This window comes from Lissotriton helveticus, chromosome 2_1 (genome assembly GCF_964261635.1).
Source record: "Lissotriton helveticus chromosome 2_1, aLisHel1.1, whole genome shotgun sequence".
NCBI classification, from domain to species: Eukaryota; Metazoa; Chordata; class Amphibia; order Caudata; family Salamandridae; genus Lissotriton; species Lissotriton helveticus.
Genome location: NC_136059.1, coordinates 348,096,776 through 349,070,289, shown reverse-complemented (window position 1 = coordinate 349,070,289; position 973,514 = coordinate 348,096,776). Strand labels below are relative to the sequence as shown.

General features: G+C 44.6%; 2 protein-coding genes across 2 annotated transcripts in view; both read right to left on the bottom strand.

Annotated features, from left to right (window-relative positions):
* Positions 1 to 87,157: 87,157 nt before the first annotated feature.
* LOC144817970 (UDP-glucuronosyltransferase 3A1-like) lies at positions 87,158 to 691,293 on the bottom strand. Its single transcript, XM_078674946.1, has 7 exons — positions 691,163 to 691,293; positions 596,077 to 596,178; positions 546,458 to 546,584; positions 308,271 to 308,805; positions 216,655 to 216,886; positions 162,650 to 162,869; positions 87,158 to 89,124 (listed from the first exon to the last, which is right to left on the bottom strand). Exons 1-7 carry the CDS (start codon positions 691,254 to 691,256, stop codon positions 88,848 to 88,850), a joined length of 1,587 nt encoding a protein of 528 aa, XP_078531072.1. The 5' UTR covers positions 691,257 to 691,293; the 3' UTR covers positions 87,158 to 88,847.
* Positions 691,294 to 918,948: 227,655 nt separating this feature from the next.
* Positions 918,949 to 973,514, bottom strand: part of LOC144819348 (UDP-glucuronosyltransferase 3A1-like) — a 744,338-nt gene continuing 689,772 nt past the window's right edge. Inside the window, exon 7 of the mRNA XM_078677286.1 lies at positions 918,949 to 920,069. Coding sequence (XP_078533412.1) covers positions 919,793 to 920,069 — 277 coding nt within the window. The 3' untranslated portion in view covers positions 918,949 to 919,792. The remainder of the gene's footprint in view (positions 920,070 to 973,514) is intronic.

Below are 973,514 nucleotides of genomic sequence, written 5' to 3'. Positions count from 1 at the left end.
AATCTCATAAACAGCTGTAACACTGCCTGAAATTCTAACCTTACCTGAGCCACTCACAACGCTGCAAGCAGCGTTGTGAATTGTCGGGACGCCGCCCAGCAGGGGCGTATGGAGAGGCTGCTTTCTCCATGCAGGCTGTGCAGAGTGCGCATGACTGGTTTGGGCAGCCCCGGGGGCTGACCAAAACAGTCTTTGCAAACTCTGGAGTGGGCAGGAACATCACTACTCCCCTGCCCTGCTCACACTGCAAACCCGACCACCCGCAACCAAACATAAAATGGTAATAACCAAAAGTTATTACAATTTTATTTTCTTGCTTCTCGCACTGCGGGAAAGCAGTGTGGCGACGCTCCTCCGCCCTAGTGGAGGAGCCGCACCATGGTAAAGATAATCCTATGCTTATAGACTTTGCTGTAGAAATGGTAAAATACTTTGGGCCTCATTTATGTGGTTTTGCCGTAGGGAAGCGCGGCAGGCCATCCTGCTGCGCTTTCCTACGGCAGAAGAAAAAGGCAGGAATGCGCCATATCTATAAGATACAGCGCATTCCTGTCCTTTCCCCCTGCGCCGGCGCACAATGTGCTGCCTGCGCCAACGCAGGCACCTTTTCACAATGGTGCAAGGGTGCCTGCGTTGCGGGGATGATTATTTTTGTACAGGATGGGAAACCTTTCTGTACAAAAATAATCACGAGAGGCTTTTCCTCTTTCTATGTGTGCTGCAGAACAGCAACACCCATTGCACGCCCCTTTAAACACGCCCCTTTAATGCAGAACACTGCGTTAAAGGGACTGATATTTATCAGGCAGCATTAAGCCACAAAAAGTGGCTTAGTGCTGCCTGATAAATATCACGCAGGCTTCTGCGCCACAGAACATCACAAAAAGTGACGTTGCGATGGCGCAAGGGGCCTCATAAATGAAGGTCTCAGTTCTTTTCTAGCTCGGTATGGATGGCACTGTGCTAATCCCATGGTTAAAAACGTTGCCTCAAAAGCAGACATTTGAGGTGAGCAGATTCAGAGTGTTTCTGGTGTTGTAGGTGCTCTATATAGGATCTGCTCTCCACCTAAACTTGGAAACTACCTAGTGTTTGCTGCTTCCTTTGTTTGCATTACTTATGCAGCACTCTTGATATAATGTACATCAGGGCCTGCACTGAGTAATCATTTTAGTTTCACGTCTTCACTAGACACATTTTTCTAATGGTGACATTTTATGTGTTTTGCACTAACACGATAATGTACTAAGAAGTTAGCTTCTTTTCTAGTAAGCATTGCTATCATGTTGTGCGTACACTCTGTCAAAGGCGTGGCACATTGGGCCTCATTTACAATATTTTGCCACAGGGCAGTGCTGCAAGCCTTCCTGCTGCACTGCACTATGGCAAAAGAAAAGGGAAGGAATGTGCCTTATCTGTCAGATATGGTGCATACCTGTCCGCTTTCCTCGCGCCGTATCTCATTTGGCTACCATGCGTCAATGGAAGCACCCTTGTACCATGGTGCAAGAATGTCTGTGTTGTAGGGATGATTGCTTTTGGGAGGGAGGGAAACCTTCCAGCACAAAAACAATCAATGGATGCAATTTCCTCTTTCTATGTGTGCTGCAGAATGCACTACACGTTGCAAGAGGAAAAAAATAACAGACATTTCTATTTTTTCTCGTTGCTCCTGCCGCATGGCACCCCTGGGACGGCATAGGCTTTTGACGCTTTTACAGGGTTACAGCTTGGTGTAAATCTGGGAATGTGTCAAATGCCATGAGTGGTACATGGGAAAACCCACAGTAACATCCATGGGATGCCTCCCCATCATAGTGAGAGGCAACCTAGCAACTTGTACTGCATTGCCTCACCCCATATCTACAAGGCCATGAAAAGTTATGCATGGTGGCTTTACGTGGTCTTGTGGATATGGCTTAGCCCTGTAGGCTGCCGGAACATCACAAAAGTGACGTTCCGGCAGTGCACAGGGATTGTAAATGAGCTCCATTGAATGCAATGCCCCTGCATCTGTTTCTCCGGTTGGAGTCAATTCTAAAGCTCCAGACAAACCATTGCATCAGCTCTGCACCTTTGAAACAGTGCAATATGAATGGTGCTTTCATTATAAAAACAGCTTCTGCTCTACATTTGGCAGAGGAGAACTTCTGCTGGGATTATCCTGGAATGTGGTGCACTGTTATGTTATGTTATACGAATTTATAGAGCGCATGCACACCAAAACGGTTTCTTGGCGCTAAAGCAGCAAGAGTTAGCAACTAGCAAGAAAAGTTAGCCAAAAGCTTGTCTAAACAGCCATGTTTTTTAAAGTATCCGGAACCTCAGATATCCGGCTGTAGATCAAATGTCAGGGGGGAGTGTGTTCCATGTGTGGGTGCCATCACTGAGAATCTGGCACCACCCAGTCTCTTCCTTTAAACTCTTGGGACAGTTAATGGGTTCATGTGGGCTGATCTGAGATGACGATTTGGGGTGTAGCACTGAATTCTAGAGGACATAAAGGCCAGACTTTTATTGTGGAGGGATTTGAAGATGTTACAGCCTACTTTAAAGATAGTCCTATGTGCCACAAGGAGCCAATATAGCTTTTTCATCCAAGGTTTAGCATGGCAACATCTATCCTGACGAAAGATCAGCTGGGCTGCCTGATTTTGTGCTTTTTGCAACCTACGGTTAAGGCCAATTCAGAGTCCCGGACATAGGGCGTTTAAAGAGTCAATCCTGGACATAACTAAGACAATTATGATTCAGATGGCGGCTTCAAAAGGAAGGTATTTCCTGATTTTCCTAATCCTCTTAAGTTAGAGAAAGCATGAGTAGAAGTTTTAAGAAAATAGAAAGAGTGCTCAGCAGGAAGCTTTGCACTCAGGAAATCCGAGCAGAGAGATCTGTTCCCTCTCAAAGTCAGGATGAAGTCCACAGAACTGAATATGAAACCCCAATTAAAAGTGCACCCAACAGCATTCTAGGTACACCGTGTGAGCCGACTCCGGTAATAGGTCTTCTCGGCTAGGTTAAAGACACCAAGGCTGCACACCGTAAATTACACGCATTGCTGCTCCTCATAGCTAAATGCAGGGTATCTATATACTGGGAAGAAAGGAGAGCCACCATTAAAGCTTGGATTTCAGAAGTCACATTTAGTCATACCCAATTATCGTCCTTTTGGGAGCTAATGCCTGTATTCTTCTGGGCCCCAAAAGATATGGGAGACATTTTTGGAAGGGTTAAAGTCAATGCAGGAGGATGTATCTGATCACCCTGACCCTGGGGAGGCTACCACATTAATGAAATCAGGGGCACATACTGTGAGTTATCCAGTCTAATTGGGGTGCCCGAGACTGACAGATATATATTACAACATGATATTCTTTGGATGATAGATTTTATTGATGCACTTGATATATCCTCTGCTGTTAATTGCTTGGGGGGGGGGAGGAACAGACTGCTGCCTCTTGTGCATAATGGGATGCTGAGCGTTGCATAGTTACACAATATTTGATATCATGATTGTAGATTGCTGCTTTCTTTCTTTTGTGTTTAATTTTTTTTGGATTTAGGTTTGCTTTACTCACAAGCCCAGTGTTATAAGCTTTCTCTGCTATATTTTCTCTTCAATGTGAGATGTTTGTATTTTATAAATTGTTAATAAACAAAGTAAAAAAGTACAGACTACCCAAGCTACACCAAAATTAATATTTTCACATAGGAGGGCGTATAGATGTTGTTACACACAGATCAATGATTTTTCAATGCCCTGTGTCCAAAAAAGACTGTAGGAAATAGAGTCAATTAAATAGTCCAATCAAAGCTTCTGTCTTGAAGTCTGTTATTTAATTTCCACAAGTTCACGAAAATCCAAGTAACAGCCGACGCGCGTTTCGCCCACAGGGCTTTCTCAAGGCTGCAAGGAAGATATACATACATGTCCATCAGACACTGTGTATGTTTCAATCTCATTGAAACATTTAACCACATAATGGCATGCAAAATCCCTTGTGAAAGTAACAAATCAGCTAAGTTGTTACTCATAAGACAAAATATTTTTTGTTTATAAATATACAGGACACCCTTGTGAACAGTGTCTCCCAGAGACCGGCTGTTTGTGTTGGAGGAAAGAACAAAGGTAGAGATAGAGGAGCCTGATAGGTAGTTTACAAAATAAGAAGAGAAAAGAAAGGCAATATTTAAAATCTATACAGTGACTCATTGTGTTAGACTTTGTGACCTACGTATAAAAGACACCATGTCCATCACCCCGTGCAGTTTATATGCGCGCAGTCTAGTAATGTTTCTCACTTTAGTTTTATATCTTACGACCTGGAAATAGTTCCCTTGGTTATTGTGTCCCTTGATATTATGGAATAATCCAATTTCACGCAAGTGTTGGGGCACATTTGTAGTTCAGTATATAACTGTTCAGGCTTCAAAATAGTATTCTGTAAGAGATGGTGATACCATATTATTTATCCTATTGGATCAGTAATGATCATGGATGTATTCAATGTTGTTTTTCCATTGGGCTGTCTCTTTATTTACTTAATGCTGATCCCTAGGTTCCTGAAAAGTATTACGTATTCTAAGCCACGAGACACTGTTGTACCATATTAGTAGTCTATGGAAAGTCCATAATCGAGTAGCCGAGCAGTGACTTTTGTTATATACAATGAGATTAAATCATTAACTTAAAAGCATTAATAAAATTGCAAAAATGAAAAGAGAACTGTTCTTTATACTTGCAACATGTTGGCAATAATAACCTATTTGATTTAAGACGGTCCTTACCGAAAAAACATTTGTAGTGGTCTCGAAAGATAAAGTCCAATCAGGCTTGTTGGCCAAACTTCCTCATCGTAATGGCAACAAATTTGGCGGGATTATGATAGATCCCAAAGTCTGCCGACCGTTATTCAGAATGCAACCAACAGGTTTTATTCACGGATAGGGAGAAAGAGTGGAGAAATATGCGTTAGCTCAATTAAAGCCTATTTGCACCTGAAAATACCCTTATGAGTCAGATGGAGTTACAGCGAATATATGCTGTCTCACATATTATGAAAACATAGTGTTGAGTCACCCTTCGGTGAACTCGGGATTTCTTAGCTTCATAACAATCTCACCTTAAACCTATAAGTTGTTATCCATGGTCTGTCCTCGAGTAGTTCGTTCGCGTATTACAATCGGGCCTCGCGTTTCCCGGCGGTTTGTTTTAAAGTCACGATGCCCTTGTTTGTTTTAAAAACAAAGAGCGGACTTGCAGTGAGTGTTTATTTGCTGCGCGTCTATATGCCATGAAGTGAAGTGGCCATTTGTAAATGTGTTGATACCCATTACACCTGGGGTACAATTGTCATATACTGCTCGATATTCACAAAGTCCCTACTTTTTGCGAGGAATTAAAGACAGTTTGAGTGAATCGTTTTAAGACCAGTCGGATGCCGAAAAAAAAAACACAATAAAAATGTGTTTTACTACATAGTACTTTCTAAGTTGTCATAGAGTTTCCAAGACTCATATCCTTTATTGAATTAAAAAACGAAATATCCCTACCCTATGTTGTCCATATTCATATATGTAGAGAATGGAAAAGAGAAATTTATTTATATGTTATGTCCATAATAGGACCGACTGAATAAAAAGTGGTCGATTTTACAACTATTCCACCAACATAACTCGCGGATCCATAGGATCCCTTGTCCACTGACCCACAGTCTAAGTAGGAGAGGATTATTCTCCAAGTTACAGAGATTGAGGGGAAAAATAAGAAAAAGAAAACTTTTTACAAGCAGTGTCAAATTTACCTTTGTGCATAATTTAGATTTTTATCAACGTTTCATATATACACTCCGGATCACATACTATTACAGCCAGTTATACATTCTAGCCCATGCCACTGAGTACATGAAGGTCTTATCTTTTACCGCTATGCATCCACTTTTAACCAATGATGACTCACATTTGTTGACTTAACATTGTAAGTCTGTGGCAGTTATAAAAATTCATGGAGGTCCTTTGTGATGTTAATGCCATGTTCCACTGCACGTAACCTGATAATCCAAAGGCTTTCTGTCTTGCGTAAACATGATGCTTGGTCCCCACCTCTTGGCCCCATATTGATGCTTTCTATACCGTGCATTCCAAGCTTATCTAAATCATTAGGATTATGCATTTGATTTAAATGTTTTGCCAGTGGGTATCGTGCATTGTTGTTTTTGATGGCTCGTATGTGTTCCTGAATTCTATCTTTGAGGGGTCTGATGGTGCTCCCTATGTAAATCTTTCCGCACATGCACACAATACAGTAAATTACAAACTTCGTGTTGCAGTTTATGAAGCTATTGATGTAGTATGTCTTTTCTGTGTTGTACTTGAACTCAGTTTTTTTGTGTAGCCCATAGCAACATATGTTGCAATTTCCACAGCGGTAGAAACCCTTTTGTGTTCCTCGTAGCCAGTTCTCTTTCCTTAATGGTGGTACAAAACTCGGGCACAGATGTTGTCTAAGTGTTTTGCCTCTAGCATGTGTAATAATTGGTTTTTTGCCAACTACAGTGTTGAGATCTGGGTCATGGGTCAGAAGATGCCAATGCTTCTTCAGTATTTTAAATACATCCGTACTGGCACAGGAATATGGTGCAATAAAATTCAATTTACTGAATTTTTTTCTTTTTGTTTTACCATTTTGACTGGTCAGTAGAGTGGATCTTTTAATTAGATTAACTTTTTGTCTGGCTCCTTTAATGCTGGATGGAGAGTAGCCTCTCTTCATAAATCTGTGTTCTACATTATCAAGTTCTCCATCTAGAGCTGACTCCACACTACAATTACTTTTAATGCGTAGCATCTCGCCAAAAGGTATCGCATTAATTTGTGATGGTGGATGTGCACTCTTAGCGTGCAATGTAGCATTGCATGCTGTTTGTTTCCTCTATGGTAAAGTCATCAACCTGTTTTTATCCACCATAATTGTGAGATCTAAAAAGTTGACCTTTTTGGTGCTTGACTCCATGGTAAAGACTAGGTTATAACTGTTGGCATTGACAAATGTATGGAATAGGTCTAATTCCTGTTTGGATCCTGCCCAAAAGAGCAGAATGTCGTCAATATATCTTCCGAAATACAGAATATGTTCCAATAGATGTTCCGGGCAGTTACGCCAAACGTGTATCAGTTCAAATAGTCCCATGTACAAATTGGCATAGGATGGGGAAAATTTGGCCCCCATCGCCACGCCCCTTTTTTGGCGAAACCACTGACCATTATGTACGAAGATATTATTGTCAAGGACCAGATTTATCAAGTCGAGTAGCATGACTGTGTGCTCATAGCATTCAATTGGACGACTATCCAGAAAGTGTTCAATTGCATTGAGACCCATTTCCCCTGGTATGCAAGTGTATAGAGAACACACGTCCATTGTAACCAATAGATGACCTTCTGTCCATTTAACATCGGATATCTTACTTAATACATCACAAGTGTCCTTTATGTATGAGGGTAGATTCACTACGTGTGGTTGCAGATACATATCTATGTATTCCGATATTTGTTCTGTTGGTGAATTTATTCCAGAAATTATTGGTCTTCCGGGAGGGAATCTGCCCTGCTTGTGTACTTTGGGAAGTGCATATATACATGGATTGGTAGGTGTATCATTAAATAGGTATCTAAATTCTGTTTCTGAAATAAGTCCTTTCCCTTTCCAATGCTTTAGTCGTGTCTCGATTAATGTGATTGTTGGCCTTATTGGGTTACCAGGTAATGGTGTGTATGTAGTTTGGTCAGCTAATTGCCTATCTATCTCTTGGATATAGTCCACCTTATTCATGAGAACTATATTACCTCCCTTGTCAGCCTCACGTATGACAAGGGAGGTATTACTGACTAGTTTTTTCAAGGCACCACACTCATCTTGGGAAAGGTTGTACTTGTCTCTATGGTATGTGATTTTAAATTTGTCTTCCAAATGATATAATTCCTCATGTACTAATTCCTGAAAAAGATCTATGGAGTTATTGCTGGGTAGTTGTGGTGTAAATCTGGACTTAGGCCGTAGCCCACTATCTGTCCCATCAAATGTATCAAGATTGAGTTCAGATGCGAGGCTTTCCAATGACAAAGATGTATCTTGATCCCCCATAGTCATCAGTAAATGTACAGCTTTGATGTCTTTGATTGAATGGGTTTGTCCTAGTGTGTCTAATTCTGTGATGTTCAAACATATCTGTTTTTTTCCCCTAAAAAATGTATGCAATTTTAATTTTCTTGTAAATTTAAAACAACTCACATGAAATGATGTAAAGTTGGGATAAGCATATAGACAAAACCCAAGGCCTCTGCTTAGAAGGTTTATTTCAGTTCTAGACAAATCATAGTCAGATAAATTGATCACATTGACATTATCTTGGTCATTATCAACATAAGTACAGTCTATGGTTGCTGGTTGCGTGTTGCTGATCTTGTTGTCATTCCCACCTTTGTGTTTGGGTCCCTTTCTACATTTGCCCCTCCTTGTTTTTTTGTGAATCGCTCCTTTTGTAAAGCTTGCTTGTTCCCTTTGTGGAACCTCTGTAGCTCTAAAAAAAATGGATCCGTACTAGTGCTTGGAGTTGGTTCTGATAGACCCAAGGACTCTGCACTTGTTATGCTACTCATACTTGATGCCTCTGATATACTTGGGGTCTTGGTGGTCATTGATCTTGCATCTTTGTTCCCATGTCCTGTCGTCTTAACATTATCAAATTTTCGAGCAAAGGTATAGACCCTGCCATTCTGGTAGTCCCTCTCATCTCTACGTATTTTTTGTAACTTTTTCTCTTTGAGATAGAGCTGATGTTTTTGAATCTCATATTTTAGTATAGTCAGATTTTTCTGTACTGCCTCTGGAAGATTCATTTCCTCAATTTCTTTTTCTAATGCAGAGATATCTATTAGTAGTTTTTCTCTCTTTAGCTCCGCATCCCATTATCAAAATGTCTATCATACCTACAGATGAGTTGAACAATAATTTCTCCCATTCTTTGAGGTGACCCTTATCCAGGTCCTCAAAAGAGGGAAAAATTAGGATGCGCAGCCCTCTGGGTATTTGTTCCTTAGTTATATATTTGCGAAGGACAGTGGCATCCCACCATCGGGAGAGCTCCTGCTTCTTTAACCTCTCCAGACGTATACATTTTTGTTTTAGTCCTTCTTTCCCTTAGTTGGTAGCAGTATTGTTAGTGTTAATGGGATTTGTATTAAACAAATCATCCATAAACGCATTTCTGTTGTCATCAAAAGCAGCCATAATAGAGATTAATTTGTATCAAAGAAAGAGTTTTTCTGTCCCTGATTGACTGGACTGAGATTTGTATTCTGATTCAATAATCCTAGCTATGTGCTCCGCAATTTTTGTAAACACGAGATTCACAGTTTATCCATCTCTTATGATTTTTGTATAGAACAATACCAATATCACAGTTTAAGGCAAGTGACAGAGTGCAGGTTCAGCAAAATTAGAATTGTATACACAAAAATTATGGGTTTGCTTACAGACGAACCGCACTTCTTCAGAGTAATGCCAGTTATGGTCTGATAATCTAATAGTATCCACGGCAACCAAGGCCAGGGTGCTTAAAGGGTATGTGACACCTACCCACCAAGGTTTCAATAAGTCCTTAGATTCAGCCGAATCCAGGTCACATATGAAAGTACAGAATACCCAAGCTACACCAAAATTAATATTTTCACATAGGAGGGCGTATAGATGTTTTTACACACAGATCAATGATTTTTCAACGCCCTGTATCCAAAAAAGACTGTAGGAAATAGAGTCAATTAAATAGTCCAATCAAAGCTTCTGTCTTGAAGTCTGTTATTTAATTTCCACAAGTTCACGAAAATCCAAGTAACAGCCGACGCGCGTTTCGCCCACAGGGCTTTCTCAAGGCTGCAAGGAAGATATACATACATGTCCATCAGACACTGTGTATGTTTCGATCTCATTGAAACATTTAACCGCATAATGGCATGCAAAATCCCTTGTGAAAGTAACAAATCAGCTAAGTAGTTACTCATAAGACAAAATATTTTTTGTTTATAAATATACAGGACACCCTTGTGGACAGTGTCTCCCAGAGACCGGCTGTTTGTGTTGGTGGAAAGAACAAAGGTAGAGATAGAGGAGCCTGATAGGTAGTTTACAAAATAAGAAGAGAAAAGAAAGGCAATATTTAAAATCTATACAGTGACTCATTGTGTTAGACTTTGTGACCTACGTATAAAAGACACCATGTCTATCACCCCGTGCAGTTTATATGCGGGCAGTCTAGTGATGTTTCTCACCTTAGTTTTATATCTTACAACCTGGAAATAGTTCCCTTGGTTATTGTGTCCCTTGATATTATGGAATAATCCAATTTCACGCAAGTGTTGGGGCACATTTGTAGTTCAGTATATAACTGTTCAGGCTTCAAAATAGTATTCTGTAAGAGATGGTGATACCATATTATTTATCCTATTGGATCAGTAATGATCATGGATGTATTCAATGTCGTTTTTCTATTGGGCTGTCTCTTTATTTACTTAATGCTGATCCCTAGGTTCCTGAAATGTATTACGTATTCTAAGCCACGAGACACTGTTGTACCATATATTAGTAGTCTATGGAAAGTCCATAATTGAGTTGCCGAGCAGTGACTTTTGTTATATACAATGAGATTAAATCATTAACTTAAAAGCATTAATAAAATTGCCAAAATGAAAAGAGAACTGTTCTTTATACTTGCAACATGTTGGCAATAATAACCTATTTGATTTAAGACGGTCCTTACCGAAAAAACATTTGTAGTGGTCTCGAAAGATAAAGTCCAATCAGGCTTGTTGGCCAAACTTCCTCATCGTAATGGCAACGAATTTGGCAGGATTATGATAGATCCCAAAGTCCGCCGACCGTTATTCAGAATGCAACCAACAGGTTTTATTCACGGATAGGGAGAAAGAGTGGAGAAATATGCGTTAGCTCAATTAAAGCCTATTTGCACCTGAAAATACCCTTATGAGTCAGATGGAGTTACAGCGAATATATGCTGTCTCACATATTATGAAAACATAGTGTTGAGTCACCCTTCGGTGAACTCGTGATTTCTTAGCTTCATAACAATCTCACCTTAAACCTATAAGTTGTTATCCATGGTCTGTCCTCGAGTAGTTCGTTCGCGTATTACAATCGGGCCTCGCGTTTCCCGGCGGTTTGTTTTAAAGTCACGATGCCCTTGTTTGTTTTAAAAACAAAGAGCGGACTTGCAGTGAGTGTTTATTTGCTGCGCGTCTATATGCCATGAAGTGAAGTGGCCATTTGTAAATGTGTTGTTACCCATTACACCTGGGGTACAATTGTCATATACTGCTCGATATTCACAAAATCCCTACTTTTTGCGAGGAATTAAAGACAGTTTGAGTGAATCGTTTTAAGACCAGTCGGATGCCGAAAAAAAATAAACGATAAAAATTTGTTTTACTACATAGTACTTTCTAAGTTGTCATAGAGTTTCCAAGACTCATATCCTTTATTGAATTAAAAAACGAAATATCCCTACCCTATGTTGTCCATATTCATATATGTAGAGAATGGAAAAGAGAAATTTATTTATATGTTATGTCCATAATAGGACCGACTGAATAGAAAGTGGTCGATTTTACAACTATTCCACCAACATAACTCGCGGATCCATAGAATCCCTTGTCCACTGATACAGTCTAAGTAGGAGAGGATTATTCTCCAAGTTACAGAGATTGAGGGGAAAAATAAGAAAAAGAAAACTTTTTACAAGCAGTGTCAAATTTACCTTTGTGCATAATTTAGATTTTTATTAACGTTTCATATATACACTCCAGATCACATACTATTACAGCCAGTTATACATTCTAGCCCATGCCACTGAGTACATGAATGTCTTATCTGTTACAGCTATGCATCCACTTTTAACCAATGACGACTCACATTTGTTGACTTAACATTGTAAGTCTGTGCCAGTTATAAAAATTCATGGAGGTCCTTTGTGATGTTAATGCCATGTTCCACCGCACATAACCTGATAATCCAAAGGCTTTCTGTCTTGCGTAAACATGATGCTTGGTCCCCACCTCTTGGCCCCATATTGATGCTTTCTATACCGTGCATTCCAAGCTTATGTAAATCATTAGGATTATGCATTTGATTGAAATGTTTTGCCAGTGGGTATCGTGCATTTTTGTTTTTGATGGCGCGCATGTGTTCCTGAATTCTATCTTTGAGGGGTCTGATGGTGCTCCCTATGTAAATCTTTTCGCACATGCACACAATACAGTAATTTACAAACTTCGTGTTGCAATTTATGAAGCTATTGATGTAGTATGTCTTTTCTGTGTTGTACTTGAACTCAGTTTTTTTGTGTAGCCCATAGCAACATATGTTGCAATTTCCACAGCGGTAGAAACCCTTTTGTGTTCCTCGTAGCCAGTTCTCTTTCCTTAATGGTGGCACAAAACTCAGGCACAGATGTTGTCTAAGTGTTTTGCCTCTAGCATGTGTAATAATTGGTTTTTTGCCAACTACAGTGTTGAGATCTGGGTCATGGGTCAGAAGATGCCAATGCTTCTTCAGTATTTTAAATACATCCGTACTGGCACAGGAATATGGTGAAATAAAATTCAATTTACTGAATTTTTTTCTTTTTGTTTTACCATTTTGACTGGTCAGTAGAGTGGATCTTTTAATTAGATTCACTTTTTGTCTGGCTCCTTTAATGCTGGCTGGAGAGTAGCCTCTCTTCATAAATCTGTGTTCTACATTATCAAGTTCTCCATCTAGAGCTGACTCCACACTACAATTACGTTTAATGCGTAGCATCTCGCCAAAAGGTATCGCATTTATTTGTGATGGTGGATGTGCACTCTTAGCGTGCAATGTAGCATTGCATGCTGTTTGTTTCCTGTATGGTAAAGTCATCAACCTGTTTTTATCCACCATAATTGTGAGATCTAAAAAGTTGACCTTTTTGGTGCTTGACTCCATGGTAAAGACTAGGTTATAACTGTTGGCATTGACAAATGTATGGAATAGGTCTAATTCCTGTTTGGATCCTGCCCAAAAGAGCAGAATGTCGTCAATATACTTTGTGAATATCGAGCAGTATATTACAATTGTACCCCAGGTGTAATGGGTAACAACACATTTACAAATGGCCACTTCACTTCATGGCATATAGACGCGTAGCAAATAAACACTCACTGCAAGTCCGCTGTTTGTTTTTAAAACAAACAAGGGCATCATGACTTTAAAACAAACCGCCGGGAAACGCGAGGCCCGATTGTAATACGCGAACGAACTACTCGAGGACAGACCATGGATAACAACTTATAGGTTTAAGGTGAGATTGTTATGAAGCTAAGAAATCACAAGTTCACCGAAGGGTGACTCAACACTATGTTTTCATAATATGTGAGACAGCATATATTCGCTGTAACTCCATCTGACTCATAAGGGTATTTTCAGGTGCAAATAGGCTTTAATTGAGCTAACGCATATTTCTCCACTCTTTCTCCCTATCCGTGAATAAAACCTGTTGGTTGCATTCTGAATAACGGTCAGCAGACTTTGGGATCTATCATAATCCCGCCAAATTCGTTGCCATTACGATGAGGAAGTTTGGCCAACAAGCCTGATTGGACTTTATCTTTCGAGACCACTACAAATGTTTTTTCGGTAAGGACCGTCTTAAATCAAATAGGTTATTATTGCCAACACGTTGCAAGTATAAAGAACAGTTCTCTTTTCATTTTGGCAATTTTATTAATGCTTTTAAGTTAATGATTTAATCTCATCGTATATAACAAAAGTCACTGCTCGGCAACTCGATTATGGACTTTCCATAGACTACTAATATATGGTACAACAGTGTCTCGTGGCTTAGAATACGTAATACTTTTCAGGAACCTAGGGATCAGCATTAACTAAATAAAGAGACAGCCCAATGGAAAAACGACATTGAATACATCCATGATCATTACTGATCCAATAGGATAAATAATATGGTATCACCATCTCTTACAGAATACTATTTTGAAGCCTGAACAGTTATATACTGAACTAAAAATGTGCCCCAACACTTGCGTGAAATTGGATTATTCCATAATATCAAGGGACACAATAACCAAGGGAACTATTTCCAGGTTGTAAGATATAAAACTAAGGTGAGAAACATCACTAGACTGCGCGCATATAAACTGCACGGGGTGATGTACATGGTGTCTTTTATACGTAGGTCACAAAGTCTAACACAATGAGTCACTGTATACATTTTAAATATTGCCTTTCTTTTCTCTTCTTATTTTGTAAACTACCTATCAGGCTCCTCTATCTCTACCTTTGTTCTTTACACAAACAGCCGGTCTCTGGGAGACACTGTCCACAAGGGTGTCCTGTATATTCATAAACAAAAAATATTTTGTCTTATGAGTAACAACTTAGCTGATTTGTTTCTTTCACAAGGGATTTTGCATGCCATTATGCGGTTAAATGTTTCAATGAGATCGAAACATACACAGTGTCTGATGGACATGTATGTATATCTTCCTTGCAGCCTTGAGAAAGCCCTGTGGGCTGTTACTTGGATTTTCGTGAACTTGTGGAAATTAAATAACAGACTTCAAGACAGAAGCTTTGATTGGACTATTTAATTGACTCTATTTCCTACAGTCTTTTTTGGATACAGGGCGTTGAAAAATCATTGATCTGTGTGTAACAACATCTATACGCCCTCCTATGTGAAAATATTAATTTTGGTGTAGCTTGGGTATTCTGTACTTTCATATGTGACCTGGATTCGGCTGAATCTAAGGACGTATTGACACCTTGGTGGGTAGGTGTCACATACCCTTTAAGCACCCTGGCCTTGGTTGCCGTGGATACTATTAGATTATCAGAGCATAACTGGCATTACTCTGAAGAAGTGCGGTTCGTCTGTAAGCAAACCCATAATTTTTGTGTATACAATTCTAATTTTGCTGAACCTGCACTCTGTCACTTGCCTTAAACTGTGATATTGGTATTGTTCTATACAAAAATCATAAGAGATGGATAAACTGTGAATCTCGTGTTTACAAAAATTGCGGAGCACATAGCTAGGATTATTGAATCAGAATACAAATCTCAGTCCAGTCAATCAGGGACAGAAAAACTCTTTCTTTGATACAAATTAATCTCTATTATGGCTGCTTTTGATGACAACAGAAATGCGTTTATGGATGATTTGTTTAATACAAATCCCATTAACACTAACAATACTGCTACCAACTCAGGGAAAGAAGGACTAAAACAAAAATGTATACATCTGGAGAGGTTAGAGAAGCAGGAGCTCTCCCGATGGTGGGATGCCACTGTCCTTCGCAAATATATAACTAAGGAACAAATACCCAGAGGACTGCGCATCCTAATTTTTCCCTCTTTTGAGGACCTGGATAAGGGTCACCTCAAAGAATGGGAGAAATTATTGTTCAACTCATCTGTAGGTATGATAGACATTTTGATAAGGGATGCGGAGCTAAAGAGAGAAAAACTACTAATAGATATCTCTGCATTAGAAAAAGAAATTGAGGAAATGAATCTTCCAGAGGCAGTACAGAAAAATCTGACTATACTAAAAGATGAGATACAAAAACATCAGCTCTATCTCAAAGAGAAAAAGTTACAAAAAATACGTAGAGATGAGAGGGACTACCAGAATGGCAGGGTCTATACCTTTGCTCGAAAATTTGATAATGTTAAGACGACAGGACATGGGAACAAAGATGCAAGATCAATGACCACCAAGACCCCAAGTATATCAGAGGCATCAAGTATGAGTAGCATAACAAGTGCAGAGTCCTTGGGTCTATCAGAACCAACTCCAAGCGCTAGTACGGATCAATTTTTTTTAGAGCTACAGAGGTTCCACAAAGGGAACAAGCAAGCTTTACAAAAGAAGCGATTCACAAAAAAACAAGGAGGGGCAAATGTAGAAAGGGACCCAAACACAAAGGTGGGAATGACAACAAGATCAGCAACACGCAACCAGCAACCATATACTGTACTTATGTTGATAATGACCAAGATAATGTCAATGTGATCAATTTGTCTGACTATGATTTGTCTAGAACTGAAATAAACCTTCTAAGCAGAGGCCTTGGGTTTTGTCCATATGCTTATCCCGACTTTACATCAATTCATGTGAGTTGTTTTAAATTTACAAGAAAACTAAAATTGCATAAATTTTTTAGGGAAAAAACAGATATGTTTGAACATCACAGAATTAGACACACTAGGACAAACCCATTCAATCAAAGACATCAAAGCTGTACATTTACTGATGACTATGGGGGATCAAGATACATCTTTGTCATTGGAAAGCCTCGCATCTGAACTCAATCTTGATACATTTGATGGGACAGATAGTGGGCTACGGCCTAAGTCCAGATTTACACCACAACTACCCAGCAATAACTCCATAGATCTTTTTCAGGAATTAGTACATGAAGACTTATATCATTTGGAAGACAAATTTAAAATCACATACCATAGAGACAAGTACAACCTTTCCCAAGATGAGTGTGGTGCCTTGAAAAAACTAGTCAGTAATACCTCCCTTGTCATACGTGAGGCTGACAAGGGAGGTAATATAGTTCTCACGAATAAGGTGGACTATATCCAAGAGATAGATAGGCAATTAGCTGACCAAACTACATACACACCATTACCTGGTAACCCAATGAGGCCAACAATCACATTAATCGAGACACGACTAAAGCATTGGAAAGGGAAAGGAATTATTTCAGAAACAGAATTTAGATACCTATTTAATGATACACCTACCAATCCATGTATATATGTACTTCCCAAAGTACACAAGCAGGGCAGATTCCCTCCCGGAAGACCAATAATTTCTGGAATAAATTCACCAACAGAACAAATATCGGAATACATAGATATGTATCTGCAACCACACGTAGTGAATCTACCCTCATACATAAAGGACACTTGTGATGTATTAAGTAAGATATCCGATGTTGAATGGACAGAAGGTCATCTATTGGTTACAATGGACGTGTGTTCTCTATACACTTGCATACCAGGGGAAATGGGTCTCAATGCAATTGAACACTTTCTGGATAGTCGTCCAATTGAATGCTATGAGCACACAGTCATGCTACTCGACTTGATAAATCTGGTCCTTGACAATAATATCTTCTTACATAATGGTCAGTGGTTTCGCCAAAAAAGGGGCGTGGCGATGGGGGCCAAATTTTCCCCATCCTATGCCAATTTGTACATGGGACTATTTGAACTGATACTTGTTTGGCAGAACTGCCCGGAATATCTATTGGAACATATTCTGTATTTCGGAAGATATATTGACGACATTCTGCTCTTTTGGGCAGTATCCAAAGAGGAATTAGACCTATTCCATACATTTGTCAATGCCAACAGTTATAACCTAGTCTTTACCATGGAGTCAAGCACCAAAAAGGTCAACTTTTTAGATCTCACAATTATGGTGGATAAAAACAGGTTGATGACCTTACCATACAGGAAACAAACAGCATGCAATGCTACATTGCACGCGAAGAGTGCACATCCACCATCACAAATAAATGCGATACCTTTTGGCGAGATGCTACGCATTAAACGTAATTGTAGTGTGGAGTCAGCTCTAGATGGAGAACTTGATAATGTAGAACACAGATTTATGAAGAGAGGCTACTCTCCAGCCAGCATTAAAGGAGCCAGACAAAAAGTGAATCTAATTAAAAGATCCACTCTACTGACCAGTCAAAATGGTAAAACAAAAAGAAAAAAATTCAGTAAATTTAAATTTATTGCACCATATTCCTGTGCCAGTATGGATGTATTTAAAATACTGAAGAAGCATTGGCATCTTCTGACCCATGACCCAGATCTCAACACTGTAGTTGGCAAAAAAATAATTATTACACATGCTAGAGGCAAAACACTTAGACAACATCTGTGCCCGAGTTTTGTGCCACCATTAAGGAAAGAGAGCTGGCTACGAGGAACACAGAAGGGTTTCTACCGCTGTGGAAATTGCAACACATGTTGCTATGGGCTACACAAAAAAACTGAGTTCAAGTACAACACAGAAAAGACATACTACATCAATAGCTTCATAAATTGCAACACGAAGTTTGTAATTTACTGTATTGTGTGCATTTGCGGAAAGATTTACATAGGGAGCACCATCAGACCCCTCAAAGATAGAATTCAGGAACACATACGCGCCATCAAAAACAACAATGCACGATACCCACTGGCAAAACATTTCAATCAAATACATAATCCTAATGATTTACATAAACTTGGAATGCACGGTATAGAAAGCATCAATATGGGGCCAAGAGGTGGGGACCAAGCATCATGTTTACGCAAGACAGAAAGCCTTTGGATTATCAGGTTACGTGCGGTGGAACATGGCATTAACATCACAAAGGACCTCCATGAATTTTTATAACTGGCACAGACTTACAATGTTAAGTCAACAAATGTGAGTCGTCATTGGTTAAAAGTGGATGCATAGCTGTAAAAGATAAGACCTTCATGTACTCAGTGGCATGGGCTAGAATGTATAACTGGCTGTAAAAGTATGTGATCCGGAGTGTATATATGAAACGTTGATAAAAATCTAAATTATGCACAAAGGTAAATTTGACACTGCTTGTAAAAAGTTTTCTTTTTCTTATTTTTCCCCTCAATCTCTGTAACTTGGAGAATAATCCTCTCCTACTTAGACTGTATCAGTGGACAAGGGATCCTATGGATCCGCGAGTTATGTTGTTGGAATAGTTGTAAAATCGACCACTTTTTATTCAGTCGGTCCTATTATGGACATAACATATAAATACATTTCTCTTTTCCATTCTCTACATATATGAATATGGACAACATAGGGTAGGGATATTTCGTTTTTTAATTCAATAAAGGATATGAGTCTTGGAAACTCTATGACAACTTAGAAAGTACTATGTAGTAAAACTAATTTTTATCGGGTTTTTTTTTTCGGCATCCGACTGGTCTTAAAACGATTCACTCAAACTGTCTTTAATTCCTCGCAAAAAGTAGGGACTTTGTGAATATCGAGCAGTATATGACAATTGTACCCCAGGTGTAATGGGTAACAACACATTTACAAATGGCCACTTCACTTCATGGCATATAGACGCGCAGCAAATAAACACTCACTGCAAGTCCGCTCTTTGTTTTTAAAACAAACAAGGGCATCGTGACTTTAAAACAAACCGCCGGGAAACGCGAGGCCCGATTGTAATACGCGAACGAACTACTCGAGGACAGACCATGGATAACAATTTATAGGTTTAAGGTGAGATTGTTATGAAGCTAAGAAATCACGAGTTCACCGCAGGGTGACTCAACACTATGTTTTCATAATATGTGAGACAGCATATATTCGCTGTAACTCCATCTGACTCATAAGGGTATTTTCAGGTGCAAATAGGCTTTAATTGAGCTAACGCATATTTCTCCACTCTTTCTCCCTATCCGTGAATAAAACCTGTTGGTTGCATTCTGAATAACGGTCGGCAGACTTTGGGATCTATCATAATCCCGCCAAATTCGTTGCCATTACGATGAGGAAGTTTGGCCAACAAGCCTGATTGGACTTTATCTTTCGAGACCACTACAAATGTTTTTTCGGTAAGGACCGTCTTAAATCAAATAGGTTATTATTGCCAACACGTTGCAAGTATAAAGAACAGTTCTCTTTTCATTTTGGCAATTTTATTAATGCTTTTAAGTTAATGATTTAATCTCATTGTATATAACAAAAGTTACTTCTCGGCAACTCGATTATGGACTTTCCATAGACTACTAATATATGGTACAACAGTGTCTCGTGGCTTAGAATACGTAATACTTTTCAGGAACCTAGGGATCAACATTAAGTAAATAAAGAGACAGCCCAATGGAAAAACGACATTGAATACATCCATGATCATTACTGATCCAATAGGATAAATATTATGGTATCACCATCTCTTACAGAATACTATTTTGAAGCCTGAACAGTTATATACTGAACTACAAATGTGCCCCAACAATTGCGTGAAATTTGATTATTCCATAATATCAAGGGACACAATAACCACGGGAACTATTTCCAGGTTGTAAGATATAACCTAAGGTGAGAAACATCACTAGACTGCGCGCATATAAACTGCACGGGGTGATGGACATGGTGTCTTTTATACATAGGTCACAAAGTCTAACACAATGAGTCACTGTATAGATTTTAAATATTGCCTTTCTTTTCTCTTCTTATTTTGTAAACTACCTATCAGGCTCCTCTATCTCTACCTTTGTTCTTTCCACCAACACAAACAGCCGGTCTCTGGGAGACACTGTCCACAAGGGTGTCCTGTATATTTATAAACAAAAAATATTTTGTCTTATGAGTAACAACTTAGCTGATTTGTTACTTTCACAAGCGATTTTGCATGCCATTATGCGGTTAAATGTTTCAATGAGATCGAAACATACATAGTGTCTGATGGACATGTATGTATATCTTCCTTGCAGCCTTGAGAAAGCCCTGTGGGCGAAACGTGCGTCGGCTGTTACTTGGATTTTCGTGAACTTGTGGAAATTAAATAACAGACTTCAAGACAGAAGCTTTGATTGGACTATTTAATTGACTCTATTTCCTACAGTCTTTTTTGATACAGGGCGTTGAAAAATCATTGATCTGTGTGTAACAACATCTATACGCCCTCCTATGTGAAAATGTTAATTTTGGTGTAGCTTGGGTATTCTGTACTTTCATATGTGACCTGGATTCGGCTGAATCTAAGGACGTATTGACACCTTGGTGGGTAGGTGTCACATACCCTTTAAGCACCCTGGCCTTGGTTGCCGTGGATACTATTAGATTATCAGAGCATAACTGGCATTACTCTGAAGAAGTGCAGTTCATCTGTAAGCAAACCCATAATTTTTGTGTATACAAACAAAGTAAAAAATAAGGAAACCAACAGAACATCCATATCACATTCCCACCACTGAGAGACAATCAGGTAAACACATTCGAGGGACGTCAATGTACTCCCTAAGTTCTCATCTGCACACAGTTAGGTGAACATTTGTTGGCATTGACTTGCATCGTTCTGGTACACCGTGAGAAGGAGGCTTTCTCACCACCATCATCCGGGTCCAATAAGTCAGCCACAGCTGTCTTGCTGTCTGTCACATGCCCAAGGTGGGAAGAACCTAGTCAATGTTGCATCAGCCACACCATATAAACCTCCACTCTTCTGTGTGTTTGATGATGGTTTCCCACTAGTTGTCCTGCCATACTCCAAATAAACTGCACTAGGAGTAGACATTAGGGCATACACACAAATTGGAAAAGAGGTTCCTAACCAATCACCCCTAGGCTCTCTATTTTAACATGTGCAATTGCTTTCAAAGAAATACCTAGCCTTAGTCCTTATCACCACCACATAGGTACAGGAAGATAAAGTACTGTAAAAAAGAATTGGCCCCACCACCGCTTCAGTAATAGTCAAAACTCAAGAACAGCAAGTCACCAATAATGTGACTGTCAATGAAGTATGCGTTAGATAATGTAGCTGAAAATCCAACTAGAGGGCGGAATGAGACTATTGATAAAATCGATGCCAATGTTTATAATGATACACTCATGTGTAAGATTGAAATCGCATCTCTATTATCGAATTCACCTGTCATGAACTCTCCATCAACTCTGACTCACAAATACGTGGTCAGGCAGGCGCTAAGACCTAGACTTAAGGTTACTGAAGGTTACTGATTGACAGGTCACAGGTGGGCTGGCACGTAATCAGCAGACATACGCGTGAATCGGAAACTCAGGTCAATCCCTCAGATAAGCGCAGCAACACCACAATAGTCCAGGGAGATTGGCCACAAAAAAGCACATTTGGCCAAAGGGAATGCGCGCATTCTCAAAAACAGCATAAAGTCAGATGAAGTTAGGAAGACACAGCCAATCAGGACACAGCACACACAGTGATCATGCACCCCTCATACCGGACATCTGGACATGTTACCCACTGGCCCCCATTGTGTCCAAGCATGGTCAAGGCCCACATGCATTTGTAATCAGAGGCCTTATTCATAACTCCAAAAACAAGACCCACGTTTGTTACCAAAAAAAAGCATTGACAGAAGCACTTTACAATACCCAAAGATATATATATATAAAACCTTATTCATATCGTTTGAACTTTGAGACAGTGCTCAGATCCGCTTCTGTAACTGTGCCCCCGGCCGAAGTGTTTGATTAAACCAACTGTTCCTGTTTTGTCAAACGCTTGTCTTTTGTTTTTCAAAAGGTAAATATATATTTGAGCAACAGAGTATCCCCAACAGAAAGTCACAGTCAGGGGAATCAAAGGCTTTCTCAATGGTAATCAATGTTGTTACACCAGCACCGCCTACACCTTCAAGATGCAGTGCTGCATACTGTGGTTGGGAATGAATCCACATTGCTTAGTTTAGGGAAGACCGTGAGGAGTCTATTTGCTAGTATTTTGGCATACAGTTCAATTTGGAATTGATCAGGGAGATGGGGTGATAGGAGAAGCAGTTTTCAGGTAGTGTCCTTCCATTATGAAGGGTTAAAAATGTGGTCAAGTCAAGGTACAGCTCCCTTATGGACTGCTCCTCAGACAGTGAAAGCAGGGGCCCGGGATATGTTTATGCAGTTTCTGACAATACTCCATGGGGAAACCATTGAGGCCCAGAGACTTGCCTGGATTTATAGCCTTAACAACCTTCTCCAGCTCCTCAAGCTCTATGGGGCTGTCTTGGCTTAGTCTGGCAGTACTGGAGAGATTCGGCAGGGGTATATCTGCCATAAAGGGTTGAGCAGCAAATTCTCTCTCAAGAGTGGGGCCTTTTGGTGTACAGGGTCCTATCATATTCCACGAAAAAATAGGCAATGGATGAAACCTGCATGGTGAGCTTGCTATCCGCCATGATCAGGGCTTCATTAGTCGCCAGCCTGTAATGCAACTTGCCAGATTGATTGCCCAGTTTGTAGACTCATTTATTTGAGGCCCTCCAGCATCTTTTAGCTTCATCCATGCAGAGGCGTCAAAGAGATGCTCTGTGAGTGGCCAGTTGATGGCCATCGGAATCTAGGCTTCCTACTCTTTTGAGCCAGAGGAGCTAGTCCTCCAGTTCAGTAATCACTTTTGTCTTCTCACGTTCTCGCCTCTGAGGAAGGATCTTGCATCCCCTCCCATGTAGGCCCTCCTGATGCCCATAGTATGCCCTGATTCAAGGCATGATTATATATCCTGTGCCAGAAAGCTTAAGCACTCATGTCATCTAGATTCCAGGTGTTAAGTCAATAATTTGGACAGTTCCCTTCCCTTGTGGGTTCTAGGCTAAACATCACTGGGGAGTGGTTAGAAATGCCCCACAGAAGAATATGTGCCCCTGTCGTGAGGAGCAGAACTGTGGCAAGTAAAAAAAGAAATAAAAACAGGTTGATACATGATAGCCACCCACTGGAACCACTTGTGTAGCCTACATGAAACACACTGTCATAGTCGAAGCAGGCCAGTCATAGACATTTTGTGCCCAACAGGTGTGTTTCCTGCAGCTGCAGAACAGCTGTTCTGTCTTTTAGTGAACCCAAGTATTGCCTCTCTTTTAATGCAGTCGTTCGTCCCATGTCAGTACCTTAAAGTCATGCATAATGCGGCCCGTGTCTGTCCAGGGTAGTGGGCCTTCGGATGCAGATCCTAGTCCCCTCCTTGTATGGTACAGCCGTGTGTGGATTAACTGGACAGTGTTAGAAAGGAAATGCTTACATAGGGAAAACAAATGAGGCCAAAAGGACCAGAATCATTCCCCTAAATCCCCCCAACGCCCTCACCACACTACACTTCCACCCCAGAAGCATCTGTCGCCCCAAAAAAAGAATAAAACAAAGGTGAAAGAAAGCAATGGAAAAAGACCCTACCTCTTTAACAGTCCTAAGGGTGAGAAGACAGTACTGTAGGAAGGCCGGCTGCATCACGGCACCCAGAATATTTCATGCACTTAAAGGATATTATGTTGCTGGCTAACATAGACTTAAAGCTGGTTGCTGCTGGTGACATAAAACTGGAGAAGGCAGCTCGGCCACCACGAGCTGCAGTCATCCAGGCCACACAAGTTTCAAATCTGTCCCGGTAACCGGGTGCTTGGTATGTAAAGTGAAAGCAATGATTGACTACACATGTTCTCCTTCATCCCGTTGGTGCGGGGGTCTGCCGGCATCTATGTCTGACCTCGAGGAATCCTATATTCTCCTGGTCAGCCCCCATTGCTTTTGAGATCTCTTGCACTAATTCCATCTCAGGTTATGCCTGTGTGGGTTCCAGTTTCTCGTCGCCTGTCCCTCCTCGTGAGGGGACTGATTTCTCCTGAGAAGTCATTGCACCATGAGCAAGTCCCAGGTGTTTTGAAAAAGAAGGATTTCAAGTCATGCAGAACCATGAGGTTGGCAGTCGCGGCCGGCATGAATCGCGGGTGGGTGGGATTTGTCGTGCGGGCGAGGGGTAGCGCGGAGGGGGGGAATATAGAAAAAATAATGTAAACTTACTTACGCCTCCGGTTCCATGTCGCATTGAGTCTCCTCTCCCTACTCCTTACAGGAAGCAGGCAGCCTCCCTCTCCTCCCTAAGTGGATCACAACGCTGCATGACTGGGACGTCGACCAGACAGGCGTCTATGGGGAAGCCGTTTTCTCCATGTATGTAGCCTAGAGGGAGAAAACGGGAGAGTGCTATGACTGGTTTGGTCGGCCCCGGGGCTGACCAAATAGTCAGCGCCCACAACAGGGGGCAAGCCACTCCTCCCCTGTCTGGAGCAAGACCGCCGGCCCCGTACCAAACCTTTCTGCTTTCTCGCAGTGCGATAAGTAGAAACATAAAATGGTATTCATAATACCATTTTATGTTTCTGCTTCTCACACTGTGAGCAAGCAGTGCGGCGACGCTCCGACGCCCACGTGGAGGAGCCGCCCCTGGAGTTTAATAGGAAACATCAACATATATTAAAGTGTCATGGCCCGCAAGCTTTGTTGGACGACCTCAAAGGATTTACCTTGTGCCTGTACTTGCTTAGTGTATTCTGGGAGATCCAAATTTTTGTCAAACCATGCATAATTGAGTTTAGGCCTCTGGCTTTCCATAGTATCATGTCCCTGCCCCTGTAGTTGAGTACCTGCTCAATCATGGGGTGCTGAGGATCAACCAATGGCGTAAGGTGCCACTAGCAACCTGTGAGCGCCCTCATGATAAAACAGACAGACAATACCAACAGCGCCACCCATGAAGTGAGCCACTGCTCCAAAAATCTCTCAAGTTTTGTGCTCTCAACCCCCTCAAGCAAGCTTACAAATCGTAGATTGCTCTGCCAATAACAGATTCAGGTATCCTCCAGCTGTTCCTACAGGACCAAGGCTGTAGGCAGCAGAATTTTCACCGTAGTCTCAAGCCTGTGTACAGTTTTTTCCAGATCTGAGATGCGTTCCTCCGCTCCAGAGACTTGTCCACCACATTGTAGCGGTCCTGATGGAGGAGGGCAACATTGACCCCCCCCCACTTCACCAATCTTAGTCTCTGATGCTGACCACAAAGTCTTGATTGCCTGACGTGAGAGACGGGGGCTTTGTTGCGACCAATCTGTGTGGGCACGTGGTGTGTGTCCTCAAAGCCTCCTAATCAAGCAACTAGAGGCACTCCCCTGGTAAAGACCTGGCCTTGCGCAGTTGCCTGTTTGAAGGCCATTGGGTTGAGCCCCTCTCTCATCAAGCCCCAGTACCCCCTGAGTCAGCATGCCAGGTGCAATGTTCTCTCCTCTGAACAAGCCTGCATTCGAGTTGTGCTCTGGGCCTCCAGGTCCCGCGCTGCACTGCCCTCCAAGGCTGCACATTCCACTCACCGGTCCGCTGCACATTGGTCCCTAGCTTTGTTCCTGGAATGCCGCTGCCGAAACCCAGACAGTAATGCCTGGCTTTCACAGGCCCAGGGCTTCTCTCCATGGTCCCATCACTGGTGTGTGCCCAGCCAGGCCCAGTCACTGGTCTCAGTAGGTGTTGCCCCTGGGCCTCTGTCGGCACAGCCATCATCCGGGCTACTGCCTCTAGCTCTACCAGTCACTGGCATTTTGCAGGTCCCGTGCAGTCAAGGGACTCCACCACAGCCAAGCCCCGGTCCAGGTAGCTGTGCACAGTTCTGGTGGCCCAGGTCCAGCTGCAAGGGCATTGCTATTTACCCTTCTTCTGCAGGCCCCACACAGGTAGGGCTATTCCTAAGGGTGATCGCCCTCAAGGCCTCTGTTGGGCTGCCAGCACCTGTGACAAGCTCTCCCCTTGGCGGCGGTAGGTTCTAGGACTGCTCTAGAGTCCCTTCGATCCACATACGTGGTTCTGGCCTCAGCCAGGCCACGCTCTGCCATAAGGCTACGCCAGGGCTACTGCCTCAGCCCCTACTGCAATCCCCAGTGTCTCCAGAACTTGCCGCCAGGTCCCAAGCATTAGTGCTTCCTCTGTGAGCCTGTCACAGACTAACACAGGTCCGCATGAGTGGAAGTCTAGGCCTCACCCTAGCAGTTCTGTGATCCAGCAGTCTTCTTGGTGGTAAAGGATGTCTTAGGCATTTCTAATAGTTCCTTTGCCCCTCCAAAAATGACTTCTGAGGGTGTGCTGCCCTTTCACCAGCCCTTCTTGGTGATTGTGGATTTAAAGTATATGGGGCCAGCAACATGCCATTCAGGTGCCAGGCGCCAGCCCCTCAGACAGGGACATCCGCAATCCTGATCGCCCAGGCTATGCTCCTGTTCTGGTCTCCTTTCACTTTATTAAAATGTACTTTATTTTTCTAACTTTGTTTGAAATGTTTCTGGTGTTGTGGTTTCACTTTAATACTATTTGTGGGCTGCGTACATACCTGACATAGTACCTCCAAGTTAAGCCTCATTGTCTTTGTGCCAAGCTACCAGACAGTTAAGCACAGGCTAATTTTATGACTTTTGTGGTCCAACCTGACAAGGACCGTCGTTGCCTTTGTAGGCTTTTCACCCCACTCAATCAAAAACCCTGTTTCTAACTCCCTTTCTCTCTGCATCCCCCGCTCAACAGTTAAAACAGGACCTGCTGTGGACCCTGTTGCTGGCCTCTGCTTGAGTGAGTCCTGACCTCAATGGGCTATCACCAAATTCATGGACTCTTTTATAGTTTGAGGGTGTACTCCTCCTGGAAAACCTGGAACATTCTGCATGCATTTTACCTAGAGAACCATTGGGTAACATCTGTCCAGCCAGTCCGATTGATCCTGGTCTCCAGTGGTTGTGGGCCTGAGTTCACTGTTAAAAAATACCTCAGATGGATTATCTAGAGAAATGGCTATGAATAGCAAAATTAATGTATATCAATTCCCTACACTGTGCTATGGGGTTCTCACCTTTCTTTTGTATGTATGATCATCATCCTTACATTAGGCCAGAAGAATTATCTTGCATCCCCTCCCATGTAGGCCTTCCTGATGTCCATAGTAGGCCCTGATTCAAGGCATGTTTATATATCCTGTGCCAGAAAGCTTAAGCACTCATGTCATCTAGATGCCAGGTGTTAAGTCACCAATTCGGACAGGTCCCTTCCCTTGTGGGTTCTATCACTGGGGAGTGGTTAGAAATGCCCCACAGAAGAATATGTGCCCCTGTCGTGAGGAGCAGAACTGTGGCAAGTAAAAAAAGAAATAAAAACAGGTTGATACATGATAGCCACCCACTGGAACCACTTGTGTAGCCTACATGAAATACACTGTCATAGTCGAAGCAGGCCAGGCATAGACATTTTGTGCCCCACAGGTGCGTTTCCTGCAGCTGCAGAACAGCGGTTGTGTCTTTTAGTGAACCCAAGTATTGCCTCTCTTTTAATGCAGTCGTTCGTCCCATGTCAGTACCTTAAAGTCATGCATAATGCGGCCCGTGTCTGTCCAGGGTAGTGGGCCTTCGGATGCAGATCCTAGTCCCCTCCTTGTATGGTACAGCCGTGTGTGGATTAACTGGACAGTGTTAGAAAGGAAATGCTTCCATAGGGAAAAACAAATGAGGCCAAAAGGACCAGAATCATTCCCCTAAATCCCCCCAACTCCCTCACCACACTACACTTCCACCCCAGAAGCATCTGTCGCTGTGGTATCGGTCTAGTGGTTGTAACTAAGACCGGAACCGGAAGTCCTGGGCAGGAACCGGAAGGTGGCCATTTTGTGTGGCGCCGGACGGCTCCGAGCAGAGTCACGAATTCCCGGCGCTCCGGGGAAATAAATAACTACGTACAGATAACCCTTTGTCCTAGCATCATTGTGCCAGAATAGCATTCTTACAATGGCGACGAGGCAGGATCAAGACTGAAGCAGGCACAAGAAAAAAAAACGAACTTGGTGCAGCAGGAACAAGGGCACATCCACAAGGAAGAAAAAAAAAAAAAAAAAAAAGAGGGCGCCGAGCTGCAGGTATACTCCGGCCAGGTATTGCCCGATTCCCGGAGCGCGGCAGAGGACACTAGACAACGGCCCCGACGCGGAGGCCACTGCGACGCCCCACGGTTCCAAAGCGGAACGACCTATGCAACCAGGCCACCCAACGCTGCTCCACGTGGAGGAAGAAATCGCCGACATTGGCGGAAAGCGACAGACGAGGGAGCACAGCGACAGGTCCCTCGTCATAGGCAGTGGCAGAGGTGAGCACAGACACGCACACGCGCGCCACTGAGCCACGACACGCTGGCGGAACTGCAGAAGCGAGGAGAGGGGCCAAGCAGAGTAGAAAGGGGCAGACCACAGATGAACATAATCACAGACGGGGCCACAGGAGGCGTGAGCAGCAGAGAGGAGAGCGAGGTAGACACCGACACCAGGCGAGCTCCGGGCAGCCCACCCAACAACTTGGTCACCGCCCAAGCAGGCCCAAGGGGCGCACGCAAGATGGCGACTCCGTCCGCTTCTCTCGCCCACATGGTACCTTTTCTTCCCAAAAGAGGCGAACCCTCAATGCCGTGGGAGGATTGGAAAGGATATTTCAAAAACTACTTGGAGGCCTTAGAAGAAGAAAGTGAAGCAGCTTATACGGAACAGAGAAGGAGGAAAATATTGTTACACAATCTAGGTCCGGAGGGCCTGAGGGTATATGACACCATCGTCAAGGAACCAAGAGATGCCAACGACACTGAGGTGTTCAAACATGCCATAGAGGACCTAGATGCGCATTTTCAGACCCGTGGTGTGTGTAGCTATCGACAGGTACAATTTTTTCCAGAGGAAGCAGGAGAGCGGAGAGACGGTCGATGAGTATGTGGCTGCATTGCAGAAATTAGCGCTTACGTGCAAGTTCGGCGTTATCCACGGCGATTTAATAAAAGATCAAATTATAATGGCCACGACGAGCACACACGTCCAGGAAAAACTCTGGGTCAATGGTGACGCCACCCTGAAGGAGGTGTGGGCCCTGGTGAAGAAAGCAGAGATGTCCAAAAGATGCGCACAAGCGGCCAGGAAGGACAGTGGAAGCGCACCGACGGTATGTCGAGTCATGCTACACAACAAAGGAGACAATTCTAGACAACGGGATAACCCCAGAGTTCAAGACACAAGAAAGAACCAGCAGCAGGGCGGAGCAAACCCGAAGTCTGGAAGAGGGGGGAGACCAAGCTGTTACAGATGCGGGAACTCATCGCACTTAGGCAACAACAAAGCATGTCCAGCATTCAGAGCTAAATGCGCTTTCTGTGGAGTGTTTGGGCATTATGAGAAGGTGTGCCGTCGGAAACCCAGAGGAACCACTGTCCAATACATAGACCAAGGACAGCGAGAAGAGGAAGAGTCTCGAACAGAGGATGAAGACGTTGAGGAACTCCTCTACATTGATGCCCAAGTCCTAGAAGTCGGAGGCAAGGAATCGGACAAACCTAAGCTCAAGATGCACATAGGAGGAGTACCAATTGAAATGATAGCGGACTCAGGAGCACCCATAACGATAGTCCAACGACAGATATGGGAAGACAATTGTAAGTCGAAAGTGAAGGAGGAGCTATGTCCCATGGATGTGAGACCAGTCACATACACCAGACAGAGGATACCAATGTTGGGATATTGCCCGTTGCTTTTTTAATTCAAAGGACGCCAAGCCCACTGCAAACTCTATGTGGTGGAGAAGGGTCCCTCAGTGCTCAGCTGGAGAGATCAGGGGGCATTAGGGATCATGCTGAATCCAGGAGGCATCAAGAAAGTGTTGCTAATGGAGGCGAAGGAGGATCAAGAGGAGGAAGCCTGGCGCAGAGAATACCCTGAGGTGTTCTGCGGACAGATAGGTGAATTGGCCAAGTTCAAACACATTATAAGGCTGAAGGAAGGGGCGCAACCGGTCATCCACAAGGTCCGAAACATTCCATTTCGCTGCAGAGAAGCGGTACAGGAAGAGCTCGACCGATTGCAGAAATGCGGAGTGATCCAGGCCATAGAGAGTGCCAAATGGTTGTCGCCTTTAGTGGTCGCTCAAAAACCTAACGGGAAAGTGAGGTTGTGTGTGGACCTCAGAGAACTAAATAAAAACATCCTCATCGACAAATTTCCACTTTCCCGCATAAGTGAGATGCTGGCTTAGGGAGCCAAGTGGTTCTCGACAGTGGACCTATCATCAGCCTACCATCAGGTCAAGCTCCATCCTTCCAGCAGCCACCTTACCTCCTTCATAACACCGTTCGGGTGTTACAAGTTCCTCAGGATGCCCTTCGGCCTGGCTTCGGCGGCCGCTGTATTCCAGAACCTGATGCACAGACTCTTTCGCAAGGTGGAAGGAGTACAGTTTTTTCAAGACGACATCCTCGGGATGGGGAAGTCCAAGCAAGAACACAACGAGAAATTACACGTAGTGCTACGCACGTTGCAAGAGAGTGGACTTACCGCAGAATGGTCCAAGTGCAAGTTCGGTATGTCATCAGTCACCTACCTGGGCCATGAAGTTAGCAAAAGGGGAATAGAACCGAAGAGGACCAACATGGAGGCAATACAGAACGCCCCTTCCCCAGAAAAAAAGGAACATGTACGATCATTCTTGGGCATGGCCGAATTTTATGGTAAGTTCATCCCCAATTTTGCCACCAAGACGCACTGTTTAAGGCAACTGCTGAAAGAGAAGAATGGATTCAAGTGGAGTAAGGAAGAGCAGGAGGAGTTTGAGGCCTTGAAACAAGAGATGAGTAGTGCCATTCCACTCAAGGGCTTCGACACTCAGGCTGAATCCATACTTACCACCGATGCCAGTGACAAGGGCCTCGGGGCAGTACTAATGCAACGAGCCGACAGCGGTGAACTATCCACGATCTGTTTCGAATCCAGAGCCTTGGCTCCCACTGAAGAACGATTTAGTGTCATCAAGAAGGAGATGCTAGCGGTGGTATGGGTGATGGAACGCTTCAGACAATACCTGTGGGGGGCCAAGTTTTTGGTCCGTACCGACCACAAACCCCTGATAAAAGTCTTGACATCCAATGGCCACGCGAATGCAACACCCAGAATAGCCAAAATGACGCTAAGGCTCTTAGACTTCGTGTACGAGGTGGAGTACATACCGGGTCCCCAGAACAAAGTGGCTGACTTCCTGAGCAGAGCGGCAGCCATGGAAGGGCCGCACGAGCAGGAGGCACCTGGATGGGATGGCTATATGGTGGCGATGATACAGGACATGGAGAAGGTGATCAGCGCGCAAGAGGGGGCGGTGCCTACAAGCTGGATGAGGACTTGGAGGTAGTCAAAGGATATGTCCTGCACGGATGGCCGGAGAAGAGGCACCTCAAAGAGGCGTTGAGAAGATATTGGGAAGTGAGAGACGAACTGTCTCTAGGAGAAGACCCCCTGTTTCTACTCAGGGGCGACAAGAAAATTCCTCCGCAGGGACTTCTTGAACACCTGATGGCGCTGTTGCACGAAGGACACCAGGGGATCACTAAGACCAAAGCCCTAGCACGACAGGCGTACTGGTGGCCAGCTATCGACGCTCAGGTGGAGAGATATGTGAGGCAGTGTGAGTCGTGTTCCAAAGCGGACAAATCCCAGACTATGCTAAGGCCACAGTTAGGGAAATTTCCTGTGCCAGGAGGACCATGGGAGATGGTGTCCATCGACATCATAGGCCCCATCCTGAACAAGGAAGGTATGCAGAAATATGCAGTGGTTTTGGTAGACAGGTACTCCAAGTGGCCAGAGGTGGAAGTAACGGACACGGTGGACACCGAGGCGGTGATATCTTTCCTGAACTCAGTCTTCACAAAGGAAGGCATCCCCAAGGTCATAACGTGTGACAATGGTCCACAGTTTGTCTCCACCAAATGGGAGGCCTACACATCCAGGAATGGGATAGAGGTCAAGCACACTCCCATATACCACCCTGCAGGGAATGGTCAAGTGGAACGTTTTAATCGGGTGATCATGGGGACAATCCAAGCGGCCATAAACGATGGGCAAGATTGGGAGAAAGAGTTACCCAAGATGTTGTGGGCCTACCGAATCACTCCAGGGAGCACCGGCTACAGCCCCTTTAAGATACTGAGAGGCAGAGAGCCGTTCACCAAAGACAATGTCGCGTGGAGACAGATGGTTATACAGAGTAAGTGGTCACCAGCAGTGGTAAGAAGGAGCTTGGAAAGAGCGCAAGAGACATACACAGAACATTTCAACAAGAGACGGAATGTCCAAGGAGTGTCGCTAGAGAAAGGTGACTGGGTGAGAGTGAAGGTAGCGACCATGAGGAGAAAGGGTGAGAGCAAGTTCACACCTCCTCTGCAAGTTTTAGAGCCATTCGCCAGATCAGCGTTACTCAGCGACGGCAAGGTATGGTCGCAGGATAGGATGGCTAAATGCAGCAAAATCCTGCAATGGGGAAAGGAAAATGACGTGAGCGAGGGAAGGAACGTCGAGACAGTGGAAGAGGAATGTCGAGGAGAGAGACAAGAGCAGGTTGAAGATGGGGCACGGCAAGTGGAAGAGCAAGAGAGAGAAAGTGAATGGAGCGACAGAAAGAGTGGCACAGGATGGTTCTCAGGCGGGAAGAGAAGCGTGGACGAAAGACTGGAAAAGAAGAGTAGTGGAACTGAGACACGAGGAGAGAGCGTCAGGCTTGGCGCACCAGAGGGTGAACAGGTCGAGGGAATCGTGAGAACAAGAGCAGGAAGAATCGTGAGAACTCCTAAGAGGTTCCAGGACTTCGATATGGACTATAAGTAAGACTGTTTAACCTGTGTGATTGTGAGTGCATAAAGGGGGGAGATATGTGGTATCGGTCTAGTGGTTGTAACTAAGACCGGAACCAGAAGTCCTGGGCAGGAACTGGAAGGCGGCCATTTTGTGTGGCGCCGGACGGCTCCGAGCAGAGTCACGAATTCCCGGCGCTCCGGGGAAATAAATAACTAAATACAGATAACCCTTTGTCCTAGCATCATTGTGCCAGAATAGCATTCTTACAGTCGCCCCAAAAAAAGAAGAAAACAAAGATGAAAGAAAGCAATGGAAAAAGACCCTCCCTCTTTAACAGTCCTAAGGGTGAGAAGACAGTACTGTAGGAAGGCCGGCTGCATCACGGCACCCAGAATATTTCTTGCACTTAAAGGATATTATGTTGCTGGCTAACATAGACTTAAAGCTGGTTGCTGCTGGTGACATAAAACTGGAGAAGGCAGCTCGGCCACCACGAGCTGCAGTCATCCAGGCCACACAAGTTTCAAATCTGTCCCGGTAACAGGGTGCTTGGTATGTAAAGTGAAAGCAATGATTGACTACACATGTTCTCCTTCATCCCGTTGGTGCGGGGGTCTGCCGGCATCTATGTCTCACCTCGAGGAATCCTATATTCTCCTGGTCAGCCCCCATTGCTTTTGAGATCTCTTGCACTTATTCCATCTCAGGTTATGCCTGTGTGGGTTCCAGTTTCTCGTCGCCTGTCCCTCCTCGTGAGGGGACTAATTTCTCCTGAGAAGTCATTGCACCATGAGCAAGTCCCAGGTGTTTTGAAAAAGAAGGATTTCAAGTCATGCAGAACCATGAGGTTGGCAGTCGCGGCCGGCATGAATCGCGGGTGGGTGGGATTTGTCGTGCGGGCGAGGGGTAGCGCAGAGGGGGGAATATAGAAAAAATAATGTAAACTTACTTACGCCTCCGGTTCCATGTCGCATCGAGTCTCCTCTCCCTACTCCTTACAGGAAGCAGGCAGCCTCCCTCTCCTCCCTAAGCGGATCACAACGCTGCAATGGCAGCATTGTGATTGACTGGGACGCCGACCAGACAGGCGTCTATGGGGAGGCCGTTTTCTCCATGCAGGCTGTATGTAGCCTACAGGGAGAAAACGGGAGAGTGCTATGACTGGTTTGGTCGGCCCCGGGGCTGACCAAATAGTCCGCGCCCACAACAGGGGGCAAGCCACTCCTCCCCTGTCTGGAGCAGGACCGCTGGCCCCGTACCAAACCTTTCTGCTTCCTCGCAGTGCGATAAGTAGAAACATAAAATGGTATTCATAATACCATTTTATGTTTCTGCTTCTCACACTGTGAGCAAGCAGTGCGGCGATGCTCCGACGCCCACGTGGAGGAGCCGCCCCTGGAGTTTAATAGGAAACATCAACATATATTAAAGTGTCATGGCCCGCAAGCTTTGTTGGACGACCTCAAAGGATTTACCTTGTGCCTGTACTTGCTTAGTGTATTCTGGGAGATCCACATTTTTGTCAACCATGCATACTTGAGTTTAGGCCTCTGGCTTTCCATAGTATCATGTCCCTGCCCCTGTAGTTGAGTACCTGCTCAATCATGGGGTGCTGAGGGTCAACCAATGGCGTAAGGTGCCACTAGCAACCTGTGAGCGCCCTCATGATAAAACAGACAGACGATACAAACAGCGCCACCCATGAAGTGAGCCACTGCTCCAAAAATCTCTCAAGTTTTGTGCTCTCAACCCCCTCAAGCAAGCTTACAAATCGTAGATTGCCCTGCCAATAACAGATTCGGGCATCCTCCAGCTGTTCCTACAGGACCAAGGCTGTAGGCAGCTGAATTGTCACCTTAGTCTTAAGCCTGTGTACAGTTTTTTCCAGATCTGAGATGCGTTCCTCCGCTCAAGAGACTTGTCCACCACATTGTAGAGGTCCTGATGGATGAGGGCAACATTGACCCCCCCACTTCACCGATCTTAGTTTCTAATGCTGACCACAAAGTCTTGATTGCCTGACGTGAGAGACAGGGGCTTTGTTGCGACCAATCTGTGTGGGCACGTGGTGTGTGTCCTCAAAGCCTCCTAATCAAGCAACTAGAGGCACTCTCCTGGTAAAGACCTGGCCTTGCCCAGTTGCCTGTTTGAAGGCCATTGGGTTGAGCCCCTCTCTCATCAAGCCCCAGTACCCCCTGAGTCAGCATGCCAGGTGCAATGCTCTCTCCTCTGAACAAGCCTGCATTCGAGTTGTGCTCTGGGCCTCCAGGTCCCGCGCTGCACTGTCCTCCAAGACTGCACATTCCACTCACCGGTCCGCGACACATTGGTCCCTAGCTTTGTTCCTGGAATGCCGCTGCAGAAACCCAGACAGTAATGCCTGGCTTTCACAGGCCCAGGGCTTCTCTCCATGGTCCCATCACTGGTGTGTGCCCAGCCAGGCCCAGTCACTGGTCTCAGTATGTGTTGCCCCTGGGCCTCTGTCGGCACAGCCATCATCCGGGCTACTGCCTCTAGCTCTACCAGTCACTGGCATTGTGCAGGTCCCGTGCAGTCAAGGGAATCCACCACAGCCAAGCCCCGGTCCAGGCAGCTGTGCACAGTTCTGGTGGCCCAGGTCCAGCTGCAAGCGCATTGCTATTTACCCTTCTTCTGCAGGCCCCGCACAGGTAGGGCTAGGCCTAAGGGTGATCACCCTCAAGGCCTCTGTTGGGCTGCCAGCACCTGTGACAAGCTCTCCCCTTGGCGGCGGTAGGTTCTAGGACTGCTCTAGAGTCCCTTCGATCCACATACGTGGTTCTGGCCTCAGCCAGGCCACGCTCTGCCATAAGGCTACGCCAGGGCTACTGCCTCAGCCCCTACTGCAATCCCCAGTGTCTCCAGAACTTGCCGCCAAGTCCCAAGCATTAGTGCTTCCTCTGCGGGCCTGTCACAGACTAACACAGGTCCGCATGAGTGGAAGTCTAGGCCTCACCCTAGCCAACGCAGTTCTGTGATCCAGCAGTCTTCTTGGTGGTAAAGGATGTCTCAGGTGGTTCTAATAGGTCCTTTGCCCCTCCAAAAATGACTTCTAAGGGTGTGCTGCCCTTTCATCAGCCCTTCTTGGTGATTGTGGCTGTAAAGTATATGGGGCCAACAACATGCCATTCAGGTGCCAGGCGCCAGCCCCTCAGACAGGGACATCCGCCATCTTGATCGCCCAGGCTATGCTCCTGTTCTGGTCTCCTTTCACTTTAGTAAAATGTACTTTATTTTTCTAACTTTGTTTGAAATGTTTCTGGTGTTGTGGTTTCACTTTATTACTATTTGTGGGCTGCGTACATACCTGACATAGTACCTCCAAGTTAAGCCTCATTGTCTTTGTGCCAAGCTACCAGACAGTCAAGCACAGGCAAATTTTATGACTTTTGTGGTCCACCCTGACAAGGACCGTCGTTGTTGCCTGTGTAGGGTTTTCAACCCGTCAATCAAAAACCCTGTTTCTAACTCCCTTTCTCTCTGCATCCCCCGCTCAACAGTTAAAACAGGACCTCCTGTGGACCCTGTTGCTGGCCTCTGCTTGAGTGAGTCCTGACCTCAATGGGCTATCACCAAATTCCTGGACCCTTTTATAGTTTGAGGGTGTACTCCTCCTGGAAAACCTGGAATTTTAGAAACATTCTGCATGCATTTTACCTAGAGAACCATTGGGTAACATCTGTCCAGCCAGTCCGATTGATCCTGGTCTCCAGTGGTTGTGGGCCTGAGTTCACTGTATCTTCTACCCTCAAAGCTGGAATCTGTTGATGGAAATTCCTTGCTGACTTCGACCCACAATGCCATTGGTGCTGCTGTTGAAAGGGTTCTGATTGACACTGATGACACCCTAGGAGTGAAAACGTGAACTTTTCCTGCTGGAGCTTTTCCCACCTAAGTCCAACAGTTTTGTCTAGATCCATTCTGATGCCAAAATATGTTTTTTCAGAGCCTGCCTTCTCAATGCCAGCCCAGTACTTGCTCCCTGAAGGCTGTCAAGGCCAGAAGATAACGCTTAAAATGCTATGCACCTGGTCCTTGTATTCAGCCCACACTCCATTGCGGTCGGCCTGTAAATGTACTCTTTTTTTAGTGAAGTAAAACCAGGCCACGGTGGTTGGTCCTTAGTGCCTTTTGGACCTATTTCTTTATTAAAAATCATAAAAATTCATAACTGCAGTTCTGCATATTGAAGTTTTGTCATTTTGTGTCATTCCATTTATTAAAAAGTACTCTATTATCTAAATTGGTTTGGGATTCTTGTGCTATGCTTTGACTTTAATACTGTTTGAGCACGGCATAAGCACTTTACACATTGCCTCTAAGTTAAGACTATCTTCGCTGTGCAGTAACTACCAGGGTGTAGAGCTCAGGTTGATTAAGTGATTTTAGTTGTTCACCGACAGGCATTATGGTTATTATTTTAGGTGGGTACTCAACACATACCCCAATTTCTTACGAAACCAACATACTGATGATTTGAGATTTACTATATCTGGGAAACTACATTGGCAGTGAAAGGTAACCCTAACATAGTACAAAGCAGAGCTTGCACTAATCTGCATTGCTTTGTGTCAAGAGGGCATAACATGGTTGGTACATAGGCGTTCCATGCAACCTTCCATCATTTCTGAAGTAAAGTCCTGTCTACCAACATTTGTAGACAGGGCCTTTTGCAAGAGAATACTATCTCTTTGATGTTGGTGTTAACTTGGAGACATGTTTTGATGTCTCCAAACATCTGCAACTTTGCAAGTGTGTTGCACAGTGCAGCACACAGACAAAGTGGGGAAAGTGCAAACTATGGGGTCCATTAGGATGTCGGGCGGTGGCACCACCGCGGCGATGGCGGGGTGGAAAAACAGCTTTTTCCGCCCGCGAGCAGCGGAACTCACGTCCGCCACATTAGGATGGGTAAACACAGGTCATTTCCCGTCCGCCGCGGAGCGCCGCGCTCCGCCATCAAGGTGCGCCCGCCACCGCGGCGGCTGGAGCCAATCGAGACCCTCCGCCGCGCCCGATGACGTCCGCCCCGCTCGACAAATTAGGATGGCCCAAACAAGCAGACGCACGGCAGCGGAGACACCGCACAGCTGAAGCAGGCGGAAAGTCGACAGCGGAGCACGAACGCCGAGACCCGACATGAACCCCATGGACCCAGCCCTCCACATGCATCCGGTCATGTACCTGCTGCAATACTATCGCCAGATGGGCCGCCGCGGACGCCGCCGCAGGTAAGCCACTACACATATGCACCACACATCTCGCATGCCGACACAGGGCCCAAACTAAACACTGGCATCCTGCTGGGGGACACAACACATCCACATGGGCACCCACCTCACAACAAGGCACCCCACGGCATCCGGAACACACAACGTCCGCCAACCTGCAGCAACGTCACGGTCACGGACACGTCACCGCCGCGGTCAACACATGCGCACTATGCAGAAGGCAGGGCAACACCAAGGCATGGCCAGGTCCCAAACATCACAGTGACACACCACCCCGACCAACACTGCACCCCACCCGAGCTAGTCACAGGCCAGGTGCCTATCCCGTGCACCCCCATGCACACCAACAAGCACTGTAACAACAAGCACAATACACACACACTGCGACACACAACCAGGGACACAGGCACTGCAGGATTGGCTGACAACGAACACACAACACCAGTGCACTCCCCACAGCCCACACAATTGCATACAATCATCCACACAGGGCAAGACAAAACAAACAACAGGCATACAACTCCAGGCTGACACATGTGTGTCTCACACCATACAGGGGCACACATACATACACTACAAACTAACGCCCTTCACACTGCACACCTCTGCCACACCCAACACCACACATGCCATGTAAGCCATGCCACCAGGACTAAGGGCCAACACAAGACGACCATACACATACACGCCTGGGCACACAGAAAGGAAAACACACACACCTCATCACATCATAGACATCGACTAAACCACAGCACAGCTGCACACCCTGTGCTGCCTGTGTCCCCCAAGGTGACCTGTGAACAGTGTATGCAGCAATAGCAATTCACCAACACGAAAACTGCATGGCCTGTAAAATAGCCATCACAGAGTAGAACATCAGCAGGGCCAGAATGGACTGAAGACCCTGTCCCCCCTGTCTAAAAATCATATGGCCACATAGAGCCTTGCAATGGTGATTTACAAAATAGAGCATGGTACTCAGTCAAGCATATGCAAACAAGAAAAGTACTTTAATCAGAAAGGAGACTGAGAAAACACACCATAAGTAACTGTATTTATTCACATATTGCACAGATGTAGCTACACAACATAAGTAGACACCAGCAAGTCACAAAATCATGTACAAATGGCACAGACTATGCACTGGTCAAACACAATCGGGAAGTGCAGAGTCCTTGGCAGGGCAGGGTACAGCACATCAGAGCAACAGGCCCAGAGTCCTTGGCAGAGCAGGGGAGAGTACATCAGAGCAACAGGCCCAGAGTCCTTGGCAGAGCATGGGAGAGTACATCAGAGCAACAGGCTCAGAGTCCTTGGCAGGGCAGGGGAGAGTACATCAGAGCAACAGGCCCAGAGTCCTTGGCAGAGCAGGGGAGAGTACATCAGAGCAACAGGCTCAGAGTCCTTGGCAGGGCAGGGGAGAGAACATCAGAGCAACATGCCCAGAGTCCTTGGCAGGGCAGGGTACAGCACATCAGAGCAACAGGCCCAGAGTCCTTGGCAGGGCAGGGTACAGCACATCAGAGCAACAGGCCCAGAGTCCTTGGCAGGGCAGGGTACAGCACATCAGAGCAACAGGCCCAGAGTCCTTGGCAGGGCAGGGTACAGCACATCAGAGCAACAGGCCCAGAGTCCTTGGCAGGGCAGGGTACAGCACATCAGAGCAACAGGCCCAGAGTCCTTGGCAGGGCAAGGTACAGCACATCAGAGCAACAGGCTCAGAGTCCTTGGCAGAGCAGGGGAGAGTACATCAGAGCAACAGGCCCAGAGTCCTTGGCAGGGCAGGGTACAGTACATCAGAGCAACAGGCCCAGAGTCCTTGGCAGGGCAGGGTACAGCACATCAGAGCAACAGGCCCAGAGTCCTTGGCAGGGCAGGGTACAGCACATCAGAGCAACAGGCCCAGAGTCCTTGGCAGGGCAGGGTACAGCACATCAGAGCAACAGGCCCAGAGTCCTTGGCAGGGCAGGGTACAGCACATCAGAGCAACAGGCCCAGAGTCCTTGGCAGGGCAGGGTACAGCATATCAGAGCAACAGGCCCAGAGTCCTTGGCAGGGCAGGGTACAGCACATCAGAGCAACAGGCCCAGAGTCCTTGGCAGGGCAAGGTACAGCACATCAGAGCAACAGGCTCAGAGTCCTTGGCAGGGCAGGGGAGAGTACATCAGAGCAACAGGCTCAGAGTCCTTGGCAGGGCAGGGTACAGCACATCAGAGCAACAGGCTCAGAGTCCTTGGCAGAGCAGGGGAGAGTACATCAGAGCAACAGGCTCAAAGTCCTTGGCAGGGCAGGGGAGAGTACATCAGAGCAACAGGCCCAGAGTCCTTGGCAGGGCAGGGTACAGCACATCAGAGCAACAGGCCCAGAGTCCTTGGCAGGGCAGGGTACAGCACATCAGAGCAACAGGCCCAGAGTCCTTGGCAGGGCAGGGGAGAGTACATCAGAGCAACAGGCCCAGGAACACACCCAGATCACTAACAATGGTCTAGAGTAGCACACCTCTGTGTGGCACAGGCGTCTGAGGGTGTTGACAACTCACTCCTGGCTGTCATGTGGAGTGGGACCTGGCTGTGTGTCAGGGACTGCAGGTCCACTTGACTGGTGTGACAGAGGGACATGTGATGTGGCTATAACAGAGGGCCTGCAAGGTGGAGGGCTGTGCGGACCAGGTGGCACCGTGGCACGTGGAGGTGGAGTCATGCACGCCCTTGACACAGTGTGGGTGGGAGAGGTTGGAGGGGTGCCCTTCCACTTCTTTGGAATATGAATGTGCTTCCCTGTCATGGGGTTGATGGGGAGTGGCGTTGACACCACCGGCACACCCCCCAACTGTCCCACATCAGGGGCAGACACTGGCACTCCCTCTGGAGAAGTGCTTGATCCTGCAGTACGCTTGGGCTGGCTACGCCTCCGGACCACCTTACCCTCTCTGGAAGGTGTACCCCCCACAGTGACCACCTTCCCACTTACCCCAGGGGTGGTGTCTACAGTGCCCTCCTGTCCCTTCTTGCCAGGGATGGCCACAACACTGCCCTCCTTAGCCACAATGACTGGGCTGGTCACAACAGGGCTTCCCTCCACCTGCCTCGATGTACTTTGTCCTGGGGTTGATGTGGTAGGTGGTTGTGTCCCTGTGCTCTCCCCAGGTGTAGCCATGACATCCCACACATCCTCTGTGGGCATAGCTGAGTCAATTTCTGGTGATGCCTCTGCAGCATGTGAGCCTGGTGTCTGACACAATGCTCTTCTGGCCTTGCTCTTCTGTGACTTCACCTTGTCTGTGCATATTGGGGGTGCCCTGCTCTTCTTTGGGGATGGAGTCTGTGGATGGGATTGTTTGCTTTATGTCTGACCTGTGCTCCTAGTGTTGCATCGTTTAGTTGATGTATGTCCCAAGTGCTCACTGTCATCTGATGTGGCCACTGACTGGGTGGACGTCACAGGCACCTGAGCTGCAAAGGGGGCATGTGCTTGTTGGAGGGCTGACGTCACTGTACCTGACAATGACAGGAGTGTACGATGTAGGCCACCCACGTCAGAGTGTATGCCCTCCATGAATGCCAGAACCTGGCCTAATTTGTTATCGTGTGCACTGAAGGCATTGAGCAGGGCGGTCTGGCCCACGCAAAGTTGCCGCAGGAGCTCTACGCACTCTGCACTGAGGGCAGCAGGGGGGACAGGTGCAGGTGCAGCGGTGCCATGTGTGAATGTCACACGTCCCCTCTTAGTGACACGGATAGGGGCGCATCCCCCCTGCCCTCAGATGAAGTGGTACTCTGTGTCTCAGCCACAGATTCCTCATGCATACTCCTGTCACCCTCAGTAGCGCTGGTGTGGTCAGTGTCACTTGGCTCCGTCTCACTTTGCTCTGCTGCCGCTGTCGTGCTGGTGTCGCCACCACTTTCAGGATCATGTTCCGCCGTGGTGTCTTGCAAATCTGCATTAGTGACAGAAACATAGTTGTATACGTGTCATTGTCTGGTCACACGATATCAGATCAATGCAGCACATGAGAGGCCTAGAGCTACATGGTAATCACCACACCCTCCAATCACTGTGCAGCTACACACCATATAGACCACAACAGTGCCTGTCGTGCGGACGAACAGGCAGGAGTGGACCAATGTCGATGACACACAGCACTACACCCTGCCCATGGATGGTGTTCCCCCAGCCCACATTGACCTGCCCCATGGACATGATGTAGCCACAACAAACATCACCACTTACAGACCAAAAGGGATCCAGAGGGGAATACCCACACCTGTATTGTCTACACATGCCACTTTGTCAAATAGGCCATTACAATCACCATGTGCCAATCTGGGTTCACATTGTTGTCAGATGTGTGGGCCACTACCATGAAGGTGCATGTAAAGTAGACAGACATGGTGTCACACTCATTAAGTGGACACAGCTGTACGGCATAATAGGGACTCCACCCACCATCACAAAGAAGAGTGACCATTTGGACAACAAAATATCTGTCAAGGACTGAAAACTGCAGGCAGGAGCTGCACAGTAAGGCCATGGTGGGCCAATGCCTCATACAGACACACATCACAGTTGCCACTCACATCACATATCACAGCATGGCAGCACACGCACATCACATGTGTCATCGCTGCCACAGGCACTCTACACATGCATCCACTCCCAGACAAACTCTCCCTCCCCGGATACTCGCCATCTCTGTCTTGCTGCTGAAGCCCCTTCAGACGTGCATCCAGGTCTGGATAGGTCACTGCCAGTATGCATCCCATCAGCGGAGTCATGGTGCGCCGTGCCACACGCCCTGTGCCACACGCCCTGTGCGTGGTACCATCCCCAAGGTCATCTCTGCCACTTGCTTAGCCAGCCGGCTGATGTCGTCCCACCTCTTGTGACAGTGTGTGTGTCATCTGTTTGATACCCCCAGGGCTCGCACCTTTGCTGCTATGGCCCTCCAGACAGCCTTACGTTGGTGTACCTTGAGCTGCAGGAATGAGAGTAAAGAAGGCCAAATGAACATTTACACAATGTCATATGTCAGCATCTATCAGTACAGCAGCCAGAGACTGAATAGGGACTCACAGTGACCTCCCTCCCTCCAGAACTGGGGGTACCCTCACAAGGCCACTCTGCATGGCATAAACATTAGTGAATGCATGCCCACATTGAGGGTCGTAGTCTCCATGATAATCACACTAAAGAATGATGCTTCAACACAAATGCATCGACAGCACTGTGTAATTCAGAAATAGTACAGGGCATTGATGGGGCATATCCACTAATCAGTGTGAAGCAACTGTAGCATGTAAGTTGGCTGATGGACAACGTTTGGCTGTGCAGCCACTGAACCTACTCTGTGGGGCACACTGACTATGACTACAGGGGCACCCTGAAATTACATCACAAGCGGACACTGTCCAGGCAGCTACAAGGCAAACAACCGTAGGTTATGTCTGCCCGAAAAAGTAGCAAATCCCACTCACACATACAAGTATAGGCCTAGGACAGAGTCACAATACAAAACACACACTCCCACCACCTGGAAACATCTTGTCTGTCAGTGTTTGTCTGCACCCCACATCAAATCAAATCAAATCAAATCAAAATAAGCTTTATTCGATATTACCAAAGAATATCATATAAGCATACAGTAACAGGAAAAATAATACAATACATTTAGACAATTTCATTCAAATAAAAAGATAAAGAAAAAGACGATCATCATTTAAAAAGAAAAATCAAAATAACCAGTGTCAACTTAAATAAAAGAAAAAAGGTTAAAAAGTCTAAAAAGAGGAGTAAATTTAGGTAGGACCTTGCAAAGTTCAACAACACTCCATGATTGCCAAGTCCAATCTAATCCAAAAACAGTAGGAGAAGGTCCCAAACATAATTAGTTCCCATCCACCCCCGGGTTGAGATGGTGAAAATGGGGGTTAGGATTAGTTATTACCACTCCCAGTATTTCCCGAAAAGATCATGATGTAGAGCGATCATGTAGGGTATGATTTCGAAAAAGGGGGAACACCAGGGATTGAGGGATAAAAGTCATATAAGTCCCATATAGATATTGGGCCGTCTGTCTCTTGTGGCGGCCAGGTTTTGAAGTAAGGGACAATGTTTGTATCTCTGAATCTCACGAGTACCAGGTCCCCAGGAAGATCCTTATGAAGGGAACCCAGCCAGTCCACCCTCCTGACGCTCCTTATTGCTCCATATAGGTGACGAGGGAGTGGCCTATTTTTTGACAGCCAGAATTTGGTTTTGTTAAGTAAGTCATGTTGACTCTCCATTTTTCCAGGGGGAAGAGCAGGGACGCCAGCAAGTATGCACACGAATGGGGCTGCTTCTGGTGGTAGATGGATTGTTTTAATCTTATCTTGAAGTGCTCTAGGTGCGGTCAACTGGGGAAAGGGGACACTTGGAGAGTGTTTGGTTACTTTTTGCCCCACTGTACTAGGTCCAGTTAATTGTATTTGACAGCTTTTATCCCGTTTAATGCCTTCGTGAGTAGGAGGTGACTTTGGACGGTTAAATGTGTCACAGTGTTTGTCAGCCGACAAATTTGACTTGATTGCTGACTCTAGTCCAGTAAGCCTATCCCCTAACATGTTAATTTTTTCCAACAATGGGGCTATCAGAGAGCTAAGCAATTTTTCAATGAGCGGTAATATATCTGGTTGTATAAGGTGGCTTAAGGGATATTGGGCCTCAGCAGTCGATGGAATCGTTGGAGAATTAACAATGCGTGAGCCTGGAGGCGGTGTTTGAGACCTTTTCACCGATGAACCCTGGGGGGGTGCGATATGAGGACTACAAGTTTTTTTAAATAATGTGGGCTGCTCCGAAAGAATGGAATTAACTGATAGTATGACGTCGCTTTGGGGCGAAAGGGGGGTTTCTGATGGTGCATAGGTGGTTTGACATAAGAGGTTTAGCTCGTCTAGCCATGAAAACTTTTGCCCAGTTCCTGCAACACTAGCTGGGTAATCCACTTTAGAAGTCATGATAATAAGGGAATACCAACAGATGCATAGGAAATAGTCTTTACCTTCGTGATGTAATGTCAGGTGTGAAAACCAAAGGGGGGTGGCCCGCCCCGTCCTCCTCAGGTCCTCTGAGGGCCACAGAGGGCCCGCCCTTTGCCCGGGCTTAGCCCGGCGTCCCGCTCGCGTCCCGCGAGGGAGGGCTGTCGCAGTTTTAAAGCGCCTCCTGGCGCTTGTGGCAGGTCACGTGGTTTTCCCTGGGCTGCTGGGGATTGCAGTCCCTTAACCTGCCCTCCTCGCTATGGCCGGCGCTTCCCCAGATGGTCGTGGGGGTGGGCAGCGGGAGGCAGGCAGCAACCCCAGCAGTTGAGGGGTCAAAAGGATTCAGCAGCCCTCCGCCCGGGCTCCCCTACGGCGATATCAGGCAGTTCCCGGTAATGCTGGCAGGTTCGTTTTTGTTTCCCCCCGCTCTGCAGGGCTGTCGCAGTTTTAAAGCGCCTCCTGGCGCTTGTGGCAGGTCACGTGGTTTTCCCTGGGCTGCTGGGGATTGCAGTCCCTTAACCTGCCCTCCTCGCTATGGCCGGCGCTTCCCCAGATGGTCGTGGGGGCGGGCAGCGGGAGGCAGGCAGCAACCCCAGCAGTTGAGGGGTCAAAAGGATTCAGCAGCCCTCCGCCCGGGCTCCCCTACGGCGATATCAGGCAGTTCCCGGTAATGCTGGCAGGTTCGTTTTTGTTTCCCCCACATCAAAAAGCACATACTGCAGCATCATGAATACACGTCTGACACCACCCTGCCCTACTGCTCCCTTCATGTTGACTTACCACGACATTGGGGCCACCAAACAGGCATGGGTACTGTGCCAGCACCTCGTTCACAAGGACATCCAGCTCCTCACTCGTGAATGGACTGGCACGGATCATATCTGTTCTTGACATCCCTGTGGATATGGCAGACCTGTGGCGGAAGTGAGTTGTGAGGTGTCCCAGGCAGCAGGCTCTGTGAGCAGCAGGAGAGGGTCCCAGGCAGCAGCAGGAGAGGGTCTCAGGCAGCAGCAGGAGAGGGTCCCAGGCAGCAGCAGGAGAGGGTCCCAGGCAGCAGCAGGAGAGGGTCCCAGGCAGCAGGCTCTGCGAGCAGTGGGAATGTGTGGCTCACTCCCACAGATTTATAGCCCCCTGGGGTAGTTAGGAAGCTAATAAGCTGCTACAATTGGTTGTCTGGGTGTGCCTTATTCAAAAGCATCCAATGACCGGCTCCGCGGCGGCGGAGCACAGCTTCCGCTATTTTCAAATATGCATCATGCCACAGCGACCACCCATGCCATTGGCTGTATGCAATGCGCCATGGTGGTGACGCACCGCGGGTGTCCGGGGTGCGCTACCGCGATGGTGCATCATTCAAAAGCATCCAATGACCGGCTCCGCGGCGGCTGAGCACAGCTTCCGCTATTTTCAAATATGCATCATGCCACAGCGACCACCCATGCCATTGGCTGTATGCAATGCGCCATGGCGGTGATGCACCGCGGGTGCCCGGCGGTAGGTACGCGACTCATGCGGCGGAGCATAGCCACCGGCATGTACACAAGTCCATGTACCAATGGCTACCTTGGCTGGGTAGATGGTGGTGCGGGGCTCACAACACCGGGGACCGGCGGTAGGTACCGCGACTCATGCGGCGGAGCATAGCCACCGGCATGTACACAAGTCCATGTGCCAATGGCTACCGTGGCTGGGTAGATGGTGGTGCGGGGCTCACAACGCCGGGGACCGGCGGTAGGTACCGCGACTCATGCGGCGGAGCATAGCCACCGGCATGTACACAAGTCCATGTGCCAATGGCTACCTTGGCTGGGTATATGGTGGTGCGGGGCTCACAACGCCGGGGACCGGCGGTAGGTACCGCGACTCATGCGGCGGAGCATAGCCACCGGCATGTACACAAGTCCATGTGCCAATGGCTACCTTGGCTGGGTAGATGGTGGTGCGGGGCTCACAACGCCGGGGACCGGCGGTAGGTACCGCGACTCATGCGGCGGAGCATAGCCACCGGCATGTACACAAGTCCATGTGCCAATGGCTACCTTGGCTGGGTAGATGGTGGTGCGGGGCTCCCAACGCCGGGGACCGGCGGTAGGTACCGCGACTCATGCGGCGGAGCATAGCCACCGGCATGTATACAAGTCCATGTGCCAATGGCTACCTTGGCTGGGTAGATGGTGGTGCTGGGGACACACCGCTGGGGACCGGCGGTAGGTTCTGGCATTTTCGTACACATTGCTGTGTATGTCAATCCTGGACAATGTATAAGTACCCTGCAGCTACACGGTGTAGGGCACATCATTGTACACACGATGCCACACAGCCATTGCATCCACAGGAGGATGCACGTTCAGTGTGAGCCACTTTAGCATGTGTTTGTGCCATTTTAGTAAGGGTTTTGATGGGTGATGATGATTGACAGACGTCAGGTGCTCTACATAGATGTCGTGAGGTTTAATGTGTTGTTGGTCAGTGCAGACCTTGACCGGGCTGGTGGCACTGCATTGTATCGTACCTGACTTGTGCATTCACAACTGATCATGCACACAACCAGAAGTGTCCCTGCTACTGTGATCATTGTGTTAATGAATGGTTGCAGAATGTACATGATGCATTGAGGTGTGGCAGGTACGGCAGATGGGTATGACAGACATGTTAAGTCACATTACATTTGTGGCTCTAGTAGCTCCATGTGTGCGCATGTCAAAAGTTCAATCATTATATCCACTTTCACATTACCCGATGTGTTACTGTCACTTGGGTATTGTCACTGGAGAGGCCTGCCCTCTGTGTGTAGCTATTGGCCAGCCATGTAACCAGATGTGCCATGCATCTCTCTGGCCTTTGTTGTTTTCCCATCACATCATTGATGCTTTGTGCTATGGCCATCTCATGATGCTTGTCATTGACCTATTCTTTTAAATCCTAAACTAGGAGTAGGCCAAATCTCCTACGTCAGTTGATTGTGCTTGAGGACATGGAGAATGAGGCAATCATCAGGAAATTCAGACTGGACAGACCGACATTGAAGATCGTGTGTGATCTATTGGAGCCCCACCTGCAGCCTCGCTGTCACTATCCTACGGCATTCACACCCACCTACAAGGTAATGGCAGCACTACACTTCTTTGCGACTAGTTCCTTCCAAGAGACCGTGGCTAACGCTGGGGGGATGTCGCAGCCCATGTTCAGCATGGTGCTGAGGGATGTACTTGAGGCCATGATGATATATCGCAATCGCTACATACATTTCCCCAGGGGACGTGAATTGGCTGCCGTTAAGGGGGACTTCTATCCACTTGGGCGCATCCCACATGTAGTCGGTGCCATAGATTGCACCCATGTGGCTCTGGTGGCACCGCAGGCGACGGAGCACATTTATCGGAACCGCAAACACTACCACTCCATGAATGTGCAGGTGGTGTGCCTTGCGGACATGACAATATCACATGTGTGTGCAAAGTATCCCGGTTCGGCCCATGACTCTTTCATTATGAGGAACAGCATGGTGCCACGGATGATGGAGAATCTGCATCCCGAACGTGCCTGGATTGTGGGTGAGTTACACTACTGCTACCACGTGCTATGTGTCACTGGCTTTACTGTGGCCGTACAACATTGCTATGGGTGTTTTTCATTCACAGGGGACTCTGCATATCCCAGTAGGCCATGGCTGTTGAGCCCACTCCGGAATCCCCAGAGACCAGCAGACATCCGCTACAATGAAGCCCATGGCAGGACACGACGGGTAATTGAACGGACTTTTGGCCTGCTGAAGTCAAGGTTCCGGTGCCTTGACAGGACTGGAGGCGCACTCGCATACTCGCCTGGGAAGGTGTGCAAGATCGTTGTGGCATGCTGTATGCTACACAACCTGGCCATCCACAAGGGGGTCCCCCTGCTCCTGGACGATGGTGAGGAACCAAGGCCACAACCTGCTCAGGGACCTGAATCCAGTGATGAGGACAGTGGAGAGGAGGAAGGAGTTGACCAACGCCAGCAGCTAATCCAACGCTACTTCACTTGAAGGTGTGTGACGAGTTACAACGTCTACATAGTCTAGTGTGGTAGCTTTTGTTGTGAATGGATATGCGCAGATGTTCCCAATAGCCACATGTTCTGTCACCTATGTATGGTATTGTTGGAATGGACGTTACGTACGGAGATGTATTCTGGACCGTATTTGTGCATATCAGCTAGACAATGTGTAGTGTATCTGTGATAATTTGGATATTTGTGGAGCAGTGATCTGTGTGTGTGAGTCCATGTGCCGGAGGTGGAGACTGGCTCTGCTGGTCGTTGGTGTTGTCCCCAGCAGTGAGTTCTTCATCACCTGTGGAGTAGATGGGGAGTGGTCAGTGTTTGTGTCATCTGCGTATTATCAGCTGTCTGTACACTAGTGCAATTTGCTGTCATCAGTGTACAAATCATGGCAACACCGTGTTACATTACATAGTGCAGAGTTACATCATGGAGTCATAAAGGTTGATTGTCTATGCATTGCGTACAATACTTATGTGATTTCTACACACACACACTTCATGAAGATATACGGTAGTTACATACCTGTAAGGTGAGTGTGCAGGGTGCAATGGCTGACACTTTCTCCTGGCTGGGGGAGGCCTCCATGCTGCTGGGCTGTGGGACAGGGGGGCATGCTGGGAGTAGTGAGACAGGCCTCCCTCCCTCCCTCACCCCCACAAACAGCCTCCAAGTGAAGATGGCTACCAACCTGTAGGTCTGTTTGTGAAACAGTGCAATGGCTGACACTTGCTCCTGGGTGGGGGAGGCCTCCATGCTGCTGGGCTGTGGGCCAGGGGAAATGTGGGTACAGTGAAACAGGCCTCCCTCCCTGCCTCCCATCACACACCCTCCCAGTGAAGATGGCTACCAACCTGTAAGTTTGTTTGTTAAACAGTGCAATGGCTGACACTTGCTCCTGGGTGGGGGAGGCCTCCATGCTGCTGGGCTGTGGGCCAGGGGGCATGCTGGGAGTAGTGGTACAGGCCTCCCACCCACAAACACCCTCCAAGTGAAGATGGCTACCAACCTGTAAGTTTGTTTGTTAAACAGTGCAATGGCTGACACTTGCTCCTGGGTGGGGGAGGCCTCCATGCTGCTGGGCTGTGGGACAGGGGGGCATGCTGGGAGTAGTGAGACAGGCCTCCCTCCCTCCCTCACCCCCACAAACAGCCTCCAAGTGAAGATGGCTACCAACCTGTATGTCTGTTTGTTAAACAGTGCAATGGCTGACACTTGCTCCTGGGTGGGGGAGGCCTCCATGCTGCTGGGCTGTGGGCCAGGGGAAATGTGGGTACAGTGAAACAGGCCTCCCTCCCTGCCTCCCATCACACACCCTCCCAGTGAAGATGGCTACCAACCTGTAAGTTTGTTTGTTAAACAGTGCAATGGCTGACACTTGCTCCTGGGTGGGGGAGGCCTCCATGCTGCTGGGCTGTGGGCCAGGGGGCATGCTGGGAGTAGTGGTACAGGCCTCCCACCCGCAAACACCCTCTAAGTGAAGATGGCTACCTACCTGTAAGTTTGTTTGTTAAACAGTGCAATGGCTGACACTTGCTCCTGGGTGGGGGAGGCCTCCATGCTGCTGGGCTGTGGGCCAGGGGAAATGTGGGTACAGTGAAACAGGCCTCCCTCCCTGCCTCCCATCACACACCCTCCCAGTGAAGATGGCTACCAACCTGTAAGTTTGTTTGTTAAACAGTGCAATGGCTGACACTTGCTCCTGGGTGGGGGAGGCCTCCATGCTGCTGGGCTGTGGGCCAGGGGCATGCTGGGAGTAGTGGTACAGGCCTCCGACCCACAAACACCCTCCAAGTGAAGATGGCTACCTACCTGTAAGTTTGTTTGTTAAACAGTGCAATGGCTGACACTTGCTCCTGGGTGGGGGAGGCCTCCATGCTGCTGGGCTGTGGGCCAGGGGAAATGTGGGTACAGTGAAACAGGCCTCCCTCCCTGCCTCCCATCACACACCCTCCCAGTGAAGATGGCTACCAACCTGTAAGTTTGTTTGTTAAACAGTGCAATGGCTGACACTTGCTCCTGGGTGGGGGTGGCCTCCATACTTCTGGGCTGTGGGACAGGGGGGCATGCTGGGAGTAGTGAGACAGGCCTCCCTCCCTCCCTCACCCCCACAAACAGCCTCCAAGTGAAGATGGCTACCAACCTGTATGTCTGTTTGTTAAACAGTGCAATGGCTGACACTTGCTCCTGGGTGGGGGAGGCCTCCATGTTGCTGGGCTGTGGGCCAGGGGCCATGCTGGGAGTAGTGAGACAGGCCTCCCACCCACAAACAGGCTCCAAGTGAAGATGGCTACCAACCTGTAAGTATATTTGTTAAACAGTGCAATGGCTGACACTTGCTCCTGGGTGGGGGAGGCCTCCATGCTGCTGGGCTGTGGGACAGGGGCTATGGTGGGAGTTGTTGTACTGACATTCCGGCCCCATACAGGCATCCTCAACAGAATGGCTGGCTACATGTTGGTTAGGGATGGACAGTGTATTGGTGGTTGGGTATTGCAAGGAGGTAAAAGTCAATGTGGTCTTAAACATTTGTCTGTACTTACCAGCCTCCGCTCCCCCGGCTACTCCTGTGAAACTCTCAGGTAGCAGGATAGCAAGCACCTTCTCCTCCCATGGTGTGAATGTCTTCAGTGGGATGGGAGGGCCACTGCCAGTCACGTTTGCCAGATTCCAGTTCTTGCTCCTCTTCTCCTTGACAACCCTCTTGAGATCATGCCACCGCTTCATTATCTCCTTCTTGGATCTTGGGGTGGCCCCAACTGCATTCACCCTTTGGACAATCCTTTCCCACATTTGTGTCCTGGTGGCTAATGGTGTCTGTTGGACTAGGTTCCCAAATAGTTGTGGGTCTACTCTCACAATCTCGTTGACCATGACTGTCAACTCACTCTCTGTGAATTTTGGCATTTTTTGTGATGTCATGGTGGGGGGGTGAGGTGTTTGTGGGTGCAGGGGTGTGTGGGTGCAGGGGTGTGGTGATGAGGTGTGTTATGTGCTGGGGGTTTGATTGTGATGGTGTGATGGTGGTGTTGATGATGGTGGTGGGTGGGTGGGTGTGGTGTGCGATTTTGCCTCTCCTCTCAGATGTGGTGTGATGCCTTCTGTTCTGGAAAGATGCAAAGGATTGTGGTGAGTGGAGGGGGTGGCTTTGTACTCAGCTGTGTGGGTGTGTCCACTTGGATTGTGGTTGTCAGGTGTGTTGTGGGTGTGGTTATGTTGTTTTGTATATTTGTTTGTCATTTCTGTATCTGTGTGTGTGTGTTGTATCTATTGGGGGCAGGGCTACTTTGTTTATGCAGTATTTGGCATCACTGCGGTGCTTTGACATCGACCGCCATGTATTTCATGTTCGTCCGCTGCGTTGACTTTGCTGGTGCATGGCCGCCATTTCTCCCATGCAATCCTGCCTTCGACCGCGGCGGTCGGTGCCTGCGGTTCCGCCCGCGCCACCCTCGGGGATATCGTCATTTCCCGTGCGGTGTCTCCGCTTTCCCTGTGGGCGGTTTTGTATTTTCCGCTGCTTTTCCGACCGCCGCGGTCGGAGTTTTGGCATCACCGCACACGTCGGGCGGTTTCATTTTCACCGCTACCGCCGCGGTCGGTCTGTACTGGCGGTCGATCCTAATTTGTCTGCCGGTTGAACCGCCTCCATGGCGGGCGGTTGTTTTCCGCCTCCATGGCGGGCGGGGTGGGTTTCCGCCCGCTATCCTAATGGGGCCCTATGTCTATGCATAGTATTTTGTACTGGAAGGGTGCCCTTCCAGCAAAAAGCATATGCTTTACATCTGAACACACCCTCGCACTATGGTCCAAGGGTGTGTATGTTGGAGCATGAGAGCCTGAACAGTGCAGTGAAAAGAGAGAGAGGATAATGGTGCCATATCTGAATAGGCATGGTCCTGTTCTACTCTTTTCCTTTTTTTGTAATACAGCACAGCAATTTTGGTTGCTGCGGTGAATTGCATAAAATATTAGTAAATCTGCCCCTAAGTGTTGAAAAACGTCCTTGAGGACAAACTATGGAAAAGACCTTATACATCATTACAAAGGGAGCGCCTATATTCTTTGTTTCAAAATGAGGACAATGCCGACCATGCACTGACTAGCAAGTAATGATTCAGATCACAATATGGATAAGACATTAACTACCCTTGATTTCAGTCCTACATCAACTAATGGGCGATTTTTGCTACACTAGAATTGCTTAGTGCCTACAATTTGGTTCATATTATTCAGGGTGAACAATGGAAAACTGCCTTAAACAACCAATTCAGCCATTTGGAGGACATGGTAACAACGCCTGGAATATTAATATTCCATTTGTGACATTTCTAGTGACCTCAGCACCTTTCTAGTCATCTACCTTAATGGCATTCTGATATTCCCTACCACTTTTGAAGAACATTGCTAAGTGAGAAAGGCTTTGCTAAGACTCAGAGAACACTTGCATGCTAAAGCAGAGAAAAGCCTATATGCGGTACCAGATGTTAATTTACAAAGATTCAAGATTAATATTTAGGGCGTTCAATAAATCCGACTAAAGAAACCGCAGCTAGGAAATGGACTACTCCCCACATTGTGAAGGAAATACAATAATTCTTGAGATGTGCTGTTACAGACATTTTATTACATCCTTCTCTGTGACAGCAATTCCAGAAGAAAGAGGTTCCCTTCTCATCAGGACTTCTCCACGAAAAAGCCTTCCTGGTCCTTAAAGATGCCTTCCCATCTCGTGTTTGGCAGCATCAGAATCGTAGCTGACATTGCCACTTTCTATTTGGCTGGTGTAGCCATTCTATCACTGGGCAATCCTGGCCATTTTCCATCTTCTTGTATAGCATTCACACACGCTGAACTCAGCAGAAAAGAATTATGCAGAATATGACCGGAAAGTGCTGACTAAAAGGAAGGCTTTTTCATGTGGCAACATAACTTCGATGGACCTGAGCACACAATGACTGGAAAGATCAGAAAAACCTTGGGTACCAGATATTCATGAAATATAGAATCCAAGGCACACCTGTTAGCCCCAGTTAACTTCTTGTTTCCACTACCAAATTACTTATTATCCTGTAACTCAGCAAAGTAATGCCTTTGCACCGTCGAGTGAAACTGTAATTTCTCCTCCATTGCTCGCACAGATCTTAGGTATGTGCCATTATTCCCCGAATGAGTCAACCGATTTCTTGGACAAAGGCAACTTCAAGGCCCAAAAAGTCACATATAATGGCATAGAATGGATTCTTAATCATCACAAAATAATTTGCAAATGTATAGGTTAGTTATGCCATGCTGACAAGCTATACATTCCAGTCGGAGCTCTACAAAGACAACTTCTATTCTAGTGATGTCTTGCAGAAATATGGAAAACTTGTGATTTTTTTAAGGCAATAATTGCTAAATGTATCATTTGTGCTCAAGCAAAGGTCATAATTAGTACACTGATAGTATTGCTGCAAACACTATCCATGCCAAAGATACCCTGAATCCACCTGTCTATGGTCTTTATTGTATTTTACCAAATCTGATGAACACTCCCCCATCCTGGTGATGAACTGCCTAGCAAAAGCTGCACATTTTATTTCTCACACAAAACTCCTGAATGGTCCTGAACTGGTCCTAAACTGGTCCTAAACTTCTTGGAAAACAAATTCTGGTTGCATGATCTTCCTGATGTTATCAAAGCAGACAGAGACGCACAGTTCATTTCTCACTTCTGGAAGGAGCTTTTTAGAAATATTGGTACCATCCACTTCAATCAGTTCTCATCAACATACTGATGGCCAAACAAGAAAGGGCAATCATTCCCTTAAAAAATACCTCAGATGGATTATCTAGAGAAATGGCTATGAATAGCAAAATTAATGTATATCAATTCCCTACACTGTGCTATGGGGTTCTCACCTTTTTTTTGTATGTATGACCATCATCCTTGCATTAGGCCAGAAGAATTACCTCTGTCCACTGCACCAGCAGTACACCCTGTTCTGCAGACACTACATCAGAGACAAAGAGATCCTCTCCAAAACCGAATGAAAGCTAAAGCTTACTACAAGATGTATGCAGACAGGCACAGACTGCTTAGTCCCCTGTATAAGGCAAAGATAAGTTTGGTTTTCATCAAATAATCTGTCCATCTATGGCCCATGTACTAAGTACACATGGTTTATGCGTCATTTAAACATGAATTAAGTCATGGAGTTTGCCATGTTCTTCTAGGCACTTCGCAAAAACACCCAATGGCACATAACCCACATTTATGGTCTGGTCAAATCTGAAAGGTTGGGCGGGATCTTTGGGGATATAGGGTAGGGTACTATCAGGATTAGCAAAGCTGACACACATTACAGTCCTACACACTCACCTGTAAGAATAGGTACACCACATACTAGGGAATCGTCATAAAACAAAGTTAGTACATGACAGCATCATTATTAGTTCTGGCAGACATGGTTTTGGGGGTTGGGTCAACGAGTCAGTGCAGGACTAAGCCATAGTAAGAAGAAGCACTGCTGGGAACTAACCAATGAGAAACAAGCATGAAATAGCCTTGGCAGGACTATAGGCAGCAGCATAAAACAGTACATTCTCAGTAGATTGTGCTCGGGATCATTGGTTGGAGGTCTACACTTTGCATCCCTTGTGGTTATTCACTTCAGCTTAGGGGCTTTCTGTACTGCCTTTGCCTTCTTGCAGCTCTTCAGTAATTTTCTTTTATGACCAATTAGACCTACTATTTCACACTTGTTAGCAGGTAACTGGGAGCCGATTCCTGGTAGCAGGGTGACTTGTTACAGTACTCCCTCTTCGAACACTCAGGGTCTGATGGTTGAGAGATTTCTATTGCTAATCATGCATATGGTTATGATACCTTATACTGTTCACTTTGCAGTCTTTCAGAAATGTCATTCACCTTGACCAGCTGTGGATAATTTGTAGATGTAAGACACAAATCCAAGCCTATGCACCACACCAAGCTGTGTTCTTTTTTTTATCCCTTCCATTTTTCCAAAGATAGCCACACCTAGGCTTTTTCACTCATTAAGCTTAAAGGTGGTCTTGACCATGAAGGAGAGGGGTTGACATCAGAGTCCTGTGGAACACTCAACAAACTGTTGAGGACTTGACACTGTCCTCCTCTTCTCCTACTACTGGTCCTTCTCTTTCACTCAGTCCTTCTCCTCCTCTTATGTTTGCTAATGGTTCTGTGCTGGGCCATGGCCTTGTCCTTGTTGTGGTGTTGGTCCTCCATGCCCTAGTTATATTGCCAGTACACACCTGGACCCTACTCATTCTGGTCTGAGCTCCCAGTGTGGAAACTAGCAGAGATCGCTATTAGCATGAGCTGAAGCCATTTTGTTTGTGGCAGCCATTTTAGTTAGCCATGTGCTTGCCAGGTGCTTCTCCCGTCTTCACTGTTGCCTGCCATTGTATTTCGTCTGAGTCATCAGTATAGTTAACTCCTTGAGTACTGAGCCAGAGCACTGTGCATGCTCAGAAAGGCCTGTGGCTGCTGTAATACACCTGTTACAAACTTAACTGTCAGGCTATTTTTTACTGATGTCAGCAACTATGTAATTCCTCCCACTCTGTTGACCAAGTGATTCTCATGTACCCTTAAATGTGAAAAGCTATTTGTGTGTACACTTGTATTGCCTCTTTTTGAACCTCCATGCTTACACTGCAATTATCACAGTATATAAGCACCATGGTTTCTGTACACCATGTACTGCCTTATACATTGTCTGAGAGTTATGTATGGATGCAGTTCCACTCATGAGTGTTAATAAACTATCTCTTTAATATTACAGCTTCCGTGCCAATCTCTATTTTGTCAGTCTAAAGGACCTGTGCGCAAAGAAGGGCGAACCCCTGCACCAGTGGGCCCCTGAAAAGGCTCACCCCCACAATTTGGCGCCCGTCACATGGGGCTCATCGGCGACTCGGATGCCCGAAGGAGTGGTCTCGACGGAGGTTTGGAATCCAGATAAGGATGTATACTGTATGAGGAGAACCTTGACTTTGCAGACCGAAGTTCTTTTCCGATTTTCCCGATTTGACCCTACAGGTGGTGCAGGTCTCTGACTGAGATGCCTTTTGGTGTTCGTCTTGCAGTGACCATTAGGTCGATTGAGAACTTGGCAGTTGGAGGCTGGAAACTTTTGTTTGGTAAGGTCATTATATGCAACACTTCTTGATTTGTTTGGCCAAAGATTCTGGGTTATTTTGGGTACATATAAATTGCAATTTATATAGGCAGGCAATGTGGAGATTTTTCTCTAAATTGTGAATTCTTGAATTGTACAGTATTTGCGATAAGTACTATTTTTGTTATGATATTATATTTATTATAATATTTTTAACATGCCTGTTTCAAGCACGCTTCGAAGGATGTGTTGCTTTCTTGGAGGTACCATTATGGATTTAGAACTAAATCAGCTGGCTCCCCCTGTGGGGACACCAAATAGGTATATGTACATTAAAAACTGTATTTCTTCCATAATGTATAGTGCACTATGGAATAAATACACTAGGAAGGATCCTGATTTACGATGGCCAATACATCGGTCATTTGATATTAGAAAAATTCAGTATGTGGAACAATGTGTGTTTAAGCGCTAAAGTAGACAAGATATGTTTGACTGTGTACAAATGTGGGAGAAAGAAGCGCATTAAGGAGTGAGGAAAGAACAAGCACTAGTAGAAAAAGAACAGCGCAAAATTATTTATGTGAAAGCGCTGGAGATGAAAAATAAAGAAATGAAGGAAATAAAAGAGAAAGAGAATAGGGAGCGTCGTCTACAGGTAAATGGCCAATACCTTGTCCGGCGCTCCCTTTATCCTCTGCTTAATCAACCTCCTGATGATTCAATTCTATTAGATCGATCTCCGCCTCCATATACTTTTCCCTCTGCCCCCGAGGATGATTCTGATGATGACCAATCTCCCCCAGGTCAGAAAGGGACAGAATTAGACGCTAAGCGACAGACTCGCTCCATTTTGACTGCTGACCGTGCAGCCACTCTTAGATCTGCTGCTGGTAAAGCAGCTCGTAGTGACACCTCTGCTCCAGAAATTATAGCAAATGTTCAGCAATTGCCGGAACCAGATCAGTTATAATTTGCAGAGTCGTTTACTGGAGAAGTAATAGCAAATTTCAGGAAGCATTCCAAAGACTTAGAGCCTGTTGATATAAAACAATTGAGTGACAGTCTTTTTCTCCCTTCCCAGGTGGCCGATTTAATTAGACGTGTGGTTAAACTACGAACTGATGCATTCCGTTTGCGAGAGGAGAAAAGGTCAGCTGCTGCAGCTGACCAAACAGCTCAGACCCCCGTGCCGCAGGAGGAAGATCCAGGGACAGATAATGATATTGTAGTGAAGCTGCACCTTTCTATGTCCCTCCTAAAGGTGCGGGAACGAGTGACAATAAAGATTCAACTGATGCAAAGGGATATTTTGTTTATAATCGGGTCTATACTCCTTGGAGTAGAGCGGATGTCATAGCCCTTAAAGCTGCTTTGCCTGACCCGCGAAAAAACTACAGCTGTTTTTTATGAAGAAGTTGAAGGAGCTATTAGTTCTTGCACTATGACTGCCTGATAGTGACATGTTTTTGGGCTTATCTTACCCCCTGACATGTGGAGATCTATTCGCAGAGTAGACGATCATGCCGCTTTTGGAGATATTTGGAAGGAAATAGAGAGAAAAGATGAGGAAAGAGAGCCTGCGCAGAAACTGCAACAAGTGATATTAGACTTTCTAAAGGCTATCATAACTAAATTAAAAACCCTTTTATCTCCTAAAAAGATAGATTGAACTATGTTAGCATCCTGTAAGCAAAAGGTGGATGAGTCAGTTTCTGATTTCTCTACACGTTTTGAAGAGACATTCCATGACTTTAGTGGGCAGTCATTGACAGATGACACAGGCAAGCATCTGTTCGTTGACAAATTTTTTGCGAACATGTTGCCAGGAATAGCCGGTCACCTAAAGGCCAGCTAGAGTTCATCGACTACGTCTTCCCCCTTTCCCTTTTGACTATGGCCCAGTACTATGAACGTCAGGAATTGGAAGAAAAAGACAAGGAGGATAAAAAGGCTAAGGATTTTAAAACAAAAGTTATGTGTGTTCAGGTTTATGGTCCATCTTATAGAGGTGTGGTAGAGGCAGACGTGTGATGTTTCGTCCTTACCCTCGAGCTGCTTTGTCTTCTGATCAATGTGCTTATTGTAAGGAGATTGGACATTGGTGTGTTGACTGCCCACTTTTGCGAGGTCAGCAGTATCAGCGTGTTAGAGGACAAATGAGAAGCCGCCCGGGACCTCAGGAAATAGGGGAGATATGGATTTGCGGCAGTAGAGCATACTCAAAATTCTTCTAATACTTTTGACAGACGAAATCAGTATCAGATGTCTGATTATTCGCCCGATGATTTGAAGGATTCTAATTATACATAGGAATGCCTAGGATGGGGTAAGGAATCAGTTGAAATCCCAGTAGATCTGAAGGGTCCCTATGTTAATGCATACTGTTTGGGTTCTACTGATCGGTTTTTGGTTGACACTGGAGCTACTCGTACTGCCCTGTCTAAACAATTGGTTCCTAGGGCTCCCCTGTCTGGCTTAACAATAACATCGAAAGGATTCGATGGGACATCTTCCCTTAGCCACTGTCACAACCACTTGCATTTCATGTTGATAAATTCTCTGCTGTATGTCCATTCTTGCTTTCTCCTAACACACCAGATAATATTGTGGGTCTCGATATGATCAAACATTTTCGTTCCACGATACGATGTTGCCCAGAAGGTGTGTGTGTTATTTTAAATGACAACCTATTCTATGGCTGAGAGGTCTTGCCTTCTTAAAGACATATTGCTTTGGCATCACAACCTAGTACTTTGTGGGCTACATCAGATACTGATGTAGGGCAAATGGTTATCCCACCAGTAAAATATACAGGTTTATCATTGAATTGCGAGAGGTTAATAAGATTGTAGTTCCCCAATATCTAGCAGTCTCTGACATCACAACAATTCTTACTATGGTTCCTCCGACTGCAACTACATTCAGTGTGATCGGTTTGAAGAATGCTTTCATCTCTATACCTATTTATCCTGACAGCTATTATTTTTTCGGCTTCACTTTGAATAATCGATCATTCAGATTTTGTAGAGCTCCACAGGGGTATACAGAGAGTCCTAGTATTTATAGCCAGGCATTGAAAAAACAGCTTGATTCTTGCCCTGTGCCAAAAGGGGTGGCTCTCATACAAAATGTCGATGACAGCTTGTTGGCTGCAGATACCCCTGAACAGTGTGAAGAAGGAACACTGTCATTGCTCTCCTTTCTTGCATCTCACCATCACAAGGTTTCTAGGAAGAAATTGCAATATTGTAGACAGCAGGTTACCTATTTAGGTCACCTCCTGTCTAAAGAGGGACGTGCACTCACACCAGACCGCAAGCTATTTTAGACACGCCAGTGCCCCGTACTCAGAAGGATGTTTGTGCACTGATTAGCCTTACCTCCTTTTGTAGGCAGTTAGGGCCGGATGTAGGTCGGTCGGTAACGGCCGAAAATCGGTATTTTCGGCCGTTACCGACCGGTAAATCAGATTTGGTATGTAGGGCCCAGTATTTTACAGAATCGGTAAATTTACCGATCGGTAAATTTACCGATTCTGTAAAATACCGAATCGGTATTTTTACCGATTCGGTAATAATGAGATGTAGGTGGGACTCTTCTGAATCCCACATCCCTTACCGAATCTGTATTTTACCATCAAATATATTTGATGGTAAAATACCGATTCAGGTGTGCATGCACATGTGTGCATGCACACCTGTGCCATATGACAGGCAGACCTGCCCTTAGGGCAGGTATGCCTGCCACATGGCCCCCGAACCTTTTTTGGGGGTGCTAGAGGGTGTCAAAGTGACACCCCCTGCACCCTTGTCAAAATCTGTATTTACCAAATCGGTAAATACCGACCGGTAATGCCCCATTTATTCCTATGGGCTTCAAAGCCCATAGGAATGAATGGAGCATTACCGGTCGGTATTTACCGATTCGGTAAATACAGATATTTACCGAATTGGTAAAAAACACATCTGGATGGACCTACATGTCCACCCCTTAGATTTACAGATTCTTAATTACCGAATCGGTAAAATTCGGTAATTAAAAATCGGTAAATCTATTTTACCTACATCGGGGCCTAGATCTCTAGCTTTTCACATATTGTTAAACCCTTGTTGGCCCTTTTGACTAATGACACTCCAATGCCCCTCCCATGAACTACTGAATGCCAGAATGCTTTTCAACAATTGCGTCAACGTCAAGCTCTATGTTCTGCACCAGTATTAGGCAGTCTAGTCTACACTAAGACCTTCACATTCTATGTACGCGAGAGGGATAGTTGCGCTCTCTCAGTTTTAACATAGACACACTGTGATAAGCAGCGTCCTTGTGCATATTTCTCCGCTGTACTAGATCCTGTCGCTTGTGCATTGCTTGGGTGTTTTCACTCTGTGGCAGCGGCAGCTGTGTCCATACGTCAGAGTGAGGGGATAGTTTTGTCACATAGATTGCTTGTGTTAGTACCCCATGCAGTTGATGCCCTTTTGAACCAAACCAAAACGCAGCACTTAACTAGTGTTTATTTCACAGGATATGAACTGACACTTGTGGCCCCCCATATCACCTTGAAAAGATATTCAACTCATAATCCGGCTAATCTATTGCCATTCCCAGCTACTCAGTCCCAGTTATAAGAGTCCCATGACCGTATATTCCTTACTGAGGAACAGACAAAGGGTCGTGTTGACCTGCAACATATGCCCCTTTCAAATGTTGATGGGGAATTATGGGTTGATGGATCCTGTTTGAAACTGCCAGATGGCACGACATCAGCTGCATATGCAATTACAACACTTCAGACAGTAGTTGAGACAACTTGCATCCCGCAGAAGTCAGCTCAGGCAGCTGAGTTGATAGCATTAACGAGGGTGTGTGAGCTTAGCACTGACTTATCTGTTAACATCTACACGGATAGCCAATATGCCTTTGGAGTGGCTCACGATTTTGGGCTAATCTGGAAGGAAAGAGGCTTTCTTACATTACATGGGACACAAATAGTGCAAGCAGAATAAGTGCATAATCTCCTTACAGCTTTGACATATCCTAAGAAGATAGCGATTGTTAAATGTAGTGCACACAAGAAAGTGACTGATAAAACAGGACAGGGCAATGCCTTCTCAGATCACACAGCCCTTGAAACTGCAATGCAGCGAAGCACTACATCTATGTATGTGGTGAAGTCACAGGCTGAACAATGGCATGATACCAGACAAGAAGTGCTGGACATACAGCGATCTGCCTCTCAATGGGCTAAGGAGAGAACATTGGATGATGAGAGCTGCTGGAGAAATAAAGACATGACCAAATGGACATTGGCCACAGCCTATTTATACTCTATGATTTACATGGCACATGGGCCGGCACATGTTGGAGCATCCTCAATAGCGGAGTTGCTTACGCAAGTTTGGGATCATCCTGAAATTGCTGGCACAGCTAAAAAGATAGTCCAGTCTTGTCTGATTTGTCCTCAGTATAATCCTGGGAAGGGAACACGAACTCCAACAGGAGGGTTTGCAACACCAACTGCACCTTTTGAGGTTCTGCAAATGGATTACATCCAGCTTGAATGCTGTAATAACTTAATGTATGTCCTAGTAGTGGTATGTGCCTTCAGTAAGTGGATAGAAGCGTACCTTACGAAAGATAATACAGCTCTTACTACAGCAAAGGTGCTTCTAAAGGAGTTTTTCCCTAGATTTGGCATTTGCCGACTTTTGTAGAGTGACAACAGACCCCATTTCATTGGGCGAGTTGTTGAGTATGTCTTGAAAGGATTGGGAATCATGCAGAAGTTTCATGCTGCCTTCCACCCACAATCAGCGGGGCTAGTGGAACGATACAATTCCACCCTCAAACTTAAGTTGGCAAAAATCCAGGCTTCCACATCTCTGAAATGGCCTGATGCACTACCCTTGGCATTGCTATCCTTTAGATCGGTGCCACATACATGATCTGGCTTCACACCGTATGAGGTGGTATTTGGAAGGCCATGAATATTTGGGGGATTTTTAAGCCACGCCCTATACATGATGTACTTTGTTTCTAGATGAGTGACTACCTGTCACAGTTGACTGACAGCTTACTTTCTATTCATCAACAGGTTCGAGAAGGTCGCAAGGTGATGGCCATGATCTCCGGCCTGGCGACCACGTGATGGTCAAAGCCTTCCAGAGGTCAAATAGCCTGGAACCGAGGTGGCGCGGCCCAGAGCAGGTGCTCTTGGTGACTAGAACTGCAGTCCGAGTGACCAATAGGAAGAATTGGGTTCACTCCACCCACTGTAAGAGAGTGCCATCTGCCCTGGTGGAAGTCGCTGCACTCACTGACCATCGAGACATCCTGGACACTGAGAGAGGCAAAGCCATATCACCCGAAGAACCTGAGGATGTCTTCCTGGACCACACAATCTCTGGTGCATCTCAATATCAGCTGCGACCCCGGAGAGAAACTGCATTGCCGAAAAAGACTGGTTGAGCAACCATCCTGGGTTACTGAAAGACTGAGCCGAAGAGGGGGGGGGGGATCTTTTTCTTAGTGACACCTGTCTTAACTCCCAGTGAAGAAACCAACGGCTGCCCAGGACTTTAAAGCTCCATCTGCTTTGTTATTTCAACGTCAAGATAAACATGCCTACGGAAAAGACATCGACTGCTATGAGAATCTCTGACAAGAAGACTAAAGGGCATATTAGCAAGGGCCATATCGTCGCTTTATCTGGACTTTTTCCCGCTAAAGCGGCGATCACTTTATAGCCCTATTAGCAAGCTGTCGCTAACAGCAGTTAGCGACAGCTTGTAGGCGATAGTTACAGGTTTGGGGCCCGCTTTGCATGTCAGCGCTATTTATCGCTAATGACATTCAAAGTGCGTGTACCCAAACTGTTAGCGACTGAAAACAGCTGCTAACACAGCTATGGCCTATTAGCAAGCCAGGCCAAGCGATAAAAATAATCGCGCTAAGCGTGATTATCGCTAGAATCTAACGCCTAAAAAGTTGACTTACCTGCATAGTCAATGGGGGGTGGATTATCACATTAAGCCCCCATTGGTTTAATGCGAGAATATCGCTGGATTTCCAGCGATATTCTTGCATTGAGCCGCTATCGCCGGATATTTTATCGCATTGGAGATAAACGTTGCTAATAGCACGTTATCTCTGCGATAATATCCGGCGATAGGCAGCGATAAAAAAAACTGAACTAAGCGCATTTAGTGATAAATATTGCTACTCCTTGCTAATATGCCCCTCTGTTCATTGTTGGGTTTACCTTCATTGTGATTATTATGGCAATAATAACTTGGGTTGTAGAGGAAGTAGCTCCTGCTCGACAAACACTGACTACCACTACTCCAGCACCCATTGAGCACCATTATTTCTCCCTTCCCCGTCATGAGCAGCAGCACAGAATGTTCTATCTCAATAATATGTTTATTCAGATGTTGCACCACACCCATGAGGCTACGAACGTCACCAACTGTTGGGTGTGTGGATGATGCCAGCTCATCAGAAAAAGGGAGGAACACCTTTCATTCATCTGCTGTTTTTACACAGTGGTTCTTGTCAAGCCTGGTTCACATTGCTGTGGGCTTCTGAAGTTGCTAATATTACTGATGGTGGTGTAAGGAGACTAAATTTTCATCTTAAGAAAGTGTGTTATCCTGATGAGGAAGGAGATCCACAGGCTAAAGGAGCTGTATGGAAAATTGAGGAGTATCGCCGAGAAAACTCCTCCATGCGCTATGTTTTCCCAAACACACGAACAACCAAGGGTAATGGACCTCCTGTTCTAGCTGTTACTAAAGCCTGAGCAGACTTGTGTGTGAAAAGTGTTGGAAGAATTCCTGTGGGGAAAAGTGACTGTACTTTGGTGTTGAATATTACTGGGGTAAATAACAGCAGTTTTATGTCATCACATAATACCAACTTTATATGTGGGAATAAAGGATACTACCATCTACCCATTGGATGTTCAGGAACTTGCTATGTGTCCTTTTTGTTACCACCGGTGTTTTGGCTCCTACATCCTACTATGAAGACTATAAATTGTATAATGACATTTTCAAGAACCGATATAAGAGGACAATAAATCATGATGAGGTGGATCAGACTGACACTGCACTGCAGCAATATGCTGACTTTAATTTGGGATTCCAGGTAAGTACCTGTGACCAATAGGGAACCTTGCATCTAGTCAGGGTAAGGGGGTAGACTCCTAAAATAACCCCTGCTCACCCCCATGGTAGCTTGGCACGAGCAGACGGGCTTATCTCAGAGGCAGTGTGTAAAGCATTTGTGAACACATACAGTAACCCAGTAACAACACTACCGATGGACACCACACAGCTTGTAGTATAAAAAATAAGTATTTTTATATAGACTTAACACATGACCACAAGCAACAAAAATCCACAATACTGTACTTTAAAAATGGTAGAAACAGCTTAGTTCTCTTAAGATGGTAAATGCAACACTTTGAGTTCAATGTACCTTTGGATGCGTAACGCTATACAACAAAAGTGTTGCAGGGAAGGTGATGCATCGGTTCCTGACATGCAGGAATGGTGATGCGTCGGTTTCTTACTGCGCTTCCATGGTGATGCGGCTCGTAGCGCCGTGATGCGATGAAGATCCGGTGGGATGAAAACAAAGATGGCATCTTATCCTTGATGCGACACAATGCATGCACGCCCAACGGCAGGGCGGTGACTCAACGATTCTTCTGAGCAGTGAGTGGCCCTGTGACACGCAACACCAGAGAAGCGTGTCGCCGCCGCAGCCGCTGTCATCGCATCACTGAACAAGTGTGTCACCGCTGTCGCTGTCGCATTGCATCGCAGAAGCGTCTTGCATCACCGGAGAAGAGTGTCACCACCACAGCCGCTGTCGTCGCATCACTGAACAAGGGTGTTGCCGTGCAGTTGTCGCATTGCCTCGCCGAAGCGTCTCGCTTCACTGGAAAAGTGTGTCGCAGGGTCTGTTGCGGCTCAGAAGAATTGTTGAATCACCGCATGGCTGTCAGGCGTGCCTGCATCGTGTCGCATCAAGGAGAAGATGCCATCTTTGTTTTCATCGCACGGATCTTCATCGCATCACGGCGCTGCAAACCGCATCGCCACGGAAGCGCGGTAAGAAACCGACGCATCACCGTTCCTACAGTTCCATGAACTGGTCCCAGCTGGTGTATACAAGGAGGGCACCCCTTCAAAGCAGTCTTGTTGAAAGGTAGGGCCGATGTCGACCAAGAACCTTCAGTGTTTGCCCGGCGTTAGCCGCCTCTCATACCATTCAATATTACCAAACAAAGAGGCAGGCGCTGGAGACAGGAAGGCAGGAAACAGGAGTTTATTCCGACGGAGCAGAACACGTCAAATCAGACAACAGGGTATCTTCTCGAGGTGCTCTAAACGCATCCTTGAGGCCTGGCCTCTTATACACAGGTTTATTGCTTTATTACATGAAACACATTCTTGTCAATACTTTGATGTACAGAAAGACATCCTCGGAATCCTCACTTTGGGCCTGTTCCCACACACATTTACAGTAGAAGTCCCCACCCCGGTCCCAGTAGGTGATGACTATCGCACACCAGGACATTCCGTCGATTCCCGGAATGTGTGTCTGATCGGATCTCATGGGGTGGGGGGGGCTTTGATCAGTCAAGATCCTTTGAATCGGGGCAGCTGCTTACTGTAAGGGGGCCAATAAATGGTATCCGCAGGGCTAGGTGATGGCCTGAGATCGGGCCGGACAATCGGGCACAGAGGAAGGGGGTTCATCAAAGGATGTGAGATCATCAAAGGGACGGAGGGAGGTGTTAGCTGGGTACGGGATGTGGCTCCGAGGCAGGGCTGCGCTGAAGGGGTGGTTTATGGCCCAAGCATGTGAGAGCGCGGGCTGTCAGCGCGCGGGGGATGCTTGCGGGGTCAGGGAGAGAGAGAGAGAGAGAGAGAGAGAGAGAGAGAGACGCTGGCTATCGGCAGTGGGCAGAGAGACCATGGCATTCAAAATGGCTGCTACTGACGCACACATATGAGCCTAAAAGGGGACAAGATGGCGCCGATAATGTTTACGTCGCAATCTAGATGTTAACAGTCCTCCCTTTTCAACATATCTAGCCAGCTTGTCAATCTATGTCTATCCCCATCATATTACGGATTTCTACATCATACAAAGCTTTCATGCGTTCAGCTTCAAAGTTCGGAGTCTTAGGGCAAACACAGTTAGCAAATAGTGAACACAGAGGTGGCAAGCATTGAATACCCAGGCAGAGTCCACATATTACGACGATTGGTATCAGTACAATCATGAGCAACCTCCATCCCCAGTCCTTTACAGCACTCCAGAACCAACTCCCAAGCGACCATCCTTCTTGTTCCTGATGAACTTCCGAGGAGAGTCTGTGGAGGTGTTCAATGGCCTTGTAGACAGAGGGTGAATTGTCTGGTATGTAGGTACAACAGCTGGACCCGATGATACGACATGCTCCTCCACGGTCTGCCAGAACCACATCTAGAGCAAGGCGGTTTTGAAGAGCCACCAGACGGACCGCCTGAAGCTCGGCTGTATTGTTTGTGAGGATACCAGCTGTAATGTTCATCGTTGTCTCGACTGCCTGGGATAAATGTCGGATGGCACGACTGTTTGCCATCGGACCCCAAAGTGGAACAAGTCCTTTCATTGCATACCAGGTAATGTTCTTTCATGGTGGTAGGCCGTGCAGTCGTTAGAAAGGTCTTATGAGCCGGTGCGTTTTCTTCCACGATCCAGAAGGTAGTCATGAGGAGGAGGCAAAAGAGAAGAGTGATAAGAAGAGCAATAGTCTTTGAGCTGTGCAACCTGTCAGTTTTCGGGTTTCTGTAGTGGGTCTTTGGATGTCCGGTTGCTTCCATCATCTTCGTATCGGACGCTTCCATCATCTTCAAGGTGCTCGGTAGTGGGCAGAACCACAGACTTTGTTTGGTTTCTCTCCTGGCAGCCTTTGTAGTGTCAGGCCGCCACTCTGAGAATGGTAACTTTAGTCAGTGGTCTACTTAGCCGAAACTCCCTCCTTTCGTCGCAGGTTATACCCTTCTCTGGATGGCACAGTGGGATCAGGGAATTTCGCCAATTCGAGTGTCTCTGTTTCAGGGTAGCAGCTCAGGGATGGTCGGTCTTTGTGCAGGAGCTCTTCTTGGGTGGTTACATCTTCGGTCGACGTCAGGGTCGGAGAGATTTTCTTGCAGTGATGTGCATGCAGCCAATTTCGTTTCCCCTCCACTCGAAGAGCTGTTCGGGTGGTGATCAAGACTTGCCAGGGGCCCGTCCAGCGGGGTTCCAGACTCTTCTCCCGCTGGAAGTTCCGAATCAGGACGAAATCTCCAGGCTGGATGGTATGTCCGGGGCCCCTGGAAGCATCGGGGATGGCCTGCAGCACCTGATGATGATTAACAGACAGTGTTTTAGTTAGGTTATACAGATAGTCAGACATTAGGACGTCCGGGACGTCGTGAATAGATGTCGGTTTGGGTGCGGACCAGCGTCTGGCCATTTTAGTCCTGTGGTAGCCACTATTTTCGCCAGTTTTAGTTTCAATGTGGCATTGTGTCGCTCGACCAGTCCAGCAGATTGGGGGTGAAAAACTGCGTGGAATTTCTGTCGTACCCCCAGTCCTTTCAGGATGAGCTGGATAACCTCGGCTACAAAATGGGGGCCATTGTCACTCCATAAAATACGGCAAAGGCCGTAGCGAGGGAAGAACTCTTTCAGTAGTACTTTTGCAGTGGCAATAGCAGTGTTGTCACGCGTCGGGTAGGCTTCCACCCATTTGCTAAAAGCGCACACAACAACAAGTACATACTTCAGTCCTTGACATTCTCTAACTGGATATAGTCCATCTGTAGGACTTCAAATGGATGGTTGGGGACCCCAAACCCTCCCCGGGGTACGACAGTTCCTTTCCCAGGGTTGTGTTGCAGGCAGACTAGACATTGCTTGACTAATCGTTTGGCTGAGTCTGCAATTCTATCGTTATGCCAAACTCGGGAGACAAGTTCGGCCATAGGGGCAGATCCTATGTGTGCAGGGGAATGGGCCATCGTCAGTATGGGGATCAGGTACGAGTTTGGTAGCAACCATTTGTTTGTGTCTTTTGTCCGCCAGCAGCCTTCATCGTCCTTTAATCCCACCCGTGCCCATTCAGTCAATTCTTGTGGTGAGCTGGCCATTTGGATGTCCCTAATAGTTTCCCTAGCGTCCGTCCATTTTTCTGCTTGTGACCTAGTCACGTACATGCGAGTCGTCGTCCTGTTCTCAGCTGTGGTTCGGGCAGTGATGTCAGCCAGTGCATTTCCCTGTCCAATGATGTCTGTCACCTTTTTGTGTGCTTGGCATTTGATTACGGCAAGTCGTTTGGGGAGGAGAACCGCTTCAGTCAGAGCGGAGACTAGATCTCCGTGCAGGATGGGTGTGCCATGAGATGTCAAAAATCCCCTCTCCTTCCATAAGAGCCCAAAATGATGAACCACCCCGAAGGCATACTGGCTGTCCGTGTAAATGTTTGCTGTCGTCCCCTTTGCTTGGATACATGCTCGTGTGAGGGCAATCAGTTCTGCCGCCTGGGCGGATCGTTGCGTGATGCGGGCGGTTTCAACTACAGTTCGGGCTGTGGTAACTGCATAGGCAGCTGAGGTGGTGCCGTCGGGGAGTTTAATGCAAGAGCCATCTACCCATAGCTCTCCGTCAGGGTTTGGGAAGGCAGTGTCTCGGAGGTCAACTCTACTCCTAGTCTGTTCGTCCGTGAGGGTCACACAGTCAGGTATTGGGGGCACATCGGGATCGTTTTCAGGCAGAGGCAGCAAGGTGGCTGGGTTCAGTGTGGTGCATCGTTTCAACGTGATGTGAGGTGCGAGCAGTGTCAGTTCATACCCAGTCAGTCGTGCGCTGGTCAGGTGTTGTGTCTTGGTCTGGTTTAGGAGGGTGTCAACAGCATGAGGCACTAGTACCGTGAGGGAATTCGAGAGTACGATTCCCTCACTTTGTCGGATAGAGACAGCAGCAGCGGCTACTGCTCGAAGGCAGGCAGGCAAAGCTCTTGCTACGGGGTCAAGAGTGGCAGAGAAATAGGCACATGGTCGTTGTTTGGGGCCAATGGTCTGAGTCAGGACAGACAAAGCGCATCCCTCCCTTTCGTGAGTGTAGAGAGAGAAGGGCTTTGTATAATCAGGGGTTCCTAGGACGGGTGCTGAACAAAGGGCGTCTCGTAGTTCCTTGAAGGAGGATTGACATTCAGGGGTCGAAGGGAGCGGGAAGGGGACATCTTTGGCTAGTAGGGAAAGTAGTGGCTTTACAATGAGGCTGAAATTTGGCAACCACTGCCGGCAGAAGGAGGTGAGACCTACCAGGGAGTGGACTTGTTTCTGGGTCTTTGGGACAGGGGTTTCTAGAATGGCCTGAATTCGATCGGGTGTAAGCTTTCTCCCGTCTTTGGACAAGAGGTGGCCTAGGTAGGTGACCTGGGGTTGGCAGAATTGCAACTTTTTCTTGGAGACCTTGTGGCCTTTTTCCGCAAGGAAGTGCAAGAGTTGGATGGTGGCTGTGACTGCAAGTGGAGTGGTGTCGGCCGCCAAAAGGATGTCATCGACGTACTGTATCAACACCACTCCCTCTGGTAGCTGAACGGCGTCCAGTTGTCGCTTGAGGGCCTGGCTATAGATGCTGGGACTTTCTGTGTAACCTTGGGGAGCTCTACAAAATCTATATGAGCAGGATTTTAACGTGAAGCCGAAAAGGTAGCGGCTGTCTGGGTGGATGTGGATGGAGAAGAAAGCGTTCTTGAGGTCTATTACAGTGAAGGTGGTGGCTGTGGAAGGAATCAGGGTCAGAATGGTGGTGATATCTGAGACTACGGGGTACTGAGGTACAACTACTTTGTTGACTTCTCGTAGGTCGATGATGAAGCGGTACGCTTTTTCATCTCCCTCACCCTGCTTCTTCACAATGGGTAGGATAGGGCTGTTGCAAACATTGCTAACTACTTCTTCTACCACTCCTATCAGGGACTGGATGATTTTTACCAATGCCTTCTCGCCTTCGGGCGATATCCGATACTGTGGGAGTTTTGGGAGCACTGCGTCCTGTCGAACAGTTATGTGTACAGGGTCTATCATCATGCGTCCTACGTCCGAGTCAGTCTTTGCCCATAGGTACAGAGGTAGAGTGTCGAGTAGGGACAAGTCAGCGTCAGTGATGGAAAACATGCGTGGAGTGCGACAAGATCTGAGCAGTGTTGGGTTGTCGTACAGAATGACTCGAACTCCGTCTTGTGAACACCTAATAGTAGCTCGAAAATGTTTCAATAAGTCAAGTCCCATAATGGCGTCGGGGGTGTTGGAGGAGAGCAAAAACGTCGTGTCAGTGGTGTTATTGTCCAAGTTAAAAGAGATCGGTGTGGACAAAGGATTAGTGGAGGGCGTTCCATCAAAACCTATTGATGTCACATGTGAGCTAGACAAGGGTGCCCTGAGAATCAATCGTTTAGACAACGCACTACGTGTTGCACCAGTATCTACCAGAAATGGAGACTTCGTACCTAGGACCTTAGCGGTGACATAAGGACCTTGCTGGTCAACATAGAGCTCGACTGGATCCCTTCCTTGCCCTTGGCAGTCCTATGCAAAGTCGTGGGCATTGTCGTAGTCAGACTGTTGGCACTGATTCTGTCGGGGACGGTCAAACGTGTTCGGTCTGCCAGGCCTGTCATTGTTGGTGTCGTTTGTGTGCCCTCGTCCCTGTCCTCTATTTCTCGGCCCGCCCGCTACGTCTCTCGTGTCTTTATTTCTAAGTGCTTCTTGCAGAACTGGACATTGAGACTTCCAGTGGCCAAATCCTTGGCAAAACGCACACTGGTCCTCATCGAGGTCTGTTCGTGGAGCACCGGGTGCGGGTGTGCGGTCTCTAGGGGGTGGATTTCTAGGAGCATTCGACTGGTAGTTTCCTCTATGCTGTTCCCTTCCTATAGTCACCCCTTGCAACTGAGCAATCATCACCCTCTCTTTCAAGTCCTTTTTCTTCTTCTCAGTCGCTTGATCTTTCTCGTTCTTTTGTCGCTCAGAGTATTGAGCCATCTGAAGGATAGCTGCGGGCTTGGAGGCCGCCCAACTACTCTCGCTAGTCTGTAGTTTCTGCGAGACTTCTGGTGTCAGGCCTTTCACATAGTTCTGGACAAACAAGTGATGTCCGGTCGCAGTGGTCATGTCCTAGCCGCTGTAATCGGAGAACACCGTTTCAAACCGGGAGAAATATTCTGATACGTCTTCCTGGGGTTTCTGGCGACAGGCCGTTACTATCGACCAGTCCACCTTCCTTTCTGGAACTAGGGTTTTTAATTTCTGCACAATCTTATCTGGTAGGTCTAGAATGGCCTTCAAAGGTTTCTGTCCCGGTTCCCGTTGTTTGTCAACATTACCGAGTTGTATCCAGGTATGTCCGAACAGCTCAAGGTGGTCGACTTTCCGGATTTGCTTCCACACATCAGCTGGCAGACATAACCCGAAAAACAAATCGATATCCGCTAGGGTCATAATCGTTGAACCCAAAGCGGTGGCTAATTCTGTATAGAAGGCTGTGGGGTTCTTTCGCAGATCAGGCAAGGACTTTCGGAAAGTCAGGATGTCTTGCCGATCCCATGGTTGGTAAACCCAGTTGTAAACTACCCTCCCTCTCGCATCTTGGTGGTTAATATCGTCGTGTGTTCCCTGTCCTCGTGGGGGAACCCAATAGGGAGCGGCCTCCTTTATGGGCATCATCGTGTCAATTTTTTCTACTCCGGCTTCAGTTGCTGCAGGAGTCGTGGTGTTAGTCTCTAGTTTCTGTTCCGTGAGGTGGCGGAAAACTTCAAGCGTACGCGTGAAGAGGTTCGTCACATCACACTCGTCCCCATCTCCGACATCAACTTTTCTATACAGAGTCGTTAGGTTTTCAGGGCCTTTTCCTTGGTAGCGGTCTTCATAGGCATTAAGGTTATGGTAACAAAGGCGTACGACAAAGTTTCGCCTGTGGCTATTGGCATATGTATTGTACATATCCGTTATATAATCCTCACTTTCCTTTCGCACCACCAGTGTCTTTACAATCTTATCGATCCCAGCTCGTTCATCCTTACTTAATCTATTCGATCTAGCAGGGTCTTTCCTCCCAGCTTCGGGATCATCTGAAGTCGCTGCTCGTGTTACGCTGGGTACGAGGGGTTCGGTCGGCGCAGAGGCCATGAGGACCGAGGCTCCGGCACTACTCTCGCCTGTCGGTGGGGGTTGCGGGTGCTGCGCTAAGGGTTGGGAAGGGGCGTATGGAGGGGGCATGTAGATGATCGGGGGACCTAATAGTAAATCATCGTTCGTTCGTTGTTTCGAAGGTAGCTCGGGGTAAAGTGTAGAGGGTGTCCTGACGGGACACTGGCCTGATGATTCGGAATCTTGTTTTAGCTTGGTTTAATCTCTTTCTTTTATTTCTTCCTTTAATTTGTTAGTGGCCAGGTGAGCTGCTTTGCCTAATTCCTTTTCTAACCTGACCTCATTTCTCTTCTTCCGCTGTTCTGTTTCTTTGCGCCACATGCCGAAGCTATCGAGCATAGTGGGTGTTGTCTTATTGTTATAAAGGGCTGTTTCCAGCGCGTTTATTTTGTCGTTATCAAAGGACCCTATCAGTGGCCACTGACTTTCCCGATCCTTTCTCGTGTATTTATGCCACAGCTTACTATAAGCCACGGTGACTAGTCCATATTTAGTAAACATGTCCTTATTAGGGGTGCCCTCCAGTGGAGCCGGATGGTTCACCTCTAATAAGCGGTCCGGGCTGAACCAACTACCAACAAACGGGGCAAAAATAGGCATGACGGGTTACAAAGGGGACAAAAGTCTGCACTACCTATCCTTCACTATTCACAAGGACTAAACAGAGTATTGCGACTCTGTGCTTATTTGTAAATAGAGAATAACCCAGAGAGAACCTATTCCGAACGATCAATGTTCGGGCAAACAATCAATCAAATGAGGGATAAAAATAGGCACGACGGATTACAACGGGGGCAAAAGCCTGCGTTACCTATCCTTCACTATTCACAAGGACTAAACAGAGTATTGCGACTCTGTGCTTATTTGTAAATAGAGAATGATCCAAAGAGAACCAATTCCAAAACAGCAAATGCTTGGATAACAGTCAATCAAATGGAGAGGGAAGTAGGCACGACGGATTACAACGGGGGGCAAAAGCCTGCGTTACCTACCCTTCACTATCTGCAAAGACTAAACAGAGTATTGCGACTCTGTGCTTGTTTGCAAATAGAGAATCTCTCAGAAACAATCAAATGAGTAATACTAGTATTTTCAAACAATCAAACAATCAATTCGCAATTCGTCGTGTTACACGACCTTACCCGGACCGCATGGACGGTTTCTCGTCTTCCGCTTCCAGCGCCCGATCGTCCTCTATTCTCCGTAATTGCTGTGGCACTCCTGATGGTTCCCAGTCAGGACCGTAGATCACTCGAGAGAGGTCTGCTCGGAACCGGTGAAGTTCGGATGATCGGCTGCCAGACGAGGGTCTATCGGGCAGGAGCTCTTCCCGATCGTTGCAGTCGTTCACTCTGTCGTTGGGACCTCTCCCACTGGATCCACGCGTCGCTGATGGGCCCCACGTTTGGGACGCCAATTGTTGAAAGGTAGGGCAGATGTCGACCAAGAACCTTCAGTGTTTGCCCGGCGTTAGCCGCCTCTCATACCATTCAATATTACCAAACAAAGAGGCAGGCGCTGGAGACAGGAAGGCAGGAAACAGGAGTTTATTCCGACGGAGCAGAACACGTCAAATCAGACAACAGGGTATCTTCTCGAGGTGCTCTAAACGCATCCTTGAGGCCTGGCCTCTTATACACAGGTTTATTGCTTTATTACATGAAACACATTCTTGTCAATACTTTGATGTACGGAAAGACATCCTCGGAATCCTCACTTTGGGCCTGTTCCCACACACATTTACAGTAGAAGTCCCCACCCCGGTCACAGTAGGTGATGACTATCGCACACCAGGACATTCCGTCGATTCCCGGAATGTGTGTCTGATCGGATCTCATGGGGTGGGGGGGGCTTTGATCAGTCAGAGATCCTTTGAATCGGGGCAGCTGCTTACTGTAAGGGGGCCAATAAATGGTATCCGCAGGGCTAGGTGATGGCCTGGGATCGGGCCGGACAATCGGGCACAGAGAAAGGGGGTTCATCAAAGGATGTGAGATCATCAAAGGGACGGAGGGAGGTGTTAGCCGGGTACGGGATGTGGCTCCGAGGCAGGGCCACGCTGAAGGGGTGGTTTATGGCCCAAGCATGTGAGAGCACGGGCTGTCAGCGCGTGGGGGATGCTTGCGGGGTCAGAGAGAGAGAGAGAGAGAGAGAGAGAGAAGCTGGCTATCGGCAGTGGGCAGAGAGGCCATGACATTCAAAATGGCTGCTACTGACGCGCACATATGAGCCTAAAAGGGGACAAGATGGCGCCGATAATGTTTACGTCGCAATCTAGATTTTAACAGTCTATTGGGACTTGGAAGTGCCCCCACCCCAGCCCAATACACTAAGGGCCAGATGTATCAATAATCGGTTTTGAGATTTCGTTACTGCACATCCTTGCAATTCGCAATCAGGAAATCGCAAAACAGCATGCATGAAAGTGTTTTGAACACTTTCTGCGATTCCTAATGGGTCGCAAATGAGCCACCTCATGAATATTAATGAGGCAGGTTGTAATTTGTGACCCATTAGGATTCACAAAAATCACAGGGATGGTGGCCTGCTGAGATCAGCAGACCACCATGTCTGTGATTGCTTTTAAATAAAGCAATCTTTTTTTTGTAAAGCAGCCCGTTTTCCTTAAAGGAAAATGAAATGCTTCACAAAAAGAAAAATGAAAACTTTTCTTTTCATTTTTAGAAGAGCAGGTAGTGGTCCGTGGAACCACTGCCTGCTCTTATAAAATTCTTTTACAAGCATTCACAAAGAGGAAGGGGTTCCTTAGGGACCCCTTCACATTTGTGAATGGGTAATCACCTACTTGAAGTAGGTGGTAAAATGTGAATGTTTTGCAACCGCATTCACAGTCACAAAACATTCATACATACCATTTTGTGACTCGGTAACAGGTTTCCGAACCACAAATAAGAGTTTACTACATCTAAAAAGCATTTGCAAACGGCCGATGTGGAGACAAAAATGCTTGATGCATCTGGCCCTAAGTCCTGTCTGGGAGGGGGTCACACCTCCCTGTGACAGGAAACCTATTGTTCTACCTTCCCCTGCTCGAACCTGGCTCAGCAGCAGGTGGACAGAATTGTGTCAGTGGTTGGCAACAGCACTAGCTTGCTATTAGACCCGGACAGGCTGGTACCGGGAATACAGGGGGCGCTCCCTGGGGAGCCCCCTAGTACATGGGATCCTACATCCAACACTGGAATCGATGTTGGGGAAGGATTCCAACATATTTGATAGCAAACATGATCGGTTTAATTATTTATTTATTTTTGTCCTCATTAGCCTTTACGCCACCCATTTCTAACCAAACGATACCGCCCATGGGTTTTTTATCTCATATACTGAGACCGTTGACAACCACACTAGTAGTGCCACTCAATGACCACCTCTCTATATATGCCACCCTTTGTAAGAGATTGGTGCATAGGTGAACTCCACCGTCACATTGAAAACACCACCGGCGAGAAAGGCCAAGACCTTAATCATTGGACTGAATTATTTACAAATCCACCTATCCCCTACCCTAAAAAAAAAAACAACAAAAAAAACCAAAACATTCTTCACCCAAAATGTGTCAGAAATAGTGTCCAAAAATTACATTTAGCTTTTGTCGGCCCCAAAGTATCCATTTTAGCTGTGAATCTCATAGCTCGCAACCAGTCTGAGATCCCTGGAGATAGCGGGGATACCCATAGTTTACATATCTCTTTACGAGCCAAAAGTATCCCGTAAAATACAAGTTTAACTTTATCATCCATGCTACTTATCTGCAAATTCAACCTACCAGTTATAATAAGTTCAGGGCTTACCTTAATAGTATGGTCAATAGCTTGGGATAAACAGCTACTTACTTCCTCCCAAAACACTTAAATATTTGGACACTCCACGAACATGTGTATATCCTTCTCATTGGGACTTCTACACTTTGGGCATTCCACCAGCCCTCCAGGCTTGAACTTTGAAAGTCTATGTGGAGACCAGTATGCTCTGTGGAGTGTAAAAAGATGATTTCGCCTTAAATTTGCGGGTTTGACAACTTTATACAACATATCCATAGTTACTTGCCATTGAATGTCAGATGCGCTGTCCGGCAAGCAATCCCTCCACAGAGTTTCTGGCAGTGAGAACTGGCCGTCCGCCATCTCCAACATTGACGAGTACCAAAGTCCTACTTCCTTTTTGTACATTTGACTTGAGTAGATCTTCTCTTCCAGTTCATTCTGAAGTCCCACGATGATTTCAGCTTTACCGGCCCAACTATGCATTTGCAGATATTTAAATTTCGATATAGCCTGCCCCCAAATGGCCGCTCCCTGACTCTACCCAACCAACTTTCCATCCGGAAAAAGATGCCCCCATATTTCTACCCCTGCTGATCTTAGAGGAATAGCCAGGGCATCTTTGGTCCATGCAGGAGATCCTGGGCTGTCCCAAATGGAAGTATAATATCCATAATACGGGATTTTTAGTAGCCTCCTAATCCAGTACCAGAGTTCCGCTGCTTCCCGCAATACCTTAAGGCACACTTTTTTGAAGTACTTTGGATCCGCAAATTTATAAAGAAAACCAGATTCCTTATGTTGGCAGCTTTTTAACATTGCTGCCAACAATATACCAATACCCGAAGTCGGTGGATTGTTCAAAAGAATTCTGAGATTTTTTTACTGAAAAGCCCAACAGTATAACTGAAAATCCGGGGCTGACAACCCCCCTTTAAGCAGTTTTCGCCTTATCTTAGTCCATGAGAGACGAGATCCTTTTGCGGCCCATATAAATGTACTAACCTCACTCTGAAGCTTCTTAAACCATTCTCCTTTAAATGCAAGAGGGATTGTCTCAAATAAAAAAGTTAGTTTTGGAAGAACCATCATTTTTATCAGATTTGTGCGGCCATATAGATGAAGAGACAAATGACTCCATCCTCGGAGCATTCCTCCTATTTCTCTTTTAATTCTTCCAAAATTAATTTTTGCTAGGTCATCCAAGTTCTGAGTAATCCTAACCCCCAGATATCTCATTTCTAATTTGCATTTTATAGGGCCAGGATCCAAATTCCAGCTCATAATTTCCGTTTTATCTTCGTTAATTTTGTACCCTGAGACAGCTCCGAATTCTTTAGTTATTACTGATATATTTTCCAGTGTCTGCTGGAGATTGGAAGTATAAATTATAATGTCGTCAGCGTATAGACCTATTTTCTTGGACCAGGCTTCTACCGAGAAAGGGAGGATCTTATCAGAACCCCTAATCCTACAGGCCAAAGGCTCTATATAAAGGTCAAACAATAAAGGGGATAAGGGACATCCCTGCCTGGTACCCCGCATTACTTTGATCGAATTAGTTAGGATCCCATTAATCAATACTCTAGAGGAGGGAGAATTATACAGTGATAGAAGTGTGTTAGTAAAATATGAACCCAGGTCTAAATGTGTCAAAAGTGCCTTTAAAAAGGTCCAGTTTACTCGGTCGAACGCCTTAGCGGCGTCCAGTGCTATTACTGCTAGTGGGAGTTTATATGTCGAGGCCAAATCTATTGTACCTATTAGAGAAAAAGTGAGTTCCTTAAGAAACCTACCTTTAATGAAGCCTTTCTGATCTTCCTGCACTAGTTTAGGAATAACCAAACTAAGCCTATCCGCCATTATCTTTGCAAATACTTTATAATCGCAATTTAACAGTGAGATAGGCCTATACGAATTAGGATCACTTGGTGGTTTCCCAGTTTTTGCAAATAAAACAATAGTTGCCTCATTCCACGAGTCCGGCAGCCCCGCCTTTCCTCGAAAAATGTCATTAAATAACTGAACCAATAAAGGCAAGATGCTTTCCATAAATACTTTATAGACCTCAACTGGTAGACCATCAGGCCCAGGAGCCTTCCCTCTCTTAGCTGATCTTATAGCCTTTTCTACCTCAGTTGGGAGTATCTCTCCGTTCAATACCTGTTTTAACTCAGTTGGAAGCGGATCCACCAGCCTCAACCATTTCGCTATTTCCAAAGTACCAGGATTCAAATCATCCTTATACACGTTTGAAAAGTACTTAAAGAATGCATCCGCAATACCCTTGCTCTCAGTAATAGTCTCACTCATATCTGGCAATTCAATTCCTTAATAAAATTACGTACTGAATCTTTCTTGGCCTTCCAAGCCAGTAGGTTTCCGCAGCCTTCACTATAACTAAAATGGGCCAACTGACTGGATTCCCATTTCTCTCTAATTCTGTGGTTAATAATTGCTATTAGATCCAGTTGAGGCTTCGGAGATTGAAGAGTGACTCGGTGGAGTCGGCGTTCACCGCAGGTGAGGGAAAACGCGTAGCCACGGAATTGCGGGGCGGCAGGAGAGATTGCAGGTTACGGGAGCTGAGGTTCTTTTCAGTGGTTTCAGTGGTTACAGCGGCGGTATCAAGGATATAGAGGTGAGGTGGACGAGGTGCAGCGGAGTTGCAGCGGAGTTGCATGGCGGCAGAGGGTGCAGATAGCCCTCGGTGTGAGGACAGACTGAATGAGCTGGTGGAAGCAGTGGGAACGGAGGTGCGTGGTCTGGGTTCAGCCGAGCCCACAAAGGTAGCTGGTTGTTGGGGGAGAGCGGCACTTGAACTTGGGAGGGGGCGCCGAGCAGCAGCAAGAGTAGGTTATAAAGGGAGAGGTGGTATTGGTAGAGGTATTGAGTTAGGGACTGCTTTAGGCAAGTGTGATTCATTGACTAACAAACCTAATAATAAAACCAGCAATGGAGGCTCTTTAGACTTCAATGAGGAGCATGGGGTTTTGTTAGAGCATAAGCAAGCAGCAGACCTAGCGGGATTTGTGGTGTCTGGATATAAATTGAGAAGCGCAGCAAAAATTACTGCAGTTCCGGTTACTGTTAGGGCGCAAGGGGAGGATAAGACTCTCACCCCCAGCAAGGGAAAAAATAAAAACTCACGCGAGGCTAATTCCAAGAAAACTATAAAGAAAAAAACAGCTAAATATAATGTTAAATGTTAAATGTTAAATGTCGTATACTTGTAAAGCGCACAGCTGCCCCAGCAAAGGGGCGTCCCGGTGCTGTATACCGCTGGAGAACCCGTCCTGGCTTTCCCTGTGGGATGGTCCCTACTGGGAATCCCCATGGTGGAGCCAGGCATCCCTGGCGTTGATGGGGCCGTTGTGGAGATTAGGCAAGCTAATGCCCAGAGTTGCCGAGTGGGACCCCAGGTTAGAGTAGGCACCGAGGCGAGAATTGTTGAGTCCGCTGACCCTGGTCCAGGACCCTGCCGCGTCAGGCATTGAACCCTGGTCCCGGGCCGACTTCTGCTCCCGGGTCTGCCGCCTCTAACCAGTGAGCCACACCACTCCAATAGCAAGAAAACTAATATTTTGGAGAAAAAAATCAAGACAACGCCCTCACTTAACTCTTTTTTTTAAGGTTATCCCTAAAACTTTAATATTGAAGCCCAACTTGGTAAACTCTGCTGAAAGTGTGACACCGGCATCAGAGGACGAGGGAGCCAGTGCTTCACCGATAGAAACCACTGCTATAGATTGGGCTGGTGTTTTAAGTCCTAATCGATATCAGCTCCTCACGGCCGATATGGAGGGGGAAGACCTGGTGGATACGCGCAATGTGCCGGCAGTGCTAGGACTTGAGGAAATAGATGAGATCATTTTGTCGGATTCGAATCCGGGGGCAGTGAATGAGCTGATCTCCTCAGACCTGAATAGAGGGGAAAATTCTGATATGGCAATAATTGCCCTTTTGAAGAAACTGGACTTGGATATGCATAAAGGGTTTGAGGAGTCTAAGGCAAATCAGGAGAATATACGTGCTTCATGTAACTAGCCTGGAGACTAAATTTAGTGAGCTGAGCTCACGTTTGGTAGTTTTAGAGGTTGAGGCAAAGAAGCTCCGGGATTCTGTTGCAGACAACTATAGAGAGATCAAGGAAATTAAGTTCAGAGAAAGGGCGCAGGAAGAGCGAATGGAGAGACTTGAAAATATGCAGAGGCGTAACAACTTAAAGATATTGAAATTGCCGGAAGGAAAAGAAGGGGCTGACATTAAAAAATTTGTAGCCCATCTTTTAAAATCTGAGCTGGAACTGGAAGAGGACGAAGAGACGATCTATGCAGATATACAGAGGGTCCACTGAGATCCTTTTAGATTAAATGCTAACCGCACCAAGCCAAGAAAAGGTTTGATAAATTTTCTGACATTTAGTTTAAAAGAAAAATTTTTGTCAGTCGCCTTGAAGAAAAAGAATGTCTTGGTTGACGGGGTAAAAATTGAGGTGAGGTCTGATCTGTCACCAGTCACAGCTAACAGGCAGTGGGAGCTAGGCAAACGCATAGAACCACTTACGGCTTTGGGGGCTACAGTTCAATTAAAATCCCCAGCCTTTTTAAAAGTAATGTGGCGGAACAAGATGCACAATTTCCGGGTAGTAGAGGAGGTTGATGCATTTATTGAGCAATGTGAAGATATGACCCGGCAAGCTGCCGTATAAGATAAATTTTTGACACAATGTTTATTATTAAGCCTGTGCTTATTGGTACAAAGTGTTATAATAAAATATGATGCACCGCCACGGTAAAGCACCCACATGGCCTCGGCCAAAGGGAGGATGGTAGTGTTTTCCACGGGAGAGGTGGGTAGGAGTAGTTGGGGGGGTAGGGATGTTAGGGGGGGGAAGGGGTGGGAAAAGGGGGAAAAAAGTCCTAAGAAGCTTAGCGACCACCAAAATGTGTGTTATGTTTTTTAGAGATCAACATGAGTGGGGCTAGTACAGGTGATTTAAAATTTTTGTCATGGAATGTTAACGGATTACGCACAAAATCTAGGAGACGAGTAATATTAAAATATTTAGAGGATTCAAAGGCCCATATCATAATTTTGCAAGAGACGCATTTGACCTCAATAGAGTGTAAGGAGGTCATGCAGGGTCAAAGGTGGGTTGCACATGGGTTTTGCACTCCGCAGACTATAGTTACAAAGGGTGTTGCTGTTTTTGTTAGACATGGGGTTCATTTTTGTTTAGAATTTTTTTTAGCAGACCCAAAAGGTAGATGGCTCATTTTAAGTGCAAGAATTGATTCTGAGTTACTAACCATAGTTGGATATTATGGCCCAAATCTTGATGAAGTAGATTCTCTGGACACTTTGGCAAGGGAACTGCTAGGATCTGCTGGTAAAATTATAATGGCCGGGGATTTCAATGCAGTTCTGGATTATAAATTAGATAGATCTGTCAACTCACGTGGGCTTATGAATCCCAAAATGTCCAACAGAATAAGGTTGCTGATGACTCAGTTTGGGTTGTGTGATATTTGGAGGTTTAATTACGGACAACAGTTAGGATTTACATATTATAATAAGAAATATAAGCATAAATCTCGGATCGATTATGTGTTGTTGGATTTAAGGTTAAAAGACTCAGTTACAGCAGTGGGGCATGTAGGCGTTAATATCTCTGACCACTCGGCCATTACACTTAATATTAAAATTAAAGCATCTGAAGCAGAAACAACTTGGAGGCTGGATCGCACAGTACTTTTAGATCAAGAGTGCTTGCAAATTATTAGTTCAGAGTTAAGAGGTTTTTTTGGATGCAAATTTAGGCACTGCAAAGATAGAGACAGTATGGGAGACCTGTAAAGCCTTTTTGAGGGGCAGACTGGGTGCCCAGGGAGTAAAAAAACGAAGAACCTACTTTAATAAAATTACTGATTTGGAAAAGAATATTCGAGAATTAGAGGTTAGCATCAATTCCTGTGAAGGCATAGTGGAAGAGCAGATGCTGAAAGATCTAGAGATGTTAAAACATGATCGGTTTAATTTTGGTGCAGCCAATATATAGTTATGCATCTCGTAATTGACTTGATGTCCACTATATGTATAAAATGGCTGACACACTTACAAAGCCTGCAGAATCGACTCCTGTGTTTGTAAGGGGTGTCCTGCTCATGCATGGCACCCTCACACTTAGAAACAAGCACCCTGCCTTCAGGATTGAAAGGCCTACCTTAGGATTGATAGGTTTTAAGTGCAGTGACCTCAGAAATAAGGAAACATATATCTGTGGTGAGGGGTGCTAGCACCAGCTCACACAGGCTGTAATGGCAGGCATGTAGTCACAGTTTGAGTGGTCTCCCATGGGTGGCATAATGCATGCTGCATCCCATTGGAGACCCCAGGTGTACCTATGCCCTGGGTACCTTAGTACCATATACTAGGGACTTAGAAGGTGCAGTGTCAATACCTGGAGGGTCCAATGTTTTTACTGAAAGTTCACGTAATCACATATTATTCCAGATTATTCAAACATATGAATTCTTCTAATAGAATCAATATAATGCAGGAGCCATGATATGATTTTCCCAAAAAGATTTTCATATATGGTATGAGAAGGCTTGCATGGATGGGATGCTGCGACTTACTGCTTAACCTGGCAGGTCCCACTTGGGATAAAGATATTCAGCCTTCCCCCTTCTCTGGTTTACAGTTATCCAGGAAGAATCAATACGGAATTCCTAATCCCTGATGAAGTCCCTTGTCGGGTCAAAATGTGTTGGCTGGGCTGCAGTTTGATGTTGTAAAGAATATAGAAATCCATATTTGGAATATCATATTATGGCTCCAGCGGTATATTGGATCTATAAGAAGAATTCATATGTTTGAAAAATCTGGATTAATATGTGATTAAGTGAACTTTCAGTAAAAATATTAAACTTCCTAAGCACTCCCTTTTGTATATTGTTTTGCACTTTTGTTTGTGGTTTCGGAGCAGTAGGACCATTAGAAGGTGGGTGCTATTGCATACATATTAACACTACAAAATGCATGTGCGGTCAGTTAGAGCCAACACTGCTCTTTTTTGGCATTACCTCTGTAAAGTAGGCATTATATTATACAATGTTTTGAACAATGTTTACTGCTTACATAAATGTAGTTTACCACTTAGTTTGAACCAGCTCATCCTGGATATGATCACGAAGCTCCCGACCCACTCATGTGCACAACAGCACAAGGACATTACATAAAACGTGCCCTTCCACACCACACTCTAGCAATGCTGGTTAAACCCCTACTAGATGTATCCCCTATGGCATAAATTATTAGGTCTTCTAGTTCTTTTGCCCTGCTACATACCAGGGGCACAACTAGAGCCAAATTTCGGAGGGGCTAATACTTCCGGTAATATAGAACCAAATTTCGGGGAGGCTAATACTTCGAGCAATGTAGAGTCAAATTTAGAGGGGGCTAATATGATACGTCCAGCAATATGTCATTGTATAATGTAACTGGTGCTCATGCTAAGTGCCTCAATACCTTCAAGTGGAGTTTCGAGCTGTATAAAACTACAAAAACACAAAACCTAAGGTTGCCTTTCAGGAAAAAGATTCTCACACTGTGGCAGCAAAAGTAATTTGCAACTTTAAGAACTAGGCAGATTGGAGGTGCAGAGGCTCTAGAACAGGTGAAAAACTATAACAAAGCCTTGTTATCAAGTCACTGGTCTTTTAAAGATTGTGAAGTACTCAGGTGCGGCTGTGATAAAACGCCAGACCAGACAGCCCGCAGCAGCTCAAGAACTGTCTGTGTGTGTTTGTTGGGAAGCTGTCTCAGCCCGGGCTGACACTCATAATGGGGTGGGTGGGGTGAGGGGGGAGAGGTGGCTGTGAAGCCCTTTGAGCTCTATGGAGGTTGCACGCCTGCCAAATACTAATGGTGCTCAGCTATTCATCCTCCTAGATCAGGGTATTCCAAGCTCAGTAACTTTTTTGTCTGCAATTTAGCATTGGATGAGTGGAATTTGTATATACGTCTTGTATATACAAAGTAGGACAAACTACATTTTCTAACACTTTCCATACAAGAATGCTCAAATTATCTTGTGTGTGAATGACTTATTTTTCTGTCCTAAAGAAAAGTCATCATTTAAAATGGGCTATTTCATTAAGACAAATAGGGCAGCCAACCACAGGGGGGCAGCATCAGTCTGCCTACAAGAGTCGCTGGGCATCCTGGTTCGATCCTTTGAAAAGCCATTTGGTGCACTCTTTCAGTGTAGGTGCAAACGTGCTTAATTAGAGCTGGTGCATTCTGGTGCTCAGCACCTGCACTTAATTGGTTACCGGTGCCCGGCACCGGCACCTAAGTGTCGACACCACATTTAGAACAGTCTACCACATGGTGGTGCTGCTTATCTAATTTAGAGTTGAGCAGAACAACGATAGTTTAGGAATACAATGTACATTAAAATTAATAATACCGGCCTCCCCAGCCATCCCTTTAGCTTTGGGGACCTGGAATAATCTGAACTGTCGCATTAACATGCAAGAGAGATGGATAGTAGTTGTTTTGGCAGGGATGGCAAGGGCTATGGGTGGTGCAAGCCTCAGTGGCCTCCTGGTCCGAGCCCTTGCACTTAATATTTTACAAATTAAGCCACACCGAAATTACAGAGGTCTCTATTTTGCCCCAAATACACCACTGCGCCAAGGCTGCCAATTCGTATGAAACAGAGCTGGTTCCACAGCACAAACAGTAGCTTTTGATTTCATTACCAATGAAATTTGAATTAGGTCATTACATTCGCAGGACTCTGAAAATCCTGTTTTGAGCGAGCTGGTTGTTGTGTGTGCCAAACATAACATAAAACGGGAAAGGATTTCTGTTATCATTTCCTCGCGATCCCCTCCCATTGTAGGAGGTTAACTTTACACTGACAAGACACGGTGAAAAAACACACAGAGCCCATTTTGCTGTGGCATACTTTAATAACCATTCCGAAACAAGAAAAGACCTTATTGTATCCTCTATCCCGCGAACATTTTAAAGACAGTGCAATAAATGACCGTCTCGTGCAATGACATTACAATTGAAAACGTCCTAAAACATGAATAGCTATTTAACAACCGGATGAGGGGGGAAATTCTGTGTTCTATCTAAATTGCTTTGATTTGACAGGACGTGGTGTTACTGGTGTGTGACGGGAAGTCTATTCATGAGCCCGGACAACTGCGCTTTTCTGTATACAAAATACATACATTATGCTTGTGTGAGAAGACGGCCAGTCATTGGGAATTACCGAAGACAATCAAGGGTGCTTCCAATTAAGGCCCTTCAGAAGAACTCGTGGTTCATTGAGCAGGGACTCAGGTCACTGGATTCACTGGAATGTATGTCTAAAAACTCCACTAGACGCCAAGGGATTGCTTTCCTACCCTACAGAGCAAGACTTTGGGAGTTCTAATGACAGCAAATTACTTCTCTCGGTTATCAAATCGAACCTCAAACCGAACGAAAAGCTCTTAATTTGACCATCAACAATGCAGCGTAGTAAGTACAATCAAGATATCAAACTCCTCAATGTAGCTAAAAAGAGGAAGTTATTGTGATTCTTGAAACATAGGTCATTTCTTCCTTGCTGGCCTGGTTTTCTACATCTGGCACACTTTCCCACCACTGCCGAACAAAATGCATGCCGCTCAGGCTCAAAATGAGGGGCATATTTATCAATATGTCACACAGTGCAGCGCTGCAAGCCACCATGCTGCGCTGCGTTACAGCGAAAGGGCACGAATGCACTGGATCTAAAATATTATGGTGCATTCCTGCCTTTTTCCAGCGCTGATGCACAATGTGCTGCTTTGCGCCACGCAGGCACTCTTGCACCATGGACACCTTCCTACACAAAACAATTCCCTGATGTTTTTTCCTCTTTCCATGTGTGCTGCAGAATGCAACACACATAGAAAGAGGAGAAATAAAACTTGTAAAGCCTCCCCCGGGAAGGAGGTGCATTTTGGCGCATTTGCAGGTCTACCAGGGTGGCAAATCGGGGAATGCGTCAAAATCCATGGCTGTCGCGTGGGAACACCCACACATCACCCATGGGAGTCCTACCTGGGTAAAATAATGGAAAGCATCGATTTTTCGCTGCAGTGTGTTACTCCAAATTTATTAAGCCTCTCAGGGCCACATAAGATGGCCTTGAATGGCTTAATAAATTGCACTTAAGAGTTGCTTTGCGCTTGCACCCCGTTGCGTGGTGCAAAAGCAACGCGACCCTTTGATACATATGGACCTACATATATTAAAACTAAAGGACGGATTAAAAGAAAGATGAAGTAGGAGAATGCTTGGAAATCTACACAAACCACAGATGTCTTGGCGTCCTATCACTTCATGATGCATGTTCAGCAGACTGTACAATACACTGGTTCACATAGAGTCAAACACTTTATTGCATTTTTTCTCCTTCAGCAATGCATTTTGCCCATGGAGGAAGCCTTTACTCTACACTGCCATAAGTCTGAGGGTGCACACTTTTCTTATCTACTCTGAACGGAGCCACTTAACTCCACCCATGGCCATTAGTAAATGTGTATATTATAGAGGCAGGCGTCTATGTGGAAACTCTTTCAGAATACCCACAAATCTACGAGCACCTACATTTTTTAAGTCTGTCCTCGTCCATCCTTGTTTGATTGACCATTATCTCACCCCTGTCTCAGGCGGAGGCTGTACAGACGGACTGTCTGCACTTGACTAAACTGGGAACGGAAATGTGTCATAATGTAGTGTACCATAATCAAGGACTTTTGCCCAGAGAATTGATTTTTATGCAAGTAAATACCACATGAGCAAAAATCTTTACAATTCCAGCCTAAAGAAGTCAAATAAGAAAGTAAAAGCAGTACATATCTAACTGTTCAATTATCCTCTGTATATCTGTGTCTATTCCATACAATTCACATTTTACATTGATCTACTGTAAACTGACAGCATCATTCCGAAAAATAGCCTCGCATTTAAAAACAACATATCAGGGCTTTTTTAGCTTATCTCGTTGAAGCAACTTTGAAAGAACAGTTCTCAGCAGCTTAACACAAATGTAGATAACCACAGCAACAGATGTAAATATGAAGGCCACAACATCCAACAAGTACGGCTGGTACCACGGTTGTTGGGAGCTGTACGGGCGTAGGTGAGCGCCTCCCTTTGACGCAATGATGTGTTCTATCCATCGGACTAACTTCTGGCCAGGTGGAAGGGGCTCAGATCGGTGGATTTTACTCTGGGCAGTGGCCGCTAACTTGTAACTGAAAGAAAAAATACACAGTTTACACTCCACTATTTGAAATACTTGCTTTCAGTACATCATTATTTATTGTACCATCTAAAAACGTTAACTCATGTTTTCAGACCAGCAATAACGGATTTTGGCTTATTTACTTCCGTTTGCGATGCAGAACATGTGGAAGCAGGCCCGGCTCCAGGAATTTTTATTTGGGTGGGCCAAGGGCGCATTTGGGTGGGCCACTGGGGGCTCGATTTGTCGCATATATGTCTAGGCAGGCCTGCGTCAGAGCCCTCCTTTATCTCTTCCAAGTCTTACAAGGCCCAGTAAAACGCACTCTTTTCCAAGTCTCTTTCTAAATATTATCACTCAAAAAGTGTTTTTTTCCATGTAATGTTCCTTTGATGGGAAAAGGAGGTTTCTGAGGTGGGAGTATCAGGCAAGTGACATTTCTCGGGCTCCTTCTGTGCGAGCCTTCAGGGAGAATCCCTCTTCAATACTACCTCCACATGACCCCGGAATCTGCAAACGCACTCCCTTACAGGCTTGATTATCCACTACTCCTCTCCAGTGCACCTTATCTCACAGCTGACCTTGGGCCCCAGCCCCATATCAGGCACAATCGGGCTCCACTTTAATTTTTCCGGTAAAAACATTAGTAAAATCACCTTCAAACTTCAAACATTGACGCTAGCAGTTAATATAATTAGCACACACTTTTAAAGTATGTTCCACAGTAGCCGTTATGACCCGACTGCTAATTAAATAAACAAATACAGAAAGGCCATGACAGGGCCGGCTTTAGCGCTGATGCGAAAGTATTTTTTGGCGCCACACCAATAACCTCTTTCTCCGTTAATACCTTTACTACCACCCTCCCCCAGTGCCCCTTATCTCTCCCTAGCTCCCCCCTCCACCCCTTGACCTCTTCCTCTGATTCCCTCACTGCCACCCTCCACCAGTGCCCCTCATCCCTCCATGCCCCCCCTATTGACCTCCTCATTGGATTCCCTCACTACTACCCTCCAACAGTGCCCCTCATTGCTCCATAGCCCCTCCCCCTATTGACCTCCTCCTCGGACTCCCTCACTGCCACCCTCCACCAGTGCCCCTCATCTCTCTGTAGCCCCTCCCACCATGACCTCCTCCTCAGACTCCCTCACTACCAACCTCTACCAGTGCCCCTTATCTCTCCCTAGCACCCCTCCACCCCATGACCTCTTCCTCGGATTCCCTCACTGCCACCCTCCAACAGTGTCCCTCATCGCTCCATAGCCCCTCCCACTACCTCCTCCTCGGATTCACTCACTGCCACCCTCAACCAGTGCCCCTCATCTTTACATAGCCCCTCTCTCATATGCATTTCATTTGTTGTATAGCACTACTCATATCAGTGTAGTTTGTGTCAGTACTTTACACCACGCACACATTATACAGAGACAATGAATCATACAAGTATGTAAATCTGTCTCTAGGGAATGTCACAGAAGCCAATGAGGATTACAAGGTGTATGAATCACATGTCATCCATACTGGTAGGCAGTATATTTTAAGAGGGTTTGGTCTGTGGAAACACAAACTTAGGATTTAAAGAATATTCCATGGGGGGTCAGCTTTACTGATAAAAATGTATATCTGCCCCAAAATACTAATTTTAGCAACATTAGAATAATAAAAGTCAAAGGAAGTTCTACCTATATCACAAAACAAAAAAAAGCGAAGTTCTAAGTATACCATTCATGTTTGTATGCAGTCTTTGGTGACAGTTCATTGGTCACTGTCCTATGTTAGGATTGTAAATTCGGAACTGCAAGTAACACAAGGATCTCAGTGACAAAGGCAGTAACCCACTGAGCTATCCACAAAAAATACAGTTCATCTGCATTTAAAAACTACTAACAGACAAATTATTACTCTCCAGCAGGGTCATTAATCGCCAGATTTATTTGGGCATTTTGTATTGTCTTATTGTCCTGCATCAGCCATGATAAATAAAAACTGTTCAAATGAAGCACACAAGAAGTATGTGCAGATTTAAAAAAGAAAAACAAATATTAACACATCCTCTTACCCACTACTCCATTAGTCAAACTTTGTGTCACAGCCTGATGTGATAAGCAGCTGCAGGGGTCAGGAAAGGTGAATAAAAATAAACAAACTTCTTTTCTCCTGCACTGCACCGAAAGAGGAATCTCCACACAGCAGAACAAGAGGCAAAGGTGGCCGTTGTCGCCTTTCGCCAGTGGAGATGAAGGGGTGAAAAAAATAAACAAAGCCTCACTAACATGTATATGGTCTTTTAACGACCTGTAAAGTACTCGGGTGCGGCTGCGATAATCTTTAAAACTGTGTGTGGGTGTGTGTTCGCCCGGGAACTGTCTCAGCCCGGGCGCACGGACAGCCCTTTGAACCCAATGCCGTTGTGCGCCTGCCTTCAAGCCCTCACTGTGAGGGCCAAGACTTCTGTTTGGGTGGGCCAGGCTCATGTTTGGGTGGGCCTGGCCCACCCGGCCCACCCGCTAGAACCGGGCCTGTGTGGAAGTAGCCGCTTTGTCTTGGAAAATGTCTTAGCAAATTGTTTGATAGTTGCCACAGGCAACACAAAAATGAGCCTGCTAGAACTCTAAGAAAATTCGTCAAGAAGGCTCTTGTACGCATTAGTAATGTCCCCACATGCTCAAAGCTAAATATTAATCTATGTTTCTTGATGTTTATAAAAACTGTGCTGTGGGGCGTACGAGCATATAGTGTAAGGCTGTAAGATAACTACTTGAAATATTATTTTTTACTTTAATTTAAGGAATCATAAATAGGTTTTGGCACATCATTTCCTCACAGATTTTTTAGATTTCACAGCATTGATGGAGTAGACTAGACTCATGGTCCAAACACTGAGAACCTACTTGCCACATGGGTTCAACTTGAGAAGTCGTCTCCATTTCTGTATGGTGTCTTTCCGAAAAGGACTCCTGCTTGCTGCAATAAAGGCCAAGGTACTTATTTACTTACTTATGCCTACTACCCCTCCTGGTGTATAGGCCATCAACCAGGACTTTCCAGCCATCTCTGCCCTGGGCTTTTTTGATTCTTACTCCAGGGGAAACCCATCATCTTGCAGTCAGCCTCAAGGCCTCAGCAATAGGTGTTTCTTGGCCTTCCTCTTTTGCTTTTCCCTTTAGTGTTCCAGGTCAGGGCTTGTTTGGCAGGGTTTGGTGCTGGCTTGAGGAGGGTGTGACCTAGCCATCAATAGGTCTTTGTTGCTGATGGTGTTTGGCCAGTGAATTGTCAGGATTTTCCTCAGACAGTTGTTAATAAAGGTCAGGACTGTTTTTGGTGGTGGTCACTGTTGTTCCCCAAGTTTCTGCTTCATACAGAAGGACTCATTTTATGTTGGTGTTAAAAAACCTGATCTTGGTTTGCAGTATTACGTCCTTTGACCTCCAGATCTTCTTTAGCTGAATGAATGCATCCCTTGCTTTTCCTATTCTTGCCTTTACGTCAGCGTCTGTGGTGCCCTGCTTGTCCATGACACTGCCTAGTTAGGTGAAGGTGTTGTGTATCGATTTAGATTCCATATGCATTTTCCCGATTAATGCCCTTATATAGGTACAATTCACATTGCCCTTAAATAGGCATAGAAATCCAGTCCCTATTTAGGCATAGCCCATGCTACCCAAATACAGGCATGGCTACTTCCATCTGTTTATCTACGTCACAACGATTTCTTGGAAAATCAGAGTCTTAAGCTGAAGGGACTTCCCCTAGCCTGGATATTGATTTCTCCAAGAACTCATTTAATATGCATGAACATCTATTCCTCAGGGGTTCATTCATGATGTTCATATGCCAGACTTTTACATCAATACTGGCATTCCTAAGCACCTTCAAGGTATAAATATACCTCAACTTGCTATAGCAAAGCACGGTGTGGTTCAGTGCAGTTCGACTACCTACTTGCACGACGCAGCTTGCTACAGCAAGTGCCGAAGGAAGCCAATTCTCCAGCTGATGCACTGACTAGACGCTGTCATCCTCCTGGCGAGAATCCAGCTCCAGTGTTTCTGACTTCCCTTGTGGGGTGTTGGGAAATTGAGTCCCGAGAAAGAGATACCAACCTCTCTCATTCTAAGGTATGGAGCTGATTAGAACCTATAGAACCGTTGGCAATTCTTGGCAGAACTAAAACTATAGCTAAACAGCACCTACGTCTTCCCTGGTACTAGACCTAGGTTAGGTACGTTGGGGTAGGCTTATTTTAGAAGCACCAGTTGAGTATTTTAGCCTGTGTTATTTATGTATGTATTTTTATATATGTCATAGCAACAGACAATGCTATTACAGTATTATTTTATATTACTGTTCACGCTGTACGCATTATACTTCGCATTCTGTCCAACGATTGTAGCAGTTCATATCTTTTGAATAAGAAATAAGACTGTTCAATAAACATCTTTTTAATGAAACGCCCGTCTCTCTATTTCTATGCAAATCTGTAGAAACGAAGCATGCACGATTGACTGAGTGAAATAGTTTTCTTTTGTTTCCACGACTCTGAAGATCTTGTTCCGGTCCTAGAGGAAACAAAGTTGTCCTGTTTTTGCGGTTGTCAGAGACTAATCCCTTCTTGTTTATTCGAGAAAGTTTCTAGTGACCTCCTAGTTAGCTGGCACACGCACAATTAAGTATAGTATACTCGATAGAGACATACTGACCACAGTCCTATGTCAAATCTATAGTGTATATTATTCCAATGCACAGAGCCTATTGGGAATATAGGAACTACACTACATATACACAATATAGGAACTACTCAACAACTTCCAGTGCATTCCATGCAAGAGTAACTGCAGTTGTGCTGTCGGTGCTAGCCTTCAGGATCTTGGTTTTCCCCCTGTGGATGTTGAGGGCAAGCTGTGCTGATGTGGCTGCCTTATTGTTGGTATTCTCTCGCATCTGCATCTGCAGATGGGTATAGGAGAGTAGGACCAGGTCATCTGCAAAGTCCAAGTTGTCGAGCTTTGTCCAAGGTGCTGTTACCATTCAGTTGCTGCTGAAGGCACTGACAATACAAAGGGATGGAGGCAGCACTCGGACCGCTCTATGACTGGACCAGCAGTGCCTTTGGAAATCTATATGTCTGACAAACGAGGGTAAATGCACTACATTTAGGGTATCCAGAAAAAGACATAAAAAGTCAGTAAATTTACGTTTTCTATAGGTTTTTACTATTTTGAAGAGGTCTAGCTTCTTAATTATTAGTATGGATCAAACGTACATAATGGAGTAAAGAGTTGCCAACTTGCCATGCATATTTAATGATCACTCAGGTATTTCTTCCTTTGTAATGTGTGAATCACATTGTGTCAGATGGGCCTGTATTTACTACCTAATAATAATAATTAAGCATGCTTTAACCATTGCGAACACCTTACTTTAGTTTTTTCAGCCTGGCATTCTATGGCCGTTCTGCTACGTTGTACAGTTGTTCAATATTTAACATATTGGCTCATAGCAATGAAGTGTTAAGTTCAAGAACTGGTTTCTACATATAGATTCCTTGATTCTGTAGTGTTTCTTGCCAAGAGAGCCATTGTTAAGACATGGAAAACGCCAGTGGACAATTCCACTTCCGCCGCTTCAACACGGTCTAGTGGTTGAGGACTACACTTCTGCTGCTTGGCAGGGCTGATTGGCAGCAGGGAGGGGCGAGAAATGAGAGAGGACATAACTAACACGATGGAGCCGACGCGTAGCATTTGAGAGACGCGCTTAACCACTATAGCGAAACACGCGCGATAAAACGGTCATTGGTTTTAAAACTGCCCATAATATTCTTTTAATCTGTTTACCATCTTAAATATGTTTTCAGTTGTTTTAAAAGTACTGGTATTCTAACTGTTTGAATTTGAATTTGAAACACATACCTGGTGGGATCCCGCTCGAGGCACCATTCCACACCACTTCCGCCACTTCAATGCGGTATATTGGTTTAGGGCTACACAGTTTCTGCTCGGCAGGGCTGATTGGCAGCAGGGAGGTGCAAGGGACACGGGAGGACTTAACTAAAGCAATGGAGCGGATGCGCTGGCACGCCTAAGGCAAGCACATCTGCGCCTGTCTGCGCCCGAATGGGACCTGGGCCAGGACCCCATGTCAAATCCAGTTCTACTCGTTGGAGGAGCTGCTGGCCCGAGAGCACAGAGTTGCCCCCTGGAGGAACAGACATAAGACACACTCATAGCTGAGAATTTGCTTACCATGCAGTGGTGAGAAGAGAGTAGGGCTGCACAGCCATATATCTCTAATGACACAGGGTCAGTAAGCCCCAGGGATTTAAAGACAGCAGTACTCAACACTCACTCCCTCCAGAAGCACAATCTAGAGATCTTCACCCTCCTTCAGGAGGAAACCCCTGACATCCTAGCAATTACAGAAACCTGGCTTGATGACGGCTCAGGTCCAGACATTGTAGCAACACTACCCTTGGAGCATGATGCCCTTTGGCACAACAGGCAGGATGGGAAAAGAGGGTGAGGGGTATACAAACAGCTAGTTGTAGAAAAGCTCACCGGAGAGAATCTAGAGGGCGCAGAAACTTAATTGACAAGAGGAGGAGAGTGAATTCCTCACTAACCAGCTGAGAGCAGCCATCAACAGGGTGGCACCTGCCCACAGAGAAAGAGTGCGGAATAAGGGCAAGGGAGCCTCCTGGTTCATGGAGGAACTAAGGGGACAGAAACGGACCCCCGACAACACGAAAGGCAATGGCATAGTCATATGACCCTGAGGCGCTCAAGGATTTCAGGGCCAAGCTCGCCACATAGAAAAAGCCATTTTGATAAGAAAGGCCGCGTATTATGAGGCCAGGATCTTGGAAGCAGATAACAAGCAAAAAGAAACGTTCAAAATTCTGAAGGAACTCAGGCAAAAGCAGGTGCAGGAAACAGTCGCTAGCCCGGAACACTGTAACAGGTCCTGACCTTTTTCTTACATAAAGTGAAGGACATCCTTACTGATATAGACATCACCCTTACTAGCCAGAACCCTTTGAGTATGGATGAGGTACAATGTGACAGTAGGTAGCCTCTCGCCTCCTTTCCAAGGCTAGACTCAAATTAAATAAGGTTCACCAGCGGACCCATGCCCAACAAGGATATTTAAAATGACTCTACCAGCGATAGAGGGAGAGATCCTTGCTCTGATCAATCGATTGCTGGGAAAGGGCAGTTTCCCCAGTAACTTCAAGGAAGCCAGAGTAACACCCCTATTGAAAAAGGCGGGGCAGACGTTACACACCTAAAACATTATAGGCCCATATCCTAACTTCCTTTCCAGACCAAAATACTGGAACTGCACGTCCTTAAAACCCTGTCCTTATATATCCAGAAACATCAGCTACTCGAGGATTGTCAGGCAGGATTTAGGGCCCATCACAGCACAGAGCTGGTGATGCTATCAGTGCTGGAAGAACTCAGGCTCACGGCCGGCAGCAAGAAGCTGTATGCCCTGATACTAGTAGACCTCACGGCGGTGTTCGATACAGTCAACCCCAGCCAACTCCTGGCACGAATCAGGGACATGGGCATTAGTGTGATGGTTTATCAATGGATCACCTCCTTCCTGACAGCCCAGACTCAAATGATCCAGATGAGGACTGCATCTCCAATAAAGGGACATTAACATGTGCAGTCCCTCCAGGGTCTGCACTCACTCCGCTACTGTTCAATATCTATCTCAGATCATTGGTGGAGGCCCTAGCCCGTATGGACTGCCAGGTGTTCAACTATGCCGATGACACTCAATTTATTCTTCAAATTGACAACACGCCTCAAGCCCACTCAGGTGTGCAAAATATCCTTAGATACATGGTCAACACGATGACAGCTAATTCACTCAAAGTTAATCCGGACAAAACTGAGGTCCTAGCCATCATCACAGATAGAACCCCATGGTCTGACCTCTTCTGGCCACCGGAAATGGGTGCCACACCTACTCCAGACCCAGTCGTTAAAAGCTTAGGCAATAAAGTAGACAACAAACTCACATTGTCTAACCAAGTGTCCTCCGTGGTTGGGACCTGCGTAGGCCTACTGAGACAGCTGAGGAAATTATCAACCCTCCTCTCTTTCTCCACCCTGCGGACGGTGGTGACCAAATTAATCGTGTACCGCCTAGACTATAGCAATGCACTAAACATTGGACTTACCAAAAAGCTATTAGGCAAGCTACACATAGCAATGAATGATGCAGCCAGGTTGATCTTCATGCTCCCTAGACTGGCCCGGGCCACACCTCTTTTGCAACTGCTTCACTGCCCCCCCCCCCCTCAAGCAGCGAGCCAGGTTTAAAGGCCCTTGCATCGCACACAAAGCCTTTTATGGACAGGGACCAGTTTGCATCAAGGAGCACCTGGAGAGTTACGTCCTTGGACGTACCCTCCGGTCATCAGAGGCAGGTCGGCTGGCCTGTCCACGTTTCAACACAACGACCAAAGGGGGGCAAGCATTCTCGGTCTTGAACTCACAGTTTTGGAATAAGCTGCCAGGAAACCTTTGTAAGGAAAAAACCCTTTTCCCTTTTAGAAAAAAACTGACGACCCTCTTCTTTACAGAAGACTGGGAATAATCACACACATTGACCGGAGACCAATAGTCACATACTGGGATGGACCATAGCTACTCTCTCTTTAGCGCATAGAGACCTCCCGGTGATTATGCGCTCTACAAATCTCAATTAACAATAACATTAACAATTGTGTAAAACAGTTGAGAAGTGGGTTTGGAGTGAGAGAATGGAATCTGGAACTGAACCTCTGCCTGAAGGACTGCTAGTGCTGCTTAAGAAAGTCATCAGGACTGCTTTTCTGCTTGTTGCCCTGATGCCTGCTAACTGCTGTGCTGCTTAAAGGACTCAGCTGGACAGCTTTGCTGCTTGTTGCCCTACTGCCTGCTGCTCCCTGACCCTGGTTTAACCAGACACTGTATGGAACTTGTAACAAAATGCAGCTGGCTCTCCAACTGCACATTGCCAAAGGACTGCTCTGATGCAAGAAGACCACCATTTGACTGACTGCTGTGCTGTGTTGGCCTGCTGCCTGCTGACGGCTGGACCACAGGAGGGACTACCACTTTGCAATCTGCCTTTATGTACTGGCCTGCTGCTTGCCGCAGTCTGCTGTGCCCTACTATTGCTCTCCAAGGGCTTGTTGGCTTGCCCTCTGCTTCCCCAGATTTTCAGGGCCAGAAAAGACTGTGCCTTTTCATCTCCCTGCCTTATTGGTGTGTGGCACTCGTGTTTGGCCTCAGCGCATGTTGAGTGCTTTAGAAGAGCAACACATGCCTAGTTATTTGCTCTGTCCCTGAACTGTGCCCCTCTGGAGTAGGACCAGTGTGTCCATTTAGCGAGTCTCATCGCACTGGGAGTGCAGGAAGGATCCCTTTCTCTTGGAATCAGTGTGGCCATCCCTGACCTACACCCCAAAACCTTGGGGACACTGGTCCGCTGTAGTCTGCTGAGGTGAGACCTCAGGGGAGGCCCCCACTTTGTTGATTTAGGGACTTTACAGTGACTTACAGTATTGCCACAACTAGGCTGGAAGGTGCTTCAATGCCCTGTATGGGGATGCTTAATCAGCATATAAAGTTTAACAGGAGTGTAGGTGCGCTGCACCCTATGTGTTTCTGGGGAGATTTTGATTATCAAAGTATTTATGTTGATATTTGATAATTCATGTGTGTTTACCTAACTTAAACTGGCATTACATGCATTGGTGTTATGATGTTTGTCGTTTTGGTTCGTGCATTGTCCAGGATAACTAATACTATCTTTGTATCTGCATAATATGCACAGTATTTATGATTCATTTCATTTTGGTCTGATTTGATGTACAATATACTATATATTTTTTATATAATCCAGTTTGGAGTCTCTTTATGTGGTTTACTCATTATGTTTCTGTGACTGTGTTGGGCAAACACTTTACATATTGCTGCTGATGATAAGCCCGCTAGCTCTGCGCCAAGCTACCAGAGGGTGAGCACAGGTTATCTTTGGTGTCCAACTTACTTGCCATGACTAAAGTAGTGGGCTCCTTCTGGCTTAGGTGCACTCCCTAGCCAACCTGAAAGCCCATTTCTAACACCAGGCACAAGGGAATTAGATCAATATGACATAGCCCATGTCGCTGCTACGTGGGAACTCACAAACCCACAAGTACAAACATACCAACTCATAACAGTGGAATTAACCCCTTCCCCCAAGTTGTCACCTGTCCTACATATGTCAGGGCTTACCCTGAGAATCATTTCCACCATCTGACAACCAACTAATCCACAATGGTTTCAGTGTTGGGTTATATTATACTGCAAGCAACTAGCTGCCTAGATTATCATTGATTTGTCAAACTACACAACAACATATAGTAGAAGCAATATATGCCATGATTCTGTAATTACAAAATCTGAGAAGACTATTCAAATTTATCAATGTTTGAATGAATACAAATGTTTTTTTTTTTTACGTGGCACAGTGGAGGGCTTTCGTGGCTGTGGCACCTGACAGCCATTAAAATGACTGTACTGCCTAGGTTCCTATATGTAGTCCAAACATTCCCACTACTCCATCTTGCTTCAGCTCAAATACAAAAACGGCTTAATAACTGTGTCTGGGCGTGCAAGAAGCCAGATGTGCCAACCAGTGGAGGTAGAGGTATTTGGTCTACCAAACGTCCTAAAATACAACCAAGAAGCTCAAATATGTTGCATAGTAGAGCGGCACTGCGAAGAGAGCAATAACTCTGGTGCTTCCTGGATCAGGCGGTCACTGGGGTGCAATTGTGGAGGACCCCCAGCCAGGCAGCAAACACCATGTGGCCTACTTTGGTGACAGTGGTGGCCCTAGAAGCATGGAATGCAGCGATAATAAAGACATGCCTTTTCTACATGCCCCTTCTCATTTACTCCCTCTGTGGGCATTCTGGACTTTGGACTGGCAGAGTTCTCGATGTGGCAAACACAGATTTGTTCGATGTGGAGGCCCTCAACATGTTTGATTAAAGTAGACTAAAGCATACCAGAACAAGAGAGGCTTAGGTTTCTTCAAACCTGGCATCAGGTGTCTCATGGAGTCCTTAAAAAAAGGCAAGCTGAACTCTAACACCCTGCGAGAAAAAACAGGGACAAACACTATCAGAAATATACTAATACTTGTGAGGGAGAGATGGAGGGGGAGGGAGAGATGGTCTCCCTTGCCAGACTAGATGGCAGAGAGAACAAGGCCATGCTTCTACACCAAAGGAATGGTCCTCCATCTATCAGAGGGTGAGTGTTAGACCTGGCATCCTTAGGGTGGTCCTCCCTCAACTTTTTGCCTGCTTACCTCCACTTTTTTATGTATCTTTTTGTTGGCCTTAGGAGTCTGAGTGCTTTACCACTGCTGGCCAGTGCAAAAGTGTATGTGTTTTTCCCCTAAACATTAGTGTATGCCTGATTGGCATTTTTAGTTTACCTGTAAGCCCCTTATTAAGTGGTATACCACATGCCCAGGGCCTGTAATCTAAATGCTACTAGTGGGCCTGCAGCACTGATTGCACCACTCACACAAGTAGCATTCAAACTTGTCTCAGGTCTGCCATTGCAGGGTCTGTGTGTGCAGTTTACTGCCACTTCGAATTGGCATTTAAAACCACTTGTCAAACCTTAAACTCACCTTTTATTACACATAGGTCACCTCTAAGGTAGGCACTAGGTAGCCCTATGGGCAGGGTGCTGTGTAACAAAAAGGCAGGACCTGTACTTGTAAGTTTTACATGTTGTGGTAATGACAACCAGCTAATTTCATGTTTTACTACTGTGAGGCCTCCTCCTCTCATATGGCTTGATCATGTTTCATATCTTTAGAATGGTGGTGATAAATCCTCTTTAATGGAAAGGTTGGATTTGACATTACCATTTTCGAAATGCCACATTTAGAAAGTGGAACATTTCTCAGCTCTTAACTTTGCTCTGTGTGCCTGCTGCCTTTCTCCAATACGCATCTAGGCTGGGTGACAGCTACAGTTTGTCCATCTCCTCTAGACAGCCACAAACACTGGAAGGGCTGGGTGTGACAGAGGACTTATCTGCATTCATCTGCATTCCGAAAGCCTTCCTCGGTGGGAAGGGGGAGAGAACGTTCACACCTACATCTGAATAAGTTGTGTACTGTTCTCACACAAAGGGCTGATTACCCCTCACAGATGACAGAGAAGGACTAGGTTGAAAGGGATCCTTGTACACTTTAGAGAGCTCTTTTGAAGTCACCCCTACATCAAATGCACAAAATCAGTACACTGCTAGACCTGGAAAGAACTCTGCTGGAGTAAATCCTGCTGTGCTGAAAGTATTGCCACTTTGCTGTGACTGACTGTTCATAGGAACTGCTTGCCTGCTTTGCTGAGCTGCCCTACTGCCTACTGGTCTGTGCCCTGCTGAGGACAAGGACTGGACTCTCCCACTTGAACCCAGAGTGACTCTAAGGGTTTGCTGGCTTGCTTCCTGTTTTCTCAAGTCTTAGGGACACAAAACACTTCCTGCAATCCTGCTGGCGCTTCTGGACTCTACCATCTGTAAGTCTTACCCTAGCCTGAGGTGCCCGCTCCAGTCCTGGGCTTCAGAGGTGGGTTTCTGCCACTTTTTCCTACATTGACATTGAGGCAGCAGTGACTTTGCGCTGACCGGAACAGACACATCACCTTAAAAGCCAAAGAAGCGGCTGCCCAACGACAGAGATTCTACAGCAGGCGCTGCTCGACACCTACAGGCAGTGCAGCTTGACATTGATGCAGCACCTGCACTGCTAAAGGGTTTGACACTGAAGCTTCTATCAATAGGATGGATAAGCACCAACGCTTGTCTTGATCCACTGATTGATGACAACGCAGCGCCTTCCACGACTCTTTGAGTCTTCGACACCAACACTTTTCTCCCTACTAGGTACTCTGTTAGTGGGACCTATGTGAGTCCTGTCGCCGGCCTGCCCTCAATCGCGGTCAGCCTAAACTTTTGATTTACCCCAGTCTAATGCAACCTATACTAACTTTTTAGCGCCATTGACTTCTAAGCACTGTTTTCACATTTAATCTTTAAAAATTCATATCTCAACTTCTAGTGATTAGATTCATTTTGGTCCTGTTTTAATCAGTTAAATATTCTTTATTGTTCTAAACACATTGCCTCTTAAGACAAGCCTGCCTGTGCTACTATAGGGCGAGCACAGTTTACTTATAAGTATGAATCTAGCTTACCCTGATTAGGATTGTGGTCACTACGTGGACAGGGTGCGAACTTCTGCCAACTAGAGACCCAATTTCTAACAGCGAGGATCTTCTTGATGAGTGCCTCCATCAAAGAAACACTTATCAAACTTGCACTCTATTGTTTCTACAACACAGAGAGGCTTAATTTATGGGATAACACCAGATCAAAGGAATGCTAGCGGTGCTGCAATGGTACATAAATGCTCCTTCACTTTCTATGAGACTGCCCGAAACTTACTGGGTCGAGGTTCTGGATAATATCAACTCCATGTCATAAACTAAGCTGTTGAAATTCCCCACGTGGATAGTCCCAGGGGGGCCAAATCTCCTCACCTACCCTCCTAAGTCACATAGGAGGAAGATCATTTCAGTTCCCTTGATTGCTGCAAGGCAGAACATAGGGGAAAGCTCAAGTGACTGACCATAAATCTAGGATCTGGGATGTTCTGCTGATAGAAAAAAATCACAAAGATCCTGTTTGGCATTGCAGACAGTCCTTGCTGGAACTTTGCGTTGGCAGTCAGCATGGTCTGGTGTTAGTGTAGTGCAAAGTGCAGATCTCGCATTACCAGTGGTCGCTGGAGGTTGCTGTAGCATGAAGAGTTGGGTTCAACGGAGCTTCGAGATGGTGATAACTGACATGAATAATGGGTTTGAGGTTCCTATTGTTATACCTGGTGCCAGCTTTGAAGTGGACGAATCTTCTAGAATGTTCCACCGACAGATGGTTTTGGAATTTCTTTCCTCCCTGCCCAGGCTCCAATTTGTGAAAGGTTACAAAAGACTCTTCTTTGTTAGTGTGCTGAGGCAGCTCCTTTGAAATGTAAATGGCGCAGGGTACAGCTCCGCCCCTCCCATCTTGAGAGGCTTCATGCCCGTGTACTAAAGGTTAATGTTCAGGAATATGAACATTAAGCAGTGATTTTTTTGTTTTGTTACCCTTAGTCGTTTGTGTTCTGTGTGAAAACCTCCTTCATCGATATAAGCTCCCACACAGCTGCAGTCAGATGGCGGTTCTCGGTACCATGTGGTAAGTGGTATTTACGCCTCTCTGCAATCGGACTCGTTGCTTGGCTTAGTGAATTCCTGCTGATGTTCTGGACCACGCCCCGGATTTCCCTTCCTTGGACATTTCCGCATTTGAATATTGGCTATTCCTGTGCGGTCTAGTTGTTTGCTACTGCCGCAGTTGTTCCGGTTTCCTGTTTATCAGTCTGCGTCTGGAGATGGCTGGAGAGAATGCGTTTTTGCACCTTTCCGCATTTCCCCTCGAAACTCTCCCCCTTACTTGTTTTCCAAGGGTTGAAAAAACTACCCTGGAGTAGCATGGACTACCTATGCGAATTCTGAGTGCCTGAAGGTCAGTGACCTGACGAAGATTGTCGTGGTGGTTATTGTTGTTCTTTTGTTCGTTAAAGGCAAAGAGAAGACAAATTGATACTGGATAATGCTCCCTTTTAAAAAGTAACTTCTTGAGACTGCTGAGTGACGTTGAAATCATACAATTCTGTAGAGTGTGATTATTGCTTATTTTTGGTGAGTAACCTCTTGGATGCTTACACAGAACGCATTAATAGAAATCGGGGAGGGGGCCTCCCTATTAGAACAGTCTACTAATATGTTCCTTTTTTTTGGTTTGTTGTTTCTCTCTCTGTATTTTAGAATAATCCCTGACAAGAATTATTGGCAGTGAATACATTTTCCGAGTGAGAGATACCCAGCCCTTTTGGGATCACAATAAGTGGTCCTGTCACTATACTTCCTTCTGCCTTCTGGGGAATATAACCTGTCATGGTGTGTGATATTTTCTAGTCACACAAATGTTGTGTTTCTTAGACGGTAGGAGGAATATCGTTACTCTTGTGGGTACCTGTGAAGAGGTTAGTGACACGTATATGTCTGGGTGCGACAGATGGCCCATCCTTCCAATACCTAGTCTCCCTTTGTCTCACTGTCTGGGAGGAATACACTAACGCTAACTGCCATTCTAATCCCAGTAGTGACTCAGAACACAGGCTGCAGGAACGAAACTGGTTAGGACAAGAAAATGCTGAACTTTCTAAAAGTTTGAGAACAGGGGAGTTAGGTCCTGGGACGTGCAGTCGGCTGGACCATATGTTATACTAAGAAAAAACCAAAAGGCCAACTGCACACTTATTTTGAGTCCTCTATTTTGAGGAAAAACCAAGTGCAACTCCTAGGTTTATTTGGGTATACGAAAATAAACCTAGGAGTTGCACTTGGTTTTTCCTCAAAATAGAGGACTCAAAATAAGTGTGCAGTTGGCCTTTTGGTTTTTTCTTAGTAGAACTTTCTAAAAGTAGTATTTTCAAAATTGTGATCTGAAATCCGACTTTGCCATTAAAGAGGATTTTAAATTACAATTCTTTAGAGACCAAACATGACATTTCTAGCTATTCGCAAACAAAAGTTATCACTTATTGAATGTAATAAGGTAATCTAAAGTTATCCTAAGGGAGAGGTAGTCTTTGTCGTAGTGAAAAAAGAATTTTAGAGGCTTTCATTACTAGTTATGTAATGTTACGTTAATTCTTTTTATATAGCGCACAGCTGCCTCAGCGAAGAGGCGTCCCGCCGCAAGTAGCAGTGTCAATAAGGAAACACGGGACTAAGCCACAGGAAAAAGATAGGTTTTGGCAGCCTTACGAAAGGACAGCAGGCTATCCAGACAGCGAATCTGCATTGGCAGGGAATTCCACAACTTAGCCGCCAAGCAGCGAAAAGAACGTCCTCCAGCTCGGAGACACTTCACTTGAGGGACCGTAGCCAGATATTGCCCAGCTGATCGTAGCTGGCACGTGGGTACGTAGGGTACCAACAAATTGGACAGGATCTCAGGGGAAGAAAGTTTTAAGATTTTAAAAGTCAGGCACAGGGTTTTAAATTCGATCCCTTTGGTCATAGGCAGCCAATGTAGGCGACAAATCGCCCCGTCACAGAGCAGGTTCTGGGAAGCCTCAGCAGTATTCGGGCTGCTGCGTTCTGAACACACTGCAGACGAGTCGTTTCTACCTTATTTGCCCCTAGCAGGAGCGAATTAGCATAGTCCAATCTGGACAGGATGGCCGCCTGTACTATCATCTGCTGGGTAGATGGATCAAAAAACCCCAACAAGGGCCTCAACCCCTGAGAAGGCCAAAGCAGGTACCAGCTATTTTCTTGGTGTGCTCCTGAAATCTGAGCGTGTCATCCAGCCAAACCCCAAGATTTGTTACTGCCAACTTGGGGATGGGAGTGCAACCCAAGGTCTTGGGCTACCAATGCTCACTCCATAGTCCCTGATCTCTCCCCACCAACAACACCTCAGACTTATTACTTAGCATCGCATGGGCCACCTGCCCCAGGACCAAACGGGTCGGCCTCTCCTGATCATAGCCTGCTTCCTCCAGCACTAACAAGTGCAACAGCTTCTAACCGTGGCCGACTTGAAATCCACAGGGGGCAAGAAATCTGTATAGCTACAGATTTCTCAGGGGAGATCAACGACCACCGAAATACATTTCTGGCCCTCCTGACCCCATCTCCGTCAAATGGACATCAAGTATAGACTTTTCGAACCAGCCCGAATATGGATAACGAAAGACAGCAGGTTCAAATACTTTTTTGACCCGGAAGCTCTGCGCCTTTTCCTGGAAGGGCTCACCACCCATGCTATGGACACTGCCCACTTGGATGCACAGCCCAGCCCCCTGCCATGCTGCCTCCTGCTGTGTCTGGTGGCTGCTGATTCAACAGCTGGAAATGAGACCGGGGGCCTTGGGGTCCCTGGATGAGGCTGACCCAGAGCGGTCAGCCTCTTCCAAGGACGACAGTGATCTGGCCCTTAAAGCAGTGGCTGCCATCATGCAGGATCAGGGCCCGAACATCCCGGTCATCGCTGAAGCCATCCCACCCTGATGGCTCAGACATTCTGTGGTCTTCATTGTTCGTCGCTCTCCTGCCTTGGACGATGAAGACTGAGGGCCAAGACCTTCCAGCAGAAGATGGATGAGTCTGCTGTTGCATCCCTGTACTTCTTCGTAGTACTGTTTACATTGCTCTGCTAACGGATGATTGTTCCTGAGCGGCTGAGCTATTTTCCGTTTTTTGTTGCTTTTCTTTGCTTGTTGTGCACATGCATGCTCCTGTACCACTCTAAGCCATGTTTTTTTAAATGTATTATGATGTTTTACGTTATTCAGCCTATTACCCTGTTGATGACTGCTGAGCCCCTGGTGGAGGGGAGTCTTCGAGCTGCCGGCTTGCAACTACAGGTCTCACCTAACCCAAACCCTCCCTTAGGGCCATCTTACATTTAACTGCGCGCTGAGCCCGCCTGCTTACATCCCCCTACCAGCCCTCCTACTGACAGCAGCTTCTGATCCCCAAGTTTTACTTATCCCGGGATGCGCCCTTGACCATTGAGGGGACATTAAGGGGTGCCCCAGCCTGCCGCAACCCGTCTTCCCTCTGCGGCCCTGCTCCCATCCTGGTTTTCTCCCAACTACTTTCTGACCAGCCCCTCCCTGTGGGGCCTCCACTGGCGTACTGGTGCACTGTCCTTTTCAGGAAATGTGGCATACGGTTCTCTTCCATATGTTGCTGCCAGTCACTGTCATCAAGTCCTGGTCTGACCGCGTGGCCGGTATGTTTTTGCCAAGCTGAAGCTCGATGAGGGAACGTTCTGCGTAGGCTCAATCAATCAATCGATCAATCAATCAGGAATTTGTAGAGCGCACTACTCACCCGATGCTGCTACTGCTCGAATAGCCAGGTCTTGAGTAGCCTCCTGAAAGTTAGCAGGTCTAGGATCTGCTGTAGGAGGATGGGGAGGTTGTTCCAGGTCTTGGCGGTGAGGTAGGAGAATGATCTACTGCCGGCGGTCGCTCTTCGGATGTGGGGGACGGTAGTGAGGGCACGGTCGGCAGAGAGGAGCTGGCAGTTCGGGGTATAGAAGGTGAATCGTCTGTTGAGGTATGCTGGTCCGGTGTCGTGCAGTGCCTAGTGTGCGTGGGTGAGGAGCTTGAACGTGATCCTCTTGTTGACGGGCAGCCAGTGCAGGTCTCTCAGGAGGGGTGTGATGTGGCTGTGTCGAGGGATGTCGAGGCTCATGCGGGCAGAGGCGTTCTGTATGCGTTGCAGTTGTTTGAGCAGTTTGGCTGGGGCTCCCGCATAGAGGGCATTTCCATAGTCCAGTCTGCTGCTGACGAGGGCCTGGGTCACCATTCTTCTTGTGTCGGTGGGGATCCACCTGTAGATCTTGCTGAGCATGCAGAGGGTGTTGAAGCAGGAGGATGAGACGGATTTGACTTGCTTGGTATTGGAGAGCTTTGAGTCGAGGATGAACCCCAGGCTGCGTGCACGGTTGGTGGGTGTTGGTGCTGCTCCCAGGGCGGTCGGCCACCAGGAGTCGTCCCATGCTGAGGGGTTGAAGCCGAGAATGAGGACATCCGTCTTGTCTGAGTTCAGTTTCAGATGACTGTTCTTCATCCATTCAGCGACGGCTTTCATTCCTTCATGGAGGTTGGTTTTGGCGGTGAGGGGGTCTTTGGGTCCTTGAGGAGGTCCTTTTGTTGGATCTGATGAGGTGATGCTGTTGGCGCATAGCATTCTTGTGGGCTGCGTGGTTCTCCGGTGTCTGTTCGCAGTGCCATTTCTTCTCTAGTTTTCAGCAGGTTTATTTGGAGGTCAGGAGGTCCGCGGAGAACCAGCTGGCATTCTTGTTGGTGCGTCTGTTGGAGGGTTTCTTGATCGGGGAGAGAGTTTTGGTGCAGTCGTCGATCCAACACCTTAGGTTGCTGGTGGCGTCCTCGGGGTTGGTGGGGTCGGCTTGGTGGGCTTCGAGTGAGAGCGGTGTTTAGCTGGTCTTCAGTGATTTTGCTCCAGCTGCGGCAGGGGATCTGTTGGGTGCGGTTGTGAGTGGTGGGTTTTTGGAAGGTGAAGTGGGTGCAGCGATGGTCGGTCCAGGGGAGTTCGGTGGTGTGGCTGAAGGAGACGTGGGAGCTTGTGGAGAAGATGTAGTCGAGCGTGTGTCCGGCGGAGTGGGTGGGTGTTGTGACGAGCTGTCTGAGTCTGAGGTTGGCGAGGTTGTCGATCAGGGTGGTGCAGTTGTGTTGTTGTTGTTCTCGAAGGTGGAAGTTCAGGTCTCCGAGGAGGATGTAGTCCATGGAGGCATGGGGATACACGCTGACGAAGTCGGTGATGGAGTCGCTGAACTGAGGCCGAGGTCTGGGGGGTCTGTAGACGAGAGTTCCTCTGAGGGTGGTGTTGGGATCAGTGTGGATCTGGAAGTCCAGGGGATTGGCGGTGCTGAGGATGTCCTCAGAGTTGGTCGAGAACTTGAGGGTGGACTTGTGGATGATGGCGATTCCACCTCCTACTCCGTTGGTGCGGTCTCTGTGGGTGATCTTGTAGCTGTCCGGGATAGCTATGGCGATGTCGGGTGCCGAGGAGTTGTTCATCCAGGTCTTTGTTAGGAAGGCGATGTCCAGGGAGGATGTGTCGAGCAGGTCTCAGAGTTCGACGGCGTGTTTGCGTGCGGAGTGGGTGTTCAGGAGTGTGCATCTGAGGTGGTTTCATCCTCTCCAGGTGGGCGGGTTGGTGGCTCGGAAACTGGTGAAGCTGCAGCTCCGGCAGGATAAGGGTCCTTTGGTGCGCTTCGGGGTGGCCAGGAAGCAGGCGTGCGGTCATCTGGTGTTGAGTGCGTGGAGGGTGTTGGCGTCGTAGCGGCGTCGGGTGTCCCGGCGTTTGCGGGGACCAGGGGTCGGGCGCTGGGCACGGACGGGCACAGACGGGCTTGTCTTAGGCACGCCATATAAGGGGAGGTGGGAGGGAGGAGCTCAGTGTATGCCCCTCCTGGCACTAAGCGTCACGGAAATTGGGGCCTCTCACTACTTAATCGTAGGTGACTAAAAACTAGTGAGAGATGCAGTGTTGGACCGCACTGGCCTGCTGGATGTGGGAAACAACACAGACACGCCCTCCTGGGGTGACGTGCTTTCTGACCATGGCTCGGTGGACCACTGGCATCTCTCCTACCAAGCAGACAGGGAGTATACCTTCTTATCGCCTGTATATAGCACCCAATCTAGACTGGACTACTTTCTGGTCTCCCACAGGGTGGTGACCATCACTCAGGAAACCCGGATCATTGAAGCTGCACTCTTCGGTCATGCACCAGTTTTGCTTTCCCTGCACCTAGGCCTCGCATTTCCCGGTTTGCAAGCCATGCCAACTGATCATCACACGCTATCGTACCCCTTAGGGCAAGTCCCATCTGTGCTCAAATGTCTCCACACACCTGGAAGATAACTGGGGATTGGTCTGTTCCCACAGGGTCTTGTGGGCAGCCACAAAGATGACTATTCAAGGCCACCTCTTGAAGGACTCAGCTCTGGACAATGGACAGAGAATGGCTCGTCAGAGGGAACTGGAGGGTGAGATTACAACCCTTATGCACCTCTACACAGCAAAGGCCTTATCTCTCATACACCATCGACTGGAGAAGTCCTGTATGGACCTTAATGTACTATTTACATCCAATGCTGAATATATATTGCAGAGGCTTAAAGGTTGCCACTATGAACAGGGCAAAAAAGTGGGCTGCATCTTGGCTGCTTAACTGCGCCAACAGGAGGCTGCACTGCCCATCCACATATTCCACTCAGTAGGCAAGGAAGTTCTCCCACGCCCACATATTTATGGGTCATTTTCGAGGCTTGAGGGGCCCCCAAAGGAAGACAAAAAGAAATGCATTTTCGAGAGCTGCAGCCACAACCTTTGACTTTACTTAAAGGTTGGGGCTTAACCGTTGCAGGCACTCATTAAAGTATATCAAGGTACATCTATTACAATTACCAGCTATGGTAGTGATATTCGGGGCTACTTAGACATGAGGGATCTCCAGATTGTGAAAAATATTGTTTTAAGTAGATTGTGGGAGGGGAACACCCATCGCATCGCATGCGTCGCATCGCATGCGTATATGTCGCGTGCTGTCACAACGCAAGCGACGTTACGATGCGTGCATTCACTGCGTACGACGTTACATCGCGGGCGCCATCACATTGCGGGGGATTTTAGAACGCAGGGTCGGCGGATCACCGCGAGAGACAGGTACGGTGAACTTTAGTGGAGGGGAGGGTTTTAGGCTTTAGGGTTAGGGCTTAGGGTTAAAAGTCGAAAATGGGGGTGTTTTAGGCTTTAGGGCTAGGGCTTAGAGTTAGGAGTCGAATATTGGTGTGTTTTAGGCTTTAGGGCTAGGGCTTAGGGTTAGGGGGTGAATATGGGGGTGTTTTAGGCTTTAGGGCTAGAGCTTAGGGTTAGGAGTCGAATATGGGGGTGTGTTAGGCTTTAGGGCTAGGGCTTAGGGTTAATGTTACTATATGGTACTGTTTTGCCTTTACCGTTTACACTTTAGGGTTGTTAGTGTATGGTACTGTTTTGCGTGTACTGTTTCCACCGTAGGGTTGAGGAGAAGTGTCAGGGTGTTGTACTGTGTTTGGCGGGGCCATAAGGGAGATTTTTGCGGTGTGATTGAATGCGTGTTCGTAGTGTGCGATCAAAAAGTATTTTGCATGCGTGTGAATGCGGAGTCCGATGTAATGGTTTGCGTGGTGAATGCGTGTAATGTAATGGTGTGTGTTATGTGAGGAATGCAATGTAATGGTGTGCGTTGTGCTTGTTTGCGTTGAATCGTCTTACATCCATTGTGGGATGCCCCACAGTTAGTAATCACATATTTAATACACACAGATTGGGACTTAGGTACATTGGCGATCAATTGGCACTTTCAACTTTGCTTAGATGTATCATGGTATGGTGTAACCCGGTGTTAGCCCTCACCCATGTAATCATAAAAAATTGCCTAACTCTAGACAGGCACTACACATCCCATGGATCAAATACATCAAGGATGTTAAGCGCAAATTGGGTTGCCCTGATTTATTTGAAACCCCGCTTGGTACTTCATTTGGGCAAAGGTCAACTTTATCCACATGATGGACTCTAAAACGGAGGCTCAGGAATTCATTAAACCTACAGTATGGTCCTTCATCATGTTAAAAACCTGTCCCCTGGTGGACCCATACTTAATCACAGTCACGCTATCCCAATACCGATAGCTGTTGACCAAATTTAGACTTAATCTTCTACATTGGTCTCTGGCGGTTCCAAAAGGTAGACATAAGGTGGAAGAGAGAGGTCCTTGCTCATGTGATGATTTTTCTCTGCAAGACACTTTGCACTTTATCTTTTTCTGTGTGATTTACAGACCCTTGCAGCTTCATTACATACTGCTTTTATTTAAGGATTAACCTCTTGAGCAAGTGAGACCAGCTTTGGTGTACTAACAAATGCTTACCAGCCCTTTTATATGTTTTAATGTAGTAAGTTTCTTCATAGAGGCTCTTCGGACCAGAAAGTGGTTGCGTGGCTGATATGCTGATTTTTTGGCTTATACATGTCATAAATTTGATTCAGTTTTTAATGCAATTTTATCTGTTTTTAACTCGTGCGATAATGTCTTTTTATGATCTTGTATTTGTCATATGTTTGCTTTTATGACTTTTATTAGCAGAAATAGCTTATTGACTTGACATGATTCTGTATCAACTGCCTCTTTCTTCTTTTTCTTATCCTTTCGCTTACCTTTCCCTTCTTTCTCACTAGTAAATGCATGATATAATCTAGTTCCCTCGATCACACCAGTTCTCCAAGTTTTCTGCTCTGCATCCATCTAGCATCCGCACAAGTGTGTATGGCTTTCTTGATCCTTCCTTGAAATCTCTTTCTCTACCTAAGATGAGCTGTATGATCCAAGGCATTTGGTCTAGAAGGCAGTTTCATGTCATACATCGTCCTCCTTAAATGTTCAGTGATTCTCAAATTAAATGTGCCACAATGAGGAAATGTCAAAGGACTATCCTTCTCAGTGATCTTATGCCAGTGTTTGAGCCAAAAGAACATATGATTGCCTTAATATGACCGGACTTACCCCCGGGCAGTGCCTCGTCCCCTTTCTAACAGGTACAGTAACATCTCCCTTCATTAGACAATGCTTTAAAGAATGTGATTAAAATATTGCAAAATTCATGAATTACTTTTTGTTTATACTAGAAAATGTTTTTTCAACCTCAATTCTTAGTTCGGCGATCACAACCCATTCCAGCATGGCTCTACATGATATTCCTGACCAATACCAGTGCAGCTTTACAACAACCGCAGCACACTATGAAGCCAACCTCACTGCTTGCAGCAGTACACCCTCTTTTACAATTCTCCACATACGCGTTCTCTTAACAATTTACACACAAAACAAACACAAGCAATTTCAGCACCTAACTTTGTCTGATCTTCTAACGATATTAAAGATAGTTATACACACAAAACAAATGCAATACATTTCAGCAACTAACTTTGTCTGATCCTCTAATGAAATTAAAGATATTCCTAAACACAAGGACTAATTCGGAGCAACACTTTCTGACCTACTCTGACATTCACTTAACATTAAACCTTGACCAGTGGGATCTCACTTGGATTGATACAGTTCCTCCCTGTGCAACTGAAATTCACTATAACAACCATACCTCACAATCACAAAAAGATAAAATCCCTATCTCAATAATGCTGTCAACAATGCCTCATGACCAGCACCACAACAAAGCAGATGTCATAAGCCACCTATGTGGATCCCAGATGATTGGAATGGGGCAGTGACGCTAGTTCACAATTCTTCCCAAGACTTGCCCTCGGTTTATAGGAGCACACACTGCTCAGGTGGCAAATCCCAGAGGGAAGGAGGTTGGGATGGAGAGAGTGTGTAGAGTCAAAGATGCTGTGGCTTGTATACTCAACAGCAACACTGCAGTAGGGATTCACACCAGTCTGATGAATGGTACCGGCAGATATGGTACTTATAAACAAACAGATAATAAAGCTTTAGTCTAGTATTAACTCTCTCTCTTAAGGTATCACCTCACAAAAGCTTTTCTAATCTCAACCAACCTTTAGTTTTGTTTCCATTTGATTGTCCGTAGAGGTCCATTCATCAAAGTTCTTGAAACTGTAGTGAGTATGATTTCAGCATCAAACCCAAATCAAAGTTGGACAGGGTTAGCTTCACCCAAATCCTCTCTGGCAGAACCCTGCTAACAGTATGTACAAGATGAACAAAAACACTGCTTAACTTTGTTGGCAGGACGATGTTGCAACTGATCTCAGCACGTGGTAAAATAAAGTCTGTTAATGCACCTCTTCTTGATCTTTTTAACAACCAGGTGCAAGACTAAAGTGAGATGTCCTTGAGTGAGTTTGAAGCTGGAGGATCAAGGGAGCTGGCAAGACAGAGTCCAGGAAGCTGGGAAACAGGTCAGTGGCAGGCAATGAAGCTAAGCGAAATGGAGGAGTGTGGACAGTCTTTGAAAAAGACTGCTTTAGAACATTCATAAAAGTCACATTCTAATTGTGCGTAACAAGGAACAGGTGCAGATAATAAGCTTGATTAGGCTGCCTTCTATGAGGTGCTTTAGAATATTCACAATGGTCACGTTCTAATTGCTTATAGCAAGGAACAGGGGCTGAGGATTAATTTGAGGAGGCTGCTTTCCAGAAGGTGTTTTAAAATGTCCAACAAGTTTGCAATCTAATTGCTTAAAGCAAGGAACAGGTGTAGGGGATTAATTTAATGGGGACTGTCTTCCGGAAGGTTCACGTTGAGGCCATGTATGTCGGTTGCTTGATGCTTATTCAGGTGGATTTTCTGGATGTTTCTGTGGCGCCTGAAACCTGATCTTGCATGGTAAAAGATTTGTAAAAGTTATCAAGTCTTTTCAGACAAACCGGGGAACACTAGCTGCAGCTAGCTATAACCAACAGCATGTAATATGGTCAAAAGTCAGGGTACAAGCCTTTGTTCATTCATAACATCATGGCTTTGGCACTGCTGATTGATGCAGCCAAAGAGGCAAAGCAACCGCTATTCCTAAGTTTTATAGATAGTAGCGCAACATTGGATCATGTTGACCGTGCCAGACCATGGCAGACACTGGAATAATGGGGGAAACCGATGGCCCTCCTAAACCAGCTTATCTAATTACACAAAGACACCTGGATCAAAATCAAGCTGGAAGCCGGGACACACCTATCTAGGCGAATAAACACCTCCAAAGGGCTAAAGCAAGGGTGTCTTAACACCCTTGCTCTTTAACCTCTTTATGGCAGACCTCTCGGTCGAGCTGAATAAAAGAATATCACATGCCCCAAAACTAGGAAAAATGCTCCTTTACAAACTTTTATATGTGGACGACCTGGTGCTAATAAGCAGAATGCCAATTGGCCTATAGCATCTCATGAACACCACTAACAACTTCTCGCAAGCCAATAAACTAAGCATTAACCTAAACAAGACAAAAGTCATGGCAGTGTATTACTCCAGGAAGAAAAAGCTGAACTGGTATCTGGATGGACGCTGCTTAGATTTGGCCACTGAATATAAATATCTAGGAGTTTTCTTGGGTAGCAGAGGCTCGTACAAAACTCAGCTGGAAGCCCTACGCCGGAAAGGCATTATTTTCAACTTCCTTTACAACGAGGCCTCTAAAGAAAGCCCTACCGCATCTAACCCAAGAGCCTCTGTTACAGGTCATCCGGGATAAGTTACAATCAATGCTAACATACGGTAGTGAAGTGATGCAAGGGAGAGATGCAATCGCACTGGACAAAATAATCACCAACGCTTATAGAGTGCTTTTTCTAGTCCCGACTTATGTGTCCCCTGCCCAAATTTGCCTAGAATTTGGATTACAGAAGCAGTCAAGACAAGTCAAGTCAAGAGTTCTTTATTCGGTGATTAAAAAACACCATAAAAGCACATATATACAAATGATAAAAATACAATTAAATCATTATCAGAACCCCGCTTGTAGTACAAACTATTTTTTTAAAAAAGGTAAGCAATATAAATTCATTGGGGTCGTATGAATCAATCCTCCCCTCTAGTTACCCTCAATCGGACCGCTACTTTAATAAAATTCATAATCCAACATAATGTCAGTGGGACAATCGCTTGTTGCAGAAAAAGTAAAGCAGCTTTAGCTTGTGTCAATTTAGCTTGTATTAGGATTCCTAACAAGAATCTACGCCTAGGCATTGAATAAAAAGAACACAGTAGTACAAAATGAAGGGAGTCCTGCGGAGACCTATTGTCGCAGCCGCAGGCTCCCTTCTGCTCAATTGAAGATAAAAAATCAGGTGGAGACGCCAATAAATATGGTAATAAATTGAGCCTAAAACGACACATTAAAAACCTATCCTGGGCATTATACATAAGGTATAGGTATGGTTCCATTCCCACGGTACTTTTGACAAGACTATGGGCACTCACAGTACATTTGGACCCTTCAGCCTCAGCTCTGCGTGTTATTCTCTGGGCCAAAAAAGCTCTCTTTATAATCGCTTTATCCTGAGATACAATTGCTGCAGGATCAGTAAATAGATTCTTATAGCCGAGGTTTTCCAAACTGGCCTTTACATAAATGAGCCATGGAATACTCATACTTTTGTCCCTTCCTAGGCAATCATTTAGAATTTGCCTACATTGGGACGCCTCGGGGTTTGTCCAGATTTTCAACCAGGCCAAGATGGGTCAAAGCTTCACCAAATCTTCAAGGTATGGCCTCCCTAATTCTCTATGTGCTATAACAGCTGGGGTACTCAATGGGATTTTCAAAATTGATCGTAAATATTTGTTTTCCTCCCGCTGTAGTTGGCTAATATTCACAAAGCCCCATACCTCTGCCCCGTACGTGACTTTGGAACAACACATTGAGCCATAAAGGTTCATTACTTGTTCGGGACACCATCTGCCCACCCTCCGCCCATAACTCGCAATAGCACCATTACTGGCAATCATTTTACAGCAACGTTCCTCCACCAGGGAATTACATTTTAAAAACCCATCAAATAGTAAGCCTAAGTATGAAAAGGATTTAACCCTTTCTATTATGTGGCTTCCTATTATATAAGTTGATTTGGTGCAAGGTTTGTTGCCTGCCAGCAATACATATGATTTGCCCAGGTTGACGGTCAGGTCTAAAGATTCCATGAATTTAACAAATCCGTCTATTAAAATCTGTAGACTCTTTGGCATGCGCGCGAGCAGGACCGCGTCATCCGCGTATAGCAATACCGGGATGCAGAGTGACCCTACTCTTGGGCAATCTGTCTTTAAATTAATCAAAAACTGCTCTAAGTTATTAATATAAAGTGAGAATAAAAAAGGGGCAAGAATACAGCCTTGCCGTACCCCGCTCCTACATGAAAACGATTCAGACAACCCCCCCCCTCCATGTTGTACCGTACTTTGGCAGAAGTATCCCTGTGCAACTCCATTAAGAAGTTAATTAAGCCAAGATCAAGCCCCATGTGAATCATCATAGCCCAAAGCTTATCCCTATTCACATGGTCGAAAGCGGCTGCCAAATCCATGAACCCCAAGTAGATGGCTTCATTGCTGGCTTTGGTGTATTTAGCAGTCAGCATGGAGAGGTTCAGGCATTGGTCGCCAGTAGATCTCCCTATCCTAAAACCATACTGGGTGTCCGAGATAATGTTGTTTTCCTCGGTCCACTCCGTAAGACGGTTAAGGATTCCCCGGCCCAATAGCTTAGCAGACACATCTATCAGTGAAATTGGTCGATAGCAATGGGGATTGTCCCTGTTGCCCTTTTTAAAAATAGGGACAATTATGGCCATAGACCACGAGCGGGGGAAACCAGAGCTGATAGCCGCATTTATTACTCTTGTCATTATTGGGGCCCACAACTCCACACAGCTCAAGAACAGGTCGGGCGGAATCCCATCTGGGCCTGGGGCTTTATTTTTAGTCAAACCCTCAATTCCCACAATAATCTCGTTGAGGGTAAAAGCTACTAACTGGCCCTGCTGCACAATCCCCTCCTCCTCTGTGACCGTTCCTACTTCGTGGTTGTACAACCCCTTGAAATGTGTGACCCACTGTTCCGGCAAGATATTTGTCCCGATTTTGGGGGCATTACCATCCTGAAAGCATGGTCTGTTGACAATTCTCCAGAATTCAGTGATGGCCCGTTTTTCTGCTGCCTCTCTTAAGTCTGCCCATGCTTCCCCTTGTAGGGCTAATTTCCTCCTCTTGGTCTCCTTATTATATATTTGTCTGCACAATGCTATTTTATGGGGATCCCTAGGCCTAGTTTTAAGGCTACATTTAAGCTCCCTTAGGGCATGGGAACAATCCCTATCAAACCATCTTGGGTGATTGTTTTTCCTTGTCGGCACACCTGTTTTTAACAGCCCCTCTACCAGGCTAGCAATCTGTCCAAATGCGTGGAGTAGTGGGAGCCCTTCTACTGTCGTATCTAGGCATTCCTCAATGGCGGTTTTTCCTGTGTCCATTAAGGTTTTTAGAAAGTTTCCCCATCTATTTTGGACCCCCTCAACCGTCTACCCTGGTCCGCTACCTTCTCGAGAGTGGCACCAGGCTGTCTCGTCCTGTGTCGAGCCAGGTATAAGAGTTCTAATACCCAGGGATTGTGGTCGCTAAATGGACTCCATTCAATCCCCACGGTAATAATCCGTTTTTTTAAGGCTCTAGATACTAAAATATAGTCAATAAATGAGGAACACCCGCTTCCCTTAAATGTCGGAGGTAGAGTACCATCCCTCTCCAAGTCCATCATGTTAATAGTATGCTCCAGGGGGCGTGGCTTAGCAAGCCACGATGGCGGCTGTGTTCTGCTGAGGCTCCGCGATTGGGCTGGCATCCTGCCCTGTCCCAGTGATCGCCGGGAACCTCAACTTCTGAAAATCGGCGCACAGAGTGCCCCCACATCCAGCGGCACCCTCCTGAAGTGTTGCGGACTGCGCTGCCACGCGGAATCCCCAAAGACGCCTCCCGCCGGAACCGCGCGCCAAGCTGTAAAATGGCGGCCGCGGCTCGGCTCTGATAAGGCCAGCGCCACTGCGAGCCTGATCCCCCTGATAAGGGGACCTGAAAGACAGGACCGACCGGCCGTTGAGGAGACCCGGGTCGGGAGACGTGGCCGACCTGGTACGGCGTGGACCCGACCTAGCTTCATACCGGAGCTCCCCGAGCGCACCCAAGATGGCGACTGCCGCTCCGAGACCCTGCATTGCCTGCGCCTGGTCCTGGAAGGGGGTTTGACCCAGCCTCCACGTCGACCCCGTCTGTCTCCACGACTCGACTGTGCCGGTTCCGTGGCGTCGGACCCGGCGAACCACCGCGAAGTCTACAGGGCAGTGAGTGCCCGCCCCTGACCCCCAACCGGAGGCATTGATTCCGGCGCCCCAGCGGCCCCCTGCATCTGCCGAGACCCGTCGGGGGGTGCCTGCCCTTTCATCCCCCGGGCGGTGGGACCGAAGCATCCCTGGGTCTGGAGGCAACCCTCGAACCACGATGCCTGACCTCAAGATGGCGTCCGTGGGGACCTCAGCACCGGGCTCGGTGTGTGTGTGATGCCAAGCCCCCACTGTAGGAGCGGCGGCTCCCCCAGCTCAGCAGCGACCGCCCGCCGCGCCGAGGACAACCCTCCAATACGCTGGGACCCCTGGAACCTTGCCGCTTCACCCCGGGCCCGACGCCGGCTCTGTGCACCAGACAGAGGGGCGAGGCTCTGCCGCCCACCCGCACTACATTGCTGTGATTGACGAGGGGGGGGCCCACTAACTCGGAAGAGGCCTGCTGGAAGAATACGCCCCTCGATCCTTCTGGGCCCACGGACGGACAAGCGGTTACCCCTTACCACCCCTCCTCCATCACCAGTCGCTGCGGACCGCCAGCCCACTCCGAATCTGGGCCCTCCTGGTCCTCATTCCCCCTGGGCATCTGGTCCACTGGATATGCGGAGCTGCTAGACCTCAGTTAGACACCAGTTGTCTTCTCTCTTGACACTTATCTGCTGCTCGACGCCCCACTGTGGAGGAACCACTACACAAGTGGATCTCCTAACCGCCCCCGCACCAACACCGGCCACATAACCAACCCCTACTGGGTTATCGTCTGCCCCAGCAAACTGATATCCGACGGCCCGCTATTCCCCTAATTCACGGAGCTACAAAACCCATACCAACGGCCCCATGGGGAAACCGAGAGGCCAGCAGGCGACCATCGTCCCCGAAACGGCCCCTGAGAACATGCCGCAAACGCGGGCCTGGACGCAAGTCAACCCCCCACACACGGACCCCACACTGTCGGCGAAGCTGGACCAGGTGCTGGCAGCTATTGAACTGTCCCGACTTTCGATGGAGGAGCGACTGGGTGTTCTGACGACAGACATCAGCCTGATTCCTGATGACCACCGTAAACTGGCGGATAGAGTGAAGGAGGGGGAGCAGGCCGTGGCCGCGCTACAACCCAAGGTGAAAGCTCAGGCTGCGGACATACAGGACGTCTTACGCCGCGTGGCGGCCCTTGAGGAGCGGGCGGTTGATTTGGAGGGGCGCTCGAGAAGATGCAACATCCGCGTCCTTGGACTGCCGGAAGGTATTGAGAACTCGGACCCCTGACCTACATGGAGTCATGGACCAGCTCTTTCACCCCTGAATCGGAACGCTCGGCATTCTTCTCTATCGAGAGGGCCCACAGGGTCCCCACCCGGACACCAAAGCCAGGTCTCCCTCCTCGTCCCATGTTGGCCAAGTTCCTGCACTTCCGAGACCGCGATGCGGTGCTTCGGGCGGCCCGGGCAGCGGGCCCCCTGCAAGTAGAAGACCAACAAGTCATGGTGTTCCCAGACTATGCCCGTGAAGTCCAACAGCAGAGGTCCACGTTTCTGGATATCAAAAGACGCCTTCACGCGAACGATATCCAATACTCCCTACTGTTCCCGGCTCGCCTCAAGGTACTACACAAAGGAAAGGCCATATTCTTCACCAACGCGGATGAGGCACAGGATTGGGCTGAGTTCCATTGCCCGCTGATCCCAAAAGCCAGACCCCAACGGGAACACACTAGCAACTCGCATCGATCCCGGAGACGAGGCATGAAACGTGCCCAGACAGGCTCGTCCAAAAGCCCAGCTTCCTCCCCCGCGGGCTCACCTGACCTCACGCAAATCATGCGAGAGAGACGAGACTCGTTGGACGCCTTGAAAGCGGTGACCTCTCCCCCCTAGCACCGGACCTTGAACGCCAACCGCATCTGTTTACTCCAGAGAAAGACCGAGACAGCGATGGCACGATGTCGGGGTTTGGCCCGATTTCTTCCCCTCTCATTGTCACACACATGGAGGACGCTACCCTGGCTGGACAACCTGGCGCCCCCTCTTGAAGGGCGGATTGACTACTATTGTATCCTCTTTTCTTGATCGCTCTATGTGCTACTTGTGGACCAACACTGTATAATTGATTAACTATGTGCGCTCGCGCGCGATACACACATCTCCTACAAAAGCCCGATCCGCGCACAAGCCCAGCGGTAACACATGCTGCCACCCCCGCAAAATCTTGTTATATTTCTCCCCTAGTTGGATATTGGTTTGGATATGCCACCCCCCGGTGATATATCCCTTGTATTGGGACTGTTTCCCACCCTTAGTTCTACCTGTTTTGGCTCCCAACAGTTCCCCCACCAAATCTCTGGAAGGATGGCGCGCAGGAGCACACACGAGACACACAACCGCACCCACGGGGTTTACTCCAGGGGGGCTCCGCTCGCAAGCACAATCCCTTAGTAATGACGGCCCGCGTTCGGACGTTAATGTCCTCACACTTAATGTACGGGGCCTCCACACGCCCAGTAAACGTTACTCTGTCTACTCCTACATAAAGCGAATGTCAGCTAATGTTGCTCTTTTACAAGAGACACATATCAATGCTACTGAACTAGGCAGGCTACAGGCCAAATGGCGAGGGACCTTCTGTGCCACAACATACTCAGCATATGCGCGCGGCGCCTTAATATGGGTTAGGCCGGGAACCCCTTTCAGAACACTTAGACGGGTGGTGGACAAGGAAGGCAGATATGCGCTACTGGAGGGGCTCTTGGACGGACAGGGGATCCTCCTGGGAAGCATTTACGCCCCTAACACTGAACAAGATAAATTTTGGGATCACCTCACAGGAGTATTGGCCCAGTTCACTACAGTCCCGTGGGTCTTGGGAGGCGATTACAACTGCACGCTGGACCCTTGTTTGGACCGTTCCCACCCCCCTCCTGCGCGTTCCCCAATCCCCAGGCAGGCGGAGCTATTCAGAGCATGGACCACACACTGGGCGCTTACCGACGCTTGGCGGCACTTATATCCCCACGCCCGCATTTACTCATTCCACTCGATACCCCACAACCTCCGGGTCCGCCTGGACAGATTCCTATGCTCTGCACCGATCCTCTCCAAACTACTCTCCTCAGACTACCTGGGTCGGATCATCTCGGACCATGATGCCCACATACTGCGCCTGACCTGGCGGCCCCCACACCGCCCGTCCCCACTTGGCGACTCCCTACAGACTGTTTGACAGATCCGGTGTTCAGGGACTCACACAAAAATAGCATACAGGAATACTTCTCACACAATACGAACACGGCAACATCGGCATTAGTAGAATGGGATGCGTTCAAGGTTGTGGCCCGAGGGGAATGCATCAAACAGATCGAAGGGGTTCGCCGCACATTGGAACAGACACTTTCAACCACAGAACAGCGTCTAGCTGCACTCACTAAACAAACCGATGACTCGGGGGAGCACGCCGTGCTCACAGCTGAGGCGAAATCAACATATCAGGCAGCTTGTGCTGATCTCAGGAAATATAACTTCAGGGCCTACGCCGCCAGAGTCCACAAAGACAGGGACAAAACTGGAGCATTGCTAGCCTGGATGGCGAGGCAAGATACTGAGATCAAACCGATTACGGACATCATCAACTTAGAGGGTGTGCTGGTGCGTTCTCAAGCAGAGATCCTTCTGGCGTTCCAACGCTATTATGCACAGGTGTACGGGGCCCAGACACAGCTCCCTCCGTCGTCTGTGGACCACTTCCTCGATCCACTATCGCTGCCCACGATATCGGACGCGGACAAGCGTACGCTCGACGCTAAAATAGCACCCTCAGATATCACCCGCGCCTTGCGGGCACTGTCCCGCAATAAAGCCCCAGGCCTAGATGGCTTCCCGCTAGAATACTACTTGACATTCTCCCCCCTGGTGGTCCCCCGCCTGACCCAGGTGTTTGCAACAGCCCCTGACCTAGGAGTACTCCCCTGTTCCCTGCGAGAGTCAGTGATCGTTACCTTCCCTAAACCTCACAGGGACCCACGCCACATGGGTTCGTATCGCCCCATTACGCTCCTATCAGCGGACTGTAAGGTCCTCGGGAAGATATTAGCGGACAGATACGCACAAGTCGTATGTCCACTGATCCACCCTGACCAATGCGGCTTCGTTCCTGGGAGAAACACCTCACAGAACATCCGCCGGGTCTTCCATGTCCAGGATCAGGTGCGGGATAGATTCCCTCGGGCCGCCTGCCTCATTTTAGACTTAGAGAAGGCATTCGACACCCTCACCTGGCCGTACCTTTTTTCGGTCCTACGCCGTCTCAACGTTGGCCCGATACTCACAGCATACACGTGCCTCCTCTATACCGATCTGAAGACACGTGTCAGGATTGGGAAACACATTTCCGCTGCATTTGAAGTTCGACGGGGCACCAGACAGGGGTGCCCCCTGTCACCTCTTCTTTTCGCCCTGGCGGTCGAACCGCTAGCGATTAGACTGCGTCAGGAGGGAATACATTGGGGCATCCCGCTTGCGGACGTCACACACTGCGTCTCGATGTACGCAGATGACCTCCTCATCTATGTCCAGGACATCAAAATGGATCGTACCCCCATAGGAGTGGCGCTCGCTGAATTCGCAGATGCATCGGGGCTCCGAGTAAATTGGCTCGAATCTACGATCTACCCCTTCCACACGGAATTGCCACCCCGGGACGTTGCCCTGGGGACCCATAGCCTCGCATGGTCCGCGGAGGCCCCCCGTTACCTCGGTGTCCGTCTGTATCACTCCCCAGCCGACATCTTCGATGGTAATCATCGTAGAACACTAGCTAGCCTCCGGCCGACTGTTGCCTTCTGGACCAAGCTCCCGCTCGCCCCGATAGGGCGGATAGCCCTGGAAAAAATGATAATGCTACCCCGGCTCCTCTATCATTTTACCAACCTACCAGTTGTGCCACCTGGGTCCTTCTTCCGGGACCTCAACTCACTCTTGGGCACCCTTGTTTGGGGCTCGGGTCGACACAGAGTGGCCTTGAAAACCCTCCAACTCCCCACGACACAAGGTGGGCTGGGAGCTCCCTCCTTTGAGTCCTATTTCCTGGCGGCACAGCTCCAATGGCTGTCGTACTGGACGGCGGACCGATATACCCAGGAGACTGGCACCCCGACCGGTAGAATTACGACCCCGGAGCTGCTCCGTCTCCTCCTCCCGGGCACCCAGCCTCGCCGTACGTATCCCCTCCAAGTCACGATGGCGCGTCGATGCATGATGCGGATCCACCGGATTTCCCCCGGGAGGATTCCGTACTCCCCGGCACTACCGCTGGTCGGCTGCCCCAGACGGGAACTCTATTTCTCGGCTCCTATGCTAGCGGAATGGACGCACTGCAACGTCACGGACATGGAGTCACTCTGTTAGGAGGGTCAACTGAAGTCGTTCGACCGCCTGGTCGCTGAATTCGAACTCCCCCCAGGTCAATTCCTCAGATACCGACAGCTGCTCGAGGGGTTCCGCCCTTACCATAATCTTCAGGCCGGCGAACCAGACACGCATCCAGTTATTCACGCTATCTTGCGCATGGGTGTGGGACGCCACTTAGTCACCTGGCTCTACAAATCGATCAGAGAACTCTTGTATGCCCCCCTGATGGCCCTACGCGCCACATGGGAGGAGGACATCGGACGCGCATTACACGACTCGGAATGGACCAAGGCGCTCGAGGCCCCGAAACAAGTCTCCAGAAACGCCCGTTTCAAAAACATCCAATATTACATACTACACAGGGCTTACCTCACACCAGCGCGACTGCAACGATTTTACCCCACATCACAATTCCTGTACCCCAGATGTCATTCCCCCGATGCAGACTTCCGCCACATGTTTTGGGACTGCCCTGGCCTCCAACCCCTGTGGCGGACGGTACACGACACGCTGACAGATCTCACAGGCCTCACGACTCTAACCTCTTGGGAATCCAGCGCACTAGGTATTTTTCACATATCTAAACGGGCCCCTACGCACAAACGCTTTGTGTCCTTGGAGCTGCTACTGGCGAAAAGATGTATAGCTATGCACTGGCGATCTCCGGAGGGTCCCCCCATAGCGGCATGGACAGGGGCAGTCCGTAAATGGGCGGCGGCCGAAGAAGACGCCATCCGGGAAGAGGAGGCCAAGGGAGCGCGTAAACACCCCATTTCTATGGAATGGGCCATGCTCCTACATGGCTTCCGGCAGGCCACACGCGCTGATGTCCCGCCTACGCCTACCCCCCCCTCCTCCCCCCTCCCGCCCGCCCGAGTGAGCCCATAATCTCTGACTGCCACTGTTACCATCTTTACCTGTGCCGAGCCCGGTACCCCACGCACCCCATCAACTCAGGCCCCCCCCATGCCGACCGCCCCGCTACCCCCATACATGAGCCGATTCCACCCTCCGACCGCTCTACCCCATTGTGAATGAATATTGCGGACCCCCCCCCGCCACCCACTGCCCGACATCGGTCTCCTCCTGTTACGCTCTTGCTACCGCCTACATGCTCCCCCCATCAGTTCTGTCCCCCCAGTTACCTGGCACCACCACTTTGCGAACTGCACAGACCCCGATCAGACATCCCCCATAGCAGGGACCCGCATGTCTATTGTTCATCTCCGTCCCCTATGCGGAGTTTAGTTCCTGTGTACTAACCTGAATATTTGTTTGAACGGTCTGTGATGTTCAGTGGATGAAATGTCATATTGACTAGGTTTTATTGCAGAAAAGTTGCACGAATTGCTGACCGCGGCTGAATGTTGACGCCACGTCAGCTGATGATTCTTTCTCTTTTCATGCTTGCTGATGCAACAATAAAAACATGTTTTAAAAAAAAAATGTTAATAGTATGCTCCAGGTCATGGGTGTGCAAAAGTTTACTAAGGGCCAGACCTTCTTGTGTATGGTCAAAATGCGGCCCGTTCTCCACAGGGCAATGTGACCATTCAGCGTCTATAGGAAACAGAGAGGGGCATAGGTGGCAGTTAAAGTCGCCCATGACAAGAATAGTTGGGGCAAAAACCCCCTTCCTGGCTATGGTTTCTTGGCTCAGTCTATAATCCAGTTCCCGTGGAAGTGTGTTATTTTCTCCACTAGCCCATTTATTATAAACATTAAAAATGGTCAGCCTTAACCCTTTGCCCCCGAACCGCAAAGCCTGTAGATCATTAGAGCACCAGTCCGTGTTAGACCATGTGCCCTGGAGGTTTAGAGCTACATATATAGACAGTCCTCCCATGGCTCTGCCTGATCGTGATTTCTGAGCCGGGACGAAAAATCATTTGTACCCTGGAATGTGGAAAAAGCTATTATCGACCACCCATGTCTCCTGGAGGCTGATTATCTGGTACCGGCTGATATATTGATGCCACTCACAGTTGTTGAATTTACGTGCCAAACCAGCTATATTCCAGGAGATAACTCTTACTCCTTCCCCTACTTCCCCTGTTTCATAGGTGACAGAGTTTACATCGGGAGTTCCTGGGGGCCCTGGATCCCACCCTCCACCCCCTGTTGTTTGATCATTACCAATGGCCCTTGCCTCCCTTGTGTCTGGGCCTCTTCCCCCATTAGATGTAGTTAGATGTACTGGGGGGGTTAGCTGGGTTCTCCCCCCAAGGTTTATGTTGTGTGTCTATAACCTTTAAGGACCGAGGGACCTCGATAACAGCATTAGGGAATGCTGCTATTCCTGCCTTTTGTAGGTCATTGTAGCTAGTGTTTCCATTTCCCTCCTCACTTGTTTTCAGTAGGACTACAGGCGACATGGAACTGGTTAGTCAATCGTTCTCATCTAGCCTCGCCAAAGGGCAGAACCTGTTTCTCCAACTTGCTAAACCTGGATTATTCGTCCTTTGCCCACATGGGGGTAACCTAAAGTCCCATGTGGGTTAAACCCATCCATGCAGCTACCTGTTTGGTTGGAAGCATCTAAGGGAACAGAGTATCTGGGATAGAAATATCCTAATGGCAGGGGTTTAATGCAGTCAGCATAATTGCTCATCCCACTTGTTATACTGTGCTCCACTACTCTCTTGTCCCTAAAATTAACAATGATGCAGTTTCCTGCAATATCTTTATGTCTATTGCCCAACCAATTGACCCTCCTGACGTGTAGTATTTCCCCATTTTCATTCCCTCTCAAGCGTTTGTTTTGGTTCAACCAGTGTATTGTCTTATTTTTTAAATCCTGGTGTGTCTCGTTCTGCTCACCCTTCAGTTCTGGTGCCCCTGCCAAGACTACTACGTAAGGGCAGGCATCCGGTGGTAGGTTGATAGTGGGCAATACGTTGGTAGTTACTTTAATGGACACCTGGTCTGGCTGGTTTGGTGTTTGTTCCCAGGGGGTAACAAGCTGCTTTGTTACTTGTGCAGGTACTAGTTGTTCCAATAAATCCTGGTTTAGCTGTGGACCCCGCCCATCTACAGTCATGGCTCTGTCCTGCTGCACCAGTTGGCCTGATGATTTTGGGATCTGCGGCCCTACGGCTTGACCATCATTTGGTCCATTTGGCTGCAAGACCATCTGTTGTCCCTGTGCAACCTCGGGATAGTTATATGATTGTTTGCGGTCTCTATTGTTCCCAGTATTTTACTTCGATTTTTTACCTCACTCAGGATTTTGTCTAGTCTACTAGCTAGAGGCTTTATTTGATTTACTATAAATAGTTCCAAGTGAGCTTGCATATCCATCACTATCTGCGCCATCCAGGTTGGCGGGACAGATACCTGGGAAACATTTTCTGCCCTATCCTCCTCTACTATGCCTCGTGTTCTCCTTTGGGTGTTACTAACTCTGCTTTTCTTCTCTCTTATTTTTTTTAAACAGGCTCTTTGTTTCCTATTTGTTAGTGGTGGGTTACTAGGGCCCGATACCCCCTTGTCAGCCTCGCTATCCGGCTGGGCACAGGGAAGATGACATTCCAGGGTGTCTATCGAGCACGGCGGGGAAATTACCATGACCTCTCTTACTAACACTTGTGTTGGCACCGGTGGCTCCATTTGAGGTGTTAGAGACAGCCGCCTCTCAGTGCGCTCGATTTCGCTTGCTACTGCCCCTAACGCTTTTCGTAACATACGGTCAATTACCGTTGGCTGTGAAAGGGGAGATGTGAATGTGCTATTATATGCAGATTGCGCCAATTGCAGCAAGGGGGATTTAATCTTTCCTTTAGTTGAGCGAGTTTTAACCTTGCTAGCCATGCTGCCGGCACACTGGGTGGACCTTAGGAGTGTTTCAGTTTCACCTTTCACCTCTAGTTCCCCCCCTGGATTCCACTACTCACGCCTAATGTCCGTGCTATTTTACACACACAAATTGGCTTATGTTTTTTTTTTTTGAGTCCCAATGTCACAAGTCGCACTTCCAAATCAGTCCGCTCGGGTCCTGCCTCGATATCCAAGTCTGTCCCGCTATGTGGCTGGCTCAGCCAAGAGGTGTGGCCCGACCCGGCCTCCCTCGGCCCCGGACGGCCACAGACGGTCCCGCCCTTGTCCCGGGCTTAACCCGGCGCGACCCGCACGCGATTCCGCGACGCGGGGAGGTGACCTTTAATTTATGCACCTCCTGGCGCGGATTTCACGGTGGCGGCTTGCGGCCGCAAGGGCTCTTGGACATCGTAGTCCCTCGCACTCGCGGTCTTCTCCCCACTGCGGCCGCGCTCTGATGGAAAAGAGGTGCGGCGGCGGGGGAGACCGGCTGTGACAATGCTGGGCAACGGGACAGGCGGGGAAACAACAGGCTCCGCAGAAATGCCCCCTGCAGCTCAGGAACACAAGCGGGGAAATAGCGGGCTCAGCAGAAGTGTCCCCAGCAGCTCCGGAACACGGCCAGTGGATGCAGGTAAGATTAACGCCCCCCGCTCCACCGGGAGGTGACCTTTAATTTATGCGCCTTCTGGCGCGGACTTCACGGTGGCGGCTTCCGGCCGCTGGACCTCATAGTCCCTGCACTCGTGGTCTCCTCCCAACTGCGGCCGCGCTCTGATGGAAAAGAGCTGCGGCGGCGGGGGAGACCGGCTGTGACGATGCTGGGCGACGGGACAGGAGGGGAAACAACAGGCTCCGCAGAAATGCCCCCTGCAGCTCAGGATCACAAGCGGGGAAATAGCGGGCTCAGCAGAAGTGTCCCCAGCAGCTCCGGAACACGGCCAGTGGATGCAGGTAAGATTAAGCAGTCAGTGGAAAGGAGGGGGAGATACATAAAAACACGATTAGAGGAGCCGAGCCAGGATCATTAGACTCACATATTTGGATCAAATTGACACAACACGAAACTTCACCTGCTAGAGAGTACCTGCTCGATTCACACATGGGACATATATTGCTAGTGAACATGATCTACGACATTTACAATTTCTGGTGATGGTAGTGGCAATGGAAAGCTAGGAACGTGGACTCGTTTTGTTACTTATGGTGATTTGTTAATGTTCAGACATGTATGGTTGTTTTACTCTTTGTCTTCCAATAGACTGTTACGTGAATATCATTTTCAACTTCAAATTTATGTTTTTTTCCTATGGCTTACAGTGTGAGGAGCACAGCTTTTAGGTTGTTTTCAAAAGGCACCTGGGTAATGGTTTTACAAATAAGTGTAATCTGTTAATATAACCTTAGAGAATCCCTGTTAATTCAATATACCAGCCCTGAGGAAGTCGTAGGGTGACTCACCTGGAGACGAAACACGTGTTGGCTGGTGTGAAGGTGCTAGTCGATTAAAAGACAAGACTTGATGAACCTGAAGACTGCTTGAGTACTTTGTTATGGACTACAGACTGCATGTGCTCAGTGTTCTTGACTACCTTTGTGTACCTGGGGATGTGGGTTGACACACCTACACTTTGGAGCACTGCATTGATTGTTAACATTCAAATTACTATGATTATAATGTTCCAGTGACCCTAACTTCCCTTTTCACCCATATCAATTTAATAAAAACTAAAAAGGCACTTGTAAAGCCAATCCAATCCAAAAATTCTTTATTTCGGCCATATAGACCATAAAAGATGCATACAGACATAACATACATTTAAAATACATTTTAAAATACATAGTATACAAAAGCTCTCTCATCCAGCGAGGAAGAAATTATAATAACGTTAAAAAATTCAGGGGGCTTTTTTCTTTCTGATCAGCCACATTGCCATTAGAAATTTGGATACAGCAAACACAATGTGGCCCAAGGTGCTGGTTTTCATGATTCTGTATGCCTGCGCATACTCTCTGAACCCTAGGTTCCTACAAAGCGGCGCTATCCAATAATTTCTGGGCCTTTGGTATGCAGGGCACACAAACAAGATGTGGAGGTCATCTTCCTCATGAATGTTACAACAGGGACATATTTTACCACCCCCATTGGTCCACTTGCAGATAAATGAGTTGATGGGAAGTGTGATAAGCCTCCATTGGACAAACAATTTCCTCGCCAGGATGGGGAAAATAAAATCCATAAAAGGTTCAAAGACATAAGAATTTTTGGATTCCAAGAATCGTTTGGTTAAGGTGCCGCTGTTTTGACCCATCAAGTTTGCGAGGGAGCTGTCTTTGTAGATTTGGGACAGGGCTCTGCGTGAGATCGTTTGACAACCACGCGCAGGGTCATCCCATAGCTCACGGAGATTCATGGCAAACAGTTCATTTTTCAAAAAGGTGAGCCAGGGGATTTTGCCCATACAGTTCAAGCTCATGACATGGGCAAGATCCTCCCTATAGTGGTGAAGTTCATTTGTGGACCAGAGCCTGTGCCAGAACTTCACTGGCTTTGACACAAGCTCCTCTGCAATAGGAGGGAGACCCATGTCCATCCTTAATGGCTGAAGTGGCGTAGCTTGTGGGAGAGCTAATAAGCGCCTTAAAAAACTATTTTCAACTATTGGAAGGTCCCTACCAGCTTTGTACCCCCATAACTCACTGCCATACATGGCCGCTGCCTTGGCCTGGGTCCTGTAAGTTTCAAGGGCCGGTCTTATGGGCTTGAAAGAGGAAGTATTAGCCACCTTCAGGATTGCGCCTGACAATTGGGACAATTTAACCCTTGATCGTACTATCTGGCGGTCCCAAGATAGGTTTTCCTCCAATGTTACCCCCAGATATATGAAGGTGGAGACCCTCTCAAGGCTAACAGTACCCAGGGTGGGATTAGGCCTGGTTTTAATTGGTGGATTAAAAATCATGTACTTAGTCTTCTCTGTGTTCACCTCCAGACCGTGCTGGCGACAGAAAAGACCAAACCCATCCAGGATCCTCTGAATCCCCATGGGGGATTTGGAAAGCAGGAGGGTGTCATCGGCAAACATAATTGCCGGAACCCTCCTGCCTGCCAGGTGTGGGGAGTCGTTGTCCTTGACGTTTTCCAGATGTGAAATGACATTGTTAATGTATAAACAAAACAGGGTCAGTGCCAGGACACAACCCTGCCTCACCCCCCGACGGACAGGGAACCTGGACGAAAGATTGCCGTCTCTCCCACACCTGACCTGCGCATAGTTGTTCTGATGCAGCCTGGCTATGATGTTAAGTAACTGGGGGGGTACTCCTAGCTTTTCCAACACCTCCCATAGTTTCCTGCGCGGGACTAGGTCAAAGGCTGACCTCAGGTCCACGAAGACCATGTACAATCTACCCCCCTCGATCCTCACCGTCTTCCAGTAGAGGAGTACGAGACGGAAGATCTGGTCCATGGTCGACGTGTTTTTCCTGAAGCCAGCTTGCAAGGGGCTCATGATGTCATTGTCCTCTACCCAGTCCAATAGAAGGTTCAGGATAAGGTGCGCAAATAGCTTTTGGGGGACATCTATAAGGCTAATTGGCCTATAGTTGGCCGGGCTCAGCGGAGACCCTTTCTTATATATCGGCACTATTTCAGCCCCTAACCAAGAGGAAGGGACCGCCATACCTCCTAGTATAGCGTTAAAAAGAATAAGAAGGTACGGACCCCAGATATCAGGATGGTGTCTGAAGAGATCCCCGGGTAGCTTGTCCAGCCCTGGTGCCTTCCCCAGCGCTAAGCGCTCCAGTGCAATCACCACCTCGCCTAAAGTAAATTCCAGGGCCATGTCCTGGGGGCAGGGGGACTCCACCGCCGACCCTTCGGGCCATAAAGTGGTTTCTTGATAGAGAGCTCCAAAGTGGGCCTCCCAAACAGAGGGGGCGATGTTAGGTTCCACTGCAGGTATGAGGTCCCCCGTTCCGTTATTTACCAGGGCCCAGAATTTTCTAGAGTCTTTAGTTTTGAGGGCTTCAGTCAGATCATGCCAGTGGTTCCAATCCCACTCTGCCCTAGCATTGGCCAGTGCTGACTTATACTCCCTCCTAAGAACTGCTACCCTCGCCTTACCGCTACCCTCTTTAATAGCGGAGATTAGCTCAGTTTTAATTTTCCTGCAGGCAGAAGTGTACCAAGATGGGGTACAAGTCTTCTTCCTTCTTGACTGTGCCACCGGATTGAAGACCTCTGCAAGGACCCTCACTAGGTCCTGGTGAATGCCGGATAGTCTCTCATTAAAATCAAAGGGTCTTGGTTGGTTTATGAGAGTGCCCACCTCCTGGAACCATGGGAGTGCTAAGCCATATAACTTGTTTATGGCATCATCTTTATCAATCAGCTTCCCCCATTTCACCCGACGCCTATTTGTAGTGAGGAGAATATCCCCCTGGTCAACTCCAAAGTCAGTGGTTGGCAACCCTGCTGCAGGGGCTGGGTGCTGGATCTCCAATAACAGAGAATTGTGGTCACTGTCTGTCCTCGGGAGGACTCTAAAATCTTGGACTTTAGACCACAGGGAAATGTCTATTAATATGTAGTCCAACCTTGACTCGTGGCCCTTTTTGTTAAATGTGCACTGCGAGGGAGTGTCAGAGGGGGTACGTCCATTGCACGCCCTCAGTGCAAAGTTCAGGGTGAGGGACGTAAGTTGTACTGCCAGCGGGGACCAAGCTTTGGGGTGAGGTGAGGATGAAGGTGGAACTCCCCAATGGTCATCCTCAGCAGTGAAAGCACCCTCCATTAGGCCTTCCAGGGGTTCAAAATGGCAGTTAAAGTCCCCTCCCACCACTAGTTTGAGATCGCCTGACAATTGGCCTAAAAAGGAGGACAATTCATCTAGGGTGGGGGATTCTTTGCCCACAGCAACTGGACGTGAATAGACGTTGACAATTGCCCATGTTCTTCTGCCGGGCCATCTAAGCATCACACACTGGATGTCCTGTGAGAGTGTAACCATACTTTCCACCTGACACCCAATGTGACTCGCCACCCAGATTGCTAGACCTCCCGAGGGTCTCCCCCTCCCATTCCACTTTGCTGGGATTTCAAAGATGTCAAAGCCCCTCCTAGTCTGTGGTTCCCTTGCCCACGTCTCCTGGAAAAGGAGGATATCACTACCATTTACCAGGAGATCCCACTCCGGTGTTCCTGCCTTGCTTGTGATGCCTGCCACATTCCAGGAGAGAATTCTCAGCCCTAGGCCTTGTGGTTGCAAGTCTACCCCACTTGAAACGGGCGGGGTAGCAACTGTAGGATCGTCAGAATCACACAGGCCACTTCTAGTGGTCGGGATGGATAGTACAGCCAGCTCCACTGGTTGCGTATTAGAGGCAATCAGTGTGCTTGATGATACTTCTGCTTGACCCAAGATACTTCCCAAGGAGGTCCCTCCCCCTTTGTCAATGACCTGAATCCTTTTACCAGTTGCGTGAGCAGAAGTGACTTCCCCCCTGACTGGAACCACAAGGGCAGATTTTTCTGAATGCTGTAAAGTGTCTCCCATTTGTGGTCAATCTACTTGGTCCAGGCAAGAGAATCTATTCTGATGGATGAAATTGCCATGAGCGGGAAGTGTATTATGCTTGGGCCTGTAACGTGAACCATCTACTGCAAAGCCCACTCTAGTCCAGCACTGATCCCTCCCCACAACTGGATTACAAACATTTGGATAAAAGTGTGAGAGGGACACTAGTTCGATGTTGGACTTGTCAGGCCTTACCAGCCAGTTGCAAATGTATGGGGCAACTAATGGACTTTTAAAGCTGACTACAATACAGTCCCCTGCCCTGTTCTTGGGGGTAACTCCAATCCATGGGATCCTTCTGACCATCAATACATCACCTTTAATATTGGGAGGGAGGGGCCTATTAATGTTAAGCCAGTTAATTACCTTATTCCGAAGTGAGTCCTGTGGCTCTCTAGTGTCGCCAGTGAGCTCAGGAACTCCCACCATAATTGCTGTGTATGGCACTGCCTCAGGGGGCAGATTGATCGCCCTTCGCCTGATGTTAGGGTTAGTGGGCCGACCAATCTGTCCGTTGGCAGCACTCCCCTCACCCGTTGGTAGGGGTGGAGCGTGTTGCTTGGATCTTCTTGGAGCGGGTACAGGGGGCCTGGACATTTGTGCGGAGGGCTTTAGAGGGGCAGGGCTACCTGTGCTACTGTGTTGTAATCCAGACTGGGCCTGGGTGCTTATTCCAACAGTAGGAAGTCTGTTTCCCACTGATTCCCGGGGAACCGTCTGTACTTTTGAACCCAATCCCAGACTAGGGCTACTTCTATTATGTGAGGTTTCTAGAGCCATGAGTCTAGCTTCTATGGAGTCCAATTTAACAGACACTTGTAAAGCTATTAGGCCTGCACCTCGGTGTCAAAGGCAAGATCTACTGGCTAAGTCAATGCTCGTCAGTATTCGAATTAGGAGCCAGGCCTTTCTTTCTTCAGTCCTTAATTTCATTACTGTGGTCTAGGGATGCAGTGGTTTGTCCAGGACAAAGTAAGACAGTAAAAGTGCACTACTGCGTATGTCATTCAGTAGCCTATGCTAGATGACTAGGCCATAAAATGCTCCACTGTATGTCCTGCTACTCCCAGCTGTACACTATCAACCTCAATCGATACCTAGATTTCTCAATTGACTAAGCATGTACTATGCTGTGATTATTATATTACTCTTCCAGGTGGATAGCAGGCCACCAGCAAAGCTTTATATTTCATGGCAAATGGTGCCAAGATAACTGCATCATTTTTCAATATGTGCTCTATAGTTTCGTTTGAACCCAGCTTTTTGGATGCTTTTCCTAGTGTGTTACTGATGCACAAGATAAATATATCTTAAATCTGCGTAGATGCTTTTCAGCCAATACACAGTACATGGTAGATGCCCAGAGAGACTAGTTAACTCTGCCAAAGGAAAAGCTAGCACAGATGGACACAGCAGATAAAGTATAGAGGAGAACCTGCGTTTACAGATGAGGCAATGCGCTGTCTTTTTACAAAGACTTTTAACGTCAGATCTTAAGGCGGTGTGGAATACTGTTAGATGGTATGAGAGAATGTGAACATAACTGGGTGGATAAATGGGAATGAGGTGGCCATTTTTTTAAATATGCTGAATTGGTTGTTGCAGAGCAATTGCTGCCTGCAGCGTTGTCCTGCACCACTGTGTGGTAGATAATACATTTGCGGACCTAAAGAAGTAAGCTAGAGCAGATGACTGGGAATTAGAGGGCAGAATATCGCGAGGCTTCAAGAGTAACGCACAAATAAATTTGATAAGTATTCCAGGCAGGAAGGCCCAATCACCTCCAGGTTCTATGCTAAGGTGAGGGTAGCTCTTTCATGCCCATGGTAATTATTACTAGTCACAGGCTAGAAGAAGGTTGACAAGAAATGTCTACATTCCATTCCAGATTTCAGGCGGTGCTAGGAGAAAATGGATGTGAGGAGACTGCTCTAGTCTCACTGGGAGGGATAGAGCTAGACACACAGAGGGCAGCAGCTGTCCTTTAACTGAGTAGAATTTATAGATTACCGATTAGTATTTATTAACCGATTAGTATTTACAGAAGGTAACAAGGAACAGCAGATTGAAAGACTATGGTAGGCATACTAATGGTTTGTGCGGCCAAGACTTTACAAGATGTGTATACCATGTGGGGTTTTTATAGGGACATAACCTAGATTACCGATGGCAAATGTGTGCATCAAGTTAAACCAATCAAAAAGAGAAGGGTGATCCCCTCAAGTTAATCAACACTAGTGCCCGTAATTCAATTTGCAGGTGGTAGAACATGTTTGAATGCTTCAAAGGATAGTTTATGTAACAAGAGAATACACAGAGAGAATAGCGAAGGTGATCGCTTTCTCTGAGTTCCAAAATAATCCATCCTTGGGAATGACATGCTAGCTTCAGGGGTGGGAGCCAGATGTGACTAAGTTGCAGACTGATACAATTTACAATGAAGAGACGATACCCTAAAAATCGAAAGTTCACATCTGATTGCCCTAATTAGAGGCCTCAAATAGTGTATTTCCAGGGGATATACGAGAAAATACAGGTGGTTGTGAAGTGTTTATGGCACAGAGAAAATGACTTCCCAAGACGTCTTCATCAACAGGATGCGGATCAGGCAAAGGAGAGCCCTTGTACCTGGTTTTTACAAGGCTTAATGAATATAAGTACCCCACCCCACGGCTACAAATGAGTTATAAGTGCCACAGGGCAACCAAGAGTACAAGCTATAGTTGGCACACAGGAGTTGCTTGTGGTATGAGGAATGAGGAAATAAGGAATAAGGTGGACACACTTTTAGAGTTTCAGATGTGGTTGAATAAAACAATAACGCTGTAGTTGTCACAAGCTCTAGGCTTGTAGCAATTCAGAGAAAAGGCAAACACATCCACAGTGCCACAGTTTGTGGGGTGTTTTCTTCTAAGTATTGGGGAAAGATATGGTACCTTCAACAAAATGGATTCTCAAATAACAGGCCTATCTTGCTACACAACAATCAAGCTATAATAATACCACTGGGGTCTCATAGTGCATACATTGTAGCCACAACCAACACGGAAACAACAAGGGTAAATTTCCTTATGTCTCTGATCAAGGATTAGAGCGAAATCTCACAACTCATTTTGAAAAAGGAAAGGACTATAAGCTAGGTTTAAAGAGTAAGGCACCTGTTTTTGTGGGAAAAAAAGAGAAACATTTAAACCAGCAAAGCACCGGCAAAGCACTTGTATGGCCCGAAAAGCCTGACAGGGTTAAATTAAATGCCTTGCTAATGTAGTCATCACCAGATTGCAGACTAAAATATGACACAGGTGTCCAGATATAATTTCAGTATATTATTCCCTCACCTCTAAATTCGTGTTTGCTAAATCCCAAGTTAGGACCACACAGGAATCTAATCAACCCAGCTGGGAAGTTGTGAAATGTTTCAGAAAGAGTAGCAGGGCTTTTTCTAAGTTGAACACACAGCACCCTGCACCCAAGTAGAAAAAAGAAAACAAGCTGCCTTCTAAACAAAGCGGGCATATGGATTCAACACCAAAAATAAACATAGCAGAGGGTGTCCATCTTGCATAGGTATTGTAAATAGTCTATCACTGTATTAAAGTCAAGCAAGGCTGTCACATTTAGAACCAACGTTTTGGCCATCTTAGAATGATAAAAAAAAGTATACACTGTGTACAACAACCTTCCATAATGATGTCCTTGTTTTGAGGAAGTGGTCAAGTGGAATGCAGCACACTGCAGATAAAATCAGCAGCAAGCAAGCAACCTGTTGGGGGTGGGTGGGCGTGGCTAGCCGGGCCAAGATGGCAGACGTGCACTGAGGAAGCTCCGCACAGCTGCCCCTTAGCAGTCTTTTTTTCCTGCCTGCAGCTAAACAATCGACACTGCCAGTGGGTCGCATCCCGCTCCTAGATCTGCGGCTGTTAGGGTCCTTATCTGTGCCGCTGGATGACTGGGAGCACGCCGTTGCTTGGACCTGGACATTCCTCACCGAATTCAGGAGAGGCTGCTAGACCTGGCTATTTAATTAGCCCCAATCATGCAGCGCCTGGATACCCCTCAGGGTGATTAGCTCTACAAATGTGAGTTGGACAGAGAAGGCCAGGACCTTGACTGCGCCCTCAGTTCCCCACTTGGGGTCTCACGCGGCCTACCTTGGGTCTGGCCATTTTGGAGGGCTGGATCTAATACCTGCACATCGCCTGTCTCCTGAACTACCATTATCTCTGTGTAATCGCTGTGCCTTTTCTCTGTTGGGGAACATGATCAGCCTTGAGGGGGATCAGTTGGAGGCGTGCGTGCTGTGGGCCCTGGAGGCACTAGGCCCCGAAGTTGCTGATGGGCCAACCCTGATACCCCTGCTGCCTGGGTAACACGTGGGGATCCTCTGAGTGCCGAAGCGGAGGGCCTACTTTTTGTAGGCCCCTTAACCACACTAAAGGGTCTGGACGGCCAGCTGAAACATGGGAGCGAGACCAGGAAAACACAGGTGGAAAAGCCAGGGGGAATCACTCTGGGAGAGTCGCCCGGAGCACCTACCTAATGCAAAGTGGGTCCCCGGGGCCTCTGGCATGCAGGGATGCCTCATCGGAGGGACAGGGCTGCTTGTTCTGCGACACCATCGAGAGGCCTGGTGTCTGCAAGTGGGCCTTAAAGTCTGCAATCCCTCCACGGGACTCTTGACAACAGAACCTTCTCTTGACCACCTCTGGGATGCATGTGCTGTGACGCCTGCCCCTTCCGTCCCATCTTGATGAGGATGCTCCGGCCCCTTTACACGGCAGTGGACACAAAAGGAGGACATTGAGCTGATGCTAGGCCTGGCTCGATGTGGGTGACCTACAGTCCTTATGGACCCACTCAAATAGGTCAAAGGGACGAGATCCCAGGCGTGCGCTGATTGTGTAGGGTCTCCCAAATGCACAATGCCTGTCACCACAGCATGGGGTGCCTACATTCAAGAACTCACCAGGAATCACCGTAACAGTCATCCACAATAGGGCGTCAGACAGCAGAACATCCAGCAGTAGGAAATCCAGACCAAAGAGACAACCTAGGCACCAAACTCGACACAGTGTGGTAAGCTGTAGAAAAGATTGGAACAGCACTTGAACAGAACAGACATGCACGTCACTGGAAAGCAGAATAGACAAAGTCACAATGGATTTTAATCTGTTACACGCTGACCACTGCAAAATAACACACTAGGTGCATACTATTGAACAAATGCTGGCTGAACTGCAAGTGACAACATCTGAAACAGCTATCCTGGTACAGGCTCTAGTGGACCACGTGCACCTGCTGAAATAAAGGGCGGGGACATGGAGGGATGCTCCAAAAGAAAAGAAACAACATCTATATAGTGGGCTTCCAGAAGGCGTGGAGCGCTCGAACACGGTGGCACATACTGAGTCCTGGATCTGCGCTCTGCTACTGGATGCAGCACTCTCTCTCTCTGCTCTCTCTGCTTCCTTTGTAGTTGAGTGAGCCCACTGAGTGCCGGCCCATCGCCCACCACCTGGAGCCTACTGAGGTTACGTGGTTTTCGGGTTCGCTTCGTATCTAGCCGCCATTTTGTGCTTAGCCGCCATTTTGTGTTGCCTCACTCAGGTAGCACGACGAACGCGGTCTTTTTGCTTTTTCAGCTGCTACGTGTCCCTCTGTTAAGGAGTAACCCCTGTCCTTGTTTACGAAACTGATGTCAGGGCCTGGCCGAGTTTGCTAAATCCATGTCTAGACTCATTAATCCTTACTATACTCCACTGTTTCGGTCCCACCATTCTTCCTGACTTTATCTTATTTGACTGACCTTCGCTATTCTCTCTGTGTATTCTCTTGTTACATAAACTATCCTTTGAAGCATTCAAACATGTTCTACCACCTGCAAATTGAATTACGGGCACTAGTGTTGATTAACTTGAGGGGAGGAGAGCACACGGGTCTGAAAGGAAGGTGTGTTTTGGACATCCGATAGCTTGTTTTCGAACTATTCCTATTTGTCAGTTTTGTATGTTTTGGGAGTGGGTATTGTAAGTGTATATACTATATAAGATTGGGCGCCTCGGATTGAAGGGGCAGTCTCCTGAGAATCTACCCTTAGGGTACTTCGTGGACAACTGTGCTTAGCTGCAGCTAATAAATCTGTTTTCTACGCCCAACAGAGTGTCTCGTGTCTCTGTTCGACAAGGCAGGTGAACCCGGAGATTATAGGCGTGCCCTGCGCCGCTTGGCCCATTAGGTCAGGTTCTCCGATTGACGGCCCAACGTTTGGGCGACTTCAGTGGTAGTGGTTCAGCCCGAGGGTCGTGAGGAGCTTTGCAAGAAAATTCTGGAGGATTTGCGCACCACGTGAGCGACCCCTGTATGTCGAAGTGGACCGAAAGTCTTTTGAAGCGCGGCTACTCCTTTCCGACGGCTGCTGACGACTGCTGCCCTGACTGTCGCCCTGCCTTGCCCCTCTGGTGATGATTGGTATCGCGAGACGTCAGACGGACATCTGTTGGCGTGTGAAAACATCTAGTTAAATATTCGTGGGTAGCGCCCACTCTTTGTTTTGGTTTTTGTTATTCGATTAGTGCACTTATCGAAACCGAGGGGTAAGTACGTTTGTGCTGTGACTATATTGTCCTAAAACCTCTCGACGTTTGAAGAATCCAGTTTGTTACGAAATGCCTGGATTTAGTAAGTTTAGGAAATTCTGTTGCTTTGGTTGCTCGAGGGATTCCCGGCTAGAGGATTCTTGTCCGATTCCTCCGGTTGGAACTCCCACTTACGAGCTCTATTCGAAACATGGTCTTGGCCCTATTATTTTTAACGAAACATGGATCCGATATACTAAAAAAGATGGTGTTTTGCAGTGGCCACAAAATGGTAGCTTTGAGCCTGATATATTGAATAACGATTCTTTTTTAAAAGAAAAGTCCGTCCGGCAATGTTGGACTCTTTTCGCCTATGGCGTAAGGAAGCCAAAAAGAAAGAAATTAAGCAAATGAAGAAAGATAAAAAGGAGCAAAGTATGACAATTCTACAGGCTGCCCAACAGTTTAAAAATGATGAGACTAATCAGATAATAGAAGTTTCAGAGAGACAGCATCGTATGGCAATAGATAGATGTTATCCTGTGTTGCCTACTTTCTCAAAGAGTAAGGGTCCTGATGAAGATCCTTTCATGTCCCATCTATTGACATTACCGCCACCCTATGTATTAGGTGCTAACGCACCCCTATTACAACCTGCTGCTAATCCAGTTATTCCAGTCCCTGCACATTTGCCTCTTCCAGTAATTCCACCTCCGCCTCCTTTGCCACCGAATGCTGTACCTCAACCTTCTGTGCTTCAGTTTCCTTTATCTTCAGTCTCTTTGGCTACTAGTTCTTCTCCTGTTTTACAGAATACATTGTCTCCTGTTCTAGTGTCAGATTCCCCTACAGCTCGACAACGATTAGTTAACACTGTTTCCGGTCTCTTGTCACCTTTTCTTGGACCTCTTTCTTTTTCTCCTGCTTCGTCTCGACGGCAATCTCGCAGTCAGATTCCAGATTTAGAAGAGCGGATTAAATTAGATTCTCTCGCTCATAAGTGGATCATGAGAAAATTACAGTATAGTGTGCGTGATATTTTAGACACTTTTCTTTAATGGAATGCGCCGACGCAGAGGTACGTTTTTAATGTTATGTGTAACACTCTTATCAAGGGGTGGGGATATATGGATTTGGATTTACCTCTTCAGGGTTTGTTCGAGAAACAGGATCGATTTGACAAGGGACTTATTGTTTGTCCTGATGTAGAGCATGCTGTTCAAAAGCTTGTTGCTTTCCGGTCTTCCTTTTTCTCTCAATTTTCTCTTGAACCTGATCCTGTGGTTCGTCGTAAAACAGCACAATATCCTATGCGAGAAGTTCCTCCAATATGGAGAGATGAAGTTCCTCAAGCAGGCGCTAATCCGCCTATTCCAGCTCATTTTCAGCGTATATGGGTACATGATCCTTGGAAAAGATCGGAAGTGTTGGCACTTAAACAGTCCTTACCGGACCCTCGCAAGAATCCTGCTGGGTATTATAAAGAGTTGTCCCAGACTGTTGATGCATGTATCATGAATTTGGCTGACATTGATTTATTGATGGGAAATGTAGTCCCACAAGCTTTATGGGCAAAAATTCATAAGGTAGATCATGATCAAGCTTTAGGTGGAAATTTGGCTGCTATAACAGCCGCAGATGAAGGACAAATAGGTGGTGCTAAACCCGATGATTTGATCACAGAATTACCTGGTAGAATAATAGATCTTATGAAAACAATGATGCCTGCTGTACGCGTTAACTGGGATAAGTTAGCGGCGTGCAAACAAAAGACAGATGAAAGTGCCTCCGACTTCTTTACTCGTTTCGAAGAAACTTTCATCGACCATAGTGGTCAAGGTCTGAGTACTGAAGGTGGACAGCGATTATTTGTAGACAAATTCGTTTTTAATTTACTTCCAGAGCTATCGCATAAATTGAAACAATCAGAAAGTTCGTGGGCCGTTTCCTCAACTGCCCAGATATTAGCCACTGCTCAATATTATGAGAATAGGGATAAGGAGGAAAAAAAAAAGAAAAGGCGGAGAAGAAGACTAAAGAATTGAAAACAAAAATTATTTTGCAACAGGGTTATTCCCCTCGTTCTGACCAGTCCCAATCGCAACAGCCGCCACAGTTCCAACGATTGTTGCAGAAACCTACATCTTTTGTTCCACGAGCTCAGTTAGGTCCTAACCAATGCGCCTATTGTAAAGAAGAAGGTCATTTTAAGATTAATTGTCCGATTTTATTACACAACGCACTGATGGACAATCCGTGCCACGAGGTCGTGGTGGTGTTCAGTCCGCACCTAGGGGTAGAGGGCGAGGTGCGTTGTCTCAAGGACAGCGTTCCTTACCACCGCAGAATACTATGAACTATTTTGATCAACAGAATTCTAATTCTAATTCTGCGCAATATTATAATGACGATTACTATGCAGAGAGTGAAATTCCCGATTTTCACACCAGCTAGGACAGCCATAGACAAAGTAAGGGAGTTGAATCAGTTCCAGTGGATCAAATGGACCTTATGCTGATGTTGTAGCATTGGGTGTTACAGAACCATTTCTTTTGGATACTGGTGCAATGAGAAGTTCTATTATGCACTCCAAACTCCCTGGGGCACCTTTGTCTTGCTTAACAAATGTTTCTGCAGGATTCTCTGGCGCCCCAGTTAGTAACCCTATTTGCTGTCCTCTGCCTATTTCCATTGGTCCGTATGATTTGGAAGCTCCACTTCTTTTGACGACAGGTTGCGGAGAGAACTTGTTGGGTTTGGATCTGTTGAAACACTTGCATGCCACATTGTATTGTTCCCCCTCTGGTGTACATCTTACTTTGGGTGATAAATTGACTTCTCCGATGTATGTGTCGCAAGACCAACTGCCACTTGAACTGCGTTCACTTCCTGCCACACTTTGGGCTACGGGTCCGAATGATGTTGGTTTGCTTCAAATTCCACCTTACGTGATTACTGTTAAACCTAATGTTAAGTTGCCACGCATTCCCCAATACAATATTTCTAATGATGGTGAGAGAGCTTTGTTAGCTATTGTTTACGACTTGTTTCAAAAGGGTGTTGTCGAAGAGACCAGAGGTAATGTTTGCAATGGCCCTGTTCTGCCTGTTCTTAAGCGTACTGATCCTTCCAAGCCTCCTGTGTATCGTTTTGTGATTGATCTCCGAGACGTCAACAAAATGGTTGTCCCTCAGTTTCCTGTTGTCCCGGATATCACTGCTCTACTTACTATGGTTACTGCTTCGGCAGCTTGGTTTTCGGTCATGGATCTCAAAAATGCTTTCTTTAGCATTCCTATTGCTAAAGAGAGTAGGGATCTCTTTGGTTTCTCTCTCGGAGGCCGAAGCTTCCGATTTAAACGTGCACCCCAAGGCTATTGTGAGAGTCCCTCCATCTATAGTCAGGCTTTGAAATCTCAGCTTGATACTTTCTCTTTGCCTTCAGGTGCTAATCTCATTCAATATGTGGATGATTTGCTAGTGGCTGCCGAGTCGGAAAATGTTTGTAAAAATTCGACTGTGTGTGCAATATTTGTCTGATTTACATCATAAGGTATCACCTTCTAAATTACAGTATTGCCGCCAGGAGGTTACCTATTTAGGTCATCTCTTGTCGAAGGAGGGAAGGCGATTGACCCCAGAACATATCCATGCGATTGCACGAATGTCTGTACCATCCACACAAAGAGAGGTGCGTGCCTTTTTAGGCATTACCTCTTATTGTAGACAATGGATCCCAAATGTTTCCCTTTTGGACAAACCTTTGTTGGTGCTCACTCTGAAAGATACACCCCAACCTCTTCCTTGGACTGATGAATGTCAGAATAGTTTTTCTGATTTACGCACTGCTTTGTGTTCTGCTCCTGTGTCGGGTACTCCAGATTATAGTAAGCCTTTCACACTCTATGTTCATGAGAGAGAAGGTTGTGCGTTGTCAGTCTTGACACAACAATTCGGAGACAAACAGAGGCCATGCACCTATTTTTCGGCTACACTGGATCCAGTAGCCAAGGCATTACCTAGTTGTCTCAGAGCAACAGCAGCAGCGGCGATCTCTGTTCGTCAATCTGCTGGATTGGTGTTAGATCATCCTCTTAATGTCATGGTCAACATGCAGTAGATATCCTTTTGAACAAAACAAAGACGCAGCATTTAACAAGTGCTCGTTTGTCTGGATATGAGTTGACGCTTTTAGCTAGTCACATACATATCAATAGATGTAATGTTCTGAATCCAGCAACATTGTTACCTGTTTTAGACGAGAACAATGTACAAGACCAGCATGATTGTTTTCTTCGCACAGAAGAAGAAACTAAAGGTCGAATAGATTTAAAAGATACGCCACTTGCGGATCCGGATGGAATCCTGTGGGTGGATGGGTCTTGCTTTAAGCTTCCTAATGGCGAGACAACAGCAGCCTAAACTGTTACTACTCTGCACACAGTAGTAGAAACTGCACGCATTGCACAGAATTCAGCTCAAGCTGCAGAGCTAATTGCATTAACAAGAGCATGTGTGTTGGCAAAAGGAAAGAGAGTGACAGTTTATACAGATAGCCAATATGCTTTTGGCGTCGCCCATAGTTTTGGCCGTTTGTGGAAGGAAAGAGGATTCTTTACCTCCCACGGCACTAAAATACAGCATGGTCAGTTGGTAACTGACCTTCTCGAATCACTTGCTTTGCCTGCTCAAGTAGCGATTGTGAAGTGCAGCGTGCATAAAAAGGTCACTGATGATGTGGGTCGAGGGAATGCATTTGCAGATGAAGTAGCGAGGGAAACAGCGAAGGATGTTGAAAGTCACATGTATGTCGCAGGCCCTGCGAGATGGGTCGCAGAAGGACAATACTGCCTTGTCCACTGCTAAGGTCCTTTTGAAGGAATTTTTCCCAAGGTTTGGTTTGCTGCGCATTGTCTGGAGTGACAATGGGAGTGAATTCGAAGGCCAAATTATGCAGAAGGTGTGTGTGGGTCTTGGTATTAGACAGAAATTCCATGAGGCAAACCATCCTCAGTCAGCAGGTCTGGTAGAATGCTATAATGGCACTCTCAAACTTAAGTTAGCAAAGATTCAGGCCAGCACATGCCTTTCTTGGCCTGATGCCTTGCCTTTGGCACTTCTCTCAACAAGAACGACTGTTCATTCTCGTTTGGTTCTTAGACCATACGAGATTGTTTTTGGACGCCCAGCTAATGTTTGGGGAGTCCCCAGACCCAAGAAATATTCGGACATTCCGTATCCATTGTTGGTTGACTATTTGCATGACCTCACCACTAAATTGCGTGTTATTCGTCAACAGGTCCAAAACGCTTTGCCGGAGGCCTCCTCAGACCCAGGACACTCCATCCAACCTAGGGATTGGGTGTGTCTGAAGAATTTTCAGAGGAAAAAGAACCTGGAACCTCGCTGGGGGCCGCCGAGACAAGTTTTGCTGGTCACTCGTACAGCGGTGAAGGCCGTTGGGAAAAAGAACTGGATCCACGGCGTGCACTGTAAAAGGGTACCATTGCCTTTACCTTATGAACAATGGGTCCGAGAAGGTGTTGGTGACAGTGAATGCGAGAGAGTACCCAGATTTGTACCATTCTGTAGTGCACGCCTGGATTGGACAAGTTCCGAGAAAGAGGACAACGACGTTTTACAGGAAGCTGTACCTTCACGCTTGTGACTAAATACATCGGATCCAGAACTTTTGTTTAAGGACCAAACTATATCTGGCAAAACGCGGTACAACCTACGACCAAGGTTGACCAAGGACATTTGAGACTTGACATTTTATAAATTTTGTTTTTTTTCCCTTTTCCACTATCCATCAAGTTGCAGGGTCACGGTAGGAGTCTTAGGCTGTGACCTGAATAGTGACTAGGTCAACAGGACTTGTAGTGTCATAGGACGGCTAACAATCACAGCCAAGTGATTAAGGAAGATTATCGTGAGCAACGCCTTTAGAGTAATGGATAAAGTAATGGAAGAGGGCGATATTAAAATGATGAAAAGAAACCATTATAAAAAACTAATGTTTAGTCGTTGTGGCGTAGCGTTATGCATTTTAGTTTGTTTATGTACTTTGTTAGCATGTTTAGGCTGGGTTGTACACAGCCAAAACCCGCTCCTACTTCTGTCTTCTTGATTCCTTCTACTACTACTTCTCCGCACAAATTCTATGCACTTCCAGACCATGAACAGATGAGGAGAACGGAATATCTCAATAATTTATTTATCCAATTGTTACATCAACATCAACTGGTAGTGAATACCACTGACTGTTGGGTTTGTGGGCTCATGCCCCACAATACATAGAGAGGGATGCCGTATTTAGTTCTCCCATTTTCGTATGAAGATTCTGCTTGGGCTTATCTGGCTATGTTTTCTAATGCATACCAGAATCAACTTCGATACCCTCCGGGTGGGTCCTATAATGGTGGAGTAGATTTTAGTCACAGTCCTTTGATAAAGTAATAATATAATAAATAATAATCCACATTTGTAAAGCGCACAATCACCCGTAAGGGTCTCTAGGCGCTGGGGGCCGTCGGGAAGATTAAGCAAGCTATTGCCCAGAGTCACATGGTGCTGGGCTAACCTGCCGCCGGAGCCGGGGATCGAACCGTGATCCCCAGATTCCACCGTCAGCCCGCCCTGGCCGCGGCGCCACACCTCCTCCTTAAAGGGAATAGTGACGATGGCAAAAATTGCGGACATTAGTAAAATTCCCAAAGATGAGAAGCAAGCATATGATGGGTGGAATGGGACTCGTTATATCACTAGCCTCACTGACAAGGTTAAACAGAGATCTCCACCAATTTGGACTATACCTCACAAAGGCAATTTGTGTTTACAAATCAGTGGACAGAACACTAAGATTAAACAGGAAAAGAGTAATTGTTCCCATACATACGTTTACACACCATTGGTTTCTTCACCGTTAGTACCATACCACGGTACATATTTTATTTGCCATGATAGAGCCTATACATGGCTTCCTACATATTTCTCGGGAACATGTTATATAGTTTTTCTTCTTCCTCCAACATATACTGCTCCTGCAGATCACCATAGGAAGAGATGTGGTAGAGGGGTTATTGATTCAGAAGACACAGCTGGACAAGAGGGAGGAGATTTCTTGAAAGGGTTTCTTCCCTTCTGGGGTCCAATAGTTAACAGCCGGAACATCAGACGTCTGGTCCGAGTAGTCGATGCTACCATAAATGTGACTTCTGGAGCATTGAATAATTTGACAGCTGAACTTCAGGTGGTGGAGAAGTGTAGCTCAATGGTTAGAGCAGGCAGACCTCGATGCAGAGCTCTGGCCAGGGACCAGGGTTCGATTCCCGCCTCGGCGTGTCTCGGGATCATTAATTCCCCTGACCGGATATTATGGCCTCAGTGCCTATTCTGATCATGGGTCCCGCGCTGCAACTCTGGGCAATAGCTTGCTTAGTCTCCACAACGGCCCCCACAACGCGAGGGATGCCTGGTCTGCACCATGGGGGTGCCCAGGAGTGGACACTTCACAGGGAAACCAGGAAGGGTTCCCTTGCGGTATTCGTACAAGCGCCGGGAAACCCACTGCGGGTAGCTGTGCGCTATACAAGTACAAAAAAACAAAAACATCGTCTTATGACTTTACAAAACCGAATGGTTTTGGATATTGTCCTTGCAGATAGAGGAGGAGTCTGTAAACTGATTGGGTCTAGTTGCTGTGTTTACGTTCCTGATAACGCCCCTACAGTATACCAAGCCATCTCTAAGCTACATGTCATTTCCGAGTCCATTCACCAGGACACCGGAGATTGGTCTGTGATGGGATGGTTTTGGGGACTACTGTCCACATGGGGATGGAAAGTGTTAACTTTCCTTGGAGCAGTTCGGTACTAGCAATTATCTTTTCTTGTTGCCTCTGTTTGCAGTGTGGCCCAGCCATCTGTGGACTTTGTGCCACTGTATGCGTTCCAAAACCAGTGTCACAGAAAACGGAGAATATTAGAATGTTGTTGCAGCAACAACTCAATGACCTCATGACCATTGACATCAACTCAGACTAGCATGAGTCTTTTTGTGCTTTGCCTGAGTATGGCAAAAGGAGGGTCTGAGGTTACGTGGTTTTCGGCTTCGCTTCGTATCTAGCCGCCATTTTGTGTTTAGCCGCCATTTTGTTTTGCCTCACTCAGGCAGCACGGCGAACGCGGTCTTTTTGCTTTTTCAGCTGCTACGTGTCCCTCTGTTAAGGAGTAACCCCTGTCCTTGTTTACGAAACCGATGTCAGGGCCTGGCCGAGTTTGCTAAATCCATGTCTAGACTCATTAATCCTTTCTATACTCCACTGTTTGGGTCCCACCATTCTTCCTGACTTTATCTTATTTGACTGACCTTCGCTATTCTCTCTGTGTATTCTCTTGTTACATAAACTATCCTTTGAAGCATTCAAACATGTTCTACCACCTGCAAATTGAAATACGGGCACTAGTGTTGATTAACTTGAGGGGAGGAGAGCACACGGGGTCTGAAAGGAAGGTGTGTTTTGGACATCCGATAGCTTGTTTTCGAACTATTCCTGTTTGTCAGTTTTGTATGTTTTGGTAGTGGGTATTGTAAATGTATATACTATATAAGATTGTGCGCCACGGATTGAAGGGGCAGTCTTCTGAGAATCTACCCTTAGGGTACTTTGTGGACAACTGTGCTTAGCTGTAGCTAATAAATCTGTTTTCTATGCCCAACAGAGTGTCTCGTGTCTCTGTTCCACAAGGCAGGTGAACCCAGAGATTATAGGCGTGCCCTGCGCCGCTTGGCCCATAAGGTCAGGTTCTCCACTACCCAGGTCTCTGTTACTCTAACTGCTCAACTACAGAGACCACAATATTATTGTGCACGAGGCATGTAAACAGCCAGAGATTAAATTAGAAAAAGCTGCCGTCATGCTTTTTCCCGTTTATACCGTTGCAGTTCAGCAGCAGAGAAACTCCTTTCTCTCGGCCAAGATGCGCCTCCATGCACTTGACTTAGACGATACTTCCTCCTCTTCCCCGAGGACTTCGAGCAATAGCAGAGGGGACTGCACATGTTTTCAACTCAGCTGAAGATGCCTGGGATTGGATGGAGTCTGCTGGTCCCGCTGCGGAACGTCCTGCACCTGCTGATCTGGTGGGGCGGGGATGCCACCGCCGAGGACAGGAGCATCATACCCCAGGGCCTGGCTCTATGCCAAATTTAGAACAGGTGATCAAAGAGAGGCATCAGGCCATACAGATGGGGTCCACCATGAGTGGGCACACCCAGGGCTCAGACCCTGATGCCACCTCCGTGAAGTCCTTTGGTGTCAATTGCACCTATGCCACATAGCCTCATATGCGGAGTTAGTAGCACCAACCGAGGTGACTCCCCAAACAGCTGACAACTTGATAAGATACACTACTTGTTGTCATGCATGTGCCTTTAACTGTTCCTACTTCCTTCATTCCAGAAATATTGTTTGTGCATGTACTAATCTCTTTAGCCCCAGCTGTCATTATTTATAGTATTTAAGTATTGGGCCCCTGGGCCCAATACTTGCCTTGCGGTGCTGGGGTCCACGCAGGGCTAAGCTTTGCTCATCTTTTATTTATTTATAAAGTTTTATATAGCGCGACCGTGATCCTGAAGGATATCAGAGCGCTTTACAATTTGAGGGAGAGGAAGGTAATAGTTGCAGTACAATCATCAAAAGGAATACCAACACAAACAAATCAAATATGCATATCAAACAAAAAGGTTACGAACAAAAGGGACAACAAAGGGTAAGATAATAATTGGACCATAGAGAACTGGGAGGGGAGCAAGGGACTAGTAAAGCAGAATAACACCAAAGGCAGGACTTTGGGTGTAAATCCAGAGCATTGGAGCAGACGATCCAAGACCATTTTAAGGTAAGAAGTTGTTCATGAGGAATCTTTTTACTTCCGATTTGAAGACAACCTTGGAGGAGATTCTGCGTATTTCCAGTGGGAGAGAGTTCCAGATCTCGGCACAGAGCCGGAGAAAGCTTGTTGACACGTTCTCTTTTTGTAAAAGATCTGTGGTTTCAGGAGGAGAGAGTTAGCACTCTGAGAAGGTCTACCTCCTCAGGATAATTGTAGCTTTTGCGCTAGATAACTGGGGATTTTGAAATGGAGGGCTTTGAGAGACAGACAGGCAATCTTTAGCTGAATTCTTGCTTCATAGGGCAACCAATTTAGGGATTTTAAGACTGGGGAGTTGGCCCTCTTTCTTTTGGTACCCGTGACTAATCTGGCTGCCGCATTCAGTGAAGCCCTTAGTGGGGCCAAGGTATATTTGAGGAGGCCACAGAGCGTAGCACTGCCATAGTCTTGCCTCGGCAAAACAAGCGCTTGGACCACTTGTTTGAAGTCCGCTTGTGGGAGGAAAGGTTTGAGATTCCTGAGTATCCTCATTAGGTGATTAGCTCCCTTGCACACATTGCTGATATGATTTTTCATGTTCAGATGCGTGTATTGGGTGAGTCCGAGAGATGTGGCTTAGCCAACAATGATGGGGGAACAGTTGAAGGCAGTGAGGTGGTTCATCCAAAGGTCTATCTTGGGGATGTGATTCGGGGGAGAAATGAGAAGGAATTCTGTTTTGGAGGTGTTGAACAAGAGGTGGTTCTCAGTTAACCAGTTTTGAGTATTTATTAGGGTAGAGTTGAGTGATATGAGGTTATTCGGGGAGGAGATTTTCAGATAGAGTTGCGCATCATCCCCATACATATGGAAGAGAATGTCTGCGGAAGTTAGTGCATTAGCTAAGGGTTCCAAGAACAGATTGAAGAGTATGGGGCATAGAGCGGACCCCCATGGATACTGGTAATGGCTGGGAAAGAGAGTGGTTCACCTTAACTCTTTGGGATCTGTGGTGGAGGAAGGACGAGAGCCACTGCAGCACTGCACCAGAAAGGCCCATCCTGTGCTTCAAAATGGATAGGAGCTTGTCGTGGTTAACAATGTCAAACGCTGAGGAAAGGTCAAGGAGGATAAGGAGGCAGGATTAATTTTGGTCGAGCATTTTTAAAATGTTACCCATAACGTGAGTGTGAGCCGATTCAGTGCTGTGCTCACTCCGGAAGCTAGATTGCTGTTGGTTCAGGAGGTTGAAATTCTCGATGTGGGCAGAGTTGGGATTGGACGCATTTTTCTAGGAGTTTGGCTAGGGTGGGGATGTTAGAGATAGAGCAGAAGTTGTTAAGGTCCGTACTATCTGCTGTAGGCTTCTTTAGGATAGGTGTTACCTGAGCAGCTTTTAGGCAATCCGGGATCGTACCTTGTGAGAGAGACGCATTAACAATCTTTGTCCAGATGGGGTGACGACCTCCTTCAGTTCGTTGAAGATGGACGGTGGTAATGGGTTGTTAAAATGATTAGATGGGTTGATGCTCTGAAGAATCTTGTTAGTGTCTCTTTCACTGAGGGAAGTGAAAGTGCCCCATGAGGCATTGTTCTTGGTGTTCAAGCTAGTGGGTTCGGTTTTCTCTGATAGGGCCAAGGGGGGGCGCAGACCTCCCGGATAGCAATAGCTTTCCTGGAGTCAAGATCAATATTGATGAGTCTGGATTTCCTAGCAAAGATGGCAGCCAATTCATCGCATAAAGGTGGGCTGACTCCAGAGAGCGAGCGGTTTGGTGTTTCCACCGATTGTTGTTTCACCAGCTCAAAAAGTTTCTTGGGGCGATTAACGGCTTGATTGAGTTGGAATCTGAAGAAGTCAGCCTTAGTGATCTTGGTTTGTTTGTTATAGGAGCTCCTTACCGTTCTAAGGATCGTTTGATTGCCCTAAGGGTTGAGGCGCTCCATGTTTAAGTTGTCGTTGAACCACGGTTTGGAAATTTTAGTTGGGACATTTTTTTTGTTGGAGTGGGCAATGGAATTCATGATGTTAGTGATAGTAGAGTTGTAGAAGTTAGTGAGTGCATGTACCTCAGTTATGACAACTTGTGGAGTGAGGGCAAATATACAGTGAGTTGTGAGATCTGCTGTATTGATATTTCTGAGGTCCCTTTTACAAATCTATTTTGTTGGTTGAGCCTTTCTCAGGGAGAGTTCCATGTTGATTAAAAAGAGGATGCTGTGATGATCAGACCAATCGCATGGGGTAATGGTGTCCTGAGTGATGGTGTGACCTTTGGTGATGATGAGGTCCAGAACTCTCCTTTATTATGGGTTGGCTGGTCACAATGTTGAATCAGATAGTGATCAATTAGGAAGGATTTGAGGTATGTTACAGCTTGGTCATTTATCTTCATAACTGGCATATAAGTACTTTGACACACGGGGCACTGGACCCCCTTTCTCACCATCACCCCTTACAACCTTGGTGGGCAGCCCCTGCAGCCGATGGAGGCCACTAACCAGTTGATAGTTTGGGCAGACACCTGTTGACCCTTAACTCTCATAATGCTTCCGGTTCGTATTTCCCCTTTTTCCCCAGTTTACATGAACTGAAGGATACCTTCCTCCTTCCCTCCCTTTCGTACCACCACTAATATATATCATACGGGCCTCCGTATAGCTCAACACAGTCGCGGGCGGAACACCAATTCATTTGTCTCATGTCATGTACTTCCATTATTACCTGGAACATGAGGGGAATACACACACCCTTGCATCGCTCAGTTGTATACTCCTACCTTAAATGCAGGTCCATTAATATTGCGCTATTACAGGAGAAACATTTGACATTGGTCGAATCCCGCAAGCTTCACCGACGCTGGAGGGGGCAAGTATGTGCCACTGACTACTTTTCCTATGACAGATGGGTGCTGATTTGGGTGCACCCATAGATTCTATTTGCAGCAGATGAGACAGAGCCAGATGTAGAAGGTCAATTTACATGCTGCTTTCTGCTGGGAATGATATATGCTCCCAACACTGACCAAGCTCTGTGCTTACACACACGGTCTAGCATGTTTTCGAGGTGGAGTGGGATGCCATGGCTCATAGGGGGAGACTTTAAATCCATACTGGACATGGCCTTGGACCAGTCCTACCCTCCTCTAACCTGTATGACACAAATCTCCAACGCCCAAGCACTAATCAACTGGTTGCTTCACTGGCAGTTGTAGATATCTGACACATCAGCAAAACCCAAAAACCCACATAGACTCCTTCTGTTCCTCACCACACACCCTACATGTCTGGCTAGATCGAATAGTGGGATTGTTGTGCTACTTGGGGAGTGCACACTCAGATCATAACCCCCAATGTTACCACTGGCATGGAGCATTACCACGCCTACCATACCCACCTGGCATCTGCAGCCTGTAGCACTGGAAGATCCGCCCTTCTGCACCTCTCTGGGCACTGCCATAACCGACTACTTTGATCTCCACACCAACACTGCTACAGACAAAGAGACTGAATGGGACGCCTAAGTAACTATTAGGGGGCACTGCCCTGGGCTCACTTGGAACATCCGCAAATAGCTAGATGGGAACATCATGCATATTGAGAATAAACTCCTACATTTGGAGGTATGTTCAGTGACTGACCCAACATACGCTGTTGACTTGCAGAGGCACAGCAAGAACACACTGCTCTATTGGAACGACTTAGATGCCTAAATTATACTGCACGCTCCTCCTGCATGCACACAGCCGCAGACTGATTTGACCAGCTATTGGCATTGCTGGTATGCCAGGAACAACCATAGCACACCATTATTTCACTACAATCCTCTGCAAGAAACCTTCTGCATATTGGGTGCTGCATTAGTGCAGGTCGCGCTGCCAGTGCGCTGTGTTTTTAAAATTACCAGTTTTGTATTTTCGTTATTTTGCTTGGATTCTCCCTTGTTTTTACTACTATTCTGCCTGGGTACTCGTCCCCTTACCTGCACTTAATTTCTGGAAAGCGCACCGCCGTTTGGCGGGTCGGGGTCCCGGGGTTGGACTCTTGTGGGCGCCATTTTGGCTTGGGTTAGTGGAAATTTAGGTGGGCGCCATCTTGGAGCGTCCCGACGCTCGAGCTCTTCATTGCGACGCCTACTTAACCCCTTCGATGCTCATGACGGAACGGTTCCGTCATGAGCATCGGTTGAGCTGTGCTCATGACGGAACCGTTCCGTCATGACCACACCCATTAACATTGGGGCCCAGCACAGGTTGTAAATCTGCGCAGCATGGAAGGTGTTAAAGTCGTCCTCTCCCGCGCAGCGGGACCGCGCAGGGGGACGCCGTCGCTTAGCCGGAGTCGTGCCAGAGTCCTGCCCGTCTGCGCTCGTCCGCGTCGAGGAAGCGTGAGCGGGGCCTAGACTCTGGCATCTAGTCATCATACCATCATGCAGAATACCTTGACGCTCAGGTACAATCGCGCCGCTCTGCTTTCTATTAGAGAGAGGCTCACGGTGTGTGTTCATGATTCTGTGCACCCGCTGTCGGGTCCTTATGATTGCGCCTGTGGCAGTTTGTCACTTGATACCCCGTCTGGGGTGCGCTCTGTGGAAAGGAATGCCCCATATACACTTACTAATATCTCTGATCGTGTACTCAGCATCTGGAGTCTGAACGTGAGATCATTGGTCAAGCACCATCAGTCCTTACGTGACATGATCGAAAAGGACTCTCCTGACCTCCTTTTCCTCACTGAGACTTGGCTTCAGGATGCGGACACTGCAATAATCAATCTGGCATTCCCTTCCAACTATACAGTGTTCACTCTTAACCGCACTTCTAGAGGGGGTGGCGTAGCTATGGTGATAAAATCCTGCTTCCCGGCTGAATGGAAAGCTCTTGACTTACCAGCATGTGAGAGCGCTTCTTTTAAGGTAGCCTTCAGTCATCAGTTTACACTTAGCGGTATGCTTATCTACCGCCCGCCAGGGAACGACACTGTCTTCAAGGCCGCTCTTGCTGACGTGGTCAGCTCTTTAGCTCCGAGATGTGCTAATTTTAACATCGTAGGCGATCTCAATATCCATTTTGATATGGGGTCATTAGCACCTATTAATACCTTGCTAGCGGACCTTGAAGCCATGCAAATGGTCCAACTAGTTACCTCCCCTACCCACACAGGAGGTCATATCCTTGACCCCTTCTTTACCGCACTGGAGCGGGCTAGGGTCTCTGACCCGATGGTGGTAGGCTGGACTGATCATCTGCTGGTTAAAGTGTCATGTCCTATAGATGACCCACAATTTAAACCTGTGGACAGACTGATCCTTAAAAGAAATTGGCATAAGCTCAAACTGGAGGAGTTTTATAAGATCTTGGAGGCGCAGCCCCTGGGCAATCTGCTGAATGTGGAACTAAGATACGAGCAGTTTTGTAACTGGGTCCTAGCCGCCCTTGACTCTCTTATACCGATGCGCTGGTCGAAATGCCATGCTAAAGTTCCCAGCCCATGGTATAATGATACTCTTGCCGAGCTTAAGAGAACGTGCCGGCAAGCTGAGAGGGCGTGGAGGAAATCCTTTGATCCCACCTTGAAATCTTTGTATTTTGCCCAGCTTAAGATCTATCACAGGACAATCTGTCAAACCCGGGCCGCACACTATGCCTTCGAGTTTCAGAATAGCCCCAACCCGTCTAAATTAATCTTTAAGGTTCTCAAAGACCTTATGGGGAAACGGGCCACCTCGGTGGAAATCTGCACGGACTCTCACTGTGAAAGTCTGGCATCCTTTTTCGTGGAGAAAGTGCAGGCGATCTACCGAGGATTTACGTCAGCTGTGCCCGATGCTGAGCAAACTGGTGTGATAGCTACGGTTCATGAAACTCTGTCCTCCCTGCCAGTAATGTCTGACGAGGTCTTCGATACTCTGAGCCTCAAAATTAAATCTGGTTCTCCATTAGATCCGCTGAAGCCAGAGTTATTTAGACTTCTCCCTCCCCTATGTCGTGAGCCTATACTGGATCTGATCAATCTATCGCTCACATCGGGTGTGGTCCCTTCTTCCTGGAAGCAGGCAGTGGTCAGCCCAATTTTAAAGAAGCCTAACCTTGACCCCCTACTACCAGAAAACTATCGTCCTATCTCCCTCCTGCCCTGGACCGCCAAGGTCACTGAGACACACGTGAACTCCATCTTGTCTGCCCACCTTTCTCGAAATAACATTCTAGACCAAAGCCAGAATGGTTTTCGTGCACAACACAGCACCGAAACTGCACTGCTCTTTATGACCGAGCACTTGCGAACGGTGCTGGATGCTGGGCAGACAGCGGCGCTCCTCCTGTTAGATTTGAGCGCCGCGTTTGACACGGTGTCTCACGACATTTTGATCCGTCGCTTGGAGGGAGTGGGAATTGAGGGGACTGCTCTCCAATGGTTTCGCTCTTTCCTCTCGGACCGGTTTTTTAAAGTGGCTATTCCACCGTGTCAGTCCTCTTTCCATCCACTGGGGCTGGGGGTTCCGCAGGGCTCTGCGTTGAGCCCCACCTTGTTCAACCTATATGTGAAACCGCTGGCTGCAGTCGTCAGACAATGTGGCCTAACCATGACATCGTATGCCGACGACACGCAGCTGGCGGTGACACTCAGTGGTGATCCCGAGGTGAACGCTCCCAGATTCCGTGCAGGACTCATTGCCGTGGCAAATTGGATGCGAACTAACTGTCTGCAGTTAAATGCCAAAAAAACCGAGGTCTTGATCTTAGGAAAGCAGGCGGAGCTCTGGGGAGACCAGTGGTGGCCTCCAGAATTGGGGGTGACTCCCATCCCAGCTGCCGAAGTTAAGAACCTGGGGGTCTGGCTGGATCCTACACTCTCCTTCACCAGCCATACGAAGAAGGTTGCAGCTACCTGTTATGGTATTCTGCGAGGGCTGAGACCGGTCCTCAAATTCTTCGACCCCCCTACTCGGCAACTGGTGGTCCAAGCCTCCATTCTTTCTCGGCTGGACTATGGGAGTGCGCTGATGCTCGGAGTGAATCAGGCGGAGGCCACTAGATTGCAAAGGGTGCAGAATGCCGCGGCGCGAGCCATCGTTGGCCTTCCTAGACAGTGTTCTGTTTCTGCAGTTTTGACTTCTCTCCACTGGCTGCCGGTCAGACAGAGAATTAAATTTAAGGCTCTCTGCCTGACATTTAAAATCTTGAAGTTTTCCTCTCCTCCAGCCCTCGCTAAGCTTGTTTCCTCCTATGTTCCTACGCGGTCTCTTAGATCGGAATTTCTCCATCTGGCGGTCAATACACGGTTTAGACTAAGTAGGATGGGAGGTCGCTCCTTTCGAGTATTAGCGGCAGGATTATGGAATTCTCTCCCTGTCCATATTCGAGTCTTGAATAGCCTTACTTCCTTTAGGCGCGCCATAAAAACTTTTCTGTTCCCAATCGCTGACTGATTCCTTCCTCTCCTTCCCAGCATCGATTTGTTGTGTTGTGGTACCTGATCAGGCGCCGGGACGCCCCTTGGCTGGGGCAGCTGCGCGCCTTATAAAAACTACTAACATAACATAACATAACATATTCAACACAAAATACATTCGGAACTGATGAAACACTACACCTCCCTCTATAACTCAACTGCAGTCACAGTTCCGGACCCCTTTGAAGCCTTTTTTTACACACTCAGGCTCCCCAACATTACCCCTGATCAGCATATGAAGCTATCTATCAGACTCCATGAAATACGCAAAGCTATCAGAACCCTAGCCACGGGCAAATCCCCAGTTCTGGACTGTTTGCCGGATGAATACTATGAAGCCTGCACCCCTGTATTGGCTCCTCAACTACTTGCCCTGTATGAGCCTCACTTTCAGCCTCGTCCCTCCACTATTGCCAGCAAGAAGTCCTACTCATATCCTTACAAAATCTGGCACATACCCCACTGCCCTCGGATCCTATAGACTGCTGCTTTTACTTAACACAAACTATAAAATTACAATTGGGGGTGGGGTCGCACACTACTCACACACCAGCGGTATCGCCCCTAAGGACTATGGTAAATGTAGTTTACGTGTTCCGCGATGCATCATCTTTCGATTCTCTGCTATCTTCGCTGTCTTCGCCATCCCTGGACACGTGTTTCGGGGTATCACCCCTCGTCAGCAGGGATAGGCCGTGTTCTGGGGTTGCCGGTGGCTGCCAAATATCTGCCAGGTTTAGTACCACTCAGGCGCGTAGGTGCGGGGTCCCAGGCTCGTCAGCCAACTGCTCGAGGGAGCTTTAACATTACAATTGGTGGTGGGGTCGCACACTACTCACACACCAGCGGTATCGCCCCTAAGGACTATGGTAAATGTAGTTACGTGTTCCGCGATGCATCTTCTTTCGATTCTCTGCTATCTTCGCTGTCTTCGCCATCCCTGGACACGTGTTTCGGGGTATCACCCCTCGTCAGCAGGGATAGGCCGTGTTCTGGGGTTGCCGGTGGCTGCCAAATATTGCCAGGTTTAGTACCACTCAGGCGCGCAGGTGCGTGGTCCCAGGCTCGTCAGCCAACTGCTCGAGGGAGCTTTAACATTACGATTGGGGGTGGGGTCGCACACTACTCACACACCAGCGGGATCGCCCCTAAGGACTGTGGTAAGTGTAGTTCGTGAGTATGGGACTCTACAGACTACTCCCAATATAGAGCCATAACGGTCTTGGGTGGATTCCACTTCGGGTAGAGATCTATTAACTAGATTTAGACTTGGAATTATAAGGTGGCATTTGAGTTTTCCTTTGGGCCAGTTTGAACCCAATAAAGTGTAAATTTGTCCTTGTGACTAGTCCTCACCCCTGAGTTTGCTTTATCTTATTTTTTTTTGTAAATACTATTTGGTAGTCTCGAAGACATTTCTAATACCCCTAATTCGAGCCTGTGGTATCAGAAGATGGGCTGAGGCTTTACTTTATCTGTAAGGGCTAAATTCCCCTGCACTGTGTGCCCCTATTTGTTCCTTCTTAAAGGGCGATATTTTCAGGAGAAAAAAGATGTTGTTTTAAGAGCTTAATCCTACTCGTTTATTCAATGATGATTGGGCACAGTATCCTTTGGCAGGTTTTCCTTTTAACCTGTTTGTGGGGGGTTTTGTTTGTGGTTCTATTTATTTTATAAGTTATTATGAGATTTGTTTTATTAAGGTGATCATGAGATGTGTTTTTAACAAATAATTTTATCTTTGTAATGTGCTTATCTAAGCTAAGCGAAAGGTTGCGGATCATTGCGCCAACACACGGCAACCCCACTCACATCCCTGGGACAACTCTCGGAAATTTACTTAAATCACCCATATATGGACAAGGAATAGGCAGCCATAGTGGAAAGTTCAGTACATGTCCCTAGGAATGCCTGTTTCAACCTTATCCAATACTACATCACTCAGAGGGCCTCCATAACCCCAGCCAAGATAAATATATCAATCGTGCGGACACCCACTGCCCCAGATGTCACCCTCAGTATGCTGACCTCCATCATATGCTATGGTCTTGCCCAACTCTCACAACATATTGGCGGCATGTCCAAACCCAACTATACACATGTACAGGACACATAATCTCACACATATAGAAGGTATGTATCCTGGGCCTATTCTGGGGCTATGTAACTCCCCAGTTTTTGTCCTCCCCACAACACCCTCCCCCCTGATTTTCCATTTTCCCCCACTCCCTTTGGTACCCCCTTTGCCAATAGTACACTACGAATGTTATGCACACCAACTACCAATGCACAGGGCCCATATTGGATGCTGTCCGAGGTGCAGGTATCAATGTGTATGCCTTATGACCTGCATCCTCAGGGCACATGTGCATTTTTCCTTACCTGCTTGTTATGATCCATGATACCTCTGGACTTAACCCCTTCAGGGCTGATGACGAGCTCAGCTCGTCATGGGCATTACCTGCGCTACGCGTATGACGAGCTGAGCTCGTCACATAACGCGTTTTTTTAAAAAAATGCAGCGCGCAGTGGGAAAACCGCTAGCGCGCATGCGGTTAATATAATAACACCATTTTGACAACCTAATATGTATGATTATTGGTATTACAAGCATTGTTTTCCTCTGCACAGTTATGAACTGATATGTAAACTCTTCACAGTATGTAAATACCTGTTTGTTCTTCATTAAAAACCAATAAACAGTCAAACATGAGAAAAGGCAAGCAACCTTTTAGCACAGCTTAGATAGCTATAATATCCTCTTGAGAAACATTGAAATAAATGGGGAGAAGCAAATAATTGAAATGTTAACCTTAAAGGAGAAAATCAAAAACTAAAGGATTGGCCAACCTACATAGCTACTGAAGCACGCCTTTTTTTCAGGTGGATATGCACACATGATAAGAAAATGCAATCATTCACAGAGCAAAAGAGACAATGACTGATGCAGACTGAACCACTACCCTCTGCAGTTCATTATCACGGATGGAAGTAAGAATGTAAATGAAACTCAGACTGACTACTGGCAGAACAGAGTGGATGCAAAGGCCCTCTAAGTATCTCTATGTATATATATGGATGTATTTAGCATTAAATGATTTTTGCATTATGAGATCCTGGCAGACATCCAAGAAGAGATTCTAGCAAGAATGATTACCGTTCAAATCTTCTCCTCCTACGGTTTGTCATAGGCAGTAACCAACACCAAATTCATTCCCTACAAAGGTAATCTGATATTTTGAATACCAGAATGCCTGTCTATAGGCTTTAAAACAGAGAAGTAACAATCCACCCAATCCAACAATCCAAAACAATAGCAAATGCTTGCTGCCTTTAACATATGCTTTTCACAATCAATATGTCAAGCCTAATGTGTGTTATCATACCTTTTATAATAAACAGCTCTGACATATAGTAACAGAAATATTTTCCTAGCGAACCAATTAGACCTGCAGCTGTTATCAATCGCTTATCACCATAACCAAATTAGGTCTTCTGTACTGAGCCAACGTTTTCCAGCAAGGGAACCATTAGGCATAGTCATAAAATTAATAGTATGCAAAATTAGATAAGGCAAAGCAAAATACTATCTGTCCTAAAAGTCAATACCAAGGATTCTGACAGTACAAATCTTGTATACCCATGCTTTGCCAATATCAAAATGTGAGATTCCATGTAATAAATATCTATCTGTAAGCTTTAGTCCAAAGTAATAACAATCTACTCTTAAAGGCCTATTTCCTAAATCACAACCTTTCGTTTTAAATAATAAAGACTATAAACTCTATCATTGGCTTGTCTCCATAAGCAACTTGGACCTACTATGTTGGATCATAAACCAAGGCAACCATCGGTATACCCTAATAAAGATACAAATATGTACAAAGTACAGTTGTCAAAACAATGCCAAATCCCTACTGTTAGAGTCTGATAAGGATTACCATTGTTCACATCATCTGTCCCTGTGGTTTATTTTGGTGGGTCACCAGCACCAAACCCTTGCTTACTACAGGAATCTGCAAGGTTCTATGAAACAAAATGCCTGCCTACTGGTTTTAGCACAGTGTAACAACAAACTATAATTAAAAGCAGTCTGCTTCAACACATACTTTTCCCAGTAAGTACGTAACACCTACTTGCTTTGTAATAACTTTTCATTATGCATACATCTCACCTAAGGATCTTGGTGGCTTGCTTTTTAACACTTGCATCTTCCATCATTTCTACTCAAGATTCACTGAGATTGCCATTGAAGATCTTTTACCCTTTTAAAGAGTCACTTGGCACCTTTTTTGTGTATATCTTAAAAGCAGGGTGGCACCGTGTTACCAGGGAAGTGCCAACCACCTCTGAGCAATAAATATTGAAACTTGATCTTCAAAGCACCTAGCCATAGACACATCTAGGGAGCTTGTTATTTGCACACCAAGGTTTCAGACAGGAAACGTACAGGATGCCCATAAACAAAGTGAGTCCTTGTAGGAAATAAACTGCATTGTGTCATGTTTCAGCTGTGCAACAAATAGGATGCATCTATAACGTTGACAGACCTTTCAGTGAAAATGATTATGAGCCAGGACTCAGCAGGAAGGGGATTAAGAGATCTCAACATGTTGTATGCTTGTATGTTATTTACTCTTTGCTAATTTACAATCATCACAATGCTTTCACTATCTGTGTAATATTTTTTATATACTCTCCACTTGAATGATTTCTATGAAAACCACGTAAAATGCTGCTTTGCATTTGTTTGTGTGCTCTCACAAGAGAAAGGGTAAATTGAACTCATTTGAACACCTGTCTCTGTCAGTTAATTTTGTTAACCGTATATGAAATCCCTCTGTGTAAGTTCACAGGAGTTTTGTGATACACAACATGCCTGTTTTTTCCACTGTGAGTGGTAAGTTGGTATATCCGTGTTTTCTCAGGGCCCAGGGAGATGAAATAGGTGTGGTCAGGATAGACAATCCCCAAAAAGGCATTTCCAAGCTCACAGCCACATTGATGCTCATCTACAAATTCATCTCAGCTAGGTAATATTCCTAGTAATCTGTGTCAAAATGACAGAAATAAAGATAATATCTCTGCATCCGTTCTAAATGAGCTATATATCTGACTTGAGTAAAATATGGATTTATTACTGATAAATTATATTATCTACTATTATTTTTTTTGGGTGGACAAACTGTTGAATGCACACTGAATTATCAAATAGCAATTTAAGTCTGAGCACTACAATCTGTAACACATTTGACATACCTTGGATCTTCAATGAGCTGCTTCATTGACATCGCAAATCTCTTCATGGTAAGCTCCACAGCAGGAATTGCAATGCCCGTTTTTTTTGCCACGGCTCGAACCATATTGTCAAACTGATCGCCAAAAAGTGGAATCCCCAAAACAGGAATGCCGTGATAAATGGATTCCATCAAACTGTTCATTCCACCATGGGTAACCATAAGCCGGACCTTAGGGTGCCCTATACGATCAATTCAAAGATGCCACATTTACTATTTTTATTTGAAATTATCCTGTGCAATACAGCAGATTTAAATGCTCGCTCATTGTAGGATCAATCAGGGGTACAGTAGAAAGCATTGTGTTCTTTTCATGATTTGTTTCACATAGATAATATCAGATGGAAAACTGCCCATCAGGAAGCTGTTCAATGTTATCTTTCTGGTGCCATAGTGAAATACCATGTTCCTCACAAGAGCTCTACACGGGCTCCAGGGGTTTCACATTTTTATAAGGAAATACACTTCTGGACTTTGCAAGCGTAGAAAAATATGGAAAACATAATACAAGTGGACTAACTTTGGGCCGCATTTATTGAGAATCCTTCAGCAGGACTAGCTCTCCTGCTGGGGAGGTAATGGCTCTTTCAGTTGGCACCCAACTCTAAGACTGTCCCTTTGTTTGCTAGACCATATAATAAAGTGTTCAGAGGTAGCAACACCATGAAAATGGGATGGGAGAAACAAGAATCAGAATAAAAAATGCCCTGAAAGTAGTTCTACTCCACTCAATTACACGTGGAATGGTGTTTCCAAACACACCTGTTCCGAGTACAACGGTGGCCAGTAATGAAGCTAGGATACAGATCACTACCTAACCCCTACTTACCTTACCACCTACCTCTTACTACCCGAGGAGTAATGAAAATGGGGCCCCATACCAATTAGTCTGGTTTCCATCTTCAGTAACATTTCTGCATTTTTCTGTGAACCCAATAGGAAGACCCCATTTAAGCTCTGATAGGGTGAAACTCTGAGTCGTATGCTGGAGCTTTGAAAGTGGCTGACACTCACCACAGCAGCAGCACTACATGGTGCTTACCTTGTCCAAGAAAGGGGGATACTGTCAGGTCTCTCAGGAGGAAAACATTCAACTCTATGCTTAGGACAGTGGAAAGACCTTGTAGCACAGTGTTGGTCTGCCAGAGGTAAGCACAACTCCTCCCAGTAGCCATAATGCAGCTGACACTTAAAAGCGCCTAATCAGATAGTGCCTTCCAAAAGTAGCCCTAAGGGATGATAAAGTTTGAAGGCAAAAAACCTCCAACAATGTTAACGTGGCTCCAGGATGACAGGGTGGCATGAAGAGAATTGCAGGAGACTGGAGAAGGCAGCGAAGAAAATTACTGAAACCACTGGACAAGCAAGACAGGAATCTACGAGTAGGCAGGAGCAAGGAAACACACCAACAGAAGAGAAGAAGTGTTGTGATGCAAGGAGGAAGAAGAATCTAACCCTTTATTCCCTTAAAACAGGAAATTACCTTAATAAGTTGTATGGCCATAACAGATAGTGAATATCATAAAGAAAAACATTAGCAAGGTAGACATCTTGGTTTGGGCTTCTCTAAATTCTAGGAATTCTGCCTAGAGGAATCTTGGAAGTTTGGGGAGAAGAAAGAAGATGCCAATGACATCCCCAAATCAGGCCCTAAGGAGAGGGCTGCAGGCGACTATACCTGCAAGCATGTTACATCGCATGCTATTACATCGCGTTCCATTACAACATGGTCATTACAACGACAGCATTGTTAGAACGCAATACCTTTACAAAGCAAGTCATTAGATCGACTTGCTGTAGGGGGCGCACTGGATTTAGGGATAGTATCATTTAATATTCCAACTCCAGCCTGCGCAACAGTAGGGAAGATGTTGGAATAATAAATCATACTATTTCTTATGTTAGAACGCCTCCTACATCAAGTCGATCTAATGGCTTGCGTTGGAAAGGTATCGCGTTCTAACAACGCGGTTGTTGTAATAACCGCATTGTAAAGGAACTGCGATGTAATGGCTGCGTTGTAAACACTGTCTCGCCCCTGCAAGCCGGCCGCCTCAAGGTAGGGCTATTGGGAGTGCACAGTGGCCGGCTGGTGTCAGCTCTGCCCTGCTGGCAGCCTTACTACATGTCCTGCTTTTCTGAGCAGGAGGTGGAAGAAACTCTTGGGCAGTACAACAAAAAAGAAAGCAAACCAACAACAAATCAGGAACAAATCCATGCAGCAGACTCTCTGCCACTCTCAGGGCATCAGGGAAAGATCGTGGACAGCCTGACAGAGCAGGAAGGAGATGGTGGAGTTAGCTTTTAAATATGTGGTGGTGAATTTCTTTTCCCTTACTTTATTCCCTTAGTGTGCTTATACAGGGACCAGTATGCATTTTATTGTGCTTTTCTTCGTATGTGGATACATTGTTATTGCCAGGCACTCCATCCATTGACTCTTACCTATTAGGGACCTTAGGGGGAAAAAAGGGTTTATACAGGCCGCCCCCCACTCAAGACATATAGAACAACATTGGCCATCCCAAGTACACCATGGAATCAGTGATCCCTGTTTTAAGTATTTGTGCCTCTTAGACAGAGTGTATTCTGCCACTTCATGTCTATGTGTGCTCAATAAAGTCGCAACTTTCAAAAGCTAAAACTGTGTGCGTGACACCCGTGTAACTAAACCATGTGCTCCCGGTGCCTTTCTGAACTGATGTAACATTCAAAAAAGGGGGGAGGGGAGTTGGCAGAGCCTCACGGGAGCAACACCCTGGGAGGAGTTAACAGGCTGGTACTCGCCTGTATCCTCACGTCTCATCATCAGCATCTGCCAACTATCAACATAAGAGGGACAAAAAACAGTGCAGAAAAAGAAAACTGTACGTGTTGTGCGTAGAAGACCCAATGTGGTATGCCAAACTCACACGTTGAGATCTGGTCCCACCACCTGTTAAAAAGAGCTAGGCTACACTGGCTCGACTAGTTTTATTCAATGCTGTGTGCCCACTCTGTTTAAAAAGCCAACATGTTTCATTGCCTAGTTTTATTTACCAGCAATTTCATCAGGGCTATGGGTCAGCGTGATCTCTGCAAGTCTTGATTCTCCATATATTGTACCTGTGGTTGTACACGGAAATAAAAGCACACACAGAAATTTACTCTCTGTGTCTTGTTGGGGTCTGTCTAGCGGCAACTGCAACTACACTGTCTAGTGTACCAAAGAATACATTACCAGGTGACTATTGAACTCACGCCTACGACTGCCCCCGTAGAAGAATCAGGGTTGCCGGATCCTATGATTCACATTAGGTACCGAGAACCGCCCTTGGTCAGTTTCTAAAAGGGGAAACATACATTCAATTAAAAAACATTCGAAACAGTCATATCCCTTCATCACTGTCACTCGTTGCTGGCTCCTCCATGTCTAGATATTTATGTTGCTTGCTAGTATCGCTGCGCCCTTATATGTTTTGACGCTAGTCTACTAGGGGTATCTCCGATTCTATGCATCAACCCCCCGTTAGAATAACATTTACTTAAAAAGACGACGCCCTGCCGCCCAATTCAAAGTTTCTTCAAAGAGGAGGCTTAGGCGTCAAGAAAGCCAAAGTGCGCTCGGCTACACCCCTTTCTCGTCTTCCTACCTGCTGTGGTCAAGCCAAGTTTAAACAGCGTGATTATGCTGATGCAGTAGGAAATATGTTAACCTTACCGAGATTCATGCAGGAATGGCCTCCGATCACCCGCCTGTGTGGACTGCTCGCTGGTGATTGATTATTAAGCACGCCGAGCCAGCCCACGTGATTCAGGCGTCCGTGGTTACGCCCTGACAGCCCAGTGCGTGGGTGTCGGAGCCGACGTAGGCTGTGCACATCGTGGCCATCTTGGAACGGGATGTTCAATCTGAGTTTAATCAGAACGCTGCTATATCTACTACCCAGCGCTACCTCGATGTTAATTCCGGTTTTGAATATAAATTCGAATGTGTGTCAATTTACTAATTACCAGTACTTTTAGTCATTTCAAGTGGCCCACTCATCCTTCAAGTCAGGGCTTTTTTAGGACAACATCCACCAGACCTGAGACGGGCAAACGCCAGAGGCAGAGGCAGGGGTCGGGGACGCCACACCTCCAATGCGACCTGGCAAGCATTCGCCCCCAGAATCACCCGGAGCAGGGGGTGAGCGCCAATATAGACCCCAGAAACAATATTGTGGTCAATCTATCAAATTATACACTCACCAAAAGCGAAAACGCAGTCCTGAATAAAGACTTGGGGTACGTCCCTACTACGAAACATGACAGTTTTCAATTCAGGGGTGAATTTAATGGATTAATGCAGAAGATAAAACAAAAAAAAATTCTTGAAGGTAAAGAGATGACACCCACGACTTCATTTTGCACTAACTTACGGCGACCCTCAAACTTCACGCCCCTTAACCATCAAGTGGGCCCGGAAGTGATGGTCTTTGAGTAAAAGGTCCTCAAAGACATCAGTGACTTAGAACAACAACAGATGATGACACACAGCAACATGTCTAAAGCAGATTGGATGGCTATTAAATCCCTCCAGGACAACAACTCCATCACCATCAAAACCGCCGACAAAGGCGGGGCGGTGGTGGTGATGAATACCACAGATTATGAGAGCGAAATTAACAGACTCCTTGGAGTTAGAGAACATTACAGATCACTGGCCGAGGACCCTACCGAAGAGCTACAAACCATCATACGTCGCATGGTAGCGGAAGCTAAGGAGAATAAATGGCTCACAACCACAGAAGCTGAATTCCTGGTCAATCCATCACCCAGGATACCAGCTTTTTACATCGTGCCGAAAATACATAAAGCGCAGCCGCCCCCTCCCCAGGGCGGCCGATTGTTTCTGGTATTAATTCAGTACTTGAACCTCTGTCCCAGGTTCTCTGATTTCTTCCTCAGAGAATGTGTGATATCGCAATTGTCCTATGTGCAGGACACTACTGACATATTTAGACACCTACAGACAGTGACATATGATCCTGCAGAACAATTTCTAGTGACGAAAAACATCGAGTCACTTTATACAAACATCCCCCAGGAAGCAACACTGGTGGCAGCAGCACGCTCCTTGGGGGAGTGTGAATGGTTTTACGACACGGCACCCACATTTGTATTGCAATGCATTGAGATGGCACTGACGCTCAATTTCTTTGCGTACAAAGACCAGCTTTACCTCCAAACATCCGGGACCTCGATGGGGGCAACTTTTGCCCCCAGCTTGGCGTGTATTTATGTGGGACAGTTCGAAACCAACTGCATTTACCATGCATCTAATCTCTTCCAGGGGAACATTTTCCTCTGGAAGAGATATATCGATGACATCCTGTGCATCTGGAAGGGGTCTGAAACTGAACTGCAGACATTTTTGTCTTGGCTCAATAGCCTGGACAGATGTCTTCGATTCACATGGCATGTGGATCGGTATAATGCCACGTACCAGGACCTTGACATACAGGCTCTAAACAACACATTAATAACAACGGTCCATCAGAAACCGACCAATAAAAACTCGTTATTACATTACAGGTCCTTCCATCCAAGGGCGCTCAGGGACAACCTCCCAGTGGGACAATTTTTGAGATACCGCAGAAATTGTTCGTCCACGGAGAACTATTTAGAACAAACTGAGGAGACTGGCCAGTAAACTCACCGCGAGAGCCTACCCTTGGAAAGTCATGAAACAGGCACTTAAGCGGGCACTCACCACCCCTAGAGAGGCCTTAATGGAAAAACACACCAGGGAACAGAAGGAATGTATTCCGGTGGTTACCACTTTTGGTCCCTGCTCTACAAAAATACGCCAGATAATCAGGAAACACTGGCACCTACTGAGCACTACTACTACGATGCAAATGCCCCAACCCAGATTTGCCTTCAAACGGTCCTCAAGCCTTAGGGACCGACTGGTTCACACGCGCCCTGTGCCGCAGACGAAGGAATCTGGTATTCCACCTGGACACTATCCATGTGGGGGCTGTACAGTCTGTGCACTAACGAGCAAAGCTAAAATGATCACAAGGACTAATGGGAAGACCTGATATCTCAACAATTTCAGTAACTGTAACTCCAATAACGTTATCTACAGACTTACATGTCCTTGCGGGATGCACTATATAGGGCTTACAACAAGAAAAATTAAAATAAGAATCCAAGAACATCTGAGCACACTTAAAGCAGCCAAATTGACCACCAAACTTGTACAACATTTCATCACACATAAACATCAACCCAGGGATCTGCGGTGGCTTGTGATTGAAAAAGTGTTGGGAAACCAATTTAACATGGAGAATAGACTCTTCAGGAAAGAGGCTCGTTGGATTTTTGAAGAAGGCACACACCGACATGGCCTGATTGATGTTATTGAGTGGAACAGAATATCCACCACTTAGTTCATACAACACTGTAATTACACAGAGATCACGATAATCAGCATCAGGTCGCACCATTAACTGGTGGTCTGCCAGCCCATAATGATCAACACAGAGCACAATGCCCTAACTAGGGCCCAGGATATTACATCCACCCATACCCAGCAACTCACCATATGTATGGATGATGATATACATGAATAGTTCCGTGAGGGAGTGGTGACTGACTGGGCATTCTTGCCCTGTGCTTATACACAGTAACCGTTGATAGGATACTGGAGTGGCACTTTGAGTAAAATATATAGCATTAGCCACTGACGTGTATATACGTAAAGGCACACTTACAGTGAACTCTCAAAATAGCTCCCGGGGCTCAGAGGCCAACGAGGGGTAGTAGTCACTCACTTAGAGTGTAGCGACTAGCCTATGTGCTATAACAATATATATGCACTATTAATCAGCAACACCCACCTCTGTGTAGAAATCATGACGGTATCCCCGACTTGAAGGATGAGTGGGCCACTTGAAATGACAAAAAGTACTGGTAATTAGTAAATTGACACTCATTCGATTTTATATTCAAAACCGGAATTAACATCGAGGTAGCGCTGGGTAGTAGATATAGCAGCGTTCTGATTAAACTCAGATTGAACATCACGTTCCAAGATGGCCGCGATGTGCAAAGCCTACGTCGGCTCCGACATCCACGCACTGGGCCGTCAGGGCGTAACCACGGACGTCTGAATCACGTGGGCTGGCTCGGCATGCTTAATAAACAATCACCAGCGAGCAGTCCACACAGGCGGGTGAGCGGAGGCCATTCCTGCACGAATCTCGGTAAAGCTAACATATTTCCTACTGCATCAGCAGAATCACGCTGTTTAAACTTGGCTTGAGCACAGTAGGTAGGAAGATGAGAAAGGGGTGTAGCCGAGCGCACTTCGGCTTTCTTGACGCCTAAGCCTCCTCTTCGAAGAAACTTTGAATTGGGTGGCAGGGCGTCATCTTTTTAAGTAAATGTTATTCTAACGGGGGATGATGCATATAATCGGAGATACCCCTAGTAGACTAGCGTCAAAACATATAAGGGCGCAGCGATACTAGCAAGCAACATAAATATCTAGACATGGAGGAGCCAGCAACGAGTGACAGTGATGAAGGGATATGACTGTTTCGAATGTTTTTTAATTGAATGTATGTTTCCCCTTTTAGAAACTGACCAAGGGCGGTTCTCGGTACCTAATGTGAATCATAGGATCCGGCTTATTTACAACAAGGGGTGGTGATGGATAGAGTCTCTGAATTAAGCAGAGTACTCTCACCCAGTCAAAAGATCAGGGCTAGATCCAACACCGTTTTTTAGCTCATTGCACCATCCCAGTTTCAGAACCTGGCTGTATGCAAATTAGTCTGTCCCTGGCCCAGTGCATCATGGGAACAGGGCAGACCAGACTACAAAAGCCAATTCTTACACTGGGAAGGAAACAAGCTTCCGGGAACCGGTTTCTGGCATTACAGCCGTCTTCGGCCCGGCTTGCTTGAATCCTGATGGTGCAATGAGCAAGGGACTCACATCTGAGTATACCCTTCCACACTTAGGGTGGACAAAATTATTTACAACAAGGGGTGGTGATGGACAGAGTCTCTGAATTAAGCAGAGTACTCTCACCCAGTCAAAAGATCAGGGCTAGATCCAACACCGTTTTTTAGCTCATTGCACCATCCCAGTTTCAGAACCTGGCTGTATGCAAATTAGTCTGTCCCTGGCCCAGTGCATCATGGGAACAGGGCAGACCAGACTACAAAAGCCAATTCTTACACTGGGAAGGAAACAAGCTTCCGGGGACCGGTTTCTGGCATTACAGCCGTCTTCGGCCCGGCTTGCTTGAATCCTGATGGTGCAATGAGCAAGGGACTCACATCTGAGTATACCCTTCCACGCTTAGGGTGGACAAAATTATTTACAACAAGGGGTGGTGATGGACAGAGTCTCTGAATTAAGCAGAGTACTCTCACCCAGTCAAAAGATCAGGGCTAGATCCAACACCGTTTTTTAGCTCATTGCACCATCCCAGTTTCAGAATCTGGCTGTATGCAAATTAGTCTGTCCCTGGCCCAGTGCATCATGGGAACAGGACAGACCAGACTACAAAAGCCAATTCTTACACTGGGAAGGAAACAAGCTTCCGGGGACCGGTTTCTGGCATTACAGCCGTCTTCGGCCCGGCTTGCTTGAATCCTGATGGTGCAATGAGCAAGGGACTCACATCTGAGTATACCCTTCCACGCTTAGGGTGGACAAAATTATTTACAACAAGGGGTGGTGATGGACAGAGTCTCTGAATTGAGCAGAGTACTCTCACCCAGTCAAAAGATCAGGGCTAGATCCAACACCGTTTTTTAGCTCATGGCACCATCCCAGTTTCAGAACCTGGCTGTATGCAAATTAGTCTGTCCCTGGCCCAGTGCATCATGGGAACAGGGCAGACCAGACTACAAAAGCCAATTCTTACACTGGGAAGGAAACAAGCTTCCGGGGACCGGTTTCTGGCATTACAGCCGTCTTCGGCCCGGCTTGCTTGAATCCTGATGGTGCAATGAGCAAGGGACTCACATCTGAGTATACCCTTCCACGCTTAGGGTGGACAAAATTATTTACAACAAGGGGTGGTGATGGACAGAGTCTCTGAATTAAGCAGAGTACTCTCACCCAGTCAAAAGATCAGGGCTAGATCCAACACCGTTTTTTAGCTCATTGCACCATCCCAGTTTCAGAACCTGGCTGTATGCAAATTAGTCTGTCCCTGGCCCAGTGCATCATGGGAACAGGGCAGACCAGACTACAAAAGCCAATTCTTACACTGGGAAGGAAACAAGCTTCCGGGGACCGGTTTCTGGCATTACAGCCGTCTTCGGCCCGGCTTGCTTGAATCCTGATGGTGCAATGAGCAAGGGACTCACATCTGAGTATACCCTTCCACGCTTAGGGTGGACAAAATTATTTACAACAAGGGGTGGTGATGGACAGAGTCTCTGAATTAAGCAGAGTACTCTCACCCAGTCAAAAGATCAGGGCTAGATCCAACACCGTTTTTTAGCTCATTGCACCATCCGAGTCTCAGAACCTGGCTGTATGCAAATTAGTCTGTCCCTGGCCCAGTGCATCATGGGAACAGGGCAGACCAGACTACAAAAGCCAATTCTTACACTGGGAAGGAAACAAGCTTCCGGGGACCGGTTTCTGGCATTACAGCCGTCTTCGGCCCGGCTTGCTTGAATCCTGATGGTGCAATGAGCAAGGGACTCACATCTGAGTATACCCTTCCACGCTTAGGGTGGACAAAATTATTTACAACAAGGGGTGGTGATGGACAGAGTCTCTGAATTAAGCAGAGTACTCTCACCCAGTCAAAAGATCAGGGCTAGATCCAACACCGTTTTTTAGCTCATTGCACCATCCCAGTTTCAGAACCTGGCTGTATGCAAATTAGTCTGTCCCTGGCCCAGTGCATCATGGGAACAGGGCAGACCAGACTACAAAAGCCAATTCTTACACTGGGAAGGAAACAAGCTTCCGGGGACCGGTTTCTGGCATTACAGCCGTCTTCGGCCCGGCTTGCTTGAATCCTGATGGTGCAATGAGCAAGGGACTCACATCTGAGTATACCCTTCCACGCTTAGGGTGGACAAAATTATTTACAACAAGGGGTGGTGATGGACAGAGTCACCACCCCCTTTTCTGAATCATAGGATCCGGCAACCCTGATTCTTCTACGGGGGCAGTGGTAGGCGTGAGTTCAATAGCCACCTGGTAATGTATTCTTTGGTACACTAGACAGTGTAGTTGCAGTTGCTGCTGGACAGACTCCAACAAGACACAGTGAGTAAATGTCTGTTAGTGCTTTTATTTCCGTGTACAACCACAGGTACAATATATGGTGAATCAAGACTTGCAGAGATCACGCTGACCCATAGCCCTGATGAAATTGCTGGTAAATAAAACTAGGCAATGAAACATGTTGGCTTTTTAAACAGAGTGGGCACACAACATTGAATAAAACTAGTCGAGCCAGTGTAGCCTAGCTCTTTTTAACAGGTGGTGGGACCAGATCTCAACGTGTGAGTTTGGCATACCACATTGGGTCTTCTATGCACAACACGTACAGGTTTTCTTTTTCTGCACTGGTTTTTGTCCCTCTTATGTTGATAGTTGGCAGATGCTGATGATGAGAACGTGAGGATACAGGCGAGTACCAGCCTGTTAACTCCTCCCCGGGTGTTGCTCCCGTGAGGCTCTGCCAACTCCCCATCTCCCTTTTTTGAATGTTACATCAGTTCAGAAAGGCACCGGGAGCACATGGTTTAGTTACACGGGTGTCACGCACACAGTTTTAGCTTTTGAAAGTTGCGACTTTATTGAGCACACATACACTCTGTCTAATAGGCACAAATACTTAAAACAGGAATCACTGATTCCATGGTGTACTTGGGCAGGCCAATGTTGTTCTATACTCCATCTACTGAAACTGCAACTAAGCAGCATGAAACAAAGTACCAAAGGACATGGAACAAGGCGGTAAGCCATGACAAAGTGTTTGCAAGTCAATAAAATTACTTTTTAACCACTTTACAATGGTAAAGGACAATAGAACTGAAGGAAGAGTATGTTAATTAACTATCTTATAAAAGAATTAAACAGGCTTGTTCCGTGACTGGTGGCACTGAGGAGGAGATGCAACTACAACTGATTTACTAAATAACTGATTAAGCAGATCCTCCTTACCTAGCATTGGCAATGCAGGCTTATTTAGACATATACTATTAGCAATTTGGAAGTATAAGTGGTTAAGACCAGCTCAAACCCTGGTTGACGTAAGAGCCATAACTAAAAATATCAACAGTCGTTTGAGCATGTTGCTCCTGCTACAGCTTTTTGTGTTTCTACGTATGTCTTGTTTCTCAAAATTATATCATGGATGCAAAATCAAAAAAAGAGATGATCAGTAAATCACTAGCTAAATGCCTTAGGGCATCTCATGAAGCTCTAAATGGAGCTAGAGTGGGAGGAGGACATGTCAGGGGCCAACTGGAACACATTAGTAATCTACCAGGAGGACACGTTAAAAACATCCCTTCAGTCACCCCAAATAGCATGGACCTGACCTAGGAAAGCTTCGACATAATAGACACTTAAGAAATCACACTGGGCAGAAGACACATTAAGAAGGCCGAGAACGATCCCACACAGCCAGCTAGAAAAGCAGACTGTACAGGAAGGCACATTATCTTGTTGAATACTGAGAAGAAAGGAATGAGTAACAAAGTAAAAACAATCCCTTTCTGAAGTAGACAAGATGCAAATATCTTGCAGGGTTTTTTTCCATCATTCTTCATCAATGCAACTCACTACATAGGTCGCTGAAGCACCAGAGAATACTGCAAATTCGGGAGGGGAATTAAATAAAAAAGCAATTGCAAGTACAAGAGCAAATGATGGAGGATTGCCCTAAAGCTTACCTAGAAACGCTAGTGCCTAAGGAACATCACCTCTCAGATCCCCTACAAAACAAGAAGATAATCCCCTCAGGCAATCAACAGCATACCTATAAAAATAATTTACAGGGTTGACTATCCCTGCTCAGTTTCAATATATGCAATCTAATCGGAAGGCTTAAGAGTAAATTGTGTTCAAGATAAACCAGTTCATTGTCCTAATAGATATAGCAGCCTCAATCCATCTCTCAATTGTAAAGCGCAAGTCTCAGTTGGTTTTGCGTCCAGCCAGACGCTGTGCGAGCAGAGCAGAGGAGAGGAGGCTACGGGTGCAGTCGGGCGTGAGCGCTGATCAAAGCGCTGTGAGAACAACGCCGCCGTCCCCCCCCACCCCCCCCACCCCGCCGCCGCCAGAGAAGCCGGAGTTCAGGTGAACAGGGTCCGATTTCGGACCGAGCGACCCGAACGAACTGCGAGGCCGGAACTGAGAGGCAAAACTGCGTTGGCACAGGTGAGCCCCAGGCACGTCGAGTAAAGGGAGGTGGGAGACCCCTGGTGCGGCGGGAGCTTTCTCAGCAGGAGCGGCTGAGTGCTTTCTTCCGCGAACAGCGGGGTCCCCACAGGATCCGTCTCTCTTGCCGTCACCTTAGCCTCGGCAAAGTTCCATCTCGTCGCGGCCCCATGGGGGCTTGACTAACCTCAAGGAGAGGAGCCACGATCCTCAAGTATCCTTTCAGCCCCTTGCCTTTCTCTCCTGTGCGGATGGGACTGTGAGCAGCTGCGAGTCTGCTCACCTGGGTTCCTGTACGGAGGGCGGAGTGGACCAAGTGGAGGTCTCGACCCCCCAAGTGCAGCAGGGGTGCAAAGCTCTGAGTGCAGTAGGGGCTGCAAAGCACCGAGTCTGTAGAGTAAAAAAAAAAAAAAAAAAGTTAATAATAACAGCGAATAACAGTGAGTGCTCACAGGGCTGTTCGGTGCTCGTCCAGCGAGGAGTCAGTGAGCCCAGCCCGCGGTTTTTATATCAATGGTACTGCTTGAGTGACTCGTGCTCCAAGGATTTGAGCAGAGACAGCAGAGACAGGTGGAGAGGAGCAGAGGGAGAAGAAATTTGCTCCCATGAGCTGCAAGAGACAGAGCAGCAAGCGAGCAGCAAGTATCGCTAGACCAGCCAGGGGTCACAGGAGCCCCCCAGTACGGCAGGGAGTCACTACTTGCTTACCTGAGCGGAGAGAGCTGGGAGCTGGGGGTGGGCAGTTAGTGATCTTCTTATCACTCGGTCTACAGTTTGAGGAATTTACCTGCAGCCTTACTGTTGCCTAATCGTTGCCCTAGTATATCATTGTCGAAAGAGGGAGTCATAGGACAGGCTACAAGGAGGGGACAAGAGTAATTAGGGCTTTGGCAACGAGGAGTAGCGGCAGTAGCAGGACCTTGGGAGTGACTACCAAATCACTGAAATGAGATCAGGAAGAGTTAGACAGACCCCTGCCCAGAAAACTAGGAGCGAAAAACAAATTAATAAGAAAAAATAGTCCACTCTTATTGCCTCTTTTAACAATGTTTAGAAGCATAGAGGAAGGTACTAAAAGAAAGCCAGCTCGGAGTGACAGACTGCTACTACTCAAGGATCCTGGAGCTGCCATTAACTCCACATCAGCGGAGATTCCCGGCCTAATGACTCCTTTAGCACCTCAGATAGCCTTATCTGCCCAGCCTGAAAATAACAAGGAAAAAAAAAATCAGCGCCAAACCTAAACCTAAATAGTACAATTGAACAATGGCTGTGGCAAAAACCAAGCCAGAGTGTGGGAAAGCCTGGCACAAATCTGACAGACATGGATCAGGTTCAAGCGGACAGAAAAAAAAGTGATGACATTATACATAACATTAATGGAGAAAGTTTACATTATTCGAACCAAATAGAAGGCCAGCTAAACTCTAGACATAAGAACCCTAGCCACAGGAAAAAATCTAATTCTCCAACAGCAATCTTTAAAACACCTCAAGGGGAGCACACATGCTCTACCCCCAAGCCAGCCACCAACATCGTAAGAACATCAAGGCTCCAGATAGCCGCTCAGGTGCACCAGGCGGATCAAAGCGAACAGGAAGGTACAAAAAACGATGGGCAAAAAGAAGCAATGTCGGCGTTAGCAAAGGACATCATGCAAACACCAACCTTGGAAACTATTTTCCAAGCGGGAAGTAAGAGCAATTTCAACTATCAAGGAGCAAAAAATACAAAAACAAGCAATAACAACAATCCCTTTAGGAAGACTAACGACACCAGGCATCAAGATAATCAAGACCAAAAGGATAACGACACCAGGCATCAAGATAATCAAGACCAAAATCACAACCAAGAATTTAAATCACAGGCTCAACAAGGAGAGATAGTCATCGATCAAAATGTGCTCTCGGAGATCTCTAAATCTTTATTGAACACATTACAGAAAACAATATGCATTTAATATACATTTAATATGCAAAATGATAAAATGGACATACAAATTGACCTCATGAATATAATTGCATCACAAATAGCAGGGATTAACACCAAACTGGAAAACATGAACAACTTCATTTCAAGAGTTCAGGCAAAGTACTCTGCTCAGTGCGCTTGTATACCAATAATAGACAAATTAAATCTTCTGCCTACACTTCTTGAACAGATAATATTAATAAATAAATCAAGCTTGGGAGATTATAAAAACAAGGAAGAACAAATAAACGATAAGGGAGAAAACATCAAAGTTCTCGTAAATACGGAATCTAACAAGAATGAAACTGGTAACCAGTCATCCGGAAATACTGACATTCCCAACCAGGAGGAAAAAAGTAATATAGGACTAAAGCTATCAAGGAAACAAAAAAAACGTAATAGAAAAGCACGGAACAAACAGTCTCCAACTACAGAACAGAAAAAAACTAAGATCTATCCAATGCTATTTAGTGCAAAAATAAGTAATGCAACTACGGACTCGGACAGCCTAATAGAGGAAGACTTGTTAGGCAACATGAACTCAGATTTTGTAGATAAGGATAAACCTGTAGAAGTTAATCAGACAAAAGATTGTGGTGGAGAGTCAACCCGGGAACCATGCATAGACACCGGGGACAAAAAGAACATCACGAAAAGAAAAGCAGATAATAACCACGGGCTAAAGAAAAAACCCACTCAGGCGGGGAATACATCTGGAAATTCTCAAACGACGACGTTAAAGGAGACTAAAGATTCCCAGAGCAAAAGTGGTCGAAGTACTGACTGCATCAAAGAGGATCAGATAAACCATGAACAACCCTGACTCAGGGTGACCAACATACCATCTCATAACGCCAGGCTCGAAATAGAACTGGGAGATAAAGCAGTAAATACACAAGATCAACACAAAACCCACACAAAAAACAGAGAACAAAACATCACAGGAATCTGTGAGGTTGGAAGGCGTGAGAATAAAAGTCTTGACAAACAAGAAAACCCGAACCTGGAGATCCAAAAGCGGAGATAACATGATCGATGGTAAAAAAATAGATATCTTCAAAGTGTCAAGTCATGTAGAAACACAGACATGGGTTGAAAATCAAACAATTCTTCTACCCAAAAAGAATGGTGATAACACCCGAACAAATTTGCACCAGGAATCGGTAACTCCCGATCATTCCAGATGCGGACTTGATGACATCGATGCCTTGCATTCTGAGTTGGGAGACAATAACCAACACGTAAACATAAAAGTAGAAATTAAAGACTATATAAAGCAAATTAAAATGGCTCATGACCGCAACATTTCATCAAAATGGCAATTATTGCTAACTCCAGAATATGAGTCAAAAAGTTTGCATGACATTCTGAATAGGAGGAATATACTGAAATTAACAGCAAACATACCAGCCTTATACTATTTGACCACTGCAAATCTATTGGCAGTAGAATTCATTGCAATGACAGACCAGAAAAATAAGGAACAAACACTGGCAACCTGGCAGACTGAAATGGACGTTCAGCACATCATGAACGCTAAGGCACAATTTGAAGCATGGGGAATGAAACTATCAAGACCAATAAAACCTCGCTACCCAGGACCTCTAAACAGCAATTTAAACATCAATTATATCGGTCAAAGGCAAAAAGGAACCTCGTCGAATAATCAAACACTACTCAGAGGAGCAATTGGCAGCAGCCTTCCTACAGCACTGAATAGAGCCCGACAGAATGACCTGGCACCCAGAACGGAGGGGTCTAAGGATAACTGGGGCTGGCTGCCAGGAGCGCTAAATACGAACTCTTGCAAGTGACCGATTGAAAATGAACTAGCCGTTCAAGACTCAAGAAACATACAAATACTCTCATGGAACATTGCGGGAGCCAAAAAATGGTTAGAAAGCGGGTCCCGAATAGACAAGTGGGAAAAATACGATATAATCGCATTGCAAGAAACCTGGGCACTAGAAGACCTACCTCTAACAAATTACATACACTATACGATACCAGCAACCAAAACTAAATCTTATGGTCGGCCGAAAGGGGGCCTGGCGGTCTACATATCCACAGAGCTACAAATTGATTCCGAACAGATTGACTCAGTAGGACCAAACATCCAACTGATCAAGCTAACCTCAGGGTCTGTGCAGAGATTAAAAACTGTCCTGTTGATAAAAACATATGCTCATCCGTCGACCAAGCAAAAAGCAGAGCACAATATGCAGCTAATTACGACTATTACAAACATCAGGAGTACTTTTCCCTCATGGGACCTGATACTTACAGGAGATTTTAACTCAGACTTAATTCATACCCCGGTTAAGGATGACCTATTAGCATCGGATAACATATGCTGGAATGTGCCACAACAATATCAGCCTACAATGTTAAAAAAGGATCACGCAGGACAAGGCTTGGTAAATGCTCTTGAGTTTCTAGGATTAAGAGTAATAAATGGCAGAACTCCAGATGACTTCCCACCTAAACATACATTTCACGGGGGAAAGATAAGATCAAGACTAGACTACACAGTCATTTCAGTATCATTGATGCCATTCCACTCCCACTTTTCTATTGAGTACACAACCAAGAGTGATCACTCATTTCAACTCATACACTTCAGGCTAAAAATCACTAAACATCAGGCAAATACAATAGTTGAAGGAGACATACAAACGGTTGACCTAAAACGCCTCAAATGGTCAATTGAAACAATGGAAACACTTCAGCAACAACTAAAAAAGAAGATAAGTGCCTGTAAAGCAGAAGCCCAGACTATCACCCAAGCCTGGGAAAAATTTACAGCAGACCTATCTTCTCTAATGTCTACTGGACAAAGGCAGACAAGATATCATGGCCAAAAAAAGTACCCCGTAAAAACAACAACTGCAGGACTACGAGCCTTAAAACGTAACCTCCCAAAAAAAATAAGGAGGCTAAAAAGAACAGTAACTGACACAGCAGCCTGGGACAGTGTACGGCAGCTAAGGAAACGATATAAAAAAGAACTCTGGGAAGAAAAAAGAAAAATGAATGACAAATTCTGGGCAGAACTGCTTTGTATCTCCAAGAAATCAAATTCAAAGCAGTTTTGGCTTACCATAAATAAACTGCAGAGACCAGTGAACGTATTATCGTCAAATATTCAAGAAGGCGAGTGGGCGGAATTCTTGACCTCAAGGTTTTTCGAAATAAATACCCAAGATACAGCAGAAAGAAACTGCCAGATTTTAGCCGAGGGAAATGACAAACCCATCGGAATCAAAGGAATCACCAGCTCAGAAGAAGATAAAACCTCACATAAAGAAAATAAATCGATTGATGGGTTAAAGTGCACAGAGGATAACGGCCTATTGATACTAGCAACAAGTCACTCGTTCCTTTCAAGCGAAGGACTTAGACGCACAATCAAGAAAGCTCGAAATGAAGGCGCTCCTGGCCCCAACGGAATTCCCCAAGCAATTTTTAAACATGATACATCATTTTGGAGTAACTATCTACTTGGTCTATATCAAGAGGTAGAGCTCTTGAACTACATACCAACAAATTGGCAAGGCTCGATACTGACTCTATATTTAAAGGAGGAGACAGATCGAATCCAGCAAACTACAGGTTGATAGCTCTCCTGGATGTTGAAGCCAAATTCTATGCTTCTCTGGTGTTAGAAGAGCTTAAGGCTTGGTCTGATACTCTCAATCTTATCCCGGCCAACCAGACAGGCTTCAGGCAAGGTATAGGGACGACTACAAACATTTTAGGTCTATCAATTATGGCAAACAAATGTAAGCAGAGGAAACAACATCTCTACCTCTGCTTTATAGACCTAAAAGCTGCTTTTGATAGTGTTGATCATCACCTCCTGTGGAAAAAGCTTCAAGCATGGGCCATTCCTGAAAGGCTATTAAAGGGGAAATTGTTATTCTATTCCAATGCGTGGCTAAGAATCAAGATAGGTGATGGATCTAGGCTATCAAGGAAACTAACAACAACCAGAGGCCTTAAACAAGGGTGTATCCTGGCCCCTCACCTTTTTAATTTGTTTTTGTCGGATCTTTCACAAAGGCTGGACCGTATCAACTCCCATCCACCAAAACTCGGAAAATTGAGACTTTCTCATCTCTCATATGCCGATGACGTCGTGCTAATGAGCAACACAAAAGTTGGTCTTCAAAGAAGTGTGTATGAAATGTCAGCTTACATTTCAGAGAACAAACTTGAAATAAACACATCGAAGACCAAAACAATGGTGATTGGGAGCCAACTGAGACGTAAACAGACAATCTGGCTTAACGGTAACCAACTCGAGGAGGTAAAAAAATACAAGTACCTGGGTTTTTATATCGATAACTCAAGAAATCACACAGAGCAAAAAGGGTATATGGCACAGAGAACAACTGCCCTTACATTTGCCTTCAGTCTATTGGCGAAGAAGCTGAAGGGTCCTTCATATAAACCTCTGCTTGCCGTAATGAAGGCAAAAATTCTACCAACAATAACGTATGCCAGCGTTGCTTTCCATGGAGAAGACAGAGAGGTTTTAAACCAACTGGTAGCTTCCATCTATAAAAAAACATTTCAGATACAAAGGTCAGCCTCCCCAGCCCAGGTGCGCCTGGAATTCGGCATACTAAACGAAGATTTGGGCAGAATGTATGCGACAGTCAAAACTTGGTATAGTTTGAAACTAAACGCAGCTACTTCGCAAATCAATGAAGCTCTTTGGGCGGAAGTAAATGAGGACAAAACTTCCCCTTTTCATCAATTTCTGTTCAAATCTCTCTCTATTACATGTACAACAGAATTATGGAATAAAAATCTGCCATACCAATCATTTAAACAATCAATAAATAAAGCTTCAAAAATTCATTCATCACTGCTGGACTAAAACATCTTCAGAACACGGTCACACGCCTGGATGGTGATAAATAACTATAAGTCCCTTGTTCCGGCACCTTATTTGAGCATGCCGTTCTCAATGTCTGTTAAACAACAATTAATGACATTACGCTTTGGTAAACTACCATCTTTGGCAGACCAGCCAGATTGGGTGTATACAGGTTCTAAACTATGCCGGCTGTGTAACTGCCAGAAAGAAGATTTCATTCATATAATCTGTATATGCAACAAACTGTACAATGAACGAGTTATGCTCCTAAAATCAAGTTTTAATGTAAGAGGTATTAGGTCATGCAGAGCGGCAATAACAGCGTGCCTAAATCCGGAAGATCCCCCTCTGAACGGCAGACTTATTAAATTCCTTAAAGCATTTACTAAGCTCTGTTAAAAAGACCGTAAACTCGGTTAAAGAGGAAGACGGTTGATCTTACTGTACTGCATTTTTTATAATTAATTTTAGAGCAACCAGAAGAGATGAAATGAATGTATGTAAATCCGGAAGATCCCACCCTCTGAAGGGCAGACTGATTAATTCCTTAAAGTATCTACTTAACCCTGTAAAAAGACTGAAAACTTGGTTAAAGAGGAAGACGGTTGATCTTACTGTACTGTATTTTTTTATAATGAATTTTAGAACAACCAGAAGAGACGAAATTAATGTATGGTTATTTTTCTTGTACGACAATGATTTGTTTTTAATTTTTCTGTTTTTGAAATACTGGTTTTAAATTGTTATGGTTTTAACTAACTAAACAATAAAATTTGATTTGATTTGATTTGATTTACCTCAGTTGGTTAGGTATAGACTACAAAGTCCAAGCCACTGTGAAGGCAGATTATTCCAACTGCCAACAGCAGTATTGTCTAGACTAAGTTTAAAAGTCTCTTGATAGAAACCAAAGCCTTTAAAAAGATGAAAGTAGAACAATGTCCCAAGATGGAAGCACTGGCATAAATAGTGGATGCCTAAGACTTACAGCTGGGGGCATTCATGGAAAACCACAAGGCAATGGTTACTAGAGTATCCCGACTAGAAAAGCAAGGAAAAGCAACAGCAGCCAGCTCTGACTTTCAGATCAGTATCTTAACTTGCAAATGTGAAGACCTCAAGAATAGATCAGATGTTCCAACATAAGGATAATCTAGCTAGCGGGAAGGTGCGGAGGCAGGAGGGGTAGATACGACAACCGGGATTGCCGAACTATTGATGGAAAATATGGGTGAATACCTATATGGAGTAAAATTAGGTAGAAATAGCAATTGCAAGAGAACAAGGAGTTCCTACAGATCAGCTTGAAATAGGCAGCAACCCCGGGAGGATGTATGACATTACAACGCATGCTTTTACCACGCATGCTTTTACATCGCATAGCTCTTTGGGGTGCTGGATAGTGAATAGTTTAATTTACTATTCCAACTCCAGTCCCCGTGGATAGTAGGGAAGGTGTTGGATAGTAAATTAAATCCATTCCCTATCCTAGAGCACCCCCCAGCGCAATGCGTTGTAATGGTTTGCGTTGTAAAAGTTGCGATGTAAAAGCACTGCGTGGTAAAAGATGCGTTGTAAAGGATGTTTCCCACCCTGGGATCATGTTTGTTTACTTTCAGATCTGTGCAGTTAAAGAACTGGTCCTCAGTATTGACAGAAAGAAAAGATGGTCCATATCCAAGCATGAATGTACTTTTACAGTATTTCTCGATCCCGCATGGGAGACAACCGTCATCTCTCTCTAACAATGAACGGATCAAATCTTAGAAGTAATTGGCAAAGATCATATGTGTAAACCTGCTATGTGCTGTGTCAAGGTGGTGAGTGAGGAGGGAGAAACTTTGGGGCATATTTATGAGCCCCTTGCACTGCCGGAGCATCGCTTTTTGTGACGCTTCAGCAGAGCAAACTACAAAATTATATCTATGCGGTCACGCAAAGCCACTTTGCGTGGCTTTGAATGGCACAAATAGCTGCTTTGCCTTACTCTGCGCTCGCGACGCATTCCATGGGCATTGCAGTGGGTGTTTCCGTGCAACACCCATGGATTTTGACACTTCCCCAGATTTACAAGACCATGTAAACCTTGGGAAGCTCCTGAGGTGATCCATAATGAGGATAAATTACTTTATTTATCATAGTTTATTCCTCATTCCATGTGTGCTACATTCTGCAGCACACATATAAAGAGGGAAACGCATCTCACAATTGTTTTTGTGCAGGTAGGTGTTCCTTCCTGCACAAAAACAATCCAGCCGACAACAGAGGCATGGGGGCCTGTGCTGGTACTAGGCTGTCGAAATGGTGCCAGCGCTGGGGGAAAGTACAGGAATTTACCATATTCAATAAATATGGGCCATTCATACCCTTTCACTTCAAAGTAGGGCAGTTTCACATCCCAATAAATGAGAGGCTTTGTTTTCTGCATGGAGTTCCATGCATTCAATAGGATGGAGCGAGAAATGCCTTTCTACCGGCTAGACCAAGGGGCATAATGTAAGAGATAGCAAATAGCTTCCAGGTGGAGAAGGGAAAGCAAATTTATAGGCAGGGGATCACAGAACCAAGATGCAAGACCTGTATATCCTGAAATTATTCAAACCCGGATAATTACCTTAAATGTTAAGGGGCTGCATTTTAGAGTGCAACAAAAGAGAATTAAACAAGAATTGGGTAATTTGAAGCCCAATATCTCTTGCTCCCTAGAAGCAAGATTAGCAAAGAACAGACTTCTTTATAGGAGGCCAGGAGCTAGAGAATTCTGAGGTAGTGTCAGATCAGTGGGAAAACACCTCACAAAAGAGTTAGGAAATTTTGCACATGGAGAAAGTGGAGACTTCAATCCAATCACAGAGGACTGCCCCTGCCATTACAGGACTGATATTTGATTTCCGGGTCATATGAGAAAGTACCCTATAAAGTTTCATGTGACCCATAGGCTACTGTCTGGCAGTATCGTTTGTTTCCACCAACCCACTTTTTGTACCAGCTCGCATCTGTATACAATCCTTCACCTTTGCTTTTTTTGTTGTCCTTGTCAGTCTCTCCTTTTACCTCTGTTTTCCCTTCCTTGATTGTTCTCATGTGTCCCTTTTAGATGACCAGTGAATTACCTTTTGTTTTGAACTTCCTTCTGTTTATTTAAGCGCAACTTTGCTTCCCTGTTCTATAAAGTGCCTCTCTCTTCAGTTCTCAGACAATATCCCATGTTAACCTGGTGGCTAGTTTGTCATCAGATACTTACAGTTTTTTGTATTTCTAATTTGACACATAAGTTGTGCTCTGTACCTCGCATCTCTGATGCTATGTCATTCCTTAACTCAGAGAGTATAGAGCAAGTTTTCATCACCCAGTCTGCTGGAACAAGTGTCTCTCTCTAGCTCTCGCTCTTTTATACTCCATTTTCCCTTTCAAGCAGGTTTTTTGCTTACGTTTTTCTGGAGTTACATACAGGACATATTTAGCCTGAAAATGGTATACAGTAGAACATATATTCTCCCCGTATAATCCTTATGAGGAGGAATCAATCATTAACAATGAGATTCAAAAGGTACTCCGATTACTACCTGGGTATTAATTAATCACAGGCGACTCTAATCGTATTCAGTGCCTAGTCAAGGACATTACCAATATCATGGGGTGCACATGCATGCCTAAAGTTAGAAAGGCTACCTCATCATTAAGCAATAGCTTAAATCTGCTTAAACCATAATGATGGTGTAATCTGGAAGCAAAGAGTATATACTTTTTTTTCCATAGTACATACTCCATATTCTAGAAAAGATTTTTTCCTGATTAGTAATGTTGGTTAAAGATATGACAGTTATGGACTTATTAAGATGTTGGCGGTCTTCCTATAGGATTGCCAGCGTGGCAGTCCCAGGAAGACGCCAAGCTCATTTTGATCCCACCTGCCAGATTATGAGTAGAATACAAGGCAGACAGGTGGTGCGGCGGAGGTGTCACTGCAGCGATATGTTAGGCTCATAGGAGAGCCTAAACAGCATACAGCTGCTGTGACAGCACCGAATGCTTGTCCATGCACAGTGTGGCATGTACCATGTCGTGCATGCCACACAGTGCACACAGGAACATGCATTTGTGGGGGAGAGAACAGTGTTTTGTACCCGGTTGTTGGATTTGTAGTGTTATAGAGTGGGACGTTAATTAAATTAATATTATTTTACTTTAAATGGAAGTTATTTATTTACTGCATATTCATTATTACATTGATTAATGATGTTATTATTTAATTGTTCAATTATTGTTTAAATGTATTTTGTTAATTTAAATGTACACTTTAGTTTTTACTTTATCATTTTTTGTCTTAGATTCTTATTATTTATTACAGTGTTAATATTTTCTATGTAGTTTAACAAAACAGTTTTAATACATATTTGAACTATTATTGTTATATGTAATTCTTTAAATGTCTTACACTTTCCTTACTGTTGGTTACACAGAAGTGGGAATAGTAAATCTAAACCCTCCAAAGATCAACAATTCCCTACAGTTTCTTACAGTAGAGTAGGAGTAGTAAATCTGACTGCTCTGAAGTCTAACGCTTTCCCTGTTGTTGCTTAGACCGGAGTGAGAATAGTAGATCTAACCTCTCCAAAGTCCAATACGTTCCCTATTGTTGCCCACTCTCGAGAGGGAATAGTACATCTAAACCCTCTAAACCTAGTTCAACACCTTCCCTACTGTTACTGAGACCATAGTGGGAATAGTAAATATAATCTCTCTAAAGCCCAAATTGTTCCCTACTCTTGCTTAGACTGGGGTGAGAAAAGTAAATCTAACATCTTTAAAGTCCAACACTTTCCCTACTGTTGCTTTAACTGGAGAGGGAATAGTAAATCGAATCCTTCCAAAATCCAATGTTGTTTGTTATTTGTAGAGAAATTATTTTACTATATTTTTTAGTTATTAAATATTATATGTTTTACTTTATTTGATTAATAATATTTATACAAAATGCATAATTAGTAACATATTAATAATGTATCTTAAATACATTGGTTTTGTTTTTACATTTTGTGTACATTATAAGAAAATATATATTTTTTATTTACCCCATTTTATTCATATATATACATGTTAATTGTGAAAAATATAATATGGTACAACTTCTGTATTGTTTGTGTATTATTGAATCATTTTTGGCCACGATATTCCGTCAGTGATCCAAAGAGGCAAAGTAAAATTCAGGAGGAGGGACACATGTTATATACTAAATTTGCGGCTGTAGGAGTAGGTCTTCCAGCGCAGTAACACTGAGTTAAGGACACACTATCTAGAGGTGTCACAGCCCCGCCAGAAACTGTTGAGGCGGAGTTACTAGAGCCTTAGGATTCTCTTCAACACATGCAGGTACTTTACCTCTTTACGTGGTAGACAGTTTGGTCACATACTACCATGGTGTGTAGATAGTTTGCACATGGTCCTGATGAATTGCCATATGATACTTCTGGACGTGTGAGGCAAGAAAAATGTTGACCCCAGGAGAGTAGAGCGCTAGGATCTTGAACCGTTATTTTTAAGATAAGTCGCCACTCTACCTCCTTTTAATTAGGTGGGAGCCATTCTATTAAAATTGTTCTTTGGACTACCCAACCTGTTTTCCTTTCACCAATCTCATAACACATCTTCACTTATCTAGGCCCCCCACCCACACCTCCCCAAACGGCAAGGAACAAAAGATCTCTGTCAAAGAGCCCCTTGGATATTGCAGCGCCGACCCGAAGAGGAGCAGACCCAATGATGAAGCATGACACCTAGCTGGCTGGGTGTGTGAGGGCCTTAGTTCTGAAGGGAGGAATCCCCCCTACCCTTCTCTGACCTCTTGTTGACCCACTTAGGAACTGCATACCATTTTTTGTTTAAAATATTTGGGCATGTATGCTGGGCCTTATCAAAAGCCCTGTTGAGTCCCTTCTCTTAGATCAAATTTACATATGTTTGGACATTTTAATTTATTTTTACTGTTAATTGTAAAAAATCAAATATGGTAAAACTTCTGTATTGTTTGTGTATTGTTGAATCATTTTTGGCCACGCTATTCCGTCAGTGATCCAAAGAGGCAAAGTAAAATTCAGGAGGAGGGACAAACGTTATATACTAAAGTTGCAGAATAAGAGCAGATGCATCTTTAATTTGTAGGGAATGCAAATTATCATAAGCAGCCTATCCGGCGGGGGATATTGATAATCAAAGCTCAGATTGAAGCATTACATATTAGAGACAATGCTGAACAGATTCATTATTCAGTATGGGTATAGAATAGGCTATGTACTAGCTGCTCACACCAGCTCACACTTGGCAACTCAAAGGGTGCTTGAGTTAAATACTAATGAAAGGAATAAGATCAGTACCAAAACTGAGATAGTGAATACATTTTGTAAATGCTAAAAACAGGTATACGCCTTTTCTATCATAATTAACATAAGTATTACGCTAAGTATTATAGCAGCATTATTGATATGGTTTTACAACAGAGAAACGTACCAACACTTTTGCCCCAACAGCAGGAGGAAACTACTGTACATATTCCACGAAAAGAATTTACAGATACAATTATGAGCACCTAGCAGCAAATGCCACTGTCACAGACGTTATAAAAGGGAAAATCTATAAAGCAATAATTCTAGAGCTCACTCCACTTTTTCTTCAAATAATTGAAGAAATCCTTGGAGGCCATTCTCCATTTCATCTACATTCTTTTTTTTTATTTAAAAAAATAATAATATTAAGGTATTTTCCCCATTTTATGTACAGGGCACAGCATTTCATTGATAGAATACAGAATTAATAAAGAACACAAAATATAAACAACAACATAGAAAATAAGACAGTAGTGTTTTTACCGAAGTAAATATCTGTACATGTATCTTAACATACATAAACCGAGGCAATTTATAACAACAACAAAGAAAAAGAAAAAAAACAACAAAAAAAGAAAAAAAAAGGAAAAAGAATCCCTTTTCTAAAAATCTTAGCCACACATATTGTTCCATTTTGCATTCAACTGAAACACTACCTAGGATCTTCTTCCTTCCATCTTCTTATGGGTTCCCATATTTGTAGACCTAGTTTCCTTCCCCTTTTTCCCCTCCTAGCATAAATTGCTTTCCCTAGCTTAAAAGTCGATAATAGTTTAGCTAGCCATTGGTGAAAGGTCGGTGGAAGACGATCAAGCCATGCCGATGCCATGCATAGCCGCAAAACTGCCATAGCTACAAAGATGAAGTAGCCGTATTTTGCCTGTCTATCAACATCATTCACTCTAATCATGATTATTGATGGTGTTAAAGTGATTTCTATTCTTAATGACCTTTGGAAAAATAACTCAATATCATCTTGTGTTGTTTGTAAATGAGTGCATGTAGTAAAGATGTGTACTATATCAGCCTCAAGACTGTGACATCTGGGGCAGTTAATACCAGTTGTCCCTCCCCATTGCGCAATCTTTGCAGGCATGGTATATTGAGTATAGTGTCTTATAGTGTTGTACCTGGAGGGCTGCTGAGCACAGAATTTTCTGCCCCAGATCTAGTGACAGACGGAAGCCTTCCTTCCCTATACCTAACTTATGTGCCCATTTATCTTCATATTTCTCCAGGTCATCTTGCTTATATTCTATCAATTCGGCATAAAGTCTTTTTATTGTAGTCTACTCCACCATGAATAATTTCCAAAATTGACTTCTTTCCAAACCCCGCCGGCCCTCCCTTTTTTGCCACCATGAAGCTTCTAATTTGTAAAAATTTTAAAAAATGCCTTGAGTCTAAACCATATACTGTCCGAATATCAGAAAATTGCATCATTCCCTGTGCCCCCATCATGTCTCCGAGCTTTATTATTCCCTGTCTCCCCCATTCTGCAAACACAGCATCAGAAAATATATATGCATTGTATCTCCCTAGGCCAAACTTTTTCGTAAAGGCCTTCCAAATATTATGCGCTGCAATCACCGTTTTGAATTTAGTCCTTTTGAAGTAGCTAGGATTGATATATTTCAAAAAGGCATTCTCCGCCTCAGCACCCAGGACCAGTGCATAAATGGCTATTGTTCCTAACTCATCCTGCCCTTCCACTTCCGCTCCTCCCAGTAAGCCTGTCATATATTGTAGGGCAGCTACCCAATACTACAGTTTTAAGTTAGGTAAAGCCCAACCTCCTCTCTCCCTTGGAAGTGCCATGAACCTCAGTGCTCTTCTAGTCTTACCATGTGCCCATACAAACCTATTTATCATGTGGTTTAAGATATTAAACCACTTTGCTTCGAAGAACAACGGGATTGCCCTAAAAAAGTAAAGAACATTTGGGAGGAGAATCATCTTAACAATATTGGTGCGCCCTACTATGGAGAGGTGTAGATTGTGGAGTCTGTCCAGGTTCTTCTTGGCTTTGGTGATTATTGGTGTTATATTTACTTCAACTAAGCTATCTAACTCTGCGGTGATCGTTACCCCCAGATATACTCCTGATTGAGCCACACGAGAGTCGAAGCATTCCACATTCCCATTCTTAATGATTTGTGTCTTGGAGGTGTTCAAGGCATATCCTGAGACCTGACCAAAATGCAGGGCTTCTATCTCCACCTGTCTTATAGCCTCTGTGGGATCTGGGGTGACGATCGCCACGTCATCAGCATATGCCAAAATTGTGCAATGCCCCCTATGAGTATCTAATGGGGGAATACTGTCATTCATCTCCATTCTACGTATCAGTGGGTCCATATACATGGCAAATAGAAGTAGAGAGCACGGACATCCCTGCCTTGTTCCCCACTTAATCTGAAGTGGCAATGTGTATCCTGCATTTACTCGTATACGAGCTATCGGGGCTGTATACAATACTTGTATTGCTTTGACAAACCCCTCCCCAAAGCCGGCTCTTCTTAAAATAAACCACAGATAGTCCCAGGAGACCCGATCGAAAGCCTTCTCAGCGTCTAGCAGCATCACTGCCATCGGATCTCCTGAGACTTCTGAAGCATCAAATAGGGTGATAACCTTCCGTGTGTGGTGCCTCTACCTGGGATAAAACCGTGATGATTGATGCTCACCAGTGTATCTATTATGTTAGCAAACCTAAGTGCCAGTGCCTTGGAAAAAATCTTTGTGTCCGCATTCATAAATGTGATTGGCCTGTATGAGCCGGGTTCTCTGGATGGCTTACCCTTCTTTAAAATGATCACAATATCTGTCCCTGCCCAGGAGCTTGGTATAGATGCCCCTGACTTTGCCTGCTGCATTGTGGTAATCAAATCCTGAGTAAATATATCACAGAAGGTTTTAAAAAATTAAATTGGAATTTGATCTGGCCCTGCAGCCTTACCAGAGGGAAGACTCAGTAAGGCGGCCATAATCTCTTCTGGCTCCAGGGGTGCGTCTAGTCTCTTGCCTTCCTCCTCAGGTAGAATAGACACTGGTATATCCTGCAAGTATGCACATATTTCAGAGGGGTCTTTTGCTTGCGCCTCATCATATAATGCGATGTAGAACTGCCTAAAGACTTCACGTATCCCTTCAGTATCTGTGAAGAGTCTCCCAGCTGCATCCTTAATTTCCCTCACTTGCCCTGTTGCTACCTTCTGTCTAGTACGGACCGCTAGGGTACGACCCACAGATTTGCTAAACTCGTAGCACCGCTCTCTGTTTGCTAGGAAGATTTTAGCAGCTTTATTGGCTCTGTTTTCCTCTGCCTCCATCTTTGTCTTAGCTACTTTAATAAGTACCTGATCCAGCGGTGCCCCCGCTATCACACAGTGAGACAACTCCTCTTTGGCATTCAATACCGCCTTAGTTAGTTCTGCCATTTTTACCCGTTCTTGCTTCTGTTTGAAAGTGCTAAAACTTACAGTCTCCCCTCGAACACCTGCCTTAAAGGCATCCCACACGATTCGTGATGCAGTGCTATCCTGTTAATCTCCAAAAAGCTTTTAATCCATTGTGTCATATGCTGGATGTAGTTATCATCTTTCAGCAACCCTCTCTCGAAGATCCACGCCCGCTCCAGTCTGGGTCTTGTTACTGTGCTCAAAGTTAAGATCAGAGGGTTATGGTCAGAAAGTATCCGGGGGAGCCTTTCAATTTTTAATTAATTTGGACAATAAAGAATTTGATGAATAAAAATATAATCCAGCCTTACACATACCTTATGGGGAGCCGAGTAGAAAGTAAACCCATGATCGCTAGGTTTTAAGCTTCCCCAGACATCTACCAGCACGTTATACCTTGCAAGACTGAGGATTTCTCGTCAAACTCTTTTTTTCCTGCCCTGATATCTCCCTCTGGAGTCCAAGCCCAATCCCCCGCCCCATTAATGTTAAAATCCCCAGCCAAAATAATACATGGGGACCGAGTAGCCAATTCCAAATCCAGAAAATCAAAAATTTCCAGGTCATCTTCCGTTGAGCCATTGATTGAGCCTAGAGTAACCCACTCACCATCAATTATGCATTCTACAAACAACCATGTGCCCCATTGATCTTCAAGTTTCTTTCTTATTATAATATCCTTATGTTTTGATAATATAGCCACTCCTCTGTTCCTAGCTCCCTGTTTTGTATATGCAAGCAAGTGAAATCCTAACTGTTCTAACAGATACCCTTTTGACCCCTCAACATGTGTTTCCTGAAGTCACGCAAAGTCTACCCTCATAGTTCTCAATAAGGTCGCCACCCGCTGTCTTTTGTGGCGATCATTCAGTTCACACACATTCCACGTGACTACTTGAGTACCCATGTAAAAAACATCCGGTGACTGTCCTAACCAGTTATCCATGCAAAATTTATTGATGTTTTTCCCTTCCTTACATGCTTCAATCAAGTGCAGGTCAGCACTATATGTGCTCTGTGAACTCAAGTTTGTGCCTCTTCCCTGTATACCCAAGTGCTGTTCCGTTGTGCCGTGCCCTGTACCCATCCCCTCCCCTGACCCCCCCGAAACCCCTCCCTTGCGAGCCCCCCCTTACAGGCAAATAGGTCAATCCTGACCTATATGTGACAGCTATAGCCCCAGGTAGTCCCCCCCTCCCTACTACATCCTAGTAGTATGCTGGTACTGCTGCTGGTGCCTGACCTAATACCAGAACAATCATACTTGCTTATTTTAGTTCACATCTCCTTATTGCTACTGGTGAGCCTTTTGGTTTGTCAGCCTCAAGGCAACCGTCATGCTGTTTTGGCCCCTTTTTTCCTTTAACTCAGTTAAGTATGCCTGGGCCTTTATTTCAGAGTGAAAAACCCTAAACTGCCAAATTACCACCACTTTGAGGCGACATGGAAACATCAAGAAGGCCTCGCAACCCAAGTTCTGAAAAGGGGATAATAATTGCCTCATTCGCCACCTTCTCTCGACTGTGGCGTGGCAAAAGTATGGGTGGGCAAAGAATGTTGTACTGTTATAAGAGCGTCTAGCCTCAGGTTTAGCCTTGTCCATGATCTCTTGTCTCAGTAAATAATTCCCCACGTAAACCAAAATAGCACTAGACTTGTCCGCTGTATATCCTTTTTTCTGAACAAGAGGGAACCGATGGGCGCGCTGTACTTCACTCTCCCAATTCCATACTGTTATCTCAGGGAAAGCCCCCCTGAGCAAGGCGATAACATATGCCCGCACATCGTGCCCTTCCTTCCCCTCTGCGACACCAAGTAGTCTAATGTTGTTGCGTCTTTGGCGGTTCTCAAAATCCTCGAGTTTCCACTGAACGTCAGCCGACATTTTCTCCTGGTCCTGTCTGAATTCCTGCCACTTTGACACTTCATCTTCCAGTTTCCCTGTCCTTTCTTCTGCCTCCGTGACTCTGCCTGCCATATCTGCATACAGTTTATTTACTTTTCTCAATGACCCCTGTATTTTCTTATTCGCCTGCTTGGCACTACGGCTTTCGGATCTGGCCTCCCCTTGCAACTGTTTTAGGGTAGTATATAGCAAATCAATAGTAGTGGTCTGTGTTGGACTGTGAGAGTGAGGGTGCTGTCGATTGCTTCCTGTCCCCTCCTGATACAGCTGGTAGGTAGCGGAATAGTCCCAATCCAGTTTTTTTGCCACCTCAGGTTGCGACAGGCTTTCTGTCATTTTTGACTTATTGCGAGATCTATTATTAGTATTCTTAGATTTCCGGTGAGCACAGGCCCTGTGAACTGTATTACCTTCTACATCAGAAGTATCAGGCTCCAGCTCCAGCTCTGAGTCTCCAGTGTAGCTCTCTTCTGCTGTTGAGAGCGAGCCTGAGTCCTCGTCCTCACCCTCATCGTCATTTACTGAGAAGAAGCATTCATCACTAGGAGACCCTGGTATTGAAGTAACAGGATCAGGCGTTTGCACGGTGGCTGTATAATTAATGGGTACCATCTTGGTTTTACCAACAATCGTATTTTCCTTTGGTCGCGTTATTTGCTCTCCTGGAAATCCTCTGTAGCCACAGTTCCGCCATTGTTAACCATCTCCCCAGCCTGGGCGCGTGCTCCTGTATCACTAGCAACAGACAGCATGTTCGAATCAGCCCTATTTGTACAGGTATTCTGACCTATGAAACCCCCACTGTCTCCGCCAGTGTTCTCATTACCGCCCGTATTGATATTAACGGGGAGGGGTGATTGCCAGTCTGGGCCCGAGTTGTCTTTACCCCGAACCTGTGAGTCCTACGGGGCCTGCTGCATCCGCTGATCCCGCTGATCTGTCAGAGGGTCTGCAAATCCCTTGAGTTGTGATACCGATTGTTCCATGGCAAGAACCGCGGTCTCCACGGCTGTCATCCGTACATCGGCATCGGCATCCACACCGGCATCCACATCCGCGGCCTGCGTCTCTCTCTGATCATCCGCGCAGTAGTCACTCGGCTCTCCTTGCCTGTGCGTGGCGCAGGCTCTCCCAGGGAGAGACACCTCTGGATTTGGCGAGGGCGCAGGAGGAAACGACTCATACAAGGTAGGCTGCCGCAGATTATTTTCCTTTGATACATTTTCTCCATTCTGGCGCGCCTTGGTACCTCTTGTTCCGTGTGGCGCCCTTATTTTTTTTTCCTTTGATTTCTCGCTGGTCATGCCTCGTCGGGATTTTTCCCAATGTACCTCCGGGTTTGTACCATTGCTCTTAGGTGGGATGCCGGGACACTGAGGATCGCTTTATCCTTGTCCTTATCTTTATCTTTATCTTTCTGATCTTTCTGAGCCTTCGGTCCTCTTGGTGCCATTGCTTGCATCAGGTTCCTCTGACCAAGACGGCAGTAATGTTTCTTTATTCCACAGGAAAAAGTTGTGAGTTGCGGACATGGCAGCTTAATTTCACTCGTAGACAGCCAATTCAAAAGGCGCTGAGCCAAGTTAGTTATATACAGCATACTCCCGGATCAAACTTCAGAGGCAAGCAGCAGCATTCCACAGCAGCATTCAAAAGACCGAGGGAGAGGGGAGAAAGTGAGACTGCTCCCTACGACCTGTCAGCAGCCATCTGTAAGGTGGTTATGGATCAATCAGTCAAACAGCATTTGCATAGTGCACCACTGTCACCCCTAGGGGTATCTGGGCATTGCGAGTGTCAGTGGAGGCTCCTGAGGTGAGGGCTGATGTGGGTCTGTTTAGGGGGTCCTGGATGAGTCTAGCTGCAGCATTCTGTATTATCTGGAGTCTTCTGAGGAGGTGGGTGTAGATGGCGGCGTAAAGAGTGTTGCCATAGTTGTGGAGGCTGGTGACGAGGGCCTGGGTGATGGTCTTTCGACGGGTTGACTGGGATACATCCGAAGATTCTGCAGAGCAGGCAAAGGGTGTGGAAGTGGGAGGATGCAACTGCATTGACTTGTCGTTTCATTGTCAGTTTTCTAGTGAGGATGATGCCTAAGGTGCGTATGTGGTTTGTAGGTGTGGGTGTTCGATAAAGTTTTGCTGGCCATCAGCTGTGGTCCCATATGGAGGCGTTCTTCCCAAAGATCAGTAACTCAGTCTTGTCAGAGTTGAGTTTGAGGCAGTTGTCTCTCAACCAGTTGGCTATGTTGGTCATAGCATCACAGAAGTTAGTTATGGGGGTGGATGGGTGTTTGGTGATTAAGGGGATAAGTTGAGTGTCATCTGCATAGGAAGTTATGTTTTGGCCGTGGGATCTGACGATGTCTGTGAGGGGGTCATGTAGGTAAAGAACATGGTGGGGCTGAGGGATGATCCTTGTGGTATGCCATATATGATGTCCTTGTGTTCAGAGGTGAAGGGAGGCAGCCAGATGCTCTGTGTGCATCCTGTCAGGAAGGAGGCGATCCACTAGAGGGAGTTTTGCTGTATTCTAATGTTGTAGAGTCTGTTGATGAGGGTGTGGTGGGATACGGTGTGGAATGCAGTAAAGAGATTGAGGAGGATCAGGGGCTAAGTTTCTCCTTGGTCGAGGAGGGTTCGGATGTCATCTACAGCGGCGATAAGCGTGGTCTCAGTGCTGTGGTTGGCAAGGAATCCTGATTGGGAGGGTTCCAGCAGGTGAATTTGTTCCAGTTACTGGGTAAGCTATTGGTTGATGGCCTTCTCGAGCACTATGGCAGGGTAAGGGAGCAGAGAGATCGGTCATTACATTTTGAGTTCGCTAGGATCGGCGGAGAGTTTAATTAGTAGGCTTTTGAACTCTGCTAATTTCTATCTGTCAGGAAGGCTGCTGTGGTGATGGAGGTGTTAATGATGCTGGTGACTTTCTTTCTCAGAGGGTTGGTTCTGAGGGTGAAAAGATGGCGTGGGCATGGTTCGATGGGTGCCCCAGAGCGAATGGAAACCATGATGGCCAAGGTGGTCTGTGTGATACGTGGAGACCAAGTGGTGATTGTTCGGCTGGTGCGCGCTGGTTGGTCGAGGTTTCTGAGGTAAAGAGCTGTGGGTTGGAGATCGAAGTTGTTGTAGATCAGAGGTTTTCAAACTGGGGTGGGGGAGGGCATAATTGATTCTAGGGGGGCATTAGCCTCTGACCAGGAGAAGCATCATGCTGATAAAAGTGCTTTGTTTCAAGTGGAAAAAATGTGTGCCAGTAAGCCAATCTGTAATGGGCCATCACTAACACCTTTTGTCTTTTATTGACTGAGAGTAGGTGTCAAAAAGTAAGGGGCTCCAAATATTCCTTAAACCCACCCTTAGCACCACTACTGATAATCACACTATGGATACTTTTACACTTTATTAGGGCATGGTTGACAAGAGTAGAATGTTTGACAATTGTGTACTTGATTGCATTATTAAAAAGGGTTACAGAACTTAACTGCAATATTTAAATATGTTAGAGACCTTTAAACATTGCAAAACTATTAGAATAATTGAAACCAGCTCTTTGCTCTTTGTTGCCATAAAGGGGAAAAGGGAGAGGACTCCTAAGACCAGAATCCCCTGCACTACCGTCACTACACTGCTGCACCCGGAGGTGCATAAATCAATAGCACACCTCCGGCGGCGCGGGACATGCCTGGGCAAAGCCCGGGCCAAGGGCAGGCCTGTCCTGCACCTGTATGCAACTGGAAGAGGCAGGGCAGGACCACCACCCTTGGCTCTTTGGCTCCAACACCAACCGTAAGTACTGCACTCTGTGCACCTCTAGAACAGAGGCCGAATCGGTTTGTTGCTTTTGCTATGACAAAACACCTCACCCTGTCAAATACACTGCCTGCATTGTATTGCAGTTTCTCATGGATTGTTCAAAAAGATGAGCTACTCTCTTTATGTATCAAATGTCTTGCAGTCTTTAATGTATCCTATCTGTTTTTCATGAATTAATTTGTCAGTTTTGTTGTGAGGATGTTCATGTATTTTTTGTAATCCATATTGAGGAGGGCTTATGGTCTTTCTGCCATGTACTGGTGGTGATCTCTGCCCAGCTTGGGTAGCACTACCACATTTGCCACTTTCATAGATGGCATTATTCCACCTGATTCCACCAAAGATCGGGACATCTTTGTGAAGGTAAATGTCAAGCAGTTACCAAGTGTCTTCTAGAATTCTCCTGTGAAGTCATCAGGCCCAAGGGCCTTAAATTACTTCATTGATTTGGTACCTGCTAGGGCTTCTGATTCCGTTATGAAGGATTCTAGCACCTCCCTTAGAAGAGCTGTTAAGTTTGGGAAATTAATTTGCTTAGGATCAGTTTCTGCTTGTCTAGTGTCTCAAAAGTGTTTCTGTAATATTCCCTGAATCAGTGCGCATTGGTCTGTCCACATTTTGAAAAGTGCCTTGGCCAACTTTTATCCCAGAAATTCTACATTGGTACTTTTTCCCTTTGGCGTGTATGTTTTGCTGCTTGTCTCATAAACCCAACATTTGCTGGCCAGCAGGACTCTCTCTGACTTGTTTATTAACATCACCCTTTATTGCATTAAGTAAACAAGGTCTTTTCTAGCCCCTCTATGTTTGTGTTTCCTCTACCTCTTTCTGTTCTTGCTTTGGATCGGTTCTATATTATTTTTGGCTAGCATTGATATGGCAAAAGAATTCCTGCTCACAAATGCTTTAAGTGCATTGCAGAGCATCTCAATGAAAGTTTCCTTAGTCTCAGTGAGGTGTCAGTGGTCTATGACTGAGTCCTTGATTTTGGCCCTGTTGGTTACATCTTACAGGATATGTCTCTCCACATTCCATCTCCAGTCTCTTGGGACACTGGGCCACACATGTCAAGTGTGACTGGCAGGAGGTTCAATGTCGAGGTGAAATCTTTACTAATATCATCTACGAGTCAGAGTGCCTTGAGGAGAATAGATTGTGTCTAACCTGGAGTTGGATTGGTGCACATGTGAATATTAGGTGTAGTATTGCTCATTATGATGGAGGGTCTTACTTAGTAAAGAGAGGAATAAACTCCTTAGCCTCAAGAAAAAAAGCAAAAAGAATGGAATTTCATTCCATAGTCATGCTAGAATATCTACGAACAGGCATTATCCCAATAAGCATCAGAATGAAAAAACAACCTGGGCGATTGGTAGAGATGAAAAAATTATTTGAGAAGTGGTCTATTATCTCTAATTGATATTTAAGAGAATGAATGATAGTAATAGTAGACACAGCAAAGGAACTAGTAATCATCCTCAATAAAGAAATAGAATAATGTTGTGATGTAATGTTTAATAAAGTTATTTTACTTACCTTGTAATCTCATGTTGGAATTATCCTGATTGTACATTCTTTAGAATGTAAGGCAGACGACACTCGATCGGTGGCAGCTGCAGTTTGACCGTCGAGGTTCTCGGATGCCAGGTTGCCTTCCTAATAAAACCATCTTTGAATTTCCTCTGGTGTACATGGATTTCTTCTAAAGTCCATCTTAACAATTTAGGCGACGATTACTGTTCCCTCGACGGTTCCGGTTTTCCATCGACACCTGTGGAGTTTACCTGGTGATCCTTTTGGTTTCCTTCTCTTCCTGTGCTTCCTGTTCGCCCGTCTGTCTTCGGATTTGAAATTGGAGCCTCTGCCGAGGCTATCGTCTATTAAGGTATTTTTTTCCTTTGGAAATTGTACTGAGAGATGTGGTAGCAGGAAGATTGGGGCTCGAGAGGATGTCGGCTTGAGAGAGCTTGGGGCGCGCTGCTCCATTCAACAGACTTGCTTTCGTCACCCTTCAGTGGAACGCAAATCCGGCTCATCGTGAAACGCGCAGCGCATGCCACTCAAAGCACGCTATGCGTGACGCTGCACGTAATTGATGTGCCTCCATTTTGGTTTCATCGGAAACCCAGAGTCAAGTTCACATTCTTTTGGGAAGCACTTTCTCCATTTCAGCACCACTTTGGAGCGTTTTAAGCGCTTAATCGGGATACTGTGTACTGGGTTTTTCTCCGGATCTTTCTTTCCCTGCGATTGGTGAGTTTTGCGAGCTTCTCAGCAACCGAGTCTGTGCAGTTTGCTGCAGTCACAATATTTTATTCAGTCATCTGCACACCTATTTCTTCACTGACTTTCACACATTGGAGCTCTATTATTTTCTTCACATATATGTTATATTTGACTCTGAAGTTTTACAGCATTGTGTAGTACACATTATTTATTGTCATTTTAATGTTGCACTTTAATTTCTTCAACTTCTGTTTTTGTTTAGCCATGTGTGACCCTCATTCCAATTTTATTGTGCCACCTCTATTTTTGCCTTAAGGAGGTACTCCCAGTATTATATGGGAGGATTGGTTAGGAATGTTAGAGAATTATATTATTGCCCTAGATGGTCTTCAATTCTCTCCTACAAGAAATACGGCTTTATTATCAAGTGCTTTTGGAAATGAGGGTCAACGTGTTTTTAAATACCTTCCGGTGGCTATGGGTCCTAATGGTCAACCAATGGATGATGAATATAAAGAAGCTATTAAACGCTTAGAAACAAGGTTTGCAAAAGAAGTGAATTTAGTTATGGCTAGGTACAAATTTTATACCCAATCTCAATCTGAGGGTGAGAGTATTGATTACTTTGTGGCTAGGTTACGTGAACTTTCATTGAAGTGCAGTTTTGGAACAATGTGTGAAGAATTAATTTGTGACCAACTTATTGTACAATGTCGAGATAAGAAGATACAAGAGAGACTTTAGGCAGCCAAAAATTCATCACTCAAAGAAGCAATTGATTTAGCAAAGGTAATTGAAGAGTTACAGAAATGCATAAAAGAGATAAGCAAAAGAGATAAACCTTCTAATGACGTTGCGAACATTGAAACTAGCAAGGAAGATGAAGTTTATATTAATGCACTCTCTAAAAAAAGTGGAAAAAATTTAAATAATTTTGGTAATATTTCCAAGCAAAAGAATAGAGAATGCTTAAGGTGTGGTAGTCAATATCATTTGGCTGATTACAAGAAATGTTTTGCTGTAGACCAAAATTTTAGGAAATGTGGCCGTAAAGGTAATTATTCATGTCTGTGTAGGTCGTCTGAGGGCATAGTTAAGTTTAAATCTAAAGTCAATGTGGTTCAAACTGATCTTGATTTCAAACAAACACTCAATCGAGTTTTGGTTTTGGGTGAAAATTCTGACACCAACTTGGTGGGTGATGGCATTCAAGATTTAAGGAGTATAACGAGACCTACTGCTGAATTTAATGTATGTGGTAAGAATGTATTCCTCACGGTTGATTCAGGATCAATGTTTACTATTATTCCTGAAAGTCTTTTTAACACATATTATGGGGGTGTTCCTCTTTTAAACAATTATATAAATCGGGTCAGCTACCGAGGTGAACCAATTGATATTTTGGGATTTATGCATGGTTCAATTAAATTTGGGTCGAGATCTACTAATGGCAAAGTGTGCGTTGCGAAAGATGGTCCACCAATCATTGGCTGGATGCATCAGTATGAACTACATATTATAATTAATCCAAGGTCTCCCAATCAGATTATGGTTGTGGAGGATGACATACAAATTAATAATATCTTGTAAGATGCCCACAAAGTTTTTGAGGATGAATTAGGTTGTGTAAAAGATTATTTACAAAAAATAATTCTTAAACCTAATGCTTGTCCAGTGCAGCACAAGTTAAGAAAAGTACCATTGTCAGTTAGGAAAGGACTTAAAGATCTTCTTCAGGAGTTGTTAAGCTCAGGTGTTATAGAGCCTGTGGAGGCGTCACCATGGGTTTCGCCAGTGGTTTTGACTCCTAAATCTGATGGCCATCTGAGATTCTGCATCAATTTAAGATCTCTTAACCGTTTTCGTTTGCCCAATATCAGTGAGTTATTACTGTCTGTTGGTGGTGGTAAGTATTTCTCAGAAATTGATTTGCGAAGTGCTTATCACCAAATTAAACTTCACCCAGATTCAAAACCTCTCACAGCTTTAATTACCATGAGGGGACTTTCCAGTTCACGCGCATGCCGTTCGGCTTGGCGTCGGCTGCGAGTGTCTTCCAGAGAATAATGAATAATTTGTTTAAAGATTTGGAGGGAGTAGTTTATTTCCAAGACAACATTTTAGTTATGGAAAAACAATTGAAGAGCACAATGCCACAGTGAGACAGGTTCTTTGGAAACTTGAACATTTTGGCCTTACTGTCAATGAGGACAAGTGCAAATTTCTTACTGAGCAAATTGAGTATTTGGGGTATACCATTTCCAGCGGTGGTCTAACTGCCAAACGCAGCTTACTAGAGGCCATAAAAGATGCACCCCATCCTAAAGATAAAGATCAGCTTAGGTCTTTTTTAGGCCTGCTCGAGTACTATGCCAAATTTGTTAGAACTTTTGCTGACATTACAGAACCGTTGAGATGTTTGTTGCGTAAAGGGACCAGATTTGTGTGGTGCAGAGAAGAGCAGGAAGCCTTTACTAACATCAAAGATAAAATTTGCAATGCTGGTATTTTATCTCCTTCCATCTCTGAGTGCAAATCGATTGCCACTGTAGATGCTGTCTTAAAGGAATTGACGTGGTTCTCTCCCAAATACAACGAGGTGTAGTGAGAACGATTGCTTTTGCATCTAGAACTTTAACACAAGCAAAAAGAAATTATTCAGTCATCGAAAAAGAGTCATTGGCTGCAGCATGGGGTGTTGAACACTTCAGAGTATATATGTAGGGTTCTAGATTTGTTCTGAAAACAGACCACAAACCTCTTATTAAACTTTTGTCTGCAGGAGGTGCTGGTAAGGGGTCTGCTCGGTTGGCTATATTCGCTGCTAGATTGCAGGAATATTTGTATGATATTGAATTTGTTCAGGGATGGAGGAACTCGCAAGCTGACTGCCTATCTCGTATGTCTTTAGATTGGGAAGTTGTTGATAAAGATGTTGTCAAGAAATTAGAATCTGAAGAAGCGGTAGCTTTGATATGTGAAGTTTCTGATTGTAGTTTGGGTGCGTTTTCTAAGGCACAGTGGGTACAAGAGATGAAATCTATTTCCATTTTGAAGGAAGTTATATCCTTGATTAAGAATGGAGCACCGCGTGAATATATGAGGTCCATTGGTATTAGACCATATTGGAAACTTTTGGATGAGTTGTCTGTGTGCAATCATGATGTCATTATGAGAGGTGACAGGTTTGTACCTCCAAGTGGTCTTCGTTTACATATTTTTTAACTAGCCCATGAAGGCCATCTGGGCCAAGGTATGACTATTAAGAGGATTAAACAAGAATTCTGGTGGCCGGGAATGGATGATCAGATTCGCAAATGGGTTGAAAACTGTGTTTTGTGCAAGGAAAGCGAGAAGAGACTTAAAGTAGGAGATCAAAAGACTATGGGACATATCACTGATCCTGGTAAGGCTTGGCACACTATTTGTTTAGACTTTATTGGTCCACTTTCTGAACTTCCTTTTGATATGCGGTTTGCGGTGGTCATCGTTGATGTTCATTCAAGGTGGTTAGTTGTCAAATTTGTGGATGACATTATCACAAAATCTACCATTGATGTGTTGGAAAAATTGTTTCTTGATGAATGTGTTTCACATATTTTGTTAACTGATAATGGTACACAGTTGACTTCAGGTGAAATGCGTTGTTTTTTTAAAAAGTGTGGTATTACACAGTCTTGTACATTTCTGAACAATCCCATGGGTAATGGTATAGTGGAGAGAGCTAACAGACTAGTGAAGGGTACCTTACAGTTAGCGTTGGTAAACGGACAATCGCCAAGACGTTTGATTGAGGAAATGCTTTGGGCATTTCGTTCCACTTGAGCATAGCGTTACTCATTTGTCTCCCTTTCAAGTTATGAGAGGGCGCTTGCTTGGTTCTAGGTTAGTTCCAGCATGGCTTAAGGATTGGGTTTTATCTGAGGGGGGGTCTCCTGAAGATTTTTCTAATTCCAAATATAGGGTTGGTGATTGGATTAAACTGAAAAGTGGAAGAGTAAAAACTGGTCTTAGCAAATTCTTGGGTCCACATCAGATCATTAGTGTTGCTAAGCATTTTGTGGTGGTTGGAGGTGGTCAAAAATGGAATCTACGTAGAGTTGTGCTTTACCAAAGGAGAGGTTCTGTGGTCAAGCAATCTTGTGACAATTAAGGGTGTTCTGGTGCTATGTTTATTCCTGATTAACATCTTAATTCTGAAACAGAGAAGATGGGTCAGGTGGTTGTTGAACATAATGTATGTGAGTGATGAACACAACTCTACTTGTGGTAATGCTGCAAGTTTGGGAGCTCGTTCGGACACCTGTGATAATTCAGGTCCTAGAGTTTGCAGACCTCCTGTTTACATGCAAGACTATGTAACTGTTTGATTTCTAAGTAGTTCAATGCCATCGCTGTCATCTTTGTATTCTTTAGGTTCATTGTTTCATCGTTTTCTTCTTATCTTTCTTTTTCTTCTCCTTCTTTCTGTTTCTTTTGAAGAGGAAGGTTGTGTTGTGATGTAAGGTTTAATAAAGTTATTTTACTTACCTTGTGATCTCTCGTTGGAATTATCCTGATTGTACATTCTTTAGAATGTAAGACAGACGACACTCGATCAGTGGCAGTTGCTGTTTGAAAGTCGAGGTTGTCGGATGCCAGGTTGCCTTCTTAATAAAACCATCTTCGAATTTCTTCTGGTGTACATGGATTTCTTCTAAAGTCCATCTTAACAAAGAACCAGAGTAAAAATAAAGAACCAAATGTGGTGGATGAAACTATGAAAAAACTGAAGAGACTAATACTGGAAATAGAAAAATGTGATGCTTATTTGATTAAAATATTACTTAAAGATAGCTACTATTTTTCTCAGGAGTAGGTATGTCTGTATGTTCAGCGGGTTATTGACAGCCATATGAAACAAAAGGCATAAGTTTTAAGTACATATAACAATATACAAGAAAAGTAGTCACTTTCTCCGAAACATTTTCGTGTGAGTCAGAAGAATAGGGGACATCCAATCAAGGAGGGTAAAGAGAGTCAATGAGACAAATGAAAAGTTCAACGTATAAGTTGATACAATTATCTGACCAGTGGTATCTCTTTTGCCTCTTCAACAGAAAACCCCACAGAGGAGCATGAGGTGAGAGACACTTTATCCAAGGATAAGGGCAGATTATGAGCCAAGATGTACAACCATAAAAGCAATATTAGAGATCATATTAGAAAGTAAAGAGCCTACTACTAACAATGTTGTCCAAGTGCCAAAATAAGTAGAACATAGGCATAGTACCACCAATTTCAAATCATGCTCTAAACCAATAGACCAAAGGGCATATTTATAAGCCCCTTGCGCGAACTTTGGATCACTCTTTGTGAGGCAATGGCAGCGCATGTGACCAACTCATATTTATGTGGCCTGAAAAGACACTTTGAATGGCCTCATAGATATTGTTGGAAAGTGGATTGATTATTAGTAGTAGTGGAAGTGACCTACCACTATTAATAAGCCCATAATAATAATAATAATAATAATAATAATATTTAGCCCAAAAAAATACTAAAAGGTTCAGTCAAGGTCTCAATAAATTATTCCGATGCTCAACCCTTGGTAGCTGGTAATGAGCAGGCAGGCGTAACTTAGGACACAGGTGTGTAAAGCTTTTAACTGCTTTACCGCGGCGGAAATTCTGCCACTGTGTGGAAGTACTATTAGGTGGGCGGGGCCACGTCGGACAACGGACGTGCGTAGCACTACCGACGGCCGTTGGCCAGCGCATGCGCGCAAGGGGTTAAAAACACCAAAACATTAAATATGTAAGATCCAACACACAATAAAAATCGAACTCCAATTTGTAACAATAGGTTATATTTGTTTGAACAAATAGACATCAAAATGACAAAAATCCAATGTAGGGAACTGGAGATATGAATTTGTAAATCATAAACGCGTTGTACTGCTTAAAAACATATAGTGACAAATTGTGATATCTGGTCAAATTTAACTTGGACAAAGTCAAAGTTTGAAGCTGACCGTGTTGGAGCCCTGGATGGATACATCCAGCGGGAGACCGGGTCAACATTTTACCTTTGCACTCAGTCATTTTTCTGGAGTTTTTCTCTGGACATCAAGCAAGGCTCCTCTTCAGGCACGATTCGCATCAACATCATTGGCTTGATTTTCTGTGAGGCCCGGCCAAATCCTGGAGGTCTGGGGCTCTGGAGCTTCATTCGGACAAATCTGAAATTCAGGCTGGGTCGAGGTTGAAGGTAGCTGGCTTGATTCTCGACATCAAGTCGGTCACCTTATGAATATTTTCTACCAAAAAGTTTCTAAACTTCACCAAACTTCTGAATCGTCTTCCAGAAGGTCTCCTTGAGGGTTCAAAGTGTCCACAACACCAATTCAGATGATCCTTAGGATGTTGGGGCTACAATTCATAAAATGCACCTGGCCAAATCCTTAGAAGTCCACCGCCCACCACTCCAGGATGGGGATTTCCTAGTGAAGATGATGTAGGCGGGCTCAGTTTGCTTGCAGGGCGTCCACTCCTTAACACCCTACCTCAAATAGCGTTAGACGCTAAGAAATTGTTCAAACAATTAACTGCAGAAAAGGACCTATGTTCAGAAACCTGGTCTGACTTCCTGGAAAGGCTACCAAGGTCCAATAGTAATGCAAAAAAGAAGACCTATCTGAAGACCGATATAAAACTCAGAAAAACAGCACTCTCTATGTGGAAACAACTTCAGAAGCTCTTAAGACGGGCACAAGGACTTAGGCAAAACCCAAGTATCTGGCAAGAAGTCCGATCGACAAGGAGGCAATACAAGAAGCTGGTTTGGATAGAAAAAAGGAACAAAGCTAACGACTTCTGGGTCAAATTGCTGCACAACATAAAAAAATCAGACTCTAGGGCGTTCTGGATGCAAGTCAACTCCATTAATAGAGCAGTTCAACCTACAAATATGACATGCATCACCGAAAGTGATTGGGCCAAACACATAGTCGACACATTCTCAATAAACCTAACGGCAAACCAGATTTCAATGTCAACAACCGAATCAGAAACGGCAAGAGCTATGAACCAGGAAAGAACGACTGCTACCAACACTAATGGCTCGATTATCGGGCAGGAAGACATGGATCAATCAATATGGACAGACGACGATTGCCGAATACTAAAAATATTCAAGAAAGGCAAACAAGAGAGTGCGCCGGGGCCGAATGGCATTCCGCAGGCAATCTATAAAGAGGACCCCAAGTTCTGGGCATGCAAATTCAACATCCTGTTTCGGTCAATTAGCAACTCAGGTCGGGTCCCGGAAAGCTGGAGGGGCGCCATCATCAACCCCATCTACAAAGGCGGAGACCGCAAAAATCCAACTAACTACCGCTTAATAGCCCTGATCGATGCGGAAGCCAAATACTACGCATCTCTGGTGCTAGCAGATCTAGCCCAATGGTCCGATATGAACAGCAAAATCCCGTTAAACCAAACAGGGTTCCGTTGCGAAACAGGCACAATGGCAAACGCAATGGCGTTATGCTTGATTGGTGAAAAAAGCCTACAAAACCACCAGGAACTTTACACCTGCTTCGTTGACTTTAAGGCGGCCTTCGACCGTGTCAACAGGAACTTACTATGGGCCAAATTGAAGCAGCAGGGCCTGCCAGACTCAATCCTAACGCCGATTATTGACCTGTATAGTAACACCTGGATGCAGGTAAAGATCGACAACGGACAGAGGTTAACCCGGAAGATCAATACCTTTGATGGATTAAAGCAAGGCTGTGTCCTGGCCCCTCACCTTTTTAATTTATTCATGGCGGATCTAACAGTAAGCCTTGATCAGATTAACGCTCATCCACCGCGGCTAGGTAATCTCTGTATAACACACCTATCCTACGCCGACGATGTGGTCCTACTAAGCCAGACAAGAATAGGCCTGCAACGCCTACTACAGGAATTGACCTGCTATACCAAACAGAATTTGCTAGTAATAAACAGTACTAAAACTAAGACTATGGTCATAACCAGATGCCACAAAGTGAAACCAACCTTCACTAAAGACAATGTCAAACTAGAAGCGGTTGAAAGTTATAAGTATCTCGGGATACTACTGGACAAGCGTCTTAACTTTGCTACGCATCTAAACAGCATGGAAAATAGGAGCATGGTCCTATTACACGCTTTCAGTAGCTTGGCGACCGAACTTAGAGGCCCCCTGGTCTCCCCCCTCCTAACAATAATGAAAGCCAAGCTACTTCCAACAATAGCTTATGGGAGCGTATTACATCATGGCAAGAGTGCACAACTCTTGGACAAACTTCAAATGAAAACCTACAAGCGCGTATTTGTGTTACCTACGAATGCATCACCAGCACAAGTCAGACTGGAATTCGGTTTGCAATTTCAAGTCATGCTGAAAAAGTACGAGACCATAAAATTCTGGTACGATGTGTGGATGAACCAAGAAATTGCGCTGTACCGTGCCATGTGAGAAATAATCATTAAAAGTCCCAACTCGCATTATGCCAAGTACCTCAATTCATCACTAGAATCAACCAACCTGGCTGCACTTTGGGAATCCAAGCTTCCGGTGCTTTCCTTTAAACAGTTGATAAAACAGGCTGCCACAGGCATTCGTTGCTCAATGATAAAATAACTTTTAGTCATCGGTCCCACGCCTGGATGACAATTCAATCTTATAAAAAATTAGCACCAGCAGCCTACCTAGACCTTGCTTTCTCGCCATTCATCAAACGGAAATACCTCAATTTAAGGCTGGGTACCAACAAATGCTGAGTCACCAAAATGGAAGCCCCAAGAACGTGACGGATGTTGCTTATGTGGCGCAGGAAGACAAGACTTTATCCATCTGATCTGTATTTGCCCGGCCCTGATCCAGGAACGTCGGAGTTGGTTAAAGACCAAGTTTAAGGAATATGGAACACGTACCTGCCGGTCTGCGATCATGCTAATCCTGTGCTCAGTAGATCCGCAACTCATTTGCAGGGCAGTCAAATTCATTGACAATTTCGATAAAAAACAAAAAACACTGGTAAAGTCTTGAACCCTGAACACTTTTACCTTCCTAACCTGAAAGGCGTTCTCCTTTTATAACATTTTTTATTCACTCAGCAGTGTACATTTTCGTGTGTTTTAATATTGCCGTATTCACTATTTGTAATGGTTTTTACTAACTATACAATAAATATTGTTATTGTTATTATTATTATTATTATCACTCCTTAATCTTTCTTGAAGCAAGGTAAAGTCCTTAGGGCTGTATTCCTAGAATGTGCAGCAAGTGCAGTCCTTCAGAGTGCAGACCTTTGGGGTGCAGGGTTTCCAGCAGTGCAGTTTTTTTCTCCATGTAGTTTCAGGCAGCAGATGTGTTCCTGGGTGTCAAGCAGGGGGCTCAACTGACCTAAGGGATGCTGGTTGCCACCCAGGTGTATGACCACTTCCTCCAAAGTTTGGCATATTCTTGGCCCAGAAAGCACTAATCTCTCAAAATCCAACTTGAAGAAATTCTCTTCTTGGAAGTTAGATCAGGCTAAGCCAATCCATTGGCGTGGCTAAGATTACCTATAATCCCCCTTCCTGCCCCTTCCCTAATCTAATTACAGGGGCTCCTGTGTTGCTGGGGTTGCAGGATGGGGAGGTGAGTCTGTGCTGTCCCAAAGTGTCATTTTCGGGGTGTGCCAGTAGGGGTATCCCTCTATACCCAAGGGAGGCTCAAAGAGTTGCAGCCACCACCTTCCCCATTCAGGCCACGCCCTCTGCAATAGTTCTAAGCAACTACACAAATAAAGATGATCTTGAACTAGTATGATTTCAGAAAATCATAGCGAAAATATTGTTTGTATATTAGATATCATTAACAAAAAAAATGGCCCCTCTGGAATTGATAGTCGAAAATGTACTGCCAAAGAGGCAACATTTTGTAAGCAATATTTAAGTCATGATATTCCTATTAAACTAAATGTTTGCCAACAATATTTATGCAATATATATTTTTCTCATGAAATACAGCTTGTTTTTTGTTTCTGCGACTAAACTAATTGCATGGAGGATGCGATAACACGAAGGGCCGCCAGTCATTACAAGGCTCCAAGTAAGTCGGAAGAAGAACGTTTTTAAGCATACCCCATTAAAGTGCTGGGGAATTCTTAAAAAGGCTTTAAGCTTCTATGGGGTAGAAAATGATTAACCAAGAGATTGTCCTAAAATCTTCCTCATTCCTATTTGCTTAGATAATCTCAAGAATGCCAATTAGCCCCAAATCATATCAGAAATATTTTTGTATTTACTGAATAGTTACTACTTTTTTGTGACTTCTGTGCACAGACTTAAATAGTTTCTTCTAATAGCTGAACTTTGTAAAGTTGACCACTCCACATTGCTATGTATGATCACGCTCTGTTTTTGTTGTAATTGCAGCCTTGAGAAAGCTCAACATAGTGCGAAAAACGTCAGCCACTTGTATTGACTTGTCCATAAAATAAAGGACTGATGGCCTACTAATCAACTTCAGTGGTACAAAAGGGGGTGGTGATGGACGGAGCATCTGAACCAATCAAACACTCACACCCAGTCAAAAGATCTGGGATTGATCCATCACCGTTCTTTAGCCCACTCTGCCACCCCAGTTCAGACATGGCTATATGCAAATCAGTCCGACCCTGTGCCTCATGGGAACAGTCCAGCCCGAACTGCCAAGCCATGCCTTCCCTGGACCGGAAACAAGCTTCCGAGGACCGGTTTCTGGCATTCCAGCCGTCTTCAGCCCGGCTTGCTTGAATCCAGTGGCAAAGTGAGAAAGGGACTCATGTCTGAGCATACCCTGCCACACTTATGGCGGCCAAAGCGGTACAAAAGGGGGTGGTGATGGACGGAGCATCTGAACCAATCAAACACTCACACTCAGTCAAAAGATCTGGGTTTGATCCATCACTGTTCTTTAGCCCACTCTGCCACCCCAGTTCAGACCTGGCTACTAATCAACTTCAAGCATGTGTGAGCTACCATCCAGTGGTTAAAATGTATCGTTTCATCTCTCTGTGGCATAAGAACGAACAGGTAAAGACTTTTTAAAGTAACAAATGCATGCAGGGTCAGTCACAGAAACAGCTGTGACCACTTCTGTAAACCCATTGAGCCCAGGTCCATAGAGGCAAGTGTAAACACCCCTTGACCTCATCACACACCTAGTAAAGCCTCCCCTTATTCTGATCTTCTGTACATCCATAATACACATTCTTCCATAGAAGACCCAGGAGAATTTGCTGAGGCAAAGGGGTTTTGCTTACCCAGGTACAGGAAGGTTCCATCAGAGAGTGGGGAGACGCCTATTAGTTTTTGAAGGAGTGGGAACCTTTTTATTCAAGTTAAACATGATACAGCCTTCATAACTTGCGAAAAGTTCTTACTCACAGAATTGGAACTTACACAGCCATTAGTAGAGAAGTATGAGTGCTTTCAACTTTTAAGTAAGCAGCCAGTAGGTACTCTGAAGACTGTAAAAAGATGCACTTCTTGGCAATAGGAGGGTGGTTCATTCACAAAGGATTTCTAAAGTGAACTCTCCATTGGAAAAATATCAAATATGAAAATGGCTTGTGGTTGTATTATATGGTATTATAATCACATTTATATTGCGCTTAATAGCCCCGAGGGGCACCAAGTCAGTTACAGTGCCTGTGCTGCACGCGACTCCTTATGTTTTGAAGCATGAGTGAGAGCTCACTAAAATGAGCATGGACTTTGATTCTCTGCCCCAATAGTCAAAAGTTGTGTCTGGAGTGGGGGTGAGTGCAGGGGTTACTATGCAACATGACCAGTGCCGAATGGGTCTCTTGGCAGGAGGCAACGTATACCATAACAAAACCAAAGAAAATCCTTGAAAACTGTTTCTTAATGACATTATGCATCTTTTTCTCACATCACAAAATAACGTGGGCTGGATAGACATTATGGTTCTGATCCAAAAACTGAAAGCCACTAACATTCACCAACTATGATGAGCTACCAAGTATAACTACCCCCATTGGTAGTGCTAAAGATTATATACATGATGTCACCAATTACATGACAAATGAAATCATAAATGACATCACAAGTGACATCATATTTCTGAGTACCACTGACTTTTTCACTGACGTTACTAATGAAGTAACAAATCGAAGGACACCCATATATAGAAAGGGGGGCTGCAACCTGCTAATAACAACCAATAACTATGAGGATAAGTGTTTCTAGTGGTGACTACATCAGCCTTTCCTCTCTCTATCATCTTTACAAAAGAATATCGAGTTGCTGACAGTTGTACCCCACCCATGGAACACTTAAAGGCAAAAAACCTTGCAAGCTCAGTGAGAAGGGGTGTTAAGCAGAAGGCCACCCAAGGGTCAGGCACCCTGGGCACATTGGTCAGGGCTAAGGGCGGTGCCCGGTAGCTCTAGCAACATGTTTGCTGGGCACAGCACCTAGCCGAAGACCAAACCTGGCACCAGAGATTTCTGGGTGCAGCCGAAGGCCATGCCCAGTGGTGCTTCAGTTCAGGAGGGCAGGATCTGTCCGAAGGGAGGTGCTGTGTAGCATCACTAATGTCATTGATGAGGCAAAGGTGATGTGTTGTGTAATGTCAACAGTGAAATTAATTACATCATTTATCATCTATTTTACTATGTGTCAGGCCGTGAGATTTTATTTGGATGAGTCGCATTTACCTAGCTCACAATAAGTTGTGAACAGTGGCGGTGCGTCCATTGGGGCGCTGGGGCAAGCCCCACAAGCTGCCCGCGCCCGCAGCTCCCTCTGCGCCTCTGAACTTAAGTAAACTCCCAGTTTACTTAAGTTCAGAGACGCTGAGGCAGAACTGACAATCATGTCAGTCAGCATGACGCCGGACCGCCAACCCCCTTCAGAGTCTGAAGGGGGTGGGCGGCCAGGCGGGTGGCGAGTAACCCTGCTCTAAGTTAATCCTGGCGCTGCTGAAGCATCACCAGGATTGGCTGAGAGGGGTTGCCACTTCCCAGCAGTGATGCAGCTGTTCCCGTAGGCGCCAGCGGTCCTGAGGCGGCGCGGACCTGGTCAGGTAGGATTTTTATTTTATTTTAAAACTCCCCCCCGGCCACCACCCCGCACGACCCTCCGTGACGCCCCTTTCCTGTAAAACAACCCCCCCCCCGCAAGCTGCGACTGAAAAAGAATCTAACATTCCGCAAAATATGTAAATATTTTCCAAATATCTTACCCACAAGGCATTTCTTTTGCTGCTTGTATTTTCTTTTCTTTTGAGATTTGAAGTGGCAGGGTGGCTTCTATGCTGTTTACCGTCCCCCTGCTTCTCGACTTTTGGCTTCCTTGTTGTATTCAGACACCCATTTTGCACAGTGGTGGGACCCACGTGGGAGTCCGGCGCTGTTTGGTTGAGACCATCTATGTAAAGTGCATCACTTGACTTGCATGTCTGGAAAGCGGCTGTGAGGTAGAGTACAAACGAGGGCCGAAAGTACCGCCAGGTGATAGGTGTGATAAAGACTGCGGGGCTCCCCATTAGTTCACATGTTTTATATGGCCTTCATGTGTGCATATGTAACATGCCAGAGTCTGGCCTTTTTTTATATATGCATTGTTCAGTGTACAAAGGGCACATTTTATTGTACCAACATGGTCTCTTAATATGCAATGGGAGGTCGGTGCACCCAGGCTCATCCAATCACAGAAGTTCTGCAAGTTCCTTATAGACTGGCCCATAAACGTTTAAAAAATATATATATAATGCAGCAATTTGTTCATGATCAAACTATATACTTTAAACATTAAACCAACAATAACAGACCCAAGCGCTTTGAGACAGAGGTGCTACAACAATATCCTCTTGTTCCAGCTACCCTGGAGTTTAGCCACTTTCTAAATTCTGATTTTGAGAGAAAAGGGGTCCCAGGTATTTGGAGATACAGTGATTTGTCCAATAAAACCCAATGCCCTCAAACAGGGGCACTCATTCTCCTGTTGCCACAGCTGTGTATATTTTGGTCTATAGCTGTCGTGTGCGGTGTACATAGTGTGTTGAAGCACATTAGTGTATGTATTACGTGTATGTAGGATTCATTTATTTGTATAAATAATGTTTTAGCGAGCAGTAAACATCAGGAACCTTTCCACTTCTGACCGCTTGCCTTCAAACTACAGAAAATACACACCTCAGAAGTTCAGGAATTCAATCTTTTCTAAAGAACATCACCATCACCACCAGGAGTATCGAGGTGCTGTGAATTAGTAGGACATGTGAGGTAATAAGAAGCTCTTCAGAGTTGCTCTTGTGAGAGATGTAGAATGTAATTTTTATATTTTCCTGGCAGGGCCCCCCTTTTTGAGTTGGGTTGTGAGGAATTATGTGGGAGGGGGGAAAATAACCACTTCCTGAGAAGACTGACCTGACTCCAGGCGTCGACTTGTTGAGTCTGGAGTCTTGAGTGAGTCAATAGGGAGGCTCAGGGACTTGACACAAGGAGATGGTGAATCATATGTACGCGCCATGTTGGTGGCCATGTCTTAATCCTCGGTCTATGGTTGCGTTTCCTCATGAGACATCTAACATCTGAAAGTGGATTGTATGTGAAGGTGAGTCAGTAGAGGACATCGCTAAGTTATATCAATGCAGTGGTGTATTGAATTTCCTTCATTGCCTAGCTGGAACGCTGGAGCACGAGGCACATATTGGGTGTATATTTCTGCAGGTAGTAATGTGTTGTAAAATTGTTTTGACATTATTTTCAACTTCTCTATTAGCCCTTGTATGAAGCCCTTCCACTTGCCCAACAATTTTAGAGAGCTCTGTCCATAGTCCAACCTTGAAACACAATTACCTGTGCTCTGGCCTAGAATACATTTGTATGTGTTGCCAGAGTCAAGCACTAGTAAATTGTTAGTGAATACCACAAACTTATGACTTTGTGGCCATGCATCAGCATTTCCCTCTGGACGCACCAAAAAACAAGCATTGGCAGAGCTAATAGTTCCTGTGTTTGACCACAAGTTTTTGGTTTTGAGCTTTGTTTGTTTTAATCATGGTTTTTGCAAAAATGTATTCTTGGGAAACCTGCCTGGCATCAGCATCATCATTCTACAAAAAAAGCCTTCAAGCAATAATATTTTGGTCTCAAAAAGCACACATTGCCATACCAGTCACTTGAGGGAAATGCTTTGTGTGTGTATGTTGCCCTTGTACAAGGACAGAATGTTATCACTCACAGTGAAGTTAGCCAATGGCTGAGGTAGGCTGACCTATTGCCTTATGCTGTATGCTGTAGTGAGTGGAAGGAAAATGGGAATGACACAATAACAAGTCAATGGATGAAGATGGCTAGCTGAAAGCCCCTACATACAAGTATACTTTACATATAATTGTGGCAAAAACCAAAGGTTAAGAACTAACTCCAAATCGAGCAAGCAAGCATTTGCAAAGCCATTGGGTATTACCTTTGAGAACTGTTGGCTTTGGCAATGGTTCTAGGCATGCTACTGAGCAGCCATGCTTTGCAGCATCCTTTTTTTATTTTTCATTGCTTGCAGATATGAGTTGGATTGGTAATAAAAGTAGTGCTAGTGGAGGGAAGCAACACAGTGCGTGGGAAGTGATGCAGAGAAAGCAACATGAAGCGGTAAAGAAATAAGAGAGGTGAGTGAAGAGGGAGAGAGAAGCGATGGATTGTTAGAGAGAACGAGAGAGAGGGGTGAAACAGAGAGAGATGGAGCTAGGCAGAGCCAGAATGAGAGAGTGTGGCAGAAAGAGAGAGGGGTATAACGAGTATGTTGAGCTAGAGAGAGAAAAAGAGGCGCATAGGAAGTAAGACAGTTATAGGTATGAGCATACGCACACAGTTATCTCTACTATAATCAGATACTGGAACAGACCATTAAATGTTGGAATGTAAAATCTTGTCCCGCTTTGGGGTAACTTAAAATGCTGTCTGCTACATTAATTTTTAAATATGAGAGAATGTTAATTTGCTTTGGCAAGTCAAGCATTGTAGACTTCACTTAGCCCACATGAAATGACACGTGGGAGACCTGCTTTGGCAGTGAATTGGATCTGGAATTTCTGAGTTTGAGTTGCATGGTCAATATTTATGTGTCACTTTCATAGTTATTTAGACTGTGTTTATGTTTTATACTGTTTCTGGCAATATGTAACCTTGAGCCACAGTTGTGGTTGATTTTGATTGCAGTGGCTCAGTTTATTTGGTGATTCACAATTCCAATCATGGATAAAACATGGCTTGTTGAACATAGATGAGATGTACTTGCAAATTGTTGGATTGCGTATTGCATTTCAGCATTTCAGGTTTTCAATTTGACCAATCTTTTGACTTCTCACCAACGAAATATTAGTGTCTACCTGGTCGAGGACCACACTGCTTTTTCTCTTATCTGTCTTGTATAAAGGCCCAGCTGGACTATGGGGTGAAAGAAAGCTTGAATAAGCAGCTACCTATGTTGTATGACATCTCTCTATTAATGAAATAACTGCACTTTCACAATTGCCTTATTAACCGTCCTGCTTTCTCAGATTTGCTTAAAAATGCACCATTTGTCCACTCTTTTTTCAAAATTTTCTCGGGGTGAGAAGCCCCTCGAACCCCTTTAGGTTGTTCAGGCTCGCTCGCTTGCTCGCTGCGGTACAGTATGACAATCATTTTACGCCTCACCACTTTCAAATGTCACCAGCCGCCACTGCTTGTGAATGCGAATAGGTATTGGGTTTTGGAACGTAACTATAACATTCTGATGATTTTTAGGGGAATTATACAACGTGGTTACTTTTATGGGTATTTTTTCTAAAGAGAGCTTATGAAAGTAATGTAACAAAAATCTGTCTGTGTATACTGTTAATTATGCTCCTTAAGTCAGGGTTGTCTTACCTAATAGGTCATTCTGGGGCAGCCAGTCGAATATTTTAGCATTCTGAGCCAATTTAAGCTCGGTAGGCCATTTGGACTGCTGGTACCTCCAGATCACTTTTTGGGGCATAAGAGCAAATCCTGCGTTCATCTCTTCCAGCAGTTTAGATCTTCTGACATATGATACCATTGATCCCAGTGTAACTACGATAAAACCAGCGTCTCCTGAAGTTGCAATGAATTCTTCCAGCTCCTGCATAACACAGAAAATAAAAGATTGTGAAATGGTGGTGTTATTGCCACCTAAAATCATCTCTCGGAATAAAAAGATTTACATCAGTCTATGACACTCTATTTCGATTACTATTAACTCTTTGCTCTTTCACTCTTTCATAAGCAAATGAGGACAAAACATCATAAAAAATGTATAAAAGGTCCACCATTTCTTCGTTGGTCAAAATATCCGTGTATTGATTTTTTTACACCTCTGAGAAAGATGTTTATGCTATCCAAGTGTTTTCTCCCGATGCGTTAGTGCTAAAATGCGAGCAAAGATCGCTGTTGCCTGTTTAGCATTACCCTTCATTATACTGCTAAATCCTGGGCGTGGACATCTATTACATAGTGCTAATTACTCACAAACGTGCATGTTACCCCGCGGTGATTTACACAGTCCAGTGCAAATGATGTTTGAACTGTGATATATTCGGATGCACTTTTTATAGGCATGTTCAGTCAAATGAGGGGCCTATACTAAGAAACACGGACATGATTCAAGAAAGCATACAAAAGAAGACTCGATATTCAGCTGTCTAACAGATTGCACATAATAGGTGCACTCGGACTATGACAACTGAATCCGAGTCTCTATAACAAATCTTTTCAAAGGAAGGTTGGAAGTAATTTCTCCCCTCCCACTCATTACACTTTAGATGTACCTTCTATGTATGGTACACTGCCCACTTTTTATCTTACAGTAAATCTCCCAAGTTGAAACCCATGCCTTATAAGCACCACCTTATTACATAAAGGAAAGCATTAAAAGCCCCATAAAGCACTCCTTGTCTTCCCCTTTCTACAGTCTTTAACTAATAGAGTCAATAGAAAACGTGAAAAGCCCCTGTGCCCAACAGAAGTTGTTCTGTATGATACAGATGCTGCACCTTTATTGCTGCTTGTAGGATATCCCAGATGGCATGGTTGTAGCATGGGATTTCATGTCTCCTATGCACACTATGGGGTTAGCTTCAGAGGATATCTTTCTAGCCCCCCTAGGCAACTATACTCTGTATTGTTAATGGTGCAAGTGTAGGGTTATCAGGTTTCTTTCATGCCACGGTGTTGGCAATTTTCTATGACCTTTCCTACAGATAATTGTAGTCGGGAATGTCAGCCCACTTGATTCAATTAAATTGAAACAGAATGGCAAATCCCAGCATGCAGTGATCTGTTCAATACAATCACAGGACTGGTGTTGGATTTGACCCTCTCTGCTGGGTCACCCACAAACGTTTTGCCTTCTCCCCTCCTGTTTTACAGAATTCATTTTTGTTGGATTTAACACTCTGTGCACTTTACCACTGCTAACCAGTGCCAAAGCGCTTGTGTCGCTCCCTAAAACATGGTAACATCGGTTTACACCTGATTGGCACATTTAATTCACTCATAAGACCCTAGAAAAGTGGTATACCATAGACCCAGGGGTGGTAAATTAAAATGCTCCATTAAGGAGCACCTTAACATGTCTCAGGTCTGCCATTGCAGCCTGCGTGCAGTTTTAAACTTCCAATTTGACTTGTAACAAAAAAAAACTCGCCATGCCCAAAACTCCCTTTTTAATACATATGAGTCACCCCTAAGGAAATCCCATAGGGCAGGGTGCAGTGTACTTTAAAAGTGGGACATAGTTTCAAGTTTTACATGTCCTAGAAGTGAAAAACTCTCATATTCAGATTTCACTAGAATGGGCTTTACTTCTGCCATAGGCAAGGCCAGACTATCCATACCGGGCATAGGACGATTTCCCAGGAGGCTGGTAGGGTGGGGGGCCGATTATGTTACCAGAGGAACCTTTTTGTAAGCAGTGCAGCAATTTTTAAAGCACCTGCTGCAGAGTTCCATGTATATTCAGTAGTTTTCAGGCAACAATAAAACTATTAAGATAACTTAGGGGAGAGAATGTGGCCTAATTTCGAAGGATGGGAACAACTCGAGTCTCGGCAGGGACGCTCAACATCCTGCGATTCAACGCAAATCATTAAATCTCCCTGTGCCTACCAAAAATGAATGTGTCCAACTGTAACATTGCAGCTCGTGGGAATCACAGTTCCTCTAAGATAGAAGTATAATAGCAAGTTGAGGGCTGGAGTCGTTCTCAAACTGTAGTGTCTGGGGACAGTGTGTCCTTGTCTTGGTGCCCTCATACACCCCAAAGGATGTCATGCTTCATCATTGGGTGTGGCTCCTCGTCGTGCCAGGCTGTATGGATGACATGTGAATCCTACATTTCCATTAGTAAAATTTTCAATACACTGATTTATACAAGTATTATTCATTATCTATATTTGTGTGTGATATGAAGTGTTCTGACACCCAACACTGATATGAGACGTGCTATAAATCAAATACAATTTATGAGAGAGAAGGGCTATGGAGACATGAGAGACTGATGTAGAGTGGTAGTGAGGAAGTCACTGAAGACACCAACAAAGATTGTTGAATTGTGGTGCACTCTAAGGTCATCATTTACTATGCTGTACAAGCTAGTACAATTGAATATATAATGAACAATGTGTTGTAGAATGTGCCATTTCTACCCAAAATTTTTTGGGGGGGAGAACCCCCCCAAACCCTCCTTGTAGTGGTCAGGCTCACTCACCGCACTGACTATGCACCGTACGGAGGCTGGTCTGAAAGAATTTGCCAGGGCTGCTTTCGGTTCCCAATACAGCCCTGCCCGTAGGATAACATTGAGCTACCTTATTAAATTTAATAAAAGATACGTTTTGTTTGGGAACTGGTAGAAATGTCATCTTTGGTGTCTAAGGACTTGTAATTCAAAACCCTCTTTAGTGGAAAGTTCGATTTTAAGTCACAATTCTACAAGACCCACTTTTAGAAAGTTGCCATTTTCTTGTCCTAGCCATTTGCTTCCTGCAGCCTCTTTCTGGGTCACAGGACTAGATGAAGTTAGCCTTTATGTATTCCTCCCATATAGCAACACAATAGAGGTACTGGACGTTGGCAGGATGGGGTGGGAGGGTGGAGCTGTACACAGCCCCAATTGCACTTCAGAAATGCTGCCTTGCCTCAGCACACGCACAAAGAACTTTACACTAGCCTATTGTGCCCACAGACATTCTGGGATGAGGGCAGGGAGGCAAGAAATTCTGGAATCTTCTGGGGGGGGGGAGGAAGTGGGGGGTGTGGGAGGGTACACAAGTTTCTTCCACTTCAAAGCTGGTAACAGGTATAAAATTAGGACCCTCAGAACCACTCTTCAGTTCCCTTTTGGACCTATGAAAGGACTCTCAGAGGACTTTCCTACTGCCTGTGGCCTGCTGTGGACCACCCTACTACACCAAGAGGACTGCCCTGCTGGCTGAGGCCTGCTTTCTGCCCTCTGAAGACTACCCTGGTGCTTGAGAGTCGCTTCTCTGCTTGAACCCAAGACTTCCAGAATGACAGTTAGGGCTAGTTGGCTGACCTACTGATCAGAACCTCAGGAACAGAAAAGGCTCCATCCATCTCAAACAAGTACCTGGACAAAGCCTGAGTGAGTCATAGACACTTGGAAGTGGTGCTAAAGGTGGCCGGATAGCGTACATCCAAACGTTAGAACTCTGAGAATGAGAGGAGACTGGGACCTACCTGCTCACCGATCCGCCCAAGGTGCATTGCCAATAAGCATGATTTTGCATTAACTCCTGCTATTTTCTTTTTTCCACAGCAGCAAACTCTGTTCATCGGCTCCTCACAGAAGGGGTATCCGGTCTAGTGGAGCACTCGTTGTCTACAGCCTGCAGCTACATCCCGCTGGAGATTTTTGATTTCAATAAAAGATACTAAGTCCCAACGAAGAAATCTTCACTGCAACTTACACTGAGCGGATTGGTAAGGCAGACTGCTCTGCTAAGGAACTCTTCCTAGTCTACAAAGAAATATCATCTTTGGCGTCTATAGGAGAACAGGATGTGGTTTCAGTACAATCCTGCAATCAGATAGCTGAATTTTTCCATAAAAAGGTGCTTGATATCTACTCTACCTTTCCCGCTGAGGCTAGGACGGGCTCCATAGGCAGGGAGCCATCCGGGGAGGTTTTCTTGGAAGAACACAGTTTGAGTGCATTTTCCGTTCCTGGGGGGGAGCTAATAATCAAAGTAGCCAGAGGGGTTAAATCTGGCTCCCCACATGACCCGGCCCCAGCTAAAATTCTAAGTGGAAATATTGAGGTGTTACTCCCGTATATCAGACACCTTTTAACAACATCATTTGAATCTGGCAGGGTGCCGATAACTTGGAAACAAGCTGTGGTCCTTCCTCTTAAGAAAAAATCCCATATCAGTATGTCCCAGCTAAGCAACCTACGACCGATCTTTCTTCTCCTGTTTTTTGCTAAGATAGCTGAAAAGCTGGTCAATCAGCAACTATCGGCACACATTGAGGCTCGCAGGCTTTTACATCCCACACAGGCAGCCACTCTACAGAATCTGCGCTCCTATTTTCCAGGGCAGCCTTGCGCAAACACGTGGATGAGGGTCAGAAAGTGGCACTGATTCTTCTGGATCTCAGTGCCGCGTTTGACACTGTGGCGCATCACACCCTGCTACAGTGTCTGAGGCAGGGGGGAGTGGCGGGGATGGCATGGAAATGGCTGGAATCCTTCCTCCATGAGCGCAGCTTCTGTGTTGAGCAGGGGCCCCACAGGTCAGAGGCTTTTGACCTGAATCAAGGGGTCCCACAGGGCTTGAGCCTCAGCAAAACCCTTTTTAATCTGTACGTGGCTCCGGTAGCATCTATCGCGGAACAGTATGGAGTGGAGGTTGTAACCTACGCCGATGATACTCAGCTGGTTGTGGCTTTGACGCAGCTGGCTGAGCATGCGGCGGGTAGATTTGCGGCTTGCCTGCAGGATTTGGCTAGCTGGATGGCCAAGAATTGCCTCAGACTTAACGGGGATAAAACTGAGGTGCTCATAGTGGGAAAATCCCAATCGATCTGGACCTCTGCGTGGTGGCCGCAGGACCTAGGGCCCCTGCCGGCTCCTAGGGATCAAGTTAAAAACCTTGGCATGTGGATCGACTCTAAAATCTCGTTCGACTATCATGCTAGGCGTGTGGCAGGCACCTGCTTTGGCATTCTTCGCAGTCTGAGGAAAACACTCGACATGCTCCCGATGTCAGCTAGGAGGGCCGTGGTCCATGCCTTGGTTACCTCCAGGCTGGACTATGGGAATGCCCACTATCTGGGAGCAAGTGCGAGGTGTCTCCAGAGACTACAGTATATACAGAATGCTGCCGCACGCCTGATACTGATGATCCCTAGGAGAAGCTCTGCCAAACAGGCACTGGGGGCACTGCATTGGCTGCCTATTAAAGAGCGGTCCAGTTTAAGGTCCTGTGTATCAGTCACAAAATTGTTCAGGGAACCGGACCCAGTTTCCTGCACAGCTTGTTAACACCGTATGAGCCTACTAGGCTACTGAGGTCGCAGGGTGCCGTTCTGCTACAGGTCCCCAAGATCAGAAGGGCGAGAATGGGAGGCAGATCATTCCGCTATTTGGCGGCGCGGAGATGGAATACTCTTCCCCTCAGGCTCCGTATGGAGCCTGTGGAGTCAGCCTTCCGGAGGGAGCTTAAAACCCTCCTACTTCCGAGGGTTTAGTTTGTTCAGGGGTCAGTAGTCTGGTTGGGTAGTACTTGGGCCATTGGAAGCGCGGGGACACAGTGGCTAGTGTAACCTGGCGCTATATAAGCTCAGTATTATTATTATTATTTCGTCCAGTTGCTCCCGGACAACATCTCTTCCTTAAACACCGCTGGCTTTCATGCCCCTCTGAACTTTACCCTCTCAGGCACTTTTTTCTAAAAATTCTTCTAAGTATGAAGGTAAAGGTAGTCCAAGCCCAATCCACTTTGTGCGTCTGAACCACGCTCCATCACGGTCAGCTATCATAACTATTGACTTTGCTCTGATCTCGAGTGACTAGATGTTCACAGTTGGCAGTTTGGTCACCTGATTAAGACCTTGATGGTAAAAAAGTGTCAGTTTTATGCTAGTTATGATGTATAGTTGAATGTATCCAATCAGAAATAACTGGAGTGCAGTGTTAACTACTTTAGTGATGGAAAAATAGTTCTAGACACACAGGGGGGAACATTTTTATGTACATTAGGGGTGCTATTTACCCATGATCTAGATGCACTCTTCTTGACTGAGACCTGGACTACACCGACCAGCGCGGTAGAATTGGGTATAGCCTGCCCCCCAGTTTTCAAAATAATACACAACCCTAGAGTAGGGGCTTGAGGAGGTGGCATCGGATTGATCTACAGGGAGACACTCAATTTCTCTCAACTGACCATTAAGGCCATTGACGGCTGTGAGGTACTTGGCTTTTCCATCAAGGGCACAGGAGGTGTGTTATACATGGGACTGCTATGCTACAGACCCCCGGCAGGGACGATATCAGCTGTGTCTGAGCTTATAGACTTAATCTATGATCTGTCCCACTCTCACACCAGGCTGATGGTCCTAGGGGACTTTAATCTTTGGCCTGATGGACCGACAAACTCTGCTTTCTTAGAACTGGTCCAAGCCTGTAGTAACATCGAGCTCCCACAGCTGGTGCTCTCGCCAACCCATTCCAAGGGCCATATCCTTGACCTGATTTTTGCGGATGCAGGTCAAGTGGTATTGCGGGGGGTTATTTCTCAAGGATGGACTGACCATTCTCTCGTCCTTTTCTCCCTTTCCTGTCCTGCTGGCAAGGCGGCTAGGGGCAATGTGGGAGGCGCCAGAATGGGTAGACAATGGTCTAGACTTCTTGCGTTGCCTGCACCCCCTAGGTTGCTGTTGGAGGGTTTTGCACTGGGAGAGACGGTGGACGGGAGCTATGAGAAACTCGGCCAACAGATCTCGGCCTCTCTGGAATCTTTGGCGCCAATGCGTAAAATTAGAGCCAAGTCGAATCTGGCAATGCCATGGTATTCAGAGGAACTCCGGCAGCTCAAGCTTCAGTGTAGACAGGCGGAGCGTGCCTGGAGAAAACAGTATCTGGAACCATGCAGAACCCGTTTCAAACAAGCGCTGGCGACCTATAAAGCCCAGATCAAGGTGGCCAAGGCCAGACATTTGGAAGAACTTTTGTTGGCCGCGGCAAATAAGTCTCAGACCCTATTTAAGGTCGTAAAATATCTGGCCCACCCAGCCTGTACAAAAAACATTGTACCTGCCTCTCAAGCTCTCTGCGATTTGCTGGCACAGGCATTTGAGGACAAGATTGTTACCATCCTAAATAAGCTTGCTTTGCCATCGGTTCAGACTGGGTATCCTTCAAACTGCGCCAAGATGGTGGAGGAGGACGCTAAGCTAGCGGAATTGAATATCTTGCCCTTACCTTCGTATGACGACTTCTGTGCACTGGCCGATGGCATATCCTCGGGCTCACCGTCCGACCCGTTGCCACCAAAATTCTGGAAGCTGTGCCGGGAAGAACTGTTTCCACCTCTTTATTCCATCTGCTGCCAATCCCTCAGCTCGGCGCAAGTCCCAGATAGCTGGAAACTGGCGGTTGTCTGTCCCCTCCTCAAGAAGGAAAACTTGGATCCTGCTTGCCCAGCCAACTACAGACCGATCTCTCTGTTGCCATTTCCTATTAAGATCCTTGAGAAATGGGCCACAAAACATCTTTCCAACTTTCTTGAGGTCAACAACTGTTTGGATGTGGCCCAGTTTGGCTTCAGACCAGCGCATGGGACTGAGGCAGCATTGGTGACCGTCCTTGACGATCTGCGAACGCGGGCCGATCAGGGCCGAGCGACCTTTTTGGTGCTGCTCGACATGTCGGCCGCGTTCGACACGGTCAGCCATACAATACTGATCAGGAGACTGGCGGAGGTGGGAGTATCCGGGCTGGCCCTTGAATGGCTGAAGTCTTATCTCGATCATAGACATCAGCAAGTGGCCATCCCACCCTTTAAATCAAACATCAGAAGGGTTGGCCAGGGCGTACCTCAAGGGTCAGCCATAAGTCCCATCCTCTTCAATCTCTACCTCCGCCCCCTGATCAAGCTGATCAAATCTTTTGGCATCACGGTCACCAACTATGCTGATGACACCCAGCTCATCTTTTCCCTTGAGGGTAAGGATGGAGTGTCTCTGGAGGCATTTCATTGCTGTATGAACACCACGGCAGAGTGGCTGGGTAACAACTCCCTGCAGTTTAACTGTGCAAAAACGGAGGTGTTGCACTGTTCTCTGGACCGCGTCCCCAGACCTCTGCCGCCAGATTTCTGGCCTTTGGATTTTCAGGGTGCTACTGCGCCCGTAGAGTCAGTCTGCAATCTGGGAGTAGTGTTCAGTACTAATCTGCAGCTTGATGCTTCTGTGAATCGCACAGTGTCCACCTGTATGGCACTGCTCTGCTCGCTGCGTAAGATCTTGCCCCTACTCCCGCCCCAGGTAAGACCAGAGGTAGTGCGGAGCATAATTTTAAGTCGAATTGACTACTGCAACGCACTACTCCTGGGAGCTCCGGCCAATTTAGTCGGAAAATTACAGCGGTTGCAGAACTTTGCTGCTAAATTGGCCCTTTCACGCCGCCGCGCGGATTCCTCCACCAAGGCACTAAGAGACCTCCACTGGTTGCCAGTCTCGCGGCGCATTGAGTTCAAGGCACTATGCTTGGTGTTTAGGGCCCTACATGGGCAGGGTCCGCCCCCTTTGCGGGACCTCTTCTCCTGGTACACCCCATCTAGACTGCTTCGGTCAGCTTCCTCCCACCTGGTGGTTGTGCCTAGGATTTTGAGGTCCCGGACGGGTGGCAGATCCTTTAGATTCGTGGCTGCAAAACTGTGGAACTCTCTTCACCTGGGATTGAGAGGTTTGGAAAACTTCATTTCTTTTAAAAAAACTTTGAAAACTCACCTGTTTCCCAGGGTAATGTAACCATGTATTGTATGTGTATTGCATCAGGATAGTCTAAGCGCCAGGATGCCCGTCGGGTGACAGATACGCGCTATATAAGAATACCTATACATACATACATACATTTAAATCCAGGCACGTACTGAGATGTACCTTATCACCTCTCCCTTTTGCGACAGTGAGGTCTACATGTGAATAGAGACAAATCTTGTATATTGTCTATTATGTAACATGTATCCCCTGAAAAAAATGGTCCCCAGCTGACAGCAGTACTAAAGTGGAACCAGGAATGATGAGAGACCTAGACATCTACGTCAACCTTAGAGACTCTGGTACCATATCAGAAACTATGAGATCCACTGTATCAGTACTAATGCACATTGTCTTCCATCAGAAACTCCATCTTTTGCTGAGGTAGCCCTATCAAACATTGTGATGCTGCCATTATTGCTTTATAAACTTAAAGATGATTGTACAGGACAGGGAGCATAAAGTGCAATGAGCACTCCCTGGTTGTCAACCAAAAGAGTGAAGGTTAAAGGTGACAGACTTTAAACTCTATTCTCTGGAAGCCCCACTCCAGTGGATATCCAGATGCACTGTAAAGCATGAGATTGCAGATATGGAATCCACGAAGCACCCACTAGCCGTGAAAACATTATAAAATTCAATATGGGGATAAAAAAGACTAGCAATGATTACCTTCCTTCAAATAGACTATTACTATTGGGACATGTGCAAGAAAATATTGCCAACTACAGTGGTTTATGCCCCTAAACTACCTATGTGGTGCATGCCAAAGTTAAAAATGATAGTAAAGCTCAAGGATCATCTGTGGATATGAAGGTAGGAATAATGAAACTGTGAGACCTACATGAGAACCGAAGATTTAATTACATCTGATCTGAGTTTGATATACATGCAAAGAAATTCCAATCATATAGTTCTTTTGCAAGAGTGGTACAAGAGAGATAGATCGGTGAATCGATAGGGCCTCCAAGACGCAAGGTACTTGGGACCAGAGATGAGAGAATATTGATAACATTGTTATACAGAGCATTGGAGAATGTCTCAAAGGTGGTTTTGTTATAAGAGACATGGTCTAGAGGCTTGATAACAGAATTCTCAGACACAGAGTCAAATTAATTGACAGGCTACCTGAAGAATTTTTGCAAGAGTGTGAGAATATCTAGCACCCCTGCGCAAAATAATATGATGCTGGTTTTATGCAAATTCCTTGGCATTGACTCTTCATCAAAAAATTAAGGACTGAGATTACAATCATTGTTTTTGAACTCACTGGGAATGCAGAGCTACAGAAACAAGAAATCTACATACGAGGATTGATCAAATGTCACAAAAAATGAAATCCATAGGTAAATTGACTGATCAAGCCAAATTACCGGCTAAACCTCTAATTGCAATGCACTGGAAATGTACTTGGACCCCAGGAATTATCACGGGGTCTCATTGATTTAGAAAACGTGAATACTGCATGCACAACCTGAAAAGATAAAGAGGGAGTAATGCCATGAGAGACACACTGACATTGGACAAACTAAGGCTAAGTTGGCCAACAAGAAAGCAGACCACCGTAGGAAGACTAGGCCAATTATATACATTGATAGATCAGGCCCACATGGATACCAGGGCGCATATATACATAATCTCCCCGACTGGAAAGAAATTGAGCCGCACACGGAACTTTGTCTTGGTCATTTTAATTGATGGGTGACAACAGGATAAGGCATAGTCCTGACGCGTTTCGTTTCCCCATGGAAACTTTTTCAAAGGTGAGTCTTGCACCAAAAACATCTCGTGTGTTTCACAGCCCGATGTTTTGCATTAATTTCACTTCCTCCGATGGCACTTCTTTTTTGGAATCACTTCCTTTCAATGTTGCATTATGGGGCCTGTGGTTCAAACGGCTGTTCGTATTTACAACCCTCCAGTGGGCGGTGCATTGGTTTCCTGTTGTGATAAAAATCATTATTAGCACAATTGTCCATCATTGCCGGCAAAAAGTTGCCCCATGTCAGCCTACTTTCAAAGCTGACTCGGGACCAATAACGAGGTCCAGTCCTCTGCGGCACCGCTCTCCTGAATCGGTTTACCGAATCACACATTGGTTCAAGTTTGGAGGGCAATGGCGCTCTTGTGGTGGTTCGTCGCTCTTCGGCGGAACCAAGCCGATATTTATGTCCACATAATCTCCCCGACTGGAAAGAAATTGAGCCGCACACGGAACTTTGTCTTGGCCGTTTTAATTGATGGGTGACAACAGGATAAGGCATAGTCCTGGCGCGTTTCGTTTCCCCATGGAAACTGTTTCGAAGGTGAGCCTTGCACCAAAAAACATCCCTTGTGTTTCACAGCCCGATGTTTTGCATTGATTTCACTTCCTCCAATGGCACTTCTTTTTTGGAATCACTTCCTTTCAATGTTGCATTATGGGGCCTGTGGTTCAAACGGCTGTTCGTATTTACAACCCTCCAGTGGGCGGTGCATTGGTTTCCTGTTGTGATAAAAATCATTATTAGCACAATTGTCCATCATTGCCGGCAAAATATATACTCCAGCACATAGGAGCGATCAACACCAATGACGCCACGAACCCGGTTGCCAGACATTTTAAGGAGTGCCACAACAACAACAGTGGACTCCATAGATATTATGCCATTGACACAGTGGGTCCTCTGAGAAGAGGTGGTGACAGAGAGGGCATACTAAGAGCACTAGAAACTAGATACATTCTAGAAATGGACAGCAAGACTCCGCGGGGTCTTAACTCTACAGAAGTTTTCCATACTTGCCTGTAATAATTGGTACCTCAATATTCTTGTCCAATGTGCCTGGGGCATCTAGACTTTATCTAATGGTTGCCTACACCTTTTTCACTAGACCAACTTAAAATGTACTTCCAGCTTGGTTGGTCAGTGTAAATATATTGTCGTCCGGTTCATACACCTTGTGTGTCACCTCAAGTATTTTGCCGTAGGTTAGGAGTAACCTACACGAAACATCTTGCATTACTTGATTTGAATTATTTTTGCTTTTTACACATTCACATATAGTTGGTTGTCCTTAGAAAAACTGTACGTTCTATTTGAAGACGTTGCACAAATGGGGCCGGTGGTAGGGTGGTGACCTATTAGACAGCATAGAATAAAATCTCTAAAGGGAAAGTGTGGTCTGAATTTAAAATATCCAGCCAAACACGAACATCACTTAACATTTATGTTAACACCAACAGACTACTGTAAGGAGGTGATTAATCCATTAGTGTTTTTAATCCGTATGTTTTACAACTATTTATCTTGTAAATACTATAATGCATTGCTTATTTAAGTATTTTACATTTATTGTTGTATGTAGGAAAGAATATCGTTCTTATCGGATTCAATTATTTATTAATTAATGAATTTTACAAGTGATTGTTATGTATTCCTGGGGATTATCCCATTATGTATGTTTTCCATGTATGTTCTTACATACCCCGCCTCTTTGTTAGGTCAACCAATGTAATGCACTGATTTTCTGGCACTTGCACTTTAAAAACTGTCCGCTTCTCTCATGGCGTCATGTGACCAAGGCCTCTGTGAAGGCCAAAACGTTATGCTGACAAGGTGCGATCAATAAAAAGACTCACCTGCATCCTGGGTCTTCCGTTTCTTCTTTCTGCCGCGTTCCGGAGCTGAGGAACGTGCTTTTTCAGGTTGGAATAAGCAGATATCTACACAGCCGGTTGAGTGCTTCTCCGGTGTTGGAAGACCCCTTCCTCGCACGCGGCGGAGCAGCAGGAAGCCGTGACCTCTGGTTACCCAGAAGTCGTTTATTTCTCCCGTTGGAGAGAGACTGCTCCAGCCCCTGGACGCCGAACACAGTTGCCGCTTCTGAGACCGGGTTTGGTACGGTGGGACGGCTGTCCCAGACCGTGCCTAGAGCCCGCTGCAGTTTTGCGGCGCAAGGATTGTTCCGGTGAGGAAGTTTTGCAAGTTTTGGAGATTGAAGGCAATTGGTGCCGGCATCCCATAAACAGTGAGTACGTATCAGCATTGTTAATCCTACAATTAAGCACTATGTCAGCAGACGCACGAAGAGGGAGGGAGGCGGCAGCCCTCGAAGCATTTGACGACTCCCCGGCTGGGGGGTCGAAGTTGACCACTACCGAGGAACCGGGTACGAGTTGTGGCCCCAGCGTCCGTGACAAGTTTAAACTGCTCGAGAAGCTTCTTAAACGTGAGCAGTCTAAATGGTGGGAACACCGATCCCTGAGTAGATATCTGGAAGTAAATCGCATTCCTCGGGGGCTGAGAGTCATGCTGGCCCCCAGTTACGAACAGCCGGATCCAGAAATGCTCAGGGAGTGGGCAGAGTGGAACTTGAACTCATCCCGGGGACTGGTTGAAATCCTGGTACGTTATGCAGAGAGTGATCGGATTAAAATTCAAGAACAAATTGACGCAGTAAATGCAGAAATAGACATCATGAGCACAGACAATGCTATTGAGTGCAAAAAGTACAGAGAGGAAATGCTAGTGAGAGTACAGAAGGAGGAAGATGTAATCAGAAAAAGGAAAACTTATAAATTCCAACGAGATGATAAGACAGATTACATGGAGGGGCGTATTTTTACATTTGCTCGAAAATACGACGCCATTAAAGCCTCAAGACCGCATGTTGCTCCCAACATTTCGTCCATGGCTGCAGCGTCCAATGCAAAATCACCCGATAACTCTTCTATCACTGACCTCAGTTCAAACATGGACAGTGGCTCTGAGTCTGATGCATCTAGAGGGGAGCCACGATTGGGGTTTACCCGGTATACCCTGGCTCAGGAACTAGACTGCATACGCCAGGACAGACGGGATACATTGCGCCCCAGAGTGCCACCGCAAGTAAGAACAAAAGTAACACCACCAAGCGACGAGAACGGCGGAAAGCCAATGCAGGGCGCAAAACCGAAGAAAAAGAATTACAACAAAAGGTGGAACAACAACAAAAACAAATAGGTAATGTGTTGAATATACCTGATATTGGGCTCTCTGTGATTAACCTTACTTCCACTGTATTTACTGAACCTGAGATACGCATTTTGTCGATGGGCCTATCCTTTTGCCCGTCGAGTGACTTTAACTATGCCAATACGAGAATAGATCTTTTTAAATTTACTCGGAAATTAAAGTTGCAGAAACATTTCTCTAACAGTAAACTACCTGCGACAGTGGGGCGACCAGAGGTCATGCCAACAGAGTTGGGGCTTGCTGTGAATGATGTTCCATTAATGCAGGACATGGAGGCTTTGAGATTGGAACAGTCTGTCTCTCAAAGTACACAGGAGGAGCCAATTACCAACATCAGCAGATTGACCAAATTTAAACCAGGTTTCAAATTCACACCCCTTATGGCATATGACAATATTGACATTTTCCATGATGCAACCATTAAGGAAGTTAAGACATTATATGCAAAGACAGTGAAGAATAAGCAGTACAATTACAGGCATAACAATGTGTATGACAAACTTGTCAAAAAAATTCAAAATGATGGCAATATGATAGTCCGACAATCTGACAAGGGCGGCAATGTCTTGCTCTGGCCTAGAAACTTGTATATGGAGGAAGCCCTCCTACAATTGAACGATCATAACTGCTACAAGCACTGTGACGTGGGGGTGGTCAAAAAAGCACAATCAGACTTTTATTCAATGCTGATGGGTTGGCGTTCATCTGGACTAATCAGTATGGATGAGTTTAAATTTTTGAAAAATGATCACCCCTGTGCTATATCTCATCCCCAAAGTCCACAAAAATGCCGTCAAACCCCCGGGAAGACCAATTATCTCTGCATGTGGGGGGTTGTTGGAAAATACTGCGACCTATGTGGATTCATTCTAACAGGAGTATGATTGTGGACTTCCATCATACATCCAAGATTCAAGTGACTTTTTAAGAAAGATCAAGGATGTTGAGTGGGACAATGATTACTGGTTAATGACACTTGACGTTACATCGTTGTACACTAGTATTGTGCATTCACATGGGATGCGAGCCATCCAATTTTATTTGGGTCAGCGACCGATTGAAATGTTGCAACATAACAAAATGTTGTTATCAATGACTAGTTTTTGTCTAAATCATAACTACTTCATGTTTCTCAACCAGTATTACCAGCAGGTCAGGGGGGTCGCCATTGGGGCCTATTTTTCTCCCAGTTATGCCTGTCTGCACATGGGCTACTGGGAGAGACAGGTCCTCTTTGGTGACCACCGTGACATCTGCAACAGCCACATCATACGATGGTATAGATACATCGATGATGTGTTCTTGATTTAGCGAGGGACTCATGCTGAGTCCGTTGAATTTGTTGAGATCCTGAATTGTAATGCCTTTAATCTAGCATTCACATCAGACATCAGCCAGTCCCAGGCACATTTCTTGGACATTATGATTGAAATCAAAGAGGACAAGTTGGAAACAAAGTTGTACAGGAAGCCCACTGCGGGCAACACAGTACTCCACGCCAATAGCCACCACCCACTGCACTTGATTAGGAGCATTCCCTATGGGGAAATGCTCCGGATCAGGCGGGTTTGTAGCACAAATGATCGGTGCATGTTAGCTCAGGAAGCCAGCAAACAGAGGTTTCTAGCTAGGGGTTACAAAGAAGCTATAATAGACACAGCTATTGTTAAGGTGAATACACTGTCCCGTGATGCCGCATTAGTCCACAAGAAAGCTCAGAGACCCATTGAAACTAAGGCACATCAACCCACCAGACTTATCTGGACTTGCAATAGGCAACATAGGGCACTAAGGAAAATAGTGAACAAACACTGGAACCTAATTCGGTTTGATCCAGTGATTGGTGAACATATGCCAAGCAAACCTGCAATTACATTCAGAAAGGCATATTCTATGCAGGATGCCTTAGTAAAATCTAGTCCTGAGGTGATTCCCCCTAAAAACTGTTTGGCAACCAGCAAGGCATTCAGGAAGTGTGCGAGTTGCAAGGCGTGCTTACATGGTATCAGTAAGACTGAATTCAGAACAGCTTTCTCCCCGGTGCCCCACAAAACCAATAAACAACTGACCTGTAAGAGCGAGTACGTGGTGTATGTGCTGGAGTGTCCGTGTGGCCTGCAATATGTTGGTAGCACCAAGTTGCAGGTCCACAAAAGGATACTCCAGCACATAAGGGCGATCAACACCAATGACGCCACGTACTCGGTTGCCAGACATTTTAAGGAGTGCCACAACAACAACAGTGGACTCCTTAGGTATTATGCCATTGACACAGTGGGTCCTCTGAGAAGAGGTGGTGACAGAGAGGGCATACTAAGAGCACTAGAAACTAGATACATTCTAGAAATGGACAGCAAGACCCCGCGGGGTCTTAACTCTACAGAAGATTTCCATACTTGCCTTTAATAATTGGGACCTCAATATTCTTGTCCAATGTGCCTGGGGCATCTAGACTTTATCTAATGGTTGTCTACACCTTTTTCACTAGACCACATTAAAATGTACTTCCAGCTTGGTTGGTCAGTGTAAATATATTGTCGTCCGGTTCATACACCTTGTGTGTCACCTCAAGTATTTGCCGTAGGTTAGGAGTAACCTACACAAAACATCTTGCATTACTTGATTTTAATTATTTTAGCTTTTTACACATTCACATATAGTTGGTTGTCCTTAGAAAAACTGTACGTTCTATTTTAAGACGTTGCACAAATGGGGCCGGTGGTAGGGTGGTGACCCATTAGACAGCATAGAATAAAATCTCTAAAGGGAAAGTGTGGTCTGAATTTAAAATATCCAGCCAAACACGAACATCACTTAACATTTATGTTAACACCAACAGACTACTGTAAGGAGGTGATTAATTCATTAGTGTTTTTAATCCGTATGTTTAACAACTATTTATCTTGTAAATACTATAATGCATTGCTTATTTAAGTATTTTACATTTATTGTTGTATGTAGGAAAGAATATCATTCTTATCGGATTAAATTATTTATTAATTAATTAATTTTACAAGTGATTGTTATGTATTCCCGGGGATTATCCCATTATGTATGTTTTCCATGTCTGTTCTTACATACCCCGCCTCTTTGTTAGGTCAACCAATGTAATGCACTGATTTTCTTGCACTTGCACTACTGTCTGCTTCTCTCATGGCGTCATGTGACCAAGGCCTCTGTGAAGGCCGAAACGTTATGCTGACGAGGTGCGATCAATAAAAAAACTCACCTGCATCCTGGGTCTTCCGTTCCTTCTTTCTGCCGCGTTCCGGAGCTGAGGGACGTGCTTTGTCAGGTTGGAATAAGCGGATATATATATATATATATATATATATATATATATATATATACAATAACCCTACAGATGCTCAGAAATGAGACACAAACCAGCTGTACTATATATGAAAGTAATACTGCCACCAAGAACATGTGAGTTGGAAACATCAACTACAGGCACACAAGAGTTAAAGTTTCATTAAAAACTGATCTGGATTTTGGCAAATGCTGTATTGACTTACCTAGAGCTCGCACTTTTGATCAATGTTCCATTTCTACACTCTCAATAATGCATGGCAGAACTGACCGTTAAACATGCTCTAGTTTTTCCTGTGTGAAACCTCAATAAAATAATTTTAAAAAGTAAAACGGGTATTTTAGAGCGTGTTCATTAGAGATGGAGATTGAGGGGAATACATAAGTTCTCCAATAGAAGAAGGTGCAAGGAGGGTGGAGCTCCAATATTTTACAGGACGTTGCTGCTTCCTTTTTTGACTCTCTATTTCCTTCTTTTCTTCCTTGCATGCTCATTACGTAGGCAGGGGAGTTTCTTGAAATAAATATGTGCAGTGTGCAATCTATACTAATATTATAAAGAGAGAGCCCAAACCTTTGAGGCGGGTAATCTGAGGAACCACAGCACCAATCACAACACCCAAAACAGCATTGGAAAGGGCAGTTGCAGCAGAAGGACATAGGCTATACAGATGCCCATCATATACATTTGAAAGGTAAAAGAACCTTACCAGCAAAGTAGTCCCTTGTGGGCGTGGGCGTGGGCGGGGCGCAGCATGACGACAAAAAAAAGCGTTCCTTAAACGTGTGCGTTGTGCTGGGGCGTGAACACGGCCAATGGGCGCGGCAATTGTAATTGCGCGGCAGCAAGGGGTGTGGCCAATGAGCGCGACAACCAGCAAGAATCGCGCGGCACATCCCCCCCAAAAAAAGTGTGCCTTGGGGCCTGGCCAATGGGCACGGCAATTGCCGGGGCTTAGGCGGGGGCAGACACGACTGATCGTGCCTGCGGGGATAATAACTGCACAGTATCCTGCGCGCTGTCAGTCAGTCAACTCTCTGCATAAAGGACCGTGCCTGCGGGGACACTAACTGCAGCGTCTCCTGCGCGCTATCACACACTCCACTCTCTGCATAAACAAATTGACACCAGGCGCACAACATCAACCAGGTCTGGAGCCGGGATCAGGCGGCGGATGACTAAGCGCGCCTGCTGGGACACTAACCTTTGAACTGACTGCACTTTCCAACACGCGCAGCGTCTCCAGCGCGCGCTGTCACCCACTCAACTCTCTGCATCAACGATTTTACACCAAAAGCACAACATCAAACAAAACTGTATCCGGGCCTCAAGTGGGCGATTCAGCGTGCCTGCGGGGACACGAAATTTACAACTGAATGCACTTTCACACACGCTTACCTACGGAAGTGGAGTACATACACACTAGAGACATCTGCTAATACTTCTTACTCTGAGGTACACACAGTATCTGCACACACATGCCTAACTATTGTGACACTTCATGCTAAAAATGTTCTCTACCGCGAGATTTTAAAATACATTTCCCTTGCCTATTACACATATTGCACACATTCTGTTTCATACCCGGACAATGTCGGGACGGGCTGCTAGTTAGAAATAAATGTATTTCCAGGGCAGGCTTTTGGGGGTAAGGTTGGGGGGGGGTAATGCTTGTTTGTTGAAGCCAACTTTATTGTCTAATGAGCAGATTAAAATTGTCAATGTAAAGGTCTTTGCTTCAAGGAGAAGGGCTCTTCGCCAGAGGTTGCTGGGCCGAGTCAGAGACCATGTGCTATGTATTCACGGGGCATGGGCGAAGTGGGGATAGGGTGTGGCATGCGCTGGTCTCGTAGCACATGATGAATCCTGAGTACAGCAGTTTATTCAGATGGGGACAGATGCAGGGCATGTCCAAAAGCAGCCCTCAATTGGTTCTGGCGGCTTTGGGAATTGGCGCAAAGCAAGTCTGTACTCCTGATGACCATGCAAAGAGTGTTTTTTGTTTGGCCTTGAGCCAACCAGTACACTTAATAAACCCCAAAGGTTTACACAAAACTTTATAGGAGGAAAGTTATGGCTCTTTACTTTGAAGATAAAACATGATAAAAAAGATAACAGAACTATAATTCCTCTTCAAAGCACTGCTCATGACCTCAGCCATAATAAACCACCTGTTTGCACAGGTATTGCAATCACAAGTGGTGCAATGGCTACTGAGTATCATTGAGTTGGGTAACAATAAACATCTTATTCAGTGCCAAGATACCCTTCTGGGTGAATGTGCACTTTACAAATACACATATTATGTTATGTTACTACACTTGGTAATAGCATAAACGGTAAAGATCACACACCCTTTGCTAATTTTTGCCAGATCAAACCTACTGGAATTTAACAAGGGGAATAGTTCCATATTTTCCAAGACATTGAGAGTTTGGTGCAATAAGCACCGAAACCTGAATGTTATTCCCCATATGCTAAGAATATACAATAATTAGCACATATGATCAATTTTGAACAATTCAGTGTCCGATTTTTCATGCATATGATATTTTTCATATCTAATAAATATAAGAAAAGTGGTTATTATTTGAGTGATGGATGACCCACTCAAATATTAAACACAGTCGCTGTCAGGGTGAACCATAAAAGTCACTAAACAAACTTGTGTTTAACCCTCTGGTAGCTTGGCACAAAAACAGCATTTAAACAGTAATAAAGTGAAAAGACAACACCAGCAAAATCCTAAACACATTTAAAAAAAAAAAAAATACATAAAAAAAAAAAATGTCATAAAAACAACAAGAATCTAATCAGTAGAACCGGAGATGTGAGTTTTTAAAATTTTAGGTGAAAATAGCACCAAAAAGCACAGAGTTCCACTCGTGCTTATGTGGTCTAGCTAGACTGTTGGGCCAATCAATCAATCAATCAGAGTACTTGTATAGTGCGCTACTTACCCGCGAGGGTCTCAAGGTGCTGAGGGGAGAGGTTTGCTGGGTGAGTCACAAGTTCAGGCCGACTGTGATGGAGCATGGGGGGATACTGGGAACAGGTCAATTCCACTGAAATGTAACCTTCTCAAGTCCTTTGAGTGCTGTTCATGTTGGCAGGGGCCTGAGGAGGAGATTGCCTGCATGAGAATCATGAGAAGCAGGTCAAGCATTGCAGACGGTCGCTGTTGTAGCATACAGAGCAAGTCGTTGCTGAAGATTTGCCTTAGCAGTTGACACAGGCTATCACTGTCAGCGCGAAGAGCAGGTCTCACTAGATCTTTGTGTTGTTGTCTGTTGCAGATGGTCCCTGTCGGCATGAAGAGCAGATCCCACTACAGCTTTGCATTGGCGGTCTTGCAGTGGTCAATTCTACCTGTGAAAAGGTCACTACGCAATCATGAGGAGCATAACACTTCTGTATCTTCAGCTTTTCTTCAGAAGGAGTTCACACTGATGCCAGCCAGGGTCCAGGCTGTGGAGGCATCTCTTGGGGATCAGGACCCACTTCAGCAGTAACCAGTAGCAGGGTCTAGGCATGTCCAGTTGGGACTGGTCAGCTGGGTCGCTGCTGGGAGGCCTATGGGAGCTTGTTGTGTCCCTGTAGCTCAAACAAGAGATCAGCCAACTGACCCTTGGAGTCACTCTGGAGAGCATGGTTGCAAGGCAAGCAGGCCCACGCTTCCTTCTTCAGACAGAGAGGGCAGTCTTCATTGTGAATATTCCACAGGTTTAGGAGTGTTCTGATGAGAGGTTCTAAAGGACACATTTTGTGTGTGAGTATTCCCTGGAATGTCCCCCACACTAGATCACATTGGTTCTTTCCCTTCTCCTGCTACTGGTTTCAAACTGTCTACAGGGACAAAGCCAATGGCAGGTCTGATTCTAGATTCTTTTGTGTATACTGCATGGACGGTCCTTTGAAATGTAATCAGAGCAGGGGACAGCTACTCCCTAGTCATCCTGTTAGAAAGACCCACCTACTCACACCTAGGCCTTCTTTTTTCTCACGCCTAGAAAGAATACATCACCCAAAACAGGGGAGCCGTTTACTGTCATGGGACCCAGAATGCTATCAGAAGGGCACAATTGGTTTGGGCATAAAAATTGCAACTTTCTAAAAGTGGATTTTTTTAATTTCTGAAATTGTAACTTAAAATCTGACATTACAACCCACGAGGATTTTAAATTACAATTCATTTGAGTGTAAGCATAATTTCTGTATCTGTTCCCAATCTGAACCCAGTATTAGTCTATGGGAGAGATAGCCTTTCTACGGTGAAAAACAGCTTTAGAAGGTTTCATAACCAGCACATGTAAAAAGTAAACTCACATGTCCTACTTTTGAAATACCATGCATCCTGCCATCTCTGGAATAGGATGTTTAGTAAGAAAATCAAGGTTACCAGGACCTGGTCTCTGATGCCGGGCCACTTGCCTATTTACCGTAGGGCAGAAAGAAGGCTTTGACCAAGTGCTGGTGAAGGTATTGGTGAGGGCATCATTAAAGATGAACAAGCGCTAAAACAAGGCTGGCCCAGGCTACAAAATTTCCGTAAGGACATTTGTTTGGGTCTCAACTAAAGGCAGAAGCAGTACCAGGACTTCAACTGCCTGGCAGATGACTATTGAAAACTATGCACTCCCTTCAATTGGTGGCCCATGTGGGCGAGTCAAACTGTGTCTCAAGGGGAGTATTAAGTCCGCTGGCCTCTTCTGAATTCATGTTAAAGTTGTCATCTGTTCAGTAAGAGAGGTCCCCCCAGCACCACCACCATTGTCATGTCCATTTTGATCTGTACCTTGTTCAGAGGCAGAGTAAAAAAAATAATGAAGCCTCTGCTGGTGCGTCTTCTGTGTTAAAGACACTGGTTTATAGTCAGGCTACATAATGAAAAGTTGTGATTTTATCATTTTGTAATCCTTATAATCTTCTACTGCGACATCGGTTGAGATCAGGCTGAAGTTGATACGGTGTCAGACATCGAAATCATAACCAGATCCTCTTCTGGCACTGGTGGCCTTTGTACCTGTGTCGATGTAAAGTGCCTGCACAGGAGCCAAAGTGGAAGTCTGTCCCTTAGTTGGTGCTGGCTAAAACCAGGTCTGCAGGGGTCAGAGGGTGCTGAGGGCACATCCACCAGGGGAAATCTGACAAGAGGCCAGAAGTAGGCCAAAGATCTGCAGCATAGCCTGTTTGAAACCTTCAATCAGTTCTGGCATTGCCAATGACCAGGAAATTTGGGGTGCACCAGGACCATTTCAGTAATCACCTCCATGACTAGAGGGAGTCTGACTCACATCATTATGCCCCAGTGTCATCTCTTTTGATGCAAAATGGCAAGAAAGGGTTGAGCTGCTTCAACTTCACTTGTTTGTGTTTGGACTTTGATTTAGACTTACCAGAGAACTTCAACCACAAAGTTGACACCTTGTGGAATGGCCTAGGGAGAGGGAGAGAGTCAGTGCCTCGGACTTGGAGTGGAAGTGGGATTTAAAAGAGGGTTGTAACTTCTTATGTTAGACAAAGTACAACTTTGCTTTTAAGTCCTGGATCGCCTTCAAATGTGTGATGGAACTTTCTTTGCATGACTTCGAGTCATGTCCTGAGCCCAGATAACAAAGACACACCTCAAATGAATCCATGACTTACATGTGCTTTCACTGCATGGTTTGAAACTAGTCGGTGAGAAAATCAGGAGGAAAGCTAGAAGCTGATTCGAAATTCTTTTTTAGCGTATCCTTCCTTTTGACCTACAGATGGTCAGAATAGTGTACCATACATAAGGAAGGTAACACTAGTGATAGGTGTGGCTCATACTGCCCCATTTCCTTATTGAACACTGACGTCAAAATATTAGTGACTCTTACGCAACATAACAACCCCGGTACACTGTGACTAGTCTGGGTTTATGCCCGGATGGGCAAACTGATGGAATCTCCACAGAACACATAACTGGCTCATGGCGGTCAAGGACCGCAACACCCCGCATGTCTTCCTGTTTTTGGATGCAGAAAAAGCATTTAACGTGGTTCATTGGCCCTTTTTAGAACCCACTCTGGTCAAATTTGGATTTGGTCGTAACTTTAGAAAATGGGTGGCATTATTATACAATTCCCTCAGTGTGGCTGTACGGGTGAATGGCAGACTCTCCCAGGGTGTCCCCATTGGTTGCAGGACTGGACAGGGGTGCCTCTGTCCCCACTCCTGTTTGCATTGATAGTAGAACCTTTAGAGTGCATGATTAGACAGAAGCCGGGGGTACAAGGCTTTAGGGCTACTCCTGTCAACTATGAGGAGGAGATGATATCCCTGTACGCGGATGACATTCTCCTATTTGTAACGGAACCCAACACCACGATTCCAACCCTGTTCCAAATAATTGACAACTATAGTCGGTTTCAAACTATAAGAGCAACTGCCACACATCAGAGTGTATAGCCCTAGACTGATAGTGGAGTGGCCTCTCCTACCAGTGGATCTACAAGTGGCTACAGAGGGCTTCAAATACCTTGGTATATTTCTTACACCCCATACTGACGTCTGCCACAGACAAAACATCCAGCTAAACTAAATTTAAAGAGGAGGCAGACAGATGGAGAGACTTGCCCCTCACAATAATCGGCCACACTCTCCCCAGAACAATATTTTGGGAAATTCTCAGAATTTCGATCACTATTATGACTAGTGAGGCAACCAAGGATCACCCTAAGGACATTTTAATGTAATCCATACAATGGTGGTTGGCATTGCCGAATACTGAGGCCTATTATTGGTCATCGCATCTGACCCCCATCAACTACTGGATACACGTAGCATGGGATTACCCCACATACAAACTAGAAAGGCAGACATTGACACCCCACATGTTCATTCATTATTTATACAGAGGAAAAGGAACACATGGGCTGCTCTCCATGACACAAGTCACACTGGAAGTGTGGGAAAGAGCATGTAGAACACTGGGGTGGGTCCATAAGATTACCAGTGCAACACAACTGTGGAAAGGGAACTGTCTCAAGGAACTGGGTAAGCTACGTGGCTTTGGAACTTGGGATATGTTGGAGATCCCTAATGTTGGGGAAGTCATTGACAATGGTGAATCCAACTCTTTCTCTACCTTCGGCACCGAATTCGAGCTTTAATTCTTGAAATATGCTCAGCTGGGCCACGCATGGCTGGCGGAAGGACTGGTGGGGGTGGACCTACCAGAAAATGCACCACTCGAGGGGCGACTACTACAGGAAGAGATCATGACCAAAGCAGTGTCACTCACTTACAAAACATTGAAGAACAACCTGCCCGATAAGCTTGGCAAAATCAGGGAGACATGGGAGGGTGAGTTGGGTACTATGGAGAAAGTGGATTTGGAGGCGGCCATGATGCACCCTAAATAGGTGGCAATCAAAGATAGGCTGCGCCTCATTCAGTATAAAATCCTTTACAGGGTATTTTACGATAGAGCCAGGCTACACAAAATGGGTCGTGCTGAAACCCCGAGCTTCCAGACCGCAGTGGATGACTTTTTTAACATGCTACGGGGCTGCCCTAATATACTGTCATATTGGGATGTGATACTTAGTGAACTTAATGTTGTACTGAAATTATCTTTCCCAGCGGACCCAAAGATCATCCTTCTTGGCATCCCATGTGATGTTGATGTGGCCAGACTGCAATTGCTCTGTAGCGCCCAGGGCCTAGTGGTAGGGAAGCGGGACGTGGCAAGACATTGGGGTACACAAGAAACTCCGACACTCCATGAATGGAAAAAGGGGATGGACTTATACATGGTAGCTGAAAGATTCATATATAAGAGTAGAGGGTGCCCAAGAAAATTCCATAAGTTATGGGGTAGCTAGCTGAACCATTACAGTTTTGCTCAACAGGATGGGGCTTCACAGATCCCATATTCCCAGATGACGGGTAAGAGAACTAGCTGCGGTCCCCTGAAACTCATGGAGAACTGCCATGATGGTGCCACGTGGGAACTGTGTTACTGTTTGTAAACCAGGGGGAGAATCTATTACTGTAATATTCGATGTTCACTTATGATGTGTGTAATCATGGAGACTGTGATGACTAATTTTCTAATGATTGACCCATGTGCAACCTTTTGTTATTGTTTTGTAGGTTTTTATGTTTCTCATGAAACTTGAAGCAAAATAAAAATAGTTATTAAAAAAAAATCTTTTTAAATCTTCCACAAGAAGACTACACAGGAGCTTTCCTTTAATCAATTTCCTTTTTGAAACACTCTCTCACCATTGTCTCTCGTAGATAAATCACCTTTATAATTACTCCTAAAACACTTAAGCCACCTGGGAGTCGATTTTGTACCTTATCAATTCTAGTTCACTGATGGACTAGCAGCAGTGGTGTGTTGAGCCCACAATATTTCATTCAATGCTAATTCTATATCATTCAATGCTACTTCTAAATTGAGGCCTTAATTTAATGCTAATTCTATGCTTCCTTGTATCATCATATTCATTCTCTCCACCTGTATATTCCTGTGGGAGCTGTATAGAGTGGTGCAAATGTGTTTTATTTCACAACTTCCAAGGAACCTCTCTGTTTTATATGATGTAAGTTGTGTACCATTGTCAGTAAGGAGAAAGCTTCCAAAATCTATTTCAACATTTTCATGGTCGACATAGTGGTATCATTTCTCATGAAGGCTATCTCCATTCACACTGAATAAACAACAACACAAACAATGAGATATCCTTGACATTCAAAGAGAAAATCAAATGTCCCAATCAAAATAAGACAAATTGAATCCTAAGGTAAATCATTATCCAAGATCTGTTGTTCTTCATCTAGCAATCCTAACCTTAGTTTTAGCTGTTTCTCTGCTTATGCTCACACTCTACACTCAGAAACCCATTTCTGTGCCTGGTTATCGATGCCAGGCCACCTACGTGTCTCTCCTCCAATTTCTTCCAAGTTAATGACTGCTCTAATGTCCTTCATTAGCTAGTGTTAAAGGTGTTTACCTAAGTCCTGCAGGAGGGACACATTTCTCCCTCTCATAATAACCATGTAATTATATGTGGATTTATTATCTGACACATTGTGATATGGTCTGACACCTTGAGGAAGGGTACAACATTGCATATTTCTTAATTGAATCCCTTTTTTTTTATTTTTTTTTATTGTTTGCAGGCGTACAAGGAATAAGTACAATAAAGCATGAATAATTAGATTTAACATACATAGATTATTTCCATATAAAGCATAAACAAATGCAACTAAATCATGAAGAGTTACTAGGAAGTAGATTAAAAGAAAAGAGGGCAAAGAAAAGGAAAGGAAGAAAATAGATGAGCAAGAAGATAATATCAGTTTCTTTTCAACACTAGTGCAAATTGTATAATTCGACCCATTTTCTGCACCCCTCCCCTATGTCACAAAAAAAAAAAAAAAAAGAGGGGAAGGAGAAAAATAGGGTGAAACATTATCGATCTATAAAGGTACCCCACATTTTTTCGTGCTTTTTCAATGTTTGTAAGCCCCTGATCTTTGCTAAAGCTAATTCCATTGAGTGTATCTCGGTTACCAGGGCCCACCAGTCCCAAACCTTAGGTGTTTCTGAGCTGATCCAAGCTCTGGCCAGCATTAGCTTAGCACAGGACATTAATATCGTGACTAAAGCGGCTTGTGGAAAAGATACTGAGTATGTGTCTAACAAAACAGAAGTGGCCGTAAGTGTAGGCAGCTGGATATATTTCAGTTTAAGGATTTTTTCAATGTCATGCCAAAAAGTCTTAAGATTCGGACAGGAAAATAAGATATGTGCTAAGTCAGCTGCTTCGGTAGAGCATTTGGGGCATTTTGTACGATCGCTGTGGGTGTTATTAGGTGACCATTTAGAGATTCTTTCCGGGGTGTAATATAGCATACAGGTTGTTCTAAATTGTTGTAATCTAAGACTTGATGATCGTACTCGTTTGTTGATGTTTATTAAAGAATTCTCTATCTGTTTCGGTGTTATATTTGAGCCCAGCATTCTGCTCCATTTATCAGCCAGTTTAATACAATCATTTGGTTTAAATCCAGCAAGAAGCCTGTATGCTTTGCTTATTGTGGATTTATTTTTGGATGAGTATAGACATGTCCAGATATCGCATTCAGTAACCTCCAATATTTGTTTTTTATTAATCAAGTAGTTGTGTATCTGTAGATGTTTATATCTCATATTTTCCGATAGATTATATAATAGTTTGAGGGTGTTGAAATCTAGAAAACCTTGTGTACCATATAAATCCCCTAGAACCGTGATACCTGATCTTAGCCAACAGCTAGTATTGCTGTCGGTAAAAATATTTGGTAGGCCCGGGTTGCCCCAAAGCGGGAGCTTGGGGTGAAAAATGCTGGTGTTGCAAAAAGAAAGTATGTTACCCCAGATCTTTGTTAGGTCTCTTACAGTTTTAAATCTAACCCTTTTGTAGTAGTTGGGGTCGTTAGTTCGGAACAAAAACATATTCGAGTCGGATTTTAGCATAAAAGAGTGAAAAAACAAAGTCCTTTTTTCATTTAATAAGGAACGAAGGCGGATAACAAAAGCAGACCAGAAGTATAGTTTAAAATCAGGGAAATTAAGTCCGCCATGGTTCGTATTATTTTTCATAAGAGCCAGTGATCTTCTTGCCTTTTTATACCCCCAAATGAAACTGCTAAGTAATCCGTCAAGTTTTTAAAAAAATTGATTATTTAGCACTAGGGGTATAGACCGAAATAAGTATACGAATTTGGGCAAAACCTTCATCTTGATTAGGTTAATTCTGCCAGTTAAGTTCAGAGGTAATCTGTGCCATTTTTTTAACAATAGGCTAGTTGATTTAATTAATTCATTATAGTTTAAATTATTGATTTCTTGTAGTTTAGCCGTAATTTTAACCCCAAGATATGTGGCAGTGTGGCAGATCTCCGGCACAACCACTGCTGGTGTATAATTAGCTATTACTTGTGTTTTTAGTAAATTGAGTTTATAACCCACCACCTTGGCATATTTCCCGGCTTCTAATGCTATTCCCTTTAGTGCTTCTACGACATCTTCAGTATAAATCGCGATGTCATCTGCGTATGCCGTTATTTTTAGTTCTTGTGTTCCTGATCTAAAGGGTACAATTTGATTTTGGATTTGAAGGGCTGACAAAAAAGGCTCCAATGAAAGGGCAAATAAAAGAGGAAATAGGGGGCAGCCCTGACGGGTACCTCGTAAGATTGAAAAGTCTGATGATATCAGTCCCCCATAACTAGTATATGCTGATGGTTTATCATACAGTGCTTGTATGCTCCGCAGAAATTGTCCTTTAAACCCTATCTTAGACAATATGCACCAGAGAAAGTCCCACCCCACTCGATCAAAAGCTTTTTCAGCATCTAATAAGATCATGCCAAGTGGGGTGGATTCTGTCTCTGCTACATCAAATGCAGTTATTGCCATATTAACATGTATAGTAGTATCCCTGCCAGTTATGAAACCATGTTGTTGTGGGTTAATGATTTGGGGCATAATAGGAGCCAATCTTAATGCTAAAATTTTAGCAAACATTTTTGCATCTGTATTTATTAAGGAGATGGGGCGATATGACCCTCTCTGTTCCTTTGGTTTATCTTTTTTCAAAAAGAATATTATTTTTGCCCTATTCCATGACTTAGGTGTCTTTCCTTCTAGGCCTACAAATCGTATGGCTTTCAGCAATAATAGTTCAAGCTCTTCTAGGCAAAGTTTATATATTTCTATGGGTATGGTATCCTCACCCGCCGCTTTTCCTGCGGGAAATAAAGCTATCGCTAGATGTAATTCAGCCATTGTTATGTCTTCAGAGAGTAAGTCTATCTCTGGGCAATTCTGAGTATTCCCAGTATGCTCTTCCACATATTTATATATGTCGTCTAAGTTATGGTCCACTTCTGGGGTATATAGATTTCTATAGAAGTCGGCGAATTGTTCTAGAATGTCTTGAGGTTGGGTATAAATTTTATTGCCAGCCCCTCGTATGCTTGTAATAGTAGAGTTAGCTCTGTCCTCAGTGACTTTATAGGCCAAAATTTTCCCAATTTTATTGGCCCCCTCATATTGTGTTATTCTAAATTTATGCAAGCTATTTGTGCTTTTCTCAATAAATTTTGATTTCATTTTATTTTTAATTGAGCAGAGTTCAAGTCCAATTTCTATGCTTTTTGTTACATTATGCCGGAGTGCTGATGATAGTTGTTCTTCTAAAGCAGTTATTTTCGCCAACAATTGGTCGTTATTTTTTCTGTTTTCAAAATTTTGCCTGATTATATAAGCCTGAGTGAAGCCCCTAATACTTGCCTTACAGGCGTCCCATACCATATCGGGTGAAGCTGAATTGATGTTTATGCCTATAAATTCAATAAGGTGTGATTTTAATTGCGTCATAAAGGATGTATCTGAAATCAAATGTCTCGGAAAGGAGAATGGTCTGGGGATAGTTCTAGTATTTATTGTTTTGATTATCAATAATATTGCATTATGGTCAGATGATATTCGGGGACATAAAGCCATAGAGCTGTTTTTCAATAGGTTTTCGCTTGCTAATGCCATGTCGAGCCTAGAGCATATTTTATGAGGGGCAGAATAGTAAGTATATCCAGGATTATTAGCATATAGATGTCGCCAAACGTCTTTAATATTGTGTACGCGGCATAAGTCGTGGATAGACGATCTAGTTTTGTGCATCCTTTGATATCGCCCAGAGCTGGTTGTATCAATTCTATAATCCATGACGCAATTAAAATCCCCCATGATGATAAGTTTTCCCTCCAAACCCAAAAGTTTAACATTCAAATGGTCAAAGAGGCTAGGCTCATCTATATTGCAACCATAAACCACACATAACACGTATTTAACATTTTCGTAGCTTATCTGCGCTATTGCCCATCTGCCATCTTTGCCACAAAAAGTCTGTATTGTCTCGGCCCTGAATCGTATATCTTTGAGTATAGCAACCCCTCTTGTAGATTGTCCAAAAGCAGAGCAAACTATAATGTCATACCCCAGATGTTTAAGAAGTTTTTTATCCTTCCCCGCAATGTGTGTTTCAAATAATAAAATAATATGGGGGTTATGCATTTTCAATTCCTCTTTAACCAGGCATCTTTTGTTCTTACTATTAAGCCCGGCTACGTTCCAGGCTAAGCATTTTATTTCATACATCTAAAAAATGAAAAGATTAATTCCTTAGATTTTAAGCATATCTTGAATTGTCCAAAGTAAATTTCATAATATCCACATAGCCCCATATATGGCATATTCTTAATGTTGTTGATGTACAAAAAAATTCTGACTTCATAGTATGTAACCATCCCATCATCCCCCTCAGCCTGCAAACAAGTTTTTATAGTTTTTCCCCTCCCACCCTCAACCCCCCATGGTGCGGAGACTCCCACCTTCCCACCCCCCACCCCCCTAGTTCTTACCCCAGCCGGGGAAGAACCATCCCTCTGCATCTGCTGCCGCTGTAAGGGCAGCTTACGTGGCAAGTCGCCCAGAGAGGTCTCTACCATCCCCTACTTGTACTGTTAAGAATTTGTCATCGGGTATATACAGAAGATAACCTGGGCATTTGACATTTGACTACTTAAGAGTTACAAAAAAGTTACAAAAAAAAAAAGAAGGAAAAATAAGCAAAATTAGACGATTTGAGCAAATTGAGTCATCCCCCCTACAGCCCAAGTACTAAATATTGGCAATTTCTAATAATTGTTAGGCTACAAAAAGAAAGTAGATGAAGTGAGTAAATTGCACTAGGCTAATTCTTAGTCTTATTCTTATTCTTGTTCTTGCCCATGTCAATGTTGGCTAGATAAGCCTCTGCCTCTTTGACTTCAAGAAAGAAGTGTGTGTGGCCGTCTTTAATAACTTTGAGCCGTGCTGGTTCTTGGAGAAATGCCTGACCTCCGCAAGATTTTATCGGATCTATTAACTTTCGAAGCATCCATCGTCTGTCCATTGTTTCTTTACTGAGGTCGGAGCGGGCAAAGATTGAAAACTCTCCAATGACTACAGGAGTATTAGGGCGGGCTCTCTGCCATATAGCCTGGCGTAATAGGAAATTTCCAAAGAAGATTAGAAAGGGGCGTGGGAATCGGCTCTCCCTATTTCTCTGTATCAGAGGAAGGCGATGGGCTCGCTGGATTTGTGAATCCCAATCCCAATCTACTAAGTCAGGGAAGGCATTCTGGAATAGACCTACTAGATACGCCCTCGGATCAGAGCCTTCTGCGCCCTCCGGCACTCCAAAAAGTTTAAGATTAGAGCGTCTCTGGCGATTCTTCAAATCCTCAACCTTTTGTTGAAGTGTAGCTTCTTAATTGAATCCCTTCAGTCTTCCACCATATTCACAAAACACGCTACCGCTGCCTCTATCTCCAACTAACCATTACCCCACGGCAATCTGGCAAACAGGCAGACAAACAGCAATTCTTTTTTTTCATCTGGTAACATACTCTGCTAAGTAGTTAAACAATTGGATTTTGTAGACCATCTGTTCAGTCTAGCTGAACAGTTACAAGCGCCGCCCGTTTAACACCTTGAGTAAAGGTTTATGATTCATCTGTAATGAATTTGGTGCCTTAAATATACATTCAAAATGACTGGCAGTCCATGCAGCAGCCAACACATTCCATTCAATCGCAGCAATGATGGCCACAGATGACAACCTAAAAGGAATCCAGCTATTTCCAAGTCACCCCAATATTTGTGATCCATCCTTGGCAACATAAACCTTTCCTGATGTGTTAGAAATTGTATTTGTGCCCACATATATCCTGCCACATAAATTGAGGATCTTGGGTAGTCTTTGGACTAATGTATTTTGGGTTTAATTCAACATTAGGCCATGTGGATTTAAAAAAGATTCATTTGAATTATTGTGCAAAGTGAACCAGAGTTCATGATCAGCTTCACATTTGTATCCTCTGCTATTGAATTGAGCCAATTACCTATGTTTAAATACATCATCTGCTGTTTCAAGGACACACAATACATTATTGTGAGGATATGCCTTCTTTTTGCATGGTCACCCTTCCCTTTTGAATGATGCTGATGGTTTTTCGACTCTCAAAGTGCCCTATGCTCTGGACCCCTAAAGCTGTACAGAATGGGCATGACTAAACTTATATATCCCTAGTATATGGCATTGTGTGTACCTAGGGCCTGTAAGGTAAGTGTGGCCAGCGGACTGCAGCACTAATTGTGCCACTACGATTGTGACCAAGTCAAGCCTGACACAGACTGCCATTGCAGCCTGAAGGAAAGTTTTTAACTGCCAAATCAACTTTGCCATTAAAATCAATGGCAAAGGCCAAGCCTTCCCTTACACTACCTAAACGTCACCCAAAAGGGAGGACAGTAATGCCCAGAAAGCAGACTTTATACTCATACAGATAATTCTCATAAATCACTTTGTGAATAGCAAACATTTGTAAACCTACATGAAAATGTAAGCTTACTTTTGTGAATCAGGCTCCTAGGGCCAGATGTAGGTAGCCCAATACTGGTCGGAAACGGCCGAAAATACAGATTTTCGGACGTTTTGACCGGTATTGTGCTTTTGGGATGTAGGGGACTGAAAATCGTCTGAATCGGTAAATTTACCGATTCGGTAAAGTTACCGAATCGGTAAACATTCCGAATCGGTAAATTTACCGAATCGGTAATTTTACCGAATCGCAACAGTTTGCGAATCGGTAAATTTACCGATTCGGTAAATTTACCGATTCGGTAACTTTACCGAATCGGTAAATATACAGAATCGGTAAATAAGAAGTGGCAAAATTGAATATTGAGATGTAGGTAAGCTCTTAAATACCGAATTTGCTTCAAATTCGGTATTTAAGAGTCTGTATTTACCATGGATTGAAATCAGGTGGTAACCAGGTGCAGCCTATAAAAATGGACCCAAAATGCAATACTTTTTTCACAATGGCGGCATTCTATGTCATTGCGAGGCGGCTACGGCTACAGGAGGAAGGAGAGAGGGAATGGCTGAGACAGGAGCAGGTCTACAGACAGAGGATCACCTTGTTTCTTGCTCACAGAGCCAGAGATTCTCCAGAGGTACAGGTTGGACTCAGAAACCATCTTGGTCCTCATCAGGGACCTCCACTCACTGTTGGAGCACACTACCCCAAGGGCGCACACCATTCCACCCCACGTGCAGGTGCTGTGCAGCCTACACCTGCTTGCGTCTGGGAGTTACCAGAGTGTGGTTGCTGCGGTGGGTGGGGTGACCCAGAGCAGCCTGTCACGCTTTTTCAACAAATTCCTTGACGCCATGGTACAGAGGATGGACCAGTATATAACTTTCCCTGAAACCCATGCTGAACTGCTCCAAAGTCCACCCACACCATCAATGTGCAGGTGATCTGCAATGCCAAGTGCGCCATCACTGACCTTGTGGCAAAATTTCCTGGGAGTACCCACGACTCCTACATATTTCAAAACAGCGGTATCTATGCACGGCTGACAGCAGGGGAATTTGGTGAAGGATACCTGCTAGGTAAGACACAGTGTGTGACCCCATTAACACCTATTGCACAAAGAAGTACATGTATGCATGTGAGTAATGTACTCCCATTTCCTTTTAGGGGACAGTGCATATGCTCTCCGCTCCTTCATCCTCACCCCCTACCTCAACCCCTCAACACCCAGCCAAAGGAGATATAACAGGGCCCACAAGATCACAAGAAATATTGTGGAGCGTACCTTTGGTATATGGAAGAGCAGGTTCAGGTGCCTGCATAAGAGTGGAGGTGCCCGGCAGTATACCCCCATCACCTGCTGTAAAATCATTGCTGCCTGTGCCATGTTGCACAACCTTGCCGTGAAGAAGGGCACAGAGGTGGAGTTGTCAGACTTTGAGGATCATGACGACGAGGTTGCTGTGCCTGAACCACAACCTGCTGGAGTGTCAACACCAAGTGATGGCAGATACAGACGTGAGGAGATTACACGCAACTATTTCTGAGTAAGTAATGAGACACAGACAGGTTGTGTATGGGACCAACGTATTTTAATGTTGCCACAACGTTTAAGCACGTAAGTACAACATAAGAAAATATACACGTGGGGACTGTATGTCCCGGGTTACTTCACCCATGAACGGTAATGTCACTTGCGCCCGCGCTTCCCTGAGCCACTTGGATGTTGTTCGCTTTGTTTAGCGCGCCCTGCAGCCTCAGCTTGGCGCCTGGTACTCCTCCGTGTCTCCACATTAGAGCTTGCTATGCTGCTCCGGCTACTTGTGTCTTCACCCTCTGCCACGTCCAGGGCAGGATTCTGTGCTGTGTGGGATATCAACATTGCCTCTAGAGCACTGGTAATTCTGGCCATGCTCCTGGTGACCTCAGTTGTATTCTGCGTCAATGCCTCCTGCATATTTATGCCTCTCCTGCATAGCAGGGATGTGGCAGTGGCCAAGCGATTGATGGCCTTATTCTGGGCACGGGCTTCCCTGCGCCATGTGTGTGACACACTGTCAAGTTTAGTGCATAGCTGCGTTACTGATTGGCTCATCTGCTGCATCCCTGCTGCAATGTCCTTATTTGTTTGGGCTACTCCTTTATTCGCCTCCACCATATCTCTCATGCCCTTCCCCATGTCTCCTAAATGCACATTCAGGGCTCTGATTTGGCGTTGGCAGGCTTTCATTGATTTGCCCTGCATCCTTTGAATGCACACCATGCTTCCCTCCAGCCCACGGAACACGGTGCCCTCACCACGTCCACCTGCACTGCTGAGTCTGCATTGTCTTCTGAAAGAAGGGCCCATCTCATTTGTGGACTGCAGTGCTGCTGGACTCTCATCCACGGTGTCTTCAGCCTCCCCCTCATCCTCTGCAGCCTCCATTGATGATAGCGGGGCCACGACACGCCTCCTGTCTGGTGGGATTACAGGAGTGGGCTGGAGCTGAGATGGTGCAATTTCTGGTGAGAATTGCAAGTGAGGGGATTGGGAAAGCTGTGGGGAGTGCAGCAACTCTGAGGTCGGTACAGTGTCATGTTCCAGGTACATGCCAGTTGTGTCACCTTCGTCCTGCGAGACTTGCACTCGGCTTGGACCAGCTTCCTCACTCTCCTCCCTCTCTGGTGCAGTCCCTTCTGTGTCAGTGGGTCGACTGCGTGATTTGGCCCCTAGGTATAAATGAGCGTATTTTAACTGAGTGCTACTGTGTCATGGTCACTACAATAAATTATTTACACATTTCACTTTCATTTATCAACAATCATTTCACTAACTTGCTGATGTCTGCGCTGTTACACATGGTCTTACATTTGCTTACTACATTTCCCATAATGCATTGCTCCTGTATAGTGCTAGCAGTACTGGACTGGGGTTTGCTTGTCCACAAAGGGTAAAGGGAAGCAGGTTGGTATGGGGGTTATGCTGCGCATGCGTCTTACCTCTGGCTGAGCTGTCCACATCTCCCAGTCCGCAGACGCTGTCTGCCTCAATGGTTGAGGCCACCAACTCCTCCAGGTCAGTCAGGGGGGGGGGCTGTGTTCATGCCTCCACCGGTTAGGCCTGCCTGCTTGTGGATTTCAGCCATTTTCTTCTTGGTGAGGCTCCTGGATCATGGAATCTTTTTTTAAGGTCCTCAGTGTTCCTGGTTGTGACTCCCACAGCATTCACTTTCTCAACAATTGCCTGCCAGATTTTTCTTTTGGCAGACTCGGCAACAGTGAGGGATTGCCTGCCAAAACGTTTGTTGTGCACCCTCACTACCTCCTCCACAAGTACCTGCAGCTCCATGCTGCTGAACTTTATTTTCCTCTTCCTGTCTTGCTTTTGGCTTTCACTGCTGCTTGCCATTTTTCAGTTTGTAAAGTTACAAAACAACTCTCCCTGCTGCTCTGTGTCTCTGCTCAGCTCTGACTGCCTCTCCAGAACCTTCTAATTAGTTGCAGCTGCCTGGGTGGCCACTTCCTGGTAGGGAGGGGGAGTGTGTTTGCACCTAATTGGCTGCCTTCATAGGTTTCACTTTTTTTTTTCCGATTCGGTATTTACCGATTCGGTATTTACTGAATCGGTATTTCCCATTCAATCCTATGGCCAAAAAGGCCCATAGGAATGAATGGGGAATACCGATTCGGTCAATACCAATTCGGTAAATACCGATTCGGTAAATACCGAGTCTCCGATACCTAATTTTACCGATTCGGTAACTTTTACCGATTTTTTCCTACATTCCATTTACCGATTCTAAAATACCGATTCGGTAAAATTCGGTATTTTAGAATCGGTAAATACTATTTACCTACATCTGGCCCTTAGTCTCTAAACGCATAAGCACCTCTTTGAACATATCCTGCACAACATTTCCTTGATCATCTAATACTGGGGAGGGGGAGGTGCTGTCCCTCCCTCCTTCCCCAGTGCAGTTGAAAAAAGTAGTGTTTTTTTGTGGATGATGAAAAGTCTGTGGCATTGAGTGCTTCTAGGTAATTACTTAATGTGAGAAATGAGGTTGTTGGTTGAGTGGGGTGTTCAAGCACCAGTCACAATCCCTGTCAGGGTGAGCCTCTAAAGTCACTAATCTAACCTGTGCATAACCCTCTGATGAGGGATGCTACCCCGAAACCGGTCCCAGGATGCTTATTTCCGGTCCACAGAGGACCTGGCCTGGCAGTTTGGGCTGGACTGTCTCCATGGGGAGCAGGGTCAAAACTGATTTGCATATGGCTGGAATGGCAAACTGGAATGGCATGGTAAAAAAACTATTGGTGAATTTAGGCCCAGATCTCTGCACTGGGGGTGAATGTTTGACACTGATCAGCATTCTGTCCATCAATTGTTCTTTTTGGAACTTTATAAAAGTGGCATTTCCATAACTGTAACATTTATAGAAAACCGGGGGTCTTATCCAAAGGCCAAATGTACTAAACTATAAAGCAGGCGCAACTGTTACCAAATCAGTCAAGAATGAAAAATTCCTATAAAGCCTATATACGGAGAACATAACAGTGAACAGTAATCAAGAACACAAGTGATTATTAGTGAGACTCGAAAGAAATATCTATATAAATAAAGGATTCCCATCAAATGCAATGCGATGATCAATATTCTCATTGGGTCATCCAAGGTCTTGGGGCGGTCATTGAGACCATTTCCAAACCCAATCTATAAGATATTCAATGAGTCCAGCCCATATTCACTGTGCTGACCATGAGGAAGATAGAGTCATATAGGAATCCGTGCAGTGCAATAACGCAACAAGCATTTGCAATGCAATAGGTCTCGCATTAGGAGAGTTTGAGCTATTGGTATTGTAAATGACACATTTTTTATTTATGTGTTGGTTTTGAAAATAGCAAAATTAATAGCTTTGTCATTTACAATGCCAATAGTTTTAACTTTCGCAAACGTGACACCTATAGCATTTGTAATGCAATATGTCTTGTATTTACATGACTTAGATGTATTAATATTACAAATAACAATGCTTTTATTTTTTCTAATAATTAATACTTAAATAAAAGTTAGTGTAATTTATAATGGCAATAGCTTAAACTTTTGTAAATAACTTTTGGGAAGATTATGTTCAGTGTATTTTATTGTGATGAAAATCCAAGAACAAAAGTGAAATATTAACATATTTTTGTGACATTTGTAATAAAGCTTGAAACATTGAGGGAATATATTGAACCAGTTGTTGTTGAATTGTTGCACAGAGTGATGCTGTGGCCTTCAGTGGTGTTGAGTGATGCTGTGGCGTTCAGTGGTGCTGAGTGATGCTGTGGCATTCAGTGGTGCTGAGTGATGCTGTGGCGTTCAGTGGTGCAGTGGCGTTGAGTGGTGCTGAGTGATGCTGTGGCGTTGAGTGATGCTGTGGCGTTGAGTGATGCTGTGACATTGAGTGATGCTGTGGCATTGAGTGATTCTGTGGCGTTGAGTGATGCTGTTGCGTTGAGGAATACTGTGGCGTTGAGGGATGCTGTGCGCTGAGTGGTGCTGTGGCGCGTTGAGTGGTGCTGTGGCATTGAGTGGTGCTGTGGCATTGAGTGGTGCTGAGTGATTCTGTGGCGATGAGTGATGCTGTGGCGTTGAGTGATGCTGTGGTGTTGAGTGATGCTGTGGCATTAAGTGATGCTGTTGCGTTGAGTGATGCTGTGGCATTGAGGGGTGCTGTGGCATTCAGTGGTGCTGAGTGATTCTGTGGCGTTGAGTGATGCTGTGGCATTGAGTGATGCTGTGGCGTTGAGTGATGCTGTGGCGTTGAGTGGTGCTGTGGTGTTGAGTGGCGCTGTGGTGTTGAGTGGTTCTGTAGCGATGAGTGGTGCTGTGGCATTGAGTGGTGCTGAGTGATGCTGTGGCGTTGAGGATGAGAGAGGATGACAGGGACAACCCTACATGAAGCAAATGGAAGAGGCATGTTTGCACATTAAGTCAAGGTTTCAGCGTCACAGCACTATAGGTGGGTTGTGTGCAGGGATGCAGGTCTCGAGACGAACGAGGGCTGGTTGTGACTTGCAGGGAGAACTGCGAGCCTGACTAAACACGGATATTCATTGACAAGAAAGGGCCTGGCTGTGCCTCATCAGTGTAGTTGCTTTCTTTTACGTCATCAGCTTCTTTATCTCGTCGCACTCTTTATTGCCTTGACCCTGCGTTTTCACCGTTGGGTTAGGCGCAGTGATGGCCAGTGTGCTGTGACTAGGGCTGCGCATGAATTCCTTATCAGTGGCCTTTAACTTATACTACAGACCATCCATGCGTTGGTATTCTTAGCGGACCAGCACAGGCCATGCCCAGGCAGCTGCAATAGCTCAGTCCATTGGCCCAGGCTAAATTCAGTCCTTCCACAGGGACAGGACTATGCGGTGTTTAGGGAGAGCAGGCCTGGTGCATTCAGATGGGGCCCTGGCGAGCGAGAGTCAAAGAAAGACATGCTGCAGCTTTTAATTTACATTGGTAAATAGAAGTGTGTGTAGTGGGTTCCTTGAATAGGCATCTTTCTGTAATGTGTGTATACCCGATCCTACGCGCGGTCTCCTTCCATTATCGACTGGTTAAGCCATTTCAGATCCAGTCCTACTTGACGTTAGTTTAGAAAGCAAGCCACACTCCTTGGCGAGTGGTGTAAGACTTTACATATTAATCTTCAGCAGTTTGACTTTAGCTTTTCGGTAGCTCCCCTTGATGCTCACAAGATGGCGATATCCTCACACCTTCTAAGTGGACTAACGACAGCCGATGATGCAACACTTTCTTCACTTGTGCAGGCTTGGTAGATAGTAGGCAGGGCCGGTGCTAGGCATGGGCAGTGTGGGCGGCTGCACAGGGCCTCGCACTCAGCCCACCAGCATGGGGCCACGCACTGGTGATGTGTCCTGTTGTTTCCCTGGCAATCTATTTCAAAGAAAGGTGTCGCCTGCAATTAAGGGCCTCTCAGGGATGGTGTCTGGAGACATAGGGGAGGGAGACGGAGACGCTCCCTCAATTGCAAGGAGACCATTCACAGACACTGTGGGGGGCCCATTGTCCAGCATTTTGGCGCCCCCACAGTTTTAACTTTTAGACCACAATCAATTCTCACACCTATCGGACTGAAGGTGTGAGAAATGCTTGTGGAGTAAAAGTTAAAACTGTGGGGGCGCAAAAATGCTGGACAATGGGCCTCCCACAGTGTCTCTGAATGGTCAACCCTACATGAAGCAAATGGAAGAGGCATGTTTGCACTTTAAGTCAAGGTGTCAGCGTCACAGCATTAAAGGTGGGTTGTGTGCAGGGATGCAGGTCTCGAGACGAACGAGGGCTGGTTGTGACTTGCAGGGAGAACTGCGAGCCTGACTAAATATGGATATTCATTGACAAGAAAGGGCCTCTTTAAACGAGTGGGAGGGAAGCGCTGGCGAAGCGTCGCGCTTCAAGAGCCTGGTGGGGGGCGAGGGAGCCAGCGAGTGGGAGGGAGGGAAGGAGCATATGGGGATGGGGTGTGAGTGAGGGGGAACAGAAGCCTTTGATGTGGTGATGTGGTGTGCGAGGCCAAGCGCACGCTGGAGAAGCGTCACGGTTGAAAAGTTAACATGCATTGTAGGAAATCCGGCTGGTTCAAGAGACTTTGGTTCGGATGTAATAGGTTTCGAGTAATTAAAATTACTTGACCTAAAAATGAGTTATAAATAAATTTACCAAAATAATTACACTTACCTTCAATCCTGGCATAGCGTCCTCCCTGCTTGGGTCTTCTCCAGACAGGCAGGCTCTAGTGAGTCCAGGAAACTGCAGTAACCAGTCCTGGTGCTGCTTTCATGCTGCATGAAAGAAGTGCCAGGATTGGAGGGAGCAGCCTCGTTCGGCACTCCCATGGACACTGGATCCCTTTGTGGTCTCAAACCCAGCTGTCTTAGACAACTGGTTTAAAGAGGTTTAAACTGCACATGTCTGGCTGGCCGTCGCAAGATGGCCGGCCAAAGAGTCCTGCAAGCTTTAAACCTAAGTGCCCTGCTCATCACTGCTTTCTGATGCTGCCTGAGTGGCAGCGGCGGAAACCAGAATGCTTCGCCCACTGTCCTGACACTTGGCTCGGGACAGGGTTTAGAAATATAAAATGGTAATAAAGTTCATTTACTACCATTTTATTTTTCCATATCTGGGGGCAATTTGGTTAGTGGGGCAACGCTCCTCCGTATCTAAGTTTTGAGGTTCGATACCTACTGACGGATGAGGCAAGTGCACCTTTGACATATCTTAGGGGAAATGTGGGTGTGTGGAAGGTTGGCGGTAGCACACATCTTAGGTCCTTGGCCATTGACTTACCCCCAGGTTCTTTTCCCTTCACTCTCTTGCAAGCTTTCTCACTGCATTGTATACAGTCATTTCTTGAGTGCATAAACATACAATTCGATATATTAAAATAATGCCCTTGTACTGTAATTTAACAGAGAAGTTGAATAAATCAATACAACTAGAACAATATGCAGCTAATTGTCCTAGAAAAGCAAATGTACCTTTTCCATGAAAGCATTTCTGGCAGATAACCTCTGCAACAAGGCGAGTTATTCTATTCCTGCCTCGAGAGTGGAACGAACAACACTGAATCTATGGAATGACATACAGCTGTGTCTGACCTTTAGAACTGCACACGTTCATTCGAGGCCAGTGGTAGAGACTGAGTCCACTGAAAACGACAACAGAGCCGAAGCCAGAGTGCCCCTGAGGGGGTCTGAACTTGCACGTGCTTTGCTTCTGTAAAAAGCTAAATGCATCCTTTTAATAATGTATAGCCAGAGTCTGATGGCAATCAAAATGCTCTCCCTGGCACGCGCCGTAGAGACGAGTTGAGTTTTGAGTCTGTGGCATTGGTTTCTGTTGTCTTCTGTCAATCCCTGAATACCAAAAATCGTTGCATTATTGATGCTTGCAGTGTTTGAGCATTTTTACAAAATGCGGAATTTCTTCACGAATGTGACGGAAAGCCATGGTTGTAAGAGACATGTAAATGTCAAAGGTCAATGTCAAAGGTACTTGTAGAGCGCGAACAATCATCCTAGATAGGATATCACGGCGCTATCATGACAGAAGTGGGTGGTTGGCAAATAACAGGGTCACAATTATAATTTAATCAGATTTAGGGAAAAGAAATGTTTTTAATTGCCTTCTAAAGGACAAATAGCAGTCAGTTAATCTAAGCTCCATAGGCAACTCATTCCAGCTATTTGCCGCAAGGTGGGAGAACGCTCGTCCACCCATCCTAGCTGTTTTCACACGAGTATTTCTTGCTCTAGCTGCCGTGCGGGATCGCAGGTTCCTGGAAGGAGCATAAAATCTGATTTTATTTTTTAGGATGTGAGGGCCAGTATTGTGTAAAGCTCTATGCGTTATGCACAGCAGCTTAAACGTGGCTCTCTGCCTCATTGGTAGCCAGTGAAGCTCACGCAGGCAGCTTTTGGCTGGATCATACTTTTTTTTATTACAGATTGCCTTCGCCGCAGCGTTCTGTACAATTTGTAGTTTAGAAAAGAGGTAGTCAGCCATTCCCACGAACAGAGAGTTCCCATAATCCAGCCTGCTCATTAACAAGGATTGGACCAGAATTTTCCTACACTCAATAGGGATCCATGGGAAAACTCGCCGGAGCATCTTGAGTATAGCAAAGCCTTTGCCACAGATTGTTGATACATGGGCCTTCATGCTCAAGGTGTTATCTAAAGTCACGCCTAAATTCTTGGCCGTTGTTGTTGGACTGGGAGCAGTGCCCAGAGCCGTGGGCCACCAGCTGTCGTCCCATAGTTGTGCATGTCTACCAAACAACAGAACTTCAGATTTATCTGCGTTTAGCTTAAGGCAATGATTGTGCATCCAGTTGGCTAGTTCAGTTAAACAGTTCAATAACCTATCCTTAGGGTCATCTTCTTCGTCCAATGTGATCATCAGCTGGGTGTCGTCTGCGTAAGAACAGATCTCGACACCCCACTTTCTCCCTATCTCAGCAAGTGAAGAGACAAACACATTGAATAGGGTTGGACTCAGTGAGGCCCCCTGTGGGACCCCATACTTGATATTCCGGGGAGGAGAAACAAAATCACCCATCCGTACTGACTGTGTTCTGTCTTGCAGAAAAGACTGCAGCCACCCTGGTGCATTTTCCCGGATACCCTTGGCTGCAAGAATTTCTAGGAGTCGATGGTGTGGAACGGTATCAAATGCCGCCGAGAGATCCAGTAAAATCAAGGCGACTGTTTTTCCCTGATCTATCTTGGTTCTTATGTTGTCCATCACTGCCAGGAGTGTTGTCTCGGTGCAGTTATTAGCCCGAAACCCTGTTTGGGAAGTATCCAATAAGTCGTTGGTTTCTAAGAAATTGGACAGCTGCCTGATGACTAATTTCTCCATCACTTTAGATAGATATGGTAATTGAGAAATAGGCCGATAGTTTGCTGGATTGTTAATATCAGACCCTGCTTTTTTTAGTAGGGGCGTGACTATGGAGCTTTTCCATGTCTTCGGGATTACAGTAGAATTCAGCGAAGAATTAAAAACTTTGGTTACAGCCGGGCAAATTATTGGTATTAATTGTGAGAAAATATGGTGCGGGCATGGGTCCAATGGAGAGCCTGATTTTACTTCCAACATAGCATTGGCCACCTCCTCCTCTGAGAATGGGCCAAATCTAGGACAGCTAGCCTGTGCTAGGGGTGATACAAGGGTGTGTGGTTGTTTCGATTCAGTGTTGGAAAAGGAGGCATAGATCGTATCTATTTTTTCACAGAAGTATTCATTAATTTTATTACAGCCCTCTTGTGAGGAATAAGATCCAGTGAAAGACTGGCAGGGCTGCAAAGCTCCTTGACTATTTTAAATAGTTCTTTTGATGAATTTTTACTTTCTGTTATCCTCCGTGAGAAATATTCTTTCTTTGCTTTCCTGATAGCTTTATTGTAAAGCGCAAGTTCTTTTTTGTATATGGCTCTCGTTTCTTGGGTTTTAGTAAGTCTCCATTTATGTTCACAAGATGTACATCTCCTTTTTAGAGATTTTAATTCCGGTCCATACCATTTCTCTGAGACTCTGCCTCTACGTTTGTGTTTAGAATGTGGAGCTGAGCAATGTTCCAGTGCGCTCCTGATGTTATTCTGTAGCTGTTCTATTTCATCATGAATGTTAGTTTTCCCTGCTGGTGCATAAGTAAAATATTGCTGGAATTTTTCTACCGAAATGTTTTTCCAGCTCCTTGTGGGAGCTGCTGCTGAAACCAAAGGTTTGGAATGTTTGGTAGACATATTGATGGTGAACGCGATCATAGAATGGTCAGTCCATATCATAGGTTTAATCTCATCAATATCGATAGTTCCTATATTGGAAAACAGATCCAAAATGTGTCCTGCCCTATGTGTTGGCTGATTAATTCTCTGTTTCAGCTGTCGAATTTCCATGTCCTCCACTAGCTGTTTAGTTAAGGGGTTATTACTACTATCAAAATGTACATTGAAGTCCCCTATCAGCAGAATATTCTTATTTTTAAGACAGACCGGCAAAATTTTGGAAAAAAGTTGGGCGCTGAAGTCTAATGTGCTGGCAGGGGGATTATAAATTATCACTCCACCAAATAAGATTTTCTTCTGCCCACTCGCTCTCTGCAGCATTATTTCATTAGCGTATTTTTAAAACCCAGATTTTTACATTCAATTGATTTAATAATTGTGATGTATGTTTTATAATTAACTGTACCGTTTTAACACCCTCTGTGCTGATTCCCGGTTCCTCTGCGCCCTGTTCCACCGCGGCTTGCTCGTGCCGATTGCTGTGGAGGGCCAGGTCGGGCGCAATCTTTGGTGAGTCCCGGTCCCTGGCTGGTCTGGAGTTAGCGGTCCAGCTCGGGGAGGGGCTTGGGCCTTAAATAGCGATGCCCCACAGAGCGCGCAGCGAAGGAGCGCCAAAGGAGGGCCCGTCTGTGCCCGTCCATGCCTCGGACGGGCCCAGGGCCAGCCATCATGTCCGCCCTCTCTCTGGTCGGGCTGTGCATGGTAGGATGAAGTATTCACGGAGTGACCTTTTGGAGCTAAATATCACAGCTAGAGAGGGTACATGTTTGCGGGCGGGGCTGGACTGTGAGATTGTGAAGTGCTCCAACTGTGGTTTTCTCCCCCAGCCCTTATTACCTCCTACACCAGGCAGTGCACCCGGCCCTATGCCAATTAGGGCAGGGTTAATCAATGCCAGGTCTATGGTGAAACACGCAGCGGATATCTTTGAAATACTTGCGGATGGACAGCTTGAGCTCCTTTTCGTCACGGAGACGTGGCTTACCAACACGTGTGCTCCGATTTTGGAACTCGCTGTTCCCAGAGGTTTTAAGATTGCTAGAGTGGACAGGACCACAGGTAGAGGGGGCGGTTTAGCTGTTATATTCAAGGAGGGGTGGCACTTTTCCATCGAGCAGTCTCATTTGGTAGCTGATGGAGAGGTCCTTCACTTCTCCCTTGTTATTAATCCTCATTTCACCTTGGGTGGTTCACTGATCTATAGGCCTCCAGGTAATGCCCGCCACTTTATTGATTCTTTGGAGGAGTGTATAGTGGCGCGGGCTCTGAGCTTCCCGAAATTTCTGCTGGTTGGTGACCTCAATATCCATCTAGATGTTTCTTTCTCAACGGAGGCTCGCCGTCTGGAGGAAGTCTTCGAGCTAGCTCAGCTAAAACAGTGGGTGGTTTCTCCGACTCATGTTGGAGGCCACCTTCTGGACCTGGTCTGTTCCAATTTTCCCATCAAGGAATTAAATCTACAGAAAGTGACGTGGTCTGACCACGATCTTATTAGGTTTGCTTGGGAGGTGGAGGGTGTAGGCAGATTTGCTGCTGCTCCTCCCAGGAGCTATCCCCAGAAGATCAACCTGGATACGTTTGGTCAGCTTCTGTCTGGAGCTCACCCAACGCTCCCATCTGAACTAGGGGAAGCGGTAAAAGACTTTAATCAGTGGGTGCTGCGGGTGGCCAATGTCTCTACGAAACATACTATTCTGTCCAGGCTCCGTCGTACCCCGTCTCAACCCTGGTTCTCTCCCGAGTTAAGGGAGCTGAAATTGGGATGTAAAAAGCTGGAACGGGTTTGGAGACGCGAGTATAGCCCGGAGACAAAATCCGCCCTATGCACTGCCCAAAAGAACTATTATGCCGCTATCAGGACAGCCAAGGGGAACTACTACGCAGGGAGAATTACTAAAGCGGATAATAACAGTAGGGACATTTTCTCTATTGTAAAAAGCTTCCTATCCCCGGCAGCTAACTCAACCACACTTCCTTCCTCCATGCAATGGTGTGAGGAACTGTCTAATTTTTTCACTAACAAAATAGCTAAAATTCAGAAGGACTTGCTTTCCGCATTGCCAACAGCCAGCCTAGAGGATAATCCCTCCCCTCTGCCATACCATCATGACACCCAACAGTTTACGGACTTTTTCCTAGTTGCAGACGGTGACATACTGCCCCTTCTTCAGTCCCTCAAATCGGGCTCTCCTTCAGATCCATGCCCGGCTCGGGTACTTGCAGAAGTGGCTAGTATTATCTGCAGTGAGGTCACTCAGCTGGTAAATCTTTCCCTATCCTCAGCAGAGGTTCCTACAGGCTGGAAACAGGCAAAGCTTCTGCCGCTCTTAAAAAAACCAGGGCTGGATGTGGCTGTGCCTGGGAATTATCGTCCCATATCCCTTTTGCCAGCATTGGCCAAAATCTGTGAAAAAGTGGTTTTTCGTGAACTTGAGAGCTTTGATGAGACCTCTAAGGCTTTACATCCAGCTCAATCAGGTTTCAGGGCAGCCTACAGTACGGAGACAGCCTTGGTTGAAATGGCAGAATCTATCCGGGAGTGCTTGGACGGTGGCGGCACAGCAGTCCTGATTTTGTTGGACCTCTCTGCCGCATTTGACACCGTTCCGCACGCCCTCCTCCTCACCAGGCTGTCTGCAATAGGTATTGGGGGCGTGCCCTGACCTGGTTGTCTTCGTTTTTAACGGACAGGTCTCAACAGGTTTGGTTACCGACTTTTGCCTCGGAGCTTAAACCACTTCTCACTGGGGTTCCCCAGGGATCCACGCTTAGTCCCCTACTGTTCAATATTTACATCACCCCCTTGGTATATCTGGCGGAACAGTACGGGGCTAAGATTATTGGATATGCTGACGATACCCAGCTGTTGTTTACCTGGCCAGACGACCATTTAGACACCTCAGCAGTCCAACTTTGTCTGTCCTCTGTTTTCCGCTGGCTGACTATGGCCCAGTTGAAATGCAATGAGGACAAGTCTGAGGTTCTCTTCTATAGTTCCTTTACCCCCTGCTTCAAAGATTCACTGTGGCCACCCAACACTCCCTAGCCCCAAGGTGATGGGAGGTCCTGCGAAGAATCTTGGCATTTGGTTTGGTGAGGACCTAAGATTTGAGGACCATATTAAAAAGCTATCTGGGACTTGCTTTGCCACCCTGAGAATGCTACGTAGAGTTTTTCCGTTGCTTCCCAGGGAGGCAAAAGAGACTGTTGCTCAAGCTCTCATCCTAGCAAGGCTTAATTATGCCAACGCTCTGTTTAGTGGCATTCCTGCTTATCTGGTCAACCGCTTGCAGGTTATCCAGAATGCCGCTGTCCGACTTTTGTTTAATGTCCCGAGATGGAAGAGCGTTCGCTCTCAAATGAATTGTCTTCACTGGCTTCCGGTGTCCCTGCGCATCCTGTTTAAATCCCTGGTGCTCTTGTTTAGAGCAATTCACGATCAAGGACCTGTCTATCTGAAGAAACGATTCATTCTCTATGTCCCCACTCGAGCCCTTAGATCATCCTCTCAGTTTAAGATGACTCTCCCCCGCTTTAGGCGATCTAGGCTAGGGGGCCAGTTCATATCTGTGGTGGCTGCCCGAGCCTGGAACGCCCTTCCCCTCCAGCTGCGCTCCACTCAGGGTGTAGCCCAGTTTAAGAAAAACTTAAAAACGTATTTCTTCACTAGGCTGGTTTAAGTTGGTCTCTGCTATGTCTTTCTCTGCTTTTTCCCATCGCGTCAGGACACTCCCAAGTATCAGAGCGCGTTATAAAACGGTTTATACATACATACATACATATTGGTGTTTATGGATACAGAAAAGGCCATTGCTTCATGACTGTTAGCCTGTGTGATCACTTCTTGTCTGCAGGTGAGGGATTCCCTAAATAGCAAAGCTACTCCTCCGCCTCTTTTCTTCATTCTATTCAAATTAAGTATTTTGTACTCCGCTGGAAGGGCTATCGTGATATCTGGGGTACTGTGGGTGTCAAGCCAGGTCTCAGCTATAAAAGCCAGATCAGGTTTGTCGTTGGTCAAAATGTCCCATAGCTCCGTCGAGTGTTTGGGTAGGGATCTAGCATTGAGGTAAATGCATTTAAGAGCCAGGTTTGGGGTATCTGTCGGACTGATTTCTGTCCCTGTGTCACTTTCCCATCGGCAATTCCGACAACAAAAAGGGCCCATAGTATTAAGTGGTCCCATTCGGGCCCATTCTGAGATATTTCTTACCCCTAAGCAGTTGAGACTCCTGAGCTCGCTGCTGGAGTACGAGGTAATGCGGCTAGTATCCACTGTAGGTAATAGGACAGGGGGAGTCCCGCCGGCGCCCCCGCTGCGCCCGTCCGCTGCGCCTCCTGTATAAGGGTGCCATTTTATCCTACCGAGGGCGGGAGTGCGGGAGGGGCTTAGCGCTAGTATGCTAGCCCTCCAACCTTCTCCTCACCCAAAATGGCGGCCCCGAGTAGCCCTTACTCGGCTACAATCGGGTTAGTGACAAAGTGCAAATGCCTTTAAAACCCTGATATCGTTTTAAAATGTGCTAACAATGTTTAAGTGCAGGTCCCGGCTTTCCACCTCAGGACACTGTGTAATTTATGAAACGACAATTTTTTCAAAGTGCGCTGGATTTCTGTGCAAATACAATTGTACAAATTCAGAGGACAGAGTTTAAAAACAATTAAAATGTAATTAAAATGCCTTCAAGGGCTCGGTTTCGCCATCCACACACACTCGCAATGCTTTATTTACATTACTGGTTGTCTAGCATCAGTGGTGGCTGCCACTTACCGAGGGTGTGGGGTGGGGAGGGAGCAAACAAATAATAAAATAAATAATAAAACTTACCTTGAGGCGTGACGCAACGTCCTCCTCCACAGGTCGTTTCCCTTCCAGACAGGCTCCAACGCGGGACCAGGAAACTGCATTGATCAATCCTGGCGCGTCTCACAACATGGTAGGCACATCGGGATTGGAGGGAGCGGCCTAATGCAGCGCTCCTGAGAGCATGCAGCTGTCCAAAACAGCTGGGTTAGAAAGCTTTAAAATGCGTATGTCTGTCTGGCCGGCCCAAGACGGACGGCCAAAGGGACATGCACTTTTTAAAGCTCACTGTCACAGGTCCCTGCTGCTGCCACTCGGCAGCACTGCCCGCACCGTCCTGTCAGTCCGATAATCACTGTACCAGCATCTACTTCCAACACCATCTGTGCTCTTAAAAACATTAGACCAGGAATTAGCGCTGAGTCAAATCTTTTTCGTTGTCTGTCTAGACTAGCTCCTGCTTGGAGTAATTTTATTTTAGAAGCATCACTGAGAGCTAAAGCCATACCTTCTTATCACATACTTGCCACCCAGCACCTGCATGAGAAAGGTTACCTCCACAACATGCTAATGGCCGTTATCTAATTTTGCTTTCTGGTTACAATGACTTTCTGACAGCCATGTGAGCTCCCGCCAAAACTAGCTGAGTTTTAATGGTTTGAACTGCTACAAACATTCACTATCACCTACGGGGTTACTTACAGTTCAGCAGAGTGGGGGCTCTATTATAAATGGATAAAGCTCCCGCCCATCAATCTTGTGGTTCCACCCCCTCATTTAGAGGCGGGAAAATTGCTAGGTTTACAAAAGGAGACCATTCAGCTGGCTCCAGTGTAGGAAGCCCTTCTACTTGTGGCCTGTTCGCTGCATTGCAGCTGGTTCCCAGTGACAGTCACAGCTTCCTATTTAGAGCAGAGAGACGGTCAATTACTTTTTCTACCTGAGAGTGCTATACGAGTCATGGTGGCCTGAGAAAGGAAAATAGTAAGATGCCCATGAGGTGCAGGGAGAAAACTCCCTGTGGGTCAGACACATTATTATTTTGATATGTTGAAAAAAATCCCTGTTTTTGGAGGTTTCCATTCTGTGGGCTATGTCAACATTATGTTTTGGGTATTACTGGGTTGTTTCTAAATGCTTCCTAGTTTGTATGATTAGTTTACTTATCCACATTTGGAATTCCTTATCTCTTGAGCTGATACATAGTATGCTAATTGCGTGTTACTGTGTTTTGCAACAACATCCTCAGCGATGGTGATAAATGGCATGCAAAGATAACTTTGGAAACTTTTGTCTCATCTCATCTGTGAGTAACGGTGTCTGAAAGAAGGAGCTGGAGTACTGTACACTAAGCTTGTAATACATTAACATGATATACACCTTTCTTCCTCAACCACGTCAGCAACGTCTTCACACAATCTAGTTAACCACTTACTGCAGGACTATTTCTGCCAAAGAAAGTAAGAAAAGGCCAAGCGATTTCTGGAGGCCACACTTGAATGCAGCATTTATTTTATTTTATTTATTTTAAACGTTTTATATAGCGCTGGTTAGACCCAGAGGTATCAGAGTGCTTTACATGAGCATCAGATCATAGTTACAGGTTACATCGTTACAAAGGTTACACAGTTATTAGAGCATGGCAACATAGTTGCTTGTATGGTCGAGATGAACAATAAGCACAAATACGTAAGGGGAAAAGCAGGCAGGGGGAAAGATTCAGGGGAGGGGGAAGGAGCTAGGGAAGTAGACAGGTAATGAAGGCGGGAAAGAGGAGGGGAGGGTGAAGGATACCACATGGAAAGAGGAGGGGAAGGGAGACGGGGGAACACAAACCGGTAGACGAGTCAAAGCAACGTCCAGTATGCTGTGATCCCAGGGGAAGTGGTATCACTTCCCTATCTGAGTTACGGGAGGCTCCCTTTACGCAGTGAACTCTCTCAGAGGGGTCTCTAGTGTTTCATATATTCTACAATGGGGGCTTTACAATTGTTGGAAGAGGAACAGCTTTTTTCCTCTTTCTTTCTAGTCATTGATTATTTAAGTACTCCTCATCTTTGTTACAAAGTATTTAAGATGTACTTAAAAAAATTATAACACACCACTGTATTTGGAAAACTCCTTGAAGCTATATGTGGGTATTGCTTCTATACTCTGGTTTCATTTTTTGATGTTTTATTTGTAATCTACCACCTGACTTTTTTTCATAACAAAAAATATACATTAGAAAAACCAGCTCAGTTAAAAACACTTCTGTGGTGATACTGGAAAAAGGATAGGAGGCAGAAAGTGGGTAAAGAGAACGTAGGAATCTCTTTTTCTTTATATTTGGCTGCTACTGTGGTGCCCTCTCCAGAGGTTGGATAGTCCTTTATTACTACTCTTTCTTCATAGTTTATCTTTAGTATCCTGTAATGTTTGCTCTCCTTATGCATCGGATCTCATATTTAGGTTTTGAAGCTTGCGAGTTCCACACGATTATCATTGTCCAACCATTTCTTGGACATGACCACATTGGGGGTTGTTGTATTCAGATGGTGCCTAACCAGACCACCTCTTGTCGAAAGTGTCTGAGGCTCTGTGATGCTCCCTAACTTCTTAAAATGACTTCAAGCCTGTGAGTCAGGATATGTGTTTTTGCTCAAATGGGACACTTCTATAATGTACTCAACTGAAGCACAGCAGAGGGGAAGCTCTTGCTAATTTTTCCGTCTTTCTTTCCCCACCCAACCTGCTACCCCATTTCGACTCTTTTTCCTCTCTACCCTCCCCTTTTACCATTATCTCCTCTCCCCACCGGCCTGCGGTAGTAGGTTGGCATATGTGCTAAAATTGGTTCTCGAATAAACAGATCTGACCCATAGAAATCTTCTTACAAACTATGTCCAAGGACCGCAGCAGGAGTGCCATCGATTTAACCTGTCGGTCACTATATTGCCAGATGCTGGGTGGATTCTTGTTTCTTCTTGCCGTGATCTCAGTGCTCGCTAACAAGTTGAACCTAGCACGTGTGGTCTACTTTCTTTCTGCTCTATTTTCTACTGTAGCCAGATAGTTCATCAGGGCTGGGCAAGTTTTACCGGGCTACTTAAGTGGGTGGCAGAATAATTGCTGTAGGCCCACTAATAGCACATAATGTACAGTCCCTGGGTATATTGTATAGCACATTACTAGGGACTTATATGTAAATTAAATAAGCCAATCAGGTGTAAGAAAATGTTATCATGTTTTAGGGAATGAGCACAAGCACTTTACCACTGGTTAGTCCTAGGACCAACAAAAAGGAATTCAGCAAAATAGGGTGAAGGCAAAATGTTTGGGGCAGGTCCACCCATAAGGCTGACATGTCTAACACTGAATATGTTCTTTCAATATTTTCTTTGCATGAGAGGAACACTAGGTGAGGGTAGAAAGTATTAGGGGATAATTATCACTTGTGAAGAATCCATGTTATGGGGTTATATATTGAATATACAATGTGGCTTTTATAAAATGCTATTCTAAAATTTTATTTTATTTGTTCAACTACTGGCACAGCAACGACATGAAAGTATTTGGAATAGAGGGAGTATCACTTAAAAGGCAACATTTGAATCCAATACGATCCCGGGATGTGAGTGTCAACGGTTTTTGTTGGAACTTTCACCCACCTCCACTTTCTCAGGCCTCCTTATATATCATCCACCAGGCCCTGCTACCCAATTCACAAAAGCCTTCCTTGAAACGACTGCAGCTCTTCACCTTAAATGTGCACATTTTTCTATCCTGGGTGACCTAAACTAACATTAAGAGAATAAGAATAATGATACAGTCAACATATTTTTCCATATCTATAAGCCATTCAGCTCACTCTTTGGCTGGAAAACCGACTCATATTTATGGCCATGTATTAGACCCTAGAATCTACAATTCCCAACAATTAACAGTAGGAAGTCTGATTGAAATGTTATGGTCAGATCACAAGCTAATACTGTTTGAACTCACCAAACCTGCTGCCGAAACGGCCAAATTGTATATGGTCAATACAAGGCACAACTGGGCCAAGTTTATTCTGAGAGATAGGGAAACATTGCTAGAAAACACTCACTCTGATTTAACAGGAGACCTAGAAAACAGATACAGCACCTTTGTAAAATGGCTTCCTAATGCCCTCAGTGTGGTGCTGCCTTCTCAGTTATGAAAGACACCTTGTATAGGAAGTAAATGTCCCTGGTTCACTCCCAAACTCTTGGAATTAAAAAAAGGAAACTAAGAGACTAGAAAGAGACTGGAGCAAAAATATGATGGAACTTATAAAGGCATAAATGAAATATTATTACGCCATATTGGCTGCCAGAATTAGCTATATTACAACAAAAATTGAGACTGCTTCAAATTCCTCCAAAGAGTTATATCAAATAGTCAATAATCTTATGACAGTCCCCAAGAATGCAAATAAGTATTTACCCTCAGAAGATCATTGTAATGGTTTAGCAAACTGTTTCAGGGAAAAGGCAGAACACATCAGACACACTTTTGGTGGAATTATAGAAACCATATCCTCAGATAACTTAATTAATGGAAAATTGAATACTTTTTCAGAGATGACGATTGAGAAAACTACTGAAATTCTCTCCTCCCTTAGGTAAGAATCCAATTCTGATCCAGCCCCCCTCGATATTCTATTAAAAGGAGGTGATATACTCCTACATAGCCTAACCAACATATTTAATCTTTCTCTTGACTCAGGTACAGTACCAGCAGCATGGCAATATGCTATAATGAAGATACCATTCAAAAAGGCCTATGCCAACCCATTGATAAAAGACAACTACCGCCCAATTTCTTGGTTGCCACGACCCTGTAAAGTCCTGGAAAAATATATAAATTCCATCCTGACCTCCTACCTTGAGGAAAATATTATTTTGCACCCATCCAAACTGGTATTAGAACAGAGACAGCCCTCTTTTCCGCCACAGAAGAGCTCAAAGCCACGCTACATAATGGAGGAACAGAAGCCCTTATCCTCCTCAACCTAAGCGCCACTTTTGAAATGGTCTCTCACCAAATCCTTATCAATAGATTAGGACAAATACGTATATCTGGAGCTGTGCTGAAGTGGTCAGAGGCCTTTCTTAAAAAATAGAACACTTTTTATTATATATGTAAATCCGTTAGCTGGGATTATAAAAGAACGTGGCCTTACTGCCATTTCTTATGCGGATGATACTCAAATAATCATAAGCCTTTCAAATTAAACAAAATTCACCCCCGCACTTCTGGACAAACGCAGAAATCAGGTTGTGATCTGTATGGCAGCTAGTAGCCTTCAGGTCAACTGAAACAAAACCACAGTACAGCGAAGTCTCATCGATTTTCGGGAGAATTGAATTGGCCAGTATCTATGGGAACCAAACCGTCCCCCAAGGAAGAAGTTAAATGTCATGAGGTCCGATTCACAGAAATAACTTAAGACAAAATCCTAAACTTACTACCATTTTAGTATTCACAGAAGGCACTTACTCATTTTGGTATTCACAGAAGGCCCTTACTCTTTTTAGTATTCACAGAAGGCATTTAGGAGTCCTAAAGTTAGGAGTCCTAAATGTACTACTCCTAAACTGAGAAAAATCCTCCTAACTTTATGTTATGTTATGTTATGTTATGTTATGTTATGTTATAATTGTTTTATATAGCGCACGGCTACTCAAAGAGTGTCCCGGCGCTTTTTCACTTCATACCTGAAAACACAACACAACTAATAGAAAAAACAGGGCCAAAACAGAAGAACAGGGGGATACAGACTCGCCTAAAAACTACAGCTAAGTGGAGAAAAGCCAGGTTTTGAGGCCCTTCCTGAACATCAGTAAGTTGGAAGTGCTGCGCAAAGTCAGTGGCAAGGTGTTCCAGAGCTGGGGCGCCAGAAGTCTAAAAGAGCGGCCTCCTATGCGAGCCCTCTTAATCCGAGGGACCGCCGCAAGAAACAAAGATCCAGACCTCAAAGGTCTTGTGGGGTGGTAAAAAACTACCCTTTTTCGGAGGTATTTGGATCCAGACACATACAGAGCTTTATGAGCCATGGTCAGGGCCTTAAAAATTATCCGCATCCGGATCGGGAGCCAGTGGAGAGCCTGCAGGAGACCAGAAGTTCGGGCCCGACCTGACAGGCCAAAGATGGCCCGGGCTGCCGAATTCTGGACCACCTGCAAACGTTGTAGCAGGTACTCCGGTAGACCAAGATACAGAACGTTGGAAAAATCTAGCCTCGAGCCGATTATCGCCTGTACCGTTACCTTCCTATGGTCTTCCGATAGAATGGGCAGAAACTTGCGGAGCATCCGGAGCAGGCCGAAACAGGTGCCAGTGAGCCCGATTACCTGAGACCGCAAAGACAGGTCCTTATCGATCTTGATACCCAGGTTCTTGGCCACCTGGGATGAACCTGCCGGTGGAAACATGTTCTCCGGCCACCATTTCTGCCACTCTGGGTCCGAGCTGCATCCGAAGAAGAGTACCTCCGATTTGTCCGAGTTGCACTTGAGGCCGTTGAGATGGAACCAGTTAAAAACGGCCCCAAGGCAACCCTTGATACTCTCTCCGTCAAACTCCACACCCTTAGGGCATGTAAAGAGGAGCTGGGTGTCATCGGCGTAGGACACGGTCTGAGCCCCGAAAGACTCCGCCAGTGCCGCCAGAGGAGTCATGAAGATGTTAAAGAGCGTCGGGCTCAATACTGAGCCCTGAGGAACTCCGACACCCAATGGCGGCATCTCAGCGGAGCCAGAGGAGGCCCAGACCGTTTGTCGGCGGCCCGCAAGAAAAGATCGAAACCAGCTGAACACCGTCCCCCTCAGACCGATCTCATAAAGTCTGGCTAAAAGACCCTCGTGAGGGACGGTGTCAAAGGCCGCCGACAGGTCGAGCATCACTAGCATCGCCCTACCGCCTGAGTCCAGCACCTCCTTAATAGCCTCCGAGACTTCCAAAAGCGCTGTCTCAGTGCTTAGGTTCGTACGGAAGCCGGATTGTGTAGGGTGGAGTAGATCATGCGATTCCAGGTACTCAGAGAGCACCTTATGCACATGCTTCTCGAGAATCTTGGTAAAAGCAGGCAGAAGCGAGATTGGCCTGTAGTTGGCCAGAACCTCCGTGTCCAAACTAGGCTTTTTGAGCAGAGGTATAATCATTGCCTGCTTCCAAAGCTGGGGGACTACACCCTCACTAAGGGAGCGGTTCAGAAGAGGGTTGACAATGGGATTAATAACTCCTGCCATTTTAGCCAAAAATTTGGCCGGGCATGCATCACAGGGGGAACCCGATTTGAGACCAGCCATCAGGTCTAATGATGCAGAGGCAGAAAGTGGTGGAAAATCTGTCAGCACCAGATCTGCGCTGAGAGACGAAACCGGGGCAGCCTCCATGGGATCAAAAACAGCCGGCCCTGGCACGGAAAAGGAGTCCTGAATCCGCCTGATCTTAGTAGTGAAGAAATCAGCGAGAGCACTCACCCAGGCCTCCGTGGGGGGTGCCATGGTCAGAGGGACACGTGGGGCAGTGAATTCCCTCACGACAGCAAACAACTCCTTACAAGAATTAGCGGCACTCTCGATTTTCCTAGAGAAATAGCCTCTCTTCTCAGAGAGGATATCTCGATGATAGGCATTGACAGCCGCTCTATAGACGAGTTTGGCCTCAGGATCGTACTGCGCGCGCCACGCTCTTTCTGCCACCTTACACTGCCGTCGTGAGACCGCCAGTGCTTCGGTCAACCAGGGGGCGGACGCCCGTTTTACGGCATTGCGAGGAGACTTTTGGTATTCACAGAAGGAATTTAGGAGTCCTAACATTAGGACTTTAGGACTTGTTGTAAGCAGATATGAATGTTCAGTTGGGAAGGAAGATTAAATTGATCACAGTAGATCTGTGTAACTGTTGGTGGAGATAAGTTGAGTGAGGTTGAAAAGAGTGTAAAGAAAGACATTTTCAGGTGTGGGCATACTGTCAGACAGATAATCAATACTCTGCAGACAAGTAGTGCTATATAGTTTGCCAGGTCCTCCCTGAACCGGAACATAAGGAACCTAGGACCGAGTTTCTCCTAGTTAGGGCTTTTCAGCCAGGTATTGCGTGGTTCCAGTAGCACAGTGAAGCCGGGATCCATGTCTGGGCATATCGGGCTACCTTTACATTAAAGCTATATGCAAATTTGACTTTGGAAATATTGGTACTTCAAAGTTTAAAACAACCTTATTTTTACATATAAGTCACCCTTCGTGCCCCAGGGGATATCATAAAAATATGTTTTGTATGCCCTGGTGAGGGAAAAACTGCCAATTTCATTTTCCCCCATTGTAGCACAATTGCTCCATAGAGTAAGATGAGAATACTTTAATGTATAACAACTTGCCACTATTAGATTTATTATAACTATCCCAGAAAATACGTCATGGAACTTTCTTTTCTGTAAGCCAAAAGTCAGCCTTCCAGAAGCATTTTACTGATTGTCCAGCCTCTACCAGGCTGAGCCAAGCTGTCTTAATGAGACAAATGATTTGCTAGGGGAGGAGAAATGGAAGCTGCAGAGCAAAAGGTAGGTTGAGGTGCAGTAGCCAAACTGGTCTTCGAAGGGAGATTGACAGTTTAGGGAAGCATAGGTTCCCCCCCCATGCACCCACACCCAGATAGGAGCCCCAGTAATTAGATTAGTGAAGGGGCTGGAAGGGCAGTGTTCAGGAAACTTAGCCACATCAATGGTGTGTCTTAGCCAGATCTAACCCTCCAGGAGAGAGTTGCTCCATTTTTTATTTTGGAAGAATAGTACTTTCTGGGTCAAGACTATGCCACACTTTGGAGGAAGTGGTCATACACCTACCTGGGTGGCACCCTGCATTCCATTGATCAGGTGGTTCTCCCTGCTTGACGCCCAGAAACACTGAATAAATATGGGAGATCTGCATGGCAACTCAGATCCCCTGTCTAAAACAACAAGGAGTTGGACTGCCCTGCTGGAACCCTGGTCTACACCCAAAGGATTGCAGTCTGAATGACTGCACCTGCTGCACAATCTGGAACTACAGCCCTAAGGACTTTGCCTGCCTGCACAAGGATTAAGGAATGGACTCTCTGACAGAAATAGCTAAACAGAGCTCACCTGCACCATCTCCACCAAGAATCCGCGAGCCTGAATGCGTCCGGTGGACTTTTAAGGATTTGGCCAGGTGCATTCAGGGAATTGTAGTCCCAGCATCCCAAGGACCCTCTCAGAGATTCTAGATCCCTGGATTGGTATTGTGGAAACTTTGAACCCTCAAGGAGACCTTCTGGAAGAAGATACAGACATTTAGAGCAACTTTTGTGAAAAGCTCCAGAGGGTGACCAACCCATCGTTAAGAGCCGGCTTGAAATCCAGATTTGGCCCACTGAGAGAGCCCAGAGCCCTTCTTCATTGCCAAAACTAACAGGAGTTCGACTGAGATATTGCGCGAGGCCAAGTCAACATCGTCGACTACCAACCTGGCCTGCTGATGCGACCTGCTGATTTCGAAAGAAAAAGCTTTAAAAAAGTTTTAAAGTGCTAATGTAAAATATTGACTGAAGACTCCCACTTAGTGCATCCGACCCACGCTCCATTGTTGTTGGCCTCAAACTTTGACTTTGATCCAGTCAAGTGCAACCCAGTTGGTGGTTTTTGGTTTTTGGTCACTAAAAAGTGATTATTCATCTCTGGTTCCCAACATTAGATTTTGGTTGTTTGGTGTCTATTTGTTAAAAAAAAAAAAAAAAACTATAACCTATATTTAATAAATTGGTGTTGAATTTTTCTTGTGTGGTTTGTCTTACATATTTAATGTATTGGTGCGTTTGAATGCTTTAAATACCTGTCTCCTAAGTTAAGCCTACCTGCTCGCAGCCAACCACCAAGGATTGAGCAAGGGAATAACTTATTGAGACCTTAACTGAAACTTTATTGTGTTTGTGGTCTTATCACTAGTGATAGGTCCCTACTTATCGCTACTAATGAACCACTTTCCAACAGTATACTTTAGTGTGCTGCTATAAGCAAGACAGGTATGACAAGATGTGGGTCCTGTGCATACTGTGTCACTGGAACCAAACAATTACCTGGCTGATGAGCCCATAACTAGGGCATAACTGGTCCTGGGCTGCTTGTGTTCCGATTCAGAAAGGACCTAGCTTGGCAGTTCGATTGTAGCAGGGTCAAGACCGATTTGCATACTGCTGGGTCCAAACTGAGGTGGCATAATGTGCAAAACAACAATGGATTGGGATAAGGCCTGAGTAATTAGACTTGCTGAGATTCATTCAAGCATTCTATCTATAACTTTTTTGCATGCATTAGTGAAGTAAGAGGCATGTCAGGAGTCCAATGTACTCTATATGTGGGCTACATTTATACTATAAATGGAGCAAATGTTTAGTCTAGTAAATCAAACAAAAGAGTTTTTTGTACAGCAGACTCATATTTGGAAGTGCTATTGTATGTGATAATGAAGAAAAAGGTGATTGTGAAATAAAATATTTTTCGAGGATCATAGTAGTTGAGAAATATTTATAGGTCAAGTACATCTTAGGTAGGTCGAGAATACTATTCAAGTCACTTGACTTGCAGGTCTGATAACATTTTTCAGATTTTTCGAGGACTGATATACATTTGGTCTTAAACTGCTGCTAAAACCTACATATGTAAAACCTATATAAAGTAATAAATGAAAGAAAAAAATGAGATAGGAAAAGGGTTTTGACAAGGCAATACATAAAACTTTAATTATGATGACTTAATCATTTTCTTTGTGTTTTAAAAACTGTGAAAGGAGTTACCAGTAAATAGGAAATGTAGAGCGAACAAAGCAAGAATCAGAGGTTGGAGTCCACATTCATGTGTCTAGGGGCTCGGTGACAACTGATTTGCATATGGCTGGTTCCAAACTAAGGAGACATGGTGGGCAAAAGAATGATGGGTTGGGATGCTACCCGAGCAATTGCCAGTGGTTAAATAAATTGCAAAAAATTCTTCCCATCACCATTTGTGTGTTTAATTCAAGGTTTATGTCAGTGGCAGGGATGGAGTAGTCTACATGTTCAAAGTTACTACGAGTAAACCTCCTTTTACACTCTTGAGTAACTTTATTACTCTGGGCTATTCACAAAATCCAAGTGCAAGGTCACTCAAAAGAGTGTGCCAGAAAGGCCTACAGGGGACTACAAGTCCCACGGATAAGCTAGGGAAGCTCTAGGGGTTTTCGCATAAGAGTGTGCTAAAGAAAAATGCTGTCCCGTTGGTGAGATGTTTTTCATCTAATAACAGAACCACTGAAGAAATAGCTAGACACGTTGCTGGAGTAGGGAATAATAGATTTGATAGAATCCTCAGAATGGCTAACACCAATAGTACTAGCTCCTAAGGAGGGAGGGAAAATTTGGCAATGCATAGAGCTGCGAGACCTTAATAAAAAAAATGGGTAAACAAGCAGCCCCTCCCCAACATCTCAGAGATGTTGACAGCGATGGGGAGGAAATGTTTTCAGTGTAATCAATATGTCTGCCAAGCACCACCTGATAGACCTTCATAAGGACTCTAAACATCTTACAACATTTTTGTCAGCATAGGGAGCGTACAGGTATTGGAGGATGCCTTCTGGGCTTGTGTCAGCCTCAGCGGTATTTCAAAGGATCATGCACCAGGTTCTGGGAAGCCTTAAACAATCCTATGTTTCTGGACAACATCTTGATCGTCGGGAAAAAATGAGGAAGAGCATAATCATTTGATGGAAGAAGTGTTATTGCGACTAAAGGAATGTGGGTTGACAATAAAGAAAGAAAAATGATAATTGAGGAGAACCAATGTTATGTACCCAGGGCATGAAATATCTAGAAATGGCATTAAACTGAAGAAGAACATTGTCAGGGCAGCGAACGAAGCTGTCAAACCAGTGACTAAAGATCAGCTAAAGTCTTTCGTAGGACTGGCAGAATATTGCGCCAAGGTTGTGCCGAATTTTACTGAGATTATATAACCATAGCCATTGAGTGGGACAAAGAATGTGCCAAAGCGTTTGCTAATGTAATAGACGGTATATTAAGTTCACTAATCTTGGGTAATTTCGATTCCACTGCCAGAATGTACATAACGATTGATGCGAGTAATGTAGGAATTGGTACTGTCCTAATGCAAGTGACAGATGGTCGATAGAATAATAGGGTTTGCTTCTAGATGCCTTTAGAAGGCCGAATTCAATTATTCGGTCATTGAAAGAGAGGCCCTAAGATGCTGTTGGGGAATCAAAATTTTAGATACTTTATGTGGGGATTACTGTTTAAAGTGAAGACAGATCACAAGCCCTTGACTCACCTTTTCAAGGGGCGGGGGGTAAGGGGCTTGGGGGAACATGACCCAGTAAATATTTATCTAGGTGAATGTTATCTGTCATAGATTACAATTTTATGGTTGAGTATCTCAAGGGTTTACAAAAGTGATGGCTGACTGCCTATCTAGATTGCCTATGGAAAGTCTGAACATAGAAGATAAGGATGATGATGATGATGTGGGTGAACTAATGGAAGGGAGTAAGGAGTCAACTATCAATAGAGAAGAATGGGAAATGGCAATGAATGATGATGTTACTCTACAGGAATTACAAAAATGTGTGACTGAAGGTTGGAACTCTGAAGGTTGGAACTCTGAAGGGACGTCCAATACCCAGTTTAAGATTTATTACCTCGTGAGGGATGAATTGAGTGTGAGTGATGAAAAACTGATGAGGAGGAACTGGATTTTTCCATCCAAAAATTTCAGAAGACAAGTAATTCATATTGCACATGAGGGGCACCTGGGCCGAAACATGATGAAAAGACGGGTCTGCCAGTCTTTTTGGTGGCCAAGGATGTATAGTGCCATTGAGGATGCATTTCAAGAGTGTCATGCTTGTGCCAATAGTGACAAGTCCAGAATTCTCAGACAAGCTCCATTTAACTGAGTGGAACTACCCAATAGACCATCGGAGAAGGTGGCTATCGACTTCTTGGAACTTAATGCCAGCTTAGGTAAGAGAAAAAGATACATAATTGCTTTCATTGATTACCACACCAAATGGTTCATCATTGAATCTACAGGATCCATAAACACTGAAAGTGTAATTGGTTTCCTCGAGTGGGTGTTCATGGATGAGGGAATACCCAGAATTTTAGTATCTAATAACACTGTGCAGTTTACATACAATTGTATGTGGGAGTTATCGAGCAAACTGGGGATTAAACACGAAAGGGTGAATTGGTCAAAAGGATCAATTGCTTGATCATGGAGAATATTCAGTTGTCCTCAGCGATTGGTTTTCCTTGGAGGAAGGACCTGAATAAGTTAATTTGGGTGTACAGGGTCACTCCTCACTCAGTGACTAGCGTTTCACCTTTCATTTCCCTAAAGGGCAGGGAGCTGGGAATGAAAGAGATTCTGGGGTGATTAAAGAACAGGGAATTTGTGTGCCAGGGTAGAGATGTGGTAAGGAGAAGTGTGGTTGAGAAACAAATCAAAACCAAGAGTTACTATTATGTTAAAAAAGATGTAAAGGAAATGTATATGAAGGAAAGAGAATGGATGGTGGGTAAAGAAAATTGGTATTGTTAGAAAGGGGGAAAGTGCGTTCTCCAAACCAGTTAAAGTGAGGAAAGCACAAAAGAGTGTCGTGGTTTTGCAGGATGGATCTGACTGGAGTCAAGGGTCTATTAGTAAATGCTCACATGGACATATAATGGAAAATGAGGTTGAATAACCACCATCGTTGATATAAGTCTTGCAGATATTTTCTTCAGTACAATAATAGACATTTTGTTCTTTAAATTTAAATCTATACCTATCATTGTGTAAATGCCATATATTATATTTTTGTATGTGCATATATTCCTAAAAGTGGGAGTTGGATCTAGAGAGAGAAGTAGGAGGTGTCTGTGCGTATCAATAAACATCTGGATACTCTAGGAACCATGGCTGTATCATCTTACAGTCACCCTATCACAGCGCAGCATCCTGTCTGGCAGCCAATCCCTGCACTGCACCTTGATGACTTAACACTTCATACTGCTTCTAAGTTACTGTTTGCCTACTTCAAATACACAAACGTTTCTTTAACAATAAGAATGCTACCTAGTTCCGTGCGATAGTGAACCCTCGACCTGCGAAAGTCACCGCCCAGCAAGTGAATTTCCCGTGCACTAGGAGCAAACTGTCACTGAGCTCGGTTAGCACGTTCATACAAGAAAAAATTACGTTACTAGTAAGTAAAATTATATTCGATCAATTGTGTGACCATAGCAGAATAAAAACAATTAAAAAGAAATGTCACAGTTAATGGATATGATCAATTACATTGTAAAATAGTTAAAAAGAGGAAAGTAGCAGCACATACATTTAACACCTGTTAAAACACCGTCCCTATAATGTATTTACAAGCAAAAGTGCATTGATTGACATGGTAATGATCACAATTGATTTACCTGCCACTCGTAGTCGCGGACTTTGAGGGTCAGAGGAGGATTTTGGAAACCTTCCCTGCTCACCTGCCCATCTGGAACTGAAGCTGACATTGGGGCTGAATTGTTACCGGGATCTTGACGGAGCGGGACTGCGAGGCCCAGCAGTCTTTGCGGCGCTCCATCGGCCGCACCTGGTGCCTCTTCCCGCCCCGCCTCCCTGGTCCTTATCACGACTCGCGGCCCCCGCTTCACGGGAGCCGCTCGTAGTCGCGGACTTTGAGGGTCAGAGGAGCCTGTTTGCACGCCTGGGGATTTTGGAATCCTTCCCTGCTCACCTGCCCATCTGGAACTGAAGCTGACATTGGGGCTGAAGTGTTACCGGGATCTTGACGGAGCGGGACTGCGAGGCCCAGCAGTCTTTTATGCGCTCCATCGGCCGCACCTGGTGCCTCTTCCTGCCCCCGCCTCCTCCTACTTAACCACGCCCATACCCACGATACGCGGGACGCACGTGGGCTGCGCCGGGTGAAGCCCGGGCAAAGGGCGGGCCGTCTAAGGCCGTCCAAGGTCCTGTAAGGCCGGGCTGGGCCCCTTCTCTTTCACTGGTAACTCTTTCAAGCCCTGTAGATATTTGCTCTTCTAGTGATCTTGAGTGCAGAACCGGTACGACATTTGTAGTATAGCACTCAGGTAGATTGTGGTTGGGATTTTTACGGTCCGGAAAGAATCGTCACATTACACTTGCTACCTCTGGTGGGGTGGCTACAGGTACACTGGACCACTTTTTTAAGAGAGCGTCAACAATACTAGAAAAGGAGATCGCGTTTGCTGAGAAGCGTTTGTCTTTGGATCTTATAACGGGGAAACGATCGTCCCTAGGTCACATAGGGTCGGCGGTCTCCCCGGTACCTACACAGGCTACAGGGGATGAAATTAGGTTGGTGGATATTAGTGAAGATCTAGATAGTTCTAGCATAATTTTGTCCCCCTTGAGTCAGAATTCTAGTGGTAATTCTGGTTTATATATCTCTCCGAGGATATCTACCTTATCCCCCCTCACCCAAACGCAGGGGTCTCTAGTTAAGAATAAACCCAACAGTAAGAAAAGAGGGGGTAGCCGTTTGAAGGGGAGTCAAGCTGAGTTACAAAAAAAGTCCTCTAATGTGGTCTCCTTAGCTGCTGCCCAGCCTTCTATTCCGTCCAGGGCTCCCATAGTAGCTACCCATACCCCTAATTGTCCTATTGATGTGGATGGTTTTCTGGGAAAAATTGAAATCTTGGTGAAATCTTTGATGCTGCCTCTCTTAGAGAGAACCAGGATGATCAATTCTAAACTAGACCAGATTGAGAAGCAGGTCGGAGGTAACACACTTTTACTGGCCGACCTGGTAAAAAGTATGGCTAGCCCTAAAACTACGGATACTACTATAGGGACCGGGTCCTAGTACTATTGTTAGGGCACCCTCTGAGGTATTAGGCAAAAAATCAAATCGTCCAATGATACAATCATGCACGAAGATTCAACCAATAGGTTCTTCTGGATCTGGTGGGAGGGTGACGGAGTCGGTGCCCATACCGAAACCTGCATCTAGTTATTTACCTGTTGGTAGAAGGCCTATTAGGCAACCGCATCAGAATAATGAAGTCTGTAAAGATCACCTCCCTAGATTAGACCTTCCCCCCGAGTCAGCTCCCTATTCAATTGTACTGGTGGGTGTACGAGCCCTCGAGGCAGGAAAACCGGAATCTAATAGCGAGCTGAAAAATAAGGTGATTTTTTGGTTAAATAGGAATAGGACCCTTCCCCCTTCTTCGAACACTGTTATTCTGGGAGCTAGGAGGGTGCACTGGGTGGGTAAAAATCCTAAAGATCTAGAGGAGGATTGTATTGTAGTGAATTTTAGGGACCCCTGGGTGGTAGATTACATTCGGAGAGATGCTAGGTTTGGTAGGGAAGGGGACATTCAATCTTTGGGCCTTGATTATTTTTATCCAGGTACAAATGTTGGGCGTTATACTCCCCATCCTAACTCTCGTCAGAGAGGTTTAATGGGCCCAAATCTGCATCAGAGGATTGCGTATCCCCTCCCAGTGTTTAATAGGTTTGACCCCCTCACAGATCTGGAGGGTGTAGATTGACTCCCTAATGAAGCTGGTGCTAATCAAGATGATAATGATTTGTTAGAACGTCCGGGTAGCACATATCTAGAGACTGAAAGCCAGGGAGAGTTACTTATAGCAGGCGGTAATAATATGGTGCGGTCTGGTAGTGGTATCTTGAAGTATGTTGTTAGTAACAGAGATTACAATGAAGTCTCTTCCCAGTTGACCAATCAGGTCGCCCCTCTCAAAATAGTCTCATGGAATATCGCAGGGTTGAACAGTAGGTTGGATATTGCTGCGTGGGCTGACTTCGTGGATTTACACGATATTGTCTTATTTCAGGAGACCTGGGCGATAAAACCCCTATTTCGCCCAGGCTATCTGAATTTTTTTAAACCTGCTATCCGGATGAGAAAAGGAAGGGCCTCAGACGGTCTTACCATTTGGGTAAAGCAGTCAGTTAGTTACAAACCCACTGAAGTGATTGTGCACAGCCCTGATATCATTGGGTTAAAACTTACTAAATCAAACCACAGAGATATTTTTATTATTAATGTTTATGCCCGTGGGCTACCAGGGGGGCAGTCCCCGACGATCATCTTAAAGGAGCTCGATTCCCTTCTTAGTGCAATAGGGAGGGAAAAGTTTGTTATTGTGGCGGGAGATCTCAACTGTACCATTGAACCATATGTGAGTGGCGGGATTGTCTTATCTTCGGATGACGATAAGCTCTGGAATATTCCTCCCCTAGAATAGTCGCCAATCAAAAAAGGGACAGAAGCTTCCTTACATTGGTTGGGATTTTGCCTAGAATGGGGGTTGAGAGCTGTAAATGGCCGATCGCTCTCAAATAAAACCGGTAGAGTTACTTTCAACAACAATATTAGATCGAGTCGAATTGACTATATTCTACTAAAGGTTGAGTGTTGGTCATCCCTGGTGGACATGTCTGTTCATACCCTCCCCAGAGAGTGACCACAACCCCCTGGTGCTCACTCTGGAGCTTGAAAGCGATCCAGTCCACACATATGACTCCGAGTGTGTTACAGCGGAATCCCTTCTTACTAATGACATGAGACGGGTGAGATGGAGTAGGATACTGGAAGACCACGCAGTCTTGGGCAAGATATCTCAGTTAGTCTTAAATACCTTGCACGTCATGCAAACTTTGGTTGCTTCTGTGGATAATTTAGAGCAACTAAGTTCATTGCATGATCAACTCTTTAGCTCCCTGAAAGCCCTTTTTACAAAAAAAGTCACACCTATAAATTCCTCAATAGCAAAACCAGGCCACAAATGGTACACAAAACAGTGCAGCCAGGCACACAGAGTCCTGATTTCAGCACTAAAAAACCGTGTTAGCCTAGATATTAGGAAGGCAAGGACAGACTCTAAAAAGTCACTGCTTTAGGCAAAAAGAGAGTGGGACGACCGCCATTGGCAGGATCTATATGAGGCTAGTTTGTCTACTGACCAGATCAAGTTTTGGCAGATTGTTAAATGGGGGAGTGGTTTAGAAATTCAGGCCCCCTCTAACCATGTGGCTGCAGATGTATGGGTAGACTACTTTCAGTCGCAGTTCAGGGCCCCTGATATTGCTGCCATTGAAGGTCCGGAGAATTTTGCCTTATTGTCTAGAGTTCTGGGTCATCCCGTTGTTGTTTTTGAGCACAAGGATGTTGAGATTGCTCTGGGGTTAACTAAAGGTGGTAAAGCCCCAGGTATGGACTGTATCCCGGCAGATTTATTTAAGCATGCTCCTGGGATATGGGTGCCATACATAACCCTTCTTGCGAATGCAATAGCAGAGGGGGCACGGATCCCGGATTCTTGGCAAGGGGCGGAAATTCTTCCTATATTTAAAAAGGGGGACCGATCAAACCCAGGGAACTACCGTCCTATTAGTTTGATAGACGCCATCCCAAAAATTATATCTAGGATGGTGCTGGCTAAAATCCAGGCCTAGATGGACAGCGAGAACATTCTATCCCCTATGCAGGCCGGTTTTAGAACCTGTGTCAGTACTATCGACCCGGTGCTAAGATTTATCCTCATCTATTGGAAGGTGGTCACCCTGGGAGGGGGAACTATTTATGCGGCATTTGTAGACCTAAAGTCTGCATTCGATCTTGTCCCCCGTGCCAAGCTATGGGAGGCTTTGGGCAACATGGGTATGCCAAGTGATCTTTTAAATCTGGTCATAAGGTTGCATGGAGAGAACTTTGCATAAATCAGATTGGGTAGACAGGGACAGGTTACCCAGAGATTTCCAGTGACCCGCAGTGTCCGCCAGGGGTGTGTCCTGGCACCCACTCTCTTTCTATTATTCATCAATAGAGTGGTGTAGTTTTTTGAGGACACCCCGACGGATGCCCCGGTGTTAGGAGGTACAAAGTTCCCTCTTCTAATTTTTGCCGATGACATCCTCATCCTGTCCAAAACCCAAAAAGGCTTACAACTAGCATTGGATAAATTTGAGTTATTTTGCAAGAATAATGATCTTCAGATTAACGTAAGCAAAACCAAATTTATGGTGCTATTTAAAAATAGACACAAGGGGGGTTGTGTTAGCCTGAATGGGACAGGGCTTGAGCAGGTGGAATCAATGACTTATTTGGGGGTTGTACTTGAAAACAGAGCTAGCTGGAAAGCCCAGATTGAGGTACTCTCCCTGAGGTTTGCCCACTTGACCGGCTGTCTTGTTAAGGAACAGAGAGCATCTTTAACAAAACGAATTGGTCCAGCACTTAACATTTATAAGGGCGAAAATAAAGTCTGCAATTCTGTATGGTGCGGACCTTTGGGGCCACTCTGACTTGACCCATCTAGTCAGAGTGCAAAACAAATTTTTACGTTGTTTGGTTGGCTTGCCCCAATCTGTCCCATTGAGACCTCTGTTATTAGACCTTGGCTGTGAATCAATTGAGGATGTGGCACGCTTTAGGATTGTTGCACTCTGGAGGAGGATTTGGACAACTCCAGAACTTGCTTCCTTTGCACAGGAAATTCAGGATGTGAGATCAATATTGGGTTCTGGAAATATATCGTGGTTCAAATGTCTTAAATCTACTTTGGAGTCCATGGGTCTAAGTGAGCTGTGGATGAACCCCGGAAAAAATGTTTTTCCTCCTAAAAAGGCATTTAAGGACCTCTACTGGGCGGCTCTAAAAAAACAGCTAGTAGTCCAGTCAGATACCGCTTCACTGACTGGTCGGTTTTTATCACACAAGCTCGACCCCCTGTTGGAAATGTATTGGGATACTATTACCAAGAGTTTAGATAGGAAACTGTATCACCAATTTAGAGTCAGGGCATTACCTCGAAGATCATTTACATATAAACGGGGGGGTGAGTCTTTGGTCACTTGCCCGTGGTGTTGTGATCAGAAAGAATCTACGGGCCATGTCTTTTTTGTTTGCCCAGCATACCTGGCCCCAAGGAGAAAATGGTTAAAACCAATCTGTAAGAACTTGAATACACGGGTGGGCCAGGAAGCGCTGTGGAAGCTGAGGTCTATAACATCTATTCCGGTGGCTGTAGCGGTTGCCAAATTTTTGGGTTGGGCCTGGGTTATTAGAGCTAGGTACCACATTATTACTTGAGGTCTAATTAACTTTGTGATGTTATTAATTGCACTGTATTTTTTAGAACGTCTAAATATGCCAATTTAATACTGTTTTATGTATTTATATTAATGTGTGTTTTAAACCTGTATTTTTCGGATGACTATCTTTTCTAGGTTGTAAAGAAGGATGTTGCATGTAGTCTTTTATGATGAATTTTATCGAAATAAAGACGTATGAACCTGATTTACCTTTTTGCAAATGCCTAAAGTGCCACAGTTCATTATCACAATTTACCAACTCAGCAGTTTTTCATAGCCTTCGCTCTCCTCCACCACACATATAACAAGAATCTTGAGAGTGCAAAAACAAGCCATCTGGTCGACTCCGAATTAAAAATTCTCATTGCATCTGCTGGGCTTCGACATGATAACAGACGACAAATTGGTGCGATCCAGATCCTACGCAAATCTGCGTAGGCTGTGCAATAGAGAATAAGGTGGCTACTAGTCTCTATAGCAGAGTGACACATAGGACATGTCGAGAGGAGTGAGCTATGACCCCATTTACTCTTAACTCAATTTAAAGGCAGAGTGCCGTATCTAAATTGCAAAAACAGCATTCTCGCCTGGGGTGGTTCTACCTCATCAAGGAACATTTCAAAGCTATGTGTAGGTTTTATTTCGAGAAAGGTAGCAGTCAGCGTGCCATAGGTGTTACAGTATAAAGTGCACTGGTCTTGGTAATCCCAGAACCTCTTTTTCAGTGTGGACACCATCTCTTTCTTGATGCCTTCTGGGCAATCCCAGATAAAACCCAAATTAAGTTTATGGAACCAATCTCTGATCCCTCCTAGCCATTTAACACGACCACTCATTTTGTGGAGTGTAATTAGCTCCGTTAAACAGCTTTGAAGAGGGACTTGAGAATTATTAACCCAGATCCTAATCCAAAAGTTTAATACCTTCAAGATGGCAAAGTGGGCAATGGATCTAAGGCCAAGGTCCAATCTCAGGGGTAAAAGGGGTGTGTTCATGGTTAAATTTAGGATTATCCTAATGAATCTATTTCCCGCAAGAACTAGACCTTTTAAGTTTTCGAAGCCCCAAAGTTCTGCTCCATAGAACACTGCACCCAGCCCTTTTGCTCTATGGAGTTCTATCAATGGGGATAGTGGTCTGTATGGGGAAACGTTGACGCTTTTGTTTATTGCACTATCTATATGTTGGAGTGTTAAAGTGCTCTTTTCTATTTGGTCCGACCAAGCTAAATTTTCATTTATTCTAACCCCAAGATAGTCAAAGGATTTTACCCTCTCCAGGCTTTGGGAGTTGAGAAGCAACATTCCCATGTGGTGTTTATAGGGATTGAACACCATGTTTTTGGTCTTTCTACAGTTGATTACAAGCCCCCTCGAGTTACAGGCTCCCTCAAATCTATTGAGGAGGTTCTGGATTTCTCTTGGCGTTTTTGCAATCAATAGGGTGTCGTCCGCAAATAGCAAGCAGGAGGCCGTTCTACCTGCCATTTTAGGAGGGTCTCCATCACAATTAAAGAGCTCATCAATGATTCCATTCACAAAAAGTGTGAATAGAGTAGAGGCCAGGACACATCCCTTGTGGACACCTTTTTGGATATCTATGTTGCCCATGAGTCCACCATCATTCGTATTACATCTAACCTTTGCAAAGTTGTTTTCATGCAAGCGAACCAAGATGTTAAGCAAGTATGGTGGTAGACCCATATCTCTCAAGACGACCACAATTGGGTTCTATTGATGGAGTCGAAAGCTGTTTTTAAGTCCACGAACACAACGTACAGGTGACCTCTATTGATGGCCACTTCCTTCCAGATTATCATGAGGAATCTGAGGACCTGATCCATTGTGCTCGTGGACTCCCTGAAGCCCGCCTGAAGCCATGTTGGATTCTGACTAGTATAACCTTCCCAAAGATTTTTTGGGAAACATTAATGCGACTGTAATAAGTTATGTTTATTTTGTACATGATTAATTAAAATCTTTACAAAAATATAAAACTCCAGTAGGAACATTAAAAACAGTTTGTAATTAAACGTAAAAAGTACAAGTTTACTGGGATCAATTTAAGGTTGTCCTCAGGGCCTAATAAGGACTTTAAACACTATTAAGTCTTTTTCTTATTGAGTCAAAGAACTTCACAACCTGGAAGTTCAGTGTGATATTACTGGCGTTAAAGCATAGTTTGACTGCGTGTCTGCAGGTCCGAACAGCATGTGATTTAAAAGATGGTAGCAAAAGGTTAGACCTCAAATCCTCTCGTCTGGGGCATATACAAATCACATGAACAATGTCCTCCTTACCGGACTTACACAGGCGACACTGTTGCGAAGAGTGTGTTCTCTCCCATGGGGGGAGGTGTGGCAGTATCGGGATTACCCCAAGGCGTAGTTTTAGAAACTTTTCTTTGGCTGTTATTTTCATCCCGGTATTGAGGTATGCTTGTGGCTGTATTTTACCATAATCGCCCAGGGTTGTCCATCCATGCGCTCTGTTTGCTAAGTCCTTCTTGTCTTCAATCACTGAGATAATACATGCTGATTTTTTTGCTATTTTTTTCAAGGACAGGAGGTCTATAGCCGTTTCCCAAGTGTCAGTCAAACCTAGAACTTTGATTGATTCGAATAAGTAGTCTCTAGGCAACGACTTACGATGCCGGAGTAACTCTTCCCAAACGTTGGCATTTAGGGAGTCGGCTTCTGCATTACGAATCTTGCACCAACTGGCTACGCACGCACACGTACGCTGCTATTTTAAAAAACAATTGATTGTATATTGTATTGTATATTGTGATTTTAAACAACATACTTGCACTCTCCCCTGGGCACCACCGCGTTGCAGATCTAAACGCTGCCGTGGGACATTTGACTGTGTTGCCGCCATCCTCGGGACACTTGAGGCCACGCCCACTAACATTTAGGCCACGCCCCCTTTTCCACCTGGGTATTTAGAGCGCGCTGATTCGCTAGCGCGACCCTAGAACTCCAGATCTCCTGAGGCGGAAGCCGGGAGAGACGCTACGCTGCTATTTTTTAAAAATTGATTGAATATTGTATTGTATATTGTGATTTTAAACAACATACTTGCACTCTCCCCTGGGCACCACCGCGTTGCAGATCTAAACGGTGCCATGGGACATTTGACTGTGTTGCCGCCATCCTCGGGACACTTGAGGCCACGCCCACTAACATTTAGGCCACGCCCCCTTTCCCTCTACTCACGCCCTACTTAACATGTGCCTCTTCCGGAAGCGCAGCGGACGAGCGCAGCGGGCGTGCCGTTTGCGCGCCGAAGGCGCGCTTAAGGCAAGCTCGTCTGCGCTTCGTCCGCGCCAAGGTAGCGCCATGGGCCACCTACGCTGCCGGTTTTGACCCCATACACCAGGAGCATCTCCCTCCCGGGCCACCCTACTCTAGAGAGCAGCTCATTCAACTGGGTCAGCTATATGCAAATAAAGGAATACTTTCCCTAGCACCTACGTCACATCCTCGAACTGACGTATTATGTGACGACTTTTTGAATTGTGGCCTACTAAACGTTAGGTCCCTGCCTAAACACTGCACGGAGATCCAACTTATAGTGGAATCTCATGAACTTGATATTCTGTTCATGACAGAAACTTGGACTCGTCCAGATTGTTTGGTCGACCCTGGCTTTGCCTGTCCTGCCGGGTTTAAATTTTTCCACTCCCCTAGGCCTACTGGCAAAGGCGGGGGTGTGGGAGTGATCTTCAGATCCTCCTGCAACATTAAGGTCCTTAATCTAGACCCAACTCTGGGCCCTGAGATGTTGGGGCTCTCTATCCAGACTCGCCCTGGGACAATTGTCACTGGGCTAGTTTGTTATCGCCCGCCAGGATCGTTTAACCTGTTACAGCAACAAGCGCTAATCACCACCCTGACCAATATCGCCTTATCTCACCATAAGCTACTTATCATCGGTGACTTTAATCTTTGGCGTAATGGTACACTTGATTCAGCTCTCGGGAACCTTCTTCAAGCCTGTGACAGTTTCGGCCTCTCCCAATTGGTTTTTAAAGCCACCCACAAAGCAGGCCACCTTTTGGACCTGGTCTTTGCGGGACCAGATCTGGTGGTTATGGGGGACACCCTGCCAATGGACTGGACAGACCACTCCTTAGTTAAATTCTTTCTTTATAAGAAATTGGACCCACACAAGGCACCGGTCCCAACTAGAGAAATTAAATGTAGAGATTGGAAGGCTCTCTCACGATTACACCCTTCTGGTGAACTGTTCCATCTGGACTCGCTCTTTGATGTGAACAAAGGTGCTGATGAAAACTACAATTCCTTTCACACCAGCATTTCATTGGTCGTCGACTCGCTTGCTCCTCTAAAAACTCGGTTCTTTAGAGGTAAAGACTCTGCTCCTTGGTTTAACGACGATCTTAAAATTTTAAAACTGGGTGGTAAACAAGCAGAGAGAAAATGGAGACGCGACTACAATGAAATCTCTAAAGAAATATGGAAAACTAAGATTCTTGCATATAAAAATCTCATTAAAAAATCTATAGCTGACTACTACTCCTCTTTGATCTGTAACACCGCCAATAACTCTAGGAGTATTTTTAATATTCTAAATAGCGTCACTAACCCGGATTCTTGCAAGAATGTGATTGTCCTGTCCCAAGATCTTTGCGACAATCTTGCCATACTCTTTAAAGAGAAAATAGATCTGATTCTTAAAGATTTGGACATCCCTTTTGACACTGACTCTCCTCCTGACCATGGACCTGTCCCACCGGTTAATCCACCACCTGATTCGGGCTTGGCTCTGGAAAAGTCATTGCTCAGGTTCCTGCCGCTTACATTTGAAAATTTCTCCAAGGTGGCTAGAGGGATTGTTTCCGGCTCTCCTCTGGACCTGGTGCCCCCCAAAATTTGGAAGGAATTTGCAGATGAGTTTTTCCCTCCACTCTATCTTATCTGCAATCAATCCTTGGTGACTGGCACCGTCCCTGCTCACTGGAAACGGGCGTTAGTCTCCCCCTTGCTAAAAAACCCTCCTTGGATCCTGAGTGCTCAAAAAACTACCGGCCCATCTCACTGCTGCCGTTCCCCGCCAAGATAGTTGAGCGGGTGGTCAGTATTACTCTCTCCACCCACTTGGAACAACTTCTATTACTTGACGAGGATCAATTCGTCTTTCGGCCTGCACATGGAACCGAAACAGCCCTCATCACCGCTATGGATGAACTTCAAAGGCGTGCAGACAGAGGTCAGGCATCATTTTTGATCCTGCTCGATATGTCTGCCGCCTTTGATACAGTAAATCATAAGATCTTACTGAGGAGGTTGTTTGAGGCAGGAGTGAGAGACTCGGCATTGCGCTGGTTCCATTCTTTTTTGCAGGATAGGCAGCAGGCAGTTTCAGTGCCTCCTTTTCAATCATCCTTTTCTCCGGTATTGCACGGAGTGCCTCAGGGCTCTGCCATCACCCCTATTCTTTTTAATGTATACCTCAGGCCACTAATCTCGCTCATTAAAGGATTCGGCATCAGAATTGTTAATTATGCCGATGACACGCAGATGATCCTCTCCTTGGAAGGAGAGGATTCCATCTCTGTGGAGGTCCTACACAACTGCCTACGGAATACATCAAGTTGGTTAAAGGCAAACTCGCTTCAGTTTAATGCCGGAAAAACCGAAGTGCTTTTCAGCGCTGGAACGAGGATCCCTCGACCATTTCCTAACAATTTCTGGCCCCCGGAATCTGGCGCCAACGTACGGCCTGCGGACTCTGTCCGCAACCTAGGGGTCATGCTGAATCATGGGCTCAGCATGGACACCCATGTACAGAAAACATCGGCTTGTTGCTTTGCCATCCTTCGCTCACTTAGGAAGGTTCTGTCCCTCTTGCCCCTCCATGCTCGCGCCCAAGTGGTTAGATGTACCATCTTGAGCAGGTTGGACTACTGTAATGCCCTCCTGCTCGGGTCCCCTGAGTATCTACTGGATAGACTCCAAAGGGTCCAATCTGCGGCTGCTAAATTGGCCTTGGGGCTGCCGAGAAGATCTCATGGACCATCTGCCCTGGCAAAACTACATTGGCTACCTCTTAGACAGAGGATCCAATTTAAGGCCCTCTGTATAGTTTTTAGGGCTCTCCACGGGTGCGGTCCAGCCCCTCTAAGATCCAAGTTTGTTTGGTATGCCCCTACCAGACAGCTTCGCTCATCTGATGCTAAACTGGTAGTTGTTCCCAGATTTAGGAAGGTCAGATCTGGTGGTAGATCCTTCGAGGTGACTGCCGCCAGACTCTGGAACACTCTCCCCATCGAGATTAGGGCCACTAATGAACTCTTGCAGTTTAGGAAAAAGGTGAAAACCTGGCTTTTCCCTGGCTAGCCTTCTCCCCCGGTATTTCTTCTTTCTCGTTTCTCTTTGGGTTCTGTTAGCGCCAGGATGCCTGCAATGGTGACAGCGCGCTTTATAAATGCTTAAAATAATAAAATAAATAAATAATAGTGTTTGTTTGAGGAGGCCAAATTCTAAACGAATCTGAGCAGGAGAGACATATTTAGGAAGATTAAAAATAGCCCTATAGGAGTTGGCTATGACTGTGTCCAGCAGTGCGGCGTCCTTCCCGTGAAGAGATTCCCTCCCGTATGTGAACGTTGGTTGTAATTTCGCACGCAGGACTTCAAGGAAGGGTTTGAGAGTGAGATCGGGGAGTTTGGCCTTTAATGATTTTAATGGCAGATAAGTCATTGTGGCCTTCCCTCGAATGGAATGAAATTGTGCCCTAAACTTATTATATGAGTCCAGGAGAACACCCAGATACTTGTATGTGGCTACACGGTCAAGCTTTTCCCCATTCACGTGCCAGCTGGGATTCCTTTTTTTCCTGTAATTCACCGTCATGACCTTTGACTTGTTGAAATTTATTTGAAGGGAATTCTTTGCTGAGAAGGCGTAGGCTGCGTTCAAGAGGTGCTGAAGACCTATTGGCGAGCGACTTATCAGCACCAGGTCGTCCGCGTATAGCAGGTTTGAGAGGGTGATTTTCCCTAGCTTGGGTGCATGGTTGCGCCATTTATCTAGTTCTGCGGGTAAATCCGCTAAAAAAAGGTTGAATAGGATGGGCGCTAATAAGCACCCCTGCTTTAGTCCTTTTGTCGTCCTTATCTGCTTCGAAAGATGTGTACCTGCCCCAAGTTTAATTTTAATCCAAGTATTGGAGTGGAGCAGTATTAGGACGTCTAGGAGACGTTTCGGAATACCCCAATGGTATAGTTTCTGCCAAAGTCTGTTGCGGTCCACATGGTCGAAGGCAGCAGTATGGTCAATGAACGTGAGGAATAGAGATGATTTGGTTGCTTTTCATTCAGCGAGATTTGCAGAACTGGATATGTTCTTCGCACTCTCCACCTCCTGCTTGACCGCGGAGAGGACGAGACAGATCCGCGGTCAAGCAGGAGGTGGAGAGTGCGAAGAACATATCCAGTCTGCAAATCTCGCTGAATGATTGAAAATCGACATCCCAGGTGTTTCCGCGGTGAATGAAACAAATTTATTAATAACAGAACCCTGCATCAAAATCCATGACATCAGTAACTATCAGAGTCTTGAAGAAACGAGTATAGTATATAAGAACTGAAAGGAAACGGTTACATAGAACAAAAGCTCCAAATGGATAGCCTCCCAATTGCTCCGAGTGAGGTGATGGGGATGGTTCCCCAAGTCTGAGAGAGATTGCAGACTTTCCCACCAAGTGTGCCGAAAGTTCAAGATCTACAATAGAAAAGGATATCGCCATCGAGATACTGACGACCCCAATTTAATTTGTCCTGAAGAAGGTGTAACCATATCCACGGCTAAAACACAGAAACGCGTCGACGCACTACGCTGTATAGAATCCAAATAAAGCCGGGGGGTCTCCATAAATACCCCAATTTTGGACATTGGAAGCCTCATAAAAGTGGCACAAAGGCTATTGGATCTGATTAACGTGTAACAACATCAGTTGATTTATTGAAAATAGGGTTTTTTTTTGTCTGTTATTTGCATAAGTCCGGTGTGATTAGGTTGTGATCAATGTTTCTCATGCATACTGTATAATTTTTACCATATGAATGAATGTTCTATTAATTTTCATTGTAAACTATGAGATGTTTTTATGTTTTTACATTCACTGGTTTTCAGTAGAAAAATTCCTTTTTTTTTTCCTGAAATTTTAACTGTGTGTTTGTCTCTTTACGCGAAGGACAATACTATGTAAAGTAAGAGAACTTTTAATAAAGAAAGAGTGTAAACCTTACATTGTAGTTTGTGGCCTAATTCTCAAAGAATATAATTAATGTTACTGTGAAGTGTGCATGAGTTTAGATAGTTTACTCTCAATAGTTGATCCAGGGAAACCTCTTTTCGACTTTGATCATTTAATTCCCTAAAGACTTGTGTCAGCCTTGTTCTCATTTATTGGGGCTAGTTCCACTAAAGCTCACTCTACCCTTTTATAAATTTCTGGAAGGGCTGTTTGGTCTAAGAGAACCATCTGTAATTTAACACTTCTCTCGTTGTTGCTTGTAATCACTGGGGCATTGTTTTTTAATGTCAGAGCATGGTAGTCCAACATGTTATGCATTGTTAAAAATAGGGCGTTATGGTCACTGTCATTCCTATCAATAACCATCATATCCCCAGAGTTCTATATCGACTAAGAAATAGTCGATTCTGGAGTTAGATACCCCTCTCTTAAAAGTAAACTCAGCTCTCTTATCTGAGTCAGTTCTTCCATTACATGATCGTAACCCGTGGTCTATAATCAGAGAGTTTACTTGCTGGGCTGCCCTGGTACACTTTATTATTGGTGGAATTTTCCGTTTCGGGATTCCTTATACTTCTTCCCCCTCTTCAGTGAGTTCCTGGATATAATCCACAGGCTCAAAGGTGATGTTTAAGTCACTGGCAATTATTAGTCGATGCCTCCCTCTTGCTAAATCAAGATGATTCCCCAGAAGTGTCAGTGTTTCAGAGGGCCTATGTGGGGAGCTCAACCGGTTGTATACATTTATGATCTTCAGGGAGACACCCCCATTTGGGAGAGATATTTCCATCCCAAGTATGTCTTCACACCCAACCAAGGTTAAAGCTTTTGCGAGTTTTTCACCCATATCAATAAGCCTCCTGCTGGGCGGCCCATTGGTCTCTTCTTTGCCTCTATACTAAAGGTAGTAAAGGTAGTAAAGGTAGTAAAGTCTAACTTATACACTTTATCTATGGCCCAAGTCTCCTGAAGTAAACATATATGATACTTATCAATGAAATCACACCATTCAGAATCGTTGAGCTTAGAGTTTATGCCCGCCACATTCCAAGACAGGATTGTTAAGTCACTGGAGTCTACATTATTTATCTTGGGATTTCTATTATTCAGATATTTTTCCCCATCTTCGGGAAGCATATTAGGCTGGGCCATTATACCAGGACAGTGTAAATTATCTTTTACCCTTTTGTTTGGCTGTACCCCATTTATTACAGTGATTCCCTTATCTTCACTTGGCAACTCTCTAGGAACTCCACTGAGTCAATCTAGATCGTCCAGGTCTGCGAGTGGCTGGTACCTATTTCTGGCTTCTAAGGCCACATGCCCTCTATTAGTGACTTCATACAAGGGGCGATTCCTCCTCATCATCGGTGCCCCTCATAGGGTACTAGGTTCCTGTAAAAGTGGGCCAATGGGAGTAATTTGGGACCTTGCCCTGGGCTTCAATTTGCTAATGTCAAGCCCCGGTCAGACAGCCAGTATGCTAGCGATCGAGATCTGCAATTAATTACAATACAATCTCCCTTATTGTTTTTTTGCATAGGACCAACCCACCCAACCCTTCTTACAAATAGAATAGCTCTAAAATGAGCATTTGATAAGTCCACCTTTTGGGCCAGTCAATGGCACACCTTGTTCTTGAGCCCCGCATAGGATTCCCTTTGATTTTCTCTGAGTGACGGGATGTCAGCTAGCACTAGTGCATACGGGGAACATTCAGGTGGGAGGTGGAGTGTAATTTTATCATCGCCTCGAGCTAAACTAGATTTCAGGTTGGCTGGTAGGGGTTTCCCTGCTGGTGGATTTGTTTCCTCCCTCTCTCCTAGAGAAGTGGGTAAAGCGTTATTTCCCCTATCCCCTATTGGGTATTCTAACCTATTACCCGTTTCTAGGGTTTTCTTTAGTACAGGTGCTTTTTCCGTTCCAGTCCCAACACCATTGTGCATTTACAAATGACTGTTATTTTGATCCCTGGTTTCCATTCTCTGATTGAGAAGGTCATGATGTTTTCATAGAGTATCTTCTACACCCGCATTCCTATTGAGACCGACCCTCCATTCCCCGTCCACTCCCACTCTTATCCCTTTTACTGCATTTAGCAATAGTTTAATGTCAGCCTCTAATTTGTCCAGTCTCAATATTAAAGGGAAGAGAGTTCTTGCCAGGGATTCTTCTAAGAGGCTAATTAGCGTCTCAGGTGTGTTGGGAAGGAGACTCAGAGTCCTTTGCATTGTCATTGCGCTTGCTCCGGGTTTGAGGCCCTTCTCCGGAGGCCACACTTGGTCCTTTACTGTTTTTCTTTGACTTTGTATTGGTAGAGGAGGATGGTTCAGGGTGTTTAGCCTTTCTTCTTTTTTTCGGGTCCATAGGATTCTCTGGATGAGCAGACACTAGTTCTGGGGACCCCTGGCTATGTGATGACTCCTGAACCAATATAGAAAGTGGTGGGGATTTGTTCACAAACTCGATACCAATAGTGACCTCTATAGTGTTAAAAGTACCTCTTTCCACTGGGGTAGTATCAATTGCTCTGCCACCTTCTATTGATAATCTTCTTTCCGCCGTTAGTATTTCCTTCTCTATTGCCTTCGTTGCTCGTACCAAGTGTCCATAAAGCGTCGATGTCCCCTGTATTTTTGGTGCTATGAACTTTGTGCCCCATGGGCCCTGATTTACCACCATTTGACGTCTCAAGCTGCAAATGTGAAGCCAAAGCCCAGAACCCTGTGGTGTGGCCCCTCCCACCTCTTCCTGGCTCTTACGGGTGCGGACGGGCCCACCCTTGACCCGGGCAGCGCCCGGGCACGCCCGTGCACGTCCCGCGCTGCGGGAGCCCTACAGGGGATTTGTAGCGCCTCCTGGCGCAGAAGGATGACACTGCTAGTGTCCAGAACCATCGAATGATATTGTTATGGGGCACCAGGGCATAAAGGGTCAAGTCCAATATGTATAGCAAGAAATGCCTTGTGTCACGACTGTTAGAGAAAAAGTCATTTCGCCAAGGTCTATAGGTCAAGGAATCGTGTAACCAAGGTTAGAGAAGTCGATGATGTCTGTGACAATGTACAGTAACTGGTGCGTGTTGTGGATGACATATGTGAGAGAAAGCAGATAGCGTCACAGGCTGGTGGAGTAAATTGAGAAAGTATGAAAACATTGGAGAAGCCTCATTGTAATTTGTATATTGAAAACCATGAAGTGAGGATGTTAGAATATTCAGGGAGCCTATATACTCTGTTATCTCAAGATACCTTTTACAAGCATTAGAAGAGAAATGATAAATTGAATGAATCCGACATAAAAGCAGTGAGCTACAGAGGAAAGACCATTGACATCATGGGGATGAGGTGGATGATAATACATTTTGAAGGAGAACTGGTGCATGGAGGAATGCATATAACCACACAAGGTTCAGACCTGTTAAGGTGGCACCATCAAGAGATCTGAATATTACCCTCAATCCTAATGCTGAAAAGCCAGTTAAAATGACTGGGGTGCACTGTGTGGAACAGACAAGAAATGTTAGGCGGTTTATGGGAAAAAAGGGGATGGAGAGATACCCAGAGGTATTCACGGATAAGCTAGGGAAGCTCGAGGGGTATTCGCATAAGAATGTGCTAAAGAAAAATGCTGTCCCGTTGGTGAGATGTTTCTCATCTAATAACAGAACCACTGAAGAAATAGCTGGACACGTTGCTGGAGCAGGGAATAATAGATTTGATAGAATCCTCAGAATGGCTAACACCAATAGTACTAGCGCCTCAGGAGGGAGGGAACATTTGGCAATGCATAGAGCTGCGAGACCTTAATAAAAAAAATGGGTAAACAAGCAGCCCCTCCCCAACATCTCAGAGATGTTGACAGCGATGGGGAGGAAATGTTTTCAGTGTAATCAATATGTCTGCCACGCACCACCTGATAGACCTTCATAAGGACTCTAAACATCTTACAACATTTTTGTCACCATAGGGAGCGTACAGGTATTGGAGGATGCCTTTTGGGCTTGTGTCAGCCTCAGCGGTATTTCAAAGGATCATGCACCAGGTTCTGGGAAGCCTTAGACAAAGCCTATGTTTCTGGACAACATCTTGATCGTGGGGAAAAAATGAGGAAGAGCATAATCATTTGATGGAAGAAGTGTTATTGCGACTAAAGGAATGTGGGTTGACTATAAAGAAAGAAAAATGATAATTGAGGAGAACCAATGTTATGTACCCAGGGCATGACATATCTAGAAATGGCATTAAACTGAAGAAGAACATTGTCAGGGCAGCGAACTAAGCTGCCAAACCAGTGACTAAAGATCAGCTAACGTCTTTCGTAGGACTGGCAGAATATTGCGCCAAGGTTGTGCTGAATTTTACTGAGATTATATAACCATAGCCATTGAGTGGAACAAAGAATGTGCCAAAGCGTTTACTAGTGTAAAAGACGGTATATTATGTGCACCAATCTTGGGTACTTTCGATTCCACTGCCAGAATGTACATAATGATTGATGCCAGTAATGTAGGAATTGGTACTGTCCTAATGCAAGTGACAGATGGTCGATAGAATAATTGGGTTTGCTTCTAGATGCCTTTAGAAGGCCGAATTCAATTATTCGGTCATTGAAAGAGAGGCCCTAAGATGCTGTTGGGGAATCAACATTTTAGATACTTTGTGTGGGGATTACTGTTTAAAGTGAAGACAGATCACAAGCCCTTGACTCACCTTTCCAAGGGGGGGGGGGAGGTAAGGGGCTTGGGGGAACATGACCCAGTAAATATCTATCTAGGTGAATGTTATCTGTCATAGATTACAATTTTATGGTTGAGTATCTCAAGGGTTTAAAAAAGTGATGGCTGACTGCCTTCTAGATTGCCTATGGAAAGTCTGAACATAGAAGATATGGATGATGATGATGATGTAGGTGAACTAATGGAAGGGAGTAAGGAGTCAACTATCAATAGAGAAGAATAGGAAATGGCAATGAATGATGATGTTACACTACAGGAATTACAAAAATGTGTGACTGAAGGTTGGAACTCTGAAGGTTGGAACTCTGAAGGGACGTCCAATACCCAGTTTAAGATTTATTACCTCGTGAGGGATGAATTGAGTGTGAGTGATGAAAAACTGATGAGGAGGAACTAGATTTTTCCATCCAAAAATCTCAGAAGACAAGTAATTCATATTGCACATGAGGGGCACCTGGGCCGAAACATGATGAAAAGACGGGTCTGCCAGTCTTTTTGGTGGCCAAGGATGTATAGTGCCATTGAGGATGCATGAGTGTTATGCTTGTGCCAATAGTGACAAGTCCAGAATTCTCAGACAAGCTCCATTTAACTGAGTGGGACTACCCAATAGACCATTGGAGAAGGTGGCTATCGACTTCTTGGAACTTATAGGCAGGTTAGATGAGAGAAAAAGATACATAATTGCTTTCATTGATTACCACACCAAATGGTTCATCATTGAATCTACAGGGTCCATAAACACTGAAAGTGTAATTGGTTTCCTCGATTGGGTGTTCATGGATGAGGGAATACCCAGAATTTTAGTATCTAATAACACGGTGCAGTTTACATACAATTGTATGTGGGACTTATCGAGCAAAATGGTGATTAAACACGAAAGTGTGGATTGGTCAAAAGGATCAATTGCTTGATCATGGACAATATTCAGTTGTCCTCAGTGATTGGTTTTCCTTGGAGGAAGGACCTGAATAAGTTAATTTGGGTGTACAGGGTTACTCCTCACTCAGTGACTAGAGTTTCACCTTTCATTTCCCTAAAGGGCAGGGAGCTGGGAATGAAAGAGATTCTGGGGTGATTAAAGAACAGGGTATTTGTGTGCCTGGGTAGAGATGTGGTAAGGAGAAGTGTGGTTGAGAAACAAATCAAAACCAAGAGTTACTATTATGTTAAAAAAGATGTAAAGGAAATGTATATGAAGGAAGGAGAATGGATGGTGGTAAAGAAAATTGGTTTTGTTAGAAAGGGGGAAAGTGCGTTCTCCAAACCAGTTAAAGTGAGGAAAGCACAAAAGAGTGTCATAGTTTTGCAGGATGGATCTGACTGGAGTCAAGGGTGTATTAGTAAATGCTCACATGGACATATAATGGAGAATGAGGTTGAATAACCACCATCGTTGATATAAGTCTTGCAGATATTTTTTTCAGTACAATAATAGACATTTGTTCTTTAAATTTAATCATTGTGTAAATGCCATATATTATATTTTTTTATGTGCATATATTCCTAAAAGTGGGAGTTGGATCTAGAGAGAGAAGTAGGAGGTGTCTGTGCGTATCAATAAACATCTGGATACTCTAGGAACCATGGCTGTATGATCTTACAGTCACCCTATCACAGCGCAGCATCCTGTCTGGCAGCCAATCCCTGCACTGCACCTTCATGACGTAACACTTCATACTGCTTCTCAGTTACTGTTTGCCTACTTCAAATACACAAACGTTTCTTTAACAATAAGAATGCTACCTAGTTCCGTGCGATAGTGAACCCTCGACCTGCGAAAGTCACTGCTCAGTAAGTCCATTTCCTGTGCACTAGGAGCAAACTGTCACTGAGCTCGGTTAGCACGTTCATACAAGAAAAAATTAAGTTACTAGTAAGTAAAATTTTATTCGATCAATTGTGTGACCATAGCAGAATAAAAACAATTAAAAAGAAATGTCACAGTTAATGGATATGATCAATTACATTGTAAAATAGTTAAAAAGAGGAAAGTAGCAGCACATACATTTAAAACCTGTTAAAACACAGTCCCTATAATGTATTTACAAGCAAAAGTGCATTGATTGACATGGTAATGATCACAATTGATTTACCTTTTTGTAAATGCCTAAAGTGCCACAGTTCATTATCACAATTTACCAACTCAGCAGTTTTTCATAGCCTTCGCTCTCCTCCACCACACATATAACAAGAATCTTGAGAGTGCAAAAACAAGCCATCTGGTCGACTCCGAATTAAAAATTCTCATTGCATCTGCTTGGCTTCGACATGATAACAGACGACAAATTGGTGCGATCCAGATCCTACGCAAATCTGCGCAGGCTGTGCAATAGAGAATAAGGTGGCTACTCGTCTCTATAGCAGAGTGACACATAGGACATGTCGAGAGGAGTGAGCTATGACCCCATTTACTCTTAACTCAATTTAAAGGCAGAGTGCCTTATCTAAATTGCAAAAACAGCATTCTCGCCTGGGGTGGTTCTACCTCATCAAGGAACATTTCAAAGCTATGTGTAGGTTTTATTTCGAGAAAGGTAGAGGTCAGCGTGCCATAGGTATTACAGTATAAAGTGCACTGGTCTTGGTAATCCCAGAACCTCTTTTTCAGTGTGGACACCATCTCTTTCTTGATGCCTTCTGGGCAATCCCAGATAAAACCCAAACTAAGTTTATGGAACCAATCTCTGATCCCTCCTAGCCATTTAACACGCCCACTCATTTTGTGGAGTGCAATTAGCTCCGTTAAACAGCTTTGAAGAGGGATTTGAGAATTATTAACCCAGATCCTAATCCAAAAGGTTAATACCTTCAAGATGGCAAAGTGGGCAATGGATCTAAGGCCAAGGTCCAATCTCAGGGGTAAAAGGGGTGTGTTCATGGTTAAATTTAGGATTATCCTAATGAATCTATTTTCCGCAAGAACTAGACCTTTTAAGTTTTCAAAGCCCCAAAGTTCTGCTCCATAGAGCACTGCACCCAGCCCTTTTGCTCTATGGAGTTCTATCAATGGGGATAGTGGTCTGTATGGGGAAACTTTGACGCTTTTGTTTATTGCACTATCTATATGTTGGAGTGTTAAAGTGCTCTTTTCTATTTGGTCCGACCAAGCTAAATTTTCATTTATTCTAACCCAAAGATAGTCAAAGGATTTTACCCGCTCCAGGCTTTGGGAGTTGAGAAGCAACGTTCCCTTGTGGTGTTTATAGGGATTGAACACCATGTATTTGGTCTTACACAGTTGATTACAAGCCCCCTCGAGTTACAGGCCCCCTCAAATCTATTGAGGAGGTTCTGGATTTCTCTTGGCGTTTTTGCAATCAATAGGGTGTCGTCCGCAAATAGCAAGCAGGGGGCAGTTCTACCTGCCATTTTAGGAGGGTATCCATCACAATTAAAGAGCTCATCAATGATTCCATTCACAAAAAGTGTGAATAGAGTAGGGGGCAGGACACATCCCTTGCGGACACCTTTTTGGATATCTATGTTGCCCGTGAGTCCACCATCATTCGTATTACATCTAACCTTTGCAAAGTTGTTTTCATGCAAGCGAACCAAGATGTTAAGCAAGTATGGTGGTAGACCCATATCTCTCAAGACGGACCACAATTGGGTTCTATTGATTGAGTCGAAAGCTGTTTTTAAGTCCACAAACACAACGTACAGGCGACCTCTATTGATGACCACTTCCTTCCAGATTATCATGAGGAATCTGAGGACCTGATCCATTGTGCTCGTGGACTCCCTGAATCCCGCCTGAAGGTCAGAAAGTACATAGTTGTTCTCCATCCAATGTTGGATTCTGACTAGTATAACCTTCCCAAACATTTTTTGGGAAACATCAATGAGACTGATGGGTCTGTAGTTTTCAGGGGAGCCCTTTTCTCCATTTTTAAAGATGGGGATGATTTCAGCGCCCTTCCAGGAGGGTGGGACCTCTCCCCCCTCTAAGATGTCGTTGAAAGTTCTAGTTAATAATACCCCCCATATTTCAGGCTCTGATCTATACATGTCTCCGGGCAGTTTATCCAAACCAGGGGCCTTCTCTTTCTGGATTGAATTTATAGCCAAAGTGGTTTCCTCAATAGTAATGGATATATCCTCCATTAAGGACAGGGGGAACAGGACTTCCAATGGATCTATTTTCGCTCCTCCCCCAGGGCTGCATAGAGACTCCCAAAGTATTCCTCCCAGATTTGGGTCTGCAAGTGGAAACTATTTTTTGTTTTCAGGCTACTAGAGCCTTCAGCCATTAGATGCCAGAATTTTTGAATATTCCTCATCTGTGAGGCTTCCACAAGGTCTCTCCATTTGTCGGCCTCCCAATCTTTTCTGGCATTTTTCTGATTAGAGATGTAATTTTTCCTGCATGCTTTTATATTGTCTGGGGATTTGGTCTTTACCGCCTTCATGAGAATTTCCTTAGCCCGTCTGCATGATTGGTTATACCATGGCTTAGTGTGTTTGCGAGGGAGAATATAATCATTTATTTTACAAAAGACGGGGTTTATGGCATCATTTAATTCCCTAAAGACTTGTGTCAGCCCTGTTCTCATTTATTGGGGCTAGTTCCACTAAAGCTCACTATACCCTTTTATAAATTTCTGGAAGGGCTGTTTGGTCTAAGAGACCCATCTGCCATTTAACACTTCTCTCGTTGTTGCTTGTAATCACTGGGGCATTCTTTTTTAATGTCAGAGCATGGTAGTCCAACATGTTATGCATTGTTAAAAATAGGGCGATGTGGTCACTGTCATTCCTATCAATAACCATCATATCTTAGATTTTTCCCCAGAGTTCTATGTCGATTATGAAATAGTCGATTCTGGATTTAGATACCCCGCTCTTAAAAGTAAACTCGGCTCTCTTATCTGAGTCAGTCCATCCATTATGTGATCGTAACCCGTGGTCTATAATCAGAGAGTTTACTTGCTGGGCTGCCCTGGTACACATTTTTATTGGTGGAATTTCCAGTTTCGGGATTCCTTGTACTTCGTCCCCCTCTTCAGTGAGTTCCTGGATATGTTCCACAAGCTCAAAGGTGATGTTTAAGTCACCGGCAATTATTAGTCGGTGCCTCCCTCTTGCTAAATCAAAATGAATCCCCAGAAGTGTCAGTGTTTCAGAGGGCCTATGTGGGGAGCTCAACCGGTTTTATACATTTATGATCTTCAGGGAGACACCCCCAATTGGGAGAGATATTTCCATCCCAAGTATGTCTTCACAACCAAGGTTAAAGCTTTTGCGAGTTTTTCACCCATATCAATAAGCCCCCTGCTGGGCGGCCCATTGGTCCCTTCTTTGCCTCTATACTAAAGGTAGTAAAGGTAGTAAAGTCTAACTTATACACTTTCTCTAAGGCCCAAGTCTCCTGAAGTAAACATACATGATACTTATCAATGAAAGCACCCCATTCAGAATTGTTGAGCTTAGAGTTTATGCCCGCCACATTCCAAGACAGGATTGTTAATCACCGAAGTCTACATTATTTATCTTGGGATTTCTATTATTCAGATATTTTTCCCCACCTTCGGGAAGCATATTAGGCTGGGCCATTATACTAGGACAGTGTAAATTATCTTTTACCCTATCGTTTGGTTGTACCCCATTTATTACAGTGATTCCCTCATCTTCACTTGGCAACTCTCTAGGAACTCCACTGAGTCAATCTAGATCGTCTAGGTCTGCGAGTGGCTGGTACCTACTTCTGACTTCTAAGGCCACATGCCCTCTATTAGTGACTTCATACAAGGGGCGATTCCTCCTCATCATCGGTGCCCCTCATAGGGTACTAGGTTCCTGTAAAAGTGGGCCAATGGGAGTAATTTGAGACCTTGCCCTGGGCTTCAATTTGCTAATGTCAAGCCCCGGTCAGACAGCCAGTATGCTAGCGATCGAGCTCTGCAATTAATTACAATACAATCTCCCTTATGTTTTTTTTGCATAGAACCAACTCACCCAACCCTTCTTACAAATAGAATATCTCTAAAATGAGCATTTGATAAGTCCACATTTTGGGCCAGTCAATGGCACACCTTGTTCTTGAGCCCCGCATAGGATTCCCTTTGATTTTCTCTGAGTGACGGGATGTCAGCTAGCACTAGTGCGTATGGGGAACATTCAGGTGGGAGGTGGAGTGTAATTTTATCATCGCCTCTAGCTAAACTAGATTCCAGGTTGGCTGGTAGGGGTTTCCCTGCTGGTGGATTGGTTTCCTCCCTCTCTCCTAGGGCAGTGGGTAAAACGTTATTTCCCCTATCCCCTATTGGATATTCTAACGTATTACCCGTTTCTAGGGTTTTCTTTAGTACAGTTGCTTTTTCCGTTCCAGTACCAACACCATTGTGCATTTCCAAATGACTGTTATTTTGATCCCTGGTTTCCATTCTCTGATTGAGAAGGTCATGATGTTTTCATAGAGTATCTTCTACACCCGCATTCCTATTGAGACCGACCCTCCCTTCCCCGTCCACTCCCACTCTTATCCCTTTTCCTGCATTTAGCAATACTTTAATGTCAGCCTCTAATTTGTCCAGTCTCAATATTAAAGGGAAGAGAGTTCTTGCCAGGGATTCTTCTAAGATGCTAATTAGCGTCTCAGGTGTGTTGGGAAGGGGAGACTCAGAGTCCTTTGCATTGTCATTGCGCTTGCTCCGGGTTTGAGGCCCTTCCCCGGAGGCCACACTTGGGCCTTTACTGTTTTTCTTTGACTTTGTATGGGTAGAGGAGGATGGTTCAGGGTGTTTAGCCTTTCTTCTTTTTTTCGGGTCCATAGGATTCTCTGGATGAGCAGACACTAGTTCTGGGGACCCCTGGCTATGTGATGACTCCTGAACCAATACAGAAAGTGGTGGGGATTTGTTCACAAATTCGATACCAATAGTGACCTCTATAGTGTTAAAAGTACCTCTTTCCACTGGGGTAGTATCAATTGCTCGGCCACCTTCTATTGATAATCTTCTTTCCGCCGTTAGTATCTCCTTCTCTATTGCCTTTGTTGCTCGTATCAAGTGTTCATAAAGCGTCGATGTCCCCCGTATTTTTGGTGCTATGAACTTTGTGCCCCATGGGCCCTGATTTACCGCCATTTGACATCTCAGGCTGCAAATGTGAGGCCAAAGCCCAGAACCATGTGGTGTGGCCCCTCCCCACCTCTTCCTGGCTCTGACGGGTGCGGACGGGCCCACCCTTGAACCGGGCAGCGCCCGGGCACGCCCGCGCGTGTCCTGCGCTGCGGGAGGCCTACAGGGGATTTGTAGCGCCTCCTGGCGCAGAAGGATGACGCTGCAAGTGTGCGCCCCCGGGGGACTCTGGGAAATGGAGTCCTGGGCCTCTCACTCAGCGTGGCATGGTAGCGTAGCAGCCCCCCGTGGGCTGTTCCGGTAAGCTGGAGCTAGCGTGGCAGGGCAGAAGCAGTCATTCAGGGACCCGCTCTGCGGGAGCCCTACAGGGGATTTGTAGCGCCTCCTGGCGCAGAAGGATGACACCTAAAGTCCACCTTGCTCCACTTAAATCTGTGCTCAACCTAGCTGTTAGACTCATCTCTGACTACAAACATTTCAACCACATCTCCCCTTCCCTGAAAACTCTCAAATGGCTACCCATTGAAGGCAGATCTTTTATCTGCTTTGTTAAATTAGATCTTGTTTTATTCAAATGTTTTTTGAACACTGTACCTCCTCAAATTCCTGTAAAGCGCTCTGATACCACTGGGTCTAGCCAGCTCTATAGCAAACCTTTAAAATAAATACAAATACATTGGTATATTGTGATGTTGAGGCAAGATGGAGGACAATGTAAACACAATCTAATGTTAGCATAAGCTCAGTTCTTAATGCTCTTTATTGACAGAAAATCAACTCCCACAGCATCTTGCATCCATGATTGACTCAGAAACTCCAGAACTCGAATATTTAGCAAATTCAACAACCAGAAAAGCCAAGACATGCCAGCCACATCAATCCACTCTGTTATCTTTTAATCTCGGATCACAAGGTGTTAGTTCGTCCTGGCTCACTAGACTCTGGATGAATGACAATCCTGTTGTGCAAAGTAGATTGGCTGAGTTTCATCACACCTGATTTCCTGACTTACATCATTCTCACTTTGCAAAGCTCCTAACCTCTGTGCCACTGCAGTGTTTAAACTGAAAGGGGTGCAACAACAGCTCAGGTCTACCACAGCACTTTAAGCAATCGTTTTCCCAGCCCACGTCTTCATCTTGGCTTTAATACTTCTTTTTCTGTCAACCTCATGGAACTATGCTATGAGAATATGAGTGGTTACCACACTGTATTCTAAATGTAGTGTTTGAGTTTTTTTGTACAAACTAAGGTAAATCTGCTTATAAATCTGTACTACAGAACTTACATGTAAGTCATGATACAAAATGCATATTTATTACGGAAGGTTGTTAGTGAGGCTGTTTTATGTTGTGAGAACTGATTTATTTTCACCCGAGGATCCCTTTAAATTTGGAAGCAAATTAAAAGACTATGGGCCAGATGTAGGTGGCCCAATACCGGTCGGTAACGGCCGAAATTACCGAATTTCGGCCGTTACCGACCGTTATTGGGCATTTGAGATGTAGGGGCCACATTTCGGATTCGGTAAGTTACCGAATCGTTAATTTAAGGAATCGATAAATTAACGAATTCTTAAAATACCGATTCGGTAAATTACCGAATCCGAAATGTAGGGGGAGCACTCAAGTGAGTGCTTTTTACATTTAAGGATTCGTTATTTACCACCAACTACAAGTTGGTGGAAAATATCCAAAACCTTAGGGCATGTATGTGTGCCACATGTGCACCCATGCACTATTCAGGGGTGCAACAGGGTGTAAATACCGATTCTTAATTACCGAATCTTACCGATTCGGTAATTTTTACCGAAAAATTATCTACATCCCATTTACCTATTTTTAAATACCGAATCGGTAAAATGCGGTATTTACGAATAGGTAAATTGAGATTACCTACATCTGGCCCTATCTGTTTTAATAATATCACCAAATATTTAGTCTTCATAGCGTTACAGAAACCCATAGATGAATTTTTAAAATACGGTATAAAAATTGAATAAATAAAGAAATAAGGATATATTGTTTGTACTGTAGTCCGCTGAGCAATTGGTTCATAATAAAACTTTAATGGTTAGAGATAAAAGAGTCATTAATTATTTTACAAACAGTTACCCTCATAGAAATTACCTTATATAAAATAAGAAAGAAATAGAATGGCATCATAATGCATACTATCTTTAATCGGAAAATGCAATTGTTGACTAATTGGTGTTGGTATATCTGCTGAATTTTATAAGGAAAAGTACACACTAAAAGAAATATGCAAGTGCACTCACCTGAGAAACTGGTTTTGCAGGTCTTGCCAGTATCCCTCCAATATAAATGGTGTTTGGAAGAAGAGGGCGTGCAAATTCAATGGAAAAATCAATGTTATAGATCCAGAGTTCTGTTTTTTGGTAGAGCTCAGAAAGAACTGGCCTAACTCCTTCAGGGAAATGGTCTTCTATTGCTTTGTCAAATTTTCTGTGTACTTGATGATCAACTATTTTTGAGGTAACATACATGAAGACGTTCTTGATACGCTCCCAGAAATCCATGTGATCTGTTAAACGCGACTGGTAAACAGGAACATAGGATGGGGGACTTGGGATGCCCATTTTTGGGGCGTCCGCAAATATTGAAGGAAAGAAAGAAACAAAAGGTAATCCTAGTTTTTCAACAAACAGGAAACAGCAAGGGTTAAAGCTGTCAACTACTACAAGGTCATATTTCTCAGTCTGCAGAGAGTGGAAGACTTCTGATTGGTTGAGCAGGATGTTGCACTCGCTTGCAAAGTGACCAATAAGCTCCAGAAAATCACTCAGACAAGATCTAGGGGGAATACAAATTAAGAAATATATCACACACATTCTCCAGATACTCACTTTGGGTCAAGATACTCAATCTTCTTATAAGTGTTAAGCTGGCATGCAAATACACTATACATCTTTCGATAAAAGCAATGAAACACACTTTTTAATTTTATTTAGGTATTTTGATAGTGTTGACTTAAACCCAGTATTCACTGGAAAGCTTTACTATGCAAAGTGATTCACATAAGGGCCAGCGTGCATACATACTGTTATGACCCAATAGGAGTAATCTGGATTTAGGCCCCAATGTAGTGTACAAAGTTCCTTACAGGGCATTCAAGTAATATGTATTATAGGGGTCGATGGGTGGTCAGGGAGTCCAGCGACAGTACAGAGACAGTAGTTGGCTTAGGGAAGGTGCAGAGGAGAAGTTGGGAGGTTGGGTAAATGTAATGCCCTACTATCTCAAAACAAATACTTATAACTTCAAAGTACAGTGTAGATAATGTTGTTGTTTAATTCTGGTGGAACAGTGAAATGATGAGAGATTAAAGTAGGAGCAGCTTTCAAATCGATTGCTTCACAAGTATCAACATAACAAGTTTTAAAATAATCCAAAGCACACTTATATGCGCAAAGGGACAACAGGCATTGTTATCTAAAAACTATGTAACATGCAGTACCACAAATACTGTAAGAACAACATGCAAGGTATTTCATTCAATAGAGTATCCCGAAGTGTATTTAGGCATGTTTCCCTATATGCTAATGTTTTCCTCACTTCGGGTAGTCTTGGAGCTCATCTGTGCAGCACAGAACCCACATTCCTGTTCCACTATATGCTTGTAAACCCCATTTACTAAGTTTTCTTACATAGGAACACCATGTACTCAAGGGGCTGCATACTAAAATGTAATAGGTGTTTACACATGTGCTCCTGTCACCATTCAGTATAAGCATGTAGAAATGATTGTAGGCAAGAATTTGAAATTAACATGCTACCAATAAAAATAATCTAATACAACAATTAAATTAAATGATTATAAAAATTATAGTATTTTTTTATTTTTTATTAATTTTTATTTTGAAAAGGATTCAAACTCAAAGTATTCATACAATAACGATAACCTGTTTGTTAGAAATCCACATGAACAGGTTATGATTAAAGTTGATTAAATATGCAGCACAGCAATATAGGAAGCAGCTTCTAGGTCAACAGGAACAGTGCAACTGACCTGAAGTCCAGAAGTCAGTGGTGTTCTAAAGAACACTTAAAGAAACACAACATGGATTTAAAGGTACAGTGTGAATACATGAAAGGAAAATGTAACATATCTCCCATCAATGAAAAGAAAGAATACAATTGGGTTATGAAACATAATCATCAAATTTAACAGGTAACGATCTAGAACGAACAGAAGACTTGACTCTTGAGGCAATGGAACTACTAGTTGCTTTTTGAGTACCAGGAAAAGAAGATTGTTGAACAATGGGGCATTTAGCAACACGCTTCATATTCCACAGTCTGCCATCTTGGGTAATAACACTATTGCTAAACACCTTCACAAGTTTCATAGGTTTACCAAACTTATCAGAGCATTTTGTAACAAGACCTGTTTTTTTAATCCTAACAAAATCTCCCACAGCAAAATTTGGAGATTTGACATTCCACTTATTATCATACCACAATTTGGTTTTAGTTTGCTTACTCTCAACCTTCTGAGCAGCTTGTTCAACCAATTCCTTTGAAAACGATTTGCTGGAACATTTATCCCTGAACCACCAAGGACAAATGGTAGAAGCAGGATCACGTCCCTTGAGCAAACGGAATGGACTAACTTCTGTAGTTGAATGGGGAGTAATCCTATAGAGCCAAGGTTTCTCTCTCAAAAGGGTTTTCCAATCTGAACCAGATTTGGAAACATCAGAAATGAACCCTTTCAAAACTCTATTAAAACGTTCTACTAATCCATTTTCATGTGGTTCATAAAAAGAAACAGTATGATATTTAATATAATGTAATTTAAGAAAATTCTCCATTTCTAATGAGGTAAGTTGAACCCCATTATCAGTTACCATGACAGAAGGACAACCCTCTCTGGAAAAAACTTCTTTAAAAAATTCTATCACCATGTTGGTAGAAGCAGATGAAACAAACTTAACTTCAGGCCATTTAGAGTGGTAGTCTACCAGCACAAATGCATAATGAGAGTCAGATGGAAGACACATAAATGGACCAGATATATCAAAGGTAATTTTTTTCCAAGGAGAAGTAGGCCAAGAGGTTGTCTTTAAAGGAGTTACATTGACTTTCAACATTTTATCATTTCCCATACAAACAGAACACTCTCTTACTTTGTGTTCAACTGAACGATCCAAGGCCGGCCACCAGAAATAGTTCCTAATTAACCTTTTCATGGCCGACATTCCTGGATGAGATTTATGTGCTACATCCAAAATCAAATTCTGGATGGTAAATGGTGGAACACACTTACCAGACTTGACCACCAAATTATTCTCCAATTCCAGTTCAGTTGAAATATTGAAAAATGGCATAAAATCCTCTTTCAAAAGTTTTTTTTCAGGCCATCCTTCTACAATATACTTCTAGATAGATTGTAAAGTAAGATCTTGGCTATCAGAGGTTACCCACATATCTTCAGAGATCTCACCAAAAGAAGTAGATAAAACCTCCTGTAAACAAGTAACAACTTCAGTGTCATTCATTTTTTTGCAATCATAAACTAAACATGGGTGACGAGACATAAAATCTGCAACAACATTTTTTTTTCCTGGGACGTACTCTGGAGTGAAAGAATATTCCTGAAGTCTTGAAGTTAACCTGGAAATGCGAGCTGTGGAATTCCACACACCACCAGGAGAAAGAATATTTACTAACAGCTTGTGATCTGTCCTCAGCACAAATTTACTTCCCCAAATGAAATTCCTGAAGTGTTCAATCGCCCACACACAAGCCAAAAGTTCCTTCTCTATGACGGCATATCTTCGCTCTGTTTCATTAAGTGTGCGAGATGCAAAACAAACATTCCACTCTTCTTGGCCTGATCTTTGAGACAAAACTGAACCAACACCATACATGCTTGCATCAACAGTGATGATGCACATTTTATTCAAACAGAAAGGTCTAATGATGGGAGCATGCAAAATATCAGATTTGATGAGATCAAATGCCACTTGTTGCTCTTTATACCAAACAAAAGAATTTCCATGTCTCAACAGCTTTCTTCGAGGCTCCATCTTAGTGGCAAAGTTATTGACAAACTTACTATAATATTCACACATACCTGCAAAGGACAGTAATTGGTCTCTATTAACAGGAGGGGGAGCTTTACTAATGCCATCTACATTCGATCTTTTACGTACCACACCATCCCCTGATAATATGTGACCTAGATACTCAACTGAAGATTGAAACAACTTGCACTTGCTAGCCTTCAAAGTCAGACCAGTTTCTCTCAACTTCTCACAAACACAACGAAGATGAACAAGGTGTTCTTCATCAGTACTAGAAAAAATTAAAATGTCGGCCTGGAAACACTTCACAAAGTGATCTACATCTCTAAAAATATTGTACATTACTCTTTGAAATACAGAGGCTGCTGAAGCCAAACCGAACGGCATTCTGTTATACTGAAAAAGACCCTGGGGAGTGATAAATGCTGTGAGGCACTTAGAATCATCGGTAAGAGGAATTTGTTGATAAGCCGATCTTAAATTGAGAGTGGGAAAAACCTTAGCACCTTTTAGCATAGATACAACTTCATTAATATTGGGAAGAGGATGACAGTCCACAATTATAGCTAAATTAAGCGCCCTGAGGTCCACACACATTCTCAAAGATTTGTCCGGTTTCCTAACTAAAACAATCGGAGAAACCCATTCCGCAGAGTCAATGGGTTCAACTATCTTCTCCAAAACCAGATCATCTAAGATTTTTTACAGATCTGCCCTAACATTGATGGGAACACCTCTCAATCTTTGTTTAACAGGAACAACTCCAGATTTGAGTTTGATTTCATGGGAAAAATTCCGAAGCATACCCAACTTGTCAGAGAAAACATCCTTAAATTCTGATTTTATTAACTCAGTTCCTTTTTCATGGGCAACAGAAGAAATATTCTCATCCTCAAAGAATTCACCAAGCATAACAGGATCTTTTGCACGGGGATTAAGTATTATGCCAAATCTCCACTGATCCATCCAATCAATCACATTCACACCTTTAACCGCAACATACAATTTAACTTCTACACACCTGGATTTGAAAGTAATCTTGACCACAAAATAACCTAACATCTCTACTCTTGAACCATTGAAACTAACTGCACAAATTTCTGAAGGAAGAATGTCTGAAAAGTTTAACACACCTTTTAAACGCTCATCAAAATACTCCCTAGTAATAATAGTCCAAGGTGAGCCGGAATCAGCCATTAAGTTAAGACTTACTCCCAAACAAACATTTCACAAATGGGTTTCTTAATGACCTGACAATCAGCATCAATCAAAGAAATCTCTTCAGCGAGATAAACAACAAAACCTTGATTGGATGTTGCACAATACTGTGTACTTCCACAAACACAACTGCAAGTTTTAGATAGCTCCTCTGTAACAACAGCTACTTTACCTTTAGGATTTTGAACAACTTTCCTAAAATCTCTACAAACAGTAGAAAAATGTCCTAACCTCCCACACTTCCTGCATTCTTTATTTATGGCCGGACACCCAGCATATGAAGCAACATGCATTCTACTACCACATTTATAACATATCACAGATTTATCAAACCTCTTAAAATTCCCCAGATTACTAAATTTGTTGGAATTAAAATTTGAATGTGGAATATCAAGTTCAAGTTCAAAAGACCTTTATTCGAATTTCTTAAAATTCATAAAAGTACCGATCATAGTAACAACACACAATAATAATATATATACATACAAATGATAAATATAACATATAACATTGAATTCCATACAGTGACAATACAATGTGCATCAAATCATTATACTACGTTTCCATTATGACACAAATAAAACTGATTACTATATTCAGGGATTTTCCATCGTTTTGCGTGCTTGTATAGCCAATCTTAAGAAAGAACTGGTACGGAAAGTTAATTCATCACTGTCCAGAGCAATTAACATACTATATGAGTCTTTAAGTGTCAGTGGTCTGGATTTTTTAAAATACGGAGTTAAAAACCATTTAATAAGTTTGAGATAAAATTTACAGAAAAATAAAAAGTGCAAATCATGCTGTATGCTCACACCATCACATGGACATAAAGTAGAATCAGCACTATGGCAATATCCCAATGGAAAAGACAACATCAATTTTACAGTGCCTGCCCTTAGACGGAACAGTAATGATCGCTCCCAGCCAGTCATGGGCAGGGAGAGGTAGGGCGGCAGAGTTTGACTACACAATCCGTTTCCTATATATTTCCTGACACTTGATTTTTGTGATTCGCTTCTTAGCCTTTCACTATTATAAAGTGCATATAGTGCATGTTTGACCTCAACTTTGTCCTTTGATTCTATTGTCGTGGGATCGGTAAACAAAGTACCTCTGTCAACTTCATTGAGTGATTTAGATACTTCCGAGAGCCATGGAATCTTCATTCCGTGTACACAACTTAAGCAATCTTTTATAATATTTTGTGTAAGAGCAGCAGCATCATTCCTCCAGATTCTAATCCAGAAAAGTGCTGGTCTTGCTCTAATAAAATCACTTATGTGTGGAAGATTTAATTCATTGTGACAAATAAAATTAGGTGAGGAGATCGGTACGCCCAACACTTTCCTGCAAAAGCGATTTTCCTCCCTTTGAATGCAGAGGCTGTTTCCTGATCCCCATACCTCTGCTCCATATGTGGCAACAGGTGAGCACTGTAATTTAAAAATCTTTAAAATAGCCTTAGTGGCACCTATTCTCTTTTTGGGCGAGGGAGACTCAAAACAGAGTTGTTGGCTTTCGAGAACTTGCTCGTGGCGTGGGCCAAATGCTCACTCCACGAGCCGTTCGCAGCGAAAACCAACCCTAAATAACTAAATTTAGGGACAGATTCCAATTTATCTGTGCCTAACTGGATGGTATTGAGTTTCCTTTTGCCTGGGCCACAGGACATAATAAAAGATTTTTTTTAATTTACCCTCAGGTCCAAATCCCCCATAAAATTTACAAAACTGTTTACAAGCAGACGAAGAGCATTAGGAGTGCGGGCCATAAGCACCGCATCGTCTGCGTATAAAAGCACTGGAAGTGGTTTCCCTAAAATAACTGGAACATCTGTAGTGACTTTTTTCAGGCAGGTGGATAAGCCATTAATATAGATGATGAACAGCAGGGGTGCTAAAACGCACCCCTGTCTCACCCCCTTCCTATATCAATGGCTCCTGATACCTCTCCACCCATCCCAATACGTACCCGTGCTTTCAGGTCAGTATGGAGATAGGCTAAAAAACTTACAAGGGTATTATCAAGACCATTGATTGAAAGGATAGACCAAAGCTTCGATCTATTCACAAGATCGAAAGCGGATGAGAGATCCATAAACGCGAGATAGGTGGGGGAGGAGCGGGCAACACTATATTTATCAATTATCAATTTTAAATTTAAGCATTGCTCCACTGTTCCTACCCCACTACGGAACCCCATCTGACAAGGGTCTAAAAAGTCAGTGTCAATTGCCCATTCCAGTACTCTGTGGTATATTATGCGACCCAACACTTTTAACGTGTTATCCAAAAGGGAGATAGGGGCGATATTTTGCAGGGTCAGACCTGTCTCCCTTTTTATAGATTGGAACAATAATGCTGGTTGCCCATGTGGTCGGCATGCCTGTTTTTGGGAGGCTGTTGAAAATATTAAGAAATATGGGTGTCCACAGATCAACGTCATATTTAATAATATCAATGGGCAGGCCATCGGGTCCGGGCGCCTTATTTCCCAGACTTTCTTTTATAGCTAATTTAACTTCATGTTCCAAAATTTGTAAACCACCTAATTGACCAAAAATAAGAGGAGAATGCTCCTCTGGGGGGGCAGCATAAATTCTGGAAAAATGGGTCTCCCAAGCTGCGCTTGTTATATTACAACTGATTTGGGTGAGCTTCTTTCCCATTTCCCTCGTTTTTCTAACAGCTGACCAAAACGGGCCACTGCCGCCCAAGTTTGCGCTGGTTACCAGAGAGTCCCATTGTTCAGTAAGCAAATTAGACTTCCGTTCAAATATTTTAGCTTTGTAATTTTTCCTAGCTAATTGAACGGTGGCTTTACACCTTGGTTTTATAGAGAGAGCCTTTCTTAATTCTCTATTTGCCAAGGAGCAAGATGAATCAAACCAACTTGGCTCTTTACCTTCCTTGGGTAATGGAACTGACAAAAGAGTTTTAATGGTTGAGCACAAAACTTCAAAATCAGCAATTAGTTGGTCATGATTGTCGCTTGGGAACAAACAAGAATCAATCAAATGTGGATGTAGCGTTTGTATGCTATCTAGAATAGCCCCGCAATCCACTCCCCTCCATTTTAAACGAAGGCCATCAATTGATGGAGTAATGTCCCTTGCACCATTTAGATTCGCAAAAATCGGACTTGGAGCAAGATCCAAAATTACAACCAATGGATTATGGTTGCTAAGGGGTGTTTGTACCACAGAAGTTTTAACTATACAATCTGTTAACAGTGGTGACGTAAATACATAATCAATGGTGGAGCTACTGTCCCTACTAATAAACGTTGGAACATAAGGGGAATCAGGATTATGTCCTATTCTCAAAGCATCGGCTAGGTCAAATTCAGTGAGTAATTTGGACAATTCTGAACCCCTGCGTTCCGCTGGATCGGAAAAGATCTGATTTTCAGATCCAACACTCACTGCTAATTTTGCATTGAAATCACCCCCTATTAAAATACCTGATTTGGAATATCATTAACTTGCCCTTCTCTATGTTTGACCAAACAGACTTCATCGTGAGAATCTGACTTATTAACAGTATGTTTTTGAACAGTGAGAATCCATTTTTCAGACTGTTCTAGAGATTTAGCGATGGCAATCGCCTCAGATAATTTAGGATCTCCTAGTTCCCATAAACGTTCTTGTGTTTTTTTGTTCTTTACATGAACAATAATCTGATCTCTCAACATCTCATCACAGATGGTGCCAAAATTACAGTGAATAGATAAGGATCTTAAAGCAGTCATAAATTCATCAAACGATTCTGACTCTTGTTGTGCACGAGTGTAGAACCTATATCTATTGAGGGCTATATTTGAAACAGGTTTAAACCTTTTCTCAATCCTAATAAGTGCTTCTTTATAAACATTAGTACCTTCACCTTCACCCAACTTAGGTGGAATAGGGGGTAAAGCTCTAAAAACCATTTGTCCCTCAGAGTCTAAGCAGTGTAAAAGAATACTTTTCTTCCTCTCAGCACCCATGCGTTCGCCATCTATGGCTTTCATGTAATTGAAAAATTCTTCTTTCCAGCGTGTCCAAGGAATAGGAGGATCACCTTTAGTCTGTAAGAATTTTTCAGGTGGATCAAACTGCATGTCTTGAATTTTAGAACCGTAACAGTGTTAAAATAGTCAAACCTTTACAAAGTATTAAAACCCTAAAAGGATAACTTTTAAAATAAGGAGTATATTGCTGTTGACAAGCGAAAGAAGAAAAAACAAACTTCTTAATATTTAAAATAAATGCCAAAATTGTATCTTAAAATAACTCAAGAAAAGAGTTCCAAAAAAATTGTATCTTAAAATAACTCAAGAAAAGAGTTCTAAATGATCTCCAGGTAATGTACACGAATTCCGATATCAAGAAAAATAATGATGCCTACTTTTGTTATATTCTTTTGTTCCACTTCAGAAATGTTCCCAAAAGCTTTGAAAAGTGGAATCGCCGAATCGCAGAGATGCACCAAATGCTTTGAAAAGAGAAATCACCAGTTCGCGGTGAATGGTTACTATGGCAATCAAAATAACAAACTCAAAATGGCCGCCACGCGATTGTACGTTACGTACGCAAGCGATTGCATCATCGCGCATCACGTGGTCTTCGCGCTGTTTCTCTCCGTGACGCTTCGTGACGCTTGAGTAACAACAAAGCAGGTCAACAGAGGCGTCGGTCTCGTGTAGGTCTCGCTTGTTGGTCATGGTCCAAACGGGTCTCGCGTCTTGGTCACGATCCACAAGCCAGAGCCAAAAATTCAAAGGTAAACAATTTGAAAATACCTCAAATTTGTAGAAATTCATTTACTTCCTGTTGGTAGGAGTCATCAAAGCGGGAATTTCCTTCCTTGAAACGATACTTCGCAAGTCTTATTAAAACAATTGTAAATAGCACCGTTTTGAAATTCAAATGACTCCACACCTGTGCTGCAATGTTCAATAAGGATAAGGTCACCCTCGTCGCCAAATTTTGTTAGAGATCCACAGGAACAGGATATGATTAAAGTTGATTTAATATGCAGCACAGCAATATAGGAAGCAGCTTCTTGGTCAACAGGAACAGTGCAACTGACCTGAAGACCAGAAGTCAGTGGTGTGCTAAAGAACACTTAAAGAAACACAACATGGATTTAAAGGTACAGTGTGAATACATGAAAGGAAAATGTAACACTGTTACATATTTTTTCTTTTACATTTCATTTGTCCGGAGGAATAGTAGCCGTACAACAGTACTTCATCAGCCAGATAACAAAAAATAAACTAAATAATAAGCAGTGAAGAGGCAGACCATAAAGAACTTTTTTAGCACCTTATTTCCAAATCATACCATGCCAAATAGCCTTAAATTTCCGTAGTGCCTTAAGACCTCTGATCCTAGCCAGTACTTTTTCGTGCAAAAAAATTTCCGTAAAGATACCCCACCACTCCATTACATTACATGGCTTCGGAAAAATCCATGCCCGGGCTATAGCTAATCTTGCAGAGACTATAACGATAGTTAACAGAGCTCCCTTAGCTCTGTCAGCATTTTCTCTGTAGCCCAAAATTATCTTGGTTGTAGTAAAGACCACTTCCAGCCCAAGTTGATTTCTTAGTACATTCAGAACCTTTTGCCAAAAGGCCGCTAGCATAGGGCACTCCACAAACATATGAACAATATTTTCTCCATATTCCCCACATTTAGGGCACCCGTCCTATTGCTTAAATGATAAGTGGTAATTTGTCCCCACCTGGCTACCTTATCCGGTGTATAATACGGCATCGTTATAGTTTAAAATTGTTGAAGCCTTAAATTACCAGACCATACTGCCTCTTTTGCAGTAGATAATGCTGTCTCAAGGGTTGTACCAGATATCTCCTCCGCAAGAGTTGTACTCCATTTCTCAGATAGAAGATCCATAGGATCCTATCTTCCTTGGCTGTATATTTGATACACAGAACTAATTAATTTCCCCTGAACAGGTTCATGTAAAAAGATCAGTAATTGATGAGGTGCCACCTCCTTAAGTCCTTGTGATCTCATAAAATAATCCCTAAATTGAAGATATTTAAAGTGATGCTGGCGTGGTATAGAAAAGGAATCTTGCAAGTCTTGAAAAGTACGAAAACCGCTATGAACAGAGGAACTGGGGATTGGGGTTTAAGCACAATTGCACCTATCCTAAGTGTTGCTTTGTATAGTTTTATAGGTGCCACGGACCGGAGATTCAAAATCCCCTAAATCTCCTAGGACAAGAATTGTCCTTACATTTTAACAATTTTAACACAATTTGGTTCAGCACACAAAAATCTCTTTTAAAGTCATTCAAAAGTAACCATAATTATCATGCACAGTAGTAAATCATTTGATGGAAGAATCAGCAATGTTGTTTGAAGTTCATTCTTTTATTTAATCTTCATAAAAACACTGTAGCCATAGCCAACGCATTTCGTCCTCCACGGACTTCTTTAGGGCTACAAATGACACATATACATACAATCAATTATTATACAAAAATACACATTATTTACAATTAAAACCAGTTTCTATATATCCATTGCTATACACCTTATACAATTTAGTACAATATATACAGCAGCCTCGTAATTGCACCAGTCACTGAACGATTAGCCATTATTAAGCTGTTCTACTCAATCAATCAATCAACCACAGAAATTTATATAGCGCGCTACTCACCCGTGAGGGTCTCAAGGCGCTGAGGGGGGGGGTCACTACTGCTCGAAAAGCCAGGTCTTGAGTTGTTTCCTGAAGGAGAGATGGTCCTGTGTCAGCCGTAGGTGAGTGGGGAGGGAGTTCCATGTCTTGGCTGCCAGGTAGGAGAAGGATCTTCCTCCGACGGTGGATTTCCGAAATCGTGGGACGGATGCGAGGGCGAGGCTGGAGGATCGGAGCTGGCGGGTGGGTGTGTAGAATGTGAGGCAGCTGTTGAGGTACTTTGGGTCCATGTCGTGGAGAGCTTTGTGTGCGTGGGTGAGGAGTCTGAACGTGATCCTCTTGTTGACGGGGAGCCAGTGAAGGTCTTTCAGGTGGGCAGAGATGTGGTTGCGGCGAGGGATGTCCAGGATGAGTTGTGCTGAGGCGTTTGGAATGCGCTGGAGTCTTTTCTGGATTTTGGCTGTGGTTCCAGCGTAGAGGGTGTTTCCGTAGTCCAGACGGCTGGTGACGAGGGCCTGGGTGACCGTTTTCCTAGTTCCGGTGGGGATCCATCGGAAGATCTTTCGGAGCATGCGCAGGGTGTTGAAACAGGATGATGAGACGGCGTTCAATTGTTTGGTCATTGTGAGGGAGGAGTCCAGGATGAAGCCCAGGTTGCGTGCGTGGTCCGTAGGTTTGGGTGCGCTGCCCAGGGCAGGGGGCCACCAGGAGTCGTCCCAGGCGGAGGGAGAAGGTCCGAGGATGAGGATTTCCGTCTTGTCTGAGTTCAGTTTCAGACGGCTGATCTTCATCCATTCTGCGAGGTCTCTCATTCCTTCCTGGAGGTTGCCTTTGGCGGCGGCGGGGTCGTTGGTGAGGGAGAGGATCAGCTGGGTGTCGTCGGCGTAAGAGATGATGTTGAGGTTGTGCTGGTGTGCGATGGCAGCGAGAGGGCTCATTTAGATGTTGAAGAGGGTGGGGCTGAGTGAGGATTCTTGCAGAATGCCGCAGATGACTTCGGTGGTCGCGGATTGGAACGGAGGGAGGCGGACTCTCTGGGTTCTTCCGGCGAGGAACGAGATGATCTACTCCAGTGCCGCTCCTTGAATTCCGGTGTTGCTGAGGCATTGTATCAGGGAGCGGTGGCATACGATGTCGAAGGCTGCTGAGAGGTCCAGGAGGATGAGGGCAGCTGTTTCCCCGTTATCGAGCAGAGTCCTGATCTCGTCAGTGGCAGCGATGAGGGCGGTCTCGTTGCTGTGGTTTGCTTGGAAACCGAACTGTGAGGGGTCAAGGGATCCGTTGGCCTCGAGGAAGGCGGAGAGTTGTCTGTTGACGGTCTTCTCGATGACTTTGGCTGGAAAGGGGAGGAGCGAGATGGGGCGGAAGTTCTTGAGGTCTGTGGGGTCCACGGTGGGTTTCTTCAGGAGGGCGCTCCGCTCGGCATGTTTCCAGCTACCCGGGAAGGTGGCGGATGCAAAGGAGCTGTTGATGATGTTCCGGAGTTGGGGTGCGATGATGGAGTCGGCTTTGTTGAAGATGTGGTGTGGGCAGGGGTCGGTAGGGGAGCCGGAGTGGATGGTGTTCATCATGCGGGTGGTGTCTTCGGTGCTGACAGGGGTCCAGGTGCAGAGGGTGGTGGTGGGGGGCGCTGGTTCGGTGGTTGGTTGCGTGGTCAGCGCGCCAAAGCTGTTGTGTATGTCGGCGATCTTGCGGTGGAAGAACGAGGCGAGAGAGTCGCTGAGGTCTTGCGAGGGGCTGATGTCGGTGTTGCAGGCGCTGGGGTTGGAGAGCTCTTTAACGATGCTGAAAAGCTCCTTGCTGTTGTGGGTGTTGTTGTCCAGTCGTTCTTTGAATGCTGTCTTCTTGGTGGTGCGGATCAGCTGGTGGTGTTTACGGGTGGCGTTCTTGAGGGCGGTCATGTGCTCGGCTGTCTGGTCGTGGCACTAGGCTTTCTCGAGGGTGCGGCAGGTTTTCTTGGAGTTTTTGAGGTCGTTGGTAAACCACGAGGCTTTCCTGCTGCCGGGTCTGTTGGGAGGGTTCTTCAGTGGTGCGAGTTTGTCGGCGCAGTCGGTGATTCTGCATTCATTCCAAATTGCGCAACCATATTACATTATGATGGGTCAATAGTTTAAGACAAAACACACTGGGGCCTTCATTAAATTCTGTTTTTTATGCGGTTTTGTGGTTGGGTTTCTTAACATTATTCTAATTAAATTACTATTTATTTAAGGAAATGTTACCTTACCAAACAACAGAACTCTTCTTCTAGCTTTATCATACGTCAATGTATCTTCTGTCCAATCCAATATGTGCCTAAGTATCTAATCGGGGAAGTATGTCCTCTTTTTAGATCTTTGTTGATTATGGCACATCAGAGGTAATGTAAAATCAAATGATTGCTTATTTTTTCATTTTTAAACATACCTTAACAGTATTCTTTTTTCTCTTTCTCCTTAGTTTTATTTTTATTCAGTGCAGAATGAGCTGCTCTTATAATTATCATCCGCTCCTGTTGGATGTCTATGCATTAGATAGTGCACTATATAAAGGAAGAAAAGAGAAGCTGTTTTTATTTAGAGTGCTTGTAGAGACAACCTTCGTTAATCTATTTATTTAGGCAGTGTTTCCCTATTTATCTTTCTTTCAAAGTAGTTCCATCTACTTGTAAGGCCACTTCTTTAAAGAATAAAAGTGACCTAAATATACATAATCATATCATAGGTATCTGGGCTATAACAATTTTTTCTAAATGCCGCTTTTCATATTTATCTTATATTAATGTAAAACATCTTCGTTTTAGCAGTGTCGCCGAAATGCCACATCTTCTTGTTAGTGCAAACCAAGTTATCTGGTGACGTTTTGTTAGCAATCAAAATTGGGACATCATTGTGAAGTTAGGTTTTAGTACTGTGCAGGCCCTTTATTCTGTCGCAGCGCCATCTTGTACTGTTACTTCCCCAACTCACTTGCATATTAAGACTTGGAATCTATCCTAATCAAACGGTGTGCATATAGATCTTTTCTAAAAAAGGGATGTTCCTCAATGCTACCTTTTGTCAAAATGTATGCAGCGCGTTAAAAGTTTAGGAGCCAAAGTCCCTCAATTTTGCTCCAACAAAATTACCATTATCTGTAAAACGGACATTTGGGCAGCGTACCGATGGTACTTACTTAAAAGAGGGTTTCAGCCGGCTCCATCGCGTGGCGTCTTCCATAGCGGCATACAATTGGGAAAGTAAAGTCGCTTTTTATATCCTCGCTAATTGTTTAATGCCTTTCACCTGAGTCTAGTTTATCATAATAAAGTATCTAACCAGGTTTAGGAGGCCGCCATTTTGTAAGTCCTCTTTCACAATCATTCTATTAGAACGATCTTTATTTTCAAGTTCTAAAATAGCTATATTATACTTAGAAGTGAAAAAACAAAATGCCGAACAGCCACAGAGTATTATCTCTATTTGGAAAATTATATTTCATTTTATTTTTGTTTTGTCAATATCCAAAGCATATTACTGCTTTATAGACTTCATGGTCAGATTGCGTTTTAAAATAGTTTTTGTTCATATTTATTGTAGTATTAGCGGTTTCTCACTTTCTCTTAACATAGTCGTTCCGATCTATTTTCAAATTACGATCGCGCCATTTTGGATCGGTCTATTTCTCTAAATGTTAAGAAAAAAGCTCCCTAAGGTCAGTGCCATTTTGGAGCAGTCTCTTTATGCGTACCCACTTCCCACAAGGATATATATTGATAAAAGTTGAGTGTCTCGTTATATATTTTATTGCCAATATTAACAATTTTCCTGGCAACTCGGCTCTATTATGTTCACATTTTTGTTTATCACAACTTAATTAGTAAAAAGGAGTTTGCGGTACCAGACGTCCCTATATCGGCTCTATTTTGAAATATCCAAAAGCTTACAGAACAAGGGCATTATTTATTGTTAGCTCTATATACCTTGCTTTCACATATTTAGAAAGTATGATATTCTATTTAGCATTAATTTCTGTGCAAATCATCAAAAGAGGAAGCATATGATGTTTAGTCGTCACCAAGTTAATTATCATAAAATAGAGAATTAGCATTATAAAGGAGCACAGTATAGCTAATTACAGCTTGCCAAAACTAAATCTTATTTTTTTACAGACCATCGATTTGAACGGACAGTTGATCATTCTAATGCAGAGACTGTACAGGGAAATGCATCTCATTTTTCAATTAACCATTGTATGGAGCACAGTTGGTCATCCTGACTTAATAATTATAAGGGAGGATAGATCAAATTTTTAGCAAAACATATAATCAAAGACAGTTAGTCATTCTGACATACTGACTATACATGGATTATTTAGTCATTCTGACATAGTGGCTATACATGGCGCAAAAACGGTGGCATCAAGCGTGATAGTTCTAATGTACATCATTATCACCTACTATACATTTTTACAGAAAATGATGCAACTCATTATTAGTGTTCAACCCTAGAGCAGTAGTCCTCAATCTACAGATCCGTCCTGCCTCTGCCTTTCTTAGCGCCAATTCTCTATCCCTACCCCTTATCGGGGTCTGTATATGTTCTAGGGCATGGAACCAAACGGTCCTTTCTGTGGGATGATGTTCCTGTATATGAACAGCCACCTGGTATCTTTCATCTTTATTTTTAATGGCCCTGATGTGCTCTTGTATTCTGATTTTCAAACACCTAATACTGCTGCCTATATATACTTTGTTGCAGGCACATCCTAAAGCATATACAGTGTATGTGGTGTTGCAATTGATAAAAGTACGGATGACATATTCTCTATGAGTATTATATTTAAATGTTGTCTTTTTGTTTAAACCAGTTTGACAAGTAACGCATGAGCCACAGATATAGAATCCGGCTGGCTTGTTAGGCAACCAGGAAGTATTGCTCACCTCCTTTTTTTTCTATTTCACATAGCTGCGATACAGCATTTTTTCAGATTTTCTCCCCTCTTGTACACAACTTTTGGTTTTTCAGAGATTGTACCTAGGGGCATCTGACCTGAAGCAATCATGTGCCAGTTCTTGCGTAAAATGTTGTACACATGATCACTATGTACGTTGTACTCTGTTATGAACATGATTTCGTCCCTTTTAATATCTTTGTGCTTGTTCTTTTTGATACTGGTCTTCAAAGTGGTCTTACGTTTCACCATTTTGACCCTTGATTCTGCCTTTTCCAGGCACTCATGTTTGTATCCTCGCTCTCTAAAGCCATTTTTAATTGACTGAATATGTTTTTGGAAGTTTTTTTCTTCGCTGCAATTGCGGCGGGCTCTTATCATTTCTCCAAAGGGTATAGCATTGATTGTACCCTTCGGATGTGCACTTTCCACGTGTAAAATACTGTTGCATGCTGTTACTTTTTTGAAAATATCACTTTCAATCTTGCTTCCCTTAACATATAGTCTTAGGTCCAAGAAATTAATGGTTTCATTAGAGTAGTTCATGGTCAACTTTACGTTGAATCTATTCTGGTTCAAGTAGTCAAAGTAGGCCATCAGTTCTGTTGTCCCACCATTCCAAATCATTAGAATGTCATCTATGTATCTACCATAGAAGATGATGTTATTGCTCCATCGCTGTGACCCTGATCCCCAGGCTTGCTCTGTCTCATACAAGCCTATAAAGAGGTTTGCATAAGATCGAGCAAACCTGGATCCCATTGCCGTACCCTGTTTTTGCAGGAACCAGTCCCCAGTGTGCAAAAAGGTGTTCATGTCAAGGATCATGTGTCATTTCCAGCAGCATGAGAGTATGTTCTAAGTTGCTCGCACGGCGTTTGTATAGGAAATGTTTTATTGCATGTATACCACACTCGGTTTTTATACACGTATATAAACTTTCTACATAGAATGTTACAAGGAGTAAATCTGGACTGGCCCAAGCAAAATCTTCTAGTTTGCACAGTACGTCCCTACTGTCCTTAAGGTAGGAGGGCACATTTTTTAACAAAGGGCTGGAGATATCCATCCACAAACTGTGAGAGACGCTCAGTAGGTCCAGCATTCCCGGATATTATAGGCCTACCTGGTGGAAAGCCCTCCCCCCCCTTGTGAATCTTCGGGAGGATGTAACTGCATGGATGTCGGGAGTTTTAACGCGCTGCATACATTTTGACAAAAGGTAGCATTGAGGAACATCCCTCTTTTAGAAAAGATCTATATGCACACCGTTTGATTTGGATAGATTCCAAGTCTTAATATGCAAGTGAGTTGGGGAAGTAACAGTACGAGATGGCGCTGCAACAGAATAAAGGGCCTGCACAGTACTAAAACCTGACTTCACAATGATGTCCCAATTTTGATTGCTAACAAGACGTCACCAGATAACTTGGTTTGCACTAACAAGAACATGTGGCATTTCGGCGACACTGATAAAACGAAGATGTTTTACATTAATATAAGATAAATATGAAAAGCGGCATTTAGTAAAAATAGTTATAGCCCAGATACCTATGATATGATTATGTATAATTAGGTCCCTTTTTTCTTTAAAGAAGTGGCCTTACAAGTAGATGGAACTACTTTGAAAGAAAGATAAATAGGGAAACGCTGCTTAAATAAATAGATTAACGAAGGGTGTCTCTACAAGCACTCTAAATAAAAACAGCTTCTCTTTTCTTCCTTTATATAGTGCACTTTCTAATGCATAGACATCCAACGGGAGTGGATGATAATTATAAGAGCAGCTCATTCTGCACTGAATAAGAATAAAACTATGGAGAAAGAAAAAAAAGAATAATGTTAAGGTGTAGTGTTTTATCTAGGAACCTGAATCGATATTCCTATTTTTATGCCCTTGTCCGGTTATAATCAATAATGTCCATACAACGGCATAATAATCATATCCATAATTCAGTCGTAGCACATGCTGTCACATTAAGCAAGGCTACTTCTCCGGCCCCCTAGTAAGCACACCGAGTTCTCTAAACAAAACCAAGCCTCCAGCAACCTGGGAAATCCCCCTTGCTTTTGTTTTGATTTCGTCCTAGAACTCCTGTAAAACACTGTAAGAACGGCCAGTTCTTAGTGACATCTTTATTGACGTCTTATGTCCAACCTTACGTCAAACCCAGGCACCTTTCAGGTATAAATATACCAACGTTGCCTTAAGTAAACACACGGTGGTGATTCTGGAGCAGAGCAGCTATCTACTTGCCCGAGAGCCCAGCTGATGCGAGAGCCCACGGAAGCTGCCCCTCCTCCTTGACGCACTGAGAGAGACGCTGTCTTTTCTCCTGCCGAGAAATCCAGCTCCTGTGTTTCCAGATACCTTCGCGGGTTACTGGGATATCGAGTCCTGAGAAAGAGATACAAGACCTCCTGCTTTCTATTACCCAGGTACGGAACTGACTAAACCCTTACAGAGAATTCTTGAGTCAGATTCTTGGCAAAACAAACTTAACTTAAACTGCTACTTACTTACTCCTTCCCACGTATTAGGCTTAGGTCAGGTACACCGGGTTAGGCGTAATTAGAAGCACCAGTTGAGTACGATTAGTCAATATATATATGTATGTAAATATTCTATCTATTTTAAAGTATCATATGGTTTAGAAACCATATCAATGCTTTTACAGTATTATTTTATAATCCTCCTTTTACTGTACGCACTTTACTTTACCATGAGTATTACAATCGTGGCAATTCATTTCTCTTGTATGAGGAAGAAGACTGCTCAATAAATAACACCTTTTATTGAAAACGCCGTCTCTCTTTTCTCTGCATTCTGGTGAAACTAAGTACGCACATTTGACTGAGTGAAATAGCTGTCTATTGTTTTCACACGACTCTAGAGATACATTCTTATTCAGGGAGAGCAAAGTTGTCATGTTTTATGGTTGTCAGAAGCTAATCCCTTCTTGTCTATCCAGGGAGGTTAAACTCCTCCTCGTTTATTCGAGAAAGTTTCTAGTGATCTCTGAGCTAGCTGGCAAACCTTAAGTCTAATATAGTCAGTAAAGACCTAGATAACCTCAGTCCTACGTCTACACTGCTGAGTATATTATTCCAATGCGCTTATTGGGAATATAGGAACTACACTACATGGCACCCAACGTTTGGTAAGGCGATAAATCTAACGCAAGACGTTAGAGTAACTCAGTCGTGCTTTTTCACACAGACCCTTTTTCCCGTAAATACTCCAAAAGACGTCTGGAGTGGGTAAAAGGTTAAAATCCGCCGGAACTTAGTAGGAAGAGATTTCTATGTATAGTTTTTGGTTTAGTCAACGTTGAAGGATACAGTGTTCCAAAAATATTGTGCACCTAATCTTTGTTTCCTTGAAACCTGATCTGCAACAAAAACCTTTCTGTCAGCAAAAATGTCGGAAAGTGAAGAAGAGAGGGAGGCAGCTAGAATAGCAGCTCGACTCCTAGCGGATGACACTAGTCTCCTGCAGACCGACCCGAATGCAATACTCATTCCGGTCAACATAAGAAAAACTATAACTCTTAAACTTATAGTGAATGGACTAACATCGAGAGGTGGTATAGTCGTATTCGTAATTGAGGCACATGAATATCGGCAGACAGAGGTATTCTATTCATGGATAAACTTTCCAGCAGCGAATGCTGTCACACACAAATTCCACTATTACAAAATAGAGGAACCTCCGGATGAATACACTCCTTTCGAGGAGGTGGAAATCCCATTAAAATACCAAGAGCACCTGCTCTGGTTTAAAGGCGCCCTAAAACATAATAATCAAATCACCAGGCTCGGTCCACTAGGTAGACCAGGAGCAACATGGCCGGTTCTAGCCAGCTACACACCACATCCAGACATTGAAAAAATGTCAAGTGAAGAACTCTTAGTTAAAATAAAAGAATTAACAAAGGCATATAGAGAGTTGGTTCAATTGGCAACGGAGGATATAACATTCCGCCAGAAATTGAAAGAAACAGATATAGCAGAACAACCATTTGAACTTGCCAGAATCATAGAAAAATCCTATGAAGAACTAGGAAGAGATAGTTTGGGTGGGAAACCCGTAAAACCCCAACTAACTGAAAATCCTGAAAAAATATTTATTAAAAATAATCTAAACACTCCAAAAAAGAGCTGGGATGGAAATAAACAATCCACTCCCAAAGAAAAAAGATTCCAGTCCAGAGGAAGGTCTCCTCGGCGGAGAGAAAGATCTCCGGACCAAGGACACAAGTCTCCCCAGAGGGAGCCCTCTGAGAAAAGATACAACCTTAGAAATAGGGATAATCTAAAGAAACCTGATAGATATCAAGATATTGATACACGTCCCTCTCGATCTTTTCAGGCTTCCTCGCAGAAATCGGAAAGAAGAGGACGGTCAGAACAAAGGGAAGAGCACGTCAAGTCCAAAGACAAAGAACCTGCTCATCAAAGTAAAAAATTACAATTTCCAAGAAAGAAGGTAGCCAGCATTAAAATAATCAAACATGCCGAGGATACTGAGGACGCAGCTGAAAAACGGAGAGTGGGCCCAGACAGTGCTAGACAGCGCAGCAGAAGTGACCATAGCTTGCAAGATCCTGATGAATCATCTGGAGACAGTGGACACGAATGAATACATTCAAGTGGAAACTGCAGACAGCAGAGTTAGCAAACCTCATAAAATATACGAGATAACATTACGTATAGAGGGAGATAAGACTAGGAAAGTAAGGGGTCTATTTTGGGATAACCTTTCCAAAGGCTATGATATCCTTTTAGCCGAAAAGGACTGGCCACCAGAGTTTGTCAGGGAGTGCCCTCATGGCGAAGAAAGGATTATGCCTGCCTTCTCAAATCACATTCCAATTCACAAAAAATATACACTTGCAAGAAAGTGGGCAGTAGCCCAAGCTCCTGCATTATATAAAAATCATGTAGGAAGGGATGAGGACTCTGCTCGCAAAATCCAATTAAATGTCAACCAACTGCACAAAGGCAGTACCCAATTAAGCAAGAAGCTAAGGTCAGGGAGATCTTAGATCAACTTGAATACCAGTGGGTGATTGAAACATGCACCTCACAAATGAACAATCCTTTGTTTCCTGTCTCCAAGCCAGACGATTCATATCGTCTAGTTTTGGACTACAGACACCTTAACTCATGTTGCAAGACATTTGCAGTACAAAACTCACACAGTGCAGCACTAATGAATAACATCGTGCGCAAAAAATACAAAACAACATTAGACATCTCTAATGGATTCTTTTGTCAAAACATTGCACCTGAAAGCAGGTATTTGACCGCTTTCTCAATAATGGGCTCCCAGATAAATTTCTGTCGACTCCCACAGGGGTTCAAGAATAGCCCAGGATTATTCTCAGCAAGAGTAACAGAGTTACTACAAATGTATGATGATGAGGCATTATCTTATGTCGATGACATCTATCTGACAGATGATGTCTTGGATACTCACTTGAAAAGAGCGAACACCATAATACTTGGGTTCGCAGCAGAGGGTTACAAAATTCAACTTTAAAAAGTCATGAATTGCCCATCTAACTGTCCTGTTTTTAGGATATGAATTATCAAGTGAAGGCAAGAGCCTAGCAGACAATTTCTTAGAGAAGTGTGCTGTACTCCAAGCACCAAAAACGCTGAAGAACTTACAATCAATACTAGGTTTCCTGAATTTCGGAAGAACATACATTCTAAATTATGCAGAGAGGGTTAAACATCTCTATGAATTAATAAAACCTGATTTTAAACCAATCAATTGGACTCAAAAACACACAGAAATTTTGAGATCATTGCAAACAGACATGTTAGCAAAAACAAAATTGCAAACTCGCGATAACACACGCAACCTTGTAATCCGAGTCATCCCAGGAAGATGCGGATACACGTACCTGACCTCTAATGAGGGAGAAAAGGTACCAATAGCATACAAATCACATTTGTACACAAAAGCTGAAATGAAATTTAGTTCAACGGAAAAATTCTAACTGCGGTTCAGACTGCTGTGGCAACAGAAAGAACTCTAGCACAAGGTAAACGAATAATAATGGTTACACCAGTACCAGCCCTAGAAGCGGTAACAAAGGCAAGCATTCCGAATGCTAAAGCGCTACATCCGAGATGGATCCAATGGGTTAATTATCTTGTTGCAACAGACTTAGTTTACGAATTTGATCCTAATTTGAAAACACAAGAATTTCTACAATATGAATATGAATGTCCTCTGCCGACCGAAATCCTGCCTCTAGAACACTACGGCTGTATAATATATACAGACGGATCAGCACAACCCACAGTTGGGGGTAAGCAGCCTTACAGTGCTGCGTGCGCGATTGTAAAAGGTCGTTGGCACAAAGGAAATTAGGCTACTTGTCCCTAAAACACAATCTCTAGGAGATTGTACAGCTCAGCGAGCTGAACTACTAGCATTTAAGATGGCGCTTGAAAATACCGATCGCGAATTCCCCACACTAATAGTGTGCGATTCATATTACTGCATCCAGTATTATAATGAATACTTGCAGAACTGGGTTCAAAACGGGTTCAAAGATGCGAAAGGTGGCACAGTCAAGCATAAAACACTTTGGGAACAAGTAGTTCTTTTACAGAAAGAACTACAAAACACTCACGTGATACATACACTGAGTCATCAACGTGATGGCGTCCACGTTGCGGGGAATTCATTGGCTGATGAGGCCGCGAAGGCAGCTGTGCAAATGGCTTCCGTAGCTGCTATCACCCGGTCAAAAACAAAAATAGACAGCGATATAATGCAAGCTGTCAGTGCTACGGTAAAAGATGATATAATATCACTCCCGAAAGGCTTTCCAGTAAAGTACTCATACATAACTGATGCAAATAATGTTCCATTTGCTCGAATCCCTGGAGTGGGGGATAGGGCAGTTCCAAACATGGAACACAGGTTAGGACTAATTAAAGCGGCACATGAAGGGCTTGCTTCTGCACACGCTGGTGTTTCCGCCACAGTATCGTTATTAAAACAGAGATATTGGTGGCCACGCATGAGAAAACAAACTAGGAAGTATGTTTTAGAATGTGAAATATGCCAAAGAATGAAAGTATCAACAGTGAAACGACCAGAACAGACGCGCCTTCTAATCTCAGATAAACCCTTAGCATGTGTTTACCTGGACCACTGTGGTCCCTTACAAAGGGATGGCAACTATAAATATATCATGGTTGCAGTGGATTCCTGCACGGGATTCATTTGGATGTGGCCCTAGCGCTCGGCTGACGCCAGTACTGTTATAAAAGATTTGCGAGTCTATATCGGCACATACGCAATTGGCATGCTACATTCTGACCAGGGTCCTGTTTTTAGCTCTCGAGCTTATAAGGAGGCCATGACCAGCATGGGCATTGCATTGCGGTACTCTTGTCCCTTCCATCCTGAGGGAAACGGGATTGTGGAAAGAAAAAACCGAGACCTAAAGCAATCTATAACGGCGAGGGTATTAGGTACGGGTACTGGGTGGGTCCAACATTTAACAAGTGTCCAACGTAGTCTTAACAATCTGCCAAGAAATTCTCTAAAAGGTTTCAGTCCGTATGAACTATTGTTCGGGACTAGAATGCACATTCAGGACCTCGATACTCAGACTTCAGTGGTAGAAGAAAAATGCTTTGATATCAAGGATCGTTTGGCTATTTTACAGGATTTAAATGAAACAAGAAAAGACCTGAGCAACGTAAAGCTAAAATAGCAGCCAACAGCCACTGAAGAGAAACCACCTGTCCCAGCAAGGCCTGTCTGGATTCCAAAGATTGGGGATCTGGTCAGAGAGAAGATCGCGGTGAAGAAGAAATTTGGGCCTTCCTACAGAAAAGCAGTACCTGTCTTTGCTGTCAACGGAACAAGATCAGTTGTACTACCGGCCCTTGCTGGTAAAAAGGAGAACCGAGTTGTGTCAATCGACCTGGTAAAACCACAATCATGTGGCCGATAATAAATAGTAGGCCCTGTGGACTCCCAAGAAATAGCAGAAGACCAAATCTTGCTACAATCCAAGAGGTTCAAACTGAGAGACTAATCACATTTGATAAACCTGCAGTGATTAAAAAGGGACTATGCAATAATGCCATGGAACTTGTGCCTCTTGAAGCCCAAATTGAAACAATTCATCAAGAAACACCTGTCTACAACGATGTAGCCACAGACTATGATAATGAAACAAAGAAAATTCCAAAAGCAAATAAAAATCCGGAAGCGATTCCAATAATTGATAGAACTGCATCTGGCTACTTCATCAATTTCGATGACTTTTCTGAGGATCCAAGCGAGCCTGAGGAACAGCCAACAACTAAATCTTTTAAAAACAAAGTAACAGAACTCTTTCATCAACTCAAAGAAACCTATTTGATTTCTCCATGGATTGAATTTTGGATTGTGTTAGGTGTACTTTTTCTCCTGCTTTGGCTCATCATGGTTCTTTGTTTGGGAAAATTCATTGAGGGAAAATATAGTACAATGGACACAGCAAGTCAGAACATCAACTTGGTCCTAAAGCCACACAAGTCATCTCACATCGAGAAAAGAGAACTATCATCCGTGAATGTCACAGCCAATCCAATACCCGGTGGGGTAGCTTGGGACAAAACAGATTACGAAATTTATGGCCCGGTCGAGCTCTTGAAGTATCCACACCAGTTTAAGATTTCATTGAGTGACTTTGTAAAACCGAGCACATTCTCTGATGATTGGGACTTTGAAAGTATTAATGATATGATGTCAGATTTAGTAATGTCAGCAAAATTTACAGAACATGATTACTTGCAGGGTTCATCTAATTATGAAGAATTGTACTGCTACAACCACTTTGCACATCACTATTTGCATAAATCTACTCAACCTAGAAATGTTTTAAATTATAATCAATGGGAACATTGTGCAACTCCACCAAAAGGCAGTTCTAAAACATTTTATGAGAAATTCCCATACTTCTCAGGGTTTAACACAAGTGAAGCAGAAGCCTTTTATTTCAAAATGTTAAATAAGACAGGAATGAAAACAATGCTGACAAACACTAAATTATTCTATTCAGAAACATTTTATGAACAAATAACTACATTTGGTTTTGATTTTTGGAAAAACAATATTGAAACAAAAACCATCTGGGGTACCAAAGATTGGCAGGTCCAAGGTATAGAATCATTATTTAGAGCCTGCATGATCCCAGAACAAATTATATTCTTGAATGATACCATTCAACAGACAACCTGTCTTGGCCTAGCGAAAATTAAAGACTTAAACAAACCGTCTATTCCAAAGCCAACACCTGACAATAATAGCACTACAGATGTTGAGATAGACGTATACCATATTTTTAACCAAAATAGAACACATCCTGATTGGAAAAAATGGTTGATCTGGCCCACAGACACAAATAACTGTCAAGATAGATTCCTGAACAAAATACAGGGGTTCAAATTGACCAGGCCAGACCCTAGATACTCCCAGAGACAACATCCAGGGATAGTTACAACATACAGTGTAGGAAAACTCTGCCTCGAATGGCTACAGAAATCCACACTGGCAGAAATTAAGCAACACTTGACTTTACTTAAAGACAGTGCTGACTTGCGTGATTTCATAATGGGGCCACGCAAACAGCATCAAAAACGTTTCATAGCGGCCAGTATATATGCAGCTTACACCGAAGCTTGGAAAGAAACGCAAATTGAAACAGCAGAAAAAATACGGGAAATTGACCGTATTAATTTGGAAAAATCACTTTCTGTTGTGGACAATGGGTTAATGACTCTGTCTTCCAGAATATATTCACTGGACAGTATTGTATCATCTGCTATAGATATAATAGAGCAGGACTTGCTAATGTTACAACATGGTCAGTCCCAATTACGTTCTATTGTACAGCTAGGCTGGACGTTACAAAATCTGCGTTCAGGCTACGTGCCTTGGCGTTTAATCAACACAACGTCATTATTCTCTATCTTTAACCTTACTGATACACAAATTAGCTTGGCACAGAAAGGAGCAGAATATACAATTCTGAGCATTGAAAAACTTGAGAGATTACCATTGACAATGTCAGAACGACCTGTCATTGAATGGGTAATACACGGAATAATAACTATTCCGATAACAACTTTCCAATTTAAATTCTGTCAAGAGTATATACCAGCAGGCCAGTATGAAAGGTTGGGTAAAGGGTACATTAAGTCATCATGGAAATTACACACACACATGTTATAGTGAAAAGGAACAGAATGTATTTCTTAGTGGTAATAATTGTAAAAGGTCACTAAGTGGTATACTTCTGTGTCAAGGTGTTAACCTGCATGGGACATGTGAGGGGACTTCAAATAACGTTTCATGTCACCAGCATGGCACACCTGCAACTCGGATAGAGCGATTCTTTAGACGGCTTTCTAACGAGAGCTATATTCTAATAGTGGACCACAGATGTTGTGGCATGGTACCAGGAAAAGCTTATCTCGTTAGCGTTAGTTCCATGGTCACTTGCTGTATGCAAGTATTGTTTCCAAACAGCACTCCAGACAGGGAGGTAAAAATTTGGCCATTTTTGAATATCTCTTCTATTCGAATTGATACTTTAAGCAGAATGAAGTCTGTCCTTTTGCAGACAACTGTGCCCTTGATGTCATCAAAAGAAATGTATGATCTGCAAGTCGCAAGGACAACGGCAGAGATACATAGCCTTTTATCAACAAACTGCCCCCTACATTTCGCAGAAATGTTAAGCCAAATCCTAAATATGTCTGATACTGGCGGTATCCCACATGTATTTAGGACAATTTTTTCGGGACTGTTAACACCCTTCACAACAGTTCTGGGCATTTTTCCTAATTTTGTCCATTCTGTCTTTGGCGGCCTACCACTCCTGTTGGGACTTGTAGCAGGCATTTTATTTTTGATCCTCCTGCTTCGTTATGGCAAACCAAAACGCAGACAAGACTCCAGCCACGATGGAAGAAACGATCCTAGCTATACGCTATCGGGACCGCATAACTAAAGTCCTTGGATTAGCCCGGCTAAGAGATCTGAATATGACCTGGTTTCTTTCATTCAGACCCATCTGGCAGAATTGTATCTTACCTGTGCTTCGATGTATGCTATGCAGAGAAGAATGCGTGTTGGACGTCTGTCTTACACTACAATCAGCAGTACCATTGGATACAGATACTTTGCTAAGTCCTGTAACGGCTCATGCATCGTGTTGTCCCCAGCGGTTACCAATCCTGATGCCGGCATTCGTTGAGACTTCACCACTGCGATTAAAGGGTAGTGAAGTACGATATGAGAGCAACATCACCCAGGTAAGACCTTCTGTGAGCACTGCTGATCCTGACATCGATGATAGCAATCATGCTCACGACTGCACAGTTGCGGCATTTTCCAACTTGGTCGAACTTTCACCTGAAGCGGTAAACCACCTTTTTGAAAGTCTGTCTGAAATGATGTTTTCCCCCGAACAAAAAGAATAACTTTTAAGCAAACTAGTACACAGCGTTCCCTGAACTCTGAATTCGGCCTTCGTCTTTGATAAACAAAAGCTACTGAACATATTTGGAACTATATTTTTTCTCTCTCCCCTAAAAGCGAAATAATTTTTTTTCTCTTCCCCGATTCCAAAATATTTACTTTTTTTTCTGGCACACGTACTCTGCTTGAAGTAGAACTATTCTTAGAGAACAGAGCTTCTATTTTCGGAACTCTAAAGACAATATATCACGTCAGCCTCTAGCATATTTACAGCAACTGTATTTATATGTGATGGAATGGTCTCGATCTACTTGTAGGACACCCCCGCGCCGCACGGCCACCAGCTGCCGCGTGTGCCCCCGCCTGCCGCTCTCTCAGCCTCGCTGAGCCTTCCCGCCCTCTGGCCACGCCCCCCGCTCATTGTTTTGCCGCATTTGTGCCATTGCTTGTTTTTTTACTGTATCTCTGTGCCTTTCATTGTTACTGTATCCTGTGCTGTTACTTTGTCCCCTGTGCTAGTATCCCCCCCCCTGTGCTGCTGTCCCCTGCACCCACCCACCCCGCTCCCCGCTGCCGCTTCCCACCGCCGGGAGTGTAGACACGCCCCCTTCCTCCCCGCTCCTGCCTTCCAGCTGCCCCTCCCTCCCTGCACTTGGCCATAAATGGCGACCGTGCGGCACAGGTGAGTGTGACCTACTTGTAGGACACCCCCGCGCCGCACGGCCACCAGCTGCCGCGTGTGCCCCCGCCTGCCACTCTCTCAGCCTCGCTGAGCCTTCCCGCCCTCTGGCCACGCCCCCGCTCGTTGTTTTGCCGCATTTGTGCCATTGCTCGTTTTTTTACTGTATCTCTGTGCCTTTCATTGTTTATTTATTTATTTATTTATTTATTTTTAGTATTTATAGAGCGCTACATTTACCCGTGGGCGTCTTGGCGCTGATAAACCATTTATTTAAGTACAAAAGTGCGGTCAGAACCAGTTAGTTAATACGGACTGTAAGGAAGAAATGATTATTGAGTGAACAGCCAAGTTTTCAGAAGTTTACGGAACTGGAGGAGCGTGGCACTTTGTCTAATGTTAGAAGGCAGGGTGTTCCAGAGTCTGGGGGCCGCCACCAGGAAACGTCGGTCACCCCAGGTGACTGTTTTGGTGCGGGGGACGACCAGTTGATTGAGAGTGGCTGATCGTAAAGCTCTGGTGGGTTTGTAGTATTGCAGTTGATGTTTTAAGAAATGTGGTCCTTGATTGTTAACTGCTTTAAACACAATACAGAGGGATTTGAAATGAATTCTTTTTTGTACAGTGAGCCAATGAAAATCCTTTATATTTTTGGAAATGGATTCAAACTTTGTCTTGCCAGCGAGCAAACGGGCCGCCGCATTTTGTACCGATTGGAGTTTTGTAATTACTCTAGTTTGAGCATTAAGGAATAGCCCGTTGCAATAGTCCAAAGATGAAAGGACAAGGGCAGTGACAAGTGTCTTGATGGCAGAGTCAGGGAGAAAAGGACGAATTTTCCTGATCATTTTTAATTTCAGGTGTGCCGTAGACACTGTTTTATTGGCGTGGTCCATGAATATTAGACCATCGTCGAAGGTGACTCCGAGGTTCCTAACCTTCGTGGAGGGAGTAGGAGGGGTATTAAAGGTCTCTGGCCACCAACTAGATGGCCAGGCTGGTAGGAGTGATCCAAAAATGAGTACCTCGGTTTTTTCTGAATTTAACTTTAGGCAGTTGGTGGCCATCCATTCTCCTATATCTAGGAGCCCTTTCTTAAATTTTTCGGCTACTTGCTCTCCATCCCCTTTAACTGCCAACACTAGTTGGGTGTCGTCGGCGTAGGAGGTTAGGCTCATCCCATGTGCTTTGATGGTCTTAGCAAGGTCCGACACATAAATGTTGAAAAGTGTCGGACTCAGGGATGAGCCTTGAGGAACTCCACAAGGAGCAGAGAGTTGGGCCGATTGAAAGGGTCCTAGAATGACAGCCTGCGTTCTTTTGGCAAGGAAGGACGCAATTAAGTCCTTGGCAGTGTGACAAATGCCAAATCCCTGGACACGATCGACTAAGGTGTTGTGGTCGACCGTTTCGAAAGCCTCCGATAAATCTAGCAGAACCAGGATGGCAGTGCCACCCTGGTCCCTGATGACCCTGATATCATCGGCGGCTTTGATCAGGGCTGTCTCAGTCCCATGATTTTTCCTGAACCCAAACTGGGTGTTGTCAAGGAGCTGATGTTTTTCTATAAACTCAGAAATCTGGATGTTCATAATTTTTTCAGTCACCTTCGCCATGAAGGGGAGGCTAGCGATAGGGCGATAGTTTTTTAGCTCACTTTTATCCAGGGAGGGTTTTTTTAACAAGGGTTTTAATAAAGTATTTTTGAGGGGATCCGGGTAGTTGCCTGACAAGAGAATTGAATTGCAAACCTGCGTGAGTGCCGGTAGGATAGAATCCATTATCGGTCGGAGTACGGAGAGAGGGCAGGGATCCAGAAGTGATCCTGATTTAATAGTGGATAGTATACTTTTTATTTGGTCAGGGGTGACCGGTTGGAAGCTGGGGAACATATTGGCTGGCAAAGAAGTAGTAGGAGTGATTGTATTTAGAGGTGATTTGGAGGAGAAGGCCTGGTAGATATCGTCTACTTTGGTGAAAAAAAAGGTGGCGAGAGAATCACACAAAGATTGCGACGGAGGGGGGGTGAGGTCGGGAGAATGACCTGATAGCGTTTTAGTGATTTGAAATAGTTGTTTGCTCGAGTTCTTGGCTTTCTCGATTTGATCAGTATAGTATTCTTTTTTTGCTATCGCTATCATGGCTTTGTAAAGTGCCAGGGCTTCCTTGTAGACTACTTTACTGGCTGTGTCATAGTCTTTTCGCCAAGTTCTTTCCTTGCTACGATTGGTCTGTTTTTGTGCCCTTAGTTTTTCATTGTACCAGGGGGCAGTAGGTTTGGATCTGTTTCTGGAATGTTCCTTGGAAGGGGCTGATTGGTTTGTAGCCTGGCCCAGCCAGTCGTAAAATTGTTGTAGCGCTAGGTTGGGATCTGAGGCGAACGTAGGACTGGTGTGTTCCAGTATAAGTTGCAGGTCATCGTGATTTATGTTTTTCCAGTCTTTAAAAGATTGTTTGGGCATGGGACGTGGATTGGTACTGCAATGATTATTACTGACTATATTTGCAAAATGTTGGTAATTTGCAGGCCTTCTAGGTTAGAAAAGATGGGGTCCAGGATGTGGCCTGCTTGATGAGTGGAGGACGTAACGAGTTGTTTTAGCCCTAGGGTTTCTAGATCAGAATTGAGGGTAGCGGTGTCAGTGAGGTGACCTAGATCTATGTGAAAGTTTAGGTCACCTAGGACCGTAAAGGTACTTTCCGTGGCTACTGATTCCATCATGGTATTAATGCTTGATAAGAAGGCCGTCTTAGATCCTGGGGGGCGATATATTAGTATTCCCTTGAAATTAAACAAAGGGGAGACGTTGATAGCAAATTGCATGGCCTCACAGGAAGTTGATGGAATGGAGTTCGTTCTTACGGGATACGAGTCTCTGGCGATTATGGCTAGCCCGCCTCCTCTTTGTTTGGGCCTATCCTGACAATAAGCCTTAAATCCCTCTGGAACAGCGATAACTAGATCTGGCTGTGAAGTATCGTCAGTCCAAGTTTCGGTGATGAACAGTACATCTAATTTGAAATCAGTAATAAGATCAAAGATTTCCTGCCTGTGCTTCCCAAATTAGCGCGCATTTATAAGGGCTATAGAAATGGCAGCTCCCACATCCTGTTTTATGAAAGTACCACTGCTTTTGGGAAGTATAAGTGGAATAGTGCCATTACAATGAGGGCACAGGGTGGCGGAATCCTTGTGGATCTCTGAAGGTTTGATGTTTAAGCAATTGGCCGTGATAGATGGCCGAAGCGCAAGTAGGCTTTGGCTGGAGTACTCTTTATAGGTTCCTGACAGGTTTTGGGCAGGGGTTACGGCCCTGGGCACGGTCGCGGCGCAGACGGGCGCAGACGGGCGCAGACGGGCTTGCCTCTGGCGCGCCTCTGGCGCGCCGCCGGCGCGCCCGCTGCGCCCGCCCGCTGCGCGGACGGGAAGATATGATGTATTTATGCATGGGGAAAGAGAGGAAGGCGGGAGGTTTCCAAGCACTGCACCGCCACCCTTCCCTCACTCAAGATGTCTGCTGAGGTGGGTGGGGTGATGTGTCAGCGCGTGAGAGCGAGCGCTGTGGTCCTGTGAAGCCTGTCTGCAGCCTCGGGGCGACGCTGATCTCGCACCGAGGTGAGGGCTGTGCTAATAAAATCGGGCTGGTTAAAATATGTACAAAGTTTTTAAAACGCTAATAGTTTCAGTAGCGCGTAGATTTGACCAAAGGGTAAAGCAAGAAGCCCCCGGCTTTCCGCCTCAGGGGAGAGTGTGAAATAAATGGTTTTACCTGCAGGGGTGATCTCCGACCCTTAAGTAATCTAGGGGGCGGGAGGTTTCCAAGCACTGCACCGCCACCCTTCCCTCACTCAAGATGTCTGCTGAGGTGGGTGGGGTGATGTGTCAGCGCGTGAGAGCGAGCGCTGTGGTCCTGTGAAGCCTGTCTGCAGCCTCGGGGCGACGCTGATCTTGCACCGAGGTGAGGGCTGTGCTAATAAAATCGGGCTGGTTAAAATATGTACAAAGTTTTTAAAACGCTAATAGTTTCAGTAGCGCGTATTGTTACTGTATCCTGTGCTGTTACTTTGTCCCCTGTGCTAGTATCCCCCCCCTGTGCTGCTGTCCCCTGCACCCACCCGCCCCGCTCCCCGCTGCCGCCTACCGCCGCTGGGAGTGTAGACATGCCCCCTTCCTCCCTGCTCCCGCCTCCCAGCTGCCCCTCCCTCCCTGCACTACGCCATAAATGGCGACCGTGCGCACGCGCAGCGTTGACGCGCAGCGGGAGCGCCGATTGTGCGCCAAAGGCGCACCAAAGGTAAGACCGTCTGCGCCCGTCCGCGCCTGGACCGCGCCCAGGGCCCGGACCCCTGGCCCCCACCGACGGAAGACGACCCGACTGTCCTACGGCGCCTCTGAACTCATCGCACTCAACGCCGGCAGACTCCCGGGATGCTACCGAGCTGCCCTGAAACGCACCCACGGACCCTTCTGCTGCAACTCCTGCAAGTTCACCTGCATCCGGACCTGCACCACCCCAGCAGTGCTCGAGACCTCGACGAGCAACAGCAGCAGCCACCTGAAATGCCTCCTGCTCAACACCCGCTCAGGCCACAGACACGCCGTCGAGCTCTGGAACCTGATCGACACCACAACCCCAGACGTCGCCTTCCTCACGGAAACCTGGATGAACGCCTCCTCAGCGCCCGACATCGCCATCGCCATCCCGGACGGCTACAAGATCATCCGGAGGGACCGCGTCAACCAGACCGGAGGAGGCATCGCCATCATCCACAGGAACTCCATCCGCATCACGACCAACACCGACGACACCCTCGCACCCGCCGAGCACCTGCACTTCCAGATCCACATCAACCCCAAGACCACCCTCAGAGGCACGCTCATCTACCGACCCCCGGGACCACGCACACAATTCAGCGAAGACATCGCCGACTTCGTCAGCCCGCATGCCCTCCCCTCCGTGGACTACATCCTCCTCGGGGACCTCAACTTCCACCTGGAGAACAACAACGACCGCAACAATATGAAAAACAAGAAAGGGTACCCTGAACCTAATAAAAGGATAAAGGGGAACAACCCACCAGGGAGTTCAATCGCAAAAAGAACATGAAAGGGAGGTTCCCATAATTCTAATGGACTAAGGAGTTCAAAGACATTTAGACAATTGCCCACAGAAACGTTTTGATTATCAGATCATTTTATTTTATTTTCATATATTTCTTTTAATAAAAAAGCATTCATAGAAAAACATTCATTTGTTCAATTAGATTTTTTCATGGTCATAGAATACATATACAATAGCAGTATTGGCCCAGCTAAGGAAGCAATAAAACATTCAATATAAAAACCACTCAGACTCTCAGGCATACACACATTCAGCCTTCATCATATACATCAAAACAGAAAACAGTGAACACATTTAGGACCAACAACCAGAAGAGTGCGCCGACGCGCGTTTCGGAAAAAGTGCCAATATTAAGGATTCCTTCATCAGGGCGCAGGTAGAGAATGATTACATTTAGATTTTGCTGGGCACAAGACTGCAAAACGTGACGTTTCTCTCGACGAAACCCACTAGCAAATAAAGTGGGCGAGCTGGAATAGGAAGTCTCTAGAGCATGTAGATAAACCGGAAAACGATTTGCTCTAAAGTTTCAAAAAGAGCATGTATAATTCCAGGTACAGCCAGTCGATAGTCTAAAGACCCTCTCGGAGGTCTCATGGAGAATTACAATCCGTGCTAACAGAAGTTTCGAATAGGCTGTAAAAAGTCACGAGTGATGTTTAAGCATGTAAAACAGCAACGATGGGCTGATTAAGGAGAATAAACTGTCTTCTGCTCTGACAGGCTATTGGGATAGGCTGTAATAAGTCACGAGTGATGTTTAAGCATGTAAAACAGCAACGGATGGGCTGATTAAAGAGAATAAACTGTCTTCTGCTCTGACAGGCTATTAAAGAGCTGTCGAGCGGGAGATCCCAACGGTCTACTGCCTTCTTCGTCCTGGTGTGAAATATATGAAAATAAAATAAAATGATCTGATAATCAAAACGTTTCTGTGGGCAATTGTCTAAATGTCTTTGAACTCCTTAGTCCATTAGAATTATGGGAACCTCCCTTTCATGTTCTTTTTGCAACAACGACCGCAACACCACCACCCTGCTGGACAACCTCGCTAACCTCGGACTCAAGCAACTGGTGACCACCCCCACCCACTACGCCGGACACACACTCGACCCCGTCTTCTCCTCCAGCAAGGACATCGCCTTCAACCACGCCACCGGACTCCACTGGACGGACCACAGCTGCGTCCACTTCAGCTTCAAAAGGACCACGATCCACCACCAACAGCAACAGGTTGCACGCAGAAGCTGGAACAAGATCACAGCCGACCAGCTCGCAACTTCCCTGAGCAAGAACCCACCCACCAGCGCTACGAACCCCAGCCAGGCGGCCACCAACCTCACGAAGTGGATCAGCGACTGCGCAGACGACCTCGCCCCCCTGAGGACCCCACCTAGCAGACCCGGTAGCAAGAAAGCCCCATGGTTCACCGACGAACTCAAGAACTCTAAGAAGAACTGCAGAACCCTTGAGAAAACCTGGCGCAGAGACCCAACACCGGACAACATGACCGCCCTCAAGCTCGCCACCCGAAAACACCACCAACTGATCCACACCACCAAGAAAACTTAATTCAAGGAACGACTGGATAACAACGCACACAACAGCAAGGAACTCTGCAACATCGTTAGAGAGCTCTCCAACCCCAACGCCGGAAACAACGACATCACCCCGTCGCAAGACCTCTGCAACTCCCTCGCCTCCTACTTCCACAACAAGATCGCGGACATACACAACAGCTTCAGCACCCTACCGACGCACGCCACGACCGAACCACCGCCCCCCACCACCACCCTCCGCGCCTGGACCCCGATCAGCACCGAAGACACCATCCGCACGATGAACTCCATCCACTCCGGATCTCCGACCGACCCCTGCCCTCACCACGTCTTCAACAAGGCCAACGCTGTCATCGCACCCCACCTGCGGGACATCATCAACACCTCCTTTGACACCGCCACCTTCCCGGAGTACTGGAAGCATGCCGAACTCAGCGCCCTACTAAAGAAGCCATCAGCCGACCCCACCGACCTCAAGAACTACCGACCCGTCTCTCTGCTCCCGTTCCCCGCTAAAGTTATCGAGAAGACCGTCAACAAGCAGCTGGCCGCCTTCCTCGAGACGAATGGATCCCTCGACCTCTCGCAGTCTGGCTTCCGGGCCAACCACAGCACCGAGACCGCCCTAATCGCAGCCACCGACGACATCCGAGCTCTGCTCGACAACGGAGAAACAGCGGCCCTCATCCTCCTAGACCTCTCCGCGGCCTTCGACACTGTCTGCCACCGTACCCTAGTACAGCGCCTCAGCAACGTCGGAATCCAGGAGAAGGCACTGGAGTGGACCATCTCTTTCCTCGCCGGAAGGACACAGAGAATCCGCCTCCCCCTTCAGATCAGAAGCCACCGAAGTCATCTGCGGCGTTCCTCAAGGCTCCTCACTCAGCCCGACCCTCTTCAACGTCTACATGAGTCCCCTCGCAGCCATCGCACGCCAGCACAACCTCAACATCATCTCCTACGCCGACGACACCCAGCTGATCCTCTCCCTCACCAACGATACCGCCACCGCCAGAGCCAACCTACACGAAGGGATGAAAGAGGTAGCCGAATGGATGAAGAACAGCCGCCTGAAACTGAACTCGGACAAGACGGAAGTCCTCATCCTGGGACCCTCACCCTCCGCCTGGGACGCCTCCTGGTGGCCCCCCGCCCTAGGCAGCGCCCCCAAACCAACAGACCACGCACGCAACCTGGGCTTCATCCTGGACTCCTCCCTCTCCATGACCAGACAAGTCAACGCCGTCTCCTCATCGTGCTTCAACATCCTACGCATGCTACGCAAGATCTTCCGGTGGATCCCCACCGAGACCAGGAAGACGGTCACCCAGGCCCTCGTCACCAGCCGACTGGACTACGGCAGCTCCCTCTACGCCGGAACCACTGCCAAACTCCAGAAGAGACTCCTGCGGATCCAGAACGCCTCAGCACGACTCATCCTGGACATCCCCCGCCGCAACCACATCTCTGGACACCTGAGAGACCTGCACTGGCTCCCGGTCAACAAGAGAATCACCTTCCGCCTCCTCACCCACGCACACAAAGCCCTTCACAACCAAGGCCCAGGATACCTCAACAGCCGCCTCAACTTCTACGTTCCCCACCGCCAGCTTCGATCAACCGGCCACGCCCTCGCCGCCGTCCCCCGCATCCGAAGAGCTACCACAGGGGGAAGGTCCTTCTCCTACCTCGCCGCCAAGACCTGGAACTCCCTCCCGACCCACCTCTGCCTGATTCAGGACCACCTCACCTTCAGGAAGCAGCTCAAGACCTGGCTGTTCGAGCAGTAGCGGACTCCCCCCTCCCCAAGCGCCTTGAGACCCTCCGGGTGAGTAGCGCGCTATACAAATGCTTTGATTGATTGATTGATTGATTGATTGACCTTTTTTTCTGTATTAAGAGCCATTTCATATGTAAATTTCGCAAATCATTCATGCCGATATATGTATGCATCCTTTTTAATGAATGATTACACTGCTTGAAAAGCGTACAGTACCTATAATCATTTTCATGTATTTCGCATACAACATTTCAAATGCAAAAATGTATTTTGGGGTGGGTTGGTATACACATGCACCTTTTTATGTTTACTATTACTTAAGTTTTAGTAATGATGGACATTAATTCGTGGAGTGGGTGTAGTGTTTTATCTAGGAACCTGAATCGATATTCCTATTTTTATGGCCTTGTCCGGTTATAATCAATAATGTCCATACAACAGCATAATAATTATATCCATAATTTAGTCGTAGCACATGCTGTCACATTAAGCAAGGCTACTTCTCTGGCCCCCTAGTAAGCACACCGAGTTCTCTAAACAAAACCAAGCCTCCAGCAACCTGGGAAATCCCCCTTGCTTTTGTTTTGATTTCGTCCTAGTACTCCTGTAAAGCACTGTAAGAACGGCCAGTTCTTAGTGACATCTTTATTGACGTCTTATGTCCAACCTTACGTCAAACCCAGGCACCTTTCAGGTATAAATATACCAACGTTGCCTTAAGCAAACACACGGTGGTGATTCTGGAGCAGAGCAGCTATCTACTTGCCCGAGAGCCCAGCTGATGCGAGAGCCCACGGAAGCTGCCCCTCTTCCTTGACGCACTGAGAGAGACGCTGTCTTTTCTCCTGCCGAGAAATCCAGCTCCTGTGTTTCCAGATACCTTCACGGGTTACTGGGATATCGAGTCCTGAGAAAGAGATACAAGACCTCCTGCTTTCTATTACCCAGGTACGGAACTGACTAAACCCTTACAGAGAATTCTTGAGTCAGATTCTTGGCAAAACAAACTAAACTTAAACTGCTACTTACTTACTCCTTCCCAGGTATTAGGCTTAGGTCAGGTACACCGGGGTAGGCGTATTTAGAAGCACCAGTTGAGTACAATTAGTCAATATATATATGTATGTATATATTTTATCTATTTTAAAGTATCATATGGCTAAGAAACCAAATCAATGCTTTTACAGTATTAATTTATAATCCTCCTTTTACTGTACGCACTTCACTTTACCATGAGTATTACAATCGTGGCAATTCATTTCTCTTGTATGAGGAAGAAAACTGCTCAATAAATAACACCTTTTATTGAAAACGCCCGTCTCTCTTTTCTCTGCATTCTGGTGAAACTAAGTACGCACATTTGACTGAGTGAAATAGCTGTCTATTGTTTTCACACGACTCTAGAGATACACTCTTATTCAGGGAGAGCAAAGTTGTCATGTTTTATGGTTGTCAGAAGCTAATCCCTTCTTGTCTATCCAGGGAGGTTAAACTCCTCCTCATTTATTCGAGAAAGTTTCTAGTGACCTCTGAGCTAGCTGGCAAACCTTAAGTCTAATATAGTCAGTAGAGACCTAGATAACCTCAGTCCTACGTCTACACTGCTGAGTATATTATTCCAATGCGCAGAGCCTATTGGGAATATAGGAACTACACCACAAAGGTATGTTTAAAAATTGAAAAATAAGCAATCATTTGATTTTACATTACCTCTGATGTGCCGTAATCAACAAAGATCTAAAAAGAGGACATACTTCCCTGATTAGATACTTAGTCTATTGGATTGGACAGAAGATACATTGACGTATGATAAAGCTAGAAGAAGAGGTCTGTTGTTTGGTAAGCTAACTTTTCCTTAAATAAATAGAAATTTTATTAGATTAATGTTAAGAAACCCACCCAAAAAACACCATAAAAAACTGAATTTAATGAAGGCCCCAGTGTGTTTTATCTTAAACTATTGACCCATCATAATGAGATATGGTTGCGCAATTTGGAATGAATGCAGAATCAGTAGAACGGCTTAATAATGGCTAATCGTTCGGTGACAAGTGCAATTACGAGGCTGCTGTATATATTGTTTAAAATTGTATAAGGTGTTTAGCAATGGATATAATAGAAACTGGTTTTAATTGTAAATAATGTGTATGTTTGTTTTAATAATTGATTGTATGTATATGTGTCATTTGTAGCCCTGAAGAAGTCAGTGGAGGACGAACCGCGTTGGCTATGGCTACAGTGTTTTTATGAAGATGAAATAAAAGAATGAACTTCAAACAACGTTGCTAGGTCTGCCATCAAATGATTTACTACTGTGCATGATAATTATGGATACTTTTGAATGACTTTAAAAGAGACTTTTGTGTGCTGGACCAAAAAGTACGAAAACCCTCTAGATCATATAGATCTTCCAGTTCATGCATCCCCAAACTGACCCTAAGTTTAGCTATTCTGTCTCTAGATATATCTGGAAGAAATGGATTATCCCAAAGCGGGAACTTAGTGAAATATGTCGGCACAGAATACATAGTAGAAATGTCTCGCCAGATCATAGCTATGCTCCTCAGGGTCTTAAATCGTACCCTCTTAAAATAATTGGGGTCCTGTATTCGATAGAGAAATCTACTAGAGTCTTGATTTAGCAAAAGCCAATGGCTGAAATCTTGGTCCTTATGGGAAAAAAGGCTACAGAATTGGCTCGTAAATGAAGCCCAGTAATATAACTTAAAGTCAGGAAGTGCTAAACCCCCTTGGCTGAATGGATATTTCAAAAATGTTATAGCCCGTCTTGCCCGCCTGTACCCCCCAATAAAACTACCAACTATACCATCTATTCTCTTGAAAAACAAATTAGGAAGTTTCAAAGGGATAGATCTAAATAAGTAAAGAAACTTTGGAAGAATCGTCATTTTGACAATTTTGCATCGTCCAATAATACTAATTGGAAGCTTTCTGCCATTTTTTTAGCTTCTTAGCCGTATCATTCAATAACGCTTCGTAATTTAATTTAATGATACTTTGCATCTGAGAAGTAACATGAACATCAAGTTAAGTAGTTTCTAAACAATATCCCGTTATGGGGGTTTCTGGTGTATCATTTAACAAAATCTGAGTCTTATCAATATTCAATTTGTATCCCGAGAAGGCACCCGAGCTATTAGTCTCTTGATTAATTTATTCGACAGAACGGGCTGGGTCTGTCGAAAAGATTGCGATGTCATCCGCATAGGCATTAAGTTTTAGCTCATTAAGTCCATAAGATAGTGGCCGGATACCACAAGTATGAGTATTCAGATAAAAGGTTCAAGATACAAGGCAAACAACAGGGGGGATAAAGGGCACCCCTGTCTGGTACCCCTATTTATACGAAAAACCCTAGACTGTAAACCCTCATAGCTTACTTTAGTCTGGGGTGTGCGATAAAACGCTCTTACCCATGTAAAATATCGATCAGGGATTCCCATTGCTGCAAGGGTAAGCCATAAATAAGTCCATGTCACCTGGTCGAACACTTTTTCTGGATCCAAAAGTATAATTCCTACTTTAACGTTAGTTTGCTCCGCTAAAACGAATACCATGATGGCTGTCTAAATAGGAGTAGTCATGTCCCTTCCCCTAATAAAGCTGTGTTGCTGCTCCAAGACCAACTTTTCCATAAAGGGAGAAAGGCGGCTAGCCAGGATCTTCGCAAACCATTTAGCATCAGTATTCATAAGTGAGATCGGGCGGTACGAACCGCAAGATGCAGATGGCTTGTTTTTCTTTAAGAAAAAAAACATGTTTGTATTATCCCAAGAAAGAGGCACTGTACCTGTTTCTCCTATTTCTTTAATAACTCTGACAAACATTGGAGTTAGAATGTTTTTAAAGACTTTATAAAATTCAATCGGGATTTGATCATCCCCTGTAGCCTTTCCCATCGGAAGAGACGCCAAAGCAGACCATATATCCTATACCAATATCTCCTGTTCTAATTGGGCAGCCTCCTGGGCTGTTAATGATGCCATTTGAGCTTTATCTAGAGAGCCAGAGATCTCACCTTGATCAACCACGTTTGAAGGAGCCTATTAATCTTCATAAAAGATAGCGATTGTTCCAAGATCACCGCGGATACCTTGTGAATCGCATTATCCACCTCCTTAATGTCAGCAATCGTACTTTTGGCTTTTTTATCAGCAATTGTAAAGGCTAGAACTCTCCCGACTTGTTCACTATATTCATTTTGCTCAGATCAGAGTTTATTAAAAAATAACTGCTGCCTTTTCCTTGATAATCCCTAAAGCCTTTTCCTTTGTTTCTACTAATTTCAAATAGATTAAGCCTTGATCCTCATCCGTCTTCTAACAGCTTGAGCATGAGATAGTTCCAAGACAGTTAAGGTAACCAGGGCCCCCTTGACGGCAGCCTCTTTAGCTTTGTTTTGAGCTAGTATAAATTGCTGAGTGATACCTCTGGCCTTCATAGAATCCCAGATCATATAAAAAGAGGTCGTACCAAGATTAAAACTCAAAAATTCAGCCAAGAGTTTCCCCATATATAGGATATATTAATCTTCAGATAGTAAATAGCGTGGAAAAGAAACGGGACGGCCTATCTAAGCAACCATTAGCGCTTGGGCTGTTAATAGTATTGGGTTATGATCTGAAGTAATTTTGGGGCAAATCTGCATCTTTGTCGTATTCAAAACCACATTACTAACCCAGGCCATATCAAACCTCGAATATTGCCTATGCGGGCAAGAATAAAATGTAAAATCCGGGGAATTTAAGTAAAGAATTTTCCAAACGTCTTGTAAATCATGAAGCCTTGCCAATTTTAAAATTTAATTCCGCACTTTCGGCCTCCTAGCAACTAATCGTCGAGAGGTTGTGTCTAACCTCTGATCTATTATACAATTAAAATCTCCAATAACTATTAATGTTCCCTGAAATTCAAGTAGATTATGCATAAGCATATTTGAAACATGGGGTATTGAGATGATAAGTGATGATAAGAGAAAAGGAGGAACCCCACAGTTTCTAAAACCGAAGGGTGGAGACAAACAGTTTAAGAGGGTCAATGAAGAAGGTGATAGGGGAAGACAGAAACTAACGAAAAGTCCACAAATGGGTAATAAAAATAAGCAATTGGGTACAATGACGATCTTGAAAGGGGCAAGGAGTTGCTCAATTACCCCTTTAGGGGACAATATTACCCTTCAGGCTGATAACTACACTGGTCAAGGAGAGCAGAACTCTTTACTCAAAATCGGACTGGTCCTGGCTACCGAGTGCCTTGAATGTCAGGACAGAAAAAGGTGTAGGAAAATGACAGGATATAAACCATCTCGTTGACCACAAAAATAAAGGTGACACCCGTGGATGGAATTTGGAGGGTCTGGCAGTAAAGGTAGACATCTGCTCATGGAACATAGAGGGTTTGGCAGCAAAAGTGGACGATCATGAATTCCTAGCATACATTGGAAGATATCAGATAATCCTCTTTCAAGAAACATGGGTACAGGAGGAAATTAAGTTACCAGCCTACTAATGCTATAGTAAACCAGCAATTAAAACAAAATTGAAGGGGCGAGCAGCAGGAGGTTTGGCCATATATGTTTCAGTGGCCTTAAAAATAAAGATCGAAGAAGTGGAAATCAACCATTCAAACATTCAAGCAATTAAGGTCTGGCCAGTTAGCACAGGAAATAATATCCCTTCTTTGATGATAATAAATGTGTACATTCATCCTCTTGGCAGCAAAAAAAAATAAACAATAGAGATAATACTGAGCCTATTAATAACACTAAGCACGATGAATTCAGTCCCTTGGATAATCTTGAAAGGGGATTTCAATATGAATTTTTTCCATGGGGCGCCTAGGGATCAAATATTGAAAGAGATTGATCAATTTTGGCATATCCGGGCAATCGATGCAACTAAACAACGATTAGACAAAATGGGTAAAGATACAGTGATAAACCTGGAGCATCAGGGCCTTCAGTTTGAATGGCCGAGTGGATCCGGACATCCCAGCTCAGGCGACCCATTTTACGGCACAATCCAAAGCTGTTATTGATTACACTTTAGTGCCTCTCCCATTATACCAATCAATAATAAGCTATAATCTGGGAAATAGACTGGAAAGTGATCATCACCAACCACAAATGATCAGCCTCAATCTTCATATTACCCGACACAAACAAAGCGCCCCTGAGTTAAGGGAACCTATGGGTCTGACCTATAGAAGGATAAACTGGACTGTAAATAATATACAAAAGATCAAACAGCAAGCAAGAGACCAGTGGGAGGAAGAGTTAAATAGAATAGATCAAAATCCATTGACCCTCTGGGAGCATTTCATAACTAATCTAGTGGAGAAAAATGCTGTGTGTTCAAAAGGCATGGTAACATCGGCTACATCTTTTCCCAAAACAATGACTGTTCAACTTAATATAGCGAAAAGGAAATTGAACAAGGTGCTGAGGGTCCTGAGAAATCAACCATCCTCTAATGTCAGGAGGTAGATATTACCAAAACTGAATTCAAACAAAAACTGAGCTTGATCTCTTCTGGGGTAAAATTAATTATGCAGCAAAACGTAAAGATGCACGTGAATTTTGGAGACTGGTCAATCAAGCCAATGGTGGGAAACAACAACAACTGATTAGAAATATATCGGAAGAAGTCTGGGAGAAGCATTTGGGATCAATGACAGGTTACACCAGAAATATAAATAACAGAAGTAAATTCAGTAGAAAGTACAAGGGTCAATGATAATGAAAGGAAAACCGCCCAGCAAATGATCCAGCGGACAACAGTGGAAAAAATTATAAGTTCTAGCAGATGGAGTAGTGCTGCAGGGCCAATGGGCCTCTCTCAAGCACTATTTAAAGAAAATCCACAATATTGAGCAAAGAACTTGTCAAACTTGTTCAATCATGTTTTATGGAAGGAAGAAGTCCCAGACAAATGGAGGGGTTCAATTTTTGCTCCGATTTACAAAGCTGGTCAAGTCTTGGATCCTGCTAACTATAGACTTATAGCTTTAATGGATTGCGAAGCAAATTTTTTTGCTAAGTGTCTGCTAACAGAACTCACGGCTTGGGTTGCTGCCAGTAATTTACTCCCCAAAAATCAAACAGGGTTTATTAAAGGCAGGGGGACGATTATTAATATTCAAATGCTAGTTCTTATAATAGAAATGGCCGTAAGCCGTAAGATGAACCTTCACTTATGTTTTATTGATTTTAGCTCCGCTTTTGACACAGTGCACAGAAATATTCTTTGGAACAAATTAATGAAAATGAGAATCTCACCGAGTTTGTTGAGAGCGATACAATTGCTATATACTAATACTTGGACGAGAGTAAGGTTGGGCGAAGGCACAGTTTTGACAAAAGAAATGGTGATAAGGGGCGGGCTGAATCAGGGGTGTGTTTTAGCCCCAACCTTATTTAACTTGTATTTAGCTGGGATTTCATCAAGGCTTAGTGAAATTAATTCTCACTCTCCGACGGTTGTAGGTTTTGATGTTTCACATTTACTTTATGCCGACGATATTGTTTTCATAAGCTATACCAAGGTGGGTCGGCAGAGATTAATTAATGAAAGTGCACAATCCGCCTCCACTCATTGCCTAAAGATTAACTTAAAAAAGACAAAAACAATGCTGGTGCCTAGAGGGTTGGCTGTAAGACCAAAATTGAGAATGGAAGGTACTGTATTAGAATCGGTCACTGAATATAGATATCTGGGTGTTATAATAGATGCCTGGGGCACGGGTAAAAACCAGTGCACTGCACTACTGAGAAGAAACAACTCATTAATTGCTGCATTTTTCATACTTCAGAATAACTTAAAAGGGCTTCCCCTTAACCAACTATTACAAATTATGTCAGTTAAACATGTGCCAACTCTTGCATATGGAGTAGAGACCGTAAGAGCTTGTGTTGACAACACCATAGATAAGCTAGTGACAGGGACCTACCGACGCCTGTTTAATCTGCCGTGACATTCTTCACCGGCACAAATCTGACTTGCGTTCGGACTTAAACAACAGAACCTAAATAGCTTAGGACCTTATTTAAAATTTTGCCACAAAATTAGAAGGGATAATAATTCCTTGCTTATGACAGTGGTCTGGGAGGCAATATGCGATAATAAACATAAGCAGGCACATGAATATTTCAAACTGGCGATAGATACGTTCAATGCGGAACAACTATGGGCCTTACCTCTTTCACAGGTGGCTTTTAATAAAGTTATAAATAGGATGCAGGAAAAAATTGTCGTCTTTATGGGATAAAGCAGTACTGGCAAAGAGATCCCATGCATGGACAGTTATTGCTTCGTATAGTATGCTAAAACCCCAAAGATTTTTAAGAGACTCAAATAGCCAAAGGGCAAAGCTGAAGCTGATGAACCTCCGATTTGGAAATAGCCAATTTCTTGGAGACGCCCCTACATGGAAATTGATGAGTAGTGAGAGGGTGTGTTGCCTCTGTTATTACAAGAGGGAAGACATTTGTCACATCATCTGTAGCTGCCCTGCACTAATAGAGATACGTAGCAGGCTGCTAAGGTCGGACTTTAATAGCCAAATTATACGAAGATACCTACAAGCAGTCATAGCCAGTTTACAAGGAGAAAGCTTGCAATTTACGGGTAGACTTCTGAAGTTTATAGAAATAGTGGAGAAGAAATTGCTTAACTGTGGACAATGAGGATGGTTTTATTTATACTTGGTTTTATACATTGATGAAAAGTTTCTTTTAATTATGTGGTCTTAATAATGTATGAAATGTAGGAAGAATTGTACAATGTTGTTTTAATTGTAAGTTTTTAGTAACTGAACAATAAATCTTTCATTCACTCATTCATAAGCATATTGAAAACCGCAGGGTCGTCTATATTAGGCCCAAATTTCACTACTAAAACATATTTAATCCCATAAACCACTAGTTGAGCAATATCCCACCTTCCCCTCACATCGGCCATAACCCGCTCACTTTTATCCTTCAAAAATGTGCTAGCCAAGATAGCCACCCCTCTTATTGACACTGTTTGAGATGAGCAAACAACAATATTGTACCCTAATTGGTTAAGCAGTGTCTGGTTCTTAAATGCAATATGAGTTTCCGTTAGTTTCTGTTAGAAGAACAAAGTAAGGGCGGTACATTTTTAACGCTTCGCGAACAAGTTGACGCTTATGAGTAGCATTCAGCCCAGATACATTCCAACTTAAGAATTTAATCACTGCAATTTTGTAACAACACATTCAATATGTGCAGATTTCTGTAAATCCCTTCAGAAAATCACTCCCACTAAGAAGAAAAATGTCCTACTTAAATCCCTTGCTTTTTCCCTATGGCCAACAAACCAGTACCCCAACCCACCCTTCTCAACCACCCCGTGTCTTAAGAAAGGAATCACCCCCCTCATTTCTGTCTAGAACACAGCATTTTAGGAAGAACAGCTGCAGAGTGTCCCAATAAAAAGATAGAGAGAGGCAATGTAGACATGTGGAATAGCAATAGTATGCAAAATAAACATTACCATCTCCAATCAGTTATGCCAAAGAAAAAATAAAAAATAAACACATACACGTTCCAGCTATTTCCCCGGTTTCCTATTGCCAAGACTTCAGGACTTCCTGAGCCTCTTTCTCTGAGAACACCAGCTTAGTGTGGCCATTCTTTATTATTTTTTAGAAGACTAGGCTCCTGAAGATAGTCCTGCGCCCCTGCTGCTTTCAAAGGGTCTATGAGCTGTTGAAGTCTCCAAAGGCGATCCATTGTATCTAACAAACATTGAGAAACCCTCCGTACGTACTGGGGTAGTAGGTCTGGCTTTGATTGATATTGCTTGTCATAATAGAAAGTTAACTAAATATATGAGAATAGGTCTAGGAAAATGGCCAGGAGGTCTGTTAGTAACGAGTGGAAGTCTATGGGCCCGTTGGATTCGACTATCCCAGTCCCAATCAGCCAGATCTGGAAATGACTTCTGGAACAGATCGACAACATATAGTCGGCAGTCTGTCCCTTTCGTTCCTTCTGGTACCCCAAAAACTTATTGCGCCGTTGTCGATTTTCTAAATCTTTAACCATCATCTGCATTGATCTTATTTGAGTCTTGTGTACATCCGTACGTTTCAATGTTTGGTTCATATGATCTTCAGTGCCAGATACCCTCTGTTGAAGCTCTGTGATATCAGAAGTAACAGAAGCTATCTGATCTTTCACCTCTGTCAGAGCGGATCTAATAGCGGAGCTAACAGCTCTGGCTTCAGCATAGTACGCCTGAGCTTCTGCCCTTTGTGTTTGCAGTATCTTAAGAATTTCTTGCAGCGAGGTATGTTCAACTGCCTGGCTGGAGCCATCAATCTGGTCACTTGACTCTTCTAAATTGTTTTGAGTAATTAACGCATTTGAGGAAAATGTTGAAGGGGAGAGCATCGTTGATAGTTTCTGGTTATTAATATCCCTAGGATCCTTATTCCTTACAACCAGTAGCAGCCCTATTGTTACTCTTCCCTGTCATTGAGGGAACTAGAAAAGCCTGAGTAGTTGGAGGGAGCAGTTCGGGACTTGACCCAGATAATCGCGAGATCATTTTATTCACCTCCCCCCTCTTTATAACCCACTTTCGAAGTGGGCCACTAGTTGTCGCAGATTTGGCAGATTTAAGGGCAGTATCCCCTTGCTTATCCAGAATCTTCTTTTTATTCTGTCTCTGAACCCTTGGCTTAATAGACCCTTTATTCTGTTTGTTTAGCAAAGTTCCCTTCGCGCCATGCTCAGTGATAGATTCGTCACATCTAACAGATATCCATTCATTAATAGTAGGAGTTGAGTCTTGCTGCTCTTTATGAGTCCCAGAGTTAGTTATTAGAACGTCCGCCCCTCTAACATATGAGCAGCTAGAACTTTATTTCAAAGTCTGAGAAGCTAATTTCTTATACTTCTCCCTTGCACTTATAGTGCCATGATCCACGTCCTCAGACATTTCTTCTTGATTTTCAGAGTCCCTGCCATGGCTATCATTACAGAGAGATATCGACCTAGGTTGAATATCCTCCAAAGTCTAGAGAGATTGTGGCAACTGAGCAGCACCAGAAGTCTCTGAATTTAAAGTAGGGAATTGGAAGGGGGCAAATGCAGATGCAGGCGCAGTTGACATCTCCCCATAGACTCTTAGTACTGTTAATCTTTTCTCTTCCATTTTTTTAGATTCCCTTGTATCCATATGTATCTTTTGGCTCATAGGTGGTGACACTGCCTTAATGAATGCCCTCACCATATCCACCTCTGGAGGATAGATAGCTGCGCCCCCTGGATTAATCACAGGCAAAGCCTTCCCAGATTGTAATACTTTTAGAACAGACCGACCTACTGGTGAAGCAGATTGTGTTAAATCAGCCTTATCTACTTTCTCTTCTCCTTCCTCATTTACGTTTTCAGCAGCCCTTGCACTTGCCAATACTGCTGCCGCTCGAGCGCCGGCACGCCCTCCCTTCACAGGATTAGATTTAGGTGGTCCCATAATCCAAACTTTGCAGGAGAGAAGGCTAGTCGGCACTTTAAAATCCAGCTGGGGAAGGAGTCGGTTAGACTGCCCAGGACATCCAGTAGCAATCATCAGAACCTGGAGTGGAATCCAGTCAGCGAGAAGGATCATACAAACAATTTGTAATATCGTCAAATACCAAATAAATATCAGGTACCAGCCCCCTTCATGTTTTCTTCTTTTACATTTTCTTTTTTTATATTCGCCCACCAGTTCTACGATATTCCGGTTAGCCAGCATTCCACTAAACTAAAACCCCTGAAACAGCGCTTAGCCTTTCCCTTGACTCTCGAGAAAGAATTCAGCACCAAGCGGAGCAAGCTGAAGCAGACGTCAGTAAAGTTCCTTATTCTTTGACAGTCAAGTTATAAATTGTAAGCTCCTCGCACGTTCCTACTCAATTCTCTTATTGTTGAGCTTAATCGTATTTGTCATTTCCACCGCCTGACAGTGGCGTAACGAAAGTTGAGGGTGCCCCCCTGCAAAGCATATTGAGGGGGCCCCCTCTGGACCCACTCAGGGGCAGACAGGCCTGGGGACTGTGCTGAGAGGGCCCCCTGGGGCTCAGGTGCCTCAACGCACGGCGGGATCTGCAGAGGCCTTTGTTACGCCACTGCTACATGCAGAGCATCAAAGCACCCAATCTTTTAGGACAGATACAAAGAGTCCAAAGACAGATGCTAGACAAGTCTAGCACAACCATTCTTTGTATCAAAACGTTGCAGGCTTTGTTGTGATGAGGTACATTATGACACACATTCAACATAATTAAAACACAATGAGTTTTTTAAAAGGAGGTTGATTACTGTATCTTGCAGTTGAAGTACCAGTACTTTTGAGACATAGGCTCCCTATGTTTAGGTTTTACCAGCATGGACTACATGAGAAAATGGGGTAGGCAATCGCTCTAAACAGACTACTTACTTGCCAGGTTTTATTTTGTATCCCAGGTACTGATATCCCAATCATTTGGAAATACCTTTACACAGGCGGACAGCTCAGAACTGGACATTTTGGCTCAAGATTTCTGGAGCTGTGAGCCTTGTTCAGAATTATTGCCAACACGCTACATTTAAAGAGCTATATATCCTAGCTGTAAACTTTAGCTAGGGGTTCCCTACTCGGGACAAAAGAGGAAGGAGTGATAGTTCCTAGGGAATAGTGTTCCAAGTGTGATACACAGGCTACTCTTCCTCAACGCTATTGAGGGATGAGAAGCACAGACCAGACACTGGCTATTCTGTGTTATCTGTATATTTTTGGATTTTTCTTGTCCACCGGACCAGCTTCTCCATCGTGGATAGAATGGTCTTACCTTAAAAAGGCATCACAAGTCTGTTGGTCAGAACAATGATCTGTGGGATGATGCCAACATTCTCTAAAAGCTCAGGCAACTTGTGGTGCCATGGCTAGCAAACCAGCAGACACTGAAATCAGGTCGGAGCCCAACTGTTCTATGCCACTCTACATTCATGTGAAGGGAATTGCACTACATAAGAGTGGACTAAAGGGACGAGAATTCATTTAAGTACCTGCTCACAGGTCCAGCTACAATCAACAAAAAACCTTCATTCAAAATTCAAGTGGCAAGTCAACCAGCAAAGGGCGTCTTGCAAGAATTAAAGCATGCAAACAGGTGGACCTGATGTGAGAGGGAGTTCATATGATCTTCAAGTAAACATCTATTAAAGAATATCCATTCGACAACATCTGTCTCAAAATATGCAGTTTACAGTGACAACACAACTTCTTCTAGTAGGGGACAGAGACATACACTCGCAGCTTTATCCCACAAACCTGGATAATAAAGGCGGCACTATAGAAGAACGTTAGTCATTCTTGTAGTCTTGTGTTTATTTCAGAAATAAAATCAATCCAACCAGTATAATGCCATAAATAAGATTCACAACAGCGCTAAAACATCCAACTCTTGAAAAAAAAAGTCTCTTGTTAAAAAAAAACCACAAAGACACCCTTACAGGTATTTGCACATGTTATAACGGTTAAGTCAAGCAGCTGTAATTTCAGTTGTACACTGCCATCCGGACTGAAGAGCCCCTTAGGTACACTTCCCTCTAAGATACAGGGATTTAAAAAAATAACTTGCAGGAAGTTAAAGTGCGAATTCTGTGGAGCACAACTGTATACAGTATAATTATGAAAGTGCAGTTACATTCCATAGCAGATAAACCTGTAAGAACCACCTCACAGGAAGGTAATATTACAGGCCACTCCAGCCAGAAGAGAAGGTATGCTGCAAAATATGGTTCTAAGGTAATGAAATATCAACCTGCAACCTTCTATAACCCCAAAAATTCTTTACTGCTTAACCAACAGATCTCCCACAGATTTAAAATGCCAAAATGCATATTATCATGTCCTGTACAAAGCCACATCCCATTTCTGTGATCTTATTCCATAATCCTTAAAAAAAAAGTCTATACCAACAAATCTCGTAAGTTCTGAAAGCGTGTGGAGGGTGAAGAGAAAAACTGAACTCACTTTTATTTCCAACTGCTTATTTTTATCAGGTTGAATTATACCATGAACCTTTGCAAAGGGGGAATACCAGGATCAAGTATAAACAAGATGCTAATGCTCAGTGAGCCAATCCACACAGGGTTCCATTACCCTCAGCACTTTGTTCAAGTAAGCTGCTTCAAAAACTGTTAATATTTCGGCTTGATTAACTAATAACAAGTTGCCAAAAATCTTTTTATATTAGTGTTATTATAAGTATACTTTCAGGTTCTATTCCAATGGAGTTTAGACTGATGCCCTGAAAAACATAGGCTGCAATGTATTACAGAGAGGAATGACTGCTTACAGTTTATATCAATAATCTCCCCGATTATTCGATTCACCCACAGTTACAACCGGATGAGAAATGGCTGGAAAGCTGCTTTGTAGTCAATAGACCTGACGACCCACTAGTTGCTCAGAGGTAGTAGAGGAATTTACTGAGCTAAACTACAGATACATCACAAACATTAATTCCACTAATGGAAGACGTTTTTCTTTAAATGATCCACCATATAATGGCACGGATTTCTTTTTTTTATGCTCGACAGGTGATCAGAGAGTATGACACCCAAACAGCACCACGCAAATACATAGCACCAGTAGTGGTCAGCGTTAACTATTACAACATTGGTGAAGGCTTTGAGCAACGCTCATGGGTAATTTAAGACAACACACAAAGCAAATGTTGAACCTTGTCTTTCACTTTTAAAATAGTATTTATTTATTTTAACAGTCGGTGTAGCTAGTAGACCCAACACGTAGTCTCTACTAATGCAGCAATCGTCTACTTGTCATAATCTGTAGGTTATTCAATGGAGATGAAAAGAATGGACTATTCTGATGCTTTTCAGGCACACCGTCAAGATCTCTGCCTATCAGAACTCCATTATTTCACTGCAGATAACCAGGAGATCTCTGGTGGAAAGGCAAACAAAATAACATGGAACGTTGGGTGGGGTGTGGAGGTTGGAACAGAAGTAAACATGCTTGACTGTTGCATTTACAATTAACCCAACAGAAAAACTTTGAGAAAAAGAATAAGGCAGGCAATTCAACAAGGCCTAGTTTGTTAATCCACTCTTTCTACATCCCATCTCCAAATTTGTCTATGGGCAACTCTGGAAATCAATCTAAGTTGGCAGAAAGTAATCTGCTGCAAAGGCACTTGAACGCTCGGAGAACAAGACCAAAAACCCAACACTGAGGGAAACAAGACATATAAAGGCTGCATGACAAGGGGAAAAACACAGCGAGGTAAGAAACATTCTTAAATCTCCCACACCAAAGTGAATAGTGCAACACAAAGATAATGGAAGCACCTAAGACTCAGACAGACTCGGACTCACCTGAAGAGCTGACGCCTGGCCTTCAGCTTCAGAGGCAGGCACGAGACAGGGTAGGGCAAGGCTAGCCAGGCAGGCAGGGGCTCTAGAAATAATATAAATTATGGGCTGTGAGTGACAGACGGTCCTACTCAGTCTCCGTCGTGGCTGGGTCTTGGGATGCCCCACCTCACAAGTCACGCGCACTTTAATTGCATGACAAATTCAATCGAGAGACAACTGCGCACCACGCACCAACCCGTCATCATAGCTGCCAAGGTTTCAAATCTCTATTGATTGACATGTTCATAATTTTAGTGTCATTATGAGTGACATTACAACACTTTGTCACAAGCAAAAGTAAGCAATAAAGACCAGGGAAACACATACATATCAGAAAATACACCCAATTGAGTAACAAGAAACACTAAGAAGAACTTACAACTTCTGCAAAGCACTTGAAATGGAAGGGCAGAAAAGGCACGCTCACAGCCTAGGGGACACAGCCTGGCCCCAGGCTGTAATTTATTTTACAAAAGACACACAAATAAAAGAGCACAGCCTTACTAGTCCTATAAGCAATTAACACATAATTTGTGGCACAAACAATGTTTACTTAGTTTAATTAGGATAAAATCAAAATACACTTTACCTGCACTCACTCTCTCAGGCACTTGTAATGCAGAATGCAGACTCCTCCTCACAGCAGCTGCTGAGATGGCGTTGCGGGCAGTGGGATGGGGTCAGGTGACAGTTAGTTCCTCCTGCTCGAATGTGCAGTTAAACAGATGTGACCTATAGTTCCTGCACTTACTTCACTTACTGACTGTAGTAACAATGGCCTGCCTCATACTGAGTTACTCTCAGTTAGCAGGCCTGCGATTGAGTTTCCGCATTATTTACAGCTTATCGGCGATTTATTACCGGCCGGGGCGGCAGTGAGCAGCTGCTGGCAGGATGTACCTTCATGGCGCCCAGCATGCAGGGCCTGGCGGGCAGTGATCTTTTAGTTCAAAATGGAGGTCAAAGAATGAGAAACACCTTTAAAGAGGTAGAGGACTGACTGTGAGGGGCGGCTGAAATGATGTGTCCAGGTAGCATTTCCCCGGCAGGATTACTGGGTGTGGGGGGGCTGACAGTGACTAGGGCTCCGGTCATTAGCGTACATGAGGCTTTAGGTGCCTCTGTCAGCCGAGAATTGTTCTGCAGTCGCTACTTCCAGTAGAACTCTGCAGTGTCTGAGGGAGCCGACACTACCCCAGGCGTTGTAGTAACTGGCGTAAACCGCGTTAGAATTACCCGTCATTTGCACAACGCTGGGAAAATCCATATATGTACATTTTGCATGCAAAAAAAAACGTTTTAGGAGGAACCGAGTTTTAGGAGAAATCCGGCCCAGACTGGCACGTAACCTCAGCTGTAGCAAACTCTCGCACACCCTCCTCCTGATTGTGAGGCATGACACTGCGCCACACTATGAATACGTTACTGAAAACTAAGGTGCTTCTATACACATTTTCATATTTTGACATTTAAGGGGACTGGTATAGAAGGAAAATAGATCTTCCTCCGAGCACACCTACGGGTCACTTAATCTCTGAATCCCTGTGCCTGAATGTGTAAGTTACCGGTGCTCATGTAAAGCGCTCCAATACCTTCGGGTCAAGTTCGCGCTGTAAAAATATTGTATTGCATTGTATTGTAATTGCATTTGTATAGCGCGTAGTAAGCGAGGCGTTGAAGTGCTATTTTCAGGGAGTAGCACGCTACTCCGGGACCCATAGAGGATTAGTGTTGAATTAGTATAGTGAAACATGCAAGTACATTTTAAGTGGTGGATAGGTTAGTCAGTTATTTGGATTCAGAAGAATAGCAGAAGGATAGAAGAGGAAAAAAGGTTTGTATGTATATAGCGTTTGTTACCCCTGATGAGGTGTTGTAGCACACTGCTCCGGAAACCCATATAGGATTAGTGCTGAATTAGTATGGTGAAATATGAAAGTAATTTGAGTGGTGGATATTATTTGGAGTGAGAAGGATAGCGGAGGGATACAAGGGGAAGAAAGGTTTGCATTCATGTAGCACAGGGGATTTAGGTTCCCTGCTTTAGATGTGCAAATTAACAGAGCCCTCCTTGCAGCTCAGGTCTGGTGGTTCAGTAGACCAATGAGTCTACAGCAGGGGCCTGTGTTCGACCTCATGGTCACAGGTTAAAATCCTGGCGGGTCCACTCAGCCTTTCATCGGTATACACCTGTTACAACGCATTTTTTACTCCGCACTACCATTACAACGCAACTTTTACTCCGCATACCATTACAACGCATTGCGCTGGGGGGCGCTGTAGGATAGGGAATACGTTTAATTTTCTATCCAACACCTTCCCTAGTGTCCACGGGGACTGGTGTTGGAATAGAAAATTATACTTACCACTATCCAGCGCCCCAAGGCGCTATGCGTTGTAACGGTATGCGGAGTAAAAGTCGCGTTGTAATGGTATGCGGAGTAATAGTATGCGTTATAACGTCATACATCCCCTTTCATCCATCTGAGGTCGATAAATGAATAACATTGAGTTGGGTAAGAAGAAACATCTGTTATACGTGCCCTTTCCAAATACACGTTATTATGTTAGTGCACCTGCTCTATTTTTCTTGCACTTGAATAGATCCCAAAATCACTGGCCAACTACAGTTCTAGCACGGACATGCTTTTAAAGAGAAATCAGAAAAAATGATAGTCAACATATGTCAATAGACTGCTATTTGTATTTTAGAAGACTTTCTGGTCAGAGGACAACAGTATCCCATGGTCTTTAGTCCAATTCCATGTTTATTTCTTCAGAAGCAGGTCACATGTGCTCTCACTTTGAGCAAGTGCTCATCAAGTGCAGTAGTAATCTAAAGTGCCAACCCCTGTCATTCTTTGAGGCGAGTAATAGATTCCTTGTGACTACACTACAAAATCAGGCCTGTGACATTGAAAGAAAATTTCTTGATCTCTTAAATACTATTATGAGCTAGACATTCATAATTAAGGAAATGTGTATTCTGTGGCATCAGCAAGGATGGTTTACCATCCGTGCCCCTCGTATCTGCTGCTACTATTAATAGCTACAGATTCCCAGCAGACCTCGTGTATGAGCACCAGTAAGGGGGGCAGGAGTAACTGTGCTGCTTGGCAGAACCCTATATTTCAATGTCTGACATTCTGGTACAAATCAGAAGACTGATGCAAAGTTTGCCATCCTTGAGAAACGCAGAGAGTAGTGCCTTCCACAACCGGAGTCCTCCATTTAGCCTGGGAAAATGACAAGGCCTTGATGGGTGCTTTGCTATCTAAAATCAACCAGTGGGAGTGAAAGCAAGTACCCCTTGCTCCCCTGAATAGGTGGGAGGAGGAAGGGAAGAAGAGGGCTTGTGTGAAAGACATCAATAAGGACAGTGAGGATTCACGCCTTCATGGTATGCAAGCCTCTATTTTCCAGTCTGCACCAAAAGGACGCGTTTGGATAGCAGCTCAAGAGCCTCAGCGCCCTCGCCAGCTTTGGAAGTAATCTGCACTCACTAGGACATGACAACCAGTGCACTTCGAATGCTGGGAGTAAATCACGAAGAGGATCTTCCTGTCTTGACATGGAAAGACCAGACCTCGGACTTTGCTACTCTCATCTAGTGAGCACATTTTCCTAAATCTAATTGCATTAGATGGAAAATGCTCCTTTAGGATATCTGGAAAGTGTGTGTGGCCTGAGCTCGTAAGCAGCAAACTGCTTGGCGAGTCACAAATTACACACAGGCCTGCCCTCAACCATAGTCATGACTCACGAGGCAAGAGCAAGCCATGGCACAGGCACCAAAATAAGCGTGCACTTCTTGGAGTTCCTTACTGCAGTGGCGTAGATAGTTTCAGTCACCATACTTGTCCTCGCGCTGTGAGCCTGATGGTGGTGTCTGTAGGGTCAAATAATGCATGTGACGCTCTCGCGCGACTTGTATCAGTGTAACAAGAGAAAGGCTCTGCAAAATTCTCACTCGGGACGGCGTGTGAACCAGGAAGGTGTCTTCACTCAAATTGAGACTCTGAGCCTCGAAACCGTCCGCACTTGCCCTCCCTTCTCCCCCAACCTTAAGTGTGACTCTTCGGGGTCTCCATGTAGTTCATCAGTGGTGGTCAATTAATGAAGAGCTCTGCCTCAGAAGCCCGGCTGAGGCCCGGGCATGCTTAGCACACCATTTAATTATTGAAGAGCCTCTGAAAGACCCAGTCGGGGCCCCGGCCCGGGTGTGCGGCTGCACACCATTTAATTTATTAAGAGGCTGCACTTGCTGGCTCCCGCTGAGTGAGGGGCCCCTGGAGTGTGGGCCCCCCCGCAACACGGGTGCTGCGGGGGCCTGTGTTACACCCCTGGCTTGCTTTGCCAGTCAGTTTCACCAAAGAGCTCCGCAGCGTCTTCCCGGTGGCGGCGGGAAAGGATTCAGCTCAGAGCATGTAGCGGAGGAAGCTGAAGGCAGATGCCGGTAAAGTCCCTTATTCTTTAGCAGGAGCTCGCTGAAGACAGGCCCAGGAGCTGTTGGGGAGCCTGCTATGTCCCCGAGGCTTAGATGAGGAAGCCAGCAAAATAGCCCTTTGAATCACTCTGGGGTCAGGATGGAGTTGCAGGTCCAGCTCTTCTTCCCCAGGCAAGAGGACAGCAGTTACTGTAGAGCAGCAGTCCAGCAGAGTGGCAGTCCTTGTACCAGAACGGCTGTCCTTCTGCCTGGCAGAGTATCCACAGGTCCAAAAGTGTTCGGATGAGTGGGTCTGAAAGTCCTATTTTTTTATACCAGGGTGTCCTTTTTCTGGAAGGTGGGAGAAGTTTCTGGAAAGGTTCCATGAAGTGCATGGAATTCCCTGACTCCCAGCCCTGGCTCCATGCTAGCTTTAGTGACAATGAAGGGTTGTAAGGCCTTTCGTGTGGAGACAGTACATAGCCTATTCAGGTGCAAGTGGGGCTGTGCTCAGCTTCGCCCCCACCCTGCCATTTGATGGCCCAATGAGGCACACTTAATCACTCTATTTTCTGACTGGGAGTATTTCACAAAGTCTGTGAGCTACACCCAGCCATGTGACCCAAGACAGGCTGCAGGCACAAAGGGCAGGAAAATGTCAGCTTTCTAAAAGTCAAAAAGTAATAGGGTGCGCACACTGTAGATAAAGCTCAACTTGTGGGTTTTTTGCGTGCCCCTGGGGTATCACCCCCTGACTGGGGTGTCAAGAGAGAACTGTCAATAGAGCAGAGACACTTGATTAAGTGCCGGCCCCCTGGGCACAGCAATGTACACAACGCGTGTGTATTTAGTTATGATTCACAAAAATGTGTGACCAATATTTTCTAAAGAAGCATCAATCAATAACTTTCAGGTTCTTTATTGATTGTGTTCATTCAATTGATTACGATGTAAAGTAAATTGTTCCAATAGATGACGATGTTAACAGCACAACATGATGTCAATCATTCAAAATCCCAATGCATTTCGGGCTGGGGCCCTTCATCAGGGGAACAATCTGAAAATAATAAAATGCGAATGAAGCCTGGGGCGAACTCACACAATAAAAAGTCAAATGATAGCGAGTTACTGAGTGCATAGAGTCAAACACCTAATCATGGAAAAGGAGGCCAACAGTGTAGAAAGTGTATCACTATTAAACGTGTCATAACTACCGAAATTATCCCCATGTTGTGTGCAGGTTAAAAGAAAAAACATGAATCAGGAAAGTAAAAGGTGGCCAAAGGATAATTGTCTACAAGAACGTGATAAAACAGATATAAACATAACAGTGTGTAACTCGGATGAACATGCATAAAATAGACGTGCTGGTAGCAATCATTACTGAAAAAACGATAAAAAAGAACACCCGTAGTGTCAACTGGTTGTGTGACTCAACGATGTGAAATGGCACATCGCAAGCACACGGTGCGTAAACGATTGAAGAATTAAAAAACGAACGTACTTGAACATGCAGTTAAGCAGTCGCAACGCTGTTCAGTTAGAATGTGTGTAAAGTGCGTATGACGGGATACGGAAATAAAAGAAGCGAGGTGAAGTGTGGGTATAGAAAACGGACTTCCAAAAACAATGGGCGCCATGTTGTAATGGGGTAGTTAAACACAAAACATACAAACAGGATAAAAGCAACATGAGAAATCGGGAAAGAATAAACACAATAAAAGCGAATAGGGAAAGAGATGGAAACAACATGTAAATGAAAATAAACACAAAACATACAAACAGGATGAAAGCAACATGAGAAATCGGAGAAGAATAAACACAATCAAAGCGGATAGGGAAAGAGATGGGAACAACATGCAAATGAAAATAAACAAGAATAAACAAGGCTCTATCGAAAATATGGAAATTAAGTATATGTGCCAAAAAGGTGCGGAACAAATGAGTGAAAATTGAGGAAAAAAAACACAATGTGTGAAATGTATAAAGATAAGTCAACCAGATGAAAAGATGAATAGAGGAAAAAATAAGTTAATATTCAAAGTGTGCAACTGAATGTGAAGAGACAGACAGATGTATGAAGCAAAGATATAAAGAAAGGATAAGCAGAGTTACAGATAACAAAGGAACTCAATGCGATCATTGAGCCCATGAGGTTTCATGGAATGCAAGAATTTGATCCAGTAATTCTCTCGTTGCAACAAATGGTTGTTATTGTTCCGGCCTTCTCGTCTCTCCACCACTGCGATCACAGCAAACTGCAGTTGACTGATGTTATGTCGATATTCAGTGACGTGAAGTGAAATTACGGATTTGGTGTTACCAGTTCGAATGTTACTCTTGTGCTCGTTAATTTGAGTTTTTATTTTCCTCTCAGTCTTCCCAGTGTAAACAAGACCACACGGACATTTCAGAATGTAAATGACATTGCTCGTGTCACAAGTAGCGTTAAATCTGAGATTGATATTACTTCCTTTCACAGGATGTTTGATGGTGGGTCCTTTTATCATGTAGTTACAATTCTTGCAATTGTGACATGGAAGGTTGCCTTTATTTTTTTTTGTTGGGATGAGGGTGGGTTTGGTAATGATCTCTTTGATATTGCGACCACGGTTTAACGTGAAGACAGGTGGGCCTTCAAATATGTTCTTAAAATCAGGTTCCAGGGCTATGATGGGCCAATGTTTTATTATGGATTTTCTGTAAGCACCACTAGAGGTAGAGAATTTGGACACAACTACAGGAACTTTGGATAAAATCTTATGTTTGGAAATAAGTACATCAGAACGTGTGAATTTCTCACATTTAGTCTTGGCAGATTCGAGAATGTCTGCAGGGTATCCTCTTTGCTCAAATCTCTTCAGCATATTGGCGGACTGTTGTTCGTATCTGGTAGGATCAGATATGATTCTTTTAACACGTAACAGTTGTGAAAATGGCAGATGTTTTTTCAACGTGGTCTGATGGAAGCTTTGGTAGTGTAATAAGTTGTTGCGGGCTGTCGGTTTTCTGAATAAATTGGATTCAAGAAAAGTGTCATGGCGAGTAATTTGGACATCAAGAAAAGTGATGGAGTCAGCATGGTATTCATGAGTGAATTGAATGCGATCATTGATGCTGTTGAGACCAGTTAAAGCATCCACTAATGATTCAGTTGAACCTCTTCATACAACAAAAATGTCTTCAATATATCTCAAGAAGGTGGTGGCATGTGACATCCAAGATGATTGGTTCAAGATATTATTCTCTTCAAAGAATTTCATAAAAATGTTCGCGTAGACAGGCGTGGCACAATTGCCCGTAGATGTATCAGACATCTGTAAGTAATGTTGATTTTCCCACTGAAAGTAGCTCTGATAAAGAGTGATATGAATTAGCTGCATCAAGAATACTTGGAATTCATTGTCTAAATCAGAGTGCATCAAAGTGTACTCAATGGCCTCCCATCCCATGATCGATCCTCCATGATCTTGGGATGGAGGCCATTGAGGCAGTTCATTCATTTTACCCTTTATCAGAGCTACTTTCAATGAGAAAATAAACATTACTTACAGATGTCTGGAACCTCTATGGGCAATTGTTCCGCGCCTGTCTACGCGAACATTTTTATGAAATTCTTTTTCTCTACAGCGCTCCGGTGCTCATGACGAGCTGAGCTCATCATGGTCACACCGGTTCCCATGGAACGTTCAGCACAGCAGGGGAATCAGTCCAGCGTGCGAGCGTACCACGGAACGGGCGAGGTCATGACGAGCTCAGCTCGTCATGAGCACCGGAGCGCCGCAGCGCCGCAGCTCATGACGAGCTGGGCTCGGCATGAGCACCCAAGGGGTTAACATAAACGTCAGTAAAGTAGTAGCATACCAAAAGATAGTGCATAAACTGTTTCTTTCAGGTATCAAAAATGTAAATGATCATTCTTTACCCATTCTTGGGTGACATGACTTAATAGGCCATTGCTGAAACTGTGCCATTACTAAATGTGATTTCCACAAATAGGATCAGGCAAGTCTTAGGTTAAGAAAAAAGCACAAGCATGGATAATAAGCAGCCTCATTGTAAAGCACGTATATTCCCACTCTTATATCTCCCTTCACTTTTGTGAGGCTTTTTCATCAACAATTTGATACAATTTGTAATAACTTGTAATATACTGTAAAGGCCCATGGACACATTTTGATCAGGCCAACATAATTCAAATACATACTTCAAATAATAGTATTATAATGTGTCTTTTTTAAGGTCAAGCCTGCAATAGCATGTGTTAGCGCATATGTCTCACTTACAAGACACTCTTGTTTACCGAAAACTACTTGGAGCCTGCCAGTTGCTTACTATTTGTGGGCTTGCGCAGCAATTTTCTTTACAGCCTCGTAATTCATCAAGCCAGGCTTAGCATAATTGCGTTCCTCTCTGTGGAGCAGGGACCACGAACTGATTGATTCAATTTAATAAGTGCATGCCCGCTGCTCGCGATTTGATTGAGGTACTATTTTGTTCTCTTTAACTTTTAGTGCCCTGCAAACAGAAGGCATGCGAATGGCAAAAACATGGCCAGCAGGACAAACAAAAATGCAAAGATATATTTTCTATAAGGAACTTTCTTTTATTTTGGCAAGTCTTTTCTCATTTTTTCTTTTGTATCTGATGGTGGGCACTGTTCTCAAAAGATGAGGATAATGTTATTGCAAAGCAACATTGTTTCTTTCTGATGGGTAATTTCTGAAATAATGCTTTAACACATAATCTTGAAGTAAACATCAATCCACCCCACCTCACCCCACACCAATCTGTCCAACTCAATCCAATCCACCTCAGATCAATCCAAACCAATCACCCTAATCCAATCCACTCCAAACCACCACACTCCAATCCTTTCAAACCACCCCACTCTAATCTGCCCCTCTACAATTCATCTCACTCCAATCCAAAACAATCTACCCCACTCCAATCCAAAACAATCTGCCCCACAACGGTCTTCCACAATCCAATGTGCCCCACTCCAATCCAAAATAATCTGCCACACTTAATTTCAAAACAATCCGCCTTACTCTAATGCAAAATAATCTCCTCCACTCTAATCCAAAACGATTTGCCCCACTTCAAACCAAACCAATCTACCCCACTCCAGTCTAAAACAATCTGCTCCATTCGAATTCAAAACAGTATTCCCAACTCTAATCTGCCTCACTTAAATCCAAAACAATCTGCCCCACTACATTCCAAAATAATCTACCCCACTCCAATCCAAAACAATCTCACCCAGTCCAATCCAAAACAATCAGCTCCACTCCAATCCATCCCACCCCAGTCCACCCCACACCAATCCAAAACAATCTATTCCACTGTAATCAACCCCACTCCGATCCAAAACAATCTCCTCCACTCCAATTTACCCCACTCCAAACCAAAACAATCTGCTTCACTTCAATCTGCCCCCTTAAAGCCAAATAAAAGTGCCCCACTCCAATCCAAAACAATCTGCCCCATTCCAATCTGTCCAACTCCAATCCAAAACAATCTGCCCTACTCCAAGCCAAAAACATCCACCCCACTGCAATCCAATGTATTCCACTCCAATCTACCCCATGCCAATCCAGTCTACTCCACTCTATTCCACCCCAATCCACCCACCCTTTTTCAATCTACCCCACTCCAATCAAATCCACCCCATCCAACTTCACTGCAGTCCATCCACCCACTCTACTCCAACCCAACCGTCTTCCCTAATCCCATCCACCTCAATACAGTTCAGTCCACCCCACTCAGTTGAATACATCCAGCCCACCACACCCCAATCCACCACACTCGAGTCCAATCTACCCCACTCCAGTCCAACCTACTCCAATCCAATCCACCCCATTTCAATGCAATCCACCCCTCCACTCCACTTTAATTCACCCCACTCCAAACCATTTCACTCTAATCCAATCCAATCCAATTCACCCCACCCCAATCTAATCCACCCCACTACAATCCACCCAATCCAATCCACCTTACCCCATTTCAATCCACCAACTCCAATCCAATCCATCCCATCCAATCCACCCACTCCAAGTTACCCAACCCAATCCAACCCACTCTACCCAAATCCAACACACTACCCCAATCGAATCAAACCCCTCCACCCTATTGCCCCTCATTTCACTCTATGCCACTCCACACTATGCACTCTATGATACCACTCAACAACACTTTCTGCCACTGAACCACTAAAATCTACTCCTCTCTATGACACTCTACTCCCCCTACTCCGCTCTACTACACTCTACTCCAATAAATTCAGTCTTCTGCACACTACTCACCCCACTCTAGGACACTCCACGCCACTACCTTTTAGCCATGCTGAACAGCAGCCACACTAGTGTACAATATGGTAAAACCACATTGCAAAAGCCAATAGTTCTTGTATAGGCGAGTCCTATTGGCTTTGCCAATGTTTGTTACGTTGCTACTGGTGCACGAGGTTTCCTGTTCTGGTGTTTTAATACATATTCCCTGTGTGGCTTGTCGTGTGTGTGTGTGCCCTGTCTTATACTGCAGCCTTTGTCCGTCCTTGCGGGTCTTTAATATTAGGGCATGTCTGAATTGTTTAGTTATCGGGACACGTTGGTGGCAGGCATTGGCAGCTGCTGAGGGCTCGTATTAAAGTTATTATTCTTTAGCCTGACTCCAGAAATTCTTTTCAAGATTTAGCTCTTACTCACTGAACTTAGCACTATACCTGCCTAAAACAGAAAACAGCAGAATAAACGAGCCTCCCCTTCTGAATTTCAATGCACTGTTCACTTTTCTCGAGTGTGAATGATGTCTCCCCTTAGAGCAAAGTAATTCACTTCAAAAACACCCAGACAATAATCCGCACTGAAATATAACACCAATCAACAACATCCTTCATATAAACATCCCCTATTCAAATTAGTTTTTGGATGAAGACCCTTTCATATTAAACAGAAACTAATTATTGCAAAATTCCCATACATTTCTCTGATGCTTTCAATAGAGGGTTTGGCCTATAATCTCTTTCCATCTCCCTGAATGACCACTATTTCCACCACTCTACAGGACTACCATCAGTCTGTCATTTTTTTTTACCACTGTCCAACATGTTCTTTTCCCAAGAGTAGCATAGTTACCGATCAGCTGTCTGCAGACACCTCACTTGAGGAGGGCCTGTGTAAATTGCAAAACAGTTATCTTTTTGCAGCTGAGTAATTCTTTCCTCTGCTCACCTCAGATGACACAATCCAACTCTGCTTACAGGAATTTGTCCAATAACCCGTCTACCTGTATCAATATCTCCAATGGGTTAATTACAGAAACATTAAAATAAACACATCTCTTGCGCTCTATTGACGGGTCGGACATAATAAATAATGGATAAGAACAAAGTTAAAACTCATCACACAAATGAGATTGTGCACAATTTGGAATAGAAAAACCAAAAATCATTCAAATAAAATGCTATAACATCCATAAACACATCTCACATAACAGTACAAACATGAACCTTCATTCATGTTAATTACTATCTTGCACCGTAGTCACAAAACAATGGGGTAACCCAAAATTAACCCGAAGGACCTGGGTAACTTATTAAAAAAAAAACAATAGTCCAATCGGAAAAAGGAACATGAGGCAAAGGAGAACTGAATATATCAAAAGATCTCCTACCACTATATGGAAAAGAAGAAAAATAGTCTATTAGATTCGATCATTAGTTACAAGGTTAGAGCAGCAGACAAGGTTTCAAAAACATTTGCCTTTCTGAAAGTTTAGTTACATATAAGACAGTCTCAAACAACATTCTTATTTACACATTATATCGAAAACTCTTACCTCCACAAATGAATTATCCATTTGTGGAGCTAAGAGTTTTCGATATAATGTGTCAAATTTATTGTCTTTTCTATTCCAAGCCAGCTGGTTCTGACCTTCATGACTTCCTTCATGGAGGTTTTTAGTTACCACACACAATCGTATCCCTTTTAACAAGATACAAGTCACAACCCTTCTAGTGGTCACTTGAATTGTACTCCAGGTCTGTTCACCTAAACATTTAGTTTTGTAGGTCGAGCTAGAGAGCGCATGTGCTGTCTCTTCAAGACCTGCTGTAATCGGTTTGTGTTGTGCATCAAAGTCCTTAAAAAACCCTTACTTGCTACTCATCAGTCCTGTCTCCTCCCAGAGAGCGGAGGCTAAGTACTTTTATCATTCTGCTATGGTTCTTTTTTTTTTTTTTTTTTTTCCAAAAACCTTTATTTGAGCAAGCATAGAAAAATACAAGAATGGGCCTACAACCTAACGGGCTGGCCGCTAATAATAAGGCACGAGGCATGAATTAGAAATGTACACCCGTGGTCAGGTACAAATCCAGCACAAAGCATTACTCCTCACATGTCACAGAGCATTTTGAATTTTATTTTATACAAAAAGCAAAACAAACACTAAAAAGGCGAATGCATGGTAATTAAGGTCAGCCCAAAGAACGGAGGGGATGGTCCACGAACAGGAGAACATACCCAGAGCCCTGAGGCTCCAACAAGGTCGGGGGGGAAGGGGAGCAGCGGGGAGAATCGAAAATGCAAAAAACAGCATGAAAGGGTTCCGGGAACGCTCGCCTAGGGAGATAAGATAACCTCAGCAGTGCCTACAAGGGGAGGGGTACAGATATCCCCACGATATTCATTCCACTGGCCCCAAATCTTCGTCCACGTCCTGGGTCTGCCCCTGGCCACATAAACAGTCTTCTCACGAAACATGGACCAGTCCATGTTATCCTCCCATTTCGAGACCTCAGGGGGCCTAGAAGTGCCCCAGAGTTGCGCAACATCCCGTTTCGCAATCATGTAACCCAAGGTAGCCCATCTGGTCTGGGCCACAGAGTAGTCAGTGGGCTCACACACATTCAACAGACATCGTCGAGGCTCCGGCCGCAGGGCCACACCAGTCACGTCAGTCATCACCCCAAGCACAGCAGTCCAGTAAGCCGCCACAACCGGGCACTCCTAAAGAATGTGTAAAAAGGTAGCACTCGACCCACAACCACGCTTACATAACCCATCCAAGGAAAAGCCCATCGTCACCAGACGCGGACCAGTGACATACACTCGATGAAGGATCTTAAGTTGAACCAAACGGAGACGGGCAGGAATGGCTACCTCCTTGGGAGAAGAGAGTGCGATTGCCAATCTTCGTCGTCCAGTTCCAACCCATCGCTAACCCAAGCCTCCCGAAGTCGGGCCAATAAGTCCGCCCGATTATTGATCAGCTTCTTATAGATCAGGGAAATAGTGCTATCAGGCAGGTGCCCATCAAGGACACGATCTTCGAGGGGGGAAGACTCGGGCAGGGCCTCATCAGGAGTCAAAACTGAGGCGAGAGCGTGCCGGACCTGCAGATAACGAAAAAATTCCCTACCATTCAAACCATATTCCGCCTGGAGGGCCTGGAACGACTTCACACTACCTTTCGAGCATACATCACCCACCTTACAAATCCCAATCATATCCCAGCGGTCGAAACCCTTGGTAGACCAGAGACAGCCCAAACGTTCCGAGGCATAAAGCGGCGTCGCCAGCGTCAGTCGATCCTCCCATCCCAAACTCACATTCGCGGCTCGCCATACAGTTACTGCAATCCTGGATGGACCCACAAGATGGCGCCCGGCTGATCGAGAATAAAGCGCTCTATTAAAGTCCCCACCCGGCAGCTGAAGTCTATCCATCTCGAACGCAGGATTCCGACCCGGTGAAAACATCACGTGATTAATAGCAGACAACTGGGAAGCCCAGTAATATCGCTTGATATCGGGGAGCGCCATGCCCCCGTCGTACCAAGGGATGGTGAGTTTCGCGAGGGCAATACGTGGACGCCCGTCCCAAATCAATTGCCTTTGAAGACTCTCGATCTCTCGGAAATAGGTCTTGGGGATTGCGTCATAGGAGTTCTGGAGCGCGTAAAGGAACCGCGGCAAGGACATCATTTTAAACAGGGCCGCCCTGCCCAGAGGAGACAAAGGAAGCTTACGCCAATGGGCCACATCCAGTCGCAATCCAAGCAACGGGGGGAGGAGATTACGCTCAAAGCGGAGCGAGGAGTCCAACGTAATAAAGATCCCTAAATATTTGAAGCCAGACTGGACCACCTGGATAGGAAGTCTGCTCGGCAACGGGGGCAAAACACCCGAAAGAACATACACGCAGGACTTGGCCCAGTTAATAACGAGGCCTGAGTTGGCACCAAAGGAAGCAAGAACGTCAAATAAAACAGACAGAGATTTGCGCGGGGAGGTGAGATATAAAAGAATGTCGTCCGCGTAAAGTGAAACGCGGTCCTCAAAGTCCGGAGACCAGCGAATCCCCTTGAGCGAAGGTTCCCACCGAAGCCAAGCAGCCAATGGTTCCAGGGCGAGTGCAAAAAGCAACGGAGACAAGGGGCATCCCTGACGGGTACCTCTACCAAGGGTGAAAGGAGCCGAAACCCTACCATTGACCACTACTTGTGCCAGAGGTTCCGCATATAATAACTTGATCCAACCAATAAACTCAGGCCCGAAACCAAATTTCTCAAGAGCCGCCCAAAGATAAGGCCATTCCACCGTGTCAAAAGCCATTGAGGCATCCAAAGATGCCAAAATGGCCGGCTCCGTCAGAAGCCCCGCCCTCGCAATCGCGCCGTGAAGACGACGTAGGTTCAGAGCCGTGTTGCGATGCGGGATAAATCCGGATTGATCTGGATGGACCAAGCCACTAATGACCGTCAGGAGGCGGGACGCCAGGAGTTTCGCCAATACCTTGGGTTCAACATTTAGCAGGGATATGGGCCTGTAGGAGGAACAAAGATCTCGCGGTTTACCATCCTTGGGGATGACAACTATTGTGGCCAGTCGCTGATCATAAGGGAGAATACCCCGTTCCCGGGACTCTAGAAACATGGCGCGAAGATACGGAGCCACCCTGTCGGGACGCAATTTGTACAGTTCAATTGGCAACCCGTTCGGGCCCAATGCTTTGCCCGAACGGAGTGAACGGATGGCAGTAGCTATCTCATCAACAGTAAAGGGGGAGTCCAACGCCACACGATCCAAATCGGAAACACTGGGCAGAGCTATATCACGCAATAGAAGGCGAGAGTCAGCCACATCTCTCACAGACACAGGGGTATACACCACACGGAAATACTCAGCAAAACGGTCAACTATTCCAATCGGGTCCGTCACACTCTCACCACTCAAAGACTGAATCACGGGTACCACACGATTAGCCCTCTCCTTCTTATCCAGCCATGCCAGCAATTTACCCGCTTTGTCACCCACATCATACAAACGTCCCTGTTGCTCCCGAAACATCACTTTAGCAGCATCTGTGACCATGGACTTATAGGCAAATTGTTTCAGACCCAGGGCATGGAGTTTCGCAGACGTGACACCAGATTCCAAAGCATCCTCCAATGCAGAAATCTCTCCCTCAAGATCCACCACCTCTCTATTCCTCGCCCTCTTAGCTTCAACAATAAGGGAGAGGGCCTGCCCACGAATCACCGTCTTAAAGGCCTCCCATAGGGACACAGCTGAGGAAACAGACCCCGCGTTATCCAGAAAATACGCGTCCAAAGATTTAAGCAAAAGGCTGCGGGTCTCGGGGGAGGTAAGGTACCACGGATTGATGGGAGCCACCCGGCCCACTGCCTCCACTCCAACCTCAAAACGAAGCCAGAGCGGAGAGTGGTCAGAGATACCCCTGGGTAGGTGTACAATCTCACGCACCGCTGGCGACTGAGCCGCAGGCATCAGGAAATAATCCAGCCGAGACAGACTCCCATGGGCCCCAGAATGAAAGGTGTACTGAAGCTGAGTGGGGTGCAAAAGCCTTCAGCAATCCACCAAGCCAAAGGTATCCAAAAATCCACCCAACCACTGTTGGGCCGCAGGAGTATCTCTAGGGGGGTGGCGATCGTGGAGACCAGAGAACACCGAATTAAAATCACCAGCCAGAAAGAGAGTACTATCAGGGAGGTCCAACAAGACACGGCCCAAATCTGAAAAGGTAGAAGTCTGTAAGCCGGGGGGCACATAAACAGTGAATAAGGAGAGGGCACGACCCTCATAGCGACCCACAAGGACAGCATACCGCCCCCGGTCATCCTGAATCACATCATCAATAGCTAGGGGGAGGGAAGCCCGAACAAGGATACCCATGCCCCTAGAACCCGAGGTAAACCCCGAATGTGCCACGAGGCGATAGCCCCACCTATTCATTGCATGACAAACATTGCCTACCAAATGAGTCTCCTGCAGGAAAACAATATCAGGAGATAAACGTCGTATACATTTCAACACCACACTTCGTTTGATACGATCTCCCAGACCGTTAACGTTCCACGAAACAAATCTCAACCCGCTACCCCCCATCCCATCCGACAAAGCCAAAACCCCCCACCAATGAGCATGACACCAAAAACATTTTCAAATACAGGATAAAGTCGCCTTGAAAACAGAACACACAAACAACCAACTTCCCTACCACCCTCCCCCCAAATAATAAGAAAACACCCCCCACCCTGCACCCCTGCAAAAAGCTAAAAAGCCACCCCAACCTGCAGTGTGCCTGTCGCCCAAGAACCCCTATTCTACACAAAGACCCCGGAGGAGGAAAGGCTCCGTCCCACCCGCCCCCCGATCAAGACCCATGACGAGAAAAAGAACATACATCAAACACATAAGCAGTAGAGGAACATAGGCGTACACCCCTGGAAAAGTTATTCAAAACAAGGCACCAGGTATAGACGAAATGTTCAGCTCTCTACACCACCTTCAGCACCGCCCGGGTGGGCATCGGACTCAGTCTCAGGAGGTCGGCTAGGCAGGGAGTCCAGCCAGTCATTCACAGCATCCGGCCGATCAAAGAAGAAAGTTCGGTCATTATACTCAACCCGCAGCCTGGTCGGAAAGAGCATAGAGTAACGCATCCCCATGTCCCTAAGACGCTTCTTGGCACCACGAAATCCCATCCGCTGCTTCTGGACCTGTTGGGAAAAGTCCGGATAAAAATTCACCGTGGCATTCTCAAAGGCCACCGGGCCCTTCACCCGCGAAGCCTGCAGGATAGCGTCCCGATCTCTATAGTGGAAAAGCTTCGCAACAATAGGTCTCGGCGGGGCGCCTGGCTTACCCTGGCCCCCCGGAACACGATGTGCACGCTCCACTGTGAAAAATTTACTAAGGCCAGATGGAGATAGGTGGTTCTGGATCAGGTCTTCAACCAGGAGATCAACCGAGTGGGGTTCTGGGTTCTCCGGCACACCAACCACGCGAACATTACAGCGACGTGCCCTGTTCTCAAAGTCCTCCAAGCGCCGGGTCATGAAATCGTTCACCCTACGGAGATTGCCAATCTCCGTCTGTATCTCAGAGACGTCCGTCGTGAGGCTGGATGATTTGATATCCAAGGACTTCACCTTTTCGTTCGTTTTGGAGAGATCGGCACGAATCAGATTCACCTCGATTGCCACAGTGTCAAGTTTGTGGGCCAAGGTTTCGTACTGTTGGCCTATTGACTCCCTCATGCCAGAAATGGCGCCCATGATGTCCTGCAAGGAGGGCTCCGTTGACGCATCCACTACGTGGTCAGACGCACTGGGACCGGGCAGGACAGCTCCGGGGGACCCCTTAGAGTGGGTATAACGGTCCATAACATTAGATTGGACCGGACCCCCGCGCAGAGGTGTCTTCGTCTTGCGCGTCTCCCGGTCCCCTCTGCCCGCCATTTTGAAGATGCGTCACAAGAAGATTCAGCAGGGTCAACGGACCGGGCACCAGAAATGGAGACCCCGGGACCAAAGGACCGCCAGAGGGGTATCACTAGGAAAGAGGCAGCAAACGAGGAAAATAGTCCAGCCAAAGGCCCGACAGCCGACGTGTGTCCTGGCACCAGTTCTGGCCCGACCCTCTCACCAATGTCCCAGTCTGAGGCAGAATCGAAACCGAAACTTAAGAAGGGGACCATCCAGTCAAATCCCCCTGCCGTTGTTGTTCAACTCCAAGACGGCCACCGAACCTCACCCAGTCCCGGGCGCACCTCAAGGGCGGAGCCCAAAAGTTCAATTCATCATAACTCAGGCACCCGGTGTCCAAATCAATTTCTGAAAGGTCCAGGTAGAGCAGCCCAACGTCCTCCATGTAAATCCTCGCGAAAAATCAGGATTCATACAGGATATTATGCCGGGAGCGGCGGGGGTCCGGGGAGCGCTGTGCTCACGCGGCCATCTCGGATGCCCGCCAAGCTCCTCCCTCTGCTATGGTTCTTTATGTGTTCTTTGGGGTCTATTTCTTCCTTGGTGTTCTGCTCTGTTACTGTTTGTCTGTGTTTAGCTTCAGCTTTCATTCAAACATAGCATTCTTTCTCCACCTCTTCTTAATGCCATAGTTGTGCTACCAATGCCTCTTTTTACTACTGCCTCCGTTGGGCTTTTTCTAGTAGGATATTAGCTTGGTTTCGGCTTCCTTTAAAAGGCTTGTTTTTAGTTATGGCCTGCAAAGGGTTTCTATCCTGCCCCCTCTCTTTCCTTGCTCGTGCTCCAATCCATACCCAGTGTTGCCAGACTGGCCTATTTCCCGCACAAATGGGTGACATTTTTCCCATTTGTGAGGGGAAAACCCAAATCCTGCATTGTGCAGCACACAGAAGTTGTGAACTGTCATTTTTTAAATGATTGTTTATCTGCAGGAAGGGACACCTTACTGCACATTAAAAACCAATCACGGCGATTTGCTGTTTCTATGTGTGCTGCACAATGCAGAACACATAGAAACAGCAAAAACTAGATGAAATTAAGCATTTCTCCATGTTTCGCAATTTTAAGATCAGGTTTTCTATGGTCTTAATTTTGGCGCTGCTTCCTACTTGCAGCACTCTTGTAAATAGGCGGCAGCACTAAACTCAGAGGGTTTTGTGGTGGAACAAAGGCCAGCCTGACAGGCACTCTTTTTGTTCATGTTAGGCAGACAGGATCTGGACATGAGCTGAAATGCGTAGGCACCCGGCTGCCTGAGCGAAACTTTAACAGGCTGAGGATTTCACAGCCTTGTGGGCGTGACCTCCTCAGTTTGGCAAAAGTGCCTCAAGCACCTCCACCTTGAGATGAAGGGGAGTGCCACTGACTGCCTTGGATCTGGCCGCTTTAGTTTTAAGCCCTGGAGTGACCAGGGCAGAGTGTCAGTCAGTGGCACCTAGTCAGAGTGGGATGGTGTCAGCAGTCTCACTGACTCCATCCAACTTTTTGACGAGGTTGGGACTGCAGCGTTCCAATTAGCCAATGAGGAAAGGCAGCAGTCTCAGCCCTCCTGGGACCTCCGGAGCTTCCCTCTCAGAGAGCTGCAGTTAAGTGTGTATGTATTAATGTTTGTGTACCTAGCTAGTGCTCTATAAAAATCTCAAATAAATTAATAAATTTGTTGGTGTTGTGAATGGGTGTGTGTGTGTGCGTGTGTGAGTGCACAGGTGTGAGGTGTATGTGTGAATGTGCAGCCACCACCCCCGCCATGGTAAAATTACCGCCAGCCACTGCTTTTAATACAGAGATCATTTTGTTATTTGCAGCTAATATATCACAATCCTTCTAATATAGCACAGTGATGTATGGCCCGACATCAAGGAACTGCATGCAAACTGAAAATCATTACTTTAGAACCTAGTTTTTATCCTCAATCTTTTGTAATTCCAAGGTTGTTTAAAGGGTTACTTTGGATAATAAAGACTTATTAGCACACTCAACTGCATAGCATTTAAATCCTCAATGTGTGTTTATGAAGACCAAATGCTCTTAATGTTTAATGCCTACCAGTGTGGATGATATGACTCCTACACATTGTAGCCCTCATTGTGCACATGCATAGTAGTGCTTTCATTTACGAGTGGCATTAATATAACCATCACGTTATGCACTCTCCTAAGTGGATAAGGACTGGAACTGCATTTAGTTTGAACACCATAATGACCCAGTGGCAGAGATTGCGAGAAAGCAGTACTGCCTTCAGCCTCGGGACTCCCAATCGTGCCCATCATAAATGTCTACTTGCAATCTAAACTCACCCAGACCTGAAGGCAACTCATTTCACAATTTGTAATATAAAAGTAGGTTTTGTGAAAATAAAACTAGAGAAACACATCATCCGGATAAAAGAAATACAATGAGGGAAGACTCGATAAAGTAAAACACATGAAATGCAAGCAACGACTGCTTTTCTGGCATGGATTACCTTAGGGTGTTTAGAGTAATTTCTGAGAACTTAAAGTTAAGAGCATGAATAATTACAGCCCTGGCTGGGTGATAGGAGTAAAGAAGCCTCATAAGAGGTCCCAGGCCAATGGGGGTATGGGAGTGGGACAGTGCTAATGATAAACGGGAATGGAGTGGAATGGAACACAAACAGTATCAGTACAGTTGAGGAAGTGTCAGTGTTGATGGTGTCGCCAAAGGTTCTGGAAAATTAGGTAATTTTTCTTTCTACTCCAACAGCGTTCCATTCATCTGTACCCCAAACAAATCCATCTGCTGCTTGCCAAGATTAGGTGCTTTAGTCGAGAACTTGCTGCAACACTATGGGAACGACAATGTCCTCTATACCTTTTAGTGCCACAGTAAGTGGGCACTTTTAAGGACTTTGGAACGGAGGACAGGGAACCGGTCAGAGTGGGTGACTATCTTTTTTCTGGTTTCTCCTTCCATTTTAACTGGAAAAGTTTGGAACTCTTGTCTTACTGTAGCAACCCTCCATTTTCACACTGTTGCTTCACGTTTACGTACACTTGTTTTGCATGAAAAGCGTGTTTCAGATTTGCCTGCTGCAATGTTTATTTTTGCTATTGTCCATACTGCCATTGTGAAGGAGGTATTTTGCTGAATATCTTACGACAAGTACATAGAATGTAAGCCGTGCCAATCAAGTTGTGTCGCAATTACTTTAATACAAGGGGATGATTCTGAATATGTAGATTATTTTGTGGTGTTAATTCTGCATTTTGGAGCCACATTGTTGAAATAGCATTGATATTCCTATTCATAGACATACATTCGTTTATAATCTGATTTTGCAGAGGAAATCAGGTTCAGGTTTGGTTCTGTGGTGATAGAACTACAAGATGATAAGTCAAAGTGGGCCTGGTCTTGAAAATGAGTAGTTATTAGCACAGGTGCCCAGTTAGCCCCTCCCACTATCTGTATATTGAACAGAACTTAGATTCCTCCTTAAAATGTTTGAGAATTTCAACTTTGGGCTGGTTTTTGGGCTGACACTGGTCTGCGTTGGGCTAAATCTGGGCTTATACTTGAGCGTCTTTAGACTTGGGACGGGTTTCAAAATCTGTCAGCACTGCCGATCCCTCACCCCTCCTGCCATGTTCCGTGAGCTGCAGCCTCGTGGAAGCCACCTGCCAGGCTTCATTGCTTCAAGCTTTCATACAAGGTCAGAGGTTATGCTGATAGTAATCACAACCAAGCCTCCGACCTTTCAGTGATTTGTTATTACTATTTATTATTGTCCACAAGGAAAGCTGCTGCTAGGTTATCATTGTAGTACTTAGCCAGCTAGTGCCTCCTTCCCTGGGAGTGCTATTAACACTTTCACTCACGTGTCAGTGAGACCCCGTCTGAGAAATCTTTCCTCTGTAAAACGGCTGGGTGGAGCAGGCCTATGAGTTGAAGGAAGGAGTGGGTGTTGCCTGCTTAGTGAGGGCTCCACCTCCTCCAGCATCAGCCACTGCTTGCTTACTTCTCCAAGCTAAAGGGTTGGCTGCACAAAGAGACAATGGCATTCTGACTTTCGGTTTCTATCGCACATCATTGAAGAGCAAGCACGTTGTCTGTTATGCTCAGAAACTTACTGTTCCTCTTTCTCCAGCTCAGCTGTCCCTAGTGGGTGATTTTATTATAATGCTATTTCCTTTTAAAACTGTCTCCACTGAACAGGCTGAACAGGCTTTGACTTTGTCATGAGCTAATAAAAAATAAGCCGCCTGTGACTTCAGCAACAACCGCCACCAGCTGATTGATGTTTTATTGTTGCTGCGTCCCGCACTTTAAATGAAAAAAACATGCACACAGCTCACATTGATGGCTGAAAAATAGGGTGAATCTATTTTTACCAAGTTTACTTTAGTCACCAAGTTAGGCAGATAAGGAAACGTCAAACCAAAAGTGCAGCTGCACTGATTTTTTCAGTACTTAATGAGATATCCGAGCACAGATGTAAACAGTATCTGTAAAGATATGCTGTTTGTTTTCCATTTATAGTACATCTCGAAGTTCTTCCCCATCACTTTCAAATTGCACCAGCCGCCCCTAAATTTGGATGGCAATATCCTGTAATAATGGCCGGTGTTAAAATATAGTGAATCACGAAGAGTTAACAGCAGACAACATAATATTGAAGTCAGCCTGCTTTAGAGGGTTCGTGATTCCAGAGTGTTCACTATTTTCCCATTTTAATAACACCTCGTTGCAATATTGTTAGTTTTTGTTAACTATTTTTGCCTTTGACTATGTATTTGTTTTTTGGTATGAGGCCCACAGCCCCCGAGACGCTTACTTAAGATTGCGTTCCTTTGTCATCTAGATAGCAAACAGCAGCTGTGTCTTCACATAGATAGTATTGTAGCCACCACTTTGGAGCAAGTAGAAGCAGTGGCTTGAAATACTAGTTCTGTGATTACATGTTTGAATCCCAGCAGAGGTGTCTGCCAGTTTTTATTATGTACATTGTGTTTTCATTTTCTAATGATTAGTTCCTCCTTCTCCATGTTTGAAAGAGAATTGTGCAACAATTGTGCAATAAAAACGAAAAAGTGTTTTATTTTTGTAAGAGGCACGGCAGCTCCCAACATGCTGCTACTGGCTGGTCGATTCAATTCTTTTGCACTCTCTCATTTGTTCCCCTAAATAGCAGGAAGCGTTTTCTCTTTATTTAGATGGTGGTGTTCTAACCTCATTATAACAAGGAAGAGGTAGTTATAGTGCAGCAGATAATATTTTGCCTTGCAAAATTTCTGGGTGGTGTGGCTTTTTTTGAGGGGAAGGGATTTCAAATCACAGCAGGGAAGTTTCACATAAGAGATCGATTTTTTTATGACTTTAAAAAACGTTTAATTCTGAAATAATTTTGTTACTTGGGAATATTTGCGTGCTTTGGAAAGCACATTGGAAACAAAACTGCCAAAACTAGAAAAAAACTCATAGACCCTCATCTCCTTCATGTTTTGTTGATGAACACTGATCCACTGGTTTCCCCTCCAGTGGCCTTGGATCTGCGAGTGCTGTAAAATCACACAGCTGCCCTTTAACCAGGTGGCCAATCTGCATGTGTGACTAATTCTAAAATATAATTGCTGGTACCTGACTACATCAGAGTCTGACGCATATCGTTCATATATTTATAGATGTGCAGACCAAACCTGACAGACGTGACCCTTTCATGAACGTTTCTCCTCACACATGGCATGGCAGTGCTTCTACTTTTATGTAGTAGCCCGTACCAAAGTGTAGACATTTATCTGAATTAGCGCGGGAAAAGTAACCAGTGATTTCTATTAATTAATGTCTGCACCACTACCGTGAAAAAATTCGAATTAAATGTATGCTCTTTAGATGGTGCAGTCACATAAATGCAGCTATGGCCAGTGTGATCACAGGTTTAAGATGTGCTGTCTGTGAAACCAGCCTTAGCAAAGCCAGTAGATCTGGCGTTGGCTGACAGTCTTTTGTCTTTGTCAATGCTTGTTTTTATTGTAATGGTATTTGGCAACACATTATTGTTGAGGAAGCTGCTGGGAACTCATCAATCTAAAAAACAGACAACTTAAAAGCAAAAATAGTTTTGTTCTCAAAAAGCACATTTTGCCATAGTAGTCCCTGAGTATTAAGCAAAGACTTTGTGTGTGGACGTGCAACTTGTGAAAGGGCAGAATGCTGTCACTCGCAGTAAAGTTAGCCAGTGGCTGAAGTGGGCTAAGCCATTACCCTATGGGGTAATATAGTCTGTCCTGGTTGGAAGAAAAATGTTAATGACATAATAACAGGCCATACAAGTAAATATATTATACATAGAATTTCAGTGAAATCAAAAGGTCTTGGTTAACACCAGACTTGACCACAAACTACGGCCACACACAATTCAGTTGGCTTGTTGTGGAACACCTAGAATAAATTAATTGATAGAAAGCAAGGCAGACAATTAAATTGTAACATATATCAAGTGCCCATATTCCTGTAAAAACTAAGGTGATGATGAAATCTGTATAATTTAATGTAAGGTAGACAAATTAATGAGAAATATCGTTATAGTATATCAATGTAATTAAAACATTTATAATACTAACCTTAGGCCAATATTATTACGATTTTGGTTTCTGTCAATACGAGGTGATGAGAAAGTGGAATATTGATTCAGACAGCTTATATTTAAGGATTTGCTGATGGTCATTTCCTAAATGTACTTCTTGCATACCATCATTATCATGATAACATTTATGTAGCACTTACGAAATGGGCATGCATTTGAGCCCTGTGGAGCTGATAATTTTTTTGGTCTGGCCCAGAGAAATCCTTAGGTGTCTCAACAGCCTTCAGTAATAAAAAGAATTTAAACAAGCATTTCCAATGCAGTAGGTCTTGCATTACTGAAAGTTGAGATATTGGCGTAGCAAAGAATAATGCAATGCCAATAGCTCAAACTTTCAGTCAAGCAAGACTTATTACATTGCAAATGCTTGTTTACATTGTTTCTGCACAGAGGCAAACATACTGATGTCCTTAGCGTGGGGGTAAATGACATTAGATGTGCCTCTCTTTGCTGTAAATGATTCTCTACTGGCATACCAGCAGCTATGATCTGCTGATGTGCCTGCATCCTCTGCACTTTGGGACAGTCCTATTGAAAACATACCTACTATTCAATTATTCATTACTAAATACTTGAGAGCTCCCTACCCGCTAGCCATACGGTATTCTGGGAGAAATGCCTTAAACTCAATAACTTCATAAAGGAAGTATTCATGTACATAATATGTATTTATGACACATTATATTACATAAATATGAGGTTATTTTTATACCTTCCTTTGGGTTAATATCTGGGGCTGGTAGTTGGGTAGTGAAGCAGGATCCCACTCTGTTTCCTATTAATACCCACTAGGATTGGAAGCCCTCACAGTGGGGACCCATCCCACGCTGCCAACTTACTGCTAATACAGGATTCAGCACATCCGTATTCATATGACTCCTACACATCCTCTGGCCTCTCGGGGATGGACTGCGACATGGATAGTCCTGGTTTATTGCCAGACTCTTTAGCTCATGGATCTCTGTGGTTCGGGTCCATTTTCCAGAATAGGCCCCACTCCTACCAATGGTCATCCAAGAGAAAGATCTTCGGTTCCTACTGCTGCACATGCTGGACTTGGCGCGGACCATGCTCCACAGGGCTGCTCAGCAGGAGTGTGCCTGCGAGCTCCTCACTCTTGTGTATGGAAAAACTAAATGTGATACAGGAGAAGCCGCCCTAACTGAGTTGTGTGAAAAGATGGCTTAATTCCGCACAATATAAAAATGTAGAGCTTCACACATCACTATTATACAACGTGTTCCACCTTTCCCTTCAGTTTAATTAACATAAATCCTTCCATGAAAGTCCAGTTTTAGTCACTGACTTAATTCCAATAAGTAGTTGGCCTTTCTAATTACAGCACAGTTTTCTAGTAGAAGTCTTTCAACATTTGTGGCCCAATATATATCTTGACGGATACATCTGTTCCATCGAACATTGACGTTCCAGCCATCCTCTGCGTTCCAGCCATCTTCTGTTGGAACTGTTGGCCCACCTGATGTATATATTGGGGGTATAAAAGACAAATCTCTGTCAACCCCCTGCCACTGCCATCGCATGCAGAGTCCTCTGTCAATGGAGTAATAGCCGAAAAGAGGCTGACAGATGCATTTTAGCCACAGCTCATCGTGGCCAATGACAACGTTGCTTACTGTCAGTGTAACCATGGTGGTTAAGCCGCAACACCCGACCTGGTGGATACAAACATAAATAAAAAAGGACTGAAGTCCCTTAGCTACCTTTCCAACTAGTCTTCTTGCTATGAACCTTATTTTGCAAGGTACAGTTTGCCTGCTGTTCAATATTGATGAAGTCCCATCACGTTACAGCCGTAAAAGCAGATTTGTGTACTTAAAATTGTGTTATAGAGGTGGGGCGTAGCGAGTGCGCATAGCGTGCAAGCCTGAACAACCTAAGGGGGCTTCGGGGGGATTTTCCCCCCGACAAAATTTTGAAAAAATAGTGGGAAAATGGTGCATTTTCAAGCAAATTTCAGAAAACAGGAAGATTAATAAAGCAATTGTGAAAGTGCAGGTATTACATTATTAAAGAGATGTCATATAACATTCTGTAACACAGGAACTGACTTACACTACTGCTTAGCAAGTTATCTTGATACGCTTCGCATCCAGACTACACAGGGCGCTGGGGGATAAAACATCCCGCTATGAAACAGATCACTGTGGAAATTAATTCCCCTGGAAAAAAATAAACCGCCTGCATTTACGAACGTAGTCCCGGTCTGGCACCAACGATAAAACCTTTGAGTACAGTCCTGCCAGGTGCCCAGCCTCCACCACCGACCCAGTACTAGCAAGGGGCACCAGGAGGATACTCCATGCCTGGCCACAGCGGGATGCCACCCATGAACCCACATTACCAGGGCTACTCCCCGCTCTACGGCGACGACCAGAGGGCCCCCATCGACGTCACGGTCACCCGCACCACCGCCATCGCCCCGGTGGTGTTCGCCAATTAGCCAGACTATCTCTGTTTCTCCATCTTCCACCTTCTGTGCTGCTGCCTCCCGCTGGGCATTGTGGTGCTCATCTACTCGCTGAAGGTGAGTCCTGCGGGCATCTGGGCACAGCAGTCTCAATTAATGAGGGAACACACCTGTCCTCATGCCAGAGGGCACGACGCCTGAACAAGCCTCCCCCCAAAGAGAGGCCAGCTGGCAGCTGCGACTGCCTCACTCGCTGGGTTATGGCGACAGAGTGACATACCACAGTACCCTCCATTTCTTCGTGGGCATATTATCCATCATTCTTTGATTGGTGGTCTTCGATGGTATGGTGTATGGTAATACATGATTAAAGATAGTGTCCCACCCCTCCCGCAACCCACATATGCAAATCAGCCATCTTCCGTGGGACTCGTAGAAGGGCACGGCATCATATCAGGAGGGAATGTTCCCTCCCCACATTGATACCGGTCGCCCCCGGCCCTGGTGCTGTTAGAGGCAGTGAGTACATACCACCGCATCCATGACCACTGCAAACGGAGAGTTTGCAGGCAGTGGGGCCATTGGAGGGGTTTGAGCTGCGCTTAGGAAAAGTGAGATTTTACGCTGCACCTGTTTGATCTCAGGATGGGACCATCCTTTTGTTGCTTCACATTATCTGATGTGGGGTTTATGAGGCACAGAAGATGCCCACGGCATTGGTCCATGCCCACTGTAACGCTTGAGCCATGATGAGAACACTGCGATGCACTTTTTTGCATAGTGTAGTACAGCAAGATTGGAGGGGCCTAGTAACATTTGAAAACACCCTCCATTTATAGACAGCCAGTCAGCCTGGAAGCCACATTCGTCGTAAGTCACAAACATGCATCTTCTTACTAAGTTAGTTACACCATGAAATGGATTGGTTTGGTCAACCTCCAGTTTAACTTACGTGTACGCGGTCACGCTACTCGATGTCTTCCGACCGACGCAGCAGTCAGACTCACTCAGTGCACACAAAGCAAAGCAGGTCCAGGCAGGCGGTCCTAGGCGCACACACACAACGACTGGTCACGACGAGTCACGACGATGACTAGTCACACGGTCCACTCTAGACTGAATCTCACTATGACTGATCCTCGACTACTTCTACTTTCACTTACTTCAGTGGTTGTTGTGGCACTGGCAGCACTGGTGCTCCACACGCGGTGACATCCTGACAGCGTAGGGAAATGGCCAATCACCGACGACATGCTGGATATAGCCATAAGTGATTGGCCATACTGTGCCTCCCTCAGCAGAGCAGCCAACACCCACGCGCGGCACCATCCTGCTGCAGCAGCCAATCCTGGCGCAGCGTTAACAGCGCCACTGCACCAGGATTGGCTACGAGCAGGATACTATCTGCCCATAATGAGACCGGGGCCCCGGGTCCCTGCCTGTGTCTCTGAGTGATAGAAGGGGGGGAGGGAAGGTCTACACTGTACGCATGCGTGGGCCAGTCAAAATATTGAGTACTCCGGAATTTTACATGCGCAGTCACCCCGCTGCCTGTGCGCTGCCTGCCTGTCACTCTCTGCCACAGCCCTGACCCACAAGGCCCACTTTCTTATGGATGCCCGATTCTGTCGGGCTTGTCCCGGGGCCGGTAGCGCGCAGTGCTCGGGTGCCTGAGTCAGTGCGCTCGGCTCAGATTAAAAAAAAAAAAGTTATTATAATGCATCATGTTGGCAGTGCGGTCGTCCATGGCTAGTGGGGCAACGCCTCAACACCCCTAATGGACGCACCGCCACTGTGTTTGTTTGCATTTAACTTACCAATTACGATTTGTTACGTAGTCTGTTAATTTTTCTTAAGCTCGGTTTTTTTAAAAATTCTCATCACTTACCAAATCTAATGTGTGCTAAAGTGTAATTGTGTCCTGTACCCTTTCAATGTTTAAATAATGTATTTACATATGTCTTAACAACCTCCAGTTCAGCCTTATCAAGGTACCAACAATAATTTCAGATTTATTTCCACTTCAAGATGAAAAAACACTTCTTCTAGAAACTGTCAGTACCAAACTGCTTTAGCGCTAATAACTGCTTATTGAAACCCCACGGGGTTAGATCATGTATGACAATGTCAACCGCATAAAGCAACAGGGCAGATGCCGGACAAAAATTCTTGGTGATTCGCTTTTTTAACCACCTAAGTGAGAAGGTAATTCAGAAGTGTATACAGAGAATCGTATAGAGGGAGGCATGCAGCGCAGTTTCAATCTATTATTTGTGGGGAAAACGGATGCTAGTCCTTGCTCTCCCCCCAGGAAAACCTGACAACAGGTTGAGGTATGCAATGTAATCAGAAGAAGTAACAGAGCGTCTGGAATACATAAGCTCTGTAGTTATTTTCCACAGGGATGGTGGATCAACTCTATTGAACGCTGTGGAAATAGCTGCATAGACTGGGAGGCCTAAAATATGTAAAACCACAAAATCCAGACCAAATCTGGGGTGAGGGAACAGAGGCACAGGGTGCTGGGAGTCGGCAGCCTTCAACATAAACTATGTACCACAATGTAGCCGCTCCCAGTGTAGTGTCGCTAGTGCTAGTGCAGTTTTAGTTTGTGAGTGCAGGCATCTCACAAAAAGTGAAGGACTGGTCTCAGACACCAACTGGTGTCATGTTTCAGCATAGACGAGTCCTCGCCCTCTAAATACTTAGTTTGATAGAGGGCGGGCATACACCTGACGACAGGGATGCACTTCTAAACTAAGTGGGGGCCCATGGGAGAAAATAGGGAGTTAAAAGGCCATTAAAGGTGTCAGCTTAAATTTAATAGTGCTGGCATCTATATGGTAATTTAAAATAAGGTGATCAGTATAATGGGGATATTATTGTCCCCCCACCACTATCAATGAGGTCAACATGTTTCTGCCTGTAGGCCCAGTTGGGTCCGCGGCATCCAGGACTGTGATAACCAAAAAGTAGGGGCTCCACTCTTACCACACTATGGTGAGAGGATTTCCACTTAGTGGGGTGATGAAGATCACACTCCACAGTGATATGGCTAAAATCTTAAGCCTGAAAAATAAAACAAATTTACAAACAAACTGTCAAATAGCATTTAGACCCATACAGCAAAACAGAATCAGCCACAACCACCATGATTCTATTGTGAGTGGCTATAAGTGCAACAGTTTTGTGACAACAATCTATGCACCAGTCTAGGAGACAGTATCTCCAAAATGCTTACCCTTAAATGAGGTCAAATGTGCCCCATAGGAGAGTGAGGGCAGAAGACCCTTTAGGTCAATTGCTGAAAATGTAGAAAAGGAGAAAACACAGAAATAGAAGATGTTAAAACCACTTGGGGTACTGCCAAAAAAGCACATGAGGTTCTGTAGTGCAATAATGGCATAAAACCTGTAAAAGAAAGCCTCTCAAACCAGCAGTCATACTCTTACTGTGACTTGACGTGATCTCCTCCTCTATGCCTAGATCTGTGCACCTCCGCTCCTCACCGTGAAGTGGGTGTGCCGGCATCCGGATTTATGGTGTAAGCGTGAGGAGTTAATAGCTAATTATCACTGAATGGGGAGCTGCTGTGCGGGATCCGGTGTCTCGAAGGCATGGTATGTTAGAGGTCCGGAGGATTGCCTGGCCTTCCAAATAAGGTTTGCGGAAGTGGTAGATGACGGAATGAAATACGTGTGGAAGGTCTTCCCCCTTCCCCTTTCTCCATATGTACGGGCTACCCTTCGCTTTGACATATATTTTAATTCATCTTCAGCGAAATCTTTATATTCAGGTATTATAGTTCTTATCTCACCCAGTATAGCCGTGTCTTGTGTATGTTCAAAGGCTTTCTCTAGGTCAGGTAATTTAGTTTCCCATTGGGTTAATTGTTGACAAATGTCTTTTAAAAAACCTGCATTCATACTGATATAGACCCCTTGTATAGTTGCCTTAAATGCTTCCCAGAGTAAACTGGGGTCTTGTACTGAAGGTTGGTTAAATTCGAAATATTCCTCTATTGCTTTACGGATGGATGTATTATATACAGTGTCTAATAGCGCTGTGGCATTGAACCGCCATATATATGGTGGTGGTACGTGTATGTCCTTTGTCCATGTGGCCACTTGCTCAGTTGCAAGCCAGTAGTCGATGCGCGACCAACTGCCATGCTGTGTAGAGCGGTGTGTCTCTTCCAGTTGTTTTGGGTGTCTCAGCCGCCAGAGATCTAACATATTAAATTCCGTCATACCATCAGCCATTACTTTCATTGCACGCTTAGGAGGTTCTGTAGTGACGTTTGATCTATCAAGATCGTCGTTTAATGCTAAATTCAGGTCGCCACCCCATATTAATTCAAATTCAGGCAAATCTCTGATTTGTTGCCAAATATCCTGAAATAACACAGGATCATCTATGTTTGGGCCATAGGTATTGATTAATTCTACATGGTGTCCTCTAAGATGCCCAGTAACAATAACATATCGGCCCATATCATCTGACATGGTCCGATCAACGAAAAATTGCACTCCCTTATTTACCAGCAGTAGCACACCTCTAGAGTAATTGGAATACAAGGACTTTATCACCAATTCAGGCCATTTGCTACCTAGAATGCCTTTGGTCGTTCTGGCAAGGTAGGATTCCTGCAACATTACTATGTCAATGTGATGTCGATCTAAATAAGCGAACACTTGTCGAATATTTTTTGTGGTTATTCAGACCTCTAATGTTCCAGGATAATAATCTAATATATGATGGTATCAATGTACCCGCAATACACTATATCCGACTTCCGAAATTATTATATCATATCGTCCTACTTTGTACCCACAGAATGCGATACATGTCCATTCTATAATTATATATGTGTTTCTTTACTTACGCAGCCGTATATATTATACTCTGCACAAGCCTGTAAAATAAAACAATACCAAATAATTCCCACAGCTGCAAGCCCCCGCCCCAATCATGCCAAAGACTTACCCTTAGAAACAGCAGTACCAGTGTATTGACTTTTACGGGGAACACCCACTGGGGGGTCGTTAAGTGCACACATCAATACCGATGACTACGAGTGTGGTCGGGGGAATCTGAGTATACGGTATATCATATGCAATAGTTGAACATTGAAATAAATAATACTATAATTGTTCATTCCTGGCCCACAGGCCTATTCTAATGTAATATCCTAGAACTTCTACATCCTAAAGTCTCTTAACATTAACTCAGGCATAGGTACCCTGGAATTAGTTTCGCACAGATCTATTTACATGGAATTTGGACACACTAGCCTGTCACCATCCAAGAGAATAGCAATTATCACATGTCTCACATAGAATATAGGAGCAGTATTGAGGAGTGAGCTCCATAATCATACCTCCAGTGTAGCACATGTAAGTTTTACATCTAACATATTACATGAGGCAAGTTCATGCCTTTCTATAGGCAGTTCTGGAAAAGCACAAAAACCAGTCCTGTTTACCTAGCATATAGATACATTACCACCATGCCCGTGGTCATCCGACTGAATCTGGATCAGAGTTCCCATTTATTTATAATTTACGTTGAGGCATTGTCTTGTTGATGAAATCTTGCGCATCTTTTGGTGTCGGAAGAATTTTAACATGCCCATCATAAACTACTCGCAGTTGTGTGGGATATAACATTGCATACTCGATGCCCATATCTCTTAATTGCTTCTTGACCGGACCAAATTCTTTGCGTGCAGCTTGAACTGTTACTGTGAAGACCGGATAAAAGGACACAGTATTTCCTTGGTATATGATGTGCAGCTTTTCCCTTGCAATGCGCAACACCGCATCCCTGTCTCTGTAGTTGAGTATGCGGCAAATGATGGGTATCGTTGGCTTTCCAGGTGGTGGTGGTGGCGGTGGTGCCAGTGAACGGTGGGCTCTTTTGATAATGAGCACCGAGGAGAAGTTCTCCGCCTGAAGACGTCTCTCAGCATGGTTTCAACGTAGAGGTCCGGTCGTCCCGTGTTCATGCTCTCCGGAACCCCCATGATGCACACATTGTTGTGTCTAGAGCGCGCTTCTAAATCTTCATTCTTTTGTTTGATTACTTCCAGGATTTTTCTATCTCGTTGCATTTGCGTGTCGTCTTGTGGGACTCGTCTTCAACTTCAGATAAGCGCACCTCCGCTGCCTTCAATCGCTCGACCTGCTTATCAAGTTTGGCAGCCATGTTGTCCATTCTCTGCGTGGGCAAGTCGATTTGTCCATCAATTGCTTGTAGGCTTGCTTGTATGGCTTGCAATGTAGTGTTCATATTGAAAGTCAACGCTTGATCCGAGTTTAGTTCAGAGTCCGAATGTGCCATCTGTGTTTTGTTGGAACACAGATTTTCAAAAGAGATTTTTGGTTGCTGCTTGTCAGGCTTGCCCATGTCTTTGGCACTGATGTGCGTACAACATACGTCGTTGTGCGTTAATTCTTTGCATTGATGTTTTTATGGTCTGTATCTGATGTCTTGACTTAATGTGCAAGTAGTGCTATGTCTACCACTTCCACAGCAGTATAGTATTTACTAGGGGTGTGACTCCAGCAGTGCATCCCAGACAGTACCAGGATCGTGGTGGCTGACAGCAATGGCTATAACATGAGGGGGCAGTACGTTTAATGTTATTGTGGTTAGTGATGTAGGATACAATCGGCCTGTGTCACTTCAACTCTATCTCCCAGTGAGTCCAGTATTATGGTTGCAATACTCACAGCGCACCCTCTGTATCACGGAGGAAACATATTCTTCAGTCTTTTATGGCTTATAGTGCAGTATAATGACTCTTGGGCAGCTAGCCGCAAATGCGCAATGCTGGCGTATCAGCTCCTGGAAAACAATGAACAAGGGCACACCTATGGAATTATGGCTACACAAGTGACGTTGTTTTTAGGGCCAAATGGAGCCAACCAACTCCCTGTCTGCATTCATACGTCATTAGAACCAGTCTCTCCTCCAGCACATTTATAGCAGACTGTTGCCGTTCAAGTTATACTCCACACCGTTGATACCGGAGAACGAGGCAAACGCCACAACACTCCACAGGGCTTCAATGTTATATACAAGTTCCTTTCAGGCGACGCGGAGGATTGCAGTACATGCATCCACTATTGCATGATGAATGCCATTCAAGCACCGCATGAGATCACCAGCACACGGATCCCCGGGGATCTGTGGAAATAGCTGCATAGACTGGGAGGCCTAAAATATGTAAAACCACAAAATCCAGACCAAATCTGGGGTGAGGGAACAGAGGCACAGGGTGCTGGGAGTCGGCAGCCTTCAACATAAACTATGTACCACAATGTAGCCGCTCCCAGTGTAGTGTCGCTAGTGCTAGTGCAGTTTTAGTTTGTGAGTGCAGGCATCTCACAAAAAGTGAAGGACTGGTCTCAGACACCAACTGGTGTCATGTTTCAGCATAGACGAGTCCTCGCCCTCTAAATACTTAGTTTGATAGAGGGCGGGCATACACCTGACGACAGGGATGCACTTCTAAACTAAGTGGGGGCCCATGGGAGAAAATAGGGAGTTAAAAGGCCATTAAAGGTGTCAGCTTAAATTTAATAGTGCTGGCATCTATATGGTAGTTTAAAATAAGGTGATCAGTATAATGGGGATATTATTGTCCCCCCACCACTATCAATGAGGTCAACATGTTTCTGCCTGTAGGCCCAGTTGGGTCCGCGGCATCCAGGACTGTGATAACCAAAAAGTAGGGGCTCCACTCTTACCACACTATGGTGAGAGGATTTCCACTTAGTGGGGTGATGAAGATCACACTCCACAGTGATATGGCTAAAATCTTAAGCCTGAAAAATAAAACAAATTTACAAACAAACTGTCAAATAGCATTTAGACCCATACAGCAAAACAGAATCAGCCACAACCACCATGATTCTATTGTGAGTGGCTATAAGTGCAACAGTTTTGTGACAACAATCTATGCACCAGTCTAGGAGACAGTATCTCCAAAATGCTTACCCTTAAATGAGGTCAAATGTGCCCCATAGGAGAGTGAGGGCAGAAGACCCTTTAGGTCAATTGCTGAAAATGTAGAAAAGGAGAAAACACAGAAATAGAAGATGTTAAAACCACTTGGGGTACTGCCAAAAAAGCACATGAGGTTCTGTAGTGCAATAATGGCATAAAACCTGTAAAAGAAAGCCTCTCAAACCAGCAGTCATACTCTTACTGTGACTTGACGTGATCTCCTCCTCTATGCCTAGATCTGTGCACCTCCGCTCCTCACCGTGAAGTGGGTGTGCCGGCATCCGGATTTATGGTGTAAGCGTGAGGAGTTAATAGCTAATTATCACTGAATGGGGAGCTGCTGTGCGGGATCCGGTGTCTCGAAGGCATGGTATGTTAGAGGTCCGGAGGATTGCCTGGCCTTCCAAATAAGGTTTGCGGAAGTGGTAGATGACGGAATGAAATACGTGTGGAAGGTCTTCCCCCTTCCCCTTTCTCCATATGTACGGGCTACCCTTCGCTTTGACATATATTTTAATTCATCTTCAGCGAAATCTTTATATTCAGGTATTATAGTTCTTATCTCACCCAGTATAGCCGTGTCTTGTGTATGTTCAAAGGCTTTCTCTAGGTCAGGTAATTTAGTTTCCCATTGGGTTAATTGTTGACAAATGTCTTTTAAAAAACCTGCATTCATACTGATATAGACCCCTTGTATAGTTGCCTTAAATGCTTCCCAGAGTAAACTGGGGTCTTGTACTGAAGGTTGGTTAAATTCGAAATATTCCTCTATTGCTTTACGGATGGATGTATTATATACAGTGTCTAATAGCGCTGTGGCATTGAACCGCCATATATATGGTGGTGGTACGTGTATGTCCTTTGTCCATGTGGCCACTTGCTCAGTTGCAAGCCAGTAGTCGATGCGCGACCAACTGCCATGCTGTGTAGAGCGGTGTGTCTCTTCCAGTTGTTTTGGGTGTCTCAGCCGCCAGAGATCTAACATATTAAATTCCGTCATACCATCAGCCATTACTTTCATTGCACGCTTAGGAGGTTCTGTAGTGACGTTTGATCTATCAAGATCGTCGTTTAATGCTAAATTCAGGTCGCCACCCCATATTAATTCAAATTCAGGCAAATCTCTGATTTGTTGCCAAATATCCTGAAATAACACAGGATCATCTATGTTTGGGCCATAGGTATTGATTAATTCTACATGGTGTCCTCTAAGATGCCCAGTAACAATAACATATCGGCCCATATCATCTGACATGGTCCGATCAACGAAAAATTGCACTCCCTTATTTACCAGCAGTAGCACACCTCTAGAGTAATTGGAATACAAGGACTTTATCACCAATTCAGGCCATTTGCTACCTAGAATGCCTTTGGTCGTTCTGGCAAGGTAGGATTCCTGCAACATTACTATGTCAATGTGATGTCGATCTAAATAAGCGAACACTTGTCGAATATTTTTTGTGGTTATTCAGACCTCTAATGTTCCAGGATAATAATCTAATATATGATGGTATCAATGTACCCGCAATACACTATATCCGACTTCCGAAATTATTATATCATATCGTCCTACTTTGTACCCACAGAATGCGATACATGTCCATTCTATAATTATATATGTGTTTCTTTACTTACGCAGCCGTATATATTATACTCTGCACAAGCCTGTAAAATAAAACAATACCAAATAATTCCCACAGCTGCAAGCCCCCGCCCCAATCATGCCAAAGACTTACCCTTAGAAACAGCAGTACCAGTGTATTGACTTTTACGGGGAACACCCACTGGGGGGTCGTTAAGTGCACACATCAATACCGATGACTACGAGTGTGGTCGGGGGAATCTGAGTATACGGTATATCATATGCAATAGTTGAACATTGAAATAAATAATACTATAATTGTTCATTCCTGGCCCACAGGCCTATTCTAATGTAATATCCTAGAACTTCTACATCCTAAAGTCTCTTAACATTAACTCAGGCATAGGTACCCTGGAATTAGTTTCGCACAGATCTATTTACATGGAATTTGGACACACTAGCCTGTCACCATCCAAGAGAATAGCAATTATCACATGTCTCACATAGAATATAGGAGCAGTATTGAGGAGTGAGCTCCATAATCATACCTCCAGTGTAGCACATGTAAGTTTTACATCTAACATATTACATGAGGCAAGTTCATGCCTTTCTATAGGCAGTTCTGGAAAAGCACAAAAACCAGTCCTGTTTACCTAGCATATAGATACATTACCACCATGCCCGTGGTCATCCGACTGAATCTGGATCAGAGTTCCCATTTATTTATAATTTACGTTGAGGCATTGTCTTGTTGATGAAATCTTGCGCATCTTTTGGTGTCGGAAGAATTTTAACATGCCCATCATAAACTACTCGCAGTTGTGTGGGATATAACATTGCATACTCGATGCCCATATCTCTTAATTGCTTCTTGACCGGACCAAATTCTTTGCGTGCAGCTTGAACTGTTACTGTGAAGACCGGATAAAAGGACACAGTATTTCCTTGGTATATGATGTGCAGCTTTTCCCTTGCAATGCGCAACACCGCATCCCTGTCTCTGTAGTTGAGTATGCGGCAAATGATGGGTATCGTTGGCTTTCCAGGTGGTGGTGGTGGCGGTGGTGCCAGTGAACGGTGGGCTCTTTTGATAATGAGCACCGAGGAGAAGTTCTCCGCCTGAAGACGTCTCTCAGCATGGTTTCAACGTAGAGGTCCGGTCGTCCCGTGTTCATGCTCTCCGGAACCCCCATGATGCACACATTGTTGTGTCTAGAGCGCGCTTCTAAATCTTCATTCTTTTGTTTGATTACTTCCAGGATTTTTCTATCTCGTTGCATTTGCGTGTCGTCTTGTGGGACTCGTCTTCAACTTCAGATAAGCGCACCTCCGCTGCCTTCAATCGCTCGACCTGCTTATCAAGTTTGGCAGCCATGTTGTCCATTCTCTGCGTGGGCAAGTCGATTTGTCCATCAATTGCTTGTAGGCTTGCTTGTATGGCTTGCAATGTAGTGTTCATATTGAAAGTCAACGCTTGATCCGAGTTTAGTTCAGAGTCCGAATGTGCCATCTGTGTTTTGTTGGAACACAGATTTTCAAAAGAGATTTTTGGTTGCTGCTTGTCAGGCTTGCCCATGTCTTTGGCACTGATGTGCGTACAACATACGTCGTTGTGCGTTAATTCTTTGCATTGATGTTTTTATGGTCTGTATCTGATGTCTTGACTTAATGTGCAAGTAGTGCTATGTCTACCACTTCCACAGCAGTATAGTATTTACTAGGGGTGTGACTCCAGCAGTGCATCCCAGACAGTACCAGGATCGTGGTGGCTGACAGCAATGGCTATAACATGAGGGGGCAGTACGTTTAATATTATTGTGGTTAGTGATGTAGGATACAATCGGCCTGTGTCACTTCAACTCTATCTCCCAGTGAGTCCAGTATTATGGTTGCAATACTCACAGCGCACCCTCTGTATCACGGAGGAAACATATTCTTCAGTCTTTTATGGCTTATAGTGCAGTATAATGACTCTTGGGCAGCTAGCCGCAAATGCGCAATGCTGGCGTATCAGCTCCTGGAAAACAATGAACAAGGGCACACCTATGGAATTATGGCTACACAAGTGACGTTGTTTTTAGGGCCAAATGGAGCCAACCAACTCCCTGTCTGCATTCATACGTCATTAGAACCAGTCTCTCCTCCAGCACATTTATAGCAGACTGTTGCCGTTCAAGTTATACTCCACACCGTTGATACCAGAGAACGAGGCAAACGCCACAACACTCCACAGGGCTTCAATGTTATATACAAGTTCCTTTCAGGCGACGCGGAGGATTGCAGTACATGCATCCACTATTGCATGATGAATGCCATTCAAGCACCGCATGAGATCACCAGCACACGGATCCCCGGGGATCGCACACAACGCCACATCATTCCGCTCAGCACATCCAGGAGTTGGCGACGGCACAGTCCTGCATCACACAATATTGAATTAAGCGGTTACACAGTACCAGCAAAACGGAAAGCTCCAGACACTAAGCCGCCATAATCCAGTGCCGCATCGCAACTTCTCCGCTTCGCTCACCTTACATGTCACATGTCTGTAGGCTGGCAACGTGCGATTCTTTCCTCCACCTTCCCAACACAGCGAGGTAATCCCCAGCCGAACCGTACACAAACCGTATATAAACGGACGGATGCAGCCGCCCGGATAACAGTCTAGTTTTGCTTTCTCTATATCTCCCAGGTCGTTGCCGCCATTTTACAACAGCCGGCAGTGGTAGGGGGGTATACCTTCAGACAGAGATTGCACAGGGGCATTACGGATTTGTGCACCTTTAATAGCCGTATTCCAGAGCACAGAGGTTCTGATTCTAGTTTCTGTGCTTTGTTCTTATCGGGAAGTGCCTTTAGCGGAGATTGTTGCAGGATTCTGGCGCTGACCGGCGGAGCAGCACTAACGTACAGCCATTCCGCAGTGCGCCCTCTAGCGCCCCCAACATTTTGGCATTTGTTGGGGTAGCATGAATAGAGATTTAACTTTAGCTACAAATGACTTTACGTACTGACCATATTGAAAAAGAATGTGTTGGTTCCCAGGTTCCCATGTCATTATTATAGCTTCTATAGACAATATTAAGTTAGGAGACATAGCAGGCCTCCGATGACTTCTTCCGGTAGCCTTATCAAATGTTACTGTGTTCCCAATTAAAGTTCCATGGTGACACTTCTGCCAAACAAAACTCTAACTAGAATGTAATAACCTTGTGATCGCTGTGATAATTATCTGTAACTTTCATTTCGGAGCTTAAATTAAATGTCTGATATGAGATGATCAGGTAATCAATAATGTAGCCCCTGGAAATAGCTTTATGGGTACATTGAGTTGGGGAATCTTAATCTATCTTACTATTTACCATCAAATATTCATATTTTCATAATAAGCCTTTCATCTGATTTTATTTTTATATGGAAACATTGCTGTAGGAATTTTTAATGCAATTTCCCGATCTGAGTTAGCAAATATAAGACTTGACACTTTGCAGTTTAAATCTCAAACAAGTGTTACCTGCTTGCCATCCACCTGGTCAAGGTGCTATATATATATATACAGTTGTATAGGAGAACAATGCATTGAGAAGATGAGTGTAAGATGCATCAAGCGGGATATATGCATTTACTAGGACTGAATCTCTCAAGACTGGGCCATTCATCTAGGAAATCTTTTTAGCCAGAAGAGTAAAGGCATATGTGGACTTACTAGTAGTCAATCTACAGATGTTACTTAAGATTATCGCTATCCACACTTGTATGACCCCTCATAGTGGAGGACGCTCTGAAACTAAACACAACGTACTGATCGAACTCAAAATCCTTAGGTTGACAGGTTTCCCAGCTGCAGATTAGACCAGCTTCCAAACTATTAAATATTTTATCGGGGTCACTCAATAGACCAACTTCCTTTTAAACTATTACAAACTACTCTTGTTTGCTAGTTCCAATGGACCTTTGGAATTAGGAGTACCTGCTAGGGAGCTCCAACTTCCCACTTCATCCTCACTATTGGCGCAGGTCCATTCACCTATTGTATCAAACAGAAAATCTCTCTGCCCCCATCACCCAGAGATACGGGCAGGTTTTTTTTCATTCTCAGGGGACACCTATTTTCCTGGTACTGTGGACATAAAATTTACAGAACAACATCCTTATTTGGATGATAACTTTTCCTTTCTTTACCTGGAATAACTGGAATTACATCACTCCCCCTTTAAACAAAAGAATCACAGTTTTGCAAAATCAAATTTCACACTACCCAGGAATTAAATACAACTCTGGACTTGTTTATCAAACATGAATTTAAGATTTTCACTAAGTGAATGCCACTACTTTGCACCATCTTCAAGGACTCAATGTCTGAGAAACACGTTAACAAAAAGGATGTATTCAATCAATCTTTTTGATCAAAGATAGCTACAAAATCCAAAGTAGACAACACATTCAAGGCATTGATGGATACAGCATTTCCTATCTTTTCCAGACTGTGCGTAGTGTGTTAAGTAAATGTCTTGGTGCACTGGTTAAGGCTACCATTGTTTGTGCCTTCTTTAGAAATAAAATGTCCTCAACTTTCTAGGCTGTGTGCTCCGTGCTAGCTGACAAGCGGGATGTAAGGAAAAGGCCTTGGCCTGCAAATTAAGGGGCCGATTAGGATGGAGGATTTTCCGCCTCCTCCGGGCCGGCGGAAGCCACCTCCGGCCCGGAGGAGGCGGAAAATCCTCTGCGGAGTCACCAAAGACCCACCGCCGCATTACGATGGCTGGTGGGTCTTGGTTTCTGTCCGCTGCTTTTCCGCCGCGGTCGGATTACAACCACGGCGGAAAAGCTCTCATTTGGCTGGCAGTGTCTATCAGACACCGCCAGCCAAATTAGGATGCATTTGTAAACATGCTTTTCCGCGGCGGTTTTTCCGCCGTGGAAAAGCATGTGTACTTTTGATTTTGGGGGCCCGTTGCGAGCCCCCAGGGTGTAGGCGGGTGGGGGGTGCACATGGGGGGTACCTATGGTACCCCCCAGTATTTACATGCACAAAGCGGCAGGCACCGCGCGGTGCCTGCCGCTTTGTGCATGTAAATGTGAAACATGCACTTTTAACATTGCAGCGGGTGCTGCTTGAAGCAGCACCCGCCGCGATGTTAAATATCCAGGATGTGACCGCCAGGGTGGCGGTCACATCCTAATTTGCACGGAGGGACCGCCGCAGCCCATGCGGACGGTCCCTCCACCTCTGGGATGGCGGACGGACGCAAGTCCGTCCGCCATCCTAATCGGCCCCTAAGATTGCCTGTACCAGTAACTGTACTATTGCCAGGGGTGGTGCCTCCATCGACGCATATGCAACCAGAGCAAATAGAGGCTTCAAGGCACCCTCCAGGGAATTTAGGGCCAGTTGTACGAAGCATTTTACCGCATCTACCCATCTGGCTGTTTGCATCTGGTGAAATGCATTTTGCCATGTTCAAAAGGCAAAATGCCAATCAGTAATATGTTACCAAATCGCATTTTGCTTTTGCAATTCAGTATTAGGAAGGGGTGTGTGTAGGGTGTCCCTTCCTAATAACAAATAGCACTGATATGTATGAATGTTTTGCAACCAGTATGCGGTCGCAAAACATTCATAATTTACCAACTCCGCAGAGGAGTCAGGAAACCCATTAGTAAACTGGAAGAGGTCCTCAAGGGACCCATTCTTCTTTGTGAATGTGGGTGAAAACATTTTAAAGAGCAGGCAGTGATCCCACAGACCAGTGCCTACTCTTACAAAATGAAAAGAAAACGTTATATTTTTATTTTTGTAGTGCACCCCTTTTTCCTTTAAGGGAAATAGGCTGCATCACAAAAATAATACTGCTTTATTTAAAAAGAAATCACAGAGATGGGGGTCTACTGACCCCAGCAGGCCACTTTTCCTGTGATTGTAGCTATTCCCAACGGGTCGTAAATTGCAATCTACCTCATTATTTTGATGACGCAGGCCCCTTTGCGACCCATTTTGGAATTGGGAAATGTGTCCCAGACATATTAGTAAATTTGATTTTGAGAGTCTCTAATTGAGAGAGAACTTCCTTTCTGGAACAGATTCCTTTGATGTCTGGAAACAGAGCTTTCTTGGCCATTTTTTTCGGAATTCGGCGTTGTTTCTTCTTTTTTGCCCAGTCTTTCCTAATCCTAATTTTGCAAAAAGGGTACATTTAGGTGGAAATCAATCCAAATTTTTAATGAAAATCCCTCAGAATTTGTGCTTTTCCAGACCAAAGACTCTTAAACTATACTACCTACCAGTATGGATGACATGTGACTTCTACACCCTTTAGGACTGTATATTATGTAACATTTCCTTTACACTAATTTACACACATATGATTGTCTCCTTGCAACGTATGTGTGATGTAAAGTGTTCTGACACCTTAAACTGGTATGAGTGGTGCTATAAAGCTAAATTAATCTAAGAGACAGTGGTTATGAAGACTTGGGGGGCATTGTCAAATGGTGATAGTGAGGTAATCCATGGCGAGGTGGTCATATGGAGGCGGAGGATCCAACAAACATTGTCGCGCAGGGTGCCACCAGTCTAAGCCGGCCCTGCATTTGGGAATCAGTAAATGTGTCCCAGACACATTAGTACATTAGATTTTTTTGTCTCTAATTGGAACAGACTCCTCTGATGTCTGGAAACATAGTTTCTTGGCCGTTTTTTCTGAATTCGACGTGTTTCTTATTTTTTTGTGAGCTGCATTTGCTCATTTTTCCCCCACTTTTAGCCGATGATACATTCGAGTTGCCTGACTTCTTCCTTAAAAGATTGTGACAGAGCACCCTTTGGGCAAATGACTGACACAGATGGGAGTGGTTCAGAAACCTTCAAAAAGGGAGGGCCAAACATATTTTTTAGGCAATAGACCTGTATGCTCTCATTCTTATTTTTCCCTTGCATTTTCTCAGCTGGGGAATACCAGCCTGTGTACCAGTATCTCTACAAGAGGATAAGGGCTGAGAGCACTGGGTCTGATTTTTAGGGTAAGGGACAGATAAACTTGCCCCACTTATTGTGAAAGATTCGTAAAATCTTATTTCTTGCAATGCCCACCCGCTACTGTTTTTGCAGTTTTTTATAGCGGGCTCGACCCGAAGGTGTCAGAACGCTTTCCATAAGCACCAGTTGCCTTACTGAGGGATACATTCATTTCTAGGCACAAGGAGATTAAGGGATTCACCCAGAATCACATGATATTTGAACCTTCTGCCAGACTGGTTCTCCAACTTCAAGGTTGGCCGCACTAGCCGTTAAGCCATATCTGACCTTTTAAGGATTGCAAAGGGGAAATCTTGAGTTTGATCTGAATTTTTCAACGGCTTTTCCAACAAAAAAAGAAAGGAGGACAAAATGTTTCCTGGGATTTTAAGGAAGAGTATTGAACTAATGACCCTGGTTGTAGGAAAGTAGGATCTGCTTCTTATGGTTACCCCCACTTTTTGCTTGATGTTTTACTGTTTTTGACTAGTCTGAAAGGGATCCTGCTAATCAGGACCCCAGCCTATCTACTTTCTCCCTAAAATGTTATGTCATGTACTTAGGTACACTCCAGATTGGAGTACACAAGGTACCCTTATCAGTCCCTAGTACATGGTACATATATACCCAGGGTATAGGTACCCCAGAAGTCTCCTATGGGCTGAAGCATGTATTATGCCACCCATGAGAGGCCATGCAAAATAGAACTACAGGCCTGCCATTGCAGCCTGTGTAAGATGGTGCATGCACCACTTACTTTAGATATAGGTTTACATAATCTATAGGTCACTACACCTAAAACCTATAATTCACCCCTACAGAAGGCCTTGACAAACCTGAAGGCAGGGTGCTGGGTTTTACTTGAGAGGAACATACAGGTAGAGATGCTATATATGCTCGGGTAACATGCTGTCTCGAAAACGGCTCCAACAAACCATGTCATGTTTGGTATCAAACACCTTGGATGTTACCTTTCTGAAGCAAGCTTTGTGGTGTCCCTGGTCTTACTGCTACCAGCCTTCTCGACCAGGACAGCACAAAATGGTTGCTGCCGACCAGAGAAACAGTTCTGCCCTCCTGCTGCTGAGCCAAGTTCGAGCAGAGGAAGGCAGCACAATAGGCATCCTGTCACAGGGAGGTTTGACCACCTCCCAGACAGCATTTAGTGTATTGGGCTGGCTGGGTGCACTTCAAAGTGCCTGAAAGTCTGCACGAGGGGCATATGTGGTGTCCCTGTGCATAGTTCAGTTGAAACCAGTCCTGGGAGCCGTTGGCTCCTGCTCTGGCGCATAACTGGAAGAAGGACATGGGAGTAACCTCCCCACTGTCCTGACCCTCCCCTGGGAGGTTCCCCTGAATCTGTCTCTCCCTTGGGTACAAAAGGGCTACCCTGGCTGTAGGACTTTAGATTCGACATGGACAAGATTCTGATCGAGAAACTACTGAACTTTGACCATCTGGACACTCTGGACCTCGCTGGACTTCGACCGGCCCGACTTCGTGCCCCTCGCCGTCCAAAGCATTGTCTGTGTCAGTGCACCATACAGGCTCATGCAGGACCTGTGGAGCATCAAGGATATCTGAAGTATCTCCCTTGGGGTGAACGAGTCACTTCCCTGCATTCACAGGCACCGTAATGCAACTGACTGGTCTGCTGATCCTGAGCTACCGAAGACTCCGAAGGCTGCAGCAACACAGGAGGTGGGTTCTTAGGCTCCCCTGGTTGCTCCAGGCCTGCCCTGACACCCCTTGCTGTGGTGAGTCTCCTAGTCCTTGCTGGAACAGACCGTGATCTTCCTTGACCGTGTACGTGGGATGCTGCTAAGGCTTGTTGGTGCTCCCGCCGGACACCTTCGTGGGACAGCTCGTATCCACCTCCTGGTCATCCTCAACATCGCCTGGTCCCTGTGGCTGAAGCACCCGAAATCAGTGGGCATTCATCTACCAAGCCCTTGGTCACTCTTGCGTGATCCAGATTCTGTCCCCTCTGCTTTCAGGTTCCTTCCTTCAAGAATCCACCTGTGGGTTCAAACTGACACTTTTCTTCTTTCCAGCAGTGGCTTTTCTTTGAAGACTCCCACTGAGAACTATGCTGGTTTCCGACGCCACTACAGCCCTATGCACCCGGCTTCCCTGGGATAGGTAACTCTGGTACTTTGGTATCCACTAGTGGGGTGGCTCTCCACCCTTCGATGTTCTAAAGGGTTTCTTTGTAATCCACTAGGAAGGGTCCTTAAACACTAAAATTGCAACTGCGACGCTCTCGTTAAATTGTACACAGCACACTGTTGGGTTCTCACACCGCAACTGTCCTCCGTGGGGTCCCTGCTTACAAAACTTGGGTGCTTCTTGGGGTCCCATAGATTCTACTGTTGTGTATTGATTTAGATTCCGTATGAATTTTCCGATTCATGACTGTGAGAAGTTTGCCTGATATATGATGTTCACTAGTTCTAGTGACCACCTTGTATCAGTCCAAACAACCCTTATGGTGATTGGTTGTAAGTCAACCTTATAGACCAGCTATCCTAATGGTAGCATGGACAAAGCAGTCTTAGGCTAAACTCTTTTGGCATGTGAAGCCAGCTGTTTTACCACAATATAACCCCTTGAATACCAAGTGAAAGGACACCACACAGGTTGTTATGAAAATAAACAGTATATTTATTAATAACAACACCTCTGAACTCTTTATGAGGTCAGAGGGCTAAGCACATGACAATCTCTTACGAAAAAGACTATAAGTCGCACAAAATTACAATGGTGCCCTAGGGGCACGACAAACCATATACTAAGTAAGTGGAATGTGAAAGTCGATGAGAGGAATGGAGCTGTCCAGAGGCTGTAGGATCGATGGGACCAAGCTATACTAACTTCAGGTAAGTAATAGGAGGCCCACGGAACGCGTGTGCAGAGTGTGAACTCACACGCGAGATGCGTAACAACGTCTATGGACAGTACAGTTCAAGTTAAAGGTGAGTACGGACAATCCTGACTAGGTTGGACTAAAACGACTGTGGAACTGGACACTAGGACAGTTAAACTACCCTTGAGCACCAAAATGCTCTTGTTACCTCACCCACGGGCCGCGGGTGCATAGGTGTCAAAGTGCGTCGGGTTCTCGCGTTGAAGTCTATGGAGCCTGAAAGAAAAGATGCTGCAGGCGACCAGGAGGAAGATGTCCGGTGCAATCCAAGGGTGGATTGTTGAAGAAGGAGACCTGAAAGCAGAGGGGACAATGTTCACAGTCACTAGCCAGTGACTGGAGTGGAACCAGGAAGGAACCAGATGTCGTCGTCGCGATCAGGTGAAGAGTGGACGCTTGACTCTGCAGCCACGTGGACCAGGAGGTGTCTTCGACGACCAGGATGGAGGCACGAGCTGTCCCACGCAGGCTCTCGCTGTCGGCAGTGTCAGATCCGGGATTGGACTCAACAGGCCTTGGCAAAGGCAACCCACGCGGTGAGTGAAGAAAGCGTCTGGTGCGGACTAGGAGAGTCCGGGGTGCCCCTCTTTTGGAAGGGAGCAAGGGCCAATCTGGAGCAACCAGACCAGCAGCAAAGATTCAAAGGTTCATCGTCTGTGAGGCCACTAGCCAGCCGGCAAGTGACCAGACAACGCGTCGAACAGCAACAAAGCAGAAGGGCCCCACGCAAATCTCGTGGATGCTGGAGGGCTGATCTTCGGTGCAGGGGCTGCTCGGGGTTGGGGCTTCTCAGTCCCCAAAGCACTTGGTTGAGTTTACCTCGGGAGTCGTGCTGGAAGCGAAGTGCAGGTTCTTTCAAGATGGCCGGTCCCACGTGTCTCGTTGCACCCACGGGTCTCAGCTTTGCTGCAGATGTAGGTAGAGGTCGGAGAGGTCTGGGAATCCGGGTCTCGTCGGGCTCTGAAGTCTGGATCCTCGAGGGAAGACGACAAAGTGAAGCCGCTGGACGCTTGATGGTGCCTGCAGTTGCAGGGTGGCCACACCTTGTCCACAAGGGAGATTCTTCAGTCTTCTGGGCAGCAGAACGTCGAAGGCCAGAGTTTCTTCTTGATGAATAGTTCAGGATAATCTAATTTGAAATGGGACCAGCTCCTACCTTTATTCTCCTAAAGGGGGCTGCACTACTGACTAGGTCCCTCCCCTGGGTGGGACCAGGAAGGGGGGTGGTTACACCCCCTATCCTTTGTCCGGTTTCCCACCAGAGCTGGGGCTGGGATGCCCCAGCAACTGGTTTGAACCGGTGCATGCACAGGGCACCTTGTGTGCCCCAGGCATGTCTCATTCCTTTCAGGCCTCCCTACCTCAATACACAAAATCCTGTCTGGGGTGGTGCTAGCACCTCCCAAGGCAGGAAACCCTTTGTCCAAGCCATCCTCGCTGGAAGGACTCCCAGCAGCAGGAGGTCAGACTTGTGTCTGTGGTGGCAGCATCCGTTTTGTGATGCTGAGGCTCGAGTTAACTTTAACCGGGGTTCACAGTTACATACATGTCGTGTCCCTCTAGAAGGGTGGAATGCTACCCCCGTCGCCAGAATTGGCGAGGGGGTAGTATTCCAAATCATATGACACCTTACGCGACATGTTTTGATAATGTTATACCAGAGTTGGCATTTAACCGCGAGGTTGATAATGCACTTAAGAGTATATGGTATAGCGTTATCATGGAACAGCTATTAGGACTTGGTTCCGCAAGCTGCAAACGGGCTCAGCTCATGCCAGAGCACCATCTCACATAATTCCAAGCACTCTGCCTTCAGGATTGATAAGGCCTTCCATAGGAGTGACTGATAGGAATATATGTGTCCATTTTAGGGTTAGATATAGGTATACTATATCTACAGCAAAGGGTGTTTACACCACCTTGCCCCAGCTGTCATGCAGCCAGTTGTGTCAGATTTAGATGGCAAGCCAAGAGTGGCATAATACATGCTTCAGCCCCTGGTAGGCCCTGGGTACACCTATGCCCTGGGTACAGGGACTGATAAGGTGGCCCAGTACCAATTGGTAAATGCACCTAAAGTACATGGTTGTCAATTTAGAGAGAGAACAGCTAGGCTGTGGGTCTGATTAGCAGGCCCACAGCCAGGGAAAGTCATAAACTAGTGAAGCAAAAAGCAAAAATCTGGGGTGACCATAGGATTGCAGACCCCACTCTCCTACATAACCCCCCACCCCCCAAACTTAGGGACATTAAACTAACCTTGACCAGGTGAATCTTCCTGTTCTAAGTGGAAATACCTGGAGAGACCATCTGCATTGCCATGGTCAGTCCCTGGTCTGTGCTCCACTGTAAAGTCCATCCCCTGTAGGGAAATGGACCACCTAAGAAGTTTGGGGTTTTCACCCTTCATCTGATTTAGCCATAAGAGGGGCTTATGGTCGGTCTGAATCTTGAAGTGAGTTCCAAACAAGTATGGCCTCAACTTCTTCAGGGCCAAAACCACAGCAAAGGCCTCCCTCTCAATAGCTGACCAACGTTTCTCTCTAGGGGTCAGCCTTCTGCTTATAAAAGCAATGGGCTGGTCATGACCATCAATATTCAGTTGAGAAAGAACAGCTCCCACACCCAACTCAGATGCGGCTGGAGAAGTGTGGCTCACTGGTTAGAGGAGGCAGACCCGGACGCTGAGATCAGACCCGGGACCAGGGTTCAATTCCCGACGCGGCAGGGTCTTGAGCCCAAAATGTCCACGGACTCGGTAATTCTCGCTTCGGTGCCTACTCGAATCACAGGTTCACACTCTGCAACTCTGGGCAATAGCTTGCTTAATCTCCACTACGGCCCCCCGCGGCGGGATGCCTGGCTTTCACCTTGGGGATGCCCAGTAGGGGCTATCTCACAGGGAAAAACCAGGACGGGTTCCCAATGCAAAGCGCTTTGAGACCTGGCGGTGATATTGCGCTATATAAAAACCCATCCATTCATCCATCCATGCATCTGTTTGGACAATGAAGGTTTTGGAGTAGTCAGGACTCTTGAGTCGTGTCCCTCTAGAAGGGTGGAATGCTATCCCCGTCGCCAGAATTGGCGAGGGGGTAGTATTCCAAATCATATGACACCTTACGCGACATGTTTTGATAATGTTATACCAGAGTTGGCATTTAACCGCGAGGTTGATAATGCACTTAAGAGTATATGGTATAGCGTTATCATGGAACAGCTATTAGGATTTGGTTCCGCAAGCTGCAAACGGGCTCAGCTCATGCCAGAGCACCATCTCACATAATTCCAAGCACTCTGCCTTCAGGATTGATAAGGCCTTCCATAGGAGTGACTGATAGGAATATATGTGTCCATTTTAGGGTTAGATATAGGTATACTATATCTACAGCAAAGGGTGTTTACACCACCTTGCCCCAGCTGTCATGCAGCCAGTTGTGTCAGATTTAGATGGCAAGCCAGGGGTGGCATAATACATGCTTCAGCCCCTGGTAGGCCCTGGGTACACCTATGCCCTGGGTACAGGGACTGATAAGGTGGCCCAGTACCAATTGGTAAATGCACCTAAAGTACATGGTTGTCAATTTAGAGAGAGAACAGCTAGGCTGTGGGTCTGATTAGCAGGCCCACAGCCAGGGAAAGTCGTAAACTAGTGAAGCAAAAAGCAAAAATCTGGGGTGACCATAGGATTGCAGACTCCACTCTCCTACATAACCCCCCCCCAAACTTAGGGACATTAAACTAACCTTGACCAGGTGAGTCTTCCTGTTCTAAGTGGAAATACCTGGAGAGACCATCTGCATTGCCATGGTCAGTCCCTGGTCTGTGCTCTACTGTAAAGTCCATCCCCTGTAGGGAAATGGACCACCTAAGAAGTTTGGGGTTTTCACCCTTCATCTGATTTAGCCATAAGAGGGGCTTATGGTCGGTCTGAATCTTGAAGTGAGTTCCAAACAAGTATGGCCTCAACTTCTTCAGGGCCACAACCACAGCAAAGGCCTCCCTCTCAATAGCTGACCAACGTTTCTCTCTAGGGGTCAGCCTTCTGCTTATAAAAGCAATGGGCTGGTCATGACCATCAATATTCAGTTGAGAAAGAACAGCTCCCACACCCAACTCAGATGCATCTGTTTGGACAATGACGGTTTTGGAGTAGTCAGGACTCTTGAGAATAGGTGCAGTACACATGGCCTGCTTTAGGTCATCAAATGCCTGCTGACAGCTAACTGTCCACTGAACTTTCTTTGGCATTTTCTTGCTTGTCAAGTCATTAAGTGGTGTCACAATGGACCCATAATTTTTGACAAACTTCCTATAGTAACCAGACAGGCACAAGAAAGCTCTGATCTGTGTCTGAGTGGTTGGAGGAGCCCAGTCCTTTATGGCCTGTATCTTGCTCTCCAATGGTTGAACCTGGCCTCCACCCACAAGGTGGCCCAGGTATACAACCTGACTCTGCCCTATCTGGCACTTAGTAGCCTTGATAGTGAGGCCTGCCTTTTGCAGGGCCTCCAAAACTTTCCTCAGGTGGATCAGGTGATCCTCCCAGGTGGAGCTAAAGACAGCAATATCATCTAGATATGCTGCACAGAAGTCATCCAACCCAGTGAGAACTTGGTTCACCAACCTTTGAAAAGTGGCAGGTGCATTTTTCAAACCAAAGGGCATCACCACAAATTGGTAATGACCTCCTGGGGTAGAAAATGCTGTTTTGGCCTTGGCATCCTCAGCTAACCTGATCTGCCAATAACCAGCTGTTAGGTCAAATGTACTTAAGAAAGTTGCAGAAGCCAACATGTCTATCAGTTCATCTGCCCTAGGTATTGGATGGGCATCTGTCTTAGTGACAGCATTGAGACCCCTGTAGTCTACACAAAACCTCATCTCTCTCTTACCATCCTGGGTGTGAGGTTTAGGCACTAGAACTACAGGACTAGCCCAAGGGCTCTCTGAGGGTTCAATGACTCCCAATTCCAACATCTTTTGGACTTCTTTCTTTATGCAGTCCCTGACGTGGTCAGGTTGCCTGTAGATTTTACTCTTGACAGGCAGACTGTCACCAGTGTCCACCTCATGGGTGCACCAGTTTGTCTGACTGGGGGTCAGTGAAAACATTTGCCTAAAGGATTGAAGAACCTGTTTACAATCCTCTTGTTGATGGGCAGAGAGGCTGTCAGAAAAGACTACACCATCTACTGACCCATCATCAGGGTTCTGAGTGAGCAGGTCTGGGAGAGGGTCACTCTCTTCCTCCTGCCCCTCATCTGTGGCCATGAGCAAGCCCATGTCCTCCCTGTTGACAAATGCTTTGAGCCTGTTTACATGAAGCACCCTGTGGGGGCTCCTGGGAGTTCCCATGTCTAACAAGTAGGTGACTTCTCCCTTTTGCTCAATGATGGTATGGGGTCCAGACCATTTGTCTTGGAGAGCTGCTGGGGCCACTGGCTCCAACACCCACACCTTCTGTCCTGCATGATACACAGTTAGGACAGCCTTTTGGTCATGCCAAGCTTTTTGAAGTTCCTGGCTGGCCTCAAGGTTTTTAGATGCCTTCTCCATGTACTCTGCCATCCTGTAGCGGAGACCAAGTACATAGTCCACTATGTCAAGTTTAGGCTTTTTGAGAGGTAACTCCCATCCTTCCTTCACCAGACATAGGGGTCCTCTTACAGGATGCCTAAACAGAAGCTCAAAAGGGCTGTAACCAACCCCCTTCTGTGGGACCTCTCTGTAAGCAAACAGGAGGCAGGGTAAAAGGATGTCCCATCTTCGCCTAAGCTTTTCTGGTAACCCTTTTATCATCCCTTTGAGGGTCTTGTTGAATCTCTCAACAAGCCCATTGCACTGTGGGTGATAGGGTGTGGTGAATTTATAATTGACACCACATTCCTTCCACATTGCAGTCAAGTATCCTGACATGAAGTTTGCACCTCTGTCAGAGACAACCTCCTTAGGAAACCCCACTCTGGAGAAAACTCCAAGCAGGGCCCTGGCCACAACAGGAGCTGTAGTGGTCCTAAGGGGAATAGCTTCTGGATACCTGGTGGCATTATCCACTACCACCAGTATAAATCTGTGCCCAGATGCTGTTGGGGGGTCCATTGGTCCAACAATGTCAATCCCCACTCTTTCAAAGGGAACCCCCACCACAGGTAGTGGTATAAGGGGGGCCTTTGTTGTGCCACCTGATTTGCCACTGGCTTGGCAGGTGACACATGAGCGACAAAACTCTTTAGTGTCTTCAGACATATGAGGCCAGTGAAAGTGTGGGGCAAGCCTGTCCCAAGTCTTGTTCTGGTCTAAGTGACCTGCAAGGGGAATCTCATGGGCTAAGGTGAGAAGGAAACCTCTAAGAGACAAGGGGATGACCAGCCTCCTGGTAGCACCAGGCTTGGGGTCTCTTGCCTCAGAGTATAGGAGTCCATCTTCCCAATAAACTTTATGGGCACCTGTAGCATTCCCTGCAGCCTCAGCAGCAGCCTGCTGTCTGAGGGGTTCAAGAGAGGAGCAGTCTAATTGGGACTGCCTCAAGTCTGCCCTGGAAGGTCCCTCTGTCCCAAGAAACTCAACCTGATCAGGTTCAAGCTCTTCTAGGACAGTTCCTTCTGGGGTCTCTGGGTCAGCCTCCTGAGAGGGCTGATCCTCAACCTGAGGCAGGGGGGAAGGCTCTGCCTTAACCCTACCATTCCTTCTCTTGGGTAGTGTCTGGTCCATTCTTCCAGGATCCAGCACTTGTTCAGCTGGGCATTTCTTGGCCTGTGACTTAGTCACAGCAAGGACATGTGAGGAGAGACCTAGCATTTCTACATGAGTCCTGTACTCCACATCTGACCACAGTGAGGATTCCAAATCATTGCCCAAAAGACAATCTACTGGGAGGTCTGAACTAACTACAACCCTTTTGAGGCCAGTTACCCCTCCCCAGGAGAAATTAACAATTGCCATACTGTGATTGGTAGTGACATTGCTAGAATTGGTCACTAGGTAATCTGAACCTAGCATGATCTGGTCAGGGTCCACAAATGTTGGTGTCACCATGGTGATACTGGCACATGTGTCCCTGTAGGCCTGAGCCATTTTTCCATTGATTAAAGGCGTTTGTCTGTATTTGCCCAGAGTACTAGGACTTACAGTAGGGGTCATATCCATGTCCCCAGTATAAACAAGAACTGCCTGGGTAGGAATTCTGACTAAGTCAGAACCCACCTCAGTTCCCAGGGTTAACCCAACTATAGCCTTGGGAGGTACACTACCACTACTAACTGTACTAGGGGGTGCAGGTGTCTTAGGGACAGTAGTGGTAGGAGTTTGGCCTTTCTTGGTGCACTAACTAAACCAGTGAGTCTTACTTTTACAGTATTGGCACCATGGTTTCCTAGGACCATCATTCTTCTTCTTTTGGGAAGTTTGGGACCCACCCTCCTTGGGTTGTTGGGGCCCTGTTGAAGACTTCTGGTCATTTTGCTTAGTCTCATTACCCTTCTGGTCTGCTTTCTTCTGGCCACCACTCTGTTTCTGGTTCTGCTGCTTGACCCTTGTCCTGACCCATCTGTCTGCCTTCTTTCCCAATTCTTGGGGAGAGGTCAGATCTGAGTCAATCAAGTGCTGATGCAACAACTGGTTCTGACAATTATTTAAGATTTGCTCTCTCATAATTAGATTATACAATCCTGTGTAATCAGTAACTTTACTTCCCAGTAACCAGCCCTCCAGAGCCTTAGTGGCACAATCAAAAAGGCAGTCCAATCTTGAGCCTGAGTTTTCTGGGTATCCCTGAACATCAACCTGTACTGTTCAGTGGTTAAGCCAAACCTATCAATCAGAGCAAGTTTCAAGACTTGGTAATCATTAACATCCTCATCTCTAACAGTGAGGAGCTTGTCTCTACCTTTACCTTCAAAGGAGAGCCACAATATAGCTGCCCACTGACTCTGGGGTACCTGCTGTACTTGGCAGGCTCTCTCCAAAGCAGTCATCCACTTGTGGATATCATCCCCTGTCTTATAGGGGGGCACTATTTTACTCAGGTGTCTATTATCAAAACTCCTGTCTCTATCCCTAGGGATAGTGCTACCACCAGTGGGGACTACCCCACTTAACTGTTGCTCTCTAGCAAAGGCAAGCTTCTCTTTGGCAAGGGCAAGTTCTTCCCTCTGGATCCTCAGATTATCCTGTCTCATCCTTGCTTTATGCTCTCTCCTCTGAGGGGAAGTCATTCTCCTCTGGGGAGAAGTCATTCTCCTCTGAGCAGATGCATGAGAGTGCACAGATCTATTGGAGTCCCTAGAATGAGACCTATCTCTTCTAACTCCAAAGTTAGGCCTGCTCAGGGTCAGTACTGGGCGTCCCCCAGATACTTCCCTATGTAGGTCTAAGTTGGCCCTGGTTAGTCTGCTGACTACCTCAAGACCTTTGTCTGCCTCATCCACAGAGGTGTCCTCTTCTTCCTCCTCCTCTTCTACATTCTCTGTTTCAGGGAGGTCTGGATCTCCAAGGGTACCCTCTAAGGCTGGCATGCTCCCATCTGTGTTAGAAGCCTTTCTAGCATCATATGTCTCTAAGAGACCTAACTGAAAGGGAGTGGTAGGGTTAGAACCCTGTTTCAATTTCCTGGAGGTACACAGTTGTCTCATCTCCTGGAAACTGAGAGCTGCATATCTGGAAAGGACCTGTGGAGGGTCACTAACCACTAGGGGAGTCTCTGAAGACTCTCCATGGGTAGACATGCTTCTAGTGAGGTGTAAATGATGCACCTACCTACACTATGGGTTTTCCTACTGATCCCTTGCTAAGAGTTGTAGTCAGGGTGTGCTAGGCCCTTTCTACTACAACAGCTGGTTCAGTAGAACTCAGAGTATTTCTAAGCTTGTTATATGTACCTAGGTACCTTATGTGATCTTTCAAATGATATTTCAAGATTATACGTGGTAAAAACAACAGCAAGCTCAAATACCAACCGCTGCACACCAATGTGAGAAGTTGGCCTGATATATGATGTTCACTAGTTCTAGTGACCACCTTGTATCAGTCCAAACAACCCTTATGGTAATTGGTTGTAAGTCAATCTTATAGACCAGCTATCCTAATGGTAGCATGGACAAAGCAGTCTTAGGCTAAACTCTTTTGGCATGTGAAGCCAGCTGTTTTACCACAATATAACCCCTTGAATACCAAGTGAAAGGACACCACACAGGTTGTTATGAAAATAAATAGTATATTTATTAATAACAACACCTTTGAACTCTTTATGAGGTCAGAGGGCTAAGCACATGACAATCTCTTACGAAAAATACTATAAGTCGCACAAAATTACAATGGTGCCCTAAGGGCACGACAAACCATATACTAAGTAAGTGGAATGTGAAAGTCGATGAGAGGAATGGAGCTGTCCAGAGGCTGTAGAATCGATGGGACCACGCTATACTAACTTCAGGTAAGTAATAGGAGGCCCACGGAACGCGTGTGCAGAGTGTGAACTCACACGCGAGATACGTAACAACGTCTATGGACAGTACAGTTCAAGTTAAAGGTGAGTACGGACAATCCTGACTAGGTAGGACTAAAACGACTGTGGAACTGGACACTAGGACAGTTAAACTACCCTTGAGCACCGAAATGCTCTTGTTACCTCACCCACGGGCCGCGGGTGCATAGGTGTCAAAGTGCGTCGGGTTCTCGCGTTGAAGTCTATGGAGCCTGAAAGAAAAGATGCTGCAGGCAACCAGGAGGAAGATGTCCGGTGCAATCCAAGGGTGGATTGTTGAAGAAGGAGACCTGAAAGCAGAGGGGACAATGTTCACAGTCACTAGCCAGTGACTGGAGTGGAACCAGGAAGGAACCAGATGTCGTCGTCGCGATCAGGTGAAGAGTGGACGCTTGACTCTGCAGCCACGTGGACCAGGAGGTGTCTTCGACTACCAGGATGGAGGCACGAGCTGTACCACACAGGCTCTCGCTGTCGGCAGTGCCGGATCTGGGATTGGACTCAACAGGCCTTGGCAAAGGCAACCCACGCGGTGAGTGAAGAAAGCATCTGGTGCGGACTAGGAGAGTCCGGGGTGCCCCTCTTTTGGAAGGGAGCAAGGGCCAGTCTGGAGCAACCAGACCAGCAGCAAAGATTCAAAGGTTTGTCATCTGGGAGGCCACTAGCCAGACGGCAAGTGACCAGACAACGCGTCAAACAGCAACAAAGCAGAAGGGCCCCACGCAGATCTCGTGGATGCTGGAGGGCTGATCTTCGGTGCAGGGGCTGCTCGGGGTTGGGGCTTCTCAGTCCCCAAAGCACTTGGTCGAGGTTACCTCGGGAGTCATGCTGGAAGCGAAGTGCAGGTTCTTTCAAGATGGCCGGTCCCACGTGTCTCGTTGCACCCACGGGTCTCAGCTTTGCTGCAGATGTAGGTAGAGGTCGGAGAGGTCTGGGAATCCGGGTCTCGTCGGGCTCTGAAGTCTGGATCCTCAAAGGAAGACGACAAAGTGAAGCCACTGGACGCTTGATGGTGCCTGCAGTTGCAGGGTGGACACTCCTTGTCCACAAGGGAGATTCTTCAGTCTTCTGGGGAGCAGAACGTCGAAGGCCAGAGTTTCTTCTTGATGAATAGTTCAGGATAATCTAATTTGGAATGGGACCAGCTCCTACCTTTATTCTCCTAATGGGGGCTGCACTACTGACTAGGTCCCTCCCCTGGGTGGGACCAGGAAGGGGGGTGGTTACACCCCCTATCCTTTTTCCGGTTTCCCACCAGAGCTGGGGCTGGGATGCCCCAGCAACTGGTTTGAACCGGTGTATGCACAGGGCATCTTGTGTGCCCCAGGCATGTCTCATTCCTTTCAGGCCTCCCTACCTCAATACACAAAATCCTGTCTGGGGTGGTGCTAGCACCTCCCAAGGCAGGAAACCCTTTGTCCAAGCCATCCTCGCTGGAAGGACTCCCAGCAGCAGGAGGTCAGACTTGTGTCTGTGGTGGCAGCATCCATTTTGTGATGCTGAGGCTCGAGTTAACTTTAACCGGGGTTCACAGTTACATACATGTCGTGTCCCTCTAGAAGGGTGGAATGCTACACCGTCACCAGAATTGGCGAGGGGGTAGTATTCCAAATCATATGATACCTTACTCGACATGTTTTGATAATGTTATACCAGAGTTGGCATTTAACCGCGAGGTTGATAATGCACTTAAGAGTATATGGTATAGCGTTATCATGGAACAGCTATTGGACTTGGTTCCGCAAGCTGCAAACAGGCTCAGCCCATGCGAGAGCACCATCTCACATAATTCCAAGCACTCTGCCTTCAGGATTGATAAGGCCTTCCATAGGAGTGACTGATAGGAATATATGTGTCCATTTTAGGGTTAGATATAGGTATACTATAGCTACAGCAAAGGGTGTTTACACCACCTTGCCCCAGCTGTCATGCAGCCAGTTGTGTCAGATTTAGATGGCCAGCCAGGGGTGGCAAAATACATGCTTCAGCCCCTGGTAGGCCCTGGGTACACCTATGCCCTGGGTACAGGGACTGATAAGGTGGCCCAGTACCAATTGGTAAATGCACCTAAAGTACATGGTTGTCAATTTAGAGAGAGAACAGCTAGGCTGTGGGTCTGATTAGCAGGCCCACAGCCAGGGAAAGTCGTAAACCAGTGAAGCAAAAAGCAAAAATCTGGGGTGACCATAGGATTGCAGACCCCACTCTCCTACAATGACCTTATATAGGTACAATTCACATTGCCCTTATTTAGGCATAGAAATCCAGCCCTTATTAAGGCATAGTCCATGCTACCCAAATACAGGCTTGGCTACTTACATCCCTTCATCTACGTCACAAAGAGTTCCTGGAAAACCAGACTCTTAAGCCTTTAGGACTTCCCCTTGCTTGAATATTGATTTCTCCAAGAACTCATTTATTATGCATGAACATCTATTCCTCAGGGGTTCATTCATGACGTTCTTATGCCCGACTTTTACGTTAATACTGGCACTCCTAAACACCTTCAAGGTATAAATGTACCTTCACTTGGTATGGCAAGGCTCGGTGCGGTTCGGCTACCTACTTGCACGACGCGGCTCACCACAGCAAGTCCCGAAGGAAGTCAACTCCCCAACTGAGCCACTGACCAGACGCTGTCATCCTCCTCACCGAGAATCCAGCTCCAGTCTTTCTGACTCCCCTAGCGGGGTGTAAGAGATTGAGTCCCGGGAAAGAGATACCAACCTCTCTCATTCTAAGGTATGGAGCTGATTAGAACCTAGAGAAACCTTTGGCAATTCTTGGCACAACTAAACTAAACTAAACTATAGCTAAAACACCACCTACTTATTCCCTCGTACTAGCCTTAGGTTAGGTACACTGGGGTAGGATTATCTTAGAAGCACCAGTTGAGTATTTTAGCCTGTGTTATTTATGTATGTATTTTTATATATGTCATAGCTACAGACTATGCTATTACAGTATTATTTTATATTACTGTTAACGCTGTACGAATTATACTTCGCATTCTGTCTTACGATTGTAGCAGTACATATCTCTCGCATGAGAAAGAAGACTGTTCAATAAACCCTTTTTATTGAAACACCGTCTCTCTATTTCTGTGCAACAACTCTGTAGAAATGAAGCAGGTACGATTGACTGAGTGAAACGGTTATCTATTGTTTCCACAACTGAAGATATTAGTCTGACTCTAAGGGAAACAAATTTGTCATGTTTATGCGGTTGTCAGAACCTAATCCCTTCTTGTTCATTCGAGAAGGTTTCTAGTGACCGCTGAGTTAGCTGGCACACTCATGTAATTAAGTTTAATGTACTCGATAGAGACATACTGAACTCAGTCCTATGTTAAAATTATAGTGTTTATTATTCCAATGCGCAGAGCCTATCAGGGATATAGGAACTACACTACACTACAACATCTAGACACTGTCTTGGCTCGAGTCGGGGTTCTAATACCACTATTTTAGTATATAGTTTGGTATCCCCCTGGAGCCCACTGTGTATTAGTGCTGTTTACGATTGTTTATGTGCTACAGTATTGTGTTTATGTGTGTGTAGCAGATGCTGTGAGGTATTTAAGGTGTGCTATAATAATAAATACATATTTTTATAACTACTGTGTGGTTCTCCTTTCATTTAACCAATACAATAAGGTTGCATTCTGGTAAAACAAGCTGCTTAACATTCCTATAAGACTAAGCCTGAAAGTTGCTCTCCACAGCTACCACTTGGATAGCTTTTTTTGGCAAACTTGTGTTTATTGAAATTTTTTCAAAGTACACCATAGGGTATTACCATCATTTCACACATCACAGTCAGCATTGTAGATATCGACAAAACGGAGGATGTACATAGTAATACATTACCTAGATAATGACCCAGCCCCAAACTCATAGTGAATGCTGAAATTAAGGGTACAGTTTCTGGCGACGGTGGGGCTTGCGCCAACCTCTCGTGATCCTTATTTAAAAACAAACAGTTGTTAGGTGTTCCATCTTTCTTTTGTGATGGTATTTTTCCAAATCCCTCCAACCGGAAGGTGCCATATGAAGTACTGTAAAGGCATACAAAAACAACACCCAACTAAGGAGTAACCAGGAACCCAACACCCCTCCCCCTCCCAACAGTGGTGGCGGCAAAATCAAGTTGGCATATTCAACCTGGGATAGTAACAGGTAACTCAAAATTGAAAGAGATGAAGCGCTCTGACAGAAGGAGGACAGACAGCCGATGGTAGCCCCCGTGAGAGGAAGGTAACTAACGGGCCCCATTGGAATGCAAAATTCTTGTAATTATCTTTAAAAATATCAGACATTCTTTCTAGGCTGAGTAACTTCCATAATCTAGAATGCCAAAGGGAAATTGCCGGGGCTTCCCTTCGCTTCCAGGCGGCTGCTAGGATCACTTTAGCCACACCTCTACAGAGCCACATGATTGTCTTGTCTGCTCGGGTCTGGTGCTCCAGGGTAGGGTCGCAAAGCCCCAGAAGAATCCCTGCCCTGTTGTTTGGGATGGGGTCCTTAATGTGTGCAAGTATTTCTTCCCAGAAGGGGCGTATAGTCGGGCAGTCCCACCAAATGTGCTGAAAGTCGCCCAGAAGCCTGCAACCCTTCCAGCATCTATCAGAAGTGTTGGGAAAGATCTGTTTGAGCCTGGACGGATGGAGATACCAGTCCATCATGGTCTTAAGGTTAGCTTCCCGAAGTTCTACGGAGTGGCTGAATCTTGTGATATCGGTCCATAAATGCGCCCACTCGGGCCTCTGAAATACAGCGCTGTAAAATTCCTTCCCACATCGACATATATCGCGGGCGTGGAGAGAGTGTGGTAGTGAGAAGGAAGTTATATATAAGTATGGGCGAAATGTGTAAATTCGCGTTCCGCGAATTAGTGCGAAATCGAATTCGCAATCCGCAAAATCCGCGTATTCGTGCGAATTTTTGTTTTTTGCGTGTTCGCGGGGTTTTTTGTGTGTTCGCGGGTTTTATTGCGTGTTCGCGTGGCTTTTTACGTGTTCGCGGGCCGCTTGCATGGCAAAGTTACCCATGCGGTCGTGTATGGGCAGAGCACCCTCTGGTTCACCACTGCCACCCTCTGGTTCATCACTGCCACCCTCTGGTTCACCACTGCCACCCTCTGGTTCACCCCTGCCACCCTCTGATTCACCCCTGCCACCCTCTGGTTCACCACTGCCACCCTCTGGTTCAGCACTGCCACTCTCTGGTTCACTCCTGTCACCCTCTGGTTCCGCACTGTCACCCTCTGGTTCACCACTGCCACCCTCTGGTTCACGACTGCCACCCTCTGGTTCATCACAGCACCTCTGGTTCACCACTGCCACCCTCTGGTTAACCACTGTCACCCTCCGGTTCAGCACTGCCACCCTCTGGTTCACCACTGCCACCATCTGGTTCACCCCTGTAACCCTCTGGTTCACCACTGCCACCCTCTGGTTCATCACAGCACCCTCTGGTTCACCCCTGCCACACTCTGGTTCAGCACTGTCACCCTCTGGTTCACCACTGCCACCCTCTGGTTCACGACTGCCACCCTCTGGTTCATCACAACACCTCTGGTTCACCACTGCCACCCTCTGGTTAACCACTGTCACCCTCTGGTTCAGCACTGCCACCCTCTGGTTGACCACTGCCACTCTCTGGTTCACAACTGCCACCCTCTGGTTGACCCATGCCACCCTCTGGTTCACCACTGCCACCCTCTGGTTCACCCCTGCCACCATCTGGTTCATCACTGACACCCTCTGGTTCACCCCTGACACCCTCTAGTTCACCCCTGCCACCCTCTGGTTCAGCACTGCCACCCTCTGGTTCAGCACTGTCACCCTCTGGTTCACCCCTGCCACCCTCTGGTTCAACACTGTCACCCTCTGGTTCATCACTGCCACCCTCTGGTTCACCACTGCCACCCTCTACCGAGACCTTTTGTGACACAGCGGCAGCACAAAAGATGCGCCATCACCATGGTGCTGGGTATTAACAACGTGACACATCTGAGAGATGCGTCATGTTCTAAAGCCCTGCGCCATAAGGAGGCTTTCCGGCGCATGGGAGGGCGTTCCTGCACAGGAACGCCTCCTAAAAGTGGCTGAGTGAAATCTACAAGGTTTCACTCAGTCACTTTTAGGCCAATGCTGCGTCAAAACCCTGTGCCTGCTTGACGCAGGCGCAAGGCTTGATGCAGCATTGGGGAGATAGGGCCCCCCAGAGCATTGCTGGAGCTGCATCGCAAGCGCGACGCAGCTCCAGCAATGCACTGCTTTTACGGCACAGATGCGTGACGCATCTGTGCCGTTTTTGCCACATGGTGCGCCGCATTATAAATGCGGCGCACCATGTGTGGCGGAGCTGCGGCGCACAATAACTGGCCAGTTATTGTAAATCTGCCCCTATACATTTAGCCAACGAGGGAGCACTTACTGATTTGACAGTAGAAAGTACTCCAGGTGAGTAGCGGTATTGCACAAAAAGGTGGCATCTTCGTGGACAAACACGCAGGGCTGGATTCATTCTGCCCCCTGTTAGACTCGTTTTTTGTGCCCTTCTGCCCTCTGTCAGACTCGTTTTTCCCTTGTTTTTGTGCCCTTCTGCCCTCTGTTAGACTCGTCTTTCCCTTGTTTTTCTGCCTTTCTGCCCCCTGTTAGACTCGTTTTTTGTGCCCTTGTGCCCTCTGTTAGACTCATTTTTCCCTTGTTTTTCTGCCCTTCTGCCCTCTGTTAGACTCGTTTTTTGTGCCCTTCTGCCCTCTGTTATTCCCTTGTTTTTGTGCCCTTCTGCCATCTGTTAGACTCGTTTTTTGTGCCCTTCTGCCCTCTGTTAAACTCGTTTTTGTGCCTTTCTGCCCCGTTAGACTCGTTTTTTGTGCCCTTCTGCCCTCTGTTAGACTCGTTTTTCCCTTGTTTTTCTGCCCTTCTGTCCTCTGTAAGAATGTTTTTTTGTGCCCTTCTGCCCTCTGTTAGACTTGTTTTTCCCTTGTTTTTCTGCCCTTCTGCCCTTTGTTAGACTGATTCTTGTGCCTTTCTGCGCTCTGCATCACCACATCATCACTCAGCGCTACCCCAACATCACTCAGAACCACCACATTATCACTCAGCACCACCGCATTATCACTCAGCACCACCACAGCACCACTCAGCACCACCACAGCATCACTCAGCACCACCACAGCATCACTCAGCACCACCACAGTACCACTCAGCACCAGTCAGTGCCACCACAGCATCACTCAGCACCACCACAGCATCATTCAGCACCACCACATTATCACTCAGCACCACCACAGCACCACTCAGCACCACTCAGCACCACCACAGCATCACTCAGCACCACCACAGCATCACTCAGCACCACCACAGCACCACTCAGCACCACCACAGCATCACTCAGCACCACCACAGCACCACTCAGCACCACCACAGCACCACTCAGCGCCACAACAGCATCACTCAGTGCCACCACAGCATCACTCAGCGCCACCACATTATCACTCAGCACCACCACAGCACCACTCAGCACCACCACAGCATCACTCAGCACCACCACAGCATCACTCAGCACCACCACAGCACCAATCAGCACCACCACAGCACCACTCAGCGCTACCACAGCATCACTCAGCACCACCACAGCATCACATGGGACCACCACATTATCACTCAGCACCACCACAGCACCACTCAGCACCACCACAGCATCACTCAGCACCACCACAGCACCACTCAGCACCACCCCAGCATCACTCAGCACCATCCCAGTATCACTCAGCACCACCACAGCACCACTCAGCATCACCACAGCACCACTCAGCACCACCACAGCACCACTCAGCGCCACCCCAGCATCAATCTGCGCAACCATTCAACAACAACTGGTTCAAATATGTTCTCTCAATGTTTCAAACTTTATTACAAATGTCACAAAAAGATGTTAATATTTCACTTCTGTTCTTGGATTTTCGTCACAGTTATTTACAAAAGTTTAAGCTATTGCCATTATAAATTAAAATCACTTTTATTTATGTATTAATTATTTAAAAAATTTAAAAGCCATTGTAATTTGTAATATCAATACAGCTAAGTCACTTAAATACAAAACCTGTTGCATTACAAATGCTATAGGTGTCACATTTGCGAAAGTTATAACTATTGGCATTATAAATGACAAAGCTATTAATTTAGTTATTTTCAAAACCAACACATAAATAATTGTCATTTACAAGACCAATAGCTCAAACTTTCCTAATGCGAGACCTATTGCATTGCAAATGCTTGTTTTTATATCTGTCAGTGCTTCCTGTTGAGGTTTAATTTTCGTGACAGGCGCCTCATTGCCTACTTGTAACTATTCTCTGACCCTGCTTCAAGGGTCAGAGCAGGGTCAGAGAATAGTTGCAAGTAGGCAACGAGGCGCCCGGAAGCACTTACAGGCTTACAGCAGCAGGTGCCCAAGTTGAAGTTAATTTCTTTGTAACCCTTTTGTAAAAGGTTACAAAAAATTAGCTTCAACTATTGCACCTGCTGCTGTAACCCTGTAAGTGCTTGGCTGCAAATTCGTCCCCGCTGATTCACGGATTTTACCGCGATTTTGCGAGATTCGCGGATCGCGAAATTGCGGAAAATCCACAAATTCCGCGAGCGGAACGAATTTCAGCCCATGCTTATGATATATAAACGAAATCACCCCTTTCATAGTAGTGGCTTTGGCGAGGAAGGACTCAAATCGTGTAGGAGGACGGGTGGCTGCTTCTCGCACCTGTGGGGTGAGGACCCAGTGCATTAGCTGAGTGTAGTGGTATCGTTCTGTGTTCTCTAGGCCATAGTCCCGCTTGCAGTTATCAAAGGTGAGGGGATCAGCATTATGAAAAAGGTGTGTCAAAGCAAGGCATCCTCCCTCCCTCCCTCCAAGCTTCAAAGGGTCCCTCTTGTAAGCCTGGGGGAAATGTGGGGTTAAAATGGAGTGGTGTAAATGGTGAGGGAAAAGAAGCCCATCTGTCGTCTCCCGCGACCGAGTCCCACACTTTCAAGGTAGTGCGTGTAGGAGTACAATGGTATGCATTCTGGGGCCTGTACTTTTTGGGCCGCCAAGCCAAATCCCAGATAGTCCTCCCTGCCACGATCCATATGTAACCAGTGCTTATCGGATTCCTGTTTAGACCACTGCTTTATATTATAGTGTTATGTCTGGGAGTCCCACTCCACCCTCCGCTCGGGAGCAAGGCAGTAAGGAGAAAGAAAAGAGGCCGCGCCCCCCTTGCCAAATGAAGTGCAGAATCATGGTTTTAACTCACCAAAAGAAGTCCCTTTCTAGTTCAATGGGCAGGGCCTGAAATAAATAGAGAAGTTTAGGAAGGAGTGGCATTTTGACGGTGTGTATCCGGCCAAGCCAAGAAAGAAAGAGAGGTTTCCATTTCGGGAGATCTGTTTGAACACGAGTAAGAATGGGGGGAAGTTAGCAGTGTAGAGTCCCTCCACCATAGGTGTTAATTGGATCCCCAGGTATTATATGGAGGAAGCAGTCCATTGAAGGGGAGTGAGGGGTTGGAGCCTGCGGATTTCCGCTTGTGGAAGAGTGACATTGAGGATGTACGATTTGCCAAGATTTATTTTAAAGCCCGCCACTGCTTCAAATTGCTCAAGTTCTAATTGTAAAGGTGGAAGAGACTTAGCAGGATCGGAGAGTGACAAGAGAACATCGTCCGCAAAAAGGGAAATTTTGTGTAAGTCCCCACTGAATGGTATTCCTTGAATGTCAGGATTGGCTCTAATCGCCATCGCTAATGGCTCAATGCTAAGGGCAAAGAGTAGGGGTGAGAGAGGGCACCCCAGTCGGGTGCCTCTAGAGTGAGAGAAGGAGGATGAGTGTACTCCATTGACTAGGACTTTAGATCGGGGTTGGAGGTAATTAGCTCCGATCATAGTAAGAAATTGAGGTGCAAACCCGAAGCTCATGAGGGTATTAAATAAGAATGCCCAATCTACCCTTTCGAAAGCTTTCTCAGCGTCTAGTCCTACCAATACAGCGGGAATTTGGCGTCTGTTGGCCTTCTCTATTAGATGTACAATTCGTCAGATATTATCATGTTTGTCGACCCTTAATGAACCCTGATTGGTCCGGGTGTATAAGATTGGGCATGAGATCATTCAGTCGCTTAGCTAGGATGGAGGAATAAAGCTTTGCATCGAGATTCAACAGAGCGATGGGCCGATACGAGCCGCATAGATGGGGATCCTTCCCTGGTTTGGGTATAACAGAGATCATGGCCTCAGACATTGACCCGGTGGTCTCACCATCCTCCCCCATTTTGTTAAAAAGCCGTGTGAGATGTGGAGTGATGTCAGGGGCAAAAGCTTTATAAAATAGGGCAGTATAACCTTCTGGTCCCAGGGCCTTGCGGGGCTTAAGAGCTTTAATGCCAGCGTTGACTTCTTTGGAAGCAATAGGGGCAGTGAGTAGGTCATTCCATTCAGGGGAGACCTGTGGAAAGTGTAATGTCCAGAGATAATCTCATTGGGTGTCTGAGTCGAATTGGCCCCCAGTGTAAAGGGCTTTATAGAATGAGCCAAAGATCTCGGATTTTTACTTGTCTTTATGCGTGAGCTCCCCAGTGGACCTCTGTATACCTCCTATGTACTCTCTTTCTCGTTTATCTTTTAGCTATCTAGCTAGGTGTTTGCCAATCTTATTGCCTTGTGAGTAGGATAGGTGTCGGAGTTTGAGGAGTGTGAATTCTGCCCTGTTGTTATAAATAGCTCGAAGCTTGCCCCTCATAGCAGTCAAGTTGCGAAGAGTTTCCCTTGTGGGATTCAATTTATGGGCTTGTTCAACAGAAGTCACTTCTTTCTCCAAGGCTTCCCTCTCTCTGGTGCAGTGTGCATTTAGGGCTGAGTTAAGGGCAATGAGTTTCCCTCGAAAAACCGCTTTAAACGTGTCCCAGGTGGTATACTCCGAGGTATCCTCCGGTTTATTAATGTCAAAAAATTCAGTGATGATTTCTCTCAGCCTAGTGCAGGATTCTTTATCCCGCGTAAAAGAGGTTGGAAAATACCATCTGGGTGTAGTCGAGGCAACGCTATTCCAGGTCAAGCACATTGAGAGTAGACTATGATCCGACACTGAGAGAGGATTGCTTCTTGCAAGATGCCCAACAAGGATTGGCTGATGAAAATATATGAGAATATGTACGATGAACATGACAGTAAAAGGTGTAATCTCTGGAATGGGGATAGAGAGCACACCAAGCGTCCAGAAGGCCCATGTCATTGAAGTGTTGCTGAGTGTCAGTGGAAAAGGAGCCCATTTGAGAGCGGTGTGGATGTGTTCTATCTATTTCCTTCTGCCAGGTCAAGTGGAAGTCACCCATGAGTATCATTGGTCCCTCCACAAAGTCCAGAACCCTCCCCATTAGTGTTTTTAAAAAGACTGTTTGCCCAGTGTAGGGGGCTTATACTGCTATGAAGGTACAGATTTTGCCCATCAAACGACCCTTGACCATAACCCAGCGGCTGTCTTTATCATTCTGGATATCCAGTGGCTGAAATTTTGTGGAGGAATGGAATAGTATCGCCACCCCTCTATGTTTCGTAGGTGCAGAGGATCTGTATATTAGCGGATAGTGCTTGTGTCGGAGGCGTGTGCCCTCAGCTCTGGCTAACTGTGTCTCTTGCAGGGCCACTATATCGAGATGGTGATCAATAATATATTTCCATACCTTTTGGCGTATTTGAGGGGAGTTAAGCCCTTTAACGTTCCAGGTTCCAATGGTAATCGTCATTGTGTTAAAGGGAAAGACGTTGTCTCCTTGATAATCTTAGCTGACCCAACGCATTCTGAGCCCCAGTGCGTTCCCAGAAGTAAATGTTCCACAATCTAGTGTTAACTGTAGGATATATGAATGCAAGAAAACCCATAGAAAAATATTAAAAAGCTGACACCATTTCCCTCCCATCCTCTCGCCTCAAACCCCAGAAAAATTAAAACAACCTTTAACAGAAAATGCGATAGAAAAATCGCTGCCAGATCCCTCTCCAGGGGTACAAAGCCCCTCAGGGACTAGTGGGAACGGTACGTCCAAGGACCCCGTCCACGCCCATCCCGGTTACAGCACAAATAGACATCTTCGTGCGGCTAGAGTAAAGCCAGCAGGACAGGTCCATACATGATAGGGATAAGAAGACACTTCTTCTGCGTAGAGAGGCAAAGTATGTTGCAGTTCCCCCACATTATTGTTGTGTGCCATTACCTTGGGAGGGTGGGTCACAGATGAGTCTGAGTCTCAAGTGAGCACAAAAGGGGGAACCATAACCCACACCCCGAATCCCCTCAAGGCTTTAATTACCAGTGCCATATGGCTAGTTGTACACTCCAAGGCCAAGAAGCTAACCCCGGAAGCGGGGAGCCATCACCCCCCTTGAATGGGCTCCACTTCAGGGGTATCAACTGGTAGGGGAGGGATTGTGACGCTCCCTTGTTCAAGTCATCTTGGCAACTTTTGGTTCTTTGAGACATCTGGCCAGTAGATTCTTATGGCCTCAGGAGAAAGAGTGAGGCCGGTTTGGCTCCTCAGGGGACGGCAGAGTCTATAAGGCCTAATTTGTCGTGTTCCTTGAGTTCTTCCATAGCATGTAAGTAAAGACCCAGTGTTTGGACATCATGATCAGTGGGGATCATCACCGCAGTTCCAGTAATTCTTCTCTGCGATTCCTACGTGTCCCCGTGGACCAGTGAGCGACTGAAGGGCTGTTCCCAGGGCCTTCGTTGATTTTGACGTGTTGGGGCAAGCTTCCTCTGAGGGGAGACCCAGGAGATCTAATCCCTCCCTCAGCGCTGAGATGTGTAGTTGTTTATTGTTGAGTTAAAAGCTCAGACCAAACGGATAGGTCCACCAATACCGTATTTTGAGATCGGTCCCTTTTTCCTGCCGGCCGTTAGTACTGCTTCCTTGTCTTTGTAGGAGTGAAATTTAGCCAGTACATCACAAAGACGTTTCCTTTCTCCGATCCTCAGCCCTCCCACACGATAGACATGGTCTAGTTTGATCCTAAGCGTTTGGGGGCTGAGGATTTCCGCAAAGAGCCCCTGTATGAAATCTTCGAGTTCCGGCCCCTCTGCACCCTCCTCCAGGTCTCGGATTCGCAGATTTTCTCATCGGGCCCTGTTTTCAAGGTCCCCCGCCTTGAGCTGTGCCTCATGGAGTCAATCTTGTAGGGTGCACACTTCCTCATGAATTTCAGTTGTTTGCCTAGCTTGATCCTGGATTTGCGCCTCCATATCCAAGACCCTGGTGCCCACTGACTCTACATCTTGCTGTAATGAGGTTAGCCTGTCCGTGAGATCAGAGCGTAGCTGCTCCATCGCTGCTTTAATGTCCTGACAGAGATCAGACTGGAGTTCTGTTTTGAAGTCTCTAAACATATTCAGGAGGTCATCCTTTGAAATGGCCATAGCGTCTGGTCTCTCGGTGTGGCCCTCTTGTGACCGTTTGTCCCTGGGCGTGAAAAAATCTGAGACCTCATGTGTCTTTTTGTTTGTCGCCTACTTAGGGGGCATAAGGGCAGGTCTAGGAGGACCCTCGAAGAAATAACGGAAAGACTGAGGTGCATAGAGTCCAGTGAATGCTCTGCTGATGAATCGCTTTATAGATAGTTGTCGATCGCTTATTAGGGTCCCATGGGCTTAAAACACATTTGCGGACGCTGTCCCACTGCTCATCAGTATGCATGTACTGCAATAGCGTCCAATGCAGCCCTCTAAGGTCCCCTCCTCAGGGGGTTCCACTGATGCTTCCAGGCATTAACAGACCACGGACATCTTGTTGATGTCACAGAGGCCTAAGCGCCCAGGGTGCACCACCCCTCATGCTGAGTCCCCACCTCGCGTTTCTCCTGGGGCTGTAGAGAAAAGGGAGGCCGAGCCCATGGGGTGTTTAAGTAATTGGTTTTGTCAGGGGCGAATTAGGCCGCTTACTTAGTAGGCCCCCGAGATGATGGTCATTCGTGTCCCCATGAAGAATCAGGCCTCAGCGCGTAGGAGTGCCCTTCTTGATGTCACCATGGGCCATCGCTGGGATAGGGGTAGAGTCTCTGAGTATGCAGGTGTGTCAACTGTGCTTGCGCCCACAGTGAAGCAGTAGAAGTCAGGAGCCTCAGAGGGAGTTGAGTCTCAGCGCCCAGAGTCACAAGGCGGCCGCCATCTTAAGGTCAGGCGAGCCGCGTGGAGAGGCATATCCCAGCAGACTGCGCTAGTCCACCCCAGCGCTACGGCTGAATTACCGCAGCGGCCAAGGGGTTAAACACTTAAAAACTCAGGTCAATTCAGAAAGACGCCTTGTAATGTAATTCGGCTTGGAGAGCTTCATGCGTTCTGCTAGAGATTTCACGCAGTCCAGGTATCAGGAGCTACCGATGTGGACCAAGTAGGGGGCCAAAGACATCAAAGTCATATAATGCACAGGTATTGACAGGGCACCCTCCAGGAATCTACGTGCATTGATATGATAAAAACATTTAATATACCGCACACCTCACTCCCAGAGGAGTATCTCTACACTGCACTGCTTAGAGAGGGGGACATTTTCCAAAACAAGCAAGCTCTCAGCCCCTTCTTTGCGGGAAGTAAAGTCTGATCAGGAGCGGAGAATAAAGGGGAATTTGTTCAGCATGCTATCATTTACTGATGTCAACAGAGCATTCCCATAATCAAGGAAGCTGGTAATGGGAGTCCGGACAAGAGTTTTGCTAGTGCTGTAGGGAAGCCATGGGGGGCCTTTTTAAGGAGCTTCATAGTGGCAAAGCTGGTGCAGCATCTGGCATTAACTTGGTCTTTAAGGGAAAGTGATTGATCTAACTTCACCCCAAGAAGTTTCACTGACTGCTTAGTTGAAAGGGCAGGGCCATGTTCAGAAGGCTTTCAATCAGCAGACCAGAGCTCAGTCACTTTGCCCTTTGCACTTTTCGGCGCTGCTTCGGATTTACAGATCCTTGTAAGTTTGGGGAAGCATCGAAAAGCAATGGATATTGCGGTGGGGAGCCCACAGCAACACCCACTGCACACCTCTTTCACTGCGTAAAAGGGTACAATATCTACAAAGCGGGGCTAGGTCACTCAAAGTGACCTAATGCGGTTTGTAAATATGGAGCAGGGCATTGAGCACCAGAGCATCCTAAAAATCAAGGCTTCATTGGCGCAATGCCCTTGTAAATATGCCCGTGGTCTGGCCACTTCTGCACCAAAGTCTCAAAGAAATGGCGCATCTCTGCAAGCAATTTAGCAGCATCGCGCTGTGTCATTTAAAAAAGCAGGGATTCGCTGTATTCACAAGAATACGGTGCAGTTCTGTGTTGTCCCTTGCACTGGTGATAATAAAAGCTGCCTAGCGCCAACACAGACACCCTTGCGAAATGGTGCAAGGGTGCCTGCATTACAGGGACTCTACCACTCTAGCGCTTACCCTTTCACTCATACACTCGCACCGCCTCTCAGCAGAATAAAAATAATGCTAAAGCTAAACCATTTAGTAAGTTTTCTATTTCACCTTGACAACGATTGTGCTTGTTGCTTGAGTAGGTTGCCAATCCTCTCAAGCCTTTGATATCTTATGTAAAATCAAGTTTATATGAGAGCTGTTGTGTGAGGGGGAGGGCGACTTCCCCTGAATATTAGTAATGGAGAAGTCTATCTGGCTAGACAGGCCGGTGCCAGTAGTCAGGCCCCAGGCCCAGATGGGGTGCCAGTAGATGTTTTTAAATATGCCCCTGAACTGTGGGGGCCTATCTTAACCAGGGAGTTTAATACAGCCGCAATAGATACAATCCATCTTCTTGGGGGGCGAATCTACATTTGTACCCATATTTAAAAAAGGGGATAAAGCAGACCCAAAAAATCTTTGCCCTATTTCCCTCTTGCATTGCAAAATAAGGGTTGACCCAATGGTACTGGGACCTGGGTATTCAATGTTGCATGGGTAGGGGTCCCAGTTTACGTGCTTCTTGGTGCACACAGATATCCTAGAAATTAATCTAAATATAACTAGTAACACGATTTTAATAAGTAATGTTATTTATTCACATCCTCATTCACATACATTTGTCTCAGGCAGGTTCCACATAGTTTGCAATGAAGGTGATTCAGGGGTGTCCAGGAATGAACAGACCACATAGTCCCTAACGCTTTTTGCCTTTTTGAAGGAATGCATGGGGGGAGCCTGTTGGTCAATGTCATCAGCAATCAAAGCCCAATGTTTATTGATGATTTTCCGAATGGCGTTACTCTGCGTGCAATGAAACTTTACGATTATATTTTTGTTAACACTGTGGCCTTAGCCACGCTGCTGTTACAATTGAATAGGGGTTCCTTCCAGCCTCCTACAACTATGGTGATAAATGTACTTACGCTTTGAGTATGGTTACTGATTGTTTTATCCTCCCTTTTCAATTTTTGGGCGCGATTTATTTGGATTTATTTGGAACCCAGCGGGGTACTGTTATCTATTTAAATTGCACGTTGATTAGCATGTATGTTTACACGTGGCTTAGATATATGTGGGAATACTCTACTGCAAGCCCACGTATGTACTTACCTTAATTTCAGGTTGTAGCACGCTCTCTGTTAGTAGGAGCCCACAGGCCCAACCCTCCACTATCAACTCTGACCCACACTCAAGGTGGCATTCTGGTAATTATACCTTTCATTTTTTAAACTTCCCCAATAGGTGATTATTCATTAGCTTATTTTTATTCTCTCATTTAACTTTAGGTGCCCCATCCCCCAACCCCACATTACGTACTAGTCCTGAAGAAGACCCCACAGTAAGGTGCAACTCAACCTACACTAACCAGGGGTCGAAACGTCGACTTTCTTTTGCAAGACCTAGCCATGAACAACAGATCATTGTCACTGTGTTTTATAGTATGGGATAGGATTATATAAATGTTATATATGTATGTGGCTATAACAACATGCCCATGTGATTTCAACCAGCAATTTATTTGTGTGACCACATTTGACTTCTGAAACTGCTTCACACAACCCCGATCCTCACAAACCACTGACCACCCCCCTCCTCCCCTACTTTCCTTATGCCTCACTTTGGGCACAACGTTTATATATATAGAATATGTTTGTACATAAAATGTATGTGAATGAGGATGTGAATAAATAACATCACTCATTAAAATTGTGTTACCAGTTATATTTAGATTAGTTTCTAGGATTTCTGTGTGCACCAAGAAACACGTAAACTGGGACTATTTCCCTCTTGGACAGCTCTTTGAAAGTAATGAGTAGAGTCCTGTTAATAAGATTGGAGGAATGGGCGAAAGAGCAATCTATTTTATCCCTGGTGCAGTTTGGGTTCAGAAAACAGCTGTGGATTATCGAACAATGTATGAATTTAGAGCAATTAATTGGTAAATATACTAATGCTAAGGCAGGCGCACTTTATTTATGCTTTGTCGAATTAAGTAGTGACTTCGAACTGGTCAATCATAACTTACTCTGGTCAACTCTGATCTCCCTGGGTGCCCCAGGCGAATCATTGGGTTTTTCTCCCATTTTTAATAGAAACTAACTAGTCAAGTCTGGTTTGGCTCCATGGGGAACGTTTGACCAAATTTAAAGTAAGGAATTCAGCAAGTGTGTGTGCTAGCGCCAATATTATATTCCCTTTTTAACAATCGGGTAGATTATTACCTGCAGTCGGTCCAGACAGATGTCCCCGGGGCGGCTGGTCGCACTATACCTCTATTGTTGTATGCCGATGATGCAGTATTATTAGCACAAACCCCATTTGGCCTCCAGAGACTGATGAATGCTTTTTCAGATTTTATGCCTCTAAAGAAAATGGTAATTACAAATCTAAAACATTTACCATGGTCTGAGGGCCTAAGCATAAATCCTGTAAATTGTTTTTTATTGATGATACCACAATTGTTTTAGTGAACTTGTTTTGTTATTTGGGTATTATATTTCCAGGCAATGGCTCATGGTCACAACATGTTTTAAACATTTTAAACATTAGAGCTAAAATGAGCAGGGCATTGGAAGGGATTTTTAAATTCTCCTCAAAATTAGGGAACCAACCCATTAACGAAATGGCAGCTATTTATAAAGCAAAAGGAGTGACTACAGCCCTATATGGGGCAACTCTCTGGGGTTCTGCAAATAGCACAGCCATGCAAGTAGAAGAAAACAACTTTTTAAAACATTTATTATGCCTACCTTCTCCTGTATCAAATACTATTTTACGTCATGAGGTCGGACTACAGTTTTAGAGGATCTTCTATGAACCAGACTGCAGGTATTGTGGGCTTCATTAAGGGCCAAGTAAGAAACTGGTTTTACTAGAATAAATATTTCAGATTGTTTAACCTTGAATGATGCACTAAGAATCTATTGGCTACTGTATAGTAACTCATCCCTCGTAAGGCTGTTTAATGTATTTATCTGGTCTGATCCTATAAAGGTATTATCACTCACTAACAGGGGGATTAACAAAACCTTTCTCCAGTATAGACTGGATGAAGAATCGATGGACGATCAGAACAAATCAACAGTCACCTTTTATAAGTCTCTGAACTTCGAGGAGTGAGGTGATAGCTATTTATCTAAGGTGATTAATATGCAGCATAATTTTGTGCTGGTAAAAACGAAATGTGGCATTGTGCACCATCTAATTGCTTTTTTCAACTGTGAAGTCCAAGGACCAAAGCGAACAAACCACATTGCATTTTCTATTGTTCTGTACATTTTATCAGAATTTTAGTTTTTTTAAATCTTAAACCTATGCTTGTTGCACAGAATATAAGGTCACATAAGTAGCAATTAAATATCTGGTGACTCTATCTGAACCTTTTGTATGTTATAATGTTGCCCTATTTATTTTGAAATCTATCAACATGAGGAAAAGTATTATGTAATAGCGCATCAAATTAATTATATTTGTTTGTATCATATCTAAAATGATTTAAATTGTTTTACCTGTGTTATTCTATATGCACTTTTATGGATGTTTTTGATAGCCTACTAAGGTTTTACAAAACAAAACGAATTATTAACACCCTCTAAAATATATACTATTTGGTTTTCCTGCAGTTATGAGGCCACACACTTAAGTAGAATGTTAAAAAGATATTTCAGTTCTACATTTCTAAGCCTGTGTGGAGTGTTTTTATGGTATATCAATTTGGAGCATGTAACCTTTGTTCAAACATAATATTTCCTTATTAATACACATAAGACACTCCTAGGTTGGAACTAAACAGCCCATAGTCCAGGAAGCAGAATCATCACAAAGATTGACATATAACATCCACATGGGCGATCAAGTCAATGCAGTTGCATCTTCTACAGCGTATGTCCTCAAAACTGTGAAAACAATACAAACATTTTTACCTTCTGACCGTCGGCAAACAGTGGTTACCGCACTGTTCTTATCCAGACAGGATTATTGTAACGGTCTGTATTTGAATCTGCAGGAACGTCTTATGAATATGCTCCAAAGGATACAAAATGCGGCGGCCAGGCTTCTTACGGGCACACCCAAGTGTGACTCGATTTCTAATGTAATCAAAAAACTACACTGGCTCCCGGTGAGAAATCGGGTCCATTTTAAATCCTTGTGTACCGTATTTAAGGCACTCCAAGGAATAGGACCCGATTACTTTCAAAAACAATGTAATTGGTATATACCAAAAAGAAATCTTTGCTCCCTTGGAGCCAAGCTGATTACAGTCCCAGCTATAAAAAATGTGACATGGGGAGGCAGAAGTTTTGTTGTTGGGGCAGCCAGAGCCTCTAATGACCTCCCATTCTACCTGAGGAATGCCACTGACCTTCTAGCCTTCAGGAGAGGTTTGAAGATATGGCTCTTTGATAAGTAACCTTGCATCTGTGGGTCTGCTAATAGGATAGGTAACTAGCGCTAGGACACCTCTGGGTAACCGCTGCGCTAAACAAATTCCGTAACATAACATTAATTGTCACATTGATGTTAACTCAATATCTGCAAATGTGCCTTTAAACAATTGGATTACTTGTTCATATTAGTGGTTGCAGCCCGTGTTCTTTATCAGTTGACCGTGATTAGTTTGGCAGGTGTTCTACTTGTTGAAACTCCATACAGATTAAGAATATGGATTAGTTGTCGGCAAATGTGCCCATCCTGGCTGGATGCGTGTGTTGAAGAAATTTACTTTAAAAGTGTTGCTTCCAGAACACTCCAAATACCAATCAATCAATCAATCAATCAATCATGGACATTTATATAGCGCACTACTTACCCGGAGGGTCTCAAGGCGCTTGGGGGGGGGGTGCTGCTACTGCTCGAAAAGCCAGGTCTTGAGCTTCTTCCTGAAGGAAAGGTGGTCTTGGGTCAGGCGCAGGTCGGTCGGGAGGGAGTTCCAGGTCTTGGCGGCCAGGTGGGAGAAGGACCTTCCTCCTGTTGTCGATCTTCGGATGCGGGGGACGGCGGCGAGGGCGTGACTGGCTGATCGGAGGTGGCGTTTGGGAGCGTAGAAGTTGATGCGGTTGTTGAGGTAGCTCGGGCCTTGGTCGTGTAGGGCTTTGTGTGCGTGGGTGAGGAGACGGAAGGTGATTCTCTTGTTGACGGGGAGCCAGTGCAGGTCTCTCAGATGTCCGGAGATGTGGCTGCGTCGGGGGATGTCGAGGATGAGTCTGGCTGAGGCGTTCTGGATCCGCTGGAGTCTCTTCTGGAGCTTGGCGGTGGTTCCGGCGTAGAGGGCGTTGCCATAGTCCAGTCGGCTGGTGACGAGGGCCTGGGTGACCGTCTTCCTGGTCTCGGTGGGGATCCACCGGAAGATCTTTCGTAGCATGCGCAGGATGTTGAAGCATGACGAGGAGACGGCGTTGACTTGTCTGGTCATGGAGAGGGAGGAGTCCAGGATGAGGCCCAGGTTGCGTGCGTGGTCTGTCGGTGTGGGTGCGGAGCCCAGGGCGGGGGGCCACCAGGAGTCGTCCCAGGCGGAGGGCGAGGAGCCCAGGATGAGGACTTCCGTCTTGTCTGAGTTGAGTTTCAAGCGGCTGGTCGTCATCCATTCGGCTACGGCTTTCATCCCTTCGTGAAGGTTGGCTCTGGAAGCGGCGGGGTCGTTGGTCAGTGAGAGGATCAGCTGGGTGTCATCGGCGTAGGAGATGATGTTCAGGTTGTGTTGGCGTGCGATGGGCGCGAGGGGGCTCATGTAGACGTTGAAGAGGGTGGGGCTCAGCGAGGATCCTTGAGGGACGCCGCAGATGACTTCGGTGGCCTCTGACTTGTACGGTGGTAGACGGACTCTCTGTGTTCTTCCGTCGAGGAAGGAGACGATCCATTCCAGTGCCTTCTCTTGAATTCCGACGTTGCTGAGGCGTTGCACTAGGGTGCGGTGGCAGACAGTGTCGAATGCGGCGGAGAGGTCTAGGAGGATGAGGGCCGCTGTTTCTCCGTTGTCCATCAGGGCTCGGATGTCATCGGTGGCAGCGATGAGGGCGGTCTCGGTGCTGTGGTTGGCTCGGAAGCCAGACTGTGACGGGTCGAGGGATCCATTCGTCTCGAGGAAGGCGGCCAGCTGTTTGTTGACGGTCTTCTCGATGACCAGTGTGGCTTATGGTACATATTGGACATATTTCCAAGGCTGACAACATTCATATTTTCAAGGAACCTTTTAGTAGAGATTAACTAAAAAAAAGTCCTTACAATCTTTTGTTGTTTTCAATGTTTGCATACATTTGCCTAATGCCTTCATCACAGAATCACTCCTTCATGCACAATTATTTGAAACTCTGCTGTAAACTGGATCCGCCCACCAATCCGGCTTTTACCTCATGAAGATTGCTGCAGGGGATGTCAGAGTGCGTCTCCCACAGGTGGGAACCTTGGAGCTTTGATTTATACGTGGCCTCCCAGCCGCAGGACATGCACCACCCGGAAATTTGGGGCCACGGAGCTCTGAATCACGGAGTCTCAATGTAGAGGCATTAATGGAGGATTGACAAGCTGGATGTGCGAGTGGAGGCCCATTGGTGGGCTTGAAACATCTCAGACAGTGGCACATAACTGAAGCACACACCACAAGACCCACAAACCAACGCGGGCTCATTTCAGTCGGCCATTGGAGAGCTCATATTTTTAAGTGGGAGGTGTTGCCTCTATGCCAAAATGACTGTCGCGCCGCTGAAGAGTGCAATGAGCACAAAACGCGTCCGGTGTGAATCGACAAGCATGCTGTAAACTGGATCCGCCGGCCAATCCGGCTTTTACCTCATGAAGGTTGCTGCAGTGGATGTCAGAGTGCGTCTCCAACAGGTGGGAACCTTGGAGCTTTAATTTATACACGGCCTCCCAGCCGCGGGAGATGCACCACCCGGAAATTTGGGGCCACGGAGCTCCGAATCACGGAGTCTCAATGTGGAGGCATCCATGGAGGATTGACAAGCTGGATGTGCGAGTGGAGGCCCATTGGTGGGCTTGAAACTTCTCAGACACTGGCACATAACTGAACACACACCACAAGACCCACAAACCAACGCGGGCTCATTCGAGTCACCCATTGGAGGGCTCATATTTTTAAGTGGGAGGTGTGGCCTCTATGCCAAAATGACTGACGCACCGCTGAAGAGTGCAATGAGCCGGAAACGCGTCCGGTGTGAATCGACAGGCATGCTGTAAATTGAATCCGCCCGCCAATCCGGCTTTTACCTCATGAAGGTTGCTGCAGTGGATGTCAGAGTGCGTCTCCAACAGGTGGGAACCTTGGAGCTTTGATATATATATATATATATATTTTGGATATATACTTCTGTATCCAGGAAGGATATCGATTGCCTGCTTTTTGTGTATGTGAATTTTAAACCTCTTGTGCTGTTGTTCAGAAGCTCAAAGTATTCTTCAAATTCACTCTCACTTCCCCCCCACACTATAAACAGATCGTCAATAAATCTCTTCCATTGTACGATGTGTTGGGTGTGTTTCACATTTTGCTGATTCCCTGTATTGATTTAACCAATAAATCTATCAGTTTCTTTTAAAAAACTTGGACTGGAGTTGCGGCTTCTTTTGGCTGGAGCGCGGGAGGTCCTGGGCTCAAGCAGAGATATAATATGTTGCGGTTTGGTTCTACCGCGCGAAGCAACGCACTTGCCAGTAGCGCCTAAAGTGAGAGGAGAACGGAACCATCTGGGATATATATATATATATATATATATATATATTACCTACTGGCGGTCGCCAGTAGGTATATATAGTTAGGATTTTTTCCCTATGGGATTTTTGAAAATTCTATGTCTAATAACTTTGGCGTTTGTGGACGGAATTGGCTGAAATTTTCTGGAAAATGGAACATTTTGTTTCTGAGCAGCCCTTGGAAATTTGGGGGGGTTTCGTCAAGGGGGGGCCGAGAAAAAAGGGGGGTCCCAAAACGTGTTTTTAACATTGAGTTTTCCATAGGGCGGTTGGCCTCACTTTTAGCCCGAACGGCTGAATGGATTTCCATGAAACTTGGCAAAATTGTAGGGACTGGTAGCCCGATGTGCCTTTTCTAGGTCTCAATATATGTGCTCCAGTGGATTTTGAGAAATTAACGTTTAAAAAAAGATATATATCTGTAAGCGCGCTCCGGGCAGCGCTCCGGTCCGCGGACCTTAAGCGTACCGGAACTTCGCGTAGCTAAGCTGATTGGCTCTCCGGTGTCTGTCAACATTCTAAACAGTCCGGAGCGGCCGCCATCTTGTCTCTCGGTAGGATTGAGAGACAAGAGGAGGCCAAAACAAAGGCGAAAATGACCATAAGGGGGCATACTAGATCCTCCCTGACCCCCTAGGTTTAATGTGGAGGTTTTAAAAGGGCCCCGCGGGGCAAAAAAAACAAAAAAATGTTTTTGTTTTTTTTGCGTGGGGAGCGCCCGGTCCGCGAACCGGGAAGCGTTCTGGGCAGCGTACTGCAATGAAAAATGAATGATAGACTTTTCAAATGCTGTATGTTAATTGATTGTTGTTTTTGTTGATTATTTTTTATTTTCTTTATTTTTTAAGCATTTTTTTTTAATGTGATTGTGTTTCATAATTTATTAAACTTTCTAACATTTCATTGTCAGAAATTTTATAATTATCATGGAATATACATTGTAGTCTCTGAGGGTGTAAAATGTCCTCATTTGCAAGGAGGTTATCTACTGCTTGTACACATTGCAGTAGTTCATTGTCCCAAGTTTCATCGAAAAATTCAATGTCAATTTGATCAATTGTATCAATCAATTCTTGGCTGCTCTCTTGCAGGTCCATTTCAAAAGAAACTTGGTTTTCGCCTTCCATTTTGCCTGAAATTTGGATTAAAAAAATATATATTAGTAGAGATAGGGCAATGTTGGGAATAATTTTAGATAGGCATTTTTTATCAGTGAATTTATCTTTGGGCAGTGTATAGTATCAGAGTGGAAGTAGGAATATAAAAAAGTGTATGTGATTTAACGTAAGTAAATTCATAATTATACAAGAGAAGCCTAACTCCATCCATAACTATAACAGAGAAGTCTCTCTAAATCTATAACTACTACAGAGGGATAGTATATATCTATCAGAAAAAGTTTACCATATTAACTTATAGTGCACAATATACTTCAGTTTTAAAAATAAAAACTTACCTTTAGAAAGAAGTTGAAGGAATTAGTGAAAATACTATTGAAATGTACAGCAAGAAGTAGTAGTCAAAATGGCTGTGTTTTCTTCTCTTCCTTTATATATATTCAGGTATATAGCCAATGAAATGTCAGGTAAAAAAAATAGAAAATGAAAGTAACATTTTCATTGGTTGTCAATTCCAACACTTCAGATGTGTTTTGTGAAGTAATTTACCTCAGGGTATTTAGAGAGGTCTACAGGCTAAATGACTAAATGGAATTCCAATCAAATTTGTGAAAATGGTAGGGATTGGTATGTAGTATGAGCTAATCTATATTTGGTGAAATTGTCTCCAGTGGCTTTTCTGTGAACTACTTTCCCACCTTTTTTGATGGTGCGCTTCCCAGAGAGCGACCCGGTACGCGAACCGTTGAGCGCCCCGGTTCGCGAACCTTAAGCGTTCCGGGAGTCCACCATTTTGTGTTTCGGTCGAATTAAGATACAAGATGGAGGGCAAATAATGTTCAGAATGGGTAGAAGGGGGCACGGTAGAGTTATCTTGACCCCCTAGGTTTTCTGAGGGTGGCTGAGGAGGCTTATATGTGCGGAAAAAAAACATTTTTAAAAAAAATTTCGCGAGGTTAGCTCCCGGTTCGCGTACCGGGTAGCGCCCCAGGGAGCGTACTTTGTTGGAAATTAGTGAAAAATGTTAGAGTAAAATAATAATTGTGAGTGATCAGATGTAGGGTAGCTCTGAGAAGAGCTTTTGGGTTTATGGTACATTTAGGTACTTATAAGTAGGTACCAATGCACATTCTTAAATTCAGAGTGAAAACTCTGTTGCCCTCATCTGAGAAGTGAACTCCATCTCCTCTGTAGATATCTTGCATGTAGTAACGCAAGTTATTGTTGTACAGGGAGCCCATTCCATGGTCTCTCATGTAAGCTGAAACAGATTTGTTTACATGCTTCCTCGACTTCTCAATTTGTGGACAAAATTGGTTTGACCACCTCCATTTCTGTCTTTGGCATATATTTGAATATACCAAGGCAGTCTGAGGAAAAAGTGCCATTAATTGCTCAAAGGTGTCCTTTAAAAGCATTTCCAGACCTACACCAGTCAAAGTGCCCAAGTCATTACCTCCACAGTGCACAATTAACAGGTCAGGTTTGGGCAAATGCATAAAGGTTTTCACCAATGGTATCAATTGGTGACATTTTAATCCTCTGTGGCCAAACCACTTAATTTCCACATCTTGTAAATTGAGGTTAGGTAAATTCCTGTTTTCAACGTACCTTTGAGCCCAGTGAATATAACTATGTCCAACAATCCAGACAGAAAACATGGTGAGAGAAGGTTCTCCTGCAGTCAGATGAAGTGTGGCAATGAAATGGCAGTTGAAAAAATGAGAGTTTAAAATGAAAAAAACTGTGGAGTTTCTGTGTTCATGAAGCAGTAACAGTGATTGGTGGATTTTGATTGCTGAAAACAGAAAGTTAGGGTGCACGGATGTGTTCTTTGAAAGATGTATTTTGAATGGTCAATAAAAAATCATTAAATGAAAGAATGCACTGGATATGCAGGTGCACTGAGAGTTCAGAGTTCAATTGCAACAAAGTTGTGTGAACTTGCAAACACCAGAAGTCTTCCAAGAGGTGGTTGCCATGCAGAAAAGACAGAAAGGGCAGAGGGGGGAAGGGTTTTCATTTGAAAAAAAGTGAGGGAAGAGTTTTGATTGGGTGACATGAGAAATATGTGTGAAGAATTACAACATTTCTGTGCTTTTGATAGCTGCAGACTCTGGAGTGCATACCTTTTGCTCTGCTGAAGACAAATTGGTGTGTTTCTGAGACTGTTTTCAAACTCAAAGTATTTGCTAAGGTGAGAAAATATTTCTTTAATTTAGATAGAGAATAGTGTGCTTTAAGGAGAAAATTATGAATTATGTGGCGCAAATTGCTTGTAAATATGCTCCCACCTGTGCATGGAAAATTTAGATTTTGAATGTTTGTGTTACATAGCCATGTTAAAAGTGACCCAACCATGCAGGAAAGGCAATCAAAAAACGCTTTTATGTGTCTTAAGGACATTTTAAGTAATTTTCCCATGTTCAGTGTTTTGAAATTATGATTTGAAAATCGTTTTTGAGGTAAAGGAATTGTTTTTAAATTTATGACAAGGACATAATGGTGTATGCTTCTTTATAAGGCAATTGACTGTCCCTGATGTTATTTTTCACATTTTAATGTAAGACTTTTCTCTGTGGCGCAAATTGCTTGTAAATATGCTCCCACCTGTGCATGGTAAATTTAGATTTTAAATGTTTGTGTTACATAGCCATGTTAAAAGTGACCCAACCATGCTGGAAAGGCAATCAAAAAACGCTTTCATGTGTCTTAAGGACATTTTAAGTCATTTTCCCATGTGCAGTGTTTTGAAATTATGATTTGAAAATCGTTTTTGGGGAAAAGGAATTGTTTTTAAATTTATGACAAGGACATAATGGTGTATGCTTCTTTATAAGGCAATTGACTGTCCCTGATGTTATTTTTCCCATTTTAGTGTAAGACCTTTGTCTGTGGCGCAAATTGCTTGTAAATATGCTCCCACCTGTGCATGGCAAATTTAGATTTTGAATGTTTGTGTTACATAGCCATGTTAAAAGTGATACAAACATGCTGCAAAGGCAATCAAAAAACGCTTTTATGTGTCTTAAGGACATTTTAAGTAATTTTCCCATGTGCAGTGTTTTGAAATTATGATTTGAAAATCGTTTTTGAGGTAAAGGAATGTTGTTAAAATGTATGTGCGCCATATGCCCCCAAATTTCTTTTTCAGGGGTGCAGCAGGGTGTTATTGAGACACCCCTGCAGCTTTGGAAAAATTCCTAATTTGCGATGAGCAAATTGTTAATCGCAAATTGCACCTTCATTTATATGAGCCTCCTAGCCCATGGAAATGAATGGGTAATTTGCAATTAGCAATTTGCTCATCGCAAATTTGGAATGGTAAAGAATCGCTATTTATTCCTTAAAATTCGCTATTTTGGAAATGCAAAATAGTTATATGATACATATGGCGGTTGATGTCTAAGAAGATAAGAAGCTTAGGGATACATTTATGATGACTGGCGCAATGAAGTTGACATCACTTACTTCATTGGTAGAGCTTTACATGTATTATGTCCTCTGTATCCTTCATCAAGCGTAACTTTAATCTGCAATCCTGAGTAGGCCTCACCTTAAACAAACCTCTGGATAGGCCACATCTTATTGTCATCCTGAATTAATCATTTAAAATGCTAGGGACAGATTTATGATAGGTGTATGCCTCTTTTGCGCCACTTAGAAAACACTGTCCATGGGGAAATGACTTAAAATGTCCTTAAGACACATGAATGTGTTTTTTTAAAACGTTTGCAATTTTTTTGGGTCACTTTTAACATGGTTATGTGACTCAAACAGTCAAAATCTAAATTCGCCATGCTCAGGTGGGAGCATATTTACAAGGAATGTGCTCCATGGGGAAAGGTCTTATAATGTAATATGGGAAAAATGACATCAGAGACACTGAAATGCCTTATAGAGAAGCATACACCATTATGTCCTTGTCATAAATTTGCAAACCATTACTTTTCCCCAAAAACGATTTTCAAATCATAATTTCAAAACACTGCACATATGGAAATGACTTAAAATGTCCTTAATTCAAAATTTGCTATTCCTTATTTTGCGATTGCACTGAAGGATTTGCAAATTTTACGATTCCTTAAATGCAATGTATCAAACAAAAAATATGTAAAAAATGATATTAAGGATTTGGAAACTACCACCAACTTCTAGTTTGTGGTAATTTGCGAATTCTTTTCAAAAAGCATTTTTTTCTAAAAAACAAAAGGTCCCATATGACGCCCATACATGTCCTTAGGGCATGTATGTGTGCCATATGCCCCCAAATTTCTTTTTCAGGGGTGCAGCAGGGTGTTCTTGAGATACCCCTGCACGCTTGAAAAAATTCCTATTTTGTGATGAGCTAATTGCTAATCGCAAATTGCAACCTTCATTCCTATGAGCCTCCTAGCCCATGGAAATGAATGGGTAATTTGCAATTAGCAATTTGCTCATTGCAAATTAGGAATGGTAAAGAATTGCTATTTATTCCTTAAAATTTGCTATTTAGGAAATGCAAAATAGTTTGATGGTACATATGGTGGTTCATCTGTAACAAGATAAGAAGCTTAGGGATACATTTATGATGACTGGCGCAATAAAGTGGACATTACTTACTTCATTGGTAGGCCTTTACATGTATTATCTCCTCTGTATTCTTCATCAAGCGTAACTTTAATCTGCAATCCTGAGTAGGCCTCAACTTAAACAAACCTTTGGATAGGCCACACCTTATTGTCATCCTGGATTAATCATTTAAAATGCTAGGGACAGATTTATGATAGGTGTATGCCTCTTTTCTGCCACTGTGCGTCACTTTTATGATGCAGCGGCGGTGGAAAAGATTTGCTATGAGGCGACAACATTACAAATTGATGCATTTAGGCAGATATGTCATGGTGTAAAAAAAACGTACCACATGAAACCGATGCAGCAGTGATGCAAAAGATGCACCATGTCGCAAGACAGGCCTCACTTGGGGCCATATGTATCAAGCTAATTAGCATTCGCAAAGATCAAAATTCTACGAATTTCGGCCTTTGCGAATGTTAATTAGACAAATGGTATGTATCAAACAAGTTTGATGCAAAATAAGGAGTAGCAAAATTTGCTATTCCTTATTTTGCAATTGCACTGAAGGATTTGCACATTTTTTTGAGACTACTTAAATGCAATGTATCAAACAAAAAATATGTAAAAAATGACATTAAGGATTTGTAAACTATTGTGGTAAATTGGTGGTAATTTGTGAATTCTTTTCAAAAAGCTTTTTTTTAAAAAAACAAAAGGTCACATATGACGCCAACACATGCCCTTAGGGCATGTATGTGTGCCATATGCCCCCAAATTTCTTTTTCACGGGTGCAGCAGGGTGTTCTTGAGACACCCCTGCACCCTTGGAAAAATTCCTAATTTGTGATGAGCAAATTGCTAATCGCAAATTAAACCTTCATTCCTATGAGCCTCCTAGCCCCATGGAAATGAATGGGTAACTTGCAATTAGCAATTTGCTCATCGCAAATTAGGAATGGTAAAGAATCGCTATTTATTCCTTAAAATTCGCTATTTAGGAAATGCAAAATATTTTGATGATACATATGGCAGTTCATCTCTAACAAGATAAGAATCTTAGGGATAGATTTATGATGACTGGCGCATCACCAGGGATGTGCCAGTCATCCTGCGCCGCTGTTCCGCCACCCATGGTGTGCTGCATTTACAATGCGGCGAAGCATGGGGCAAAAACGGCACAGATGCGTGACGCATCTGTGCCGTTAAGGTGGCGCATTGCTGGAGTTGTATCGCAAGTGCGATGCAGCTCCAGCAACGCTCAAGGGTGCACCATCTCCACAATGTTGCGTCAAGACCTATGCCTGCTTAAAGCAGGCGCAGGGTTTTGACGCAGGTTTCTCCTATCTGATTGTAAATGCGGCACACCATGGGTGGCAGAGCAGTGGTGCACGTTAACTGGTGCATGCCTGGGGATGTGCCATTTAACATAAATCTGCCCCTTTACATTTAAGTATGTGCAGGGGACACAGAGTCGGTGAGTCTTATCCAAGGTTAAGAAGAGATGAGTCCTGTTCATTGAAAAATTAGACATAGGCTTCACCTGCTCAGCATCGCTGGACATGGCTAAATAATAGCTGCAAAATTTTACTCTTGTTAAACAATTTTACTATTATAATCTCTGAGATTTGTCTCTTACTCGGCAACATCTCATTGTTGTTATCTTTCTTTAAAGATAAAGACAACCTCAACATGAGCGACAATCTGCAATCAGTTGATTTTGACCTCATCATTGAACTTGTAATTGAAACATCAGTGGATGTTGATCCCTTGGATGATTTAAATCCTGAGGATGAAGAAGAGCGTGATGAGGATGCAGATTTGTCGGAATTATATGAAATAGGATGGGAAGCTGACCTGCTTGAGCCTATGGAAATATAAACATTTATTTTTAAAATTTATAATTAATGAAAAGTAAAAAGGTAAACCGTTTAATTTAAAAATAAAGACACCTTCAAAAGCAGGTTATGTGTAGTGTCTTCAATAAAATATTAAAATATGCTCATAAAATTAGATCAGATTCACATATAAAATAGCATAGGTAACATAAATATAAATGTCATTTCTTTTCTGGTATTTTTGTATTGTAAATTTGCAAGGACTAAAACATCTTCTATTTAAAATGTCAAGTAGTGTGTTAAGTTTTTGATCACTGTTATTGTTTTACTGTTTGGTAATAATGGTTAATAACATTTTTTATTATATTTTACCACAGATTCAACTGCAGATCATTTCAAGATTTCACCATGCCTACAATAGAAAGACAGAGAAAGGCTGCAAAACGTCAAAGACAGCAGGTGAAAAAAAATGAGCAGCAGTCCTCTAACAAAAAGATTTGTCAAGTCACGAAGAAAGCACCGGGTAAGAGCACAAAACAATTCATAAGAAATATGTGTAGTAAAAAAAATATTACTACAGAAAATGTTTCAGTCCATAAAACGAGAAGGAATTCAAATGGAAAGGAAAGGCCAATGAAAAATGTTACTGCTAGAGCAAGAGATAACTCTGTGCATGATAGTAGAAGGAAACAACAGTTTAGGGAGATTCGTAAACGAATGTTCTGCAACAGGATAATTGGCAATTTGTTAAAAAATATTAAGAAACGTCAACATAAACTGGTTTTTTATAAGAGAAAAAAAAAGTTGAGAAAGTTATTGATCAGGCATTTGAAATTAAACGTAATTTATTTATTTTGATAATGAATAGAATTAGGAAGCTAAACAAGGCAATTTATGATTTCAAAAGAAATAGTAGATGGAAGAGAATAGTTAATCGTAGTAATTTTTGTGAAGTTTTTTCTGGAGAATGGATGCATAGTTCAAGCTGTGAGGCATTTTTTAATGAGGAGAGTTATTTCCAGGATAATGATTTGGTGCATGCAGTTGACACCAGTGGTCGTGCTTATGAAGTGAAAGATGGTTGTCCAGTTGAAAAAGAAAAACTTGTGACAACAGAGGCAGAAGAGGTGTTAGGTAATGAGGTTTTAGGAAGACGTGCTAAGGGTCCTGTGTACACCTGGAAGTGTAGTAGTATTTGCAGTGTGCGACAGGATTCCATCAATTTGCTTTGTGATTTTGTACGGTCATTTAATAAGAAAAGTTTGAAGCAGAAAATAAGGTTGTTGCAAGAATTAGATCCTTGCAGAGTGAGAGAAGTGACAGGTTTGCATGGTCATTCACTGGCTTGTCTTTCCAGGAGAGTATGCCAGAGTGTTTTTCATCATTTCAGGATGCTAGCAGTGCATCATAATAAAGTGAGGAAATTAGTTAGAATGTTGTATTATGCTAAGAGTCCAGCAATTATGCTTAAAAAATTATGCGCTGCTCTTTTGCATGGTTCTGAAATAGATGTGAAGAATATATGTGAAGAAATTGAGTTTTGTTACTTTGGAAGTAAAGAGGAGAATGTTGAAATTGAGCAAGAAGAAGAGGGTCATGTGGAAGATAGTGTACAGGTTTCCAGTACAGATAATTTTCAGAGGGAAATTGCCACGTTTCAGGTGAAATCAAGTGAGAGGCCTAATTTCACTTGTGTGTTGTCGACGCACTTATTATAAGAATCAGACTAAGTTAGTGGATTTATATGCAAAAAGTGAAAGGGAAAATATTAGTGAATGGAAGGATTTTGCAACATACTTGATGGTAGAAAATTGTTTTGATTTGGGATTGGATCAACGTGTGTGTACTTATTGTTGTTGCAAATTAAATCAAAACCAGATGCCTGCTAGAGCAGTTCATAATAATCTGGAATTGGTTGAGATTCCTTCTGAATTGAAGGATTTAAATACTTATGAATCTATTTTGATTCAAAGTATCCATCCCTTTCAGGCTATTGTAAGAATGGAGCCAAAGACAGGGAAATTGCCTCCATCAGATTTACAGAGAGGATTAAAGGGAAGAGTTGTTTATTTGCCTCTAGATTTGAAGAAAAACATTAACACAATTGGAGTAGAAAAAGTGGAAGAGGAACCTCTGGTTATCTTAGTTAATGGGGTTCCGACAAAGAATAAGAAAATATGGCAAGATTTAGTAGATGTTAGGAAAGTTAAAAAGGCAACATTGTATTTGAAAAAAAATAATAAATACTATAAGAATGTATATGTTGCAGAAGAGGAAGTAAGTGAGGAAGAGGATAGCGATTTGTGTGCTGGTCAAATTGAGAAAGTAGAACCCTCTACTAGTGAAGAAATATATGAACATTATAGTGTTCATCCTTTGCATTCCAAGGAAGTCATGGGGAATGCTATTGAGTTGTTTCAAATGAAGCAAGCCAAAGGGAGTCCCATTAGTGTTTGGGAGGAAAGTTTGGAAGCTCGGTGTTTCCCACAGCTTTTTCCAACAGGTCAGGGAGGAAGATATGATGAGCGACCTCATCAAATTCCTGCTTCTGAATACCGGACTTTGCGATTGTATGCAGGAGATGCTAGGTTTCGACAATGCATTCCTTATTTGTTTCATCTCCTGTTTGAAAGCGATCTGTCTGGACTGTCATATGCAGTGAACCACATCTTGAAAAGTGGTATACACATGCAAAACATCTCGGCAAGTGACTTTATGGATAAAGTCAATGTCCAAGACAGTATTTTGGATTCTCACCTGATTAATCTCATGGCGTGTCAGCGTGGTACTAATGAGTACTGGTACCGTCGTCATGGTGATTTAAAATGTATGCTGAGGAACTTAGGTACTCCCACATGGTTCCTCACTCTGAGCTGTGCCGAGTATGGCTGGGAAGACTTACTTGAATTTCTACGAGAGGCAAATGCTAACGTAGATAACATCGAATTCAAGACACCTGGAGAACTGTGCTCTTTGGATCCAGTCAATGTATGTAGGTACTTCAATCATAGATTTGAAGCTATGATGTCTTTCATCATGAATAAGAAGAATCCACCTCTTGGAGAGGTGTTGGATTTCTTCTGGAGAAAGGAGTACCAAGCAAGAGGTGCTCCTCATATACATATGTTGCTGTGGATCAAGGATGCACCTAAATTTGGAACGGATCCAGAAGACTCAGTGATGAGTTTCATCCAACAGTATTCTACGTGTGCTGTTCCAAACGCAAAGGAGAAGAAAAGCCTAAGAGAAAAAGTTCTGCGTTTCCAAAGCCATCGATGTGGAAAGTACTGCCGTCGTAAATTCCGAAACAAGGACAAGTTCTACACTAAATGTCGTTTCGGCTTTCCACGACCGGTGATTTCTAAAGGAAGAGTAAACAGTTTGATGTCTTCGCTGCGACACAATGTCGTGAAGAAATCACCTAAAAACACTTACAATTTGAAGACGAACCAAGAGTCCAAGTACATCAACGACTACAACCCGGTGATTTTGTCCATGTGGAATGCTAACATGGATATACAGTTTGTGGCTGATAACTGTATGGCTGTGGCTCGGTATGTGACGTCTTACATCACCAAAAAAGAGAAGACAGAATTGAAGGATATGTGGGAGGACATTTCCCATGAAAAGAGCCTCAGCAAGAAGTTGTACAGTTTCAGTCTGAAGATGTTGTCGCATCGAGAAATCGGAGCGTACGAATGTTCTGACCGGTTGTCTTCAGCAAGTCTCTATGCCAAGTCCAGGAGTATCGTTTGGGCGAGTCTTGGTCTTGCAGCAACGCGTAATCGAGTTCTCAAACCTGTGCGGGAAATTGAGTATTTGGCGGAAAAGGAGCCAAACAGTACCGACATTTTGAAGACAAACATGTTGGATACATATTATCCAAATCGAAGCAGTCACCTCGAGAATGTTTGTCTGTATGAGGTTCTGCAAAATTACATATTCAAGAGGAACATCAAAGAAGATACTGAGAAAGGAGTGTATGCTGTAATAGGAAGTGAGGGATGTCTGGTCAAGCAAAGAAAATGCCACTTGGTAAACCATCGAAAATTGAGTGGCGAATCTCCTGAAAAAAAGGAGTTTTTCTATTTAGCACTTTTGCAACTTTTCAAGCCTTGGCGTGCAGAAGAGGAACTGCTTGGAGATTTCCTCTGTTACGAAGACTCTTTCAATGCCGCCAAGGAGACCATAGAATGTCCTGCTTTTCCCAAATATGTAGAAATGTTGAATGCGGAAATTGAGCAGGAAGCAAGGATTGCAGCCGAGATTGCCAGAGACAGTTCTCAGGACAGTCAGAGTTCTGCTTCATTGAGTCAGGATCCACTAGGAGGACCTGTTATCGAAAATGAAGCTGCCACTGCTATGAATGAAGTGGAAAGAGCCATGGCACATGCTCAAGAGGATGCGGTTAACTTAGAAGAGTTGGAAAGACAACTCAACGTTGAGCAGAGGAAAATATATGACGAAGTTACCATGCAAATTGATCATGGATTAAGTCATGATAAGAAAGAGTGCTCATGTACGTCGTTGAAGCCTGTCCGACTGTACGTGAGTGGAGAAGCGGGAACTGGAAAAAGTTTCCTCATTAAAGCAATTTCATGCTATTTGCAGGAAAGGACAGAGTCATCGCTGTCTTGTGTTGTCACTGCTCCAACTGGACTGGCAGCACATAATATTAAAGGGATTACTTTACATCGTTTACTGATGCTGCCAGTGGAGCATGACAACAAATTACAATATCACAAGCTATCTGGAGATGCTTGTTTTGAAGTTTCAAGAATCTTGAGGAAAATGAAACTTCTTATCATTGACGAAGTAAGCATGGTTTCCAATGTCATGCTTGCCTTTGTGCATTTGAGGATGCAAGAAGTTCTCAAAACAGAGTATGATGTGTTATTTGGTGGCAAACACATCATTGTTTTCGGAGATCTTCTGCAGCTGACACCAGTGAAAGGGCAACCTGTGTTCAAAATGCTCACGCATGAAGATACCAGGAAGTGCCTAGGCAGCATTGGCAACATCAATATATGGTTAAACTTCAATTATGCTGAACTGCATGAAAATATGCGTCAGGCGAAGGATGAAGTTTACAAGACTATTCTACAAGATGTTAGAATTGGAAAAGTGACCGAGCATGGGAAAGAAGCTTTACATGCACGATTACTGTCAAATTTATATCCAGAACAAGATGTTGTGCCTGAGAATATTTTTCAGAAAATTACTGAGAAGAAATCTGGAATATGTTTGATGCCAACTCTTGCAGAATGTGCCAAATTTAACAACAAAATGTTGCATTTAGAAAAGCAAGAGATTGTGAAACTGGAAGCTATTGATAGAGTAGAGCATATGGGATCAACAATTATTTTGTCTGAGAATCTGAAAACTAAATTGGATTCATTAGAGAAGAGTATATCTAAAACTGCAGGTTTTGAAAAGACTCTGAATGTGTGCTTGAACTGCCGTATAATTTTAAGAAGGAATTTACATGTTGAAAGAGGTCTGGTAAATGGATCAATGGGTAATGTTGTTGATTTTGTGAAATACAGAAATAGAGATGGAATTGAATTTTTAAAAATTAAATTTGATGGCATTGAGGAAGTACAGCTAATTGCTGGTTGTTCTGCTAGATTTTTGCTTGTAAAAGACTTATATGTTCGCCGTAAGCAGTTTCCTGTTTGCTTGGCATATGCGGTGACAATCCATAAATCGCAAGGTTTAAGTGTAGACAGTGCATTGGTGAATATTGGCAGTTCTGTGTTCAAGGAGGGTATGGCATATGTGGCATTGTCACGAGTTAGAACTTTATCGGGATTGTACTTGATTGAGTGTGATGTCACAAACATTTGTGCGGATCTAGATTGTGTTAAGGAATACAATAGGTTAAGAAGAGAGTATGCGCCACATTTGCCTCAGTATCCTTTGTTTGAGAAACGTGTGGTAGGCCGGAAACGAAGAAATGAGAACAATACTGGGGAGGTTGTAGCAAAAAGACAAAAAGTCAATGAACCTAAAATTACAAGCAGAAACAAAAAGGATTCTGTTGAAGATGTTGTTGGTTTTCAGTTTGAAAACAGTTCTGGTGTCAACTGCTATGCTAATGTAGTGGTTAATGTTTTGTTTTCTCTAAAAAATGTAAAAGAAGAGATTGTGGTCAATTCTGATCAAAGATTTTGCAGTTTGTTAAATTCTGTGTTAGAGAAATGTAGCACTGATAGAAGAAACATAGAAAGTGTGTCTGAAATTCGAAATCTGTTAGACAGATGTTCAGGCCAAACACAATTCTCTCAAAATATTCAGCAAGATTGTCAGGAGTTTTTAATGTATATGCTTGATGTATTGCATGCTGAAGGTGTAGATGTAGATCACCTGTTTGGGCTTTCTTATCAATGGCAGCATGACTGCGAGAACTGTATGCTATCAAGTACTACTAGTGTAGACTCAGAAAGATTTATATATTTAACTTTGCCAGACAGTAAATCAGTCTCCTTTAATAAGCTAGTAAAAGCAGCTGATCACAACATGGAGTGTAGCCAATGTAAATCTGAAATGATGTCCACATTATTTATACGAACATATGGCCAGTATGTCATTTTAATGTTCCAACGATGTAGGCCTGATGGAACAAAATTGACAACTTTAATAAAAAATTTGTAGCTTCGCAGTTGTCAATATCAGGAAGGACTTTTGTAACTGCAGCAATTATATATCATGACGGCCCTTCGATAACATCAGGACATTACACAGCTTATTTAAAGTCTAGAAATGGCTGGTCATTCTGCAATGATTCTGTTTTAATTTTCAAAAAAAAATTGCCGTATGACCTTAAAAACTCTTACCTGGTGTTTTTAAAACCAAAATTTTAGGGAAAGAATCTCGGGATGTGCTCTGTGGAATTTCAAGAAGTTCTAATGGCTCCTACACAATTTGGCCTTGAGGATAAGTGTAGTTCAGAGACATAACTTCTAACCATAGGACTGGACGTCATGAAGAAATACGTGCACTTTCAATGAGTTCAGAAAATCTGTTTCTTTTTATAAGCTAATTGAAGCAGCCAATCAAAACATGGAGTAGAGGGAATGTAAGTCTGCAATGCTGTCTACTGTTTTACATTGCTTTGTGATTAAAAGTGATGTAGAGAATTAAATAATTGTAGTAGTCATAGAGGTAGTGTAAGTCTGCTTCATAGTAAGCAGTATCAGTGTCATAGGAAATGTAGAACATGACTGAGCAAAAAGGGGAAGATATTACTATTCCAGGATTGTGAAAATTATCTTCAACATTTTAATTCTGAAAGTTGCGGAAATGCCAAATGACGGGATTGGCTTACAAGAAATCCAAGAGTTATAAATGGCTCTGACCAGATTTGGCCTTGTGGAAAATTGTGGTAGAGAGCAAGAAGTCATTTATTGCATGTAACGTGTTTTTAAAAACGATGGAGATTTTCTTTCAGAAAGTGGCGGGCTGAAAGTAATAACAGCACAAAAGAGTGTAAGCTGTTCATAGGACATCCTTGGACGTCATGGAAAGTAAGTTAACTTTAAGGAGTTCTGAATTTTGATTTCTGATGTTGTATGGGTTTTTTAAACACAATCATTTTGATTGTGTTTTTTTTTCCCCGCTGTTACATGATGAATACCTTCAAGTCACTGTTTTTAGTGAAATTTGATACATTCTGAGAACAGCAAAAATAAACCATTTAACATGTATAATTAATGTTCTATTTTTTGTACTTATGATATACATTTAGAAATGTGAGGTAGATATGGAGAAACTGAGGCTTCTGTAAGTGTCAAAGTTAATGCTTACAGTGCTGCACTTCTGGGTACTGTTTTTTTTTTGAAAACTGAATAGGCCTCACCTTAAAGAAACCTCTTGAAAGGACACATCTGATTTGTATCCTGAAAGAATCATTTAAAATGTTAGACACAATTTTATGATGGCTTTACATCTTTTTTGCGCTGCTATTGCATCACTATTGTGAGAGATCAGCAGTGCAAAAGATGCACCATGTTCCAAAATAGGCCTCACTTCATCAGCATCAAGATACTGTTTGTTTAAAATATATATCTTTAGGATTGTGTAGGGGACGTATAGCAGCAGAGGCTTCTGTAAATCTCAAAGTTTTTGAAAAACTGTTTCTTCTTGAACCTTTTCCCTTGTCTTTTCAAATTTTTAAATACATGTTTTAATATTTTTGAAATGTTTCTTCTCTCTTTTACAGATTGAAAGTATGAAAAAATATTTGAAAAAGTTAACAAGAATTATAAGGTAAATGTTTTCTACTCTTTTAACTCGCAATCCACTGCTGATGATGTCATTGACTATGTCATGAATGATGTAATAAGTGGACATGACTTACTTCATTGGTAGGCCTTCACATGTATTAATGCATACACTGCTGCACTTCTGTGTACTGTTTCATATGCTGAACTACATCTGCACTATGAGATACCTAAGCAAAGGCAACACAGGTGATGTGATTTTGAAATGAGCAAAAGAAACTCCACGTTTTTCAATTACATTACTTGTGTTTTCTAAGTTTACGGATGACATTGTGCAGATGAACTTTAGGTCTGTCTATGGACACAGAAGAGGTCTGGCCGTTGTTCAAGAGTGAAGTGGACATGTTTTACTTCAATGGTAGGCCTTCACATGTATTATCTCCTCTGTATTCTCAAACAAGCATAAATTTGATATGCAACCCTAAGTAGGCCTCATCTTAAACAAAATTTTGGAGAGGACACACCTTATCGTCATACTGAATCAATCATTTAATCTATCACATTTAACATCTATTAGTTCTACTGCTTCATTTCTTTAATCCTTACTTTCCTGCGTTTGCTACTTCTCTCATTCCTTTCTCTATTACTTAATTATTCTACTCCTTCCAGTATTTTTCTCAGTCCCTCTCTTCTCATACTTCTTCATTATTATTCACTAATTCTGTCTCTATTAATGTTACTGTTTCTGAATGATCTCAAAAATTTTTTAAAACAAGAACTGTAAGTATAAGGATAGGAAACAGACATTTATGTTACAAGAAAGACAGCTATAGGAAGTAAACAAAAGATACTGTTACTTGCAATCCACTGCTGATGATGTCACTGACCATGTCAAGAATGATATAATATGTGACATGATCAGAAGTGGATTGCGGGTAACAGTATGTTTTCTTTACTCCCTGTAGCTGTCTTTCTTTTAACATAACTGTCTGTTTCCTTCCCTTATACTTACTGTTCTTTTTTTCAAAAATTTTTTTGGGTTCGCTCCTGGTTCGCGTACCGGAGTGCGAACTGGAAGCGAACTATAAGAAATAGAGATTGGCAGAGTTTCAAAAATTCTACCAATTTTTTTTATAATGGGAGGTAGTTCTGAAAAGAACTTTTTTTTTGGTTTTTGTTGTTTTAAATTTTTTTTATTATTTTTCTGAACATTTTTTATATTTTTTTTGTTTTTTCTGAACATTTTGTAATTTTTTTGTTTTTTTGGGGGGGAGGGGGGAAACAAAAATGATTCATTGAGAAGGGCTCAACAGGAGCAACGAAAAAAAGAAGAATTTATTTTTTGGGGCGTTTCGGGCAATCATGATTTCTGATAGCTCTCATTATAAGAATAATGCTTCTTTCTCCGTTGCAAAGTGTTTGGCCGCACCACACGCACACTTGCCTTACTTCCCCCATCTCTATTTGAATGTTCGGGATCACCTCCCTCGCCTCTGGTCCCGATATTTCTTTCACAGCAGATGTTCTCACCATTGCCAGGGGATTTTGTTGTTCATCACGAAGCTGGGCAGCACTATAATTATTTGGGTGCCACCTACTCATATGCCTGTGCATCGTATAATTGCCGAAGCTGTACTTCTTGTCAGTGCCCCTTGACAGTCGATCTTTGCAAATACGGCAAAACACATATCTTGCATTAACTTTTTTTTGCCCTGCTGGAAATGTAAAAAATTGCCAGATGTAGTGTTCTTTTCTATTGTACCTCCTGGGCTCCTCTGGCAAAAACTCAGGCTCTTCCTCCTCTTCCTCCTCTTCTTGATCTTCCTCAAACATTGGTTGAGCAGGTGGTCCTTTCTTCCCTTGAGGAGGTGGGGGTGGTGGTGGGGGAACACTACCTGAAGCAACAATGGAAGCCATTTCTCTATAAAGTAAAAGGGTCTTTCTCTCACCAAGATGAAAGTCAGAGTGAGGAAAGAAGGAGGGGTTTTCATCATTTGGGAAAAGCAAAAGTTCTCAACCAATGAAAAGTGTTATTTTTAGGTCACCTGACCTAGCCTTCCATTATTATGAAACCAAAAGTGAAATGAACCAATGAAAAGTTTTATTACCAAGTCACATGACCTCTCACGCTCATGTTACGCGCTGCGGAACGCTCCCCGGTTAGCTTCCGGTTCGCTGCGCTTCGCGCCTCGGTCCGCGCCCCGGGACACTTCCGGGTGCGCTAACGCGATACGTCACAAGACGCATTACGCGGCAACGCGATACGTCGCGCTTTCGCGACGCGCCGCGGATCGCTTCCGGGTCGCTGCGCTTCGCGCCTCGGTCCGCGCCCCGGGGCACTTCCGGGTGCGCTAACGCGATACGTCACAAGACGCATTTCGCGGCAACGCGATACCGTCACTATGTTGATTTCTTACTGGTTCGCGGACCGGGTCGCGGCATCTATTTGAGCTAACGGAAAGCTTCCCGGTTCGCGGACCGGGAGCGAAACAAAAAAAATATTAAAAAAAATTATTAATAAACATATAAAATATATTTTTATATTTAAAGAAGAATACATTTTACAGCTATAGATATTAGCTTTTAAAAAACCAATGAAATTCATTGAAAAAACCATAGGTTATAGACCATATATAGTTAGGAATTTGCATTTACAAAACCTTGAAAATTCACTGAAAAAACCATAGGTTATACACCATATATAGTTAGGAATTAGCATTTATAAAACCTTATTTTACTCACACAAAACCAATGAAATTCCATATATAGTTAGTGGTACTAACTATATATCACGCACCCGCAATCCACTGCTGATCATGTCACATATGACATCATTCATGACATGGTCAGTGACATCACTGATGACATCACTGATGACATCTCAAATGACATCACTGATGACATCACTGATGACATCTCAAATGACATCACTGATGACATCACTGATGACAACATCCAGTGACTGTATTTTTCTGTAAAGTTAAAATATGTCTTACATATTTAAGAATGAGTGGATGTATAAGTGTCTGGATGAAGGATTTAGTAGGGGCATGACTGACTGTATGAGTGACTGATTAAATGTGTCTCACTGAGTGCATGGGTTAGTGACTAAACTGTCTTAATTTGTGCATCATTATGTCTGTTGTTCTGTAAACTGCTGCATGTGTTGATCAGTAGCTATATGATTAACTATATGGGTTATTGATTGGTTGCCCAAGCATTTTTATGGGAGACTGAGTGTGTGTGTGGGTGGCTGGGAGGTGTATGACTCTGTGCATAGATGTGTGAGCAGTTGATTCACTAGATGTATGGGTTCAAAAGTGCATGTGGAAACAGCTGTATGGGCGGTTGACTGTGTGCATGAGTGTATTGGTGAGTGAATGGCTATCTCAGTGCTACATGTCAAAGTAAGTACATACGTAAAATACAGTACATGTGAGAGTTGACATATATAAATAACTGTGCATAAGAGCCAGTGAATGTGTGAGTGGCTGTATGGATCATTGTGAACTTGTATCCAGGATTGTATAAGTGAGTAAATATGTTTTAGTATATGTTTGAATAAGTAAGGTGTGTATAACTGTATAGTTGAGGAAATGGAGGTGTGATTGATTCTTTGCATGACTGACTATGTGTGTGAGTAACTCCATGGATGAGTGACAGTCTGTGAGTGTCTGTTTATACTGATTGTATCTAAGGTTATATAAGAGTCTGAAGAGGTTCATCATAATATCACATGAATGATGTCATCAGTGATGTGATCAGTAATGTCAAATGAGATGTCATCAGTGATGTCATTTGAGATGTCATTTGAGATGTCATCAGTGATGTCATCAGTGATGTCATTAGTGATGTCATTTGAGATGACATCAGTGATGTCATCAGTGATGTCATCAGTGATGTCATTTGAGATGTCATCAGTGATGTCATCAGTGATGTCATTTGAGATGTCATCAGTGATGTCATCAGTGATGTCACTGACCATGTCATGAATGATGTCATATGTGACATGATCAGCAGTGGATTGCGGGTGCGTGATATATAGTTAGTACCACTAACTATATATGGAATTTCATTGGTTTTGTGTGAGTAAAATAAGGTTTTATAAATGCTAATTCCTAACTATATATGGTGTATAACCTATGGTTTTTTCAGTGAATTTTCAAGGTTTTGTAAATGCAAATTCCTAACTATATATGGTCTATAACCTATGGTTTTTTCAATGAATATATATATATATATATATATGTTCAAAAGACGTCATCCATCACACTCCTTTACCTCAGAAGCAAATAACGTCGGAACGAAACCACCAGTATGTGCAATCTTTTCAGTGCTTTATTTCGTGCATAAAATTCCAGCCAGCAACTGCCATGACGCGTTTCGCCTCCCACAGAGGCTTGATCACATGATGTGTCACAGACATAAATGAGGGTATATATAGTATGGTGATTAATTCAAACCAATTTCAGCTGTGTGCATTATTAAAACCATAGACATAATGGAAATACTGCCAAAAGTATATACTTAGCAGCAAGCAGCAAAATTAAAGGGCATAGTGCCCAACATCATATAGAAATATACTTTCCAAATGTTAAGAAAAATATATACTATATACAAAATGAATAAATATGTAGAAAAATAGACAATCTATTGACATTCATATTTACATATTGTTAAAAAACCAATTAAAAAAAGTCATATTTACATGTAAACAAGTATTTCATATAACCTCAATATTTGCATTGGTCTTGCTGCACTGGTATAAGACCTGGTGAGGAAATAGGGAGGAGTGGAAGGTCCAAGATCAATTACTCTCCCGCCTCGCAATCCCTGGTCCCCTACCAGTGGTCTACCATAGATCTGAAATGTCCTAGTTCATATTAAACTGCATAGCTGTTGGATATATAAATACCCTTCATAAGCATACTGGGAAAAATTTACCCAAAGTGAATACGTGTGAATGTTAAAAAAACCTGAATATAGTTTTTCACTTTCAATCGGGGATTTGTGCACTCAGCTTATTGGTCTTAACTTTGTCTGATCCCAGACGTCTTTAACCAGAAAGAGTTAATGCCCAACCCCTCATGTATATTGATATACATGAATTTAAGCCATTCTTATTATAGACAAGTATACATATCCCCACTGGCATTGAGGCCTCCCGGGGCCTTGCTATTAAACTCCAGAATGTATCTTGTCTCCAAAAGCCGCAATTGAGCATCTCTATTGCCCCCTCTTTTGAGGGGCGGGATCGTGTCCACTAGGAAGTAGACCAATCCATCCGGATCACTGTTATGGATCTGCTCAAAATGTCGCGCAACAGGGTAAGCTGGATCTTTACCAGAGATGGCTCGAAGGTGTTGCAAAATCCTTTTGTGGGCGGGCAGTCGAGTGCTGCCCACATAGCATAGCCCACATGGATATTGCAGCACGTAGACTACGTACTCAGTTTTGCACGTGAGTCTATGCTTCATAGCGATAGGCTTGTCATGGAAGGGAATGGAATAGTGAGTTTTACTGATACCCTGCCGGCAAGCCTTGCAAAAAGGACACCTTTTAAAACCTCTGCTGAGGTCCATCCAGGTCCCTGAGAGAGGCTTGTCCAAAGTACTGCTTACCAAGGCATTTGCCATTGACGGAGACCTTCGGAAAGTCACTTGCGGTTTTATTGGAACCAGATTCCCAATGATTGGATCTCTTTTAACCAGATTCCAATTTCTATTGAAAATCTTCCGAATTTCAGCGTGTTGAACACTATAGGTGACAATTGCCCTTGATTGTATGGATTCTGTATTTGGTTCAGTAACCAGTTCCTTACCTTTCAGGGCTAATTCCCTTGGGATATTTTTTGTACGCTCTATAGCACGGATGTATGACGTTACAACACATACTTTTACAACGCCTACCATTACAACGAATTTTTTACAACGCAAAAACTTTTACAATGCATACCATTACAACGCAAGATTTTACAACGCAAGTACCTTTACAACGCATACCATTACAACGTAAATATTGGTAAGTATATAATATTTTTTTATATAAATTATTTTAAATTATTAAAATATAATTAAATTTTATTTATTTTTATTTAATTAATTTAATTTAAATATAATTTAAATATAATTTTAATGTATTTTTACAAATTAACCCTGTACCCCAAAAACCCAAAACTGACCCTGAACCCTAAAAATATTTTTTTTAATTTCAATTAATTTAAATTATTAAAATATAATTAATTTATATTTAATTACATTTAATTAATTTAATTTAAATATAATTTTATTTTATTTTTACAAATTAACCCTGTACCCCAAAAACCCCAAACTGTCCCTGAACCCTAAAAATACCCCTTTACCCAAAAACCCCAAACTGTCCCTGAACCCTAAAAATACCCCTTTACCCAAAAACCCAAAACTGTCCCTGAACCCTAAAAATACCCCTTTACCCAAAAACTGAAAACTGACCCTGAACCCTAAAAATACCCCTTTACCCAAAAACTGAAAACTGACCCTGAACCCTAAAAATACCCCTTTACTCAAAAACTGAAAACTGACCCTGAACCCTAAAAATACCCCTTTACCCAAAAACTGAAAACTGACCCTGAACCCTAAAAATACCCCTTTACCCAAAAACTGAAAACTGACCCTGAACCCTAAAAATACCCCTTTACCCAAAAACTGAAAACTGACCCTGAACCCTAAAAATACCCCTTTACTCAAAAACTGAAAACTGACCCTGAACCCTAAAAATACCCCTTTACCCAAAAACTGAAAACTGACCCTGAACCCTAAAAATACCCCTTTACCCAAAAACTGAAAACTGACCCTGAACCCTAAAAATACCCCTTTACCCAAAAACTGAAAACTGACCCTGAACCCTAAAAATACCCCTTTACCCAAAAACCCAAACATATAATATTTTAAAAATAATTATATACTTACCAATACTTACGTTGTAATGGTATGCGTTGTAAAAGTACTTGCGTTGTAAAATCCTGCGTTGTAATGGTATGCGTTGTAAAAGTTTTTGCGTTGTAAAAAATTCGTTGTAATGGTAGTTCGTTGTAAAAGTTGCGTTGTAAAGGTTGTTTCCCCTATAGCACTGTCCACCACATCCGCTCTGTATCCTCTCTCTAAAAAGCGGCTCTTGCTGTCTTTTTGTGCTTTGTCGCACTCAATTTCAGTACTACATAACCGTCTCATGCGCAACATTTCCCCATAGGGAATGCTGCGTATGAGGTGTCCGGGGTGCTGACTGGTAGCGTGTAAGAGAGTGTTCCCTGAGGTCTCTTTCCTATAGGCTCTTGTCTCCAAAGCATTGTTTTTGATGTAAACTTCTACATCTAGGAAGTTTACTCTTTCCTTATGTATCACAGATGTGAACTCCAAATTATAGCTGTTGTTATTTAGTTTACAAACAAAGTCAGTTGCCTCCTCAGCATGCCCCTTCCATACAAAGAATAAATCATCTATGTACCTACAGTATAAGACTATGTTGTTGTTCATAATGGCTTCGTGGTCCCCCATGAGGACCCGCTCCTCCCACAGTCCCATGTGCAGACACGCGAAACTGGGGGAAAAGCAGGCCCCCATGGCCACTCCCCTTATCTGTTGATATGTTTGGCCATAAAACAAAAAGAAATTCTGTTCAAGACATAGTCTCAGCATGCCAATGATCATCTTATTGTGGTGTACATAGTTCATGGGGCGTTTGTTTAGATAGTGTTCAACTGCTTTGATCCCATCGCTATATCTGATGGAAGTATATAGGGACTTCACATCTAGAGTCATCAAACAGTATTCTTCACTCCAAACCACATTCTCCAATTTTATTAAAAAATCAGTTGTGTCTTTCACATATGATTTAAGTTGTATCACCCACTCCTGCAGAAAATAGTCAATATATCTTGAGATGTTCTCAGTGGAACTACCAATGGCAGATATGATCGGCCTTCCAGGTGGGACAGAAGTGTCTTTGTGCACTTTTGGCAACATATAGAAGGTGGGAATAATTGGATAGTCTTTTTTCAAAAACTTGAATTCGTCCCTAGAAATCAAACCACCACTCTTCCAGGCTATTAATTTAGACTTTTGATCATTCCAGGCAGCTTTAATTGCCCCTAAATTGCTTTTTTTGTAGCAAGATTGATCCCCCAACTGACTTTCTGCTTCTTTTATATAGAGGTCTCGTTCCCACAACACAATGTTTCCGCCTTTGTCGGCTTGTTTGACCACGATGTTCTTGTTCTTATTTAGTTTCTTTACTAGATTTTCGTAGTTTTGATTTTGTCTGTAAATAGCAACATGTTTTTTGTTTGTGGTTGTATAAAGTTTTTTCAAGTCCTCTATAATGAAGTCATGATAGACATCCATATTGTCATGGGGCATAATTGGAAGGAAGGTTGATTTCGCCTTAAATGGTGTTGTGCCAATCTCTATCCCTGCCCCTGTCAATGGGGTTTCCATAAGGCTGACATCTGCCCCCTCTTGTTGTAATGACCATATTTCATTGAAGGAGGATGCATCGTCTGCAGTCAGGGAAGATGGACTTTGTCGTTGCACGTTTTTTGTTTTTTTGTATGGTTGTAATCGATGATATTTGCTCAGCTTGAGTTTCCTTATAAATCTAAACGTATCCATACGGGTAGTAGCATAATCAAAATTTCTAGGGGGACAGTATGACAGTCCTAGTCCAAGGATAGCTATCTCCTTCTTGGATAACACCATATTGGTTAGATTTATAACGGTCTTGGTCCCGGAGTTACTCACTGTGTTTTCTTCCAATTCCCGCGTTTGTTTTTTCTCGTGCCGCCCTGTTTGATCCTGCGGCATTTGCGCCGTTCGAGCCGCTTACGGTTGGCTCTTTGGCGCCTTGAGTGGCATTGGCATGTGGTTTCTTCCGGGGTCTCAGAGTGTCTCTCCGGTTCTCGCACAGGCAACTTACTTCCTGAGCGAGGGATAGTTTGGTAAACCCCAACTGGTCTGTTCTTATGGGGTAACCTTCTGCATCACTCTCAGCTGCTGAGCTCAAATCGATTGATGAAGCTGACGTAGACGCTGTCCCTTGCACCTTTTGGGTTACCTTGCCAGCTCGTGCTTTTATGTTGTCATATCGGCGGGCAAACGTGAAAACCTGACCATTTAAATAATCCAATCTATCTCGTTCAAATTTGAACGCCTTGCGTTTCTTTATAATGTCCTCTTCCTTTTCCAGGCGCTTCTGCATATCCTCTCTCATTTTTTTGGTGATATCGTCACTGTTTATTGTTTTAAGCTCCTCCTCAATGGTATCAATTTCAGTTTTTAAATTCAAATGATCCTTTTCTGCAGATTCTACCAGAATTCCCATTAATCTGGCAGAGTGTTCCAAATTCGCTGCTGCCCATCGCTCGAGCATTTCTGGGTCCGGGTTGTCATAGCTCGGCGCCAAAGTTATTCGCAGCCCCCTCGGGACACGACCAGCTTGTAGATATCGAGTCAGGGACTTATTCTCCCACCATTTCGCTTGTTCCTTTTTGGTCAGTTTCTCAAGTCTGCGAAATAACTCTCTTGCTGTGGGATTTGTATTTAAACTCTCTGCATGCTGAGTGCTCGGTTCCCCACCCCCAGCCGGGGGCACAAAAACCAGTTCTGATGCTTCCTCCCTTCGTCTTAACACATCACTGGACATAGTTGCGTGTAATGGCTTTCTGATTACGTGCGCACTGCACGGAAAAGCCGGTAAACTGTCCGAGTCCTCAATATGAAATACAGTTACCGGGCACACTCCCCACTGCGCTTTACGTAGGCTTCTCCTACCTGAGCCAGGCTGCCCGCAAATCCAAAGGGAAAACAATCCTCGATGTAATGCCGGCTCCTTCACTCTCAAGTATATATATATATATATATCCGAAGATAACCCCAACCACCTCCAGAAAGCCCCTGGCGAGGAAGGAGACTCAGGCCTCTGCAGCAAACTTTTCAGGCAAGAAATACTTTATTAATCACCCCTCACGACGAAGCGTTTCGGGCTGTGCAGCCCTTGATCACATCCAGCTTGAACTGCGCCATTTTTTTCTTTATATATATATATAGTGAAAGTGCACACCTGGGTTGCATTAAAGAAACAGTCACAGGGTCAACTGGCAGTGTGAAAAGACTTAAACAGCACGGTGTGCAAAGTATTTCTTCTATACCTGACACAAATACATGCTTATACGCTATTCATTAAATTAAAAATGTTTGTGTATTTCGCGCACAACATTAGTTTTAACAAATATAGCAATTTTCAACAACTGTAGTTATTGAAATACAAATTTAAATTGTACATGAATGCACAACAATTTCTCTCTGGATAAATCCATATTGTCTTGGCGTTGTGTTTTGACATTTCACTCATGCACTGCCCATGTGCATTGCAATTTTAACCGGATAAATCCAGGCAACCAAAGTACACAATACAAGTGCTTAGTGCAAAAAGGTCCTAAATTAGGAACTAACAAGACAGTGCAAAAAACAGTTGTGTGCAAAATAGCATAAAAAAGTGCAGTGCAATATTAAATATATTAAGACCTTGATTAATATTATAAAATACAATATACATAGTTGATAGAAAGCAAGCACGTATTATAATTCTTCATTAATGAGATACTCCATCCAGGGTAAAATATTAAAAATTGATACAACTATTACAAAAATTGACATACTGCTAAAAAACCAGTACATTGTAAAAACAATAATCAAGGCGAGGTATAGAAACGGTATCAGCTGACTCTTAGGAAATTCTTATAAATCTACATTGGTATCAGGAAATTGCAAGACAACCAAATTGTAACCATTCTGATTGTCAATACAACAATCCATATTGTATCCTTACAGAAAGGTGTGCATATCATCTGTGTTGTTTAATCCCTGTGGCCACTTACTATCAAACTCTAATATAAATGTAGTTTCAATTTGCCTGAGCTGGGGCTCTCTGTTTCCACCCCTCTTGGATTTCGGAATGGCACTAACAACATAATATGATAGACAATTGATGTCTTTACCATGGCAACTGGCAAAGTGTCTGGCCACAGGGTAAGCAGGATCGTTGTGTAGTATTGCCCTTATGTGCTGCAATATTCTAACGTGCATTGGCTGCTTAGTACTACCAATGTAGTTTAGCCCGCAAGTGCACGTCAAAACTTAAACTGCACATTCCGTTTTACAATTGTAACTGCCTCTTATTGGAACAGGAGACATTTCAAAGGGTGTGCAATAACTTGTCTTATTGCACCCAAATTTACAGGCTCGACAAGAGGTACAGCGTCTAAAGCCATTGGCAGTATGTAACCAAAGTGGTGGTTTCCTAGTGTCTGGAGAGTTTTTATCAAGTTCGGTGCCCATCGATTTACCTCTTCTAAAAGTAATTGATGGTACTTTGGGCAACCTTTCTTGTAACATCCCATCAGTCAAAACAATTGGCCAATGTTTAGTCATAATTGCTCTAATTCTTCTCTCTTGCCTAGAGAAAGTGGTGATAAATCTAGGACTATCAGAAACTTCCTTTCCTGGATCCTTACCAGTATGGAGCTTAGTGAACAGAGTACTTCTAGGACGCTCACTAGCTTTAGCAATGGCATTTTGAATAACTTTATTGCTGTATCCTTTGCTTTTGAGACGCTTGCACATTTCCTCTTGGCATGTCAAAAAATCTGCATCGTCACTACAAATGCGCTTCAATCTTAGAATTTCGCCATATGGGATGCTCGCTATGAGATGTTTAGGGTGGGAACTTTCAGCATGTAACGTTATGTTCCCAGCTGTAGGTTTACGAAATAGCGTAGTACATAATATCCCTTCCTTGACCTGAAGCCTCACGTCAAGGAAATCAATTTGTAGTTTACTGATAGTGGAGGTAAAATTTAAATTCATGCAATTATCGTTTATGGCTGCAATGAATGATTCTCCCTCTTCTTGTGTTCCCTGCCATAATAGGAACACATCATCAATATACCGGTAATATGCATATATATATCTATATCTATATCTATATCTATATCCATATCTATATCTATATATATATATACATATATATATATATATACCATAGGTTATAGACCATATATAGTTAGGAATTAGCATTTACAAAACCTTATTTTACTCACACAAAACCATTGAAATTCCATATATAGTTAGTTGTACTAACTATATATCGCGCACCCGCAATCCACTGCTGATCATGTCACATATTACATCATTCATGACATGGTCAGTGACATCACTGATGACATCTCAAATGACATCACTGATGACATCACTGATGACATCTCAAATGACATCACTGATGACATCACTGATGACATCTCAAATGACATCATTGATGATATCACTATTGACATCACTGATGACATCATTAATGACATCTCAAATGACATCACCGATGACATCACTGATGACATCACTGATCACATCTCAAAATACATCACTGATGAGATCACTGATGACATTATTCATGTGATAATACGATGAATCTCTTCAGACTCTAATAAAAACTTAGATACACTCAGTGTAAACAGACACAGACTGTCACTCATCCATGGAGTTACTCACACACCTAGTCAGTCATGCAAAGAATCAATCACACCTCCATTTCCTCAACTATACAGTTATACACACCTTACTTATTGAAACATATACTAACACATATTTACTCTCTTACACAATCCCTGATACAAGTTCACAATGATCCATACAGCCACTCACACATTCACTGGCTCTTATGCATAGTTATTTATATATGTCAACTCTCACATGTACTGTGTTTTACATATGTACTTACTTTGACATGTAGCACTGAGATATCCATTCACTCACCAATACACTCATGCACACAGTCAACCGCCCATACAGCTTTTTCCACATGCACTTTTGAACCCATACATCTAGTGAATCAACTGCTCACACATCTATGCACAGAGTCATACACCTCCCAGCCACCCACACACACACTCAGTCTCCCATACAAATACTTGGGCAACCAATCAATAACCCATATAGTTACTCATATAGCTACTGATCAACACATGCAGTAGTTTACAGAACAACAGACATAATAATGCACAAATTAAGACAGTTTAGTCACTAACCCATGCACTCAGTGAGACACATTTAATCACTCACTCATACAGTCAGTCATGCACCTACTAAATCCTTCATCCAGACACTTATACATCCACTCATTCTTCAATATGTAAGAGATATTTTAACTTTACAGAAACATACAGTCACTGGATGTTGTCATCAGTGATGTCATCAGTGATGTCATTTGAGATGTCATCAGTGATGTCATCAGTGATGTCACTGACCATGTCATGAATGATGTAATATGTGACATGATCAGCAGTGGATTGCGGGTGCGCGATATATAGTTAGTACAACTAACTATATATGGAATTTCAATGGTTTTATGTGAGTAAAATAAGGTTTTGTAAATGCTAATTCCTAACTATATATGGTCTATAACCTATGGTTTTTTCAGTGAATTTTCAAGGTTTTGTAAATGCTAATTCCTAACTATATATGGTCTATAACCTATGTTTTTTTCAGTGAATTTCATTGTTTTTTTAAAAGCTAATATCTATAGCTGTAAAATGTATTCTTCTTTAAATCAAAAAATATATTTTATATGTTTATTAATAATTTTTTTTATTATTTTTTTTGTTTCGCTCCCGGTCCGCGAACCGGGTCGCTTCCCGTTAGCTCAAAATGGTGCCGCGACCCGGTCCGCGAACCGGTAAACGTTCCGTTTGCGCAACTGCCGCGTTAGAAAACAACATCGTGACGCGTCGCGTCAGCGCGACGTATCGCGTTGTCGCGTGAAACGTCATATGACGCGCCGCGTTAGCGTACCCGGAAGTGAACCGGTACGCGGACGAGGTGCGAAGCGCAGCTCCCGGAAGCGATCCGGGACGCGGCGCAAAGCGCGTAACGTAAACACAATAGGTCATGTGACTTGTTAATAACACTTTTCATTGGTTCATTTCACTTTTGGTTTCCTAATGATGTAAGACTAGGTCATGTGACCTAAAAGTAACACTTTTCATTGGTTTAGAAGTATTGTTTTTCCCAAATGATGAAAACCCCTCCTTCTTTCCTCACTCTGACTTTCATCTTTGTGAGAGGAAGACCCTTTGTGATCACTGAGCAATGGCTTCATTAGTAGCTTCAGCTGGTGCACCCCCACCACCTCCACCACCTTCAAGGAAGAGAGGACCACCTGCTGAAGTTATCATTCAGCAAGAGGAGGAAGAAGAAGAAGAAGCAAATGATTTTTAATCTTGTTTGATAGCTGATAATTGTGTTTTTAAATGTATGCACTCCACTAACGCTGCATTTTAAAATCCTATCTGTTCTGTTAACATTAAAAAGCGCTACTCGCTATTGGGGCAAAAACGATAAAAACTGTTTGTGCATAACCTGGGCTCGATATCGCGTCCTGCCCGCCCCGGTCCGACTCGGCAACCAGTGCCGTTGAGCGGAGGGCGGGTCAGGCAGAGCCAGGTCACTTCCGCATTTGCCTGAGCGGTCAGCGCTCTAGTTGATGTAACCTGAGGGTATTTAGGCAGCGAGGAGCGGGCGGCGCACTGCGGTAGGGGGACTGTGAGAGCGTCTCCCCGAACCGCTGGCGCACTGGTAATCAGAAAGTGACATTGCAGCAAATGATTTTTAATCTTGTTTGATAGCTGATAATTGTGTTTTTAAATGTATGCACTCCACTAACGCTGCATTTTAAAATCCTATCTGTTCTGTTAACATTAAAAAGCGCTACTCGCTATTGGGGCAAAAACGATAAAAACTGTTTGTGCATAACCTGGGCTCGATATCGCGTCCTGCCCGCCCCGGTCCGACTCGGCAACCAGTGCCGTTGAGCGGAGGGCAGGTCAGGCAGAGCCAGGTCACTTCCGCATTTGCCTGAGCGGTCAGCGATCTAGTTGATGTAACCTGAGGGTATTTAGCCCTCTCGTCACTAAAAGCGCGCAGCGGTCGCGCGCAGCGAAGCGCCTGAGACGCGCCAGAGAGAAGCCCGTCTGCGCCCGTCCGCGACAGGACGTGGCTAGGGGCTATGGCAGTCCTGCCTGTTGATATTCCGGGTACCAGGCTGGTATATTTCTCTCACACCCTACATTTTTTACGCCCTAAACTGCCTTCACTAAACCGTGGTCCATCTTCTTACTGTTGCCCTGAAGGGCCTTTTTCGTGTAGGTCTTGCCATACACAATTTCTGACACATAGCGTTTCATACCAACAATGCTCTGATAATATCACGACTATTCAGACCCTTGGGGGTAGTAACTTATTATGCAATGTTAGATCTTTAGTTAAGCACTCAACTGAGGTTTGGGACCTTATTTCCACCTACAAGCCAGATATGTGTTTCTTAACTGAAACTTGGCTTAAGCCTCACACTACCCCCGCTATTACCCTTGGTATACCGGTGGGCTATAAAATTGTCAGACAGGACAGACCTAATAAAATTGGTGGAGGGGTAGCAATCGTCTTTAAAGATGATATTTCTGTCTCAGTTTTGGATCAATGTTGCACCCCTGACTTTGAGATGATGACATTTAGGATTGATTCATCCACTAAATGTAGTAGGAAAGGAGCCTTGGTTTACCGCCCGCCTGGCCCTTTGAAAAACACGTCCAAATTGTTAGTGGAAGCAATAGCACCACATATAAGCCCGGATAAAGATTTTTTACTACTTGGGGATTTTAATATTCATAGTGAGGAAGAAAATAATACTGAGGTACAATCCTTTATGACCGATATCTCTCTTCTGGGATTGAAACAATATAATAGTGGACCTACACATCAAGCGGGACATACTTTGGACATGATTATAACCAACTTTTTTGGTATTGAATGTAATGAACCCAAACAATATCCTTGGACAGATCATTTTATGCTTGAGTTTTTCATGCCAATAAATGCTCCGCGATCCTCTGTACATGCCCATCTTCCATCTAAACGAAGGCAGTGGCATAAAATCACCAACATCACTTTTGGGAAAAAATATCTTCCACCCTTAGTCGTATGTACAGACGACATTAATACTGCTTTTTCAAAGTGGGATTCAGCAATTGGTGATGTAGTAGAACAACTTGCCCCGATAAAGACCTTCAAAACAAATCCTACTAAGAAACATGAAGTTTGGTATTCGGAGGATTTGCGTAGTCTTAAGCGTACAGCTAGGAAACTTGAAAAAACATGGAGAACTTCGCACTTGGAAGGAGATAAAGTTAAGTATAAGATAGCTCTTAATACCTATCATAAAGCCATACGATCTGCTCGCAAGCATTATATCACCGTTCAGTTAGAGGCAGCTGGTAACGATTCAAAGACCTTGTACCAGATTGTCAATACATTTCTGAAACCAGCTGCGTGCGAGAGCGTAGACATGGCCTCACAACATCTTTGTGACAGTATCTCGAGTTTCTTCTCGGACAAAATTGATGCTATTTACAGGAGAATAGAGATGACAAACACTGATAATAGTAATCAAGATCTTTCTGCTTTGGTGCATATGCCATCTACTAAAGCTACCAAATCTCACTCCTTTAATGAATTTCCAGAAATCTCACTGAGTGAGGTCCATAGACTACTTATGGATATTAAAAGCGGAAGTCCGGCAGACCGGCTTCCAGCCAGACTCATGGGTCCATTAGGGAGCACACTGGCCCCTGACGTTCAGAGGCTAGTAAACCTCTCATTAACATCTGGAGTCGTTCCACAATGTTGGAAAAAAGCTCTTGTTAGACCGATCAGGAAGAATTCATCTATTCCTTGGACCAATCTGTCTAATCTTAGACCTATTTCCCTTTTACCATTCTTGGGGAAAATCACCGAAAAGCATTCTAACAAACCTCTATCCACCTATTTGGAACAATCTGGCTGCCTCGATCCATCCCAGTCAGGCTTTAGGCCAAAATACAGTACTGAAACGGCCTTGCTGTCGATAACAGACGATCTTCGACTGTACCAGGACAAAGGTTATTCCGTAATCCTGGTACTGCTAGATTTATCGGCAGCGTTCGATACTATTTCCCATAACATACTTATCGAACGCCTGTCTGAGAGTGGAATCGGTGGTACTGCACTGGAATGGATCAGAAGCTTTCTCTCCAACCGCACCCAATCTGTCACCATGGGTGACTTTAGGTCGGAGGAGGTTAACATCACCAAGGGGGTTCCACAGGGCTCATGTTTGAGCCCAACTTTGTTCAACATCTATGTGGCCCCCTTGGCAGATGTAACCAGAGCTTATGGATTCCACCCAGTGTCATATGCTGATGACACGCAGCTGATCTTCCCTTTTAAACATCTTACATCGGAGATAATACAATCTTTCTCCAATGGAATGAAGGCTGTTGCAAGGTGGATGGCCTCCAATTTCCTTCAATGCAACGTTGGAAAAACGGAGGTGATGCTTTTCGGCGATGTAAAGGTCCAATGGTCTCCTGACTGGTGGCCTCTCGATCTGGGCCCAGTTCCTGAGCCCAAAACAGTGATCAAGAATCTAGGAGTCAGATTAGAACCTGAGTTGACTATGAAACATCATGTCACCATTACGGTAGGAACATGCTTTCACGTAATTGGTCTCCTTCGGAGGATTTTTCCTTTCCTCCCTGATTCTTATAGGAGAACCTTGGTTCAGGCTCTGATTATCAGCCGTCTTGATTACTGCAATGGTCTCCTGGCAGGAGCTAATGAAGAGGTTTTTAACCGCCTACAGGTGGTACAAAATACAGCAGCGAGGCTGGTGCTTAATGCACCTCCTAGGTCTCCCTCCAGACCTTTATTGCATAAACTACACTGGTTGCCTATACGGCAGCGAGTGAAGTTTAAGACCTGCTGTATTATTCACAAAGGCCTTAATGAATTGGGACCAGAGTATTTAGCTACAAAATTTGTTCCATACGTTCCTACCCGTACCCTTAGGTCTGGCGAACAACATTTGCTAAACATTCCCAAAATTACTAAATCCAGGCAAGGAGGTAGGGCTTTGTCTGTGGTAGGCCCCAGTCTCTGGAACTCCCTCCCGCTTTCTCTAAAACAGTGTAGGAATCACCTCGAGTTCAGAAAATGCCTAAAAACTTTTTTGTTTAGTTCATGTTAAATAATTATCCGCTGGTCCATATGAGCTTTTAGTTATAAATCATATTCCCTGTGGCTCCTTCTAAGTCTTGATTCCAGGTGTCATAAGCGCGGAGATACTCCTTTGGGAGTCTATTCATAGCGCTATACAAACACGCAAATAAAATAAAATAAGAGGAACAGCAGGAAGAGAGGCATTTTTTGCCTGAGGAGCCCAGGAGGTCTCATCTGAAAGAAAACTTTATTTGGCAATTTTTTAAATATCCTCGGGGCCAAAAAAAAGTCAATGCACGGTACGTAACTTGCCTGATCTGTAAGAAGGATTTGTCCAGAGGGACAGATAAGAAGTACAGTTACGGGAATTATACTATGCATCGCCATATGGAGAGGTGGCATCCTATCAACTACAGTGCTGCACAGTTACGTGACCAGCAAGATAATCCCCCTTCTATGGCCAGAAGATCAGTTGTACAGGAAGTGACGGGACCAGAGGCGAGGGAGACGATCCCAAATATACAGATGAGGTTTGGGGAAGTGAAACAAGTGTGCGTGCGTTGTAACCAATTAATTTGCTACAGAGAAAGTAGCATCACTCTGATCAACAGAGCTATCGACAATCATGATTGTCCAAAACGCCCCAGAGAATAATTTTTTTTTTGTTGCTCCTGTTGAGCCCTTTACAATGAATCGTTTTCGTTTCCCCCCCAAAAAACCCCCCAAAAATATAAAACCGTTCAAAAAATACAAAAAAAGTAAAAAAATGTTCTGAAAAATAATAAAAAAAATATAAAACAACAAAAACAATAAAAAAAAAGTTCTTATCAGAACTACCTCCCCTTTATAAAAAAATTGGTAGAATATTTAGCAATCTGCCAACATCTATTTCTTTTGGTTCGCTTCCCGGTTCGCTCCCCGGTACGCGAACCGGGAGCGAACCAAAATTTTTTTTTTTAAAAAAAAGAAGAGTAAGTATAAGGGAAGTAAACAGAGAGTAATGTTAAAAGAAAGACAACTATAGGGACTAAACAAGAGATACTGTTTAATAGATTTATTTACCGAAGAAAAGATGGAAGAGGATATAATTGTGAAAAACAAAATAGATAAGGAAGTGAAAGAAAAAAAGGAGAGTAGAAGAATAACAAAGAAGAGTTTCTTAGAGAATGTGAGTGAATATTCAAAATAAGATTAAAACATGTGGAATAACAAAGAGAAAAAACAGAAAGCAGAAAAGAAGAAGTAACAGAAAAAGAATAATTGAAACAGCAAAGAAATCTAAATAACATAGGGGCATATTATCAACATACAAAAAACAATGGGAGAGGTAGGGAATTACAGGAACACTCTCTTAATCCCCAGTGATATAACAATAAACAAAGGAAGAGAGGTTAATGTCTCTTATAAGCCACTTAAATGGAGCCTCAAAGACTCGAGAAATTCACACCCTATTTGGGTTTGAAAAGAAAGCCCTCACACACCGACCTGGTCGGTGTCATGCTTCATCATCGGGCCCCACCGAAGAGACCTAATGCCTCTTCGGTGTGCTACGACGCCAGGAGACTGCGGAGCAGGTATTGTGTGATGGGTGTGTTGGAGGGTTAAATTAAACTATAAAAGTGTCTAAAGGGTATCTACAATTTTTTTTTATTAATGATCCCTAACACACAGTAAAAAGAGTTCTATGTGACTGAATTATAAAGCCAAGGTAATGGATGGTTTAATTCAGAAATAACTTAGTCAACATGTTTCAGCCTTAGTGTTGGTTTCAATTTACCTAGGCATTCATCAGGACAATGTTAAACCCCGGCGGTATGGACTCTCTAATCGTCCACCCTAACCTGGGGACGTGAAAGTGAAAATGAAAAAAGTGTTAAAGTGCATAAAAATAGGAAGAGCAATTGCTCATTCCGAAAAATCACTCCTAATTATGGAGTGTCTTGGCACTTTAAAGTTAGGCGCTATCTGCACCATGGGTCTCAGGAGGGGGGTTGGAGTGTCCCTGGCACATCGCCCTCAGCACTCGCAGCCCGCTTGTACACCTCGTAGTTCCTCAACCGGACCCCGACGATATTATCAACATAGGCAATAAAAGTTTTGAAGCTTTTATCGGCAGAAATGTGTCGCTAAAGCCGCTTTTGCAGCAGAAAACTGCCGCTAAAACCGCTTTTGCAGCAGTTTTCTGCCGATAAAAACAGCAATAATTTTATTGGCTGTGTTCATAATATGCCCCTTATTGTTCTTCAACTACACAGAGAAAGCATAATGAACAAGTAGTGAAAGAGTGATCAGTCAGAGACACTAAGAGTAATAGAGACGGAGTGAGTGAACAAGAGTGAGGAACTATGAGAAGAGAGGGACTGAGAAAAGGAGTGGAAGTAGTAGAGTAAGTAAGTAATAGAGAAAGGAATGAGGGAAGTAGCAAAGGCAGGAAAGTGATGGTTAAAGAAATGAAGCAGTGGAACTAATAGTAGTTAAATGTGATAGAAATGTAACGAAAAGAGTACAAAACATTTACCTTATAATTGTCGTTAACTTAGTCACTTGTTATTTTTATACTTTCAATCTGTGAAAGAGAGAACAAACATTTGAAAAATATTAAAACATGTATTTAAAAATTAGAAAAGACAAGGGAAAAGATTGAAGGACAAACAATTTTTCAACAACTTTGACACTTACAGAAGCTTCTGCTTCTCCAGGCCCCCTACACAGTCCTAAAGATATACATTTTAAACTAACAGTATCTTGATGCAGATGAAGTGAGGCCTATCTTGGAACATGGTGCATCTTTTGCACTGCTGTTGTCTCACAAAAGTGACGCAATGGCAGCGCAAAAGAGGTGCACAATCATCATAAAACTGTTCCTAACATTTTAAATGATTGTTTCAGGATGCCAATAAGGTGTGTCCTATCCAGACGTTGGTTTCAGGTGAGGCCTACTCAGGGTTGCAGATGAAATTTAGGCTTGTTGAAGAGTATAGAGGAGATAATACATGTGCAGGCCTAATAACGAAGTGAGTCATGTCCACTGCACTCTTGAACAAATGTCAGACCTCCTCTGTCTCCTGGAACAGGCCTAAACCTCATCTACACAATGTGATGTGTAATGTTAGGAAACACAGGTAATATAATTGAAAAACGTGCAATTTCTTTTGCTCATTCCACAATCACATCACCTGTGTTTCCTTAGCTTAGGTATCTCATTGTGGAAATGTAGTCTATCATATGAAAGACTATGTAGAATGTGAGCACTGTATGCAACAACTTTGACACTTACAGAAGCCTCAGCTTCTCCATGTATACTACACATTTCTAAATGTAGATCATAAGTAAAAAAAGTACAGAATTAATTATACATGTTAAATGGTTTATTTTTGCTGTTCTCAGAATTTATCAAATTTCACTAAAAACAGTGACTTGAAGGTATTCATCATATAACAGCAGGGAAAAAAAAACACAATCAAAATGATTGTGTTTAAAAAACCCATATAACATAACCAATCAGAAATCAGAACTCCTCAAAAGTAACTTACTTTCCATGACGTCGAAGGATGTCCTATGAACAGCTTACACTCGGTTGTGCTGTTTTTATTTTCAGCCCGCCACTTTCTGAAAGAAAAGCTCCATCGTTTTGAAAAATATGTTACATACAATAAATGACTTCTCGCTCTCTACCGCACGTTTCCACAAGGCCAAATCGTGTAAGAGCCATTTATAACTCTTGGAATTCTTCTAAGCAAATCCCGTCATTTTGTATTTCCGCAACTTTCAGAAAGAAAACGTTCAAGATCACTTTCACAATCCTGGACTAGTAATATCTTACCCTTCTTGCTCACTCATGTTCTACATTTCCTATGACACTGATACTGCTTACTATGAAGCAGACTTACACTACCTCTATGAGTACTACAATTATTTAATTCTCTACATCACTTTTAATCACAAAGCAATATAAAACAGTAGATAAAATTATATCAACCCCTAGAATCATTATACACCAGTTACCTACCCTAAATTCTCTTTTCTGAAAACAGAAAGTAAGAATATTTTTAAATAAAAAGGCAACATTGTATCGTAGTCAAATGGGAATAATTTCCGAAACAGCAAATTTTTTTACATTTTCAATAAGCTGTGTAATAAGCGGATCTGTCAAATGACCATCATGCCATATAATAGCTGCAGTTACAAATGTTCTTCCTAAAATCAACGACTGTGTAGCCACAACATTTGTAATTAAAGTTGAAGACTTACTTTCATCAGGTTTATATAGTTGGATTTTCAAAATGACATTATAATCAAAAATTTGGACCAATAATCTAGACAGCATTGCAGACTTACATTCCCTCTACTCCATGTTTTGATTGGCTGCTTGAATTAGCTTATAAAAAGAAACAGTTTTTCTGAACTCATTCAAAGTGCAGTTATTTTTCCATGACGTCAAGTGTTATGGTAAGAAGACCGTTTGCTTTGGGAAATACTCTGTTGTCCTTCAACTAATCTGTGCCCACCACTTTCTGTAAGAAAATCTTCTTTTTTTCCAGGAACTATTGTCTCTGTACTACACTTATCCTCAAGGCCAAATCGTGTAGGAGCCATTAGAACCTCTTGAAATTCCTCAGAGCACATCCCGAGATTCTTTCCCTAAAATTTTGGTTTTAAAAACACCAGGTAAGAATTTTTAAGGTCATACGGCAATTTTTTTTTGAAAGTTAAAACAGAATCGTTGCAGAATGACCAGCCGTTTCTAGATTTTAAATAAGCTGTGTAATGTCCTGATGTTATTGAAGGACCATCATGATATATAATTGCTGCAGTCACAAAAGTCCTTCCTGATATTGACAACTGCGAAGCTACAAAATTTTTAATTAAAGTTGTCAATTTTGTTCCATCAGGCCTACATCGTTGGAACATTAAAATGACATACTGGCCATATGTTCGTATAAATAATGTTGACATCATTTCAGATTTACATTGGCTACACTTCATGTTGTGATCAGCTGCTTTTACTAGCTTATTAAAGGACACTGATTTACTGTCTGGCAAAGTTAAATATATAAATCTTTCTGAGTCTACACTAGTAGTACTTGATACCCTACAGTTCTCGCAGTCATGCTGCCATTGATAGACAGGGAAGACAGTAGAGGTATGGGTGGTCGCTTTGCTAAATTGGCTGATGTTTGGTCTCTTAAATTCGAAGAAAACGTGTCTTTGTAAATTTTGGTCCTTAATATGCCTTTTTCTTTTTCTTTTCTGTTTGATTTCTTCCTTTGCTATTCAGATACTACACTAGGCCCTGAAGAGAATCCCAGGAAAATCAGCGGGATTCGAAACGCGTAGGCCCCTGCCACATGGTGTCTGCAAGAGCGGCAAGAGCATTGAGTTGTCCCCTCTTAGTCGCCAGTACAATACCTAGGATGCCTAGTAACAAAAGTTTATTTTGCAAATTGTTGTAGGATTGTACACACAAAAAATTGTTTTCTCATTTTTTGATGAAACTGTAATCGCAGACTGTGGCCTGTTGTTATTCTTACCCTGTAGTATACCACTTGTTCTTCTTATTTAAAATAGTGTACATTTTTTAGATTGTATATGCTTTTGTCTCACTTAGCCTTTGTCCCCGAGTGGCATGAATGTGTTTTGAATGGTTGTGATATGCCTGGAATATAGAATGACTGATGAATTATAAATGCACTTTTCAATCTTATGTGTCTTTTTGTAAATATGTCTCGTTGTAAAAAAGGAAAAAATATATACGTTTTCATCTCTTAAAATAATGTTTAAATAAAAAAACTATTAAGTAGTTAATCCCTTTCTTGATTTTTTCAAGTTCTGTTATTCGCTGCATTTAAATTATTAAGATCAGCACTGGCATCTTCTCTTGTTTTTTGATAAGAAAGCCCAAACAGGTGATCTACATCTACACCTTCAGCATGCAATACATCATACATATACATTAAAAACTCCTGACAATCTTGCTGAATATTTTGAGAGAATTGTGTTTGACCTGAACATCTGTCTAACAGATTTCGAATTTCAGACACACTTTCTATTTTTGTTCTATCAGTGCTACATTTCTCTAACACAGAATTTAACAAACTGCAAAATCTGTGATCCGAATTGACCACAATCTCTTCTTTTACATTTTCTAGAGAAAACAAAACATTAACCACTACATTAGCATAGCAGTTGACACCAGAACTGTTTTCAAATTGAAAACCAACAACATCTTCAACAGAATCCTTTTTCTTTCTGCTTATAACATCAGGTTCATCGACTTTTCGTCTTTTTGCTACAACCTCCCTAGTATTGGTCACATTTCTTCGTTTCCGGCCTACCACACGTTTCTCAAACAAAGGATATTGAGGCAAATGTGGCGCATACTCTCTTCTTAACCTATTGTATTCCTTAACACAATCTAGATCCGCACAAATGTTTGTGACATCACACTCAATCAAGTACAATCCCGATAAAGTTCTAACTCGTGACAATGCCACATATGCCATACCCTCCTTGAACACAGAACTGCCAATATTCACCAATGCACTGTCTACACTTAAACCTTGTGATTTATGGATTGTCACCGCATATGCCAAGCAAACAGGAAACTGCTTACGGCGAACATATAAGTCTTTTACAAGCAAAAATCTAGCAGAACAACGACCAATTAGCTGTACTTCCTCAATGCCATGAAATTAAATTTTTAAAAATTCAATTCCATCTCTATTTCTGTATTTCACAAAATCAAAAACATTACCCATTGATCCATTTACCAGACCTCTTTCAACATGTAAATTCCTTCTTAAAATTATACGGCAATTTAAGCACACATTCAGAGTCTTTTCAAAACCTGCAGTTTTAGATATCGTCTTCTCTAATGAATCCAATTTTGTTTTCAAATTCTCAGACAAAATAATTGTTGATCCCATATGCTCTACTCTGTCAATAGCTTCCAGTTTCACAATCTCTTGGTTTTCTAAATGCAACATTTTGTTGTTGAAGATGGCACATTCTGCAAGAGTTGGCATCAAACATATTCCAGATTTCTTCTTAGTAATTTTCTGAAAAATATTCTCAGGCACAACGTCTTGTTCTGGATATAAATTTGACAGTAATCGTGCATGTAAAGCTTGTTTCCCATGCTCGGTCACTTTTCCAATTCTAACATCTTGTAGAATATTCTTGTAAACTTCATCCTTCGCCTGACGCATATTTTCATGCAGTTCAGCATAATTGAAGTTTAACCATATATTGACGTTGCCAATGCTCCCTAGGCACTTCCTGGTATCTTCATGCGTGAGCATTTTGAACACAGGTTGTCCTTTCACTGGTGTCATCTGCAGAAGATCTCCGAAAACAATGATGTGTTTGCCACCAAATAACACATCATACTCTGTTTTAAGAACTTCTTGCATTCTCAAATGCACAAAGGCAAGCATGACATTGGAAACCATGCTTACTTCGTCAATGATAAGAAGTTTCATTTTCCTCAAGACTCTTGAAACTTCACAACAAGCATCTCCAGATAACTTGTGGTATTGTAATTTGTTATCATGCTCCACTGGCAGCATCAGTAGACGATGCAAAGTAATACCTTTAATGTTATGTGCTGCCAGTCCAGTTGGAGCGGTGACAACACAAGACAGCGATGACTCAGTCCTTTCCTTCAAATAACATGAAATTGCTTTAATGAGGAAACTCTTTCCAGTTCCCGCTTCTCCACTCACGTACAGTCGGACAGGCTTCAACGACGTACATGAGCACTCTTTCTTCTCATGACTTAATCCATGATCAATTTGCTTGGTAACTTCGTCATATATTTTCCTCTGCTCAACGTTGAGTTGTCTTTCCAAGTCTTCTAAGTTAACCGCATCCTCCTGAGCATGTGCCATGGCTCTTTCCACTTCATTCATGGCAGTGGCAGCTTCATTTTCGATAACAGGTCCTCCTAGTGGATCCTGACTCAATGAAACAGAACTCTGACTGTCCTGAGAACTGTCTCTGGCAATCTCGGCTGCAATCGTTGCTTCCTGCTCGATTTCGGCATTCAACATTTCTACATATTTGGGAAAAGCAGGACATTCTATGGTCTCCTTGGCGGCAGTGAAAGAGTCTTCGTAACAGAGGAAATCTCCAAGCAGTTCCTCTTCTGCACGCCAAGGCTTGAAAAGTTGCAAAAGTGCTAAATAGAAAAACTCCTTTTTTTCAGGAGATTCGCCACTCAATTTTCGATGGTTTACCAAGTGGCATTTTCTTTGCTTGACCAGACATCCCTCACTTCCAATTACAGCATACACTCCTTTATCAATATCTTCTTTGATGTTCCTCTTGAATATGTAATTTTGTAGAACCTCATACAGACAAACATTCTCAAGGTGACTGCTTCAATTTGGATAATATGTATCCAACATGTTGGTCTTCAAAATGTCGGTACTGTTTGGCTCCTTTTCCGCCAAATACTCAATTTCCCGCACAGGTTTCAGAACTCGATTACGCGTTGCAGCAAGACCAAGACTCGCCCAAACGATACTCCTAGATTTGGCATAGAGACTTGCTGAAGACAACCGGTCAGAACATTCGTAAGCTCCGATTTCTCGATGCGACAACATCTTCAGACTGAAACTGTACAACTTCTTACTGAGGCTCTTTTCATGGGAAATGTCCTCCCACATATCCTTCAATTCTGTCTTTTCTTTTTTGGTGATGTAAGAGGTCACATACCGAGCCACAGCCATACAGTTATCAGCCACAAACTGTATATCCATGTTAGCATTCCACATGGACAAAATCACTGGGTTGTAGTCGTTGATGTACTTGGACTCTTCGTTCCTCTTCAAATTGTATGTGTTTTTAGGTGATTTCTTCATCACATTATGTCTCAGCGAAGACATCAAACTGTTCACTCTTCCTTTAGAAATCACCGGTCGTGGAAAGGCGAAACAACATTTGGTGTAGAACTTGTCCTTGTTTCTGAATTTACGACGACAGTACTTTCCGCAACGATGGCTTTGGAAGCTTAGAACTTGTTCTCTTAGGCTTTTGTCCTCCTTTGCGTTTGGAACAGCACATGTAGAATACTGTTCTATGAAACTCATCACTAAGTCTTCTGGATCTGTTCCAAATTTAGGTGCATCCTTGATCCACAGCAGCATATGTATATGAGGAGCACCTCTTGCTTGGTACTCCTTTCTCCAGAAGAAATCCAACACCTCTCCAAGAGGTGGATTCTTCTTATTCATGATGAAAGACATCATAGCTTCAAATCTATGATTGAAGTACCTGCATACATTCACTGGATCCAAAGAGCACAGTTCTCCGGGTGTCTTGAATTCGATGTTTTCGATGTTTCCATTTGCCTCTCGTAGAAATTCAAGTAAGTCTTCCCAGCCATACTCGGCACAGCTCAGAGTGAGGAACCATGTGGGAGTTCCTAAGTTCCTCAGCATACATTTTAAATCACCATGACGACGGTACCAGTACTCATTAGTACCACGCTGACACGCCATGAGATTAATCAGGTGACAATCCAAAATACTGTCTTGGACATTGACTTTATCCATAAAGTCACTTGCCGAGATGTTTTGCATCTGTACACCACTTTTCAAGATGTGGTTGACTGCATATGACAGTCCAGACAGATCGCTTTCAAACAGGAGATGAAACAAATAGGGAATGCATTGTCGAAACCTAGCATCTTCTGCATACAATCGTAAAGTCCGGTATTCAGAAGCAGGAATTTGATGAGGTCGCTCATCATATCTTCCTCCTTGACCTGTTGGAAATAGCTGTGGGAAACACCGAGCTTCCAAACTTTCCTCCCAGACACTAATGGGACTCCCTTTGGCTTGTTTCATTTGAAACAACTCAATAGCATTCCCCATGACTTCCTTGGAATGCAAAGGAAGAACACTATAATGTTCATATATTTCTTCACTTTTAGAGGGTTCTACTTTCTCAATTTGACCAGCACACAAATCGCTATCCTCTTCCTCACTTACTTCCTCTTCTGCAACATATACATTCTTATAGTACTTATTATTTTTTTTCAAATACAATGTTGCCTTTTTGACTTTCCTAACATCCACTAAATCTTGCCATATTTTTTTATTCTTTGTCGGAACCCCTTTAACTAAGATAACCAGAGGTTCCTCTTCCACTTTTTCTACTCCAATTGTGTTAATGTTTTTCTTCAAATCTAGAGGCAAATAAACAACTTTTCACTTTAATCCTCTCTGTAAATCTGATGGAGGCAATTTCCCTGTCTTTGGCTCCATTCTTACAATAGCCTGAAAGGGATGGATACTTTGAATCAAAATAGATTCATAAGTATTTAAATCCTTCAATTCAGAAGGAATCTCAACCAATTCCAGATTATTATGAACCGCTCTAGCAGGCATCTGGTTTTGATTTAATTTATTACAACAATAAGTACACACACGTTGATCCGATCCCAAATCAAAACAATTTTCTACCATCAAGTATGTAGCAAAATCCTTCCATTCACTATTATTTTCCCTTTCACTTTTTGCATATAAATCCACTAACTTAGTCTGATTCTTATAATAAGTGCGTCGACAACACACACAAGTGAAATTAGGCCTCTCACTTGATTTCACCTGAAACGTGGCAATTTCCTTCTGAAAATTATCTGTACTGGAAACCTGTACACTATCTTCCACATTACCCTCTTCTTCTGGGTCAATTTCAACATTCTCCTCTTTACTTCCAAAGTAACAAAACTCAATTTCTTCACACATATTCTTCACATCTATTTCAGAACCATGCAAAAGAGCAGCGCATAATTGTTTAAGCATAACTGCTGGACTCTTAGCATAATACAACATTCTAACTAATTTCCTCACTTTATTATGATGCACTGCTAGCATCCTGAAATGATGAAAAACACTCTGGCATACTCTCCTGGAAAGACAAGCCAGTGAATGACCATGCAAACCTGTCACTTCTCTCACTCTGCAAGGATCTAATTCTTGCAACAACTTCATTTTCTGCTTCAAACTTTTCTTATTAAATGTCCGTACAAAATCACAAAGCAAATTGATGGAATCCTGTCGCACACTGCAAATACTACTACACTTCCAGGTGTACACAGGTCCCTTAGGACGTCTTCCTAAAACCTCATTACCTAACATCTCTTCTGCCTCTGTTGTCACAAGTTTTTCTTTTTCAACTGGACAACCATCTTTCACCTCATAAGCTCGACCGCTGGTGTCAACTGCATGCACCAAATCATTATCCTGGAAATAACTCTCCTCATTGAAAAATGCCTCACAACTTGAACTATGCATCCATTCTCCGGAAAAAACTTCACAAAAATTACTACGATTAACTATTCTCTTCCATCTACTATTTCTTTTGAAATCATAAATTGCCTTGTTTAGCTTCCTAATTCTATTGATTATCAAAATAAATAACTTTCGTTTAATTTCAAATGCCTGATCAATAACTTTCTCAACTTTTTTTTTTCTCTTATAAAAAACCACTTTCTGTTGACCTTTCTTAATATTTTTTAACAAATTGCCAATTATCCTGTTGCGGAACATTCGTTTACGAATGTCCCTAAACTGTTGTTTCCTTCTACTATCATGCACAGAGTTATCTCTTGCTCTAGCAGTAACATTTTTGATTGGCCTTTCCTTTCCGTTTAAATTGCTTCTCTTTTTCTGGACAAAAACATTTTCTGTAGTACTACTTTTTTTTCTAGAAATGTTTCTTATGAATGTTTTCGTGGTCTTACCCGGTGCTTTCTTGGTGACTTCACAATTTTTTATTGTAGAGGACTGCTGCAGTAAATGATGGACCTGCTGTCTTTGACGTTTTGTAGCCTTTCTCATTTTATCCTTAGTTGGCATTCTCAAAATTTGAAATGATCTGCAGTTGAATCTGTGGTAAAATATAATAAAAAAATGTTATTAACCACCGAGGTAAAGGATTCCTTCTCACAAGGCATGAGAGCTGTGGCACAGTGGATGTCATTTAACTGTTTGCAGTGTAACGTGAGCAAGACCGAAGTTATGCTGTTCGGGGAGGCTAAGATTCTCTGGACCCCAGATTGGTGGCCACATGATCTGGGTCCAGTCCCCGAACCCAAACAAATTGTAAAGAACTTAGGAATCCGATTAGATCAGGAACTCTCGTTAAAACAACACAGCAACTACGTCGTGGGATCATGCTTCCACGTAATCAGTATGCTACGGAAAATATTCCCTATTCTCCCAGATTCCGTCAGGAAAACGCTGGTGCAGGCTCTGGTTCTTAGCCGCATTGATTACTGTAACGGCCTGTTACTATCCGTAAATGAGGGAGTATTGGCAAAACTCCAAGTGGTGCAAAATACTGTTGCCCGCTTGGTCTTAAACGCCCCCCCCGGTCTGCATCTAAGCCTCTTTTAGACAGACTGCATTGGCTATCAGTCCGGCAGAGGACGAAGTTTAAGACCTGTTTCTAATCCACAAAAGCTTAAACGGACTAGGTCCTGCATACCTGAAAAATAAATTTATAGCCTACACCCCTTCACGTTCCCTTAGGTCAAGCAACCAATCCCTATTAGTTGCGCCCCGCGCAAGGAAGGCAAGGCACGGAGGTAGAGCTCTTTCCGTGGCCGGCCCATCGCTATGGAATAAGCTCCCTCTAGATCTCAGACAGTGTTCAGAACACCTGATGTTCAGGAAGAAACTCAAAACCTTCCTATTCCAAAACTAGTTCCATCCGGTCCCCTCTCTATCTGTGTTTGCTATGTTTCTTGGGCGCAGAGATACTCCCTAGGGAGTTGATTCAAGCGCGGTATAAACTCGCAAATAAAATAAATAAATAAATTACCAAACAGTAAATCAATAACAGTCATCAAAAACTTAACACACTACTTGACATTTTTACATAGAATATTTTTTAGTGCTTTGGCAAATTTAGAATACACAAATATCAGAAAAGAAATGGAATTCTTCTTCATTTTACCTGTCCTGTTTTATATGTGAATCTGATCTAATTTTATGAGCATATTTTAATATTTTATTGAAGACACTACACATAACCTGTTTTTAAAGGTGTGTTTATTTTTAAAGGAAACGGTTTACATTTTTACTTTTCATTTATTGTAAATTTTAAAAATAAATGTTTATAGTTCCATAGGCTCAAGCAGGTCAGCTTCCCACCCTATGTCATACAATTCTGACAAATCGGCATCCTCATCATGTTCTTCATCATCCTCAGGATTTAAATCATCCAAGGGATCTACTTCCACTGACGTTTCAATTACAAGTTCAATGATGAGATCGAGATCAACTGATTGCTGATTGTCACTCATGGTTGATGTTGTCGTTATCTTTAAAGAAAGAGAACAACAATGAGATGTTGCAGAGTAAGAGACAGATCTCAGAGATTATAATAGTAAAATTGTTTAACAAGAGTAACATTTTGCAGCTATTATTTAGCCATGTCCAGCGATGCTGAGGAGGTGAGGCCTATGTCCAAGTTTTCAGTGAACAGGACTCATCTCTTCTTAACCTTGGATAAGCCTCACCGACTCTGTGTCCCCTGCTCATACTTAAATGTACAAGGGCAGATTTATGCTATGTGGCGCATCCCCACGGATGCACCAGTTAATGTGCACCGCTGCTCTGCCACCCATAGTGTGCCGCATTTACAATGTGGAGCACCATTGAGCAAAAACATCACAGATGCGTCACGCATCTGTGCCGCAAAAGCAGCACATTGCAGGAATCACGTCATAAGCGCGACATGTCTACTGCAATGCACAGGAGGAAGCCTCACATTGCATGGTGCATCACTTCTTATGCCTGTTTCAAACAGGCGTAAGGATTTGATTCAGCAATGCTATAAAGCTGACTCAGTGAAATCTTCTAAATTTCACTGTGTTACTTTTACAGGGCTTTCATGCAAATTAATGCATACCTTGCAACAAAACACCTATATGAAAACTGACGCAGGTTTCATGTGGCACAGGACTTTACAGCATGACACATCTGCCTAGATGCATCAAGTTGTAAATATGTCGCCACATAGCAAATCTTTTGCACCACCGCTGCGTCACAAAAGTGACGCACAGTGACGCAAAAGAGACATACACCTATCATAAATCTGTCCCTAACATTTTAAATGATTGATTCAAGATTACGATAAAGTGTGGCCTATCCAGAGGTTTGTTTGAGGTGAGGCCTACTCAGGGTTGCAGATGAAATTTACGCTTGTTGAAGAGTACAGAGGAGATAATACATGTGAAAGCCTACCAATGAAGTAAGTCATGTCCACTTCACTCTTGAACAAAGGCCAGACCTCTTCTGCGTCCATGGACAGACCTAAACCTCATCTGCACAATGTCATTCGTAAACTTAGAAAACACAGGTGATGTAATTGAAAAATGTGGAGTTTCTTTTCCTCATTTCACAATCACATCACCTGTGTTTCGTTTGCTTAGGTATCTCATAGTGCAGATGGACTCTAGCATATCAAAGAGTACACATAAGTTGAGCAGTGAATACAACAATTTTGACATTTAGAGAAGATTCAGCGTCTTATCTTGTTGGAGATTAAATGAGGCCTGTCTTGCAACATGGTGCATCTTTTGCATCACTGCTGCATCGGTTTCATGTGGCACGGGACTTTACAGCATGACACATCTGCCTAGATGCATCAAGTTGTAAATATGTCACCACATAGCAAATCTTTTGCACCGCCGCTGCGTCACAAAAGTGACGCACAGTGACGCAAAAGAGGCATACACCTATCATAAATCTGTCCCTAATATTTTAAATGATTGATTCAGGATGACGATAAGGTGTGGCCTATCCAGAGGTTTGTTTAAGGTGAGGCCTACTCAGGGTTGCAGATGAAATTTACGCTTGTTGAAGAATACAGAGGAGATAATACATGTGAAAGCCTACCAATGAAGTAAGTCATGTCCACTTCACTCTTGAACAAAGGCCAGACCTCTTCTGTGTCCGTGGAGAGGCCTAAACCTCATCTGCACAATGTAATTCGTAAACTTAGGAAACACAGGTGATGTAATTGAAAAATGTGGAGTTTCTTTTCCTCATTTCACAATCACATCACCTGTGTTTCCTTTGCTTAGGTATCTCATAGTGCAGATGGACTCTAGCATATCAAAGAGTACACATAAGTTGAGCAGTGTATACAACAATTTTCACATTTACAGAGATTCAGCTTCTTATCTTGTTGGAGATGAAATGAGGCCTGTCTTGCAACATGGTGCATCTTTTGCATCACTGCTGCATCGGTTTCATGTAGCACGGGACTTTACAGCATGACACATCTGCCTAGATGCATCAAGTTGTAAATATGTCGCCACATAGCAAATCTTTTGCACCGCCGCTGCGTCACAAAAGTCACGCACAGTGACGCAAAATAAGCTTACACCTATCATAAATCTGTCCCTAACATTTTAAATGATTGATTCAGGATGACGATAAAGTGTGGCCTATCCAGAGGTTTGTTTGAGGTGAGGCCTACTCAGGGTTGCAGATGAAATTTACGCTTTTTGAAGAGTACAGAGGAGATAATACATGTGAAGGCCTACCAATGAAGTAAGTCATGTCCACTTCACTCTTGAACAAAGGCCAGACCTTTTCTGTGTCCGTGGACAGACCTAAACCTCATCTGCACAATGTCATTCGTAAACTTAGGAAACACATGTGAGGTAATTGAAAAATGTGGAGTTTCTTTTCCTCATTTCACAATCACATCACCTGTGTTTCCTTTGCTTAGGTATCTCATAGTGCAGATGGAGTCTAGCATATCAAAGACTACGCAGAAGGTTACAACTGTATGGAACATGGCTATGTAAGTCAAAAAATCAAAATCTAAATTTGCCAAGCACACATGGGGGCGTATTTACAAGGACCTTGCACCACAGGGAAAGGTCTTAAATTAAAATGGGAAAAATAACATCAGAGAGACTCAAAGGCCTTATAAATATGCCCCAAGCAACCTATGAAGCTCTAGCATTACATATCAAGAAACCTAATTGATTTCAAAAATCGTTTTTAAACACATCATCTAAATAAATTATATACCTACATTCATCAGGAAGTGACTTAAAATGCCCTAAGACACATGAAAGCGTTTTTTTTAAGCCCTTGCTCCATTTTTAGATCACTTTTAACATGGCTATGTAAGTCAAATAATTAAGATCTAAATTTGCCAAGCACAGATGGGGGCGTATTTACAAGGACCTTGCACCACAGGGAAAGGTCTTAAATTAAAATGGGAAAAATAACATCAGAGAGACTCAAAGGCCTTATAAATATGCCCCAAGCAACCTATGAACCTCTAGCATTACATATCAAGAAACCTAATTGATTTCAAAAAACGTTTTTAAACACAACTTGTAAAGCAATTATATTCATACATTCATGGGGAAGTTACTTAAAATACCCTAAGACACATGAAAGCGTTTTTTTTAAGTCCTTGCTCCATTTTTAGATCACTTTTAACATGGCTATGTAAGTCAAATAATCAAGATCTAAATTTGCCAAGCACAGATGGGGGCGTATTTACAAGGACCTTGCACCACAGGGAAAGGTCTTAAATTAAAATGGGAAAAATAACATCAGAGAGACACAAAGGCCTTATAAATATGCCCCAAGCAACCTATGAAGCTCTAGCAGTACATATCAAGAAACCTAATTGTTTTCATAAATCGTTTTTAAACACATCAACTAAATCAATTAGATACCTACATTCAAAGGGAAATGACTGAAAATGGCCTAAGACACATGAAAGCGTTTTTTTTAAGGCCCTTGTAACATTTTTGGGTCACTTTTAACGTGGCTATGTTAGTCAAAGAATTAAAATCTAAATTTGCCAAGCACAGATGGGGGCATATTTACAAGGACCTTGCACCACAGGGAAAGGTCTTAAATTAAAATGGGAAAAATTACATCAAAGGAAGTCAAAAGCCTTGAAAATATGCCCCAAGCAACCTATGAAACTCTAGCAGTACATATCAAGAAACCTAATTGATTTTTAAAAACGTTTTTAAACACATCTTGTAAAGCAATTATATTCATACATTCATGGGGAAGTGAGTTAAAATACCCTAAGACACATGAAAGCATTTTTGTAAGACCCTTGCACTTTTTTTGCATCACTTTTAACATGGCTATGTAACACAAAGAAACAAAATCTATTTGTAAAACACTTGACACAAAGCAACATTTTAAATACACAACTTTCTTCATAATTTTCTCCCTAAACCATACTATTCTCTACCTAAATTAAAGGAATCTTTTCTCACCTTAGCAAATACTTTATGAGTTTCAAAACAGTCTCAGAAACACACCACATTGTCTTCAGCAGAGCAAAAGGTATGCACTCCAGAGTCTGCAGCTATGAAAAGCACAGAAATGCTGTAACTCATCACACATATCTCTCATGTCACCCAATCAAAACTCTTCCCTCACTTTGTTCAAATCAACACCCTTCCCCCCTCTGGCCTTTCTGCCTTTTTTGCATAGCAACCACCTCCTGAAAGACCTCTCATGTTTGCAAGTTCACACAACAATGTTTCAATTGAACTCTGAACTCTCAGTGCACCTGCGTATCCAGTGCAATCTTTCATTAAATGATTTTTTCTTGACCATTCAAATTACACCTTTCAAACAACACATCCATGCACCCTAACTTTCTGTTTTCAGCAATCAAAATCCACCAATCACTGCTACTGCTTCCTTAACACAGAAACTCCACAGTTTTTTTCATTTTAAACTCTTATTTTTTCAACTCCCATTTCATTGCCACACTTCATCTGACTGCAGCAGAACCTCCTCTCACCATGTTTTCTGTCTGGATTGTTGGACATAGTTACATCTACTGGGCTCAAAGGTATGCTGAGAACAGAAATTTACCTAACCTCAATTTACAAGATGTGGAAATTAAGTGGTTTGGCCACAGAGGATTAAAATGTCACCAATTGATACCATTGGTGAAAACCTTTATGCATTTGCCTAAACCTGACCTGTTAATTGTGCACTGTGGAGGAAATGACTTGGGCACTTTGACTGGTGTAGGTCTGGAAATGCTTTTAAAGGACACCTTTGAGCAATTGATGGCACTTTTTCCTCAAACTACCTTGGTATATTCAAATATATGCCAAAGACAGAAATGGAGGTGGTCGAACCAATTTTGTCCACAAATTGAGAAGTCGAGGAAGAATGTAAACAAATCTGTTTCAGCTTATATGAGAGACCATGGAATGGGCTCCATGTACAACAATAACTTGCGTTACTACATGCAAGATATCTACAGAGGAGATGGAGTTCACTTCTCAGATGAGGGCAACAGAGTTTTCATTTTGAATTTAAGACTGTGCATTGGTACCTACTTATAAGTACCTAAATGTACCATAAACCCAAAAGCTCTTCTCAGAGCTACCCTACATCTGATCACTCACAATTATTATTTTACTCTAACTTTTTTCACAAATTTTCAACAAAGTACGCTCCCCGGAGCGCTACCCGGTACGCGAACCGGAAGCTAACCGCGCACATTTTAAAAAAAAAATGTTTTTTTTCCGCACATATGGGCCTCCTCAGCCACCATCAGAAAACCTAGAGGGTCAAGATACGTCTACCGTGCCCCCTTCTACCCATTCTGAACATTATGTGCCCTCCATCTTGTATCTTAATTCGACCGAAACACAAAATGGTGGACTCCCGTAACGCTGCCGGTTCGCGTACCGGGGCGCTCACCTGGAAGCGCTCCATCAAAAAAGGTGGGAAAGTAATTTACAGAAGAAACCCTGGAGACACTTTCACCAAATATAGATTAGCTCATACTACATACCAATCCCTACCATTTTCACAAATTTGGTTGGAATTCCATTTAGCCATTTAGCCTGTAGACCTCTCTAAATACCCTGAGGTAAATTACTTCACAAAACACATCTGAAGTGTTGGAATTGACAACCAATTAAAATGTTACTTTCATTTTCTATTTTTTTTTACCTGACATTTGATTGGTTATGTACCTGAATATATATAAAGGAAGAGAAGGAAACACAGCCATTTTGACTACTACTTCCTGGTGTACATTTCAATAGGATTTTCACTAATAACTTCAACTTCTTTTTAAAGGTAAGTTGTTATTTTAAAAACTGAAGTATATTGTGCACTTTAAGTTAATATGGTAAACTGTTTCTGATAGTTATATACTATCCCTCTGTAGTAGTTATAGATGTAGATAGACTTCTCTGTTATAGTTATGGATGGACTTAGGCTTCTCTTGTATAATTATGAATTTACTTACGTTAAATCACATACACTTTTTTATATTCCTACTTCCACTCTGATACTATACACTGCCCAAAGATAAATTCACTGTTAAAAACTGCCTATCTAAAATTAATCCCAACAGTGCCCTATCTCTACTAATATATATTTTTTTAATGCAAATTTCAGACAAAATGGAAAGCGAACAGAAAGTTTCATTTGAAATTGTCCTTGCAGAGACCAACCAAGAAATCATTGATCCAAATGACATTGAATTTATGGATGAAACTTGGGACCAAGAACTACTGCAATGTGTGCAATCAGTAGATGTCCTCCTTGAAAATGAGGACATTTTACACACTCAAACATTACAAGCTATGTTCAATGAAAATAACAACATTTCAGACAGTGAAATATTAGACATTTTATTACATTTTGAAACACAATGACAATAATAAATAATTGCTTAAAAAATAAAGAAATAAAAAAAAAACAACAAAACAAACAATCAATTAACATACAATATTTGAAAAGTCTATCATTCTTTTTTCCTGATAGTACGCTCCCCAGAGCGCTACCCGGTGCGCCTACCGGGCGCTCCCCACGCAAAAAAAACAAAAACAAATGTTGGTTTTTTTTGCCCCGCGGGGCCCTTTTAAAGCCTCCACATCAAACCTAGGGGGTCAGGGAGGATCTACTATGCCCCCTTATGGTCATTTCCCCCTTTGTTTTTGCCTCCTCTTGTCTCTCGATCCTACCGAGAGACAAGATGGCGGCCGCTCCGGACTGTTTAGAATGTTGACAGACACCGGAGAGCCAATCAGCTTCGCTACGCGAAGTTCCGTTACGCGTCAGGTACGCGAACCAGAGCGCTGCCCGGAGCGCGCTTACAGATATATATCTTTTTTTGAACGTTAATTTCTCAAAATCCACTGGATCACATATATTGAGACCTAGCAAAGGCACATCGGGCTACCAGTCCCTACAATTTTGCCAAGTTTCGTGCAAATCCATTCAGCCGTTCGGGCTAAAAGTGAGGCCAACCGCCCTATGGAAATTAACATGGGAAAAACACGTTTTGGGACCCCCCTTTTTTCTCAGCCCCCCCTTGACAAACCCCCCCCAAATTTTCAGTGGCTGCTCAGAAACAAAATGTTCCATTTTCCTGAAAATTTCAGCCAATTCCGTCCACAAACGCCAAAGTTATTAGACATAGAATTTTCAAAAATCCCATAGAGAAAAAATCCTAACTATATATACCTACTGGCGACCGCCAGTAGGTAATATATATATATATTACCTACTGGTGGTCGCCAGTAGGTAGTTATAGTTATAGTTAGGACCTATTTTCCATAGGAAATCCACAGCATTCTATTTGCAATAACTTGGTGCCGATTCACGAATATTCGCGACATTTTCAAAACTTGTGGGGCGCTCCGGTCCACTCCCATCCTGAGAGATTGTGGGTGATTCGTCAAGCAGGGGCCGAGAAAAAAGGGGTCCCAAAATGTATTTACCCCATGCAATTTCCTGTAGGAAACATTAGTCAAAGCTACAGCCTGAACTGCAGAACGGAATTACACCAGATTTGGCAAAGAGGTAGTCCTTGGTTCAGACTCGTGACTTTTTGTTAAATGGTGTAAATCTGTTCAGTAGTTTTTTAGATACTAAAGGAAAAAAATATATATATATTTGGGCAGAGCCTAACCACACATCTCATCGTGGGATCTGAATGGCTGTCAGCACTTCATTCAAGAAGTGTTGGCAGCCATCTTGGGACCAATATACATGATAGCACCTCATTAAAAAGCATTGCATTAAATAGAAGGTTTTAAGACTTTAGTTGCATTATAAATCATTTGTTGATGGTACCATACTCATTTTAGGAATTATGGTTTGTTCTGCAGGACTAGTACAATTTTTTTGATTTTTCGAGCCCTGAACAAAATGAGGGGCTTCATTTTGCCATAGGCATTATGATTAGTGCTGCAGAAAGAAAAATTAGGGCACATTTTGACTTCTCAAATCCTCTTCTATTTCATTGAAAAATTCTAACATGCACACTGAAACATGCACTTTGAATACCAGCAGCAGACTTCCCTGGTGAGCAGTAGCTTTACTACAGTGATCTAATGAGCAACTAGAGTGCTAACATTCTGAATTTATGGCAAATGTGTGACACATCTGAATGCCTTCTTGATGGAATCAAAGTAAAATAACTGAAAGTATTTCCTACTGACGAGACTGCATTAAATGAGGAAATTAGGAAACTTCATAACAAATAAGTCTCCCAAAATGGCCACCAGAGACAAAAGAGCCTAAATGTAGCACAAATATCACCCATATGTAGCCCGATTATAGCCCATTGACAGAATGTCCCAGATTGTTCTAAAGAACAACTAGAGCGCTAAAAGTCTTACTTATGACAAAAGTATGGCACATCCGAAGCCATCTTGAATGGAATAAAGTGGTAACACTTAAAACATTTAATTTACAAAGGAACAAAATGAGGGGGTTCATTTGCCATAGAAATTATGATTAGTGCTGAAGAAAGAAAAATTAGGGCACATTTTGAGTGACTTCTCAAATCTTCTTCTATTTCATTAAAAACATTTATGACATGCAGACTGAAACATGCACTTTTAATACCAGCAGCATACTTCTGTGGTAAGCAGTAGATTTACTACAGTGATATAATGAGCAACTAGAGTGCTAACATTCAGAATTTATGGAAAATGTGTGACATATCTGAATACTTTCTTGATGGAATCAAAGTAAAAAACTGAAAGCATTTCCTACTGAGGAGACTGCAGTACATGAGGAAATTAGGAAACTTCATAACAAATAAGTCTCCCAAGATGGCCACCAGAGACAAAAGAGCCCAAATATAGCACAAATATCACCCAGATGTAGCCCAAGTATAGTCCAATGAAAGAATGTCCCAGAGTGTTCTAAAGAACAACTAGATCGCTAACAGTCTTACTTATGACAAAAGTATGGCACACCTGAAGCTATCTTGATTGGAATAAAGTGGTAACACTTAAAACATTTAATTTGCAAAGGAACAAAATGAGGGGGCTCATTTTGCCATAGCAAATATGATTAGTGATGCAGAAAGAAAAATTAGGGCACATTTTGAGTGACTTCTCAAATCCTCTTCTATTTCGTTAAAAAAAATTCTGGCATGCAGACTGAAACATGCACTCTGAATACGAGCAGCAGATTTCCCTGGTGAGCAGTAGTTTTACTACAGTAATCTAATGAACAACTAGAATGCTAACATTCTGAATTTACGGCAAATGTGTGACACATCTGAATGCCTTCTTGAAGGAATCAAAGTAAAAAAACTGAAAGTATTTCCTACTGAGGAGACTGTAGTACATGAGGAAATTAGGAAACTTCATAACAAATAAGTCTCCCAAGATGGCCACCAGATACAAAAGAGCCCAAATGTAGCACAAATATCACCAAGATGTAGCCCAAGTGTAGCCCAATGACAGAATGTCCCAGAGTGTTCTAAAGAACAACTAGAGCGCTAACAGTCTTACTGATGACAAAAGTATGGAACACCTGAAGCGATCTTGATTGGAATGAAGTAGTAACACTTAAAACATTTAATTTGCAAAGGAACAAAATGAGGGGTTTCATTTTGCCATAGAAATTATAATTAGTGCTGCAGAAAGATAAATTAGGGCACATTTTGACTTCTCAAAACCTCTTCTATTTCATTAAAAAATTCTGACATGCAGACTGAAACATGCACTTTGAATACCAGCCGCAGACTTCCCTGGTGAGCAGTAGCTTTACTACAGTGATCTAATGAGCAACTAGAGTGCTAACATTCAGAATGTATGGCAAATGTGTGACACATCTGAATGCCTTCTTGATGGAACCAAAGTAAAAAAACCTGAAAGTATTTCCTACTGAGGAGACAGTAGTACACAGCTTTCCAAACTTTTCATGTTGGTGGCACACCTTTTTGACAATCTTTATTTAGCGACACGGTAACACGCGCGAGCATAGCGTGCAAGCTCAAACCACCTATGGGGAAGGGCTCGGGAATTTTTTAAAAAAATAGTGGCCAAATGGGGCATTTCCAAGCAAATTTGAGAAAGCAGGAAGGTTAATAAAGCAATAGTGAATCTGTTCTAACAAAGACAGTGACTGGCAAAACTGAGTATAAGCAAGGTTAGGTTTGTGCCTGAAACAAGAATATAATCATGCACACATTGATACATGCCCCAGTGATTTACAGCAGTGGAAGAGTGCAGGGACCACGGTTGGTAAACAAACCTTTCAAAAGTGTGACATATACAACCAATGTAACCCCTCTGTGCTGGAAGTATTTTCACAAATAACATGACAATATAACTGAGAAGAGACGGGTCCTCAGAAAGGAAATAAATAATGATGAATGGCAGCAGATTGAACCCAATTACAAGAGTAAGACCCTGCACCACACCCTTGCCAGGCGCAGCTGGGCAGCTGAATGACAATTTCTGAATGAACATTCCAATGATGACAAGTACAGAACTAAAGCATGTCATTAGTGAGAGTAGCAAAAATGCTGATATTGTACATGCCAACCTCGAAGATACGCCCTTCCAGACCCACGCTAAGTAATGTGCTGAGTAGTGGCACATCTCTATTTCCATTTAAAGCACTGCATAAGGTTCATGGCTCACAGCTGTAATGGTAACTAATGTGACCATACAAAGGAGGATAAAGGCATAGAAAGAAGGCTAACGACAGAGTGGAGGTGAAGAACAGGGCATTCTTCAACACAACCCAAGAGACAAGATGAGAAAAGGCTTTGATGAGGCAAATCATCATCGGAGAATGTCACCAGTCCTGTTCAACAACATATGAACTGTCATTCAATGGAGGGAATGGGCAAGAAGGTCACACAAGTCCACACCCAGTACATCTGATCACACCAGTCAAGCCACAATAAATCCTGTTCAGGGGCAGACATGCCACACCCACCACACAGTTTGAGGTGGCACAGACCTTTTCAAATCGTAATCTTATCTGTCTAAAAAAGAAAATATGTTTTAAGCCTGCCTGACTGTGACCTAAATGAGTGCCTCGCACTCTCAGCTTTCCAATGCAGCCATGTTTACTGCTCATGTAGCCGGGGCAATTGAGGGAGTCTGCGAGGCACTCAGCTGATTATAATTATACACGTCTTCCAGACTGCTTTATCTATTTTCTGCAATTTTGGCTAGTCAGATAAATGAAAGCCGTCTAACAATTATTCTTAAACTTTGCAACAGTTAACTTAGAGTTGGTCCTTGTTCAAAGGGGTGTAATTTCTGATATTTGTGTTACCCTCGTCTTCAGTGCTTGATTTTTGCTCACTAGAAAGTGTCACTCATGGTCACTGAAATGGCACTCAAAATTACACTGAAATTATAAGAATGTCACACATGGCAATCTAAAACCTTGGCCGCTATGCACTTTTCTCTCTTCACAAGCTCTAGGGCCCCTCCGGCTCTGTGCACTGGCGGCGGGGGCCTCTGGCCTGGGAACTCCAGACTGGCTCAGTGGGTGGAGGAGTCAAGGAGGCCCCTCCATTTAATTTGCAGGTTCCGGGTCTAACTGTGATGCACTATTTCTTCCCCAGCTAAATTAATCCAATAGTCCAGGTCACTGGTTCTCTAGTGAGGCAGAGTTGCATTATTTTATTTATTTTATGTAAAAGGTTTTATATACCGCTGGCTAGATCCGGAGGTATAAGAGCGCTTTGCATGGGTATCAGACAATAAATTGCAGGTTACAGCTTTACAAAGGGTACACAGTTATTAGAGCATGGCAACATAGTGACAAGTAAGGTTGAGACAAACAAAGAAAAATGAACATATAGGTAGGGGAAAAAGCTGACAAGGGGAGATATTCCGGGGAGTGGGGGGGTGAGAGCAGGGGAAGTAGACAGAGAGTGGAGGAGGGAAAGAGGAGGTGAGGGTTAGAGACACGGCATGGAAAGAGGAGGGGGAGGGTGACAGGGACACAAACTGGTAGGCGAGTCAAAGCTGCGCCCAAATTCCAGAAGCTTCCGAACAGCACAGACCCCCCCCTTCCTTTGCCATGTTCCATCTTTAACTTCTCTTTGTTTATTTTCTCCTTCCAATTGCCCATTCGATTTCCCACTTCCCTTCTCCACACTTGCCTCGATTTCCAATGCAACACAAGGCACTTTGTCGGCATGGTAAGCCGATATCGTCAGGAGAAATGCACCCAAAATTGTTGTTCATTTATTACATTCTGGCGCACATATTAGTGAGAATATAGCAAGCTACAGTTGATGGAATTTTAAAATTAAATAGTGCGCCGAATTTACAAATTGACATTGTGTGAGAATGCATTAAGGAAGAGCATATTAAAAGTCATGACTGTCTGTAGAAGTGAAGAGAAAATTATATTTGCTGTTTAAAATAATTGAGATAGAAGCTGCTTAGTGAGTTAAGAGCCCTTATTCACAGAGTGTACATACTTTCATTCCTCTTTTAAAGTCGAGGTTTGAGGGGGCAGTTGGCTCCTTGGAAGGTTATGCAACCTGTTGTGAGCATCCCTCGCTTCTCTACACGGAAGCACTTCAGGGAATGTGAGATTATAAATACAGTAGTGAGATTTGTAGCCCTCCCCTAGTTTTCAAATAATTGTTGTCCACTGCAGCATCTCTGTGAGCCTGCTTGCCTCACTCCCCTCCCCCAGTACGACACAATGCGACGTATTTCACTGGAAAGACAAGTCAGACCAGTATTGGGAAAGTAAATGCGACCAGTACATATATAAAACTGTATATATAAATAAATAATACACTGTGTATCGTGGATGCTTCTGAAACTAGGCCGCAATTCTTTCAGGCTATAATCTCTCTGGTCCACGCTGTTTCCGGTATCACCTCGAAGACATGAAGAGCGCAAACCTTGTGGCTCCCTTGTTCCTGCCTTTCCACCACCTCCCGACTCCCCTACCCTACCTCACTCTTTTGGAGCTGTTTGCTCCCCACCCCCACTCTTTAGACAGCCAGGTTATCAGTATGGATAGGTGGAAGCAGCCACAGCAGTTTTGCCCCCTTGGACCAGGCTGTTCCTCTCCACACCTGGCGGCCTCGAGAAGCACAATAAGCTGTGCACATTTTAGGATGGGGCAGACAGCGCACTGACCAGACTAGCTCCAGTGCAGCTCTGCTCCACTGCCTTTGTGTCCTAATCTGTGTTTGTCCGATGGACTGGGCAAACACAGATTAGGACACGAAGGCAGTGGAGAGAGAGCTGGATCACCAGTGCGACGTGCTATGCGAACAGAGCACCCAGCGGAAATCACAAAGGGAACTGCCCGCACCGGGCTCAGCTCACACTAGTCTAACGCTTCTCCTTCCTCCGCACTGAGTCACTGAACGCAAACGCAACGTCCAAGAGAGCGTTCGCCCTAATCTGCCAGCAGATGTCATCGTCCTGCGACACACCCACACATGGGAGGCGACACAGTCTCTTGTCGAGACACACAGTTTGGAAAGCTGTGCAGTAGTAAATGAGGAAAATAGGAAACTTCATAACAAATAAGTCTCCCAGACGTGGGTCCCGTACTCTCCATGCCACTGGAGTCAAGCGTTACGTACCATAATGCACATCTGTCGCGAATGCACGGGAGCAGGAGTCGCGAACTGTTCGCATACCAATCGCGAACATCACGTAATATTAAATGTATTTGATGTAACTAAAAAACACGCAGCTGTCGCACACCGTACGCGGATCCTTCACGACTTTTCTAAAATGGCGGCTAGAATCCGAGCGCCCACCATGATGTGTACGCTTTGGGTGCGCGACTCAGAAAAAAATTTGGATTTTTTAAAAAAAAGAAAATAATATAAATATATTAAAAGAAAAAATAAAACTAAATTTCAGTTTGATTTTTAAAAAAAATGTTTTTTTGCAATTTTCAGAAAAATATATAATATTATTTAATGAATAAAATATTTATATATAAACAGTTAAAAAACTGTAGAAAATCAGTACAAAAAAATTGGCATAAGTACTATTACACTTAAAAATTAGCATTTAAAAAAGCTTTGAAATTCACTGAAAAAACCATAGGTTTCAGAGAGGTTATGGTTAGAAATTAGCAATTAAAAAAGCTGTGAAATTCATTGAAAAAACCATAGGTTTCAGAGACGTTATAGTTAGAAATTATATATATATATATATATGTATATATATATATATATATATATATATATTACCTACTGGCGGTCACCAGTAGGTATATATAGTTAGGACCTAGTTTCCATAGGAAATCCGCAACATTCTATTGGGAATAACTTTGGCGCCGGTTGTTGAATCTTCGCGAATTTCTCAAAGAGGATGGCACGTTCCGCTCCGCTTCTTCCCTGAAAGTCTCGGGTAGATTCGTCAAGCGGGGGCCGAGAAAAAAGGGGGGTCCCAAAACGTGTTTTCCCCATGTTAATTTCCATAGGACGATTAGACACGGCTACAGCCTGAACGGCTGAACGGAATTACACCAAATTTGGCAAAATGGTAGAGTCTGATTCGCAGATCACGCTTTTGCTGAAATGGTGTAAATCCCTCCAGTAGTTGTTGAGAAAATCGAATTTGAAAAAAATGATATATCTATAAGCGTGCACCGTGCACGCACCGTGCGCGCACCGTGTGAGCACCGTGCGAGCACCCCGCGATTTTTCGAAAAAAAAAAGTTTTTGGGGGCCTTGGGGGTCCTTGTGTTTTCCTGGTTTGAAGTGTTGACAGCCAATGAGCATGCAGCTTTCTCGGGAAGGCATGCTGATTGGCTACCACTGTCTGTCAACACTAGCACAAGATGGATGACAACACTCCAAACCAGGAAGTGTTGGCAGCCATCTTGTGCCTCGGTAGAACCAAGGCATCGGTAGACTGAGGCACAGGAAAGCAGAAAAATAAAAGTGTAGAACTCAAAAAGGGGGCAGAGTAGAAGCACCCTGACCCCCTAGGCCTGCTCAGGGGGTCCCAAAAGGACCCCCAAGGCCCAAAAATTATTATTTTTTTTTTAAATCGCGGGGTACGCGCACCATACGCGTACCTCGCATAGGTACGCGTACGGTGCGTGCACCCCGTAAATTAAAAAAATTTATGAATTTAGGGGGGCCTTGGGCAGGCCTAGGGGGTCAGGGTGCTTCTACCCTGTCCCCTTTGTGTGCTTTCCTCCTTTGTTTCACTGCTTTCTTGTGCCTTGGTTCTACCGAGGCACAAGATGGCTGCCAACACTTCCTGGTTTGGAGTGTTGACAGACAGTGGCAGTCAAACAGCATGTCTTCCCGAGAAAGCTGCATGCTCATTGGCTGTCAACTTCTAACCAGGAAGTGTTGTCATCCATCTTGTGCTAGTGTTGACAGACAGTGGCAGGCAATCAGCATGCCTTCCCGAGAAAGCTGCATGCTCATTGGCTGTCAACACTTCTAACCAGGAAGTGTTGGCATCCATCTTGTGCTCGGTAGAACGAGGCACAAGAAAGCAGAACAACAAACGTGTAGAACACAAAAAGGGGGCAGGGTACACACAACCTGACCCCCTAGGCCTGCCCAGGTGGTCCCACAAGGACAAAAAAGGCCCAAATTATTATTTTTTAAAACCCGGTCTGTTTTTTAAAAAATTACCCCCCGGGGGGACCAAATCACGGGGGCATAGTGATAAAGAAGTGTGGGGGGGTCCCCAATCCCCCCACACTGCTCCAGTGACCGCTGCCCCCCGGGGCAAAGCAATGCAGCCCCTTGGTGCATACTGGAGGCTCCTGGTGGGCTAGTTGGCCCCCAGGGACCCCCAGTATGCAAGGGGAATTAGTTCCCTCTCTGCAAACACGCCCGGGGGCTGTGTTGCAGAGAGGTGTAAAAAAGGGTGTGGCCCCATTACACCTCTTTGCAATGCAGCCCCCTGGCGCATACTGGAGGTTTCAGGTGGACTAGTTGGCCCCCAGGGACCCCTAGTATGCAAAGGAACTTAATCCCCCAATTTAGAAAACTCTACAGGGTGCGTTTGCACAGTTTAAGTTAGGGAATTAATTCCTGTTCAATCCGAGGTCCCCTAGAGGGAACTATTCCAACAGGTATCTCCAGTAAGCGCCATGGAGCTGCGATGCAGAGTGTTGTAAAAAGTAGGCGTGCCCTCTGAACACCTGCCTGCAAAAATGTAGTAAATCAGTATAAAAAAATAACAATTAATACATTTAAAAATTGTCATTTAAAAAACCTTCGAAATTCAATGAAAAAACCATAGGTTTCAGGCCTGATATAGTTAGGAATTAGCATTTAAAAAACCATTGAAATTCATTGAAAAAACCATAGGTTTCAGGCCTTATATAGTTAGGAATTAGCATTTAAAAAACCTTGGAAATTCACTGAAAAAACCATAGGTTTCAGGCCTTATATAGTTAGGAATTAGCATTTAAAAAACCTTGTAAATTCACTAAAAAAACCATAGGTTTCAGGCCTTATATAGTTAGGAATTAGCATTTAAAAAACCTTTGAAATTCACTGAAAAAACCATAGGTTTCAGGCCTTATATAGTTAGGAATTAGCAATTAAAAAACCTTTGAAATTCACTCAACAAACTATAAGTTTTAGGGGTGTTTTAGTTAGCTGGACATTTCACTCATACAAAACCTCCTATATAGTTAGTTGTACTAACTATATTTCGCGCACCCGCATTCCACTGCTGATGATGTCACATATTACATCATTCATGACATGGTCAGTGACATCACTGATGACATCACCTGAAGCCTGAAACCTATGGTTTTTTCAGTGAATATTTATATATATATATATATATATATATATATATATTACCTACTGGCGGTCGCCAGTAGGTATATATAGTTAGGATTTTTTCTCTATGGGATTTTTGAAAATTCTATGTCTAATAACTTTGGCGTTTGTGGACGGAATTGGCTGAAATTTTCAGGAAAATGGAACATTTTGTTTCTGAGCAGCCACTGACGGTTCGTCAAGGGGGGGCCGAGAAAAAAGGGGGGTCCCAAAACGCGTTTTTCCCATGTTAATTTCCATAGGGCGGTTGGCCTCACTTTTAGCCCGAACGGCTGAATGGATTTGCACGAAACTTGGCAAAATTGTAGGGACTGTTAGCCTGATGTGCCTTTGCTAGGTCTCAAGATATGTGCTCCAGTGGATTTTGAGAAATTAACGTTCAAAAAAAGATATATATCTGTAAGCGCGCTCCGGGTAGCGCTCCGGTTCGCGTACTTGACGCGTAACGGAACTTCGCGAAGCGAAGCTGATTGGCTCTCCGTTGTCTGTCAACATTCTAAACAGTCCGGAGCGGCCGCCATCTTGTCTCTCGGTAGGATCGAGAGACAAGAGGAGGCCAAAACAAAGGGGGAAATGACCATAAGGGGGCATAGTAGATCCTCCCTGACCCCCTAGGTTTGATGTGGAGGCTTTAAAAGGGCCCCACGGGGCAAAAAAAAAATATTTTTTTTCTTTGTTTTTGCGTGGGGAGCGCCCGGTACGCACACCGGGAAGCGGTCCGAGGAGCGTACTATGAGGAAAAAAGAAAGACAGGGTATAAAAATTTGGGCAATTTTGTTATAAATTGAAGGTAGTTCTGAAAAGAACTGTTTTTTTATTCTTTTTATTTTTTTTATTTTTTTTATTAATTTTCTGAACAATTTTTTGATTTTTTTTTATTTTTGAAAACTATTTTGTGTTTTTTTAGTGTTTTTTTAGAGGAAATAACAAAAAAGCAGGGTTTGAACATGTCTCAACAGGAGCAAAAAAAAATAAAAAGGATTCATTGTTTTCTCATCTTGTTGCATTTATGATTTTCTCCAGCTCGGTTAATCAAAGTAATACTCTTCTCTCCATAACAAATAGTTCCTCCACAATATATACAAACTATTTTGTAGTGTTCAAAATGAGCTTGAATATTGTCTGGTCCGGCGAATGAGCTTTGTCCACTGGAGGTGCTGGGGATGACATTTGGGGGATTGGCAGCAAGATCCCTTACTTGTGCTTGGGAAAGATTATTAGGGTGCCATCGCTCCATGTGGCGAATCATTGTATGATTGCCAAAGCTGTATTTCTTGTTGGGGTTGCCACGAGAAAGTATATTTTTACATATCAAACAAGACACCTGGGGTGCATTGACCTTATTTTGTCCAGGTGGAATTTTAAAAAATTGCCATATGTAGTGCTCTTTAATATGGCTCTGCCTTGGTGTTTCTGGCAGGAACTGCCTTACTTGCTCTTCCTCCTCCTCCTCCTCTTCGTCCTCATTATCTTCCTCTCTACCAAAGTCCAGTGTTGGAGGTCGTCCTTTTGGTGGTGGTGGTGGTGGTGGTGGTTGCTGAGAAGCACCAGCTGCAGCTATTACAGAAGCCATTGTGAAAAATAGGTCTTGCTCTCTGGAAGTAGAAAGTAAGAATGAGGTAAAAACAAGGAGGGGTTTTCATCATTTGGGAAAAAAAAATAGTTCTAAACCAATGAAAAGTGTTATTTTTAGGTCACATGACCTAGCCTAACAACATTAGGAAACCAAAAGTGAAATGAACGAATGAAAAGTGTTATTAACAAGTCACATGACAAATCACATGACCTGTTATGCTTACGTTACATGCTCCGCGCCGCACCCCGGATCGCTTCCGGGAAGCTGCGCTTCGCGTTTCGCTTCGCGGACCGGAGCGCTTCCGGGTGCGCTGACGCGGCGCGTCATATGACGCATTACGCGACAACGTGATACTTCGCGATTACGCGATGCGTCACGATGTTGTTTTCTAACATGGCAGTTGCGCAAACGGAACGTTTACCGGTTCGCGGACCAGGTCGCGGCAAGAAATTGAGCTAACGGGAAGCTACCCGGTTCGCGGACCGGAAGCGAAACAAAAAAATATATAAAAAAAAATACATTAAAAAATTGTATTAAAAACATATAAAATATATTTTTCGATTTAAAGAAGAATACATTTTAAAGCTTTTGATATTTGCTATTAAAAAACCATTGGAATTCACTGAAAAAACCATAGGTTATACACCATATATAGTTAGGAATTAGCATTTACAAAACCTTGAAAATTCACTGAAAAAACCATAGGTTATAGACCATATATAGTTAGGAATTAGCATTTACAAAACCTTATTTTACTCACACAAAACCATTGAAATTCCATATATAGTTAGTTGCACTAACTATATATCGCGCACCCGCAATCCACTGCTGATGATGTCACATATTACATCATTCATGACATGGTCAGTGACATCACTGATGACATCACTGATGACATCTCAAATGACAAATGGATAGCGCATTTCCAGGCTTTCGTGCACGACCGACTGAACTTATTGAATTTCTTCATAGACCCATCAAAGAACTTATAATACGTCAAAGAGACTAAACCTAGGCTTCTTTTTTAATATTATGAAAATTTTCATTAAATGGAGCCGAATGTCTTTTTAAACTTTCGTGTGTGACCGAATGTACACACCTTGGTATTTTAAAAAAATATATAAAAGGTTTTATACTTTAACAATTGTATGCTTGAATCGAGCTCAGAAGATATATTAAATCCGGATATGTTTGGATTTACTCCTTTTCACGTTTTGAAACTTTGCTGAATTAGACCGCTACTTCCAAATGGCGTACGTGACCATATACTATCACCACGTACACGTCCTGAGACGCGCATGTGAAGTCATGTGACTTGAAAACAACACTTCCAATTGGTTCTTAGTAGTTTCTATTCTGCAATTTACACGGAGCACTCCACCCACTTCTCTCACTATCTTTTCTACTCTCAAAAGAGAACAACGTTCAACACCCTTCGGAAGACTTTGCTGAAATGGCTGCCGCCCCGCATTCATCTCCGAATCTGAAGGAAATGAGCGACTACCTTTAAAAAGAAAAAAGGAATCTTTTATTTGGCAATTTTTCACTTATCCTGAAGAACAAAAGAAAGTAAATGCGCCAAAGGTTACCTGCACGATATGCAATTCGGTTCTCTCAAGAGGAAATCCAAGAAAAAAATATTCCTTTTCCATACATACCATGGTGCGGCATGTCAAACAAGTGCACCCTGTGGAATTTGCACAGGCATCGACAAGAGCCCTGGCCACGCTATTACCATCAGAGGTGGCCAGCACATCTTCTGGTGGACGACCTGTATCTCCATCTAGTGCTGTGATGGACTTGAGACCATATCTTGCAAAGGTGCACATGAAATGCAACGAGTGTGGAGAAATTCTTCTGTACGGAGAGCAGAGCCTCATTCTTACTAAACTAAAAATTGAGAGTCATAAATGCCCCGAGAAAAGATACATTTCTTCATTTCATTTTGATCCTGTGTCACACATGAAAATGTTGTTGCAAGTTAAAAAAATCAAAAACAACATAACACTTGTTTAAAAAAAAAAAAGAAAAAAAAGTTCTTTTCAGAACTAACTCATTCTACCAAAAAGAGCTCCAGGAGCATATTATAAAGGGGGTTTATCTCCGCTTTTTTGGCTTTCGTTCGTGCGCAACCATGTGCGCGCACCCGCCTATATATTTCGTGAAAACTTTGCACTTGCAACTTATTAAATTTCTTCATTGACCCATCAAAGAACTTATACTACGTCAAAGACACTAAACCTAGGCTTCTTTTTTATTATTATGACATTTTTCATTAAATGGAGCCGAATGTCTTTTTAAACTTTCGTGCGTGACCGAATGTACACACCTTGGTATTTTAAAAAAATATATAAAAGGTTTTATACTTTAACAATTGTATGCTTGAATCGAGCTCAGAAGATATATTAATTTCGGATATGTTTGGATTTACTCCTTTTCACGTTTTGAAACTTCGCTGAATTAGACCGCTACTTCCAAATGGCGTACGTGACCAGATACTATCACCGCGTACACGTCCTGAGACGCGCATGTGAAGTCATGTGACTTGAAAACAACACTTCCAATTGGTTCTTAGTAGTTTCTATTCTGCAATTTACACAGAGCACTCCACCCACTTCTCTCACTATCTTTTCTACTCTCAAAAGAGAACAACGTTCAACACCCTTCGGAAGACTTTGCTGAAATGGCTGCCGCCCCGCATTCATCTCCTGAATCTGAAGGAAATGAGCGACTACCTTTAAAAAGAAAAAAGGAATCTTTTATTTGGCAATTTTTCACTTATCCTGAAGAACAAAAGAAAGTAAATGCGCCAAAAGTTACCTGCACGATATGCAATTCGGTTCTCTCAAGAGGAAATCCAAGAAAAAAATATTCCTTTTCCATACATACCATGGTGCGGCATGTCAAACAAGTGCACCCTGTGGAATTTGCACAGGCATCGACAAGAGCCCTGGCCACGCTATTACCATCAGAGGTGGCCAGCACATCTTCTGGTGGACGACCTGTATCTCCATTGAGTGCTGTGATTGACTTGAGACCATATCTTGCAAAGGTGCACATGAAATGCAACGAGTGTGGAGAAATTCTTCTGTACGGAGAGCAGAGCCTCATTCTTACTAAACTAAAAATTGAGAGTCATAAATGCCCCGAGAAAAGATAAATTTCTTCATTTCAATTTGATCCTGTGTCACACATGAAAATGTTGTTGCAAGTTAAAAAAATCAAAAACAACATAACACTTGTTTAAAAAAAAAAAAAAAAAAAGTTATTTTCCGAACTAACTCATTCTACCAAAAAGAGCTCCAGGAGCATATTATAAAGGGGGTTTATCTCCGATTTTTTGGCTTTCATTCGTGCGCGACCATGTGCGCGCACCCGCCTATATATTTCGTGAAAACTTTGCAATTGCAACTTATTAAATTTCTTCATTGACCCATCAAAGAACTTATACTACGTCAAAGACACTAAACCTAGGCTTCTTTTTTATTATTATGACATTTTTCATTAAATGGAGCCGAATGTCTTTTTAAACTTTCGTGCGTGACCGAATGTACACACCTTGGTATTTAAAAAAAATATATAAAAGGTTTTATACTTTAACAATTGTATGCTTGAATCGAGCTCAGAAGATATATTAAATCCGGATATGTTTGGATTTACTCCTTTTCACGTTTTGAAACTTCGCTGAATTAGTCCGCTACTTCCAAATGGCGTACGTGACCAGATACTATCACCGCGTACACGTCCTGAGACGCGCATGTGAAGTCATGTGACTTGAAAACAACACTTCCAATTGGTTCTTAGTAGTTTCTATTCTGCAATTTACACAGAGCACTCCACCCACTTCTCTCACTATCTTTTCTACTCTCAAAAGAGAACAACGTTCAACACCCTTCGGAAGACTTTGCTGAAATGGCTGCCGCCCCGCATTCATCTCCTAAATCTGAAGGAAATGAGCGACTACCTTTAAAAAGAAAAAAGGAATCTTTTATTTGGCAATTTTTCACTTATCCTGAAGAACAAAAGAAAGTAAATGCGCCAAAAGTTACCTGCACGATATGCAATTCGGTTCTCTCAAGAGGAAATCCAAGAAAAAAATATTCCTTTTCCATACATACCATGGTGCGGCATGTCAAACAAGTGCACCCTGTGGAATTTGCACAGGCATCGACAAGAGCCCTGGCCACGCTATTACCATCAGAGGTGGCCAGCACATCTTCTGGTGGACGACCTGTATCTCCATTGAGTGCTGTGATTGACTTGAGACCATATCTTGCAAAGGTGCACATGAAATGCAACGAGTGTGGAGAAATTCTTCTGTACGGAGAGCAGAGCCTCATTCTTACTAAACTAAAAATTGAGAGTCATAAATGCCCCGAGAAAAGATAAATTTCTTCATTTCATTTTCATCCTGTGTCACACATGAAAATGTTGTTGCAAGTTAAAAAAATCAAAAACAACATAACACTTGTTTAAAAAAAAAAAAAAAAAAAGTTATTTTCCGAACTAACTCATTCTACCAAAAAGAGCTCCAGGAGCATATTATAAAGGGGGTTTATCTCCGATTTTTTGGCTTTCATTCGTGCGCGACCATGTGCGCGCACCCGCCTATATATTTCGTGAAAACTTTGCAATTGCAACTTATTAAATTTCTTCATTGACCCATCAAAGAACTTATACTACGTCAAAGACACTAAACCTAGGCTTCTTTTTTATTATTATGACATTTTTCATTAAATGGAGCCGAATGTCTTTTTAAACTTTCGTGCGTGACCGAATGTACACACCTTGGTATTTAAAAAAAATATATAAAAGGTTTTATACTTTAACAATTGTATGCTTGAATCGAGCTCAGAAGATATATTAAATCCGGATATGTTTGGATTTACTCCTTTTCACGTTTTGAAACTTCGCTGAATTAGTCCGCTACTTCCAAATGGCGTACGTGACCAGATACTATCACCGCGTACACGTCCTGAGACGCGCATGTGAAGTCATGTGACTTGAAAACAACACTTCCAATTGGTTCTTAGTAGTTTCTATTCTGCAATTTACACAGAGCACTCCACCCACTTCTCTCACTATCTTTTCTACTCTCAAAAGAGAACAACGTTCAACACCCTTCGGAAGACTTTGCTGAAATGGCTGCCGCCCCGCATTCATCTCCTGAATCTGAAGGAAATGAGCGACTACCTTTAAAAAGAAAAAAGGAATCTTGTATTTGGCAATTTTTCACTTATCCTGAAGAACAAAAGAAAGTAAATGCGCCAAAAGTTACCTGCACGATATGCAATTCGGTTCTCTCAAGAGGAAATCCAAGAAAAAAATATTCCTTTTCCATACATACCATGGTGCGGCATGTCAAACAAGTGCACCCTGTGGAATTTGCACAGGCATCGACAAGAGCCCTGGCCACGCTATTACCATCAGAGGTGGCCAGCACATCTTCTGGTGGACGACCTGTATCTCCATTGAGTGCTGTGATTGACTTGAGACCATATCTTGCAAAGGTGCACATGAAATGCAACGAGTGTGGAGAAATTCTTCTGTACGGAGAGCAGAGCCTCATTCTTACTAAACTAAAAATTGAGAGTCATAAATGCCCCGAGAAAAGATACATTTCTTCATTTCATTTTGATCCTGTGTCACACATGAAAATTATGTTGCAAGTTAAAAAAATCAAAAACAACATAACACTTGTTTAAAAAAAAAAAAAAAAAAGTTCTTTTCAGAACTAACTCATTCTACCAAAAAGAGCTCCAGGAGCATATTATAAAGGGGGTTTATCTCCGCTTTTTTGGCTTTCGTTCGTGCGCGACCGTGTGCGCGCACCCGCCTATATATTTCGTGAAAACTTTGCAATTGCAACTTATTAAATATCTTCATAGACCCATCAAAGAACTTATACTACGTCAAAGAAACTAAACTTAGGCTTCTTTTTTATTATTATGAACATTTTCATTAAATGGAGCCGAATGTTTTTTTAAACTTTCGTGCGTGACCGAATGTACACACCTTGGTATTTTAAAAAAAATATATAAAAGGTTTTATACTTTAACAATTGTATGCTTGAATCGAGCTCAGAAGATATATTAAATCCGGATGTGTTTGGATTTACTCCTTTTCGCGTTTTGAAACTTCGCTGAATTAGACCGCTACTTCCAAATGGCGTACGTGACCAGATACTATCACCGCGTACACGTCCTGAGACGCGCATGTGAAGTCATGTGACTTGAAAACAACACTTCCAATTGGTTCTTAGTAGTTTCTATTCTGCAATTTACACGGAGCACTCCACCCACTTCTCTCACTATCTTTTCTACTCTCAAAAGAGAACAACGTTCAACATCTTTCGAAAGACTTTCTTTTCACGCGATAATGTGAAATACTGAGATTGTTACAGGATTTTCTATCAGATATGTGTTCCCATTTCTGTTGAAGCACTAACACCATGGAAAATTCCACCGATAGCAGTGATATTTTTAACGCCGAGCACCGGCGATTTTTATCGCTTAGAAGCCGTCCTATTATGAAGGTTTATCTCCTAAGTCTCTGATTCTCAAACTGTGCAACGCGGCTCCCCTGTGTGCCGTAATAAGGTGCTAGGGGCGCCGCGCACACTCTAGTGTGACTAACCATCCATAAATTCCACGGACATCTCTACCCTGTTATCTGCAATTGTGAACATCAAAAGGAGCTGCGCTACGCCCCTGTAAGAGGCCTCACTCCCACTGCTGCAACGGCTTGGCAGTCCTCCAGATGCACAGGAACAGCCCCTCCGATCCATTGAAGTTCTGTGTCGGTCTCAATACCACTTACGAAATGAAAATAAGCACTGAAGAATATTTATGCTGTAGCAGGAGGAGTACTACATGCTTGCAGAATGCATTCTATTACCTATAAAAAAGTGAAACACCCACGCTACAATCATATAGAATACTTCCTCTAAAGAAGCCTGTGAATAACTTTAAAACATCAGGTTAACCTTTTTTTACTCTCTCATCATTGTTAAAGATAAGTATTTACAATACTATATTAAACAATGCCATGGTTGTTGCTTTTTAATTTTAAAAATATTGCAATCTTTCACAAACCCAATACTCATGGCTTCTTTTTCGTGACAAAAATATTGCAATATTACATACCTACATAGAATAACAGAAAAAACATAAAACTACAAAGGCCAAACAGTCTACTAAACGCGGATTTGTAACCTATGGGGCAGATTTATGTTAACTACTTCATACCCAGATATGCACCAGTTAATGTGCACCACAGTATGCTAGTGCTCCGTTACCCATGGTGTGCCACATTTGAAATGTGGCGCACCATGGTACAAAAACACCATAAATGCGTAACACATCTGTGCTGAAAAAGTAATACATTGCTAGAGTTGCATCGCAACTGTGATGCAGCTCCAGCAAGGCTCACCAATGCACTATATTCACAATGCTGCGTCAATACCTACGCCTGCTTCAAGCACATGCACAGTTTTGAAACAGCATGGGCCTGAAAGTCACTGAGTGAAATATCATACATTACAGTCAGCCACTTTCAAGACTCATTCCTTCAGAGGAACACTTACCGTTTATTAGAGGTAGATCGTCCGACTCCACCGGAGGACACCCCTAATAAAAAAGACATATATATAAAATGCGGACTAGCCGCTGTATCGTGCTAGCAAACTTTAACTTAAAAATCGTTAGAAAAAACAAAAGGAATCAAGCAAAATCAGTAGGCCACTGATAGGATCTCTTTTTGACCTCGCTAAAATAGAAACATTAGGAACAACCCCTCATGAGAAATATGAAACTAGTGAGAGAAACCGAGCTCGACGCCATGATGGCTGCAAGATAGCTCGGCTCCGCCGCCCACCCCGCCCAAAATAACGACAAACCCTATGCAAATATTATAAATAAATACAACACACCAGCAAAGTAACAGGGTAAAACGTTTTATTAAATAACTATTTACATGGCAGCCTACTGCAACATGAAAACAACACTTCCAATTGGTTCTTACTAGTTTCTATTCTGGAATTTACACGCAGCACTCCACCCACTTCCCTCACTATCTTTTGTACTCTCAAGAGAGAACAACGTCCTACATTTTTCGGAAGACTTTGGTGAAATGGCTACCGTATCTCATTCATCTTCCGAATCTGAACAAAATGATCGACTACCTTTAAGAAGAAAAAAAGAATCTTTCATCTGGCAATTTTTCACTTATCCTGAAGATGAAAAGAAAGTAAATGCACCAAAAGTAACCTGCACGATATGTGACTCGTTTCTCTCAAGAGGAAATCCAACAAAAAAATATTCCTTTTCCATACAAACCATGGTGCGGCATGTCAAACAAGTGCACCCTGTGCAATTTGCAGAGGCATCGACAAAAGCCCTGGCCACGCTATTACCATTAGAGGTGGCCAGCACATTTTCTGATCAACGACCTGTATCTCCATCGAGTGCAGAGATGGACTTGAGATATTTAACTATATATGGTCTATAACCTATGGTTTTTTCAGTGAATTTTCAAGGTTTTGTAAATGCTAATTCCTAACTATATATGGTCTATAACCTATGGTTTTTTCAGTGAATTTGCTCCGCCGCCCACCCCGCCCAAAATAACGACAAACCCTATGCAAATATTATAAATATATATAACACACCAACAAAGTAACAGGGTAAAACGTTTCATTAAATAACTATTTACATGGCAGCCTGCTGCAACATCGATCCAAATGCATGACACTGTTCCTGTCAAGGTAGCATAGCTGGCGGCCTAGGGGTGGAGGACCGTTGTGCAAATGCCCGGGGAGGACTCTGGATATGCTTGGTCCCTGAGATTCTTCAATGTCACTGCCTTCCACAAATGGCATAAGTCCTGGATGTTCGGTGCCATACTTGAGGGTTTGACCTAAAGACACGTCCTGCGGTGCCCTGGTCCAACCATCACATATACCTCCGCCAGGAGACGGCGTGGGGTGCGCTGGAAGGGAGAGGCGGCGCGAACGAGCCTCCCCCACCTCCCCAGGTGGAGGTTTCTCAGCTACACCCCAGCGCTTCACTGATCTCCTTGTCCTCAGTCAAGCATCAATAGTAAGATTTTCATAGGTGAGTGTAGGTTCATAGTTTGCCATCCACAGACTAAAAGCCTGGAGTGGGAGTGAAAAAACCATAACTAGGTAAGAAGGAACGCAGAGGCTGTAGGAAGGACTCTGGATATGCTTGGTCCCTGAGATGCTTCGATGTCACTGCCTTCCACAAATGGCATAAGTCCTGGATGTTGGGTGCCATAGTTGAGGGTTTGACCTAAAGACACGTCCTGCGGTGCCCTGGTCCAACCATCACATATACCTGCGCCAGGAGACGGCGTGGGGTGCACTGGAAGGGAGAGGCGGCGCGAACGAGCCTCCCCCACCTCCCCAGGTGGAGGTTTCTCAGCTGCACCCCAGCGCTTCACTCGACAAGATGAGTTGCGCCCGCTCCTGCGGCACATTGCCTCGCTCGGCCAGCTGAATTACGCCTGCTCTTGCTATTACAGCGTCTCACCCGCCATCCGGCTGAATTGCACCCACTCTTGCGGTACAGCGACAGGCGGCTGCCACGGAGCTCAGGAAATGGCGGTCGGCTCCACAGACTTGGGCCTGGCCTGCAAGGATGGCTCTGGACAACCCTGGAACTCGGACGCTTGACTGCTACGGCATGGGCCCCTTTCCCAAAAGCGTCCCATCAGCCTTGAAGATTCTACAAGAGTCACCGGGGCCCCCGACTCCCTCAGAGTTCCGGTGGGGAGCTTCTGCCATGATTGCTCGCAGAATGGCCACGACGTAGCCACGGGGTGCTCTCATGCTGACGCCAGCTTCAGTCTGAAACTTCCAGAAACACTGTAGACTACCAATTCAATCAGTTCCGGTGGAGCCCCAACGACGTATCGCGTTGTTGCATAATGCGTCATATGACACGCCGCGTTAGCGCACCCGGAAGTGCTCCGGTGCGCGAGGCGCGAAGCGCAGCTTCCCGGAAGCAATCCGGGGCGCGGCGCGGAGCGCGTAACATAAGCATAACAGGTCATGTGACTTGTTAATAAAACTTTTCATTGGTTTAGAAATATTTTTTGTCCCAAATGATGAAAACCCCTCCTTGTTTCCTCTTGGCTCCTGCCCCCTCCCCAAGTCTTGCTCGGCCAGCTGAGTTTTGCCCACTCTTGCGGCCTACGACATGGATACGCCGGGGCGTTATGGATCAGTATGAGCAAATATACACTTGGGGATTCACAAGCAACAACAAGCCTTTGTATTTGGGGCTCTAAATCAACAACAGTGACAGAGAACAGAACCGAACTAAGCACTCAGGGGCTACGTTTAAACGTAACATCATCTCCCCAGAGGTACATCACCTTACACACACATGCACTCTGATCTCCTTGGCCTCAGTCAAGCATCAATAGTATGATTTTCATAGGTGAGTCTAGGTTCATGGATTTCCATCAACAGACTAAAAGCCTGGAGTGGGAGTGAAAAAACCATAACTAAGTAAGAAGGAAGGCAGAAACAGAATCTTCCTCTGCAACATCCGGCTCTGCATCGCTACTTACTTATAAATGCATAAAAAACTCAATTAACACAAGGGCTCTTTTCAGAGCCACCTTATATCAAAGCACTCAAACTTCTGATTTATCTCCATTTTCACACTCTTGTAAATAGGTGTGCGCGCCCGAGTGCGCGCACTCGCAACTTTAAAAAAAAAAAAAAAAATTATATTTTCGGCTTTAAGGACCTTACTGCACACCCTGAAAAAACCTACGCAGCAAAACAATCTCTACCTTCTCCCCTTTCCATGTTCCAACGCTTTGAAATGAACAATATATTTACTCGCAGTGACAAAATGGCGGTCAACACTTCCTGATTTCCTTGGAATCGAACGTTAACAGACGTCACGCAGCAAAAAAAAAATCCGCTCGCGCGCAGCCGCTTGAGTGCGCGCACCCGTCCGCGCTTATAGATATATAATTGACTTTAACTTTAATTTTCTCAGCAACTACTGAACGGATTTACACCATTCCAAAAAAAGCGTAATCTGCGAGCCGGACTCTACAGTTTTGCCAAATTTCTTATAAATCCATTCAGCCGTTCGACCTGTAGCTGTGTCTAAACGTCCTATGGAAAATAACATGGAGAAAACATGTTTTGGGACCCCCCTTTTATCTCAGCCCCCACTTCACCAATCCCCCCCAAACTTTCAGGGAAGAAGTGCAGCGGACCGAGCCATCTTCTTTGAGAAATTCGCAAAGATTCATCCACCAGGGCCAAAGTTAATCCAAATAGAATGTTGAGGATTTCCTATGGAAACTAGGTCCTAACTATAACTACCTACTGGCGACCGCCAGTAGGTAATGTATATATATATATATATATATATATATATATATATATATATATACATATATATATATATATGTATATATATATATATATCCGTCATTTCAGGAAGCACAAAGGAGGAATCCACACAGAAGATCAATGGTTGAAGTGCTTTCTTTAATTGAGCAACCTGCCAGCAGTCATCTCGCTCAAACCCAGGCATCTCATGTTTCTCCAAAGCCAGACGCGTTTCAGGATATTATCTCCTTTCCTCAGTGGCAGCGGGGAGAAATGAAAAGCTCGCTACACACGTTCAGTTTATATTACTAACACCTGCCACAGTGGGCGTGGCGCTCTCGCAGCCTCCTGGTATTTGTAGTCCGTGTGTACATAACTCCCCTGTGGGTGCGCCACTGAGGAAAGGAGATAATATCCTGAAACGCGTCTGGCTTTGGAGAAACATGAGATGCCTGGGTTTGAGCGAGATGACTGCTGGCAGGTTGCTCAATTAAAGAAAGCACTTCAACCATTGATCTTCTGTGTGGATTCCTCCTTTGTGCTTCCTGAAATGACGGATTTATGCGGCTTGCACGGCCGGCGAGGAAACCCACTGTTGAGAGGCGGGCCCGTTCTGGCTTCACCTTGAGGTTAGGAGTGACGGGCGGAAGAGTTGCAGGAGCCTGTTCAGGGCGGGAACCTGCATCAGTGCGTTTGGACTTCTGAAAAGCAGGGCAGTCACAGTGCTTTCAAACAGGACATCAACTCACATGAGTTATTATTTTGGGACAAATGAGAATGAATAGCGCACCCACAGGGGAGTTATGTACACACGGACTACAAATACCAGGAGGCTGCGTGAGCGCCACGCCCACTGTGGCAGGTGTTAGTAATATAAACTGAACGTGTGTAGCGAGCTTTTCATTTCTCCCCGCTGCCACTGAGGAAAGGAGATAATATCCTGAAACGCGTCTGGCTTTGGAGAAACATGAGATGCCTGGGTTTGAGCGAGATGACTGCTGGCAGGTTGCTCAATTAAAGAAAGCACTTCAACCATTGATCTTCTGTGTGGATTCCTCCTTTGTGCTTCCTGAAATGACGGATTTATGCGGCTTGCACGGCCGGCGAGGAAACCCACTGTTGAGAGGCGGGCCCGTTCTGGCTTCACCTTGAGGTTAGGAGTGACGGGCGGAAGAGTTGCAGGAGCCTGTTCAGGGCGGGAACCTGCATCAGTGCGTTTGGACTTCTGAAAAGCAGGGCAGTCACAGTGCTTTCAAACAGGACATCAACTCACATGAGTTATTATTTTGGGACAAATGAGAATGAATAGCGCACCCACAGGGGAGTTATGTACACACGGACTACAAATACCAGGAGGCTGCGAGAGCGCCACGCCCACTGTGGCAGGTGTTAGTAATATAAACTGAACGTGTGTAGCGAGCTTTTCATTTCTCCCCGCTGCCACTGAGGAAAGGAGATAATATCCTGAAACGCGTCTGGCTTTGGAGAAACATGAGATGCCTGGGTTTGAGCGAGATGACTGCTGGCAGGTTGCTCAATTAAAGAAAGCACTTCAACCATTGATCTTCTGTGTGGATTCCTCCTTTGTGCTTCCTGAAATGACGGATTTATGCGGCTTGCACGGCCGGCGAGGAAACCCACTGTTGAGAGGCGGGCCCGTTCTGGCTTCACCTTGAGGTTAGGAGTGACGGGCGGAAGAGTTGCAGGAGCCTGTTCAGGGCGGGAACCTGCATCAGTGCGTTTGGACTTCTGAAAAGCAGGGCAGTCACAGTGCTTTCAAACAGGACATCAACTCACATGAGTTATTATTTTGGGACAAATGAGAATGAATAGCGCACCCACAGGGGAGTTATGTACATACGGACTACAAATACTAGGAGGCTGCGAGAGCGCCACGCCCACTGTGGCAGGTGTTAGTAATATAAACTGAACGTGTGTAGCGAGCTTTACATTTCTCCCCGCTGCCACTGAGGAAAGGAGATAATATCCTGAAACGCGTCTGGCTTTGGAGAAACATGAGATGCCTGGGTTTGAGCGAGATGACTGCTGGCAGGTTGCTCAATTAAAGAAAGCACTTCAACCATTGATCTTCTGTGTGGATTCCTCCTTTGTGCTTCCTGAAATGACGGATTTATGCGGCTTGCACGGCCGGCGAGGAAACCCACTGTTGAGAGGCGGGCCCGTTCTGGCTTCACCTTGAGGTTAGGAGTGACGGGCGGAAGAGTTGCAGGAGCCTGTTCAGGGCGGGAACCTGCATCAGTGCGTTTGGACTTCTGAAAAGCAGGGCAGTCACAGTGCTTTCAAACAGGACATCAACTCACATGAGTTATTATTTTGGGACAAATGAGAATGAATAGCGCACCCACAGGGGAGTTATGTACACACGGACTACAAATACCAGGAGGCTGCGAGAGCGCCACGCCCACTGTGGCAGGTGTTAGTAATATAAACTGAACGTGTGTAGCGAGCTTTTCATTTCTCCCCGCTGCCACTGAGGAAAGGAGATAATATCCTGAAACGCGTCTGGCTTTGGAGAAACATGAGATGCCTGGGTTTGAGCGAGATGACTGCTGGCAGGTTGCTCAATTAAAGAAAGCACTTCAACCATTGATCTTCTGTGTGGATTCCTCCTTTGTGCTTCCTGAAATGACGGATTTATGCGGCTTGCACGGCCGGCGAGGAAACCCACTGTTGAGAGGCGGGCCCGTTCTGGCTTCACCTTGAGGTTAGGAGTGACGGGCGGAAGAGTTGCAGGAGCCTGTTCAGGGCGGGAACCTGCATCAGTGCGTTTGGACTTCGGAAAAGCAGGGCAGTCACAGTGCTTTCAAACAGGACATCAACTCACATGAGTTATTATTTTGGGACAAATGAGAATGAATAGCGCACCCACAGGGGAGTTATGTACACACGGACTACAAATACCAGGAGGCTGCGAGAGCGCCACGCCCACTGTGGCAGGTGTTAGTAATATAAACTGAACGTGTGTAGCGAGCTTTTCATTTCTCCCCGCTGCCACTGAGGAAAGGAGATAATATCCTGAAACGCGTCTGGCTTTGGAGAAACATGAGATGCCTGGGTTTGAGCGAGATGACTGCTGGCAGGTTGCTCAATTAAAGAAAGCACTTCAACCATTGATCTTCTGTGTGGATTCCTCCTTTGTGCTTCCTGAAATGACGGATTTATGCGGCTTGCACGGCCGGCGAGGAAACCCACTGTTGAGAGGCGGGCCCGTTCTGGCTTCACCTTGAGGTTAGGAGTGACGGGCGGAAGAGTTGCAGGAGCCTGTTCAGGGCGGGAACCTGCATCAGTGCGTTTGGACTTCTGAAAAGCAGGGCAGTCACAGTGCTTTCAAACAGGACATCAACTCACATGAGTTATTATTTTGGGACAAATGAGAATGAATAGCGCACCCACAGGGGAGTTATGTACACACGGACTACAAATACCAGGAGGCTGCGAGAGCGCCACGCCCACTGTGGCAGGTGTTAGTAATATAAACGGAACGTGTGTAGCGAGCTTTTCATTTCTCCCCGCTGCCACTGAGGAAAGGAGATAATATCCTGAAACGCGTCTGGCTTTGGAGAAACATGAGATGCCTGGGTTTGAGCGAGATGACTGCAGGCAGGTTGCTCAATTAAAGAAAGCACTTCAACCATTGATCTTCCGTGTGGATTCCTCCTTTGTGCTTCCTGAAATGACGGATATATATATATATATATATGTATATATATGAGTCTTCAGGAAACTTTTAAAACGTCTCCCCTTTTTGGTTCAGCTGCTGTGTTTTGGGTTACCCATCAGGCGGGGGCTAGGGGAAAAAACGAATTTTCCCATCTGGAATTTGAACACGACTACAGCCCGTACCGCTGAATGGAATTACACCAAAGTTGGAAGAAAGCTTGACGTTGGTTGAGAAAGTGTGTTTTTGTGATTTGGTGTAAATCCGTTCAGTAGTTTTAGAGATTTAAGGAGACATTGATCTTTGCAGTGGACTCATGGATCCACAGTCCCCGTGCATAAATTTGATTAGCTGCCACCACTTCAACCAGGAAGTGTTGGCAGCCATCTACGGACTTGGCTTGATAAGTGTCTCACCAAAAATATACAAAGAAAAGGGGGCAGGGTAGGAATACCCTGACCCCCTGCCGAGGGGGTCCCACAGGGACCCTGGCGGGAGTTAAAAGCATTTTTTATTAAATTTTGCTGCAAATTTGTGGGCCGACCAGCGGATCTGTGGTAAAATTGAAAAAAAGAAGACCTTGTGTGGATCTTTAATAGGAAGCCCCCGGTTCAGCTAAATTCTGTGTTCAGTTAATTTTAATTATGCAGGGGTACCCATGCGGCAATCCCGCACCCTGGCAACCAACGCCTCCCTGCGGCAAACAATATTAAAATGATGTTGAGGGACCGCCTGCTCCCCAGCAGCCCCGGTAACCACCACCTCCCTGGGGCTGTAAATGATATAACTGCAGGGGCCCCAGACTGCCTTCTAGCAGTCCTCGGGCCGCTACCTCCCAGGGCTATAATTTATATAAGTGTGGGGGGGCCAGGTGGCATTCCGGCAGTCCTGGGTACTGCCACCTCCCTGGGGCTCAAATGATATAATTGGAGGAGATCCATTTCGGATCTTCGACTCCGGAGACCACCACCTCCCTGGGGCTAAAGTGAGGACTGGTGGTGGCCCACGGGGCCTCCTGGAGCCATGGATGGCCCTCTGACCCCCACCCCGGACCAGCTCCTGCTATGTCTCTTGGTACCCACAAGTGCTCCCTCCCTTTACATTTTTAAAAAGGCCATGCCGCTCGCCAACCCCTCCCCTATATACATAGGGGAAAGGTTCAGAGAAAGTAGGGGATTTTAAACTGAGTTATAGTTATCTCAAGTAACTATATCTTGTGCTTTAAAGTAACTAAGCCCCCCTGAGAATTTATGACACTGGGGACCCCTTTACCTGGGGCTTTTCTGTTTAATTAAGGAGACGGGTGCAAATGGTCCACCTCCCTAAGCCACCTTGGCACCCGGCATCCCATCCCCAGGGGGTCTTTTTTTTATTAAGGGGAGGGGCCCTCTACTCTGGGTTTTAATGGGTGTTTCAGGGCACACACAAAACACAATGGGCCTTATTACGATGCTGGTCGGACAGATCATCTACTTGTAATGGCAGCAACTCAGCTATGCCAGCTAAGGCCAGGAAAGTTCCCCCTGTCATATTACCATGCATCTACTGCTACTGAGGAGGTCTCATCTAGGGCGGTGCAGATACCCCTGAATATGTGGCTGCAAGTGCATGCAAACTCACAGGAAACATGTGATATGTACAGACATGCATGACATATATGACATATGCGGGGATATTTAGTCAAAAATCAAAGATGAGGAAGTGAAGAGGTAGTGCTAAAGAGCACTTTGGTCGATGCATCCTCCTCCATGCAATGGTATTAGAAAACAAAAAGATCCACCTCTAGGAGGTTTTCTGTATGTCTAGAGATGTAAGGCATACACAGTATTTGTTAAAATACCCCTCACACACCAAAAGGTCCCTTGGTGTCATGCTTCATCATCGGGGTCTTCCCGCTGCGGGATGGGGCGTGCTGCGACTGGCGACTATGCTGGAGCACTTCAAGTTTGTGAGTGCTATGTGAGGTGTAATTGATTGAGTGAGTGAAGTAGGGTCAGGGGTGAATGGCAAAGTGATGTTAAAAAAATACCTGGCCTTATGGATTCAAAAAACTTTATTGGTAATAGGCTGGTACCATTAAAAGCAGTGTATCGGAGAGTCACAGCTATTAATGTGCTGGTTCTCCTGGTGATGTCAACATGTTTAGAGGCTATGGAAGCCTCTTCCTCAGGACGGAGTTAGATCCCTCTGTCATTCACTTAGTTGCTATCAATATGTGAAAAGTATATATACAAGTGATTACAAATACAATACCTATGTGGTATGAATATATGTTTTGTTTTAGCTCTGTCAGTATTTCTGAAAATAAGCCTGTAAAATAAAGAGCATAGTTACTTTCCGTGCGCTTCCCAATGCACAAGCACACGTCACCTAAGGAAGGAAAAGGTGACATATAGTGACTTTGGTTGATAAAATATCTTGCAGTTAAACATAGGTGCTGTGACCTGTTAGGGTAAAGGGAGAGACAATACATAACATAACACACACATAAAACAGAAAACACACACTCTATATAGTGAATATTAGAGTAGGCTGTTGTTAGCTGAAAAAAACATTGGCGTGAGTATTGTCTGTAAATCAAGTACATACTAGAAAAGTAAGGAGTCAATGCCCCATGAGCCATCGGGTCAAGAGGTAATTGCAACTGTTGGTTTGGAGAAAGGAAAGGACAAAAAAAGGAACAAAAAACAGAGACTTAGCTCCTATATTTTTTTGGGGAAAAGGAAGAGATCTAGTCATTTGCAGGCGAAAGGCAATACTGATTGTTGTCAGATCCCTCCTTAAACGGCTATATACTGATATACAGTGATTGTAATACCTGTCTCTAATCCCCCAGGGATTCCCGTGAAGCCTTCAGTCTTCTCATCCCTGGCCAAGAGGTTCATGGGCCTGGGAGAACCACCACCAGTCTTCTGAGCCCCTAGATGGCCTTTAGAGGCCTAAGAACCAATTATCCTGCGCAGATAATTCCAGCAATTCTAATTTTCTCCTGCAAACATATTTTGTTAGATAATGCATTCACTGTTGCAAAATTCTCTCCCACATTTGCCTTTTTTGTGTTATAGTGGTAGTTTGAACAAGGGCACCAAACAAGTGAGGCTCTACCCTAATTATCTCATCCAATATGGCTGTTATATTTGTGTCTGTAAATCTGGGTTCCTTCTTCCCGACATGGTAGAGGTAATCAAATGAAATTAAACATTAATAGAATGGTGTGTGTTTTATAGTGTGCTGTGCAGGTGAGGTTTTCTTAGCCCATTCATCTCAGGTGTGTAATGTACGCAGAGGGACACGGCTAGCCAAAACAGGTATGTGACATAAATTACTCTATTGGAAGATTGCTGTGAGCCTGCCAATCGGACTGACATATATATAAATTTGGTGGGCAGTATACTGCCACTTAAATTCCGATTTAGTATTATCTGACGATTCAGAAAAGGGGTGGTGATGAACAGAGTGTCTGAATTAAGCAGACCACTCTTACCCAGTCCAAAGATCAGGGCTTGATCCATCACCGTTATTTAGCTCACTGCCCCATCCCAGCTCAGAACCTGGCTATATGCAAATTAGTCTGTCCCTGGCCCAGTGCATCATGGGAACAGGGCAGACCAAACTACCAAGCCAATTCTTCACCAGAAAGGAGACAAGCTTCCGGGGACCGGTTTCTGCCATTTCAGGCGTCGTCGGCCCGGCTTGCTTGAATCCTGATGGAGCAGTGAGCAAGGGACTCATGTCTGAGTATACCCTGCCACACCTATAGTGGCCAAAAACGATTCAGAAAAGGGGTGGTGATGAACAGAGTGTCTGAATTAAGCAGACCACTCTTACCCAGTCCAAAGATCAGGGCTTGATCCATCACCGTTATTTAGCTCACTGCCCCATCCCAGCTCAGAACCTGGCTATATGCAAATTAGTCTGTCCCTGGCCCAGTGCATCATGGGAACAGGGCAGACCAAACTACCAAGCCAATTCTTCACCAGAAAGGAGACAATCTTCCGGGGACCGGTTTCTGCCATTTCAGGCGTCGTCGGCCCGGCTTGCTTGAATCCTGATGGAGCAGTGAGCAAGGGACTCATGTCTGAGTATACCCTGCCACACCTATAGTGGCCAAAAACGATTCAGAAAAGGGGTGGTGATGAACAGAGTGTCTGAATTAAGCAGACCACTCTTACCCAGTCCAAAGATCAGGGCTTGATCCATCACCGTTATTTAGCTCACTGCCCCATCCCAGCTCAGAACCTGGCTATATGCAAATTAGTCTGTCCCTGGCCCAGTGCATCATGGGAACAGGGCAGACCAAACTACCAAGCCAATTCTTCACCAGAAAGGAGACAAGCTTCCGGGGACCGGTCTCTGCCATTTCAAATTAGTCTGTCCCTGGCCCAGTGCATCATGGGAACAGGGCAGACCAAACTACCAAGCCAATTCTTCACCAGAAAGGAGACAAGCTTCCGGGGACCGGTTTCTGCCATTTCAGGCATCGTCGGCCCGGCTTGCTTGAATCCCGATGGAGCAGTGAGCAAGGGACTCATGTCTGAGTATACCCTGCCACACCTATAGTGGCCAAAAACGATTCAGAAAAGGGGTTTGCCGACGACGCCTGAAATGGCAGAAACCGGTCCCCGGAAGCTTGTTTCCTTCCCAGTATAAGAATTGGCTTGGTAGTTTGGTTTGCCCTGTTCCCATCATGCACTGGGACAGGAACAGACTAATTTGCATATAGCCAAGTTCTGAGCTGGGATGGTGCAGTGAGCTAAAAAACGGTGATGGATCAAGCCCTGATCTTTGGACTGGGTAAGAGTGGTCTGCTTAATTCAGGCACTCTGTTCATCACCACCCCCTTTTCTGAATCATTTTGTCCACCATAAGCGTGGAAGGGTATACTCAGATGTGAGTCCCTTGCTCATTGCACCATCAGGATTCAAGCAGGCCGGGCCGACAACGCCTGAAATGGCAGAAACCGGTCCCCGGAAGCTTGTTTCCTTCCCAGTATAAGAATTGGCTTGGTAGTTTGGTTTGCCCTGTTCCCATCATGCACTGGGACAGGAACAGACTAATTTGCATATAGCCAAGTTCTGAGCTGGGATGGTGCAGTGAGCTAAAAAACGGTGATGGATCAAGCCCTGATCTTTGGACTGGGTAAGAGTGGTCTGCTTAATTCAGGCACTCTGTTCATCACCACCCCCTTTTCTGAATCATTTTGTCCACCATAAGCGTGGAAGGGTATACTCAGATGTGAGTCCCTTGCTCATTGCACCATCAGGATTCAAGCAAGCCGGGCCGACGACGCCTGAAATGGCAGAAACCGGTCCCCGGAAGCTTGTTTCCTTCCCAGTATAAGAATTGGCTTGGTAGTTTGGTTTGCCCTGTTCCCATCATGCACTGGGACAGGAACAGACTAATTTGCATATAGCCAAGTTCTGAGCTGGGATGGTGCAGTGAGCTAAAAAACGGTGATGGATCAAGCCCTGATCTTTGGACTGGGTAAGAGTGGTCTGCTTAATTCAGGCACTCTGTTCATCACCACCCCCTTTTCTGAATCATTTTGTCCACCATAAGCGTGGAAGGGTATACTCAGATGTGAGTCCCTTGCTCATTGCACCATCAGGATTCAAGCAGGCCGGGCCGACGACGCCTGAAATGGCAGAAACCGGTCCCCGGAAGCTTGTTTCCTTCCCAGTATAAGAATTGGCTTGGTAGTTTGGTTTGCCCTGTTCCCATCATGCACTGGGACAGGAACAGACTAATTTGCATATAGCCAAGTTCTGAGCTGGGATGGTGCAGTGAGCTAAAAAACGGTGATGGATCAAGCCCTGATCTTTGGACTGGGTAAGAGTGGTCTGCTTAATTCAGGCACTCTGTTCATCACCACCCCCTTTTCTGAATCATTTTGTCCACCATAAGCGTGGAAGGGTATACTCAGATGTGAGTCCCTTGCTCATTGCACCATCAGGATTCAAGCAAGCCGGGCCGACGACGCCTGAAATGGCAGAAACCGGTCCCCGGAAGCTTGTTTCCTTCCCAGTATAAGAATTGGCTTGGTAGTTTGGTTTGCCCTGTTCCCATCATGCACTGGGACAGGAACAGACTAATTTGCATATAGCCAAGTTCTGAGCTGGGATGGTGCAGTGAGCTAAAAAACGGTGATGGATCAAGCCCTGATCTTTGGACTGGGTAAGAGTGGTCTGCTTAATTCAGGCACTCTGTTCATCACCACCCCCTTTTCTGAATCATTTTGTCCACCATAAGCGTGGAAGGGTATACTCAGATGTGAGTCCCTTGCTCATTGCACCATCAGGATTCAAGCAAGCCGGGCCGACGACGCCTGAAATGGCAGAAACCGGTCCCCGGAAGCTTGTTTCCTTCCCAGTATAAGAATTGGCTTGGTAGTTTGGTTTGCCCTGTTCCCATCATGCACTGGGACAGAAACAGACTAATTTGCATATAGCCAAGTTCTGAGCTGGGATGGTGCAGTGAGCTAAAAAACGGTGATGGATCAAGCCCTGATCTTTGGACTGGGTAAGAGTGGTCTGCTTAATTCAGGCACTCTGTTCATCACCACCCCCTTTTCTGAATCATTTTGTCCACCATAAGCGTGGAAGGGTATACTCAGATGTGAGTCCCTTGCTCATTGCACCTTCAGGATTCAAGCAAGCCGGGCCGACGACGCCTGAAATGGCAGAAACCGGTCCCCGGAAGCTTGTTTCCTTCCCAGTATAAGAATTGGCTTGGTAGTTTGGTTTGCCCTGTTCCCATCATGCACTGGGACAGGAACAGACTAATTTGCATATAGCCAAGTTCTGAGCTGGGATGGTGCAGTGAGATAAAAAACGGTGATGGATCAAGCCCTGATCTTTGGACTGGGTAAGAGTGGTCTGCTTAATTCAGGCACTCTGTTCATCACCACCCCCTTTTCTGAATCATTTTGTCCACCATAAGCGTGGAAGGGTATACTCAGATGTGAGTCCCTTGCTCATTGCACCATCAGGATTCAAGCAAGCCGGGCCGACGACGCCTGAAATGGCAGAAACCGGTCCCCGGAAGCTTGTTTCCTTCCCAGTATAAGAATTGGCTTGGTAGTTTGGTTTGCCCTGTTCCCATCATGCACTGGGACAGGAACAGACTAATTTGCATATAGCCAAGTTCTGAGCTGGGATGGTGCAGTGAGCTAAAAAACGGTGATGGATCAAGCCCTGATCTTTGGACTGGGTAAGAGTGGTCTGCTTAATTCAGGCACTCTGTTCATCACCACCCCCTTTTCTGAATCATTTTGTCCACCATAAGCGTGGAAGGGTATACTCAGATGTGAGTCCCTTGCTCATTGCACCATCAGGATTCAAGCAAGCCGGGCCGACGACGCCTGAAATGGCAGAAACCGGTCCCCGGAAGCTTGTTTCCTTCCCAGTATAAGAATTGGCTTGGTAGTTTGGTTTGCCCTGTTCCCATCATGCACTGGGACAGGAACAGACTAATTTGCATATAGCCAAGTTCTGAGCTGGGATGGTGCAGTGAGCTAAAAAACGGTGATGGATCAAGCCCTGATCTTTGGACTGGGTAAGAGTGGTCTGCTTAATTCAGGCACTCTGTTCATCACCACCCCCTTTTCTGAATCATTTTGTCCACCATAAGCGTGGAAGGGTATACGCAGATGTGAGTCCCTTGCTCATTGCACCATCAGGATTCAAGCAAGCCGGGCCGACGACGCCTGAAATGGCAGAAACCGGTCCCCGGAAGCTTGTTTCCTTCCCAGTATAAGAATTGGCTTGGTAGTTTGGTTTGCCCTGTTCCCATCATGCACTGGGACAGGAACAGACTAATTTGCATATAGCCAAGTTCTGAGCTGGGATGGTGCAGTGAGCTAAAAAACGGTGATGGATCAAGCCCTGATCTTTGGACTGGGTAAGAGTGGTCTGCTTAATTCAGGCACTCTGTTCATCACCACCCCCTTTTCTGAATCATTTTGTCCACCATAAGCGTGGAAGGGTATACTCAGATGTGAGTCCCTTGCTCATTGCACCATCAGGATTCAAGCAAGCCGGGCCGACGACGCCTGAAATGGCAGAAACCGGTCCCCGGAAGCTTGTTTCCTTCCCAGTATAAGAATTGGCTTGGTAGTTTGGTTTGCCCTGTTCCCATCATGCACTGGGACAGGAACAGACTAATTTGCATATAGCCAAGTTCTGAGCTGGGATGGTGCAGTGAGCTAAAAAACGGTGATGGATCAAGCCCTGATCTTTGGACTGGGTAAGAGTGGTCTGCTTAATTCAGGCACTCTGTTCATCACCACCCCCTTTTCTGAATCATTTTGTCCACCATAAGCGTGGAAGGGTATACTCAGATGTGAGTCCCTTGCTCATTGCACCATCAGGATTCAAGCAAGCCGGGCCGACGACGCCTGAAATGGCAGAAACCGGTCCCCGGAAGCTTGTTTCCTTCCCAGTATAAGAATTGGCTTGGTAGTTTGGTTTGCCCTGTTCCCATCATGCACTGGGACAGGAACAGACTAATTTGCATATAGCCAAGTTCTGAGCTGGGATGGTGCAGTGAGCTAAAAAACGGTGATGGATCAAGCCCTGATCTTTGGACTGGGTAAGAGTGGTCTGCTTAATTCAGGCACTCTGTTCATCACCACCCCCTTTTCTGAATCATTTTGTCCACCATAAGCGTGGAAGGGTATACGCAGATGTGAGTCCCTTGCTCATTGCACCATCAGGATTCAAGCAAGCCGGGCCGACGACGCCTGAAATGGCAGAAACCGGTCCCCGGAAGCTTGTTTCCTTCCCAGTATAAGAATTGGCTTGGTAGTTTGGTTTGCCCTGTTCCCATCATGCACTGGGACAGGAACAGACTAATTTGCATATAGCCAAGTTCTGAGCTGGGATGGTGCAGTGAGCTAAAAAACGGTGATGGATCAAGCCCTGATCTTTGGACTGGGTAAGAGTGGTCTGCTTAATTCAGGCACTCTGTTCATCACCACCCACTTTTCTGAATCATTTTGTCCACCATAAGCGTGGAAGGGTATACTCAGATGTGAGTCCCTTGCTCATTGCACCATCAGGATTCAAGCAAGCCGGGTCGACGACGCCTGAAATGGCAGAAACCGGTCCCCGGAAGCTTGTTTCCTTCCCAGTATAAGAATTAGCTTGGTAGTTTGGTTTGCCCTGTTCCCATCATGCACTGGGACAGGAACAGACTAATTTGCATATAGCCAAGTTCTGAGCTGGGATGGTGCAGTGAGCTAAAAAACGGTGATGGATCAAGCCCTGATCTTTGGACTGGGTAAGAGTGGTCTGCTTAATTCAGGCACTCTGTTCATCACCACCCCCTTTTCTGAATCATTTTGTCCACCATAAGCGTGGAAGGGTATACTCAGATGTGAGTCCCTTGCTCATTGCACCATCAGGATTCAAGCAAGCCGGGCTAACGACGCCTGAAATGGCAGAAACCGGTCCCCGGAAGCTTGTTTCCTTCCCAGTATAAGAATTGGCTTGGTAGTTTGGTTTGCCATGTTCCCATCATGCACTGGGACAGGAACAGACTAATTTGCATATAGCCAAGTTCTGAGCTGGGATGGTGCAGTGAGCTAAAAAACGGTGATGGATCAAGCCCTGATCTTTGGACTGGGTAAGAGTGGTCTGCTTAATTCAGGCACTCTGTTCATCACCACCCCCTTTTCTGAATCATAGTATTATCTGACGGCAGACAATTGCATGCTATCAACAGAGCAGCACTGTTGGTCAGGCGGAAATACATATGTCAAGGCTGACGGTGGTTTTCCCATCTAAAATATAAATCAGATGGGAGAAGCCCACCAGTTCAGCATGCTGATTTAAACCGCGGAGGACGGAATGACCGACCAACCAAGATATAAATCGGATGCTTGGTTTGTAATGATTTGATTTGATTTGATTTGATTAGTATACTTATAAAGCCCGAAGGCGTCTTAAGAGGCGAAATAATCCAGCCAGTGTAGTCAGTAGTCCCAGATTCCTGGAGTAAAAAAGAGGGATCCTTGTGAGCAAACTGCCACAGGAAGCTGCCTACACACCACACTCCTTCCTGTATAACCCATGCATTCCCCAAGTATCCACTTGCCTGTAAAAAGAAAGGGGGATCCTTGTTCGGAGAACTGCTTCCCTATTTGACTCTCTGCATCTCCTTTTATACTGTAGTTTGTTGATTGTCCCCGCCTCCTCCCAGGAGTCAGTTCTCAATGAATATTTGTATACAGATACATGCCCTGTTGTGAGTTGAGCATATGTGCTTAGCTGCAATTGTGATCTGAAATGTTGTCTTCCCCTCCCCCCACCCTTCTTTCCTTGAACTCCGGTATGGTGTCCACCCTCTGCTACTTTTGGATGTGACCTTTTGGTAAAGGGGCTTCTACTACCACCGCCGTAACGCTCGCAGAAAACTATTTTACAGATTTCGACCTTCACGGCCAGGATTAACACTAGTATTACAGGTTAGATGTTCTTGCTTCTCCCTCAATGAATGGAGGTGAATAACACATTCCAGGTATATGCATCTATATTAAAAATAATAACTCTGAACATACATGCGGGTGGAAGGCAGCCATGCACATAGAAATAAGATCACTAAACACACCTAATAAATGTAATTGCATACTTTCACTTGCGATTCTAGGTTCAAAGAACTAGCACAAAACATTCACAAAAGATTAAAATAGGCTTGCTACAATGGTCTCAATTTAAAAAAAAAATCAAAATCAAAATGTAGCTGCAGTATTATCTCACACTAAAACATGTTTCTTCATTTTAATCTAATAATATTTAAACTATTAAAGGAACCAAAAACAGCATCCTATAAAAGAAATATGTTTGAATAAATGCTTGCATTCCAGATCTAGGTACAACTGTGTTTTTTACCAAATTCAATTCAATATCATATTTATTTACTGCAGCCCGGTATAACCCATACATGAAACATTGAGATCAATGGAGCTACTGGTAGGCCAGAGTGCTGCCTAAAGTTGACACTCTGCACATCACTGTTTGAAATAATTCTTTTTATTTTTTATGCCCGAGTAATTTCTAAGGCTTCTTGTTTCAGTGTCTACTGGTGTTAACTTCTAATTAAAAGAGCGAATACACCTTTTGATATTTTAGCTTGTCCTTTCAATTCAATGGTTTCATTTTTCATCTTGTTCACCTTTTCTTTGTCACAGTTTTGATTTCTCAGTACAAACTTTGCGCGGATGGCAAGAGTGGCTGGGTTCCAGTTCCGTTTAAGGTTGATAATCTATTTCTTTCAACTTTCCATTGAAGGGGCCCAGAGGTGCTTTTGTTGCTACAGCATTGTTTGTTTTGCCTACCTCGCCCTGCTAACTCACCAGTGCCCCCTCATTAAATGAATTTTAAGGAGGACACACACACTGGGACACATATAAAAGTGATAGGGCAATATAAGACTGCTATACATATCTGTGTGTGCATGAGCATGTGGTGGGCGTGTCAGTGCATGTGTAAGTAGATGTGGGTCCGTGACTGGGCGTATGACTGGCTGTGTGGGTCTGTGACAGCGTGTGAGTGGCTGCATGGGATTCTGAGTGCCTCTGTGGGTCTGTGAGTGGATGTGTGAGTAGTTCTCTGGGTCTCTGAGCGGGTGTGTGAGTGTGTAAGTGGGTGTGTGAGACATTTCCTAGGTCTCTGAGTGGGTGTGTTAGTGGCTGAATATGTGTATGAGTGGTTTTCTGGGTAGGTGAGTGGGTGTATGGGTGTGGGAGTGGTTGTGTGTGTTTGTAAGTGGCTGGGTGAGTATACAACTGGGTCTGTGAGTGGGTGTGTGAGTTCATGTGTGACTAGCTGTATGGGTCTGTGAGTGGGTGTGTGAGTGGTTTTGTGGGTCTCTAAGTGGGTGTGAGTGGCTGTACAGGAGTGTGAGTGGTTGTGTACATGGGTGTGCGAGTGCATGTGTGGGTCTGCAAGTGGGTGTGTGAATAGTCCCCTGGGTCTCTGAGTGGGTGTGTGAGTGGTGTTTTGGGTATCTGAGTGGGTATGTGAGTGGTTGAATGGATGTGTAAGTGAGTGTCAGAGTCATTGTGTGGGTGTGTGAGTGAGTGTGTGAGTAGATTTGTGAGTGAGTGTATTTTTTTATTGGTTTCTGGATATGTGGATCTGTCACGGATTTACATGAGAGCCTCACTAAGGGCCACTGTGGCTCCAGGGATCTCCACATGCCCAAACACTTTTGGACAATTTCCTTCCCATAATGGGACCCTCACCCACCCCTTCATCAGTCCCATGGATCAGGATACCTCTATCCTGACCCCTTATATCCTATTTCTACTTTAATTCCTCCTCCAGCAAACGTGTCCTGATTCACAAAATGGAGGTTGCAACTTTTCTCTCTGGTTGCAGCCATCCAATCGTGGTATTGCTGTTGGTGCTAGGATCCACTTCTCTAGATATACATAAATACTTTTCTTAATAATTCAAAAACTACTGAACAGATGTCCACACCCTTTCTGGACCATGATCTAGCTTTCTGTCAAATTTGGTGTAATGTGGTTCAGCGGTTTGGACTGTAGTTGTGTCTAAAATCCCTAGGGGGAACACGTGTTTTAGGATCTCCACCCTTTTCCTCAGCCCACACTTGAGAAATTAACCCGCAGCTTTCCACCCAGCAGCTGTAGTGACTAACAAACTACTTTTGAAAATCTAAGATTCGATGAACGGCAGCAAAGTTAATAGCAAAACAAAATTGCTTTTCCTAAGGAAGCTAGGTCCTAGGGCCACCAGTAGCTAATATATATATATATATATATATATATATATATATATATATATATACATATATATATATATATATATATATCTAAACGAAAATCCTACTCCAGCAAAGAAGAGGCACGTACTCAAGGTGAGCAAGGATAAGGCTTATTTATTTTTCAGGTCTCCCTCGACCCTGCAGTAGGAGAGATATGCCTTTCAGCTGCACAGCAGCCTTTATCAATCTAATTGGCGCCATAAAAATTACGAGTTTATATAGTCAGCACCACCTGGACATGAACATAGAAAATAGACTAAAACTGTTGCACCCACCCGCAAACTTACAGCAATAATGCTATTTAGATCAAAGTACATTTAAAAGTCCATTGATGTTGTTGATAAAGCTTGCTTAGCTCTTCATAACATTGAATGCAAAGTGCAATGAGACAAACTATAAAACTATCAGCATAGTGCACATTAAGCATATTGTCTCCAAGGATCAAAACATATTCAGACTGTTGATAAATGCACAAAAACAATGTATTGCATGTCCTAGATGGAAATCTTTTCATAATAACAGCCAGGGAATTGTATATTAAACAGTGTGGCGCCAATGCTCTCTACAACTTTATGCCCTCTTGATTACAGAAAATAAATCTATAATAAAACAGAAATGCAATGAGTGAATTAAAACGTGCCGCATGTGTTTTTTGTAACACATATAGAAAGGGCCTTCATTTCTTTTTTTTTTTAACTGTGTTTTTATTTTATAAAACAACAACACAAAACAAGGCAATAGTAATCATATTTATAATCATGTGTCCTACGGCACGGAGCTCCACGTGAGTCGTTATGAAACAAACAATTGTAATAAGAGGCGGGAGAGGTCAGCAGCGAGACCACACAGGAATCATATTTGAAGTCAAATACATGGAATGTCACTCAGGGGGACAGGGGAACATCCGAGTTTAAATCTTGAGGGGGAGTACATATGTTCCCACGATAGGCGTTCCACCGGGACCAGACCTTGCTCCATTTTCTAGGTCTACCCCTAGCCAAATAAACTGTCTTCTCTCTAAACATGCACCAATCCATATTTTCCTTCCATACCGACACCTTGGGCAACCGCTGGGAACCCCACAGCTGTGCGATGTCTCTCTTGGCTATCATGTTCCCCAGGGTCGCCCATTGGGTCTGTGCAGCATTATAGTCATTCGGCTCCCACACATTCAACAGGCAATGCCTGGCCTCAGGCAGTAAGGGCACCCCAGTGACCCTTTCCATAACTGTATGTACGCGGGCCCAAAACGCAGTCACCACCGGACATTCCCATATAATATGGAGGAAGGTACCAGTCACACCACATCCACGCTTACACAACCCATCCTGAGAAAAGCCCATCTGAATCAAACGCGGACCAGTGACATATACACGGTGTAGGATCTTAAGCTGGACAAGCCGAAGACGGGCAGGTATAGCCACCTCCTTGGGAGAGGACAAGGCAGACTGCCAATCCTTGTCATCCAGCTCCAAGCCGTCCCCAGCCCAGACCTCCCTGAGACGTACAAGCATATCGGCCCGGTTATTGATCAATTTTTTATATATCAGTGAGATCCTACTGTCAGGCATGTGACCATCCAGTATACGATCCTCGAGGGGAGAAGATTCAGGGATATCAGTGCCCGCGGCAAAAACCGAAGTCAAAGCATGCCGGACCTGCACATATTTGAAGAATTCCGTGTCACCAAGCTCATATTCTGTTCTCAAGGCCTCAAAGTCCTTAACGGTCCCCCTGGACCAAAGGTCTCCCACCCTGCTAATACCAAGCATGTCCCATTTATGAAAGCCTTTCGTTTTCCACAAACATCCCAAAGTCTCGGAGGCGTACAACGGAGTTGCTCGGGTCAGCCTGTCCCTCCATCCCAAAGCCGCATTCGAGTCGTGCCAAACTCGCACAGCAATCTTAGTGGGACCAGTCAGCTTCCCGCCAATCACCTTAGAATAAAGAGCTCTGTTGTAGTCCCCACCCGGCAGCAAAAGTTTATCCAGCTCAAATACCGGGTTAAAACCGGGCGCGTAAGTCGCATGGTTAATCGCACTCAGCTGGGAGGCCCAATAATAACGCTTGATATCCGGAAGCGCTATACCTCCATCATACCAAGGGAGCGTGAGCTTAGAGAGGGCAATGCGTGCACGCCCATCCCAAATCAACCGCCTCTGCAGATATTCCACTTCACGAAAATAACTAGAAGGAATGACGTCGAAGGAGTTCCGGAGCGCATACAAGAAGCGCGGCAAGGACATCATTTTGAAAAGGGCGGCCCGCCCAAGCGGCGATAGTGGTAGCCGACACCATCGTGCTACATCAAGTTTCAGCCTCCGAAGTGGAGGAGCAGATTGTGGTCGTAACGGACGGCGGGATCCAGGGATATGTAAATCCCTAAATATTTAAAACCCGTCTCCGAAATCTGAATAGGGAATCGATGAGGCAGGGAAGGGAGACCCCCCGAAAGGACATAGACACAGGATTTCGTCCAATTGATGATGAGACCTGAGTTCTTGCCAAAAGAAGTAAGAACATCAAAAAGGACGTTGAGAGATTTTAGAGGGGACGTCAGGTACAACAGAATATCATCCGCGTAAAGCGAAATGCGATCCTCCAAATCAGGTGTCCACCGGATACCCTTTATAGAGGGCTCCCAACGGAGCCAGATAGCCAGCGGATCTAGAGCAAGGGCAAAAAGCAGTGGAGACAACGGGCAGCCCTGCCGCATGCCTCGCCCAAGGGTAAAAGAAACAGAAGCTCTGCCGTTAACCACAACCTGAGCCAAGGGCTTCTCATATAAAAGTTTCACCCATCCAAGAAATACAGGGCCGAATCTGAATTTCGTAAGAGCCGCCCAGAGGTATGGCCACTCGATGGTATCAAAGGCCATGGTGGCGTCTAAAGAAGCCAAAATGTCCGGCTCCCTGAGAGACGATGCCCTCGCAAGTACGCCGTGTAAACGCCGGAGATTAAGCGCAGTATTGCGATGCGGGATGAAACCGGATTGATCCGGGTGGATCAAGTCGCCGATGACCCTGACCAACCGATTAGCTAACAATTTGGCTAAAATGTTGGGTTCGGCATTCAAGAGCGAAATGGGTCTATAGGAGGCACAACAGTCCTGCGGCTTCCCCTCCTTATGGATGACTACGATCGTAGCAAGCCGCTGATCACGAGGGAGGGACCCAGAGTCCAACGACTTCAGGAACATATTCCTGAGATAGGGCGCCATTTTGTCAGGTCGCAATTTGTACAGTTCGACAGGCAGTCCGTTGGGACCCATTGCCTTACCAGGACGAAGAGAAGAATGGCAACAGCAACCTCGTCAGCAGAAAGTGGTGCATCCACAAGGTCTCTATCAGCCTCGGACAGGCAGGGTAGTGCAATGTCACGCAGTAACAAACGGGAGTCCTCCTCATCCCTGCCACAGACCGAAGAATAAACCCCTCGAAAATGATCAACAAAACATTCTACAATCTCAGCAGGGTCAGTCACACTCACTCCATCCAGCCCCACGATCACAGGGACAACTCGATTCGCTCTTTCTTTCTTGTCAAGCCATGCAATCAATTTACCAGCCTTGTCTCCCACATCATACAGTCTGCCCTGTTGCTCCCTGTTCATTACTTTGGCAGCATCGGTAACCAGGGCCCTATAATCCATCTGTTTCAGATTGAGGGAATGGAGTTTAGTGCGAGTAACACCCACCTCGAGGTCACTCTCCAGAACAGCTATGTCTGCCTCAAGACGAAACAATTCCTCACGTTTAGCTTTCTTAGCACCGGCAATGAGCGACAAAGAGTGACCACGTACAGCAGTTTTGAAAGCCTCCCATAATGACACTGATGAGGATACAGACCCCACATTTTCAAGAAAATAATGGTCGATGGATTTGATCAAATCAGCACGGATTTTGGGATTCTTGAAATACCAGGGATTTATGGGAGCTACTCGTCCCTCACTACCCACCCGAGTTTCCATGCAAAGCCACAGGGGGGAATGGTCCGAAATACCCCGGGGAAGGTGTCTGATTTCTCTAATCGAGGAGGATAGGGCTGCTGGCATCAACACGTAATCAAGCCTGGAAAGACTCCCATGGGCCCAGGAGTGAAAAGTATATTGTAATTGAACAGGATGCATCAGTCTCCAACAGTCTATCAGACCAAAGGTGTCCAAAAACCCACTCAGCCATGACTGGGACTGAGCTAAATCCCTGGGGGGGGGTGGCGATCTAAAGTGCCGGAGATAACCGAATTAAAATCACCACCCATGATCAGGAGACCGTCCGGAAGCCCCAACATCACCCGCCCAATGTCAGCAAAGGTGGAAGTCTGCAGAACCAGGGGAACATATACTGAAATCAAAGAAAGCATCTCCCCCTCCCAACTTCCAGTACGAGCGGCATAGCGCCCTCTATCGTCGAGGATCACCTCGTCTATCTCCAAAGGGAGAGAGGACCGAATGAGAACACCCACACCCCTAGAACCAGAGGTGAACCCGGAGTGTGCCACAAGACGATATCCTCGTCTATTCATGGCGTGACACGCATTTCCAATTAAATGTGTTTCTTGTAAAAGCATGACATCAGGGGAAAGACGTCGCAGTAACTGCAGCACAACCCCCGCTTTATCTTATCTCCCAGTCCATTGACATTCCAAGACAATAGCCGCAACCCCCTACCCCCATCCCAAGAAGAGATGTAGAGTCCATCCCACAACGGACAACAAGATCGAGTTAAAGGAAAAAACAATACGCTGCCTTGTAAAAAACAGTGAACACACAAACAACCCCCCACCACCCCCAACTGATACCCGTTACAACACCCCCCACCCTGCACCCCTGCGTATGACTCAAAAGCCACCCCAACTTGCAGTGTGCCTGTCGCCCTGACATTTAAACTAATCTACACAAAGAAACCCAGAGGAGGAAAGAGTCCCCTACACCCCCCCCCCCCGCCACCCCCGGGTCAATCACCAAGAAAACATTGTAAGACGAGAATCATAAAACTCAGCTGCGAGACAATTAAAGTGTTCAGACAACGGGAGCCACAGTGTCACTCTTGGTCCGGCACCCCACCCGCGGCGCCACCGGGGTGCCCAGTTCGATCATCCCTTTTGGGCAAAGAATCCAGCCAGTCACCGACATTTTCTGGGCGGTCGAAGAAAAATGTCCGGTCCTCGTATTCGACACGAAGTCTCGTCGGAAACAGCATGGCATATTTGAGGCCCAGATCTCGCAATCGTCACTTCACTCCCTGAAACCCCATCCTCTGCCTCTGAACAAGCTGGGTAAAATCCGGATAGAAGTGCACTGAGGCATTGTCAAACTTGACGGGGCCACCCAGTCGCGAGGCCTGAAGGATAGCATCTCTGTCCCTGAAGTGAAAAAGCCTAGCAATGATGGGTCTCGGTGGGGCACCCGTCTTAGGCTTCCCACCCGGGACACGGTGGGCTCGTTCAACCAGTCCAGTGGGGGCGAGATGGTTCAAAACAAGGTCCTCAACAAGGAGGTCAGTTGCAGAGTTTCCGGGGGTCTCAGGGACACCAATAATGCGCACATTATTGCTTCTGGACCTATTTTCGAAATCCTCGAGTCGGCGAGCCATAAGGTCGTTGGAAGAGCGCAGATTACCGACTTCGGTCTGTAGGTCTGAGACATCGGTAGTAAGGCTAGAGGTCTTTAAGTCCAACGATTTGACCCTTTCATTGGTCTTCACCAGGTCGGCTCTGATCAAAGTAATATCGACGGCCACCGTGTCAATCTTCAGCGCAAGGGCATCGTATTGCTGACTCATGGAGGCCTTCATACTGGCGATGGCACTCATAACATCTTGAAGGGACACTCCAGAAGGAACAGCCGGGTCAACCATTTGGTCTGCAGGAGTGCGGCCGGTACCACTCGGAGACCCCTTGGGCTGAGTGTAACGGTCCATAACGTTGGTCTGAGTCGGTCCCCCCCGGAGAGGCGCCTTGGTCTTCCGCTTCTCAGTGTCGGGTACGGTGGCCATGTTGGAAAAAGTGCCCCGGAGGGGCCCTCGAGACCTAGTGAAAATAGTCGAAGGAAGCGAGGCCACAGTTTCCAAAAGTGTGACAAAGTGGCGTAAATGCCGACTAAAGTCGACACGAGACACTCGCAGACGTAGGCACAAGGGGGAAGCAAAGCAAAGTCGGATCCAGGGTGTATCGACCGGCCTCTCGAGCAGCTAAGGCCCAAACTCCGAAAGCGAAACCGAAAGTAGAAAGAGGGGCTGCCAGACAGAGAACCCCTCTGGCCGTTGTTGTTCAACTACTTCACGGCTTCCTAATCAACATAGCCCCCGGTCTTTTCCTCGGGCGGGCCGAAAAGTTCAAATCGAAGCAGCTGCGTTTCCCGAAGTCCAAATTCAATTTTTGAAAGAATGGATGTGTCAGCCAAGGTTAGTCTTCAAAGGCCCATAATCAAAATCAGGATATTTTCCAGGATATATGCGAAGGGCGGCGGGGGTCTCGGGAGCTCTGTGCTCACGCGGCCATCTCGGATGCTCGCGAAGCTCCTCCTCTGGGCCTTCATTTCTTAAAAGACTTAGGGACAAAAATCAAACATGACATGCAAATGAGTGTTGAATCTAAACTGGAAAATAACACTGTTAGTAATAATGTCATCACCACGGAGCTCTGATTGCACACAGTGTGTGTATGTCCAACATAAATGCCAGCGTCTGGGTAATAACCGCTACACTCGACAGGACCTCAAGGCCCACAATCCTCTTGAACAGCTATGTGAGTACCTGATTTGGAACACAACACCGGTGTTCCAGTATAAATAAAAAAATGAACCTTGTGTTAATTGTACCCGTGGCGAAAATAATCATTCCATCTTTGCAATCTTGTTCTAATGGAAGATGTTTAAAACGTCACCATAAATCAACAGCAGCACCAACTGCAACTTGTGTGAAGGACACACATAGCGGGGTCGGGGGAGATTGGTCGATACAAATTAGTTATGCCACAACACACCTCACCGCTTTTGCTTCGGCATCCACGGTGCCCAGTCACCAAAGGGCGCCAGTATTCTGGGCAAGGCATTTCTAGCTGAGGAAACTCAAAACCGAGTGCTGGCAGTCGGAAAAACGCCCCGCTCCTCACTCCAGAATCCCCGCAGCTGTCATCCTTGTTCCTTCTCCCGGCATACTCTCTGGGGGCTCCACCGCATAGCACTACCATGCTCCTCCAACAACAGTTACGGTCAATGGTGGAGCCACACTCACGCCTGGTGGTACCTGTACAACGCCAACCGTCGACGCTGAAATTAGATCCAAATGAACATCCTACTCCAACAAAGAAGAGGCACATACTCAAGGTGAGCAAGGATAAGGCTTATTTAATTTTCAGGTCTCCCTCGACCCCGCAGTAGGAGAGATACGCGTTTCCGCTGCTCAGCGGCCTTTATCAATCTAATTGGCGCCATAAAAATTATGAGTTTATATAGTCAGCACCACCTGGACATGAACATAGAAAATAGACTTAAACTGTTGCACCCACCCGCAAACTTACAGCAATAATGCTATTTAGATCAAAGTACATTTAAAAGTCCATTGATGTTGTTGATAAAGCTTGCTTAGCTCTTCATAACATTGAATGCAAAGTGCAATGAGACAAACTATAAAACCATCAGCATAGTGAACATTAAGCATATTGTCTCCAAGGATCCAAACATATTCAGACTGTTGATGAATGCACAAAAACAATGTATTGCATGTCCTAGATGGAAAACTTTTCATAATGACAGCCAGGGAATTGTATATTAAACATTGTGGCGCCAATGCTGTCTACAACTTTATGCCCTCCTGATTACAGAAAATAAATCTATAATAAAATATAAATGCATCTATATATGTATATATGTAGAACAAGTGCAAAAACAATGTAGAACAAGCACTCCACAACGGGTGCAGACGTGATGGGCTGAATTCAGGCCCTATCAGTTAATTTCAATTCAATAAAATGCTGCACTCTGAGGAGCAACTTTTGTTTAATCTTTGTACCGGCGTCGAGGACCGTGTTAGTTTTCCTTGACTAGGGCACAGCTCCTGAATACAAGTGTCAGCTTCTTGAGAGCGTTCCCTGCCTCATCTCTTTGGCATCTCTGTAATGCGGAATTACTACAAGAATTAAACACAAGTTGCTCCGTGCAAGCGCATTCTGACCCAAAATCAAGGACTGGTCAATTGTGTTTTGTCATGTTTTGTCACATTATTGGTTTTGTATTTGTCAAATGTCAAATATTGTTATTATTAATGTTTTTTTTAAATCGTTATATTCACTGTTCTTCTCCATGACATGAGTTAAATGTTGACTGCGCATGATCAAAAAATAAATGAACAAAGAAAAGGTGTAACAAGAACACCAAAACTACTTTAGCTATCAAAGTTTTTATTTTAGATGTATTAACTTAAAACGCACGTCCAAACAATCTCCTGTTCATACTATTATTGTGGCCTATTTTGGACGTATACACGAGCCCAACCCCTCCTTTTGTTGCAAAAATTGATTGGAATAATTGCGGGCCAACCTGTTGTGATCAGGCAAGTTTCAGGGCACTGATGTCCTGGGGCAGGGGTGAAGCAATTCTAGTAGTCACTGTATATGCTGCATACCCCTTTGAAATATTTTACTTGTACATGGAATCTGATCCGATGGTTTCATGACACAATATAGACAACCCAAAATATGGCCAAAATAATATTGAATAAAAAAATATCGCCATCCTATACTGAACTAGAAATAACATAAACATCAATGATAAAACTATTGCCCAAAACAATTTTAATAATATTGAACAAACAAATATCAAAATAAAATATAATCTTCTATTAAAATACATACACAATATAGAAATATTGAAACATAACTTTGAATACAATAATATCACTAAAATAAGGAAAAATATTTTACATGATATACTTATTTTTTTAAATAAATATATATAAAAACCAATAAATAAAGAACACATATTTCAGAAAAGACTGATAATTTACTTTAACATTTATTTCAGAATATTCCTATGAGAAAAAAGATGCAATATAAAAACTATGCAATGCAGCTCACAAATTAAAACATACAAAAACTAAATGATATTTTTCAGATGTGTTAAAAACTAAATACAAATATATTAAAATTTAGAATTAGACACTCAACAATAAATAAAATACTAGTACTGACAAAGCTGTGTACCCTCTTTATATAAAAAACCCCCACAAGAAACATCCACTTCTGCCTTCAGTAGATGCTACAGATAACTCTTACCTGTTTTTGGGCTGTGGTGAGTACATTCAACCACTACGGTCCAACATTTGAATCTCTGCTGCAATATCATCAATCCTTTTAGTAGGTTACAATGTTGATCACCATTTTGCTAGAGAGGCACGTCACTATCCTGCTGTGTGTTTAACGCTGATTGCTGTGGTTTGGGAATTGCAGCCGCATTCTGCTACTCATAGACATCTAAAGTACTGCCATGCTGTCAGCATCTCTTCATTTCCTTTGCTTGATGGTGTTCTTTGGAAAAAGTGCATTATCAAATTCTGTGCACTACAGGTATGTTTTTATTCCTTGTGCTTTTCAAATTGCATGTCCACTCCAGGTCCTTTTGCTGGTTTATGGGACAGAAATGCTGTTATACAACTAATGATGACTGATTTGATTTGGCAATGGAGATCAGCATCTTGATGCAAATAATCTTCAGGAGCCAATCTGTTCCATCATGATAGAAACAATTACATTACTCAATCTAACAGCATCAAGGAAGTATAGAATTTTATGAAGTGGCAAAATTGCTAGACCACCCCAGCTAACAGTCCTAGAAGATTTCTTAAAATATTGAAAATATTTAATAGTGGTGACAGATATTTCCAAGAAACAGAAAAGTTTACAACTATTTTGATTACCATTTTGATAATATAATTAAATATTGATCAAATTAATTGATTATTTTCTAGAACAAGGCTACACAAATTGGAAGGAAAATATCAATGTGAAAAGTATAGGAGGAACTACGTTTTGGCAAATTCAGGACACGGACACCTTGTTCAGGGCACGTATAATTCCTAAAGAAATGATCTATTCAAATAATTCTGTAAAACATCTACTTGAGTTTTGCTTCTCTTTCAGATTAAAAGACGTTATCACTTGCTAAATTTAATTTGACACATTTTGCCGATTTGGAATGGAATGAAAATATTACTGCTAATAATTTACTGTGATGGTTATGAATGGAACCTACAATATAGCACTCTTTGGGATTGCCTCATGGGTATTAATATGTGTCACACACATTTTTCTGCATCACCCCTCATCAGCCGGGCTAGTTTGAATTCAGTGGCACAGTGAGCCCGGGACCCACATCTGGGCATACCCAGTAGCAAATGAAAAAAAAACAAGGTGATAGATGTAATGCTTGAATTCATCACAGCTACTGCAGATAGCCTGGGCTGCATCCCAATCCATTGTTTGTTGTACACCATGCTACCCCATTTTGAACCCAGCCATAAGCAAATCAGTCTTGACCCTGCTCCTAATGGGTACAATCTAGCCTGAACTGCCACTCCAGGTCTTTCCTGAAACATAACTAAGCATCCCGGAACTGGTTTCATGATAAAGCCCCTCATCAGCCAGGCTAGTTTGATTTCAGTGGCACAGTGAACCTGGGACCCCCATCTGGGCATACCCGGCACACTTAGGGCTGCAAATGCAAGACAACAAGGGGATGGATGGAATGCTTGACTGAATCACAGTCACTGGTGATCGCTCAAGGCATCATCCCAATCTATCATTTTTTTCCCAAACATGCCACCCCAGTTTGGACCCAGACATATACAAATCACTCTTAACCCTGCTCCCCATGGGAACAGTCCAGCTCAAACTGGCAGGCTAGGTCCTGCTTTGACTGTAAACAAGCATTCTGGGACCAGTTTCGTGGTCTTAGACTTAATCAGCCAGGCTAGCTTGAATCCAGTGGCACAGCGAGCTTGGAACCCATGTCTGGTCATACCCTTCCCACTTGGGGAGACAAATGCAAAAAGAAAAGATGATGGATGGAACGTTGAACATGGAATGGCATGGCGAGCAAACAAATTAGGTATTTAAGCCAGATCTGTGACTGGGTGTGAATGTTTGATTTGAGCAGCATTCCGTCCATCATCTTTTCTTTATACAAGACGGCATTCACCTAAAGATGAAACAAAACTAGTTATTTTAAACCAAAGACCACTCAAAGAAGAAGAAAAACTCATTCTACTCATCTCACATAATTTTTGTCACATGCCTAAAATTTGGGGCTCACACAAGGGAAAGGACCAGAACTTGTACGTAAACTGGCGTTTTTAAAATAGGCTTGTGCCACAGGAGCGTCACTAGTTTTGATGCTCTGGTGGCATAAGCATCTCAGTCATATCTGGGTGGCTTTGCATGGTCTCATAGATATGGAGTAAGATAAAGCAGGGCAAGTTGCTACCTTCCTTTACTGTACATCAAGGAGGTTTTTCATGGACGTTGCAGTAGGCTTTCCCATGCAGCTCCCATGGATTATAACGCTACCCCAGATTCACTTAATCACATGAGCCTGGGGCAGCACAAAAGCCTTACCCCTCCCAGAGCAGGCATTATGAGGAGAGGTATTTCTATTTCTTCTTGTTTTCTCCACTTTCGATGTGTGATGCCCCTGCAGCAGACATCAAAAGAGGAAAATGCCACCATGATGCAAGGGTGCCTGTAATGGAGGCACCCTTGCTGCATGGTGCAAGCGTGCCTAGTTGGCGCTAGTCATCAAATTGTATGCCAGTGCATTGGTAAAGGACAGGAATGCACCATATTTTGTAAATATGGTGCATTCCTGACCTTTCACATTGGCATAGGCAGTACAGCATGAACACTTGGGCTGGTACCCATCGCCAATTCCTCATAAATGAGGCCCCATGTTCATCCATTCCAATAGATCAGGCTGGCAGCGGTACAACCCCTTGCTGAACTGGTCATGAAATCACCTTAGATGGGAATCTCATGTCATGCTTTCAGGTTTGAGGTTAGAGGACAGCCATAGACACCGTTTACTAATTTGCATACAAGTCATCTGATTATTACACTGGGAACTCCATCCCATATACTCAGGATATTCTCACACTCAGAAGGCAGTATGCATCTGTACACCCTTACCCACTAATAGACACCCTATCACATTAAGGAACTCAATCACACAAATTCATAGACAAGTGCACCTATATATATATATATCAGTTTCCACCACTGGTCATCTTATCATTACAAGGGGAACCTCATATCAGATTACAATCTAGGCATCAATGTGCTTCACTGATCATCCTATCACCATATTGAACTCCACCTAACACAAGTAGTGTAGACTACTTGTATAGACCTTGTTCTTACATATGGATCCTAACTGAACAAGTCCAAATGTTGACGGTTTCAGTGTACATATGCACATTTCCCACCACCAGAAATCCCTCACTAAAATATTGATCACTATTCTTCTAAATATTCACCACACTACATTCCTCCTTCCAGAAAAAATACTTGGATGCAGATTTGTTAATGCTGTAAAATCATCAATAAAATCCAGGAGTAGCTATTTTCAACAGGTACGCACTGGTGGATCGACAATATAGGTAAACAAGCATACATTGGTTTATATAATATTCTAAATATATCAATTGCATTTTTGACTCCCTTCTATACCTTCCTTCTATAAATTTGTTTTGGTGCTCTGCAAATAATGTTTTGAATGCTGTTTCCAATTCCTCTCCAGCTGACCAAGTCATAATTTTGTAGCTGCCGGCAAATTTGGGATCATGTTCATTTACACCTAAAATACAGAAAATAATCACAATTTGTAAGAATTAATCTTCAAATGAGTATAAAATAACAGAAATATTATTTACAATCCTATAAGTTAATATTTTGCATCATAAATAATGTATCACAAATCAAAATAACCAGGCTTTAAGTGGAGACTCCTGCTACATTCAAGCATGTTATACTAAGTTTAGCTCGAAGCAAAAATGACCCACCAAAAAAGAACAGCATGGGCCCCATGGTGTATGAAACATCAAAGTAAAGGGGAGAAATGTGCAGCCGTGTACCATAGTATATATCCATAGCAGTATTCAACAGCAGAAAACGGTATTAATTTGTCCCATCAATCAACAACAGGAAAATAAAGACAGAATGGTATTGAACTGGTACAGAGAACAGTGAGTATAATATTCTACAGCTATACACAAGAACAAGATGAGTTGAGCATCGGTTCCAACTGTTCCACAAGATAAGTATTTCCCTATTACCCAGCTAATTTCCAAAAGGTTCCACATTGTTCGTGTTTAGATGGCAGACCACTGATCTTCCTTACCTGCGACTATAAGACTAGCCTCCACCCACTGTTCAGTGATATTCTGCTGTGGTCGGTGCGGCTGTATCGTGTAGGGCTTTGGGTCTGTTCACCTCGTTCCAACATACATCCGTGACTTGCAGGGCACAGTAACAGTGGTCTGTGGCTATTAGGGTGCCTGCTATTCCCCGCCTCAGACGGGCATAACCTGTTCAGGCTGCTTTTTGGTATTTTGTTTTCTTAGTATGGGAATTTAATACGCCCATGCAGGATATGCAATGATATTCCTGCTACATCTTTTCTTCTTCCTGATGGAGGCCTTCCTGGACATTCGTTATAAAAGGAGCTAATAATCTGTCAGCACTGAGACTCAAAACAGCCAGGAAGCATTGTTACCGCTGGTTCGTGGACCATATATATAAATAGATAGTATATTTTTATCTTTTTCTATTGTGCAGGTTTTTTCAGAATTGTTCTTCTTCTGAAGACTATTCTTCAGATTATTCCAGGTTCTGTTCGGCTGACATTTTGACTGTTCTCTACCTTGTCTATTTCTGCTCATGTTACAAGCTCCTATTCTTGCTTTGAAATAGATTTTTTCCCTTTCACTTTCTTACAACATTGATGACAATGTCCTAGGCCTACTTCTGAGACTTCACAAAAGTCGAAAAAAGCTTTTCAGACTGTTTTTCCACCATTGGTCAATTCTCTGAGTTTACGCTTAGCAGAATGTACCACATGAAATGGTGTGGTGAGTCCCAATCATTTTTAAACAACCTTGTTTAACGTTTTACATATTGGGTGAAGCTGAAATAGGCATTGTGGTTATAGCAATCAGTGATATATATAAAGATCGGGATACAGTCTCTTTCATCCAGTAGAGTTCAGTACATCATGTACGATTTTGCTCTTACCACTAGCATTTGGGTTGCGAGTCAAGAGCAACTGCATAATAATCAGCCACCATGTATCTGACCAATTCAGAGTATCTGTCAGAGTGCTCAGTACATCACCCTCAGTATTTTTCAGTTGTGGTGAAAGGGAGTGCATACCCGAGGTTTGCAATTTGATGAAGGTGTGAAAGGGAGTCCATACCGTCTCACACAAGGCCAATTGGCCTCTGACACTTGCACACATTTTCTCTATGACATATAAATGTTCCACCTTACCTTAGTAGTCGGATGGTCTTGAGCTTTCCATTTTTGGGTAGTGATCAACTTAGCTGCCATTAATAAAAGGAAAAGCAATTGCTGTTCAGGGAAGGTAAGTATCTCTTGGTCTCGACAAAACTGTAACTATATCATCATGATATCTTTAATCAGAGATAAAATCGATATCCAAAATCCTCCAATGTGCTCACATATCTACCTCTTGTTTTAATTATTTATTTATTTTGAAATATTTATAGAGCGCGAACAAGACACTTGCGGATATCAGAACGTTTTACAATAAATGAGGTTAGTTATACAACAAATAGATGTAGGTTAAACACGTATACAGAACATCTTGTAAAATTCAAGCAGTAGGGTACAAAACAGAACAATCCTGCTGAATCAGGTCAAGGGTAGATTTAATGTCTAGGTTGTCAAGTTGGGCCCTTGTCAAAGTACGGGTTAGTAGTGAGGGTGCGACTGGTCTCGAGAATTCTTTAGACTATGCTCAGGTGAATTGTGCCATGGGAATCGCTTTTACTTACTTTTTGAAAGATGCAGTAGAAGAGTTCAGTCTGGTTTCTGGGGGTAGTGCATTCCATATCCTGGGCGCCATCCCTGAGAAGGTTCGTTTTTACGTTTTCTTCTTGTTGAATCATTGCGGTTTCAGTAGAAGGTTTTCCGCGCTTCTTGAAGATCTTGTCCCCCCAGAGATTGTCAGTTTCTGTGCCAGATAGCTGGGTGCGTTGTGACGCATGGCTTTATGAGTCATACACGCTATTTTCAAGTGAATTCTGGCTTCCTGAGGTAGCCAATTCAAGGATTTTAAGTCTGGGGAGATGTGATGAGTCTCGCTGCAGCATTTATTGAAGCTCTTAGAGGTACTGTGGTAGCTTTTTGAAGGCCACACAGAGAGACACTTCTGTACTCCACACAAGGGATAACTAGAGCTTTTACTGCCAGCTTGAAGTCATTAACTGGAAGGAAGGGTTTTAACTTCCTCAGTGTGTTTATCTGGAAGTTTGCACCCTTTGTAGCGTTGCTGATGTGTTTTTGCGTATTGAGGTTGCAGTCAAGAGTTTTTCTCAATGATTTTGCAGCGTCAACAATGGTTGGTTGAACGTTGAGTGCATTAAGATGTTTGATCCAATCTTGCATTAAAGGGACTTTGGCGGGTGGAGCTATTAGGAGGAATTCGGTTTTTAGGGTGTTTAATATGAGATGTTTTCTGCTAGCCATGTCTGGGTATTCCTAAGCAATGTATTAAGCAATGTAATGTCTTCTAGGTTGTGGATCTTAAGGTATAGTTGTGTGTCATCAGCGTACATGTGATATTGCACGTTAGACGTGAGTGGTTCCATGAAAACATTAAACAATGTCGGTGTTAGTGAGGACCCTTGCGGGACTCCCAATGTTACTGGTACGGGTTTGGACAGGGTGTTGTTGACCTTAAATTTTTGTGTCCGGTTTTGGAGTGAGGTAAACCAGTTTAGCACTGACCCTGATAGACCCATTCTATGTTTCAGAAGATCTATCAAGTTCTCATGTTTGACCATATAAAAGGCTGAGGAGAGGTCTAGCGGGATGAGTAAGCATGTTCCGTTCTGATCTAGGATTTGTAGTGCGTCGTCAATTATGTGTGTCATGGCTGATTCAGTGCTGTGACCTGTTCAGAAGCCTGATTGGTGTTTGTTAAGAAGGTCAAAGTGGCCAATATGCCTTGTCAGTTGGTGGTGTACACATTTTTCCAATAGTTTCCCCAAGGTAGGAATATTGGAAATAGAGCGATAGCTGTTTAGGTCCGTAGGGTCAGCCGTGGGTTTCTTTAGAATGGGTGATACCTGTCCAACTTTGAGGGTGTCCGGGATGCAACCTTGTTGCAGTGAACTGTTAATGATCTTGGTCCAGAGAGGCAGAAGCAATGGAATGAAGTCTTTAACAGCGTTTGCGGGGAGAGGATCGGTGAGGTGATTGGCAGGCTTCATGGCACTAAGAATCTTGCATATAGCTTCTTCAGTGTAAGTTGCAAAAGCTGACCAAGTTGCCTCATTTTTTAGGTCAAATTTGAAGTGATTTGGTGTGGCGCCTTTGGGAGTGCTGGGGGGGGGGGGTTTCCTATGAGGACCCGAGTGTAAGATTAGGTCATTGAGGAGTTCCTTCCTGATGTTGTCAGTCTTCTGATTAAGGAAGGCAGAAAATTCTTCACAGTTGGGTTGTGGGCGGGATATGTCTTGTACACGGTGAGGTGCGTCTTTAGATTGGGTTTTGATTAGTTCAAAAAGTTTTTGGGGACAATTTTTTGCTTGGTCTAGTTGGTGGCTGAAGAAGTCTGCTTTAGTGCGTTTGATCTTTCTATAATATGCATTTCTCTTTTTCTTAGTATCTTGAGGTGATTGGCGGATGGGACTGATCTCCAATTGCGTTCAGAATTTCTGAGACCATCTATCCTTGTTGAGTAGACCATTGTAACAGGGATTAGAATCTTTTGTGGAGACTCTCTTTAGTTGAAGAGGAGCCACCTCGTTTATTATTGAGGTAGTGGTTGGTGAGAACATGGACTTCGGACTAGCCTGCAGGGGGCAGAAGTAGGTTGTAGCTGGAGGAAGGTAATATGTTAGGGTTGTGTTTTTTTAAGTCTTTTTTCCATACCTTAGGTCTTGTGGATTGAACAGAATTAAGTTTCATTGTTTCCTTGATAAAAAAAGGTGATAATATGATGGTCTGACCAGTCACAGGGTTGGATCGACTCAAGCTGAATGGAATCACTTTTGGAGATAATTAAATCCAGGATTGAGCCTTTCTTGTTTGTAGGGCTGTTGCAAATTTGGGTGAGGTCTAGAGCATCGAGGACAGTTTTGAGATTATTGACCACTGCATCGTTGTGGTCGCTCCAATGGAGATTGAAGTCGCCAAGGAATATTTGGGTATTTTGCCGCCCGGTGTTCGTTGAGACCATATCCATGAGGTGTTCGGTGAAGGTGAGGTTGTCACCAGGTGGATGATAGATGATGTGTAACGAGCATAATTGTTTGCCATTGCTGTTGATGTTGAGGCATGTGTATTCACGAGAAGGGAATACAGGGGAAATGGCTCTGTTAACAGGGATGTTGCTACGATGTATACAGGCGATACCTCCCCCGTCTTATCCATTCTGTCAATCTAATGATGTTGTAGTTTGAGGGCACTAGAATGTCGATGATGGGTGTGGAGGATTCCGTTAGCCAGGTTTCGGTTAACATTAAAAGGTCCAGTTCTTGTGAGATAATGAGGTCAGCTATGTCCGCTGTGTGTCTAGAGGCTGATCTACAGTTTAGGAGTATGCATTTCAGATGGGGTGCGATGAGTGATGAAGTGGGATCCTGAATGAGTGGGACTCTTCTTAGGTTGTTGTCGATGATGCCTCTATTGTTGTGTTTAGAGGACCTGTGAGGATTGGGGGAGATAGTAGGGATGGTCATAGGAGTGGTGATTATGGCGTTCGTGAGAGAGGGTTCATAAGAGTGTAGTAGAGAAAGTAGATCGCTCTCCGAAAACAGATTGGTGCTTCGAATTGGGCGGGTTGATGTAAAATGGGAGGGAACTGATTTCCAGCTGTGTAGAGTAAGTTTCGAGGTGAATGTTAGGTGAGTCGGGAGCTCCCTAGATTTAGACGGTCTTGAAGACCTCATGCACCATGGTTGTCTCGATATCACCTCTTTAAAAGCTTGGAGTTCCTCTTTGATTTTGTGAAGTGAGAACATAATCTCATCCAGTCTGGAGTCTGGAGCGGTTATGAATAGGGTTGGTGGCTGTGTTATGTATGTGGATGGCTGCGATGTGGTCGGGTTAGATCTGTAGTCAGGTGCAGGTCTGAATGGAGTTGGAGGCAGTGTTACGTATGTGGATGGATGAGTTGTGGATGAAGATGGCTGATTTGTGGGTGTAGCTGGCTGGTGTGTCCGAGGGTGGCATGTTTTCTAAGTGGTAATGGTGTGTCCTATTATGTGCCAGCAACCGACCTGGTGGGGTTGGCTGGAATGGGGTGTGTACGTGCTAGGAGTATTGTTGTGCGGCAAGGAGAGTTGGTTATGGAAGGGATGATGTTAGCAGGGGGGAACTATGAACGTACACGGAGGGGGTTTTAATATCTATTGGGGGTGGGTAAGCTGTCTCAGTCGTACTGGGTAGCAGTAAGATATGAGGGTTTGGTGAAATGATGTGAAGTGTGTCGGAGGGAGGGGTAATCTGGGTGGAAGTAGCGTATGAATCAGTTGCCAGTAATGGGCAGGGTAGTAGAGGGGCGAAGCTGTCAGAAGGGGTTGGAGGTGTGAGATCTTGTGTACTGGTGGTGGGAGGAGCTTGGGTGGCAATTTGGGGTTTAGACACTTGTTCTTTAATAATGGGGAAGATGTTATTCTGGAGATTTAGACTACGGTCTGTGGATTGCATGAGGATTGTTCCGTTATTGTAGATGGTGATGGTTGCTGTCGCTTGGAAGAGCTGGGAGGGGGAAATATCAATAACTAGACCATGTGCAGTTTTCCTAGTGGAGGAGATTGTGAATAAGGCTAGGAATGCTTTCCTCCCTTGGGCTCTACGTTTCGGGTGGAAAATGATATCGGTGGTTGTGTTCCCGTTGTGGGGTGAGAAATAGGGATCAGCGTTGAGAGATTCAGGGTGAAGTTTTATAAAATTGTGCTTGAATCGTTTGGCTGATTTTCTTGAGAGGTTCGTGAGATACATGATGTTGTAGGTATGTGTGCCTGTGAGCTCCATGGTATGGCCAGCACAGTAGGTGAGATGTTATGGGGCGCAAAGTGTGTATGGGGCTCGTGAGGGATCTGAGCAAAGCGGCGTGAAGTGCTCAGGAAGGAGGGTGAAAGAAGTAACAGAGGAGGTGGCTATATTATGGGCTGAGGGGGAAATGGGGGTTGGATCTAGTATCCTGATGTTTGCACCATCAGCACCAGGTGTGGAGTAGTATGTGGGGTGGGCTAGGGGAAAGAAAAGAAAAGAAGGGACATATAAAATGTATAAATAGAACATATATAAATATATATATATCATATGTATAAAACATATACATATACATAAAACATATGCACCATAAAGACATACCCAAATAGAGATAGATTAAGATAAATTGAGGGAAGAATGCAATGAAATTCTGATCTGAAATGTGTAAGAGGAGAGGTCGGTAGCCGTAGAAACTATGGGTTTTACCACTGTGGTGGTGCAAGTCTAATATGGCAGACTCCTTAGGAGAGCTCCTACTAAACAGCTATGCAGTCCTCTGTTTCTATTAACTGTGAGATAACCAGTGTAGTCCTAGTTCACTGTCCATCATAATGTTGAGGAGTCAAGTCCTATTTCAGTTGTAATGAATAGGTTCAATAAATGTTGCTGTTAAACAGTCTTAGGACCAGTGGTTGGGGGATGCCCCTTGCCTTTGCTATTTATGCCATTGGCCCTTTTTGAACAAACACAAACAAGAGCCACTGCCCTCCTGATAAGTGTGTAGTTATACATAAAAATGAAAGTCAAGATAAAAAAGAAATTAAAAAAAAGCTACCTTTACATTGACCTCTATGTCGTTAATAATATGAACTGATCGTGTTGCTGGCTACATCAAGGCCTCCTTTGGTAATTGAGGGTTATGTTGCCATGGCGCTGTGGGCGCTGTGTGCATATTCTTTTGATTTAAGACTTTCAACATGAGGTCCACAACGAGCGCGCTGTCGGTGTTGTTGTGTGCTGCTCCTGAGGGGGCGGGGCTGTGTAGCGATTTCTCTCCCAGGGCCGCTGAGAGTTGTTGGACATTCCCTGGCCCCTGAATCTTCGATCTGCCGATGAACCCAAACATGATGGCCCCACTGTTTTGGGGGGATCCTGCCACCTCGGATATAGCCAGCCACTTCGACCGGGGGCAGCAGGCGTAAGCCAGTTCCCTAGGACCCCATTCTCCTTTAAACAAACATCAGGGAACCTAAAACGGCCCGCAATCCAACTGGCATTAGGCACCAAGGTAGCTGCCTCACCTTGTATACATTTTCCTTAAACTGTGTACAAGTAGATGTTTTAGTTGGCCTTGCCAAACAATGATCCAAAGATATCTGAGAACCCAGCTTGAAGGTCTGTTGACTACTGCTTTATTTGAGTAAATTTGTGGTAAGCCTGACCCACATTTAATAAGTGATGTAAGTGGGAAATTGCCTGTGGATTGGAAACTTCCCTAAATAAATCTTTCCAGCTGTAGCATTCCTATTTGTCACACGTTGTACACTGTTGTGGTGAGCCCAATGAAGTAATTTGTATTAGTATGTATAAACCCCTCTGGCCAAACTGTACTTCATGAGCACATTGCATTAATACATTAATGCTCTATTTAGAACAATGCTCCTAATGTTGGGGGCTGACATCACAGATTCTGCAATCTGGGATATCATAAGGAAATTCCAAGTTGTGTACTATTGGTGTGGGGGAGTCGGAAGCTATTCACTCACTTGACAACGCCTTACCACTTTGTTCCAGTAATATCAAATAATCTGAGTCTACTTAAGAAAGTGTTCCTGAAATCCGTTTTCTTTTATAAACCACATTTTATTAATTGTAAAAACATAACATTAAGAGTAAAAAAGGTACACAATGCAATCACAATAAAGAAGTTCATCTAAAAGGTAAGTGGAAAAATCATTCAAGCATACTAATTGTCAATTAGTATGTATTATTCTCACCATCGGCCCTCATATCTTGTGATATTTGCGAAGGCATCCTCTAGCCTTATAAATAGACTCTTTTGTTTTTTATCAGCTGTCCATTGCTTTCCTCCATGCAGTAATGGGAAGGAAGGTCAGGGGATGTCCAAAACCAGGCAATCTCTCCCTTGGTGATCAATGGGTCAATGCACACTAGCATGCGTCTCCTTTGCATAGCCGAGGCACACTCATTACACTAGTGGGTACATTATTACTCAGATCATAGTGGTGCTAGCATCTTGAAGACCAACCGTCTTAGCCTTTAAAACCAGAAGTGACTCTCCATCAACTTAACAAAAAAGTGTCCTAGCAATAACAATGTAACCAGTGTGAATTCAAATTTAAGCTGCAAGAGGCACACAGAACCTTTTTCATGAGAAAACAGATTATTTATTCATGATTTTTCCATTTAAAACATTTCTTTTTCTTCTCTGATTTTACTGCAGCCAACACATTTTGTCCAAAAGGACTTCTTCAGGGTTAAAAAACGACTTAATATATATAGAGGTTTAAAAAAAAGCATCCACATACAATAAACATGGAGACATTTCAAACTATAAACAGTACTAAATGTATTGACACAATCGTGGGTACATGCTTCAATGAAGTATCTAATCACCACTAGGTGAATTTGTTCAACTAAACAAAAGCAGTGATCAACATGCAGTCATTTGCCTGAATTTGCTGTTCAAAACTTGTACATACAGAAGCATCACATTGCTGTATTACATAATCTTATTAGGATAAGGCCAGATATCAGAACTCAAATGTGCACAATGTGTAAAGGTTTATGCAAAATGTTTTACATGTGAGGATAGGGGGATCAACCAGTGTTACCAGGGTAGGAAACTGAGTCATAGAGTATGATTAGCTACGCATTATGTAAATGAAAGTCCAATTACTACTACGTGAGACATCCACACCACCCATTGTTCATATATGCTATTCCTTGCTTCCACAGGCAATAATGGTCTAAAGAAAAGTACGCTAATAGTTTTCCATCCAATAACAGCTTGTGCAGTGGAATGCACAGGTTTCAGAAATTAATATGCAAGCACTCTATTCCTGTAATAAAGTAATAAATCAATATTAGGATTTTTGAGTGATTTATTAATAGAGAATTTTTATTAGATCTGTGCCTTGTGCTTGGAGACCAATGCAATGGAGCAGAATAAAATAGCTACCTATTCAAAGAACACGTTTGTGTAAATCCCAGACTTTTGATGATTATAGAAAAAAGTTTCACAGTTTTTTTGTTGGTAAAGTCAGTGGAATTCAAAACGTTACAAAAGTGGTCAAAAATAAGAACCTAGAGTAAATAATACATACAATTTAAATGAATAAGGGTGCAGCCTTCTGATGTAACATATTCACTAGTGTGTGACATCCTTGTAAGCTGTGTGCCACTTTGTGTACATAACAGGACTCTACCTTTTCAACCGCTAATATTAATGGTATACATGTAATTGCATCTCTGAATGAACCAGATGATGTGGGTGGCAAGTGAACTTGATGTACAGGAAGATCTGACCAATTACAGTGGCGTGAGACCGTCGTCCAAATCCATGCCGCCTAGTGTGTAAGACACAGTTATGGATGAATTTTACCATAAAGTAACTTGACATTTGCATAAAATTGAGGACTTCCAATGTAATGGTGATAGATGTGTACATGGCTCAAATATGACTAAAAAAGATAGATATTCTGAATGCACTAAAGGATAATTGAAGCATAGTCATATGGGAAGCTGGCAAAGGGGGGGGGGACATTGTTCTTCTGAACAAAACTGACTATATGGACGAGATTAACACACAGCTACAAGCTATGGCCTGCTGTGAAAAACTGAGTGGTAATTTAATCGCGGACATTTAACAATATATCAATACCAGAATTACAAATTGCCATGCTAACGGACTGATCAGGAACACTAATATCTATGAGTTCACCATTCAAGGTTTCCATGAACATATGTACTACCTAAAATCCATAAAACTGGCAAATCCCCCCCAGGGAGGCCCATCATTTCCAGCAATGTTACTGAGTATTTGATATAGTGCACAACTCGACTCCAAAAGGGCATCTTGGCGCTGGGGTAACAGAAATGACAGAAGCAAACATTTAAAAAAGCCATGTTTTAAGTTATTTTTTGAAGCCTGCAAAATCAGTACATGCACTGTTGGCATAGGGGAGTTTGTTCCAGTGGTGCAGGCCAGATAGGTAAAGGCCCATCCACCATATTTAGATGCGCGGATGCACCAAGGGCGAAGAAGGACCTGATTCCTTGAAGTGAGGTTTTTATCCGGACAATAAGGTGATACGTTTCTTAAAACCCTCCCATTTAGGAATAAATATTCCCCATTTTCAGCGCTCCACCTTGTCAACCCCACCTTTACAACCAAAACATTGACTTACATGTGCAGAGAATCCAATACCTTGTTGGGGGTCTACGCATAGAAAATATATGAGGTGGAGGTCTGTGCCCGTAGGCTTTTGAATACCACTTTGTAATGCATGATTAGTTCTATTGTAGTAATATTTCACAAACTACATATTGTAATTTGTTATTGGATTTATAAGATCCCACCCAGACTTGAATGGCAGGTAATTGAAGGGTTAGGCAGTGTCCTTAAGAGGGATTAAGCAGCAGCTGTGTGTGAAGGACCCACTGCCTTTAGGAGCACCCATGAGGACTTTGCAACCCACCTCAGTGTCCCAGGTATGCACAATGGACTTGCTTGGCTCCTCGTGTGACAGTCATTGGTAGCCCTAACATGTCGATAAATGACACTAACCAGTTCACCAAGATAGTACATGCTATACACAGTGTTCCAGTACCAGAACTGACCACAAGTGATCAAGACCCCTCTATTTTTTCCTTTGCTTTACCCAGATTGTGGAGTACGCATTGATGTGATGGGTGCATATGGATGGTGCATCCTTCCCAACTTATGTTATAACTGTGACCAACAGGGTCAATGAAACAAATAAAATCACACAGAAACTTCACCATATACAGTATCAATGCCTGAGATAGCTGTGGATGATGGCAAAGATTATATTGTTGGATGTCTCTGGAAAAAGTAAATCCCTCAATTCTTGCTGTAAGATATCGTCAGGGCATTTTCTGGCTGCCACTATCTAAAAACCATTCAAAGCTGTCATTGTTGTAAATGGTTTGGGTACCCATTCCTACATAGCACATTCTTCCACAGGTTCCAACTGTTTCGCACTCAAAGATCGTCTCTCCACTTTTGCAGCTACTTCTTTGCCTTGAAAGAGTGATACACTGTGAGTAATCATTGCTTCTATGTGATGATTGTACCCTAGGTTATGGTGACTGTCGACTAACCACTCTTGATTGGAGTCCTGACCTTCCATCCTTGGTCTTTGATTACACGACACATAGATTTCTGAAGCAACTTGTCCCTTGGACTAGTAGATTTTTTTTTAAACTCTACACCTCTGGTAGCAGCATCCAGGTTGAGGCAGGTGGGGTCTCTGTTAAAAGTGTTGTGAGAAAACATTAACTACTCAGCGGCAGTCAAAGAGGCACCCTGTGCTCTAGAACACGCATCAATATGGCTTACATCAGAACAACATAAAAGAGTAACCTCCCGAACAACACATGTACTGCCTTAAAAAGAAGGTTGAGATTAATGACAACTCTCTCGTAGCAGCATTGCCAAGACATGCTGACAGTGTCCTGCCTCACTCTCATCTCCTGATGTGCTTACAGCAACAAGTTCATATAATTAGAGAGAAGGCAAAAATGCCACACCATTCACATACCTGCCATCAGATCCGATTCTGAGGGGATTCATTATTGTTAAATCAAAACTGTTTTTTTTTTTAGCGGTGTCCACCTAAAGGTGCCTCTGTCATTATTTTTTAATGGGGAAAATAAATGTGCCTGATTTGTTTACTGCCTTCCTTGTTCCTGTTTTGACATGTTGCCATGAATGCATATACCAGTGCCTGTGTATTTTTTCCTCTCTGTGTTAGTGCATGGCCAATTTGGTTCCTCTCATTATGTAGCCAGAATAAGGCTTAGTCTCTTGCATGCCAATAATCTGTAAATATGCATGCATCACACATGTCAATTTAACTGTCAGGAAAAGGCAGGCATAGGCCCCTTCAAGTTTCATATGCAAGCTCAAGAAACCCACAATAAAAGACAAAGGTAATACAATGCTATTTTTGCTTTACGCATTGTTGGAAAGTGGATTATTAGCAGTGGCAAATATGCATCTGTCACTGGCAATAAGGCCAACCCAATCTATGGCTCACAATAGGTCTTAATTCCCACGCTCCTCCCTTAACTTCAAAGGCAGGTATATAGAGCATTTAAAAACACCAATTCAGTAAATAATTAAGACACAACACACCATAAAAATCCAGCATCAATTTATAAAAATAGGAAATATTTTTATCTCTAAACTGACACCAAACAAAAAAGAATCCAATGTAAGAAACCGGAGATATGAATTTTTAAAGATTTAGCACTATATAGCACATAGAAACCTATTGCACCTATTGAGACATCTGGTCACGCTAGACCTGGACAAAGTGAAAGTTTCAGGCCGACCGTGATGGAGCCCTGCATGTCTACCCCTCGCAGTAGGTCTAGGCCAAAGTTTTTACCTTCAGACTTAGAAACTTTTCTGGGGCTTTTCTTCCCAAGATCCCTCGAATCTCTCAGCCAGTGAGGGTTTGCTGGCTTGCCTTGCGACTATCTCCTGGTCAAACTTGTGGAAACCAGAGCTCCAGAGGTTTCCAGCGGGACGAACCAGGGAACCCGGTCAGCTCACGGCTGAAGGGGGGGGGGGGGGTGGCTTGACTCTCGTGGTACGACCCTGTCACCTCTCCTACGTTTGGACTTAGAACTTTTACAGAGATTTTTATTCAGAGGTCCCCTACTGCTCTCACCAGCCTGGCTTCGGTGAGGGTTTGTCACGTAGGTTTCAGCTTACTCTCGGTCAAACTCTGGAAGTCGGACCACCAGAGCTTTTCAGCGGGACACCTGGATGGAAGGCCAGCTCGTGGTTGAAGGTCACCGGCTTGGCTGGCCAGGTTGAGTTGGTCTACTTATGGAGCTTTTTTTCAAAGTTGCTCCAAACTTCTGAACCTTCTTTCTGAAGTTCCCCAATGGTGCCAATGTGTCCAAAACTTACTCCAAGCATCAGGAAGCTCCAAGATGGTCCTTAAAAGTTTGGGACTTCAGTTTCCAAATCCACTTGGACAAAGCCGTAACAAATCCACTGGTAGCACTCCAGGCTGAGGATTCTTGGTGGTGATATTCTAGGTGAGCTCTGTAGCTTGTAGGGAGTCCACTCTTTAGTCCTTTTGAAGCAAGGTAGTCCACAGAGCTGTAGTTCCAGATTGTGTGGCAGGCACATTCCTCAGAGTGCAGGGACTGGTTGGTGCAAATCAATATTCTCAGCATGGACCCTTTTTCTTTCTTGAGTTTCAAGCAGCAGACCTGAGAGGCTCTGCCACTCTCAGATACTTATTCCAAGTTTTTAGGGTCAAGGAGAGAGGCATACCGTCCAATGAGGTACAGGGCAACACCCCAGGGTATATGACCACATCCTTCAAAGTGTAGCACTATTTTCTCCATGGAAGCACCATTTCTCCACTAAGCATTTTTGATATATTATACCGATCTTGTATCCCTGCCGGGCAGGGATACACGATCGGTATAATATATCAAAAATGCTTAGAGAAGATGGAGGATAATTTGGATACCTATGTAGAAAAATGGAAAACAATCTTTGGCCTGGAATCTGTAGACGTAATCAGATCTATTGAAGTCTGTAACAAAGTAATTCTTAACGGTTCACTAAAAAGCCAACATTATATGTCATTGTTTGATTTGTATTATACACCATTGCAAATATCTAAATGGAAAACTCAGAAGGGTGTGAACTGCAGTCGCTGTGGCTGCTATGCGGCTAACCTGTGTCATATGTTCTTTGATTGTATAAAACTGACCTTATTTCAATCTCAGATACAAGCTTTTCTAAGAAACATTTTAGATGAAGATATTGTGTTAACGCCTGAACTTGTTATAACTGGAATAGAAACGGATAAAATTACTGATAGAACTATTGCTGAGGAAGGGCTTATATTTATAGCTATGTCAGTTTATCGTAATTCTATAACATCTCGATGCTGTACCACCCGTATTCTATCAATGGCAATAAAAAATTTTCAATATTTATCAGTTAGAAAGGGCTGTATATAAATTCAAAGGCGTGAGAAGAAAGGGGATGGGCCAAAAAATATGGCTTCCAATTACGAACTGGCTGTGAAATGCCTATTTACGTTAGTTGTACTTTTTTCTATTTGTCTAATGCTGTCCGATAGACTTTCCTTCTTTCTTTGTGCTTGGTTAACCCACATATATGTATTGTGATCAATGTATATTTATTTTTTGCTCTGTTTTTCAACATATGAAATGTTTTTCTTTTGTGTTTGCTTTTTTCCACTGCCAATAAAAATCAATAAAAAAAATTAAAAAAAGGGAGCACCATTTCTCCAAAATTCAACATGGCTGATTTTCCATTAGGCAGAGAAGAGATAACTAAACCAGCCTACAGGATGGCCCTTCTACATATGCTTAGTCCTCCTTGCATCTGGAAATTCCTACCTTCAGCCAGCCATCTGGCTGGGTTCAGAGGGTAGGGCTGTAACAGGACCTGACTTACACTGCCTGTCCCCTCCTCTCTTTTAAGAACATGTTTCACAACCCCTCCCCCAGCCATAGCATTCCTACGGAGCAGAACTCAGTACTCTCCCTGACCCCCTGGGCTACTTGTCACCTTGTCAAAGGAGCCTGGCTAATCCACTTAACTGACCAATTAGGATAGACCACTGAAATACTACATTTTGGCTTAAAAACACGAAAGTCTTATAACTTCTTGTCTGTACATTTTAGGATAAATTCAACAATACCATATTGTTGCATCTATCAATACCATTGTATCACTTCCTTGATGTTAGTTATTACTTAATAACTTCTTGCCATACTAACCTATGAAGCTGAGGATATGCACTGGGAAAAATGACTTGAGCCATTTTTCTAACACCAGGGATTATAAAACATGGTTTATAAGGACCCTGCATATATCTACAGGACCTCCACACCCCTAGAATACTCAGGGGAGACATTAGAGGTTCTGAATATGTATGTTACACAGTGATAAGATCCTCGAGGACCCGGTGGACAGCGGTTAGGTTAACGGGCTTTTCTGTATTCTGGTCGCAACAGACTTGGAAATCCAGCCTGTCCCCGTTTTCCTATGAGGCAAAGTCTACTCGTTTTAAGAGTTATTTTTTTCGCTGACTCCAGACCCTGGAAGTCTACCAACCTGACTGTGAGTTTACAGCCAGGTTTTGAGGGTCGAGGGTTGGATGCACCTTAGCGAGGGCATACAGCCCAGGCTCTACTTTCTTATTACTTTTTGGTCCTGACGAAAACCTGGAAATCCCTTACACAGGTTGAAACATGTAGACCCAAGCACTTTTCACATAGATATAGTCGGTCAATTTAACCCACTTTGATATCTTGACTTTGTTTTTAATATTGTCCAGTACCTTCAGATTAAAGTTTTATTGAAGGTATACTGCGCCAATTTTTAACATCACTTTTTGCACTACACTCAAAAATTACCCGCTGCACTGTCATTCAGGTGTCGCAGCACACCCGGATGGCACTCGGCTATCCGGGTGGGACCCCGATGATGAAGCATGTCACCAACCAGGTTGGTGAGTGAGGGGTCTTCTAAACAAGGAACATCTTCCTTGTGTCTTCATCCATTCCCCCATATCCATTAGGACCACTACCCGGTTCTTTGGTGATACTCCTCCTTTTTGTTTACATATACTTAGGTCTAGGGGACCAGGAGTACCTCCCTTCACTTTGTGGAGAAACCCTTACTCTCTTATTGTCCTCAGTACTTGTACTGTTAGATATGTCGGCAGCATTTGACAACGTTAGCCATGCAGTTTTGCTAAACAGGCTGGAGAAACTGGGCGTGAAGGGCAAGGCTCTGAAACGGTTACAATGTTATCTGTCCGATAGACAACAGATAGTGACCATGACTCCGTTTGCTTCCCCTAAGTCTCCGGTCCATTATGGAGTACCACAAGGCTTGTCGATCAGCCCTATCCTTTTTAATATATACTTGCAGCCTCTGATCCCTATTATAAAATCTTACGGGATCGAATTGATCAACTACGCTGATGACACCCAATTGGTGTTCTCTCTGGAAGGGAAACATGCGGTACCCATGGACAGATTCCAGGATTGCATGGGTCGGGTCTCCGCCTGGCTCAAAGCAAACTCCCTTCAATTTAATGAGGGGAAAACTGAGGTAGTCTGCTGCTCAACGGTTAAATTAAATCAACAGATACCGTGCGAACTTAGGCTCTCGCCGGGGGCTGACCCCTGCATCCCAGTAAAGACCGTGCGGAATCTGGGAGTGTTATTTGATGAAAACCTTCAAATGGTGTCACAAACTAACAAAACAATTAGTGTTTGTTTTGGTCTGCTAAAAGCACTCAGGCAGATTCTCCCTCTCCTGCCCGATGATGCTAGACCCCTGGTGGTAAGGAGCACAATTCTGGCTAGACTGGATTACTGCAACTCCCTTTATTTGGGCGCTTCTTATACATTTTGCAGGGGTTGCAGAAAGTCCAGTCAATAGCGGCCAAGTTGGCACTTAATAGACCACGTAGCTCCTCTACCACAATGGCCTTGAGAGACCTTCGCTGGTTGCCTGTACGGGACAGAGTCACCTTTAAATCTCTGTGCATAGCCTACAGAGCATTACACAGTACGGGTCCTCTACCAATGCAGGAAAGATTCACATGGTACAAGCCCACTAGGTCTCTTTGTTCCTCCAATCTAAGTCTGGCAACTACCACCAGATTTAAGAGATCTAGGATGGGAGGCAGAGCCTTCAGCATAGTAGCCTCTCGCCTATGGAACGAGCTGCCCCAGAACATCAGGCAAGCCGACTCCTTGATAGGTTTCAGGAAGAGCCTAAAGACGTGGCTATTTGCCAAAGTCTGAGACCTCGGCGTCCATTATTTAGCCTTTCAATCTGCAGTTTCTATCTGATAATGTTTTTCCCCCAGAGCGCCAGGATACCCGTAGGGTGGCAGTCGCGCCATACAAGAGCAAAATACAATACAATACAATACAATTGTTTTTGACATTTCGCAATCTCTGACATGCAGTCCTCGTAGTATTTTTTTAAAAATATTAGCGAATCATGCATGACAACCGCAACTGCACAGCAGCTCTGCATTGTTTCTATCTGCATGCACCAACATGTAGAGGCCTTCAAAAATGCACAGATTCTCAGGCATACCAGACGTTTTCGTGGGTCCGGGAATCACAATGGGTAACCTGGTGCTCTTTAAGGTCACCATCTACTATTTATTGTGCTTTGAAAGTTGATACAAATATGCAATGAAAAATGTGCTTTAAAGTTCACCATTTAGGTCTGTAATTTTCCAAAATTTTCTAGGGGGGGAGAGTCCCCCCAAACCACCCTAGTAGCGGTTGGGCTAGCTAGCTGCGCTCACACGCTACGCGCGTGATGGGGGCTGGTCTGGCAAATTTTGCCAGGGCGGCTTTCAGTTTCCAGTCCGGCCCTGGCTGAAGAAGTGAGGATTTTTGGCTGCCGGCTTTGGCAGCATTTCTATGTTTCCAGTAAAAGGAACTGTGAATTTTGATGGCTAAAGGAGGTCTGCCTTTTGCTGTCCCTCTCAAGTTTCCTGTTAAAGTACCAGGGGAGGATTTCTCTGGTTGTTCTTCTATACCTATCAGCAGAGTGCTTGATTTATTTCCTTTTTGTGGAAGTATAATGACCTTTTGAACTCTATAAGCCTGTTTAGCTGTAATTATTATCCTGTTGGCAAAGCGTGCTGGGCTTCTGACATTATACAGATAAGTGACTATTTAACGTAATACTTTTTTTATTTCTTACCTTTTTCCTAACTACTAAATAGAAAACTGTTTAATTTATTTTTTTTAAGGGGAGTTTTTTCCTTGTGGCATTTAAACTTGGGAGATAAATGAACACTTTGCGAATAACATTCTCAGTAACTATCGTTTATCTAAAGGATTTTTGTTGATTTGGGTTCACTGGCTGCATATTCCCATTAAAGAAAAGAAAGGATTTTCTGAATCTGGTGTTTGGTGACATTACTTTGTTTGTTGATGAGAATATTCATCGTTGACAAACATACATGGGACTTTACAGTTTGTGCATGGTATGTATAAATTTCTATACAGCACATGGTCTGCCTTACACTAGTACCACAAAGGTTTGAATGAGGATTTTTCAGTTTACTTGTGATTCGCATTTTTGTGCATATCAGCAAGGAAGGATATATGAGATAAATGTGGTGCATAGGAAAAGTCGTTGGTTCCATAAGGCAGCACCCCATATGATAGGTATTTTCATAGCAAAACAATATATATAAGTTGTCTTCGAATAGCAGTGAGAATGGATAACTTAATTGACTTTGGCCCACATGCATCAATATCGGCTTTTGCGAGTTCTAAATTGCGAAAAATAACGATTCGCAATTTAGAATTCGCAAAAGCCTATGCATGAATTTTTTCTTATTTTTTTTGCAAATCGGTAAAAATCGCTATTTTTACCGAAATGCATAAAAAATGCGAATTTTAAATTGCGAATTCACAATTCCCATTCATTCCTATGGGCCAAAATGCCCATAGGAATGAATGGGAATTGCGAATTCGCAATGTGCAATTGCAATTCATCAATGCATTTCAAGGGTGGAGAGGGGGGTCAAAATGACCCCCCCCTGCACCCATGAAATGTACTTTTCAGCATAAGTTACATACACACATGTCCTAAGGACATGTGTGTGTGTAACTTTACAGTTTAAAAAATGCATTTTTGTGCATTTTTAATCAATTTCGCAATTTACCACGAAGTTGAACTTCGTGGTAATTTGCACTTCCAATTTTAAAAAACGCATATTTTTCTGTAATGATGCATAGCATTTAAGAAATCGCACAATTGCGATTTCTTAAATGCTAACGCAATTTTAGAAATCGTAAAAAAGATGCGACTTCTAAAATGGCTTGATGCATCCCAACAAGCACTTTTGCATTCGCAAACGGCCGATTTTAAGGAATCGCACCGTTTGCGACTACAAAAATGCTTGATGCATGTGGGCCTTTATTTTTTTACAGGTCTCCTTCCTTGCAGTTCCTTTCCCCCTACCCTTTACATCACTCAATCTTTTATTTATTTATTTATAGAGTTTTATATAGTCGAACAAGACCCTTAGGTATCAGAGCGCTTTACATTACATGCAGTATGTTAGAGATAAAACTTATATAATATAAAGATTCATAATGATATGAGGTAGGTAAGTATACAGCCTTCAGGAGTTAAGCATAAAAATATATATACAGTGACATGAGGTAGATTTAGGATATAACTTGGTGTCAAGGTGTACTGGGACTTCCAGTATGCAAAAGTTCTTAACTGCCTTCATCCTGTGCAATCTGCGTTCTACAGTCCTGTGTCAGGAGTAGTATCCTACCGCCGGTGACTTTCTCTTTACTTACATTGATGTTCTGTATTGGTAACATCTCTGTCACGGTGCTAGTGATGAACTCTTACCTATGTAAGGAAATTACTCATCAGGAAGATCTTAGCTTCCCTCTTTAATGTTGCTGTGTTTGGAATTTTCTTAATGTTTGGAGGGAGTGAGTTCCAGATTCTGGGGGCTGCTCCTGAGAAAGCTCTGTCATATGTTTTCTTCTTCCTGAAAATGGGTGGTCTCAACAATAGCTCCTTGGCACTCCTGGCTGGTCTGCTTCCTCCTGATAATTCAATTTTTTGTGCAAGGTATCTTGGTGTATCGTAGTGGAGCGCTTTGTGGGTGATACATACCATTTTTAGCTGAATTCAGGCCTCGTAGGTAGCCAGTTTAATGCTTTTGTGCCTTCCTGGTATGCAGAATTGGGGCTATTGAGGGGTGGACCCAATCTGAGCATTGTTCTGAACCATATGAGCTCAATCACTTGACTTATCATGATATAGACAACCCAGTGCAAAAGAAGGTACATATTACTCGGACACTCACAACATGTGGTCTAGACTAGATTACTGGCTCATAACACGTGATGTAAACACATAGGTAAAAGACACACACCACTTAGGCAACATGCTTTCCATCCACTCCCCAGTGGTTCTTGATATATCATAGCTGGCAACAGTAATGACAGCGAGATTGTGGAGACTATCATCAAGAATTCTCCTGATTCTTCGCAGACATTCACACATTCACATGGAACTGCATCACTACTTTGAAGTAAATAAGGGTTTGGTCAGGGAGATGGTCACTATATGTGATTAGAGGACACTGCATTGCCAAGCATCACAGAGTACTCAAAATAGTACTACGTCAACATTTGACGACACTAGAGAGAGACATTTAACAGCTTGAAACACGCATAGCAGCACAGGATAGCAACAAGATTAGAGAAGAAATTAGAGGTAAAATCACATAATATGATGAAATAGCGAAGTGGTAAGCAAACTACCTAGGCAAATATGCTTAGGCAGGGGCATATGGGAAGAGCGAGACAGCCAGAAAAACCCTAGCCTCACTGATAAAACTTTGGGCTGCCATTGACATAATCCAAATAATGGGCAATGATAAATCCTAATATAAACCAAATTAAATAAAAGACATATTTATTTTATAAGTACTATACAGAACTATGCAGCACTAAATACATAAACAGCTAGAGTGTACCCACGAACACCTGGCAGATATAGCCATTGGCTGGCTGAGTAATGCGCAAAGAGAATTTTTGCCTCAGCCACTCACGATTGGGGAGGTCAAGTATCCAATGCAGTCTGCTCAACAGCAAGAAGAACTGGGTCAGAAGGACTCTCTGCTGAAATGTATTAGACATACCTGGACTTGTGAGGGCCATATCTGCTGAAGGTATTTGGTGAGGCAGTTGAGACTGGCAGTCTAGCACCCTCCATGTGGGCAGCCATCATTAAAAAGCTTCTAAAACAGACTAAACCCCCAATAGTATGGAGTTGTAGAGGCTGAAGGTGTTCGACTGTTTAGTGTGAAGTTATCTTATGGCAGTGCTAAGTCATTTGGGCATACCCCAACCTTTCCTTTCTCTGATTGGGCTATTATATAAGTTGCCAATGGGAAGGATCTTTAGGAATGGCGGATTCTGAGCCCAAATACCCATTGCAAAGGCTCCAGGCAGGCCTTGCCTTCCATCTCCTGTGCTATTGGCACTTACCTTAGAACCACTGTTGGCAGTATTGAGACACCACCATGCCCAACATGCTTTACGGTTCAAAGGCAAATCACTTGGGATCGCTCCACACAGACAACATAACCTTTTATATTAGAGATCCACAGATTAGTCTTGGCACAATTGTCAGGCTACCAGATGTGGCGTCCTATCTCAGCTGGTAATCAATTGAAGCAAATTCAGTGTCTCCACTCACAGGCAATACGCATAGCTATGAATTAGACTACCCATTTGATTGGTACAAATCCTTCATTAAGTGTTTGGGCATTTGGATTAGCCTTAGGGTAGAGGAAATCAGGACCCTTAACTACAGAAAAGCAATTAACAACTTGGAAGATTCCATATCTAGATGGCCAAAAATGTCCCTCACAGTGGCTGGAAGGATTGGACTAATAAAAATGGTAATCATCTCAAAATTCCTATATTACTTTGATAGCATCCCCATTCAGTTAAAGAAAAGGATCTACCAACAATTAAACTCTACTTAATAAGCTTAGACGGGCAGGAAAAATGGTAGAATTGTCTGGAAAACTATGATGCTGCCATATCACAAATGCAGATTTGTGATCCCTAATATGTATTTATATTACCTCTGTTCCCAGGCACACTGTGCTGAAATATTATTCCACCTCGAAATTTTCTATACTTTTTAAAGTGAAGAAAGATTTTGCAGACCCTGTTTCTCTTAGGAAGGTTCTTTGGTCAAATACTACTTCTACAAATATGGAAATAAATACTATAAAACACACAATTGCAGTGTGGGATAAAATTAGCCCTAAAGCAAAATGTAATCTACTAAATGTGTCAAACATTCCCCTGCTGGCACATCCATTATTTCCTATGGCTTCTGAACAAAAGCACAATCCCAGCTCTAAAACTGAAACTGAAACTTGTTGAGAAGACATCTACGACCAGGCAAAATGTATTACAAAAAGCTATATTCAAACACGAGTAGCAACCACTACTTTAGATATATTCTGCCTTATGGATTGAAAATAGTCTGGAAAACAAATACATGTTGTGCCTTGTAATCTCAGACCTTATTTTGCTCTGCATAACTGAACATTTCAGAGACATTGTTTTTTTGTGGAGTTCACCCATTAGTTCATTACGACTCACAATGGGAATAAGGAAGGCCATTGAAGGGGTGGACAGCTTTGCGAAAAAGACAACAAAAACATGTAGGCGGGAACTGTGTGCGTGTGAAGAGATACTTGCACCATCTTGAGTCGTTTGCTCCTATACCCCACTAGTCCTCCACTTCCTGGCTGCTCTAATTAGAAAAAAGTCTACCCGGTTTGTTTAAGAGTTATAGCAAACACGCCCAGGCACAACACACTAAGGTGACAGTTCATTTAACTATTGTACCAGTGCCTTTTGACCCTGCCCAAGTCCCACAAGCCCCACCTGAGGATGTTTTACTTTGCAGTAATCGCTTTATCCCTTTGTCCAAGTTGGGGATGGACCAGGTTTACAACAATACCTCTGTGTGTTTTCATACAGCTCAGGAAACTACCATTACCCCTCTGCCAGACCAGACCCAGTACTTTGCTCTTATTTTAGAGCTGAAGGCTGAAGTCGGGGTGCTTGAATCTATGGTTCATCACTGATGGACTCTATGAGCCAGCTTTTAGCCCTCAGTAAACATCATGCGTTGCTTAGTCAGAGTATTTCATATGCGACTGGCTCAAGTCCACCCTTGGTCTCCCTGCCCAAAGTATCGGCCCCATGAATATGAATTCTCTTCATATATTACGCAGTGCTGTCACTATCAATTGAGAGCATTGTGTTTTTAATGATGGGGCCCTAAGGGCCTCTGGCCTAGACATGGTAATATCTTCAATCTCTGGCACTCAGACCTTAGGGGCCCAAACAAGGTGCATCGCTCCGGTCACTTATGCCAAATGTATTCTGATGATTAACGTTCCCAAGTTGACCACAACGGTGAGCTGCGAAAGGGAAGATTCTTTGAAGAACAAAGTGGCACACTGCATACATCATGTTAGGAGTTGCTATTCTTTTATTCACAATGATATCATTGTTGTTAAAAGAGCGATTTGCCCTAATTCTAACTATGACACGTTAGAACAGATTCTCAGTTCCAAGGACACTGTTGACAACTTGGTGACCTTGGATACCAGGACCAGTCCCTCCTGCCATTCAAGTATTCAATTTGATTATACCAGGCCACATCAGCATCTACCTAAGAGACCTTGTACAATGTCTGCTAATTCTACCCCAACGCTCAGTGACATCGACTGACTTAGGGTGGTGGGCTTCCCATTTTGTGACCCATCATCCTTGCGGCCACCAAATCTCACACTCTCTTGCCCTTTAATATCTGGGGGGTGGACCCGACAAGCAAATACTCCTGGCTGTCTCTGGTTGTTCTCAGCTGTGACCTTCCACATGTCAGCGAGTCTACTTCTAGTGATGGTACCATTTTGAACCTTCTATCTACCTTTACCAACACTCTGTCCGATATGTCTGAGACCACCGTTCTTGTACAGGGTCTTGTATCTTCCGAGACCAATGAACTGCACTTTATTTCATGGAACGTGGCCATACTTAGATCTAAAACGACCCTCCCAGACTAAAACAAGTTCATAGACAATTGCAACATCTGTTTCTTACAAGAGTCCTGGTCTCTGGACCCGATCCATATGCCAGGATAGCTGAACTTTTTTATCAAAGCAATACAGAGTTCGAGGGGTAGAGCATCTGTGGGTCTGGTTATTGGCCAGTTGTGTCAACATTGCAACAGACGTGGCATCCATCTGGCTCCAAGGGTCGCAAGCATTGATTCTTGGGCGGGGAATGAGGCCTTGTCAATTGCTCCCCTCCACGGCCATCCTTGTTGGGCAAAGGGAGGAGCGGAAGGCTGCAGCCAGAGGCCACCATCCTCGCAAACACACAGTCGTGCAAGAAAGAACCGCTATCCCCACTAAAAGCCAAATTAATGTTGTGCCAAATGAATGTTGTGTAATTGTGCCATAGACGTGCAGTCAAATGCGCTCGCCACTCTCTTTGAAAGAGTTTATAGAGGAACACTCTATTAAGTAATGAGCTTTGCAAACTAAACAAGCAGCAGTGCTCCAGCTGTTGGTGGCCTTTTCTTTTACCAATCATCATTTTCGGGATAGAGCAACTGAAGTGGACTAGTACTACACTTCCCAGAATGCTTTAGGTTGCGAACGAAAATTCAGCATTGAAGAGAGAAAGAGTACTTGGTGGTCTGTAGTCTTGTGCTATGAATATGCAGAAAAGAGGAGAAGACAGCTGCAAGGGGATTTGAAGGACACAAGTTAAAAGAGGGTTCTTTGCTTAGAAGGGGATTTTGAGCGAAAACACAGCAAATGAGGGCAGGAGCAAAGGAAGACAGCAGGGTGTAAATTGTAGAAGGTGAGGGTCCAAAAAAGAGATGCACTGAACAGTTTACAAACATCAGACTGGACAGAGAGTGGAGTATACGAGGCTGCCGAGTGGAAGGAGGGGTTGGATGGGAAGTGGTGAAGAGTAGGGCTCGGGGGCTCCATCATCTCGCTGGATTGCTGGAATGTGTGTGCTGCCCATGGCTCCAGAGCACCCCCAAGACCCATAATTATTTTGATAATAAATAAAAGCAGATGCAATGGACGGGAGTGAGGGTTTCGATAAAGTAAAAGATCAGAGAAAACAGAGAGAAAGACGTAAGTGAAACGTGAAAGAAGGAGAATAATTGTACTGGAAGAAGTGACTGGAATACATGGAAGGGGAGAAAAGGAGAGTGTGAGAGATTGACAAAGCAGGGTGGAAGGAATGGGGGAGGAATCAAGAGATTGAAGTGAGAGAAGTGGAGGGGGGAAGAGCCGGTCAAACTATATGAGATTGTGAGAGATGGGGAAAGTTCAGAAGTGGGAGGGGAGTGAAGTAGGACAAAATCGGAACATACAGGGAAGGGGGGGGGTAAAAAGAGCCTGCGTAAAGTGATTGGGAATGGGAGACTGGTGAGTTTGAGAAGGACAGAGATAAAAAAAAAACAAGCTCTCGCCATTGCTGTGGCAGGGGGGCGGGGGAGTGGCAGCCTTTGAAGTCTGATGCCGAGGCACAGACAAATGGTGGTGCGCGATGTGCATGCAGGGGGCGGGGGAGCGGCAGCCTTTGAAGTCTGATGCCGAGGCACAGACAAATGGTGATGTGTTATGTGGCTGGCGATGGTGGGCACGTGCATAGATCACATGAACTGTATGCGATCAGCAGCCGTTTTGGTAGAATTTTTTTTTCCCGCTTAATATAATGTTGCCTGAGCAATGCACAAGTGCATTGGCTCAGGCGAGACCTAATTGAGTGCTGTTGGTAAAACATGGTATTATAACAGTATTAATATACACGGATAACTACCTGCTCACCAGAAATGCACAAAAACATGGCAAGATTAAAGCGCAAACTGTTAAAGTAAGTGCAACCAATAGAGAAAAACCAGTGAAACTCGTACATGCTAAGGAATAAAGAGAACTACGGTGAAAGCAGTAAAATACGACCATCATGAAAAATTTATAGGAGAAAGTAAAAAACCAGTAGTCCACCAACATGTAGAAACCTGATTATGAATAAATGTACGCAAAGGCTATTGCAAATCAATGATGTGCCCATAAGTGCATCCCAACACCTAACGCCACCAAAAACCTGCTCAATAGTAAAAAATGTCCAGCTTACTAGATGTCAGCCACTGTCTGGAGATCACTGTCACGTGATAGATGCACGTGATATATATCTTAAATCTGTATAATGCACTGAATATCACCCTAAAATAAATGTGCAGGCCTTATACCCACGAAAATAAACAAACGTTCCAGGTAGCACATTGTCAATACCTTGCTAAGCGCGGAGCCTCACGAGTCATGCACTTCGTCCTTATGCAAGGAAAAAATTATATATAACTACTGGTGGATAACCAACATGTAAACACATGCAATGAGAAGCTGCTGAGCCAGATGCCTAATGTAGAGAGAAAGCGGAGATAAGTCCTACGTTTCTTAATGTGCTGTTAACGTGGTGTTAAAATATATCTCTAATCACATACCTACTTAGCTGCAGCAAACACCCAATATTGGTGCCCAGCACATCGGCCGCAATAATGGAATAATAATGTTCTTGCTCTGGGAAATAAGTAAAAAGAATTCGAGTGAGTTGGCTGGGTGCCAAATCATTAGCAGCCAAATACCATATCTGGTGAGGTATAAGAAACCTACCTGCCTCGCGAGTCCCTTGCTCACTTGGCCACTGGATTCAAGATAGCCTGGCTGATGAGGATTATGAATCCGAAACCGGTCCCAGGATGCTTGTTTACGGTCCATCGAAGACATGGCTTGGCAGTTCGGGCTGGACTGTTCCCATGAGGCACAGGGTCAGACTGATTTGCATATAGCCATGTCTGAAATGGGGTGGCTGAGTGGGCTAAAGAATGGTGATGGATTAAACCCAGATCAGTTGACTGGGGGTGAGTGTTTGATTTGCTCAAACGCTCCGTCCATCATCCCCTTTTGTATTGCTTTGTTCGCCCTAAGTGTGTCAGGGTATGCTCAGACGTGAGTCCCTTGCTCACTTGGCCACTGGATTCAAGATAGCCTGGCTGATGAGGATTATGAATCCGAAACCGGTCCCAGGATGCTTGTTTCCGGTCCATGGAAGACATGGCTTGCCAGTTCGGGCTGGACTGTTCCCATGAGGCACAGGGTCAGACTGATTTGCATATAGCCATGTCTGAAATGGGGTGGCTGAGTGGGCTAAAGAATGGTGATGGATTAAACCCAGATCAGTTGACTGGGGGTGAGTGTTTGATTTGCTCAAACGCTCCGTCCATCATCCCCTTTTGTATCGCTTTGTTCGCCCTAAGTGTGGCATGGTATGCTCAGACGTGAGACCCTTGCTCACTTGGCCACTGGATTCAAGATAGCCTGGCTGATGAGGATTATGAATCCGAAACCGGTCCCAGGATGCTTGTTTCCGGTCCATGGAAGACATGGCTTGGCAGTTCGGGCTGGACTGTTCCCATGAGGCACAGGGTCAGACTGATTTGCATATAGCCATGTCTGAAATGGGGTGGCTGAGTGGGCTAAAGAATGGTGATGGATTAAACCCAGATCAGTTGACTGGGGGTGAGTGTTTGATTTGCTCAAACGCTCCGTCCATCATCCCCTTTTGTATCGCTAATGTAGAGAGAAAGCGGAGATAAGTCCTACATTTCTTAATGTGCTGTTAAAGTGGTGTTAAAATATATCTCTAATCACATACCTACTTAGCTGCAGAAAACACCCAATATTGGTGCCCAGCACATCGGCCGCAATAATGGAATAATAATGTTCTTGCTCTGGGAAATAAGTAAAAAGAATTCGAGTGAGTTGGCTGGGTGCCAAATCATTAGCAGCCAAATACCATATCTGGTGAGGTATAAGAAACCTACCTGCCTCGCCGTGTCTTAGGTCATATGAACTCCAGTGTCAATGCCGAATAAACGAACATCAGACGCGCCAAACGCGGCGATCTTTAAACTCGCGTACATCAATGGAAAGCAAACTGGCGGTCTCACGACTGTGCGGTCACCATCTTGAAGTGATAAATCGATGCTCACCATCTAATGATATGGCAGCAAATGTTATTAACCCATTCTGTGGGCACATGTGTTTACTCATAGATGTAGGGCGAAATATAGTGCAAACCCCCATTCTTCCAAGTTAATCAGCTTAGAATGCACTGCATGCTACGGATATAGAGAGAGCAAAACGGTATATCTAACCCTCGCACTGTGCCCCAAACCCCCAGAGTATGTACACACATGCATAGGACCTATTCCGGTCACCTGTTTTGGTTTCTTAGTGGTCAGTGTTGGCAGCAGTTTTATTACAATACATGCGAATACTGTTTGTCATACGTCACATGTAGTTCTTGCCATAAAATACTATTTAGTAATTGTCATACGTGGTCATAAATCATCAGTCCGTGTTTGCTGATCCCGTCTGACGTCTGTCTCCGTTTGCTACCCCCTTTCTCATTGGTTGGCCCCTCACCCTGCCGTCCGGCATCCCAGTGTGATGGTGCCCATTCTTACACACCGCCCGATGGTGTGCCTCCGTAGCAACCATTGTTTTCCTTATTATCCGCCATATTGTTGCCCCGTCCCTGCCCGTGTTCCAGCACTGCGACATTGCTGTTCTTCGGTGTGGGTGGTTGGGTCAAGATTCCAACGCCGTGCTGCCGCCGCCCCTGGTTCGAGATGCCAGCTGGACTCAGGCGCGGCGCTTTTATGCCCCCATTTTTGCATTCCCGGCTAGCTGGCCCCTCTCTCCTATTGGGGGGTTTGACCCCCGCGATGACCCCATTGGCCGGCGGGCCCGGCGCCTGCCTGGCGCAGCTAGCGGGGGTGTCTGGAGGGGTGGCACGGACTTTCCCGCTTCTGGGAGTGCCCCGAACCGGTTTCTCCGGGGAGGGGGGGGCCCGGGCGCGGTTTAGGGCGCCGGCCCTCTAAGCCCCCTGTGGGGGCGGCCTCTGCGATAACCCTCGCACTATGCCCTAAACCCCCAGAGTATGTACACACATGCATAGGACCTATTCCGGTCCTTTTGAATGAACAAGCCAACACCTGTTTTGGTTTCTTAGTGGTCAGTGTTGGCCGCAGTTTTATTACAATACATGCGAATACTGTTTGTCATACGTCACATGTAGTTCTTGCCATAAAATACTATTTAGTAATTGTCATACATGGTCATAAATCATCAGTCCGTGTTTGCTGATCCCGTCTGACATCCGTTCCCTTTGGACTGGCAGTTCGTTCGTTAGTTCTTTTGGGTTGTCTCAGCGCTTACTTTGCACGGGGGTAGCTTCCTTCCCGGAGTTAGGACCATACTCGCCACCTTGTTGGTTTCTGTTGTGCCCTGCCAACCGGCAGGGGCTGGGCAGCGAGTGCCGTCTCCGTTTGCTACCCCCATTCTCATTGGTTGGCCCCTCACCCTGCCGTCCGGCATCCCAGTGTGAGGGTGCCCATTCTTAAACACCGCTCGACGGTGTGCCTCCGTAGCAACCATTGTTTTCCTTATTATCCGCCACACCGCTAGGGAGGCTTACGTCTTCCTGCGGCTCCCCCACAATGTCCGAAAATTTGCTTCCTCTCTCCTCCTGTTTTTATTTTTTTTTATTTTTTTACTTGCACCCTGCCAGCGCCATTGCACCCTATAGGTTGCTCCAGAACACTTCCATCCCTTCTTTAGAGAGATGTACTCCATCGCTTGCATAGAGCTCCGGTCGGCCTGGGTGGATGAGCCCGTGCCTCACGCTCTCCATCCCGTTGACTCTGCAGAACTTGCTTGTGGCTATGTTCAGTTTCCTCCTGGAGTTCTCCACCGCTCTCCTTGACTCCGCCACTCACGCCATTCCCGTCTGCTAATGAGCTCCGACCATATGACAGCCGTGTTCCGGAATGCCCTGGCCATCTCTGTGAGGTCTCTCTGGATGTCTTGGAGGAGCGCTTTCCTACCCCTGCTCACCAGGTCGTTCCCCCCCAGGTGGATGATCAAGATGTCGGGGAGCCAGGGCGCGCATGCTTGCACTCTCTCCAGCTCCGCCGTCAGCTGCTCCCATTTCATCCCAGGCTTGCCCAACCAGCGGATGCATGTTTCCATTGGCCTTCCTTTCCGCTTGCAGCCTCGCTGCTGCCACCATATCTGCATCCTGGACACAAAAGAGTGGCCTACCACCAGCACCAGCCGCGGTCTTTTCCCTGCTGAATTAATGGTCACAATGGTCAGCTCTGTGCTGCTGGGGCCACCCTGGCGCGCTGCTGTCTTTTACTGCAGGTGGGACCTCACGTATGCCTTGAATGCGCGGGACCGCCATCTCCCTACGGCCTTTATCCCTGCTTCTGCCATCCCGTGCTGAGCTGCAGATGTGGCAGCTCCGATCCTGAATGAGTGTGACCCAAAAGAGGCCGGGTGGAGGCCCGCCTTGCCTAGGGTCAAGCGCATCACAGTTGTGAATTGGAATTTACTAAGGTGGGTGCCATCCTGGTGTTTGAAGAGTGGCCCCTCCCCTACTGGTCTGATTAACATAAATGCCTGCAGGCAGCAAACCGCACAACATCTCAGGTCCTCGATGCAATACAGCCGGATGGTGTTCCCTACTCCGGTTTGGTCGGTCTTGGAGCGCAGGGGCCGAATCCGCACCTGGGTCCCTCCCGGAGTTACGTCTCCGGCTTGTAAGCAATCCGCCGGGGGGCCCCCTTTATTCGGGGCCACCAGCTCGCTGATCCGGAAGGCCCCGAAGAATGCAGTGGCAAAGGCAGCTCTGAACAGGTGGAGCTCAAACGTATCTCTTGTGACACTACCCAGGGCCTCCAACAGGAGCGCCAATTTGGAGAAATCTATTGGCCGTCTGGTGTCGCTTCTCGTGCCTTCGGCACGTCTCCAACCCTTCATGGCCGCCTTGACGTAATGTGATGCCGCCGGGTCGTGCCCTGCTGCTAGCTTGGTGAAGTGTGTCACTGCTGTTAGGTGTGCATGAGCCCAAGACCTTGATTTTTTGCTGGTATAGGCCCACAGGATGAAACTCTCCACTGCCCTGCTTGTTGCTCCCACATCTTCTAGGTTCTGAATGCCCCCTATCTGCATTACTGTGCTCACATATTTCTTGTACCTCTTGGCTGCCTCGGGGGCGAGGGCTTGGTTTACCAGTATGGCGAGGTCTACTACCCCAGGTCCCACAGGTGCGCCGGAAAAGGGCTCATGTCCTGCTCTGCCCCGGGTGCCAGCTGTCTGAATCTGTCCATCTGTGCTCTTGAAAGGGCATCCGCCAGCTCGTTCTCCACCCCTGGTACGTGTCGAGCCCTCAGGTATATGTTGCCCTCCAACTGAAATTTAACCAGGTGGCGCATTAGTGTCAGTATCTCCGGGCACCTGGCAGCCCCTTTGTTGGTAGTTTGTACCACTCCTTTGTTATCGGACCATATTGTGAGCTTCATATTGCGTAGTTCGTGCTGCCAGATAGTGAAGGCCACCACTATGGGGAATAGCTCGAGAAATGTAATGTTCCCAGTCCTGCCTGACTTGTGCCATTCAATTGGCCATTGCCCCCTGCACCATTTGTTGCCCAGGATGGCCCCAAACCCCTGGCTGCCAGCGGAATCTGTGAACAGTGCAATCTGCCTGCATCTTACCCATCCTTCTCTCCAGATGAGAATCCCATTAAAGTTTGTTAGAAATGAGTCCCACATTTGTAGGTCCTGCTTGACCCCCGCACCCAACCTGACATGGTGGTGTTTGTGTGTCATGCCTGATGTCAGCTGGATCAGCCGTCTAGCGAAAGCCCTGCCTGCTGGGATCACCCTTGCTGCAAAGTTGAGCTTACCTATCAGCTCCTGGAGCTCCCTGAGAGTCGCTTTGCTTCTTCCACACATGTTTCTAATGTCCTCCCTGAATTCCTGCACCTTTACTTCTGGGAGTCTCGAGGTGCCTGCTATTGAGTCCAACTCTATCCCAAGGAACGTTATGTTTGTTGTAGGGCCCACTGTTTTGTCCGCTGCTAGGGGGACGCCCAGCTCCTCTGCTAAAGCTTGGAATGCTGCTAGTGCCTGGCCGCAATCGTCCGTCGCGGCTGGTGCTGTAAACAGGAAGTCATCCAGGTAATGGAGTTTCCCCCCCTTTGGGTGCCTGGCGTGAAGGGCCCACTCTAAGAAGGTGCTGAATGTCTCAAAATACGCGCAGGACACTGAACAACCCACGGGCAAGGCCATATCAAAATAGAGTTCTCCCTCCCATTGAAATCCCAGGAGGTGGAAACTGCTAGGGTGGACGGGCAGGAGGCGGAGTGCCGACTCTATGTCCGCCTTTGCCATAAGGGCCCCGTGGCCCGCCGCCCGCACTATGTCAATGGCGTTGTCCACTGTAGCGTAACCCACTGAACAAGCTTCAGGGCTGATCCCATCGTTAATGGATGACCCCTCAGGGAATGACAGGTGATGGATTAACCTAAATAGTCCCGGCTCCTTCTTTGGGACCACCCCTAGTGGCGAGATCACTATGTTTGAATGCATGTGGGGTGGCAAGGGGCCCTCTATTCTGCCCAGCATTTTTTCTTTTAACAACTTCTTGGAGACCACCCCAGGGTACTGGAGGGCAGATTTCAGGTTCTTAGCACTGCCTCGCGGCGGGGTCCCCCTAAATGGGATGACAAATCCTTCCTCAAAACCTTTCACTAGTATCGCTGCGTCCTCTTTGTTGTGGTACGTGTTTGCCAGCTTGCGCAATTGTTTCGTGTTAATGGGGGATGTGGCCAGTTGATATTGTTGGAAACCTTTTGGACCCTCACTGCGCGCTCCTGCTGCCTTACTGCTTCTTTCTTTTTTCTTTTTTGTCTCTTCCTTGCTCGCTTTTGCGCTTGCACCCAGCTGCCGGGTGCCCTCCACCACAACTGGAACAAATGTGTAGGAACTTACAGGATGACCCCCATGTGCATTCATTGGCTTCGTATTTCCAGCATATGGCTGCCCCTCCCCGTGGTGGCGAGGCCTTCCATTTGTTGCGCGCTCTGCTTTTTTGGAAAGTCCTACTTTTTCCCTTGTGAAAGGGGGAACGAAAGGGCTGTTCGCTCCTCCCTGTCCAGCTCCTGGTCTCCTTGGCAATCATCATCTTGTGGATGAAGCCAGACACATCCTCCTCATTCCATTCCATTTCTGGATGGGTCTGCATCTTTAAGCGAAAGCCTTTGTCATACTCTAACCATGCATCCCCGGGGAACTGTCTCTGCGCATTGTGGATGTTAGATTCATAGAGCCATAGGTCTGCCGCGCAGCGCGGGAACTTCTCAACAATTATGCAGGCCATGATCCTAAACGCGTCTAGCCAATTATCAAAATTCCGCTCCTTGCTCTCTCTCCTCCGTTCCCTTCTATCCTCGTCCTTTTTGTCACAGGCTGTGAGGTCCAGCCTGTCCAACTGGATTTCTAACAAAGTAAAGATGTCTATAAATTTTTTTTTCCAAATTCTCTCCTTAACTGACAGCGGTATCAAGCTTGCTAGCCCTGTGGCCCTGGTTGTCAAGGATGCGGGGCCAGGGGAGGGGCTCGCATAAGGGTCCTGCACTGGAGGGGCGGTGGATGGGCCGCCGGCTGGGCCGCCCCAGACTGCTACTGGTGACCCTACACCCCCTTGCCCCCCAGGCACTTGGCCTTGTGCCCCCAAGCGTGCTTGTCTAACCCACCCTGGGTCTATCAGGTGCCAAGGCAGACCTGAACTTTCCTCTTCCCCTGGGTCGCTGGTACCCCCCTCACCCTGCATGTTACGCCCTTGCATGATAAGCGGAGTAATGGCGTTTATGCACTCCTGTACAATGGTGTTAATATGCTCACCACTTGTTGCCGCTGTCTCCATCACCCCGCCGCTCGGTCTCGCTGCCCTTGGGTTGTTCGTAGGCGGGGGGGGGGGCTTTCCTTTTCTGTTGTGTTTTCTTAGTTGCTGCCGCATCTTGTAGCTTGGCTGGTGGTCTTCTCGGCCGTTTTCGCGTTGGCTCATCTATTCCTGTGTGGCTGCAGCCATTCTGTTCCGTGCACCTCGGAGGCCGCCCGGATCTGCTTCAGCAGATCCCCAAACTCCCTCCTATTGGGGGGGGGGTGACATGTGCCTGTGCTTGCTCCTGCCCAGCTGTTCGCCTTGGCGCCGGCTCTTACTAACCGCGTTCCTGCCGGTGCACCGCCTGTTGCCTTCGCGTGCCTCTGGTGATTTATGTACAAGCGCTCAGGTCATGTAGCAAATCCTTGGCGGGGTGCTGCCGCCTGCTCGATGCACCAACTGCTCCTGTTGCGACTTGCTGATTACCCCGTGCCCGTGAGGCTTCTGCCGTCCCCCGGGCTGCCTGTCGGTGTTCCGCTTCCCGCTCCTCTAGACCACCAGGGTGCGCCTTGCAAAGTCTCGACGATGAGGCCTGGCCTCAGGGGCACGTGTGCGCCGGTGCTTCTCTTGCCGAGCTGCGACGAGCCCCTGGCCTCCCGCATGCCGCTCGCCCTGTTGCCAAGGTGCTGAATGCTACGGGCCCCCAGCGTCTGGACCGCTGCCTTGCAGCCTTGCACTGGCCCCGCTATCCCGGAACTGCTTGGACGCTTCCGGTTCCGGTTTCCCAGGCGCTGGCCCTTGGCGATGTGTTTACCGTCACGCCGAGCCTTCGGTGAGCGCCGCGTCCCGGATGGCCGTTTCTCCCTTATTGCTCCGTGACTTGGCCCGGTACTGTAGCGCTGGTGGAGCTCCTGCCGCCGGGCCTCCGGATGACCGCTACTCAGCTGCTTTCTCCTCCTGCGGTCCTGGCTCAGCACGGCACGGAGAGGGGAAAGGGGGGGCGAGGGTCACTTGTTTCGTCTGCTGGCTTGTCGAGTCGGGCAGCGCTTCGCCCCGGGTCCCCAGGTGATCTCTGTCAGGTTCCAAAAGTTCAAGATTCCAACGCCGTGCTGCCGCCGCCCCTGGTCCGAGATGCCAGCTGGACTCAGGCGCGGTGCTTTTATGCCCTCATTTTTGCATTCCCAGCTAGCTGGCCCCTCTCTCCTATTGGGGGGTTTGACCCCAGCGATGACCCTATTGGCCGGCGGGCCCGGCGCCTGCCTGGCGCAGCTAGCGGGGGGGGGTCTGGAGGGGTGGCACGGACTTTTCCGCTTCTGGGAGTGCCCCGAACCAGTTTCTCTGGGGGGGGCCCGACGCGGGTTAAGGCGCCGGCCCTCTAAGGCGGCCTCTGCGAAAACAGATGGCGTGACGTCCACCATCTTGGAGCAGAAAGTCCTCAATTTAAACAATAGATAGTGCATTTATTTATTTAATCCGATTTTATATAGCGAGAACTTTACCGGAAGGTGTCAGACCGCTTTACATAAGAACCAGTTGCAAAACATAAGGACTTATGCGTTACATAAAAGATACAAACAGAAAAAAATTGCAAATGTACAAGATGCAAAGTCACATAAGGAAGAGATACAAACAGAAAGAGAAACTGCGGATGTACAAATAGTAGAGTCAGTCAAGGAAGAGATACAAATGTATATACTTTAAGAGTCACATAGGAATGGTAGAGAGTACACAGGTCTACTGCATAGACTAGTGATTAGAGTTATCTCTATATACATAGTGAAGGGATACGAATGGATATGCTCTAAGAGTCACATAGGAATGGTAGAGAGTATAAAGGTCTACTGCATATAATAGTGATTAGAGTTCTCTATATACATAGGGAAGGGATACGGATGGATATACTCTAAGAGTCACATAGGAAAGGTAGAGAGTACAAATGTCTACTGCATATACTAGTGATTAGAGTTATCTCTATATACATAGGGAAGTGTTACGGATGGATATACTCTAAGAGTCACATAGGAATGGTAGAGAGTACAAAGGTCTACAGCATATACTAGTGATTAGAGTTATCTCTATATACATAGGGAAGGGATATGAATGGATATACTCTAAGAGTCACATAGGAAAGGTAGAGAGTACAAATGTCTACTGCATATACTAGTGATTAGAGTTATCTCTATATACATAGGGAAGTGTTACGGATGGATATACTCTAAGAGTCACATAGGAATGGTAGAGAGTACAAAGGTCTACTGCATATACTAGTGATTAGAGTTATCTCTATATACATAGGGAAGGGATACAAATGGATCTACTCTAAGAGTCACATAGGAATGGTAGAGAGTACAAAGGTCTACTGCATATACTAGTGATTAGAGTTATATCTATATACATAGGGAAGGGATACGAATGGATATACTCTAAGAGTCACATAGGAATGGTAGAGAGTACAAAGGTCTACTGCATATACTAGTGATTAGAGTTATCTCTCTATATATAGGGAAGGGATACGGATGGATATACTCTAAGAGTCACATAGGAATGGTAGAGAGTACAAATGTCTACTGCATATACTAGTGATTAGAGTTATCTCTATATACAGAAAAGCAGAGTTCCATTAAGTGGGGTTGGAGGGGGGATGCAGTCACAGCACCAAGGGAGGGTGGGAGGGATACAAGGGTATGGAGAAAAGGCAAATCAGAAAAGGGAAGAAACATTTGAGGATCGTCAATGGGGAAACGAGGGAAAAGGGTTAAAGGATGAGGGAATGGACAAGATGGTGGGTCAGGGTCCAGAGAAAAGCGGGCGAGAGCAGCAGCAAAATGGCAGCCAGGACAAAAGAAAAAGTAAAGAATTTCAGGAGAGTCCGTGGCGCAGTTTCTTTCATTCGAATGTGGCTGCAGGAGTGCTGCCTGCATCTGGTGTTTTCACGGCCCGCTGCTTTGTTTTGCGGAGGGGTGTGTGTGCCCCGACGGCCGCTCTGCACGGGCCCTCTCTACTAGCCCAGAATTGCGGGGACTGCTGCAGACGTGGGGCGGCTGGGGAGCGCGGCCAGGGCTCACCCTTCTCGGCGGGGGCTGTATGGTGATCCTGCAGGTCGGGGAGAACCATAAATCCCTGGTGTGGAGAGGAGCCTCCGGCGCTGCTCTGGCCCCCGGGGGTGCGGAGAGCCGGGGCTCTGCTTCAGAGCGGGCCGGGGGAGCCGCTGTTGTTGGGTGGCGGGTTGGACGCGAGGCTGACGGGACGGAGGCAGTGTGCGCGGGGCATACATGGAGCGCGGGGTGGGACTTTGCTCTTTGTGCTGGGGGAGACTGCGCATCTCCATCAGCTCCCCCAGCACCTTTGCACATCAAATTTTGTGAGTTCCCTGGTTGATTTGTAAAACTCCACCACCATTAGTGCGATCGGAGCAAGAGAAGAGACGTTTGGCGGGCAGAGAGGCATGGGTTGGTGGTGCCGGCAGCGAGCCCAGTATAGAAGGGGCTCCACCAGTGTCACGCCGCCATTTTGGGAGCTCCAGTCGCGTTGGGTGGAGGCATCCACTGTTGCGATGGAGAAACTAACTGTGAAACCAGGTTCAGTGATACTAGCTAATGTAGGTTGTAGTAGACAACCTACACTTTAAAAATGGTGTTGGGGGGGCGTGGCTACGAGCTGACCGAGATGGCTGCGTAGCGCGAGTGCTCTGACACCGAGGCAGCTCCTTTGTCAATAATCCGGCTGATCATCCGGCACTAGTGTACCTTCAGACGCGGAACCGGAGTGCGGGAGATGAGCGGCGCCTGCTGACGCTACCCCGGTCAAAATCGGGCGAGAATAGCCGGTGGAGATCCAACGGTTCAGGAGGGGCCCCGCCGCGTGTGCGGGAACGGAGGACCTGGCCGGAAGGGGCCGCCGACGGCAGTGGAACGCACCGGAGATAGTTTAGCCCTCAGGCGGAGACGCACCATACCGGCCGCGGCTTTACCGCTGGGTAATCTTGCTGCACACCCACACTGCTCTGAGGACGAGATACCTCGCGGAGAGCCTGCAACTGCTTTATGGACAACGCGACACCCGGAGGAAGATAGTGGGACGCGGCCATGCGCCTTGCCTGGCTGCATTAATCAAGTGAATATACTGCTTGCTGAACTGGTTGGGTTGCACAAGTAAAGCTTTCAAGTGCCCACGTGTTCCAGACTGTTTGGTCCCTGGTGACACGCACTGAGGTGGAGAGCCCATCTGACCGGCTGGGCGGGCGGAACACAGGGGTGCCGCCGGCCCCCACATCGGCCAGCGGCTGCATTGCCAAATATTGTACCAGCGGACCCCTGGAGCGGTGCGCGGAGGCGGCCGCACTTGCTCCTGTGCCACAGGAACCGGCGATCATCCATATTCAGGGGCACGTCATCAGCCTCCGTGGCCGCTGCTTTTCCGATCTGCGCCCTGTGGTGCGCAGTGTGAGTCAGCGGTGCTACTATTAGGCAAGAGGTCGGCGAGTACTGCCGAGGAGTGTGAGGTAGGGGGTCCTGCGGATTTCCCTGTGAGGAGGTGAAAGTCGGGCTGCACGCTGCTTACTGCCCACTGACGCTGTTGACCTGCACACCTTGTGCGGTGGTGGAGCTTTGGCGGGAGACGCCATCTTGTTACTGAGGCGGAACGACCGTGCCGTGGGGCTGCCCCCGACGTTATTACTACCGGGCGCAATGGCAAACAGAGGTCCCAGGAATGCTGCGGCGCAGGCGAAGCTGGAGAAGTACGCCTTCGACAAAACTGCCACGCATCAATCAGAGGGTCGCCCCTCCGCGGGCAAGAGTCCAGACGGTGATGGCACCAAGCGAGTCACATTGGAGGATCTAATGAAAATGCTGACGAGTGTGCAGGCGACAGTGGGAGCGATCTCTACTGATGTTGGACTACTGAGGGCGGATTTCCACAAAATGACGGAGCGTGTGGCCCAGGTGGAAGTGGTCACTAAATCGTTAGTGGAGGACACTTCTGAACTGCAGTTGGCCACTGAACGCCTGGAAGCGGTCACCAAGAAGCTGCAAGAACGCCTGGACGATCAAGAAGGGAGGTCGCGGAGGAACAACGTCCGCATCTTAGGAATTCCGGAGTCGGAGGGCAAACGCACGATGGATTTGTATGTGGAAGACTTAATCACGACGAAATTGCAGCCGAAGGGTCTCTCCCGTTTCTTTTCAGTCGAAAGGGCGCATAGGATCCCCGGGGGGACGCCGAAACCAGGAGCGGCGCCGCGGCCGGTGTTAGCAAGACTCTTTAATTTCAGGGATAGAGATGCCATACTTCAAACTGCCAGGAATTCCGCCCCTATCAAGGTACTGAACTCCACTATAGCTTTCTTCCCTGATTACACAGCTGAGGTGGCCCGACGACGAAAGACTTTTATCGACATCAAAAAAAGCTTGCGGGCCAAGGACATCCCATACTCCATGTTATTCCCGGCGAGACTCAGAGTCGTGGACAATCACAAGGCGTGGTTCTTCGATACACCAGAGGCGGCGAGGGACTGGCTGGACGGGTGGAGACGTGTGGAGGCACCTAGGCGGGACGGCAGAGGTCAACGCGGTCGAGGAACACTGAATCAGTCGGACCAAGCGGCGTCCCAGGGCCATACTCAGGACCTGTTTGCGGAAACGGGTCTGGAGGAGGGAGAGCATCCGGAGGAGTGAGTGCCGGCAGACATGTGCAGCACACTGACTGAGAACTCTTGGTCCCCGCTCAGTGTTGGGCGGATGAGGTTGAATGGGGCTGCCTTCGGATTGCAGAGCTTCATATCCCCGACAAGCAAGTACAATGGGTTGGGTTGGGACAAGGCGCTCTGCTAAATTGGGGGAGGCGGGCGGTTTTCGACCCGTGCAGCAGGGAGGCAGGGAGGAGGGTGGGGGGGGGGTTTGTTGGTTGTTTTGGTTTTGGTTATTGTGTTTTATTGTAGTTTTCCATGGCACAACACGAGATACACTGCACTGCGTGAAGGTAACACTTTAATTGGCGATGGTGCTCTGCTGGGATCGTTCCTTCCTGACTTGTGGGGGGTTCCACACCCTGCTCGATGGCGACACACGTCATGGCTACACCTGAGCTCCACATGACACGTCCCTCCCGTTCGCCAACACTGACGGCCCTCACGTGGAATGTTAGGGGGTTGGGCGATAAGGTGAAGCGAGGCCTGGTGTTACAATATTTGAAACGCTGTAAACCCGCGATAGTCATGCTGCAGGAGACCCATCTTGTGGGCACGGCCTCTAGAGCGATGGATAGATGGGGGTATAAATTCATTACTCATGCGGACTTCTCCTCAGGCTCTAGGGGGACTGGGATCCTTATACGGAAAAACTTCCCAATGATATGTCAGCAGACTAAGATAGATACTCAGGGCCGCTTCGCAGCTGTGACGGTACAGTGGGAGGGGCAACTCTTTAATTTTGTATCCGTCTACATTCCGCCTGGCCTACAGGCCGCGGCTCACACTGCCCTTGCTTCCTTTCTACTGGCCTTACCGACGGCGACACTGGTTTTGGGGGGCGACTTTAATGACGTGGTGGATCATGAGCTTGATAGACACCCACATGCTGCGACGATGCGGGGAGGCGGGCGACTCGCCGGTCTGTTGGATGCCCTGGGACTGACGGCGATACAAGCACCCCTATGACAGACACTATACCTATTACTCAGCGACACATAATTGCCTCTCACGGATTGATCACATTTTAATGTCAGGGGAGGGACTATGCGGGGTGGAGGAGGTGGACATCTGTCCCAGGGGGATCTCCGACCACTCCCCGCTACGACTCACATACACGAACCACCGCTCCCATAGGTACCGTGTGTTTCCGGTTCATGCGAGCTATCTGCAGAACGCCCCATTGAAAAAATCCCTCTCTGCTACGGCTGAGCACTACTTCCAGGAGAACGCGGGCTCGGTTGACTCTCGGAGTACCCTGTGGGAAGCGTTTAAAACGGTGTTGCGGGGGCAAGCGATTGCATCCGTAACGGCCCATAGGAGGACGCAGCAGCAAGAACTTAGCACCCTTGAGGAGGCCCTTGCAATTGCCATTGCTAGACAGGAATCCCATCCATCTCGGGGAGCTGCCCAGGCGGTCCGGCTGTGTCGAATAGAGTGGATGGCATATCAGAAGGAGTTGGTTAGGTCCTCGATTCAGGCCACCCGACACAGGGTTTACGAGCTGGGCGACAAGGCAGGAAAGATGCTGGCTTGGCTCGATAAAAAAGAAAGGGCGGGCAGGGTCATTGCACAATTGGCGTTGCCTGACGGAGGTGCGACCTCTGACCCCGTTGTCATAGTTGACCTGCTGGCTGATCACTTCGAGGCGATATACGCTCCCCAGGCGAGGTACTCGGCGGAGGAGGCTTACGATTACATTAAGGATCTGGCGATCCCCTGTCTCTCACCTGAGGCAGCGCTTTTGCTGGAGGCTGATATTACCATGGAGGAGGTGCGAGAAGCGACTGATGCACTGGCGTCTGGAAAAGCACTGGGACCCAACGGTCTCCCGGTGGAACTGTACAAACACACAGCCCAGACGACAGCCCCCCACCTCCTTAACATGTTCAAGGACAGCTTGGAGGTAGGAATGCTGCCGAAAGATCAACGTCTGGCCACAATCATCCCGATCCACAAACCTGGTAAGGCATCGGAGGAGTGTACTTCTTACCGCCCCATCTCCCTGCTAAATGCGGAGCCAAAAATCCTAGCCAAATTATTAGCGCAGCGGTTGACCCCCCACCTTGCCACTCTGGTGCACCCAGATCAGTCCGGCTTTATGCAAAATCGTAATACCTCACATAATTTGCGACGTTTACAAGCGGTTTTGGCTCGCCGAGATTATATACAGGAGCCGGCGGTATTGCTTTCCCTGGACGCCACTATGGCGTTTGACACCGTGGAGTGGCCTTACCTGTTCGCTGTGCTTCGTCACATGGGCTTTGGCCCACAGTTCTGCGCATGGGTCCGACTGCTCTACACCAGTCCCTTGGCTCAGGTGGCGGCTAATGGCCACATCTCCAGGGACTTCCCGCTCGGGCGTGGGACGAGGCAGTGTTGCCCGTTATCCCCTCTGCTATTTACACTAGTCCTGGAGCCGCTGGCGATTTGGGTCCGATGGGAGCCATCCATTAAGGGTATCCGGTGGTCACCAACGTGGGAAGATCGGATATCGCTCTACGCGGATGATGTCCTGCTCTATCTCACCTCCCCGAAGAAATCGATCCCGGAACTGCTCAATGTTTGCGAGAAGTTTGGGAGAGTATCGGGCTATAGAATTAACTGGTCGAAATCAGTTCTATTCATTCTTACTGGCTGCCCCCCCCCCTACCGAGGGACTGTCTGTTGAGTTACACTACCACCCCTTTTAAATATCTTGGAGTTTACGTCACTCCTGACTCGGACGAATTCCACGCCTTAAATTTGAAACCCCCCTGGACCGGTTTACTAGAGATGTCAAGGTGTGGCGCTCCCTTCCTCTCACTCTATTGGGCAAGGCTGCCTTGTTTAAAATGATGGCACTGCCCCGTTTTTTGTACCTCCTTGAAAACTCGCCATTCCCAGTACCCCCCCTCCTATTTTAAGGCCATCGCAGCGACGGTTTCTACTTTGCTTTGGGACGGGAAACCAGCTCGCATTGCACAGAACAAGCTGGTGAAAGACTGGTACGATGGGGGTATAGCGCTCCCTAGTATTGAAACTCTATTACTGGGCCGCCCACCTTAAACAGATCAACTATTGGTTGCACGCCTCGCAAACGGAACCCGCCTACTTGGCGGACAGGCAGAATTTTGAATCCAGGGGCCTGTTGAGAAACCTTTATAGCCGAGCCATCCCGCCCGAACTAAGAGGCCCGACCCGCCACACGATTCAAATCTGGTATAAGGCACACAGACATCTTCAGTGTGCGAACATTATAACACAGATGACACCCCTGTGGGACTCGTACAGGTTGGGTTACATGGGCAACACCAAGGGTTTCAAGGCATGGGACGCCATAGGCATTTCCGTGGTGGGGGACATCTGGAAAAACCACAAGGTCGTAGATTTTGATTTTCTACAGTCCAAATACGGTATGGCTAGGTCCGAACATTTCAGGTACATGCAGATACGGCATGCGCTGAGGGCATCCATTCCGGAAGGGACGAATTTGCAGGAATCTACCCCTCTAGAAGACAGATTGCTAACTGAACATATGTCCCAAAAAGCCACCTCCTACACATACCGGAAATTAGTTAACAATCTCCCCGACATGCTGTCCAAACTGCGTTCCAACTGGGTGGCGGATATTGGTGACCTTGACGACTCGGAGTGGCAGGAGGCTCTGTCGTCTCCGCGCGAGTCTGCAATTCCTTCCAGGCTTAAGCTGGTGCAGCTGAAAATACTGCACCGCACATACTACACCAGGACGGTCCTGCACAAGATAGGGAAAACTGAACACGATTTCTGTCTCCGTGGATGCGGAGAGAGAGGGACGTTCTATCACACCATTTGGGATTGTGGGCAATTGGCAAGGTACTGGACAGCAGTGATGCGTACTATCTCCCAGACTATGGCTACCTCCCTGCTGCCCGACCCGCGCTGCTGTTTACTGAACATATGGGAGGCAGTGGACTTAACCCATAGACAGCTGGACTGGGTCATGTTGGGCCTGATGGTTGCAAAGCGCAATGTGGCTAAGCTGTGGGGCTCGCCTGTGTTGCCCACACTGAGAGAATGGTGCAGCGACATGGATGAGGCAATGGTGGCTGAGAAGGCGGTGTTTATCCAGAGGGGTTGCCCCAAGAAATGGGGTCTGGTCTGGGGGGCATGGAACAGGTACAGGGGAAATATTTGTGAACCACCGCGGGAGTACTAGGATGAGTGTCTGTCAGATTGAGGGTTGAAGTTATACCATGGCTGTAAATGGTGACAGGCCTGGCGGCTTTGGAAACCGCCCGGTCATTACAGGAGGTAGAGGTGCTAGGGACGGTTCTGGAATGCATCTCTTATGTTAACGACAATATAATTGTGAATGTATGTCTAATTACCTTCAGGGATCGCTTTGTGTCCTTTCTGTTTGTGCCTTTGCCTTATTGAACAGTTTGGTTCTACAGTTAAAATACAGACCTATGTAATGTCAGTTGGTGATAACAGCGGCATTAAGCACAGTATGTTTCATTTGCCGCCGGGCCCCAGGGATAACGGCTAAACGGCTGTGTAATCTTTCCATTGTAGATGTAATACTGGAGTGATCGTGGCCGGCCCCAGAGGTTGTAGGCCCTAAGCTGTGTTCGGATGATAATGTGCAATAAAGGTCTTAAAATTCTTTTTTTTTAAAAATGGTGTTGGAGTGTAAACCCCCATGCAATGCATGTGGCACTGTGTTGCGCAGCTAGCAATTGCCAGATTCACATGAACGAATCTATGTATGAAGATGACCGATGTTGTGAAAACACACTCACAACTGGCAAAGTATGGAATCACATGAACAAATCTGTATCTGAAAATAATGTAATTGAAATGCACAACCAGAATGAAAGAATATAATACGGTGCCAAGAATCCAAGTAGGTCCGTATTATACCTGAAGAAATCCTACACCCACTGTGATATGTGAATATACTTAACAGAAAATCATGCACCCAAATCATACTTCAATGAATCGTATTGCCATGAATTTGTGTGTAGGAGTTCGAAATAGCCGAGCCAGCACTCTGACACAATGAAAGATACATAACAATCACTGTCCTGCGATGATGATTGAGCCAAAGCAAAACATATAAAATTATTATACATAAAACAACATGATTGCACAAATAAGAACACTGCGTGATGAATGCAGCTCATAAGAGGTGACTGTGCTTTGCACAAAATCACTTGTGATATGTACTATAGGAAACAAATAATGTCCATTTTATCATTCAGACCACGAGGGGTCATAGTATTAAACAGTTTTACCCACCAAACCTCACGTAGCGATCTCAATCTCGAATTATCTCTGTCTGCACTGATCTGTATAGTTTCCAAAATGGTATATCTCAGTTGTGCGAAGATATGATGGTGATTAAGCCAGTGTGAAGCTAAATTGGATTTGATGTTCTTTGTCCTAACCGTGCTCTTATGTTTCAGTGATTCTGGTTTTGATTTTGCGTTCTGTCTTGCCTACGTACATTACGCTGCCCGGACACTTTATGCAATAGATTATATTGGAAAATTGCAATTCCCTGAATATCTGAGCTTGAGGGGCTTGCTGGACTGTGGGCGAGTGACAGTGTTGCCTAACATGACATTGTAGCAATTAACACTATTTTGAATTTCATTCGCAACAGTCAAAGCTTCTTGTGTAGATGTGATCCTTTTAATTCTCAACGTCTGTGAGAATGGAAGATTATGAATGAGACTCGGGGGATGGAAGCTTAAGAATAATGATAAGTTATTCCTGTCAGTCTCCTTCTTGAAAACAGTTGTTTCCAAATTGGTCAACCCTTTGGAAATCAATACATACAGGAAAGACAAGCTTGTCTTGCTCATGGTGTGTGTGAGTTGAAATCAAGCACTCCCTTGATTCATTTCTTGGATCGTAAGTTCCAGTTTGGCTTGAGACTTGTTCCAAATTAAAAAGATACCATCAATGAATCTTCCATAGAAAATCAGGTTGGAATGCTCCTGGCCTCCAAGCGCGCTGCCGGAAACTTGAAAACATCTGGCTCAGTGACAGAACACCCGCCAACCACGCAGTCCACAAAGACGCCATCCGCAACCATCACCAACTCATCAGAACAACCAAATGAACCTCATTCACAGACCGCCTCGACAACAACACCCACAACAGCAAAGAGCTCTTCAACATCGTGAAAGAATTCTCCAAACCCAGCTCCTGCACCAATGACATCCCGCCGTCGCAAGCTCTGTGCGACACCCTCGCCACTTTCGTCCTCCACAAGATCACCAACATCCACAACAGCTTCAACACTCAGATCAACCCAACGCACCCCACCACGACAACCACACCCAACCCCACCGACCACGACCTTCTGACCACATGGACCAAGGTGCGCACCGAAGACATAATCGAGACCATGAGCACCATCCACTCAGGCGCCCCTTCGGGCCCTCTCTCCCACCACATCGCCAACAAAGCCAACAGCCTCATCGCACCCCACCTGTGCAACATCATCAACCTCTCCTTCGAAACCGCCACTTTCCCTGAGAGCTGGAAGCACGCCGAGATCAACGCCCTCCTGAAGAAACCCAAGGCAGACCCGAGCAACCTCAAGAATTTCCGGCCCATCTCCCTGCTTCCGTTCCCAGCGAAAGTCATTGAAAAGACCGTCAACACCCACCTCACCCGCTACCTAGAAGACAACAACATCTTGGACTTTCGCAGCAACCACAGCACTGAAACCGCCCTCATCGCCGCCACAGACGACATCAGAATCCTCCTCGACAACGGTGAGACAGCAGCCCTCATTCTCCTGGACCTCTCTGCCGCTTTCAACTCCGTCTGCCACCACACTCTCCGCACACGCCTCTACGACGCAGGGATCCGAGACAAGGCCCTGGACTGGACCGCCTCCTTCCTCACCGGCAGAACCAAGAGAGTCCTCCTCCCCCCGTTCCAATCCGGAACCACCAAAACCATCTGTGGCGTCCCTCATGGATCTTCCCTCAGCCCGACGCTGTTCAACGTCTACATGGCCCCCCTCGCCCGCATCGCCAGACTACACGACCTCAACATAATCTCCTACGCCGACGACACCCAGCTGATCCTCTCCCTCACCAAGGACCCCCTCATCGCCAAATCCAACCTGCACCAGGGGATGAAGGATGTCGCCGACTGGATGGAGGCAAGCCGGCTCAAGCTGAACTCGGACAAGACGGAGATCCTCATCCTTGGGCCCAACCCATCGGCGTGGGACGACTCCTGGTGGCCTCCTTCCCTGGGAACCCCCCCCGACACCGACCAACCACTCACGCAACCTAGGGATCATCCTCGACTCCTTGCTCAGCATGACGTACCAAGTCAACGCGGTCTCCTCCTCATGCTTCCTTACCCTCCGTATGCTCTACAGATGGATCCCAACGAACACTCGGAAAACAGTCACCCACGCCCTCATCAGCAGCCGACTCGACTACGGAAACGCCCTCTGCGCCGGAGCCCCGGCCAAACTCATCAGCAGACTCCAAAGAATCCAGAAACACCTCCGCACGCCTGGTCCTAGACGTCCCTCACAGAGATCACATCACTCCCCACCTGAAAGACCTGCATTGTCTCCCCGTCGACAAAAGAATCACCTTCAAACTCATGATCCACGCACACAAAGCACTCCACAAGACCGGTCCGGCCTACCTCAACAGCAGACTCTCCTTCTACGCACCCAACAGGAAACTCTGCTCCGCTGACCTTTCACTGGCCGCCATCCCGCGCATCCACAGAACCACCTCCGGGGGCAGACCCTTCTCCCACCGCTCCGCCAAAACCTACGACAGACTACAGACATCCCGGCATTCAGAAGACTGCTCAAGACCTGGGTCTTCAACCACTGACTGCAGCTACCCCCGCCCCCCCCCCCAGCGCCTTGAGACCCTAGCGGGTAGGTAGCGCGCTTTACAAATTACTTGATTGATTGATTGAATGATTCTGAGTCAGCAAATATATAATCTTGCTCAAATTTAGACATAAAAATGTCTGAGTAAAATGGTGCCCCAGAAATACTCATAGATATTCCGCTTACTTGTGAATAGAACTGTTCTTTCCATACAAGGTAGCTATGTTATAAGCAAAATTGTAGAAGTTCAAGAATGAACACTTTGTTGGCTTCAATCGCAGGAAGCTGAAGCAGAGCCCACTCACATGCATCCATGCCCGCTTGCAGTGGCATGGATGTGTACAAAGATGTTACATCAATGGAACACAACAGCCATTGTTCACACTAGTGGATGTCCAGCTTGTTGAGAAGTTGTAGAAAATGGGTAATGTCTTTAATGTCTGATTTCCAATTCTACACGAAAGATTGCAGTAAGTAATACATGTACTGTCCCAATGGCTCAAAAGCTGAGCCACAACCAGACACGATGGGTCTGAAAGGAGGATCATATACGATTTTATGAACTTTCGGTAGCATGTATAGGCGAGGACATCTGGGATGTTGAACCTTTAGAAAATTGATGGTGTGGGTTGAAATCCAGTAAATTGAAAGTGTGGGTTGAGATCCAGTTCTATCCAAGGCTTTGTCTACCATCTGGTCTAAAGTCACCATAATTTCATGGGTGGGGTCTGTCTCCAATTTAGCGTATGTATTCCTTTTTTACCACAGGTGCTTCTGCAGCGCCGAGATACTTCCCCAGGGAGTTGATTCAAGCGCTTTACAAACCCGCTAATAATAATAATAATATTCGTGTCCTGCAGATGCTTGGCGACCTTTTGTTCATAGAAACTAGTATCCATCACAACTAGCGCATCCCCTTTATCTGCTGATTGAAATGATAAGTGCTGTTTCTTGGCTAGTTGGTGCATTATCCATTCTTCATTCCTCGATAAATTGGATCTGGTTTTAGGTGCAAGTTCAATTTGGAGATGTCTTGTTTGACCATAGTTTCAAACGTGTCCAAACGTTTGTGCGACGTCGGTGCCATGTACGTACTCCGAGGTTTAATCTTTTTGTACAGTGTCTCAATTTGAGTACATGAATCAGACTACATCGTATCAGACAAAGGTAGCATATTAGTGAAGAAGTGGTGTAATCGAAGATTTCTCATGAATTTTGAAAATTGATATCTAAATTTCTAAAGAATTAGTGTCATACATGGGTATGAATGATGTTTCTTTGTTTAATGTACGTCTCTGTAATTGATTATTGATTATTGGATGTCAAAGAATTTTGTAATCAAGAACAGCGTTTTGTTTATGTTGCATATATTTTTTAAACATATTGAAAAATAGTCAATGACTGTTTAATTTTGATTGGTTTCATTGTGTGAAATTAATGTCTTATGACATTAAACAATGAGTAATTTACAATAGGAATATATGTTTTGATGCATTGTTTATTCTGATGTATGACTTTGATGATGTGAATAGTCAGATTCAAAGAATTTAGCCACCACAAGCTTTATGACACAGGCCTACCACAGGATATGTTTGAGATTTTCATGAGCTGTCACAAAGATACAAAGTTGGTGTGATTTCATAACACACAACCTAGCGGATAGCAGATACTTCATACGAAATACATACAGAAAATGAGTATTCTCCCTTTGTTAAATCTTTTTCTGTGTGGAAGGGAAAGAAAAAGACGAAGAATGTAAAATGTTGGAAGGTGTTACAGTTATCACAGAAATACTACGCATCTTCACACACAGTACAATGCAATGTCCATGCTAAAAGACTTCATATACCTGAGATCATGATATTTCCAGACTTCAGCAACATTGTGACTTCATGACCGCTCTCATGAAGAACATGCGAAACCTCACTCATCAGAAGGTGATGGCTTCCTCCTAAATGATGCAGGTTAAAAATCACATTGGGAAATATTAGCTATATATAATATAAACTGACTGCAGATAAATGTTTATTTCAATATGTGTAAACATGGCTTCCCATTGATTTGGTCATCAATTCAGACATGCAGTGGACATGCATTCAATTGCTCTGCATCTATATAAATGTTTTCACTTATTTATAATCATGCAATTGTTGAAGAATCTCTACTGTTGTAAGAACCATAAAACTATTTTGTTTTCCCTATCACAAACTCAGAGCATTGGGGTTCTAGTGTACTGAACTATATTGGATGCTGTTTCAATAATTTGTACTGATGATGGCCTGCCATATTTACTGCTTAAAAGGATCAAAAACGTCTGCATTCTTTCTTGTTTTTAATATCTGTATAACTCTCTGTTTTCCAACAGTATGATTACTATAATACTATTATAATGTGCATATTCACGGTCAATTGAGCACACACTACTATGCAATAAATAACTTTTGTTATTCTGAATCATTGTTTTAAGCCATAAGCACTTACTAGCTTTGGCCAATTGAATGAGTATGCTTTATGGCAAATCTTCTTAACTGAATACAAGAGACTTACCCCAGAGAACCAACTTTTTGTTCCCGGAAACTTTTGTTATTTATGAGTGACACATAGCTTTAATGTTAAAAAATATGTAGATACTAATACAAATGTAAAAATTACATGAAGTACCAATGCCTCAGTTTCACAAAACTTTGCAGCATTTTCATGTCTATAACTGAAACATATTGAAGAAAAATTCCCAAAGCAACTATATGTCTATTGGATATATAAGACCTTATACTAAACACACATGATATTTATCGACTCATAAGCAGAACATCCAAGGGAATATATATATATATTACACAGGTTCATCCCAAAACTCCCCGAACAAACTCCAACACTTCACAGGGCAATGAATAATTCATGTATTTTGGTGTGGCTGCACATATATGTATAAATATATACACACAGTAGCCACTCTGTAGTTATAGTTGGGATGAACGGAGATGGGGATTTTTTTTTATTTTGTGCCTTGAGTCCTGAAAATTTTACAGCATTTTATCAAGGGTATGCAAAAAAAAAGGGGTGTCCCAAAATGGACGTAAAATCCAAAGCATTTTACAAAGACTTTTGTTTTTTGCGTAGTGCGAATCATAATTTGACAAAATTTGGAAGGATTTTATATTAAGCTGTGCAGATTATTTTTTTCGGTACTGCAGATATGTAGGCTAAGTATTTTATATGTTTTTAAGTGTTTTTAGTTTAGCTATATCTGTTGCCGCTGTAGTACTGTGGTACTCTTGAGGTATACAGTGATAACAAGTCATTAGCTGATTTGCTAATAACTGCCTTTACAAAAGTTAAAGGCAACCTGTTGTTTTCACTTTGAGTTTCTATGTGTTCTGCGTTACGCCTTTCAATGTAGGTAAGTATAGGTTTGGCATTTTCCCCATCCTTTTTACCACTTTAGTATAGTAGTAATAGGTAGGGAAGAATATTTATGAGTTTATATATAAATATATAGGTTCTCCGCCTGTGAACAAGGGCTCTCAAGCCCAAAACGAGTCTTTGCTGAAATCCAAATTAAAAAAATCTTTACTTAACTGATCCTGTGGTCTGTCTTCCTGTTTCGCCATTCCATGGGATCGGAGGTAGCTGTGGAGCTGTTCTGCATATATACATATATATATATATATATATATATATATATATATATATATATATATATATATATATATATATATATATATATTAGTTATAGTTAGCACCTAGTTTCCATAGGAAATCCGCAACATTCTATTGGGAATAACTCTGGAGCCGGTGGAGGAATTTGCGTGTAATTTTCAAAAATTTTGGCCAGCTCTGCTCCGCTCCTTCCCTGAAAGTTTCGGGGGGATTCGTGAAGCGGGGGCCGAGAAAAAAGCGGGGTCCCAAAACGTGTTTTCCCCATGTTAATTTCCATAGGACCTTTAGACACGGCTACAGCCCGAACCGCTGAACGGAATTACACCAAACTTGGCAAAATGGTAGAGTCCCGTACGCAGATCACGCTTTCGGTTAAATAGTGTAAATCCCTCCAGTAGTGCCTGAGAAAATTAAAGTTGAAATCAATTATATTTCTATAAGCCTGCTCCGTGCGCGCACCGTGCGCGTACCTTGCCGTGCACCGTGCGCGTACCTTGCCGTGCACGAGCTTCATGCTGATTGGCTGTCAACTGTCTGTCAACACTCCAAAACAGAAATGGATGGCAGCCATCTTGTGCCTCAGTAGACTGAGGCACAAGAAAGCAGAAAAAAAAGTGTAGAACTTAAAAAGAGGCAGGGTAGAAGTACCCGAACCCCCTAGGCACTATGTCATCAGTGATGTCATGAGTGATGTCACTGACCATGTCATGAGTGATGTAATATGTGACGTCATCAGCAGTGCATTGCGGGCGCGCGAGTTATAGTTAGCTGAACTAACTATAACGGGGGAATTTCAATGGTTTTATATGAGTGAAATGTCCAGCTAACTATAACATGTGTCCAACCTACGGTTTTTTCAGTGAATATATATATATATATATATATATATATCTATTACCTAATGCACTTCTCCAATCACCCATCCAGCACTATCTACGTATCCTATCACTCCGCAATACCTAAGCACTTATAAATTCAACATGTACTCTCTTTGCAGCACTGAAATTATTCTAGTTACTAGTCATGTACCTAAGGAATGGCCTAGCCAGTAAAACTAGCACAGCTACAATATTCTGTGCACTATGCATGCAGACCTCTAATCAGCTACATAGCATTGATACAGTCTTTTGAATACTCAGTTAGTACCTATGCAGTCTAGAAATCCTTCTGTCTGTCCCATGCACTTCTCTATTCAACCATCCAGCACTATCTACGTATCCTATCACTCTGCCAATACCAAAGCATTAATACATTTTGCATGCACTCTCTTTGCAACACTGAAATTACTCCAGTTATTAGTCCTATACTTAAGGAATGGCGTAGTCACTAACAAAAGTGCAGGTACAATATTTTGTACACTATGCATGCACACCTCTAACCAGCTACAAACTATTGATACGCTCTTCTAAATACCCAGTTAGTACCTATGCAGTGTAGGAATCCTCCTGTCTGTCCCATGCATTTCTCCAATCACCCATCCAGCACTATCTACTTATCCTATTACTCCACCAATACCTAAGCACTTATAAATTCACTATACACTCTGTTTGTAATACTGTAATTATTCTAGTTACTCGTCATGAACTTATGGAATGGCCTAGCTACTAACACAAGTACAGCTATAATATTTTGTGTACTATCTAAGCAGACCTCTAACTAGCTACATCCTATTGATACACTCTTCTAAATACCCAGTTAGTACTCATGCAGTCAGTGTAGGAATCTTCCAGTCTGTCCCATGCACTTCTTTAATCACTGATCTACCACTATCTACTTATCCTATCACTCCACCAATACGTAAGCACTTATAAATTAAGCGTGCACTCTGTTTGCAGCACTGTCATCATTCCAGTTACTAGTGGTATTCTTATAAAAATGACCTAGGCACCAACACAAGTACACATAAAATACTATGTGCATAATCCCTACAAATCTCTAAGCAGATACATACTATTGGTCCACTCCATTAAATACTGAAGTAGTACCCAAGCAGCTTAGGGTACCTCCTGTCAGTCTCATGCAATTCTTCAATTACCCATCCAGCACTATTTTCTTATTGTATCAGTCTTCCAATACCCAAGCACTTATGGGGCAGCTTTCCAAGCACCCTACGCCACCAGTACTTCACTTTTTGTAATGTAGTGATGGCGCCAGGCACTCCTTCATATTTACAAGGAGAGGAAAAGTCACCCTGCGTAGTTTTCCTCTCCTTGTAAATATAACCCCTTCATACACAGAACTTTGCATTGAAGGTGCGTTCCATAGGTGTTGCTTTGGGTGCAACACCCATAGAACAAGAAACATCTTCAGATTTATGAGAAATCGTAAATCTGGAGATGTGTGTGAATGCTGCGCAATCCTAGAGTTGGTGTAGCAAGGCGCAACAAGGAGAATTGTTTTCATTTCTACTCATTTTTTCCTCTTTCAATGCATGCTCCATTCCACAGCATACATTGAAAGAGGAAAATGCCTTTACTGATTGTTTTTGTGCAGGAAGGTGTCCCTTCCTGCACAAAAACAGTCTCTGCATGACACAGACATCCTTGCACCATGGTGCAAGGGTGCCTGTCTCACCGCATGGCTGCAGTTTGTGTAGCAGTGCAGAGGGAAGCACAGAGTTGCAACATATTCATGTACATAAGTCACATCCATGTGCTTCGGAAGTGCCACAGTGCAGTGCAGCTAAAGAGCTTGCAGTGTCACACTGCAGTACTTCCTCATAAATCTTCACCTATAAATTCACCATACACTACTAATGCATTCTTTCAGTCAATCATGCTGTATACATATATTCAACCAAACCTTCACACATTACATTTCAATTATAGTTCTTTCTTTAACCAGATAAGGTAGTTCTGATAAGAACTTTTTTTCCCTTCTTTTTTCTTTTGTATTTTTTTCTTTTTTTAACAATTTTGTATTTTTTTGGGTGTTTTTTCAAACAATGAACTCAAACAATGAACAAAAAAAAGAACAAATAAAACAGAAAACTTTTAGAATTACTTATCATTCCAAAAACAAAAAAAACAAAAAAATGAACAACGATGGTTGCGATGCCCAGCACAAACTGCATCCACCGACTGCTCACCAAAGCACATGTTTCTTACACTTCACGCAGTGTTGCTCAAGAAAGGCGAATTCTGGCCTAATGTCCATTGTAGGTGTTCCTGAGGACGCTCCAGACGTACTTGCCACAGCAGGTGAGGGGTTCAAAGCAGCTCCCCTCATTTCCTCCCGAGCAAGATTGAGAGGATGTGTGGTACGGAGATGCTTGTACATAGAAGCAGTGCCATAAGAGTATTTATTTTCACTGCCTCTCGACAGGACTCGGTCACAAATTTTGCACATCACCTTTCTCGCATTTACATTCTTCTCTCCAGGTGGAAAAGTGAAGAATTTCCACACTACAGATTCCGGCCTCTGTGGACGTGGTGCCTCCTGCAAGAATTCTTCTTCAGAAGATACTTCCTCCTGCTGCTGATGCTGTCCAGATGCCATTTTGTTTGATAATTTTTGAAAAACACGAAAAAAACAAGCAAAAAGGGTTCATGTAGGAAAAGAGATGTCTCTCTAAAGATGCTCCAACAAGAATGATTAAAATGGGTGCGGTCCTTCAATAGTTACAGCGGAAAATGTTATGATCCAATGAAATCTTTTTTTTTGGAGGTCACATGGGATCTGCGCACTCTGCGCTCACAAAGCACGCACCTGACGCGACTTATATATATATATCTAAAATATATTTAAAAAAAATATAAGTTTATTATAAGTACAAATATATTATTTTTATGAATATCTTAGATAATCTCTTGCCCTAATATGTATATTAAAGACACATACATATCATTTGAGAACATACATTATTTTGCGGGAGTCGCGCAACCAGCGCGCCCCAGCACGTATATGACGTCAAGCGGGACCCGCCACCGTGCAAGCATCGAGTACCGTAATGCACATGTGTCGTGAATGCGTGGGAGCAGGAGTCATGGACTGGTCGCATACCAATCACGCACATCACGCAATATTAAATGTATATGATGTAACTGAAAAACACACAGCCGTCGCACACCGTATGCGGATCCTTCATGACTTTTCTAAAATGGCAGCTAGAATCTGCACACCCACCGTAATGTGTATGCTTTGGGTGTGCGACTCCGAAAAAAAATTGGGAAAACATTTTTTTTAAAGAAAATAATATAAATATATTAAAATGAAAACAAAAACAAAAAAAATTAAACAATATTGCAGTTTGAATAAAAAAATATTTTTTTGCACTTTTCAGAAAAATATATAATGTTATTTAATTAATAAAATATTTATAAATAAACAGTTTAAAAAACTGTAGAAGGGGGCGTGGCCTTACCCGCGATGAGGTGAGACGTGTCTTCGGGGAGCTTCGGCGATCCGCCACCTTCACCAGCAATTATAGAGGAGCCGGGGTGCTGTGACTGCAGTCCCAGGGGTGGCTGCTGACCACTGTGACCTGGGGCACCTGCATGAGGGCTGCACTTTGTTCGCCGGCGGTTCCCAGGCAGCAGACAGAGGGAAATCGGAGGTCCGGCCCGCCATTTTGTGAGTACTATGGAGGAGCCCACCCTGCGGACTCCTCCGGGCCCCTGTGAGTCGGGAATGCTGTGTCCCCTGAGGGTCTGGCGGGGACTGAGAAGACCAGACCGGCGGCGTCACCATTACCGGCCTCGACGGTGGAGCCCGCGCTGCAGCTGGAGGAGGCGGGAGGCGGTTGAGTGGCCCGGCCGGGCCTGCCCTGCGGCACTTGCCGGGAAGCAGTGGCTCCCCCCCCCGGCGTGAGCATCGGGCAGGGAGACCTGGGAAGCCTGTGGAAGGCCTACGCATAGCCCGGCAGTGACTCGAGGTGCGGAGTGTGACGGGGGACTGACGGCCTGGCGGAATGCGCCGATATTTTCTGAGGGTCTGGGAGGAGGCTCCCCTGCGCCTTGGTGGAGTCCCGGGACCCTGGCCCATAGAGTTCCGGGCTGAGCAGCGGAGTCAACAACCCGGAGTGACTGGCGGTGGCGGAGTGGACGGATAGGAGGCACTCCGAGGGTTGCCCTGGCAGGCTCTGCATCAGGGCTGATAGCAGGGATGGAAGAGCGGCCTAGCGGATCTTTGTGGTGCAGGACCCGACGGGGTTGATTGGAGCCAGTGCATCATGGGGCCCTTGAGAACCGCGACAGGTACAGCGCGGCTGAGGGTGGGGGCTGCAGGACAAGACTCGCGTTCCCCCGCCATTTTGGGTCTCTCCCACTGGGCGGCCTTGAGACGCCGGATCCTACACGCTGCTGCACCCGGGGAGCCTGTGCCCTAAACAAAGCCTCTGCCACCCTGTGCCATTACCTGGGGGGGGAGGGGACACACATAGGGGCTTGGTGGCAAGCGGTCACGCAGCGGCGGCTGGGCACTAGTGAGGGGGGCACCTCGCACAGGTTGAAGGCGCCGCCATTTTGTGACTGCCGAGCAGCCTAGAGGCATTGGTTGGCCCACCCCAACACTGCAGAGACCTGACACACTCAACACGCCGGTTGGTGAGGTGGAGGGGGAGACCGGGACACCTGCATTACGGTCAGTGAACGTCTGGGGGCACAGCAGAGAGGCACAGTTTTCTGCTTGGCCAGAGTCAGTTGCGGGCCCCACAGAACTTCAGGTGTGCTTGCCATTGGAGGGGTGTGCGGGGTGTACGGATGGGCTTGGAGCAGCAGGACCCCTGCAGCGGACACTCTCACTCCCTGCTCCGGTATCAGGGGCCTCCACCTACCCGCAGCGCCTCGCCACCGTGGGCCTAAACGGGAGGTGGTCCGCATCCTAGGTGTTAGGGGCTTAGGAGGGGCCCTACACATTGGATTCCCTATCTGTAGGTTTGGACATTGCAAGATAGGGGAAAGTGTGGCAATGGTTGGGTGGTGAATCTCCCAGTCTACTTTATAACGACCACCCTGCATGGTGGCCAATGGGTCGTTCAAGGACTGGCGATGACGCGCTCCAGAGAGGGCAAGGCGGACCCGGCTGCAGCCCCCAGAGACAACTCGGTGGTGGCAATGTGGGGTAAGGCGGGAGTGTCGGCTCCTACTTAGATGGCACCACCGGCTACGGGGGATTCGACACCGGTGACCCAGGCATTTATGACCTCCTTCATGTCAGACTTCAAGATGGAGATTGGCGCTCTGCGCACGGAGGTTCACTCGAGCGTGCGAGAGCTTAGAAAAGAGGTTACGGACTTAGGAGATCGGGTTGATGGACTGGAAAAGACAGTGGATGCCCGCATGGAGGACCAGGAACAGTTGTGGCAACGCCTGGCGGTACTAGAGAAGCAGCACATAGAGCTACAAGTAAAGCAGGAGGATTTGGAAAACCGAAGCTGCCGAAATAACCTCTGCATCCGGGGGGTTCCTCTTGGTTCAGAGGGGAAGGACATTATGAGGTACGTGCACAGCTCCTCCATGAGGTCTGAGGGGGATGATGACGCTTCTTTGCCGGATTTGGATCGAGCCCACCGGGTCTCCGGGCCCGCGGAGAGGCCGAGTCTCCTCCCGGACATTTTAACTAGGGTCCATTTCTTTACAGAAAAGGAGGCTATCCTCAGGGCGGCACGCGCCAAGCCAGATCTCTGCTACGATGGGCACAAGATCCAAATCTTCCAAGACCTGGTGCCCAACACTCTGAGACGACGCTGAGCTTTTAAGCCTTTGACTGAGAAGCTGAGGAGCAGGAGCATTTCCTACCAGTTGGGCCACCCATCCACCCTCATCTTCCAATGGGAATCCAAACGCAGAGTGCTAAGGTCTTACACAGAAGCGGCACAGTTACTTCGACTACCGTCATCGCCGCCAACCAGCCCTTCCCGCCCCCGATGCCAGGAGCGGGTGCCTGCCAAACCATCTTGGACTACTGTTCATCGCCCTCGACGTTCGCCACCCATGGATGAGCACTATGCCTCTCTGGCCAAACAGGATATCATTGCACATATACGATCCCTTGAAGGAGATAAGGAAGAACCCACCTTGCACCCCTCGACTCCATGACGGGCCGAACACACACCCGCACTGATCTGTGAAACATATGCTTATTGAAATGCATCCTTCTCTCTAGGTTTGCTAATTACTGTGTTATCTCGATTTACAGCATGGCTACTTGCCAATAGGGTGGGGAGCACCGGGGCTGCCCCACTGGATGAACTTGAAGTCGGCTGCAAACCTACCCCCAATTGTTCCTGAGGGAGTGACATCCCTGGGCTCATCCGAACCCTCGGGTGTAGGACGCCCGACGAAGGGAGCAGAATACCTTGGCCCCGTTGGCCATTGTTGGTTTACTATTCTGCACTGCTGTACTTTCCTGCTTTTCTACCTCTCTCTCTCCTCTTTCTCTATCCCCTCGAGTGTGGCGGGCGGGTAACGCAGTGGTGCTGGCGTATATCCCGGGGCAACCCAGAAATGATCCTGAGGGTCCCTTCCCCTGACCTGCGCGGCTCCCTTCGGTGGCTTAAAGGACTAATTAGGGACAGGAACCGATAATGGTTCTCCCTCGCCCTTTGAAGGTGCTTTCCCTTAATGTTAAGGGGCTTAATTCTCCGAACAAGCGGGACAGGTGTGGCGATACCTCCTACAACAAGACCCCAACATTATATTCCTCCAAGAAACCCATCTGTTGAAAGAAGATGTCCAGCGCATGGCACATCCCAAATATCCACTCCAATTCTGGGCTACGGCGACCACAAAAACGGCTGGGGTGGCCATCCTGTGCAGGAGCGATGTCAGGCAGAGGGAAACCAAGGCCCTAAGGAGTCCAGACGGGCGGTTTGTTACGGTGGGGGTTGGAATTGGGAGGCGCGTATTTACGCTATGTAATGTGTATGCACCAAACCAGATGCAGGACTCCTAGCTCCGAGCACTCTTAAGGAACCATATCCCACAGGGCGACTCCTCATTGATCCTAGGGGGTGACTTCAATCTAGTATGGGACTCTGGGGCGGACCGCAGTGGAACATCTTCGACTGGGATGGGGGCCATGTCTTCTGCGCTTCGTGCTCAAATAACGGACCTGGGCTTGACAGATGCCTGGCGCTACTGTTTGCCGGAGGCAAGGGATTACTCGTTCTACTCTCGTATAGACTATCTGTTTATCTCTCAGGCCATGGTGCGGGACATCCTGGCGACGTCCATGTCTGCTATATCGCTCTCGGATCACGTTCATTTCGAACTACTTCTGCAGGACTCGGCCGCTGGCCCACCCTATGCTCCAAAATAACGCTTGCCGCCGAGTATACTGCGGGACCCGGCAGATGTAGAAAGCATACGGGTTGCCATTGACTCTTACTTTGCGAGCAATGATATCCCTGAGCCACCCTTCGCCGTGGTGTGGGATGCTTTCAAGGCCACAATCTGAGGTCACATCCCCTCGCTCTCGATTGAGATCCAACGTTTAGAGGACAGTCTGTCTGCAGACATCAAGGCGGCAGAAAAACAAGATCAGGTCCGTACCTCGCTTGTGTCCCGACGGCAGCATGCGAACCTACAGGGGCAACTGTGCGTTTTATGCACCAATAAAGCAGAAAGATCCCTTATAGCCTTAAAGCAGCGGAATTACGAGGGGGGACAACGTGGGCAAGCTATTGGCGAGGCGTCTGAGGGCACGGGCGGCGAAAGCTCACATAGCTAATATTAAACTCCTGGACGGCTCGCGAGTCACTTCAGAGCGTGCCAAATGAGAGGCCTTTAGGGCCTACTATGCCACACTTTACGCGGCAGAGCCACCGCCCCCGCTCGTATCGAGGATGCCTCAAACCGGTGTGCTTGGAACCAGTTACATCCCCACCACGCTCGGAGTCTGGAGGGTCCTCTAACTGCGGAGGGCTCCGGGGCCGGACGGCCTACCGCTGATCTTCTACCGCATGTTTCAGGCACAGCTAATACCCCACCTCTTGTTCTTGTACAATTCTTTCTCGGACACTGATGGTCTGACACCCTCTATGGGCATGGCGGAAATAGCGCTCATACCCAAGCCTGGGAAGGCATCTGTGTTATGCGCCTCATATTGCCCTATATCGCTCTTGAATACTGACCTTAAAATTTACACCGAAGTCCTTGCCAAGCGTCTGGACCCCCACATGCCTGGTTTGGTGCAGCCGGACCAAGTTGGCTTCATCCGCTATCTTCAAGGAGCAGACAATGTACGCAGGCTTGCACACTTAGTGGGGAAGGCGCACGCCTGGAACATACCTGCTTGCCTTCTATCGCTCGATGCGGGGAAGGCATTCGATCGGGTGGACTGGGCTTTCCTTCGGGCGGTACTGAAGAGGATCGGACTAGGCCAGAATATGATCTCCCGGATCATGGCACAGTATCAGTCTCCACAGGCCAGAGTCAGGGTTAATGGACAACTCATTGAGCCGTTCCATATTCACAGGGGTACCCGGCAGGGATGTCCCCTGTCGCCTTTTCTCTTTGCCCTTGTGCAGAGATGATCCGACAGAGGGCGGACATACATGGCATCGCTATGAGGGGTCGGCAGAATAAGGTGGAACTATTTGCGGACGACCTCATCCTTCCACTCTCACGACCGCACACATCCCTGCACTCCCTTTTACAGACTTTTGAACGGGCCTCAGGGCTCAAAATCAATCATGGTAAATCCTGGATCTTGAACCTCACAATTCCTAAAGAGGAGATTCCCGCCTTGGAGAAACTTGCGCCGTATCAGTGGGCTACCGATCATATCCAATATCTAGGCCTTAAGCTAACTCCCTCCTTAGATACGTGGACCCAAATTAGTTGGCGTGACTGTAGGAGAGCAGTGCTGGAGGACTTGCAAGGATGGAAACCTTTGGCGATCTCTTGGCTTAGCAGGCTCAACCCCATCGAAATGTCGTATTTTACTTATTCCAGTGCCTACCCACCCTGATACCATATCATCAGATACAGCGTCTACAGTGCGATCTTACCACCTTCATCTGGGATGGGCGCAGACAGTGATTTTCTCACAAGATCCTCATGCTGCCACAGGATAGGGGAGGGTTAGCTTGTCCTAACCTTCTAGACTACTACTGGGCTTCTCATCTCTGCTTTGTGTCGGAGTGGACCACCACTGAAAGCGAAAAGGTCTGGTTCCACATGGACACGATGGTCACTGGGCGCACCATCTGGGACCTCACGTGGCTTCATCGTACGGCGCGCTCCAGAAGTGCCTACATGGTGGTATCCACTAGGACATCTGGGATAAAGTGGCAGTGCGCAGAGGCCTTACGACATTTCCCTCTATCCACACACCCATAGAGGGCAGCGCCCTCTTTCCCCCGGCGTACCGCTCCCAGGCCTTTGATAGATGGCTACAGGGGAGATGCAGAGTGGTCTGCGACCTTTTCGAGGGAGGGTATTCAAAACGTTTGCGCAGTGTAGGGAAGAATTTAATCTCCCGCTGGGAACAGAGCTCCAGTACGCGCAGTTGAAACATTGGGCCACCTCGGTGGAGATGCGCGAGGCAGCTACCCACCCATTCACCCCCTTCGAGCGGCTGGTCCGCTCTTTTGATGACTCGAAGGGCCTCATCTCCCGCATGTACCAGATTCTACAGCATCCCCCTCCACGCCCACCCACTCATACCAGAACAAGTGGCAGCTGGAGTCAGACACAGAAATCTCCCCCGCACAGTGGGGTCGTCTATGGCGCGACATACCCAGAGTTTTCGCAGTATCTCACAAAAGGAAAACGCATATAAAATCATGACACAATGGTATTACACAGCGGACCGTTTCCACAAGATTTTCCCTGCTTCATCCCCCAAGTGCTGGAGGTGTTTGCATGTGACTGGCGATTTCATACACATGTGGTGGTCCTGCCCACTCTTGACCCTGTTCTGGAAAGAAGTCCTTAGTCATATCAAACGGGTTCTTGGTTTTCCCCTGCCTGAGTCTATAAGTGCAATCCTGCTGTGCATCAAACCGGCCACTTTAAAAGCCGTCACTTGGAGCGATTGGATCATAGCACTACACCTGCTTGGAGCAGCCAAGCAACTTATTGCGCAATATTGGAAAAAGTCGGAGGCGCCCCCTATTGCCGCTTAGTATGTGAGCTTATGGCATGTCATAACCATGGAGTTCCTTACAGCAAGCACCTGATACCCACTTCACTGCAGTTTGGCAACCCTTAGTTAAGTATCTCTGCAAGGTGGAGCATGCCCGATACCTGCCTGCCAAGCTTCGAGCGCAGTGCCTTTTCGAAGATGCTATCCTCCCGTCTGACCCTGGCAAGCTGCTCCCGCAATAGGCCCAACCCAGCGCGTGATCTCCAGGCATGGAGTGTAATGCTCCTCACTGACCTGGATCGTTGACCCCGACTATCCCCCTCCTTCTCCTTCCTCCCTTCTCCTACTATCTAAGCGCTGTTGCTCTCTCACTGTCTGTCTTCCTTTTCTTTGTTTCTTTCGCTTCCTTCTCTTCTGGGCCTCGTGCCCTTGTTGCAGTATAAACCCAGATCTTTTGAATTGGTGTGAGTGTTTGATTGGTTCAGATGCTCCGTCCATCACCACCCCTTTTGTACCGCTTTGTTTGCCATAAGTTGGCAGGGTATGCTCAGACCTGAGTCCCTTGCTCACTTTGCCACTGGATTCAAGCAAGCCTGGCTGAAGACGGCTGAAATGCCAGAAACCGGTCCTAGGAAGCTTGTTTCCGGACCAGGGAAGGCATGGCTTGGCAGTTCTGGCTGGACTGTCCCCATGAGGCACAGGGTCAAACTGATTTGCATATGGCCATGTCTGAACTGGGGTGGCAGAGTGGGCTAAAGAACGTGATGGATTAAACCCAGATCTGTTGACTGGGTGTGAGTGTTTAATTGTTTCAGATGCTCCGTCCATCACCACCCCCTTTTGTACCGCTTGTTGCAGTATTAACGGTTTTCAAGGGTTCTGCGAAGTATCACAACTAATTGATATTGCCTGTAAACATTTACCACGCGGCCGGCCCGTCACGGGTTGTAGGTGACATGCTGTGTTAAAAAAATTCCTACACTATTGCTCCCTTTTTTTTTAATTATATGCTACGCGGCCGACCCGACATGGGGTTCAGGGCATAACGCTGTGTGTATCTGACCCGATGTTCTGTTTCTACCACGTAAAATAAAAAGATTTGAAATTAAAAAAACTGTAGAAAATCAGTACAAAAAAATAGGTAGAACTACTATTACACTTAAAAATAAGCATTTAAAAAACCTTTGAAATTCACTGAAAAACCATAGGTTTCAGAGAAGTTATAGTTACACAAGGACAAATTAATTTTGGTTGTAGACATGGGGAGATTAAGTTATTTGGCCAGAATCACATAATGTCGAGCTGAAGCAGAAGCTCCAACCTGGTTCCATAATTGCAGTCTGCAGCTCTGGAAGTAACACCACATCCTCTCCCCTAAGTGCAACATTTAATCAAGTGGTCAACTGGATAAAAAAAACATAAAGATAACAAATAATGTAAAAGTCCTCTGACGCCATTTGAAAATAGTTTTTTAGAGCACTAACCATAATTTTGATGCAAATAAGACCCTCTTATATATGTAATTTCTAAAGGAAATGCTCTAGGTATTACAGTTTTGATTACATCAAGATGATGTCAGGTATTCCACACCTTTGTAATAAATATAGAATGTTAGCAATCTAGTTCATTAGGATACTGTGGAGAGGCAGAAGCCAGGGGCACAGACTCTGAGAATTGAAGGCAGGTAGGAGGGTGCAGAGGCAACAATTCGACCACACTAGGCAGGCAGGAAGGGCAGTGGCAGCACAACAGACTATGGAGGGCAGTGGAAAGGGGGGCAAGGGCAACAAACCAACAATACAGGACTGGCAAGAGAGGCTGTGGCAATATTATAGACCATTGTGGGCAGAAGGAAGAGGCAGTGGTAGCACAACCATACATGCCAACAGACCCGATTCAGCCAGGAATCGTCAAATGTTTTTAAGCCCAAAGGGGCTTTATTTGATCTGTCTGCTGTCTACAATCTCCTCTTTTTCAATGTAAGTCAAAGGGGAACATCAATACCCCAGTTTTTTTCCAAAATCTCCCTCTTACCAAGTTCAAAATGTTAGCAAGTATGGTACATTGGATCATGAAAGCCAGGAGGAATTGGGGTAGGGACATGGACTTGGATAACTGAGAACAGGAGGGACATGGAGAGGTGCACCAAACTGACCCTACAGTGCAGGCAACAGGGTTTGCAGCAGCACAATACACCACATAGTGCATGCGGGACGGGAGTGCAGCACAAAAATCCATAGAAAGCAATAGGGAGGGGACAGGACCATGCACATGGACAACAGAGAACAGAGGGGAAAGAGGCAGTGGTAGCTAGCTGACCATAATGCACAGACAGGAGCGAAAGCTACAGCATAATGGACCGTAAAGGGCAGGAGGTATTGATCAGGGGCATTACAATGAAACAGACAAGCCAGGAGGGAGGGACTAGGGGTATTCACATGGAAACAGAGTGCTGGGGGCAAGGGGGATGGGCAGGAGCAGCAAGATTACCAAGGAGGTCAGGCAGGATGAGCACTAGAAGCAACACACCATGGAGAGCAACATTCAGACTATAATGGCATACACACAGACCATGGAGGGAAGGTGGGAGGGGGTCAGGGGCAGCTAGCTGACCACAGAGGGAAGGTGGGAGGGGCAGTGGTAGCACAGAAGACCATGCATGGCAAGCAGGAGGGTTAGTGGCAGCACAGTGGCTATGATAGGCAAGAAGGAGGGTGCAGGGGCATGCACAAAGGACCATGGAGGATAGAAGGGAGGGTCCGGACCTGGGCACAGACAAGACAGTTCAGGGGAAGGGGCCTCACAACAGACCACGCGGGGCAGGCAGGAGGAGCAGTTGCAGCACAACAGACCAGGGAGGGAAGAAGGGTGTGGCAGTAAAATGGACCATGGAGGACAGGAGGAAGGGGCTGGGGCATGGAATGTGGGCAGGCAGGGTGGAGGTGGCAGGGACAGGTTACAGTCATCTGACAATGCTAGGCAGGTGGGAGGGGAGTGGCAGCTCAGCAGAACACTCAGAGTAGATAAGAGTGGCAGGTCCATGGAACATGGTGGGCAAAAAGGATGGAGCAGGGGCATGCACACAGACATCGGAGGGCAGGGGGAAGGAGAATAGGGGCAGCAAGCTAAGCACAGAGGCTAATCAGGAGGTCAATGATGGGGCATTCAATTGGGCAATGGAGGGCAGGAGGAGTGGACTGGTACATCATGGTAAATGGAGGGCAGTGGCAGCACGTCAGACCATGCATGGCAGGTGGGAGGCTAGTCCATGGATTCAGACAACAGAGGATGGGGAGGAGGTGCATGGGCAGCAAGCTAACTGTTCAGAGAAGGCGGGAAGGCCAGTGGCAGAACAACGGCCACACAGGGCTGTAATAAGGGAGCAGGGACAGGGACTTGGACAATTGATGGCTAGGAGGAGGGAAGGCACGAGCAGCAAGATTGGGTGGGAGTAGCACAATGGTAGGCCCTGCTTCTAACCCCCCACCATCCATTGTGATATGTATCTTATAAAAAACAAACTAGAAATTTGCGGTATAGTTAGACTGAGAGTTCACTCATACACAACCAGTGAAATTCAGCAGTTATAGTTACATGAGCTAACTATAACTTACGCCCCCGCAATGTACTGCTAATGACCTCAGACATTACATCATTCATGACATGGTCAGTTACATCACTCATGACATCACTCATGACACCTCAAATGAGTTGTGAATGGAATGGAACTATAATCGCTAGAACTTTATTTAGGAGCAGTGTGTGTATATTAACACCCCTTTTTTAGGTCAAGCCTGGCGAACGCATTGCGAAGCGCTGCCGCCAGCGAGAAGTATTGTTACTGAGTTTCCTCTCATGCAAGACCATAGATGGGCACGCGCAAAAGACAGACTGGAAATGTGGACGCGCGCGTGAACAGGAGATGTTCACGTGCGTAGGGCTCAGCTCGCTCCATCTCTCCCCCTCCCTCCCTGTCTACGCGCACGCAGGACAGGAGATTTCCATGCGCGCATCGCGCGCATTCACTCCCTCCCTCCGTCTCCTCCCCGTCGGCTCCACGGAGAAAGCTTGTTACTGTCATCTGCGACCCGGACCAGCGATGGGTCGCCACCTCCTGTCCGGAAGGAGTGTGAAGTCGCCCGAGTGAGGGCTCGCACGCCGAGCTCCGAGAGCGCTCCGTCCGCTTACCAGCGCTGGAAGTGACTGGGAGAGGCAGATTGCGATTATCTGATCAGACAGGCAAAGCAGTTTCCTTCCCCGATTCAGTGACAAACCAAAGCTGCTATCATAGACGCGGCTCCTTAACCCTTTCCTCTCACTCGGGAAAGAGAAAGGAAAAAAAACCCTCGCCTCCGCTGCCGAGTGAGAAAAAAAAAACCTGCCTTAAACAAAGACAAAAATAACGGAAACAAGGCAAAAAAAGTGAATTGCATGTTTGGGCTCTAAGATTTTTGTGGGGCCCTCACCATACGAGATTAGCAGAATAGCCCAAAATAAATGTATTTATTGGAGAGGGAAAAAGTTCCCTGGCAGATTGCGGCTGGTGATTAATCACCCCCCACATCGCGTTGCATTCTTGTGTTTAGCTGCTTCATCAAGTTGAAGTTTCTAAAAGCTGCTGCGTCGCTGACCCTTCCCTCTCCCTCAGTCCCCTGAGATGTGTGCCCTGTTTTGTTGTTGGAAGGGGTGTGGGCGTGGTTTGCGCTTCCACCGGAAACGCCGTTCTGCGTTAATCACCATTTGCCTTTCTATATGTTTGCTTTCGCCGTCTAGCAGCTTTCAAGCGTTTACGCTCTCACTGGAAATTCCGTTCTGCGTTAATCACCATTTGCCTTTCTGTATGTTTGCTTTCGCCGCTTCCAAGCGTTTTAAGTATCATTTCTTATTATGAACCAAACTCACGGATAATATTTTACTGACCCGAATAGCTGAAAGGTTAAGTCACCCAGGTCTTGGTTATAACAGTTTAATGTGAACGCACCAGATTTCAACAGCAGGCGCCTAAACCTGTTCAGCTGTCTCGTCCAGTTTCTAGAATCCAAAGGATGGCGCTATCACATTCATGGAACTATTTTTGGGGGAGAGCGGGCTCCTGTTAATTCTTTTCAGCGTTTTCCTTTCGAAAAAGGTTGTAATGCTACACGTTACAGGGCAATGGCGCAGTAATGCTGTTAGTAAGGTCTTGTAGCGCTATATGCGTCCGACACATTCGCACCCTGGTCTGCACAGGCTGCTTCCGGGCAGGTTTGTCATTTTGTAGGAGTTTGTGCGAAAACAACTTCAATGTATTTCAGATCCTTCGGGTTTGAGTGAAAACACCCTGCCGGATACACTCTAGAGAGAGCACCATGAACTGCTGTATACCCATAAGACCCCCGGTGAGAAGCTGGAACACTGTGGACTGAGTGCACATGTGAGTTGTGGGAGACATTATAGACCGCTCCGATGCCTCGTTTACGCCTTTAGCTTCACTACTAGGTGGGATCAACCATTTGATAGTCATCTGGGGTGGGTTTAGCACAGAATGGAGAATGAGAAAACACAGCAGTGAAATTGGTAGATTATATTGAAAAGTGGAGCATTGAGTGGGCTGTGTGATTAAATGCAATTTATTTCACTTAAAGGTAAGCCCTGGGCTGGATGGTGAAGTTATTATATCCGCTGATTGTTGAGTTCCAGCTCCTGCACGCCCTCAATAACTCCCTGATGTCAAATGCAGAGGCCGTTGTACTTAGCACAGATTGCAGAGCCATTGTAGGATGGACCAAGGCCATCAGGGACAAACAACGTAAACACCACGGTTGAAGCTCAGTGACCCATCTGCCCAGAGGCACCCAAATGAGGTCTGACACACCTTTAAATGTACAGGAAGGGACTTTATAGGTTTTGACAGATGTTCGAAATTTAGAGAAGGAAAAAGACTAAAGCTGTGCAGAGAAGCAGCCAGATCTGATGTAGTCACCAATCACACCCAGAACTTTTCCTGGGGCGTCACAAGACAAGAGGCTGCACAATTATTACTAGAAAGAGATAATTCTATCCCCGCTTTAGAGCCAGGATGTCAGTTTCTCCTAGAGTATGTAAAAGTGTGAAACCGGTAGCCACCCTACATTCTTAAAACTCAAGACCATTACTTTATTTTTAAGTCGAGCCTGGGCAGCGTGTGCTTTGCTCTGTGAGGCATGCTGTATTCAGGTATGGAATACAAGCTCCGCCATTTCCCGCCCATCTTTTCAACTGGCTCCTGTTGCAGGCTTTTCGAAATTGTTGCTGTTGATTGATAAATAGGCTTAGTAGTCCCTCCTTGGTACCACCTTGTCTGTATTTGTAACCTCCCATGAGAACTAAAATTTTTACTTGTGTTGTTACACAGTATGGTTTATCGAGCACTATTTTCTGTAAAGATCTAACACTATTCCACCCGCGACGTGCTTTTCTACAAACAAGCATGCCGCCCACTTTTATATTTTTAACAGTAATGTATTTATTTAATTTACAGCTCAGTCTGCGCTAACTATAGCGGTCGCGCTTGACGCTTATTTATTTATTTATTTTATTTACAGCACAGTCCGCTTTAACTATAGCGGCTGCACCTATTTATTTATTTAATTTAAAGCGTGGTACGCTTTACCTATGGCGACTGTGTATATTTATTTATTTAATTTACAGTGCAGTCCGCATTCAGTTTAGCAGCCGCCCTACAGAACCTTTCTTTCTTTTTACTTTTTGGGTGAAAGCGCCCCATACCGTGCTTTCACTTTAATGTTGGCCATGCCCCTTTCTTTAGACGCTGCTCACTGCAACCTGAAAATGGCGAGCTGCGTCTAAAGAAATGGGCGCGGCCACCTTTAACGTAGTAGAGTTTGAGCTATTGGCATTATAAATAAAAGTGCATTTTATATGCGTGTTGCTTTTAAAAACATATATAAAAGGCATTGTCATTTACAATGCCAATTGCTTAAACTCTCGCAAATGCGAGACCTATTGCATTGCAAATGCTTGTTTTCTTTTCTTTTGTGTAAGAACCATTATAATATGCAACATGCCTAGATTAATATGGCCGATAGCCTTTCATTTTACAGTAATGTGTAGTCCATTGTTTAAGTTGATGTTTGCAATCTTAAGTATGTTTATTATGAATAAGTCACGTTGACAAATATACAGGTATGGCGGTCATGGGGCAAGATGTGCTGAAATGACATTGTGTGCATATTAACACTTGTTTTCTTTTCTTTATTGTATCAATTCCTGAATTTTCACATTGTGACCAGGCCAATATGGCCGCCAGCTTTTTGGACTAAGTAATATGTAGTCCTTTGTTAATGTTGGCAACTGGGGGCATTTGTACATTTAAATAAGGATGCTACAATGACGTCTTGTATCGTTATCAAGGTTTGGACGAGCCGAAATGCGTGGCTCACGTCCTTTGCAGATTAAATACTTCCAAACTTCAACCTGAGTGCTGATTCCTTCCTTGTAAGAGTGGGAGGCGATTAAATACATATATATATATAACATTGACTGAAAAAAACACAAGTTTCAGGGACATTATAGTTAGAAATCAGTATTTAAAAAAACTCAGAAATTCACTGAAAAAAATACAGGTTTCATGGACATCATAGTTAGTTGGACATTTCACTCGTACAAAACAAGAGAAATTCGGCCGTTATAGTTAGTTGTGCTAACTATAATTCGGGCCCCGGCTTCAACAACCCCAGGCATATTTGGCAACTCATTTTAGCCAACATTTAAAAAAGACCCTCATCGACCTCTGTATGGGCCTCCACGAATCCAAGGACTTAAGACCCTCCTGGAAACCCCAAGACGATTGCCCAAAATGCAGACTCTGCGGATACCAAAATGAATCTCTAATTCATTTGTTTTGTGTGTGCCCAGTCCTCATGGTATTTAGAAGACAGTTCTTATAGGACATACTGATCAAATTGAACATTAGAACATGTCGGCAGGCTGTTATTATCTGGCTGGCAGGTTCATCCTCAATCCTGACTTGTCGGGGACTCAAATTTATGATTGAGATTAGAAAGCAGCTACAGGTCTGTTAACGATCATCCAATATATTGTCTGAAGCCCATCCTCCCACGCTGGTGCTCCCACGCTTACTTCACAATTCCTTAAGCTGCTAGTGGGCGGACTCGACGATTAGTTTTAAGTTTTAACCCTTTTTTAACTTCTACATTAATTCTTGTTTTTTTTTATTTTAACGTTATTTGTTATGTGAATATTGGCTAATCTTACTTTTCGTATTTTAAGGATTTTTATTAATTTGACAATAAAAACATATTGTATTGTATAATTCGCGCCCCGGCAATGCACTGCTGATGATGTCACATATTACATCACTCATGACATGGTCAGTGACATCACTCATGACATCACTGATGGCATCATCCAAGTGACAATCTGATACATCTCATCATACACTAGTACAACCTTTCGTCACTCACTGTAAAATACAGAGTACCATATTTGAAACCATTGACACACCAATACCAGTTACTACATACCCACTCACTGATTCCTAAGTCTACACACACAACTACCCATTCAACAACAGAATCACTTATACATGCAGTCACTAATTAATAGAACACTGTCAAATGCACTTATACACATATATAGACATTGACACATCAGCAGTCATCTTAGTTGGTTATGCATCACTCATGACATGGTCAGTGACATCACTGATGACATCACTGATGGCATCATCCAAGTGACAATCTGATACATCTCATCATACACTAGTACAACCTTTCGTCACTCACTGTAAAATACAGAGTACCATATTTGAAACCATTGACACACCAATACCAGTTACTACATACCCACTCACTGATTCCTAAGTCTACACACACAACTACCCATTCAACAACAGAATCACTTATACGTGCAGTCACTAATTAATAGAACACTATCAAATGCACTTATACACATATATAGACATTGACACATCAGCAGTCATCTTAGTTGGTTATGCAGTCATCCTACTCACTCATGGAAAAAATTAATCACACATTTACTCACTTACACAATTATACCAACAACACTTCATGTATTCAAACACATAGTAACTCATTGTTAAAATGTTAAAAATTCACCATTACAATTATACACTCCTTCATATAGTAAGTCTCAAAATCACTGACTCTTACATATACTTATTTATATACACCAACTCTCACCTAAAATGACCTTTTATTTTTTACTTTGTCGAAGATGTACAACTAAAACATATATTCTCTCACCTACAAACAAATAAATACACTCAGTCACCCAAACAACGGTTTACACGTGCACTCTTAAACCTATACACCTAGTCAATCAACCATTCACACATCTATGCATAGAGGTACACACAACCCATCCAACCACACACAAACTCAGTGTCCCATACAAATACTCACCCAACTAATCAATAACTAATATACACACTCATGTAGTTAGTGACCAACTGATGCAGCATGTTATCCAACAACAGAGACAGTGATGCACACATTCACACAGTTTAGTTACTAGTCCATGTGTTAAGTGATTGAGAAAGATAATGTGAATTTACATAAAATATGCTCTCATTTTAACTTATAGATCACCTTTCAAACCTCTGTGGGAAAAGCATGAGAAAATATTTTTCTCTCAAACATGATTCATGATATCCTAGCAGAAGGCTTTTTAACATGGTAAAATCACCTTAGAACACACCACAATTCCTAAAATGAGTATGGTACCATCAACAAATGATTTATAATGTAACTAAAGTCTTAAAACCTTCTATTAACTGCAATGCTTTTTAATGGGGTGCTATCATGTATATTGATCCCAATATGGCTGCCAAAACATTTCTTGAATGAAATGCTGACAGCCAATTATATCTCACGATGAGATGTGTCGTTAGGCTCCACCCAGATATATATCTATATATGTTTTCCTTTAATATCTAAAAAACTACTGAACAGATTTACACCATTTAACAAAAAGGCACGAGTCTGAACCAAGGACTAGCTCTTTGCCAAATTTGGTGTAATTCCGTTTCAGTTTGGGCTGTAGCTGCGACTAAAGGTTCCTATGGGAAATTGCTTGGGGAAAACATGTTTTAGGACCCCCTTTTTCTCGGCCCCTGCTTGACGAATCACCCCCAAACATTGAGGATAGGAGCGGACAGGAACGCCACAAAAGTTTTGAAAAAAATTGCGAAGATTCGTCAACCGGCGCCAAAGTTATTGCAAATAAAATGTTGTGGATTTCCTATGGAAAATAGGTCCTAACTATAACTACCTACTGGCGACCACCAGTGGGTAATATATATATATTTTCGTTCCAAGTACACCGGCTTGGTGCACTCGCAGATGGGTGCTATTCAAATGCGGAGGTGAATCCTCATATCAATCAAAGCTCCGACTTTCCTCCAAATCCAGGACAATCCCCAAGGAAGACAGCATTTGCGGGTGAAGGTTGGCTATTTTAGTTTTTGCAGACCACAGCCACTCAAACAGACGTGTTTCGGCAACGGCCTTCTTCGATGTTTACCGAAAACGCCTGATATCCCTGTTTTTAAACATAATTTCTAACGCAGTTCCGTCAACAAAATAAACAAAGGCCAACATGTGCAATCACCAATAATGTCAGAATTAAAGCAACAGAAAGGGAGCGCCTTCTTGGAGTATGAGCGTGACACACGACTTCCAAATAAGTATATCTTCATACCAGAAATGTAGCACATCCGTCTTAGCTAATATTATGTGCTTAACTCATAGATGTCAACAAGTAGTAAAAATACACGGCCCCACACCTGATGAGAGGCAGCAAAGATATAAATAAATCAGACCTATATAACGCCCTGAATGGGCATAATTAATGCTAGCCTCCCAAAACACAATCCCGCCGTAGATGGGTCTGCATTAAGCAACACTATCCTTCAACTAATTAGTTCAGTTGATAGTCACGGAAAAATATATTACCCAGTAGGGATAATAAATAGGTACAGCAATATATCCAATAATTACAAAGCATGATTGATGTAACATGAGCATACGCGCATAACTTACTAAAAGGAGATCAATAAACTGCTTATTCACTGTCTATATACACTACACTCCTAACGATCGACCCATAATAGCCATGAAACAGAGATATTCAGAAAATCTAATCATTTTCTTCAGTCCTCGTTTTAATTTATTTAATAAATAAAATCCTTTCACCTCTAAATTTCTTTCAAGACATGTAGATCCTCTTCTTATGGTTCAATTTAAAGTAAAAGTCCTTGTACATGGTTACTACTCCAGAAACCCCTTGATTACGGTCTACACATAAAAAATAAGAAACGGTCACTAGTAAACCAATACGCATAGTGGCTACAAAGTTAGAGTATATTATTTCTCTACCACCTTGTTAAACACAAAACTTACTGGTGCTTTCAATGTTTCTTAAGAAAGGAAGCACCCTCCAAATTAACTCCCGTTACAACCTCACAGGATTCACTATCAACTAAACAGTCCCCCTGCTTACCGGCTACAGGCTGTGAGCCTCTTGATCCTTTTCCCTCGCTTCACAGACACGCAATGGGCTCAATACAACCTTACTCCTTATACACTTTTATTTGTACTCGATCACAACCACCTGTGTGCCACGAGTGTTACCAATTATCTCCTTGAGGCTCATTAACCCAGAAAACTCAGTAAACTGTATATGCTGTAAACATGTAGTAGATAAGACACAAGTTTTCTATGACAACAAACATCATAAGGCTTATAAAATTGGTTAATGTATCAATTGTAACACAAGTAATTGTGTTTATGTCATGTATATGTGGGAAGATGTACGTAGGTTCATCTGTACGGAAACTAAAAATCGGATGGATGGAACATCTCCGTGCCATAAAGAATTGTGATATGAAATACCTCATGGCTGTGCATTTTAAGGATACGCACAAATTGACAGAAATAGGAGGAATCCGTTTTATGGGGATTGAACAGGTTACCCTAGACAGAAGAGGGGGTGACCTTGAAAGTAAACTACGCACAAGAGAAACATTTTGGACCAATACATTCCAAACTGTTCAACACAGTTTGAATAATGATAGGGAACTTTACACAGTAATTTAAGACTAGATGATGTGAGCAGTAAGTAAAAGGGAAAATGAGTGCACAAAGCTTGTGGGAAGACTAAACAGGTCAACTAGATATGAGAAAGTAAGAACACATCCCCCTCATTTAATTAGTCTGTATCTCCCCATAACATGGTACAATATAGTACATTGTGGAGCATCTTTCGTAGTAAGAATGGGGTTGAACAAGTGAATTTTAAGGAAGTAAATAAGAAAAACACAGAGCAGATAAGAGCTATTAATAAATCTCAAGCCTTTTTCTCATATGATTAACTATTAATAATGACTCAAAATTTTCTGTAGGGACATAGGTGTACCGCTAATTAGGAGCAACAGCCTGATAAGTGAATCCAAAGAGCTATACTGACTTGAAGTCTGATTACTAACACAAGGGAAATGCAGCACACAATGTTAGGAGAGAGGTGACTCGATGTTGGGACTGGGGTAATGGGTTTGAATCTAGTCAAGGATGACTGTATGAATTAATAACTAGGTTTAAAAGAAAACTAATATTGTTTGTATATAAGGAGCCATACTTCAAATGCATTTTTTAACTATGGCTTGGAAACTGACTTTATATGGGCAGTAGCGCAGGGATGAGCATTTCAATAAGGATTTTGTTTGAAGAAAATGGGATAGAGGTTGATACAGTTCACTTGTAATACAATTTCCATGGAGGTACGTTAGCACTAATGATAAGAGAAGGACTATTGTTGCAGAGGTCTGGGGTTCTAATCCTGTCATAAATATAAAAAAAATATTTGTCTTTTATTTAGATTTTTTTTATCAATTTAAAGCTTATTTAATTTGTGGAATAATTGGTTTTGCAGTTTGTGTGCTGCTTTGTAAGAGGTCAAAATAGATTTTTGAAGGAAACCAACGCTGTAGAGTACTGAGTTTTCTGGGTTAATGAGCCTCGAGGAGATAATTGGTAAAACTCGGGGCACACAGGTGGTTGTGATGGAGTACAAATGAAATTGTAGAAGGAGTAAGGTTGTAGTGAGCCCATTGCGTGTCCGTGAAGCGAGGGAGAAGGATCAAGAGACTCGCAGCCTGTAGCCGGTAAGCAGGGGGACTGTTTAGTTGATATTGAATCCTGTGGGGTTGTAACAGGAGTTAATTTGGAGGGTGCTTCATTCCTTAAGAAACACTGAAAGCACCAGTAAGTTTTGTGTTTAACAAGGTGGGAGAGAAATAATATACTCTAACTTTGTAGTCACTATACGTAATCGTTTCTTCTTTTTTATTTGTAGACCGGTATCAAGGGGTTTCTGGAGTAGTAACCATGTACAAGGACTTTTTACTTTCAATTGAAACATAAGAAGAGGATCTAGATGTCTTAAAAGAAATTTAGAAGTGAGAGGATTTTATTTAATAAATTAAAACGAGGACTGTAGAAAACGATTAGATTTAGCAAGGTATCTCTGTATTCCTATATCACAGACAGTTGTATTGTATTGTATTGTATTGCGACTTGCACGTATCACCCGAAGGCATCAAGGCGCTTGCCTTGGGAACCCGTCCTGGCTTTTCCCTGTGAGATAACCCCTACTGGGTATCCCCAGGGTGAAAGCCAGGCATCCCGCAGCGGGTGGGCCGCTGTAGTGGAGATTAAGCAACTATTGCCCAGAGTTGCAGCGTGGGACCCCATGATTAGAATAGGCACCGAGGCGAGAATTATCGAGTCCGTGGACATTTTGGGCTCAGGACCCTGCCGCGTCAGGAATTGAACCCTGGTTCCAGGCCAGACCTCTGCATCAGGGTCTGCCACTCTAATCAGTGAGCCACACTCCTCCATAACGGAAGATGAGAAGAATTGAATTAATGGAGGATTGGGAATGAAGGAATAGAATGAAATTATCACAATTCAAAATCAAAGGTGAACTAAATAGATTTAGACTTAACATTGATTACTATACTTTAGACTAAATAACCTAGTGGGCCTCAGGTAGTATGTTAAAGTTGAGTATACAATAATTGATAGATAGAAGAGCTCAATTTCATAACAATTCTCATGAAGGTATGGTGGCACTGAATGATAAGAGAGGGGTGACTGCTGTGGAAGTTCTAATCCTGATATTGACAGAATATAAGTATACATTTTCTATAATTCTGTCGTTTTTAGATAGATAAACTTAGACTTCTTTAAAAGGCTGACCAGAAATGATGTGATGGGATCACAATTGAAATATGTTGAGACATGTGGAGATAAGGAGAATGTCAACTTACTCCATGTAGCTTAATTGTATTTATTTTAAGTGCAGTAAAAAATGTTAATAAATTTCAGGGGTGTGTTGCAAAATAGATTGATTCTGTTAAGATTTTAATTTATTGTATTCTATGTTTGTGACAGCCCTGAAGAAGCGAAGTAGAGCGCGAAACACGTGTTGGCTTCTGTCTGATCACTTACAACGTATGGACATGGATAATTAAGTTAAAGAATAAACACAACTTTAAGACTCAACCATGAAAATGTGTTGTGAATTGTTGCGTCTGTGGATATCTCAGTAATGTGTTGTTTTATATGTTTGTAAAAAAATACTAGTGGGGACCAGTAACTGGGACACTAAGCGCCGGACAAAAACTGTTACCCAAATTGTATTTGTATATATATATATATATATATATATATAAAGCATTTGATAGCATATGTCCGTTGTCCATGTTCATTACTAAACAGCGAGTTTGGCGCGCTTTTGCTACACTGTGTATACTTATAATGGTGGAGTTATTACGGCTAATTGTCAGTGAACAAGGGCACAGCCGAGGCCCGAAACGCATCTGACGAGGTTTTGCACCCTGCATGCACGAATAAATTTCAACACGTAAAATTACCTGAAGTCTGGCTGTGGCGTTATTTGGTGTCCCGTTTTCTTGTCCGCACGTCAAGTGCTTTACATGACAGGCTGGAGTTCATATATATATATATATATGAAGGGTAGTGGCTGAATCACGATAAATAAAGAACAATGAGGAAAAGTGAGAAAAGACCAGGTAGTATAAGTAAAGAGGGGTGAAAGAGGGAGAAAAATTGAATTACGAAAACACATGTGGAGTGACAAAGAGAAAGGACAAAGAGAGTAAAGGAAACAGTACCTGAATGGGCTTGAGTAAAACAGCAAAAAAAGATAAGTAATGCAGTGTGTGTGACTTATAGGGAGTCAGTGGGTGTAGGTCGCAGTGTGGGTGTGTAAGGTGTGTCTGTGGGTGTGGCTGTGTGGAGTGTTTCGGTGTGGGTGGAGGTGAGGGCGTGTGAAATATGTGTGAGGAGTGTATGAGTGTGGGGTGTATATGTGTTCGATGTATGTGTGTGTATGGAATGTGTGTGTGTTTCAGGAGTGTGTGTGGGCGGATTTTTTGTGTATATGAGGTGTGTGTGTGGTGTGTGTGGGGTGTATGTTACAGGTGTGTCTATGTGTTGGAATGGGGATGAGGTGTATGTGTAGGAGTAAGGTAAATAATTAAGAAAAAGAGAATGAGTGAAGAAGCAAAGGAAGGGATTAGAGGGTAAGTAAAGTAAAGAAAAGGGATTGAAAGAAGTTGAATATGAGATGGGAAATCGGAAAAGGGGAGTAAACATGTAGAATAAGAATAAGTGAGTGAAGCAGAGTAAAGACACAGGAGTGTGGTAGATTAAGAAAATGTTAGTGAGCTTAAAGCAAAGGGTGATCACAAACTACATTTTTTTAGTCATACTTACCATATAATAAATACATTTTTTAACTACACTTTGTATCTGTGAAAGAGAGAAGAAAAAATAAGTTATAATTAGTAAAATATGTATTTTAAATTAAAAGATCCAAATGAAGAGGTTAAAAATCATAACGCTCTATTTAGAAATAAAGTTAGAGTGAAGAACACAGAAAGGGAAATAAACTAAGGTAGAAGGACAAAAAGAGGGAAAAAGAAATAGAAGGAGAGCAAATTACAAAGAGTAAGGCATATAGATTCATTGAGAAAAAGAGAGAGAAGAACAGAGAAATGAAATGAAGTTAAGAAAGATACTAAAACAATGTGAGTTACCAAAACTAAATCAGGAAACAGTAGTAAGTAAAAAGATAATGACTGAGACAGAAAACAGTCTAATTAAGGATGCATTTAGAAGAATGAGGAATACAAGATAACTGAGAGTAAATGAAGAACAGTCATAGAGTGAAAGGATGAAGGGAGACAGGATAATATACAACGATTGAGGAAAATGGACTGAGAAAGTTATAAGGTAGACACACTAAGAGAAAAACTGAGTGAGGTGGAGTACAATGAGTGAGAAATGGAAATGAGTAAGTGAGCAAAAAGAAGCAAAGAAAGGAGAAGACGACTAAAACAGTGGTACTGAGAAAAAATAATTTGGTGATGAAAGTAAAGAGAAGGACATTGAAAGAAAGGAAATGAGGGATAGTAATGGAACCAGAGTAAAAGAAATGGGATGAAGAACGATGAGAAAGGAGCATTGAAGTTGTTGTAAAAGAAGTGATAGAAGGTAGATAAACACAAGTGAACATAACACAAGTAGAGTGAGGCACTGAGGACATAGAAGTAGTGAACGAAAAACAGAGAGAAGAGGTCAAAAGTAAGGAGTAAACAAAGATAAGCTAAGGAGAGTGGGTGATTTATAGTGATAGAGTGCAATAATACTGCTGAGTGAGTAAACAGGAATTACTAAAAGAGCAAAGGAGGAAAATACGGAAAAGAGAAGTAAAGCAGAAAGACTGAAAGCTGAAAAGTTATGCAAGGGAGAGACGGGATACACACAGTTGAAATGAAAATGAGGGGTTGTCAAAGAAGTGGAGTAAGGGAACGGGGGTTACAGAGAGTGAGAGAAAGACATTATAAGTGAGTAAAAAGAGTTGAAAGAGGATGGAAAAAGGAAAGTAAATGTCAGAGAATGGGAATACAATTTAATTGACACAATCCAAAGTATAAAATAACTTGTACAACATGTTACAAAGTTTATTTTTGCTGTTCTCAGAATATATTGAATTTCACTTAAAAGAGTGAGTTCAAATTACTCATCATATGACAGCGGAAAAAAAAACACAATCTAAAAGATTTTGTTTTAAAAAAAACCTTAGATACTGACAAATGACAAATGTACGCTAAAGTTAGATTGACTTACTTTTCCTTGAGGCCAAATACTGTATCATGGTGGTCCTTTTCTCGTTGGAAAGTACTTTGCTGTTCACTTAAAATCCATTTCATCGACTTTCTAGAAGAAAAGCTCCAAGAACATCTGAAATATTTTCAATATTTTCATATACTCCTTTTTTCAGTCATGACTCTTTACTCATTCCTGCACCTTTCCATTTGGCCAAATAGTGTCAGATGTATGAGTATATGTTCAAATTAATTCTAAGGCACTCTGAAATGATCTTTTTCCCGACGTTCTGAAAGAAAGGCTCTACAACATTTTCACAATATTTAATTATTTGTATAACCATCTCTGACTCACTCATGTTCATCATTTTGTATAATACTAACTTCACTTATTATGAGATCCAATTACAGTACCTATATGACAAGTCAATTTTTTATATTGCCTGGAACACTTTTACTCAGAATATATTTTTAAACAGCAAAATAACCTTTATGAACTACTCCCGTCTTCATATGCAAATTACTTTTACCTAAATTTTGGCTGTAAAAACACTAGGTATGAATTTATAAAGCCAAAAGGCAAACGTTGTTTGAAGGTCAAATGAGTGTCGTTACATTGGGTCCAACCTTTAGAAGTTTTTAAATAGCATGTGTAATGCCCTGATGTTGTAGAAGGACCATCATGAAAAATAATAGCTACAGTTGCAAAGGTTCTTCCTGATATCGATAACTCTGAAGCCACGAAATTTTCAATAGAAGTTGTCAATTTAGTTCCATCAGGTCTACATCGTTGGAACATTAAAATGACATAGTGACCATAATTTTGTAGAAATAATGTGGACAGCGTTGTAGACTTACATTGGGTAAACACCATATTGTGATCCGCTGCTTTAACTAGATTATTAAAAGGCACTGATTTGCAGTCTGGTCAAGTCAAATATATAAATCTGTCAGTGTCTATTCTAGTAGTACTTGATGAAGCACAGTTATCACAGTCATGTTGCCATTGATAAGAAAGATTAAAAAGATTTTTTATATCTACCCCTTCATCTTCCAATACATCAAACATATACATTAAAAATTCCTGACAATCCTGCTGAATTATCTGTGAAAATTGATTTTGACCTGAACATATGTCTACAAGATTCCTAATTTCTGAAACACTTTCTATTTTTCCTCTATCACTACTACATTTCTCTAACACAGAATTCAATAAACAGCACAATGTTTGTTCTCGATTTTCGACAATCTGTTTTTGTAAATTGTGAAGAAAAAAACAACATTAACTACTACATTAGCATAGCAGTTGACACCAGAACTGTTTTAAACTGAAATCCAACAACATCTTCAACAGAATCATTTTTCTTTCTGCTTACAATTACAGTTTCATCTATTTTTTGTCTTTTTGCTACTACCTTACTGCAATTACTCTCATTTCTTCTTTTTCGGCCTACCACACGTTTTCCAATCAGAGGACATTGAGGCAAATGTGGAGCATACTCTCTTCATAACCTATTGTATTCTTTAACACAATCTAGATCAGCACAAATCTTTGTTTCATCACACTCAATCAAGTACAATCCTGATAATGTTCTCACTCGTGATAATGCCACATATGCCATACCCTCTTTAAACACAGAACTTCCAATGTTCACCAAAGCACTATCTACACTTAAACCTTGAGATTTATGAGTTGTCACTGCATATGCCAAACAAACAGGAAACTGTTTTCGGCGAACATATAAGTCTTTCACAAGCAAAAATCTAGCTGAACAACGACAAATTTGTTCTATTTCGTCAATGCCATCAAATTTAATTTTTAAAATTTCAATTCCATCTCTATTTTTGTAATTCACAAAACCAACAACATGACCCATTGCTCCATTTACCAGACCTCTTTCAACATTTAAATTCCTTCTCAAAATAATACGACAATTTAAACACACATTCAGAGTCTTTTCAAAACCAGCAGCTTTAGATATAGTCTTCTCCAATGAATCCAATTTTGATTTCAAATTTTTTGACAAAATAATTGTTGCTCCCATATGCTCTATTTTATCTATAGCTTCCAGTTTCACTATCTCTTCATTTTCTAACTCCAGCATTTTGTTGTTGAACATGGAACATTCTTTCAGAGTAGGCATCAAACATATGGCAGATTTCTTCTCGTTAATTTTCTTAAAAATATTCTCTGGAAGAATGTTTTCATTTGGGTACAAAGTAGAAATTAACCGTCCATGTAAAGCTTCTTTCCCTTGCTGACTTATTTTTCCTACTCTTACATCTTGTAAAATATTTTTATAATCGTCATCCTTTGCCTGCTGCATATTTTGAAGCAGTTCTGCATATTTGAAGTTTAACCATATATTAACATTTCCAATGCTTCCTAGGCACTTCCTGGTATTTTCATGTGTGAGCATTTTGAACACAGGTTGTCCTTTCACTGGAGTCAACTGCAGAAGCTCTCCAAAAACAATAATATGTTTTCCTCCAAATAAAACATCATAGTCTGTTCTAAGAATTTCTTGCATTCTCAAATGCACAAAAGCAAGCATTATATTTGACACCATGCTTACTTCATCAATGATAAGAAGTTTCATTTTCTTCAGGACTCTCGAAACTCCGGAACACGCATCTCCAGATAGCTTGTGATATTGCAATTTGTTATCATGCTCCACTGGCAGCATCAGTAAACGATGTAAAGTAATCCCTTTAATATTATGTGCTGCCAGCCCAGTTGGAGCGGTAACAACACAAGACAGCGGTGATTTAGTCCTTTTCTGCAGATAAGATGCAATTGCTTTAATCAGAAAACTTTTTCCAGTTCCCGCTTCTCCACTCACATACAGTCGGACAGGCTTAAATGATGTACATGAGCACTCTTTCTTCTCATGACTCAATCTATGTTCAACCTGTTCTGTGACTTCGTCATATATCAGTTTCTGCTCAAGGTTTAATTGTTTCACCAAATCTTCTAAATTAATTACATCCTCTTGAGCTTGCTCCATAGCTCTTTCCGCTTCATCCATGGCAGTGGCAGCTTCATTTTGGATAATTGGTCCTCCTAGTGGATCCTGACTCAATGAAGCAGAACTCTGACTGCCTTGAGAACTATCTCTCGCAATCTCTGCAGCAATTGTTGATTCTTGCTCTATTTCTTCATTCAACATTTGCAGATAATTTGGAAAAACAGGACATTCTATGGTATCCTTCGTAGCATTAAAAGAGTCTTTATAACAGAGAAAATCTCCAAGTAGTTCCTCTTCTTCTCGCCATGGTTTAAAGAGTTGCAAAAGAGCCAAATAGTAAAATTCTCTTTTGTCTGGATTTTCACAACTCAATTTTCGATGATTAATCAAATGACCTTTTTTCTGTTTCACTAGACATCCTTCACATCCAATGATTCCATATATTCCATTATTGATATCTTCTCTGATGTTCCTCTTATAAATATATCTTTGCAGAACTTCATAGAGACAAACGTTCTCAAGGTGAGGACTTCTATTTGGATAGTATGTATCCAACATGTTTGTCTTCAAAATATCTGTACTTTCTGGTTCTTTCTCCGCCAAATACTCTATTTCTTGTACTGATTTCAAAACTCGATTTCGTGTTGCAGCAAGACCTAGACTCACCCAAATGATGGTTCTAGATTTGGCATATAGACTTGCTGATGACAATCGATCAGAACATTCATATGCTCCAATTTCTCGATGTGACAACATCTTCAGACTGTAACTGTATAATTTCTTGCTTAGACTCTTTTCATGTGAAATGTCCTCCCACATTTCCTTCAGTTCTGTCTTTTCTTTTTTTGTGATATCGAGCCACAGCAATAGAGTTGTCAGCAACGAATTGAATATCCATGTTAGCATTTCACATGGACAAAATCACCGGGTTCTAGTCGTTGATGTACTTGGACTCTCGTTTCTTTTTAAATTGTATGTATTTTTTGGTGATTTCCTCATCACAGTATGCCGCAGAGAAGACATCAAATTATTTACTCTTCCTTTAGAAATCACTGGTCGTGGAAAGGCGAAACGACATTTTGTGTAGAACTTGTCCTTGTTTCTGAATTTTCGACGACAGTACTTTCCACAACGATGGGATTGAAAGCGTAAAACTTGTTGCCTTAAACTGTTTTCTTCAGTAGTTTTCGGAACAGCACATGTTGAATACTCTTCAATAAAGCTCATCACTGTCTCACCTGAATCTGTTCGAAATTTGGGTGCATCTTTAATCCACAACAACATATGTATGTGAGGAGCACCTCTCGCTTGATACTCCTTTCTCCAAAAGAAATCCAAAACCTCTCCAAGGGGAGGATTTTTTTTGTTGGTAATAAAAGACATCATAGCTTCAAATCTATGATTGAAATATCTGCATACATTTACTGGATCCAAAGAACACAGTTCTCCAGCTGTTTCGAATTCTATATTTTGTATATTTGCATTTGCCTCTCGTAGAAATTGAAGTAAGTCATCCCATGCATACTCGGCACAGCTAAGAGTGAGGAACCATGTAGGAGTTCCTAAGTTTCTTAGCATACATTTCAATTCCCCATGACGACGGTACCAATACTCATTTGTACCACGCTGACATGCCATGAGATTGATTAGATGAGATTCCAAAATATTATCTTGCAGATTCACTTTCTCCATAAAGTCCCTCGCCGAAACATTTTGCAGATGTGCTCCACTTTTCAGTATATGGTTTACTGCATAAGAAAGCCCAGACAAGTCACTTTCATACAGTAGATGAAACAAATAGGGAATGCATTGGCGAAACCTTGGATCTTCAGCATATAATCTTACAGTTCGATATTCAGATGCAGGAATTTGAAGTGGTCGATCGTCATATCGTCCACCTCGACCTGTTGGAAATAGCTGTGGAAAACAACGAGCTTCCAAACTTTCTTCCCATACACTAACGGGACTTCCTTTTGCTGCTTTCATTTGAAACAATTCAATTGCATTCCCCATTACTTCTTTGGAATGCAAAGGATGAACAGTATAATGTTCATATATTTCTTCACTTCTAGAGACATCAACTTTTTCAATTTGGCCGACTGAACAATCACTGTCTTCATCTGCAACTGTTTCCTCTGCTGCAACACATACATGTTTATAATACTCATTGTTTTTGACTAAATACAACGTTGCCTTTTTGACTTTCCTAACATCCACTAAATCTTGCCAGATTTTTTTACTCTTTGTCGGAACCCCATTAACTAGAATAACTAAAGGTTCCTCTTCTACTTTTTCTATACCAATTGTATCAATATTTTTTTTTAAATCTAGAGGCAAATAAACAACTCTTCCCTTTAATCCTCTCTGCAAATCTGTAGGAGGCAATTTCCCTATCTTAGGCTCCATGCGAACAATTGCCTGAAAAGGGTGGACACATTGAATCAAAATAGACTCATATGTATTTAAATCCATCAATTCAGGGGGCATGTCTACCAACTCCAGATTATTATGAACAGCTCTAGCAGGCATTCTGTTTTGATTTAATTTACCATAACAATATTTACAAATACGCTGATCAGAACTCAAATCAAAACAATTCTCCACCCACAAATAAGTTGCTAAATCTTCCCACTCATAATTATTCATCTTTTCGCTTTTTACATATAAATCAACTAATCTAGTTTGATGCTTATAATGACTTCGTCGACAACACACACAAGTAAAATTCGGCCTTTCACTTGTTTTCACCTTAAACCTGGTAATTTCCTGCTCAAACTTTTCTGTATTTGAAATCTGTACATTGTCTTCCACATTACCTTGAATTGCTGTCTCAATTTCTACACTGTCCTCTTTTTCACCAAAATAACAAATCTCAATTTCTTCACAAATCTTCTTCACATCTAATTCAGTTCCATGCAAAAGAGCACTGTTTAATTGTTTAAGCTTAAGTGCTGGACTTATTGCATAATACAACATTCTCACTAATTTCCTCATTTTGGTATGATGCACTGCTAACATCCTAAAATGATGAAAAACACTCTGACAGACTTTTCTAGAAAGACAAGCCAGTGAATGCCCTTGCAAACCTGTGTTTTCTCTCACTCTACAAGGATCTAAGTCTTGCAACAACTTCACTTTCTGCTTTAGACTTTTCTTACTATATGTACGTAAGAAATTACAAAACAAATCAATTGATTCCTGTCGCACACTACAAATACTACTACACTTCCAAGTGTACACTGGACCCTTAGTACGTCCCCCTAAAACTTCATCAGTTAACACCTCTTCTGGTTCTCTAGGCACAAGTTTCTCTTTTTCAATCGGACAACCGTCTTTCACTTCATACGCTCGACCACAGGTGTCAACTGCATGCACTAAATCATTATCCTGAAAGTAACTCTCCGCATTAAAAAATGGCTCACAACTTGAACTGTGCATCCATTCTCCTGAAAAAACTTTACAAAAATTAGTCCGATTAATTACTCTTTTCCATCTACTGTTTGATTTGAAAACATCAATTGTCTTGTTAAGTGTCCTAATTCTATTGATTATTAAAATAAATAATCTTTTCTTAACTTCAAAAGCCTGATCAACAATCTTCTCTACACTTTTCTTTTTCTTATAAAAAGCAGCTCTCTGTTTACCTTTCCTAATGTTTTTTAACAAATTTAAAACCACCCTATTGCGAAACATTCGTCTACGAATGTCTCTAAACTGATTCTGCCTTCTATTCCTATACATATTATTCTCTCCTGCTCCAGTTGTAGGATTCTTTGAGGTTCTCTCCTTCCTTTTCAAATTTACTCTCTCATTTTCTTTTTCTACATGCTGTCCATTATTTTTTTTTAAAGTACATATGTTCTGAATAAAAGACTTAGTTGTCTTACCAGGAGCTTGGATCCTGTTTTTTGAAGTATTTGTTGTGGAAGAGTACTGTAATTCCGTTGCTGTTTTTTATTTTTTCGGTTACGTTGTTTTCTTGTTCTTTCCCTTGTGGGCATGTTTGCTAACTCTTGAAATCTTGATTTCAATCTGTGTTAAAGAAAAAAATAGCACATTATAGACCACTATTACCAAACAACAAATCAATGACAAAAAGCAAACGATCTATTCAGGGTTACAGATCAGGTGAGGATTCTCCAGGGGTACACAAAAGGTGAGGCCTGTATTGAAGAGTATAGTGGAAGACAGTTCTGTCCACAGGTACAAAGAAGATGAGACCTGTGTCTAAGTCCACTGCACTCTTATACACAGGCTTCACCACCTATGCTTCCCGGGAAAGCCCTCTCTCCCACTACAGTCTTGATCATAAACCTCACCTCTTCTGTCCCTTTGGACATGTCTCACCTCATCTGCACAATCTACTTCCCAATCTCAGGTAACACAGATGACATAATTGATCCTCATTTATAAAGCCATGCGTCAGTTTTGCGCTACTGAAGCGTCACTTTTTGTGACGCATTGGCATCATAAAACATGTGCCTTGTTGCACCGTATTTAAAAAGTGACGCATGTAGGTAGATGCGTCATTTTTAAAACCTTTTGCACCACATTATACCTCTGTCAAGTGTAATGTACAGAGAGGGGTCATTTCTCTGCAAAAAGCCTCGTAATAATGACACAGTGAAATCTATAAAACTTCACTGCGTCACTTTTAGGAAACTGTTATGTCAAAATCTTGCACCTGCCTCACAGTAGGGATAAGACTGGGGCAAACGTTTTCACATGGGGCTTTCCCCATGTGATACGATTCTCACACCTAAGCAGGAGTGCAGATGAGATGAAGAATCTCCAGGGGAGCACAAAACGTGAGGCTTGTGTCCAAGAGTGCAGTGGACAGGACTAAACTGGAGTAGTGTGCAAGAAAAAGATGAGCCTCATTTATAAAGCCATGCGTCAGTTTTGCGCTACTGATGCATCACTTTTTGTGACGCATTGGCGGTATAAAACATGTGCCTTGTTGCACCATATTTAAAAAGTGACACATGTAGGTAGACGGTCACTTTTTAAACCTCTACGCCACATTATACCTCTGTCAAGTGTTATGTACTTTACAATGATGTTACCTGTGTTAACTCAGTGTAGGAAGCATATTGAGTTTGTTTGCATAGAGGAATTGTATTTTGTAAAATAGTGAGGTTTCAGTAATGACATGGAATGCTTGTACATAGGACCTGTGCTGTGCTTCCTAAATGTGATGTCAAACACGATTTTGAGGAAAATGAATGGCTTTTATATTTTTGAGTATAATGTGGCGCAGAGGTTTAAAAAGTGACGCATCTACCTACATGCGTCACTTTTTAAAAATAGCGCAAAAAGGTACATGTTTGGGCTTTCCTGGGGAGCGTAGGTGATGAAGCTTGTGTCTAAGAGTGCAGTGGACTAGGCTTCATGAAGCCTATCCCTGACTGCACTCTTAGACACAGGCGTCAATTTGACTCTTTACAATGATGTTACCTGTGTTAACTCAGTGTAGGAACCATATTCAGTTTGTTTGCATAGAGGAATTATATTTTGTAAAATAGTGAGGTTTCAGTAATGACATGGAATGCTTGTACATAAGACCTGTGCTGTGTTTCCTAAATGTGATGTCAAAAACGATTTTGGGGAAAATGAATGGTTTTTACATTTTTGAGTATAATGTGGCGCAGAGGTTTAAAAAGTGACGCATCTACCTACATGTGTCACTTTTTAAATATGGCGCAAAAAGGTACATGTTTGGGCTTTCCTGGGGAGCGTCGGTGGTGAGGCTTGTGTCTAAGAGTGCAGTGGACTAGGCTTCATGAAGCCTATGCTTGTACATAGGACCTGTGCTGTGTTTCCTAAATGTGATGTCAAAAACGATTTTGGGTAAAATGAATGGCTTTTACATTTTTGAGTATAATGTGGCGCAGAGGTTTAAAAAGAGACGCATCTACCTACATGCGTCACTTTTTAAATATGGCGCAAAAAGGTACATGTTTGGGCTTTCCTGGGAAGCGTAGGTGGTGAGGCCTGTGTCTAAGAGTGCAGTGGACTAGGCTTCATGAAGCCTATGCTTGTACATAGGACCTGTGCTGTGTTTCCTAAATGTGATGTCAAAAACGATTTTGGGGAAAATAAATGGCTTTTACATTTTTGAGTATAATGTGGCGCAGAGGTTTAAAAACAGACGCATCTACTTTTTTTTTATTTTCCCCAAAATTGTTTATGACATCACATTTAGTAAACACAGCACGGGTCTATGTACAAGCATCTGCCTCACAGCAGAGTTAAGACTGAGGCAAACGCTTTCACATGGAGCTTCACAATTTTACAAAATACAATTCCTCTATGCAAACAAACTCAATATGCTTCCTACACTGAGTTAACACAGGTAACATCATTGTAAAGAGTCAAATTGACACCTGTGTCTGAAAATGCAGACGGGGATAGGCTTCATGAAGCCTATGCTTGTACATAGGACCTGTGCTGTGTTTCCTAAATGTGATGTCAAAAACAATTTTGGGGAAAATAAATGCCTTTTACATTTTTGAGTATAATGTGGCGCAGAGGTTTAAAAACAGACGCATCTATTTTTTTTTATTTTCCCCAAAATCGTTTATGACATCACATTTAGTAAACACAGCACAGGTCCTATGTACAAGCATCTGCCTCACAGCAGAGATAAGACTGAGGCAAAAGCTTTCACATGGACCTTCACAATTTTACAAAATACAATTCCTCTATGCAAACAAACTCAATATGCTTCCTACACTAAGTTAACACAGGTAACATCATTGTAAAGAGTCAAATTGACACCTGTATCTAAGAATGCAGATGGGGATAGGCTTCATGAAGCCTAGTCCACTGCACTCTTAGATACAAGCCTCACCACCTACGCTCCCCAGGAAAGCCCAAACATGTACCTTTTTGCACCATATTTAAAAAGTGACGCATGTAGTTAGATGCGTGACTTTTTAAACCTCTGCGCCACATTATACTCAAAAATGTAAAAACCATTCATTTTCCACGAAATAGCATAGATCCTATGTACAAACATCTGCCTCACAGCAGGGATAAGACTGAGGCAAAAGCTTTCACATGGAGCTTCACAATTTTACAAAATACAATTCCTCTATGCAAACAAAACTCAATATGCTTACTACACTGAGTTAACACAGGTAACATCATTGTGTAGAGTCAAATTGACACCTGTGTCTAAGAGTGCAGTCGGGGATAGGCTTCATGAAGCCTAGTCCACTGCACTCTTAGATACAAGCCTCACCACCTACGCTCCCCAGGAAAGCCCAAACATGTACCTTTTTGCACCATATTTAAAAAGTGACGCATGTAGTTAGATGCGTGACTTTTTAAACCTCTGCGCCACATTATACTCAAAAATGTAAAAACCATTCATTTTCCACAAAATAGCATAGATCCTATGTACAAACATCTGCCTCACAGCAGGGATAAGACTGAGGCAAAAGCTTTCACATGGAGCTTCACAATTTTACAAAATACAATTCCTCTATGCAAACAAAACTCAATATGCTTACTACACTGAGTTAACACAGGTAACATCATTGTGTAGAGTCAAATTGACACCTGTGTCTAAGAGTGCAGTCGGGGATAGGCTTCATGAAGCCTAGTCCACTGCACTCTTAGATACAAGCCTCACCACCTACGCTCCCCAGGAAAGCCCAAACATGTACCTTTTTGCACCATATTTAAAAAGTGACGCATGTAGTTAGATGCGTCACTTTTTAAACCTCTGCGCCACATTATACTCAAAAATGTAAAAACCATTCATTTTCCACAAAATAGCATAGATCCTATGTACAAACATCTGCCTCACAGCAGGGATAAGACTGAGGCAAAAGCTTTCACATGGAGCTTCACAATTTTACAAAATACAATTCCTCTATGCAAACAAACTCAATATGCTTACTACACTGAGTTAACACAGGTAACATCATTGTAAAGAGTCAAATTGACACCTGTGTCTAAGAGTGCAGTCGGGGATAGGCTTCATGAAGCCTAGTCCACTGCACTCTTAGACACAAGCCTCACCACCTACGCTCCCCAGGAAACCCCAAACATGTACCTTTTTGCACCATATTTAAAAAGTGACGCATGTAGGTAGATGCGTCACTTTTTAAACCTCTGCGCCACAATATACTCAAAGATGTAAAAACTATTAATTTTCCCCAAAATAGCACATATCCTATGTACAACCATCTGCCTCACAGCAGGGATAAGACTGAGGCAAACGCTTTCACATGGAGCTTCACAATTTTACAAAATACAATACCTCTATGCAAACAAACTCAATATGCTTCCTACACTGAGTTAACACAGGTAACATCATTGTAAAGAGTCAAATTGACACCTGTGTCTAAGAGTGCAGTCGGGGATAGGCTTCATGGAGCCTAGTCCACTGCACTCTTAGACACAAGCCTCACCACCTACGCTCCCCAGGAAAACCCAAACATGTACCTTTTTGCGCCATATTTAAAAAGTGACGCATGTAGTTAGATGCGTCACTTTTTAAACCTCTGCGCCACATTATACTCAAAAATGTAAAAACCATTCATTTTCCCCAAAATAGCACAGATCCTATGTACAAGCATCTGCCTCACAGCAGGGATAAGACTGAGGCAAACCCTTTCACATGGAGCTTCACAATTTTACAAAATACAATTCCTCTATGCAAACAAACTCAATATGCTTCCTACACTGAGTTAACACAGGTAACATTATTGTAAAGAGTCAAATTGACACCTGTGTCTAAGAATGCAGACGGGGATAGGCTTCATGGAGCCTAGTCCACTGCACTCTTAGATACAAGCCTCACATCCTACGCTCCCCAGGAAAGCCCAAACATGTACTTTTTTGCACCATATTTAAAAAGTGATGCATGTAGTTAGATGCGTCACTTTTTAAACCTCTGCGCCACATTATACTCAAAAATGTAAAAACCATTCATTTTTCCCCAAAATAGCACAGATCCTATGTACAAACATCTGACTCACAACAGGGATAAGACTGAGGCAAAAGCTTTTACATGGAGCTTCACAATTTTACAAAATACAATTCCTCTATGCAAACAAACACAATATGCTTCCTACACTGAGTTTACACAGGTAACATCATTGTAAAGAGTCAAATGTATTTCTTTAAACATGCACACATTCTTTATTCCTTTTAAAAAATGTAAAGGCCATTCATTTTTCCTAAAATCGTTTTTGACATCACATTTACAAAACACAGCACAGGTCCTATGTAGAAGCATTCCATGTCACGACTAAAACTTCACAATTTTACAAAATACAATTACTCTATGCAGTAAAAACTTTTTACCAAGCATTATCAAAAAGCATGACACAAAGCAACATTAAAAAACCACAATTTGCTTCCATATCTTCTCCATAGAGTATACAAGTCTCTATGTATATTAAATGAATCATAACTCACCTTTACAAATATTTTAGGAGATTCAGAACAGTGTCAGATACACACACCAATATTTCTTTAGCAGAGCAAAAGGTATGTTCTTCAGGCACTGCAAACCATAAAGGCACAGAAAACCTCTAATTCTACACACATATTGCTCATGGTAACCAATCAAATCTCTTCCCTCTGTATTTTCAAACCAACACCCTTCCCCCCCCTCAGCCCTTTCTACCTGTTACCATAGCAACTCCCTCCTCACTGAGCTCCCAGGGTTAAAAGTGTATTCTACAATGTTGCAAATCACCTCATCAAGGATGTTTGACCTGCGAATACACCAGCTTTTCTGGTGCAAGGTTTCTTTAAATGACTTTTTTTTAACCATTCAAATTACTTCTTACACAGAACACAACCATGCACCCTAACTTTCAGTTTTCAACTATCTCATTCTACCAATCATTGCTTGTGATTCAAGAGCACTGAAACTCCAGTTTTTTTTTTGCAAACTCCTATTGTTCCAACTGCCATTTCTTTTCCACACTTCATCTGACTGCATCAGAATATCCTCTCACCATGTATTCTGTCTGGATTATTGGACATAGCTATATCCACTGGGCTCAAAGGTATGCAGCTACCAGAAATTTTCACAACCATGACTTACCAAATGTGAAGATTAAATGGATTGGCCAGAGAGGACTGAAATGTCACCAATTGATACCATTGGTGAAAACCTTTTTGCATTTGCCACACCCTGGCCTTTTAATTGTGCACTGTGGAGGAAATGACTTGGGTACTTTGACTGGGGTAGGTCTGGAAATGCTTTTAAAGGACACCTTGATCAATTGATGGCACTTTTTCCTCAAACTGCCTTGGTATATTCCAATATATGCCAAACACAGAAATGGAAGTGGTCCAATCAATTTTGTCCACAATTTGAGAAAGCACGGAAACATGTGAATAAATCTGTTTCTGCTTACATGAGAGACTATGGAATGGGTTCAATATACAATAATAACTTGCGTTACAACATGCAAGATATCTACAGGGGAGATGGTGTGCACTTTTCAGATGAGGGGAATAGAATATTCCTCCTGAATTTAAGACTGTGCATTGGTACCTACTTGTAGGTACCTACATCAGCCACAGAACCCAAAAGCCCTTTTCAGGGCTACCCTATCTCTGATCACTCCAAATGATTATCTTTTTCAAACTTTTTTCACTATATTTCACCACAGTACGCTCCCCGGTACGCTTCCCGGTGCGCGTACCGGGCGCTCCCCCCGTGAATTTTTTTTTTTTTTTGTCCATTTGGGCCTCCTAAGACCCCCTCACAAAACATAGGGGGTCAAGGAGTGCCTACGATTCCCCCTTATACCCATTCCCAACGTTGTTTGTCCTCCATTTTCTGTCTTAAATCTACCGAAAACAAAATGGAGGACTGCCGTAGCGCTGCCGGTACGCGTACCGGGGCGCGCACCGGGAAGATCTCTAAAAAAAATGTTAAAAGTTAATTTACACAAAAACCACTGGAGACACTTTCACCAAATATAGAATAGCTCATACTACATAACAATCCCTACAATTTTTCCAAATTCGATGGAATTCCATTGAGCCATTTAGCCTGTAGACCTCCCTAAATACCCTGAGGTAAATTACTTCACAAAAACACATCTGAAGTGTTAGAATTTACAACCAATTAAAATGTTACTTTCATTTCCTACTTTTTTTTCCTGACATTTGATTGGTTATGTACATGAATATAAATGAAAAATGAGAGGGAAACACGGCCATTTTGACTACAACTACTTGAGGTACATCTTGAAAGGATTTTCGCATTTTGTCTTCTTCACCTCTCTGTAAAGTAAGTTGATAATTTGTAAGGGGCACTTTAAGTTAATTTGTAAAAACGTTTTCTGATAGTTATTTACTGTCCCTCTGCTATAGTTATAGATATAGATAGGCTCCTCTGTTATATTTATGGATTGACTTAGGCTTCTCTGCTATAATTATGAATTTACTTACGTTTCTTCACAGGCCCTTTTTTATATTTCTACTTCCTGCCTGTTACCATACATTGCCCAAAGTTAACTTCACTGTTAAAAAATCAAAACTACCTGTCTGAACTTAAACCCAACAGTGCCATATTTCTACAGATTTTTTTTTTTAATGCAAATTTCAGCACAAAAATGGAAGGAGAACAGAACGTTTCCTTTGAAATTGTCCTAGAGATGAACAATAAAGAAATCATTGAACCCAATGACTTGGAATTCATGGATGTATTACGGGACCATGAACTTCTACAATGTGTAGAATCTGTGGATTTGTTAATTCAATATGAGGACGTTTCTGACAGTCAAATGTTGGAAGTTATGTTCACTCAAAAAGAGGACATTTCGGACAGTCAAATGTTAGACGTTCTATCAAATTTTGAAAATGAATCTCAAAAATAAATTTATATTTAATAATTCTAAAATTGTTTGAGACATTATTCATTTTTATATGTAATTCTTAAACTAGTACCAAATTGATTATAATGTAAAGTCAAACTTATAGTATACTGTGCAACTTTTTTGTTTTACATAGTAATTTTGCTCATAGATACTTCCTTTCTCCCACTATATTATCTCCAATGTGTATTTGACTTCTCTTTTTCATCTCCTGCCTCCATGTTCTTTATGCTTTCCTGACAGACTATGGTATGGATTCCATATACCACAATAACTTCTATAACAACATGCAAATTATCTACAGAGGAAACGGTGTACATTGAATTTAAGACTCTGCATTGGTACCTACATGTTGGTACTTAAATCACCCACACAACACAACAGCTCTATTCAGAGATACCCTACCTCTAAGCACTTTAAATTATTATTTTAGTGTTTCACTGAGTTTTCCCCATGTGTGGGGGTGGGGGAGGTGTGTGTGGGAGATGTGCGGGGTGTGTCTGTGAGGTGTGTATGTGTGTGTGTCTGGGGGATGAGGTGTATAGGTGTGTGGGGTATGTGGGTGTGGGTGGGGATGTGGGTGTGTAAAGTGTGTGTGTGGGTGTGGGTGTGTGGGGTGTTTGGGTGTAGGTGGAAGTGTGGGTGTGTGAGGTGTGTGTGGGGTGTGTGTGGGTGTGGGGGGTATGTGTGTAGGATGTGTGTGTATGTGTGGGATGTGTGAGTCTGTCAGTGAGGTGTGCGTGTGTGTGTGGGGGGAGGTGTGTGTGTGGGATGTGTGAGGTGTGTCTGTGAGGTATCTGTGTGTGCGTGTGTGTGTGTTGGGGGGTGAGGTGTGTGTGTGTGTGTGTGTGGGTGTGTGGGATGTGTTCTTGTGGGTGTGGATGTGTAAGGTGTCGGTGTGGGGGTGTGGGGTGTTTGGGTGTGGGTGGAGGTGTGCGTGTGTGAGGTGTGTGTGGGGAGTGTGTGGGTGTGGGGGTGTGGGGTTGTGTGCGTGTGGGTGTGTGTGGGACGTACTTGTAGGTACCTAAAACAGCCACAGAACCCAAAAGCTCTTTTCAGAGCTACCCTACCTGTAATCACTCAAAATGATTATTTTACACTATTATTTTCACTATTTTTCATCAAAGGACGCTCCCCGGTACGCTCCCCGGTGCACGTACCGGGCACTACCCCCGCGAAAATAAAAATTATTATTTTTTTTTTTTTACCCGAGGGACCCTTTTATGGCCCCCACATCAAACCTAGGGGGCAGGGGGGGTGTACCCTGCCCCCTTTTGGTCATTTCCCCCTTTGTTTTTTGCCACCTCTTGTGTCTCGATCCTACCGAGACACAAGATGGCGGCCGCTGCGGACTGTTTAGAATGTTTACAGACACCCGAGAGCCAATCAGCTTCCCGTGCGCAAGTCACGTGGCGCGCCCGGAGCGCTCCCCGGTACGCGCACCGGGGCGCGCTTACAGATATATACATTTTTTTGAACCTACATTACTCAAAATCCTCTGGAGCACATATCTTGAGACATAGCAAAGGCACATCGGGCTACCAGTCCCTACAATTTTGCCAAGTTTGGTGAAAATCCATTCAGCCGTTCGAGCTAAAAGTGCGACAGACCGCCCTATGGAAATTAACATGGGGAAAACACGTTTTGGGAGCCCCCTTTTATCTCGGCCCCCGCTTGACGAATCCCCCCCAAACTTTAAGGGAAGGAGCGGAGCGCCGCGAGGCAAAGTTGCTGAAAAATTCAGGCTGATTCCTCAACCGGCGCCAAAGTTATTCCAAATAGAATGTTGCGATTTCCCTATGGAAATCGATCCTAACTATAACTACCTACTGGCGACCGCCAGTAGGTAATATATATATATATATATCTATATATATGTAGGTAATATATTACCTACTGGCGGTCGCCAGTAGGTATATATAGTTAGGATTTTTTCTCTATGGGATTTTTGAAAATTCTATGTCTAATAACTTTGGTGTTTGTGGACGGAATTGGCTGAAATTTTCTGGAAAATGGAACATTTTGTTTCTGAGCAGCCCTTGAAAATTTGGGGGGGGGGTTCGTCAAGGGGGGGCCGAGAAAAAAGGGGGGTCCCAAAACGTGTTTTTAACATTGAGTTTTCCATAGGGCGGTTGGCCTCACTTTTAGCCCGAACGGCTGAATGGATTTGCACGAAACTTGGCAAAATTGTAGGGACTGGTAGCCCGATGTGCCTTTTGTAGGTCTCAATATATGTGCTCCAGTGGATTTTGAGAAATTAACGTTTAAAAAAAGATATATATCTGTAAGCGCGCTCCGGTCCGCGCCCCGGTTCGCGGACCGGGGCGCGTACCGGAACTTCGCGTAGCGAAGCTGATTGGCTCTCCGGTGTCTGTCAACATTCTAAACAGTCCGTAGCGGCCGCCATTTTGTCTCTCGGTAGGATTGAGAGACAAGAGGAGGCCAAAACAAAGGGGGAAATGACAATAAGGGGGCATAGTAGATCCTCCCTGACCCCCTAGGTTTAATGTGGAGGCTTTAAAAGGGCCCCGCGGGGCAAAAAAAAATAATTTTTTTTTTGTTTTTTTTGCGTGGGTAGCGCCCGGTACGCAAACCGGGAAGCGTTCTGGGCAGCGTACTACAATGAAAAAAGAATGAGAGACTTTTCAAATGCAGTATGTTAATTGATTGTTGGTTTTGTTGATTATTTTTTATTTTCTTTATTTTTTAAGCATTTTTTTTTTATTGTGATTGTGTTTCATAATTTATTAAACTTTCTAACATTTCATTGTCAGAAATTTCATAATTATCATGGAATATACATTGTAGTCTCTGAGGGTGTAAAATGTCCTCATGTGCAAGGAGGTTATCTACTGCTTGTACACATTGCAGTAGTTCATTGTCCCAAGTTTCATCGAAAAATTCAATGTCAATTTGATCAATTGTATCAATCAATTCTTGGCTGCTCTCTTGCAGGTCCATTTCAAAAGAAACTTGGTTTTCGCCTTCCATTTTGCCTGAAATTTGGATTAAAAAAATATATATTAGTAGAGATAGGGCAATGTTGGGAATAATTTTAGATAGGCATTTTTTATCAGTGAATTTATCTTTGGGCAGTGTATAGTATCAGAGTGGAAGTAGGAATTTAAAAAAGTGTATGTGATTTAACGTAAGTAAATTCATAATTATACAAGAGAAGCCTAACTCCATCCATAACTATAACAGAGAAGTCTCTCTAAATCTATAACTACTACAGAGGGATAGTATATATCTATCAGAAAAAGTTTACCATATTAACTTATAGTGCACAATATACTTCAGTTTTAAAAATAAAAACTTACCTTTAGAAAGAAGTTGAAGGAATTAGTGAAAATACTATTGAAATGTACAGCAAGAAGTAGTAGTCAAAATGGCTGTGTTTTCTTCTCTTCCTTTATATATATTCAGGTATATAACCAATGAAATGTCAGGTAAAAAAAGTAGAAAATGAAAGTAACATTTTAATTGGTTGTCAATTCCAACACTTCAGATGTGTTTTGTGAAGTAATTTACCTCAGGGTATTTAGAGAGGTCTACAGGCTAAATGACTAAATGGAATTCCAATCAATTTTGTGAAAATGGTAGGGATTGGTATGTAGTATGAGCTAATCTATATTTGGTGAAATTGTCTCCAGTGGCTTTTCTGTGAACTACTTTCCCACCTTTTTTGATGGTGCGCTTCCCAGGGAGCGACCCGGTACGCGAACCGTTGAGCGCCCCGGTACGCGAACCTTAAGCGTTACGGGATTCCACCATTTTGTGTTTCGGTCGAATTAAGATACAAAATGGAGGGCAAATAATGTTCAGAATGGGTAGAAGGGGGCACGGTAGACTTATCTTGACACCCTAGGTTTTGTGAGGGTGGCTGAGGAGGCTTATATGTGCGGAAAAAAAACATTTTTTTTAAAAATTTCGCGAGGTTAGCTCCCGGTTCGCGTACCGGGTAGCGCCCCGGGGAGCGTACTTTGTTGAAAATTAGTGAAAAATGTTAGAGTAAAATAATAATTGTGAGTGATTAGATGTAGGGTAGCTCTGAGAAGAGCTTTTGGGTTTATGGTACATTTAGGTACTTATAAGTAGGTACCAATGCACATTCTTAAATTCAGAGTGAAAACTCTGTTGCCCTCATCTGAGAAGTGAACTCCATCTCCTCTGTAGATATCTTGCATGTAGTAACACAAGTTATTGTTGTACAGGAAGCCCATTCCATGGTCTCTCATGTAAGCTGAAACAGATTTGTTTACATGCTTCCTCGACTTCTCAATTTGTGGACAAAATTGGTTTGACCACCTCCATTTCTGTCTTTGGCATATATTTGAATATACCAAGGCAGTCTGAGGAAAAAGTGCCATCAATTGCTCAAAGGTGTCCTTTAAAAGCATTTCCAGACCTACCCCAGTCAAAGTGCCCAAGTCATTACCTCCACAGTGCACAATTAACAGGTCAGGTTTGGGCAAATGCATAAAGGTTTTCACCAATGGTATCAATTGGTGACATTTTAATCCTCTGTGGCCAAACCACTTAATTTCCACATCTTGTAAATTGAGGTTAGGTAAATTCCTGTTTTCAACGTACCTTTGAGCCCAGTGAATATAACTATGTCCAACAATCCAGACAGAAAACATGGTGAGAGAAGGTTCTCCTGCAGTCAGATGAAGTGTGGCAATGAAATGGCAGTTGAAAAAATGAGAGTTTAAAATGAAAAAAACTGTGGAGTTTCTGTGTTCATGAAGCAGTAACAGTGATTGGTGGATTTTGATTGCTGAAAACAGAAAGTTAGGGTGCACGGATGTGTTCTTTGAAAGATGTATTTTGAATGGTCAATAAAAAATCATTAAATGAAAGAATGCACTGGATATGCAGGTGCACTGAGAGTTCAGAGTTCAATTGCAACAAAGTTGTGTGAACTTGCAAACACCAGAAGTCTTCCAATGAGGTGGTTGCCATGCAGAAAAGGCATGAAATGGCAGAGGGGGGAAGGGTTTTCATTTGAAAAAAAGTGAGGGAAGAGTTTTGATTGGGTGACATGAGAGATATGTGTGAAGATTTACAGCATTTCTGTGCTTTTGATAGCTGCAGACTCTGGAGTGCATACCTTTTGCTCTGCTGAAGACAAATTGGTGTGTTTCTGAGACTGTTTTCAAACTCAAAGTATTTGCTAAGGTGAGAAAATATTTCTTTAATTTAGATAGAGAATAGTGTGCTTTAAGGAGAAAATTATGAATTATGTGGCGCAAATTGCTTGTAAATATGATCCCACATGTGCATGGAAAATTTAGATTTTGAATGTTTGTGTTACATAGCCATGTTAAAAGTGATACAAACATGCTGCAAAGGCAATCAAAAAACGCTTTTATGTGTCTTAAGGACATTTTAAGTAATTTTCCCATGTGCAGTGTTTTGAAATTATGATTTGAAAATCGTTTTTGGGGAAAAGGAATTGTTTTTAAATTTATGACAAGGACATAATGGTGTATGCTTCTTTATACGGCAATTGACTGTCCCTTATGTTATTTTTCCCATTTTAATGTAAGACCTTTCTCTGTGGCGCAAGTTGCTTGTAAATATGCTCCGACCTGTGCATGGGAAATTTAGATTTTAAATGTTTGTGTTACATAGCCATGTTAAAAGTGACCCAACCATGCTGGAAAGGCAATAAAAAAACACTTTCATGTGTCTTAAGGACATTTTAAGTAATTTCCCTGTGGGCAGTGTTTTCAAATTATGAATTGAAAATCGTTTTTGAGGTAAAGGAATGTTGTTAAAATTTATGTGCGCCATATGCCCACAAATTTCGTTTTCAGGGGTGCAGCAGGGTGTTCTTGAGACACCCCTGCACCTTTGGAAAAATTCCTAATTTGCGATGAGCTAATTGCTAATCGCAAATTGTACCTTCATTCCTATGGGCCTCCTGCTCCATGGAAATGAATGGGTAATTTGCAATTAGCAATTTGCTCATCGCAAATTAGGAATGGTAAAGAATCGCTATTTATTCCTTAAAATTCGCTATTTTGGAAATGCAAAATAGTTATATGATACATATGGCGGTTGATGTCTAACAAGATAAGAAGCTTAGGGATACATTTATGATGACTGGCGCAATGAAGTGGACATCACTTACTTCATTGGTAGAGCTTTACATGTATTATGTCCTCTGTATTCTTCATCAAGCGTAACTTTAATCTGCAATCCTGAGTAGGCCTCACCTTAAACAAACCTCTGGATAGGCCACACCTTATCGTCATCCTGAATTAATCATTTAAAATGCTAGGGACAGATTTATGATAGGTGTATGCCTCTTTTGCGCCACTTACAAAACACTGTCCACGGGGAAATGACTTAAAATGTCCTTAAGACACATGAATGTGTTTTTTTAAAGCGTTTGCAATTTTTTGGGGTGACTTTTAACATGGCTATGTGACTCAAACAGTCAAAATCTAAATTCACCATGCACAGGTGGGAGCATATTTACAAGGAATGTGCTCTATGGGGAAAGGTCTTATAATGTAATATGGGAAAAATGACATCAGAGACACTGAAATGCCTTATAGAGAAGCATACACCATTATGTCCTTGTCATAAATTTGCAAACCATTACTTTTCCCCAAAAACGATTTTCAAATTATAATTTGAAAACACTGCACATGTGGAAATTACTTAAAATGTCCTTAATTCTTAAATTTGCTATTCCTTATTTTGCGATTGCACTGAAGGATTTGCAAATTTTGCGATTCCTTAAATGCAATGTATCAAACAAAAAATATGTAAAAAATGATATTAAGGATTTGGAAACTACCACCAACTTCTAGTTTGTGGTAATTTGCGAATTCTTTTCAAAAAGCATTTTTTTTCCAAAAAACAAAAGGTGCCATATGACGCCTATACATGTCCTTAGGGCATGTATGTGTGCCATATGCCCCCAAATTTCTTTTTCAGGGGTGTAGCAGGGTGTTCTTGAGATACCCCTGCACGCTTGAAAAAATTCCTATTTTGTGATGAGCTAATTGCTAATCGCAAATTGCAACCTTCATTCCTATGAGCCTCCTAGCCCATGGAAGTGAATGGGTAACTTGCAATTAGCAATTTGCTCATTGCAAATTAGGAATGGTAAAGAATTGCTATTTATTCCTTAAAATTCGCTATTTAGGAAATGCAAAATAGTTTGATGGTACATATGGTGGTTCATCTGTAACAAGATAAGAAGCTTAGGGATACATTTATGATGACTGGCGCAATAAAGTGGACATTACTTACTTCATTGGTAGGCCTTTACATGTATTATCTCCTCTGTATTCTTCATCAAGCGTAACTTTAATCTGCAATCCTGAGTAGGCCTCACCTTAAACAAACCTTTGGATAGGCCACACCTTATTGTCATCCTGGATTAATCATTTAAAATGCTAGGGACAGATTTATGATAGGTGTATGCCTCTTTTGTGCCACTGTGCGTCACTTTTATGATGCAGCGGCGGTGCTAATTTGCAATTAGCAATTTGCTCATTGCAAATTAGAAATGGTAAAGAATTGCTATTTATTCCTTAAAATTTGCTATTTAGGAAATGCAAAATAGTTTGATGGTACATATGGTGGTTCATCTGTAACAAGATAAGAAGCTTAGGGATACATTTATGATGACTGGCGCAATAAAGTGCACATTACTTACTTCATTGGTAGGCCTTCACATGTATTATCTCCTCTGTATTCTTCATCAAGCGTAACTTTAATCTGCAATCCTGAGTAGGCCTCACCTTAAACAAACCTTTGGATAGGCCACACCTTATTGTCAGCCTGGATTAATCATTTAAAATGCTAGGGACAGATTTATGATAGGTGTATGCCTCTTTTGTGCCACTGTGCGTCACTTTTATGATGCAGCGGCGGTGCTAATTTGCAATTAGCAATTTGCTCATTGCAAATTAGGAATGGTAAAGAATTGCTATTTATTCCTTAAAATTCGCTATTTAGGAAATGCAAAATAGTTTCATGCTACATATGGCGGTTCATCTGTAACAAGATAAGAAGCTTAGGGATAGATTTATGATGACTGGTGCATCACCAGGGATGTGTCAGTCATCCTGCGCCGCTGTTCCGCCACCCATGGTGTGCTGCATTTAGAATGCGGGGCATCATCGGGCAAAAATGGCACAGATGCGTGACGTATCTGTGCTGTAAAGGTAGTGATTGCTGGAGTTGTATCGCAAGTGCGATGCAGCTCAAGCAAGGCTCAGGGGTGCCCCATCTCCACAATGTTGCGTCAAGACCTATGACTGCTTAAAGCAGGCGAAGGGTTTTGACGAAGCTTTCTCCTATCTGATTGTAAATACGGCACACCATGGGTGGCAGAGTAGTGGTGCACGTTAACTGGTGCATGCCTGGGGATGTGCCATTTAACATAAATCTGCCCCTTTACATTTAAGTATGTGCAGGACACACAGAGTCGGTGAGGCTTATCCAAGGTTAAGAAGAGATGAGTCCTGTTCACTGAAAATTTAGACATAGTCTTCACCTGCTCAGCATTGCTGGACATGGCTAAATAATAGCTGCAAAATATTACTCTTGTTAAACAATTTTACTATTATAATCTCTGAGATTTGTCTCTTACTCTGCAACATCTCATTGTTGTTATCTTTCTTTAAAGATAAAGACAACCTCAACATGAGCGACAATCTGCAATCAGTTGATTTTGACCTCATCATTGAACTTGTAATTGAAACATCAGTGGATGTTGATCCCTTGGATGATTTAAATCCTGAGGATGAAGAAGAGCGTGATGAGGATGCAGATTTGTCCGAATTATATGAAATAGGATGGGAAGCTGACCTGCTTGAGCCTATGGAAATATAAATATTTATTTTTAAAATTTATAATTAATAAAAAGGTAAACCGTTTAATTTAAAAATAAAGACACCTTCAAAAGCAGGTTATGTGTAGTGTCTTCAATAAAATATTAAAATATGCTCATAAAATTAGATCAGATTCACATATAAAATAGCACAGGTAACATAAATATAAATGTCATTTCTTTTCTGCTATTTCTGTATTGTAAATTTGCAAGGACTAAAAAATCTTCTATTTAAAATGTCAAGTAGTGTGTTAAGTTTTTGATTACTGTTATTGTTTTACTGTTTGGTAATAATGGTTAATAACATTTTTTATTATATTTTACCACAGATTCAACTGCAGATCATTTCAAGATTTCACCATGCCAACAATAGAAAGACAGAGAAATGCTGCAAAACGTCAAAGACAGCAGGTGAAACAAAATAAGCAGCAGTCCTCTAACAAAAAGATTTGTCAAGTCACGAAGAATGCACCGGGTAAGAGCACAAAATATTTCATAAGAAATATGTGTAGTAAAAAAAATATTACTACAGAAAATGTTTCAGTCCATAAAACGAGAAGGAATTCAAATGGAAAGGAAAGGCCAATGAAAAATGTTACTGCTAGAGCAAGAGATAACTCTGTGCATGATAGTAGAAGGAAACAACAGTTTAGGGAGATTCGTAAACGAATGTTCCGCAACAGGATAATTGGCAATTTGTTAAAAAATATTAAGAAAGGTCAACAGAAACTGGTTTTTTATAAGAGAAAAAAAAAAGTTGAGAAAGTTATTGATCAGGCATTTGAAATTAAACGTAAGTTATTTATTTTGATAATCAATAGAATTAGAAAGCTAAACAAGGCAATTTATGATTTCAAAAGAAATAGTAGATGGAAGAGAATAGTTAATCGTAGTAATTTTTGTGAAGTTTTTTCTGGAGAATGGATGCATAGTTCAAGCTGTGAGGCATTTTTTAATGAGGAGAGTTATTTCCAGGATAATGATTTGGTGCATGCAGTTGACACCAGTGGTCGTGCTTATGAAGTGAAAGATGGTTGTCCAGTTGAAAAAGAAAAACTTGTGACAACAGAGGCAGAAGAGGTGTTAGGTAATGAGGTTTTAGGAAGACGTGCTAAGGGTCCTGTGTACACCTGGAAGTGTAGTAGTATTTGCAGTGTGCGACAGGATTCCATCAATTTGCTTTGTGATTTTGTACGGTCATTTAATAAGAAAAGTTTGAAGCAGAAAATGATGTTGTTGCAAGAATTAGATCCTTGCAGAGTGAGAGAAGTGACAGGTTTGCATGGTCATTCACTGGCTTGTCTTTCCAGGAGAGTATGCCAGAGTGTTTTTCATCATTTCAGGATGCTAGCAGTGCATCATAATAAAGTGAGGAAATTAGTTAGAATGTTGTATTATGCTAAGAGTCCAGCAATTATGCTTAAACAATTATGCGCTGCTCTTTTGCATGGTTCTGAAATAGATGTGAAGAATATATGTGAAGAAATTGAGTTTTGTTACTTTGGAAGTAAAGAGGAGAATGTTGAAATTGACCAAGAAGAAGCGGGTAATGTGGAAGATAGTGTACAGGTTTCCAGTACAGATAATTTCCAGAGGGAAATTGCGACGTTTCAGGTCAAATCAAGTGAGAGGCCAAATTTCACTTGTGTGTGTTGTCGACGCACTTATTATAAGAATCAGACTAAGTTAGTGGATTTATATGCAAAAAGTGAAAGGGAAAATAATAGTGAATGGAAGGATTTCGCAACATACTTGATGGTAGAAAATTGTTTTGATTTGGGATTGGATCAACGTGTGTGTACTTATTGTTGTAACAAATTAAATCAAAACCAGATGCCTGCTAGAGCAGTTCATAATAATCTGGAATTGATTGAGATTCCTTCTGAATTGAAGGATTTAAATACTTATGAATCTATTTTGATTCAAAGTATCCATCCCTTTCAGGCTATTGTAAGAATGGAGCCAAAGACAGGGAAATTGCCTCCATCAGATTTACAGAGAGGATTAAAGGGAAGAGTTGTTTATTTGCCTCTAGATTTGAAGAAAAACATTAACACAATTGGAGTAGAAAAAGTGGAAGAGGAACCTCTGGTTATCTTAGTTAATGGGGTTCCGACAAAGAATAAGAAAATATGGCAAGATTTAGTAGATGTTAGGAAAGTTAAAAAGGCAACATTGTATTTGAAAAAAATCATAAATACTATAAGAATGTATATGTTGCAGAAGAGGAAGTAAGTGAGGAAGAGGATAGCGATTTGTGTGCTGGTCAAATTGAGAAAGTAGAACCCTCTACTAGTGAAGAAATATATGAACATTATAGTGTTCATCCTTTGCATTCCAAGGAAGTCATGGGGAATGCTATTGAGTTGTTTCAAATGAAACAAGCCAAAGGGAGTCCCATTAGTGTTTGGGAGGAAAGTTTGGAAGCTCGGTGTTTCCCACAGCTTTTTCCAACAGGTCAGGGAGGAAGATATGATGAGCGACCTCATCAAATTCCTGCTTCTGAATACCGGACTTTGCGATTGTATGCAGGAGATGCTAGGTTTCGACAATGCATTCCCTATTTGTTTCATCTCCTGTTTGAAAGCGATCTGTCTGGACTGTCATATGCAGTGAACCACATCTTGAAAAGTGGTATACACATGCAAAACATCTCGGCAAGTGACTTTATGGATAAAGTCAATGTCCAAGACAGTATTTTGGATTCTCACCTGATTAATCTCATGGCGTGTCAGCGTGGTACTAATGAGTACTGGTACCGTCGTCATGGTGATTTAAAATGTATGTTGAGGAACTTAGGTACTCCCACATGGTTCCTCACTCTGAGCTGTGCCGAGTATGGCTGGGAAGACTTACTTGAATTTCTACGAGAGGCAAATGCTAACGTAGATAACATCGAACTCAAGACACCCGGAGAACTGTGCTCTTTGGATCCAGTCAATGTATGTAGGTACTTCAATCATAGATTTGAAGCTATGATGTCTTTCATCATGAATAAGAAGAATCCACCTCTTGGAGAGGTGTTGGATTTCTTCTGGAGAAAGGAGTACCAAGCAAGAGGTGCTCCTCATATACATATGTTGCTGTGGATCAAGGATGCACCTAAATTTGGAACGGATCCAGAAGACTCAGTGATGAGTTTCATCAACAGTATTCTACGTGTGCTGTTCCAAACGCAAAGGAGAAGAAAAGCCTAAGAGAAAAAGTTCTGCGTTTCCAAAGCCATCGATGTGGAAAGTACTGCCGTCGTAAATTCCGAAACAAGGACAAGTTCTACACTAAATGTCGTTTCGGCTTTCCACGACCGGTGATTTCTAAAGGAAGAGTAAACAGTTTGATGTCTTCGCTGCGACACAATGTCATGAAGAAATCACCTAAAAACACTTACAATTTGAAGAGGAACGAAGAGTCCAAGTACATCAACGACTACAACCCGGTGATTTTGTCCATGTGGAATGCTAACATGGATATACAGTTTGTGGCTGATAACTGTATGGCTGTGGCTCGGTATGTGACGTCTTACATCACCAAAAAAGAGAAGACAGAATTGAAGGATATGTGGGAGGACATTTCCCATGTAAAGAGCCTCAGCAAGAAGTTGTACAGTTTCAGTCTGAAGATGTTGTCGCATCGAGAAATCGGAGCGTACAAATGTTCTGACCGGTTGTCTTCAGCAAGTCTCTATGCCAAGTCCAGGAGTATCGTTTGGGCGAGTCTTGGTCTTGCAGCAACGCGTAATCGAGTTCTCAAACCTGTGCGGGAAATTGAGTATTTGGCGGAAAAGGAGCCAAACAGTACCGACATTTTGAAGACAAACATGTTGGATACATATTATCCAAATCGAAGCAGTCACCTCGAGAATGTTTGTCTGTATGAGGTTCTGCAAAATTACATATTCAAGAGGAACATCAAAGAAGATACTGAGAAAAGAGTGTATGCTGTAATAGGAAGTGAGGGATGTCTGGTCAAGCAAAGAAAATGCCACTTGGTAAACCATCGAAAATTGAGTGGCGAATCTCCTGAAAAAAAGGAGTTTTTCTATTTAGCACTTTTGCAACTTTTCAAGCCTTGGCGTGCAGAAGAGGAACTGCTTGGAGATTTCCTCTGTTACGAAGACTCTTTCAATGCCGCCAAGGAGACCATAGAATGTCCTGCTTTTCCCAAATATGTAGAAATGTTGAATGCGGAAATTGAGCAGGAAGCAACGATTGCAGCCGAGATTGCCAGAGACAGTTCTCAGGACAGTCAGAGTTCTGCTTCATTGAGTCAGGATCCACTAGGAGGACCTGTTATTGAAAATGAAGCTGCCACTGCTATGAATGAAGTGGAAAGAGCCATGGCACATGCTCAAGAGGATGCGGTTAACTTAGAAGAGTTGGAAAGACAACTCAACGTTGAGCAGAGGAAAATATATGACGAAGTTACCATGCAAATTGATCATGGATTAAGTCATGATAAGAAAGAGTGCTCATGTACGTCGTTGAAGCCTGTCCGACTGTACGTGAGTGGAGAAGCGGGAACTGGAAAAAGTTTCCTCATTAAAGCAATTTCATGCTATTTGCAGGAAAGGACAGAGTCATCGCTGTCTTGTGTTGTCACTGCTCCAACTGGACTGGCAGCACATAATATTAAAGGGATTACTTTACATCGTTTACTGATGCTGCCAGTGGAGCATGACAACAAATTACAATATCACAAGCTATCTGGAGATGCTTGTTTTGAAGTTTCAAGAATCTTGAGGAAAATGAAACTTCTTATCATTGACGAAGTAAGCATGGTTTCCAATGTCATGCTTGCCTTTGTGCATTTGAGGATGCAAGAAGTTCTCAAAACAGAGTATGATGTGTTATTTGGTGGCAAACACATCATTGTTTTCGGAGATCTTCTGCAGCTGACACCAGTGAAAGGGCAACCTGTGTTCAAAATGCTCACGCATGAAGATACCAGGAAGTGCCTAGGCAGCATTGGCAACGTCAATATATGGTTAAACTTCAATTATGCTGAACTGCATGAAAATATGCGTCAGGCGAAGGATGAAGTTTACAAGACTATTCTTCAAGATGTTAGAATTGGAAAAGTGACCGAGCATGGGAAAGAAGCTTTACATGCACGATTACTGTCAAATTTATATCCAGAACAAGATGTTGTGCCTGAGAATATTTTTCAGAAAATTACTGAGAAGAAATCTGGAATATGTTTGATGCCAACTCTTGCAGAATGTGCCAAATTTAACAACAAAATGTTGCATTTAGAAAAGCAAGAGATTGTGAAACTGAAAGCTATTGATAGAGTAGAGCATATGGGATCAACAATTATTTTGTCTGAGAATCTGAAAACAAAATTGGATTCATTAGAGAAGAGTATATCTAAAACTGCAGGTTTTGAAAAGACTCTGAATGTGTGCTTGAACTGCCGTATAATTTTAAGAAGGAATTTACATGTTGAAAGAGGTCTGGTAAATGGATCAATGGGTAATGTTGTTGATTTTGTGAAATACAGAAATAGAGATGGAATTGAATTTTTAAAAATTAAATTTGATGGCATTGAGGAAGTACAGCTAATTGCTCGTTGTTCTGCTAGATTTTTGCTTGTAAAAGACTTATATGTTCGCCGTAAGCAGTTTCCTGTTTGCTTGGCATATGCGGTGACAATTCATAAATCGCAAGGTTTAAGTGTAGACAGTGCATCGGTGAATATTGGCAGTTCTGTGTTCAAGGAGGGTATGGCATATGTGGCATTGTCACGAGTTAGAACTTTATCGGGATTGTACTTGATTGAGTGTGATGTCACAAACATTTGTGCGGATCTAGATTGTGTTAAGGAATACAATAGGTTAAGAAGAGAGTATGCGCCACATTTGCCTCAGTATCCTTTGTTTGAGAAACGTGTGGTAGGCCGGAAACGAAGAAATGAGAACAATACTGGGGAGGTTGTAGCAAAAAGGCAAAAAGTCAATGAACCTAAAATTACAAGCAGAAACAAAAAGGATTCTGTTGAAGATGTTGTTGGTTTTCAGTTTGAAAACAGTTCTGGTGTCAACTGCTATGCTAATGTAGTGGTTAATGTTTTGTTTTCTCTAAAAAATGTAAAAGAAGAGATTGTGGTCAATTCTGATCAAAGATTTTGCAGTTTGTTAAATTCTGTGTTAGAGAAATGTACCACCGATAGAAGAAACATAGAAAGTGTGTCTGAAATTCGAAATCTGTTAGACAGATGTTCAGGCCAAACACAATTCTCTCAAAATATTCAGCAAGATTGTCAGGAGTTTTTAATGTATATGCTTGATGTATTACATGCTGAAGGTGTAGATGTAGATCAGCTGTTTGGGCTTTCTTATCAATGGCAGCATGACTGCGAGAACTGTATGGTATCAAGTACTACTAGTGTAGACTCAGAAAGATTTATATATTTAACTTTGCCAGACAGTAAATCAGTTTCCCTTAATAAGCTAGTAAAAGCAGCTGATCACAACATGGAGTGTAGCCAATGTAAATCTGAAATGATGTCCACATTATTTATACGAACATATGGCCAGTATGTCATTTTAATGTTCCAACGATGTAGGCCTGATGGAACAAAATTGACAACTTTAATTAAAAATTTTGTAGCTTCGCAGTTGTCAATATCAGGAAGGACTTTTGTAACTGCAGCAATTATATATCATGATGGCCCTTCAATAACATCAGGACATTACACAGCTTATTTAAAGTCTAGAAATGGCTGGTCATTCTGCAATGATTCTGTTTAAATTTTCAAAAAAAAATTGCCGTATGACCTTAAAAACTCTTACCTGGTGTTTTTAAAACCAAAATTTTAGGGAAATAATCTCGGGATGTGCTCTGTGGAATTTCAAGAAGTTCTAATGGCTCCTACACAATTTGGCCTTGAGGATAAGAGTATTTCAGAGACATAACTTCTAACCATAGGACTGGACATCATGGAGAAATATGTGCACTTTGAATGAGTTCAGAAAAACTGTTTCTTTTTATAAGCTAATTGAAGCAGCCAATCAAAACATGGAGTAGAGGGAATGTAAGTCTGCAATGCTGTCTACTGTTTTACATTGCTTTGTGATTAAAAGTGATGTAGAGAATTAAATAATTGTAGTAGTCATAGAGGTAGTGTAAGTCTGCTTCATAGTAAGCAGTATCAGTGTCATAGGAAATGTAGAACATGACTGAGCAAGAAGGGGAAGATATTACTATTCCAGGATTGTGAAAATGATCTTCAACATTTTAATTCTGAAAGTTGCGGAAATGCCAAATGACGGGATTGGCTTACAAAAAATCCAAGAGTTATAAAGGGCTCTGACCAGATTTGGCCTTGTGGAAACTTGTGGTAGAGAGCAAGAAGTCATTTATTGCATGTAACGTGTTTTTAAAAACGATGGAGATTTTCTTTCAGAAAGTGGCGGGCTGAAAGTAATAACAGCACAAAAGAGTGTAAGCTGTTCATAGGACATCCTTGGACGTCATGGAAAGTAAGTTAACTTTAAGGAGTTCTGAATTTTCATTTCTTATGTTGTATGGGTTTTTTAAACACAATCATTTTGATTGTGTTTTTTTTTCCCGCTGTTACATGATGAATACCTTCAAGTCACTGTTTTTAGTGAATTTTGATACATTCTGAGAACAGCAAAAATAAACCATTTAACATGTATAATTAATTCTGTACTGTTTGCATTTATGATGTATATGTAGAACTGTGTAGGAGGCATGGAGAAGCTGAGGCTTCTGTAAGTGTCAAAGTTGTTGCATGCAGTGCTGCACTTCTGCGTACTCTTTCATATGATAGACTACATCTGCACAATGAGATACCTAAGCAAAGGAAACACAAGTGATGTGATTGTGAAATGAGCAAAATAAATTGCACGTATTTCATTTACATCACCTGTGTTTCCTATCATTACGAATCACATTGTGCAGATCAAGTTTAGGTCTGTCCAGGGAAACATAGGAGGTTTGAACTTTGTTGAAGAGTGCAGTGGACATGACTCACTTCATTGGTAGACTTTCACAGATATGATCTCCTCTGTACACTTCAACAAGTGTAAATCTCATCTTGAACTCTGAGTAGGCCTCACCTCAAACAAACCTCTGGATAGGAGACATGTTATTGGCATCCTGAAGCGACACTTTTCTGAAACAAGAGCAATGCAAAAGATGCACCATGTTTTAAGATAGGCCTCACTTCATCTGCATCAAGATACTGTTAGTTTAAAATGTATATCTTTAGGACTGTGTAGGGGGCCTGGAGAAGCAGAAGCTTCTGTCAGTGTCAAAGTTGTTGAAAAACTATTTGTCCTTCAATCTTTTCCCTTGTCTTTTGTAATTTTTAAATACATGTTTTAATATTTTTCAAATGTTGGTTCTCTCTTTCACAGATTGAAAGTATAAAAACAAAAAGTGAGTAATTTAAAGGCAATTATAAGGTAAATATTTTGTACTCTTTTCGTTACATTTCTATCACATTCACCTACTATTAGTTCCACTGCTTCATTTCTTTAACCCTCAGTTTCCTGCCTTTGCTACTTTCCTCATTCCTTTCTCTATTACCTACTTACTCAACTCCTTCCACTCTTTTTCTCAGTCCCTCTCTTCTCATAGTTCCTCAGTCTTGTTCACGCACTCCGTCTCTATTACTCTTAGTGTCTGTGAATTACTTTCCTACCTTTTTTTTTGGACCGCTTCCCGGGAAGCGGCCCGGTTCGCAAACCAGCAGCGTTACGGGAGTCCACCATTTTGTGTTTCGGTCGAATCAAGATACAAGATGGAGGGCAAATTTTTTTTTTTTTTTAAATTTGTTTTATTGTTGCATCAAAGTAAACAGGTACAGTAAAAATTATCAGCCGACTTGGCCTCAACATTCGGCCATGCGTGCAACATTTTTGGTTTATACAACTGGTGCAAATATACAATTCCTCGATCAAGCCGTGCTGGTCGTATAGCCACGTCTATCGGTCGGGAGACGGTGAACCCGCATAGCCAAAAAAACCAGTGGACGATAACATGTAAGTAAGTTCCGGTCTCTAAGGCGTTGGATCGGGGCCTGTACTGCCCATGAACGGTGCTACCAGAGAACAGGGGGGAACAAAACCGTGGGAGGGAAGCGTGCGGGCGCCAGCAAGGTCAAAGTAGGGGGATACTAGCGACGGGCGTCAGGGGGGGGGGGAACCCAGTGGGTCAATCAGCCTGCGTTCCAGAGGGGCGAGCAGGTAGTCAGGAGCGTGTTCTGGGGAGGGGGGGGAAGACATCAGGTAGATGCTATCGGTCCTCACGGACTGGGAGGCGAGGGGGAGGGGTAGGTGGTTCACTCACAGTGAAGGACTGTCGGAAACTGTGGAGGAGCATGGCCCATTCCATGGATATGGGAAATTTACGCGCACCCCTGGCTTCTTCCTCTCTGAGAGCATCCTCTTCCGCCGCCGCCCATTTACTGACCGCCCCCGTCCAGGCTGCTATAGGGGGACCCTCCGGGGATCGCCAGCGCATGGTAATGCATCTGTTCGCTAACAGGAGCGCTAAGGACACGAAGCGTCTATGTACTGGAACCCGCTTAGGGACATGAAAGATGCCTAGTGCGCTAGACTCCCAGGTGGATAACGTGGTGAGGCCAGTCAGTTCCGACAAGGTGTCATGTACCGCCCGCCAAAAGGAATGGAGGTCGGGGCAGCTCCAAAACATATGACGAAAATCTGCAGTAGGGGCGCAGCATCTGGGGCATAGGAAGGACGTGGAGGGATAGAATTTCTGTAAGCGCGCTGGGGTGAGGTACGCCCTGTGTAGGATATAGTATTGGATATTCTTGAAGCGGGCATTCCTAGAGACACGTTTGGGGGCCTCCAACGCCTTAGTCCACTCAGAGTCGTGCAGCGCGCGGCCTATGTCCTCCTCCCATGTAGTGCGCAAGGTCGTCAGGGGAGCATGTGAGAGTTCTCGGATGGATTTGTACAACCAGGTGACCAAATGACGTCCCACCCCCATACGTAGGATAGTGTGTATGACTGGATGCGTGTCTGGCTCGCCCGTGCGAAGGTCGAAATGGGGTCGGAATCCCTCAATCAGCTGTCGATATCTGAGAAATTGGCCCGGGGGGAGCCCATATTCAGCGGTCAGACGGTCAAGTGTTTTTAGCTGGCCTTCCTCAAAGAGCGACTCCAGATCCGTGATGCCACAGAGCGACCATCCGGCGAAGAACGGAGTCGTGAAGTAAGAGTCTTGCCTGGGGCTGCCTATCAGCGGTAAGAGCGGAGAGTACGGAGGTCGAGCGGGGGACATTCGGTGGATCCGCATCATGCACCGGCGCGCTATCGCCACTTGGAGGGGGTATGTGCGCCGTGGCTTGGTGCCCGGGAGTAGTAGACGGGTGAGTTCCGGGGTCGCGATTCTACCGGTCGAGGTGACAGTTTCCTGAGGGTAACGGTCCGCCGTCCAGTACGACAGCCACTGGAGCTGCGCTGCAAGGAAGTATGACTCGAAGGATGGAGCTCCGAGCCCTCCCAGCGTCGTGGGAAGTTGGAGGGTTCGCAGGGCGACCCGGTGTCGGCCCTCGCCCCAGATAAGGGTCCCTAGGAGGGAGTCAACGTCGCGGAAAAAAGATCTGGGCGGCACCACTGGCAAATTCGTGAAGTGGTATAGGAGCCGGGGGAGCATTATCATTTTAGCCAGTGCAATCCGACCTATTGGGGCTAGTGGGAGTTTATTCCAGAAGGCAACCGCCGGACGCAGGCTGGCAAGTGCTTTGCAGTGGTTCCCGGCGAAAAGGTCCGCTGGGGAATGATACATGCGGACACCAAGGTAGCGGGGGGCTTCCGTGGACCACGAGAGTTTATGTGCTCCGAGCTCGACTTCCCGGGGGGGCAGGCTCGGGTGCAAGGGGTAGACCGTGGATTTGTCCCAGTTCACCTGTAATCCGGAGGCATTCGCGAATTCCTCCAGTGTCGCCCCAATAGCGGTCAGGTCCGTTTCAATGTCTCGGACGTATATGAGGAGATCGTCCGCGTACATGGAGACACTGTGGGTGCTGTCCGCTAGCGGGATGCCCCATTCCGCGCCCTCTAGGCGTAGTCTCACCGCCAGCGGCTCGACCGCCAGTGCAAATAAAAGAGGCGACAGGGGGCACCCCTGTCGCGTGCCTCGCCGAACCTCGAACGCTGGTGATATAGGTTTCCCGATGCGGACACGCGTAGTCAAATCAGTATACAAGAGGCGCGTGTATGCTACAAGCGTCGGGCCAACATTAAGGCGCTGCAAGACCGAGAAAAGATAGGGCCAGGTGAGGGTATCAAATGCCTTCTCCAGGTCCATAATGAGACAGGCGGCGCGAGGAAATCTGCCACGCACCTGATCTTGTACATGGAAAACTCGGCGAAGGTTCTGGGAGGTGTTCCTTCCCGGAACAAAGCCACATTGGTCGGGGTGGACCAGTGGGCGTATGACCTGTGCATAACGATCAGCTAGAATTTTCCCCAGAATTTTACAGTCAGCCGATAGGAGCGTGATGGGGCGGTACGATCCCATGTGGAGTGGGTCTCTGTGAGGCTTAGGGAAGGTGACGATCACGGATTCCCGCAGTGACTGGGGCAATCTCCCCAGTTGAAGGGACGCCCCGAACACCCGCGACAAACGGGGGACCACCAGGGGAGAGAATGTCGAGTAGTATTCCAGCGGGAAGCCGTCCAGCCCTGGCGCTTTATTCCGGGACATGGCACGAATCGCCTGGGTGATGTCAGGGGGTTTTATCTTGGTGTCGAGGGTGTGCTTATCTGCTTCCGATATTGTAGGTAGCGTCAGTGGGTCCAAAAAACTATCCACGGAAAAAGGGGAACAGTGGGTCGGAGTTCCGTACACTTGTGTATAGTGTCGCTGGAACGCCAGGAGGATATCGGCTTGGGAGCGCACCAGTACGCCTTCTGGATTGATAATATCCGTGATCGGCTTGATTACGGTATCTTGCCTCGCCATCCAGGCCAGGAGCGCGCCAGTTTTGTCTCTGTCCTTATGCACCCTAGAGGCATAAGCTCTAAAATTGTACTTTCTGAGGTCAGCGCAGGCCGCCTGATAATCCGTCTTAGCCTTGGCCGTGAGTATGGCGTGCTCCTCTGAGTCGTCAGGCTGTGTAGTGAGTGCGGCCAGAGACCGCTCTGAGGTCTGGAGCATCCGTTCCAGGGTGCGGCGAACCCCGACTACCTGTTGGATGCATTCGCCCCTGGCCACCACTTTAAAAGCGTCCCATTCCACCAGTACCGACGATGCCGTGTCTGTGTTGTGTGCGAAATAGTCTTGGATGCTGGATTTGTGTGCGTCTCTGAACACTGGGTCCGTGAGGCAGTCTCTAGGGAGGCGCCAGGTGGGGACTGGCGGTCGCGGGGGGCGCCAGTTCAGCCGAATGACGTGGGCATCATGATCCGATAGGATCCGACCCAAGTAATCTGCAGATGCGATCTTAGGGAGGATCGGCGCAGAGCAAAGGAAACGGTCCAGGCGGACCCTGAGGTTATGCGGGATCGAGTGGAAGGAGTAAACGCGGGCAAGTGGGTGTAGGTGTCGCCATGCGTCAGTGAGTGCCCAGTGCGTGGTCCATGCCCTGAAGAGGTCTGCCTGTCGAGGGGCCGGGGAGTGTGTGGGGGGAGGATGTGAGCGATCCAGGGCGGGGTCTAGTGTACAGTTAAAGTCGCCTCCCAGTACCCAAGGAACTGTAGTGAACTGGGCTAGAACGCCTGTGAGGTGGTCCCAGAATTTGTCCTGATCTGTGTTGGGGGCATATATGCTTCCAAGGAGTATACCCTGGCCATCGAGCACCCCTTCCAAAAGCGCATACCGGCCCTCTCGATCTACCACCCGCCGAAGTTCCCGGAAGGGAGTGCCAGGCCTGACCCAAATTAAAGCGCCGCGCGCAAATGCTGAATAGTGTGTGGCACAGAGGACACCTCGCCATTTGACTTGTAAGCGGGTGAGTTCGGTGGTATTAATATGTGTCTCCTGCAGAAACGCTATATTGGCTGACATGCGCCTAATATATGAGTAAACCGAGTACCGTTTGCTGGGTGTGTGTAGGCCTCGTACATTCAGTGTCAGGACGTTAACGTCTGTGCATGAGACTGCCATACTTAGGGTGTCGTGAGTGGGAGAGGGAACCCCCTGCAGCCCCCGACGGCCGTCGGTGTGCATGTGACATACGTGTTCCTACGCGCCGAGCTTCCACAGTCATAGGGGAGGGACTAAGGGGAGTAACAATAAACAGAACGGTAGGTGGGAAACAGTCCCAATACTGGGGATATCTCACCGGGGGTGACATATCCAAACTAGTGTCCCACTTGGGGAGAAATACAACGAATAACTGCGGGGGTGGCAGCATGTGTCGTCGCTGGGCTTGCGCGCGGGTCAGGCTCTTGCAGGAGAAGCGTCTATCGCACATTAGCGCTTACAAGCAAATGACAAACAGTCTAGGCTCCTAGACGTCGCGCAGCACAACAGAACACCATGAGAAGGATATAACAGTAGGTAGTCCTTTCCTCAGGAGGAGGTGCCAGATCAGCTGGCCAGGGTAGCTTCCAGGGTGTGTACCGCTACAAGGGGGGAGGAGATCGGTCCGATCCCCGACATTGTTCCATCACTGTCCCGGTCCTTCTCAGGGGTGAACAGGTGCGGTTGGCCTTCCAAATCTGAGGTCGTGGGCGACGTATGTAGGCCGGACACCGCTTTCAAGGCGTCTCGTCGTTCTTGCATGATTTGCGCGAGGTCGGGTGAGCCCTTGGGGGGTGACTCCTGGTCTCTGGGGCAACCCGATCGAGCACGGCTCGCACCTCGCCGTCTGGAACGCCGGAAATCGTTATTGCGTGCTCTCTGGGGTCCAGGATTAGGAATGATTGGGCAGTGAAGCTCAGTCCAATCCTGCGCTTCCTCCGCCGTATTGAAGAAGAGGGCCTTCCCTTTGTGCAGCACTTTCAGGCGGGCCGGGAACAGCAGGGAGTACTGAAGGTCGTTGGCGCGAAGGCGTCTCTTGACATCGAGGTAGGTGGAGCGCTGAAGCTGTACTTCTCGGGCATAGTCCGGGAACACCATAACATGCTGGTCCTCCACCTGTAGGGGACCGACTGTCCGGGCCGCACGGAGCACCGCGTCGCGGTCTCGGAAGTGCAGAAATTTAGCCAGCATGGGTCGTGGAGGGAGGCCTGGTTTTGGTGCTCGGGCCGGGACCCTGTGGGCTCTTTCAATGGAGAAGTACGCCGTCCTGTCTGCCTCAGGCGTGAAAGATTTGGTCCAGGATTCCATGTACGTCAGAGGGTCCGAGTTCTCAATCCCTTCCGGTAGACCCAGAACGCGAATGTTACATCTCCTTGAGCGTCCTTCCAAGTCCACCGTGCGTTCCTCGAGGGCCGCCACACGGTGTAGGACTTCCTTCAGTTCCGCTGTCTGCGATTTCACCGCAGGCTGTAGCTCGGTCACGATCCGCTCTCCCTCCTTCACCCGGTCCGCCAACTTGCGGTGGTCGTCGCGGATTAGACTAATGTCCGTCGTCAGAGCTCCCAGCCGCTCCTCCATCGATAGGCGGGACAATTCAATTGCCGCCAACACCTGATCCAGCTTTGCCGACAGTGTAGGGTCGGTCTGCGATGCATGGGCCTGTGTCCATGTCCTCGTTTGTGGTATCCTCTCGGGGGCCGTCTCGGGGACCGCCGAGCATTTTGCGGCATTCGGTTTCCCCATGAGTGCTGATGGAAATGGGGGGGGGGGGGCCCGGGCTCCTGTGTATATCGCGTTCAGCAGGCCGCCTTCCTGTGGTATGGTCAGATAGATAGGAGCTCAGCATAGGGTGAGTACACAGTCTTTTGCGGTTCCGGGGCGGGTTCTGTCCTCCCACTGGGGGGCCCCACTGTTGGTCAGGACACCCTTAGGAGCTCGCAGCCGCAGGGGGCGACTTTTCGGGTGCTAGGAGGAGGGCAGTAGAGGGGCACTGCCACCACAGTCCAGAGGCCAGAGGCCCTTCGGAGATTAGGCTCCAATGCTCCCTCCTCTCCGGCGGGCAGCTCCGCCCTCCAGGTAACTCCGGGGGCCAAGGAACAGACGATCCGGGCCCAGGGAAGGTCTCAGGTTGAAAAGTGTCTACGGCGTGGCGTGCCACCGCCTCAGGGCCAGTAGAGCTCCGTGCCCCCAGGGTGGTTCTCACATCAGTCACGGTGCCACGACACCCATGGGCGCCATTACAGAGTCAGGCATCTGGGTCCACCAGGACACACGAGGATTTAGGCGTGAACCAGCTCCCCTCCCCCGAGCAGGGGCCAATGCGGATCGTGACTGGACCCCAGAGGGGACAGGGGGGCCGCCGGGTCACCGGCACCGCGGCTCGCGAGGGAAGGGGGGGAGGGGGGCGTACACCTACCGCCCTCAGGAGGGATCGTGGTCGTTCGGTGGGTCCAGCGCCACACAGGTGGGATCTCCGCTGGTGCTCCGCTGTCCGCGGCGGTGTGCTGGGAAGATCAGGCTCCCAGACGCGAAGAGGCGCCGGCGCTATGGATCTGCGTTAGTGCGGCCGCCATCTTGTGCGTCGAGATAATGTGGGCAATAGTACCGGACCGAAAGTCCGAGGTCCAGCTGCCGCGCTCCCCACCGGGCACCGGAGCCGGCAATATTCCTGTCCCACGATGGTCGCCGCTTCAGGGACCGAGTCTCAGAGGCGCTCCCGGTAGGCAGAGGGAGTCGCGCCCGCCATCTTGTGCGCTCGGCACTCCGCTCCGGGTGCGGAGAGGGACGGATCCGTGGCTGTCGTCCGTTTGCAGTTCCCTAGACGAGGGCAGAAGTCACCGCACTGCAGGTGAGTCGTCTAGGAGTAGGTATGGAAAGGCTGAGGCTCCCGGCGATCATGGGAAATGGGCAAGATGCTAGCCCGATCGCGGAGCCTCAGCAAGACACAGCCGCCATCGTGGCTTGCCAAGCCACGCCCCCCCAAGATGGAGGGCAAATAATGTTCAGAATGGGTAGAAGGGGGCACGGTAGATGTATCTTGACCCCCTTGGTTTTCTGAGGGTGGCTGAGGAGGACCATAGTTCTTCACTCTTGTTCACTCTCTCTGTTTCTATTAATGTCACTGTTTCTGACTGATCAAAAAAATTTTTTTTAAAAAAGAACAGTAACTATAAGGGAAGGAAACAGACAGTTATGTTAAAAGAAAGACAGCTATAGGGAGTAAACTAAGGATACTGTTACCCGCAATCCACTGCTGATGATGTTACTGACCATGTTATGAATGATGTAATATGTGACATCATCAGCAGTGGATTGTGGGTAACAGTATCTCTTGTTTACTCCCTAGAGCTGTCTTTCTTTTCACATAACTGTCTGTTTCCTTCCCTTATACTTACTGTTCTTTTTTTTAAAAATAATTTTTTGGGTTAGCTTCCGGTTCGCGTACCGGGTAGCGCTCCGGGGAGCGAACTAAAAGAAATAGAGGTTGGCAGAGTTCCAAATATTCTACCAATTTTTTTATAACGGGGAGGTAGTTCTGAAAAGAACTTTTTTTAAATTTTTTTTGTTGTTTTATATTTTTTTTAGTATTTTTTTAACATGTTTTTTACTTTTTTTGTATTTTCTGAACGTTTTTATATTTTTTTTGGTTTTTTTTTGGGGGGGGGGAACGAAAACGATCCATTGTAAAGGGCTCAACAGGAGCAACAAAAAAAAAAGAATTTATTTTTTGGGGCGTTTCGGGCAAACATGATTTTCAATAGCTCTCATAATCAAAATGATGCTACTTTCCCTGTAGCAAATGAATTGGTTGCAGTGCACGCACACTTGCTTCACTTCCCCAAACAACATTTGAATGTTTGGGATCATCTCCCTCGCCTCTGGTCCCGACACTTCTGGAACAACCGATCTTCTTGCCATCGCAGGGGGATTTTGTTGCTCATCACGTAGCTGGGCAGCACTATAATTATTAGGATGCCACCTACTCATATGCCGATGCATAGTGAAATTGCCGTAACTGTATTTTTTTTCAGTCCCCCTTGACAGTCTATCACCGCATATACGGCAAAACACGTAGCGTGCATTTACTTTTTTTTGCCCCTCAGGAAATTTAAAGAATTGCCAAATGTAGTTCTCTTTTCGATTAAACCTCCTGGGCTCCTCTGGCAAAAACCTTGGCTCTTCCTCCTCTTCCTCCTCTTCCTGTTCTTCCTCTTCTTGTTGTAAAATTACTTCAGCAGGTGGTCCTCTCTTCTTTGGATTTGGTGGATGTGGTGGGTTAGAACCAGCTGAAGCTACTAATGAAGCCATGTCACAATGTAAATAAAGGGTCTTTCTCTCACCAAGATGAAAGTCAGAGTGAGGAAAGAAGGAGGGGTTTTCATCATTTGGGAGAAGCAAAAGTTCTAAACCAATGAAAAGTGTTAATTTTAGATCACATGACCTAGTATTACATCATTAGGATACCAAAAGTGAAATGAACCAATGAAAAGTGTTATTACCGAGTCACATGACCTGCTGTGTTTACATTACGCGGTCCGCGCCGCGCCGCGGATCGCTTCCGGTTCGTGTACCGGTGCGCTTCCAGGTACGCTAACGTAGCACGTCATATGACGTATCACGCGAAAACGCGAAACGTCATGCTGACGCGACGTGTCACGATGTTGTTTTCTAACGCGACAGTTGCGCAAACGGAACGTTTACCGGTTCGCGGACCGGGTCGCGGCTCCGAATTGAGCTAACGGGAAGCTAACCGGTTCGCGTACCGGGAGCGAAACAATAAAAATAATTTAAAAAAAATTGTATTAAAAACATGTAAAAAATATTTTTCGATTTAAAGAAGAATACATTGTAAAGGATTTGATATTTGCTATTAAAAAACCATTGAAATTCACTGAAAAAACCATAGGTTATAGACCATATATAGTTAGGAATTAGCATTTACAAAACCTTGAAAATTCACTGAAAAAACCATAGGTTATAGACCATATATAGTTAGGGATTAGCATTTACAAAACCTTATTTTACTCACACAAAACCATTGAAATTCCATATATAGTTAGTTGTACTAACTATATATCGCGCACCCGCAATCCACTGCTGATCATGTCACATATTACATCATTCATGACATGGTCAGTGACATCACTGATGACATCACTGATGACATCTCAAATGACATCACTGATGACATCACTGATGACATCTCAATGACATGACTGATGACATCACTGATGACATCTCAAATGACATCACTGATGACATCTCAAATGACATGACTGATGACATCACTGATGACATCTCATTTGACATTACTGATGACATCACTGATGACATCTCAAATGACATCACTGATGACATCACTGATGACATCTCAAATGACATCACTGATGACATCACTGATGACATCTCAATGACATCACTGATGACATCACTGATGACATCTCAAATGACATCACTGATGACATCTCAAATGACATGACTGATGACATCACTGATGACATCTCATTTGACATTACTGATGACATCACTGATGACATCATTCATGTGATAATACGATGAACTTCTTCAGACTCTAAAATAACCTTAGATACACTCAGTGTAAACAGACACTCACAGACTGTCACTCATCCATGGAGTTACTCACACACCTACTCAGTCATGCAAAGAATCAATTACACCTCCATTTCCTCAACTATACAGTTATACATACCTTACTTATTCAAACATATACTAACACATATTTACTCTCTTTTACAATCCCTGATACAAGTTCACAATGATCAATACAGCCACTCACACATTCACTGGCTCTTATGCACAGTTATTTATATATGTCAACTCTCACATGTACTGTGTTTTACATATGTTCTTACTTTGACATGTAGCACTCAGATATCCATTCACTCACCAATGCACTCAGTCAACCGCCCATACACCTGTTTCCACATGCACTTTTGAATCCATATATCTAGTGAATCAACTGCTTACACATCTATGCACAGAGTCATACACCTCCCAGCCACCCACACACACACTCAGTCTCCCATACGAATACTTGGGCAACCAATCAATAACCCATATACTTACTCATATAGCTACTGATCAACATATGCAGCAGTTTACAGAACAACAGACATAATGATGCACAAATTAAGACAGTTTACTCACTAACCCATGCACTCAGTGACACACATTTAATCACTCACTCATACAGTCAGTCACGCACCTACTAAATCCTTCATCCAGACACTTATACATCCACTCATTCTTCAATATGTAAGACATTTGAGATGTCATCAGTGATGTCATTTGAGATGTCATCAGTGATGTCATCAGTCATGTCATTGAGATGTCATCAGTGATGTCATCAGTGATGTCATTTGAGATGTCATCAGTGATGTCATCAGTGATGTCACTGACCATGTCATGAATGATGTAATATGTGACATGATCAGCAGTGGATTGCGGGTGCGCGATATATAGTTAGTACAACTAACTATATATGGAATTTCAATGGTTTTGTGTGAGTAAAATAAGGTTTTGTAAATGCTAATCCCTAACTATATATGGTCTATAACCTATGGTTTTTTCAGTGAATTTTCAAGGTTTTGTAAATGCTAATTCCTAACTATATATGGTCTATAACCTATGGTTTTTTCAGTGAATATATATATATATATATCTATATATATATATATATATATGTATATATATATATAGATATATATATATATATAAATAAATATATTTCTATCTATCTATCTATCTATCTATCTATCTATCTATCTATCTATATCTTTATATCTATATTTGTAAAAATCAGGAGTACCACAGTACTGAGAAAAAAAACTAAAAATGAATTGCAGACACATTACGGGCTAGCTGTAAGTTTCCTAGGGTTTGCGACTACCAAATAGTGAATTTCAGCGATTTGCTATTTTATAATCGCAAACAAGGATATACTCAGGGACGGCTTTAAAGACAGAGCGACTGGTGCGGCCTCATTGGGCACCGACTTGTGGAGGGGGAGATGACCTCGAGGGGGGGGGCAGGGGGGCACCTGTGTTTAGTAATAACTTATGATTTAACATCTTCAGCAGATTTCTTTGTATGTCCAGTTTTCGGCCAGCATTTATATGTTAAGATAACTCTTGTGATTAATGTTCCTGCTAGAGAGAGAGGTCAGAGTTTTGTCTAGAGGTAGTTTTGACTCACCATGAAGTAGTGCAGAGAGTTAATATACCTGCTATAAAAAATGCCTACCATGCAGATCACAGATCTGTATTTTATGTGGATAGCTGAATGGATTACTGCTTTTTTCACAGACATCCTTTTGTTAACGCAGTTCATAAGATACAACCCTAATATAGAACTGTTGAAAACGGAGGCAGTAAATCTGAGGCCTGCACAAATACCATGCCTACATTTGTCCTTCACTGGGAACCAAACACCCCACTGTAGTGCTTGACTCTCAGAGGGTAGCGTTGCAGAGCAGTCTAAGGCTTATTCAAGGGAGGTGATGTGGGCTAGTAATCACCATTTACAAGTACGCAAAAATAACACTCAATAATTGATTGTCCAGTCTAAACTTTTCTTTCTAAAAACGAAGAGTATATTTATTTCACACACACACACTACTCAATACCATCCATCAACTTACATATGTACATAAGCTGTTGGAATTACTTCGTGACATTGCATAACATTTCCACCCCTCCCGCAGGGGGGGTGGGGTCTAGTACCACCACTCCTATGTATGCACATCATTTTGCCCCCTAATGCAGTAGGTTGGCCATAACCTGAAGGGAGGGCCCTGCCCACTGGCACCATCCCAGAGACGACCCACCCCATTACCTTAACAAGCATTTATAATGGGAACACCTGCCCTAGTGACACGTTACCCTGACTGAGCATCTCATACTGACCATACATGACAGTGGCTAGCAATCTGGGTTGTTCATCACTTAATGCAGTAGCAAGAATACATGTCTAAGCATCCCTTTAGAATGGCAGGTACTTATCATTTCTCATAATATTTGTAATGCAATGCAATTACAGCCCCTAAAAGGCATCACAGTTATAATCAGGGAATTAAACATTTACAGCCAGGCACCCTGGTAGGAATGCCCAACAATATAACCCTACTTTGCTTATGATTTCACAGTGCACATGTAACTTCCAACCCCCCAAAAAACAACATCATATAAATGCACCACTGTGCAATTTCACCTTTCCCCCTCTAGGGGGTTTCATTTCAATGACCTTCCAGGTTTAAACTTGCACCCTTCAGTGCAGTCCAAATCTTCAACTCCCAGCTGCAGGACAAAAGTTCCAGTGATGGATTTAGCTTTAAAAACCCTGGATAACCCTTGAGGGGTTCTTTCTTTTAAGTCCCCCAGAGACTGAGGGTGAGGACTTTCGATGTTCATGCAGGGGGAGTCTGCATTGCTCCACCAGCTCCACCTGCACCTTTTCCAGCCCATGGTGGTGACCCAAATTCTCCGGGAGGCCACCTCATGCCAAAAAACATGCAGCAATTGTGTGCAGAGCACGCATATTAGAACATTTGCTCTCCAGCTGCTCTGATGAGAGCTGCGCTGCACCTGCCAGAGGCCTCATACCACATCTGCCCACCATTGGGGGCTCGGTCTCCACATCTGTCCACCGTTGGGGGCTCGGTCTCACCCGGACCCCTTTCCTCACAGGTGAGTGTCATTGCATCTCAGGGAGCCCACCCCCAGCTGCTCCTGCCAGCTCTCCGTCTGGCCAGCACCCTTGTGCGCGGCCACGGGAGCCGGTGCTTCTTTCTGGGCCGCCTGCTCCTGTGGACAGACACCAAGACTGCTGCTTGCCCAGCAGGGCCATGGGGAAAGTGACGTCACTCCCCCCTCCTTCCCACTGCTGTGGGGAGTGCGGCGGCACTCCCCCCTCTTCCGGCTTCACAGGGGGGACAGAGTCTAAAATGCTGGGCCCCCTGGGGCAATCTGCACGGTGAGAAAAACGTCTCCCCAACTTCCACTTTCTCTTGGGGGCCTGAAGTAGTGGTCCCGGGCCCCAGGGCATTCTTCACAGGGAGTGCAACAGTGCTCCCGGGCTTGTCTTCTCCCACCAGGAGGGACGCGCGATGGCACGCCCCCCTCCCCTCACCACGGATTTGGGGATCCTGGGCCCCTGAGACCTTCATGGGGAGCACGATGGTGCTCCAAGGCTTCATCTTCAGCAGGGCCTGGAGTTGGGGGTCCTGAGCCCCAGAGATCACTTCGAGGGGGGTGCGTTGGTGCTCTCCTCCTTTGGTGTCATCAGGGGCCTTGGTGTGCTCCTGGCACCGCCTTTGGGCCAATATCACGGGGAGCGCAACAGCGCTACCTGACTTTACTTCCTTCTGGGGCAGCCCCTGGACCTTACCCAGCCCAGGGGCACATCAAAGACCGGCGACGGAGCCCCACACGCTTCAAAGGGGGCAAACTCAGCAGGGAGCTGTCTTCACTGGCTCCCTGCGCCAGCCTTTAACCCCGTCCTCCTTCTGCGCCTCTCTTCTCCTTGCACCAGGGCTCAGGCTTCTCCTCACTGGCCCTGTACTCCCTCCAAGGAGCAGTCCAGAGTCCTGGGACAGTTAGGGTGTATTGCAGACAGAGCCCTGCTTGCACACAGTGCTTTGTTAGCATGAGCTTATTAGAAGTTAAACGCCATTTTGCAGCTTTGCACATGACACTACATGTAACTGTTGTTGTAAGTTAGACTGCTTAATTTTCCTTGCATGAGAACGGCTTGCTTTTAACATCCCTAGACTTACATCGCAACCTTAGTTTGTACACTGCGTGCAGAAACCTTCAAGGTTACCATAACACCCATGCTCTAGACACAACACGAACACAGCTGCAGCTGACTGAAATTCTAGTGCCTTTAATATTGCACTGCATGCATGATTTGGGCACTTGGGAGAAAATACTTGTCCAGTGAGAGAGCTTTGCTGATCTTGTGATGTGATTCACCACTGCTGATCTTGAAGGTATGGGGTTCCCCATTCAAGCCTAGGAGACCTTCTATCATTATTATAAAACCTAGTTCCTAGCAGGGGAGTGTGGTTCACAAGGCACTATAGGATCTGTTTCCACTATCATTATAATATGATTTCTCCCTTTGTGTTTTGTGGAATTGTAACAATGCTGATCGTATTATTTTTAATCATATGCCTGCTTATGTTAGCAAAAATATTGCACCTTAGAGCACATTGTTAAAATAAACATTTTGAGTACCCTGAGTCGCATATTCTGGGTTGCTTAATTATTGGTAGCTTTGCTGTAGGACGAAGAGCTAATGAAACACTGATGCTAGTCGGTTAGGGGTTCTGGGTACTGAGGTGAGTTTTTTTGGTACACCACAAATCACTGAGGTCCTGGGTTCCTGTGCACAGTTCTGTGCATGAGCAGAATCCCCGCAACAAGGAGTTCCTCCTTCGAACTGCCCCTGGTGCCAGGCTCCAGTCCCATTCCTCCTCAGCAAGACCACAGCCCAGAGAGATCCTCTTCCTGTGCAAGACGTTTTCAAAGAATTCAACCCAATCACAGGATGAGGGAACTCAACCATGTGCACAATGAGATATTTAACCAATTACTTTGCACTCAAACTATTAATAGTTTTCAGATTGACACTCTACTTGGAGTAACCCACCGCCAAAGCCACTTAGAAATAAATTAAAAATATTAACCAAGGAGCATCAAATGTACAATTTAAGTCTCAAGCATACATTTCTACGATTCATCAGAAGAAAAAAGTTCCAAGCAGGCTTTGCTTCATCACTTCATCAATGTCTTTCCCATTGTATTACTTTAGGTTACTTTAATTCTCATGGTTACTTTTTTGTGTTTTTCTTGTTTTTTCACAGCCCTGATGATGTCCCGGTAGGGATGAAACGTGTAGGGAAATGTGTAAATTTTGCAACCTTTATGTATGAAAAAGAATATGCTCATCTATACAGTGGAAATGACCAACAAATGAAAAGTCTACCGAGTAGTGCATACTAACATTGATGAAGTGATGAAGCAAATCTGCTTGGAACTTTTTTCTTCTGATGAATGGCAGAAATTTATGCTTGAAATTTAAATTGTACATTTGATGCTCCTTGGTTAATATTTTTCACATTTTCAAAGAATTTTGAGGGGGCTAGCAGGAAGGCACTTCTACTATATCCTGCAGCTACACATCACCTCTCTGCCCCTGCTACCACCTTCCTGCACAGACCTCTGGGATAGTTCAAAATGGCGTCGTCCAGGGGTCTCATGCCACATGGTCGCTGAAAAGCCCCCTTCCCTCCTGCTGCCTTCCTAGCCCGGGCCCAGAGCAGGCCTGGTGCCTGGCCCCGGGTGACAGCAGCTTCACCCCCATCTCTCCCTGGAGAGGAGACCTTCGTCCTTGGAATGCTTGCAGTGAAGGGCTAGGCCTCTGATGCTACAGCTTGGGGAGGAAGGTAATTAATCCGGCCTGGCAGGAACACAGCCAGGCAGGCTCTGGTTATGAGCTGAGTCAAAGGAATGAGACATTTTTGGATGACCCATAAGCAGTACAGATATGGCCTTGGACTCAGCAGAAAACTTCTTTCTACACAATTTGCAGTGTACATTTGTGCGTGTCTGGAGTTTGTAGGCCCTAGGGAAGTGAAACTACCATGTAGCCTCTGTTTCCATCGGAGAGAAATGAAGTGTTCTATTAAAACAGTAAAGCACACTGACTTTTCTTTCCATGTGTGTTATAAGGCCTATTCCATGTCACAACCCAACTCTGCATAATTCCTGCCACACCATTCTATCCATACCTGCTCCTGGGCTGCGCACAACAAGAATCTCCCCCGCACAGCCCTTACACGTGTGCACACGCCTGTGCACACGTGTCTACAAGTAACAAGTCCGGTGCCCCTTACTCGGGCTGCAGCGCAGCGGCCTTCTCTCACAAGGGGGACAATGATGCAATCTACATGCAGTCTCTTTTATTATGAGTTCACTGTGGGTGAGTCCCAGCTGATTAAGCTCTCCCATAGTAAAAACTCAAAAATGAGGTGTTCAAAAAGCTAAAAATCCAGGCGGCTTGGATGGTCAGCACCACTTTCTAACAAGAACAGTGACTGTTATGAACTGTCATCAAAGAGCTGCAAGCAAACTTCATAAACTAGGTTATGATGTTCTGTTTTCCCCCCAGCCTTTCCTTATCTTTTCCTAATATTGGTGACAAACATTGTTATGGCAGATATACATTCTTATTAGTAACGTTAGCCTTTAATTGTGCTTTAAAACAAATAAAATATATGTGAGAGAGGGACTATGGGGAGATGAGGGGCACTTTTACCTGGTGGTCATTAAGTGATTCTCAGTGGGTTGTAAATAGACCTACCTCATTACTATTCTTGAATTAAGTCTCTGTTTGAACCAACTGGGATTCGCAAAAATCACAGGGATGGTGGCCTGCTGGGGTCTGTGATTGCTTTAAAATAAAGCAAATTTTTTGGATGCATCTTGTTTTCATTAAAGGTAAACAGGATGTGTTTCAACATGTTAAATGAAAAGTTTTCTTTTCATTTTTTAAGAGTAGGCAGGGGTCCGTTAAAAAAGGTTTTCCCCAACATTTACAGAGGGGAAGGGGTTAAACTCTGAGTTGGCGGTAAAATGCAAATCTTCTGCATTTTGAGCCCAAAATTTTCACACATCTCACTGCGAGTGGCTCTTAGGAAGGGACGCCTTAAACACACCCTTCCTAATACCGAATTGCAAACCCAATATATGATTCAGTAATAGTTTACCAAATTGTAAATTGATCATTTATACATGAAAAAATACTTTTTTGAGGTCGCTAATGGACCAAATCTGCAAACCGGGCTGTTAGTGACCTGAAAGAAGCGCTGTACATCTGGCCCGATCTTTTACTAATATAGTGTGCATATTCAATTTTGGGCATATTTAAATATGTACAAAAAAGTCTACCGAGTAGTGCATACTAACAATTACTGAGCTACTTTAAAATAAAAACAAAGTTTAGAGTATACTGCTATAAAATGTATAGAAATTAAAAAAGAAAAATGTTAACCTTACAAAACATTTTGCGGTACCATGGTATTACCTTGCTCTTCGTATTTTTTTAACAAATATATAAAAACATATTTTGATCTACCTAAGCCTCTTAACTAAAGTGGTAATAGGCCAAAAATACCACACCTAATACTTACCAACATCGTAAATCGGAAGGCGCAACTAAGATGATGGACAAAGTGTACCTAAAAACAACATAGCTATGTTTAACACACAAAATACCCCTATATTTTGCTGAATTAACGCAACCACAGATATCACTACCTTTAAATACCACAAAACTTATAAATTAGTTATACTAATTTCTTGAATTACAGAAAATAATCATATGGGCGCTATAATATGTAATCTGGCAACATTCTAACAAAATGAGTCAGACGTTTTTCACAGAACGGGAAAAAGATTTGGGGACCCTCTTGATTAAACCCCACAAAACGTTTACACCTTCCACAATGAAAAGGTTGTAACAAGTACGATGAGTTTTGGGGACATTCGGCAAATGGGTCCAAAATAATGAAGGGAGACAACATTTAAAAGTCCTTAGGTCAATAATATTTACACATTTATAAACAAAAAAAGGTAACCTATTATCACTGAAATTAAATTTTGTAATTAAAACTTAATAATTATCTATAACACTCAAAGTCATAGGTCAGCAAAACGCTGCCCGCACAGTAATGGAAATTTGTGATAAAAAAAATATGTCTGTTTTTTACCTTTGGTAAAAACAGCGATGAACTAATCCCATACGCAGTTGTGAGCCGCATGTACAATGGTATACCATGAACTTAGCACTGTACACCATAGCACAATATATAAGGTTTATATAACGTACAAGTTTAACATTACTTACACTATTTACATATACAAGCAGAACATTTACATGTACATATTATTATATATATTGTGCAGGTATAACATTTACATCTTTTCAAACACTTTAAGACTAAGTTTCGTTTAATTTACACACTCCACTTCACGCCACTCTACTGTCTAAAATTCACTAAACAGCACTCCAGTGTACGCTATTTAAAGTATGTTACTCCACTTTACAACACTCCAATATATGCCACTATATTGTATGCTAATCAACTGTACATTTGTTCATTTTACTCCATCGAACATCACTGTACACCACTCCAGTCTACAACACTATACTCTACGCAATTACACTGTTTAGCGCTGTATTCTATTACACATTTGTGTATGACAGTTTCTGGACACCCCTACACTGTCCTGCTCACAAATGTACACATTTCATTGCACGGAACTCTAGTTTACGCTATTCCACTATATGCTTAAGCACTGATCTGTACTACAATCCACTGTATTACACTTTACAAGACTACATTCTGCAGCCCTGCACTAAACAACACTTCACTCTATTACTGGACTCTACACGCCCTATTCCATTATACAAAGCTACTGTACGGTTCTCCAGTAAAAGCCACTCCAATATACATTTGATTTCACACCACTATACTGAACATTATTACACTAAAGACTACTCAATTCTGTGCTACTCCAGTGTATGGCACTACACTTTATGCTACTCCTGTATACGCCACAGCACTGTACACTATTGCACTGTACCCAACTGTAGTGTATGCAATTCTGTTCTGCATCACTACACTGTACAGCACTCCAATATACACCACTCTCATTTACTGAATTTTAATTTACAACACTACACTGTACCACACTCAACATTAAGTAAGCCCACTGTACACCACTAAACTGTTCGCCACTCCGCTGTAGGGTACTCCACTGTACTTCCCTTCAGTGTATGTTATTTCACTCTACGCCACTTCACTGTAACAGATTCCACTGCATGCCTCCAAACTGTACGCCATTACAGTATACGATATTCCAATATATGTTCCTACACTGTACAACACTACAGCCTATAGCATTACACTATATGCCAGTGCAGTGGATGCAAATATTCTCTACAATGTTTACAAAAGTAACTCCACTTTAACACACTTCACTCTATGCTATCCCACTGTATACCAAAGTAGTGCACACCACTACACTATAAACTACTCCAATATACACCACTTTACCATTTTCTAATTCACTATACAGCACTCCACTGTATGCCATTACACTGAATGCCACTCCAGTATACCGGATTCTACCTTACTCCAGTCCACTATACCACAATATACTGTACCGTAGTATACTTTACAACATTGTCCTCAAGTATATTGTACCACACTCCACATAACAACGCTCCACAAAACTAAACTGGACTAAATTCGACAAATATTCCAAATGTGTTACTAACATTAGAAAAACCACTGAAATTTATAAAAAAAAAACTAAAGATTAAAATTCATATAACTCATGCACCTCTGTACACAGTCTTCTCACCTCACTCGCTGCACTATATTAACTATAACTCACCACTGGACCAATCCTACTTAGTTAGTAACTACATCAATAACCCCCCTCCCTCCCTGCCCAACAGACGGGTGCACCTATTGTTGTGACAACAACAAAAAATAGAGAAAAGGGGTGACTGCACGTATTGCTAATTTAGAGTTTATGTGCACACGAGAGGACTACCATCCCTGCCTTTGAGCTTATTACATTGAGTAATGGATGCAGCATACTATCTTAAGAAGTTTAAAAGAATTAAGTTTCCTCTCCATCATCTTTTCAGAAGAACTAACCTACTGATCTAATCTTAAATCACTAAGAGGGATATAATTGGCTTCATCCAACTCCATTTGTACTTCACAAAATCACTATTGGCACCCAGCCATCTATTAAAGCCATGTGACAGAAAAATACACATTTTAAGCTGATGCTGCTTCTCAAGATCATTCCATACTTATCTGGCAATGATTTCCATTCTGGTGTTCTGCCATAGTGTTGCTCCACATCAAAGGGGTAATGTCTTCCTAAGCAGGCTATCAGATTTATTTATTTATTTATTATTTATTTTTTAAACTTATAAGGCGCGACAGCTACCCAATAAGGGTTTCCCGGCGCCGAGACAAATCATAAAGATGGCAGGGGGTTACTGGTTAATCAGGATGTTAATCGAATAACCAGGTCTTGACGTGCTTTCTGAACCTAGCATGATTTTCCTCCTTTCAAATATGGAGAGGGAGTGCGTTCCAGAGGGATGGTCCTAGATGGGCAAAGGATCTGCCACCTATTCTAGCCAGTTTAAATCTGGGTACGCAGAAGTTGGCGGCTGATTGCGATCGAAGGTTTCGCCTGGGAGCATAAGGATGAGCCAAAGCTAAAAGGTATTTGGGTGCGATTCCTGCTTTGATTCTGAACATATAGTTCAGGGCTTTGAAGCGGATTCTGTTTTCAACCCTGAGCCAATGGAGCTCACGACGGTAGCTCGAGACTCCGGAATTTTTGGGGATTCTGCACAGTAGTCGAACAGCTGCGTTTTGGGCAAGCTGCAGCCGACTGACTACCGCTTTGTTGGAACCAAAGTATAGAATATTGCCGTAGTCAAGCCGAGATGTTATGAGGGCATTGACTACGGTTTTTTGAGTGGAGGAGGGCAGCATCCAGAGGATTTTCCTCAACCATTTGATGATGGTAAGGCACAGGCCGACGACTTTGCTGGCCTGTTCATGGAGAGAGAACTTCCATGATAACTCCCAGATTTCGTACTTGAGTAACTGGGGTGGGAAAATTTCCCATCTGGTTGGGCCAGTGTGAGGGGTTCCAAAGATCTCGTTGTTTCCCTAGTAGAAGAATCTCTGTTTTGTTTCCATTTAGCTTTAATTGGTTTCTTGTCATCCAATTAAGGATGTTTTGAAGCCCTAATTTGAGAAGGGATGGAGATAGTGGACTAGATTCAGACAGGGAAAAAATAATTCGAGAATCGTCGGCGTAGGTCATGAGGGTGAGACCAGATCTCTCCGCTAGGTCAGCCAGGGGTCTTAGGTAAAGGTTAAAAAACAGGGGGCTCAAAATAGATCCCTGTGGCACTCCGTGAGGGGCTTCAAAGGTGTCGGAACAAGCCAAGGAGGATGTTATTTGGCAAGTCAGTTTAGCCAAGAAGGACCGAATCCATTCGAGCGCTTTCCCCCGACACCGTTTCTGTGTAACACCTTGATGAGTGTTTCGTGAGAAATGGTGTCAAAGGCCACGCTCAGGTCTAAGAGTACGAGCGCGACCGTTTGACCATTATCAAGGAGGTTCCGGATATGTTCCGTAACTCCTAGAAGGGTGGATTCTGTCGAGAAACCAGCCCGGAAGCCAGATTGCGAGGGGTGCAGGAGTGAATTGTTTTCAGCAAAGGTGGATAAGACTGAATGGACGTGTCTCTCTAAGCATTTGGAGAATACAGGGAGTAGAGATATAGGTCTATAATTTGCTGGAATTTCCGGGTCTGCTGTGTTTTTTTTTAGCAATGGCGTTATCATGGCGTGTTTCCAGAGGGCCGGGACTGTGGATAGCTCGAACGAGAAATTGAGCATATCCACAATGATTTCCAGGGAGCAATCGTCCAGTTGTTTAAGTACTTTGATGGGAATCGGGTCCCTGGGGGAACCGGATTTGATGGTCTTAAAGATGGTCTTCAGTGTGTTAACCGTGATGGAGGGCCAGGATTCCAAGGTATTCTCAGTAGGGGGAACATCTTCCGTGTCAGCCAAAGGAGGTGGTACATTGATGTTAGTTTTGATGTCCCTGATAATTGTCTCGATTTGTTCGGTAAAGAAACAGGCTAGATCTTGGCATTGTTGAGTATTTAAGGGGGGAGCCGTGGCTGTGGTTTGTGCACCCGCAAGTTCTCTAACCTTGTTGAACAGAGTTTTGGGCTTATTGGTTGCTTCCCTGATGGTGTTTGAAACAAACAAGGCTCGCGCCTTCGCGCAAGGAGTGTGGTATAAGTTTCTGGCTTCATGGTAGGTCTGTTTTAAGTCCGGGGCATAGTCTTTGCGCCATTGACGCTCAAGTGCCTTGCATTTCGATTTTTCAATTTTCAAACTGTCATTAAACCATGGGGCAGGGTGACGGTGTCTATTTCCTTTGGCAAGAGAGGTGGATAAGCAGTGATCAGCGGCGTCACTGAGCCATTGTTGAGTGGCTACTGCTAAGCTAGCCATGTTGTGACCTGTTCTAGGAGGGTTTTCATGGAGTGCTGAATTAAGTTTTGCCATGTCCAATAATTTCTAGTTTTTCCTGGAAGCGGCTAGAAAAACAGGATGCGTGGTAGTGGAAGGTGGAAGATTGATGCCGAATTTTACTAAGTAGCGATCAGACCAACAGATGGGAGTGGTGTCATGCCATTTTAAATCGTTAATGTTAGAAATAATGGGGTCGAGCAAGTGGCCCGCTTTATGAGTGGGTCCTGAATTGACCAACGTCAGGTTGAGGGCCGTCAAATCCTCTAACAAGTTTGAGCAAGAGGGTATAGAAGGGTCGTCAAGATGTAAATTAAGGTCCCTGATAATTGAAAAGTTTTTGGAGGTTAGGTAATACGGGGTAATATGATTGGCTAGATTTGACGCCCATTTGGGTGAATTACTAGGGGGCCGGTAGATCAATAGGCCAGACATCGTAAAGTTCGGGTTCAAAGATATTTTGAAGGAGCCGGCTTCACAGTCAGGGATATCGACTGGATCTAACGTACATTTCAAGTCTCTATTGAAAATGATAGCAATTCCACCACCAAGTTGTTGATTTCTATCTATCCTAGTGATTGCATAGTTGGCGGGGAGGGCAGTGGCAACATCCGGGCCAGCACTCTCGTGTAGCCACGTTTCTGTCAGGAAGAGGGCGCTAGGAATGTCTTCCAGTAGGAGGTTAAAAATATCTAATTTGTGTTTTGGTAATGAACGGCAGTTAGTACTGTAGAACAGGTATTCTTGTGCCATAACATTCCAAGGCTGTTTGCGTTTCCTGTGCCTCCTCCCGGAGTCAGGATGAGGTTGGCAAATGGTAAGGGTGAGGTTGCAGTTTAGGCAGGAAGTGACTCCTGTTTTGTGGAGTTCGAGCGTTGTACACCTAATGTTAGTGGGCGGGCGTAACGCTAGTAGTTGACTAGGGGATCTTACCAACCTTTTGACTGAGGGTAGAGCATAGCCTTCTGCCCCGTGCCCCGTCCTGTCCCGGACGGGCCCAGATGGGCAGGTCTTAGGTTTGTCTTTGGTGCGGCTCTGGCGCGGTCGCAGCGCGTATTCGCTGCGCGTCATAGGGGGCATCAGGCGTAAGTAGATGACGGGCTGTTAATCAGCTCCGCCTCTACGTGCTGGGCCAATCAGTGCCTGCCTCGACCATGAAGCCGGAAGAAGGTGCCTCCCTGCGCCCTCCACACAAACAAGCCTAGCGCTTGCGGTGGACTTGGGCAGCAGGAGTAAATAAAGTTTACAGGTGAATCAGAGTTAAAATAACATCAACAGAATAACAGTGCATGTTCTTAAATCAATCTGCGCTGTGTGATTTAAAAGACTTGTGCTACCTAAACATAATTCGTTTAGTGCGCGAAGGGCATTAAAAGCTGTCAGTTACATCCAAAGTAAAACAGTGTAAATCGAAAACTCATTCACACAATCAGAGTTTGTCTAGCTCCGTAACGCTTCACCCTTGCATTCAATGCATGCATTTGTCATCATCAGATTACACAGTAGCCCCATTTAAGACTATTCTAGTCTTTGACCTAGTGACATTACAGTAAACCTCCCTCACCAGGAGGGGTGGCTCTGGATACCCCTTGCCAAACTGAATCCAACAGTCAACTTGGTGCAGTTTTCACAAACATTTTATTCTAAAAATAAAAATAAAAAAAAGACTGCTTTGATGTTGACCAATCCAGAATATCTGGTGGCCTTTTGAACAGTTCATTGGTCTCAACCTAGCCAGATTTGTACCAATTAAGCAAATAACAAGGAGTCAAACCTTTCTATTCTATGCTTCAAGACTATAGCGTATCTTTCAATTGCCTTGAGACTCTCCTTTTCTCTTAAAAATATTAAGGAGGCCAAAAATTGGTCCTACAATTTCTACTAATCAACCTAGAAGGCCTCTTACCTACTGAATTCCAATGGGTGGCTCAATGTACCTCTACTCCAAATTTTCCACTATGACTATGCCATACAACTTGACATCACATATATGTCTTTAATGAGAACTAAGAACTATGATTGCAACACTCTAAATGTATATATAAGCCAGCGAGAAAGAGAGAGAGAGAGTGGGTGTGTTTGTGTGTGAGTCAACTGGATAAAGTGCACAGTGCTGACTAAAACATCTGTATTGGCATTGTAATCTGACATATTTCTTTGTAGGACACTAAATAAAATGCAATTTAACATCTTACTAAATCATGCACTGTTAGAGATTAGGTGTTTGATTGAGGGAGGTGAAAACCCCTCTCAAGCATCAACCACAATCCTTGTCAGGGCGAAACCCAAAAGTCACTAAATTAACTTGTGCTTAACCATCTGGAAGCTTGGCACCAAAGCAGTCAGGCTTAACTGAAAGGCAATGTGCAAACTATTTATGAAGCACTTAAACAGTAATAAAGTGAGTACACAACACAAAAAAATATCCCACCCAAATTAGAAAAATTTAGTAAAATGTCATAAATGATTTGATACCAAAGTGACAACAATCCAATCAGCATAACGGAAGTAAATAGTTTTACATTTTTTAGGTAAAAACGACCACCTAAAAGATCAAAGCAACAACCGCAGGCATCTAGTCGCGTAATACTGGGACAAAGTCGAAAGTTATGGCAGACCGTGATGGAGAGCGGTTCGGATACTAGGAGCGGATTGGGTCTGGTCTTGACTTACCTTCGGAAATAGAAGAAATGTTGAGGAAAAATGTCTGAGAAAGTAATATTTTGCAGGGTAAGGCAAGGCAGTCAGTGCTGTTGGAGTCGGAGGCGTCATCTTCAGGGAGCTCAGTAGGAGGGTGGGTAACCCAATACACCCTTGTGGGCTTGGGCAGGTAACGTCAGATAAAGAGTGCCAGCAAGGGTGTGTCTCAACGCGTCTAATTTCACGAGACGTATTCCTTGTGTATTAATCCACATTAACCACAAATTGTCAATGCAGGGACGGCTATCAACCGGCGTCATCAGCCGTCCCTTACCGTGACGCCGCCGGTTGATATGCTTCTGTATGCTTGGTCACTACGTCACAACATAACCGATTTTCCACAGATTCTTCCACCATGTTAATATATCCTTTTATCCTACATTGATAAGGTTTCAACGTAATGAGGGCCTAAGGTTTCTCTAACTCCTCGGAGATGTCCTGTTTCAACTAAGAGACATATGTATCCTTAAGTTGTTCTAAAAAACCTAAACTTTATATTTTCAGATTTAGGACTTGTTTGTTTTCTTATCGTTTTGCACATTTTTCTTTGTTGTCATACTATGAGTCATGTCACTAGAGAAAATTCAACCTTTGGTACTGGCTCATTTAAAGATTCTCAGCCATTTTTACACTTAATGGAGGAAGACAGAGTTATGTCAATCAGTATGATTGATGTACAAAAGTTGGAACTTTACTCACAATGTTAAACTCATGTTTTCAGTTAAGTTTCTGAATTTGTAAACATTTTTGAAGAATTCCAGAAGTACTCGTGGATGTTGCAGCAGTTGCAGACTTCCAGGAATACCCACCTACATAAATATTTTGCATACAAGAATGTACATGTGGACATTTGTACATGAGAGAATTTCAGGTTAATGTGCACTTCCATTGTGAGGATCTGGGTGTATTATATGATATGTTTGGGGGGCCTTATTGTGGAACTCGGAAAACCTTGATTGGGTCCAGTCAGGCTCATTTGAACAATCTTAAGCTCAAACCTGGGTAATTATGACTTTCGAGCAGCAAGGCTTAAATAATTGAACTTAGTGTAAAGCATTTAAAAGTACCAAACAACGAAATAAGAACATCACTAATCCAGAAAGAAACACAACATCAGTTTATAAAAATAGAGTGTACTTTTAGGACTTTTTGGAGTGCAAGAAGAGCGAAATCGACAGAAGGGTTCCAAAAATAAGATGTTTCAAAGGTTTTATCACTTTTAATTTCAACCGCAACAAGCATTGGCCAACAAATAGTTTGCAAACTTTTTTAAAGTTTACAAAAGTTCGTACTACTACTCTGGCCAGGCTTTGCAAACACCATCCAACAGGATGGAGGTCTAGGTTTGTCAGTGATGTGGAGGTAGGTCAATTTAGGTCATTAAGTTTGTTGAGTACATTTTTATATTCATTCATTCCTTCATGCATTCATTCAGCCAACAGGATGGCTCTGTGAATTAAAAGCTTGCCACTGAAAATGAGGCGACTCATGATAGACGTCCTAATTTCAAGTTTGAGTCAATGGATTCCTTTTTCGAGGATATATCTTCCAATTGCCTGAACAGAGAACCTGCATTTTTGTTTCCCTCAATGTAATGTTACAATTCATAGTATCCTATGTGCAGCATTTAGCGCCAAGATAGGTTAGTGATAGAAAGCTCTATAAATATTTTATATTCTAACATGTGGTTATGTTATTACTGCGTGTAATGCCACATTTTTTCCCACGTCTTTGAAAACACTAAGGTATTCACAAAATTACCACCAAGCATAACCTAGTGGTTCTTTACAGGTGCCTAAATGAGGCCAATAGCGCATGTGTGCACCTTACAAAGGCACTTTGGAGGAATAGTTGAAAAAGAAAAAGGAATCCTGCAGGCACATGTCCACAAGCCATTCATAGGAATCCTGCAGGCACATGTCCCCAAGCCATTCATAGGAATCCTGCAGGCACATGTCCCCAAGCCATTCATAGGAATCCTGCAGGCACATGTCCCCAAGCCATTCATAGGAATCCTGCAGGCACATGTACCCAGCAGGGTCGGTGGGTGACATTTGAAAGCGGTGGGGCGCAAAGTGATTTGCATTCAACGCGTAGCGAGCGAGCGCAGCGAGCGAGCCCGAAACCCAAAAGGGGGGTTTGGGCTAGATTTCACCCTACCAAGAAAATTTTGAAAAAAAAGAAGAAAAATCGTGCATTTTCAAGCAAATTTGAGAAAGCAGGAAGGTTAATAAAGCAATTGTGAAAGTGCAGTTATTACATTAATAGATGGCATAACATAGGTAGCTGCCACTGGTTGCTTAATAGAGTCATATAGTGTGCCCATAAATCAAAACAGTGTGTGGTGCTGATATACAGGACCACAGGGGATTAAGAGAGTCATCTGTAAGAGATTCACTGTCAGCAATGAAGATTAAGGTAAAGCCTGACATATTCTTTCCATGAAAAACAGCCATCCTGTGTGTGTCATCGTTCCCAAAAATGATCTAATAGTCTGGAGGGCTTGCTTTACACCGCAGTCTGAACCACACGTGTTCCGACTATGCAAGCTCTACCACACTTGCCTTACCACGCGTATGCCATAACCACACATATGCATGGTTAAGGCAGTGCATGGTCTAGATGCTGGAGGACAGAAGGAAGAAGACACTGCAGTGAGATAAGTGGGGCTGGGTTTTATTTTTCATGGCTGGGAGGGGGTCAGATAGGTTTTAGGGAAGGGGTTGGGGAAGTTTAATGGACAGAGCAAGGTGGTGGGGGTTGGGGTAGTGCAAGTTAATGTGCAGGGTTTTAGGACTTAGGTCAGTGGCAGGGGAATGGGTAGTTGGGTTATTTTTTAGGCAGGGGATCATGGTAGGTTTTAGCGCAGTGGAAGGGGTTGGGGTAGTTAAAGGGACAACACAGGGTGGGGGCAGGGTAGAGTAGGGTTTAAAGCCTTAGGGCAGTGGGAGGGGAATGGGTAGTTGGGGTAATTTTTAGGGCGTGGAGGATTGTGGTGGATTTCAGGGTGGTGGAAGGGGTTGGAGTAGTTTAAGGGACAGAGCAGGGTGGGCCGGGGGGGGTCAGGGTAGTGTAAGTCAGGGTGCAGGGTTTTAGGCCTTAGGGCAGAGAGAGGGGACTGGGTAGTTGGGTTTGTTTTTATGGCATTTTGGGGTAGGTTTTAGGGTAGTGGAACTGGTTGGAGTTGTTTAAGGGACAGCGCGGGGGAGATGTAGTGTTGGGTCTTAGGCCTTAGGGCAGTGGGAGGGGAATGGGTAGTTGGGGTCGTTTTTAGGGCTGGGGCAGGTAGGTTTTAGGGCAGTGGAAGGGGTTAGGGTAGTTTAAGTCACTTATCAGTTATGTTTTTTAATGGAATGGTATCTACAGAATGTATGCTTTTGTTTTGCATATATGTGACATTATCGCGAAGATCGCAACGTCATGAATATTTTAAAACATTGAAAAACATTTTTATAAAGAAAATGAACAACATTTTTGGCAATAGGGTGGCTCGGAGAAGAGCCTTTGTGTTCATTGTGAGTACACAATCTTTATTTGGCAGTAATCATAGCCATAACATACACAAATATACACATTCAGTAACAAATCCATTAAAACAATAGCGTGCACATAAGAGCTGATGCAGAGTTTTAGGTTGCTGAGAAACAACCTGTTGCCTTTGTCTGTGAAGTGAACTCCATCACTTCTATAGATTCTAAGCATGTCAAAACACAGGTTGCAGCTAGAGCCCATGTTATGGTATTTGAGGAATGCAGAAACATTTTTATTAACACGTTTCCTGGCTTTGTCCTAGGTTTCTGTCAATACTACTCTTTCTATCAGCCTCTATCCCAAAAGACAAAGCTGTGGCCCATAATACACACTAAGCATTTTGAAGTGACGCAGCAGTAGCAGACAGGAGAAGACTGGAGGTGAACGAGGCAGTTTTCAAAATGAAAGGTAGTTCTAATTGAGGTGCCCTCCTGGTTTTTAAACCAATTTGATTGGATGCTGTGAACATCTAGGTGAATAAAATTATGTAGTGTGCAGAGGATTAGTAACTAGATCTAGGATTGGATCTCGAACAAATACATTTTAATACAGACTTAGATATGATTTTTATTCTGTACAGTAAACCACACCTGCTGCAGCTAATTTTAGAACTAGCATGGTCCTTTTAGAATGTGGTGCGAACATATGACCTACTGGTTCGAGTGAGTTGCTATGGAGACTATGCTAAGGGTATTTTGGAGGACACGCAGGGCAGTACCTTACCCAGTCTTTTGGCGCAAAGCAGCGCTACTACCTGTGTTAACCGTAGTGGCACAGCTATGTTCGGAGACTAATCAAGTTTTATTCCTCAGCGGAGGTGGACATTTCATATTGTAGCGCCCCCTTACATCATGAAAGCAATAACGCACTCATACAGAAAAGAGGGAGTGGAGCAGTGGTTGGTGCTGGAACACATCTCTTGCAGAGACCCCAGTGGGAACTGGGAGTGATAATTACTGCTGTTACACGTTAAGCCCGATGGGGGCACCAGTGTCACTTCTCTTAGTACGGTCCCTGGACAGCCTTGGGTGGGTAGAGGGGCTGAGGATTAAAGAGGTCCTCGGTGCTCCCCCCCTTGGACATAAAGCACACTCTTGCATATTTTACACAATTGGATCCACTACTTTTGTTATTCTTGCCCCTGGACCTTTAACCTGAGGGGTTCTTATAGTGGTGCCAGGCTGCTCTATCATTATTACAAGAAGATTTTACATAGCTGGGCATCATGGGGAAACACAAGACACCTGCCATATTCCATACAGCTGCGGTTGTAAAGACTTTGGATTGTTTTCTACAGCAAGTGGCAGGGGTTCTTGAAAAGGAAATTGAGCGGGTGACGTGCAGTCTTCCACGGTCTCCGGTGAATCAATTGCACACTCATGCCTCTAGCCCCGCAAGTGGACGGGCTCCTTCACGGTGCACCACTGAGCTTGTGGACCTGGTAGACCCCCTCCTATCCACCCTCGACCACCTTGATCCAGGCCAGATTGAAATCAGGAGAGACGAAATCCAGACTTCCGAACGGAGGTCAGGTAGGGTACAACTAATCCCAGCGCCCATGTCAGGTCGTGGGGCTCCCGTCCTCAATCAAGTCTTCAAACAAGTACAAAGTAGAGTAGACACCAGAATGTGCAACTTCTGTACCTTGCAGTGTCTCTACCCTGAGATTCACAATCACAGCTCGCCCGTTCTGAAGGCTCTGAATTGCCTGCATGTTGTCAGAAGAGCTACTTTCAAACCCCTGTGCATAACGACCAAGGCACTAAACAGAAAAAGACCAATATTTTTACAGATGAACTGAATAAATACTCCCAGAAAAATACCTTACTTATCCTCTAGTTTGGACCTACAGCGAATTGTTCCACCATATAAGAAGACAATGGCCAGTGGCACATTATTGTCTATACAGGCTTTCTCAAAATCATTAAGTGGCAGTGATATATTTTTACCTTGAGAGGCTCCTCACAAGCACGCTCCGGAGGCCCTTGGCGGTATCCTTGTGTGGTGACCGGGGCCCTCTGCTGCTGCCTGTGTGCACGTGGAGAGAGTCACTCTAGAAGTGCTGTGCGACTCGTTCAACACCAGGACAACGTCACGGCCCGCGCGCCGTCCAGAATGACCAATCACTGCATGGCTTCATAATGAAGTCACACAGAGATTGGCCATGCAGTGCTGAGCCTGAGCCAGTGTGCCACCAGCCAATCCTGGCGTTGCATGGATTGGCTAGGGGGGCACACTGGCTCCTCGCCCTGGCACCTTCCATACCACGGGGCCCGGCTACAGCAGCACCCCTCCCCCGGCCCCTTCTTTCCCAGCGAGCATCTCTGGCCAGCGCGCATGCTCGGGCTAGGTGCAGCCCTGAATTTCATATGCGCACAGCGCACACCGTACTGCTGCTGGCCTGCTGACGTCTGCACTCTGCAGACTGTCACTCAGCAGACCAGCCAGCCCCACCCCCTGCGCACTGACTGACTCGGACTCCCTATTCAATCGGGTGGGTCCCGCCGCAACCCGGATTGAAGCGCTGCTCAAAATTAAATTAAATATATTCATTTATTTGTGTAAGTATGCTATGCGGTGCGTCCAGGCTTAGTGGGGCTATGCCCCTACGCCCCTATGGACGCACCGCTGCTGGTACCCAGGCTTTTCATAGGAATCCTTCCGGCACATGTACCCAGGCTTTTCATAGGAATCCTGCAGGCACATGTCCCTATGCTTTTCATAGGAATCCTGCAGACACATGTACCCAGGCCTTTCATGGGAATCCTGCAGGCACATGTCCCTATGCCTTTCATGGGAATCCTGCAGGCACATGTACCAGGCTTTTCATAGGAATCCTGCAGGCACATGTACCCAGGCTTTTCATAGGAATCCTGCAGGCACATGTACCCAGGCATTTCATAGCTTCAATCTGGGCAAAGGTGAAGGCTGCCTGCAACTGGGATTTGTAGAACTAATAGTCTGCATTATATAATTTTCATAGCGCCTCATACCCATGTAGGGACTAGAAAGCACGTGTAGTGCTGGAGGAGCAGAAGGGTACTAAGTATACTGTGTTGTTTGGAGTGTTGAGGGTTGTTCATAGTGTGGCCCATGGAGGAAGAGTCTGTCTGGCAGTGGGCACGAGGCTTGGCGGTGCTCCGAAGGTGTCACCGCCACTACTAGTTGCCCTGAAGCACACAGAGAAGCGTTGGGTGTGTGAGTACACTCATACTGCATGCAGTTGCCAGCTTCACAACCACACCATTTGTTGTGCGTGATTGGTAGTGTGTGGCTTGTAGAGTGTCCTCGGAGAAGAGTGTTGGTGTTCTCTGTTGGACAGGAGGGGGCTACAAACGTAATACGCGCATTGTATTGCAGCGCTTAAGGATGGAGAAAAGCAGAGCAATGTACAAGAGTTCTTTAGCAGAAGAGGTGATTAAGAGACCTCACACCCGCCAAATTTCCAAAATCACAACAAAACACGAAACTCCACAATATCTGGTCAAAGCTCAAAGCAGGTATTTACTTGGAATAAAGGCTCAGAGTTCCAGAGTTGAAACAATTTCTCCTATTCTCTAATTCATAATTCAAATGTGTAATTCAACAAAATTTCTATTCTCTCAGTGTGCTTCACGGAACAAATACTCTATGGCTTAACATTCTAACACAATATCACGTTATCATCTTAACACATTAACATTTACAAACAGCTTTGTTCAGCAACCTCACTAGGTGCTATCAAACAACAGAGAGGCGCAGAGAAAGCCAAGGGAGTCCCACGGGATGTTTCAACTAAACCAATCATCTACATATTCATGCATTCAAAACGCAGCTGTAAATTTTCAATTCGATCAGTAATAATGTATAAATAAATATTTAACAATGCCGTTACGCTGTAATATAATATTTAGCTTTTTATACCAACGTGCAAATTGCTACTTGCCCATGTTATACTTACAGGCACTGCTATAATCTTTACTTACCTACGAAGGATAACGTTAGAATCTTGGAACTCTCGGAAAGAAGGGGTTTGAGGAAGAAGAGGAAACAGAAAATCACACTTCCAATTCCAGCCATTTTCCGCTCGTACAAAAACGAAGCGGAAGGGCTTGGCATCTCCAAGCAAATAACTGCAGTTTCACCTTTCGCTCGGTTTTTCTCCTAACTCCAACAAGCAATAAGAAGCCACAACTTTCCAGTTCCTCGCTGGGAACAGCACTCGCACAGTTGTGTAGGGGCGCCATCTTGTGGAGGACTTGCAATGCAACACAACCGGTTACACGTTTCCTTCGGGTCTTCCGTTTTTGAGTTTAAAAATATTTATTTGGAAATATAGAACTGTAGACATTAATGAACAGAACAACGAGATATATAATAATGAAATAGTCCAAAGAGATATAAGGGAGAAATAAATATGAAATATAATACATTGAATTCAGCTCAATAAAGTAAAACATATCTCAAAATGGATACACAGGAATGAAATCCGCAAAATATAAGAAGCAGCATTTTATATGTTTTAAAAATGTGGGCTACAAGGAGGAGAAAAAAACCGAAAAAAAAGGTGTGTTAAAAGATATGAAGGTAAAAACAAGAAGTTAAGATATAATACGGCTTCATGAATGTTTAAGAACCTCATCAGTTTTAGTGGCAATTATGTTCTGATGAGATCAATAGGAAGTCAAAGGAGACAATAACAGGCCCTTTTTGATGGCACTGCACAGTGTGGGTGAATGGGCGTTGTTCAATCTATGATTATGACAAATAAAGGTCCATCAGGTAAGAAGAGAAATGTTGTTAGAGTTTTTTCAATAGAGATTTCTTGTTTTTATAACTTATGATTGTTTCTTCATTTTCTGTCTTTGCTTCTTTATACTTCAATAAACTTCAAACTTAAAAAAAGAAGTAATAACTTGAAGGGCCAGCACCACCCTTAACCTTATCACCCAACCAAATATCCAAACAACCTCCAAACAAACTCTGAGAAATACATGAAGAATGTAACAAAGAGCAGTAATACAAAACAATTGGGACAATTTGTGCCAAACCTGTTTCCAAAAGGAAAGATCCTTTAGACATAGGAAGAACATAAGAAGAAGATCTTCATGAGAGGCATGGCAAGTCCAGAAATTATTGTGAGGGAGTAATTTCATTTAAAAAGAGAACAAGGAGTAAAAAATGACCGATTATTAAGAAAAACAAAAAACCATGGTCTCAGTGGTACTAGAAGAAGGTGAAGTATGAAGGATTATGTATCATATTTTGTTCCATACGGGTATGGAGAAGGAAAACTGCAAACATTTTTCCCAAGATTCCTCAGTTTTAGATTTTGTCCTGTCTATGACTGAAAAAGAAAACTGCTTATATATGAAAGAAGCTTTAACCTTGACAGAAAAATCGTAAGTAGATGTGGGAGAGTTGGAAGATTGTGAAGAAATTGAAGAAGGGTCTATGACACTTTATCGAAATATATACAAGTGAGTGCCAGATTAAGGGCCAGATGTAGGAGCCATTTACCGACCGGTATGGGTTTTCGGTATGTAGGGGCACTTTTTTACAGAATCGGTAAATTTACTGATTCGGTAAATTTACCGATTCTGTAAAACACTGAATCGGTATTTTTACCGATTCGGTAAATCTCAGATGTAGGTGGGACTCTTCAGAGTCCCAAAGGCCCTACAAATTCGGTATTTTACCACCCAATCCAATTGGGTGTTAAAATACTGAATTCAGGTGTGCATGCACATGTGTGCATGCACACCTATGCCATGTGACAGACAGACATGCCCTTAGGGCATGTCTGTGTGCCTCATGGCGCACATGTCCATTTTTGGGGTGCCAGAGGGTGTCAAAGTGACACCCCCTGCACCCTTGCTAAAATCGGTATTTACCGATTCTGTAATTACAGAATCGGTATTTCCCATTGATTCCTATGGGCTTCACAGCCCATAGGAATCAATAGGAAATACCGATTCGGTATTTACCAAATCGGTAAATACCGAATTTTAACTATTCGGTAATTCCACATCTGGGATTACCTACATCTCCCCCCCTCTATTTTACCACTTATTAAATACCGAATTGGTAAAATTCGGTATTTAAGAAGTGGTAAAATAGATTTACCTACATCTAGCCCTTAGTCCTAAAAGAAAAGCGAATGTGAAAATGGGAGTGTCACTTATCAAAAGAGAGGAATCAATTGTCATGAAGGATCTGGGATAGTGAGATAAGACCATTAGCCAAATAAGGAGACCATTTAAGAACCTTTTTTTTTTTTCTTTTTTTTTTTTTAGTCCTCATTCACGCCCTTGGTGGCCAAATAGTAGTGTATGGAGATAGGCGTACTGTCACAGATTAACTGGTAGGGGCACTGAATAATACGAGGTGGGTCACCCCTCAGTACAATTATTATACTCCAACAGCACCACATTACAACAGCCAACGGGGTAGTATGCTGCAGTCAGATACCCAATCTTATAGCAATGTCACCCTATTGGGTATACAAACATAAAAGAAAATGCCAAACAGCGTAATCATTGGACCTTGGGGAAAAAACAAAAATAAAAAACCCCCCATGGTCGAGTACTCAGCTATAACCAGCTTAATAACAAGCATTAGAAATGCAATCGGGCTCGGATTTATTTGAGTTTGAGCTAATGGCATTGTAAATGGCAATGTATTCTTGCTATGTGTTATGGAGTGTGTTCATGTGGTGTATACTGCCAGTGATCTCCTTGTGAGTGTGAGAAGCTTGCACCTCTGCTGCCTGTGGTCTCCTTGTGAGTGTAAGAAGTTTGCACCTCTGCTGCCTGTGGTCTCCTTGTGAGTGTAAGAAGTTTGCACTGCTGCTGCCTGTGATGTCCTTCTTGTGAGTGTAAGAAGCTTGCACTGCTGCTGCCTGTGATGTCGTTCTTGTGAGTGTGAGAAGCTTGCAGAGCTGCTGCCTGTGAGTATGAGAAGATTGCATTGTGCATCTCTGTGCTGTGCCTGTTCTTTATAAGGGACTCTTGCTCTGTTGCTGCTGCTGCCTTGGCACAGTACCTGCTGTGAGTGTGTGAGGGAAGCTTGCACCGCTGCTGCTTGTGATGTCCTTCTTGTGAGTGGGAGAAGCTTGCACCTCAGCTGCCTGTGGTATCCTTGTGAGTGTAACAAGCTTGCACAGCTGCTGCCTGTGATGTCCTTCGTGTGAGTGTGAGAAGCTTGCACCGCTGCTGCCTGTGAGTATGAGAAGATTGCATTGTGCATCTCTGTGCTGTGCCTGTTCTTTGTAAGGGACTCTTGCTCTGTTGCTGCTGCTGCCTTGGCACAGTACCTGCTGTGAGTGTGTAAGGGAAGCTTGCACCACTGCTGCTTGTGATGTCATTCTTGCGAGTGTGAGAAGCTTGCACCTCTGCTGCCTGTCGTCTCCTTGTGAGTGTAAGTAGCTTGCACTGCTGCTGCCTGTGAGGTCGTTCTTGTGAGTGTGAGAAGCTTGCACCGCTGCTGCTTGTGATGTCCTTCTTGTGAGTGGGAGAAGCTTGCACCTCAGCTGCCTGTGGTCTCCTTGTGAGTGTGAGAAGCTTGCACCGCTGCTGTTTGTGATGTCCTTCTTGTGAGTGTGAGAAGCTTGCACCGCTGCTGTTTGTGATGTCCTTCTTGTGAGTGGGAGAAGCTTGCAACTCAGCTGCCTGTGGTCTCCTTGTGAGTGTAAGAAGCTTGCACAGCTGCTGCCTGTGATGTCCTACTCACTACTCTACTCTACTCACTACTCACTACTCTGCACTCACTACTCACTACTCTACTCACTACTCTACTCACTACTCTACTCACTACTCTGCACTCACTACTCACTACTCTGCTCACTACTCACTACTCTACTCACTACTCTCCACTCACTACTCTGCACTCACTACTCACTACTCTACTCACTACTCACTTCTCTACTCACTACTCTGCACTCACTACTTTACTCTCTACTCACTACTCACTACTCTACTCACTACTCACTACTCTACTCACTACTCACTACTCACTACTCTACTCACTACTCACTTCTCTACTCACTACTCACTTCTCTACTCACTACTTTACTCTCTACTCACTACTCACTACTCTACTCACTACTCACTACTCTACTCACTACTCTACTCACTACTCTACTCACTACTCACTACTCACTACTCTACTCACTACTCTACTCACTACTCACTTCTCTACTCACTACTCACTTCTCTACTCACTACTCTGCACTCACTACTTTACTCACTACTCTACTCACCTCACTACTCTACTCACTACTCTACTCACCTCACTACTCTACTCACTACTCTACTCACTACTGACTACTATACTCACTACTCTGCACTCACTACTCACTACTCACCTCACTACTCTACTCACTACTCACTTCTCTACTCACTACTCACTTCTCTACTCACTACTCACTTCTCTACTACTCACTTCTCTACTCACTACTCACTTCTCTACTCACTACTCACTTCTCTGCACTCACTACTTTACTCACCTCACTACTCTACTCACTACTCTACTCACTACTCTACTCACTACTCACTACTCTACTCACTACTCTACTCACTACTCACTACTCACTACTCTACTCACTACTCACTACTCTACTCACTACTCACTACTCTACTCACTACTCACTACTCTGCACTCACTACTCACTACTCTACTCACTACTCTACTCACTACTCTGCACTCACTACTCACTACTCTACTCACTACTCTACTCACTACTCTGCACTCACTACTCACTACTCTACTCACTACTCTACTCACTACTCACTACTCTACTCACTACTCTACTCACTACTCTACTCACTACTCTACTCACTACTCTAGCCACTACTCTACCCACTACTCTACCCACTACTCTACCCACTACTCTACTCACTACTCTACTCACTACTCTACTCACTACTCACTACTCACTACTCACTACTCTACTCACTACTCACTACTCTACTCACTACTCACTACTCTGCACTCACTACTCACTACTCTGCACTCACTACTCACTACTCTACTCACTACTCTACTCACTACTGCACTCTCTACTCACTACTCTACTCACTACTTTACTCACTACTCTGCACTCACTACTCACTACTCTACTCACTGCTCTACTCACTACTCTACTCACTACTCTACTCACTACTCACTACTCTGCACTCACTACTCACTACTCTGCACTCTACTCACTACTCTACTCACTACTCACTACTCTGCACTCACTACTCACTACTCTGCACTCACTACTCACTACTCTACTCACTACTCTACTCACTACTCTACTCACTACTCTACTCACTACTCACTACTCTACTCACTACTCTGCACTCACTACTCACTACTCTACTCACTGCTCTACTCACTACTCTACTCACTACTCACTACTCTGCACTCACTACTCACTACTCTGCACTCTACTCACTACTCTACTCACTACTCTACTCACTACTCTACTCACTACTCACTACTCTACTCACTACTCACTCCTCACTCCTCACTACTCTACTCACTCCTCACTACTCTACTCACTACTCTACTCACTACTCACTACTCACTACTCACTACTCACTACTCTACTCACTACTCACTACTCACTACTCTACTCACTACTCAACTCACTACTCACTACTCTACTCACTACTCTACTCACTACTCACTACTCTACTCACTACTCACTACTCTACTCACTACTCACTACTCACTACTCTACTCACTACTCACTACTCTACTCACTACTCACTTCTCTCCCTACTCTGCCCTCCCTACTCTGCCCTCCCTACTCTGCCCTCCCTACTCTGCCTGAAGCAAGTCTCTAATGATAGGACACTGAATGATAGTACAATGAGTGATCTGGTACAACGGCAGTAGGAATCTGGTAACCGGACTGTGAGAGTAAATGTGAGGCTCCCAGTGAGAGGAAAGCGAGGTGGAGTGTTTTTTTAATGAAAGGGTGGAGAGAGTGAGTCATGGTGACGAGACAGGGAGCGAGTGAGGAATCTGGCAATAGCTGGGAAGATGCAAGGGATCTGGTAAGAGGACAACGAGAGCTACTGCAAGGGGTCTGTTATGAGGGCAGTAAATTAAAGTGATCTTCTATTTTGACATTAAAAGTTTGAGTTCGGGTGAGTGGGCACGAGTGCTTATCAAAACACTTTGCTTGTTTTTTTACTTTCAGCTGTGCTGCATAGCAGCCAGCCTGCTGTACAACATGGCTAAACATATCCCTGACAAAACCAACAGATTTTGTATAGGAGAGTCCTATTTGCTTTGCCAATGCTTGTTTAGCCTACCTCAGTCAAAGAGCAGGCGCGGGTTTGCCGGCGCGCACACAGAGCTCAAGGGAAAAAAAACGCAGCAGTGCACACGCTCCCAGCACCATCTGCCTTCAATTACCGGCACCTCGGACAGCTGGTAATTGAGGATTTATGTATTCTTCTGCGCGTGTCCGAACACTTTATGCAGGAAGTGGACATTGCAAAAATTCCAAAGCCCTATGGCGTGCTGCCTTACTTAAACACAGCCTTGCCTGGACCAATTACCATTCACATGGCAGAATACCACACGCAAAAACCGCGCGCTTTCTGGAATGCGGCAGCCCACAGCCCTTTCTGAACTTTTTTTTTTATAACATTAGAGCTCGGAAGCCCCGCCCCACTTCGTGTGACGTAGGCCCGAGCCCTAAAAACCAGAAATTTCTCTTGTCTGGATTGCCCGATCTTAATAGATCCATTTTTGATGTTTGTAGCACTGAAGTGAGCCAGTCCAGCAAGTTAGGAGGTAACGGGTCTTTCCATTTCCTACAAATCTCTCTTCTGGCCAACAAAATACCATAAAAGAGTAAGTTCTTGCCCAGACCCTGAAACTCTGGGGCGCCCCAAAAATTATAAGAGCGGGACATAGCAGGACTTGGGAGCCTAGAGCAGTAGTGAGTGTGAGGCAAACCGCGTTCCAAAAAGGCAATAGCAGTGAGCAATCAAGGAACATATGGAGGTCAGAAGCCGCAGTCAGACCACATTTAGGGCATGCCACTGCTGTATTGTTTGGAAATTTTGAGAGTCTCTCTGGAGAATAGTAGGCCCTATGTAGGGTAAAAAGTTGGTTTCGGCGCAACCAAGAGGGTTTCACTATGTTCCACATGATCTTAAAAGACTCAAACCACAAGTTCTCCACATTTTGATTGGTGATATGTGCGGCCCACAGTATGGAACTCACTCTCGACCTCCTCCAATAGTAGATTGTACCAAAATGAATCCTCTTCCTTAGTTGGAGGCTTATCTATTAAGAGGGAGACCATGTTACTATCACCCCCTAACAAAAATCTGCCCTTAGCAGAAACATGTGAGTGCGCCCAGCTTTGTATTTGCAGGTATTTAAACCTGGAAAGTCCTGCCCCTATTTTAGAGAATAACACCTCCCACGGGAGTAAGCTACCCTCCACAAAAAGGTCCCCCCACACCTCCACACCTGCCTCTCTTAGTGGTACTGCGAGACTATCAAGAAGCCAACTCGAAGACCCGGGTGAATTCCACAGTGGATATCTACTAGAGAAGTAATCAATTTTTATGGAACGCCTGAGTTTCACCCATGTTTTAGATATATCTCGCAATACCTTCAATTTTTTTTTTTTTTTAAACTTGGGGTCGCCAAACTTAAACAAAAATGAATGCTCAGCTATTTTTTCCCCTCTAAGCAGTGCTGCAAACATATACCCACAAGCAGAGTTTGGAGGTGATTTTAGCAACATCCTAGCATGGGAAAATTGAAAAGCCCACGCGTATAGCTGTATATCAAGAGCCGCCAAACCACCCTTTTCTCTACGACGCCTAAGTTTCTTCCAGGCTATTCTAGGAATGTGGTCATTCCAAATAAAATACCTTATATCACTTTGAAGTTTGGCTATCATAGAAGGTTCGAAAAAAAGAGGGATGGTATTAAACAAAAAGGAAACTTTGGTAAGGATGGAAATTTTTATTAAGTTGGCTCTACCCAATAAGGATAAAGGAAGCGAAGACCATGATTTCATCAACCTACGACACTCCTTGGCAACAAGCGAAAAATTTGATGGAACTATTTAGTTTATATCATTATATATATTTAGGCCCAAATAGCGTAAAACAGAACTCAGCTGAGCCCCTGCCACCGGCTCAGGGTCTTTCCAGACCATTATATCCGTCTTCGAGGCATTGATTTCATACCCAGACACGTTGCCGAAGTCCTGAGCCAGAGCAATTACAGCTGGAAAGGCTGAGCGGAGTTCGGAGGAGAAAATGAGGACATCATCCGCATACAGGGCTACCTTCTTCTCCCGTCCTTCAAAAATAAAGGGCTTGATGTTACAATCGTCCCGTAACCGTTGAGCAAAAGGCTCAATATATAGGTCGAATAGGAGGAGAGAAAGAGGGCAGCCCTGGCAGGTACCCCGCGTGATGTTAAATGGGGTAGTTAATTCACCGTTTACAAGTAAAGAGGCAGACGGATTCTGATGCAAAAGTCTCACTGCACGCCTGAATTTCTCGCCGATCTTAAATTTCACCAAAGCCTCCGATAGGTAAGTCCAGTTAACCCTATCGAAGGCCTTGGTGGCGTCCAGGGTGAGAACAGCCAGGGGGTGTGATTTCACAGAAGCCATATCGATGGCACCTATGAGATCGTAAGTCAACTCATAGAACTGGCGACCCCTTACAAATCCCTTTTGGTCTACGTGCAAGATACTTGAAGCAACTGCCCCCAACCTGTTCGCCAACACTGACGCAAAGATTTTATAGTCAGCATTTAAGATAGAGATTGGTCTGTAAGACCCACAGCAGGTTGGTTTCAGTATCAATGTTATTGAAGCACTGTTTCAAGAAATGGGAGGGGGCATTCCATCTTGAAGGATATCGTTAAACAACTCAGTCAAAAAAGGGAGGATTGTTAAGTTCAAAGCCTTGTAAATTTCCGACGGCAGACCATCTGGGCCAGAAGCCCTTCCCTTTTTACTACTGATAATTGCCAGTCTAACTTCTTCCTGGGAGATAGGATCTACCAAAACAGCACGTTGTTCTAATGACAATGCAGGAAGAGAAACTCCCGCCAGCCAATCTTCAACTTTTGATTTCAATATTTTTATCCTCACGGTATATTTCACTGAAAAATACCCGGAGAGCCCCTCTAATATCTGCATCGGTAGAGTATGTTATATCGCCAGAGATGATTGAATAGATATTATTTCTAACCTGCTCAGTCTTTGTCTTCCAGGCTAGCAACTTTCCAGCCCCCTCACCATACTCGAAATGGGCTAATTTACTTGCTTCCCACCTCTCTGAGACCCGAGCATTCAAAACTGGGCAAACTCCTCTTTTAGAGTAACTACTTTGTTTTGCCACACCTGTACTGTGGTCGCAGGGGCATCCGGGTGCATGGCTATTTCTGTCTGCACTCTGGCCATCTCCATTTACAGGGAAGCCACAGCTTCTCTATAGTTCTTATTTTTATATGTAGCTTTATTTGTTATAAAGCCCCTTAAGAAGGCCTTTAGTGAATCCCATACGCCCCCAGGGGAAGCTGTTCCAATATTATCTTCCAAAAAATGCTGCACCTCCACATTAAGAGCATTAATAACATCCAACGAGGAGAGCAATGAACGATCAAATGACCAGTTTCTCAATCGACTCTTAGGAAACCCCTCCAGTTCTAGATAAATAGCCGCGTGGTCTGATAGATGAAAGGGGAGGTGAGAAACTGATTCCACCAAATTAACTAAAGGTTGACTAATCAAGATAAAATCAATTCTTGACTGATGGTGGTATCTGTAGTTGTGGAATGTGACACCTCTTTGTTGCTCAAGTAATAATCTCCAGATATCGTTATACCCTAGCTGCTTCATACTATTCTGCAGAAAAGACCTAGTTTTAGATAGAGACCTGGCTCTGTTAGAAGGGGACTTATCCAATAAAGGATCCAAAACTATGTTAAAATCTCCTGCAAGGATAACCGGCTCAGGAAATAAATACAGGTGAGAAAAAAGGGTCTTCAAAGCTGACGGGTCATCCTGATTTGGATCATAATGTCCTATTATAGTAATTGGGGACCCCGGTATGATTACTGAAGCAATTGTCCACCTACCACCAGGGTCAACCAATTTAGACACTAATTTCGCTTTTATTGATTTTTTAAAGATTATTGCCACACCTCTAATGTGTACAGATTGTGACATCATTATACATAGATCAATCCTCCTATTTTTTTTAACCAGCGAAAGCATTTCTGACTCAGCAAGATGAGTCTCCTGGAGTACTATAATCTGCGCATCTGAGTCGCAAAGATACTGCATTATATTATTTTTTCTAGGGTTAATACGCAATCCATTAGTATTCCAGGAGAGAATCGCTAATTTACTCATTGTAATAAAGACCCCACACCAAAACTTTTACCATCAACATCAACACAATAATATCTGTACCGACACTGCAGAGTTTATAAGGGCAAACCCACCAGTATACATACAACCAGAATGAAGAAAGAACAATCGTATATTCTTCAAACAGCAGCAACAAACTCAAAGCTAAACTAGAGCGAAAATGAGGAAGTTTTTTAAGTTTTTTCCCTTGCACCCCCAACCTCCCCCTGTGCCCCAAACTACCCTTCCACCCCCCTGGGAAACCGTTGCTGTATCTATCTGGAAGAAACAGAAGATAGCGCCCCATCCTGGGTTCCCACCCTACCGGTAACCGTGAAAAGCCAAGGCATTAAACCTATACTATATACCTTATACCTATACTGAAGCAGTGATTTTCTATTTCACAGATCATTTTTAATTTTTTATTGTATATATATATATATATTTTTTTTAACATATCTAATCTTTTACACTTTCGTATTTAAGCTAGCGTTATCTTCCGGGCCTTATCAGATTACAAAAGGGTTTCTTGCTGTACTTACATACGTTATTAATTACATAACTCTCTTTTAGCCTGATGCTCTTTTGTCTCTGCCGATAGTCAGTAATAGCTCATCCGCTGCCTGCACTGATCTGATATTATGCATACTATTTTTATACATTACTCTCAGTGTTGCCGGAAAGGCTAATTGAGCAACTGCCCCATAACTTCTAAAAGCCTCAAGCCTCCTCCCAAACTCCCACTGCTTATCAAGTGTGGTCCTGGACAGGTCAGATCGAATCTGAAAATTAAATCCCTTACCACTCACAGATTTCTGCTTTAGGGCCAGATTGAGAATGGTCTCCTTAAGTGAGTAAGTATGGAAATTGACCAAGACTTTTTTTGGCTTGGTCCTTTGGGGGTTCTTCCTAAAAGGCTCTCTATGGATGCGTTGAATGTCTAAAGCTAGTTCTTCCACAGACTGATCCAAACTTAATGCTTCCTTCAACAGTGAGATGACAAACTGCTTGATATCTGAGCCTTCCTTATCCTCCGGAATATTCAAGATACGAAGATTATTCCGTCGAGCATTGTACTCAAGAGTCCCCATCCTCTCTGCCAATGCTTGGTCTTCTTTCCTGAGCGTTGTGATATCAACTTTTGCTTCATCCAAATGTATAGAAAGACCCGTTACCGTGTCCTCTAAGGACTCTGTTCTTAAAGTAAGATCACTTAGCTTCTTGTCAAGTCCACATTTGTAAAGCGCACAATCACCCGTAAGGGTCTCTAGGCGCTGGGGGCCGTCGGGAAGATTAAGCGAGCTATTGCCCAGAGTCACATGGTGCTGGGCTAACCTGCCGCCGGAGCCGGGGATCGAACCGTGGTCCCCAGATTCCAACATTAGTCGCCTTCAAGGGACTCACAAAAACATCTAATGTCGGCCTGATTAGCTGCAGAGGTCTCAAACCCTTTTTTTATGTCAGCGGACAGAGTTGTAAACATTCCCTGTATGGAAGCCTGCAGGGAGGTGGTCAAGGTTACATTATCACAGCTAACCGGTAAAGCAGCCTGTGCACAACCTTGTGTGCTGTCTTGTGTACTATCCCCTTGCGTTGAGCCATCAAGGGGGCCGGCTATCAAAGATGGAGGAACCAGCAAAAGAGGCAGAGTCAGTGGTGGAGCCAGAACCAAGGCTAGTGGGGGGTGACCCGATGAACCAGAAGGACCCAAAGTCTCCAACACAGGGATCAAGCTCTCAAGAACTTCAGTGAGGGTAAGGGTGCCGGCAGTCTCATCCTCTCTGTCCCTATCCCTATCCAAGTCTAATTCAGCTTCCATGTTGGCGTCTGGGATTCCTGGACCATCCACACCACCCATCGCCATGACAATTGAGGTACTAGTAATCGGGACCCCAGTATTCACTGCCTAATCAGGACCCAAGACCTCTGATAGTGACCTTTCTGGACAGCCCATGGGAGAAAGGATATCCAATAGTAGTCAATCAATCAATCAATCATTGCATTTGTATAGCGCACTACTCACCCGGAGGGTCTCAAGGCCCTTGAGGAGGGGGGGGGGTCCGCTACTGCTCGAACAGCCAGGTCTTGAGCTGCTTCCTGAATGCGAGGTGGTCTTGGGTCAGGCGGAGATGGGTCGGGAGGGAGTTCCAAGTCTTGGCGGCCAGGTAGGAGAAGGACCTTCCTCCTGTGGTGGCTCTTCAGATGCGGGGGACGGCGGCGAGGGCGTGGCTGGTCGATCGAAGCTGGCGTGTGTGTGTGTAGAAGTTGAGGCGGCTGTTGAGGTATCTTGGGCCTTGGTTGTGCAGGGCTTTGTGTGCGTGGGTGAGGAGCCGGAAGGTGATTCTTTTGTTGACCGGGAGCCAGTGCAGGTCTCTCAGGTGTCCGGAGATGTGGCTGTGTCGGGAGATGTCGAGGATGAGTCTTGCTGATGCATTCTGGATCCGTTGGAGTCTCTTCTGGAGTTTAGCGGTGGTTCCGGGGTAGAGGGTGTTGCCGTAGTCCAGTCGGCTGGTTACGAGGGCCTGGGTGACTGTCTTCCTGGTCTCGGTGGGGATCCACCGGAAGATCTTACGTAGCATGCGCAGGATGTTGAAGCACGATGAGGAGACGGCGTTGACTTGTCTGGTCATGGAGAGGGAGGAGTCCAGGATGAAGCCCAGGTTGCGTGCGTGGTCCGTTGGTTTGGGTGCGCTGCCCAGGGCGGGGGGCCACCAGGTGTCGTCCCAGGCGGAGGGCGAGGAGCCCAGGATGAGGACTTCCATCTTGTCTGAGTTCAGTTTCAGGCGGCTGTTCATCATCCACTCGGCTACGGCTGTCATCCCTTCGTGCAGGTTGGCTCTGGCGGTGGCGGGGTCGTTGGTGAGGGAGAGGATCAGCTGGGTGTCGTCGGTGTAGGAGATGATGTTGAGGTTGTGTTGGCGTGCGATGGCCGCAAGGGGGCTCATGTAGACATTGAAGAGGGTGGGGCTGAGCGAGGAGCCTTGAGGAACGCCGCAGATGACTTCGGTGGTTTCTGATTTGAACGGGGGGAGGCGGACTCTCTGTGTTCTTTCGGCGAGGAAGGAGATGATCCATTCCAGTGCCTTCTCTAGGATTCTGACGTTGCTGAGGCGCTGCACTAGGGTGCGGTGGCAGACAGTGTCGAATGCCGCGGAGAGGTCCAGGAGGATGAGGGCCGCAGTTTCCCCGTTGTCGAGCAGGGCTTGGATGTCATCGGTGGCTGCGATGAGGGCGGTCTCGGTGCTGTGGTTGGCCCAGAAGCCGGATTGTGAGAGGTCGAGGGATCCGTTCGTCTCGAGGAAGGTGGCCAGCTGCTTGTTGACGGTCTTCTCATTGACTTTGAGGAGCGAGATCAGGCGGTAGTTTTTGAGTTCGGTGGGGTCTGCTGATGGTTTCTTCAGTAGGGCTCTGAGTTCGGCGTACTTCCAGCTCTCCGGGAAGGTAGCGGTGTCGAAGGAGGCGTTGATGATGTCTCGTAGGTGGGGTGCGATGATGGCGTCGGCCTTGTTGAAGACGTGGTGAGGGCAGGGGTCGGTTGGAGATCCGGAGTGGATGGAGTTCATCGTGCGTCGGGTTTCTTCGGTGTTGATCGGGGTCCATGCACGGAGGGTGGCGGTGGGGGGTGGCGGTGCGGTCGTGGGGTGCGTTGGCTGAGTGACGAAGCTGTTGTGTATGTCTGCGATCTTGTTGTGGAAGTAGGAGGCGAGGGAGTTGCAGAGGTCTTGATATGGGGTGATGTCGTTGTTTCCGGCGTTGGGGTTGGAGAGCTCTTTGACGATGTTGAAGAGTTCCTTGCTGTTGTGTGCGTTGTTGTCCAGTCGTTCCTTGAAGGCGGTTTTCTTGGTGGTGTGGATCAGTTGGTGGTGTTTTCGGGTGGCGAGCTTGAGGGTGGTCATGTTGTCTGGTGTTGGGTCTCTGCGCCAGGCTCTCTCGAGGGTTCGGCAGTTCTTCTTGGAGCTCTTGAGTTCGTCGGTGAACCATGGTGCTTTCTTACTGCCGGGTCTTCTAGGCGGGGTCCTCAGAGGGGCGAGGTCGTCTGCGCAGTTGCTGATCCACTTCGTGAGGTTATTGGCGGCCTGGCTGGGGTTCGCTGAGCTGGCGGGGGGGTCCCGGCTCAGGGATGCGGCAAGCTGGTCGGCTGTGATCTTGTTCCAGCTTCTGCGTGCAACCTGTTGCTGGTGGTGGTGGATCGTGTTCTTTCTGAAGCTGAAGTGGACGCAGCTGTGGTCCGTCCAGTGGAGCCCGGTGGCGTGGCTGAAGGTGATGTCCTTGCTGGATAAGAAGACGGGGTCGAGAGTGTGTCCGGCGTAGTGGGTGGGGGTGGTCACCAGCTGCTTGAGTCCGAGGTTGGCGAGGTTGTCCAGCAGGGTGGTGGTGTTGCGGTCATCGTGGTTCTCCAGGTGGAAGTTGAGGTCCCCGAGGAGGATGTAGTCAGCGGAGGAGAGGGCGTGCGGGCTGATGAAGTCGGCGATGTCTTCGCTGAATTGTGTGCGTGGTCCCGGGGGTCTGTAGATGAGGGTGCCTCTGAGGGTGGTCTTGGGATCGGTGTGGATCTGAAAGTGCAGGTGTTCGGCGGATGTGAGGGTGCCGTCGGTGTTGGTCGTGTTGCGGATGGTGTTCCTGTGGATGATGGCGATGCCTCCTCCGGTCTGATTGCCGCGGTCCCTCCGGGTGATCTTGTATCCGTACGGGATGGCGATGGCGATGTCGGGTGCTGAGGAGGCGTTCATCCATGTTTCCGTGAGGAAGGCGACGTCTTCGGATGTGGTGTCGAGCAGGTTCCAGAGCTCTACGGCGTGTCTGTGGACGGACCAGGTGTTGAGCAGGATGCACTTCAGGTGGTTGCTGCTGGGGGTCGTCGCGGTGGGTGCGGGTGCAGTGCAAGCCCGGATGCAGGTGAACTTGCAGGAGTCATGTAAACATAGAGATTCTATCAATGTGTAGAGGTGCAAAATATTTTTTTGATTTTGTAGTTTTTTGTGAAATGATAGGCTCTCTCTTAACAGTGGAAAGATGAGAGCACGTGTGCTTGTTTAAAATACCCCTCACACACTAAAAAAATCCGTTAGTGTCATGCTTCATCATAGGGGTCTTCCCGTCCCTATAACGGGGCGGGGCGTGCTACGACCAGACGAAATACGCGGGAGCACTGTAAATGTGACAGAGCTATGTGTGGGTGCAGTGGTGTCAGTGGAGTGTAGGGATCTAACTAGTGAATGCACAAAAAAAAAAAAAAAATACAAAAATTAAAAATTCCCTGGCTAGTAGAAAAAATACATTTTATTGGTTTCTCTGGCTGGGAATATTAAAAAAGGGGATATAGGTAGAGCAATTACTGACTACCAAGTCGACATGTTTCATAGGCAGTCCCCAACTGCCTACTCATCAGGACCATATGGCGATCCCTACTGTAAATAGCTCAGTTCTACAGAAGTAGGCCTACTGTCCTACAAATATACCAGCAAAAATAGGCTGAATATCTGGGCTTCAGGGCATGAGCTGGCCCAGGTGAAGCAAAGCACCAGTAATCAGTGCCAAAAAAAGAATGACCAGTGGTCTTTTTCCGATATTTTTCACTGCCCCATGAGCTTGCAGGCGGAGGAAGTTTTTGCTCGGTCTAGTTACCGGCATAGCAATTCGCCTATCGTTCCTACCGTGCAGCTCCGAGGATCATCCTGGGCCAGCTCATGCCCTGAAGCCCAGATATTCAGCCTATTTTTGCTGGTATATTTGTAGGACAGTAGGCCTACTTCTGTAGAACTGAGCTATTTACAGTAGGGATCGCCATATGGTCCTGATGAGTAGGCAGTTGGGGACTGCCTATGAAACATGTCGACTTGGTAGTCAGTAATTGCTCTACCTATATCCCCTTTTTTAATATTCCCAGCCAGAGAAACCAATAAAATGTATTTTTTCTACTAGCCAAGGAATTTTTAATTTTTGTATTTTTTTTTTCTTTTTTTGTGCATTCACTAGTTAGATCCCTACACTCCACTGACACCACTGCACCCACACATAGCTCTGTCACATTTACAGTGCTCCCGCGTATTTCGTCTGGTCGTAGCACGCCCCGCCCCGTTGTAGGGACGGGAAGACCCCTATGATGAAGCATGACACTAACGGATTTTTTTAGTGTGTGAGGGGTATTTTAAACAAGCACACGTGCTCTCATCTTTCCATTGTTAAGAGAGAGCCTATCATTTCACAAAAAACTACAAAATCAAAAAAATATTTTGCACCTCTACACATTGATAGAATCTCTATGTTTACATGAACCGTTTAGGAGGGTGATTCTATCTCAACCTCTACGCTTCCCCCTTTGGTTTTTTGTGAACTTGCAGGAGTGGCAGCTGAAGGGTCCGTGGTTGCGTCTCGGGGTGGCTCGGTAGCATCCAGGGGTCCGGGCCGGTGTTGAGTGCGTTGATTTCCGTGGCGTTGTAGGTCCGGCGGGTGGGCTGGTGTCTGCGGGGTCCAGGGGTCCGGGCACTGGGCGCGGTCCAGGCGCGGACGGGCGCAGACGGGCTTACCTTTGGCGCGCCCACTGCGCGTCAACGCTGCGCGTTTGCCACTCTGCCATATGTGGAGAGTGGGGGGGGCGGAGCGAGGGAGGAGCAGCTGGGAGGTGGGTGAGGGGCAGCGAGTGGGGAAGGGCGACCGGGGAAAGGGGGCGGGCCACAGGGGGGCAGCGGCGGGGAGCGGGGAGGTGGCGGGAAGGCGGCAGGGGCTGGGCACAACCAGGGGCACAGAGGGAGAAAACAATTAAGGCAGAACTAAGGCAGAGCAAAACCGGGGAATGACACACACAGCACAAATGAGGCAGGGCACAAAAGGGAAAGAATACCGGGAGATAACGCACACAGTACAGCTAAGGCACAAACGGGGAAAGAATACACACACAGTGCAACAGGGCAAAATCAGCAGCAGCGCAGGATCAGGAGCACAGCTGCGGGCAGCGGCGGCACTCGGCGGGAAAGGGGCAGCCTGGACTCACACACGGAGGAGTGAGCGAGGTGCGTGGGGTGACCGGCCCAGAGGGACAGAGGTCACTGCTCACCACCGTGCCTCCTCAGCCCTATATAGTATAGTAGTAACACTTGGGGGATCGCCTTAAAGTACAACCTGAGTGATGGAGTCATCTTGGACTCAGCACTAGCTGAGCTAGTGGATTTACATTTAAAATTAGAGTCTTTAGGCCATTTAGTTGTTTTACACATATAGGCTCGCTTAGCCTTGACCTGCCCTGTCAGATAGGAGGAAAGTTTCTTTTTCACGCTATCAGCGTTACCAACACTAGCAGGAACCACTAGCTTGGGCACCTCTAAGCTTAGGGCAGGGGTTGGGTTAGAACAACAAGATGCGGAGAGTGTAATGTTTTGAGCTTGTACTCCTTTACTTTTGTTCCCTTTTTTTGACTCTCTTTTTGGCCCCTTGCGTTTGTCCTTTCTCAAATGTGGTGACCCCCCTACACCCGGCCTGAATAAATCGCCACCCGGAGATATACAGATGGACTCACCTTAAGTAGTACCCCCCCCCGGCCTGCGCTGAGCCCCCACCACCTTTAGCACCTTCACCAAAGTCGTGGCAACTGCAGTCGGCAGACAACTCTCCTTCCTCCGGCGCTTATTCCGATGTTTCTGCTATTACCTCCACCTCGGCAGCGGGACCCCCAACGGCTCCACGATGTCCCAGGAGAAGAGAACGGATCCTTAGTCCTCGTCAGAGCTCCAGGGCGGCAAGAGTCCAAACCGGTAAGCCCAGCACCCGCAAAAACGCAGGCGAGCTTTGGCTCTGACACAAGCCCTTCGACTGCGATGCAGAGCCACCGCCTACAGCAGCAGGAAACTCCGCCGAGGAACACGCCCCTTCCAAACACATGGGGTCTGATGGAGATGAAAAACACCAATATCTCCGCAATGTTAAAAAAATATTCAAAAATGGATTAGGGAGTCTGCAACACAATAGCAAGTGTCAGTTTCACGCGAGGCACATCGCGGAATATTCACCCCTGAACCATCCAGAGATATCACGGACGGGAACCCAGGAACGGAGCACTGCCGCAGCTCAACCGGCTGCTGCCATGTTTCCCATTTACCAAACTTGAAGAAAAACAAAAAACCATGGTCTCAGTGGTACTAGAAGAAGGAGAAGTATGAAGGATTATGTACCATATTTTGCTCCATACGGGTATGGAGAAGGAAAATTGCAAACATTTTTCCCAAGATTCCTCAGTTTTAGATTTTGTCCTGTCTATGTCTGAAAAAGAAAACTGCTTATATATGAAAGAAGCTTTAACCTTGCCAGAAAAATCGTAAGTAGATGTGGGAGAGTTGGAAGATTGTGAAGAAATTGAAGAAGGGTCTATGAGACCTTGTCAAATATATACAAGTGAGTGCCAGATTTAGTCCTAAAAGAAAAGCGAATGTGAAAATGGGAGTGTCATTTATCAAAAGAGAGGAATCAATCGTCATGAAGGATCTGGGATAGTGAGATAAGACCATTAGCCAAATAAGGAGACCATTTAAGAACCTTATGAGCAAAAGTGATATAGGGATTATACAAACAGGAGTGAACAGCAACAATTGAGAAGGGGTATACATTCGAGATTTTAATTTCTTAACAATATTACTAGAGTGTTTCTGTAAAGGAGAAGACATAGATCTGGGTTTATGAGTCATGAATGAGAATTGGAGAAAAGAAAAAGGAGACATTAGCAAAAGTTCAAGCGATCACCAAAGCGGATGGGAAATTCAATGTGAACTATCCAATGAGGACCAAATCTGTCTATGGGTAAAAGCAGAATGATATTGAGTGAAAATAGGGAAATGAATACAACCAGATAATTTGGAATTTTTAAGTTTGGATAGAGAGATTTAAGTCAATCCCTTGTTTCATAATACCATCTATGGATCTGAAAAACATGACATATAAAGAAGAGGAAGCATTTGCAAGTAAAAATTAATAATAGACAAGAACATCTTTTTAATTGTATCCCATCTACTCTACCAGGAAAGGTATAAGGGTGACCATTGAGCAGGTAAGGTAAGAATCTTGTGCTTTAGATTAAACAAATTAGCTTGTATAGTGGCAATGATAGAGGGAGATTTAAGTATTCGCAAACATTTAATTTTTAGAAGAGTTCCAAAGAAAACTGGTATTGTTCAACATCTCTTTGAAACAAAATGTATTAAGCAGCATTACTTCCGATTTAGCAATATTAAGATGATAGCCAGAGACTGCAGAGTAGCGGGATAGAAGTTGAAGAAATTTGTGAAAGGATGAATGAGAATTGGAAATATAAAGTGAAATATCGGCAGCATATGCAGTGAATTTAATACGAAGTTGATTTAAAGTATAACCAGTGAAAGTCTGGGATCTTCTAATAGATTGTAAAAATGGTTCCAAAGCAAGAATAAAAAGTAATGGAGATAATGGGCAACCCCGTTTAGTTCCTCTAGAAAGGGGAAAATACAGTGACTGCAAGCCACTAGTAAAGACCGAAGTAGAAGGAGAGGTGTAAAGAATTTTAACGCCTTTTCAGCATCCAAGGTAACCGCTGCTAGAGGAGTTTTGCACCGGAAAGTCTTGTGTACAATATTTCTAAAAGAGCAGGAGTTATCCCAAATGTTATGACCTTTAACAAAGCCAAAATGCTCAATACCGACAAGAAAAAGGGTCAAGATCATTGGCACAAAGTGCCAGTACCTTAGAAAAGATTTTACAAGCAGCATTAATGAAGGATATTGACTTCACATTTTTACAATCGGCCAAGTCCTTATCCTTTTGTGGAATTAAACAGATTATAGCTTCAGAAAAAGAGCCAATCAGGGTATCAGAAATAAAAAAAATGCTGAATAAGGGTAAAAAGGTTAGGGAGTAGAAGATGAGAACATTTGGAATACAAATCAATGATAAAACAATCAGGAACTGGAATCTTGTCCTTTGAAAGTTTGGAAATAGCAGACTGAAGTTCAGCCAAAGAGATATCTGTGCCAAGAAAGGAAAAATAAATATGTGGAGATTGAGATTTAAGAATAGTACTGAAAAATGTGTTGAAGGAATCTGGAGTAGGATGAGTATATTCCGTATAAAAATTGGAATAAAACTCGGGGAAATGAGTGATAATATCCTGATCCAAAAAATAACTGTTGACCGGAGGCATCACGGATAACTTCAACTTTGGATTTCTGTTTTTTAATCTTTAGATAATTTTCTAAAAGTTTGCCTGCCTTATTGGAACCACCATAATATAATGTGTTTATTTTCAAGAGAGCATTACAAGCATTATTTATGAATGATTTGTTAAAGCTTAGCTTAGCTTGAATAAGTTAGTCCAAAACCTTTTTATTGGAAGAGGAATAGTATTCATCTTGTGATTTTTTAATATGTTGTATGAGAGAAGAAGATACCTTGGTGGCAACCACTTTCTTTTGCGGAACAACTTTGGATTTCTGTTTTTCAATCTTTAGATAATTTACTAAAAGTTTGCCCGCCTTATTGGAACCGCCATAATATTTCGCGTTTATTTGCAAGAGAGCATTACAAGCATTATTTATAAATGATTTGTTAAAGCTGAGCTTAGCTTGAATAAGTTGGTCCAAATATTTTTTATTGGATGAGGAATATAATTGTCTTAGTGTCTTAGTGTCTTAGTGCAGAGGCTTTGAAGGAATCCCAAACATGGTGAAACTTGATTTCAATAGTGGCATTGTTATGAAACAATTCAATGATAAACTGTAGGGCTGGGGCTGGGCGTAGTGTCACTACGCACACTACGCAAATTTTTTGAAAAAAATAAATTGTGGAAAATGGGGGCGCGTCCTGGGGCCCCGCCTCAGCAATCTGGTCGCGACCAATGCTTTCCTATAGGGCGACCAGATGGCCGGGCTTCCCTGGAAGTCCCGATGAGGTGCCATTTGCCTCCCGGATCCCAGGCAGGGCTCCAGGAGGTCGGGCACGTTTGCGCCCTGGGTCCCCTCTGTCACCTTGAGTGCACTGATTACAAGAAAGGGGGGTAATTTTCCTCGGGATTACTAGGGGCAAGGGTATGCCCGGACACCCTCCCAGGAGGGCGGTTCCCTGCCGGGGACCAGATGGGCTGTGTTCCCGGGCAACACCTCCCAGGCATCCAGGGCTCCCTCCTCCGGCCCGCGGCGTGGGTAAGTACCCGGGAAGGGCTCCATGGGTCCTGGGCCCTGCAACCCCGGAGTTCCGCAGCCCTGCAGCCCCCGGATCCCTGCAGCCCCCGGAGCCCTGCAGCCCCCGGAGCCCTGCAGCCCCCGAGCCCTGGAGTCCTGGAGCCCTGGAGTCCTGGCGCCCTGGAGCCCTGGAGCCCTGAAGCCCTGGAGCCTCGGAGCCCTGGAGCCTCAGAGCCCTGGAGCCCTGGAGCCCTGGAGCCTCGGAGCCCTGGAGCCTCGGAGCCCTGGAGCAGGCAGATTGGCATCATTTCGGTCCCAGCCATCTGGTCGCCCCTCTCCCCTCAGCCATCTGGTCGCCCGCAATGGTTTCCTATGGGGCGACCAGATGGCCGGGCTTCCCTGGAAGTTCCGATGAGGTGCCATTCACCTCCCGGATCCCAGCCAGGGCTCCAGGAGGTCGGGCACGTTCGCGCCTAGGGTCCCCTGAGCCGTGCGGTGAGCACTTGTTCCCAGAAAGAGGGGTAGCCTTCCTCCGGAGTCCGATTCAGCAGTTTGGCTCATCCATGGGTTAATAGCTCTACCTTTTCCCCTTTTCAAATTTGAGTCCTGCATGAAACACTATGCAATATGCAGATTTGAACCCTTAGATAGTGATTATCTTCATGAAGTTTAAGGAAAGGAAGTTTATTTGAAAGGGGAATATTGCACCACCACACCAGATCACTCTTTAGTCTGCGGGAATCTGCAATTGCACTGTTCTTGTAATGTCCTTGCACTGAACCTTGGCTGTGTTTTGAAAGGCACTCCAGCCCCGGCCATTGCACCAACATTCACATTGCTTGCAAACCGTAGTTATTTGTTATTGAATAATGAAGATTGTGGTATGCATGCTGGTATTCCTTATATCGTTACGGTTTCTCAGCGTGTAGTTTTCTGTAAAAACGTCTTGTTTCCTCCTCCACATGGGAGGCTAGATGTTTCCATCTGGCCCTCTGTTCCGACCTTGAAAGCAGAGTTCAACAAGATGAGTCGAATAAGAGCTCTTTTGTCCCAAAAAAGAAGTCCCCCTTACATCTGCGCGTGAGACATTCGTCCTTCACGTTGCAAATACTCGTACTGAGGTAAATGCCTTTCTAAACACAGACCTGCCCCTGCATTTCGGTGCTTTGATGCGCACAATCTTAAAGCCTCGTCGACCACTGGCATGGCACATCTTTTTAAAGTAGTATGGATACTATGGATCGCTGCCTCTGGTGACTCTGAGTGTGGCGTACGGTTTATCTTTCCGGTTCGCATTCTTCACTTGCATGCAGCCTGTGTTCCATTGCCTGGATTGTGAATGGGCCCTGGATTTATGTCTCTGCAACGCGGTGTCTCCTGACCTGGATTTTAATCTACTAATGAGTCCCTTAATTGCTCATGAAATGGATTGTTCTAGTTTCGGGATTATGGCCTGCGCAGCAGCTCATGGGGTTCCAGGCAATTGGAACATTTGGACTGCGGCCAATGACTTTCTGGGGCGCAGTTATCTTGAAGTAAGCCCGAATTGTCCTCTTATGGTACTGGAGGCTCCGGCAATCGAGGAACATGTATGTTCTTTCCCTTTACTTAATTGGATGGCTGAAATGTTCATAGATGATAACGACTTCCTGTTGGAGGCAGTTGCAATGTATGGCGCTTATGCGATGTTGTATTGAAGTGCGGATTTTTTTTTCTGCTTCATAAACACGTAGTGAACTCGTGAATATTTTTTCTTTTAATGCCTTAATGTTTTTCTTAATGTTTGAGGTCCTTTTTTCACACTTTAATTCGGATTTTTACTGCCAACTTTCAAGCTTGGCAAAATTCCTGAACTTGGTTCTGTCTCATTCGAACTTGAACTAAGCGTTCTATGAAGCTTGCCCCGGTTATTGTGCGTTCCCCGAACAAGGGATGGTGTAGTATGGTTTAGGGCCTACTTTTGCATGCATGTTATGTTAGCATGGCTTATTAGAAGTTTAAACGCTATTTTACCTTTTGCTGCTTTTGCACACGACACTGCATAGCTGTTTTTGTAAGTTAGTCTTCATGAAGGTCTACACATGAGAAAAGGTTTGTTTTCCGACATCTCTAGACATACATTGCGCCCTAGTCTGCACAGTGAGTGCTGAGCCGTCAAGGTTATCATAACATGTGAGCCTTTTTATCAGCATGTCCATGTAACACATTCTAGACACAACATTTTGGCAGCTGCGAGCCAAGTAAGATTCTGCCGCCTTTATCATTACACACTTGCCATTATTTCACACACTTGGAAGATTGCAGGGATGCAGAGAGCCTTGCTCATCCAGATGTAATTTACTCTTACTGAGCGGAAAGGTAATGGGGTCCCCCAAAACAAGCCCAAGAGACCTTCTTTAGTTTAAAATACATAGTTCCTATATAGGGAGGGTGTTAAAACTAGGCGCTATTTAACCTGTTTGCACTATCATTGTAATATGATTCCTCCTTTTGTAATTTATGTAATTGTAACCATGCTGACCATATTATTGTTAATCATATGTCTGCTTATGTTGGCTAAGATACTGCACATGAGATCACTTTGTTAAAATAAATATTTTAACCTTGCCGTGTCTCCTATTTTACTCCTGTTGTGGACTGGCATGAGAGTATAACAAAAGAGTGTTCTCACTTCCGACCATTCCTGAGATGGTCCTAAGTCGCATGTTCTAGGTTGTCTAATGATTGGTTACTTTGCTATAGGACGAAGAGCTAATGTGACACTGATGCTAGCTGGTTGGGCTTTTCTAGGTACTGAGGTGAGTTTGTGGTACTCAACAATTTACTAATGTCTTAGGTCTCTGTGCACAGTTCTGTGTATTGGCAGAAATCCTTGCAACAGTCTGGTTTGACAAAAAAAAGGGGGCGAAGGTTGTCTCCCTTAGTGCAGGAGATTTTGTTCGCATTAAAATTCCTGTGCATACCAAGAAACAGAAGTATAAATATGGTGAACCGATCAAAGTTATTAAGACTGGTAACAATGCTGTTCAGGTGGAAGGAGGTCGCTGGTGGAACCTGTCTTAAATTGTCAAATCAAGATTGCGTCAAAGGTTGAGTGGTCTTGAAGACGATTTTCCTCCAGCTTCTTCTGAACTCAGGAGGAGCTCCAGGATCAATGTTGCACCGAGAAGGTTTTGTGAATTAATTTTTGTTTTTAATATTTAACATAGTGTTTTTTTTTTGTATGTCATTTTCTGTTTCTGTTTCAAATGTTGCTCTTTTATTCTGTTGGTGAACAAATGTATACAAATGTATGTTGTATTCTAGGTCTCTGCTTTGCTGAAGCAGTGATGTCATATTGTTTGATGCAGGCTGCGAATGTTACCATTCAAAAGGGGGAACTCTGTAACTGCTCTAGTTGTTTTCCAGTGTGCTGTGGGCAGGTGACAACCTTCAGCTGTGTAGTCTCACCATCAATAAATTCACCCTTCAAAGAGACAGCCTGGAGTGAATTACTACACATAGGACATTGTCGGTCATTTCTAGGCGATCCACCTATTCTTTCCATTTGGCTGCTTGAGCAGAAGGGGGCCCATCAACTATGAAGGGCTCAAAAGGAGGTATGGTTGTCATGATGAGTACTGGTCATCGCTATCACATGTAAAGGTGAGCGTCTTCCTTCATTTGTTTACTTATTTGTCTGCTGATTAAGGCACTCTGGTGATTTAGCTGGGGACCTCAGTGTATGCTGCCCTCCTTAAAATGACAGCCAGTATGGGGAATAGAGACAAAACAATCTGTCTTAGTGGTGCAGGCAGTATATAGGAGGCAATCCCAGGGCATCAGGGCACTTATTTCCGAGTAGCAGGCATAATCAGTCAGTTGATTATGCCTCCCACTTGAAATGCAGGTAGCACATGCAGAGGAAATTGGCCTACCGGCCGGAAAAGCAGAAATCCATGCCCTCACCAGTGAATGGCTCGCCACCTCAGTCAGCCGACGTAGCCTCGGGCTCAAGGATGCCTCCCTGAAAGGGGATCCGTGAGGTCAGCAGTAAGAATCCAGAAGAGGACCTGGGAGCATGGCGCCTCGGCGGAACAGAAGGCAGCTTCCTAACTTTTTGAGGGGGGATGGGCGTGACAGCCAGAAAAGACGTCCGAGACAGTCGCTGGAGATTGCAGGCTTGCAGGAGGCAGGCCACCCGTCAGGCAAGATGTCAATGGGAAAACATCCCCAGGAGCCACCACGACAATGCAAAGACAACAAAAATGACAGGAAGACCAGGCACGATGACGTGGTAAGGCACCAGGACCTGACCACACCAGTCGCAAAATTGTTGTATTCAAGGTCGGTAGGTGTAACAGATACATGCTTTAAAGAGGTTATGAATGACCCGACACTTGATTGTGTAATGAGCCAAGAGAGGCGTGTCTCAGGTACCTTAATTTCCTCCTTCCCTTCCTCGGCCCAAACCATTAGGTCTGCGGTCAGAGGGCTCAAATAGGAATGCAGGCTGACCGACACGTCCCCGCAGGGGACACTAGTAAGAGGGCGGCCCCCATAGTGCCACAAAATGGCACACGGGGCAGCCCAGTGCTATGAGATTCCTGCAAGGGTCCTGCAAGGGTCCCGCTCGCCACTTCCGGCCTGGTGTGGGCGGGGGAGAGTGTATATTCCTCCCCGCCCACCTAGCGGCCTCTTTGTCCGCTGTCCCCTCACCCTGACGCCGTTTGGTGGGCCCTCTGGGAGCTCGTCCTGAGGCCTGGACTGGCGTCGGGTGTGGTGCTTCCGCCGTTCGCTGGCTTGTTTTCTATTGCGGTGAGTCGGGTGAAGAGATAGTGTGCAGTGTTTTGGTGGTGTTTTGCACGGACTGCTCAGCCATTTATTTTACGCGGGGCATTCCGGCGAATGAACGTGCGGAGGTTTAGGGGTTATTTCAGACAGTCCGTGTGTCACACTGGGCATGGCAGTATTTCCCACTAGGCATGGCAGTATTAACACAACTGCATCCTTGCACACGCGTCTCTTTTACTCCGTGGCGCGCCGTGTGCTACTTTTGTTATGCTTACGGTAGTCCACTGACGCCTCATGTCCGGCTTCTGTTGGTGCAATCAGCATGGTCTCAGTGCTGTGGTTGGCACAGAATTCTATTGTGAGGCGTCCAGTAGGTGGTTTTTTATAAAGATGCATAGTCAGGTAAGTATTTCTCCAATTTTGGATTTATTGAAGAGTATCTTTAGGTATGGACCGACAGGAAAGAAGGCTCACATCAACTGCTGCTCCCTGATCAAGAATACACATTCCACATCCACAATGCCTGTATTATACATTCTAGATTATGCAACAAGATATCAACACATCTTCCCCTTACATAACAATAAAAACAAGCTACTTACTGCAGATAGTGATCTACACAAGTTTGTTAAAACATGACCTAATATTACTTATAGAAAGGGCAATACTATTCAAGCATTTTAAGCCCCAGCTACCAATCGCTGTAAAAACAGGAGCCTGGTTACACACTAGAAACAAAGGGTTTTATAAGTGTGGACACTGCACCATGTGTAAACTGGCTTTGGATAAGGTAAAGAAGTTGTAATGGTATGTGAGGCTGCTTGTGTCTGAGCGCTGGGCGCAGAAACATTTTTCCCTTTGATGTTTTTAGTCCCCCTGCCAGCCATCCTTACTTGTTTGTGGTGGTTACAGACGATGCAACAAAGTACAACTGTTGCGATTTCAGTTCTCAGAAGATTGCAGACCTGTCCCAATAGATCTGGGTTAAATCCATTGTTCTTTTGCTCACTGTGCCATCATAGTTTGGTCACATCCAAATGCAAATCAGTCTTGACACTGTGCTTCATGTGAACAGTCCAGCATGGACTGCCAAGCCAGGTCCTCCGTGGACCATAAACAAGCCTCCTGGGACCAGTTTTGTGGTTTCACTTCTCATCAGCCAATCTAGCTTGAAGCCAGTCACACAGTGAGCCCAGGACCCATGTCTGAGCATAGCCGGTGCACTTAGGGCGAGGCAAAAGACACACAGATCATGGCAAACAGCCAGTAAATTGGCACGGGTAGGAGCCCATGACCTCTAAGTCCTGTCGGTGTTGGGCGGGTCGTCCCTGGCCCAAGTGCTCTGCTGTGGTGTACTCCTGACAACTGCGCAAAGGGAGGCACTCCGTTCTCGGATGCGGGTTGATGCTGTCACATGGCAAGGGCACGGTCTTGAAGCGATCTACAGCGCACTAGGTCCCTTGTGCCTGGAGAGCACTGAAGTTGACATCGCGAGCAAGACTGGCAAGGCTAGTTGGGCTCCGAAGCTCAGTAGGGTGAACAAGGGCAGTTGACAAGCCCCTGGAAGTCACTCTGGAGGCAATTCTTTGTGCCTTGCTTGCAGGGCAGATGTTCTTGTATGGAATTTTATATGGTATAAATACTTTCCATGTAAGATTTAAAGCTAAAAGTATGTTGATTTAAAAGTTCTTAATATTCTTATTGCAGATGACAATCAAAAGTCTCCAAAAACAGGAAGAGTTAAATAGATATGAAGCAGAACTTGTACTGATGAGAGGGTACTTCCTAGACTCCAATGAGGATGAAGTAGATGAAGTTTAAACATTGAAAAAAGTGAAAATGGACGCACTGAAATAACGTTTTTGAAAGATTGTCTTGTTCATCACTTGAAAAATTAAATTGTATGTTAATGCCAAAAGGTGTATAGTATTACATGTAACTTTACTAAAAGAACTGTTATGAAAAATATTTATTGACTAAAATATAATATGTATAACTGTTTACTCTTGTAAATAAATTGAGGTATTTTTAGTAATGAGATAAAAATACATTGAAGATATTCTTTGTCATGCCTATTTTGATTATGCTTAATTTCAACATAGAATATTATTAAACAATTCAAACAAAGAACATGTATTCATAAACATTAAGAATCATATTGTACATCATTTTTGGTTTGATGAACATAGAAATCAAAATGACTACCTTATAGCGCAATTTTAACATTCGGATTGTACATCAACTACAATTTTATGTTATTACTAATTGAAAATGCTATTAATATAGAATGCACTTAATTGCTGAGTAGATTTCTTCGAAAAGGCTGGAAAATAAACCTAATGTCTGTCAAACTTAAAAGGACAACAAATGTAGTGAACTTTATGGGAAGAAACAGTTCATTAAAAAAAAAATATCTGTGATTTATCTTCAGGAAATGAACATCTTTTGCATTACATATACCCAAAGTCTTACCATATCAGTTACTGCGGGTGTACAACTCTCTGTACGTTACACCTGCCTCCCAGTTATGATGTGCCTGTAATCCTCCTTTCAATATGATGAAACTGGTTTATTGTAATTTGGCATATTTAATCTTACTTCTAAGCCCCTAGTCTTGTGCACAAAGTGTACCCAAGGCCTGCAAGTTAAATGTCACTGTTGGACTGTAGCACTGAGTGTCCCATCCACTAACCTGATGGTGTAAAACAAGGCTTTGGGACTACCTGTAAAAAAGTGCAATATAAAATGTTATGGCTGGGAGCCTTACCTTGTAATGTTATACTTATACCCCAAAGATGGTCCTTAAATTCACAGTATTAATTCTTTTTTTTTGGTCCTAGTAAGTAGAGTGGCTAAAAGAAATCATGCTTAACTAGAGGAACATGTAATTAACAAAACTTGTAAGGAATCCAGCATCAATCTTTACAAAGTAAGGGTAATAATATCTTAATGTAGAGACAAAAAATAACAGAATAGCATACTTATAATAGGAGTTATAGATTTTTAAAGCAATTGCAAATCAGTGCAGAAAAATACAGAGACAAAATAACATTGAAGTCAATTGCAAAATCCACTAGTGACAATAGGTCATTTGCAGTTCGAGTCCGCAGCGGCTCCTCCAGCAAAGCGGTACACAGTCACCCCACTGCTGTTTGAGCAGCGCATAAAACAAAAAAGAAATTAGTAATAACTCAAAGTTATTATCAGTTATTTTTCAGTGTGAACTCAGAGCCAGGTTCGGGTGGGGCGGGGCTGGGCTATCTGAGCCAGTGGGAGGAGAAAATATGTCTAACATTAGTGCACATGTCAGTTTGGCCAGCTAGCCAGGTGAAGAACTATCCTAGGCTTCCAGGCACTGCCTGAGCAGCCAAACAGGAAGCTCAGACTAATCTCGATACTGCTGTCTTGCTGGTGACAGCAGAGTTGTGATTGGCATAGGGGAGTCTGGGAGCCTGTGTGCTTCTTTTCCATGATGCCAAGAAGACAAGAAGAGAAGAGGATGGAGGAGAGGCAATAGCCGTACACAGGTAAGTATTTTTTTCATCCCCCAAAACCCCATTTCTGCAGCAGCCACCACTGGGTCGAGTTCCTTGGAACCATGATAAATTTAAGGTCATGCGGGCCCCAGGACTGGGACCAGGCCACAACAGTCAGATACATTTTACATAGCCTCAGGTGCATAGTTGTTCTGGCGCTTCCTGGGTGCAGAACAGGACCCACTGTGTTACCCCTGATTTTATCGCTTACACAGAGCGGCAAGAAGCGAAATGCAAAAGCACAACAGGCACACACAGCTGATGTTGGATGTGGGTTGCACACTGTTCTCTGTAGATACAGTATAAACTTTGGCCGTTGATTTCCAGATTGGTGACTAACATGTCTTGGCTGCAGTAAACACAATGAAAAGCTTCAGGAACCTCATTGGGTCAGTAACATAGTGGTGTGAAACTTTGGGGCAGGTGAGACTACATATCCCACAATGCACCTGGCCACCTTGATGTGGGCAATCCCTCAGAAGGCCCAATAGCAAAGAATTATTTGGAGTCAGTGATTGTTTTTAAATGCAGTTTGTAGGGGAGTAGTTTTTCTAATCCAGGGTAGACTGAGGGTGTGTCTGACTTCCACAGCGGCCCCCATTTTGAGATGTGTTGAGGTCTAGCCAAGGACGGGGGTTGTTTAATAAGTTCCAAGTTTGTTGCCATTTGCTTTTGGCTGGTGGGAAAAGCCATGTTATTGGCAACACGAGTCTCCTCTTGGGCCCTTTTAAAAGAAATGTGTTCAGATACAAGTTTCCGGTGTCATGGGGGGTCCCTGAAATCCTAGATTTAGGGAATGTAGGGATCTGGGAGCTAGGAGACAATGCGTTGCTAGCCCCTGCAGCTAGTCTGCCCTTGAAGTGACCTCATCTGGTGGTGGCGGTCACCTTTTCTACCCAGAAAACACTATTGCTGCCCTCCCAAAGATGAAAGAATTTAATTTTAGGTGTACAGAACAGCTTTCCCAAATTAGAGGTATGGCCAGCCGTCCTCTGTGTGAGTGCCTCCTGCATAGCTAATTTCAAAGCTTTTCCGGTTGCAGGTGCGCCTGGGGCATGGGGAGTGTTCTTTCCTCCCAGCTCCATATCAGAGGAGGTGCATCCTTAGAAGCTCACTGCTCTGATGTGCCAATTCACTAGGCTGCTGGGGATGGGGGAGGTGTCACCTCCTGTCTTGGCTACATCAGGCACGAGAAAGCAAGGGTTGGTCAGCAAAAGCACAGTAGAGCTATAGGTAAACTCTAAGGTGCCACATGGGTGCTGGCCACATCACCCAGGGCACAAGAATTGTGTCCGGGGTGAGAAGGCACTTTGTTTGATACCAAACATGACTTATTCTACTGTCACCAATAATGGAACAGCCAATCTCGATAGTGTCTGGTTGGCAGCCCATGTTATGCTATTGACCGCTAACATATATACTAATTTACAATGGGGAATGCTACTATACAGACATAAAGGCGTGCCCTTATTTGTTCACACCTTTAATATAATGTACCCTGATGCCTGGGCTGAGGGGCCCTACATTAAGGAGTGTCTTTGATAAAGTAAAGGCTGTGTAGGTGCCTGTTCCACACATTGTGAGGGCACAGAAGAGTTTGTGTACTTTGCACTGCTTCTACATTAACAGGCCTGCTGTCTTTAGTTTACATAGGTCACCCAGGGTGGCAACAAATGTGCTGAAGCCCTGGTGACTCCTCTACTACCAATGCCCATGGTACTCCGGGTACCATATGCTTGAAACTCATAAGATGGTAAAATGGTTGCCAATTTGGGATTCCCAGGTGGAAGATAGCAGTTGTAGGAGAGAGAACATGCACTGGTGTATAGGCAGCAGACTCATGTTCACTTGTCGTATCCGTCAGCCTTTAGAGCAATGAGGTTAGGGTGACTATACAGAAAGCGGCACTTCCCTACACTACCATTACAGCCTCAGTGTGGCAGTTTAAATATTACAATTCAACCAATCAAAGTAACCCCTTTTCAACGGTAAGAACTTTCTTTCTAAATATTAACACATCACGCCTATGAAGGCCATTCTACCCATAAAGCAGAATACATTGTTTTTAAAAGTAGGACATTTCAAAGTGTATTGGCAGATTTTCATAAAATATGCACACAACATAATGCAGCAGGGGAAGTTGTTGTGCTGTGATACAAGAATGGAAAAAAACAGAACAGTGCCACCTTGCAAACCTATGGCACATTTCAGCTCGCTAAATACGCTGTTGAACTTGCACCAACTCATGCAGACTTGCACCAGGATGCAAAAGTGAATATATTATGGGCTGTTATTCTTTTTCTATCGGAAGGCATACTCCCAGCAGAAAAACAATACTTAGAGGCATATTCTTTGTAATATGTGTGCTACAGAATAAAGCACAAATTCAAAAAGGAAGTAACACAGCAAAATTAAACTTTTTCTCCTTGTTACTGCTCTACCTGGCAGGTGCACGATTGTCACATTAAATCAGGTTTACTACCTTCAGTAATTCAGGAATGCATTAAAATACAAGGGTGGGTGTATGGGAATGCTCATGGTCCACCCATTGTAAGGTCAACCCTTCACAGTGTAGCCGATGTGATTCATTTTTTGTTATTATACAGAGTCATGCAAGGTGAGACAAATTGGTCCTCGAGTGGCTTTCCAATCCTAAATTGGATTTTGAAGTCTGAGCTTAAACGTCTAAGTGCTGTCTGTGAGATCATGAAACACTTGGGTGAATTCTGCTGCAATCTCTGAAAAGTTGGTACAGAAAATGGCTTTGAACTTCCTGCCATAGGAGAACTAAGACCATCCATCTGAGCCAATCCCACAATATTGCGTCTTCACTGGGCTGAAGAAAAAGGTTTCTTGTGCAAGGAGCTTCTCTGCAGCAGCAAATCTGTTTCAGTTGGTCCTCTATGAGAAGGTATCCAGGCCCCATGTTTCCAGACTCATCATCAGATAGAACCTTTAGCCTTGTCAGATGGCTGATTCTGACCTCTGAGAAAAAAGAGACTTAGGGATTGGTTATGAGTTTGGCAGATTTGTGGACCACCAAACCCACAATGGCAGTGCAGTAACAGCCACACCAGTGGTCCGATGCTGTATTACAAGTATATCATTCAGATCACCATAGGATGCCACAACCACCAGGGCTCTGCAATCCCTGGGGGTTGATCAGTAGTCTGAGGGCTGTAATAAGCTGAAAGTACCACTGCAGCACCGCCAAGCATGCTACTAGTTTCCTCACATCCAACCTTTTCATGGAGGTGAGTCCCCATAAAAGGGTGGCAGTGAGAACACCTAGGGGGCCTTACAGGGCACCCTGTTCACACAGGGCCATGGGAAGCATGCAGAGGGGCACATGGTGTGCACCCATGTCTGCATGCACCCCCTTTACTGCAAACCATGGACTTTACAGTATATGCAGTGAATGAGTGGGCTTTAGCAGTGACATTGCTAGGCCTTTTTTATGGGCACCACCTTGGCAATGCCAAAGGACCACCTGCCAGACTACACGATAACTCTTAATCTTGCGGGTGGCCGGTGGTAAGGTATGGCAGTGTGGGAGGGGGCGGTGGTGTGGTGTCCTGCTCTCACACCACCAAACTCATAATCAGGCACTAAGTACAAACTTATAAATCTTGACCCGCCTAACAAAATGACTTTCTTGCACGTAAAATTCGAGCAGCTCCCACCTAGGCCTTTTCCCTCCAAAACCAACAGCTTCAGCAGGACCTCGTACTAATAACAATCAGGCTTCCAGAAAACTTCATCAGGTATGGTCTGCAACCTTAGCACAGTCAAGGATCTCCACTTTCCTTTCTAAGTCCTAAGGTAAAACCTTCAACCTGACTTAACCCATTTGATTTATCTGACTGCATTTTATCTCAGTAAACCTCAAATTACACCTAGGGCAGGTCCCCCATGAACAGTGAATTATTCTTGACACATTTTCCTTTGGAAATATAATATCTCAGGTTCCCCTTATTGGTATTTCATTATTTTGAAGTAAATCTGTTTATTCAATTGTAAATTATTTTTGCAGATTGGAGTTAAATTATTAGTGTGATGTGTTTTAAACTTTTACGTTTTTTGGATATTTTAAATGCTTTACACATTTTCTGTAATTTAACAATGTTTGCTCTTTGCTATATCTAGCAGGGGCTTAGTTTAGTTTTAAATTAATAAAATATAAGCTTGGACCAAAAAGGTTTGTGACTTTATTACTTTGCTGACCTACTAACCCCCCAAAAGTAATAATTCATTTTATTACAGGTATCCTATGGAGTTCCTTTCTATACTACATTCGGTCATCCTGCTATGCAACTGCTGGATTCTCAGAGATGCATACAATATCAGAGTTTGTAAAAGTTTCAAATAGACTGTTATAAATAATGCCTAAACACACACCAGTGCATAGCAATTTTAAACTCTTCTGTGAAACAACAAAGAAGATAGAAGCTTCAATACTTAAGCAAGAGCACATTACAAGCTCCTCAGAGTTCAGGGCTTACACCTGGAATGAAGTATTAGTATCCAGTCTAAAAACATTATATTGAATCCATTTGGTGTCTGTGTCTTTCAGTGCAGAACAAAATTATAAATAAAATGTGGCAATTTGTTAGAAAAAAACTAGCATAAGATCCCTAAACTTGAAGGGCGCAATTTAGAGTTTGATAGGCAGTAGTCTGTCAGTCAGGGTGGTGGAGGAAATGTCATACACCACTATGATGTACTACAGCACACCAGATTTAGAGTTACCCTCAAGGCCAGCAATGATCTCTGTGCCTTCAGAGGAAAAGCTGTAACAATGGGTCCCATGAAGGTACAAAAAGCTTTGTGAACAGCAGACATAATTTTTGACAGACAGCTACCAAACTCCAAAAAGCTTTTGGGGCTCATGACGATGTTGGACAGAATGACTTCTGCCAGATACTGACTCAGTAATGGGACCTACGGACTCCCAGTCATCGGCCCTGACCGCCCTATTACGATGCGAACAGACCTTGTTCTGTTGCATTGTTATAATTTACTATGGGAGCATGACTTCTGGCCATAAACCGGCCATAATACATGCTCCCATAGGCACCTAAAGGTGTTTTCTCAGCCTCAAACGGGAGGCTGTGCACCAAAGGTGGCCCAGCTGGGGCACCCTAACACGCTTTTCAACATGGTTTCCATCTCGGACAGACCAGCATGGAAACCATGTCGAAATCATGATCATAATCTCAAGTGAGGAAAGAACCACACATTAGTTTACAGGCTGCATTCCGACTGGCGGACAGACTGTCCAAGCCAGTCAGAAGCCAGCCGGAATAAACAGGCAGATTCCATTCTGAATTCCTCCATCAAAATGAGGCAGTCGGAAAGAAATCAAACCGGCCCATTATGATGCGGCTCGCCTTCCGAGCCATATCGTAATGGGCCCCTTAGTGTCATGACTATGGTATTGTTGACCCTCAGACCATATGCTAGTGAATAAAGTGACACATATTACATTGTGGAACTTGACACAGACTTGTGCACCCAGAACCTTTTAATAGCAGTTTCACCTAACTGGTGATGGATGTGATGGATGGGTATGGGTGTCAATAAAGCCGCTAAGGAATGGCAGCTAAGTTCTGTGTTCAGCAGAACACTACAATAACAAAGATACTAATATGTGTTTTATCCTGTTTCATTGGATAACCTATCTTTCAAAGTATCCCGTAGCTGTTGTGAACCGTGTTGCAGTGTTTCTCACTCAGAGACAGCCATGACCGGAGAGTTTGCAGTGGCTGTGGTGGTGTGCGGCCTCGGAGGCCTAGTGAGCGAGATGCATGCGGAGCCTTCTGGACGGCAGCCGGAGCAGAGAACGACGGGCGCGGTCCCTGGTGGATGGCCTGGCGTGCGTGTTGTGGCAGCAACGGTGTATATTTGACCGGGAGGTCCCCAGTGGTGACCCCGTGAGTGTTTTTGCTCATCTTCCCTCCACCCACCTTCTTCATTGATTCTAGAGGTCAGATCAGGCCGCGGGGAGGGGGTGTCCCGCAGACTAACAGGGGGTCGGTGTCGAGTGAATTGCCTGCTGGGGTCCGGACAGCGTGTGGGGGGTTATTGGGACTGCGCAGGGCCCAATTGTAGGTCCGTGGGCCAGCTCACCTGACCCTGGCTGTAGCATTGAGGCCTGCAGCATGGGGACTGGCACAGGAGCTGTTGGTCTCCACAAGGCATATATATCCACTCAGTGGAGGGACACTGTGATCCTTTTTATGTGCAATAGTGTTACGGCTTGAGCCCTGGGATGTATTGCCCGTGACTGCAGGGAAAGAGTGCCATTAAAATGCAAGGGCATCCGACTTAATCCTCGCGGTTCCAGTCCCCACGTCATTTAGGCCAATCTGTGTTAGAAAAATCTATTCATCATTTTGAAATGTAGGAAATTGTTGAGATGGTCTGTTTTTCTTGTATATAGATTTTTTTAGATTATGTTGAGTTTTTGTATGCCTCACCATGAGTAAAAATTGGTCTCTGAAAGGGATACCAGAGTGGGCATTGTATGAGTGGAGTGTGATTGTGATTCAGTATATGGATGGGTGTGAGGATAAGGCGAATAGGTGAATGATTCTTACACAGTATGTATGTGGCTTAACAATCACAGAGGTTTAGAGAGTGAATGGGTTTTCAGTGTATAAAGGGGCTTACTAAAACCAAAAAGCAAAAAAATCCTGGTTATTAGAACCATGCAGACTTTTATAAAAAAGATTTATTTATTTTTAAAGTTTTATATAGTGCGAACAAGATCTTTGCAGATATCAGAGCGCTTTACAGAAACAATAGGTAGGATAGACAACCTGTTGAAAACAGTGTAGAATTCGATAGGGAGTGATTTGCTAATTAGGGTAGAAATCGCACAAGCGTATGCACAATAATAACAATCAATAAGCAATAATATAGGAGCCGTGTAATGTCGACTCGAATAAGATTATAGCACCCCAGAGGGTGAGTAAACACACTATTGAAAGCATAGTAGGCAGTAGTGAGTGGAATGCAAGTTAGTAAAGCACTCAAGTCATAGTGTACAGCCTTAATAAACAATCAGGAAACCAATAATATAGCATCCGTGCAGTGAATTTGGTCCATTAGCAGCCATAAAAGAGTCTAACATAGTTAAGCATTCAGGTAGCCGATAATATAGGAGCCATGTACTGTCATTGTTCCAGTCGCAATACAGGTCAGGTGAACTTAGCCATAAGGATGGCTTTTACCTCTTTCTTGAAGAGTACAGAGGAGGGGATAAGCCTAGTTTCTGGCGGGAGTGCATTCCAGATCCTAGGAGCCATCCCTGAGAAGGAGCGTTTGTATGTTTTTTCCTTCCGGAATCGACGAGGTTTCAGGAGGAGATTCTTTGTGCTTCTGTTGGATCTTGAGCCTCCTGATATAGTCAGCTTATGAGTGAGGTAGTTGTGTGACTTGTGGTGTAAGGCCGAATGCGTCATACAGGCAATTTTCAGCTGAACTCTGGCTTCAAAAGGCAGCCAGTTCAGGGCTTTTAAGTCGGGGGATATATGCGAGTGTTTTCTTGAACCAGTGATGAGTCTCGCGGCCGCGTTCAAGGAGGCTCGTAGGGGCGCCGTTGTTGTTAGGGGGAGCCCGCTGAGAGCCACAATTCCGTAGTCTATGCGAGGAATGACTAGGGCTTGTACAACAATTCGGAAGTCTTTGGGTGGTAGGAAGGGTTTGAGTTTTCTCAACGTGTTGATTTGGAAGTTGGCTCCCTTAGCTGCTTTGCTGATATGCTGCTGCATGTAGAGATTGGAGTCAAGTGTGATGCCAAGGGATTTCGCCGAGTCCACGATGGTGGGCTGGACATTTAGAGCGGTTAGATGATTGAGCCAGGTTTGGGTGATGGCCTTTTTCGCAGGGGGTGAGATCAGAAGGAACTCAGTTTTCAGAGCATTTAGTTTAAGGTGATTGTCGGCCAGCCATGCCTGGGTGTTTCTTAGTGTGGCATTCAAAAGTTTGATGTCTTCAGGGGATTGAAGCTTGAAGTAGAGCTGAGTGTCATCAGCGTACATATGGAAGTGTACATTTGATGCTTGAAGCAAGGTGGTGAGTGGTTCCATGACGAGGTTGAACAATGTGGGGGATAGGGAGGAGCCTTGCGGGACTCCTAGTGTTACGGGTACAGACGAGGACAATGCGTTGTTGATTTTGAACTTTTGAGACCTGTTGTGCAGAAAGGAGGTGAACCATTTGAGATATGCCCATTCTGGTGTTTAACAGCTCCAGTAGATTCTCGTGTTTGACCGTATCAAATGCTGAGGAGAGGTCGAGGAGGATGAGGAGGCAGGACTCATTGTGATCAAGGATTTGGAGGGCGTCATCAATTATGTGAGTCATAGCCGATTCCGTGCTATGTTTTGCTCTGAATCCAGATTGGTGAGGGTTGAGGAGGTCAAACTGCTCAATGTGTTTTGTCAGTTGGAGTTGTACACATTTTTCTAGCAATTTGGCCAGAGTGGGGATATTGGGTCGGTAATTGTTTAGGTCGGCCGGGTCAGCTGTGGGTTTCTTGAGTATAGGCGTGACTTGCCCTATCTTGAAGGAGTCTGGGATGAGTCCTTGTTGCAAGGAACAGTTGATGATTTTGGTCCAAAGTGGGAGGACCAGGGGGGTGAGGGCTTTAACAGCGTTGGCAGGTAGGGGGTCTGTGAGGTGATTGGCGGGTTTCAAGGTGCCGAGCAGCTTGTGAATTGATTCTTCAGTATAGGTGTCGAAGGACGACCATGAGGCGTTGTTTTTTGGTTGAGTGTTTGTTATGCATATGGAGCCGGAGTATCGGCTTACATCCTTGAGGAGATCACTTCTTATATTGTCTGTCTTTTGCTTGAAGAAAGCAGAAAATTCTTCGCAACTTGGAATGGCCTTTGTTGAGCTGTTAGGTTGCAGAGGTTGCGTCTTGGTTTGGGTTTTTACTAACTCGAACAGTTTTCTTGGTCGGTTTTTTGCTTGATCCAGCTGTTGGCTAAAGAAGACTGATTTCGAGCGTTTTATTTTTCTGAAGTAAGCGTTTCTTTTACTCTTAAGCGCTCGAATGTGCAGTGCTGAGGGGTCAGCTCTCCACATGCGCTCTGCCATGCGCATAGCACGTCTGTCTTCATTGAGTCTACCATCATACCATGGGTTCGAGTTCTTGGTGGCGACTCTCTTCATTTGCAGGGGTGCGGCTTCATTGATTATTGCAGACATATTGTCTAGGTAGAAGTCGGTCAGTGAGTGCACATCAGAGACGCCCGTCGGGGGAAGAAGGAGACTGTCTGTGTGGGCAGGCAAGAAGTTTGGGTTAAGATTCCTCAAATCCCTCTTCCAGCTCTTGGATTTGGCAGGTTGAGCCTGGTTAAGTTTGACCTTTTCGTTGATGAAGAAGGTGATGATGTGGTGGTCTGACCAGTCACAGGGTTCGATTGCCTCCAGCTGGGTAGCGTCTTCTTTGGCGATGATAAGGTCAAGGATAGAGCCTTTTTCATGTGTTGGACGGTTGCAGATTTGGGTGAGGTCAAGCGCGTTAAGGAACGTCTTAAGGCTATTCACCACCGCGTCTTTCTTGTCGTTCCAGTGGAGGTTGAAGTCTCCCAAGTAGATTTGATTGATCTGTCGACCGGCGTTGGTGGATATCGTGTCCATGAGTTGTTGGGAGAAGGTGAGGTTGTCTCTGGGAGGGTGGTAGATAACATGAAGGGAGCACACATGTTTGCCCTCGCTAGTAATATCGAGGCAGATGAGTTCGCAGGAGGAGAGGGAGGGGGAGGGACCTACAGTGATAGCGAGGTTGTTCCTGTAGATGCATGCGATTCCCCCGCCCGTCTTGCCATTTCTGTCGAGTCTAATAATGTGATAGTTGGGGGGGACTAGTATGTCCATTATAGGTGTGGAGGCTTCAGTTAGCCACGTTTCAGTCAGAATGGCTAGATCGAGGTCCATTGATAGGATGAGATCTGCGATGCCGGAGGAGTGTCTCGGGGCCGATCTGCAGTTGAGCAGGATACACTTTAGTCTAGGGGTGAGGAGAGTGGGAGAGTGTTCGAGGGAGAGGGGGACTTTTCTGAGATTACAGGGGACGGCGCTTCTATTGCTCCGCGTGGGGGGCCTGAGGGGATTTGTGAGAATCGTGGGTATGGGAAGGTGTGTGGTGGGTGGGAGTTTTGTGGGGCCTGGGCCATATGAGCGGAGTAGAGTGTGCAAGTCTCGGTCAGAGAGGGGGTGTAGGGTGCGACGGGGGCGGCCGGTGGCCTTGCGGTCGGGGATAGAGGGCCAGCGCGGGGATCGATGAGTGAGGATGTTTGAGGGGCGAGTGGAATACTTGTTGGGCGCAGAATTGGAGGGTAGGGGTGTCTGGGGTGTGTGAAAAGACGCTCTTGATGGATTGAAGATCTTCTTTGACCTGTTGGAGGGTGGATATGATCATGTCCAGAGTTGGATTGGGGATGGTATTGGGAGAGGGAGTGAGAACAGTGGGTGAGTGATTGAGTGGGGCGATGGGGTGTGCACTGGATCGAATGGGGCAGGCTGTGCACGCAATGGTACATGGCTCTGTGGTCGTAGTAGGTGGGGTAAAGGGCTCTGCGGCCGTAGTAGGTGGGGTAGCAATCGATGGATGAGAGAGTTTGTGAGTAAGGGGCATGGGTGGCGTGGATGATGCCAGGGGGGGGTTGGTAGCGGATGTGGTGGCGCTGGGGGAGGGAGGGGCAGGTGAGATGAGGGATGAATGTAGGCTGGAGAAAGAAGGAATGACGGTAGGATGGTGGGGGCTAGGGGTGGGGGGGGATAGAGGATAAGGGGTTGTGTTGAGGGAGGTGGTGTGTTCCGTGAGTCTGGCCGGTAGGGTGGGGTGGTGGGGAGTGGGAGTGGGGGGGGGAGAAAGGGGAGAAAGGGTGAGAGTTGGTTGTGTCGCGGTGCGTGGGAAATATGCTCAGTGCGGTGGAGGTGGGTTCTGCGAAACTCGTGTGAGGTGTGGGATGGGGTGTAAGGCGGGTGGGGGTATAGGGGATGTGTGCAGTGGGGTGATATTCGCCAGTGCCTGAGGGGTGTGGGGAGGTGAGATCGGATGGGGCATTGATTGCAGTGGGATCTGCGACGTTCACAGGAGTCGTGAGGTGGGGGGTGAGGAGGGTGGGGGTATGGGGAATGTGCGAGGGGGGGTGATCTACGCCAGTGCCAGGTGCCATTTGGGAGGTGTGGTTGGGTGGGTGACTGATTACCGCACTGGTCAGAGGGGAGAGGTGTGGAATGCTCCTCTGCTGTGATGGTTTAGGCAAGGAGTACTGACGCTTGGAGTTAGGGGGTGTTGTGTAACCCATGGTGTTAGGCGTGGCGGACCGCCCGTTGGAGATATGATTTAGGAAGGTGGGGAACAGATTGTCGAGTAGGTCAAGGTTTCTATCTGTGGATTGGAATAGGATAATCCCGTGGTTATAGATGGAGATGGTCGCTCTGCCCGGGAAAAGTTGGGATGGTGTAGTGGAGAGTGTTAAGCCATGAGCGGTTTTTCTAGAAGTGTAGATGGTGAGGGTGGCGAGGAGCACTTTCCTCCACTGTGCTCTGCGTAGGGTGTAGAAGATGATATCAGTGCTCGTGGCCCCATTATTTAGCGAGAAGTAGGTGTCCACAAATGGTGTTTCGGGGTGGGCCTTCAGGAAGTTGTGTTTGAAGATTTTGGCCTTTTTTTTGGTGAGCTCGGATGGATAGTTAATCTTGTATGTATGATTGCCCATGCGTTCCATGATGGAAGAGGTGTAGGTAGAAGAGGTGGAAAGGGAGGGTGGAGGGGGTGGAGTGTGTGGGTGGGTGGACACGGTTATAGGGCGGGGGCATGGAGAGAATAGAGGGGAGAAATAAAAGGTAGCTATAGGTTTGGACACGGTTATAGGGCGGGAAGCGTGGAGAGATTATAGGGGAGACAAATAGTATAGCTATAGATGTGAGTTAATGAGGAGAACTGACTAGTCTAAGATGGCCACCGCAGTGGTGTACTAGTCTGATCTAAGATGGCCGCCAAAAAGAGCATAGAGAGGCAGGAGTATAAGTCCTTTGTCTGTTGCTGTTGTTGGGTTAGCGAGCCCAGTTTCCCTTTCTATTAATGGGCAGATCTGGTTGGTCCATCTTGTATGTTGCTGCATCCATGTTGCTGCTTGGTGAAGATGAGAGAGGAGGAGGGAGCCTTATCTCACTGCAGGTGACCCCTGACCGTGTTGGTATGCAGCCTCATGGTCGACTGTGGGCAGAGGGGCGATTTATTACTTTAGTTTATAGCCCCTGCCATTTTGGTCAAAAGAGAGACTCTGCCACGTCGATAATAAACTCTTTGTTAGGGGAATATTTTGATTTGAGTCATCCCAGTAGCGAAGGGGGAAACCGGTAGGGGAAAACCGGCATACATATGTACTATGGTGAAGGAGTTAAGAGGTTATGAGGTTATGAACACACACCTTTAGGGCTGTGGCGCCGCTCGAGGCACCCTTGCAAACCACTGCGGCTCCGTCTTCGCCACGTCCCGGCGGCGGCAGGGGTGGGGGCGCCAGGAATGGCCGATGCCTCCGTGAGTTGTGCTGCAGCTGTCGAGGGAGAGGGGTCAGAGGACGTCCCTTCAACAGGCTCGCGCCTGCAGTCGATGTAGATGGGAGGGAGGTCACCGGGGGTGCGCTCCAGTCAAGCTCCGCGGAGCCAGCTACCTCGTTGCCTGCGAGGGGGGCGGGAGGGGGCGGCCACGGTGAAAAGGAGCCGGCTCCGGTGGATCCAATCGCCTGCGCTCCCGGTGCCCTCCAACCGCGCCCGACGGCGCCACCCGCTCCGCCACCGGCGATGTGCGTGTGCAGGCGTGCAGCTCCCGGTCAGGTCCGCCACCGCAGGAGCGCTCCGATGTCGGTGGGCAGGAAAGCACACAGCCAGGGGCCCTCCCATGGGCCGCACAGCGCCCGCGATACCAGTTGGGACCAGCAGCGCGAAACTCCCCAGTCCGGAGCAGTCCCGGGAGCCCTCCCGCGGCTCGCGCCCCTCAGGATCGCTCCGGTGGTAACGGGCAGGCCCTCAGACTGTCAGGAGCCCTCCCGTGGGTAGCCAGACACTCACTGTTTGGCTGTGGCGGTGCGGAACTCCCAACAGGGCCACCCCAGGACCGGTGTGGCCCCGGGTGCTCTCCGACCTCCAGGCGATCCCAGACTCCGGCTGCATAGATGTCCAAGGCCAGTGTGTAGCGCCCGAGCAGCAGCCCTCCATCCAGCAGCCGATCACCGGTAGCACCCACGATGTCCAGCGGTGCACGGGTCCCCAGTGGAAACCAGCACAGGTCCGGTGCAGACACAGGGGCCCGCCTTCAGTCTCCCGACGATCCCGGCCTCCAACGTCTCCGAAGTCCAGCGCAGGCACAGCAGCCGTCCGCCCAACAGCAGCAGCCGATCTCCAGGCAGCACGCACGATGACCAGCGCCTGGGCAGCAGCCGTCTTCAAAACAGGTACATATAATATCTTGCATCCAGTTACTTGCATCCAGTTACTTGTTATAGTAAGAATCCTCGAAGATGCTCAGGTGCTAACAGGGATTTAATCCAGAATTGGAACCCCCAGCACTCGGAGCTCTAACCAGGAGCTCCTACCCGGAGGCCATCTTGTAAAGCGGGAAATTCCCAAAACTTATAAAATATAATATCTCAAAGGACAGAGAATTGAAACCAAAACAAATAAAGTTTTGTATTTTTGTATGAAATGGAAAAAGTGGTTTCTTGAGGGCAATTGTTTCAGTCATTGCTTGTCATTATTTGCACAAACAATGTTGCAGCACTGGCATTTGTTTTGTTTATTTAAATTATGAGGGATGAGCATCAAGATTGCACCATGACAAAAGATAAAACGGCAGGAAGAACTGCTAAGCAGAGCATGTTGGGCCACTGCACCGTAATATGGGCCTCAACAACCCACCAGGGATGTGCACAGTAGGCATTCCGGACAATGCCGCACTCATGGCGGCCATCACACAGTCCAGGGACACATTGGAAGAGAAGATTGGAGAGGTGGGCTCCGATGTCATGCTCATAAGACAGGATCTGTGGAATGCGGTGGAGCGCATTACTGAGACCGAGACCAGGGTCCAGGGAGTGGAGGATTCGATATCTACCTTGCAGAAAAAAGTTGCGTCACTGGAGACGATCACCAGGGGCTGCCCTCTTGGGTGGAAGACACAGAGGGCAGGGTTAGGAGTAAAAACCTACGCTTTGTGGGATTCCACAAAGAATGTGAATGGGGGACATGGAACAGTTCCTGACTAAGTGCCTCACCGGCTGGCTTCCTCCATAGTTGTTGTCCTGTTACTTTGTTGTTGAAAGGGCGCACAGGGCTATGATGCAGAAGTCGCCCCCGGAAGCCAGACCAAGGCCTGTCATTGCAAAGATTTTGAATTACCATGACAGGGACATAATTTGAAAGCAATCCAGAATCAAAGAACCCCTAATGTTCAAAAACACTTGCATCCTCAAATTTCATGAATACACAAGACTAGTCCAGCAGAAGCAACAGTAATTTATGGCAGCCAAGGCCCACCTTTGTGAGCTGAAACTTCCCTATGCATTGCTGTATCTAGCCAGGCTGAGGGTGGTGTACCAATCCCGTATGCTATTCTTTGAGTCACCAGAAGTCTCCGTACACACGACAGGATCTCCCCGTACTTTGGACCACACTGGCATTTTAAAGAAGCATTTGCAAAGCAATAGGTCTCGCATTTACGCATGTTTAAGCTTTTGACATTGCAAATAACAATGACCGCTCAGCCCTCCACAGGGCTTGGTCGCCCCACTCACTGCTGCCGCTCCTGCCTGCCTTTGCCGCCTCCTGCCTGCAGATTCCTTCGCTCGCTGCCCGCTGCCCGCTGCTCCTGGGAATTTCCCGCTGCTCCTGGGAATTTCCCGCTGCCCGCTGCTCCTGGGAATTTCCCGCTGCTCCTGGGAATTTCCCGCTGCCTGCTGCTTCTTGGAATTTCCCGCCGCTGCCTCCCTGCGGCCCCGCCCCCCTGTGATTCCATTCGCCACCCCGCTCCCGCCACCCAGCTGCTCCTCCCTCCCGGCTCCTTACTTATGACGCCCCCAGAGCGACCGCGCAGCGGACGCGCGCAGCGGGAGCGCCGATTGAGCACCGAAGGTGCGCCAAAGGTAAGCCCGTCTGCGCCCGTCCGCGCCTGGACCACGCCCAGCGCCAGGACCCCTGGCCCTCCCCGCCGAGGCAAGACGACCCGACTGACCTACAACGCCGCCACTCTCAACGCACTCAATGCCGGCCGGACCCACGCCTGCTGCCGAGCCACCCCGAGACGCACCCACGGACCCTTCACCTGCTGCACCTGCAAGTTCACCTGCCTCCGAACCTGCCCCGCACCCGCCAAGACAAACACCAGCAGCAACCACCTCAAGTGCATCCTGATCAACACCCGCTCCGTCCACAGACACGCCGTGGAACTCTGGAACCTCCTCGACGCTACATCACCGGACGTCGCCTTCCTCACCGAAACCTGGATGAACGCCTCCTCTGCACCCGACATCGCCATCGCCATCCCGGACGGGTTGAGGTTCCGTGACGATTTTACCCGTGTTTGTAACATTGTCGCAAATGCATAATTTTGGTATCAGTGAACCGCAAATGATCCATTTAGTATATCCTGGTGTTTTCGCTATGCTACGAGCAAGAGCACTCCTGTTACAAACACATTTCTGTTCTACCCGTGGCATCCATCTTAGAACAAGGAAGCCATTTTGTATTCCTTGCCCTCACATAGTCAATGGACACGCAATGACCTCTTTTCACTTAAGGACACGTAGGCTTTAGCTGGCAATTCACCTTGCTAGTGACACGTGCACCTTAGGCCAGCAACGCTGTGGCAGCATGACTCGGCAAGAGCTGCCTCCCCAGCCTGAGGCCTGTCCTGCTATACTGGTTCTCGTGTTCGTTGGTCTGATCATGATTAGGCGGCCGAAGCTGGTAACCGTGCCCATTTACGACCCACAAACATCTCTTATCCTACTCTTCTATCTTCTGCACCTGGCTCTGCTCCTTTCCTTCTGGGCCTTTATTAGGGGGAGGTAACGAAATTTACGATGAGGCGGTCCGGGTCTTGAATGAAAAGTTGACATGGGATTATGATGGAATAGTGGGAACCCCTCGTTTGTAATGTTTTGACATCAGATATTGTTGACGATTCCTGTGCAACGCCAAATATTTATTGTTTAAGATACAAAGGTTTTGGAATGTGCTAACATGTAAAGAATTTGCCTGAAGCCCAATATTCAGTATATAAGGAGCAACCCTCTTTGTACAAATCGAACAGGCTCCTAGATACTGCCCATGTGTAGTTTCTGTGACTTCTGTGTCCCTGCAGTAATAAACCTTTGGTCTTTGACGCCACCATCGAGAAGCCCGTGTTTCTGTTTGTTTGTGCACCGAGACAGGTAGAACTCCGGGGTCTTCGGGTGTTATCCCTGACACCTCTGGACAGAACCAAAAAGTCCAGAACTCCAATTGGCGCCCAATGTGGGGCGACGTCATTCGGTACCGGTCCAAAAGCCTGAAGAGTTCGAGGAGCTTCGTGTGAAGATTTCAGAGGGAGGCGCCCCACTTCATCGATCCCAGCATATCGCAAAAGTGGCCCGACGTTCTCTTCCACGAGGGTTCCCGTTCAGACGGCTGCAGTGGTTCGTTGCCTTGACCGTCTCCCTGTCTTGGACCCGAGGTGCAGTCCTTAGTACGGCGAGACGTGACGGGTTTCTCCTTGGTGACGTCTTCAGTGCCTCAGTTAAGTATTAAGTGGTTGATAGTTGGTTACTTCGTAAGGGTTGCTCCTGTTTGGATAATCCTTCTAGTTTTCAGTTTCGGTTCGGTTTCATAAGATTGTCGCTGGTTATTCTGGTTACGATAATCATTCAGTTCAGTTCGGGTATCGATACGTTTGTCTGTTCTGGTAGGCCTAAGTTCTTGGTTCGAGTGCGCACCTTTCTTTTGATTTGTGTTTTATCTGTTTTGTGTTCCGGATTATAAAATGGTAAGTCGGAAAAATTGTATGTTGTCTTGTTTTAGTTGCAACAGTGATTCCCAGTTGGAGGACTCGTGTTCGGTTCCTCCGATTGGAACTCCCCTTTATGATCTATATTGCAAATTTGGTGTGGGCCCTATCTCTTATAACGAGGTATGGATCCACTACACAGAGAAAGATGGTGTCCTTAGTTGGCCACTGCATGGTAGTTTTGAACCTCAAGTTCTTGATAATTTAGAAACGAAATTATTCAAGAAGAAAGCCCGGCCGGCAATGTTTGATTCTTTCCGTTATTGGCGAAAAGAATCTAAACAGAGAGAAATTAAAAAGTTGAAGAAAGAACAGAAAGAGCAAGAGTTGACTTTAGAACAGTCTGCTAAGCAGCTGCAATTCAACGAGTCTGAGAAGGCAATGGAGGTGGCCAATAGAGAGCGTAATTTAGCGATAGACAAGTGCTATCCTGCTTTGCCATCGAGTCCAGCTAAGATAGTAGAGGACCCTGAAAAGGATCCCTTGTTGTCTTACTTGTTACGATCACCCCCACCGTATGCACAGGGTGCTACGGCTCCACCTATACCGAATGTTCAATTACCGGTTGCTGGACAACCTGGTGTTCCTGCTCCTCTGAATCAAGTTCCTGTACCTCCTGTGGTCAATATTAATGTTCCTTCGGCACCCCCTCTTTCAGGGTTGCCGGTTTCTTTACCTATACCTGTATCGCTCACACCTGCTAGTTCACAGGCTATTTTGCCCGCTACTCCTACTGCTCCTGATCTATCTGTTCCAACTGCTACTCTATTTACTGCTTCTGCTAATATTATGACTCCGCTTTCTGTTCGTCGGAGAATCACTGATTCTGTCTCTAATATTCTATCTCCCTTCTATAAAACTCTGATTAAGACTCCTACCTCTGACTCTGTGCAGAGACGTAGTCAGCTTCCCAGTACTGAAGAAAGAGGAATACTAGATTCCACTGCTCTTAGATGGGTTTCGAAAGTTGGAAGATATAATGTACAAGATGTATTAGATACATTTATGCAATGGAACGAACCGACACAACGATATGTGTTTGATGAAATGTGCTTCCTTCTACGTGAGGAATTAGAAGAGGATGACCCTGAATCAAATCTAGAAGAATTAATTAATGTTCAGAAAGAGTTTGCTGCAGGTATGATAGTTGGACAAAATATAAAAGAAGCGATGGAACTGGTTTTAAGTTATAGGAATGACCCATCCCTTCGTTCTCCGAGGGAGTCAGAAAAACGTAGTACGAAACAAAATCGTCAATATCCAATGAGAGAGGTTCCACCAATTTGGCGTGAAGCTGTGCAAGCTAATGTAAACCTTGGTATTGCAGCCGCTCCGGCCCAATTCCAGAGAGTATGGATACATATTCCATGGAAGCGAGCTGAAGTATTAGCAGTGAAACAGGCCTTGCCAGATCCGCGTAAAAATCCTGCAGGGTACTACAAAGAGTTGGCTCAGACAGTTGACGCTTGTGTATTAAATCTAGCTGACATAGATCTGCTATTTGGTAATGTAGTACCGCAACCAATTTGGGCTAAAATTCGTAAAGAGAATCATCCAGTTGCCCTAGGTGGTGATTGGGCAGCTATAATTGCAGCGGATGGTCAACAAATAGGTGGTTCTAAACCTGAACCCTTAATTGCTAATTTGCCTGGTAGAATAATCGATTTAATGAAAACCCTAATGCCAGCATTACGCGTTAACTGGGACAAATTGTCCGCGTGCAAACAGAAGAAAGACGAAAGCGTCTCCGACTTTTTCACAAAATTCGAGGAGACTTTTGTGGATCATAGTGGTCAGGATATGAGCACAGAAGGAGGCCAGAGATTATTTGTTGATAAATTTGTGCACAATCTGTTGCCAGAACTTAGTGGTAAATTAAAAAATTCTGAAAGTGCGTGGGCTGTCTCTACGACTGCGCAAATACTTGCGACTGCTCAGTACTATGAAAATAGGGACAAAGAGGAGAAAGAAAAATCAGATAAAAAGACGAAAGAGTTAAAAACTAAAGTTCTTTTACAGCAAGCATATCCGCCTCGCACCAATCAGAACAATACACAGCAAGGGTCATATCAAAGAACGGAGTATAATTCTCAGAGGCCACAGTACCAATGGAATCAGTGTGCTTATTGCAAAATGGAAGGCCATTATAAGACTGAGTGTCCGGTACGGGCACAAAATAATGCTGCGGCAGCTCAGAGAGGTCGTGGTAGTTCTATGCAAAACTCTAGAGGTAGAGGACGAGGTGCTATGCCTCCACAGACGAGTGATCGCCCTTCTAATTATTTCGATCAACGAAATGGACAATCTGCCCAACAGAATAGGTCTCAACAGTATCATGTTGAAGATTACTATGAAGCTAGTGAGGAAGTTCAGCCAAGGGAGTACTAGGACAGCCATGGACAAAGAGAGGGAGTAGTTTCAGTTCCAGTAGATCAGAGTGGGCCTTATGTCGCAGTAGCAACATCAGGTGTAGTCGAACCGTTTCTGTTGGATACTGGTGCAGCAAAAAGTTCTATCATACATGCGAAACTCCCTGGCGCACCTTTGTCTGGCTCAACAAACGTTTCAGTAGGTTTTTCAGGCGCCCCTGTTCACAACCCTGTTTCTGGTCCTTTGTCTATTTCTGTTGGACCGCGACAATTGAAAGCACCCCTGATTTTGACGACAGGTTGTAATGAAAATCTGCTTGGTTTAGACTTGTTAAAACGCCTATATGCGACATTGTACTGTTCTCCAGAAGGAGTACAGCTTACGTTGGGTAAAAGAATAATTTCTCCGATGTACTTGTCGATGGATGCACTCCCACCAGAGCTGCGTTCACTCCCTGATACTCTTTGGGCGACTGGTCCTAATGATGTAGGTCTTTTAGAAATTCCACCATATGTAGTAACTTTGAAAGCGAATGTAAAATTTCCACGAATTCCACAATACAGAATTTCTACTGAAGGTGAGCGTGCGCTCCTACTGATAGTACAAGATCTGATCAAGAAAGGCGTTATAGAAGAAACTAGAGGTAATGTCTGTAATAGTCCTGTACTGCCCATTCTGAAACGAACTGACCCAACAAAACCTCCAGTATATAGATTTGTAATTGATCTTAGAGAGGTTAATAAAATTGTGATTCCACAGTTTCCTGTGGTTCCAGACATTACTGCATTGTTAACGTTAATTCCTGCTACAGCGGCATGGTTTTCAGTTATCGACTTGAAAAATGCCTTTTTCAGTATTCCGATAGCCGAGGAAAGCAGGGATATCTTCGGTTTCTCTTTAGGAGGACGAAGCTTCAGGTTTAAACGCGCTCCACAAGGTTATTGTGAAAGCCCATCCATTTACAGTCAAGCATTAAAAAGCCAGTTAGACTCATTTGTACTTCCTCCTGGTTCTGCTTTAATACAATATGTCGATGATCTTCTAGTGGCTGCCGATGACAAGGAAACTTGCAAAACAGCTACAATTTCTTTATTGCATCATTTGTCAAATTTGAATCATAAGGTGTCACCTTCAAAAATGCAATACTGTTGCCAAGAAGTGACCTACCTAGGTCATCTCTTGTCAAAGGAGGGAAGGAAGCTGACCCCAGAGAGAATAAAAGCAATTACACAGATGAATGTTCCTAGCACGCAGAGAGAAGTACGTGCCTTTTTAGGTATTACCTCATATTGTAGGCAGTGGATCCCAAATTTTTCTCTTTTGGCGAAACCATTGGTAGCTTTGACTGGGAAAAATGTTCCGAGTCCAGTGCCATGGTCTGCCGAATGTCAGGAGAGTTTTTCTGAGTTACGAAATGCACTGTGTTCAGCTCCTGTATTGGGTACACCCGATTACAGTAAGCCATTCACGCTCTATGTCCATGAGAGAGAAGGTTGTGCGTTGAGTGTTTTGACACAGAAATTTGGTGATAAACAACGCCCTTGTGCGTATTTTTCATCAACATTAGATCCGGTAGCTAGAGCGTTGCCTAGTTGCTTGAGAGCTACAGCCGCAGCTGCAGCCTCCATTCGACAATCTGCTGGTTTAGTAATGAACAACATGCTAGTGGTTATGGTTCCTCATGCTGTGGATACACTCATGAACCGAACCAAGACGCAGCACCTTACCAGTGCTAGATTATCAGGTTACGAATTGACACTGCTAGCAAGTCATATTCAGATCAAAAGATGCAATGTATTGAATCCAGCAACATTGTTGCCGACTAGCCAAGAGTCGAGTGATTCCGAACCACACGACTGTTGTTTCAGAAGTGAGGAAGAAACAAAAGGACGAATTGATTTAAAAGATACTCCATTATCAGACCCAGATGGCACGTTGTATGTTGACGGGTCTTGCTTCAAATTGGAGAATGGTGACGTGACTGCTGCTTATGCAGTAACGACCTTGAGTACGATTGTGGAGACTGCGAGAGTGAGTCAGAATTCTGCCCAGGCTGCAGAATTGATCGCGCTAACAAGAGCGTGCATTTTAGCTAAGGGAAAGAGAGTGAATGTGTTCACAGATAGTCAGTACGCGTTCGGCGTGGCCCATAGTTTTGGCCGTTTGTGGAAAGAGAGAGGTTTCATTACGTCCCATGGGACTAAGATCCAACATGGCCAGCTAGTTAATGACTTGTTGGAATCTCTAACCTTGCCGACTGAAGTTGCGATTGTGAAATGCAGTGCTCATAAAGCAATCACGGATGATGTTGGTCGTGGGAATGCTTTTGCTGATGAGACTGCAAAACAGACAGCTAGAAATATGATGAGTAGAATGTATGTTGCAACGTCTGCAAGATGGATTTCTGAGTCTGGAATGTGTGAAGACACAGTGGAAAGCGTGAAAGAAATTCAGAAAGAGGCGACTGAGGAGGAAAAGCTTGCATGGAAAGAGAGCACGGGTAAATTGGACTCGAGTGGGTGTTGGATTGACTTATCGGAACAACAGCGTTGGATGTTGCCTGTTGCGTATGTGCTTGCAGTAGTAACGATGGCACATGGAGCAGCGCACATCAGTTCTAAAGGGATTTGTAAGATGTTGGCTCCAGTTTGGAAGAATGATGGGATTAGTAAGTGTGCAGAGAGAGTGGTGAGAAATTGTATGGTATGCTTGATGCATAATCCTGGCAAGGGAATCCCCACACCTGCAGGTCACTTCGCTCCTCCTTCCTGCCCCTTTGAAGTGATCCAGTTAGACTTCATTCACATGGATCGTTGTAATAACCTAAAGTACGTCCTAGTGGTAGTTTGTGCGTTCTCCAGATGGATCGAAGCATACCCACTGAAGGACAATACTGCTTTGTCCACTGCCAAGATCCTTCTTAAAGAATACTTCCCCAGATTCGGAATGCCACGGATTGTATGGTCAGATAACGGAAGTGAGTTCGTAGGGAAAGTTATGCAGAGTGTGTGTGCCGGCCTAGGGATTAGACAAAAGTTTCACAGTGCGAATCATCCCCAGTCCGCGGGTTTAGTTGAGGGTTACAATGGCACCCTTAAACTGAAACTTGCTAAGATACAAGCATCCACGGGTCTGCCCTGGCCAGACGCACTGCCTTTGGCTTTGTTATCAACAAGAGCAACTGTACATTCTAGAGTAGGGCTTAGTCCATATGAAATAATTTTTGGTCGTCCTGCAAATGTTTGGGGGGTACCTAGACCGAAAGAATTTAAGCAGTTGGAATACCCAATGTTAATTGATTATCTTTTCGACTTGACTGCTAAATTGAGCCTTATTCACCAACAGGTTTTCGATGCATTGCCAAAGCCACCGGAGAGTCCAGGTCATCAGCTGAAACCTGGAGACCAAGTAGTCATTAGAAACTTTGCAAGAACGAAAAATCTTCAGCCCAGATTCGTTGGCCCTTTCCAAGTCCTATTGGCGACGAGAACTGCTATTCGAGTGGCCGGAAGGAAGAATTGGATCCACACGACACATGTCAAACGTGTGCCTCTGCCACTTCCTTACGACAACTGGGTAAAGAAAGGAATCAGTGCCTCTGAAGCAGAACAAATACCCAGGTTCATACCTTTCAGTGATGCAGAACTGATCACTGATACATCAAACTCTGACTCTCCTCCTGAAACTGCTCTTTTGAACCCTGAACATTTGCCATCTGCACCAAAAGAACATTTGCCATCTGCAAACGTGAACATTGCAACGTCGGCTGAAAATAGATTGTTTCCAGATCAGACAGCTCCTGCAAAACTGAGATACAACTTGCGACCTCGCAATATGGACAAATAAAGCAGGAAACTGCCTATTTTCAGATTTGAATTTTCTATACATTGCCTCCAGCCAGGAAGTTTGCTATTATTTTGGTGTTTTAAATTTTGCCTTGCCGTCTGGGTAGCCGTAGGGTCGTGGCTGTGTGCCTAGTTGAATCTGCGGGGGTCAGACACAAGGTCGATCTTTCTGTTAGTTCTGGGAACTCCCAGGGCTGATAGAGGCATTTTCATCTACGTACACATCATCAGTGGTCACGAGCGGATTGTAGAAGATGGAGCTTCCTGAGCTGCAAAGAAAGAATGTAATTTATGTTCGCAGAAATAGACTGTACAGAATACTTCACAGCAAATGCTTTCTAATACAATGTGCAGTTACATTTTTAATTGTTTTGATAACGTTGGTGGGTGGAATCATCTTTGGTGTACATTTGATTTTTATGCCGGTAACTACAGTACCTCCCCTTGATCCTACTACTTCTACGGTTTCATCTATGCATTCTTTTCACTCATTTCCTGAACACGAACAAGCTCGACGTTCAGAATTTATTAACAATACATTTGTACAGCTCTTACATCAACACCAAATGGTAGTTAATACTACAGACTGCTGGGTGTGTGGCTTGATACCTCACACTATGGATAAAGGCATTCCCTATCTAGTTTTGCCTTTTAGCTATAATGGATCATTTCAGGCCTTTCAGACTATTTTTTCCTATGCCCTTGAGACCTATCCTCCGCGTCCACCACGGTCCACTAAATACAACTCAGCCAACAAAGCTTTAGTCCAGGGAATTATTGACATGATTAAAGACGTCAATAATACTCCATCTTACCCTAGAGATGAATTACGGGTGTATTTGAGTTGGAACTCTACCGAGTATCGCCTTAGTTTGGGAGAGAGCAAGCGTAAAAGCTCCACTTCAGTCTGGGTCGTGCCTCACCGAGGTCAGGTCTGTTTGCAAGGAAATGGGAGAAATCTGAGAGCTCAGCTAGGGAGGAGTGAGTGCGTTGAGACTTACGTATTTCCGTCTAACTCCTCCCCTGACTGCTAGGGGTACTTACTTCATCTGTCAAGACAGAGCGTATACATGGCTGCCTGCTGACTTCTCAGGTTCATGTTATGTTGCTCGATTGTTACCTCCGACATACACTGCTTCTTCAGATTATCACAAGACCAGAGTAGCAAGAGGTGTCTTCAGCAAGGAAGATACCGCTGGTCAGGAAGCTGGAGACTTCTTCAAAGGTTTCCTTCCGTTTTGGGGGCCTATGGCCAATAGTAGAAATCTACGTCAACTAACACGGGTAGTTGAATCTACTATTACAGAAACTGCTGGTGCCCTTAGTAACTTAACAGCTGAGCTTCAGGCGGAATGTCTCATGACGTTGCAGAACCGTATGGTTCTAGACGTAATACTTGCAGATCGAGGTGGGGTATGCAGAATGATCCAATCGAGCTGCTGTGTTTTCATTCCCAATAATGCTCCAACCGTCTATGAAGCGATCTCTAAGCTACACAAGATTTCCGACTCTATACACGTAGACAAGGGAAACTGGTCCTTCATGGAGTGGTTTTGGACTCTGGTATCAGCGTGGGGATGGAAGGTTCTGATGGTCATTGGTGTCATCCTAGTATTTCTGTTCTCGTGCTGCCTTATTATCCAATGTGGTCCTGCTTTGTGTAGTCTCTGTGCTGCAACCTGTTTCAGAAAACCACCTGCATTAGGAGAAAAGACACGAGACAGAATGATGATACAACAACATGTCACTGACCTAATGAGCATAGAGTTAGATTCAGACATAGACTGAGTAATTGCCTATGTAAGGGCAAAAGAAGGGTCTGAGGTTCCGTGACGATTTTACCCGTGTTTGTAACATTGTCGCAAATGCATAATTTTGGTATCAGTGAACCGCAAATGATCCATTTAGTATATCCTGGTGTTTTCGCTATGCTACGAGCAAGAGCACTCCTGTTACAAACACATTTCTGTTCTACCCGTGGCATCCATCTTAGAACAAGGAAGCCATTTTGTATTCCTTGCCCTCACATAGTCAATGGACACGCAATGACCTCTTTTCACTTAAGGACACGTAGGCTTTAGCCGGCAATTCACCTTGCTAGTGACACGTGCACCTTAGGCCAGCAACGCTGTGGCAGCATGACTCGGCAAGAGCTGCCTCCCCAGCCTGAGGCCTGTCCTGCTATACTGGTTCTCGTGTTCGTTGGTCTGATCATGATTAGGCGGCCGAAGCTGGTAACCGTGCCCATTTACGACCCACAAACATCTCTTATCCTACTCTTCTATCTTCTGCACCTGGCTCTGCTCCTTTCCTTCTGGGCCTTTATTAGGGGGAGGTAACGAAATTTACGATGAGGCGGTCCGGGTCTTGAATGAAAAGTTGACATGGGATTATGATGGAATAGTGGGAACCCCTCGTTTGTAATGTTTTGACATCAGATATTGTTGACGATTCCTGTGCAACGCCAAATATTTATTGTTTAAGATACAAAGGTTTTGGAATGTGCTAACATGTAAAGAATTTGCCTGAAGCCCAATATTCAGTATATAAGGAGCAACCCTCTTTGTACAAATCGAACAGGCTCCTAGATACTGCCCATGTGTAGTTTCTGTGACTTCTGTGTCCCTGCAGTAATAAACCTTTGGTCTTTGACGTCACCATCGAGAAGCCCGTGTTTCTGTTTGTTTGTGCACCGAGACAGGTAGAACTCCGGGGTCTTCGGGTGTTATCCCTGACACCTCTGGACAGAACCAAAAAGTCCAGAACTCCAGGGTACAAGATCATCAGGAGGGACAGCATCAACCAGTCCGGAGGTGGCATCGCCATCGTCCACAGGAACACCATCCGCATCACGACCGACGCCAACGACTCCTTCGCCGCAGCCGAACATCTCCACTTCCAGATTCACACCGACCCTAAGACGACCCTAAGAGGCACCCTCGTCTACAGACCCCCGGGACCACGCACACAATTCAGCAAAGACATCACAGACTTCATCAGCCCGCACGCCCTCCCCTCCACTGACTACATCCTCCTCGGGGACCTCAACTTCCACCTGGAGAACAACAAGGACCGCAACACCACCGCCCTGCTGGAAAACCTCGCCAACCTCGGACTCAAGCAACTGGTCAACACCCCTTTCCACTACGCCGGCCACACGCTTGATCCCGTCTTCTCTTCCAGCAAGTACATCACCTTCAGCCACGCCACCGGACTCCACAGGACCGACCACAGCTGCGTCCACTTCAGCTTCAAAAGATCCACTACCCACCACCACCCGCAACAGGTACCTCACAGGAATTGGAGCAAGATCACCACAGACCAGCTCACCACCTCCCTCAGCCAGAGCCCACCTGCCAACACAACGGACCCCAACGAAGCAGCCCGCAACTTCACACAGTGGCTGACCGCCTGCGCCGACGACCTCGCGCCACTAAAGAACCCTCCCAGCAGACCCAGAAGCAAGAAGGCATCCTGGTTCACCGATGACCTCAAGGACTCCAAGAAGACCTGCCGCACCCTCGAGAAAGCCTGGCTCCTCGACCGGACCACCGACAACATGACCGCCCTCAAACACGCTACCCGCAAGCACCACCAGCTCATCCGCACCACCAGGAAGAAATCCCTGAAGGAACGACTGGACAACAACGCCCATGACAGCAAAGAGCTCTTCACTATCGTCAAGGAGTTCTCCAACCCCAGCACCGGCACCAACGACATCACTCCGTCACAAGACCTCTGCGACTCCCTCGCCTCGTTCTTCCACCGCAAGATCGCCGACATCCACAACAGCTTCGGCGCCCCACCCACGCACCCAACCGTCGAACCAACGCCCCCCACCGCCACCCTTTGCACCTGGACCACGGTGACCACCGAAGACACAGCCCGCACGATGAACACCATCCACTCCGGATCACCGACCGACCCCTGCCCACACCACGTCTTCAACAAGGCCGACTCCACCATCGTACCCCAACTCCGGAACATCATCAATGCCTCCTTCAACACCGCCACCTTCCCGGAGAGCTGGAAGCACGCCAAGATCAGCGCCCTCCTGAAGAAACCTACAGCGGACCCCACCGATCTCAAAAACGTCCGCCCCATCTCGCTCCTCCCTTTTCCTGCTAAAGTCATCGAGAAGATCGTCAACAGACAGCTGACCACCTTCTTCGAGACGAACGGATCCCTCGACCCCTCGCAGTCCGGCTTCAGAGCCAACCACAGCACCGAGACCGCCCTCATCGCAGCCACCGACGACATCCGGACCCTGCTTGACAAAGGGGAAACAGTGGCCCTCATCCTCCGGGACCTCTCCGCTGCGTTCAACACGGTCTGCCACCGCACCCTAGTCCAGCGCCTCAGCAACATCGGTATCCAAGAGAAGGCACTGGAGTGGATCATCTCGTTCCTCGCCGGTAGAACACAAAGAGTCCGCCTCCCCCGTTTCGCTCCGAGGCCACCGAAGTCATCTGTGGCGTCCCGCAAGGATCTTCACTCAGCCCCACCCTCTTCAACATCTACATGAAACCTCTCGCAGCCATCGCACGCCAGCACAACCTCAACATCATCTCTTACGCCGACGACACCCAGCTGATCCTCTCCCTCACCAGAGACCCCGACACCGCCAGAACCTGCCTACATGAAGGGATGAAAGACGTCGCCGAGTGGATGAAGGACAGCCGCCTGAAACTGAACTCGGACAAGACGGAAGTCCTCATCCTGGGATCTTCGCCCTCCGCCTGGGACGACTCCTGGTGGCCCCCAGCCCTGGGCACCGCACCCAAGCCAACCGACCACGCACGCAACCTGGGCTTCATCCTGGACCCGTCCCTCTCGATGACAAGACAAGTCAACGCCGTCTCCTCATCGTGCTTCAACACCCTGCGTATGCTTCGCAAGATCTTCCGCTGGATCCCGACCGAGACCAGGAAGACTGTTACCCAGGCACTCGTCACCAGCCGACTGGACTACGGAAACGCCCTCTACGCCGGAACCAAAGCCAAGCTACAGAAAAGACTCCAGCGCATCAAGAACGCCTCCGCCCGACTCATCCTGGATGTCCCCCGACGCAGCCACATCTCCAGCCACCTGAGGAACCTGCACTGGCTCCCCGTCGACAAGAGGATCACGTTCCGGCTCCTCACCCACGCACACAAGTCTCTCCACGACCTGGGCCCCAAGTACCTCAACGACCGCCTGACCTTCTACACGGCCACCCGCCAGCTACGGTCCACCAGCCTCGCCCTCGCAGCCGTACCACGCATCCGAAGAGTCACCACCGGAGGAAGATCCTTCTCTTACCTAGCTGCCAAGACTTGGAACTCCCTCCCCATCCACCTTCGGCTGACCCAGGACCATCTCGCCTTCAGGAAACAACTCAAGACCTGGCTGTTCGAGAAGTAGCATACCCCTCCCCCCAAGCGCCTTGAGACCCTCCCGGGTGAGTAGTGCGCTATACAAATGGCATGATTGATTGATTGATTGATTGCCTTTTATTTATGTTTTCATTTTTAAAACATAAGTAAAAGGCATTGTCATGTACAATGGCAATAGCTTAAACTCGGGTAAATGCGAGACCTATTGCATTGCAAATGCTTTGACTGGTCTGGCTCCCACGCTTCGATGCTGTGTGCCAAGCATACGTTGTATAAATGGACGTGTATACTGTAAGTGCTGGACTGGCACTCTCTGGAAGAGAACTGGGCCTTGTCCCGGGAAATGAGGCTATTTAGACCAGAGGAGAGCGGTCCACGGCACATCCGAGGGGGCGCTGACCTCACTGATGAGGGCCGCCTCCGTGTACGTGTGTCGGCTCAAGGTGTCAGCTCAGAGGCAAAAAAGATGATAAGTCACCAAAAGAGTGATTTTGAAAGAAAGGCAGCTCTGGAAATGCGTTTTAATTTTGGAGGCGCACTGACAGGAGACATCAGTGCTCTTGGTGCGCACAGGTATCGCTTAGGAGCAACTGCTAGAAAGAGCGTGGGAATTTTCAGCTCTGCAGCGAAAATGCAATTGCATCTGCCCAATGATCTCTGTAGACAACTAGTCAGGGCCCATCTCCAACCCTGTCCTCTCCTAGCTGCCTCGTCGTCCCCGCGGCTCTCACTTCATTAACGCAGCACTTGGGCCCCTTGTCTTCCCGCTATGCTTTTCCTTCGCCGAGTGGAGTCAGAGCGGTGTTTCTCGGGAACGCAACGTTGTGGTAGGTCTCTGCTGCATGGCTCATCTTCAGGGCCAGACGTCAAGCTGTAACTCATAAACGGGTCTCGGCTCGGTAGGCCTTTCTGATGAAAATAAACGTCTAAATCATCTACAACATGGAATGAGTTTTTGAATTACAATCAGTTTTGGAATATTAAAAGGAACAAATTGTTCCATGTGCGATTGAGCGCGCTTCTTCTTCTTTCTCACTCCACATTCCTTGTTGTCTTAAGGCACGGACTGACGACGTGCAACAGAAGCAGCGCTAACCAGAACGTATATAAAAAAAAATTTGGAAGGATTACGCTAAAAGTGTGCACAGGGATAACACAGTTCTATATGTTTACACTGCGTCACTGCTACACATGGCTAATATTCGCACACTGGCTTATAGTTGTCCCACACATCAAAGTCACAAGACTTTAGATGGTAGTCACTATAGATAGGGCATGACTCCAGGTGGGGGAACCTCCGAATAGTGAGTTGGAACATCAGAGGAGCACTAGATAAAGTCAAAAGAGGTGCTGTACTTCAACAGGCCAAATGGTACAGAGCAGACATCCTGATGCTTCAGGAGACGCATTTAATGGGTAATACGGCATTGCGTCTCCTCCACTATGGCTATGTTTAAGTGTACCACTCTGGCTTCACCAGGGGGTCATGTAGGGTTGCGATTTTAATTCATGGTAGTCTCATACCAACATATCAAGACATGGACAGACATCCAGGGGAGATACATATTTATATGGGGGTACCATGTATGAGGAACAAGTGGTATTGGGCTGTATATATGCCCCCGGCCGCAGCAATGGGCGTTAGTCAAGTGTCTCTTGACCCTGTGGGCGGATTTACCAGAAAGATTGGCAATAGTAGAGGGGGACTGGAAATGGTGTAATGGACTTGGCCATAGATAGATGGGGAAATTCCAATGTGCTCTACGGTACCAACTGAACTCCCTGGCAACTGGACTGGGATTAGTGGATCTATGGAGGCGGCTGTATGTTGAGGAGCAGGGATACACTTATTTTTCGACAACACATGATTCTTACTCCCATCTTGACTATATATTTATACCGATAGGAGCCGTGGAGATTCTCCCAAGGGGTCTGTTCGATCAGTCCCCAGTAGTTCGGACAGTGCAGATGGGTCCTGATAAACAGCTCTTTTGGTGGCGTCTCTCCTCCTGACATCTGCAGGATGAGAAATATCGGAATCACATAGAGCAGGCAATCGAGCATATTTATGTTGCTAGAAAATAAATGTATCGACTATTTGTCGATACTTTTCACTCATGACTCATTTATAGCATAAAAAGAGACACCCAAGCAATTCTCGGCAGTCTCCTAATGCAAATACCGATGTGAAGTTATTAAAACACCTACACCCCTGGAGCTAAAGTTGATAGCTAGAATTACCATTCTTGAAATCTAGCAAAACGACCAGACAAATAGTCGATACATTTATTTTATAGCAACATAAATCCACACGATGAAACGCTAACAATGAGAGAGTTGACCCTAATCTAGACTTAGGGTAGTCAGTTTGAAGTATTGCCATTTTTTAGTTGCGGCGCCACTGTGTGTTATATTTGTTCCGGGTTATTACACCAGTTGATTAGTCATAAGTGTTTTCCCATACCCTTTCCCTATGTCGAGTATGTCTTTCTTTTACAGGTATATTTTGACCTTTGTTAGGAGCAGCATAAAGACATGCTCCTTTAAATTCAACTCACACATAGAGACGTGAGAGGTCTCTATACACTTTGCACCGTGATCCTGATGAAAGCCCCACCGACCTTCTGGCGATTCAAGGGCTGAAACATGTCGACCTATACCACAACTTAAATGTGAAAGAGTCATAATCACTCTTGTTCACCTGCATTAAATTTTAAACCTTTGCCTCCGGAAACCAGAACTATTAAAAGAATTGTGTCTGGAAGAGAGAGACATTTTATCAATTTTCACCTTATCACGTCACAATCACTATCACTAATCACTACTGTTTTAACTGAGGGTATTGCCTCCCGGTGGGAGGTTGCATAAACCACTAAACCCTATGATTATGCAGACACGTGTAAGGGACAGCGGAGAACCAAGATATACCGCTCAATAATTTCCAACTTACCAACACGTGTATGAGGGTTTTTATTGGGACTAATCAGAACCGTTACCTCATACCCGATGTTATGCAGGACAAGTGATCCTTTCCTTTTTGATCAGATGTCATAAAATACAGGAAATGGAACGGATCATTATTTCCTTCCCTCCCCCCACATTGATCTTGGGCTTTAAGTGGTACCATGGGCTCTTGGATCGCGTCGCATTATATGCGGATGATGTCTTATTCTTTTTAACAGACATAAACAAGACAGGACCGAGGCTGCTTCACATTATGCCCTTTTCATGAATCCGCATAAATACACTCTGTGGGTGCTGGGGGGAACGACTGGTCTGGGACCTTGAGCCTTGGCAGTACAGGTGACGACGTCGGGAGTGAAATACCTTTGAGTTTTACTGTCAGATCTGCCAAGTGTGGCATGGGACAGAAATATTGCCCCGATAAGGACAAAGGTGTGTGAGGAGATGAAAACTTGTTCACACATGCCCCTTTCTATTTATGGTAGATCGGCTATTTAGGTCAATCCTAGCGCAGCACGCATGCGTTGCTCTAAGGGGAGGCCTCTTGGAATCACTACAGACTTTCTGCGGACTTGTCCTTGTAGTTTTTCAACTTCCACACATTCTATTGGCCTTTGCGTGTGGCTTTGAAAAGTGTAAGCACGCAATTGGCCAAAGGCGGGTGCATGTACCACCTTTTCTCTAAATCTTCACTCCCACGGCATCCAGCTGTCAGGAGCGAGCAGCGGCGCGCAGGGTGCCAGCTGCATTCCTCATCGTGGGCCATTAAACAGAGAACGGTCGGGTTTACTTTCGCAGCGCAGCTTGTCTTGCATTGCCTTAAAGCTGAACCCACCCACAACAAAGCATCGAGCAGCGCTCATCACGCATCTTCATTTAATTATTATCATCAACCGCATTTTTTTTTATACACAGCATTGAGCACTGCTTGCTGTGTGCCTTTATTTATTAACTGCGGTCCTGGATGTTTGCCTGCAACAAATGCCTCCCTTTTCGCTTTGTGTGCTCTCCACTGTATGCCACTATCCTGATGTTCATTAAAAGTAAGGTGGCTGTACGCGCTCCCAGTACCTGGATGGTGCTCAATCCTCCACAAACACAGGCCAAGCTCTGTCTGAGCTCCAGTATAATTGTTTTTAACTGTTCTTTGACTCAAAAGCAAACCCCTCCCACCTAATACACAACATCGAGCAGCGCTATTGTGCACCGTTATTTTATTAATGACGCCTGTATGTTTAAAAAATGTCATGGCTTGCCTCCAAATCACACCTCTCCCACCTCCAACAGAGCATGGGCACGCACAGCTGCATTTTCACTTTGAATTTGACTACTTTCAGTGTTATCTGTAGGATTTCCTCTATAGCAGACCCTTCCCATCTCCTGACACAGCATGACCACGTGCCTTTATTCACTTATGAACAGCCCGCTTTTACTTTACATTTATATGTAAATAGCTCTACTTGTTTTGGCAGGGGGGCATGGGGATAAAAGTGATTTGCCCAGAATCACAGGCTGTTGAGCCAACGAGGAGGCTCGAACATCGTCACCTCCACTACAAAGTTGGCTGCTTTGGCCGTTATGCCACACCTTCTCCTTTGTCATATCGACTTTAAATAAAGAAAAAAACCTTGTACGGTTATTCAAAGATGTTAAGAGTGTGTGGGCATGACAGTGGGGGATAATGTACTGCATTGCTAAACAGTTATAAAGTTCAAAAAGGCTAGACCTAATGGCTATGCCAGTGCTTGTTTTAAAATGGTGTCATTGCCGCGCCTGCTCTACCAATTGCAGAACCATCCATATCAGATACTCCCTATGTGGTTTTGCCAGGTCAACGCATTGTTGGGTCAATTTCTGTGGATAGGAGGGGCCTCCAGAGTGGCGCTGAGGACTTGGTGTCAGTCGACGTATTACGGGGGTTGGCCATGTCGGATGTCCAAGCATACTATATGGCATTGCATCTTTTGGTGCCAAATGAATGGTGGTATGGGGACAGGAAGGACACCGCTTATGCAGTGGAGCGAAGGTGTATACAAGAGTCCACACTACATACCATACTGTATTTGGCGCCTCTACGCAATTCTTTAACGCCGGCCACTCAGGTGGTATTCTAGGTGTGGAAACAGGCTCTACGCAGGATGGGCTGGTGGAATAAATTTACTGGGGAAACCCCACTGTGGCACAACGGTCATTTGCCGCAGCTAGCTGCATTATCCAGACATTGAGGGTGGGATAATGTAGGAGTCTACAGATTAGGAGACATATTGTGAGGCTTGGTTCTGAAATCATTCCAAGATCTTCAACAAGAGTACCAGATGCCAAAAACTACATTTTATAAATACCTTCAATTTTGGCACACGTTTTATCCTAGTATCTCAGGGTTAGAGGCTATTCACAAATTCAGTCTGATTGAAGCCAAGGTCTTCATGGGTCATTTGCAGGAGCATAAAATCTCGAAGATCTATCTGTCACTGGGACCAATAGCTCCACTACATTGGATAAACTTAGAGAAACATGGGCTGGTGATCTTGGACAAATAGACGGAGATGATTGGATGGAAAAACTGTCCTTCCCTAGGGGAGCAGTGCTAGCAATACCGCTGCGTATTATTCAATCTAAATACCTTCACCGGGTTTAGTATACCAGGCTCAGGCTGTGGAGGGCAGGCCTACAGTCATCCCTTATATGCCGGCGGCGTGGTTGGGAGGAGGGGTCCCTAATACAGACAATTTGGTATTGTACAGTACTCACAACATTTTGGAGACTGGTTCTGACCGGTTTTGCAGAAGTGTTGGGGTGGGAGCTCCCCTCTTCAACAAGATTGTCAATTTTACATATCACGGAGGGCATAGGAGTTAAAGTATAGAAGAGGCACCTGTTATTGTTGGGGCTGACATTGGGTAAAAAGAATGTAGTAAGGCTGTGGAAGGCAACGGCCCCATCTTCTCTCTCGGCATGGAAAAATGGGCTGGACTTTTGCATGGGGTTAGAGATGCCAATATTCAAGGCCAGGAGTTGCCCACAAAAGCACCCCAAATACTGGAAAAGATGGGCAGACAACTGAGGCCTCAATTTGGACCCGGTGCCCCCAGTGGATGCATATGTATCAATGTTGTTATGCGGGCCTCTTAGTTAAGGGACCAGCTATATGGTGATGGAATCTATTTGTTGTGGGGACGATGTGGTTGGAAATGAAATGCAGTAGTGGTTCCAATTCAATTAAATTAAAATAATCTTCTTCGGATAATTAATATCAATAAAAAATACTTAATATCGACAAAAAATCAATAAATGACAATAAATAACAAGGACTTTTATAAATAGCATAAACGGAATTATAAATATTCATATTATAACAGAGCCACAAATATATAAGACGACCACTCCTTTAAGTGGCTCAGTTATTCTTGACAATAGCAGCATAGAGTAATAAGTGCAAATAACAAATTAAATTAATATGCGGGCAATCAGAAACAGACAAATAACAGCACAGCGTAATATGTTAAAATACAGTAAGAAAATAGCAGCATGAATATTTTATATTAAAGTGCATACAGGTATTAGCTATATTTGATAAACCATAATATGCAGGGCAAAGATTTTTACAAGTTGCCACAAAACATTGGAAATTATAGTTCACAACATGTAACAGCTAAATGTAATCATGTGAAATCTGATGTTTTTAAGGAGTACTCATTGGAACACGTGAGCAAACTGCCACCTTCAGAAAAAAGATTATTCTTAAGGTTAAGTCTACACTCTTAAGGTTAAGGATTTCCGTGTAGGCTATTCTAAAATCAGCAATGGTAGTTGCCTTAAAAAAAAGGATCAAAAATTGTTTAGTATATAACAAATAAAAATCACATAAAAATAAGAATTGTAGCATTGATTTGTTGCTACGATTGCCACAGGGGCAAGGCATTTGCCCAAGGTTGGTATTAAAGCCTAAAGGGAAGCACAATAGATATTTTAAGGGGCCTGCCTGAGGCGGAACAGCAAGCTTCTCTCCCAGCGATTTAAATTCAGTAGGAGATAACTTGTATGGCAAATGCGATGGAGGGCAGTTAGTAGATGCCAGGTATATATACCTTGTGACTGTTGGCTTAACAAGTTCCATATCGTATCTTAAATTACTATATTGATCATATAGGGCCTCCTACAGAGTCTTTTTATTTATGCCCTCCATATTGTTTGAGTTCAGGAAAATGTGATCAAGGTTCACGCTGATCAGACTATTTCTGACAGCAACCAGCCACAGTATGTTTCCACCCTTGCTGCATTTGAGGCAATCCGTTATAATTTCTCTAGTCAGTGACGCTGACGAATTTTGCCAAACTTTTAACCAAAATATGGCCGGACGGGGCGTGATGTAATCCTCATTATGAGGCAGCTGTAATTCCTGATTGCAAAAAAAATTTGGAGAAGAAATCGGGATCCCCAAAAGTTTTCAACAAAATAGATTTTCTGCTCCCTGGATAGTGCTACTTTTTTCATAGCCCCAAACTTCAGTGCCATAAGTAGCCTTAGGTATGCATTGTGCTTTATAAGTTTTAATTATTGAGAGCACTACCTCAGTCTCTTTTGGTTGCAGGAGGCATAAAATTGAGTTAAGCTCCCTTAGAAATGTATTCCTACTATGGGCCAACCAATGTCTGAAAACATTAGTCCTGAGTACGTGAAAGTGTGAGTGCATAGAAGGTGTTCAGGTCCTGAGGTAATTGAGTGAATAAAGTGCTTTTTGGGGCCACAACACATTATAAACAATTTCTTAAAACTACTGCAAAGACCTAGACCAGCCATAAAATAAACAAAGCCTCTAACTAAAGTGTGGAGTGCGTTTGGGGTGCGGCCCATTAGGACCGCAGCGTCTGCATATAGTAAAACAGGGAGTATATTGACATTGAGTTTTGGAACATCGGGACGATAGTACTAGTACACCATGTGCTTGGTATAAAAGTATTTGCTAAGTTGTTAAAAACATTAATTAAAAGAGGTGCACAGAAATCAGATTTGTAATTAATGAGGTCAATAGATAGCCCATCGGGGCCAGGTGCCTTATTACCCAAGCTTTAGTTGATTGCATCCTTGACTTCTGTTATTGATATCTGGATGCGGGCTACATTAGAAAAATCAAAGGGCTCCTTGCTCTAGAGAGGTGGGAGGGGTGCATACATTTTAGAGAAATCAGCTTCCCAGGCCTCACTTGTTATATTACAACTTAAAGGCGTAAGTGAAAGGCTCTTGGATCTCATATTTTTCACAGCCGCCAAAAGCTGTTTCCATTGTTGAGACTGGCAGCACAGGCAAGCTTGTCCTAGCGTTCTTTTAAGGTATCCTACTTTCCGCTGCCTTATCACTTGTTTATGATGCTGTCTCAGGGATGCATCCCTGGATACCGCTACTATAGTGCTACACGGAGCTCTCTATTTGCTCGAGAACAGGCGGTATTAAACCAACAGGGATTCGAATTAGTGTTAGATACAGGCTTCAAAATTGATCGTTTGATACCAGAACATAGGTGGCAAAAAGCGTTGGACACCTCTGAGTTTTGATCATTAGACAACAGACAAATCTCAATAGAGGGTAAGTATGCAGTTATCATTTTGGAAAACAGTTTGCCATTATCAATGCCCTTCCAGACTATCCTCAAGCTTTCCATCGAGTGTGTTCAATTTCTTGCACCCGACTCTTTAATGAAAACAGGCGGCAAACCTAATTCTTGTTAAAATAGGGTTGTGGTCACCAAACACAGTCGGCAAAACCTCGGCTTGTACTAAGACATCTTCTAATGAGGCAGAGATAAAGATGTAATATATTGCTAAGGCACAACCACAACCCCTATAAGTTGGAATGGGACTGTCGTTATGATTTATATTGGCAATATCCATCACATTCAGTAGATTGTGATTTAACGGATCATCCAGCAATTCTTTCCCTCTTTTACATGTGTGTGTGATTGAAATTGGTGCTGTGACTACAACATTTGCCCTCACCATCTTAGCATTAAAATCACCACCCAGGCAAATTCCTGCAAGCTTACCAGACTCAATTTGATTTTGTTAGGCAGAAACAAAATAAATTATTTAAATATAATTCCTATTTGGTACATTTGTAAAGTCATTATTATAAAAATTACTAAAACAAATTGAGATCCTTTGTGTGCAAATAAAAGCTTGAAAATTTTCGTCGTTTGTGGCAAGGATTTTGACACTACCACCTGAAGAGATATTGAGCCATATAGAGAGAACACTAGAAGGGCTGCCTTGTTTGGGAGTGGGTACAATAATGATAAAGCATTCAAACCCCTCTAAGTACAAGTCCATTGTTGCCCAATTTTCAGAAACATGAGAATGTCGTATTTTCGAATGAAATTTGCCCAGTCTTCAGAACTTATTTTGAAAGATAATTTGGGTCATGTGGTTCTATTGTGTCATGTTCTATAAAGGTGGGCTTTGGATCATGTAGTTTTAAAGTAGCAAGTTCTAGACAATTGGGCATAGGTCTCGGGAGGATGTGTTCAGATGGTGTTTGAGTAGGCGGTTGTCAATGCAAGCTATCCAAACCAGGCAGAGCAGAGAATCAGTTAAAATCTGTAGGCAAGACAAAAGTAGGTATGTTTGGCCCAGGGGTAGAGTCATAAAAGAAACCCAGGGGTAATGACCAAACAAGAGTGGGAATGATGTTGTTGAGGTCTTGTGTCATTAGTATTGATCTAGCTAAAGCTGGACCACGGAAATTAATAACAACATAATCTCCCTCTATGTTCTTTACTGAAGAGCCAACCCACGCTACCCTGCGCACCATTATGATATCACTTACATTTGTCACCTTAAAACCTTTATCTTTAACTAGCCAATCGGCACTTTTATTACGCAGTTGTTCCTTTGTCTCTGTCTGATTTTTCCTTAAGGGTGGGAAGCCTGCTAAGACTAAGACATAGGGACAAGCAGCCGGAGGTAGGCTAAGGTTTTCTTTATTGGCCACAACAGACTCACTGGCATTATTCCCAGAGGGGAATTCTGCTCTCTGGGTATTGCAAACTAGAGTAGTGTTGTTTGTACGGTTCGTGGTGGCAACATGGGTGACTGAATAAACTGGTTGGTGTGCATTATTAAGTGCACTTGACGTTATTGGTTCGTTCTGTGCACCGGTGGGTTTAGGTGTCAAACATTCCCTTATTTTATGACAGGTTACACAAACACTAGGAGTACTAGTATAGGGGGGTTGTGCGAACATCGACATTTGCGGTTGGTGACTTGAGAGTCTGTGACTTGAGAGTCTCTACCTGTTGTGAGGCCTGCTTATGGATGTTGTTATTCGAGCCTGGTTTATTCACTAATGACTCTAAACGATCTAGGCATTTCCAAAGAGCTGCAAAGCTATTATCGACGTGTGTTTTATTGCGGTCATACACATTCTGCTATAATGTCAATTGTAGATTGCCAAGTTTGAAGAAAAATGAGGGGCCTATCTGTATATAAAGCATGGAAATCAAGAGTGGATTTCTGGCTTGCAAAATCCAAACACAAGGAAAATAGAAGAAGGGCCAGCATGATTTGTCTAGAGAACGTTCCAGCAAACAGATGGCTCACTGGCGTTCCCAGGGGCTGTGAGTGAGCCCGTTTGTGAGCCGCCGCAGCTGAAGAGCGTAAGACAAATCATCGCGCAGCTGCCGCCGAGCGCTCGCAAACCAAAGATCATCGCATTGCACACTTGCGGGCCACAAAGTGCTCGCTAAACCCAGAGATCATCACATGTTTGCGGGCTTGTCGAAGGCTCGCTAACCCCAGATCATTGCATCGAGATCATCGCAGAGCGGGCGCCGTGCGTCTGCCATTTTCCTCGCATCGCACCCGGATCGTCCTTCCCTCGCGGGGCACCATTTTCTTTCGTCGCAACAAGAACGCACACGCAACAGGATCAGCGCATCATCCTCCCTTGCGGCAAGGATTCAACGCATCGCTGGCCTAGCGTGAAGAAGTCTTTCGCTTTGTCCAGCATGCACCCGCAGACCGGCGCATCATCCTCCCTTGCAGCAAGGATTCAACGCATCGCCGGCCTAGCATGGGGAAAATCATCGCTACAGCTCGTTTGCGACATTTTGCTTGTTTTGCTATGAAATCCAGGTACTTTGTAAGTAAAAGGGTCGTAGAGACCCCTGCTTTGAACTGATCCCCTATTTGAACACGTTGAACTCTTTTTCCAGCTTTTCAAGAGTAACCCCCCTTTTTCAGTATTGTGGCTTTTTACCGTTATTGGTCTTGTGTTAAGTCTATATATAAAGATACTTATTTTTTATAACCACTCGTGTGGTGTCCCTTTGTAGTGTTCTTCACTGTGTTACTGTGTATGATCATAAATGCTTTACACACTGCCTCTGAGATAAGCCTAACTGCTTGTGCTACGTTACCACAGGGTTAAGCAGGGGTTATCATAGGGTGCGTTACACATTTCGTACATTAAATACAGCGCTCACAATACTTGTAAAACAAGTAGTGCAAAATACAAAGCAAACCGAATAAAATATAAAAGTACATGCTCTGTAACATTAGGCACATTACATCACACATTATTTCACAAACATAATACAAAGCAAACCAAATTAAATACAATTTATTTAACACAAAACACCACACACGTTTGAAAATATTACGCATTTAAGATTAAGCAATTGCGCTACTCCCAAAATACTGCAAATGGGAAAACAAAGCAAAGCACATGAACACACCTTCTGGAATATGACTCTAATCACATTAAGCAATTGCATTAGTTTAAAGACACCTCACAGGGAAATAAAGCAACACCTCAGAGAAGAGTAGCACCTACAGCCAAATTACGGGAAGGGCTAATTCTTCGAGCAATAGACGGAGTGAAGATGCAGGGACTCTAACCAAGTGGAAAAACAACAAAGCCCTGTTATCACTTGCCCGGCCTTTTGAAGACCTGTGAAGTACTCAAGTGTGTCTGCAAATAGAAAGACGCCAAGCCAGCCAGCCTCCAGCAGTTCAAAAACTGTCTGTGTGTGCGTGCCAAGGAAGCACATGATCAGGAGGGGCTGAACCCATTTGAACCCTATGGGCCTCACACACCTGCCTAAGATGAAAAACAAAGCCAGGCACATGAAATAAAAAGTCAGAATAAACCCAGCACACACCAACAACTCGTAACTAATACAAGTAAAGGAGCCAATAGCTATAGGCATGCCCAGCAGTCAAAAAGGAGGGACTTGGAACAGTATTAACCAATAAAAACTACAACATTTTGAAAGGCACACTCCATACCAAATAAAAATAAAGAAGTGAAAAGAGGCATTTACAATCATAGTAGAGCATATACTGCATGTCTCAATGAGACAGCACATTACGCTGCCTAGCTGAGACCTAAAAACAACACACAAAAACATATGAACTCTAAAGTGGAACAGCGGAAAACAGACTACAGAATGACATGTACCTCCCAACACTGAAAAGTATAAATGATTTGACAGCACAAGACTAATTAGGTAAGACAAATCCAAACAGAAATGCAACAACATCATTAATTCAAAACTTAATCCTGAAACTTGGAAGGCAGATGAAAATTCCTACCAGACCTTCTGAGAACAACACTAGGGTTAATAACACACGTTTGTTCCACAATCCCTGGATTATTTTTGTGTACAACAGATAACTTGTTTTTGTTCCAACACTTCCTGTCCGCAAGTATTACGGTATACTTGCTAACACGAACCACTCTTTTGGGTGATAAGAAGCAAGATGTCCTCCTTACATCTCTAAATGGAACTTACACCCTGACATAATCTCCTTCCCCCACATCCAGAGGTTTGGACACAGAGGTAGTATACTTGTCTTGAGCACCCATATGCCTCTCCTTCACCCCATGCAAAACTTCAGTAGGAACCATTTTCTTTTCCATCCACAACCTTTTCAATAGTGATCCTAGCAATTTCCCTTTAAGTAATACAAAAGGAGAAACCTTGGTTTCCGCATTGGGTGCAGTGCAAAGAGCCCAAATCAAATTCCTCGCCTCTTGCGTCCAGTCTAAACCACATGACTAGAGATAATTTAATGTTCTCCTTTAGTATCCTTTTGCACCTCTCAACCAAACCGTTGATCATTGGTTGATATAACAAGGTAGGACCATGTTTGACAACAAAGCTAACTAGAAAAGTTTCAAATTCACGGGATACAAATTGCGGCCCATTGTCCATGGCAATTTCTTCTGGAACCCCTTCATGAAAGAACAGCTTTCTCAGCACCCCCATCCTCTACAGTGGAAGTAATGCTATTGACAAAGGCTACCTCCAACCACCTAGTGTGATAATCAACAATCACCATGCGTACTTCAAATAACCATGGCTTACACCCACTGGGGCAATTATGACCATAGCCTGTTTTGACCATGCAACATCCAGAACTGGAACAGCCAACATTGGGACTGGGAACTGTGACTTGCGTCTTATCACTAGCAAAACATGTCTTGCACTCTCCCACATATTGGTCCACTTGCCTGTCTACACCCTTCTGTCAAAATAATTCTCTCACCCTTATTTTCATCGTTCTCTTGCCAATATGGCTTTCATGACAAGTTCCATGACTTTACTTCTCAGGGTACAAGATACCACTAATAAATCAGCTCTTCTCAATAAACCTCTCACCAAAGATAACTCCGATTTTCTGAAAGCATCCAAAAGATCATCATGCAGTTTTACTTTGGGCCACCACTTGTAAGTATATTCAATGACCTTATTTAGTGTGCAGTCACTCTCCAAATCCTCAATACAGTCGGCTTTAGAAATAGCACTCTACGAAATATTCGTTATCTCACTAATCACCACATCATCCTCCTCCGAGGTGGCGTGATCCTCCTCTGCACCTCTTACAGGAAGCCTCGACAAATAGTCAGCCATTATGTTCCTGATACCAGGAATGTACTCTATTTTGCAACAATACTCCTGCATTCTGTAAAGCCACTTGGCAATTCAGAGATTTGCCCTGCCAGCACCTTTCGTAGTAAGCATGTCATTCAAAGGTTTATGATCTACATGGACACTGATCTCTGTGCCTCACAAACACTGTTAAAAATGGTTCACACCCCACCAAAAGGCTAAGGCCTCTTGTTCCACCACTGAGTATGATGCCTCGACACCCTTGAGACTGCGAATGGCAAAAGCAACCACTCTCCCATTTCTCCTTTGAAGCAAAACGGCTCCCAAACCATATTAACTTGCGTACATGATAATTATACTGAGATCATTAGTGTGAAAAGGTTTTAAAGGAATGGAGTTTGCAATTTCTCTCTTCACATCTTTCTCGCATAAATCATCCCATACAAATTTCTAACTTTTCTTTAACAAACTACGCATGGCATGAGTTCTTTGCGCACACCTAGGGATAAACCTGGAATAATATTCCATCAACCCCATGAATGATCTGAGTTGAACTTTTCCTTGAGGCACAGGGGCCTCAACCATGGATTTGACTAATCTTTCTTTTTGTTCAGCACCGACAGTAGATAACATGCCCCATATAAGTAAATTTGGACACCCCAAATTTGCACTTATCCACTCTAAGGGTGACACCTTTCTTTTCTAAAACATTCAAAACGTGAGCAAGACTTCTGTCATGATTACTCTTGGAATCACCAAACACTAGCACATTATTTTGAAAGGCATCCTCTTAAAGCGTAAAACCTCTTGAGGTGTGACAAAAGTCAAATGATGAGACTCTTCATAGAAAACAATTTGATGGTACGCAGAAGTCATGTCTACTGTAGAAAACCAACTAGCACCCTTAATTAGAGACAACATTTCTATTATGTTCGGTAATTCACCCATATGGTTGCATTTAAGGCCCTGAGGTCAACACACATTCTCTGACAGCCAAGCGCGACACAGCTCCAGCAAGGATCAGGGGAGCCCTATCCTTAAAATGCTTTGTCAATCCTCAATCCTTATGCCTTCTTCAAGCAGGCGCAGGGTTTTGACGCAGCATGGCCTTAAAAGTGGCTGAGTGAAATCTTGTGGATTTCACTCAGCCACTTTTAGGAGGCGTTCCTGCGCCGGAACGCCACCCCCTGCGCCGGAACGCCTACATGTGGCGCAGGGCTTTACAACGTGACACATCTCCCAGAGGGTGTTTTTTGTTGGTTACTTTAAACATGCATGCATCTTGCCTTGTTAGCTTTACTAATATTTTAAAATTTTTACCAAACAGTAAAATGTTATTTTATTTTATTATTTATATTATTTTTCTTACTTTGAATGTTACTACAAAATGTATTTGCTCTTATTCTGTTGTAGCTGTAGAAACAAGCATTGAAAATGCAATATGGGGGAGGAGCTTCGCGGTCATCCAAGATGGTCGTGTGAGCACAGAGCTCCCGGGACCCTCGCCGCCCTTCGCAACTATCCTGAAATATATCCTGATTTCGAAGATGGGCTTTTGAAGACGCGCTTTGGCTGATCTCCAAACTTTTTTGAGAATTTCATTTGGACGTCGGGAACCACCTCTACATCAACTACAACTTTTGCGGCCTGCCCCAGGACGTGACCGGGGGCTCTCTTAGCCAGCAAGCCGTGGAGTAGTTGATTAACATCGGCCGAAGGGGTTTTCCCCCAGACGGCCTCATCTCAACTTTCGGTTTTGTTTTCCTACTCCGGGCCTCGTTTGATTGGAGAACGGCTCAGATCTACCCTTGATCCGGCTTGGCTTCGCCCCTCCGCAGCGTGTTTCATCTGTGAGCGTTTTGCCTTCAACTTTTCCGGCACTTATCCTACTGTGGCTCACTTTTGCTGACTTTTGGCCTCGCCATAAACGGCCATTTTCATCAGGTCTCGCGGGCCCCTTCGGGGCACCCTTTTCCATATGGCCACTAGACCTGACCCAGAGAAGCGCAAGACTAAGACGCCTCTCCGAGGGGGACAGATTCAAACCAATGTTATGGATCGTTACACCCATCCTAAGGGATCCCCCAGTGGTACCGGCCGTACTCCTGAAGATCCTGGAGCTGAATCTGCCGCTTCTCCTGAACTTTCCCTACAGGGTGTCATGAGTGCCATCGCCAGCATGAAGGCTTCGATGGGTCAGCAATACGAGGCCCTTGCCTCGAAGATCGACATGGTGGCCGTCGACGTCACATTAGAGCGGACCTGGTGAAAACTAATGAGAGGGTCAAGTCTTTAGATTTGAAGACCTCCAGCTTAACTACCGACGTCTCCGACATACAGACTGAAGTCGGCAACCTACGTTCCTCGAATGACTTGATGGCTTGAGGATTTTGAAAATAGGGCACGGCGTAATAATGTACGCATTATTGGAGTCCTTGAGAACCATGAACATTCTTCGATCGATCTCCTGGTGGAAGATCTTGTTTTAAATCATCTTGCCCCCTCTGGGCTCAGCAAATTCTTCGCCGTTGAGCGAGCTCATCGAGTTCCGGGTGGAAAACCGAAACTGGGTGCCCCACCGAGACCTATAATTGCAAAACTTTTTCACTTTCGTGATAGAGACGCTATCCTGCAGGCCTCTCGGGTGGGCGGCCCGGTGAAGTTCGAGAATACGTCCGTTCACTTCTACCCGGATTTTACTCAGTTGGTTCAAAGGCAGAGAATGGGTTTTCAGGGTGTGAAACGGCGGCTACGTGACTTGGGCCTTAAGTATGCCATGCTGTTCCCAACTAGACTTCGGATCGAAAATGAGGATCGGACATTTTTCTTTGATTGCCCGGAGAGTGTCGGTGACTGGCTTGACTCTTTACCTAAAAAAGATGATCGATCCGAACACCCTGGTGGTGCCGAGGGTGGTTTGCCGGAGCAAGAGTGACACTGTGGTTCCCGATGTCTGAACTTTTCATTCGTATTTCAGCTGAGTCTAATATTTGGGTCTTCTTATGTCCTGTTCTATATTGGCCCGGGGTGGCGGGGGTAAATCGGGACTCTTTCCTCCTCCTGGGTTTCTTTGTTTAGATTAGTTTAATGACTGGGCGACAGGCACACTGCAAGCTGGGGTGGCTATTGAGTCTCACGCAGGGGTGCAGGGTGGGGGGAGTTGTAACGGGTTCCAGTTGGGGGGTGGTGGGGGGGTGTTTGTCCGTTTGTTTTGTTTCGCAAGGCATCGTATTGTATTTCTTATTGCTTCGATGGATGTGTTCTTTGTGGGGTGTGCTCTGCAGTCTCTTCGGGAATGGGGGGTAGTGAGTTGAGACTGCTGTCTTGGAATGTCAACGGATTGGGGGACAGGATAAAACGAGGGATTGTGCTGCAGTTTTTGAGACGTCATTCTCCTGACTTTGTCCTTCTGCAAGAGACATACTTAATTGGTAACGCTTGTCAAGACGAGACAAGGCTATCACTTGGTTGCTCATTCCGGATTTACTACTGGTTCTAGGGGGGTGGGTATTCTGGTCCGGTCTTCCCTCCCCTTTGAGATTGATGACGTAATACTTGATGATAGGGGGCGCTACGCCGCCCTCACTGGTAGATGGGAGGGGAAGACGCTCTCCATACTCACGATCTATGTCCCCCCTGGCCTGCAGACTCCCACCTTTGCTGATATTGAACGGGTAGTTCTAGGGCTTCCTGAAGGTCTTTTAATCCTGGGTGGAGACTTTAACTCTGTCGTCTCTGGCTCCTCGGATCGCTACCCTCCCAGAGATTTGGCTAGATCTCAGTTATGGATGAGTGGGTTTTTGGAAACTTTCGGGCTGGTGGATAGTTGGAGGTTGATGCATGCTGTGCAGTTACAATATACCTTCCATCGAGGAGCCCATGGGAGCCTCTCCAGGCTTGATTATCTCCTAATGCCAGCGGCTCAATCCTCCTCTATCAGGGAAATCCGACAACTTCCCAGGGGCATTTCAGATCATTCCCCCTTGTGGCTCTGTGTGGAAGCTGGGGTGTGCAGTGAGGGCAGGGTTGCTCCCATCAACCCCTGGTATCTCCGTAATCCTAAGATCCGCTCGGAGCTGATAAAATCTATTGATCATTGCTTCCTCGATAATGTGGGATCTGTTTCTTTATCTGTGTCATTGTGGGAGGCTTTCAAGACTGTTATACGTGGACATTCTTTGTCGTTAATTACTGGCGCCAAGAAGGCCAAACGTGAGGAACTAGTGCGCATTGAAGCTGACATAACTGTCATTGAGAGTGACCTCGAGGCGGGTGTCAACCGTGCTAAACTCCACTCCCTCAGCTTAAAACAATCTGATTTTAAAGCCCTGGTGACCGACGCTGCCAAAGTAATGGACAGTGAGCAACAGGGTAGGCTGTATGATGTAGGTGACACGGCTGGTAAATTGCTTGTGTGGCTTGATAAGAAGGAAAGAGCGAATCGTGTAGTTCCTGTGATTGAAAGGTCGGATGGAGTGTGTGTGACTGACCCGGCTGGGATCATTGAGTGTTTTGTGGATCATTTCCGTACTGTGTATTCTTCAGTTTGTGATAGGGACGAGGAGGATTCCCAGTTGTTATTGCGGGACATTGCATTGCCCTGTCTCTCTGATGTTGATAGGGATTTTATGGACGCCATCCGCTCCCTTCGCTCTGGTAAGGCTCTGGGCCCCAATGGCTTGCCTATTGAATTGTACAAACTGCGGCCTGACAAAATGGCGCCCTATCTGAGGGATATGTTCCTTGAGGCGCTGAAATCTGGCTCCCTCCCCGCGGATCAGCGGCTGGCCTCTATCGTGGTAATACATAAGGAGGGTAAGCCGCGCGACCGTTGTGCCACTTATAGGCCCATCTCCCTTTTAAACGCCGAACCCAAAATTTTAGCCAAATTGTTAGCTAACCGATTGGTTAAGGTGATCTGTGATTTGATCCATCCGGATCAATCCGGTTTTATCCCGCATCGCAATACTGCCCTTAATCTTCGGCGGCTTCATGGAGTTCTCGCGAGAGCCGGGTCCCTCTCTGAGCTGGCCATTTTGGCTACCTTGGATGCCACTATGGCTTTTGATACTATCGAATGGCCTTATCTCTGGGCGGCTCTCGCCAAATTTGGTTTTGGCCCTATTTTCATTGCATGGGTGAAACTTCTTTATGAGAAGCCTCTGGCTCAGGTGGTGGTTAATGGGAAGGTATCTGGCATTTTTACTCTTGGACGGGGCACTCGGCGGGGCTGCCCATTGTCTCCCTTGCTTTTTGCCCTTGCGCTCGAACCGCTGGCCGCATGGCTCCGCTGGGAGCCCTCGATAAAGGGCATTAGGTGGACTCCTGACTTCGAGGATCGTATTTCGCTTTAAGCGGATGACATCCTTTTGTATCTCACATCCCCCCAGAAATCCCTGAATGTGCTTTTTGGGAAGAACTCAGGTCTTGTTATTAATTGGACGAAATCCTGTGTCTATGTGTTAGCAGGAGGGCTTCCCACGCTGCCTCTCAGATTCCCGATCCAAGTCACCGAGTCAGGGTTCAAGTATTTGGGGATTTATATCTCCCTGGATCCTGTGGTTCGCTACGAGCGCAACCTGCTTCCCCCACTCCAGCGACTGAAACTTGATGTCTCGCGCTGGCGTCGGTTACCGCTGTCGCCGCTCGGGCGTGCTGCTCTTTTTAAGATGATGTCGCTGCCGAGATTTTTGTACGCACTCCAAAACTCCTTTGACCCTATTCCCTCTGGGTTTTTTCGGGAGGTGGAGAGCCTACAGCGTCGTTTGTTTTGGGACGGACGTGCTCATATTGCTCTCCCCAAGCTTACGCTCCCTTGGTACGATGGGGACGTCGCTTTCCCAGACATTAAGCGTTACTATTGGGCCTCTCAATTGAGTGCGATTAACCATGCCACCTATGCACCGGGACCTTCACCGGCTTTCGAGATGGATAAACACCTTTTACCGGGCGGGAATTATAGTAGGGCACTTTACTCCAAAGGGATTTGCATGACGTTAACTGGGCCCACTAAGATTGCTGTGCAAGTTTGGCGAGATGGGAATGCGGCTTTGTGGTGGGGTGGGGTGATAGATTGACTTGTGCGGCTCCGTTGTATGACTCTGAACGTTTGGGTTGCTTATGGAGAACGAAAGGTTTTGAGAAATGGGACATGATTGGTATCAGCAGAGTGGGTGACCTCTGGACCAAGGGAACTGTTAAAACCTTTGAGGCGCTGAGGACGGAATATGAGCTCGGAGACAAGGAATTTTTCAGATACGTGCAGGTGCGCCATGCCTTGCTGTCGGTTTTCGCTGCAGGCACTGACGTTCCCGAGTCCTCTCCTCTCGAGGACCGTATACTGGGCGGTTATGTCCCTGACAGCACGATTTCATTGATTTATAAAAAATTGATCAATAATCGGACTGATCTACTTGTGCGTCTCAGAGCGGTATGGACTGAGGATGGATTGGAATTGGATGACGAAGACTGGCAATCCGCGTTGTAGTCACCCAAGGAGGTTGCTATTCCAGTCCGTCTTCGCTTTGTCCAACTTAAGATCCTTCACCGTATATATGTTACTGGTCCAAGTCTGGTGCGAATGGGCTATTCTCTGGATGGGTTGTGTAAACGTGGTTGAGGCATGCCTGGAACCTTCCTTCACATTCTGTGGGAGTGTTCGGCGGTGGCGGTGTTTTGGGCCCGAGTGCATGCGGTGATGGAAAGAGTTACCGGAGTGTTGTTGTTGCCCGAAGCTAGGCGCTGCCTGCTGAACGTGTGGGAGCCGAATGATTACACTGTTGCTCAGATCTGTTGGGCGACCCTTGGTAACATGATAGCTAAGAGAGACATCACACAGTTGTGGGGTTCCCAGAGGCCGCCCACGGTCATGGCGTGGAAGGAGGGCATGGATTGGTGCATGTTTAGGGAGAAAACGGTGTATCTGGCTAGGGGTAGACCTAGGAAATGGAACATAATCTGGTCTCAGTGGAATGCCTATCGTGGGAATATATGTACTCCCCCGCAAGACTTACTACCTGATGTTCCATTGTCCCCCTAAATGACGTTCCATGTACTGTTTAATACTATGAGTGCTGCACTGTTTCCCCACTGCCCCCCCCTCTCGACGGATTATAAGTGTATGATTTTTCCTGAATATTTGGAGTAACACTCTATGCGGACACATGATCGCTAGTACTGTATCTAATGCCTTGATTGTTGTTGTTGTATTTTATTTATCAATAAAAGTTTTTTTTTTTAAAGAAAAAAAAATGCAATATGTCTCGCCTTTGATTAAGATAAAGCCATTTGCTTTGATAATGGTATTGAATAGCAAAGCAAATGGCTTTAACTTAATAAAATACGAGACCTACTGCATTGCATAACCAATAGGTCTCGCCTATGAGACCGTATAAGCCTTATAGCCGCACAGACATGTGATCAAAACTTATATGAGAGGTCGTGTCAAAGTGACGCAAGTGCTAGGGGGAGGTCCTTAACGGCAATTTCAATGTTACGAAACACACAAAGATTATGACGTGCCGCAGGCCAGAACTTATGAGAGATCTCCTGGGTAAAAGGCTTTCCAACATATATTGCTAAATCGTTACTGAATGGATTTACTTTCAAGAAGGCAAATCCTTTAACGTACAGTGCAACATGGGATGCAGATATACAGCCCGACTTAAAGCGTATACATTGAAGTTCAAATTTGAAAGCTTCCTAGCTCCACAGGCAATGTCTCCTTTAAATGATATTTCTATTCTGTAGATGCAGTTAATACATGAGATATTCATTTTCAAACCTGACGGAAGTTCCTAAGCACTCTTCTAGCCACAGAAAATGTATGGATTGGCGCAATAATACGCATTCGACAGTTCAGAATCGGAGCACATCACTGACTATAGTTCAAACATAAAAAAAGGGAACTAAAACTGTGTTACTTGAAAAAAAAATAAAGCAGTGTCTACTGAAGCGACTGCTGGAAATGTGTAATGTATGACACATCACACATTTTCAGCACAATAAACAAAAAAAGTTAGGCGCTCTTTCAATTCTCTGGCTAGAAAATATATACCTTTTAAGAGAGGACTAAAACCCAGAATGCAGTAAATAAGCCGAGATTGTACAACATTTGAATAATGCAGATGAAATCTGAAGCAAACACCTACACTTCGGTGTGAATGTCTCCAGGCACTAACAGGAAGGACACACCGGAAGGTTAATGTCAGTCACTCCCCCTATTCCTCTGATGAAGCAAAGCTTTGCATATTTTGCGACTTTGCCGAATTCATGAACCTCGTTTATGTGTAACAAGGTAATCACATGTATGTTTTACTAACGATATTTTATGTTTAAACGAGGTTTCTGGATGCTTGCATATGTGTTTTACTAAAATAATTCACTCGAGTCATTTAACATGGCCGCCGCTTGTATTTAGTTACTGCGCATGCGTCAGTCACACTCACGTGTCCTGACGTGTCTGCAGAGTTGGAGGGAAATTTATGCGCATGCGTAATAAATAGCTTAGCCAGTAACGTGGTACTGCTCGTGCCACTGCTCTTGTGTTTGTTTATATGTAGCTAACCTTTAGGTTGCATAAGTATATTTTATAGTGATAAGTTGAAAGTACAAACCCTGTGATGTGTTTTCATAATGTTATTTCTATGTATTAATTTGTTTTCGCTTACTTTTCATGTACCGCGGGGAATGGGGGTCTAACTGCATCAAAAGCCATTTTGGAGGTCCCTTCTACGCATGTGCGACTTTCTGGGGCACCGACAACCTTGGCTGATGGAACACCGCCAGTTGGCAGTGATGGGCAAGATGCTCCTGAGAACTGACCTGCAACCCTAGCAGGACGGAATCACATGTCCTTATTCCGAAACAATGTAATATCTCTATTGTATTTTTATGCAGTTTCTCATGGGAACCCCAATCTCGCTAGGCGGTACCCAGATATGTAAATGAAGCATCCAAATAGTGTGTTATGATTGGTGTATTACCCAAATCCTACCTTAGGACCAATCGAAATTGGGGATTCTGACACTTTGCAACACTTGAGGGGTGGTACCCTGTCCCAAAACAGTATATCTACCCTGGGTTCACCTAGGGAAATTGTCCGACTTGTCTGGTTTAGCTGACCTGTCACTGACCCATCGTACTCAATAGGTGACTGAAGATACAGAGCGCTGCGGAGCACTCTGTCCGAAATTGACCATAGACTAAGGTTCTACTGAACCTTAAAGTGCTGGCGAAGCACTTTGCTGGGAGTTCGCTGACCCAATCGGGGTCTTGATCGATAGCTGCAGAGAGGGTGGAGCGCAGGCGTTGCTTCCAAACTGCGGGTGCGGTCCTGTCCTGAGCGGTCCTGTCCTGAGGGTTTGCTGTCCTGTCCTGAGGTCCTGTCCTGATTCCTAATCTGAGGGTATCCTGTCCTGTCCTGGGTGTCCATTCTGCACCTGCTGTCCTTGGAGGGGTATCCTTCCTTGAGGGTTTCCTGTCCTTAACTGACCCGTGGCCAGGGTTTGGTTTCCACACCAGTCTAGGTAAATACTGCTCTAAGTTCTTTAAACTTGCACCTTTCTATTTTCCTGTCTTTGCTTTAATAAAGTGACATCTTGCACATGTTGATTTTTCCATGCTTTTGCCGCAAACTATTGAATCATAAGGTCCATGGCATATTTTCTTAACTTGTTCCTATGTTATCCTACCTTTTAGAAATCATATTCTGCATTGCAGTTTGTCATCTTCTGATATGGTCTAGAACGGCCTTACTTAAATTGTCTAAAGGATTTCTGCCTTAAATTCATAGCGTTTTTTCTGTTTGTATCTCACTTTAGCATTTAAATGGTTACCCTGACTTTATTTCTCTATAGTTATGTACTTTTCATTATCTTGGTTATTGATTGCCTTATTCTTGTAAGTTTGATGCTTGATGAAAACGAACTTTAGATAAACATTTTAAAACTTCCAGTTGTCCGTGGTCATTTTACAACAGTATTGAATGTCATTTGAATTTGCATTTGCTGCCTTTCCTTTTACAGCTAGGCTCCTGATCCATTGAGGTCATAGGTACCCGTGTCGGTGAATGGTAAGTCGGGTACACTGAGTGATAACAGTAGGGAACACACACAATTGGTAGCAGCCCGTGAAGTCGCCCTGTCAATGAATAGTGTGAATTGAAAGTATATGGGCCCTGAAGCCGGAAACGGCGGAATCATTGGCTGGGTGACCTCGCGCGCTCTATCAGTTTTCTGGTAGATCAGAGGATGGTTAGGGACTAGCTAAAGGTTAGGTAGGACTAGTTAGGCTAGCTAAGTCGGTAGCTGCTAGTATATTAATGCTGCTATAAGAGCGGTCATTCCGAGAGACCTGATCAATCTCTTGTGAATACGCTGCTGAAAATCAATGAATTGTTTTTTCATTATTATTTTTGTTCTTATATTGTTATATGTATTAATCCATGCATTTGTAAACCGTCTCGTATTGTGTTGTCCGAACTCCCCGGGGAATTGAAAGGGCAAGTGGTGAATAGAATCCATTGTCCTGAGGTCACAGGCTTAAGGAAAGTTAGGTGCAGGTTAGGATAACCGGGAAGCACTAACTAGGGTTTTTCTGAATACGTGTGTGAATAAATGTCAGTAACGAGGTTCATTGGCAAAATTCCCATAGCGGCGTAACCGAGTAAGGGTCACATCGGAAGAGTAGCAGGTTCCGCGGAGCTTGGGTGAAAGCAGAGGGGTCCGCTGGGAAACTTTAGACTCGGATATATCCCGGAAGAGTGGATGAGTTTAGGGGAATAACAGGTTCACCGATGCTAGAGTGAAGGGTAGGCGGAAGAGATCTGCCCGCAGCGCGTGAAAAGTAAATGGAAGTAGTTTACTTGCAGTAAAACAAAGCTATCCTGTCTAGACACTTGAGCACTGTGGCGAATGTATATTTGTTGTAAAATAACTAAGCACTGAGCACTTTAAAAGGAAAGAAAGTTTCCGTTACCTTGTGAAGGGAGGGAGTCAGTCGCGAAGCGCCTCTGACGTCACTCCGTGCCGCGCTGGGATTGGTAGAAGCAGCGGGCGGGTAGCGGGGCTGGAATTGTAAAGGAGGGGTGAAGCGCCGGAGCGTGAGAACAGTCTCGCGAAGGGGCCGCGCACCCATTGGCCGAAAATATTTGAACGCGTGCACCTCATTGGTCGCACGGAATTGCAAGACGCGTTCCGATTGGAGGTGACTTTGTAAACAGAGTTAAGCGTAGAAATCGTATGTGGCACTCGTATTGTCCAGAGACTAGACCCGATCCAAGAAACCAAGGGTTTGAAAGGGATCAGTGGAAAGCTAATAGATACGATATTATGTACGGAGCAAAGAGAAAAATGTCCCTTGTAAGTAGGGTAAAGAATTATTTCAAAACGGACAAACCGATTAAGTCTAGAGAGGGCATTACTATCCCGCCACCGAATACTCCCGCCTCATTCATGATGTTTGACCGAGGGTACAACACCTGTGTGTGGTTGGAGAATTGGGTAAAGTACACAAAAGATGACGGAATATTGGCTTTCCCGTTAGACGGTACTTTCAATGGCAGAATTTTATTTAATTTGAGAACCCGAATGAATGAGTTGCATCCCAGACCAAGACTAACGCAGTATGAGGCATTAGAGGAATGGGAGATTGAGGCTTTTGAAAGAGAGAAACCCCGAATGGACAAAGGTCTGACTAAGTGGTACCCCAGGCTGAAACAAGAGACCAGGGATAAGAGGATGAAACAGTGGAGGCAGAGCATGATTGTTGAGGGTCTGTTTCCCATGATGCCAGCAGGTAACCCTTCTGGGGAAGAGAAAAGGACAGAAAAGAGTAAGCATTGGGGGGCCCTTGGGGAGTCAGACGATGAATTGTTAGATGACATCTTTACGAGAAGTCCGCCCCCTTATAATGAGGGAGCCCGACCTTCCAGTGCAGGAGACAATCCCCAGCGTCCATCTATTAAGGAGAAGGATAGATCCCTATGTAGGGGGGGAGGTGGCCAGGTGTTGCCCTATTTTGAGAACCCCGGACCCGCAGAGGTACGCGATATATATCCTAGAATGCCCGTGAGCTCAGAGGAAAAATATTCCCGTGAAAGAACGTTTTTTCCCAGACCTCTGTATGAAAACGAAGAAAAGCCAGTAGGTTCAGGAGTACCCTTTTTGCAGCCTCCATATGGGGAAGAGCGCAGGTCATTTGGTGCAGGAACTTTGTTCCCAAAACCAAATTATGGTGGAGGACCGAGTGAAACGCATCCTACTGCCCCGAGTTTTACTCCTCACCTGACCCCACAGATAATGCCTGAACGAACATTAGGAAGGATACTGGAAGAGAGGGAGCAAGAAGTTCTAGCTAGACAGAGGACAGAAATAATTCAGAAAATCTCCCAGTTAAACACTAGTCCTGAAGCTTTGACTATTCCGGTAACGATCGGACCAGTAGTCCCGTTGTATGGGAATAGTCAAGGAAGTCCGAACCCTCCAGTTATGAACCCGATAATGGCCCCGCCGAGGCAAGAGCCCCTACTGATAGACGATCAGTCCAGTGAGTGCGAGTCCGAAGTTGTGTTCTTGGATCTGCCAAACAAACAGACCGGGAAAGGAGTGCAGAAGAGGCATAATCCTTTTGATGCGAAAGAAATTAAATTAGAATCAGCAACAGGGACTAGGAGTGTTTCCTTGGTAACTCCGGAAGAGATTGAAAGTTGGAGTCGTGATTTAGAAAAACAGGCTCCGCAAACGAAACCTTTAGACCTCTACAAGCTGAGGGTAGAAATAGAGGAATTGATGGCAGGATATGTGGGTTTAGACAGATTAAACACCTATTCTGAAGAAGAATTGCTGTTTATGTGTAAAAGCCTTACCAGAAGTACCAGGGTGCTCCACGAAAAGCTGACAGACACCGCAGCTAGTATGGGGGTAGATATTTCAAGATCAAAGCCCTTACAAAAGCCTTACAGAGCTGAATTCTCAGACAAGGATTTAGAGAACCTGAATGTGTCAGGGAAGAAGGTGCAGATTAAAGAGTTGCTTGCAGTTTTGCAAAAATGGGGAGATGTGGAAAGGTGGAGAAGCAGGTGGGCAAGGAAGAAAGATGAGGCTCGATTCAGACAAGCTACCCCTGAGTTCCCTTTGAGAGAAGTAGACAAGCCCGAAACATTATGCCCCATGCGTGAAGTGCCGGGTGGGAGGTATGTGCACGTTCCATGGTCCAGACAGGATATTGTGTCCTTTACTAACGATTTCCCGAAGTTGCGCGAAAAGCCAGTTGACTGGTACCGGCAAGTGGAAAGGTTCGTAAAGGTGCAAAAATGCCTGTGGAAAGACCTGGATGGGTTTTTCGACATTGTAGTCCCAGTCGATCTATGGACCGAGTGTAAAATATCCATATTCTGGCCTAGTGAAGAGTACCCGAGGGACTCTACCACAGGGGAGCCGTCCATTGAAGTGATGAAAAATTATGAACAGGTGATTCAGCATTTGAAAAATAAGGTGCCAGCAAAGGAAACTGATTGGACCAGGATAGATAGAACAACGCAGGAAAGAGAGGAGACAGTGCACTCCTATTATGAAAGGCTGTTGCAGGTGTTTAAAACATACAGTGGTATAGATAACATCGAGATGAAGGATATGACACATTTCATTTACAGGTTTGTAAACGGTTTAAGGCCTGAAATTTGTCAGTGGATAAAAGATAATAAAATTTGTTGGCATACCAAAAAGGTAGATGAGGTCCTGCGGTACGCAAAGTACTGCGAGGACGAAATGGCAGAAAAGAAAAAGGCTCTCAAGGAGAAGGTGATGTGGGCTCAGGTGAAGCTCGCAGAACAGCAGGAAAAACAGTTGAGTAACATGGTCAAAAACAGTCAGAACCAAAATCCTGGGGGTGGGAGAGGAGGTAAGCTCCGGCCCAAAATGAGCAGGGAGGAGGCTATGAAGAAATTTCCCTGTCACCAGTGCGGAGAAATTGGACACTGGCGTAACGAGTGTCCTTATTTGCCGGATGATAACCCCAAAACACCTGATTTAACTCCACAGACGCAGAAAGAAAGGCCAAGAAAGACTCAACCACAGGTAAAGACGGTTCAGGTGCCCCGAGCTCCTAAGCCAGTACATAGGGGGAAAGCGGCAGAGGGGGATGAGATAGAAGTCTGGGAAAGCAATGAGAACAGAAATGCAGCAACTTCGCAGTATCTATTGAATGATACCTTCCTTTGTGATGACCAGTACTGACGGGGCCTGAGAGGGGAGGACGAGGAGTGCGTACTTGGCGCCTCCTTGCCGGTAGACCAGTCCGGACCATACATTGAAGGAAAGGTTGACGGAAATGATGTCACCTTTCTGTTGGACACTGGCGCTACCCGTTCTACTGTGAGAACAGTGGACGTTCCAAACCTACCCCTCTCGGGAGAAGCCATCCAAGTAGTGGGGGTATCTAATCAATTGATTAGTACTCCTGTTACCAAGCCCATGGAGATCTCAATTGGAAACTTTAAGGAAATGCATAGATTTGTCGTTTGCGACACCAGTCCAGTGAACTTGCTGGGACGTGATTTGCTGTGCAAAATGAACTGTACCATCTTTTGCACACCAAAGGGTGTTGAAATTCAGACCCCAGATGAAGACGGCATTTATAAATTAATGTTAGTCCGCCCTGACTCGGAAATTAAACGAATGACCATGCAGGATTTGCCCAAAGAACTTCAAGAAGCAGTGAAGCCAGAGGTGTGGGACTTTACTGGGAAAGATGTAGGGTTAATGAAAAATGTGGACCCCATACAGATAGCAATCAAGGACAATGCAGTATACCCCAATACTAAACCCTACAGAATGAATGCAGAAGTGAAAGCTGGTGTTACTCTAGAAATACAGAAATTGCTAGAAGGAAACATCATACAGGAAGTATTGAGTAGCCCATGTAACTCCCCGATTATGGGCATCAAGAAGCCTAGTGGCAAGTACAGAGTAGTGCAGGACCTACGAAAAGTCAACAAGATAGTAGTCCCCTGCTGCCCTATTGTCCCGAACCCAGCAGTGATTCTGTATCAGATTCCCTGGGATGCTGAGTGGTTCACTGTGATAGACCTGTGTCATGCATTCTTTTCCATTCCCTTACATCCAGATAGCAAATTTCTTTTCTCATTTGCCTTCAATGGTCACGTGTATTGCTGGAACCGGGTCCCTCAAGGGTACACAGAGAGCCCCTCTATCTTTAATCAGATCTTGAAAAAATGTTTGGAAACTTTGGTCTTACCTGGGAACTCTGTCTTAGTACAATACATAGACGACCTCTTGGTGGCGTCTAAAAGTCATAGGGATTGTGTGATTGACACCATTGCCCTACTGAATCACCTGTGTGAAAAGGGACATAAAGTGGCCCCTGACAAGTTACAGTTCTGTGCAAAATCGGTGAAATATCTGGGGCACCAGATAGAGAAAGGTGTCAGAAAAGTGACATCAGAAAGAGTGAGAATAATACAAAAGATGCAGTTACCCCGTACTCAGAAAGAGATCAGAATGTTCCTGGGAGTGATAAGATACTACAGACAGTGGATTCTGGGATTTGCAGTCCTGGCTAGGCCTTTGATAAAAATGACCAAGAGAGGAACACCAGAAATTGTAGAATGGGATGATGAAAGCTTAACAGCCTTCACCAAACTGCGAGATTGTCTGTGTACAGCCCCTGCATTGGGAATGCCAGACTATTCCAAAGAATTTGCCCTATTCTGTGACACTCGCGATAATTGCGCGTTGTCAGTCCTGACACAAGATCATGGCACAACGAGAAGGCCTGTGGCATATTTCTCTGCCACCCTGGATCCAGTGGCTGCTGGATTACCAGGTTGTCTGAAAGCAGTAGCTGCTACCTGCGCAAGTTTAGAGCAGAGTGAGTCCATTGTCATGGGACATCCGGTAACTGTGTATGTCCCACATGGAGTGGTAATTTTACTGACCAGAACAAAAACTCAGTATCTCACCCCTAGTCGGCTGACTAAATACGAGAGGATTCTTGTGGGTGCTGCAAATGTAAACATTGTTAGGTGCAGTATTCTGAACCCTGCCACCTTACTCCCCGACCCAATGGATATGGAAGGTGGGGTGGATGATGAGCATGATTGCATTGATTTAACAGAATTCAATACCAAGCCACGTCCAGACATTAAAGAAACACCATTGCCTGTGCATGATAAGGAATTATTTGTGGATGGTTCCTGTCTAAGACATGAACAAGGAGGTCTGAGTGCTGCCTATGCAGTAGTCTCCTTAACCAAAATTGAAGAAGCAGGTTATTTATATCACATAAAGTCTGCACAAGTAGCTGAATTGATTGCTATGATAAAAGCTTGCCAAATTGGGAAGAACCTACGCATAACAGTGTATACTGACAGTCAGTACTGTTATGGGGTTGTGCATGACTTTGGCCAGTTGTGGCTACAGAGGGAGTTCCTGACTTCATCAGGTACCCCAATTCGAAATGGAAAGGTTGTTCAAGACCTTTTAGAGGCAATCCAGTTACCCAAGGAACTGGCAGTGGTAAAGTGTGTCGCCCATAAGAAGGACCTGGACACTGTATCACTGGGAAATGATTTTGCTGATCGAGTGGCCCAATGGTGCGCCAGAGATCGGTATATCGTAAATCCAAAGCGAGGGGGGCCAGGAACCAGCTGCCAACTTCAGGTGTTTGAAGAAGTGCCTACATGGGATGAAGTGAAAGAGTGGCAGCAGGCGGCACCTTGGCAAGAGAGAGAGAAGTGGAAGGACGATGGGTGTAGACCAAGACGTGTGGATGGTGTCATCATAGGTCCAACTGGTATGCCTGTGTTACCTAGACACTTACTTAGCACAATGGCGAGATTGATACATGAAGGATCACACATTGGTAGGGACGCCATGATTCTAGTGTTCCAACAGACTTGGTACAGTAAAAAGTTCAGGAAAGTAGCAGAGTCCCTCTGCCAGAGGTGCCTGACATGTCAAAAGATGAACCCAGGGAAGAAGACGGTGGTTGAACTGGGAAAAATTGGGAGGTCCGGGGGTCCCTTTGTGAGAATACAGCTTGATTTCATCACCATGCCCCGTTGTGAAGGGAAGCGATATGTCCTTGTCATGGTCTGTTTATTTTCAAAATGGGTGGAAGCTTTCCCTACTCCCCAAAATGACGCAAAAACAGTAGCTAAGTGTTTATTGAAAGAACTGATACCTAGGTTCGGGGTTCCAGTCACTATTGAATCAGATCAAGGCTCACATTTTCATAATGAAGTGATCGACGAACTCTGTAAGGCCTTTGGAATTTCACAAAAGCTTCACTGTGCCTACCGTCCAGAGGCTTCTGGAGTAGTGGAACAAATAAATGGAACTATCAAAAACAGACTAGCAAAACTGTGTGATGCATCTAAATTGACCTGGGTGAAGGCCCTGCCTCTGGTCCTGATGGGACTGAGAAGTGTTCCTGATCGCAAGACAGGCCTAAGTCCCCATGAAATCATTATGGGAAGAGTGATGAGACAAGCATGGGTGCCAGGAAGCAAACTGTTGAGTATTACTGATGATTTGGTGCTTGAATACTGCAAGAGATTGGGTGACCAAGTGCGTTCTATCTCTCGCCAGATCGGAGAAGACGCCATCCTCAATCCAACGACTCCTCTTCACAAACTGGTCCCGGGGGACTGGGTGAAGATAAGGAAGCATACTCGGAAGAGCTGCCTGGAGCCAAGGTGGGGAGAAAAACGTCAGGTGATCCTGGTAACTACCACAGCAGTAAAGTGTGCAGGAGTTCCACGCTGGGTACACGCCAGCCACACCCAGAAGGTACCACCAGACGAGGTGCCTGAAGCAGAAGGACGTCCTGCAGAGGACTCTGCAGGAGCCAGACCAGAAGTAGCTGACGACGTACAGCCCAGTACCAGTCGAGCTACAGAATCAGCAGACGTTGGCCCAAGAATAGTTGACAACGAACTACCAGGAGCCCAGCCTGCTGAAGGGGTCCAAGAAGCTGAGCCAGAAGTAGCTGAAGACGAGCTGCCAAGTATATGGCCAGAGGAGTGGATTCCCTTGATTGATCTCACCGAAGACCCCATTCGAACAAGTGAAAGACTTTGGGAAGGTAGAGAGTGGACTAGAGAGGAAAAGCAAGGCACAGGCGAAGAACCTCAGACTCTTGAGATTCACATCAAAACTGAGGAAGGAGAAGGTCAGACAGGGACAGAGCACGTGGTTGATACAGAACAAGTGAATGCTGCAGAGCCGGTGCCCGATACTGAACAAGTGAAGGATACTGAACAAGTGAGGAATACAGAGCAAGTGATTGATACTCCTCCACTGACACCTGATATCGGGAAGGGACAGACTAGACATAGTGTAATAGTTCGAGCAGAAGAAAGTTCAGAGATCGAAGTGCTTGAACAGGATCAGATAGAATTAGAAGAACGTGTTCAGGAAACAGAGTCAGAGACACTTGAAGAGCAAACACTCAATTCACCTGAACAAGGCCAGATTAGTACCCAGGCAGAAGAAACAGATACTAGCCCTGGAATTAGTCAGATAGAAGAAGAAGAAACTGAAACAGAATTGCCAACAGTTAATGAGAACAAAAGGGCAAGAGAAGGGAACGAAGTTCAAGTACCAACCAAAAGACTTAAGAAAAGAAAGCATCTTGAGCCTAGATACATAAAGAAATTGAGATTGAGGATAAAAACAGTAGAAGAAAAACGTGCAGAAGAAAGGAGAAGTGCTCGCATAGCAGAACAACCAGAAGACACTTCCAAAAGAAGGAGTGATCGGATAAAGAGACAAAACAAAAAGTACAAGTCACCTGAATGGACACTTGTGTTGGAAGAACTTGAAGATCTTGATATAACTGACGTAAGCGACGGAGAGCCCGTCCCTGAGTACTCGGACGAAGAAGAAGAAGAGCCACCGTGAATTTGCACAAAGTAAGCTACTCGTGTAAAGTCACAAAGAGGGGTCGAGAAACTTCTTCTGAGCCAAAATGTCTGATTCAACCGTGAGTGGTAGACCTAGTCGCAGCTGTTGCAAAATATGCTGCAAGGTATGTGTCTGTAGTGTAGTTGTTCTGATATTACTTTGGATAGGACTAACAATTTTCATTCCCTTTGCTGTAAGCAAAGATACTAATATTGTCCCTACTGAAATTGTAAATACTGACAGTGAAGAGCTGACAACACAGAGTGTAGCCAGACATGAGAGAGCACTGAGTCAAACAAAACAAGACTTAGAAGCATCAGATGAGGGAGAACTACATTATCATGGAATTAAAAACAGGACACGCTTAAATGTTTTCGCAAACGTATTAATACACTATGTAGAGACTATGGAAATTGAAGATTGCTATGTCTGCATGAAGCTACCTACCTCTGTAGCTGAAGGCGTGACATACCATCACTTGCCGCTGACATACGGAATCTCCTGTAGCATTTTAGCTAGTTTATTTTACAAAAGAGGACCGTTACAGTACTATTACTCTAATAATGACGTGATCTTTTCTGAGCTTCCTATACGTGGGAACCTGAATCCTGTACATACCAAAAGTGACGTGATACGATATATGGGAGACTACTTTCTGACTATTGGTGATATTGACATAGGTGACGCACACAGAGATAACTTGACTTGTTCTTTGCGTGAGCAGGAAAATATGTTCCTGAACATGGCAGAGAAAAGGAGAATTAAAATACAAAAGAAAGCAAATGACGAAAGTCAGAAAAGACCATGGTGGGCAGAGAACATGGAAGGCACCTCAACTGGTGGAGCGGGTCCTGCTCTGTTGCTGGATTTTGAAAAGAAAGGCAAGCTATGTCTTCACCGCGAGAAGACTAGCTATTATAATAACATTTTCATTGGTTCCAGTGAATGCGAACATAATTACAAGGTAATTGGAGGTTGGGGTTTCAAAAATGGGTCAGAGCCTGTGTTTCCTGGAATTTATTATATTTGTGGGGACAAGGCTTATTTCAAATTGCCGGATCACTGGTATGGAAGCTGCTATTTTGGCATTGTCTTCCCGAAAATATACCATGTGAATGGAGTTGCTGGAAGCAGTGAAAATACTAATGGCTTAGTGCGTAGTAAAAGAGAAAGCATAGGTGAAATAATGGGTAGTATTTTCAGTGCACTGATACCTGGAGTGGGAGTGGTTCTGAACACTCACAGAATTTGCAAATTGTCCACTATAGTGGATGTGTTGTCGACTGAGACAGCTCATGGATTTCTGTTGGTCAATACCGAAATGGTTGCGATCAGATCAATGGTTTTGCAGAATCGACTTGCTCTGGATACCTTATTGGCGAAAGAGGGCGGAGTCTGCCGGATGTTGAAGGCGCAACATTGTTGCACTTATATTCCGGACAAAAGTGTGCAGCTCAAAAGATATGTGAGAAACATTACTAATTTGGCAAAGGAACTCAAACCACTCGAGGTTGATAGTGCCTGGAAGAGACTGGCAGATGGTCTCTCAAATGTAGGTCATTGGTTTGCTAGCATAGGTAAAGGCTTATTGTTTAAAGTACTGATGCCAATTGGAATTATAGGTCTCATCCTATTTTTCATATTCGTCTGTTGCAAATGCCGTAAGCACACCAGAAAGCATGAAGTGAATGCAAGAGGGGTGAAACGAAGTGTGGATGAGCTAGAATTGGAGGAAGTGAATAATCAGATCTATAAAAAGGTGAAGAATTCTCACCCTACCAAAACTGAAAGGGAAAAGCTGGAGAAATTGCTGGAAGAGATAGAGTTGTACAAAGTGTGAAAGAAAGTTGGCATCTGGTTCCATTAAAGTTTTGTGATGATAGTAAATATCATCAAAGAGGGGATTGATGAAGCAAAGCTTCGCATATTTTGCGACTTTGCCGAATTCATGAACCTCGTTTATGTGTAACAAGGTAATCACATGTATGTTTTACTAACGATATTTTATGTTTAAACGAGGTTTCTGGATGCTTGCATATGTGTTTTACTAAAATAATTCACTCGAGTCATTTAACATGGCCGCCGCTTGTATTTAGTTACTGCGCATGCGTCAGTCACACTCACGTGTCCTGACGTGTCTGCAGAGTTGGAGGGAAATTTATGCGCATGCGTAATAAATAGCTTAGCCAGTAACGTGGTACTGCTCGTGCCACTGCTCTTGTGTTTGTTTATATGTAGCTAACCTTTAGGTTGCATAAGTATATTTTATAGTGATAAGTTGAAAGTACAAACCCTGTGATGTGTTTTCATAATGTTATTTCTATGTATTAATTTGTTTTCGCTTACTTTTCATGTACCGCGGGGAATGGGGGTCTAACTGCATCAAAAGTCATTTTGGAGGTCCATTCTACGCATGTGCGACTTTCTGGGGCACCGACAACCTTGGCTGATGGAACACCGCCAGTTGGCAGTGATGGGCAAGATGCTCCTGAGAACTGACCTGCAACCCTAGCAGGACGGAATCACATGTCCTTATTCCGAAACAATGTAATATCTCTATTGTATTTCTATGCAGTTTCTCATGGGAACCCCAATCTCGCTAGGCGGTACCCAGATATGTAAATGAAGCATCCAAATAGTGTGTTATGATTGGTGTATTACCCAAATCCTACCTTAGGACCAATCGAAATTGGGGATTCTGACACTTTGCAACACTTGAGGGGTGGTACCCTGTCCCAAAACAGTATATCTACCCTGGGTTCACCTAGGGAAATTGTCCGACTTGTCTGGTTTAGCTGACCTGTCACTGACCCATCGTACTCAATAGGTGACTGAAGATACAGAGCGCTGCGGAGCACTCTGTCCGAAATTGACCATAGACTAAGGTTCTACTGAACCTTAAAGTGCTGGCGAAGCACTTTGCTGGGAGTTCGCTGACCCAATCGGGGTCTTGATCGATAGCTGCAGAGAGGGTGGAGCGCAGGCGTTGCTTCCAAACTGCGGGTGCGGTCCTGTCCTGAGCGGTCCTGTCCTGAGGGTTTGCTGTCCTGTCCTGAGGTCCTGTCCTGATTCCTAATCTGAGGGTATCCTGTCCTGTCCTGGGTGTCCATTCTGCACCTGCTGTCCTTGGAGGGGTATCCTTCCTTGAGGGTTTCCTGTCCTTAACTGACCCGTGGCCAGGGTTTGGTTTCCACACCAGTCTAGGTAAATACTGCTCTAAGTTCTTTAAACTTGCACCTTTCTATTTTCCTGTCTTTGCTTTAATAAAGTGACATCTTGCACATGTTGATTTTTCCATGCTTTTGCCGCAAACTATTGAATCATAAAGTCCATGGCATATTTTCTTAACTTGTTCCTATGTTATCCTACCTTTTAGAAATCATATTCTGCATTGCAGTTTGTCATCTTCTGATATGGTCTAGAACGGCCTTACTTAAATTGTCTAAAGGATTTCTGCCTTAAATTCATAGCGTTTTTTCTGTTTGTATCTCACTTTAGCATTTAAATGGTTACCCTGACTTTATTTCTCTATAGTTATGTACTTTTCATTATCTTGGTTATTGATTGCCTTATTCTTGTAAGTTTGATGCTTGATGAAAACGAACTTTAGATAAACATTTTAAAACTTCCAGTTGTCCGTGGTCATTTTACAACAGTATTGAATGTCATTTGAATTTGCATTTGCTGCCTTTCCTTTTACAGCTAGGCTCCTGATCCATTGAGGTCATAGGTACCCGTGTCGGTGGATGGTAAGTCGGGTACACTGAGTGATAACAGTAGGGAACACACACAATTGGTAGCAGCCTGTGAAGTCGCCCTGTCAATGAATAGTGTGAATTGAAAGTATATGGGCCCTGAAGCCGGAAACGGCGGAATCATTGGCTGGGTGACCTCGCGCGCTCTATCACCTCCCAGTCACAGATCAAACAGTCTGCTGGGCACAGTCACTTCTGCTTCCCCTTCGCCCCCCATCCGAGCCTGTGATGTCTTCAGATGCCCGAGCGACACGCTGCACGCAGCTAAAAATGGTCTGGAGGGATTTCTTAAGTTCTGTCCACCTGGCTAGATCGTGACCAAAAAACACAACATGAAAAATAATAAACAGGCAAGGAGCATAACGATAAAAAATAAAAAAGCTACGCCTGCGTGTAGAAGAAAGCGTCTCTCACCCGAGGAGATACCTGTCCAATGTTTGTTTCTTGAAACAAACTCCTGGGAGAGGTAGGGATGTACTTCTCTCCTCTCTCATAGTGCCAATATCGGCGACACCCCCCATTACCCCAAAACAGCAATCTCCTGGAGAAATAAACAGACAAGACACTTTCTTTGTGGAGAAAATTGCTGCAGGTTTATTAGCATTACAAATATGCCAACATGAAGGGTTATCTTACGGGCGATCCCAATGCAGGCAGCCCATCGCCGCCTGCCACCTGATTAGCCAAATTACACCATGGCCCTTGCCAATCAGTGTTTGCCAGATTTGGGGGAGGGTAAAACCCCCCCACCGGTGGACCGCCAGTCCAACCCCCTTGCTCATGCCCCAGAGGGGGGTGGAGCCTTCCAGGCAACCCCCGGTTGCTCAGATCCACAACTGCCCGTAGGACTAACAGGGCGCCGTCGCTCCTCCAGGGTCCAACGCGAGGACCTCCCAGGGGATATTTGGCTTTCGCACCCTTACTGTGCTCCTGCAAAGGATACCCCTCTGTACCTTATAGCCTCTAGATTACCCTGTAACTCTGCCTGTAACACAAAATAACAAGTTAGAACACACCTCTCACCCCACACCGGGTAAGCGGTAGGGAGGGAAACAGCATCAGGGCTGGGAACAAAGAGGAGGCCAGGTGGGCGGGGGAGGCTATTATACTGTGCCCCCAGACCCTCCCTGGCCGGAATTGACATGGGCACCGCTAGGGGCCCCCAACACTGGTGCCTTGTGTGCCTCATGTGGCACTAAGGCGGCCGCCCTCTTAGGAGGGTCCCCTTCGTGGAGCCCGGGCATTCTGCATAGAGCCAATATCGGCAACACTCCCCACTACCCCGAAACAGCAATCTCCTGGAGAAATAAACAGACAAGACACTTTCTTTGTGGAGAAAATTACTGCAGGTTGATTAGCATTACAAATATGTCAACATGGTGGGTTATCTTACGGGCGATCCCAATGTAGGCAGCCCCTCGCCGCCTGCCACCTGATGAGTGAAATTACACCATGGCCTTTGCCAAACAGTGTTTGCCAGATTTGGGGGACGGGAAAACCCCTCCCACCGGTGGACCACCAGTCCAATCCCCTTGCTCATGCCCCAGAGGGGGGCGGAGCCTTCCATGCACCCCCTGTTGCTCAGGTCCACAACCGCCCGTAGGACTAACGGGGCGCCGTCGCTCCTCCAGGGTCAAACGCGAGGACCTCCCTGGGAAAATTTGGCTTTAGCACCCTTACTGTGCTCCTGCAAAGGGTACCCCTCTGTACCTTACAGCCTCTGTATCGCCCTGTAACTCCGCCACAGCTCTGGGTGTGGCCTCCGTCACAGCCAGGGCCCCCCACCAAGGTAGGCCTCTTCACCTCCATGTTTCTGATTCCAGGACCTCTCCCAGGTCCAGCAAAATAGACCATGCCCACTCTGGCAGGTGTTTCCCATCCTCTTTCAAACTCCCAGTGGACTTGCCTGATGGACTAAACCCCCCTGTTCAATGAATCTGCGCCTGGCACTGTAAACTCTCCTGTGTGAGGAATCCCCGGCAACCTCTGACCGAGCCCCTTGCCACACTCACAGTGGGGTTATCTTTGCCCCTCATAACAACCATACCCCCAATTGGTTGCCTAACTTACACCAGGAGGATTTCATTACTGGCCGCAGTGCCCTCCTACCCGGGAGAGTAGAATTATGCCTCCTTGGTGTAAGACCAAACTGTTGGGTGGGGAGCCCCCCCCGATCCGTGCAGCAGCTTCTACCACAAGCTGTTCCAGTGCATGCCTGGGACCCCCAACCAAATTATCTTGGTAGAGTGCTTCAGTTCTCCAGCAAGCAGTTCTAGCGCATGCCTGGGCCCTCAACCAAACAATGCAGTGGTGGAAACTCATGCCTCCATCGCTAGAATTCCGCCCGTCGCGTCACTCACAGGACACACGGACAGCCGTTCACCCAGACCTTTGAGCCTGGCAATATAAAGGAATGCTAGGCTGCTAACACCCTTTATTTACAGACTGAACAGACTCCAATACCCATCCAACTAAGGGTTATGACTGATGATGCGTAGCTGTACCGGTGCACCCAACCTTGTTATGCCGAAGGACGATCCCGTTAACTGGCCACAGGTTGGCCCCTCCCCCAGATTGTTGATACAAATGTATTTAAACAATGTTGTGATACGGTCCAGTACCCATGGGGAATTGTCTTTTGTGCCTCCCCAAGTCAATCCCCTGCCAGTTTGACCCTGTTCAAAATCTTGCCGAACTACATGCTAATAAGGATGATCGTTTGAATAGACCCAACAGGAAGCGATCCTGTGAAATGAGGTAGGGACCACCACCAAGCAGGTGATTCGGTCCAGGTTTACTTTGCCCAGACCCCTCCCCTGCCCTTAGAGATCACCATAAACAACCTGCAAGTGGCCCGGAGGTAGGCACCGAGCAGGACCTGCCACGTACTGGTAATAAGTTTATCACACTCACTGAGTGAAAGATTGAGCTAGCTCCTTATGCACTGAACATTACAGATGGGGTTTGCAGCAGGCACCTACCCCAAAAAAGGATCTTGACCAGAAGATTACACCTCGAACTCTCTGCTAAATGCAAGATCACATCCTGACATGTACTAGTATTCAACGCCGTGACCTATAGATTATGCACAGAGCTATGCAGCAGAACATGACCCCTCTCATCAACTTTACAAGCCTTGGGAGCAAACCTTTGATGGGTAACCAACAGATCTTTGCAGTACACGGCTCATCAACTTTACAAACCTTGGAATCAAACCTTTGATGGGTAACCACAGATCTTTGCAGTGCACGCCTTAACCCACTGAGCTCTCTTACTAAAGAAGTTAAAACATGGGGACAGAAAAACAAGTGGCATTTAACTGGGCATTTGAAGTCCTGCCAAATCAAGATACCTCTTTTAAAGTTCACATACATAAAATAAAGTTAGAGGCACAGTTTGAAAGACCCTCCCCCGTCACAAGGTCTCAAAAGGCCAGATGTAAAGGTTCAGTCAGATACCATAACGCCGAAAGCTTGATGTAACCAATCCTGTAGTAAGATAGCCAGCTGAGTCCTGAGAGGGACCCTAGGGACAGCTTGGCGCCATGCATCTAGGGAAGGGTACCATCTGTTACAGCCGGCTCTGCAGGAGCAGGAACAAATAATGGACAAGGGCAATTCAGAAAAGGTCAATCTTCCCTTCAAAATCACAAGACGTACAGCATCCCTGAGGCTAACTTGTACGGATCATACATCAAATGCCACAACAATAACAGGCCTAATTAGCATGCACAAACCAAATGTGTTACCTAAAGGGTCAAACTTATTTAGTTGTGTCCCTTGTGGCAATTCATCCTCTATTGCTCCAGTTGGTATACAATTAGCGTATGTGTCCATCTACCCTGTGGCACTTCATCCCCTATCGCTCCAGTTCGTAAACATTGAGCATACATGTCCTTCTACCGTGGACCAAAAGACATGTATACTTAGTGACTGTCTCCAACAAGATACGAGCCTGCCTAGCTTCTGAAGCAATTCGGAGCAAGTGGCCTTAAGCAATGGATGTCGTGCAATGTACTCTACAATAAATGCAATTACCCAGGACATGTCTCTAACTGTATGAGGTGATGCTATTGAGGAACCCAAGGCAGGCAAAATGCTAGAGACTTCGGATGCCAAGCAGCCATCCAGGTCAAGAGGACCATCACTCCGGAAACAACCCCTTTGAGGTATACGAAAACCACCCCTTGGAGGTAAACCCAGCTGCCCCTAAAATCTGCTTCCTCCGGATCCTGAAGTGGAACCTATGCATTTGGCTGGACGTGGCAACACCACTCCGCCACCCTGAAAGATATAACATTGTTCACTGAGAGTATGGACCCCAAACAATTGAAGTTTCTCTATCCCTGACCTTTCTGACCCTAACCCTCCAGGGAACTTCCCAAGGCATACAAAGGCCTGCCTGCCTTGCTTCCGGCTCACTTGCTGCACCCTGCTGAGGCACCAGTCCCTCCTAGCCTGACAAGACTTACCAATGAGCTATAGCTCTTTGGTGAGAAATAAGAATGTGATGCACCTAAAATGCTGGAGCTCTCTTTTCAACCATCTGTGTGCTCCTCATCACCCCCTAGGCTCTTCAGGGAAGCTGCTGCATCCCTATTTACCCAACCAGATGTTTACATGCCCCACTGCACAACAAAGCTTGTGCTGGATGGAGGCACCCCACACCCCCACATTAGTACACCTGCCTCGATGATGCTGCAGGGCCCTTCCCCTTCTGCACCTCTCACCAGGTGGCAAAACCAACTGCCTGACAGGGTTGGCCCGACACTTGACCCTTGTGGCTATGCAAACGTTTGAAGCAAACTATTTTAGACTAATCAGGTCCTTACTGTCAAACTATGCAAGGCACAGCTACCTCCCCTGACCCAAATGTTTCGAGAATGTAACAACAAAACGTCTGGAAGCACTCGCTCCGCTCCCTCAAAAGGGAATATTGCAATTCACCCACCCTCTGACCATTGACTGCCCTCAGACATTACCCACTAACAGGACACCAGCAAAAATAGGTGACGAGGCAACTGAACGAGCCACGCCTCACAAAAGAGGATGTGTTTTGCCAAGAAGTGTTAGGTAATACAGCCGGGCCCAGACCAGGTGGACGCCCATTGCTTATTCACTTGTGACCCCCAGTCGGGTCACCCCGGGGCACGCCCCTACTTGTCCCCCTAATCGACAACTCATCTTGCTATGAATACCCCCACGCATTTGTGCTGCGTCCTAACATATAACGCCATGTACTGCCTCCCAGAGCCGAATTGTGTATCCTTACTCAATGGTACTCACTTTATCAACCCCAGAAGAATGAAAGGCTGAGTGTACCCACCGGGAGTAGCGCCTGTGACCCTGAGGTCACACATTGTCACACATTGATCCCTGCGGTGGAGGATGATAATCCACTGAGCCACTAGACCCGGTCATGTCAAGCTCCCGACCAGCTTCCTTATAACTCCGCTCAGCTCACTCCCATGCCCCACTATAGCTGGGTAAGTAACGGATGTGTGTATGGAGATGTTTGTTCAACCCACTGTTTGGCAATGGGTTACACTGAAACTCCTTTCACCCCTTGCTGTGACATATTGCATTTGATTGTATGGGCACCCAATCACCAGCTGGAGCAAGTGCCACGAGCCAGCACCCAGAAAATAACCAGGGACCCCGAAATAGGCAAGCAACTGCCCACCACTGGTCTTCGATGCCCGATCTTCAGGATACAAGGTCTATGTAGCAGTGCAGGGACCTGTGTCTACCAAGTGGCAAAAGGCCGCAGATCTCTGCTCTTTGTGCTATTCCACTGCACTCCCCCCTATCGTGCTGCAGATTACTGTCAACTGTTGGCAACCTCCGTGGAATATGGTTGGATCCTTGAGGCTCTCTCTTGTCTCACAGTCTGTCAATAACTATTTCCCAATTCAAATCCGTGACTATCAAATTGCCATGGAAACATTTGTATCCATGCTTTACTGCCAGTTGTCTGATTATTTAAACCTCCGCAAACACAGGGGGCCGGCGGAGAACCACATACTTCCCCGCGTCCCTCCATTACAAAGAGTAAGCAAAAACACCACAACGTTGAGTTTTCTCGTTGGCTGCTGACCCACTTGGAAGGCCTCGGCCTGCTGGCGCAAAAGGTTTATTATTTTCTTTATGGGGCCATCTGTTTGGACCCATAAAGAAGATAAGAAACCTTTTACGCCAGCAGTAAGTGGGGGCAGTCAGCCCAAGTGGATCGGCAGAACGAGAGAAAACTGTACGTCACCACAAGCGGCAAAATGGCGGCTGCAACTGAGGATGAGAGAAAACCGTCTGTTCAACAGCAAGTGAAATTAACCGAGCGACTTGGGTAAGCGCGTAATCAGCTGATTTGGTGTGACTGTAAGAGCGGCTGAGCGCAGCCGTTTGAAGCGGAGACCAGACCCAGCTGTTGTCTCAATCAACTAACTGTGCCTGACCCCGTCATGGCCGCCAAGTAAGACCGAGGTGAGCATTGTTTCTTTAGCGTCGGATCGGCCCTGAAGTCCCGGTTAACTTGTTGGGCACAGCGCATGAGTGATAAAGTCCTCGCTGCCAATCTAGTGCTTTGGCCAAGTTTAGCCAAATGGTTGTCGGAAACAGATTTAGATACATTGCAATGGTGTGTGCTGCCTGAACTTGTCATGGTTGTCATGGTACTTGTCATGGTTAACTCCCCATTGCAGTCCAAACTCAGTGGGAAGCCCTGCCCCAGCGCCCCGGCGCTCTCCAAGATGGCACTCGCCCCCCCGCGGGGGATGGGAGCCCCGGACTACCAGTGAGAGCTGCGCAGCAAGTAGCGCCAGCTACACCGTTTAGGCCTTTTACAGCTGCGCAGCAAGTAGTGCCAGCTGCAACGTTTAGGCCTCTTACAGCTGCATAGCAAGTAGTGCCAGCTGCTTCGTTTAGGCCTTTTCACAGCTGCGCAGCAAGTAGTGCCAGCTGCACCGTTTAGGCCTTTTACAGCTGCGTAGAAAGTAGTGCCAGCTGCATCGTTTAGGCCGTTAACAGATGTGCAGCAAGTAGAGCTGTTTCCAGCTGCATTGTTTAGACCTTCTTCAGCTGCGCGGCTATTAGTGCCAGCTGCACCTTTTAAGTTACTTTTCCGTGGGGACAGGTCTGATTAATTTGGAGTCCTGCTGCAGAGACAGCACCATTGACACTATGGTTTCAGGGCATTTGAGTCTCTTCTGAGATGGCCAGTTGGCCAGGGAGTATGCAAGGTTTGTAGGGCGCCAGGACTGTACATATATGTTGGTGCTAGAAATTGCTTTTCATGTAGTATGTTTTCCGCACCCTGTTCTGAGCACCTCTACAGGTGGTCTTAAGATGATGAGGCTGTTGTGCATACTTAGGCTTTGCTAGTCCCGGACAGCACATTAGCTCTGATATCCTCACCTTAAAGTCTGGATTATGTGCCCCCTGTATGCCCTTTTATTTCTCTTCTCCACCGCTTTCCAAGTAACACCTTCCTCTTATCCCCCCACCCTCCTCTGCCACATTTTCCCATCATAGCCACCACTCGAGTTCAGGTTTGGAACTAATTGCTACAAAATCATTTATCCTCCCAGCCTGACTAAAGCTGCAACAAAACGATTGAAGCATAACACTATTGAACGTTTCCCTTTTTGTTAATCAATTTCACAATAGTCGTTTTGGGAGGCTCAAAAATTATTTCATTTTCTTCACTCACGACACCCCCTCTTGGTCCACCAGCTTATATAATTCCCTTAACGTCACCTCCTCCTCCTCTATCTCTCATGGGAAACAGCAAAAAATGTCCCCCTCTGCGCGTTTCAACGGTTACCTCACTATCTCACTCTATAACAACGGTACTGTCATGATCCAAGGCAATGACACCTGTCTCTCGCTCTTTGACCACCTCTTCCCCTCCCTACTCCCCTCCTCTGCGACCGGGTTTTCCCCCGACTCTCCTTCTAGCTCCACCCATTACTCCCTCTCTCCTCCCCTGACCCCCCTACACTCCAATTGGCTGCACTCTCAAGAATCACAGGTCGGCCCTCTTCCCTCCCCCTCCCCTGTGACCTCCTCTCCTATTACTTCCCCCTCACAGTATGCCCCCTCCCACTTCCCTTCAGCCTCACCGCTAGCCAATGCGCTCCTCGTCCAATCTGCATCATTCCGGTACTCCAATCTCTTCTCCTCCCCCATTTTCCTTCCAGTCACCCCCCTTTTTAGACCACCTCTCCTCCAACCTTCTCCCCCAGTGAACTTTTCCTGCGCTCCCCTTATCCCTTCTTCCATATCTCCTGTCCACATCCCCCTCCCTCAATTTAGCCAAGCTCAATCAGTCGTCTGCAAACTTTGTTAACTCGCACAAGCCTTTGAACGCTGCCCTTCCTCAACCTGCATACCCTAGCAACCCTACTATCTACACTATTCCAACCATCTCCTCTGTCAGAACCAAGTATCCACCTGAACCCTCCCGAGCACCCCCACATAAGCACAACATTCCGATCACCATTCAGAGCCCAAGTGCCCCCGTCACCAAAACAGTCCTGACAGAGCTGCGCTGTCTACTCCACAACTGCAGATCTGCAGTAAAACACAATCTTGAAATCTCAGATACCATCACCCACCACAATATTGACATGCTCTTCCACACAGAGACCTGAGTCAAAGATACCTCGCATTCTATGTTTGATCTCCTATTACCTACAGGCTATTCTATACTTAGGAATGACAGAACTGACAGCACGGGGGAGGTGTTGCAGTCATCTTTAGAAACTCCCTTCAAATTAAGGCCTCTCCTATCAGCTCCTTCCACACCTTTGAATGCCTTTCTCTTGAGTTACAAGTGCACCACCGTTCACACCTTAGATTCCATGTCATTTACCGCCCGCCTCGTAGTGGCCCTTCGTTTTTGGAGGAACTCACTGACTTCATCAGTGACCAATACTCGCAAAGCGACAATCAGACCTTCGTGGGTGACTTCAATCTCCACTGGGGCTCACCGCAAGACTCTTCCGCAAACTCCCTGGCCACCTTCCTCTCTGCAAACGATCTCATCCAACACTGCACAGAATCAACACACTCTAAGGGCACCATCTTGGACCTTGTTATTTCTAAAGCAGGCATGCTTTCCATCACTACCCCTATTAATGTAGACTGGTCTGACCTCCTCCTCATCCCATTCTCTATTCAACTATCACACTCTATAACACTTGGCGAACCCAAGAGGGCTATCTCCTGGTTCCGTGATGTTAAAAATATTGATGTCGGTCCCCTCTGTGAATCAGCTTTGTTATCACTTCCAAGGCTAGACCCGAACCTTGATGTTGACGAACTCACCTCCCAATGCCTCACAGTTCTTGCAGATTAAATCAATAACGTCGCTCCACTCAAAAGCAAAAGGTTAAGGCCCACCCCCTCAGCACCTTGGTTCAACAAATACCTCTATGAAGAAAGGAAGCAGCCAAGATTCCTGGAGAAACAATGGAGGCAAGTGCCCTCCACCGATAACTTGTCCACGCTTCGCTCCGCAAGATCCAAGTACCACAAGCACATCTTCCTTGGGAAAGTGGCGCACTTCAAAACCCTCCTTGACTCAGCCAAAAATAGACCCAAAAAAACTATTCGATCTCATCAAGATTTCTGACTGCTCTCCCCCATCCCCCAAGTTGGAGGATTCTGCAAAGAGAGCAGCGGATTATCACCGCGTTGCCTGAAAAGGATTGTGCCATCGTTTTTTCCTTCTTGAAAGTTGGAGGTTCAAGCAGAAGATTTTCCGCATTACGTGATGGTCTAGAGCCTCCAGAGAGTTTCAGTTTATTCGCCAGGTAGCGAGGAGAGGAGTGCAAGGCTTTGTGGGTGATACAAGCAGTCTTGTAGATAGCTCTAGCCTTGATTGGAAGCCAGCGGAGGGTGGATAACATTGGTGTGATGTGGTCGCTTCTTTTGGCCCATAAATGAAACGAGCTGCTGAATGGAAAACAGATTTAAGGGGGGACAAGTGGGATTTGGGGAGGCCAGTAAGAAGAGAATTGCAGTAGTCAAGTCTGGAGAGGACCAGCGATTGCACCAGGGTTATAAGGTCCTGCTCCGGGAAGAAGCGACGGATTCCCCAAAGAAGGCGCAGATGGAATCGAGCAGACTTTGCAATGGAATTGATGTGGGGGATTTGATTGAGTTTTTTGTCGAGAATGACACCCCGGGATTTTGTGCTGTCGGCAATGATGGGTTTAGTGTTAAGTAGATTCAACTGATCCATCCGTGATTGCACCGGGGGAGGAGAGATTGAAGAGGAGAAGAGGAGGAATTTGGTTTTGGAGGGATTCAGAAACAGTTGATGAGTAAACATCCAGTTATGAATGGAGTCGAGAGTAGATCTTAGGATAGAGAGATCGTGAGTGGAAGCAACCTTGAGGTAGATTTGAGTGTCGTCAGCATAGGGATGATAGTGGATCCCGGATTTACTTAGGAGATTTCCTAGTGGTTCTAAATAGAGATTGAACAATGTGGGTGCAAGTATAGAGCCTTGAGGAACACCTTGACCTACCGCCACAGGAGATGAAAGACTGTTCCTTATTTTGATCATTTGGGATCAATCAGAAAGGAAGGAGGCAAATTATTTAAGCACAGTGCCCTCCATGCCCATTCTCTGTTTAAGAATGTTGAGGAAGGTGTTGTGATTGACAGTGTCAAAGGCTGCAGAAAGGTCAAGGAGAATTAGAAGACAGGACCCCTCCGAGTCGAGGATCCTCAGCGCGTCATCAACCACTTGCAGTAGGGCAGTTTCAGTGCTGCAGTTTTGAATGAAGCTAGACTGGAAATTGTCAAGAAGATCATTGTCCTTGATATGACGAGAGAGTTGTTTCGCTACACATCTTTCTGTAATCTTCGCAAGAAAGGGTAAGTTAGTGATGGGGCGGAAGTTGTTGAGGTCAGACGCATCAGCAGTTGGTTTTTTAAGAAGCGGGGTGACTTGCCCAGTTTTGAAGGAGACGGGAAGGGAGCCTTGATAGAGGGAGAGGTTGACCAGAGTGGTCCAGTAGGAGAGGGAAAGGGTATAAAAGTCAATGGCAATGGCACTGGGGATGGGGTCCAGATGATGGTTGGAGGGCTTTGTTTCGCGGATGCACTTGAGAAGGGCATCTTCAGATAAGGGGTCAAAGTTTTGCCAAATGGCTAAGGATTTGCACTCCTCTGGAGGGGTAGAATGAGCGACCTGATCCACAAGTGATTTCACTTTTTCGTCGAAGAATATAGCGAAATCTGGAACACCCTTCCACCGCAGCTCCAGACCACCACCTCCTCCCAGGCCTTCAAAACGAACCTCAAAGTTATCCTCCTTCAAAGACACTTCCAAATGTAATCCATGCCCTCTCTATTATCTGAAGTAAGCCCTTCCATTATAGAAAAATCTACTTTACATGACTATGGAAGTGTCTTCCCAGTGTGTTCTTGTGGTTTGAGAGTCTGCCATTTATTGCAGTATTATCTTTCTACCTGTGTTTGGTACTCGTGTGTAACATGCAACCGTTACTTTCTCTTGTAACACACTGTTTTCTACCTCTTACATTTGTTTGTTTTCGATACCTGCACAAGTGCCAACATTGCCTACGTAACGTTTGTTCTTGTGCTTGAGTGTCCTCCATATATTGCAGTATTATACCTCTATGTTGACTTTGTACGCTTTTGTAACCTGCACACGTCACTTTTTCCTCCTGTAATGCACCGTTTGCTACCTCTTGTATTTTGTTGGCTCACGATTGTCATTTTTGCTTCATTTAATGTTACGTTTGCTTTTGTATTTTGTGCACTTGTAATGTTCTCATGTATCAGTTCTGTTCCTATTGTGAAGCGCTCTGACACCTTCGGGTAAAGTCCGCGCTATATAAAAACGCATAAAGAAATAAATAAATAAATAAATAAATAAATAACAAGCTCTTTTCCAATGGCCGGAGACCGTTTAGCATGAACGGTGACCCCGGCCAATGGGGAAAAGGGGCGGGGCTTAAATTCCGCTAGTGAATCTCCCTCAATCTCATTAGATCTCGCAAGCGAGATAGCGCATGCGAAGCCATCGCAGGCTTCGACCTAAAAATACTAACATTACATATTGCAACAAACTTTTAAGCGCACTTTATCCTTTCTTTCAGAAAAACTGCTTTTGGGAAAACTGTCGCTTTTCTACTGCTTCGTTTGTAACAAAAGTTGTACCGGGGCTTTCATCAGGAGGCAGCTTTCCATAAGTTTGTTTTTTTCAGGTGGATATGTTTAACAGCAAGCTCAAACCAAACAATAAGGACGTAATATCGCTTAAAAGCCACAACTGCAAATGTATGAATTTGCTTGTGCACGGTTGATGCTTTATTTAAACATCAATGCTGTTTAGTATTTCAACTTTAGTTGTGATTGGAAAATTGGCAATCAGTCGAGCATAGTTACTAACCTGTATTAAATCCCTATTTTATTACCTCAGGCAGTTTGTAGTTCCTGTTTTGTGTCCATAAGTTCCAAAAGCCCTGCACACAAGCTAAACACAATTAGTACTTTTGCCTCCATAATTAGAAACGCAACTTCCTATACAATGCACAATTGCAGCCCGCTGCACTCTTTTGCACATCCTGAAAGCGGCAAATGGCTTTATTACAGCTGCTTTTCAAGTGCTTATTTTGTAGCTATAGTGGTGCAGGGCTCTAATTAGGGCGCAACACGATATTGTTTAGCTCAATGATCTTTTGTTTTCTAACTTTAGCAGTAATTACAAAACTGCCAACATACGTATGTGCTTCTGTAGTATTACATTTGTGTTGCTTTACTTAATAGTAAATGCTGTTTAGTTTTACAACTTTAGCAGTGCTTAAAAAAAATACCAATATCGTAAAATGCCCCCCCACGTCATCACCCCTACTGCCACGCACCCTCAGTGTCTCCCATCGCTACCTGCCCCTCCTCCTTGTTAATTAATGCTTCCTGCCTTAATCGTTCCTTATGTAACTTGAATGTCCTGTACACCATTTGCGTTTTCAGTTTCATTTTTATTGTTTCAAACAATGCTAGTTTTACCGTGTACATAGGCGCAGCGCTTTGTTTTAGCACAGTGGAATTTAAGGGAGTAGCCCGGGTCTGGACTCTTGGCTAACTTCAGACACCAGACACCATTTACAGTTCAGGGAGACTGGCTAACCGGCTGCGCGCACCTTGTACAGATGCGGGCAGAGGACACGGGTGCATCTTTTAAAAGCAGTGAACCTAAACACTGCTCACATGTAAAGCCCCAAGTCTTTCTATACTGGACGGGCTCTCCCTGACGGGCTAAAGAACTCCCTAATAGCGGGGTTGAAATGAAGGGTGTGCAAAGCTGCACTCTTCCGCACAACCTATAAGCAGCATGTTGTTTGGTTACTGCCGCTTTTTAGTGATTAATTTGTACGAAAAGTGGTGGCGGGGCTCTTATCAGCCAGTAACTTTCAATGCTATCTGTATTTTAGGCAGCATGTATTTTCTGTTTTTGGTTCGTAAGTTAGTTATTAACTATTTATTCATTATTGCACGTCCACCTGCACAAAAACAACAATTAATTACCCGTCGCGGTTATAATAATTATAAAATACATGGCTTTAGTTTAGCGTAACATATTGTTATAGTATCCGGCTAAACAACAACTAAATACTGGCTTTGTTACATCTGCTTTTATAGTGCTTAATTTGTTACTATAGTGGTGCCGGGGCTCTTTTAAAAAGGCAGCTTTATACAGTGTATTTTTGGGTGTTAATTTATTTAACAGTAAGCATATAAACTGTGCAAATATGGAAGCGATGTTGTTTAAAAGCCAAAACTGCAAATGCTCGTGTTACACTGTACTTGACGCAGCCATTTGTTTTAGCACAGTGTCCACTTTTTTAGGTCTCGCCTGACCCAGCGCATGCGCTGGTCTGTCGAGACTTTTAGTAAGGGCTTCAAAAAATGCTACCATGGCCGGCCTACAGCTTGCGCGCATGTGCGCGGCGCGCGCTTACGAGCAGAGGCGCCATATGGCTTTCCTCGTCATGCTCATTAAGCGAATCGCTCGAGTTCACTTTCTCGGCCACGCGGCCGCTTTGCTGTTCCCAGTGAGCCAGAATTTTCATAGCCGCGTTACTTTTACGGCCGTGCACCTTTCCCTTGTGTTATCTGTGCCTCTCCTCCTGTTCTCCCTGGCGCGAGTGGCACCACGTTTCTTCTTGGCTTTTTATTCTCCATCCTCTTTGGTTCTCTGCATTTCTCCTAACCTGCCATCTTTCCTCTCTCTCACCTCTATCCAACCCTCTTCACTTTTTTCTCTCTCCTAGGCCTTTTGCTCACCCACTTCCTTCTTTCCCCATACCTCATTTACCCACCTGCTCACTGTCTCACTCCCTGTCTGCACCAGTTTCATCCTCAGTCACTTTCTCTCGCGTCTCCCCTTTTCACAAGCCCCATCCCTGTCTCTCTCTTGCTCCCTAATGCCTTCTTTTTCTAATATATTTACATCTCTCTTACTCACCTGGCTCCTCTCTTTACTTAATTTTGCTACCTCCCCTCCCCACTCCTTTACACCCTTCTCACCTGTATCCCTCCCTGTGCCGCCTTCCCCCTGTCACACCTGTCTCCTGTTTCTCTTCCTCTCTCTGCTACATTCACCCCTCCCCACCTTGAAACCCTCCTGCTTGCCCCTTTTCACCAGAGTCCCCTTTTGAATCTCTCTGCGCCCTCCCTCCTTTCACGCCCACTCTCACCCCCTTCTCACCTTCTGTCCCTTCTGTCCCTTCTATCCCTCCACACTCTCCTCCCTCTCACCTGTATCCCTCACTGTGCACCCCCGCCCCCTCCTCTTGCTACCAGCAGAAGTTGCTGCCCTCATAGGGGCCCCTTTGACTTTAGCCCTGTGCGGCCACCCCATGGACCCCTGCCAGCTAGGGATCGGCTACTTCCCTAGTGAGACCTGCAGAGAATGAATTTGGGGCCAGTGGTTGCTTGGAGCTTGCCATTGGCATGGCTTCGTAGTGCTGTATAGTACCTTACAGAAAAAGGGGGTGGTGATGAACAGAGTGTCTGAATTAAGCAGACCACTCTTACCCAGTCCAAAGATCAGGGCTTGATCCATCACCGTTATTTATCTCACTGCCCCATCCCAGCTCAGAACCTGGCTATATGCAAATTAGTCTGTCCCTGGCCCAGTGCATCATGGGAACAGGGCAGACCAAACTACCAAGCCAATTCTTCACCAGAAAGGAGACAAGCTACCGGGGACCGGTTTCTGGCATTTCAGCCTCTTCGGCCCGGCTTGCTTGAATCCTGATGGAGCAGTGAGAAAGGGACTCATGTCTGAGTATACCCTGCCACACCTATAGTGGCCAAAAACGATTCAGAAAAAGGGGGTGGTGATGAACAGAGTGTCTGAATTAAGCAGACCACTCTTACCCAGTCCAAAGATCAGGGCTTGATCCATCACCGTTATTTATCTCACTGCCCCATCCCAGCTCAGAACCTGGCTATATGCAAATTAGTCTGTCCCTGGCCCAGTGCATCATGGGAACAGGGCAGACCAAACTACCAAGCCAATTCTTCACCAGAAAGGAGACAAGCTTCCTGGGACCGGTCTCTGCCATTTCAAATTAGTCTGTCCCTGGCCCAGTGCATCATGGGAACAGGGCAGACCAAACTACCAAGCCAATTCTTCACCAGAAAGGATACAAGCTACCGGGGACCGGTTTCTGGCATTTCAGCCTCTTCGGCCCGGCTTGCTTGAATCCTGATGGAGCAGTGAGAAAGGGACTCATGTCTGAGTATACCCTGCCACACCTATAGTGGCCAAAAACGATTCAGAAAAAGGGGGTGGTGATGAACAGAGTGTCTGAATTAAGCAGACCACTCTTACCCAGTCCAAAGATCAGGGCTTGATCCATCACCGTTATTTATCTCACTGCCCCATCCCAGCTCAGAACCTGGCTATATGCAAATTAGTCTGTCCCTGGCCCAGTGCATCATGGGAACGGGCAGACCAAACTACCAAGCCAATTCTTCACCAGAAAGGAGACAAGCTACCGGGGACCGGTTTCTGGCATTTCAGCCTCTTCGGCCCGGCTTGCTTGAATCCTGATGGAGCAGTGAGAAAGGGACTCATGTCTGAGTATACCCTGCCACACCTATAGTGGCCAAAAACGATTCAGAAAAAGGGGGTGGTGATGAACAGAGTGTCTGAATTAAGCAGACCACTCTTACCCAGTCCAAAGATCAGGGCTTGATCCATCACCGTTATTTATCTCACTGCCCCATCCCAGCTCAGAACCTGGCTATATGCAAATTAGTCTGTCCCTGGCCCAGTGCATCATGGGAACAGGGCAGACCAAACTACCAAGCCAATTCTTCACCAGAAAGGAGACAAGCTACCGGGGACCGGTTTCTGGCATTTCAGCCTCTTCGGCCCGGCTTGCTTGAATCCTGATGGAGCAGTGAGAAAGGGACTCATGTCTGAGTATACCCTGCCACACCTATAGTGGCCAAAAACGATTCAGAAAAAGGGGGTGGTGATGAACAGAGTGTCTGAATTAAGCAGACCACTCTTACCCAGTCCAAAGATCAGGGCTTGATCCATCACCGTTATTTATCTCACTGCCCCATCCCAGCTCAGAACCTGGCTATATGCAAATTAGTCTGTCCCTGGCCCAGTGCATCATGGGAACAGGGCAGACCAAACTACCAAGCCAATTCTTCACCAGAAAGGAGACAAGCTACCGGGGACCGGTTTCTGGCATTTCAGCCTCTTCGGCCCGGCTTGCTTGAATCCTGATGGAGCAGTGAGAAAGGGACTCATGTCTGAGTATACCCTGCCACACCTATAGTGGCCAAAAACGATTCAGAAAAAGGGGGTGGTGATGAACAGAGTGTCTGAATTAAGCAGTGAGTCCCTTGCTCATTGCACCATCAGGATTCAAGCAAGCCGGGCCGAAGACGCCTGAAATGGCAGAAACCGGTCCCCGGAAGCTTGTTTCCTTCCCAGTGTAAGAATTGGCTTTTGTAGTCTGGTCTGCCCTGTTCCCATGATGCACTGGGCCAGGGACAGACTAATTTGCATACAGCCAGGTTCTGAAACTGGGATGGTTCAATGAGCTAAAAAACGGTGTTGGATCTAGCCCTGATCTCTTAACTGGGTGAGAGTACTCTGCTTAATTCAGAGACTCTGTCCATCACCACCCCTTGTTGTAAATAATTTTGTCCACCCTAAGCGTGGAAGGGTATACTCAGATGTGAGTCCCTTGCTCATTGCACCATCAGGATTCAAGCAAGCCGGGCCGAAGACGCCTGAAATGGCAGAAACCGGTCCCCGGAAGCTTGTTTCCTTCCCAGTGTAAGAATTGGCTTTTGTAGTCTGGTCTGCCCTGTTCCCATGATGCACTGGGCCAGGGACAGACTAATTTGCATACAGCCAGGTTCTGAAACTGGGATGGTGCAATGAGCTAAAAAACGGTGTTGGATCTAGCCCTGATCTCTTGACTGGGTGAGAGTACTCTGCTTAATTCAGAGACTCTGTCCATCACCACCCCTTGTTGTAAATAATTTTGTCCACCCTAAGCGTGGAAGGGTATACTCAGATGTGAGTCCCTTGCTCATTGCACCATCAGGATTCAAGCAAGCCGGGCCGAAGACGCCTGAAATGGCAGAAACCGGTCCCCGGAAGCTTGTTTCCTTCCCAGTGTAAGAATTGGCTTTTGTAGTCTGGTCTGTCCTGTTCCCATGATGCACTGGGCCAGGGACAGACTAATTTGCATACAGCCAGGTTCTGAAACTGGGATGGTGCAATGAGCTAAAAAACGGTGTTGGATCTAGCCCTGATCTCTTGACTGGGTGAGAGTACTCTGCTTAATTCAGAGACTCTGTCCATCACCACCCCTTGTTGTAAATAATTTTGTCCACCCTAAGCGTGGAAGGGTATACTCAGATGTGAGTCCCTTGCTCATTGCACCATCAGGATTCAAGCAAGCCGGGCCGAAGACGCCTGAAATGGCAGAAACCGGTCCCCGGAAGCTTGTTTCCTTCCCAGTGTAAGAATTGGCTTTTGTAGTCTGGTCTGCCCTGTTCCCATGATGCACTGGGCCAGGGACAGACTAATTTGCATACAGCCAGGTTCTGAAACTGGGATGGTGCAATGAGCTAAAAAACGGTGTTGGATCTAGCCCTGATCTCTTGACTGGGTGAGAGTACTCTGCTTAATTCAGAGACTCTGTCCATCACCACCCCTTGTTGTAAATAATTTTGTCCACCCTAAGCGTGGAAGGGTATACTCAGATGTGAGTCCCTTGCTCATTGCACCATCAGGATTCAAGCAAGCCGGGCCGAAGACGCCTGAAATGGCAGAAACCGGTCCCCGGAAGCTTGTTTCCTTCCCAGTGTAAGAACTGGCTTTTGTAGTCTGGTCTGTCCTGTTCCCATGATGCACTGGGCCAGGGACATACTAATTTGCATACAGCCAGGTTCTGAAACTGGGATGGTGCAATGAGCTAAAAAACGGTGTTGGATCTAGCCCTGATCTCTTGACTGGGTGAGAGTACTCTGCTTAATTCAGAGACTCTGTCCATCACCACCCCTTGTTGTAAATAATTTTGTCCACCCTAAGCGTGGAAGGGTATACTCAGATGTGAGTCCCTTGCTCATTGCACCATCAGGATTCAAGCAAGCCGGGCCGAAGACGCCTGAAATGGCAGAAACCGGTCCCCGGAAGCTTGTTTCCTTCCCAGTGTAAGAATTGGCTTTTGTAGTCTGGTCTGCCCTGTTCCCATGATGCACTGGGCCAGGGACAGACTCATTTGCATACAGCCAGGTTCTGAAACTGGGATGGTGCAATGAGCTAAAAAACGGTGTTGGATCTAGCCCTGATCTCTTGACTGGGTGAGAGTACTCTGCTTAATTCAGAGACTCTGTCCATCACCACCCCTTGTTGTAAATAATTTTGTCCACCCTAAGCGTGGAAGGGTATACTCAGATGTGAGTCCCTTGCTCATTGCACCATCAGGATTCAAGCAAGCCGGGCCGAAGACGCCTGAAATGGCAGAAACCGGTCCCCGGAAGCTTGTTTCCTTCCCAGTGTAAGAATTGGCTTTTGTAGTCTGGTCTGCCCTGTTCCCATGATGCACTGGGCCAGGGACAGACTAATTTGCATACAGCCAGGTTCTGAAACTGGGATGGTGCAATGAGCTAAAAAACGGTGTTGGATCTAGCCCTGATCTCTTGACTGGGTGAGAGTACTCTGCTTAATTCAGAGACTCTGTCCATCACCACCCCTTGTTGTAAATAATTTTGTCCACCCTAAGCGTGGAAGGGTATACTCAGATGTGAGTCCCTTGCTCATTGCACCATCAGGATTCAAGCAAGCCGGGCCGAAGACGCCTGAAATGGCAGAAACCGGTCCCCGGAAGCTTGTTTCCTTCCCAGTGTAAGAATTGGCTTTTGTAGTCTGGTCTGCCCTGTTCCCATGAAGTACTGGGCCAGGAACAGACTAATTTGCATACAGCCAGGTTCTGAAACTGGGATGGTGCAATGAGCTAAAAAAAGGTGTTGGATCTAGCCCTGATCTCTTGACTGGGTGAGAGTACTCTGCTTAATTCAGAGACTCTGTCCATCACCACCCCTTGTTGTAAATAATTTTGTCCACCCTAAGCGTGGAAGGGTATACTCAGATGTGAGTCCCTTGCTCATTGCACCATCAGGATTCAAACAAGCCGGGCCGAAGACGCCTGAAATGGCAGAAACCGGTCCCCGGAAGCTTGTTTCCTTCCCAGTGTAAGAATTGGCTTTTGTAGTCTGGTCTGCCCTGTTCCCATGATGCACTGGGCCAGGGACAGACTAATTTGCATACAGCCAGGTTCTGAAACTGGGATGGTGCAATGAGCTAAAAAACGGTGTTGGATCTAGCCCTGATCTCTTGACTGGGTGAGAGTACTCTGCTTAATTCAGAGACTCTGTCCATCACCACCCCTTGTTGTAAATAATTTTGTCCACCCTAAGCGTGGAAGGGTATACTCAGATGTGAGTCCCTTGCTCATTGCACCATCAGGATTCAAGCAAGCCGGGCCGAAGACGCCTGAAATGGCAGAAACCGGTCCCCGGAAGCTTGTTTCCTTCCCAGTGTAAGAATTGGCTTTTGTAGTCTGGTCTGCCCTGTTCCCATGATGCACTGGGCCAGGGACAGACTAATTTGCATACAGCCAGGTTCTGAAACTGGGATGGTGCAATGAGCTAAAAAACGGTGTTGGATCTAGCCCTGATCTCTTGACTGGGTGAGAGTACTCTGCTTAATTCAGAGACTCTGTCCATCACCACACCTTGTTGTAAATAATTTTGTCCACCCTAAGCGTGGAAGGGTATACTCAGATGTGAGTCCCTTGCTCATTGCACCATCAGGATTCAAGCAAGCCGGGCCGAAGACGCCTGAAATGGCAGAAACCGGTCCCCGGAAGCTTGTTTCCTTCCCAGTGTAAGAATTGGCTTTTGTAGTCTGGTCTGCCCTGTTCCCATGATGCACTGGGCCAGGGACAGACTAATTTGCATACAGCCAGGTTCTGAAACTGGGATGGTGCAATGAGCTAAAAAACGGTGTTGGATCTAGCCCTGATCTCTTGACTGGGTGACAGTACTCTGCTTAATTCAGAGACTCTGTCCATCACCACCCCTTGTTGTAAATAATTTTGTCCACCCTAAGCGTGGAAGGGTATACTCAGATGTGAGTCCCTTGCTCATTGCACCATCAGGATTCAAGCAAGCCGGGCCGAAGACGCCTGAAATGGCAGAAACCGGTCCCCGGAAGCTTGTTTCCTTCCCAGTGTAAGAATTGGCTTTTGTAGTCTGGTCTGCCCTGTTCCCATGATGCACTGGGCCAGGGACAGACTAATTTGCATACAGCCAGGTTCTGAAACTGGGATGGTGCAATGAGCTAAAAAACGGTGTTGGATCTAGCCCTGATCTCTTGACTGGGTGAGAGTACTCTGCTTAATTCAGAGACTCTGTCCATCACCACCCCTTGTTGTAAATAGTATAGTACCTTAGGCGCAATATATAGTATAATTTTACTGTTCTCGGTTTCCGTTGTCATTATTGAACCCGCTTCCAAGTTTTTAAGAACAGAGCCGATTCTGTGTGGTTTTGAACATGTAATCTGCATTTCATAGTTAAACTTTTGTTACTTTATTCAAACGTCAATGCTATTTAGTATTTCACCTTTAATTATAATTTTGAAACTGCCAATGTAGTAATATGCTCATGCATGGTCACCACTCATTGTTATGATTATTGTAAAGCCAACTTTATATACGATTAATGTATGCCCAGATACCTGCACTCTTCCGCACATCCTATTAGCAGTAGGTGGTTATGCTACAACCGATTTTATAGTGCTTAATTTGTAACAAAACTGTTGTTGTGGCTGTAATCATGAGGAGATTACTCGGGTTCATCCACAAGGGGAGGAGCACGCAGGTTTTAAATGTAGGCCAAAGGGAAGGGCTTGATACACGAGAACTCTTTGGCTGTTGAAGGCGAATGCCGAGCGGCTTGTAGAAAACGTAATGAGCAGGTATGATTGAAACGTAGTTATCCACAAAAGGAGTACAAGTTTACTGAAATGTTCGTTTTGATAGCCTGTAGGAATATGAGAACGTTTAATAGCAGCCGGTACGACCAGGAAAGAACGTGATTTAATTAGAGGGTTGTTAAAGAATTATTGAGTGCGCACTGCGTGTTACGAGGGTGGTATTATTTAATTATGGGTTAGTGGGTGGACAAATGAATAAAGGGGAACTGGGTGAAGATTACGGTAATTGAGCACCTTTTTTACTTGATGAATCGGATTTAGAACATAAAGATGTATAATATTAAATTGAAAATTTCGTGTATAATGTGATAAACTGTATAATCTATTACTGATGGGTTTTCCTTGATTGGTTAATATGCAGTGACCCCTGACGAAGGGCTGGTGACACAGCCCGAAATGCATTGGGCTTTCAATAAAGAAATACTGCTCGAAACTATTGGTTGTATTTGGATCATATTTCAGTGAAGGTCTGGATGGGCACACGAAAATATATGAAGCTTCCAAAAATGCAAATGATGATTGATGTGGACATGAGAAAGATAAAAGGAATAATTACAGATAAATCACGGATTAAATTTGAGTAAAGAGAAATGTGGATTAAACGGTTGGATCTAGTATGCAGTTACGCTCTGCATCTGGGTGTGGAGCGTAGATCCTGCGTTCCCCACAGCAATGGCTGTAATCATGAGGCAAATTTATGCAGCATATTTTTTGTAAGGATACTGTTTACTTTTCCAACTTTAGCAATGCTTCCAAAACTGCCAATGTAATAATTTGATCAAGTATAGTTAATAACCTGCATTAAATACGAGATTTGTGTTTTAGGCACTATATAGTTCCTGTTTTTTGTTCATCAGTTACCTATTGGATATTTCTCAATAATTTCACATTCACCTGCAGAAAAGCTATATAATTCGCTACTCGCGGCTATAACTTTAACAAACACAAATTCATATACAATGCATGTTTCCTTACGTATCTGCATTCGTCTGCACATCCTATAAGCAGTAGAATATTTGGTTACACCTGCTTTTCTACTGCTTAATTTAAAAGTGGTGCATGGGTTCTCATCAGTAAGCAGCATTTTTTAAGGTTAATTTGTTTAACAGCGAGCACATACATCGAACAAATACAGAGGTGATGTTCTTTAAAAGCTAAAACTGCAAATGTAGCAATTTACTCCTGCACTATTAAAGTTTTGTTGCTTTACTTAAACGTCAATGCTGTTTTGTATTTCTACTATAGTTGCAATTTCAAAACTATCAACATACTAAGCTAGTCGTGCATGGTTGGAGACCTGTATTCATAGTGTTTAATTTAAAACAGAAATAGTGCTGGAGCTCTCATGAGAAGGCATCTTTACACACCATATTTTTTAGGGGTTTGCTTTTTTAACAGAGAGCACACAAACCGTACAAATGGAGAGATAATGTTGTTTAAATTCCAATAGTGCAAACGTAGTATTATTATTTATTTATTTATTTTAATGTTTTATAGAGCGCGAACTTGACCCGTTAGGGTATCAGAGCGCTTTACAGAGTCAGAGAGTTATACAATAGGGAGGAAATCACAAGAATACTGTACATCAGAGCCCTTTACAAAGTCAGGGAGTCATACAATAGGCAGGATATCACATAGGGAGGAAATCACAAGAGTACTGTACATTAGGTGGGGAGGGCGTCCTGGGTACCAGAGGGATGGAGGAATACAAGGATAACATTACAATTACAATTACTGAAAACAGACCCCCGATTTCTTGGTGGGGCGAGGTCGCAGGAAGAGGGCAATAGTCTCTGAGGTGGTTGTGGAATGGGTTTAGCCTAGGAATTTACCCATGAGGAAGGATTTAGCCTCCTTTTTGAAACGTGCCAGAGAGGGGATTCTTCTGATGGCCGGTGAGAAGGAGTTCCATATTCTAGGTGCAGCCCCAGCGAACGCCCGATTAAAGTTTATTTATTTCCGAAAGTGGGCTGGCTGGAGTAGGAGGGTACTAGCCCATCGTGAATTTCTAATTCCTCCAGATATCACAAGTTTCTGTGCAAGATGCGCAGGGGAGTTTGAGTGTAGGGCCTTGTGCGTGATGCATGCCAGTTTGAGATGAATCCTGGCCTCGAAAGGAAGCCAGTTCAACGCTTTCAGATGAGGAGTGATCAAATTTCCTCGTGCCGGTAAGTGGTCTGGCGGCTACATTGAGGCAGGCTTTTAAGGGTGCTAGGGAGATCTTGGGTAAACCAGAGAGGGTGGAGCAACCATATTCCAGCCTAGAAACAACTAATGATTGGACTGAAAGTTTTATGTCAGGAGCGTCAAGAAAGGGTTTCAGTTTCCATAGATAGCTCAGGTGGAATCTGGCAGATTTGGCCATTGAGTTGGTGTGGCCTCGCATGTTTAAGTTATAGTCCAAGGTAATTCCCAGAGATTTGGCCGAGTCCACAATGGTCGGGGGACAGTTTAAGGCTGTGAAAGCTTTAATCCATGTCTGGATCTCAGAGTTGCGTTTGGGCGGGGAGATTAGGAGGAACTCAGTTTTCTTAGTGTTGAGTTTGAGTTGGTTGGAGAGCCATTGAACAGTCAGCTTCAGGGCCTCATTCAAGGTGAGGTTCTCCTCAAGAGATGAGATTTTTTTGTATATCTGAGTGTCGTCGGCGTACATATGGTAGGAGTTATTTGGGGTTGCGAAGGACTTCGGCAAGGGGTTCCAAGGAGAGGTTGAAGAGGGTGGGGGACAAAGTTGATCCTTGAGGGACTCCCACTGTGACCAAGGAAGGAGCGGACAGGTTGCCGTTGATTAGGAATCTCTGAGATTGGTTTTGGAGGTAGGAACTAAACCAGTCGAGGACTATGCCATCTAATCCCATCCTAAGTTTGAGGCGTTCAAGTAGCATCTCGTGGTTCAACAGAAAAAGGCAGGGTTTCAGGTATGAGGCAATAAAGGGCACACTGCTAGGATGGCGCACAGTTGGATGTTAGAAGGCAAAAAGGTGCATGCAGAAGAGAGGCAAAGCCCTGTAACCCCTCACGATGTGTTTTTGGACACACCAAGTACACGAAAAACAAATTCTGCAGCACACTTGTGGGAAAAATGAAGTTAAGGCGATGTCTCAATGGACATAAGGTGCAAAGTTCAAGGGCGAAGAAGTTGTCCACAAAATTACAGAATCTTCTTTTATTGTTCGTACATGAGCCAGCCGACACGTGTTTCGTCGCAAGAAACCACACTGTTTCTGCGACTCTTCAGGGCTGTAGGAGATAGGTGTAAGAACAGCAGGTCGCGGTGCCGGTGATAATTCCGACCCGGCTCCGCTCAAGACCGGGTATTGTTGAAAACACGGATTTCGCAAAATGGAGCGATGTTTATCGCGCGGTGCTGTGATGGTCCTTAGTTGGAAGACCTGGATGAGGACCTGGTATCTCGAAGTGTGCGTATTGATGCTGAACCGGACCTCCGTGTCTTCAGAGTTTAAGGCAAGAGGCCTTATAGGTTAGTAGATCCCCGTTTCTGTTCCGGGTGCGCACCCGGAACAGAAACACAAACTCGAAAGAGTCACGGCTGAAGCATCCCCGCACTTCGGGGATCTACTAACCTATAAGGCCTCTTGCCTTAAACTCTGAAGACACGGAGGTCCGGTTCAGCATCAATACGCACACTTCGAGATACCAGGTCCTCATCCAGGTCTTCCAACTAAGGACCATCACAGCACCGCGCGATAAACTTCGCTCCATTTTGCGAAATCCGTGTTTTCAATAATACCCGGTCTTGAGCGGAGCCGGGTCGGAATTATCACCGGCACCGCGACCTGCTGTTCTTACACCTATCTCCTACAGCCCTGAGGAGTCGCAGAAATAGTGTGGTTTCTTGCGACGAACCACGTGTCGGCTGGCTCATGTACGAACAATAAAAGAAGATTCTGTAATTTTGTGGATAGCATCTCGTGGTTGACCATGTCGAAGGCCGAGGATAGATCTAGGAGGATTAGGAGACAGGTTTTGTCTTGGTCAAGGGCTTGTAGGGCATCATCGATGATGTGGAGCATGGTGGTTTCAGTGCTCATGCATAGTTGAAGCTTTGTTGCTTTATTTAAACTTGAATGCTGCTTAGTTTTCTGACTTTAGGAAAAATTAGAAAACAACCAACGTACCAACTTACAAGTGCATATTAAATCGTGTCTGCTTTATTGTAAACGCAAATGCTGTTTAGTTTTCCAACTTTAGCAATAATTACAAACTTTGGGAGCTACAATAAGCAGCAGCTTTGCACAGCATACTTTTTTCCAGTTAGCCTGTTTATCATAGAGCACACAAACCATACAAAAAGGAGAGGATGTTGTTTAATGATAAAAACTGCAATTGTAGTAGGTCTTAAACGATGTTCTACTGTCTAATTTTAGTTAATATCCTATAATTGTGGGAGAATCATTTTTTTTTTCACAACAATTTTTTTTTATTTTATTGATCAGGTAAGGCATATATGCAGTTCTCCACAGTCAGGAGATCCCTGCCAAATACCAAAACATATATGAGCATTTCACAAACCCAATCACAAACAACCCCACCTATCCCCCCCGCCACCCACGCCCACCCAACGACCCACCTACCCACCCCTTATCCCTCCCTAACCCAGTCCACGTAATCACATTTAGCCTTAAGCAACCGTTCGTATAAAACCAGATACCATGCGCCTCCTCAGGCCTGGTTCCCATCTTCCAGATCTATACCATCGTCAGGTTCCACTGGGGGCACCAGAGTCAAACCCCTATAATCCGCCCACCTCTTCCAAATTTTGTAATGTTTTCGGGGGCATCCTCGGGCCTCAAACACTGGGCGCTCCAGCCCCATATAATAATCCAACCCTGTCTTCCGCACGCTCAGCTCGATCACTCTTCCATGCTTGTGCCAAATCACGCTTGGCCACGACAAGACCCAGCAACAAGAGGTGGCGCTTGTAGGTATTACCCCCCACGCCCTCCAGTACATGCAGAAGGCCCTGTCGATGAGTACCGTGAAGTTCCCACCCCAACACCTCCGACAGACAACTCCATACACCCGTCCAGAACCTGGTCAGGCCAGCACAAGACCACACCGTATGCAGCAGAGTACCCATCTCAGCCCCACATCGCAAACACTCTGGGGACCCGATTAAGCCCGCTTTCCACAGCCGCTCCCTTGTATAATAAGCCCTATGCAGATATTTAAATTGGACGAGCCTGAGACACACCGCAATCGCAGTCCCTCGCGGGGACTCTAAAGCCTCCCTCCAATCATCTTCATCCAGGGGTCCGACGTCCCTTTCCCAGGCTTCCTTTAATGTAAGTAGGGAAGAGGAACAATGAATGACTAGAGTTTGGTAAATACGTGACATCTTCTTATCCCCAAGGTCTCCCATGAAAACTTTCGCTTCCAGGGGGCTGAACTCCGGCAGCGACTCCAAACCCGCAAAACTGGGCTCGAGTGCGTGGCGAAACTGCAGGTATTTGAAAAATTGGGTTTTAGGCATATGAAACTCGTCCCTAAGCTCTTGGAACGACTTGAGGGCTACTCTGGTCATAACATCTCCCAGCGAAGAGATCCCAATAGAATCCCATCCGCCAAACCCCGCCAGCGAGGCCAATGCGGGGAGTCGTCCATTATTCCATAGAGGAGTCTCCCCTGTCAATCTACCCCACCAGCCCATGCGACGCAGCGCCTGTCGCCATACCACGAAAACCACTTGCGTGGCAGGGGGCAACTGCCTCTGTAGTCTGGCCGACTACAAGATCGTGTGCGGTGTGTTAACACCCATCAAGGAGCGCTCTAAGGCATAAGCCCGGTCTCCTCTATCTCCGTGCCACTATTCATTCAACACTAACAATTGGGAGGCCTGGTAATACGACAGCACGTCGGACGTCGCGAGACCACGACAATATGTGGATAGGAAACAGGTACGCAGCGCCACTCTGGCGGCACCTCCAGCCCACAAAAAGCGTCCCAGCATGGAATTGACTTGCCGGAACCACTCAGGGGCGACTGTATGCGGATGGTTTGGCAGCTGATACAAAAGGTGCGGGAGCGCAACCATTTTAAAGATCGCAGACCTACTGTATATAGTAAGAGGCATCCGGGACCATGTTCTAATGTCTGACTGGACCTTTTCCAAAACCGGTATCACATTGCGTTCCCAAGAGATCGCCGCGGACTCGGACAGGAACACGCCGAGATACATCAGGCCCCCGACCGCCACCTGTAAGGCGGACGCCCAGGAACCCGCATACGCCCCATCGCCTAGCACCCATAAGGTGGATTTACGCGGGTTAAGATAGAGACCCGATACTTCACCAAAGATGTGCATAATTTTCAATACCCATGGGCCCGACCTATCCAATTCCGTGAGGAACAATTGGACGTCGTCCGCATAAAGAGCGAAAGAATCATTTAATATCCTTATATTCACAAAAAGTGTTACCTAAGCTACAGCTCTAGCATTAGTGTTTATTATTCAGTGCTTGTGCTCAGCACCAAAAAACAACCAATTTATTTAGCACCGCATCCTTCCCATATCTAAATTCAAGTTTAGTTTCAAGTTTATTTATTATGATAAGGAACTCTTTATGAGGTCCACATAAAACAGCATATACATACAAAGCAACAAATGTGTAAAAAAAGGTTTCCATCACAAACACATGAGATAACTTAATACAGGTCCAAAAAACATTTAAAAAAGTTGTACAGTTTAAAAGCAAACATTTCATTAGGTGGGTTAATCAAGGCTGCCTTAAACAAAGATGCTGATAATATGTTAAGTTGTAAGCAAATTGGTCTTAACCATCTACGCCTGCAAGGCATCAGTGTAGGGCAAACGAACATGACGTGATCTAGATCCTGATCATACAATTGGCAAAGATCACAGCGTGCCGAACAACCAAACCAGCTGGCATGTAGAACTTTTAGCGGAAGCAAATTGTGTCTTAATAAGTACACCAGTCGTCTCACGCCATGGGAGATGTTCCAGTACATATACGGTTGAGCTTTCCGCAAGGTATAAGATTCAATAACAGGCGTACAACCTTTTTTCGCTAGACAAAAGTCTCTATCAAGACAAAACCCCAATTCCCAAGAAGCTGACTTCAAAACAGTTTTTAATTGATGAGGGGACAATAGAAATAGAGTCTCCTCATCTAATTTCAATTGTAACACAGCAAATCTGAAGTTTTTTACAATCGATGAGAAGTCATTAAAAGATCCTAATAATTCATTTTTTATGAGGTTTCTTAAGGTATTGGGTTCACCTTTAGATAACGCTACTACCCAGCGTATGATACTAGCCAGACCTTGTACCCTGCTGCTACGTAATCCCAATTCCTGTCTCAAGGAAGCAGTCGAATTTGCTGTGCCTACAGACATTAAACTCCGTAGAGTTTTTCCTTCCGCAGAGTTTAAAAAACTCCATTTTTTTGGATCAACTAACTCAATTCCATATAACAGGGAGGCTGGAACTTTCGCTCTGAAAACATCTAAAAGAATAGAAAAATGCCTTCTACCTGTGGCTTTATACAGGGAAACTAAGCTCTTTCCCTGAGAAATGGCCTTCCGAGAGTTATTGTCTATGTGTGGTTTGTCACTTAAATTATGAGAGACAATTTTACCTAAAAAGGTATAAGAATTCACACATTCTAGTTTTTCCCCCCCCACAACCCATGAAAAGTTAAAACATTTAGGCTTCTTTCTACCAGAGAAACAAATCACCTTGCTTTTTGCCGTATTTATAGATAAAAAATGACTTTCAGCATATTCAGAAAGTGCATGCAACCGATTATTTAGGCCCTTTGGGGTGAGATCCAAAATTAGGATGTCGTCTGCATACATTAGGCATGCAATTGGAACACCCCCCAAGGACGGGGCAATACCGGCAGAAGCCGAAAGAGCGATGGGTAAATCAACAGTATATAAGGAAAATAGCAACGGAGCCAAAAGGCAACCTTGCTTCAACCCATTAGATGTTGGAATTAATCTCGATACGCCGCGATCACCTCCAAGTAATACTCTGCACCAAGTGTCAGAGTACAGGGCGCGAATTAACTTAATATCTAAATTACCATTAAACAATATGAAAACAAGTAGCATACATTCAATATTAGTTGCCTTATTTCACACATTATGCAGTTGCTTTTACATTACAATGCATGCCATTAAAAAGCAATCAATTGCATTGCATAATACTTTTTCAGCAACAGTAAAATAAAAGCTAAATAATGTTAGGGTAAAAATAACCCTTCCTTCTCAAATAAGTACCACATTAGGGTAACTGTTGGATAATGTAAGGGTAAAAATTACATATTATTGGTTAGTGTAGGGGTAAATATTACTACTTCCATATACCCCAAAACCCATACCCACCCTAATACTAAACAAATCTGTATTACTTACCTTATTTTACGTTATAATAGCATATAATGTAATGGTATACGTTGTAATAGCATACGTTGTACTATGATGCGTTCTAATGGCATGCATTGTAATAACATGCAATGTAAACACACACTTAGCCTATGCTTCTTCCATCACAGTAAAACAAGACAAAATACAAACTAATCCACACCTGTGTTCCACCACAAAACAACAGTAAAGCAAACATCTTTTATATAGCTCACACCATAACTCACACCTTCTACTCTATACAAAATCTATCTCTACTTTCACTTCTAAATTATTACATACTTTCTCTCTTTTTCTATCTGTCTTTCTCATATATATTTTTCATTTCTTTCTTTCACATCTATATTCCTTATCTCTACTTTAGCTTCACTTTATTTGGTCACTCTATTATTCACACTCACCCTAACATACCTACCTCTTTCTTATTTCTTTTTAAAATATAATTTTTTTAAATGTATTTATTTCCCATCTATATATATCCTATCCATTTTAAATTCCTCTTTTTCTATCTCTCTCTCTCCCATTTACATTCACACAGCTTTACATTCAAACTATTTTTCTTATCTACATTATATCTCCCTTTCAATCTTATCTCCTATCTCTCTATTTATTTTCATACTTCACTTTATCTTTAAAGTTACAAATTATAGGACTTTTTTATATTTTCCATTCAGAATATTCACACTCAGTAGCGGCCCGTGGTAGGAGTGCTGCTGGGCGCTGATGTGGGGTGGGGGAGGGTAGGGCGGGGGGTAGTAAACTAAGGATTACGGACGATTTGAGGTAAATAAAAATATAAATAAATGTAACAAATTTCGTTGCCCGGGCAGCATCGCATTTGCACTCCCACCACGGGCCGCTACTGTTCACACTAACAATGCAATAAAAATTCCAACATGCATAGTGCTTTTAAACAACATATAACTTCCTTTTTTTAAACTTACAACTCAACATATACTACAATACTTAATTTTTTATAGTTTGCACAAACTAAGGGGCCTATTATGATTGCGGAATTTCCGCATCCTCCGTGCCGGCGGAAGCAACCGCCGGCCCGGAGGATGCGGAAAAACCACAGCGGACCCACCAAAGACCCACCGCCACATTAGGATGGCTGGTGGGTCCTGGTTTCCGTTAGCCGCTTTTCCGCCGCGGTTGGCTTACAACCGCGGCGGAAAAGCTCTAATATGGTGGCAGTGTCTCTCAGACACCGTCCGCCATATTAGGATTGCTGCCAAGATATGCTTTTCCGTGGCGGGTTTACCGCCGTTGAAAAGCATACGGATCTTCACTGCAGGGACCCGTTGCGGGCCCCCTAGGTGAAGGGGGGGTGGGGGGTGCACATGGGGGGTACCTATGGTACCCTCCTGTATTTGTATGCAGAAAGCGGCAGGCACCACGCGTGCGTTTTTAACATTGCTGCGGGTGCAGCTACAAGCTGCACCCGCCGCAATGTTAAAAATAGAGGATGTGACCGCCAGGGTGGCGGTCACATCCTAATAGCACAGGAGGGAACGCCGCAGCCCATGCGGACGTTCCCTCATCCTCGGTGATCGCGGACGGACTCAAGTCCGTCCGCGATCATAATCGGCCCCTAAATCTATTTATATCTATTCCATAGGAAATGTTTCTAAAGCATAATATATATCATACATTAATGGAATTATTAAAACAATAAGTACATTAAATAACATGACATAACATTTAACTGTCATTTTCTACCTTCTACAGATTACATATTGACCTACAACTTTAAGCAGTTTATCGCACTAAAAAGTTATTCTTTCTTACAAACAAAGGTAAGTCAAATACATTTATTTGTCATTACTATACCAAATAATTTTAATAGCAACATTATTTTGACTATTTCCCAATTAGTTATCTTATATATACGTATTCAGAATTAAGCCATACACATTATAACTAATACTTTTTAAGTAAATATTTATTTTATAATTTTACATAAAGTATTCAATTTTAAAACAGCACACATATAGGGAACAAATAATTATTTTTTAAATTAGTATAATAATTATTTAGTTAGAAAAACAAGCATACATTTTCAGCTTCATAGGCAGCTTTTAAACAAATCATTCACAAATACTTGTGTTTACAGCTACTTTATAATATTCATAAAGTACCTCACATAACTATTGAACATTACAAGCAAATTATCATCAAGGTGATAAGGTTTTTGTTATTCATTCGCAAGGTAAGTAATGCCTACCAAATAGTGCATTTGCTATTTTGCATAACTAGTATAAACCTGCACACACTTGGAATCACAATGATTTACACTACATTATGGATCTAGGAGATAATTTATGTACTCAAATAAATGCATTTAATAAACAAATGTATATGCGTCCAGAAGAATTATCTACATTTGGAACATCTTATTATGGTGACATACTTCATCGTATTGATCCTTTTTATTCTGATTTCAAAAGTGCATTAAATTTAACAATAAATTTGCATTCGGGCATAATACTATGCTTATACTATTTACATTTTCACAAATGAACATACTTATTTACTTTTTGATTCACATAGTCGAGATGACAAAGGAATGCCTCATCCAAATGGAACATGTATTACTATTCAAATTATAAGCTTTGAAGGATTAGTGCAATATATTTATGAACTTCTCAACAGTATTAAAGTTCCAAATGAAAATTCAGTAGCATTTGAACTAATGGCCATATCTATAAATATCATCCCAAATGCAAAAATCGCAATTTAAGGAATCTCTAAATTGCGATTCAATAAATTGCGATTGCATTTAAGGAATCCCAAAATTGAGATTCCTTAAATGCAATGCATTAAAGTTAAAAAAATGGCGATTTCGCTAATAGGAGTAGCAAATTACCATGAAGTTGAACTTCATGGTAATTTGCAAAAACTTTTAAAAATGCACTTTTGTGCATTTTTCAAAGTTTCATGTTGCGCACACACATGCCCTTAGGTGCCCCATGTGCAGTTCTAAAGGAACCTTTATTAGGTACATAAGGTACGCAATGTTACTTATGCTACTGCTAGAATATTTGTTAACAACAAAATATAAAATAAACATTATTATTTGCCAGCATTCACAGCAAAATAATTGCAAACAACTGAGTAACAAAAAAAAACAAGCTATATTTTTGTGGTTACTCAGTTTTAGTAATCATTTTGTTCTGAATAATGTTTTTCTGCAGGTACTAAAATAAAAATTCCTTTTGGGGATTTCAATCTGTTTCAGTCTAGGCCTTTAAGCAATAATGTGACAATCAAGGGTAAATCTATTTTTCTTGTTGCATTATGCCTTTTCTTAAGGGGTACTTTTTAACAAGCATTTTAAATGCAATAGGTATCTTATTTACAGAAATTTAAGCTATTGGATTTATAATAACAACGCATAAATAAAACACATTTTCATTTACATTGCCAATAGCTCAAACTCATGCAAATGCTGAACCTATTGCATTGAAAATGCTTGTTTTTACAGCCAGAACGTACTTTGTCACAAGCATGGCACAACATTGAATTCCCTAAATGATTTGTGTTACCACACCTGTAGCATAATAATAGTTTGGTTTTCTTTCTTTTCTCTTTCTTTTTGTCACCAACACAAACAACAGATGCCATATTTTTTGATGAGTCACCCCCAAGAGACATTTCTGACATAAAAGAAGCAGTGCTCTTGATACCTGCTGCTAACTCTACAGCCTTATGTAAAGTGAGATTAGGTGTAGTGAGTAAGGTCTTTTGATTTTTGTTGTTGTTAGTGTATTTAACAATTTCGCCTCTGATCGACTCTTCTTCAAATTCCTTGTACTCACAAGTGGATGCCAACATCCTTAAAGCTCCAATGTAAGTCTCATTTGGCTCTCCTGGCAATTGATGTTCATGAAATGTATGCCTTTCTAGCTCTACATTTTTATGTGGTTTGAATCTCATATCTAGCATTCTCATGGCAGACATATAATCATCAACTGCATCACCTCCCCTAAAAACCAACTGTTGTTGTAAATGTTTTAGGATCTTTCTACCTTCTGACTCTAAACAATGGCACAATAAAGCAGATTTCTTTTTATAAGTAAAATCTTCACCATCAATAGCAGCCATATACACTTTGAAACTTTCTTTCCACAATTCCCAGTCAACAGCAGCATTGTTCGTACTAGGAGAAATTCAGGGTGGAGGTACTATGCTTTGATACATGGGCGAGGAACAAAATAAGGAAGAGAATGTGGGAACAAAATCAGTTAATACATATAAATGTGCTCTTCAGTTTCACAGTAATACCAAGTGTGTAAGCCTGCAAGCCTGAAAATATTATAATAGCAGTATCAGGTAACAAGTGAAAACACATACATTTATGCAAGAGATAAGGGTGTGCCTAACACCGCAATTTTGAAGTAATGAGGACAGGCTTAATAAGGTGTACCTGTCACTGTATCCTTACTGTAAACATAGTTTTATGCTGCACAGGATTCCTTGGTGCGCCAGTTACCGCTTGTTTGTTTTCAGAAGGAGAAACTGGTATGCGCGTCTAAACCGGAAGAATGACATTGTTGGCACAGGTTGCTAGACAACAAAGAGAGTCTTGAAAGACCTCGGAGAAATTACATTGCCGGCACAGTGGAACAAGTTGCCAGGCAACGAAGCAGAGTCTCTCCCACGCTGGAGTGAGAAGTGAAACAGGGCTGGTTGTGCAGGAACGACCAAACGGTCTGTGAGGCCCTGAAATCTCGCTGTGTGAAAAGAAAGCGGGCAATCCAAGATTCATTCACAGCACCAACGAAGTAACAAAGATGCAGGAAGACATAGAAGGGACGCAGGAGGCACTCGTGGGACCTTGTCAGTATTCTCGTCACCAATATAAAGGTGCGGAGTCAGGTAAGTATTTCTCCAATTCTGAATTTATTGAAGATCATCTTTAGGTATGGAGCAACAGGGAGGCAGGCTCACATCAACTGCCGCTCCCTGATCAAGAATAAACATTCCACATCCACAATGCCTACACTCTACATTCTAGAATATGAAACAAGATCCCAACAGTTTTGTTTCAGGAATTCGGTGAGCTGTTGGTTGATGGCTTTCTCAAGTACTTTGGCCGGGTAGGGGAGCGGGGTGATCGGAAAATAATTTTTGAGAATGCTAGGGTCAGCTAAGGCTTTCTTCAGGAGGGATCTGACATCTGCGTGTTTCCATCTGTCTGGGAAGGTTGCTGTGGAGATGGAGGTGTTGAGGATGATGGTGAGTTGCATGCTGATTGGGTTTGTTGCGAGGTTGTAGAGGTGGTGGGGACAGGCGTCGGTGGGTGCCCCGGAGTGGAGGAAAGACATGATGACTGAGGTGGTCTGGGCAGGGAGTGGAGACTAGATGGTAATGGTTGGGCTGATGATTTCTGGTTGGTTGAGGCCAATGAGTTAGAGGGTGGCAGGTTGGAAGCTATACTTGTTGCAGTTTTTGGTGATCTTGTTGTGGAAGTAGTCTGAGAGGGAGGCACAGAGTTCTTGTGAAGGGGTGGACAGTGTTCTCTACAGATGTCAGGTTGGAGAATTCTTTGACTATTTTGAAGAGTTCCTTTGTGTGGTTGGCTAAAGAGTTGAAGCTGGTGGCGATGGCTGCTTTCTTGGCTTCTTTGATGTGCCAGTGATAGGTGCTTAGGGTTTTTAGTGAGCTGCTCTGTTGGCAGGGTTCTTGGTGTTGCACCATCATTTCTCGAGTTGGTAACAGTTACACTTGGTGATCCTGAGTTCTGGGTTTGTCAATGGGCATGTTTGGAGGCTTGTTGGATTTTGTAAGTTTCAGTTGGGCAACTCTGTTGGTGTTGTAGGTGATCCAGATGGCAAAGTTCTAGATAGCCTGATCGAGGTCTGTTGAGACCTTGGGTTGGGAGGTGGTGAGGCCCTGTGACCACTGAGTTTTGGTGACCTAGCTGCAACTGTGGTGGGAGGAAATCTGATGCCTGATGATGGTGTGCTGGGTATCGGTGATGGTGAAGTGTATGACGGTGTGGCCAGTTCCGGTGAGTTTTATGGTGTGGCTGAATTTGATTCTGTCACTGGAGGTAAAAATGGGTTTGAGTGTGTCTCCGGCTTTGTGCCTGGGTTCGGTGGCCAGTTGGGTGTGGCCGATGCTTTTGAGGTTCTACAGGAGGTCCATGGAGTTGGAGTCATTGGGTTTATCGATCTGGAAGTTGAGGCTGCCGAGTAGGATGTAGTGGTGAGAGTTGATTGATAGGGGGGCGATGATATTGGGGAGAGCCTCGCTGAATGTTGTTTGGGGTCCTGGGGGTGTAGATGAGGGTGCCTCTTATTGTGGTCTTCGTGCCAGTTTGTAGTAGGAAGTTGAGGTGTTCCATGAGAGGTGTGGGGTCGTCATTGGTGATGGTGCAGCTGATGGTTTCCTCGAAGATGATGGCGATGCCTCTGCCTTATTTGCTGGAGCGGTCTCAATGTATTATCTTGTAGTTTTTGGAGAGGCAGTGGCAATGTCGGGGTTTGAGGAGAGGTTGAGCCAAATTTCGGTGATGAAGGCAATGTCCTTCGAGAGGGTGGTGATGGTGTCCCAGATTTCAGTGGAATGTTATCGCCCAATTTTAATAAAAACAGGATCTCGGGCTATGCACATGCTACGTGGATTTGATCAAGGCTGGACTTTATTTGATCAAGGGGCCCAAGCTGGTTCACCAACCCTCCATTATATGCCGGTCAATTACTTCACTCTAAATACACGGCCACATGGTAACCCTCATTCACCTGGGCACATAAAGTTATGCCTGACTCTGGAGACACACTGGTTTATTATAGTTTGATGGGCAAAATCCATGATATCCATTCTTGAAACGCATATACTTTAATAGGTTGAAGAACCTCAATTGCCTCTACAAAATACACAAAATGACCACATTAGTTATAAACAAGGATAATGGACTTTAATCTTGGTTTAAATGGAAAGAAACATAGGACTTCTCCAGAGCATTAACTACCTGGAAATAAAAAAAGGACCAATCTCCACTATTTATATAAACAGAGAAAAGGGACCTCGCCCCAAAGAGGACTGCATTACAAGTGCAGGTCCAGACAGTAAAATAGGGCAGCCATCTTAGACTGATACAACCGCAATGGGTGTCAAGAGCCAACAGCCTCATCTCCCAACCCAACAATAGATAGCTGAAGGTCCTGCACATCAGATCTAGTCACCCAACGTGTATTCCATCGCATGCACACCACCCCGATCGTCCCCTTCTTGCGAACTTTAGCCCTAAATATGGAGCACACGGGCAACCGCACCTATTCCATTAACTACCCCCCAACCTTACAAAAAAGCAGCTTAAGGATTGAAACACAACTTCCTAAAATCTCATCCTGAACCCCAATCTCTGATCCTTACTACTCATTGAACAAAGGTCACATTACTAATGACATCATCTTCTATACTAAAAGAAGAGCTCAATGGAGGAAAGCCTTCCTCGCTCTCTTTAATGTCGCCAACATGAGTAAAACAGTGCACGGCCTCACACTATCTATCCTCCCCTCTCCATTCTACAAAGCAGCAGCTACAATTTTTATCTATCATACTCGGATCATCCTCATGCAATCATTGGACCGCAATCTTAACCTACAAGATAACATCTTTCCAATCATCAAGGAAAAAGTTGTAAGTTCATACCGCCTCATCAGCTAACCACAACTTACTTACCAACTCACAACCTGATTCCCTTTTAAGTCAGGAGACTCAGATGTCCCCCTCTGCACAGACACCCACCACCAGACCTAACCGACACTCAGGCTACCAACACTTACCACCAGAAGCCCTTATTGTACTCTAACACCACCACTACACACACTATCTCCCCCCACCCCGCCCTATCACCCCCACCCTGCACTAATATTCCCAGTGCCCCACACACACCTCTTAGCCAATCCATCACTCTCCTCATAGCTCCACTCATCTCTCCAATTCTTAATACTCCCCTATCAACAATATTAGCCAAACGGTCCCAACCGGATATATAACCCCTTCTTCCCATCAACCCGAAGTCCCAAGTATCCCCTACACCCACACCCATACCACCACTGTCGTTCACATAATCCTCACCCAGACCCCCCCCACACCCTACCTCTACACTCCCCCTCTCATCTGACTTAATCACAGAAAGATCTCAACATAAGGAGCTCAAATACGACTACTACTTAAACTTCACACAAGGCACAACTACTCCTCCTTCTCCCACAGCCCATCCTTCAATTATGGCAACTATCACTACAGACCCCAGACTAGACGACATATTATTATCTCTGCAACAAGTCAAAGCTGACATCCAAACTCTACACAATCTGATTCTACAGCAACCCAAGATCGTGCGCCCTAAACATGATGATTCCAGAACATACCCACACATCAAAAATTCTATTTGCACCCATTAACTAAAAGAAAGCTCCCAAAAGCAGAAGCCCCCAAATCGGAGTACAGTGCCTTACCCCAATGCCTTGTCCCACCCAACCAGGTAGAAAAGTTATTTATCATCTAAATAATTAGGGGGCTTACTTTGCTCCTACAAACTGTCCTACCTCCCACATAACTCTGGGCACCCAGATAACTTATATATAGACTCCTTAATCCAGTCTATCCCTATCAACACAGAGATACCAAACTCAATTACAGAGACATAGTTGAAAGCAACTTCACACGAATGCCTCTCACATCCGAACCCACCATATTACCCAACAAGACGCAGCTAAAATGTATAGTCCTAAACTGCAGGTCCGCATCTAGACACGCAACTGATTTAGCTGACCTTCTACTCACAAACGAACCAGACATCCTAATCCTGACGGAAACATGGCTAAATGAATCTTCTACACCCACCCTGGACATACTAGTACCCCCTAACTATGACATCACCAGACTTGACAGGATTGATAGACCGGGTGGTGAGATCACTTGCATACATCAGAGCAATCTAACAGGGATCAACTCCAACTACCGCATCATCCTCATGTGAATACCTTTGCTTAAACATCTCTAGTAATAACACACAAATATGTTAATTACACACATTCTACCACCCTCCAGGTAATAACATCACTTTCATAGAACACCTCATGGATATTCTTGCCACAAACGATGGCCAACTCAATATGCACATAATCCTGGGTGATTTCAACCTCCACTGGGATGACCTGAACAACCCAGAGGTCAACAGCCTCAAAGCCTTCCTATCAGACCTTAATCTTAACCAAATCTGTAACAGCCCCACACATGACAAAGGCGCAACCCTCGACCTAGTCATCTCCAAAGTGGACTCCATTCAGCTCGACTCGATCCTCGTCTGTGATTGGTCTGACCATCACATAATCACATTCCAAGTCATGTTATCAGTTAAAAGGCCTCCAACACAACCCGTGAGAACAAAGATATGGAAGAGAAATCCGAAAAACGTCGGCTCTAACCTACTAGCATCCTCTATTCCAAACATCCTATGTCCCGTGGAAGACCTTGCCGATGTACAAGGTCTAACCAACCACTACTTCCACTCCATGAATAGCCTAATAGACAAAATAGCCCCTCTACAATGGAAAAAAACCCTGATATGATGTTAGACTAAATGAAGTCAGACACTCACTTAGAGTAATTAAAAGATGATGGAGATCTGCACCATCAGCTGACCACCTCAAGCTACTGAGAAAGATCAGATGATCTAAAACTGACTTCTTCAGAAATCAACTTGATCAAGTCAAAAACCTTCCCCAAAAAACTATTCGATCTAATCAAAGCCCAAACCACGAGTGCATCCATCCACCCCAAGGCTATCCCTGACACCCTACCCAACTGTGAGGAATTTGCCTCCTTTTTCACTACAACATTGGATTCCATAAAAACTGGCTTACTCAATGATCTTTTATACCTGAGGATCATGCAAAAGAACTCCGCACCGCTCCTGACAGGTGCCTCAGTCAAATGCTCCTCAAAATTCAACCTGAAAAACAACGCATCCATGTCCTACTTCAACACTTATAGTGAAGATTCTATACTAAAGATGCTAACCACCCTGAATCCCTCCAACCACTTCACAGACCCACTTCCCATTGTTACTACCTCTCTGGACCAATATTATAAATACCTCCCACCTTCAAGGTACCATCCCAGATATCCTGAAAACAGGGCAGGTATCCCCTATTCTAAAGAAACCAAGAGCGGACCCATCGGACCTAAATAATTATCGCCCGATATCCAACATCCCCACTCTTGCCAAGTTCTTGGAAAAGGTGTTTACACTCAGCTAAGCAACCACATCATCCTGCTTAACTAATACCAAGCTGGCTTCCGTGCAGGCCACAGTACTGAATCAGCCATGACACACATAATTGACGACGCTCTAAAAATCTTTGACCAAAACGAAGCCTGTTTACTAATCTTACTCGACCTGTCATCGGCATTTGACACTGTCAAACACGACAACTTGCTAGAACTCCTGAAACACAGAATGGGAATATCTGGGTCTCTGCTCACCAACCCCATGCCAGTCACCTTAGGAGTACTGCAAGGCTCTTCCCTTTTACCCACTCTATTCAACCTTTTCATGGAGCTTCTCACCGAACGTCTCTCCGAGGTCCATTTCCATATGTATGCAGATGACACACAACTCTACATCAAGATCCATTCACTTGAGGACATCAAAGTTCTCAAAACAATGCTACAAAAAACCCAAACATGGTTGGCCGAAAACCATTTGAAACTAAACGCCCTCAAAACAGAGTTCCTCCTAATTGCCCCCCCCCAACAAATCATCCACCATCCTGGAATGGATGAAGCACCTAACAGCACTCCAAGGGCAGTCTCTCATTGTCGAATCAGCGAAATCGCTAGGGGTGACACTGGACAGATATCGAAAAAAGCAGAAACATATTAGCGCCTCCACAAAAGGAGCACATTCCTACTTAAACACACTGAAAAAACTGAAACCCGTACTGCCAGTAAACGACTTTAAACAAGCAGTTCTGGCCATAGTAATCCCAAGAGTGGAATATGGGGCAGTAACCTTATGAGGCCTCCCTAGGTCGTTGACAGCCCCGTTAAGAGCCGCTATCAATTCAGCGGCGAGACTCTCCACAGGCTGAAAGAGAACCTCTCACATATCCCCAGACCTTAGAGCCCTCAACTGGCTACCGTTTGAGGCTAGAATTCACCTCAAAATAGCATGCATGACGCACAAGGCCGTACACCACAATTCCCCGAGCTATCTACCTCAGAAACTGGTACTCTCTGCTGGTAATAGAGCTTCCAGAAGCTCCAAGAATCTTTTACTGAAACCACGATTTCCAAGAAAAAAAACTTGCAACTGGTCCTACTCTGGAATGGCTCCCAGGATCTGGAATGCTTTGCCCACAGAAACAAGAACGAACCCATCCACTGCCGCCTTCAAAAAAGAAGTGAAAGTGATTTTCATGGCCAAATTCACGTTAACAACTTACTTTTTACTATATGTTAATTACTAGTCTGTATTATTGAGCACCGTTTTTAATTGCTAGTTTTGTACTACTGAGCTCCTTATATCTGAATCACCTATAATTGTATTTTTCTATGCTTATTTTTTCCATGTTTATTCTTGTTTCCAACGTATGACATGTAAAGCGCTCTGATACCTCAAAGGGTCTTGTTTGCGCTATATAAAACCTTCAAAATAAATAAATAAACAATAAATGTTTACAGACTGAACAGCCGTTGAACAGGATACAATGGAGGAGTTGCGGGGTGTCCTTTGACTTGTGGGAAGTTATGGTGCGGGATCATTCATATACTGTTTTGCAGGAGAAGTCCCACTGTTGGCAGGTGAAGGGTCCTTTGGTGGATGTGGGGAGGAGGAGATGCAATTGTTGTTTTGGTGTTCAGGTTCCAGGTCCAAGAGTTCCTTGGAGGTGTAGCATTTAGTGGTGGGAGGGCCAAGGGTCCTGGTGCTGGACCTTGTTCAACTGGCGGTGAGTTGGCATCACATCTGCTGCGTGGCTGTGCAACAGCCTCCATTTATAGTCCTGGTGGGTGGTCCTGGGTGCCGGGCAACGATCTGGAATGAGCAGCTCGGTGGACAGGGACAGCAGGGGGCACAGGGAGAGGGCAGGGGAAGCAGCAGTGCAGGGACAGCAGGCAGCACAGGGACAGGGAAAGCAGGGACAGGTAGAGCAAGGAGTTGCCATGCAGGGACAGCAGGAATCACAGGGCAGGGACAGAAGGCAGCACAGGGACAAGGATAACATGCAGAGAAGGGACAGCAGACAGCGCAGGGACAGCAGGCAGTGCAGGGAAAGCAGGCTGTGCAGGAACAGTAGGCCGCATAGGGACAGCAGGCCACATGAATACAGCAGGCTTTGTGGGGACAGCAGGCTGTGCTGGGACAGCAGGCTGCGTGGGGATAGGAGGCAGTGTGGGGACAGGAGGCAGTGTGGGGAGAGCAGGCAGTGTGGGGACAGAAAGCAGTGTGGGGACAGCATGAAGCGCAGGGACAGTAGGCACCATCAGCACAGGGGGAAGGCACAGTACCTTAAGCTGGGGTCAGGGCAAAGAGGGGTGGCCCAGCCTTGCCTCCTCTGGGCTCTGATGAGTACGGACGGTTCCGCCTTTGCTCACCTCTGGTTCTGCTGGGAAATGTGGTCCTTAGAGGTCCGATGAAGGGAGGGGTGCGAAGCATCTCAAGCACAGTAGCAGGCAGGCAGGCGGAATAGAAGGGGAGACACCTCCTGGAGAGAAGGGTGAAGGCGGCTTTCCACGATGCATGAGTCAAAGGGAACCTTTTGCCGGCTCTGGTAGGTGCAAAAAAGTGAAAGCCAGCTAGACCTTCCTCTGGGGCTGCTGGTAAATGTGGTCCTCAGAATTCCGATGAAGGGAGGGGAGTGAAGTGCTCTCAAGCACGCTAGCACGCAGGCAGGCAGAACAGGAAGAGAGACACCTCCTGGAGGAAATGCAAAGAAGGCTTTCTGCGATGCGGGAGCCACAGGAAGCCTTTATCCGGTACTGGGAAGTGCAAAAAAGTGAAACCCAGAAATACCTTTGAGATGGAGGGCAATAGAGCATGGTCTTGGACTGCCGGCCACCTCCCCCCTTGAACACCGACTGAATTACCCAATTCAACCAGTCAACACATGGGGGTCTTTGGAAGTCAAGGGGGGGTACGGGCCCCCCCCCTGGCCGTATTTATTAAAATATAAAAACAAATCAAAAATTTTAATCAAATAAACATTTCTGACAATTATTAAAATGCACACTTTTCAGAATATTAGATTGACATCCGTTTCGACATGGTATGATGGGCTAACCTTAACAAATAGCTAATACAGCGTGTCTCCTAACGTAATCTAATCATCCTGAAAATTAAACTGCATTCTAATATTTTTAATACTTTTAATAACTTTAATAAAGTCCTACGGCAAGGTCGCCAACCGGTGTCAGATCCTTTTACAGCTGCGCTCTCACGTTGAAGATGCGCATGCGCAACCCAGGGCACGTTACACCCACGTGCGCTCCCCGAACTCCATTTAACCATAACAGGAGGGCCCAGACACTCGCGCACCTTAGTGACGTCATAGTGTTGTGAGGGGTGGCTACCAGCCTGAGGAAAGCGTAGACTCCCTCCCCCGCACCCTTTAAATTAATGGAGATCATATCCTGCCCCTGAAGTTCTGAGAGAGACCAAATGGCCCCTCCCGCGGGCGGCCCCTTTCGTGAATGGGTCCGCCCCCCCCGTAAGGACCTTAAAATGCTGCTCACCGATTAATGACCTTACCGCCAGACACACATAATAAATACGACATTGCTATTCTAAAAGGAAAAAAGGCCTAAGGATAAAATTGTTAACACACAGCAAAGCACAAACATCTACATATATAGTTACTCCTGTAAGCGGGAAAAAAGGGCCTAAGGAAAGAATTAGTTAAATATCACGGCACTGCACCAAAAGTTTAAATTCTGTTCTTCCTTCCAGTAAACAGGAAATTCAAGGCCTACTGGATCAAGCCCCCCTTACATCTATGTTCCGGCACATTGACAAACCTGATACTCACCATTTGCCAAGCCCCAAGGTCTGCTAATAAGGGATGGAGGGTGGGGAAAATTAAACGGCCCCACGGTGGGGCGAGGAGCGAGCCTGGGAGCGCGGGCACAAAGAGGCCGCTTCCCGCGCTCCCCAGGCTTTTAACCCTTTCGCCGCCGCGACCCCGCCCCCTCGCCCCGGAAGCACACCAGTACTTCCGGGGCGAGGGGGCGGGGAAAGCGGCCCCGAAAGGGACGGGGTGTGGGAGGGACCGGGCCCCGCCATGCTTGCGTGGGGGCCTATTGGCCCCCCCTTGTATCATGGTCTTGGACTGCCGGCCACCTCCCCCCTTGAACACCGACTGAATTACCCAATTCAACCAGTCAACACATGGGGGTCTTTGGAAGTCAAGGGGGGGTACGGGGCCCCCCCCCTGGCCGTATTTATTAAAATATAAAAACAAATCAAAAATTTTAATCAAATAAACATTTCTGACAATTATTAAAATGCACACTTTTCAGAATATTAGATTGACATCCGTTTCGACATGGTATGATGGGCTAACCTTAACAAATAGCTAATACAGCGTGTCTCCTAACGTAATCTAATCATCCTGAAAATTAAACTGCATTCTAATATTTTTAATACTTTTAATAACTTTAATAAAGTCCTACGGCAAGGTCGCCAACCGGTGTCAGATCCTTTTACAGCTGCGCTCTCACGTTGAAGATGCGCATGCGCAACCCAGGGCACGTTACACCCACGTGCGCTCCCCGAACTCCATTTAACCATAACAGGAGGGCCCAGACACTCGCGCACCTTAGTGACGTCATAGTGTTGTGAGGGGTGGCTACCAGCCTGAGGAAAGCGTAGACTCCCTCCCCCGCACCCTTTAAATTAATGGAGATCATATCCTGCCCCTGAAGTTCTGAGAGAGACCAAATGGCCCCTCCCGCGGGCGGCCCCTTTCGTGAATGGGTCCGCCCCCCCCGTAAGGACCTTAAAATGCTGCTCACCGATTAATGACCTTACCGCCACAGGCCAGGTAGTTAACCGACTATCTGGCCCCCCCCCCCAGAACACCCCCCTTCTAGAAAGGTCATACTCTTCCTGCAAAAACTTCCACCCATGCCAGGATGTTTCTTATAAAAAGGGCATTCCCCTCCTCTGTTAAGTGAACCCCGTCCCGCAGGTAGAAGTGTTCCCCCCAAATGCAACCGTGAGGGATGGTCTGTAAGACCGGAGTCCTAAATAACCTGTCCAGCTTGTTGTTGACCCTCTTTAACGAGCTGTTCAACGCGCTGACTGAGTTTCCCCCCCTCCATTGCATCCTTGGTATCAGTTGTGACCATACTACAACACTACCTGGTAACCGCTTTGCTAGCCAACCCGCTGCAGATATAATTTCTTCAAGGAGGACCCTTCTGCCCAGACCTGCCAGATCATTCCCCCCTAAATGAAGTATTACCGCCGAGGGTGGTGTAGTATGTCGCGCTAGTAAGTCCGACATATAGTCCCTGAACTGATTGAGGCGGAGCCCCCCCCTGCCATGGAAGGAGACCCTGCACCCCCTACTTTCCACCCTTTGTTTGCCTGAACCTGCAAGAAAAATTTGGTTAGCACGTTTGACATATGAATGCCCCACTACCCAAATGACTACGGTCTTCTGTCTGTCCTCCTGGTTCCTCCATGCTGTAGTAAAGTTGCCTTGATGATCCATGGGTAGTTTCCGTCCTGCGTCACAGGCCCGTGAAACTGTAAATAACCAGAAAAACAGCAGGTATTAGCAATACTCCACATGGCGGCAGCTCTCACAACATGTGCAACCGCACGTAGCGTTTATAAGCGCTTGAGGACCATCTCCCAATTCTTTGCACACTATTTGTGGTCAAACCCCTGGCTGTTGCTTCTGTGGCTGCCCCTATCCGGAAGGAGTGTGTCCCAAACTCTTTGTGGTTATAACCAGCTTTTGCCATGCTCATGGCTAGTACCCTCTGGAACTGAAATCTGGTAAGAGGAGTCCCATCCCCATGCATTAGCAGTGACCCCACACACTCCTGTGCCCGCTGTCTTATCAGTTCCTCCACATGTGTCACCGGGCAGCAGGGATTGTTCCTTGCCCGATGTAACGCCAAACTTTGGCCCCTAGCGTCTTGATCAGTTTTAGATTTCCTGATGCTGATCCACATAGTGTCGCCCCTTATGCTGATATCCCGCAGCTGAAGGCCGCCTATCTTATCACCTTTGTTGGCCGCCACGAGTTCACCTACCCTGAATGCCCCATAGAAGGCTAAAGAGAAAGCAGCTTTAAATAGGCCCACCTCAGATGTAGAGCTACATGTGTCCGGTAGCGCGAGGAGAACAGCTGATAGACGTTCAAAACCTATGGGTTTCCTAGAATCTATGGAGGGGGGCTGCATGCGCCGCCATCCTTTTAATGCCCTCTGGGCCTGGAAGCTGTGCGTAGGGTCCCTGCCCCCTCGTGCCCGTGCGAAAAAGGAGATAGCGGCCTTGTGCCTGTTGGCTGTTGCCACCGTGCGCCCTTCCTTGTGTAGGCTGCCTAAATACCCATTGAAGCTAGCCTCCATAGTCCAACTACTCTCCCAGCCCTGTCCCAGAAAGTGACAGTAAGACCTGAACGCCCCTTCGTATGCCGTCCTTGTCTTGGGTGCTAGGCTGGCTGCCACGAGGTCATGTAGTTGGGGGCACCAATTTGCCAAAGAATCGCCGGGAATTGAGCTGGCGTTGTCTCTGCCTCCGGCAAGTGATCCCTGAACACCTGCATCTTAAAGCGAGAAAGGGCATCAGCTGCATTGTTTAACACCCCTGGGACATGTTTTGCTCTGAAAAGTACATTCCTCGTCATGCATCACAGCACAATCTCTTTGATCAAGCGTAAAATGAGTGGACACCTTGCAGCTTGTTGGTTGATGCATTCAACCACTGACATATTGTCTGACCAGAATATTACCGATCTGTTGGCCAACTCCTCGGGCCAGACTTTCAGTGCCACCCAGATTGGGAAGAGCTCGAGGAAACCAATGTTCACCGTCAGCCCGCTCTCCTCCCACCAGGCGGGCCACTTCTGCGCCACCCATTTCTTGCCAAGGATGGCACCAAACCCAACACTGCCCGCCGCATCGGTCCATAAACCAATGTCCTCCGAAGACACCGTGGGTGCACCCCACAGCACTCTTCCATTGAAATCCGCCAGGAATGCCATCCATATCCGCATGTCCTGGCGCACCTCAGCAGACAGCCGTGTCCGGTGATGTTTTTCACGAAGACCCCTCATGGCCTGTGCAATTGAGCGTGAAAATGGGCGAGCCATAGGAATTACTCTCAACGCAAAATTCAACTGCCCCACTGTCTGCTGCAACAGTCCTAAATTCACCTTCTTCGCTTGTAAGCACAGTCCTAGAGTCTGTTTGAATTTTTGGATCTTTTCTGCTGGTAATCTAAAACAACCCTCAACAGAATCCAGTTCAATGCCTAAAAATTCCAGGCATGTCACTGGTCCAACTGTCTTCCCCTGTGCCAACGGGACCCCGAAAGAGCGCATGAGCACGCAAAATTCCTGCAATGCTGACGCACACTCCCGTGAACCCGCCGGGCCCAGAAAAAGAAAGTCATCCAGGTAGTGCATAACCCACTGGTGACCCGTACGTTGTCTTAATGCCCATTCCAAAAAGGAGCTAAACTGTTCAAAATAAGCACATGAAATTGAGCAACCCATGGGCATACACTTATCCATGTAGTACTTCCCCTTAAAGGAGAAACCCAGCAGGTGCTGGTCCTCTGGGTGAACCGGGAGTAGTCTAAAGGCTGACTCAATGTCTGACTTAGCCATCAGTGTTCCCGCGCCCAAACTCCTCAGCATGACCGCTGCCTGATCGAAGGACGCATACTTCACAGAGCAAATTGTATCATCAATAGCATCATTCAATGATGTCCCCCTCGGTGCGGACAAGTTGTGGATGAGCCTAAATTCCCCTTGTTCTTTCTTAGGCACCACCCCCAGAGGAGAGCACACAAAATTCTGCGTGGGAATGACGTGAAATGGTCCCGCTACCCTCCCCAAACGCACTTCTTTAGCTATTTTTGTTGACACCACGGTTGGATTGGCAAGGACTGATAGCTGATTCCTACACTGTGGTCTCCCGACATACCCCCCAGCAGGAATTCGAAAACCATGTGTGAAACCCTCTTGTAATAACCTAGCAGACGTGTGATTAGGGTACCTGTTCAACCAGGGGATCAACGCTGACAACTGAATGGGTGAATGTGCTATTAGAGGGTGGATCTTACTATTCAGGTTTCCTCCTACCCCTGTTTCCTGCACCACTATTTTTATTTCGGCATGTTGTTTCGGGGTGGGAAGGGTGGCCAGATACGCTGCATGCGTGCCTGAACTTACAGGTACCTGGTGCCCTGTTGCATGTCCGCCTATTGAAGTCCCAACATACCCCCTTCGCCCCTCCATTTGCTCTCTGCTTTTGGGCCGTCTCCCCTCCCGGTGCTGATCGAAAGGGCTGTTGAAACGGCTGCTGCGGCCTGGGGAAATAACCTCTACCCGCATTTGTGCTAGTGCTTGCCCCCTGACCCTTCTCGAATTGATTGTGCCATGAGATAGAATCCACCTTGTCCCATGATAAAGTTTTATCAAATTCTTTGGACTTTCTGAAAGCGACATCATATTCCTTCCATACATCCCCTGCATGATTCTCATGGAACATTGTTATCCTACTTTGATAGCAGTTCATGGCTGGTTGCATTCCCTTAAAACGTTCGCCCATTACTGCGCCGAACACTGCAAAAGCCCTCAGCCAGTTGATGAGGTTTTCTTCTACCCTAAACTTGTACAACTTCGCTCTCCATTCACTGGGCAACAACATCTCCTTCTGTGATTTTGCATATTCCCATTCCCTGTTATCTATCAGCAATGAAAACATGTTCACATACTTGTCAGCCCATATCATTTCCTTTACACTCTGTGACACATGCTGTGCTAAGCACTCACCCCTAGAGGGCAATGTTCCTTCGCCCAGCAAAGGCAGGGCAATCTCCTTACCATTACCATTGTCGTTGGGTAACGTTGCCTCCGCGGTCTTGGCACTGCCTCCATCATTCGCTGGACCTGTTTGGGGAGAAACCGGTGCAGGCGGCGTTGCGCCCCTACCACTAGCCAACAATATCTGAGTCACCAATGTTTGTTGCTCCGTTGTCAGGGCAGTATTGACCGGCAACGCACCCCCCCCTAACCAAGGGAGAATAGCCGCCACCTGAGCTGCCAGGTCTATTGGCACCGGCCCTGGCGCGGGAATGGGAGTAGGGCCCGCACCTAGGGGCACCGGAGCCTGTGGTGGCGCGACGGGTGGCACTGGTGCCGCTGCCGGTATTACTGGCACATTTGGTACTGCCACTGGCAACTGGGGCACCGGGGCTGGAACGGGCACCGGGACCTGAGGTGGCGGGAGTGGGGCAGCAGGGGGTACCTGTGGTGGCAGAATTGGTGCAGCAGGAGGTAGGATGGGAGTAATACTCTGTGGCTGCCCCCCCCACCCTCTTATTTCTTGCCCGCCTGGGTGGTGTCACAAAGACGCCCCTTGGCTTGGGCGGTACTATCGTCCGCCTGAGTCTTCCAGATGGACCGGCCTGGGCATCTACTTTGGCCCCCAGGTCCGCTAAAGTCTTATCCATTTTCTCAAACTTCCCCAGTCTCTTATCCATTGCAGACATTCTGCGCATCATTTTTTGTAACATTACACCCACAGATTGACACGCCCCCTTCTTTGAGACATATTTATGAGCACACCGTGCTCCGTACCTGACCCAGTTGAAGGTGCCCGAGCTGGATCACACAGACCTAGGTCCCAGGCTTGTCCCCCTGAAATTAGAAAGTACATTATTTCCTATTCAAACAAGCAATACAGGCAATCAGATCACCCTTCTCGGCGGTACAAGCCAAGGTAAACCTTTTAGAAAACTTTAGCCACGCACTTCCTTTATCTCTCGCTGCTGTATCTGTATACACTTAGAAATGTGAAACAGTAAAATACCAAATACACAGGAAGTGCCCCTTTTCTGTAATAATTCAGCTCTACAAATTATTTGGCAATAAATCACAACGTAAACCGGCAGGACACCTTTAGCGTGCCAATTCAGTTAACATACAAAGCAGTTAAAAGAGGCAATAAATCACAGCATAACCAGGCCAATGCACCTTTAGCGCGCTAATTCAGTTAGATTATAACACAGTCGACTCTAGCCCTTTATATCAATTGCTTTTAATAAACGGTATATTTGGTCTGTTAAAATATAAAACAGTGAGAAGAGTGCAATAAATCACAGCATAACCAGGCAGATGCACCTTTAGCGTGCTAAATTCAGTTAGAGTCTAACACACTATCGCCTCAAGCACTCTATACCAATTCCTTTTACTAACAGGTATATTTGGTCTGCTAAAATTTAAACAGTGAAAAAACAGTGCAATGAATCACAGCATAACCAGCTTTATTCATCTCTGTCTCCCCTCCGCCCTCTGCCCTAGCTGTCCCTGCTTAACCTTGTCTGAACTCTGCAATTGATGCACAGATAAAACACACCCCCGCAAACACAGCGTGCGCTAGACTCGTTTCCCCAGCCTTTAAATTATTTGCCCGTACGAATATGGGACCAGCATAACTGTTCACTCACTCGTTTTCTCTGACGTTAAGTTATTGGCCCGAGTGAATAAGAGGACCGGCAGCCCTGTTCACTGCCCGGTCTTCTCTAGACGCTTCGCACGTTGTGGCTTCCCGTGCACGTTCACTGAGCCTTTGCCCAGCCCCCGCCTGCCCCACAAAATACCTCGTGTCCGATGCTCGGCCCCCGCTCGCTGGATTCACTGGGTCACCTCGCCCGCCTGCTCCGCCTTTGCAACCCGGGTCGGCCTGGGATCGCTGGAAAACACCGCGGTCCTCCGCCACTGGAACTGCTGTGCCCGCTCGGTCACGGAAACGATCCTCCCGGTCTGCCTCAGAAAACGCGTCGGGCTGTATCTCGGCAAGAATCCTCCGCAATCCTCGCTGCTACCGATGCACACCTGAAAGAAAAATAGAAAATTAAACGGCCCCACGGTGGGGCGAGGAGCGAGCCTGGGAGCGCGGGCACAAAGAGGCCGCTTCCCGCGCTCCCCAGGCTTTTAACCCTTTCGCCGCCGCGACCCCGCCCCCTCGCCCCGGAAGCACACCAGTACTTCCGGGGCGAGGGGGCGGGGAAAGCGGCCCCGAAAGGGACGGGGTGTGGGAGGGACCGGGCCCCGCCATGCTTGCGTGGGGGCCTATTGGCCCCCCCTTGTGTTTCTGGAGGCATTGAGGCTCCTAAGTGAGGCTGAGAGCATTGGCCTCATGATTCCTGAGGCCGTAGTGCCGGCGCGCCCGACGCGGCTGGCGTCGGCAGGTGTGGGCGCTGCTGTGGTGGTGTGAGCATCACCCAAATGTTGTAAAATTATGGCGGTGAGTGAACAGGGCCATTTCTATGCCAGGAGAGCGGCCCTGGGTGTGGCCATCATGCCGGAGGTGGGAGAGGGCATTGAAGCCACTGGGGCAGGGCAAAGGTGAAGAGTTGTGGGACCACTTTACCGCTGAGCAAGGTGTCAGGCAAGAAATCATTGGCTGCCTTGGAGCCAGAGAGGCCTTGCCCGGCCTCCGGGGCAGTCAAGAATGCAGGCCCTGCTCCTGCTGCGAGCCAGAAGAGGAACAGGGTGGGGTCCTGTCGTGGAAGGCACCGGGAAGTCTCTGTTCACCTCATAGCCCGGGTCTCCTGTTCCGGCTGCAGAGGCATGTCAAGAAGAAGGCCCATCTCTGCAAACTGCTGATAGCTGTGCAGGGGCGGGGCCGTGGAGGGGAGAGCTGCGTGATGGTGGTTTTTCCAAGGAGGTCTTTCCCGGCTGCCGGTGCTTTACAGAATGAAGGGATATTACGACAATGTTATAGGTACGGGCGGGAGCAGGGGCGGGGTCAGGGCTACTTGCACGACTGGGAGCCTGAGGCAGTGTCTCCCTGGGGCCCGCAGGCAGCAGGGGTTTTGAGTGGGAGCAGTCATTGTGTGGACGGGTGGATGGCCCCTTCTGAGGTAGAGGAGGGGAGCTCTTCCATTCAGCTGGTAGAGGAAGAACTTGGTTTAAAGGAAGTCCCCATGCGGTCTGCCAGTGCGGCAGGGACCAGGGATGACTATGAGAGGATAGCAGAGACAGTAGCCTGGGAGGAGGAGGAGGAGGAAGAGGGCCCCGTGAGGAAGGAGGGTAGGGCCAGTTCAGAAGATGAACTGCTAGAGGAATTGGAGGCGGCAGGGGGGAGCCAGGCTTGGGAGGGGCTGGATATATTTACAGCCTGGAATGAGGATGTGCGGGGCATGGACAGGGTAGGCCAGCTAGACGCATATTTTTCTGAGGGGTTTCTTAGTGAGTGGCGTGCCATCCATGGGAAAGGTAAAAGGGGACTCGGGGGGCCCGAGTGCAGGAGGGCCCTGGGGCGGCTGGGGCAGTCAGGGGAATGGGTTGTGGGCTGGGGCATGCGCAGGTATCAGCGTTAGTAGCAGCCATGCTAGAGTGGAGTGGGGAGGAGGAAGGGGAGACTACCCTCTTGATAGGAAGGAGAGAGCGGGAGGGTCAATGTGAAGCAGGCCATAAAGGGGTTGGGGACAGCAAGGCAGGTCAAGGGGGTAGGTGGAAGGAAACCAGCACATCAGACTGGAAGTTTTTGTTCCAGGGCCCTGAGCAACGCAGCATAGCGGACTCAGCAGGGCTGGGTGTGGCCCTTTGGCACCGCGGTGAAGCAAGGGTGGAGCCTCAAGCGGTGCACCCGGTAACAGTGGGGAGCCTATCAGGGTCAGCCGACAAAGGCACAGAACGATCTTTTTGGCCCCAAAAACCGGGGGGTCTTGTGGACCGCTGGGCCATCAAGGAAAGATAGTGAATGGGCATCGGTGCCCGTGGAGTACTGGCATGTATAGTCGGCTCAAACTACAAAAGGGCCCGGTAGGGCCCTCAGGGAAGAGTTGCCGCATGAATGGCCCCAGGTTGGGGGGGGGCCAGAGGAATTAGATTACGACAAGGAAAGCCTTGAGGAAGGGAAACTGCGGAAGGAGAAGGACCAGGAATGGGAGGGCAATTTCACATTTTTGCTAGTATGTTGCAGGCACCAGTGGAGAAGCAGCAAAGGGCACAGGGGTGCGCGCCGGGGCACCGAGGACATCAGAAAGGCAAGGGCCTCTTGCGAGGCAGACTGCAACTGTAAGGACACCCTCCTTGGGGCCAGTAAGGCTGGAAGAGTGCAGGAGAAACCCATGACGGTGTCGATAGGGATGGGGGGATGACGGTTGGGGGGAAGAGGAAGGGCGCTTAAGGAAAGGAAAGTATGAAGTGGACATTGGGGTGGGGAAAAAGGATGTTGAATGTACAAAAAGTACAAAAATAGAGAGTGGAATAAACACGGACAAAGTGACAGTAGAAGGGTAAAAGACAAGGGACAAAAACCATGGCCTAGAGAGTAGGGAATTAAAAGTTTAAAAAAAAAACTTTTATGGGAGTGACGAAACCCCTGGGTGCCCACTTAATGCTGATGACAAAAGAGTGCAAATGGAAAGGGGAATATATTAAATGTTAAACTCTTACATAGGGAGCTGAGGTCTAAGGAGGGATCAAAAGAGGAGGAATAGGAGCTGGCCAAGCGGCCGAAAGTACCTTTGACAATAGAGAATTGAACGCCAGCGTTTTTGATTTACGCCATGGTATACAGTGATAAATACCTGGAGCGGTATCTAGCTGTCTTCAAGTATATGGAGATTAGAAAAGCTCAGAAATGCATGGGCATAATATGATGAAGAGTTTAGAGCACAAATGGCATGGGACCCAGAAGCAAAATGGGGGGGAATTAGACACTGATCTGTGGCAACACACCATGGGTGCGGCAAAGGGTGCAAAACGATATTTACCGCCAGAGGTTTACCCATAGTATACCAGCCCTTTCAGGGAAGACCCACCTCGGGGAGGGGTAGGGGGCAAAGGAAAGACTCAAGCGGGGACGGGGGGCATGCTGGGACTTTAACAAAGGCCTGGGCATGCTGGAATTCTGCAAGTTTTGGCATGAGTGTTCTAAATGCGGGGCCAACATGTATTGGTCAACTGCTGTGGGGGCGGACACCAACAGGGAGGTCAGCAACGGCATCAGGCATGGAATAGTATAGCAGGATATACACAGCGGCTCACAAGCAATAGAGGTGGTCAGGGGCCCCAAGGCCCTGGGCCCAAAGGCTCATATGCCGGCTAAACTTGAGAAGCTCAAAGAGAGACTTCTGGGGTATGAGGATCAGGGAGCAGCACAAGTGTTGAAGGAGGGGTTCAGATGGGGGTTTTGTTTGGATTACAGGGGTCCAAGACAGAGAAGATGGGCTGATAATTTGAAATCGGCGACAGAACACAGACAGTTAGTGCGGGACAAATTGAACAGGGAGGTGCACAAAGGGAGAATGGCAGGGCCTTTTGATGATTAGTCTTCGGAGAACTTGATTGTCCCGCCAACAGGAGTAGAGCCCAAAAAAGAAGGGAGGCAATACAGACTGATACAGCACTTGTCTTGGACAGAAGGGAATTTGGTCAATGACTTAATTGATGAGGAGGCAGCCTCCGTATCGTATTCCTCAGTTGATGTGGCCATGTTGCTTGTATTGGCTGCAAGCGCAACTGCACCAATGGCAAAATGTGACATTAAATCAGCTTTTCGGTTGATTCCAGTCCATCAGAATGATTGGGATATCCATTTCAAAGGAAAATGGTACGTGAACAAAGCCTTGCCGATGGGTTGCTCTATGTCATGTGCATTGTTTGAGTGCTTCAGCACGTTACTGAAGTTGTTATTTACACAGCACACAGGTCATCAACTAGTGACAAATTATCTAGACGATATCTTCTTTGTCGGTTCGCTGGGCTCCACGGAATTCGAGGCAGCGCTGGATAATTTCCATGAGCTAACAGAGGAACTGGGGGTGCCTTTGGCACCAGAAAAGACATTGAGCCCAAGTACTGCCCTGTTCTTTCTGGGCATTGAAATCGATTCACGGGCAAGGCGGGTTCGCTTCCCAGAACAGAAAAGAAGGAAAATGCTGGATTTGTTGAGAAACATGTTCTCCAAAGACAAAGTAAAGGCTAAGGACATGGAAGTATTGTTAGGATATCCAAACTTTGCATGCAGAGTAGAGAGGGCAGGGAGGACTATTTGCTGAAGGTTAGTGCCTGCATTGGCAGGGCAACACTTACCTCACCACCATGTGTGCCTCTCGGCTGGGGTCAAGGTAGACATGAGGATGTGGACTGTATTCCTGCAGTCATTCAATGACATTTCCTGGCAGGGGAGCAAGACTTGACATGGGACATGCAAATTGTTTTTGATGCAGCAGGCAGCAAGGCTTTGGCCTGTTCTGGCAAGGAAGGTGGTGCGTGGAACAGTGGCCGCCACTTTGGAAAGGCGGGATTAGAAGCATAGCCTTTTGGGAATTTTTTCCTCTAGTTGTAGCAATACCGCTGTGAGGGGTGGAGTTAGCTCACAAGGAAGTCCTGTTTAGAGAGGACAACATGGTAGCGGTCAAAATTGTGAATAGACAGTCAGTAAGGGATGAGCAGGTATTAAAGTTGCTAAGGCTCTTTGTGCTGGGGTGCCTGAGCATGATATTGCTTTCAGGGCGGTACACGTACCTGGTGTGGACAATGACATAGCTGATGCTTTGTCTTGTTTGTAGTGGGGGAGATTCCATTGGTTGGCCAAGGAGGCTGACAGGACGCCGACGCCAATGTCCCCCCATTTGTGCAACGTAGGATGCTACAAATAGTGGTAGGCTCATTGGCGGCATCCACTTGGGCATCTTACAGGCCATCATGGAAGGCGTTTCGGACGTCAGGTGCCCAGAGACGCCTTGGGGACTGGCGGCGGTCTGAAGATGTCATTCAGTTCATTCTAGATCGCATCGACTGGGGTTTATCCAGGGTTACCATTGCCGAGAAGCTAGCTGGGATAGCGTTCATGGGCAAATTGCTATGGGGTTATTGTAACAAATTGAAATCTTTAAGTCCAGTATATGAAACAGATTAGGTTTATTGAAGATAAGATTCAGGTCAGGTAGATAAAATAGAATAAGGTAGATCCAATAATAGAAACCCCACCAGGAGCAAATGGCTTCTGCTCAGCCTCAGATGTAACTGACTCTCCATCCAAGCATACACAATAAGAACATTATGTGACATCATAGATGCATGTTGAGCAAGATATAACAAACATTAAAGTAGGACAGAGAAAGAGGAAAAGCAGGATGTAACACATCTCCTTCTTAACAAAAATAAAAACAAAGTAAGAACACAAAACCGTGTGGAAAAGAAGAAGATAGAACATACAGCACATACACCGTAAGAATTACTGGACAAATAAAGAGAATGGGTTAAAATAAAATTTGAGCTTCTCTAAACACATTAGAGTAACAAAATCCACAAGAATGGAAAAGAATGGATTTGATAAATTAAATACATCTGTAAAACAAATCCACAAGAATGGAAAAAGATGGATTTGATAAATTAACTTCAGATCAAATTAAATACATCTGTAACACAAATCCACATGAAGGGAAAAAATGGATTTGATACATAAATAAGAACTTCTCTACACGTTAGATCATTTAACTGATTCATATCAATGAACAACTTGTCAGGCACTTCCTTAATTACAGCATCATTTTTCTAAACAAGTTTTCTTCTTGTCAGACTCCACATCGTTTTCCCAACAACTACATGTGTAAAAGTGCTCAAATCCTCAGCCTTCTCTCTGGCAAGGTTGCTTTCTCACATGTAATATCTTATAATATACAAATACTGCGCATCCACTTTCTCACACTTGATGGCAGAATTTAAAATATGACAGACATCAAAGTTCAGTGTCTAGTTCTCAGGTCAATAATGTCCAAATCATGCAGTTAGAACTCCAACACCCTGGGGAAACAGGCTGTCCAGATCGCAAAGGACACTGGTGGGTTTAACCAGGGTGCTTTCATTAAATACCTTTTCCTCTTTGGGTTCAAAAAGTTCTCCAATTGCAGTAGTCTCAAATTCTTAGTTGCAGTAATTCAGTCTTTTCTTCATGCATAGGCTCTGTACCTCGTCGCCAAAATTGTAACAAATTGAAGTCTTTAAGTCCAGTATATGAAACAGATTAGGTTTATTGAAGATAAGATTCAGGTCAGGTAGATAAAATAGAATAAAGTAGATCCAAAAATAGAAACCCCACCAGGAGCAAATGGCTTCTGCTCAGCCTCAGAGGTAACTGACTCTCCATCCAAGCATACACAATCAGAACCTTATGTGACATCATAGATGCATGCTGAGCAAGATATAACAAACACTAAAGTAGGACAGAGAAAGAGGAAAAGCAGAATGTAACAGGTATCCTCCGACAGCCGGGGAACAGGGTCATGGAGAAAGCCAGGGGCAACAGCTCAGACAACCGCTTTCCTGGCAACTTTTAGCTCAAGTAATTGAGGTTTTACCAGTGGTGTGTAGGGATGACATAGAGACTTGTCTGTTTTCAACATTAATGGTTTGGATGTTTTCTGTGGCATTCAGAGTGTCAGAACTATTGGTTAACAAGAATGGAGGGGGGTAGTGTGACAGAATGTGATTCCACAAGAGAAGGGTTTGCAGATGTGATTAGCCAGGTCAAAAACAAACCAAAGGGGTAGGGGTAGATGGCTCAGGTTAGAGGCGGCAGTTCCACAGGTTACATGTCCGCTTCGGTGGGCACGACATTGCTACAGTATGGCTGGCGAGGTGGGGGAGCCGGTGTTTAGGCATGAAAAAGGAAACAGGGTGACAGATTACCAGCTTCGGGTGGTGTTGCGGAAGGCCTAACACCACATTGGGTCAAAGGGGCATGTTTTGGGACTCATTCTTTTCGGATTGGAGCTGCAACGGACCCATGCAACAGGAGCTGGGCCCGGGAGGATGTCATGCATTTAGGTCGGTGGTCTTCTGATTGTTTCAAGCTCTACGTTAGACGGGATGCAGGTCCATTTCTGAGTCTCATTAAAAATGTTCTCATTTCAAGTTCTGTGCCTGGTCCCCCGACGGAGGAATTGACCATTTGGATAGTGGGGCACTCCTTTGTTAAATGGGTGCAAATTCAAGCGCGCCAAAGTTATTTTGGTGTCAACCTAGGTTTCAATGAATGTTTGTTTAAGATTGTGTGGAAAGGGAAGGGGGGCATTGGATGGAAGGAGTTGATACCCTGTCTCAACAGTTGGATGGTAGGGTGCAGGTGCCCGGACCTTTTAGTGATTCATCTTGGGGAAAACAATTTGTGCAGGGAAAAAGGGAATTGTTTTGATGACGCCAATGAAGAAGGACTTGGCCTTGATTAAAGAGCAGTTGGTGGGCTGCTTTGTGATGTAGACAGAGTTTATGCCTCGCAGGGTTTGGCAGGGAGACGTATACCCAGGGGTCATTGACAAAGCTAGGCGAAAGGTGAATACAGAGATGTCCCGTTTTTGTAGGGGTTTAGGTTTTTGTCGGGTTAGCCTTTCAGAGATTGTTTTGGGGTCAGTGGAGTTTTTCAGGGATGATGGAGTGCATCTTTCCAGGCTCGGCATGTATTTATACCTTTTTGAGATCAGGGAGGGTTTTATCTAGGTCTTTGAACATGCAGAGACATTCTAAATGAGCCCTTTGGGACTGGTGTAGCAAGTGCGGGGGGCAGACAATTGAGCTAGATCCTCTCCTCCCATTTTCTGGGTGGCGGGGGTCATTGAAAGTTAAGTGTTTGGGTTATTGTTGAAGTTGGGTTTATGAACAGGGAAAGGGTAGGCATGTTATTTTAAGTTCAGTTATAGAAGTTTGCTGATTTACTGTTGTAGAGAGGCAGGCATAGGATGTTGGTTGATTGAAGTGTATAATTAGGGTATAATTTTACTGCAATGAAATTTATTGTTGTTTATATGGTAATGTCAGGGTGGGGGAGTGTTCAGGGAATCGTAGGGGCGGGGGCGGGGTCAGGGGGTCAGGTATTTGGAGGTATTAGTAAGGTTTTAAGTTTTGTAAGGCAGTTGCCAGGGATTTTCATTGTAATGTGCACCTGTTTCAATAAAGCAGCCCTTTTCACATAACAAAATGGTCCGATCTGGTCTTTCCCCCCCAAACCCATAGATGAAAGCGAGATATGCAGTGGGTGCAGTCAAGGGAAAGGGGGGAGGGAGAGGGTTAGGGAGATAGTCTGAGGACCAAACAAGGAGACTTACACATGCACAAACATGAGGCTTATATAGAAGGACCTGAGCTGGTAAGAGGGGAGAGCCAGGGACGATACTCAAGGACCTGCGTTGTTTCAGGGCCCTTTGCACACTTCTCAGAAGGAACTCGTATGGAACGGAGGCTGGGTGGGCCTGGAGAGGATATTTGTCCCCGTGGTTTGAGATGGCTTTCAATGCCCTTTGAAGACATGTTTAGGGACACACATAGAGGCAGGCAGAAGAAGAGACACAGTAGAAGGGTGTAAACAGAAATGGTTTTGAAAACATAGACCTTTTATAAGGAAATGGATACATGTTTGTATGTATTTTTAAATAGCACACTCAACCCTGTTAGTTCTGTACATGGAACAAGAGAAGACTTCTTAAACTTAATGCAAACTGTATAGAAGAAAACCAATTTAAGTAGCTCAAACAAAAGAGTAAAGTTAATTTAGGTTGGTTCTAGAATGGGGCTTGATGAGGAAAGAAACAGAGAACGGGGAAGGTTAATTGATGAACGAGGTAGGAGAGAAAGTGAGGGAAAAGCAGGAACAAAACATGGAAAGGAGAGTCTGGGAAGTCAGGAACATTTTTAAGGTGTAAGTAAAGAAGGTAATTCGATGTTATTTGCGGTAAAAAGAAAACAACTAAAAAAACTGAAAGATGAAAGCAGGAGCAACTCAAATGAATGTAACCAGATAAGCATTTACAGATGGACAAGAATACACATGCACACATTCACCAGAGTACACTAATGGACAAACTAGAATCTTTTTTTTTTTACAGTGTTTTATATAGCACAAACTTGACCTGAATCGGGTATCAGAGCGCTTTACATAGCACCAGCTGCGTTACATGAGGATACATTCATTTTTGTTAGGCACGGGGTGATTAAGTGATTTGCCCGGAATCACAGGCTGTTCAGCATCATTGCTGAGACTCAAACCCAGTTCTCCAGATTTGAGGTTGACCACCCTAGCCGTTAAGCCGGCTCCCCTCTTGCAAGAGAAAACTAGACAATGGAAAAAACAATCTTCCAAGGGGAACACAGATGAATATCCTTCCTAGTCCACAAATTTGCTTTAAATTCACTGAGTCAAATTATTGCAATTTCAAATGCTGACCAATCAAACTCTGCCTTTACACAAGGCAGGAGGACAGCAGAGAATATCAATAGTAAAGAAGAAGCACAAATATGGGACATTTGAGAACAGAGTTGTTTTAATAAGTACTATAACACGGCAGAACCTCTTTCCTTTCAGCCTTGTACATCGTCCTTTTAATGAAAAGACAAGAAATTTCCACACATGACACCATAAAAAAATTGCATGGATCTTATGTCAATACTAAGTTAAGTGCCTCTCCTACTTGTAAATCTGGGGTCTAGGCGCTAAGAAAATTGTCTGAAAATGGAGAAAAATACAAAGAGCTACACCGAGCTAATAGATTATAGGTTCATAAACATCAGAAGCTTACGTTTTTCCTGAAAATTGCTTCTTCTGCTACACTTCTAATGACCAGCCAGTTCCAATATTTAGCAGCCAAATAGGAGAAGGCCCATCTACTATGCATCTGAAATACTCATGATGAATTACCAAAAGGCTGCCAAGATTTTCGTGAATTGAACCTTTACTGTGCAGAGACAGAATATCGAATCACAAATATCAAGTTGTACAAATATCGAGTTGCAAATATCGTGGTTCAGAAATATCAACAGCAAGAATATCGTGGTCAAGACTATCGGCTTAAGGTAAGTAATATCGATTTTAAAAATATCTAAGTATTTAATATCGTTTGCCAAAATATAGTTGTTGAAAATATCATTTGTTTATTAATGTTATGTAGTAACGTATATATTTTAAATGTATGTGTTGTATGTTTTTTTGTATAAGAATTGTTTGTATTTTTAATATATGTTTTACATTTTTTGTAGTTATTAGTTTTTTTATTGGTATTTTGCATTTTTAGTTCTGTAGTGGGTTGTGGATGTATAGGGGAATAGGATGGGAAGTAATTTAATTACATTAAAGGTATTGATTATAAGTGAGATGTTATAGTGTTAAATGTGTTGTGGTGTTTACAGATGTTAAGGGTGGGAAATATATATTTTTTAATTGATGAATTAATCATTGGATGTTAATTTTAATTAATTAATTGATAATTAATGATGGTAATTGTGTAATACATTTTTGGTGTGTGTTGTGTTAATAGGTGTAAAGGGTGGTAATTCATTTATTTTTAATTGACACATTAATAATTGGATGTTAATTTATTTTATTAAATTGATTTGTAATTAATTATGGTATTTGTGTAATTAATTTTAGGTGTGTGTTTTGGTGTTTATATGAGTAAAGGGTGGGAAGTAATTTGTATTTAATTAATCAATATATAGTTGTTCATTAATATTAATGATTTGATATGTATTTTGGGTAATTGTTTGTTTTTTGTATGTTGTTTTTACTTTTACAGGGGTAAAGTGTTGGTATTAAATACATTTTAATTACTTTATTATTAGCTGTTAACAGTAATAGTTTTTAATTTATAAATAAGTTTTAATTGTGTTTATTATTTTAGAGTTTAATTTAGGAGTGTGTTGTTGATATAATTGTATGAAAGTGTGTAGTCCATTAATGTTTTTTCATTAATTATGTAGATTTTGGAGAAAAAAAGTTAATTAAAAATGTTGACGTGTTTTGTTATTGGTGGGATGGTATAGGGTACAAAATATAATAAATACAATTAGGGGGCGATTCTGATTCAGTAAACTAATCAGAAGGACCGAATCGAATCCGTAGCCCTTTCCTTACGACTCGTCCATATCCGTATCCTGTACTGCGATTCATAGGAAAAATATACGACCGAATCGTTGCGAACTGTACAAATAGCAAGGGAAAATCCGTATGACACGGACCCTCAAAGTGAACCGTACGAATCGTAAACATGCTGTACGACCCGACAAGTACGATACAGACCGGGAAATCAGAATGCGATTTGTACGGAAAACGTCGCGTATGAGTCAGTCGTATCACGATTGTAATGGAGCCATTCGCGAGCATGTGTAACGCACCATACCCAGGCATTCATGGCGTGTGTACGCACCGTACCCCGTGTACGCATCGTCCCCCGGCATTCATGGCGTGTGTATGCACCGTACCCCGGCATTCATGGTGTGTATGTCGCGTACAGGGATGCGGTTCGGGTCGGACTCAGCTTTTCTGGATGTTTTGAGCTCCCGTAGAAAAAGAGTCGTACGGAGTGCCGCAGAGATGAATCGTAATTGCTGGGCCGGAAACTGCTGCTTAATCACGTATGGATGACACGTACTGCGTGCCCCGGATACAAATTGCACATATTTTTTAGTCGTACAGTTTCAGTACGATTCGTACGAAGATCTGCTTTGGATCCGAATCGTACTTCATCGTACGTACAGGGACGTTTACGGGTATGATTCGTATGGGAAATATGCTACGTACGGCTATTTGTAAAGGGATTTTACCGAATCAGAATCGGCCCCTTATTATTTATTTATTTTTATTAATTAATTTATTTGTTTGTAAATAGTTTCTACTTTAAAAGATTTTTTTTAGAAATGTATTTATTATGATATATTATTTGTAGATTTTTATATGTAATTATTAATATAATATCGTTTTTTAAATATATTTAATATATTTGATTTTTCATTTCTAAATATTGTTTATTTATTTTTATGATTTTTTATAGAATTTTTAATGTTTATTCTTTTTGTTTTAGGAGTTTGAGTGTGAATAGTTATTTTTGTCCCTTTGTTATCCAACACTTTCCCTAATGTTGCACTCACTTGTAGTGTAAGAGGCACTCTTGTGGTCTGACACCCTGTGATGACCTTTGACTACCATTATTTTAACTGACTTTGGTGTGTTATTTTATCCTAGCCTGAATGTACAACGTCCTGCATATCCCTGTTTCTCTTAAAAGTTTCTTTCTTGTAATCTTGCAGTCTTTCAGTGGGAGCTGTCACGGAGTAGAACAGCCTTGTCAAGATCAGCTCATGTCGGATGTGCATTTGAAAGCATGAGAGGGAGTGAAAGGTGTGGAGTGTACTTTTTGGTTTCGAAGTGCAGTGATGCACAAATGTGCTTGATGTTGTACTTTGAGAGATGAAGTATGTGATGCTATAGGACATTCAGAGATGAAGTATGTGAATCTATAAGCAGTGTGTTCACAAATGTGCATTGTGTTGTACATTGGTAGAATTATGAATTTCCTATTATTGGCTTTGACATGGCCTCATGTCATCCTGTTTTCTGACTCTGCCTTTTCAAATGCTGGAGAATATTTTGACACTGGGCAGAAGACAATAAAACATAATGTGATATTGACCTTTGAAATTTTTCAAATGCAGTCGGAAGAAGCAACTATAATAAAGTGGCATATACAGACGGAAACTGCAGTTTTGCATGAACAGTTGGTGCAGGTCCCAATAGAAAGTCCAGAGGTGGTGTTTGAGACACAGGATTCCCCAGTGAAGTGGCAGATTGTACTGCAAAGTGCAACTACTGTGCATGTTCATGGTCCTATACATTCACTAGACAGAACCTTTAATTCCTTTACAGATGAAAAGGCTAAAATCTTGGAGACAGAGGTGGTGACACATGATTCAGATTTGGTGTGCGTGACTAAATGCGAGCACCTAGGAGAGAAAGACCATACAAACAGGTGGGCAGAGAATGAAGGAATGCATATCCCTCTAGACTTACCTAGAACTGTTATTCTTATGTGACAGTATGCACACGCCAGACCAGTCCCACAGAAGGGTGAGGGGGTGAGTTGAAGAAAGAAAAATTACCAGAGCAGACAGAGCAGATGTATTGCCTTGGGCTTCTGCCAATTGATAAAGAGGGCACGTATTCAGCAGTAAGTGGAAAAATAGTCAGGAAGGAGACTGCCCCAGCCGTTCTTAATGTGCAGGAAAAGGGAGAGTTTCATCCTAATAACCAAGAGTTCTGAGGCAACAGTGTGGGTAGAATTCCCAGATCATTTCCCAGGACATGTATAGGACCGTGCAGACAGGAATGATATTATTGTGCCTCCACACTCAAAACAGAAAAAGGAAAACGTGCGCTTTTTGAAACATGTTTTTTGCAAGAAGAGTGATGCTTGTTTCTTTTCCAGATCATACTGTGGCCTGATGTCCCTGTCCTGTGTGTGGATGTCCATGTCTGTGTGCCACGTGTGGGTTTGGGACCCCTCCCCTCCCAACTCTGGAGTGATCAACAGCCGGTGCGTGCTGACATCCTGCGACTGAACAAACCAGACGAACGAACGTACCAAGCCAAGAATCATGAACTGATTTCATAAACATGAAGTAAAACATTTTCAGTTATAATTTCGAGTGCAAGAAGGCTGTGTGTCGTACACATAGACGGACATTATTTGTCTTTTATGAAAGAAAAGAACAACAAATGTTGTGAAATTCAAATTGAAGAAGATTTTTTTTAGTTTAAAGATGTTGATGTTGCCTTTATTTTCAGGCACAAAATATATGTTTGGCTGCTTCAACAATAGAAGTTCCAGTATTAGCCATTTGTGACATTAGGAGCATTACTGAGTTCATATGCTTGATTGTATTTATGCATTTAATTTGTGTATCCATCAAACATTTATTCTTGCTGAGCATCCAGATATGCATGAATTATTTTACATGCTTTGAAATGATTATTACATCCCTTCATGAATTTACTTTTTTTAATGTTTTTTTCAATTATACTTGTGCTTTCAGTTCATCACATGAGTCTATAATGTTACTGCTTTAACATGTGTTTCAATCATAGTTGTGCTTTCCGTTAAGAAGTTCAGTTTTTTTTTATAGATGATTGTGATAATATTCAAAGGCCATGGGGTGGAATGTAGTGCTAGCGGAACTCTTGAGGTCTGACACCCTGTGATGACCTTTGACTACCATTATTTTCACTGACTTTGGTGTGTTATTTTATCCTAGCCTGAATGAACGTCCTGCATATGCCTGTTTCTCTCTTTTATTTCTTGTAATCTTGCAGTCTATCAGTGGAAGCTGTCATGGAGTTGAACAGCAGTGAGCCGCGAGCAGCCGTCAGTCGTCAGTTGTGCGAAGGAGCTACGGGATACAACCTACGAGAGAAGTGAGAACCTCCTGGGGTCCGCCGGAGCTGTCTTTGGGGTCGTTACGAGCCGGGAGCGAGAAGGGGCACTTGTGAACTCTGTGCTCTGCTCTGCTTGGTGCTCGGTGCTCCGAGCCGCTCTGCTCCCGAGTCTCAATGTGGTCTCTCTCACGGCCGCGGCCAAACACGGAAAACGCGGGAACGACCCGGTGGAGGCGGGAGCCGCAGAGAGGCCCTCGGTAGAGCAGGGGCCATGGGAGCATTCAGCAGCGGGTGCACTCGGCAGCCCGCGAGCATCCCGGTAACATCCCGGTAAAGGCGGGAACTGCAGCGAGGAGCATTCTGGCGGGGGCCTTCAGGCAACCAGGCACCAGGCACCAGGCAGAGGCAACAGTAGCAGCCAGGGTCGCCCCAGAGGCGGCAGGAGCCGCAGGAGTCACTGGGGCCATTCAGGAGTCCAGAGCCTAGAGATCACTGTACGCCAGAGGACCATCAAAGGGACCATGCGGCAGTTAACAGTGACCTGGGGGGAGCAGAAGACAGCAGACAGTAAACCCCTGACCCCAGCAGAGGTGAGCAATCAGTCTCTGGTGTTGCTGGGGAATTATATGGGCCAAAAGGAGGAATGGGCCACATATTAAAGTAGACCTTGGTGCCGTAGGGAAGGCACTCACTCAAGAAGGGGACCAGGATTAGGACGGGACCTGGAGCAATTCTACTGCACTGTTGCATGAGCACTGCTGATTTGAGTTTCATTATAGGATGGGGGCTGCTCTTACACCCACCCGCAGGACCCCTACTGATCTCCACTGCTAGACCCCGACGGCTGGTGCTCCCAGTACCTGCAGTACCCGGGTGTTTGACACTTGAATATCACGCCGCCACTAACTCGCGCTGTGCTGCCTGTGATTGGTGTTCGGCAGTTCGGCAATATTGCCATATTGGTGTTAGAACAGTCGTTGGTGGTCATACAAAATCTTGTGACTGGGTCTGCAGGGATAAAAAGTGCACACAGGCTGGGGAGGTGGAGACAGATATAGTACGGGTTGGTCACGGGTCTCGGAGTGAGCAGAGTAAGCGGCCCATCGGTACTGGTTAGCTGCCTTTCTTTTTGTCTGGTGTACACCAGGCTAAATTAGAGGTGAGCAGAAATAAACCGGGAGCTAACCAGGAGCTAACTGACTGCCTGTAAGGTGACCAGATTACCATTACCCTTACTAACAAAACAATTGGCTGATCAATTGGGTGAACTTGTTATTGAGTACTGGATAATAACGACAGATAACAGTGCCGGAGTGTGACTACGAGGAAAATATTTAGTCATAAAGGTGACCATAAAGCGGAAGTATGTGTTCTGGTAAGGAGAGGACATCAGGACCAACAACAAAACGTACAAAGAAAATACAACAATCTATGGTGTCAAAAAAGGTTAAATCAAATACCATAGGGCTGAGTCAGACTCTAATCTCTCCAATAGCACGGATGTTTGAGAAATCAGGTAAAATACCAGATAGATTTCACTTTATGAAGGACCCAGCGGGAGTTTTGATGACAATGCGAACAGATGTGGAAAATAATAAATTACAGACCCCCATCAAACCTACAAGCAGCGAAATAATCAATAAACAAATCACACAAAATAGCATACAAAACGGAATGTGTAACTCGCAAAGTAAGATAATGGAACAAAAGAACGATGAATTCCAAATTACAGACCAAGATATATTGAACGGAACTCAATCTCCAGGTACAACACATCAAGAAAAATCAAAAGAAATGTATAATTCCGATTCAACAACTGTGCCAGATGTAGTGATTAAGGACATAAATTGCTTTATACATAAATCAGATTTTAACTCCTTTGAAGACAACCAACCATATCAGGGAGGCAGGATGGAACAAAATCATTTATTGATTCCTATAGAAGTAAATGTAGAAATCAAGAAAAGGTTGTTTTTAGCTCCTGAGGAAATATTGAATATACAATCGAGCTGCCATAGTGCTGAACCTGAGAGCGTCATCCATAAAGATAATGACAATCACAGAATAAAACAAGACAATCCAATTGGGGAAGAAGAGGTAGGAAACAAAGAAATTAATGATCCTGACGCAAAAATAAATGATATCCTGCAGGTGGAACACGCAATCTCCTCGGATAATAAATATCATAATGGCAAGACACCACAAAACAACCAAATGGGAATAAAACATAACGATACTGGGATAAGTTGGGATATTTTCTACCAAACTTCGACTCTTACACATGAAGCATTACAATATCAATCCAATAAAATGGATATTCAAATTGATCTTCTAAAAATTACGGCAAACACAGTTGCGGGTATTGATAATAAACTTGCCCAGCTTAATGGTTTGATAGTTAGAGCACAGAGAGACAATGAAAAAATGACCACGGAATGCATCTACTTTCCCATTATTGACAAACTAGCAACAATACCAGAGGTTTTGACTAGCTTAATAGAAGATACTAAAAGGGATATTGAAAAGAAAAATGAGAACGCCTATGAAAAATTCAAAGACAATATATTAATACTATGGATAAGATTGAGAATGAAAATATGACTGGGACTAAAATACCTGAGGGCCCAGAACTAACATCAATAATAAAGCAACAGACTAAACTCAATGCACAAGGCGCAAAAATACAACTACCAGATCCACAATTATTGGAACAAATAAGGGATGAATCTAGTAGTAGTGAAACAAAAGAAGAGCAGAAATGTAAGGATCAGGATACTGATGGTTCCCCATGATGTCAAAACGGCAAAGGAAAAAGTTACGTAAAGCAAGGAAATACGTAAAAACCAAACACAGTGTCGCAATACAATCGGACGAGGAGCAGACAACAATTATATATGTGACTGGATATGATATAGGAAAAATATACTAAAAGGGGATAATAAGCTTTCATCACTAACTCAGAATGGCAGAAACAAGTATTTTCCTATATTCGAACAAAAACCAGCAAGCAAAAATATATCAGCAAAATGTGCTACAATAAATCAAATATGGAATCCACCAAGGGAGGACAGTAGTCGATTAGAAGAGCAGGTGGTCACTAGGACCTTAGTTAGCCCACCTCAAGCTGTGAACGAGCAACCAAAAGAAGATGAAGAAGAAGATGGTGTCCCCATTAACTTCAGTTCTAAAAAAAGGAAGGATAGGAGCCCAACTAAAACAACGCTAACAACTATTTTTCATCAAAATCAATATGCTGAGGAAAAAACAGTAATACATTCTAAACCAAATGCGAGTGAGGAAGTTAAAATGACTACAAAATTGCCAGATTGGGATCATCTGTTTATCGAAAACAGGGAAGGGGTAAAAAGAATCACTTATAAATCAAAGCAAGCCAAGGAAATTGATGCCTCTAATCATCACCTACCAAATGATAAAGTACAACTTATCTTTACACCAGAATTTGAGTCTAGAGGTAGGCACGATATACTAAATCGTGGGAATATACTCAGATTATGTAAGTCAATTCCACCCTTAACTAACATTGTAAGTGAGGATATCATCTCTATTGAATTTATGACAGGAAAACAAAGTCTCCAGGCTCCCACATTATTAACATTAAAATCTTCGACAATAGCCGAACAGACTTTGAGCGAGCAAATGACATTTAAAGCCTGGGGCATATTAATAACTAAACTAGTCCCAGAGGTCTATCCGACTCTTCTTATTATTGACGAAAATCACTTACATCATGCAAAAACAGATAGATTGATAGTTCCGGTACTAAAAAATGCACGCAGTAGATCCCCTAAGAAAACAGGAGTGACAACTCCGCAAAGGAAATTAGAAAAAAACTCAGAAATAAATGAAAAATGGATCACCATGGCACTACATAGTAACAGGAAACAATGAACGGATAGATCCAAGTTCGTGTCTGTTAATACAAAAGAGACGGGACATAAATGGATTGGGAACTAAGATTCATAACGCACAAATAGATTCTATATTGAGCCCATGTCAAATTATTCTTTTACAGGAAACCAAACCATTTATGTTACACAGATACGCAGGTCACTTTGAATATGCGAATAAAACTCACAAATTCGGCCGTCCAAGCGGGGGCCTGGCAACATTTATTTCTAGTGACCTACAGGTTGAGCATGAGCAACTGGACTCAAGTAGCACGAACATTCTAATAGTTAAACTGAAATATAAAACAACTAACCGAAAATCCAAAATCCTATATATGATCAACGTATATATACAGCCAGTACATACTAGTAGGGAATCAACTTGTGCAACTCTGAACAATTTTGTAATGGAACAAATGTTGGAAGATCCGATAGCAGACTATGTGATCACTGGGGATTTCAATCTAAACCTAATGTCACCTTTTATAAGAGACGATATAACACAATCACAAGACCATCAATGGTCAATTCCCCAGCAGGAGCTAGGAAAAGAGATCAATTCCATCAGTAATAAAATGGGTACACAACTTGTTAAAGACATGGAAGCGATGGGTCTTCGTATTCTTAATGACTGATTTAAAGCAGATATGCCACCAGCATATAGTTATTTTACGCACAATACAAAGTTGAGGATTGATTATACAATGACTTCACTAAATATTTTTCAGAGCATCATCTCATATCAGTTAGAGAAAGCGACTGAGCGCGATCACTGTCAACAGATAATAACAATCAATATTAGAAGTAACACAAACCAAGCGTATCAAACTGTCCAGGGGTGCATTGGAACTATAAATTATAAAAAATTGTTTGGACTGTCGGAAACAAAGAAACGATGAACGAACAAGTGGAGAGACTTTTAGAGACTTGCTTCAATGATAGAACATTGGAAACAGCGATAGAACAATGGGAAAACTTTACCAAGAAGTTGGTTAAACCCCAACCTCAATCTCAAATCCAATTAAATAAAAGGCATCATAAAGAGGACCATAAGGAAAAGGAAACGTATATAAACCTCCCATACACAATAACGAAATTAAAAAGAGCTCGAAACAAGATCAGAAGGCAAATTAAGAAATCCGTCGCAAATGATAAAACATCGGGCAAACTGAAATCACTAAATCAAAATTTGAAGAAGTTAATATGGAATGAGAAAAATCAAGCAAAACAGGTATTATGGGCAAAAGTATTCCACGCAAGCAAACAAAAAAATGCAAGAGAGTTCTAGAAAATCATCAACGGACTTGTTAGACCAAACAAACGGGTGGTTTCATCTTTACTAACCGAGCAGGAATGGGTCACATTTCTGAGAAAACATCTAAACCAGAATAGTACAGTAATGAGGAAAATTGAAATGCAATCCATAGTCAGTTACGATAGTGATACTGAAATACTTAGTTATGACAGTGATACGGAAATACCTATTTTAATAACAAAAGAGCAACTAATAAAATTAATCAAAAAACAGAAAGATGGTGCACCAGGACCGAATGGTATACCGTTTACACTCTATAAAGAAAATACGGATTTATGAGCATTATATTTAGAAAAGCTATTTAACGAAGTTATACAAAAAGGAGTTATCCCTGAGTCTTGGCGAGGGTCTTTAATCATGCCAATTTTTAAAAAAGGAAACTGGGCACTCGCGGAAAATTATAGGCTCATTACACTACAAGACACAGACGCCAAGTTGTTTGCCAGGATTTTGCTTACCAATCTTAATGAATGCGCATTAGAAAATAAGATATTGCCTTTGAACCAAACTGGCTTTATCAAAGGCTTGGGGACAACGACAAATATTTTGGCATTATCACTTCTTATGGATAAGTCAGAGCTAAACGACCCCTGTATCTATGTTTTGTAGATCTTAAATCTGCCTTTGACTGTGTCCACAGAAACTTATTATGGAAAAAGCTCCAAGAAAAAAATATTCCAGTGGTCCTATTGAAACTGCTTCGTCTCTTGTACAGTAAAACCTGGGTTAGGGTGAGGATGGGGGATGGACAAACGTTATCAAAGGAAATCCCAGCAACCGAAGGCCTAAAACAAGGTTTTGTATTGGCCCCACTCCTCTTTAATTTGTTCCTGGCAGATCTAACTGGGAACTTGGATGAATTAAATGCTCACCCTCCGAAACTAGCTGATAAGCACATCACTAATCTGTTGTATGCAGACGATGCCATCCTTTTAAGCCACACTAAAGTTGGATTACAACGTCTAATCAATCGAACATTAATGTACGCAAAGGAAAATGGGATGGTGATAAATGAAACAAAACCCAAGATCATGGTAGTCACCAAGAATAAAAACATAAGACATAAAAGCAAATGGTACATGGAGAAGACCCAACTGGAACAAGTTGAAGTACACAAGTATTTGGCTGTGCTTTTTGATGAGAAGGGTAACTACCAGCTACAAAAAAGCGATATACAACGGAAGACAAACGCATTGACTGCAGCATTTAGAATCATACAGAAGTCACTTAGCAACCTCACATATGGGCCGCTTCTGAAGATTATAGTGGCAAGACTGCTACCAACCATCACGTATGGCAGTGAAGCATTAATGGGAAAGGATACCGAAATAATAAATAAGGCCCTATCTAAAACATATAAGGCACTATTTCATCTCCCACCGAATGCCTCGTCTGCACAAATTAGACTGGAGCTTGGATTAACCAACCAATACTATGCGAGTATTAAAACCTGGAATCGGATAAAAAATGACAATGATAATCAGATATCACAGCTATTATGGAAAGAAATAAATAATAACGGAAAGTCAACTACATGGAACTATCTTAAGGAAGCGATAGATGAGTTTGCGGTTACTTCAATCTGGGAAAATAACAAATGCATTGTTCTAAAAAATAATCAATAGAACTGCAAATCAATTGTCCCTTGTAAATGACAAAGATAACCTGACAAAAAGAAAACATGCTTGGACAATATTAAATGATTACAAAAAAAAGGAAATACAATAATACTTGGAAACACCCTGGTCTGAAAAAAATAAACAAGTGCTTCTTAAAGCGAGATTTGGAATTTTACCGGGACTTTGTCATCTTTCCCCGTGGAAAAACATTGAAAGTTATACACAGGTGAGGAGAATATTATCTGTAATAAGGGTGAAGAGAATATTGTCCACCTTTTATGTATTTGTCCTGAACTCCAAAATGAAAGAAGATCCTTACTCAAATTACCGCTTAATGCACGTGGAATAAGGACATGTAGGCAGGCCTCGACACGCTGTCTCCATTGGAACGATATAAGCTTGAACGCTACCTTTGTAAGGTTCCTACTAATAGCGAAAAGAAAACTAGGAGAGTAAACATTTAAAATGTAATTTTTTATGAGATCAAATGAATTTTATGGTGTAACGGTTTTTATCAATTGGTTTTAATCACTCCAGCAATTTTTTATGAATTTGTAATATTGTAAGATTTTAAATAATCAAACAATAAAGATTACTTACTTACTCATGGAGTTGAACAGCCTTGCCAAGAACAGAATGTGTGGGATGTGCATTTGAAAGCATGAGAGGGAGAGAGAGGTGTGGAGTGTACTTTTGGTCTCAAAGTGCAGTGATGCACAAATGTGCTTGGTGGTGTACATTAAGAGATTAAGCAAGCAAGCATAAGAGATGAAGTATGTGATGTGATGTTATAGGACATTGCTATAGGACATTTAGAGATGAAGTATGTGAATCTATAAGCAGTGTTTTCACAAATGTGGATTGTGTTGTACATTGGTAGAATCATGAAGTTCTTACTATTGGCTTTGACATGGCCGCATGTCATCCTGTTTTCTGACTCTGCCTTGCTGGAGCTTTTCATGTGCACAGCAGCGCTTGCAAGTTGTTTGGGTTAATCACGTTCAAGGATTGTTTTGTGAGAGATTGTTTAATGTACCAGGAAGGTTTTGTGAGCTTCTTCAAAATTAAGGCTAGCACATGCGAGATTGGAGAAGGGAATGTGGGAACTCCTTCCAGCCAGGGAATGCTTGCTTGGAAGCTGGCCAGTTCTGGTAAGATTCCTCCTCGGGGAGGTTTCTCTCAAACCTTCTAGTGCGAGTTTTGAGATTATAAAGCTGAGGGTTGTTGACTTAGAAACCAGGATTTTGGAAAATGAACGGGGACAGATGCGTCTACTTCGGAGCGTGGAACCCTGTTTGCTGAGGCTCTTATCCCCGGCTGTTAATCAATCTTCCGGTCAGGAGTGGGCTAAGACTAGTGCCAATGTGATGGATGGTTCCAGTGGCTGTGGTCATTTGAAGTGTTGAGGTTTGGTTATTGCCATTGTGATGTTTGGCCAGTGGCTTTGATCATTAGAGGTGTTTTCTTTGTGATGTGTGAGTGAGTTGAAGTTCACATCCAAAGTAATCATTTGATGTATTCAGTGTATATATCTTTCTGATCTCTTACAGGATGTATATATCTTTCTGATCTTCGAAAGTGCGTGTGGTTGCGAGTACAGGGATCCTCAGATAAATCGGCGGACTGATCTGTGGCCGGACCAGCAGCTATACACAAAGAGTAAAGGGTTTTCCCCAATAGAGAGGTCGCTCCTGGGGGGGTTGGCTGCCCAAACAGCAATGGCAGCAGCAGCTCAAGCGGAGACCTCAACTTCCAGTTGAATAAAAATGTTCCAAGCGTAATGTTGCCTCCGTTTACTTTGTGCAAGCCAGTGAACAAGGGCTACGGCTTGAAACACGTCTGGCTTTATTTGCAACTGGAAGTTGAGGTCATCGCTTGAGGTGCTATATATAGATATGCTGTTTCTCCGGCAGCCTCTTGCTTCTTTGCCAGGTCGCGGGTGCCGCTTTCCTGCATCCACGGTTGGGAGGGGGGGATGGTATCCAAACAAACTCCATGTGTGTTCCGGTCAGCCCACCACCTCCAGAACGAAGGGCATGTCGGTGTTATGGACCATATGAAATTTGGTCCAAAATATGCTGCAATCATCCAAAAAAGGAAAGTCGACGCCGTGTCGTTTAGTTAAATCCACTTTATTATCAGCTCTTAAATGTCAGACCCGTTTCACCTGACCAGCAGTCTTGCTCACTAACATCTCAAATAAAGTTTTTTTGTCAATTTAACTGCAAACATTGCCGTGTCACGTGAAACTACAAAATATAGAAAGTGAAAACATACTAGTAGTTTTTCGAGTTCATCATGTTTCACCAACACCGCTCTCTAAAACAAGGATAACATTAATTGGCCTTAATCAGATGCATGTGCAAAGGATATTCATGTATTCCATCATTAATGAAAATCCTAATATATAATTACAAATTACAAATATTACGATGCAACAATTAACACAAACATTAGCGCCGTAAATACACTCGGCTGCTTAGTTAATGCCCCCTCGTGGTTAGATACAGATCTTGGAACTGTAATAACCTTTACTGCCCTAGTGGACCAAGGATACCATAATCCGGCACAAATTTCTATTACGTGCAGAAATTGCGGGGCCTCATCGCACATGGTACGCTAGTTCTCATATGCTGTGTTCTATTTCATTGACTGCGCTAGAAACTTGTTAATTATTCTACCAATAGTTGTGGAACATCGATGGGCTGGTGGGAGGAGCAGGTGGTCCAATCACTTATCCAGCAGGAATGGCAAGAGAATGTGATTCAGTGGAGTCACTATATTGATGACTCATTTGTTGTGTGGAAGGGAGATGAGAACAGTGCCCAAGACTTTGTGAAAAAATTGAAAACAACCAAACTGATTTTGAAATTTACCAGTGTTATCAGTAGCGCAGAGGTGAATTTCCTAGACCTGACAGTCTACATCCATCAGGGAAGATTACATACAAAACTGTTCCGAAAACCTACCGATGGCAACACGTTGCTTCATGCATTGAGTTTCCATCCAGCTAACTTGGTTAGAAGCATTCCCTATGAGGAGTGTCTTCGCGCAATGAGGAATTGTAGCACCAAGGAAGATCTGGGGGGCAGAACTAGAATGTCTAAAAAGTAGGTTTGCCATGAGAGGATACTCACAAGAGTGTATTGGGGAAGCAATACGGAAGGCAACCCGGCAATTTAGGGAGGAAATACTCTTTAATCCTAGTAAGAAGAAGGTTGTGAGTATGTCAGGTGACTCCTAATGTAGGATGATTACCACGTTTAATAACCAAGATAACAAACTAAGACACATCCTACAAAAACACTGGCATACCATCCGTAATGACCCAATTTTGAAGAAATCAGTGCAGAGAAGGCCCCTCATCACCTTTAGGAGGGCGCGCTCCCTGAAGCAGGCCCTAGTGAGTAACAGGCTACTGGTCAAAACAGGACCCAAAACAGGTAAAACATGGCTAGCCAGAAAGGACGGGTTCATAAAATGCACTAAATGCAAGTCCTGTACCCTTGGGAAGAACACCAGTAGCTACACCCCAGGGTTCGCCAAGAAGGAACATAAAATAAAGTTTTCATGTATAACAGAATTTGCTGTCACGTGCTTTAGTGCCCGTGTGGCCTGAGGTACGTGAAACGAACCAAGGGAAACAGACATCCCCTGCTACGTATGAGAGCAATTACCAAGGCGCCACAGACCGTTAAACATGTTGCACCGGCTGGTGCAGAATAACCTCCATTGATTAATAAGAACCAGGGAGTACCCCAGGTGATTGTCGGCTGACATGCACCATCAACATTAGAAGACCAGAGGAATAATACACCTCAGAATAAGGCTGTCCAACCACCTCCAGTCCTGATGAAAACCCGCTTTAGATACGCACAAATCAGCCCATCGTCCCCAGAGTCGAAACGTCGACGTTCTATGTTATATACCAGTCAGTACAAAGTCTCACTGAACAAAAGGAATAATTCAAAGCCCAGTTGACTATTGTGCTTTATACTGGATATTCTGTGGAAAAAAATAAAAATGTATGTTTTATGTATTTATGTTTTTTCACTTATGATCACTCAGTCACCAGTCACGACCTATACACTTTATGTATTCACAGCCTATGTATTTCTTGTACATTGGCCAGCATATTTTGATTCATTGCAGAAACAAAACGTTTGAAAAAATGTTGAATACTAAAGACGTATTTTTCTAATTCTGTGTAATGATTGCTTGTATCCTTCATTGGTTACTGTAACTATATTTATGTATTAAGTACTACGTTTTTTTGAATCGTACTTTCCGACAGAACCATTGTTGTTTGTTTAATTACCCGCCCAGGTTCTGAGGTTCACAGGGTTACCCCATTACACTTAATGAGGTACATAGGCAGCACGATTCTCCAAGTACACAAGCGGGTGCTGCAGCACTTGGGAGCCACTAAGAATGCAGATAAAGCATACCCAGTTGCCCGCCATTTTGAGAAATGCCACAACAAAGGTGTGAGTGGACTTACATACTTTGTTATTGATGCTGTACCGGCCAACACAAGGGGAGGTGACCGGCAGAAAACATTGCGTAGGCTGGAATCTAGCTACATCATTAAACTAAACACCAAAACCCCTCCGGGTTTGAATATGGAAGAAGATCTTTACACATATTTGTAATTATCCCACCAATCCTGTTGTTGTTTTTAACTGGTTTTAAAAAATTCACATTCACAATGAGCACCAGGGTGGTGAAGACAGCTTGGTAGGTTGTAGTATCCGATACCACATCAAATATTAAGGTGAGCAAAATGCCCACTTGGGCTTTATTGGTAGAATAAAAAACAAGGGTCTAGCGCAGGCAATGAAATAGAACACAGCAAATCAGAACTAGTGTACCATGTGCGATGAGGCCCCGCAATTTCTGCATATAATAGAAATTTGTGCCGAATTATGGTATCCTTGGTCCACTAGGACAGTAAAGGTTATTACAGTTCCAAGATCTGTATCTAACCACGAGGGGGCATTAACCCCTTCGCTGCTAGGCCTTTTCCCCTCCTGTGCTAAGCCTTTTTTTGGCGATTTGGGGTAGTGCCCGCTTAGGCCCCTGTAACTTTTTGACCACATAAGGTATCCACGCCAAATTTGCGTCCTTTTCTTCCAACATCATGTGGATTACAAAGGTGCCCACGGTTTGTGGATTCCCTTGGAGGGGTCCCAGAAATTAAGCAAAATACAGTGAAATAATTTTCTTTTTTTAGAAAAATGGGTAAAACGGGCTGCAAATGAAAGCCTCTGGGTTTTTCCCTGCAAATGTTATCAAAAAAGGGTTTGTGGGGCTGGAATCTCCATTTTCTCAGCTTTTAGGGAATGACAGTCTTTTGTGAGAGAAGCAACATTTTTCACACAGTTTTGGCATTTTTCTGGGACATAGCCTATTTTTGCTATTTTTAGAACTTTCAACCTCCTTCCAGTTAATGGTAGAAATGAGTTTGAAAGCAATAATGGATCCTGGAAAGCTATACATTTTCCAAAAGTAGACAAAATTCTGAATTCAGAAAGGGGTCATTTGTCTAAATCCATGAAGGTTTCTTTATAGAAACTAACATTTCAATTTTGGAATAATTGAAAATTAGTTGAAAAAAACAGCCTTTTGTCTCAACGTTTTCACCTATAACTTCTTGTAGGGAAACCTAGCAAACCTATACATTTTTGAAAACTAGACACCCAGGGGAATTCAGGATGGGGTGACTCAACTGCCTCCCACCAGGTTTTGGTACCCAGAATCCCTGGCAAACCTAAAAAATTGACAAAAAAACGCATTTTCCTCACATTTCTGTGATGGAAAGTTCTGGAATCTGCGTGGATAAACAATTTCCACCCACTCCGCGTTCCCCCAGGTCCCCTGAAAAAAATGGTACCTCACTTGCCTGGGTCTGCCTAGTGCCTGCAACAGGAAACTGCGCAAAACGCAACGTGCTCACACCGCAATTTCGCAGTGAAAACGGGCCCTTTTTTGGCAAAGTGCCTGCCTTTCGTTTTTGAACCCTAGTTCGGCCGGCCCCTAGGGAAACCTAGCAAACCTATACATTTCTGAAAACTAGACACCCAGGGATATTCAGGATGGGGTGACTCACCTGCCTCCCACCAGGTTCTGTTACCCAGAATCCCTTGCAAACCTAAAAAATCGTCAAAAAACGCATTTTCCTCACATTTCTGTGGTGGAAAGTTCTGGAATCTGCGTGGATCAATAAATTTCCACCCACCCCGTGTTCCCCCAGGTCTCCCAAAAAAAATGGTACCTCACTTGCCTGGGTCTGCCTAGTGCCTGCGACAGGAAACAGCGCAAAACGCAACGTGTTCGCACCGCAATTTCGCAGTGAAAACGGGCCCTTTTTTGTCAAAGTGCCTACCTTTCGTTTTTGAACCCTAGCTCTGCCGGCACCTAGGGAAACCTAGCAAACCTATACATTTTTGAAAAGTAGACACCCAGGGGAATTTAGGATGGGGTGAGTCAACTGCCTCCCACCAGGTTCTGTTACCCAGAATCCCTTGTAAAGCTAAAAAATTGAAAGCAAAATGCTTTTCCTCACATTTCTGTGGTGGAAACTTCTGGAATCTGCGTGGATCAACACATTTTCACCCACCCAGCGTTCCCCCAGGGCTCCCGAGAAAAATGGTACCTCACTTGCCTGGGTCTGCCTAGTGCCTTTGACAGGAAATGGCGCAAAACTCAACGTGGTCGCACCTCAATTTCGCAGTCAATCCTGGCTCTTTTTTGGCTAGGTGCCTACCTGTAGTTTTTGAACCCTAGCTCTGCCGGCACCTAGGGAAACCTAGCAAACCTATACATTTTTGAAAAGTAGACACCCAGGGGAGTTCAGGATGGGGTGAATCAACTGCCTCCCACCAGGTTCTGTTACCCAGAATTCCTTGCAAAGCTAAACAATTGACAAAAAAAACACATTTTCCTCACATTTCTGTGGTGTAAAGTTGTGCAATCTGCGTGGATCAACAAATTTTCACCCACCCAGCGTTCCCTCAGGTCTCCCGTGAAAAATGGTACCTCATTTGCCTGGGTCTGCCTAGTGCCTGCGACAGGAAACAGCGCAAAACGCAACGTGGTTGCACCGAAATTTCGCAGTGTAAACTGGCCCTTTTTTGGCAAAGTGCCTACCTTTCATTTTTTAACCCTAGCTCTGCCGGCACCTAGGGAAACCTAGCAAACCTATACATTTTTGAAAACTAGACACACAGGGGAATTCAGGATTGGGTGATTCAACTGCCTCCCACCAGGTTCTGTTACCCAGAATCCCTTGCAAATCTAAAACATTGACAAATAAATTGCATTTTCCTCACATTTCTGTGGTGGAAAGTTCTGGAATCTGCGTGGATCAACAAATTTCCACCCACCCCGTGTTCCCCCAGGTCTCCTGAAAAAAATGGTACCTCACTTGCCTGGGTCTGCCTAGTGCCTGTGACTGGAAATAGCGCAAAACGCAACGTGTTCGCACCACAATTTCGCAGTGAAAACGGGCCCTTTTTTGTCAAAGTGCCTACCTTTCGTTTTTGAACCCTAGCTCTGCCGGCACCTAGGGAATGAAGTACTGGGTTTTTCAGAGCCGGTACTGAACCGGTAACCCAGCGGTGCCAGGGACAACACCCTAAGACTTCGGGTCCTTCCTGTTTCAGACTACAGAAACACAGAGTCTTCTAGGTGAAGTCAAGGATCGAATTTATTGGGTGCAACCAAGTAACAGGTATCCTAGAAGTACAACACGGTGTATATTCTCAGGAGACTGCTCAAACTTACAAAGCCAGCCTTCTCTTTTTATACAAAATATTATGCTTCAGGCAAACATTCTTTACATTACAGTTGACCATTCACATATTTTCACTACAAAGGAAAAGCAGAGTCATGATGACAGTCCCACATTTCAGTTTGTTCAGCCCACAATCAATTACCCGGCAAGGCCCAGTATTTTCATCAGATATCGACGGACCCCCAATAAAAACGGGCACCTCCTCCTCGTAAAGCAAGTCATAAAGTAGGAAACAGGGACAGGTGTGTGCAAGATTAGGCGTGGTTTGTGTGCGATGAAAGGTTTATGGCATGTTGTGCCTTGATACTATCTCGTTCGGCCACTGGGAGAGGAACTGACCGAACAGGTTTGGCCTTGGGCAATGGAGTCAGCTTGCCCAGGTCGTAGAGAAGTCAGGAAAGGTGTTCGTGTCCTTCAGGATCGTGTTTGGCCTTAATCATTGGCCTATGTGAGGGCAACTCACAAAATGGCTGCCGTACACAAAATGGAACCCGAGGGTTCAGGACGAAAACTGCGATTTCAAGGTGAAATCGTCACTCGAATATGACGAAAATGCTTGTACATAGTGTACTAGCCATTCTCGGTCTTCTGATATTAAAATCGTCATGATACGATGATGTTTATAACATGGGTCCAGAATTTCAAGTACTACAGACCCTCCTTTTTGCCCTTACATAGGCAATAACCTATACTCACGCTAATCTGAGTCCAGGTCTATATTCCTAAAGTCATTGAGATGTTGCTGTAGCATCATCCTATTACTTAGCTCGTCCCTTGATACAGATTTCCTTACACACGATGTAGCACAGAGGCTACATACTGCAGGAGCACACTGTACGCGCAGACAGAACAGGAAAAGAATGGCTAAGATCATCCCAATGACCATCAGAATTTTCCATCCCCAGCCGGATACCAGTTCCCAGAACCATCCCATTAACGACCAATCTCCTTTATCTACATGAATAGATTCGGAAATCTTATGCAGTTTGGAGATGGCCTGGTACACTGTTGGAGCGTTATCTGGAATGAAAACACAGAACTCGATTGGATCACCCTACATACCCCACCTCGGTCTGCAAGTATGACGTCTAACGCGACCCTGTTCTGAAGGGTCATAAGACGATCCGACTGGAGTTCAGCAGTCAAGTTACTAAGGGCACCGGCAGTTTCAACCACGGTGGATTCAACCACCCTTGTCAATTGCCTTATGTTCCTGCTGTTAACCATGGGTCCCCAGAAAGGCAGAAAACCCCTCACGAAGTCTCCAAATTCTTGTTCTGCAGTTTCCACTTCACTGAAGACACCTCTAACTATCCTTGTCTTATGGTAATCTGCCGCCGCTGTGTAGGTGGGAGGCAACAGGAACGAAACAAAGCATGTGCCCGAAAAGTCATGGGGCAACCATGTATAGGCTCTATCATGGCAGATGAATTAGGTACCCTTAGCTGCTAAGAACGGAGGGGAAGTCTGAGACGCAAAAACATATGTCTCAGTGCAGATACTCTTCCCTAACTGAGCTCTGGGATTCTTGCCAATACCTTGCAGACATAAGTGACCCTGATGGGGTACTATCCAAATCGGGGAAGATCTCTTAGCTTGCTATTTCTCACTCAGAGTAACTCCATATCCGGTCACGTTCCATCCTATATATACTAGTGTCTCATCTCTCGGGATAGTCTCATAGGAGATATCTTCCTTAATCATATCTACTATACCCTTAACTAGAGCACTATTCTTAGGATTATCTTCCACAGAACGTAGGGGGTAGGTCTCATGTGCGTAGATGAACATTGTTCTGTATGCCCACACAGAACCATTGTGGCTGAAAGGCAGGACCAGATAAGGGATACCTTTATCCGTTGTGTGAGGCATAAGACCACACACCCAACAGTTAGTCGTGTTCATTACTAGTTGGTGTTGGTGCAAAAGCTGAACGAAGGAGTTATTAATAAACTCTAATCTCCTAGCGGATTCATGTTCAGGAAGAGGTTGAAAAGAATGCGAGGGAATAGTAGTAGGAGGAGGTATGGGCGATGAAGTGGGTGCAAATGTCACTCGAAAAGAGAATAAAACATATCCTATGAAAAACATCATTACACTGAACAACATGAAAATACATAATATCAAAAAACTTTCTTGGTCATCATTCTGCAAATTGTAGTCTTAAAGTTTATTTGTTTGGCAGGTCTCTCCATCTCGAAAAACTCCATCCTCTCTAAAATGCTGCTCGCGATGGTAGGGTGTTCTATGCTAAAGGATGCTTGTGTCAGTGTGGAAAAGTAAATTTTGCCATGTTCTGTGTCCCTACGCGTCCTCCATCATATGTTATATGTGCATGATTAATATGCATATGTTATTCCCCATGTTCGATTAAAGACGCAATTATAGTTGTGTCCACCTTTAGTATGTCAGTTTCCAGTTCTCGTGAATACTACGAATATCAGGCCTATGTAAAGCTACGTTGCCACGTTTCTCAGTGTGCACGTTATTCCATTGTAAAGTCCCCGTTTCTAGGCCTCAAAAGGGCCCGGACACCAGATTCAGCTTCTGTCTCCTGAAGCCTCGCTGAGGAGCGATACAGCCCCCACCTGTATCCTCGACCCTTCACTTACTTCCTGCCTCGCAGTGCCCGGTTCAGCCTGGCTCTGCCTCTGAGTCTGCCAAGAGTATGTTATGATTCGAGTTATCAGTATAGCCCTCCTTCTCTGCATTCCTAAAGCTACTGAATCGCATCAATAGTTTCCGTCATTGTCTAGCCTTTACGTCTCCATGTAAGAGAAATACTGCATTTAATGGTCATTTAATATTCTTCATCACGCACTACGTGTAGAATAATGCATGCTCCAGTCTTAGAGTCTGTTCGCCTTTACCCCGATAACATTTGGATTCTATCAACATGTTCTCTAAACATCAGATACTAGATACTGCTTAGGTACATGTCGCCCTGACTCTCCAGACTTCAGTCTCTGCTCCTAGCACAGAGTTCGTAGCCCCCAGCTTCTCCTAGTAACACGTCATTGCCAGTTTGCGCGCACCATCAGGTTAGAGGTCCCGGCTCCTCAGGTAGCCCCCTCCATGGTTTCCACCCCATTCATGACATATTCTGTTACGTTTGCATCACATGTCTATGTATACGCCCTGTTACACCTCTTTTCACCCTTATCTTTCGCGACTGCTACGCGTCATGCCTATTGCTCCACCCACTGCTACGCCTATTGCAATGTAATGCTATGTGCTTGCGCTATGTATATATGCTCATGTACTGTTATTAAAAAGTTATCCTTCCTAGCCTTCTTGCCCAGATCCTGGCAGCGCTGCCAGGGCTTGCCATTCTGTTCCCGTGCAGGTTGTCCTGTTCCTGTCCTTATGCCGTATTAAACCTGCAAACTCCTACTACCTCGAATCTTGACTCTTATTTATTGAGCTATCTGTTATTCATTTATGCATTCAAAAAGAGAGGTATTATTTATTTATTTACCACATAATGGCGCCCGAACAGGGACTTGCCCTTTCCCCACGCGCCGGTGAAGCCACGCCGGCCCCCTGACCCTCTGCAGCCGTGACGGAACCATACCGTGCACGTGCAGATATTTCTGCTTCAAGTATCCCTCAGGCCCACGGAGGAGACGGTCCAGCATCCAGACGAGGCGGTGGAGGAACGCGGCGAGTCCCGACCAGAGCCCAAGCCGAGAGTCCAAGGTCCGAGGTATCCGGAGGTCCACCCGTAACTGAAGTCCGAAGTTCGTCGTCCGTCGTCGTAGCAGTCCAGTCCAGTCCGAGGCCTTCCGTTCTTGCTGCCCGGTGAGTACCGTTACTGGGGTAGTATCTAGACAGGGTCAATTTAATTGACTCTGGTCCGTGGGTTGGTGGTACACAGACCCACAAACGAAGTGTCCACTTCGGTGGATGCGGGTCCTGACGTGTCTCTTTATGAGACCGGTAAGTTTCGTACTGTTTCAGCAGTGCATCTAGTTTCTGTTCCAGTCAGTTCTGTTCTCGAGAAAATTCATGTATTCTGTGTTCCGTATTCCAGGTTGTATTCTGTTCGAACTGTTATTCTAAATGTTCTTCATGTATTTTGATGTTGTGGTATGAGTGTGAAGTAGTTATCGTGTTTATTGTGTAATTACGTATTGTGTCTCAGTTACAGTTCAGTCATGCCCTTGTTTTCTAAGTTACGTCAGTTAAAAACTAGAAAGGGTCTGCTGGAAGCAGCAGTTCCTGTCCCGCCTAGGGACAGTCCAGGTCATTTTATGTATCAGAAGCATGGCATAAGTGCCATATTATATCTAGATTTATGGGTAGAGTATACCAAAGAGTTAGAGGAAAAGTATAGATGGCCTGTGTCAGGCACATGGGATGCCGAGTGCATCATGAGAGTAGAAGAAGCATTATGGAAAAAGAAAGCCAGACAGTCACAGAAAGATGCCATCGAGTTGTGGCGCAAAGAATCTCATAAAAGAACCGAAAAAGAAATCAGAAAGTCAGAATTAAGTAGAGAATCCTTGGAACGAGCCCAAGAAAGGGAATTAATCGAGATTGGTGAACGAGTTAAAACCGAACAGTCAGACAGACAGAGGCATGCTCTTATTAGGGGTATGTATCCTCTTCTTGCCGAGGGCTTGCCAAAAGCGACCCCAGAGGCATCCAGTAATTTCCCGCCACCATTAGTTCCGACCAAGCTACGTCACAAACAGACCGCAGCTGATATTTTCATTTCGTCCTATTTGGACGACACAGTCCCAGAATATGCAAATCCTGTTCGCGCTCCGCCAGTCCCTGTAAATCAGGCACTCCCCGTTTCTCCAGACACCGGGGTACCCCTTGCAGTACCTGTTACGGTCCCCCCGGTCCAGCCCGCCATACCAGTTCAGCCCGCATTTCAATTTCCTGCCACACTAGTACGAAGAGGATCAGTCGACGATTCTAGTTTAGGGGCCGCAGGAGGAGGTCCTCCTCAGACCCCGCCGCCACATAAGCGTTTAACGTCAGCCGAATTACATGCACAAGCGTCACAGCGTACGCCCAGACATCAGTCTGTAGCAGAAATAAGAAAAGCCCTTAATGAATGCGGCTATGATCCAGTCCCAGGCGAGGATAATATGGTTTTATATTCATTACGTGTAAGAAAGGTGGCCGAGTATCTAGTCACCCTACCGAATATGAAAGAAGATCTAGACAGAATATATCGTTTCATCCGTACAGGGGATGATCCAGAAAGCATTGGCGAAGTCATGTCTCAAAGGAAAGCTGAGATCCAGCTCATGATACTAAAGTTTTTGATTAATTGTTTAATAAGAGAACAAGATTACCCGTCCAAAGATCAAGCCGAAATGAGAACCCTGACAAAGTGGAGTGATAATATAGCCGAGGGTAAGCACAGGACCATCAGTGCTATGGAAAGTATGTACAAGAAAATCCGTAAAGAAATAATAAAGTTACACGAACAGCGTAAAGCAGCACAAGTAAGCGAGAAAGAAAGTAACTCTGATACTGAAGAGGTAGACGACGAGAATCCCGCCAGAATAGCGTATGTAGGAAAATCTAGATTTCCAGATCGCCATTTACGCCTAGAACACAAGTCAACTTTCCATCATCCAGCACCAGAACAAGGTTCTCTAGAACAAGTGTTTCAAGCTACCGATCACATTCTGAAATCACGAATCGGTTACAGTGAGTTAAGTACTATGCATGAACAAGAACTAGCCCGATCAGCAGTCCGATGGACTACTGATTCTACCACTTTTCCAGACAAAATAGTGGCACAAATGTTTCTGAAAATGCCCCCAGCCGAGCAACGACTGGCGGGTATGTATATGATTCAGCACCTCATTACATTGTATGAGGGTCAGCACTCTGATCCAGGCCCGTTACATGATATCCTGAACGAGTTACTCCAGTATAGATGGAAAGGTCTAGGTACCGATTTAATTAGTGTCATTCTAGAACAGCGTCACAAATATAGAACATTTTTGAACCCGCATTTTGTTCATGTCTCACCCCCAGAAAGTAAACCATTTTACGTAGAGAGACAGAATCCGTTACGAGAAGTCCACCCAGTTAGAGGAACGGGTGGCGAACTAGAACGAGTGTTTGTTTACACCCCGATCACAAAGATGGAACTCTTAGAGATGAAAAAATTAATTCCCTGTCATGATAAAGATCCAGCAGGGTTCCATCGAGAATTAAAAGACATGCTCCGTATGGGAGAATACACGTATCCAGATATAATTAAAATGTTAAAGGTTCTGCTGCCCGCAGGGGTGTATGAAAAGCTCAAGGAAAAAGAATGGGAGGTGGGAGAGAAAAAGATCGATTGGGCAGTTCTAGAAGCTGAAGATAAGGCACGAGTACCAGGTACCGGTCTTGGAGCGAAATGTAAAGAATTACCTGAATTATTGATTCAAGTTTTACCCAGATTGTTAACAACGAAAAAGGAAGACTGGGATGCAATCTCAGCCTGTAAACAGAAACAAGACGAAGACATTAGTGATTTTTATTCTAGATTTGAGAAATGTTTTAGCATCAACAGTGGCCTCAAGACAAGTAGTGAGTCATACCCTCACCTTTTTGTTACTAAATTAGTCGAGAATTCAAGTCCACCAATTAAGAATCGAGTTTTGAAAGTCGAAAGTACCTGGCAAGCTAATACCCCGTCCCAGATGTTACAGATGCTCCAATACCACCAGAATAGAATCAGGGAAGAACAAGAACACGAGAGAAAGCGTATGAAAGACACGAAAATGAAAGTACTAGTTGCACAATCTATTCCACAAGACAGCCAGAAGAGGGGTCCAAATCAAGCCAGTCATCCTGCAGCTCCCGTTAAAGGGAACTGCAATTATTGTAAACAGCCAGGTCATTTTATAAACGAGTGTGCAGTTCTGAAACACAACATAGCTACTGGTAAGACTAAAGAAAGACCACGTCCGCCTAGACAAGAACAAGTTTCACAGATTCCTCAGCCACAGAATGCACCACAGACAGTTACAGCACCGCAGCCCATCGCTGCAACACAGCACGTTACACAGCAGATGTACCAGTATGCACAGTCTGAGTATCCAGAGTACCAGCAGTATTCATGAAACAGCCTAGAGAGGGAGGTAGGCTTGCCTCTCATCGAGATACCTGTAGATCAAGAAGGTCCCTATGTTCACAGTCAAGTATTAGGGAAAGACAGAAAGTTTCTGATTGATACAGGGGCAAGTAGGACCACTATTAGTCACGCCGAAGTTCCAGGGGCTCCGCTCTCAGGCTCAAGAAATGTTTCCCTTGGATTTTCAGGAAAACCCATTGTAAATGAAATATCAAAGCCAGTTACTCTAGAAGTAGGTCCATTGTCCCGTACTACTGATCTGTTACTTACTAAGTCATGTCCAGAGAATCTATTAGGTATTAAAACACTGAAAGAGTTAGGTGCAGTTATATGCTGTTCCCCAGAGGGAATACGATTGTTCCTGCGTGACTTTAAGGGTCACTATGTATTACGAGATTTTGATCCCAGATTGTCCAATGTTCCGCAGCATCTATGGGCGCAAGGTCCAACTGATGTTGGTTATATGCAAATCACACCCCATCGTGTGACTCTCAAGCCAGGTGTAGTGTTACCACGAATCAGACAGTACAGATTGCCACCGGAGGCTGTAGCAGCCTTATACAAAATTATTGACGAGCTCATCGCTCAAGGAGTAGTTGTAGAAACTGACTCCAATGTATGCAATTCTCCGATCATTCCAGTCATGAAACGTACTGATCCAAATGCACCCCCAGTATATCGATTAGTGATTGATCTCCGAGAACTTAATAAATGTATTATTCCCCAGTACCCAGTTGTCCCAGATATCTCTTCCCTATTAACAGCCATTGATTCCGAAGCCATGTTCTTTACTGTAATCGACCTCAAGAACGCATTTTTTAGTGTTCCCATTCATCCAGACAGCCAGTTTCTTTTCGGATTCTGTTTAAATGGAAGGAGCTATATGTTCACACGAGCTCCTCAAGGTTTCACAGAAAGTCCTAGTATTTACAGTCAAGCACTTAAGAGACAACTTGATAATGTTCACATGCCAACTGACACTGCCCTGCTCCAGTATGTCGATGATCTATTGATCACAGCCCGTTCTGAACGTGCTTGCGAGCGAGCATCCCTCACAGTTCTGTATTTCCTAGCCGAGATGGGGCACAAGGTGTCCCCTTCGAAGCTTCAATTCTGTGTCCAGCAAGTGGTCTACTTAGGACACTTACTGTCCAAGAGGGGTAGGCAGTTGACACCTGACCGTATCCAGTTAATAGCGAGTCTTCCTCAGCCCAAGACCCAGAAGGAGGTACGTGCTTTTATCGGCCTCACTTCTTACTGCCGACAATGGATTCCTCAGTATGCATTTCTAGCCAAGCCACTGATACAGTTAACGACACAGGAGGCAGCCGTATCGACTGTCCTCCCTTGGACATCTGAACATACACTCAGTTTCAATGAGTTAAAGAAAGCTTTATGTCAAGCTCCAGTTCTAGCTACACCAAACTACAGTAAGCCTTTTACACTTTTCGTCACAGAACGCGAAGGTACAGCATTATCTGTCCTCACACAAGATCAAGCAGGACAGTATAAGCCCTGTGCTTATTTTTCGAGCACATTAGATCCTGTAGCCCAGGCTCTGCCTGCGTGCCTCAAGTCAGTTGCAGCCACAGCACTAGCTATCAGACAAAGTGATTCCATAGTATTAGGACACCCCCTGACAGTACAAGTCCCACACTCCGTGGAAGTTCTTTTAAACCGAACACAGACTCAGCACTTGACAATTGCACGTTTAACAGGTTATGAATTGACACTGTTCCAGCCACACATAGAAATCAGACGCTGCAACATCCTGAACCCTGCTACACTGTTACCATCAGTTACTTTAAGTCCGGACACACATGACTGTGTGGAAGTAGTTAACATCACGACCAAGCCAAGACAAGATCTGACAGATATTCCATTACCAGATCCCGACCTGACACTTTATGTGGATGGTTCATGTATGAGAACAAGTACAGGAGAACTAGTCGCCGCGTATGCAGTGACCACTGACACTGAAGTTATTAAGATACACCGTATTGACACCCTGTCCGCTCAAGCAGCAGAGCTAGTTGCTCTGACACAAGCCTGCATACACGCCAAGAACTTGAAAGTTAATGTTTACACAGATTCACGTTACGCATTTGGAGTCGTACACGACTTTGGAGTGCTCTGGCAGGAGAGAAGTTTCATGACTTCTCATGGAACCAAGATTCAGCATGGTCTCCTTATTCAAGCTCTGTTAGATGCAATACATTTACCGACATCCATTGCTATCATGAAGTGCAAAGCACATACGAAAGTTACTGACATTATTTCCCAGGGTAATGATCTAGCAGATCGCACAGCCAAGCTTACAGCTCAGACTCCAGACATTCCAGTTAACATGACACACACTCCAGATCCGACTACATGTATGACAGTTAAGGACCCTACTCAAGATGTCATAGATATCCAGTTACATGCTACTCCCGAAGAAATCAAGAAATGGTCCGAACAAGGAGGGGTCCAGACAGATCAAGGATGGGTGACGAAGGGAAAAGCCACATGGTTTCTCCCCGACTCAATGGTTCAAGTCATTATCAATACCGCACATAGTCCAGCACATTTAGGAGAAAAAGCTATGTTAGACAGTATCCAGAACATTTGGTTCAACAAGCATTTACGAGCTGCAGCCAAGCAGAAAGTCCGTACCTGTATGATATGTTGTCAGTTTAATCCAGGTAAAAGTGTCCCGGTGGAACAAGGGGGATTCCAACCTCCTGACCACCCTTTTGAAGTCCTCCAGATGGATTATATTCAGATGGAGCGATGTCGAGGTTTCAAGTATGTCCTTGTAGTCGTATGCGCTTTGTCCAGGTGGACAGAAGCATATCCAGTCCCAGATTACACAGCCGCGACCACTGCCAAGCAGTTGGTTCGTGAGTTCTTCCCCCGTTATGGACTCCCTAGGGTCGTATATTCTGATAACGGCCAGCCATTCTCCTCAGAGTTAATGAAGCATGTTTCCCTTTTGTTAGGGTACCAGTGGAAGTTCCATTGTGTACGCCACCCTGAAGCAGCAGGTCTCGTAGAGAGACATAACCAGACCCTGAAAATCCGTATTGCCAAAGTATGTAAAGAGAAAGGTGTGGACTGGCTAGTAGCTCTGCCAGTCGCTTTGTTCTATATGCGCATGGTCGCACATTCCAGATCAGGTCTGTCCCCGTATGAGGTCGTTTTCGGCCGCCCCCCTAACATGTGGGGTACACCCAGACCCCGAAGTATTACCGATGTTTCAAGTAATATGCTGACAGATTACCTAGCTTCCTTGATGTCTGCCCTCAACTCTTGTCGTTCACAGGTTGCCGCCGCATTTCCAGACAATACCGAGGTGGCACCGCATGAAATCGTTCCAGGATCCATGGTCCTGGTGCGAAATTTTGACCGCTCAAGTCCGCTAGAGCCTCGCTGGAAGGAGCCCCAACAGGTCCTCCTCGCCACCCGTACAGCCGTGAAGTTGGAGGGACGCAAAGGCTGGGTGCATCTTTCGCACGTAAAGAAATTTTATGGACTGAAACCCGTCTCAAAGAACATTTCCCAGGATTTGAAGGATTACCAAAGTACTATTCTCAAGGACTGTCCCGCAAAGAACAATGATACTGCACCCTCCCTGTTAGGGAAAACTCCGCAGCAGGAGTATAAGTTGAAACTCCGGTCTAGTAAAATAAGTCAGCCAGTTTGATTGTCTAAGTCCTCCCCTAGGTGAAACGGTTAGACTGTTTCTGACATGTATAAAATAGACCCCCATAGTGAGAGAGTTAGTCAAAACTCAATCCGATGTATCGTTTTTCTATGTTTCATATTATTTCTCAGCATTATGATTTCCTGCACCAGTTATGCATTTTACCTGTATTTTCCAGTTTCTCATGTAAATAAGTCTGCTAATGTTACGGTGGAGCACACGTTTAGTGATCTGCCTCCTCATGAACTCTCTTACCGCCTCGCTATGCGAAATAATTCTTTCATCCGCATGTTACATTATTCACACCAGACCAGCAATGCCACTAATTGTTGGGTGTGTGGTCGACTCCCCCCTTTCCAGACACCGAAGGGAGTTCTGCCACTCTTTCCTTATCCATTTTCACATAATGGTTCGTGTGGAGCATGGTCCACGTTAACGTCATCCTCAACAGATATATCTTTTCTTAACAGTACATGTTTTCCAGACAAGCAAGGTCTCCCCCACAGAACCGGGTTAGATCTAGAAAATGAAGTTTACAATTTAGGTAATTATTCTTCGAATTTCATGGTCCTGAATGTTCAGTCTGATACTACTCCAGACTTACCTACTATTTCAGTACTACCAGTCAAAGGCGAATTATGTGTCCGAAATAATGGTTCTACACACGTAGGACATAGTGATTGTACTACTATTGTCAAGTATAGTGACAGTAGGAAATCTATTTTCAAAGCTTCACGTCATTCTTATTTTATTTGTGGTCAGACCGCATATGTTCGTCTGCCCCTCGATTGGGAGGGAACCTGTTACATTGCCTTCCTACTGCCACCGGTTTTTCTAGCCCCACCCGACTACCATAGGAATTCCCACCTAGTACATACTAGACACAAGAGAAACCTCCCGATTGTCGATTATACTGAAACTGCTCTAGAACAATATATAGATATCAATAAAGGTGTCTTCCCTTATTTAGGTACAGTTGTGAATAGTAAACTGATACGTAGGTTAACCAGAACCCTTGAAGCAGTAGTAATTGAGACTACTTCTGCTCTAAGTAATTTAACCGAGGAACAATCCTTTATGAGAATTGTCGTGCTCCAGAATCGTCTCGTCCTTGACGTCATATTGGCCGATAGGGGCGGGGCCTGTAGAGTCATCGGATCTAGTTGCTGCATTTTCATTCCAAATAACGCGCCGTCTGTTTATTCAGCTATAACCAGACTTCATAAAATTGCCCATCTGTTACACCAAAATCCAGGCACCTGGACATGGTCCGGTTGGTTCTGGAATATAATTTCCGCCTGGGGATGGAAAGTCTTGTCCTTTCTAGGTATTGCAGTAGCGATCATATTCAGCTGCTGCCTCTGTATACAATGTGGCCCTGCGATTTGCGGCATTTGTGCTACATCATGTATTCCTAGTCCCAAGCCCCGTTCTAAAACCCGTTCCAAGAAAATTCGAGACGAGCAAATGATACTGTATGAAATAATAGATGGTATCATGAATATTGATGTTTCCTGATGGAAACGTAGTGACAAGGAGGGAATGTGGAAAAGTAAATTTTACCATGTTCTGTGTCCCTACGCGTCCTCCATCATATGTTATATGTGCATGATTAATATGCATATGTTATTCCCCATGTTCGATTAAAGACGCAATTATAGTTGTGTCCACCTTTAGTATGTCAGTTTCCAGTTCTCGTGAATACTACGAATATCAGGCCTATGTAAAGCTACGTTGCCACGTTTCTCAGTGTGCACGTTATTCCATTGTAAAGTCCTCAAAAGGGCCCGGACACCAGATTCAGCTTCTGTCTCCTGAAGCCTCGCTGAGGAGCGATACAGCCCCCACCTGTATCCTCGACCCTTCACTTACTTCCTGCCTCGCAGTGCCCGGTTCAGCCTGGCTCTGCCTCTGAGTCTGCCAAGAGTATGTTATGATTCGAGTTATCAGTATAGCCCTCCTTCTCTGCATTCCTAAAGCTACTGAATCGCATCAATAGTTTCCGTCATTGTCTAGCCTTTACGTCTCCATGTAAGAGAAATACTGCATTTAATGGTCATTTAATATTCTTCATCCCGCACTACGTGTAGAATAATGCATGCTCCAGTCTTAGAGTCTGTTCGCCTTTACCCCGATAACATTTGGATTCTATCAACATGTTCTCTAAACATCAGATACTAGATACTGCTTAGGTACATGTCGCCCTGACTCTCCAGACTTCAGTCTCTGCTCCTAGCACAGAGTTCGTAGCCCCCAGCTTCTCCTAGTAACACGTCATTGCCAGTTTGCGCGCACCATCAGGTTAGAGGTCCCGGCTCCTCAGGTAGCCCCCTCCATGGTTTCCACCCCATTCATGACATATTCTGTTACGTTTGCATCACATGTCTATGTATACGCCCTGTTACACCTCTTTTCACCCTTATCTTTCGCGACTGCTACGCGTCATGCCTATTGCACCACCCACTGCTACGCCTATTGCAATGTAATGCTATGTGCTTGCGCTATGTATATATGCTCATGTACTGTTATTAAAAAGTTATCCTTCCTAGCCTTCTTGCCCAGATCCTGGCAGCGCTGCCAGGGCTTGCCATTCTGTTCCCGTGCAGGTTGTCCTGTTCCTGTCCTTATGCCGTATTAAACCTGCAAACTCCTACTACCTCGAATCTTGACTCTTATTTATTGAGCTATCTGTTATTCATTTATGCATTCAAAAAGAGAGGTATTATTTATTTATTTACCACAGGGCAACTCCCTTAGACCAACCAGAACCGTCGACCTAACGTCTTTGGCTGCACCCCAAAGACTTGGGCAACCGCGACCCTACAGCTGAACCCGGATGGTGGTTTGAAAAACAAAAATAAAAAAGTTTCTCAGATGAGAGAGCTGCACTTTCAAAATTTAGCAAAGAAAAGGAAAGTTTTATTTGTCCATAGTTCTCGGCCTCAGATTATAGCGTTGCTTCCCAGATACTGTCTGGTTTAGAAACAGGAGTTCAGGCTCTGTAGTGTCCAATCGATTTGATGGTGGCACAGCTTCTTGCAAGAGATTGTCACTTTCTTTTTCAGAAATCGTTCATTTCACACGTGCATCACTGAAAGGCAGAAATCGAGGCACAGTTTCAGTCTCTGAGTCAGCGACACCCTCCTGGACCCACCGGTCGTACGGTAGAGGCAAAGGCACCCTCTTGCAGTGTACGCCGTGGATCCAGTTCTTTTTGCCTTCCACTCGCACGGCGGATCTCGTTGAAAGCAGGACTAGGTGGGGGCCGGTCCAGCGGGGCTGAATATTCTTTGTCCGCTGGAAATTTTTCACCAAAATCCACGAACCAGGATTGATGGTGTGGCCTGGATCTTCAGATACCTGAGGCAGAGAATCGTGAACCTGTTGGTGTAAAACACGCAATTTAGCCGTCAATTCGTACAAATAGTCGAGCAGTACAGGGTGTTCGATCTCACTGAATTTTGTCGGCCTTGGCACTCCCCATATGTTGGCCGGACGGCCGAACACAATTTCATACGGACTCAGTCCCACTCGCGAATGCACAGTCATTCTTGTTGATAGGAGTGCCAAAGGCAGAGCGTCAGGCCATTTAAGACCAGAGCTTGCTCGAATCTTGGCCAATTTTAGTTTTAATGTGCCATTGTAGCACTCTACTAATCCAGCTGATTGGGGGTGATTTGCAGCATGGAATTTCTGTTGGATGCCTAGCCCTTCACATACTTTTTTCATCACTCGACCCACAAATTCACTCCCATTGTCACTCCAGACCATTCTCGGCATTCCAAATCTAGGGAAGAACTCTTTCACAAGAGCTTTAGCTGTAGATAAGGCAGTGTTGTCTTTTAGGGGATAAGCTTCTACCCATCTTGAAAAGGCACAAACAACAACGAGTACGTATTTCAAATTGTTGCACCTTTCCATGTGGCTGAAATCCAGCTGCAAAACCTCGAACCGATACGTTGGAGGTGCAAAATGACCAGCTGGAGTTGGGGTTCCCCTACCAGGATTGTATTTCAGACACACCATACAATTCTTGACCACATTCTCTGCACACTTAGGAATTCCAGCATTTTGCCATACTGGAGCCAACAACTTACAAATCCCTTTCACACTGATGTGAGCCATTCCATGGGCCATTGTAACCACTGCAAGCACATACGCATCGGGTAACAACCATCGCTGATGCTCTGACAGTTCAACCCAACAACCATTTGCATCCAATTTACCCGTACTTTCTCTCCACACACTCAATTCTTTCTCTGTAGCTTCAGCTTGAATAGTCTTCACACTCTCTATCGTGTCTTCACACATTCCCACATCACCAATCCATCTTGCAGGGCCCGCAACATACATTCGACTCATCACATCCCTTGCTGTTTCCTTTGCAAATTCGTCAGCAAATGCATTTCCACGACCAACATCATCAGTCACTTTCTTGTGTGCACTGCATTTTACAATCGCAACTTGCAATGGCAAAGTAAGTGATTCAAGGAGCTCATTCACCAATTGACCATGCTGTATCTTGGCTCCATGCGAAGTCAGAAATCCACGTTCTTTCCACAATCGTCCAAAACTGTGAGCCACACCAAATGCATACTGGCTGTCGGTATATATGCTCACTTTCATTCCTTTCGACAACACACACGCTCTTGTAAGTGCAATCAACTCTGCTGCTTGAGCTGAATTATGTGGGATACGTGCAGCTTCAACAATCGTATGCAAAGTCGTGACAGCATATGCTGCAGTCGTATCACCATTCGGAAGCTTGAAGCATGAGCCATCCACCCATAAGGTACCATCACACTTTGAAAGAGGAGTGTCACTAAGATCTATTCTCCCTTTCGTTTCTTCTTCTGTTCTGAGAAAACAATCATGCTGTTCAGAAGTATCTAAGTCTGTTTCAATCGGCAACAACGTAGCAGGATTCAACGTGTTGCCTCTTTTTATGTGCACATGACTCGCTAACAGTGTTAACTCATACCCTGACAATCGAGCACTAGTTAAGTGCTGTGTCTTGGTCCGGTTTAACAACGTGTCCACTGCATGTGGAACCATCACAACCAATGTATTATTCATGACTAAACCAGCAGACTGTCGAATAGAAACAGCTGCTGCTGCTGTGGCTCTCAGGCAACTCTGCAATGCTTTAGCTACCGGGTCCAAAGTTGACGAAAAATACGCACATGGACATCGACGCTGTTTGTCTCCGAACAACTGTGTCAACACTGACAATGCACAACCTTCTTTCTCATGGACATACAATGTAAAGGGCTTACTGTAGTCGGGGGTACCCAACACAGGAGCCGAAGATAATGCATTGCGCAATTCGGAAAAACTTTTCTGACACTCTTCAGACCATGGAAGGGGATGCGGTGTATCTTTACAAGTTAATGCCACCAAAGGTTTGGCCAACAAAGAAAAATTCAGTATCCATTGTCTGCAATATGATGTAATACCCAAGAAAGCACGCACTTCTCTCTGTGTCTTTGGCACACTCAATTTTGCAATTGCCTGAATTCTTTCTGGGGTCAGTTTCCTTCCTTCCTTCGATAAGAGATGACCTAAGTAGGTCACTTCTTGTCGACAATATTGCAATTTTGAAAGAGACACTTTGTGATGTAACTCAGACAAGTGATGCAACAACGACAACGTGGCTTTTTAACATATTTCCTCAGTATCTGCAGCAACAAGCAGATCATCCACGTACAGAATAAGGGTAGCGCCATCAGGTAAAACAATTGTGTCAAGCTGTGCTTTTAAAGCTTGACTATATATCGATGGACTTTCACAGTAGCCCTGGGGAGCGCGTTTGAAGCGGAAGCTTCGACCTCCTAAACTGAAGCCAAAAATATCCCTACTGTCTTCGGCAATCGGGATGCTGAAGAACGCATTCTTCAAGTCAATCGCAGAGAACCAAGTCGCAGAAGCTGGAATCAAAGACAATAGGGCAGTGATATCAGGGACAACTGGGAATTGTGGCACAACTATTTTATTGACCACTCTAAGATCAATCACGCATCTGTAAACGGGTGGCTGAGAAGGATCAGTACGCTTCAAAACAGGCAAAACAGGACTATTGCAAACGTTGCCTCTTGTCTCTTCAATTACATCTTTTTCAATCAAGTCATAAATGATTGCTAGCAACGCTTTTTCACCTTCACTAGAGATTTTGTATTGGGGAATATGTGGCATTTTAACATTGGCTTTCAATGTCACAACATATGGCTGTATTTCCAAAAGACCCACATCATTAGGACCAGTGGCCCAAAGAACATCAGGGAGAGACGACAATTCTGTCGGAAGTCTATCCTCCGACAAGTACATTGGGGAGACCACTTTCTTACCCGGTGTAAGATGTACTCCCGAAGGAGAACAATACAAAGTCGCATACAATTTTTTCATCAGATCTAATCCTAACAAGTTTTCACCACAACCTGTGGTTAGAATAAGGGGTGCTTCGAATTCACAAGGTCCAACAGAAAGGGACATAGGACTAGAAATCGGGTTCCTAACCGGGGCGCCAGAAAAACCTACTGAAACATTCATTTCGCCAGACAAAGGTGCGCCAGGGAGTTTAGAGTGCATAATAGAACTCTTTGTAGCACCAGTATCCAACAGAAAAGGTTCTGACACACCTGATGTAATCACCTCAACGTAAGGTCCACTCTGATCTACTGGAACTGAAACAACTCCCTCTCTTTGTCTATGGCTGTCCTAGCAATCATTACCTTCCATATTCTCATCTTCTGCATAGTAGTCATCAGCATAGTACTAGACGCGTTATTCTGCTGATCAAACCTATTCATTGAATTTTGAGGCGGAAAGGAACGCACGTTCTGGGGGAAGTTTCCACGTCCTCTACCTCTGGGTGCTTGTGAAATACCTTGACCTCTTGCGCTAGAAACACCATTCAGACGCTGTAATAAAGCAGGACAGCTACTTTTAAAATGGCCCTCTTCTTTACAATATGCACACTGATTAGGGCCTACAGGAAAACGTTGTTGAGGATATTCGGTCCTTTGCATGCTTCTCTGAAACTGCTGAGGCTGCTGATAGTTATTTTGACCACCACGAGGTGGGTACGCCTGCTGTAAAAGAACCTTTGTTTTTAACTCTTTCGTTTTCTTGTCTGCTCTATCTTTCTCATCTTTATCTCGATTTTCATAATACTGTGAAGTAGCCAATATCTGTGCTGAAGAGGAAACGGCCCAGGAACTTTCCGAATCTTTTAATTTCTTACACAACTCAGGAAGCAAATTATGAACGAACTGGTCAACGAACAACAGTTGACCACCTTCTGTACTCATATCTTGACCACTGTGGTCGATAAACGTCTCTTCAAACCTAGTGAAGAAATCAGACACTGTTTCATCTTTCTTCTGCTTACACGCAGACAATTTATCCCAATTCACACGCATCGCGGGCATTAACGTCTTCATGTAATTAATGATCCTACCAGGAAGATCTGCTACTAAAGGCTCGGGTTTAGCACCACCAACTTGTCGGTCTTTGCAGCACTAATATTAGCCCATGAGTCACCTAACTCCTGATCATGATCCGCATGACGAATCTTTCCCCATAAAGGCTGTGGAACAACATTTCCAAACAACATGTCTATGTCGGCTAAATTCCTAATGCAAGAACCTGCAGTCTGTGACAATTCCTTGTAATACCCTGCAGGATTTTTACGGGGATCAGGCAATGTCTGTTTAAGGGCCAAAACTTCAGCTCGCTTCCAAGGAACATGTACCCAGACACGTTGAAAATGTGCTGGTACAGCATCAATATTACGACCCGCATCAGCCTGCACTGCTACCTTCCATACCGGAGGAACTTCTCTCATTGGATACTGTCTCACCTTCCTTTTAACAGAAGAATCAGACTCAAACAATGACCGAGAAACACCTTCACTCCTAAACGACAACAATGTCGCAACTGCTTTCTTAACATCTGAACCCACAATTGCGCCTTTCCCAAACTCGAACCGTATATGACATAACTCAGGTGGATTGGGCTCCAAATCATTCTCCTCTAAATCCTCACTCAGGAAAGTACACATTTTCTCAAAAACGTATCTCTGTTTTGGTGCTTCCCACTGATGGAAGACATCCATAACAGACTCTAGCTCATATCTCGTCGGTTCGGTAACCCATTTATGTGCCAAATAATTCAATGTTTCCTTCTCCCTAGAATCAGGCAGTTGACTACGTAACTGTTTGCGCTCTGAGACAGGGGTTGCACTTGTCGCTCCAAAGAGAGGATATAGGAGGCTAGCAACAGTGCTAGTCATTCTCAGTCGAACAGAAGGAGAAGTCGATGAAAGGACAGGCGGAAGAGCAGAGTGAGGCAAGGCAGACGCAGAGGCAGTGGCAGGAGGAATACCAGGAGTGGTAGTCGATATAGTGGTCAAAGTTGTAGGGAGTAAAGGCAGAGCAGATGTCAAAGTCGGTGGCCCTTGAGGAGGCTGCACCGGAAGAGTAGGAGCCAACTGAAGAGCAGCTGGTGGCTGTGGAAGAACTTGAGGCACAACAATCGGGGGTTGCACGACTAAAGGTTGCGGAGGAGCTGTAGGACTCTGCGCATAAGGGGGTTGCGAACTCAATAAATGCGACATTAGGGGATCTTTTTCAAGTTCTTTTGCTGCATCTTGCTGAAGAGGCGGCAAAACTGGATAACATTTATCGATTATCATTTTACGTTGCCTGTGCAACTGTTCGCTCATCTGTTCTTCTTTGTTATCTTTAAACTGCATAGCAGCTTGCATTATCGAGATACCCTTTTCTCTTTTATTTTTCTTCTCTAATTTAATTTCCTTCTGTTTGGCTTCTTTTCGCCATAGGCGGAAAGAGTCAAACATCGCCGGCCGGGCTTTCTTCTTGAAAAGTTTAACTTCTAGATTATCTAGGATTTCCGTGTCAAAGCTACCATACTGGGGCCATTTTAAAACACCTGGTGTATCTGATCCACACTTCATTATATGTGATGGGGCCTACTCCATGTTTCACATAAAGTTCATAAGTTGGAGTTCCAATCGGAGGAACCGGACACGAGTCCTCCAATCGAGAATCCCTATTACAACCAAGACAAAACAAATTTCCAAGTCTGCTAAGACCAGGCATCTTCGCTCACTAGTCTAGCTTCAAACTTCAAAGGATTATCGAATACGATATTCTCGTGAATACACGAGTCCCTCGGCTTTGGCACTTGCAAGTTCCAAATCAAAGATCCCAAGGGGATACTTAAACTAAGGACTGGGAGACGCTCCACTTATACTTAACTGAGGTATCGATGACGTCACCAGAAGACTCGTCTATCGTTTCGCTCTACCAATCATCAAGGGTCCAAAACAGGGCGATAGTCAGGGCAGCAGCCCTTCATGGCCGTCGGGAAGCGGGGAACCTCGCAGCAAATACTTTCGGACCACGTCGACATGCAGGGGTCGATGAAGTGGCGGCCTTCCTCCAGAATTTTCACACGAAGCTCCTCACGAACCTCTGGCTTGGACCGGTACCGCTGATATTGCCCCACATTGGGCGCCAACTGAAGTACTGGGTTTTTCAGTACCGTTACTGAACCGGTAACCCAGCGGTGCCAGGGACAACACCCTAAGACTTCGGGTCCTTCCTGTTTCAGACTACAAAAACACAGAGTCTTCTAGGTGAAGTCAAGGATCGAATTTATTGGCTGCAACCAAGTAACAGGTATCCTAGAAGTACAACACGGTGTATATTCTCAGGAGACTGCTCAAACTTACAAAGCCAACCTTCTCTTTTTATACAAAATATTATGCTTCAGGCAAACATTCTTTACATTACAGTTGACCATTCACATATTTTCACTACAAAGGAAAAGCAGAGTCATGATGACAATCCCACATTTCAGTTTGTTCAGCCCACAATCAATTACCCAGCAAGGCCCAGTATTTTCATCAGATATCGACGGACCCCCAATAAAAACGGGACCTCCTCCTCGTAAATCAAGTCATAAAGTAGGAAACAGGGACAGGCGTGTGCAAGATTAGGCGTGGTTTGTGTGCGATGAAAGGTTTATGGCATGTTGTGCCTAGATACTATCTCGTTTGGCCACTGGGAGAGGAACTGACTGAACAGGTTTGGCATTGGGCAATGGAGTCAGCTTGCCCAGGTCGTAGAGAAGTCAGGAAAGGTGTTCGTGTCCTTCAGGATCGTGTTTGGCCTTAATCATTGGCCTATGTGAGGGCAACTCACAAAATGGCTGCCGTACACAAAATGGAAACCGAGGGTTCAGGACGAAAACTGCGATTTCAAGGTGAAATCGTCACTCGAATATGACGAAAATGCTTGTACATAGTGTACTAGCCATTCTCGGTCTTCTGATATCAATATCGTCATGATACGATGATGTTTATAACATGGGTCCAGAATTTCAAGTACTACAGGAAACCTAGCAAACCTATACATTTCTGAAAACTAGACACCCAGGGAAATTCAGGATGGGGTGACTCACCTGCCTCCCACCATGTTCTGTTACCCAGAATCCCTTGCAAACCTAAAAATTTTTTTTTAAAAACGCATTTTCCTCACATTTCTGTGGTGGAAAGTTCTGGAATCTGCGTGGATCAATACATTTCCACCCACCCCGTGTTTCCCCAGGGCTCCCCAAAAAAATGGTACCTCACTTGCCTGGGTCTGCCTAGTGCCTGCGACAGGAAATAGCGCAAAACGCAACGTGTTCGCACCGCAATTTCGCAGTGAAAACGGGCCCTTTTTTGTCAAAGTGCCTACCTTTCGTTTTTTAACCCTAGCTCTGCCAGCACCTAGGGAAACCTAGCAAACTTATTCATTTTTGAAAAGTAGACACCCAGGGGAGTTCAGGATGGGGTGAGTGAACTGCCTCCCACCAGGTTCTGTTACCCAGAATCCCTTGTAAAGCTAAAAAATTTCCCAAAAAAATGCATTTTCCTCACATTTCTGTGGTGGAAACTTCTGGAATCCGCGTGGATCAACAAATTTGCACCCACCCAGCGTTCCCCCAGGTCTCCCGAGAAAAATGGTACCTCACTTGCCTGGGTCTGCCTAGTGCCTTTGACAGGAAATGGCGCAAAACTCAACGTGGTCGCACCTCAATTTCGCAGTCAATCCTGGCTCTTTTTTGGCTAAGTGCCTGCCTGTAGTTTTTGAACCCTAGCTCTGCCGGCACCTAGGGAAACCTAGCAAACCTATACATTTTTGAAAAGTAGACACCCAGGGGAGTTCAGGATGGGGTGACTCAACTGCCTCCCACCAGGTTCTGTTACCCAGAATTCCTTGCAAAGCTAAATAATTGACAAAAAAAACAAATTTTCCTCACATTTCTGTGGTGTAAAGTTGTGCAATCTGCGTGGATCAACAAAATTTCACCCACCCAGCGTTCCCCCAGGTCTCTCGAGAAAAATGGTACCTCACTTGCCTGGGTCTGCCTAGTGCCTGCGACAGGAAACAGCGCAAAACACAACGTGGTTGCACCGAAATTTCGCAGTGTAAACTGGCCCTTTTTTGGCAAAGTGCCTACCTTTCGTCTTTGAACCCTAGCTCTGCCGGCACCTAGGGAAACCTAGCAAACGTATACATTTTTTAAAACTAGACACCGAGGGAAATTCAGGATGGGGTGACTCAACTGCCTCCCACCAGGTTCTGTTACCCAGAATCCCTTGCAAAGCTAAAACATTGACAAAAAAATGCATTTTCCTCACATTTCTGTGGTGGAAAGTTCTGGAATCTGCATGGATGAACAAACTTCCACCCACCCCGTGTTCCCCGAGGTCTCCCGAAAAAAATGGTACCTCACTTGCTTGGGTCTGCCTAGTGCCTGTGACTGGAAATAGCGCAAAACGCAACGTGTTCGCATCGCAATTTCGCAGTGAAACCAGGCCCTTTTTTGTCAAAGTGCCTACCTTTCGTTTTTGAACCCTAGCTCTGCCGGCACCTAGGGAAACCTAGCAAACCTATACATTTCTGAAAACTCGATACCCAGGGGAATTCAGGATGGGGTGACTCAACTGCCTCCCACCATGTTCTGTTACCCAGAATCCCTTGCAAAGCTAAAAAATTGTCACAAAAAACACATTTTCCTCACATTTCTGTGGTGGAAAGTTCTGGAATCTGCGTGGATCAACAAATTTCCACCCACCCCGTGTTCCCACAGGTCTCCCAAAAAGAATGGTACCTCACTTGCCTGGGTCTGCCTAGTGCCTGTGACAGGAAACAGCACAAAACGCAACGTGTTCGCACCGCAATTTCGCAGTGAAAACGGGGCCTTTTTTGGCAAAGTGCCTACCTTTCGTTTTTGAACCCTAGCTCTGCCGGCACCTAGGGAAACCTAGCAAACCTATACATTTCTGAAAACTAGACTCCCAGGGGAATTCAGGATGGGGTGACTCAACTGCCTCCCACCAGGTTCTGTGATCCAGAATCCCCTGCAAAGCTAACAAATTGTCAAAACAAATGCATTTTCCTCACATTTCTGTGGTGGAAAGTTCTGGAATCTGCATGGATCAACAAATTTCCACCCACCCCGTGTTCCCCCAGGTCTCCCCCAAAAAAGGTACCTCACTTGCCTGGGTCTGCCTAGTGCCTGTGACTGGAAATAGCGCAAAACGCAACGTGTTCGCATCGCAATTTCGCAGTGAAAACGGGCCCTTTTTTGTCAAAGTGCCTACCTTTCGTTTTTTAACCCTAGCTCTGCCGGCACCTAGGGAAACCTAGCAAACCTATACATTTCTGAAAACTAGACACCCAGGGGAATTCAGGATGGGGTGACTCAACTGCCTCCCACCAGGTACTGCTACCCAGAATCCCTTGCAAAGCTAAAACATTGTCAAAAAAATTGCATTTTCCTCACATTTCTGTGGTGGAAAGTTCTGGAATCTTCGCGGATCAACAAATTTCCACCCACCCCGTGTTCCCCCAGGTCTCCCCAAAAAAAGGTACCTCACTTGCCTGGGTCTGCCTAGTGCCTGCGACAAGAAACAGGGCAAAACGCAACGTGTTCGCACCACAATTTCGCAGTGAAAACGGGCCCTTTTTTGGCAAAGTGCCTACCTTTCGTTTTTGAACCCTAGCTCTGCCGGCACCTAGGGAAACCTAGCAAACCTATACATTTCTGAAAACTAGACACCCAGGGGAATTCAGGATGGGGTGACTCAACTGCCTCCCACCAGGTTCTGTTACCCAGAATCCCTTGCAAACCTAAAAAAATGACAAAAAAAAAGAATTTTCCTCACATTTCTGTGATGGAAAGTTCGGGAATCTGCGTGGATCAACAAATTTCCACCCACCCCGCATTTCCTCAGGTCTCCTGAAAAAAACGGTATCTCACTTGCCTGGGTCTGCCTAGTGCCTGCGACAGGAAACTGCGCAAAACGCAACGTGTTCGCACCGCAATTTCGCAGTGAAAACGTGCCCTTTTTTGGCAAAGTGCCTACCTTTCGTTTTTGAACCCTAGCTCTGCCGGCACCTAGGGAAACCTAGCAACCCTATACATTTCTGAAAACTAGACACCCAGGGGAATTCAGGATGGGGTGACTCAACTGCCTCCCACCAGGTTCTGTTACCCAGAATCCCTTGCAAAGCTAAATAATTGTCAAACAAAACGCATTTTCCCTCACATTTCTGTGGTGGAAAGTTCTGGAATCTGCGTGGATCAACAAATTTCCCCCCATCCCGCATTCCCCCAGGTCTCCTGAAAACAAATGGTACCTCACTTGCCTGGGTCTGCCTAGTGCCTGCGACAGGAAACTGCGCAAAACGCAACGTGTTCGCACCGCAATTGCGCAGTGAAAACAGGCCCTTTTTTGGCAAAGTGCCTACCTTTAGTTTTTGAACCCTAGCTCGGCCGGCCCCTAGGGAATTCTAGCAAACCTATACATTTTTTAAAACTAGACACCCAGGGGAATTTAGGATGGGGTGACTCAACTGCCTCCCACCAGGTTTTGTTACCCAGAATCCCTTGCAAACCTAAAAAATTGGCAAAAAAACGCATTTTCCTCACATTTCTGTGGTGGAAAGTTCTGGAATCTGCGTGGATCAACAAATTTCCACCCACCCCGCGGTTCCGTCATCAACACAGCCCAACCGATGCTGATGACGGAACCGCTCCATCATCAGCGTCGAAGGGCTTAACTAAGCGGCCCAGTGATATTTACGGCGCTAATGTTTTTGTTAATTGCTGCATCATAATATTTGTAATTTCTAATTATATATTAGGAATTTCATTAATCATGGAACACATGAATATTCTTTGCACATGCATCTGAGTAAGGCCCAATTCATTTTATCCTTGTTTTAGAGAGCGGTATTTGGTTTGGTTAAACATGATGAACTCGAAAAACTACTAGTATGTTTTCACTTTCTTTGTTTTCTAGTTTCACGTGACACAGCAATGTTTGCAGTTAAGTTGACAATTTTTTTTTATTTAAGATGTTATTGAGCAAGCCTGCTAGGCAGGCGAAACACGTCTGACATTTAACAGCTGATAATAAAGTGGATTTAACTAAATGACACAGCGTCGACTTTCCTTTTTTGGATGATTGCAGCATACTTTGGACCAAGTTTCGGAGGTCCATAATGCCGACGCGCCCTTTGTTCTGGAGGTAGTGGGCTCACCGGAACACAGGTGCGTGGGATTTTTATATATATATATATATATATATATATATATATATATATATATATATATATATATATATATTTTGTTTTCTGTTTTTGTATATTTGAATGTCATGCATTTGACATCGGGGAAAGCCTTTCCGTTAGAGAACATTGTGTAACATAAAACCCCAAGCCTTATTCAAAGAAAGAGAGTCTTTGCAATTTGCAAAATAAAATCCTTTTCAAATGGTGCTGTGTTATGTCTCCTGCTTTGCCCTGTGGGTTTGAGCTACCGTGTAGAAGATTCTGTATTATCTGAGGGGTGAAAGGAAGATATCACTGGAGTAGGAATATTTATTTTCACCTTTCCGCTATCCAGCACTTTCCCTACTGTTGCACTCAATGGAGTGGATGCAGTAATTTTTACTCCACTGCTATCCAACACTTTCCCTACTGTTGCAGTCAATGGAGTTGGAATATTAATTTTTATACCTCCGCTATCCAACACTTTCTCCACTGTTGCACTCACTGGAGCGGGAATGATACTTTTTATCTCTCCGCTATCCAACACTTTTCCAACTGTTGCATTCACTGGAGAGGGAATACAATTTTTTAACCCTCCGCTATCCTACAGTTATTCTACTGTTACATTCAGTGGTGTGGCAATAGCAATTTTTACCTCTTTGTAATCCAACACTTTCCCTACTCTTGCACTCTTTGGAGTGGAAATAGTAATTGTTACTTCTCCGCTATCTAACACTTTCCCTACTGTTGCTCTCACTGGTGTGGGAATAGTAATTTTTACCCCTCCGCTATCCAACACTTTCTCTACTGTTGCACTCTTTGGAGTGGGAATAGTAATTTTTACCCCTCTGCTATCCAACACTTTCCCTACTGTTGCTCTCACTGGAGTGGGAATAGTAATTGTTATCCCTCCGCTATCAAATACTTTCCTTCCTGTTGCACTCACTGGAGTTGGAATAGTAAATTTAATTATTTTGCTACCCAAAACTTTCCCTACTGTTGCAATGACTGTATTGGGAAATGTAGGTTTAAATATTTTAATTCATAATAGAATTTTTTTTATACTTTAAATTATTGATATATATAAATTTTATTTTGATATAATTTTAAAGTTTTCAAATAAATTAAAGAGAGTAGTTTATTAATTGTTTTAAAGTAAATATCTATATGTATAAATTATTATGTTTGGTTATCTTTTTTATTCAAGTGTATTTGTTTTATTAAGTAAATGTATATTAAATGTAATTTATTGTGTTAAAATAATATTAATATTTATTATATTTAATATTAATATTATTTTATATATATACCTAAATTTATATTTTTTTACATCTATAGTTTTTTACATAGATATTTTTGATTTGCTATTTTTGTACCTACCTGTTTAGGTATGGGAGTCTATATTTTTGTAGTCTATATTTTTTTCTCAATATTTTAAACATTGATATGTATGTCATCGATGTTGCAGATAACCTGCAGTGTTGACTTTTCCACCAGCCAATCCGTGGGACAGTTTTATACATAGAGACCCAGGTCCCAGCTGTTGTTTGCACCCACTTTTTTTGCACCTCTGGGGCACTACGGTTTTACAAAAGGGGCAGTAGACGTTAGCACAGCCGTTTCTGTAGGATGGATCACACCAGCACTCAAGGTACTCCGGTCAGGGTTGGATTGGGATCAAAAATCAGCCCAAGAACACCAAATAAAAGTAGCCCACATTCGCATATTGCCTTTCCTCAAAACACTGCTTCAGCGAAGTTTTATGAAAAGAAAGGGGGTGGGGGGCATGCTCTATTAACTTCACTTAGATAAAAAAAATGAACAGATTACTGCTGAGCTACACATGAATGTAAGTGAGGCCACTTCTGCTCGGGCCCTCTGCCCCCGCTCAATCAGCATACATTAATGGGCCGGCCCAGTGAGAGAAAGGGAGTGATACCTCAACCCATACGCCTCTAGAAAGGCCACTCAGGCACCCACTGAGCCGCTGGTGGCATCCTCACAGCACAGACAGCCCCCAGGCTGCCCAAAAAAGCAGCCCACAGCTAAAACTCGGCTAGCGGCCTTCGGCCATTTCCCGAGTGCCCGCGTTACCAATCCGACCCTGATGCTGGCGCATTTTCAAAAAGTTGTGCCTTCATTTGCATAAGGCCTGGCCTCATGCAAATGAGCTGAACCTGTGCACCCATACCATGTTACAGACACAGTGGCAGTGGCAGAGGGAAAGAGACTTTCTACCAGACTGAGGTGGCAGTGTGCCCCCTGAGGGTTGGTCAAGGGACCCCGAGGTATTCCAGTGCAGGAGAGCGTTGATTCAATGCACCCGGCTGCAAGGGGATCTCTACCGTTCTCCGAATCACTGGTTGGGTCGCTGCCCTGAGTATAGCTTGACCGCTGCTTCAAACAAGTTGTCCACCTTTTACTAAAGTGCTGTTTCCAGTGCAAGCACAGGTTAGCTCTGGCACTTGGAACAGTCCATTTGCTGTAATAGGAAGCCCTCTCTCGGTCTAAGACTTGTGCATAGATTTAAGGGTGAAACTGTGCATTCTGTCTGTGATGGTTCCGAAACAGTCAACTAATACAAGTAAAACTATCCCTTCACACCGCAGCCTTATCTAAACAGAAAGCCCATGGCATATATCCTCAGTAATATGCAATTAGCATTTCCAGACCTATGTTCACTTGAATTCTGGAAGTTGCAGCCCTATAAATAAAATGGTTGAATCAAATGCACATGTATAAGAATGCAAGAGATTGACATAAGTCCTTTAGAGTGTACTCTAGCATTGTTTTACGCTGTGGTTGTTACTACCTTGACTTCCCTTGTGTACCGCTGCATAAACAAGCACTAGCCGCAGAGACAACAAGCATTTGCAAGGCAATAGGTCTCGCATTTACGCAAGTTTGTGCTATTGGCATTGTAAATGACAATGCTTTTTATTTATGTTTTGGTTTTTAAAACATAAATAAAAGGCAATGACCTTTACAATGCCAAATGCTTAAAATGGCATAATTGCGAGACCCATTACATTGCAAATGCTTGTTTATTTTATGGGATGGGTCTGGCACACATCTACTACTACGAGACCCACCCCATCACTACACAGTTGAACTCCAAAACTAGACAAATGACAGCAGGGATGAATACAATGGTTGATTTGCAACACTGTAAGAATAGCTAATTATAGGTAGAAAGGTTTCTTACATTAGGAAATGTTAATTCCTAATTATGACTCAGTAAGAATCACCATTAGGAAATTGAAATTACTCATTTTTGTATATCTGGCCCCTAATTCTACATGCTATGCCTACTTTCCAGGCCTCACCTCAGGTACATTTCGCCAGGTTTGAACTGCGGGAAATTGTAAGGGAAAACCCGAGAGTGTATGATTCGTATCACAAAGCTTATAATTCATATTGTTGTGCAAACTCCTGTTTGCACAGGGATCGGAACTAAGCCTTTAACTTGCAATGAGGACTTGAGTGTGGGTACTTTGGGAGCATACACTAACATAAAAGTCGACAGCGTTATGGCGTGTTTTTTTTATTGTTTGTTGCCAACAACTGTCATTTTAATAAAGCCCTGCGCTCCTTATGAAATATCTTCTAGCTGTGATCTTCTTAGAGAGCCAGCACGCGCTCCACGTAAAATACCAGTTTGGCTTGTCCTGCACTGCAAACTGCCTTGTTCAATTAGGAATGGCATTCTTTATTTAGCTGCGCATTATCAGCAATCCCAGAAAATGAGATTACAAGGCCATGTTTGCTCAAGGAGCAGCACTCAAGTGTTGGACTATTTACCCAAAGGTTGGCTCCAGACACCGTTGCAACAGCTGGACCTGATTACTCAGCATCACTCTTGGTATGTGTTAGCCGGGCTAGATCGATATTACCCGGGAGAGAGCTGTTTAAACAAACCGAGAGCATCCGTGATTACAGCAGATGAATAAACAAGAGAGCAAAGAAGCGGTCTCTGGAGGCAGAAAAGGGATGTATGACATTACAACGCATGCTTTTACCACGCATGCCTTTACATCGCAGTTTTTACAACGCATGCTGTTACAACGCATATCGCTAAGGGGTGCTGGATAGTGAATAGTTTAATTTACTACCAACTCCAGTCCCCGTGGATAGTAGGGAAGGTGTTGGATAGTAAATGAAATCTATTCCCTATCCTAGAGCGCCCCCCAGCGCAATGCGTTGTAATGACATGCGTTGTAATAGTTGCGTCGTAAAGGCACTGCGTGGTAAAAGTTGCGTTGTAAAGGATGTCTCCCGCAGAAAAGGGCTGCTGCTGTTGTTTCTAACTCCTCCTTTCCGTCCCTACGGTGGTTGCCGGAGCATGGGGAGATGGAGTGCCCGTTCACTGCATGGCTTAGTGCTGGAGGGGTAGGCATAGGATGGGGGATTGAGCACGTCCGCTGCTGTTCACCTGATGTGCCGGCTGCAGCAGGACAACGTGCGCAGCCAGGACAGGGGCTTTGTCCATGGCGGTACGGCGCTATGCAAAAAAAAAACAACACGCGCCTCCATTGCCAAAGCCCCTGTCCTGGCTGCGCACCTCGTCTTGCCTCTGCAAGGACATTAATTTGCAGGGAAGTTCTCATTTCATCTGGGGGTGGCAAATCATTCAGGATTAAAAAAAAAGTATTTTTATTATTTGCCTATTAAGAGGACTTTGCATGTGCGGTTTTGCCTTTATATTCTGCAAGCTCATGTAGGAGAAAAAGCTAAATTACCTATTCACAGCGTGGCGCTTATAATGAGCGCTGTGCTGATGTGAAACAAAGTTCCCCTAATTCATGGGAAACAAGGAAGTAGTCCCTACATGACTACATAACACCGAGCAGCGGAACAAAACTGTAGTTAGTCAGTGCTGCTTCCTGAATAAGGGAAGCAACATGGCACAAGTCGTAAAAACAGAAGTGGGGGGACGCTGTCACTGGAAGTGACATCACAACAGGAAATGACGTCACAAAAGGTGCTGAGCTCCTCGTCCCAGAGAGACCAAAGAGTGAAGTCCTTTTGTTTGGCAGGGAGGACGGCGTCCCCCAAGTGGTACCCCAACTCGAGCCCTGGGAAGCAAAACGGAAGTGACTCATCGGATTCCAAGCCAACGATAAGTCTGCTAACAAAAAAATGCCAGAGTTAACAAATGGCAAGTGGCAGGAGAAACTACTGGCAATAGGGGGAGTTTCAACCACAACATACAGATTACATGATGCCTTGTAGAAGCAACGCACGCGCCGCGCTATACGAGACCTAAATAGGACTGCCCTTGGCCAAGATGAGTTTTTTTTTTCAAACGTGTGCAATTGACATTACAAGTTTAAAAGTTAGGAGGAAAAGGTCTGTATTTTAAAGGTGTTGTGTGCATGTTTGGGAAAAAGTAAATGATAAATGACAAAAATAAATGTAAAAAACATTAAATCAAGGCATCAGTCAAAATAGAGAAATAAAATCAGGTCTACAAGCTGGCGCTGAAGTGAACCAGTTTCAAGGTGGATGTTTACAAATAGACCCTCTGGCCTATGCTGTATGCGATGGTGGGTAGAAAAAGAACGCGAATGACACTCGAACAGACCATTGGATAAAGAGGATTTGACTCAAGCCCTTGTGTGTTCATGTGTATTTTTATCATGAGACGTTTGGAAAACATTAGGCTGACAAAACATACCAAGCTGTCTCTAGGCTAGACCCCATCCCCCCAAAAAAAAACAATCGAATGGTTTTGTATTTACCTATGCTAGTCACTTTTTTCTTTTGTCTGTTAATCACAGTGTCACGAGGGTTGACATTCTTCCAGCCTTATAATTTTTGCCTACAGTACCCAAAATAGAGGAGTTTATTATAGTTTCACTCTTTTACCCAAAACATTTAGGCCTAAAAGTACCAGCAAGCTGAGTAATGATGGTTGAAAAAAGAGAAATGGTCTGAAAGTCCCCCACAGGCCATTTAACAGATATGTCTTTTCAGCCCAACCTACGCAGGAAAGGGTCCAAGTTGTGTCTGTGAACCCTGTGCAGACAGGACTACACGGGAAACCATAAGGACACCATCAGCTGTATATCGTGAAACCAAGCAATGGCTGCAAAACCTAGAATTATATAAAAACAAATCAGGAGCGAGCGGGATTCTGGCAAAGTCATGTTTCTGATCAGACTGGTGCCAGCATCACCTATGCCGTGCACGAGATGGCACGCAAGGCCATCAAGTTCACTGGGAAATTTGGCACTTGAGTCCTCGGACAACTTTGTTATCACCCTCATTGTCAATCCTAAAGTGGCTGCAGCATTCTGCAACTCCGCACTCCACTGAGCCTCCTAACAATTACATTGTTTCCATTACCGCGACTCCAAACAACAGAACTGTTACTATTTTTTCAAAATGCATATTTATATCAAGTAGTTTCAGCAAACTCATAAAGCCATCTATTTATTTAATGTTTAAATATAGTGCCTACACCGCAGAGAACAGAGCAAACAAAAGGTGTTTATATGGTATCATAAAGCAATCATTTATTTGTGTGCTGAAGGCACAGCCCCAAAAGAATCTCATCAGTATTTTAAGTATGTAAAGACATGTATAAATTAGTATTTATTTTCAGGGCTGACCTAGATGGAAGCAATGTGGCGAGGCCCACTGAGGGAGACGAATTGAGATCACATGCATCCAATGGAGATTAAGAATTAGAATTAATTAATAGATGATTGCAATGAGGCCTTTCTAATCCGCCCATGCGTGCCTGTAAATTTGAGCCCTGGAGTTGAAAACACACGTATTCATTGAGGTTTGTTCCATCTGTACAGAATGAATAGCATGGCAGTGAGGCTTGCTTTCCTATATTTTCCTGAAGGAACTAAGATACTGGATCAACTGGATTCCTGTCCCTGGGCTCTGCAGGTCTCCACCACTGACCGCCAAATGCAGAGGCGTTCTAATTAGTTACTGTTGGCCAGTCCCACTGTTTAGGTCGAGCCTAGGCAGCGCATGCGCCGTCTGCAAGACATGTTGCATCTGCTTTGTGTACTTATGGCATATCAATCAATGCCTTTCGTTCTTTGTTGAGCCATTCAGCAATGCTGCATTTTTATTAGTGCATTCCTTGTAATTGCCCCTCCTTTCTGTACTTGGTTCCCTCCCAGGTGTTTTCACTAAGTAGTCCTTTTATTGTTGGCCATCACAACACATTCGCGCTTCCTTCTAGCACAGCACGCGATGGACCCTCCTCCTGTCTTGGCATCCCAGCCTCAGGGTTCCTTCTGGTTGTCCATCTGTTCGTTCTGGCTCATGTTCAGCTGTGGGCTGAGGCATGGGCTTGTTTAGTGTTTGCGGAGGGGAAGCAGCGAGTAGGGCGAATGGAGACAGCGCTGCTGGTGCGGGGCATTGGATAGCCGCTACCTGCAGAGTGCTTATCAGATGCCACCATCCCCCTGGCTGAGCCCATTGCCATCTTGGAATGCCCTGCACAGATCTGCGGCTTCTGTCTCTTAGAAGCTATGTTTTGTGTACTTATAAGCCAGTGAGGCACATGTTTCTATTGTATGTATGTTTGCCTTTGCCATAATGTTCTTTATCACAACAAAAAAAATGTAACTTAAAGATCCTAAACATATAGGCGCTTTCACTGTTTGTTTTGTAATGTATATATTTTACAAACACACTTCTTTTTCAGAATGCGTTTTCTTCCTGCCAAGTAAATCACACAAGATTTTCAAATTATAAAATGATTTTGGAAAACAAAGAGTTAAGCATCTATAAGCATGTTTAATCTGTGATCTTGGACAATTTAACTCGCTGTGAATGCTTGCTTCCACGAGGTTCTCTTTGTGTGCAGCTTGTTGCTTCATTCCTGCGGCCCTCCATTAGACCTGCCATGCAGGTGGGAGAGACACAAATTAATGGAATCTTTGATTTTTGAACGATGGCTACCAGCATTGCATCGATCACCGATACATGTATTTGTCATCCACTGGCTGATAAAAAAGCTGCAACTAGGGATTCATACCTTGAAGGATTCACAAATATACCCACAGTAGGCACTTGACCCACTGGGCTGTGTTCTTTGCATTCTCTTTCTCTACCCAACGGCCTACTTTTGGAAGTCATTAGCAGGGACTGTACTCTCACAGTGGCAGTCATGGCTGATCTGTTTTGATACTTCAGTCCTAGGGTATTAAAGGCTGTCTCCTTGTAATAATTCCTACTGTCACTTTACAGTTTACAGGTCTTGGGACAGTCTCATCTCACTCAGTTTTGTGGTCACTTCCCCTCCCCCACAAGAGAGCTCTTCCACCTTTGAGAAGGACCTTTGGCTGTCAAGGCACACATCACTATGCTTTAGACAATGTTGATCCATTTGGGTTAAAAAAATGGTTAATATGCAGGTTATGCTGCAGAACATTCCTGATCATCGGATGCTCTTGGTGCCTTAGGATTAACATTAGCTCCTACCTATTTATTTATTTAACTTATAAGTTATTTTATTTATTTATTTAACTTATAAGGCGCACAACTACCTGCAGTGGGTTTCCCGGCGCCAAGGGACAGATTAAGAGAAGAAAAAAAGAGAAACCATAGATCATTGCCAAAAGAGCCATGTCTTGAGTCCTTTGCGAAAATGGAAAAAGTTGGTTTCAGTTTTCAATGCAGCAGGCAGGGTGTTCCAAAACTTAGGACCTAAGTGGGAAAATGAGCGGGCGCCTATTTTCACCAGCCTAAATCTAGAAATTACAAAATCACCTTTACAAGAAGATCTAAGAGAACGAGTAGGATGGTAAGCTTGAATGAGTTCCTGTAGGTATGCAGGGGCCGTGCCTTGTTTGATCTTGAATATGTAGAAGAGAGCCTTGAACTTAATTCTGCTGGCAATCCTTTTGTGTGCTACCAAAAAGGCAAAGCTGTACACATATTCGACACCACACAATTCAACTTCTTACATTTCCAGTCCACGCAACATAATTCAACACCAAACTAAATAATTCAAATCAACACAATTACACAACACACCATATACATCCAATCCTCACCACAGAATTCCACATCATGCCACAAAATTCAACAGCACGCAACATAATTAAACTTCACCACCAGCCACGGCCCGTGTAGGGCGTGCCACCGGGCGGAGACGTGGGGTGGGGGAGGGCAGGGTGGGGGGGGTGTAAAATGCAGGAAACAGACGATTTCAGGTAAGTAACGGAAAAAAAAATGTATTTTGTTGCGTGCACCGCATCCCCAAATGCGATGCAGCACGCGCAACGAAATTCCTTTTTACCCCGTTACTTACCTGAAATCATCAGTTTCCCTATATTTTACACCCCCCCACCCAGCCTCTCCCCCGTCCCATGTCACTGCCCGGTGGCACGCCCTACACGGGCCGTGGCTGTTCACTACATATGACTCCACAACACAAAATACAATTCCACATTGTTACACTCCATAACACCCAATCCCACTCCACAACGTTCCAGTACACTCAATAACACATAATTGCTATACACATAATTCCACTGTTGCAACTTGTTTACTTTATTTCTATCTTTCCCGTCTCCTTTTGTTATTCTTTGCCAGGCCTGGTATACTGTAATCCCCTCTACCAATAGGGCCGCCGATCGCACTCGGCCACACTCTACCCTTCCCAGGGCTCCCGCACCTTGTCCTTCCTTTATCTCAATGCACCATCTACGAATGCATTTACATGCTGGTGTGTGCATTTGTACCCTACTGCTATTGAAGGTGCACATGTCCAAGGCTCGTCTTTCAGGCTACTCCCATTCTCTTGGCATCCGGCCACTCAAAGTTGGATCTCTCGATTCAGATATGGTTTTAACATCCCTTCTTCTTAATCTGAGGGCATCATTACCTTATTAACTTAAACAATCCTTCAATATTTGGCATTTTTCAGACAGATGGTTATCGATTGATGCAGGGCCGGTCCTAGGCCTTCTGAGGCCCCTGGCGAAAGGGAAGATGCGAGGCCCCCCTAATTGCATATTGCATCACAAGAAGTGACATCACAGAAAGCGACATCGCAGTACTAGTGTTCTTATCACCACATTATCACTCAGCACCACCACAGCACCACTCAGCACCACCACAGCACCACTTAGCACCACCGCAGCATCACTCAGCGCCACCCCAGCATCACTCAGCGCCACCCCAGCATCACTCAGCGCCACCCCAGCATCACTCAGCGCCACCACAGCACCACTCAACACCACCACAGCATCACTCAGCACCACCACAGCATCACTCAGCACCACCACAGCATCACTCAGCACCACCACAGCATCACTCTGGAACACTACAGCATCACTCTGGAACACCACAGACTCACTATGCGCTACCACAGCATCATTATGCGCCACCACAGCATTACTCAGGGCCTCCACAGTATCACTCAGCGCCACCCCAGCATCACTCAGCGCCACCCCAGCATCACTCAGCGCCACCACAACACCACTCAACACCACCACAGCATCACTCAGCACCACCACAACATCACTCAGCACCACCACAGCATCACTCAGCACCATCACAGCATCACTCTGTAATACTACAGCATCACTCTGGAACACCACAGAATCACTATGCGCTACCACAGCATCATTATGCGCCACCACAGCATCACTCAGGGCCTCCACAGCATCACTCAGGGCCTCCGCAGCATCACTCAGGGTCACCACAGCATCACTCAGGGGCACCACAACATCACTATGCGCTACCACAGCATCACTGAATGCCACAGCATCACTCGTCGCCACCACAACATCACTTCGCGCCATCAGAGCATCAATCTGTGCAACCATTCAACAACAACTGGTTCAAATATGTTCTCTCAATGTTTCAAGCTTTATTACAAATGTCACAAAAAGATGTTAATATTTCACTTCTGTTCTTGGATTTTCGTCACAATAAAATACATTGAACATAATCTTCACAAAAGTTATTTACAAAAGTTTAAGCTATTGCCATTATAAATTACAATCACTTTTATTTAAGTATTAATTAATTAAAAAAATTAAAAGCCATTGTTATTTGTAATATCAATACATCTAAGTCACGTAAATACAAAACATGTTGCATTACAAATGCTTTAGGTGTCACATTTGCGAAAGTTATAACTATTGGCATTGTAAATGACAAAGCTATTAATTTAGCTATTTTCAAAACCAACACATAAATAAAAAAGTTGTCATTTACAAGACCAATAGCTCAAGCTTTCCTAATGCGAGACCTATTGCATTGCAAATGCTTGTTTAAAAGGTCCACTATACTTAAACGGCAAGGTGCTGTTACGTTCTACTAGTAATTTATGAACGTGGTTTCCACTGTAATTGATTTTGCTTCACTTACTTTTTCACATTTCTGCTTCCTGCCCAATAGCCACCGATGGCTACCATGCCCACATTACAAAAATAATAACAATTTTGTAGTCCAGGACAGGCTCATTGGAGGCATACATTGCTACCTTCACTGACTTGCCGAATGTATCACCAATATATGAATGAGTCCTGCTTAAAACTTACACTATTTCTGCGCTTTCTGAAACAGACACCGAAGGCTACAAGGCCCAGGGAAGGGGGCCCCCACACCATGACCTTGCAGCTCGATCCAGTGCTATGAGGCCCTGGGATCTCCACGGGGGCCCTCCTCCCCTGGGCCTTCAAACCGTAACAAGCCACTTCCCAAGACACTGCCGAGAGCTCATCAGAGTGCAAATAAAAAAAAAACCTCAGCTGCAGGGGTGTGCTTCAATTGTAGCTGTACCTAGCTTAGATGGCAACGAGAACAGTAAATATATTTTCGTTTTGTATGTAATACTGCCCCCCTGTGTCAGATCAGTACAAGTCAAATATTGCTTCTGCATAAATGAATTGCGTTTAATTTATCGAGGTAGGAGTAATGTTATTACTAAACTTTAGCTGTTCAATTAAGATACGAGACACTGCCCTACCAAGATTAGAAGTATAACAAAAGCCAGTTGATCTTGCTGCTCCCTCCTCCCCTCACCCACCTCCTCTTACTTGTGTCCGGCTGGTGCTGAAAGAAACAAAGGGGCCTCTGTTGCCTGGATACAAAATGCACAAACAGAGCCTAGAATGGCCGGTACTTAACCGAGGCGCTGCCCCGCCCCTGACATTGTGAACCAACATAATTGCTGGCCCAGCTGTTGTGCCGCCCCCCATTCTGTTTGCACCTTCCCCCACCTGTAATGTGATCAGGTGAGGCTGGGGGCCCTGTAGTGAGCTGTGAAAGTGTGACCTTTCACCGGGGCGCGAAGCCCCCTGTGTTTTGCTGAGCACGAGGTCCTGGGCGGCTGCCCACACTGCCCATGCCTAGCGCCGGCCCTGGATAGAGGACACACAGTTTCCCTTCCCCGCATCACGCAGGCAGATTGCTCTGTTGAACGCCACAAAAAATATTTTTATTAAATGTGTTGTATCTAATCTCATAGAATGGGTGGAGGAAAACATATTATACCATTGGAACAGGCTGGGTTTAGAGCTGGACATTCTACTTTGGATAATATAACAGTAACTCAGCCTGTCTATGTGGCCTACATAGATTTTTCAACTGCTCTTGATCGTGTAGACAGACAGAACCTTTGGAAAACGTGAAGTGCCATGGGAATACCAGGGTGCCTTCTAAAACACATTATTGCTCTTCACACAGCTACCTGATGTCATGTTATGTTAGGAGGCAGGTGGGGTACGACTCTGAACATTCCAACCATAAATGATTTGAAGGAGGGTTGACTGCGGGTGCCCCTGCTTTTTTCTCTGCCTTTTGTCGGATCTGTCCTGTGTTGAGTACGGTTTCTGGTGCTGCCCTAAAATTAGGCTTTTATTCTTTAGGGACACTCTTTTATGCTGACGATATTGCTCTGCTAGACCTGACTCCCTAAAGCCTCCAGTAACATCTAAATATCTTGTCATCTTTCTCAGATGCTCAGTGTTTGCAGGTTAATATAAATAAAACCATGGTCATTAGGTTTCGTCCAAAGGGTTGCCCGACCAGTACAAAGTAGTCGTGGCTCTATAATATTTCTGTCATAGAAGTAGTAAAGCCGTACTCTTATCTTGAAAGAATTATGTCCGCAAATTCGGCAATGAACATATTGCACATATATCAGATAAGGCATATGCTCAGGGAATGAACTCAGGGAACTTTATGGTGCACCACGTTACAGACACTTTAATAATCTCGTAACAGTATACAAAATGACGAGACTGTCAACCTTTTTATATGTTATAGAGACAATAAATATTAATCACAGGCACTTCATGCCTAAGGTGAAGGGAAAGATTCTTTGCATTATTTGCACTTTAAATTCCATGGTTTCGATAGAAGCGCTAAGGCTAGAATTAGGATTGTTGAGCACTTATATAAGAGGACTAGCCACTATTCTATGATGGTATCATTGTATCCTACACGCCTAAAAAAGTCTTTAAGGAATCTTATGGCACAAGAATGTCTGCTTCCTACTACAAAAGCGGGCTCATTTTTAAAGAACGTTTTATCTGCACATCAGTACTTTTCTTTGACTAGATCAGATATTCAGAATATGAGCTATGTTCACCTTCATTTTTTTATAAAGCATACCATGACAAATTCCTCCATGGAGAGTGATATATGTAGAGCGAAGCCCCATTTCCATTGTGCCATGCAATCATGTCAGACAGCATTTGCCCAAGTTTGAACTGAAACACAAGGTTCGAAGGCGTATGATGGAATGTAGGTTGAAATGTTTACTGCTAAAAACTGTGATGGATTCAGGGCAGAATGTAGTTTGGGTGAAAAATTTGCACCTTATGGTATAATGATGTACAGACTATCAAACATATTATATTTGTCTGTCCCATTTCAGGTTTAACCCTGTTTTTATTAATGTTGTCAACATAAACATCGAATTTATGACAGCATCACAACACATTATACCCACCCTTTTCCTAATACATTTATTATTACAATCTATTTCTGCTTATTACAAGTGTCTTCTGTTCTGATTCACATGGTATCTGTCAATTGCTTATTATATTTAAGACAAACTTAACATAATCTATATTCAAACAATTCCCAACCCCTCCCTGCACCCACCCCCATTCTGGTAATCTTATTGCCTTGTTCTATTATGTATCTGGCGTACAGAGTATCCTTCTAGCTAAGGATTCATTGCATATATTGGGTTTCTCCTGTGCTTGTTATCCGTGGAAGCTGGAGGTATTTCAGGCATGTAATGTCATGAAATTCCGCTGACAGCAGAGTAAGGAGTGGTTTCCATATTTCTTTAAATATCGATTCCTAGTTTGTGAGGGAGGCGTGTATGCGCTCCATCCCCAAAGTACATGCGTTCCCCAATGTGCTAGAATATTTTAAAGTGCTGCCCCAAGGGCCAGACCCATCTGTTTCCCTTTACGAGATTTCAATGGAAACGTTAAGGTGTTGGGCAACCCAAGCACAATGTAATTGTGGGATCTGTGTCTCAAACCGTTAATCAATCTCATCTAATATCTTGGGCCAATACGTTGACAAATTTGGGCAGTCCCACTGCAAGTGCAACAAGGTACCCTCCTACCCGCACCCTCGCCAGCATGTGGGGCAGCGTTCTGGATTGCCTTTATTGAGGCGCACGGGGGGTCAGGTACCAATATGTAGCTATTTGGTGGTCGGTTCCTTACTGGCCTTGTTCCGTGCCATATGCTTGGCCCTAAAATAGATCTCTTCTCAATCCTTTCTTGATAAATCCCGCCCTAGTTCTTTTTCCCATCTTTTCTGGCTGGCAATAGGCTGTATGGGGACTGTATGGCGCAACATATCATATAGCTCAGAGGCCAATTTTTTGTCAGTATTTTTAGTAACCAACCACTTCTCGTATCTTGTCAGTTTTCAGGATGGAGTAACCAATGTCTATCTGCATATAATGGAATCGCTCCATCTCAGGTAGTGTATCATCTTGGTGCAATTGTGTGAATGGTATAATCCCTTCAGTCCCATCAGATGCCCTGCCGCTTTGCAAGGTGTAGTTTACCAAGTTGCGAAGGGCTTTTTAGCTAACCCTGGTGTGAACTCCTTGTTGTCCAGCTATGGTGACACCGGGGAGGGGAACAATGTAAATTAATCCATGATAGCTACCCTTTCCCACACCTCTGTCAGCGACTTTATAATAGGTGACCTCAAGAGGCTCTGCGGCCTGTCCACTTTCTTTAAAAAGGGAACTTTCCACAAAGGAAGTCCAGCTAGTGCTCTATCCTGGCATAACCAGTGCTTTTCTGATTCCACTCTGCTCCATTCTATGAAATATCTCATTTGGGCTGCTCTAAAATAATTCAATAGATTTGGGATCCCAAACCCTCCTCTTCTGATTTCATATATCACAGTTCTCTTTGCATGCGTCGCCCACCTGCCCAGATATAAATGGAGTATGTCCTTTTGTAATGTAGTGAGTGTTCCCTTAGGTGGAAAAGCTGGTTAGCTTTTGAAATAAATATAATGCCTTAGGTAGGTTTGACATCTTAACGGCAGCTATGCTACCCAAAAGTGATAAATGGTGATGCTTCCAGCTATTTGGCTCCCTTGTGATCTGTCGGGATAGTTTAGCATAATTAACAGTGTCCGTTTGTGCCACTGTCGAGGTGATTTTGATCCCTAGATATGGGATAGCATCCGCTGTCTGGATTACCGAGAGGTTATGCCCCGTTGTCCCTGAGCACATCAATGATCCTGCTAGATGGAGAATCTGCGACTTCCCTACATTTACCCAGAATCCAGAGACTCATCCATAGGATTCTAGTTCTTCTAAAAAAGCTGGGAGCAATCTCCAGGGTGATTCAAGTGAAGCAAGAAAGTCATCAGTGTATGGGCTTATTGCATGTTGTTCCCCCCCAAATGGAATGCCCTTAATATTGGGGCTGTCTCTAAACTTTTGGGGCAGCGGTTCAATATATAGGGCAAATAGTAGGGTGATAGCGGGCACCCTTGCCTGGTGCCCTGTTGGATAGAGAAGGGCGGTATGAGATACATATTTCTCTGTCCTTCCCCGGCTTGGGCAGGACCACAATAGCTGGCGACAACATTCCAGAAGGTATCGATCCCGGCCCCCGAATGAATTAAATAGCTGCGTCAAGACCGTCACTAGGATGTGTCAAAATGATTTGTAACCCCCCCCAGAGAATCCATCTGGCCCTGGGGATTTAAGAAGTTTAGGCTGTGATATCGCTCCAATCACTTCATCAAGCCAAATATTGGCATCTAGCATCTCCGCCAGGTCTCTGTATATCCTGGTTACATGAGTCCCTTCTAAATATAAATCTCATGAGCTGTTCGGACCTGCCCCCCCCTTGTAAAATTCTGCGTAGAAATCCCTGAATGTGTGAGCTATGTCCTCGTCTTCCTTGAGCTCCTCCCCCTTGTTCTTCTTAATAGCCTGGATACTTGTCTGTTGACTCCGGACCCTGAGTTTACTTGCCAGCATTTGCCTTGTTCTATTTCCCCCTCTATAATAGGAGTATTTTAACCTTAGAGCAGCATATTCAGCTTTATTGAGATCTACCCCCGCCAGATGCACCCGTGCCACTTTCAGCTGTCTCCATACCCTAGGCACTCTTGTCCTTCTATGAACCCGTTCCAATTCTAAAACTCGTGCTGATTGTTGATCTCTTTTTTCTTTACGTTCCTTATTCTCTGCTGCCACCATGGGAATTATCTCTCCTCGTACCACCGCTTTCAAGGCTTCCCACAGTGTGGCTATAGAAATGTCTTGGAATTCATTCATCTCTAGTTATTCCCTGATGCATTTATTGTGTTGTTTTATCACTGTGTCTTTATGTAGCATGCTTTCTCTCAGTCTCAAACCTCCTGTGTGTTTCCGGTGTGTAGGCAGCCACATGAGACAGTCACCGCATCGTGATCCAAGAGTGCCGCCGGTATTATATCCGCTGCCTCAACTAACTTATTCATTTCCGCTGAGCCCATTAGGTAGTCAAAGCGGGCATATGTACCGTGGGCGTGAGAGTAAAATAAGTATTGCTATGTTTGGGAGTATTTTTCCCGCCATAATTCTACCAGTTTTATGGTCTGGTACCATCTGACTCCTTCTCGTGGGAGCTCGCCAACCTTCATATAACGGCTCCCTGATCTGTCCTTGGCTGCCTCCATAACATAGTTTATATCTCAACCGTATTAATGTCATGCATTCTTGTCTATTCATTACCTCTGAGAAAGCTGACTTCAGAAATATATCTTGTCCCGAATTGGGGGCATATACCGATCCTATCATCAGTGTATGTCCCCCCACCTGCAGTGTATAAGATAAGAGCCTCCCTTTAATTTCTGCTATTTTATCTCTCACTCCACCTCGAAAGTGTTTTGCAACCAAGACTGCCACTCCTGCCTTGTTGTCCCATGAGGAAGAATAGAATTGTTGGGGGAAGACTTGCAACTGTAGTCAGTGTCAGTCCTCTGATACTAGATGGGTCTCTTGAAGGAGGTACACATCTGCATCGGAATTCTCCAAATATGAGAGGATAGCTTTTCTCTTTATGGGGTTCTTGAGACCCTTCACATTGAGTGTGAGAACGTTCAAAGTGTAATACGACATGTCATGTGCATAATAATAATGCTACTTGAAAATACCTTTAAGTTCCTGTGTCTCCTCTCCACCACCCCACCCCTGTTGTAGCCCATCTCCCAAGCATTATCTGTTTTCTCTGTTGCCTCTTTGCCATAAGTACCATAACCTCTTCCCCCTCCCTAACCCCAACTGAAACTCCAACAATTCCACATATTGCCCAGACCCGCAAGTCGAATTTGAGTGTCATTGGTATACAAAAGAGTTGGGTGCATAATGTGGTCTATCCCAAAAGCTCCCCCCGCTCCCGGTGGAACCCTCTGCAGCCCGCCAGGCATTCTTGGTTAACTTATTTGTCTCTTGGCCCTTCAAGTGCCCTCCTGGGACACCTTCTCTTTGAACAGCGATTCTAAAACTGCTTGTCTCTCCTGCACTATTGTGGTGGGGTCCGGCAAACTGCATAGTCCTTAGTGCGACCTCCTCTGATCCGCTGCCATCAACCCTGAGATGCCAAGTGTCCCTGTCTTTCGGTCTCTTCATGGTCTGGATGTTCAATACCTAGAACCCGTCACGTTTCCTGTAATGATCTCAGTTGGTGCAGCTTACCCTGCCATTTGAAGATCAACCTGATGGGATGTCCCCATGAATACGCCACCCCTGAATTCCGTAGATGTGTTGTTGCTGGTCAAAATTCCTTTAGTTTTTGTAAAGTTATCATGGCAAGATCTTGGTATAGGGCAATGGGGTGGTCTTGATATTTAAGTGGTTACTTGCCCCTGGCTTTACACAATATCAGTTCTTTCAGCTGAAAGTCTGGCAGACAAGCTAGGATATCTGCTGGAGGCGCTGGTGCTCATCTTTGCGCCCACCACCATGTGCTCTCAATCGATCTTAATTTCAAAGTCCTGAGGGACCTCCAGGATGTTTTAAAACAGCCCCTGTAGATATTGGGTGATGTCGGAGCCTTCTTCCTTGGATGGAACTCCCTTAATTTGGATATTATTCGGTCATGACCAGTTTTCCAAGTCCTCCTTGCGCGCCTGGATGTCAATTTGCTGTGCCTTAAACCAAATCACCTCCTGCTGAAGCTGTTTCACCTCCTTCTCCAGGGCTTTGGTATGTTTTGCAATGCTGGCCACACTCTCATCCATGGCATCTATATCCCTCTGAACCTCTTTCAGCTCAGATGCTATTTCACCTTTCAAAGTCTGCAAGTCCTCCTGCAGTGTATTAAATAGCCTCTCCAAGAAAGCACGAGTAACTGGCGCCTCAGCAGACTCCGAATCTTGTCTCGCTTGTGAGGTGGGGGATGTGCGCCCTTCTCTGCCATTTGCTGTTGGGAGCTTGGTCAGCATGTCTTTGAAGTTTCTGTTCTTTTCCCTCTCACCACGGGCATGGTGGCTGTTGATATGCCTCGCCATCCCACCTGTCTCTGCCCCTCTTTTCTTCAGGCTGCCTTGTCCCTCTTAAAAGGCCCCACGTGGGGTTATAGTCAGGGTCACCTTTTATGCACTGACGGCTCTTGATGATTCCAGAGGACTGGGTTCTCCTCGGGTCTGTTCAATCTGTAGCTGGCTGCCTCTTTCACCAGTCTTCTGGTTCTCTTTGGAGCTTCCCAGGCCCAGCCACCGATGAGGTGTGGTAAATGTCAATGTAAATGTATTTCGATTTATATAGCGCACGTTTCACCCAGGGGTCTCAAGGCGCTTGCTTAGGGAACCCGTCCTGGTATTCCCCTGTGAGAGATACCCCGGCAGGGTATTCACAAGGTGAAAGCCAGGCATCCCGCTGCGAGGGGCCGTAGTGGAGATTAAGCAAGCTATTGCCCAGAGTCGCAGAGTGTGACCCCGTGAGTCGAGTAGGCACTGGAGCGAGAATTGTCGAGTCCGTGGAATTTTTGAGCCCAAGACCCGCCGAGGAATCGAACCCTGGTCCACGGCTGATCTCAGCTTCCAGGTCTGCCGCCTCTAACCACTGAGCCACACTTCTCCACTTATCGACTCTTCTGTTGGATCTTTGCTGGAGGCTACCAATCTCCCGGGCCCACCGCTGTTCTTATGCTTTTAAATGTGGCCTTATTCACCACCTTTTGGCCGCCGGGTCCTTCAGACTTTTAGACCTTCACTCCCCTGAGCCAGCCCATGTTCTCCCATTCCTGGTCACCGCCCTGTCTGTTACTGCCCACCAGTGCTCTCTTTGTTTGCCCTTCACAAATCTTTGTTAGGCCCTTCTCGTGTATTTTCTCTGCGTGGCCCTGCTTACCTTTCACACTTGTGGTGCTCTTGGGGACACCTTACCACGCAGGCTTAGCTGTGGGAGGTTGCCCTTTTCTTCAGGCCCAGGACGTGCCTTGCGTTGCACCTCTGCAGGTTACTACCCGTGTTTTACGGCCCCTCGGGTTTTGTCTCTCCCGGGCCTCTTCTTAATCAGGGCAATTGCTCTGTCTCCGTCTGCATCCTTTTTCTCCCCAGGGCCCTTCCGCTGCTGCTACCTAGTGCCTGCTTGATTATAAGGCTACATTCAACCCCTTGCACACCGCCTTGCTTACTATTTAATGTGGCGTGGCTGGAGTGCTCTGTCGTGTTGCGCTGGCCTTACAAATAACTGGGACCACACACACAAGTCGTTACGGTGGTGGCCAGCAACTAACTGGACCACGCCTAGAGCCCTGGGCCTTTTATTAACTACCCTGCGTGCCGGCCCGTGTGGGCGCAGGACCAGCCCATTGTTGCCACGCTAGCAGGGGGGGCACCAACATGGGCTCGCCTGAGTATGTGCAACATTACATTCCTCCTTTACCCAGAAATGCAAAACATAAAGAAAACTATGTAATGAAAACGGCATTTTCAATATAACACTTTTACAGCCCCAGCAAATCCATTTAACAGTTGGAACAGTCTTACTTGGTCTTCATGGGGCACAGGCTCACTCATCTCTGGTGGCTTGCAGCAGCAACAAAGTCTCGATATTTCTGCGACGGCTCCGGATGGGGCCGCAGATGGTATCTGCTTTGGTTTCCTCTGCTTGGCTGGCTTTGGAACAGGTCACCGGAGCAGTCTATGTCGGACCTGTTGTGGCTGCTCTGCGTCCCTGGCGACGGGGGACTCTCGGGGTGGCTTGGTCGCTCCTTTCGCTTGAGCCTTGTGGAGGAGCGTGGTCTTCGGTGGCCTCCACGGGATCTCGAGCCATGTCGGGGTCGACTTCTGATAGCTCTCGGGATTCTTCTTCGTCGTCTGCGGGGACTCGTTTAAAAAATGATACGTTTCTCGTGACCCTTTCCAATCCCCGGGATGCGGTGACCATGGTGCCCTTGATTCTTATCACTGTCCAGGGGTCCAATTCAAAAGGCAAACGGAACTTCCCTCCTGGGTGACGGTCCCGTACTAGCACCCTATCACCCACCCCAGTTGGGGTGTTCATGGCCTTCCTTCTTTGGCAGGCGTCCTCGTTTGTCTTCTGTCTCCGTTCCATGGACTGGTTTGGTGGGGGTGGGGATGCTGCCCATGTCGGGTGGTGCGGGATGGTGTCCATAACGACTCTTCCAAAACAGAGGCGGCTGGGCGGTACCCCTGTGGTGCAGTGAGGGGTCAGACGGTATTTACGTAGAAACCGGTAGAGGGCTAGCTCTAGATCCTGGCCATCTGCCAAAGTTATCTGAATAGTCTTGTTCAGTGTCCGCATAAGCCGCTCCACCTCCCCATTCGCTTGGGGCCACCTCGGGGTCCCCCGGCGATGCTTTATGTGGTGGGACGACAGATACTCGTCAACTTCGGAGCCATTAAACGGTGGGCCGTTATCGGTTCGCAGTTCGCCGATGAGGCCGTGGGTGATGAGGCCGTGGGTGGCGATCACTTTCTCGAGTTTTGGTATGACCTCTGATGCTGCGGTGGATGACAGGATTTCCACCTCTGGATAACGTGAGAAGTAATCCACCACCACGAGCATATACCTTCCACCTGGGAGGCTGCCAAAATCAGCACTGGCCCGTTCCCAAGGAGATTTCAGACCATCCTCGGTGATCACTGGTGCTGGGTGATTGGGCAGGCTGGTTGCGAGGCACACGGGGCACCATTGGATGATGGCCTCTACGATCCGGTCTAAACATGGGAACCATAGCTTGCTCCGGAGGCGGTTCTTCGACTTCACTATGCCTTGATGTGCGCCATGCGCCAGGATAGCTGCTTGTTGAGTGAGGCATTCAGGTAGCAGGAGGTGAGGGCCTCTCAGAAGACAGCCTTCTGCCGAGACGAACAGTTCATTGCGCACTGGATACAAGGCTTTCAACGTGGCTTGAGCCTCAGGGGTGCGGAAAGAGACTGGACTTTGAAGAGGCTTCCAGTTTCCTGATGCTAGGGCTTGAACGGCGATCTGGAGGCAGTCGTCTCTTTTGGTGGCGCTTACTACCTCGTCCAGGGAGATCGGGAGTGGCCTGGATCTCTCGACGACCATGCAGACATATTCTTCTGTAGCAGCAGCTTCAGCCGCCTCCGCCTCAGTGACTGGGCGGGCATGCCGTGACAAAAAGTCAGCGGAGTTGCGGGTGCCTGGTCGATACTCAACTGTGAACTGGTATTCCTGGAGCTGGAGTACCCACTTCTCGATTCGGGGTGAAGGACGCGTGGAGGAGCCATGGAACAATGGGAATAGAGGTTTGTGGTCCATGATCACTACGAATGGTTGTCCATATAGGTAGATGTGGAAGTGCCTGCACCCTCACAGGCTCGCGATGGCTTTCTTTTCAATCTGCGAGTAGCGTTGTTCTGTTGGTGTGAGGGTTCTGCTCGCGTAGGCAACGGGGGCCCATTCTCCGCAGGCCTGTTGTTGAGCCAGGACGGCCCGAGGCCTGTTGGGCTGGCCCCCACCACTAGTTGCAACTCGTGCCGGGGGTCAAAATAGGCCAGTGTTGTGTCTGCGGAATGATTCTTGTTGTTCTGTGCCCCACATCCAAGCGCTGGTGGACTTGGTAAGGTCACGGAGGGGACCCGTGAGGTCTGACAGGTCTTTGATGAACCGCTCGCAGTAGGTGACCATCCCAAGAAAACTGCGGACGGCGGTCACCGATGTTGGGGCGAGGGCATCGTGGATGTCCTTGATCTTGTCTGGGTCTGCGCCTATTCCTTGATCCAAGAAGCGATAGCCAAAAAGATTATGTCTTTGCGCAGGAATTCACATTTTTCCCGGTGGAGGGTGAGGCCTCAGTCTTGAAGTCGAGCAAATACAGCGTGGATGCGTCTGACGTGGTCATCTAGTGTGGGGAGTGAACCAGAATATCGTCACTGACATTCAAGACGCCTTCCAGTCCCTGCAGGACGTTCTGGATGATGTTTTGGAATACCTCTGCGGCGCTCGATATTCCAAAATTGAGCCTGGTGTATCGCCAGAGTCCGGCGTGAATGGAGAAGGTGGTGATTGGGCGCGAGTCCGGGTGGAGGGGAATCTGGTGGTACCCTGACCGTAAGTCCATCTTCGAGAACCACTTTGAGCCGGATAGCTCCTGATGATATCATCAATGGTCGGCGTCAGGTGGCGGTCTCACTTGATGGCGAGGTTGGGGATGCGCATATCCACTCATATCCGGATGGCGTCGGGTTGCTTTGGTTTCTTTGCCACAACAATGTGCGACACCCACGGAGTGGGGCCGCTTACCCTCTCAATGATTCCGGTTCTCTCTAGCACCCTGAGCTCTGCTTCCATCTTGGGCTGTAGATGAAACGCGATGCGTCGGTGTCGAAGGGCTACCGGGGCGACTGACTGGTCTATGTGGAGGTGAACCGCTGGTCCCTTTAGGCATCCAATTCCACCAAATAGGGTCGGGAACCCTTGCACCAGGTGGTCGATGCTCTGGGCTTGGACGGTGAGGGCAAACTGGATTAGGCCAAGATCTTGCGCTGTTCTGCACCCCAGTAGGAATCCTGAGCCTTCCTGGGACACGTAGATCTTAGTCTGTTGGCGGGCAGTGTCGTGGGATGGGTTTGCCTGGAACATCCCGCACAGGCGAAGCGGGCATCTGGTGCCGTAGGCGTACACTTGCACCCTGGTGGGATGGAGCGTTGGGGGATTCACTAGCGTCCGATACACATTGGCTGCCATTAGTTTGATTGTTGCTCCTGTTTCTATCAGGGCTGCAACGGGTTGGTCTTGCACGTCGACAGTGCACATTGGTGCTCCCAATGGTGTGGCCGCTAGGGCGTTTAGCATCCGGACCACATGGACAGAGGCGGTGTCCGCTTCGTCATCATCCATGTCGCTGCTGGCAGGACTGCCAGGGGTTGGCTCCACTGTTCTCACTCTCTGGGTCTGGCCATTCTGTTTCTTCCTCGGTGTAGACCCGCACACGCTCGCGAAGTGATTGATTTTTCCGCAGGAGCTGCAGGTCTTACCCTGTGCCGGGCAGGCACCATCGTGGGGTGTGGGGCCTCCGCACCATGCGCAGGCGCGGCTGCGCGAGGATTGTGCAGGCTTGGGAGTCCCTCGCCAGGGTATCTTTGGGCGTGTGGGTGGTGCAACAGCTCCTTGTGGGCTCAGTGGGGCGCCGGGGGCCTGATGCGCAGCAGGTGTTTTGTATAGCAGAGTCTACTAGGTGCACAGCAGAACGACCAGGGGCGTGGGCACAGTCAGCTGTGTGTGCAAAGCAGGGCACGTTGTTCCTCCATGGGGAAGAATAAAGCTGAGGGATTTGGCAAGGTCCCAAACTGTCTTGTGAGGAGGGTGCCCCTATAGGCGCAATGCGGGGTATTTTCGTGCAGAAAACACTGGATGCCTGGTGGTTCCGACTGCTGGAGGACGAACTGGGGCATCAGCAGGGTGGGGCGCTGTGCCTCTGACTTCAGCGCGGGATCGCGCACTCACCGCTAACGTAGAGGCCCTTCCGCGGGCCGGGAAGACAGTGCGGGCCCAGAACCAGCTATGCTCATGCGCGGCCTGCGCACTGCGGAGCAGGCAGCGATGGCGGCAAGACACGGCGAGCCAGCTGAGCGCCGCAGGTGAGGGGCAGCATCTGGCACCAGGAGCCACACTGGAGTGGGAGGAGCGGGGGGGGGTGAGCGCGGCAGGGTCAAGCCGCCCGCGATGTGAAGCTGCAGCGCCACGTGGGGGCGCCGGGGAGATGAGGTGAGCTGCACGGGATGCACTGTGCGCCGCTCTTTCCGTGCCGGGGTCAGCGGCAGGCACGGGAGGCACTCGTGAACGCGGCGGGGTGACGAGACCACCTCGTCGCCAGTGTCGTGTTGCGCTGGGCCTTAAAAATAACTGGGACCACACACGCAAGTCGTTACGGTGGTGGCCAGCAACTAACTGGACCACGCCCAGAGCCCTGGGCTTTTTATTAACCACCCTGTGTGCCGGCCCGTGCGGACGCAGGACCAGCCCATTGTTGCCACGCTAGCAGGGGGAGGGGGCATCAACATGGGCCCGCCCGAGTATGTGCAACATTACATCCTCCATTCCCTCGGCTCTCATGTGTCGGGCCCCGCCCAGCCGGTGCGATCTCTCTCTTGATCTCGACGGCAGCACCTGGGGCTGCCTGCTGGTAGGTTTCAATCACCTTTGTCTGCACAGCCCCGGGCCGCTTTACAATGCCTGTATATTCTGTCTCTGGTCGCCCCTTTCCCTTCCAGACTCCGTCATCCGACTTCAATGTAGGAGCCGGGCTGACATCTTGATCCGCTGCTTGTGGAAACAGCAAAGGCTGTTAGTGTGGCTTCTCCATGCCCTCTTCACTGCAGAAAGCCGCACACTGCACTCTCGTTCCTGTCCCTGTTCTTCATGGAGACCTTCAGCAGTTTTAAGCGGCGATTAGGGGCTCGGCGGGCAGATGGTAGCAGGGACACGAATTGCACACATCTTACCCAATTGCTATCTTGGCCACGCCCCCTGTCTATCCCATTTTAAGGGCTTACCAACAGAGATTTTTAAAACCACTTAAAAAAAATATATACGAAACTACAGCAGCTATAGCTGCTCTGGAGATGATAAATTGTCTAGTCAATGAATTAATGTGTTGTAAAATGCTTACATTGTTTTAGCTCTTTTTAAAGTTGTAACTGATGTATTTCATATATTGTAGATCTCAATGTAAGATCGAAATCTCTAATCAAAACCTTAACCCTAAGTTCTTGTTCACTGTGCATGCACATTATAATCAGGTGTAAAAGTTCAGCCTCACCACATTTAAAATCCACAACCCCTCACTGTTGAATAGTATGATTGCTTGCCACCGGTCCCAGAATAACTGCACTCCTCTACCCATGGATATATGTAAAAATTGCGATGAGAACATGCCTCATATGCCTGCTTTTGGAGTTTTCAGTTAAGGCGCTTTCCTGTGAAATATTTATAGAGTGAGAGTATGATGTTTGTGCTATGCTTGAGCAGCTAATGTTTGCGAGAGTCTGTTATTTTGCGCCTATTTTGAAGCCTCCTTGAACAGGCTGCTTTAATATGCATCGATGGGGTTGCTTACTGAGAGATGGCATTGCTCTGTTCATGGTCTCTAGTATTATCTATGAGCCAAGTTAAAGGTGGTTGGAAGGATGATTGAGGTATACATTGATCAACTAGGTTGTTAGAATGCCAACAGAGTGTCTTTGTGGACCTGCTATCTGTGTTTGAAGGTATGCTAAGAGTTTCTGAGGATCTGGTGACATGTAATGACTTGCTGGTGGTGTCTGACTGTGGGTTGGATGACGTATCTAAATTCCAAATGGGGGTATTTGAATGTTGGAAAAGTTTTATGGTCTCTGAGGTTATGATGAAGGCCTCTAAGAGCTGGACCAGAGACCGAATTCATGTGGACCCGCCAGAGGTGTTTGAGAATTAGATAGACATGGCTAGTGCCAGAGAAAGGGCTTTCGAAATCTTTCTGGTACCATTAGAGTACATGATAATGGTCTGTAAGCCTAAGTATCGTGAGATGTTGGCGGTCCAGCTTAGCATGTTTTATAGACATATAAGAGCTTCTGATGGTGAGATGAATCTCTGGGGCATTTTTTGAGTTTCCTATGTGTCAGTTGGTGCCTTTGAAGACCTCTGAGAGAGACCGGTGGTGTTCAAAGACCATCTAAGGTGTCTGTAAGTAGGCCTTTGGAAAGGGGGGCAGCATTATCATTTTCCCACAAGAAATAGAGAGGTAACATAAACAATTGTGAATGACTAAAGTGGCCAATGTGCAACTGGCCCCTGGGGTGGGAAATGCTTTCTGTCTATTGTAGAGACTACTTCACGCGGTGCGGCATTGGAGTGCCTTCTCTTCATGTTTTATTATCACTTTCCCAATATTAACTGCTTTGAGGACCGCAGATCTGTGATTATTTTTTTTAAGGGCATCAACAGGATCAAAAACAGAACATCTCCTTTTCTCCATGTCTAGGCGGACAAAAAATGTTCCATAAAATAACAAATTTTGCTTCAAATATATCTTTGAGCTGGGCTGTGCTGAAGCCCTGGTTCGTTAAGTTTTATTTTTCCAGCACAGTACTTTGTGGAGCCTTGTTTCACTATAACTCCTTTACATCATGTGCGAAATTCCATTTGTGACTGTGTCAGATAAATGTCATTGCATTTTTTAACAGAAGGACTTTTCATTGAGATGACAAAGTATCATCTTCAAATTATTTGCGTACTTCATTGTACTGCCAATTACTTTTGATTTTCATAATCTGATTCCATGTAATACTTTTTATTAGATTCCTGGTGGTCAATTAAATAAGACTAGTGGTATATTATTTGTTTAAATTATTTTTATTAAGTTTTATTGCAGAAAACAAGTAGTACTATGCACGGTTAATTAAGTACAATGTGTCTACCATTCGAGCCGGCGATTGTGGTCAGTAATTAACTAGAACATGATATTAAAATTGAGCAAAGGTACATTTCAGCCCTCCTCAGGCGTTCCAAGGTGTGGCATGTGGTAAATTCTAATAAAATGCTCAAGTAGCAATGGAGTGCCCATGTAAAATGGTAGCTTAAACTACTACCTTAATGTGATTAAAAATTCACAACCCTCTGTAATTAGCCATTATATTATACCATATTTTGAAGAATGTCTTGGGCTTGCACTTTGCCACTTTGTTTGAACTAGATCCTCCTGAATATGACCACAAGGCTCTGGAACCACTCAGGTGCACAACAGCACAAGTGACACCTTCATGCACAAAAACAATTCCCTGGGGCTTTTTCCTCTTTCGATGTGTGCTGCAGAATGCACCACACATACAAAGAGGAAAAAACATATTTCTCTTCGTTACACCTCCCTTGGGAAGGAGTAGGCGTTGGGCGTATTCCCAGGTCTAACAGGAATGGTAAACCTGGGAGTGCATCAAAATCCATGCATGGGTGTAGCGTTGGAACACACACACACGCACCACTCTTGGAACGCCTCACTAGGGTAAAGTAACACAATACAGCAAAGAAGTCAAATTAAAAAGTAAAATCAGCAGATAATTAACTGTTCAATTATACTCAGTATATTTGTGTGTATTCCATACTATTATTTTTTTACATTGATCTACTGTAAACTGATAGCATAATCTAAAAAGTAGGCTCACATTTTAAAACAGCATTATATCAGGGCTTTTTTAGCTTATCTTGTTGAAGCAGCTTTGAAAGAACAGTTCTCAGCAGCTTAACACAAATGTAGATAACCACAGCAGCAGATGTAAATATGAAGGCGGTTACATCCAACAAGTAATGCTCGTACCACGGTTGTTGGGAGCTATATGGGCGTAGGTGAGCGCCTCCCTTTGACGCGATGATGTGTTCTATCCATCGAACTAACTTCTGGTCAGGTGGAAGGGGCTCAGATCGGTGAATTTTACTCTGGGCTGTGGCCGCTAACTTGTAACTGAAAGAAAAAATAAACAGTTTCATTCCACTTTTTGAAAAACTTGCTTTCAGTATATCTAAAAAAAGTTATCCTATCATTATTTATTGTACCATCTAAAAACATTAAGCTTTGAGTTCAGAACAGCAATAACAGATTTGGTTTATTCACTTCAGTTTGCAGTGAAGAACATTTGAGAAATGCTGCTTTTCTTGGAAAATGTCTCAGCAAATTGGTTTGATTGATGCCACATCAGCCACAAAATTGGCCTGATAGAGCTCTGAGAAAATGAGTCTAGAAAGCTCTTGTATGCATTAGTAATACCCTCACATGTTCGAAGCTACATCCTAATCTATATTCCTTTAGGGGCACATGCATCAAGCCCGCATTTTGCGATTCCCAAGTAGCAAATTTTACTGATTCACTATTTGGGAATCGCAAAATGCTATGCATTTAAGAATCGCAAAAACGTTTGCGATTCCTTAACAATACTTAATAGCGGTTCGTAAATTTCCAATCGATATTAGGTAATGTGACTCCATTAATTCCTATGGGCGTACAGGCCCATAGGAATGAAAGGTATTGCATTCGCTGATTGCGATTACCAAATTGGTAATCGCAAACAGTGCATGCACATCCAAGGGTGCCAGTGGGCCTAAGGGCCCCCTGAAACACCGTACAAAAAAAGATAAGTGTGCACATGTAAAGGTACATGTCTGAACAACAAAGAGTTGGCTCTACACAGTTAGGCTGAGCACCTACAATCAGAAAACAAACGAACGTGCCTGAACTGGTATTTGATTTAGACTATACTTTTGACTATATAGGGTAGAAAAACTTATTTCAGCCCGAGATATTGCTACTCAATAGCCATTTATTTATTAAATTTACAAAGTATTTCTACAAAGATCTTTTCATTTTTTATACATGTACTACACCATTATTCCTTAAACAAATACTCATTCAACTGGTCAGACATATCACACTCATTCAATATCAGACATCCATATATACAATACAATTGAAAAGAAAAAGAACTGAGTGGTAGAATGAAAAAAGACAACACAAGAAGGGGAGCGTACAAAGGCTGCTCAAAAAATAACCATTTGTGCAATACCAAACAAATATATATACACACGTGGAAATCAATCGCAATCAACTTGATTAATAAAGCACATTATATGTACATGAATCAAAATTATCCAAGTTGTCAATTTAGGAAGTTGATAAGAGCAGCAATTAGTACAAAGGCCTACGCGTTTCGAGCCCCAAATGATATCTAGTAGGGGACTCTCATCAGGGCCAAAGGTATTATCTGGAAAACAGAAAAAATTGTCTCTAAGTTAAAGAATACACTTGAGATAATACAGAAAGGTCTGTGAGCAACCACCATAGACTCGAACGGCTTACCCTGCTGGTCTGCAAGGCCACTTGAAAGGTGTAGGTAGGTATCTGATAAGAACGCGCTGGAGATAACTTGCGAGCAGGGGGTTCACACTACAAAGTAAGTGGGTTATGCATTAGCCTTCAATGTACCCACGGAATATGAGCCAAAATGCGAGGGAGTCAAAAATTGACTAACTCTTACCTCACTCAATCTGGGAGGGCCCCTAAAGATCAACAGCGTGATTAATAGCCACTGCCAAAATCAGAGAAGGAAGGATGGTATCCAGGGGGATTACCTAGAAAAAACAGGGGGGATATCAAGAACATAATATGTTTCTTGAATCGTAAAGGTACATGGCACTTTGAAAAATGCATTTTGTGCATTTTTCAAAGCATGCACATATTAACATCAACTTGAAGTTGATGGTAATTTTCATGCACATCATTTGATCACAGATTGTTGATATTTCACAGGATCTGTGTAGCATGCTAGACTCATGGCTTAACTACTGAGAACCTAGCTTGCAACAAGGATTCAACATGAGAATTCATCTCTATTTCTGTCTGGTGCCTTTGTGAAAGGACTCCTGCTTGCAGCAGTACAGCTCAAGGTACTTATTTACTTACTTATGCCTACTAGCTCTACTGGGGTATAGGTCATCAACCAGTACTCTCTAGGCATCTCTGTCCTGGGCCTTTCCTTCAATCCGACTCGGGTGTAACCCATCTTTTTGCAGTCAGCCTTGAGGTCTCATCAACAGGTGTTTCTCGGCCTTCCTCTTTTTGTTTTTTTCTAGAGTGTTACAGGTCAGGGCTTGCTTGATGGTGTTTCATGTGGGCTTGCGGAGGGTGTGACTTATCATTGTCAGCGTCTTTTCATGATTTCTTCACGAGCAAGGAGTTGAAAAGTCTGCTGCCATAGGTTGCTTTTGCTGATGGTATTTGGTCAGTGGATTTGGAGGATTTTCCTCAGACAGGTGTTGATGAAGGTCTGAATGTTGTTGGTAGTGGTCATTATTGTCCTCTAAGTTACTGCTCCAAATAGAAGGACCATATTTACGTTGGTGTTATAAAGCATGATCTTAGTTTGCAGTGTTAGGTCCTTGGACCTCCAGATCTTCTTTAGCTGAATGAAGGCAGCCCTTGATTTGCCTATTCTTGCCTTGGTGTTGGTGTCTGTGCCGTCTTGGCTGTCAATGACCCTGCCAGGTAGGTGAAGGCTTCAATCTCTTCCAGTGCATCACCTGCGAGAGTGACTGTAGTCGTGCGGGCAGTATTTGTCTTCAGGATCTTGGTTTTTACCCTGTGGATGCTGACACCAAGTTGTGCTGATGCGGCTGCTTTATTGTTGGTCTCTTGCATCTGCATCTACAGATGAGTATGGGAAAGTAGGACAAGGTCATCTGCAAAGCCCGGGTTGTCGAGCTGCATCCAAGGTGCTGCTAGGTCATCTGCAAAGCCCGGGTTGTCGAGCTGCATCCAAGGTGCTGCTACCTTTTACTTGCCAGTACAAGCATTGAAAATACAAAGGGATGAAGGCAGCACTCAGACTTCTACAGGACTGGACCAGTAGTGCCTTTGGAAATCTGATGGACAAGTATGAGCACACTACTGTTAGGTTGTCCAGAAAAGGACTGAAAAGACAGTCAATTTAAACTTACTATAGGTTCTTGCCATTTTAAAGAGTTGGCATGGCACTTCTTAACTAATAGTATGGATCAAACCTATGTAATGAAGTAATGAGTTGCTAACTTGCCATGCATATTTAATGATATCCCAGGAATTTCGTCCATTGTAATATGTGACTCACATTGTGTCAGATGGACATGTACTTACTACCTAATGCTGAAAATTATGTGTTCTTTAACCATTACGAACACCCTACTTTAGGTTTTGCAGCCTAGGATTCTGTGGTCATTCTGCTAAGCTGTACAGTTGTTCAATATTTAAAATGTTGGCTCACATTGATACAGAGTTAATTTTAAGAATTTGTTTCTGCATATAAAAGCAATGACTCATTATTTGGGGCTGACGTTTTTACAGTTCTGTCATGATGAACTACTCTGGGTGAAACAGTATTTAGCTCAATGCAAAAGACAGACCTGGACAAAGAAAGCAGGCAATAGATTCCTAGACTTTACAATGTTACTTGCCAAGAGAGCCATTGTGATGACATGGAAAATGCCAGTAGCTAAGCCCATTGGAAGATTGTGCAAAACTGTTGAGAAGTAGGTTAGAAGTGAGAGTACGTACCCCAGCTATAGTCATCGATCTCTTAACCCCTGTCTTCCTGACGTAGCCGGTTGGGTGGCTAGTTGCAAACTAAAACATAATGAGGACAAAACGGAAGTGATGGTGCTGGGAAATAATTTTGGCAGCAACCTTCCACAGTCTCTTAACCGACATTCTGAGCAAGAGTCCTCCCCTCAAACATGCGATAAAAAGTCCTGGGATGTGGCTGGAAACCACACTCACGATGGACCATCAAACTAAAAAGTTTGCGGTCACCTGTTAATGCTTCCTGAGACTTCTGAGAGAGGTTTTCAACCAACTTTCTCCTGTTCTCAGCTTAAAGAGTGATCGTCCAGGCCCTCATGCTTTCTCGCCTTGATCATGGTAATGCTCTGTAACTTGGTGCATCCCGTTTTGTCATCAGAAAGCTGCAGACCCTGCAGAATGCCACTGCCCTATTTTTCATGAACACTCCCAAATACCAGTCTGCCACCACAGCTTTCACGGACCTCCACTGGCTTCTGGTGGAACACAGAGTGCAGTTAAATACCCTCTGCATTATGAATAGGGCAGTCAACAATAAAGTTCCCTTTCTACTGAGATCGCTAGCCTCCCCATACCTGCCAGGGAGCACCTTCAGATCTTTCTCAGCCCTGACACTGAGGCTCCCAGGATCAGAAGATTCTGATGGGATGGCTGCTTTACCCGGTATCTGGCTCTGAAACCTTGGACCACCTTGCCTATGGACCTCTGCCTAATAGAGCTTGAACTTCCATTTGAAACAGTCTTGAGACCTGGCTGTTCAGCACTGATCCTCTGGCAGATCTATTGTTACATTTCTGTGGCAGGTGTCTGGGAGGACTTCAGGTATGCTATGTACAAACTCTAGAATTGAATGGTTCTGTACAGGGAAGAGAAACACAGATTTAACAGAAGACCATTAGCCCATGTGTAGGTGGAAGTGGTGTCATCTGTTGGGGGAAAGAATACTGCCTACAAGACTGAATCACCAGGCACTAGGGAATGAGATAGATATGACATAGCCCATCCTGCTAAGACATGGGAGCAAACAAACCCACAAGAGAGAGCAGTGGTACCAACTTGTAGCAGTGGAATTAACCTCTCTCCCCAAGTTGTCACCTGTCCTAAATGCATCAGGGATTACCCTGAGAATCGTTTCCACCATCAGACAAACAACTAATCTACAAGGGATTTAGTGTTTGGTTACATTGTTCTGCAAGCATCCAAATGCCTAGATTATTATGATTGATTTGTCAAACTACACAACAACATATAGTAGAAGCAATACGTGCCAAAATTCTGTAGTTACATAATCTGGGAATGCTATGCAAATATATCAATGTTTATATTAAAGAAATGTGTTTTACATTGCACGGGGAGGGCTTTCATGACTGTGCTGCCTAGGTTCCTATATGTAGTCCAGACATTCCCACTACTCCATCCCGGTGGTACCTCAGCTGAAATAAAAAAAACTGCTCAATAACTTTGCCAGGGCAAGCAAGAAGCCATTGATTGCAAAGAAGAAGATGCACACACTGGTGGAGGAAGGATAACTATGTCTACCAAATGTCCTGAAATATAACCAAGACACTCAAATATGGTAGATAGTAGAGTGGCACTGAAAATAGAGAAAAAAACTCTGGTCCTTCCTGGATCAGGCAGTTAGTGGGGGGCTCCTGTGGAGGACCCCTAGGTTGGCCAGGCAGCATGTACCATGTGGCCTACATTTGATGACGGTGGTGACCCTAGGAGCATGGGATACAGCGATAATAAAGACAGGCCTTTTTACATGCCCTTCCTCATTTATACCCTCTGTGGGTATTCTGCACTTTGGACCATCAGAGATCTCAATGTGGCAAAAATAAACCTGCCAGCTAATAAGGGATTTGTCTTACACAGAGGCCCTCAAAACATTAGATCAAATTAGACTACGGCATACCATAACAAAAGTTGCTTAGGTATAGTCAAAATTGGCTTCAGGTGTCCCACTGAGCCCTTAAAAACAGTATACTGCACTCTAAAGCCCTGCAAGAAATGGTTTCTAAGTGAAAAAAGAGACAAATACTATCAGAAATATACTAATACTTGCCAGGGAGAGATGGGGGAATGCCTTGCCACACTATATTGTAGAGAGAACTAAAATGTACTCCTACAACAAAGCAATGGTCCTCCGTCTATTAGAGGGTGCCTCCATCAAAGAAACACTTATCAAAATAGCACTCTATTGTTTCTGCAACCTAGATAGGCTTAAATCATGTATACCACCAGATCGAAGAAATTCTTGCAGTGCTGCAATGGTACAGGCATGCTACTTCACTTTCTTTGGCACTACCCAAAACGTACAAAATGCTGGGCAGAGGTTCTTGATAATATCAACTCCATGCCAGAGACTAAGCTGTGAAATTCCCCATGCAGATAGTCCCTGGAGTACCCTTATTGCCTCACTAACCCTCTTAAGTCACCTAGGAGGAAGATGATTTGATTTCCCTTGGCAGCGGCAATTCAGAACATAATGTCCAGCTGGGGGTAGGTTTGAGTGACCATAAATCTTGGAAACATAGAATCTGGAATGCTCTAGTGATGGAAACAAATTACGAAGACCGTGTTAGGCGTTGAAGACAGTCCTTGCTGGTTCTTTGCCTTGGCAGTCACAGCCGTTTGTTGTTGCTGCAGTGCGAAGTGCATTGCCGTTCATCACTGTAGGTCACTGTAGGGAGAAAAGTTTGTTATGTTTCATACAGGTGCCCAATATAGGCCCAGGTAGCAACTCGACCTTTCACTTATATTTCCCTGCTATTACACTACATAACTGTTCTTGACACTGATCTTTTACCTAGTTACGGTAATGCCTAATGACATGGGGCTTTCTCTGAAAACCAGCCTCATTCATTATGCATGAGGATTCTAGGAATCACAGCAGGACACAGCAGAACACCATCTCCTGCATAATAACTATGTACAAGGGTCATTCTTTCCGTCATCCTAGTCTGCCATGACACACCAAGGTATATCTCCTGGGAGTATAACATTGGTTATATAAACAGGATATCTTGCTGAGGTAGGGTGAGGAGAAAAGGACTTCCATGCCGACACACTGATGTGAGACGCTGAGGTTGCTGCACGCAGACACTCCAGCTCGCAGTAGTCTGACATCCCTTGCGGGGTATCCATCTCAAGACCAAGATGGGGTCCCACATTTTCTCACTTCAGGTAATGGGCTTGACTTTATCCTAGGGGGATTCTTGGCTTCTACACATACATACATGCTAGGAACACTTAGGTACATCTAGTTAGGGTTGCATCGTAGGGGATGTATGTCACTACAACGCATGCTTTTACAACGCATGCCATTACGACGCAGGTTTTACAACGCAAGTCATTACAACAACTTGCGTTGGGGGGCGCTGGATAGTGAATAGTTTAATTTACTATTCCAACTCCAGTCCCCGGGGATAGTAGGGAAGGTGTTGGATAGTAATTAAACTGTTCCCTATCCTAGAGCGCCCCCCAGCGCAATTCGTTGTAATAACTTGCGTTGTAAAAGTTGCGTCGTAATGGTAGTGCGTTGTAAAAGTTGCTTTGTAAAGGATGTTTCCCCATCGTAGGAGTACGCATTTACTACTGTCATGTATTTTATATACTTGCTTGTACTCATTGTTTTAGCACGATGGTAGGAATCTACCATCCTTTTACTCTGTAAGTGATTCTAATCATTTATATATGTTTCTGTCTAATGGTTATTTCTGCACACCTATTTTAGACTAGAATGCTGCTGGTTCAATAAATGCCTATTGAGAAATGTCCCCACCGTTTATTCTGTGTTTCCCTCTGAGACAAACTGAGCAAAACTTTTCTCCTTGGTAAGAGGGGTTTCTAATGGCACTGTGAGCTAGCTGGTATTGCGGATAACATACCAGGTGCGGGTGTCTAGAATCAGTCTGGACACCATTCCTAGTGTATGTTGTCAAAACGCACATTCCTATATAGGTTTATAGGAACTACATGACATGGCACCGCCAACGTAGGTTTGGTACTTATTTAATGGTCAAATCTGAGTAGTTCAGTTGTGATGTTCTCAGAGACCCCTACTCACATTTCCCCAGGGACATCTGGAGTGGGAAGGGAACTATCCACCGCAGCTCGGTAGGCATGTCCTATGTAATGGCTGTAGGTTTATCAAGCTTGTAGGACAAATTGCTCCTATTTGTGCATAAAACCTTATCTCAGCTTCCTTGAAAACCTTCATCAACAATAGCTGACGAAAACGCCACTGTGCCAGCACAACGTGCAGCTGCGGTGAAGGAGGAAAAAGAAGAAGGGGAAATCAACATTTCAGAAAATGTTAGAAATGCCCTTACTCTGAAGCTAGCGGACTATGGAGTCCCAGCTAGGGTTGGCACAGTCACATTTGTGATTGAGGCTCATGAATCATACAGAAGAGGGTATTCTATTCATGGGTTAAACTCCCACGGGCAGATGCGCAATCACATACATTTCATTATTACACTGAGGATGAACCACCAAACAAATACTCTCCGTATGAGGACATTGAAATTCCACTCACCTACCAGGAGCACATACATTGGTTTAAAGGCACCCTCCCACACACAAAAAAAAAGTGAGACTTGGTCCACTCTGAAGAGATGGAGCCACTTGGCCAGTCCTAGCTGCGTACACACCGCATTCAGACATTGACTCAATGCCAGTATCAGACCTACGTCTACTTCATAAAGAAATAATAAAACTTTACAGAAACCTGACACAGTTTGTGATAAAAACACTCACACTTCGGCCAACGAGAGCTACACAAACAGGACAAAGTCAGGGATCTACAACTAAAATTACACCACAAACACTACATGCCATTATGGGAAAAAGGCTCACTCGACGTGAGCAAATGCCATTCTGGATAGCTCAAAAAATAACACAGTTAGAGGCAGTATTTCCACACACAAGCCCTCAAGGGAAACACAGAATGCTAACAATCTGCTTGCCAATGGGGATAGCTCCCCATGTAGAGGATTGCACCATTTGGAGTACAGTTTGCGCTGCAATATATACCTGAACTCATGGTGTCCCGTTATTAGCAGTAATACCAGATGTATTAAGACAAATACAGAATGAGTATGGAACAGAACCTGCTCTGAACTTAGGGATGAAATTGTTAGGAAATTTTGCCCAGGTACCAGCTATTATATTAACTAACATTGAAGGGGATGCAGCAGAAGTGGCAATATGCCAACTCCTAAGGGATTTCACTCATTACAACAGGTGGATGAAAAACCATTTGACATCAATATACGTTTGGCTGTTTTACAGGATCTCAATGCATCCCAGGCACTATTAAGCAATGTGCAAGTAAAACGCACCACCACTGGGGAAGTCAAATCAGTCACGGCAAGACCTGTCTGGATCCCAAAAGTCAGAGTTCTATTTAGAGAAAAGATTAAGGCCAAGAAAGAATTTGGGCCATCATATAGAAAGCTTGTACATGTCCAGGCTGTCGAAGGAACAAGTACAGTACTTCTTCCGCCTCTTGCCGGCAAAAAAGAAAAGAGATTTGTCTCCATTGATCTGATTAAACCACACTACGTGGCCAATACTGAATAGTAGACCTCAAGGGCTCCTGGGTAGCTGACGCTCTCCTCTTGCTACCATAAAGAAAGTTCAGACAGAAAGACTCACAACATTTGAAGAGTCACCAATACCAAATAATGGAATTTCCAACAAAGAAATGGAACTAGTTCCTCTTGAAACAGAACTTCAAAGCACAAATGAAAGACAGATATTCATTCGGCCTAACACCGATGTCTACATCAATATGCCTCAACAAGAGACAATTGCCAGTTCAACAAAACCTGCTTAGCTACAAAAGATAGATCAAACTGCATCTGGCTACTTAATCGATTTTGATACCTTCTCTCTTGATCCCAGTGAATCCGGAGACAAAGCCAGCTCCAGTTTCCCTTAAGCAACAAATTCGTCATTTCTACACTTATCTGAAAAAGACTTACTTGGTATTACCATGGCTCCAACTCTGGATCATAACTGGAATATTATTTTTACTGTTCTAGATTGGCCTAGTAACTGTGTTTTGCTTACCCATAAATGGTAAATATCTCCCAGAATGCTCTGCAGTATCCAATGTAAACTTGATCCAGAAACCTCATACATCATCTCACCGTGAACAAAGAGACTTGTTTTCCGTGAACATTACAGCTGTTCCAATTCCTGATGGTATAGTTTGGGACAAGGTTGATTATGATGTATTTGGCCCTACTGAACTTTTGAAAATTCCACATTTATTTAAAATGTCTATAAATTATATCATTACCTACAGTACATTTTCTGATGATTGGGATTTTGAAACTGTAAATAATATGTTGTCTGATTTGGAACAATCAACTGCGTTTTCAAACAATGAAATGTTAGAGGACACATCTGACTTTGATAGCATGTACTGTTACCAACATTATGGTCATCACTTCTTACACAAACCCAGTATCCAAAGAAATGTTTTCAGATAGCGCCAATGAGAATATTGCCCAACACCGCCGTAAGGTAGTTCAAAAACATTTGCACAGGATTTTTCCTATATTTCAGGGTTTAACACTTCTGACCCAACATCATGTTACTATAAGGTTGCACCTACACCTGCACTGAAAAATATGCTGACTAACACCAAGCAGATGTATTCTGCATCCTTTATTTCCCAACAGAGGGAGAGGTGTGGCGCCGCGGCCAGGGCGACTGACGCTGGAATCTGGGGATCAGGGTTCGATCCCCGGCTCCGGCGGCAGGTTAGCCCAGCACCACGTGACTCTGGGCAATAGCTTGCTTAATCTTCCCGACGGCCCCCAGCGCCTAGAGACCCTTACGGGTGATTGTGCGCTTTACAAATGTGGATTATTATTATTATAACAGTCTGAACAGTGTTCTGACTTCTGGAAGAACACAATAGACATAAAATCAGTCTTGGGTTCAAAGGATTAGCAATTTCAGGGAACAGAAGCACTATTTAGAGTGTGCCTCATCCCACAACAGATAATCATTTTGAATGAAATGGTGCACCAGACTTCCTGTCTTGGACTAGCCAAGAACAATGATTTGAACACACCTCGGATTCCCACATCTTCACACATCAATTTTACATCACATGGAGGGGATACATTAGATGACATCATTCATTACAACACTTCAGGCCCCAATTGGAAGGGATGGTTTCTTTGGCCCACAGACACAAATAGATGTCCGTCAAGATTCAAGGGTACAACAAAGGGTTTCTTATCCATAGGCAGAGCCAAGTTATGTACAAAGAGAACATCCGGAGGTAGTGACATCCAACAGTGTTGGGAAGTTGTGCCTCAATTGGCTAAAAATCCCAACACTGTCTTAGGTGAAACAGCACTTATCCTTACTCTCAGATGTGGTGGATCTAAGGGATTTTTTATTAGGTCCCCAAAAGACACGTCAGAAACGTTTATATTACGTTGTCTATCAACACAAGGCTGTGGAGAGACTCCGTGAAATAGATAGAATTAACCTAGAAATAGCGTTAGCTGTGGTTGACAATCAATCGCATGACTACATTAACAATCAAGATTTATTCATTGGGCAACATTGTTATTGATATACTAGAACAGGACTAGTCCATACAACAACATGGATAATCTCAACTACGTTCTATTATGTTATTAAACTGGAAGCTGCAATCATTTCGCTCTGGTTATGTGCCTTAGCCATTTATCAACAGTGCATATCTATTTTCAGCATACAATCTAACTTAAAAACAGATTACGATGGCACAAAAGGGAGCCAAATATACAATGCTGCGTATTGAAAAACTCAAGTTACCTTTTACTGTGGCAGAATCACCATACAGTGAATGGTTAATCCATTGCCATGTAACATTACCGGTCACAACTTTCCAGTTTCAATATTGCATAGAACCACACAGGCAGGCGGATATGAAGCAATGGGCAGGGAATTCATCAAGGAATCTTGGAAATTGCCAAACAGATTTTGATGCAGGAATGGGAACATGGAAGTTTTTCTCAGCAGTACTAACTGCAAGAATTCTTTAAGTGGATCTCTCATATGCCAGGATATCATGCTTCTCCGGGCCTGTAATGGTTCAGTTACTAACTTATCCTGTCACTTGAAAGGAACCCCGGCTGCCGTGATTAATCTGGTGTTCAAGTTACTTTCAAATGGGAGTTACTTGATGTTGTATAATCCTGATTGCTGTGGGATGGTCCCGGGCATCGTCTATCTAGTCACTGTAAGCTCCAGGGTTACTTGCTGTATGCAAGTATTGTTTCCACCGACACACACACTGGGGATGCGCCGTTATGTCCAGTCGGATGAGGAGAGGGTGATATGTTTCATACAGGTACCCAAAATAGGCCCAGGTAGCACCTCAACCTTCCACTTATATTTCCCCTGCCATTACAATACATAACGGTTCTAGAGACAGTCCTTTTACCTAGTTGCGGTAATGCCTAAATGACTTGGGGTTTTCTCTGAAATCTAGCCTCATTTATTATGCATGAGGATTCGTGGAATCACAGCAGGTCACAGCAGAACTCCGTCTCCTGCATAATAACTATGTACAAGGGTCATTCCTTCCGTCATCCTAGTCCAACATGACACAGCAGGGTAAATCCCCTGGATGTATCACATTGGGTATATAAACACCATATCTAGCTGAAGGAGGGAGAAGAGAAAAGGACTTCCATGCCGACACACTGACGCAAGATGCTGAGGTTCCTGCACGCAGACTCCTCAGCACGCAGAAGTCTCACATCTCTTGCAGGGTGTCCATCTCGAGACCAAGATGGGGTCCCACAGTCTCTCACTTCGGGTAATTGGGTTGACTTTATTATAGAGGGATTCTTAGCTTCTACACCTACCTACATGCTAGGTACACTTATATTTGTATGTTAATAAAAGCCTTGTGTGAAGTTCTTTGTGAGTATGCCTAGGCAGAGCCTTCGATATTTAAGTGGGACTGGAATCAGCTCAGCTCCTCCCAGCTTCTCAGGATGACCCATCCTTTTAACACCTACTCCCGCTTTGTCCGACTGTCTGGGAGGAATACACTAAGGCCAGCAGCCACTCTAATTAAAGTCATGTGACCCAGGACACAGACTGCATGAACCAATTGGTTGCGACAAGAAAATGGCAACTTTCTAAAAGTGGCATTTTCAGAATTGTGATCTAAAAGTCAACGTTGCAATTATAGAGGATTTTAAATTGCAATCCTTAAGAGAACAAACGTGACATTTCTACTTGTTCCGAAACAAAGCTTATCACTTATTGAATGTAGTAAGGTAATACAGAGTTATACTATGGGAGAGGTAGGCGTTGCAGTAGTGAACAACACATTTTTTTTAGTTTTTAACTACCATGACATGTAAAATCTAAAACTACATATCCTATATTTTAAATACACTTCACCTACGCTATCTAGGGCATCCTTGCCACATGACATATATACATTAAGCCCACCTTTCAAGTGACTTATATGTTCTAAAAAGGAAGGTTTAGGCCTGACAAAGGGGTTGTTTTGCCAAGTTGAATTAACAGTTTAAAACTGCACACAGACTGAAACAGCAGCCCTGAGACATGTTTTGGAAGGCTATTCAGAGGTGGCACAATAAGTGCTGCAGGCCCACTTGGGTTTAATTTACAGGCCCTGGGTACTTGTAGTATCACTGTTCTAGGGACTTATAATTAAAATAAATGTGCCAATTGGGTGTAAGCAAATTTTACAATGTTTTAAGTAGTGAGCACCAGGACTTTAGCATTGGTTAGCAGTGATAATAGCCGCAACCCGTCCATTAGGGCTCACTTTTTGCCCCTCACAACCGTGTCTGTCAAGCTGAGCAAAAGCGGCCTGATAGACACTGTTGATTTTCAGGTCAGGCAGCCAGGAACTAGACATGCTCTAAATGTGCAGGCTCCTGGTTGCTTGAGCTGAACTTTACTGAGCTGAAAATGCCACAGCTGCTGTGGGTGTGACCTCCTAAGCTCAGAAAAGGTCATTGAGGCCCCTCCCTTAGTGATGAGGGGTAGCGTCACTCATTGCCTCACACCTGGGCACTTCCGTTTTAAGCCCTAAAGAGCCCTGGCTGCGTGTCAGGCAATCAGAATGGGGTGGGAGTCAGCAGTCTCACTGACCACATCCTACTCTGTGACGACATAAGAACTGCTGCCTTCTCTCATTGGCTGAAGGCAGCAGTGCCAACCCTCCTGGAACCTATGAGGCAGAGCTGCAGGTAAGTGTGATTTTTTTGGTATTAATGTTGGGTGCATGCATGTTTGAATATTTAGTAATAAGTGTTGTGAATGGATGTGTGTGTGTGTGCATGTGTGAATGCATGGTTGTGAATATATATGTGTATGTGTGCATGTGTGTCCCATCTGCCCCGTCCCCCCTACACTTACCGGCCACCACTGAGTGGTAAAGTGCACAGAGTCTTAAAGCCAATAAAAACTATATTTTAGCAAGTAGGAGGTGAGTAATCAAAAATTTGGGGGGGAAAGGCTGCCTTAAGGCAAACAGGTCTAACAATGAAACAGTGACCCATAAGCTAAAGGAGACAGAAGAATACAATTAAATGAGGTCTCGCCTACAGACAGCCCAGATCTCAGTTTCCTTCTATGAAAGGCTGCTGCAGAGCTCTGGGCCAACCCTCTTACCATTTGTCCCCCGAGCAATCTTTTCTTTCCCATCTGAGAAGTCATGGGAGTTGGCATTACAGCAATCATCATCATCATCTTCTTTATTCGATCAAATTAGAAAATGACCATAAAAGCACATATAAATCCATCAATAAAAGTTATGATTACAAAAACATAATTTTTTCAAAAATTCCAAATATTTTTTCACAATCCTAGATTAAGATGAGAATAGATAAAAGTATAAAAGATAAAACAATTTATATAACAAGTCTAGGTGCGTTCTATTTGCTGATCGTACTAAGTGAGCTATATTTCATCCCCTTCCTCATGCAGGCCCGTAAGAATGTTGCCACTAAATAGCAAACCAAACAATCTGGCAGTGTTTTTAAGAAGAATAGTGCTACCCGACACTGCCTAAATCCCATTTTCTTTAAAATTGGTTTCAAATAGGCTTTCCTTTCGCTCTCATAAAGCCCACAAAAGAAAACTATGTGCAATTCAGTTTGAGGTGATAAGTTATCACACAGGCACAAAGTTAGTTTGGAGTGGTTGTTTGTTTTCTCAGGATAATCAAGCATAAGTACGGAATCTTAGCAAAGTGAATCTGTGTTGCGCACTGTTTATGTTAACTAAATATGAGAAATCTCCCTCCATTACTGGTGGGTTAAGTCGATAAATCTGTGCTGCATGTTTCTCTTTATAATGGTCCCTAAGCTTGTATTCAGACATAAACATAAACATGTTGGTGACTTTCTGCTTCAACACTTTTTTACAAGCCAGGGGATCATAGAAAAGTTTGTGGAGCCCTAACTCTTTTAAAACGGACTCCACGTAGGTTAGCCACTTAGACCTTTTCCAGTTGTCCATTGCTAGACAGCTCCTTATTACCATTTGGGTCAAAGGTAGTGTGTCTCTCTTCCAGATAGAATGCCATAGGAGGAGTGGGGTTATTTTTGTTATTTGTTATTTGTTATAGCGGGTTTATATAGCGCCAAATCACCTGCAGGTCTCAGGGCGCTTTTGACCACAAGACATAACAACCGAGGTACTGAGAGAGGGTAGAGAGAGGGGCAGGATTTACGCTAGGCTGTGTGCTGTTCTGAAAAGGTTGGTTTTCAGGGCTTTCCTGAAACGGAGCAGGTTACCCTCCTTACGGAGTGCCTCAGGCAGGGCATTCCATAGGTTCGGTAGTACGACCGAGAAAGATCTCCCTCCCATTGTAGCCAGTTTGAAACGTGGGCAAACAAGGAGTTGGGCGTCTGAAGACCTAAGGTTTCTTTCCGGTCTATATATCTCAATCCGTTCCTTAATGTAGGCCGGGGCTTGCCCATAGATGGCTTTATGGGCTATACAGAGGCTTTTAAATGTGGACCTCTGCCCGATTGGCAGCCAGTGTAGACTCTTTAGTAATGGGGAGGCATGCGCTCTCCTCGGGAGATTAAAAATGAGCCTGGCGGCATCATTTAGGACTACTTGAAGTCTGTTAATTAGCGTCTTTGGCAGGCCTAAGTAGAGCGCATTTCCATAGTCGAGTCTTGACACTATGGTGGCGGAAACCACTGTGCGAAGCATCGGCTCGGAGAGGAGAGGGACTAGTTTGCGCAGCTGTCTTAAAAGACCAGTGCAGGTACCAACCACGGTAGAAACCTGGTTGGTCATTGAAAGAGCACTGTCTAACTTAATGCCAAGACTTTTGACTGTAGTAACTGGCTGTGGAGTTGGGCCCAGCTCCTGAGGCCAGAACATGTCACTCCAAGAGGAGCACTTGGATGGTACTATCAGCACCTCTGTTTTTTCCGGGTTAATTTTTAGCTGGTTAGTAGCCATCCAGTGAACTGTGTATCTAAGTATGTCCTGGGCGTGTGACTGGGCTTGTACGGTGTCATCTATGCCCAACAACAGCTGTGTGTCGTCGGCATAGTTGAACACCCGACAGCCCATCCCAGCTAGTGTGTTAATCAGAGGCTGCAGATATAGGTTAAACAGGAGTGGGGATAGTGCTGAACCCTGGGGGACACCACAGGTCAGACCTCCCACTCCTGATATGCTGTCTCCCATCTGGATTCTCTGGGTTCTCCCAGATAAAAATGATTCCAGCCACCGAAGAGCTGGGCCCTGAATCCCAATCCCAGCCAGCCTGTCCAGTAGAAGGGTATGGCTGACAGTATCGAACGCCGCTGATAGGTCTAACAAAATCAGGGCGCTCGGTCTCTTACTGTCAGCCATCCTTCTGAGCTCGTCCAGCACCGAGAGCATGACAAGCTCGGTGCTGTGATGTGCGCGGAACCCTGCCTGCCTCTCATGGAGTAGATGGTTAGATGGTGGGTTAATCGTATTTGATCCGATATGTAGGGAAGGGACAATTCCGTGTGTAAAATCCCATTCCCATTCACTACAGATTTAAAACATTTGTTTTCAATGATTGTAGTGATAAGGGTGCAGCCGTGCCCCAAAATCCCGCTCCATAGATCACTGCTGCTTTTACTCTAGCCTCGTATATATTTTTAATTGGAAGTAGAGGTTTAGCACCCAATTTCTTTGCAAAGGATTTTACGGCAATAATACCGTCTCCATCACCAACCTCCTTCCTTCTATTAAGTTTGCCCATGACAGATCTTTGTCAAACATGATGCCCAAAAGGAGGAAGAAGTCTACGATCTTGATTTTTCCTGTGTCCGCTCTAAAATGTGAGGCTTTGTCTCTTTTAGTACCCTCAGCTATAATTATGAATGACTTAGATTGATTTACTTTTAGGTGTAAAGAGTCCATGAAAGAGACATACGCTGTTATGAGCCTTTGTAGCCCAATCCCCGTTCTTGCAATTAAAACAGCATCATCTGCATAGGACAATATTGGTAGCATCTGGTTTTCAAAGAGGGGAACATCCCAGGTGGCCACTGTGAGCACCTTTTCAACTCCATTTGTATATAGGGAGAAGAGAAATGGGGCCAATAAGCAGCCCCGTCTTACACCTCGGGAAATTTTAAAAGGTTGCGTGCAATTTCCAGTTTTAGTATATCGTACTGAAGCCATTACATTTGCATACTATTGCCTGATGAAATTTAAAATAGGCGGTTCAACCCCAATCTTCTCCATTATGTCCCATAGTTTATCATGGGCCACGCAGTCAAATGCTGCGCTTAGGTCCATGAATGCCATGTATAATTTTCCCGCTTTCATGGTGGTATATTTTTCAATGGTCAATGCTAAATTCAAGCATTGATACCCAGGACCCCTTCCCTGCTGGAAGCCATACCGGGCTTGGATCAGGATCTTATTTTCGCTAGCCCAGGTTTCTAACCTCGAGAGAAAGATGCACCCCATAAGCTTCGATGTTGTGTCCAGCAAGGATATTGATCTGTAATTTTTTGAGACGGCCCTATCCCCTTTTTTGTGGATGAGCACAATAACCCCCGAGGACCACGAGGGTGGAGGGCCTGTCAGGGCAATACTATTAAGGACATTGGTTAAAAGAGGGATCCACAAGTTGGGGTTGGTTTGGAAAAAGTCAATTGGAACCCCATCTGGTCCTGGGGCCTTTTCTGAGCTACATGAGTTCAGCGCTACCTGTACTTCATTTAGTTTAAAAGATACAGGAACATAGGACGTTACCTGCGTAATCAGATTGTGGTTATTAATTTCAGAATTTGGGGCGAAAATATTCTCATAGTGAGTAACCCATGACTCCTCGTCAACATTTACATCTGTTGTGGGGTCATTAATAGTTTGGTGCATTGACTAATTTCCAAAATTCACAGCTATTACCAGAGGAGGCTGCCTTTTCCAGGTCAGCCCATAATTCTTCCCTAATTTCTTTTTCTCTTGTTTTTCTTGCCGTTACAACAATCAATTTTAATTAACAGTGTAACTCATGTGGCTACACAATAAGGGCCAGGAATCAGTGATTATAGTTAAGAAGTTTATTACAAGTTAGCAGCCAATTTAAGGTACACAAATCTTAGCACCATGCTATAAAGGACAACTGTGAAACCTGACCTCCTAAAGAAGTTTAGGCATACCAATATGAGACAAATAATTAATTCAGTCACAGCAATACAAATATTCAAAAACAAAATTTGGTGCTCAGAGAAGAGAAGAGTATCTGCAAAAATAACAATGTCATACATTCATCCCAGTAAAGAGATCTGGGCCTAAATTCATCGTTTGTTTGCTCTCCATGGCATTTCAGTTTGGACCAAGCCATATGCAAATCAGTCTTGACCCTGCGCCCAATGGGAACAGTCCAGCCTGAACTGCCAGGCCAGGTCCTCCCTGGACTGGAAACAAGAATCCTAGGACTGGTTTCGGGTTTTTAACCCTCATCAGCCAGGATAACTTGACCCTCAGTGGCATGGAGAGCACAGGACACACGTCTGGGCATACACGCTTTTGATGCCCGGAAGACAGCCATGTGCACAACACCCATGCTTCAGGCACCCAACTTCTCAAACGAATTCATTGTCCAAACTGACGCTTCAGAGCATGGTGTGGGGGCTGTTCTTTCACAGATCAATGAGGAGGGCCTAGACCAACCTGAAGCCTTCATCAGTAAGAGGTTACTTCCACGGGAACAGATGTGGAGTGCAATTGAGCGTGAGGTATTTGCTGTGGTCTGGGCACTGAAGAAGTTGAGACCATACTTGCTTGGGACTCACTTCCGGGTTTAGACAGACCACAGGCCTCTCAGATGGTTGATTCAGATGAGGAGTGAGAACCCAAACTTGTTGAGATGGTCTATTTACCTACAGGGGATGGACTTCACGGTAGAACACCGCCCTGGTACAGAACATGCCAATGCTGATGGTCTGTCCAGATTTTTCCGCCTTAATGAAGAGAACTCCCAAGAGGATGGGTAGTTCTCCCCACATTTCAGCTGGAGGGGACATGTGTTAGACCTGGTTTCATGGGAGTGAGTCTCCCTTCCATTTTTTGCTGTTGTCTCCTCTGTTTTTGATATGTTTTTGCTGGTTAGATGCTTTGGGCACTGTGCCACTGCTATTCAGTGCCACAGTGCAAGTGCTCCCTATTGTAAATTACTGTAATGGATTAGTGACTCCTTGATTGGCTTATTTGATTTACTTGTCAGACCCTAGTACAGTGCACCATTTGTGCCCAGGGCCTGTAGATCAAATGCTGCTAGTGGGCTTGCAGCACTGATTGTGTCACCCACAGAAGCAGCTTGTAAAGTGTGTCACAGGCCTGCCATTGCAGAGCATGTGTGCAGTCTAGTACTGCCATGTCGACTTGGTAAGTACACCCACTTACCAGTCCCTAAACCTTCCTGTTTCTACATGTTAGCCACCCCTAAGGTAGCATGTCCAGATAGTGAATTACAGCCAATTTTGTTTTTCACTATTGCAAAGCTACCTGACCCCATAGGCCAGAATGGGTAGTTTGATTATAACATCTTATAATCCTAACTTACCCAGGGAACATGGTAGAAAAACGAATTTAGTATGCCTGAACTCAGAATATTAAAATACATCTTTTAGTGCAGTTGGTTTTAACATTCTGTGTTTGACAATACCACTTTTAGAAACTAGTTATTTTCTTGCCTAAACCATCCAGCATGCCTCTGCTAGGTTGTGTATTGCATGTCTGGTTTGTGAGTGACAGTGGATGAGGGGGCTCCAGGAGGCAGGACGAGTCAGCACAAGGCTGAACAGACCTATCTGCATTGGGAGAGGTTGGAGGAGTAGTACCTGGGCCTAAATAGTGCTGTGCCTGCCTTGCACAATGCTAGCTCTACCTCCTGTGGTGCGTCTGATGACCCTGGCCTACACTGACAAAGGAAGAAGTTGGGCAATGGCAGAATACGCCCAGAACTGGTTTGGACTAGATCGTCGCATCACCTTCTCTCCGGTAAGGAACAGACGCATCGCCTACTTTGCACAAGCACTGAGGCACAGACCCATCGCCTTCCCCGACAAACATTTTGTTTATCTTGCATGACACATCCAAAGGTACTTTATGGGAAACATGTCGCATTTACCATCTAAAGTGAACTGAGTTATTTCTACCATCTTAAAGTCATTTTCTTAATACTGTATTGTGCATTTTTGTCGTTTGGGTCTTGTGTTAAGTCTATATAAAGAATACATATTTTTTACAAAACCTGTGTTGTGTCCATCTGTAGTGTTTTCACTGTATTACTGTATATGTTCACAAATGCTTTACACAATGTCTCTTAGATAAGCCTGTCTGCTCGTGCCAAGCTACCACAGGGTTGAGCAGGGGTTATGTTAGGATTGTTGCCCCCCTACTCTGACTAAAAGCAAGGGTGTCTATTTGGACAAAGGTGCAAGTCATTGCCAACTAGAGACCCCTAGTTCTAACAGTGAGCAACAGAACAATAGATTTAAACCAGATCTCTTGAATGGGGGTGAATGTATGATTTATTCAGCATTACGTCCTTCATTTGTTTGCGCAGCACTTTTCACCGTAAATGGGATGGGTATGCCCAGATGTTGGTCCCTTTATCACTGTGCCACTGGATTCAAGCTAGCCTGACTAATGAAGGGTAATACCCAAAAACCGGTCCCAGGATGCTTGTTTCCGCTCCAGAGAGGACCTGGCTTGGCAGTTTGATTTGGACTGTTCCCATGAGGCACAGGGTCAAGACTTAGTTGCATATGGCTGGATCCAAACTGGGGTGGCATGGTGAGCAAAAGAACAATGGATTTAACCAAGATTTCTTGACTGGGAGTGAATGTATCATGTATTCAACATTCTGTCCATCATTTGTTTGCATAGAACAGAGAAGAGGTCTCTCTCTATACATGAGTAAAATCTAAAATCATCAGAGCCCAAACTGAGAAGGTTTGTTCATTAGTGTAAACGGAACTCAAAATTCAGGGAAATGCATAAAAATAGAAACATACAGGAACATTTGGGAAATAAAGGGAAGGTCTCAGTGTCTCAGAAGCTTGGTCAAGAGTCTTCTTGGGTCAGGGGAATTTAAGTGTCAGCTTAAGACACACTCTACAAGAGTCAGAGGGAAAGCATAGATGACTAAACTCCTCAAAGTCCAAAGGTAAGAGCAGTAACATCAGGCAGGGTAAACAATAGATATTTCCACCTTAGTCTCTCAAGTAATACCCCTCTGTTCACTTTCTCCATTTTACATTCCATGTTGTAAGCTACAACATGTATGGAATGTCCCACACTGAGCATGGGAACAACATCATCCTAGTTTAACCAAGTCATGTTGCAATAATGCTAAATGGGACCATTTAGTTAACGTTCAGGCTCTCCATGTTCCTTTGTCAAGGTCTTCTTCTCTGGTTGTCTCTATTTCGCAAGTACATTATTGCATCTATTCTTAAACTAATAATCTACGTGACTGCAAGGAAAAGTCATGCACTAGAAATGGAAAACAGTATTTTATGCAGAATGGAAAATAGGCCTAGCCAGGACAACTTTAAAGAAATAAATCAATAGTACACATTTGATATGCGTGTACATTTTTCATACGCAAATGAATATAACTTGTCAGTACAATAGATTCATATTACATATGGCATACAGTAAAATCTTAAATACGCATGTGTATTTATGGCTAAGAACCACATTGTAATTGAAATATAGAAAATAGTAAAGTGCACATCAAATAAATACATTGTTCTTTCTAAAGTAAACATATTCAATATGGGGGAGGATGGTTTATTTATCAAGTCTCCAAAGAAAATACGTCAAGTGCAACACTTTACATAAATGTTGTTAGGCCACACAGGAAACATGCTTCTTCACACTTATGTTAAGAATTTGTGATGTGTGAGGGTGGAGCCACATTCACACTGCTCCAATACCCCCCATCTGATAGCGAATCCAGCCATTACATCAAGATAATAAATCCTTTCAGATGGTCAAATCCCAATCAGTTATTTTCATCATTTCTCTTCTGCAGTTCACCAGAAACTTTATGACATCATAGTATTTCCTTTGTCTTTTTTCTAGTTCTATATCTGCTCTCTTTCTCTTAAAGCCCTGTTTCACTTGTGCATGTTATATCCCTTATATATTACAAACAAAAATAAATCCACAAAGGTTAATTAGCACTAAAGCTTTCAAGATACTTCCAACAAGTCACTCCCTAAGTTTCCAAACCATCTGCCTATAGCAGAAAATCCATTCCCTATTGCTTCCCAAGCACCAGTTGCTTCTAACATTTCCAAATCTCTCTTTAGGTCAATTTGATCTTAAAGTATCTATTCAAATCCTTACTTTTGTCTGGGATGTAAGTACAACATTGTTGAGCTTTTCACATTCAACAGACTCTGCCCTCTTTCACAGGAAGGACTTCTAATGCGAGTCAGTAAAACTGCCTCAGATGGTAGTAGAACACCAAAGATGTCTCCCACAATTTCATCGCACTGGCACATTAGTTCTCAAATGTTCTCTCCCTATTGTGTTATCAAATTGTCCCACTATAGATTTTTGGAAAAACTATCCACATGTAACTTGTGCTATATCATCTCTCGGGTAAGCTGTTAAATGCATTTTTCCCACGAATATAATAAACTCCAGGAAAAGCAGGATATGCCCCATCTAAATATAATCCCCAATTTCCATGAACTTCAAAAGTATGATCAAATTCATTGTTTCGCACATGATTTGTGTCTGTTGCAGATTTTCAAATGAATATGCATAATTTCCCTTAATGTTGCTAATCAGCTAATGCTGCTAAATTTCCCACTAAACTATCCCTACTTTCCTCTTTGGCCCATTGAGGTAACTTTGAATGATTTTCTGTTTTAGCCAATATATCTCTTCGCCTGTTTTCTACTGATTCTATGAATTTTTTTTCTACACCTGTTAAGGAACAAGTTAAATTATGCCGGTGCGCAATATCTAATGTCATGGTGGGTCTAAAGAAATGACCCACTATCTCTGGGGATTTAGCATCAGGATGAGGATTCAAAATCTTCAGCACTGACACTTCTGATAACAATAAGGTACTGATTGCGAGTTTGGCGGTTTGGGAACTCATTCTCACACCACCCGCCAGATTACGAGAACATTTGTGGTCTGGTGGGCAGTGCTTTGGTGGTACCAGGCAGTGATGCCAAAGCCCGTTTCTACATGGCATGGACTGATGCAGTCCATGCCGTGCAGGAACTAGGGCACCTGCACACATGGGGGCACAATGTGTGCCTACCACATGTCCCTGAGGCAACAGTGGGCCCTAGTTTTCTCACCGCCACAGTTTTCATGGCATGCTCACCGCCATGAAAACTGTGGCAGTGAGGAAGCTCGTAAAATGCTTAGCCTTATCGCAGCTATACCACCAGCATATTGTGGGCCTCAGACTGCTACATGACCGCCAGGGATCATGGACACCTGGTGGTAGCAGCGGTGCCATTGGTTCTGACTGCCCAAATCGTATTAGGGAGGGTCGACTGCCAGTATGGGTTTAGCGGCTCATCGGACCGCCAAACTCATAATCAGGCCATAAGTCATGATTTGAATAATAATATTGAAGATGACCCTTTCCATAAAATAGGCTCAGCAATAAAATACAGGTAACTCCATCTGTCAAGGGAAGATTGTGATATGTTATTCCCTGAGCATCCGAGGCAGGTAACTGCATGCAAGTATAGCAATCCCTAGCATCCATAGTGTCATATTCCGCTCGCTCTTGTGTGTTGAATGTTTGCTGGACTACATGTCCCAGAAGCCCTAGGGCTAGAGTTTCTTCTCTGTCTTCGCTTTCCATTTTGTATATAGGCTCTGTCTTCAAGGGAGCGGGTGCTTGTCACTATTGTTCTGACGCCGAGAGGAAGACTAGCGAATTCCGAAGAGCCTGTCGAGAGGAAGATTACGAATTTTGGAAGCAAAGCGCGGCCGCGCTGGATCGTGAAGCTTCAAGAGGAAAAGATACGCGGTTAGCGTTTTCAGTGGTTTCGGTTATTTTGAGCGGGACACTAATACGCGAGAAACAGTATCGTTTCAGAGCTGTTTCTTCAAGCCTGCACCGAGACGAATAGATAGTTAGCAAAGCGCATGCCGCGCTGGATTAGATAGGCTTGCTTCGTGTCGCACGGAATGTGTGTCTATTTGGATGAACATTGAAGTTGGTGGGAGACGAGATAAAGCCGCTTTTGTTTGAACTGCGGTTTGCTTTTCAACACAGAACATAACGTATTCTCTGAGTTGGTAACTCACAGAATTGGAATTCTATTTGGAGCAGATAAGTACTGTTGCAAAAGACAGAGTGGTTCTCAAGACTCCTTGTAGTAATTACGAGCTGCTTTGAGAAGCAGAATTACTTTTGTTTTTTTTTCTTTATTTTTCTATTTTTGTCTTTTGTATATATGAGCAACGGCAGTAGTGTTTAACAGTAAGTTACTACACACACATAGTCGAGTAACTAGGAAGAGTATAGGGTGTATATGTGAATGATCTGTGCTCTTGTTTTGCAGGGTCCTGGGTTCGGAGGAAGTGAATTCTCCACGCATGTTACAACCCTTACCTGCTGATTTACACTGCAGCTACTTTATGGTGTCTTTCTCCACTTTTCCCCTTCCCTCGTTGTGATACCCTTGTTAGAGTTGTCTGGATTACTCGCTGGAGGTACTTCGCACGGGGGAGGCAGGAAATAAGCATCGAACATCGCTCCTGCTGTATCCGGTTATATGAGGTTAGTTCGCTCATGATCAGCATATGACAGAGTGACAAGCCCACGGTAATATTACAGCCCGAGCGATGGATACTAACACAGTTTTGCAAACGGTGTTGGAATCATTAACATCCTTGCGTATGGAAGTGGACGCATTTAGAGGGGAAAACACCGAAATGCGTAACGACTTGGTTACAATGAGGCGGGAGGTTGCAGGTCTGTCTAGGGGTAGTCCTTCAGGAACACAAGGGGGTTCATACATTAGACATTGGACACTCCCTCCTCTTGCAGCTAGAGACCCTACTCCGGTTCAGTCAGGGGGAGCGGGCCCTTCCTCTATTCAGGTCATCCAACCACTTCAATTACCTCTCTCTCCTCCCGAACGATATTATGGGGATCCTAAGAAGTTTTGCATATTTCTGGGGCAGTGCAAATTGCACTTTATGTGTAAGCCTGCCATCTTTCCAAATGATCAATCTAAGACAGCATTCGTTATGTCTTATTTGGGGGGCAATGCTGCCACTTGGTCCTTTCCGTTGATCGAAAGGAATGATCCGGCCCTGTTGAATTTTGAAACCTTTTGTGAAGAGATGAGGAAACCTTTTGATAGGAAGGCTCAGTCACTGTCATTAGATAGGGAACTCATTACGTTGAGGCAAGGAACACAAGATCTCTTGACATATATTACCCATTTCAATCGATTGGTGGTAGAAACAGAGTGGCCATTGAATAAGCGTACATCATTGTTCTATCAAGGACTACGTAGTGAATTAAAATATGTTCTGGCACAAGTCGATCATATGCCTGAGACCTGCGATGAACTTATCGATTTGACAGTTCAGTTGGATCATCGTTTGTTGGTCAGAAAAGGAGATAAACAGCGAGGTGATTCTCGTCTCCTGTATAATAGACCAAGAGCGATGGCAGATGATCACAACCCTTCTACGGATGGTTCGGAACCAATGCAAGTGGGTGGTGTAAGAGGTCCCATCAGCATTGAAGAAAGGCAAAGAAGAAGGCAGCTGAAGCTGTGTATGTACCGTGGGAAGGCTGGTCATTTTAACAAGAACTGCTCCGCGAAACCTAAATTTCCTTTTAAGAACAAGCAAGAAAGCAATAAGGTGCCGGTGGTGGAATGGATGGAAGAACCGGCGGGAAACGATTGTCCTCAAACATGATGGAGACTCCTTGTTTGAGGATGGAGAAAAAGGAGGTCTCTCCTGCGCTGATTAATACTATACAGAATTCTGTGGCTCATATGAATGTATGCGTAACCTTAGAAGTGTCTATAGGAAAGATCATACTGGTTCATGCTCTTCTGGATTGTGGGGCTACAGGAAATTTCATCGACCAGAAGTATGCTCGTGAATTGGGCATATCATGTATTAGGTAATTGAGACCTGAACCCGTGAAGGCAGTGGATGGTACCGAATTAACCTCAGGACCGGTGTGTTACCATACGCACCCTATTCCGATGCAGATGGGATTGACACACTTTGAAGTCATTCAATTCGATCTTATCGATGCTCCGAACTTCAAGGTGATTTTAGGTATCCCATGGCTCACCATGCATGATCCTCACGTGCAGTGGGCAGCAAGGACTATTGATATGAATTCTTCGTTCTGTGCGGAAAACTGTACGAAGGACTACATCGTCTTTTTGTACTCAAGATAATCCTGCTGTGCTGTTGGCATCTGGATGCAAGACTCAAAGTGTCTGTTTAGTTTCATCTTTACCAGACATCTATTCTGAATTCACGGATGTATTCAGTGACAAAGAAGCGAATAAACTACCTCCTCATAGGGAGTACGATTGTGTCATCGAATTGCAACCAGGTGCAAGTATTCAGTGTAGTCGCATATATGCACTTACGGAAGCTGAGAACACATATTTGCAATCATATTTGCGAAAATTGTTGGCTTCCGGATTCATACGCCCTTCCACTTCCCCTGCTTCATCACCGCTTTTTTTTATACCGAAGCGTGAAGGAGGATTGAGGGCTTGCATTGATTTTAGAGCCATCAATAAAGTCACAAAGAAGAACAGGTATCCTCTCCCCTTGATACCAGTGTCGTTGAACCAGCTAAAGGGTGCTAAGGTGTATATCAAATTGGATCTGAGAGGAGCATACCACCTGGTAAGAATTAAGCAAGGGGATGAGTGGAAAACCGCTTTTCGAACAAAGTATGGGTTGTACGAATACTGTGTGATGCCCTTCGGCCTATGCAATGCCCCTGCTGCCTTCCAGTTTTTTATGGATGAGGTGTTAAGGGGCTTGTTGGATGTGTCATGTATCGTTTATATTGACGATATTTTAATATACTCCAAGACGGAAGATCTGCATATCCAACACGTTAAGGCCGTGCTGCACCGTTTGCAAATACATACGCTGTTTGCTAGGCTCGAAAAGTGTTTGTTCCATGTCAACGAGGTGGAATTCTTGGGATACGTAATCGGTCCAGGGGGGATCTGCATGGATAAGAAAAAGATCGATGCCATCATTCATTGGCAGTCCCCTACCAGTGTGAAAAGTCTGCAAAGCTTTCTCGGATTCTCCAATTTTTATAGGAGGTTCATCAAAGGATTCTCTTTCATAATTCAACCTATGACATTGCTTTTACGCAAAGGAGTCCCTTTTCACTGGAATGAGTTAGCAGAAGCCGCTTTTCAGACTTTGAAAACCTGTTTTACTAGTGCTCCGGTCCTGCGGCACCCCGACCCAGAACAAGTATTTGTATTGGACACTGATGCTTCTTACTTCGCTTTGGGTGGAGTGCTTTCACAGAGGCACCCTGACACCGGGCAGTTACATCCCGTTGCATACTATTCAAGGAAGCTGTCCCCTTCCGAAATCAACTACAGCATAATGGACAAAGAGTTGCTTGCAATTAAACGTGCATGCGAAGAATGGAGACACCATTTGATGGGGGCGAAACACACGGTGGAGATCTTTACAGGTCATCGCAATCTTCTGTTTTTGAAAAGTGCTAAGGCTTTGAACCCCAGGCAACTCAGATGGCCTCTGTTCTTCGCTGATTTTGACTTTGTTATTAAGTACCGTCCAGGACCCCAAAACGGGAAGGCGGATTCCCTTTCTAGACCAGTGCTTCCTACTGATCTAGTTGTGAAGAATGAAGACCCTCCTTCGATCTTGCATAAGGCTACATTTCAAGCTGATATTGTAGCTGTGACAACCACAGATAGTTTCCTGGATGCAGTGAAAGAACAGTGTGATGTTACGGATGTACCTGCATGGTTAACTGTGGATCCTTTGCATCGCTGCATAAGAGACGATTTGCTGTTTTATGATGAGCAGTTACACATCCCCTCTGGCCCTTTGCGTAAATTGGTATTACAATGGACTCATGATTCTCCATTGGGGGGTCATTTGGGGCAACAAAAGACGTTGCAGAACTTGTCTCGCTATTTTTGGTGGGGGTCAATGAAAAAGGATTCCATGGAATACGTCACTGAATGTTCCATTTGTGCTCAAGCCAAAACCAGCCATCAGTCCCCGGTGGGGTTGTTAAGATCAATTCCTGTGCCCCCTGCACCGTGGCACACGGTTTCTATGGATTTTATCGTTGAAATGCCCGTCTCCAGAAGTTACACCACCATTCTTGTCGTAATCGATCACTTGACAAAGATGGGGCATTTCGTAGCTTTGAGTAAACTACCAACATCAGGAGAATTAGCTGTGATATTCCTGCAACATGTCGTGAGGTTACATGGACTACCTTCCATCCTGATTACTGATAGGGGTACGCAATTCACGTCCCGGTTTTGGAAAGCTCTTTGTACCAGCATGCAGATTGATGCCCGTCTGTCAACGAGTTATCATCCCCAGACAGACGGCAAGACAGAGAGGTTGAACCAAACCTTGGAACAATACCTTAGATGTTTTTCCATTGAGCATAGTGACGAATGGAGCACGCTATTATGGACTGCCGAATTTGCATACAATAATGCCACACACTCCTCGTTGGGTTGTTCCCCCTTCTTTTGCCTACATGGTTTTCATGCTAACATGTTGCCCCTTGACCAACCTATAGCTTTATCCCATCCTACAATACAGAGCCATCATGAACATCTTAGATCTGTCATGGGCGAAGCTAAACGACATTTGAGTGAATCCCGAGATAGGGATAAACGATATGCTGACAGAAAAAGAAATGAAGAGCCTTCCTATCAAATTGGAGACAAGGTGTGGCTTAGTACTAAACATCTGAGGTTTAAGGGTAACACCAGACTGCAACCCAAATTTGTTGGGCCTTATGCTATCCACAGTATTATTAACCCTGTAGCAATGAAGCTCGCTCTGCCCTCTTCGTGGCATATTCATCCGGTGTTTCATGTTTCATTACTGAAACCTTGTAATCCTCATACCCGGTTGTCAGGCAAGCCTTGCCCCTTTGAAGTGGAGGGCGAGTTAGAATATGAAGTAAGAGTTCTCCTTGATTCCAAAAGAGTACGAGGGAGGGTGTTATACTTGGTGGATTGGAAAGGGTATGGGCCTGAGGATAGGTCCTGGGAACCACGTTCCAATCTGCGCTGTCCGGCACTGTTGCGGCGTTTCCATGCTAGGTTTCCTGGGAAGCCTGGTGGACCGCCGGGACGTCGGTCGTAGTGAGGGGGTTCTGTCATATTCCGCTCGCTCTTGTGTGGTGAATGTTTGCTGGACTACATGTCCCAGAAGCCCTAGGGCTAGAGTTTCTTCTCTGTCTTCGCTTTCCATTTTGTATATAGGCTCTGTCTTCAAGGGAGCGGGTGCTTGTCACTATTGTTCTGACGCCGAGAGGAAGACTAGCGAATTCCGAAGAGCCTGTCGAGAGGAAGATTACGAATTTTGGAAGCAAAGCGCGGCCGCGCTGGATCGTGAAGCTTCAAGAGGAAAAGATACGCGGTTAGCGTTTTCAGTGGTTTCGGTTATTTTGAGCGGGACACTAATACGCGAGAAACAGTATCGTTTCAGAGCTGTTTCTTCAAGCCTGCACCGAGACGAATAGATAGTTAGCAAAGCGCATGCCGCGCTGGATTAGATAGGCTTGCTTCGTGTCGCACGGAACGTGTGTCTATTTGGATGAACATTGAAGTTGGTGGGAGACGAGATAAAGCCGCTTTTGTTTGAACTGCGGTTTGCTTTTCAAAACAGAACATAACGTATTCTCTGAGTTGGTAACTCACAGAATTGGAATTCTATTTGGAGCAGATAAGTACTGTTGCAAAAGACAGAGTGGTTCTCAAGACTCCTTGTAGTAATTACGAACTGCTTTGAGAAGCAGAATTACTTTTGTTTTTTTTTTCTTTATTTTTCTATTTTTGTCTTTTGTATATATGAGCAACGGCAGTAGTGTTTAACAGTAAGTTACTACACACACATAGTCGAGTAACTAGGAAGAGTATAGGGTGTATATGTGAATGATCTGTGCTCTTGTTTTGCAGGGTTCTGAGTTCAGAGGAAGTGAATTCTCCACGCATGTTACAACCTTTACAAGCTGATTTACACTGCAGCTACTTTATGGTTTCTTTCTCCACTTTTCCCCTTCCCTCGTTGTGATACCCTTGTTAGAGTTGTCTGGATTACTCGCAGGAGGTACTTTGCACGGGGGAGGCAGGAAATAAGCATCAAACATCGCTCCTGCTGTATCCGGTTATATGAGGTTAGTTCGCTCATGATCAGCATATGACACATAGTGTCAACATACTCATAAAGCAGTCTGGAGTAAGCATTCAGTGTATAGTCTCCAGTAGATGCATATACATGAAAGACTTTCTCATTTATTGCATGAAAACTACGGTCAGTAAGGAGTGGTGTTTAAGGGACATTAAAAAGGGTGGAGCAAACTCAACAAGCAAAGCAATGAATACTAATGTAACAATGACAAATACTCTTACACAAAAGCATCTACATCTACCGGTATTTGGTTTAGGCTCCATGAGTTCTCCGAGTTTAGACTGTTTTAATGGAAGAATTTGGCACATTCTTCTTGGTTGTTTCCGCTTGGGCAAACAACAAAGCAAAGTCCAAATGTCTTTTAGTACAGTATATGCAAATTATCTTCATGAGACTTCCTTAGCCCTAATCCGTGTTCTTCTAAGAGACAATCTTATGCTCCTTCAGCAGACTCCAGTCTTGGTACTCTTCTTAGTAGTCTAGGCAAAATCTATTAAGTTCTTTCTAAAAAAGTTTTCAGTTGAAACTCACTAGGTAACACATCTAAGAGAAATTGACTCAGTCTGTTTAGTGACAATGCAATTTCAAACTCAGTTCAGACACAAAGTTCAGTTCAATGAGGTTCAATTAAATGTGAATTGTTATAACAAAATGTCCAAAATGTTGTCTTGCAGTCATTGACAGCAAGTTATGTCCATTTAGGTGAGGAGTACCTCCGACAGATTACTCTAGCTCTTTTTGACTTCCTAACTGTGGGCCCTTCCTCATCATTGTCATTCAGGCCATGTCCTTTAGCATCTTCTGAAATAGTGTATGACACACACACCTCAGAGAAACTGTGTCTCCCTCTCTTCTGTCTTCTTGGCCACAGGTCTCCAGGCAAGTGTTACTGCTGCACTAGGCCTTTTGCCAAGGTCTGATTCTGGTGCAGTCAACACTACAGGATTGGACCCTTCAATGCCAACTTCAACTGTTGACTCTCTCAGGCCCCTTAGGCCAAGAAAGCACTATCCCAGCTTCTTGCTGATTCCTAACAGCTTGACTAACCTGCTCCCTTTGACTCATTGTAAACACTGGCACTTCAGGGAGAGGTGTGGTTACCTCGTCAAAGGGACAAGGGACTCTGTATGTGTGTCATAAACCCAGTTGGGTAGACCACAACACTTCATAGTTGTTGCAGTGACCAAGATGACCTGGTGGGTCCTCACCTCTGAGGTACCAAGCTCAACTTACAGAACGGCTTCTTCACCATAACCCAGTCACTGGGACTGAGGCCATGGCACTGCTCCTGTTGAGGTGGGGCTGTAGTGTCTCCAACTTGATGAGACAAAGAAAACACCACGTCAGCCATTTCTTTTGCAGTAATCAATAATCATGTCATCTGTAATGTTCACTAGCACATTTGCAGGCACAGATTGCACTCTCATGGCTCTGCCTATGATAATTTCATGGGGAGACAAACCTATTCGGAGCACTGTGTAGGCTCATCAGCACAAGGAGAAAAGCATCAGGCTGTTTCAGACATGTAGAGACACACACTTTAGCAAATCTAGATTACAAAGTCCTATTGACTTGTACCACAACTCTGGGAGCCTCCGGTCGGTAACTGCACTGCAGCCTCTGTTCGACTTGCAGTGCTGAACACAGTATCTACAGAAACTCATCATGAAAATGATTACCACGTCTGACTCCAGAGAAGTCAGGAACCTGAAACATGGAATTAATTCCCTCAACAACTTAGCCCCTGTTTGAATATCACATCTTCTGGTCAGGTAAGCTTCAACCTAACGTGAGAAAATGCACACAATCACTAGGACATATGTCGACCATTGCACACAGGCATCTAGATAAAGTCCAATTGCATCCTGCTGAAGGGACCTCCTAATCTCCCTATGAGACTCAGTGTTACTGCTGTTCTATCACCCACGCTCTGCTGCTGGCACACATAACATATGTGACACAACACTTCAGCCATCAATTGAGCCTAGGATTGAACCAGGTTTGCCTGAACAACCACACCATGGTGTCTCTACCTACTTGTGAAGGTCCATGATAATGTTTCGCCATTGGAGGTAACAAGCTACCTGACAACACAGGTCTTCCATCTCCTGAAACCCAAATATCATCTTTATTCTGTTTTGACACAAACTGCTCTAATTCAGCCTTACTGTTCTGCTTCTGACACTTCCTCCTGTAACCTTTTAACTTCCTCCCAAGTATCAACTCTAGTTAACAACATATTATAATTTGTCTAATCCTGGTTTCAATTGTGATATTCCCTGTTGAAGGTACTATCATTCAGGGCACAATATCTTGTGCTCTCATCTGCAAACCTGTTTCCCACAGTAACAGACTCAGGGGCATATTATCAAGAACGGCATTAAAAATTATCACCGGTTTAGCGGCGGAAAACTGCTGCTAAAGCGGCGTTAATAGGCTTGATAATATGCCCTTGAGAATTCCAATAGAAGTCCATGTTCTGGTGTAAACATGGGCTTCTATTGGAATTCTCCAGGGCATATTAGCAAGCCCATTATCGCCAATTGAGCAGCAGTTTTCTGCTGTTATTCCGGCGATAATTTTAACGCTGTCCTTGATAATATGCCCCGCAGTTCCATGGCGGTGTGCATAGAAACTCACGACTTCTGGACAGGCAGCTGTAATGCCTTTAACAGATTGTGTACACTTTTACATTGCAGATTGGTGACCCCTTAGATGTCAAAAATCCATGTTGCGACCATAACTGTCCAAAGTCATGAACAACATGAAAGTCATACTTACTATCAGGGAAAATGGACACTATCAGTTGGTCTGAATCACAGCATTTCCTTGTAAGTGCAATCAATTCAGCCGCTTGTGCAGAAAATACTCCTTGAAGCAAGGAGTCTTCAACCACACCTGAGACAGTACAGACTGTGTAGGCAGCTCTCACAATTACTTCATGGTCTCGTAAACATCCACAAACATCAAATAATATGATTCAGGTGGTGGCACATCTTGTATGTCAGGTCTAAGCTTGGTACATAGTTCAGTGACATCAAGACAGTCATGCTCAACTTCACCCTCAGTGACATCATTTTCAGATACTGGCAAAAGAGTGGCAAGGTTAAGTGTAGTACATCTCCTAAGGGTGACATTATCTGCACCAAGTATAACTTGCTCTTAGTTAGTGAGGCAACTGTTGGTGAAACACTGGGTTCAATGTGAGTTAACAATGCCACCATGGAATAGGGAACAAAAACGGATGTATGACATTACAACGCATGCTTTTACATCGCATGCCTTTACAACGCAAGTATTACAACGCAGTCCATTACAACGCATAGTGCTTTGGGGTGCTGGATAGTGAATAGTTTAATTTACTATTCCAACTCCAGTCCTCGTGGACACTAGGGAAGGTTATTGGATAGTAAATTAATCTATTCCCTATCCTAGAGCGCCCCCCCAGAGCAATGCGTTGTAATAGTTTGCGTTGTAATGGTTGCGTTGTAAAGGCTCTGCGATGTAAAAGTTGCGTTGTAAAGGTTGTTTACCAACAAAAACGGTTAATAGATGACCCATAACAATGCTTTTACACTGCTTGATACTGACACCTGTGGAAGCCACAGCTTTGAGACAGGCAGGCAAAGCAGCAGCTACTGAATCAAGTGTGACTGTAAAATATGCTGTCTGCTGGCATTCCAGTGCATCTGAGCAAGCACTGAGAGAGGGAAGTCCTCTCTCTCACTGCAAAACAAAGCAAGAATGTATTGTAATCAGGCATTCCCAATGATACATTTCATACGTCATCAGTCATACCTTTCAGAGCCCTGCATGGCTAGATTGATTACCCTCTGCAACCTCAGCCTCATCCATACTACCTCCTAAATGTACCTCATTCCTGGTGGGCCATGCCCTCAACATTTCCGTCCACAGGCCAGCTGATGGGTGGCACTGGACCCCTCCGGCATCTTCCCTCTGTATTGCCCTTTACTTCCACTCGGGCCCACGTGTCCACAATTCTTTCCCAGGCTATCACTGTCGGACCCGCTACCATCTTCCATGTCACATCTATCTATCTCTGTGCGCTAGGATCAGAGCTAAGTCTGCGGATCTGGAACCCAATTTTCTTGCCTTTGGACAGGGGAACATTCCCAAGAGACAGACTTCCGCTGAGCAAGGAAGTGTGCGAGCCAGCATTGTGTTGACTTGGTCCACATAAGAGAATTTATCTTCTAGCAATTACAAGATTTTAGAGATTTATAAGTTAACCATAGAATCCTGGATAATGTATGGTTAGCTTGGGGCCGAATAACCATGGGAACATGTTCTTGTGGTCAACAGAACTGGTTATCGTGCAATGGAAACATGATATTTTAAATTTATGTAAATAGTTGTATGTAAGAATAACATTTTTTAGTGTATATGTATGTATTTCACAAGTGAGCTGCTTTGTATGTCTCTCATTCACTATGTGCAGGTTAAGAACATTGTAAATATTGCAGATATGGTGCTGTAATTTGGCGACTTTTTCATGTGAAGATAATTATAAATGTTATGTTAAATAGAACATTATCTATATGATTGAATACCTCTAGTTGCAATTTATGAGTATGTTAGCGCCCTAAATATATTATTTACACATATATTATATATATTTTTTTAGTGCAATAGACGGCTACCTGATGAAGGCGTGTATGCCGAAACGCGCGTTGTAGACATCTACCGCACTGCCTGCATCAACTTTGCGTCTACCATCATGTATATGTATATATCAATGTCGATTAATGATATTTATTCTATGTAGTCATCATTATGTATTCTATATGAACAATTGAAACCTTGATCTACCAAATAAATTATGCCCTTAAAAGATAAAATAAATAAATATATTGTTTTGATAAATATTTTCCATGTGTTTACTGATTACGTACTGTAGGGTGGTCTATCTCTCTCATTGCAATTAATGATATTTTTAGAGGTATTCTAATTTTCTAAATTTCTACTGATATCAGTTTCTAGCTATAATATTTTCTTATACTAGTGGTCCACCACTGCCCCAGAACCCCCGTAGGCTTGCACAACCCCGTGTCATGTGGGCGAACCCTACATCTCGTACTCCACACCTAGGGCAGCCACAAACCTCTCCTCCATAGATAATGTTCAGTCTGTGAGACATAAAATAAACCATATAGATATAATCAAACCAAATAAGCTTTAACACGGTGTTCCTAGACACCTGCTTCAGGCTCTCCAAGACCAGAGCCTGTTCTTTGTCCAGTAGGCCTCTCCCTATTATCATACTCCACCTCTCATGCGTTCGGTCTAGGGGTGTCTTTACCATCTCTAGTAATGCTCCATCTTTGTTCTTGCCATAGGTAAGAACAGAAATGGAGGAAAAGGTACGAGCTTGCGGAACAAAATTAACTACAAACTTAAACTAGCCAAACATAAAACATTTATTACAGCAGCGAAAACTCTTTACTACTTGAAACAGACAAAGTCAGCATGTGATGCTAATAAAACCCTATTCCAAGCTATGAAAAAACTTGCAGTCTGATTAATCACAACTGAGCAGCAAATAGCCAGGCAGGACGTTCATACAATCAGAGACTCAAACTCCAAACTTAGAGATAGGTCAGGCCAAGCTTTCGACATTCAAAGTTTCAACTGAAGAGCATCTTAGGAGGCTTATCCACCTGGTCAAATCTGGTACACCCCAAGATCTGTGTCCAACCAAAATAATGCATGTCCTTCCACCTCAGGTGGCACAACACCTCTCGCAGAACTTCACCACAATGTTCAAAGAGGGTGTTTTCGCTTTGCACTGGAAATCTGCCTCTGTTCTGCCTCTTCTAAAAAAGGCTACCCTTAATGCCTTAGATTTGAACAATTACCTTCCTATTTCCAGGCTCCCTTTTGCCACCAAGTTGGGGGAGAAAGTAATGAATGAACAGCTAGCCGAATTTATAGCAAAGAAGTGCTTGCTGGACGACACCCAGTTCAGGGTTCAGGAAAAATCATAGTACTGAATCTGCGCTGGTGGTAGACATGGAGGAAATTCGAGAAATCTTTGATAGAGGAGGGACTGCAGCTCTTGCCCTGTTAGATCTCTCTGCGGCATTTGATAGAGTCAACCTGATATCGTACTAGTCCACCATCTTCTGTGTCTTGGCCATGCCCCCTGGGTTCCCCAACCTTATAATGGTTGAGTTACATGGACTCGCCATAATTTCTTTTGAAATGCCTTGCTCGATCATTGAATCAATAACAGGAGTAATCCCAGCAACTGTTTCATGTGTCAGATTGTATTGTGGGATTCTAGGATACTCAGCATTAGGTATCACTGTTATGCTGACTGGTTCAACACCCTTCATGAAACCTATATCATTCCCTGAAAAGTCCCAGACTTCAGGTAACAGAATCTCTAAGCTCTGGGGGCAAATCATCTGTTGTCAACATGGGGTTTAGTCCAATCTCTTTAAGGGGGCGTGTCCAATCACTCAGAGATAGCAGATGCTCATTGACAGTAATCTGTATCATCCACCCTGCAATCATTGTTAGACTGCAACTTTTGGCCCTGCATTGGCACTTATCCATCATCACAGAAGGAGCTGTAGACTGCAGCAACAAGATACCCCAAGTTGGGAGGCTGTCGATGCCATACACCAGAGACCGGGAACGATCGCCTGTCTGCACCACTGCAGAGAGAGGCAAAACAGCCTCACCACATACACAACAGGGTCCTGGGCTATTAAAACCAGACTAGAATTGGATCGAGACCCACTAAAGCAGCACACTACTGTCTGCAACTACCTCTGTGGTGGCATTCCTCCGGCTGCGGACTACCAAATGTTACTCGGGTGTGCCGCCATGGACACTCTGCCTCCTCCTCTGGTGATGGCCAATCTGGCTCTTCGGGTGCAAAACTGATAGTCGGTAGTTTCAACCCTAAATGGCAGTGCCACCATGTGACCATCCCCTGAATGCAGCCTGCCCGAGCTGCATTGGTGTACCGACAGAGGCAAAGCTGATGACTGGTAATTTGTACTTTATCTGGCAGTCATCACCACTTCTTCTCCCAGATAGCTATTAGCACCCTGACTGGAGGCGAATGCTCAACTGCATGCCCAGCAAGGGTAAACAGGCTGACCCATGTGGCCAAGAAAGGCGTGACCATCTAGTGTCAGGTGCCTATCTGAACCTGCGCCCAATGGCAGGACTTCCCTGATCCAACCATGGGCTTGAAATTGACAACTAAAAGCTGGGATCCATCCCGTGGTAACTGTGGCTCCCAATCTACACAGATGTTCCCATGGCTGCCTCAGATTTGTGGTCACATTCTGCGCATCAACAGTGACTGCCTCTCCTCGTCAACACCGATCGATGACCTGACAGCAGCTGGCACCACCACTACAAACTGAAAAGGTTCACTGCTATACCTTCGGTGCATATATTGAGGTACAGGAAAGTAGACGGCTGCCCGTCCCACCCATTTAGTCAAGCAAGCCACACCCTCAAGCATCCAAACACCGCCAGTGTCCATCACAAAGTCCTACAGCTAGGTTGCCTCTGTAAACAGCCCACTCGTTACCCGTATTGGGGTACAATGGCCAAGCAACTGCAATACCACTTCTCCTATACTTCAACTTCAACAGAGCTGCCCCGCTTCAGATACGTTAGTGTGGTTAAGTTTACTCTACCACAAACATATGTGAGAGGTATCTTAATTTCTATTAGTTCAGGGACCCCTTATTCAGCCTTAGATGTCACAGTTAACAAAAAGGAGTGATATGTATTTCTATTTCTCGAGGGGCGCCTCAATGGCCTCCCCGTTTAACTCAGGAGTGTCTCTAGTAATGACACCGACTAAGACACGTTCTGGAGCGGCACTCTCTGGCATATTAGCTCAAAATAGCCCATGACTCAATATAGAAGTAAATATATTGTCGACTATTCTGGCCACCAGACTGCACCAAGTGATCATGACCCTGATACACCAAGACCAATCGGTTTCTTACCTGGCCGAGCGACAAGGCTGAATGTGCGAAGAATCCACAATTGGATGATGGAGGTTAAAGACCAAGGCACTCCACATTTGTTGTTATCTTGGCAGCAGTCCTTTGGCCCTTTCTAGAGGCCACTTTGATTAAATACGGCCTAGGTCCCAGTTTCAGGAAATGGGTGGGATTAATGTATAAAGACTCGAGGGCAATAGTCTGGGTAAACGGAAGAACATCAGAGGATGTCCCCATCAGATGTGGTACGAGGCAGGGCTGCCCGTTGTCCCCACTATTATTTGCCCTCACAGTAGAAATCCTAGCCTGCCTGGTACGCTAACACCCGGGGATACAGGGATTCCTAATTACACCAGAAGACAATATGGCTGAGAAGATCTCCCTGTATGCAGACAACATACTTCTATATATTACACACCGAGACACAAAGATACCCAACTTGTTCCACACTATGGACTCTTATGGACAAAACTCGGGCTACACAATTAACTGGCATAAATCTGTGATCTACAGTCCAGGCGAGTTACACACATGGCCCACTCTCCCTCGGGATCTCCAGATAGCGGATTGTGGGTTTACCTATCTGGGAATCTACCTGACCACAGATAGAAACCTCTGTTATCAGAGAAACGTCAAACGCATACTCACAAACTTTAAGGAGGACATGCAGCGATGGAAAGCTCTCCTTCTCACAATATTGGGTAGGGCGTACATGTTTAAAATGATCACACTACCACAATTTCTATACTCCCTCCAAAATACATATTTCCCCCTACCACAAATACTTTTCTGGGAGACAGCGGCAGAGATAATTTCCTTTTTATGGTTGGGGGAACAATATAGGATTGTGCGCCCTACTCTACACCATAATCAATACAATGGGGGAATATCACTTCCTGATATAGAAGCCTATTATTGGGCTGAGCACCTAACCCCAATCAACGAGTGGGTACATGCCCCTGGGGCACACCCTAAGTACAGGCTGGAAAGGCCAACCATGAACGACCGCACATTTTTGCACTATTTATATGGTGGCAGAGGAAAGGGGAACCTCCTCCCGGCCACTGAGGTCACTGTACATTCCTGGGAAAGGGCCACAAAGGCAAAGGGTTGGGAACATAAACCGACCAAGGAGACACCCTTGTGGCACTGCACCTGGCTTAAGGAACTGCATAAATTGAAAGGCTTTGGAGGCTGGGATGACATAGGTATCTCCAGGTTAGGAGATATCATTCAAAATGGTACAATAAAAAGCTTTGATACTCCTAAGACTGAATTCTTATTACACCCATCGCAGTTCCTGAAGTATTCACAGCCTAGACATGCCTGGCTAACGGTAAAGAGTGATGCCTCCCCACGCCCGGATTATGCACCATTAGAGGGGAGACTTCTCCAGGAACAAATCATGATTAAAGCCGTACCACTAACATACAAAACCCTGAACAACAACGCTCCAGATAGACTGGGCTAATTGCGGTCGACCTGGGAAGGTACCCTGGGCGTGCTAGAAAATGTAGATTGGGAGGCAGCCCTAATGCACCCAAGGGAAGTAGCGATAAAATCACATCTTCGCCTCATACAATATAAAATACTCCAGAGAATATACTATGACCGAGTTCGATTGCATGGAATGGGATGAGCGAAGGACCCTTGATATCAGAGATGCAGGCACAGAGAAGGCAACTTTTACCATACCATCTGGGAATGTGTTCGGATACAAGCCTACTGGGCAAAAATAATTGGGGAACTAGGCAAAATACTAGACACCACAATACCCCTAGATCCAAAACTTATACTGCTGGGTATTACATATGATGTTGATTTAGGCAGACCTTGATTAATTTTCCTCACACAAGCATTGGTAGAAGCCAAAAGAGACGTGGCGAGGAAATGGGGTGTCGTAGAGAACCCGCTGCTGCAGGACTGGAAGGCAGGGATGAACATGTATATGGCAGCCGAAAGGGTTACCTACAAAGCAAGGGGCTGCCCGAAATTATTTCAGAAGGTGTGGGGCAAATGGAAGAGGTACTATGGCCTTGATGCAATTGTGGGAGATACACAACCGGACCCTACTGGATAGGTCCCCCTAGATACCTCAATAGCCATGGGCACCCTGGCGACCTTGGGGCGGGGGTGGCTCCGTGGGCTTATCTGTACTGCAAAAGGATATGTAAGGTTTATGGATGTGAATGGTTTTGTATACTGACTAATAACACTGAAGGCTGTTTGACTGTAACCAAAGTTACCTATGTTATGTTTGTTTTAGAAAATGACAGTAAAAATATTTATTTTTTTTAAAAGCCCATGTTTCATGGATTTAAAGAGGCGATTACAATTGTGTCCTAGGCCTGCAGCTCAACCGTTTCACTCACCTTTACCACGCTCCCTTTCTTACACTCAGTAAGAACATTTTGCGAACTGGGTAACACATTGGGTGCTGGCAGCAGTTTGGAGGATGATTAACCCTGCCTCCCGGGTATATTCCTTCCGCTCAGTACCCCACAATTTATTTGTATGCTTCAATCGCATACTATGCTCCCACACACTAATACCGTCTTTACAAGCAGTGGATTAATTGAGCTGAGTGGTGTCTGACCTTGATGCCCACACTGTGAATCTGTAGTGAGATGTCTACTGTCCAGACTCCTACATGGCGCTTACCCCAAAATTGTCTGGAAGATCCTATATTCAGGTACTCCCAAGATTCTTATAGCAAAATTATTTTACTTAGAATGACAACACAACCTCTAATAAACTCCTTGCATGGAACGCCTTCAATGTGGTCACCCACGGTATTTGCCTTGAAGAAGTCATGGGCGCTTGCCGCACACTTAACAAATAACTTTTTGAGGTGGAATAGCGCCTGCCACTACTAGAGCTCCAAGTTAAATAGGATGCCACCCACCGACTGGCATTGGAGGAAGACAAACACCAGCATGCATCCCTTCTAGAGCACTTGCGATGCTTCACATTCACAGCATATGTGGAAAAAACTCATAGAGAGTGTAATAAAATGGTTGGATAATTCTTCAGGAGCAAAGAGAAGTTTCCATTCTTGAGTAAGCCTCCACATCAGTTGCAGTCCTCCGTGAACAGCATGACATCCGTCTAGAATTTTATAAATACTATTCCTACATTTACAAAGCACCCCGCCTAAACCTTTAAAGGCCTGCCAAGCTCTTCCTTGCACACCTTTTCCTACCGCATATCGCCACGACTATGTGGAACATTTTAGACTTGGTCATAACAAATGCCGATGTTAAACAGGCAATTCAAGACCTAGTCAGGAACAAGACCCTAGGGCTTGCAAGTGTCCATATAGAATATCATAGCACATACACTACTGTTTTAGCTCCCTGACTATCCACCATGTACAATGAATGATGGTGAACTACCATCTTCCCTCCAGGAATCCTTAACTGTCTCCATCCACAAACCTAATCGCAAACCCCTCCAGTGCTGCTTCCTACCACCAAATAGCCATACATTGGGAACTACAAAATCTTGGGTAAAATGTTGTCTGCTCAATATGACTAGATGCTAAGGGTTTGCCCTAGGGCGTATTACTTCTCATACCTTTGGCGTCTTTTCCACGTTCAGGATCAGGTCTAGAGTTGGTATTCATTTGCGGTGGGCCTGGTCTTGAGCTTGGAAAAATGTGTATGAACGCCTAGATTGGAACAATTTTTTTCGGATCCATATGATGATGGGAATTGAAGGTTACTTTCTAGCTTACTCGCAACTCTTGTATACAAAGCCCCTTCTGCAAGTCCAGGTGGGCCGGCATATTTCTGAGGCTTTTTCGGTCAAACACAGCACTCACAGGGATGTCCTCTCTCACCCCTGATTTTCATGATGGCCATGTATTCCCTGGCCATTTGGCTCCACCAGACTGGTATGCACGGGGGTATCCCATTCGCGGATAGAGTGCAATGGGTGTCACTTTGCGATGACAAGCTTTTCCTGTTCCTCCGCGATGCACGAACAGACCTCACCCTTATCCTGCCCACTCAACATTGTTTGCAGTGCAGTCCAGCTTAAAAGTTAACTGGAACAATTCCTCCATTTATCCACTTCAGAACAATCTGGCGCCACAATGAATCACTTTGGGTGGAACTCCCCTTACCTGGAAAAACTCAGTGGTCAGATGCTTAGGAATCCACCTATATCATTACCCATTGGACTTTCTTGAATTCTTTTAATGTGTGTCCCGTGTTGGCATAGTTGAAATCTTTATTTTCCTTTTTGAAAAAAACTCCTAAGACGGAGAGGATTGCACTGTCAAAAATGCCTTCTGTATTATTTTCCTAATCTTCTGGTTATACCTCCATGCAGTTTTTCTCAAGAGCTCAACACTTTGCTAACCGATCTTGTTTGGGGGATGGCCACCACCAGATAGCCTTGAAAAAGTTGCAATTACCTACTGGAGGGGAAGGGCTAGGCCCCCGTTCATTCTAAGCCAATTTCCTGCCAGCCCAGCTACAGTGGGTAACTGTGTGGATAGCCAACCACAATCTTAGGGAAAGATGCCATCATTCCCCACCCCTTACCTCCACCGTTGTGAATATTGAAAAAAGTCTATGTTAATAGGAAAAACTATTATTCAGGTATGAGAACAAAAATGCATATTTATTAACTAATTTGCTCATTTGTGAACTCAACGTCAACCCTGATTCACAAATATTTAGTCAAGGAGGCTCTGAGACCTAGGCCTGAGGTCACTGATTAATAGGTCATGGTGGGGTGGCATGTAGCCAGCAGACAAATGTACAAACAGGAAATCTTATATCAATCCCACAGATAGGCGCACCAGTGTCACAATGGTCCAGGGAGTTCAGCCCCAATAAAGCATACATGGACGGTGGTGTATGCGTTCTCTCAAAACACTATAAAGTCAGATGCAACATGAGTTAGGAATATATAGCCAATCAGGACACAATCCACACAGTGACCACGTACTACCCTTATCGTACACCTGGACACATTTCCCACTGTCTACATTGTGCCACACAAGGTCGAGGACCACCTATACTTTAGACAATTAATTAATGACTTCAGAGGCCAGAGGCAGTAACTTACATTCCTTACCATACATGGACCTCCGGAAATACCTTACTGTCTCCAATGAACTGTATAAAAAGAAGCCGCAGACTGATTGTCACTTGAGACAGTCCTCACACCCTGCGCCTGTTCTCTTGGCTGCTCTGTTTAAGGAAACAAACTGTTTCTGTTACATTTTGCTGATTGTTGCCTCACACCAAACTGCAGTAATAGAAAGGAGGCCCCGCCCGGACACATTCAGATTGCACATCTAGGAAGATGAGAAGACAACGCAATTGATTGAAAGTTCTGCTGAATCCGCGGGGCAGAGGTATGTCCTGAAGCAGCCGTCACAGGGGGTAAGATACTACATAAGAACATAATTTACATAAATTATGCATTTGGCATAAGCATATAACCTGAGCGCCCTGCTACTGATGGAATCTGGCATAGTACCTATTTTATATGTCCTAGCTGAGTACTTGCAAGGCGGCCTCGGAGGCGATGCTACAAAATTGTGGACTTTTTTCGATAGTTAGCATGCTAGGAAAGGTGTGCTAGAGCTATCCTGATTGGGTGGAGCTGGCACCTCAATCCCATATTCTTTAGTTTCTCAGTGCCACTGGTTTATTTAACACCACTGGTATCTGAAACGAGTGAGAGGTATTTGTCTCTTGACCTTGTGGGCGTGACACAAATGGTATGCTTGGACCCTGAGTGTGATACAGGGTGCGATTTTGACAATTAGGGATAACGATTTTTGACCTGGGAAACTAGGTGTAACTTGTGTGTGGCCAAGAGAGGCCTGTGGTTCTAAGTTATTCCTTTTACCTATCTATTACCATTACCTTTGTCCCATAGCCAATATTGGCAGACTATCAGCTCACTTAATACCATGTACCACCCAGAGCTTCCCCTGGTCACAAGATAGCATGCACTATGAGTGGGCTGAGAGATTTTTGACAAAGCATATATTTTTTTCTGTCAGCTTATTTGTTGATTTGATAATGGGCATATGATGTTATGGTGCTACTATTATTTGCAAATTGTATATAGTGGATATCATGCAGATATTGTCCTATGGTTTCATCTTTTATCACCTATGTTTTTATTCTTCATATGAGGGTGTTGTTATTCATTAGAAACTGTATTTTGCAAAAAGTTGACATTGTGCAGTGAAGCAGGCACCCCTTTTACCATATAAATGCCTTAGGCCATTCCTGCCCCATACCTGAAGCATGAGACCCTCAAATGGCCCACCAGCCAGACTACAGGAATTTGTTATTTTGACCATACTGACTTAAATATTTGCTAAACACAGGTAGGCCCTATGCCTCCCTGATAAAATTACAAGATATCTCCTCTGCGCAGAGCACAAGCCCCAGCTCAATGTCTTTTTTTTGTAAACAAGTCACCGAGCCCCCACTCCCTCGTTGTACTTCTCTTCTCACATCCACTGAAACACGACGATATCAGAGAACAGAGAATATCTCGAGCTAAGAGGAACATGAATGGGTGCAATGTTGGTGGGGGCCAATTGCAATATTTCAATTTCTCCATATTACTGTCTTTCTGCTAGCTTCATGTAACCAAGATAAGCAATATGGCGTGAGAAAATTTCCTCTAACCCTTTGTAAATCTTCCGCTTTCTTATAAAAATTCAATGAAGTGACACACACCGGTTCTGATAAATGTACAAATTGTGGTATGACTGACGATCAAACACCTGTCGTGCTGGACTTGTGGTCAAGCACTTCCTCATTGAACCAATATAAAAGAGCTGGCCACAGTCCATTCAACGGAAAACTTTGCAACATGAAACTTTAGAGTCACAACGCTGTGTGCTCTCCGGTTAACCGTTAACTCTCATTTAGAATTCTTGTTTAAGGTTGCAAATGCTTTATTGTATTTTCAAAAGTATTTCTCTCTTTGCATTATTATGATTTTAAGTCTCATTGCAATTGCATGTTTTTGCTCTTCATTTCAAAATGTGCCTTTGACACCTGGTTTATACTAAGACTGCATTGGTTTATTATTGAATAACAAAGTGTATCTTAACAATTTATTGTTTGAAATAGTTTCTTCAAATAAATTGTGCCACTCTTGATTCAGTTCCTGCATTTCACACGTGCATTTCCTTATTTTAGACATAGCACCCTTGCTCAAATTAAGGTGGTGTAGTGCACCCTAAAAAACACCCTCCAACAGTAGATACTGTTCCATTTATCGTTTTCACCTATGATGCAACCCTTCATATGCATTGTCATCTGTGTTTCTGAAATGTTTTGAATTGATGATGCATCTGTAGATAGCACAGGGCTCATGTAAAACTGTGAGAGTGCACCACATACATTTGTCCCCACGATTACAACAAGCAAATACTCCCAAACAGATTGAGTAGCATATTTATCCACGAAATCACTAGAATTAGCACATGGAAACGAGGTTCACCACAAAGACAAAGCAACTTAATAGGTTTTCCAACAAATGCCACACACATAAAAAAGGCACACATGTTTCACTGGGCTAAGGAGAGAGCTTTTGACACTAATACAATTAAACATACTAGAACGCACATAAAATACACAGGTCAAAAGAAAAACAGGAAAGAGACATTACTGGAGTTATGGGCCATCTATGAAGAGAGAAAGATCAATAAACCACAGATAGCAAGCAAGGCGTCAGTGTCTCACCATATGCAGGAATGTAGGTGCTCAAGCCAGATCCCCCTGCATTAGGCTTTTCCAATTCACAAATAGTAGTAACCAGTGGGCCCCCCACCCTAAGACAAACAGTTAGGCACAAGCATTAGAAACAGGCCAGCATGCTCAGACAATTCCAGCGCAACCCAGGTCCCCTGAAAAAGTCCCCAAAACGCGACCTTGTCTACCAAGTACAACACATAGAACGTCAGCAGCATGGAGAACACAAATTCCCACTGGTAGTAATAAACATACACGAGTGACAGGCAGATTTCTGGCAGTTCTAGATAGTGATACAGCAATTGTGGGTGAGGAAGGGAGCCCCAATCCCCCAGGAACAGATGATGAGGGTGAGGCTACAGGATTTGAACAGTTGGCTGAGGAAACAACAGAGACCGAGTCTGAGACCAAAGTCTGGCAAAAGAGAACAGGCATAGCTCAGGGCAAAGGAGGAAAACAAGATTGTACGAGGAAGAAAGGCATGAGCTGAGGCTAGAGGGAGTAAGAGCACGCACTTAGGAAGCACAGCAAGAACACAGAGCAGTGCACTCCTTATATGATGGAAGCAGAGGTAGGTACAGGGCAATTATTTGGGAAGAATTAAAAGAGAGGCTTTTGGCAGGGATCAGTGCCTCACCACTCAATCAACATAGGAACGGGCTGACCAGGAAATAGGAGACCCAGGCAGCCTGCTACTAACCCAGCCAAGACATAGGGAAAATTAGATGGCGCCTTTGCATGCACACGAGGGGAGCAGCAACGAGGATGCACGCTGCTCCAAGCGAGCACACAACAAAGGAGAGTTAACCTCGATATGGATAGTAGCAAGAAAACAAGGTGAGATCTTTGCACACTCGTTCTGCCACCTACTATCCTGCTGGACTGCGGAAAAGGACCAATATGATAGATCTTGCCTGAAGGAAGGATCATTAAAGCTAGAGGACATGGCTATATTGGAGGATTGCATCTGGCATAGAGGAGGAGACCCCAATTGGAAATACTCCTACATGCAGGAATGCCTAAAAAATGAGAATGCCATGTAAGGGAGAACCCCATAGAGACACCCGAAGTACAAATGTACCCGTTACTACAGAAGTGCACGTCAGGGACCATATATGTGCCATGGGCTCAGTTGGATTAAGAGGGCATAAGGACAAAGTTACCATCATTTATGGATGGAGCAGGGAAATGGATCTTATGCCTCGAAAAGAACACCACAGCATCAACTTAGCAATAGGTGATATTAAGAGCCTTTTAAGTAGCCTTATTGGGGGCAGACCAAAGAGGTGTGTGAACACGAACCCACATTCTAGCATCCATGCTAACAGATACCAATAAGGACCAGGCCAGATTAAATTCCTACAGGCACCGGATATGGACAGCCATGAGAGATATGTTCCCAGACCGCCAAGATGCATGAGGGTTAATGGCAGAGACTATTAAGCCAGGAAGGAACATAACAGATTTCTTGGCTAGAATGAGGGAACAATGGGGACAAGAGACAGGACAACCATGGATCGATACAAGCCCACAGGTTACATTCCCCACAGGTTGCATTCTTTTACAATATTCTCAAAAAGGGGATACCCACCGAAATACAGAGTGGGCTGGACAGCATGGTTGCATTAGATACCAAACCCTGGTGGGAGATACAGACCCACATATTATCTTTTCCCTGTCGCCATACAACCCAGACCCTGGTCATTTCTGGAGAAGAACTATCAGACTTATACCAGCATCGGTTAAGGAAGAAGACAACCTTGTTGCCCTAGGCTTTCACGAAAAAGAACTGCAGACTATTATGGCTGGGATCAGTTTAAGGACTTTCCCCAATAATTCAAACTGCTTACTGATACATTTGTTTCGGTAGGGGGTCGATACCCTTCTTCACCTTGCAGACAAATGCCAACACCCATTAGTTGCAAATAACCAGGTGCAAAATGCTTAAAATGATGAATAGCACTGAGCTTTGCCTTAATTCAATCAAGGAAGAACTGCGAGCAACCTACCTCATGGTAATGCAGCATGGATATGTTTTGGACGTGATGACTGTGATCGAGGGAGGGGTGTGTGCCAATGTCAGTGTGGCTTGCGGCATCTTCATTCCAGGGATTGATGCAGACAATAGGACATTGACACTTGCTATCCAAGCACTGCACCCTTTGCAGAGAGCAATGCATGAGGTGCCCGTGAGCAAGAGTGGTTTTCAAATTGGTTCTCCTGGCTTCCCCAGTGGATCACTGGTTTGTGTGGATCGCTGTTGTCAGTTTTCATTGTGTTCCTATTTTTGTGCATGTCTGTAGAATTGGGGATTACCTACAGTAAAAATGCAGTCTACAAAATGGGTAAAATGAAAGCAACTAGGAAGTTAGTAATTTTCAAAAGTGATCATAAGAAGCAACATATCCCCAATAAAGTAACTGTCAAAAGGTATGAGTCAGATAGTGTGATTGACAAATCAACTATAGGGGGGAATATTAATATTGAAAAGTCAATGTTAATATGAAAATCTATACATTCATGTATAAGAACGAAATTGCATCTTTATTGACAAATCAAATTGTTGTGAACTCTACATGAACGCCGACTCGCAAGTACATAGTCAGGCAGGCTCTGAGACCTAGGCCCGATTTCAGTGATTGGGAGGTCACGGGGGGAGGCATGGAGCCAGCAGACAAAAGTACACATATCAATCCCACAGATAGGTGAACTGAAACCACAATCGTCCATAGTGATTTGCCCCAATAAAGCACACATGGTATGTGGGCTTTTAAAACACCATAAAGTCAGATGCTACATGGGTTAGGAACATGTAGTCAATCAGGACACAACACATGCAGTTGTCATGCACTCCTCATGCCAGACTTATGGACACGTGACCCATTGGCCACATTGTGTGCAAGCAAGGTCGAGGCACACTTGTACTTTCCATTAGACAATTAATACATGATCCCAAAAGCAGAAACTTACATTCCTTACGATACATGTACCTCTGGAAATACTTACACAAAAGGTCTTGTCCAAGTAGATTTACAGGGACGAATAACACATAAAAATTTGGGGATTCTCCTTGAAGGACCCTATTTTGACAGGTACTGCGTCTGAAATGGGCCTAGTCATTTGTTTGTTTACAAATCCTACAGCTCTGATTCTTTTTCCCATTAGGGGTAGGTTGAGTAACTCTGCTATTCTCACAGTAGAGCGAGTTGCACCAGTGTCACCATCCACTAATGGACCACTTTTGTCTACCTCTAAGATTGTGCCAAGAATGCAATCCTCCTCCGCTCTCAGGCCCTTTGATTGCGACAGTTCTGAGCTGCAATCCTCGACTATTTGTATCATAGAGTACTGTTGAGATGTACACTGATTCATGAAAGGATTGGTGTTTCATTGGATACCTGATTTGTGCTCTATATTTGAACATTTGCATTTTGTTGTGGTATTGGGGCTTGTGGAACCTGCATTTCCTGAGGTTGTGGCACATTAAAACTCAGGACTCTCTGCCTCTGTACTTGCGGTGCCAGAGCCCTGATATTACCTTGAAAATGAACAAATCCGCCATTCGGAACCTGATTACCATTTGCTATGTTATCAGCATTCAAACGACATTTCCACTTTCAATGCCCTAACTTCCTCGTACATGGCAAGAATTTAAGTTTTTCAAAGTTGCCACGTCAATTCCTGTACTTGTATCAATTGAAACACAGCTACATCTCCCTTGCTGCTGAAAACCATTTCCACCTTGCATCACCGGAGCTCACTACTGATGCACTCCCTGCATAGGACCAACATTCCCAACAAACTATTGATTCCGTTCTCACTGTGCAGCTTTTATCTATGCCATCATCAACTTTTCTTTAAATTTCTTATGCTTTATTTCCAATTCATTGCTGCAATATTTAGCATATTTCAATATCTTGTCAATGGACTTCCTCTGCGAACAAATGAAAAGCTATTGAATTATGCATCTAATCTAAGGTTTCAAACCATGCTCATACCTGAACACAAAATCCCTCATGTCTTTAGTCTCAATCATCTCTGGTCCACTTTAGTGATGAAATGCCTGCAACAATCTCTCATACTAAGCATGTACTGTTTATTTGGACTCTTGTGTTGTTCTGACAATGTTGACCCAATCATTATCTTTAGCAGATTTGTTTTATTTAAAAAATGTAATCACCTGATTATACTTTTTCATCACTACTGGTGATGAAGCATGTGATATGGGATTTCTCATTGGCGCCTTCTTTATGTTAATTAACAGCATGTTTTGAGTCACAAGTCACCTGAAATCACAATTCAAGTAAGGTATTCAAATCAATTCACAGAACCTTTGATATCTTTGCAAACAGATCAACCTGGCTGTACTGTTCCACTGGGTCCTCTCTCAATTTCGGAAAATCATTTATGAATGATGCAAGGTCATTCCTGCTCCAGGGTTTGTGAACATGCCCCTCCACCAGACTCTTCTCTCATTGTGAGGAACATGTATATTCTCATCCTCTTCCTCAGTTCCATACAGAAGTAGTTCTAATCTAACTTTCTTTGCTTCCTTTTACGTTGCATATTTACCTTCCCACCTATCTAGCTCACCCCTTTTTTGAACACAATCAATTAATTCTTTGATCTCATGTTAGCGAGTTCCCTGTCATTAAAGCTTAAACTGTAACTTCTCTGTAGGGTTAGATTTCTAAAAACCAATTTCATATCAGTGAATCAATTTAGAAAACCTTTCATGAGCTTGGTCAGCATGTCTAGTGATGTCTTTCCACATGAACAATATCCCAATGAGATATTTATTTGGAACATGTCAAGAGTTCCGAGTATAATTTCTTCCAATTCTATTTTCAGTTTAGCCACATCTATTGTTCTTTCCCTCTCTGGGACCTGTGTATTCCTTCCACTTGTTCTGGGATTTATACTTCTAGTCAGGGTGTCTACATCGTTAACCCAATCATCGAGTTCTCAGTCCATAAGACCTGGTTGTTCTACCGGAGTATTAAGAGTTATCTCGCCACTAAAGGAACAACGATTTGTATCAGGTGGTTAGTCCAAAAGGGACATGTCAGAACTTACAAACCTGTTTGCCTTCCTATCCTGAAGGTACTGTTGCTAACGCTTGGAGAAACATTCTTGTTGGGCATGAAAAAGGGTGGAGATCTTTTGAAAAACCTTTCAGTCGGGACAAACCCTGTCTGAATTAATGAGGGTCTGCACTGGCCGCACATGGGGTATTCCCTTGTGTCGGAACGAAAGGAGTTTGAGGAATTGGTCTCATTGTCGAGCCCACTGGACTGCTACCTGATGTACTCATTCCAGTAGGAACATCCAAAGTATGTTTAGTATTTCCTACCACTGCATGTTGTAACATGAACAGTCAGTGCATCTGGTGCATTCAGAGCAAGTGAATTTGAAAGGGCTGTCATTCCTGAACTCTCTGCCATGGGATTCGAATTTACATTTACTGGTGCCATAGGCACATCAAAGCTTTCACCAGTTTGTACATTCTCACTCCAGTTTTGTCACATTGTATGAGCATGGATGGTTAAAAAAAACAGTTTGGTTATAAAATTCTCATTTGAATTTCTATCACTTTCCTCAACTGCATTCTCTGTACCATCTGCCTCTTTCTTCTTTTTCTTAATCTTTCATTTACCTTTCCCTTCTTCCTCTCTCTTTAAGGCAGGATATAATCTAGCTCCCTCGATCATGTCAGTTATCCAAATTTTCTGTTCTGCATCCCATATAAGTTCAGCACAAGTGCCTATGGCTTTCTTGACCCTTCCTTGAACTCCCTCTCCGCCTAACATGAGCTGTATGTTCCCTGGCATTAAGCGATTTATATTGTGTAGGTCTAGGAGGCAGTTTCATGTTATACAATGTCTTACTTAAATGTTCAATGATTATCAAATTAAATGAGCCATAAGGAGGAAATGTCAAAGGACCATCCTTCTCAGTGATCTATGCCATTGTTCGAGCCACATACACATGTGAAGACCTACGTCTATTGCCAGAATATGACCTGACATACCCTCAGGTGTTGTCTCTTTCCCGTTTCTAACAGGTACAGTAACATCTCCCTTCATTAGACTTTGTAGTGCTTTAAATAATTAATTTCCAAAGAAAATACTGCATAATCCACAAATGACTTTTCGTTTTAACCAGGAAATGTTTTTCACCAACAATTCTATGTTCAGGTTTCACAACCAATACCAGCACAGCTCTCTATTATGTATCCTATACTGGCACAGCTCTACATCAACTGACTAATACCACACTGTGATGCCAACCAGACTCCTTGCAGCAGATCACCTTCCTATACAGTTCTCCACTAATGTGTTCTCTTAGCAATTTACACACAAAACAAATGTAAGCAATTTCAACCAACTAAGTTTGTCTGCTCCTCTAATGAAATTGAAGAAATTCATACACACACGAACCAGTTCGGACCAACACTTTCCGACTATTCTTACATTCACTTCACATGAAACCTCAACCAGCGGGGTCTCACTCAGATTGATACAGTTACCTCCCTGTGCACTAAGCTTCTCCATACCAACCACACCTACAATCACACAAAGAAAAAGTAGCTTTCTCAATAATTCTGTTGACGACGTCTCACAACAGCACCACGTTATAGCAGACATCTACATCTTGTGTCTTCTACACTGATAACTTATTTATCTATCCAGGGATCTTAGGCCACAACGTAACCGATACCCAATGCAATATCTCTGCATCAAGTGCCACTTTCACACATCAACTTAAAACACCTCAGCAGAACACCAGACAGCCACTGCATAATACTGTAATCTAAGCCTACGCAATTGCAATGCACAACCCTATTAATACTCACACTCCTCCGTTGCAAAAAAATTGTTCCGAACCGCTGGGGCTCCATCAATTCTCTGACCAAACCATGGGCTTTAGAGGTTTAGACTGAGCTTGGGCAATTTCTAAACTGTATACCTTAACTCCCTAGCTTCAAGTGGAAACCATCCGACAAGCTATCACGTTGTTGCAGCACTATGGGCCAACCTGCTTACCATTTGTCCTCTAATTAATCTTTTTTTTCTTCCCGCCTGAGAGGTGATGGGGGTTAGCATTAC

Coding starts and splice junctions, on each gene's coding strand:
- LOC144817970 (XM_078674946.1), bottom strand. CDS start 691,256: ATGGCTGGAATTGGAAGTGTGATTTTCTGTTTCCTCTTCTTCCTCAAA. Junction 596,179..691,162: donor TCTAACGTTATCCTTCGTAG/GTAAGTAAAGAT, acceptor TGCATCATTTAG/GAGGAAGCCATCACCTTCTG. Junction 89,125..162,649: donor CAGCTCATTGAAGATCCAAG/GTATGTCAAATG, acceptor TTTTTCTTTCAG/TTACAAGTTAGCGGCCACTG.